The sequence below is a fragment of the Phacochoerus africanus genome, chromosome 1 (assembly GCF_016906955.1).
Source record: "Phacochoerus africanus isolate WHEZ1 chromosome 1, ROS_Pafr_v1, whole genome shotgun sequence".
Lineage (NCBI taxonomy): Eukaryota > Metazoa > Chordata > Mammalia > Artiodactyla > Suidae > Phacochoerus > Phacochoerus africanus.
Genome location: NC_062544.1, coordinates 195,577,696 through 196,731,128, shown reverse-complemented (window position 1 = coordinate 196,731,128; position 1,153,433 = coordinate 195,577,696). Strand labels below are relative to the sequence as shown.

The window sequence follows — 1,153,433 nt, the reverse complement described above, 5'->3', positions numbered from 1 at the left end:
TATATGATTTCATTTTTAAAAGTTCCATAATAGCAAAGATAGTGACATTATCAATATATGATCTCATTCAGCTTTGAAGAAGAAATCAAAAGCTTTACAGATAAGCAAAAGCTAAAAGAATTTGGTACCACTAAATGACATATGCCACAAACACTAAATTAACTTCTCTAGGTGGAAAAGAAAAGGCCACAACTAGAAATAAGAAAATTACAAATGTCAAGGCTCACCAGTAAAGGCAAACATATAGTAAAAATAGGAGATCATCCACACACAAATATGCTACCAAAACCAAAAATTGTGAGAAAAGGAGGGAACAAATGCAGGATACTGGAGATAAATTTGTAATTCAGAGACAATAAACTTAAAACAATCTTGTATATATGTACATATAGATTCCTATGTCAAAACCTCATGGTAACCACAAACCAAAAATCTGCAATAGATAAACATGTGAATGAGAAAATTCAATCCAAAGACAACACTAAGCATAGTCATCAAACCACAAGAGAAGGGAAGAAAAAAGACCAACAAAAACAAATCCAAAACAACTAACAAAATGGCAGTAAGAACATACATATCAATAACTACCTTAAATGTAAATGGACTCAATGCTCCAACCAAAAGACATAGACTGGCTTGATGGCTACAAAAACAAGACCCATATATATATGCTGTCAAAAAGAGACCCACTTCAGTTCTAGGGACACATACAAGTGAAAGTGAGAGGATGGAAGAAAATCTTCCATGCAAAAGGATATCAAAAGAATGCTGGAAATATAAAGGATCACAAGTAGCTATATGCCAAGAAAGCAGACAACTTACAAGAAATGGATAAATGGGTAAATTCTTAAAATGTTAAAATCTTCTAAGACTAAACCAAGAAGAAATAGAAAAGATGAATGGACCAATTACAAGTAGTGATATTGAAACTGTGTGTGATTAAAAAACTTCCAACAAACAAAAGTCTAGGCCCAAATAGCTTCATAGGTGAGTTCTATGAAAAATCTGGAGAAGAGTTAATATCCATCCTTCTTAAATTCTCCCAAAAAACTGCAGAGGAACACTCCCAAACTCATTCCATGTGGTCACCATCACCCTGATATGAAAACCAGACAAAGATACCACAAAAAAAGAAAATTATGGGCCAATATCAGTGATAAACATAGATGCAAAAGTCCTCGACAAAATACTAGCAAACCAAATTCAGTAATATATTAAAAGGATCATACACTATGATCAAGTGGGATTTTCCCAGGCATGCATGTATTCTTCAAGATCCACATTAATAAACTGAAGAATAAAAACTATATGATCCTCTCAATAGATGCAGAAAAAGCTTTTGACAAATTCCAACACTGATTTCTGATTAAAACCCTCCAGAAAGTGGGCATGGAGGGAACCTACCTCAACATGATAAAGGCCATATATGGCAAAACCACAGCTAACAAAATTCTCAATGGTGAAAAGTTGAAAGAATTTCTGCCAGGACCAGGAACAAGGCAAAGATATTTCTGCTCTCACCACTTCTATTCAACCTAGTTTGGGAATTCCTAGCCATGGCAATCAAAGAATAAAAAATAAATAATAAAAATCCAAATTGGAAAGGAAGCAAAATTATCACTATTTGCAAATGACATGATCCTATACCTAGAAAAATAGATACTACCAGAAAAATGTTAGGACTCATCAATGAATCTAGTAAAGTTGCAGAGTATAAAATTAATACACAGAAATTGATGGCATTTCTATATACTAACAATGAAAGATCAGAAAGAAAAATCAGAGAGAAAAATCCCATTTACCATCATATCAAAAAGAATAAAATACCTAGGAATAAACCTACCTAAAGGGGCAAAAGATCTGTACTCAGAAAACTACAACATGCTGATGAAAGAAATCAAAGATTGGAGTTCCCATCATGGCGCAGTGGTTAATGAATCCAACTAGGAACCATGAGGTTGCAGGTTCAGTCCCTGGCCTTGCTCAGTGGGTTAAAAGATCCAGCGTTGCCATGAGCTGTGGTATAGGTTGCAGATGCGGCTTGGATCCCGTGTTGCTGTGGCTCTGGTGTAGGCTGGCGGCTACAGCTCCGATTAGACCCTTGGCCTGGGAACCTCCATATGCCATGGGAGTGGCCCTAGAAAAGGCAAAAAGACAAAAAAAAAAAAGAAAGAAAGACAACACAAACAAATGGAAAGATATAGCATGCTCTTGGATTGGAAGAATCAATATTGTCAAAGTGACTATACTACCCAAGGCAATCTACAGATTCAATGTAATCCCTATCAAATTATGAATGGTATTTTTCATGAACTATAAAAGAATATATTTTAAAATGAACTGACAAGGGATTACTAATCTCCAAAATACACATACATGTCCTGCAGCTCAATATTAAAAAAAACAATCGACCCCATCAAAAAATAGGCAGAAGATCTAAACAGACCTTTTTCCAAAGAAGACATACAAATGGCCAAAAAACATATAAAGAGATGCTCAACATCATTAATTATTATAGAAATGCAAATAAAAACTACTATTAGATGCCACCTTACACCAGCCAGAATGGCCATCATCAAAAAGTCTACAAACAATAAATGCTGGAGAGGGTGTGGAGAACAGAGAACCCTATTACACTGTTGGTGGGAATGTATGTTGGTACAACCACTATGGAAAACAGTATGGAGTTTCCTCAAAAAACTAAAAATAGAATTAACATATGATCCAGCAATCCTATATGATCGAGCAATTCTACTTCTGGACATCTATCCAGAGAATACCATGACTCAGAAAGATACATGTGGGAGTTCCTTTTGTGGCTCAGTGGTTAATGAAACCAACTAGGATCCATGAGGATGTGGGTCCGAGCCCTGGCCTCACTCAGTGCGTTAAGGATCCAGCATTGCTGTGGGCTGTGGTGTAGGTCATAGACGTGGCTCAGATCCTGCATTGCTGTGGTGCAGCCCAGCAGCTCTAGCTCCAGTTCTACCCATAGCCTGGGAACTTCCATATGCCATGGGTGCAGACCTAAAAAAGCAGAAAAAAAAAAGGTACATGCACCACATTGTTGACTGCAGCACTATTTACAATAGTGAAGATAGAGAAGCAACCTAAATATTCATTGATAGAGGAGTGGATAAAGAAGATGTGGTAAATGGTAAATATACACAATGGGATACTACTCAGCCATAAAAAAGAATGAAATAATGGCATCTGCAGCAACATGGTTGGACCTAGAAATTATCATACTAAGTGAAGTTAGTCAGTGATAGACAAACATCATAGGCTATCACTTACATGTGGAGTGTAAAAAAAGATACAAATGGACTGATTTGCAGAATAGAAACGGACTCACAGACTTTGAAAACCTTATGGTTACCAAAGGGGACAGGTTGGGTGGGAGGGATGGACTGGGGGTTTGGGATTTATATGTTCTAAATTAGGTTGTGTTGATGGTTATACAACTATAAATATAATAAAATTCATTGAATTTTTAAAAATGGTCAATAAAAGAATGTTTAAGTTTAAAAATACATACTATTCCATATACTATTATTAATCAATTTGTGGTACCTCCAAATTTTATAAAACCCATATTTAAATAATAGTTTTTGGAATTTAGAATGAGACAGCACCCCTTGACTTCTCTGCTGACAAGGAATTTAATATGTATTTTTTACCTCTAAGTTTTTTAAGACAGGTATATTGTGTCTTTTCTGAGTTTTTATCTATTTGATTACTTTTTCCTGTTGCTTTGACCACTAAGATCAATTCATTTTAAAACAAAATGCTTGACTTGTGCCCTTTACCCTTTAAACTCTGATTATTTTTTGAATAATTTCTCAATAGTGGTATTTAGACATCTAGTAGCAAAGGAAAAACCTATCTAGGTAAAGTGTTTCTTATTATGGTTGTGGCAGCAGTGTAGATATGTATAGAATTTTATCTTTAACTTAATTATACAAAATGTGTTGTGATATGGTTCTCTTCTCACCAAGGTTTCTTGAAAGAATATGACTCATATGTATAACCCAATTATCTCTTTTCTTAAAACTATTAATTATAGCCACTAATTTTTTTAATTTATATTTTTATTTTTGGATTTTTGCCTTGTTTTATCTGGCTTATACCCAAGGGACACCTACAGTGTTTACACATTAAAACTTCTCTGTCTCTTTAATATTTTTTTTCCTTTTTCTACTTTTTTTCATTATTTTGGGAGAATATGCAAGTTAGATTTTGATATCATTCACTTTTTTTCTGTTATGCTCACTTTTTCTAGGCAGTTTTAGTGTGCATATCTCAGTTTACCCCTTTCTCTCTTTTTATTGTCTTTTTAATCTCAGCATATTTATTTTGTTCCTCCTCTTCATTTTTTCCCCAATATGATTTCTTCTTATACTTGTTTCACTCCATTCTATTTACCATCTTTGCTTATTCTATTGTAAATATCCAGAAAGGTTTCTTCTGGTTCTTTTGATCAATCAATTCCAGAGATCTGTTTTTGTTTTTCATTTTTCAGAATGCTCCTTCTTGCTTCATTTGCATTATTTTTTCATAAATCTCACTGCATTTTATATTTCTACTTGTCTTTGAAAAAGAAAAGATCTACACAAGATGATATGTGACAATAGACAGGTGATGTGGATCTTCCCGGGCTGCATTCACTGTCCCCTTAGCCTTAGAAAGTTTCTGTCCAGAAGCATAGTACAGGGGAGATGAAAGATGGCCAAACCCATAGAAGTGCGTCGTGTCTCTCCCTAAATCACACTGTACAGCTTCTGAGCTAAAGAAGTGTCTTCCCCAACTCACCAATGCTGGATTTGTTGATTCTCTGAAATTAGAACAAATTTTTAAAAACCCACCATTATACATATCTCAATATTTACCAATGACCACTCCATATATAATATTTTGCCAGCATCTCACAGACTTAAGCATACCATCAACAGTCTCTCTCTCCCCCCTACTCATGCACACACACATAAACACACACACTGCACTCATATACATGTTTCTTCATGTTTTCTAAGCATTGTGATATCCAAAAAGCAGCACTTACCCAATAAAAGGATGTTAAGTTTTATTGTGTGAGGAAGTTCGTTCAAATGCTACTTTATTTTTTAATAAATAATATTTAATGGAAGTATCATAATTCTCAACCTAAAAACTAAGCCTTCTCAAACACTTTGACATTTAGGTTTTTTCGCAGGTTTCCTTTAGCTGCTTTCCATTCCTGCTAATCCTGTAGCAAATATCTTCATACACAGAGCTGTGGGTCCTATTTGGATGATTTCCTTTAGAAGGCCTTTAGAGGGAAAGGTAGGGGACACTTTGGGATTTGGCTTATATAGCCATGTTGCTTTCAAAACCCTCCTGGGTTTTAAAAGCATCAGCAGAAAATAAGCTGTCTTGTTTTATTGCAAAGTTACTATGCTTAAAAAGGTAATTTCAAAATCTTTCTTTCTCTTTCCCCATGAGAAACTGAGGAACCACCATTTTGCTTTAGCCCTCTTTTAGAAGAAATACTGCTAGCGCAAACAAACGTTGAATGCATCTATCAATTCTGGTAAAATCCTTCCCCTGATTTCCTGTGGCTTAGACAAACTTCCCAGAAATTTTGATGAGCCACTGGGAACAACCACCTTGCTGAGACTATCATAAAGCTGAAAGGTTTTAAAATACAGTACAATATTCGGAGAAATGTCATTGTTACTTTGGATCTGAGAAAACTAAAGCAAACACACAGTGTTAAGAGTTTGGAGGTGAAAACAGGAGGCTTGTTTCCTTTTCACTCACAAACCTCATCTAAACCATTCTATGTTCTGGTTTCTCACCTTCACAAGTTTTGTTTATAATGTTTCTGGTTGTTGATAAATCTAGACTTAAGTGTTAATTGGTAATTAATTGATTCGAAATAATAAAATGTAACAAAAGGCATTAAAGTTTTTTCTGAACATGAATGAAGCTTGTTTGCTTTCATTGTCACTCTCCGGGTCACATAAAACATACTATGTTGCTTGGAATTTAACAGGCTTATAATTTATGGTTATGTATTTCATTTAACTACATACTCAGAGGAATCTACTTTTTAGATCACGTTACTCAGGAAATTGCTTTCTCTGCTCACATTTTGAGTGAGTAGCCTCAAAGGTTAAATTTAATCTTTCTTGAAAGAAAAGGATTCTTGAAGGGAGGCAAAAGAAATTTATTCCATGTCATAGGCGAAACTCAGAGTCCCAGAAAATTGTTAAGTTCCTGAGTTAACACAGTTTGTGCCATAAACCAGCAGATTAGAAATCTAGGTCTTTTGAATCCCAACATAATATTTTTCCAAGTAACTGTCACAGCCTCCCAGACAACTACACATCTTGAGAACTAGTATTAAACAAAATAAATAAAGTTTTGTGTACTCTGTTCTTAAATTAAAATTCAAGTGACAGGGATATATTCGACTTCTCTCTTGGAAAAGAAGGTTAAATTGATTAGAGCCTTCATTCGATGCTTTTTATGGTCTTGGCTTGGTGTAAAGATCTGGGCCTTCACTTCCTTTGGGGAAAAGGCGATGTGTCTTTGGTCAACACCTGCTATTTGCACTATTTCAAACATAGGAGGTAATTCTGTTCCCAGAAGAGTTTGCAGTTTTTCCAGTTGTCTGAACAGAAAATAACAAATTCCTTAATATGAAGACTGGGCCCCAGATCTGACATAGTTTTAGTGCTTATGTAAATTCAGTCTGCTGGTGGAACAAAGATCTTTCTGATACATGATTTTTTCTCCCAATTCTGGACCAAACTGAATTACTTTCCAGTGGATATTAATGAGTACTAAGCTGTGATTATTTCTAAAAACACAGAAGAAAAGTTCCCATGGCACAGCAGAAATGAAACTGACTAGGAATCATGACATTGCAGGTTCGATCCCTGGCCCCTCTGAGGGAGTTAAGGATCTGGCATTGCCATGAACTGTAACTTAGGTCACAGATGCGGCTCGGATCTGGTGTTGCTCTGGCTGTGGCTATGACTGGCAGCTGTAGCTCCAAATTGACTCCTAGCCTGGGAACCTCTCTATGCTGTGGGTGCAGCCATAAAAAAAAAAAAAAAAGTTGAATCGCAGAAGAAATAGAACACTTTAAATTCAGGTAAGGATATAAAGAAAAACTACTCTGACAAAATATAATATTTGATTCATAAACTGATTTTCTATGAAGTCAATGTGATAGCTTTCATTATAAGGGTTATTTATATTTTAAGTTTTCACTCTGAGTTCAAATGTTCAGAGTTAATACTTGGATAAAAAACATGCATGCTCTTTGCCATCACTTCATCCACCTCTTCAGAATCCTGATTCTTCATGTATTCTGCTGCTTAAAACCCCTCACAAGTTCTTTATTACTATAGAAAGAAAAATTCCAAACAAAGGGGGCCACAGACACAGTCCTTTGTAATTTTTCTCCCAGCACTATGGCTGCCTCTTTCATCACTTACCCACCAGTTTTGTGCATGTTACTCACACCACATGACAGGTTATTTTTGCCACAAACATTCATGTTTCTTAGCTACCCTCTGTCTTCTTCCTCTTTCAAGACTAATGTTCAGGGGATCGAGTTATAATGGTTTGTGGGCCTTGGATTAAACCATTGGTAAGGCTTACTTGGCTTTGGAAAGTTAAGTAGAAACTAGGTCAGATTAGCCCAGGCAATATCAAACCTCACTTCCCAGGACAGGATATAAACCTGTACACTACCCTTATTTCATAATCCACTTTTATCTTTTAATGGAAAAAAAAAAGACATAGATTCATAGATCTACCTGCTCAAGAGAAGGGTTAGGCAAATATCTCTAGTTGCCTTCTCAGTTTTATTCTCTTCTTCTTGCTAATTAACAGTGTCTCAATTAAATTCAGGGTAGTCACAGACTCAGTCCTTTAATCTTCCTCATTTTTTTCTGCTTAGCATGCAGACACAAAAGTTTCTGAAGGTACAGTAGCCATTTTGCAACCAAGGGGTGACCATCGCGAGTGAAAGGCCTATACTCTGAGGGTAGCTTAGGGGAAGGGCAGGAAGACCTTGGATGGCATCGTAGAACTTTTACCAGCCCAGGTTTGTGCACACTGGAATTTGTGTTTATGGGGATAAATCCACTCTTCTTTGAGAGTTTCAGTTGTTGCAAATGAATCCATTACTAGCAGATATAAAGGATAAACAGAAATCTGGATATTATATTTCAATTGTCAATATTGTCCCACTGAGTTTTTAATAGGCTACCACTCATTTGATTGCTCCATTACCTCTCACTCTCAGATTTCCTCATTGCCTGCCTCCCCTTCACCCCATTCCACTCAGTTGTCAATATTCAATCCTACCCAGGATCTAGTCCTTAGCCTATCCCAACTGAGACATGCTATCCTTCCTTTGATGTCTCCCAGCATCATGAAACAACTTCTGAACCTGACCTTGGTTCCTTGCTTCACACCTCCACCTCATGCAAGAAGAACCTGCCCCTGCTTTCCTCTAACACTTGAGTTTTTGCATCATTTCATCTCACCTGGTTTTCTTCTGGTCAGAGAAGGGGATCAGACAAATGTAGAGGTTAAAAAAAAAATTTCCAATCATGCCTGAAACTGGCTGCCATACCAAAGGGCATTTAATGGACAAAATAACTTACATTTAGAACAGACAAATTTATCTTCCTTTTCAAATTTGTGAAATTCTACATTGGAGGTCAGTTGTCCTCTAGCCTATGGAAGAATAATGATTCCTTATACCTTGCTGGATGACTCTATCTTCATTTTAAGATGAGGGGCTATTTCCAGCTATAACTCTGGCTGGAACTTACCAATAGTAATGACTCCAATTATTAGATTAACGCATTTGGAACAAAATGCAAAAGGAGAGTATTCCAGAAGAATATTTTTGAAGAACTAGCAGCAATGTAAGACTAGAGAATAGTGGCTTATAAATTATCATAATTTGTGGACTGCTTTAGAAATCTAGCCACTGATATGGCCACCGGTTGGGGTGCTTGTGCCATGCACACACTATTCTGAAGGGGTTACTCATTTCTAAAAATAAAATTATTACAGACATTCCTGGGTGCAACCAGGAGACTTGATGCAAACTATAATCTTGTGCATTTTGGGAAAAGGGCACTTCATCTAGAAATGTCTGATAATGTGACTTTGCTCTCTAACCAAAGATGACAGGATTAAAGATGGATACTTTATCCAAGGCAGGTACGCTAGAGTCCTTCCCTAGGAATGTGGAATTATAACAGAGATCTGAGTTGTAGCAGGATATTCTTTAATAAAAGAAGTGAAAATTTGAAAGTTTTTGCAGCTAAGATCTGAACTATGGGCTGGAAAGCAGAAAGTCAGTTTTCAGAGAAAGAGATCAAATAATACCAGACCTCAGAGAGAATCATAAATGAGAGATGGATAGAAGTGATTTCCCAGTCTCCCCAAGGGTATCAGCCTTTGGTTACAGTCCATCCCTGAGTCCTGCTACTTATAGCCCAAACAGTACTTGAAATGTCCTACACATTCATAATAAATTCACTCTTTCTGCCAAATTTAGCTCCACTGGGGTTCTTTTATAGATATCATAAATTTCTGTTTCCTGCAGCAAATACCCTTTCAGCAAAGTTTATGGGAAAATGTTTTGTTTTAATAAGACAGAATTATTTTATTTATTTATTGAAAAAGATATTTTCTATAAACCATTATGCTATGTTTTTTAGGCAGTCACAACTGAATTATATATGGGTTCTGCAATCAAGGAACACATAGGGAAATAATACATCTATCTCAATAATAGGTGCATGTGGAAAGTCATGGGGGCCATAAAGAGGGAGAACCAGCACACTGTGAGAAGAGATTATTTCCAGCAATGATGCAAGACAACATCAGGAAGGGGTATAACTTAAGTTTGTATCTGACAAATGAGAAACTTTTAGGCGTATGGGGCTAGGAGAAAAAGGATTCTTGTTAGAATAAAAATACTACTACAAAGACAGAAAGAAAGAAGGCATGCAAGCAACAGTTCAGTTTGACTAAAATAAAAAGTTTGCAAATAGATATATAGATTAAGTTTAAAAGGTAGATTTGGGCCAGATTAATGGAGGCCTTTAAAACCCATGTCTAATACAGTTAGAATTTCTCATTAGCCTTAAGAAGTCATTAAAGGTCTTTGAGCCAGGGAATGATATGAGGAGTGACTCAGGAATGAATCAAGAGACAATACGAATGATGGACCATAGGAAAATAGAGGATGTCAGTGAGAAAGCTAGCTCAGTGGTCCAATTAAGTAGTAATAAACACTGGAGAAGGGAGAATTTTGTTAAGCAGTATTTTGAGGATGTCACTGTCATCAAGGGATGGTGACATGTTGAGGGTAGGCAGTTAAAGTTATTCAGGAAGAACCTGTGGAAGTAGGATGGTTTGCTTCCAAAGGTGGGTGTCAAAAGACCCACTCTTTTGGAGCTGGGAGCCTAGATGACCAAGTAGGGATGCATGGAGTGGTCTGCATAGTGAATGAATGAGAACATGAAGAGAGGCAATACAGGAGGAGTGTTTCATCTAATAGAGCAGTCGTAAAATGAAGGGATTAAAAATATAGAAGGTTGGAGTTAGACTGAAGACAAAGAATGCAAATCCATATCCAAGTAATATTTACTGATTGCCTATAGAGTTCCAGGTATATTCACAAATGGAATCACACTGGAATGTTCTCTATATATTACAGATATAAGGAGGCTAAGAAACTTGCCTAAAATAAGCCTACTTTAAGTGGTACAACTGAGATTTCAATCCCAGTTTTCTGGTGGCTTGATTCTTTGATTTTAATCCTTTACCTCATATCATATTATCTCTCATCAAAATTGGGAGAGGTGAGGGGCATAAATATTTAATAGGAACATTAATTTCATTCAGTGTCCAGCCCTCTTAAACCCTCTTCTTCAAGTGTTGAACTCAGATCAAATAATTTCCAGTTAGGCCATTGGCTGTTAATAAATAATTCATGAGATGAAATTACTAAATAAATGCCAGAGGTAAGAGATTATATATTTTGATATTGTGACAAAATCAATAAAAAGAAACTACTGGATTGTTTTTTTCCTAGTTTCATAGCTTGTTAATTTTGTTACTATTCATTTGAGTAACTACATCTGAAATATGAGAGTAAAAGGCTAGTGGCCATTTATTCATGTATTATAATTGCTAAATTCCAAAAGTATGTGACATCTACATGAATATAAACCAAATTTATTGTAATTAAAGTTATTATCATGAATAAGAAATAAATTCATAACATCCAATATGTAAATACTAAGCAAAGCATGTAATTTGTCTCTTTTTGAAATTAATCTCACACTCACATTAATATGATTTATGTAATATACACTGTGCCTCTGGAATCAGATTGGGAATGATTAGTTCTTTATTTGACCTTAATAACAAATACTGTGCTAACAGGATCATAAATATCAACTAAAATTAATTTATTTTTCTGATATCCTTAAAATAGCTTCATGAATTTGAACTTTGAATAGTAATATAATGAATGAAAATAAGCACAAGTGCTGTGACATATTAAAATGTCAAAGCAGAGGACACCTATAGTCATAGTTTGAGGGATGGATCATAGATCATAGAATACTGGAGGAAAGGCCTTGGAGGTCATTGAGTTCAATCACTTCATTTTGTAAATGAGCAAAGGGAAGGTCAGTGACAAGAAGCTGGGGACTTCTCCAGGGTTCAATGAACAGCTACAAAGTGGCAGTGCCAAGAATACTGTTCAGACCTCCTGACTTCAGTCTGTTGTTCTTTTTTGCTGCATCATGCTGCCTGAAGACTCATTTTTCATCATCTTAAAATGCTACCTTAGTTATTGCACAAGTGAGAGAAGAATTGATGGGTATATATTTTTTATTTATTAAATGAGAAGAAAGCGTTTTCACCAATCACAGCAAAACAGTTACCATAGCTGAAGCTCAGATGATAGTTTTGTTTCCTACATAGCCTATAGAAAATAGGCTTTCTAGATTTAGGCACCTACTGCTACACTGATGATCTTTTAAAATGAACTGCATGTTGCAGTTCCCGTTGTGGCTCAGTGGTTAACAAATCCGACTAGGAACCATGAGGTTGTGGGTTCGATCCCTGGCCCTGTGTAGTGGGTTGAGGATCGGGCATTGCCATGAGCTGTGGTGTAGGTTGCAGACTCAGCTTGGATCCTGCGTTGCTGTGGCCCTGGCATAGGCCTGTGGCTACAGCTCTGAAGGCTACAGCTCCGATTAGACCCCTGGCCTGGTAACCACAGACTGCAGGTACAGCCCTAGAAAAGGCAAAAAGACATTAAAAAAATGAACTGCATGTTTATTAAGATATTTTGACTTATGGTTATTAATTTTCATGATGCAAAACAGGATATCATTACAGGATGGTATTGTAGCAAATTTGGAAGTCAAACTAACACTTTTTTTTTCTATTCAGGTGTAATGTATCTGGAAACAGAGGCATAGATCTTAAGTTTATGATTTGTTGAGTTCTCACAGTAGTATACACTGATATAACCCACACAGATCAAGATGTGGGCCATTTTAACACTCCATAAAAATCCTAGTACCCATTCCCGTTAATAATAAATTCACCATCTTCCCATGGGGGCAACCACAAATATTTTATTCATGTTTTTATTGGTCTAATTGTCTTTATTTAATCATTGGAGTTTTCGTTATATTTTGGATATGAATTCTTTGCCAGATTTATACATTGCACATATTTTCTGCCAGTCTGTAGATTATCTTTGCACTTACTGAGTAACGTATCTTGATAAACAGAAGTATTTTATTTTGATGATGTGCATTTCAACAATTTTTCTTTTATGATCATTGCTTTTTATATCCTGATGAAGAAATATTTGTGTATATCAAGGTATTGAAAATATTATTCAGTTTTCTTCCAGAAGCTTGTAGTTTTTCTGTTGAGTTCTGAGATCCACCTCAAGTCAGATTTTAAATACAAAGCAACTATTGAGACAAAAGTTCTTCCCTACATCACAGTCTCATTATTTCAACACTATTTGTTGAAAAAACGCTTTTTTCCCCATTGGACTGATTTGGAGTCTTAATTGAAAATTCAAAATGAAAGAATGAGTTTATTTCTGGACCCTGCAACCTGTGCCATTGATATGTTTATTCTTCTGTCTAAAGCATATTAGCTTTTTTTTATGTCTCAAAATTTTTTATGTCTCAAACTTTTTTATGTCTCAAATCATTTTTAAGTACTCAAACTTAGTTTTTGTTTTCTCTTTCAAGATTTAAAAAATTCTAAGTCTTGCGTTTCCATGTAAAATTTAAAATCAATTTGTTGATTTCCACTTTAAAAAATGAATGGGATTTTGATTAAGATCATGTTGAAACTATAGTTCCATTTAAGGAGAACTGACATCTTAACAGTTCTGAATTTTTCAAAATGTATAAGCATGATATGTATCTCTATTTGTCTTTAATGTCTCTCAGTAATGCTGTGCAATATTCAGTATAAAGCTACGTACTTACAGTAATGTTAAGTTTAACTTATATTTCCTAATGCTAGGATAAATGGTATATATTGCTAATCAGTTTCCATTTGGTGCTACCATATAGAAATAAACTGACCTTGTAGCTGATAATATTGCTAAATTCACTTGTTGGTTCAGTAGCTGCTTTGTGGATGGCTTAGAATTTCTACATACACCATCATATTGTCTATACAGACAGCTTTATTTCTTCCTCCCAATCTACATGACTTTTCCCCTCCCTGGGCTAATATTTCACTGGCTATAACTTAAATTACACAGTAGAATAGAAGCTGTGAAAGCAGATAGCCTGGGCTTATTCTTAATCTTAAGGGAAAAGTGTTCATCATTGGGTATGATACTAGCTATAGCTTTTTCTCTTCATCACAATGAAGTCTTTTTTCTTAGCCAGAGATTTCATTCAAATAAGTTTGAGTTCTGTCAAATGTTTCCTATGTATTTATTGTGATATTTATATATTTTGTAGATTGCTCTAAAGTGTGCTGTTAAAGTTGTGAGTTATGTTCACTTTTGATAAATCCCACTGGTGTGTGTGTGTGTGTGTGTGTGTGTGCACACACACGTGCTCCCACATGCATGTGTGCTATTGTTTTGTTAAAAAATGGCTTATGAGGGATTTCGGTCTATAGATTTATTTTGTAATGTCTGGTTTTTTTTTTTTGTTTGTTTTTAATGGCTGCACCTGCAGCATATGGAAGTTCCTGGCCAAGTTGCAGCTGTAACCTTCACTGCAGCTGCAGCAGTGCTGCATCCTTAACCCACTGGACCTGGGCCACTGCAGTCAGATTCTTAAGCCACTGTATCACAGTGAGAACTCCTCACTGCAATGTCTTTTTCTATGTTATATACTGGGTTAATGCTGACCTTGTGAAATGAATTGTTGAGTGTTCACTTCTACTTTGTGAATGTGTTTACATAGGCTATGTATTATTTCTTGCCTAAATTTTTGTGGAAATTTAAGTGAAACAGTGTGGACTGGGATTTTCTTTTGGGAGATGTTTTTAATTAATTTCGGTGAATATGGATAGGGAGTTTATCAATTTTAATAATATTTTCAAAGAATTCTTTGATTTCATTGATTTTCTCTATTATTTAATTGTTAATTATTTGATTAATTTCTGCTTCTCTCTTTTTATTTTCACTATTCTACTAATTTTGATTTGAATTTGCTTGTCTTTTTAAAGCTTCTTATGTTAGAATTTAGGTCATCTTAGAACATTTTGTATTTTCTTTCTGATTTCTTCTTTAACCCATATGTTTCTTGAGCCTGAGTGTCCTAATTTCCAAACATTCGAGGCTTTTGTGGATGACATTTTAATTGATTTCTACTTTAGTTCCATAGTGGTAAGAAAATATACTCGGTATAATTTCAGTGTATGGAATCAAGACTATTTAAATGGCCTAGGATATGTTCTATTTTGATTAATGTTCTTTGTGCGTTTGAAAGGAATTAGTATCCTGCAGTTTGTGAGGTGCCACACTCTCTAAATAAATGTCAATTCAGTTGAGTTGAACTTTTTATGTTCTGACTGACTTTTTGCCAATTAGTTATATTATTTACTAAGAGAGGAATTTTTGTGTCTTCTACTCTGACTGCAGATTAATCTGTTTTTCCTTTACCCTGCCAATATTTGCTTCAATTATTCTGAAACTGCAATTAAGTACATACATATTTATTACTGTTAGGACTTCTTGATGGTTTGTTCTTTTTATCATTATGAAATGTTCCTCTTTATCTCTAGTAATCCTCTTTTCCCTGAAATCTATCTATATATTAACATTGATACTCTACCTTTCTTATAATTAGTATTTGCATGATACTTTAAAAAATATATTTGTCTCTATATTTAATGTGTGACTTATAAGTGGAAAAAATTCAATGTTTACCTTCTTTATTTTATTTTATAATCTCTGTTCTATAATTGGAATGTTTAGCCTACTCACATTTTTGGAAAGTAATTTTAATTCATCTCTTGACTGTTCAGTTTTATTTCTTTGCATTAATTTTAGTGAGTGTTCCAGGAATTGCAATATATATCCTTGACTTTTTACAGTCTATTTAGAGTAGTTTAGTAGTTCTTGAAAGCTTGCAGTGTTATAGATCCATTTTCCTCTTACCATTCCCTCATATTATAGTTGTCATATGCATTACATCTAAATCCATTAAATATACCACAGTGTTATAATTTTGAATATAATCAGTCCTAAGTATTTTTAGAAAATAAGATGTAAAGAAATAGGTTTTTTAAGTTACTCAGGTATTTATCATTTGTGACAATCTCACAAATGATCCGAGTTTTTTTGGAAGATCTGAGTTTTCAATTGGTATTATTTTTTAAAGGTTATACTACATTTATAGGTATAATAAAATATTGGCTATATCCCCTGAGGTATACAATATATCCTTATGCCTTATTTAAGACATAACTTTGTAGCTCTTAAGCCACTACCCCTATATTGACCCTCCCCAATTCCCTGTACCCACTGGTAACCACTGGTTTGTTTTCTAATTTTGTGAGTCTTTTTTTTTTGTCATATTTGGTATTATTTTATTTCATGATGAATAACGTTCTTCACAATGTTTTTGTGGTGCAGGTCTACTGAGGTTAAATTCTGTAAGTTTTTTTTTTTTTTTTTCCCGTGAAAATGTCTTTTCTGTTTCTTTCTTGATAGGCATTTTGTTGGATATAGAATTTGGGGTGGACATTTTTGTTTTTTGATCTTTTAGCACTTTAAAGATGCTTCCCTACTGCCGTCTAGTCTCCATTTGTACAATTATTTTTCACTCTACAATATGTCATTTTTGGGGGACTGCTTTATGATTGTCTCTTTATCTTGGGTTTTTAGATGTCTGACTGAATCTTCTAGGCATGATTTTCTTTGTATTTGTCCTACTTGGGGTTGATATCTTTTTTCAATTCATAAATTACCCTTTTTATAAAATAGGATATTTTAAATCATTACTTCATTAAATATATACATTGTCTTCTTCTCACTCTCCCCTGTGGAAGAAGGAGATTCTACTTCCATATCTTATTCCTTCGATATTGTTCTAGAGTTCTGTGGAGAGCTGTTCTTTATATTTTTTCCCTCTAGATTTCAAAATATATAATTTATATTTCTCTATTTTCAAGTTTATATCTGATTGCTCTTCTCTTTACTGATCAAATTGCCTGTGATATTTTAACATATTGTATTTTTCAATTCTACAACTTTCATTTATTGTTTTACATGTTTTTTTTTCCTGTTGAGATTTCCTTTTTTTTCAAAAAAATTCACTTGAGCATGATCTTCTTCACATCTTTGAGGTTAATTATAATAGTCCTCTGACATCCATGTTTTTTAATTCTAAGAGCTGAATGATTTCAGAGTTGATCTTCATTGATTGTTATTTTATCTTGCTAATGATTATGTTTTCCTGCATTCTCTTAAACTGAGTAAGCCTGCATTGTGTCTTAGATATTTTGAATGGCATACTTTGGAAAATATGGATTCTAGAAATGCCAAGTTTATATTAAATTAAACACTCTCTCTCTCTTAGTAACATCTCAAATCTTAGAGTAGTTTTTTTTTTTTTTTTTGTCGTTAACTGGTATCTGTTTCACACACATGTTTCAGAGGTAAGTGGGAAATCAGGGCAGAGTTTACACCAGCAAATCAGGGCTCCACCTCTCTCTCTCTCTCTTTTTTTTTTTTTTTTCAGGGCCACAGGTGCAGCATATGGTAGTTCCCAGGCTAGGTAGAATCAGAGCTGCAGCTGTTGGCCTATACTACAGCCACAAAAATGTAAGGTCCAAGCTGCATCTGTGACCTATACCACAGCTCAGGGCAATGCCAGATTGTTAACCCACTGAGTGAAGACAGGGATCAAACCCACATCCTCATGGCTACCAGTCAGGTTCATTACCTCTCAGCCACAATAGGAACTCCTTTTTTTTTGGTCTCTCTTGATCAGAATGAACACTTTTTTCTAGGAAGGTGTGATTTCCCCAAACTCTGTCCTCATGTTCTTCAGGTTAGAAAGACTATATATTATATTAATTATTTAGTCACCCCATGCAGTGACAAATTTCACCTACACTGAATATAAAAGACACAAAGCCTACCCACTCTGTACTCTTCCCTTTTTCCAAGTGTCTACTTGCTGCCAGAATCTGGATTTTTGTATTGTTAGCTCTTCACTGCCTTGAAGCACTGTTTTTTTGTTTTGTGCTTTGTCTAGCGCTTATAGAGGTTATCTGTGAGACAGCACCATCCTTCAGGAACTACTCAGCCATGTCTATTTACTTTTAATGTAATTGTTGGTATGATTGTTTTAAGCCTGCTAGTTTGTTATTTGTTTTCTATTTGTGCATCTGTTCTTTGATATTTCTCTTCCTTTACAGTTTTATCATACTTTATCTTCAAATACTATTGTATCACTTTAATTATAAAATACAAACCTTACAACAATGTATCCTTTTTCTGCCTCACTTTTTGGTGCATTTTTTACACATATTTTACTTACATTTAAAGACACAATATATTTTTTGTCATTTTTGTCTTAAAAAGTTAATTATATTTTAAAGTGAAAAAAAAACCCTTTTAAACTATATTATGCTTACTCACATATGTATCATTTCCAGAACTCTACATTTCTTTGTGTAGATCTTAATTTCTAGTTATATAAATACTACATGATTTGAATCTAAAAAAACAAAATTAATGAACATCAAAACAAAACAGAAACAAAGTCATAGATACACAGAACAAATAGGTGCTTGCCAGAGAAGATATGAGTAGGAGGAAGAAAGAAATAGGTGAGGCAGCATCCATTTGGGGGAACTTGTGGACATTGGGTGCAACCGAGCACCAATTTGGAATCCTCCTTCTAGCTTATGAGCACTGGGACCCACCTTCACCCACCAACCTGTCAGTTTCCAGTACAGAGATGCCTCAGGTCAATCAACTAGGCAGGGTGGAGACACAACCCCAGCTACCAGCGGGCCTGCGGCCCTAAGTACCCTTAAGCCCACAGCTGCCCTGGACTAGGAGCTGGTCCTGTCTACCAGAAGACCTAGTAACTGGCCCCAATCTCAATGGTCATCATTAGCCTCAGGACCAGCTTCACCTACCAGTGGGTAAGCACCAGCCACAGGAGCCCCTGGGCCCTGGCCTGCCCACCAGTGGACCAAAATACCAATTCTGGGATCCCCAGGACCCTGAAGCCAAGGTCAGACAATTGGATAAAGGCAGTCAAAAGGTCTACAAACTTCCAGTTATAAGATACATTTATCCAAAGAAGACAAGACAGATGGCCAAAAAACACATGAAAAGATGCTCAACATCACTAATTATTAGGGAAATGCAAGTCAAAACTACTATGAGGTATCACCTCACACCAGTCAGAATGACCATCATCAAAAAGTCTACAAATAATAAATGCTGGAAAGGGTGTGGAGAAAAGGGAACCCTCCTAACACTGTAGGTAGAAATGTCAATTGGTAAAACTACTATGGAGGAGAGTATGAAGTCTCCTTAAAAAACTGAATATAGAATTACCATATGATTCAGAAATCCCACTTTTGGGCATATATCTAGAGAAAACCATAATCTGAAGAGATACATGCACCCCAATATTCATTGTACCACTATTTGCAATAGTCAAGATCTGGAAGAAACCTAAATGTCCACTAACAGAGGAATGGATAAAGAAGATGTGGTACATGTATACAGTGGAGTATTATTTAGCTATAAAGAGAATGAAATAATGCCATTTGCAGCAACATGAATGGATCTAGATATTACCATACTGAGTGAAGTCAGACACAGAAAGACAAATATACGATATCACTTATATGTGGAATCTAATAAAAATGATACAAAATAACCTTTTTATAATGTAGAAACAAACTCAGAGATTTCAAAACCAATCTTATGGTTACCACAAGTGAAACCACTGTGGGGAGGGAGGAACTGTGAGGGTAGAAATAACATATACACACTACTACATAAAATAGAAGATTAATAAGAACCTAATATATAGTACAGGAAAATCTACTCAATAGTTTATAATAACCTATATGGGAAAAAAGAATGGATATATTTATATATATATAACTTATTCACTTTGCTGTACACCTGAAACTAATACAACATTGTAGTTAAATATACCCTATTAAAATTTAAAAAATAGGAGTTCCCGTCGTGGCACAGTAGTTAACGAATCTGACTAGGAACCATGAGGTTGCAGATTCGATCCCTGCCCTTGCTCAGTGGGTTAACGATCCAGCGTTGCCGTGAGCTGTGGTGTAGGTTGCAGACGCGGCTCGGATCCCACGTTGCTGTGGCTCTGGCGTAGGCCGGCGGCTACAGCTCCATTTCGACCCCTAGCCTGGGAACCTCCATATGACACGGGAGTGCCCAAGAAATAGCAAAAAGACAAATATATATATGTATTAGTGATATAATGTACATGATAAATATAATCAACATTGATATGTTATATGAAAGTTGTTAAGAGAGTGAACTGAGAGTTCTCACCACAATTTTTTTTTCTATCTCTTCAACTTTGCACCTATATGAAATGATGGATGTTCACTAAACTTACCATGATAATCATCTCATGATGTATGTAAGACAAATCATTATGCTGCACACCTTAAACTTACACATTGCTGTATGTCAGTTATATCTGAATAAAAGTAGAAGGAAACATAAATTTAAAAACTATTTTTTTGTCTTTTTTGTCTTTTTAGGGCTGCACCCGTGGCATATGGAGTTTCCCAGGCTAGGGGTCACATTGGAGCTTCAGCTGCTGGCCTACGCCGCAGCCACAGCAACGAGGGATCCGAGTCATGACCTACACCACAGCTCACAACAGTGCTGGATCTTTAACTCACTAAGCTAAGGCCAGGGATCGAACCCTCAACCTCATGGTTACTAGTCGGGTTTGTTAGCCACTAAGCCATGACAGGAACTTCCTTAAAAAATATTTTTTAAAAATACAGAGTCCTTGTAAAAATGAGCTGTTACATATAGCTTAAAGCATGACTACTGATTTCCTAGTCTTTCTATCTGAGGTGGCTGGATCTCTAGAGCAGACCAAAGCTTAACTCACCATTCACTTGTTAGCATGAAAGAAATAAACAGAAAAAAGAGATACTTAGCAAGGCCTACCTTAAGAATTAATGTCCTGGGGAGTTCCCATTGTGGCGCAGTGGTTAGCGAATCCGACTAGGAACCATGAGGTTGCGGGTTCGATCCCTGCCCTTGCTCAGTGGGTTAATGATCCGGCGTTGCCGTGAGCTGTGGTGTAGGTTGCAGACGCGGCTCGGATCCCACGTTGCTGTGGCTCTGGTGTAGGCCAGTGGCTACAGCTCCGATTGGACCCCTAGCCTGGGAACCTCCATATGCTGTGGGAGCGGCCCAAAGAAATAGCAAAAAGACAAAAAAAAAAAAAAAGAATTAATGTCCTGCTTAACTGTCATATGAGGCAAGTAAATACAAAAGGGAATAATTCTGAAAATGCTAATATTTAGAGCACAATAATCATGCTTATAATGGTGATACCAATGCCCTAAGCTCTGACCAATCACATTTGCAATTTTTCCCTCTAGTGATCGGCAAAATAGCCAAAAGATACAGAAAGGTGAATGCTTGGTCAGAAAGAACAGAATATTCCATCCCAAATAACATCCACAGAGGGACTTTGTACCTTGAGTCATAAAGGAAATACTGCTACCAATTCATAGAATCATATTGTGAACTGGAGATTTGCACTTGCCATCTGACTCTACACAGATTGAAGCATGAGCCCCTGCAGCTGCTGACCCTCCACACCCCCTGAAAAGAGCTCAGGGTGCACACTAGAGTGAGGCACTCTTTGCTCTGGGAAAACCAGAAGAACAGGTCTTCAGATAATTATGTATTTTCAGGACAAGATTTTAGAAGCCCAATTCTTGCATCTCCTCTTATCTAGAAAAGCACTAAAATCCTTCATGGTGATGTCTGTTTCTCATGACTAGTGGTAACCTTCAGAAGGCTAGCAGCAACCTTCTGTAAAAATGTGTGCTTGGTTGCATGTACCTCCCTGTTTCACCAAAATCACATATATGCTGACATTCCCCTCTACCTCTCTGGAGCAATATCTCAGAGATATCTGAAATGCAGCTTCCCAGCCTATTGTCCTTATTTTGCCCCAAATAAAACTTAACTCTGAACTTTCAGGTTATACATATATTTTAAGTAGACGATATCAGATTAGAAAACAGTTTGAGAGCAAATGTATATGGATGTGTGTGAGGAACTGAGATTTAGATATACTCTTGAAAGGGGAAACAAATGAATCCCCAAATTATCTTGACAATCTGAGATGATAATGGTGCCACTTATATAAATAGAAAATTATTATGAAAGGGAGTCTATACTGGAAGGATGGTAGAAAGCAAAGAGGTTATCATCATTTGTTCAGGCACATATTCACTCACTTAGAAACTAGTTTGTGATGACCTGAACTGAGCTGGAAATCAAAGGAATACAGAAAAGAATTGATACTGGAGAAGAGGAACTGCAATTAGCTCCAGGAATGATTAAGACTCTGTGAAGCAACCTTGGAGAAATATCCAAAAATCTGTTGGCTATTTGGGTGTAGAGTGGTTTGAGACAATGGTTTGAGGTACAGGGTTGGGGTTCTGTGAGTAAATGAAATGAATGGTTCATTTGATTAATGGGCCTAAGTTTTTAGGTAAACTATAGTTTGTGCATATTCACCAAACATTTCTATAGGAGTCTTTTTGTAACTCAAATTGTAATGATGAAAAAAGAACTTATCCTTTACAAAATAACCCAATACCATTCATTCTTGGCTCTCTCCTTTGAAAACAGCATAACTCAGAGGTAATATTAGTACCAAAAAAAGAGTCAGTTTTGTCTCCTTTGGGAGAATAGGGTAAGAAATTTTAACAGCTGTTTCTCTGGTGATGAGCAAGATCACACTTAGGTTTTCACTGTTTTCTCATGAGTATTAACTGGTGTGTATTTGCATATTCCATGTCCCTGTGTATATATTTTAGGAACACGCAGAGTCTCAGAGAACAAGATTTTACAAATGTATGCACCCCTGGAAATACATCCATTCAACCTTGTGTAATAGTGGAAAGAGCTCTGGACAACATGGAAGAACAAACTGTATTCACTTTCTGGATCTTCCCCTTCCTAGATTTGTGAGTTGGAGCAAGGCACCTCTCTGTGACTTCATTATCCTCATATGTAAGCTGAGGGGTTTAGATTTGCAGAACATGTTCTTTTTCAGCTCAAGACTGTTTCTCTTCTATGCAAAATCAAGTATCTGAGTGCATGTTATACAGCAATGTACCCATGAGAATCAATTCACCATGTATTTGCTATCTACTGTATTTAGATATTAGAAATATAAAAACAAACAAGAAAACTATCTCTTTTTAAGAACCTCACAGTCCAATGAAGACATTTCAATAACTAGTTACAAATGAATATGATAATTGAAATAAATTAGTTCTATACCAGGCACTATGAAAACAGAAATAAGGGAGAAACTCAGTGAGTCTGTGGGATGTAGTTGTTTCTCAGAAGAAGGGATACATGAACTGAGTCCAAAAAAGGTGACAAGTTATTTAGACAAATGCACATTAGAGGCTTGAGAGTAGAAATACAGAGTGAAACTATATCAAATGCAAAAGTGTTCAAGAATCGTTTGTACTTAGATAACCACAAGCACCTTTGGATGATAATTGTTCAATGTGTGTGTGGTGACATGGTGGCCTGCCCAAGAGACTAGGGAGTCAGGAAGTGTCAATTCAAGAATGGACTTTATACTAAGGAGTTTAGACTTCATCATATAGTTGGAGTTTAACTCCAACTTTATTGGATATATTATCCATAAGTAAAATTCTTAAGCATACTATTATACATTTTTTTAAATTATTTTTTTAAGAATTTAGGAAAGCACTAGACACGAATGTGTAGAAATCAAAAATCTTCAAAAATGGCAATTAGACAATATGATGGAAGAAGAACCCTATTTAAATATCAAAATAGCAACAAAATATATAAGAATAGTTTGAACAAGAAGTGTGCAAGCTCTGATTGAAGAAATAATTCTAAAATACTATTGGGGACTCAAAACAAAAGATGTCGGCAAATGGTAAGATGTGCTTCCTTGTTGAATAAAAAGATTCAACATAGCAATTCCCTTAAGTTAACCATTTCCTCAATGAAAATGCCAATAAAATGTTTTTTATATAGTATTTTATTTTGGTAAAAACATTAATCATGAGAGCTACCCTCTTTAAAAATGTTTAAGTGTACAATACAATATTGCTGACTATAGGTGCAATACTGTACAGCAGATATCTGGAACTTATTCATCTTGTTTAAATGAAACTTTATTATCTGTTAATTAGTAACCTTCACATTCTCCTCCCCCAAGTCCTTGGAAACCATCATTCCACTCTTCAATTCTATGGATACAACTATTTTATATATTTCAGATTAGTGGAATCCTGTATCTGCCTTTCTGTGATTGACATTTCACTTAGCCTAATATCTTAGGAGTTCATCCATACTGTTACATATTGAGAATTTCCTTCCTTTTTAAGGATGAAAAAATACTCTATTATATATATGTTATTTTATATATATGCCACATTTTATCTATTCATTGTTGATGGGCATTTAGGTTGGTTCCACATCTTGGCTGTTAACACAAGGTGCTAGAATCTCTTTGAGATCCTGATTTCAATTCTTTTGGACAAATACCAGAAGTAGGATTGCTGGATCATAGGGTAAAATTTTTACTTTTAATTTTCTGAGGAAATTCCATACTGTTTTTCATGGGGGCTACACCATTTTGCATTCCTATCAAATTCGTGCAAGGTCCAATTTTTCCATATTCTTGCCAAACCTTGTACTATTTTTTTAACTAACAGCCATCCTTATAGATGTGAGGTCATATCTCATTGTGTTTTTGATTTGATTTTTCATGATGAATAGTGGCATTAAGTTTGTTTTCCTATACCTGTTAACTGTATGTATTTGGAGAAATGTCTAACTTCTTAGCCAATTTTGAATCAGATTATTAGGTCTTTTGCTATTGAGTTGTATGGTTCCTTATACATTTTAGAGATTAATTTCTTACCAGATATATGGATTACAAATGTTTTCTATTATTCCATAAGTTGCCTTTTTACTCTGTTGATTATTTTTTACTGTGCATAAATTTTTTAAGTTAGTATGGGTACACACTTCTTTATTTTTTCTTTTGTTGCTTGTGTTTATGGTGTAATATCCATGAAATTATTGCTAAGCCCAGTGTCATGTGATATAACACTTAACAATAACAGAATAATGGATAAAAGTCACATGATTATCCTAACAAATGCATAAAAAGCATTTGACAAAATTTAATACCCTTTCATGATAAAACTCTCAATAATCCAGAAATAGAAAAAAGTGCTTCAATATAATAAAAAACATATATGAAAAGCCCACAGCTAACATCACACTCAATGATGAAAAACTTAAAAGTTTTTCTCTAAGATTATGAACAAAGAATGGATGCCCACTTCTTTCAACACTGTCGCGAGACATTTCTACAATATTTTCTTAGCCTCTTTGCCAAAAACTCTATCTTGTCTTGCTTTACTTTACCCCATCTTGCTGCTTGAAAAACAGTCGCAGTGATGGTGAATGACTTAAGCTTAAGAACAAAGACCTAAAGGTATAAGGTATTCATAGGGTCAGCTGAAAGAGGACTTAAAGCGTTGGTCTAGGCACGCTGGACCTGTGCAGATTGGCACGCCATTTGCACAGCATGATATGTCCTCTTAAGAATAAAAGAGGAGCCCCATAACCCCAAGGGGTTTATGAGGGGTCGTTAGCTGGATATGCATTAGCAAAGAAGAACCAAGGTGCAAACCTAGGCATGCAGGGTTGCTGCAGATAGGCACCACGTCCGCAGAAGCACAATGGTGATTCTTTAGATACTATGCATAGATAGCTGACGCCAAGCTTCCTCAAATGCTAATGATTGTTAAATGCCTAAAGGTCAGAGTAAAAGCTTAATCAGCAACCAGCTATGTGACCTTTAAAATAACTTAAAAAAACTATATCCTGGACTTACAACCCCCTTCTCACTTGACATAATCCTAAAAAACACAATAAAAGCAGTGTGGTTTCTTAAGGCGGTGCTCTTGGTCCCTGAGACCTTGAGTCCCCCAGTTCCCACCTTTACTTAAGATAAATGTCTCTATGTCTTGTTTTATGTTAACTTTTTTCCTTAAGTTTCACAGCACTCATTCTTCAGCCCCATCCTGCTGAGCTGGTCTCGGCACAACACAATATTAGAAGTCCTAGCCAGAAAAATTATTTTTTATTTTAGTTTTTATTTTTATTTTTTGTCTTTTTGCCTTTTTTTTCTAGGGCCACTTCCTACGGCATATGGAGGTTCCCAGGCTATTATTTATTTATTTATTTATTTATTTATTTATTTATTTATTTTTTGTGCCTAGCCAGAAAAATTAGACAAGAAAAAGAAAAAAAGACATCCAAACTGGAAAGGAAGAAGTAAATTTTTCTTGATTATAGACGGTACAATCATATATGTATGTGTGTATATCTATCTATCTATACACATATAGCCTCCATAAGAATAGTGTTTAAAACTAATAAATACATTCAATCAAGTTGCAAGATAAAAAAAAATCAATATATGAAAATCAATTGCATCTCTATACACTAACAACAAAGCAGCTGGAAAGGAAATTAGGATGACAATTCCATTTAAAATAGCATCAAAAAGAATAAATTACTTAGGGATAAACAACTATGGAGGTAAAACGCTTCTATAATAAAAAGTACAAAACACTGATACGAGAAATTAAAGACCACAAACAAATGAAAACCTGTATTCATGGTTTGTAAGATTTAATATTGTTAAAATGTCCATGTTGCCCAAAGCAATCTACAAATTCAACACAACACACTCCATATCAAAATCCCAATGGCATTTCTAAATCTATATGAACCCACAAAATACATGAACAGCTCAAACAATCTTGAAAGAGAACAAGCCTGGAGGCATCATATTTCCTTATTTTGAAATACACTACAAAGCTACCATAATCAAATTAGTATATACTGGCATAAAGACCAACATACAAACCAGTGGAACCAAACAGAGAGCCCAGAAATAAATGTGTGCCCATGTGGTCAACTGGTTTTTGTCAAGAGTACAAAATGGGGAAAAGATAGTCTCTTCAACAAACGGTGTTGGAAATCTGGAAATTTACATGCAAAAAAGAGTGACACTAGACCTCATGTTACAACATATACAAAAATCAATTCAAAATGGATAACAGACTTAAATGGAAGACCTGAAATTCTAAAACTCCTAGTGAAAAACTATGGAAAAAAAAGCTTTGCAACATTGGTTCTGAAAAACTTTTGAACATATTATATACATTTTAAAATTACTGTAGTAGTCAAGCTTCTTCAGAGAGATAGAACCAAAAGGATACACACACACACACACACACACACACACACACACACGAGAGAGAGAGAGAGAGAGAGAGAGAGAGAGAGAGAGAGAGAGAGAGAGAGAGAGAGAGAGAGAGAGAGAGATTTATTTTAAGGAATTGACTCACATGATTGTGGAGGCTGCAGGGTAGACTGGAAGTTAGATACTAGCAACGATTTGATATTTTAGCAACCTTTAGCAACCTGCTGGCAAAATTCTCCCTCCTTTGGGAGAAGTCAGTCTTTATCTTGAAGCTTTCAACTGATTGATAGAGGCCCACCCACATTATGGAGGGTAATCTGCTTTACTACAAATCTATTGATTTAGATGTTTATTTTATTTTATTGTGTTTTTTAGGGCCACACCTGCGGCATATGGAAGTTCCCAGGCTAGGGGTTGAATTGGAGCTACAGCTGCTGGCCTATACCACAGCCACAGCAACTCAGGATCTGAGCCACATCTGTGACCTACACTACAGCTCCCCACTGAGCAAGGCCAGGGATCCAACCCGTACCCTCATGGTTACTAGTTGGAGTCGTTTCGACTGAGCCACAATGGGTACTCCCCTAGATGTTAATTTGATCTAAAAAAATATCTTCAGAGTAACATTCATACATTTTTGATCAAATATCTGGGCACTGTGGCCTAGCCAGAGACACACTTAAAATTAACCATCACTCATATGTATTACTTTACTTTACTACTATATCACATACATTATAAATAAATACTTTTAAATATATTCAAAATAATTGTTAAAATAAAATTTAAAAAAAAATTGTATTTTCTTCTTAGCTCCCAGTGAATACTTTTATGTTCCCTAAACTGTATGCACCCCACAGGAGAATGGAGAACCATTATATGGAAAGGTAATAAAATTAGATATGTGTAACTGTAATCTCTTTCATAGCAGAGTAGATAGAGGAATGAGGTCATATTAGATTTGAGGCAGAGATTGTAGTCAAAAGGTAACAATGGGGCAGAATAGAGAAGTTTGATGTCTGACCCCAGGTTGTGGCAGTAGTGATAAAATAAATGAATATTATAAGTTAGAACCAATAGGGCGACTGATCAGGGATGGGGGTTGAAGATAATGAGGAGTCTTAGGTGACTGCCAGGACTTTGTCCCTTAGGTGGATAGACTGGGGTTGTGACTGAATCCCCATTTACTGGGTTTAATTCTGGGCATGTTGAATTTGAGTACCTTTGTTCATCCATGTGGGGCTACTCTTTTGGCATTGAGAGCTAAAGTCTTTGAATGCAAGTTCCAGATTCGATATGGAAGACACAGAGCAAATGTAGTGACAATGGAAAAGGAGGGATGAGATTGGAGTCATAAGAAATACCAACGCTTAAAATTATGTTGTATTTTAAAACTGGCTACCATTTATTCAGGGTTTATCATGTGCAAGACACTGTGCTAAATGCATTGCATATATTATCTTACTAATCTTTAAAACAATACTGAGTGAGAAAAGAATTATCATCCTCCTTTTTATAGACCAAGAAACTGAAGCTTAGAAAAATTAACTCACCCAGGGTCAAAGTCAGCAAGAAGAAGAAGAGCTCGAATTCAGGCTCAGGTTCAGCCCAACTCCAAGCATCAGCCCAGCTCCAGGCAGGTCCTTAATCACTAGGTGATATTGTCACTCATTTAAAGAGCAAATTGAAAAAGAAAGCAAAAGTGCCTCTCACCAGGCACGCAGAGAGCTTGGCGGGAAGAGATGGAGGGGCTTTGTCCTTTAGCAGGATACTTTTTTTGTATTCAAACGTTGTGGAGAGGATTGTTAGAAGCCCAGTCTTTGGAGCCAGGTAGATTTCCATCAAATATTTATTTGACTTAGTTTCTTGAACTGTAAAACAGAGATAAAACTAGTGTCATATATTTATTAGAATTAAATTCCGTAACATATATACAGTGCCTGTTAAATAAATTATAATTTTTGTTATCATTTTTCATATTGATCTATGAAAAAGAAAGATAATGACCTTTAGGATAGAGCAGAAAATTATCAAGACTAGAATGAACACTATACTACCTCAAAGAGATTATTCCAAAAAGTTCATTATATACATTGAAAATGATCTGTTTATTTAAAGGTGCTTATTCCAATAAACCCTTTTCTTTGTGGTTTTAAAAAATTACATGTATTGGCAGTGAACAGCTGAGTAGTCTCTTCAAGCTTGCATAGATTCAAAAGCAGATTTTCACCCTCTAAACTAACTGAAAACAAAGTCTGAAAAGTCATAAAGGCAAATGGAAGTGAAAACTGTCTAAGTATTTAAACAACCTTTCCAGACCCCTAAATAGCATTCAAAAAGTACCCTTAGAATGAATCAAAACAATATGATTGCTTGAGATTTCTGTGTATGTAAATATGGACTCGGCCCTGAAGGACTGGATGGTTATCAAGTATTTCTCTTGTGTATGTTCCCTGGCTCCAACCCTGGGAACTGCTGTGATGTCTGGGTGGACCACAGCTGTGTAACATCCCCAGGCCTATACAGGAGAAAGAATGTTCTCCCTCTCACTCCATCTGATGTTTGCTAATGAGGTCCAGAGGTGTGATTCCACAGAGCCCATCCTTCTCATAGAGGAGGGACATTAGGTACAATGATAAATTGCCCAAACTCAAGCTAAATGATTAAAGTATATTAAGCCATAAGTGGTTAAGCAAACAAACAAAAAGCATACACATTATAGCTGACATCAGAGTACCTTTTTTTCCAGGATTTTTCTGATGGAATAGCAACCCACCTATCAGCTTTTTGCTAAGGAAACTTCCACTTGTGCTAATTAACAAAATATTTATCTACAAGAATTAGATGGATGTCCAGTGTATAATTTTTTGTTAAGTGGTGAATTTGTTAAGTCTTTTCTTACTATGGTGAAATTAATGTCCTTTTTAACACTTGCTAAATCTGTATGTTTTTTGTTTAAATACAATGGAGCAATTCAGCAAGGTATTATAAGATTTCATCTAGTGAGGATAAAAGCTAATGCCGTCTAGAAAGCATGGCTTAAAATTTCTTGAAGCCTTGTTTACCATTCTGCCTAAATTATGCAGGCAGAGCTTATAAACTATCAGGGTCTTTAGATCCTTAGATTGGAAACATTTTCAGATTTAGAAAAGCTTCCTTGTTTGATTTGAACTTTTCACTTTAAAATAATTAAGGGGAATAGGAACATAATCTTCTCACTAATGTGTTTTTTTCCTCAGTGAAGGCTGAGGAATTTAGCATAAAGATGCAATCTAGAAAAAAAATTAAAAAATGAAAAGGAAAACTTTCTCCCCTTTCACTTAATGCCTAATAACAAAATTGGAAAATACAGAACTTAATATTTAGTGACATCTTGTATTGGACTATGTCAACTCTCCCAGAGACAATGCATTGCTGCAAGTAACCTTGAAACAAATCTTCCCTGTAATATTGAAAGATATTCTTTTGCCATGCTTCATCGTTAGCAGTATCCCAGCAGTCATCTTCATCTCACCTCCATCCAGGTAAACAAAACAAACAAAAGAGCTATTCCTCTTTGAATGGTATTTTGCTTGTTCTCTGTTTTATATCATTGCAATTCTGAAAAAAAATGAGCTTTGAGAGAAAACATTCACCTTGGATTTTATATGGAATGTTCATCCCTGAGCTAATCTTCATTATCTGTTTCTTTGAAACCACAAGACAGTCTTTTTTTTTTTTCCCCCATATACCTGTGGCATATGGAGTTCCAGGCTAGCCATGGAATCAGAGCTGTAGCTGCTGGCCTCTGCCACAGCCACAACAATGCCAGATCCAAGCCACATCTGCAACTGACACCATAGCTCATGACAATGCCTGATCCTTAACCCACTGAGTGAGGACAGGGACTGAACCTGCATCCTCATGGATACTAGTTGTGTTCCATACTAATGAGCCACAGTGGGAACTCCTGAAACCACAAGGCGCTCTTAAAATCATTTAAGTTGTTATTAATGTCGCTATTGTAGGATGCTGAAATTTTTCAGCTTGCTCATACATAGATCTCTTAAAAACAAAAATGTGCAAATGTCATAGCTTTGCTGCCTCAGCTATCACTGCCTCAGCTATCACTGCCCTTTACTTCCAAGAAGCATAATATTATATAGCAAAATTATTGATATCCAAATAAACTGCCATTAGATACTCCATTACTTGGGCTAATGTAGATTTCCACTGGTCATATTGCTCTGTGATAAGCAGATGTAATTATTTCCAAATAAAATTCTTCTTAGAATATAGGTTTTGGTCTTTGTATTTTAACCACTATCAACCAAGCATAAAATCACTACAGATTTGTAAAGTCAAGTGTGGCTAATATTTCTGCTGTAAATGAAAATGAGTTTGAAAATGTAGGGAGAGCCATAATTATGCTTAATTCAGTTAATGTACTTCCCAAATAAAGCTATCTCAAATTGTTATATATACCTTTACCCTTTGTTTTAAGACAGGAGTTTAGAGTAAAAATGGAGCAAAAAGCCTAGTCCACTGCATCCTGAATGCATTTCAGGTCATTATTTTTATGAATAGAAAATGTGAAGGTCATTTCACCCTGTAAGGACAACAATTGCTCTAAGTTCAAAGCTATGGGGATATTGGTGAATCTGTTTCACCCAAGGAAGTTCCAGATAGGAAAGAGAGGTGATAAAACAAATGGTCCTTCCTCATTTAAATTCCTGACTGAGTAAATACTACCACATTACTATCTCTGAATAATTAACTTCCATACACTGTGCCAAAAATGATGCACTATGTTTGAAATGCAAATTTTCAATAAATACTCCTTGAAAGAAACCACCACAGAAATCATGACAGCTGTCATTGCACTAAACTTTTACTTACTCAAATCATTTTCTGAAAACCATCATTAGAATCAAATTAAAATAAAGCTGAGGTTTTCTGAATAAAACTGTCAAAGAAGATAAAAGTTTTTACATTGACAGTAAAGCAAATGATTTTTTCCACTCTGTTGAGGTTGCATAATAGTGCAGTATATCTGAATGACTTATGGTCCATTAATGACAGATTAACAGCTGGAGGAAGGGAGATCTTTCCAAGAATAGTTTTCAAACGAATGAAACTTCAGGCCCAGAGGCAATGGGAAAGTGTGGGGAGCTGGGGCAAGATGTGGGTGGAGGAGTCTTATAAGATCAGACTTTCATAATTCATTAAAATCACTGAAAATGACAGAGTGTGATCTGAAATAAATTTTCCATATTCACAGGGGGAAGAGGTCATAGTCAATTCTAAGTTCTTGAAGATGACTGCAGGGGGTAGAGAGCCAACCAAAGTTTATCTGCGGAGCATACCTGGAAGAAATAAACCTTGCTAAGATAAAACTTAGTGAAGGATTCTTCTACCTACACAGTTTTACTCACCAGCTCTCTTTTGATATAATGAAAATACCAAACACTCTGCAAAACCAAGAGGAGGAGGGGAGTGGGCGTGCATGGGGGTGTGTTAATACTAACAAAGTGTTTTATATGTAAAATTGATTTATTTAGGAAGTCTAGTCCCACAATCTGGAATGAGAATTATAATGTATATTTCAGAAAAAAATGTATAAAATAAATTCTACAAAAATACCATTGATAGCTTTTCTACGTTGTCCTTTTGTGTAGCCTAACTTTAATTTTTTGTCACAAAAGCAATTCATGCTTTCATAGCTATTACAGAAAACCAGTAAAACAAATGTAGAAGAAAGTAAAAGTCACTCCACAGTAATATTCACATTTAAATTTTAATACACTTCCTTCCATCATGCAATATATTTATTCATAATGTTTTTTCAATAAAAGAAAATTATGTTGAATGTACATCACATTATGTCATGAGCAGAGTAGCCATTTAGCCTTGATTGTGAAATCAGTGGTCTATTTTAAGATATATTCAACAGGTTTTGTAATCTATTATGGCTACTGGACCAAAGTATATTTATCTTTATAGCTGGCCAGCACTGGACTTGTGTACTCAGTACTCATTAAATATACTATCAGTAATTGTGATGGTGGTATATATTTTAAGTGCTGAAGTGTGTGACGCTACCTAAAAGCCTAAAGCAAATGGAGAAAGGTTACAGAATATGTCTCTTACAGGAAGAACAGTTGGAAATATTTCCTTATGAAATTTTAGGCTTTATGATACTACTTAAGTACTTAGGAATCATACCTGTCTCATTTAAATCAAGTCATCAAGAAATAAAGAGCCTCTTCTTTGTGCTCTTGAGAGTTGGTGCATTAACTTAAATGCTTACTATAGTTTATTGTTAAAATAATAAATATTATGATAATCTCTAGTTCCACAGCCCTAGCACAACACTTTTTAAAATTTCACTTTCCTATCCACTTAAAATGCGAAATTTATACAAACTTTGTAGAGAAACATAAATCTATGGATTCCGTTTTTAAAATTTTACATTATATGGTACAATTTTACCATTTTATTTAATCTTCAAAATACTAATCTTAATATATGCATAATACTACATAAGACAGAAGCATCATAATTTAATCATTCCCCTTTTTTGAAATACTTAGATTGTTTTAAATGTTTAAATTTTGTGTTTTATTAATAAATTTTGCCCAATCTCACATCTTTAGCTTATTTTTTGATCAATATGTGACTCTAGTAAGCCATATTGTTGCTTTTTATGTTTAATAATTTCTCTTGATATATGGAGAGCATTTTTCCCTAAAAGCATTCATTTCTTAAGCCTGAAGAGATTACTTTAGTTAAATCTATTATTTTTTCCACATTGTTGTCTCTACCAGTAGTTCTTATTTTTCACAAATTATGTTTCCAGGGCTCCACCTTCCATAGCTATCTTTTTGTTTTGCATTTTAGTGTGTTCTGTTGTGTTTATAGTTATGTTGTATATCATTGTTTTACTGTTTTATTATATATCATATTTCTAACAAATACTAAATTGAACAATGATCTCAGTTGTTCAGTTGCCATTTTCACCATTGATCTCATTTAATGTTTGTCTTATTAATTAGGATAGACTAGTTTATGCTGCGGTAGCGAACACCAAAATTCCAGTTGGTTAAAATAACAAAATGTATTTCTTGCCCACGGTGCACAACTGTCTTGGGTTATCAGTGGGGTCTTGCTCACTGTACCTACACAGGGACTCATTAACAGATCTGCAAGCATTGCCAGTTTTGTGCTAAAGGAAAACGTGAGTTTTGCAAGATGTGTCATTGTCACTTAAATGCTCGAGCCCAAGTAATACATCTTCTGAGCAGAATTCATGGGCCCATACTAGTTATATGCCATCACCCATGTATAAAAAGTAGAAACACAGTCCTACTGAGGGTACAGGACTGTGGAGAACTGAAAATACCTGACAAATAGTACTAGCCAATTGCCACAATTCTAGTGGCACTCTCTTTATTGCCACAAGATAAGATAACCTCTGTTTTCCAAAATTTTCCATTTACATAAAAAAAGGAATTTTAGGGTAGAGTTTTACCTACACTTATTTTGATTCTTTTGCCTTTTTATTCTGTGTTCGAAAGTGTCTTTTTCTATGTTTGTTTTTGTTGTGGAAAGCTTTATACTTTCTGTTCCTTCATACTTCCATGTGATTAAGTTGCTAATCTTTCCAAAGTAGACCAGATGGAGAATTGCTTTAAAGCATTGTCCTAGCAATATGACTGTTTTCTGGCTCAGTGAGCTTTTTTGATCTTGAGCTGGAAATTAGGCTTTCCCCACCACCACACTCCCCCACTCCGAGGCTCTTCATATCCCAGTAGTTTATTTAATAATTTGGTGTCAGAGTGAGTTCTGACGAAGAATAAGGTATAGAGGAGATATTTGTCCAACTCAATAAGCTCATTTTACAGACTCATGTCCTTCCTGGACTTAGAGTTAAGAAGTAGTTCACAGGGAGAGTTTATTTCTATCTCAGCCAACATGGGGGCCAAGATATTGACACACAGAAGTATTTAACTCAGAGACCAGAGGTCAATTCAACTGAATGTCTATATGGGAAGAGAGAATTATTTGAATTTTGAGTCATAGATGGTTGCAAAAAGTAATCACTTTCTATCGCTGAGGTAAGCTATAGGAATTCCTTTTAATACCTATAAAATGTCTTTGTGTTATGATTATTTCCAATAATGACTTTTATTTGGGCAATTCAAATAATTTCTTAATATTTTGAGAGAGTTTTCCTTTTATTCAAATCAAATATGTTGCTGAAATTTAATTATTTTACTTTAAACAGCTTGAATGTTAATCACAGCTTGTCATTGGAAAGGGACTAAATGTAGTGTTTAAAATTGAGTTTCCAAGTTATACAAAGGTAGGTTCAGATTTTTAACTCTGTTATTAACTAACTGTGTGATCTTGGGTAGTAACTTAAGTGATTCTCAAACCTTGTTTGGGTTTTTTTTGGTTGGTTAGTTCGTTTTCTTTTTTTCATTTGGAAGAAGCAGATGATGATAATACTACATAACTCATAGGATTGTTTGGAGGATTCACTTTAAAACATTTACCATAGTTCTATCCACTAGTAGGCCTTAAGAAAATGGACAGTTTTGAGCTTAGAGGATGGAGATGATATGAACAAATATAAGAATATGGGAAAACACAGCATGTATTTCAGGTTGATTGGCACTTTGTATACATGAGGGCAGGGCAGCTATCTACAGTTGTGCACAGCACAAAAAAAAATCTCAGACCAAAGGGACAAGAGAGACTGAAAGCAAGGCCATATTTTTCTGTACAGCCCTACTCCTTGCCCAGAAGAAGCACATTTTTCTTTACATACTAGGAGCACTTTAGGGGTGGCCTGAGTAAGTATGAATAAAATAACAAATTTGACTAAAAAGTATACATGTGACTTTAATCCTAAACAGGGAGTATAGCATTTCATAGGGCACTCACTATATATTTACAAGAGATGCCTGACTCTTCACTTTGCCGTCATTTGTGCTGTATTTGCTTTTCTTGCCAGGACCATCTCAAAGATTGATTTTACATAATTTGACCTTGATGGTTTAGCTGAGACTTGTTGGGTGGATGACCAGTTGCTTCAAGTCAGAGCCTCTCCTTTCTTACCAAATTGTGCCGAAAGAGGAGTGGAGAAAAGGGGAGGAAAAAGCCATCAGAGGGAGGAGTAGAACTATATAACATGATGCTGGAAGCTGCCTCTAAGAAGCTTATTAGACTCTCTGGTCTATACACATGTTTTCAGTACTTCTTCCACCTGCTACCCTAAGAGGCTACAGGTTTCTCAACAGCAAAGATCCTTAAATGTTTGCATTTCCTCTATGATATGCAGCACATAGAGCTGCCAGAAGGAATGGAACACCTCTTCTGCATTGCCTCTTCTAGTCCTATTCTTTCCAGTTCTCTTTTTTAACTGGTAGATGGGAAGGAGGAGAGCAGTTTGTATCATTCAATAAAGGATTCTAATAAGAATCCACATCATGGATCTGTAAAATAAAACCAAGATTATCTCATCTATCTTCATATAATTACAATTTATTAAATTTTGAATATATTCCAGGTGCTTTACATACATTATCTTAAATCCTTACAACAACACTCTAAAGTGGTTATTTTTATCTCTGTTCTATAGATAAGAAAACTGTAGTGAGACAAGTTAATTCACTTATTCAAATATACAGAGCTAATAAGAAATAGGGTCAGGATAAATCCCAGTGCTGTCTGACTCTGTAGCTCATGTATTTTTCCTTTCTTCCTCTGTGTGTCTTAAATTACTTTCTTAATGACACAATGAAATGCATGCATGTGTTCTCACCAATACAAAACATATATAATTAATGCAGAAATCTCTCTTACATCACTTCCCTCTTCCAAATACCCAATCCTAATAGCTTTTCTGGTGGAGACCAGTTTTGAGAATTGTGTCAATATATTTACATATATACAGAAATATATCTAACTATGCATTGTTCTATATGATGCTTTTTAATGTAATAATATATTTAAAAATCATCTTTCAATATCAGTACCTTCATACCTATACTTTTTATAGTAGTTAAATAATATTTAAATTTATACATGCTACCTTATCCTGTTTTCTTTTTATCCATTTCCTTGCAATGTGCTTATTCTAAGTAAACATAAACTGAGAATAATATTTGGAGTAATTTCAAAGATCTCTGATTTTTTCACTACTTAATCCTTATTTTATGGATAAACATGAAATTATTGGAAATTCTGCTTCTATTTGCTACAGTAATGTGATTATATGGGTATCAATCTTTGTGTTTGGTCAAATATGGTGCTTTTTTTCTCTCACAATATGGACTTTTCTCAAATGTCTGCTTTTTCTTGACTCTTTGACATTTTGGCCCATCCCTCATTTTACCCTTACAAGTACAATGCTGCAACTCCTTTTACAGCTGAGGAAACCAAGAACAAGAGAGAATAAATGACCATCAAGGGCATGGAGCTATTTAGTGCTGGAACTGGTAATAAATCCATTTTTTTGCTGACTCCAGGCCCAGCGCCCTTTCTAAAACATGACACAATAGTAACTGGAACTAGTATTTAGAAGCTTTAACTTATTTGTAAGTTATCTATTCTTTCTCTTCACATTTCATATCCAGTTTCCAGTCACACTGGTTTAGCTGAAAAAGTCTGACATGCTATGTGTCCTTGGTAGACAACTCTGAGGAAAGCTCACTTATCCCTGTATTTAATTTGGAATAACATCTTCTGGGAGAATCTAGTACTTGGACATGTTCAATAAATCCTCATTAATAAAAACTGCGAACATCATGGGTCCTTAGGAAAAAATCTAACCCAACTCTTTATTTTATAAATTCATTTAACACCACGTATTGTGAATGTAATTTCTAAACGCTCATAAATGCTAATATATGTTCAAGCACACTTTCAAATAGCATCTGGGAAACTAAAGCCAGGAATGATTAATTCACTTGAAAAATCTCACATTAATGGTGACGAGAGCACCAGAGCACAAGTCTCCAGTGCTAAACATCCAAATTATTTGCCATTGTGCTATTCTACACAACCAGTAAAATACAGGATAGTCCAACCTACCTATAATATGTGCTAAGCTGCACTGATTATCATTGTAGCTCATAGAAATAAAGACAGTACTAGTTGTGAAATGTAAAATGCATTTCTACCTCTTAAAGCTTAAGACTTTTATTTAGTTTGCTTTCAAATTTCTAATCACAGATACATACCAATGTTTTGCCACAGCTCCAGTGGCCTTGATTTATTTGCAAATCTCTCAATCTTTTTTCCCTCTCATATGAAAATAATTCTTAAAGTCACATTATGTGTTCCTGAAACTAGCATTTGTATTCAAGTTCAGTAAATCACACTTGTCAACATTTTGTGACTATTCCTTTTGAATCGTGTTGAATGCTTGATTTTACCTTGTAACCCTTAACAGATAAATGTGTTCTAACAGGGCTATTCAAGGATATTATTGTTCTGGATTAAAAGGGTAGAATATTTTTAGTGCATCACAGGGTACCTTGATCTCCTGATCAGGGACAGCATTTATTCATCATGCATCTTCATTAGCACAGAGGATAAACCTATGTAATGGAAAGGGTGCTGGATTTGCCACAGATGCCCTGGGTTTGGTTGCCCTGCTATTCTTGGCTTCCTCAAAGTCTTGGCTTATGAATCTTAAAAATGGGGCAATAATATCCATTTCCTCTGGGTTGTTTTAAGATTTAATTAAAATAATGCATGTGAGAGTACTCTGACACATATAAGGAGTTTAATAAAGCTAATTTCCTCTCCAGTTTACTTAATGTTTGCTATTCTCAAAACCATTCTTTCCCAATTATGTAATAACTGGCTTTGACAGCAGTAACAGAGCCATACACAGTGCTCACACTCTTTCCCTGAAGGCCAGCTTTCTCCATTAGTATCTGAGCCTGGCAAATCAAAATCCTTCCTAAAATCTCCTAAGTGACTTCAAAATCCCTGTGTGCATTAGTCTGGATCACTTGAGTGAATCTTGCACATTTAATTAAACCTGTTATTTCTGGAAACAAAAACAAAACATTTACAAAGGAATGGCTGAGAGAAACCATTGCTTTTCCAGTACTGTGACATGTGAATAATTTAAGAAATCTTTTAAAGCCATGCTTTATTTTAATTGGTTTCTGAATCCATTCATTTTCAGACTGTGCTTTTATTATCTTCATCTACCATTGCCTTTTGGCACTTCTCTTTAAGGATGTATGTTGTCCTTAAAAAAGGGACTAGACGGGAATTAACTTGCTTCTGACCATATCCATTTATCCACTTGAAGATCACTGTGGCAAACTATGAAAAATGTGCTAGTTTTGAAAAATGATAAAGCTCCTTGGATTGAAGAGGTGCTTATCCTCTCACAAGAATCTATTTGTTCTGTTTTTCTTGGCAGTTAGGGCTGGATTCTTCAAAGGAAGATGCAGATTCCATTTTCTTTATCCTTCCTACTCTGAAAATTACGTCTTGCTTCTGCAAAAAAATGGAAGGGTTTTGGATGAAAAGTCCTTTCCTATTTGCACTGCAAATAAAAAAATACAACCCCATTGTAAATTGCGTTAACCTCCTTTCGACAATCTAAACCTCAAGAGGGAAGATATGCTGACTATTATGTGTACATTATGCATGCTGTGCACAGGTGTGTTTATAAGGAGGCTGTGCATTTGATCTCCTCTTCCATTCCTTAGTCCTTCCCTAAGCATTACTGGCATGTAGAAAATGGAATCTGTCTAATCTGCTCCAACTGAGTTAAATCCATCAAATATATTTCACTTTGAATTTTAATTGGATCAGAACCCTTCTCTTAGTAAGAGAGAGTAATTTATCTTTTCCATCCTCTTGGGTTACATTACATCCTTTGCAGTCCAAGATTATGCCTTTGTTTTGATTTGGGTAAATATGCCAAATGCTACTGCTCTCCAAATACATGGCTTCTCAAACTCCAGGTGACACAGGTCAGTTTCCCCCAAGAATTCTTTCATCATGTTCCATTCCCATGGTGATATGGAACCCTTCTACATGATTTGAGACAGAGAAGAATGAGGAAATAAAGGAGCAGTGCTAGAACATTCACATTAGACGCTCAACTCTATTTTAGAAATGACCTCTTGTTATCTACAGCCCTCTTGTATCTGGGCTGGAGGTAGATGATGGTGTTAAGGTCACAATATATGGTTTTTGACTACCTCCTAGAAATTCTCTCTCTCTCTCTTTCTCTCTATCTTTCTTTCTCTCTCTCTTTCTCTCTCTCTCTCTCTATATATATATATGGCCTATCCTCTCATTAAGATGTGGGGTTTTATCATCTATTGCCATTAACTTTGGGATTTCAAATGAGACTAGGAGAAGCCCCATTAACATTTTGTAACTCATGTATAACTTTAATATTATGAAACTAAATTTTAAGAGAGAAAATTTCTATATGAGTAAAAAAAAAAAAATGAAGAATGGTAAAAGACTTTGGTAGAAATTTCCATTGTGGCACAACTATGAGATGAACTGTAGAGTATTTTTCCCTTTTGCTTTGATTAAAAGTGCAATTTCACATGAAATCGTGTGATATTTCATCTTCAGTTTCCAAGGAGGCTCTGTGGAGACCGTCGTTAACCAGTGTGGTCAGGCGAACCAGCAGCTTCCCTGATTAGTTTCTCCTGCTGGGCAGTGTAGACAAAACCTCAATCACAGGACATTCCAGAGAGCTCGAGTGTCCATGCTCCAACTGTGCTACCTAGAGAACTGTCAAAAGTTTGTAAATATTTTGCAGTTCCTTAGAAAAAAGTGTTGGCCTTCTGAGAAAGAGCAGAGAGAGCCTATCCCTGCAGCTAAAGCCCTGGTTCTCAGTGGATTGGGGTTGCTTATTTTCAGTTGTTTCATCTCTCTGATTAGTATATTACCTTCTTATCTCTGTGTGGTTTACGCTAAAGAATATTTTTCTTCTGATACATTATCTTCCTCCTAGAATGTGCAGAAAAATATCACTGATTACCCTTGATTGATTCATTCATGACCTTAGGACTAAAAAGCCAGGCCATGAATAGGAGTAATAAACCTGAATATACCTTGGGGGATGGGGAGGAATCAAGCTATTACTCCTCACTGTTTTAGGAGTTGCTCATCTTCATTTTCTATTCTCCTCCCATTCCCAGCTCCTACTGCTAAATCAAAAAAGAAACTTGGCCATTATTACATTAATCAAGTTCATTCCTACCATCTTGCCATTTTAACATGTTTTGTCCCATTTTTTTTTCTCCCAGATGGTAGGTTTGAGTCTTTCTGAGAAGAATGACTAGCAACTTCAGAGGCTTTAAATGTGCATCCACCAAACAAAGCTATCTGTAAATACATTGTTTGTTTTGAACAAACCTTCTGTTATGGTTCTATTTGATTAACAAGAATAATCAAACATCTAAATAAAAATCATTGTCTGTTACCGCTGGAGAGTGTCCAACTAGTCATAGACAGCTCGAAAGGCTGGCAAAAGGCAATATGCATTGTGCTGGGGGACATCCAGGGCAGCATGCAGGGACCTGTGTGCCATCTGCCCCCACCCTTCTGCTCGGATCCCAGTCCAATCATTTTAATCTCTTTTGAGCCAAGAGATGGGATTTTAACTGCAGCTCCTAATTTCATAAACTACAGACAATCTCTTCATGAGAAGGCCAGCATTCTGAGACACCTTGAGGAACTCCTGGCTCTTTGGCACAAAGAAGCCTCCCCAAACTGCATATTCCATAAAGGGTTGAGCACCTTTCTCTATGTTTTACTTTTCCACACCATGCGAGAAGTTGAAACCTTTCAAGTGATAATGTTTATGTTCCCCATGCACAGCGCAGGAAGATATCATGTGCTAATGGATTGTTGCCTTAGAGTAAAGCAGGCCCACTGAGAAGACAGCCCTTTTATGATATTTGTAGAGCTGCATTTACCAGGAAGCAAAGTTCAGCAGAAAAAGCCCCATCTGAAACCATCTCTTCACAAAATAAGAAACATTTCTGACACCCCATTTAATGACAACATTCAAATGTTTCTTTTCCATCTTTATTTCCCCTCCAAGGTTTAGCTTATTGGCTCATTATGCGCCTGGAACATGAAGGATGACAAGGAGAAGGAATTCTGTCTCAGCAGATTCAGAGCCCAGCCCCCACTTGCTGAGCCCTCTTCCCTTCCTCCTCCTCTCCTGCCTTCTCTCCTCTTCCCCCAGCTCTCCCGCCTCCCAATGCAGATCTCTTTCTGCTGCCTGGCAACCGCTCCACAGGCAATGTCACACAGGATTGCTTATTACAGCTTCGGAGAAATAAACAGGAGGGGAAAAATTCTTGCTGTTAACATTAGAACTGTTATGTACAAATGTACCAAAGCCAGGTCATTCCAGGAGTGATATTATAGTAGAATTTTGCACCATGGTGCCTAGTCTTCCCTTACATGGGTAGAGAGGTAGGTGAGGGAAAATAAAAGGGGAGTCTTTAGATGGGTTTTAGCCAATAATATATCAAATATATCCATTCTCTTGGCATAGACCTCATATATAACTATTTCTGAGCTTTAAGAACTTGAGCAAGAAATTTTACAGTTGTCATTTTGAAAAGTGCAGTGTGCATATGAAAAGCAAAGTTCTATTGCGTATCATTATAATCTCAGCTCATAATGATTGCGTAGGTAGTTTTTAACAAAACATAAGGGCATTGCATCTAATATTTGAGAACCGAGTCAGGACCTGTCTTTTCTTCAATACAGTTTATTTGCTAATTTGTGAGCCTTTTGTTCTTTTAAATATTCACTTATGCATTGCCTCCCGTAATTGGCAATGATAGAGGACATGCTTTTTATCCAGCACAGGATACAATGGTGAGCTGAAGAGACCTGGTGGCCTCCCAGGGATCACACTATCACATCGAATGCTGACAATTAGTTAAAGCATTATGAAGAAATGCTCAAGGATAAAGGGGAAAGGGGATGAAAGAACGGAAAGTCTTGTTTCGCTGCATTCAAGGTTCTACGCTTCTCTGCACCAAGCATAGTTCTATGTCAGGATTTCCTTTGGTGTCCTATCTATTTAGCCAGGCAGTGGAAGGAAGCAGGTTTCTTCCCTACTCAGTTTCCTGAGTATATCTGGAGAGCATAAACACTATTTGAAGTATATCCAATACAGAAACCTAAACTCTTTATATAAAGTCCCTTCATATTCCAGGTCTCCAGCCTTGTTGGTCTAAGTCATTGATAGTGAGACTGACATTTTCTTGGGCAAGTTAACTGTAAACAGTAACTAAGACCCCCAGCTTTGACCAGCTCTTGTCCACAAATCAGTCTTAAAGGCATGGGTGTCCCTAATGTAAATCACTGTATTCCAGAAAGTATAGGGAATCTTATGCATAGTGAGATCATATCATATCTTGATAGAGGACAAGGGTGGTGTCAGGATTTCTAGAGGGGCTAATTATTGGCAATAAGTACTTGTCCCAGGTATAGATAAGGAAAATCGTAATGGAATCATGGGTTTGATATTGGAACCAGTGACTATCGCTAAGGAAAATACTATCAAGAGCTGGGAAAAAGTGTCAGGTAGCCAAAGTTCAACAGCTGGAGTTCTAAGGTAGGCTCAGTTTTCAGAGGGAGAATAGTTGAGAAGAAAGAAGCAGTCAGATGTCCAGGCAGACAGACTGACCAATCACTGCCAGGGCAGATGCAAGTCCTCAGCCTGATACCCCTATCACCAGCTAGACCAGGATATTTCGCCTCTAGGACCAAGGGGTACAATCTCAGCACCTCTGATTATGTATAGCCCCTCCTCACTCCTAGAATTCAGCAATTTGGTGACTAGATGGGACTTTGCTTGGAGGGTGGGGCTTTTGGCAACCCCAGCTCATGGTGGTGGGCACACTGGTAATTAGCAGGCAGAGAAGGGAAGCAAAGCTGACTGCTAGTGCTGAGTCCTGGCAGCCTGTTCCAGCACAGGTTTTGATCAGACAGACCTAGCTTTAAATCCCAGGTCAGATATTTAGATTCTATGACCTTCGGAAAATAACTCAAGTTCCTCCAGCCTCAGTTTCCTTCTCTGCAAACTTTCAATGAATGCCAGCAATAACTCTGATTAAAATTACCATTACCCTTTGAAGGACCAAAAACAGATAATCAGGAAATTTTCTGCCATAATATGAAAATGACAGTAAGTGTTATTAATAACATGAAGATGGAATGCTCTCAAGAACTGAAATTGCAGAATATATGTTAAGCTGAAAAAAATCCCCTAATTCCCTGTTTGCCTATTACATCACAATATGTGTGCCTGATGCAAATATCCATGACCTCATCTTATTGGCTAAAACTCTTAGTCCAGTCCTTACTCTACATGGCCTGGGAACTAAGGGTAAAAGGAAGGCTTGCTGACCATAACAGGGGTCTCCACTCCATACTGTTACAGCATATTTCTTACCCATCATCTGGGAGGTGCATAATTCTGGTCTCATTGTTACCATCTGGGCAGGTTTAACCCACCTCTGTACTTTACTGATTGCCCTAGGTGAGGCTGACCCAGGTAGGTTTTTGTGTCATTTTTGGTTTTGGCCATGCCCACAGCATGCAGAAGTTCCAGAGCCAGGGATGGAACCCACATCACAGCAGTGACCTGAGCCACAACAGTGACAACACAGGATCCTTAACCCACTAAGTCACCAGGGAACTCCTGACCTAGGCAATTTTTGGACTCCAGTTCCATTTAGGAAAATCTCTGCTCCCATCCTAAGCTTTTCCTGTCCCCTTCTAATTGTCTTCCTGGTCTTCGGGTGTCTTTGCTATATCTCTGCTTCCCTCCTATGCGCTCGGCTTAGTCTTGACAACAGAATGTCAACAGTTTTTAATTTCAATTTACTAATCCCCTGGGCTTCCTCATGGTTGACAGATATCTCATATGACTTAGCTGTGGTCTTAGCTGAACTCAGCATCAGGCACTTAATCTGTTAAAGGTAAGTCAGACCAGTATGTATCTATTTTTCTCAAAGTTATGAAATAAATTACAAAACTTGAAGCTCAGTATTTCTTAAAGCAGTTCAAGGAGAAGCTGCATCAAGTCACCTGGGGCTTTTTTTTTTTTTTGAACAAATCAGGATTTAGAACAAAATGCCAGGTTTACCAGCTAGGCTCATTGTCACAATCTCTTGAAAGTTTGGACGAAAAACAAAAATTTAAAAAAATTCAGGCGAATAGAGGACACTATAAAATCAATTTTTCAGCCACAATTTTTTTTAATCACCTCTACCCAGACTTTTAACAGGGGTTTCTCTGTAAGAGTACAGATACATCCTTATTTTTTAGTTAATAAATCACTTATCTAAAAACAAACAAATAAAAAACCATGATTTGTCAAGGGCAACAAAACAAGTGATATCATTAAGTGACCTTGTGATTTTTTTTTTTTTTTTTTTGCTTTTTAGGGCCGCACCTGTGGCATATAGAAGTTGCCAGGCTAGGGGTCAAATTGGAGCTGCAGCTGTGGGCCTACACCATAGCCACAGCAATGACGGATCTGAGCTACATCTATGGCCTACACCACAGCTTATGGCAATGCCGGATCCTTAACCCACTGAGAAGGGCCAGGGATTGAACCCCCATCCTTATGGTTATTAGTTGGCTTCATTACTGCTGAGCCATGACGGGAACTCCCTCATTAAGTGACTATTATATGTCAGGCACCATTCCTGCTGTTGGAGACACAGGACCTTTATCTGAACAAAACAGGCAAAGCCACTATCCTCATTAAGCTCCCATCCTAATGGATGAGGCAGACAATGGACAACTTAAAGAAATAAATAATATTTCCAGGCAGAAGTAATGCCTTGAAAAAAAGTAAAGCAGCTTGTGGAGATTGAGATTAATTGGATAGGTGGTTTTAAAGGGGGGAGGGAGTGGGGAAGGCTCTCAAAGACTGTATTTCTCTAGGGTCTCAGATGACATGAAGAAGGAGCCACGTGAAGATCAGAGGAGAGAGTGTTGCAAAAAGAGGGTAGTGAGCTTAAGTCCAGGAGGCAAGAGCATCTGTGCTGAGTTTGAAGAAAGCAGGCAAGACAGTGTGACTGCAGCAGAGTGAGGGGAATGTGTTTAGGAGGTAAGGGGCAGGAGATGGTGTAGGGCTTTTAGGCTATAATCAGAAGGTTATACTTTTTCTTGACTGCTAATGGGAAGCTATTTTAGAGTTTTGAGCAGGAAAATTACATCATCGTCATACTACATTAATTTTTTAAATCATTCTGTTGTGTAAAGATAGACTGTAGAGGAGAAAGACTGGGAGCTAGAAAACAGTCTCGGGGTTATGTCAGTAGTCTATAGGAAGACATGATGAAACCTGGGTGAGGGTCAGTCATATTGGTGAAGATAGGAGGGGACAACTTCAGGATATAATGTGGAAATAGAGGTGGCAAGATTTGTACTGTACATGGGAAACAGAGAAATCAAGGATGCCTGGATAATTTGGCTTGACCAATTGGTTCAAAGGTGGTACATTTTATTAAAATGAGAAGTCGAGAGAAAGAGGACTTTTGGAGAAAATATTGAGTTCTCTTTTTGCTGTGACACATTTGTAAAACCTTAGAGATAGCTTAGCTAAGATGTTGAAGAAGCAGTTAGGTAGAATAATCTGGAGCTCAGAACTCCAAATGAGATAAAAACTTGAGAACCATCAGTGTTTAGAGATGAAATGCTGAAGGAATGAGGAGCTCTCCCAAGGAGTGGATGTCCCTAGAGAAGATAGAGAGTTGAGTGTTAAACCACTCTGACATTTAGGGACGGAGAGAAAAGGAGGTGTCAGTTAAGGAGGCTGAAAAGGAAATGCCAACAGGTAGGAGAAAAATGAGCACAGCTACTTGGAAGCCAAGTGAATGTTTCACCTAGGACTTATATCATGGTGTGTAGTGACAGAAATGGCTGTTCAGTAGGATGAGAGGAGCCTGGATGCTAAGAGTAATAAGTACTTGGATGCTGTATTTATTTCATATTTTTAAAAAATGAAAGAAATGTGAAAGGCACACGCAAACTTTCCCAAAGGATTTCCAAAATGGGAAGAGAACTATATTGACAAGCAGTGACATAAAATGCCATTTTCCCTAAGGGACTGAGACATGTTCAAAAACGGGTGGATTTTTTTTTTTTTAACTTCCTTTAGCAGCACATCAACAACATCAAAAAGCTTAGGGAAAAGGGCAAAATAAAATATGCTGATTAGATCTGCTAGAACTTCTTGGCATTTGGGAGAGGAAAGGTTAAGGTTTAATAAGTGGTAACCGAGAGTTAATATTCTTAGCTTTCCAGTAGGTTACACACAATTTAAGTCTTAAGATAAAGAGGAGGTGGGAGAGCCAAAGGACTATTTCAGGTTGTGGTGGATTGTGTTTTCCTATGAGCTCACTTGCTCAGAGACTTGACAGAAGCAATGACATTCTGACTAGACAGGAAAGGAAATTGCTGCCCCTGTTGAGTATTTATTGAGGGCCCAGAATGAGAGACATTTAGAGCGTTTACAAGCTGGGTGGCTAGAAAGTCATGAGACTGATTCCACATTTCATTTGTGGTGAAACATTGCATGATTTCTTCCCCCTAAGTTTAGTTTTTAAGGCATCTTGCATAACATGTCTCATAGTTTTTATATCTGTAAAACTTAAGTCTCACACATAGAAATGATCACTCTTATGATTAATTTTGACTTTTTGTTGATATGTAATTTAGTTCATTTATGTTTTTCAAAAAAAAATCTGCTAGCAGAGTTGAAGTTAATCCCACAAAGGAGATCAACTGCAGGCCGGATATTTTTCTGGGGACTATTTTTAAAAAAGTCACCCACTCATATTTTTAGAAAGGGCTATCTCCGTAAGATTATATCTATTTTAAATTAGCATACCAATAATTTATAGAATCAATAATCAAACATTTACTTCACGGGAAATTAAGCCACACACAAAAAATAAAGAGTCTATATCGGAAGGTTGAAAAAACAGACCAAACTAAACCTACAGCTACGGTGGAACCAGATGTTTAGAAAAGTTGATCTCTTACTCTTTTTTTTTTTCTTTTTAGGGCTGCGCCTATGGCTTACGGAAGTTTCGAGATAGGGGGCAAATCAGAGCTGGAACTGCCAGCCTGCATCACAGCCACAGCAATGCCAGATCCAAGCCACTTCTGCCACTTACACCACAGCTCATGGCAATGCCAGATACTTAACCCACTGAGCGAGGCCAGGGATTGAACCCACATTCTCATGGATACTAGTTGGATTTGTTTCTGCTATGCTACAACTACAACGGGAACTCCAATCTCTTACCCTTTCTGATTTATCCTCTTTACAATTCAGCATCCTTTACAGTGAAATGCTGTGCTGGATTAAACTGCACTCCCTGAAGTTACAGGAAATAGGCAATTATCTTTACTAATGGAAAGGAACAAAAGTAAAGGCATTCCAAAATGGTGGCAAACTCTCTCAAACATGCCCAGTTGGCTTTAGGATGTGTTTTGTACTTACATTTGAATATGGGTGTGCCTGATTTTCTGGGAATTTACATCAAAGACAATAATAAAATGACACACTGAAAAGTTGGCTCTCTTTGAGCTGGGAAACTCTCCAGTTTTCCTATCCTAATCCTGTCCATTCAGGAAACAGACATGACCTTGCTCAAAGCTCTCTCTGAGCAAAAAACTGTACGCTGATCCTTTGTATTTCAAAGAGCTTCCTAACAGAGATAGAAGTTCCCTTAAGGCCACAGCAATAATTAAGCAGAACGTTTGATAGTGTGTCTGCTGGGATGTTTGCTCAGATAGACAGATAGCAACCTGTCTGCTAGATGGGGCTGAGAAGGATTTGCAAGAGGACAGATGACATCCTCTCATGCAGAAAGCATAGTCTTGCACAGCACTGCAGTATAAGTGATAAGCCCTCAAGCTCAAGTCCATATAGAGATTACTTCTTTTACTAACTCTGAAATCTTCAGTAAAATACCTAACTTGCCCAGTCTCTTCATCTATAAAATGGCATCCCATGGGCTTGTAGTGAAGATTAAATGAGCTAATAATACTCAGTGCTTGTCTCCACATCAGGTGCAAAATTAATGGTTAAATCACATTAGCTATTATTAGAGTCTATAGACTAAATTTTAAAATGCCTCTCACATAGCAATGTTGTATTGTTTTACAAATATATTCAGTTGCAGTTGTGCTTAGTAAGATGCAATGTCAACTAAAAACATTACTGTATTCATGTATTCAGCAAGGAATTAAAAAACTACCATGTACTAGGTATTCCTATTCACTAATTCATTTATGTTTGCCCTTTGTATCTTCTTAATCAACTGGTCCTAAATGAAAAACTACTGTTATATTAAAGCTTATGCAATTTATGCCACCGCAAGTAGTCTTGAGTAATAATTATACATATTGTGAGGAACATAATTGGATCCTAAGTAGGGATGGGAAAAAGGGAACTATAAAATTCAATTTTGAGACAGAGATATTTGAATATGACTTGGAAAAGAGAAGCTATTAGATAATTACTGTTGCTTTTTAAAGTATGATAGTTATGTTGGTCAAAGCCCTTATTCTTAGAGGTTTCACGCTGAAATAGCTAGAGAAGTGTCACAATGACTGCATATTACTTTCAAATGGTTCATAAAAATAAAGAGAATATGGAAAAATATTAGTAGTTTTTTTAATGGAGTTGAGGAGTATAAAATAATAATTGTATTATTCTTTTATCATATTTATGCATGAAGATTTTCTTATTAAATTTTTGGGGGGGGTAAGAGACAAAAACATAGTCCATATACTTTTTAAAAAAATCTCTGTATGGATATATATAGAATAATCTATTCCAAGTTATTCAGTTCAGAGAAGAAAATCAAGGGCTGACTGGTTAAGCGATCTACACAAATAACCACATAATATCAGAGTCTGATCATTTCCCAGCAGAGAATATGGCAATGCTCAACTATCTGCACTGCCCCTTTACCCTGGTCAACATTTCAGAAATGGTGCCTTCAATCACAAGGGAGACAAAGCAGGAGAGTGCAAATGGATCAATGTGAATCCATTCACACTAATGGAAAAACAAGTAAGTATCCTCCTCTGATGGGAAGGCAATAGTGTCATTCTTGTCTAATATAAAGGCCAGCAGAATTGTCTTCACTAGAGAGAAAGACAGTAGCTGTTGAGTGCTGAACATAAGCGAATTTCAGCGGGAAATGTACAGATATCCCAACATTGTCAATGCTAAAATTAATGAAATATATTTATTTTACGTTATCATGCAGTAAAATACCCAGTTTAAATTTTAGCTAATATTACAGATCGAGAAAGGCCAATAAAATTGTCCTGAACAATCTGGTGACTTGCAAACTGAATTAAGCAATACATACTATCTCCTCCCTGAATTGAAGATTCCACTTAATTGAGACTCTAGGGTATCATTTTCAAGAGATATAGACATTGATATGATTTTGATGTCTATATCTCTTAAAAGTGATACTCACATACATATATATGTATTTATATACATATATACACACATTTATATTTTTTCCAGCATTTCAAAATACACCCATATATTTGCCTCTGTGTGGCAACAACAAAAAAAAATGCCTTATCTCTTTTCTGTAGAAAACTGTATCCACCTTGCCACAACATTCATGCAATGGTCTCATGTTGTAGGCAGACCTATCCTAGGTTTGTGGTCTTGTGTTGAATGTGGATATATTTGAAAATAATCACTTATCCAGAATCTTGCTTAAATGGCAAAATAGAAGATGCTTCTTGGACTTTCTTCTTTATTGATTAATCTGTTAATTTCTGATTAATCAGAAATCTAAATTGATTAAATTTCTTCAGTCAATAAAGAAGATCAATAATCTTTTATTAATTAAAACTAGTGATTAAATATTTTGGTGAGATAGATTTTTTTCTTGAAGGATTTTAGTTTTACTTGATGTAAGTTTGCATTCCAAATAATTCACATAAAAATATAAAAGATCTCTCATCTTTTTGTCTCAATTGGTTACTACTTCAAAATCTTTTACATTAAATAAAAAGCAAGCTTTCAAACATAATTCATGAAAAATGTGTCTATGTAGTGATGTGATTAAAATGAAACCCAACATGTACCATTTCCCATTCTATTGAACAAAATGAGAAAGCCTTCCATTTTTAATCACCCACTACAAAATACCTATTATACAGAAATGTGGGAGCAGTGGCATGCTTTCTGCAAAGAGCTCTGAGCTGAACGTGGGTATTTTGGCTAGAAGTACAATCCTGCACAACACAGCATTCTGCAATGTGTCAGCAGTTCAAAGCAATACTCTATTCTTTGGATCACTTATCCATTATTACTTCAGACAATGAGTATCTGATACAAAATAAAAGTGATGGATGCTGAGTGAATTGGTGAGTATGTTCTGAGTAAGAACAAATGGGAAAGACACCATGGTTCATTGCCTGATGAAATTACTTTGGGGTATTTAAATGCATCTTACATTATGTTATGCATGGACTGTTGATGTGAACTCTGGAAATCAGTCCTGGAAAATTAACTGTTTCTACCCCATGAAAATATTACTTAAATCTCCTAAATTGCATATCAGAAACAATTATATATAAAGTTCCTGATACCTGTACTTGAGGCACCAATATTTTAGAGTCATTATGTTTAAATCCATCTGGTACTCATGGATATCATTTTTTCTTCCTTTTTTTTTTTTAAATTAAAAGGCAAAGAGAACAAGGATGGGAAGAGCAGATATGTCTTCCAAGACACTGTATAATAAATACTCCTGTTTGAATTTGAAATAGAATTTAGGACAAGAAAGTGATGTATCGTTTATTGGAAAAACATTTTTTTTGTCTTTTTTGCCATTTTCTTGGGCCACTCCCGTGGCATATGGAGGTTCCCAGGCTAGGGGTCTAATCGGAGCTATAGCCACTGGCCTACACCAGAGCCACAGCAACACGGGATCCGAGCCACGTCTGCGACCTACACCACAGCTCACAGCAACATCAGATTCTTAACTTACTGAGCGAGGCCAGGGATCGAACCCGCAACCTCATTGTTCCTAGTCGGATTCGTTAACCACTGAGCCACAACGGGAACTCCCTGGAAAAACATTTTTTTTTTTTTATAGACCTATGCACTTCTTGGTACTTGGCTACATAGAAATGAATCTGTCTCCTGCAATTTAAAGAATGTAGCTGACTGACTTGGATGGCATTCATGTTCATAACCCCATGTGGTCAAATTTGTGATGTCCTCAATAATCTTCTCCTAATCTGTCCAAAATTAGGCTGGATAACTCTACTTTTCTATTAAAAAGTTCTCACATCCCCTACATAAGCCTTTCCTACAGACTGAAGATCTAACTCCATAGTTTTATAGCCACATTCCACCATTATGAAGCTCTGTATAAAGAATGACTCTTAAGGAAAAAGTAACTTGCATCTAGCTCCACTCTTGATCTAGAAATTAGTTTTTAATAGGGATAATATTCTAGCAGTTTAGACTTATTAGAAACAGTTGAAAAAAGGAAAAGAAAGAATCTTGGTGAATAATTGATGGCCTAGAAGGTGAATTTTGAGAGACTATTCTGTACTTTACCTAAAAAGCTACCAGGTCCTTTCCAGGAATCATCGTATTTTTAGAAGAATGTGGTGAGAAGAGCAAGTGTCCTCCAAAATGTGCCCCAAGCTCTAAAACATAAAGTAGAATTCCTCTGAACTCAACTGTTAGGACTTACTGTCTTACAAAGGTATGGATTACCTTAGAAGCTCATTTTAGCGTCAGAATTCAGGACATCAACTGTACAAACTTAACTGACAAAAACATATTTCAATAAGCCTCTCATACTTTGGATACTAGTCCCTTGAAATTTATTCTGAAGGAACAAATGGATTCTTAAAGCTATTTTTTTTTCAAAAATAAAAAGGACAAATTTGCATCTTCCATTCACTTAATGAATGTTCTAAAGGGAGAAATTTATTAAAAATTTCAACAAAAATACAAATAACAATGATCATAATGAATCACTTCTAGAATGACTAATTAGAGTATTCTAAGAGGTAACTTAAATTTGGGAATTAAACTGACAAACGAATCAATATGTGATGAATGTATTTCTACTTGCCAAGTCAAAATAAATTTCCTCAAACAGATTAAAATTCTCTAGTGTCAGAGTTGTTAAGTACATTCATCTCAAGAGATAAATTATAATTAAACTATTATTAAATGTCCAGCTTGTCTAATTTTCTATTTAAAATGAAATATTTTGCCTCTAACAAGGGAAGGCTGGAGAAGTTCTGATATTGTGTTTCAGGGATTTATATATGTCATAGCTGAATTTTATAGAATTTATCTATGAAGATCTGAGGTTCATCCTTCTTGGTTATGGTGTTAGACAGAAGAGCAGATACTTTTCTGAGCCTGAATCTGTTTTGGCTGAAGAGTCCTAGGAGAAAGGACAACAGTGAACTGAGGCCCTATAGAGAAAGAGGAAAGGGAGAAGAAATCCCCCAGTGGGTAACCTTAAAGAAGAGAGATTTAGGGGGAATGTGTTAGGAAATATTCCAAGTGATGTGTACAGTTATCCTTCCCTAATAACTCAGATAGTTAGTAAAATTCTTATGTTTGGTGGGACTGCTTTGTTGAAAGATGGTGAAGATGATAAAGAGGTAGACTTAGCTACTGGGAAGAAAGACTTGGCATAAAATGATTTATCACCCACTTCTACTTGATGAAAGGCCATTTGTGTTCAGGGACTATGTCTTTTATTTCTATAGCCATGGTCCTTTGTATAAGGCCTCGTCGGTGGAAGATGCTCAATAAATATTAGTTGGATTGAACTAAATATATAAATACAATGAGGGTGGCAGCCTTTAGGCTGTTCTCATTTTTTGTTTTTGCTGAATGGGAGGTTCCTACCAACAGACATCAAGGAACGCCTTTATGTCGTAAATTTGAATGGTGTCAGCTAAAATATGCAGTGCATATATCTTTCCCAGTTCCAATTTCCTGTTAGCTCTTCAAAACAGACAGATTGTCTTTCTCATTCAGGAGATGTAAGAGGAAGTGGAGGAACAGACTTTACCCTGTCTGAACTGTTCACCTTGTTGGATTTGAGAACTACTAGATGGCTCAAGAGATGCCACAAGAATCAGTGTTGATTCTGCCTAGTTGCTATAAAAGAAAAAAAAAATACATTTTTTTTTTTTTCCCTGAGCTCTCTTCCCAAGTGTGAGGTCTAACATCTGGCACCAGCTAACCTGCAAAAAGATAATAAAACGTGTTTGGGGACTTTCAGGTCCACAGATGAGGATAATTTGTAGACCCAATTTCTAATAGTACAGGGGAAATGCTTTCATCTGAATCACTGATGTGATCAAATAAAAATGAGTGAATACTCGGCAATTGCTAAAGCAATTTATCTCTCCAAATGTATTCAAAATGTTAATTTTATCAGGGTGCAAGCTGCTAAAATGCAGCTAGTAGATCATTAAATTTCAATAGGGAATAGACTTCATATTTAACATAAACAGTCAAGTCATTTTGGCTGCTTGCATCTTGTGCCACATTTAGAAAGCCTTCTGTGTAACCATAGGAACGGTTTTGCTTAAGCACTGTTGCTTGTGTAAATCCAATTCATTCTGAATTAGCTGGAAAAAAAAAGGTGGGGGGGAGGGTTGCATGATTTGTTTCTGTCCATTGCTTCCCAAGTTGCCTCTTAGAAAATGTAAGGAGAAAATTAAAAATAAGTGTTTTTTTTTTTTTTCTTTCTTCCTTTTGGAGAATGGGATAGGAATGAGATTGGGAGGCAGGATTCCTTTCTCCTGACAGCCTTGGTAAGACGGAGAATAAAAAAAAGCAATAAAGTGGTCTTCTACAGTTCAGAATCTTTGCTGCTTAATTGGGCATTTTTTCCCATTTGAGATACTTCCTATGCTTATCATTTTCTTAGTTTGGAGCAATCTTAATACAAGTGATTTAAGAACACACTCTTCCTGGATAATTTTACACATGGCATAAAATCTCAACAGAAATTTATTTATGTTAAGGAACTCTTCTCTTTGTTCTAGTAGACTTGATGCTCTCTGAGCCACACATACCATATAGTGAATTAGATTAATCACATTATTTTCCTTTCAACTCCTAGATTAAAGCAATTAATTGGGGGATATTGAGAGAAGGGGACACTTCCCCACATGGTGCACTGAAGAAAAAGCAGGTTTAGGTGGGCAGATCCAGGGGGGTTGTTTAGGGCAGCCAGAGCGAAGCGTAAAGATACTGATTTTTCCAGAGAAATCAGAGAACACATTTTTCTGTGCCTTCTCCTGTGTGGAAAATTCTTCAGTTCTTAATCTATGAATATCCTTATGATCTTCAAGGCCCAGTTCAAATTTCACTGGCTTTAAGATAGTTTCTCTGGCCCCCACCTTTCAATAACAACTGCCAATTCTTTTATTATCTTACAGTGCATTACAGATACTTCTGTGCAAATCACATCCTATTCTCCTTCCTTTACTACAAATGACTGTTTAACTACCCATTTCCCACACCAGAATAGAAGCTACTTGTGGACAGAAAGTGTTTGTTCCTAAAAAAAAAAAAAAAACAAAAAAAACCCAAAGTCTAGGGCATTGCGCTTAGTAACTACTAAGTAGTTTTTTGGTTTTTTTTTTTTTGTCTTTTTAGGGCCACATCCGTGGCATATGGAGGTTCCTAGGCTAGGGGTCAAATTGGAGCTGTAACTGCAGGCATACTCAGAGCCATTTAGAGTGTTTCCATGTCTTGGCTATTGTGAGTAGTGGTGCAATGAACATACGGGTGCATTTGTCTTTTTCAAGGAACGTTTTGTCCAGATGTAAGTGCAAGAATGGGATTGCTGGGTCATATGGTCATATATGGTTCTATATATAGTTTTCTAAGGTACCTCCATACTGTTCTCCATAGTGGTTATACCAGCTTACATTCCCACCAACAGTGCAGGAGGGTTCCATTTTCTCCACACCCCCTCCAGCATTTGTTATTGTGGGCTTATTAATGATGGCTGTTATGACTGGTGTGAGGTAGTATCTCATAGTGTTTTGATTTGCATTTCTCTAATAGTCAGTAATGTTGAGCATTTTTTCATGTGCTTGTTGGACCTCTGTATATCTTCTTTGGAGAAATGTCTATTCAGGTCTTTTGCCCATTTTTCAATTGGGTTGTTGGCTTTTTTGCCATTGAGTTGTATAAGTTGTTTGTATACTTTAGAGGTTAAGCCCTTGTCCATTGCATCATTTGAAACTATTTTCTCCCATTCTATAAGTTTCCTTTTTTTTTTTATGGTTTTCTTTGCTGTGCCAGTTAGTGATCTTGCCTGTTCTGTTTCCTGCTATCCATATTGTTCATAAATGCCAAGTAAGAAATAGTAAGTTTCTTTCAGCTTTTGTTCAAAGGAGACTTGTTCATCTACTAAGCATTCATTAACAAATACCTACTGAGACCATACTCTGTGCCAGAACCCTTCTATATGTTTAAATGTATTACTTTACTAATAAGCTAGAAATTCCTACCATTATTAGATTCATATTTTAGTGGGGGGTAGAAAACATAAAATAACACCAACAACCAAAAACAAGATAAATATATATAATATGTAATATATTTAATATTATATTCTAAAAAGTACTGAGAATAAAAATAAAACCAAGGGAAATAAGAAATGGTAGGAGTCAGGGCAGAGGGTGGTTGTGTAAAATAGCATGGGAAGATTTCCCTGAGAAGTGGACAGCAGACCAAGGGCTTGAAGGCGATGGGAGAACAAGCCATGGGGACATCCTGGAAAAAACAGCCCAGGCAGATGGATGAGCGAATTTGATGATGCTAAGGGAGAGAAAAGGACATCAGTGGGACATGAGTTATACACTTCAGAGGACCTTGTAAGGCCATTGAAAGGACTGTAGATTTTATTCTGAGTGAAACTGAAAGCCATTGGAGGGTTTTGAGTTGACATGATATGGTTTACATTTTAAAAAGGTCACTCAGGGGCCTCGTGAAGCCTAGACTTTATCAAAGCAAGTAGGCAGGCCATTTGGAAGGTCATAATTGGGTACGTGGTCATTAAAAAAACAAAACAAAACAAAAAACAGGCAAATTATCTGATTTTATCTTGAAATTGTCTCACTGCTGAGCCTCTCAGAGACACAGATGATTCCATGTACTACTACTACATTCTACTTTAATTTTGCCCTTTTAGATTTTCATAATGAAATTCAAACTACAAACGACTTACACAATTAAATATCTTGCTGCAATATCGAGCCTTTCTATGAGAGGGGAAAGAAAACAGAAAATTAACTTTTTAAAAAGCTAGTCTTTTCCTAATGCCCCACATTTCTATAGCCAAAGCCATTAAGAAGAGCTTTGACTTTGCTTTCTTTACAGTTCTGGGAATCCCTTAAAAGGTATAAAATATAGTGTTCACTCTGTCTTTCTGCTTCACCAAGGACCATTACACCAAATGGATTTGTGATGCAGAATTTCTCTTACATATAAATATAGATAAATCTAAAATTTAATTAATATTAGTGTTATTTTAATATGTGGCATGAATTCTTCACATATGGAAGGTGAGGCAGAGAACAAAGATAGTAGAAGAAAGACCAAGGGTGTTGGGGGGTGGATAGGGAATGGAGGGGCAGGAAGTAGATTTAAGATTCCAAAGTGTCTGTTTTATATCATTTAACTGTGACTTCAGAAGAGCCTAACTATATTCCATAAGTCCCATCATCACTACCTCAGAGCAGCTTCATCAATTGTAGACACAGTGCCCTGCAATTTCTAAACAATCTCTCAGATATATAATGTGCACAATCTATCCAATTTTGGTGACAGAAACATCTCAGGAGATTTGGAAATCTAGTGTGGAGAAGGCATATCTGAAAATCAAGATGACAACTTTAAAATATTCTGGGACTTGAAGATCATACCAAGTAGTTTTCCTACTGAGACTTCAAAAATAGTCCAACTAGATTTCATCCCATTTTCCTATTTTCAATAAGGAAAAATGCCACAAGCACCATTCTTCAGACAGTGCCTCTCAAGTAAGAGGAGAACACGAGCAGTTGGTTCATGAATAGATAAACAGAATAATAAGGAATTCTTCAAACTCAATTTAACAGCTTTCCTATAACCCACACCAGTTGGAATCTACATTTAAGAAGGAGTTGAGGGTTTTCATCTGTGTCAGATTATGGAAATGTTTTTTGAAATAAAGAATCTAAAATGCCCTTACAGTAAAACAAGGTGTTTTGTTTTTAACTAAGAATATAAACATTTTAATAATCTGTCATTGATTGTATTTTTTTTTGTTTGTTTTTGTCTTTTTAGGGCCTTACCTGCAGCATATGGGGGTTCCCAGGCTAGGGGTTGAATTGGAACTGTAGCTGCTAGCCTACACCACAGCCACAGCAACATGGGACCCGAGCCACATCTGCAACCTACACCACAGTTCATGGCAACGCTGGATCCTTAACCCACTGGGCAAGGCCAGGGATCGAAACAGCATCCTCATGTATGCTACTCAGATTCATTTCCACTGAGCCATGATGGGAATTCCTGATTGCATTTTAAAAGCCCATTTTCCTTCTTGCATTTGAAACAAAATATTTACCACACTGGGAGTTCTACATTGCCATTTTTCTTTCATTTTTTTCCCTGACAGCACTGCTAACATTGTTTCCTTTCACACTGCCTTTGTTTTTCATGAATACTTGCTATGTTTATCCTAAGAAACCAGGAAACAAACTTGAAAGGGCAAATGTTTTTTAAAAAAGAGCTGATTCTAGTAACCAGTCCCATGCTCTGCTACTGGCTAATGGTAATAACACTTGGTCCCCCGTGGATTTTTTAGCCTCTATGGGGAAGAGTTGGTTGGTAGGTAACAAGAAGGTCAAAGTGTCAACACTGAAAGCTTCAACTTATGAAACAGTCTCCAATAAAAAAAAAATCGCATGCTTTTTGATTTTTAAGTCGTATTTTCATGAATATGAGGGTTTTGATGTGAATAATACTTCAAACACATGAAACCTAAAAAGAGGAATGTGTAGAGAGAGTCTTTCATTCCTACACTCACTGAAATGCCTTGGGATAACAGTGAGGAAAATGGCAAGATGTTCAATATTTTGGTGAACATTGGCACAGTGTAAGTAACATAGTTCTCACAAAAGTTAATAGCATATTCATTAGGGGTACATTTTCTGGGTTCAAATCTTAGCTACCAACTTACTAGCTTTGTGATTTTGAGTAAATCACTTAAGCTAGCAATGTTCAGGTCCCTTATCTGTAAAATGGGAACAATAATATCTACCTTAAGGAGTTATTAAGACAATTAAGTAAGTTATAATATATTGAGGCAATTAAATGAGGAAAGATATGTAAAGAGCTGAGAACAATGCCTACACTTAGAATTAGCACTCTCTAAGAATGAACAATTGTTTTTTCTTTAACATATGAAAATTTAGCTAAATTTATGTCTTCTTTGGTGTTAAAAATTATGGCCTTACAAAGTTATAAAAGTAACTCGATAGAGGAAAGAGTTTTTTTCAATAAGTGGTTCCAGAATAACATGATATTCACAGGCAAAAAAATGAATCCCCACTGAAGTCACATACTTTTTGCAAAAGTTAACTCAAAATGAATCACAGACTTAAGAGTAAAATCTTACAGTGTAAAACTTTTAGGAGAAAAAGTAAAGAAAAATCTTCAGGATATAGGGTTGGACTAAGTGTTCACAGACATGAATCATAAAAGGAAAAACTGATCATTTGAATCACCACAAAATTTTAAAACATTTGAACTCCAAAGACTGGAGTTCAGACAGTTACGATGAAAAGACAGGCTATGTAGGGAAAAAAATATTTTCCAATATAACAGAGGATTAGTAACTAGAATACATAAAGAACTCTAAAAACTCTGCAGTAAAATACCAAACAGTCCAGTCAGAAGGAAGGCAAAAGACATGAACAGAGATTTCACCAGAGGATATACACATGATATTCACATAAGCTAAAAATATACTCAATCTCATTAGCCTTTAGGGATATGAAGACCAAAACCCCCATGAGATATCACCATACCCTATCAGAATGGCTGAAATAAAAAATAGTGACAGCAATAAATGTGGAAAAACAGGGTCACTCATACATTGCTGGTGACAATTTAAATGGAACAGTCACCTTGGAAAACATTTTGGCAGTTTTTTGTAAAATGAAGTGCCCAAATACTAATACAACTCAACAATTGTTCTCCTGAGCATTTATCCCTGAGAAATGAAAACTTATGTTCATGTAAAAACCTGTAAGTGAATAACAACTTTATTCATTATAGCCAAGAATTGTAAATAAGCCAGATGTCCTTCATTGGGTGATTAGCTATACAAACTGTGGCACATTCACACCACAGTATTACTCGGCAATGAAAAGAAACAAACAATTGATGCACACATTGACCTGGATGAATCTCCAGGAAATCAAGCTGAGTGAAAAAAATATCAAAAGGCCACATAATGTAAACAACGAGGTCCTGCTGTATAGCAGTATAGCACAGGGAACTATATTCAATATACTATGATAAACCATAATGGAAAAGAATACTAAAAGAATGTGTGTGTATATATATATATATATTCCATATAATTACATACATATATGTAAATCTGAATCACTCTGCTACACAGCAGAAATTAACACAAAATTGTAAATCAACTATACTTCAATTAAAAATGGCCACACAATGTATGATTCAATTTATGTAACACTTTTGAAATAAAAATTTTAGAAATGGAGAAGAAATTAGTAGTTGCCAAAAGGCAGGGACAGGGAAGGAGGAAAAGGCGAATGTGGCTATAAAAGTACAATAGAGGGAATCTATTTGGTGATGTGGCTGTTCTGCATGTTAACTGTATCAAAATAAGACCTTGGTTGTGATACCGGAGCACAATTTTGCACGGTGTTACTTAATATTGGGCGACACTGGCTAAAGGGTGGTACCTCTGCGTTCTTTCTTTCTTTTCTTTTCTTTTTTTTAACTTTCTCTCTTTTTTGGGGCTGCACCTGTGGCATATGGAGATTCCTAGGCTAGGGGTCCAATCAGAGCTGTAGCCGCCAGCCTATGTCAGAGCCACAGCAACGCAGGATCCAAGCTGTGTCTGTGACCTATACCACAGCTCACGGCAATACCAGATCCTTAACCCACTGAGCAAGGCCAGGGATTGAACCTGCGTCCTCATGGATGCTGGTCAGCTTCGTTAACCACTGAGCCACGATGGTAATTTCCTCTGCATTATTTCTTATAACTGCATATGAATCCATAATTATTTCAAAAGAGAAAGATTAATATTAAAAAGAATTATGGGGCTAAAAATATTCTTTAAAAAAATCTTCTTTATCCCTACCTAATTAGAACTGCAATTAAACCAAATCAAACAGAAAATATAGCCTATTTTTCAAGACTGTGATAAAAATTTTTTCCTAGTCATTTAGTGTTTTCTTCTCAATCAAGTCTTCCTTATTCTAATCTGAATAGCTCATGCTCTACCATCTAATTTTCTCTGAACCTAATGAGAGAGAAAAGGTCACCATTCTCAGAATGTTATTCCTCATATAGGAAATGACGTATTAAAACGGAAATAATTTAATTATTGCTTGTCAATGGATATTTCATAAATTGAATGTCTGTCCCGCCTACCTATCTGTTCAAATGATAACTTCATAGTCTTTTAGTTTCCTTGCACTGGGAAAGTGGAAACAAACCAATCAAAAGCATGGATACTGACTTTTAGCTGTCCCTCTTTTAATGAATGAACACCTTTCTTTTGTCAATATTTTCACTTCTTTACTAGGACTTGGATGGTGGGGCATATTTTGGTGCTAATTATACTGGTGGGTCATTTCTACTTTGGAGAAGAATAGTCATTGTTGAGCAAACATAAGCCTTAACCTTCTGGCTTTCTTCCAAAATCTTTTTTTCCAAGGCTAGTGAGTCAATTGCCATTTCAAAAGAGAAATGATTGGGCCTAGAGCCATCCTTAAATTTAAGACTGAATTATTATTAGGTAGAATATGGTTGCATTGACAGAACTGTCACTGGAGTGTGTGGCCCTCTTGGTCCAGCTAGTGGAGGAACTCATCTTTACTGTCTCTGCTCAAAGAATTATATCATGCATCCTTCTCAGGGAGAAGGCTGGCACAGCCAGTCCCAAGAAGGCGAACTTTAATCTCCTATCACCCCTTTTAGGCCTTAATAAAAGTGACTCAACTGATCCTTTAAGCCATGTGCCATTCTCTCTAATATAATTGACTTTTATCAACTAGAAAGAAACTGATTTGGGTGCTTTTATGGTAGGAACAAAAAAGGGATGTACATGCAATGTATCTATAAAAGCTTTTTTCTGGTTGTCAAAGTTCTTTGCTTTCTGCTTTTTTTTTTCCTTTAAAACTAAACAAAACAACAACCACAGTTTTTTTAAAAAAAATCTTCTGCCCTGTTTTCTTTACTTTATTGATGACAGTTGGTTACAATTGTGAGAGAATGGCCTGAGGTGCAGCATTTCAATGGGAAGACAGCATCACAATGAGAAGTTGTGACTGAGCATAAACGAGTTGGTGGGATTTCAGTACTAGTGTATTTTAAGGTAGGAAATAGTTTATTTTTTCCTTTAGACAAAGAGCTAAAAATGGAACCAGGGCCTGATTTATGACAATAAAGAAGTCTAGTCCAGGACACCTTCCTTTAATGTTTATAACAAAAGCTCAGCCTCTTCTCTGTATCATCAGCATGATCTTAAATTAGCACAACCATCCATTGGTTGCCTCTAATTCCCAGAAGCTGGATGTAAGACATAACAAAGTGTGTTTGGTCTTTAGCATCAGCAGGATGCTTGTTGGTAGCCTATTTTGAATGCAAAATGAAATAATAAATGAGTGTGATAATGCTTTATATACTGTCAAGTGAAATATAAATAAAAATTGCTTTTTTAAGTCAGAACACAATACTAAATATTGGTAGGAGTAAAATTCTGCATGTTTTCTCTAACAGAAAATGAGTGCTTTGAAAACAGGGACTGTGGCCTTTATGTTTATCTTTGTAATTTCCCTCTCTTGAGAACCACCTCAGTCTTCCGATCCCTATCCAAGTTAGAGTTTGCAGTATACAAATGATATTGTTTGAATGACCGCTTGAATTAACTCTGGTAACCATGAGAGCTGAGGTGCTGGTCCATCAACATCAGTGGTACTTCTCTACACCACTGTGAGTCTGAACAGAATCATCTCTCCTTGGTACCCATGTGACAAAGGATTCACCTGGGTAAAGATACCTGGTCAGGGCTCAAGTTATCTTATACAAATTAATCAATTGGTTTGGCCTTTTTTCTGTCTTCTCATTTCTTAGACACTTCTAAGCTGTAAATAAAAAACACCTAAATATGTGAAATAGAAGCAGAATGTTTTAAATGAGATTTCACTCAGTTTACAGTCTTTCCTCACCCTGGAGCTGTGTTTTGGAAATGAAGCTACAAATCAGATATAGACTTTGCCCTCTAGAAATCTTAAAGAAGTGCAGAGAAGACAGGAGATAATATGCATAAAGTGTGGTGGGGACTGTGTAGGAAACAGTGCTTAGTACTGACTTTGTGGGTGAGGTTGCTTCTGGAAAAGTTTACACAAGGAAGATGACATTTAACTTGAGCCGAAAATGTGAGTCAAATCCTAAGAGGCACAGAATACAATCATATCCTGTTGAAGAGCTTTCATCCTTGATCTCCTCCTTTCTTTTCTGTATGGGAATAGAAGGGATTCTATCAAATGGGTCTTAGCTCCACTGAATTCCAGAAGAAGCATGTTACAGTAAAGCAAAACATTAAGGAACTGCCCAGAGAGACCTTAGTAACAAATTTTAGATCTCTGCTGCTTCTTTACATTGTGAAGAAAAGTCAATATACTGTGGTTAAAAGCACAGGATTTGGCATCAGAGAAGATGTGGGTTCAAATCTCAGCTCTGCTACTTGAGCAAGTTATTTAACCTTTATAAACCTGTTTCTTTTTCATTAGTATAAGGATTATAATGGTATTTAACTCATTAGAATTTTGTTAGGATTAAGTGGCATAATGCATGAAAGGGGCTTAACCTAATATCTTGCTCACAGAAAGCACCTGATAAACACAAGCTATTGTCATTACCAGAAATTTCACCCTTAACTATTTTATTTCTCATCCACTCTCCATTGTGCAAGAAAACACAAATTATCTATACTAAGGAAAAATGCTTCATTTTTGGAACATAAATTTGCCTTACAAATGTTAATAAGAGGAAAAAGGTGATTTGAAGTTCACCATGAATGGAAATCATGCTGTAAGCTAAGTCGGGCACCCAGTGCCATCCTCACTGTCACGGAGGAAAACCTACACGCCGCTCCTCCTCATTCCCAGCAGCAGCAGTTCTAGCAAGAGTTGATTTACGAGGCCTCCCACAGCACAGGCCATCTGGGATTACTAAGGAAATCATCAGGCTTGGGAGGGTCACTCTTTAGACTTGAACAATATGTATAAGCTTGGACTCTCCACCAGAAATGTGGCTCATTATGTTGCTAGGCTATTAACTATCAACGTTCATTCTGAAATATAAATTCTGCTCTCTTGGCTGTCCCACCGATCTGGTTATAATGTGCTGTGTGTAATGGAAAAGTACAAAGGGAAAAGATGGAAATTTAAAGACTTACTAAAACTACAACAGCAGTTGATGACAACCCTGATTTCTTCATGCAAATGAATTTCTTTTGCCAACATCAATGTTCGAATTTAACCCATTTCCCTAATTTTAAATATCATGTTTAATTAGCTATGTAATGCTCCTGCTATTATTCATTCGGCTTTTTTTAATATTCAGAAACTTATTCCTATTTGGGGTTTGTCTTGCTTTTACATTTGTTACTCTAATTTATTTTTCTTTTTTAAAAATTTATATTTTCCCCATTTTAGTTTTTAGGAGGAGGGGTAGGGGCATGAAGAATACTTTAAAGGATATTACACTAAGACATCAATTTAGCATCAATAAGAAACTGCTATACTGATCTGCCCTGGGGTACACACACACTCACAAGATTCATTGCCAAACAAAACAAAGCATAACACAACAAGACAAAAACTATGTACCATGCATTGTACCAGGCACCAAGGATATTAAAGATGAATAGATATGTCTCCTATCTCAACAGAGTGGTCTTTATTTTGTGTTGTGTGTGTGTTTTTTTTTTTTTTTAAGGGCCACACCTGCAGCATATGGAAGTTCCCAGGCCAAGGATTGAATTGGAGCCATGGCTGCCAGCCTATATACCACAGCCACAGCCACAGCAACACCAGATCTGAGCCACATCTGCAACCTACACCACAACTCAGCAATGCCTTATCCTTAAACTACTAAATGAGGCCAGGGATCAAACCTGCAACCTCATGGATACTAGTCAGTTTTACTACTACTGAGCCACAACAGGAACTCCCAGAGTGGTATTTATTGATGAGGTTTAAGCTTCTCAGTCCCTTCCTGTGAAAGCATTCTGGAGCTTTGCCTAGTTGCTTAATTTTATTTAATGGAGGGTACCAACTATTGTTTTCAATGGCTCCAGGTTCCTAAGGAATGTGTTAACCATTTACTACTGATCTTCCCTGCAAAAAACTACCAAGTAAAGCAGGGAGTAATATCAGATTTAAATAAAGGCATGCAATACTTTTATATAAAAATACCCCATGCATTTAATGGCATTTTCATACCTTAACAGAACTGTAGAGTTTTTCAATGAAACTTATTTCAAATAACTTTTTCATTCTCAATTTTTTTATAAGCCATGAGCCCTTCTATAGACTATTTGTTTATATTGACCTTAGCTTGACTTCTCTTTAACTCTTTCAAAACTGTTTAAACATCCTCACTGTAGGTCCCATACCTTAGGGTGAACCATTGCATATTACAACACATCTCTGTCTTAAGAGTATTTCCTATTATACATTAATACTTAACTATAGATGGATATCCCAGAGCCATCTTGCTCTGTTAGAAAAGATGTGTTACTATTTTCCAGAGGCCCTACTGCAACCATAACCCTAAGCAATCCTCTCTTGAAATTCAGAGATATCTCTGATTTCAGAAAAAATGCCAATAATTGTAGGCAAAGTCTATTTACTTCCTTTTGTGCAAAACTTCTTTCTACATAAGTTAGCAAACTGTTCTAAACTGCTCTATAGATCTCAATCTCATTGCTCTATTTCTTTTTGAATGCTATCCAATCTTACCTCACTTTTATTTTTCAATTCACCCAGTAGGTCATTCTAATTCTACAAACTTTCTAAACAAACCCAATCTAACTAAAAACATAACTTCTTTCATCTAGGCTTCATTAAATCCACACCTTTCCAATGTTTCAAAAAAAAAAAAAAAAGTTTGTTTCATCTTCTGCATTGATCCAGCAGATGTTTATATCTGTAATTGGGATGACCATGGTGTGCTCAGGGAGATTTGCCATCCCTACAGTTTGACTGCAGCTGGGTCAGCACAATCTACTGGGGTCCACTAGGCATCTCTGATAGCTAGGATACAGGGACAGCTGAGAGGATCTGAGAGAACTCACTCTTACGTTCCCCACTGTTAGCCTAACTATAACCTTTATAAAGAGTTGCATGGAAGGTGTAAATCTTGAAAATCCAAAAGGCTAATGTGAGTAATCATTCTGTGTGGGACCAGATGTGGGCAAGGAAAAATGTGTATTCTGGAAAAGAAAAACAAAACATTGTCTCTTTGCTTAGCCCAAACAGAACATAATTCCTTTAAACTGGATGCAAAATTTTAAACAAAGTTGCACCAAAGGAAATATTAATCTAATCATTTTACTGGGATACCATGTGATTTTTACCAACCACATTCCCAGGATTACAGGAACCTTCTCTGGTCCCTTGGACATACTGCCAGTAGTCTTACTTTTAATAACCACTCTTTACAGAAAAGTAAGCATGCTTTCCTGATGAGGACATAGAAAGTGGAATGATGCAGAAGATACTTTTATTTGCTTTCTACTAATAACTGATGATGAAACAAATCCTTTCTTGGGGCTTATAGTCTCCTTCCTAGATCTGTCCTTAAATAGTCCATCTGTTTCCTCAGGACCCCAGCTTTTTAACTGTCTTACACTGCTTCCTGTGGTGTCATCCTACCTTCATTATTTGCTAGCATATCACTAGCTTCCAGAAGTGCCCTCATAGAATCTTATGAATCAAACTGGATTTAAATGGATAAGGGACCTTAAAGTTATGTGCATTTCTTCCAGATATATAGGTTATAAATGCTCAAAAATAATTCGTATTTCCATAATTTCTGATTAAGTCTAGTGTTGAAGAAGATCCTATTCTTCAAGGAATCTCCAAAAGAGTCTCTAGCATCTCAAGTCAGATTTGTACTATCTTCCCCCAAGAGGTAATTCCAACATGGTTCAATGTCAGATATTCCCAGCGGCCATGGTTTTCTTTCCTGATACAGCTTTCCTATTGAACATAAAAGCCTTTAATACAGTATTGAATACACAGAGGATTATTTAATCCTTCCATGTGATAGGTGTTACTAACTTTTACTACTGTATTTCTATTTCCATCTCCAGGTAACTGCCATTCCTAAATAAACTTAGTCTTTCTAAAGGAAACTTTTGTGTAAGGTGATGATTATTCAGCTTGTATTTCTCAAGGAAGATGGGAAAGTCTATCTGCTATCTTTAAAATTGTGCATTGTACTTCTATTAATGCTTTTCTTCTTTGTACATCAACTTTTGAAAGACTTTTAATGCATTTTACCAGTTACCTCAATTCTGGTGGAAAGAATAAGCAGTATCCTATGGCTATGAATTAACTATTTATTGCCCAATGTATACAAAATAGTACATACCGCTAGGTTAAGAACAACTTTAAAATATTCCTCAAAGCATCATGACATAATTAACTTTTAAAACTTTCCCTCTACCTTCCCCTTACAGTTATAAAAAGTTTAAAATATTATAATAAATCTTTGTGATCTTTGCAGTTCTCAAAAAGGGAATGTGATGAAAATTGCTCCCCTTCATTAATAAGTATTGGGAGTTCCCATCGTGGCTCAGTGGTTAGCGGATCCGATTAGGAACCATGAGGCTGCAGGTTTGATCTCTGGCCTCGCTCAGTGGGTTAAAGATCTGGCATTGCTGCGGCTGTGGTGTAGGCTGGGGGCAAAAGCTCCGGTTAGATCCCTAACCTGGGAACCTCCATATGCCCTGGGTGTGACCCTAGAAAAGACAAAAATAAATAAATAAATAAATAAGCATTGCAATACGTTTCCTGTAGCCTCAGCCATTCTCTCAAGTCCTTTTCAGAGTAGAGTCACAATGTTAAACAGAATGAGAAGAACCTCAGAATGAGACCTGCAAGGGTAATTTTGTGTATGTTGCTGGCCTTTCTACATACCTACTACATATACCTCTATGCTAGTGACCAGATGCTCACATCAATTACTGTGATTAGAAGGCTAAGAAAGAGAAACAGATTTTTTTTTGTTTTGCTTTTACAAATGTTAGGTTATAACACTATTTTTCATAAACTATGCATAAGGAAAATCTTAAGATCCTTAGACGTCATCTTGGACTTGCATAAGGAAAATCTTAAGATTTTTAGACGTCATCTCAGAGCTAATGAATCCTTGTCTCTGTGAGTAGTCTCCTGAGTTTTTGGCAGGCTTTCTAGATGAGCCATGAATATACTAAAGTTTAGAATTACTTTAAAGGTGTGGTCAAAGAATAATATGTTTCCTGAAGAGGCTCGGCTTAGCACTTAGTTAATAGTATTACTTAGTTAATAGTGTTAATGGGTATGAATATTTAATAATAATATTTGCAAATAGTATTTATTATAGGTTATTAAAAGATTAATAATCATTGGATGCAGTTAGAGGAAGAAGAGTGATTATGCAAAATGCTTCTGGAACTTTACTATGCATACAGATCAGCTGGGAATCTTATTGAAATGAAGATCCTGATTCAGTAGTTCTTGGGTGTGACTTGAGAGTCTACATTTCTAACAAGCTCCCAGGAGATACTAGTGCTGCAGGTCTGTGGATCATAGTTTGAGTAGCAAGGATTAATAAGGTTTAAATGTAGGTTTTAAAAAAAGTTCCCAAGAACCTCTGGTGAATAGTTTCTTCAAATATCTATTTGAAGTATAAAAAAGTACTATAAATAGCTATTTGAAATATAAAAAATGAATTTTACTGAGAGAAAACTCAAAAATTTCTAGTGGAAGCCCAAAAAGTTATTGTTCAATTAGAGACCCAGAAAATATGAATACCTTTGGAACTATTTTCTTAACCTGGTTGTATTTTGTTTGACTTGCTGACATAATCTAGGTTGGGAAAACTATAAATATAAGCTGTTTTCCTTTCCAGAAGGGAAACTGAACCTGTTTCAAGGTATATATAAGCTGCAGCATTTTATGATATTGGACTTAAGAGACAGTGTTTGAAATAACTGAGGAAGAATTATGACTCAAAGAAGATGGAGGGTAATTGGCATCAATAAATTGATGAGTTGACCATATAAACTAATTAATAGGAAATTAAACTTATATGAGAGACATTGTGCTAAGAATTGCACAGGGATTTTAAAATGTAATCCCCAAACAATCTTATGAACAAAGCATATTTCCCTACATTTTACTTTTTATAAAATAAAGCTCAGTGCTATTTTCCTAAGATCACACAACTGGTAATGGCAAAACCAGGATTCCCATCTCTCTGACTCTCAGGTCTCTAATGATTCTATTACATCCAACTATCTTCCTCCAAAAAAGGAAAGAAAAGGAACTCAGCATTATCAGAACTGTCAGGCACTCAGGCCACTCTTTTCATCAAGAATGAATTCCACATGGGGCTTGATATTACCTCAATGTTAAAAATCAGTTTGTTGGGGGAGGGGTGAAAAAAACCTTAGTTATTACAATAGTCCACGGTCCACAAACAGATAAGCAGTATATTTTTGGTATTAAAATATCATAGTGGACGGAGGAGAAAATTAGGGGAAAAATAAAAGGGCTCTTGGTGGGGTGGAGGGCTGGAGAGGGTACATAATAATGAAAAAAAGATTGAGAAACATCACAGAGGGTAAAGCTCACCCTCAGAAGAAACACTGACTTCCTTCAACATTGCCACAGACAACAGCGATGGTCTACAGATGCTAGCATATGGGAGTAATCCATCACCAGGCAAAGGAAATGGAACTCACAGGGTGGTAGATGATTCCATATTGAGACAACTGTGTTAACCATTCATATGGCTGACAAGGCTAATGTGGAACTCCATTGCCTTCAACAAATGATGTACTCAGGGAAGATAAAAGTAAGAAGGAAGGAAGGGAGAGAGGAAAGAAGGAAGAATGGAAGGAAAAAGCTGACACCATCATTCTTTAGTAGACGCTATTTACCTAGTGTAACTAGAATATTGTCTAACTTGTCATTTAGAGTTCATCTAGCCAAGTGTCTACACAAAACCACACAATAAATAATCTGTTAACTCTGTACTTTACAAAAAAATGAAAGGAATTAATTAACTCTAGCAACTGATGCTACATGATAGAATGAGAAACCCATGCATCTTTTTAAACAGTTTAGTTAAATCTGAGCTAGAATGGTGGAGCATGAACAGAAGGAGGGGCAGGGTGAACCCTTGATGCTGAGCTGCTTCTGATGAAGAACTCTTCTAAGGAAAGAGGGACTTGGACTTATGCATGTGCTCCATTCACATAATATTGTGAGTGTAGGACATCTTCTGTCCCTCTGTTTATTCTCCCAACCTGGACTCTCAGGGGGGAAAATGATCCAGAGATTCCAAATAAAGGAGTCCTGCCTGGGAAGACAAAGTTGTAAATCAGATGGAAAAAAATGATTTCTTAAAAAAAAAACAAAACACTGGGATGTAGTATAACTGTTTTTAGAACCCATATACAGGATTCAAACAGAGGTGAAGAAAAGGAATATGTTCTCATCTAGCAGAAAATGCAGGCTGATCTGCTGCATCAGGAGAACTGATGCATTAGTGGAACAGCAATATTTTTCTGGCAGAACAGCTTCAGAACATCACAGCATTGGCACCATTTTGTTTTGGCAAACTGTAGTGGAAAATGGTGTGAAGAGTAATGGTAGCACTTTCAAAGGGATTCAGAGGCAACAGACATCACCTAATGAAGGCAGAGCTGGCATAACAGAGGAGGAAAATAGTATATCCATTAGGACTGGCCTGTGAACCCAATAAGTGAGGTGACTTGGGGGGAGTTCTACAAGATAAATAGGGAGACATGGAGGGTAAGAGGAGATCCTGTCAAAAATAGAATAGAAATAAAACATTCATACTATAATTTTGAAGTTATTTTTCCCCCCCAATGGTCTGGTCAGTCTGCCCCAGCCATGGGAAAAATGAATTGTATATAAAAGCAAGATGCAAATGACACAAAAATGTGTTTCAGAAATTAACAACCCATCATCTCTCTTGGGGTCATTCATTGTAAATGGGGGTGTATGTCTCTCTGGCACTGGTCTATGTCCCCTTCTTTTGTCTCCCAGTTTTTCACCATGTTCTCACACACTTCTGTGCCCCCTGCTCTCTAAGCATTCCCCCCTTTTAAAGAAATGGACTTGTAATGTCTTGTGCAGAAGAGGTGAAACTTTTTTTTATAAAGTACAAATATACATATTCCTCTCCTTTTCCCATTTGACTCTCCCACATTAGAGAAGTGGTTCAAGGTAGAAACTGAGATCAAATAAAGTGCTCTACCTTTCACGTGAACATACAAGACAGAAAGGTGAGCAAAGAAACGAGGAAAGGAATCAAAAATAAGAGAAAGAAAATGAGATCATGAGAGAAATGTCTGTAAACATAAAAGCTACAATTATACAATTTTAGGAGGAAAACATTGGAGAAACACTTTTATATTATGAGTAAGCAAAAATTTTGTAAAGAGACCACAGAAAGCAATAACCATAAAAGGAAAAAGGAAAAATTGAATTTCATCAAAATGAAAACCTTCTGTTCTTCAAAAGACATTATTAAGAAAATTAAGAACCAAGCGATGGGGAGGGAGAAAATATTTGCAGCAAACATGTATGACAAGAATTCATATACAGACCATATAAGGAGGCGTTACAACTGAAAAATTAGAAGACAATTTTTTAAAAGGAAAAATTATGCAACAGACTCTATTCCCCCCCCAAAAAAAACCCCACAAATGTCCAATAAACACTTTAAAATGTGTTCAACATTATTAGTCATCAGTAAAATGCAAATAAAAGCCCTTATAGGATACAAATAGAATGGCTAAAACAAACAAGAACAAAATACCAAGTATTACTGAGGATGTAGAATAACTAGAACTTGTATACACAGCTGGAGGTAGTATAAAATGGATCAAACACTTTGAAAAGCAGCTAGGCAGTTTCTTATAAAGTTAAATATTAACTCACTGTATCACATAAAAGAAATAAATCACGTGTTTGAAAAGACATGTGCATGAAGGTCCACAGCAGTTTTTCTCAAAACGGCTAAAGGCTGGAAACAATGACACATCAATAGGAGCACAGAAAAATTATTGTATTTTCATAAAATAAAACACTATACACCAATGGGAAAAATGAACTTCTGCTACAACAAGGACAAAACTCAAAAACATTATGTTCAGCAAAAGGAAACAAGATACTACAGAGTTATGAAGCAATATGTCATTCTAGAACAAAGCTATATGAGCCACTAGAAAATTTTAAATTACTTAAGTGGTTCCCATTATATTTCTTTTTGACAGATGCTTTGGAAAAAGAATACTGATGAGATCAGTGGCTACAAAAAAATCATATCAGAGGCTATCTAGGTGGGCATGGGTGGCCCAGAAGCATTTGTGAGCTTTCTGAGGTAAAGAAATGCTCTACCTTTTAACTGAGGTTGTACCTATTCAAGTGTATGTATTTGTCCAATCTCATCAAACTGTGTATATAAAAGATGTGTATTTTATTTTATGTGATGTTCATTTCAGCGACATTGGTATAAATAAACATGATAGTGATTAGTGCTATCAAGGAATTAAAAGGAAGTCATAGGAGAGAATGAGAATGGAGGTGGAAAAATCGACTTTAGATGACATGGTCATGGTTGGGAAGGTCTTGAGCCAAGGTCTTATGACAACCATCAGCTATATATGTAAGAATCTGAGAAATGAGGGATGCAGACAAAATGTACAGGTTCTGAGGCAGAAAACAAGTTTTTCACACACTCCAGGAATAGACTGGAGGCTGGTGGTATGGCTGAAACCCAGCAAAAGTGGAAAAGAGTGGCAGGGGAAAGAGGTAGGTCCTGAGGAGTTCTATAGCAGACTTTTAAAAAATATAATGAGAAGCCACTGGAGCATGATAAACAGAGAAATAACATAATTGAACTTACTATTTTTTTCATTTTTAAAGTTTAACTGAAGTATAGTTGATTTATAATGTTGTGATAATTTTTGCCATACAAAAAAGTGATTCAGTTATACATATATACACATCCATTCTTTTTTAGATTCTTTTCTTATATAGATTAACACAGAATATTGGGTAGAGTTCCCTGTGCTACACAGCAGGTTCTAACTTATTATTTAAAACATTACTGAGACTCTTTTGTAGGGATTCTTTTTAAATGCAGGTGAATGTCAGGGGATGAAGAGGGACATAGCAATTGGAGTTAGGAAACTACTGATACCATCGGTTGGTCTAGGGTGGCTGCAGTGAAGACTTTGCATTAATGAAGTGAGGATATACATTAAGGTCTTTATATGATTAAAATTAAGGATAGAAAAAAAGTCGTCAGATAAGACCAACACAGTTAGTACTTGATCTGACGGGAATGTGAATGTTCCATTTGAGGAAATATTGAAAATTAGGGGAAAAAAGGTGGGAAGAATGTAGGTTAAGTAAGCCTTAGGACATATTAAATCTCAGAGAAGTCAGGGCTGAGGATACAAATATGGCGTCATCACACAGTTAGCACTTGAAACTGGGATTCAGAGGATCTCCTTCATGGAGAAAAGCGAAGAGGGATAATATTGTAAGCAGAATAATGGGCTCCCCAAAATTTCCACCTCTTAATCCACAGAACTTTGGAATATGTTACCTTATATGAGCGAAGGGACTTCGCAGACATGATTAAGTTAAAGACCGTGAGATAGGAAAAATTTCCTTGATTATCCATGTTGGCCCAAGGTAATCATGTGAGGCTTCAAGATGGAATATTTTTCTCAGCTGTACTCTGACTGAGATGTGACTATTAAAGGAGGATTTGAGAGAGACCTGACAGATCTTTCAAGATTGGGAAAAAGGTAAATGAGCTGGGATGAAGGCAAGATGCTGTAAACTACAAGAAAGTGGTTCATTCTGAGAGCTTCCAAAAAGAAACACTGGTGAATGTTGATTTTAGTCCGAGAAGACCCTGTGTCAGGCTTCTGAACAGTTAGATAATGAATTTATTCTGTCTTAAACCCCTAAGTTTGTGGTAAGTTTTTGTAACACCAATTAAAAAAAAAAAACTGATAGTGAAGAACTCAGTCCTGGAAACTTTCAATATTTAGATGCCAACCTAAGGAAAAGTCAGCTAAAAAGCCTGAGAACAAGGAACCAATATGTGAGTAAGAAACCAAGGAGAGCATGACATGAAGAGCATGACATCATAAAAACTAAGAGGAGAAAGGAGTAAGCAGCTGTCAAATGTCCCTAAGAGGTAATGTGAGGTGGGGGCAAAAAGTGACAAATAGACTTACCAGCATGGAAGTCGGTGACACTCACAGGGGCAGTTGTCAGTTTCAGTGGTGAGAACAGAACCTACTTGTTCAAGGAAAAGTATGTGAGAAAATATGTGTGATGATAATCAAAAACTATTTCAGTATGTTTTCTTGAGAAGATGACCAGAAAAATTTGGGCAGTATTTCTAGCTGGGACAACTGGGTAGTTGGTAAACTTGGGATAAAAGAGGGAGAAGTTAGGGGTGAGAGATTATGATGCATTTGAGGTGCCCAGGGGTAGAGATGTCCACAAATCACTTGCATAGACAAGTTTGCAGCTTGAGATTGCAAGCTGGGACCTAGAGATACAAAGATAAAGGGATCAGGTCCCTCACCAGGACCTAGAGATACAAAGATAAAGTTTTCTGAATCATGGAAATAGAAATGTTAGTTTAAATCTTGAGTGATCTTATGAGGTCAAAGAAATTTAGAAGTAAATGAAAAGAGAAGTAACATTGTGTTAAACACAGTATTAATCTAGATGGAAATTTACAATTTATAAAGTGGAAGTATATGATCTGGCTAAAAATGAAAAAAAAAGATATTGATGCTGTTTTAGAAGCATACTTCAGAGCTTTGAGATAAAAAGTAAATGATCAATAAATCACAAAACTGGTGCTGAGGCAAGATAAAGTAGCTTCAACTATCAATATAGCTGCTGGAAGCATTATTCTGCTAAAAGCAGAGCATCAAAAAGTTCTTGACATGCCCTGCTGATAGTTTCATTGCTCAAAAGGCAGAGGGTGATAAAGGCCGCGGTGAGAGGAAATGCTATTGGCACCTAAGTCTGATCAACAATGGGAACTGACGAAGGCAGAGAAGTGATGGGAACCTGGGGAGAAAATGATTATGCCATCTTTGAGTTTATAACAATGCAAGAAGAGAGAGATAATATTGTACAGTTATTAAGGGTATACCTCTGGAGCCCAACACGCAAGATTCAAATTCTACCTCTGACACTAGCAGGGTAGCTTTGCACAGCTTTTGGACAGATTATGCCTCAGTTTCTTCTGTAAATAGGAGTGATAAATAGCAATTAATTCATTGGGTTGCTGTGATAATTGCATGAGTTACTACTTGCAAAACATTTAGGACAATAGTAACTACAATAAAAATAGACAATAAACATAAGTCAACAATAACAACAATAATATCAACTGATATATCTCTTAGATTTTAGGAAAGTTTTTTAAAAAATTTTGTAAAAATGGTGAATTTTCTAATGTGGATAAATGAAATTTTCAGAAGTTGATTCTGCTTTAGTAGGTGTCAGAGAATATTCAGGTCATCTGGTACTGAACCAGGCTGCAGGAAGAAGACATGAGTGGTCTCTGGAACAGAAGTGACAAGGGTGGGAGGGAAGGTGGAGGGCCCAAGACTGAATATCTGTGACCTCATGTTTCCAGAGTCTGCTGATGTTCTTAAGTCATGTGGTATGACTGAGGACCATGTGGATTTTGACACCCAATAAAACTAAATTCCAATTATGCTATCACAAAATACCCAGGACAGAGCAGAGGACACTGCTGGGAAACAAGCAAAACATTTTATCTTTTGCTTTACACACATATATAAACACATGTACACAGTACAGACCCACATACATACACACACACATACATACACACATACACGCCCATATAAATGGGCGATGGCAAGAAATTAAAAACTTTAGGCTATGGAAGATAAATTTTAAGGAAGTTAAAATCCGAAGGCCAATCATGAGGGGATGGTGTACGAAAATAAACTTTTGGTATGTATGACGTTAACTTTATGTGTCAACTTGCCTGATCACAAGGTGCCCAGATTAAACACTGTTTCTGAATGTGTCTGTGAGGGGGTTTCTGGATGGGATTAGAATTTTATTGGTGAACTCGGTAAAGCAGATAAGGATCCCCAATGTGTGTGAGCATCATACAATCCACTGAGTGTCTGAACAAAAGAAAAGTGGGAGGAAGGGGGAATTCATCCCTTTTTTTCTTGCCTTACCACTTAGCTGGGATATCTGATCTCATCCTCTCCAGTCCTCAAATTGGCATGTACACCCCCGATTGCCTTGGTTCTCAAGTCACTGAACATGGACTAAATTACATCACTAGCTTTCTTGAGTCACCAGCTTGCAGATGTCAGATTATGATATTTCTCAGCCTCTATAATTGCACACACATATACATGCATGCATTGTCAGCATCTTTAAACAAATCAGGGGACTTTACCACAGAAGGCCATCAATCCTGCATGGCAGTCAGGTGGAGGTGGAAGAGTAATAGCTGCCCTCTCTGTAGGTACACTCTGGACTCTTCAGTTCCCCACCTTTTACCAGATGGGCCACTGAGGGATCTGAATTTGTGAACCAGGAACAAGCACCAAGATTTAGGAAAAAGAACACAATACCCAAAGAAGTTGGTTAAAAAACAGACAGACAGACAGACAGAAAACATTCAAAAAGAGAAAAGCCATTAACAATTGTGACTTACATACTTGGACCAACAGGTATGTAATGGGTGGATGGACAGATCTGATTTAAAGGGTGATACAAAGCCATTTGTATTTGCAAAGAACACTTTTTGATGCGCTCAGATTGTAAGGAACATGGGAAAATGGCTCAAGGAAGAAGGGATAGAAAATTAAAGATTAAATCAAAAGGTTGGGGGAGTTTCCACTGTGGCTCCATGGGTTAAGAACCCAACATGCAGATTAAATCCCCGGCCTCACTCAGTAGGTTAAGGATTGGCATTGATGCGAGCTGTGGTACAGGGGACAGACATGGCTTGGATACTGCATTGCTGTGGCTGTGGTATAGGCCAGAAGCTGAAGCTCCAATTTGACTCCTAGCCTAGGAACCTCCATATGCCGCAGATGTGGCCCAAATAAATAAATAAATAAATCAGAAGTTTGGTTTGGATATCTAAGAAGGAGGTTGAATACTCAAAATGAGCTCCAGTTTGCAAAGATTTTTGAAGGCAAAACTGTGGATCGTTTTCTTTTTTGCTAAGTCCAGGGCAAGAAGGAAATAAAGGAAGGCAGTCTGCTGGTAACAGATGGTACAATGCTAACAGATGACAAACAGCAAGCAAGATTCAACTAACTCCTATTTAGCTTTCATTTTCTCCAACCAGGAGAATGATCTACAAAGTGGCAAAAGGAGACCAAACATGGTTAGGAGGACACCAAAAACCAAGATAAGCAAAGAGATAGTGTGAAAATATAAAGCTTTTTTTTAAGCCTCCAGTCTTAGAAAAATGACATCTCAGAGGAATGAGTGCACATATCCACTGCATTGAAAATAGCCAAGATATGGAAACAACCTAAGTCCATCGACAGATGAATGGATTCAGATGTACACACACACACACACACACACACACACAATGGAATACTACTCAGCCATAAAAAGAACAAAATAATGCCATTTGCAGCAACATGGATGGAACTAGAGACTCTCATACTAAGAGAAATCAGAAAGAAAAAGAGAAACAGCATATGACATCACTTATACCTGGAATCTAATATATGGCACAAATGAACTTTTTCACAGAAAAGAAACTCATGGACTTGGAGAAGAGACTTGTGGTTGCCAAGGGGGAGGGGAAGGGAGTGAGATGGACTGGGAATCTGGGGTTAATAGATGCAAACTATTGCATTTGGAATGGATAAGCAACAAGATCCTGCTATACAGCACAGGGAATTATATCTAGTCACTTAAGATGGCGCATGATAATGTGAGAAAAAGAATGTATACATGTATGTGTGACTGAGTCACCTTGCTGTACAGTAGAAAACTGACAGAACACTGTAAACCAGCTATAATGGAAAAAATAAAAATAATTTTAAAAATCCAATCTGTTATCTTGATTTGGATATTTTGTTTGATATCAATATTTGAAATTCTAATTTTCTGGTATATCCTTGGTCTATCTTGTCATAGTTATAAGCTGTATGAAGGCCAGTTTTTAAAACTTTACATTTATAATCATTATAGAAAGGAGTAGTATTCTAACTTGTTTTACATCTTCTATTTTGATATACTTCCATACACTTGACTTTGTTTTTATTTTTGCTACAGTCTATTTTTTTGTTTGTTTTATTCTGTAGTAGTTTGGGGAGTTGTTTGTTTTTCTTAATTTTACTAGTGATAACATTTCTCACATATTTCTGAACCCGCATTTCTCTATTTTCCAAGGACAAAATGAAATTATAATCTTCGAGTCACTTCTCTGCTAAAGGAATTTATCATTCCTATATTCTTCTTTTCCTACCCATTTCTGAGTTTTGTTTATTTTTTTTAGATGAGAGTTATAGATCTGGCTTATTATTATATGTTGTTCTGCTATATAAACTACCATTTTTAATAACTGTCTTTGCATTCAATTGAACACACTCCCACAGTTATATTAATTCATCCAATTAGGTTGTTTTATATCCCACAATTGGAGTTCCTATTGTGGCTCTGTGGTAACGAACCCAACTTGTATCCATGAGGATGCAGGTTAGATCCCTGGCCTCGCTCAGTAAGTCAAGGATCTGGTGTTTCCATGAGCTGTGGTATAGGAAACAGACATGGCTTGGACCTGGCATTGCTGTGGCTGTGGTGTAGGCCAGCATCTATAGCTCCGATTTGACCCTTAGCCTGGGAAGTTCAATATGCTGTGTGTGTGGCCCTCAAAAGACCAAAAAAAAAAAAAAAATCCCATAATCATCCTTTTTATTACCAGAAAACTATTCTTAGCTTTTTAAGGTGACTGTAGAATCCCTTTTTGTGACAGAATACATAAGTCTTATATTCAATGGAACTTTTAGTACCTAAGAAACTTCTTCCGTTATCTTTACATTTGAATGACATCTTAGATGAATATATGAATATTGAGGCCCTACCACTTAACTCCAACAAAGTTAAATGCCAAACTTTTCTCTGTCTTGAGTTATCCACTTAAATATATCTTCAGCTGCAATAAAAGGAAAATAAGGAATATATTTTCAAAGCCCTGAAATGTAGCTATTATCTTGCTTTCAAACTAAATTGGCCATAGTACTACACATAGAATTCTTCGGTCACATTTTTTTTCTTTTAGAAGTTCTATAAGCACTGTTGTTTATAATTTAATATCATACAATAAAAGTATAGAACTAGTATAATTTTTGCCGCTTTTATGTAATTTTTTATTCCTCTATGTTCTAGAATTTAACTATGTAAAAGTGTGGATCTCTTACTATTCATTTTTACCTGGAACATGTGGGATCATTCTTAATGTATAGGCTCAAGTTGATTCTCCCCTCATGAAAATGTTCTTTCCTAGGTCTAATGAGTCTTTCATACATTTTTTTTTTGGTCTTATCATAATAAGCACAACCTTTAGTCTCTATTCTCTGTCTTTCATAATTTCACTTTCTAAAATTTCTCTGTCCTTTTATTCAGCACATTGGGAAAGCTTCTTTAGCTTATTTTCACCAATTCAGTATTCTCAGTTTCATTCCTACTCTTTACTATTTCCAATGTGAACTCTAATTTTTTATTTTAGGTAGTTTCTTTCTATAACCTAGTACTTTATGCCTTTTTTTCACTCCCTATAGCCCTGAAATGGATGTCATAATCTTCCCAGACAATTTATCTAAACCAGTCATCGTTGTTTTATTTCCCATTTCAGTAACTGTCTGAGGAACATTTATATAATTCAATTCAGGTAAATGTGAAGAGAAATTGACTGAGAGATTTTGCACAATGCTTTTCTTCCATGATAAAGAGCCTTAGGAAGTCATCCCTATTCATCGTGTTCACGTTAATGTGTGTGGATGTAATACGTGGAATTGCTGCAACCATCTTGAGACCATGAGGTAAGCCAGCTTGAGCACAAAGAATCAACATAATTAGGTTGGAAGAACACAGAAGCCCTGACAACAAATTGAGCTCTGTAATGAGCCTACAATAATATCCACTTTGCCTTCATACTTTTAGTATGTTAGAAAATAAAATATTTCTAGTCTATGCTATTCTACATCAAAATTGTTGCCTGCAGCCCAAGGCATACGAATTAATACTGGCTCCTGTTTCTTTTTTCTTTTTTCTTTCTTTCTTTCTTTTTTTTTTTTTTTTGGTCTTTTTGCCTTTTCTAGGGCTGCTTCCCATGGCATATGGAGGTTCCCAGGGAAGGGGTCTAATTGGAGCTGTAGCCACCAGCCTAAGCTGGAGCCACAGCAACGTGGGATCCAAGCTGCATCTGCAACCTACACCACAGCTCACGTCAATACCAGATCCTTAACCCACTGAGCAAGGCCAGGGATCGAACCTGCAACATCATGGTTCCTAGTCAGATTCGTTAACCACTGTGCCATGATGGGAACTCCTGGCTCCTGTTTCTACTTCATACTGGACATATTATTAAAGTTTCATTAAGAGAGTAAGGAAAATATTCTCATGCATTTTCCACTTCTTAAAATTATTTCTGAAGTATATTCTTTTTGTTCTTTGCCTTTACGTTGAAAAACTTTTCCATAAACCTATGTCATGTTGTTTAATAGTACCCTGTTTGCTCATCCTTGATACTTCTCTACTGATGCTTTATTTTATAGAGTACTTGCATTCCTCCTATGGAGATACTTAGTCTGTTGTGTACTAATGAATTCTTGGTTTTAGACCTAGACCTGACTGCGGTAATGTGTTCAGTATGGGATAGCATGCTCAGCCTTTATTGTGTTGAAAGGGAAGGGAGAGGAAAGTGTCATCTGTTCCACTAAGGAAATGGTCTCTCCTCTAATTAGCCTATTTAACTATGGTAAAAAGTCGGAGGTACTGTAATTCTTTTTATACAAAGGAAGTGCATAAAAAACTACATGTATCAGTGTGTATTACTTAAATGGTCCACATTATTATTCATCCAACACCACTTACAAAGCTTTTCCTGAGATACTGCATAATATAGGATATAAGGCAACACTTTCTCCTTTCTCTAAGTCTGAACCATGTTTTATTCTGGAAATTGTAACTTCTGAATGAAATCAGAAAAAAAGCATCTCTGGAAAAATTGAAGATGCGTGACATAATTATATAGTGGAATATCATTCTCCTGGAATGTCAAGGACTTGACCTATTCCATATTTTTAAAAAAATTTATTAAAGTATGGTTGATTTACAATGTTGTGTCAATATATGACCTATTCCAGATTAATGCCATTTCCAATTTTAACTTAATGCTAAATAAGTAAAGATCATGAAAAAATAGATTTAGCATATAAATATGGGAAATGAGGTAAAATATGATAAATAAAATTTAAAGTTGTATGTCTGAGAAAGCTTATTTCAATGAAAAAAAATGTGATCCCATAAATCAATTGTATGTTACGTATCCTTTGTCTGTTGTACATAAAAAAGAAAAAAGAAATGAAATATCAGGTATGCATATACTGAGCTTCTGTGTACGAGCTTCTCTATCATTGAAAATTGCTTATTTATAGTCTATATATGTCCTACCATCATATTATCTTTCCCAGCTTTTCTTCAATTATTACATTGGTGTGATTTGACAAGCAGAAATTCATCTAAACAAAAAGATGTTCAGTATACTGTCCTTTTTGTATGTTTTGGCATTAGGAGGCTGGATATATTATTTTCTACTAAAGTTCTTATGCATCAGGGTTTGGTTGGCTGTCAGAGTTTCTGTTCAATATAATCCTTAAGTCACAAAGTTAGGAGCAGACATTTGGGCTGCAGCTGTCCATGCAATTCTGGTACAGTGCGTAGATTGTGTCCACAATGGAATATATATTCTAAGTCATGGGAAATTCCCCTTACATAGTAGCAGATGGTCTTGCCTTATTTTTAGTTTCTTATGCCATTGCAATTTTTGTCCTTTAACAGATATTTTCAAGTATTTTATCTGAGAGTTGTAAGAGGATATAACAGACACCAGGATCTAGCCTCTGTTAATTATAACTTCTGTATTATAAAAGGAGGAAATGTTTAGACCACTAAGCTTAGAAGTTTCTCTTAGACATTCTAATATCTAATAAAAGTATTAAAAAGACTCTAAGGATTATTTCAAATAGAAGAGTGGAACGCAAACCATGAGTACGTGCTCCTTTTCCTTGCCATACCTAATTAGTCTCATTTCCTTTATTGTGAAGCTGACTCCACTGTTAGATATGATGGGATGTCTCCAAATGTTTTCCCTGTATCCCTGAGGTTTGTGGGCAGTCATTGTTTAGGAAGGCCTTGGGAGGTATGGAGGTGAACAAAATAATGCCATTTGCAGCAACATGGATGGAACTAGAGACTCTGATACTAAGTGAGGTAAGTCAGAAAGAGAAACATGAAGTAAGTCAAAAGAGAAAGAGAAACACCATATGATATCACATATATCTAGAATCTAATATATGGCACAAATGAACCTTTTCACAGAAAAGAAACTCATGGACTTGGAGAAGAGACTTGTGGTTGCCAAGGGAGAGGGGAAGGGAGTGTGATGGACTGGGAATTTGGGGTTAATAGACGCAAACTATTGACTTTGGAATGGAAAAGCAATGAGATCCTGCTGTATAGCACTGGGAACTATATCTAGTCACTTAAGATGGTGCATGATAATGTGAGAAAAAGAATGTATATATGTATGTGTGACTGGGTCACTTTGCTGTACAGTACAAAATTGACAGAACACTGTAAACTAGCTATAATGGAAAAAAAATGAAAATCATCTAAAAATAGAAATAGGAGGGAGATTAAAAGATATGAACTTCCAGTTGCAAAACAAATGAGTCAGGGGAATGAAATATACAATGTGGAGAATACAGTCAACAACTATGTTACAGTATTGTAACTAGACTTACCTTGATGATCATTTTGAAATGTATAGAAATACCAAATCACTATGTTGTGTAACAGAAGTAACATACACATTTTAGGTCATTTATACTTCAAAAACAGACAGACACAAACAAACAAACAAACTCATACAAAAAGAGATCATATTTATGGTTACCATAGGTGGGGAAGGGGGGAATTAGATGAAGGCAATCAAAAGATACAAACTAGGGGAAAAAATAGCTTTTGAATTGAAGTTCTTTTGTAAAAAAGAAGATTATTTTCTGTGGGGAAAAAAAGGAATAATAATATTTCCCTGTACATTCTTATATATTTTGTTAAATTTACATAGAATTTTAACTTTCCATTGATTTTAATTTTACTGTTTATTTTGCCTTACATCTTTCACAAGTTCCTTTGTAGCAATCATTTAAAATTCCATAGCCATATTATCAGCAACTTCCTAAATTTAATTAGAAGTTTTACTGAATTCTTCTGTCATTACTGCTTATACATTTTTATATGCTAGGTCTTTCCCCTACCACCCACTTTTTTTTTTTTTGGTCTTTTTGTCTTTTTGTCATTTCTTGGGCCGCTCCCACAGCATACATGTGGAGGTTTCCAGGCTAGCGGTGGAATTGGAGCCAGAGCCGCTGGCCTACTCCAGAGCCACAGCAACGTGGGATACCAGCCGCGTCTGCGACCTACACCACAGCTCATGGTGGATCCCCAACCCACTGAGCAAGGCCAGGGATCGAACCTGCAACCTCATGGTTCCTAGTCGGATTTGTCAACCACTGCGCCATGATGGGAACTCCATCCCGTTTTTTCTTTTGCTGAAATATTACCTCAAACAATTTTTTTCCAGGAAGTTCCTATGTAGCATATTGATTTTACTCTATAGTCCTTCTGGCATAAAATTCTATGATCAAATCCTTTTATTAAATTGTAGACATTACTTCATAATTCATTACTATTTAACAACTAAGAATTCATTTGTAAGAACTTCAGATTTTCTCTGCAGTTTGGAATTCAAAAATTTTACCAAAATTTATCAGATTTGTGTCCTTTTCTCTTTAATAATATTATCTTAAAATGTTTGAAGAGCTCTTTCAATTTGAAGAAGGAATTGAATTTCTTCAATGTAGGCACACTTTCTCCCTACATAACATTTTTTTCCTTCCTCACCTATTTTCTTTGTTTTTTTTTAATTATAGTTAATTTACAATTTTGTGCCATTCCTCACATATTTTCTTCTAGAACATTTATTAAACTGTTATCAGATTTTTAGATCTGGTCCTTGTCTCTTTTTTCATAATTTTATCATGTTCATTATTGCATTTGTACTCAATACATTAGCTTCCAGATTAATGGTTTAGCTGTCAGTCATGCCTATTGCAATTCAAACTTTCTGTTGAACTCTTTAAATAATAACATGTTTTAACCTTCCAAAAATTGTTTTCTGTTCTCCAATTCTCTCCCCATTTCCCCTCAGCAGCCTATTCTGTTTTCTGCCTTAACCATTGTTTCCTGCATTAACTATTTTTTCAGAGATTAGATCTTTTGTTTGTTTACATTACTTCCCCTTTTCCTTCAAGTGGACTTTGGCTATCTCTTCATTCTACTTATGAACATCTAGAATTAATCAGGTTAATAGCTTATGTTTCCTTAGCACTTATGAAAAATCATTTTTCTCCTGTCAATGAATATGCCTCAAAATTGCATGAGTACTATGGTGGGAGGAAGAGGGAACATATAGACAGATGAGCTTCCTTCCCTGTTCAAGACATTTTCTTGATGTGAATTCTAAAAGCCACGAGTTACCAGTCCTGAATATTTCTCCAGCTCTAATGCCCAGGTAGGAAGTCCACATTTTGCAAACTCTCTTTTTTATTTAGAGATCTATATTTGCTAGTTATAATCCAGAGGCAAAAATCTAATCTAGACACCATAGAAAGAATGGTGATCTAGAAATCTTTCAGTGATTTACCTGACAGTTTTCTGTACGTAACAGTGGACTATGCTTACTCTAATCTTATCTCTCACTGTTCTTTCAGGAAAAGCAACATTCACTTTTCTAGTAATATCTCTCAACTATTACAGTCCTTTGAAAGATCAATCCTAACATCTGCTTATCTTTTCTAATTTTTTCAGTTTGTGGTCTACTGATGGCTTCCTTCCCAGTTCTTTAGAATTACTATGGGTTTCTTATGTCACTTCAGTGAGATTTGAGAACAGATTAGAGTTAAAGGTACATGCTCAATCCCTCAAATTGAACCTGAATTCAATCTCCATTAAATTTAATCTTTATTCTGAAGATTTTTCCAATGGTCCCAGCAACAATTACTTTCTGTTTCCTTGGGAATACTACTAAAATTTTTCATATAACCCTGTTCACATTCTGTCACATTGTGTTGTAATTAGGTATACATTTTTCTCTTAAATTGACCATGAACTTTATGATGATAGCAACAACTTATATATGTTTGCATTTCCAGGGCCTAACACAGTGTCTGGTGTAAAGTAGGTACATAATAGTTACCTAACAAACCGATGAAGGGATGCATACTTCAAATAGGAAAAGGGCTAGCATGAAATGCTAAGACACTGTTTGGGGAAGGATTCTATGAGTGATTTTTTAATCTGTTTCAGAGAGTGGAATTCAAACTTCATAAACCTGTTTATGTCATGATTCCTTATGAAGCCTTGAGGGAAGACTAGTACCCCCAAAAAGATTTCTGAAAACTTCTAGGGAACTTGTTTTTCATGTGCATCTCTAACTTTAGCTCTTGCTTCTACAGAAGTACTTGAAGAATTGCTTGGGTGCCTTGTGCGTTATACCTTTTCTTAATTATATCAACACAAACAGGATTTGATCGAGGTCATTAGTGAAGAGGGATACTGAAAGACAAAAATTACTAATAGAAAATTTTTGTATGAAGATCGGTTATTATAAAACAATAAGGAAACAAAGAGGGATTTACCTACACAAGGCCAAGAACTGAAAACCGAATGTTAGATTTTCCTGCTCCAGAAGCCCTTTCATTTAGCCTATTGGTAGAAATGTTCCATCAGATCAATGTCCCCATGGAGCATACAAGATTTTGTGGCATTGCTGGCTCCCGTCTCTCTTAGCCCTCATTCTTCTCTCCTTTGGCTATTTCATCCCTCTGACACTGCTCGTAACTCCAAATTCTCACTATAATATTCATCTTTCTTTGGCCCCATTTTTTGAACTCAGCCCCAGGAACACCTTTGAACATCCAAAACTGATCCAAGTGTTCACATGAAGTTCTATTAGCAGCCAGCCAGCAATGACCTTTGGATTTTATTTGAGGACTCACCTTTCTTAAAAGGAAGTTATACTTTTAAATAATAAAGTTTTCTTTTTTTTTTTCCTTTTTAGAGCTGCACCCATGCCATATGGAGGTTCCCAGGCTAGGGATCGAATCAGAGTTGTAGCTGCTGGCCTATGCCACAGCCACAGCAACATGGGATCTGAGCCACATCTGCAACCTACACCACAGCTCAGGGCAATGACAGATCCTGAATCCACTGAGCAAGGCCAGGGATTGAACCTGAATCCTTACAGATGCTAGTCAGATTCGTTTCTGCTGAGCCATGATGGGAACTCCCAAATAATAATTTTTTAATATTTGTATTAAATATAAAAATAACTAGGGATATTTAATTATCTGCCTTATTTGCAAAGCCTCTAATCATTCATGCACCAAAATTTGTGGACCTTAATTCCCCTAGCAGGCTACGTAACATAAAAAGACCAAGAAATATTAAAATAATACACATAAGTAGTTATTTTAGAATATTTATATATAATCTTTCGACAAGCTAATCCATCTGTAAATGCCATACGGTCAAATAATTGCAGAGGAAAATATAAAAATATTATTGTTATGTCATTATCTAATGATGATAACTCTAAGATGCCAATTCACAGAAAAAGAATAGGAGAGTTATTTCATTATTAAGAACAAGAGTGTTTGTTCTCTGTCTATAGGCCATTTGATATCTCTGGAGGAAATAACAAATGGTATATTATTTCATTTCAGCTGAAAGAAGAGAGGAATGTTCATCTAGCCTGTGCTTAAAGGTCTTACATTTTTCCGTTAAGTAGCATTTACTTTTTTTACTTTTTAGAAATATTACTATCTTTATTTTACTGGTTATAAAGGTAGTAATTGTTTCCTGTTGAATTTTAAAACAGCACAGAAGTAGATAAAACAAAAATTGTATCTATTTCTAACTTTATTTTATGTCATCTGTGTGCCCTTATAATTCACAATTTTTGGTTAAATACATATTTAACATTTATATATAAATCTTGCTCTGACCACAATAGAAAAATGTCAGTTTACATCTTACAAAAAAGGATCTTTAATTAAGAGCAATATGCTCTTCTTTTGTTTTAAGAAAGGATTATACAATTATCTATTACTTGTGATAAGCAGCAATTACTCTTGTCTCCTTTCCTCTTGCATCCTAATAAGCACCACCCCCCCAAAAAATTCTAAGGTATGGTGAAAAAAAAAATCATAATAGGATGCCAAAACTATTATCTCTCTCTGCATACTCTCTTTGACCTTGAGATTTTCTTTGCATTTGATAAATCCAGTTTTAATTCATGCATCCAGGAATTATGGGTATAATTTTCAACATTACATACATTATAATAAAGTTTCATTCTAATGCATATTTTCATACTATCACATAGGAATTTGGTAATTTTTTTCCATTTATAAAATTACTGCTGTAGTTTGAAGAAAATTTTTAGTAAATAATTACTAATAAATAAACTGCTACTGATCAATTTTTAGGGTTTAAAGATTTAAATTATTATTCAACATTTCTTTTTAAATCCTGAGCTATTTTCCCTCATTACGTCTGTAAGTAAGTCTAGTCCAAAGCATTCCCACTTAAAACTTTCTTCTTCAGATGACAAATTAAATTTTAGAATGTAGAAAATAAAACATTTATCATAATCTCCACTGAACTATACTACTGCAAAATTATGTCAGGTGAATAGAAAATGAATCTTTTTATATTCATCTTAATGAAACATGCATGTGTACACTTTTATACAAACAGGAAAGTAGGTAAATTAGTGGGATGGATTTTGCGGGGGTTATTTAGTCAATCAGCTATTATAAATAGGCAATTAAAATGCAGAACTTTGGTCCACAGTATGCACAAAATTAAATATGAAACAGGAAGACAAATCCATTTTATGAGAACAAACAGAATTTGGGTACAACAAATATATATCAAGAGTAACTAGCTTTTCCAGTTTTCTAATGAAGATTATGCTATAAGACTTTAGGGAACTAGTAACTGATAATTAATTCAAATCTATCTTAACAGAGCTATCAAAATACATACTATAAAATACATTACTTAGTATCATCAAGGAAAAAATAAAAGTTACAAAAATTTGGGGCTGTATGAAAAGCACTCTGGGGAATTTCCATTGTGGCTCAGTCCACTGGTACTAGTTACGAATCCAACTAGTACCCATGAGGATGCGGGTTTGATCCCGGGCCTTGCTCAGCGGGTTGGGGATCCAGTGTTGCTGTGAGCTGCGGTGTAGGTCACAGACATGGCTCCAATCCAGTGATGCTGTGGCTGTGGCATAGGCCAGCAGCTACAGCTCTGATTCAGCCCCTAGCCTAGGAACTTCCATATGCTGCAGATGTGGCCCTAAAAAAAAAAAAAAAAAAAAAAGCACTCTGCTAAAAGCTGCACTTTCTTTTAATAAATTTTTATTTTAAACTTTTTCCCCCCCACTGGCTGTGCTCATTGCATGTGCAAGTTCCTGGGCCAGGGACTGAATCTGAGCCAGAGCAGTGACTTGAGCCACTGCAGTGACAATGCCAGATCATTAACCCACTGCACCATGAGTGAACTCCTTGAACTATCTTTGTGTGAAAAACAGCACCCCTCTTTCAGAGCACCTGCACATATTTAATATAGTTATATCCTGTGTGGCAATTGTTTTAGGATCTCGATGGCAGAAAATGATACTAGCAGGAATAAATGGTGACTTGATTGTGATGATAATAACCTCATTCTTTCATTTTGTTTTCTGGATATCTAGGCATACAGCCCCAAACAAGGAAATCAATGTCTCTTTAAATAGAAAGATGAACCACAAATAACACTAAGAATTTCTTGAAGAACATGCAATAGTGATGAAACAAACCAATTACGCTAACAGAATTCCATTTTCTTAAGCTGAATGTGACCAAGTTATACACCTTTGTAGTCTATTTATAGATACGCATCTATATTTGATTGATTAGACTTATGTTAAATTAAGAAAGAAGTGAGGGCCTGCCAGAGATCCACCAAGCTGTCAGCTGATAAAGCAGCTGGTGTAGAAAATAGCCCTGATCTATATAAGTAATGGAAGATCTTTTGCCCACAGTTGCAGAGTCAGTCATGCTTTAAACTTTTGCAGTATGAAAGCATAAATAGAATTTGGGGCAAAGATACCATATCATATTAAGATACCATACCATACCATATCATTTTTTTCCTTAGAGGATTTCAGCTGTTTTTTTAACCTCTCAATACATGCTTCAGTTCCAGGTCCATTGGGACTAACAACATACCCTTCAAAACCACCCAAGGGAATGATTCTACATCTCATTTTTCATGGAGAAACCCAAATTCTTCCACTTGCTTTCAATGACATGCCCTTCCAAATCTCTCCTTTGATCTTGGCCTGTATAGATCTTCTTAAAGTGACAGGATGAGTACATTCCAATAAATTGGTTGATTGCTACTATCATCATCTTCATTTTACAAAATTGGAAAGTGGTAAGATGGCATCATTTATCAAAAGAAGAGTTAATTTCTGGAAAAGGGGGTTTACCCAATATGGAATTTGTAAGAGTGAATTCTAGGTTACATGTTAGGTCAATAAGACCTGTTGGAGAGAGAGTTAGAATAAGGAAGTTTACACCATAGAATGTTTGCAATCGTAGAAGTAGGATAAGTTAAACACTTAGATCTTTATCTCTTAAATCAAAAACCCCAATTGAGGATGAACTGCTCATGTTATCCTCCCAAAATAATTACCATGGGGATCCTTATCCATTATGGCATCAGAATATTTCTCATTATATTGAGAAAAAATGTATGCAAATAAATAAACATGCAATAAGATGCAGTAAAATACATGATCTACTAAAGTTCTTGATAAAAGTTCTAGGGAGAAGTCCAGGAGAGGTTTGTGCCACAAAGAATGACATAATGAAGGATGAGGATTTGATGTCTGGACGTTCCCATTGTGGCTCAGAGGTAAAGAATCCGACTGTTATCCATGAAGACACAGGTTTGATCCCTGGCCTTGCTCAGTGGGTTAAGGATCCAGCGTTGCTGTGAGGTGCAGTATAGGTTGCAGGCTCAGCTTGGATCCAGCATTACTGTGGCTATGGTGCATGCTGGCCACTGCAGTTCTAATTCAACCCCTAGCCTGGGAACTTCCATATGCCATGGGTGCGGCCCTAAAAAGAAAAAAAAAATTGATGTCTGTATAAAAGGGTTAATATAAGCATTCGTCTCTGGGGACTGATGACTTCTTGTTTTATCCACTGATTGTGCTCAAGTCAGTATAGGAAAAGAGTTATACAGTTGTTGTTTTCCAAGTCAGGCTTCTTCAACTTATCTGCTTGGGTGTCCAGAAATCCAGGGCTGGGGTAAATGGGTGCTCACCAACTCCTCTGGTTTCCTGGGTAAGTTGGCCTAGAACTAGCCTCTAACATTGCCTTCAGTATTTCTCATAATGGCTGGCCTATATGAGAAATACTGAAGGTATTCAAGCATATAGTCAACAGAAAATGACTCTAAACTTTATTATCCCCAAGCGATAGTGAAACCCTTGCTTCTATTACAAAGTTTGATTTGTAAATCGCCCAGAGTCTCCTGAAGCACAGCTCAAATCATAGAACCTTACAGAATGCATGGTGCCTATGAGAGACTTGATCACAGCATCCTAAATAAAAAATACCACTGCATTACTCAGACTGCCTTCTGCTTGCTTTTGCTCACTGAATAAAATTTTTATGCCTTTCCCCAGTGGGCTAAATTAAGCACTAAATTACCTTTCCAACATTGTCTCTCTCACCTTTGTTCTTGAACTTTCTGTTCACACATCCTCTAAAAGAGTGTTATAAAACCATGTATCTTCTCATTCATTTTTAAGTTGGTATTGAAAAAAATTTATTGTAAGTTTATATTGTTATAAAAATACAATTATAAATATTTATGTCTTTAATAAACATAATGCTTATTATATAATTATTATATTACTTTATATGTATTCAGTGGAATCTAAATAATATAATTTGATAACCACCAAAACCCACTTGGGTTAGGGGTAGGGTTAAATGCACTTAAACATGATCTTATTTAACAGTCAGAATTTTTACCTCACTCACTTTTTTCCTTAAACTCACATCTCTATTCTTCTCCCTCAGAATTTTATTGTAATGTAGTTTTATGCTTGAAAGTCTTTCACTGATCATCTTATTATATGTTGCTGCAACAACTATTTTTCTACTTAGATATATAGTTTTTCTATGACCACAAAATATTAAACATTAAATATTAAAGTATGCAATATCTGACAATTTTTGGCCAAAATATATGGCAATTATCTTCTGAGTCTCAATAATTTTTCAATGAAATACAAAATACAAATTTGCCTCCCATATGTATTCCTTTTTCTCAAATATTTAATAATCTGTTGGAAGTAAAGCTTCAGTTTTTCCCTTTCTTTGAAATCATGCAGAATATGCCCCTGAGATGCAGACAGGAACACAGGTACACGAAGACACCAAAGCTTTTAAGACTGAGAATTGCAAAAGTGCAGAGAGGCACTCTGAAAAGACTGGTATTTACCAGCATGCTTCTTATAAATCTTAATTATTCTACTTCTAAAGTACAAAGAGAGATTGTGCACTGGCATGATTTTATTGGCTGGTGGAAAAATAGATGCCACAATGTTTAGTACTTCTTACTGCCAGGACCAACCCTGGGAGAAATGCAATATTAGACAATATTTGGGGGATGGAAAAAGCTAGCCCACTGAATAGAATGTACCACTATCATTTTTTGCTGGCCAATTTCTGAATTCCCTTCACCTTGACTCAGGCCATAACACCCTATTTCTAACGCCAAGCTTTGCCTTAACCCAAATATATACAAGATGGGGAAAGATGGGGAGCCCTACCATGATCATGAAGTGATTAACGGAGGCTTGGAAGACTCCAGTGCTTAAACAGTCTTGTTTTGTCTTCTGTTTGGCACCTCAAGTATTTTCACCCCAGTGCAGTCTACTCTAGTAAGACTCAGGATGGGTAAGAGCTGACCTTTCTTTGTCAGAACAGAAGAAAGTTGACTGTAAAAGAGAAGGTGAAAAAGGAAAACCAGCACATTAACTTCAAGTCAACTAATTTAGGGACCTCAGTTACCTCTGCAAAAATCCCTTCATCTCTTCCCATGTCATAACCTGCTCACAGAATGAAAACTGCTATATTCGAAGGCTCCATCCATACTCTAGGGAGGGGATCATAAGTGGCATGAACTGAGGGAGCAGGAATCTTCGTGGCCATCTTAGAATTCTGCCCATCACATAAAACTAAACAGATCTTCCTACATTTCTGGCATTTTCTAATGCTATTCAGTTATAAACAGGTTCTATACACATTCTCTTTAAATGCCCCCTTTTTATTTGATCTGGCTTTCAAGGCCTAGTTCAAATTCCTTCCACAGTCCTTGACCTGTATGTCCCCTATGATGGTCTTATTGTCTGTGTAAATATTTTATTTCCTTTATATACAAAGAACTCCTCAAATCATATATGATTTATCTCTACATCATTCACAGAATAAAGTAGTGCTTTGAAAAAATAAGGCATCAAAATATTTGATTCAAGATTCAATGGATAAATAAAAATTTGTAATACCTAAACTAGAGGATATTTCTAGCTCCAACTTCTCCATCTCTCTCTATGCTTATATTCAGCTGTATCTATGACTAGATGGTAAAAGTATAGAAAACAGGGCTAATGTTCTCTCTTCTTTCCTAATACATTTCATTACAAAACTTAGATATAATTTCTGTTTTCTTTTTCTTTTTTCATGGCTGCACCTATGGCATACGGAAGTTCCCAGGCCAGGGACTGAATCTGAGCGACAACTGCAACCAATGCCACAGCTGTGGCAATGCCAGATCCTTTAACCCAGCACGCCAGGCCGGGGACCAAACTTGCACCTCTGCAATGACCCGAGCAGCTGCAGTCAGATTCCTAACCTACTACACCGCAGCAGGAACTCCAATTAGCTCTAATTTCTACATATTATATACATTTATTACCAAGGGACTTTAGCTCACTGATGCTGACTAATCCGAGTAATCAAGCATGTGCCTAGTGTGGTTTATGGTAATATGTTTTTTCATTATTTCTCTCTGTTTTGAAATGGGGAAAATTAATACTGATCAAATTTCTGAAGAAAAAGTTAGAGGTGTTTGGGATTCCAGGACTCCAATATTTAGCAAGAATTTTCCTACCACCAGATTCCCAAGGAAAATTTGAATAAAAGATACTACTTCAAAATATCTTCATGCACCTATGGCCACAAAGCCTTCTGTAGAACCCCCAGCTCTGGTGAGATAGACCAAATCACTTGAAAGGTGTAGGGAAAATATTTGGCCTTTAGTCTAAAACCCAGACCAAATATAAATAAACAAATGAATGAGTGAATGAATAATAAAAAGGCTCCTTGGAAGATTTATGACACATTTCACATCTTAATCTTGAGTCTGATGATTTTGCCACACAGATGGCCATAGGGAATGCTCCCTCCCTCTCCCCTAAGAAACAAACAAAGAAGAAAACACTGAAAGAAGAGAAGCATTTTTCTCTTGGACTAAGACAGAGTTAAAGCAACTCACATACTGATGAGACTTGCTAGTATAGGAAGGTCCCCTCCTTTGAAAGCAGCCCAAGACCCATCTACCATACCCAAGAAGAACCAATAACCAAATCAAGTAATTCCAAAAGGGAGAACTCCAAGGGAGCAAGTCAGGTAGACATACACATGTTGAAACTCTTTGTTGGGGAGAAGGGATCCCTACGTGCCTTGATTTAGAGATTAATATACCCGATCTTGCCCATAACAGTTCTTACCTTGTCAGGCAAAGAGAAGGTGTTCAGGACATATCTGAGAAGGCCCTTGCCTGTTTAGTGACTTGACAAGAGAAATCAAGCTTCCTGTTCTGTGGATCATGTTTTATCAGATGATTTCTTGTTTTGGTAATTGCCCTCCTCCATTTTCTCTTTTCCTTAGTACCTGACAGACACAGAAGAAAAAATAAGTGAATAAGCTTGATGTTAAGAAAAAAAAAAGCTAAACTAAAATCCTTTAAGTTAAGTAGGCCACTCTCTGCAATAGAGGAAGTTGCATAACAAGTAAAACTCCTTGAGAAAAAAAGAGAAACATGCATGCAGGATTTAATTGCCAGAGTCTAATTAGTTTTTGACTAGTGCTATAAAACTTAGAGAGAAGTAAAGATAAATATTTCAGCTAATTTCTCCATGTACTGTGAATAAAAGAATGGAAATGATTCTCAAAATTGAATGTTATGAAGTCATTTGTAAAGTATATTAAGTCAGTTCTTCTATGTAATGAAGTGTCCTTTACAGTTTAAGAGACTTTGCAGAGCTGACATTTCTCTCATAAAGAACATGGATCTTGTGGCTTTGTTATGACTTCTTGAAACAATTTGAACTTTAGACCTTTTCATCTGCCAGCTGAGGACACATCTACACACTAACTGGTGTTTAATAGCAGTGCAGGGCACCAAGGCTTAAAGTTATTTCAACTCTCATGACCTAAATCTCTGGCTATGTTGAAAGCTTCTTTGCTAACCACTTAGTTTCTTTTTTCTCCCCACACTCACTGAGTTGCACATAGCACTGATTTAAAAAAATTCAGATCACACAGTAGAAGGTCACTGAGGAATGAATGTCATTATGAAAAATTCAATGCATCACTTCCTTTCCTTTGATCAGCCTGATTCCCCTCACTGGAGACCTGATAACTTCCCTCAAAGTGGTCTCCTGTGCATGATTACCTTGAGGCAATCTAGATGATGCTACATTAGGGAGGTAAGAAAGAGCAAATATGAAAACAGAAATTACTATGTATAAGTTTGCAAATGAGTCAATACTGCTCCCTTTGCCACCTTCACTGAGAAACAAATATTTGATTTCATTTTGAGTTACAGAGATTCTCTTGGTCCTACCTTTAGCTTGGTGGCTGGTAAATCTACCTAACATAAGATTTCACTTTACATAATAGTTTTTTAAATAGTTCTTTAAATATCTTATATCAGTTTGTACGTTTTATCCCTGAATATGTTTGTGCAACAAAAGAGCATAATTTTTCTTCATAATTTTTAATAGTTCTTTAAATATCATATCAGTTTGTACGTTTTATCCCTGAATATGTTTGTGCAACAAAAGAGCATAATTTTTCTTCTAATTGTAAAGGTGTATTTTATTCTGGAATGATGTTTACTTTATAATGAGAATGTTTTCTTTCATTGTATATTTATACATTTACAACTGGTTGACACCACCTTTTTTTTCTGGTGTATAATTGATAATTTTTATCTAGAGAAGAAAAACATAAGACAGAAGAAACTAAAACTAGGTTGTCAGCTCCTTGTGGGGAAAGAACGTAATGCCTAGCACAGGAAGCAGCAAAATCTGAGTAAATTATTTTTTACATTAATAAATGAATTAGGGAGTTCCCGTCATGGCACAGCGGAAACGAATCTGACTAGGAATCATGAGGTTGAGGGTTCAATCCCTGACCTCGCTCTGTGGGTTATGGATCTGGCATTGCCGTGAGCTGTGGTGTAGTCTGCAGATGAGGCTTAGATCCCGCATTGCTGTGGCTGTGGTGGAGGCCGGTGGCTACAGCTCCGATCAGACCCCTGGCCTGGGAACCTCGATATGCTGCAGGTGGCCCTAAATGGACAAAAGACCAAAAAAAAAAAAAAAGATTTAGTATAATAGCAATACCTACAATATATAAGAAAATATGCAAAATTTTAACAAGTGAATCCATTGCATTTAGGAATTAACTATGTAAATTAACTATTGATAACAACTGACTCAAGATTAATCCCCATATATTTGGAAATATGAGATTCAATTTAGAGGCAATCAAATGCTATTTTTCATTAATATTTTAAGGAAATAGAGAAAAAGCTGAAAAAGAAAAATGGCAGTTTTCAGTAACAGAAGTATATATATAATCCTGTCATTTACCACATAATATATTTATAATTTCATTTTTGTAATTTCATGTCTAAGCCTATTATAGATAGTTACAAAAATTGTTGTCAATTAAATGGAAATATTGCATGTTAACATTATTCATTCACTCATGGTACAATATTTGTTGTTTAAATTATATTACATTGATTAAATTACATTGAAACAAATTATATTAAACTGCCTTCAATCTTGTCTCTGATTCCTGGGTTTTATGATTTTTTTCCCCAAAAAACAGATTCTGTCATTAAATGGTGAACTCCTGAAAAGTCTAGAAACACATTTAATTTACCTTGGTATTCTATTACCTTGCATCTAACTTTCATGGAATGAGAAAGAGTGAAATATTCATTAAGTTCTGAGAATTGACAGAAATACTCTAGGCTTCTTAAATAAACAGGAAATCAAAAGATTTGTTCAACAGTTTACAAATATGAACTCCATGTATCATTACTTATTAGGTTACCCAGAGAAGCATGAGGATTATAACCACCATTATTTAACCACTTGTGGAAACTATTCACTAGAATTCAGTTTGTGGATCAGTGGGAAGTGTACTGGCATAGAGCTGAGAGACTCTGGCCTTCTCATGATCTTAGCCACTTCCCTTCTTTGAGCCCTATTTCCTCAAGTGGAGTATGATAGATTAAACTAGGGCCAGAGCTGTCAATAGTTTTAACTCACAGTTGCCTTTGTTCAAACAAAAATCTTTCTTGGAATTTACATGGGCAAAAGAGGTAATAGCTAAGGTGCTGCTACTGAAATGGGGTGAGGGTCCCTGAACCCACCTACTTTTCCCTCACCTATCTTTCTTCTCCTATCCTAACTTCCAGTGGTAGCTCCTTGGAGGTGGGGATGTCAAGGAACTCTCAAGGCCCAAATACTAGACCAGGTTACTGAATCATTAAAATCCCTTTTAGTTCTAAAATTGTGAGTTTAGCATTCAGCACTAATGTTAGCCTAGCATATGTCTCTATAATTGTGAGATAGGATATAGTCAAATACGCAACATGGCTATTATACATTCTGTTGGTTTTCTAAAACAAATATCTTACTCACTACATTTTGACCATTATGGGGGGAATAATGAGACAAACAAAAATAAAGTGATAAACTTCAGATTCCTTTTATTAATTCTACTAACTAGTCAGTAATGACTGAGTAGCTCCTTACTTTTACCTTTCAAACAGCAGCTACAACTGGTCAAGCCAAGACACCATGCTGGGATAACCTGTCACCATTAGAAGTGGAATCTAGGAGTTCCCATTCTGACTCAGTATAAATGAATCTGACTAGCATCCATGAGGGTACAGGTTTGATCCCTGACCTCGCTCAGTGGGTTAAGGATCCAGTGTTGCCATGAGCTGTGGTGTAGGTCACAGATGTGGCTCGGATTTGGCAATGATGTGGCTGTGGTGTAGGCCATCGGCTATAGCTCTGATTTGACTCCTAGCCTTGTAACCTCCATATGCCATGGGAGCGGCCCTAAAAAGACCAAAAAAAAAAAAAAAAAAAAAGTGGAAACTGAAGTCCTCACTGAGACAATAAGAGACAGACACTAACCGTTAGAAATGAATAAGAAAAAACCGCAATGGTGCCAAAGTCCAAGGTGAAAAGAGAAAGGGGAAGAAAGATCATTTAACTTTGTGAGATCAGAGTTTGAAACAAAACAGTAAATGAACTCAAACTTCAGGGTTATAGAGGTAAGAGTAAAGGGAAAAAAAAAAAAAAACAGAAGTGAAAAAATCAGAAGTGCTTGAGTTATTACAACCAAAGTCATGAGCTAGCATTTGTGAGTTGTTAGCGGTCTAGGCATGTGAATAGGCCAGGTCTAAAGAACTGCGAATGGAGGGACCTGTTTCATTTTCTTGTGTGTGGCTAAAATTATTATCAAGGGATTCTAAAGGTCTAAATTTCCCCCTTCCCCTAATACCACCAAGAATTAAGAATTAGCACTAATAAAATACGCCAATTTACATTTCAGCAAAACCATTCATGACTTTATTTATTTATTGTCTTTTTGCCATTTCTTGGGCCGCTCCCGCGGCATATGGAGGTTCCCAGGCTAGGGGTCGAATTGGAGCTGTAGCCGACGGCCTACGCCAGAGCCACAGCAACGCTGGTTCCGAGCAGCGTCTGCAACTTACACCACAGCTCAGGGCAACGCCGAATCGTTAACCCACTGAGCAAGTGCAGGGATCGAACCCGCAACCTCATGGTTCCTAGTCGGATTCGTTAACCACTGCGCCACGATGGGAACTCCCACTCATGACTTTAAATAGGGCTTACCAATGGAGAATGGGACCATGGAAAATGGCTTTATTTTTCTATTGAAGACCTTAAAAAGTAAAAATACACATAATTCTCTTTCAATATTGTTTGTCAGATCCAGAGACTTTGAGTAGCTCAGTCCTAACCCTGTTATGAAATTTCACATCTCAGACTTTTACACTGGATTCAAACTTAACTTTTCCCTCTTTTGCAAACAACTCCTCTGTAAAATGCACACAAGGCTTCGTTACCCCTCTTCTCACAGAAATTTAACAAGCTCTGTCAAAAATGCATATTTTGACAGGATCAAAATTAGATTAGAATGGATCACCTATTTCCCCCCCTCCAAGTTAAAATGATGTATTAGAGAGTCAAAAGAAATTAAAGTAGATTGCACAAAATACAGTTCATTTCCCCAGAAGGTAAATGTTCAAGGCTGATTTTTTAGCAGGCCAGATGACTCCTTTCATGATATATATGTACCCTGGAACAATCCTTTAATCTTTTTAGTTCTGATTTTCTTGGTTGAAAACTGGAAAATAAAAATTAAAGTAGTAAAATCTCAGCTTGGAGTGGAGATTTCTGGCTTAATTTGGTACCAGTCTAGCTGGATGACTGCCTCTCCCTATTTCCCACTAGGCTTACACCCAGACACAGATAGTAAGTGATGGTGTCCAAATGTCAACACCTACAAACAACCCCTGGAATTAGGCCAAAAAGCTAATGTCTATTGGTTGATATAAGTGTGCAAGTATGTGTGTGTGTGTGTATTTATACACATATATATTACTTTTTTAACTTCATAAAACAAAACACGCCAACATTCATGAAAGAAAGTGGGAAAATACCTACTGCTATCATTCTAGATCAGAAATCTAAGATCTGTATGAGTGATTCTCAACTCTGGTTACACAGTAGAAAGCCCTGAGATGGCTTGAGGTGGGGAGAATTCTAAAGATGCCCCAACCCTGCCTGCCCTCAACATTTCCATGCTCTGGTTATCTGTTCAAATACTAATGTAAGCACAGCAGTAAAATTTTTTTTTTTAGGTGAAATTAAGGTCAGTTACTAATCAACTAATTTTAAAATACAGAAATAATCCTGGATTATCCAGATGTGCCTATATCATTACAAGGGCCCTGAAAAGAAGATAAGGGAAGGCAGAAGAGTCAGAGCAATACTGCAGAAAAGAAGTCAGGTCAGATGAGGCTGAGATGGAGATCAGAAAAACCTGAAGCACCAAATGACTGAACCCACCATTATTGGCTGTGAGGACAGTGGCTGGGAACCAAGGAATGCAGGAGACCCCAGAAATCAAGCATGATTCTCCAGTCACAGCCAACAGAGAAAGAGGGTCCTCACTTCTGGAGCTGCATGGAAATGAGTTCTGTTAACAGTGTGAATCAGTCCAAAAAGGAACAGAGCCTCCAGAAAGGAACATAGCCCTGCCCACAACTTCACTTGGGCCTTGCAACCCTGGAACAGAGAAGCCAGCTGAGGCCTCTGGACTTCTGACTTGCAGAACAATGAAATAATAAATCAAATAATAAATAATAATAAATGATGTTTGTTGTATGCCATTAAGTTTGTGGATAGCAATAACACACTATTACCTGGTTTCACTCTTAAAAACAAACAAACAAACAAACAATTTGGTTAGGATAAGACCAAGCAGCAATGTTTTTCAAATGTTGCCTAGGTCAATGCAGGCCAAACTTTAATGTGTATAGGAAGTCTAGGCTTCTTGTGAAAATTAAGTGCCCAGAGTACTACTATTTCAGGGAACTCATCATTCTACATCAATTTCAAGACCACACATTGGTGGAGTTGAGGTAGAAGCTGGATGATATAGAAAATGAAGGCAGAGGGGGCAGAATACATCCTGATGAGTGTGGATCCAACAAGCAAACCACAGAGGTAGGGTTTTTTAAAATGGAAATTTGGTAGAGTACAAGTAGAAATTCTAATATTCGAATCCTTTATTAGTTCATAATACCACAGAAAGTTAGGGGGAATAATGAGAAAAACCTCACCCTGGTTCGGGGCAGGGGAGATGAAGAATGGCTAGGTTTTGTTGATGATCAGCTAAAGACCTGAGAAATGATTAAACTAGCAGGGGTTTTACTAATATGAAGAGCCACAGGAAATCCAGCTAACTGTGTGTTTGGATAGATGTTTCCTCATTTCCTAAAATAAAGGGATGTGTGAATGATAAAACACTAAGGAAAAGGAAAGGAAGTGTCACAAAAATTGAGTTAAGGAGCACATCTCTGAAAATAATCTACTGCAAAAAATTTTTGAATATGCACCCCACCCTGGGATGCAAGATGTAACATCTATATATTTTTTTAAAAAAGAGGAAATTACAGAGAAAAATGTCAAATTAAAAGGCTATAGGGTGACTTTTGAGGGGAACAGTGGCTGAAAAAGAGCATGAAGTGTCTTCCTGACTGCTGGTGATGTTCTGAATCTTGACCTTGGGGCTAGGTTACACAGCAGCTCGTTTGATATAAAATTCATGAGGATGAGAATTTCCTGGTGGAGCAGTGGGTTAGGATTAGGTGTTGTCACTACTGTGGCTCCAGCTGCTACTGTGGTGCAGATTTGTTCCCTAGCCTGGGAACTTCTGCATGCTGTGGGTATGGCAAAAAAAAAAAAAAAAGTCTATCAGGATGTATTTTATACACATACACACACGCACACTTTTTTTGTACATACATGTTAGTTCAATAACAAAATTTAAAGGTACTGAAATCACTAATGAATCAGAAGGGGAAAGGAAGATGTGGTACATATATATATTGGAATGCTACCCGGCCATTTAAAAAGGACAAATAATGCTATTAGCAGCACCATGGATGGAATTAGTTATTCTCATACTAAGTGAAGGAAGTCAGAAAGAGAAAGCCAATTACAATATCACTTATTGTGGATATCACTTATATGTGGAATCTAAAACATGGCACAAATGATCCTATCTACAAAACAGAAACAGATCATGGACATGGAGAGCAGACTTGTGGTTGCTGGGGGAGGAAGGAAGAGGGTAGGATGGATGAGGAGTTTGGGGCTAGTAGATGCAAACTGCTACATTTGGAGTGGATAAGCAATTGGGGTCTTACTGTACAGCACAGGGAGTTATATCCAATCTCTTGGGTTGGAACCTAATGAAAGATAGTATGAAAAAATAAATGTACACATATATCTATGACTGGGTGACTTTGCTGTACAACATGAACTGAAGAAATACTGTAAATTAACTATACTTTAATTTAAAAAAGAGAAAAAAGCAATAGGAAGAGATAAAAAGAAGGCTCAGTGTGAAAATAAAGAATTGCATTGAAACTAAAAATACAAGCAGAAATGAAACCTGAAAATGAAACACCGAATGGTAAAGTTGACACTCAGAAACCTAATAAGTTATGTAAAGTGGTCAAATTATAGAGTCCTTAAAGTGCAAAAAGCACATAAAGAGTTTATTGAAAAATTTTAGAGGAAAGATGACATTAATAATGGAAAATAAAGATGTAACCAAGAATCCTAGATTCTTCCAGGGAGGAGATTTGAGAAAATAAGGCATAAGTAGAAAGAACAGTCCAGAGACTGAAAATTACATTTGTGTTTTATCATTTTTAGAAAGTTACCTTAGCTTTATTTCAAGGGAAATTGAAAATATAGGTCAAAGAAGATACATTCAAGAATGGAGAAATACATACAATATTAAAATTTTAAATCATGCAAGCATTTAGGATAAAAAAGCTGTAATCCCGTAAGGACAGAACGTTTGCCAACTTTATTCTGCACCATGTTCCTAATGACAAGAAAAAAGCCTAGCATATATAAGCTGCTCACTAAATATTTGCTAGATAAATAAATAGGAAAAATATTTGAAAATGATTATTGTAAAAAAAAAAAAAAGAAAACTTCAAATTTTTCCTCAGCAAAATAAATGCATAAGTAAAACATAAAATTACAGGTACTCACATTTGAAGAAAAAAAGAATACTGTTTGCCAAAGAGTTTCACATGCAGTTAAGTTTCTCCTCATTGATGAAGACAGTGGAGACACACTTTCAGATATAGAAAGATTCAGGAAATAGGTGACTTATCAACCCTTCTTGGAAGAAAAATTTATTGAAGCTGGTATTCCAGCTCACTGAAAGATGATCAGCATGGATCAAGATTTCAGATCTTTTTAAAAAGACAGTGACAAGCACTCAAACATGTTAAACATGGAGCTAAAACAAATGAAAAATTTAATAAATGGTGATAAAGTAAATATCAAAGGGTGTCTTAAAGTAAAAGACAGGTAATGTAAGAATGATGTTTTGCCAATCATCTGAGTTCTATTTATATAAACATACTAAAAAGTAAGGCAAGAAAATCATGGTAGAGAATGACAGTAAGAAGGAACTAAAGTGAAATAAATTTCTCATTTTCATTATGGAATATTTTAAAATTTAATTTAATCCTTGAGTTTTATTATTATAGAAATATAAAAATCTGTAATACATACAGGTGTTCTTTCTGTTGGAATTATAAAACCAGAGCTTGCAGTTGAAGTTATAGAAGAAAGTAAAAGCAAATGAAACATAATTCATATATAAAAATAATAAAGAAGAATGTAAGGAATATAGCATTTGAAAGACGAGCAAATCAAGACCAAAATATCAGATATAATAATAATTGTAGGTAGGCTGAGCCACCCTCATAAGAGATAAAACTTTTCACAGTTGAGTAAAAGCAAAAACAAACCACATGCCTCTTATAAATCAATGCATAAGAATTAATGTGAGAGACAAGAAGAAAGGATATTTCACAAACAGAAAATGCAGAGGGGATATTAATTTATAAAATATACAAATCAAGGCAAAAATCATTAACTTCGAAAACAAGTTATTGATGAAGCGAGGCAATCATGAAAAATTTAAAGAAAAAATGCCAGCAAATTTTATAATTTAGAAACTGAAGAAGATGTTAAGTAACAACTGTACAAAACACTAAGTTAAAAATAAGTTTCAATTAACTGTACATATGGAAAATTAAACTCTGGCCCAGGAAAAATTTAAGGTTCCTTACGACCTGCTTTTTAATACAAAGCACCCACTGCTGGCTGATGGGACATCTGGAAATGTAATTACTGGCACACCAGGCTTTGATATTCTACTACCTGGAAACTTCTTCGATGCATATTAATTTGAAGTAAGCAAGGCAAATTTGCTACCCTTTTTTACTCACTGGATACTCATTTCAGGCCTGGCTCACCATCTATAGGTTTCCTCAGAAAATGTTCAGCCTGGCCTTTTCTTTCCTTATGACCTTTGCACTCAACTTCCAGTATGTCTCAAGCCTGAGTCCACCTGTATCCTGATAAAAATACTAGAGGCTGGAGTTCTACATTTCTTAAAAGCAGATTTTGAGATATGGTAAGTGCCAACACAAAGGTAAATCTAAGGAGGTGCAATGGTCTCAAAAAGCAAGTATGACTGACAACAAAACATGAGAACTGCCAAAGATAAAATAAAGTTACTTATAAAAATAAATCCACTTTACATTTAATAACTTATAATCCCTGCTTTTAAGGAACTTCAAGAGAGGAAGCAAAAACACTTAACCTTATCACTTAATATTTATAAAGTATTATTATGTGCATGCTCTCATCTTTCACAATAACCCTGCCAGGTAGGTCAACAGCTCTTGTTCCCATCTTACAGACAAGGAAACAGAGGTTCGTAATGGCTGAGTGACTCGCTGTGGTCCCAGAGCTAAGTGGCAGAGTCAGGATCTGGACCAGGTTTTCTATATTCAAATGCAGTACCCTATTGACTCTTTTGTGGGAGAGGAAAAAAATTCTTTTTCCTTTACTGCCTTAGGATCCCCCGCTAAGACTCTGTAAATTAGACTGTCAAAAGACAGATTAGTAAGAGAAAAACAATTTATTGCATACACGTGGGAGAATTTAGTGATGACGCAAAAGTTGTTTAGAACTTGGACTTATATAGTATCTTTACAAAAGAACAAATTTGTAGTAAAATGAGAAGACAAAGGATAAAAGCTTTGAGCATCTTGAAGGGACAAACTGTGCAAAGACAAACATATTGGGAAACCAGTGGTAGGTAAGGGCTAGTTTTAGCAAGGTCTGTTGTAGATTACTATATACATGTATGCCCTGCTTGCTTTTAGGTAGACAGAGGGAGGGCAGAGAGCTTTTCTGATATCTGCCTCTTTTCAGTTTCTTTTCAACTCAATATAATCCTTATGCCACGGTGGTATATTTTGAAGTTACATAATCTGCCATCCTTCACCTTTAGGCTCCCTCTTAAAATGTACCTCAGGTACACTGGTTGCCTCTTTAGTTCCTCCTTGGTCTGCATATTGACATCTGGAGGAAATTCAATGGTTTTACTGCAAACTATTGCTATAGCAGTAATAGGACACAGACTTTTAGCTTTGCAAAACTTAAGTCATTGACAGGCATAATACCATGAAATAATTCCTCCAATCTCTTGTAAAAGGCCTTGCCCTGGACTTCGGGGACCACAAGGGATCCCAGGAAGATTCATCTGAGCTTAGGATAAGTCTCCATGTTCTGGAGCCAAAGAATAAATCCTTGTGCCCTGCCTTTGCTTCTGCTGAGAGGACTGACTCGGCCTGATCTCTGTCTAGCAGCAAGGACAGAAATATTAACTTCAGGTTCCATTTCTGGCCCAGTTCCCCACCCTCAGTGTGTCAGCAGGAGCCTGGTAATGTGACAACCAATGTTCTGGACACATTTGGATTCCTAATAATTCTTAACTTTTTTCAAATTAGGAACATTATTAGAAATTTTAAATAATTATATGGTACTGGTGATTGAGCCCCCCAGTGAGTCGGTAGTTTTTAAGAATGTGGAAATGATACATCTCTTGGAGATCTGGTTCCCAATTAAGATCAGGCAATTCTCTTAAGCCCTGACTCATTTGTAAATATCCCCAAAAGTGGAAACTGTTTAATTAGGAGTTTGAAGTTCTAGAAAGCAGAAAAAGACCTGAAAGAAATGAGCTCCAGCCAGGTTTTTGAAACTAAACCAATGAATTCACTGTGTAAAGCACCTGGGAGAATAATTAACTGGCTTTAATCTTTCTTTTCAGGTTGTTGATACCTGAATACATCTTAAATAGAGAAGGGTTTTTTTTTTAATTTTTAACATTTTCTCCTTTTAGAGTTCTTTAAAGTAAAAAGTGGTTCAGCTTTTATTTAAAGGGCCAGGGAACCTTTTGAAAGAGAGAAAACATAATTATATTCTTTGTTTTTATCCCTAAGTAAAACAAATTGCCTAATTAATAAACTTCTTAGATCAAGGACATGAAGTAGCTCCATTGAGCTGATAAAATGTACTACCAAAAATTTGTTCCAAACTATAGTGTTAATTATCTGAAAAAAAGAAACATTGATTATTGAATATGATTTTTTTCCTCCCACCTAGTCAAAGTGAATGTACATGTATTTGCCAAAAGAATATAATCTAGTGAGAGAAGATGGACAGGTGGGAATAATCCTGCTGTTCCATTAAAGGTAGTTTCCACTGAAAAGGAAGGAGAAATTCTTCCAGACTTCCTATGACAAGTATATGAGGTCAAAATAATTTTGTGAATGTTTTCTTCCCTTTATGCTCTAGTACAAGGCTTAGATACAAATAAGAGGCTCTGTGTTGAGCCCCACACTATAGGGAGCCCTTTAACTGCAAATAACAACAGAAATGTACCAACATATAATGTCACACCTGTAACAAATGCTGCTTAGGCCCCAGGGAAGTGCTTCCCTACATCTCTTCCCCATGCCTCAAAACAGAAAGCTATTGGATCTGAATTCTTTGAATGAGTGCTGTGCTGTGCTGTGCTGCAGACACGGGGGATAGACAATGCTTCAGAGTACTGGGGAGAGGAGTGGTGGCAGCACCCAGGTAAAAGGAAAGACAAATTCATCCTTCTCTCAGAGAGCATGAATGCACTAGATTCTTGCATAATGAACAATAAATTTTCAAGTAACTGTCAAATATCCATTTTTCAGCCTCTCTCAGTGTTCCAAATCCTGTTTCTGAAATTACTGACAAATCACCTCATCATTTGCAACAAGTGCACATAGTGGTTGAAAAAATTTTGCCATATTAGATAATTTATGTTGTTCTAATTTTGCATATGCATAGTCAAGATACTGATTCTTTATCTTGGAAATTAGAACTGCAAATAGTTTCATGTTTTTTCTTTCTTTCTTTCTTTTTTTTTTGTCATTTTGTCTTTTCTAGGGCAACACCCATGGCATATGGAGGTTCTCAGGCTAGGGGTCTAATCAGAGCTGTAGCCCCCGGCCTATGCCAGAGCCACATTAATGCGGGATCCAAGCTGTGTCTGCAACTTACACCACAGCTCACAGCAACGCTGGATCCTTAACGCACTGAGCAAGACCAGATCAAACCCTCAACCTCATGGTTCCTAGTTGGATTCGTTAACCACTGAGCCACGATGGGAATTCCAGTTTCATTTTTTTAAAAAATATTTTCCAATACTGAATTTTGTAATTAAATTCTAAAATTCAGATGTTAAAATTGTTTTAACTTAAAATTCTAATATATATTAAATATGATTTATACTTTGACTTTAATAGAGATTTTAAATATTTTACTGAAGAGAACTATTCTTCCATTGATTTAATTTACATTTTGAGGAAAATATATTCGTATTCTGTACACTTCGAATGAAACTGTTATTTATTCTAATCTTTCAGATCAATGTGAATTAATACATCAAAGCATAGTTGAAACAGAAAATACACTAGGGCTGAGAAAAAAAATATTGTAACGAAAACATTTAAAACTCCAAAGAAATAATTTGTTCAATTTAAAAAAAAAAAAGAATGTAATAAAAATTAAGACTTCTTATAAGTTAACCAAAAAACATATTTGAGTAGGACATTACAAAATCTTTATTTCTCATTAAAAAATTATGGATCAAAACAATGACAATGAGCAAAAAAAATTCTCATCAAGTACAAAACTTGAATAGATCAAGTGATTTCTTAAATAAAGATTCCAGAGTGTTCTCGCTGTGGCTCAGCAGGCTCAGAACCCAAAAAGTATCCATGAGGATGTGGATTCAATCCCTGGCCTCACTCAGTGGGTTAAAGATCCAGCATTGCTGTAAGCTGTGGTATAGGCTGGCAGCTGCAGCTCCAATTCAACCCCGAGCCTGGGAACTTCCCTAAGACACAAGCGCAGCCCTGAAAAGGGGGAAAAAAAAAAAAATTCAATTGCTAATCAGAATAGTGGGAATAAAAAAAGAATTGCTCATATAGAATTGCTCAGAAGCAACAAATGAAACTCTGGCATGCCCAATAAAACAAATTACATTTATGAAATTAAAAAAATAGATAAAAATACAAAACAGGGGAACTTTACTATGTTTATGAGAAAACTATCCTAGAAAATTACCATCACATCCTTCTGACAGTGGAAACTTTCTAGAAAAACACAATTTGCTTTAAATTATTCATTATGATTCTCCATTTGATGAGCCTTGAAGAAAACTTTGACACTATAATTTTTTTTCACATGGACAAAGAGACTATAATAACTGCCCTTTATATTCTAAGTCAAAGTATTTTAATATAACTCTTGCATGTTTCACAACCAGTTTTCCAAGAACAGTAGTTTTGACCAATGTAATATTTGTGACTGAAAACATTTAGGTTCTTGATAACACATACATCACAAAACATAAAACACCATTTGCACCCACAACAGTAAACATGCAATTATTAGAACTGCAATTTTTTGAATAAATAGCAAACAATAAATAGTTTTAAATAAAGACAAGTAAATCCTAGACAAGTAACACATTTATTTTATAGCCCTATTAGCACACTATTACAAAAAAATGGCCGAGCATTTCTAGATTCTGCAGAAGTAATTTCAAACAATGATTCTAGAATGGCCAAATACATAAAACACTTTAAAAATATTGTAATCGGAGTTCCCATCATGGCTCAGAGGAAACGAATCTGACTAGCATCCTCATGAGGACGCATGTTTGATCCCTGGCCTCACTCAGTGGGTTAAGGATCTGATCTGGCATCACTGTGAGTTATGGTGTGGGTCATAAACACAGCTCAGATCTGGTGTTGCTGTGGCTGTGGTGCAGACCTGCAGCTGCAGTTCTGTTTTGACCCCTAGCCTGGGAACCTCCATATGCTACGGGTGCGGCCTTCAAAAGACAAAAAAAAAAAAAAAAAAAAAAAAAAATTGTAATAAATGTTACTACTCAGGAATGACTACTTAGCAAATACTCTTAAGAATCACCAATGCCTATTGATTAGAATTATTAGTTTTCTTCCCTAGAACTTGCTTTGTGGATTATAAGGTCAAGATGACCACTTTCTTATCACTCAATAAGAAAAAAAACAAGCCATCATCAATAGTTTAATTATATAATTACATTATTTATGGTAACTCTAAAATGTATCTTACGGAGTTAAAAATCAGTACATAATATTTGATAGTATATTTATCATACTTGGGCAAAAACAGAATATTTCAGTCCTTTATTAAAAAAAAAAGTCTTACTCATTCACAAGAAACCTATAAAAATAACCTTTAAACATATGAATAAATGTTCACTTCACTCATGAGATACGCAATTTAAAACTACACTAAGATGCCATCTCTCCCTGTCAGATTGGCAGAAATTAAAAAGAATAGCAATACTCTTTTGCAGGGCTATGGGGACATAGGTACTTTCACATACTGCTGATGAGAAGAAAAAAAAAAAAATTGGTCTAACCCTTTGGGAGGAAATTTAGCAATACCTAAAGTGATTACATATGTGTTTACAGTTTGACCCAGTGGCCCACTCCCAGGAATTTTTCCTGAAGATACAACTCCAATAATATGAAAATAGATATATACACAAGATTGTTTTCATTGTCACTGAAAAATAGTGGAATATCATAAATGCCCATCCATAAGACAGTTGTTGAATAAACTATGATACATCCACACAGGGGACATTCTTTTATTTAAGAAAGGATGAACTAATGAGTGATTTTCAGGATACTGTTAAGCAACAGCATTGTGTCAGGCTGATGTCTGGTTTAAAGCTTTTTAAAACGTGCTTGTTAGTATAACTTTTCCCATTCTTAGTAAGTGTTCTTTTTAGAAAAATAATTTTGTCTTTATGTTTTCTTTTTCTTAAATGAAAAAATGGTCTCCTATTTTTCTATAAACATCTGGTTATACAAAACCAAGATTTTCTTCAGACTTGTGGACTATGGTATGAAAATAAAACATGTATGGTCTTTTAAAAAATTTTTATTGGAGTATAGTTGATGAAACAATGTTGTATTAGATTCTCATGTACAGCAAAGTGATTCAGTTTATATACAAATATTTTCATTCTTTTTTCCCATATAGATTATTACAGAATATTGAGTAGATTTCCCTGTGCTAACATGTAACATGCATGGTCTTTTATTTGATTTTTCTGATAGGTTTTTCACTAAACTATTCCAAAGAATTTTTCTAAAGCAGTTCTCAAACCTACCTGAGCATCACAATCAGTATGGAGCTTTAAAAAAATAGAGATTTCTGAACAACACATAAGTCTAGGTGCTGTTCAGGAACCCTCTGAGCCTCACTGAGGTCTGGGAACCTCCACTGAGAACATGTTTGCAAAATAAAGATGTTATTTTTGCTTTGTAGTTTTGTGATAACTATCAACAATTTCTTAATGAGAGCTTAACTAATTGGCCATACATGTCTAATCCTGAAATTGGGAGATTTTAAGAACAAAACAAACAGTAGTGAAAAACTCTTGTTTCATGCAGCAGTTTAGTATAATGATGCCTGGACTAAAAGCCAGTCCCCAGGAATTGATTCCTGCCCCCGATACATCCACAGCCTGTGAGTCAGCAAAGCTGTTAATGTTAGTATCTGTTTTCTCTTTTGTAAAATGTGTACAGTTTGGTCTATTTCACATAGCACTGAGGATCACTGAAGATATAGGATTAAAAGTCTTCTTATAAACTAGTAAGTATTATGGATCTGAAAATAATTCTCATTATATATTGAAAGCCTCTGTCCCTATTATATTTTTAAAGTTTAATTTTATATTTAGACTACCATTTTTATATGTTACTATCTATTGATCTACCTACCTATCACCTATCTATCTTTCTCTACTCGTTCATCTATCCCACCATCTTCCCTGTAAATTCAAACAAAGCATGAACATTGGTTCCATGGGAATCTTATGCTTGCCTGTATTAATGCCAGCATCAGCTTGAGGCAACTCACAGAGGATTTGAGGTAGAGTCATATACTGAACATCTAAGGCAATATAGAAATAATTCTCCTGGTGATAAACAGGAGTTCCATGCTTCTTTAAAAAGCAGATGAACGATTATGTTCCATATGATCTAATATAAACACTTACATCTGTTAAATATATATCTTTCATAAATTCTGGCAGAACCAAATACAATTCACAAATAGTTATATTATTATATAATTGCCTTATTTTCTGATGCATATTGTATGCCATCATTTCAGAAAACATACCAAGTAAAATCATATTTATCTTAGATAAATACATCCTGTATATTTTCAATAAAGTGATAGAAATCAACACAATAATTTAAAAACCACATATGGTTAAGAAAAATGCCAAAGGGGGGGAGATTAATTTTGACTTTGTTGGTATGTTTCCTGAGCTGGAACAGAATCCTGAAATGCCGGTGGCATTCACACCTCTTCATTGCTGCCGTTAGCAATTCTTCATCTACTTCTGAAGTCTATAACAGCTTAGTGTATCAGAGAGATGCCAAGTTCAAATATAACTCCTGATACAGTGTTATGAAAATTATTCATTAATAAGTAACATTCAGACCTCCATGATTAAATATGGAGTCCAAATCAATTCACAGAGGCATTTTTCAATCTTTTTTCTTTTCACCTCCACTTATTTTGAATATATTCAAAGTAAAATCATGACTACTATAATTCTATAGCATGTTTCAAGCTGAGAACATGGTGTTAATTTACTTATCATCCAATCATATTTTATAGTTTGGTTCTTCAGATAGGTGAATTCACACTTTTTTTTCTTTTGCCTTTTGTCTTTTGTCCTTTTAGGGCCACACCAGCAGCATATGGAGGTTCCCAGGCTAGGGGTCTAATCAGAGCTGTTGCTGCCGGCCTTCGCCAGAGCCACAGCAACGCCAGATCTGAGGCACATCTGCGACCTACACCACAGCTCATGACAACACCAGATCCTTAACCCACTGAGGGAGGCCGGGGATTGAACCCACAACCTCATGGTTCCTAGTCGGATCTGTTTCCGCTGAGCCATGATGGGAACTCCAGCTTTCACAGTTTTTTGATTGAGAGTAACTATAACAAATATATGTTATGTCCTCTCATAGTATACATACCACCCCTTCCTGTAACAAACACAGATACAGAAAAACAAAATTGAAATAATGTATTTATTTATTACTATAATTTTTACTTCTATTTTCTTCTATTCTGTCTTTGTAAAATACTGGTCACTCAATTAAATTGATTTGATGTTGGTGTAGCTGGAAAAATTACCATCTCAGTACTTTTCAAAGCTACCTGGAGTGCTGACTTTAGCTACAATATACTAATACTGGAACAGAGATTAGCATGGTACCTGGGCAAGAATGACACACAAATTTGTAAATAATTCTGTATTTTACAAAAAATCACTTGGGGAAGTTGGATCCTGGATGAATGAATGGATAAGCAATACTACCCTGCTTCCTAGCACAGAAGAATGGAATTTTATTTCATTCTTTTGCAGCACAGTGGAGGAGACCTCATTATTGTCATTTTAAAAATGAGAGAAGAAACTTAGGGATATGACTTTATGAAGGTCACAAAGTAACCTTCTACATTTTGATTCGATTTTCTCCCATAAAAGGGAGCTATTTCACCTCTGAGAACTATATTGAAGAAACCAAATAAAATTGGATGTCATAAAAATAATGCAAGAAGGAGTAAAATCTTGATTAATAAGAAAGTGCCAGGCAGCTATGGTTAATTGAAGACTAACTAGAGGTTTCTTTTTGTTTTAACCTTTAATGCTGAAAATCCTTTCAAAATAGATTGAGCCATATCCTGGTTTATGTAACTTTAGTGTAATGAACACAGTTAAATCTCTCTTTGAGTGTTTTCTTTTTTTCTAACTTCTATATATCCTTGTAGATGTGGATCATACAGGAAATTGATTTGAAGCCAGGAAAAAATTAAAGTGGCTCTTTGAATCAAGTCTTTAATAGGAACTCATATCATCTCTTTCTTTAAAATAAAGCACTAAAACAGTTTCAGATCTAGGTGTGTGTGTGTGTGTGTGTGTGTTGTTTTTATATTCTGTTGTTGTTGTTTTTGAGACTGATTCAAGGAGGTTGGTCTGTAGAAGACAATTACAATCAAATAGTAATTTATGCTCTTCTCCCTCCAAATGGAATTTTAGGCTGCAGGAATATTATCATTTTTTCAGCTTATACTAGGGTATTCTCTTTTATTTTTTAAAAATTTCATTATAGTTGATTTACAATGTTCTGTCAATTTCTGCTCTACAGCAAAGTGACCCATTTATACATTTACATACATCCTTTTTTTTTTCACATTATCCTCCATGTTCCATCACAAGTGATTAAATATAGTTCCCTGTGCTATACAGCAGGATCTCATTGTTTATCCATTCCAAATGCAATAGTTTGCATCTACTATCCCTAAAATCCCAGTCCATCCTACTCCCTCCCCTTCTTCCTCCCCCTTGGCAACCACAAGTCTATTCTCCATATCCATGAGTTTGTTTCTTTTCTGTAGATAGGTTCATTTGTACCATCTATTAGATTCCAGATGTGATATCATATGGTATTTGTCTTTTCTTCCGACTTAAACATAAGACAAGACATTACAAAACTCCTAGAAGATAGCATAGGCAAAACATTCTCTGACATCAACAGTACAAATGCAAAAAAAAAAAAAAAAAAAGACATTTCTTAGGTCAGTCTCCCAAAGCAACAGAAATAAAAGCAAAAATAAACCAATGAGACCTAATCAAACTGACAAGCTTTTGCACAACAAGGGGAACCATAAAAAACCAAAAAGACAACCTATGGAATGGGATAAAATAGTTTCAAATGATGCAACTAACAAGGTCTTAATCTCCAAAATATACAAACAACTCATACAACTCAACAGCATAAAAACCAAACAACCACATTTTGAAAAACGGGCAGAAGACCTGAATAGACATTTCACCAAGAAGACATATGGGTGGCCAAGAGGCACATGAAAAAATGTTCAACCTCACTAATTATTAGAGAAATGCAAATAAAAACTACAATGAGGTACCACCTCACATCAGTCAGAATGGCCATCATTAGTAAGTGTATAAATAACAAATGCTGGAGAGGGTGTGGAGAAGGGGGAAACCTCACTATTGGTGGGAATGTAAGTTGGTAAAACCACTATGGAAAACAGTATGGAGGTACCTCAGAAAACTAAATATAGAACTACCATATGATCCAGCAATCCCACTCCTGGGCATATATCCAGACAAAACTTTCATTGAAAAAAATACATGTACCCCTAAGTTCACAGCAGCACTATTCACAATAGGCAATACATGGAAACAATATAAATATCCAAGGACAGATGAATGGATTAAGAAGATGTGGTTCATATATACAATAGAATAGTACTCAGCCATAAAAAAAAATAATGCCATTTGCAGCAACATGGATGGAACTAGAGACTCTCATGCTAAGTGAAGTAGGGTATTCTCTTATACTAAGGAAAAGATGCAGTTACAACTTTTATAGATTGTTCAGAGACAGCTGAAATTCATAAGCTTCCTCTTTTATTAGGAAAAATATGAAAGTGTAGTTTTCTCACAGAAACCAATGAAATCTCACTCTGAACAGTTGACCTCAATCTCCCTTGACCAAGACTGACACCTCTCAGCCTTTTCTTTATGCACCATCCATCACCTTTACTGTTTTCATTGACAGACATTTATTGAAACAGAGGCATAAGTAATTTGACATGGGAACAAGTGACAATGTAATCAAAGAGACACACACCAGAAGTGGCTACTATAGGTGCTCTGGGTGTCTTTATTGGCAGGACAACATCATAGTCTTTACAGTTTAGCAAAATAAATTTAGAAATAGATTTCACAGCTAAAATTAGCAACTTTCAAAATAGAGGCTAAAATACTTTAGAAACATTTACTCTGTCACAAGACTATAGTTTTAAAGTCTAACCAAGCCTTTTCCTTTAAGTGCCCCCTGACATTTAATTACTACAGAAGCCTCTGTATAAACCCTAGCTTGGAAGACTACTGGTCACCCACGTCTGGCTATGTAGTCACCTGAATCCTGCTGCTCTAATGTTGCATTTGTCCTAAGTGAATCTTTCACATGAGGTAGAGTCTTAGTACCCTATGGGGAAAATATAAACCCAAGATATAGCAGAGTTTATAGGATTGTTTTCTGTGTGCTGGCTAATAAATGGCTATGTTTGCAGAAGAATTTCATATTTAATTACTTAGAAAGTTTCTTTATTGTGAAAGATGGCACAGGAGCAGTATTTAAACTTTTCCTTCTTACAACCATTGGCTATTGATTTATATGCAAAGAAGCCTGAATATTTGTGTATGTCCAGATTGGTTTAGGTCAATTTATAATAAGATATATCAAAATAAAGCTTGAGTGAGCATTCCTAAGCATATTCACTCAGTAGGTAGACTAAATGATCAATAACATCCCTTCTATTTAAAGACACAGAACTCTTTGTATGAGCCTACATTCAGAATATTCCTAGAAAGGAATGACTCCTCTCTGGAATATTTTGATGATTAGAAATGACTTTGCCAAGAAGAATTTGCCCACACTTTCTTGGATTGGTGGTTCTTTATAGAAGTTGTTTGGCTCCAACATAAGTAGACCTTAATTGAGAGTATAAAAATTGTGAGGATAACATAGTCCCAGCATTTCATATGTAAGGAGTTGTTAAGTAGGGAGGGCACATGATGGGGCTGTGATAGAATCTGACTACCAGAAAAGAAGCTGGAGTCTGTCCCAGCTAACATGAAAAGTAACCTGAAGTTCTGATGCATATAATCTTCTTAGAGAAGAGGTAGGACCACACTCTTTTTTTCTTCTACATAGCCTTCTTAGCCTTCCTGCTGCAATTCAAGATCTCTGCTTTCAGGCTGAGCTTAATGTGTAGCCAAATCTCTCATGACAAGATTTCAAGATGCCAAATGATCAGGGAGGGAGATCCATAACCAGGTACCTAATTCTAACATGTTTGACAGAAATAGGATTCACATTTCTAACAAAGCCCCTGGAGAGTCAAGTGCCCTCCATGTCTAGTTGCAAAGAGTTAATAAGTCCATGTAAAATCCCAGACTTACATTTTACAGCACAAAATCTGGCTCCATGTTTGTAAGTGTTATTTATGTTATTAAGAGGGCTAAATGTCACTTATATTTATCACCACATTTCTGGAGCTGGACATAAGATATCTTAATCTTCAAAGCTGTTATATTTTGTGGTTGGAGACGTATTCTACCAAACTACCCCCTTCTCTAACACCTGCCAAGGTTGATGACAGAGAGAGAGTTGCCTAACCTGAGGAAATTTCATTTTCCAAATTCTACCTCAGCAAAGTGAGTCTGAGTCAGCATCTATCCTTCCTGCTTTCTTCCATCTGTTCTCCATTCACACTTGCCTAATTTATCATTTGATTGATACTCTGGCTATCTACCATAATGTTCAAATGAGAAAGACAACATTGTATCTTTTAATTTTTAATAAAGTAGTTTTTAGTAATTATAAACTTAGTATCTTTCCTAGCCCACAGCCTGTGAAAGGCTTCCTCTACATTTACCACCAGCCAGTGGCTCCATAGCTTCAGCTAAGTCAGTAAAATAAAAGAGGAGTACAAGCTTGAAGAGGGGGCTTGGGAAACAGTGAAAACATGCCTTTAAAAGTTTACTATGTACTTCCCACTACACTGGCATCAGCTGAAAGCCTATTTTTCCTTGAAGATGTTGAAAGATGCAAAATAGCACTCCTTCCCTAACTTTGAGAAAAGCCATATAATATACAAAATAAGGATTTATCTTGAGCCCACTGGAGAGCTGAGGTCACAAGACCATCAAGTAAACTGAATTCTAAACAAGGACAAGCCTCATCCAAAAAGAGCCAGGACTTAACAAACTTACATTTGGCAGCAAATGGGTCATACACCAAACAGGCAGGGGAAAGAAATCAGTGAAAGTTTTACAAATTCTTAATATCAAGTGTGACCCCATGTTTCAGTTAAGAATAACTGGTAGAACTAGACACAAGGGGGGTTTCACACTCACTCACACTCCCTTTTCCATGTGCCTCCATCAGGCGCTTACGAAAAACATGGAGTCAGGCAGGGCAAATGACAAAGGAGAGTCCAGCTCAGTGGCATAGGCATAAAGGAGGTGAATGACCCTGCTAATGACCATGGTAATGCTGTGCCTTCTTCTCATAGTGTTCTTTCCTAGAAAACAAAAGCCTTAATCTGCTAAGGTGGGGAAATAAAATCTCTGCCCCTCAGGGCATGGGTACAGATGCACTGCTTCTGATGTGGGAGGAGAAATAAAACCTGTCTGCTTCTGAGAAAGGGGTAGAGAAGCCTACCATCCTGAGAACACAGCCAGAGGTCCATTTTTGCTGAGTTAGAAGTAGAAGCAAGACTCTTTCTCCTTGAACCTAGCATCCTACACTCTTCACAAAAGACATCTATTTCTGCAGAAAAGGCAGAAAATTTCTGCCTAAGAACACCCCCCAAAAGGAGGAGGAATGGAGAAAAGATCAACCACAGAGGCCCAGGCACAGAAATCCTGCCTAAAACTTCTCAGGAAAGTAAAAATGCCCTACAGCCCATGAGAAATCTAGCACTGAGCAACAAGCACAAACAGAGCACCACTGGACAAGAGCTTGGTGGCACAGCTCTGCAGAGATTACCAAATCCTGAGAATAGAATGTGAACACTGACATTCTTCCAACTTCCTAGGCACCACACAAGTACAAGCTAATGGAAGCTAAACACTGGAAGATTTGAAGCTCATGTTATACTAAGAACATCTTTCCCAAGCCCAGCTTAACTATGGAAATCCACTCCCCACACCAAGAGTTTCGCTGATGAAGGGGTATGTAAAGAGGAGTGAGGTAGGATGGGGGGCTCTACCACTTGCTAGCATAAATGCTGTTTACCTCAGATTCTACAGTTCTTTTTTACAATGTTAATCTCTCTCTCAAAAACTGAAAGACACAATGAAGCAATAAAAATATTTTTTCAATAGTTAATGCAATGAATAAAATCAGAGAAATGACTCAGATCTTTGACTAGTCTGATAGGTCTTTAAAGTAGCCATGATTAACATGTTAAAGTATTCTAGAAGAAAACATCAGATCACATACAGGAACAGAAAAAAAAAAAATCACTGCAGAGAGAATGAAATTATTTTTAAAAAGTTAAATACATGTTAGTAAAAAAGAAAAACCATCAAAGATGAAGACTTCCTTCACTGGCCTTATCATAAAACCAGATACTACTGAAAAATAACCAGTGAATGAGGAGACAGGTAAACAAAAATGATCCCAAATGATCATTTTGGTAAACAGATCATCAGACAAATAGAAGCAAAAGAGAGAAGGAAAGAAAAAGAAAGAAAGAGAGAAAAAGAAAAAGGGAGGGAGGGAGGAAGAGGGAGGGAGGGAGGAATGAGAAAGAAAAAGAAAGAAAAAAGGGAGGGAGGGACTAAGGAAGGCAGGGAAGGAACAGGAGGAAGGGAAGGAAGAAAGGGGAAAAGAAAGAGTGAAAGAGAACAGAGCATCCAAGAGCTATGGGACATTATCAGTGGGTATAATACACATACATCATGCATCTTCTCCCAAAAGGAGAAGAGAGAGTGGGATAGAAGACATATTTAAAAAGGTAATAGTTGAGAATTTTTCAAAGTTAAAGGAAAAAGTAACAAAGATCTAAGAATCAGAGGACACACATACCCTATTTATCATAGTCCAACACCTTAAAACCAAATAAAGAGAAAATATCTTGAAGGCAAACAGAAGAAAGAGAAACATTACATGCAAAGAAACAAAGCTAATAATACAGCAAGCCAGAAGGCAATGGAGTGACATTTTTAAAGTGCTTAAAGACATAGAAATTGTCAACCCAGATTTATACACCTAATAAAACTATGTTCCAAAAGTAGAGATAAAACAAGTTGTTTTTTTTTTTAAATGAACAATTGTAGAGAGAATTCTTTGCTAGCAGACCTGTGCTAGAAAAAGCATTAAAATAAGTTCTTCAGGCAGAAGGCTTGGTATTTTTAAAAACTAGATTTATACAAATTAAAGGAGTATTAAAAATGGCAAAAACGACCATAAATATAAAACATTTTTATTTTATTCACTTTGGAAGATAGCCGAAGATTTTTTTTTTCTTCTTTTTAGGGCCACACCTGTGGCATATGGATGTTCCCAGGCTAGGGGTTGAATTGGAGCTGTAGCTGCTGGACTACACCACAGCCACAGCAACGTCACATCTGAGCTACATCTGCGACCTACACCACAGCTCATGGCAACTGCAGATCCTTAACCCACTGAATGAGGTCAGGGATAGAACCTGCGTCCTCATGGATGCTAGTCAGATTTGTTTCCTCTTAGCCACAAAGGGAACTCTGACAGCTAAAGATAATTTTTGACAAGAATATTCAATGGGAAAAGGATAATCTATTTAATAAATGGTTGTGAGAAAACTGAATGTTCATATGTGGAGTAATTAAATTTGATCCCTGTCTTTTTTTGGGACATGCTATCGTAAACTATTCATGAAAATTAACTTGAAATAGGTTAAAGACTTAATCATAAGACCTGAAACCATAAAACTCCTAGAAGGAAACAAAGGGAAACTGCTGCTCAACACGTGTCTTGGCAAATTTTTTTTCTGAAATGACAAAAATACATTAGCCATGAAAGCAAAAATGAACAAGTGGGACTACATCAGACTAAAAAGCTTATGCACAGCAAAGAAACTATCAACAAAATAAAAAGGCAACCTGTGAAATGGGAGAAAATATTTGCAAATCATATATCTGATAAAGGATTATTATCAAAAGTATATAGAAACTCATACAACTAAATAACAAACAAAATACAGAACAACAGCAATTTAATTACAAAACAGGCAGAGGAACTAGACAGTTGTTTTGCCAAAGAAAATATACAGATGGCCAACAGGTACATGGAGAGATGTTCAACGTCACTAATTATCAGGGAAGTGCAAATTAAAACCACAATGAGATATCACCTCATGCCTTTAGAATGGCTATTATCAAAAGGAAAAGTGACAACAAAGTTGCTGAGGATGTATAGAAAAGGGAAACCTTGTGCCTTGTTGGTAGGAATATAAATTGGTATAGCCACTATGGAAAACAGTAAGCTATTTCTCAAAAAATAAAAATAGAATTACCCTATGATCTAGCAATCCCATTTCCGGGTAATGCCTGGTAGAAATAAAACTAAGATCTCAAAGAGCTGTCTGCACTCCCACGTTCACTGAAGCATTATTATTAACAATAGCCAAGATACTAAGATATCAAAACAACTTAAGTGACCATCAATGGATGAATGGATAAAGATGTTTTATATATACATACATACATACATACATACATATATATAGACACATGTGTATATATAGACACACACATAGAGAGAGAGAGTGTGTGTGTGTATATATGTATAGAGAGAGAGTGCCAATCACAAATTCTGCCATTTGTGATATGGATGCATGGATGGACCTTGAGGGCATTATGCTAAGAGAATTAGGTCAGATCAATTAAGTCAGATCAAGAAGGACAAATACTGTGCACTATTACTTGCATGTGGAATCTAAAAAAGCTGCATTCTAGAAACAGAGAGTAGAATGGTAGCAGCCAGGGCCTGGCAGGGGTGAGTAGGAGAGACTAAGGAGATGTCAAAGGGTACAAACTTCCAGTTATAAGATGAGTAAGTTCTGAAGATCTTTTACAGCATGGTAATTACAGTTAGTATTATTTTACCATATACTTGAAAGAGTACATCTTAAATGTTCTCACTGTATCAAAGAAAACAGTAATTATGTGAGGTAATAGAAGTGTTGGCTAACCCTCCTCTGGTAATCATTTCTCAATATAAAAGTGTATCAGCTCATCACAATGTACCCCTTAAACTTACACAATGTTTTGTGTCAATTATATCTCAATAGAGCTGGAAAAAATAAAATAAAAATTGCCGTGTTTTAAGAAAGAGTAAATGATACATGAGGTACTAGAAAGAGTATATAATGTACTCTTTCAAGAATCTTGGCTGTAAAGGGGAAAGTTAGGTGGGCCAGAATGAGAAAATGAATAATTGCCTTTTTTGGCTTTACTTGAGAAATTGGAATATGTCGAAGATGGCTGGTGAAAATATTAGTAGGGAGAAATCATTAAAGATGGGAGAGAAAATGTGCTGGAGCTAGTATTAGTGGGAAGAAATGTGTTTCAGATCCATAGTGAAATTAATTTAACATTGATGGACAGACACCTCTTCTGTAGAAACAGAGCAAAATCAGTAAGCGTGGGTATGTGCACATATGACTGTAACTGTGTACTGTAAATTTTTATAGGACTGAATATTTAGATAGTATCCTGCTATCTCCTCAAAGTTTTTATTTTAAATGTCCCATGGCTTTTATAAAGCAAGTTCTAAAGATGTGAAAGCAAAATGGAGGAGTTGCTGAGTAGCAACTGCATAATAATATAAAATAAAAATAATAGCAGGCACTCCATTCTCAGAAGGCAAAGATACAAGGGGGATGAACACTCTTTATGTCATCTGATACCCAGCAGAACCAGAAATATAATATTTATCTCAAAAATATATTTTTATAACTAAAAAAAAGTTCTTGGAGAAAATGGTCTTATGTACTTTGAGGGTCAACACCTTTAGGTAAAAAAAAAAATCTACATTTTATCTTAAATTTTAAAGTCTATCTGCTCAATCAAATAAGGTGCTTATGGCTAAGGTACGTTAATAAAAATATCCCCAAACTCTACTATGTAATATGGATTTTAATCCCTTTCTCCAGATAACCTGATTTCTTTCTCAGATTTTTTTAAATGAAGAATGACATATCATTGTTATGACACAATGAGGTAAGACTTCAAAGTATGAGTGGGTGTTAGGCAGAAGAATACTGCTAACAAATAAAAAAAAATGTAGGTTGAAGTCCCACATACCATTTTAAAAAACAGTCATGTCTATTGCTCTCAATCACTTATTGCTAAAAATAAAATATCACAGGATATAAAGTGTCAGAGAGGCAGTCAAGAGACTTCCTTTGGATTTTTCATTGCATAAAATTAATTGGTTCAATTGAAGCTGGAGGATTGTCTAGGGGTTTCTGATAAATGCTCTTTAAAAACCTTGTAGCAGTAGGTTTTGAAGTGAGAGGGAAATCTATTTATTAGTACAAACTGTTCCATTGGAGGCATTTATAATTTGGTCAAGCTAATTCTAGAAATAAATGTTCCCATCAGAAGAAGTTGCATGCATTGCCAATAAAATAAATACAAGATAGATCTAGTGCACAGACAGAATGTTTTTCTTAATGGAAATATAAATCTTTTTTTTTTTTTTAGGTGGTATCAGAAAATAAGTAAATCTATTTTCCTTGTTATAGTGCAAAGTACATATAAGGCTTTCATCCTAGTTACAGAATCTCTGTTAAGGTGAACAGTCCTTAGTGTCCTATGGTTTTCTTTGTGAATAGAGTTTTAGAGAAACATGTTTGTTTTCAACTGTTATGCCAATGACAGTCTTTGAAAATTCCAAGAAAAATCATAGGGCAAACAAAAAGTTGGGAGAGTCATGATTCCATCCTCTCAGCTACTGTTTAGAGTATATTACACTACAGTATCTAAAATTGAAAAATTTAGGTGTTCCCTCAGTGGTGCCATGGGTTAAGGATCCAGCATTGTCACTGCTGTGGCTCAGGTGGCAGTTGCGGCACAGGTTTGACCCCCAGCCCCAGAACTTCTGCATGCTTATGGGCCTAGCCAAAATAAATAAATAAATAAAATAAAAATCAAGATAAATAGAATTGAAAAGTTTACAGTTTACTATCACTACCCCAACATAAGTTGGTTGGGTTCAGCAGTGATGTGATGGAAAGGGCCCCAGTGCAGGGCTCACTTGGCCCAAGTTTGCACCTTAGCTCTAAAATGTTTGAGTCAAGTTGGACAAGTTACCTTTCTGGGGGCTTTAGATATACCTTCACAAACTGAAATAATGAAAACTGCCTTCATCGCAGATTTGTTGAGTGAAGCACTCAAGAAAATGTATGTTAAAGCAATCTGTAAATTACAAAGATCTGTATAACTTTAAGGAATTTTTATTACTGAATAAGAGCAGGCAAAGGTCAAAGCTGCTCCAGACAGCAGAGAATATTCAAAACAGTGAGTATGTGACAATCCCTCTTGATCATGATTTTTGGGGTTAGTAGATGTAAACTACTGCATTGGCGTGGATAGGCGATGAGGTCCTGCTGTATAGCACAGGGAACTATATCTAATCACTTGCAATGGAACATGATGGAAAATAATGTAAGAAAGAGAATGTATATGTATCTATACCTGGGTCACTTTGCTGTACAGCAGAAATTGACATAACATTGTAAATCAACTATAGTAATTTTTTAAAAAAAAACAAATCTCGGAGTTCCTGTCATAGTGCAGTGGAAGCGAATCTGACTAGGAACCATGAGGTTGCAGGTTCAATCACTGGCCTCACTCAGTGAGTTAAAGATCTGGCATTGCTGTGAGCTGTGGTGTAGGCTGCAGACGTGGCTTGGATCCCGCATTGCTGCGGCTGCGGTGTAGGCCAGCAGCTGTAGCTCCAATTCGACCCCTAGCCTGGGAATCTCCATATGCCTTGGGTGTGGCCCTAAAAAGCAAAAAAAAAAAAAAAAATTCTTTCGGCAATTAAAACAGTTATTTATTGTTTATTTATTTAACAGCTTTAGTTCTGTGTGTTTCTTAAAAGTGCCTGACAAATAATCTTAATCCTTTTAAAGAGCATATTTCCTATTTCAATGACTTGCTAGGACTTAATGAACAACAACAATTAAAAATGACTGATAACTATCATGTTCATATGCTGTTGTGGGTGTCTAAAGAGTTTATTCATGAGGACAAAGAGAATTGCATTTCTTGCTTATCAAAACCTTACACCATAGTGGGAATGGAGCAGGAAGCACAATCAGCCAGGCTTGCTAACTCTGAGTGTCGGGAAATAATAAGGGTGCAGTTGTATTTTGCTCTTTTTTTTTTTTTTTTTTGCCTTTTTGCCTTTTTGCCATTTTCTTGTGGCGCATGGAAGTTCCCAGGCTAGGGGTCAAATTGGAGCTGCAGCCACCGGCCCACACCAGAGCCACAGCAATGCCAGATCCGAGCCGCAGCTACAACCTACACCACAGCTCAGGGCAACGCCGGATCCTCAACCCACTGAGCAAGGCCAGGGATCGAACCCGCAACCTCATGGTTCCCAGTCGGATCTGTTAACCACTGAGCCATGACGGGAACTCCCTGTATTTTGTTTCCTAATAGAAATTAGGCATCTATAGCTAAATATCAATAATCTTTGAAAACCAATTTAAAAGTCTTCCCCCACAATTTTTTTCTACTTTTCTAAAGTTACATTCTTTATATATGAATATTTTTCAAAATTCTTGTTTATGGATGCTACCGGCTATAACAGGAAAAATTAAAGTCCTGCAGTGTTTCAGTACCTCTATCTATAACAACACAGAGACATGTTCTCCCATTTTGCCCCCTCCACACACACCCACCATAGAAAGGTTATGTGTGGGCTTATGAATGCGTTCCCACCCAAAGATATCACTGCAGTGAAACAGTTAACTGACTTCAGAGGTATATTTCAAACTCCCTCCGAGAGAAAATAGCACTGGTACATCAAATAAGCACTTGGCATTACTGAAGAGCACTGGAAAAGACCCAATGTCATAGTCACAGTTTGGAGCATGCCCAGATAGTACAGACGAGAGTTTAGAAAAAAAAAAAAGAGTTCAATTTTAAGCATTCTGTATTAAAAGAACTGGTTCCATTTCAGAAGCTTTCATTGAACAGTGACCAAGTGTCCACACTACTCTAGGCACTGGGACCTCACTTGTGAATAGGCAAAAATCCCTGCCTCAAAGAAGTGATAGAGTCCCTGAGAAGGGATTGCTAATGTCCTGTGGTGTGATGGAGACACAGATAATGGATTCATCCTCAGCCTAACCCAAGCTGATGCACCTGAGTTGCCTATTAAATGAGGAGTAAAGATGGTCCCCAATTTATGAAGGTTTACGATTTTTGGACTTCATGATGGTGTGTGAAAGCTATAGGCATTCAGTAGAAACTGTAATCCAATTGTGAATTTTTCTCTTTTCCCTGGCAAGCAATATGCAGTAGATATTCTCTTTTGATGCTGGGCAGGACAGCAGGCAGCAGCTCCCAATCAGGAGTGGAAAGAACTGATATATTTACAACCATTCTGTACCCAGACAACCATCTGTTTTCCATTTTCAGTATAGTACTCAATTAATTGGATGAGGTAGTCAACATTTTATTATAAAATAGTTTTGTGTTAGATGATTTTACCCAAATATGGGCTAACATGTTTTTGAGCACGTTGAAAGTAGATGAAACTAAGCTATGACATTTGATAGGTTAGGTGTTTTAAATGCATTTTTTACTTAGGATAGTTTCAACTTTTAATGGGTTTTTGGGAACATAACCCCACCATAAGTGGAGGAAGATCTGTAGATATCAGCCATAGCTGGGAAGCACTGATAAAGGAAAATCATTTAGACTGAAAGTACAGCATAAACCAAGGCAGCTCGGCATTGCAAGAACACAAAACACAGAATGGAAGGGCAAGCAGGAGGCTTGGATAAATAAACAAAAGCCTTTCTGAAGGGATTATTCTCTGTTTAAGGAGCAAGGAGCTTGGGCTTCATTCTGCAGATATAGTTTCAGAACCTATCTTATCATCAACCTGATCTGGACAGCTTTTCTTTCTTAATACAGATTCCTGCTCCACCCCTTATCCTTTAAACAATTATCAATTCAGTAGGCATCTGATAGGCTCTGGAATATATTATTTACAAAGGAGAAAAATCCTATTAAAAGAAAATAGAAAAACACAGTATAGAAATAAATCTATCAAAAATCACAGAAATATAATTACATTTTGCTCTACTATGTTGATTTCATATTTGATATTTATTTGTTGTGATAAACCAATAAATTCTTCACAAGTAATAGATATTTCTTAACCTATTAAAGGGTATCAATCAAATATATGGTAAAGAGCATGTTTTATTTTGAAACTTTGGAAACTTTCCCCTTAATGTTGAGGATAAACCAGGGCACTCGCTATCACTATTACACAACACTTCAATAGAATATGTAAGAGGGAGAAACAGGAGAAAGACAAAAGAAGTAAATAAAAGGAGAGGAACAGAAAATGTGACTATTCATAAAAGTAAGATTTTCAACTTAGAAAATCAATAAGAATCTAGAATGAATTATTAAAACCAGTTAGAATATTTCCTGAATGGTTGAATACAAGATTAACATAAAAATTAGTGTTTCTATACACTGTCAATAATCATTTAGAAAATGAAACCTTAAAAAGGATTTTAATTATATAAATTTTTAAAAAACACTACTAGATATCTAGAAATAAATCTACCAAAATGTTTAAGACTTTTGGGAGAGTATTCTTAAACTCTTGAAGGTCATAAAACAGACCAGAATAAATGGAAAATATATAAAATTCATGGATGTAAAGATGCACTATTATAGTGATATTAATTTCCACATATTATTTACTAATTCAATTCTATTAATTGAATAGAAATTCAATTACTTTTCCAACTATTACTTTATTTATAATACTATGCCTAAGTTACATGGAAAAGACAACCATGGAGTTCTGCCCCAAATCAGGAAAAGTTTATAATCAACACCAATAATGTCATGACAAGTATCTAGGAATGGTGATATCTTCAGGTCAAAACTAGCAAAAATTCCTATAGGACATTTTTACGGTATGTGACAAAATGATATTAAAATTCAAAGAGTAAAACAAAGAATCTAGAAAAATAAAAAAACTTTTGAAGAAAAAATATGAGGTGGGAGCTTGCTTTAAAATATTAAAACATTATAAAGTTATGATAATTGAGACTGTTTTATTGGCATGATGAAATTGAGGAAAGTGTCTAGAAACAGACACATATGAGAACTTGGTATATGAATGAAAAATGTGGTTGGAGAAATGTTGGATAATTGCTTGAAAAATCGAACACCCATATGTTAAAAAGGAATAACAACAAAAAGAACCTGGGCCCGTATTTCACACATTATGTAAAAGTTAGGTAAAAATGAGTCATAGATCTAAAAGTAAAAGAAAAAAAAAACTTAATAATAAAGCATAGTAGAAAATCTTTTGTAGCATTTGGGTTAGGCAAAGAGTTTCTGGACATAAAACCAAAAGCATGCTCCATAGAATAAAAAGAAAGAGAAAGAGGAAGAGAGGGAGGGAGAGAAGACTATAAAAATTAAAAATTTGCTCTACAAAAGACCCTGTTAAGAGAATGAGAAGACAAGCCATAGATGGAGACAAAAAAATGACCATTTCTGGGAGTTTCCGTCATGGCTCATCAGAAACAAATCCTACTATTATCCATGAGGATGCAGGTTCGATCCCTGGTCTCACTCAGTGGGTTAAGGATCTGGTTAAGGATCTGGTGTTGCCTTGAGCTGTGGTGTAGGTCACAGACGTGGCTCAGATCCTCTGTTGCTGTGGCTGTGGTGTAGGCCAGCAGCTGTAGCTCCGATTAGACCCCTAGCCTGGGAATGTCCATATGCCATGGGTACAGCCCTAAAAAGCAAAATGAATAAATAAATGCATAAATAAATGACCATTTCTGCCCAACTTGGGACTCCTCTAACGGGACTTGTCTGCCCTGCTGTTCTATGCTGAGCTGGCCAAGACTTTTTCAGATTCATCACAGCATTAGGCTCTCTCTGCTCAATAATATTTCCTTCTTTCTTTTCTTTCACAAACTTCAGATCCATATTATGATTTGAATACTTTCCCTGCCCGATTTTGCTTCCTTCTCTTTACCTTCAGGGGTTTAGCTATCAATAAACCTCTTGCCCTCCTCACTGTCTTATCTGCTTTCCAGAGGACATACAAGAACATTGTATTAATGCTAAAAGACAAGGGACCAACACAATGAGGTTTGTATAAAAATGTTTGGGGCTCAAGACTTTCATAGGTCTTGAAAAAATCTATAATTTTCAAAAGAGAAAAAATTTCAAATACATGATATTGGAAAAATATATAAATATATACTATTCAGTGTGTTAATACTATAGAAATATAGGCACTGCTATTTTATACATAAATAGTGAAGGGAAAAACTTTAAAATATTTATTGAGGGCAATTTGGCAATATGAAATAAATTCCTTAATAATACACATATTATATGGTCTAGGAATTACAATTCTAATGATAATCCTAAAGTAATATTCCTAATATACATACCAAAATTATTTTTCAGACTATTTATTATAGCATTTTTGCAATTGCAAGAAAATATGGAAACTAGATGTCTCTAAAATTAGGGTACTGAATGAACAAATTTTGATTTGTATATAATGGGTTATCCCTTTGACATTTAAACACAATGTTATAGAAATTTATTGACAGAGAAACAATTTTTAAAATATTGTAAGTAAAAAAAGATTATAAACTATATATGAGGAATACTAAGAGGTTCTGAATATATATTTTATTTTATTTTATTTTTTGTCTTTTCTAGGGCTGCACCCACAGCACATGGAGGTTTCCAGGCTAGGGGTCTAATCAGAGCTATAGCCACCGGCCTATACCACAGCCACAGCAACGCAGGATCCTAACCCACTGAGGGAGGCCAGGGATAGAACCTGCAACCTCATGGTTCCTAGTTGGATTCGTTAACCACTGAGCCACAACGGGAACTCCTGAATATATATTTTAAATAATCTTTATAAAAAACAACATTTCTCTCAAATATTTAAATAACATAGTAAATTCATCAATTAATAAATGGTAGAGCAGGATTTGAATCCAAAGCTACCTGGTTCAAAGGCATTCACACTTTCAACTACACCATGATATACAGTTTTAAAATAATTAATAAAAACTTCTAACACGTTAAAAAAATGAACAAAGTAAAAAAGAACTTATAATGAAAGATACAGAAATACATCCTGCATCACCTCTACTCCAGACTTCCACTCCAAAGTCAACTTTAAATTCTTTCTGTTTTTACTTCTAAGCCAAATGATCTCTTTGTCTTAGTCTCAATGGTCTTAGTTCTCTTAGTGGTCTTAGTTCTCTTCGTTCTCATAATGGGCGAATGTTCTCTTAGTCTCAGTGGTCTTACATATTTAATCAATACAATATCTGTTGATGCTCTAATTTTAAATATCATTTACTTCAACATACACCCATATTTTCAATTTTATAGTTATGTAATTTTTTGACATCTGTATTGACAAATTGTGTTGAAACCTTTACTTTTTACTCCAATTTTTAGAAAGTATTTTTTAACTTTAGACATTTTAATCTCTTAAATTGATTAATTCTTTTTTATATAATTATTTTTATTTTTTCCTTTATAGCTGCTTTACAGTGTTCTGCCAATTTTCTACTGTACAGCAAGGTGACCCAGTCACACATACATAATACACATTCTTTTTTTCTCACATTATCATGCTCCATCATAAGTGACTAGATATATAGTTCCCAGTGCTGTACAACAGGATCTCATTGCTTATCCATTCCAAAAGCAATAGTTTGCATCTATTCCTGCACTATTAGTGCAAATGTAAATTGGTACAACCACTACGGAAAACAGTATGGAGGTAGCTTAGAAAACTATACATAGAACTACCATATGACCTAGCAATCCCGCTCCTGGGCATATATCCAGACAAAACTTTCCTTAAAAAAGGCACATGCACCTGCATGTTCATTGCAGCACTTTCACAATAGCCAAGACATGGAAACAACCTAAATGTCCATTGACAGATGACTGGATCAAGAAGATGTGATATACATACAAATGGAATACTACTGAGTCATAAAAAAGAACAAAATAATGCCATTTGCGGCAACATGGAGGGAACTAGAGACTCTCATACTAAGTGAAGTAAGTCAGATAGAAAGTATTTTTTTTTATTTTTATTTTTGTGTCTTTTTGTCATTTCTTGGGCCTCTCCCGTAGCATATGGAGGTTCCCAGGACAGGGGTCCAATCAGAGCTACAGCCACCGGCCAATGCCACAGCCATAGCAACACGGGAATCCGAGCCGTGACTGTGACCTACACCACAGCTCATGGCAATGCCAGATCCTTAACCCACTGAACAAGGCCAGGAATTGAACCTGCAACCTCATGGTTCCTAGTCGGATTCGTTAACCACTGAGCCATGATGGGAACTCCAGATAGAAAGTATTTTAAACCTCACTAAATCTTGCAGAGGATCTCCAGTGTGATGTTGCATAAAATAATGATAGAAGAGGTCCTTATCGTCTCCACAATATCTCAAAGAAAACTTTAATGTTTCATAATTAAGTATGAAGTTCATCATTTGTTTGCCTCTTTTTGGCAGCTTCTATGTATTACACTAAGGAAGAGAACTTCTATTCCTAGTTTTCTAACAGCTTATATCACAAAATGTTATTGAATTGCATCAAATTTTTTTAGTCTACTTAGCTAATTAAATTATTTTCTTTATTCTATTAATGTGTTTAATTAAGTCGGTTAATTGCAAATGTTAAAACAAACTTACAATCTTGAAATAAATCCAACTTGGTCATAATGTCTTGTACTTTTATATAAATTGCTAGCTTTGGTCTGCCTTTTTTTTTTTCTTTCTAGGGCCACACCCACAGCACATGCAGGTTCCCAGGCTAGGGGTCCAATCAGAGCCACGCTGCCGGCCTACACCACAGCCACAGCAATGCAGGATCTGAGCCACATCTGGGACCTACACCACAGCTCAGGGCAACGCCGGATCCTTAACCTAATGAGTGAGGCCATGGATCGAACCCACAACCTAACGGTTCCTAGTCAGATTTGCTTCCATTGTGCCATGATGGGAACTCCCTGGTCTGCTAATATTTTATTTGGATTTTTACATTTCTGTTCTTGAGAGATTAATTTTTAATTTTCCTTTATTGGGACTTCCTTGTTAGATTTGATCAAGATTATGGCTGCCTCAAAAAATAAACTGGAAAATGCTCCTCTTTTTTTAGTTTTTCAATGATTTGTCTAAGATCTGTGATATATTTGGTGAATTTAACCGGTGAGGCCATAAGGAGCTGGAACTTTCATTGTGGGATAATTTTTAATTACAAATTTAATTTCTTTAACAGATATGGAACTATATAGATTTTCTACTTCTTTTTGTGATTTGTGGTCAGCTGTGTTTTCCTAAAATTTATCTACTTTATCTAAAATTTCAAATATGTCTATTATTTTAAAAAATAATTTTAAAATGTTTATACAGTCTATAATGATATCTCATTTGCATTCCTGATATTGGTTATTTCACCTTCCTATTCAATATATTTCTTGGTCATTCCTTCTAGAAGTTTATCAGTTCTATTTTTGGTAACAAAGTATCATCTATAGGTTTATGGCTTTTCTGTTATACATTGTGCTTTCATTTGGTTTATCTTTTTCTCTGACATTTGTTCTTATCGTTCTGCATTCTTTGAGTACAATTCGGTGCATTTTTCAAAATCATCTTTATTGTGGAATAATTTAGGACAAAATAATACATCCATTAAATGTAATTTGATGAGTTTGATACTTGAATACACCTGTGAAATCACCAACACTATCAGGATATAATATTTTCACCATCTACAGAAGATTTCTTGTGACCCTTTTTATCTCTCACTTTGTCCTCAGTTTCAAACACTGATTAGTCTGAGTTTTCATTATAGATTGTTAAGCATATGAAATCACATGAGATATACTCTTTTCTACATGGCTTCATTTACTTAGTGTAATAATTTCTGCAGATTATGCACACCAATATTTTGGTCACTTTTTTCATTGAGTAGTATTCCATTGCATTGATATATCACATTCTATTTATTTAATTCACCTGCTGATGATATGAAGAATTGTTTTCAATTCTGGGCTATTGTGAATAAAGTTTCTACATGTATTCATATACAATTCTTTTTACGGATAAACTGTTTTATTTCTATCAGTAAATATCTAGGAGTAACATAGCTAGGTGATGTAGTGGATATGCACACTATTTTTGAAGAAGAGTTTTTGAAAGCGTACAGCAGTGAATGAAAGTTCCACTTGATCCATATCCTTGCCAACATGCAGTAATGACAGACATTTAAATTTTGGCCATTAGAGCGCCTGTCATGGCTCAGTGGCTAACGAACCTGACTAGTATCCATGAGAGGGCAGGTTGGATCCCCGGCCTTGCTCAGTGGGTTAAGGATCTGGCATTGCAGTGAGCTAAGGTGTCAGTCGCAGGTGCAGCTCAGATCTTGTGTTTCTGTGGCTGTGGCATAGGCCAGCAGCTACAGCTCCAATTTTACCACTATCTTTGGAATCTCCGTATGCTACAGGTGCGGCCCTAAAAAGACAAAAAAATAATAAAATAAAATAATTAATTAATTTTGGCTATTATAATAAAAAGAATGAAATTTGCCATTTGCAGCAATATGAATGGACCTAGGGAACACCATACTAAATGAAGAGAAATATTAAATGATATGATTTGTACACGGAATCTAAAAAGTAACACAAATAAATCTACAAGTAAATTTACAGAACAGAAACAGACTCACAGACATAGAAAACAAACTTAATGGCTGCTAAAGGGGAAAGGGAGTTGGGAAGGGATAAATTAGGAGTATGGGATTAACAGATATACACTACTATATATAAAACAGATAAGCAACAAGGGTTTACTACATAAGGCATAATATTCCATATTTTGTAATATTCTGTATTTCAGTATCTTAACCTATAATAGAAAATAATCTGATATCCAGATAGATAAACACTGAATCACTTTGCTGTACACCTGAAACTAACATAATATTGTAAATCAACATTATGATTTTAAAAAATAAAATTTTAAAAAATAAATTTTGGCCATTATAATAATTTGCTATGCTATCTCAATGTGAAGTTAATTTGCATTTCCTTCATCACTTATGATGTCGGACATTTTTTCATGTGTTTATTGCCTGTTAAACTTTTTAACTGAAATTGAACAAGTATTTACTTCTTCCCATAATTTGGTCTCTGCCTTATATATTTTGTTTCCACTGAAAATATATACAGATTCATAATGCTTATGTCTTCTTTCTGAACTGACTTTTATGTTATGAAATATACCAAATCTTTAGTAATATTGTTTGTGTTGATGCCTATTTTATATTACATTAATATAATCGCTCTAAAATTCTATGTTTACGCTTTGCATGATATATCTTTTCCATCCATTTCCATTTTTTTTTTAAATTTTATTGTAGTAGAGTTGTAGTAGAGCTTATTTACAATATTGTGATAATTTCTGCTGTACAATAAAGTGATTCAGTTATACACATACACATATCCATGCTTTTTCAGATTATTTTCCCATACAGGTTATCACAGAATATTAGGCAGAGTTCCCTGTGTTAGATAGCAGGTCCCCACTGACCATCCATTCCACATACAATAGTGTGCATAAGTGAAACGCAAATCCCCCCAGCCATTTCTTTTTAATCTCTTTGTGTCATTATATTCAAAGTGTATTTCATATAGCTTATAGTTGGTTCTTGCTATTTTGTCTCTGATAATCTTTGTCTTTTGTGTTCATTCTGTTAATATTTAGCGTGATCATTGATACAGTTAGAATTAAAGTACCAGTTTATTATTGGCTTTCTGACTGTAATCTCTCCTTTTATTCCTATTTTCCCTTTCCTGCTACTTTTGTATTGTTTATTTTTTAAATGCACATTGTAATGTATCTACTTTTTTTCTTATACGTCTGCACATATTAGCTTGATTATGTGTTTTTAGTATTTTGTTAGTTGTTTTCCTGGAAATGTCTACATATATTCTTGATTTATTAAAGTGTTTATAGAAATTAGTACTATTAAAACTTTCAAAGACCTTAGAATATTGTAACTGCTTTTACATCCTTCTGATTTTTCTGTTTTATTCTTAGATAAACATTATATAAGTGCATGTATGATATATAACATTATATATACCATATAGCCCCATAAAATTATTTTTATTTTTAAAATCAACATTTATATTTACCCACATATTTACTCTCCATTGCTCTTTTTCCAGAATCTCAATGATTTCTCTGTATAAAAAATTCCTCATTATTTTCTTTAATGTAATACTACTGCTGCTGAATTATATTAGTTTTTTTGTTATTATTTAAAATTTTATTTATTTTCTCTCATTTTTAAACAATATTTTCAATGATTACAGAATTCTAGGCCAGAGAGTTTTTATTCTCTGCCACCATTACTTGACGATATCATTTCATTGTCCTTGACTCTTATCATTTTGTGTTCAAAGTCAGCTTCCATTCTTACTGTTCTTTAAATGTAATGTATCATTTTCCTCAGGCTGATTTAAGGTTTGCTTTTATGTTTATTTATCAACACTGACTTTATAAGCTTAAGTGTTTTGTTTTGTCTTTTAGTCTTGTTTACAGTCACAGAAGTTTTTGAATCTGTTAATTTGATATCTTTGAGCAGTTTTTGGAAAATTCTCAGCCATTATCTTTCCAAATACTTTTTTTTTAAACTATTCTCTCTGTCTATTCGCTTTGGAATCCATTTACACATATGTTGTTAGACTTTGAAACAATCATATCCACTGGGCCTAATGTTCCATCCTTTGACTTCTCTCTGCTTTACCCTGGATATTTTCTTCTGTTATATCAGGATAACTAATTCTGTTGCTGATTTTATTTTTCGTTATTGCTATTCTGGTATTAAACAGATCCATTCAAATCTTAACTTTAGTCATTTTCCATTTCAATATCCTACTTAATTTTTATAATTTCTGCTTACCTGCCCCAAATTCTTTACCTCTTCATTGAATTTCATTTAATCACATTTATTTTTTGATTCTTGATTATTTTTCTCCAGATCTCTTTCTAAACTTTCATTTTAGTAACATGACTGTTTCATTCCAAGACTAGTTCCTTTATTTCAGAACCTATCTTTCTTGGTTTTATTCCACTATTCTAATGTAAATTCCCCAATAACTTTCTCAGAAAGGATGCATAAAAATTAAAATATATGAATTCTTACATGTCCCAAAATGTCTGTTTTGCTCTCACCCTTGATCAGTACTTCAGCTGAGTCTCAAAAATTATACTTAAAAATGTTTTCATGTGAATGGTTTCATTTACCAATATCCAATGTTGCTATTAAGTATGATACTATTTTGTTTGTTTTTTTCATAAGGTGAATTAAGGATATGTTGTAGGGGAGGGCACTTGGAACAGCTGCTCAAAAAGACATAGCTTTCTGGCTGTGAGTCTCTCTCGCCTTTACCAAGGAAGTTAGACTTCTGACTCCACTAAAGTTTCATTGTATGTATTATGAAATATGGCTCTTTTTGCTTTGTTTTACTTTTCCACATGTCTTCATGTCTTCAATTGCTTTCAATTTTCCAGAAATTTATTTATCTCTCCCCTGTCTCCTTAACACTGTCTCATAGTCCATTGCATTATTTAGGGTTTATCCTTTTATTTTATTTTTTTTAAATTTCTATACATTATCAGAGGAAAGAAAAGTGAATGAGTATTCTACATTCACTCTCTTGAATCATAACTCTAAATCATTTTTAAAATGAATACATGAACAAGTAAATGAAGGGACATTTCATTACAGTTGGTTACTTATTTCACAAATTAATTATAATATCATCATGACATATGCCAACTTTAGCCTTTTAGGATCTCTCATTCTTTTTATTATGCTGCTTTGTTTTTCATTTTTGGACATACAATGAATGCAGGGTAAATAAAATGATTGTGATGTGACATTTCCTATGCCTACTTTTTTTTCATAATTCAAACCAGGAGTTTGTTTTCTAAAGAAGTTGGGATAAAAGTCATTGACCAGAGATTCACCAGCATAATTATAATTTTTGAATCTCTATAAATTCTTTAATAGAAGTGAATTTCAATGCCTTTAATGATTGGCACCACAAAATTGAAAGAACTTCAAAAAACTACTGTCATCAATCATGCATGGCAGTTTTTACCCAGACACATGTTAAAGGATTTAACGGTTTCTTATGATGTGTGCACCTTGAAATTTCTGAGTTTGATTTAAAAGAGCTCACAAGGATATAATTAACTCAGAACTTAGAGCCTTGTGCATAATTTAGAGGCAATTACAGTTCAAGGAAATAATAAGCCAACTTTTCAAATTCAAACAAAAAACAATCTGGAAAAATAGAATTAATCACTGGCAATTACTGAGTTAAAGTTTCTAACTTATTACCTGAAATACTCCCACGTAATCATGCATTCAACTTTAACTGAGTCAGTAATTATAATCATAATTAGGGATGTTCACGCATTAAAAACTCAAAAGACCATAAAACACATGAAGCTCCCATTTTAAAAAATAACTGGTTAAACTTTCCACCTACAAAGTTTATAATGCAGTTTAAAGCCCTACTTGTACCTTATAAATCTAAAACTTGTGACAATTTTAAATGGTTCTTAGACAAAATATAATTTTGTACAATTTTGGAAAACAGTTTTGAAAAATCAACAGTAGGAATCTTGTTTGTTCTTTTAAGTAGTTTTAACATATCTTCTGAGATCTTGTTTGGATATTAATTGTCTTTTAAAGCGACCAATATGCTAACTACAAACCCTCTGCCATGTATCATTAATAGAGCCTGATGTTCGTCTATTTTAGTTACTGCTATACTTGAAAATAATAAAAATCATTTCAGACTTTTCATTAAATTTAAACTAGCTTAGCTTCTTCTCCCTGATTAGTCCAAATAAATGGAAATTTTACTATACCTATCAGTAGCTTTAAAGCCATCTCTTACATAAATACTCATTAAGACTATAAAATGGCATTTCTTCCTGTAATCCAATGATAAGAAAAATTAAAAGGTTTAAAGATAATTTGTGAAGATTTATTCATAGAGAACGTTTATTTCATTTTAAATAAAAGTCAATTCCATGACTGCTGTAAATTAAAGAAAGCAGCATCCTTGCTTATCTCTTAGTTTCTGTGCAAGTAAATCTCCAATTCAGGTGTATCCAAAATGCTACCACCAAGTCTGCACATTGTTCCTTCCTTTTCTCATTTATTCTACAAACCTCCCTAAGTTGAATTTCAGAAAGTTACTTTTTGATTATCATAACAAGCAAACATTAAAAACAACTATAACAATGAAATGATAATTCCTATGCAAAAAATTACCCCAAACTTAAAAAGAATAGACATTTTAAAAGTCAGCTATTTAATATTATGATGGTATTTGGCATATTGTAGACATTAGTAAATGTATCCAGAATGGGACTGGATGCAAAGAATGAGATTAAATCTTAGTTAAAAGGTCAAATGATCATTATGATGACAACAAAGACACTCTAAAATCAATATGCAGAAATATGACTGAGAAGATTCAGGAAATGTCTAGGTCTAATAATGAAAGATCAAGCTATTCTCTTGACCTAATAGTCATAACAATTTCAACCTAAACAATGGTCTGAAAAAGAATACAATAAACACAAACAAGTGTCCTGTACATTGCCCAGCAAAGGGTATGCTATTACCAAGAGGGTGACTGCACAGAACAATCCAGGGTGAGGTAATCTTTCAATTATCCTTGTATCTATAAAAGGAATATAGCTGAGTCACAATTTCCTCAATTAGCCTATTGTCATTAATTATAAACATCACCCAGCTTTGCTCTGATTCAATGCCTAACAAATGTGTTTCCTACAATAGTTTGACAATGTACAGATTTTCCTAGAAAAGATATGCCAGTAAAATGTCTTATACATTATATAATTACATCTCTCATTCTAAATCAATGAATTAGTATTCTTGTTTTTATTGCCATGTCTTGTGAGTCTAGTTATGGAAAACCAATGTTTCCAAATGAGTTCAATCAAAATACTACAAAATTTGTGTCTTTTGGCCTGCAAGTCTAAGGATTTACACTTAGATTATCATCTTTTAAGATCTAAACACAGAAATTGGCTGGATTTCTTGTCAACATTTTAGGTATTTACATTATCTTTTTATTTTCATAAGTATGAGATGGTATTCCATTGTGTAACTGAATGTTCACTTTTGTACTTATTATTTGCTTACTTAAAATATTTTATTTAAGGAACTATACAGTTGTGTCCAGCATCATGCCAATTACCAGAATGCCACTCTATATCTAGCAGTTCCCATCTAGTAAGCATGTATTCTGCATTAGGCACTGCTCCGAGAACTCTTATGACTATTATTACATTTAATCTATACAACCACTACATGAGACATTTTTATTCTTTTCTTTTAAAGATGAAGAAATTGAGATGGATAAAGTCTAAAGTTTAAAAGTTTAAATAATGTCTCAGAATCACACAATTGGGATACAAAGTCAGGGGCAAAGTCTATATAGTATATGGATTGCCCTGGTAAAGAAAGAACTTAATTACACAAAATATACAAATGTAAATGGTAATTAGTCTGATGAAGGATAATTTATAAAGACATAAGAGTGTGGTGTGAAATAAGACCAGATATGCAAGATGCAGGGAACATATCATGAAGGATTTTGTATCATATTAAGGAGAAAGTACTTAAGAGTTTTAGCAAAAAAGAGATTTGCCCCTTAAAAAGCTCACTTTGGGGAGTTCCTGTCATCATGGCTCAGTGGTTAACAAACTTGACTGGTATCCATGAGGATGTGGGCTCAATCCACGGCCTTGCTCAGTGGGTTAAGGATCTAGCATTGCCACGAGCTGTGGAGTAGGTCGCAGACTTGGCTCAGATCCCACATTGCTGTGGCTATGGTATAGGTCAGCAGCTACAGCTCTGATTTGACCACTAGCATGGGAACCTCCATATGCCGCAGGTACAACCCTAAAAAGACAAAAGACAAAAAAAAATTTAAAAAAGCTCACTTCAGTTGTAACATGGAGAACACAACTGAGGAGAGCCTGGGTGGATATAAGGAAATCATTTGGAAGGAATTTTAAGAATTCAGTGTGAAAAAGACTGGAGGTGGTGAGGATGTGGAGAAGTGGACTGTTTTCCAGCACTAGGACATAATGTCAACAGAACTCATGACATATAAAGGCCAATTTCTAGGAATCTGACTTACCCAGCAGAATGAATGATAAAGACATACCATGAGACAGAGAAAGAAAATAATCACATTTTCTAACTTATGTTCACAAATCCTTCTTAACATCACATGTATTAAAGGTGTCAACCCAGAGAAATTGTTTCTTCACTTTCAGACAGTCACAATGTGTATTTCAATTGTCTTCTTCACAATTTCACAATAGGTTTATGTCCTTCTTAAAAGGATGCAGGGAAATAATCTCCCTGTCTGGAATACTGTTCCCATGTGTCCTTTCCCGAACACCTCCCCTTTCTTTTCTTTGCCACTATATTTTTCTTATAAAAAGTAACTAAATTTGATTTTACTTTATGTTTTCTTTTAGGGCCCCACCTGAAGTGTATGGAAGATCCTGGGCTAGGAGTCTAATCGGAGCTTCAGCTGCTGGCCTACCCCTCAGCCATTGCAACACCAAATCTAAGCTGCATCTGCAACCTATGCCAAAGTTTGCAGCAGGCAACACCAGATCCTTAACCCACTGAGCCACAACAGGAATTCCAAAAACTTTATTTTTTAGAGAAGTTTTAGGTTCACAGTAAAGCTGAGAGGCAGGTACAGAGGTTTCCCATGTATTCCCCAAAAGCGCCTATGCACAGCCTCTCCATTATCAGCATTTCCCAGCAGAGTGCTACATTTGTTACAACTGATGAATTTACTTTGACAAATCACAACCACTAAAGTCAGTAGTTTGCATGCTGGTTTTCTCTTGGTGTTATACATATAGGGGTTTAGACAAATATATATTCTATTCAGTATAATAGCATCAAGACTATTTCCACTGCCCTCAAATCCTTCTGTGCTACTCTATCCATCCCTCCCCTCACTCCTGGCAACCACTGATCTTTTTACTATCTCCATATACTTGTTTTATAGTTTCATGAATGTCATATAGTTGGAATCATACAGAATTTACCTTTTCAGATTTGTTTCTTTCCCTTAGTGTTATACAGTTAAATTCCCCACATGTGTTTTCATGGCTTGATAATTCATTTCTTTTTAGTGTTAAATAAGATTCCGTTTTTGAATGTACCACAATTTATTTATCTATTCACCTACTATAGGACATCTTGGTTGCTTCCAAGTTTTGGCAATTAAGAATAAAGCTGCTATAAACATTTATGTGCAGATTTTTGTGTGGACATAAGTTATCAACTCTTTTGGGTAAATGCCAAGCAGTGCAATTGCTGGATTGTATGGCAAGAATATATTTAGTTATGTAAGAAACAGCCAAACTGTCTTCCAAAGTGGCTGTACCACCTACTAGATTTTTAATCTTGTTCATATAGCCATATTTCTCAAATACTGAATATTTGCATATACTGTAAACTTGAAAACCAGATCATCATTAAAGATTCTACTTAATGGCACCTCCTCCATAAAACTCCATCTCTCTTAACTACACCTTCTTGCAGCCTCTCAGATCTTTCCTTCAACCTATTTTATAAGAATTACTTCATTTGTTTTAAATTCCAACTACTGTTGGTATATCTGCTCCCTGACACCATAGCTAAAGATATGCTATATTTGTGTCCTATTTCCCTCATGTTAAGCATAGTTTATTTTGCATATAATACAGGCTATGTTAGTTTGTAGAATTATATTGATTAGAGATCCATAATGAACACAGTTATGCCTGGGTACATGTACAGATTCCTAATGAAAATTATTCAATGAACTATGAGTTCAAATATATTAGACGTCATTACAAAAAATTATAATTATAAAACTGCAATTATAGAAATTTAAAATGTACATTTTTTCTAAGAGCTTATGTCTCTTGTAACATATCTTATTTTTTAATGTGGCAAATATTTCCATAATACTTATTAATCAGCTCCATTTTGCAGTGACTCAAGGAAGCACTCAACCAATGCAGAAAATCATACTTCAATAAGGGATAAAAGAACTTAATTTTCATTTCAGACCCACACCCTACATTTTCCAGTAGCAGTAATGACTATGTTCATGGCAGCTGTTTTCTACAGTTTCATCAGTTGATCTTAAGGAGTACAGTTCCTTGGAAACATAAAAACTACAATACATTTCCTTAAAACTCTGAAAACATCCTATGAAACATAATCAAAACTAAATCTTCTATAAGAGTTGTATCCTGAACCTGGCACTAGAACTATTACTGGTCACTGAGAGGAATGATCAATTACATTAGTAATTCATCATTAGCCCAGGAATCATTACACCCTGGCATCCCACCAGAGTGTTCAGAGTGTTCTCAGAGCTGATAGAAGTGGAGTGGAGGCAAATCAGAGAAGGTTTTGAAGGATATAGTTCCTGTGATTTTACATTTTTGACTATATTCAGATTCTGTTGTGAATGAAGCTGTGGCACTTTGAACAATCAGCCCATTAATGGACATTAAATGAAAGGGGGAATTTGCTATGGATGTGGTACAAAGAGAATAGAAAACATGACATTTACATAAATACCATTTTCTAATTGAATGACCTTGGGCATGGTCCCCCAGTCTCACAGTGCCTCCACTAATCCTCCGTGAAATGGGAAAAGTAATAGTTCCTACCTTGGAGTGCAGGAATTAATGTGTTAATACAGGCAGATTGCTTTAGACACATGGAAGCTTATCAAGTGCTATTTGTGTTATAATGCCTATTATTTCCCTGAGATGATTCCAATTTAATTTAGTTGTCTTCTACAATCTCCAGTCCATGTAGTGTCTACAGTGGTGAGAAAGCCAGAATGGCTTCTCTAATCTTTCAACTCATCCTCTTCCACAGTCCTCAGAAAGATTGAGTCCTTATGTCTCTGTTTTTCATGTCTGCCCTGGGGAACATGTCTTTCCCATTCATTACAAACCCCCCCCCCATGTGCATTTTCTCTTCTGTTAATCTCTGCTCTTCCAACCCCCAGTCTCCCATCTTTTTCTCCTCATTTCCTTATATGAGGTGATGCTCATTTGGCTCCATTGGATTCTAATCTATAGAAGAGCCTGGGGGATGGGAATGGAGAAGGCAGGTGAAGACCAGGTAGAAGAGTCTCTCCATTGTCAAGTTGGAGTCTCTTTCTCTCTCTATTGTCCTGGTTTTAGAGTCTGCCAGCACTCAAAAAAAAAAAAAAAAAAAAAAAAAAAAAAAGCCCTAGAAAAAGAAGGTTTTTAAAGAGTGAAAAACCCTGCTTTCACAAATGACAAATGATCTTGTAAGATTCAGAATGAATCATGCCACCTCCTATTTAAAACATACTCAGGGTTTCTCTTTGTATCTGAAAACCATACTACAGTCAATCAGACTCTGAATGATCTAATGTTCCCACCTTGTCTCTCACCACTCTTTTCTCTGCACATCACCAGCCTTTCTCAGTGTCTGGACTGTTTACTCTCTTTGCTGCTTCCATACATCTGCCCCCAACCATTTCCTCCATCTCTTTCGCTGGGTAACTACTTTGTCTCCACTAGGTTTCAGTTTGATTGTAATTTTGTTGTAATTTTGCTCAGTTTTGTTGTAATTTTGTATCCTTTCCTGACCTTTCTACCTAAATTAAGTTTTATGCATTTTCATAACATCATGCATTTCCCTCTGGAGCATTGATTATCATTTATAACTATGTATTTATTAGTTTGAAAGAGTTCTAATGTTGACCTCCTCCAGTAGGCTCTTTATGGACCAAGTCTGTCTTGTTCACTGCTGCATCCACAAGGACTCAGGTGCATATTTATTAAATAAATGTTTATGTGAATTCATAGTGTGGAGAATACCTAAATGTTTAGATTTATACAGACATTAACAGCTATGGGACATGGGGCTTTACTTCTCTGAGCCTCAGGTTCCTCATCCGTAAAGTGGAATCTCATTAATCAAAGTAGAATTTTATACCAAGTTCACACATTAGGAGGTGCCTAGCAAACTCTCAGGGACTCTCATCTAGCCTCCCTGCCACCACCCTTGCCTCCCATAGGCTCTTTTTACAGCCACTGTGTTAAAAGAGAAGTTGGATCACACTGCTCCTCTGCTTGAAACTCCCACTATCTCCCCCATCTCATCCAAATTCCTTGGAAACACACAGCCCAATGAGCTGCCCCCTCTCTTCCTCCTCCCCTCTCCCCTTTCCCCAACCTCCTCTATTTTCCTCTTCCTCTCTCTTCCAAACATACTGATCTCCTTACTTATCTCTGAGCACACCAAGTAAATTTCTGCCTCATGTCCTTTGCATTTGCTGCTCTTTCTGTTAGGAGAAGTTGGTTTCAGGAATCTGGCTTCCTCACCCTCTCTAGGGACTATTCTTTTCCCTTAATTTTTTATTATAGTTGATTTACGATATTGTGCCAAATTCTGCTGTACAGCAAAGTGACCCAGTCATTCATATATATGATTTATATATGAATAAAATATTATATTATTATATTTCTTATGGTATAGTCTATCATGGTCTATCCCAGAGGAACTATTCTATTTTAATTGCAATCACTCTTTGGCCTCAACATTCCCCACCCTCCTTAGCCTACTTTATTTTTTTTTTTTGTCATCATGTTTATTCAACCTTCAAAACACTCTAAAATTACTTATTATATTTATTTTCTGTCTTACAATATTAGAATGTAAGCTTTATAGGGGAAGATATTTTTGTCTGTCACATTCATTGCTATAACACTAATACCTAGAACATGCCCTGGCATATAGTAGATATTTAATAAATATTTAAATTAATAAATGTAGCTATCTTATTAGGATTATTATTATCATTATATGGAATCAATTTTCCTAAGTCACCCTTCTATAGATTCTATCCACATTTACATAATCAAAAAAATCTATTTACTTCTCATCATGATACTTTCAAAACCTTTGTCTCCTCAGAGAATTAACTAAGGAAAAAACCAAAAATTGCCTTGCCATTGAATGGCACCTTGGGATTTTTGCCACTTGGTCATTCTTATATGGAATGTCCAGTTTTGCAAAACATTTTTTTCATATAATTTGGCACGGCATTCTAGTCTTTTCTCACCAATTTCTATATCTGAGCAAAGCTTACTATTTGCAATAAGTCACCAAAGGAGAAAGCATCAAGGCCTAGTCACTTTCTCCTGTCCCTCAGTCCCTGTTCTCAAGCTCCATTAGGTGATTAGGAGGAGTTCCCACTGTGGCTCAGCAGAAACAAATCCAACCAAAATCCATGAGAATGAGGGTGCAATCCCTGGCCTTGTTCAGTGGGTTAAGGATCCAGCATTGCCATGAGCTGTGTGTAGGTTGCAGAAGTGGCTTGGATCTGACGTTACTATGACTGTGGTAGAGGCTGACAGCTACAGCTCCAATTTGACCCCTAGCCTGGGAACTTCCAAATGCTGTGAGTGCGGCCCTAAAAAAATAAATAAATAAAAAATAAATGATGATTAGGAGGCCTGTCTCCTATATTTTTGTGTCTGGTCCACTGTGCCTCACTAGAGCCTGATTTCTTGATTTTGTCTTACGTAATCCTGCTGCTCCTTGGTCGCTCACACTGATTTAGCTACTTGGCCTGATTAAAGCTTTGACTGACATCAATATTTGTCTTCTAGAACTCTATTTGATCTAGCTTCTCCAGTTTAGTCCTATTAAATCTTGTTAAAATTTCTAATTTCCCTCTGGAGTGTCTTGGGGCTTGAGATTGGGGGAAGGAATCATAATTGCAGTGATGCAGGTGGTAGGAAAATGACACATATTTCAAAAGATTAATTTAGGAGTTAAAGTACCTCAAACCATCTCTTGATGGGATTATCACATGGGAGACACAAGAGAAAAAGAACCTTTTGGGATAGAAAATTATGGAAGAGAATAAAAGATGGTGAGATATGAAGATTATTTCAGTCCCTCCAGAGCAAAGAGACTATGTGTTATTTTACTTTTGTATCCTGAGCACTTAGCATGCTGTCTAGTTCACAGCAGGCATGTACAAATGTTTCTTGTGGAATACATTGGTAAAGATACACATAGGGAAGCAACACTATTATAAATTGGTAATGGATGATTGCCATTATGTTACTGTTTTCCTTCAGAATTATATCATGACTAAGCAGTTAGCATAATCTAAGTGAATGAGAAAAATACACAAATAACATTCAGAAGGGCATTTCACCAGGCTTTCTATAGCAGAAAAGAAGTTAATATAGGTGAGCAAACTAGCTTACCAGGAGCTAAATCCTTAGAATAATCTCCCAGGGCCCTAGGGAGGATTAATTAAACGAATCCATTTATAGCACTTAAGAAAGGACTGCCATAAGTGCTCAATAAAAGTTAGTTATTAGAAATGTGAGTTACTATTTTTATTACTTGTCAAGCTTTTTAAGACTTTATATTCCTGATTCTGATACTCATTAAGTACACAGAATCAAGGAGTCAGTTTTGGAAGCTCCTCTGCTGATTCTAAACCCAATCATTGACCTACCCCCTCTATGTCCCAGAGAGCCTGTGTGCTAACAGAGTGAGGAAGGCATGGCTGGGGAACTCTCAGCCAGGTTCCTACTCTGTTTTCTCTTACACCAGTCCTGGGGCCAGAAGGAGACAGAAGCCATATTCCTTTCCATGTTCTGCTCCATTAGCTGTAAAACCTTGGCCCTTAATGTATTTCAGAGGTGAACAATCATAATGCTTAAGGGCATTGTCATTCATTGTCATTCACTTCAGACAAAAAGTTCAGGCCTTGGAAACAAGTCAACATTATCATGATTCCAGTTAGTGCGAGCCTGAAAGACTTCCACATGCTAACTGTTTTTAGTGCTTCATAAAAATTTCCAACTCAGTGTGTCCAAAGTGAATTTTATTATCTCTTCTCATCTTGCTTATTTTACAGTATTTTCTTTCTTAAATGGCCTATAATTCAATCAATGTCCCAACTTAGAAACCAAGGGTTTATCCTGGTCTACTTTATTTTATTCACCACCAAACAGTAGATACTAATATGGATATGTAGATATAGATTAATATATATGAATATGATATATATATAGGAATATAGATATATAAACAGAGATATACACAGATATGTAAATATAGATAGTTCATGCAACAGTCCCTGTCCCTTTGACTGCCACAATGTCCTCTCTAACACATCATTTTCCTGCTTGAAGCCCTCTATTGATTTTTCCATGCCTATAGGATAATGTGCAAACAGCTTAGTACAAACTGGAAGGAACTCCATCCAGATTACAGTGGGAAGCAACATGCTAAGTAGTTAAGAAAATGTCTTTGGAATCTCACAGAGCTGAACCGAATTACTTACTAGCTGTGTGATCTTGGAGAAGTAATATTTCTATGGCTCCTCTTCCTAACTAATCAAAATGCTAATAATATCCTCATGAACTGCCTAAGAATATTAAATTATATATGTTGTTATCATACGTAGTAGAACAGTGCCAAGTAAATGGTGGTAGTTGTCACTGATGTTATCATGATTGGTTGCAGTTACATAAAATATCTCCAATTTATCTTTTTAGGGCTATCTTTCCATCTTCCACTTTCCCTAGTCTCTCCACTTCTGTCTGTCTCTGTCTCCAATCCCATCACACTTTCTACCACTCTCTGCACATGCCCTTCTTTATCATAGCCCTGTGACTCTGCACGTGTCATTATTTTTCCTGTACTTTGCTTTTTCAAATTCCCTGAGTATTATTCACCTTAAAGACTTGCTTCAAACTGCACCTCTTTTCTGAAGCTCTTTCACCTTTTCCTCTTTATAACAGCACTCAGGCTCCAGTGGCACAATCGGTTAGCACATGGTACTTATATAACAACACTCAGTTCACATTTCCATTACAGGTATCCTTATACCTCCAAAAAAATGTACGGTGTTATCAGGGATGCTCTACTTAAAGATTAAATAAACTGTAAGTGGTAAGATTAAATAAACCATAAGTGGTAATATAATCATTTCAAAAATAGAATTCTCTGTAGAATTGCAAGAATTTCTATTGCAATTCAGGATAGTAAAGACCTCTAAGAAAAATAATAAGCAGGCATTAAGTATTTTAATTATTTTTTCTGAGGCTCCAAAATAAATTCTCCTCACCAACAGTTTTTGGGGGGTCTATACAGTGTCCTAGAATCTGATTCATCAATAAAGTTACTTTACAAACATTATCTGCAGTAGACTTGTCCAAGTCCTAATCAGATCATTAAAATCCCAATAAAACCTCATCCTGTCATATCATACTGACATACGGTTTTCCTATATGAAATGAGGACTATCAATAACATTATTCATAGACATAGATTTTGGATAACGGTAATGTGTCAGCAGATCCACTAACGTTTTTTTCCATTTTGGTGGCATGCTATCATAATTCAGCATCAATGACACAGTTTGAACTCAATAAGCTATTCTATAAAATCTTTGCTTACAAGTAATTGACAACAATTGTGAACAAATACTGTTTGATTACTGGCCATTTGTAGTAGTAGATGGAACCAACTCAGAGCTATATGGCGCTGTTTCTCCCTCCACCTGTACCAGTGAACAGGGAGACTGCCTTCAGGCATTTGCCTTCAGGAAACGAGCAAAGGTGGGCACTAATCAGGCTTATTTCCCCATGACAGAAAGGACCTTCTCAATCATCCAGAAGGCAGGAGAATATTTTACAGCAGACACTTTTCTTCTTAAATATCATTCTAATATGAGTGTTTTTCCCTCCCTTTTTCCTTCCTGCCACCAGCAGCTGATCATGGCCTCCAAAATAAGCTTGGGTTTTCTGGATTGCTGGCTTTACACAATGTAATAAAGTGACTCTGAAAGCTACTGGTTCCAAAATCTATTGAAACAGAAGGTTTTATAGCCAGCAGTGCAGTTGCTTCAGAATGGCCCATAGTACATGATGGTATAAATATATATTCCTCCTGTTATATTTACTTAATAATAGCTCTGTTTTAAAATTAAACACTTGTTTTATGTTAAAGAAATATCAGACACTTCATATGTTTGATTTTATAAAATATTTAACACAGCTCCACTAACAGAAATGGAGGCTTACTGACCTGCAACCTGCCTAAGGTCACACGGCTAGTAAGTGATGGAACTGAGTTTAGAATACAGGGGTACTGGAATCTAAATTCTCTACTTCTCTGCTAGGCTTTCTGCCTCCTATAGTGAAGGGAATTTTACTCTATTCTAAAAGGAATTTTTTAAATTTCATTTTGAAGAGATCTATTATTTGGTGGTTTGTGGTAGCTGACATTCATTTCTTCCCCATGGACATTTTCCTGACATCAATTTCTAGGAAATAGAGATTAAGGACAGAATATAAATCAACTAGCCCTATTTCAATGAATAGATCTTTTTTTTTGTAAAAAGAGATCTATACTCTCTTTTTCGTGGCTTTTGTTTATAAAAAACCAATGGCTCTTTTACTCACAGTTTAGCTCTTGTGTTTTACATTGTGCTATGAGATGGAATTCTAGGAACTTATCCTAAATATAGTGCAAGCAAGAGCATTTTGTAGTCCAGAATTAATATATATTTATGGATGATAATAATAATAATGTTTTAGTGAGATGGTATCATAAAGGGCATTTATTGAATATAATATTTTTAAATATCTTGATATATACTATCTTTTTCAATATTGTAATAATTGTAAGCAAGATCTTACTATTTATTTTTAAATATAAGTAAACTAACTGATCAGTAATATAACTTGTCTAAGATCACACAGCTAACAAGAGACAGATTTGGAATTTGAATCCAGGTGTGTCCAACTCTAAAGGTTCTTTCTGTAGTATTAAATGGCCTGTCCAAAGAAAAGGGAAAAGCAGTCAGTCAGTTAGCAGTGCCTTCATACACAGGTAACAAACTCAACCATGATGAATCAACCAAGGAGTGTTTTGTGGTTTACAGAGATCAGGTAAGTCATCCAGAGCAGATCAGTCCAGCAACCCTGGCATGGCTGCTCAGGGAAGTCATGGAAGAATGAGGCTTTCAATAACTTTTGATCTATTCTCCTTAGAATGTGGCCTCGATTCCCTTGATTACAGATGTGACTCCCTTCTACTGGCCATCAATCCTTCATTCCAAATAAGAAGTGGTGAAACATGAAGGAGAAAGGCTCAGGTGAGCTGAATCTATCCTGTTTTATCAAGAAAATAACAGCTGTCCCAGTAGTGTTTCCTGGTGACTTCCTTTGACTCATTAGGACAGTGTAGTATGACTGCCCTTTTTATAAGGTAGCCTGGGGAATTGATGTGAATTTTAGCTGCAGACAATGACACCATGCACAAAAGTGGGGTTCTATGAAAAGCAAGGCTATATTTGTGCCAGGCATCAGTATCTGACACCAGAACAATATTTGGGAAAATGAGAGCTGTAGCTCAGTAAAAAATTAAGAGAGTCATCTATGAAGCTTAGAAAGAGATGGTTCTCATTGAAAAATACACTCGGCAACTAGCTAAAAAAGGATCATAAGGGAGTCATATACTCAAACACTTAAGTACATTCTCTGTTAACCTCCCTGTTGGTCTAATTACTTGGGTGCCAAAGAGTAGTATCCTACTAATAACTAAATGATACTTTTTTGGGGGGCTTTTTAGAGCCACACTTGCAGCATATGGAAGTTGCCAGGCTAGGGGTTGGATCAGAGTTACAGCCACTGGCCTACACCACAGCCACAGCAACGTGGGATCCGAGCTGTGTCTGCAACCTATACCACATCTCATGGCAACATCACAACCCCAATCCACTGAGTGAGGCCAGGGATTGAACCCACATCCTTATGGATACTAGTAGGATTCATTTCCACTGCACAACAGGAACTCCCAAAAATACGATTTATACTGCAATAAAAGGGCTACTTAGGACACTCAAATACAGCATAAAGATTCAACTGGAGAAGTGGTCTCTTGGCCTTCTTCAGAAAGAATCTGTGGCCTGTCTTCAATAAATAAACAAATCAAGACTGTAGACCCCAGCTGTTTTAAGACAGAAATCACTGTCACAGTGCTTTGGGAATCAAACATTTGCACCTCTGAGCATAACAAAAAAGAAAAGGAACTTATAGATGATAGAGTTTATATGATCAACCCTTGCTAAATTGGGCCCGGCTACATGGATAATCTGCTGACCCTTCAAACTTGAGACATGCTGAACATTGCCTGTTGATGAAAATAAGCCCCTTTCTTTTCCTCTCCAGCACAGACCTAGAAATTCATTATAATTATCCTTTGTCTGTAAGATTCATGGATAGATGTGCATCTGTATATGTAAGGAATGTTATAAAGAGGATTTGATGAGAGGAAATTAGCATCTCTTTCCACCTCAGCATCAAGCTTAACAACATAGAAAGAACAGGTGTTACAGCATGTGTGCTAAAATTGGAAGGTTTACACAGCCATGCATGAGGACTTGAAAATTCATAAAGCTTTTCACACTTTCCCAAGATTCCCTTGAGAAACTCTGTCTGATCCTGTGCTCCCACAGCAGTTGCTACATCCCTGTATTAACATGTGCTTCATTGTATTTAATTATGAATGTACATATTTGTCTTCTCCACAAGGCTGTGAGTTTCTTGAAGGCAGAAGCACTATATAGGAATTTGAACTTAAAAATAATACATGAGGGACATCCTGAATTCTCTATCTACAGACTCTTTAAAAATAATTGTTTGGGCATAGAAGTGTATAGAAACAAGAGACTAAATCAAATAACCCTTTCAAGACACCCAGATTTAAAAGTCTGCTTTAAAAGGAATTCCCTTAAAAATAAGATCAGAAAGTACCTATTTGGTTATCTGTAATAAAATGTAATTTCATTTTCTCTCTACTACTTAATTGACTCTTTTGCTAAAAGCACATTTAAATTCTGAGTGTCAGTAAAGCTACAGTAGCAATTATAACAGATTAAAAAATATTAATAGCTTACTTCATGACCATAAAACTACTTGCCTAAATCCTATTTATTTCTATAGACTGAAAACAGCTAACTTAGGAGCAATATGTATTCTACTAATCATCACTAGTAGATTTTAATGGGATGAGAGCATTGAAACACCATCACTGCCATGTAACTGGATATACAGAGTAATATTAGAAGTAATGTGTTAAATCATACATTTCAGGGACATTTTCTTAAAGAGATTAAGGCCAAAGGCTGTTCTTACAAAGAATAGAAAAAGAACTCAAACTCCTTCTGAGGGTTGTGCATATAGGGGGCTATAAAATGCCCCCAAGAACTTAGAAATGAGACAATAAGACTGGCTCTGAGAGTTAAACTGGGAGATCAAAGCAGAGCAGAGCAAAGCAGAGCAGAAATATGCAATGTTGCCTCAAAGGGACAGAATGACTCACATGCCTGAAGGGTTTTAAGGCCAGATTAACCATATGAACATTGTTGAAGACAGAATATTTTACTCACAGAGTTTTTTAGCTAAAGAGGCATGGAAAAAAATTAGGACCTAGTCTATTCTACAGTAACATGGGCATTATTTCTTAGCCAGATTGTCCTTAGCTTTCTATGAAAATTTAGTTAGGTGAGAAAATGTACACATTGTCCTCACATTGATAAATCACTAAGTGCTACTCAGGTGTACGTTTAAGACTTGTGCACTTTTAGTCAAAGTGGAATCACCTGATGCAGGGCTGTTTTGTTTCCTGGGATATCGCTACTGCCTAGTATGGTGCTAAATATAGTCGATGCTCAGTATTTTTTTCAATTGAGTTAATAGTCCTGAGACTTGACAATAGAGAACCAGTCTTCAAGACCAAGATTCTGGAAATGTGGAGCTAGAACTGACCCACTGATTATCAAGAATATCAACAGGGGAGGATCTTCAGCAACGCCATTTTATTGGATCAAACAATTAAATTTCTGTTTTCAGAAAAACTTTCTAACCAAAATTGGAAAGGTGCCCTATAAAACGGAATCTAATAGTTTTTTTGAAGGAGGGGAATAGCAGTATTAGGAGTTAAGAAATATGGATTTGATTCTCCCCAATAAATATTCTGAGTTTGATGTCTTTTTCAACATTTAAAAAATTTTTTTGTTTTTGTCTTTTAGGGGTACACCTTGGCATATAGAAATCCCCAGGCTAGGGATCAAATCGGAGCTGCAGTTGCCAGCCTACGCCACAGCCACAGCAACATGGGATCCAAGCGATGTCTATAACCTACACAGCAGCTCAGGGCAACGAGAGATCCCAACCCACTGAGCAAGGCCAGAAATGGAACCCGCATCCTCATGGATACTAGTTGGGTTCTTTACTGCCGAGCCACAACTAGAACTCCCTTTTTAACATTTTAAACTACAGTTTACTCATCATTAAAATCAAATATTGGTATTGAAAACAGATCATCTCTAATATCTCTTCCAGGACCAAAATATCCTTTCTTTAAAAGGAAAATAAGAAATAATATGTTAAAACTCAAACCAAGCCTTTCAGTAACAACTAGTACAAACTGATAAGTCTTCTAACAGCATCGTATGACAAGTTTGATAAAGAAAAATCATGACGATAGGTCTACCATTCAGAGTGAGTATATTCAAGAAGTATAGTTCAATATATTTAAAAATATTTCTATTCAAATGTTTAAGTATATAAAATGTTAATGATATTGTACCAAGATACTTCTTTTTTTTCTTTTTCTTTTTCTTTTTTTAAGGGCTCAACCTGCAGCAAATGGAAGTTCCCAAGATAGGAGTTGAATCAGAGCTACAGCTGCTGGCCTAAACCACAGCCACAGCAACATGGGATCTGACCCACATCTGCGGCCTACACCACAGCTCACAGCAATGCTGGATCCCCAACCCACTGAGTGAGGCCAGGGATTGAACCTACATCTTTATGGATACTAGTCGGATTCATTTCCCCTGTGCCAACAGGAACTCCCTGCACCAAGATATTTCTCCATGCATAGATAAAGTACATTGTGTGGCTTCTGCGGGCTATTCTATTCTTTTTAGCCTTTTCTGATAATGTCAATTGTTCATCTTCTGGACTATTTTTATTTTATATCTTGCTGAATTTTAACTTCCTTTTAAATTATGAAGTCTTGAATTAACCACAATCTTAACCTATTTATCTAAAGATGGAATGGAAGAATAATGTTTTCATTGGGTTAATGCTCTAGTTATATCTGAGTATTCAAATATCATACTAATTTATGTGTTCCTACTCATTAAAATGTTATATCTTTACTTCCAATCTTCATTATAGCACTAACAGAACATGTTTTAACCTGGATTTTACACTAAACATCATAGAAGAGGCCTCTTTTCATATTGTTACAAATCCTTCTAATTGTCTATGTGACCTGAAAGTATCCCTTCATGTCACTTGTACCATAATTTATTCAACCATTTCTTTTATTTTCTTTTTGATATTTTGGTTGTTTTCCTGTTTTGCTAATAAAAAAATAAACAAAATAAAAACATAAAATATTATCTTGTATATTCTCTTTTTGTATGTATCTTTGCTTATATTTTTATTGGAATTTTGAGAAATTCCTCAGACATTTTGGATTTTGACCAATTTTTTTTATTACTCAATGAATTTATTAAATTTATAGTTGTACAATGATCATCACTATCCAATTTTATAGGATTTCCAACCCACACCCCCAGCATATCCCCCAAACTGTCTCCTTTGGAAACCTTAAGTTTTTCAAAGTCTGTGAGTCAGTATCTGTTCTGCAAAGAAGTTCATTGTGTTCTTTTTTCAGATTACACATGTCAGTGAAAGCATTTGATGTTGATGTTGTTGACTTCACTTAGCATGATAATTTATAGGTCCATCATGTTGTTAAAAATGCCATTACTTCATTCATTTTAATGGCTGAGTAATATTCCACTGTGTATATGTACCACATCTTCTTTATCCACTCCTCTGTCAATGGACATTTAGGTTGTTTCCATGTCTTGGCTCTTGAAAAGAGTGCTGCAATGAACACTGGAGTACATGTGTCTTTTTGAGTCATGGTTTTCTCTGGATAGATGCCCAGGAGTGGGATTGCTGGATCAAATGGTAGTTCTATTTGCAGTTTTCTGAGGAATCTCCATACTGTTTTCCACAGTGCTTGCACAAATTTATATTCCTACCAACAGTGTAATAGGGTTCATTTTTCTCCACACCCTCTCCAGCACTTATTGTTTGTAGACTTTTTGAGGATGACCATTCTGGCTGGTGTAAGGTGGTACCTCATAGTGGTTTTGATTTGCATTTCTCTAATAATGAGTGATGTTGAACATCTTGTCCTGTGTTTTTTGGCCATCTGTATGTCTTCTGGAAATCAACAACAAGAAAAAAAAATGCAAAAAATACAAACACGTGAAGACTAAACAACATGCTACTAAACAACTAATGCATCCCTGAAGAAATAAAAGAGGAAATTAAAAAATACCTAAAAGCAAATGACAACAAAGATTGGACACTCCGAAACCTATGGGAAGCAGCAAAAGCCGTTCTAAGGGGAAAGTTTATAGCAATACAAGCCCACCTCAGGAAACAAGGAAAAGTGCAAATAAACAAGCTAACTTTACATCTAAAGCAGTTAGAGAGAGAACAGACAAGACCTAAAGTTAGCAGAAGGAAAGAAATCATAAAGATCAGAGCAGAAATCAATGAACTAGAAACCAAGAAAACCATAGAAAAGATCAATGAAACGAAAAGCTGGTTCTTTGAAAAGATCAACAAAATTGAGAAACCCCTAGCCAGACTTATCAAGCAAAAAAGAGAGAGGACTCAAATCAATAAAATTAGAAATGAAAAAGAAGTAGCAATGGACATCACAGAAATACAAAGGATCATAAGAGACTACTATACGCAACTACATGCCAATAAAACGGAAAACCTAGAAGAAATGGACAAATTCGTAGAAAAGTACAATCTTCCAATACTAAACCAAAATGAAATAGAAAAGATGAATGGACCAATCACAAGAACTGAAATTGAAACTGTGATTAAAAAAACTTCCAGCAAACAAAATTCCAGGACCAGACGGCTTCATAGGTGAATTCTATCAAACATTTAGACAAGTGCTAACACCTATCCTTCTGAAACTATTCCAAAAAATTGCAGAGGAAGTGTCTTCTCTCTTTTATTCCTCATCAGTCTGCCTAGTGGCTTAATGATTTTATTTACTCTCTCTAAAATCAGTTTTTGGGAGTTCCCGTTGTGGCGCAGTAGTTAACGAATCCGACTAGGAACCATGAGGTTGCGGGTTCGGTCCCTGCCCTTGCTCAGTGGGTTAACGATCCGGCGTTGCCGTGAGCTGTGGTGTAGGTTGCAGACGCTGCTTGGAACCAGCGTTGCTGTGGCTCTGGCGTAGGCCGGCGGCTACAGCTCCGATTCGACCCCTAGCCTGGGAACCTCCATATGCCGCAGGAGCGGCCCAAGAAATAGCAAAAAGACAAAAATAAAAATAAAAAAAAATAAAATAAAATCAGCTTTTGGATTCACTGATTTTTGTCTATGGGTTTTCTATTTTCTATTTCATCAATTTCCATTTTATTCTTAATGTGTATTTCTTCTGCTTATCATTTGCTCTACTTTTTCTGTATAAATAGGATGGAAGCTGAGATCATTTGTCAGACATCTTTCTTATTTAACATGGATGTTTAAATGCTAAAAAATTGCCCTCTAAATGCAATTTTAGCCACATGCCTCAAATGCTGTTATTTTGTGTTTTCATTTTCATTTAGATTAAAATACTTTCAAATTTTGTTTCATTTCTTTTATACCCAAGGGATATGTCGAGAGCATTACTTAGTTTCCAAGTATTTGTGGATTTTCCAGATACCTTTTTTTAAATTTACAGATTTTCCTCAACTTATGATGGGATACATCTCAATAAACCCACTATAGCTGATATCATAATTCAAAAATGCATTTAAAACACCTAACCTACCAGACACTGCAGCTTAGCCTCACCTACCTTAAACAGGCTTAGAACACTCCCAGTAACCTACAGTTGGGTAAAATCCTCTAACCCAAGCCTATTTTGCAATAAAGGACTGAATATCTAACATAATTTATTGAATACTGTACTAAAAGTGAAAACCAGATGGCTTAAACATAGTGGTTGTTTGTCCTTGTGACTGTGTGGCTGGCCAATAGCTGCAGCTCACTGTTGCATCAAGAGAGAACACCACACCAACAACACTAGCCTGGAAAACGACCAAATTTCGAAATTCAACGTACAGTTTTTATTAAAAGCACATGATCTTTAAACATCATAAAGTCCAACCATAAAGGCTGTCTCTATTTTAATTTCAATGTGGTCAGAAAATATTTGGTATGACATTATTTTTTTATTAAAACATTTTCTGACCCAAAATGTGATCTATTTTGGCAAATATTTCAAGTACTGTTGAAAATAACCTGTTTTCCACTGTTACTGAGTGGAATGCTCTATAATATGAATTAGGCCAAGTTGGTTGATAGTGTTGTGCAAGTCTTCATTTATACTACATTGATTGACAGTGTTATGGCTTTCTAGGAATTCTCTCAATTTTTGAGAAATGGTTATTAACATCCTTGGCTATAATTGTGGCTTTATGTATTTTCTTTGCAGTTAATTCAGTTTTTGCTTTACTGAATTTTGATACTCTATTTTGTATTTTTTTTTGTAATTTACTCTATTTTGATGCTCTGTTTTGTAATTATTAATTTCATGTTATTAATTTCATGAATGTTTAGTATTATTATGTGTTCTTGATAGATTGACCTTTTATCACTATGAAAAGACTCTCCTACTTTGGTAATAATTTTTAGAATATTTACTCTATCATATTATTACAGGTATTACAGATTGTTTTTATTTATTTATTTATTTTTATCTTTTTTTTTTTTTTTTTTGCTTTTTAAGGCCGCACCTGTGGCACATGGAGGTTCCCAGACTAGGGGTCAAATCAGAGCTATAGCTGCCACAGCAACTCAGAGCCACATCTGCAACCTACACCACAGCTCACAGCAATGCCAGATCCGCAACCCACTGAACGAGGCCACGGATCGAACCTGCAACCTCATGGTTACTAGTCGGATTCGCTTCCAATGCACCACAACGGGAGCTCCCTGTTTTTATTTATTTATTTTTATTAGTGTTACTGTGGTATATCTTTTTTCATTCTATTACTTTTAACCTATTTGGTGCTTTATATTTAAAGTGAGTGTTGGTAGACAGATTATACAATCATACCTTGCTTTATTGTGCTTCACAGATATCTTATTTTTCACAAATTGAAGGTTTGTGGCAACCCTGGATTATCAGATGATGGTTAGCATTTTTTTTAGCAATAAAGTATTTTTTAACTAAAGTATGTACATTTTTTTCTAGACATAATGATGTTGAACTTAATAGGTCACTGTATAGTATGAATATAGTTTTTATATGCACTGGGAAACAGAAGAAAATCATGCGAATAGCTTTATGCTATATCTGCTTTATTGCAATGGTCTGGAATAGAATCTGCAATTATCTCCAAGGTATGCCTGCAGTTGGCTTATATATTATTTATTTTTAATCCAATATAGTGATCTATGTCTTTTAGTTGTATATTTAGACCAGTTATATTTTATAAGATATATGCTAAGAGTTTAAGTATACTACCATGCTATTTGTTTTCCATTTATCTATTCTATTCTTTTTTTCACTCTTCTTCTTATACTTCCTTCTTCTGGATTAAGTAATTTTTATAATTTTATTTTATTCTTCTGCTTACTTATTACAATAACTATTGTTATTTTACTCATTTCCTTCAGGCTAAAAAAATGCATCTTTAACTTGTCACAATTTATCCTCAAATGACATTATACTGCCTCACACATATTGTAAGAACCTTATAACAATATCCTCGATTTCTCTCCTCCCAGCCTTTGCATTACTGTTGTCATACATATAACTACTACATATCTTATAAACTACACAGTACTTTTACTTAAAAGCCAATTATCTTGTATTATTTTTGATGCTATTCATTCTTTGTATATATCCAGATTCCCATCTGGTATGATTTTCTTCGGTTTGATGAACTTCCTATAACACTTCTTCCAGTGTGAGACTGTTACTGATGAATTCCTTCAGCTTTTATGTGTCTGAAAAAGTGTACTGTCTGCATTTTTGAAAAATATTTTGCTTGGTTAAGAGTTGTATGTTAGTTTTTATTTTCTGTACTTCAAAGATGTTGTTTGACTGTCTTCTAGCTTGTACTGCTGTTGATGAGAAATTTTCTATCTCCATTACGTTTGTTTTTCTAAATATAATGTGTCTTCTCTGGCTGCTTTCATTTATTTTTAATTTTTTAATTTTTTATTTATTTTTTATTTTTTCATTTTTAGGTCTGCATCTGAAACATATGGTTCTTGGGCTAGGGGTTGAATCAGAGGTGCAGCTGCTGGCCTACACCACAGCAATGCAGGATCCAAGCTTCATCTGCAATGTACACCCCAGCTCATGGCAACACTGGATCCCTGACCCACTGAGTGAGGCCAGGGATCGAACCGATATCCTCATGGATACTAGTCAGGTACATTACTGCTGAGCCACAATGGGAACGCCACCTTTCATTTTTTTTAATTACTATTTTTAATCAATTTGATTACTATGACTTTGGGGTAATTTTCTTCAAGTTTCTTGTTCTTGGTTTAGTTGAGCTTCTGGAGTCTATGAGTTTACAATTTTATAAACTGTGTAAGTATTTCAGTCATCATTTCTTCAAATATATTTTCTACTACATTCCCTTCCTTCAGGGATTCCAATTACTTGTATATTAGGCTGCTCTGGATTTTTCCTACACCTCACTGATTGTAGGATCCTCTGTTCACTTTTTTGCATTTTGTTTTCTCTACGTGTTTCATTTGTTTTCTAACCCTACGCACTCATGGTCACTAATCTTTTTCTCTGTAATGCATAATCTGCCACTATTTCCATTCAGTGTATTTTTCATCTCAAATATTGCCATTTTCATCTCCAGAATTTTGATGGAGATATATTTTATATATTACTTATTTCTCTACTTAACCTATTCAACCTTTTCTCTAGCTTCTTCAATGTCTAGTATTCAATTTTATAATGTCTTCATCTAGTATTTCCACCATCTATGTCATTTGGGGTCAATATCTCCTCTCTGATGCTCTGCCTGATGGATTCTAAACACCTTTACTTCCTCAAGCTCCAACTCAGCTTCCTCAAAAAGAAGAGACTTTCATTGTTCCCCCTGGATCCCCCACCCTGTACAGTGTCCTGGAAACTCTCTTAAAACAGAAAAAGAGAGAGAAATAGAAAAGAAAAGAAAAGAAAGAAAAGAAAAGGAAAGGAAAGCAAAGGAAAGAAAAGGAAAGAAAAAAGAAAAGAAAAGAAAAAGAAAAAGAAAAAGAAAGGCAGTCAGACGGCTCACCTAGTTTATTACAGATCCCTAGTTTATTAGGGATCAATGTACTTCATTATCTATTGGCCGATATTTCAAGAACCATTGCCATATATATTTTGCCCATTTTTATTTTGTTTCTGTTTTAGTAATTTCAAGTGGGAGGGTAAATCCTCTCCCTGTTATTCCCTGTTGGCACAAAGCAGAAATCTAGTAATTTCTATTGACACCTATTATCCACCAGGCACTGTTCTAGGTACTGAAGATATAGCAGTGAATAAAGCAGCCAAATAGCCCTGCTTTTAATAGAGAAATGGCTATGCATCTTAGAGAAAGTTATAATTACTGAAAACATTGTTAAAAATTCTGTGCCCTATTCCAACATGTGTGTATCAAGGGGTTCCATATACAACCACACAATTATGTCAAACCAGATGGGAACCCTGTACTTCAACACAATTCTGACACCATCTGCCTGAGGATAGCATCAGATTTCAAGGGTTAAGATCTCAGTCCTATGAGACGTGCCCCGTCCTCAACTTCAGACACAAATCACAAGTCCAGGTTGTAACCTGTGTTTCTGACCAATCTCCTATCAAGGTCTTGATGACTCCCCCCTTCCTGTGTTTGGGTAATTTGCTAGAGTGACTCAAAAAACTCAGAAAAACATTTTACTTACTAGATTACTGATTTTTTATAAAACGATATAACTCAGGAACAGCCAGATGGAAGAGATGCATAACACAAAATTTAGAGAAAGGATGCGGAACTTTCATGTGCTCTCCAGGTGATCCACTCTCCCAGCAGCTCCACATGTTCACAAACCCATAAGCTCTCTGAACTCCCTCTTTTTGGGGTTTTATGGAGGCTTCCTTATAGAGGCATGACTGATTAAGTCATTGACAATTGATAATTAAATCTATCTTCAGCCTCTTTCTCTTCCTGGAAGCCAGGGGGTGATACTGAAAGTTCAACCCTCTAATCCCATTGTTTTTTCTGGTGGTGACCAGCCCCCATCTTTAGGTGAGTTAGGTAGAGTTACCTACTCAATTTACTGGCAAGTACTGACCAGCACTGATCAGTTTAAGCCAAAGAACTTAGAAGATATATAGACAGAGCACCAAGAACTGGTTTGGGTGAGAGGGAGAAAAAAATGCTGTGGTCCTTTCTCAGAAGCAGCTGGAGATAGACAGTATAACTTCCCAGAGATAATTCAACCCATGCAGGTGCCAGGAACCAGCAGGCCAGAGGAAGAGGCCTTAAAGAAACTTAAAGGACACTTAGATCCCCAAACCCTGCTCCAGGAGCTGAGAAGCTTCCAGAGAATGGGTCAGTATAGCACTCAGGCTTTGGTCCTAAAACACTGTCCCAATTCTTACTTTCCTTTTTTTTCTCCTACCATGACTTCTTTCTTCTGATACTGGCAACAGGAAATATTCCCTGATTCTTTCTTGCTATCTCTAGCATAAATGTGACATTAAACAGAGAAAGAGAATAAAAGAGATAGTAAATGTATGAATTTACATGGATTCTGATTCAATCAAACACATGTAAAAAATAAAATATGAATAACTAGGAGAATGTGGAATATTACAATGAATTATTTTAAAAAGTTGGGGTATTCAAAGGACATTTTTATAGAACACATACTCAAATATTGTTAAAATGACATGATGTCAGAATTTGCTTCAAAATAATTCATAGTGTGAGATGGAGTGAGTTTGGGCCTAAGTGAAAGAACATTGGTCATGAATGATAATTGTTGAGGCTGGATGAGATAATATATGCATACTATGAATAACAGAAAAAAAAAATATATTTCTATGTATTGGTCTCTGCCCCTAGTTCCTGGCACAGAGAAACTAAAACTCTTATAATTTCTTAAGTGATAAGAGCATTTGGACCATCTTTTGTTCTATTTATTCTTTGACACTGCTTTTGGATGCAGAGCTCCTAGACAATTGGAATTTCCTGGGTGATTAGATGCTTGGAGCTTTAAGCTCTATGTCCTATCCTCTAGGAGGAAAGAAGAGCTAGAGATTGAGTTAATAACTGATCATGCCTATGTAATGAAGCCTTCATTAAAATCCCCAAAGTATTGGGTTTGGGGCACATGGGGCTGAATAAATACAGGTACTAGGAGGGTGGTGCACCTGGAGAGGGCACAGAAGCTTCACCCCTCTTCCCCTATACCCTGCCCTACACATCTCATCCATTTGGATGTTCATCTGTATCCTGTGTTATATCCTTTTATAATAAACTGGTAAACATAAGTAAGTGGTTTCATAAGTTCTGTGAGCCATTCTAACAATTTATCAAGTCCTAAAAAAGGAGTCATGAACATCCCAATTTAGCACAAATGAACATACTTACAGAACAGAAACAAACTCATGGACATAGAAAACAGACTTTTGGTTGCCAAGGGGGAAGGGGAGGGAGTGGGATGAACTGACAGTCTGGGGTTAATAGATGCAAACTATTGTGTTTGGAGTGGATAAGCAATGAGATCCTGCTGTATAGCACAGGAAACTATATCCAATCACTTGTGATAGAACATGATGGAAAACATGATGGAAGATGTTATGAGAAAAATATATATACATATGTATAACTGGGTAACTTTGCTATACAGCAAAAATAGACACAACATTGTAAATCAACTATACTAAATTTTCTTTAAAAATCCCAATTTATAGCCAGTTAGTGAGAAGTACCAGTGACAAGCTGGAACATGTGATGAACTTTTGATGTGGGGCAGTCTTGTGGGGCTAAGCTCTTAAGTTGTGGAATCTGATGCTGACTCCATGTATACAATGTCAGAAGTAGCTTAATCGTTGGACACCTGGATGGTGTTGCAGGATTTCTTGGTGTGGGGAAGAATCCCTGCACATTTGGTGACCACAACTAAAGTGTCCTGAATATTGAGAGTGAAGGAAAAAATGAGGAGTTAGTTTTTCCTATACACACATATACACTCTACATGTATGTTTAAAATAATCTACACTAAAGAATTGAAACATCCCTACCCCATACAGTCTAAATTACCTATATCTTCTATAAACGTAATCTAGTTGCGTGACCTTTTAAAATAATTTTTACTTAAAATTTCTATACCAGTTTAAAATATTGAGTAAAGTGCTCATTCCCTTTTTCTTAATCATACTGGCTTGGAAAACAAAGATGTGTTTTGCTATTTATTTACTGTCTTCTATTAAGTCCATTATACCTTTCTTGGGGAGGAAGAAATTTTTCTCTACCCTTCTAGGCTATTCTGACTGGTCTAAGGATTAAATTGACATGAGGTGATTAACAGGGGAAAATGAAACAAAATGTATACATGAGAGAGACATATAAGAACTAAATAACTTGCCAAAATGTTCTAAACTCTCACTTTAAATACTATCTTCAGCTAAAGACAAAAGAGGATGTTGATGGAAGTGGTTTTGGACCTCAGACAGGAGAAAGGAAAATCATGTGAAAAGGGAAAAGCAAAAGTTTGTTAAACAAATGTTTGCTGGGCAATGCAGAGACAACTAGACACAGAGAGGAATTTAAACAGATTTTGCTAAGTTTCTCTTTGTTTACCACACCTAGTTCGTATTATACTATAAATATCAATGATGGCTGCCTTCCTGGAATAGGTCTCCTATATTCTTTTAGACAGTTAAGGAGAAGGTCCAAGTATCCTTTTCTTCATTGAGTGTTAATTGTTTTCAGCTCAATTTAATTTGGATGCCAAAGAACAGTTTTGAGATGGCAAATTTTCTTCCCCTACACTTTCAACTTTTTCTTATCATGACTACAGACTTCATAATTTATTTGATTTCCTTTCCCAGATGCATTAGTATCTTGAATATAAAAGGCATTCAGTGATTCTTATTGCTTAATTTGTTGCACTGCTCTAGAGTTAAGAGAGAAGTCTTTGAGTGTGATAAGACATTTTATTGATAGTCAATGGTAATGAACTCAATGTTGTTAAATTAAAATTTTCAGGGAGCATCTACTACAAGCAAATCTTATGGTGACAAATTTAATACTAAGATAACTAAAATCTCTGCCCTGAAGGGTATCATCAGAGATTGGAGAATGTGGACAGATTGTGGTGAATGCCAAAAGAGAGAGATAAAAATGCTGTCTGAAAATAGAGGTTGGGGAGGGAGAGGAAAGATAGAGAGAGGATTTCCAAAGAATAAATCCAGGAAGGCATCAATTTCAGTAGGCAATGGGTCTAAAATCTCATTGCTCATGGCCTTGAAAGATGAGCAGGACTTCAATAATTGGGCAAGAGGCTGAAGGTCAGGAATGATTGAGGATGATTTCTGAGGAAGGATTCCTTTTCCTATGATTCCATAATAAAATGTGAAGCATTATTCCATCTCATGTATACTTTATTTAAAATACAAAACAGAAGGGATAATATATTTATTCCTTGGCAATTTTCTGCAGTAATATTTTTGCTTTCAGGATAATATAATATTTTTAGCTTAACGTCAGTTATTTATTTATTTTTGCAAATATCACAATAGAGTCAAGGGTGACATTTGCTCTTCTGACATTTTATATTCAGCCACCCAGAAAAAGACAGTTTGCATCATTAAATGTTGCCTTTTGAAGCACTAAGTAGGGAGTGGGGGCAGAAATCCTGTGTTAATATGAAGAATGAACGATAAGATACACTTTAATTTTTGAAATAGCATTTTTTATAATTTAAATATATATTATGTATTTTATTTCTATTTATCCTTGATATTATAAAACCCTTTAGAATGTACTGTAATTCACTCAATCACTAGTATATTCTAAGAGCCCCTTCTGGGAATTAACAGAAACAGCATGAAGTGGGTGCTAAGAACACTGCAGCTTGCTTTATAATTTACAGTGTAGGTGTAAATCCTTTCTCTTAAGAATAGCATAAAATTGCCATTTAATTCACTTCAGGAACATTTAAATTAGGTACATTTATATTTTAAAATAACATTTTGTATTTTCCTCAAGTTACACTCAAGTGAACTCTTCACCTGAAGAACAGCTCACAGATAATGCATAATCAGCCTAACACCACATAATGATGACTGCATAATAAATAAGAACAATGCTGTTAATTAAGATCTTGCTTGAGCCCAGAATTACAGCTATGGAGATATAGTGTCTCCAGGCCATCTGGTTCAAATTGTCAATATTAACCTCTTAAGTTTTCTTTCAAAAGATGTATCCATACCGGCAAATCCTGGGAAGTCAGGAGAGAAAGAAAAATGCTCCTGATGATGTGCCTCCACTTCTGGATCTCAGAGACATGCTAAAAGAATGCATATTTAAACTGAGTCATGAAGGATGATGAAGAGAAAGAGTAACATTTGGGGGAAGTAGGAAAGTGTGAGTAAAAGCCCAAGGCAGTGAAATGCGTAGGCAGTGTACTTCAAGTTGAGGTGTGGCCTCAGAGATGGAAGAAATTATTTTATGGATGTTTCCTCAGTTACATTTTTCTAATAGTATTGGAGCAAATCAAATGTTTAATATTCAGGATTTGAACTGTGACACTTTCAATTATGAAATGATCAAGAAGGTTTGCAAATAAAATTGAAAAATCTTACCCAGCATAAGAATAAAACACAGACACTCGAATATGACATTAACGAGAAGAAAGTCTAGGTTATTATTTATTTATCCATTCTGAATATTTACTGTGACCCTTCCAATTGTCAGGCTATGCTCTAAATATTAAAGATACAGCAAAGACTGAGATAAAGTCTCCACACTTTTGGAACTTATATTCTACTGAGGTAGGGAAGAGACTATATAGACACAAAAAGTTAAATAACAGTTGATGTGATGGAGAGTGTGGACGTGGGTCAGGACAGACATGCTATGAGCTGGAATGATGAGAGAAGGCTCTTTGGGAAGGAGAAGGCTAAGGCAGACGCTAAGGGGGAAACATTCCAGGCAAAAAGAGAGCTGGTAGACACATTGAGCCTGAAAGGTCCAGGCATTTCAAAGTGATGGAAGAAGGGGACTGGGTCTGAAGTCTTACTGCCAGGGTAAGAATGATAAGAGATGATATCAGAGGCATGAGCAGTAACAAGTTCTGGTGTGTCTTCCTAGGCTGTGGGGAAGAGCTCAGCCATGGGACACGATTGAGGTTTTTAACAGGAGAGATGAATACTCTGATTTGGACTTTAAAAGGATCAAGCTAATTTAGGAAGACTGTAGGGGATAAAGACTGGAAAAAGAATGGTTAGGAGACTGCTGCATTAGCTCAGAAACATCTTACATTAATGTAATAGAAACAGATATGGTGAAAGTGATGCATTCATTTTATAATTTGAAAACCTATCTAAGAATATTTGCTGATAAATTAAATGTCACTGTTGTTCATTCTAAGCAACTAGGTGAATGATAGAAGCTTGAACTCCTCAGAAAGTCCACCAAAATAAAACACAGTTCTCAACTTTTAGGTCCTGCATTTTTTTTTTCCCCAGTGGACAGGGTAGAATAGACAGTTAGATATATTAGTCCATGTTTAGAGGAGACAACAGAGTTGGACATAAACAATTAAGAGCTAATGATATGTAGATAGTGCTTAAAGGCATGGGACAGGATGAGCTCACATAAGGAAAGAGAATGAAAAACAGGGTTAAGGACTAAGCCACGGGCATAGGCCAGCATTTCAAGGTCAGGAAGAGAAAGAACCCAGCACAAAGAATAATGATAAGGCCAAAGGGTTGAATGTCATGAAGGCAAAAAGTAAATGACAGGGGTCTGGTAGGCTAGAGGTCATTGGTGATTGCTGCTGATCTTAATGAAAGCTATTTGGGGGAAGTTCTAGGGATGCAAGCCTGGGAAAAGTGGGCTGAAAGGACAAGGAAATGAAAGAAGTAGAAAGAAAAAGTGTAGATAATTGTTTCCAGGACAATAGCTATAAAGGGAGAGCAAAAACACAGATTAGTAGATGGAAGAAGGAAGACATAATGTCAAGGAGCTACTTTTATTTCTTTGCTTTATTGTTTCTTTAAAGGTAGATAATATTAAGGCATGTGCATGTGCCAAAGAGAGTAACCACTAGTGAGGAAGAAATTAATGCTGCAGGAGAGAGAGGGAATAATTACAGAAGTAAAGACCTTCAGGAACTGAAAAAGGATGACCCTAATTTTCTCAATGATGCACTAAGTATTTGTTTACTGTAAGTCTCAGCTAAGCCATTGAATAAAGTGATTCTAATTTAATTGTTCTGGGCTGGATACTGGGCATCAATATTTTTTAAAAAGCTCCCTCGTTACTTCAAATGTGCAGTCAGGGTGGAGAAGCAGTAATCTAAACAAAAGTGCTTTGTGTTTATCATTTTTTGGCTTTTCTTTATAGTTTGAAGACATATATATGTGTTTCCAGGAGTTTACTGTTTAGTTGTGCATGAACTTCATAAAAATGGAATCACATTGTATATATTGTGTATCTTACTTTTGTTTTCCTTTGTGTTTATGGGATTCACAAATGGTGATGTGTGCAGACCTAGCTTATTCATTGTCACTAGATTGTCCCAACAGATGAAAATGTATAATTTCTCCGTTTTCCTGTTTAATGGATCTGTGAAACACTTTTTCTTCACTTTTTGACTATTGCAAGTCACATTGCTATGGGCATTTTTAAATACGTAATTTATTCACTGTCACAATTTGTTTCCTGGGAAGGCAGATTAAAACTGATGTAACTAATTTGGAAAGTAATTTGATATATGTATTTGTTTTTCAAAAATGGTGATTATATTCTATGATCAGTTCCATAATAGCACATAACATACTATATTTTGAAATTGTTTTGAAAAGCAAGTGGTTTACACGTGGTTGCAGTTCAATTTGATCTTCCTCTTCATTATTTCTTTTATATGTTTATACTTAAGAAAATTATCAACTATTAAATAGCAGTTCAAAATTCACCTAGAGTTTTCTTGGTTCCATTTATTCTATATTTAGCTCTTTAATATACCTCAACACTTTTATTAATTAAAAGTAAAAGACAATTTATAAATTGGAAAAAAATTACATAAAGAAATTATACCAAAAGCCTCAATGGGAGGAAAATCTATTAAGAAAAACTGACTTGAAACATAAACATATAATTTACAAAAGAGACATGATTGCCAATTAAACACAAGGGTAGTGTTCAACCTTAGTAATTAAAGGAACAAAATACAAAATTATTATATAACTTTTTTCATACTTGTCAATATTTTAAAATAATACTAAGACAGTCATTCTTAAACATTGCTGGTAGTATATGCTAGTATCAAATTGTTGGAAAAGAATTTGATAATATATATTAAGAGCTACGAAAAAAAGACATAATTAAATGCCTAGGATTCTATTATAAGCAAATAGCTTAAAATTTGGATGAGGCTACATAGTCAAGGATGTCCACTGAAGTATCATTTATAATATAAAAAGGAGAAAAAGGCTTGAAATAATGTAAATGCCCCCCAAAGAGGGTAAACATTAAATTAGTTGTTTGCTCATACAATGGACTAGCATTAGGTCAATAAAAACATGTTTCCAAAGGGTTATGATGTGGGAAAATGCTAATAACTGAAAAAAAGATAAATACGTGTAAGGTTTAATTTCAATTTTATGAACTGTTTCCCTTTCCATCTGTCTTTCTACCTGGCTCTCTGGCTCTCCCACTTGCACTCTCTCTGTCAGGATATACACCAAAACATTGAGTGGTTCTCTCTAGATGGAAAGAGAGGGAGAAATTTTTTTCTCTATAGTTTGCTTTTACATCTCTTTAAAATGTTATTAAGATGCTTCTCTGTGTTTGATTTAGTTGTAAAGCATCTTAATAACATTGTAAAGAGTGTCTGAACTCCTAAAATACAGCAGGTTAAGTGTTGCGAATAAAACAATCCTGGCATATATTTGCTCAGATTTACTCTGTAGACATATATTCTTTTCTGGGTGCTCAGATCTGTCAATTAAACTTTTGTCTGCCATTGCCTGCTTTTGACTTTTCTTATTTTATTATTATTATTTTTTGTCTTTTTTTTGTCTTTTCTAGGGCCGCACCCATGGTACATGGAGGTTCCCAGGCTAGGGGTCTAAGCAGAGCTGTAGCTATCAGCTTAGGGCTGACACCACAGCCACAGCAACATGGGATCCAAGCCGTGTCTGCAACCTACACCACAGCTCACGGCAATGCCAGATCCTTAACCCACTGAGTGAGACCAGGGATAGAACCTGCAACCTCATGGCTCCTAGTCGGATTTGTTAACCACTAAGCCACAATGGGAACTCCTGACTTTTCTCATTTTAAACCCTCTATTCCCCTTTCTAACAACTACCACCAACAGCCATGATGAGAAGGTGTATGGGAGCTGACAGACCTGCTTCAGAAATTGCCAGCTAATGTCATATAGAAAGAAAGAGAAAAAAACAGGAGAAGAGCAATTCAGCTGCAGCCACACTGATCACATTCTTTGAGTTGCCTATAGCTGCATCACTGAGTGAACCACAGGGACTTGGGGCAGATATTTCTTTTTTTGTGAGGGGGAGTTGCTGGATAAATGCAGAAGCACCAGGGGGAATATCTTCTGCTTAGGGTTGACTTTGACTACTGGTTCTCTTTGAGAATTTGTCATCTGTAAAATGGGGGATGTTACGACTTCCCTTCCAGGGACATTATGGAGGTAAATGAGAATGATGTAAGCAGAATACCTATACACAGTAGATAATAAATGAACACTGTTATCATTATTTACACTACTTCAAATCCTCATGCAGAGAACTCAAGGAGTGTCTCCTGATTGAGACAGTTTAGACCTTTTAGCTAATACATTATGAATGATGAGATGAAGTCACGGAGTTGATTTCCCAAACAGGACATATCAATCCTCTCTTGTAACAACATCCTTTTTTGCAATAACTTTTTTATGCCATGTAATCGACACACAGATTTTGTGAGATGAATATTGATGCTGCAAATCATTCTCCATTCTTTAAAGTGTAACTAACCATTTTATTTTAATCTGATGCTTTCAAGGTGTCAGTAAATGTTAGTAAAATGCTAACATTTTTCTTTGGAGACTAGGAAAATTAACCTGTGCCAAGCAAATTACTTGGGGTTTATGGAGAAGTTTGTGGCTGGAGCTGCAAGCTCTTTTCTCCTTTTTGCACGTAAAAGAAAATGTCACATCTGTGATGAAACTGGTAAAAGACTGGAGCTGGTTCTGCCATAGAGCAGGAGATATTTCTTCAGGCAAGTGAAGCAGAATTAGGGAGGGTGGAGGCAGCCTAGGTTCAATTTCATACAAACCCCAGGAGGAAGACAGAGCAGGGTTGCAATGGATGCAGCAGGATTGATTACAAAGACACCTGCAGCATACCTTTGTCCTAACGGGAGCATGAACAAGAGTCATGAGTGAGGAGTACGCACCTCTACTCTGAGCTGGCGGTGGTGAATGAAAAGGCCAGGCATGGGGACACTAGCTCTCTGACCAGTGTCCACTAATGGCTCAGCCTCTGTTGATGGTGTGAGGCCAAACTTCTGCAGATATCCTTAAATGATCCTCAGGACAATGTCCTTTGTACAGCATCTGAGAGTCTTCCCCAAAGAAAACAACCTGATAGGCAAAATTTGTCTTCAGCACCTGATTCTTGTCTGTTCCCTTTTTCCCCCTTTGATGTGCCTCCATCATATCTTCCCTCGGACCACAGCATCAACCCCAGCTGTGTAAAACATGAGCTCAAAAAGACGATAGTCATGTATTACCCAGATGTCCGTTTTTACCTCTTTCAGCAAAGAGGGATGTCAAAGGTTTCATCACCCAATTAGAGAGATCAGTAAAAAATTTTGGAAAACAGATCGTCAACACCTGATAGGATATCTACTGCAGCCCAGTCCCTGATTTAAAGGCTTTCACAAAAACTCCCCTGTTCAAATTGATCTGTGCCCCAAACCTGTCAGTGGTCAGCAGGAGTATGGCTACCTGTCAATCGAAGACATCGAACCTCCTGTAAAAGAATCAAGCCATAGTCACTCAGCCCCCACATAGCATGATATATCATAGCTTTAGCAAACTCATAGCCAGCAGAGGGATCTGTGCCATAGAAGAGTAGAAAGGAAGGTACGGAAGCAGTTTTCACTGTGGTCATATAGTCAAATCACCTGAGGACGGGTGAAAATAATATAGTTTCCTGACTCTACTCTAGACCTACTGAATCACAGATTTTATTGTTGTTGTTGTTTAATGGTTGGTTCTTAGCATCTTCATTTGTAAAAAAAAAAAAAAAAAAAAAAAAGATCTTTGGATAATTTAATGCACAGTTCATTTTTGGGAAGTCAACATGGGGTAAAAGACCTTGAGTAAACCTTGTAGCAACTGAAAAATCACAAGCTTATTGTTCTCTAATTAAGTCTAAGCCTATTATTTTCAGCATTTGAGAGTTGGAGCAAGACAATCTGATGGATGACACTGATACAAAGTGGTGTTGAGCCTCTCAAGACATCTTATTTGGAGGCCCTACTCCTTTTTCAATGGACATGGGCAAGAGAGAGAAACCACAAACACAGAATCTTATATTTGATTCCAAATCTGTAAAGTGCTTGAATAAAAAGAACACTGCTAGAAATAGCAAAAAGAAACCAAACAAAATCAAATCACAACTACCTAAATATTCTACAGTTAGGAGGAGTTAAGTTGTGGTATTTCCATCCAAAGAAAATAATCTCAATAATTCTGGATTAATACATTTATAAGCCTAAAAAAGTTGACAAACTATATAATAGGTAGAAAAACAAACATCAGATGTAACACTACTAGTATCTGCTCAAAATTACACATAGGGACATACACATAGATAGCGATTATGAACACATCTTTACAAAACATTACAAAATGTTTATTATGGTTGTTTCTGAGTAGGAAGATGAGTTATTACTGTTGCTTTCTTTTCATTATTTTCTGACTCACTTGCAAGGAACATGCATTACTGGTTAACTTTTAAAAAATGAAAGAAAGGATTACAATGACACAAAGCTCTCAGTGTCTCTCCCCTCAACTATCACAACAGCCTCTCCTCAAAGCTCTCCAGTCTTCATCTCACAATGTTTCACTAAAACTTAGATAATATCTTAAAATGCAGATCAAACTGTAACCATCCTCTCCAATTCCAATGACTTCTCATTCACTGCCAAACAAGGTCCAGCTCCTACCTTAGAATCATTTGAGTTTGCTCATCTGTCTTCAGGCCTGTTTCTCACTCTAACTGCTCAGTCCACTCCTCCATGCTCCTAGTGCTCTAATCCCATCAGAGCACCCTGGAGCCGCCAGCTTATACCATATTTGTAATACTGGATGACTTTCCTATTTTTTTCCATCAACTTTTTCCATCAGAAAATAGAAGAAGTAGTCCTTCTTCAAGGACTACTCAGAATTACTTCCTACCTCAGGCGTCCCATCAACACCCCCAGAATCAATGGCCCCTTCCACTATACCCACACCTACACCGCATGTTGGGTGAACCTCCACGTGTCACCTGTTTATTTTTTCTTGTTCATCGTGTAAGGTTTGTTTCTACTGGGAACAAAGTCGTATTCCTGGAACAAAGTCGTATTCCTGTTCACCATTGGGTCTTTCATAGTTCCCAGCTCAGTGTACTGTAGGCTGCACTCACCAATAAAAAACACATTATAGTGACTTACATAAAAGCCTGAAATGTTAATAACCCAAACAACAATACACTTCTTGAAAACTACAGGTCTGAAGGAATTGAATCACCCCTACATAGCTGATGGTAATGTAAAATTGTTCAGCCTCTCTGGAAAATAGTCTGGCAGTTGCTCAAACACCTAAAAGTGCAACTACCCTATGATCCCACAACTGCAGTCATGGGTATTCAACCCAGGGAAATGAAAATTTAAGTTGGCACAAAAACTTTGTATTAACTATATTTCCTTCTTTCTGTGTCTGATGTTTTGACATCTGGGGCCTTACTGACTAGGGATGGACTGCCCCTCTGGGTAGGTTGGATAATGGTTGCAGATTCCTCCAGAGAGCAAATCACTCTCCCTGGAGCCTGCCTTTCATATGCAAAGGAACTAATCCAAAAGCCAAATCCCCAACTTGGCCGTCTGCTTTGTGGCAGCTCTTACATTTTTGAGACACTGTTCCCTGCTCTAATCACCCCAGGGCCAGGCGTCACGCAGCCTTTGTAACTTAGAACACACTGAAATTATTCAACTTAGCCAACCCTAACCTAGTTCACTTGCTTAAGCTACCTTACCCATCCCTTCCCTTGAAAACTCCCATAAAGGCCTTCCTGCAGTTTCCCTGCACTCTCTTTGCCCTACACTGACCTCAGTGTCTTCTTGTGTGACCCTGCACTGCATGGTATGCTCTCTTTTTCTCCTGGGAACTGTGAGTAATAAACTCTCTTTTCGATGGCAGTGTCTCCTGATCTGCTATCCTCATCACAAGTGAATAAAACAAAACCCGGGACATGTTGTAATGCAAATCTGTACATAAATGTTCATAGCAGATGCATTCATAGTACCTTGAAACTGGAAATAACACAGATATCCTTCAGAGTGAATGATAAAAAATCGGTGCTATACCCATACCACAGAATACTACTCAGCAATAAAAAGGAACAAACTATGAATACGTGCAAAAACGTGGCTGAATTTTCAGAGAGTTATGTTGAGGGGAAAAAAGCCAATCCAACACGGTTACTTTATGAATCATTTGTACAATAATCTTGAAATGACAAAATTATAAAAAGAAGGATAAATTGGTGGTTGCCAGGAGTCAATGCATGGAAGGTGGGCAGGAAGGAGGTAGATGTGGACATAAAAGACTCATCAGGATGATCTATCTTGACTATATCAATATCATGATCCTAGCTATGATATTGTACTATATCTTTGAGAAATGTTACCACTAGGAGAAACTGAGCAAAGGGTACACAATTATATGTGAATCTGTAATTATCTCAAAATTAAAATTGTAATTAATTTTAAACTATAGTGTTGCACTTAGAAGCTAAGAGAAGAGATGTACTCAAAGCTGTCAAGAAATAGCTGATAATTGTGACCTATTAGTATCTTTTAGCAAACTAGGTTATCTATAAAAAGTCATTCACCTGCCAGGTAAATTCTGCTTCTTACTATAACACAGATTTCTAGACCAAATGATAGCTATGCAATTAAGACACACACACACACAGAGTTCCTACTGTGGCACAGCAGAAATGATTGGGCTAATATCCATGAGGAAGTAGGTTTAATACCTGGCCTCTCTCAGTGGGTCTGGGATTCAGAGTTGCTGTGAGCTGTGGTGTAGGGTGCAAACATGGTTTGGATCTCACCTTGCTGTGTTTGTGGCATAGGCCGGCAGCTGTAGCTTCGATTCAACCCCTAACCTGGGAATTACCATATGCTGCAGATGCGGCCCTAAAAGGCAAAAAAAATATATATATATAAAAAATATATATATATATATAAAATATATATATATACACATCATAAAATATTGCTTGTCATTGGTTTTCAGAGTGCAGGAAGAAGAAATATGATGAAAATTATGCACAGATCATCTGATGTTGAGGAAAACTTAAGATCAATAACATACAGAAGTGACTAGCCATATCAAAGTGATTATTTATTATACATCTACTTTAGAAAGAATCATTGATAATGACATTAATATATCCAACCAAAGATTTTAATTACAAAGGGAAGTAATCACCATAACTGTAAATCAAGAGATCAAGTTAGGCCATGATACACACGGAGTTACAAATAATGATCAAGGGCAAAATTATGTCCAAGGAGACTATGCTTACATATCTAACACTCCATCAAAGTCATGTTCAAGGCGAAATGTGAGGTTGTTGATATCAATCAAAACACATCCAAATGAATACCAGATGATTAAAATATGAAAGAACAAAAGAAGGTAGCTGTAGGAATTGGAGATGAGGCCACCAAACAATTCCATCAAACAGGAGCCAGAAATGTGTTGAGGGCACAAGGATGGGATGCTGCTGACTTCTGAAGAAGGAAGGATGAAGGCCTTGTGGGTCAGGTAATGGTTCATGAAGAAAGTTCATGGAAATCATTAGAAAACATTTAACAAAACATTTGGAAAGGTAGGAAATAAATGGTCCTCCACTTTATTCCCTGTTAATGAGACAGAAATGGGAAAGCAGGTGCAGGAAGAGTAATGGAAAGTAATTTGGTAAGAGGTGTCTCGATTGTTTCTAACCCTCCTCTCGGAGGGGATTTCTCTGTTAACTCTGATGTTCACCATTGTAAGAAGTTTCCACCTCTACAGAGACCTTCACCTATACTGAGTATGAAAGGGGGGAAATCTGTGACCATTTGGGACAGAAACCAGGTGACCTGTTGGAAATTTGGCTGGTTCAAGTGGGTGATGAGAAGGTGAGGGTGGCCATGCTGATTAAAAATGAATATCCCTTAAGGTTCAATTCCCTCCTATAGTCTATCATGCCAATATTACATCAATCAGAGAGGAAAGAAGTTCTCAAGAGTTATTTTGCAGTGGATCTTGTCTCCTATAATGGAGGTTTGGTCCTCTTGGAGAGATTTTCCTGGAAAAAGTCAAATCCCCACAGTGTATTAGTGAGGGCTATGAAACATAGCCACACAACTCAGGTGGCTTAAACAATGGAAATGTATTATCTCATGGCTGTAGATGTCAAAGTAAGTCCAAAATCAAGGCACTGGAAGGAGTGTTCATTCTGAGGACAATGAGGGGTGGATGTGTTCCTGGTCTCTTTCCTTGGCTTGTAGATGTTGGTCTCCTCTCTGTGTCTCTTCGTATCATCTCCCCTCTATGTGTGTCTCTGTGTTCAAAGTTTCCCTTTTCTTATTTAAGGACACCTGTTGTATTGGATTTAACCCTATCCAAATAAATTTGCTTTAACTTGATTATACTTGTAAAGGCCCTACCTCCAAAAAGGTCGTATTCTGAGGTATTAGGGGTTATAACTCCAACATAGGAATTTTGTGCACATAACACCTGGGAAACCATAGACAAGGCATTGACAAAGGGCTTTATATCCTAGATTGGCAATTAAGTCACTCTCTGTTGATGAAGATGATCTACTAGATAATAAGAAAATGACTCAAAGACTGGAGAGAGAAGAGATTCAAATCATTTTAACTCTATTAAAGACAGAGAACCAAGTTACTATCCTATTAGACCCTTGGAAACTAAAGACACTCAGACTGGTCAGGGTTCACAGTGGGAAAGTGAAGCTAAAGGTAATCTTGTGAGTGTGGCCTTTTAAATATTTTAATACACAGATGTTTTTGCTTCTACACATGGATGTAGAGAAAACAGTATGTTATGTGCTTTCTTATCTCATAAGTGCCAGGTGGGATTGTCCATTTAAGGAAGAATAGCCTGTAGAGCAGTAGTAGTGTGGCATATACACTGCCTCCTAACCCAGGTTTAGTGGCAAGGTACTCCTTCAGAGGGACCTAAACTCCCTTGTCTTTTGCCACCAGTAAGTGGGCCAGGATTTAGCATAAGTGACCCTACCCAAAGGTTTTATTCAGATAACTCCCATTGGCTAGAGAATCAAAGCTTCAGTCACAAGAGCCTAACCTCCATCAGAAGATAGAGGGAAAGAGCTAATATTTACAAGATAATATTCTGGATCATGCCTAGAAAATAAAGTTTATTGAGACTATGTGGGTAGCTTTAACAAAGCTCAAAGCCCTCTGGGAGCCAAGGAAAAATTGTTCTTTCTTCAAAACTCTATCATCCAAAAAGAAGTTTAGCACTTAGTCACAATCTTTGGGTACTGAAACAGGACATGCCTCATCTGGGCATTTTACTTGGTCTTTTATGTCATCAAGCATTCGAATCAACATTTTTTTGAAAGTGAACCAGGCAAGAGGCTATGTGGGAAATTCTCCATCAAGCTGTGGCACACTCTCCACCTTTGGGGCCCCACAGTCCCCTTTGAGCAAAGTCTCTGTGATGATTTCACTGACTGGAACCATATGCAAAGGGAGGCAGCCTTCATCTGGAGGTTCTCCTGGGGGCCACCTCTGTGAAAAAGCCACCAGATACTTCTTTTGAAAAATAGTTAGCTGTTAGTTTGCTTCTGGACTTTTCTGAACAGTTAACATCTGAATATCTGAAAAAGGGGAAGTCACATGCCTCTAGCCTAATAGTCTTATTTCTGGTGGCTGAACTCAGATTCAATAGCAAACAAGGCAGGAAGGGTCCATCAAGCTTCCTGGCCAGAAGGAAATAGTACCAGTGGTATCTTGAATTTATATGAAAAGGCAGCAGCTATATCTCGTTGAGGGAATTTTTTTTTCCTAAAAGTTTGGGCTTAGTTCTCTCAGAGTTCAGCTAAGCTAAAACATGATGGTACTCCCTGGCCTAATCTCACTGTTCTGCTTCAGCGACATCTATGGAACTCCAAGCCATTGTCAGAGCTCCAGACAATCACCTCCTCGAGGAACCTTGTTATATTTTTACTGACTCTTGTTTTATTACCAGTAACCCAGATATTTCATCTGCCACTGGGAAAACTAAGACTGGCAGGTTAAAAATAATCCTCTTTGGGGTCAAGCACTAGGGAAATGAATTATAGCTCCAGATCAAGTGTGTGGCTCACTCAGGCAGATGCCCACCATAAACACCCTGATCTTTGATGAGACTTACCAGAGGGTCCACCACAATTGCTATAACCTGATCATCATCAGACTGGACCTGGAAAGACACCCACTCCCACTGATTGAGCACAAAGTAAAGGACTAGATTTTCTGGTACAGAAACTGTCACGGTATGCCTATTAGAGACAGACAACCAAGTTACTGTCCCTTTAGACCCGTGGAAACTAAATACACTCAGACTGGGCAGGATTCACAGTGGGAAAGGGAAGTTAAGGTAATCTTGTGAGTGTGGCCTTTTAAATATTCGGGCTCTTTTCAAAATTGACCTGTTTCCCTTGGAATAAAGAAGCCCATATTACAGAGGATATTGACTCTGCTTGCTCCTGGTAGGTTGACCATGTAGGACTTTAGACTTTTTTTCCAGGTTATCAGTGGTGCCTCACCACTGTTGATACTTTTTATACATCTATTTCACACTCATAATGGCATTTTTTGATGAGTAGAGTGTTTACATTTGATGATGTCCAATTTATGAAAGTTTCATGGTTAGCACTTTTGGTGTATTGCTTATTCAACAGTTTTTGACCACAAGAACATCAATTTCGTATGGTTCAGCTAAATTAATGAGTTTCAACCATATGACTCTATGCCCCATATATTCATTTAATTTTCACAATAAACTATCAGGATAGACATCCCTATTTTACAAAAGATAAAACTCAAGAAAGAGAGATTAAGTAACTTCCCTCCATGATCACATAGTTAACTAATGACAGTAAGATTCAAACACAGGCAGTCTGGCACTGAAGGCTGTGCTCAACCATGAAACTAACTATTGCACATTCCACCTGCACTTAAGTATCTATATTTATGTTTCTCCTCTAGTGTAGGTGTTCCTTCAAGGAACATGGAGATGTCAATAATATTTGAGGAATTAATAGATAAATGAATGGAAAGGTCTCCACCAATGTCACCACCAGGGACTGCTGGTTAGACACTGCAAGGGCAATGGTCATGTTCTCTTGGCCTTGATGTATTTGCATAGTGTACCTGCTGACTCTGAACACACATCAGGTTTTATAGAACTCCCCTTTTAGATCTTCCCTCTTTAATTAAAGCACTTAATATCCTAATATAGATATTCATAAGAAATAAGTTAACTTCAAGTGGGGGTTCCTGAACCATATGGCTGAAGAAAATCCTACTGCAAAAAATCCTAGATATTAAAAAAAATTATCTGAAGGACAGAAAAATGGTACATATAAGAGATTACAAAAATTAGAGGTTATTTTTCCAACTCCACTGGAGAATAATTTCTACTGCCTAAGAAAAAATCTGCATATTACTACTATATCCTCATATAACTATTATAACCACATAAGACTGTAAATATAGTTCTATATATCTACATAATACTGTTATGTCTATAAATAGGTAGAATGTAATCCAGCCACAAATGTGATGTGGCATATTTTAAATATTATTACTATGATTATTATTATCACATTCATCAAATATATTTGTAAGAACTTCATCAACTCCTTCTGTTTTTGTATTTTAACAACATCATTATTTGAAAAAATTAGCTGTATTTACTCTTGGCATTGTTACATGCTACACAAGCACACATTTGTGAAAAAATTTATGGGAATATCTCTAGGCATTTCTGTGACAATGCAGGTGAGTTATGTTATAGTTTTTGGTAATTAGCATTCATAAAAACAGAAACATCCTTTACCTATAGTCCAGGTATAAAACTCCTTCCCAGATTTAAAATCTTTAAATTAATCACTTTTAATTTGTGCTGAATGCCCATTGTGATTTACCAGTTCTAACTCATGTAAGCTCTGGTACAAAGGATATTCTGCGGAAATTTTAGCTTTGCTATATAACTTTAATATCACTATAAGTGGAAATTGCTGAAGTCAGATATGATTATTCTGCAATAACATAATTTTATTTGTTCTTAGTAGTGCCTGTGAAGGTATTCTGCAACAATTTCATCTGCTGTAAAATAAAACCCTTATCCTAACTTTCCAATTTGTATTCAGCTTTGAGAGAACAATTTCTTCACCACATGGGTATCAGTAGATAAATATATGTTTCTATAAATAAACAACTAGAAGGACACCTAGGAAATGTTTTCCAAAACCTAACTCATTATTTTTCATCTTATTTGAGGCTTTTAAAGAAAAGCTGCCTTGAAAATTCCAGATGTTGCTATTATTATTGTAGTCATTTAAATTATTAGTAGTAATATATCACATTAATTACTCTTAATGGGGATAATAAATAATTACAATAATAATAATAATTAATTTCCCCTCATAGAATGAGTTGTATTTTGTAATGTTTCTGGATGGGTGTGGTTAGTAACATGACTGATTTTTCCTAAAATGCAATACAAAACATAATTTTGTTTAGGGTTTAGAATATCCTGCAACTAAAGTTTTTATATGCACAATGTACCACCAGCCAAATTCAGGGGTGATATCTTCTGAATGTCTCTGCTATAATAGAAGTATATGAATATTGTGCTACACAACATTTTCACCCAAAAATAAGAATTATAATAACAATGAAAATAACCATAAATGTAAGGTATAGAAAGAGGTCTAGAATTCCAGGATTTCTATATTAAAGAGACTTTTGAGTGCCCTCTTATTTTATCTTTTTTTTTTGCCTTTTCTTGGGCCGCTCCCGCAGCATATGGAGGTTTCCAGGCTAGGGGTCCAATCGGAGCTGCAGCCACCAGCCTACGCCAGAGCCACAGCAACGCAGGATCCGAGCCGCGTCTGCGACCTACACCACAGCTCACGGCAACACTGGATCGTTAACCTACTGAGCAAGGGCAGGGATCAAACCCGCAACCTCATGGCTCCTAGTCGGATTCGTTAACCACTGCGCCAAGACGAGAACTCCGCCCTCTTATTTTAAAATACATTTATTATAATAGAATCTGTAATAAAAAAAAAAACTGCAAACAAAAGTCCAAAAGCAGATGGCTTCACCTGGAAATTCTACCAAACATACGAAGAAGAATTTATATCACTCCTTCTCCAACTCTTCCAAAAGACTGAAGAGAAAGGAATAGTCCCAAAGTCATTCTATTAAGGCACCATCATCCTGATACTAAAACCAAACAAACACACTACCAGAAAAGAAATTATAGACCAATATCTTTGATGAATATAGATCCAAAAATTCTCAACCAAATATTAGCAAACTGAATCCAACAACAAACTATTATCCAAGACATAATAAAGCTCTTGTCATGATAAGCTGGATTCTTCCCAGGGTCATAAGAACAGTTTAACATAAGTAAATCAATCAATGTGATATGGCACATCAACAAAAGACAAGACAAAAACCACATAATCTTCTCAAAAGATGCAGAAAAATATTTGATAAGATTCAATATCCATTCATGATAAAAATTCTTATAAAAAGGATATATAAGTAATATATTTCAACATAATAAAAGTTATTTACAACAAACTCATATACAACATAATATTCAATGGTGAAAAGCAGAAAGCCTTCCCACTGAAATCTGAAACAAAACAAGAATGCCCACTCTCGCCACTTCATTTCAACATAGTATTGTAAGTCCTAGCCACAGCGGTCAGACAAGATACAGAACTAAAAGGTATTCAAATTGGAGGAAAAGAAGTAAAACTGTCATTATATGGAGACAACACAATACTATACATAGAAAACCCTAAAGACTCCACACAAAAACTAGTAGAACTGAATAATGATTTCAGCAAGGCAGCAGGATACAAAATTAACATACAAATATTGGTTGCATTTTTTTACATTAACAATGAAAGATCAGAAAGTAAAAAAATATCCATTTGAAAACTGCATTGGAGTTCTTGCTCAGCAGGTTAAGAACTTGACGTTGACTCTCTGAGGATAAAGGTTCCATCCATGGCTTCACTCAGTGAGTTAAGGATCTGGCATTGACACAGGCTGTGGCACAGGTCACAGATGTGGTATTGTTGAGGCTGTGACATAGACCCCAGTTGCAGCTCCAATTCGACCCCTAACCTGGGAACTTCCATATGCCATAGGTACAGCTATAAAAAGAAAAATAAATAAATAAATAAATACTGCATCAAAAAATAAAATACTTAGGAACCTCACCAAGAAGGTGAAAGACTTATACACTAGGAACTATAAAACATTAAGAAGAATGTGAAGATGATTTAAAGAAATGGAAAGATACTCTATGCTATTAGATTGGAAGAATTAATACTGTTAAAGTGGCCATAATACTCAAAGCAATCTACAGATTTAGTATAATGCCCATCAAATTATCCATGGGATTTTTTTTTTAAAGAACTAGAACAAGTAATCCTAAAAGTTATATAGAATCACAAAAGACCCAGAATTGCCAGAGCAATTCTCAGGAAAAAGAACAAAGCTGCAGGCATAACACTCTCAGACTTCATACAATGCTGTAAAGCTACAGTAATCAAAACAGTGTGGTACTGGCACAAAAAGATACATATGGATAGAGAGCCCAGAAACCACTCCACATACCTATGGTAAATATCCTTCAACAAAGAAGGCAAGAGTATACAATGGAGAAGACAGTCTCTTCAGCAAGTGGTGTTGGGAAAGGTGGAGAGTCACATGTAAATAAATGAAATTAGAACACTCCCTCTGGACTATGAATTACAAAAAAAAAGAACACTCCCTCACCATATATGAAATAAACTCAAATGTCTTAAAGACTTAAATATAAGACATGACATCATAAAACTCCTAGAGGAGAACACAGGCAAAACATTTGCTGATATAAATTTTAGCCATGTTTTCTTAGGTCAGTCTCCTAAGGCAATAGAAATAAAGGCAAAAATAAACAAATGAATCTAATCAAACTTATAAGCATTTGCATAGCAAAAGAAACCATAAACAAAATGAAAAGACAACCTATGGACTGGGAGAAAATATTTGCAAACAATGAGACTGATAAGGGCTTAATTTTCCCAGTTATACAAACAGCAGCTCAAAGAACTCAATAACAACAAAAGAGCAAATAACCAATCAAAAATGGACAGAAGATCTAAATAGATCTAAATTGACATTCCTCCAAAAAAGACATACAAATGGCCAATAGAAAAGACGTTCAGTATCATTAATTACTAGAGAAATGCAAATCAAAACAACAATGAGGGAGGTCCCTGGTGGCCTAGTAGGTTAAGGATCTGGCATTGCTCTGGCCTGGGTCACTTCTGTGGCCTGGGTTTGATCCTTGGCCTGGGAACCTCAACACGCCATGGCTATAGCCAAAAAAAGAAAAAGAAAAACCTACAACAAGGTTTTCAGTGAGGTGATACAATGAGATTGTCCCACACACTGGTCAGAGTCCATCATTACAATGTCTACAAATAACAAATGCTAGAGAAGGTGTGGAGAAAGGGAAACATTCCTACACTGCAAGTAGGAATGTAAATTGGTGCAGCCACTATGTAAAACAGTATAAAGCTGGCTTAAAAAACTAAAAAATAAAGTTACCATATGATCTGGCACTCCTACTTTTGGGCATATATCCAGAGAAAACTCTAATTTGAAAAAAGGAATTCCCATTGTGGCTAAGAGAGAACTAGTATCCATGAGGATGCAGGCTCAACCCCTGGCTTCACTCAGTGGGTTAAGGATCTGGCATTGCTGCAAGCTGTGGCAGAGGTCTCAGATGTGGCTAGGATCTGGTATTGCTCTGGTTGTGGCATAGGCTGGCAGCTGCAGCCCCAATTTGACCCCTAGTCTGGGAATTTCCATATGCTGCAGGTGCAGCTCTAAAAAGAAAAAAGAGAGAGAAAAAAGAAAAGATACATGCATCATTATTTTCATAGCAACACTATTCATAATATCCTAAATATCTACCAATAGATGAATAAAGAAGATGTTTTACACACACACACAGGAATGCCATTCAGCCATAAAAAAGAAAAATAACACCATATGCAGCAACATGGATGGAACTAGAGATTATTATACTAAGTGAGGTAAACCAGAAAGAGGAAGACAAATATCATATATTACTGATATGTGGAATCTAAAATATGATACAAGTGAACTTATTTACAAAACAGAAATGGACTTAGGGACATAGAAAACAACCTTATAGTTATTAAAAGACAAATGGGGTGAGGAAGGGAAAAATTAAGAGTTTGGGATTTATATCACTATATATAAAATAGATAAACAACAAGGTCCTACTGTATAGCACAGGAAACCATTTTCAATATACTGTAATAAAACATAATGGAAAATATTATGAAAAAGAATATATATATGAATCATTTTGCTTTACAACAGAAACTAATACAACATTGCAAATCAACTATACCTCAATCTTCAAAAAATGTACTTATTGGACTGGGTCCTGAAGATTCTAATCCACTGGATGTAGACACAGGCTGATAATCTATATGGATTTTTTTATACGTACCTCAGAAAACCCTGATAAAGTATTTCCCACACCATACTTTTTGAAAAATGTGACTTTGAAACACTGAAGTATAAAGCAGTTGCCAAGATAGAGATTCTGCTGTGCAGAGTGAGGCTGAAACCTGGTTATCAGGATCAGACCATAATGTCAGGGCCAGGATGGGAGTGGTATCCTAGAGGCTGGGCTAAAGCTCCATCCTTGTTCATGTCTAAGATCAGATTGGTCTTAAAAAGTGAGGTGAGGAATTCCTGTCATGGCTCAGGGGTTAACAAACCCGACTAGCATCCATGAGAACACAGGATCAATCCCTGGCCTTGCTCAGTGGATCAAGAATCCAGCTTTGCTGTGAGCTGTGGTGTAGGTCACAGACATGGCTTGGATCGCGTGTTTCTGTGGCTGTAGTATAGGCCAACAGCTACAGCTCTGATTCAACCCCTAGCCTGGGAACCTCCAGAGGCCTGGGGTATGGCCCTAAAAAGAAAAACAACAACAACAACAACAAAAAAAGCGAGGTGAGGCTGAAGCCACAGGCAGGAATGCAACTGGTCCTGGCTGAGGACAGGAAAAAGACTAAGAGGCTAGGAGACAGCAGACCCCGTCACTCAGTGCTGCTCTCACCTTCACCTTCTGGATACGCTGCAGCCAGGTGGGTTATGGCCCTCCCCTCTCAAGTCAACCCAGATCTTGGGTGTGGAAAGGAGCCAGCCTTTCTCTCCTCAACCTTTTTGGAGTAAGTTCCAACAGAGGAAGTCTTTCTGATGAACTTTCAAGTGGAAAGAGAAGAATGAGGAAGGCAGAACAACTTGGGGCCAGGATTGTGGGGATACACAGATGAGCAACTCTCATTGGACTTACCAATGAAGGTGACTTCTGTTCTGTCAATGCCACACCTGGAATTCACTTAAAGGTAGGAGTGGAATGGCTATAGAAATCAATGATTTGCAGGATCTGGGGAGTACTAAAATCCCTCACCTAAAGATTCTCATTCAGCAGGTCTTGAGTAGAGTTTAAGAATCTGTGTTTTTAAACAGTGTTTCAGTTAATTCTTATATGCAGCCAGAATTCAGAACCACTGTACTAAAACATATCAGAAAGTTAACATATGCCTGAATACTGTCTTCATTTTAATGAGTTTATAGCTTGAAAATTCTAATAATTAATTCTGTGGTTATTAATTACTACAGCCACCTGTGCCATTTTCCATGAGTGTTTGAAATGTTACTGAGTATTTTCACGCCTCTAATTATAATTCGAGTTAAGATATTTTAACTAGAGTTCATCAACAATTATTAAATTAGTATTATGTGAGTGTGCTGCTAGTTCTTTCACCTAATGATCCATGGAATATAACAAGAGTGTGAGTAAAATTTTAGCATCAGACAATAGTTTTCAGAAAAGGGAAGGGTAAAGCCTACTGAAGAATACAAGACCAAAGGAGGTGGCTGGAGGGGCTGGGGGACAACTCTGGTATCCTCAAAGCCCAGTGAGAGTGCAATCTTTTTGAAAAATGCCAAATTATAAACTGTATATTCTATATATTTTCTTTGTGAGGAAGTAGTGGCTAAGTTGATGCCAATAATGACCATTGGGTTTATTTAGTGTTTTTCCTCAATTAGGAGGAGATGGTAAAGCAGGAGGGGAAAAGGGATAAGATAGAAAACTGAGTTTTGTCTTTTTGTCTAAAATATAAAGAAATGCTAGCTGTGGAAGCTATCATTCCTGAATTAATTATGAGAGTTGAAGACATGTACAAATAATATTTTACTTTCAAAAGGCCAAGATAGGTATTAAAAAGTTCATTCAGAATAGATTTAAAGCAAAGTAGCATCAAACTACTCAATTTTGGTCACTTTTAGCACAGATAAGAAAGCCCTGTAATTTTTAGAATAATTATGTAGCAATTGAGAGGAACATGTCATGGAGGCCTACTGTATAGGATGCAGGATCCTCCCTAGGAACTGTCTCACTTTTTTCTGGAAACTATCAGTTACCCCTCATCCTTCCAAATCCATCTATATCCATATGGTTACCATGGGGCTTTGTACACTCTGGTTACATGTGATTTGCCCTGGGATAGGCATCTGATCCAAGCTAAGCAAATTACTCTTCTCTGAGTATTTGGTTTGGGTCTAAGAGATTCCTCCTCATTTTAGCTGCTTGCTTGAAAATAAATGATGAGTTCTTTGGAAATTAATACAGAAACTTCTTCCTGTCATAACATCTAAAAAATAGAGAAATCAATTCTGCTAATAAGAGAAAAGAAAGAAGTAGATGTGAAAAGAAAAGACGCAAGACAAAAAAAATGTGATTTACGTTGCTGTGCTAATTATTCTTTAGGTTTAGATACACTCAGTTCTCATGCTAATCTAAATAAGGCTTTCAATATTGCAATAAAAAGATTTCTAAATAAATGTAGAGGAAGAATGCAATAAGATTGACAAAAAGGGACCAAAGTCAATTGCCCAGAAAAGGAAGAGGATTCTGAAATTACCAGAGATTGCACTCCAAGCTGAAGCAGACTGGCTGGGGCTGAAATCAAACTCTAAGTGATGTTGTTATTGGAAAGTTAAAAGAAATAAATAATCAGGCTCAAGCCAGGAACCCAGATATAGGTAGGTTATACCTAAGTGTGGTTACCAGGGGTTTGGTATCAGGTTGGAAATGCTTTAAATAGATAAGACTGGTTGAGGTAGGCAAGGTTAGTATCCACATCTGAAAATTAACCTCCAACTGAAGCAGAGGAAGAAATGCTATGTTTACTTTTAAGAAGATATGGATTCCAGTAAAATAGAAAGAAGAGACTCCTATACTGGGTTTAGGTGCTGGCTTTGCTATGACTGATATCTTTTGGTTTATCTATTTCTTTTAGATATTGTGAGACTTTTTTACATAAAAGTGAAGGATGTTTGGTTATATCATATGTATTAATCTCTTAATGATGTTCATTTTCTAAGATTTAGTTAAATCTATCATTAAACATGATAATACCTAAATTACAAGGATAATGAAAATACAGGCATTATTAACAGCCTTCTAAGGATGGGCTTTGAAAATTCAAGCTAGTCATTAATGATACGTGTCTCTGTCATAGAAGGCTATTCTCAGAGATTATCCAGTTTAACTCTTGTCATACAAGTTTATCTGGTACTAAGCATACCACAATGATTCTGAGAATTAGAGCAAAGTTAAATATGGACATATATTTAATCTGCACTTCTACAGATTGCTATTATTTTAATCACTATGTTGATGTGCTAAGCATACCTAAGGAGATCAGTTGTACTGACAAATCAGTTAAATTAAAAAAAAAAAACTATTTTGGGAGTTCCTGTTGTGGTTCAGTGGTAACGAACCCAACAAGTGTCCATGAGGATGCTAGTTCTATCCAGGCCTCGCTCAGTGGGCTAAGAATCCAGTGTTGCCCTGAACTGTGTTGTAGGTTACAGATATTGCTCACATTCTGTGTTGCTGTGGCTGTGGTGTAGGTCAGCAGCTGTAGCTCCAATTTGACCCCTAGCCTGAGAACTTCCATATGCTGCACGTGTGGCCCTAAAAAGCAAAACAAAACAAAACAAAAAAAAGACACCAACACTATTTAAACTTAGATGAATGGACCTTAATCTATTGACTGACATGAACATCTCTTAGATTTCAAATGCAATAGAATCAGCATAACAAAGAGTTACTGAACTAATTCATTCCATGGTGTCTAATACTGTGTACTTGACCTCAAATTTTACTGAGAAAATATTCTGAGATGATGACGTGCTGCATAAGGTTTTTATATTATGAAAAAGGACTGAATTGGGGGAATGAAGCGTAGGGATAAAAATGCTGCTTGCCCTTTTTTTTTTTTTTTTTTTTTGCCTATCCCAGGCATATGGACTTTCTGGGCCAGGGATCAGATTGGAGCCACACCTGCGACCCATGACACAACTGTGACAATGCTGGATCCTCAACCCACTGTGCCACACTGGGGATCAAACCTGCATTCCAGTGCTCCAGAGATGCCATGGATTCCACAGCATCACAACAGGAACTCCACTGCTGGTTTTTTTAGTCTTAATGAATTCAAGCAACTCAGCATCTCTGAACTTAAACCTTTTAAATGAAATAATGTTAATATTATGTTTCCTGAGACCTTAAGAGGGTGGCAGTTAGGAAGCCAAATAGCACTGGAGAAAGCTCTTTGCAAAAGAAGAGAAATACATACAAATAAAAGAAATAAAGGAAGGCCTATTCCACTTCTACTCCCAGAAGGTCTCCAAGTGTCTAGCGAATAACCAGGACTGAAGCTGCTGGAAAGTGAGAGTGGAAACAAAAAATCAGGTATCCATAGATGGCTTTAGAAGTAGAAGAGCAGATAGTTTTATGATGTGACTTTAGATGTGCCAAAATGGCTCCTCTAATTAAAATCAAAACAAGAAAAGAAGACATTGTCTCCTTATTTGCTAATGCCCCTAGTCTTTGAGGTGAATCTTTGACCCACTTGTCAAAATGTATTACCAATGAAAAAAATGATCTTTGTTAGTTGGCTCACAGTCAAATGGGATAATTAAATTCCTATGTGAATATTTGTGATATGGAATATGATTAACTCTCTAACAGAAGTGCAAACTTCAGTGAGAACAAGCAGAAGGGAGGTATAATTGGGAAAAGCTTTTCTTAGAGCAGGAGCTCTGGTGAAAGGTAAGAGAAAAGAAGGTGCATGAGAAAATTAGTTACCTCAGAAAGGAATCCATAAAATGTAAGACTATTATAGAAAGCATTAACAAAGGGTTTGAAAAAATACATTGCTTGCCAGTAGAAATATGATTGGTGATTTGAGGACAAATTCTGGACTATTGGGGTCATAATCTTTTCAAGAGTTCTTCTTTAAGGTTCTGCTGCTACCTAATCAGCTGCAGAAAAGAATAATGGTAAAAGAAGTTTCTGAAAGAAGAGTGGGGAAATTGTAGGTAAGTATATTTCTTAAAGCTGAACATCCTAGTTGGAATAAAGAAAGCCCACAGGAAATAAACACCCAGCTAGCAAGGAAGGTTAAGAAGCCTAATACCATTCCAATTCTCCACAACATATAGGGGCTTTATGTTTTTTGAGTGGTTTCACGTTCCCAGATCTTCTTTTGTTTGAAATTCTCCCAGGTACCTATTGTCAGAGCAAGAAAATAATATTCAAAAATCTAAAAATAATATGGTAATATGCACCTCTGCTTTATTTTTCTTGAACATAGAAGAATAACTATCCTTTTTTTCTAGAATTACTTGCAGTTAATTTTCACATCAGGTAAAAGCAACTGATATCATCTCCATTTCACAGTTGGTCGTATGTAATCCTGTTGCTATCATAAACTAACTGAGAATTCATGGAACTTTTCCTTAGTGGTCCAAATGAAAGTCTTTCTAGTCTTTTATAATAATTTCTTTCCTGACTTGCCAGATTTTTATACCTCCATGACTTTCAATTTCACATATAGGTTTTCTTGGATAAAGAGAAAAGCCCTAGAGGATTTTCCTTATTCTCCACTGCTTCAAGAAAATAGAATTTTAAAATAGCTATAGTTTGTCCAATGGAGAGAGAGATGAGTAACTTACAAACAGTTACAGCTCTTTTAAATATCCTAGCAGTGTACTCATTATTTGCATTAAAGTTTAAAAAAGCTGCAGAGCATACAGAACTTATATCTACCTGAGGTAAAACATTTCATCATATTTTATTATCCCCAAATCAATTCCTAAAGCAATGTGTGAATTAAAATGTTTTATCCAGCATTTCAAGAAACCAATTTTAAAATTACATAGCTTATAAAAATTGCCAGAAATATTGCAAGCAGCCATTAATTTACTCTAAACCAATTAAAATCTACATAATATATACAGTAATATACATGTACTTGTTCCTAATTTCCTTTTGTAATTAAGCATGGGTACAAGGCACGGCCTCACTTGAGAAAGAAATTAAGTCCCCTTGTTTGATCTTTTCCTTGTTCTCTCTGGCCCCTACTACCAAGAAGCAAAAGTCACTTTGTCCAGTATCACCTTCTTTTTTCATTTATAAGACAAATTTATTTTAAACAGTCATATATACTATATAGTGAGCTTTTAGGTATCATGAAATTGCCTTATATTTGGGAGACATTCCATCCTCAAATCTATGGGGAAGGACTCTCAGAAGGTTAATGGAAAGTACATAATAAATGTTTCAGAATTAAGGTCAACAGTGTGGGAAAAATGAATGCAAATTGCATGAGTTCATAGTCACAATCAGTTATATATTAAGCTTCTCCAGAGGAACAGATCCAATAGACTGAATCATGCTCACCCACATTTTATAGACACACCCATACATAATGTTTAATCTGGGAAATCGATGGCTAGTTGACAAATAAAATTAACAATCACAGTTTCATCCCTTATCAATTTGGCATCCATACACATCTTTTAAAACTATACTTTTAAAACCAATATCCAAATAAAGACAATAACAAGGTCATATTTATGCCTTACATGATACAACTATCCTTCATACAACTGAAAATTCACTAAACCCTTGCCCAGAAAAAGAGGTAAATTTCTTGAGTGATGTTTACTGTTCTCCTTGATTTCTCATAACTTAAATATTATGACATAAAAACAGAAATACTTAAAGCTATGATATAAAGCCAACACATCTTATGTTACATGATAAGGGAATAAAAGAGGAAAATATATATTTCTACACACACACACACACACACACACACACAAATGTATTCATGGCAAAATAAGAAGGAATTACTCATGACAATTCTATTCCTCATTTCTATAACTGGTCATGTGGTTACAGCTGGTATTTATAACAACCTTCTACTACTCCCCAACTATATTCCCTTTGCCTTCACCAAGCATCTCAGCTGGTCATGGTTCTTTATCTGGTGAGGTGACCCAAACCTTCAAGGGTCCGGACCATTGCAGTCCTGCTTGAACTGCATTTCTGTCTTTTCCATTGACCTTACTTACAAGATGCCCTAAGGCATTTCTTTTATTTCAAACATATTCTTCTTTACCTTCACTGTGTAGTCTAATAGTTCAATTTCCCCTTAGTAGCCAGAATCAATCACAGGAGCCAACATGTTTCCTCTCTTCTTTGCCTTTCAATTTCCTTGTCTTTGTCTATTTTCTTTGAATACCTTCCTCTACATTAAACCAAGACATATTATTTTGCCTGCTGATTCAGAGGCACAAGGAGCCCAAGGTAGCCAGGTGTAGTCTTAACTCCAGATCAAGGGAGTCATTGTTGTGTCTCCCAGTGGAAGAACTCCTCCCTCTGGAACTAAGCCCTCTAGGCTAGCAGAGCATAAAAGTGCTTGAATAGGACTTTGCTGGTGGGTCACTAGCAAACCAATACCACTCCCTCTTCTACCCCTTGATTCCTGGACCCCTGAACCCTGGCCATCAGAGAAATAGCCCCATATATTAGATTTATTTGGAGCAAATGCAGCCTTCTAGAAAACCTTGTCTCAGCCCTGCAAGTTACTGCCACCTGGCTGGTACTGTAACTTCATCTTCAAGAGGCCATTCCACTGCTCTAATAAGCCAACTGCTTCAAGATGGTGGGAAATATAGTAAGACTAATGAATCCCATGAACATGGGCCCATTACTGTACTTCATTTGCTATGAAGTGGGTTGCTTGATCACAAGCAATGCTGTGTGGATTTCCATTATGGTGGATAAGGCATTTTATAAGTTTTGGCAGAAGTAGTATATGCATGAAAGGCAAATCCACATCCATAATAAGCATTTATTCTAGAAAGAATAAAATGCTGTCTCTTCAATAATGAAACCTAGCCAGTATAATCAACCTGCCATCAGGCAGCCAGCTGATCACCCTGGGAATGGTGCCATCTTGGGGATCAGTGTTGGTGTTTCTGCTATTTGGGAACTGGGTACTCAGAGGTGGCAGTAGCCAGTTCAGCCTTAGTAAGTAGAAGTCCATGTTGTGGAGCCCATGTTCACCTTCCATCCCTGCCACCATGCCTATTTTGTTCACGAGCCCATTGGTTGACATGAAGAGTGGTTGGGGAAAGAGACTGACTGATATCCACAAAACAGGCCATCCTCTTCATTTAATTATTAAAGTTCTCTCCTGCTGATATTACCCTTCGATGAGCTTTCATTTGGGACACAAATATTTTTATGTTTCTTGACCATTAAGAGAGGTCTATCCACATATCTTTCCCAAATTTCTTTGTCACTAATATTCTAATCATGGTCCTTCCAAGTCCTTAATTATCCATCCAAATCACTGGCAACAGCCCATGGAGCAGTAAATAATCATATGTCAGGGCACTGCTATTTCCAAGCAAAGTGAACAACCCAGTGCACTGCTCTCTATTCTAGAAGGAACTTCCACTGGGAGGGTTCGCCTTTATCACTGTTCTTCATGGATATCCCAGAGAAGGAATGTAGTACTTGAGCGGTCCATGTTAAGGTGGTACCTGCATGTTGTGCAGAACTATCAGGCCTAAATAATAACCATCAGGCCTAAATAAACCAGGCCTAAATCTTCTATTCCTCTGTCAACTGATCTTAGAGAACATGCCATTAAGCCACAAGGGCAGACCAGGAAAGAAAAGGCAGTGTCACAGGAGAGGGGACTGTGGGCATTTTGGCCACTTTTTCATGCAAATACTTTCTTATGCCTTCGGGGCCTTCTTGCGCCCAATCATACATACGCTATTTCCATTTGATTATAGATGTTACCATACACGCACAACTTTATGGCTTGGAGGGTCAAATAATACCCAGTTCATGATGGGCAGCCTGGGTTGTGTAGTAATTTTGTGGTCCATGGTAAAGTATTGTCGCTTCTAAGGTTTGGTAGCAGGCCATTGTTTCTCAAGAGTCATTATCTGCAGATAATGGCAGGGCCTTGCTCCAAAACCCTAAAGGCCTATGTTACAATTTGCCTTTAGGTATAGGAGACCTCTGCGATCATGTCTTGACCTCTAAAAGGCCTTTGTATCTATTATCTAGAATAAATTATATATAATGCTATAGCTGATCTAATCAATGGCTGAAAATTGCATGAACAGAAGATTCCAAGTTTAGGTTACTTTATTTGAGTGTATTTTTAAATCTTACATTGGCTTCCGCAAAGCCACTTGGAGAAGAAGCAAGATACTTTAAGAAAATGCAAGATTTCTAAAGCATAAGAAATACCAAGGTTGTAATTAATTATTTTTAGTGTAACATTTTAGAGTCTGTCCATCTAAAGCGCAATTAATGATTAGGCTAAATGCTTTACAGTATTCCATTTTGGTATATTACTGAAATAGTGTTCTAGTTTTTTTAGTACTCTGTGACGTGTATTTTATTTGCTACTGGTAGGTAGTGCTATCCACAGGGATTCCAGAAAATTATTGATCTGTGCTTGCTGGTGATGCATATTACTCAAGGTAGCCATACTAGTATTCTAGTTTAGTATTAATTTTGGGTTAGCATGCCCTAGTTCTTCCTCACTTGTCAAACATCACAAAAATATATTTTCAGTTGTGAGATAAGTGTCCATAAATTATAATGAGGCAACTCTACTTCATACCTTGAATAGCAAACAGCATCTCAGTCTGTCACTGGTAATGTAAGCACCATTGGACCTTCTGGATCATATGGTGCAAGTGGTAGAACAGCTTAAATTGCAGCCTGACCTTTTGCAGAGTCTTTTCTTGCTCTGGACCTTACTCAAAACTAGTGTGTTTGGGGGTCACTTGGTAAATGGGCTTTAGTAATGCATCCTTATAAGGAATTTGTTGTCTCCAAAATGCAAAGAGGCCTAATAGGTACTGTGCCTCTTCCTGGGTTGTAAGAGGGACAGATGCAACAACTTATCCTTTACCTTAGAAAGGATATCTCTACATGCCCCACACCAATGGATCACCAGAAATTTCAGTAAGGAAGAAGGGCAATACATTTTAGTCAGATTTATTTCCCAACCTCTGACATAAAATATCTTACCAAGAGGCCTAGATTAGTTATAACTTCTTGCTCATTAGGTGCTACAGAATAATATCATCAAATGTCATTGATCAGTGGGGTAGCTTGGGGAAGGGAAATCAAAATAGCTGCAAACTAAATTATGACATTGGTCTGGAGAGTTAATATACCCCCGAGGTAGAAGAATGAGTGAAGGTGTATTGCTTGCCTTGACATGTGGAAGCAAACTAGGATGGGAAAAAAGGCATTTTCCAGATCAATAGCAGCATACCACATACCAGGGAAATGTTATGTGTTATTTTGCTCAAGCGATGAAACCATATCCAGTCGGATAGCTGCAACTGGAGTCACCATGTGTTTAAATTTTTGATAATCCACTGTCATTCTCCAAAATCCATCTGCTTTCTGCACAGGCCAAATGGGAGAGTTGAATAGAGATGTGGTAAGAACCACAATTCCTGCAGCCTTCAAGTCCTTGATGGTGACATTAATCTTTGCAGTTTCCCCAGGAATGTGGTATTGATTTTGGTTTGCTATTTTGCTATACAGAGTAAGTTCTAAGACTTTCACCATAATAGCCCTCATTTCATAGGTCAGGGGGCCAATGTGAAGATTCTACAACCTACTCAGAATGTTTATTTTAATTATGTATCCTGGAACTAGGGATATAACCACAGGATGGGTTCTTAGATCCAATGGAGCCAATGTAAGGTGGACCTGAGCTAAAACACTATTGATCATCTGATCTCCATAAACTCCTATGCCAACTAGTGGTACACAGTGATGTCTTGAATCTCCTGAAATTAGTTTTAGTTTAAAGCCTGGATCCAATAGTCCCTTAAGAGGTCTGATTATTTCCTTTTCACCAATATAAAATTTGCCCTGGTGAAAGGTGATAGGTCCCTTTGGGGAAAAGATTAGCAATATAATTTTTGGTAGTATACCAGGGCTCTTTTCTCAAGGGGGCTTATCTTCCCCTTCATTCAAGGATTCCTGAGTCTGTAAACTAGCTCAAGTCTGGGAACTGAATGAGGGTCCATAACTCTCTGACTTTGTAATTTAGGTTGACTTGTTCACTTGACCTAGAACTTTTCTGATTCTACAGATCAAGTAAGAATTAAGTTGGCTTCCTATCTATTAATTTCTAGGAACACCATGATCAATTAGTCAATGCTACATGACTAAGTGAGTCACACTATTCAGGCTGATGCTTTGACTCTGTTATGCATGATGGTAATGGTGCCCACTTACCTTTGGCAGTTGATGCCATCACTTGGCTCCCGCCTCCCTAAGATCAAAATACTCCCATTGCATTTAGGGTTCCCAATTCATCAATTCTGTAGGCCCAATTTCTGGTCTACAGAAAAATGTGATCACAGGGGGTTTTTAAGGATTTTGGAGCTCTCTTCACAAATCTGTTCTTCACAGTATTGGTGAAAGGTGGGTCTTTTGGACCCTTCCAGTATGGAAAAGTAGATATTTAACAACAAATTCACTCTAATATTCTAATCTCCTTAAGCCTCTGAATCCCCTCCTTTTAGTTTGTTAAACCAAGGATTTCCCAGCATTTTCAGTTCATTCACAGTGGGTCATCTTTTGGTCCATATTTCAGTCAAACAACCAGAGAAACTGTTAGAGCCCTTCTAACTCCCCAAGCTACAACATTAAATGCAGAATCTTTAGTGAGCCCATAACAATGATTCAGCATGATCCAACTTTATGTTCCTTCTACCTTTATCCTATACCCTTAGCATCCATTTCTACACATGTTCCTTAGATCTCTGTACAAATAGGAAAACTCAAGTAGTTCTTTTGGAGTGTAATGCACCTTCTTATTGGTCACACATTGTATGTAACCTTTAGGGATATACTGGGACTTGAGTCTAGTTTTAAGTCTAGAAGCAAAGAGGGGTATTAGGAGTGGGTCCTGAGGAGGAACTGGTGAGCACTCACCAGAAGTTAGTGGCCCGCTGTCCCCAGCTTCATTAGTATCTTGACACATATCCTTATCCCAATGCATAATCCTGATCTGTCCCAATAAATGCCCTCACTTCAAGAGTAGACGCCCCGTGAGTTCAACATGCACTATAATTCAGCAAGTTTCAGGATGAGGTTCTGCATTTGATTTTCAACCATTTCAGCTCTGTAGTACAGGAGTTAAGGGTCCTTTAGGGCACACATAGGAGTTCTTCTATGCAGTGCTTGAGCTGGGGATTTGAATCCCTGAGCTCATCCTTTTCTTTTGTCACTTTGTCAGCAACATTAACAGCTATCATCCAATGTCATTATATTCATTAATTTTCTAAAAATGTTCAAAAGTATCATATAAAGTGATTCCCAGCTCTTTGCTTCTTATAAGTGATTGATTAGAAACATCCACCACAGATATTTTGCATATCTCTAAAACAGTTCACACTGTGGACTATCAGTGCTCTCTTTACTACTGAAAATAAAGTCATTAGCATCTTTAAATCTAACTAGATTAAATACATAATTCCTAGCTCTCTGTACCAAACTTTGTATTAGGCAGTAGACTCCAGAGCAACAGGAGATAGATACAAATTGATTGAGTGCTTGATTATGTGAAGTTGGTTCATACACTTATGGAGGCTGGGAGGTCCTATAATATGTTATTTGCAAGCTGGAGACAGAATAACACTATGGTGTCATTCAGTGTAAGTCCAAATGTCTGACAACAAGAGGAGCCTGTGGTATAAATTACAGTCTGAGTGTCAGAGGAGATGAGATGAGATATGCCAGTTCAAGTAGTGAGGCAGCTAAAAGGAATTCAAAAAGATGGATTCTGCTTTCTTCCATCTTTTGCTCTATTCAGGACCTCAATGCATGGGATAATGGCCAACCACAATATGGACTTAACTGAGTCAACTGAATCAAATGCTAATCTCATCTAGATACACTCTCACAGAAACATTTAGAAATACTGTTTAATCTAGGCACTCTGTTGCCAAACTGACATATAAGATTAACCATCACAATGGGATATACCACATTAACAAAGGAAAAGTCAAAAACCACATGATCATCTCAATAGATACAGAGAAAGCATTAGACAAAGTCCAACATCCACTCAGGATAAAAACTCTTACTAAAGTGAGTACAGAGGGAACATACCTTAACATAATCAAAGCCTTTTATGACAAACCCACAGCAAATATAATACTCAATGGAGAAAAGCTGAAAGCCTTTCCACTAAAATCTGGAACAACACAAGAATGCCCACTCTCACCACTTTTATTCAACTGGAGGTCCTAGCCACAGCAATCAGACAAACAAAATAAATAAAAATCATCCACATAGGAAGAGAAGAGGTAAAACTGTCACTGTATGCAGATGACAAGATACTATATATAGAAAGCCCTATGGACTCAACCCAAAAACTACTTGAACCGATCAACAAATTCAGCAAAGTAGCAGGACATAAGGTTAACCGTCAGAAATCAGTCACATTTCTGTAAACAAACAATGAAATATTAGAAAAGGAATACAAAAATACAATACCTTTTCAAACTGCACCCCAAAAAATCAAATACCTGGGAATATACCTGGCCAAGGAGGTAAAGGACTTATACGCTGCTAACTATAAAACTTTAATCAAGGAAATGAAAGAAGATGTAAAGAAATGGAAAGATATTCCATGTTCCTGGGTTGGAAAAATTAGTAGAAATGGCCAAACTACCCAAAGCAATCTACAGATTCAAGGCAGTCCCTATCAAATTACCCATTACATTTTTTCACAGAACTTGAACAAATAATCCAAAAATTTATATGGAACCACAAAAGACCCAGAATTGCCAAAGCAATTCTGAGGAACAAAAACCAAGCAGGAGGCATAACTCTCCCAGACTTCAGGCAATATTACAAAGCTGCAGTCATCAAGACAGTGTGGTACTGGTACCAAAACAGACAGACAGACCAATGGAACAGAATAGAGAACCCAGAAATAAACCCAGACACCTATGGCCAATTAATCTTTGACAAGGGAAGCAAGAACATATAATGGGAAAAAGACAGTCTTTTCAGCAGGAATTGTTGGGAAACCTGGACAGATACATGCAAATCAATGAAACCAGAACATACCCTGAACACCATGCACCAAAATAAACTCAAAATGGCTGAAAGACTTAAATGTAAGACAAGACACCATCCAACTCCTGGAAGAGAACATAGGCAAAACAGTCTCTGACATCAACATTACAAATGTTTTCTCGGGTCAGTCTCCCAAAAAACAGAAATAGAAGCAAAAATAAACCAATGGGACCTAATCAAACTGACAAGCTTTTGCACAGCAAAGGAAACCATAAAAAAACAAAAAGACAACTTACAGAATGGGAGAAAATAGTTCCAAATGATGCTACTGACAAGGGCTTAATCTCTAAAATATACAAACAACTTATACAACTCAACAGAAAAAAAAAGCCAACACCCCAATTGAAAAATGCGCAAAAGACCTGAATAGACATTTCTCTAAGGAACATGTACAGATGGCCAACAAGCACATGAAAAAATGCTCGATCTTACTGATTATTAGAGAAATGGAAATCAAAACTACCATGAGATACCACCTCACACCAGTCAGAATGGCCATCATTAATAAGTCCACAAATAACAAATGCTGGAGGGGGTGTGGAGAAAGGGGAACCTTCCTGCACTGTTGGTGGGAATGTAAGCTGGTACAACCACTATGGAGATCAGTATGGAGGTACCTTAGAAAACTATACATAGAACTACCATATGACCCAATAATCCCACTCTTGGGCATATATCTAGACAAAACTTTCCTTGAAAAAGACACATGCACCCCAGACTTCCCATTGTAGGTCAGTGGTTAACAAATCCAACTAGGAACCAAGAGGTTGTGGGTTCAATCCCTGGCCTTGCTCAGTGGGTTAAGGATCCAGCTTTGCTATGAGCTATGCTGTAGGTCACAGACGCGGCTCAGATCTGACATGGATGTGGCTGTGGTATAGGCCGGTGGCTACAGCTCTGATTTGACCCCTAGCCTGGGAACCTCTATATGCTGCAGGTGTGGCCCTAAAAATACAAAGACAAAAAAAAAAAAAAAGACACATGCACCTGCATGTTCATTGCAGCTCTATTCACAATAGCCAAGACATGGAAACAATCCAAATGTCCATTGACAGATGACTGGATTAGGAAGATGTGGTATACATACACAATGGAATACTACTCAGTCATAAAAAAGAACAAAATAATGCCATTTGCAGCAACATAGGTGGAACTAGAGACTCTCTTCCTGAGTGAAGTAAGTCAGAAAGAGAAAGACAAATACCATATGATATCACTTATACCTGGAATCAAATACACGGCACAAATGAACCTTTCTACAGAAAAGAAAGTCATGGACACAGAGAACAGACTTGTGGTTGTCAAGGGGGAGGGGGATGGAGTGGGATAGATTGGGAGCTTGGGGTTAATAGATGCAAACTATTGCCTTTGGAATGGATTAGCAATGAGATCCTGCTGTGTAGCACTTATGGTGGAGCATGATAATGGGAGAAAAAAGAATATATACATGCATGTGTAACTGGGTCACCATGCTGTACAGTAGAAAAAAAATTGCATTGGGGTAATAACAATTAAAAAATTTAAAAGAATAAAAGAATAAAAAAATTTTTAAAAGATTAACCATCACAATTAATATACCATTCTTAAATTTACATTTTCAGTTGTATATAGAAACTGACCTCCAATCCAGGATATTAATATCCTTCTGAAATCCACTCAAAGATAAAGGATATTGACTGGTTTTGGAAGAGTTACCACATTAATCATTAATTTCTAATAGCCTGCTAAAAATTCTTATTTGGGTCCAAAACAAAGATATTGAAGTTTCTATAAAAATCAATCCATATGAGAAAAATTTCTCACCTGAGGGAAGTTTCAAGTGTTTAGTAAAGGGAAAGGGAAATCATGGAACTTATACATCCTAAACTCTTTAAGTGGATTTGCTTCTTGAATTTTTACCAAAAAACTTAACTAATAAGGAAATGAATGTTCAGAGTTTCCATAATTTGCCACATTTTGTGGCACAGTTGAAATCCAAACCTACCTCTAATGCCAAGCTTGTGTTCTTTAGATATACAGTGAAACAACTCTTTGTATTTGGGAAATGTTACTATCCAAACTTATATACACGTCTCATGTACTTGAGTACAAATATTGCATTCTGGTGTTTTTTTTGTTTGACTCTATGGCATAAACACTTTTCATGTTATGCAAAGGCTCTAAAATGACTTGTTTTATTGCTAGTACACTATAATTTATTAATCCTTTTTCTAATATAATGCATTTAAATTGTTTCCAAGTTCTTTTTTAATTTATTATAGGTAGGTACAAGTAAGGTATTCATTCCCTTAGATCTTTGTCTCTATTGAGCTATTTTTTAAGACACAGTTTTAGTTGTGAAATCCAGGAGAGTAAAACATAGAAATAGCTATATAGTTCTAACCATACACTGCTCCTGTTTTCTCAAACTGCTACACTAATTTAAAATGAAATATTGCTACTTTTAAAATGAGCCATTGTCAACACTCACATTCTACAACAGGGAAAAGAGCATCAAGCTTCGGGGACTTATCACTCAAAGTGTTATTGTGAATTGCCCTTGAAAAAGGCAGTGAGAGGCCTCCTCCCCTCCTCTGAATTATATTGCATCCCAGAGGACTGAAATGGTCATTAATTTTTAATATTATCTCTTCTCAGTGAAGAGTATAATGAATTTTCCTTATATTTTCTCTAGGATTGAAGTCCTAGAAATTCTGAAAAGATTTCAGGGCATATATAGTAAGGCCAGAAAGTGTTAGCTGGCAGCTGAGTTCCTGGAGGAGAATATGTACCAGAAATAAGAGTAATTATTAAATTATCTACAGCATCCATTCTTGCTGTAATAAGAACTACTGATTTTTATATAATGCTTTCCTGTTTAGATAATATTTTCTCATTTTTTTGACAGTGGGGATGAGAGTAGATTTACACTGGGCTGAGCTTTGTGAGTTATGGAGAACTGTGTGCCACGAGTAAAGGCAGTGCCTTGGTCCTCCTTGAAGTTAACAGTTTTGTTGGATTAAAAAAATAACTACCACATTAAATGTTAGTTATATGCCAAAAAGGCTAATATTAAATATCTTACAAGCAAAATATATGTGTCAGAATATAAAAGAAGAAAAGTTTACTTATTCTTGACAAGTAATCAAGGAAGTTATCATTGTTGAGATATGGAAAATGCTTTTCATAAAAGTCATATATAATTAGTATCCCAGGAAATGCAGTCCTAGTTACATTTTGGCTTTCACTTGCCCTCCCATCATCACCTCAGTGCACCTAGCCTAGGCTTTCAGGAGCATCCCATGGGGTTCCCTTTAGGAAGGTCAGCCAAGTCCTTGACTCTCACACTTCCTTGGCCATCTCCAAAAGTAGACCCTTTTAGCAAGTGGAGAGCAGAGGGCTGGGTCCAGTGGTCCTCTACTCTGTAGCAAAAGATCTCTCCTGCCTCAGAACCATCCATGTTCAAAACTTTGCTCAAGTCTGAGGGCGGAAAATATCAAACTCCAAGAATGGGCAGTGAAAGGAGCTGTTGACTTAGGGAGATAACTAAGTACCTCCATTCATTGAACAAATACTTACTGAACACCTACAAGACGCCCGGGACTAGATGCTTGTACACATCATTGAAATATGAAAGAAAAAGTATAATTTAGCTCTGATTATATGATTGAAGAGATTCACATAACTTATGTACAGTGAGAGGAAAGAAAATAATTCATTCCAACCTCTTTATTATGAACATCAAGCAAGTAAGACCAAAAGCGACCTACTCCAGGAGAATAGGTGGTTAGGGTCAAGGCCAGATCTTAGAACTCAAAATATCTTATTCTTTGCTAATCCATCTTACCCAAAGATTCCATGAAAACATTTTCATCACCTTTGCCTTGTTGGAACTTTCAATCTTCTTCCCTGAAATAAATTGTGAAAAATTATCTGTCAATACTAAAGTATTTTTTGTTATATTTCTTCTTATTATTATATTCTATGATTGTAAGCTCTTCAATATCTAAAATTTATTATTCAATGAAATGACCTTGAGTAACTAGGTAAACATCTACAATGCTTCATAAACTTTTACCATGGCTCAAATAATGGTAAAACTATTAAAGACATGTTGTTCAATAAGATAGCCACTGGCCACATCTGGCTAATTGATTTAAATTTTGATTTTAAATTATGTAAAATTAATTATTCAGTGCCTCAGTTGCATTAGCAGCATTTCACATGTTCAATAGGCACATGTAGCCAGTGGTTATCATATTGAACAGGGAAAATGTACAACATTTTATCATTGCAAAAGTTCTATGGCAAAATATTGTACTAAAGCACCGAACCCACTTTCCACCCTGCACTGTAAAGAATAAATTAACTTGCAAAAGTGCATTTTTTTCAACACATTCTGCCTTGAGTAATATGGTATTTTCATAAGGATATACAGGAAGAGGAATTTTACTGAGAAGCACTACAAGAGAAGTACCATCATCTCATGTTCTCCTGCTTCCCCTACTTGCAACACTGAATGTGTAAATGTCATTCTTTGAATGCAGCAGATGCTCAAAACCTCTCTCTTCATATAACCAGCATGTGAAAGCTTTTTCACAAGTCCTGTGAAATGGTTTATGTAGAAGTAGAGTTAATGTTCATTATAGTACTCATTCTCTCGCATATTTATTGACTATAAAACAACCAATATGTACTAAAAAACATATGATTATTTTGGAAGAAAAGTTTTTGGGTATTCAAACGAAGAACCATAAGAGAAAAAATAATATTTTGATACAAACACTAAATTGAGCACATCCTTTTTGCAAAGGTAGGGAATTTTGAAGAAAATCATGGAAGCATTAAAATTTTTTAATATAATAATGTTTAATGTAGTAAAAATTTTAGAAAACCAAAATGGCCATCAATACTATATTAACAAAACAAAATAATCACTTCCATACAAAGTGATATTATATAGACATAAAGAGGATGACCAGAACAGACAGAAATGTAATCTTCTCCCAAGAAAGAACTATGTGATTTCACATAAAGGAAATAAAAAATGTGCATAGACCAAAAAAAAAAAAAAAAAAGTAAAGATAAACTCTGGTCAACAGTCCTTAGTATTTTTGGTATTTGCTATTCTCTATTTCTCTCTGTTTGTCTTGCTCTCTTTCTTCACCTGTCTTTGCTAATTTTTTTTTAAATATTGAATATGTAACACTACTAAATGAAAATATATAATTTAATTTTTAAATGAAAAATTAAAAACCATTTCCTACCTGGATATCATTTTAGTACAGAGTTCAAATAACAAATACCTGAAAATATGAACAAACAAGTAAACACAAAATAAATACAGCAAACTTTCCAAACACACTTAAAATATAGTTTGGGGACACATCTAGTAAATGAAATAGAGTTTACTTTTGAATCTGTTATAACAAGAAAATTATAAGGAATCAAGGTTTTACTTAGTTACTAGCCTTGATTAATAGTAGAAAAGGGCCAATGAAGAGAGTAAAGAGAATTTTAGAAATAAAAAATGGGACTGAGGATATATAGATTTATCCTGTGGCATTGTATCCTGGCAGTTATAGAACTAGTCCCAAAGTTTGAGATATAATTGAATTTTTAAAACCTTGAAAAGTGAAACAAATAAATCAAGAACACTAAACAAAGCAGTCTATGTTTATGACTCTGGCTATCGGCTTTCTGTATCTTTGTTTTTTTGAATATTTACTATGCAACTGCAGACAATAAGTGAATTTTCTAAAGAACACCCTTTAAAAGAAACTGAAAAAATATAAATTTTTCTCTCCTTTTGCTTTGAAACTTAATGAGATCAAGTTAATATGGTTATTACAAACTGAGGAGGGAAGAAAGAAGAATAAATGAAGGGGGTGGTGATGGGAGAGAAAGTTCTAAACCATTTCAGTGGAGTAAAGATCAATTTCATTTTAATATAATTTTTAATGGTTGTTCAAACTCATATAATGCACCCACACAAAAGGCTTCAGTTAACGGGTGTGTATTTTGAGCAGTTTCCCTCTTCGACCCTCCAGTTTAATTTCCGTCCTTCAAATGAGATGAATGGAGCGTGAAACAGGTCATATCTCAATGCTGACACATGGGTTGCAGATAGAACTCACAGCCTGGAGAAGCAGCCAGTTTGGAGATTAAATCAAAGCAGCTCTGAATAGATGGGAGGTCAGCCAGGGCCAGCTTTGACATTTGATAGGACCTTGTGATCAATCAGACCTTTCTTCACTCTTCCAGGCTTCCTTATGACAGTGGCCCTAAAAAACAGATGGAATATGTTACAAAGTGCAGGAGAAGCACTAGATTGTGAAAGGAGATAGGTGTCAATATTATCAAAGGGACAACTGTTATTTGAAGCAGCCAGCAAATCAGAAGGCCCTACTTTGCTGCAATCGCTATGTTAAAAGTTTGCCTTTCATGATGTGAAATCTGAGGCTCGAAAATGGTGAGCTAATCTTTAAACTGCTTTTTAAAATTTCTTACCTCCTATGCATTAAACTGTAAAGTTTGGATTTTCCTGATATCCTAAGATGAAATAGCCAGTCTTCACTCTGTGAATAAGCTATTTGTTTCCAGCAAAGCCAATGTTACTTTTTACTCTGTTTCTTTGTCTTCTAGGGAACACACACACACACACACACACACACACACACACACACACACACGCAGAAATAAAACCACACGTGATAACCTTTAAGATATTGGAATCAAAGTGTATTAATGAGGAACACCTACTGGGCAGGGTCCTGAGCATGGTTTCAGGAAATCCCAGTCACGTAGCCAAGAGGGTCATGAAAAATGAATGGCCCTCAAGTGGCACTGTGACAGACTGTTTTAGTGAGTGGTAATGGGCCATCTCTAGGATGAAAGGCCATGTATTTATAACTGTTCAGGCTAGTGGTTATCACACCATTCATTATGCCTGCCTGATTTAAGGGAGCTTCCTTTTACAAGGTGACATGGGAGCAAATGACTTCCAGGGGCATCACAGCTCTCTTCCCCCCTGTACCTACTGCTCCATCATGCCCAACCTCATCTGGGTCACATAAATATGCTTTCATATTCACACAAGCACATTTTCTGGACTAATCCTGTCATAGGGTATTTGATACTGAACCTTAACCTCAGCACAATGTCTCACTTCAATGTAGATCGGGCTGGGAAGGCTGGACTGTGGGAGTCTGGCCTAAGGAAGGCTTGGATAAGGAGGAATGGCACAGATTCACCCTGATACCTTGCTCTTATAAAATATCTTGTTGGGAGGCTGCAAGCTAAAGTCCTTTGGCCTTAAAGACAACTACTGAGTCAATCTGCAAAATGAGTTTCCAAAGTCAGAGTTTTGCTTGACATGGACACCCTCTTCACAGAGAAGGTAGCACTTGGCTCTCATTTTGTTTCTTGGGTACACTGGTTTGCCATTAGCTAAATGTGCAAAATTACTCAACCTCTCTGGACAATTTCTGATAAGAGACTAACCAATTGTAAGAAAATTTCTCTAAGTTACTTTCCAACGCTAATACTTTATAGTTGAAATTATAGTAATACAGAAACATAATACAACCAAAAATTCCAATGAGTAAATTAGATATTCTGGTAAAAGTAATTAATTTCAGGGAACTAGTTTGATGTAACTAACCCAATAGCAGTATGCAAAATTCCATTTTGGAAAGAAAAGAATATTTAAATATAACAGAAGAGTTATCATTAATTTGTTTATAATATATGACTTAGGTCCCTTAAGTTGTTAAGTGAACAAAAAAACTTCATATTTCACACTAGACTATTGAGGAAGAAATATATATAATATACTTAGATTTTAACCAAGTTAATTCAGCTGTCATCCTAATATAGCTAAAGTACTTTAGTGGTTAAAATAAGGTATCTACAACAGTGTTTTCATGGCTATGTCACAGGCTTTTCTGAAGAGATGGTATAATAACTCTGATAAAACTTTCCAGAGAGAATCATAATACAATGGAGAGACTTTTTGAATTATGAAATGCATGTATGTTTATGTGTATATTTAATCTACACAAATCATGCCCTGATTCCGGCCCCCAAGAGTTCAGTTGTTTGTGAGAATTTAGAGAGTTTTGGAGAATAATTTTATCATTGAAAAAAAAATGTGACAAAAATCTTTGAAAATGGTAATTCTCTCTAGCACATTAATCCTTCAAGAGGTTTTTATGTCTCAAAGAAAGCTGTGTAAAATCAAAAGACTCCACAAAATACACGTTGGTTTGAGTCATTCTTTATAATTCCATTTAACTATTGCCAACTCCAGAAACAGTCACAATTGCCCTGAATCTTGTGCACATCTGATAAAGAAATCAGAAAGAATTGGCAGTTGGCAGTTGAGTAGCCAGAAGAGGAAGGAAAAACACTTTGCTGGTGTTTCCCAATTAATTTTCTTTTCAAGTGAAAGTTTAAAAAGAAAAAAATAAAACTGGAAATGACCTAAGGACTCTGGTGTGATAAGATAAACTTTGGCCTGACCATCACCCTGTTACTGAATGCATAGTCTGAGTACGAGGGAAAAAAAAAAAGCAGATAGTATTTTCCAACAATTATTTTTTAAAATTATGCTGAAACTTGAAAATGAGAGATGTAAGGGATTCAATTGTTAAGAAATTAAGTCTGCTAGAGAATTAGAGGAAAAAGCAAATAAAAAGAAATATTTATCTTTCTCAGTAGAAAATTGACAGATCACTGTAAACCAGCTATAATGGAAAAAAAATCATTATATATATATAAAAAAGAAATATTTAGTTAAGAACCTTAACCCAAATCCCATTTTTAAAAACTACTGAAGTTCCCGTCATCGTGCAGTGGTTAACGAATCCAACTGGGAACCATGAGGTTGCAGGTTCAATCCCTGGCCTCACTTAGTGGATTAAGGATCCAGTGTTGCCGTGAGCTATAGTATAGGTCGCAGATGTGGCTCAGATCCTGCATTTGCTGTGGCTGTGGTGTAGGTCAGCGGCTACATCTCCGATTCAACCCCTAGCCTGGGAACTTCCATATGCCGTGGGTGTGGCCCTAAAAAGACAAAACAAAACAAAACAAAACAAAAACTGTATGAATGCCAAATTCTTAAAAAATATCTTCTTTCTCAAATAGAACAGACAGTTGCTAACATTGAGTCCATTATATTTTATATTTTAATTGTCTTTTAAAAATAATAAAGTCAATGGTATCTGTCAGAATGACCTCAGATACATAAGGCAGGTCATAAATGCTCTAGCACATAACAGTTTACCACACATGTCAGCTCCTTTTTTCCTTGTGAGAAACAGGTGACAGTCTTGGTTACAGGCATAAACTTGGAGTTTTTGCTCTAGTCAACTAAATGTCTTGTAAAACTTGAGACTGATCCCTTAGGATCCTGTGCTCCTGATACTAAAAATAAATGTAACTGTCCAGTTCAACTGTTTCCCACATTCCAGACAATATTTAAGATCAGTCAAAGTTTTCTTAGAGGTAGAGGCTATAACCTGATGACAGTTTATTTCACCCCTTGGGTAATCACTTCTCTTTCAAAAATATCATGGGTTCAGATCTGGCAAAGGGGCCTGTTTGGATTCAAAACACCTCTCAGGCTATATCCATGAAAACACTGAAAGGGCTAACTGTGGCTGTGTTTCATTAGCATTGGGCCATGAAGAGGATCTACCTGTTAGAGTTTAACTTGCTTGTTTATGCAAAGAGGCACAGGAGAGCTTCTTTGTCTGGAGTGATTAAGAACTCAGGCCTTCCAGACAGGCACACCTGAGCTCAAATTTCAGATCCACCTCCTACTACTGTGTGACATTGGGCAAGTCTTCCAAAAGTAGGAATACTAATGATATGTACTCCAAAGGATAGTTAAGAGAATTATCTAAAATGATTATATAAAACAATTTTCATAGTTCCTGGTACAGATAATGCATGCTATAAAGGTTAGCTATGGTTAAATATTAATCCAAACCATTGTACTTTTGAGTATTCTAACCTGGGAGAATTCCAAGGACACAAGGGAGCATTATGGCCTAATGCCCTTTTTAGCTATCATTTTATAAGTAAAGGAATTAATTAATCAAAATATCAAGTAAGACAGTGGAGAGGGAGGAAACTAAACTTGAGGTTGGCACACTTCAAATGGTGACTAAAGGATTCATTGACAATGTCATCCTATTAAACAGATTGGAATTTCCTTCTCATAAAATGTTGCATAATAGCCATTAGAACATTTTAATATAGTCTGTCCTCTAGAATAAAAATGTATTTTTATCCATTTCTGTACAACAAATTATCCCAATATTTAGAGGCTAAAAACTGCAAAACACTTATTATCCAACAGGTTTTATAGATCAGGAATCCAGGAGCAGATTACCTGGCTAGACCTAGCTTAGATTCTCTTATGAATTACATTGTTTTGCCTGGGGCTGCAGTCAACTCAAGAATTGATGGGATTTCTTGGATTGAGGATCCAAGCTTATTCCCATGGCTGTTGGCAGGCCTCAGAGGTCTACTTTCAAGCTCCCTCCCAGGGAACTCACCATAGGCCTGCCTCATGACATGGCAGCTGGCTTCACCCAGGGTGAGCCACTCAAAAGAGTCAGAGAGCCTCCCAGATGGAAACGACAGCCTTCTATAACCTCATCTCAGGAGGGACATCTTACCACTTTTATATTCTCCTGGTTAGAACAGAGTCAATAAGCCCAGACCACAAGAAAGAGGAAGAGAATACATAAGAGTGCAAATACCAGGAGGCAGGGATTGTTGCGGGGCTGGTTGGGGGGACACTTTAGAAACTAACTACAGTCTTTCTTCTGGCCCCCAATGGTTTATATCCCTCTCAAATGCAAGATATATATTCACTGCTCCCAAATATCTCAAAATTTTCATTTCCACTTCAATAACAGCCTAAAGCCCTGAATCTCATCATCTGAATAAGGTCCAGGTATGGATGAGCTTCCTCAATTTTAATCCCTAAGCACAACTCCTAAGGATAGGAGTCTGTGAAATCTGCAGTCTGTGAAACAAAAGTTTCACACTTGCAGCCCCCGACCCAAAACACAACAGTGGGTTAGGCCACGTAATAACTACTATAGACAGTCCTATTCAAAGCGGTGTGTGGGAGACCCAGGGGAATTAACTAGTCCATGGCAGTTCTGAAATTCGGCAGACACATGCTGGCAAATCTTTCATTAGATCTCATATCTGAAATAACTCCTCATGTTTTTCCACTCTGTCCATTGGGCTCCCAGTTCCACCTTCTAAGTCATCTCTCCATTTTCACAAGAGGTGGAATATGTTAAAATTCTGGTGATTCAAAAGATAATTCTTCCCCATCACCTACTGTTCCCTGCCCCCTCAGTCTAAGATGGTGATGTTTCTGCATATATTTCTTTTGAGAGCTTTGTAAATCCCCTATGAAACTTCTTGATGTCAAATCCAATAGACAAAAGCCATACACAAAAACTTCTTCTGTATAAACCCTTCTCTTCCTCAGGCTTCTCAAGAGATGACTCAAGGACCATGTCCCAAAACTTCCTAGAAGTCCTTAGTGTTCTATTGAGAGGCTCCTTGGCACAGCCTTAATCTCTTTAGAGCATCTTTAATCTGATGGAAGGTTCTCCGAGGTACCACCTTAGATTTTTTTCAAAATCTTAATAAAAGATTCTATGGCCACATCCTGGATTTTATCCCCTATTTCATATAAGGTTTTCCAGTGTTGCCCTAGATTTAACTTTTGCCTAAAGTAATTTTTTTAAGCTTCCTGTACTATCTAAAGAGTCTGAGAGCTTTCAAACCATCATGTCCTGGCTTCTCTTTGTTTAATGGTCCTTCCCTGAGTTTCTCTCTCTTCTCATCTTACATTTTACTTCAAGCAGCAAGAAGAAACCAGGTGTTACCTAAACATGTTGCTTAGAAATCTCCGTAGCTAGATCTCCTAGTTCATCAGGCATATACTGTACTTTCCATATTACTGTAGGTAAAAGTATTGCTAATGTCTGCCCTTTTCTACAGCTGCCAGTAAGATTTTCCTCCCATTCCTTTTAAGCCTTAAGTCTTCATTGTCAGTCTCCACAAAATTCAATGTCCTATGAATAGTGCATTTGAAGTTTTCAGTAATACTCTCCTCAAAATTCTTACAATGTTTCCAACTTCTGCACACTACCTGGTCCCGAAGCCACTCTTACATTTTAACTTTTGTCATGGCGGGAACACTTGCAGATGCCAAAATCTCTATCAGTCAGAAGTTTGAGTTCATTCAGCATTTAGACAAGGAAAACCACTAGACTGATTGATAGATTAAATAGATGATAGATAGATAATAGATAGATATCTAAACTATCTATATATAGATATAGATAGTTTTTTTTTTTAATGGGATTTGACATTACCCAATTCTGGGAGATGGTAAATCAGCCTACATGAGGCTGTCATTTTTAGTTTGACACTGAAACTTGAAGTCCAACACAAGCAGTTGGAAAGGCAAGAATGCAGTAAAGTGGATCAGCTAAAAGACAAGCTGCAGTTCACGAACATGACTTGAACCCATGAAAACAAACTATAAGAAACTGTTTGTTCTAATTGCTTCTGACCTTGGTGGTGTGAGTGTCCTGAAGCAGCCTGGGGGCCCTTGGTCATAAATCTATAATATACATCTGGCCCAGGAGTGGGCAAAGCTAAAAGAAGATCTCTTAGAAGGTAGAGCAGTTGCCGGCCTGGCTACTGTGCTGCTTCACACCAATGAGGTGAGCCAACAGAGAAGCAACGCAGGTACAATCTGTAAAGGAGGTGCTGCTACACTTCCATCCTCCAAATCTCCCACAACATCTATCTCATGGCCTATCTTCATCGAAACATACAGGAAAGGAAATTTAAGGAATGTGGCTTGGTCTAGTTAAGTTGATACATTAAAAAGCCACAACAATAAGCTCATTTAGTAATGTATGAATGTACTTTTGAAGAAACTTTAATTCACTTTATCTATTCAACAAATGCCAAAAACTATTCTAGGTGCCAGGAATACAAAAATGAAAAAAAAGGAGACAAAAATTCCAGTTTTCTTGGAGTTGATTTTTTATTTCAGGAATGTTGACAATAACCAAAGTATACAGCAAGAAACTAAATTACATAGTACCTGCAAAGTTTAACAGTGCTATAAAAAAATCTGGAGACAGGGAATGGAACTGTAGACTAAAGAAGAATGCCATAGGTCTCATTGAGAAGGCAAATTTAAGCAAAGTCTTAAGAGAAATGAGGAAGTTGCATGAGTTAACCAAGCAGACATTTGAAGAGAATTTCCTTAGTGTCTACAAAATAGTACATAGCCCACGAATGAAGGGATTTAACAGTATATAACTGAATAAATGAATGAATAAAACTGAGTGAGAAAAATCAAAGTGAAATGTAATGGGAAGAAATAAACCAATGTAGGAGTGCTATTTCCCCATAGGTTTTCACCCAGGTATCTTTCTAACAGATTAACCACTCTGAGAAAATATTTCTGCCTCCTGCAGTTAGGATTTTTGCTTGCAAATATCCTGGCTAATTTAAAAATCAAATTCATTGCAATAGCTGATGGAATAAAAGAAAATGATTAGTTAGGCTTTGGGAGGAAGAAATCAGGGCAACTCACATGGTTTAGGTAAGAGGATTAATGATCAGTGAGGATCTCTTTAGAGTACCACTAAGAAAACGAGTCAGTGACCATGTTCTATTTTGCGTTATTCCACACAAGATTCAAATTTATGGGAGACCATCTCACTCTTCAAGCTGGGGTCACAAGTCTGTTGGCTAGTGGGAAGAAAGGCAGGACAGCTGGACTGACAGGAATACCAAGATCACATGGAAAAGGGTGGTTTGTTCTTCAAAGGAAAAGCATGTGTTATTACCAAATGAAGGAAGAAGGGATACTGCATGGGCAAAAGCAGTAAATAACCGTCACCATCATTAAAACTCTTTGCAATTAGCTAATGGTCTACCATATGTAAATAATAGGTAAAGAGACTCTAGAAAGTATAAATCTCAAAGGTGTCAGTGTGATTTAAAGACAAGGCCAAGTATGAAGTTTTCCTACTTCTGTTCCTAGAACTAGGGCCATCTTCTATACCTAGGGTGGCTCATGCTTTGCCTACTCGGTAATGTTGCATAGAAACAAGTAGTAGAAGGAATGGAAAGGAAGAAACGTCTTGAACTAAATAGGGTGATTAGAAACACCTATCACCTAGAGACATGGCATTGGCAATTAATTATCATTGAGATTACACAAAAAGCCAGGAGCATTGCAAACAGGATAAACATTCAGACTTTGGGGCTGTCTTAACTACAGATAAGATTATTTGTTTCTTCTCAGTCTATTTATGTCAATGTCTTCTCGCTCTATTGCTAACATTCCACTGACTGTGTATTTTAGAAATATTAATTCAGAACATGAGTCTTTCTTTTCTTCTCCAAAATATCTTTGGCTATGTGATATTTTCACACAAAGGAGCTATTTTTGGCATTCAAAAATTGCTTTTCTTCCTGCTTGCAGGAAGAATTCACTCACTACCTACTAGTGCAAAATACTTATTTTGCTTAAGAAAAGGAAAAAAAAGGAGCCTCCTCCAAATGAAACAGAAAAAAAATGTATTAAATTTTAAAAAGGAAAAGAAACGACTCCTCCTCTTTGAACCTTTTCCAGAACAACATATTGCTGCCTGTCTATTGTTCCAGAGGCTAATAGTTATGTAAGTGCCTCTTTAACAGTATCTATTTCATAGCCTCATTGTCATTCCTACAAAAGGAGCAGGCAATGGAATAATGACTCACTTTTCAACCACACCCTTATTTATATACAGAGCTCATCAAAGGAGAGATTACAGCATTCTTTTTTTTCAGTTGTCTTTGTTTCCTTCTTATTTTTCCTTTTTTCATCTTTGATGTTTGCATAGGACCTCTATGTCTATTGGCAATGTAGAGAAATTAGGCTAAGAAAAAAGAGATTAGAATCCCCTATTGTCTAGTAATTTACTGGGTGCTCTGAGGCCAATATTTTCTTTTAAGAGAGAAAAAAAGTGGAGATTTGTAAACAAGATTTTTGAAATTTGATGCTCAAATGGATATTACAGGGATTAGACTAAAAGGTCATTTTTTAACCTCTCCATTTAAATTCTTGGTTGCATGGTGATTTATATCACATCATTCTTTGTTAGGTAACTATAAAAAAACTTGATCATTGATTGATCAAGATGGTGAAGGAGGAGGGTGTGAAAATCAACTCTCACCATAAATGCATCAAAATACATCTACTATGGAAAAATTCTCACTAAAAAATAGCTAGAAACTGGAAGAAAGACTGCTGTACAACCAAGACTGTAAGAAAGGTCCACATGGAATCAGGTAGGAAAGGAAGAAAAACAATCATGTTGGGACTTGTGCCCCTGGGAGGTGACCCAGAGGGAAAGAGAGATGGGTAGAGCTCTACCTTGGAGAGTGAGCCATTCCAACCACATATTGGGTACCCTAGCCCTGGAGTCCAACACAGGGAAGTCAAGCTACTTGGCTATTTGGAGAGTTAGTGGGACTAAGAGGAGGGCTGTGTGAAGCCTGGACTATGCTCATAAGGAGCATGTGAATATTTGCATACTCTTGAAGCAAGTTGGAGAGGGTGGACTGAGAATGTATGAGTGGTTACTAATTTTCTGCCATGGCCCCAGTGCATCCCCTGCTCCTCAGCCTGAGCCAAGCAAAAGCTTCAGTCCCACTTACTTCAAATTATACCTGCTCACTGGAGCAAGGGTTGCCAGGCATGAGGAAAGAGCTTAGTAATGAGAAACACAAGGGACTTACACAAGCAGCAGCAGAATAGTGTGGGGACAATCATGACTGGTGCTTACAAAGGCAGTGCCTCAGAAGCAGCAAGCAGACTGCCACATCCTGTACCCTGGCACAGGCAAGGAGCCCACAGGGGACCCACATGCCCTGCAGCATGGCTCCCCAACAGTGGAAGAGGCTTATGGAAGTAACTGACAATGAAAGATGAAAGAGACTCAGACCCAAAGCTGCCTTTGAGCAGGGCAGGTGCAGGCATTACTGCTGCTTGCATGGGCAGTGCATCAGAAGCAACCCAAACCTCCATGTGCACCAGGCCACCATAGCCTGCGGTCCATCACAAGCTGAGAGCATGCACAGGCCCCTCTTGCTTCAGCACTGTTTCCTTCTTGGGAAAAGGTGCCAGTGCTAGGAGAGGGGAAAGCACACATTTACAGAAAAAAAGAATCAGCTTAGACCTGACCTGTTGGGCTTCAGCTCCAACAACTTGGGATCAGACCCCAACCTCAAGAAGGCAGTGATAGCCCCTGAGCATAGGGGAAGCTCCACGTCACACCTGAGTCTGTAGCTAGCCTCTCCACCTCCACTCCTACATCTTGCCAAGGTGATAACTGCCAGCATACCTTAAAGAAAGACATGAAGTGTGTTCATGTCAAATCCAGCTTTTCCACCAAAGGCACAAGGCACACATGCACCGAATAGGGACACTGCCACATAAGGATACCCCTTCAAAAATGCAATAGGTAACTATTTTAACTAAATCCATAGATATAAGATTAAGCAAAATGAGAAGACAGAGGAATTGGTCTCAACTGAAAAATCATGAGAAAACCCCTGAAAAAATAAATAAATAATGAAACAGAAATAAGCAATTTACCAGATAAAGAATTTAAAGCACCAGTAAAAAAGACTGCTAGTTAAACTTAGGAAAACAATAGATGAACACAGTGATATTTTTACAAGGAACCAGAACATATAAAAAAGAACCAGTAAGAAATGAAGAATACAGGAGTTCCCGTTGTGGCGCAGTGGTTAACAAATCCGACTAGGAACCATGAGGTTGCGGGTTCGGTCCCTGCCCTTGCTCAGTGGGTTAATGATCCGGCGTTGCCGTGAGCTGTGGTGTAGGTTGCAGACGCGGCTCGGATCCCGCGTTGCTGTGGCTCTGGCGTAGGCCAGTGGCTACAGCTCCGATTCAACCCCTAGCCTGGGAACCTCCATATGCCACAGGAGCGGCCCAAGAAATAGCAACAACAACAATAACAACAACAACAAAAGACAAAAAAAAAAGAAATGAAGAATACAGTAACTGAAAGGAAAAACACACAAGTAGGAGTTAAGCAGCAGACTAGGAAGTGAAGAAAAACACATAAATGATCTGGAAGACAAAATAATAGAATTAATCCAATCAAAACAGCAAAAAGAAAGACAAATTTAAAAAATGAGAACAGCTAAAGAGATTTCTGGGATAACATCAAGCATAATAACATTCACATAATAGGGGTCCAAGGAGGAGAAGACAGAGAGGAGGGTCAAGCATATATACGGTGAAACTATGTAAAAAGGATTATGTACCATGATCAGTGGGATTTATTCCAGGGATGCAAAGTTGCCTCAATAATCTTAAATCAATGTGATATACCAAATTAACAAACAAAAAAAAAATCCATTTGATTATCTCAATAGATGCAGAAAAATAATTTGACAAAATTCAACATTGATTCTTGGTAAGAACTCTCATTCAGGATCCACTATATAGCTCAGAAAAAACTATTCAATACTCTATGATAGCCTATATGGGAAAATATCTGAAAAAGAATGGATATATATGCATATGTATGGTTGATTCACTTTGCTATACACCTGAAACCATACAACATTTTAAGTCATCAATACTCCTAATAAAATTTATTAAAAAAATAACTTTCATCATAGTGGCCATAAGGGGACCATATCTCAACATAAGAAAGGCCTTTTATGACAATCCCACAGCTAACCTTATACTCAATGGTGAAAAGATGAAAGCTATTCTCCTAAACTCAGGAATGAGATAAGGATGCCTACTCATGCCACTTTTATTTAATATAGTCCTGGAAGTCCTAGCCACTGCAATAAGACAAGAAAAAGATTAGACGTCCAAATTGGAAAGGAAAAAGTTTTAAAACTGTCACTGTTTGTCCAATACTTGATACAACAGAGAGAAAATCCTAAAGTCTCTACCCCAAAACTATTAGAATTAATAAATAAATTAAGCAAGGTTACAGGATACAAGATTAATATACAGACATCTGTTGCCTTTCTATAAACCAAAATTGAACTATTAGGAAAAAAAAGCAGAAAACTAATCCTGTTCAAAATGCCGTCAAAAGGAACAAAATATCTTGTAGTCCCCATATGTCTCAGTGGGTTAAAGATCTGGTTTTGTCACTGCAGTGGCACAGGTATCTGTCATGGTGTGGGTTTGATCCCTGGACTGGATACTGCTGCATGCAGCAGGTTCAGCTAATTAACAAGTTAATTAATTAAAAAATGAGAGATTTGGACCAAATAAACTTAAGCAAGGAGGTAAAAGACCTATACTTTGAAAACTACACAACACTGATGAAGGATATTGAAGATGGCACAAAGGAAGGGAAAGATATTCTGTACTCTTGGATTGGAAGAATTAACACCATTAAAATGGCCATACTACCCAAAGCAACCTACAGATTTAATGAAACCTCTATCAAAATGCCTGTGACATTTTTCTCAGAACTAGAATGAATAATCCTAAAATTTATATGGAACCACAAGACTATGAATAACCAAAGAAATCTTGAGTAAAAAAGAACAAAGCTAGATTTATGCTCCCTGATTTTAGACTATACTACAAAGGTACAGTAATCAAAACAGTGTGATACTGGCACAAAAGGAAGACACATAGATCAATGGAATAGAATAGAGAGCCCACCCACATACCTATGGCCAATTAATCTACATACAATGGAGAAAGACAGTCTCTTCAATTAGTGGTGCTGGGAAAATTGGACACCTACATGTAAAAGAATGAGATTAAACTATTTCTTTATACTGCATACAAAAATAAACTAAAAATAAATAAACTCCTAGAAGAGAACATAGGTAGAACATTCTTTGACATTAACTGTAGCAATATTTTTTGGACTTGTCTCCAAAGCAACAGAAATAAAAGCAAAAATAAACAAATAGGACCTAATTTTAAAGTTTTGCAGAGCAAGGAAGCCACTGAAAAAACAAGTAATCACAGAATGGGAGAAAATATTTGTAAATGATATGACCAACAAGAGGTTAATATCCAAAAAATAAAATGGCCCATAAAACAATATCATAAAAACAAATACCCAGGAGTCCCCACTGTGGCACAGTGGGTTAAGGATCTGACATTGTCTCTTCAGTGGGTTGGGTCACTGCTGAGGAGCAGGTCTGATCCCTGGTCTGATGCAGTGGGTTAAGAATCTGGCATTGCAGCAGCTGTGGAATTTCCATATGTCACAGGTGCAGCCAAAAAACAACAACAAATAAACACGCAGATTAAAAAATGGGCAGAAGACCAGAATAGACATTTTTCCAAAGAAGACATATAGATGGCTATGACATGAAAAAATACAAAACATCATTAATTACAGAAATGCAAATAAATATTACAATGAGATATTATCTCACATCTGTCAGAATAGCTATCATTAAAAAGTATACAAATAAGAGCGACTGTTATGGTTCAGTTGGTTAAGAAACTGACATAGTGTCTGTAAGGATGCAGTTTCAATCCCTGGCCTCACTTGGTGGGTTAAGGATCCAACATTGCCAGAAGCTGCAGTGTGGGTCACAGATGCGGTTTGGATCTGGGTGTTGCTATGGTTATGGTGTAGGCTGGCAGCTACAGCTGATTCGATCCCTAGCCCAAGAAAATCCACATACTGCAGGTGTGACCTTAAAAAGAAAAAAAAAGTATACAAATAACAAATGTTGGTGAGGATGTGGAGCAAAGGGAACCCTTGTACACTGTTGATGGGAATGTAAATTGGTGCCCTCACTCAGAGAATATGGATGTTGCTCAAAAAACTAAAAATAGAACTACCATATGATCCAACAATTCCATTGTTGGGTATATATATAAGGAAAAAAAAATGACAGGACTAATTCAAAAAGCTACATTCACTCCAATGTTTGTAGTATCATTATTGACAATAGCCAAGACATAGAAGCAACCTAAGTGTCCATCAACAGATGAAAGAATAAAACGTGGCATATATATATATATATATATATAATTATTTTTATAGCATATTATTCAGCCATAAAAAATAATGAAATTCTGCCATTTGCAACAATGTGGATGGACCTAGAAAGCATTTAGTTAGCTTAGAGAAATAAGTCAAAGACAAATACTGTATGTTATCACATATGTGGAATCTAAAACATAAAATGAAAGAATATAGTAAAACAGAAACAGATACATGGATATAGAACACAAACTAATGAATACCAGTGGTAAGAGGGAAGGAAGGGTGGAAATATTGGGATATGATAGTAAAAGATATAAACTGCTGTATATAAAATAGATAAGCAGCAAGGATATATTATATAGCAGAGCAAAATATAGAAATTATTTTGTAATAACTTTAAGTGGAATAAAATCTTTAAAAATTCTGAATCATCATAATGTACGCTTGAAACTAATATTGTAAATAACTATATTTCAATACAAAAATATAACTAACTAAATAAAAATAAGCTTGATTAAATGACTCTCACTGGAATTAGGCATAGAATGACATATCACTTTTACCAGCATTTTTGCAATATTTTTGGAGGGCCCTACTTTAGAAAATTCTGCAAGTAATCTTAGTCTTTTAAAAAATTATTTATTTATTTTTTGCTTTTTGGGGCCACACCCATGGCATATGGAAGGTCACAGGCTGGGGTCTGAATCTGAGCTGCAGCTGCCAGCCTACGCCAGGCTATAGCAAGGCAGGATCTGGGCTGCATCATTGACCTCCACCGCAGCTCACAGTAACACAGGATCCTTAACCCACTGAGTGGGGCCAGGGATCAAATCTGCATCCTCATGGATACTAGTTGAGTGCGCTACTGCTTTGCCACATTGGGCACTCCCAAGTAGTCTTAGTTCTTAAAAATTATCAAAGTGCAATTTAGAGCACTTAAACCCTTGGGATACTGATCAGTGAACAACTGATCTAGAAAATTAACAATACCTTCCAGAAGTGTTATTAGCATAAGGATTAAAAAAAAAAAAAAGCCTTTATATGGAGAAAACCAGGCTAACCTAAAAAGCAGTTGAAGAATAAATTATTTTTCTATGAGATTATATGTGTATAATAGAAAATAAAAAACATGTTACTATAGACAGAATCACAATGCAAGAAAACAAAATCTTCTAGGAAATAGGTAGTCACAATTTGCCTGATGCCTTCCAGTAATAAGATGAGGTCATCCAGAATTGCACCAAAACATTGGGAAGTGATTGAGAGGAGACCTAGTCCTCAGGGGACCATGCCTTGTCCTCTCCCTCCCCAAAACCTTAATTTTCTCTTATAAAGAATTTAGGACAATATGGTTCTTCCAAAGCTACAGGTTTTTAACTCTGGTGGGTCACAACTCCACACCGACACTTTCTAATCACCTTAGGATTTTTACTTCAAATTCCACTTTCTTTCTTTTACCCACCAGTTACTTATTATTTGTTCCAAACTCTCTTCTCAGCACCATTCCTGATACCTTAACTTAGCCTCTTCAGACACTTGATGACCACTCTGTCTTAGGCCGAGACTATGTCTCATTCTACTCCATATCTCTAGCACTAGCACCCAGCCAAACACTTAGTAAGTAGATGTTTGATGAATGAATGATATATAAATAAATAAAGACAGGGATGTATGTTAAGGGAATAAATGATAAATGGGATAAAAGATTCATCTCGAATATCACTGAAAAAGTGGAAGACAGGTTTTTTGATGACAATTTCAATTTTCTGTGAAAATATAGTACTAGAGAGTGACCATGTTACGAAATAACTTAGTGCTAAGTTTTACTAACATTATAGATAAAATGGGCTATTTGTAGGCCTGTTTGCTCCTACAGTGAGAACTTGACTCCTTTATAAGTTGAGTTGTGTTCTCAGGTCCAATGTAATGCATGACTTGTATGCTCTTTACATTGGACAACATCAGAAAGATAACATAGAAATTAACTCTTAGTACTCCATAATTGTAATGTTTTATGGAGGCTTTAAATGCTAAGAGTCATGATCTGACACACAGAATATAGCTCTCTGCCCTTATCCAGGCATCAAGCACATTGCTTAGAGGAGTGTGACACTATGTCAAAGGGAGAAAAAGTGCTCTGTGACTCTCAAGGTAGCAGTCACAAGGATCAAGATTTCAAAAAAACCTGAAGAAGGCCAAGACTTCTAGTGGTGCAATGGGGCTCCCTCTGAAGTAGCCAGCTCACAGATCACTAGGCATATTTAAGAAAGAAAATACCTGGCATTTGTGCAAAAGTTTAAAACTGACAAAAAAATTACATTTTAAGCCTAAGGAATTCTGGGCCACCCTGATGCTTCCCTGTGCATTGAGCAGCCATTCCAAACTAGATCTTGACTGATGGCCTTTTTAAAAATGGGGTGCACGGGCTTACCTAGTCCATCCATCCATGCATCTATCCATTATTTTACTAATAAAAACTCCTCTCTTAAACCTCTCTTCCCTAGGAGTGCTTATGCTCACAGCACCTGGTACATTTCCTTTACCCTCTGTTGTCCCCTCCCAGGTATTCTTTGCTCTCCTTCCCTCCCGATGCTCAGACATGATTGTTCCAACCCAGGACTCTTGCCTGCACACCTTGCAGGATATGTATTCTCTGTTTTCTAACCACTCACTCTGACTTCTTTCCTCTTCACAAGACAAACTCTAGAGTTTGGGGGAATAAAATCTCCTCTCTTGTCACTCACATTGGTTATTTTATTTTTATTTTTATTTATTATTATTTTTTTTTGTCTTTTTGCCTTTTCTAGGGCCACTTCCCGTGGCATATATAGGTTCCCAGGCTAGGGATCAAATCAGAGCTGCAGCTGCTGGCCTACACCAGAGCCACAGCAACGCGGGATCCGAGCCACATCTGCGACCTACACCACAGCTCACGGCAACGCCGGATCCTTTACCCACTGAGCAAGGCCAGGAACCGAACCTGCAACCTCATGGTTCCTAGTCAGATTCGTTAACCACTGAGCCACAACGGGAATTCCTATTTTATTTTTATATCACCACGTGAAGAAGACAGCATTAGTGTTAATATTCCCATTTTTGAGATGAAGAAACTCATGGAGGTAAAATGACAGGAACAGCAGGACCCTGAATCTGAACCCTCTGGCTCCAAGCTTGGTGGTCTTTCCATCACTGTAAATGGGACAGTCGGGAACTTATGATTTAAATGGGTAATTCCTTCTTAACACTAGAAAGGCTCTTTCTTCTTTATGTATATACGATTCAATTTTTAAATGTTATTTGTCTGTCGATAAAACTAATATGGGGATCTATAAATGTTCCTAATACCAATCTCTTTTTATAGAGTACACTGTAGCAGTTATAAACCCAAGGTACTATTATTTAAGTTAGTTAAGATACTTTAAGATTATACAGAGGCCAATTTTATCTCACCACTATTGCTACTGTGTCATTTTAACTCAGGTTAATTTTTTAAAAAAGAAAGTAATTCTAAAGGTAGTAAGCTACAATGGTATAGAAAAATCTTTGCCAGCTAGCTATAAAATTCTGAAAATTAATAAAATCATCACCTCCTTAAAATTTTCTCTATAATTGCATTGTCAGGAACTCATTCTTTCTAAATATGGCTATTGGCAAATAGTCACTGTTAAATATAAAAAAAGTTTAGTTAAGACTTTGCATACATATTAGGGTGTATATTTTTTACTCAGTAATATTATAATCTAAACAACTGTTTCTTTGTGGCATAAATGAACCAAAATGATTTATGCTAGAAACTAGAACTAGAAAAGAAACTCCAAGAAACGAGCCTCCAAATGTTTGTGGTAGATAGTTCAGCCTGGTCTGGAGGAAAATCAGAGTCTTATTTCAGCCCTATATTCACATACTGTCAGTCTTTGAGTATCCAAGTAGGATGATGATAAATGTTACAAGAATCCAGGCAGACGGAGGCTACGTAGATCATCAGTCCTCAGTAGGATCTTGCTGAAGGCCAACTTTTGGTGAATAAAATAGTTATGATCGCCATAAGTTTGGGGGCATAAAATGTGCTAAATTTGCATAAAATTTACATAAACCTACCTAAATGATTCCAGCTGCCACAGAAAAATATATGGGCATCTTCTTCCATTATCTTAAACCTCATATACCTTAAAAATGAGAGAAGGGCTTAGGAGAACTTGCTTGCAAGATTCTCTGAAGAATGCTATTACAGAATTTGATAGCTTGATTAGATAAAATAACTGGGCTAAAACAATCTGGCTAATTTTAATTCAAGTAAACCCACTTTTAAAAATGTTCATTGTTGCCAGTGTGCCTAAAACATGTCCTTTTTTTCCTCTCCTTAATTAGTCCAGTATATGGTATGGAATATTATTAGAGGAGACAGGGTCATGTAAGTATGAAAGCTTGAATGAGTTCTAATCCTAGGCCCATCCTCTATGGCCTTGAGATACATGGCAAATACTTGAAATTCTTTCATTTTCTATTTTCTCAGTTATAGAACGGAAGATGGGGGTTCTCTACTAACCGTACAGAAGATCATCTGAGAGCTTTGATAAAAAGCCTTGACAATCTCAAGACCTATTCTAAGGGATCCTGATTTGAAGGTGAGGAAACAGAAATTGATATTAATAACAGCATAGTTTTGGTCAGAGCACCAGTTAAGACTTGCCTGACGAGAAGAAGTCTAGAGGTCCCTAACAAATCTAACAATTTATGTCTGCTTAACTCTTTGATGTTTAAGTATCTTGAAACTCTATAACCCCTGTGAAGGTCAAGTACTTGAAGAATTTGAGGTCTTAAAATAGCACAGGATTAGGAGTGAAGGGTTAGAATTCTGATGTCTTTCACTCACTCGATGCTTTACATTTGCCACTCACTGTAAGCTTTCCACATATCTATAAAGTGAAGACTGATTCATTTTAAAGGTCTCTCTTAGGTTTAAAACTCTACAAAGAACTGATATGAATCTAAGTTATGTGACAGAGACAATCTCTGTGTAATTGACATGAACCTCATGGATGGAAGCTTCAGCACATTGAAACCTGATTCAAATCAAGCTCTAGCCCTTCTCTACTAAGAATTTCCCAACTGTATCATATTTCTATTTCTATTTTAAAATAGAAATGTGGAGCAAAGAGGGAAGAAAGTGTGTTTAAAAACTTTTGCTTAAAATTTTGATTATTGTGTGTATCTCTATCAAGCCCTCAGTTTAATATCATGCAAAATATTTGCAATATAGACAAATCTGGACTTTCTCTGCTTTGCGGCTTGCAGAAAGAACTGTGCAGTATATATGAAACTTTTATAAATCTGTTTGCAGTGGTCAATATTCTAGAGGCAGTAGAAAAATAGATTTTCTGATAAGGCATCAGTTTTGCAGTGAACACAATGAAATATGTCACTTTCAAGTTTGAGTCCATTTTTGAAATTCTAGGCAAAGCCATCACAGCCCCTGTCATGGAGGCTGGATAATTGGGATTCATTGCAAAACCTACATTCTCTAAGAGATGATTGACATCCCTGCAGTTTGTGCCGTGTGAAAGTGGCCACATTGTCAAAACCTGGGCAAACACAATCATCTCAAAAGATTAATTGGAATTTAGTTGAATACAGAGATATGGAGAAGTTTTTTCATATCTTTTAGTTCATGATTTTTAAATACATGAATTAGAATAAAATAATTCATCTAGACTTATACTCTCCAATATGGTAGCCACTAGCCACATGTGGCTATTGACACTGAAAATGAGTCTGTTTCAAATTTAGGTATGCTGTATATACATGATATGCACCAGACTTCTTTCTAAGACTCAAGTTTTTTCTTTACAAATGCAAAATATCTCATTAAATTTTTTTATACTTATTGTATGTTGAAGAAATAGTGTTTTGGATATATCAGGTAAAATAAATAGCAAAATTAATCTCACTTTTTAATTTTTAATGTGATTATTAGAAAATATAAATTATTTACATGGCTCACATTAGATTTCTATTGGATGATATTGTTTTTAGCAAAAGATGAGAGAATGTACCTTCTCAAAACAGCTTCATTGGTGCTACTGGAAGCTCATTATAGCATATATATATATATATATATATATATATATATATGAATTAAAGATTGTAATATTGTTCCATACTAATTTATTTGTGCTACACTCATACTAGTGCCTCTCTAAACTATAAAACTGTAGTTCCAGAATAATTTTTATTTATGTTAAAAGGACTTTGATATATAACAGAGTGCCTTAAAGAATCTTAGAAGTGCTAGATATACTAAAAAGTCATTTATCTCATTCCCACCTTTTTAAGAGGCTAAGAAATAGTCTTATTTTTTACAAAAGAACTTATATTCAAAGGTACTGTTTTTTTTGGTTTGTACCTTTTGATTGCCTTCATCTAATTCTGCCCTTCCCTACCTCTGGTAACTACAAATATGATCTATTTTTGTATGAGTTTGTTTGTTTGCTTTTGAAGTATAATTGACCTACAATATTATGTATAATACATTATGTTGTTTCTGTTACGCAACATAGTGATTTGGTATTTCTATACATTTTAAAATGATCATCATGGTAAGTCTAGTTACAATATGGTAACATAGTTATTGACTATATTCTTTATTAATTTTCGAGGCCATTTAAAAGATAGTCTCAAGATTGAAGGACAGTAGTCCTTCTAAATACTGCTTTGACTGAATTAACCAGTTGTTTTGATCAAATTCGATGAAGTGTAGTGTATAAAATGCCTGTTGCAGTACCTGTGTATGCTAGGTGCTCAGTCAATGTTAGTTATATCTCAATCACTCAAGAGATGTCAGTGTAACTAAAAAGTTAGGATGCTTAAACATTAATATTCTTTCTTTTCATTTCAGCATTCTGATTTTGTTTAAATTTTGACATTCTGATTGCAATGTATATTCCTTATATGTAACTTGGAAAATATAAAAATATAACATTGAAAATATAAGGAATATAAAGAATAACAAAAATAATTTTCTCCTTTTATTTTATCCAATCATTTTTATCTCACAATTTCTTTTCCTTTAGCATTTGTTTATCTCAGAGTTTTATGCTACCTCAGTCTCTCTAACTCTGTTCTCTTTACCAGGAAACCACTTTAGTGAGCTTGACAATACTTGGTGCTCAGGGAAAGATGAAATAACATTAACATCAGTACAGCCTCCCGGCCACTTAGGGAAGACCAAGAGTGTTGGTATCTCTATGGGGTCACTGGCATTTTAACTTTAAAACTCAGTGGTGTCATTGCACCTAGAAGTTGTCAAACTTAGGGGAACCAATTTCCATGAAAAACAATTGTTTACAAAGATGAAAAATGACAAGTTCACATCAGTCATTGAGACATTCTATAAAGTAATCTGCATGGGAAACTAAATTATGATTATTAACTTGCTTGAGGTAGCTGGATTTAATTTGTATCACCAAACAGTAAAGGCCAGATGCATTTATCCACACTCTAGAATATGCCTGCCAAGGGGTCTAGGGAATTTGCAGGACTAGCGATAACATTCTCTTCCCCTAGGGAGTACTGGAGATAATTCTGGCAAATGTTACTATTTGACATTTCTTTTTAATTATTCTACGATAACCATCTCTCTTCTTTTAATACTTTCGTTCTACAAAAGGGTATCATAAAATTGGTTAAATTAAAGGTTACTACATCACAACCACATTCCAATTCTGCTTTAGTAAGAAGTCTCTTTGATTAGAGTTTTAGGTGTTATCAAGACTTTTCAGTTCTACATTTACAGGTGTCTCTTGGTTTACCCAGAGGGAGTGCTAATCAAATCTACTACAAGTATATTTTACCAGGCCAAGTCATTGAAGGTGATGCTGTTTCCAACCTCTTGGTGGACGCCTTACTACTTGTATCTTGTATTGATTGCACAAGGCCTCCTATAGACTCTCTTTAGTAACAGAAGTATTGAACTTCTTTCTAAACAATTTAGGATACGTCTAAATGCATTTTCCATGGGGAATTTAGACCTATGTGACTCAGTCACTTTAGAGAACACAGTATTGTCATCTAAAAATTCCAGATCTAGAAAAAAGAGATAATTTCTATTGGAAGGGTAAATGCTTCTCTATTTTAATTCCTCCCTAGCCTTCCAAGGCAAATGGGTCTCTTACACTACTTTCCAATGCCAAGTAAAAAATCATTAAGTGGGCCTTTGGCAACGCTTGTTTCCATTTAAAATTACAAATATAAAAATGATCCTATGTTCCACTTGCCTCCAACATAAGGATAGATCTATTTACTTCAGATTTAGTGTAGACTCAGGATTGTGTATAATGCTTTACTCTAAAGGAACAACCTGACTCAGATGTCTATGTAATTTCTATGAACTCAGAACAAATTTTCTAAAACAAAGGCACTATACAATATTTAAGAAAGTTTACTTCTTGTATTTTATAGCTTTTTGGAAGAGTATAGATTATAACGTTTATAACTATTTCATTTTTTATATCTCTGGGGATCTCTGTTACATCAAACCAGGTTCTGTCTTTTCCTCATCACAGTCCGTATTTTACAATCATTCCTAGTACCGCTGTGTTAATTTTTTTTTTTTGCTTTTTTTTAGGGCTGAACCTATGGACTATGGAAGTTCCCAGGCTAGCGGTCAAGTCAGAGCTACATCTGCTGGCCTATACCACAGCCACAGCAACTCGGAATCTGAGCCACATCTGTGACCTACACCACAGCTCACGGCATTACCGGATCGTTAACCCACTGAGCAAGGCCAGGGATCAAACCCACATCCTCATGGATACTAGTCGGGTTCGTTACCACTGAGCGACTACAGGAACTCCATAAAATTTTTATAAAAGGTAATAATATATAAAAATCCTAACTAAGCAGGAGGTAAAAGAAAATGAATAGTACCCAATCCTCATACTACCATGCTCACAATTTGAGGAATGTTTTTATTTTGCCCATGATGGCTAAATTTCTAAGGAAGCCTCCAGAACTTGGACATACCACCTCTATTGTATATCAAGCTATAAACCAAAAGTAGAGTGATGTACAAGGGGCAGGTGTGGTAGAAGAAGTGGGAGTCACTGATAGATCAGTACACGCACTCTCCCTTCCTTTGAACTTTATAAAAGTCCAAATAAGCTATAGTTGAAAACATGAGAAAAATTTCAAAAGCACATAAAATCAACTAAATAAAATATGAAATTTAAGTTGTCATATTAACCTTGAGTAATTATTTTTAAATGCTCAAGTTTTTTTGGTTTTTTTGGCCGCACCATGGCATGTGGAAGTGTTAGGGCCATGGATTGAACCCACGTCATAGCAGTGACCTGAGCCATAGCAGTGATAACACGGGACCTATGACCCACTGAGCCATTAGGGAACTCCTAAATGCACCAGCTTTTTAAAATGATATAAAAAAAGAAATCAACCGACCAAAAAAAAAAAAACTATGAACATATTAACACAAAGCATCTGGTGATGATGTGGTGATGCTTACTACCGTCATAACTGTGATTTTTTTATTCTCATATTTTCTTATCTTTAAATTACTTGGATAACAAATTTCATATTTTTTGCCATAGTTGTGAATATTTGAACATGAAATTTTTGTCCCTGTAATTGTGATTCTTTGAAAATGATGTCAAAAACCAAAATATTTTTTTCCCATTCCAACAGTCTCAAACCATTTTCCACTTCTCTCCCACATTTCCTCTTCCTTCTCTCATGCTTCTGCATTTTTCCTTTAGCAAGTTCAGAATTTCTGTCAGAGGTTAGTAACAATCATCTATGTCCAGCATAAGAAACAACCCTGCCATGATGAAGGGCAGATCCAGGCTATAGTGCCTGATAAATTTGCTTGCTGCGGCCCCACCCAATTTAACAGACTTTCCTCTAATCTCCTTGTAACTCTGTATGCCTTTCTACATTATTCGCATTAGCAATGCTCTCTGACTCAGTCTCCAACTTGGTTGTGTGCCTTAACTGGAGGCACTGCAGCTCAGTTAAAACACAGTTCTTTATCTGGTTCTGCATCATGGATTATAATAGTTATGGTTATCAAACTAACATGACTTTTAAGACCCCAAAAGGTATTCTGGCAATCCACAAATATCTCTCAGATACAGAAGGCAAAATTAGGAGAAAATATAGGATGTGGAAAAGACCATAAGAGAAAAGCATGAGCAAAATAATTAAAACAATAACAATTGGGGTAACAGCCAAAAACTTAAGTGGAAGAGGGGAGGTATTTTTTACCCCCTAACTAATATATTAAAATGTGTCATTTCACATACTCACACTGCATACATGATTTGGCTTTCTCTTTCTCAGCCCCAGCAACAGCCAGGAATATTTTGTTGACAGTTTTTACTGTCATAAATTTGGTTCGCTGATCCAATTTTTCTTTATAAGGAGAAAAAGAGAAAACTTAAAGATCTTTTCTCAAGTGAGATTCTCTTTCTCCTGGGGTTTTCACTGATTTATAATTGCATTGATACTTCATATTTCTTTTAAAACACTATGTTCTAATGCTCAGTCTGGCAGAGGCTTTCCTTTGTATTTGACATGATGTCTACCAAATCTTCCTTTACAAAGAGAGCTTAGGGTTCTGGAAAAATCAATAGGCATTTAGCTACTAGGGAGACAGAAAGATGGAGCAATGTACATGGTGGCCACTAGCAACTGTTGGGATAAGAATTTCTCAAAAGGCTGAAATGAAGCCAAAAGTCTTCAAGTTGTGGAATGTAAGCAGTTACATAACCACTTTTTGGGTTAATTATTCAGGATTTCTGCCCATCTTCCCTTTAGATGAGCTGCTCCTGGGTGGGAAGCACTGTAATTTCAATGTGACAATTGCCATCTCAATGACCATCATTTTCTGTCTGAAAGGGAATGGCCTTTCAAAGAAGACATATTTAAGTTGCTAAATAACAAACCTTTGGCCTCTATGATTCACACTGCTTTGCCATCAGTTTTAGACAGTGTTCAATTATACATCAAGGTAAAGACAGGTCTTCCATTTCAGGTCCGTCCTGTCAAAAGCCTGGTTCCCCATAATTTATAGTGGGTATTCCATTGCAATGATTCTGCTAGCTGCCTTCTCCCTTACTCTGCCTGAAAGTCAAATTATCTGCTCAAAAGTCAATGAAAGCTCCCAAGCTGCTAAGGCAGGTAAACAAATCTGCTAACAACAATAGTCATCAGAGGAGAAATACAGAAGAAATTAACTGTGTTCCTCAATAGGCATTCTAGGAAACAGCATTCAACATCAAAGCCCAGCTCTTAAATGCATCCTATCATGGGCTGGACAGATCCTGCTCTCTGACAGGGGTGGATGGCTCATCTGTGAACAGATGGCATTTTTCCCACCAATACTCTACCCCACAGCTCCTAAGAGTAAGGTTCCACAATGGTCAAGGCTATTGTCTAACAAGTTTCCGTTCATCATGAAGGCAAGGACCTGAATCTTACTTGGAAAATGTTTTGTGATTAAGGCTTTCAAGCAGCAAACTTAACATCAACAGTCTCCTGTGGGAAATAGCCTGACTTAAAATAAAATTGACCAAGCAGAAAGTTATAAATAATATTATTTTAACAGGGTTTTGAGGTACAGCCAAATATTTGGGAATGTTCTCAGTCTAAACAAAGCCAGCATATTTCTCATTTTTTTCCAACCTCATGACTGAGACAAGAGATAAATGGAAAGGAAAAAAGCCCACAGTTGCGAAATGTAAATTTAAAAGAAAAATCAATCTGGACAGTCATAAAAACCAGGTGGCAGGCAAAAATTGGACTCATTTATGAAGAAATGCACAACATTCTCTAAAACAGGCAATAACTAAGGTACAGTGAAAAGAGCAAAGAATTTGGAGGCAAAAAACAGTTCAGATCATTTAGTCCATCACTCATAAAATGTGTGCATCTGGGTACATTTCTTAGCTTCTTTGCTTCTCTGGGCCTCACATTCCTCATCTAGAAAATGGTAAAGATAGCACTTATCTCAGAGTTGTTACAGGGATTTAGAGTTCAGGAATGGAAGCGCCCCGCGCAGCATTCAGGATGCACAGGATTGTCAAATTTCCACTGTTTCCCACCACTTCCCAAGCCTCCCACCCCACCCCACCCCTAAACACACAGGAAATGTTGACGATGCCTTGGATTTAAATATATTAGAGGTGGTTGTGTCATACTAAAGAAAATGCAATTGGACTAGAAATATAATGAAATTAGTCTGTGACTGATTGCAACTAGTATTAGCTTCAAGAAATGGCCTCACTTCTCTGGGCTCTCTTGCCTTTAAAGTGAGGTCTTTGGAGTAGATAATCTATAAGAAATCTTCCAGTTTTTGCATTCAATGATTTACAGGAATTTATGCCTACGTGAACCAAGAGTTTTTGTTTTGTCTTCCTTGTTTTCACCCTTTCTTGATGTGTTGTTTCAAAATGAGCTTTAGTATAGCTAGTATTTGGATTTTTCTTTGGTATGTGGAGATCTTAGTAAAGGCAAAGGGAGCCTTGTTTTCAGAAGATGTTCAACACATGTTTGTGGGATGAGTATGTTTACTAATTAGGAAGAAATGGAATGCTGCTATTAATATAAAACCTTGGTTCAATCCCAGTGTATGTCTCCTCCTTAATTATAGCTCTCTTGCCCACTACTCCAATTTCTATGGAAACATCAGAAGCCTTGTCCCTTAATGTTGTCAAATGAAGTAAGGAGCAGGTAGTTAAAAATCTGGTTCTAAACCCTGTTTATCCAGAGTTCATAAATCCTGTATTGATTTTATCAAGCTCATGAAGTTCAGAAAAATAACATAATTATCTCTTCCAAAATAAATAAAATAACTCTAATCCATCCTTTCCCAAAAATTCCTAAGAAGAAGAAAAAAGCCCACTAAACTTACAGGTTCTTAAAAGTGCATTTGTATTCCCACCTCTACATCTTTATCCGTGTCTAGAAACCCTACCCCTTCTCTTTACTGGCTTGGAAATGATCTACCTTTTCAAAATGTAAGTGTAAGTCTTATACTTCTTTATATCCTCAAGACCTAACCTAGTCCTAGTCTAGGACATGGAGGATATTCACCAAATGTACATGAGTGGCAATTAGAGTACTTTTTTTTTTTTTTTTTTTGGCCGCTCCCCATGGCATGTGTAAGTTCCCAGGCCAGGGATCAAACCTGTACCATAGCCACAGCCTAAGCCACTGCAGCAATAATGCTGGATCCTTAACTCACAAGAGAACTCCAGAGTACTTTCTTTTTACTAGAGTAACTATGCAGCAGTCCCATCAGATTTTTTTATTTGTTTTTTAAAGTTTTGATAAATAAATTATATCTAGTCTGCCATATATGCTATCTTGGAATATATGCTGTAGTTTAAGATTAGGCTCTAAATGGCATATTAAAAGACTTAGAGAACACTCCAAACTGTCTGATTCCTACCCAGCAAGTAGAATTTGGCATATAATATTGAAGATATAAAAACCTTTAAATATTGATGGCACTTTGAAATTCATTGTGCTCTTTCATTACATCCTAACAAAGTATGTGAATTTGGACATACCACAGAGATTTCTGATACCAAATCCAGTAATTTTTTGACTGTGTCACAGATATTGAAGGCCCTATGAAAAGATGGACAGACTGAGTGGAAGGAGGAAAAAGAAAAAACCTAAAGGAATGTCAGAAACACCACTACCACATAAATGAAATGCAAGCACTGAATAGCAAATCACTCAACCATGAGAACTAGAAGAAAGAGAGACTACATTCAATTTTAGAGAACCACTGCACATACATAAGGCCATCTAAAACAATGCAACATATTAACATTTTCTATTTTAAAAAAGCAAAGGGAAAGGTTTTATATTCACACCTGGGATGATTTGGACTTCCCTTTATGACTCCTTCTATCATAGCTACCCTGGGGAACGTATGTGGCTACTGTTACTTTCCACATGGAACAGGCTTGTTCACCACCACTGCTGCCATCCCAACAGAAAGAATGGCATCTGTACTATGAATATTTTTATTGATTTTGTTGTTGTTGTTGTTGTTGTTGTTTTGTTACTGTTGTTGTTGCTATTTCTTGGGCCGCTCCTGCGGAATATGGAGGTTCCCAGGCTAGGGGTTGAATCGGAGCTGTAGCCACCGGCCTATGCCAGAGCCACAGCAACGCGGGATCCGAGCCGCGTCTGCAACCTACACCACAGCTCACGGCAACGCCGGATTGTTAACCCACTGAGCAAGGGCAGGGACCGAACCCGCAACCTCATGGTTCCTAGTCGGATTCCTTAACCACTGCGCCACAACGGGAACTCCCTGATTTTTTTTTTTTTTTTTTTTACTATTAAAGCCATGTAACATTTATTACCTCATTTAATCCTAAAGCACCTATAAGGGAGAGAGGAGTTAAGTATCAAGTTCCAAATCACAGGCAAGGTTGTAATTGATTGCCAAGCGTGGACATTCCCAGCTAAATGCCATGCTCCAACACCTTCTATGGTTAGGATCCTTTCTTCCTGATGGACTAATACGTCAGAAGAAGTGAAACCAGAAAACAATTTAAAATATTAGTCAACCATTTGATTAAAAGCAAAATGAAAGGAAAAAAATAAAACATTTCACTGCCAGGACCAGGGCTTGGTTGCTTTTTGGAGGAGTCCAGCCTTCATTTATATTTCATTTAGCAAGGAGATAGTCCGTGGATTTTGATAATCCCTATCAAGTCCCTCAAGAAAGTAATGAGGACAAAAGACTTAAGACAAAATACTTGGGGGAAGTCAGTTAAACATAGTTACATAGGTTTCTTTATTTCAAGGCTTCGAGATACTAATAAATTTATTATATATGTTAATAAATAATAAATTTATAAGAAAGAAGATAGTATGCAATTTTTTCCTCAAGTAATTTAAGCATTTGACTTCACTTTTTTTTTTTTCACAGCACATCCTAAGATGCTAAAGTTTAAATGGATACAGCTTTGGGGAGAAAGTGCTCTATTTACATCTCAGAATTTAGCAATCCACTGTATGACAGCTGAGGAATGGAAGAAAGTGGATGAGCGTTTTCAAATCCATATGCTTAGATTACAGTGTTAGCAACATCTAGATTTATTCCACTGCCTTTTCATGTATGCTGATTGCATAGCAAATCATGGGCATGTATTTGTTGAAACATTAAGGGCAAAATCAACCCTTGAGCTTACTAACTTGCGATTATTTCATAAAGTTTTTATTTATGTTATTTAATATAATCTGTTATGTTTGAAGTAGAAGAAATAATTTTCATTTGCCCTTGATGATGTGAGAAGTCAAGTTTTTTAATATGACAGGCCATGGAGACAATAAAGGAAGGCAGTATCATATATTGTAAAAGGGATTTCCACTATGGGAAGTGATAGTAACTTATTGAGCACTTATTGCACGAACCAGTTTTGTTTAAGACTTTTCCTAAATGAGTTAATTCAACTAATGTCAATGAAGATCCTAAAAAGTGGATTATTATTCTCTCTTTTACAAGTTGAGAAATACAGCAAAGTTACATACTTCATCCAAAGTTACCCAACTAATACAATATATTTATCCAACTAATGCAATGGTGTGGTAGAATTTGAGCTCATGCACTCATCTGCAGACTTTGTGCTTCTAACCATCACATTATACTACTTTGCAAGCATTAGGAATAGAAATGCAAACTTTTGGGAATTTCTATTCTTGCTCCTTAAAATAGATATGATAACTTAAGTAATATGTGTCTTTCATAACAGTAGATTGAAAGAAATACATTTGTTCTTACATTGGAAAGAGGGAAATAGTCAAACACTGAAGTTTAAATTATTTTTCTCCTTACATTGCAATTGACTCCATTGATATCTAGCCCTGATTGGACTAATGAAAAAAAATCACACAGGAGATACCAACAGGAAGCAGCAGTTTGATTTTATGATAGACTTAAAAAAAAAGGAAAACATAATTTTAAGGGAAAGATATGTGGCTTACTTTTCTCCCTTTGTTCAGCATTACTGATACATTTTCCTAAATGAAAAATTTCACTAAGTATCACAGATCTACAAAATGAAAAAGGTTAAAAATTCTTAAATAAAACAGTGACAGTTACCCTGAAAATTATTGGTCCATAAGATATACCTTTTAATCACCTTTAAGAAGGCAACTTAAAGTGAGGAACATTTATTAGTAAATTATTTCTAGCTTTTAACTGATCCCTAATGGCTTTCAGAGAAGTCCTCCTCTATATTTTTATTTTAAATTTTAATGACACTTTGTGAAGTGTTAGCAATATGAATAATACTAAGAGCACACAATCTAAGTCATAATACCCAATACTTAGAAGTTTTTTTCCCAAATAGATGCAAAGACATTATCTAATATCTTCTTCTTGACAATATCCTTGAAATCCAGGTAGGTGACATGTGTTATTCTATCTATTTTTAAAATAAAAAACATCTGAGTCAGAAGCAAACTGAAATAAACTTAGTTAAGGTCCGACTCACAGTTCATGTTGATATCCTATATAACAGGAATTTTTTTCCTTTAAATTCTATTTCTTTGAATGACAAATGAGAATAAATGTGATTGTTTGGTTCTTTTTCCATAATTTAATGATCTAATTATATGTCCACCTACTTGACTGCTTAAGCTCTTTAATCTTAAATAAAGAAATTGAGGATGTTATTAAAGCAATAATGTTTATTCCGTAGTTATATAATGAGGTTATGAAAATACTAAGTGCTGTGGTTTCTCTAGAGGAAATGATGTGCATTACATTGTGTACTTCAACCTAATGACAAACGCTAATGCTTATAGAGTAGGTCTAAAAAATAGGTAGGATTGATCTAAAGAAAATAGTTAAAGGTTCTCACTTCTTTGTTTGTTTTAGAGTGTATTTAACAATCTGGTAAAACTGTCAGTCGCCCCAGTAGAGGAAACCAAAATACTCCAGGTATTTTAAGTAAGAACTTATCCTTTACAGGGAATCAGATGTTTATAAAATTTTTGAAAAGCCTAGAAGAGTAGATTCCAGGCTAGGCTTCCAGAGAAATTGTCCTCAGAACACCTACCAGGGAACTCTGATCCCACCACTGGAACTATTGAGGCTGACTATAGAGTAATGGTCCAGAGACTAAGTTGGAATCAGGAACTCTCTGAAGCTACTGCTGCTGCTTCCACAGCTGTCTATGGGTCCCAGAAAGCTGAGAAAAGGCCACTGGAACACTCTTGCAAAGGAACATGTTGTCTTTAAGACCTTGTTTGCCAGAAACACACACCCAAAGGGAATAGGAAGACAACTTTTGTCTCATTTTCACCTTCCAAGTTTTGTGTGCGCATCTAATTAGCAAAACCTACTTCTCAGCCAGACGTTATACCATATCTACCAAAAATGAATTAAATTTTCATCTATGATTAGCTTTAAATTACTTTTCACCAATTCTAAAGTACCATTGGTTGCATGATATACTACTCCCTAAGGAAGAAGAAATACTATCTGTAACTAAGATGGCTTCAACTGTAAGATGAAGCCCATTTCAGAGATAGTAACATGTGAAAAGATGTGCATGTTAGAATCAATGAAATGGAAGTCATAATAGATTATAGTGGTATGACCTTTTTATAATGTTGTACGTGACCATATAGAGCAGTTTATAGTTTTTAGAGAAAAAAAGAAAGTTTAAAATAGATTAACATTTTCATTTTAACTGACGTGCTAATATGTAAAGAGAAAAGAAAGAATAATAGAATGGTAAATGATTGGAATAGATATTTTATAATTTACCAGTAAATGGTAACTCATCAAATTAAATAACTGAAAACTATTTATACCTCTCTAGGTCAAAAATAGATAACACTGCAAATTCCTCTATTAAGAAGTTCTGACCTTATTGAGAAGTGGAAAAAGATATTTTATGAGTGATGTTAAAATACATGAAATCTCCAAAATATATAAGCAATTCATACAACTCAACAGCAAGAAAAAACCAAACAGTGCAACTGAAAAAAAAAAAAAGGGTGGAGGACCTTCTCCAAGGAAGACATATGGATGGCTAACAGGCACATAAAATAAAATGCTCAATGTCACTAATTATCGGAGAAAGACAAGTCAAAACTACTATGAGGTACCACCTCGCACCTCATGGAGAAAAGATACCCTCCTACACTTTTGATGGGAATATAAATTGGTACAACCACTATGGAAAACAGTATGGAGGTACCTCAGAAAACTAAATAGAGAACTACCACATGATCCAGGAATCCCTCTCCTAGGCATATATCTGGACAAAACTTTCACTCAAAAAGATACATGCACCCCTATATTCATTACAGCACTATTCACAATAGCCAATACATGGAAACAACCTAAATATCCATCAACGAATGAATGGATTAAGAAGATGTGGTACATATACACAGCGGAACTACTCAGCCAAAAAAAGAACAAAATAACGCCATTTGCAGAAACATCGATGGAACTAGAGACTCTCATACTAAGTGAAGTAGTCAGAAAGAGAAAGACAAATACCATATAATATTACTTGTACGTGGGGTGTAAAATATTGCACAAATGAACCTATCTATGGAATGGAAACAAACTCATGGACATACATAACAGACTTGTAGTTGCCAAGGGGGAGGGAGTGGGATGGACTGGAAGTTTGGGGTTAGTAGTTGCAAACTATTGCATTTGGAGTGGATAAGCAGTGAGGTCCTGCTGTATAGAACAGGGAACTATATACAATCACTTGTGATGTAACATGATGGAAGATAGTATAAAAAAAGAATATATATATATATATATATGCACACACACATATATAAAACTGTTACTTTGTTGTACAGTAGAAATTGACAGAACATTGTAAATCAACTATAATAATTTTTTTTAAATACATGTAATCAACCCACTCAGAGTAACTGCATTCTATCAATCCCAACCAACAACAATTGCTATCCAAATTGTCACCTTGCATAAGGTGCTTCCAGAGGAGGTTAGAGAGAGCTAGAAGATCAGGAACATGTGCAAAACTGTAACTTATGAGCCAAATGGAATCCTAGGAGACAACCAGGACCCTCGGCTAAAGCTCAGTTTATATGCATACAGAAGGGTCTGCATATGGTTCAGTACCCTGACGTCAAGCACAGTTGCATGGGGAGAAACAGTCAACAGCACTGAGGAAACAAAAAGTAAATGACTTATGGAGCCTGAGGTAGACATTTGTTGCATACCTACTATGTGCCAGGCACTATACCAAGTGCTGTTAACATAAGAAGGAATCAGGTTCAAATAGGACCAGTAAAGTAGTATTCGGAGACCAAATTCTCAGAACAAAGTGCATTAGTAAGTCCTGAAAAAATTATTTCAGTGAAGTCTCAATTATCCCACTTCTGTTTTAACTTGTCAAATGGGACTGATGGCCTGAAGGCCTGAAGTCAGAGTTTAAAGAGCTGTCCCCTGAGTTGCCTAGAGGGCTGGGCATGTTCTGCCGTCACCAGCAAGCACAAGTGTTTTTCCATAGTAACAATCTGTTGCTGGGTACCAGCACCAAAATGTCTAGAAAACAAAAGTGGGCCTGTGATATTTATGGTACACAATATATTCTTCTGTCAGCTCAGAGACTGCAGATGTCATTTGCTAACAACTTGCTTCTTTGATATATGATATAATTAATTATATGTAAAATAAACCATGTACTGAAGAATGGAAGCTATAATTAATCAAAATTCACAGCCAAGAATCTTTATGCAATTGTGACTGCAAGTTCATAGACCACAAAACCAGTGTCTCTCAAATTGCTTTACTTTTTCTTAATATTCTTCAGGTGTGAGTCAAGGGCACTATGTCTAATAATGACCTTTTATATTCATTTGATGCTTTAGAATTTACAAGTGATTTCTAATGTGTGCTATTTGGTTGGGTCATCACCATACCACCACGGTGAATACAGAGGAGGCACTGTATACTACAGAGGGCTGAGGAAACAAACTCTGAGAAGTTAGGTGACTTGCTCAATGCTACCCAGTAAATGTCAGACAGCTGAAGTAAACCCCAGTATAGTGCCCCCCAAGTCCATTGTAGATAATGCTACTTGTTGTAGGATGTAAAGAAGAGCACTGCTTCTAAGTATCTGTCTTTGAGCCCTGCTTCAGCCAAGCATGACCTGTGCAAACAAATCTCTCAATCTCTAGGAGCCTATTTCTTCATGTGTAAAAGGAGACAATTCAATTTCCATTGCAAGCTTCTGATAAGGATTACACGAAATGAAAGAAAGCCCCTCTCTCCTGGTGCCTAGAACACGAGAGGGACTTAAAACAGCTTCTGGCTCCTTTCCATGCCCATCTCTGTGCCCAGCCCTGACCCTCCATTCTCTACTCCCACAGCTGCTGGGTGCTCAGTTCATCAAAGCCTCCCCATAATTCTGCCATGTCAAGGGAAGATCAGACAGCCTTAAAGTGAATCCTTTTCAATACTCCAGTAAAACCCTTTTGAAACAGATCCACTCCAAAAAAGATTTTGCCTCAAATAAAATAATATTTGAGTCAGGTTCACATTTTTTTAATGATAACAAATGTCCCAGTCTAGACAAAGACACTTAGGTGGGGAACAGAATTTTGACCAGTGTCAGCTCAATAATTATGCATAGATACTTTCATGTCTGTCTTCAAGGAACCTAGAGCCCAAAGGGAAAGACTTAACACAAAAGAGAGGACATATATAACAGCAAATATGAATCCTTAGTTATCCTTTTCTTAACTGAATGTTAGAGCTAGCTTCTTCACCTGTCAACCTTACCTCACTGCAAAGAATTACAGTTTTATTTCCTTACAAATGAGGCAACTATTAATTACACTAATGCCTTGTGTTAAAAATACCAACAGCACTTTTCTTATTAATTAATGGTAAACTCACCCATTCAAATAGCAACAATTGTTTTCCCTGGAGTCATTTCTGTGATTACAAGTTTCAGTGTTTTTATTAAAATAAAATCTCTGTTCTCCCCATAGCCATCTCTCCTGCCTGGATTATTTCCTACTGAAATCTTGCTTAAGTGTGTGTGCGTGTGTGTGTGTGTGTGTGTGTGTGTGTCTGTGTGTGTGTGTGTCTGTGTACCTGCACAAGTACATATCTGTATCCTGGAGAATGGGAAAAGATGAAAAACACGTGGAGGAGTATTTGCTGTAGAAACCTAGCACAGAGTACAGTTCATGAAGTGGGTCAAATAGCCCCTGATTTATTGCTCTCTCTGAGCACATTTTCATCACCATCAATAATACTTCTTGGAGCACAGTCCCCAAGTATATGATATCCTCTCTAGGCTGTGGACTGAGACTGCAGACTTGGTCACAGAATAATTTTCCAAAACATTCCTAAGGTAACTTGAAATCATATACTGAAGAGGTTAGTCTATTTTTTGCCAGAGACACACAAGCAACAATTTTTCTGATCACCTCTCCATGGAGTGTAGTCTGTGCTGCTCAATTTAATCAAAAGCAACAACTGAAACGAACTGACCAGAACAGTTCTGCTACTGAGCTCAGTGACACTGGCCGTGTTTGAGAAAATGAAAAAGTCACCTACATGAGGAGTTGTTTGTGGTCTCAGGGCCCATATAAACATGTTGAATATACTCCCCCTGGATGTTTTGTTAAAAATAAAAACAAAAACTTTTATTTGTTTTGAATTTGGTACAGAAGAGATGTAGTGTAAAAGAGGAATAATGGGATAAGGGAGGGTATTTTGTAAAATATACGAGTTTTATTTTGAGAAATTTAGAATGGAGCTCATTTCAACAAATGCATATCAACACCTCCCCAGTTAACAGTTCTGTCCCAGGAAATTCTGATAGACAAAAAGGGCATCGTAAATGGTCCTCATGGAGTCCACTGCCTATCTGGGGAGACATCAAGTGCATCATGATGACACAGTGGGGTAAAAGCTGTGAAGGGAGAATTACAAGAGGCTGTGGATACATGTTTGAGAGCAAGGAGGCAACTCTGAAGAGGTGATAAATGGTGTGAGACTGAATGGTTGAGTAAGAAATAGCCTGGAAGCAAGGAGAAAGGGGGAAAACATTCAGGAGAGAGTATGAAAGCCAAAGAGAGCATCGCAGGTTAGGGGGACAGACCAGTAGGTGCCAGACCAGTAGGAGGGAGAGCAGTGAGAGCTAAGGGAAGGTCAGACTCTCCCAGGCCCTGTATTGCCCGATGAGGAGAATGCTTCAGAAGGATTTCAACAGATGACATGGCCCAACCTACTTTTCATGGCAACTATGGCAGCAGAGTGGAGAGGGGATTTGAGGAGGGTGAGAGAGAGGAAGGGATGCATGAAAAGGCTGTGGTAATAATTCTCACCATCCAAGGACTTGAATCTATGCAGAGGAGTTGATGAGGAGGCCATACACTTTAAAAGTAGGTACAGATGGGAGTTCCTGTTGTGGTGCAGTGGAATCGAATCCAACTAGGAACCATGAAGTTGCGGGCTCGATCCCTGATCTCGCTCAGTGGGTTATGGACCCAGCATTGCCGTGAGCTGCGGTGTAGGTCGCAGACAAGGCTCAGATCTGGCATTGCTGTGGCTGTGCTGTAGACTGGCAGCTGTAGCTCTGACTCAACCCCTAGTCTTGGAACCTCCATACGCCATGGGGCAGCCCTAAAAAGCCAAAAAAAAAAAATTACGTACAGATAGATGGTCCCTGATTTATGATGGTTTGACCTACAGTTTTTCAATTTTATGAATACACATTCAGTAGACACTGTAATTTAACTTTTGAGCTTCGATCTTTTTCCCAGGCTAGCGATGTACAGTTCTGTCCTCTTCCATGATGTTGGGCAGGGCAATGAACTGTAGCTCCCAGTCAGTCAGCAATCATAGTGGAGACAACTGACTCCTTCATGACAACCATTCCATACTCATACAACTAGTCAGCTTATGACTTTCAGTACAGTAATCAATAAATTATATGACACTTTATTATAAAATAGGCTTTGTGATAGACCATTTTGCCCAATAGTAGGCTAATGTAAGTGTTCTTAGTATGTTTAAGGTGTTTAAACATAGGCTAGGCTAGGCTAAGCTATGATGTTCAGTAGGTTAGGTCTATTTATGCCTTTTTTTTTTGGTTTTTTGGGGTTTTTTTTTTTTGGCTTTTTAAGGCTGTACATGTGGCATATGGAAGCTCCCAGGCTAGGGGTCAAAACTGGAGCTATAGCTGTTGGCCAATGCCACAGCCACAGTAACACAGGACCTGAAATGAGACTGTGACCTACACCATAGTCAGGGCAACACCAGATCTTTAACCCACTGAGTGAGGCCAGGGATCAAACTTGCATCCTCATGGATATTAGTTGGGTTCGTAAACCACTGAGGCATAACAGGAACTCCTATTTATGCATTTTTTTGTCCTAAGTTATTTTCAACTTCCAATAGGTTTATCAGGACATAACCCCACTGTAAGTTGAGGAAGATCTGTATAGGCTAGTGTGCTGGTGATTAAAAAAGCAAAATTACCTTATAAATTCGACTTTGTTTTACTCTTCTTTCTCTTTTGGTCTCATTAGGCAGTTTAATACCTGGTCTCTGCATAAAGAACTGTTACTGTTTATAGTGAATATGGTATTTAGTTTGTTTTAATCAATAATAAAAAGCTGCAACGGAGAATCACTGACCTACCTGGGATAACTTAAAGGTTAACTTTAAGCTCTTTCCTTATTTACCACAAAAGTTATTAGAAATGGCATTTTCAGTTGTTAACAGTACACATCAAAGACATTCAACTTTTACTAGGACTATCATTAAAAGCAACACAACCAGCAGTAGCAATGTTAGTTGTCAGGGGAAAGCTTTCAGATGAGCCATGTCATTCAAGCAGTGGAATGTTTCTGAGAGTTAAGTACCAGCAATTACCAGAGATGTAGTTACTGAGTTGCAGAAGGAGGAATAAAATACTCTGTCCAACATAAAACACTCATTTGCTATTTTGTCCCTAAAAGTTGCTCCTTGGATCCATCTCAAAAATGTGTCACAAAAGACAGATTGTTTTTCCGGCTTACTCATTTTGTCCAGATGTCACTAAACGTTCAAATGTTCATAGTTTTGCTATGTGCAGAACAGAAGCTGCTCAGGCTTTTTTCTTTTTCTTTTTTGTATATCCAGATTACTTTTTATTTCACATTCTACCAGGTATAACTGGAACACATTTTTTTCTTCTTAAATACATAATCATATATTTAAATTTTTTCAGCACAAAGTGCTGTAGCACAGTAAAGGAATTATAACTGTTTGCTATACAGAAATATTGATGATTTTTTTGCTTCCTTACAGAATGCTATTTTCATGCAAATGATGTTGGATTTTCTTTTGCCCAACTCAGAATAATCAGAGTGAATTTAATCCTGCTTACCTTTCATGATGAACAAAAGTCCCCTCTATACCCATGTGTGTATGTTGTGGTGTGTATGAGGTGAGAAGGTGATGAATGGGGTAGGGGAAAAACAGAGAGTTTAGAGATCAAAATTATAAAGATAAAAGCCCTCTAAATATTATGTAGATAATTCTTGTGCTTTCCCATCAGGCCTCCTTTTTAAAGCTTCAGATATATGAGAATGCATCTCATTCCTCTCATCCTCAATCTTTTACTACACTATAATGAAACTGGTCTCAAATACTTGTGCACACCCATTGTGCTCAATTCACAGTGCTAGAGCATCAAGGTACTTACTGTTCAGGCAATAGTATAGGATAATTGTAGATATTTATAAAATAAGCTAGACTGAGGGACCTGAGAGAAATGCAAAGAAAGTTCAATGATAACATTAGGGAAAGGGAGGAATCATGCTCATTTGCAGGAACTGGAGAATGTTTCATAAAAGAAGTGATTCTGAACCCTGGTGAATGGGTGAATTCTCTTGATGGGAAAGCAGACAGTTCATAAGAATCAGCGAGGACAAAGCCAAGGTGACAGGGAGGAGTGTGCTGTATGACAAGTATACCAAGTAGGTACCTGTGGCTGAGCAATATGTAGTAGAGGTCAGTGAGATAAGAGTCTGGAAAGTTGGGCCAGAGTTTGAAGTTCCTATAAATACCCAAGTCAGATGGACACATTTGAGTTAGAAATAGAGAGCCACTGAAAATTTTTGAGTATGAAAATGACTATCACAACTATGTTTAAGAAAAATTTAACTGGTGGTTATATATTTTTAAGAGAGAGAAGACATGATAAATTGGAAATTAGGGACATTAGGAAGTTTTCTCTTTAGAAAAGAGGTATTGAGTAGGACCTGAAGAGTAATAGTGAAAATTGAAGAGAAGCTAGATGCAAGCCCATGCGTTCTGTGTCATGGTTAACGTATCATTTTATTGTCATTGGCAAAGCCACCTCTTTATGTGTGGAAATAATGTCGTCCACTTGGGTGATGATCCGTCTTGTAATGTTTCAGAGGTATATCAGTTAGTTGATGGTGACATATTTCCTGTAAGGGCCAGCTCACTCATTAGCACTCAGGCATTTACTCTAGAAAAAATTATATATATATAATTTCCTTTCCAGGATAAGTGGCTATACACACACACACACACACACACACACACACACACACACATACATCAAGATTTAATTTTCCTCTTATATCGGAAACCAGAATGAAGTAGGGGGATACTATGGAATTTGGAAAGACAGAAAACTAATGAAAATTAAGTGAAAAAAATGTTTGATTTTTACATCTAACAACCCCAAACTCCCCATCCATCCCATTTCTTCCCCCCTCCCCCTTGGCATCCACAAGTCTGTTCTCCATGTCCATGAGTCTGTTTCTGTTTTGTAGATAGGTTCATTTGTGCCATGGTTTTGATTCCACATATAAGCGATATCATGTGGTATTTGTCTTTCTATTTCTGACTTAATTCAGTTAGTATGAGAATCTCTGTTACATTTAGAATAGATAATCAGTGAGGTCCTATTGTACAGCACAGGGAACTATATCCAGTCTTTTGGTATAGGCCATAATTGTAGACAATACGAGAAAAAGAATATATATATATATGACTGGGTCACTATGCTGTACACAGGAAATTGACCCAATACTATAAATCAACTATACCCTAATAAAAATAAATTTAATTAAAATATTTTAAAAATGCTTGACTTTTAATCAAATCCCACATGTCTACAGAAACAAGATTCTAGGGCACAGATGTCAAAGTATTACTCAAAGGTCACATGAAGAAAATACAGACAGAAAGGGAAAACACAATAGGAATCTGTGCTGGGAAACATGTAGGGCAAATGTCAATAAATATTTAATAAATATATATCCAGTACTATGTTAGGTGCAATACAGACCTTACACAGTCCACAGTGGAATGTGATAAATTATGACTACAGTGAGGAATGGGGAGAACATGGCATAAAAAACAGATCTGAAGCATTGTTGGGTGCTAGAACAGTTTAAAATGTTAAGATATACCTGATCGGAAGTATTTATCTTTTTTTTTTTTTTGTCTTTTTTGTCCTTTTAGGGCCGCACCCGTGGCATATAGAGGTTCCCAGGCTAGGGGTCTAATAAGAGCTGTTGCTGCTGGCCTATACCACAGCCACAGCAACACCAGATCCAAGCCACATCTGCAACCTACACCACAGCTCATGGGAATGCCAGATCCTTAACCTACTGAGCAAGGCCAGGAATCGAACCTGCAACCTCACGGTTCCTAGTCGGATTTGTTTCCGCTGCACCATGACAGGAACTCCAGAAGTATTTATCTTTTAAGAGAAAAAAATTCTCCTATGGGCACTTTTATTTATCCAGTTTTTGAATGAGAAGGTTTCTTTTTGTTTCATCTGACAGAATGTGGAAGCTGTTGAGAGACACAATTGATAGAACTGGCATGGTGAGGAGTCAGGAACCATTCAAGTTGCCAGGAAGACTTGAGCCTGGGGGAGTGATGGGATGAGAAGGAATATTACAGTGGCTTGGCCCTTCCCCCACCAACCACTGTGAAAAAGGCCCACCCACCAAACCGACTCACTCCCTCTGTGTATACTTATCCCTTATACACATTTGGTAATTGATGGAAAGAAGGGGTAAAAGGAGTAATTTTAGGTCAAGTTTCCATTCACTCAGAATTCAAGCCAAAAACAACCATTAGAAAAACCAAAGAACTGACTCCTCTTTTCATTAACATTCCTTTGCTTCTTTAATCAAATTCCTCTCTCCTTAAGCTCAAACCCTATCCTTTCTCATGGTAAGTTCTAGGCTGGTCATATTACTGTAGTCACAAGCTTCCTGTGACTATCTCATTTTTTCATTTATAAATGTAAATTAGATCCTTGACCCTTAACTTCTTGCACACAGACTAATAGACATATTCTTTTAAATTTTCTGTGCTCCTTTGTAAGAATTACTGCAAAAGGGTATTTCAGCCCAAGAAAATACAATTTATTTTCATGTTTTTTTTTCTACCTCAGAGCACTGTCCTAAATGTATTACTTTACAGCTGAGGTTCTCAACCTTGGATGCACATTAGAATAATTTGAGGACCTTTTAAAAATCCCAGTTTATAAATCATACCAAAGACTAATTTAGTCAGGACCTCTGGGGGTGAGTTTCAGACACGAGTATTTTTAAAGCTCCCTGGGTGATCCCAGTGTGTGTACACCAGGATTATGAAGCACTGATCAATAGCAATACCTAATTACTTCCCAATTCCCCAAACTGGCTTTTATTTTCATGATTCTTGTACCCATGTTATTTTCCTAGCATCGAATGTCTTTCCCTATTTTATCTATAAAAACAAAACAAGACAAAACCAAACCTGTACAGCCATCAAAGCTCAACTCAAATGCCCCCTTCTTTACAAAGTCCTCTTTTCTTCCTCATCTTCAATCTAAACTTAATTGTTTCTCCCACCCAAGCTGTTGTATCTATTCTTCACACACAAAACACTGAGCTTTGAACTCTGATGGCTGTGAAACGTCTTTTTCCCAAATGGTTGTTAAACTATAAGAAAATAGGTATTTGTGTACAGAGTGAACAATAAATATTTTGAAATAAAATTAATATTGCCAAAATAAATCAGTCAATCTATACCCTTCTATAAATTGTGTGGGTGATGACTTGTGCCTTCTATTAAAACCGAGTTCTTTGAAAAGCCATAATGCCATTTCTTATAAAATCATGGGATGTGATTTACTATTCCTGGCAGCAGCTGCTGCTCGTCAATGATAACTTCAAAGTCAGTGATAACATAATTCAGCAGACATGGTGATTCTCAACCTACGCATGACGCCATATGGGCTTCAATACAGCAATACTTCCTGCTCATGCAAAGACACTCCAGGTTTTGTTTTGTAAAACTTAACTTAGATTAAGTAAGCATTGGCCAAAGCATCTAAAGTCTTTCCAGGATAAGTGGCTATAGACTAAATGGTGTCTATAGGGGGGAAAGAGAGAGAGAGACTTAGTTGGTTAGTTTGTTAGAGTATAATATATGCACAAAATCCACTTCTGGAAGGGACTTATACATGATCAAGGCATATTCCCTGCATTCCAGATGTCCCTGTCTTTCCTCCTTGCTCTCATTTAAACCCTGGATTTAATCCTATCTTTGGGTGACTGACTACCCCACTATCAAATAGGGAACGACTTAAAGGTAAGTATCATATTTAACTCATTTTTCCCCATACATAACACTTATCTATCACGGTTATTATCACACCTAACAGGAGTCAAGACATATTTCTTGAGTCAGTAATTGAACAAAAGGAAGCACCCTGGGTTGATAACAGTAAATATTAGCATGAATAGCTCTGTTTCAAAAATGTCCCCTTTTGGAGTTCCCATTGTGGTTCAGAGGGTTAAAAACTGGACTACTAACCATAAAGATGTAGGTTTGATCCCTGGCCTTGGTCAGTAAGTTAAGGATGTGGCATTGCTTCAAGCTGCTTTGTAGTTCACAGATGTGGCTCAGATATGGCCTTGCTGTAGCTGTGGCATAGGCTGGTGGCTGCTGGGGCTCTGATTCAACCCCTGGCTTGGGAACTTCCATATTCTGCAAGTGCAGCCCTAAAAGGACAGAGGAAAAAAAAAAAAAAAAAGGTCCCTTTTTGTTGCCTGTAGAAAACAAGCACCAGTTCTGCCAATCCCACAGGAACAATAATTTGAACAGGTACCTAATTAGATCAGAAAAAAAGAGAAGAAATATAATTAAATACGCAAGTGATAAATCAAGCACATTTTATTTAAGTGATATTACCTCAAAGTGTACAAATTTTAAGTTAGAAATTTCGCTTACCCATTCAAAAATTTTAAGAAGTTACTGTTAACCTGCAGGCAGAACTAAGGTAAGGCATGAGATTTGGGGTATAAAATTTAAATAAATATACCCACTGATTTTGGGTATAAAATTTAAACCTTGATAATAAAGATAATAATATTTAATGCAGTATTCTTAAAAAGTAAAAGATGCAAAGAGTTCATGATAATGATAAAGAACAATCCATATGGGATAGATTTGAAAAATACTATATGAGCTAATACTAATATTATATTATTATATCATAAGCAAAATTATATCAAACTGTTATATGAGCACTACTACCTAACATTGTTAATAAAGCCCTGAGCAGGATACAACAGCCCAGAGGTTTTGGTGTACACAGCTTTGCAACTCTAAACAGACAATGCACAGACACAGGCTGCTTTCTAAAACAAAATCATGTTAACACCTAAGGCTGTTGTGGGTGATTTTCCATAAGAGGCAGCAGATACTTTTTTTATTTTTAGGTTTCAATATATGGTCAAAGTATCTAATGGGTAAGGAAAGAAACTGATACTATCCCCACTATAGTACTCTAACAAGTATTTATATATTGAAAGACATAAGCTTGCATCTGACTGCTCACTCTTCTGTCATCTCCTGAGTGTCCAGCATGGTGCTGGGCACTGAGGCTAATACACTGGCCAGCTAGAGGCAGACATCCTCATCAGCAAACACAGGTAATAGAAAACTGAGAGAGATAGAAGAGAAAGTGATGGAGTTACCATGGAGACAGGACCGACTTTTTCACTAGGGAAAAGATAAGGGCACAAGCGGAAAAAAAATTCAGGTCAGGGTAATATAACTAATTAGTTAACTGCACTTTTCTTTTTTCTTTCTTTTTTTTTGTCTTTTTGTCTTTTTTTTTTTTTTTTTTCAGGGCTGCACCCACGTCATGTGGAGGTTCCCAGGCTAGGGCTTGAATCCGAGTTGTAGCTGCTGGCCTATGCCACAGCCACAGCAACACCAGATCCAAGCTGCATCCGTGACCTACACCACAGCTCAAGGCAATGCCGGATCCTTTACCCACTGAGAGAGGTCAGGGACCAAACTCACAACCTCATAGTTCCTAGTCAGATTCATTTCTACTGTGCCACGATGGGAAATCCAACATGTACATTTCAAAACTGTTTCACTCCCCCCCCAACAGGTAGTTGGCAATATGTATGAAATGCCTTAAAATTTAGAATAGTTTTGAAGAACTTCCACTTTAAGGAAGTTACCACAAAGAAATCTTAATGGAATTGTATTAAGATATCTCTTTAGGAATGTTGATCATAGTATCTTCTATAATATAACAAAAAATAAACGAACAAACCTAACTAGACAATAACAGGGCATTGTTGAGTTACATAAATGGTATAATGGAATACTTAATCAGCAATTAAAAATATGTTAGTAAGAAATCAGTAATAATGCAGACTTGTGTACACACTTGCTGCTTTTCAAAGGGCACTCCCTGGACTGGCAGCGTGGCCAATCTCTGGGAGCTTGTTAGATATGCAGTGTTCTAGCCTCCACCCTAAAGCTACTGAATCAGAATCTGCATTTTAACAAAGTCCCCAAATGATTCCCATGCACTTAAAGTTTGAGAAATACCAGTGTTATGCCCTATTTTTAAGCAAAAGAAAAGCATGTACATTATGATTCCATTTTTGACTCCTCTAAGTTTACTTCATGAATAGAGAGATACATACAGCAAAATGTAAACAGTGATTATCTCTGGGGACTATGCTTTTTATTTTCTGCTTTTCTTCATGCTTTCTAAATATCAAACTACAAATGTATATTACTTTTGTTATAATAAAAAAGTAAATTTTAAGTGTATTTTCTCTTTACTATTTTTCTTTTAAAATGATTGTTCACAATGAGTGAATTATTTTCTGTAAGATAAACATTTAGGTCAATTGCACATTGAAGTTTGCAAAATCAAAAGTATAATTTCACATCTCTCGGTTCTAGGAATGCATACCTAGTACAATTGTGATTTTAAATACTTTTTTCATCTTGTTCCCATAAGAATATTTGTCTCTTTCTATTCATGTGTCTTGCTCTTCTGCCTATAAAAATGACTGTTTGTTGTATGCCTCACTCATCAGCAGGTTATGTAATCTCAGTTCTCATTTTCCTTTGAATCTCATTCTCTCCGCTGTTGCCACCTTAAAATTACTAAGATACACACATTTTCTATTTTTGTCTTTCATTCTGTTTGAGAACTTGAAAAGCCTCATTTCAAAAAACAAGTGTAACTGGCATAGCCAACTAATATGTATCCCCTTGTGGGGCTATTTTAAATCCCATACTCTTCTTAGAGGAGGGATCTGAGGTCAGAGGATATAGGAAGTGTCAGGCAAGAGGGAGGAAAGATCTCCACCTGCAGAGGTGTACAGGTGGGCCCCAGTAGCACAGAGTAGACAAGACAGAGAGAAGGGAGGTGTCAGAGGAAAATGATGAGGACCTATCTCCAAAGCTTGCCTAGAGCAGTCCCAGCTCATTCCAAGACATTTAGGGAATACAAGCAAAATCCCATTCCAGTGCAAACCTTTTAATGTAACATTTTGTTAATGAGTCAGTGCACATGTCTTCTGAGAAGAGACACAGTAATTGTGCTTTGCTCATCTCATTCTAGGGATCTTACAGAACAAGAAGAGTAACAAGGCCCATTAATGCAGCAGCCTGATTAAGGCAAACCTCACTCTGTTGGGCATCTGTGCTCTTCTCTGTAGCTGGGACTTTAAGCAATAGCAATGGGAAGATAAAGGAGACTAAGCAGCTATGTTTCAGAAAAGTTGCAGGTAGAGGAGATGAGGAAACTTAATGAAAAAATGCTAGAAGAAATGCAAAGTGCCAGTTATGGAGGATCTGAAGGGCAAGCTTTTTCGTACATGATTTCATTTAATCCTTACAACAGATTGTGCTGAAATTCAGTGAGTCCATCACTTTTCCCTAATTGATTCAGCTAATGACGTGGACTAGGAATCAACTTAGGTTCAGCTACTCCCAAAGCCCATGTTCCTTCCATATTACACACAGCCTCAAGAAATAATTCTGAGTCATTCACTGCATCCCAAAAAAACTTGCAGATTCCTGATTTTCTTTCCTGAGTGGGGCACAGGAATTTGTATTTTAACCATTTCCCAGGCATTTCTAATGCACACGCCACACAGAGGCATGGCCAGGAAAGGCATAATCTACACAAGAAGGAGAAGCAAACACTCTTAGAGCAAACACTGACCATTTTTTCTACCAACATGCCTTTGATAACACTGCTCTCTCCTCTTGGTCTGCACTTCATATTTTCCTGCCTGGTTCAATGCTAAGATAGAGACAACTCTGATGTGGGAAAGATGGAGGGTGAATCTTAAACCTCACCATTACCTAGTGATTCTGACAACTTCTTAGTAACAACTTCTTAGAAACTTAGTTTACTTTTCTATGAAATGGAGAACACAATTTGTGTCTCAACCACCTTACATGAGGATTATGAGGAACTAATAGGATTTAACTAAAATTGACTCATAGACTGTTTCATATAGATGTTAATAATTGGGTGAGAAGAAGGGACTGTGGAAAATGGAAAGAGTCCTGGAGTTGACATTAGACATGAATAAGAATTCAGGCTCTGCCTCTCACTAGCTCTTACCCTGAATACTTAACCTCCTGAAACCTGCTTCCTTTTGCATAAAAAGAGAATAACAAATATATATGCCAATAGCTGGGATGGAAACAACCTAAACATCCATCAATAAGGGACCAGCTCAATTAAGGATGTATTGTTCATACTAGCAGAGAGGTGTGCCTCTCCCCCCTCCTGCTTTCCATGGAAAGGGATTTTTTTAAGCCTCCAGATAGCTTCTCTTCTGCCCCTTAGTCATTCCACCCCTGGGGAGGTGCTATAACATAGCTAAGTGGTAGGTCTTAGCCCAGCATTACTCTTCATTTTCAAACTTTGCCAAGCTACACAGACAGATTCTACCTATGCAGGTTCAGTATTAACAAGCCTGCTTGATCTGTCACATAAAACCTCAGCCTCTGGTCTGGCCTCTATGTGGAATAAAATTAAATCTATGGCCTCCTTATGCCATCCATTTATTTTGTTCTCAAATTGTTCAGAACTTGGGGGCAGAGGAAGAGGAGTGCTTCTTATCGGATCCTTTTGAAATTCCAACACTTCTATTGAAAGCTGAGTAATCATTAAAAAATAAAAAGGAAGTGAAGCCATATGTACTTACTATCATGGAAATTGCATTGGGATAAGTGAAAAATGTCATGTCCAGAACAGGGTATTTTAATGTGTTTTCATTTGCATAAAAATAAAGGATATATTCACTGAGAAATGCACATATAATTAATTAGAAAATTACCAGATAAATAATGAAGCAGCCATTTACTCTGGTTGCTCTCCAGGATGGAAAAAGAGTATGAGGTTAGATGTACATCCTCTGAAATGACTTTAACTTTTTGTTATACTTGTATTATTTTTTTTTAATTTTTATTTATTTATTTTGTCTTTTTAGGGCTGCACCCATGGCATATGGAGGTTCCCAGGATAGGGGTTGAATCAGAGCTGCGGCTGCCAGCCTATGCCACAGCCACAGCAAACGCAGAATCTGAGCTGAGTCTTTGACCTACACCACAGCTCATGGCAACACTGGATCCTTAACCCACTGAGCAAGGTCAGGGATTGAACCCATGTCCTCATTGGTACTAGTCAGGTTCACTAACCACTGAGCCATGACAGGAACTCCCATATTATTTTTAAATTAAAACAATTTTAGAAATACACATCTGTCACATTGTTGTGTTGAGGAGTAAATAGTAGTTGTGTTTTATTACCTGAACAGCAGAGTCAAACAGTTCAACTTCTTTTCTTGATGTTTTCTATGAGAAAGTCAGCTTCCCTTCATCAATAATATATTCATTTGGAGCTGTTGCAGGTCACTTTCTTATAGCACTGCCTTTTGACTTCTCTCAGCCTTAGCTATTCCCTTAGTCATCAGAAGGTCTCCCCGCCACCAGAAGGAAAGCTACAAGATAGCAAGGGACCAAGAACCCAGCCATAGCCTTCCCAGCACCAAGCCCAGTACCTTAACATAACAGAGAGCTAAAACATTTTTCTAACACTGAAATGCAAGCAAGGTTCCTAAAGCCCAAGCCAACCATCTACTCTAATTGTCATGGAGATGGAGTTGGGATAAAGAAAGCCTTTGCATGGCTCTACTAAGCAGGAAGCACAGCTTCAGAGAGCAGCTGAGGCTCCCCAGCAGAACATGGACTCAGCACATGATGCTCTGTGCAAAATCACCACACATCTGCTGCTCCCAACCACCATCATCTCCTTACACGGTAACGTTAAATGGAAACATACGTATAACACAAAACGAATCTGATTTTTTTCTCTCTGTGTGTTTGGTAATTGTTTATTTGAGTTTAAGAAAGTATAAAATAAAAACTACCAAAGCAAGAGAAAATGAGCTGCAGGCTCCTTTGAAGTTTTTATCTTGGGCATGGTTTTAAAAGTTATGCATTGGTGTTGTGGGCTGAGAAGCTTAGCTAGAGCCCATCTTGGATAGTAGTAGTCTCTCTTTGAAAAATCACAGACTAAGAAATCCCACAGAATGAGTTCAGATCCTGACACACACTTGCCAGTCTGTGACATATATTCTCTATGCCTTGGTTTTCACTGCTCTGAAATGAGAATGTTTACCTTGAGAGTATAAATGGTAAAATACTTATAGAATACCAGATAGATGCCCTATATATGGAGATAATTATTAATACGGTCATTAATTGGTAAAAATAATAGAATTAATTGTGACTAATGATCTGTTCAGTTATTCATCTTGATTTTTCCCACTGGTCTGTGATCTACTTGAGTGTGGAACCCTCCTTTGTTGCTTTTTTTTTTTGGTATTTTGTTGTTGTTATTGTTGTTGTTGTTGTTGTTGCTATTTCTTGGGCCGCTCCCGCGGCATATGGAGGTTCCCAGGCTAGGGGTTGAATCGGAGCTGTAGCCACCGGCCTACGCCAGAGCCACAGCAACGCGGGATCCGAGCCGCGTCTGCAACCTACACCACAGCTCAGGGCAACGCCGGATCATTAACCCACTGAGCAAGGGCAGGGACCGAACCCGCAACCTCATGGTTCCTAGTCGGATTCGTTAACCACTGCGCCACGACGGGAACTCCCTTTGTTGCTTTTTATGACCGTACCACTGAGCACATTCTCTCATTTGTAGCTCATTCTCTAACAACATGTATTAAATAAAGGGAGAGACAATTGGAAATAACATCAAACCAGGTTAACAATGTCATTTCTAGCTATACTGAACATGAACCTCTGTATCAGTGCACAGTCTCTTCCCATTTCCTTTTCACATACAATGCTGAGTACAAAGGGGAAAAAATCAGGCCAATTGTGTGGAAATTGATCCTACCTTATTTAGGATCTCCAAGAAAGAGTGTAAGCTAGAAGCATACCCCTTGGGTCAAGAAACTAAATTATCAGACAGAGTTTCTTAGCAACATGCGATTTAAATCACCCTGCCTCAAACATGGGTATGTTATTTGGGGGCTCAAGCTTGCAAAAATAATAACAGTAAAAAAAATTGGTCTTATAAAGCAGAGTTTACCATAGAAAGCTGGTTATTTCATATCCTCCCAAATATACACTAAACTTCTGTGATAAGCCAGTAATATTAGATATAGAAAAACCACAACATGATTAAAACATGACCCTATTCCAAAAATATTATGCTTGCCATATAATAAAAATGACCCTATATTTTCCTTCTCTCTTTTTATTTCTCTAAATTTGTAAAAGCTTTAATTGTTATCCTGATTAAAACTGCTATCTCAATCCCTCCTCTCTCACTAACCCACATATCTAGTAGAATTCTACATGACAAAAAACATGATGATCCTTTAAATTCCTTATCAATCAATGAATATTCATTTTACAACCTCAGTACTTATGAGCCTGGCTTTATTAAAACATAGATGCACAGTTCTTATGTGCCTGGAATGCCTACAAAACTTTTAAGAGTTAACCCATGTAATTTTAAAACATACATACTTAAAAACAGGGCAGTATTTATTTTAAAACATACTAAAATACAATGTTATATCTACTTAAATTAAAAATGAACTTATCATTGAGATGTAATTTATGAAGGGTGTACAGTTTAATGAATTTGACAAATGAATACACCTATAGAAATTCCACATTCCTAACAAATTAGAAATCTTTGAGTTCCCATTGTGACGAAGTAGTTAACGAATCTGGTTAGGAACCATGGGGTTGTGGGTTCCATCCCTAACCTTACTCCGTGGGTTGAGGATCTGGCATTGCTGTGACCTGTGGTGTAGGTTGCAGACACAGCTCGGATCCTGCATTGCTGTGGCTGCGGCATAGGCAGGCGGCTGTGGCTCCAATTGGACCCCTAGCCTGGGAACCTCCATATGCCACGGGAAGTGGCCCTAGAAAAGGCAAAAAGACCAAAAAAAAAAAAAAGAAGAAGAAGAAAAGATAAGAAGAAGAAAAAGAAATCTTTCCAGCACCCCAGAAAGTTCCCTTCCACCCCGTCCCCATGAATTCCTACTCTCATAGTCTCCAGGCAATCAGTGTTCTGATTTTTATCACTCCATATTAGATCTACCTATTCTAGAACTTCATATAAACAGAATCATGTGGTATGTACTCTTTTGATTCAGGCTTTTTAAAATTTATTAATCTTTTTGGCCCTGCCCAAAGTATGTAGAAGTTCCTGGGCCAGTGACCAAACCCATGCTACAGCAGTGACCAGTACCACAGTAGTAACAAGGCCAGAATCCCTAAAACTGCTGAGCCACCAGTTAACTCCCAGTAGCTCTTTTTATTGTTTAGTAATATTCCATTGTATGAATATACCACAATTTGTTTATCTGTTCTCCTATGGATGGATATATGGGTTATTTCTTGTTGTAAACTATTATGAATAAAGGGTTTGTAACTATTTTCATAAAAGTCTTTGTGTATATATGCTTCATTTCTCTTGGACACACCTAGGAGGAAAATTCTTAAGTTGCAGTGAAGGTGTATGTTTAACTTGATAGGCAATTGCCAAAGAGTTTTACATTTACATCAGCAGTATCTGAGAATTCTGTTTACTCCTTTACTTGTTAAAATTTGATTTGTCAATGTTTTCATTTTAGTCTTCCCTGAAAAATAATAATGTTGAGCATTTGTTCACATGCTTACACACCATTTGTACATATTTCCTTTTAAAGTATCTGTCCATGCCTTTTGCCCATTTTAATTGACTTTTTTGTCTGCTAATTGAATTGTTGGAATTCTACATATATTCCTCATGTATGCCTTATTAGATATAAGATTGAAAATGTTTTCTCTGGAGTTCCCGTCGTGGCGCAGTGGTTAACGAATCCGACTAGGAACCATGAGGTTGCGGGTTCGGTCCCTGCCCTTGCTCAGTGGGTTAATGATCCGGCGTTGCCGTGAGCTGTGGTGTAGGTTGCAGACGCGGCTCGGATCCCGCGTTGCTGTGGCTCTGGCGTAGGCCGGTGGCTACAGCTCCGATTCAACCCCTAGCCTGGGAACCTCCATATGCCGTGGGAGTGGCCCAAGAAATAGCAACAACAACAACAACAGCAATAACAACAACAAAAGACAAAAAAAAAAAGAAAATATTTTCTCTTATACTGTGGGTTGTATATTCATTTTCAGAACTGTATCTTTTGATGTGAGTTTTTTGTTTGTTTTGTAATGGCCACAGCATATGAACATTCCCAGGCCAAGGACTGAATCCAAGTCACAGCTGCAACCCAAACCGCGGCTATGGCAACACAGCACATTTTCACTCAATGCACAGGTCTGGGGATCAAACTTGCACCTCCACAGTGACCTAGCTACTGAAGTAAGATCCTTGACCCACTGCACCATGGTGAGAACTCTGAGAAGAGTTTTTTAAGAAAAGTGTGTCTACTTTAAGGTCAGAAATATGTTTTCCCTTTATGTTTTCTTCTAGAAGTGTTTAATATATTTGTAGCTTTTAGGTTTAAGTCTACCATCCATCCCAAACTAACTTTTGTGTGAGGTGGGAGCTGAAGTTTACTTTTCTTCCCTCATATGGGTTTTCATAGGGTGAGATGGTTAAAGTTATGTGTCAACTTGACCTGGCTACAGGGTGCCCAGATCGCTGATAAAATGTTATTTCTGAGTGTGTCTGAGAGGATGGGTGGTTCAGAATTTACTAGTATTTGAATTGGTAGACTGAGTAAAGAAGATCACACTTGCCAATGCAGATGGGCATCATCCAACTGGCTGAGGTCCTGAATAGAACAAAAAGGAGAAAGAAGACAGAATTTCTTCACTCTGCTGGAGCTGGGACATCCATCTTCTCCTGCTTGTGGATATCACGCTCTTGATTCTTAGAACTTTGGACTCAAACCAAAACATATAATAACTGCCCCTCAGGTTCTACAGATTCCATGCCATGGGAATATTATTTAATATAGAATCACTGTCCTCAATATGTAGCTCTATTCAGATTTTTGACTTTTTCTTGTAGCAGTATTGGTGATGTACCTCTTTTGAGGAATCTGCATATTTAAATTGTTGAATTTATTATAAAATTATTATAATATTAAATTGCTATTCTCTTAATGTCAGTAGGATAAGAGTTATGTTTCCTACTTAATTATAAATATTAGCAACTGGTATGTTTTCTCTTTTTTCTTAAGCCATCTTGCTAGTGGTTTATCAATTTTATTGATCTTTCTAGGAACCAATGTTTTGTTTCATTGATTTTTCCTATTGTTTGTCTGTTTACTATTACATTGATTTCTACCCTTATCTTTATTATTTCCTCCCTTGTATTCATTTTCTATTTAACTTGTTCTTCTTTTTCTAGCTTCTTAAGGTAGACACTGAGAGCATTAATTGTAAATTACTGCTACTTTCTAAACTAAGCATTTAAAGGAATATGTTTCTCACTGAACACTAATTTTGCGGCATCCCACAAATTGTAATATGTTGTAGTTTTTTTATTTCAATTTAGTTTAAAATATTTTAAATATTGTGACTTCTACTTTGATGAAATTAATTATGTAGATATATCTTAATTTATAAATATTTGTAAATAACTTTTTTATGGATTTCTAATTCAACTCTACTGTAGTTAGAAAAGATGCTTTTAAACTTACAGCTTTATGACATAGCATATATTTTATGTCAGTGAATCTTCTTTGTTTTCTGGAAAATAATATGTATTTTGCAGAAGTTGGATGTAATTTCTTATAAACATTAGTGGTGTTAATTCAACTAAAATATATTGTTTAACTTTTCTGTATCCTCACTGGTTATTTTTGTGTATTTATTCTAATAGTTACTGAGAAAAGACTACTAAAAAATAGAAGTCATATTATGGATTTGTTTATGTTTTCATTTAATTGTCTATTTTTTATTATTTATTTATTTATTTATTTTCTGTCTTTTTGCCATTTCTTAGGCCACTCCCATGGCATATGGAGATTCCCAGCCTAGGGGTCGAATCGGAGCTGTAGCCACCGGCCTACGCCAGAGCCACAGCAACGCGGGATCCGAGCCACGTCTGCAACCTATATCACAGCTCACGGCCATGCCGGATCCTTAACCCACTGAGCAAGGCCAGGGATCGAACCCGCAACCTCATGGTTCCTAGTCGGATTCGTTAACCACTGCGCCACGACAGGAACTCCTGTCCATTTTTTAAATGCAGTAAATTTTATTATATTTATAGCTGTACAACCATCACCACAACCTAATTTTAAAATATTTCCATCCCAAACCCCAACCCCATTCCTCCCCCTCCAAATTGTCTCCTTTGGTAACCATAAGTTTTTCAAAGTCTGCTAGTCTTTTTCTGTTCTGCAAATAAGTACATTGTATCTTTTTTTCAGATTCCACATATAAGTGATAGCAAATGACATTTGTGTCACACTAACTTCACTTAGTATGATAATTTCAAGGTGCATCCATGTTGCTACAAATGCCATTATTTCATTTCTTTTTATGACTGAGTAATACTCCACTGTGCATATGTACAACATCTTTATCCACTCCTCTGTCAATGGCCATTTAGGTTGCTTTCATATTTTGGCTATTGTATACAGTGCTACAATGAGAATTGTGGTACATATATCTATTTGAGTCATGTTTTTGTCTGGATAGATGCCCAGGAGTGGGATTGCTGGATCAAATGGTAATTCTATTTTAAGTTTTTTGAGGAATCTTCACACTGTTTTCCATAGTGGTTACACCAGTGTTCATTCCTACCAACAATGTAAGAGGGTACACTTTTCTTCACATCCTCACCAGCATTTATTGTTTGTATACTTTTGGATGATGGCCATTTTGGCTGGTGTAGGATGGTACCTCAGAGCAATTTTGATTTGCATTTCTCTAATAATTAGTGATGTTGAACATCTTTTCATGTGTTTTTTGACCATCTGTATGTCTTCCTGGGGAAATGTCTGTTTAGATCATCTGCCCATTTTTTGATGGGTTCTGTTTTTTTATAATGAGATGCAGGAGGTATTTACATATTTTAGAGGTTATTCCCATGGCAGTCACTTCATTTGCAAATATTTTCTCCCATTCTGTGGGTTGTCTTCATTTTGTCTAGCGTTTCCTTTGCTATACAAAAACTTTAAAGTTTAATTGGGTTCTATTTGTTTATTTTTGTTTTCATTGTCATTACTCTAGGAGGTAAATCTGAGAAGTTAACTGCTGCAGTTTATGACAGAGAGTGTTCTGCCTATATTTTCCTCTAAGAGTTTTAGAGTATTCAGTCTTATATTTAGCTTTTTAATCCATTTTGCATTTATTTTTGTGTGTGGTGTTAGAGAGTGCTCTAATTTCATTCTTGTACATGTAGCTGTCCTGTTTTAACAGCACCACTTACTGAAGGGACTGTCTTTTCTCCATAGTATATTCTTGCCTCCTTGGTCATTGATTAGTTGGCCAAAGTTGTGTGGGCTTAATCCTGGGCTTTCTATTCTGTTCCATTGATCTAGATTTCTGTTTTTTGTGCCCATACCATACTGTTTTGATGACTGTTGCTTTGTGGTAGAGTTGGAATTCCAGGATTCTGATTTCTCCAGTTCCATTTTTCTTTCTCAGGATGCTTTGGCTATTCTGATATTTTTGTGTTTCCAAACAAACTTTAAAATATTTTTTTCTAGTTCTATGAAAACCCCATTGGTATTTTGATAGGAATTTCATTGAATCTGTAGATTGCCTTGAGTAGTACAGTCATTTTGACAATAGTTATTCTTTCAACCCAAGAGCATTGTATAGCTTTCCATCTGTGTGTATGAACTTTGATTTCCTTCCTCAGCATCTTATAGTTTTCAGAGTACAGGTCTTTTGTCTCTTTAAGTAGGATTATTCCTAGGTATTTTATTCTTTTTGATGCAATGGTAAATGCGACTGTTTCCCTAATTTCTCTTTCTGATCTTTCATTATTAGTATATAGAAATACAGTCAATTTCTGTGTATTAATTTTGCATCCTGCAAATTTACCAAATTTATTGATGAGCTCTAACAGTTTTCTGGTAGTGTCTTTAGGATTTTCTAGGTGTAGTATCACACCTTCTGCAAACATTGATACTTTTACTTCTACCCTTCCAATTTGGATTCCTTTTATTTCTTTTTCTTCTCTGATTGCTGTGGTTAGGACTTCCAAAACTATGTTGAATAGCAGTGGAAAGAGTGGACATGTTTGTCTTGTTCCTGATGTTAGAGGAAATGCTTTCAGTTTTTCAACATTGAGAATGATGTTAGCTGTGGGTTTGTCATATATGGCCTTTATTATGCTTATGTAGGTTCTCTTTATGCCCACTTTCTGGTGAGTTTTATCATAAATTGGTTTTGAATTTTGTCAAAAGCTTTTTCTGCATCTATTGAGATGATTACATGCATTTTATTACTGTTAATGTGGTATATCACACTGATGATTTGAAGATATTGAAGAATATCACCTCCCTGGGATAAATCTTACTTGATCAAGATGTATGATCCTTTTAATGAATTGTTGAATTTGCTTTGCTAATATTTTGTTGAGGATTTTTCTGTCTATATTCATCAGTAATACTGGCCTATAATTTTCTTTTTTTGTGGCATATTTGTCTGGTTTTGGTATCAGGGTGATGGTGCCTTCATAGACTAAGCTTGAGAGTGTTCCTTCATCTGCAATTTTTTGGAAAAGTTTCAGAAGAATAGATGTTACCTCTTATCTAAATGTTTGATAGAATTCATCTGTGAAGCCATCTGGTCCTGGTCTTTTGTTTTTTAGAAATTTTTAAATCATAGTTTCAATTTCAGTACTTGCAATTAGTCTTTTAATATCTTCTATTTCTTCCTGGTTCAGTCTTGGAAGGTTGTACTTTTATAAGAATTTGTCCATTTCTTCTAGGTTTTCCATTTTATTGGCATATAGTTGCATGTAGTAATCTCTTATGACCCTTTGTATTTCCATGATGTCAGTTGTAACTGCTCCTTTTTCATTTCTAGTTTTATTGATTTGAAACCTCTCCCTTTTTTTCTTGATGAGTCTGGCCAAAGACTTACTGATTTTATTGCTGTTTTCAAATAATAATCTTTTAGTTTCATTGTTTCTTCATTTCTTTTATATTGTTTACTTCATTTCTATATCATTTATTTCTGCTCTGATCTTTTTGATTTCTTTCATTCTACTAATTTTGTGTTTTCCTTTTCTTCTCTCTCTAGGTGCTTTAGGTATAAGGTTTAGTTGTTTATTTGAGATTTTTTCTTGTTTCCTGAGGAAAGACCATATTGCTATAAACTTTCCTCTTAGAACTGCTTTTGCTGAAACTCATAGCTTTTGGATCATTTCAGATATTATGTCATTTTTTTCTGTTTATTCTTAAGACTTTCTCTTTATATTTGGTTTTAATGAATTTGACTATGAATTGCTTAGGTGTGGTCTTTTTAGTGATGATCCTTTTTAGAATTCATTGAAATTCCTGCATCTTTGTGTTGATATTTTTCATCAAATTTGGTAGATTTAAATCTTTTCTTATTTTATTCCAATTTGTTTCTTCTCTTTTTATAGCTCTAAGTACATATATGTACAGAACACTTGAAATTATGCAATGAGCCACTGAGGACCTGCTTATTTATGTTCATTCTTTTATTCTCTAAAATAGATTCTTTATAGCTCAAGTTCAGTAATTTATTTTTCAATGTCCAACACTTTATGCCCATTGTTATTTTTTCACATTTTCAATGTTTCCATCCTAGAATTTGCATTAGATTCCTTTTTATAGCTTTAATTTCTTTGTTTAGATGCTCTATCTATGTACTTATTGCATCTATCTTTTAAATTCTTGAACAAATTTTAAAAGGCTATTTCAAGTCTTTGTCAGTAAATGCCAGTATCTGGAACATCTCTACATTTATTTTCATTGACTGCTTTTCTCCTGATTATGGGTCACATTTTCCTCTTTCTTATCATGTCTTGATATTTTGTTCAGATTCTATATTTTTATTCTCTTATTTCAAGAGTTTTAAATTTTGTGTTGCTAGACAATTAATTTACTGGTGTATCATCTTGATCTTGTTGAGACATATTTTATTGAGTTCGGTCTAGACTAGTCTTTATATTCCTAAGGCAAGGCCTTTCTGCAGTTTCAAGTGAATTCCCAAGTTTCGGTCTTACAAGTTGGACTCTAAGGTCTCCTAGCACAATGAAATCTTTAGATTCACAATGTTGAGCTCACACATCCCAGTAGCCATTCTCTCCCAGACCTCAGAAAGTCATGCCTTATATATACATATCTTAATATTCAAACACACAAGAGAACCTCAAGTGCAGATTTCTGGAGCTCTTCTTCTGGCATGTTCCCTTTCATCACTAACCTGCTCCACAAATTCCAACTGCTTCAGCAGCCCCAAAGAATGGTCTCTGTTTTCTATGTCTCATAAGAGCACTATTCTCTCTTTGGCCTCTACTACCTAGGACTATAATTTTGAAAGTGTCCCAACAGAAAAAGCCTGGCTGAATATGGAGCTCACCTCATGTATATCCCTTCTGTCAGTGATCATGGTCCTGTGCTAAGGTGGTCCAATGATTGAAAAACCTTGCTATATATATATTTTTTCTAGTTTTATAATCTTTGGAGGGTAAGTCTGATATATATTAGTCTATCATGTGCAGAATTTGAAGCCCAGATTTATATAGTTCACTAACAGTGAAATAAGAGCAATAAGAAAATCTTAATAATAATGGTTACTATTATTATATTTAATCATGAAAAAATTTTTGTAGCACTATCATTCCACAGATGAGGAAATTGAGATTGAGAGAGGTTAATTGAGGTCAGTTAGTAAACTGAAAATCTAGAATTTGAACCAAGACACCTTTACTTCACAGTACATTTTTTCCTACTTACTAAAATATTTAAGTAACAAAAAGCCAGGTTTCTTAGTGCAATGGAGACTTGAGCCGGGCTTTGAAGCACTGATAGGCTTTATATTGGTAAAAAGGGATAGGGAGCAGAACCACACCCCTCAGAATCATACCATAGGGTAAGTGTGGCAAGATTCGTGTGGCACATATTACAAAGTTGAATAGCCTGTGTAAGCTCAGTTTATAGAGGATAATGTAATCCAAGCAAAAAGAAAAAGAGAAAAAAAGAGACCAAAAATAAAAGAAAATAAATAGTACTACTTTATCAATCTTTTTACTTTGTAGTTTATTATACTATTTTAGCCACACATTCTTTCTTTCATATTTACTGGTAACTGCATAATTATTCATACTTTTCTTTTTTTAACCTCTGAATTTTAGTTTGTAAATTTTGTCCACCTTCGTCCAATTCCCCCTTCTCCCACCCCACATCTAATAACCATAAATCTGATTTCTTTTTCTAGTTTTTTTTTTTTACTTTCTGAATTGTAATTGATCTATAACACTAAGTTAGTTTTTGGTGTACAGCATAGTGATTTGATATTTCTGTACATTATAAAATCTTTACCACTACATGTTTAGTTACCATCTGTCACCACACAAAGATTTTACATTATTATTGATTATATACCCCACAATGTACATTTCATTCCCATGATTCCTTTATTTTGTGAAAAGTTCGTACCTCTGTTTCTCTCATCTATTTTACTCATGCACACTCTTTTTTTCTTATACACACTCTTATATTGTAGAATCTTCCTTTTCTAAGTTTATGCTTCCTGAGCACTGAAGACTCTGCCAGTTTTATTTATACAAATGACACAAAATTAAAAAGAAAAAGCAAAAAGGAAAAAGGTCAATTTTACCTTTGTTTTTCTCTAATCATGTCTGATTGGTTTTCATAGAAATGTAACGAATTCCTCTAAGCCTCTTAAACATCAAAAAGCCTGAGAACTTTGTCCAGATACTCATGTTGCAACAGAAGAAAGGTTGGGGGAAAAATGTAATTGTAATGTATACATGTAAGGATAACCTGACCCCCTTGCTGTACAGTGGGAAAATAAAATAAAAAAAAAAAAAAGAAAAGTCTATCACAATCAAAAAAAAAAAAAAGCCTACAGTTGCTAAAATTCCCTTTCTGAGATCACAAGAGAGATCTTCCCTCTCCTCATTTAGCTAAAAGTTTATCTACAAAGTCTTCCTTTCAGCAATTGACCTCCTGATTCACAAGGATCACAATCTATTTAGAACAATTATCTGAGTAGTCTCTCTTCTGGAGGCAGGGTCCCAGACCTGCCTTCCCAATCCTACCTTGTGAAGAGAACCCCTATTCTTCATCTGTAAAGAATTGTTTTCATTGTACAGAAACTAACTTTAAAGGTAACTATTTGTTTAGTAGTAAAGACCTGAAATTTCTTTGAAGATTTACAGGGTAGCTCTGATTTTGTTAAGTGATATTTACAATTTGATGGCTTTAGTACCACTCTACTCAGTGTCTAATTTTGTTAATACTACCCATGTCAACCAACATAGAACACTTTCTATGTACCTAGGACTATGATGCCTACAAGAATTATCTCACTGGAATCTGACAACAGCCCTGTGAAGTAGGATCTATTATAATCACCCCCATTTCACAGATAAAGAAAACAAAGTTTAGAACACTTGAGTAACTTGTTCAAGAACACAAAGCAATAAACTCCTGTGTTAAGAGGTGAACTCAAAAGTTCAAACATTTAAAGAAGACAAAACCACGATCCCCAAGTATATATACATAAAGGAGGCCAAAGTTTCTGTGAGGACTTATCAAAGATCCTTAGAAGCAAAGATGCATAAATTCATATAACAGCTCTCCCCTTTTATAACTAGGGGGTATTATAGCTAGGTATACCCCCATTTTGCATATTCCTTGTTACTCTGTTTTTTTTTTTATCTTTATAACTCCTTGAGATTAATACCTCTTGGTGAACTCATAATGATTAAATAAGATAATATCTTTAAAGCATGTGGTACATAAAGGAGGGAATAATAATTGTAGCTACTATTTTGATTATAATGGGCTCCCAATCTTGAGTCAAATTTAAGATTCAGATCTCCTTGAAATGCAGTTTCATCATTTAATAGTTCCATGCCCTTGGATATTTTAAATTTCCTAGGTCTTGGTTTCCTCATCTGAAAAGGTGAGGATAATAATAGTTACCTATTCATAAAAAAAGAAAATTACATAGCAGCCCCTGACACACCATAAGTATTCAGTGCATTGTATTGATTACAACAATGGCTAAACATAATTGTATTGTAGACTTATTCAAAGTTCAATACATATGAGGATCAATGTGAATGAGAACTTGCTTTTTTTTTTTTTTTTTTTAACTGCTGCACTTGGGGCATATGGAAGTTTCCAGACTAAAGGATGAATCAGAGTTGCAACTGCCAGCCACAGCCACAGCAATGTGGGAGCCAAGCCTTACCTGTGACCTTCACCGCTGAGAAACGCTGCCAGATGCTTTAACTCACTGAGTGAGGTCAGGGATCAAAACTGCATCCTCACGGATACTAGTTAGATTCTTAAGCTGTTGAGCCACAACAGGAACTTCTGATTGATTTAGAAGGAAATCCATAATCTTTGAGGAAATCTACTACTTGGGTTTTTCTGCTGGCCCTGCGCCATCAGATTCCTACATGCAGCCCAGTGGAAGAGTAAAGTCCCATGGCAGAGCTCTGCCATATCAAGGCCACTGTGAACCCCCACTCAGAGAACAATCCAACAGGGAAAGTCATTCTTTTCCCTACACTTTGTCATTGAGTAGCAAGGGCCTTGGGCACAGTGTTGACTCAATTCCTCAGGACGGTGAAGGTACACAAGTACTCAAGAATATAGCAGCAGACAAGGACAGTGAAAGAGACTACATTCCTTAGAGAATCATCAATAGCAGAGGAACAGCAGGATATAGGATATAGCAAGGACAAGCTTGGAGATGAGCATATCTAGGGAAATAACTGAGACTTTTCAAAGAACTCTATTATACAGGTGGAGGCAATGAGCCAGAGTAATTTGAATAATGACTAATAAGGTGATATCATTTATATCCATAGGCTGGTGAGGTCTGGAGAAATTCAGGTTACATTATAATAAAAACATGCAATTATTATTATTGTGGTGTAATTGCTTTTGAAGCACAGATTTTGCTCAGAGCTGCTTGCTTAACACTTTGGATTGCCAATTTTCTAGTGGCACAGACCCAACTTTCTAGTGGTTTGAGTTTTGACTTTCTTTTGACATTGCTTAGTGGGTCAACATGAGTAAGCTTTTAGGAAATTGTGAATTTGTTCCTTAAGTACATTTCCCTTTTTAAAATGCTGACGTGTTTTTCCATATGCCTAATTAAAGTTTACATAAACCTTCATGTTTGTGCTTTCCCTTGAATCCTATGGGAATAGTTACTCTTTAAATTGGCATAACATAGGGACAATTAGAAATGGGAGGCCCTTCACTAATAAATTTTTCATTATTCATTAAAACCTAGAAAATATTCCATTCAAGAGGCTACTATCTCAAGTATATATAACTGGCCTATCCATTCAGATTCATACTACAAATGTATCAGAAAGATTAGAGAATAGAATAAACTGGGCTTTTTTTTAATATTTTTTGTTCAGTTTAGGTTTTTTATGTTTAAAGTGCCACCAAGCTGTAGTCATTTTGTTCAGGTCTCATAAATGTAACTAGGGACGAAAGGTTTGTTTTTCGTCGAAAGGCCAACTTACAAAGTAAGTACTGCAGAAGTATATTTTCACTTCAGTTAATTTTTCTGTAAAATAAGTGCTGCCCCCTCAACAAAAACTCATTAGAAAGGTAGATCATCTGTGAACTAATAGTGAGGTTGCTCAAGGAAGTAAAGCATAAGTTTTTAGCAGAAGACAGCAAAATATGAATATCTTCTTTAATTTGACCTCACAAAAGTGATGGCTATTTGGCAACCAATATTTCCATACTTAGATATGCAAAGTATGCCAACAACAGTATCATCTAATCAAAAGATAACTTCTGATGATTTCAAATGCACATATAACATAAAGAAGCACGAACCCTTTGAAAAAAGATAAATTTTTCAATATATCAGCAATTATTTCTAGGCAGAGTCAATGCCATTCTTACTTAATAATAATTTTAATAATAATTTTCTATCAAACACTTGAGTCACTACGCTAAACATTTTACACAGATCGCATTACTTTTCTCAACTTAATTATGGATTATTACATAATTATAGGAAGGTGCTTTTATTGTTCCTATTATACAGAGATGCAAACTGAGGCCTGGAGAAGTGAAATAGCTCAAGGTCAGACAATCAGATTATAGACGCACAAGTCTAACCCATAAAACTTACATTTTACAAGCTTGTTTTTATCCACCATGTTAGGAACAAGACATTGTGATGAGAAAAGAGGGAGAGAGAAGATCTGTCAGACTGAGTTTCTGCCTCAGGTTGGTTATAATTTCATATCAAATACCCGAGAAAACCCTACAGGGCAGTAACATCCCAGGTTCACTGAGTTCATCTCAAGGCTCCCTGCTCCCTATTGCTTCCTACATTGCTTCCTACATACTTGAGCAAGGGAAGTATGAAAGTTTTCAACTCCCTTGACCTCAAAATAGGGGGAAAATATTAAATTTTCGTGGCATCCTGATCATAATTTTATATACCTAGAAACTACCTGTACTAAATCTTGAGATTCAGGAGAATACAATGGGGTTCTGGAGGAAGGAAATAGAGACATCCGTCATAATGGGGGGTCATAAGTGGCAGCAAGGAATTAGCTTAATCTGAGAAAGATAATAAAATGTCTCCTCTTTATGACTCCAAATTCTTACATTTCTGGTAGTATCCAGGGGGTTACAGTACCTGGTGAGAGGAAAGCTAGCAAGTGAAATATCTATTTTCCATTTAATATTAGTGAGACTTGGCATTGACAAAACCATTTTCATAAAGTAGAAAACCGACTTATTTCAGAGGTCTTCCTATTCACATGCTATTTTTCAAGGTGAGTAATAGATTAATTCTCTAGTTTCTGAAGAAATTTTTTATCCGTTTATTTTGACTACCCTTGTATAAGTGACCTGAATTAGAATTACCCATTCTATTACTGATTTTTCCCTCTAAAAATACAGTTGTGCTATAATGTGCAAATTTTCATTGCTTTTTAAAGTGAAATTAAAATTACATAGTTATAAAAAGAACCCCAATTTACAATTTTTGAAAGGAAGTCTTGGACTTCAAAGTATAATTACCTAGAGCTCATTAAAATGCAGGATTATTAACCCAAGAGCTGAAGTTTCTAGCAATAGTGGATCTTTTATAAGAGTAATTATAAGAGTCATAAATATTAAGCATGAAAGTAACACTCTACACTTAAAGGGAAAGTGTACAAAACTTAATGTGAAAAAGAAGACAATAAAGGAACCACCAGATTCTTAAAGAATCAAACTCAAGCCCCACATTTGGTCTCCTTGTTAATGTAAAGTATTATAATAAAATATTCCCCAAAATACTATACATGAAAAAAATCAGTGAATAATATATATTAACTAGTAAGAAAGCTGCTTGGTAACACCTTAAATTATCTTTATCCTGAGCTGTTGTGGAAAAAAATAGCAGGTGGAAATAATATATTTAGTATGATGAAAATTTTGTATAAATATGAAAAGAAAATGATTAGAAAGACATATGCTCAAACATTAACAGCAGTAATCATCAACTGGTAAATTTATGGGTGATATTTCCAGCTTTTTAATAACCTTCAGTAATTTCTCAGCTTTCTAGAATGAATACATATTTCTTGTAGCTCACCTACAACAACTTTCAACAATTACATTTTTTACTTCCAAGATTTCTAGTTCTTTTTCAAAATAATTTATTCTTGTTATATATTTAAAATGATATCCTTGAGGAAGGTTCAAGATGGTGGAGGAATAAGATGTCACATTCACCTTCTTCCACAAACACATCAAAAAAACCACATCTACTTGTAGAGTGATTCACACAGAACATTTACTGAATTCTGACAGAAGACTTAACCCCCCCCCCCAAAAGGGCAAGAAATCCTCCACAAGATGGGAAAAAAAAAAAACAAAAGAAAAAAAAAGAGAGATAGAAGGAATCAGGATGGAACCAACACTCCTGAGAGGGAGCTGTTAGAGAGAAAAGGAACCCACACCCTGGGAAGCCACCTAAATCACAGGGATAGAGGGACCTCAAAGTCACCAAGAAAAGTACAGCAGCTGGACTGAGGAAGGCAAAGCAGAGTGAGAGTAGCACAGACCATCTGCACAACTGCCCCAGATACCACAAACTGACATGCTCAGGCAGGGGCTAGGGGCTGGGACTCAGGCTCCAGAGGTCAGATCCAGGAAGGGAACCAGGGTTGGTTGTGTGGAGACAGCCTGGGGGCTAGACAGCAGTGTGCCATGGGCTTGGAAACAGAATGTTACAACCAAGGGAACCCGGGAGGAGGTCTGGGCCCACAGGAGAAGCAAGCTGCCATTGTTGGGGAGGGTGAGAGAATGAGGGGTAGATCGTCATAGGAATCACTTTCCCTGCACACTGGAGGGATCTCAGAGGGTGGGGCACCTCTGGCTCAGGCTATAGTATCAAGAAGCCACATGGAGTTCCCGTCATGGCGCAATGGATGATGAATCTGACTAGGAACCATGGGGTTATGGGTTCCATCCCTGGCCTTGCTCAGTGGGTTAAGGATCCGACGTTACCGTGAGCTGTGGTGTAGGTTGCAGACGTGGGTCGGATCCCGTGTTGCTGTGGCTCTTGTATGGGCCGGTTGCTACAGCTCAGATTAGACCCCTAGCCTGGGAATCTCCATATGCCGCGGAAGCGGCCCTAGAAAAGGCAAAAAAAAAAAAAAAAAAGCAGCCACTTACTTGGGCTATGGGAGACTGGGGCATCTTGTGCAGGCTGCGGGTGGCCGGGCACCTATTGTGTGGGCTAGGGGAAGCGGGGGACTAAACACAACTCTAAAGCTCTTGTGTACAGATGGCAGGGACAAACCACAGCAGTCATCTCAGAAACCGGGGGAGGCATGGCCCACCACCAATAGGGGTCTGTGAACAGGCTCCACCTGTGGCCCCCGTCACCTGAGAGGTCAGCAAAAGAGAGGGCACTGCAACCAAGCACCACCCACTGTTGCTCTGACTCCCCAAGGAACATACCAGCCCTGCTGCTGCCACTGCCAAATGCTCAAGGCAGCGCACATACATGCCTGCTCACTGTCACTTCCCAGGACTCTGAACCTAGGAGCAGCCTGTGCAACACTTCCGGCATGTGCTAAGTGGGACGGGATGCTTCTTGATGGTCTACAGGTGATGGGGGCAACCACCACAGTTATCTCTAACTGGAAAGGTGGGCATGGCCTGCCACCACTAGGGGTCTGTGAACAGGTACCACTTGTGGCCCCAGTCACCTGAGAGGGCACCAAAGAGGAGAGTATTGCAACCAAACATGACCCACTGTTGCTCTCAATCCCATGGGAACTCACACACCCTGCCACTGTCACTGGCAAATGTTCCAGCCTCTGCCTAAATCTGCCTAAGGCTCATTACCACTTCCCAGGGCCCTGCAACTAGGAGTAGCCTGTACCACCTTCCTGCAGGACTTGCTACCATCAAGTTCCCAGGAACTAGGCACTGACTACTAGCCCTGCTCATTGCCTCTTCCTCCCTGGAAACACATTCAGCACCCTCTCAAAGGGATAACAGCCAGCCCACACTGAAGAAAGAGACAGCAAATATCCAAATATCCATGCCAAAAATAAACAGTAACCCCCCACAAAATACAAAGGGGTGCTCTTGCATAGAGATAGCCGTCTAAGACCACAGTAGTTCAGTTTCCAAAACACAGAGAATAAGAAAAATAAAAGCAAGATGAAGAAGCTCAGGAACCATACCAGTTAAAAGAAGAGAAGAATTCACCTGAAGCAAAAATCAATAAAACAGACCTCTGCAGTCTAATAGACACTGAATTCAAAAAGAAGCTAGTGAAAATACTGGAGGAATTAAGGGTGAATATGAAGGAATTCAGAGCAGATATAAACAGTATTGCAGATTACTTTAGAAAGGAACTAGAAAATACAAGGAGAAGCCAAGAAAAATTAGAACATAAAGTGGGTAAAAGACGGTCTTTTTTCAGCAAGTGGTGCTAGGAAAACTGGACAGCCACATGTAAATCAATGAAACTGAAACACACCTTCACACCAAGCCCAAAAATGGAACAAGACACCATCAAACTCCTAGAAGAGAACATAGGAAAAACATTTTCTGATATCAAACTTACAAATGTTTTCTCAGGTCAGTCTCCCAAGGCAACAGAAATAAAAGCAAAAACAAACCAATGGGACCTAAGCAAACTGACCATCTTTTGCACAACAAGGGAACCATACAAAACAAAAAGACAACCTATGGAATAGGAGAAAATAGTTTCAAATGATGCAAGTGACAATGGCTTAATCTCTAAAATATACAGCAACTTACATAACTGAACAGCAAAAACAAAACAAAACAAAACACAAAAACAAACCAACAATCCAAAGGAAAAATGGGCAAAAGACCTGAATAGATCATTCTCCAAGGAAGATATACAGATGGCCAACAAGCACATGAAAAAATACCCAATGTCAATGATTACTAGAGAAATGCAAATCAAAACTACTATGAGGTACCACCTCACACCACTCAGAATGGCCATCATTAATAAATCCACAAATAACAAATGCTGGAAAGGGTGTGGAGAAAAGGGTACCCTCCTACACTGTTGGCAGGAATGTAAATTGGTACAACCACTATGGAAAACAGTAGGGAGGCACCTCAGAAAACTAAATATAGAACTACCATATGACCTAGCAATCCCAGTCTTGGGCATATATCCAGACAAAACTTTCCTTAAAAAGACATATGCACCCATATGTTCATTGCAGCACTATTCACAGTAGCCAAAACATGGAAACAACCTAAATATCTATCAATGAATGAATGGATTAAGAAGATGTGGTATATACACAATGGAATATTACTCAGCCATCAAAAGAACAAAATAATGCCATTTGCAGCAACATGGATTAAACCGAGAGTCTCATACTGAGTGACGTTAAGTCAGAAAGAGAAAGACAAATACCACATGATATCACTGATATCTTTAATCTAATATATGGCACAAATGACCCTTTCCATAGAAAAGAAACTCATGGATTTGGAAATATATTTGTGGTTGCCAAGGGGGGGGGAGGGAGTGGGATGGACCAGGAGTTTGGATTTAACAGATGCAAACTATGGCAAATGAGATCCTGCTGTGTAGCACAGGGAACTGTACGTAGTCACTTGTGATAGAACATGATGGAAGATAATGTGAGAAAAAGAATATATATTTGCATGACCAGGTCATTTTGCTGTATAGTGGAAATCGACCACTATAAATCAACTATAATGGAAAAAATAAAAATCAAAAAAATGAAATGATAAAATAAAATGATATCCTTTACATATATCTTAATATTAATTAAATTTATTATATTTTGTTGCTGCCTATCTTTATCTCTTTTAAATTATATTCTGCATCTATTTGCCCAACTTGTTTGCAGTGAGGTGGGGGGGCAGTTGAAGCAAACTTGCATAGCAGTGTTTTCCCTGGTTAGTGGGAAAGATAGATGTGCCACTAGGCTAAGTACCTCCTTGGTTGGTCTTCTAGGAATGAAGTTTCCTTTCCTTTCCAGTTCATTGCCAGTCCCCAAGAGAACCCAAAGTCCCTACCTGGAGGTAATATTGTTAATGCTGCCCCTAGATTGCCTCCTGCTTGTTGCTTTGTTGCTTCCGCAAACTCTGCTGTGAAGCATCCTGTTCTGTATCCTCTTTGTTTATTATTCCCCTGGATAGATTATGATGTCTCCCTTCTCCTGGGATTGTTTTAAGTGTATGCTATATATTTAATCACTAGCACAAGCGTCTTTCCTATTTTTCCTAAAGATTTGGACTGAAGAGGCAGAAGACAAATTGTATGTAGTTTGCCATCTTGAAACAGAAAAAGTACACAAAAACCATTTGTAAATGTTATGTTAAAACTATAATTTTGGTAAAGTTAGATTTTTGCTAATTAAAGAAAGTAAGTGCTGCAATAAACACTGGGGTACTGCTATATCTTTGAGATCCTGATTTCTATTCTTTTGTATAAATACTCAGGAGTGGGTGGCTGGATCAAATAGTTCTATTATTAATTTTTTGAGGAACCGCCACACTGTTTTCCATAGCAGCACACCATTTTACATTCCCACCAATCATGTACAGGGGTTCCAATTTCTCCACTTCCTCACCAACATTTTTCTTTTGTTGTTTTTGTAATAGCCATCCTAAACAGGTGTGAGTAACAGCTCACTGTGGTTTTGATTTGCATTTTCCTGCCAATTAGTGACACTGAGCATCATACACCTGTTATTCACCTGTTCATATACTTACTGGCCACTTGTATGTCTTCTCTGGAGAAATGACTATACAAGTTTTTAGCCCTAAATGTTGACCATCAGACGAATGGATAAAGGCAATGTGGAATGGTGGTTATCAGGAGCTGGAGGGAAGGAGGAATAGGAAACTGTTAATCAATGGGTATGTTTCAACTATACAAGCTAAGTTGCAGGGATCTGTTGTACAAATTATGCCTATAGCTCTACTGTACTGCACACTTTAAAATTGTAAAGAGGGTAAATCTTATATTAAGTATTCTTACTATAATGAAATAAAATTTTAAAGTGAAAAATACAGAAAAGATGAAAATCTAAGTTAACTGATGACTAAGGCATCCATTTAGAAGATGTGGCAAAGTACCAGTACTAACTGGTCCTGAGTTTTGCTTTTTAATGATGTTCTAATAGTATGATTTTTTTGCTTTTGAGAATTTCCTTTAATGTATTTTGGTAAATAAAAGGATATTCCTAGATTCTTCACCTAAAGATTGACTTTTCAAGTATAAATTTCTTAAGGAACAAGAATGTCATAGTCAAATAATGAAGTAATTAAATAATTTTAAACTATTAAGAATTCTAAGTGTATATCAGGGTTGCCAATGACTTGAAGCAATAATATAACTTGTGAAAATCTGCTTATTAATCAGGTCTATTTGGGGACATGTCACAAAGGCTGTCATCAGTATGTAATAAACAAAAACATCAGGCAGTGTTTTGGAACAGACCCCTTGAAAATGTTATTAACAATATAGTTTCACTTCAGTTCTCTTAGAAGGCTCTTAAAAATCAGAATGTTCACTCTTTTAATTCTGAATTAATCTTTATGACTTGGAATACAGCTGATTAATATGTTTACTATAAACTTTTACTTTTTTTTTTTTTTTTTTGCTTTTTAGGGCCACACCCATGACATATGGAAGTTTCCAGGCTAGGGGTCAAATCGGACTACAGCTGCCAGCCTACGCCAGAACCATAGCAATGCCAGATCCAAGCTGTTTCTGCAACCTACACCATAGCTCACAGCAACACTGGATCCTTAACCCAATAAGCAGGGCCAGGGATGGAACCTGTATCCTCATGAGCACTAGTTGGATTCATTTCCGCTGTGGCACAATGGGAACTCCACTTTCTTCTTTTCTTAAATAAAAGATGAGAATCAGATGAAAATAATAACCATAAAAAGGAAAAAGCCGAAATGGTAATTCTCTTAGCTCATGAGTTTGAAATTTTCAGATTGAATTTTATCCTTTAGAGGCTCAAGGTCTATTTACAGCCAACAAAATGAGACTTCCTGGTTCTGTACAAAGAAGAAAGCCTCAAATTCTTTTGAACACCACGCATGTCTTTAGAAATTGCATTCGACAATTTAAGGGTAAAGGAACCATAATCAGGCAGCTTAGATTTCTTTTTAAATACAAAGGGGTTAGAATTTGAATGTACAGAGGCTTGACACAAAATACCTTTGGTTTTTCCTTAAACATTTAAGAAAAAAGAAAAGAGCTGAAATTATTTGCTAAGCTCCAAATATGGTTTGTTTCTTCAATATGTAAAAGTTACAGCATTAACTTTTCCTAAAACCACTTCCAGTAGTTAACTATAGGTCAATCACAACAAAGAATTTCTTAAATGGAATAAAAAAATAAAGAAGGAGAAATATAAGAATTGCAGCATATTGGGGCTGACTAACCTTTGGCTGGTTCTAATTTAAGACCAGAATGGCCATCATTAGTAAATCCACAAATAACAAGTGCTGGAGGGGTTGTGGAGAAAAGGGAACCCTCCTGCACTGCTGGTGGGAATGTAAGCTGGTATAATCACTATGGAGAACAGTATGGAGGTACCTTAGAAATCTATACATAGAACTACCATATGATCCAACAATCCCAGGCTTGGGCATATATCCAGACAAAACTTTCCTTAAAAAAGACACATGCACCTGCATGTTCATTGCAGCTCTATTCACAATAGCCAAGACATGGAAACAACCCAAATGTCCATCAGCAGATGATTGGATTAGGAAGATGTGGTATACATACACAATGGAATACTACTCAGCCATAAAAAAGAACAAAATAATGCCATTTGCAGCAACATGGATGGAACTAGAGACTCTCATACTGAGTGAAATAAGTCAGAAAGAGAAAGACAAATACCATATGCTATCCCTCATATCTGGTATCTAATATACAGCACAAATGAACCTTTCCACAGAAGAGAAAATCACAGACTTGGAGAATAGACTTGTGGTTGCCTGGGGGGAGAGGGAGGGAGTGGGAAGGATTGGAAGCTTGGGGTTGATGGATGTAAACTATTGCTCATGGAATGGATTTACAATGAGATCCTGCTGTGTAGCGCTGAAAATTAAATCTAGATACTTACAACACAGCATGACAGTGGGAGACAAAATTATGTATACGTGTATGCGTAACTGGGTCCCCATGCTGTACAGTGGGGGAAAAAAAAGTGTGTTGGGGGAAATAACAATAAAAAATAAACAATAAACAATTTTAAAAAAAAAGACCAGGTCTTCTTGAACTTCTGTACTTACATTTGGGGCAGAACATTAGCAGAGAATTTGTCTCACTCTTTATCATACTGTTTAAGTGGTGGGGTAGGTAAACAGCAAATTTATAGGGAGAGGGCTCCCCAAGGCCATTCATGTTCACTGAAGACAGAAAGGTGACGAAAGTGCATCTGATCCTGGTGCCAACACCTGCATTTGCACTGACAGAGGAGGGGGCAGAAAGTGCTCTATAGTCAGCTTCACATGAGGCAACAGGGCCACAGTCAATAAACAAAAGAAATTATCTCTGCAAATGGTCAATAAACATGAAAAGATAATCAACTGCACTACTAATCATAAAAAATACTGATGTAAAATAATAAAATAGTGTATTTTTCAATCATGTTTACCTCTCAGATTGCCAGAGATTACAAATGTTGATAGAAATCAGTTTGGGAAAGGTGTAGAGAAATAGCATTTTCTCATAATAATTTCTTGTTATAATTTTTCTGGGGAGAGAAAGTTGATAAAATTCAACAAAAGACCCAACAATTCCCCTTCTAGAAATGTATCCTAAAGGTATTCTAATATGTATATAGGAATATTCATTTAATATGCAATACACATGTGTAATTTAGGAAAATTATAGGTAACTTAAAAGCCTGACAAAAGGAGATGGGTTACACGTGTTATGATGTATTCATAAGATAGCCATTAAAAATGATATTGTATCAACTCTCTGTTAAGAAAATAAACTTCTAATTTGTATTTTTAGAAAAGTGATATTGTAGAATACATATTAAAATGGGATAATGTTCATGGTATAATTGCTAAGTGAAACAGAGCAAGCTAAAACACCGCATTAGATGATTACATTAAAATACGTATAAAGAAATTGCTCTCACATTTTTTTGTTCTCTTTCTCTTGGAGTGTTCAAGGACTCAGTACTCTTGACACACCTCTGTACTGGCTTATGGTGACCTAGGTCAGAATCATGGCTCTAACACTGTATTTATGGTAACAACTGCCAAATAAACACCTCTATTCCAGCTCTCTTCCTGTACTTCAAATCTGTCTATCCAAATCTCCAACTGCAGAAACAATGTCTCAAACTTAACTTGCCTAAAACCAAATTCCTGAGCTCTTAGTCCTCATAAAACCTGTTTCTTCCAGAGTCCACCTCATCTCAATTAATGCCAACTTTACACTTTAAGATACGCACCAAGCAAAGTGGAATCATCCTGACTCCTTACTGGCTTTTCCATAACACATGCAATCCACTAGCAAATCCTATCAGCTCTCTTTTAGCAATGTGCCCAAGACCTAACCACTTCTCTTTTCCTCCACCGCCATCACACAGGTCCAAGCAAACATTACAGCTCATCTGGGTTATTAAAATAGCTAAATGTCCTGGTTTAAACTCTCTCCCCTTATTGTCTGTAATTCATGTTTTAACCCTTGCCACTTACTGTCTATTCTCTCAATAGCAACAGGGTGGTCACATTAAAACATAAGTCAAAACGCATGACTTTTTTGCTCAAACTTCTCAGGTGACTTCCTCTCTCATGTCAAATGAAACCCAAGTCATTCCAATAGCCTCCTGGGCCCTACCTGATCTGCCCAACTCATCATTATGATTACCTTTCATCATGTCCTCCTCATTCGCTCTACTCCAGCTACCCTTGCCTTCTTGTCATTTCTTAAACCATAAATATCACTTGTTGTTTCATCTGCCCCAAATGCCCTACCCTGAAATATCCACATGGCTTATTTTCCTGCTTCCTTCGGGTTTTTCTTTAAGTGGCAAAAATTGGGCTTCCCTAGCTGCTGATCTTTTCATTGTCTCCATAGTTCACCTTTCCCAGAATGTCATAGAGTTGAAACCATATAACATGGAGTGTTTTCAGATTAGCTTCTTTCATTTAACAAAATGAATTTAAGTTTCCTCTCTATCTTTTCATGGTTTGATACTGCATATCTCTTAGTGCTAAATAATCTTCCACTGTCTGTACGTACCACAGTTTACTTCTCCATTCACCTGCTAAAGGACAACTTCCAAGTTTTGGCAATTAGTAATAAAGCCACCATTAACACTGATGTGTGGGATTTTACATGGACATCAGTTTTTACCTCATTTAGGCAAATGTCAAGGAGCACAGCTTCTGAATCTTATAAGAGTATGCATAGTTTTGCAGAGAATAGTACACTATTTTCCAAAGTGGCTGTACATGTAACAACTATTTTACGTTGCTTATACCATAGAGAGTACACAGGAATAAACACAGCCTCAATCTATACAACTAAATAGGCTTCTATGTATCTTTCCTTTTTTCAAACATACACTTTAAAATAAATGCAGTCATTGCTAGGATGTCTCATTCCATGTAGTCCATGCCACACCTCAGTTTTTACAGACAGAGTGAAAGCAAATGCTTTGTTCCTAAGTAGCATCCTCTCTTTCTTCACCTTTCAGAGGAAGTGTTGCAAGCAGATGTTCCAGCCTGCCTTGCCTTTGGACCTGTTCTGCTCTGCAGAACCAAGCAGAACTTCTTTGCCAGAAGTTCTCCTAACCTCAAAGAAATCCATCACCCAGGATCCACCCCAGCTGAAAAAGTGTTCAAGGAATTCACACTCTCAGAAACTACAAAGCTTTCAATCCAACAGTCTGTAATCAAAATACTAAGAAGCCAAAGATCCCCAACAGCCAAAAATTCTATCTTTCCCTCTCAGATTTTCCAGCCCCTTCAAAACTTCACTTTCATCACCTTTTCCTTGTCCCTACTAAGGTCTGCCACTGGGTGAGAGGATGGTAGATGGCATCCACCCCACTGCCTACCCACGAGACTCCCCCTACCAATCTGTGTCTGATTTTAATGGGAAAAAAAAAGACTCTTTCGATCATTACTAAGTGTCCTGAAGCACATTTCTTAATCTGCCTAAACCTCAGCTTCCATGTGTGTCAAATAGAGATAAAACTTTCTTCCTTTCAGGTCTATTAAAAAGATGAGAAATGGCCAGAGTTCCCTGGTGGCTCAGTGGGTTAAGGACTTGGCATTGTTGCTGCTGTGGCACAGTTTCAATCCCTGAGCCAGGAACTTCCACATGTTGTGGGTGTGGCCAAAAAAAAATGAGAAATGCTGTGTATTATACATATTAACTATTCAACGAAGCTGCCATAGTTCCCACTCATACCATGTCCACGTCTCAGTTAATTCCCTGTCTGTCTGTTCATACTTTTCCAGACTCTCCAGTCCATGTTAAATCCAAGGCTTTTTCTTGAGAGGGTACATGTGAGAAGACAGGACATTCATTTATGGTTTATGTAAGTAACATCTCTGATGGGATGAGCTCTTCCAATATCTAATTCCTGGCTAAGTAGATAGGGAAAATAAGACTTAGATCTGATGTCACATAGTGAGCATATTCAGCAGCATCAAAATCTGAGGACTTATTTATATTCTAACTTTATAATCAGTAGGAAATATTTCATTGTTATATCAAAGACTGTTAGAGGTGAAAGGGAACTAAAGTGCAGAGAGGGCTGCTACCTCCTGGCCATAGCAATTTCCTCCGTGCCGCTCAGTTATCCTCAGTGCCCTATATTCACTACATTGCTCTGATTCACTATAGTAGAATAATGAACAATTACACTTCTACTTTTCCAGCCACTTAACCCAGATGTGTAGTTAGGGTGTACCGATCTAACCCTGCAGTGACTGGGCAGATACAAGCTGCAGGGCAGGGCCTGAAGGGTCTGAAAATAAGACAGCAGTGCACTTTTACTACCTTCTCTTGATGTCATTGGTGTTACTGCCAGTTCATCTCTGAAATCTCCTCATCAAACTTTTGACAACTGTAATGTTAACCTATTTCTTCTTTGTAATTGATGAAAGGTACCATTTTTAGAGATCATTCTTTCCTTGATTCCCTCCTAGCTATGCGTCTGATGTGTCCCTACTTCTACTTTCTGATAGGTTCATTTATAATTAAGGGAGATAGTTAGAGACTGATCAGCTATTTCCCCCTCAACCCACGAAGCATGAATGACCCAAATCTCTCCAACAAAGAACAGTGTAGTGGGATGGGCAATGTCCAGGACCAAGACAAGGCTTAGAGACTCTGAAATTACTTATTCCTGTCTGTCTGTATTTATATAAGTTATAAACTGAAGCTTAGTTTTTTATTTGGGAACAATAATATAAAATTTATAGGATTACTTATATTATAAACTTTCATAAAAAATAACACCCATAAATCACAACTATTGTCTGTGATTTTTAGTTTATTTAATTCTGACTGAATAAATGAAGATGAGGCATATCATTTCGTAGACAAGGCTAGACACTACCAGGATGGGTTTAAGAACAGCTTTAGACAATTTCTAAAATGTACTGCACAACTGATGTTGCTCCATGAGGAAGTAGGAAGGATTGAATTCTTGGAAAATATGCAGAGATACTGTAAATACTGTGGTCATTACTAATGAAATGTTTGCAGAGGGTAAACATCTTCCTACTGTTAACAAATGAAATCAAACACCATAATGTCAGGAGGTCACCTGGTATTTGAAAGACAAACTAAGTGGTAATTATAAGGAAACCAATTAGAAGATTAACAAACACAAAATGATTTAATGTTGCATAAGTTACTATTTAAAAACTCATACAGTTTTAAATTCAGAAAATAGGAATCTTGGAAATTCTCTAGCCAAATATTCCCTGTGGCCCAGAGTTGGGAAGTGACTTGCCCAAGATCACACAAAAATTCTGAATGAGAATATCTAGATAGTTCCAAGTGATAGCTAGGCTTTTATATTTTAAAACAAATTTGAATCAAAACGGCTGTTATATATATGAAAAGTGATGAATTTTTTCTGTTGTAATCGATAAGCTACTAATTGTTCAGTGTTTATTAAGAGCCATGCATTATAGACAGCATTTTACATACATCATCTCATGTCTTCCTCTCAACACCAGTGAGGCAAGAACTGCTGTATTTCCCATTTAAGCAGTAAGTAAACTGAGGCTCTAAGACGTTAATAAACTGATTCAAAGCCATGGAAGTGGTAAGTAGCAGAGTCAGAATTCAAGAGTGTGCCTGACTCCAGAGTTGGTGCTTTTGCATTATCCTTCCTTTTTTCTCAACTTTTGCAAAGATTAGTTATTAAATATATAAGAGTAACTAACCATCTTGGTATTTCACAATAAAACTTAGGGCAGGCCAGGGTGGAGCCTTTCTGACACATTATCACTAAGACTAAAATGCATCTTCAACACAGTCAATAGGCTCTTTTCCCATTCTGACTGCTGTTTTGAGTTGTTGGCTTCTATAGAGCTTTGGTTTGGTTAGACTATTCTAAAACACATTAGGCTACAAAGTAAGACACAGTCTTCCACAGATCATGTGATTATCCACTATGTTTCTACAAATATCATTGGAAAGAAAACAGAATAAAGAGCCCCCTTTGGTGGAGCAAAAGATGTTCCAGGATTAAAGTCTAAGTATGTACAAGACACGGTGCTACCAGTTGGTACCTATATGACCTTAGAGCAAGACTCTTAACCTCATTCTGTAAAATGAGATCAGACCTTGAAAGAAATAATTTGAATATCCTTTGAAAAGTTGTGACAATAAATCATAACCCAATGCTTACAGACTATATCATTCTATTAAAAAATAATACAGTGTAGAGAAACTTACTATGTGCCAAGTTTAAAACACAGTCCCTGCCTTTAAGAAGCTGATAAGCTAAATAGTAATAAAAATGTAGGCATGCAAGAAAACAAAACAAAAATGAGACATCTGGTTTTCCCCATTATTTTCAGGTAACAAATATGTTGTCATATTTGGAAAAAAAAACATTTTTGGCCTTTTGAAATTTTTTCTTAGGATAACCTTCTCATTTAAAATTATGCCTACAACTAAAGAGCATAATGAATAATGCAGAGGAACAAATTAGTGACTTGGAAGATAGAATAATGGAAATCACCCAGTCAGAACAGCAGATAGAAAACCAAATGAAAAAACATGAAAGCGATATAAGAGATTATGGGATAATACAAAGTGGGCCAACCTACACATAATAGGAATTCCAGAAGGAAAAGAAAAAGAAAAGGGGATTGAAAATATATTTGAAGAAATTATCCGTGAAAACTCTCCAAATCTAAAGGAAATTAATATCAAGATACAGAGAGCCCAAACAAGGGGAACCCAAACATGCCCACACCAAGACATATTATAATAAAAATAGCAAAAGTTAAGATAAAGAGAGGATTCTAAAGGCAGCAAGAGAAAAACAAAGAGTTAATTATAAGGGAACCTCCATAAGGCTATCGCTGATTTCTCTATAGGAACACTACAGGCCAGAAGAGTGTGGCAAGATATATTCAAAATTCTGAAAGGAAAAAAAATATTGGAGCCTAGAATACTCTATCCAGCAAGATTATCATTTAAAATGGAAGGATAAATAAAGAATTTCTCCAACAAACAAAACTAAAAGAGTACAACAATATTAAACCCATTCTAAAAGAAATACTTAAAGGCCTTCTCTAAATAAAAAAAGAAGTAAGAAGAAATAGGATGGAGGAAACCACAAGTGGAAAGCAATCACTTAAATAAGCCAACTTACAGACCGAAGAGTTGAAAAAAACAACAAAAAAGCAAAAAACAAAACAAAACAAAAACACTACTGTAATAGCAAAAAAATAAAATAAAATAAACAAAGGAACAGCAAAAGGACAAACATGAAGATGTTTTAAAAAAGGACTTTGGGAGTTCCCATAATGGCTCAGCAGTTAACAAACCCAACAAGTATCCATGAGGATGTGGGTTTGATCCCTGGCCTTGCTCAGTGGGTTAAGGATCATTGTTGCCATTAGCTGTGGTTTAGGTTGCAGAATTGGCTCAGATCTGGCATTGCTGTGGCTGTGGCATAAGCCAGTGGCTACAGTTCCATTTGGACCCCTAGACTGGGAATCTCCATATGCCACTGGTGCAGACCTAAAAAAAAGATTAAAAAAAAAAAAAGACTTCAAAATCAGAGCATGTGGGGAAGGAAAGTAAGAAAAATCTAGACTCTTTTTTTAAATAATGTGTTTGAGCCTATATGAATATCAGGCTAAATCAAGCAGATATAGGAAGGTTTTAACATACTTAAAAAATAAGGCTAAAACAAAACAAAACCAAGACAGTCATAAAAACTGAAAAGTATACAAGCATGAAATAAAGGGAAATCATTTAACCAAAAAAAAAAAAGAAATAGAAACATAGAATCATCTGGAAAACAAAGTTTAAAGTGGTAAAAAAGACATATCTATCAATAATTACCTTAAATATCAATGGTCTGAATGCTCTAATTAAAGGACACAGAGTAGCAGATTGGATAAAAAGCAAAAACCTACAATATGCTGTCTACAAGAGACCCAGCTTAGGGGAAAGGATCCATATAGATTGAAAATGAGGGGGTGGGAAAATATATTTCATGCCAATGGACAAGACAGGAAAGCATGAGCTGCAATACTCTTATCAGACAAAATAGACTTTAAAATGAAGGCCATAAAGAAAGACAAAGAAGGACACTATTTAATGGTAAAAGGATCCATTCAAGAAGAGGATATTATAATTATCAATATATATGCCCCTAATAGAGGAGCACCCAGATACATACAACAAATACTAACAGACATAAAAGGAGAAACTGATGGGAATACAATCATAGTAGGAGACTTTAACACCCCACTCACATCAATGGACAGATCCTCTGGACAGAAAATCAATAAGGCAGCAGAGATCCTAAAGGACACAACAGAAAAGCTAGACTTCATTGACATTTTCAGGACATTATATCCAAAATAATCAGAAAATACATTCTTTGCAAGTGTACATGGAACATTCTCAAGAATTGATCACATACTGAGGCACAAAGGTAACCTCACCAAATTTAAGAATATAGAAATTATTTCAAGTATCTTCTCTGACCACAATGGCATGTAACAAGAAATCAACCACAGCAAAAGAAATGAGAAAAAACTGACTACATGGAGATGAAAAAACATGCTACTAAAAAGCCAATGGGTCAATGAGGAAATCAAGAAGGAAATTAAAAAAATACCTCAAGACAAATGATAATGAAGACACAACCATTCAAAATCTATGGAATGCCACAAAAGAAGTGCTTAGAAGGAAGTTCATAGTTATACAGACCTTCCTCAGAAAAGAAGAAAAATCTCAAATCAACAACTTAATCTACCACCTTAAAGAATTAGAAAAAGATGAACAAATAAAACCCCAAGTCAGCAGAAGGAAGGAAATTATAAGTATCAGAGATGAAATCAATAAAATAGAGATTCAAAAAACAATGCAAAAAATCAATAAAACAAAGAGCTGGTTCTTTGAAAGGGTAAACAAAATTGACAAACCACTGGCCAGACTCACCAAGAAGAAGAAGAGAGAAAGAATACCAATAAAAAAAAATGAGAAATGAGAAAGGAGAAATCACAACAGATACTGCAGAAATACAAAAAATAATAAATAAGAGAATACTATGCACAATTGTATGCCAACAAATTTGACAACCTACAAGAAATGGACAACTTTCTAGAGATGTACAGCCCACTAAACTGAATCAAGAAGAAATAGATCAACCAAATAGAATGATCACTAGAAATGAAATTGAATATGTAAATAAAAAAAACACTCCCTACAAATAAAAATCCAGGCCCAGAGGGCTTCACAGGCGAATTCTACAAACATACAAAGAAGAACTTATAGCCATCTTTCTTAAACTTTTCCAAAAGGTTGAAGAAGGAACATTCCCAAAGACATTCTATGATGCCACCATCACCCTAATTCCAAAACCAGTCAGATACCATCAAAAAAGAAAACTACATGCCAGTGTCTTTAATGAATATAGATGCAAAAATTCTCAACAAAATTTTAGCCATCCAAATTCAACAACATACAAAAAAGATTGTACACCATGACCAAGTGGGATTCATCCCAAGTTCACAAGGATGGTTCAATATACACAAATCAACCAACGTCATAAGCCACATTAACAAACAAAAAGTCTAAAACCACATGATAATCTCTATAGAGGCAGAAAAAGCATTTGACAAAGTCCAACCCCCATTCAGGATAAAAACTCTTAACCAAAGTGGGTATAGAGGAAACATATTTACATAATGAAATCTATTTATGACAAACCCACAGCAAATATAATACTCAATGGAGAAAAGCTGAAAGCCTTCCCATTAAAAAATGGAACAACACAAGGATGCCCACTCTCACCACTTTTATTCAACATAGTATTGGAAGTATTATCCATAGGAATCAAACAAAAGTGAGAAAAGGTATCCAAATTGGAAGAGAAGAGGTAAAATTGTTATTCTATGCAGATGACATGATACTATATACAGAAAACCTTAAGGACTCGACCCCAAAACTACTCAAACTGATCAACAAATTCAGCAAAGTAGCAGGATATAAGATTAACATTCAGAAATCAGTTACATTTCTATATACTAAGAATGAAATATTAGAAAAGGAATACAAAAATAAAATATCTTTTCAAATTACACCCCCAAAAAATCAAATACCTGGGAATAAACCTGACCAAGGAAGTGAAAGACTTTTATGCTAGAACTATAAAACATTCCTCAAGGAAATTAAAGAGAATTCAAAGAAATGTCAAGATATTCCATACTCCTGGGTTGGAAAAATTAGTATAGTAAAAATGGCTATACCACACAAAGCAATCTACAGATTCAATGCAATCTCTATCAAATTATCCATGACATTTTTCACAGAACTTGAACAAACAATCCAAAAATTTATATGGAACTACAACAGACCCAGAATTGCCAAAGCAATTCTGAGGAACAAAAACCAAGCAGGAGGCATGACTCTCCCAGACTTCAGGCAATATTACAAAGCCACAATCATCAAGATGTGGTACTGGTACCAAAACAGACATATAGATCAATGGAACAGAATAGAGAATCCAGAAATAAACCCAGACACTTATGGTCAATTAATCTTTGACAAAGGAGGCAAGAATATAAAATGTGTAAAAGACAGTCTTTTTTCAGCAAGTGGTGCTAGGAAAACTGGACAGCCACATGTAAATCAATAACACTGGAGCACACCCTCAACACCATGCACAAAAATAAACTCAAAATGGCTAAAGACTTAAATATAAAACAGGACACCATCAAACTCCTAGAAGACAACATTGGCAAAACATTCTCTAATATCAACCTTACAAATGTTTTCTCAGGTCAGTCTCCCATGTCAACAGAAATAAAAGCAAAAATAAACCCATGGGACCTAATCAAAACACAACTTATACAATTGAACAACAACAAAAACAGACAAAAAAACCCAACCCAATGGAAAAATTGGCAAAAGATCTGTATAGACATTTTTCCAAGGAAGATATAGAGATGGCCAACAAGCACATGAAAAAGTGCTCAATATCACTGATTATTAGAGAAATGCAAATCAAAACTACCATGAGATACCACCTCACACCAGTCAGAATGGCCATCATTACTAAGTCCACAAATTACAAATGCTAGAGGGGTGTGGAGAAAAGGAAAGCCTCCTGCACTGTTGGTGGGAATGTAAGCTGATACAACCACTATGGAAAACAGTACGGAGGTACCTTAGAAAACTATATGTAGAACAACCATATGACCCAGCAATCCCAGGCTTGGGCATATATCCAGACAAAACTTTCCTTAAAAAAGACACATGTGCCCACATGTTCATTGCAGCTCTATTCACAATAGCCAAGACATGGAAACAACCTAAATGTCCATCAACAGATGTTTAGATTAAGAAGAAGTGGTATGTATACTCAATGGAATACTACTCAGCCATCAAAAAGAACAAAATAATGCCATGTGCAGCAAAACATGGATGGAACTAGGGACTCTCATACTGAGTGAAACAAGTCATAAATAGAAGGACAAATACCATATGATATCACATATCTGAAATCTAATACATGGCACAAATGAACCTTTCTACAGAAAAGAAAATCATGGACATGGAGAACAGACTTGTGGTTGCCAGAGGGGAGGGGGAGGGAGTGTGATGGACTGGGAATTTGGGGTTGATAGATACAAACTATTGCCTTTAGAATGGATAAGCAATGAGATCCTGCTGTATAGCACTGGGAACTATATCTAGTCACTTATGGTAGAGCATGATAATGTGAGAAAAAGGAATGTACATGTGTATGTGTGACTGGGTCAATCTGCTGTATAGTAGAAAATTGACAGAACACTATAAGCCAGCTATAATGAAAAAAAATAAAAATAAAAAATAAAATAAAATAAAATAAAAACAGGAAAAAATATGTGTATATTTCACTGGTTTAAAGCATCTATTAATATATCTATTAATCACCCAAAAATTAAGTGTCTTAAAACAACAATCACTTTTTCATTATTCTTCACAGTTGACTGGGCTTAACCAAACATTTCTTTTTAAGAGACTGGGTCTCTTAGGTGGTTGCAAATGGCCAACAGCTGGTTCCAGAATTATTTCCAAGGCTTCCTCACTCACAAGTCTCGTGAGTCCACATTTGATGCTGGCTGTGGACTGAGGCTTCAGCTAGGGCTCTTGCCCAGAGTACCTACATATGGCCTTTCCACATGGCTTTTCCATGTGTTCTCTGATTCCTCATGGCGTGGTACTTATATTCTAAAAGCAAGCACCGTAAGAAATGCATGCAGAAGGCCTATTACTTTTTATGACCTAGTATCAGAAGTCATATAACATGAATTTAACTATAGTAACAGACCTACCCAGATTCAAGGGAAGTGAACATTATCATTTCTTCTCAACAGAAAGAGAGTAAATGTCATATTGGAAGAAATGCATGATGAATGGAAGATCATGTTGCAGACATCTTGGGAAATACAATCTACCATAAGGCGTAATACGCAGAATTCAAAGGTCTAATGAAAATTTGTTAGGTATATATGCAAAGGAGCAAAGGAATACACACATACACACACACACAAGTTACTATCAGACTAGGGTATTGGGGCAAAAGAATTTTGTCATTCTCCCAAATGTATGATTTTGCTACTCTGTTTTCCCTCCAAAACACTCCGATGATATCAGATCTTCTGTGTTCTCCAGTGTGGCCAGGCTGAAGAACTCAGGTGGGGAATAAAAAGATATAACCTCTCATGGTGGTTCAGGGCCTTAGAGGAGGATTAAGATGTTGATCCTTTGTTCTTCAGGTAACAGGAGGCCAAAGATATGCATTTAGAAGGTCAGTCTGCTGAATGAGGGATTTAGGACCATGGGCCTTAAAGTGGGTGAGGAATAGAGGTCCCTATGGGCAATGGCGGTAGTTCAGACTCTATTGTGATAGACCATTTATAGAGATGTGAGGGCCTCAAGAAGGATGGGAGCAGGAAGAAAAGAAAGGAAGTGGAAGACATTATCAAAGACATTCCACAGGAAGAGGTACTGGGATTTGAGGACTGGAGAGTTGAGCAATGAGCTGGCGAAGGGGGAGCCAGGACACCTCCCAGTTTGCTGGCCCTGATAATTTAAAAAATCTGTGAATCACCCACTGACCTAAATGGGAAGGCTGAGAAAGGGACAGGTATAAACTGGCAGGGGAAATAATGAGAAAAAATCGCCCCCCCTTTTTTTCCAGTTCTTTCCTAATGAGTTTTGAAGATACAGGCATAGAGAGGTTTTTGCTAATCTTTGTTAATCCTGCTCTTGACATCAACTCTTCATTTTCAAACTTATACACTTGTCACCTCTGTACCTTCATCTCTCATTCAACATTCTCTTGTATACTCCTCACTGAATAATTTCTACTTGTTTGTCATGTCTCAGCTTAAAAATCCTTTCCTTGGGAAAGCCTTCCCTGACTCTAAGATGAAATTAGATTCTTCTGTTAGAAACAGGAACAGCACACTGCAGGGTTCCTTCACAGCACTTAGCACAATTGTCATTATTTAAGCATTTGTAAAACAATGTTAGTATCAGTGTTCCTCCTAGAACATACACTCCACTGGGGAGGAGCCCCACCCTACATGTCACCTGCACTTTGCCCAGTGCCACCCACTATATGTTTGCTGCTCAGTAACTGTTGCCTGACTGACCAGCTCTGCCTTCTGAGTTCCTGAGGTTGGATACTACCAATTTAAAACCTCCAGGGGAGAGAGGTCAAGTAAAGGAGGCCAAGCAGTGAGGACTCTGGTAAATTACAGCATACACCCTTAAAGTATTCAATTCCCATCAAAAGCAAAATAACAACAAAACAAAAGAACAACATAAAAACACTGTGTACTACCTAAAACCTATCTTCAGCTGTCTCCAGCTCACAGGCAACCTTGTAACTCTGATTCAACTTGTATTCTTGGAGGTAGAATAGCCCCTATCCTAGGTAAGAGTCAATCAACTAACAATCACAGCCAGTGCTGATCTTCCAGAGGACACGCTGACCTAATACAATAACCTTCATTATCCCTGTTCTAATGTGATTTCCGAACATCTACAGAAGATGCTATTTAAATCCTGCTACCCCATGTCATCTACCACCCCTTTCCACAATTCTCTTCATTCACAGAACGCAGGACCTAGAAAGAAATGCAAGCATCACCCAGGCAAAACCACTTATTTTACAAATTGAGAAACTGGGACAAATGACAGTTGGTATATCACACAACTGGTTATTAGAGGCAAAGAGATATATGGTAAGAACCCAAACTCACCTCCAGTGCTTTTCCCATGTCACCATATCATCTGAAATGAAACTTAAGGTGACTTATAAAACTGCAACAGTATGAAAATATTAGATACAAAAACATTTTTCATCATGTATCTATTTTAATATAAGATATAAATATGCATATGGATAGACATTCTCACACATTGCTTTTCTTTAATTCTGGGCATGACCCAGACTGGGATCTGGAACTGATCCCTTGCTAATGAGGGACAACTAAAAGGCAAAGATTTAATGATAGAAATTGTTTATAGTTGTTTCATAAATAATTCAGTAATGGAATATTTATTGATCCCAGATTCAGTAGCTCAAATGAATGATGGACTAGGAAATGCCTGCCACTTTCTGAAGCCTTACACACAAGTGCAATCTACCCTATTAACGAAATGTGCTAAAGCAAAGAGCCAAAAATTGACTGAGCTATCTGGACACTCCAAGGCTGACTCATTTGCAAGATGGTTCTTTTCTTAGATTCCCAGGATAGAAAGACATAATATTAGTTTTTGTACATTGGGGAAGACATGTGACCTTGCTTCCTGTTACTGCTGTCAAATTGAAGAAAACAGAGAAGTGTCAAAATGGTTTGAAATTTAAGTTCATTCCATGGCCCATCTGTCTCACCAACTTCCAATACTCCACCTCTGAAGACCCTCAGACTCCCTGGCCACTGTGCTTTGTCTGCATTTTAATTTTCTCAGAGCTCTAGAAAAAATCCAAACCTACAGCCTTCATGCTGTTTTTCCTCCCCCATGTCTCCCTGGCACAAATACCAAACAGAAACCACCTTGCTGCCTATGTTTAATCACAGAATGATAATATTTCAACACAACAGAGGGGCTGTTTGTGCCTTATCTTTTACTGCATTTTTATAGGGAGCAATATATTTTCTTCCTTTCCTCCCCTGATACGGTAACAATCTTTCTTAAATTAAATATGTAACAAATTTCTCATATGACTTTATTCCCAGGCTCTTTTTAAACCATCATTAAATATCTTCATGCTGTTTGACAGTTATTCCTCATCAGTGTGTTACCTTAGAGATTGCAGGCTCTAAATGGAGGTTTACAGTGTTCAGATTAAGAGGAAGAACATTGAGAATCTGACGGGGTGAGTGGACCCCACCACACAGTAGTCAGGGATAGGCACCAGGGGACCAGAAAGGTACACATTTGAGAAGCAGAGTTCATCCTATTTATCTTTGTATGTCTGGGACCTTTGTATCTTCCAGGCACAGCAAGGTTCTGTGGATATATTTGGAGGAAGGAAAAGGGGGAGAGAGGAGGAGGAAGATATAGGAGAGAGGGTAGAAGGGGAATACGAGGGGGAATGCAGAAAGAGGCTAAAGGTTGAGGGGATGCTCAGTGGAGAAAAGAGATAGGTGGAAAGCACCACACCAGAGAGAAATCTGGAGTTGTCCAGTCATTCATTGATTTGATATAAGATAAAATATACACAGATGGCAAAGTGCTGCCTCAAGTGCTGTAGCTCCTGAAGAAAACGACAATCTGCAGAGTAGACAGAAGCCTCCCCTAAGGTCTGAATCCACATTCTGCAGTGTATATAGGCAGCTGTGACCCAAGGATCATTGGGATAGGCAGGAAGATAGTTTTAAGGGTGATGATGCAGAGTTGTATCACACTAGCCAAGGTGGCAGAAACTGGGTTAGGAGAAATGTGTACCATAATAAAACTGAACTAACGGCCATGATATATGGAAGGAAATTATATGGGCCAAAAAGAAACACACTTAACTTACCTAATAGTTGTAATTATCTGGATTTATAGATCACATCACTAAGCTTGTCTGAAAGACAAGGAAGCAAACTGGGATTAGATGTTGGCTATAGCCACAGCTGCTGTGTGTCAGCTTTAATTTGCAAACATTCACTTTGACACACAGTCTTTGTGATGCTGAGCAAGAACTGGTAAGGCTTCTAAGTGCCTAATTCATATGACTTCTGCTGATGTGTGGACCTCACCTAATGTGCCATTAAAAACAAAAAACAAACAAACAAAACCCTGGATGCTTGAGCTGTATTTAAGTCCCTTAGGTAATAAAATTGTGTAGGATAGTGCTGTTTGGCATTTTTTATTTCTGGAGTTGATCCTGGCATGAAGATGGATGCAAAATCAATCATAGAAGAGGGAAGGAATATTTTGATCAATTTTCAAGTGAATAATCTAATTTATCCAATATTTCTTGCAATCACACATACTGTTGTCCACAGGGTTATTTTTGTGTGTTAGACTTCCAAATCGGTTCTGATATTGTATATTGCAAATAGTGATGGTCTGTTTATGGTAGAATGAATGGTCACCTGTGGTTTTCTCATCTATTTTAAGGGTCTGGAAGAAATACAGAATAAAAAATATACCTTACTTGAAGTCAAAAGATATGCCTCTACCTCATGCTTTCTCACCAACTGGGAATATGGTTTTGGACAAATCTCTTCATCTGGCCTGGCCTCAATCTTCCTTACATGTGACATGAAAGATCTGGACTAAATAATCCTTAAGAACTCTTCCAGTGCCAGCAGCCTGAGATCCAGACACAAAATAAGGAGCAATGCTGAAACCCATAACTGAAATACCAGGAAGTATAGAAAAAGGATCATCTCAGTAAGGTCTCTACTCCTCTGCCTTGGATTTGTGGCAATGACCAAGACTATTGTAGTAATCACTGGTTCTGATAATTATGTAACAGGTGCTCAGGAAGATAGCCTTTGACATCTGAAGAGGTAGAGAGAGTAGAATGGTAATGCACACAAGCAAGAGTCCAACAACACTCTGACCTCATCCTGTTCTGCCTCAACCAGTAATATTCACAGGGACAAAGAAGCAGAAGGTTAAAGATGATTTAAAAAACAAAACAAGTCAGAAAGCAGAGCATGAACAAGGCCCAATGTTTCAGCTTTGTTTAGCTTCATTAAAAAAAATAATTTTAGACTTATAAAACAGTTGCAAAAGAATGTAGAGTTTCCTCAGGCCCTTCATCCAGTTTCCCCAATGTTAACATTGTGCATAAACATAGCCCAAATATCAAAACCTAGAAATTAACATTGGTACAATAACATATACTAAATTGCAACTTTTATTCAGTTTTTATCAAATTACAAATTCCATTTTTTCCACTAATGTCCTTTTCTGTTCTGAGACCCAAACACAAAGGCCTGATTTTAATTGGGACAATTTAAGATTGTCTTTGCAAGACCCAGATTTGCCAAAGCAATTATGAGGAAAAAGAATAAAGCTGGAGGCATAACCCTCCCAGACTTCTGTAGATACAAATGACAATGCCACTACTAACTACCTCCTGCTCCAGCTCACAAAGTTAGGCTAAATATCCTCATCTGTGTTCCTTTGAGCATATTTCATAACCATACTTACTACACTATCTTACAATTAACTGTGCAGTCTACAATGAACTTCTGAGTGAGAGATTTTTCATCTGATTATACAAAGTGCCTGACAGATGTAAACACTTAACTGAATAAATGGATGGTAACTTTTCTTCAATACAACAACATTATGCATACACCAACATTAAACACATAAAATACTTTCAGTTAGGGAGTTCCCGTCATGGCACAGTGGTTAACGAGTCCGACTAGGAACCATGAGGTTGCGGGTTCGGTCCCTGCCCTTGCTCAGTGGGTTAATGATCCAGCGTTGCCGTGAGCTGTGGTGTAGGTTGCAGATGTGGCTCGGATCCTACGTTGCTGTGGCTCTGGCGTAGGCTGGTGGCTACAGCTCCGATTACACCTGTAGCCTGGGAACCTCCATATGCCACAGGAGCGGCCCAAGAAATAGCAAAAAGACAAAAAAGAAAAAAAAAACTTTCAGTCAGCATTGTTGATATTAGTAATTAACAAACTACGCAAAACTTTTCAATGGCATGTATTGTCAAATTTCCTTTTTCGGCCTAATGAGAAGACTGAGTTTCAGGCCTATGTTTCCAGGAAACTCTTAAGAGAAAATGTATGCTATAGCCAACTAACAGATCTCTGACCTCACTTTTCCCTTCAAGGCATATTTCTGACTCACAAGTATGTTTCTGTTCTTTCCATGTTTGGGAGATTGGTCCACTAAACAGAGCAAGAGGTGCTTTATTTTAACTGTGCCCTTAAAGTACTTAAAACACTGACACACGCCTATGTGCTACTCAATAAAATACTATCCTTAGTGTAATCACAAAGGAGCAGAGATGATGAAAGCCATTCACTGCCATGCTTCCAATGGTTTATGACTACCTCTTCAAACCATCATTCATTCTTACACACAGTGACTCATGCAAACCCACATCCTTCTCTCTGACACATCCCAATACCCTTCTGGCTTGATCTAGTGTCAGGCAGGGCTCCATGGTAAGAATAAAGGTGTTTAAAAGGTTTTCAGTCAGCCAGTTGGTGCATAGGACAGAGCTCTGAATAATCAAGGATAATTTACTCATACATACAGGTGTATTCACACTATAAGCAAACCTGCCTACAAATACAAAACAAACTACATCATTGTAGAGCAAGAGAGCTCAGAAAGGCCTTGCAGAGGATAACTTGGTGTACTTGGAAGGTAAAGTGGCTTGCTAAGATCACACTAGTAAAATCTCAGTTTGTAGTGTAATATTTCAGAAAGTAAATGGTTGGATTGATTCTTCTATAATCACAGCTTCAAAACTGAGGCCAAAGGTAGCAGCAGCAGGCATCACAAATCAGACCACGTTGTTCCCTTGCTTGAAACCTTTTAATGGATTCCAGTTGTGCTCAGGGGCCCAGCTTGTGGGCATGATTTATAAGTGCTGTGGTGCTCTGGGCCCTGCATTCAATCCAACCTCATGTTTCATCATCCCCTCTTTCACTGTACGGGCTCTCCTCCCACTGTCCCACTTGTGGTTGTTCTGTGCTGTCTAGTCCACATTCCCACTGCTAGACTCCTGTCGGACCCCGTTTTCTATGTTCCCATCTCTTCCTATGACTGCCTACATTGGAATGTTTATTCCAGTGTTCAAATTAGCCCATTTTCTTTCCTATCTTCTCTACAAAATAATAAAATAAGTTGAAAGCAACAATCATGTCTATATAATTCATTGCTTTACTCCCAGGACCCTGTACAGTACTTGGTGCATTGTAAGTAGTAAATATTTTATTTCAATGAATGAATACATTTAGAGAAGGAAATAAACATTCCCATTAATTATTTTCAAATAACTAAATATCTCATTAAACCCTAGGAAAAGAACATTATATAAGTCTAAACCCAGATCTTATGATATTTTATAAGGCTTTGTTTGCTAAAAAGAGAAAATCAGTTATCATCATTTTAATTATTACCAAGTACCCTACTATACCTGTGCCCTTTAATTAATTAGGTTACAAAAACAAACAAACTAACAAAAAACCCAATATTTACTCACTCTATTCCCTGCAAAATGATGTTCAGATATTCAGTTTCAAAATGCTGGGTTCCTAGAGCTCTGATCCACTAATTTTAGATTTTCAGTCATCTCTATTACATTTAAAGGAGGGTGCTTCCAATGCCTAGTCCTGGGGTACTGGCACCCAGACATTGTGCCATTGGAGCCTAAACCTTCTTGTTAACCCTAAGAGTAAGCAGCCTGCACACACACACACACACACACACACACACACACACACACACCTGCCCCAATATATGCATTATTCTGGCTATAAAGATCTCCCACATAAAATGCTTTAGAGCACCCTGGCATTTTATACATAAAAAAGTTAAACTTTTATTCTTGTAATATCGCAGAGTTTTTCTGAGGGGGACCACATGACAATAAAGCTGTCTTTTCTACAAGTATTTACATCTCCTGTCTTCTTCTGCATGTGAATAAAGGATTGCATTTGGATTCCTGCCGAAATAAGCCTTAATTGATTTTTTTCAGGTGTTTCTTACTGCCATGGCAACCTTAATCAAATATCTTTTTATGAATAGCCTTGTCAATTACAATATAATATTCTCATTGAATACAGTCTCCAGTTCTCTTTCTGCTAAGCTCTCTGGAGCTTTCTCTTTCTTGACCTAACATTTCCTTCAGGTTCCTAGGCCCTGTGGAAATAATATACTTAAATAGCATACGTGATTTTTAAAAATCAGAACTTCCTATGAGTTCTATCAGACGCATACACACAAAGGATAAAAATAGATCATGTTTTCAAGGTAATAGATATTTTAATGTTGGCATGATTTGCAAAATATCTATAATCCCTTGCAAATCTTTTAAGGTATTGTTTTATTTTTTCTTTTCTCCCAAGAAAAAATAATTATTCATCTTAAGAGAGAACATCTTGTCAAGTGTAGCAGTTCAACAAAATAAGGAAAATGTCTCTGCCAAAATGCAGCAAATGTGATTACACAAGGCCAAGGAGAAGCCCATAATTAGATCATTACCATGGAAACAACCTAATTACATATGTAAAGCAGTGAGGGCTGAGTTGCAGATCTGAATATGTTAATACCATTGTCTATGTTATAATATTTCTGCTACTTAGCCTTTCCCAAACATAATCATATAAGCCATATAGATAAATCCCAACTCAGTTTAAATGAATGAAAAAATACTGTGCAGTTATGTGAATGGAATTCAGGGGTGTTCACTCTCTTTATTATAAACACACACCTACACCCTTAAATGAGAAAAAATGTGTGTATCAATAATATATGTACATTAGCACATAAACAGCTTTAAGTATGCATCCTGGAATTTCACCCTGTGCAAAAATTATAAGGACAACCAAAGTCAGGGTAAGGCAATTAAAATTCTTAAACCATATATTATTTACTTATACTAAGGATTAATTTTATATGATCTACTATTAGTTATTTAGAGGGCAGTTGTTTTTAAGGTATCATTTGTTCCCTAAATGTTAAAATGCGAGCATAAAATTATTTATTGTTCAAACCACAGTCAAAGGTATAAGCCACATCCCCAGGGGCAGTGGAGAGGCTATCCAGAACATTTTTATAAACATAAGGGCAAGTTGAGTTTTTAAAATTATCAAATCTAAATACCTGCTCCTAAACACCTTTTATCACTATTTACCAATGTTCTTGTGTTTGAATTTGTTAAACATCTTCCATTCTCTGTTCTTGGTTGTCCCAACTAGACCCTCCTCTGTCAGTCATCACAGACACTGGCTGTCCTCTGCACTATGGGCAGATTATTTCTTCCTCCCTGCTGGAGTTATAAGTTGGGTTTTGTTGGAGTTGCTCTCATCTTCTTGTGTGGTGCCGTCTGGAACAATATCTTCCTAACAGCCCCAGACATTAGTCAGACCCTGACCTCCCAACTTCTCTTGGAAATAGCATGACTTTCAAGAAGTGAAGAAGGCAGGAGAGGAGATATTGTAGATGGTCTTCACTCCCTGCAACACACGTGCACGTGCACACACACACACACACACACACAGGATCAGGCTCAAAGGAAGCAGGTAAGGGCATGAAGGGCCTTTTAATTTCTTCACTGGTCTGCATTTCTCATGCCATCTATGTCTCTGATTCTAGCAATGCTCCTTTCCTTCTGTCATTCCTTACCCTTCCCTACAGCCACAAGGTCCCCTGGTGGGAAGGAGGAAAGGAGACATGAACGGAGGGAATGGTGACTCTTTTGGGGTAGGGTGTAAAGCAATTCTGGAGCTATCATCTACATATCTTCTGTAGCTTTCTTCTCTCAGTTTACCAGAAACACACACATACACACAGGAAATGAATGGGAGAAATAGTCAGTTTACAGGCTCAAGCATCCTGGCCTATAATAACAATGTTTTTTGTATACTACAGATTCTACTGAAACATAATTTTCTCCCTAAAATTATCCTCATTGCTACCAAATATGGCCCAAATTAAGGCTAATTTGTTTTCAAAATAAGTCTAGAATCAATAAACTGGTCCTGGCTATTTATATAAGCACAGCAAGAATAGGGATTGGCCATATAGGTTTGCTGAAATTTGCTTTGCTGAAATTTTTTATAGGGAATCTCCATGTTAAACTTTTAATAGCCTTTCAGGGCTAAGAAGCCAAGCCAAACATTTGCCATCAGACTTCACCTGTAATACCTATAGGTTTGGGTGAATTCCTCTCTTCTTGAGACCGCTCAAATATCCTGAGGTTCCTGGGCCTGCCAGGAAGTATCTTCATTTTTCACCTGGTGAGGCTGCTGGGAATCCTGCAAGCAAAGCACCAGGCTATTTTTCCAAGGGAGTTTATTGACGCCATAAAGTCAACCTTGGTTCTTTAAAACTGTCTGAGCATATCTGAGTCTATTTATGTCTCTCTCAAATAAGACATTCCAGCCAAAGTTTTGGCAATATAATCAATGTCTCTAATTGTTTCCTGTTATAGGAGAACAGATTCTTATTAAACTTATACAAATAACATTATTGCCAATAAAATAAGAATATTCACTGAGAGTTTCTGATTCCTAGATGGATCCGGTAAGGAGAAGATAAATGTTTCAATATAGCTTACAGAGATATAATTTACCAAATTGCTCTAAGTCATAGTTAGCTTAAGAAAAAAAGATTCCTTGAACTTAGAAATGCAAAACATTTCTAAAAATCAGCAATGTCTCAATTTTAAAAATAATTTAAAAATTATAATCATTGTCCTTACCTCATATAGTCCTATGTAACTCATTCTTGTTTGGTATGACCTTTTGTCAGAAGTTTTAAAAAGCCATCAGTTTCTCCAGAAGGGTTCTATGTCCATTTTAGTTTGTACCTTATTCTCTTTCCTATTTAGAAATAACCAGCTTTGCTTTAAGTGGTATGCCTCCAGTTAAAGACCCTCTAATCTGTGACACTAGGCAGGTGCTACTGGAATGAGACTTTTTCAGAACTAACAAGCAACAAAGCTTGATATGACAAAGGTTCCTTATGGTCTAGGACCTATTATGACAAATTCCCCTGAGAGCTGGAAGGGCCAAAGACAATGCTGCTTATGGCACTGGGTGTTGAAACCCCAGTCTATTCAACTGGCTATTAGGTGTGCCCCAGTAACTAACCCTCTGGATGGCAAAGATCAGAGAGAATATTCTCACTCGTCACAAAACCAAGCTCTCAGGGAAGAGAACAAAAAGGAAGGAAAAACCTTATACAGTTTTTACAGAGGGTATCCACAGCAAAGTTTGTCTTAACAGACACAGGTCTGGTGGAAACCGTTAACTCACCAGTCTGAGAGGCCAGCTTGAACAGCAGGAGTACAAAGGCCTATGCTTGCTGTTCTGCCCTATGGGTTTTCCTTCTTATTACAAAGGATACAACAGACAGAGACAAAGAAGAACAGTGACCATCTCTGGGAGAAAAGGATCAATACAAATTGAGAATACTTATTTACCAAATATGAGAGTTAATAGGTCCCAAGGAAGCACTTCCACAAATATTTTCTACTGCTAATCTAAGTTTAGAAAGAGAGAAAAAGGACTCTCATGACTTTTCCCTTCCATCAGAAAGATGGGAGAGGTCGGGAGGCAGATGTGACAAGACCATGTACTTTCTACTGGCCTTTGTCAGAGGTCCCAGGATCTGTGGCAGACTGGCAGACTGGGGGCAGGGAGAGGCATGAGGAGTGGGAAGGGAGAGGTGTTGGGGGTAGGGCAAGCTCAGCCAATATTCTGCCAATTATGCCAACTATTGGGTAGGGGGAAATCCCCCCTTCCTCTATTCCTCTAGAGTTCCCTTAGCTGGTCTAATAATTACATTACACAAGATAGATTAACAGGCGGAAAAAAAATAATTTGTGTGCAAGGAGATCTCATTGAAATGGATCCCCAAAGTGACATAGGGTGTTTATAGCTCATTTTTAGACCAAAAAAACAAAATTATTTGTGAAAATTTGACAAGACAAAGGGGCTTGTGCTTAGGGTAGTAGACTAATGAAGAAGTAATAGCATTTATTTATATTGCTTTCTTAGCCTTGAATTCCCTAACTCTGGTGAATAAAGATGCTTTTGATCCTCCTTGTATAAGGAGGATATGTTCATATGGAAAATACAGTTCCCATACTCAGGGTGAAAGGCAGGGGTCAGAGCAGGTTTCTGTTTCTCAAGTAACTGTAATTCAAAATAACCAATACGCCATTGAGGCATATTTGGGGGGCAGCCTGCCCTGGGCCTCCACGGCTGTAACAGCAGGGCTGAGTCAAGCTCTGCTTCTAGCCTTCCCTTCCACATTCAGCCTGGGTGGTCCCAGGCCAGGATGCTGTGCTCATTCAGGCTCCTCCTCCCTTTACTGTCCAGCCGTCTATTGCACAGAACATACACACACTGCTAAGCTGGAGAGAAGGAGCCTGAAATGGGGACATGATTACTATCATGGGGCTTAATCACATCATATAACCTCTTTAGGCTTCACTTTTTTTTTTCCCTATTGAATGATAGCAGTGGGAAGGGAATCTGGAGGGGGTGGTGAGTGAAAGAATCTCTACAATCCCTTCCAGCTATTACATTCCATGAGGAAAATTAATTTTCTTTATATACTTGTTTCATCAGCTTCCTCCCAGACTCAAAAATCTTCAGTGACTCCCCATTTTCATAAATTCAAAATGTAAAAGCCGCTGCCTTCCCTACTACCCTTTACTCCAGACCCCACTGCTGCTTCCTTATTCATGAATCTGACATATAGCAGGCACTCAATAGATGTTTGTGGCTGGATTATAGAAACATGCTCTCCCTCACCACCCAAATCCCACCCCAGTTTTCAAGGAAGAGATCAGGCTCTACCCTATCTGGGAGGCTTGCCCTGGTCCCTCTGAAATGCATAATAATGTTATTCTACAATCCGCAGAATTTATGTTGTAACACACCATTTAGGATCTACAGTCATGACCTCTTAATCACTGTTAAAAGTGTGTGGAAAATTTAATCTACTCATTACAAGTAGACACTCTGAAGACTAATAGCAAGTCTTCTATTTCTTCATAATTACCACATCACATAACCTCACACTGAATCCTTGATAGGTACTTAGGAAATATTACGTTGATAGGCTAGGAAGTACTCTGAGAACATTTCCTATACTGGGGATGAACAGCATCCCTACCATACAATCTCCACTTGGCAAAATACACATTTTTCAAAAAGAAACTCAAATGATAGCTGAATGTGGCCTTTTCCCTTCTTATATTTGTCTATTGACATTTGTCATGTTGCCATAATTTACTTGTTTATACATCTGTCTTCCCACTTAAACAATGAATCCTTTCCCTTCTGGAAAAGAACAAAATTTCACTTTTGTGGTAATTCTATGCCCTGTACTACTCCCAGTATATAATAAATATCCAATAACACTGAATGAATGTATAGAATAAATGCACATGCACGTTAGGAAAAGAATGGATTTTTGCTTTGCTCTCACTGAAAACTGTAGAAACAATTTTTGACAATTTAAGATGAAGGATTAATGTGAGGCTTGAATGTGAGGATTAATGTGAGGTTTATAAGTTCATGATCTAAGAGTCAGGGGATAGAACTATCGACAGGTTTCTAGTGTCTATACCAAATCTTCCCCCAACTACCTTTAATATTCTGAGTTGGCTATGTATTAGAGCGCACTCTGTGGCTTTTGAAATCCACCTTTGAGAATCATTAAGGATTTAAAAACCACCATCAAGAAATTAGCATAGTTAATATATTAGAAAGTACAAAGAATCTTTTGTTACAATGTTTTCTGGGGTCATCCATAGATTGCTATGATATTTAAATTACTTTTTTTAACACCACATGTGTACTGCTCACCATTATTGTCTACCTTAAACTTAGTTTATTGATATATTACTTTTACTCTCTATTGGATGCATTTTCTTTGAGAGCTGGGACAGTTTTAGACCTCTCTCTGTCCTCTGTAGCACCTAACCCCATAATTTCTCTGTGCAGGGGCTACGTAAACAGTTACTATATGAATCTATTAATGACTATGTTCCAAGTTTCAGATTAATTTTAAAACTGAACAAAAGCAATTATTCTTATCACAGTACCAGTACTGATTGTCCTTTTCCTGAGTAAATTGTTTATTTTATATACTGATCTTAATGACCTGTATCATCACTGTCATTTCTTTCCTTAAAGTTGTCCACTAGACATCTTAGAACCAACATGAGAGACCACAAATAGCAAGGGCATGGGACTTCAAGGTACATTGTAACAGAAAGCTGTCTCCTTCTTTTCATGCCTTTATTTTCCCTTTATCCTATTTCCCCTAATAATTTCAACTGAATATTATCTTGTTATATTATATATATCTTTATAAGCTGTCTTAGATTATTTTCAGGGCAAAAAGGCATTCATGAACATAAACAGACATATAAGATAAATAAATATAAATGAATAAATAATGAATATCAGGAGTTCCCATTGTGGCTTAGTGGGTTATGAAGCTGACTAGTATCCATGAGGATGCGGGTTTGATCCCTGGCCTTGCTCAATGGGTTAAGGATCCAGCATTGCCATGAGCTGTGCTGTAGAGCACAGATGCAACTTGGACCCCACATTGCTGTGACTGTGGTACAGGCCAGCAGCTGTAGCTCCAATTTGACCTCTAGCCTGGGAACTTTCATATGCCATAGGAAAAGCAAAATAATGATAAGTATCAAATATAATTTTTTGATTAAAATTAATTATTGCCTAAACATCATTCCCACATGTGTTACACTGATAAATTTCCCCAAATTGTTATTGCTGAATCACAATTTTAATCACCCTATAGATTATTCATAATTTTGTTCATGCTTGAGAAATATATTTTATTTTCCATTTAATTATCTGGCATCATTATTACCCACTTCCAACTTAGCTAGTGGCTTTATGAGGAATAAAAGGAGAATGAGAAGGTGGATGACAATTCTCTTCAAGACTATCTTCATACTTTAAGAGTTGGGATACAATAAATAACATTTTTAGCACTTACCATGGATTAGCATTGTTCTGAGAATTTAATATCATCATTTAATCCTCACAAAAACCCTAAGACATAATACTATTATTATACCATATTCGTAATGAGGAAACTAGGCACTCAGAGGTTTGGTAACTTGCCCAACATCACACCTTGAATATATGACCCAAATGGGCTTGGAATGCAGGCCAAATGTCCCCAGAGTTAGGTTCCTAACAATTTTGCTACATGGCCTCAACCGCCCCAAATCTTCCAAGTCCTCAAAAGCTTTGACATGTTAGCTTCTGGTATTATTCAGAAACTATTACAAATAAAGGAGAAATAGAAAACTGGATGATCAGTTATGCCACTGCAACTAAAAGACAACTGTCCTCTCAAACCCACTCTCTTCCCCAAGAAAACATCTCTAAGATCTTGCCCTTCTAAGCCAAGCAAAGCATTAATGGACAGTGCTTTAATACAAACTTTGAGGATTTTTAAGAAATCCAAATGCTATTTAAGTGAAAGGGATTGAGACAAAGCGGAATTTTCTTTTCACTCTTGGTGCAAAATTATTCATTGCCTCCTATTATTAGAAGTCATTTTTTGCTTCAGTCAATACTGCCCAGGGCAGGCTTGGGTTTTATTTGCCATCTCCGTGTTTGAGCTCTGAAATGAGGTTATCGATTTATGATCAGTGTAACTCCTCGCTGACTCCTGAATGTTATGAGACACACACTAATATAGGGTCTTGAGGAAATCACGTGCTACCCCTCAAGGCAGGAGCTACATCTTATTCATTTTTTGTCACTCCAGTACCTAGTACGTAATAAACACTCAATAAATATATGCTGAGTGACTGGATTCACAAATTATTCTTTGGGTATAGATTTTAAATTTCTAATGGATAGACTCTTTAACACCTTATATACTGCTAACATTGACTAATATTGATATGATGAAGTGAATGAACTATTTACAGTTTCAAGTTAAATGGTAAAAATGGTTTATATGTTGCTGAAGTCATATGCTAGAAGACACATGAAAATAAAAGCTTTGCCAATAAGAAAAATTTAAACTCCATGAATCCTATTTCATAAGGAACCAACTTTTTCATAATTCATTAACTAGTGATATGATTTTTTTTACATCCTTGGCAATATATAAGAGTGTTAAGTTTTCACATACTCCCCATTTTAAAACTTTGTCACCATACACATAAATTCCTAGGAATATGGATCTTAGAAAAATAAAAGACATTTCTCTGGGACAGTAGTTAAAAGATTTCTGTTAACTTGTTTAACTGTAAAGACCTCATTATGATGCCATTTAGAGGGGGTTTCCCAATAATAAGTGTGAAGGGGGTGAGGAAGACAGTCCCAGCTGGTCTGAAACTAAGATACAGATATATGTGGCATTTAGCTTTAGAAGAAATTTGTCCATTATGCTGTTTGTATTCATCTGGTGACTTACATGGTGGATAATAAAACTCTTAAAAAATTCCAAGCCATAGTCCCAGTTGGGGATCAAATGCATAAAGAAATGCATAGAGGGAGTTCCCGTTGTAGCTCAGCGGTTAATGAATCTGACTAGCATCCATGAAGATGTGAGTTTGATCTCTGGCCTTGCTCAGTGGGTTAAGGATCTGGTGTTGTGGTGAGCTGTGTGTGGTACAGGCCAGCAGCTGTAGCTCCGATTAGACCCCTAGCCATGCCACAGGTGTGGCCCTAAAAAGCAAGAAAAAAAAGAAGAAAGAAATGCACAGAGGACTAAGGGCTGTAGGGAGACAAAGGGGGTTATAGTATCAGCAGGAATTTACAGAATTTCTAGGGGAAGGTGGCCTGCCTCAGCCATAGGACTGAGAGTGAGGGGAGATCCAGATACAACACCCAGTCCTAGTGCTATGGTAACAGCCCCACCCCCAGTGCTAGTTGTATAAAGGATACCATGCCGCCCCACACTACAGAGGGGCACATTTAACTGGGTATAACAGCAAAACCAGGAAGCTTTTCCCTACTCCCTTCCTGGAAGACTCCCAACTTGAGGGCCATAAGCACAGAGGACTCTGGGCCCAGACTGCTGGGTAAGACTCTACTCTTCAGATGTGTAGAGGCGGGGTGGGAGGGAGGGAAGTGGGGACAGTGACAGGGGCCCAGGACTGGATTTTAAGGTGCATATGGTACCAACTGCAGTCCACAGAAACTCCTGGGGTGAACTTTGCAGGTAATGACATATTTACATGAGTAAATAGAGCTTATGGCCAGAAAGCCTATTCACTACAAAAGTCAAGTTTAACTCTAAAAGTGAAATCACCTGTATGCTGGAGAAACACAATAACATTCAGTTTTTAAACTCTTTTGTAAGATAAAATAGAAATAAAATTATAAATTACTATATATCCTTGATTGACATCACGCTTTTGGGTTTCATAAACCATGCCTCACATATTTCTCAGAACAACTTTGGGAGGAAAACAGAGCAAGCATTATCCCTATAATAGATCAGGAAACCAAGGATCAGAGAGACCAAGAGATATAGCCTTGATCATACAGCTCATATAATTCCAATAGCCATACAGTCCCATAAGTCAAGCATCCCGTGTGTTATTCATTCACTGAACCACAATACATTAATCACTTGTTCTAGAAGCTCATGGGTATTGATAAAACATGATGTTGGTGGACAAATAGAGGAAAGGCAAGAGTGCCATTCCAATTGAAAGGTGCAGGGATTAACTTATAATTCAAAGCTGTCTGTGATGGTATCTTTCCTTGTCTTGTTCTCCCTTATCCTGTTCTCCTCTGAATCTACTTCCCCTCCTTCTGTCTCTAGACAGGCATCAAAGATGCCCTACAATGGTGGTGGTGCTGAGAACATAGCTTACTTGGAAAAGGAGAATAGGAAAAGGAGGGACACTGAGGATAAAGGATATGAGAAAAAAGAAGAGAACAAGACAGAAATGGCAGAAGTCCTACCTACTTTTACTCACTGCACATTCCTTAAAAACAGTCCCAGAGTCATTCCTCTTTTTAAAACCTCACTTAGCCAAAATGTGTAAATACAATTAACCAAATGTAGTAATGTACATACTGGACAAAGAAAACCATAGCAGCTTTTTTCCCCCTCCATTTTCAGAACCATTTGACCTCTGCCACATCTTCTCTATGTTCCTGTAGAAGCCAGTTCACCAAATCAATAGACACAGGCCAGACAGGGAGCCATGTAGGCAGTAAGGGTCATCCAGTCATCTCCCAGTGTTCTCTCCAGGACTGGAAGACACCACAGAGGGGAAATCACTTCCAACTGATTTTTCTGTCTTAGAAAGAAAAAGCAGGGAAAATGAAGGTTGCCTGGGGCATCTGGATTGGCAGAGACAGCTTGGCTTCTTAACTCTTCAGTCAGTTTACACTAGGGTCAAGCAGGGTGCTTCCTAGTTTATGAACAAAAAAAGAATTGTCTCCATCCTGGCACTGCACAGCTAGGTGGAAGCTGCCTATCTCTGCTTCTTTAGGGCAGATGACTGCACCCACTACATAATAAAAGTCAGAGGTGCTGGTTGTACACTCCTGATTAAAGACTCCAGCCAAGCACAATGAGCTTTGAGGAGTGAATCAGAGCCAATTCTCACTAAAACTATTCCACAAATTCTGTTCCTCAGAGATTTATGAAGTGCCTGCCATATGCAAGACACTGTACCGTGAATTCAAATTTTAAAGAAATTCTCACAACCCCTATTAACTTTGATCAATAACCCTTGGGCAAGTAGAGCTACTCTTGTTATCAAATGATGAGCTGAGCCCCAAAGAGATTCTGTGACAGTGATGAGGTAGAGGAGTCACTGTGCCTGGCTGCCAATCAGCCACTGAGCAGGGTGAGTCTTTCAACCACTCAGACTTCAATTATTCAGCTATAAAGATGAGGGTTGACCAGTTGGGCTCTATCAAAGACTCCTTATAGTTTGTTTTTTATCCCTTGTAGTTAACATTTGTTGAGTACCTGTTAACATGAAGAGGGTACCCATTTTACACAAAGAGGTATTTCTAACATTCTATGATTTGTTTTAGGTTTCATCCTCTCAAAGCAATACCACACACATTTTATATTTAATTATATTTATATTAAGGAATTCATGTAGAAGAAGTAAGGGGAAAGTAAGCCACACCTTGCTTTCCTTTCTTCGAATGATATTTCTCTAGACCAAAACTATCTCACCTCATGCCTTGCTTTTAATTTTACAAGAAAGGTTGAGTCTGAACAAGAGCATCAAGACTTGCAGAGTAATTTTTTATTGTTGTTGTTTTTGCTTTTAATGTAAAACAGTTGCAGAGAGAAGACACTTTTAGTCAATTCTAGGAGTGAGTCAGAAGGTTATACAAGCTTTCTAAAATTCCTCCTTTCAAGATACATACACTGTTCTCAGCTATTACTATACATTTCTGTTGGAGTTTTAAAGGATTTTATAATTATTTAGCTGACTCTGGTGATAACATTCTAAATTAAAACTCAGTCTCAGTAATGGATGTTTTGACTCCACTTGCCAAGTCCACTAGCAGGAAATGAGTGAAGACCTCTGGTCGGGAAAGAACCTTTCTGTGTGTTTCTAGCAAGTAAACTGTCATCACATTTAATTGAGATTTGAGAAATGGGTAGCAAAACAGCAGTGAATGATGGTATTTGCAAATTAGTTGAAGCCAAGCGAATTTTTGCCTGGAGTGTTCAGACTGAAAAAATAAATATAAGGAAAATCAATGTTAGTGGAGAGAATCTTTCTTGTTTCCCTGCTGATTTTCCATGAATTAAAATGCACATATTCGATGCAGCTTGAAGACCCTGTCTTTTTTGACCCTTTAAAGGAGTTCATCAAATTTAAAATAAGATGTAGATGTAAGATAAGATGCAGTAGAAACAATTTTTGAACTTACTATACAGATCAAAGTAATGGCTTAACTTGTATCTTCCCCTTCTCAGCCCCTAACATAGATTTCTTTTTTCCAAGAAATTATTTCAAATGCTTCCTAAGGGGGGAAAGTTTTTCAATCTTCCTCACTTTCAACTGTGTTATGGGCAAAATCATCAATACTCATTTCTGCTAGCAACTGACATGCATGGTTATCAATGGGCCTACCCAGAGCTCTGTTCTCAGTACATTCTTATTGGGCTTTTATACAAAAACAAACAAATAAACAAAAATGTGAGGTTAGTGCAAAAGTAAAAAGCTTGGAAAGAATGTTGGATGATGAAGACTTTACTTTAGACACAGTCATCTCTAACATTTATGTCTAATAATCTCAGTTACTGAACAGTTCTGTGTCCCAAGTGTAACATACATTTAATTTAGATTTTTAGAGAAATTTCCATATGTTTAGTATTAATCTCTTTTTGAGAAAATGTTTTACATTTTATAGATAACACAATATAGTCTGTTTCTGTTTAACAATTACTTAAAATCAGACAAGCTCTATTTCTATGTGGTAATATGATTAAAAACTAGTTTGGTTTTATACATTTTCATTGATATAGATGATATGTACACATAAAACACATATATATACAGATTAAACTTTTCTCTGATCATTCATCCCCAACTTCAGTAAGTTTTAGTAATATTAAGCCTCAACAAATGGTGGTTTTTTTCCCCCACACCTGATTAGTGTTTGAATGCAATGGTAAATAAAGAGGAAAAAAGAAGATACTCCTTGTCATAAATGACAATTGATTTAACATTTTGTTTTCTTTTTTTTCACAAGGTTTGTAGCTGGATTCTACAAAGGACTACATGGATAGTTTTATGATAAAAAATTTCACTATGATTCTGCTCAACCCTTTTACATGGAGTATAAATCTTTATAAAATCAAAATATGTTCTCATTCAAAATAAGGTTTATTTCCAATGTTGACATAAAAGGCCTCAAAAAATGTTTCAGCACAATTTTCAGCCATGGAGCTTCAAGAAATTCTCCTAAACATGTGTGTCGTATCAAGTCTATGGACTGGTCATCTTCCTCTACCCTCAACCCTCAATAGAAACAGAGAAGGAAAATAGGGTTTCAAGTGGAAAAAATAAAACAGAAGTCTCATTTTTACATGTCAAAAGTAATTTTTAGCTCCTGAAAATGCTTTGAAAATGGCCTAGTCTTTAAATTGTCATAATTCTAACCCACTCCCATGTAAGAAAAATCTTAATGCTGAATATTCTTACATCAAGTATTACCTCAGTTGTTTCCAATTCCTGAATGGCTTCCCAGCATCTTTGCATTACTCTTACCCTTATTCTTCTCTAATATGCTTCACATTGATTTTTTTTTTTCTATCCTCTGCTGACCGCACAATCTGAAAATGCTTTGACCTTAAAGTCAAGGTCAAGTTTGCATTCCTGGAGTAAACAAGAAAGATAGAGAAGAGGGGAACTTAAAACCATGTAACCAAGAAAAATTCTGGAGGAAAAATATGTCTTATTAAAAAAAAAAAGAAGAAGAAGAAGAAAACAACGTCTCTCTTTTGGGATTTCTTCTATATTTGGCATTCAAGGTGAGGAACATTAATATAAGCTGCCAGTAAAAGGAGTGAAAATTTTCCCAAGCATTATTTTTGAAGGAACTAGTCTGATATTAAATATTCATATCACTAAGTAGGATAATAGATCTGATAGAATGAAATTTCCAACCATACTATTAGGTTTAGGTACTATACCAGGAAAACAAGAATTACACATTATACCTCCAAGGAAAGTTTAAATAAATTAGTGCTGGAAAAAAATATGCTAAAAATCCATAAGTTTGAATCATCTTCTGGAGTTGTTGCAGGTTTTATAAAGATTTCATCTCTATCTCAGGGCATAACTAGAGTAATTTGACAGTTAACCACTTAAAAAGACAGCATTTCTTGAAATGTTCATAACATTCCATTTATAAGAGAAAAACAACCACACTTACAAAAACATATTTTTTTCTTTTCCTAGCCTAGTTGAACCCTAGTGAAGCAAGGGTTCCACACAACTAAAAGAAGACATTTTAAAACTTCAGTGTGACACAGTTAATGTGGACATGGTAATCCAATGCAAAGTTAACACAATGTGGAATCTGAGAGATTCACATTTTCATAAGGACCTTTCACTGAAATACTGTGTCTCCTTAGAGAGGTCTTTTAATTTAAAATATCAGTCTATGTGTGAGTCTTTTCATAATCTGTGCCTTACTTATGATGTGGTATGATGTGATGTCATCCAGAAAGCTGTTTCAGTAACTGGTACGTGTTCACACAGACTGCCCAGTTTTTCTTAGACATACATAACCAGTCATACACTATACTGTACCACGGATCTCTAGCCATTGAAAGCACATTTTCACCAAGATTGGAAACCCCGATATGGTCTTAGGTGAAGAATATTGGTGCCTACTCAGTGCCCATTCCCTCTTCTTCCTTTTTTTAGCACAACCTAATTTTATCTAAGGACCCACCTTTCCTCCTTATAAGTATAGACCTCAACCCTGGGATCAGACTCAGTAGAATGTGGCTAATTCTATCTTCTTTGCCAAAAACTGATTTGAGAATGGGAATGTGATCCAACTAAGGACAAGGAGATGTGAGAAAAGGTGGACAGGGGGATTTTAGAAAACAAAACTCTCTTCTACCTCTGGGTATCATTGTCCATAAACAATTCAACCTTCTTACAAGCAGTGTGAAGATGAAACAAACTCAAAGGACAGGAGAGTAAAGATTTTTTTTAAAGATACATGGTATCACTCTGATATTACTGAGGCATAGTATCAATCAGCCTGGAGGCCCACCTACTTTAGCTTAGTGGGGCATTATTTTTATTGTTATTTAAGACATTTGTCACCTGGGTTTCATTATTTACAGCCAGCAGCATGCTAACCAATATCTCTTGGCTTCCTTCAATTGTCTCTACCTCCTCTAGCTCAGGCTTTTCAGAAGAAGAGCAATTCCAAAGCCAATAGCTATTCAACTTGAAATTTTCTGCCATAAACAAAGGGAACAAGATAAACGTACAGAAAGGTTTTAAAAAAAAAGATGATTAACAATATGGAAACATTGATTTCTGAAAAGTACCTTGGAGGAGTTGCTTGGCCTTTTCTGGCAATGTTTCTAACTAGCGTCAGGCTGCTGAGTAAAGATGTGACAGACAGAGCATTCAAATGACCATCATTTATGGAACATGAGCTCACACAGATTATGAATGGTTTATTAAATCAGATCTGCATGATGGAGGACAAATAAAATTCCAATTTGTCTTCACAACTTTCTCAAACCTGCTGTCACATTTTTCTTCCCCACCACTCAGTGACTCTTGGGCAGATTCCACAACATTTTGCTTACTTTCAGGGACTATAGTACTTTTCAGGAACTAAAAAAGTCCCATCAAATTAAATGTCAAAACTTCAATCTCTCCTCCAACTCAAAGCTTTTCTCCTTTTCCCCCAATTCAATAAAGGTCTGTTTGTGGACCCTTCTTTGTTATCAAATGCCCATCAAAATATCAGGGGGTCACACAGACAGCATTTCCTGATGCTTGGAAAACATTATCTGGCTAATCTCTTGCAAGACCCTTAACTCCCACCAGCTGGAAAGTCCTTGGAATCTCTTTATTCCAGCAATCATCCCTCTTGTGCAAAGTCTCTTAGAGATAACTTACGCTATCTTATACAGCATCCACTCATTCCACAAGAAAAAGAACACATCCTTCTCTGCCATGTTTTCAAACAGCTGCCCAAACTCTAGAGCTGCTGGCTAAACACTGTAGCCTTAACCACATGTAGCTATTGAGATCTCAAAGACTTGGTACAAAAAATTTAATAATGTGGTCCACATTGCACTACTAGAGACCTTGCAGCTCGGTGTGTTCCAGACCACAGTGTTGGCATCATTCAACCAACTCTTGGAAATAAAGCTGCTTGGCATTACTGTGTGGCATTCAGAATGGGCATTTTAACTGGATCTCCAGATAAAGCTCTGGTCTGGAACAGAGTTACTTAATCTCAGGCCTGGGCACTCCATGCCGACCCCTGAACAGTCTGTCAACAATTTGTCAATTCGTGACTAAATAAGTAAAGAAATTAGGAGTGTTGTTTAGAAATATTTATAGCAATTTGACATGACTATAGGTGTGTGTTCAGTGGAGTTATTTAATTTCATTTTTTTAGAAATTCAGTTTTATTAAATTTTATCCAAGTATCAGTCCATTGTGAAACATTGCCCTAGAGGACACATTTCAAACTCTCCCAAGAAATTTCTCACATTCTTCATGACAGCATCTTCCCTGCTAGGAAGCATCTCTCTCCTCTATCTTTTCTTGAAAGGATGTTTCCTTCAGTCTCCTCCTTTAAGATGAGGTCACAAACCTGCTTACCATCCCACACATCAGTGCTCTCTCTACTTTGACAAATTTTCTTTAAGGAATTATCCTCTAAGGAATCTTCAGTCTGGTAAATGTGTTCTTTGAAGTGACAGTAGTTGATACACAACTGAGCCACATCTTTTCACATTCTGTGAAGAACATATCTAGTGTCTCTCTTCAAAATGTGAAACAACTGTCGCTAGCTGCCCTCAGTTTTGGATTTAACCCAAATTCCTAAGCAATGGGAAATTTTCCATTCTACATTCTATCAAGGCCAATACTTTCAAGTTCTCTGGGGAACTTATTTTGGGCTTTGGTAATTTTTGCTTTTTTCCTGTTGAAACACTCTTCCAATTTCCCCACACTGGTTGAAGTAGTCATGGTGATCAATCCCACTTTGAAAGTTTTAGTTGAAATAATAATCTTTCTAAAATATTATATCCAATGCTTCTAAAGTTTGAGGAAAATCTTGCAGGCATGCCTAACACATTCTATTAAGATACAGATATACTTAAATTTGTATATATCACATGTTCTTGGCAAATAGGCATTTTAAACCATTTTGGGTCAACTTAATGTCCACAAGCAGTTCACCATTTAAAGTAATCTTATACCTTATTTTGTAAAACAAAGACTCCTTTATTAAAGAAAGAATCACTTCCAAATTTTCCCTTTAAACCACCTAAATACAAGGTTTCCATGTACCAAGTTGTTTTAAAGAAAAATATACCTGCTTTCATTTTTATCTATTTTACTATTTTATTAATATTTTTAATATTTAGTGGAAACCACTTTTTTAAAAGAACTCTGAAAATTCCATAATTTCCCTATGACTTCTTTAAAACTTTGCTCCTTACCGCTGTACTTTCAGTAGATTCATAAATATAAGTAATTCAATTCAATTTTAAAAAATTCAATGGATACTTAATGTCTTTAATATGTACTAGGTGCTCTACCACACCCTAAAGGTAAAAAAATGAATAAAACATGGTCCTTCCCTGTGGAATGCAGAGTCTGCTAGATGAGACAGACTCCTACACAGACAATACAACACAATATCAGGGACTATAGGGCAGAATTCCAAGCAGGATTCTGTGGAAGTACAAGGGGTTGGGGGAGGGGTAGCTTCTAAGAAGATTCAGGAAAGTCTTCCTGAGGAAGATGATACCTGAACTAGAAATAGATGGAGTTATAATAGGTTTTCTACATAAAAAAATAAAAATAAAAATAAATTGAAAAACATTCAGGGCACAGGATATAGCATGATGACATACCCAAAAGGCATGAAACAGAGCCCAAAAGTTGTAGCTTTCAGTGGAGTAAACTGAAGCTGGAGAACAGAGACAATGATGAAGACCCTAACTTACACCCAGTATTGTGAATGGGACTTTACAGGTAGCACAAGCTGTGAAAGTGGCTCAAGCTCCTAACGTTATAGTGGCTAGTTACTTTCTTTTCTGATTTAACTTGGCAGTGATTTCCAGAGAAGATCTTCAATATCAAAATCTTTATTAAGTTCAAGATCACATTTTAAGGTCAGAGAGAATGGCAATATCTCTGAAAGGAGCAATAAATAAAAGATAGAGTCAGGAATATTTTCTAGCTCCCTTCATCGATAATCATAACTGTCTAAATTTTCTGACACATCATTTTAAGCTCAAGTAGAGTTTCATTTTCTAGAGCAACTTTTTGCTATACATAAACCAGATTTTTCTTACGGATGAGGAAACTGAAACTGAGAGAGAGCCATACCACTAGTTAAGTGGCAGAGGGAAAAGATGGAACGAGGTCTTTAACTATCAAATTCTTTGTTCTCTTCCTTCACCAGGAGATGGAATCTATGCTAATGAAATTCCTTGTCAAGTTTAAAAATGATCATTGATAATGAATACTCCGAGTAACACTAACCTACTGCACATGTACAAATATTTTTGTAAATTTCTCTAAGCTATGTCAAAACTCCTAAATAGACAATGCCATTAATAATGACTAAATGCTAAAAATTTATTGAGCACCAGAAAATGATTGATTTTTATTTTTTCTTTCTTGCCACTGTAAGCTTATTAATCTACAAATTTTCCTCTAAGAATTTCTCTAGCTTCATCTAACAAAGCTTGATATTTGGTGCTTTTTATTATCACTTGGTTCAAAATATTGTCTTATTTCTCTTGGTGAGTAAGTACTTCTTTGACTCATAGGTTATTAGGAAGTATTTTATTTAATTTCCAAATACATTAAAGTTTCCTTGATACCATGATCTTACTGATTTGATTTCTAATATAGTTACACCAGTCAGGGAAACATATTCTGTACCCTTTTAGTCATTTTAAATTGACTGAGAGTTATATTAAGGGCCAGCATATGATCTAGGTGACTATTCCATGAGTACCCTGCATTATTGAGTGTAGAGTTCTATAAAGAGTGGTTAGGTTCAGGTAGTTGGTGAGGTTGTTCAGATCTCCTTTATATTATTTTTTTTCCTAATTATTTTATAATTACTCAATGAATTTTATTACATTTATAGTTGTACAACAATCATCAGAACCCAATTTTAAAGCATTTCCTTATTGAATTTTTCCATCAGCTTGTTCTGTCAATCACTGAAAGAAGACTTCTAAAATACCTAACTGAAATCATAGATTTGTCTATTTTTCCCCATTATAATTCTGTTATATTTTTGCTTCATATATGTTTAAGTTCTCCGATTATGTGCCTTCACAGTTAAGATTTTCATGACTTACTGATGAGGTAGCCCAATTTGTCATTTGAAGGTACTCTCTTTACCTCTGGTCTTGCTCCTGATCTGAAAGTGCACTTTATCTGATGTTAATGTTGCCACACCAGCCTTCTCAAGCTTTTGGCATGGACTCTCTTTTACTATTCTTTCACTTCCAATCCATACCACCGCATTTAAAGGACATCTGTGGGCTTCTGGATTCCACTCAAGATTATAGAGTTGGAAGGAGTGTTGCTCCCATCCTTACTACCACAACAACAACAAGAGCAACGAAGGATATGTTTATCATTCAACCCCATAGATCTGGTTTCTTTTCCCTTCACCTAGAAGAACTTCCTTTAGTATTTCTTGTAGTTTATTTTTTCTGGTGACTAATTCTCTCACCTCTTGCTTTGTAAAAATGTATTGTAATGCAATTCTGGTAAATATGAGTTCTCATCAATATTTGAAAGATATTATATTAGTTTTCGGTTGCTACTGTAACATATGATCACAAACCTAGTGACTTAAGACAACAAAAAACAACAAAAACTATTTTATAGTTCAGAAGTCCACCATGAGTCTCACTAGGCTAAAATCAAGGTGCCAGTGCTGTGTTCCTTCTGAAGCTTTAGGAGAGAATTCACTTCCCTGCCTTTTCAAGCTTCTAGAGGCCAAAACTGCATTCCCTTGGCTCCAGCCTGTCTTCAGAGCTAGCAGCGTGAATTTCTCTCATCCTTCTTCCTTAGTCATATCTCCCTGCAGCTAGGATAGAGTCTCTGCTTTTAAGGATAATGATTATGTTTGATTATGATTATATTTAGCCACCCAGATAATTCAGAATAATCTCCCCCATGTCAAAGTCTGTAACCTTAATCACATCTGTAAAATTCCTCTTGTCATATAAAGTAAGATATTCACAGGTTCTGGGGATTAGGGTTTGGGCATTTGCAGGGTAACTGGGGGCATTATTCTGCTTCACACAATTTTAATCTGATTGTAGAATTTTAGGTTCACATACCTTTCCCTCTTTCAACACTTTTAAAATCTTATTTCATTATATTCTAGCATCTACTGCTCTGATGAAAAAGATTTTATCATTGTTCCCTAGCACTAACATTTTTTTTCTTTAATTTTGGTTTTCAGGAGTATGATAGGCCATGGTATGATTTTATTTGTAGCTGTCCTTTAGGATTTGTTCAGCTTCTTGGATTTATAAATTGATAGGATCTTTGAAATCTAGGGATTTTTTGGCCATTACTTCTTCCAGCATGTTTTCTACTCCATTCACTTTCTCTGGGATTTCTATTCTACATACTTTAGGACCAGGCACTGCCACTGCCACTCTCCTTGGCTCCTTGTCCCTGCATGGTTACAAAAAAAGGAACACAGAGAAAAGCAGGGCCCATGATGAGGACAGCTCTTCAGGACCTGCTGTTTTTCACTGACTATTTTTTAGTACCTGGAAAAAGCTGTCTCATATATTTTGTTCAACTTTATAGTTGTTCTTGGCAGGAGATCTAGATTAGTACAAGTTTTTCTGTCGTGGGCAGAAATAGAAGTTGCCCAGATTAGTTTTTAAAAAACAAATTAACACCCTGATTTTAAGGTCAGAAGGATATCTTTTCTCTTTCATTGTTAGCTTTGCAGTCAAATGCTCTGCCCCTGAGCTATACCCGCGTTGCTACCTTTGGTTCATTTTACCTAAGCCATCTCTCCATTTTGTAACACTGGCAGGAAATGTTGCAGAAAGTGTAGGTTGTATATTAGTCTAAATACAGTAATTTTATAGCAGTAATATACTAAATGTTTCCATATATTTTATCCATCATCAAAATTATTGCTATTCTCTTTGTATTCCAAGGCAAAAGATATTTTTACTAAAAATCTCTCATAAAAAAAATTTAGAGAGAGTCAAATTGTTGGCTCATCTCATTTATAATTTGTATTTTATGTTGCCAACCTAGCAAACTACCTTTTACTTCTTACTTCAACCCAAAAGACAAATAAACAAAATGCAATGCCCACCTCTCAGATAGCTTGTGGATGCAGTACAAAGATTTTATGAAAAGAAATCAACAATACAAAGTGGATCTATCTAATTTACCAATACTGCTATCCTCCCAGGTAAATGATATGACATTTGATTCAACATGCAATGGGTGAGAACCGATTTTTCCCAAAGCATAGTTTTAGGGACTACAATGCAAACATGACTGAGTTTCTGCCTCTGCCAAAGAAGAGTCTTTGGAAACAAATCTTAGTTTAGATACTGGTTCCATTATCCAATACTATGTAGGAATGGAATCTCCTTGAGCTTCCAATTTTACATCTTTTATATTGGCCTAAACACAATGATCTTGCTTGAATATTGTACAATTTAAACATAATGACTTCTGTATCATGTCTGGCACACAACAGATGCTCTTTAAGTATTAGCTCATTCTCCCATCCTCTACCCTGCCCTCCTCACACCATTAGCCCCTTCCTTGCCACAACCCCCTAGAAGACCTGGCCAAGATAGTGAATTTCAGTCATCTGTTCTCTGTTGAGTCCTCACTTTCCTCTGACATAGTTTATGGGGCACTGGCACTGAGAAATGGTAGAGGGTGACAGTGCTGTTTAAACCTCATTTCTTTCAAATATTGTGGGTTAGTGTAAAATTTTCTCTGAAAAATAGGGTCTAGTCTAGTTTTTTTGAAAGATAGACTTAGAGAATAGTAAGTCCTACATCCTTTTCTCACTATTATCTACTCTTTAGAAGTAAATACTTGCAGGAAATTTACAGATAAAGAAAGCTAGCCCTCTCTTTTTCTGTTGTAATCACTCTAATGTCTGCTTCCTACATGGATAAATGAGCTTCCAGAATCTTCTTGCCATCTTATATGATTTACAGAGACCTCACTTGGAGTAAATGAGGAAGTACAAATTACTACAAGAGCTCCCTGGTGGCTCTGTGGGTTAATGATCTGGCCTTGTCATTCCTGGGACTCAGGTTGCTGCTATGGCATGAATTCGATCTCTAGTCCAGGAATTAATATGTGCTGCAGATGCAGCCAAAAAAAAAAAAATTACTACAAGAAGGTAAGAGAAAGATAAGTGATAATATCATATTACTCAGCACTAAAAGTAAGTCCAAAATAATTGTATAGCATGTCATGACTTTTAAGGTATCCATACACATCATTTTGGGTGAGCCCTACAGCCAACATACAGTGAAAAAATATAGAAGGCTTTATTATCACCATTGAACAAATGGGGAAAATGAGGTTTAATGAGGTCAGCTGCATAAAGATGGAAAATAGAGGGAAAAAAATCAGCCTTGTTCTCTAACACCAGATATTTTATTTTGGGCCTAACCACCAAAACATATTCCAGTCCACTGAAGCATTATCAATACTAGGTAAATTCTAGAAATAATTATGTCTAAGAGATCTTTCTCTTCATACTTTAAGTATTTATCATTAAGCTGTATTAAGTACATATTTTTCACATAATTTCTCTAAAATGAGAATTATTCATAGCAAATTTTACCTCTAAATTCCTATTTAAAACAACTGAGCAACTTCCAACAGTATTCGTTGATACTTCTTTTGAGCTAATCTCTTTTGACTTCTCCATGTTAATCACAGTCTATTAGGATAAACAAATTTAAGCCAATATCCTTAATTTACCAAAGCAGGAAAAGAATAAAAAATATATTGTTCAAAATAACAAAAACCAGGGAGTTCCCATCGTGGCGCAGTGGTTAACGAATCCGACTAGGAACCATGAGGTTGCGGGTTCAGTCCCTGCCCTTGCTCAGTGGATTAACGATCCGGCATTGCCATGAGCTGTGGTGTAGGTTGCAGACACGGCTCGGATCCCACGTTGCTGTGGCTCTGGCATAGGCCAGAGGCTACAGCTCCGATTCGACCCCTAGCCTGGAAACCGCCATATGCCGTGGGAGCGGCCCAAGAAATGGCAAAAAGACAAAAAAAAAAAAAGAAAAAAAAGAAACTGCATTTAATGTCTAGAGAATGTTTATAGAATACAAGGAAATGCTGTCTTTGGCATGAGGAGGGGTTAATGAAATGACCTAATTTCAGACAAGGTAAATAACTGAAGTTTGTGGGCAAGTTTATTGTAGTTTGGTATCTTTTTAATTAAGCAATTTTAAGTTTATAGTTTTGAATCATTAAGAAAAAAAATTGCCACATAATCTGTTTGGAGCAAAGGCATGTTGCTGACACATTCAAAAAGTCCTTAACCTTTATTTTATTTTTGAAATAAACACTGGCAGTGTTTACTGAGAACAAGGGAAACATCTGAGAACAAGGGAAATACAGTGAAGCTGAATATTTCAATTTGGAACTGTTCCTGCTGATTCATCATTATCTGTGGATCCCTTCTGAGATACAATGGAGTGTGTTCAGTACCTGCCAAATACACCACATAGATATGAATAATTCTGGAAGAAGAATCACCTTATAAAACTTACTTTTTTCCTACCTAAAACACTGCCCAAAAGTCTGGAAAAATAATTTTCTCTATAACTGAGTATAGGGCTTTTACTTTCAGTGCTCACATAAACAACTTTTCAAAGAGAATGGTTTTTTAAGCTAAATCTGGAATCTTGCTTCATTTCTTTTATATTTAAAGAGAAAAGATATTTTAGAACTTTCCAAGACTTTATAAATTGGGTTTATAAGACTATTTCACTCTACCTTCATAAAAACTGATTCAGTGGTTTTCACCAAATAAATGACTGTGATGATTTTGACATCATAGGCCAATGGGTGAACATAACTTAGACTGGATAAGAGGGAAAAGAGCAAACATTTTTCTGTTAACTATATGCTGTTTCTCAGGAATAAATTATTAAAGTTGCAAAGTTTGTCAATCTATAATTATTAATTTAAAATATTTTGCATTTAAGCATTTGTATACAGTATTACAAGTATTTTTAGTGTTATTGCTCAGTGTTTATTCAAATATCATGTCTCTGTCCTGGATTAAGGAGAAAATAACTCCCCACATACCCTACTCCTAACTAAGTTTTGCAAAGGTACAGGCATTGCTCTTGGGGCTTCAGACTTAAAAGCAGTGTGTGTGATTCCCTCTCATTTTCTTCATCGAATCCAGTCTCCCCACAAACATTTATTATCAGTTAATATATGCTATATAGAATACTAGGTCCTGGGGATAGAGAATGGGATAAAATCACAACCATCAAGGTTGTCATTAACCAGCACACAGAGACAGACAGGTAAAGAAACAAGTCAAATATGCATGATAAATATACAAGACACAATGAGCACCCAAGGTCAGGGCATTTTTGGTTAGAACAACCACTGACTCTAACTATATAGTAGGCAGGGTTCCTCCCCACCGCCCCCGACACTTTTTTTTTTAATTACTTTTTTCATATTCTCAAAAAGACCATTTGAGTTAAAAATAATTTTAAAATATGAGAAATTATAACAAACTTAGATTAAAATTTTAGTGCTAACTCATAACCTAAAATCAGATGATGTATTATCTCTATGTAAAAATAACACACCTCTTGGAGGTTTATAAAACTTTCCTTTTTTTTTTTTTAAGTGCAGGATGGTATTGTTTGGGGCCAGTCTCACAAATTTGAAGTTGGGAAATTTACCCATAAGAAACAATCCATGATCTATGTCTAGGATTTTGGAGAAGAGAGAGCCTGGAACAGAATTCCAGTAGAGGGAATAGAGTTATACAAGTCAAAGAATCAAAATAGGAATATTCAGTTCAAGTAAGTGCAAATTAGAACATTTGCTAGCTAATGTTCTTCACATTAGATACTAACTTTTTGTGAAAAGTCCTAGATTATTCTTCCATTTTCTTACATTGTTTCAATTCATAGCTAAAGGGAAAAATATAAGGACAATTTAAGTTATGGTATGACTTTCAGATGTTAACTAAAAGTCTTCAGACATGAAAACTTTTTTTCTGTCCAAATAGTATTTTCTCCTTTAAGTCCTTCTTTAATGCTTAGCAGCTTCTTCTTTGATTTCAATAATAGGATGCAGTCTCAAGTACCTCAAAACATAAACATGCTTCCAACTAGAACAGCTGCAATTAAAACTGACAATAGCAAGTGCTAACAGGTGGGAAGAGCATCCAGAACATTCTTACATTATGATAGAAGTATAAAACAGTATCACCACTTTGGAAAATGATTTGACAGTTTCCTAAAAAGTTAAACATGCCCTATGACCCAACAATTCCATACTTACGTATATAACTAAGAAAAATTAACACATATATACATTTAAAAAAATATTTCACTAAGAATGTTCATAGCAGCTTATTTCATTACCCAAAATTGGAAAAATCCAAATCTGGTTCATGAATTAGAGAGTGTATAAGTATGTATATCCACACACTGGAACACTGTCAGAACAACTGCCAAACAGGAAAAGAACAAACTACTAATGAACCAATATAGATAAATCTTGAAAATGCTAAATTGAGTAAATCAGAAATATATATATATTTATACATATATATATGCACATACATATATAAATACACACACATATATACATACATACATATATAAAAATATATACTGTATTATTTTATTTAGTTCAAAAAGAGGTAAACCTAATCTGTGGGGATAAAAGTCAGAAGGGTAATTTCCTCTAAAATGAGGGATTGCCTGGAAGGAGAAAATGGCCCTTTCTGGGGCAATGGAAATGATTTATATCTTTCTCAGTGGTTGTAAGAGGATATAGATATGTTGAAAGCCATGATGAGAATTGAGCATTTTACTGGAGTAAATTATACTTTAATAAGGTACTACGAAATATAAAATGATATCCCCTGTTGACTTCTTGTTAAAGTGTCTGGTGACTACACAACTCCAAAACATTTTTAGAATATACCTTTTACATTTGAGATTATCTTAAGATTAACAATAAAATGCGACTAAAATTTTAATCAAAGAACATAAAGTTTCTTCATGTCAGGTCAATCCAGTGACCCAACTAAAAGAAGGCTCCTTCCTCTTTGAAAACAGATGTTTGAAAACTGAAGGAAAAAAAATCAGTGTAAACAAAGGTAAATCTTATGTTAACTGTTCAATTCAAACCTTGACTGAATTTACAGATAAACTGGTCTTATTTTCAATCAGAGAAATTAGCTTACTTCAAGTATGTTAAGAAAAGTGGCCCAAGATGTCCCAGAAGAAAAGTATCTGAGCCTTGCACAATAACCTGAAGAAGTCACTGCTGGCACTCAGATGTGGCCATTAAGGACTCAAGAGAAGAGAATGATGATCAGTGCATAGAATTTCAAGATAATCTGTGTCCACTTTGCCTTAACAAAGTGTTGGCTGAGGTAAGGAACCATACTTACTTACAAGTGAAACTAATAGTTTGGTAGGGTCACTGTCAGTGACCTTAAAGAAACAAGACTGAAGAGCAGGTGACAAGGAGGTTTTATCTCCCAGTGAGATAAAATTTACCACTGGACATGGTAGTATGTGTAGTGTCCCAGGACAATTCCTACATCTCATCTATGCTGCCCAAGAAAATTCAGGTCTATTGTCCCAAGCAAAAATGGGAACATTTTTCCCGTTCCTCTTTTTTGTTTTTTGGGTTTTTTTTCCCCCTTTATTTGGACTAGAGGCATGAGAACTGGAAGGCTAGGAGGGAAATCACATTTTTCATATGAGTGGAGACTTAATTCAAACTCCTGATAGCAGCACTCTTTCACTGGGTAGAAAGATCATTAAAATAGAGAACAATGGTGCCACTTGGAAGGAAAAATAATTGGAAGTGGGTTATTGGGTGTTATCAGTAAACACAGCGCCCACTCTTACATCTCTTTCCCAGATCTATCCTTTCTAGCTGTGAGAGAAAAGTACCCACATTACCACCACCTTGGGTCTAGGGAGAGAGCAAAGTTAGGCAGTTCAGTCAAAGGAATGACAGAAAATGACTAAGATTGGGCAATGGAAGATGCAGGTAAGACCCTCATTTCTGTATCTTTCCTGTGCCCTGAATTCTAGTGCCACCATGTTTTCCTATCACAATCTCACTGCAGTGCAGCACACTGCTCCTTCAGCAGTTACAGCAACAAGTCGATAGAAACAGGGAGGAAGCAGAGGAGGCTCAGTGTCTCTGCCAAGAAAAATCTGGGAGTAAAGACAGGGAAGAAAGGAAGAGTAGATGCAGAAGCCCACCTGGCATGTGGACAGCCACCACCTGACTCTTCAGAGGCAGAGAGGAACAGGGGATTCAGTATTAAGCCTTTAAATTGGGGAGAATAAAATGGAAAAAAAATGGGCAGTGGCTGGGGTGAGAGGCTGACAGAGAACCCTACAGAGAAACTTCCTGCCCCAGAAGCCCAAAGGAGGGCATATGGTTCAAAGTTTCCAGGGGCAAGAGCATCATTGTGAGTGCAATGAAAATAAATCATGGTCCAAAAGGAAAGCCTGTTCTCACTGTGTAATGACTGCCCAAGGAACTCCATCAGGACCATTTCACATGATCCATTCTCAGATCCCAGTTCACCCACACCAGCAACAAGCAGAGAAATTGACTCTAGCCTCTGCTGATTCTGCAGTGATCAGTCCTCTGTTTTGGTAAACATCACTCTCTGCTGTGCTCTAATGTTCATGTTCCTCTGCTGAAATGTTCATCACCCAAATATCTGTATGGTTTATCCCTTCACTTCTTGAGTCTCTGCTCAAATGCCACATTTCAGGAAAGTCTGCCCTGACTACCCTACTTAAAATTGCAAAGTCCCCATAAAAACATACCCTGAGCACTCTTAATCCTCCTCACTCTGCTCCACTATGTTCCCATCACAGCCCTTGTCACATTCTAACATACTATAGAATTTACTTAATTATCTTGTTTATTGTCTGTTTCTCTCTACTAGAGTATAGTCCCCAACTGCTTTTTTCACTGACATACTAATAGTCTCTATAATTTGGCCTAGCACACAGTTGAGGCTCAATCAATATTTACTGAAGCTATTTGATGAATAAATAAATGAATGTCATTGACTGTTGGCTCTGAAGGTAGAGGGACTAATACCCCTTCATCTTTGTATTCCTTGCAATCAGGACTATGCTTGGCATATGATAGACTCTCAATAAATGCTTGTTAAATGAATGAATATATGTAAAACTTAATCTCAAGTTAAAACAGCTGAATTTGTGTTCTAGCTCGAAGTGGAGATTCCTCAATGGGAGAGGTGGTGAATCAAAGAAAGAGGGCATAATATAATAAAAATAGCAGTAGTAATTGTTACAATAATAATAGCCAGTTAGTGGTACTATCACTATGTCAAGTGTGTGATCCTCACAATCATTCTGCTAGGGAAGTATTATCTTTATTTTATAGATGAAGGTGTTAGGGTGCAGAATATTTGAGTGACTGTCTCAGATCACAGAGATGGTAAAGACTGCTGTGATTTAAACCTGGAACTGACTAGACTGATGCTAAAACCAAGAAACCATTCTGATTCATGCATATTTTGCTCCTCAACTATGGAAACCAAAACAGTAGTCTCCTTTCCATCATTGGCTGTGCCGATAGGTAAGAAATAACAATATAGGGGTTGTTTATTTTTTGGTATTGAGCTTCAGAAGGCGTCTGACTTTGAAAAACTTATGGTTTCCAAAGAAGACAGGTTGGTAGATGGGGGGATGAGCTGGGAGTTTGGGATGGAAATGCTATAAAATTGGGTTTTGATGATCTCTGTATAACTACAAATGTAATAAAATTCATCGAGTAATTAGAAAATAAAAATAAAATAAAATAAAATAAAATTTAAAAAGTATCTTAAAAAAATTGACAGGCCTTAAGTCTCAGAGAGCAGAGGATGTTTAATTACCATTTGCTTTGGTAAGGATGTAACATTTCTGTTTACATGATTCCCATTAAATTTCCTAGATTGTATAGGTTTTTGTTTGTCTAATCCCAAGTCCAAGTGCTATACATGACATATCAATAAATATTTGTGAGTATCTAGACATAGTTCTCAGTGCTACACATAACAATAAAAAATTGAAATAAATAAATAAATATTTGTGGAAAAAACAAAGCACAATTTGGAGTTCCCGTCATGGCTCAGTGATTAATGAACCGGCTAGCATCCATGAGGATGTGGGTTCAATCCCTGGCCTCACTCAGTGGGTTAAGGATCTGGCATTGCCATGAGCTGTGGTGTGGGTCACAGATGCAGCTTGGATCCTGTGTTGCTGTGGCTGTAGTGTAGGTCAGCAGCTGCAGCTCCACTTGGGGCCCTAGCCTGAGAACCTCCATATGTCGCAGGTGCAGCCCTAAAAAGACAAAAGACAAAAAAAAAGTACAATTTTTATCTAAAAAAAAAAGAAATAACAATGAAGGCAACTCACACCGCCCAGTTTTAAGGCATATCAAAGTCCTTGGAATATCTGGTAGCCTCATATGAAAGCACTGTTATTCTCAAAGACTAAGTTATGTAAACAATACATTGAGAATTTGGTGGGGAGAGGTTTGAACTCCACATGTCAATTCAAGTAAAGCTTCCTAAAAGAAATAGGTCTAGGAAGTATTCAAAAGGATATAAGACATGTGGGAAGGAAAAAGCAGAGTATCACCAGAAACAGAAAAAATAGATTAGGCCCATGGAGAACAACAGTATTTAAGTACCTGAAATGCAATCTCTGTAGTATGCATTAATTTATTCAGTCACCTAATATAGTGCAATTATGTGCAAGTCATTTTTCTGGGCACTGAACATATAGCAAGACAGCAAATCCCTTATCTTGTGGTGCTTCCACTCAAGTTGGGGGCAAACAAAGTAAAATTTATGTGAAATATATGGCATGTTAGATTAGATTAACACTAAGTAGAAAAATAAAGGAGAGAAAAGAGGATGGGAGTACTGGGGTTGTAATTTAACAGTGTGCTATTTTAATACCATTTGAAACTATCAAAAAATTGATACATTTAGGGCAAAATTGCCAGATTTTTGTAAAACAATTTAACTTTAAGCTCTGTTTGCTGTATAAGATTTTCTTGTTCTTCAATCAAAGATAGCAGTTCAAGAGGGCGACTCGCTCTGTCTCTCTGTACTTGAGGCTCTCCACTGATTGCTCTGAACTGAGAATAATAGCAGAGCTCCAGCCAATTTCCAGACGGGCGAGAATCTTGGGAAAATGGATTTTTAAAAATATTATGCTCCACAGAGTCCCCACAGTTGGTGAAGAATAGCAGTGTTTCATTAGGTGGCTGAAATTCTAGCCTGACCACTAAGTGTCATTGTGGTTGCAGAACACAGATCTGGGTCAGCAAAAGAAGAAAAGAGGTGAAATAAAATGCAAATCATGAGCAAAAAGCTTCATCATACTTGATAGGTCATTTCTAGAGAATTACATGATTAAGAAACGTGAGAGAGCAGAGTAGCAGGTGTATAAGGACTTCAGAAAAACATCTTGTGTAGGGGTTTAAAATTACTTAGGAGCTTAATAAAAATTGACATCTATATGGACACTATCTCATGGTTGAAGAGCCAGGTGAAAGACTGAAAAGCCTGTAAACAAATGAAAATAAATGGCTTGCAATTCATACTGGGAGGTGTTCTCAGGGTTGGCATTTGAAGAGCTCTTATTTAGCTTGAGAGCTGAATGACTAAGCTATTACATTGGGATAAATAGATTGGGAATGAAATGTGCAAATGAACTAACCTGGCAGGAATCATTGGAAAGGTAGGGAACTTTATACCACCACAGAGTTGTTTATTTCCAGATTTAGAAAAGGGCTGTATCTGAACATCTGTTTTTCAGAATATAAAGTGGTATCATGTCATCTGGAAAGGCAGGAAGAGGCCACACTCATGCCCGGTTCAAGAAGAGTGGCTGGTACAGAAGGGAATTTGAAAGGCTGTGAGTTAGATCAGGCGATCTGATGATTAAAACTGAGGCAATCCACAAATGCTCAAAAGATATAATCACCAAGTAGATTTAAAATTACTTCTCCTGATACCCTAATGCAGACTAATAGGAAGGAATTAAGAAAGGTTAATCACAGCCAAACTCTTTCTTTCAAAAAATCGTGAACTGGGTTAGTCATTTAGACCAAGAAATGATTCTTTTCTATTTCATATTCCTATTTCAAGACCTTGCTCAAATGTCTCCATGTTTTTGGCTTTCTTTGACTCCTCTCCCATACCTCCAAGGCAGAATTAATCATTTCCTGAAGTATCTTTCCATGGCATTAAAGAAATGTTTCTTTTATAGTACTAACCACACTGTATTTTAGTTTTGTTTTGATCTCTATTAGTAAGATGCAAGTTTCTTACGGACTGGGTTTAATGACTTAATGTATTTTGCTCCTCCAGCACCTAGATTATTGACTGTTATATTAAACTTTTAGTGAATTGAATGGTACTTTAAACATTCACTTGGGATTTAATTACCAAAGGTATCACTTGCTACCTTGATGAGGTCACACTGTGTTAAAAAGAGAGAGCAAGAGAAACAGTGAGAGAGAGAGAAAGGGAAGTATTTTGCATATTTTTCATTATGAAAATACTATCAATATATCCACTTTAATAAAAACGGCGAGGTCCAAGCAATGCGTACGTCTTACTACCTTATGTGTAGAATGAGAGAAAAGTAAGAATATATTCATATGTGCTATCATTTTCATTAAAAAAATCTGGCTGGATACTTTAATTTTTTTTGTTTTTGGCCATGCTCATGGCATGCAGAAATTCTGAGGCCAGGGATCAAATCTGAGCCGTAGGTGGACAATGCTAGATCCTTAACCCACTGAGACACCAGGGAACTCCTTGGCACTTTGAAAGCTAATTACTGGTTACCTTTGGAGGAGATAATGTGATAGGAATGGTGGTAAAAGCAAAAATTTTTACTGTGTACATTTTATATGGTTTTGAATTTTTAAACGTTCACTTCATTATGTACCACCATTAAACACATTTAAAATATCTTCTAAAAACTAAACATGTAGAGAACAAAAGCAATAGCAACAATAATAATGAAAGGCTGTAGAGGACTCACTCCATGGTTAATTAATTTAAGGAAAAAAGTATTGCTAGCTATTGGTTTGTTTGTTTGAACAAAGGAACTCAATTCCACTTATGGACCAAGTTGTTGTTGAAAAAAATTTTTAAAAGTCATGGTAATCAAAAATTTTTGGAAAATCTCACTGGATAAAGGTGACTGCTTCACTCTGTTACTTCTAATTACACTACTAAGGGTAGCATGCCTTAAGAATCCTCCATCTGTCACAATGAACCCAAGACAATTCTTTAACATATTGTTAGAAAATCAATATTCTAAATAATGAGACGGTCTGTCCTTGAAGCAGTGAAAGGTACTAAAATAGATTTATATGAATTTTTCATTTGTCTAAATTAATTAGTGGTTTCTTCCCTTGACTGATTACTTTTAAGCAAAAACTATCACATTAAAAATTATATAAATATTGTATATGTAATATATATACTTATATACATGCATATACTTCTTGAATGGTACATGTCAAAGCATAATTTTCAAGAAGCTATAAAACATAACTCACATAAATATAAAATAAGCATGTGTTAAAGAGTCATTCAACTCATTAAGGAGAGAACCAGTCAGACAATAGAGATGGTTCAAAGGAGAAATGAAGAACAAGAGTTATATAGGCATGTGAGAAAAAAACAAAATGTCTGGATGAGTGGGGTTAGATACAGAACTGGTGACTTTTCTACAGAGAAATAAAGCCAGCACCTTTGGGACTACCTTTTCTACCAGGCAGAAATCACTTGCATCTCTACCAGATAAAAATTTCCCAATAAACATGCACCTTCATAGAAAATGGGTTTTTAATCAATAATTAGATAAAATCAAATAAAGGCAACTTTCTCTGAATAATCAAATAATGTTTGGGTTAGCCTAACAATACTCTGATATGATGTCAAAAGCTCATGCCATTCTCTCTTTGCTTTACTTCCAAGTTAGGTAAGGTGACTTAACATATGTTAGTGAAAGTAAAAATTAGTGAAAGAATGGTGTAAGTTCAAGTTCCTATCTTTGCCATCAGGCTGAAGTGAAGAAGCAATTCAGAGACAGGAAACAATTATATATCAAATATTTTAAGATGTAAGCCTCTCCTAGTAGGATTCTCTCAACATAATGAGCAAAAAAAGAAAGAAAAGAAAAAAGAAAAGTGAATTGTTAATTAATGTATTTTGCTACTAATATGATGCTGAGGATAAGGACAAGGTTAATACCATGAATAAAGATGACAGTAAATCTGATCTTATTCAACAGTAAAATGCATCAATAATTTTACATTTATTCCTTGCGAGGATGAAATAACCTAATACACAAAACCACGAAGAATGGTAGAAGAGCATTTAATACTTATTTATACTGAGAATGCAACTATAATACATGAAAATATTTCCACAAACCAACCACGTCTTTCCTTACTAAACAGAAAGTTGAACAGCAAAGCTTAGAGCTGGGTTGCTCTGCAGTAATTCACAGGATTGATCACCAAAAGACATATTTTTGATGCATTCAACCCATCCAGTTAGTTCTCTAAATTGTAAGCAAAGCAGTTACAGAGTAAATGGGAAAGGCTTAGGCAGAGGTCTTCAGAAAAAATAAAGGACCATAGCAAAACCAGGTATATGGAGCTCATGATGATAAAAAGATAATTTTCAAGGAACAATATAATCTATATTTTTCCAGAAACTAATACAAGTCATAATCTCAAGTATCACTAAGTCAGACTGTTTGGCTAATTTTTATAATAATAAATTAGCCTAGAAAAATTCTTAGAAATTTTTAGAACTTTTAGAATCTTAGAAGGCAAGTGAGCAATTCATAAGCAATCTTTTCACCCTACAACCCAGGGACTAAAGCCATAATAAGAACAACCCTATTTATCTTTGTCAAAAACACTAGCATGATGGAAGACAGTATGAGAAAAAGAATGTATGTGTATGTATGACTAGGTCACTTTGCTGTACAGCAAAAATTGACACAGCATTGTAAATCAACTATACTCAAAAAAAAGTAAAAAAATGAGTTTTCTATAGCCATTTATTTTTGCTTTGTATAATATTTTAGGGTATTTTAAGTTAGAAGGTTTACAGTTGGCATAAACATTTTTATACTTCCCCATGGGAATATCAGAGATGACGTGCTTATATAGGATATTTGCCCTTTAAAAAGGAAGGAGAGCTGGTTATCCAAATATTTCTCTTATAATGGTCAGATGATCTGGTAAGGGAAAAATGTTGTGAAGAGAAGAACACTCAATCTGAATTATTTAAAAGCCCTACAGCTACTATAGAAAAAAAAAATCTGGTCCAAATAGAAGTGTCTCCAATACTACCTACTATTTTCTTACTTATCCATTAAAAGCTAATGTATTCTTTGGGAAAAATAGGAACTAGAAAAAAGACCACTTAACATCTTCAAAGTAATGTCATCATCCTTTATATTTCTCTGTGCCTGAGGCAGACTTTTTCTTTGTTCTTTTCTCAACTGGTCCCTTAATAAAGCCTGAGGAGAACAGACTTAATTCCCATGAAGATAAGACTCTTAATTAACTAGATTTGCCAAATGAGACTGGAAAAGTAAGGTATTCAGTAGGGGTCAAACTCAAATGCCGCAAAGTCATAACTGTGACAGCAATGCAGGGAACTTTCAGTGTTTGGATTGTCTTTAGTGCTTTAATTTATATATGAGGAAAGCTCCAAGATTTTTATAACATCTGTTTGCTAGCAGTCACAATGTGAGCTTTGGGATCTCCTTATAACATATGGCATAAAACTACATTTTTATTTATTTTAAAAAAATTTTTTAAAGGTCTTAGTATCTGTCTTTGATTTAAAAACAAGAACAAAAGAGAAAAAGGAAAAAAAGAAAAAGAAACATTTTTGGAGAGACACTACAAAAGACCCAGGAAAATTACATAATAATTCTGGAAAAGAGCAATTTCCTTTCTTCCACTGATCTGACTGAATGGAGAATACCTTGGAAGAGCTAAACACTGGTTCAGGATAAAGCAGAAATAGAAAAGGAAAATTCTCCAAGAGAACTTTTATTCACAGAAGCAGATGGGACTGAGAGCTGCCTCTGGCAGATCCCCATTACCAAAGAGGCAGCCAGGAGCTCAAAAGCTATCAAGGAAGTCCACAAAAGAAGCACAAGAGGCAAGTCTTCATGGGAAACCAGGGAGAATAAAGTGTAGAAGCTCATCAGAAAGGAAACTATGAAAACATGGTAGGGAGTTCCTGTTGTGGCTCAGTGGAAATGAATCTAACTAGTATCCATGAGGACACAGGTTTGATCCCTGGCCCCACCTAGTGGATTAAGGATCCGGTGTTGCAGTGAGCCATGGTGTAGGTCACAAACACGGCTTGGATCTGGAGTTGCTGTAGCTGTGGCTGTGGCATAGACCAGCAACTATAGCTCTGATTCAACCCTTAGCCTGGGAACCTTCATATGCCATGGGGCCCTAAAAAGCCAAAAGAAGAAAAAAGAAAACATAGCAAAGTTTTCACCTATGTTGGAGAATTTCTTGCATGAAGATGAGTATATTCAAACTGAGAGGTGGTAGTCAGAGGATGTGCCACATGTACAGGAAAGTAGTTTTATTGGTCATGCAAATGAAGGTATAAAATTTGGTTTGTGACCTTGAAGATGAGAAATTGAAAGTGTCTTCAACCATTAGAACCTTAAGATAATGTATATGTCATGGGAGAATAATGGTCCCCAAATATATAAGGAATTTGAGGTATTCTTTGAACTCCCAGTCAGAGTAATTTCATCTTCTTATCTTAGTCTTCACCTATAAAATTTCATTCCTTTACCCTATTTGGTGGTCCAGAACACTATAGTGTTCAGTTAGAAGCAATGAGGTTTGGTTGCCAAGTCAAAGAAATACAGACAGGGGTCAGATTCTCGCCCTGCCTCTACCTTTCAAAGTAACCTCAGGAAACCAAATCTTAGGCACTTAATCTCTTTTCCAAATACTAATCCTCTCCTGTTTACATAAATGGTCCACAGTTTAAACAAGTATTTTGAATTCTCAAATTGAAAGATTTTCAGCAAAGAGAGAAGACAGAAACAGTTTTCAGAATCACTAAGGTTTACCAAAGGGAAAAACTATGACAAATACATGGCCAAAGATTCTAAAACAAAATCAGATTAAGGCCTTTCGCCTTATTGAATTATTAATATTGGAAAAACTGATTTCATAGTTGTTCTTTAAATGGAAAGAATGATCTTGGATCTTCTGGTACAAATTCTGTTCACTTTTTTAAACAGGAAAAAAAATTTATTCTAGCATTTAGGCTTTTCAATTTAAGTCTTCTTAAATCTGAAAGAACCCTTTGAGAGTAGTGCTATTGTGTACCAGGAGGCAGAATTTGCCTGCTGTGAGGAATTGCATGGGTGTGGGCATAGTTTGTCAATGAATAAAAATATATAACTAAATATATTTTTTAAGTCAATTTATTTTTTCAGCTTTCTTTGCTTTTTGAACAGAAGAGGTTTTTTTGTTATAGACTGTAATGATAAATAATTCTTCTAAAGTTTTATCTAAATATAAAAGTTGACTTTGAAAAAGTAAAAGAAGGAGGAATATGAGGAGATAAAAGGAAAAGAAGAAGGGGACAAGAAAGGAGGGAGAAGGGGAGGAAGAGGATAGGGAGGAAAAGGAAATAGAAGGGATCTGAAGCTTTTTCTTTTCTTTTCTTTTTGTGTCTTTTGTCTTTTTAGGGCCGTACCCACAGCATATGGAGATTCCCAGGCTAGGGGTCTAATCCAAGCTGTTACTGCCTGCCTATGCTACAGCCACAGCAATGCCAGACCTGAGCCAAGTCTATGACCTACACCACAACTCACAGCAACACTGGATCCCTAACCCACTGAGCGAGGCCAGGGATCGAACCCGCAACTTCATGGTTCCTAGTCGGATTCGTTTCCACTGTGCCACAACAGGAACTATAAGCTTTTTATTTTCAAACAGAATGTGTGATTGAATTCTAATTTTCTTTTTCTAAATTGCTTTTCATTGACATTAATATAACCAGAGGGTGAGAACATGTAATTTAAATGTTGTTAGTGAAGTATGTCAATATCATCCTCCCATAAAGCAGCCATGGTTAACCTAGAAAAGTGTGGCTTGAAGTTACATCTGAAATGTCCTCTTATTTAACGCATGAAAAGGTAGAAAGAAAACCATTTATAGAGCACTTACTGAGGGCAATGAGGTCCTTTACACATATGACTACATTTACCCCTACACTAACCTTATGAGTCTATGATTATTGCCTCTGTTCTGAAGAGTGTACAGAGGCTCAGAGATGGTGATTCTTCAGGGTTTCATGGCCAAGAAGAGGCAGAGCCACAATGCAAACCCAGTTCAGCTGGATGCCAGAGCTTTTGCTTATCAGGCCTTCCATGGGCCTGACTGGCTTCCAGTGGACATTTGACTTCATCCAAACTTTTATATGATCACCCTCTGCTACAGGTCACAAAACCAAAAAAAAAAAAAAGTATAAAAAACAATAATTCTAATAAAATTATTATAAAATATGAAGTCTTTCATGTGAAGGAGGCGCACAAGGCTTTGTGGTTCTCAAAGCCTGTACTGATAGAAATGCCTTCCCCAAACACAGATACTTCTCATTCTGACACATATAAACTCTTCATTACATTGTAAGTAAATTTTCAAGTCAAAGATAGGACCAGTCCTTGGAACTAGATAGCCATATACAACTTAGTGTTTTTCACACAAAGTATAACCTCCAAACACACTTAAGTAATACGTGGTTTATAATCCTTAGTGCTCCCCTGTCAAACTGCAAATCAAACAGCTAGGTAAAAGCCACCAGAATGGTCTTTCCTGTCCTGATCATTCCATCATTCATCCTTTTTTATTTCAAATTAATTTAATCTGCTTACACTTCTTAGAAGTTTGGAAGAGTGTAAGTCATTCTTTTATTATTACTCAGAATCAAATGAAAAAAATACATCTTATCAGGAATAGCTTGTGAAAAACCAAAGAGAATCTGGATTAAATGTGAATATTTCTGAAGCACAATTAAAAATTGATTCCACCTTGATATACAGGACTCATGGAGGAAAGCAAGCAAGCAAGCATTGACCTCCCTCAAGAGAGAAGATTAAAAAAAAAAAAAAAAAAACCTATGACTTTTCAAAACCAAAATGACAGCTGCTTCATTGTAGGACTGATTTGAGTCTCTTTCACTTAACATCCCCACCCATCTGAGTGCCTGGACAGGTAGTATCAGCATCATCACTGTGGAGTTGATGAGAAGTACACACTCTCATCCTGCCCCCACCCCAGACCTGGTGAATCAGAATCTGCATGTTAAGAAGTCCTCTCCTACCAGGTGATTCAGATACACATTTATGTACATTGATCCACTGAATCTCAGCACAGAGGAGAAAGAATCCTTTTCTTGGAGATTAAACTAGAGATAATAATTCCACTAAAAATAACAATAATGTAATAAAATAAATAATAATAAAATAACAACAATCTCTCTAGAATGATAATTCTACTCAGTTATATCTAAAAAATAAGACTAATCTTTTTTAAAAAATGAATGGAAACGATTTCAAAATTATTTTTTTCAAAATAAGCTGTATGATTGCATTCAACTTTTTTCCTAAGCTGTTTTGTTGACATTGATATAACCAAAGGTTGGGTGAACACATTTCTGCATGTGTAAATAGGGATACTATTGCCTACCCCACAGGATCGTGGTAAGAATTAAATAGATAATGTGTGAACAGTGTCTGGCATATGGCAGGCAGTCAAAAGTAGTAAGCACTATTAGTAGCCATCATTACTAGTTTTTGTACCAGAGCCCAAGTTTATTAACTGGCCAATTTAACTGGCCTCATCAATTTTATTTTCTCCCTTATCCTTCTATGATAGGATATGTGGATTTATCCATCATAACAAAGCTTGATTTTATCTTCCTTAAATTTCTAGATATGTAAGTGGTAGGTCTAAAGAAAGAGAATTCTCCAAATATGACATTAAAATACTAATTCTACATTCTCCTGTGACTCCAACAGTACAATATTCACCAGCACAATTATAATTAGGATAGGAAATGCTTCAGTTAGATGCCTTCTCATGACAAAGATTATCATCATGTTACCATTCCCTTAGCATTCTCTCTCATGTGACGAACCCACCACAATCTATATCCGTCAACACAGGTGCCATTTCTAATCCTAGCCTCAGAACTGTGAGCTGTATAATTATCACTATACCATATTAGCATTTGTGGGTTCCCCCGGTACTAATTGGATGCAAAAGGTGACATGTGTATGGATTGTGTCAAGTTGTCACACCACACAAAAACATGGTCCTAGTCCCACAGGCTGTAATATCCACCTAATGATACACTCATGTCACAGAAGTACATAGCATTCTGCTGCCTGTGAAGGCTTCCTTTGCAGTAGGATGAGCTCAGGGGGATGTATGTGAATGAGTGATCACATGTCATATGAGATGATTAAAAATGAGAGGGTCCCTTTTAGAGATTAGTGGTTGTTAAATTATTTCATTCACTTGCTATTCATGATGAATAATAAATCACTCTCAGCATCTGCTGTTCTATTCATTTATTACATGAGGATGTTTAGAAGCTAATTACTCTGAGATAGCCTCCCAGCAAGAGAGGAGTGAAGGGATGCGGAATTCCAGTTCTGATTGCATTTTTATGCTGGGCCTGACATTTAGCTAGATTTTTTTCAGGGTTACTCATAGTTATATCTGGTTCCTAGTTTTCTTTCAGACTTCTGCTTAGAATGCCCTAGTGTTTTAAAGGCTGTTGGGGAGTCTTTGAAGATCAAAAGGCCATTAATCTAAACTAGCACTTCCTAGAACTGTGTAATTTTAGCCTCTATTTGGTAGGTGTCTGGAGGACTCATTTCCTTACTAAGCATCTGTTAAATTCTTCACAGAATGCACAACACAATCAGCTCTTTCTTCCAAATGTGCAATTAATCAATTCCTTCAGCCAGTGTTTATTGAGTGCCTAGTACACACTCAATACTCTGAGATAGTGGAAAAGAAGAATATAAGCCATTTTGGGGGCTCTAAAATCAATTCAGGGAGATAATATACATAAAATGATATGATATTCAAGAAATATCTACTGTACATGAATCTTGGACCAAGTACTGTGTTAGGTACTTTTGAAAACATCATGTCATCTAAATGAATCATAACAATATTTGGTATGAATTATACCATTTTACAGATGAAGAAATTGAAGCTCAGAGATGAGACCTGTTTATGTTCAAATAGCTGCTTGGTTAAAAAACAAACAAACAAACAAACAAACAGAGACTCAAACCCCTCTGACCTCCAAGCCCAGTATGCTTTCCAAAATCCCGTATTTTCCAAAAACAGTATGTAAGATAATTCAGTGCTAATCTGTATGGCAAGAAAACTAAATTTTGTAGTTCATAAAAAAGGGCCTAAAGTTATCAAATAAGCCTCTATAGATATAGAACCTTTACTGAGTGAGGCTTTGAAAGGTGAAAAGGATGCAAAGGGCAGGGGAGAAAGGGAAAAACAGAAGTAAAAGCCTGGAGATGAAAATGAGAGTGGGACATAGGAAGGGCTACTCCAAACTGAACTTGAGTAGACTATACAAATTGCCAGGGAGATGAATTGATTAGGTCTCCAAGGCAGATGGGACTAGATTTTGAAGGATCTAGAAAATTAGATAAGGGGCTATTAGACATCATACAGTAGGAAGGAGAGCTACCGAAGGATATTCCTTCCTTGACCAAATTTTAGTCAGGTTCTTCTGAGATGCCTTCTCAACTGGTCCTTAACCTTAGCCCACCAGTACAAGCAACTTTGTCCACTCCACACACTAAGAGTCTTAAACAAACTCTAACATGGCATCTATCTACCAAAGGCCATGTCCCTAGGATGACCCTAATCTCCTTAAAATGTTTGGCTGAGAAAGCTCAACCCTGCCACAATAATTCACTGTTTCAGCCAAAACCTGACTATAGATCCCTCACCTCCCTTTTCTTACAGCATTTTCTTTAGAAAACTTGCAATTATAAATCCTTTCTCTGTCCCTTGAGATTATTTTCTACATCCCAGGGATAGCTTTCTCAAGGAGCCATCTCTTTAAGATGAAATCATCAGGGAAGGTAGGGCCCATGTTGCCTGGTCTCTGTGGGACAGTAGGAGCCTAACAGTGAAAGCACCAGTTAGCAAACACAGATTGCCTAATCTTGTCAACAAATACCACCCCCAGGCCCTCCCCCCCTCAACAAGGTTCTTCAATATTTTACCTTTAGCACTCTCCAGCATTTAAAAAAGCCTCTCATCCTTTGTTTCAGCAGAGTCGAGTTCAGTTTGTACTGTCTTTCTCCTCTACTGCAGTAGCCTGAAAAAAGTGTCTTGTAATCTTTAACAAACATGCAGTTCTAGTTCTCTTTGATAGTACTGGGCAGGAGAATGACAGTAAAAGCAATGTTCAGCTTAATAGCAAGAATCACTTTTCCCTTTAAAATCCTTTGGTCTCTATCACCTCCAAGTTAAAGCCCAAAGAATTGAGCACAAGGTCCTTGGGTCCTGCCTCCTGCTTGCCATCCCAGTTTCATCTTTCACCTCTCTGCAACCAAACCAAGTCTTATAACCAGCTATAGTGTAAGCTTGTCCTTCCTGAAAAAGACCAAACTTGTTTTCAAAGGCTATCCTCTTTGCCTGGAATAGGAATAAGAATAACTACCATTTATTGAGCATTTAAGTATGGTAGGTTCTACCCTAAGAAATGTATTTTCATTAGCACTGTCCTCAGAATTTTATAAGGTAGATGGTCCCCTTCTGCACATGAGTCAACTAAGGTGCAATGAGTTTAGGTAATTTGCCTAGGGTCACTCAGAGAGTGGTAAAGCAGAATTTAACTCAGTGGATCTGAATCTCTCTCCTGAGTCAGCTTTTATTCAAGACCAAATATGTCACAATATTCCCCTCCTCCTGGCTATTTTTTCCGACCTTGTTCCCACAGCAAAATTCAAGGGACACAATCAAACTCAACTCAAGAACCCCACCACCACTTGAAATAATCCCAATCCCTCCCCTATTTTTATAGTGTTCTATATTTGCCCTGAGTATGGCCCTTGTCATATTGCAGAGACAGTGTTTTTCATCTATTTGTGTCTCTTCTACCTTGAAGTTAGAATGTCTGGTTCATTTTCATCCAAGCCCAGTACTTGCCACAAAACACACACTAAGTTAAAGTCTGTTGCATAAATGCCTGAAAGTGGAGTGAGACAAGCATGAAATAAGTAGCCAGAAAAGTTGAGGTAGTGAGGGCTTAGGTTAGTATTGGCAGTGAAGGAGAAGTGAACATTTTGACAGAAAAATCTGCAGACTTGTTGACTTTTTGCATGGGAATATAAAGAAGAAGGATTTTTTTTAATTGACCTATTCAACATCTATTGAACCTCTTCCGTGGGCATAGGACTAGAGTGAACTCCTGGATGACACTGAAGCTTCCAGTGTGGTTACTGGGACAATGTTAAGACAATCGGCAGGAAGAGAAAGTCCTTCTGGAAAGGGGATTTGGTTGGGAATATGTACTGAAGATAAAGACCTGTACATCCAAAGTGATGATTTACAAAATCTTTGAAATGAACATATTTGCATTTTTCTGTTTTTATTTGACTTTTGGTTTACTTTTTTCCAACAAGAAGAAAGATATACATTTGTCAATCATAGAAGAAAAGCTCATTCCAACCCTGTATATTTTCTGTAGGTGGCAATGTAGGAAAGTAGTTTTGAACGAGCACTACTTTGGTGGCTGCATAATCAGGATTGTAGTGTTATTAGTGTTTCAAAGTTCTTACCATAAAACCCAAATGTTTGCTATTTTGCATAAATTTACATTCCAAATTGAGGGAATTTTAACCCATGTATGTGGGAGGAGGGGAAAGGAAATTAATACTGTCTGTATAATTATATTCAAACCCAAATGAAGAGGCTGTTATGCATATCATATGCAGAGTAGTAGTAAATCCATCAACTTAATCAAGCCCCAGGTGAAGGACAACAAGCTACAGTCAGTGGTATGCTGGTAAATGTTTAACAACTGGCTCTCTGGGAGAAAAACAGTTATGATTTGTAGAATTTGCCAGTTTCCTTGGAGAAAATATTCCCATTATGGACAATTTCAAGCTACGAATCTAATATCTCTGAACACTGAGTTGGGAGATATGTACATTTGGCCCTCAGGAGCCAAATGTTCCAATATATCACAGACTTCTTCTGAAGATTAAATCTTCCCACATAATGCTTATTGAGTTTCTAAACTTAAGAGCTTCTTCTAGAAATGAACCCTCTAGCTAGTGAAAGGAAACTGAGTACCTCTGAGAAAGGGCGTTACTAAACAGTGAGTCATTTCTCTTGTGTTTTTGGAACTTGTGGCCTCTTTGCAAAAGAACCAAAGAGCAAAAGTAGAGAAAAGCAATTACTTTCCCTCATGGAATGAATGGTGTGTGCATGAAAGGATACTTGCTGATGCAATAAGCACTCAAATAAATCTACTCTTGGAACAATGTCTCCTGTGTGGTTCTAGATAAGGGCCAAGTGTGGAGGAGACACCGCAGGTCACTATGATGAAAGAAAGCAAGTGCCTGACAGCACTGTAATGATCTGCTTAATTACAAAAGTATCAAAAGCATTAACCATGTCTCATTCAGCATCATATCCTCAATGAGATTACAACACACAGGGAGCTCTAGATTAATGTGTACACTGAATCAGGAAGTACGTGAATTTGCAGGGAAAACATTATTTTTAGAACTCTTACACTGCTTACTTAACAGGTACATTGTGAGTATAACACAATGACAGATGGAAAGCCTTTTGAAAAATGAAAGAATTAAACAAATGCTGGGTATCATTATTATTATATCTCAAAAGAATATGCTATAAACTAATTAGAGTAGTATGTGCTTTTCCAGTCAAGGATATTGACAATAATCTCTTCTAGATACAGAAGCCTCCTGGCCATGTGGTAAATGCCTTGAAGTACCGCCTTCTAAATTATTGTCAAAACGTGATAGATTACCAGTTTCAGAAGCTCATGTTGTGTAAAATACCTCAGCCCCTTGGAAAATAAAAAACTTGGTGATGGTGTTTCTAAGATCTGTATTATAATACCAAGTCTGCCAGAGTGGATTACTCATTATATTTTTCTGCTTAGATTATTTTTCAGCTGTTTCTTTTAAGCTTCTACTGAACATGTAGTTATTTTCTAATGCTTTCATTTTATCAAACAGCAGGATGTCCAGTTTACTGACCATAATTTGTTGATCTGTCATTAAGTATTACCTTCAAGGTTTTCCAAAGTGTTTAATCAAGCAGATCAGACTCATCTGGAAATCTTTTTGCACAACACATTCAGACAGAAATTTTGATAGACCCATAAAGTAAAGTGTCCCTTTTTGTCCCTACAAATTGTCTTAAAAGGATGTGTATCATATTCCAGATATGATGGAGAGAAAAGTCAAAAGACCGAGGACCAGTGATCTGAAGTAACTGGAGGTGTTTACAGAATAACAGTCTACATGAAGTTGAATATTAGAGCTGAAATGGATCTTCAAGAAGATGAAACTGCTTTTCACCTTACCAGTGAGCAACTGAGGCCAGAGGCCAGGTGATAGTTGGTGAGAAGGGAGGGCTGTTTTACATCAGTTTATTTATGCCTTCTCTCCTCACTGATACTTTTACCACAATAAGCATCTCAATGCTAACTATAAGAGTATAATTTTCAAAACACCATTTAATCTGCTGGCACCATTTTAGTTGGTGCTTGGTCAATTTATGAATTTGTTGCATTAATAATTATTTTATAATTTGGTATAAGTTTCAATACCTTTCTCTATGGTATTCCTTGACCCAATTTCCCACTTCCATATAAATACCTGTGCCATATATTTTATAGAGTCTCAACCTTCTACCATTGTTCAGTGAGCATTAGCATATTTTATGTACTAAGTTCAGTGTTAATTGCTTAAGATAAAATAGCACACAAAACAGACAGAATTTACAGTCTAGTGAAGTGGTCAAACAAATAACCAGATAATTACAGTACAGAGTGATAAGTGTTATGATGGAGGAACATTATCTCTATAGGAACTCAGAGGATATTTATTGCCTAGGCTGTATAACAAACTACCTCAACACTTATTAGCAGCTCAAACACCAAACATTTATTATCTCAAAACTATTTGGATCAGGAATACAGGTAAGGCTTAACTGGGTACCTCTGACTCAAGATCCCTCATAAGATTACAGACAAGCAAAAGCTATACAGTTTTATCTGAAGGCTCAAGTGGGGATAAGGTTTCATGTTTCCAAGCTTACTGACATGGTTTTTCACAAGCCCCAAAAGATTTGTTTCCAAGGTCACCAAAATGGTTGCTTGCTGACCTCAGTTCCTCACCACATAGATCTCTTTATAGATGTTTGAGGGACCTCTGACAATTGATGGTCCACAACTGAGTTAGAGAGTGCGAAAGGGAGCTCTTTTCGGCAACCTTATCTTGGAAGTGACATCATAAATAGGGAATGTACATCCTTTTGCTGAATCTCACTCATTACAAGTGAGTCACTGGTCCAGTTCACGTTAAAGGGAAAAGATTACACGTTAAAGGGGCATGAATAACAGGGAATGGGGATCACTGGGGCCAATTTAGAGACTTCCTATTTCAGGTACTCTAAATAAGCAGGGCTTGGTGGTGTATGTCAAAGGAGCTCCTCACTCCCCCATCTCAAGGAAGGGCATCTGAATGAACTTGGAAGAATGAAGGCTGAGCAGAAGTAGCCAGGCTGGAAGGTGTGTTGACATGCATACGCGTGCACGCGCGTGCACACACACACACACACATACACTTGAGGGGCTGGGAAAGCTGTTCCGAGGAAAGGATAGTCTGTGCAAAATGATGAGGGCAAGAAAAAGCAAGTTTAATATCCCCACAGCACAAAAGTATAGTAGGAGCTGGAGTGATAAAAGTGAGGCTAATTGGAGAGGCAAACCAAAGATGGATCATGATTTCACCCACTTGTTTTTCTGTGTTCCTCCACAATGTCTTCCTGTGTTTCATCACTGGGTAATGATGGATTACTGAAAGATATGTCAGTCAACGTGTTCATGACTGCAAGCAAAACAATGACTTAAACAGCAAGGAAATATATTAGCTTGCATAGGATTAGAAGATGCCGAGGTTGACTCATTTAGTAACTTAAGAAGAGTGTCCCCTCCCCATCTACTCTCTCATCTACTATTGACTTCACTCTTGTGTTATCCCATCACATACAAAAATATTCCATGAAAGGAGTGAGATGATGTCTTCCTGCATTTCCCACTTGAGATGGAGAAAGCCTTTCCCAAAATTCTCTAGATTTTTCTCCTCTTGGATCTCAGTGCCCAGGATTAGGCCACAGCCTCTTCCAATGTATGTGGAGGAGTCACTGGCAAGAGGAAAGGAAGTACTTTGACTGGCTTGCTAATCACTGAAATGGAATGATACTGGCACACCAGCCACAAACATCCACTACAGACAGCTACAAACTCCAACTAAATTACTTTAGTCCGCCCAAGAGTTCTTAGGTTTGTGCTTTAGCTTTCATGCCCTGGACTTTTAATTCAGGGCAGTCCTAGGAGCAGCCACATAAAATCGGCTTCTACCTTGACTGTAAAACTTTTTCTGAAGGCGTTTTTTTCCTTACATCACCTGAGGTCTTTTGTGGGAAGACTTGCCTAAGAAACTGTGTCCAAAATTAAAGTTGGAGAACAATGTCTTGAGTACAATTTGATCTTTATTTTCTCCTGAAAACAAGAGTCATAGACACAATCATCCTTCCCTTTCTGCAATGGTTGTCAGGAACTCCAAGCCAGGGTTGGAAGTAAATCACGGACATCTCTATAAATTGTAAATTATTTAGGAATTTACTTCCTGTCTTTTCTTGGGCTTCATTTGCTATTTCTGTAACTCTGTAACCCAGTAGTTATCAGCTGATGCCTCCAACATCTCTGGCTCAGTACTTTCCTTTTCACTCTCTGTCGCACAGACTCATTTCTATCATTGGTTGCCACCAGAAACCCACAATATTATGCATTTGGGAAAATTTATTACTGCAGATGGCTAGAAAATGAAGGAGTCAGAGGGAAAGCCCAGGTCAGACAACACGCATCACTTAAGACTTTCACTCACCTGTGTCATCAACTTTTGCCCTGTTTCCCCCTCACATTCCTACTGTCTCTTCAGGAGCAACACACATTTCTTTCCTTGGCCTGCACATGACAGTTTAGGGATTATCTTAGTTATTTATGTATGGTTTTGGGATTTCTCTTTTAATCTAGGCAGGTCATCAATGTCTTCCAAACATTTTTCCCCCAAGAGAAAGAGAAAGGGCTGGCAGATAAAATTTCTTCATTATCTTATACATGTATATTTTATTAAGCTATTATGTGTGTTTTTTAAAACCACCCCAAATCCTTTTTGGAAAAGGCAAACTATAAATAAGTTTAGTAAGTCTTTCTGAACAATGTTATAAAGGACATTATTGGCTACAAAAATAAAATGCTTCAAAACAGAAAAATGTGTAACTGACTAAAACATTTACAAATGATCTGGTGCATGGCTGTGTCACAAATGGATCTCATTTTCCTACCCTTCTCCTAACACTTATAACCAAGGTGGGAGATCCACTGAATAAAATACTGGACATTTCTGAATCCAAACACACCTCTCAAGTACTGAGAGATGATAATTGTAATAAATATTATATTGTAATCTATTTGAAACCTTCACTTACTTGACTCTGCTATCACTACAGTTAAGAAAGAATCCTTGATATTGAATAGCTATGCAATCCCACCATAGTGGAAAGAGAGGTTTTTAAGATGCTGAAAAGGATACCTAACCCAAAACAATATTCTTGAATTATTCATTTGGTCATAATGCAGTTGGAAACAGATCCCCACAGGTCTCCTTTCCACTGTGCTCCAACCCCCTTCATCATTCCTTTGGAGAGTTCAGCTCAAGTCCTCACTATTCACAAACACTTTCTGGACTCAGCATGAGTATGCAAAGCTATCCATAATTTATTTTTTTCCACTTTTGGTGGTGATGATGTTACTGTATCAGCACAAAAATGATCCAGGTGAATAATACTAACAATAAGAGTGCTACCTTAGATGTCCTGAGCACATTTCCTCCCTGGAGTGCAGAGTGTTCTCCTAACTGTTGGCTCATTTGTCCTCTAAGAAGAGGCAGATGCTGTTATGCTATTAAATTAGTAGAGAAGCATAAAGATTTAAGCCACAGACATTGGCTGAGAAGGTAGGACTAAATAATAAAATGAATTCAGTCTAACTTTAAAAGTGCCAAATACTGAAGATAGAAATCATATTTCTCCCTCGTTTGAAAATCCTCAGTTGCACGGTGGAAAAATCAATAAATACAACAAATTAAACTAACATTGGTGTGCACTTTACAGTTTACCAAAATTCCCTCTATACTACCACTCCTAATCCTCAACACTACCCTGGTCAGGGATATTTTTTTAATCTCCCTTTTCTAGATGAAACTGAGGCTCAGAGAAATGAATTTGCCTGAGATGGTGGAACAAGTAAGTGGTGAGCTAAGACTCAAATCAAGATCTTCTAACTCTAAAACAAGTTTTTCTGTTGCAATAATTCTGACTGGCAGTAGATAAGAGGGAATTTTATCCACATTTCTAATCAGACAGGAACTCACAGTGCTTCATATTGCTGTATAGGATAAGAAGAAGATGGGAAATAATTCATCCAAATCATTAAGGTTTTAGGCTCAAATGGAAACATGAAAACAGTTACCACGAGGCCTGCTTTTAATGAAAATAATGTATTCTTAAACATTATATATAATCTTAATACAGTTATGTAGTTATATATACATATATGTGTGTATGTATACATATATATACGAATTATATTATCAGACTTAATGAACCCTAAAAACATCTCTGAGTTTCTAATCTGCTAGGTAGTGGTCAGTCTGAAAAAAGAAAAAGAAGTGAGGCTATTCTGAAGGCTAGAAAGAAATGTAAATCAGATGTGAGCATGACTTAACTAGATAACACTTTAAGCAGAGACATACTGATGAAGTGCCAAATACGTCAGGAATGAGCAGGTTCTGTGTGGTTTGCTATTTCAGAGGTTTAGGACCATGAAAGCCATAAAGAAAAGGAGGAATGACAAGCCGTTCAGTTGACAGACCCCTGAAGATGGACTTACAATGGCAGATTATGTTAGGATCTGGGAGCTGACCACAGGTACTGAGTCAGAAAGGGCAGGTGGTGCCTCTTCTCAGGCACTAAAAGAATGATGCTGACAACCATCAGTGGGAACCTTCCAGAGCCAGGCTTGGTTCTAGACAACTAATGCTCATCACCTCCTCTCATCCTTACAATAACCCTAGAGGAATTACCCCATCTGGTGCTGAGAGGGTAATCAATTCTCCCTGAATCCCAAGCCAGTGAGCAGCTGAGCTGGGATATTTCAGTTTAAGGGTGGGCTTCTTGCTCACCAGGGAAGGTAGGGTTGTTCTACTGTGCCATGTTATCGATAAGCTGAAAAGCTCAGGTGTGAAGCGAGGTGGTGAGGAGAAATCAAAAGACCCAGTGAAGCCACTCCCTGATTCCCCACACCCACAGTCCCAAACCAGTGCCTTCCCTCAACTTCTGCCCTCTCCCACCACCCTGATGGAACGGAGAAGAGGACTAAACAAAGGTTGTCAAGCCCCTGTCCTCTATTTAGCATCATTATTCACGACTGGCCAGGGGAGCTATGACTTGATCCAAGATCACAGCAAGGTGGCTTTCCAGGGGGCCACCTTGGCAGTCATTACTAAAATCCCTGAAATTTAGCCTCTCAGGCTTCCAGGCACATGTGGAATGCATTATGTTTCTAATCATAACACTGCCAAAGCTGTCTTCAAATAAGGAGCTTGTGAGAGAAACTACCCAAATTAGGAAACCAACGTGGGCGCAACAGAATCGGCCTTCCACCTCTCAAGCACACTGCCAACATTTTTCTCCTCTTGCCTGATACTGTCATTTAAGCATCCCATTAACTGACAGAATTTTTTACAAAGCAACCTCTGTTTGGGGAGAACTTGTACCAGGTTTATTTATAATTGTCCTATTTCCAAGCACCAAATTTATTTCCACTGCTGCTTTTGTTACAGGGAAATATTCAGCCTCCAAAGACTCAGGACTTTATTCTCTAGAAAAACCATAAGGCTCCTAAATCTCAGAATCTCTGACTAACTGATTACCTGAATTACCATGACTTCTGCTGTGTTCAAAGTGAGTCTTTACATACACTTGCTCTTTATTTGCACCTCTGGCTTTGAATTTGGGATGTAGATGATCTGAATGATCCTTTTTCCAGGGGTATCTCAAGCATCTTCAGCTTAAGTCCTGGGCTAGAGACCTTCCTCAGTATCTTGGTTTGTGCCTCATACCCCACATAGTTCCTAATTTATCTCCCAAGACTAAGACAATTCTTTAACAAAAAGACTCCAAGTCAATAACAATAATGAACACTCATGCTTTTTATTTCTCTCAAAAAAAAAAAAAAAACAAAAAGGGAAGTATTATTACCTTAACTTTCCAGTTGAGGAAACTTTTTTTTTTTTTTTTTTTTTTTTTTAGGGCTGCGCTCGTGGCACATGAAGGTTCCCAGGCTAGGGGTTGGCCTACACCACAGCCACAGCAACAAGGGATCCAAGCCACATCTAAGACAACAGCTCATTGCAACACCTGATCCTTAACCCACTGAGCAAGGCAGGGATTGAACCCACTAGTCAGATTCGTTAACCATGGCTCCCATGAGCCAGATGGGAACTCCAGTTGAGGAAACTTAAGATCACATGGATAGTAAATAGCCAGATTTGGAACTGCAACAGTCAGTGCTAGGTATCTCTCTCTCCTCCTTTTTTCTCTCCCTCTTTCAATCTCTTGCCTAATTTTTTTAATAGTTATTTCCCAATACAACTGTTTTCCTATTGTATAGCATGGCGACCCAGTTACACATACACATTCTATTTTCACATATTATCATGCTCCATCATAAGTAACTAGATGTAATTCCCAGAGCTATACAGCAGGATCACATTGCTTATCCATTCCAAAGGCAATAGTTTGCATCTAGTAACCCCAAGCTCCCCAACCACCCCACTCCCTTCCCCCTCCCCACTCCCTTCCCCTCCCCCTTGGCAACCACAAGTCTATTCTCCAAGTCCATGATTTTCTTTTCTGTGGAAAGGTTCATTTGTGCCATATACTAGATTCCAGATATAAGTGATATCATATGGTATTTGTCTTTCTCTTTCTGACTTATTTCACTCAGTATGAGAGTCTCTAGTTCCATCCATGTTGCTGCAAATGGCATTATTTCATTCTTTTTTATGGCTGAGTAGTATTCCATTGTGTATATATACCACCTCCTCCTAATCCAATCATCTGTTGATGGACATATGGGGTGTTTCCATGTATTTGCTATTGTGAATAGAGCTGCAATGAACATGCAGGTGCATTTGTTTTAAGGAAAGTTTTGTCCAGATATATGCCCAAGAGTGGGGTTGCTGGGTCATATGGTAGTTCTATATTTAGTTTTCTAAGGTACCTCCATACTGTTTTCCATAGTGGTTGTACCCGCTTACATTCCCACCAACAGTGCAGGAGGGTTCCCTTTTCTCCACACCCCCTCCAGCAAAAAGTCTTGCCTAATTTTTGATTTGTAAATAATTTCAAACTTACACAAATTTATGAAGAATGTGAAAAATACAAAATTGCATATTCTTTACTCAGATTTACCTATTGTTAATATTTATCCTATTTTCTTTGTACATCCTTTCCTTTTCATATCTATCTACATACATTTTCATAAACTATATTATTATACACAAAGACATTATATATTTTTTTCCTGAACCATTTGGAAGAAAGTTGAGTGCATCATGCCCTTTTACCCTTAAATAATTCAATGCATATTTCCTTAGAGAGATACTCTCTTACATAACCACAGCACAGTTATATAATTCAGTACATTTAACATTAATATAAAATTTTAATCTATATTGATAATCCAGGTTTTTTTAAGTGACCCCAAATTATCTTTTATAGCGTATATTTTTTCTCTACTGCAGGAGTTAGTCTAGGACTGGGTGTTGCATTTAATTGTCATGTTTCATTTTCTTTAATCTGGAACATTTCCACAGCCTTTCTTTTTCTTTTATGACATTGACATTTTGAAGGATATAGTTCCTTCCTCCTTTTTTTCTCATAGAAAACTCCTGATTTGAAGTCTGTCAGATGTTTCCTCATAATTACATTTAGGTGATGAATTGCTGGCCAGAATATCCATAAGTGATATTGTGATTTTTTCTTGGTATCACATTCTAGAATTGAACAATGTTTATTTGCTCCTCATTGGGGATTTCACTTTGTTTATCTAATCAAGGCACTGTCTGATTTCTACAACATATAGTTACAATTATTCCCTTTGAAAGTAATAAACAATCTATGGAAAGTCAGTTTAAGAACATGAAAATATTCTTTTCCTCATCAGAACTCCCCCCAATTTAGTATCCATTGATGATTTTTGTCCAAACTGTTCTTAAAGATGTTTATAAAATAATGATTTTTTTAAAACCTATAATCCCTTCACATTGACTGCTCAGCTCTCAGTGTTCTGGATAAATAAGAGCCTTCCTCTTTCCTCCATTAATTACTTATTTATGTATTTATTATCAATATAGTTTCATGGTGTTTTTTTTATTTTCTTCAGTGGTTTATATTCATACCCTCCTTATTCATTTTCAAATTGTTCTAGCTTTGGCCAGTGGGAGTTACTAGAATATTTCTCTTATCCTTATGACATATCCTCATCATTTTTTTTAACATTTCCTTATTTTCTGACATAACGAGATGTTCCAGGATCCTCTAGAACATTGTGTGCCTTAGCCATAGATTCATCCATTTATCTGAGGAGTCCTTGGTCTTGCAGTGGAAAATGGTATTAGGAGCCAAGATCTGAGCATTGGGTGTGTGCATTGCTCCTGGGTTGGGTTTTTTTTTGTTTGTTTGTTTTGTTTTGTTTTTGCTTCTAGTTCTTTTCAGCAGAGCTAGGAAATATATGCATGTATATACACAAATACACATGTATGCTCACATATATACATACACACATGTGCATAGATATGTATGTACATTGGTGTGGGCACATATGCATGCATATATGCATATAAATGATTTGGAAATCATGAGTTCACACTGAGACCTCCAATTTGGAGCACATGCTCTTTACCACTGTACAGGCTTTGTCCAGTGCTTCTGAAATGCCTGAAGAAAAAAAAATAAGATGCAAGATAGAACTCAAAGTGATGTAGAGAATATTACCTCTGCTCTATTTTTATAGTTTTACATCTCTTGCTTAAAATTTTACCCACAATTCTGGGGTCAACATTATGTGTCCTTGACTCAATTTCGTCCTTGATTTATATCTAGCTCCTCTCCTTGCAGGACTGTAGTGGGAGCTTATGAGAGACAGAGCCTTGATTTTCTCCTAGAATTTAGAATTTGTGACTACCAACTGTTTTACATTCTTGGAAGTCATTCACATAAAAAACACCAAATCTTAAGAAAGCAGCTAATCTGTCCATCATAGGCAACTCCTGTTCTGAGAGGCTGACAAAGAAAAATGAAGGTATGTGGGCAAAGCCTCTTCTACATGAGGATAAAAGAACTGTGGTGGCAAAGGAGGATGGGGTCCCCTAAATCTTAGGATGTTGAAGTGTGGTGGAAGATACAGTACCCAGAGATCATCCCATCGGAGTCCCAGGGTGGCTTATACTCTGAGCCCCAGGGTGGCTCAGTGACCCTGTTCCCTGATACTCCAGATCTCCATAGGAAGAAAGTAACTATGTTCAAGAGCAGGGAGTCATTGGACATTATGGCAGCCTCCAGCCAATCTATGCAAGCCCACAACAACATGTAGAAATAAATGCAATAAACCAGCCTCAAGGGTGCTAACCTGAGCACCATGAACTCTATCAAGTTGCAACCTAGGCCTTCAGAGGAGTCCTTCTTGATACTATTTGTTGGCTTTGGCTTTCCTTTATGGTAACTGAACAGGCAGAATTATATGAAGGCTTTGGAGCCACTCAGGAATGAGTTCTAGTCCTAGTTCTACTGTTATAAGCATATGGTCTTGGATCATAATAACTTTTCTGGGCCTCAGGTTCTTCACTTAAATAAAAGAGTATAAGATTGTTAAGTGAATTTTAAGTAATAAAACTCTACATGGTCTTAGATAAATGCAGACCTTCTTAAGAATAATACAGAGGTTATAATACCTTATGTAGGTCCTTAGGTATGTCCCTGAGCAAAATAGTCTGAGGTGCCTTACAGAAGGGTCTGGAGCCTGATCTCACAAGGGAACTGAACAGGGCCAAATCCATGCATTTTTTTTAAGATTATCTCCCAGTGTGGATTGGCTAATAGCTAATAAGACTATTTCCTCTGTGTATCAGCCAGAATTTTATACCAATATAATGGTTTGGATTCATCTCCTTTTGTTATTGAATTTTTAGCTGCTTTCATAATTGAAAACATACTGGCTCTTGGGCCATTGTTATCTGAGAACACCTGCAATATTGCATTTTCTTTGGAAATTAAATGGTCATATATGGTATGGCCAAGGGTTTAAACTAAATACAAGCAGTACTTGCCAAGGTATTCTCTGCCTGGGCCTGCTGTTCTCACAGGCAGCATTGTCCCTCAAAGTCTGCATTCCTCCAGCTTCCCCTGCCCAGGACTATGTGTTCCTATACCACCCAGCAGGCCTGCCTTCCACTGAGGATGATTTGTTAGGTAAAATGTGACTTGTATTCTCTTCCTATCCAGTAATGTGAAGACCAGAGCAGCTGATGTATGTGGCTATGGCACAGGTGCATGGGAACACACATCTTCTAGCACTGTTACACAGGAAGGGAGTATCTTAAGTCTTCAGCCTCTATCAAGTGTCTTTCACATGTGAGCTATGTGATTTCAAGCATTCACATTCCCTTGGACAGAGACTAATCTAAAATACTCTTTATATTGACGTCACTCATTACCCAAGGCTGTGGGAGGGCCTCTGCTCTTCCCACTTCACAACAGGTACCGTGCAGTTCCATCCTCACACACATAGAAATTCTCAGGCATCCAAAGGGTCCTTGACACAGGGCAACTTTCCACAACACTGTGGCTTTGCAAACACTGATCTCTCACCTTGAATTGCCCTTTCTCCCCTCTCTCCTATTACCCTTCTTCAAGATGTGAGCAGATTCAGCCACCCCTCCTCTATGCTCTCACTGTCTTGGCTCACACTCCTAGAAGAGAATCCTTCCCATGGTGCTTTAGTTCTCTGCTCATTTGTCTGCCTTCCCCACTAGACTCAGATTCCCTTGAGGGAAGGCAGTGGATCTTTCCGTCTGCCTAGCATAAGGCCTCGCTCAAAAAAGATGCTCAATGAGTATGTCACAAATAGAAATTGCTGCACAACACAGATTCCAAGTGTCACAATTCTTTACCTTTCTAAAATAAACCTTGTTCTGCTCTGACTTCCCAAATGTCAATTGGTTATAAAAATGGCATAGTCATTTATTGGGGCATCTTCTTCCTCCTCTGGGCTTAAGTAGTCCTTGAAAATGGGGGGCTCACTCTCAGGCTGTTTGTCAGCATTGCTCACCCCAGACACTGTTCCTCCTTCTGCTCCTCTAGGAGGGTGAGAGAGCTGTCATCCTCTCCCCTCTGGCCCTCAGGGATCTCTTTCTCCCTGCTTTCAATGGTGGCAGCATTTAGGGTAAACACCTAAACCATTTAGGTGGCTGCCCTCCTTCTGAGGTGCTATTACCTCTGGAAGGTACAAATGTGACCTGCGTACAGGTCTGTGCCAAAATCAGAATATTTCATTTCCTTCAAGGGCCTAGAAATATTCCCCAAAGAGTTAAGTAAAGAGGTAAGCAAATTTGTGTATCCCCATCAGCTTCAGGGGAAACAGGAAATAAGAAAAGAAAGAAGGAGGCGGGGAAGGGAAGGGAGTGAAGGGGAAAAGAACAGGCTGTCTCAGGTAAAGAAGTAGAAACTTGAGAACTTGGAACCCAGTTGCCCTTCCTCTAGGAGTGAAGGATACAATTACTTCTTCATGCACTTTCTATTAAGTCTGCTCAAGTAAGAAAATAATAATAATAATAAAGTAAGGCACAGGTTAATATCTACATTAATTTATTAATATGTTAGCCTGCCACAAATATTTATTGAATAAATCAATCGATGAATGAGTTCTCATGGTTACTTCATTATCACAAATCTGTTTTTCAAACAACTACATAAATATCATCCAGGGAAATATAGATATTGTCCGTCTGTTTACACCTATGTAATTATATAGGGAAGAACAATGATTAGAAGCCATTCCCTTCCTACACTAGGAAAATAGTCAAGATTTTCATTTTAGGTACAATGATAGGAGTTTCCTCCTCTGCTTCAGAAAAGGGCTTTATATTCTGTATTTTATAGAAAGTGTTTATGGCACTTTCTGCTGGCAAATTTCACACTGCAGCTCTATCACATGGGAAAAAAACAAAATAAACCAAAAACTATTTTTTCCTTAATCAGACTTCTTTAAGAGGGGCTGAATTCCAGTGCATTCATGTCCTCTATCAAAAGGATATGACAGATTTCCAAAGCAAAGTACATCCCGATCTAATGTATTTCTTCCAAGTAAAGTTGATATTTGTAGTCTAAGAAGAAATAGAGGTTTCACTTTCTCACATCATCTGGTCATTAACTTATGTAGCAGAACAAAATGGCCCATTGTGCTCTTTTCTAGTTAGCAGGACTTATTTAAATTCCTGTCCTTCCCTTCTTCTATCCTCCTTTTTATAACCAGTGGCAAATTACCAGTATCGATAAACCATTAGAAAATAAAATGAGACAATCTTATTGACAGCTAAATGAAGTAATGCCTGGGTTGTGTTGGTTTTCAGCAATTGAGCTTTTTGTATTCATTAAAACTCTGCAAGCAGCATGTGTTAAATTTTTGATATACGCAGTGTGCACTGCAATCTTTATCTACATTAACCGAGACACCAATTTGCACCCCTGTTGCACCCTAATAGGCTGATTTATTGTGGTTTTCCAAGGCCTATTAATGAAAGAGCTTGGAGTTTTTAGTGGCCTGAATCAATTTCATTTTTGGATGTGGCAGAACTTGTCAAGGTCCATGCCTCTAGTTTCCTCTTTTGTCAGCGTGGATAGATAGCGTGAGCTCTCGTGCTGTATGCAGCAGCAGCTAGGCACTTGACAGACTGGCATGTAAACAAACTGGGGACTACTTGGACATCCGTACAAATTCAGCAAGTGAAAAGACAAAGAAATGCCACAGGATTCCCCAACTGTCTTCAAGGGGGAGAAATGCCTATAAAAAGTTTTTACCAAAATAAACAAATACCAATTTTAAAAAACCCACAAAGCTGACAATGAGAATTGATCTAGAGTGGCATTATTCACTCTCCATCATTTTAGCGAGTTTTTGGCCCACACATTTTAATGTTTTCTAGTTATCTTACTCCCTATTAGAACTTAAGCCTCTGGTGGGTCAGGGGTTAGAAGGACAGCAATCTAGTTTGTTCATTGTCATATCCTAAGCATCTAAAATAAAATACAAGCTCATTAATATTATCAATGGGTAGACGTTCACACAAAAGTAGGAAAAGAAAACAGCCATTAAATTAGTATTATTTTCAACCAATGTGTGTTATCATTAGCGCCACAGGTTCTTTGAGAATCTGATGAAAGCTATTATCTCTCTCTCTCCAGAAAGATGCTTAGCTGTTCATGAACTTTTAATTTCCATATACTTTCAGACTTCCCTAAAATCCCATGGGCAAACCTCAGGGTAAGATACCTTCTGGTCCACATGGTGCTGAGAAACAAGAGTTGGAACAGGTAGGGGCAAGGCAAAGGGTAAGTGAGAAGAAAGTGATCCAGTTGGATTAGATGAGCCATTGCTTACTGCTCCAAACTCAGTCAGTCAAACAAACCATCCAAGAATTAATTTGATAGACTAATCACTCTTAACAGCCCAGGAAATACTACTAAAGGGATAAGGAGCAAATTTATTAAAAGCCACGGAAAAGTCAAATCAATCCTTTCTCTTCAAAATATGTTAATTTGTTCCCTAGGATGACTTACAGAGTTCTTCAGTGTAGCTTCCTCTTTATGGAAAGAGTTCAGAATATTTGGGAGCAGATCTTCCTATTCTTAACCTGACTAATCCCAGAATTAAATTATTCCATACTTTTGCTATCTTGGAATGGAATTGCAAGGACCTCAGAATGCTCAGCTGAGTCCGAGGAATCATGGGATGAATTCCTCTGGGATATTGCTGCAGGATTTGACAAATCTGGCCTATTTACATTGCTCTTATTATTTTTATGGTCTTTCTTGGCAAATCCATCAGCTGATCAGATCTATTGATTCCTGTACAAACACTGATGCTAGCATTTCTTTATCATATACTCCATTAAGTTAGGTTTATTTTTTGGTATATGGTTTCAGTCTGAAGAAGCCTGAAATAATGCTTATTACCCTTCACAGCACTCTTAAATTATTACTCTCATATTTCATCTTGTACCAAGAAAATCTGATAGAGAGCCAAAACTTTCAATCAGGATTATAAAACAGAGCCTATCATGAAATTCTGACACTTTGGCAGAATTCTGACAAAAAATAAACTGATCACAAATTTCGGGGAAAAAAGTTAATTTAGAAATTAACACAAAAAACAAATGCTAATATCTCAGATGTGGTACAATTTGAAGTCAAACATGCCAAATATGTGGAGAATTAAACTCAGGATGGTCATTCTTGTATTTCTGTGTCACAAATATAAGGAAAGTGAAGTAGACTAGTAGTCCCTCCTCCCTCCAAAGTTAACACATTCTTTAGGAGGCTCTGAATATGACATTCATAACAAGAAAGAGTTTTTCACAGTCAGGCAAATGAGGTTATAAGCTTTAGCCTTGTCACTAATTGTATAGGTAACCTCAGGCTAGTTGCCTAATTACTTTGATATTTGGTTTCCTTACCTTTACAAGGATAATAATAGCTACCTTTAAAGTAATTGGAAGGATTAAGCAGGATTACGTCTATAAGGCATTTAGGGCAGGGCCCAGGAGCACCAACAATGCATTCAATAAACAGAAGTGGCCCTCGTTTAATCATCAAGGAATCAAAGAAAACCTGAAGAGGAGAAGCAAAAGACCATAGGACAGGACAGAGGGACTGACAGGTCATCAGTGGACTGTCCAGTCCTCAAACCCAAATCAACTGTCAGCAAAAAATACAGGTATTTGTCTTTCAAGGCTCTCTCTTTTAAGGCACTGAGGAGAGGGGCACACGTAGCTTCTAGAGAGAGATGAGGATGGCGGCAGGGAAGACAGCAGCCTGAATTTATGACAGAAGAGCCTACCCAAATGACAGAAACTTAAAAATTAAAATAAAAACAAGGTCCTATTTGTTTGGCAATAATAACACTGAGATAAGTCATTTCAGAATGAAAGACAAGTACTATTAAAGCCAACAAAGCCATCAATATGTGTTCTCAGAAGAACAAACACTGCAGGAAATGCTTACAGTGAATGAAAATATATCCAATTCACAACAAAAGAAATGATGTGGGCTCGAAGCCAGAAACTATTCTTGGACTGAATTTTTTTATGACACTAAATTTAACAAACTGGAGTTCTTTTATAAAATAGCATTTTATTCAACCTTTTCAAATGAAGAATTTGCATTTAATAGGAAAAGTGCACTTTATCACAGGGATGGAACTCCCGCTCCTCAGCTTAGTTACTCTTGAAGAAGCAAGACCTACGTTGCAGAGAATGTTTCTCAGGCATGAATGACTGGGGCATGCACAGGTTGAGAAGCAGGGAATAGTTCTTCTCCCAACAAGTAATGCCCCATGGTGAAGCTTCTCTGAAGGAAGGCCACTAATCTTGTCTATGAGGATGAAATACATCAAGAGAAAAGACATGGTTGTAGAATAAATGAGTGGTATAATTAACACAATTGTTAAGGAAGGACCTAGTTATCAAGGGATAATAGTCAGCAGCAAGTTTCAAGCAATGAAGTAATGTGCCATGGGCATTTTCTCAAATTCTTGCTTATTTTAGAAAATTATGACGGGCTAATCAAAGAGTGCCATGATCCTATAAGAGTCAGAGAGAATAAAGGCGGTACTATACAACAAAAGAATCCAAATAATTTATTTCTAACAGCTCTCTTGGTTTCTGAGAGTATCAGCAGGTTAATTAATAAATCTGTTAGCAATGAGGCTGGCACATTTTCATTTCCAGAAGACACTGTCTGTTAACACAAGAGCACAACTACTGGTCGCTGAACAGTGACAAGCCTTTGCAGAAGGGAGGGTTGTAGGGAGGTCCTCTTAGCTCACAGAGAGACAAGTCTTCCCTTGCTTGGCCTACCCATCATTTTCTTATACCCCACAAGAGAGTAGCCTTGTCACTACTTGTATTGTCTGTCTACAAAGAGATCAGATGGAGAACTCAGATTCTCACATTTCACAAATATTAACTTATTCTACTCCTTGTCATTTGGGGAGCTAAAAAGAAAGCTACTGCCCATAAAATGTTCATAACCTATAGGCTATATCATTGTGGAAGCTTTTGATTGCAAGAAAGAGAAAACTGCAACTTGAACAATAAAGAATTTACTGATTAAGTCAAATATAAGATGTGAATTTTAACACATACTATTATTTTATGAACCACCAAGAAAGAAGAAAAAAACTACTGCCAAATTAGCCTTGACACAATCCTCTCTAATCCTTAAAATCTTTATTTTATATCTATGAAAGATAATTGTAAAACTCATATTAGCATATATTTTATCATCTATCACATATATAATATATATTATAATCATAAATATGTATACACACAACCATAAATCAAATACATAATTCACAATTCTAAAACATTTTCACATTCAGAGTTTAAAACTTCTGAATCACTTTTAAAATTCAGAACCATCAATATCCATTTTTTCTCTACCCAATATCATCCTCTGTGATATCAAGTGCTGTCAAGGAAGCATTTTTTAAAAGATTGTTCCACTATTGCCTCTTGAGTTTTCTTCCAAGCCCTGACACTCATTACAGAAGTTTTGATGATGATGCTTACTTTGTCATTCCAGGAGGTGTTAATGGGAGGTGTTCGGACAGAAAACAAGATCCCTAACTTGAACATCCTTCAATGGTTTGTCAACTGAATTGTCAAGGAGCTGCAGTTGTCAGTCATGTCACTGAGAATAATGATCAAATGGACACATGCACAGACAATGACAACTATGTCAGGACCACCCCTGGCTAGCAGTGACTGTAAGATATCATCTTGGCAAAACACATTCTAATTTCAGAGATGTTGAACTGTGAAAAGAATGTGCAACTTAGAATCAACAAGATACGTTATCTACTTCACAAGAAATCTTAAGATATGATGGCTCTGGGGCAAGTTAATTTGATGGTTCAACAATGTTATAAGGGACCCGAGTTCTTTTCACCTTTCTACTTAACCATCCTTAGCATAGTTATCTTGCACTCAGTGCACTGCCTTTATGGACCCAGATGTTAGAGTTTCAGGAGCCATGCAAACTTCATGTCCAGAGGAGGAAGAAGGGGTGTTTGCTCCTAAGTGTGTCTCTTTATCAGCAAACAAAACTATCTCTTTGGAGAATAGTTCAGTCACACAGGAAGAAGGAAATGAATGAATGCTAATGTTCAGCTCTATCTCATTGATACTTTGAAGGAATCAGGGCCTAATGTTAACCAATCTTCCAGTCTGTGAAAGATATTAGAAAGCTAGATTTTTCTGGGGAATACTCCGATTTTTTAAAATCTTCATTACACCATATCATTCGGGCTGAATATAGCATAGAAACTAACAGAGTTTCTGGCCCATTGAGGGGAAAGTGGACAACTCACGCAGCAATTCTGGAAAGGTAGCCTGCGTCTAGTTAATGCATCTGAAGAACAATGGACTGTCAGCAAAGATGATACAAATGAGATGCAGGAAGCCTCCACCCAGGAGAACAGACTGGAGCTGCTGGATCTATATCTTCACCAACAGGCAGGCAGGCTCTGAGGTGGATCACCTAATAAAAGTCCCTTGAGATTTCCCTTAGGTTCTAACTTGGCAAGGAGTCTCTAATGGCACCTCAAGAAACACTATGGTGGTGTTACAGCAATTGATTCAGACCCCAAACCTTATTGTAGCTTGGTGACCATTCTCTCACCCTTTGCCTTCAATTCCATGACATCTTGGCCAGAATTTCCCTGAATAGTGCTCCTACCCAGCCCTCAGTACTAGCCCCCATCCTCATCTACTTGTCATCTTCTGGCTCCACCCCTTTCACCTGCACTTTCACTTCCTTCTAATTTATTTGGGCCAACAGTTGCAAGCCCAGTCCCCATTTGTTTTAACCATTCCTTTGCTCTGATTTTTTTCTATAGCTTCTCACATTAGATATCTGTCCATTTCCTCCGCATATTATTCATTCATGGCAGCATAATCTCTGCCACAACTGGGGGAAATCTGAGAGACTTCATTTGCAAAAGTAAGTAGCTATGGGTTTATGTCCTAAACAGCCAGAGTTCTCAGATGTGGGAGTGGCAAAAAGAAAAATATCCCTTCTCAAGCATAATTTATTTCCTTCCTTTCTTCCTCCTTCCTATCTTTCCCAACTTTATTTCTTCCTTCTTCTTCTTATAAGGAATTTTTATATTTTAAAGTATACAAGGAATTTTTATATTCTGAAGTATAAAGTATATGTTATATTTAATGTATAAGCTTAATAAATGTAGGTTTATTATAAAAAAATAAACAAGAGTAAAAACCAAAATCACTCATGTTTCTGCAACCATAAATACATCACAAAGGAAATCACAAAAAAAAGACAACCCACAGAATGGGAGAAAATCTTTGCAAATGAAGCAACCAACAAGTGATTAATCTCTAAAATATACAAACATCTCATGCAGCTCTATATTAAAAAAAACAAAACACCTAATCAAAAAATGGGCAGAAGATGCAGATAGGTCTCCAAAGAAGACAAATGACCAAAAAACACATGAAAAGATACTCAACATCGCTAATTATTCAAGAAATGCAAATCAAAACTAAAGTTAAGTATCATCTCACGCCTATCAGAATGGCCATCATCAAAAAATCTACAAACAATAAATGCTGGAAAGAGTGTGGAGAAAAGGGAACCCTCCTACACTGTCAGTGGGAATGTAAGCTGGCGCAACCACTATGGAGAATGGTATGGAAGTTCCTTGGAAAACTAAATGTAGAAATATCACGTGATTCAGCAATTCTACTCCTGGGCATATATCTGGAGAAAACCATAATTTTGAAAGATATATTCACCCCAGTGTTCACTTCAGCACTATTTACAATAGCCAAGACATGGAAGCAACCTAAGTGTCCATAGATGGAGGAATGAATAAAGATATAGTACATACATACAATGTAATATTACTCAGCCATAAAAAGCATGAAATAATGCCATTTGCAGCAACATGAATGGACTTAGAAATTATCATACTAAGTGAAGTCAGACAGACAAAGACAAATATCATGCAAGATCACTAATATGTAACATAATAAAAATGTGGAATCTAATAAAAAATGTTAACATACAACTTACAAAACAGGAACAGACTCAAAGATTTTGAAGCCAAATTTACAGTTATCAAAGGGGAAATGTGAAAGGGGAGAGATAAATTGGGGGATTGGGATTGACAAATATACTCTACTATATATAGGATGGAAGGACCTATTGTATAGCATAGAGTAATCTACTCAATACTATGCAATAACCTTGCAATAGCCTATATAGGAAAAGAATCTGAAAAAGAATGGATACATGTACAACTGACTTGCTTTGCTATACATCTAAAACTTACACAACTTCATAAGTAAACTGTATTCAAATAAAAAAAAAATTTTTTAGCCACACCCAAGACATGGAAGTTCCCAGGACAGGGATCAAATCAAAGCCACAGCTGCAACCTGCATGACAGCTGCAGCAAGGCCAAACCCTCAACCCACTGTGTTGGACCAGGGACTGAACTTGCACCACTACATAGACAATGCTGAATCCTTAACCTGCTGTGCCACAGCAGGAACTCCTATACTCCAATAAAATTTATTTTTAAAAGATGCACAACTGTAACATTTTAGTGTACCCTCTCCTGTTTGTTTTTTTGTTTGTTTGTTTTTGTTTTTTCTGTAAGGTTAAAAACATCAAATGGCTTTCTTACATACAAACCTAGGAGAACTTAGCTGTAAAAATTATACCATGTTTAATTATATATCATGTCATATATAATTAAAGCAAGAATATATATTCTGCCCTTTTAGACTATAATAAAAGGCAGAAACACTTGTAGTCAGTTTTTATGCCCTCCAAACTCCTTTAACATAGTAGGTACTCAATAGAAATTTACTGAAAGAATAAATATTCCAAAGTCTTAAAAACTTCAATACAATTAAGCAAATTCCCTTCTCACTAATTTTGGGTATTACATAGTGTTGCTTAACCTAAATTAGATCTTTTTATCTGCTCAGGTTTGAGTAGAAGACTCTATTTCACCCTAAAAGTATTTTATTTTTCTGTAAATTAGAACACCATCTGGGGGCATTGACAGAGCTCCAAGTTTCCAGCCCTTTCACAAGTGTCAAAGCAGAAACTGGCAGATAGGTGCTTAAAACACGTTTGTCTCTGCAGCTGTCTGTCCTTTGCTACAGACTATTACTTCCCTAGGCAAGAATATCTTGATTTTGAAGTATCTTTAGAACTCTGCATTCATGTTACTTAATTACTCACACTCCCTAATCCCTAGCGTAAAAATGAAAGGTGACTTCTGAATCCATGTTTCCAGGGAATTAAAAGATATTTACTTGCAGTATTTTCTAAAAACACAATAAACTACCAAATCAGAAAGGAAAAAGTTTATCTTCTAGAAAAAAAAAAAAAGACATCCTCCTAACACATACGTTCATACTCACCCCGTACAAGAGATACTGTCATACCCTGAGTGTTTACATTCCATTTCCCATGTTGAAATAGCCATTGAAAATAAACTGTTTCAAACCATGCTTAGTGTTGCAAATCCAAGTTTTCTAAAACCCATTTTTAAAAAATTCATCTAAATGGAAATTAATTCTATTTTTAAAAGAAATTAAAATCATTTTATGGCAGAATCCTTGTATGGATTTTCTTGAGAGTTCTTAGTTTCCAAACTAGATACCTTTATAGATTTTTCCCAAAGAGCTCTTATTTTACATATAGCTAAATTCCCTCACATAGATAATGGTAATAAGAAATCAAGAGATTATTAGACTGGGCTGGGAATGCCGTCCCCCACCCCTATCCCCACCTTCCCTTTTATCATCTTCATGGACTGTTTATTTGCTAGTCTGTTTAGCTGCTGGATTCTCTCTTCATTAAAATGTACTGGTAGACAAAAACAACTTTGCTACATCTGACAAATGGTAACATGCATTTATTTCATCTGCTAATCTCAAAGCTAATATTTGATGGTAGTGAGTTTTTTATTAAATTTTAGTATGCCAAGTAGCCAACTCAGTGCCTACAATCCTTTCTGAGTCATAAAGGACAGCCTTAGTTTGCAGCTACTATCTCAATTTCATGGAACCATAGAATTTTAGGGCTGGAAGAGACCTTAGATTATTTGTGACTTGACCTCCTAGCCACTTTAAAATCATTCCTTGAAAAACATTGTGCTCTGTAACTTTTCAGTTGCTAAACCCTTATGCTCTTTAAAAGAAATAATACATCTGTTCTAGAGGCTTTTATGGGGCTGCTTGTTAAAGGGTTGTTTGGTGGAGTCCTTTTATGCTCATGAAGTTTGGGTGAATTTTTGAGCTTTTTGAAAAACACTGGTAAAGAAATTATTTTCTACAAGTAAGGAAACGTGGAGGATAGAAAGAAAGGAAATTAACTTTTGTTTCAAGCCCAGTGGGTGCCAAGTGACCTACTTACATCATCTCTTTTGGTATTTGCCTTCAAAGATAGCTATTGTCTCCATTTTACAGATGAGGCAACAGAGATTCAAGCAGTTTAAAGGTCACATGCTCAATGTCTCAGAGTTACTGAGCAATAAAGCTGGGATTCAGACTGATGTCTATCAGATTCCACATAGGGCCAGTGTTCCATTTTTTATACCCAATTGTTTCCCTTGAGTTTTATTCAAAATATCTAAATAGAAAATCACTCATGAGCTTCCACATGGCTACATGGTCATGGTAGACACTTCCCCTCAGGTGAATCTTCAAAGTTGCTTGTTCAAAAGTCTCTAAGAAAGGGACTCATACTTTCTTCTGTTTGGCTGTGTGATAATCATAATTGCTTATGCTTTGTACAATGGTTCCCTTAAATCAGATAACATCATTTATCCCTTTAGAAGCTGTCTAATGATCTTGCTGTTGAAAACTGTACCTGAAAATTCTAAGAATACAAGGAACAAGGATGATGTGGGCGAATGTTGAGTTGACAAAGAGATTTTTGATAACAGTTAGGTAGGCTGATGGCTGGAGGACTTTCAGGCCACCCAAAATAGGTTTTTCCTTAAGATTCAAGATAACTCTGAAATCAGTCCTATCAGCATTTCTCAGATCCAATTTACACAGAAGACAGAAAGAAAGAGTAGCATTTTCACCCCCTCCACAGTTCCCCCTTTCTAGACCCAGAATACAGAAAACAACAACAACAACAACAAAAACTTTGCATTCTCTTATTGTACTCTTCAAGACTGATGATCATTTATGATTTTGTTTGGATTGGATTCTACCTAATTTCTTTTCTTACCCACTTTTCCTTCAAATTGACAGAACCAAGATCTCAAGGTTAGGGCAAAAGGCTGCTTGGAAATGTAACGAAAAATCAGCCAGATGTTGAAAATCACAGAGCTGGTTTCCAAGGTGATACTGAAAATCAAGAGTTAGTAGCAAAGTTGATGTCAATGAATATGGATTCTGTCCCAATACTCTCTGTCAGGCACTTCACCTCAGTATTTCTTTAAGCTTCCTTCTCTACTAAGACAAGGTCATACACACCTCATGGCTCCTAACAGCATGGTTCTTAACAGCAAGGGCTCTACAATACTCACAATTGATTGTTCTCTATCAATGAGAAATGACTGTAGCTACCAAGAAAGGGAACTTTCATTTCATTATCTTATTTATTCACAGTCACCTCCCTTCTTTGCCCTATTCAACTCAGCTCTCCTTAGACTGCCCCTTCCTGGGCTAAGTGCTGACTATATGACCATGCCAAATCTTCTATTTCTTTCTTGCTCTCTTGTCACTCCCCTTTTTTTGGTCCATATGTCAATTTAGTTCTGCTCATTTCCTGGGAAGATGAATATCTGTCCTCTGAACACTAAGAGGGTGCAGTAAATACACAGTTTCTACCTCTGGGATTCGGTGTTCACTATCTCTGCAAAGGATAACCTTTTGTACATAGATGGGTAAGTTAGTTTCCTTAGGATTACTTACTTTACTTTTCTTTCATCCTTTTAACTGATTTCTCAGTACATACAGCCTGAGTCAGATCATGTTATTAAAGAATATGGGATGTCGAGTAGATAAGCAGCAATTTATTTTTCGCATCCTTTTCTAAGTATGTCTTGTTGATGGTTTTCACTCAGTGACCCAAATAATAAGTGTTCCTATTATGTGGTGGTTGCGATAAGCAAAGAAGATTCTTGCCCAGGTAAACCATGGAGCTCACACAGAAGCAGTCATGGTCTTAAACAGGCAGAGTCAGCTTATGCATTTATTTGACTACAGATGATGAAGTACAGAAATTCAAGTGAAACTATAAAGGATGCCAGATAAGAAAAACCACTAATTAGGGGAAGGGAGAGAATTTCTTTCTAAACATACTCATTAAACCATTTTGACTCTGAAATGGGAACAGAACATTAAAATATGGAAATATTCACATTTGTGGTTTTATTAGGGCATATTTAGACTTTTTCAAACTCTAGGCTATTTTTTGAAAGTTCCTGACGCAGCAAAATAAGGGTGCATTTGACCAACGACTTTTTATTCTTCCAGTTTAAACCCTTATGTATTCCAAGAGAAATTTAATATGTACATTTATGATTCATTGTGCTTAACTTGTCAAAATGTTAAGAGCTGTTTGAAATAAAAGAAGCCTTTGGATTCTGATGCTTATATAATTTTTACCCTTAGAATCAGAAAACCGTGCCTTTTCAGAAAATCAACAATCTGATACCCTCTAGGCAAATGCATCAGACATGAGAAATAGCAAGTCTCAAGTAGATCACAGATGTATTGCTGTTACTTTGAATTTCACTATATAGGCATACATATATGAAAGCCTTAAGCTTAACTTTCTTTAAGAAAATCATATGATTTAAATGGTTATTTATTTTAAATGAAGTTTCAAATTATTCCTTTCCTTGCAGGGCCACTATGTGATGTTGTTCATGTTGTGTCCTGCACAATCATGGGAAGCACCATTCTCAAAAACAGTATAAAAATTTACAGTGAGTCTGTTTCCTTGTATACTTAAATCTTGTTTTTCTTTTCTCAACTCAAAATTCAGGCAAGAGTATCAGCTAGGAATATCACTAAGTTGCAATATCTTTATTGACTAGACCAAAAATTCTATCTTGACTTGCCAAACTTTAAAGGACTTACAAGAGGTTCAGTCATATTAATTCAAGATACTTAGTGCTATAAATTTATAATCAAGCTTTAGGTTTAACACTATATTCAGTTCATTATGTCTAGATACATATCTTTGGAAAAGTTCCTTTATTTCTTGGAACCGTTGTGTTTTCAGATGAGAAACTGAGATAACTCTATCTACCTCAGAGAATATCAATTGTGTGGAACTAACACATACACCATGGTAGGGCCACTTTCAAAGTTCAGTGTAAATGGCCCACAATGTAAGTCAACAGGGTTGGGAATGGGGCATTCTGTGCTTGGAAGTGTCAGACAGAAAGAGAGACTGGATTGGAAGCTCTTTGGAGATGGCCAATTGGTACAACAGAACGAGACTGATAAATGGTAAAAGAGACACTGCTGGGGTCAGAAGAAAGATTTCAAGAACAATGTCAGATACCAGTGTGTGAAATGTAGGCTGTGAATGCTTAGGAATAAAGGGCTCTCCTTTAACATGAAGCTGAGTTCACCCTGTTGGGTGATATATGACCCCTAAAAGGGATGAATCAGGTAAGAACTAAAGGATATGATACATTTAATGGACTCAGCACAGTGCCTGAACTTAATCAGAGATGTTAGTTCCCTTTAGCCCTTTCTAGGGCATGGATTCACTTTACCATGGCAAAGAAAGTACTACAAAGGACATAACTCATAAATTCCCACTTGCCACACACAGTGGGCACTGATTAGTTTTTTTGCTCTTCCTTCCATTGTTTCATTTTGGAATCTGCCTTTTCCTTACTTCATGTGACTCTAGAGAGGTTGAAAAACGAGCCCCAAGACTTGGAGGATATTACAGATCAATCAGAGTACTTTTTTGGAATTAATAGAATGCTGAGATAAAAAGGACCTCTCTGCCTCTGAGATTGTAAGATGAAAGGCCCTAATCAAACCACAAGTTGTTGGGGGGTAAAACAAAGGAAAAAAAGCATCAATAGATTAAAAATAGTTAGATACCACCTGGATACCACTGTGCCTGAAGCCCCAGACTTTTCAGTTACATAGAAAATTCGTTCTTTTTTTTTTTTGCTAAAATTAATTTGAATAGAATTTTTATCCGTTAGAACCAATAGAGGAGGCAGATCAAGATGGCAGAGGAGTAAGACATCACACTCACCTTCTCCCACAAACACATCAAAAAAACACATCTACATGTAAAACGACTTACACAGTACATCTACTGAATGCTGGCAGAAGAACTTAAGCCTCCAAAAATGGCAAGAAACTCTTGAAATAACTGGATACAACAAAAGAAAGAGAGAGAAAAGGAATTGGGACAGGACCAGCACAGCGGAGCTATGAAAGAGAAAAGGAACCCACACCCTGGGAAGCCACCTAACCGACAGGGAGATTAGCCAAGATGCAGGACCTCAAAATCACCAAGAAAAGCACAGCAGCTGGACTGAGGAGGACAAAGTAGACTGAGAACCATGCAGATCATCAGCACCACCCGCCTGGATACCACAGCCTGAGACACTCAGGCACTGAGACTTAGGCTCCTGAGGTCAGTGCCAGGGAGACGACTAGGGTTGGCTGTGTGGGGACAGCCTAAGGGCTAAGGACTGCTGTGCCATGCACAGGGAGTGGTGTGCTACGGGCTAGGGAATGGAACGCCACGGCAGAGGGAACCCAGGAGAAGGTCTGGGCCCACAGGAGAAGCAAGGTGTCACTGTTGGGGAGGGTGAGAGGAGGAAGGGTAGACCACCGCAGGAATCTCCCTATGCACACTTGGGCTCTCAGAGGGTGGGACACCTCCAGTGCAGGTTACCGTGGCTGGGAACCACTTGCGTGGGCCAACGGCAGAAGGGGGCTAAGTGTGACATGGTGCCTCTTGTGTGATCTGCAGGAGGCAGGGACGGACTGTGGTGGTTGTCTAGGAGGACAGAGGGAGGGTTCCACCTGCAGCCCCAGTCACCTCAGGGGTCGGCAAAAAAAAAAAAAATAGAGGGCACTACAACCAAGCACCACACATTGCTGCTCTCACTCTTCTGGGAACACATCTGCCTTACAGCTGCCACTGCCAAATGCTCTGGGCAGTGCCCAGATGCTTGATCACTGTCCCCTCCCAAGACCCTACAACTAGGAGCAGCTGGTGCAGCACCTCCTACGTGGGCTAAGCAGGACAGGGTGCTTCTTGAGTGGTCTGCAGGTGGTGGGGGCAAACCACTGCAGTTATCTCTGACTCCAGAGGTGGGAGTGGCCTGCCACTGGGGATCCCTGAACCAGAACCACTTGCAGCCCCAACCACCTCAAAGGGCACCACTAAGGAGGACATTGTGACGGAACACCACCTGTTGTTGCTCTCGCACCCCTGGGAGCACACCCGCCCTGAAGCTGCCAGTCCCAAATGCTCTGGGCAGTGCCCAGACACTTGATCACTGTCCCTTCCCAGGAACCTACAACTAGGAGCAGCTGGTGCAGCACCTCCTGGGGGGCTAAGCGGGATGAGGTGCTTCTTGCATGGTCTACAGATAGAAGGGGTAAACCACCAAAGTTATCTCTGACTCCAGGGGTGGGTGTGGCCTGCCACTACCAGAGGTCCATGAACAGGCACCACTTGTGGCCCCAGTCACCTCAAGGGTACCACAGAGGAGGACACTGTGACCAAACACCACCTGTTATTGCTCTCACACCCCTGGGATCACATGGGTCATGTTCCTGCCACTGCTGAACTCTTCAGGCAGTACTCACATGCTTAATCTCTGTCAATTCCCAGGATCCTGAAACTAGGAGCAGCCTGTGCAGCACCTCCCATGTGGGCTAAGTGAGACGGGGTGCTTCTTGCATGATCTGTAGGTGGGGGGGGGCTGGCAAACCACTGCAGTTATCACTGACTCCAGAGGTGGGCGTGGCCTGCTACCACTAGGGATCCCGGAACAGGCAACACTTGCAGCTCCAATCACCTCAGAGGAGAGCACTGCAATCGAACACTAGCTGTTGTTTTGCTCTTACTCCCCTGGAACTCACACACCCTGATGCTGCCACTGCCAAATGCTCTGGGCACCTTGTAAATATGCCTGAGACTCATTACTACTTCCCAGGGCCCAGCAACCAGGAGTAGCCTGCACCACCTTCCTGCAGGTCCTTGCTGCTGTTAAGAGCCCAACAACCAGGCAATGACTACTAGCCCTACCCACTGCCTCCTTCTTCCTGGAAACAAACTCAGCACTCTGGGATAAGAGCCGGCTCACACTGAAGAAAGAGACAGCAAATATTCAAACTCCCACACCAGAAATAAATAGTAACCCCCACGAAATACAGAGGGGTCCTCTTACATAGAAGTAGCCCTCCAAGAATATAGTTCGGCTTCCCTAAACTCACAGAAAAAGAAAAACATAAGCAAGATGAAGAAGCTCAGGAACCATTCCTGGCTAAAAGAACAGGAGAATTCACCTGAAGCAGCAATCAATAAAACAGACCTCTGCAATCTGACAGACACTGAGTTCAAAGGGAGATAGTAAAAATACTGAAGGAATTAAGGCTGAATATGAAGGAATTAAGAGTAGATATGAACAGCAATGCAGATTCCTTTAGAAAGGAACTAGAAAATATAAGGAAGAACATAGAAAAATTAGAAAATTCATTTGCAGAGACACAAACTGAGCTAAAGGCACTACACAGCAGAATGAATAATGCAGAGGAACCAATTAGTGACATGGAAGATAGAATAATGGGAATCACCCAATCAGGACAGCTATCTGAAAACCAAATGAAAAAACACAAAAGCAATATAACAGATCTAAGGGATAATATAAAGCAAGCCAATCCACATGTAATAGGAAATCCAGAAGGAAAAGAAAAAGAAAAGCGGATTGAAAATATATTTGAAGAAATTATTGCTGAAAACTTTCCAAATCTAATGCATACTGATAGCAAGATACAGGAAGCACAGAGGGCCCCAAACAAGTGGAACCCAAATAGGACCACACCAAGACATAATATAATAAAAATGGCAAAAGTTAAAGATAGGATTCTAGGGCAGCAAGAGAAAAGCAAAACATTAATTATAAGGGAACCACCAAAAGGCTATCAGCTGATTTCTCTACTGAAACACTATAGGCCAGAAAGGAGTGGCAAGATATATTTAAAGCACTGAAAGTTAAAAATCTGCAAACCTAGAACACACTATCCAGCAAGAATATCATTTAAAATAAAAAGGGAAATAGAGAATTCTTCCAACAAACGAAAGCTAAAAGAGTACAGCAATACTAAATCTATTCCAAGAGAAATACTGAAAGGGCTTCTCCAAATTAAGAAAGAGGTAAGAAGAAATAGGATGGAGGAAACCACAACTGGAAAGCAATCACTTAAATAAGCCGGCATATAGATCTAAAACAGGGAAAAAAATACTGTAAAAGTGATGATAAACACATGGAATAGCAAAAGGACAAACATGAAGATGTTAAAAAAAGACTTCAAAATCAAAGAATGTGGGGAAGGAAAGTAAGAAAGATCTAGACTTTTTTTAATTTTACTAATGTGTTTGAGCCTATATGAATATCAAACTAAAGCAAGCAGATATAGGAAGGGCTTAACAAGCTTAAGAAACAGGGCAACCACAATCAAAACCAAACATTGCATTCACAAAAACTAAAAAGAAAAGTACTCAAGCATAAAATAAATGGAAATCATCCAACCAAACAGAGAAAGGAAGAAAGGGGAAACACAGAATCAACTGGAAAACAAGGGTTAAAATGGCAATAGATATATATCTATCAATAATTACCTTAAATGTCAATGGATTGAATGCTCAAATAAAAAGACACAGAGTGACAGTTTGGATAAAAAAGCAAAAACCTACAATCTGCTGTCTACAAGAGACCCAGCTTAGGGGAAAGGACACATATAGATTGAAACTGAGGGAGTGGGGAAAGATGTTTCATGCCAATGGATGAGATAGGAAAGCAGGAGTTGCCATGCTCATATCAGACAAAATAGACTTTAAAATGAAGGCCATAAAGAAAGACAAAGAAGGACACTATTTAATGGTAAAAGGATCTATTCAAGAAGAGGATATTACAATCATCAATATATATGCCCCTAATTTAGGAGCACACAGATACCTACAACAAATACTAACAGATATAAAGGAGAAATTGATGGGAATACAATCATATTAGGAGACTTTAACACCCCACTCACATCAATGGACAGATCCTCTAGACAGAAAACCAATAAAACAACAGAGATCCTAAAGGAAACAATAGAAAAGCTAGACTTAATCGACATTGTCTGGACATTCCACCCAAAATAATCAGAAAATACATTCTTCTCAAGTGCACATGGAACATACTCAAGAATTGATCTTATACTGGGGCACAAAGCTAACCTCAACAAATTTAAGAGTATAGAAATTATCTCTGTCCACAATGGCATGTAACAAGAAATCAACCACAGCAAAAGAAATGAGAAAAAACTAACTACATGGAGACTAAAAAACATGCTAATAAAAAACCAATGGTTCAATGAGGAAATCAAGAAGGAAATTTAAAAAATACCTCAAGACATATGATAATGAAGACAAAACCACTCAAATCTATGGGATGCTGCAAAAGCAGTGCTCAGACGGAAATTCATAGCAATACAGGCCTTCCTCAAAAAAGAAGAAAAGTCTCAAATTGACAATTTAACTCACCACCTAAATGAATTAGAAAAAGAAGAACAAGCAAGACCTAAAGTCAGCAGAAGGAAGGAAATCATAAGGATCAGAGAGTAAATCAATAAAATAGAAATTCAAAAATGATAGAAAAAAAATCAATAAAACCAAGAGCTGGTTCTTTGAAAAGGTAACCAAAATTTTCAAACCTCTGGCCAGACTCCGCAAGAAGAAGAGAGAAAAAAAACCAAATAAAATAAAAAATGAAAAGGGAGAAGTCAAAACTGATACCACAGAAATACAAAAAACTGTGAGAGAATACTATGAACAACTGTATGCCAACAAATTTGACAACCGAGAAGAAATGGACAACTTTCTAGAGACTTACAGCCTGCCAAAACTGAATCAAGAAGAAAGAGATCAACTGAACAGACCAGTCACTAGACATGAAATGGAATATGTCATAAAAACACTCCCTACAAATAAAAGTCCAGGACCAGATGGCTTCACCGGTGAATTCTACTAAACATACAAAGAGGAACTTATACCCATCCTGCTTAAACTTTTTCAAAAGGGTGTAGAAGGACAAACACTCCCCAAAACATTCTATGATGCCACCATTACCCTAATTCCAAAACCAGACAGAGATACCACCAAAAAAGAAAACTGTTGGCCAATATCTTTGATGAATATAGACGCAAAAACTGTCAACAAAATTTTAGCCAACCAAATCCAACAACATATCAAAAAGATCATACACCACGACCAGGTGGGATTCATCCCAGGTGCACAAGGATGGTTCAACATACGCAAATCAATCAATGTCATATACCACATTAACAAAAGAAAAGTTCTGGTGTAGGCCAGAGGCTACAGCTCCGATTAGACCCCTAGCCTGGGAACCTCCATGTGTTGCAGGAGTGGCCCTAGAAAAGGCAAAAAGACAAAAAAAAGAAAAAAAAAGAGAGATCAGTTGCATTTCTGTATACTAACAATGAAATACTAGAAAAGGAATACAAAAATAAAATATCTTTTCAAATTATGACCTAAAAAAAAATCAAATACCTGGGAATAAACCTGACCAAGGAGGTGAAAGACTTTTATGCTCAGAACTATAAAACATTCCTCAAGGAAGTTAAAGAGGATTCAGAGAAATGTCAAGATATTCCATACTCCTGGGTTGGAAAAATTAATATCATAAAAATTTCCATACTACCCAAAGCAATCTACAGATTCAATGCAATCCCTATCACATTATCCATGACCTTTTTTACAGAATGTGAAAAACAATCCAAAAATTTATATGGAACCACAAAAGGCCCAGAATCACCAAAGCAATTCTGAGGAACAAAAAACAAACAGGAGGCATAACTCTCCCAGACTTTAGGCAATATTACAAAGACACAGTCATCAAGACAGTGGGGTACTGGTACCAAAACAGACATACAGACCAATGGAACAGAGTAGAGAACTCAGAAATAAACCCAGATACCTATGGTAAATTAATCTTCAACAAAGGAAGCAAGAATACAAATGGGAAAAAGACAGGTTTTTCAGCCAGTGGTGTTGGGAAAACTGAAAAGCTGCCTGTAAGTCAATGAAACTGGAACACACCCTCACACCAAGCATGAAAATAAACTCAAAATGGCTGAAAGACTTAAATGTTAGACAAGATACTATCCAACTTCTGGAAGAGAACAGAGGCAAAACATTCTCTGACATCAACCTTAGGAATGTTTTCTCAGGTCAGTCTCCCAAAGCGACAGAAATAAAAGCAAAAATAAACCAATGGGACCTAATCAAAAGACAAGCTTTTGCACAGCAAAGGAAACCATAAAAAAAAAAAAAAGACAACTTACAGAATGGGAGAAAATAGTTCCAAATGATACGACTGACAAGGGCTTAATCTATAGGATATACAAACAACTTATACAACTTAACAGCAAAAAAGCCAACGACCCAATTGAAAAATGCACAAAAGACCTGAATAGGCAGAAGATATACAGATGGCCAACAAGCACATGAAAAAATGCTCAACCTTACTGATTATTAGAGAAATGCAAATCAAAACTACTATGAGGTACCACCTCACACCAGGCAGAATGGCCATCATTAAGCTCACAAATAATAAATGCTGGAGGGGGTATGGAGAAAAGGGAACCCTCCTGCACTGTTGGTGGGAATGTAAGCTGGTACAACCACTATGGAAAACAGTATGGAGGTACCTTAGAAAACTATACACGGAACTACCATATGACCCAGCAATCCCACTCTTGGGCATATATCCAGACAAAACTCTCCTTAAAAAAGACACATGCACCTGCATATTCACTGCAGCACTATTCACAATAGCCAAGACATGGAAACAACCCAAATGTCCATCAACAGATAAATGTATTAAGAAGATGTGGTATATATACATGGTGGAATACTAGTCAGCCATCAAAAAGAACAAAATAATGCCATTTGCAGCAATATGGTTGGAACTAGAGATTCTCATACTGAGTGAAATAAGTCAGAAACAGAAAGATAAATACCATATGACACCACTTATATCTGGAATCTAGTATATGGCACAAATGAACCTTTCTATAGAAAAGAAAATCATGGACATGGAGAAAAGACTTGTGGCTGCCAAGGGTAAGTGGGATGGATTGGGAATTTGGGGTTACTAGATGCAAACTATTGCCTTTGGAATGGATAAGCAATGTGATCCTGCTGTATAGCTCTGGGAATTACATCTAGTCACTTATGATGGAGCATGATAATATGAGAAAAAAGAATGTAACATGTATGTATAATTGGGTCACCTTGCTGTATAGTAGAAAATGGACAGAACACTGTAAACCAGCTATAATGGAAAAAATAAAAATTATTATAAAATTTAAGAAAAAGAACCAATAGACCTGAAAACTCTGTGGGGAATAAACCCTGAACATTGGGTTTTGCCATGGACTCTACAGGAAATCATGTAATTTATGCCTTTTCAGTATAGATTTTAATCTAAGCTGTTTTCTTTTTCTTTTTTCTTCTTCTTTTTTTTTTTTTTTTTGTCTTTTTGCCATTTCTTGGGCCGCTCCCGTGACATATGGAGGTTCCCAGGCTAGGGGTCAAATCGAAGCCGTAGCTGCCGGCCTACACCAGAGCCACAGCAGCACAGGATTCGAGCCACATCTGCAACCTACACCACAGTTCACGGCAACGCCAGATCGTTAACCCACTGAAAAAGGCCAGGGATCGAACCCGCAACCTCATGGTTCCTAGTCAGATTTGTTAACCACTGAGCCACGATAGGAACTCCTAAAAGATTTTCTAATTAAAATATTTAAAATTAAATTGCATGTCTGTGCTTGCACGAATGGTCCACTTATCGGGATTTTTTTCAGATGTCCCCAGTATAATCTTTCCATCCTGGTGGGAAAAGGAGGGCACTGATGGGATGGTGCATGCTCTCCCATCTAGTGAGAATGCCAAGGGTTATGTGGGCACAGGCACTGAGTGTTCCCAGAGTCTCCCAAGACAATCAAGGGGGCATTTGAGTTGAGAGTCTATCTTGTGACCGGGAAGTAGGACCCACAAAGTTGATGAGCAAAGTTAGGGTCTAAATGATGTGTCTTAACAAAGAAGGAACAGAGGCCTGTGTCTAGAGTCTGGGCATGGGGTCAAGAAATTAGGAATCAACAGTCCAAGAAGTAGGGAGAACAACAGGTTCTGTAGGTTAGAGCAGGACTGGAAACCTGAAAGAAAGCCTACATTGTGCTAAATCTATATGCTCCCCAAGGTATTGTATGGATTGAGGACAATGGAGTTGGAAGTTCAAGGCAAGAATAGTTATCTACAGGCTATGCTGTAATGTTAACTCGGGTATAATCACAGTCTAACCATACAAATAGAACAAATGGTTATAAGAAGTAAACATTCATCTATTTACTGATTTAGTTGTTAATACATCAGGTCTATTCTAATCAATCATATTTTGAGCATTTGGCATGTACATATTGTCGTACTAGTGAAGGAGATGGAGAAAAACACAAGAAATGGTCTTTGCCTTCTAAGAGCCATAGCCTAAATAGGGCTATCTTAACATATGCACAGATAACAAGCATACAAAGCAGTATGTGATGGTAAAATGTCACTCCAAAGGTTTGGTCACAGCAAGGGCTGTGAAATTTCTAGGGAGGCAGATATTATTCTCAGGTGATCAGAAGAGGCTTCCTAGAAGTGAGGGCACGTAGTCCCTATGATGAAGGGAGATACATGGGTTGGAAAGCAGATTGGGCTGAACTAATTTGCGTGAGGTCTTAGCTACTTTGAATCTCATTTTCCCTTCTTTGTAAATAGAAAATTATATTTCAAATACCCAGAATTACTGTCAAGATGAAATAAGATAAGCAGTTCTGGGCTCCAATAGCCTCACAGGGTCCCCACACTCTGGAGTAGCTCAGAAGGAGCAAAATGACCAGGAGCAACAAGAGACCTTAAGAACAGGAATAAGGGACAATTTAGCAGCTGGTTAGGCAGATGGATCGACAATCTTTCCCACTTCTCTTTTCAGTCTGGTAGGACTTATAGGTACTGAGGACTGGACCCGAAACCCCTCTCCAATGCCCAACAGCTCCATGCTGGCAATATATCAGCAATTATCACTCAAGAATTTAGATATCACTCCAAGGAAAATGGGGTCAGAAACCCTGAGTTAACTGAGATTAATTTCTTGGCACTAGTCAGGGGCTCAAAAGAGGAATTGAGCTATTTTAGGATATGTGGAAGGTTACATTACTTAGACAATGAGGAATTTAGGAATTATAATTTATATCAACTAATTCTGTAAAGCAGTCACAATCAACATATATTTGTTCTCTTTTCCCTTTCTCCAACATTTTAAGGAATGATACAATTCTGAATAGAATCCATAAAAGCAGAGCTATCAGGTACAGATAGCCTTTTACAGATCTGCCTTTATGGCTATAAAAATAATTCAAAGCACATGTTTCTCCTGATGGCAGGAAAGTCATTTTACTGCCACAGAAAAAGGACATCACATTAAAGAAATCATTTCTCTATGCTTCTCATATCAGAGAAGTTGGCAAAATTGTGACTCATGGGTGACCAATTTTGGGAAAGTGTGAAAATGGGACCAAGTGTCCACTTACCCGAAACTAGAGCATGTGTACTCCAGGGAGGAGAAAATGTCTTTCTCCGGTGACATTTAAGGAAATGACAGGGACGGTTATGGTTCAGTGTGGGTTGGCTGCAGAGCCGCCCCAAGGCAGTGTCACTCCTGCTGAGAGCAGGGACAGGGACAGCTCCAGGGCTGAAGGAAACAGGTTACGGCTGACAGCAGCCACTGGTGAACTTCTCTTCCCCACACCCACACCCACTTCCCTCCCCCCCCCACCACCCTCGCCCCCATGCCCTTTTCCTTCCCTAATCTTCGCCTTCACTCCCTCTCCCTTGGATGGGGTAACCATCAGCTCCTCTTCCTTCCTTTGATTTCCTCAATCCTCAATCACTCTCTCAAGTTGACAGCAACACAAATCTAAAATGCCGCCCCTAAATAGAAAAACTAAGAAAAGCTTTCCAGGTTGATAGATGATGGGAACACTGAAAAACTTACTCCTGATTCCCCCAAAGGTTTTTAACCCTAGATGCTGATATTTTGTATTGGACTATAGGCAATGTGGGGTCCGCATTAGCTTCTTGAGCTTGATTTACTGTAGGCAGATAAGAAGTGCTATTGTAATTCTGAAAATGTCTTAACTCCTTACGTACCTAATATCTTCACAAATGAAATGTGTATCAGTTAATTGACTGTTTCCCTTTAAGCATAAATACTTCTTTTTCATCTCAAATGTATTCTATAATTCCTTCACTTAATAACTACACCTTATTAAGTATTATTACCACATTTCTTGGTCAGCCAGGGTCACTGAGATGGACCTCAGTAGCTAAAGTTTGCTGATCTGACTTTGTGCTGTTATGGAGGGCTGGACCATAGGTTCCCAAACAATATTTTCAGAGCCTATACAGGTCTATTTTTTTTGGAGGGGGCGACGGGGGAGGCATTGGCATGGCATGTGGAAGTTCCCAGGCCAGGGATCAAATCCACACCACAGCACAACCCAAGCTGCTGCAGTGACAACACTGGATCCTCAAACCACTGCATCACAAAGGAACTTCCTCATGAGGGATCTTCTGTCACATCCCACACAACAGAGTCTCACAGACAGAACCCCTGCTGAGCCAAGTCAATATCAGAGTTTCTCTCTGATAGAAACAAATTATGAACAATTCCAGAGGAGAGCAAAGTCTGGGGCAAAAGCAGTCTAACCAGGTAATGGACAGAGGAAACTCTTGGGAAGAGGTGAGAGCAATATGCCTGAAGAAGTGCAGAAATCTAGCATCTGAAGTATGCTAGATTAACCAGTTTTTGTTGACCTTTCCACCAGCAAGGTCATTTTGGCTCTAGAAGCTTCTTAAAGGGCATGATTTTTGACACTAGCCTTGACACCATCTTCATCATCATCACAAGCTGTTGATTTGAGACCTTTGATCTTCCAGTCTCCCTCAATCCTCGCTGCTTCCAAGCTGATGTTAACTGTGATGGAAAAAGAAAGAAGGGTGCCGGAAAAGCCCCACACCACACACTCACCACCACCAACACAAGGGATATCCCAGCTTGCTCCTTGCTGTCCTGATTCCTCTGCCCTTGTGATTCGGTGTGTCAGATGCTGGCTGGGGTCCTCTGTCTTCTCATATACTGAGGTGCACAGCCTTTAAGATAATTATCTCCCCTCCTTGCACTAAAGAATATTTCACTTGTTGAAAGTCACAGCTGTGTTCTAGGCGGTGTTTCTAGAGGTTAAAAACAAAACAAAACAGAGCAAAAGAATCTACTCCCCACCCTACAACGATAGTGTTTTCTCAACACGCAAATCAGATCATGTAACTACCCTGCAGCAGCTTTTCCCTAGAGGGTCCCAGGGAAACCACTCGCTCTTCTCTTCAGCCTCCTTGCCTATCAGTCTTCCTTCACTCTCCATGCCCACCAGCATGGGGTTCTCAATGCAGACCTCAAACCAGCCATGCCATCCTCCTGTCCCAGGGCCTTGTCACCTGTAGTCTCCTCCACCTGTAAATGTAGCTCCTTCCTTGACAAACAAAACCAAAACATTCATCCTTCAGCTCTCAGCTTAAATTACCACTCCACAAAAGACTAAATCCCCTTGCAGTAGCCACGTAGCACTCCTCCAACCCTGAGATCCATCACTCTTGCAATTATGCATCCATTCAACATCAGTCCTTCCTCACTAAGCTCCATGAGGATAGTGATGGGGCAGATGTAGCACCTGAGCTTCTACAGTTGGGGAAGGGGACTGGCTCTTTAAGAAAAAAAAAATACAAAAATACCTTCCTGTGCACATTTTATGAGAAACATATGATGGATCATGTGAACATTTTGCTAAGGCCTCTGCTTGGGCCTGGAAAGGGGCTGAGCTAGTGGGGACACAAAGCTTAATCTTCCTTCATTTCATGGTGACTTTGCCTCTGGGCAAGAATGACATTTGTTTTGTTCACTGCTGTGCTCCTGGCACCTGACACAATTTTATTTGGGTGACTATTGTTATTAATTTTCTAATTACTAAATTAGGAAAAGTAGGAATTAGAAAACCTATATTTCTTGAGTATAAATATTTTTAATACATAGTATAGTGTATATATTTACTGGTAGAACTATGTAATCCCAACAGGAATGAAAGAAACACATTGGCTCTCTAAGAGCTGAGCAGATTTTGTATGAAAAGAAGACACCTTTTTCTCCTCCATGAAGTCTCCTGGAGAGGCTGTCACAGAAAGAGGCTGTGGTCACCACCAGTTTCAAGCTGATTCCAATCTTCAGCCCTGACTCCATGAGAAGAAATCTGAATCCTAATCATGAGGTTCTTTTTTTTTTTTTTTTTGTCACTTGGCATGCAGCAGTTCTGGGGCCAGGGATCGATCAAACCTGAGCCACAGCAGTGACAACGCCAAGTTCTTAACTGCTAGGCCACCAGGGAACTCCAAAATCAGGAGGTTCTTAATCAGGGAACATTGAGGAACCCATCGTGCTTGTAAAATACAGAATATCCCTTTCTCTGGTCATGTTTCTGAGAGAGGAATCTGGCTTTCATTAAATTCTCAAAGTGATAAGAGACCTCCCAAAACATGAACAATGACTGCAGATTAGCTCAGGAAGACTGCATGGATTCAATGGAGATGTCATAACAACTCAGACAGGTGAGGGTTCATATCCTAGCCCTGATTCTTAGTAGAAGAGGAGCCTCACAATCTATTCGACCTCTGAGTCTACTCAAATGTATGGGATACTAATGCTTACTCACAAGGTGACTGTAATAGTCTATGTATCTACGTGTGTGTATGTGTATATACATGGATACATAATACATATTGTCTGGCCCAGGTCCTGTTTCATAGTGCATGGTCAATAAATGCATGTTCTCTTTCCTTCTAAATAAATAGTCTTTCAACCCTTAGTATAATCACTATACTGGAAGTTAAGTTATTCAGGAATAATATATTCATTTACCCATCTATTCATTTTGAATGTTTATTCAGCATCTACTATGTGCTAAGCACTGTGCTAGGCACTAGTCAGGGGGTAGGATGGGAACCAAAGATCAATAAAATGTTTTCAAGGAGTAAAGACAAACTAAATGAACTAAAAGAAAAATCAAAAAGCAGTCCTGAAAATTTTCTACCTCATGATGATTTTCTCTTTTGGAGATGAGCCTCTTGGCTGCCTACATTATTCCAAAATATCTGGATGAAAATGGAAAAACAGAGTCAGTCATGTGGCTTTTTATGCAGAAGACAGCAATCATCCAGATGTTTCCAAATAGTCATATGTTATCTAGACAACTGTTTTGGAAGATCAAAATTTTCATTCTCAATGAGATGGCATTGTTTTGGGTACACACAGATTTGCCTGTTTCATGTTACAAACCAACAAATATCCTGTATCTGACACAGGCCAAATGTGATTCATGCTAGCAAAGTAAAACAAACCCTCACTCCCCCCCAAAAAGTTACAAGAAATTATGTAAATAAGTGGGAATTATTCAAGATTAGTTTCTTAGTCCCACTTTCTCTCTGTCACACTCTCTCTCTCTCTCTCTCTCTCTCTCACACACACACACACACATACACACACAGCCCTGCTCCATCCCCCTGTGCCCGCCTCCAGCCTCCCCACAGACAGCCCCTCCACCATTCCCAGATAACTGAGGTTTCCTCAAGCACACAAGTACTGACCAGTGTCCCCTATATACAACTGTGACCGCCAAATAAAATACAAGACAACCAGATAAATTTGAATTTAAGATAAATTATAAATTTTTAGTAGGAGTATGCCCAGATAGTTGCATGGTACATACTGATTCTAAAATTATTCTTTCTTATCTGACATTTGAAATTAACTGAATGTCCTGTAATTTTATTTGTTAAATCTGAAAATCCCACCCCATTCCTTCCTGGTGTTGTGGCCTATGACCAAGTTACTACTACTCTCACTCCTTTGGACCACAGTGCCATTTCCACTGTGGCATGTCTCAGTTCCCAGGATGGTGCTTTTCCTCTGGACCCCACTTCAAATCCCTCCATTACCAAGCCCTGCCTTTGAAACACCACCACTGGAATTACCCACAACTGTGTTGGTAGGGCTGTGGCAACTTACATCTTTTCTTTCTCAGGCAGCCAGAGCTCTGGGTCACTGGCCCCTTCTCCACTGGTGACCTCTGCTATCATTGGATCCTTCCCTCACCTGCATCCCCTCCTACTTGGTGGAGCTGTGACAGAACTCTGACCCCTGAGCAGCCTACCCTGTGGCTGTCATGACTCATCACAAATAAATTTCCAGACCCCCTGCTACGTCCATCAAAACAGCACACCTAATTCACATTAGCCAGGGTAAGGATTAGTTGCATTCACAAGCTAAAATGAACAACAACAAAGGCCAAATGATGCAGTCAAGAAGAAACCACTTATTTTCTAAGAATAAATGTAAATGGGAAAATATTTAATAAACCAATAAATGAGTTAATAGTTGCACAAAACATAATTTATCTCAGAGTCTGCAATTCAAGCACATAAGCATTCATAATATCAAAGATTTTTTAATTTCCTTTAAATTTATCAAGGTCTCATTTAATTGCTATAAACACCTAAAGACATGAGCAAATTAACACATAAAATTGCAGGATTTTAGCTGATACATATTCATGAATGCATGTTGTTGTGATCAGGCAAATAATGACCTGAGACATTGATAAATTTGGTAGAAGCAAAAGAAAAACATAGCAGACTGTTAGAATTCTCTGCAGATCACAGAAGGAATCTTTGATAAGCTCTACTCTAAGAGAACATTCATAACAATTATTGTATTTCTGTAATTCTTCCAAGAGAGAGATCAGCAAATGTTTAATCAGTAAGCTTCATAAAAACACTGTCCCCAAAACACTTGAAAGCCAGATCAGTGCTAAAGAATGCTGGCTTCTTGGAAGGCTAACCCAGGCCCTGTTTCTCAGAATCCAATTGTATCTGAATACATTCTTACTGGCATTCTTGCTCTATATCCACTGCCACTCAGAAAGGACTGACAGTTTTCTAAGCATTTGTGGGAATCTCAAGTTACAGCTGTTCCAGGGTCTTCAAAATGAATGTCTTTTATTTGGATGGAAATATACAGCATGTGTTGCTCACCCAGAGTTGCTGCAGCATAGTTATTTTTGAATCCCCAGCCTGCTAACCCCTCTTGTTAGAACTCAACCATACATAGTTCCTATTCATTAAATTCTTTGCTCTCACCAAAGCAGGCAGTGCCCCTGTGAGCTGGAAACTGCACTTAGTCTGAAGATAACTGGACTTGGTCCTAATAAAAATAAATAAATACAAAATAAGATATAAAAAATCTGAGCAAATGCCTAAGGCAGACAATGAGGCTCAGAGGCAAAGGCACAGACTGTGATAAGCCCTGAAAATGATTCTCAAGAAAGGGCAAAATTACATAGCTCACACATAGGAACATTAATTAATTTTAGCTGATCTCATAGCAAACCTCAGAATCCTTCTCAACACAATATTCTGTTCAGCCATTTCCAATCTAACTGGAGCAAAAAAAGCATTTCAAAATTATTGGCTTCTCCTGTTCAAATTGAGGTCAACCAGAAAGCTAGGCCTTGGAATAAAACTACAAAAACACTGCCACCAAAATAATATGTTAAAAATATTTACTATGTTTCAGAAACTATGATATATATATATACATATATATAAATTTATATATTTAGATACATGTATATAAATTCATTTATTCCTTATAATAGCCCTATGATGGCTGACCCTTTCTGTACTGCCCCAATTTGTAGTAATTTGCTCAAGGTCATATACAAGAAGGTTAAAGATAAGTATTCAAATATAGGCCTATCATCTGCCTTTATATCCTGTACTCTTAGCCATTGTGCTGACAGCTGGACTACTATTAAGTGTGGAGAAATCAACAGCTGCTTATGTTGTGTAACTTCAAGGGATAATGGGAAAATCCTCTCTGCTCTCAACATCTTCAAGCTCCCCCTCCCAACACAGATCTGTTTACTTTATCCAGAGGGAACAACTGGTAGGAGCAAGAGCATAAAACATAGAGTTCCACTGACCTTGAAAAGTAGCTCAGGCTCCCTGAGAAAGATTATCATTACACCACACCACAAGATTGTATGAGCATTAAATGAAACACTCAGAGAAGTACATTTTAAAAGTGGAGTTGAGTGTGCAATGGTTAGTCACTATTATTAAGATCCAGAATTAGAGCATACGGTTTCTCCTGGAAGTATTTGCATTTAGACAATTCATTTACACTAAGAATCTAAGTGGAGTTGGGAGAGGGGTGGTAGTGGCACTTTGGGAGATGGGACATACAGGGGTCATGAGGTAGGGGCATAAGGATGCCCGGCATGGCTAGACGTGGAGGGAGGAAGCTGGGGCTCTTGCTTTCCCCTTGTAACCTTGGGTAGCGATGTGGCTAGATCTACCATTCCCAGATACAGGGGCTAGATTTGTTCACTGCCTTTGTCAGAAAATTCCCAGCTATCAGACATTTTTCCATAGCTCTTGTAAAACATAGATGGGATCATCAGAGATCGATTATTACCCATGGAGATGAGGGCATGAGCACAGGGCTACAAACAAGTATACATACTCTAATCACTGTAGACCAACAAGGGAAATTGGAACTTCTCCCACATTTGAATCAGCCCTTGCCCAATAACCTCAAAGACACCCTATGGAATCTTATCTCCATTTTTAGAAGAAGTCAATCCAGTCTTTGTAAGTGAGTCGAGCCCTCTGTGGGGAAGCACTAACTGCTGGAGTCTGGTGGCATTTCATCTCAGTCTCTGTAGGCACTCTGCACCTCACATGGGGAGCTTTGGTTATTTGGACAATCATCAAATATACAAGATTACTTTGAACCACCTGAGAACCATTCATACTTGTCTCAATCATTTATGGAGCCTTATTTGGTAGCTGCTCCATAAGGTGAATCTAACCGGACTGGAAAGTTTGGATATACACTGACTTGAACCACATTTGAATCAGGTGAACTGGTTGCCTTCTCCAACCCTGAATGAGGTAAGGTGAGATGGTCTCTGTTTCCTTTCAGCCAGTGTCTCAGACCAGCCCAGTCTGGATGCACCCCTTAAGTCAGCAGAACACTCATTTGATGAGTTTCTGGGAGCTTTCTTTGATGTCACTTCCTCTCCCTCACCTTTACCTCCTGTGCAATCCATCACCAAATCCTGTTCAATCTTATCTCATACTCACCTTAGGATACTTTTCACTTCTCTCCATCCTTGCCACCACAACCCTGGCCCAATCACTGCCATCTCTCGCCTTGAGCACTTATGCAGCCTACATCTATTCCTGCCCCATTACCCAATCTAAATAAAGTTAAAATGATTTCATACATACACTTTCAAAAAGGCAGCAAAATGCCAATATGGTCGTATTTATCCCTTAGTAAAACCAAAGGGCTCCCCCCATCCCCTGCCCCCTGTTCCCAATTAGGGTGAAGATAAAGGTCCTCCGAGCAGAGCCTGGACCCTCCCTCCTGGACTGTTCATGCACTCTGGCCAGCGGGCTCTGGGCCTCCTCAGCCATTCTGGCCATGCAGTTCCTCAAATGCTCCCTCATGTTCCTGACCCTTTGCTCACATCGTCCCCTCAGCCTGAAATACTCTTCCTCTGAACTCCCATCCTTGCCCCACACTTTCCTATACCTGATGATATCATAAAACATGTTCCTTCCTCACAGTGTAGCAGGTCTTACAATGATCCACACTCCTAGAATACTCTTCTCTTCCTTCATAATGCCTATCAGACTTTATAAGTACACTGACATGATTATTTTTATTAATGTCATTTTTCCACTAAGTGATAATCACTGTGAAAGCAGGGACTATGTCTTTTTGGCACACCACTGTCTCCCTAGGGTGTAGCGTTGGGCCTGACAGATGATAGGGAACAAGAAGCTCTGCAAACTGCCAATGAAGGACTCTGAGAGAAGGAGGACGGTGAGCTGATATACCACATGAACCTCTCACTCGGTCCTTCCTCCCACTTGGTGCTTACTCATTTCTGCTTCAAAATTTGGGGTTTAGAATTTGCAAGGACATTTAAAGGTGAGCAACAACAGTGTAGGTCATAGAAATACTCAGTTTGAAAGTAGACCAGCTTTTATTATTGTGTGGAGTACTTTAGAAGAGTTCATTACTTATAAGGTATTTGTTTAGAAAAGTTCCTCTCATACAGTCATTAAATGCTGACCTAAAAGCCATGTCAGGAACCAAGGCTACTATCCACTGCATCAGTTGGATCTCGAAGATGGACAGAAAGGACCTACCTAGCTCTGTTTGAACACCTCCTATGATGGAGCAGCAGCTCATGACCTCATTCCACTGTGAAGCAGCTGCGCTCCTTAGAAGGTTTTTTCTTATGTTGTGCTGATAATATGTGCCTCACTATATTCCCTTCCCCCATTCTTGAAACACATAACCCTAAATGCGTGTCACACGGCAACTCTTCAGTTACTTGAAGACCCCTGACAAGCTACATCTGAAGTCCTCTCTTCTATATTTTATGCTTTTGCCAGCCTTGATTTTTTATTTATGGACTGCATCTTGCTATTTTATTGCATGCATTCTTGTAGGCTGCCTTAAATCCTGTGTGGAATAAGGCCATATATAAATAAATCCTTGTGTCTTTCCTCTAGGCAACAACTCAAGTTCCCCACCTGACAGTCTCCTTACCAACCTTGCGTTATTGCTTCAGATTTATTCTCTGATCATTCTGACACTCGAATAGGGAAAAATATAGGGATATCCCAAACTTGGTCTTTGCCTTAGACAGACAGTACCAAGTCTGTGGCAGGTACACCAGGTGCAGTGGCTTGGGATATATAGGCAGATGAGAGCAAATCCATTCATCACTGCTGGTTCACAGAGGTTTCTTTTTCCAAAACAGTGCTCAGTGACATGCTCAGGCTTTGAAAACCCCTAAAACCACCCACTCCTGGTACCTGAGGTTATAACCTGTCTCCCACATGAACTATAAGGTTAAGATCACAGGATTAAAACTCCTCCACACTTCTCCACATTAATTCAGAGTCCACTCACTCTCTTTCTGCCTTCACTGTTCTCTGTCTGCACTTGCTTTTGAAAGCTGTTCTCTCCACTGTCTAACCTATCCCTTTCCATGAAATAAGGTCTGCTCCTACAAGTGTCCTTGTTATAGCAATGCTTCCATTTTTCCCTCATAGCCAGCTCATTCCCCTCTGCATACAAAATACTCAGGTCATCCTTACCCTAAAAATCACTTACAATGAAATATTTAATATCCTACCTTAGCCCAAAGCCAACATCCTAGCTTTTTCTGTTCAAGCATAAGCAAACCTCTAGAAGAAAGCACTGCTGTTATACAAGGGGGGATACAGGTTTTGTGGGGCCTACAGATTATGCAATATTGGGGCAGAAGAGTTCTTTAAAATACAGAATTCAAAATTATGAATAAAAAATTAAGTACAAAAGTGAATATTTATTTAGAATGAGAAAAAATGCAATAAATTAAAATTTTAAAAAACAAGCATGAGAACAGTATGGAGGTACCTTAGAAAACTATACACGGAACTACCATTTGACCCAGCAATCCCACTCTTGGGCATATGTCCGGACAAAACTTTCCTTAAAAAAGACACATGCACCCGCATGTTCATTGCAGCTCTATTCACAATAGCCAAGACATGGAAACCCAAATGTCCATTAACAAATAAATGTATTAAGAAGATGCGTTTTATATATATATATATATATATATATATATATATATATATATATATATAGTGGAATACTACTCAGCCATCAAAAAGAACAAAATAATGCCATTTGCAGCAACATGGTTGGAACTAGAGACTCTCACACTAAGTTAAGTAGGTCAGAAAGAGAAAGATACATACTATATGATACCACTTATATCTGGGATCTAGTATATGGCACAAATGAACCTTTCCACAGAAAAGAAACTCATGGACACGGAGAACAGACTTGTGGTTGCCAAGGGGCGGGTCAGCGGGATGGACTGGGAATTTGGGGTTAATAGATGCAAACTATTGCCTTTGGAATAGATAAGCAATGGGATCCTGCTGTATAGTACTAGGAACTATGTCTGGTCACTTGTGATGGAGCATGATAATGTGAAAGATCACATACATGTGTGTGTGACTGGGTCACCTTGCTGTACAGTAGAAAATGGACAGAACACTGTAAACCAGCTATAATGGAAAAATTAAAAATCATAAACATTAAAAATATATGAAAATAATGTAATATTTTTTAACTATCTGGCCTCTATAACATTTTCCCCCTTATTTTTACCACATTCTCTTTGATTCCTTCTTCATTTGGTAAGGGCTCAATCTGTCTTTCAGCATAGTTAATTTTTTTAAATGTGTTCATTATTTACAGGTTAGAAAGTTTTAGCTTCCTACTCCATTATTGGTAACATATAAGTCTGAAGAATTTTTTTCTCAAATTTGTAAAAATCTCTTATCAAGTTTCATATCTGAGCTGAACAATTTCAGAACAGTTCAAGGTTTTGTGTGTGTGTGTGTGTGTGTGTGTGTGTGTGTGTTGTGACTAATATTAAATCTTTTAGCTGGCGACACCCATTAACCAGTTTGCCACTGGTGTTTCATCACAGTGCAAGATCATGAATTTTAGGTTATTTTATCTGATAGGAAAGAATTTGCATTTTGACTAGGCCCTGACAAGAATCAGATCCTCTTCTTCCAATCTTACACATCTCAGAATTAAAAGGTCATTTTCACATACTAGGTTCTGGCTCTGTATATTTCAAAGCTTTTCTCCTCCACATTTTCCCCAGTGCCAGGTGTCAAAAGACAGATTTACACTTGGTGTCACTGCCTGATGAGCTGGCCCCAGTAGGTTGAGAATTCCTGGGACTATTAGTAGTAACTTAACTATATGTTAACTTGATGTGAACCACACAGTATATTCCCTTAAACCCTAACTTTAGTTCCCTAAGTGGATACTCAAATGCTATTCACAACAGCAGGGGAATTGAGAGTGAAGGAGGGTCTGAATAGAAAGATTGCAGTGGTCTTAAATGATTGCACTTAAATATTGCGTTTTATTTACTGAATGGTTGCTTTCTGCCAAAACCCACACATTGAAAGCCTAATCCCCAGTGTGATGGTATTTGGAGATGGGTCCTTTGGGAAGTAATTAGGGGCAGATCAGGTCATGGTGGGGGGTGGTGGTGAGGGGAACCCTCCTGATAAGACTAATGCTTTTATATGAAAGGATCTCTCTCTCTCCTTCTCTCCTCCAACCCCCAACCTTGTGAGGCAACAGGGAGAGAAAACGCTGTCCGTAAACCACGAAGAAGATGCAACCTGACCATGCTGTCATGCTGACATCAGACTTCCAGGTTTCAAAACTGTGAGAAATACATTTCTGTTGTTTAAGCCACCCAGTCTATAGAACTGTGTTAAAGCAGCCAGAATAGACTAAGTCAAATATCTTACATGTGAGAGTTTTACAGATTATATAACCAAGGGAAGGCACTGCTAGTAAATCCTAGGGCTTGGGAAAGGTCTAGAAGGTAAGGGACTTGGAACTGAAGGCTAATTGGCTTCCTGGTGTATCTGCCTTGGCATTAGAATTTCCTCAGGAAATTTCCTCTAGGTTCTACCCCTTTATACAGATTTGCCCTCCTTGCCACTTAACCCCTTCCTGCAACTCAGCAAGGACCAGCTAACTAATACAGCATCTTTTTCCCAGGCTTTATTCTTCTAAACCTTCTGCTTTCTTTCTCTGAACCTAGCTACTCCCTTACCTGGCACCTTCCTGACTCACTCACTGCTTCTCTCTCTCTTGCTCATCCTCCCATCTCCCCCTTGTCCTCCCAACAAGAAGATGCTTTCCCACGTTCTGCCCAACTCCTCCTTTCTTCTATGGAAATCTTCCTTGGAAATCTCATTCATTCACACATTTATGTCATCAGCTCAGTGTCTATGTTTGCTCCAGTCTCCTTTCTCTAGAGAAAATATTTCTCTCTAGAGCCAGTTTCATTGCCTGCTAATGTACCATCAACACCTCAGTTCAATGTCTTTTCCCCCACACTGGCTCTACTTTCTTGGCTACAAGTTGTCTATTAATGCTGAGAAATCACTGTTGACTCCTGTTTTCCCCTTGACCACCATATTTCTTTTACCCATTTCCTTGTCAACTATCCTATTTCCAACCTTAGCATCTTTTTTTTTTTTTTTTGTCTTTTGACTCTTCAGGGCCATACCCGCGGCACATGAAGATTCGCAGGCTAGGGGTCTAATTGGAGCTACAGCTGCCGGCCCAAGCCAGAGCCACAGCAAAGCCAGATCTAAGCCAAGTCTGCGACCTACACCACAGCTCACAGCAACGCCAAATCCTTAACCCACTGAGCAAGGCCAGGGATCGAACCTGCAACCTCATAGTTCCTAGTTGGATTCATTTCCTTTGTGCTACGAAAGGATCGCTAAAGGATAGTAAAAATCCCTCAACTTCTCCAGAGAATTCTACAACTTTTCCCTTCCTTTCTACAGGATGGTTCTTACTTCTCCTCAGAACTGCCATATGCTTTTCATTTTTCTGATAGAATTTTATTATATTTCATCCTGTATTTATGTGGCATTAACTAACACATAAAATACATATAATGTGCTAAGCATTTTGCACTATCTTATTTAATTCTCATACCTACTCTGTTATTGGCTATTATTAACATGATTTTTATTTCTATTTTAAATGGAGAACCTAAGCCTTAGAAAAATGAGTAACTTGTGGATAAGCAATGATATCCTGCTGTATAGCACAGGGAACTATATCTAATCACCTATGATGGAACATGATTGAAGATAATGTGAGAAAAAGAACGTACATGTATATGTATGACTGGGTCACTTAGCTGTACAGCAGAAATTGATAGAACATTGTAAATCAACTATGCTAGAAAAAAATTAAAATCTTACAAAAATAAAAAAAATAGTTAAGCTAACCCCCCTCAGAAAAAAAACAAAAACAAAAAAAAAAGAAAGAAGAAAAATGAGTAACTGGCTCAAGGTCACACAGAAAGTGGCACAGTCAGAATTTGGATGCAGCTTTCTGACTACAAATAACTGTGAGCTTAATCATCAAGACTAATAATACATAATTTCTACCACTTATTATGTACTTATCATGTGCTCTATAAACTTCACATTACCCTATGAGGATATACTATCATCATCCTCCTTTTATGAAGAAGAAAACTTAAGCCCCCAAACTTTATGTCATCCCCTAAGGTGTCCTAGCTGGTAATGGCAGAGCTACTACTAAAGATGGGCCATTTGGATTCAGAGCTCATACTGCCAATCATGTCACCAGACTGCTTCCCTCTCCACTCTGCTGACTTCATCTTTCTTGCCCAGGCCTTTCAACCATACAGTAGCCTCCCTGAAGGCAAGGGGTACTTCTTATTCATTTTTTCCATAACAAAGGTAATTTTTATTTTGAAATTATTTCAGATTACCAAAAAAGTTGCCAACAGTACAAAAACTGTTATTTCCAGAAACTTTTTAAACTGTTATTGCCAACATGCTGTCATGTGAGCCCTGAACAATTTAGTATGTAAACTGTTGTAATTTCCTCCAGACAAGGGTATTCTTCTACATGACAACAATAAAACCATCAAGATGAAGAACTTAACACTGATATATTGACACATCATTGATATATCATTATCATCTAGTATCAAAACCCATTCAATTTCTACCAGTTGTTCCAATAACATTCTTCATAACAAAAGGATCCAGTGCAGACTCACACACAATTTTCTGTGTCTCTAGTCTCCTTCGATATGGAATAGCTAGCTCCTCAGTCTTTCTGCAATATCCAAGTCCTTGACACTTTTGAAAACTGCATGCCAAATATTTTTGGCAGTAATGTCTCAGTCTCAGAAGTGATAGTCAGTTCTTCTACGCCTTCCTATTAAGTAGTCACAGTTTACTTTGTCCCTTTTCAGATAAGCTTAACTTTGATAATTGGATTAAGATGTTATCTCAGGTTTCTTCAGTTTCTTTACATTATTCTTTTATATCTTAGTACAGAAATATTTTGTAATAGGTACCTTTTGAGATTATATTTTCTCCTCATAAAGCTTTCACTCACTTAGTTTTAATATCCATAGGTTTAATTACCTGGCTTAATTACTATCATAATGGTTGCTACATGGTGATTATCTAATGTAAATGTTCTTTCTACATTCATAGTCGGCTTCCACTTTTCTCCATTTATTTATCCATTGATTAGTTTGGACTCACAGATCCTACTTTATGCAATGGGTTATAATCCTTTACTAATGTTATCTATTTTGAAGTTCAAGTTATCCCACATTCGTGTGAGTTCCTTCAAAGAAGTTTCTTTGTCATCATGTGCCCGTCATCCTTTGAGTACTTCCTACATCCTAGGATGATAACATTTCTAGGCTTCTCTTGTCCTTTCCACGGCCCAGTCCTGGAATCAGTCATTTCTCCAAGCAATCAGGGTTCCTTTTACTAGAAAATGGTATTTAGAAATTAAGAACTGGCCTCTAGTTCTGCTTGCTGGAACTGTAGTGTCTCTCAGTTGCCCAGAACTAGGAAACTAGAAGGGGCGTGTGTGTGTGTGTGTGTGTGTGTGTGGTGTGTATAAAACAACAAGTTCACATCAATACCCCAATTCCAATCTATTATCACATGGTTCATTCCACTTTTCTCCTTTTCTAAATTTATAGCTCTCTTCTTACATAGTATAAAACCATTATTTATTTATTTACCTATGGGTCAGTCTTCCCATATGTACTTAATTTCCTGATGCTGACACAGCTCCCTCACCCTCACATGGACACCCTCACTCTACTCAGACTCTAATTTCCCATGGCAGCCTGTCGTCCCCACCCCCCAGTGCCAACTCCACAGCTCACCTTCCCATACAGTAGCCAGTCATGCTCATCTCCACCCGATGGCCTCTGGACTGAACTATTCGGTCTATTCAGGAACTATTCAGGAATCTCACTAATTCTATAATGACTCTCTAGACTAACACAATGCTCTTTGTCAAGTGGTTACTCAATTCACATTTTTTAAAATAGAAAAAATACTTGCCCACTTGATGTTTTTATACATAAAAATTGGTCTTTATTAAGAAAACAATAAAGTTTATTTATACTTCCTTACTATAAAAAATAATACCTGAGTAAGAACAAAAATTAAACAAAATGTAAGTTATTATTAAGAAGGCTATGGAGTTCCTGTCGTGGCTCAGTGGTTAAGGAATCTGACTAGGAACCATGAGGTTGTGGGTTCGATCCCTGGGTTCGCTCAGTGGGTTAAGGATCCGGAGTTGCCATGAGCTGTGGTGTAGGTCGCAGATGCAGCTGGGATCCCGAGTTGCTGTGCCTCTGATGTAGGCCTGCAGCTACAGCTCCAATTAGACCCCTAGCCTGGGAACCTCCATGTGCCGTGGGTGAAGCCCTAGAAAAGACAAAAACAAAAAACAACAACAAAAGAAGGCTAAATTCAGCTTACAGAAAGCATAAACTATCAACCAAAAAGTCCTGGTTTTCTCTCTACATCAGGTCTGCCTCAGTGTCCATGAGCATTCTTGACCTTCAACTTTTTCTAGTCTCCTATTAAGGAAAAAAGTTTAATTTTTTTCCCCCAGTAATGTCTTTGTCACTGGTAACTCTCAGCTTTCCTCAGCTGGGGTTGTCTAATCTCTACTACCTGGAGGTTAAAATCCTATTGTGGGGTTGTTGTGACACACAGTTGCCAACTGCTTTCTCCAAAAGCAGACTCCACTTTCCTATAGGGTCTCTGCAAACCCATGCACTAAGAACTCCTCAAAATGAGAACATGGTTTCTCAACGATACATCTTGATCCAGAGTAGTTTCCATTTCTAACTTTCTAAAATTATAAACAGGCATATAAAGCTTGCTTCCAAAATATGACATTTCAGTTGGCAGGTTTTTTTTTTCTTTCCTTTCTTTTTTTTTTTTTTTTTTTTTCCAGGAACCTGTGGCATATGGAAGTTCCCAGGTTAGGAAGTGAATCAGAGCTACAGGTGCTGTCCTACACCACAGCCACAGCAACATGGGATCCAAGCTGCATCTGCAACCTGCACCACAGCTCACAGCAATGCCAGATACTTAACCCACTGAGCGAGGCCAGGGATAAAACCTGAATCCTCATGAATACTAGTCAGATTCATTTCTGCTGCGCCACAGTGGAAACTCCTGATTTATTTTTAAATCAAGGTGCACATACATGTAATGTGGCTATAAAATAAACATATATGTGACCTATTTCATTTCTTTTATAGTTTACTATAAATATATTAAAAAACAAATCTAAATATTTTTAATTTAAAACAATTTTATTGAAGTATAGTTGATTCACAATATTATGTTAGTTTCAAGTGTATAGCACAGTAATTCATATATATATATACTTTTTCAGAATCTTTTCCCTTACAGGTTATTACAAAATATTGAATAGAGTTCCCTATGCTATATAGTAGGTCCTATCTATTTTAGATATATAGTCATGTGTATCTGTCAATCACAAACTCCTAATTTGTCCCTTCCCCTAACCCCCCTTTCCCCTTTGGTAACCATAGGTTTGTAAAACAAATATATATTAAGGAATATTTCATCTTCGGGGTCTTCAGAGCAACTAAACAGTATGGCAACCCACAAAAAAAAGTATGGCAGCCATGTTCCTTAGCTGAAATTAAAACTTCTAGGGACATTTGTGAAGGCCTGGATTGAAAGTTTCAGTGACTATCCAATAACTTCTATCAAGAAACCTCAGGTGTAACACCAATATAATCACAAGAGCATAATCTCTAGTACCACCAACAACAGATTGTACAATAACAATAAAAACTCACACATATTATTATCTGTGTTCTCCCCAAGAACCCTTTGGGGTAGACAAGAGTTATCACACAATGGAACAAGCTCACATATCTTTCAGGTGGCAGAACTAAAATGCAACACCAGGCTTTCATTCATCCCACATATCACTGCCTCTCCAGACTAGATTATGTTTGTGATAGGTTTTCAATTCCCCAACCATGTCTTCTCATTCTGTGCATCCAAACTCCTTTCTACCTAATGAGGTAGATAAATCAAGACAACCAAGTCTAAACCCATGGGAAAGTGCCTTCTGAAAAGATGTTTTAAGATAACTGGCTCATTCAAAAATTTATTTTCCCTTTAAGCTAAGAGCAAGTTATCTACAGAAATTCCCAACTCAATCATGTTTAGAAACCAGAAACCTCTTCTGCTGTGAACTGTGGAAGTTTTTTTTGTTTTTGTTTTTAACTAAAAATTGGAGTGAATGTTTTTCTTCTGGATTATCATTTTTATATGAAGATAGAATACTAAATTTCATTCACAGACTATTTTTCAAAGATGGCTATGTTACTGCCATGAAAATATAGCATGGGAAAAAAAAAAAGATTCAGTTATTTAATGGTCATTGAAAAGGCCCAAAAACACCGCTTCAGTTTTTGATGAATATATTACTCCTACCGCTTTAAGCTATTGGAAATTAAAAGAATTCTATCACTATAAAAATATTTGCTGTGTTTTATGGTTATAAAATTAACAAACACTCAATATTTTTAAAATGTTGAAAATTATAAAGAATAAAAATAAAATTACATGCACTTTTATCACCCATTGATAAACAACTTGTTTCTCTTAAATCTGTCTTTTCATGCATTTGTGTGTCTGGCTTTGCTTTTGCAAAATTGAGATCACATAGTAGTTTCATTTTCTGTTTTTTCTCATTTACATAATAGTATTTTCTCATGACATTAAATGCTATAGTGTGACTTCAGTAAATGAATAATAGCCTATGCAATGTAACCTAATTTATTTATCCATAATTTAATTCTATTATTAGAAATGGCTTTATTTTCAATATTAAAATAAAAAATATTAAGCAATGCAATAAATGCTTTTGCATATAAATCTCTGCCCACAACTTTGGATAGATTCCTAGAGGTAAAAATATTGCATGAAAGGACATGAACTCTTTTAAGAATGTTATTCATATTGTTAAATCCATTTCTAGGAAAATTATACCAGTTTATAATTCAACCAGCAGATTATTTTAAAAACTTTTGGTATCATTTAATGTTTTAACATCATTTTGCTATTTTGCTAGTTTAAAAATTATATCTCATTGTTTTAACTTGCATACATTTGACTATTAATAAAACCAAATATTTTTGTATATGTTAATTTCCCAGTGTTTTGTGTGTGTGTGTGTGTGTGTGTGTGTTTATATGTGTTTCCTTCCATCTTGCATCCATTTTGCTAGCAGGATATTTACATTATTATTTTCAAATATACTTTTTCATTTGTTAAATATAATAGCCCTTGGCACATTTGTTTTCAATATTATTTACCAGTTAGCACTTGCTTTTAATTTTTATATAGTCAAATCCCAATGTTCCACTATGTATTCAAAGTTTATAATGTTTAAAACATGTCGTTATACATTTTGGTAAATAAAATAGTTTATCAATCTGTTCATTTGTATCTGGACAATAGACATTAAACTGAGCAGTTTGAGGAATCTAGTAATCACTTACCCAGCAATTTCTTCAGGCTGTTTTGGAGAGCAGTGAATTGTACAGAACTCTTCTAAATTCAACCTTCCATAACCTATTTTGAATGGAGCTTTGAACTGGAGCCCTTTGGGAACTTTGTTTCTCTCTAGTCATAATACTATTTCCTGATTATAAGAACTAAATCTTGTCAAAAGTACCTCAAGAATCATCTAGGAGGCATCAAATACTGATTGCCAAATAGCATTTTGGTGAATAAAGTATAAATGAATGTGAAACATATGGACTATATTTCTTCTAAATAAACAAGATATAAAATGGAAAGGTACCTCATCAATTAGATTTGGGGAAGTTTGGAAGGAAAAATGAGTTTAATTCAAGCATAAAATATAATTCATTTACCAACTATATATCTGATCTCAAAATAAGTTGAGTCTGAGCTGGCCATGAGTATCAATAATCTCTGAGAGAAGATAGGAATTTCAGGTATATTTCTCTTCAACCTACATTCCAGGTCCCTTTGTGGCAATATTTTTAGAAAGAGGAAATGGAATATAAAGTATGTTACTATTCCTTTCATTTCAGTTCTGACACTGTGAAATATTAAGATTCAACTAGCCAGATGAGTCCTCCTCATCCCATTCCATGCTGAGCCAGCAAAAGCAAGTGTAGAAGAGACCAACCTTGGAAGCTCAGAATCACCTTCGAGGAATCTAGCTGATCCCAGCCAAAACTACCATCTGTCTAGAAATGGAATCTGTCAATTGTGGCTATTTACGAAATCTCTAGTTGAACCTATAAATGGCTCAATCTTACCTTGCATACTCAGCATTACTCTCTTACCCAGAACTTTAGAGTCCCACACTCATTTTTCTAAAAGAAGGAGGTAGGTATAGAACAGTCACTAAAAAAGTTGATGGAATATAGAGTGTTGTGGTAAAAAGTGAAAAGAGGCTGGATCTTAGAGTCAAATCCTGATGACACTTGCTATTCTCATACATGGAATATTTCATAAACATCTCTGTGAACTTATGTGTAAAATGGGAGCAGTGATGTCTCTCCTGCCTCACTCACTGGTAATGGAAAAGAGTTATTGAGAAAATAAACTTAGTTGCCTGGCCATCCAAAGCAGTTATTTTGTACATGACACTTTCACAGGTCTTCCCAGTGATGCTCTAGTCATGCAACAAAGCACTGCAAATGTGATTTTGGAGAGGAATGGGAATTGAGGTGCATTTGAGATTAAAGATGTTGTAGAAATATTTAATCTTCATTTTATTTTTCAGGAGTTATCTACATCCTTTTAACATAATACCATCTATATTTGCATAAAACTTGTGTACTCAAAGGTTTGTTGCCTGATTATTTGACTTACCATTGTTATCTGGAATTACTTAGAAATAAACAGAAAACTGCAAGTGGAGAAAAAGCCAATCTAACCAAAAGGCCCTCTGTCAGTTGCAAAAATGTTAGCAAATATTTCCTAAGCAAGATTGGCCTCAGACTCCCTTTCAGCCAGCAGCCTATGCAAGGAATTACTAGGGATTCCGAAAGCCATCCAGTTTTGCTCTCCAATAGGCTACTATTCTGCCAAACCTCAGCTTCTAAGACTCAAATACTCCAAGTCAATTCTGTCATCATTTTTATCTTAAGTGTGTTCACAGCATCACTGATAACACAAATGTCTCTCAAAACCAAAGTTGAAAGGGGGAGGCGAAAGCTTAAGTTCGGAATCATATCTCAAAGTTTTCCATGGAATTCTTTGTATTTAAAGAAATGATCACTGAGATGTGAAGCCCTCCATAAAATCTGAAGCATTGAAAATATCATTGTGTCATAAATCCATGACTAATTTATCTCAGAATTTTAATGCATGTTAAATATTTTTATACTTCAATACTGAGAGATTTTTCTAAGAATTAGCTATATGTCATGAGCTTTACCAAGCCTCAGAACAAATGAAATCTAAACTATCTTCACCGTTCAGCCTATTCTTTATCCATAGCTTCATAACTGACTTTTATACTTGAAACCACAAGCGACGTATTTTGCAAGGCAATGTCAAATTCAAGGGTCATGTTTATTTTTCCTCCAAATTTATTTCTATATTCATAAGTACACAGAGTATACTGTGCATAACAGGTTAAGAGCACAAGCTTTAAAGTTAGAAATGATATGGATTTGCCATGAATTACTTGTGTGGCCTTGGGGAAATGATCTATCATCTCTAGCCTCAGTTTCCATATTTATAAATTGGGCTGAATAGTATGATGTTGGCTTAGGAAATAAAATTATAATGATTATAATCTACCCCAAAATATAAAAACTGTGTTCTACACCAGTGGTAAAAGCCTAAAACATATTTACACAGAAATTGTACTATTCTCCTTGAATTTTCCCTCTCTCTCTCTCCTCCCTCTCTGTCTCTCTCTATCTCTCTGTCTCTCTCTCTCACACACACACAATTCTCAAAGGCCCTGGGGTTAGTCTTCCTTCTGCTTCCAATACTCAAGCCATTTCACTGCCTTTTAGCACCACACCCAGAGGATCACTGAGTGAAGAAAACATAGCTACCTCAAATAAATGCTCCTTATAAAATATATGTTTCCTTTGTCATTCAGAGATTTGCATATCCATGATCTTAAAGAAGTCACATCCCTCTTTTTAGTTAGGTAAGTTTGATGGAATGATGGCTGATGTCGTCTCTGAGTCTATTTTTAAGGCTTTACTTTAATGACTGAAGTATTGTATATTATGTTCATTACGTTGAAGTGAATACCCACAATGAAAAAATGAGATCTTGAAACTATCTGCATAATTTCATTATTCTTGCCATCTTTGACCATTGCAACAAACAATATCTCTTGATTTTAATAATTAGGATTCACCATGTTTCTCTTAAAATAAAGTTTGGGATTAAACACTGTGCAAAGAATACAGGTTCCATGTCACTAATAAGCTTGGTCTTGGCTGTAAGCTTTTGGGAAATGATTAAATAGTACAAATGTAATACACATGTAAGAGTGCAAGAAATGGTTGAATTGCAAAGTTTCACTGAAATGAGAGAGAAAACTTTTTACCTCAAGATTAACAGCCTATGTGGGTTGGGGGGAGGGCATGGGGTGAAAGTATAGGGAATAATTGATACTGGTGGAGGGGAAAGAACCCAAGGAAAGGGTTTTTAAGCAATGGAGGAGATTCTTCTGGGATCCCTTAGACCTGGATTTTTTTTTCTTGCTGTCTTTTAAGCTAGGAAGGTCTCAAAACTATCCAAACTTGGTTGCATCAGGTATTTTCCTCAGAAGCTGTTTTTGCTGGGGGGGAAAAATCAGTAGACATCATCCTTAGTGGAAGAGAACTGCTGCTGCATCATTATATAGATTTGTGAGATGACAAATAAAGGAGAAGAGTTAAAGCGATAGAGAGACCACTGATGGCACTCCACAACTGAGGCAAGAATGCTTTGCATTTCCAAGACTAAAAGGTGACAAATGTAGATCAGAAGTGTGAGAACTCCATTTAATCAGGACTTCCATTCTGGATTAAGGATGTGTGCAAGGTGGGGCATGAAAAGAATGTCTGACCATAGAACCAATAGGAGGCAAGAGAAAGAAAACATAATGGCTCAGCTACCATTGGTGACTTCCTTTATAAGCCAAGCAGGATGTGAGAAATGTAAAGGTTTGGAGGACAGATTGCCTTTCTTCCAAGATCCTCTGTTTGCTATCCATGTAGTCTTAGTCAGGTTAAACTCTCACAGCCTGTTCATTCATCTGGGTGAACAAGATAAAATCTGACCTTTATCCTCATGGTATGTCTTGGTGAGGACACTGTGCATGCCAAAAAGTGTGAACCGATTATCAGACACATAAATTCTTTCCTCCAAGGATATAAACCCCATCTCTTAAGCCAGCGTTCTGCGGATGCAATGAGTAGGCAACCATCCTCCTCCCTACAAAAATGTTTCTGTACCTTTGAAGAAAGTTATTAAATCACCTCTCAGAACGCAGGTATCCTTAGGGAAAACAAAAATGTAAGCATTTTCACCAATGCAAACTACGTTATTCGTCTTCCTCTCCCGCAAAGATTCAATTAACACGTGGGAAAAGGCAGTGTGTTTTTAACAAGTTCTTCACGCTGAATTGCTTAGAGATGTACATTAGGCCTCTTTTTAGTAATAGGAAAAAATTATCTCGTCATGACTCGACTCTCTTTCCCCACCTCCAGTGGAGAATTGCAATCAATCAGCCGGACAGCAAGATTGATTTTCTAATTAAGCCAGCATTTGTATCTTTTCACAAAGCCACAGAAGGCTTCCCTACTGTATCTTCCCAGCACATTCCTATTTGTATTCATTTACCCTCACGTTTAAAGTACTTTCAAAGTTGGGGGGAAAGGTTAGATAGCCACTCTCTCCATTCAAATATCCAATACAATTGCTGGCTGCTTCAGGGAAGAAGTACATCAAGTTATTGAGCAAAAGAGAGAAAATGTTGAAAGGAGTGCATTTGGACTCGATTTGGCTCACACATGGATGAAATTTGCCACCACAGCCTTGTCCCCACCCCCACCATGGACGCAGCTGGACCAGCCAAACACAGATGGCTGGAGGAGGCAGGCTTTTAGCATTTCTAAAAGCTCCATTTCAAGTATTGCTTGCCAAAAAGGTATAGCAGGCTTTTGTGTGGGTCTCTGTGATGAGATGTGCTCCTGATTTAATTTACTTAGGGGGAGAATATGAAACCCTGAACAGCTCAGCCAGATTCAGTGTCCTCAGGGACTCCGCCAGAGGAGAAAACTTACTTTAGCAATTCTGGATCCAATGTGCTGGTGCCTTGTTGCTCATGACCTTCCTTCAGTGAGAGACACGAGGGAATAAAGCTGAAATCAGTAAGAAAAGCTTCCATCCTTTTCAGTTCATTCCTGGTTATATCCATTAGCTAATATTTTATTTTAAAACTCAGTTTTTCACTAATTCAAAATGCTAATTTTGATTTGGGGAGCATTCTGACCTGAACTGGGATGAAATCTACTTATATTCAATATTAAGAAAGTAAGAAAAAAAAGTATGAGAAGGAAGGAAGAAAGGAAGGAAGGGAGGGGAAGAAGAGAAAGAAGAGAAAGAGAAAGAAAGAAAGAAAGAAAGAAAGATAGAAAGAAAGAAAGATAGAAAGAAAGAAAGAAAGAAAGAAAGAAAGAAAGAAAGAAAGAAAGAAAGAAAGAAAGAAAGAAAGAAAGAAAGAAAGAAAGAAAGAAAGAAAGGGGAAAGAAGGAAGGAAGGAGATGAGGGTGGCTGAGTTAAAGTGACTAGGGGGTTGGCTATGTGTGATGAGCTTATTTAAGAAACAATTTGTTTTAAAGACCTTAAAAAAATAGCCTTTCAAGTAGCATCATTTGTATTTATTAAGTAGCTGCTGGTCTTTGGTGGCAGCACTCCAGTCACTCAATGTCCTGCTGGGCTGCACAAAAACAATAGGTTCCAAATTGAACTCATCATCTTACTCTATACCAAGTCCTCTTTCTGACCTCCCTATTTCGGTATATGGCTCCTCTTTGCTCTTAGCCATCAGGTTCAAAAGCTGGGGATCACTGATCCCAACATCCTACTGGTTGCCTTACCCAATGAAGGAGATCTTTATATAGCCAGGATACTTTGTTATAATCCCTTATTTTGATTATTCAACAGCCTCCTAACTCTCCCCTCCTTCTCCCCTCCAATCCAGACTCTCCTGGTTGGTATCTTCTACTTCACTGTCAGAGCAATATTCTAACTCTTTCCAAGGAGTATCTTAGAGTCCATCATCCACGCTCAAAGACTTTCAGTAGCTTCCCACTGGATCCTACTTAGGCATAAACTCCACAGATCAGCAGACTTTTCTGGATTTTCCCATAAGACATCCATGGTTTAGTAATTTTCATAGGAGGATGGTACCATCCCCAGGCCAATTGGAAATTGTATCAAAGTTGCGTTTGTTTGCCTCAGTGACTGGAGGTCACAATGTCATTTACTGAGTAGGACCTTTAGCATCCCAGGTTCCAGGCACCACACACAGAAGTGTTTTCCTGTTGAGAAATAACACCAGAAGTCTAGGCAAACTTAACCTCACTCTTTCTCTAAATGTGTATCTCCTTGGTATGACCTTATCCATCTTCAAATCAGTTCTACGTGTCACCTTATCCAAGCAAACTGTCCTGCTCACCACCACTCTGCCCCCAACACACACACACACACATGCACACACACACACACACACACATTGAACTTCATCTTTTTCTTTCCTGAAACTACTTATGGAATTTATCACAGTCTGCCTTTTACAATAAACTGGCCTTAATGAAATTTAAAAATAAAGCTATTTCCTGTTTGTACCTCACAGAGCCTAGCTACTATAATACATTGTTATAAGAACAATAATAAACAATAATAATAATAGCAGCAATAATAATAACAACCATTAGTTAAATGTTGGCCACAATGGGCCTGGACTCTGTGTTAGGTACTAAAGATACATTATTTCCTTTGATCCTTAACAAGAGATCTCAGGAGGTAGATACTGTCAAATTTAACCCCATGTAAAAGGTATTAAAAGTGAAGTGTCAAGAGGTTAGGTCATTTGCTGCAAAATGCAGTTAATAAAGAGGTGATTTTAGACTCCACAACCAGTTTAGGGCTAAAATACAATGGCAGTTATAGAAGATGAATTAATGAATAAAATAACCTGTTTTTACCATTCTAATCCAAGAACGGATAACATAATTGATAAAAAGCAATGACATAATTTTACTGTACAGTGATAATACTCCAGTTACAGTACAACCCACAAATACCATTTGTTGTTAAATATAAATGTCTACCTTAAATAACTTAAAAAATAAAAAAATAAGAAAAATAAACTGGCCTTACCTTAGATTATAAGCTTCTTTAGAGAAAGTACTTGTATTACTCATTTTTATATATCTGACACATTATACAATGCTCTGTATGCAATAAGCACTCAATATGGAGTTATTAAATTGGTCTGGGTTGAGGATCTGGACTGGCAATGGAAGCCAGAGGCCCAGAGAGTCTGGCGGAGCCTGAGGACTAAGTGGATAGTGAAGGCAAGAGCAAACCATATTCTTAGAAAGGAGAAGACCAGTCAGGGAGAGGAAATCTATAGCCCCAGACAAACAGTCTGAGAATGAGAGGCAGGGTCAAGAGGAGAGGGGAAGCAGGAAGAGTTCAAGGCCAAAGTGGTGAGGCAGAAAGAAGCGCAAACAAGACTTCAAAGAGCAACTCAAAGAGGCATCAGGAAACAAAAGAACAATTCAGAATCAAAAATGATCTAATTAAGTAAGTGGTTAAGAACATGGGTGGGCAGTGGTCTTGGCAGGTTGTATCAGAGACACACAGCAGTTGAAGGGGAGCAGCTGCATGGCAGTGGAACTCAGAATCAGCTGAACTCATGTTTTGCCCAAGGCTCTGAGCTCTTGTGTGGCGCCTCTGAGGGTGGGCTTCAATCCTAACTCCATTATTATGAGGCCTACAGAAGGGGAGAGGCCATTGGGAGCATGAGGCCTGTGGATTTGCAAGAGGCAACAGGAGGTTTTAGAAAGCAAAGCTGGGGCCAGGAACATTAACTGTGTAGCTGCTTGAAAGTGGGAGATGGAGAAAGGCACTGTCTCAGAAGCACATTCAACTAGGGTAAGTGGGACAGTTGGGGGAAAACTGACCTAGGGAAGAGGAACAATTCTTGAAGGTCCACTATGCAGAAGGAATGGGAGGGGGGAGATATTGAAGAGAAGACTCCATAGTAAAAATAACTGTGCTACGTGCTTGGATTGAACAAGGAAATAGAGACTAAGAGAAAAATGAGTGAAGGTCCTAAGAAAGAGGATATCAAAGACAGAGGCATTGAGATCTCCAGACGCAGTCTCAGATTCAATAGTCACGTTCAGATTAGGGAGAGTACAGAGAGAGATTCCTTGACTGGAAAGATCACACCCACATGGTATAACCTACAAACTGGAAGAAAGAGTTGGAATGAGAGTTAGAAGAGACTGAAATTAAATGGAAAGTCCAACTATATTGGAAAAGTGAAAACCACTAACTATGGTAAGAATAACCAAGAAAATTTATCACTAACTATTCACCGGAGGAGTTTTGTGTAAAGAACCTTGTGAGAAGAGGTGATATTTGAAATATGCCTCAAAGGATAGGAAGGATTTCAGTAGGTAAAGAGGAAAGAACTGAGCATTCCTAGATAATGCAGGCACAATGAACAGTGGCCTGGAAACTGGAAAATCTTTTCCAGGGATATGGGGAAGATAAGCCTATTTGGATGAAAAAGAACAGAGAAGAGAAGAAAGAAACAGGAAAAGCTGTCACACTGAAAATGTAATCATCATTTACCCAGTGGTGAACCATTCAATGTCATGGAAAGAAAGGCAGTGGCATCATGGAGATGCTGAGTAAGGGTATTAACTAATATAAGAGGAAGATATTTGGTTCTGTGGAGAAAGATAACATCCAATTTATGTTTATCTAATCACCACTCCTCCCCTTTCCTCTCATGCCATCCATATTCCTAGGATGATTGTCACCTGAAAATCTTGGGAAGGGGAAGAATTCTGTGAGCTTTCTGGACATGGGCTGCTGCCATCCTCAGCACCTCCCTTTATCTTTGAGAGTCTCAGTTGCATTGACAAAGGGACAGTGACAGTTAATTAGAGGAAAAGTTAATTAGAATCTAGATCTTCTAAAATTTCTCCCTACCTTCAGCATTCCTCAAGTTCCTAAAAGTGCTGCTTAGAGGAAAAGGCTTGCACTGAGGCAGAACTTTGTGGCTGTGAAAGTAATCCCAAGATGATACACAGAGAAGGAAGTGACTTGTAATTACAGGAACACTTGGTATTTTTGTTTACAATGTTTTGCCATTTAGAGGTGACTCTAGATGTTAGGTACAAAAGGTCCTCAGAGCTGCCTGATTATTCATCTGCCTTAGTGAAAAACACACAAAGCTGGGTAAGAGAACAAGGCTAAGTAAATCTCCCTTCTGCACCTAAGGACCAATTTCAGCAGCCAATGGTGCCTTTAATTTAAGCCACAGCTCTTTTTAACCCAAGGTTTTCTTAAAAAGCTCTCTCCTATGAGCAAATTGACATTTGATGCACAAAGGCAAGTGTGATGAATGACATGCAAGAAAGACCACTATAGATTTTTTTGGTTTGGGTTTTGATTTTTTAGTTTTCTTTCTAAATATGTGTAGGAAAATATGGCCACATATATAACCCCCTGAAGGGCTCTTTCTTTTGCACTTGAACAATTAATGCAACCACTTAAGAAAGAATAGACGATGCATCCCTAGGCATCCATTTTGTCACATCCTGGAGCCAAAATTCATATCAGAATAGATAGAAGGAAAAAGAATAGCTACAGCATAAGCACATACAATGGGTAGGGGAATCTAATTAATATGGATCTTTCATGAAATAAAATGAGCATAACTTCTGGAATCAGACAAACCTTGGGTCTAATCTGCACTTCAAACTTACAGCTGAAGGTCTCTGAAGTGTACTTTCCTCATCTCTAAAATGAGAGTAATAATACCTGCTGCTTATGGTCATTGTGGGGACAAAAGGAGTTTATGTGCAGAAAGCTTAGCCCAATGTTTTGCCCTCAGTATGCATTCTATGAAAAAGAATTGTGCTGGCAGAGACTTACAAGGCTTTTCCCTAAACAAGGTTAATATAGGGGTGTGAAGGGTAGAAATAATAGTGGTTGCCATGAAACCAGCTACCACATAGCCAGACTTATTTGCCTGTCTCTCCCTATAGTAAAATTTTGTTCTGGCACCAAACAAAATGAATTGTTGTATACTGAGATGAGTGCAAATCCAGCATCTATTATTGGTATCTTTCTTAATGTTTTCAACACCATTCAAAAAAAAAAAAAAAAAAAGCAGGCCAACCAGCCAGTTGGAGACCATTCAACACTAAATAAACATTTGGAATGGGGCCATGCCTTTTGCAAAATTACAATCTGCTTAAAATAGATGGCCTCAGAGGTCAGTTTCAAATATACGCCATTGGATGTCCATGTTTGTTTACTTCTGTCCAAAGGCAACTTGGGGGCAAGCAACTCAGACAGCTGCTTTGGGAATTAGACAAACACTGCTGTTCCTTGAACAAGATGTGCTGCACTACTAATTCTATTTTAAAAAGGCCTCCATTTACCATTGTCAGAGAAGGTAAGGACCTCCAAACAAGAGTGCAAGCCTTACAAATGCCATTTAGGGTGGGAAATGGAAATGGAGGTAAGAGGAGGGCTCTGCTTACATTTATGATCTGATCTTTTGGATTTCTAATTGCACCTATCCCTGGAAAGATTTCTTGATTTTCCAATAGATAGATAAGATAGAGATAGATAGATAGATAGATAGACAGACAGAGAGACCGATCAACCAACTGGCCTAAAACCTTTTTGAAATGCTAAATACCTTTCAAAAGTTGAATAGTTTTCATAAAGTACTATTTAGGTCAAATAAATCAGGAAAATGTGGACTAAATACTTCCATTTAATTAATGCACATGTTGAAAATAAATGTGTTTTGGCAAAACTTTCTTGGATTTCCAAAATATAAAAACACTTAAAAATTAGTTGTAGATGTTAGATATCCATCCCTTTTCATCTCAAATAAAACAACAACAATAATAATAATGGTATCAGATACACTTCTATGAGCGGAAAAAAAAAAAAATTTTTTAAATTGCCAACAGCAGAATTTCCAGACATTAAAGGACTAGTAAATTGACCACTGAAACATTTTTTAAAAATCATTAACATCAGCTATATTCTATAAACTATTCTCAAATTTTCCATTGATCCATCTTAAAATAAGGAAGAAAAGATCTGATTCTAGCAGGTAAGAATTTCCATTTTCCAGTATTTTCTGGAATATTTTATTTGAGGACAAATACCAATTCTTCTGAGAAGTCTGCTTTGACTACCTTAGCCTACACTGATTTTCTGCTTTACTGAATTTTTATAGACTATACAGTCAGTCCACTTCATTCGGGAGCTAATTATCCACAGCTTATGCTTTTGTTCGATTGTTTCACATGTATTTGTTTTGTTTCCCAGCTAGATGGTAAGCATTCTGAAAACAGTGAACATACCTTATATTTGTTCTGTACCTATTGGACCCCTGTTCAGTGCTGAGTACATAGAAAGTCTTTAGTAAATACTCACTGAATGAAAAAAAATTTTTGTGATTGCCACAGTTTGAAGTGGAGTGTTTCTTATGTGAACTATTACTTCATTTAATGCTATTCAGCATGTAGGTATATTAAAATCACCTGGTTGTACATTAGTGTTATCTGAGATGTTTTTAAAACATTCTTATGCCCCACGCTAGATGCTAGATTTAAAAAGAGAGGGGAAAGAATCATGCCCTTGTTGTCAAGGAGATTACAAATCTAGGGCCAAAGGCATAGATAGCAGATCATAGTAAATAAATATGATTAATAAATACTTCAGATATACAGGTTATACTTTAAGTCATCATTTTATAGCCTCTTCAGTTACCATTAATTTCTGAGGATATACTATAGCGATGTTGATTTGACCTGTGTACTCCCCAAGCCTTCTCTAATAACTTACTTCCCAACCATTCTCTAATGGGGTTATTTTTAAGGATGACTAAATTAATCTGTTGTGTGCTTGATGCTGATTATTTTTGCTTACAGAAGAGAGTTCTATTTTCAAGTTCTAGGGAAAAATAACACATGAGAAGTAGCTTTGTGTATAATGAACATGAACAGTATATAATTATTACTATGTATTATGAGGAAGATAAAATAACAAGGACCAAATGTATCCTTCCACTTAAAACTCTGGAAAGACTAGTTCCCGAGATGTTGGACATCAAGCAAAGAAGGATAATGATCCTGAAACCTGGGGAGCAAAGAAGGTAAGAACTATGAGTGCCCCAACTTAGCCCTAGAGAAAGATTACAGACCATGGGGCATGAAGGGAGAACTCAGGCAGATCAGGGCAGACTATCTGAGTTGAGGAAATAGAGGAGGGAGTTCAGAAAAGCTAGAGTGCCAGCAGTTCACAGAGCAGAATACTAGGGAGAGAAAGCACTGCACAGAGAAAGTCCAAGATTTGCAGAGGGCATCCCCCTCAAATATTCCAACTAGTATTGATGAACAAATGATAATGATTAAACTACCTAAAAAGATTAAATGGAGTAGTGCCTATAATTCATCAGGGCCAGGAATATTGCCTGTTCACCACAACCAGAGGAGAAAACGTCATAAATCATGGTTGATTGATCAGAGCAGGGTAGGCAAATTGTGGTCCCCAGGCCAAATCTAGTCTCCCACATATTTCCCTAAGTAAAGTTTTAATAGAATGCAGCCACACCCATTTCTTTACATATTTTCTATGTTTGCTTTCATGCTGCAATGACAGAGTTGAGTAGTTGGGACTGAAACAAGATGGCCCACATGGCCTAAACTTTTCACCATATGGACCTTTATAGAAACAAGGGCTGATGGACACCTAGGTTAAAGTACTAAGAAGGGCCTTATCTCAGCTGCAGGAAAAATTAACTCTAGGCCAAATGTACATCAGATTCCATCTTTTAAAAGTACGATTCAAAAAGATCAAATTGTTTCCAAGTAATTTAACTATATTCCAGAAGAAAGGAATGTCTATGGAAATACAAAATCCTTAAGCACTCAACCATATAAAGTCACAAAGCCTGGAGTACGATCAAAGTTACCCAGCACACAAAGAAGGAAGGAAAATATGGTCCATAGCTAAGGGGAAAATCAATCAATTAAAACTTCCAGAAATGACACATGATAAAATAGAAAAGGACACTAAAATGTTACTGTTCCACCTACAGATACTTAAGGAAAGATTGAACATGTAGAATAAAAGATGAAAGAACAACGATTTGAAAGTTTTAATATACTTAAAAGTAAATATGAATAATAGAGGTATAAATAGAATTATTTTGTAAGGGTTTTACATTGCTTGTAAAATAGTTTAATATGATCTAAATGTAGACTGTGATAATATAAATATATTGTAACTTCTAGGGAAACCAAAAAATAACACGAATCGCGCTGGTGTGTTAGGCTTATCATAAATTTTTTTTTTTTTTTTTTTTTAGGGCTGCAGGTGTGGCATATGGAAGTTTCTGGGCTAGGGACATAATCGGAGCTATATCTGCAGGTTTACACCACAGCCACAGCAATGCCAGATCCAAGTTGTGTCTGTGACTTATACCACAGTTCACAGCAACGCTGGATCTTTAACCCACTGAGCAAGGCCTAGATACTAGTCAGGTTCATTTCTACTGAGCCACAACAGGAATTCCAGGTAATATTTTAAAGATTGTTTTTTCAAGCAGTTTTAGGTTCACAAGAAAACTGAGGGGAAGATAATAAAGATATCCCTAACACAGTGCTCTGCCCCTAACCATGTATATTCTTCCCTGGTTACCAACACCCTCATCAGAGTGGTACATTTGTTACAACTGAGTCTACATTGGCACATCAGAATAACCCCAAGTCCACAGTTAACATTACAGTTCACTTTTGGTGTTATATATTCTATTGATATAGACTAATGTATCATAGCATGTATTCATCATGAAGTATCAGAGAGTCTTTTTGCTGCCCTACAAGTCCTCTGTGCTCTCCCTTACCTGTCCCATTCCCAACCCCTGGAAATCACTGATCTTCTCACTGTCTCCATAGTCTTGCCTTTTCCAGAATGTCATATAGGTAGAATCATCCAGTACGTAGCTTACCCCGTGTAGTCATTGAAAGAAAGCTCATGGGAGAGAGTTGATGGGATACAAAGACTTGCTCTATATCTGGAGTTCTCAGGATCCCAATCCATTATCCACTCCAAATGCAACTTTAAAAAGTTCATTAAAAGTTTGTCTGGACTTTCCTCACCCCTGTGTTAGATTCACTCTACCTCCCACTCCTCCACAAATATCAAGGCATTTGTTATACTCTCTACCCTTCTAAGAAGAACTTGTGTTTCCTGGAATTTGAGTCATTTAGGTTTCTTTGAATTCCTCAAGTCTCTGATGGGTCAAAAACAAATCTCTGTTTTTGTAAATGATCTAACTTATTCTCATTGTTAGGATGAGAGCAACAGTCTCTTGGGACTTCCTCCACTCTAAACTGAAAGAAGATTCTCTAAGGAGCTTATAGTTTTAAATGAATATAATTCAGCCATTTGTTACAAGAATAAAGTAAGTGGTAGGAACAAAATACAAAGGATACTTGTATTAATTTATTTTAAATTAGTAAAAAATACAGAACCTTAAACCACAGACTCATGAGACTTGAAGCCAACTGCTTTAACGAATTATTTGATAAATTATTTGTATAATTTGCAAAATAATAAATGAAGTTTAATAAATTATTTGCATAAGTGCAACATTTTGTCTTTGTAGGTGAATTTGAATCAGACTCAAGTAAAATTAGAGTTGGTGAGACCTTACAGATCATGTAATCACACAGAGAAAGGAGAACCCTCGGTGTCCATGAAAGTCTATTTGGAGCTGACACAGGGTATGCATAGAAGTTCAGTCTTCTCTGGATCCCTTTCCCCAAATATAATTTTTCTTTTAATAATTTTCTGTATAGAATTCTGAGTTATATAACAGAGGTCTGAGCTTTTAAAAACTATAAAACTATGAAAATTATAACCAAATTATAACCAGTCAGTCTCCCTTACACACACTTCAAAAAACACATAACACATATAAATATACACCCATTTTCTTGTGAAGGAAACTGATGTCCAGAGATGTACTGTGACTCCTCTAAGACCATACAGCTACAGCTAAGGGCAGAAATCACAGCAGAACCCTTCCAAACCCAGTCCATTTTCTTCTCCACATGTCCCTTCTCCTTGCTAATTAGCCTGCCTGTACTAGACTATTACAAGTCTCCTCCGTCCCGATCGATGCAGTGTAGAAGTGTGGATGAGCAGACTTAGCTAAATTGATGAATGATTCCTAAGGCTTTGGAGACAGTTGTGTGACATCGGTTGGACCCAGGTGAAATGGTAATCACCAGTGTATAAATGATTTGGACACTGTAATTTCCCCCTGTGATTTAGTTTGCTTTCTTCTGTTGATTTATTTAGAATGTGCTCTGCTACCTCTTCCAACCTTGCTACACATTGAGCACCAATAAACGTCAAACAGATTAGACAGGCCCATTACTCAATGGGCACATTTCTAAAAATGGTACAAAGGTGAAATCCCAGCAGTTTGAGATGATTGGAGTATTTATAGGATGTTAGGAAAACATCTGCTTCAAAGATTCAGAGGTTCGAGAGTTGATGTAATGTTTTATTAGGAGACTACACCACCACTAGTCACTGTACAGAAAATATTAAGCCATTATAGAGTGAATGAGTTTTGAGTACCTATTATATAGAATGGGCTGTACAGAGATTGGCCTTCTAATAGCCACTTAGAGTGAATACATTTTGCTTTTATCAAAAGGGAAGAGAATGGGCTCATTTTTATAGCTCTGCTCAAAGATAAATGTGGGTAAAAAGAGGTACTTTTTTTTTCTACACTGACCACTTAGGTCTGAGTATATAGCATCCTTGCTCTGGTATAATGCCATGAGTCTTAAGCAAACAAAAGGTGGCAACAATTCACTAGAACTAATCTTGAATTTTTATTTATCTTTATCATTACTATAGTGACCATTAATAGATCACCAATTATAGAGCCAAATATTGTGTATATCTCATTCACCTTTATAGGAATCCTAAAATAAAGGTATGATTATTCTGATTTTACGTGTGAGAAAACTGGGACTTAACAGAGGTTAAGTAATTTCCTTATGATCACATACTTAGTAAGTGGTAAAGCTGGATTCTAACTCAATCAGGTGAATTCCAAAGTCTTTGCTTTTGCTGTTACTGTCATCAGTTGTGCAGAAAACAATCAAAATAGCAGCCACCAGGATAGGTTGTTCTAGTTATTTTATAATCACAAGAAGTTTACAGTCTCCTTCAAGGAACTGCCCAGAATAATGTTGGTGGTGACACACAATTGCTAATAGACTAGTTCTAGAATCACACCTCTGCAATATCTCTTTCATCAAGATTTAATTACATCTCTGGTATTTCTTTGTGATGCTGTTCCCTTTCCCTAACTAATGGGGTAGCTGGTGGAGAGCCTGCAGACAATGTAGCAATTTGCCTAAAGAGGGGGAAAGATAGAATGTGAGCTAGGCTTGGCAGGGGACAACCAGAATTTCTAGTCTACAATGCTAAATTCACCATCTAGTTTTATATACATACACAGATGTACACATGTGCGTATATGCACATGCACATACCAAAAAAGAAATAAGGAAAGGAGGGAAGGATGGCTTTCTTCCTTTTGCTTTGCGTTTCTGAGGAAATAGCAGTTGGAGTAATCATTTATTAATCACAAATTTTGGTGCTATGTCTTTAGAACAGAAAAACATCACTTGATTTTCCGTGCATATTCTGCTAATTGGTAGGTTTTGCCTCTCAACTAAACTGTAAAGGGAAAGGGTGCATACTAAACCGATTGCCCTACTTAGGCAGCTCCTGGCAGGAATGTTGAGATGGATTAACATGCATAACAGAAGGCTTATGTGACCCTGGGAGACAGTAGAACCTGAAATAACCTTAATATCCTGTCAACTTTCATTACCAGACCCCACTGAACAAGTAAAGCCTATTTAACAATCTGTCTGGGAAGGAAAAATCCATATCTTGTTTTTTAACCAGGATTTTTCATCCTGTTCCTTTTTATCCTGGGGATATTTTCTTCCACCTCACTTCTCAGAGCAACATCACTGAACTAGACCAAGTTATATGGTGTCCTGATTTCATTAAATTTCTCGGCGTGGAGTGCCACAGCCCTTGCCGCCACAGCCCTCACTTTACAAACATACCCTCAAGAGTCAGAAATGCAGGATCTGTATTGAACAACTGGTAGTCCGGGGCCTAGCAGTGTGTTTGGGCAGAAATAACTCCATCTTGACAGTTGGCCAGGTTCAGTGCTAGGAAGCTGTTTGAGCTCAAGAAAGAGAGGAAGAATGAGTCAACCTAAAGAGTCAAAAAGCAAGAATATCTTGAATAAGCACCTGGGCTTTCTCAGAAACACACAAATCCAGATATCTTGTCAAGTTGTCAACTGTATTTGCTGAAGGCATCTTGAGGTACCTCAGCATGCCAAGTGTCGTATGTTCCTCAAGGGAGGTGTTTATGAGGAAATTCTAAAAATACCAGAGCACTAAAATAAATCCAAAATAACTGCATTCCTGTAGCTTTTTAACAGCACTTTCAAGAAATAAACAATTCTCTCAGGCTCAGTAAATGCTTTCCCAAATTTCCAATTCAGATGTCATATCCTGAGGTTCCAAATTTCCTCCATTCACAAGGCATAGCTTAGCTATGGATTCAATTCTGTCTCATTAGAGGAACTGATACCATGCTTTTTAAAAAAATCACTAGGCAGTATACAGAGACCTGGATTCTACAAATTAGCAGATGTGTGGCCTTGAGCAAGTCATTTTCTTATCTGAACCATGAAAAGGAAGGGGAAGTATTCAAACTTGAGTTATTGAGCATGCTGGGCACTTTGCTACCACTGTCTTATGTAAAGTTTACACTAAAAAGTTTCCAATACTTCTTCTAATTAATTATCTATTCTCAGTAAATACTAAGTGCTTAAAATGATTTAGCAAATGTCTGTTAGAGACTCTGTGGGCCAGGTATAGTACTGCAAGAGTCATTAATATCAATTTGAGAAATACTAAAGGATTTTTACAGACTTTTTTTTCTTCCCCATGGCAAACCAGGTCTCTAGGCTTTTATTTTTTTTTTTCCAAAAACTCAGAAAAAATTTTTTTTTCTTTTTACGGTTACATCTACAGCATATGGAAGTTCCTGGGCCAGGAGTCAAATCGAAGCTGCAGCTGCCTGCTTACAACACACCCCCAGCAACACCAGTTTCTTAACCCCCTCAGGTTAAGGGCCAGGGATTGAACCTGAATCCTCGCATAGACAACGTCTGGTCCTTAACCTGCTGAGCCACAGGAACTCCCAGAAAAATGGTTTCTTATGGTATTAATGGGGCCAGTTCATTACCTTGCCTATCACATGATCATGTCAGTAATGTGTCATTTTACTCCTTAAGGAATTCATCAATTTCTCCCAGTGAGATATACTGTGACTTCAATTATTTGAGCTCTAATACCTTTTTTTGTAAATTGTAATCCATAAATTAGATGTTGAATCAAAAAGAATAATGAATTGAATTAGGGAACTGAGTTTGAGTTCTGGCTGTGGCACTAACTTGCTGGACAATTTACTGTCTGTTTGGGTCTCATTTTCCTGATATGAAGAATTTGGGATTGATGATTTAGCTTATTCCTACGGCTTTAAAAGAGGTGGGGGTGGGGTGGAAAGGGAAGGAGGATTAGTCCTAAAGCTGCCCTATGCAATGCAGTAGCCACTAGACACATGTGACTATTGAGCACTTGAAATGTGGCTAATACAAATTGAAATGTGAAAAACAGATGCAAAATATGTCATTAATAAATTTATATTATTGATTACATAATGAGGTGATTAGTATTTTGGATATGTTGGTTTAAATGCCATATATTATTAAAATTAATCTCACCTCTTCTTACTTTTTATTTTCATGTGGTTAGTAGGAAATTTAAAATCACTCCTAAAAAAATAAAATAAAATAAAATAAAATCACTCCTGTGGTTCACATCTGTGTCTTGCATTCAGTTTCTTCTGGACAGTTCTGGCCTAAACCTTCTCAGTAACCCTCTTACTAAAAAGCCATAAGCTTGTGAAGAGTTAAGTAGGTCATCTTGTTCTGGTCTGAATTTTAAAAGAGAAAAAAAGAAAAAGAGGAAAATGAGGAAACAAGCTTTGTCCATGAAGGGGACTGCCCTGCCACCTGACCAGGAATCCACGGAGGAGTTCCACTTCTCCTCAAAGCCAGGGCCTTTGTTATGCAGATTTGAGTGAGAGCTAGCTCAAGAGAAGACCCCCTGACTTTACATTAGAAGAAGCAGATAGCTAGGGACAGAAGAAAAACATGAGCCACTGAAAGGGAAAGGGCCTGGGAGGAAGGGTTTTAGGGGAGCTTCGAGGGGGAAGAAGACGCTCTTTCCCTTCACTTTTCCATCCTTTATCTTTCATTTCCTATTTCATGCCCTCCTTTCTATCTTGCAATTCTATTCTTGTTAGGCACATTCACACAGATATCTCCTGAAATTTTAGTGAGTCTGTGGAGGCTGATATGATTACCCTCATCTTACAACTGAGAAAACTGAAACTCAAATAAGTTCTATAACTGGCACAAGTGTTGAACAGCTAGCATTACAGTGCAGCCAAGATCTTAATCCATATCCCTTGATTTCATTGGCTATGTTTTTTCCACAAAGCCACATCGCGTGGGTGTACTCAACTGTTCTTTCCTAATTAACTTCTGGTATTTTTTTTCTTTTTATGGCCGAACCTGTGACACATGGAAGTTACTGGGCTGGGGTCGAATTGAAGCTACAGCTGAGGCAAGGCCACAGCCACAGCAACAACAGAACTGAGCCACATCTGTGACCTACACCACAGCTTGTGGCAACATCAGATCCTTAACCAACTGAGGCCAAGGATCCAACCCACATCATCACGAACACTATGTCAGGTTCTTAACCCACTGAGCCACAATGGGAACTCCCCGGTATATCTTAAATTGAGCTAATTCTTGAGTTGTTCTATGAAGACAGTTTAGAGGTTATCCTACTTCACTTTTTTAAACTGCTTCATAAAATATGATAGGGCTAATTCTCAAAACTGCTTTTTGCACTGCTAACTAAACATTGTCCAAATATTAATCAGATTTGAATACTTAGGCTAATAATATAAGTAGGCCTACAGATCATTTAAATAGCTCAGCCAAACCTGAAAAAAAAAAACAAAAACAAACAAACAAACAAAAAAAAACGCAATTAGCTGATGCCCTGTCTGCCTTTCAGTGAGTGATAGATTTGAGCAAAAAACCACATTAAAACATTTTAGCCCCAAGAATTAAAATTAACTTAGTTGATTATGAGGAATCCATTATGTAAATGTGTGAACCTAAACCCTTAAAATCATGATCATATAATTTCTATAATTTAATTTCAATAGAAACAGCAAAATATTTTTCTTTTTCACCTCCATTAACCACTGAAAAGAAGACAAATGAAATACATGCATTGTGTTCATTTGAAATAAAGTTCCACGGTGTTCCATCTGTAATACTCCCAAATACCAGTATTAATCCATTTCTAAATCCATGAGGCTTTCAGTTCAGACCCCAAGGAAGGCATAAGTAATGCATACAGAATCTGTGCCAGTTCAACATCCACAACAGAAGCCAAAGCATCCTAAGGATGGTCTGGGAATTAGATTTCAAATAAATCCCAAAGTTGAGGATTTAACACACATACAGGTTTGGTTTTTTTGTTTTGTTTTGTTTTAGTTTTTTTTAAACAAAATCTGTGTAATGGAGAACACAACTCTCAAAATCATGTTATTCATTGTTTCATCTCAACCTACATTTTTCATCTGGGTTGTAAAAACCTACAAGGAAAGAGGAACTAGGTATGAGCTGCCTTCAGAAAACCCAAGAAAATGCAAGAAAATTTAAATATAACCAAACATCAATAGATGCAGGTGGTGAAAATTTTTCTCATTGCCTAATAACTTTTTATTTGCAAAATAATTCTGAGTTGTTTTAAATGGTATTTCTTCTAGTGCATTTAACTATACATATTGGAGTTCCCATTGTGGCTCAGTGGTTAACGAATTCAACTAGGAATCATGAGGTTGCTGGTTCGATCCCTGGCCTTGCTCAGTGGGTTAAGGATCCGGTGCTGCCATGAGCTGTGGTGTAGGTCACAGACGCGGCTTGGATCAGTGTTGCTGTGGCTATGGTGTAAGCCGGCAGCTACAGCTCCAATTGGACTCCTAGCCTGGGAACCTCCATATGCCGTAGGTGCGGCCCTAGAAAAGACGACAAAAAATATATATATATATATATAGTATTTATAGATTTCATTGGGATAGAGGGTAGTAATTAGAAATTACATCAAAGAGAAAAATAGTCAGAAACTATGCTATATAACATAACAAGGTATTTCTATGTATAAATAAGTTACAGAGAGCCTGGCAGATAGGCAAATGATAGATGGATGGATAGATAGATAGATAGATAGATAGATAGATAGATAGATAGAAAAAAAGAAATATATGTATTTTTTTTCCTGTCTAAATCAGGAAAAGTGTAATATGCATATACATATTTCAGACAAAGAAAAGTCAAAATTCAACCTAGGACAATATAATTGCAGATGCATATTATATTATATCACAGATAGACATCAAAATATTCATATGAATTATATTTATGTGTATAAACTATGTTAAATGACCCAAAGTATGGTTATTATTTTTTTCAAAAAACTTCTGGTGAGTTCTTTATTAAAAATAACTAACTGCTTCCTCACTTATCTGTGTTGTAAGCTTTCCATTCAACAGATAATTACTGGGCACTAACTATGTTCCAGGCACCAAGTCCATGGTACAGTAGCCCCTTCTAATCTTCAGGGGATACATTCCAAAACCTTCTGCAAGTCCTGAAACCACAGACAGTAACAAAGCCAGTATATACTGCATTTTCCTAGACATACATACCTACAATAAATCAGGCACATTTATAAATTAGCCAAGTAAAATATTAACAATTAATAATAAAATAGAAAAATTGTAACATGCTGTAAAAAAAGTTATGTGAATGTGATTGCCCTCTCAAAGTATCCTATTGTTTAAATTTAATGTTTTTCATCTTAACTAAGCACTTATACCCCATAGCCATAATTTTTGCAGTTTGAGGTGCAACAGCAAAACTAGCATGAATTTATTTTTCCTTCTTCACCATTTCACAGATAGAAGATTCATTTATACTCTAGATCTTAGCATCTCAGCATAGGATTGTTTTTCTTTCCTTAGTATGTGGAGAACTTTTGCATTTTCACTCAAAGGAAGTACTACAGCTTCTTCTCTGCATATCTGAATTGCCAGCATCACTAAGCTTGCACCTTAGAGCCATTCTTAAGTAAAGTAAGGATTATTTGAACATAAGCACCAAGGTACCATGACAATTGATCTGATCCCCAATGGCTTCTAAGTGACTAACAGGTGGGAATACATTGGACAAAGGAATAATTCACAAGTCACATCCCAGGCTAGACAGAGAAGGATGGCTCAGAGGCACTCAGAACAATATGCAGTTTAAAACTTATACATTGCTTAATTCTGAAATTTTCCACTTGGCATTTTCAAAACTCAGTTGACCATAGGTAACTGAAACCACAGAAAACGAAACCACAGATAAGACGATTGTACTAAACAAGGCAGCATGGTCTTGTATCAAGGAGCTAACAGTATACATGCACAGACAAACAAGAGAACAATTTCATTTACTAAGTACAAAGTATGCTGAGTGCTCCCATGGAAATACACATGGCATGTGATAGAGCATAGATAAGGACCTATTTTAGATTAAACAATCAGGGAAGACTTTGCTAAGAAAGTGACATCTAAGTGAAGATCTGAACGGTCAGAAGGAGCTCACCCATCACTCAAAAAGAAAGCAAGTATTTCACGGGGTGCACTGTGGTGGAGGAAATAGAATTTAAAGGGCTGAGGCAGGAAGGAGGCTGGAGGATAGTGAGGAAGGAGGGGAGGGGCCAGAGAAAGGATCCAGTAGGCTGAGTCTGTGAAAAGGAGATTGGAATTAAATCCAATCTGTTTTTGAACAATCTCTCAAGCTACTATGTAGAGAACTGATTGAGGAGGAGAGCAGAGAAACCAAGCCATGTGTTAAGAGACTACTGCATAACTGGAAAGAAAATGGTAATTGGACCAAGTGGTTGCAGTGGAAAGAGAGATGGGTCATTGGACTTAAGGACAGAAAGAAGCAACAGGGCTTGCTGATAGATTGGATATGTGGCTTGAGGAGGAGGTTTGCAACAAAGATCTCTCTCAGTTGTGTGTGTATGTATATATGTGTATACACACACACACACACACACACACACATTCTTCCCAATATTATGTATAAGGATTATGTTCTAAAAGTACACACTTGTCTATTCCATGTGAAAATGCATTCTGGTTTAATAAAACTTATTTTGGGTCTCAGATTCAGATCCTAAATACCATTTATTTTAAATTTCTATGGAAAAAAAATGTATTGCACCAAACAGGAAAATCTACTATTCTTTCTTCCTTTCATAATATATTTAAAGTGAGCTTTTCTTTTTTTATTCCTCATCAAAAATTTTAATGGTTTCCACCTGTATTGTTGTGTTTGCTTTATAAAGCTGACTTAAACCCTCACTGGTTAACTTAGAAAATAATTAAAGAAATTCACTTAACTAGGTCACTGCTTCGAGTGGGACAATCACAGAAAGATGTAGATGACCCACTACAATGATCCCCGACAATACCACAAGAAGACGTAAACTACAGTTGACCCTTGAAAACCACAAGTGTTAGGGAAGCCAACCCTCCTCATGGTTGAAGACTCATGTGTAACTTACAGTCAGCCCTTAGTTCACATGGTTCCTCTGTATCCATGGACTTCAACCAACTAAGAGCCATGGAGGACATAGGATTTACTCTTGAAAAATATCTGCCTATGCGTGGATCCAAGCATTCCAAACCCATGTTGTTCAAGGGCCAACTGTACTAGAAAAGGAGTGGCTGTGAGAGCTTTGCTTACAGCTCTCACTAGAGGCCTGGTTCAGACTTGGCATTGTGGTGACCCCTGTGCAAATTGGGCAGTACTTCCAACTCTGCTCCAGTTGCTCGCATGTGTTGAATTTTTACTGAACTTCTATGGCCCACACACAAAGTAAGACTGTTCTTTGGCTTGTAGGTTCATTGCGAGTTTTATCTGTATAAATCTAGGTTAGCCTCATAAAATTCTGAATCTTCCATGTGGGAAAAGATGCCTTGGTGAAAGAGATGCATGCCTGGTTCCAATGTGAAATTATTTCTTCTCATTCCCTTGTTATTTATAAATGTCTAAAATTTTAATTTTAAGTGCTGGAGTATTTATAATAACTAAAATGAAGGTAGGTGTGCCTGTCAAGATCTAGCCTCCTGAATCTCTTTCAGTATGGAAGAGCCTCACTCTCTCTATATATACCCTGTGTATTAGGATTCTCCAAAGAAAGAGAATCAATAGACTGTGCATATTATAAATAGATTTATTATAAAGCATTGATTCATATGATTATAGAGTCTGGCAAGTCCAAATCTGCAGTGTGGGCCAGCAGGCCAGAGACCCAACAGGCTGATGTTACAGATGAAATTTGAAGGCAGTCTGCTGGAGAATTCCCTCTTGCTCGGGAGGGCCACTCATTTTGTTCTATTCAGGCCTTCAACTGATTAGATGAAGCCTACCACAGTATGGAGAACAATCTGCTTTACTAATTAAAATGTTCACCTTATCCAAAAACACTGGCAGAAACATCCAGAATAGTGTTGGATCAAATATCTGGGCACCCCATGATCTAGTCAAAAAATAATCATCATATCTTGCCACCCACAATCCCTCCTTTCAGCAAGGACCAAATCCTACAGTTGGGGGAAGTAGTCCTTAAACTTCAAGGACTATTAGGTCCAACTGACAATGTAGTTTAGTAGCAGAAATGCAGGTGGGCTTTGACATCAAATACACCTGGGTTCACATCTATCCACCAGAATAGTTCAGGAACCTCAAGCAAATTATTAGACTTCTGATAACCTCAGTTTGGTTCTTTGTAGAATGAAGATTTCAATTCCTCTCTCATAGGTTCATTATGAGAAATCAACTAAATAATATCCCTGAAAGTTCTCAACACATGAATCTTATCATAGCAGCAGTCCCAGCTGCATTGTTTGCTGCTAATATTTAGCTGTGTCTGGCTGCATGGAAGGGTGGATCAGCCAGGAAGCTGTTTGCTTCAGGAACTGAAGAGTATCCTAGAAAGGAACTCATACAAAATGAGATGGTCAGACAAGCTTGGCCCAAGAAGAAAAGGCCTTAGTTATCTGGAGAAGGGCTGGATTTGGCTCTCTGGTGCTACACCCCTCCCCAAGCTCAGACCCTTTCAAATATACTCATCTCTGAGTCCTGGCAAGAAAGAAGACTCTGAACAAAAACAAAGCTATTTTTCTAAAAACATCTGGCTCACCCTCTTGTATTTCTTCCACTCTTCTCTCCACATACTCATCATCAATGGCGAGAATTCTCGCTGGTCCAACTGCCTTGGGATTCTTTCTTTCCTTGGATTTTGGGAGGTTTGGCTAAGCTCGACTCCGTCTTGGATTCTGGATTCTCTGAGCTGCTTGAATGAAGTAAGTACCTGGCTTCTTTTCTCTCCTTTCCAAGTCCACATTCTTTGGATAGCTTAGCTTACATGGACCTCCAGAAGGACTTAGCTTTTCTAACCAAAATATGAAAGTCCAGTTGGTTCCTGATTAGTAACTTAGCAGGGCAAGCCACCTGTTACATTAAGGAGCACATTCCCTGGTGGGCCACTATGTCCGTTTATCCACCTACATCACCCCTTTCAAACAAGGAAGCAGATACTCAACAGAATCAGAACAGCATCAGGAATTCACCTTGGAAACTAGCCGAGATAAAAACTGGAATGACATGACATAAGTGATTAAGTTTTCTAGGCTGAAAGTAGCTAAACCTGCTTTACCCAGAATTAGACTTTTATCCTTTCAGCAATGTGGTTACCTCTGTTTCCTTGATCTACATTTCCCACCCTGAAATAGCCAATATCTTTCAACAGATAAAAACATTCCTGGTTCCCATCCCCACCAAAGCAAGTTCTTTTAGATTAGTGCTGTCCACTAGAATTTTCTGCAATGATGGAAATGATCTATGCCCAATGTGATAGCCACACATGGCTACTGAGCATTGAAATGTGCCAGTGTGACCTAATGAACTGAATTTTTAATATTACTTAATCTTAATATTAGTTTGAATATTAACTAGTAGCTGCCATATTAGACCATGAATATCTAGATAATCACTCCTCAGCCACATAAGACTCCCTTCTGTCATCTACTGGATCCATAATGCTGTTTTCACAGCTACATGATTATATTCTCTTTCCAAGCCTCAAATTATAATGAATTTAAATTCCTCAATGAGGAATTCACAGAAAATTTCTGATGCAAGTAGCTCCATATAACCCTCAAATAATCCTGAGGTGGCTAGTTATAAATATAACACTAAGCAAGTTATTTTACATGTCATTGCTTCTAAGCCCTAACAAACAGAAACCCAAAAGATGAATATCAGTTTGGGTGTCCTTCAAGTTCCTAAAGACTTTCTGAGCATCTTTGGCTCCCTAGGATGCTCCCAGTAGATCTTCTCTTATCCACCTTGCATACCTGTCTGTTCAAACCCTCCCCACAGTAGACCCCACACTTATTCTGATCCCTGATGGACAAAACTCCATTCATAGACTAAAAGCATTTCCCCATACCCCAAAATGTTTTAAAACTTTGTCGTTGGCTTCTTTTAAACAGCCCATTCTACATGTTATATATACAATGTTCTCAGAAGCTTGCCCCAATGGAACAAAATTAAGCAGTCCTCAAAAGCTACTTTCAAATTTCAGAGTACCTAGAATCAGGACAGATTCACGGATGTCATTTTTTTTTTAAGGCCACACATGCAGCATATGGAAGTTCCCAGGTCTAATCAGAGCTACAGCTGCCATCCTACACCACAGCCAGATCAATACGGGATCCGAGCTGCATCTGTGACCTACACCACAGTTCATGGCAATGCCAGATCCTTAACCCACTGAGCGAGGCCAGGGATCAAACCCACATCCTCATGGATCCTAGTTGGGTTCGTTAACTGCTGTGCCACGAAGGGAACTCCCATAGATGCCACTCTTAATGTTCTCACTCAGTAGGTCTCAGGTGGGCACAGAAATTTGCATTTTTATAAGCACCCAGGGGATACTGATGCAGCTAATTTGTGGAACTCACTTTCAGAAAATCTACACTAGAAAAAATAACTTCATTTTCTTAATTCTACCTATTGACATGGTACAATAATTTGATGGCAAAGTTAAGTACAAAATAAAAAATACAACCTAAAGCACCCTCCAATAATCAAAGGCATAATCTCTGATCTTTAGTTTTCACCTAAAACTTCCAAATCATTTATATCCTACTTTCATTATTGCCAGCAATCTAAATCATGGAGGGGCCCATTACACATAGGCACAAGTCATGCTGTCTCAGACCACCTCTATACCTATTCAGATGGGGGCTTTTTAGACAGCCTATGACACTATGCTCTACCTCTTTATCAGATCCCAGGGGCCTATGCTTAATGTAACTGTTGAGCTATGACTCTACTCCTGCTGCTATACTTGAGTTCTTAAAGCTCTGACACATAATAACAAAAAGGCTTTTGATGGCAGCAAGCCTATGACAGGTAAGAAAAGCTTGTACAATAAGATTAGAAAGCTCATGGGCTACTGAAACCTTCATTCCTGCCTAAGGCTCTCAAAGGTTACTTTGCTTCTAGAACATATTATTTTCTGGGGACAAATCTATTTGACACATATTTGTCACCTACAAATCAATAGACAAACCAAGCACACTAATGTGGTTTTAGAATCTTTGGAATTCAGGCTAATGTGGGCAGGAGTCATGATGGATGTTTAGGAATAAGAAAGGAGGAAAGCTAGAAGGAGCTGACAGAGACATCTAATTACTCAGAGCAGGGACTGAGGTGACTGACCCAATTGTAGCAATAAGCTCTGGGGGTAGATTAGAAGACCCATAGGGGATAAAACCCAGTATTTGAGTATAGAGTTGTTTTAAGGGCATAATGGTGTGAGACTCAGGCGGCAGCCATCATACTGGGGGATGTATACATGTTAGGACCCCAATCCATATCTGGGGCTAATGGTATGCTGTAGAATACAATATTGTTGTGGCTTGGTTTGAACTGAGGCTAAAATTAGGATCCAGCAATGAAAACTTGGGCAGATAGAAAGCAAGGGTCAGCCAAACAAACACAATGTGGAGGAGGGCACAGTAGCAAGTACTGTGACTCATGGGCTGTACTTCCTGGGCTGTACTTCAGAGTTTGGTGCAGGTGGTGAGATTAGAGTTTGTGCAGAAAGCAACCAAAAATGATCAGGGTTGTAGTTAAGTCACAGATAGGGCAGCAGTCCTCAATTATGTAAATCACTTAATCTGAGCCCACGGTCTGGACTGGAGGTAGTCTCGGGGGGTTGGGGGTGGGGATGGGACTGTAACAAAACATTTTCTTTGCTCTGTCACAATTAGTTCAGGAACAAGTAGGAACAAAATAGGACAAGTAGTCTCCATTTGTGCTATTACTCATCAATACAACTGAATGACACTTCTTGGACTCTGTTATAATAATATAGGCTACATCATACAACACACCATCTGCCTCAAGTATAGGCTCCACACCCAGACTTGCCACCCTTTATCCTGTACATCACCATCTCAGTGCAAGAGATTCCTCCTCAGGAATCAAGAGGGCCCTGGCTGATGCGCATGATTGTAATGCTGCCCAATATTCAACTCAGCTGGCTGGGTCATATCCTCCAAGTTTACCCTCCTGGGGTACCTCCTTCCTCCTTCTTCCTTGTCACTTTCACCTCCATTAGTTTTAAGAGTACCATCAAAAGCAGAATAATCAAGCCTAGCATAGCAGGCCAACATTTTGGAAGTGAAAACAAAAGTGCTAATGAAAGGTCAATCAAATGGTAGATAAAATAAAACCAAAGGTTTAAGATCAGTAAGGAAAAAAATACTTCTCAGTTATAGTTTGCAGATGCAAATTTTTCATGCTCTTGATTTAAAAAAAAAAAACTGATCTTTTAAGTGAAACAAATGATATGGACAGTATATGAGCCAAAAAATCTGTTCAACCCAAAAGATTTTTCTCTTAGATATAAACAGGCATTCATTTGCATGTGTTCATTATTCCTAATTTTTAAGCCATATTGGAGGTCAATTAAGAAATAGATAAGCCTCTCTCTTGAAAAGATTAAAGGGAGAAAAAAATTATTAACACACCATTGATATACTCACCAGTAAAGAGGACTTGGTAATCATTGCTAATGGTAAATGTCCATGTTAACATGACCAGATGGAAGGCTAATGAAAAAGGTGTCCTTTTTTTCACACCTCAAATAATGGATGAAATGAAATCTTCATTTGCAATATAACAAGACATATATTAAAGTATTTCATACTTCAAAAGAAAAGTAACACCTGTCAAACTCAGGAGAAAAAAGGCTTTCTACTATTTATTTATTTAAGCTTCACAAATTATATGGATTTAATAAATTAATAGTATTAATATTCAGTAAATACCCTAAAAAGTCAAGTTAGTAGAGAGATAAATACACACACACACACACGTATTATGCAGGAAATAGTCAACCAATACCTACAAGGTATAAACTGATTAAAGAATACTAGAAAAGATTTATAGAAAAACATAACTCTAAATGAAACCTTCATTTTGATCAGATTATATGTAAAGAATTCTGGGGAGGAGTTTCTGTTGTGGCTCAGTGGTTAATGAACCTGACTAGCATCCATGAGGACGCGGATTCAATCCCTGGCTTCACTCAGTGGGTTAAGGATCTGGCCTTGCCATAAGCTGTGGTGTAGGTCGCAGATGTTCCTCAGATCTGGTGTTGCGTTGCTGTGGCTGTGGTGTAGGCTGGTGGCTACAGCTCCGATTCGACCCCTAGCCTGGGAACCTCCATATGCTGCAGGTGTAGCCCTAAAAAAGACAAAAAGACAAAAAAAAAAAATTCTGGGGAAAGTAAATCATGCCCTTTGCTGTCAGTAAACAGAGATACTGCAAATTTGGCTTTGAATGGAACTAAAGGAACCCATCTTTCAATCATTCATTGAAAATGAAAGTTTTGCTGAGTGTCTACCAAATATCTGGCACTGTGGTAGCTAATAGAGATTCAAGTGAATTCGATGAATGCATCTTCAAGTTGAAAGAGATGTTCCCTGCCCTGCTGAGAGTTGCTCTCCCATTATCAGCTGGCTCACTGAGAACTGTAAAACAGAAAACAACACATGGTCCTGGTGGAGGAGGAGAGCAAGACCAGGATGTGTAAGTGCTGAGACTAATCCACAAGCAGAGGATCTAAAGGAGTTTTTTCAGTGATGCGTTGATGACATGCACTCTAGGATTTATTGAAAGTTTTAAACTAAGTAGTAATGCGATGTTATCTCTGTTTTAGAATATTTGGAGACAGGATTGGGGCAGGGTCAAACCTGGTATCACATGAGTCAATAAAATGAGCTGTTGCTGTGATCAAGAGGAAAAGGTCAGCCAGTTTTAGCAGAAGTGGCAGGAATGTGCAAACATGAAAAGATTTATGTGATATCTAAGAACTACTCTCCACTGGATTAAGCGATTGGGTGGATATAACGGATGGAGAGAGGGAGAAGGCAAGGATGATGTTTTGCTTTATCTCCCTAAACCCCAATTTTCTCATCAATAACGGGAATTTATTATTGTAACAGTACAATTGCCCCCTCTGTATCCATAGGGAATTGGTTCCAAACCCAGTTAGATACCAAAATCAGTGGATACTCAAGTCCCTTAAAAAAATGGCAGAGTACAGTCATCCCTTGGTATATGTAGCTTCCGCATCCACAGATTCAACCAATCATGGAACTCACAGGCACAGTGGTGCAACTGTATGATGCAGGGTTATTGGAGATATCAAAGGAGAATGATAAAGATAGAATTAAGCTTGTAAACTGAAAAGCTCTATATAAATGTTTGTTAAAAACAACAACCAAAATAGTGTTAAGGGAAGAAATTTTCTTCTCTGAATCTCAATTTATCTATACAAATGGAATAGTGAGAGTATCTTCCAGCTCTAACCCTATAACCCTATGACACTTTTCTTGATAGGGTGGAATAATTCATCCTATTCCTTGAGATGAAATGGAAAGATGAGCCAGTAACCACCTTACTATTTTAAAAGATGAGCTTTTAATTCTACTCTTTAATTCTAATGAGTAGTAGGCATTTGTCCATGAAAAGAATCTTCATTGTGTTATTTATCTCTATGCCAGGTCTGGACAAGAGAATGTGATTAAGATATAATTACTAGGTATATTCTAAGATCTCTTTGTATTACTTAGATATACTGTTCTTTCCTCCCTCCACTTTGCAAAATGAAGACCAGCCAGCCTTCCTGACAATCCCTCAGATAAATACCTTAGAGAAAGAAATAATCTTCTCTAGACCTATTCATATCTGCCTTAGTTACCAGTGATGGCACCAGGATCTAATCCCAAATTTAAAAACTTCAACAAAATGTATGAAAAACCAAATTTATTGATTGTATGCTTCAACAGCCATAGTTGTAGTTCAATTTTGACCAATTAATCCCTCATTGACTTAGAAAGTGTAAACAGAAAAAAACAAGTTCACCACACTTAACTGTGACCTAAAGATATAAATCATTCTACAGTAATTTAGGAAGCAAGAATATTGTTTCCCCTGTTCCCTTTTCAATTTTAGGCTGATCTTGAACCCTGTTGGGTCTTTCATCTTCTTTGGCTTACCTTCTTCTCAAGTATTAAATAAAATAAAATACACAAAATATTACATTTGTTTAGCATTTCACCACCAGGCCAACCCTTGATGCACTGTGATTAGGGAGAAACACAAGTCTCTGGGTATTGTTTTCTGGCTGAAAGTCATAAATGTCTGCATTCAGATCACTCTACAAAGCATAAGTTTCTCACATTGATTTCGGATAAAGTTTAAAAGCCATCAACCATTCTATTCTTGGAGTTCCTGGTGTGGCCCAGTGGGGTAAGAATCTGACTGCAGTCGCTTGGGTTGCTATGGAAGCGCAGATTCAATCCCCAGCCCAGTGCAGTGGGTTAAAGGACCTGGCATTACTGCAGCTGTGGCATAGGTCGCACCTGCAGCTTGGATTCAGTCCCTGGCCTGGGAATGTCCATAAGTTATGGGTGCAGCCATAAAAACAAACAAAAAACTATTATTTTCTTTGAAACTATTTTTTTGGTTACCAGTGGTAGTTAAAAGGGTACAATCCATAGAAGAAAATACTTTTTACTTCTATTCAGAAAAACATGAGGGCAGAAAGTATTAAAGAAAACTAATTGGTAATCCAGTCACCCAGGATAATTCAGAGATAGATGTTTAAAGTTCGTGTGTGTGTGTGTGTGTCAGAATTGAGAGAAATGACTATTCTAATATTGTCCTAGTTAGTTTTTTTTTTAATTTTTTTTATTTTTTTAGGCATAACATCCGTTCCAATTTTTTTCCAAGTATAGAGTTCCTTATTGTTTCCAGCTCATTAACTTTCCTCTGTCTCTCCCAGAACAACACATCTCACTACTGTTTTGCATATGGGAGGCGTAAACAAAACCATGACATTTTAAGGCATGATCCCATGGGGCCTTCAAGAAGTTTATATTTCACTAGAAACTCTGAGAATCTTTTGCCCAGCTAAAAAGAACATCTGTTTCCTCTTAGCAACTTTAAATACACTTTGATCCTGATGTCTTTCAATATCACCCACACAATGTATTTGAGGTTTTCCTGAGTAAAATGGGAGAACAGAGTGACATTTGAGTTGGGGGCAAAGTGTCACTTTCCAGGAGACATTTAACTAAAGCTTTTGCTCAGGAATCAAAAAACAGTTTTAGTGTTGCTTATTCTTGGTTCTTCCTTAGAAACCGTGTTCTGCAATAATACTCAGCATCTATGTAGCATTTTTAAAACATTAAACAAATTACTCCTCAACCAACCCTTTGTCAGGAAGTCAGGTCAAATATAATTTGTAGATGGAAAAACTAAAAAGTGAGCAGGCTTAATTAGAATTCACATGTATACTCCACACTTTCCATTATCCCTCTTCTCAGACCACCAAGAGTTTCCATATGTCAGCATGATTTTAGTCCACATCATCTAGTAGCATTACTTCATGATAACCATCAAGTTCAAACTTAAAATGTTCCACCAACTACATATTTTGTATTCCTTTATTTATTAATTCATTCCAAAAGTATCTATTGAGTGCAGAGAAACCTTTTCAGCATTGTAGTTCATTTCCATCAGATTAAATAAAATCTAGATCAGGAATCAGAAAACTATAACTACTGGATAATATTTTTATGAATAAAGTTACGCTGGAGCACAGTCATACCCATTTGTTTAAATACTATCTATGGCTGCTTTTGTACTATAACAGCTATGTTATGGCTGAAGCTTGATTCAATAGTTGTAAGAGAGACTGTATGGCCCATCAGCCCAAAATATTTATCATGTGACCCTTTACGGAATAGATATCCCAACCCCTATTCTAGTTCAGTGATTTTTTTTTATTGTTATTTCCCCAATACAATTTTTTTTCTACTGTACAGCATGGTTGACCCAGTTACACATACATGTACACACTCTTTTTTCTTACATTATCATGCTTAGCTCAGTGATTTTTAAACACCTTGTCTAGCTGTACAAGGATCTCCTCAGAACCTGGCTTAAGACATATCCTTCATCTAAGAGATTCTGATTCAATAGGTCAGTGGGACAGGCACATAGGAATCTGTATTTTTTAAAACCTCTTTCAGATGATTGGGTTGTCTAACTCCATTTGTGGAATGCTGTAACAGGAAATACATTTTAGGGTATTCAAGAGACAGAATTTTTTTAAACGGGATGAGTGCCCATGGGATTAGATAAAAGGAAAACTTCATGAAGACAGTAATTATCTTCAAGTTTTGACCAATTTGAATTGATACAGGGAAAATCCAGAATTTATTCCAGGCAGTAGAGAAAACTGTATCAGCCAAGATATGGAAATGGGAAGGACCAAGGATGGGGGAAGTGTACAGCCAAGAAACAGTCTAACCAAAGACAGGGTGTCACTGAGGAACCAGGAGAGAAAGGACTCCATTTGTATAGAGCTGGGGATCGGAGAAATAGATGCCTTTGAAGGCAACTGAAGAACACTTTCAATCTTAATTAACGGTTCAAGATCTGCAAGTTGCAACAGAGTTGAACCAGTCAAATAGTGTATCCCAATCTCCTTGATAATGGGGGATATTTGTAATAATGTGGCTAAGGGTTAGGGTACAGAATTAACACTTCAGAGTTGAACTGCAACTTCATATCTTCAAATTGTAATATGCATCAGCAAAACTTGAAGGCTTGTTAAAACTCAGAAAGCTGGGTTTCACTTCCAGAATTCTGTTTTAGTAGGTCTGATGTAGGGCCTGAGAATCTGTATTTCTAGCAAATCTCCAGATGATGCTGATGGTTTTGGTCCAGGGGCCACTTTTTGAGAACAACCACTGTAAATAAATGGGATGAATGGCTGGAAAAGAAGAATCACATAGTGTGCTTTGTCCTTCCTGTTGAAGCCCACTCAGTTCGATGGCTGATGGACAAAGGCAAATCCACACCTCTCTTCAGGTTTGAACTTTTAGAGAATGGAAACCAACTGAAATCACAGGATTATAAATAACAATAGAACTAATAACAGAATAGGCCTTAGATATCATATAGTTCAACTTTTTATTTTATAGACTAGATGGAAAAACTAAAAATCAGAGAGGTTCTGTGGCTTAATTGCCCCCAGTTCCTAATGGCAGCTCATGGGTTTTGTTCTTCAGCAGAAACTGCATAATAAAATCATGTAATATTTAATATTAAGAAAATAAAATAAGATTTAGTCGTTGCCCTCAAGTTTGCTAAACGGCTTACAAATGGCAATAATACATGAATTCTGATCATAGTAACTGTACCAAAAACAAAATCTGTATTGAAGGAAAACCTGTATTTGCAGAAGCAGACAAACAATAATAATAATATTCAAGATTAGAAATCATTTGGGGTCTTGACTAAGTATTGCAAAACTTATTGTTATATTACATAGAGCCTTTAAATGGCAAACCATCACATTACTAATACTGGCTATATTTAGTTCTTGACTGTTTCGCTGAATTTTAAGTGCAAGAAAATTGAAGCTTGATTCAGGTTCAAGTCCTAGTCTCTGATTATGGGTAAATGACAATTCAGGTACCAGCTGCAATTGATTGAAAGTGTCATATGAGCAGAGATGCTTTTAGCTGCCTCTGGGCTCCCAGGACACTTAGAAATAATTCAGATATGGTTTCTTATCAGCTGGGTATTAGCAGCCTGTAAATATGTATCCCCATTCAGCATAATGGGTTCTGACAGAATAAAAGCCACCTGGAAAACATTTAAACATCCTTCTTCAAGAGGTTGTTTAGCTACTTTTTCTCCCAAGGGACAACCAATCAACAATACATTATTTCAGTTTGTTAACATGTAGAATGTGTCAGGCTTTTGTTTTGTTTCATTTTCTGTTTGCTTTCATTTGTTTGCTCTGTGCTCTTCATTTGGCTTTCAAATGTAGAGTAAAAAAGGATCAGTTTCCTTGTCTAGCCTCATGTCAGCTGTAGATAAAAATGAGTTAATCTTTAATGAAACAGAAACTAAGTTATATAAAGGCAATTTCCTTCCAGGTTTTACGTGATGGCTCTTGTTCATTTTATTGTGTTCATCAACCAAATGGTTATTTATTCATATATCCACCCAGCATATATGGAACACTGATATGTGGAAGGCATTTTGACAGACTTAGATCCTCCCCACCCTGCCACCTTGTAATTATTGGAAAAGGAGGAGGAGTAAGTAAATACCACTCCCATACCAAGCACAGTTTGGGTCCTAATTTCTTTTTTGTTCTGTCTTGGTATAGTTCCTGTACTCTGGGCTGGTTAATCATTTACAAATAATATTAGTCTTCCACCATTTTCAAAGTGTTAAAGGATATAATAATTTCTGATATAATAATTTCTTTGCTTGAAAATTTTAGGGGAGTTCCCATTGTGGCACAACAGAAATGAATGCAACCCCTATCCTTGCAGATGTGGGTTTGATCCCTGGGGGTTGGGGATCCAGCATTGCCATGAGCTGTGGTATAGGTTGCATATGCAGGTCAGATCTGGCATTGCTGTGGCTGTGGCATAGGCTGGCAGCAGTGGCTGATTCAACCCCTAGCCTGGGAACTTCCAGATGCCATGGGTGTAGGCCTAAAAAAAAGGAAAGAAAGAAAGAAAAAGAAAACTTCAGGTATTATGAAATATTCTATTCTTTATAAGTTAAATACAATTTTCTTCAGCCTGATATTTTTGAGGTGTTCTCTTTTTCTGCTGTTTCTTTCCAAATTTGTTTAACCTTGAAAAAACCAGCCTTCACATCAGGCCCATCAATGCTGTAACTCCTAAGCATGTGTCAGAGATACGTTTGTTATTGCCAGCTCTTTCTCTCTCTCTCTCTCTCTCTCTCTCTCTCTGTCTCTTTTTTTTTTTTTTTTTTTTTTGCCATGCAGAAGTCCTAGGCCAGGGACTGAACCTGAGCCATAGCTGTAACTAGAGCCAAAGCAGTGAAAACACCGTATCTTTAGCACAATGAGCCACCAGGGAATTCTGCCAGCTCTCTTTCAAGCTGGAATAAGCTCTACTTCCAGAAAGACTGAGTCCTTCAAAGATGAACTTCAACATCAACTTCCTAGGAGTTCTCTGGTGGTGCAGCAGGTTGAGGATCCAACAATTGTCACTGCTGTGGCATGGTTCGATCCCTTGCTCTGGAACTTCTCGATGCCATAGGTGTAGTCAAAAAAAGGGGGGAAAAGAGTTCAACTTCCTCTGTTGGACTCCTTTTGGAATCATGGCAACCCACAATGAGATCTTTCTCCATATTCCTAGGACCCCCATTTTTTTATACCACTCATTTGATACATTAAATCCTACCTTATGTTATGAATTATTGTTTTGAAATATTATAGGCTCTTTGAGAACAAATAAAATAGCACGCATTTCTTTGTATATCTCATAGGGCTTAACAAATTATTAAGTAGTCAGATTTGCTTGAATGGGAGGAGGGTGGTCTCAGGGATGCTTCTAGTAATGACCACTGTTGAAGAATATCTATTGAGAATTTGCTCCAGCAGAAAAGAGTCCATGGGATCAACTAAAAAGCAAAAAAATCAAAATCTTGAGCTACTAAAGTTAGGCACTAAAAAGGTTAACAAAATTTCTGCAATCATTGTAGTTAAATTTTAAAGGTTTTGATTTTTGTTGTTTCTAAGAAGCTTAGAGAATTAACTGATGTCCTAATGTTACATAATACAGGTTCAGAGTAAATAGTATGTTTATTCTTCAAAGAACTTTGGAAATCTTTACTAATTAATTAACTCATTAATCACTAGCTAAACTAGCAAGCCGAAAAGAAACTGCAAAAAGAAAGGCAATTGGTTGCAGCAGTAGCAATCTAAAAATCTAACCATATTCCAGAGAGTTGACAGACGGATGGCTGTGCATTTGGTGATGCATCAGGGTTGGGATTTCACTGTCTGCTCAGTGTTTGGTATGGAGTTTATCTGACTATGATATTAGACACTGTCTTGCTGAATATTGCCTGTTCTTACAAATAGCTCACAATGCCAGTTTTTCACACACTAGATACTGGGATTTTTCATTTCATATAGCAGAATGACATACAAAGGAAAACATTCTATAGTGCCCTTTATGCTGAAGCACCAAAATGTACTTCAAGAAGCATGTAGGAGGGAGATGGGAAGAGGGAGGGGCAGAAGAGATGATTCAAAAGAGCAATTCCCAGTTTTAGTAAATGAACCAAATCCTAGAATTAGAAAGAAAATACTCAAATTGGAAGCTAAATATGTCTGACAATTTTAAATCTAGGATAACAGCAACTTATAAAATTGAGGCTTAAGACAAAAGCCAATATTCCCAGATCCCTCGACCTACATTTTGAAAAGCATTTATCCAGTTGGTTTCTAAGAATTCTGGGGTTGAAACAAACAAACAAGGAGGTGTGGGTGGGTGTAGGGCACCCTCAGGGTAATGCTTGAGCCAACTAATTTACTCACCTTCAAAGCAATTTTTAAATCAATTCAGCATTTCCTGGATAGGTTGACGTCACCCTGCTCAAATCACAGTGAAGGACTGAAGAGCTGGCTTTGTGCTCATTAAAATTCTGTATGCTCCACCATGCCGGAGCCAGTGCCTATTTTCAGGACCACCATAAAACAAAGTAATAAGTGTTCTTGTCTCTGGTGTCAAGGGAGAGCAGAGAGGAGAAACGTGGGATGAGGGCCACAGAGGGGAAAGGGAGGAAGTAAGCATGTAATCTGCTAATGTTTACCTAGTTCTAGCAATAAAATTAAGTGTCAGCCATATACAGTTAATAAAGCATCCAAAACACAGAAGTGAATTCAAGAGTACTCCAAGAATCTAATCTGAGAGAAACTGTCCAGGAAAGTAGTGACAGACAATTTAATCTGGGGAAAATGACTTTACACCAAGGAAATTGAAAACACCATTCTCAGTTCTTCTTTCATGATTTTCATTAAGTAGCTTTTCTTCTCACAACCCATTTATAAAGGAAAATACCTGTCATCCATCCTGGTACTATTTGCATAGACATAGAACTTAGGTCTTCCAAATATATATTTACACACACATACACATACACACACACACACATATATATGTGTATTTACATATATATATATAAATATATATATATTCGTGTATATAAACATGTATGTATGCACACACACAGTATATATATATAAATACATACCTGTAAACAGGACCCTCAGGTCAAGACTGCCATATAGAGGGACCCTGGATCTGAGGGTTGCCTCTGCTCTGATGCAACAAGGCGGGGTGGGTATCTAAAGCATTAAGGTTTTTTTGGTTTGTTTGTTTGTTTTGTTTGTTTGTTTTTGTTTGTTTTGCTGCAGCATGTGGAAGTACTCATGGTAGGGATGGAACCCAGGCCACAGCAGTGGCCTGAGGCACAGCAGTGACAGAACTGGATCCTTAACCCACTGAGCCACAAGGGAACGCCAGCATTAGGGTTTTATAGAGCTATGGGAGCAAAGTTGCCATCTTTTTCCAATGTAAGAGGTATCTTTTATGCAACTGTGTCATTCAGCTAGACCTGCATAAACTCTGTGGCTTGTCCTCCAGTGGAGGGAGTAAACTTTGCAAAAGGAAAGCTCTCCCATGGACAGACAGACAGACATTGCTCTCAGAACATTCTCAGAGAAATGTACACCCTGTGCTTTCTTCAGTCCCACATGATGGGTAAGAGCAGGTGTCCACTAAGAAAAATAACCTCAAGTTCAGGACAGGACCCTCATTCTGTCTTTGAACATTCCATATCAGGTATTCTTTGAACAGACAAACACAACTCCAAATATTATTAAAAATTCTAAGTGAATTTTTAATTTTTCTTTCTTTCAGCTACTTCTTTCTTCTTTCAGCCACTCTTCACAGGCACATGCTCACACACTCATGCATGCACATGTACACTCACACACACACACACACACACGTGCATACGCACAGCCCATGGGACCAGCATGTGGTAAAAAGCAAGATTTTTATTCTAAGGAGGGAAGGCTGACCTTTCAGAGTTCATCCCAACATAAATGTGCAGCCTCTTATCTCTCTAGAATGGGATTCAGTGTTCAACGGCAATGAAAAACTGCCTAAAGACTCAGCTTCCCTCTCCTGCTGGGTCAAGGAGAAAGGAAGATGGGACAGTTCTTCCAGGAGAGGTTGGCACTGTGCCCACTTGGCACAGAAAGTAACCAGCCACCTCTCTGCCCACATCCTTTATTTTCAGAGACAGTCCGGTTTCAGTTCTCTGCTAGAGGCTGAGACCTGGCCCAGAGCAGCCAGGAGAAGGGGACCTCCCATGTAGTCAGAATGTTTGGGGATGGGAAGTACACCATGAGAATTCATGCCACGGAGTCACATGAAGAAGACACCCTCAGTCCTTTTTTTCCTGGCCTAGCTCATTTCTCCCTTTGAAATGGCATGCTGGGGCCACAGCCCAGTGGGTCAGGTATGGCAGAGGTCCCTGGCACCCAAGGAACAAAAGAGGTCTCTCTCTTACACAGCAACCATTGTCAAATCTTAGCACTGCCACTTCCCATCTCTGTGACCTGGGGCAAGTCACTGAACCTCTCAGTGTTTCATCTGCCTCCTCTACAAATGGGGACAGGAACAGTCCCTCCCTCATAGGATACCTAGAAAGACTGAATGAGGCAAATTTCTAAGGGCTGAGGAAAAGTGTCTAGGACACTGTAAACACGCATGAGTGTTAGCGATGATTATCCCTCCTGACTTCCCTTTGACCTGCTCTTGGACTGGAGGGAAGAACAAAGGAGAACCAGGCTACCGAAATCATTTTCCCACCCTTGGGCCCTGGTAGTGGCAGATCGGGGGCGGGGGTGGGGGGGGGGGGGGGCGGGGGCTGACACTGCCTGCAAATCTCACCCCCACTGCCTCTGTGTTTGCTTCTCTGGAGTGAATAGAAGCAGAGCTGTTGGCTGCTTCAGCTGAAAGGCACAGACATCCTCATTACTCTGAAATAATCTAATTAAGAGAGTCTATGAAAGGAGGCATGGGCGCTGAGGAAGAACCTGGTCTGCTTACTGAATACAGGAGTTCAGGCTCTGGAAACGTTTTGAATGGAATGCTGAGCTTTATTATTAACAACATGAGGGAGAAAATAGAACCACTGAGACATTTTTCTTCATCGTGAGTTCCTACTGCCTATAAAAAAAAAAAAAAAAAAAAGAGCCCACTCCTCAGGGAGATACAGTAATGCTGGGCTGCCCATTTGCCATGTGCCATGACTGCAGGAGAACTGACCAGGGCACCAGAGATGTGTGGATCTGAAAATGCTATGAAATAGGTGTTCCTATCACTCAAACTAAAGGTTCTAGTCTAGAGAAGAGTGTACTAAGACTGGTTCTCTACCCTAAGCATGTATTTCCCAAATCAAAATTCAAAGCCTCTTATGTCACAGAAGATTTTTGTACAGCAGCTTCTGGGACTGCCCTTAGGCAGTCTTTAAGATAGCAGTTTGAATGCCAAAATACTGGCCTTTGGGACTATCAGGGAAAATGGCAGAATATTTGACTAACCTGAAAAAGTCAGGCATTCTACCATACACGTTCATTTGTCAGGGAGGTAAAAGGCAGCATTAGGAAAATATTGTTAAAATGGAAACCTACAGTTATCATTTATAAGGGTGATTCTTTTGTCCTTATCTGGATCTTCGTAGCAAAGCGAAACTAGAACTGAACGCTGAGTTTGATGGTGGCTCCCAGAGCACCAGGGGTCGTAAGTAGAATTGCCAGAGTCACAACTCGAAAGGGACAACAATCTGCATACCTAATTCTATTCTCTTTTTCATCCCAGCTCACCCAGAAGGACAGAGATGCCTTAAGCATTTGTGCTCTATTCAATAGGCCCCCAGGTTAGAAATGAGGGTGATATCCCCCTTGCCCCAACAGAGCTTTGCTTAGAAAGCCTATTCTTATGGCATAAGAATAGGTGGCTTTGGAGTTAATCTGCATTCAAACCTCATAAAACTGAGTAACCTCTCTGAGCCTCAGTTTTTGCATCAGTAAAATGGAAATAATACCCAGCACCTCAGTCACTGGAATTACTGTGGGGAGATAAATAAAGAACCTGGCTCATGCTAAGAATTCAATGCCATTATGTGTTGTTCCTGGAAAAGAAAAACAAGAAGGGGTGGCACCTATCAGCATGTCAAAATCAACTGTGTGCAATTAATAGTGTTCTAGTCCTCTCCTGGGAACTTTGAGAAGCATAAAGATATTAAGCATAATTCCTAAAATTAAGTAGCAGTTATATCTTAAAATAGAAAATACAGAAATACAATGTTTTAAAATAAGTTAAAATAGGCTGGTTTTCAATGAGACAGCCACTCCTCTCTTGATCTGGGTATAGCCACTCCTCCCTTGATCTGGGTCTGCCAGTCTATTAACAAACTAAAAATCACACCCCACGTGGAGTCTGAACTCAAGGTCCCTAAATTGTGAAGATTTCAATTGCTTGTTTTTGACTAACAAACCAACCAAAACCTAAGACAATACCACACCTATATCTGGGGCACTACCTTACTTGTTAGATTTGTAATACTAATTTTTTCTTTCTGTCTTTCTTTTCTTCCTTCCTCCCTCTCTCCCTCCTTCCTTCCTCTCTCTCTCTCTTTCTGCCTTTTTTTAGGGTCACACCCACAGTATATGGAAGTTGCCAGGGTAGGGGTCAAATTAGAGCTACAGCTGCTGGCCTACACCACAGCCATAACAAGGTGGGATCTGAGCATCTGCAACCTACGCCACAGCTCACGGCAACACCAGATCCTTGAGCCACTGAGCAAGGCCTGGGACGGAACCTGCGTCCTCATGGATACTAATTGGGTTCATTTCTGCTAAGCCACAATGAGAACTCCAGCCACAAGGGGAACTCCCTGTAATACTAATTTTAAATTGAATTTCAAAATTTAAGATGTATGCCTTAGTTGTAAAATAGTGGTTATTAGTGTTGAACTTTGCTTTCTCATTTTTCCCCCCTTTTCTACATGAAATAGGAGCTTTTTAATTTTTAAAATAAGGGATCTGAATAAGATAGACTCTAATGTCATTTCTTTTTTTAACCTTTTATTATCCTATGAATTCCTCAAATATCAAACTCCGTGTTATATTTTTATCAATTAATGAAAAGAGTTTTTGAGAAGTTGAGAGGACATATGTCTCTAAAACCAAGAGTTATTTATTTCACCTGCAAGCAGGGCTCAGTCATAATTTTGTAGAAGAGCCACAAAATAAGAGACGGTCTCTGATCTCTGTGTCATTTGCAGACAGGGGCCAATCAAGATCAAAAAGAAGCCAATGAAGGCAGCAGGAGGATTCCAGAGAGCACACAAAGACATGGGGCAGAATCATAGAAGCAGATGGTGTATAGTGCAGCTGAGGGTAAGGAAACTGCAAGGTGAAACTGTTTTCAAATATTTAAACTTCTCCCTGCTTTCCCCCCACTTCAGAGTCAAAGTATTTTCTAATCTTCACACACTGCATCCTGTCAGAAACTGTGGTAGCTTTTAATCTTCTACAGCCCAGCTTTTTCTCACCTCCTTTCACACATCCTGTGAGTTTCATACATATCACATTCAGATTACCACATGTACCATCTACCATTGTACAGGGCAATGTAAGAAAAGCAATCTAATTAATGATTACCATTTACGACAGTATAGAAACTGCTTCTCTGCACAGTCAATAGTAGCCTGACTGGTTTCTCTCTATACAATAGCTTTCATTATCCCTAAGGTTGTATCTTAAAAAAGAGAGAGAGAGAGAGTTATGATATGTTCCACTCAACCATTTGGCAGATCCCTTAAATTTAAAAATGAAAGGAGGAGTTCCTGTTGTGGCTCAATGGTAATGAACCTGACTAGTATCCATAAAGATGTGCATTTGATCCCTGGTCTTGCTCAGTGGGTTAAGGATCTGGCATTGCCATGAGCTGTAGTGTAGTTCGCAGATGCAGCTGGGATCCTGTGTTGCTGTGGCTGTGGCATATGCTGGCAACCATATCTCTCTTTCAACCCTTAGCCTGGGAGCTTCCACATGCCATGGGAGCAGCCCTAAAAAGCAAAAAAAAAAAAAAAAAAAGGAAATATTCATTTAAGAAAGCACTGTATGAGTGTGACTATTTGGAGATTCTTAGCTATCCTATATGTGGGGTATTTTTTATTGTTAATAATGTTAATAGTGTAAAAGTAAACAAGGGCAATGTAATAAGACATGTGCACGTATCAAGAGATGGTACACAGTGATGAATTCAGAGGCAGCAAAACCACTGTGCCCTGTGGTGGGCTGCAAAGGCTTCCCAGCAGGGGTGGTATTTTCCCTGGGCCTTATCAGGCATGGTTGGTGGACTTTGGACTGGTTGAGAAAAAGAGGCCAGATTCCCAAGGGAAGCAAAAGTAGGGAGAACACCCCAGAAATATCAGAGGTAGCTGCTTCCAAGGCATGTTCAGAAACCATAACTGGCTGGAGTTGAAGTTTCATGTAGAGGGGCAGGATTTGGTGATGAGAAAAGAGTGTCTTCATTTAAGACAACCTAAAGAAATCTAGGAACACTATATTTCTCTGATAACTTTTTCTCAGCCAGCCAATAAAAAATAGTTGTTAAGCTCCTATTATATACAAGGCATTGCTGGGGATGGGAAAAGGCAGAAGAACAAAAAGGAAAGATCTAATTCAGGTTCAGGAGCTAGATATAAAAACAGGAAATGTTAACAAGGCAAAACATACTAAACAAAACCAAAAAAAAGAAAAAAAGGAAGGTGAATTTGCAAATAACTACTCCATCTGCAGAGGAAACAAATTATTTTGTCTGCTAAATACCTCTTCCTTTCTTCTGAGAATAAAAGTGTCTTTCTGTACTTCTGAGTATTGTTCTCCCAACCCCCAACTAGTCTTATGGTATCCACAGGAGGTACCATTTCTTTCACACCCCTGTTCCTCTAGCCATAACTGATCAGCAAAGAGTGTGTAAGGCTCTTATCCCACTTTCTTCCAGGAACCAATTGCATCCTTGCTTGGTTTTCGATCCATTTATTCATAAAATGAGCATTCTGCTAATAAATACCCCCTTGGATAAAGCTAATTCAAATTGGATGCCTGTCACTTGCAATTCAGAGTCTTATTCAACTTCTAGCTGATGAAACTCTGCTTCGTCTTATAGTTTTCTTTCCTTCCTTCAAATGTTTAGGTTTGTATTCTTTCCTTTAAAATTCTGAATGTTTCTTATTCATATCTGTGTCACCACCAGTACCTAGGTATGTGATTTGTATTAAGCACACAGAATTCTGTGAAAAATACTAGTTGCAGTAACAAATAAACTCCCAACTCTTTAATGTTTGACAACTTACAAGTTTATTTCTCACTCCCATAAATGGGTATTCTTCAAGGTGGAGTGGATTTTCCCTGAATGATATTTCTGCAACTGGCTCCTCTCATTCTGTGTCTTCATCCCCCATGACTGTTTTTTTTTTTTCCTGTGCTGGATTCTGTATAAACAGGAGTAGAAAGCATGAGGAAGCCTCCTCATGGTTACTTCTTAACCACTTGGTACTAGAGGTGAGTACATCTCTCCTGCTCTCATTCCACTGGGAGAAGAAATCACATCGACATGAAGGCTGGGAAATTTGATCTCTAGCTGGGTAACCAGCTTCTCATGGCAGCTCTACCCTATTGAAAGGAGTCAGTCATTTGTAGCAGGAAAACCTACCCAACTCTTTATGTAATGAAAACTATAAGACTTTGCTGAAACAAATAGAAGACATGAACAAATGGAAAGATATCCTCTGTTCATGGATCAAAAGAACAAATACTGTTAAAATGTCTGAACTACCCAAAGCCATCTACAGATTCAATACAATCCCCATTAAATTACCAAAGACATTCTTCACAAAAGAATAGAAGAAACAATCCTAACATCTATGTATAACCATTAGAGACCTTGAATAGCCAAAGCAATCCTGAATTAAAAAGAACAAAGTTAGAGATATTATGTTTCCAGATTTCAAACTATACTACAAAGCCATAATAATAAACCCAGTCTGGTAGTGGCACCAAAATAGATACATTGACCAAGGCAACAGAATATAGAGCCTAGAATTACATTCCAGCATAAGCAGTTGACTAATATCTGACAAAGGTACCAAGAACCCGATGGGAAAAGGACAGTATCTTCAACAAACGGTGCTGGGAAAACTGGATAAATATATGCAGAACAATGAAATTGGACCCCAATTTCACAACACCCACAAAAACTAACTTGAAATATATAAAAGACTTAAACATAAGATCTGAAACCATAAAACTCCTAGGAAAAAACAAGGAAGAAACCCCTTAACCTTATTCTTGGCAGTGACTTTTTTGATATGATGCCAAAAGCACAAAAAACAAAAGCAAAAAATCAACACATAGAACTACATCAAATTCAAAAACTTCTTCACAGAAAAGAAACAATTAAAATGAAAAGGCAACATACAGACTAAAGAAAAATTTTTGCAAACCATATATCAGACAAAAGGTTAGTATCCAAAATACATAAATAATGCATTCAACTCAAAAAAAATATCTGATTTTAAAATGGGTAGAAAAGCTAAATAGATATTTTTCCAAAGAGGACATCAAAATGTCCAACAGGTACATGAAAAGATGCTCAATATCATTAATCATCAGAGAAATGCAAATCAAAACCACAATGAGATATATATCAACTCACACATGCTGGAATGACTATTTAATAAGAAGACAAGAGACGACAGGTGCTCTTGAGGATGTGGTGAAAAGGGAACCCTTGGTACACTGTTGGTGGAAACATAAATAAATCCAACCACTATGGAAAGTAATATGGAAGTTCCTCAAAAAATAAAAGTAGATCTACCATATGATCCAGGAATTCCACTTCTGGGCATATATACTCAAGGGATATTAAAACAGGATTTCAAAGAGATATGCGTATTCTAGTTTATTGCAGCATTATACACACTAGCCAAGAAAAAAACCTAAGTACCTATCAATGGATAAATGGATAAACAAGATTCTACGATCTCACTTATTACATAGAATCTAATAAATCAAGTTCATAAAAACAGAGTAAAATGCTGGTTACCAGGGGATTGGAGGTAGAGGGATAAAGTTAACCTTCTTTAGTCAACAAATAATAAACACTGGAGAGGGTGTACAGAAAAGGGAACCCTCCTGCACTGTTTGTGGGAATGTAAGCTGGTACAACCACTATGGAAAACAGTATGGGGGTACCTCAGAAAACTAAATATAGAACTACCATGTGACCCAGCAATCCCACTCTTGGCATATATTCAGGCAAAACTTTCCTTGAAAAAGACACATGCACCCACATGTTCATCGCAGCTCTATTCACAATAGCCAAGACATGGAAACAACCCAAATGTCCATTGACAGATGAATGGATTAAGAAGATGTGGTATATATGCACAATGGAATACTACTCAGCCATAAAAAAGAACAAAATAATGCCATTTGCAGCAACATGGATGGAACTAGAGACTCTCATACCAAGTGAAGTAAGTCAGAAAGAGAAAGACCAATACCATATGATATCACCTATATCTAGAATCTAATATACGGCACAAATGAACCTTTCCACAGAAAAACGCATGGACATGGAGAGCAGACTTGTGGTTGCCAAGGGGGAAGAGGAGGGAGTGGGATGGACTGGGAGTCTGAGGTTAATAGATGCAAATTATTGCATTTGGAGTGGATAAGCAATGAGATCTTGCTGTATAGCACAGGGAACCATGTCTAGTCACTTGTGGTGGATAATGATGGAGGATAATGTGAGAAAAAGAATTTATGTATATATGTATGACTATGTCACTTTGCTGTACAGTAGAAATTGACAGAACACTGTAAATCACCTACAATGGAAAAAATAAAAATCATATATAAAAAATAAAAATTAAAAAAATTGTAAAGAGAATATCACAATAAAGACAGTCACATGAAATATAAATTTTATTTGAGAGTACAAACTTGCAACAAGTAGTAAGCCATAGAGATCTAACGCACAATATAATGGATATAGACAATATTATATGACAACCATCAAACTTTCTAAGAGACTAAAACTTATCTCAACCATTTAAAAAAGGACAATAATTTCATGTGATAGAGGTGCTAAATATTGACACAATGGCAATCATGTTACAATATATAAATGTATCAAATTAACACACTATACACCGTTAATTTACACAATGTTATATGACAAATACAGTCAATTAAAAAGGAAAGAAAAACTAGCCATCTCTTCCACAAAGATAATCAAGTAATGATTAAATTACCTTACTATAAAAAGGCAAGAAAGAAAGGAAAGGAAAGAAGGGAGGAAGCAAGAAAAAAGAAACCCTCTAGAGCAAAATGAAGAAAATTTTCACTAAAAATCAGTGAATACTAACACTTCTCAAAGACCCAGAATTGAGCATTTTTCTTGCATTTTCACAGAAACCACATAAAAGCACAGAGCAATCTGCCAAAGAACTTAAATGACTGGAATTTCAAGGATGCAGATGTTTTCTTTAAATGGGTGTGCCTTCTATTGCATTGAATCCTACCACCTTTCTCTGAAGACAATGAAGGAAAATGTACAACCCTTGGAACAAACAGGAGACATCTCAAAGGCTTTCTGGAGAATTTCTAAATATATTTAAAAATTTTTTTTCTCCTGAAAGCCTTCTAAGCACAAGCTCCTATGACATGAAAGTTGGGTTCAATCAAGAAGTGGGGTTCTGGAGCAGGTCTTCATACTCAGGGGAAGGGAAGAGAATGGAGGACAGGAGCTTCCTGACATAAGGTCAGACCTCAGTCATGGAGGGCCCTCAGGAGCCACCCCGTGTATGAAGGCAAGTTCTCTAGCACTAAAGGTACCTTCTGAAGGTCAGGGCCATGTTTCATTTGTTTTGTGTTTCTAGTTCTGAGCCCAGTACCTGACACCTAGCAAGTATCCAATAAATATCTGGTGAATGAATAAGTGAGTGGAACTGGGATTTAGTTATTATATCTTGGATGCAAAGTAATCGTTTGACCTCAATAACAAAGATGAAAAATCTAAAACTGGGGCACAACATTGGGGCAAGACAAAGAAAAGACATTCAATGCTTTCTTTAAATACTTTTAGTTGTAGGCCAGTGTGGTCTCAGAGTCTGAAGCAAAGATGAGTCACCACAAGAGGTCAAAAGGATTTAGTTAATTAGGTGGGATGTTGAGTCAGGAAGCTGAGGAAGTTATTGCTTTTAAACTATTATACAACCTAATTGGAAAAGGTCAAGACCACTCAAAGACACAATTTATTTACTCCTAGCTTATCAATGTTACTCCAAAAAGTGGAACCAGGCTGGAGCACAACTGCATAGAAGTTCTCCACCCCTCACCTCCCTCCCCTTTGTCACCCTCCTGTAGTCAGCAAGTGCAACCCCATGTATGCAATGGCTTTATATTTTCCCCACCCACCCACCCCTTACTTCCCAGGTCTTCCTAGGACAACACTTCTTGCTTCAGACATTCCCATCCTAAAGGTTCTCTTCTTGTATCTCAGTCACTCACGCTCTGCCCTTGGCTGGTGAAAGCTGCTTAAATTTGTTAATCTGCTCATGTGTTCAGAAAGGGCATTAATGATATATTCAGGTAAAATATAGTCTTGTTTATTGGGGCCTTCTGGAGACATGGTCTTTACCTGATGGAATATCTCTAACTGTGAAAATGTTCAAGTGAAATAAGGCCACTGGGGAGGAGATCATGGGGCAGACTGAACTTAGACTGCCCTTTAAATCACACTAGGAGAGGAGCTACTCTTCCTGCCAGGTCTGGAGACACGGCTATCAAACTGTTTTAAAACATCAACTATCCTGGTTGAATCAACACTGCAAGACTTCTCATGAGAAAACCTCAGCACCAGGCCTTAAAGTAAGAAAGGTAACAGTTGCACTAGTTGATATCTTGTCAAAAGAGTAGCCTGAATCATTTCCCTCTGGACTCCCTGACTATTTCTAGTTATCTCAACTGCTTGTTATAAATTAATAGCTTAAAACAAAACAAAAGAAAAGAAAAAAACTGGGAGTTCCTGTCATGGCTCAGCGGAAACAAATCTGCCCAGTTTCCATGAGGACAGAGGTTCAATCCCTGGCCTCATTCAGTGGGTTAATGATCCGACATTGCTATGAGCTGTGGTGTAGGTCGCAGATGGAGCTCAAATTTGGCGTTGTGGCTGTAGTGTAGGTTGACGACTACAGCTCCAATTTGACCCCTAGCCTGGGAAGCTCCATATGCCATGGGTGTAGCCATTAAAAAAAACAAAACAAAACAAAACAGTGGCCTGTGATGTTCCCTATATATTCATTTGAAAAAAAATTCATCTAGATAATTTAAAGAGCAAAACTGTACTTCTCTAAGATTGTAACTGTGATCAAGCCACAGCAGCCTCCAAAGTTACTTGTAATCAAAGGAGGACATCCTGCCACAATCCCACAAACAGTTTGAACATAGTTATGTCTCAAAAGAACTAAAAATTACCTGGCTGTAAATTTAATAAAAGGTAAGTGTTGGCAACTATTATGTAAGCCCATGAACTTTACCCATTTTTCATTTCCTATTTTCACTACTGTTACTTTAAATCTTTTCAGAAACAATATAAGTGAAAATAAGTGAATTCAAAGAAGTATAAATACACATATATCTATGTATATATACATATACACATATATTCATACATATGTCATGACTATTACTAGAAACATTCCCAAAGGAAACTGCCTTTTAAATGTCTCCTCTTCAAAATAACAAAGTAGGTTATAGTCTTTGTTGCAAATTATAATAGTTTCACATATTTAGCAGATGACTCTATGGAAACTCATCCAAATATACTTTCTCTCTTGAAAACTGAACAATGATAACAACATAAAAAAAGACCCTAGCACTGATAAGGAATATCCTTAAGCCAAGTTCATGCATTTTGCAAAGGAAAATAAATGGAGTCACTCTGAAGCCTATGTGAAAGAGCTAACTGAAATATTCAGGGTTCACCTTATGGTAGCTGATTAAACTTGCTTACTTATCTGGTACCCCATAAAACCCATAGATCAGCCTTAGCAAAAGATGGCATGAAATTAGACATATAATGGACTATATTTATGAAGCAGAGCCAGGGAAACCAGTGCAAATAATCAGAGATGACGAAGGGGAAATCAAAAGAGAAATCGAACAGACAGAAACCATTCTTTATAAGCTCTGACACCTGAGGATATCACTCTGCAACCCTACAGTTTCCAAATAATACAGTGATGGTGCTGAGTCATAAAGAAAAGGTTAGTTCACATCCAATAGTCTCCATTTATCAAAAGAGGGAATTAGGAGTTTCCGAGGAGGCATTGTGGATTAAGAAACCCACTGCAGCAGCTTATGGCTCAGGTTGCTGCAGAGGTGCAGGTTCAATCCCTGGCCCAGCATAGTGGGTTGACGGATCTGGTGTTGCCAGAGCTGCGGCAGCATGCGCAGCTGTGGCCTGGATTTAATCCCTGGCCCTGGAATTTCCATAAGCCACATTTTCAGAGAGTTTTGATATATCAAATGTATCTTTAAAAAAATCTAAACATTGAAAGAACTTGATTCCTCAATGTTAACCAACATATGAAGTGTCTGTGTCAGCCAAGCAAGTTCAAGAATTGAAAATAAGAGAGGAAGAAACTTGTCTTGAAAGGCTAGGTCTATTATTTGTAATCCACCTTTGTTACTTTAAAGTACTTAGACAATTTTTTAATTTTATAATTTGAATAAATATTATATAACATGTTTTTATAATAGAATACTAAAAATTGAAGAATAATGCTTCCAAAAAGCTTCAAGATACTTCTCTCAGTCATTTTTTCAAGTGTACCAGGAACACTTCTTGGTTTATGGGATAGAGCAGCAAAAAGTTTTAATTTATTCAAACAACATCCCCCTGCCCTCATATGATTTTGCTTTTGCTAAGGGTTTATGTAAAAAAATCTTTTGCTTGTCCTTCAAACTCATGTAGATTCTAAATCAACTCTGTTTATATACAGTAGCAATTGTGCCAAGCAGAGTCCTAGCCTCAGGAAATATCCAGATCAGCCTAAATCTGTCTATGATCACCAGGGCTCAGAGCCTAGCCCTGAGGAAACAGGTGAAAACAGTCACTGCAGTAGAAAAAGTGCTATGTTACAGCTAAAAACACAGTGCTTATTATGAGGGCAATAGCAAAAGGAGCAAGCAGGGTTTCATGTGTGTATATATGAATATATGTATGTATGAATGGAGATAGATAATGTGTTTTTGATTTCAGGGACATTTAAATAATACTGATGCTCTCCTTCATGAAAATAAACACATGTCATAGTAATTTGGGATTACAGTATTTACCAACAGGTAAACCAGGAGTGGAAACCAGGTTCTGCCACTTATTAATTCTATAGCCTTGAAGAGTTCACTTGACCTCTCTGAGCCTGTTTTCTCCTGTAAAATAAAGGTCCAGGGTTATCAAAGCCTTTCATATAGGAGAATAAAAAACAATTATGTTTCTTTATTATTGATATACGAATGTTCTTTAAGATAGTCTATGCTCACCACACATTCAGAATATTGTTTTTCATCTTAAAATTTGGTTTAAAATGTTGTGTTCAAGAAGGTAACAAGGAAAGGGTTGTGCCCTTCAAACACACAGGTATGCATGCCCAAAAAGAACAATCAATCAATCAGCCAGGGGTAAGAGATTTAGCTTTTTTGGAAGCTCTCCTGAGTACCTAGATATTTTTAGTTTATTTTTAAAATGGAAAACAGACACACACTCTAAAAGGCACAAAATAAACACCCAGAAATATTTTGCTTCAATTTTACATGGGTTATTTTTACAGATCTGTCTTGCTGTGTGGATTCCATTGAGAATGAAACTAATCTGTGCTACTGCTTCCATGGAAACCTGTTTCTTTGTGATTGGCTGAGCAGTATCCATGAGCTTCAACAATATCCCATGAAGTACAAGTACTGTTAATATTTAACAGACGCAGTAAAACCTACCAACCTCATGGCATTTATTATGCAACTCACTATTAATAAAGAGATTCAGATTCATCCTAACATTTTCTCACCCTCTAAATATCCTTGTGAGGTTTTATCCCTTGCTAAAACCTGACCTACAGAGAAAAAAGGGATGGAAAGGGGGAGGGGAAGATAGGAATTAGATAGAAGGGGCATAAAACCTTGAAGCATTATAAGATAAAACCTTATTGCACTTATAATTGCAATTGCCACTATTTCCTCTGTTTTATTTCAAGACAAAACTGGTTTAAAAAGAGAAAAATGATATGCCCAAAAGGAATGTTTTTCCAATTTACATTTATCATGATTGAGAAAGAAAGTATCATGTCACCTAAGATAATGCATGTAACTACGAGCATGCTGGTGTGATTAATCAAGCAAGATGAGACAAATGACACAAATTAAATGGTCCAAAGGAGACAAAGTATATTTACCAGTGTCCCTGGGAAACTGAGTTTTTTAAAACATATATTATGTGAAACTCCCAGTGTGCCTTCAACTAAGAAAAGCATTCAAAAAATTCAAAAAAAAAATCCCAATTTTCAAAAGAATTAAACTTCCAGGTAATCTCCACCGCCCCCCCCCAAAACCTCTACACTGCCAAGATATTTGAGAATTCCTCCAGTATTTTTAAAGTTTTATTTACACCATAGCATGAGGGGTCAAGAAAAGCAACCAGGAATTTTAGTGTTTCCATATATTATTGTTTCACTTAAGATATTCTTATTTGAGTGTCTTGAGATTGAGTTTCTCACCTCATGAAAGAGGACATGATTTGAAAGCCTGAACATATAATGTTTTGGTTAAAAATGTTTAACATGATAAAGGAAAAATTACTATATTTTGAGTTTATACATAAATGACTACAGAGATGTGTCAATTTTGTATATAAATCCAATGAAAATGTTAGGAAGTGCTACTGGGCAAAAATCACTGAAATAGATCTAAAACTGACATTTGCTGATAGCCCAGAAAGATGGCTGCCCATGTGCTTCCTGTAAATCTTTTTTTTTTTCTTTTTGGTCTTTTTAGGGCCACACCCATGGCAAATGGAAGTTCCCAGGCTAGGGGTTGAATCAGAGCTGCAGCTGCTTACCTGCACCACAGCCACAGCAATGCCAGATCCAAGCTGCATCTGTGACCTACACCAAAGCTCACGGCAATGCGGGATCCTTAAACCACTGAGTGAGGCCAGGAATTGAACCCATGTCCTCATGCATACTAGTTGGGTTCATCACCACTGAGCCATGATGGGAACTCCTTTTTTGTTTGTTTAATTTTTTTTTTTTTTTGCTTTCGATAAAGCTTTAAACTGATATAAAGTTGAATAATAGGTTTAAAATTGTATATAACAGTATATCAGCTTTGAAAAATTAATGTAAATTTATAGAAGATTTTAAAAATCATATATAAACATGAACCATACTTATCACTGGGGGGTTATAGTTTATTTAGTGGGTTTTTTTTATATTTTACTTTATACCTTAGTCTTGCCACATTTTTCACACGAAATATGTTATTTAAAAAAGAAAAATTATTTTTTGAGAGAAACTATCAGTACTCTTTTTAATCTTTCTTTGTAAAGAGCAAAAGATGATTAATGTTAAGGTTTACTTAAATATATAAAGAGCTTTATACGTTTTAAAGTATTGTGCATCCATTATCTCATTCCAGGCACATAATATCCTGGGAGGAAGATATTACAGAGCTGAGTTTCACTTACAGATAAAGGAAATGAAGACCAAAGATCAGCCAACTTTGCAGGATGGCATGGGACATAAGAGTCAGAGCTTGGAGAACATATCTGATACCATGGTGTCCCTGTCTCCGAACACTTAGGTTAAATATGAGATATGTTACATTGATGGTTTTCACATCTTTTTAAACTAAATTATAATTTCATTTTCACATCTTAATTTTTTCATATTCTGTTTCTGCATGTAATATACTGCTACATGCAGATCAAGCAGATGTTTAATGAACATTTTTAAATTAATTTACAATCCTTTCCTCTTTGTATTTTTTTAAAACTCATTTATCTATGTAGCTATACATATTTGCTAAAGAATCGACAGCATTTCAATCAATTTTTTCTTTAAACTATTTCCCAAAGTTTGAAACTCTGGGGTTTTAAATACATGTATACATTCCTGGCCATCTATGGAGTTTTAGGGGAAAGAATATAAGGATAATGTGAATATGCACTAAGCAGTTGATAAAGAGCAATGCCTAGAAAAGGTCAAGAGACATTGGATCATGCCCACTCCCCAGGCCCAGTGGTAAGTGGAGAGAGGAAGAGAAGGAGGTTACTCAGACCAGCCATTTTCCTGTCCAGTCCCAGAGTGAGACCAGCAGTCAGGACAAATGGAGTTCCAAGGGATAGTCCCAAGACATATGACAAAGAAGGGGAAAATGAAGAGACAAACATCCCAAGATACCAGGACCAAGAGGATACTAAAGTTTCAAAGTTCCTTTCCTGGGCTGTTCCTTTGTTGCAAGGGATCTGCATCAGCAGAGTCACAGCAAATATAAATAAGCAAACTAGAAAAAGGTGCTTCCTCCCAGCAGACACAATCTTGACCAAAGCATGCACCATGGCAAGTGGACTAGGGTTTGGATTATAACCCCACTTGTTGCCTGAACAAAGATTCGTACAGTAAACAACCTGCAGTTCTGTATTTGCAGACCTATGCATAAACTGGAAACATAATCAAGTCAGGTCAGCTTCTAAATGGAAGATATTTTTGACTCCTTGCCAACAAAGCATCCTTTGTTTAATAGATATTCAAATACACATATCTAATATGTAACCAGGACAAAGAGATGATTTGTAGAATCCAAAGTCAAATGAATTCCCAGTTAAAAGGAAAATGAATACCCATTTCACAGATTACTGTGATGATGAACAAGATAATACATGTCAAGCACAAAGCACAATGCCTAGCATGAATCATTCAGTAAAATATTGGTTCTTTGCCATTTTCCCTAAAACTATTTAGATAAAGCTGCTATTACAGTGGTATTTTTTTTTAATCTAGCTCTTACTTGCCATAAACCACAAAGCCTTCACATTTCCCCACATAAGAACAAACTTTTGTCCCTCCCTCACCATCATCCTCTATATCAACTACATGTGAGAGTAGCAGACAGCATGCCATAGACACTGAACCCATCTGGAAGAACAGCATATTACTTTTGTATGATATGTTAGTACAAAACTCAAAACCATTTACATTTTATAATAAAACTAAAATTTGGCCCATGTTTGCAAAAACATTTTCAGCATTTGCTATAGGCCAGTTATTTTCATTAATCCATGGATTTGAACCCATCTCGAGAGTCACACAAAAGTCAGGCAAATATCCCAAGTGTTGTTTTGAACACTGGCCTTAAAAAAAAAAAAAAAAAAAAAAAAAGAGCAGAAGTTGATGCACAAGACTGTGCAGGAAAAATGTGCACAGTCATATCTTTAAAGGCACTTGGATCACAGTCCTTTTCTGCAGTTCTTCTCTCTCTTTCAAATGAACTCCATAGACAGATTAGCTGTTTCTAAATGTTTACCATGGTTTCTGGGGTAGCCATGAGCTCTCTCCTTCCATACAGATTTTTAATTAAAAAATTATAAATGTGTAGCCATATCTTGATCAAATTAAAAGGCAGTGGTAAGAAGACAGCCTGCTCTCTTAGTACTCCCTATCCTGGTGTTGATTTCCAGGCTGTCATGATGTGATGCTGTTTCCAAAATAGTCTTTATCCCCCCCTCTAAGGCTGCAGCCCTCTAAGAAGTCTGAACCCCAGAATCTCAGAAGTAAACAGTGACCTCTAAAGTATTTGTTTACATTCTATTAAAATGTCATGTAGCCACATTTTTCTGACCTGATATAGCTTTAAGCCAAGGAAAATTTCCAGAGGATGAAATTCACAGCAATGATAAAACATGTGGCATCTTAATAAATGGGAAATTGTACAGACCAGAGAACGTCGACCATCAAGGCAAGTTTGAAAATAATAGAAATATTATACAGAGCACAGGTCAAATATCAGAATCAAGCAACTCAAATCAGAATGAAAATATCTACAAAGCAACAGAGAGTACAATTATTTTTAAACTAGGGAAACAGGAATAGATTCTTTTAAGAACAGGCAGGGGAGGGAAAGATGACAGAAACCAAGAGCTTAAGTTCTCTTTGGGTTCCTCTGAGTTGTAAAAGCTCCCTAGCCAATCATAACAGGTGAGACCAGATCTTCCAGGGTACCAAGCAGAGAGGAAAACAGGACCCCAGCTTTGCCTCTGTCCTTCAACTTTCACCCAACATTGTACCCTCCCTCCATCTGGTTGACTTGTAGTACCATGAAGAACACACGTGTCTCTTTCCAAATAACTCCAAATCTGAATCTCATTTTCACTGGCACCCACATGTAAATTAGAGGTTACTAGAACATCTTCTATCTTCTCTCACAGCACTGAAATTTATATCACCACCCCCCAAAAAGGACCTTGGTCCTACATAGTCCTTGATATTGACCTTTCTTCTTGGAATGAATAAGAGGAAAAATCAGAGCACTCTCTAGAGATGGGAGTTTGTGCAATCAAAGTATTGCTGGGAATACAGTAGAAAACAAAAGAATGCACTTACTTCATTCAGCCTTAGGGTTAAAGAAGGCTTCTTGGAAGTGGGGCCATTTGAGCTATTTACATTCCATGCGAACCACAAAGCCTGCCTTTTAGAAGTACTTTGCTCTTGGACTTAAAGAGGAGAGCAATGAGAAAGATGACTTCATACTTTCCCCTATGAAAAAAAAGGAAGAAAAAAAAAACAGTAACAACAAAATTATCACAGACATCAAAGAGTTTCCTGGTGACATAACCCTTAACTATGTATGCTAGTAGCTTACTCAACAGTTCAAGAATATGGAAAAAAAAATTAAGACATCAAATATGGCAGGAAACACAGATTAAGAATTTAGCTATGTTTGTAGATTTACTGTGAAAGAAAGGGAGATTCTTTTCCTACCTCCATCTCAAGGGGAGAGTGAGGATTTGTAATCTAGATGTTACCCCAAGGAAGAGAACTTAAGTTTAGGCTCCCAAAGTAAACAGCTGGATTGTTCAAGGCAGGAAAAGCACAGAAGTTTCTAAAAAATAATAATAATAATAATAAAGACTGTCTGGGTGGACCTAATGCCCATGCAATGTGGAACTGCTAATAACAGGAAGTCTAGGCTTGATTTAGGAGGGATCAAAGATACAGTAGCCAAGCTGGACGTGTACCCTGTGCCACCAAATCCATGTGCTTCAAAGAGCAATTTCAGCAGTCAGAGCAGAGGCTCTTCCTAGAATTTTCTGGAAGGTATAAGACCCCCAATTTCCTTGAATGACCAAAGGAAGTTGCAGAACAAAAATAGATGCGATTAAACTCTTAACAATCTTGCAAAAACAGGGGTTAGCAGGGAACAGAGCCAGATTTATCTGAACACAAAGAAATATAACACTTCCTGCTCCCAGAGTTGAGGAGCCAATTCATACTTTTTAGTTTGACCCAAGTTCTAAAACAAAATCAACCTTTTAAAAAACAAAACCAAGGTCTTTGTAAACTAACACAGTGAAACTCCATAGGCTGCAGAGTACCCACATTTATAACAGACACAGAAAGTTACTGGAAAACCAGCTGAGCTTGATAAGTACACCCAATTTCTAACCTTCCCAGAGCTAGAAGAATGTCTGTCTCAAGCACTTTCAATTACTGGCCTGAGGTGACCCAAGGACTTCTTCCCACTAATAACCATTTGAAAAAGAGGGGGAAAAAAATCCATATGCTGAAATTCCCTCCTTGGCCAATCAACCACTGAACCAGACAAATAAGAACCAAGCAGCTAATGTTTAAACAGAACTAATGTTACATGACAAGGTTAAAACTCATGTTTTCTTTTGTATTGTTTTTCACAGAATATACTAACAATGTCTAAAGGTAATAAGAATTCTATAGAGACGTTTCACTTTTCCAGATAGCAGGCATTCATTGGTTCTTGAATGTTTCATACAAGACAGAATTTCTGGCTTATTGTGGTTGAGAGAAAGAAAAATATTTTAAATCAAAACAGAGGGGGTATTGCAAAATGAATTTCAGTGAAATGAGAGCAAGCAAGCACATCTAAGTAGGTTTTGTTATGACATAGCATTCAAGGGATAGGAAAAATATATATAAAGCAAGTAAGCATCCAGTTGTTAAATCTAGAATTCTCAGCTGCCCTGTCCTGTAGTCAATTTGCCAAATGTCTTTTTTCTTCTCTAATCCTATTTTTAAATATCTTATAACTTGAACCTAATTGATCACTTAGTCACATCGGCCTGAACTCATTAGGCCAATTAAATTAGAAGGTATGTGGTACAGAATAAGGCTTTCACAGAGCCATTGGCTGCTGGGCTTCTAAACATTCCGCTACATAGTCTCATTTCATGGGCTGTGATCCTGCAGGAAAGGTTTGATTTTTCGAAGAGGACACACTGCTACTCAGAAGGACTTCTCAGGACACTGTGGGGGGGAAAAAAGTAGTAAAAACCAGAACAATCTGACAAAAATAGGATGCCTTGTCACCCAAATCCTGAGGCAACTCACACATATGGTGCCATATTTTAAACATGAAGAAATACATGCTGTCTTTATAGCCTGGTGCTGTTAGGATAGCAACTCCCAGAGAGCATGTTTTCCTGGTAAATGTCTGGACAGAAGCATTGTGCTAAGGAAGACTCCTGGATTCCCTGGCAAGGTAGCACACAGGCAGAGGTGTACAGTTCTTCAGGGCAGGACAGGCAACTGAGATCCTGCTATGTGCTCAAAGCACAGGGTACCCTGATGAGGGATTGAACCTGCCTGTAGGATGGGGGCCTTTCCTTAACTGGTCCACAGAGGAGCCACATTTCTGCAATTTGTCTGGAGGGGATATATTTCCTTATCTGCAAAAAGGTACCACATATGCTAATAGCTTGGGAACTAGGTAATAAGTAGGTTGTATAGTGATTTATAGTCCAAAAACATGACAATAATGAGACTAGAGGAACTGTCACTTCTAGGAAATCTCTTGAATTCATTTAGCTCCTAAAGAGTCTCAGCCCCACCCATCTGCAACTCTGGGATATTGAAGCTTTTGGAAAAAGCCAACCAGAGATTTGATGCCAGCCTGGGTTTCCTTCAGGAGAGGATAGGAGTGTAGAGAAGAGGAGGAAGGAACTGGCATGTTTTGTGTCTAAACTTCAGCATCTTTGAGGGCAGGGACTGTATCATATTCACTATTGTATTCTCAGCAGCATGCACTCAACATATCTGTGTGGAAGGGATGTATTCAAATCCATTTTTTTCTTTCATCTTGTTTGTGTTGCTTGAGATGATTATACCTATCCTTTTCTCTTATATATATATCCACAAAATTCAATCCTATGTTAACCTGGAAAATAGGCATCTTTGTGAACATTTTTCAAAATATATTAAAGGATCACAGGACCTTAAAGTTAAACATGTCTTAGTCTAATCCACTATGAGGCAGCAAGGGTCTAGAGAGTTTAAGTGACTTGTAGTTGGTTTCCTAACCAGTTAGAGGCAAAGCCAAACTAGAGCTCAGAAGAAGAAATTCCCAAACCCAAAGTCTTTCTCCAATGCTCTGTGACCAAGAGAGCAGAAACATGTACCTCAAACATTAGAGTTGTCTCTATGTTAGACACTGTTAGCTTCTCATGTGCCGAGAAGGTCTTACACCCTGACTATGGCCCCTTTGCAAGTCTCATTCCAATTTTCCTAGTGCTGCCTTTATATGTCCCTGTACTCTAACACACACTGCTAGACTCAAAAGTGAGCAATCAGATAAAAGTCTCATAATATTTACATAAATGGACCCCAAAGAAAAGATTAACTACAAACCTGTCACTTTCAAACTTTTGTGAAATACACCATGGAATTTTTTCTTTTAATGATAACGTCAACACTACAGAGTAGGTAAAAAGTGTCATACACTATCCTTAAACCCTGGAAGGGCTAGATCAGAGCAGAAATAAACTGAGAAACCTTCATGGAGTCATAGAAGAGTGGTCTGGCTTGCAAACATCATGCATCAGAGACATTGAGGAGACCCACTATAAGCCAGCCAGGATGAAACAAGAGTAATTCTTCTCTCATAAAAAGCATGCCAGTGACTGCCATTTGAACAAAGCATAAACTGTTCCTAAAGAACATTGGGTTCAAGTCAACCAGGGAACAACATTTAAAAGGTATTCTGTCTAGGGAGTAGGTACAGATTTTCTGACCTCCATTTCTAATAACCGGAATATAGCACATGTCTAGTAACTCAGTAGAGAAGAATGTGTTAAGGCCATTATAGTAGATGGAGGATTTTAGTCAAATAATAAGTTAACCCTTCCTTGGGCAAAGAAACCAACTGGTTGAAATGTGGTGGGAAAGTAAAAATTAAAAATCTCTATCATATAGGGTCATGCAGGAATTTCTGGCTCAAGATGAACTTGAAAAACATAATAAAGAAAAATCTATAATGAGCAACAGATTTATAAGCTCAAAATGTCCATTTGCCCTCCAAAAGACTTCTGGAAATAGATTTTCTTTATATTTTGGACAACATGATGTTCTATCATATGTTTCTAGAACATTCAAACTGGGCTAACCAGCTACAAAGGAAACAATAATTTTATCATACCTTTTGTTTCTATTCATTATGTTCTCAACTGAGAATATTTAATGCCTGGTATTGATCATCATTTCATACTTATTAAGTGTCAGTATTCAAGATGCTACACACAAGACATGATGAAAACTAAATTAGCAAAAGTGTAACCAAGGGTGGGCAGTTTCTCAGTGAATATGGGCAGATTTCTAAAACTAGAAGCATTTCCATCAGCAGGGTTTTATGCATAAATTATTTTTGTAAATGTCTTAAGATAATGGAAGAGAAAAGAAGGGAAGTATCTGGAAGAAAAACCCTTATAAATAGCTGTCTGGAACTGAGTTGATATGATTTAAACTCTAAGCCATACTACAATAAACAAGAATGTTAAGGGGTAAGTGAGGTAAGTCAGAAAGAGGACAAACACCATATGATATCACTTATATGTGGACTCTAAAATATGGCACAAATGAGCCTACCTACAAAACAGAAACAGACTCACAGACTTGGAGAACATACTTGTGGTTGTCAAGAGGGAGAGGGGAGGGAGTGGGATGGACTAGGAATTTAGGATTAGTAGATTCACACTATTATATTTAGAATGGGTAAGCAATGAAGTCCTATGGTATAGCACAGGGAACTATATCCAATCTCTTGAAATATATAATGATGGAAAATAATACACTTTTTAAAAGATAGATTCTTCCCATTTTACAGATGAGGAAGCTAGATCTTGAATAGAGTTAAAAGGACTATGAAAAATATATATTGTTTTCCCCAAGTAAAACATGTAAAGAAGTTTAAGAATCTGTGGAAAGACAGACAATAAACTTTAGTGGAAATTAAAAAATTAAAATTTTGCAAAAAAAAAAAATGTTAAGGGAAGGAGAGTGGCAAATGATTATTTAAAAGTAAAGTTGGTTCCCAATATTTAGGGAACAAAATTAAGTAGTACTGAATTACAACCAAAAATATAAAACATGTAACCATCTGTACATACTGATATTAAATTTTATAAGATTAAAGAATGAATGAATGAGTGAATGAATGAATGGAGGAGAATAGACACATCTTCCTTGCAGATGGATTTCAAATAATTTATGCAGGTACTTGGCCCTCAAGGAGATTGAGCATAATTCTCAATTACTCTTTAAGCATGAGATGTTAGAGTAACTTTCTTCCAAAGAGTACAGTGTGAAAGCAGGGGGAAAGAATAACTTTACAATATAAAAATCTGAGAAAACTACCTCAGTTGAGTTATTATGGCAAACATTAGTGAAAGTCATATTGATAGCATGGACCCATGATAAGATTTGATGAGGATGATGTTTTACTTCTGTAGTTTTCTTCACAAAGCTCAAAACCCCAGTCTACTCACAAGGAAAATGAGTATATTCCAACTGAGAAATATTCTACATTCCTGAGGAGGATTTTCCAAAGCCATCAAGATCTTCAAAAACCAGGTGAGTTTGAAAAACTGTCACAGTCAAGAGAAGTCTAAGGTGACATGACTTCTGAAAGTAATGTGATTCAGATGGGATTCTGGAGGGGGAAAATGATATTAAGAAAATACCAAGGAGGATTTCCCATTGTGGCTTGGCAGTCTGGGAACCCAACATAGCATCCATAAGAATGCAAGTTCAATCCCTGGCCTCACTCAGAGGATTAAGGATCTGGCATTGCCATGAGCTACGGTGCAGGTCGCAGATGTGGCTCAGTTCTGGCATTGCTGTGGCTGTGGTGTAGCCCTCAGCTGCAGCTCTGATTAGACCCCTAGCCCAGGAATTTCCATATGCCACAAGTACAGCTATTAAAACAAAACAAACAAAACAAGGACATCTGAATAAGGTATAGAATCCAAGTATGCCATAGTAATGTTGGGTTCTAACAATGGAGAAAACTGAGCCATGAATTTGGGGGAACTCCCTGGACTCTATTTTCATTTTTTCTGTATTTTTCTAAAACTACTCTAAAAATGTTATTTAAAAAAAAAAAAAAAGGATGGTGGCCATGGGGAGGGGAGAAAAAACAGTCAAAGAGGTAAAGGGATAGATGTTAACAGTCAAAAGTAGAGCTCTCAACTCAGTGGAGCCTCAAGTGTCAGCACTAGGGGGAAAAAAGTCAAAAGGCATCTCTAAATGCCAAGGAGAACTGAATGAAACAATGCGATAAGAATAGCTGGGAGGTATTCATAAGCACAATTAGCACCTTGACTGACTGGGAGCCAAAATAAGCGGCTGTGGGAGAGCAGCAGCCCAGGGTCATAAACAGGTCCTGTGGTGGCATCTAAAATGAGAGGAGGCACCCCACCAGAGGAGAGTGTTTAGCAAACAGGGTCCAGGTTTATAACAAGAAGTCCTATGTTACGAGTTCTCCCTGGTCTTTCTAAGCAGGAGGAAGAGTAAAACTTTTTTTCTACAAAATTGTCATGTTGACATTGTCATCACCTTTATAGAGGTTTTTAGGTCTCAATACAGGCAGCCCCTGCTTCTCACTACTTGAATTTTGCCTAGTAGGAAGGAACCTAAAAACAACACCTCTCAATGCTGGATCTGACCAGCCTTCCATTTTAGCAGCAGATTCTTAATTTGGAGGGACTGAATCATCCATTTCTCACCTTTCTCACCAGCCAAGTATTTTTAACTTACTGTCGGCTATGGAGTGAACACAGAGTCTATAAGGAAAAAGAGAGCCCATTTTTCATTTTTCTGCATTTGGCTGCTCAATCCAGGAATGCATTATAGCAAAAAGGAGGGTCTTTTACTTAAAAATATTGGTTTATTTAACATTTTTCTCCATTTTTTTTATAATGCCCCAAATGAGTCTCTGCTAATCAAACAAGGTCCACTTCTTACCTGGAGGCAGCTTTGCTGCATATCCCAAGTACAGAAACTCTGGGCAGCAGTCTTGAGTACCCTAGTGGTTCCAGAGATAGAAAGGTCATAGGGTGCATCCAGCTCCCTGTCCGAGAAGAGGCTGACCTGGAAGGTAAGCCTCTGTGGACCTGTTCTCCTACATCTCAAGATCTGGAATGGGAGAGAGACAAAGCTTGAGCTACTGCTTAAGAGCCGCTGGACACATGGAGTTCCCGTTGTGGTTCAGTGGTTAATGAATCCAACTAGGAACCCTGAGGTTGTGGGTTAGACCCCTGGCGTCGCTCAGTGGGTTAAGGATCCGATGTTGCCCTGAGCTGTGGTGTAGGTCCCAGACGCGGCTTGGATCCTGCGTTGCTGTGGCTCTGGCGTAGGCCAGCAGCTACAGCTCCGATTAGACCCCTAGCCTGGGAACCTCCATACGCTGCGGAAGCAGCCCTAGAAAAGGCAAAGAAAAAAAAAAAAAAAAAGAGCCACTGGACACAATGATACTCAAGAAACTCAACTGCATAAGGACAGTTTGTTTTAACATCTAAAATAAATAGTCAGGGTTCCATTAGGTTCTCAGACCTAAACTGAGAAAGTAGGGAAGACCAAAAAAAATCAACTGATAGAATAAGAAGAGAATGGCATTTTCTCATCATCAATGTAAGCAGGCCAATGTCAATTAAAAACATTTAAGCAAGACTCTCTTTCTTTGTTTGCATGATAAAGAATGGATTTCACAGTCAAATACAGAAAAGGTTTAACAATGATTGTGTATTACAGAATGATGAAATTCAGATAAGACAATTCCCCGTGGTGCAATGAGGAGCAGAAGGGATAGATTATGCCTTGGAATGGCAAGGCCAGGGAAAATACCAAAGCCAGTGAGGATAATGATGAACACAGAGGTGGGCTGAGCACACACTCCATGCCCAGAAGTGTGGGCACAAAGGAAGATGAGGGAAGTTGAGTTGAGAAAAGGTCACCTATAAAAGGTGAGGTGCTAAAGGTGAGGAGGCTGGGAGACAAGGTCTTGGGCAAGGCCTGCATAGTCCACGCAGAAGGAAAGAATGAAACTGTGTTTGAAAAAAAACCTAAAGAATCTGGTCTCTCCTCAGAGTACTTGACAAATACTGGATAGCAGAGCCAATCTCAATCTATAAAAGAAAATAATCACAGTAAACACTTACAGAGCAACTGCTATATGCCAGACTCATGTAAACATAATAACTCAATAATCTTATGAGATAGAGACTTTATCATCATATTTTACAGATACAGAAACTGAGATGCAAAGGGGTCAGGTGACTTGCCCAAGGTTACACAGGTGGTCACAACAGCCATCAGATGCTGACTCATATCACACAAAGTCACATCACACATCACACTGAGAAGGCATATTCAGCTTAGAACTGTGTTGACATCTAAAATAACTGCTTTAAAGTGAAATTTTGGAACAATTGAGTTTTTCTACATTCATTCCTTCACTCAACTGTGTTACAAATACCTCCTGAATGCACACTATCCATCAAGCACCGTTACAGGGTTTAGGGGTAAGAAACATTAAAAAAAAAATCCATGCCTTCCTAAGCATGCACTCTAGTGAGGGGCAACAGATAAATAAAATAGATGAGAATAATATAATATATGGTAATAAGTATGTGGAGACAAAGCAGGGAAGAGGGATCAGAGTGGTAGCTAAAATTTTAGTAGTGTGGTCACAGGTTTGAGCCTAAAGGACCTGAGGGAACCAGCCTTGCAGATATTTGAGAGCAAGCATTCCAGGCCAAGGGATCTGCAAGCATAAATGCCCTCAGGTCAGAATGGGACAAGATGTCCTAAGGGATTTTGCAGCTGGAAAGGATTTACCTTTGGTTAAGTCCCTAGGCCAAGCCTGACAATGCCTTTACCTCCACATATAAGTGAAACATAAATGGTCTCTAAATTACACAGACCTCACAGGCTGCTCTCCCCAGGAGGATTCCTTCATGTAGCATCCTTCCAGAAATACCTCAAAGTTACCAGCTCCTCCCAGGTTCTTCTTTTATCTTTTGCTAGAGATAGCCTTTTCCAAATTCCTTAAGGTGTTTGACATTTCCCACCTTGCTTTTGATTAGAGTTACTTTTTCTACCTTATATTCCCTCTAAACTGTACATCCACTGAGGGCAATAAATGAACCCTGTTGTTTTATTCTCTTATGGCTCAACAAACATTTGAGAAGGTTTGAGTATGTGCTTTCTATCAAATTAAGTTCCAAATTAGAATAGCAGTAATTTCTCATCTATATTTAATTATAATAAGGAAATATATCATTAACCATACTTCCTTTAATTTTTAATATTCACAAAGTTTTTGCCAAACTATTTCAACTCATTGACATGTAAAGTTACAAGCTAATATTTTAAGTTCCAGTGATCTTAAAGAGCAATGTTTTTCCCCACACAACCATAAAAGAAAAGGATAAGTTTTGACAACTTTGTTGTAAATAAGTAAAAATGGCAGATTGCAGAATATCTTTGCTTATGTAATTAAAAAAAAAACTAAAAATAACATATTTAAAATATCTCAAGTAGATAAAACACTTAAAACCAATACCCAATTTGGCTTTGACCAGTGGATACACCCTATTATTTCCTGACCAAAAAATTACATGTCTTTTTGTAAGGGAACACAAGATGTGACCTGGGGTTGTTAGGGTTCTACAGCTGCTAAATCATTTCCACACTGCTTTCAAAAACCAAGATGTAGCGAGATAATGCAAGAAGAGTACTAAACAATTTAAAATATCTTGCACTGGGGAGCTCCGTTGTGGCTCAGCAATAACGAACCAACTAGTATCCATGAGGACATGGGTTCAATCCCTGGCCTTACTCAGTGGGTTAAAGACCCGTCATCACCATGAGCTGTGGTGTACGTCACAGACTTGGCTTAGATCCTATGTTGCTGTTGCTGTGGCTGTGGTGTAGGCTGACAACTACAGCTCCCATTCGACCCCTAGCCTGGGAACTTCCATAGGTTTCAGGTGCAGCCCTAAAAAGACCAAAAAAGAAAAAAAAAATTGCACTGAATTTCTTCTTATTCCTTTGGTGTAGAAAGTCACCTAAAATGTCATGTAATTGATTTGAAATTGACCAAGCATACATTTCAGCTCCATGCTCATTATTATTAATTTTAAGAGTAGAAAATAATGAGAAAATCAATGAGATGAGAAAAAAAAAAACTGTGGAAAATTCTGTGGATTTGTTTCCTCCTCCTGTGTCTCTCTCTGTGGAGCGACTTTAGGTTGGGGTGTGTGTGCCTCTGTGAAGGAGATTCCTCTGGAAAGCTGGCCCTTGGGCTTCAGGAAGGCTATTCTACAGACCCTGATCTAATCTCCAGTTCAGCAGATGATCACTGCTGATGCTGGGACTGGGTAGCTTAGAAAGCTTCTGCTCAATGCCCATACATTCACGAGGACCTTGTACCTTATTGCAGAAGGGCTGAGAAGGGAAGGCAGTGACAAAGTTCCAGTCGTTAGCCCCTAGAAACTGCATAGCCTCAAGGAAACATAATTTAAAACTCTGGGCCATTTTGGGTTTCAAGATATGAGCCTCTCTAAGTAGAAACTATTTCTCCCTTTTCCCTTCCCTTTTCCTAACCCCAAACTATACTTCCTTCCAAATCATAATAGCATCACCTCCTTATCTTAGATATAGTTTTTTCCCTAATGCCAAAGCTAGCTATCATTCTCACCACCCACAATCATTCATACAATAAATAGTTCCAGAGTACCTACCCTGGGACTTGCTGTGCTAAGTTTGGAAGACATGCTTAATGGTCCTTATACCCATTAAGGATAGAAAGGAAAAATGAGTGCCCTAAAGTATAGGGAACAAGGACCTTTGATCAACTTCTTGATACAAGATGTCATGTTTAAGAATACATCACACAATGAAAGACATTAGTAAGCACTGAAGAAAGTAAGGTCCCCAGGGAGAGGCAAGGCTATGTCACAATCACAGCAGGAGGTGTGTCAAGTTCCACAGCCCAACAGTCACCCTCCACTCCTCCCCCTTTCCACCCCAATTCTAATGTTAATTTTACCAGGTCCTCTCCCACCCAAGATAATAGCAACATCTGTATATTCCTTCTTAGCAATCCCTCCCCATCCCCCCCACCCAACCCTGTAGTGGATAAGCTAAGCAGAGCTGTACTGGGAAAACAGAGTACTTTTTTCCAAGGTTCATTCATCATATTAGCATAGGCAGGCAACTAAGGCAAACACACAAACATTTTTGGAAATTCTGAAGATGTGGCTTTGAATATCAAAAGCTAAATCCTGAAGGACTCGAGATAAGCATTTACAGAATGGAAAAGCTTTAAGAGGGAACTGGACATCCAAGGAGCAGTTTTTCCCCCACCTGTATAAGTCTGACAGCCTTATCCTCAGTTGCTATGAGTATCTGAAGAGTGACCTGGCACACTGCCCCTCTCTGTATTGAAACTGGGGACCACAGTTGTGTCCACATCAGAAGTCATAGGTGAAAGTGGGGATCTCAGAGCAGAAGAGGCACTGAGATTCCCTGGCCTCCTGCAGTGTGCTTCATATACTGCATGGCTCACAGAAAAGCCCGTATCCAATACAGTGCCAGGTTCTAGGTTCCCAAGGGTGGGAGGGAAAATATAGGCAGCAGAGCCCCAGGACAGTCCCCAAAGTCATGGCTTCTACAGTGTGGTACATGAAAAAAAAAAAAAAAAAAAAAAGCCAAGAGATTTAGAGGAGGTAAATCCCCCAACATACCCCATGGGGGGAAAAAAAAAAGTTATAAAAGTGGCTGGGGTTCTGGGGCAGAGGATACAGGTTGCATAAACCCTGCACTTCTAACAAATAAATAATCTATAAGTATTTCCAACAGAGTTGCTAACAGGAGTGTTAGAAACTAAATAGTAGTTGTATTCACACCAGAAGAGAGGATATCACATGTCTACTTACTGGGTTGGCCACAAGAAGTTTGCAGAATGTAGTACCTCAGGAAACCAAAGAGCAAACAGAAGCAGAAGTCATTGAGATCAAAGGAGGACAGGAAACTTGATGACTTTTCCTTACACCACACTAATCTCTCAGGGACTGAGTGAAAGCAGAAGGAAAAGGAGAAAAATTCCTACTAGACTGAATTTTAAACCAAGAAACCAAGATTTAAACTAGAAGTGAATGTTGTTGAAGTGACAACACAAAGTTTTCCACTAAGAGCAGAAATACAGACTCGAGAGTAAAGTTCAGATATAAAGAAATGCTTCAGCTTTGCACATCCAAGTTTGTGGACTATGGTTACTTATGAAACTCATACCTTTTTTAACTGGCACCAAGGAATAGATACTCCCCCACACACACATTTTCTTTTTCTCTTTAGGGACACACCCACGGCACATGGAGGTTCCCAGGCTAGGTGTCTAATTGGAGCTACAGCTGCCAGCCTACACCACAGCCACACAACGCAGGATCCGAGCCATGTCTGCGACCTACACCACAGCTCACGGGCAGTGCCAGATCCTTAATCCACTGAACAAGGCCAGGGATCAAACCCACAACCTCATAGTTCCTATTCAGATTCGTTTCTGCTGCGCTACGACAGGAACTCCTCCACCAACAAATTTATTAAAAGCACATGGCAGGGTCAGAGACACACCATAAATCCAAACTATCTTCTTTCTTGACACGTCTTTGGAAAAATCATGGTAAACATATGCAAAGTTAGCAATGGGCAACTGACTCAAGTTCATAATAAGAAACTACAGCTACTAATTTGGTCAAAACACACTGCACAGTTTTTCTCACTGTTGCTTTTTGCTACAAATGATTAATCCATAGAAATTTCTAACAGAGTTACTAAAAGGAATATTAGAAACTAAGTAATAATTGTGTCCACATCAGAAGAAGCAATATCACATGTCTACTCACTGGACTTGCCCCCAGGGGAGTTTGTATGCACAGTGGTTAGGGTATCCCTGGAGTCAAGGATCTTGAGTTCCACTTCCAACTCTGCACTTATACACACAATAACATGTGTGAATCCCAGATGCTTCAATTATGATAAGTGAAAGAAGTCAAACTCAAAAGATTATAAATGGTATTATTCTATTTAAATGATATTTTGGAAAAGACAAGTTTACAGATCTGTGGTTGCTGGATCTAGGGCAAGAATAAGGGTTGACAAGAAAGGGCCTGAAGAATGTACAAATAATGGAACTGTTCTGTATCTACATGTTGCTTGTCATTTGTCAAAACTCATATAAATGGATGCCAAAAAAAGTGAATTTTACTAGATGAAAATTCAGAAATAAGTGGGTTTTTTAAGTCCCCATTTTACCTTTTTTTTTGGCCACATCTGCAGCATATGGAAGTTCCCAGGCCAGGTATTGAATGTGAGCCATAGCTGAGACCCACTGCAGCAACAATGAACCATTTTAACCTACTACATTGGGCTGGGGATCGAATCCACACCTCTGCAGCAACCTGAGCCACTGTAGTCAGATTCTTAACCCACTGTGCCACAGCAGGAACTCCCCCATTTTGGTATTTAATGGCTATCGATCTTGCCACGGTTACTAAATCTTTCTGTACTTTAGCTTCTTCACCTCAAATGGTAATTAGAAGCACCTTCCTCATAGGAGTATTATGAGGGTTAAATGAGTTAGTGTGAATAAGGTGCTTCAAGTCTGCCACATCAGAAGCCTTGGTAAGTAAGAGTCATCACTGCCACCACCACCATCACCATTGTCATCATCAGGTGTAGTGGATTCTGTGTTGCTCTACCCAGATCCCTCTTTACCCATGCATCAATCCCCTAGACGCTAGGCAGACTTGCTGATATACTCTCCCAACTTGACGATGCCCTCCAGGACAGGCCTCTCAGCCAGCCATTGGCTATTAGTGGTCTCTAGGTGTAACCTTGGGTTGATGTGAGAATACAAAGGCCAACCCCCTTCTCAAAATCAAAGATAGCTCTAGAACTTCCAGTAGGATTGATTTTGGCCTCAACTGTAACCACATTGTAGGTCAAACACTACTCATCTGTGACATCTTCTTCAGAGGCAGCAAAGAAAATATGTGTACAGACTCTGGAGCCAGACTGCCTGGGTTCATTTCCTGATTTGGCTATGGTCATGGGCCCTTGGAAAGCACTTACCCGCTCTGTGGCTAGGTTTCCTCATGGGGTTCTGGCAAGGACAAAATGAGCTAATGAATACAGCAGCACTTTCAACAGTACCTGGCACATAGCAAACACTGAATTAACTGTTGTTATTACCCAACTCACAATGATCCAGCCTTCATCTGAATCTCTGTGACCCTCGCTGTCTGATCATCCATTCTTCTCTTAGCTGATTTCAAAGCACTATTTAGATTTTTTAATCCATATTCATATTTTTCTGTTGCTTTATGTCAACTAGGAGTATTAGTCCTATTTCTTTCAGTTTACAAAATAGGAATTCAGAGAAATTATATGATTTGCCTAAGATCACACAGCCAGATATTATTATGCCAATTTGTCCTCAGAATGTGAGATCTTCCCACCACGTATCATACCAGTTACATAAGGAGCTATTGAAAAAGCTGCTCCTTATACAGATTTATTTATTTAAGTATATGTGCTATGTAAAACATAGATCTTAAGAAGAAGACAGTGGCTACATGCAAGTTGAAAGAATATTAAAGCATGATAGTTCAACAGTCTCCCCCTAATACTGGAAAGTCTACTACATTTCCAACAAATCATTGGTTATCTGACCTCTTAATATTTTCAGTATTAAGGAACTCATGGCTTCCCAAGACAGCTTGATTTTGTGATGCTCTCTCCATTGGAAGAGAGCTTAAACCACTTTTCCTAACTACTACTTGCCTCATTGGTCCTAGTTCTGCCTAAGGAGCCACATCAAATAAAGCAAATCCTTCATCCATGTTCTAGCCCTCCAAATATTTGAAAACAGTTATTATATTCCCATTCTTTTTTTCTAAGCTAAAGAATGAAGATATCTTCCTCCAACCCTTCCATCACAAAGCTTTTAGTCAGCTCTCCATCTTATATGCATTCCTCTGGACACACTCCAGTTTTCTTGCATCCTGAAATATAACACCTGAATCCAAACATAGATTCCCATCTCTTAATTGAGCAAGTCAGGGAAAAAAAATGACACAAAAATTCATATTGATATAAATGCCATGCTTTCATTACTTTGGCCAAAAAAAAAGTCTGCTATTTTTTGGAAGTCATGTCACCCTAGGGCTCATGTGGAACCTACCTTCAACTAGAGTCACCAAATGTTTATTCCAAATCTCCTTCCCCATTTCCACCCTATCTTAGGACTGTATGTTTCACTGTGATGATCCACTTAAACTTTATCTGGTTAGACATAACCCATTATTTCAATATGTCAGGAACATTTTGTCAACAAATCTTTATCTAAAATATTAACTTTTTCCAAATCAAGTCCATTTGAAAATTTCATCTGCCTGTCATTGAGATCCACTTCCAAAATATTTATGAAAATAATGGCCTGCATAGGTCAATGACAGAGACCACCTTCCTCAAGCATGCTATTGACACCTCATAGCCCCTCAAGGTTCTGCATTCTACCAGTTACAGATCTCATTTAGCTCTGTAATCCAACCTACATCCCAATATACATCTCAAAGGTGCTATGAGCGACTTCTCTCAGATGCTTGTCAAAATCTCAGTGTGCATTCCTATAATCTCCTGACCTACCTATCCTATCCTGCTGCCTCATTTTTAAACGGTTCCAGCTCAAGGAAAAAAATGTATTGACTATTATGCTAAGGAACAGACAAGGATTTTGGGGTGCAATTCTTGTTAACAAGGACAAGAAGATGAGTGCACACTGTTTCAAAGTCACACTGAAACAATGTTTAACAGGCCCATTTGGTCAAGAATTACTTAATTTTCTAAAATAAACTACCATTGCTAGACTTTGATATTTAAATAGAAATTAAAGGCTTGGGTTCTATGAAGTTACATGCTATCTTGTAAATCTATGTCTGGTACATAAGCAATATTTTCTAAGAGAAAAAAATAACTTCAAATATTATGGTTTCTTGTAGTGTTGATGATGAACAGTTTAGTTTAGTTCTAGTGCAACAATCTAAGTTAGCATTCATTTATTACCTCACCTATAAATAGCCAGCTCCTCAAATGCTCTTTGAACCAGCTTTATGATGTTAGTTTTTCTCATTAATTATTGAGTTGGATAATATCTTTGAAATGTGCTCATTCTGTATTTGCATGAAAGTCATGCTTTAACTTTTTGAAAATTATACTTTGACATTCTGAGCACTAAAAAATTTAGTGTAATTCTTCACTGTACCTAGTCTTAGTCTTGCCATTGGATTTTAAATCTGACTGTTGGGTGTGATGTTTTTTCATAGGGGTCTTCCCTCTCCTTTCTACATCTTGTGCTGGTAATATCAAGTAAACCAGCATTTTACAGGCTTACACATCCTCACTTCTGGCATCTACGAAAAAGACAACTTATAGGAGAGACTACTAATACATGGGGAAGAAGGAAAGCAAATCATTTGCTTTCCTTTGGGTCACTTCCTTTCTCCATTTTTACTGCTAAAAATTCTCACATGGCAAAAAAAAAAAAAATTAGAGAAAATTCTTGTCTATTTAAACAAATGAATATATGTTTAAAAACCACATCAGGAGTTCCTGTTGTGGCTCAGTGGAAATGAATCTGACTAGCATCCATGAGGACAAAGGTTCAATCCCTGGCCTTGCTCAGTGGGTTAAGGATTCGGCATTGTCATGAGCTGTGGTATAGGTCACAGATGTGGCTCGGATCTGGCATTGCTGTGGCTGTGATGTAGGCCAGCAGCTACAGCTCTGATTCAACACCTAGCCTGGGGAACCTCCATATGCCACAGGTACAGCCCTAAAAAATAAAAAAATTTTAAAAATGCCCTTTTATGTTTTTGTCACTGTGTTGGGGTCTGGAGTCATCTTTTAATTCAGTCCTGCAGAGTTCTTACACTTAGGGGTTCCTACCTTGCACAAATAGTATACATGAAAGCAGGTGCTGGTACAAGACTACATGTTTAGTGGTGGTTTATTATGGATACATGAAAACCAGCAAGAAAAAATAAAGGCTGAATTATGGAAAATTTTCTCAACGTCTACTAGCTCAAAGAATCTAAACTTTTTGCTTTATTCCCTATGGAGATTATGCTTTCCAATTAAAATAAAAGTAGTATGTATTTATGACCATCACCTGCATTTTTCATATACTCCGAGCCCATGTTTTTTCCCCATGTAAAAAAGGATTTATCCCCTAACCACCATATAGAAAGTACAGAGAGGAAATGAGCAACCCTGGTTCATTATCATCATGCTAATTTACAGTTAAATTGATCTTTTTATCTAATGTCCTTTAGAATCACTTGGTCTTCTTAAAGTCTGTTAGCTGGGTTCATGTGGCTTTTTAAAAATACAATATTGGTTTTAATAACCCAGCTTTGCAATAATTTTGATTGTTAGCATAAATTCCATCTCCTTTTATGCCAGAAGCATTTCTTGTTTCAAAACTATTCAGCCTATAAATATTATGCTGTTCTTTTTCTGGCATTTACTGGATCCAACAACTTGAGCTGCTGCCATCAATATACATTATGGTATCGAGTATGGTTCTTAAACATGGGATGTACAAAGGTTGCCTGTTAATAACACAGCGGGAATTTTATTATTAAGCTGGTTTCTGAAAATACCTCTGATAGATTCTGCTAAGCCAAAGAGCCTCCCACAACTGCAGCTCTAGACAAATCCACGGTGGGTGTTTGTCAGCACTGTCTGAGTCCCTGTCACAGTGCCCATGGTGGGTTGCCAGGTTGGAGTGGTACTCTCAGTGGTGGTAGATGGGAGGCAGTGGAGGGGGCTGGGCTCTGCAAACCCCTGAGCCAGAATCACCCCTGTGGAGAGCCTGGTACTGTACACACAGTGCTCCACACCCTGCAGCCCAGGGGCCAAGCTGGTAATGGAGGTAGGAGGCTAAAAAAAAACTGACTGCCTGGAATTAAGTAAATGAGCTGTCTCAAAATAATTTGTATTGTGAGGAGAAACCGTTTCCTCTCCTCTCAATTTCCTGTGATTTCATTTATTTACTTAATTACTTCAACCCCACCTCTGTTTCAGAAATGATTCGGGGAGGCTTAGAGTGATTTAAGCAATGCTCTACTGAACATGCACCCAGGAAACTATTTGCTTTTCACTGTTCCAGGTCTGTTTTTAGCTCCCAAACTATTACACAGGAGCACATAATCTCTCCCAGGCTGAGCCTGCACCCACAGCAACTATCACCTCACAGTGAGGGAGGAAGGAGGATGAGGAAAAAGCCAGTTAACCTTTTCTATGCCTCCAAACAATAGCTTAATTTCAGCTAAGATCCAGGAGGGGCTATAAGAAGTAAAGGCTCCATAGTCCTCCCAAATTCATCCTTCTGCCTTGTTACTCCTGCCTTCTCTGCCCATTTAGAAGGAAAGGCTATGGACCCTGCTTCTTTCCAGAGCAGCTCATCATCCTTACTAAATCATTTAGGACAAGGGCAGAAGTTGTGGTCAAAGCAAGCAGCATATCCAGCTGCACACGTTTAAGACACTGGTTGGAAGGGGTTAACTATTTCCTGTGGATGAGCCTAAAGGGAGCAAATTGCCTACTCAGAGAGCACAGGGTACAATGTACAAATAGAAGGTAATTTGGGTCAATAGCTATCATAAGTCTAAGAGGAGGGCCAGTGCAGGAAAGTTGTTCTGAAGCTGCAGAAGAGAAGATCTTGTTAATCCAGTCAGTGTTAATTAAGACTTCCATGTGCTAGGAGCACAGAACACAAAAATGCCCAGGAACAAGGCCTGGTCCCTGCCTTTGAAGCACTCTTCATCTAACAGATTTCAGCGGGACTGCATTTAACTAGGGGTTGTTTCCTATAGAGTCAGCTCTTAGGTCAAAAATGAGCACACACCCTACGCAAATTTCATTTTAAAATCCTTTAAGAAAGAGCTAGGTTTTCCTCCAGTGTCAGAAGTGATTATTCTTTGATGGGGTCCCTGGTGAAGCATTTCATTGTCTTGCATCAAGGATCATAATATGTGAAAAAGTAAACATTTAAACACTAGATTCTTCTCCAGCACGGAAAGACACACACCAATGAAAGTGCAAGAAACTGAAATCAGCCAACATAGTGTGAGATTCATATCTCCCAACTTAAACCTGCTGCTTGTTTCAACACACATAGTCACATAGGCTTTTCCAATAGAGTTGTCATTTTTTTTCTTGCTTCCTCTCTTTCTTGGTCTTTTGGGCTGCTCTCTCCCCTCACCTTCTTCCCAGCACTTCCTCCCTTCATCACTGGTTTATAGGTAGAAATACATAAGTTAAATATATATAAGACACAACTATTCTGGACCTCACTTTAAACAATATGAGAAGTGCTCTGACAGAATAGAAGTTGAACCAAAATATCATAGAAGATGGTTTTAATGGCATATCTAGGAACTAACCTGCTATGGCTTAATGAGGTTGGATATCTTAATTCCAAAGGAGCATTGTGATGAGAATGACCAAAAAATCTTTCTAACTCATGCATCACCTGAAAGACTGCCAAGATCTTGCTGAGGGTTCCACCCCACCGTCTCCATCAACTGGGGATTGTGGTAGTCCACAGGATCACCACTATTGTGTCCTGGGAATTCTAGCCTAATGAGAACTCAGTTATTATACTGGCCTATTTGGGAAAAAAAAAATCATACATTAATTTTTAAAATCCTTTTGGCATAATTCCAAGATTTGGATGCTTTTGATCTTCTTTATTTAAAATCCACAGTGCTGCTAAAACCTCCAAGGAGAGAGTAGAAAATCTGCCTGGAGCATAAGAGAAGCCTTCACAAAGCAGGCAATCTTTGAACTTAGCCTTGAAGGAATAGGTTGGAAAGGATTCCAGGTGGGCAATGAAGCAAATCATTACTGGTGGTAGAAAAAATGGAACAAAAGCATAGAGATATTCCTCTTCATTAAAGAAGTAAAATCACAAAGTAAAAGAAACATGCCTTGACTATTATTTTATCTCCTCTTTGTCCCCACTTTGCTTGTCCCTAATCCCTCTTATCACCTGCCAGAGACACATGTCTTCATTCTAAACCTCTTCTGGACAGGAGAAGCCCAAACTTCACAGTCCATACTATTTAATCTTCCTGGTTCATCCGGCAAAGAATAAAACCAAGCATTTATCTATTTAGCTAAGTTGTTCAAATTAATGCCTTTAACTCCCATAAAATTTTCTCCAATATGCTACCAAGTTCATCTTTTCCTTGTCCATATTGGTAGCACTCTGATACAGCTACTCTGAGATAACTCTAATACAATGCTTAAGCACATAATATACTTAGTCATAATGTGTTGACTTTTGTTTCTCTCCTACAAGGTACAACTTTCCTTTGGCAATAAGAGTGCATTTAACTAAGCTGAATCAAACTGTTCACAGACTCTTTCTGTGGGAAAGTAGAGAAGAAGAGATGAATAGTTGTTATTAATAAGTGGTGACATGATGAAAACATTGGCTTCAGAATTAAAGTCTTTCACTAACTTGGTATTGTCCATGTTTTGAATGTACTGTTTGCATTTTTAGAGATGTGGTCCTGGTAAAAATGGAAGCATTTACTATTTCAAATGTAAAACCTGTTCAAACAACTTGGCTCCAAGAAAGGAGATAAAGTCTTCTGCTTCTTTAATTCATTTCATTCTTGGAAAAGAACTGACAAAAATGATTGTTTAAAAAAATCCAGAAGTTTCTTTAGACATCAAGCACTCTTTAAAATGCTACAGTGTAATGACTTAAGTGCAAATCAGTTTAGGACATATGGATTTCTTACACATTTTCTTTAAAAAAACATAAAGGTTTAGAATGATATGGTCCTATATTATTGTACCGTGACTTTCCCACTAAAATTAAAATAGTCAGACATGTTAAATCATTCTATACAAAATAAGATTTACTTGGTCTTACCTATTTTCACCTAAAATGAATAAACACTTTTGAAAGGATGATGTTAATTATAACATCATCCTATAAATTGATTGACTGGAAAATTCATTAATTCATCCATCAAACCAGTACGTAGTGCCTTACATAAAACCTTACCGTATGTAATCCCTTAGCCTTCTTCCCTCCTAAATGAAAGGATTAGCTTTTCTTAGCTTTCTTCTTAGCATGCATTTTCAACTCTTTAAATGTTCTTATTTCTTAATCAGGATCTCTACATTTAAATTGTATAGCTAAAGACTGATTCCAGAAGAGTGATCTGATTCCTCTTTTCCAGCAGTCATTTCTGAAACCATAAACTTTTTTAGAACCTACGAAGTCTCCCAGAAACTCATGGTCCCTAATTTGAGAAACCACTCTTAGAAATGACTGGGATGCATAGGTTACTGCAACAAAGAGTAACGTTATAAATCTCAGTTCTGGCAAAGATGTAATGATTCTGGCCACCCCATTCATTGTTGGTGGCAATTATAATTCGTTAAGTTCTTTAGAATGAGACACTGGATATTAAGAACTATAAAAATGTTTCAACATAGCTATATGTTCAATTTCTCAGGTGTAAATATAACTTGCAAAAATTTTATAAGGATCACTGAAGTCAGATTTTGGTGGGCCCTAGCTCTGCAGAGACAACAAATCTTCATTGAATTGTTCCAGTATAATTATTTGGAGGGAAGTAAAGACAATAGAGTACTTCATTCAACAGATAAGAATAAAGATGTTCACATTTATTTATTAATGGCATTGATTATTTACATTCGGCCTCATTCTCAAAGGGATTGATGTTACTTTCAGAGATGTGTAAAGTATAAAAGCATTTTTTAATTAAGAAATAAGGATTAATGAAAAATAAAGAAAGAAAAGTAAGATGAAGCCAGAACCAAGCTGAGGATAACATGATAGAGACACAGACTTGGAACTAGGCTTCCTCAGCAGTCAAGCAAAAGGAGAAAATACTTGCAACATCTTCAGAGCAGCAATCTACTTACTGGAAGAACTGTAGCCTTGCTTGATACTGAGTCCAGAAAGAAATTTGCCCACACTCTTGCTAGGAACAGAGACTAGACTACCCAGGCACCTCTTCCAGCAATTATCAGCCCCCATTTCTAAGGGAGCAACAACCATGCTGGAGCCCAGGAACCTAGAGAATGTCTAGGTTCACACAAAGATTGAGAGTTTGTGAATTAAGTCACAACTTCATGTTCCTCGGGAATAAATGGCCATGTCTTCTCTCTGTCCCCTTGGTATTCTAAAATTTTCTGTCTTGTTGAGATGAAAAGAACCAACATACTCTGCAGCCCAGACAACCTAGGGAGCCCCAGATCAAGCACCTGCATATTAAAGTTAATTTTATAATCAGTGAGGAATATTATTCAAGAATTTGTTTATTTTCTGACTTTAAACAGCAACTGGAAACATAAGCCTGGTTTTAGAAGAAGTCATTAAGCGATGGTGGAAGTTTCAAAAAGATAGAGGCACTTTCAAAATAGTAAGGGCTCCTGCCATGGCACAATGGGATTGGCAGCATCTTGGGAGCACTGGGATGAGGGTTCGATCTCTGGCCCAGAAGAATGGGTTAAGGTTCTGGAGTTGCTTTGACTTAGGGCAAGACTGTGGCTCAGATCTGATCCCTGGCCCTGGAGCTCCATAAGCCACGGGTTAGCTACAAAAAAAAAAAAAAGATAGATACTTCACTGTCACAAACAGCCTTTGTTATATGACTTCATCAGAAATCATTGCCACTGTCTAATCTTTAACATTAGATCTGTCTCCATTCTTATCAACCCTTCTACATTAGCCAAACCATGATTAAGAAACTTTCATCCAATTTATGGTTCTGCTAAGTAAACCATGGCAAGAGGTAGGAGAGAGTTTGCTAGTACACAACAGATGTTACAAGAATGGACTATGAAGAAAGAGATGGTGGTCTAAAAGGACCTGGGTGATTCTCACTTAGGTGATTCTCATCAGTGGAGGGCTGTAAGGTGAGATGAAATCCCCACATGGATTTAGACAAATCCAAGTGAAAGTTCCAGTTTGGCCACTCTGTCTTATGGAGAAGCTCATTTAGCTTATCTCAACTCAGGTTCCTCATATGCAAATCGTGGATAATCACACCTACTCTGTAAGAACAGGGCAATGAAAGATGGAGAACACCTAGGAATAAGTGCTTCTCTGACTATAAGTGCTAGAAGAAGACACACATAGGCTTCAGTTGCATTAGAAAACAACTTTGGTATGACCAAATGATGACTTCATAACTAAGTGAAGAGAGGAGGGAATAATCGATTCTGCCCACTTAATCACCACTATGTACCAAGGGCCTTACACAGTTCCCAGCACCATAGTGGGAATTTAATACACTTTTTTAACTTTTCACTCCCTTCACCTATCTTTCTCTAATGGTAACAATTTACATCATCATAATATAATGTTCAAATCCAGAAATCAAACATTTTTGAATGAATATAGAATATATATATTTGTAGGCTAGGGGTAACATGCCTGTGGTGTGTGGAAGTTCCCCGACTAGGGACTGAACCTTCACCAAAGCAGCAATCCACGTTGAGCCAAAGCAGTGACAATGCTGGATCCTTAACCTGCTGCACCACAAGGGGAATATCTATATATTTTCAAATGATCAAAATAAGGATATTATCCATGTATACGCAATATCTTTCAGGAAACACAGGAATAAAAAGTTTCTTTGAGTCCTACATTACCAAGTATCAGAATTCCAAAATTATTTTTGAGAGATAAAAACAATTCATTTAATTAAAGTGGTTATTTTAAAACAGACCCAAAAAAGTGACCTGTATAACTGTTATATGTAAAGTACAGGGGCTTTGCTCCTACTGATCCTTTTGATTATCAGTATTGGGCTGAATATTCATAGCTAAGAAATGAACTTTAGCTTATTGAGCAAACCAGGATTTACAACAACAAATTATATAGGTACAAATTATGTAGAACATGAGTTATTCTATTGTGAGAAAAGGACATTTTTCATATCATAACTCTTTGTTATGAATATCTTTATAAACAGCATAGACATTTATCACACCCAACCAATTTTGTGAAGAGACAGTATGTCAGGGAGCTACCTAATTTGTGTCAAGAACAAGGAAAAGATGTGTCAACAACAGCACTTTTTCCATCTGAATGACAGGTTAGCAATCCAACTGTTGCTTATCCATTGGAATTTCCTGCTTCCCCTTTCACTTAAATGTTTTTTCTTTTCAGTTGAAGAAAGAAATTGAAATCAGTGGGGCAGGGTAGGGCATGACAGTTCATGACAACGGATGGCATCTGAAATAACTGTCCTTGGTACACTGTGGATATAGTAAAATCAATCTACCTAGACTCAGTAGGGCCAGTTTTTCTTAAAGATTCACCATAATAATTAGAATTTTAAATAAGACTTTGACCATTATAAAAAATTAATTATGCTTAGTTTAATTTTAGTGTTACATGATATTTTTTAAGACTTTTTTGACCATGAATGAGATACAGGGATAAATATTTCCAACCATTCTAAATAAACAGATGTTTCATCTGTATATCATTTTTCTTCTCCCTCTTTGTTCTTCCTACTCTTCCATTGGCTTTTTTCCCCTTCTATGAGGTGACTTTCATTAGTCCCTCTGCAGAGACACTTCGATTATTGCTAAAAACCCTGATAAACCCTGGTCCACAGGTAATGTGCTCAGGAGAACTGAGGCAGTGAATTTATTCTCCACTGAGTCCAGAATAGGAGAATAAATACCGCCCTGGGAAAAAGTGGAGATGTGGCTAGCCTCCATTCTTACTCATGTGATATGAATTATGGGCAAGTGTTCAAAAGTCTTGAAGTATTAGCTGCTTTTTCAGAAAAACAGGGATAACAATATCTCCTCTGCCAAAGCTCATCTCTTGACATCTTTACAGTTATAAATAGAAAGCACCCCTCCACCCTGTTTTTTTTGTACTGATCTTGTCCTCCTATACCTGCCCTGTGAAGCCAACAAACACTGAGCCTGTGATCAATCACTTTAGTTATCATCCAGCTAACCGTTTTCAGAAACATACTTTTCATTAAAATACTTATTTAAAGGGTATCTGGAGTTCCCATTGTGGCTTGGTGGTTAACAAACCCAACTAGCATCCATGAGGATGTGGGTTCAATTCCTAGCCTTGTTCAGTGGGTTAAGAATCCGGCATTGCTGTTAGCTGTGGTATAGGTTGCAGATGCGGCTCAGATCCTGTTTTGCTGTGGCTCTGGCATAGGCTGGTGGCTACAGCTCCAAATGGACCCCTAGCCTGGGAACCCCCATATGCTGCAGGTGCAGCCCTAAAAAAAAAAAAATCTAATGGTGAACCAGGCATATGGAATCATTTTCTTTGACTGACTCTTCAGTACTTCTCCCCTTTCCAAAAAAAAAAAAAAAAAATATATATATATATATATATATATATATATATATATATATATATATGAAACTTTTTTTCTCTCATAGATATTTTCTTCTTTTCATAAATTTTGTCCCTCAATCAAATTTGAGTGCTTTAACATTCTGAAAGAAAATTAATCTGACAGAAAATCATTCAGGACAAACAGCAACTGAGCCTCTAATACTCACCAAATATTTCAAGAGTACCTAATGAGGCTCTGTGAAAATACTCAAAAAATACAAAACATAGTTCCTATTTTCAAAAAATCTATAACTACTGCAAAAATAATATTCATTGTATTTTAGAATGAAAAATTTCATCATTTTATGAATGGAAACAGGAGATAATTCATGGTCAAGAGAGTAAAGCAAAGAGAAAAGGATAGTTTGACCACCAGCAAAATAAAGTAAGTCCATTCCCTACCTTCTAGAATTGGCAAAGACAGATTGCCTTACATGTGGAAAATCCAGATAAATATTCAACAATGACATTATACAGAAAAGATTATCAGTAGATGACAATTGTAGAGCATCTTAGCTCAAGCCCTAGGCAGCTGACTAGAAGCATCTTAGAAAAATAAAACCAAAACCATAGTTCCTCAGAGAAGTCCTGTTGCATGTTTTTCAATATTTGGATGGAGAAAGGGGTGGAACACACACTCTGATACAGAAATGCCAAAGGGATCTTAAATCAACACATTCACACAGGTCCTGTGATATCTGTGAAACTGTGACTCTGAACTCCAAAATGATGCAAGTAGATAGGACAATGAAAGATTCTGTTGTTTTGTTTCGTCTTTGTTTTTCTCAGATATGGCTGGCTATCAATATGTGATACAGCCAATTCATGGTGAATTTGTTATATGGTATTTTATGTTAATTAAACTTTCTATTATAACTTTGCTAAAATAAGGTTGCAGTGTATGTTTTTATATTCCCAGTAGAGCAAAAGGAAAACTATGCCAATTTGTGACAATTTCCCATGGAAGAAATACTTGTTGGTTGTACAAGGACAGAAGTACCACAGGCATATGACTGCAAGAGGAATGAAAAATAGCAGAAAAGACTCACAGATGAAAGAATACTGGGATGGAACATGACTTTATAGTAATTATTTGGATTATTAAAAAGTAGAGAAATATATTCCAACTGAACTATAAGAAGATGAGAGGTCAAAGACCATGGGAAAAAAAGTAAACATTAAACCCACGGTGGCAGCTTTGAGTTAAGTAGATGTTGTGTTTGGGAGCAGGGAGCGGGGCAAAGCAGCTACTAATTAAGAGACATTCAGAGCAGATGGAATAGGCAAGGCTCTACAGCCCAAGATATTTATTTCTCTCCTGTTGGATGATGCTTGACATCTCTTTGACTTTAATGGTTAGAGTTTCTTCTGCAATGCTTAATCAAGCACATATTTGTGGGTTTCAAAGATGCAGTCATTCTTGTTCTTTCTACCAAACAGAAATGGGGTCATCCTATTCAGAAAGAGTACCACCAATCCAGTAACAACAATGTGTTCATTAGGATCAACCTAGATTTGGATATTTTGTTTGTAATCAAGACCCTGTGGTGGTTATTCTTCTGTGTCACTTTACCTATGCCACAGTACCCAGATATTTGGTCAAACATCAGTCTAGATGTTGCTATGAAGGTTTTTTAAAGATGAGATTAACCTTTAAATCAGTAAACTTTGAATAAAGCAGATTACTCTCCATAGAAGCCTCACCCTTTCAGTTGAAGGTCTTAAGAGAAAAAGACCCAGGTCCTACAGGGTAAAGGGAATTCTGTCTCCAGACTGCCTTTACACTCAAGCAGCAACATTGACTCTTATCTGGATCTCCAGCCTAACACACTACCCTGCAGATTTCAGGCTTGCCAGCCTCACAGTCACATGAGCCAATTCCGTAAAATAAATAGCTCTTGTTAGACAAACAACTCCTATTGGTTCTATTTCTCTGGAAAACCCTGAGCAACATGCACACCTTTAGAGTTTAGATCCAGTAACTTGAAATAAAAAAGAATTTGAGTACAATAACTTCAGACAATCCAGATAAAGAATAACTTCATATTAAACAATTTAAGCAAAACCTAATAACTGATTATAGAAACATTAAAAGCTTCTGGACTAGATATTAAAACTTGGAACTTAAGAACTCAGTCCTGTGGTCTGGATTCATGATTATTCTCTTCCTTTTTTTTTCAATCTTTTTGTTTTATGATTTGTCATAGAGTTTCTAAAGTTTGACCTGGTACCTAGTTATTATATTTTTTTCAAAGTTTTTCTACCTTTCCAGAAAGTCTTACGTATTCCCTCTATAGGCACACACTCCCTTTTTTGACTGCTCTTTTCTTAAAAGAAACACAACAGTGAAAATAACAAAGACTTTGTGGTAAAAAAGAAAAATGTGAGTTTTAATCTTGGCTCCAGAGTAAACTCTAGCTGTGTGATCTTGTCCACATTACTGAACCTCTTTGAACCTCAGTTTCCTTCTCTCTCTGGATCTTCACAGAGTCAACATACAAAATAATTGAGGTAATGAATGCCCTGATCATACTGTTTATATAAGAAGGGACTGACTACCAAGAACACTTGTATCTTTACACAGCTTCTCAGTTTTCTTACTTTTAAAAGTTGTTGAGCTGTATATTAGATTCCAGATATAAGTGATATCATATGGTGTTTGTCTCTTTCTGACTTCACTTAGTATGAGAGTCTCTAGTTCCAACCATGTTGCTGCAAATGGCATTATTTTGTTCTTTTTTATGGCTGAGTAGTATACCATTGTGTATATATGCACCATGTCTTCCCAATCCAATCATCTGTTGATGGACATTTGGGTTGTTTCCATGTCTTGGCTATTGTGAATGGTGCTGCAATGAACATGCAGGTGCATGTGTCTCTTTTAAGTAGAGTTTTGTCCGAATATATGCCCAAGAGTGGGCTTGCTGGATCATAGGGTAGTTCTATATTTAATTTTCTAAGGTACCTCCATACTGTTCTCCATAGTGGTTGTACCAGCTTACATTCCCACCAACAGTGCAGGAGGGTTCCCTTTTTTTCATACCCCCTCCAGCATTTGTTATTTGTGGACTTATTAATGATGGCCATTCTGACTGTTGTGAGGTGGTATCTCATAGTAGTTTTGATTTGCATTTCTCCAATAATCAGGGATGTTGAGCATTTTTTCTTGTGCTTATTGGCCATCTGTTTATCTTCCTTGGAGAATGGTCTATTCAGGTCTTTTGCCCATTTTTCAATTGGGTTGTTTTTGTTGGGTTTTTTTTTTTTTTTGGCTGTTGAGTTGTATAAATTGCTTGTATAATTTAGAGATTAAGCCCTTGTCAGTTGCATCATTAGAAACTATTTTCTCTGATTCTGTAAGTTGTCTTTTATGTACCTTTCCACAGAAAAGAAAATCATGGACTTGGAGAATAGACTTGTGGTTGCCAGGGGGAAGGTGGAGGGAGTGGGATGGATTGGGAGCTTGGGGTTAATAGATGCAAACTATTGCTTTTGGAATGGATTAGCAATGAGATCCTTCTGTGTAGCACTGAGAACTATGTTTAGTCACTTATGATGGAGCATGATAATGGGAGAAAAAAGAATGTATACATGTATGTGTAACCGGGTCACCATGCCTTACAGTAGAAAAAAAAATTGTATTGGGGAAATAACAATAAAAAAATTTTAATAAATAAATTAATTAAAAAATAAAAGTTGAGGAGTTCCCATCATGGCGCAGTTGTTAATGAATCCGACTGGGAACCATGAGGTTGCGGGTTCGATCCCTGACCTTGCTCAGTGGGTTAACGATCCGGCGTTGCCGTCAGCTGTGGTGTAGGTCACAGACGCGGCTCGGATCCTGTGTTGCTGTGGCTCTGGCGTAGGCCAGTGGCTACAGCTCCAATTCAACCCCTAGCCTGGGAACCTCCATATGCCGCAGGAGCGGCCCAAGAAATGGCAAAATAAAGACAAAAAAAAAAGTTGATAATAATTGAAAAAAGCATCAACAAATACATGATTTAGGAAGTATATAATGTTTCTGCCATAGTTAGCAACTGAAGAGTGTCAAAAAGGACTATATTATTTAAGGTAGCCTAACATCTATAATAACTCTTAATTACAGCAGTTTTACATAATAAAACAATTTCTTGCTCGTATTACAGCCAGGTTTGGAATAATGACAGGGAGAGGAAGGAGTTCTGCTCATTCATGAACCCATGCACCTTCAACTTGTGGTTCCACCCTCATATTGACCCTTAAAGTTCTCCCTTAGAGCCAGCTGGTAAGAAAGAAAGGCAGAGAGAGATGATCACCCATGGCAGCTTTTATGGACCATTCCTAGAGTAGCACATATGAATCTAGTTCTCATTTCATTAGTCATAAATCCACTTCTTGGCCTTACCTAGAAGATGTAGTGCTGCCATGTGCCCAAGGAGATGAAAACAATGATATCAATGAACTTTGGCACATATTTCTGACTCAGGAGCCTTAGAAACTTAATAGATTAATTTTTTAAAGTTTGGTTGCCCTTAACTGTTTAATTCCCATTGCTTGAGCATACACTTTGAATTGTTTCAGTCTTCTCATCTTACATAAATTCCTAGGCACATATGTTTACCTATCAGCAGAATGCCATACTGGGGAAAGAGGTAGGTCACAAGTTCCCCGGTATATAAAGTAGGAAAAAAAAAAAAAGCTGCTTAGAGAAAAGAGGAAAAAAATAGGGAAGCTCAGAAAGTTATAAATTTATTATGCTAATGAGATCATCAAAAATCTATACAACGGTAAGAATTAAGTATTAGAAATGCAAACTTCTGTTGTGACACAACCCTTGTAAGGCCCAGCAGTCCCCTAATCCTCTGAGTTTTTTAAGTCTCACACTTAAACAATAGTGAGAAGCACTGAAACAACAGTGAAACAACAGTGCTGGCCAGAGCCTCACAGAACATCTAGAGAAATTAATCTGCCAGCTGCCAAAGCCTATAGCAAATGATGGCCACGGTAAAAAGTGCTTTCACATTCATGGATGATTTCAAACTCCTAAGAGAGCATGAGATAGAGCCAGACTCCCCAGTTCACTGATTTCTTTTACTCTGTCCCATGGAGAAACCCAAGTCTTCTGCACCCACCCTATGTGCTCAGACCCTGTCCTCACCAAGATCTTTAGCAGACATAAGATCCCCTCACATACATAGTGAGCAGCACCCATGAGACACAACGTTCATCTTAAGGTGAGTGGAGACTAAAAGGCCTTTCCCACACTTCCCTGTCAAGATGTCAACTTTCCATCTGTAGAGCTACAGTGCCAGAATATTCCAGTATGAGCCATGCATTGGGATAAGGCAGTGGAGGCCTCTGAAAAAGTCCAGCACTAATATAATAATCTGACAGAGCACTAATAGTCAAACCAGTAGCTATTAAGTGGTTACTTTGTGCTAGCAACTTTACATGTATTATGTGAGTAATCCTACCACAACCCTAGCAGTATTAGGACCTCCATTTTAAAAATGAAAACTGAGTTTCAGTGAGGTTAAGCAAACAGCCCAGGGCAGCAGAGCTAATAAAAGACAGAGCTAGGATTCAAACCTAATTCTGTCTGACTCCTCCTACATGAAGCAATTACAGCTAACGTTTGTTGAGAGCTTACTACATGCCAGTCATTGTTCTACGCACTTCACTTGAGTTAACTCATTTTATCCCCACAACAATCTACTGAAGCTGATACTATTATTATAATTATGATGAAGACACTGAAGCACAGAGAATATATAGTAGCTTAACCCAGCCCCCAAAAAGTGAACAGGAGAGTGGGGACTGGAACTTAGGGCTCTCTGCCTCAAGACTGATTCACTTTTAAAAATAATTTTTATGCGTTTTAATTATACAGATTTCAAAAACGCTAAAAGCAGAAAGACTATGTATATGGCATACACATACACGTGCACACACACACACACACACACCATAACCCAGATTTATAAATTATTAGCATTTTGCCATATTTGCTTTAATTTTTTGGTTAAATTATTTTAACATAAAGTTACACACATAATATTTCACTCCCTAATACTTCAGCAAGCATCTCAAAGGACTTATCCCCCCGAAGGATATTTTCTTATATAAGCACAATACCACTATCACACCTGACAAAACTTATTAGTAATTCTCTAACACCATACTCAAAATTCCCAATTGTTTAAAGAATATATTTTCTTAGAGCTGGGGTTTGTTCAAATCAGCAATCAGCATTGCTCATTATGCAACACAAAACATCTCCTCTCCTCTCTTTGTACCATGGCATTAATTGTTAAAAAGTCCAGACCAATTGCCTATAGAATGATCTGCCTTCTTGATGTGTTCATTTCCTTGTGGTACTCATTAAGCTGTTCCTCTAGCTTCTGTATTCCCTATGAAGTAAAAGCTATATCTAAACCCTTGATAAATTCACTGTTGGCAAGAATACTTCATGGGTAATACTACTACTTCATATTGCATCATAGCTGGATCTTCACAAGGTTCAATCATTCCATCAAAAGTGGGATCAGGTATACCCATGAAGTCAAGGTAATGACAGCCAGATACTCTACTGCAGAGCCACGTTCCTCCCCTCTCAATGAGCAAGAGATCTGGGAAAGGTGTGATGATGGTCCCCAAGAAAGCTTCATTAATTCAGCTGTTTCTGCAGCCACTGAAGATTCTTGCTTGCATTATCATTCCATCAAGGGCTGCAAAAGGGTGACTTTCCACCCATAGTATTCCAGCTACATTCAGACCTGGCATTCCTCTGTAAGAAAAAGTGTTCCTCTGACAAGCAGGACTATTGCATTTCACTAAAATCACTTGTTCTGGAAAAGCGTGTTAAATATTTATTTTTATTTACCAATTATCAGAGTATAGAACCAGTGAAATAATCACCTCCATTGATGAAAAATAAGTTTTGTTTGGAGAGATTTCCCTTTTATTTATGGAGTGTGTAATTATGGATTTTTGTATTTTTGGAGTTTTATATATATATGCTATCTTTTTTTATGCTCAAATTGGCTCAAACTTGGCCACTATATACCCTCAACTGTAACACTAGTAAACCTGGATTCGGGCTGAAGCTCAAATCCAGATATCTCATATTATACCTGGATGGCTCTTGCTCTCGGTGTCCCTGTCTTTTCACAAATGAAATTGGAATTTAAAAAAAAACCTGTATATAGCTTAAAAGGGAGTAATTAAATGAGACAGGTAAGCCACCATGCTTAGTAAAAGGTGTGACACACAGAAAGAGTGTGTGTTAGCTATTCCTATTTTCATACCAACAATGTCACTCACCATCTACCACTAAGTCCGCTCTAAGGAATGGACTGGTGTCTGAGGATGGGGTAGTGAGGGAAGAGCAAGAGTCACAAGTGTCCTAGGAAAGGTTTTCAGAACAGCAGCACAGGTGAGGGCTTTGGAGAAACAAGGAACAGGTAATGGAACAAGGCCCTGGGTGGAGCGAAAAGAAAGGAGAACAGCAATTCCCTGAAAAAAAATTTTTTTTTTGTTTCAGTTTTCTCAGAGCCTACTGTATCCTGAGAGGTCAAAAAGAAAGCCATGAAACCAGAGATGAGTGGCTACTTCAGAATTTGTCAGAATAGACAGGTCAGGGCCACTTCTAGGCACTGGGTTGCTTGTCTACCTGTCCTACTAGCCCATGTCAAGCTTGGGTTTGTGGCCGATGGACTAAGCTGTCTGGTTCCCATGAGCCTGTAAGTAGAGCTTACAGATGAGGAAATGGGCTCAATGCCTCCTTAGAAGAAAAAAAGATCATCTGAACACTAAAAGCATGCATTTTCCTATCAAAACTTCCTACATGGATGGAAAATTCTTTAAGTAAAAAAATACATAATTCAAAAGTTTATTAGAGTGAGAAAAACTCTTTTAATCTAGTTTCTTTGAATTGTACTCTGGGAAATACTGATCTTCCCTCAAATTAAAATTAAGGGAAAAAAAATCATTGAATTTGAAACTTCAGAGGGAAATTCTGAAGTTTATACTCTTTTCCTTCAATGACACAATGTACATTTTCTTGTAGTGTTCTATTTTTATTGTAAATGCATAATAATGAAGACAAAAGTCAATAGAAGGCTTGATAAGGGGGATTTCTTAAAATTAAGAGCCACTGTGCTCCTCCACCTTGGCCCTACCCCTCAGAATGCTTGCTAGGTTACCTGGCCATCCCAGACATGGACAATGTGTCATAGCCAAGGACTCACACAAAGACCAAGTGCACTGGTGAGCATGCACACACATGTGGAATGTCTATCTGTGTTGTACATGTGGAATATGCGGGAACAGGTACTTTCTTTATTTTTTCTTTAATTAAAAAAAAAATTCCATCAGAACTCACCAGGAACTGGCACTGAGGTTTCCGGAGGTGACCAGAGTTACATCATTCACCCAAGTTATCCTGCCTCTTCATGAGCGGTGGGGCACCTGGCACCCAAAATTCCCAGCCATGCCTCTTTTTAATGTGTGTTAAATTTTGCTTTATAATCATATTCAGTGACTAGCATGCTTCAGTAGAATGTTGAGTGACTTGAAAAATACTTGGCTCCCAAACAAGAAAAGTGAAACAAAGCTAAGTGTGTAACATCTAACAAAGGAACATTCAGAATCTTCCTCTGGCAGAATCAAAGCAGCAAAGAACACCCTTGTCCTCCTCTCCCAAATACAAATCAGGGAAAACATCCTGGAAAATAAATGCCAAATGCCACAGTCAGTTACTATTAACAAATATGAAGTTTTAAACCATTTATTTTCATGGTGTTCTTCTAACCAAGGCCATTAATAACCTCTGAAAATGTTGACTGATTATCTTCTTTCTGCTTGGTTGGTATTTCTGTACCAAAATGCTCACATGGGAAGGAAATAAAGGCCTGGCAGCTTAGATTCAAAAAAAGTTTGAACTGGAACTCATTTATTTGTATTTCAAAAATCCTGAGGCAGATTAACTGGAAGGCTTCCAAAACCTCAGAAGCCAAAAGTTCTGCCAAACATTTTCGGCTTGGCAATCGGTAATACAATACAGCCAGATCATTAAAGCAATCCTGTTCTGAATTCCCTTGAAGTTTCTAAGGCAGAGTTTAAACAAAAATTATTTCCTTCAGAGACTTGTATGCATGATAAGGTTCCATCTGTGCATAAGGAATCAGCGTGTAGATTAGACGCCTTGGCTAAGAAAAAACAAACACAACAAAAATAAACCTGCATTCATTTCTATCTCTATCCCCGCTTGACTACATGTTCATGAAGCAAAAATCTGTCTCTCATAACTTAGGAAGGAGTTTTTTATTACCTCATTGCTTTGTCATGGCTGTATCATTCATTCGTTTTCAACAATCATATATTGAAAACCCAGTATCAAGAAGGTCTGGTGTTAGACACTATAGGAAGAAACAAAGATAAAGATACTAGATTCTGTTCTCATGATGATAGGTAGGCAGAAGAGACACACAAAAGATCAGTGTTAACAAGGTATGATGTTACATACTTTAGGAAAGGTATGATAAGGTGCTCTGGGCATTCAGAGAAGAGACATGTTAATTACAATCAAGAGGTGAGGACAGATTTCAGGAAAGAAGCAGATGAGAGCTGAGTGTTGAAGAGTATGTAGGATTTAGATAAAGTAGAGAAGGTCATTGGGTATCATGGTTTTTTATTTAGTGCTTTTATTGTTTAAAATGTTCTATCACCTCATTCTACTCCAGGTTATATTTAGGTCCATTAAACCTTTAAACCAAAACTGATTACATGAGAACACATTTTTCTTGCCCATGTGTTAAAATCCTCTCACATTTCTGTATAATCACAGTTTACTTTATAGGCTACAGTTTATTTTGTTCATCTTAATTATCTCAACGCAATATCTCCTTAAACTAATTTTACCAGGGATAGGTTAAATGCATGAAACCTAGTGGTCTAGTGAGGCCATCCACTAATCAAAACCAATCTGGTAATGGGAATTTGAATTATTTAGCCTCATATGCATTTTGTCACTTTGCCCATGAAGGGTGCTTGTAAGGAGAAATTATCTCTTTGCCACCACTGAATCAATCCTTTTTTTTTGGGGGGGGCACCCCCTGGCACATGGAAGTTCACGGGACAAGGATCAACTTGCACCACAGTTGCAACCAGCACTGCAGGTGTGGAAAATACTGGATGCCTAACCTACTGTGCCACAAGGGAACTTCCTCTATCAATCCTATTTTATTAATCTATAGAAAGATCAAAATCCACTTAATTAATTCAACTCATTTAAATAAGTATCTACCAAGAGGTTACTGCAAAGACAGTGTACAAGTTTCTGAGGATACAAGATGATTACCTATAGGAATCTCACATACTCGGTGAGAATACACAGCGCCTCTAATGCAAAGCAAAACAATAGAATCTGTACACACATGGACTCTTTGAAGCACGAGGGACAAATATGTCTGATACTCATGTTCCATTTCAGAAATTAAACTGTACCTTTTGACCACCTTCATCTAATTACCTCTCCCTTGATCCCTCCTACCTGTCTCTGGTAACCACGAATCTGATCTCTTTTTCTATGAGTTATTTGGTTTTTGCAGAATAATTAACCTACAATACTGTTAGTTCCTGGGGCAAAACAGTGACCTGATGTTTCTATATACTACAAAATGATCCCCATGATAAGTCTAGTTACCACCTGCTACTATATAAATATATTACATTATTATTGACTATATTCCCCATGCTGTACATTTCATCCCTGTGATTCATTTACTTTGTAACTAGAAGTCTGTACCTCTTAATCCCTCTCACCAATTTTACTCAGAAGCTATAAACATTCAGTTATAAGATTAATAAGTATTAGAGATGTAAGGTACACCATGATTAATATTGTTAACACACTGAATATTATATATGAAAGTTGTAAAGATAGTAAATCCTAAGAGTTCTCATCACAAAGGAAATTTTTTCCTTTTTTTAAATTTTGTATCTATATGAGATGATAGATGACTGTTAATCTTATTATGGTAAACATTTTATGTAGTATATAAGTCAAATCATTATGTTGTATATATTAAACTTACACAGTACTGTATATCAATTACATCTCAATAGAACTGGAAGAAAAAATTAAAATTTAATTTAAAAATTTAATGAAAAAAGAAAGCTGGTTTCCATTTGCATATGTAGATTCATATTCTTACCATTTAGGATACAAATTTTAAGGTAGATTGAAAAAATTCTTTCTTTCTTTCTTTTTTTTTTTTTTTTTTGTCTTTTTGCTATTTCTTTGGGCCGCTCCTGCGGCACATGGAGGTTCCCAGGCTAGGGGTCGAATCGGAGCTGTAGCCAACCAGCCTACGCCAGAGCCACAGCAACACAGGATCCGGGCCGCATCTGCAACCTACACCACAGCTCACGGCAACGCCAGATCGTTAACCCACTGAGCAAGGGCAGGGACTGAACCCGCAACCTCATGGTTCCTAGTCGGATTCGTTAACCACTGTGCCACGACGGGAACTCCTGAAAAGATTCTTTAAACTTTTTTTGAATTAGTCTTTTTTTGATTTAGATACAAATCATACACATAAGAACTAGTAGTATTTTTTATATTATTTGCCAATACTGATAAAATGACTGGCTTCATCTACCAAACTTAAATCTGAATGATTTTCCACTTTTCCAATGTTCAGATATACTTTCAAATTCAAAGATTTGACACAATTGAGACTATTAAAAGATATGCTAAATTCTTTGAAGGCAATTTTAAAATATATATATTGGAAAATTTTCCAGAAAAGCTTCTAGTGATGGCACCATCATTTAAGTGTACTTTCCTACCTCCTTTGTTTAGAAAACTCGTATGCACCTTTTACAACCCAATTCAGATATTGCTTCTTCAGCAAAGCTCTCCTAGATTTCCTTCTATACTTTAACACAACTTTGTTAAAACTTGTTACTTTATTACTACAACCAAGTCTGATACAACCAAATCTGATACCACTATCCTGTGCCTTAGTTTCCTCATCTGTAAAACGGGATTTATGACAGATAGTACTTACAAAGGTAGAATGAATTAGTACCATTTAAGAACAGAATGTATTAAAAAAAGAACAGCATGTAAACCACTGCATCATAAAAGTATATTATCAGTTATCTATAATTACTGTACCAAGTAACTGTCTTCAATTCAAGACCATTGAATAAAACACAGACCTTGTTTGATAGATATACCAGAATTTATATATCCCAAGGTGTGTTAACCTCTTTCATAAAATGATTTACAATCACAATTTATAAGTTAAAAATAAACATTTACCAAGTGTGAGACAAAGCTTTACATATTGAAAATAATGTAAATAACCTATTTACATAGTACAGAGTTTTACAAAGCACATTTACAATGAAGAAATTAATATTGTTTTCTGTCACACTATGTAATTCAATTCTATTGCCAATCATAGATGACAAGCACATAATGTATTTATCCATTTGTTTCCCCCCTCAAATATCTAAGGATCTAAGTTGTCAGTGAAATCTGTGGTGACTTTTTCATCAATAAGCTTCTGATGGTCTTTTGATGATTATCAAATGCCTATGCATTCATTTCTTCCTCTGAACCACACTCCTCCTAGGCTTTCAGTCTCCCAAACGGGACAGCTGCACCTTACTATTCTCTTTCTATACCAGTGCCAATAGCTCAGTGGAAAGAAGGGGAAAATAAAGGCACACATTTCTAACTTTCTATCCTAGGGACTGGTTTACTATTCCCCTAGCCAACATCCTCAAAAATCTATAATGGAGTGGTTTGGTGTGACTGAAAGAGTGGGTCCATTTTCCTGGGCCACAGCCAAAGGAGAAAAAGGAGGTGTCCAAACCCAACTGTAGTTCTCTGTCCCCTCTGAGCTATTTCATGAAACTGAACTATTTCCCCATACTTACCTGGAAGGAGGTCAAAGGAAAGAAAAAACAAATGACTTTCCAAGTTGGTTGGTTCTATATAGATCATACAGGAGGGCTTCAAGCCTATACTCTCTCTCTTTGGCAATAAAATGAAGAGAAATACGGATGACCAAAGGCAAATCCCATTATCATAAACTCTGAGGAATATGTTGAATTCCTTTAACATTTTCAATGTAGCATATTAGAGTGAATAGTAATTAATGAATGGTAATAATGGGGTCCGCATTGTCATTTGTGTTATTTAGAGATTTTGTTACAAAGAAAGAGGTCAGAATTGGATTTTCCCCTGATTACAGATTAGGAAAAAATACGAAAGGATATTTTCTCTCCTATCTATTTTTTACCGACTATATACATAGTAGATGCAGAGTGTTGTCACTTTAAATTTAGAATCACACAATAATAGAGATCAAGGCCCCATAAGCAGGAGGCCGAGGCTTGTCGTTCTAATCCACCTCCTTGCTCTGAAGAGGAGCGAACTGAAGGACAGAGCACCTTGCCCAGATAGACCTACACTCAGGGCTGCCATCTTCAGTGGGAAAGGAGGTCCCTCTCAATTTCTAGCCTAAAATCTTCTAGGACTAGTCCAACTTCCATTGAGCACTCTCTCTACTTACCTATACCATTTTTATAAGATGTATCATAAACCTCAGCACTTATTTACTGTGTATTATTTACTGTGGCTTTATGCAGTTTAGTCTGCTCTTCATATTTTCAAGAGCTCCTTCAAGCTAAACAATTTGAAACCTCTTACCTCACCTCCTGGCAACAATGCTGAAAATTCAGCATTTACTGAGAACTTTTCTCTTACCAACAGGCCCAATGGAACCAAAATGAGTAGAACAATTTCAACAGAGCTCTTGTCCTCCTGAAGTTTAAAACAAAATAGGCAGAGTGAAAAGGCTCTAACACAGTCTGCTGGGATGGAGGTGTAGACACAGTTCTTTTTGAACATAGATAACAAGGAGATTAGTTTACCTGAGAGCATCTGAGAAAAGCTATTCAAAGTGTGGGCTAAGGGAAGGTTCTGGTTACCAATGAAATGAAATCAGAAATTGAGACTAAACATTTAGAGTTTCCGCTGTGGCATAGTGGGTTAAGAATCTGACTGTAGTGGCTTGGGGCACTGTGGAGGTACAGGTTCAATCCCTGGCCCAGTGCAGTGGGTTAAAGAATCTGGCATTGCCATAGCTGTGGCATAGGTCAAAGCTGCAGCTCATATGCAAACCCTGGCCTGAGAATTTCTTTTTTCTTTATTTTTTCTTAAATTTTTTTGTACTATAGTTGATTTACAATGTTCTCTCAGGCCCAGGAATTTCCATATGCCTTGGGTGCAGCTATACATTTAAAAATATATTTATATTTAGAATCATTTATAGCCATTGACAAAGTAAAATTATATCTGCTAAGCCTAATAATAAAAAATTGATGTATGCTTTGCATGTCTGTAAACACACTGGAAATTTAAAAAAAAAAAAAAAGAAAAGAAAGAAGGAATAGAAATAGAAGGAAACTGGCTTTTTTCTCTTTTTGAGCAGCACTATCTGAGATGACCAAGGCTTGACCTGGGCCCTGCAGAAAAGGAGGGCTTCCATAGCCAAATATGTGGAATAAGATGGGAAGAACATGGTGAGCTAGCACCAACTCAGAGGAGAGGGTACAGGGAACAAAAGAGGAATAACAAATCAGTGAAGTGAAAAGAAAGGAGATTCTCCTGTGTATGAGGCAAGAACCCAGAATTAGTGAATGATGCCTAAAGTTAGGAGATTTCATTCCAAGGTGAAGAGTTTGGACCTTATTGTATCGGCAACAGAGAACTATGGAAGGTTTTTTCCAGTTGAAGGTGGCATAAAAGAATCTGCACATGGGTGACGGACACTCAGTAGCTCCTTGCTAACTGAAATAATTCTTTAAAGTGGCTGTAAACGCAAATGCCTACTGAGGCAGGAAAGCCCCATAAGCAGAAAGGGCCCATAGGCAGGAAGGCAAGGACTGTCATCAAACTAGCATTTACCTTGTGTGACAGACCTACTATCTAGATCTAGCAACCATTTTCATCTGGAAGTGCACAACCCATTCACCAGAGTCTGTCCAATCTTTCAAGAGAAGCTGAAAAGCTAGATCTATACAGGAACTCCTAAATTCAAATGTTAGCACTAATCCAAAACTTAAGAGACACTATGAAGGCCAAACCAAACAGGTCTGAAGGTTGGATATGATGCTCAGGCCCCAGTATGCACTTCTGCTTTTACATATAAAAAAAAGAGGTTTATTATGTCCGCTAAAATGATAAACTACTCTTTTTGTACTGTTTTATCCCCAAAGCCTACAAATACTATTTTTAACACTCATATGGTATCTCTGCTTTGCTGTGGACCTCTGTATTCAGAGATGACTGCTGGCATTAGTAATTACTGCCAATGTGTGCTGACACACCCCAATCTGGTGCATCTCTTAAGTTCCCTCTCTCTTCATTCAGCAGTAAAAATTATATGTAGTTATAGTCCTTGCAAGCAGTGCCATCCCTTAGGGGTAGAGCTGGGTGTGAGTCTTCATATTTTTTTTTCTTTCCTTTTTTTTTTTTTTTTTTGCTTTTTAGGGCTACACCTGTGGCTTATGGAAGTTCACAGGCTAGGGGTGCAACAGGAGCTGCAGCTGCCAGCCTAGGCCACAGCCATAGCGATACAAGAGCTGAGCCAAGTCTACAACCTACACCACAGCTCACGGCAACGCCAGAACCTTAACCCACTGAGCGAGGTCAGGGATCAAACATTCATCCTCATGGATACTAGTTGGGCTCGTTTCCTCTGAGCCACAATGGGAACTCAAGTCTTCATATCTTTCTCTTAAAAGAAGAGCACTCATAATCCTGGACTGAAACTGGGCTGCCCCATCCAGCCCCCATGAAATAGCCCCACATTCTGGCCAGACATATCACTTTCCCTTTTCTTTGAGGCATTTTTGCTTGGCTAAGGTAAAAGCAGTATCAGGATGAGGCCAATAGCTCCGTTAGTATGCTTGGGGAGGCCCTTGAAAAGGGAAAAGTTTTTATTCCAAAAGGTTTCAGAAAATTAAAAAAAAAAAAAAACAAAAACAAAAAACCCTGTCTGCCAGTAAATGTTAAATGTGTTTGTTAGAAAGGGTGGGGAGAGGGGTGAAGAAGAGAGGGAAATTAAAAAAAAAATAATCGATAAAAAGTCTCTTCCCAGCTGTTCTTTTCACAGCCTGCATAAAGAATGTACATCCTTTTGATTAAAGTGCAGCTTTCATGTGCTCTGGAAGGCTGCCAAAAGATGCCTTAAGGTGAGTTCTGCTATTTTAAGGTGGGATTATTTGCATTTGACTTGAAAAGGTTCTTTATTCCACGATTCACTTTTCACACTGCCTCAGAAGAGAGGTAGCAATCTGAACCTTAATGAAACAATATGGAGGAAATGACCTCTGGCCCCTCAAGGAAAAAAAGAAAATAATAATCCAAATGACCATAATTTCACCATTCCCTGTGATACTTTTTACTCTTCCAAGAAACTTGAATTACATTTGATAGTGTTACGTCATAAACTTCCACAGTAAAAGATTAATACTCAATTGTAAAAATCACTCAAGTCTCAGGTTGACTTAGTTTAGGTGGACATGTTTTTCACTCATTTATCTTATAAATCCATTATTTATCTTATAAAATGTTTTTCACTCATTTATCTTATAAATCCATTCAAAAATCCATATAACTGCTCAGAATTTGAATTGCTTCCAAAGAAGGATAAACATTCTGAATTGCTGGCTGAGATATAGTTCTTGTCAGCCTGGTCATTTTTACATTTTCCAGTAAAATACGTAGGTCTTTTAGCCTGGAAAGCCGTTGGGTTTGTGTTTGAAAAACAAATCACTGTGCATATACATACACGTGGCCAAGCTCCTCCAGTTCAGCCTGAATATGGCTTCCTTTCTCTCCTCTGCCATTTATAACACTTGCTACAGTCTCTGCTACATTGTGTCAGCTGAGTTCACCTCCTTGGTCAGCATGTGCTCAGGGCACCAGAGTTGCCTGAACTAATTACCACTGTTTCTTAACCAACACATTTTATAATTTTTCTGTTTGTCAGTCTCAAGTTTTAAAAAAAGTATTATTATTATTTGTCCTTGTGGGCAGAGTTGATGAGGCATTTAATATGATTCTTGACTACTTTCTAACAGACTGCTTTTCATAAGTATAAAACAAGAATTTTAAGTTTCTTTTTTCCTTCTCTGAATTTACTTTCTTTAAAAGACTGAATCAAGCCCTTTAGACTCCCAGAAAGCTACAATCTACCTCATCTAAAAGATATCATGACAGGAGTTTCCATTGTGGTGCTGCAGAAACAAATCCAACTAGTATCCATGAGGATGAAGGTTCAATCCCTGGCTTCACTCAGTGGGTTAGGGATCCTGTATTGCCATGAGCTATGGTATAGGTCACAAACATGGCTCAGATCCCACGCTGCTGTGGCTATGGTATAGGCTGGCAGCTGCAGCTCTGATTAGACCCCTAGCCTGGGAATTTCCATATGCTGTGGGTGTGGCCATAAAAAAAAAGCAAAATAAATAAATAAATAAACATTTAAAAAGAAATAAAAGATATGATGAAAGAGTCACTGATTGCTTTTGGTAGAGACTTTCCTAAGTCAATTTCTGGAAAGGGGTCACACCAGGACCCGGTGTGGGCTTAGCTTCAACATAATGTCAGTGGATTTTCAATTTTCTGTGTCAGATACTCTTTACGAATCCCCCCCAAAAAAGGCCATGAGTTTTCTTCCTATGTAAATATACATATTTCATACACATACAGACACACATAGACACACACACACAGAGTCCTTCAAAGTCCTTTCCTGGATCCTCCTGACTAATTTCTAAGCTTGTCCAGAGAGGATACTTCTCTGGTGTCAGGTTCATGCCAAGGAAACCCAGAATCTGATTTACTAAACAGGATGCCAATTTATTAATTTAGATCTGGAGACATGGCTTGGTCCAGGAGGTAAGCCAACTGTCTACACACTCCCTTCTGGTAGGTAGAGCTACGCAGGAAATCAAATTATGGATCAGAAGTTTTCCTGGTAATTTTAGAAATAGAACAAAGGAGGTAGAAGTTATTAAACCATAGCAACCTAATCAATTTCCCTTTTCCATCCCAAGCATATTTGTGTTCACCCACCAATCTTAGAGTCCTTTCTCCTCTAGTTACTATCTCATTAAATTTCAAGGTACAAAGGGGAGAGGGCTCAGAAAATTAGAGTCTGTCCATCACCCATACACATATTACTTATGCTAAACAAGTCAAATAAAACTGAAGGTGTGACAGATTCCCATTACGCTCCAATCATTTATTTTCAAGATGTAGTCTTTTTAGTATCCTTGTACGTTTTATTTTTATTTTTTTTCTTTTTAGGGCCAAACCTGTGGCATATAGAAGTTCCCAGGCTAGGAGTCAGAGCTTCAGCGGAGGCCTACACCACAGCAACAATGCCAGATCCAAGCCATATCTGTGACCTACACCGCAGCTTGCAGCAATGCAGGATCCTTAATCCACTGAAGGTGGCCTGGGATTGTACCTACATCAGGTTATTAACTCACTGAGCCACAATAGGAACTCCAGATCCTTATACGTTTTAAAGATTTGAGAATTAACTTCACTAGTAGTGATTGTACAAACCACTTCTTCAGGTAGCTATAAATTGAATCTTTCTTTTAATGTCAAAAAGCCTTTAACCTTAACTTTGTTTCTAAGTCCTGTGAGCACATCATGGGGGGAATTATCAGCTACCACACATTAACTACAGAGTTAACTCTATAGTTTACTTGCAGCAACCTTGACAGAGATTATTTAAAGCAGTTGTGTGAATGCATGTATATTTTCCAAGAATATTTACCTCCTTGAGTTGTGCTTAGATTATTACTTCATTTTGTCTGCCAGGAAAGGGAGCCCAGAAACACCCTGAGCTAGAAGGAGTACAATATTCTCTCCTCAGTGCTTCACCAACAGGTAGCATTCCTCTTCCTCTCTCTCTCTCTCATACCTCTCATTCCTCCTCCCTCCTTCCTTTTCTCCCTCTCTCAGTAAATCCTACTCAAAGCTAAGAATCCAAAAATTCTTCTTCAGCATATCAGCTCCCACAGCAGATTTCTCAATCGCCATTTGTAACATTCAAAATTTTCTCCTAAAATGGGAACCACATAGATTAAAGCACAGACATAAGAATATCCAAGGAGCAGGAAAGACACTAGTGTGACTAGAGTACATAAGGCATGTTTGAGATGAAATGTGGTTTGAGAGACTTAAAACCAGGCAGAGAACTTCATATAGAAAGCCATAGGAAATAGTTCAGCGATGTGATAATGTGAGGAAGGTGGTCTTCGGGGAAGGTGAGTGGGACAGGAGTGTGCATAATGTTTCAGAGAGACAATCTGCCAACAGGCAGCCCACCAACTGGACAGCAGCATTGAAAAAAGAAAGCAAAAGACAGACATGCAATATTTTCAAAGACAGAACCCACTGTATTTAGTGAGTAGGAACAGGAGATAAAGAAGCATTTGAGTTTCTGGGAGAATGTGAGAGAGGAAATTAAGAAAGCAGCAGAAAAGAGAGAAAATAAAAAGAGCAAGTTCTGGAAGAGATGATAATGGAATGAAATCCTTGAAAACATTAAATACGAGGTGATGGCAACTCTCTTGAGTGGTGAAGTATACACCAGAGATTAGAGGGCCAGAACAGAACACACATTTCTGAGTTGTCTAAATAGATGTACTAGTTAAAGTTGCACACACACGCACGTACACGCACACACAGACACACAAAATTGATGTCTTAGGAAGAAGTGACAGTGAGAGAGGTAAGCTAAGGATCATGAAGTTTCCCAAGTATCCAATTAGGAAGGAAAGGAACAGACAAGCTTCCTCTCCTCCAGCAGCAGACAATCGGCTAGAGAGAACATAGAGATTACAAAACAAAAACAAAACAAAAAAAAAACATAAAACTTTTCAAAAAGCTGAAGCTGGGGAGTTCCCATTTGTGACTCAGCAGATTAAGAACCCGATACTAGGGAATTCCTGCTATGGCTCTGCAGAAACAAACACAACTAGTTTCCATGAGGATGAAGGTTCCATCCCTGGCCTTGAATCAGTGGGTTAAGGATCCGGTGTTGCCCTGAGCTGTGGCAAAGCTCACAGAGGCAGCTCAGATCCTGCATTGCTGTGGCTGTGGTGTAGGCCGGCAGCTACAGCTTAAAAAAAAAAAAAAAAGCTGCAGCTGGTCAGTGGTGTGCTAATGCTACAAAGCACAAAGAGAGGAGAATGAAAGCAGCTGAGCTTGAGAATTAAACATTTTAGTCAGTGGTGATCAGGGCCTGCAGGGAATCGGGCATTACTGTTCAATGAGGATAGAGTTTCAGGTCAGCAAGATGAAGAATCCTGGAGATGGGTGGTGGTGATGATTGTGCAATAATACAAATCTACTTAATGTCACTGAACTATACATTTAAACAGGTTTAAGATGTTGTGTGTGTTATTTTTTTTATCACAGTAAAAAAATTAAAGGAAAAAAATTCTCCTAAATTAAGCTAGTGAAATAGTTTTCAAAGCGATTTTATTTAAAGGCTTGTCTAATGCTCTTTTCCTAGTAAGGGACCAGGTGAAGCGAGTTGTGGAAAGAACAGAATGTCAAACACGAGGACTACATCCAAAGTAAAGGCCATAGCTAAACCAGAGAGGTAGGCACCAAGCAGCCTGTCAGAACACCAAGCAGATGGTGAGATGAAGGCAAACAAGTCAGAGGATAGGCTAAGGTCAGAGCAGATAAAGAGATGACAGGATGACAGCTGAAGGCAGGGAGAGCATTCTCCCAGCTGATGAGGTCATTTCTGTAAGAGGGCTAAGATGATATGAACCAAGTTAAACTGCAGTTCATAACTACATAAAGGAACACTGCATGAAAGCTGCATGAGGACAGTGACAGGAGAAGCAAAGCATTCCAACATGATCCAGGTGTTCACAGGAACAAGCAGAAGTTTCCTCTTCAATGGATTAAGTGTAAAGTTCCTGCCTGGTTCCTTTCTCAACCAAAGGCTTCAGCTGAGACCATCATGAAAACTGGCACAAGATACTCCCAGGGATAGCCATTATCTTCAAGCCTCCTGACAAGTTAGATTGGAACAAGTGGAAATAAGATGTAAGGAGTTCCCGTCATGGCTCAGTAGTTAACATATCCGACTAGGAACCATGAGTTTGCAGGTTCGATCCCTGGCCTTGCTCAGTGGGTTAAGGATCTGGCATTGCTGACGCTGCTCAGATCTGGCGTTGCTGTGGCTCTGGCATAGGCCAGTGGCTACAGCTTTGATTAGACCCCTGGCCTGAGAACCTCCATATGCCACAGGAGCAGCCCTATAAAAGGCAAAAAAGACAAAAAAAGAAGAAAAAAAAAGTAAGAGAGCCCAGATGTAAGAAAACCCAAGCTTTACCTTGGCTTGGCAGGACTCCTGGGTGGTAAACTCTTCTAGGATTCTGATTTACTCTGCTTTCCTTTGAAACTAAATGGAAACCTCCAACAGACCCTTCTCTCTGCTTCCAAAACAACACCAAAGTTTGCCAAGAGTTTACTTTATATTTTGGACAAACTAGTATCACTTAACATTCTTTAGTAAATACTGATTAAGTATATGCTTGGTAGAATATTTGCATTTATAATACCAGTGAAAAACTTCTGATAATGAACAGAAATGCTATAAGAAATATTTTTCATTAAATGCTGCTATAGTCCTTATTTTGGGGATACATCTTGGGGTTTTCCCACCAAAACCCCACAGTAAGTTAAGGTCCATGCTCGGCCTAGCACTACCAGGTAAACAACACTAAGAGATCTAAGTCATGATATTTTCCCACCCAATGTTATATAGAAAGTGTTTTCAGTTTTTTGTTTAATTGCATTCAAAAGAGAGCTAATATAACAATTGAATTAACAAGGATTTAATGATTTCTGAAGAACTTGGTGACCCTAAAATTTGTGGTACGAAGGCTACACTGAAACTGTAAGTTGTTAGTTATCTCTACAACACTGAATTAGCAACACAATTTTGGAGAATAGCCATCATTTCACCTTTTTCCTTTTGCAAGTCTGATGACTCCAAACAGAGCTTAAAATTCACAGCTGGCAGCTCCCATTCGTTTTAAGGAATTGGGCAGTGGCTATTGCTGACCCACAATTTTTTAAAAAAGCAATTACCTGTCTATAAATCGTTCAAGCAACAGACAACAAATTGATCATTCCTTCTGAGCAAGACAATATGCCAAGTGCTAGAGGGGACACAAAAGCATCAGGTTTTTTTGTTTGTTTTTTTGTTTTTCAGTCTTTTTAGGGCTGCACCCATGGCATATGGAGATTCCCAGGCTGGGGGTCCAATTGGAGCTGCAACTGCCAGCCTACACCAAAGCCACAGCAACACCAGATCCAAGCTGCGTCTGCGACGTACACCACAGCTCATGGCAACACCAGATTCTAAACCCACTGAGAGAGGCCAGAGATCGAACCTGCAACCTCATGGTTCCTAGTCGGATTTGTTTCCTCTACACCACAATGGGAACTCCAAGGTTTTATCTGGTTATTGTCCCTTACACCCCAAATCCTTTTCCTACTTTTCTTTGCCATGCTTTGTTCTCAGGGAGATTGACTTCCATAGACTGCATCCCTGGATCCCCTCACCCTCTGATTTAATTTGGCCAGTGGAAGGTACCAGCAAGAGGTCCAAGGGCTGCCTGAGTAGAAGTCAGGGTCTCTGTCTCCAAGCTCCTCCCTGTTTGGCTCAGGTTCAGGCAGTGGTTGTGATCTTTAGGCTACATTTGCTCTCAGAGGTTCATGTCCCTTCTGGGATGCTCAAGTTCTTGCCAGCCTTCACAATAAGTAAAAGTCTCCTTCTCTTGCAGACCTAAGACTAGTAATCATTTCCAACCATCACTAGTCTCTGGGTGCCTCATGATTCCTGTTGACTCTCGAACTTCTGTTGACAGGAGAAGTTAATTCAGTCAAACTTCTCTGAGTATGCCATCTGTCTTCTGCTCTAACCCTGAGATATGTGATCTCTACCCTTGCAGCTCTTACAATTTACACTGAAGAATAAAAAAATATTCATGAAAAAATGCTCAACATCACTGGTTATTAGAGAAATGCAAATCAAAACTACTATGAGGTACCACCTCACACCAGGCAGAATGGCCATCATTAATAAGTCCACAAATAACAAATGCTAGAGAGGGTGTGGAGAAAAGGGAACCCTCCTGCACTGTTCGTGGGAATGTCAATTGGTACAACCACTATGGAAAACAGTATGGAGGTACCTTAGAAAACTATACATAGAACTACCATATGACCCAGCAATCCCACTTTAGGGCATATATCCGGACAAAACTTTCCTTGAAGAAGACATGTGCACCTGCATGTTCAATGTAGCACCATTCACAATAGCCAAGACATGGAAACAACATAAATGTCCATCCTCAAATGATTGGATTAAGAAGATGTGGTATATGTACACAATGCAATACTAGTCAGCCATAAAAAAAGAACAAAATAATGCCATTTGCTGAAACATGGATGGAACTAGAGACTCTCATACTAAGTGAAGTAAGTCAGAAAGAGAAAGACGAATACCATATGATATCACTTATATCTGGAACCTAATACATGGCACAAAGGAAACTTTCCACAGAAAAGAAACACATGGATATGGAGAACAGACTTGTAGTTGCCAAGGGGGAGGGGGAGGGAGTGGGAAAGACTGGGAATTTGGGGTTACTAGATGCAAGCTATTGCCTTTGGAATGGACACACAATGAGATCCTGCTGTATAGCACTGGGAACTACATCTACTCACTTATAATGGAGCATGATAATGTGAGAAAAAAGAATGTATACATCTATGTGTGACTTGGTCACCTTGCTGTACAGTAGAAAATTAACATAACACTGTAAACCAGCTATAATGGAAAAAATAAAAATCATTATTAAAAAAGAATAAAAAATATGAAAATAGAGCCAATACTTTTAATAAGGGATGGAAATATTTCATATCTTGATCCAGGTGATGGCCACTGACACTTAAGATTTGTGCACTATACACACAGGTGATGCATTAAATAACATATCATAAAGGTCAGTGTAAGATGAATTCTAAGGATAATAGGGCATAAGTATGTAGAGGAGGAAAAACAATCACATTGAGGGACACAGTAGAAGAAGGTTTCAGAGAGGGAGAGATTTGAGCTGGCATTAAGAGACAGAAGGTACCTGCACTAGCATAAAGAGAGAAGACCCTTTCTGAGCATTGAGAGGTGTAGAAGTGGAAATAACACAAGAGCCAATAAATAGATGGACTAGATGCTGTTGGACAGTTGTTTGGCTTCTATCAAAATACCACTTTATGTATTCTTTACTTTGATTAGGTCCCCATTCTCAAGCAGCCAGAGCTGAACTGGGTCAGTATGTGACCATTTCACATCAATTATTCTGAAGAAATATATTTAATCCTATGACCCATCCTTTTCCATAAGATATCAAACAAAACAAACAAAATATCTCTAATATGCAGAGTATCCCCTCAGGATTTCCATGGTATGACATTATCTCAGGTAATCCAAAGTAGAGAATTTGTAGCATTCCTTTTCCAATGAGCCTTAAATAATCATTTATTTTCCACTTAATTAGTTTAGTCCTTGGAGCCTGCACTTTACTAGGAAACCATGTAGGAGAAGGAGAGGTATTCATTCAAAATATCTTGGCTCATTGAGCCAATGAAGAGTCATAAAAGACAGGAGCCCTCACTCTCACCGATGCTTTACAATATTTGTTTTGGGCAAGTCAAATTTAAAGAGGGTCTCTGGCACATAAGTGTGACACCATTGTCTCTGTTCACTTCAAATGTTGTTTAGAATATCCTGCACACCAAAATAATATTACCTAGCTCTATACAGTGCAAAGAGAGTTCTTCATATCCTTCACCGAGAACCTTCTTTTTAAGCATGAAATGGTAAGATAATGACAGGAAGACTGAGCCCCTGAGCTGTAGTAGTGATGAATGGAGCTGCAAGGCAGTTTAGGTTGGTTGGTTGAACTAAGTTATGATTACAGAAAAGTTGCTTAAAGTCAGGGGAAAAAAAACTATGTAAAATCAGGCACATCCTGCATGCATTGTGAAATGTAAATACGTTTTGCACCCAGAGAGGTACAGGGAAATCAAGCTATTTTGGGTTATTCTGAACAAAGACAGCTGTATGTTCTGAAACATATGGCTCAACATTTATAAAGCCAAGTTGGGGTGGGGAGGGCAGAGCAGTGGAGACAAGATACCACCAAATGGTATATTTAAGTCGGCCATTCTAAGATTCTTTAGTAGTTTTGACATGCAAACATAACTTCCTAATAACTAACATAATAAGTATCAGCCATTGGGAAACATTCTGTTAGCTGATGTTTAGATTGGAGTATGTGGAGATGGAGTTCTTTCCACCAACAGGCTGATTCAGTTCACTCTGTCTCATTTCATCTATCCCCATGTATATGTTTGAAGGAAGGGGTTGTGGCAAGGCATGGCTCACTCTCCATGTATGATGAGAATTCTCTCAAGCTAGCTAAGAGCCTATGGACTTATTTCTCTGATTTCCTCATTGTTTCCAGTGGCAAAAAGCCTCTCTGCAACCTCTAAGCAATAACCTATGCTCATTTCAAAGGGAAAACTTGATGTTTCCCTTTCCCACTAATAAGTATTAATTGCTAAATCTGTTAACAAGTAATTAATGAACTCCTATCATGATCTCAGCACTGTGCTAGGGCCTTTGGAAGAAAATAAAACATGAACCCTGACCTCAAAAAGCTTACAGAATAGTTTGCTGGAACAAGACCAAAACACAAGAAATAAATTCTACAGAAAGGCATCTGTAGAATCTGTAGAAATATAGTTCAGCTCTCTAAACAGGGCCAGCTCTCCAGACTCTCCAACATCTTGCCTATATTTCTTAAGGGTTTCCCCCACTTAACCTGGGAATGGCTAGGTTTTTGAACTTTGTAGAAGTATTTCCTCTTACATTCCCATCATCCTGACATACCATTGTTGGATGCCAGGCTACATCATAGCCTCCTTCCTCCTTCTCTTGTCTCTCTCCAGTGCATGATTTACCCATCCCTGGAGCTCCCACCATCTGGATCAGACTTGCTGCCTCCATGGACCTAATTATTCCCCTGATTCTCTAGAGTGATCTCTTCCCTTCTGCCAAGGACTCAATATTTTATTAGAAAACGATTAATTCATTGCTCTTCCAATATTCTCTGCTCTATTTTCCTCTCCTACATTCTTCTAAATGCACACTGATAGGTAACTACAAAAGTATGTTATATTGCTACTCAGCCTTGAAACACACACACACACACACACACACACACACAGTAAACCTATTCTAATTTCACTGGAGTCACTATGCAAGTAACTCCAGAGACTGAAGCTTGAATAAGCTTAGAGACTGAAGCTTGAAATGCCCAGTCCAATGAAGGTAAAATATGGTTAAATTTCATAAGGCAAATGAGAAGGAAATAAATGAATAATGAGAAAATATGACAATGAAGGAAACCAAAATAGAACAAAGATATAAATATAAAATGTCAGATATTAAAGAACAAGAGAAAACAAGGATGAGATAACAAAGAAGAGAAATGTAGCATCTTCAAGGAGGTTAAGATGCATTTTCATGATTTCTCAATAGTAGACCTGGGACCCAACAGAGGAGAAGGTATCAAGAATTCTTCATTTTGAGTCAGCTATCGCCTGCTGTATCCCATGGCAAGTCACTCATTCTCTCTTGTGTCTCAGTTTCAGTGTCTAAAAAACTATATATAATTAAGTCTAAACTGTGGCCCATATACAGTGTGAGGAATATCTAATTTAAGATTTTACACAGTGACAACTACTGCTCTAGGTTATTTCTGTAATGACTGATATTGTCAGAAAAGCCCAGGGGAAAAAAAAAAGTGGAAGGATTCAGTTACTACAGGGAGTAGGGGAGGTATGTGGAACAGTAGGGGAGTCTTTGCTCTTTTTGACTCAGAGACTTCAAAGAAATACTCCCAAAGTGATGTCATCAGGGGATGATAGCTGACATGATACACTCTGGGAGACCATGATGGATTTCCCCACTACCTGGGAACGGTTAGGGTTTTGGTGCTGTTTGGAAGTGTTTCCTCTTACATTCCTATCAACACGGCAGATTTATTCTGAAAAACAGCTTGCTGGCAGGGGTGTGTGCTGGCTGTGCTAGAGGAACAATGCCTGTTAATTAAGAAGGGGACCAAGTAACAAGAAATCACAAGTCTCTGGGTACCCCAAACATACTCAACTGTTTGCCTTGGCAGTGTCTTCAGACCCTTGAGCCAATTCCACCTATTGGACCTCAGAGAGTTATTCTAATTGATACAGAAAAACTAAGAAATTCTCTTGGAACAAAATGGATACTATTTCCTAGAGAGAGTTGCAACATGGGGGATCATTATCTGAAAACTGATCAGACATTTCTGACCAATTCATCTAAAACACACCCAATGAAAAATGTGTCCATATTTTCATAGGTAGATACAAGAATATTTTCCATTGATGCAATGTGACTTGCATATGCCCTTTAACTGGCTCCCCCTCTAAGCCTCTTTCCACCCCAGCAAATCTTTAAAGTGAGCATTATCCTTTCCAGTTACCAGAAGAGAAATCCATGTCCCAATAAATTTGCTCATTTGGCTACATGTCATAAAGTTCTTAAGAAACCTTACCAGGACTTAATCTCAGACTGACTGACTCCATATTCACTGTAACCTACCTTACTACTGCTTCAAGAGACAAAAAAAGTATTAATTCAGAGAAAAACACAAAAATTAAGGAAAAAAATTAAGTTAGGCAATGAGTATTTGGTGCTTGCATAGAGTCCCTGATTCGTAAGATTAAGGTTCAGCTGAATGGGGAGTTCCCATTGTGGCCCAGAGGGTTAAGAACCCAACTAATATCCATGAGGCCTCACTCAGTGGGTTAAGGATCCCACATTGCCATGGCTGTGGCGTAGGCTGGCAGCTGCAGCTCTGATTCAGCTCCTAGCCTGGGAACTTCCACATGCCACAGAAGCGACACTAAAAAGCAAAATTAAAAAAAAAAAGATTAAGCTGAGTAGAATATCACCAAAATGGCGGAGTAAGAGACTCCGGCTTCCATCCCGCACAAAGATCAACAAGTAGACAGCTGTCGGAGTTGCCATCGTGGCTCAGTGGTTAACAAATCCAACTTGGAACCATGAGGTTGCAGGTTCGATCCGGGGCCTCACTCAGTGGATTAAGGATCTGGCATTGCCATGAGCTGTGGTGTAGGTCGCAGATGCAGCTCGAATCTGGCATTGCTGTGGCTCTGGCCTAAGCCGGTGGCTACAGCTCCAATTAGACCCCTAGCCTGGGAACCTACATATGATATGGGTGCAGCTCTAAAAAGAAAAAAACAAAAAACAAAAAACAATTAGACAGCTATCCATGAATAAAAATAGCTCTGGGAGAGCTCAGGAGTCAACTCGAGGAAACTCAGAAAAATAATTTAATAAAAGAAAAAAAACCCTGAGAATAACTGCACAAAAGAGAAAAGACAGCTTCATTTTGCCTTATATATCATATCCCCCAGGTTGGCATTGCTCTGTAATAAGAAGGAACTCTCTGGCTGGAAAGAGGTCCCTCACTGGAAAAAGCACAGTTTTGTTAGTAACCAACCTTTCTTTTCAGTACATGGCACAAGGGACTCACATAAGTTTTACCACACCTTGAGACCAGCAAAGCTAAGATGTATAGAGATAAAAAGCTTGGAACAAGGAAGAACAGCAGGGACTACCAATATCAGCCATAGGATGAGATAGCAAAGAAGAAAATAATTAAATTATCCAACCAAAAGGTGTAGAATGGCCGAATGGATTAAACACACACACATAAACACACAATGTGCTCCCTACTAGAGACTTACTTCAGCTTTAAGAGTACACATAGGCTCTAAGTAAGGAATGGAGAAAGATGGTCCATGCAAGTGGAAAGCAAAAGAGGAGGGGTATCTCTATTTATATCAGACAAAACACACTTTAGGTCAAAAACTGTAACAAGGGACAAAGAAGATTATTATATAATGATAAAAGGACTAATTTATCAAGAGGATATACAATTATAAATGCTTATACACCCAGTATCAAAGCACCTAAATACATTAAGCAAATACTAACAGATCTGAAAGAACAAAGACACAACATAGTAATAGTAGGGGACTTCAACACTCCACTTTCATCAATGGGAAGATTATCTAGATAGAAAATCAATAAAGAAACACTGGACTTGAACTATACTTTAGATGAAAAAGACCTAACAGACATTTCAGATCATTCCCTGCAACCACAGCAGAATACACATTTTCTCAAGAACACACAGAAAGTGCTTCAGGACAGATCATGTGACAGGCCACAAAACAAGACTTTGTAAATGTAAGAAAACTAAAATCATACTAAGCAACTTCTCTGACCACAGTGATCTGAAACTAGAAATCAATACTAGAGGGAAAAGAAAGTTCAGAAGTATGTGGAAATTAAATAACACACTCTGAACAACAAATGGATCAAAGAAGAAATAAATGGGAAATTTAAAAATATCCTACATGAAAATTGAAACAGAAAAATCTTGAGACATGGCAGAAGCAGTTCTAAGAGGTAAGTTTTAGCGATAAATGCCTATACTACAAAAAAACAAAATCTCAAATAAACAACCTAACCTTATACCATAAAGCACTAGAAAAAGAATAAACTAAACCCAAACTTAGAAAAAGGAAGGAGTAAGAAAGATCAAAGCAAAAATAAATGAAATAGACAGGGAGTTCCCATTGAAGTTCAGTGGTAATGAACCTGACTAGTATCCATGAGGAAGCGGATTTGATCCCTAGCCTTGCTCAGTGGGTTAAGGATCTGGCTTTGCCATGAGTTGTGGTGTAGGTCACAGACATGACTCAGATCTGGCACTGCTGTGGCTGTGGTACAGGCCAGTAGCTATAGCTCGAATTTAACCCCTAGCCTGGGAACTTCCATATGTTGGGTACAGCCCTAAAAAGACCAGATAAGAAAAAGAAAAAAAAGAAAAAAAAAAGAAATAGACAATACAAAAAACAATAAAAAAAGATCAACTAAACTAAGAGCTGTTTTTTTTGTTTGTTTGTTTGTTTTTTTGTTTGTTTGTTTGTTTTTCCCACTGTACAGCAAGGGAGTCAGGTTATCCTTACATGTATACATTACAATTACATTTTTCCCCCAGCCTTTCTTCTGTTGCAACATGAGTATCTAGACAAAGTTCTCAATGCTATTCAGTAGGATCTCCTTGTAAATCTATTCTAAGTTGTGTCTGATAAGCCCAAGCTCCCCATCCCTCCCACTCCCTCCCCCTCCCATCAGGCAGCCACAAGTCTCTTCTCCAAGTCCATGATTTTCTTTTCTGAGGAGATGTTCATTTGTGCTGGATATTAGATTCCAGTTACAAGTGATATCATATGGTATTTGTCTTTGTCTTTCTGGCTCATTTCACTCAGTATGAGAGTCTCTAGTTCCATCCATGTTGCTGCAAATGGCATTATGTCATTCTTTTTTATGGCTGAGTAGTATTCCTTTGTGTATATATACCACTTCTTCCTAATCCAATCATCTGTCGATGGACATTTGGGTTGTTTCCATGTCTTGGCTATGGTGAATAGTGCTGCAATGAACATGTGGGTGCACATGTCTCTTTTAAGTAGAGTTTTGTCCGGATGGATGCCCAAGAGTGGGATTGCGGGGTCATATGGAAGTTCTATGGATAGATTTCTAAGGTATCTCCAAACTGTTCTCCATAGTGGCTGTACCAGTTGACATTCCCACCAACAGTGCAGGAGGGTTCCCTTTTCTCCACAGCCCCTCCAGCACTTGTTATTTGTGGATTTATTAATGATGGCCATTCTGACTGGTGTGAGGTGGTATCTCATGGTAGTTTTGATTTGCATTTCTCTTATAACCAGAGATGTTGAGCATTTTTTCATGTGTTTGTTGGCCATCTGTATATCTTCTTTGAAGAAATGTCTATTCAGGTCTTTTGCCCATTTTTCCATTGCTTGATTGGCTTTTTTGCTGCTAGGTTGTATAAGTTGTTTATATATTCTAGAGATTAAGCCCTTGTCGGTTGCATCATTTGAAACTATTTTCTCCCATTCTGTAAGTTGTCTTTTTGTTTTCTTTTGGGTTTCCTTTGCTGTGCAAAAGCTTTTCAGTTTGATGAGGTCCCACGAGCTTATTTTTGCTCTAATGTCTATTGCTTTGGGAGACTGACCTGAGAAAATATTCATGATGTTGATGTCAGAGAGTGTTTTGCCTATGTTTTCTTCTAGGAGTTTGATGGTGTCCTGTCGTATATTTAAGTCTTTCAGCCATTTTGGGTTTATTTTTGTGCATGGTGTGAAGGTGTGTTCTAGTTTCATTGCTTTGCATGCAGCTGTCCAGGTTTCCCAGCAATGCTTGCTGAATAGACTTTCTTTTTCCCATTATATGTTCTTGCCTCCCTTGTCAAAGATTAATTGACCCTAGGTGTCAGGGTTTATTTCCGGGTTCTCTATTCTGTTCCATTGGTCTGTCTGTCTGTTTTGATACCAGTACCACACTGTTTTGATGACTGTGGCTTTGTAGTATTTCCTGAAGTCTGGGAGAGTTATGCCTCCTGCTTGGTTTTTGTTTCTCAGGATTGCTTTGGCGATTCTGGGTCTTTTGTGGTTCCATATAAATGTTTGGATTGTTTGTTCTAGTTCTGTGAAAAATGTCCTGGGTAATTTGATAGGGATTGCATTGAATCTGTAGATTGCTTTGGGTAGTATGGCCATTTTTACAATATTGATTTTCCCAATCCAGGAACATGGAATATCTTTCCATTTCTTTACATCTTCTTTGATTTCTTTGATTAAAGTTTTATAGTTCTCGGCATATAGGTCCTTGACCTCCTTGGTCAGGTGTATTCCGAGGTATTTGATTTTGTGAGGTGCAATTTTAAAAGGTATTATATCTTTGTATTCCTTTTCTAATATTTCATTGCTGGTATACAGAAATGCAACTGACTTCTGAATGTTAATCTTATATCCCGCTACTTTGCTGAATTTATTAATCAGTTCAAGTAGTTTTGGGGTTGAGTCCTTAGGGTTTTCTATGTATAGTATCATGTCATCTGCATACAGTGACAGTTTGATCTCTTCTCTTCCTATATGGATGCCTTTTATTTCTTTGGTTTGTCTAATTGCTGTGGCTAGGACTTCCAAAACTATGTTGAAGAGCAGTGGTGAGAGTGGGCATCCCTGTCTTGTTCCAGATTGGAGTGAGAAGGCTTTCAGTTTTTCCCCATTGAGGATTATATTTGCTGTGGATTTATCATACATGGCTTTGATTATATTCAGGAATGTTCCCTCTATACCCACTTTGGCGAGGGTCTTGATCATGAATGGATGTTGGACTTTGTCAAATGCTTTTTCTGCATCTATTGAGATGATCATATTATTTTTGACTTTTGTTTTGTTAATGTGGTGTATGATGCTGATTGATTTGCGTATGTTGAACCATCCTTGTGAACCTGGGATGAACCCAACCTGGTCATGGTGTATAATTTTTTTGGTATGTTGTTGGATTCGGTTGGCTAAGATTTTGTTGAGAATTTTTGCATCTATATTCATCAATGATATTGGGCGATAGTTTTCTTTTTTGGTGGTATCTCTGTCTGGTTTTGGAATGAGGGTGATGGTGGCATCATAGAATGTCTTTGGGAGTATTCCTTCTTCTTCAACCTTTTGAAAGAGTTTAAGGAGGATGGGCACCAGTTTCTCTTTATATGTTTGATAAAATTCACCTGTGAAGCCATCTGGTCCTGGACTTTTATTTGTAGGGAATGATTTTATGACCTCTTCAATTTCATTTCTAGTGATGGGTCTGTTCAGTTGGTATGCTTCTTCTTGATTCAGTTTTGGCAGGCTGTAAGAGTCTAGAAAATTGTCCATTTCTTCCAGATTGTCAAACTTGTTGCCATATAGTTGTTCATAGTATTCTCTTATGGTTTTTTGTATTTCTGCAGTCTCCGTTGTGATTTCTCCTTTTTCATTTATAATTTTGGTTATTTGGGTTCTTTCTCTCCTCTTTTGAGTGAGTCTGGCCAGGGGTTTGTCAATTTTGTTCACCTTTTCAAAGAACCAGCTCTTGGTTTTATTAATTTTCTCTATTGTTTTTTGAGTCTCTATTTTATGGGTTTCTTCTTTGATCTTTATAATTTCCTTCCTTCTGCTGACTTTAGGACTTTTTTGTTCTTCTTTTTCTAATTCATTTAGGTGGAGGGTTAAGTTGTCAATTTGGGATCTTTCTTCTTTTTTGAGAGAGGCCTGTATTGCAATAAATTTCCCTCTGAGCACTGCTTTCGCAGCATCCCATAGATTTTGAGCAGTTGTGTCTTCATTATCATTTGTTTCAAGGTAGTTTTTAATTTCCTTCTTGATTTCCTCATTGACCCATTGGTTTTTTAGTAGCATGTTGTTTAGTCTCCATGGAGTAGGTTTTTTCTCTTTCCTTTTGCCATGGTTGATTTCTAATTTCATGGCATTGTGGTCAGAGAAGATACTTGAGATAATTTCTATGCTCCTAAATTTATTGAGATTAGCTTTGTGTCCCAATATGTGGTCGATTCTTGAGAATGTTCCATGAGCATCTGAGAAGAATGTGTATTCTGCTTTTTTTGGATGTAGGGTCCTGAAGATATCAATGAAGTCTAACTTTTCTATTGTTTCCTTTAGGATCTCTGTTGCTTTATTGGTTTTCCGTCTAGAGGATCTGTCCATTGATGTGAGGGGGGTATTAAGGTCTCCTACTATGATTGTATTCTCATCAATATCTCCCTTTATGTCTGTTAATATTTGTTGTATGTATCTGGGTGCTCCTGTATTTGGGGCATATATGTTGACGATAGTAACATCCTCTCCTTGGATGGATCCCTTAATCATTAAGTAGTGTCCTTCTTTGTCTTTCTTTATGTCTTTTGTTTTAAAGTCTATTTTGTCTGATATGAGCGTTGCGACTCCTGCTTTTCTGTCATGTCTATTGGCGTGAAATATTTTTCCCCACCCTTTCACTTTCAATCTATATGTATCTTTTGTCCTAAGGTGAGTTTCTTGTAGGCAGCATATTGAAGGTTTTTGCCTTTTTATCCACTCAGCCAGTCTGTGTCTTTTGATTGGGGCGTTCAGTCCATTGACATTTAAGGTGATAATTGATAGATGAATATTTATTGCCATTTGAACCTCGTGTTCCAGTTGATTCTATGGTTCTCCATTCTTCCTTCCTTTCTTTATTTTTTTTTTTTTGGTTGGATGTTCTCCTGTTATTATCTGCTTGAATGTATTTTTTTTCATTTTTTGCAAATGCAATATTCGGTTTTGGCTTGTGGTTGCCCTGTTTTTTAAGTATGCTAACCCCTTCCTATAACTGTGTGTTTTAGCCTGATGGTCCTGTAAGTTCAAACACTTCATTACTATATTAAAATTAAGAAGAGAAACATACAAACAAACAAAAAGTGTTATTTACTTCCTAACATCCCTTGCTCACATTTTATGGTTTTGACAACTCTTTTTAATTTTTTTCTTTTTAATTTTATTTTGTTTGAGGACTGTTCATGATTAAATCTGTATGCTGGCTTATTTGAGTGACTGCTCTCTGATTGCGGTTTCCTCAGTCCTAGTTCTTCCTCTTCTTTTTTTTTTTTTTTTCCTTTTCTTTTTTCTTCCCTTTCCTTCCTTTCTTTTTGGTTTAGAGAAGCCCTTTCAATATTTCCTTTAACCTGGGTTTTGTGTTGCAGTATTCTTTAAGTTTTTGTTTGTTGGAAAAACTTTTTATTTCCCCTTCTATTTGAAATGATATTCTTGCTGGATAGAGTATTCTAGGTTGCATATTTTTTTCTTTTAGCACTTTAAATATCTCTTGCCATTCCCTCCTGGCCTGTAGTGTTTCTGTAGAGAAGTCAGCTGATATTCTTATGGGGGTTCCCTTGTAGGTAACATTCTGTTTTTCTCTTGCTGCCTTTAGGATCCTCTCTTTATCACTAACTTTTGCCATTTTTATTATGATGTGTCTTGCTGTGGGTCTGTTTGGGTTCAGTTTGTTTGGGGCCTTTTTTTTCTTTTTAAATAGAAACAAAATAGACAAAACTTGAGCTAGGCTAACCAAGAACAAAAGAAATAAAACTCAAATAAAAAATTTAAATAAAGGTGAGATGATACAACTGATACCACAGAAAAACATAGGATCATAAGAGACTGCTATGAACAATTACATACCAACAAATTGGATAAAAAGGAATGGATGAATTTATAGAAATAGGCAACTTGTCAAGACTTAACCATAAAGAAATAGAAACTCTGAATAGACCAGTTATGAGTAGGAAGATTGAATCAGTAATCAAAAACCTCCCAACAAAGGAAGCCCAGACAAGTGGTTTCACAAGTTAATGAATTTAAAAAAGTGTTCCCTGGCAGCCTAGCAGGTTAAGGATCTGGTATTGTCACAGCTATGGCTCAGGTGACAGCTGTGGCTTAGGTATGATCCCTGACCTGGGAACTTCCACATGCCATGGTGTGGCCAAAATAAATAAATAAATAAAAATAAAGAAGAACTAATGCCAATCCTTTCAAATTCTTCCCAAAAGTTGAAGAAGAGGAATCACAGGGATCACTCCAAAATTCATTTTACAAGGCCAGTATTACCCTGATAACAAAGCCAGGTAAGGAAACTACAGGCAAATATCCTCAATGACTATAATTAAAAATCCTCAACAAAATACTGGCAAACTGAACTTAACAGCATTTTTAAAGGTTCATACATCATAATCAAGTAGTATTTATCCCTGATATGTAAGAATTTTTCAACATATCAAATCAATAAACATGATATACTACATTAATAAAAGATAAAAATCATATAATTATTTCAATAGATGCAGAAAAAGCATTTGATGAAATTCAACACTTTTATCTTAACGAATCTCAACAGACTGGGTATAGAAGGAATATTCATTCACATAATAAAGATCACATATAACAAGCCTACAGCTAACATCACACTCAACAGTGAAAGGTTGAATGCTTCCCCTCTAAGATCAGAAATAAAACAAAAGTACCCATTTCACCACTGCTATTGAGCATAGTACTAGAAGTCCTAGCCAGAGAAATTAGGCAAGAAAAAGAAATAAAAGACATCTAAATCAAAAAAAGAAAAAGTAAAATTGTATCTGTTGGTGGATGACATGATCTTGTATACAGAAAATTCTATAGATTCCACCCCAAAACTATTAATATAAACAAATTCAGTAGCTTCAGGATACAAAATCAGTATACAAAAATAAGTTGCATTTCTATATGCTAACAATGAACTATCTGAAAAGAAAATTTTAAAAGATCACATTTCTAATAGCATCAAAAAGAATAAAATACTTAGGAATACATTTAACCAAGGATGCTAAAGATCCATAAACTAAAAAGTGTAAGAACAGTGGGAAAATTAAAAAAAAAAAAGTGTAAGACATGATGAAAGAAATTGAAAAAGATACAAATAAATGAAAAGACAGCCTATGTTCATGGATCAAAAGAATTAACATTGCTAAACTGCCCCAAAGCCATCTACAGATTTAATGCAATCTCTCTAAAAATTTCAATGGCATTTTTCACAGAAATATAAAAAAAAAATTCTTAAATTTGTGTGGAACCTCAAAAGACCCCAAATAGGCAAAGCAATCTGGAGAATGAGCTAAGCTGGAAGCATAACACTTCCTGATTTCAAACCAGAGGTAAACCAATAAAAATGCCATTATTAATAAGTCTACAAATAACAAATGCTGGAAAGGGTTAGAGAAAAGGAAACTCTCCTGCACTGTTGGTGGGAATGTAAATTGGTACAATCACTATGGAAAACAGTATGGAGGTTCCTTAGAAAACTAAATATAGAACTACCATATGATCTAGCAATTCCTAGGCATATATCTGGACAAAACTATAATTCAAAATGATACATGCACCCCTATGTTCATTGCAGCACTATTCACAATATCCAAGACATGGAAACAACTTAAATGTCTACCAACAGGTGAATGGATTAAGATGTGGTACATATACACAATAGAATACTACTCAGCCTTAAAAAAGAACAAAAGAATGTCAATTATAGCAACAGGGATGCAACTAGAGATTATCATACTAAATAAGTCAAAAAAGAAAGACAAATATCATATAAATTATATGTTATAAAATATGGCAGAAATGAACCTATCTAAAACATGACACAAATGAACCTATCTGTAAAACAGAAACAGACACACAGACATGGAGAACAGGCTTGTGGCTGCCAAAGGAGAGGGAGGAGGGTGTGGGATGGGCTGGGACTTCCTGGAGTTAATAAATGAAAACTATTACATTTAGAATGTAAAATTACTGGGGTCCAACTGTACAGCACAAGGAATTACATCCAGTCTCTTGTGAAAGACCGTAATGGAAGATAACATAAGAAAGGCAATGTGTGTGTATGTGTGTGTGTGTTGTTTGTATGTATGTATGTATGAATAAATGGGTCACTTTTCTGTACAGCAGAAATTAGCACAACATTGCAAATCAACTACACTTTAATTTTTAAAATATTTTTAAAAATATAAACATCCCATTATTATGTTTCTCAGATAGTATATTTTTTATTTCACATTGAATGCTTGTGGCACCCTACATGGAACCAAGTCTATTGGCACTGTTTTTCCAATAGCACTTGTTCACTTTGTGTCTCAGTGTTACATTTTCATAATTTTTGCAGTATTTAAAACTTTTTCATTACATTTGTTATGGTGACCCATGATCAGTGATCTCTGATGTAACTATTGCAAAAAGATCACAACTCAATGAAGGCTCATTATGATTAGCATTTTTAGCAACAAAGTATTTTTAAATTAAGGAATGTACACTTTTTAGAAATAATGCTATTATACTTAACAGATTACAGAATAGTGTAAACATAATTTCATCTGCACTGAAAAACCAAAAAAGTTATGTATCTCGCTTTATTGTGATACTTGCTTTATTTTAGTGATCTGGAACCAAACCTAAAATATCTCAAAGGTATGCCTGTACATAGCTATAGTAATCAAACAGTTTGGTACTGGCACAAAAATAGACACATAGACCAATGGAACAGAAACCAGAGCCCAGAAATAAATTCACACATATGATGTCAACAAATATTTGACAAGGAAGCCAAGAATACTAAATGAGAAAAGGATAGTCTCTTTAGCAAAGAGTATTGGGAAAACTGGACAGCTACATAAAAAAAAAAAAAAAAGAAAAGAAAGAAATTGAATCCCTATCTTACACTACTTACAAGATTTAACTCAAAATCGATTAGGATTTAATATAAGACCTAAAACTCTAAAATTCCTAGGAGGAAATATAGGTGGAAATCTCCTTGACATAGTTCTTGACAATGATTTTTTGGATATGACACCAAAAGCAGAAGCAATAAAAGATTATTAAAAGATTTACTTTTGGGGTTCCTGTTGTGGCTGAGCAGTTAATGAATCTGACTAGGGTCCATGAGGACACAGGTTCGAACCCTGGCCTCACTCAGTGGGTTAAGAATCCAGCGCTGTCATGAGCTGTGATATAGGTCACAGACACAGAAGAGGCAGCTCAGATCCCTTATTGCTGTGGCTATGGCATAGGCCGGCGGCTACAGTTCCAATTTGACCCCTAGCCTGGGAACGTCCATGTGCCATGGGTACAGCCTAAAAAAAAAAAAAGATTTACTTTTTATTTAAAAATAAAATTACCAGAGATACACAAGCTAAAAGTTTTTGCACAACAAAAGAAAAAATAAAATGAAAAGCCAATCTATGGAATGGGAGAAAATATTTGTAAATCCTATATGCAATAAAGGATAAATATTCAAAATAAATAGGGAACTCAAATAATTCAATAGCAAACAAATAAACAAGAAAAAATAATCTGATTTTTTAAATGGGCAAAGGATCTGAGTAGACATTTTTCCAAAGACATACAAATGGCCAATAGGTACATGAAAAGATGCTCAACCTCATTAATCATCAAGGAAATGCAAATCAAAACCACAAAGATATATCACCTCACACCTGTTAGAATAGCTATTATCCAAGAAAAAAAGTGAAAGAGAGAAAGACAGAGAGATATAACAAGTATTGGCAAGCACATGGAGAAAAGGGAATCCTTGCACACTGTTGGTTGGAATGTAAACTGCTACAGTCACTATGAAAAAGAGTATGGAGACTCCTCAAAAAGTTAAAACTGGAACTACCATAAGACCCAGAAATTCAACTTCTGGTATATATTTAAATGATGTAAAATCACTATATCAAAGAGATATCTATATACCCATGTTCATTGTAGCACTATTCACAATAGCCAGGACATGGAAACAACTTAAGTGTCCATGGACAGATAAATGGATAAAGAAAATGCAGTGTATACATACAATGGAATGTTATTCAGAAGAAAGAAAGAAGGAAAGAAAGAAAGGAAGGAAGAAAGAAAGGACGGAAGGAAGAAAGAAATCCTGCCATTTTCAACAAATGGATGGAACTTGAGGACATTATGCTAGGTGAAATGCCAGATGGGAAAAAACAAATACCATATGATCTCACTTATAGAAAAGCCTAACTCATAGAAGCAAAGAGTAGAAAGATGGTTGGCAGGGGCCAGGGCTGGGGAGAGTGAGAAAATGTTGTTCAATACGTATAAACTTCTAGGTATGAGAGAATAAGTTTTAGTAATCTAATTTATAGGATGGTGACTATCATTAACAATACTGGCAACAGAACAAAGGGTGGGGGAAAAAATGTAATTGTAATGTATACATGTAAGGATAACCTGACCCCCTTGCTGTACAGTGGGAAAGTAAAAAAAGTATTAAAAAAATAAATAAATAAAAATTAAAAAAAATAATACTGTATTGCATACCTAAAACTTGCTAGACAGTAGATTTTAATTATTCTCATATAACAACGGCAACTAAATGCAAATTATGTGAGATGAAGAATGTCAGAATAACTAGCCTTATTGTGGTAAACATTTCACAACATATACGTGTATCAAAGCATCACCTTGTACACCTTAAATACGCAATGTTATAGGTCAATAAAATTGAAGAGAGGAATAATCTGACTTATTTCCCCAAAGAATGAGGATTGCAGGTTTCTAGAAATATGCTTAGGTTCCTAAAAGGATTGGCTAATTCCACTGAAAAATCTCCTGAGCAAGAAATTTATAACTTATTTAGTCACATGGAGCTCATCAATTAAATCAAACTCTAGTCACATTAGTAGATAAAAATATCATCAAAATGAATTGGCTGAGGGAAAGAAAGTATAAGCATAGACTGGTAAGAGAAACACAATGTCCTAACAGTAGATATATCTGGAAGGTAGAACTGTGGGTGAATTTTCTGAATTTTTCAAATGTCCTACAACAAGTAAACATTACTTCTCTAATTAGGAAGAAAGTTATATGTTTTAATATATTTCAAGAATAATGTCACCCCTGGCTTGGATTCAATCTCTGGCCTTTCCTATACCACTACTCTGGCCAGAAAAGAAGAAGAACGTCATGTTATGTGATGAATGATATATGAAAATGTCATTAAGATCATGAAGCCATCACATAAATTAGTAACAAAAGAAACCAGCCTAAGATACCTCTCCCCAGGTTTCTCACAAATCACTGTGAGCCCACATCCTCCAGATCACTCCTAAAGACAACTATTCTAGAGGATTCTGAGGGAATAACAGCCTCTTCTTACTCCCTTTTCCACCCAGTGCAAACTACAGTCAAACTTTAATAGATTTTTAATCTTCTTTTGTTGTGTTATTTATTTTGGAAATATATTCACTTGAGACATTATAACAATATGTGTCAGGTGGTATGGAAATACTGAAGGTAGAGAAGACACAGAGAGGTATGGTGGGTTTGTGCAGAAAGTAAGCAATGCTTGTTATGGGTCCTACCCCAACTTTGTGTGATGTTTCTCAAGCCATCCTAATGTCCTAATGTTGTAGGACAAAACTACACATAGCTTTCCCCATCTTCTATCTGCCACCTACCTTCTCCTTTCTCCATTCTTTCCCTCTTCTGCCCTTTGCTTCTAATTATAGGTTCACTTGTCACAAATGAGGATTTACTGTGTCACTTTAGAGACCTGTAAGGGCTTAGAGTATTAAAACATGAAATGAACAAGAGCTGACTTGTGTGCCTAAAGTATGTCTCTTCCCTCAGAAGAGGGAGTGGTTTAAAAACTTAATCAGCAGAATAGTTTCCAACATAACTGCATTCTGGACGTTGGGCTAGAGGAAACAAGTTGGAAGCTTACTTAACAGCCCTCGCCAACAATGGTTTCTGAGACAAAAAAAGAATAGAGCTTTCTGTTTTGTTTCCAGTCTACTCTGTAATAACTACTTGAAGTAGATTTTTCAATATACTCTCTGCTCTACACTCAGTCCTTACCTCATTTCTTCCCTCATCTTTGCTTCCAACAGTTAGAGAAGAGTCTCTCACATTTGATTACTAGCCAATGTTCCTATAATTTATCAGTTGAATCCTATTTTCTATAATACCCATAACATGAATGATTTTACATTTCTGACTACAGGACAGACAGTCTTGAGTCTGTTTTAAAAACATTGATGTGGAGTTCCCGTCGTGGCGCAGTGGTTAACGAATCCGACTAGGAACCATGAGGTTGCGGGTTCGGTCCCTGCCCTTGCTCAGTGGGTTAACGATCCGGCGCTGCCGTGAGCTGTGGTGTAGGTTGCAGACGTGGCTCGGATCCCGCGTTGCTGTGGCTCTGGCGTAGGCCGGTGGCTACAGCTCCGATTCGACCCCTAGCCTGGGAACTTCCATATGCCGTGGGAGCGGCCCAAGAAATAGCAACAACAACAAAAAAGACAAAAGACAAAAAAAAACATTGATGTAATACAACTGAACTCTTCTAGATGGAAGGAAATGCATTTTTGACACTACATGATGGTATCTTATTTCGTCAGGGCCAAGTTTACAAAATGAAAAAACTAAGCTCAGCTCTAAGCTCCACAAGAGTAGGGACCATACATTTTTCTTCCCATCGCCAGTGTCTAACACAAGCCTGGCACCTGGATGGCAGTAATATTTAAGTTGCAATGTAAGTGAATTGAAAGAGAAGTTCAGTGATCTCTCCAGGCTTCATTAGGCAGTAGCATCATTAAAAGTGGGTCGCAAATAGGCTAGCCAGTTCAGAAAACCATGTCTGGTGGGTGCCCAGTTGCATAGAGTCAACAGACAACTCCACTGACCGAGAGAGAGCAGTGAGGGATGGAGCTGCCTATGCAAAGCTGACAGAACTGGCACTCTCCACAGCTGGCTGTGAAACCTGGTGAGATTTGGCAGTCAGGCCTAGCCAAGGGCGAAATAAGCTATTCTATCTTTGAGGAGAGACTTTCTGGAGAGGGCTGCTCTCAAAAATCTCAAAGCCGTGACAAGTCACCACAAATCTGCCCTTCGCTAAACGGACTCAAAAGTGAAGCCAGGCATAAAATGAAAGACACCTCAACTTACGCATGGAAATATTGCCACAGGATATTATCACAGGAGCCAGAGTTTGCACCTCACGACTAAAGAGGTCCAGCTTCATCCTCAGTTCGCCAAAACCCTCTACAGGGCAGAACAAGGCTGTCTGCTGAGCAGAGCAGTCTGGGATGGTGGCAGACTATGAACCTACTTAAAAATACGTGTAAGGTTGGAGTTACTCCATGATCTCAATTTTCAACTGGGAATATTTCAAATGATCCCTGCCCCCTTAGACAGATACAAGGACTATGCACCAGAAGAGTCCTGGGAAGAAAAGTGACACCTTTTAAAGGTGGGGACAGAGTGGCCCAAAAAAGAGGCTCTAGGCTCAGTTACCCCAGCACAGCCCCACCCTACCCTGTTCTAAAAAGATCTGCATATTCAAGAGTCTTTTTCACACAGGACCTTCAGAAAGATCTTTTTTCTTTTCTTTTCTTTCCATTTTAGAGATCATTTGGCTAGACTGGCAAATAAAGTCATCCTTCATCATTTTAATGTGTGAAACGTTTCCAGCCAAAATGTGATTGAACTGAGCCAGAGCAAAGATTCTAACACAATTTTTCCAAGTTGGTCGGAAAGCAGAATATTAAATATAGGAAACCTATTCTGAAAAAGCAGAAGCAAAAGGTAGGTCCTCCTCTACTGGGTTACAGGGAAAAGAAGACCAGGAATCCCAGGAAAAATAATTCAGGGAAAACAAAACATCCAGAAGCTCTGGAAAGAACTGTGATGGGCTGGAGAGGGGCTAGAGAAATCGGGGAGAGCTTCATATTAATGAGGAGTGGGACTGAAGAGAAAGCCTTTAATGAAGCAGAAAATACTAAAAGTCAACCAGAAATGAACTGTGGTTTTTGAAGATCATCTGAGAGTTAAATGTGCCCTCAATGGGACCCCTGGTAAAGGAGGCAGGTCTCTATGGGGGACACCAGGAGAATGTCTGGCTGAATGCATTAGAATGGGTCCCAGAGTTTGTCAATATTTGATCCTAGAATCACCTTGGAGGGCCTCTCCTCCATGAAGCCAGCCTCACATACCAAAGCTGCACACTGAGCTGCCTGTGTCTGAGAGACCTGTAGGTACACGCGTCCTATCCCATGCCTAACAGTGTGTGTGTTTAATGGACTCCTCAAAGGCCCAAGATGGCAAGGCTCCAGCCATGAGGCATAAGGCTGGAGACCAGCTTTTTGGCTTTAGCAACCAAACACCTATTTCCTGTGAAGCCAGATAGATAATTAAGGGATAACAAAACCGCTTTTTAGGGTCATCAGTCCAGCCTTGCAATTCTCAGCAGAAATGAATGCAGTGAGTCAAAAAGGCTTGTCCTGATGAGCCTCAGTCTCGGTGGCGAGATTGTACCTGGAGCTTTCAGCAACGTCTGGAGCATTTCTAGAAGCCATCCACAGGAAAGGTGAAGCCACTGCCCAAATTCAGGCATGGATTTTCACAGGGGTCTGTTCTCCCCAGGCTGTCGAGTTTAAAAGGGGGAGGTGAGCCAGAGCACACATTCAAATTGGCTCGGGCAAAACCGAATCCTGTTAGACTGCAAGCCACTACTGCCAAACTTCAGAAAACCATTTAAATTATAGCCCTACAGTGTCTTGTCAGAGCACAAATAGACAAAGTCTTCTTCCACTTCCTGGAAGAAACCAGTAGCTGGGATAGCTAGCAGCACATTGGAACATGCAAGCCACAAATGTCTAAATGACCCAGCCAAGTGAGTCCATCCAGTTCTCATCGGAAAGATACCCTGGAGCAACACAGACATGCAGAGCAGATTCTCACTAACAGACTAGCAGGGCAGAAAGCCCAGGAAGCCCATGTGATTAAAACTAATGAAGTGCATGAGAGCTGTGTATGTGGGCAGAGGTATGCCTTTTGATACAATCTTGCTCCACTGGTATGTTTACACCTCTGGTTCTCATTTACAAAAGGAAAAAAAAAAAAAGCAAAAGAATAAACAGAAAACATGTCTTTCCTTGCTTCTGCCAACATCTGAGCAAATCTTTAAGGAGCTTCCAGGCAATAGAACTTGGCACTGTGCTTCACAAGTTGGTACAAAATTCTTGGTGCCAAATGTTCGGGGAAAACATGCCTATGACTCTGCAGGAAATCTCTGGCAAAGTCCACTCCCTTGTAAAGGGTCTTCCATACTACCTTTGCAATTCCACGGCACTGGGGACTGCACCTTATCCTGACATGGAACCTTGCCTAGTTCCCTATCTGTATAGTTAGGTATTTATGTTAATGACTGTGCATTCAAATTCTATCTGACTCTTCTGGTTAATAAGGTTTGAACAGCTGGAAATGTATTGGACAATCACAGCATGGTTTGGAGACACAGAAAGTGTTCTCTTCCCAGAAAGTCCCCAGCAGATCACCCAATAGGGCCAAGGCCTGAGCTAGAGCCTGTGGCCTGTTCAAGTGATCAGTCCCCCAGCATGTCAGGGGGCCTTCACTGCAGTCTCCCTCAGCAAGTGGATTGCTCCCACTTCCTCCTCAAGCAAAGCATTGACCCTGGACAGCAGGTGTGCCCTATATCCAGTAGACAATAAACACTGGTTTAAAAGCCAAGAGGCAGGACAAGAGAGTGGAAAACTCCCAGACAATGCTGATATCAGAAGTTTACATAAGGACATGTGTGCAACTAAGGAAAAACTCTAAATTAGGGATTTGGGTCATAATTGGTCTTCATCTTTAGAGATATGGATAAAGTCATCACTCATTCAACTCTTAACTGACATAACACAGCGGTTAGTGGCTAAGTTTTCCATAGAAAAAACTACACTCTCTCGTTCCACTGACCTCAAAGCTTACAACAATCACTACAATAAATAATATTTGCAGAGGCATTTTACCTTTTACAAAATATTGTTGCATATATCAATAAGGAGATAAATAAGAGAAGCATAAATTAAGTCAGAATAAAAGAGAGATCACAGATTGACATATAATAATACATTGAATAAATAGGACCAGCAGTAAACACTGAGATATTAGAGGAGAGAAGAGCTGCTTAAGGCCAGGATGAGTGTGGGGAAGGAAAGGTTAATGAGGAGGCAGAGGAGATCTGAAAGATGGAGAAGTGGGATAACCAGATTATATTCTCTGGTAAGCATCTTTTTTCCAATCAGATAAAATGCTGTATCTTGAACAATCTATGTTCCAGGAAATGTGCCAGGTGCTAGATTTGTAGTAATAAAAAAAGACAATCTCTGCATTTCCAGTGGACAAGATAGACAATGTGTAAGGAAACAAATAAACAAACAAGATAATAATGCAATAAATGCTGTGAAGGAAATAACTGATAATGTGACAGGATTTTTTTTTAATTTTAGCTTTCCACTGTGCAACTCTCTGCATGTAGCAAGTGCTCAGTTAGTCAATTTAATTAAGCACATGGTAAAACAACACTACAAAATTCTTCAGAATGAAAGATCCAATGACAAGTTTACCAACTCTTTCTGCAGTTGGGATCTACCAAAGGTAAATCAACTTCAGCTGGCTGGTTACCCCCAAAATAGCACCTCCTCACTCAGTGTTCCCTGTCAGCCTAAGCCAAACATTACAATCAAATTACAACAAAACGATGAGGACAGAAGAGTCAAATGATGTATAAATGATGAACAAAACATTATTATATCACTGTTGAGGCAAAATTATGACTTAAATGGAAAATTCCTGATATATTCTCTAGCCATGACTTTGAAAAGACAGGAAATAATGTTGGAAAGACAATCAGATTGTTGCCCTGAGGTCAGGATGCAACTCCCCTAAAAATGAGATAATGCAGGAGTTCCCATCTTGGCGCAGTGGAAATGAATCTGACTAGGAACCCTGAGGTTGCAGGTTCAATCCCTGGCCTCACTCAGTGGGTTAATGATCTGGCATTGTCGTGAGCTGTGGTGTAGGTCACAGATGCGGCTCGGATCTGGCGTTGCTGTGGCTGTGGTGTAGGCCAGCAACTACAGCTCTGATTAGAGCCCTAGCCTGGGAACCTCCATATGCCATGGGTGTGGCCCTAAAAAGACAAAAGCCAAAAAAAAAAAAAAAATAGAGAGAGAATCCAGATGAAATAATATTCCTATAACTGGATATATAGTGCCCAAAACCCAACTTTACGGATCCCTTGTCACTTACTGATTCAACAGATACTTTTATTTTCATTGTATGGTCACAGTCTTAGTCTTGGGCACATTGTGACACAGTTAGATATTTAAATCCTATTCCCAAAGAAGTAACCTTTAAGAAGAAATAGCTAGAGAGAGGTAACTCCTGTGATCAGTGAAAAGGGGCAAGATGTGTTAACAGGGTAACGGTAAGAAAAACACTGATGTGCTTTTCTCTTTTGCAGTAAACGATCCTTTCCTAGGGCTGTGAAGCTGCCTTCTGTGCCAGTGGCAGGGAGATCATTATATATGGAAAGGAAAGAAAAAAATCAAGATAATTTTTAACTTCTGGCATTCAAAATAGGATTTTTCATCAAGGCAATAGGCTTGAAAAGAGGGTAGATCAAGAAAGAGAGAGAACACACTCTTTCATTTTGTAGAATACCAAAATGCAAGCCTAAAGAACTCAGATTATACATTATCTTCTATATTCAGAAAATAGAATCCTTTGATAAGAGGCCCTGAGCTTAGTATAACATAGATGAGGAAATTTTCTGAAACCTTCTCCTGTTCTGCAAGATCCTAAGAAGGCTTTCTTCTCTCTTGCTGCTAATTGGAAGTGATACAGTGGAGAACTCCAAGGAAGCCCTATGGAAGCACTGTACAATATGGTAACCACTGACACACTTGGCTTAGATGACATAACACTAGGGGATGACCAAGTCCCATAATGTAAGATGTCTGGATCCAGTCACTTCTTGAAGGGAGCAACTTAGGAGAACCTCATGATTCCCATAAGGCTGTGATGTGAGCAAGAAATAAATATTTACTATTCTAAGATTTGGAAGGCTAGTGCAACAGGTAATGTTAATTACCCTAAATAATACTGACAGATACTCTTATTCAACCATTTTATAGATGAGAAAATTGGAGCACAGAGGAATTAATTTGTCAAAGGTCACAGGACTACTAAGTGGTGGACCTAGGAGAGAGCGGTAGTTTGACTAGAGAGCAGTCACCCATATTCTTAGAATCTTCACTGTACTGAAGTCTCTTGGCATATAAGTGAATAAAAGAAAGGGGGGAGTTCCCGTTGTGGCTCAGTGGTTAACGAATCTGACTAGGAACCATGAGATTGCAGGTTTGATCCCTGGCCTCGCTCAGTGGGTTAAGGATCTGGCGTTGCCGTGAGCTGTGGTGTAGGTTACTGATGCAGCTCAGATCCCGAGTTGCTGTGGCTGTGGTGTAGGCCAGCAGCTACAGCTCCAATTAGACCCCTGGGAACCTCCATATGCCATGCGAGCGGCCCTAGAAATGGCAAAAAAAAAAGGGGGGGGGATATTCATGGTCCAGACATCACTGCTTTACACTAAAGAAAAAAATTATAAATTTGAATTATATCATCTCTTTGCCATATGAATCGCAAGTAATCAAATCCTTAGCCTTACCACTTAGAAAGGGTAGGCATGCACATTTTTCACACAAACAAAACCTCCTGTCTCGTTTCTTTGGAAATGACAGGACACTCTGCCATAGGAACACAATGAAAAGTGAGTCAGTTGTGCCCAGACCAAAGGAACGAGGAGTTCTGTAAATATAAAACAGATGGAATTTCCGGAGCTCTTCTCATGCATTTTAGCAGTTCTCAAATGAGCTAGGTTTTAAAAATCCTTTTGAGTTTTTATCAGGCTCTAAGTTGATGTGAACTAATAACAGCTGTCCAAGCCTCTGAAATTGTCCTCAGCATGCTCATCTGCACTGCATTGCTCATCAGACAATGCAGGTACTCAGCTCCCTTAGAGGTGCTGCAGTACCTGATACTCTCAGCTGTGACATGACTAATAAATTGGGCTTGAAGAAGACTCCTCTTAATATCTTCCTTTCCTGATGTTTCTTACATACTTCTGTACTCAGGCTGCAGTACAGTAATGAGGTCTCATATAGACCATGTGCATAAATATTCTCATGTAGCCTGCTCATAGTAACAATAAATAGGAATTGTTTATTGAGCATCAACTTCATAACAAGTGGTTTATCTACACCATCTTGTACTTACAAATTTTAACAAAATATGGAAATACAATATCACTATCCATTTAATATTAATAGCAAGTGCCTATGTAGTCTTCACAATGAACCAGATACCTTTCCAAGTAAATTAATGTAATTACTCAGCCTTCATAAAAAATGAGAAAAGTACCCTAATCACCATCCCTGTTTTACAGGGTGGAAATTGAGGTGAAAGGAAGTTAAATAGCTGGCTTCATGTCACAGGCTTAATAAGAACAGAGCCATAATTTCAAACCCAGGCACTCAGTCCTCTTCACTCTACACCCTCTCAGTTGCAGTTCAGAAAACACTTAAGATTATAAAGCAAATTAAAGGATAGCCCAAGTTTATCTGATTCCAAAGCCCAGGCTCCTCTTCCTTATCAGTGTTCCCCTAAATATGCCTTGTTCTCAAAATCATTTTGATACTTGTTCAAGGAGATCCCAAGACCCATCAGGCTCCCCTGAGACATAGGAAACAGCAGAAACTGCATGCTGAACAAGAGGTGATTCCCATGTTGGGAGACTTGGGAATCAAGGCCACACAATGCTCCCTCGTCTTGTCTCTGAGCTCTTCTGCAGCAGGATCATGGACCTCCATGGCAGTGGTGTGCATGGCAGGTTAGCCAGCTTCATGGAGGAGCCAGGGAAAGGAATATGAGTTTGGGAGTAGAAGGGCTTTGTGGGCTCTCCCTGCCTCCTACTGCTCCCCCACTCACACTGCTACAGGTGTCAGTGTACCTGTGAAAGAGCAGGATGTTGCAGGACATGCATCAGCTGAGTGTATGTCTCTGCATCTTCCTACTGGAGCCACTGTTCATGCCCTGTTTCACTTTCCAGCCATAGGACTCGTGTGTTCCCTACTTGGCCTCCTACCCTCTCTCTGTTCCTTCCCATTACTAGTTGTCAGGAACTTGAAACTGACTATCTGGCTCCAGCAACTACAAGTCAGTTCCTGGCAGAATCTGAAAGGCCTGAGGGGAGGTGCTGGTGGGGTCTTACAACTGACAAGCCCTCCCCCTCCGGGTGCCAGTATGGGAGGAGGAAAGGAGAGGAGGCAGGTAGCCTGCTGCCCCGGGCAGCCCAAGGGAAGACTTAAAAAACATCACTGTCGTAACTTAGCCACTGAATCTACATTCTTGTCAATGTGAATTCTGTCACCTCCAGCAACCTGCCCTCTCGTCCTTCTGATTCCTCTGTTTTTCTCCTCCTCCCCAAGGTTTGTTTTTTGTGTTTTGTTTGTTTTGCCACACTCTGACTACTTTCAGGTCCATGTATGTGGATCAGGTCCCAGGATTGTGTTTGTTGGGAACAACAGCACTCATTTAGAACAGACAGATGGATGAAGCCAACTGAGAACATCAAAGGTGTCCAGGGACAAACCATACCAACAGGAGGCAACATGGAAAAGTGATTTTGAAACAAGCAGTTTTCTTGGAATCAGGACCTGGGCCCTTTAGACCTGACTCCTCCACTTAGCAGTTCTGCGGCCCTGAGCAAGTCAAGAAAGTTTTCTCCATGTGTCTTCCCTCTAAAGAGTAGACTGGATTATTTCATGTCTTGGTTCTCTTCCCATACTAATAATCTATTTTTTAAAGGCAAATTCCATTAAATATGAAGTACTAAGAATTGAAGAAAAATCAAATGCAACATAAATTCTAAATCATGAACAAGAAAACATGAACTAGAGCTCAGCAGGTCCTTCCTCCAAGGAGGATAACTACTGTGGATGACTGCAGTCAGCCAGGCATGATCTCGTCATTTGCCCTCACGCATAGCAACCTCAATTTTGGCCCTCTCTGCCTTCCCACCCACTCCCAGGACAACATCTGACCTGAATTACAGGGGAGACTTGGAATTTGCAACCTTATTACCTAGTAATGTGGCTAACCATTTCCAGAAATATAAATATCAGGCACAGCATGACAGGTCAGGATTGAGTCAGCTGGGAAAGCAGCACATAATAGCTGGTCGGGCCACAGGAAACTTTGATTGAGAAACCTGAAACCTTTTGTCTGCATCTCTCATTTTCTGGGCCACTCATGCATTTGGACCAGAATTGTTTGAGCCTGGCCTTGAAGCAGCTGTACTTACTTAAAATGACTCTGGCCAGCCTGGCAAAGAAGACATACCCCCAAGGAAATTGCCTAATAAAAAGCCCTGGCTCCTGAAAGCATAGATTTGAAGGGTTGGAAGGAACCTTGGCAGTAACTGAGGACAAACCCTTATTTCATAGATGAGAAAGAGCCTTGAACATCCAGAAATACACATCTCACTAAGACCTGAAATATGAAATATCAGTTGATATTGAATCTGGAATCTTTCCTCTTCTGTAGTTTAGGTGCATTGTTGGTGCTCTTTGTCACATACAGAGAACTGGAACTCCTGAATCACAACTAATTTTTCTCCTTATGAAACATTTCCATAGAAAAATTTCTTTTGAGTCTTACCAAAAACAAACAAACGCTGAGTAGTCATTATGATTCTCTTTTGGAAATGAGAAAACTGAGGCCAAAATAACACAGTTAGGAAATGACAGAGCCAGGATTTGAATAAAAGTCTTATGTTTTCAAATCCCAGATTCTTTCTGCTACCCCACAGCTGTTACTACAAAGGTGCACAGCTCAGGGAACAAAGCAAAGAACTCAAGGGTCTGTAAAATAATTTACCAAGGTCAGCCTACATCCAACACAGATTGTCTGGCCAAACCAGTTGTTTTCTGTCAACATCCAGGCTGATGAACCAGTTGAAGAACAGTTGATTAAATATTTTGAATACCAACCTTGTTATTACTGGCCATCATGGTAGACTCATGCATGGTAAGCAAGGTAAATGAGTCCCCACTGACTGGGTTTTATCTCACCCTGCCCAAGGGCAAACATCTGAAATTCCAGTTAGAACACTACCCATTACCTGTTAAAATGTTCTTTAAGCAGCTAATAATTATTGACGTATGTGGTACTGAAGGAAGGATCTGAAAGCTAGAGAATAAAAATACAAGGTCTCTGGGGACCAGAGGTAGAAAGGGATAAAACAACAGACAAAGCAAGAAGAGAAAAGAAAACCTCAGAGCAGGAAGTAGGGTTCCCAGGTAAGAGAGTAATATTTGTTGTCCTCTTTTTAGATGTCAGCCCCAGTGATTGATGCTTCCTCATACCTTATCTAATATTTGTCCTCATTATGATCCTATGATATTGATAATAACGCCATATTACAAATGAGTAAGCAGAGTCTAAAAGTCAGTCTCTCCTATTCTGCAGTTTTATCTCAGGACAGTCCTCCAATTTTCACCTCCAAAGTTATTATCTCAAGTATTTATTCATTCGCATGCTACCCCTGTGTAGTATTCTGGGTAAATTCAGAGTGTCTTGCTTTTTAGATGGAAATGGAGATAGTAAGACTACATGATAAAGTCAAGTCTGAAATAGGAGGACTAGCCAGCACTCTGAAAACCACACCTCATCTCACTAATATTTTAAGTGTTTCTGAAGCTACTCCAAAGTATAACTGCACAATAAAATGCTATGAAGTCTTTAGAAATGACACTGTGTGAGTTTTTACTGACAGTGAGACTTTTTAGGACACAGGATAAAGAGTACAATTTTACTGCAGTTTAAAACAAGGGGCACATATTATACGTGAGCACAAATGCATGTATGTGTGAGACAGAGACAAAGACATAGAGAGAGGGAGAGAAGGGAAAGAAAAACAGAAAGAGTTGGTGAAGAAAAGGAAATATGACGTTATTAACCTACCAATAATTTAACAACAGACATTTGGACAGAGAAATGATGAATGACTTCTTTTTTTCCTTCATTTCTTCACATTTACACAAGGACAAATCTATTGCTTGTATAGTTTTTCAAATTATGAATTAAGGGGGAAAAGGGATATTAGTCACAGCTAGATTCTCAATGAAGAGAGAGAGATGGAAAAAAGAAAGATATTTTAAGGATACCAAAGAGTCTTAGGAGGTAAGGGTCACAGTTTGACAATATGAGTAATGTTATAAACATAGTAATTTGGTATAGCAATCCCAGGTTCTTCTCTTAGACCCGTGAGCTAGGGGAAGTTCTGGTTAGGAACTGTTATTCAAGCAAAGACAGAGAAAAAAAAAATTGTGTTTACTGAAGAAAAGGAAAAAACAACAAACAAAAAATAAACTTGAAACTTTTCCAAAAGCATACACTCTTTTATTTTTAATTTTTAAAGAAGAGGTTAATGTAAGTTTAGAGATAGAAGTTGCTTTATATGTAAATATTAGTTACAGGTTTTCTGAACACATATTTATTAAGTATCTAGTATTTCCTTAGCACTCTACTATGCCTTGATCTAATCCTTCCTAAGACATTTTCCTCAGGGCTAGCCAACCTATATGAGGGGTAAGAGGGCACGTGGTACTCAACCACTAAGAAGCACCACCATACTCTAGAAAAAAGAGCCCTCCAGTGACAGGGAAGACCTGTTTTTACTCAAACTCCTGAGAAAAATAACCCATCAGCTGCAATGTGCAACACAGAAGGCCAAGTAAAAACAAAACAGATAAATAAAAAACAAAACACTGTAAGGAAGAGCTAAAACATGTACTCAGTTCTTTTACTTCCTACTGGTTTGCACCAACAGAGGGAGAACTGGATGACTGAATTCAGAGCATTGTATTAAATTAAAATTCCTCAGAACAAAAAAGCATTCTCTTGATTATGGTGTATATTACCATAAAAGATAAAGTCTAGAGCCAGGTTCTAGTCAATAGTTTATTTAGAATCCAGAGGATTCTAAGAAAATAAATGTTATCATTGAATGTTTTTCATTTCCCTGTGGTCACATAATTCTAATGAGTTCAATTTGGGACTCCATCTATTTTTTTTCCAGCAATGTACACCTGGGAGTTTTGCCACAAAATTATTTACAGTAGGGAGCCTCCAAATTACTTAGCTGCTCAAAACCTGAGCGGCTGTTTAAATGCACTCTTGATAAGAATGTCTTTCCACATGAAATACAATGCCTTGGGCATAGTAGTATTCCATAAACATGTTAAAGGAAAGTGTTGATTTGGTAAGACCTACACCAATTATTGACTCAGAACTATGCCAATATCTCAGGCACTGAAAGAAAGAGAAATTAAGAATATATTTCTTAAAAACCTAGTAAACTGTCAAGAGTATTTAGTATGACAGGAACCTAATTTAAAGTAACTTTATAAATGGGGAAATTATTGGCACATAAAGTACAAGGAAAAGTGGAAAAAAGAAAAACATGGAAACATCAAGGCTATCCCTGGTTCTCAGGAACAACTGAAATGGAACTAGAACCTCGAACAATGCCAACTCTCTTGCTAGCTCTCATTTCTGCTTCTCTGGGTAATGACGTCACTATCCCCCACTGCACACTGGCTTCTACCATATGGAGGGAAACATGGATACCACCAGTTGAGAAATCATCCTCCTAGAGCTTTTTTTCTCTAAAAAGAGTTAACTTATCCCAGTTATAGTAAGAAAAACCCCAGCGAGTGACCTATTTTCAAGTGCCCACTCATCAACATGTCTACTTCCTGCATGTCCACCACCGGGGTGAGGAAGGGAGCAGTAACCAAAAGAAAGGAGGTGCTTCCTCCTGGAGGAAGGAGACTGGATGCAGCACAAAGTAGCAGGTGCTCATGACAGATTAAAAACTAAAATAGGGATGGTTCGTGCAAACAATTCATTTTTTATTAGTAGCTGTCTCTTTCATTATTATTAGAACAGTAAAATGGCAGTGTGAAGCCTGCCTTAGGATATGGAGCTATGACATGTTTATAGCTAAGGTAGAGTCAAAATGCAATGAACTGTACATGTTTAAAATATACCATGTGAAACATTTCGACACACGTGTATAACCATGAAATCATCACAATCAGGAAAATGAACCCGTCTATCACCTCCAAAAATTTCCTCCTGACTTTCAGTCCTTCTTTCTTACTTTTCTCCAAATCCCTCTCTCATCTCAATGCAACAATAGTCTCCTTTCTGTCACTATAGTTTACAGTTTCTAGAATTCCATGTAAATGCAGTCACACAGTATGTATTCTCTTTCATCTGAACTTATTTCACTCAGCATTATTTTGAGATTAAGCCATGTTGTGCCATGTATCAACAGTCTGCTTCTTTTCATTGCTGAGTAGGATTCTACTGTATATGGACTGACAGTGCTCCCTCACCACCCACTTTGTATGGTGAAGCCCTAACCCCAGTACTTCAGAATGTGACTACATTGGGCAATTGGAGGAAAGTTAAAATGGGGCCACTGGGTTGGTTCCTAATCCAATACCATCAGTGCCCTTATAGGAAGAGGAGATTAGGGTATACAGAGTGATATGCACACATAAAGACCACTTTAGGACAAGATGAGAAGGCAACAACCTGCAAGCCAAGGAGAGAAACCAAACCTGCCAATACCTTGTTCTTGGACTTGTAGTTTCCAGAACTGTAAAAAATACATTCTGTTGTTTAAATCATCCAGCCTGTGGTATTGTTATAGCAGCCCTAGTAAACTAATACATATAGATTTATTGTAGTTTGTTTGTTACCCCATTGATGGGCATTTGGGTTGTTCCTAGTTTGGAGTTATTATGAATAAAGCTACTATGAAAATTCATGTACAAGTCTTGTCAGATATAACCTATTATTTCTCATGGATAAATACCCATGTATTTAGGCCTGGGGCATATGGTAAGTATTATAATAAACTGCCAGCTTTCAAAAGTGGTGGTATAATTGTACACTCAGTATTTTATATGTGAAAGATCCAGTTGCTTCATACCCTTGACAAAACTTAGTATAGACAGTCATTTTAAATTTAGACATCCTAACAGATATACAGGGGCACATTGTTATGGTTATAATATGCTTGTCCCTAATGACCAATGCATTAGAATATCTTTCATAAGGTTTCTTACCATCCCTATATCTTCTTTGATTAAGTGTCCATTAAAGTTCTCAACTCATTTTTTAATTGGCATGGTAATTTTTTATTGATGCCTGACACTGTAAATTTTACCCTTTTTAGAATTATTTTGTATTTCTACAAGTATTTTTGAGTTTTGTTCTGGGATACAAGTAAATTACGTGTTAAAAGTTTAATCCTTTTAGATCTTGCTTTAAACTCTATGAGGTAGGACCAGAGCAGTATTCTAGGGCTATTTCGCTCTACCCTTAAGGCAAATGCCTTCTGAATCCTCTAAGGCCCCAGGTATTATGAGGTTTTCTACTCTGGTTGGTTGGAATAGAAATTCTCCCCAGCCCTATGGGCACTGGCTACAGAATTGTCCCCTCTAATTCTTTTGAGTAGTTCTTTCCTAACTCACTAATTTCCTCACATGCATGTGTAGATCAGTGTTCAATCACATACTTGAGGGGGACTCTGCTCTTCTCCAAAGTTCTACCCAACCTAGTTCTCTCTTATGAAGTGAAACCTCCTTGGCCTCTCAGATGTCCAGCTCTGTCTTCTTAACTCAGACTGTCAGGCACCTCCCGGATTAACCCCCTCTGTAACAAGGCCTGAAAATTCTCCACAGGCAGTAAACTGAGTGCCATCACAGAGCTCACCTCATTTGTTTCCCATCATTAAAGGATCTTCTTCTTGGATTGATCCTTTGATCATTATGTAATGTCTTCTTTGTCTCTTAAAATATTCTTCATTTTAAAGTGTATTTTGTCTGATATGAGTATTGCTACTCTAGCTTTCTTTTGATCCCCATTTGCATGAAATATCTTCTTCCATCCTCTCACTTTTAATTTGTATGTGTCCCTAGAAGTGAGGTGGGTCTCTTGAAGACAGCATATATATGGGATATATGGCTCTTGTTTTTGTATCCATTCAGCCAGTCTATGTCTTTTAGTTGGGGCGTTTAGTCCATTAACATTTAAGGTAATTATAAGAGTTCCTGTCATGGTGCGGTGGCTAACGAATCTGACTAGGAATGATGAGGTTGCGGGTTCGATCCCTGGCCTTGCTCAGTGGGTTAACGATCTGGCGTTGCCCTGAGCTGTGGCGTAGGTGGCAGACACAGCTTAGATCTGGCATTGCTGTGGTTCTGGCATAGGCCGGTGGCTACAGCTCTAATTCGACCCCTAGCCTGGGAACCTCCATATACTGCGAGAGCAGCCCAAGAAAATAGCAAAAAGACAAAAAACATTCAAGGTAATTATTGATATGTATGTTCTTATTGCCATTTTATTAATTACTTTGGATTTGCTTTTGCTGCTCTTTTTTCTTTCCTTCTCTTGTTCTTTTTTGCCTATAGAAGTTCCTTTAGTATTTTTTGTAAGGCTGGTTTAGTGTTGCTGAATTCTCTTAGCTTTTGCTTATCTGTAAAGGTTTTGATTTCTCCTTCAAATCTGAATGAGAGCCTTGCTGGGTAATCTTGGCTGGAGGTTTTTTCCTTTCATCATGTTAAGTATATCATGCCACTTCCTTCTGGCCTGCAGAGTTTCTGCTGAAAAATCTGCTGATAACCTTATTGGGGTTCCCTTGTATGTTGTCTCTTTTCCCTAGCTGCTTTCAAGATTTTCTCTTTGTCTTTAATCTTGGTCAGTTTGATTAATATCTCCTCCTTTGTTTCCACAGCGACTTTGCCAAGGCCCTGTGAGCCAATGCCTGACGATGGTGAGTCCGTTAGCATGTGGCAGCCTCTTGAGCAGCACAATCTGTTTAGATTTCCTTGGTCCATTAACAGAACTTGCCTGGTCGTTGCGTGATTTCCTGCATTGTCGAGAACCCTCCATGGGTTTGGAGTTCACAGATGTGTACTTCTCAATTCAGAGACACTGCAACAGGGCCGTGGGATACGTCTCCCCTCCTCGAGAGTCCACAATCCAGTAGACCCTGTGTCCCGGACAAACCCCAAGTCTGTTGGAAATTACAGTAACTCTGGCTCGGGTCGTCAGTGTCAGAAAGTGAGCCACATGGACAAGGAGAAATCTCGACAAGGCTCTTTACTTCTGCACAAGGACCCAGGCACTCCAAAAAGTGTGCACCTCTTTTTTTTTTTTTTAATACAACCCTTTAAAAATGTAAAGACTCACAGACATAGAAAACAAACTTATGGTTACCAAAGGTGGAATGAGGAAGGGAGAGACAAATAAGGAGTATGGGATTAGGAAGTTCCCACTGTGGCACAGTGTGTTAAAAATCTGACTGCATTTTTTTCCTGTGCCTACTTGGCATCTACATGTCTTCTTTGGAGAAATGTCTATTTAGGTCTTCTGCTCATTTTTTGATTGGGCTGTTTGTTTTTCTCTTGTTGAATTGTGTGAGTTGTTTGTATATTTTGGAAATTAATCCCTTGTCAGTTGCATCATTTGCAACTATTTTCTCCCATTCCACAGGCTGCTGTATTTTCTTTTCTTTCTTTCTTTTTTATTTTTTTTTTTTGATAGTTTCCTTTGCTGTACAAAAGTTTGTAAGTTTGATTAGGTCCCATTTGTTTATTTTTGTTTTTATTTCTATTTCCTTGGAAGACTGATGTAAGAAAACATTTGTATGGTTGATGTCAGAGAATGTGTTGCATATGTTCTCTTCTGGGAGTTTTATGGTGTCTTGTCTTATGTTTAAGTCTTTAAGCCATTTTGAGTTTATTTTTGCGCATGGTGTGAGGGTGTGTTCTAGCTTTATTTATTTATATGCAGCTGTCTAATACATATACATAAGGAAATATTACTCAGCCATAAAAAAGAATGAAATAATGCCAGTTGCAGCAACATGGATGCAATTAGAGATTCTCATACTAAGTAAGTCAGAAAGAGAAAGAAAAATACCATATGATATTATTTATATGTGGAATCTAAAATATGGTACAAATGCACACTCACAGACATGGAGAACATACTTGTGGTTGCCAAGGGTAGTAGCAGAGTAGGAGGGATGAGAGTTTGGGGTTAGTAGGTACAAACTATTACATTTAGAATGGATAAGCAATGAGGTCCTATGTACAGCACAGGGAACTATATCCAATCTCCTGGAATAGAACATTATGGAAGATAATATAAGAAAAAGAATGTGTGTGTATGTATGTGAGTGTGAGTATATATATATATACATGTATATAAAAATATATATGACTGGGTCACTTTGCTGTACAGCAGAAATTGTTGTAACATTGTAAGTCAACTATAATTGAAATTTTTTTTAAATTAAATAAAATACAGCAACAACAGCAAAAAAGAATATGACCACAGCAGCTCAGTGCAGTGCAGTGGATTAAAGGATCCAGCATTACCATAGCTGTGACATAAGTCAGCAGTTGTGGCTCAGATTCAGTCCCTGGCTAGGAACTTCCATATGCTGTGGGTGTGGCTATAAAATTTAAACTAAAAAAAAAAAAAAGGTATAGGATTAACAGGTAAAAAGTACTATACATAAAACAGATAAGCAACAAGGATTTACTGCATAGCTGCATAGCACAGATAATTATAACTAATGTCTTATAATAACCTGTAATAAGATATAATCTAAAAAAAAAAAAACAGAATCACTTTGCTATATACCTGAAACACTGTATTATAAATAAACTACAATTTTTTTTTGTCTTTTTGCTATATCTTGGGTAAACTACAATTTTTAATGCAAAAAAAAAACAAAATTAAAACCATTCTCATAGGGTATACAAAAATAAGCCATGAGCTAGAATTGACCTGTCTGTTGACCTCTGAATTAGAATAATTCAGTAAAAACAAACTTCTCTGAAAAAACAAATTTAAAATCTTAGTTAACAGACATTTCTTTCTCGTACATGTCCAAAATGGGTATTCTTGATTAGTTGGCATCTATTCTTACTTTCCAAGTTGTGATTCAGAGACACAGACATCTTCTATGTCCTGGATCCTTCATTTCCTCACAAAACTTTTAAGATTGCCATTGCAGAAGTTCCCATCATGGCACAGCGGAAATGAACCAACTAGGAACCATGAGGTTGTGGGTTTGATCCCCTGGCCTCGCTCAGTAAATTAAGGATCTGGCATTGCCATGAGCTGTGGTGTAGGTCAAAGCTGCAGCTTGGATCTGAGGTTGCTGTGGCTATGGTCAGCAGTTGTAGCTCTGATTGCACCCCTAGCCTGGGAACCTCCATATGCCACAAGTGTAGCCCTAAAAAACAAAACAAAACAAACAAAAAAAAAGTTTGCCACTGCAGCAGAAAGAATATGGAGAATTGCATGGGGAGATTCTTGTGAATAAGGCCTTCTGGGTACAACTTCCATCATTAAGAACTCCTTCATGTCAGCATATCTAACTGTAGAACAGGCTAGGAAAACTTGTTTTGCTGTGTGCTCAAGAAGAAAAGGAAACAGACTTGGGTAATAGTGAGCAAATCTCCATTACAATGTCCAATGAATTTAAGTAGCCAGGCCCCAATTATTCAAAGTGTGTATATACATATATATATATATCCTTTGCCAGCATATTATTTAACCTGTTGGTACCATGTATAATATGCCAGATGATGAGTTTCAATAGCTCCTATGATAATTACAAGCTATTATTCTTTCCTCTTCCTCTGTGTTCCCAACTACTACACACAAAATTCACATTCCTGCAGGAATGATCATGACACATCCAGTCTTGGAGGCCCCACCCTCCCTTTCTCAATTACCTGTCATTCCATGAAAGAAGAATTGCAAATACAACTTTGCCAACCTCATACATCTAGTTAATGGCAAGATTTCCAAGAGAATTTCAGATCTCCTTATCACAGTGATATTTTCATCCTATCCTACTGCCTTGCCTCCCCAAACTGAGATAGCCACTAACCATCTGTCTTCTCTTTGAGGGGAAAAGCTTTGTCTTATTAATATTCTTTTTATTGCTAGTGCCTAGAACATAGCTATGTGCTCAAAAAAGATTTTCTGTATAAATTTTGCACCTAGGAGTTCCCGTCGTGGCGCAGTGATTAACGAATCCGACTAGGAACCATGAGGTTGTGGGTTCAGTCCCTGCCCTTGCTCAGTGGGTTAACGATCCAGCGCTGCCGTGAGCTGTGGTGTAGGTTGCAGACGCAGCTCGAATCCCACGTTGCTGTGGCTCTGATGTAGGCCGGTGGCTACAGCTCCGATTCGACCCCTAGCCTGGGAACCTCCATGTGCCGCGGGAGCGGCCCAAAGAAATAGCAAAAAGACAAAAAAAAAAAAAAATTTGCACCTAACAATGATTGGTAGAATTAAATTCTACCCATACGAGTCATTACGAGTCTTCATTTTGAAAATCAGTCACCATTTCCATTAGTTCAAATTCCCTAATAATTTTCTCACCTCCACTGGGGACTTTCCTATAATGCACTTTGTTATCAGTCTGAATTGTTCAGGTGTATAATTATATTAATGCACATTATTAAAACAATGAGTTTTCCAATTTGATTGGAGTATTGAAGGCATGTGAATAAGTAACATTTCATTTGTTAATTTAAAAAAGAAGTGATGATAGCAAGGGGTCTCTTGAGAGCTATAGATAAGATTGACTCAACCCCACCCCTGACACACACACATCCCCATTCAACTTTGTAAGGAGGTCCAAAGCCCTCTCCAGGTTTCAGCTGATTCATGAGAGCTCATGTTCTCATGCCAACACCTTTCCCTACCTCCTGGTTCTGATAGCCAATCTCTGCTTTGCCCTACCTCAACCCATATATATCCTCCTCAGTAGTTCTCTATTGTGTACACACTCTTAAATCCACCAGATTCTCTCAGAGTTCAATTTACTTTAAAGTTGATGAACTAATGTACTTAAGCTTCAGAAACTCTCATTTATACAGGACCCTTTTAAGAATCTGTTCTATATGCTTAATTTGCAACTTTATGCTCTTTTTCAGAAATGAGGCCTCCTGAATTATATAACCTTCAAGCCTGTCAGAGCCTGGCTCTGCTCACACCAAGGAAGCTCTGCTCACTTCACTGGAAGCTTTGGGAGTTAGAAATCACAGAACTGACCTAGAGTCTGCCTTCCTAGAGCTTCCTTGTTGATACCCTTTCCTCTCCCCTCTATTTTTTTTCCCTTTTATGCCCGTAAGTCAGTAAAACAGTCCCCTGTAAACTGAAACACATGCTAAGGAAGAATGTCCAGGAGCTCCCCTGTGGTTCAGTGGGTTAAGGGCCTGGCATTGTCAATGCCATGGCATGGGTTCGATCCCTGGCTCGAGAACTTCCATGTGCTGCAGCACGGCCAAAAAAAAAAAAAGAATGTCCATCTTTGGAAGAAAATGTGGACTTCTGCATCAATATCCTATAGTATTTGGGAGTTAATATTGTGGCACAGCAGAAATGAACCCAACCAATATCCATGAGGTGGTAGGTTCAATCCCTCACCTTGCTCAGTGGGTTGAGGATCCTATGTTGCCATGAGCTATGATATGGATCTCAGATGAGGCTCAGATCCCGGGTTGCTGTGGCTGTGGCTGGCAATTGTGGCTCTGAATTGACCCCTAGTCTGGGAACTTCCATGTGCCACAGGTGCAGCCCTAAAAAGCAGGAAAAAAAAAAAAAATCCTATAGTATGCACAAATGATAAAATAGACTTTTTAAAGCATACAATTTGTTGTTTGCCATACAATTGGTTATTTTTATATTTGTAGAGACATATAAACTCTGGATCAACTGCTCATCAGTAAATTCCTATATTTTAATAGGATTAACCAAATAAAACAGAATCTTAGTTGGCAAAACCCTTAAAGGATATCTAATTCAAGCATTCAACTTCTGTTAGAGTGCTATTTTCATGAAGTAGCCACAGAGCCTATAATCATTCACTTCTAATAATGGGTGGTCTAGTCCATTTTTGGCAGTTCTGTTATGAAGTTTTCCTAAGTAGAATCAAAATCTATTCCCCTGTGTCATCTAAGCATTGGTTCTATTTCTACCCCTTACGGACCTTTGAAATAATCTAGTTTCTCTTTCACGTGACAGTATTTCTAATATTTCAAAATACTATCATATTTTTCCTGCTTCTTAATTTTCTTTTCTATATTTCAATAGTTCCTCTTAAAGTCATTAACTGAACCTCAAAAACTGTGTTAAAGCTTTTGTAATCTTAGGTACATCCACAGCCCCTGCTATGGAATAGGTAAAGTAATTCCAAACTGATTCCCTAGGTGTTATAGATATACCCTTTTTTAAAAGGTCTCCTTCTTTGATCAAAGAAGTTCTATATGAAAGCTCTAAGGTTAAAAAGTCAAATAGAGGAGTTCCCGTCATGGCGCAGTGGTTAACGAATCCGACTAGGAACCATGAGGTTGCGGGTTCGATCCCTGCCCTTGCTCAGTGGGTTAACGATCCGGCGTTACCGTGAGCTGTGGTGTAGGTTGCAGACGCGGCTCGGATCCCGCGTTGCTGTGGCTCTGGCGTAGGCTGGTGGCTACAGCTCCGATTCGACCCCTAGCCTGGGAACCTCCATATGCCGTGGGAGCGGCCCAAAAAATAGCAACAACAGCAACAACAACAACAACAACAACAACAACAACAACAAAAGACAAAAAAAAAAGTCAAATAGATGTCTTTGTTTGCGGGAACTTTCAGAGTCTTTAATATGCTGGTAAGGATTGAGAAACTCCAAGAGGAAATAAACACACAACTACGCAACTTTTTTATAACAATAGTATTTGGAAAGCACTTTGAATTTCAAGTTGGACTGTCCTAAGTTCCATACTCAAATTTTCCACTTCCTATGTGATCTTGGGGAAATTCCTCAGCCTCTCATAGACTCATTTTTCTCTTTTGTGAAAATGGGATTACAATGTCTATCTCCATGGTTGTTGGAAAACTACAGGTACAGTAGGTACACACCTTACATGGTGTCTAGCCTATAGAGAGTACCCAATAAATAGTAGTAATTATTATATTCCCATGTGATCCAATGAAGTGCAAGTTCTTTCCAAATTAATCACATCAAATACAACTATTGGCAAATATGTAAGGTAAATGTCTCTGAGTGTTTGCATTATATTCTTCTTTCATTCTTCCTTAAAAACAATATACATTCGAATATCTCCACCTTCTCAAAGCAATAACATAGATACATGTTGCGAAGCATGCTGGGATAAAGAGAAAATGAAAGGAAGAAAATTTAGGAAGCCTCTAAGGACTATGTACATTGTTGGATCAGTATCAGAGTTGGTTGGATAGGTTACCTTCCCAATTGCAGTGCCAACCCACTCTTTGGAAACAAGAAGCAAATAGAGTTGTCAGGCTTAAAAAGCACAAATATATACTTCCCAAACTCTGCAAATTATTGTAACTTATTTTAAGATGGGCTCTGTTGTTCTGAGGTATTCTTGAGGAAAGCAAAAATTAGAGTTGGCAGCATGAAAAGCTAGTACATCAACCTTAGCAACAATTAATAGCTACCTTACAGGTTATTTTAATGATTAAATAAAACAATACATATAAAATGCTTAGAACTAAAGAAATCAGCTATTGTCATGATCATTATCATCACCATCAGAGAAGGGGAGACAGCTGTAGAAGTAAGAAAGAGGGAGAATTTCAATTCCACAGCGTGATAAAGCAGAGACACTCAAAGCAGAAAAAATCCTGGCTGAAAGACAGTTCCAGTGCCAGCCCTGCCCCTTTCTAGCTGTGCGACTTTGAAAAAAAAAAAAATTTTTTTTTTTTGGTCTATAAGGTCCTCGGTTTCCTCATCTGTGAAACAATCTCCAGGAGTCTTTCTAGCCCTAAATTCCAACTCCAGACTCATGTGTGCCTAGGTACTGAATGTGAAGGCAATGACTGGCAAATTTGGCATCAGGGGGAAAAACAGATGAGAGAAAAGGAGCAGGAGAATCAAGCATGGATCCCAAGGTGTGACTCTTCAGTCAGGAGCTCCAGGTAGGAGAAAGGAGGTGCTGGAAAAGACCAGTCCAAGGCCAAATTCCCACATGGACTATCCTCCCAAGCACTGCTCTGGATCATGATGTACATGCTAGGAGCAGCATGTGTGAGTCTGTGTGATTTTTTTTCTGGTCTTAGCCACTGTAGTAGGGCTTAGTATTAGGCAGAACAGTGACAAATAATCACGTACTTAGCAGTGACAGAACCTAGACCTATAAGGTTGCCTGATAAGATTCTGAACATCTAGTAAAATTTGAATTTCAGATAATTAATAAATTTTTTTAGTATAAGTATATCCCAAATAGTGCAAAGAATGTATTTATACTAAGCATTTTTTGTTGTTTATCTGAAATTTAAAGTAAATGGTCACCTAGTCATTTTATTTGTTAAAATCAGTAGCCCTGAGTCCCAGGGTTAGCTGCACATAAATAATTTGTACAAATGTTTTATATAATAATCTCACCACTTAAAATTTTAGGACCAGACTCTTCAATACACACTTGACTTGTACCTCTAGAAATATCCTCTTTATCTGATAACTTGTCAAGGTCAGAGTTTCTCTAGACAGGGCATTAAACAGTATGTCCTTAAGTAGGAATATCATTTCTCTTCTCTGCTCATGTGGATAGCGTGGATAGTAACTGAAAAAACTATCTTTGGCATTCAACTGATCTGGATCCAAATCCCAGATCTTTGCTGACTTGGTATGTGCCTTTAACACAGGTACATAATTTGAATGCCTTAATCCCCTCATTTGCATAATGGGGCTATAGCATTAACTTCCTAAAGTATTCCTAATGAGATCATTGAAGTACTCAGTACACAGGTATTAAGTACCTAACAAGGGTCAATGAGATGATTTTGCAGGTTTATGTATCAATTCACACATTTCGTCTAAAGGCTTAATTTGACAGAATAGAATAAATGCATTTATTCTTATTCCCACTCACTTCTAGAAAGGATGATGTAGATAAGAAGTATATGCCATGTTCAGAATGTAGAAATTGTCTAAGGCTGGTGATAATGAAGTTAAGGAAGCAAATTCAATCATGGCTGTAGCACTGAAAATGTCCAACTGAGCAATGTTTCTGCATTTGGAGAAGGTGAGGAAAATATGTGGATTTCCAAACCAACCTTCCAGAATATGTTAGAATCCAACTCATTTCTACTTTGATTCTTTTAGGGAAAATCCACCTTTTACTACTTGACTTTCATAGTAAAAAAAAGTTTTTAAATTTGCTAGGATTTGCTTCATTTCCCCTCCATTATTTTTCATTTTTTAATTATTTTAAGGCCGCACCCACAGCATATGGAAGTTCCCAGGCTAGGGGTTGGAATCAGAGCTATAGCTGCCAGCCACAGCCACAGCCACAGCCAGGTGGGATCCGAGTTGTGTCTGCAAGCTACACCACAGTTCATGACAATGCTGGATCCCCTACCCACTGAGTGAGGCCAGGGCTCAAACCCGAATCCTCATGGATACTAGCTGGATTTGTTCCTGCTGCACCACAGTGGGAGCTCCCGCCCCTCCATTATTTTTGACAACTATAATATGAATCTCTTCTATAAACTCAAAATGCAAAACACATAACTTTGTCTTTCTTTACATCAACCTATTTCTGCTCCTGAACGCCATTCTACTGAGTGCTAAAAACAATCTTGGTCACTTCTGAGTTCTGTTCCTGCCCCTTCTATTCCCAACGGCTGCATCTAAATTGCATCCAAAGATCTTAAAATGTGCTAAGGGAAGGTGGGGAATGAAGGTGTTGCCTTCAGGTTCTGAGTCCTCACCTGAACATTTTGGCCCCTCTGAGACATTCCTCATCCAGCCCCTTGCAATCCTTGGTCCACTTCAGCTATTTGCTCATAGAGTTATAAAACTACAGAGCATAGCAAAGAAGCGATTTAACGTTAATTGAATATTGATAAAGGAGGAGGGGGAAATTTAATTGAGTTAATTAGTTGCTTAGTTGCTAAGGTAACTTTTCTCCCAGTTAGAAAGAAATTGTCTCAGGATTAGAGCCAGCCTTGAGAGAAAGAGATATATTATCAGCCTTTCTCTTTCAGTCTTAGAAAAAGTCTGAATAATCAAAGCAAGGTGGGATGGAAAAAGAAGCTCTAGGAATAAAAGACGGTGCAGAGCTTCCCAACACAGACAGACATCAGCCAAGAAAAAGCAAGGAGCTCTCTCTTTTTTTTATTTTTATTTTTTGCTTTTTTGAGGGCCACATCTTTGGCATATGGAACTTCTCAGCTCAAATTGAAGCTGTAGTTGCTGACCTATACCACAGCCACAGCAATGCCAGATCCAAACCATGCAGCTCATGGAAACACCAATGCCAGATCCTTAACCCACTGATCAAGGCCAGGGATCAAACCTGCATCCTCATAGATACTAGTCAGGATCATTACCGCTGAGCCACAATGGGAACTCCAGGAGCTCTCTTCCAGGAGAGAGCTAGCTAATTAGTGAGATATATGAGCACAACAGCTGAGTAAGGAATACATTGACCCATGAGCCGGGATGAATTTGAGCAACAAGAAAAAAGGTAACATTTTAATATTCAAATTACAAGGGCCTCCCAGGTTGAAGAAAAATGCTGAGAAATTTTATAGGTGAGACAAAGTAGATGTTTTCATAAGGCAGAAGAGGAAGTAAATTACATTCGGTTAAGAGAATGCTGGTAAAGTTTTTAAAAAGTAGCATTTCACTTGCCTTTTCCAAAAGTATTTAATCTTGATCTCTGATTCAAAAAATCAACAAACAAAAAACAGTAGAGATCACTACTCACCGTGTTATCTCAGTGGTATATTTCATAGAAAAAATAAAATTTGCTGAATTGTGTGCCATTCCTGTCCCCTCAGTTAAGCATGTCAAAAACAATACACTCACTGGGCCTTTTTACCAATGAGCAGGCTCCCCCAAACACTGTCCAATATAGCTACCAAAATTATAGTTATTATGGCTATAACTATGGGAATGATCTGTGTTGTGTTTATAAAACCTGTCCTGGAAGCCTCACCATGGGAGGCCCCAGAACCCTCACCATGGGAATGGGAAACCAGACACCCATCTAATATATAATTGTTTGGGGATGTACAAGATGTCAGTTACTGAACAAATGGGGCCCTGTATATCCAACCACCTGTCTGATGTCTCCTGCTGGATGTTTTAATGTCACTTCAAAGGAAGGTCATCTCCCAGGGCTCCCTCTCTCAATGGAACCATCCCCAGTCTTACCCAGACCAGAAGCCTCCAAGCCATCCTTAACCGAATTCTTGTCCTGTTTAGTCAACCCCTATTTTATTTCATCCTCCAAATATTTTTTCCAAATTTGCCCTTTTCTACACATCTCTAGCTCTATCTCCCCAGGGTAAGTTACACAATCTCTCACCTGCCAGAGCTTCCTATTTGACTGAATGTGTTCTCATCCAGTCTGCATTGCCCCCAGCTGTTCTCCACACTCCAGTGGGAGTGATGGTTTATGACATGCAAACCAGACCTTATCTGAATAAGGTCCCCATAAGGCATCATTGGCTTTCCAACACCCATCACAGCTTAAATCCTTCAATAGCTTCCTGCTTCTCCTAGGATGAGGACACAAATGTCCAGCACTGATCCCAGGCCTTGCATGGTCAGCAATGCTTAATTTCTTGAGCACTGATCATCTGCATCTCAGCCTCTCCACTCCAGCCCCACTAGTCTCTAGTACTTAACTTACATCCATTCTTCTCTTGGGGTGTTTTGCATGTGCTGACTGCTCTTCCCTCCCCTCTGAACTTAATTAACACTTACTCAGCCCAAGCATACTTCCCCCAGAATCTAGACCAGGTGAAATTCTCCTTGTGTGAGATGTTGGAATGTGTTTTTTTCTCTCTCCTGTAGTCCTTCTCTCTTGGTTATTTCGTATCTGTTCCTCTGATGATTTCAGTAAATATCTGTCAGCTCCAATGGAGTAAAACCTTAGATGTTGTTACGGGTTGCACTGTGTCCCCTCAAAAAAGATAGGTTGGAGTTCTACCCCCCAGTAGCTGTGAATGTGATCTTATTTAGAAACAGGGACTCTGTAGATTTAAGCAAATTAAGATGAGGTCATTAGAGCTGGCCTTAATCCAATGTAACCAGTGTCCTTATAAGAGGGTACTTTGCTCAAAGAACACAGGGAGACCACCTGTGAAGACAGAGGGAAGATGTTCATGTGAAGGTGGAGACAGATTGGAACTATGCCATCACAGGCCAAGGAACACGGGGCCTTTCAGACACTAGGAGTGACAAGAGACTTTGGAGAGAGCATGGCCTCAATAACACCTTGATTGTAGACTTTTTCACCTCCAGAAGTGTGCGAGGATAAATTTCCATTGTTGAAACAAATACAACAAAACAGAAGTAGACTAATAGATACAGAGAACAAAACTAGTGGTCACCAAAGGAGTGTGAGGTGGGGAGAGGGCCAAATAGGTGAAGGAGAGTAAGAAGTACAAACCACTAGGTATAAAATAAATGTTACAGTGATGTAATGTGCAGCACAGGAAATAGAGTCAATATTTTATAGTAACTTTGTATGGAGTATAATCTATTAAAATACTACTATGTTGTACACATGAAATTAATACAATATTGTAACTCTACCACACAACACCTTAATGTAAATAAATAAATACGTAAATTACTGTTGTTTTAAGCCACCCAGTTTGTGGTACTTTGTTATAGCAACTACAGAAAACTAATACAGACTGCAAGCCATATGAAGGCAGAGACTTTATGAATTTTTACTCATCATTGCCTTCCCAACTCCAGCACAGTTCCAGGTTATATAATCACATTCTGTAACAATAATCTTTGAATAGAAAAGGTGACTTTCACAATTACTTGGGAAGTCTTTACAAAGAATTCTTGCCTACCCACAAAATTGACTCCACCCCCAGGAGGGTTCATCCTCATAGCTTGAAGTATCTTAATAAAGGAAAGAATTTCCTCCCCTCTGTACAAGGTACAGTAGCCAGGATCACCTGAGTCTTTCAGGCAGACTCCCTCTTGCCCTGAATTATCTGAGTAATTCCATAATTATCTGCTTCATTTTGGTTGCACAGATATTTAGCTCTGCACGTAGGTGTGGTAATTGGTTACTGGCCAGAGAACACAAAACGCATGTGCCTCTAAAACATGTGCCTACAGAAAGGAGTCTGTTTAAATTAAACGGAAATGCAGCCCTAAGAATTGGTTACAAACAGCTCTAAACGATCAGTTACTGAGTAGTGAACACTGGGAGAAAAATGATGCCATCTTTGTCTTTAAATCTAATATGAAAGAAGACGGGAGTATAGAAAACTGGAATAGTGAACACAGGAACATACCAAGGTCCACAAGTGCCAGATTCACGGCATGGAGCAGATGTTCTGTAACAGAGTTCAGATCAGAGGATGACTAGGGAAATCCATGACATATAACGTTAATAAATAAATAGATAAATAAAGCAAATTATGCCACAGTATGTTTAGTATGAGCTTCTTATATAAATATTTTTAAATAGAAAACAAAGCCCCCATACATGTGCCTGTATGTTTATATAATCACAACAAAATAATTAGGAGAGTATACAGTAGCATATGGGTAGGAGAAGAGGCAACACGAAAAGACTTTTAATTATTACCTTAGATATATCTGCATTATTTGAATTGTTAAAATGAGATTAGTTTTCTAACTGAAATTTTAAAATCACCACCAACAAAAAAAGTAAAATAAAATACATTTATAAAACTATTTATCTTCACATACACTCAAAAATGATACCAGTCTGAGAGTGGCAGTGTTGGTTCTGTCAATCCTTCTATTGTTCTCTCATGTATGAATAGTTGAGGTGAAAACCCCCACTTCCCCTTATGAGAGGCCCACCAGCCCTTCTGCGGCTGGGAGTACCTCTCTGCAAAAGGGCACGCTTCAGCACATGGGCTGCAGAGAAACTAGGGATCTGGGTTCCACCTCCTCCACCCCAGAAAATAAGCACATAAATAATACATTTGGTGCCAAAAGAAAATCCTATCTCCCTGATTCAGAGGCTTACATTTAGCAGAAGGCTGCCAGGGTGTGCAATATTTAGGTGGTTGGTAAGGGTGACTAAAGGCTTAATGTATCTGATAATGCCAAGTGTGAGGAATTAGTCGGAACTAGGCTTGAGAGCAGCAGCATTTTAATGATTTATTGAATTTCTCTTAAGGTCAGTAGTTTATGATTTGCCATTTTAAAAATGTACTATAAAAAAATAGATGTGTATTTTGCTTTACAGGAACCGAATCGTTTTCTAAATGCATTTTTTAAGAAGAGAAATTAGTACAAATGACCACTGCCAGCATACCCCATGTCTAAACTAATCACATGAACTCCAGCCCCGATAAGCAGCTTTCTGAATGTTATTGGTGGAAATATAGTTTCCAGAAGGAAAAGAGACCATCGTTAGGTCAGAAAGTTGGAGTTATCAGCTTGCAACATTATTCCTGTTGTATAACTTTACCTCTAGGACTATTATTTCAATTCAAGTGTACCGGAAATTCAGAGTTAGCCTAATCTGTCATCTCATTCAGGGGCTTTGAAATAACATTTTTTCATATTCTGAGGTGCCTGCATGGCATTCACATTTTCTCCTAGTAGTTCGAATCACTGGTAGAAAACATGAGAGTTAATCAAAAAAGAGATGCTGAGTGCTGCCTCCAGAAGCCCAGCTCTCTGCCAGGAGCCCCTGACCAAGCACCAGATTCTATCCCAACAGGGTGTGATCCCTCCTCAAAGTGGAAAATTATGTAGCATCTTACATAAAAATCATACAGAGGAGTGAAAATGTGGCAAAATTTACACCTCCTGACTCTCAGTGAAAATTCTCTCCCCTGGATCATACTGCCTACAAAAATGTATTAATGTACTTACCACAATAAATACGTAGCAAGTGCCCATCACACACTAGGTGTTGTTCCTACTCCTAGGAGCATGCCAATGCATGAGCAGACATGGCTGGTGGCTTCACAAAGCTTGGTGTCTTACTGACATGAAAGGCAATGTAAAGATCAATGATGCATAGGTTGAAGTGATAGAGAATATACAGGATTCATGGTCAGGGCATCTCAACTAGGAGGGGGGATGTTGGCAATCTGAACTCAGGTAGAAATACATATAACATAGAGGAAGGGGAACTAGAGAATAAAGTTTCCTGAGAGTGGGAACTGTACAAGCAGTGGGTGGGAAAGTCAGAGAGCCTAGAGCCTGAAGTAAGTGTGAGGACTTGGTATTGTCAGAACAAAGATTGTGAAAAAGGAAATAGTGAGACAGGCTGGGGTGATGAAAAAGATGCTGAACTGCTTCTGGAATCCTGTCTAAAGACAGTGGGAAGCCACCTATAAGTTGTACATAAGGGAATTCAATGATCACATTTGCATCTCACTGAAAGCCCACCTGCAATGTGGACGGTAGGTCAGAAGGACTTGTAGAAATTCAGCAGAGAGATTAAGAAAGTTTGTATAAGTGGGTATGGAAGGAAAGAGAACCAATCAATATTTAGGAAGTAGAAATGAGAACACTTGCTAATTGTTTGAATGGAGTAGGGAAATTAAAAGAAAAAAAAAGGCAAATCTGACTTCCAGCCTTCTGCCTCAGTCATCTGGGTAGAAAGAGATGCCATTCATTCATAAACATGGGGAACGCATCCAGAGGGGCAAGCTCACGGCAGAAATCCAGGTTTACATGTGTGCTGAGAGGATGCCCAGGGAGGGAGATTTTTTAAATAATTATGCCAGCCTTTCACCATCTGGAAAGAGAAAGTCTCCTCAGGGAAGATTCTGTTGTTGTTCTTTAAAGAGTAGCCTGGCTGTTTTGTAAAAATTAAAGTTAAAAAGTACCCCTTTGTTCTGTGGGGGGGAAGTTCTCCTTCCCAGAGGCTTGGGAAAGAAAATCAGTTCCTCTCTTTAGTATATAAGAAGATAAACTAATTTGCTTAAGGAACCTAGATGCCTTCTGAGAGAAAATTACTCAGATTCCTACCAAGATTCAAAAGCATGGACATCACTGGACAAGGACTGTAGGGCATGGTCAAGGTCTAGTGTCAAGATAGGACCCCAAGATTTCCAAGAAGAACTAACCAGAAACAGGAGCTTGTGGTCTTGCAATCTATCTTACTGGCTAAAAAACCCATGGGAAATGACCAGCTCCCACATAGCATTAAACTGTAGTTTGAAACCACTCCTTCTGGCTTGTGTGTAAATGGTCTTTGTGCATGTGAGCCAGAGCCCTGGAGCATAAGACACAGCCCAGTGAAGCCCTGGCAAGGGTGAAGCAGCAGATCCAACACAAGGAAGAGACAAACATCCTTGGGATGTGCAGGACAGTTTTCCACAGTAACTTTATAAAGGAGTAAGAGCAAAAGCAAGAAAGAATACCTAAGGCCAACGGGAATTGAATCTCTTTGGATAGAGTCCATTTTTGGAACATTCTGGACAAATGAGGATAGATAGGACATCCAAGAGAGATGTACTGAAATTTCTGTTCATAAAAGCAGGTGAGCTTTTGTGCTACTAAAGAGAAAAATAAGAGATTTGACTCTACACATTAAAAACTGGTGAATTAGGGGTGGAGCAAGATGGTGGAAGAGCAAGAGGTCACACACACCTTCTCCCACAAACACAGCAAAAAAACACATCTACATGTAAAATTACTTGCACAGAACATCAACTGAATGCTGGCAGAAGAACTTAACTTCAAACTTCCAAAAAGGGCAAGTAACTCCTGACATAACTGGGTAGAACAAAAGAAAAAAAGAGAGAAAAGGAATCAGGTTGGGACTAGCATTCCCGAGAGGGAGCTGTGAAGGAGAAAAGGAACCCACATCCTGGGAAGCCACCTAATGGACAGAAAGATTGGCTAAGTCGGCAGGACCTCAAAGTCGCTGAGAAAAATGCAGCAACTGCAAAGCAGAGTAAGAGCCCCACAGATCATCTGAACCACCTGGACACCACAGCCTGAGATGTTCGGGCGGGGGGCTGGGTGCTGAGACTCAGGCTCTGGAGGTCAGTGCCAGGGAGAGAACTGGGGATGGCATGAGTGGCTAAGGAGCAAGGCGCCATTGTTGGGGATGGGGGAGGAGGAGGGGCGGGTTGCCATAGGAAACTCCCTGCACTGGAGCATGCGCATGTGGCTCTGCAGAGGCTATGGGTCGAAAGAAGCCTCTTGCTTGTTTAATAGAGATTAGATGCTTCTTGTGCAGGCTACCGGTGGCCAGGCACCTATTGGGTGGGCTAAGGGCATAAGGGGGCTAAGTGCGACATGATGCCTCTTGCACGATCCACAGGTGGCAGGGACAGGCTGCGGCTGTTGTCTCAGAGGCCAGAGGGAGGCGTGGCTTGCCACCACTGGGGGCCTGGGAGTGGGCTCCACCAGCGACCCCAGTTACCTCAGAGGTTGCCAGGCACAGGCTACTCCTCATTCCCACAGGTTCTTGCTCCTATTGAGAGCCCAATAACCAGGCACTGACTACTGGCCCTACCCATTGCCTCCTTCTCCCTGAAAAAACACTGAGCATCCTGGGAACAACAGCCTGCTCACACTAAAGAAAGATATAGCAATTATTCAAACTCCCACACAAAAAATAAACAGTAAACCCCCCAAAAATACAAAGGGGTATTCTTGCATAGAAGTAACCCTACAAGACTACAGTTTGGCTTCCCAAACTCACAGAAAAACACAAGCAAGATGAAGAAGCACAGAAACAATTCCCAGTTAAAGTAACAGGAGAATTCATCTAAAGCAGACAATGAAACAGACCTCTACAGTCTGACAGACATTGAGTTCAAAAGGGAGGTATTGAAAATACTGAAGGAATTAAGAGAAGATATTAACAGTAATGCAGATTCCTTTAGAAAGGAACTAGAAAATATAAGGAGGAGCCAAGAAGAACTAGAAAATTCATTTTCAGAGATACAAACTGAGCTAAAGACAATGAAGAACAGAATGAATAATGCAGAGCAATGAATTAGTGATGTGGAAGACAGAATAATGTAAATCATCCAATCAGGACAGCAGATAGAAAACCAAATGAAAAAACACAAAAGCAATATAAGAGACCAATGGGATAATATAAAATGGGCCAATCTACACATAATAGGAATTCCAGAAGGAAAAGAAGAAAAGGGGATTGAAAATATATTTGAAGAAATTATGGCTGAAAACTTTCCAAATCTAAAGCATACTGATAGCAAGTTACAGGAAGCACAGAGGGCCCCAAACAAGCTGAACCCAAACAGGACCACACCAAGACATATTATAATAAAAATGGCAAAAGGTAAAGATAAAGAGAGGATTCTAAAGGCAGCAAGAGAAAAGCAAAGCATTAATTATAAGGGAACCCTCATAAGGCAATCAGCTGATTTCTCTACAGAAACACTACAGGCCAGAAGGGAGTGACAAGATATATTTAAAGTGCTGAAAGTTAAAAATCTGCAAACCTAGAACACACTACCCAGCAAGAATATCATTTAAAATAGAAGGGGAAATAAAGAATTCCTACAACAAACAAAAGCTAAAAGAGTACAGCAATACTTAATCCATTCTAAGAGAAATACTGAAAGGGCTTCTCTAAATTAAAAAAAAAAAAAAGAGAGAGAGAGAGAGAGAAAAAAAGAGAAAAGGAAAATTGGGATGGAGGAAACCACAATTGGAAGGCAATCAATTTAAATAAGTCAGCTGTATGATCTAAACATGAAGATGTTAAAAAAAAAAGACATCAAAATCAAACAATGTGGGGAAGGAAAGTAAGAAAATATACATTCTTTTTTTTATTTTAATGATGTGTCTGAGCCTATATGAGTATCGGGCAAAAGTAAGCAGACATAGGAAGGGCTTAACATGCTTAAAAAACAGAGCAACCACAAATCAAAACCAAACACTACATTCACAAAAACTGAAAAGAAAAGTACTCAAGCATAAAATAAATGGAAACCATTCAACACAAAAAAGAAAAGAAGAAAAGAGAAACATAGAATCAACTGGACAACAAGGTTTAAAATGGCAATAAACGCGTATCCATCAATAATCAACTCAAATGTCAATGGACTAAATGCTCCAATCAAAAGACACAGAGTGACAGATTGAATTTAAAAAGCAAAAATTTTCAATCTGCTGTCTACACGAAACTCACCTTAGGGCAAAGGACACATATGAATTGAAAGTGAGGGGGTAGAAAAAAATATTTCATGCCAATAGACATGACAGGAAAGCAGGAGTTGCAATACTCTTATCAGACAAAATAGACTTTAAAACAAAGGTCATAAAGACAAAGAAGGACGCTATTTAATGGTTAAAGGATCCATTCAAGAAGAGGATATTACAATCGTCAATATATATGCCCCAATAGAGGTGCACCCAGATACATACAACAAATACTAACAGACATAAAAGGAGAAATTGATGGGAATACAATCATAGTGGGAGACTTTAACACCCCACTCACAACAATGGACAGATCCTCTAGACAGAAAATCAATAAGGCAACAGAGATCCTAAAGGACACAATAGAAAAGTTAGACTTAATTGACATCTTCAGGACACTACATCCAAAAAAAATCAGAACATACATTCTTCTCAAGTGCACATGGAACATTCTCAAGAACTGATCTTATACTGGGGCACAAAGCTAACCTCAACAAATTTAAGAATATAGAAATTATTTCAAGTATGTTCTCTGACCACAATGGCATGAAACTAGAAATCAACCACAGGAAAAGAAATGAGAAAAAACCTACTACATGGAGACTAAAAAACATGCTACTAAAAAACCAATGAGTCAATGAGGAAATCAAGAAGGAAGTTAAAAAATACCTCGAGACAAATAATAATGAAAACACGTCCACTCAGGAATCTATGGTATGCCGCAAAAGCAGCGCTCAGAGGAAAATTCACAGCAATACAGGCCGTCCTCAAAAAAGAAGAAAGATCTCAAATTGACAACTTAACCCACCACCTAAATGAATTAGAAAAAGCAGAACAGGAGTTCCCGTTGTGGCTCAGTGGTTAACAAATCCAACTAGGAACCACGAGGTTGCAGGTTCAATCCCTGGCCTTGCTCAGTGGATTAAGGATGCAGCGTTGCCATGAGCTGTGGTGTAGGTTGTAGACACGGCTCAGATCCCGTGTTGCTGTGGCTCTGGCATAGGTCAGTGGCTACAGCTCCAATTAGATCCCTAGCCTGGGAACCTCCATATGCCATGGGAGTGGCCCAAGAAATGGCAAAAAGACAAATAAAATAAAATAAAATAAAAGAACAACAACAAAACCTAAAGTCAGCAGAAGGAAGGAAATCATAAAACTCACAGGGGAAATCAATAAAATAGAGATTAAAAAAACAATTAAAGAAATAAATAAAACCAAGAGCTGGTTCTTTGAAAAGGTAAATAAAATTGACAAATCTCTGACTAGGCACACCAAGGAGAGAAGAGAAAAAACCCAAATAAACAAAATCAGAAATGAAAAATGAGAAGTCACAACAATTACTACAGAAATACAAAAAAACCATGAGAGAATACTATGAACAATTGTATGCCAACAAATTTGAAAACCTGGAAGAAATGGACAACCTTCTAGAGACTTACAGCCTGCCAAAACTGAATCAAGAAGAACTAGATCAACCGAACAGAATAATCACTAGAAATGAAATAGAATATGTCATAAAAACACTGCCTACAAATAAAAGTCCAGGACCAGATGGCTTCATAGGTGATGTCTACCAAACATATAAAGAGGAATTTATACCCATCCTGCTTAAACTTTTTCAAAAGGTTGAAGAAGAAGGAACACTCCCAAAGACACTCTATGGCACCCTAATTCCAAACCAGACAAAGATACCACCAAAAAAGAAAACTATTGGCCAATATCTTTGATGAATATAGACGCAAAAACCGTCAACAAATTTTTAGCCAACCGAACCCAACAACATATCAAAAAGATCGTACAACATGACCAGGTGGGATTCATCCCAGGTGCACAAGGATGGTTCAACATATGCAAATCAATCAACGTCATATACCACATTAACAAAAGAAAAGTCAAAAACCACATGATCATCCCAATAGATGCAGAAAAAGCATTTGACAAAGTCCAACACCCATTCAGGATCAAAACTCTTACCAAAGTGGGTATAGAGGGAACATAACACAATCAGAGCCATTTATGACAAACCCACAGCAAATATAGTACTCAATGCAAAAAAGCTGAAAGCCTTTCCACTAAAATCTGGAACAACACAAGGATGCCCACTCTCACCAATGTTATTCAACATAGTATTGGAAGTCCTAGCCACAGCAATCAGACAAACAAAATAAATAAAAAGCATCCAAATAGGAAGAGAAGAGGTAAAACTGTCACTACATGCAGATGACATGATACTATATATAGAAAATCCTAAGGACTCAGCCCAAAAACTACTTGAACTGATCAACAAATTCAGCAAAGTAGCAGGATATAAGGTTAACATTAAGAAATCAGTCATATTTCTGTATACTAACAATGAAATATTAGAAAAGGAATATAAAAATACAATACCTTTGCCAATTGCACCCCCAAAAAATCAAACACCTGGGCATATACCTGACCAAGGAGGTAAAGGACTTACATGCCGAGAACTATAAAACTTTAATCAAGGAAATTAAAGAAGATGTAAAGAAATGGAAAGATATTCCATGCTCCTGGGTTGGAAAAATTAATATTGTAAAAATGGCCATACTACCCAAAGCAATCTACAGACTCAATGCAATCCCTATAAAATTACCCAGGACATTTTTCACAGAACTAGAACAAACAATCCAAAAATTTATATGGATCCACAAAAATTTATATGGATCCACAAAAACCAAGCAGAAGGCATAACTCTCCCAGACTTCAGGCAATATTACAAAGCCACAGTCATCAAGACAGTGTGGTACTGATACCAAAACAGACAGGCAGACCAATGGAACAGAATAGAGAACCCAGAAATAAACCCAGACACCTATGGTCAATTAATCTTTGACAAAGAAGGCAAGAACATAAAATGGGAAAAAGACAGTCTTTTTAGCAAGAATTGCTGGGAAACCTGGACAGATATATGCAAATCAATGAAGCTAGAACACACCCTCACACCATGCATGAAAATAAACTCAAAATGGCTGAAAGACTTAAATATAAGGTAAGACCCCATCAAAACTCCTGGAAGAGAACAGAGGCAAAACATTCTCTGACATCAACCTTACAAATGTTTTCTCAGGTCAGTCTCCCAAAGCAACAGAAATAAGAGCAAAAATAAACCAATGGGACCTAATCAAACTGACAACTTACAGAATGGGAGAAAATAGTTTCAAAGGATGCAACTGACCAGGGCATAATCTCTAGAATATACAAGCAACTTATACAACTCAACAGCAAAAAAGCCAACAACCCAATGGAAAAATGAGCAAAAGACCTGAATAGACATTTCTCTAAGGAAGATGTACAGATGGCCAACAAGCACATGAAAAAGTGCTCAACATCCCTGATAATTAGAGGAAATGCAAATCAAAACTACCATGAGACATCACCTGACACCAGTCAGAATGGCCATCATTAATAAGTCCACAAATAACAAATGCTAGAGAGGGTGTGGAGAAAAGGGAACCCTCCTACACTGTTGGTGGAAATGTCAATTGGTAAAACCTCTATGGAGATCAGTATGGAGGTATCTTAGAAATCTATACACAGAACTACCATATGACCCAGCAATCCCACTCTTGGGCATATATCCGGACAAAACTTTCCTTGAAAAAGACACGTGCACCTGCATGTTCACTGCAGCTCTATTCACAATAGCCAAGACATGGAAACAACCCAAATGTCCATCAACAGATGATTAGATTAGGAAGTGGCGGTATATATACATGATGGAATACTACTCAGCCATCAAAAAGCTATCATTCATATCCCATTTGCAGCAACATGTATGGAACTAGAGACTCTCATACTAAGTGAAGTAATTCAGAAAGAGAAAGATAAACACCATATGATATCACATTTATCTGGAATCTAATATAAGGCACAAATGAACCTTTCCACAGAAAAGAAAATCATGGACTTGCAGAATAGACTTGTGGTTGCCAAGAGGGAGGAGAAGGGAGTAGGTTGGTTGGGGAGTTTGGGGTTAATAGATACAAACTATTGCCTTTGGAATGGATTAGCAATGAGATCCTGCTGTGCAGCACTGGGAACTATGTCTAGTCATTTATGATGGAGCATGATAATATGTGAAAATAGAATGTGTACATGTGTGTGTAACTGGGTCACCATGCTGTACAGTAGAAAAAAATTGTATTGGGGAAATAAGTATTAAAAATAATAATAATTTTTTAAAAACTGGTGAATTAGAACACAATGCTAACATGCACACTGCATTTGTTAACAAATTACTTGATTATTTAAGCATTATTTTAAATCTACAGCAAAACAAAAGGATGAAATTGATGATATATATTTGTATATTGCTACATGATTTTTCAAAGTATTTTTATAAATATGGGGAGACATTTATTTTTTCTGCCAGCTCACCATCCTATTATTCTGGTTATAAAACTGTTCTTTTCTGTCAAGGGCCCATTCCATGTGGTTTAGATGGGGCTGATCTTGCCCAGAGGGCTAAACCTGAGGTTTAAGGAATTAATGGATTCCCAAATTAATAAGGATCTTTCCCATAACTTTCCTGGGTATGGGGAGGAGGAGGGTCTTTCTCTAGGATCATGACTTTAAAGGATGATAAAAACCTGAAACGTGGTATCACATAAGAGTTCATGAATGTTCTTAGGATGAAATGAAAAGTGCTATCATTCATATCCCAAAAGACTGGAAACTACTGGATTAAGATAAGAGGATCAAATTTTGAAGGGAGGAGCCCTGGGCTGCAAGACTTGCCGAATTCCCTCTAAGGGGATGTGGACATTCAATATAGAAGGAAAGGATAAGAAACAGCAACCTCCCCTTTTTCTTGACCCTCTTCCCAGGGTACCCCCTTTCCTCTTGAGATTCTGGCCAACTAGGAAGCTAGAACTCCTACTGGAAGTAGAGTTTCTCTTCAAGTTTGAAAAAGAAAAGTAGAACCCGCTATAAATGATGTCAGTAAAAAATGACATATTTCTTGGAAGAAGATGCACAACCACTGATGTGTGTCAGAGAATGACAATGTAGCAAATGAGTTCAGCCAGTTTCTGATATGAATTTATTATGAAGATTTTTTTTTTTGGTTGAGGTTCTCCCTGTATATTAATGCATTAATACTCATTAAATAAGTGAAAATCTTCCCACAAATATGTTTTATTGTGCAAGCCACACATTGCACAGAAGGATCATAGGCTCATAGAGTTGACCCTGCGTTCAAGTGTAGAGCCTCAAATGACAGTCCTTTCCTGTGAAAATGCAGACTGAAACCTGACTATTGGATTTGCTTTTTCTCTTGCTTTTGCTGGAACAGAATGTAGACATTACCCGCACAAAGGACCCTGAGCATGTGCAGGATGTGTAATGTATATTCTAATATCCATATATTTGTATATATGAAAGATTTTGTACATAGGTAGTATGTATAGCAAATGAATATATACATTATCTGTCAATAAGCATCAAACAACAAAAACTGCTTAGTGCTTTCCAACCAGGGCCAGGGAAAATGGCTCCCGCAAAGAAGGGTGGCGAGAAGAAGGGCCGGTCCGCCATCAAGGAGGTGGTAACCAGGGAGTACACGATCAACATTCACAAGCGCATCCATGGCGTGGGTTTTAAGAAGCGTGCCCCTCGGGCACTCAAAGAAATCCGTAAATTTGCCATGAAGGAGATGGGAACTCCGGATGTGCGCATCGACACCAGGCTCAACAAAGCCGTCTGGGCCAAAGGAATAAGGAATGTCCCATACCGAATCCGTGTGCGGTTGTCCAGAAAACGTAATGAAGATGAAGACTCGCCAAACAAGCTCTATACATTGGTCACCTATGTACCTGTCACCACTTTCAAAAATCTACAGACAGTTAACGTGGATGAGAACTAACTCCTGATTGTCAAATAAAAGTTGGTTATAGAGGCCAAAAAAAAAAAAAAAAAACTGCTTAGTGTCTAATTCTTAGTGTCTAGAATATTTTCTTACTCCAAACTACCCAATTTTCCAGATTTGCTAACAAGCAGCAAAGGAGCTTTTGTGTTTTGTTTCCATTTACTTTTTCATCCTTCTCCCTGAGGAGGTAGATGTGAGCTATAAAGCAGTCAGAGGGAAAGGAGCAATAAAGAGCCTGGGTAATCCACATACTAGATAATCCCTTTCTTTGTAATTACTTTAATTCATAATATTTATATAGCAACCAACTATACAACTGACATTCAGTAAATTATATATTCCCCAAGTGCACACCCTACTTTTAACTCAACCATAGTTCCTTACAGATGCCCTGCACATGGTAGGCATTTAATAATAAGTATTTAATTAAATCCCATAAATGTTATAACCAGTCTTATTACTTCATAAGTAACTTGAGTATCTCGGTTACTACTACAGCTAACTAGGTCTTCCCTTCCCCCCTCCCTCATCTTCCAACAACCCCACTGTCAGCAAGAATTACATCTGAGGTGGTTCTACTCACTGGTAACCTGAGACTACTGTCTCAGTGATGCTTAAAACAGCATGGGTAATGGAGCAAGTGTGCCTCTGATTGGTCACTGACAGAGACATTTTTACCTGCTCAATAAGCAGCAAATAGAGGCCACCCTTTGGAATTTACCTTCATTGTTATAGTAGCTGAATTTTGTTAAAAACCAGCAAAATTGGAGTTAATTTTATTTGGTAGAAATAGGCTTAAAAATAGCCTCTCAAGTTAGCATAGTTCTGCAATTTTACCATCCCCTAGTGATAATGAAAAAATTCTGTTCGTTAGTTTTTCATTTGGTTAAAACCCCCTCCTCCATATAAAATTAGATTCTATACTGATAGTATAATTACTGTATAATAGAGTTTGCTCAACTACTCAACACAAAATGCTTTGCTTTCATAGCATTTTAATATGAGCAGCATAATGGGCACCAGCTTGAAAATCAGCATGCCGGGAAGGAATCTAGGACCCCAAAAGAGATCGAGTTTGTAAAATTTGGTTCAGCTGCTCAGCAAACTAGATAATTCTAACTGACTTGACAGGTGGACACCAAAAATTTTCTGTTCCCAGTCGTGTGTTTTAGTTAAAGAGAAAATAGTCTGGCTGCAGACACACCATAACACGTACACTGCCCTGCAGTTTTCGAGGGCTCACCATATGAGTGGGCCACACTGCTTCCCATGCAGCAGGGGAACTTTATCTGCTCTACTTCATGGCTCTGAAGCCTGATATTGAAAAGCTAGATGCTCCCCATGATGCATCAGTTTTAAATTAAATTAGACTCTTCTATTTCTCCCACTAAATACTGCTTTTATATACTTAATGGTTCTGTGCTATGTGTACACCATACACTAAAACCATTTACTCCTTTGGGGATAAGAGATTAACAGAAGTAATATAGTGAAACCCCCTATTTACATAATTGCAATTTTCCTTTCGCCATAACAGAGGCTTTTGTGACCTTTTAAATGTCCAACACTGCCAGAGTTAGCATAGCTTGCACTGCATGTCCAATTTATTCACTCATTTCTCTGAAATAACTAGTAAATCTCCCTATTGTTTGCTAGGAAACTTCTAAAAGGCAACCAGTTTCTTTTATATACTTCCAATGTGTGCTAGTGAAAGGGCTCTATGGAGAAGGTTTCCTCACTCATTTCCACAGGGGGTAACAAGTCCAGGAGTCCCATCAGATAACATAAAATTAGGAAATGAACTAGGGTAAACAACACAGGAGTCACAGGGCCTATGCTATCTTGCAGGAAGCACAATCTACCTACACACATTTAATTTTATATGTACACACACATACACATATATATAACATATACATACATATAATTGACCCTTGCACAACACAGGTTTGAACTGCATAGGTCCACTTATATATGAATTTTTTTCAATAGTAAATGCCCCAGTACTACAGGATCTAGAATTGTTTGAATCTGCAGGTGTAGAGGAACTGGGTGTGAAAGGCTGCCTGTAAATTTTATGGGGGATTTTTACCACAAGGAGGGTTGGTGCCCCAATCTCTGCATTGTTCAAGGGTCAGCTGTATACACATACATAAAAACATATACATACATACATGTATACATATTCATCTGGCCAAAAGCACTACTGCTGGGCTAATGGAGCCCCCAGGATCAGCTCATAATCCCTCCATATAGTACATCTCCAAAAAAGGGATACTCTGAAAAGAATATTCTTAAGTTTTCCTCTTTCAAATGTTTTCTGAACTAAGGTCCAAAGGACACTAACTCGTAGAAATAGGAAATCTCAACATTCAATATCTGAGAACTGTTGTGCCTAGGGTAAGGAAATTCCATATAACAATTTTGCTGGATACTTTAAATTTTTTTTTTTTTTTCAGGGCCACACTGTGGCATATGGAAGTTCCCAGGCTAGGGGTCGAACCAGAGCTATAGCTTCAAGCCTGAGATCACAGCCATAGCCATGCCAGAGCTGAGTCGTGTCTGTGACCTACACCATGGCTCATGGCAACACCAGATCCTTAACCCACTGAGCAAGGCCAGGGATTGAACCCATGTCTTCACAGTTTCCAGTCGGGTTTGTTAAGGCTGAGACATGACAGGAAAACCCGAAATATGTTTTAACAGTTATGATCAATTTGAACTACAACAAAAAACACCCCAGGCAGTTTAAGAATTTCCCTGTATTTTTACTTCATATCTGTAATATTTCTCTTGCCCTTGATCCTAAAATAAACAGAAGACATGTACTGCATATACATATAAGTGTAAATGTAGAACACACAGCAATCCTCATGAAGTAATCACCTACACCCATACTCTTCCCAGTCCCCATGTCTAAAATTAGGTGAGACAATGTAATTGGCTCTGGACAACGGGCAGTGAAAGGAAGTGGCAGTGTCTCTTCTGGGTGAGACAATGAAAAGCATTTGCATAGCTCTCTAGCCTCTTCCCCTACCCTGATAACCAAAGGGGGCAGACTGTTCCAGAAAATGCAGTTATAAGATGTTGAAGATTCTATCAGCTAGGTTCTGTGAGTGAGTATGTAAACAAACTTTCCCCTTTCCTGCCCACATTCAAAGGTCAGCAAGAAAGAAACTGGGTTTTTTGTTGTTGTTTTTTTTTTTTTTTTACCACAATATACCTAGCCTAGCCCAATTAAAGCCATAATCAGACATCTCTGTGGTGACAAAACTCCTTAAATAAACTTTAATCAGGCTCTTCTGAACCCTCTGGGCCTTGGTCTTGGCATCCATCCTCCTTGGGCCTCTATCACTCAATGTTAGCAAGAATCCTGCTGAATGAATTTAGAGAGAACCCTTCATCCTCATATCCGATCAAATTCCTCATCCCCTGCCGTTCCCCAGGTGATATCTGGTCACCACGGCCTGCCTTCAAGAATCTTGTTAGGTCTGTTTAACCAATATCCTCCTCTATCCAATGCTTTCTCTTAGTAATTTTCTATCCACTGACCCCACCTGCTCCTTGGCTATAAATCCCCACTTGTCCAGGCTGTATTTGGACTTGAGCTCAGTTCTATACTGAGGTTTCTTTTCCCCTATTGCCAAAGTTCCTGAATAAAATCTGTTTTGGCCATTTTGCCATCAAGCCGGGTTTTTTCTTTAATAGCAGTAATTTTTTACACTGTATCTCTTTGTCCATCCACTCATGCCGCCTGGTTTCACGTACAACTTCCAAGCGAGATCAATACTTAACCACAATTATCCTGGCAATTCTGTAAAGTACAATATTTATGAACCTCTCTGTTCTCCCAAAATTGTTTATCAACATGAAATCAAATATAAAATCCCAAAATTAAATTTAAAGAAAAAGATTGCTTGAATTGTCTTAAGGGAAGGAGAGTTAACAGCTTTTATCCTGAATATTTTGTGGATAGGTCTGAGTTACCAATCTTAATATGCAATACTGTATCTGAACGGTAACGATTAATTATTATTTTATTAGAAGCATACTTGGGTTCATCATTGACACACTAAGTGCAGGGGTTTGATTGATTTAGGAGATTAAGAGATAATTTTGTTTTCAAAAGGCAATCCTCCAAAGGTAGTATCTGTGTGGGGTGTGCAACCACTATCAGCGCTTCCCGTCACTGTATTGTGATGGATGAACACTCTATTCAGGACTCAAACTGTCTCCCATTTGTTCATAAAAGCTGGCAACACAGAGAGAATTTGCTGAAAGAGCCACAGAAGAGTGAATTCCAGAGAAATGTAAAACAACATGACAGAGAAGTATTGGGGCCAAAAATAAAGCAACCAATTTTCATGAATCTAAAAAGAGTGATTTTGTATTTTATTTTATTTCTTTGGCCATATAGTACATTCAGATGTAGATTCAAACAGCAAGCCTGCTGGCTCTCTGTCAGCAAAAAATGCTAAATAGGGGCAAACTTGTCTTCCTGGAGAGAGAGGAACATAGTCAAACTGAAAAACCACCTGAAGTTTGAACCAAAAGCCAATTTAGATCAAGCTGAGCAAACAGACAGGTCTGCTGGCCAATTCAAAACCAAGTTATTAAAAAGAAAGAAAGAAAGAAAAAAAGTTTACAAGTTCAAAAAAGGCTGTACAGGCCAAGGAAAACCCAGAGAGCCATTTCAGAGAGTAATAACCCACTTCCCATTCAGATCTGGGCCTAGAGTGCAGCCTGGGGTGGTTCCCATCCTGCCTCCCAGTGCCCTGACCTTGTTTTCTGCTGGTAAAATCAGAATAAACAAAAGTCAAGGGCAGCCAGAGGACTGTGGGGGCTTTGGGGGAGGGGCAGTTCCACCCACTTGGCCCAGGTTAAAATGGTGGAGGCTGTTACTTGCTGAGAGCAGATCTGCACTCTTTTTTTTTTTTTTTAAGACACCAGCTGAGCTTCTCTCAATTGCCCTCCAACATGAGTCACTAACCAGCCACTGGGCGTGGGGTTCTAGCAGCAGTAGTTCTTATCTCTGACACTGCCCACCCCCGCCTGCTCCTCCTCTTCTCACATGGCTTTCTCTGTTAAAGGAGAAAAAAAAAAAAAAAACCTTTGAAATCCTTTTAGCAGTTCTGAAAATTGTTTACAAGCGACTCTTTCTGAAGGGGCCCCCAGTGTTTGCAAAGCACATTTACGTCAGATTTTAAAAGGTCATTGAACGTATTTGCTTGTGTGCAGGGTGTATGTATAGTTTCACTGAAGAATTGGGGGAAGGAGGGCATTTTCTGTACTTTCACCACATATTTATTAACAGTGATAAGATATTGCATGCATGACCACAACTATTCTTCAAAACTTACCTTTTTCAGATTACATATTTTTATATACTCTCAACTTCTAATTTTCTACTGGAAATGCATTATACTATAGCTTTATAAACAAAATAATGCATTTTCTTTTTAAATGACATAACTGCTCTAAAGCAAATTCAGTATTTACATCTTCCTTCTGGCAGTAACCATGACTCATAACAAGTTTTTGATACATTTAGGTAAAGATGTATCTTATACACCTGCAAATGCAGGAATGTATCTGGACTTAAATGACCTTATCTGCAAAAAGAACCAAACTTCAAGTCCCCTTGACTCTGAAAACCTACAAATAACAATGGCTGTGCCACAAAGACAAAACAAGGTGATTCAGTAGAGTTTAAAAAAAGAAAAAAAAAAGTCATTGAAATTGGATTAACTTGGCAGGAAGAAAACCACCTTTCCACTGACCATTAATATTTTGCAAATATTAATTTCTTAAGTAACTGAAGAATAATGACGTATGACTTTTTCCCTTAAGTTAGATTTGAAGTTCCTTGAGGCTAGCACAAATGTTTTTGGTTAAGAATGAAATTCCCCAAAATAAAATCAGGAAAACATCTCTCACCCTACCAGACAAATAGCTTAACAATGAAAAAAGATACTAAATCCATCAAAAAGAACCTAAGTGTCAGAACTCCCAGTCCAAAGATTGTTTCTTTCCATTACAATGTTCTGCCATCAAGAGGTTCAATGTAAGAGGCTTCTAGGGAGAGACAGTAACAAGAGGAAGAGATCCAAGACCATTATAATAGACATGAGCTATATAAGGATCCTAAAATCTTGGCACTGTGTCTTTTGTGCCAGCAATATTTCTACAAGCAAATATTCCACCCCAGGAATCTTTATAGCATACTTGAGCTGGGTACTTGGGGATGGAGCCTGGGTTGGTGGACTGGGTTTCCTGACATTTGTATTAAGAACCTTCCCTGGCCTCTGGCAGAGCTTTGTGGCACCCAGATGAGCACTGATCTTGAGCAGACAGAGCTGGCTCAGTGTTGTAAGGCAGCTCTGGCAGACTTGGGGACCCAAGCAATAATGTTCTCAGAGGTGGCATGCACATTCTCAGTTTGTGAGTCTATTTTGTCAAAACTAAAGGGAAACAGTGGGAAATGGATTGGCTGCTCTTCCAGATGCTTTTGACCAAGCAGGATATTTGGGGGGGAAAAAAAAAAATCTGACCTGACAAATGCCACCAAGAGAGAAAAAGGTTTTATTTGCCCATTAATTTTAGCTGAGATGTGGTCTACTGATTATACAATTTTTTTAATTAAAAAATTAAACTATTAACAGAGCTTTTCTGTTTCCCTGTTGTATGCTAGCTACTTTATCTAGTCCAACAGTCTAAGATAGGTCACTAGAAGTCTGGGGTTTTTGTCCCCAGTCAACCACCATCCCCTGATGCTGGTCCTCGATTTCTTATTGCTTCACTGTGTAAAGGCTCTCTACAATGCCATTTTTAATTCCTGTCCTTTCCTACCTCAAACGAATGCTGTGAGGACAAATGAGATGGCTCAATGTTACCTCCTTCCCTCTCCATATGGCACTCTGATTTGCAAGGACCACATTGGGTTCTGGACTGGAAAACAACAGGGTTACGCCAGAAATGAAAGGAGGCAGAATGGATCCAGGTGGAAACCTACCAGGACACAGAGGCAGAGGTCCAGGCCAGGGCTGGAATGTTGGACTGACCAAAATCTCACAAATCAAGGTTAGGCCAAATCCCCCAAAGTACACATTTGTGTGGGTACATGAACACCTTTGAGTCTTTCAGGTCTCAAGCACATCATTGTTTGAAACTCTAGATGCAAAATCATAGGGATTATACTATAAGACTTTCTTCCTTTTACTAGAGAGTATTTTCCCTTGTAGGGGCCAGACCTTGAGTCCCTTTATTGTTGCCCAAAGTTCTGGTAATGACAGAACTAATCATTTTAAGTTGCTAGGGTCCAACTAAGTATCTTTGCAGCACCCTGACTCCAGCACATTCAGGGGAACTTGGGGAGCCAGGCAACAAGAATGAAGTCCTCAAAGGGGGCTGAACAATGTGGTCCTCCTCTCTTCACATACAGTCCATTCCTCCTCTCCTTTCCAACGGTCCAAAGTCTTTTCCACCATGGACACCCATGGGGAACCCACATAAGGGGCAACACAGAAGGGGAACAATGCTGCTCTTTGTCACTGTTAATTGTGAGCCAGTTATCTGATCTGCTTTGACTTACTCTTTATGGAAAAGTCTGCATAATTTGGCCATAAAATTCCAAGATTCTCGTTTATTGTAAACCGTGCGTTTGCCAATTGCTTTTGTCAGGACTCTCCATTTTACCTCATGTCTCTGCTCTCCACTTTTGCAAATGCACTCATCTGTGAAAATGAATTAAACAGATTAAAAAGCAGCTTTTCTTATTCGTTGGAATAAAAATGGACAAATGCAGACATGGCATAAGCTCGTATGCAACTCCCTGAAAAAATATTACTTCAGACAAGAGGGTAGCCTGACTCTCCAAGGAAAACAAGCCCAGAAAATGCTCTGTGACTCAAGCTGCTCCTGTAATCCAGAATGATGTTCTACTTAATGACAGCCCACAATGATAATCCAATGATTGGACTTTCAACAAACCCATACCATAATGACACCATACATTCTTCTAATTAAAGTTGATTTTTACATAAAATGGTTCCTCTGTTTAGACAAACATTTATAAATTTCACAAATTCATAGAACAAAAACACTCAAAGGAGTGTTTACAGATCATGTTACCCCTAATATATGAAGATGCCAGGTGCTATTTTGACCCCACCTGCCAAACCAGGACCAACCTAAAAGCAACCTTTACAGCATGGCTAGGAGCGTCCCATCATCATGGTACATCAAAGGGGGCTAGAGGATGGAGATCTCATACATTTCAGACAAGTCATACCATCCAGAAATCCCAGGAAAGCCACACTGCATGGCTCCAGGGAACATCAGTCATACCCATGCCTTGTGTGGTGGGTGATCTCCAGAGATGGGAAGAATACTAAGTGTGCAAACTAAACTGGCAAACTTGAATGCCTTTATCAAAGAGTGCACACTTTAGTGTTCTTGTTTGTTTGCTTAATGTTGTTTGTTTTTAGTAGAAGAAGGGCTAGGGGGAGCAAAGAAAGGAGAGGAATCACGCTTTATTACCCAAGCAATGAGCCACCATCACCATGCCTTGAAGTTCTGGTTCTTAATTCAAAATGAAGTTTGCGAGCTTTGGTAGCCAAAATTTCCTCATCTCTGTGCTAGATAATCCTATCATCTTCTTCAGGGTTTGCTGTGAAGAATAAATAGGTTAAAGCATGAAAATTTCATGGTTCTGTTCCCACAGAAGAGTAAAGGCTCATTTAAGAATAGTTATTTTTATCCATGGTGATTAATTTACAAGTAGTAGTATTTTCTTAAGCAGGCTTAGATGAATTGAAGATGAATCCTCCAGTCTCACAATAAATAGCAAGAAAGAGTTTCCTTCTTGCAGATGGTAAGAGCATAGCTGAAGCCAATCTCATCACAAAGCAGCAGCTCTTCAAAGCAGCAGCACAGTACTCTCAGGAATAATGGGACAGTGATATGAGCAATGGACTCCCTTTGCATTCACATGCCATTTTAGACTTTTCACAGAATGTTCATATTTGTTTGCAATGCTTCTCACTTTGGGTACAACCAGTTATTATGTGGGACTGTTCTGTGCATTGCAGGCAATTTCACAACCTTAACCCCACCCCACTCCTAATACCAATAGCTACCCAGCCCTTGTAACAACCCATACAACATCCCACACTTTTCCAATTGCTGTGCAGGAGACAGAACTACCATCCATTTACGTAGAGCAAGTATCACTATATCCACTTTACAGTGGAAGAAACTGAGGCATAAAGAGTGACTAACCAAGTTAATCAGAGAACAGAGACAGTAGAAAAAAATAGTAAATAATTTATCACAAACAGTGATCACATGAGGTGGGGGAAGGGAAGTTCATCTTTCCTAACTATACAGGAACCCCTGTAGACATTCAGCCCAGTGAAAAATCAGACACAGTGAGTTACTGGTAATGACAGGAATGCATTATATTCCTCGAGGTCTAAGGATAGGAAAAAGGTCAGAAGCTCTAAAAAGAGCTCTTGGAAATTTTCTCTCAATGTACGTCTAGAACAAGGAGAGGTAAAGAGGAGGGGAAGGCAGCATGAGGAAGGAGAAATACAACTCTATAACACCTCAATGGAAGGAAGGCAAATCCCTGAGTCGACCCCACCCCAATTTCATTCTGGGACTTTAATACCTGTCAGCAATATGTCACAAATCAACTTCCATGGATCAACATCCAGTTAAAGCCTTTATAATTTGTAATTTCTTTAAGTGTTACTAACATCCTATTTCCTCCCAGTCTCTCAGTCTGTCATGTATTATAGCATGTAGAGGCCACACTTTTTTTCTTTTTGGAAAGTCTTTTCCACTGTTTTATTGAAGTCAGTGAAAAAGTACAATTCTACATGATGAAATTTATGACATAGCTAACTCTTCAGAAACATGTTTCTTTTAAATAGGAATAGACCCCTGTGTTCAGCTGTGTTCCTTCAACTTTGTGTAAAAAGGAGTAAATGGCGGTGTCCTGTGCCTATACAGGGAGCACAGCTGGTTCAGTCCTGTGGCTTCGTTTTGAGCTTCTGAATAAATTTTCTGGCTTGAAAGGAAACTGTGGCTTCTGCTATGCAACGATCTCAGACTTCTTTGTTGGAAGTCTTCAGAGCTGAAAGCCAGGTTTGACCCAAGGTGCTCTGTGACTCTTTCCTGGGTACTTTGGATCCTAAATATAAAAGAACACCTGAGTGCTTGCTAAGGAAAAGAGAGGTTTCTGAACTCCTTTGTGTGCCAGAGAAGGCTCGGTTTTCATGCAGGATCATCTAATATTAAGCTAACTTTTCCTGTATTTTTTCCTTCATCTAGCTGTTTTTTATACTGCTTATCAAAAAAAAAAAAAATCCAAAAGTATCCAAAACTGGAAATTCAGTGCTAGGATCACAGAAACATTTAAAATGATTTCAGCAAATCCACTCCACACACACACTCACACACTGACTATGGGGACAGAGAGGTGGAGGAAGGGAGGGTGCCGGTAATATCTGCATTTAATTCTGAAACATACAAGTTTTAAAATCACAGGCCTCATTTTCAAGTCAAGAAATATTTTTGGCACAGCCAGGAATATGCCGACCAGTGAAGGGTGAGGTGCCAAGGAAGAGAGTTGGAGAGGACAGAAGAAATCAAGGGCAATTAACACCCATCCGTGGAATATGCAGGGCATTATGTCTTCCTCTTATGGGAAGGAGACCAACCCCTCATACCTGGAGGATAAGAAACACTGAGGGGGAAAAAAATTCTCACTGACCAGGCATCACAGTACGTCAGAGGAAAAAAGATTTCCTAACAGCCATTTAGCCATCTGATCTATAAGAGCCCTCAGAAGGCTCCTAATATCTAATGACAAAGGGGCCAAATGACTGTTTTAAAAAGTGGGAACATGTATCACTTTTTTATAGAAAATCTTGTTTTAGAGTTATTCATTCGTCAAACAGATATGGGGCACCTAGTATGCCAACACTGGGGAAATGCAGATACATTTCTTGGAGTCTGAACACTTAAATTACTTCCTGACTTCATAGACTGAATACTGTTCCTACTCCTCACTCCATCCTTATAGAAGGAATACCCATCCACACACTTTGCCACATGACCAAGCAAGAATATGGCACCAGAGAACATGGAATATATTTCTCCACCCAATTAGTGTTGGGTCTGGCCACACAACTTGCTTAAGCCAATGGAACTTTAGTGCATTTGACACAAGCTAAGGCTTTAAGTGCATTTGCACAGTTCGTCTTGGCCTTGTGTCCTCTCTATTTCTGCAAAAAGAAATTGCTCTAAAGACCTCAAGTTCAAAGAGAGTAACAAGCACACAGAGGAGACTGCAGTCAGCTCTCAAACTAGAGCCCACCTGAGCCCAACCTTAATCAGCTAAACTACAACAAGTCTACAAAGCCAAAAAAGAGAAATATTTGTAGTTGTAAGCCACAAAGAATTAGGGGTTGTTTGTTTTGTAGCATTATAGCAATAGCTCATTAATACACTGACCAATGGCGTGTTCCCCTTTAACTATGACATATCCAACATTTTTGTCAGTGCCTTTCTAGGGTGGCTAATCCTCCCAGTTCATCCAGGATTGTCTGTTTTAAAACTGAAAGTCCTTCATCCCAAATAAACTGGGACAGTTGGTCATCCTAGTGCCTTCCAACTTCTGCTTTCTCAATCCTTTCTGCCTCTTGGTGTTAGCCATAGCTCTGCTATAGATGTCCAAGGCACTCATTCTGCACTGATCATTCTGCTGGCCCAGACTCCCACCTACCACCTCTGCAGCTCCCCAGCTGAGCCTGCCCTCTATAAGCAACCCCAAGTGCCAGTTCCATAGGTTTTTCTTCAAATCTCACCTATCTCCAGTAGTTACTAATCGCTAATAAGATTTATTTACCACAAGTAGTTAATGGTGATGTATAATTTATTCTTTGATTCTTAAAAAAAAAAAAAAGAAAAAGAAAATGTCTGAGGTGGCAATGACTTAACTGAGAGTGCTGCCATTATCCTCAACCTAAACCCTCTACAGACATCAGTAATCAATTATGACACTCTGTCCCATTAAACCCTAATGTGCATTCAAAAGCCTGGTCAACATAGTGCTTTTTGGTAACCATTTCAAAGGGATTCAAGTTGGAACATAAAATGAATCCCATATGTCACCCCTGGCTTATGCCAGGAAAAAAAAAAATGTAACTGTAACAATGAGAATATCACCTGACTCTACTTCTGAGAGGTAGGGTAGAGGCAAAGAGCAAGAGGTAAATCTGCGATCAGGCAGCCAGAATTCCTTTCTATGACTCTGATCAAGTTATGGTAATTTTCCTGGCTTCAGCTTCTTCATTTGTTTAAATTAAAAAAAAATTTATTAATTCCATGGCCTTTAGGCTAATATATTTCTCTCTGAAATGTTAGACATTAAAGAAAAAATTTCTCTCGTATCTTTCAGTTCTGTAGGACTGTGGTTTTATGGACCCATATCAGAGTGTTTCCTTTAGAAAGACCAAATATAAGCTGTGCTGAGAGGATAAAATGAGACTATGAATTTTAAAACACCTTGTTTGTTGTAATCTGCTCTAGAAAAGAAACAGGAAATTATTTTATGTTTATTACTTATCATCATTAGCATCTCGCCCTTCATGCTCTTTCTCCACATAGGCTCAGGGCAGCACTACTGAAGATGATTTTCCTGATAGCTCTTCAAATAAACATTGAGAACATTTAGGAGGTTCAATTACCACATTAGGTTGTTAGTATCAGAAAGTAAGTTTGAATGTAAGAAAGATGTAGGAATTGGGCAAATACCTTAAGCACTCTAAACTTCAATTTATGTATTTGCAAAACTGGAAAAACACATACATACAAAATCAGAGAAAAACATCTTAACAAGGCCTAGCTGGATGAGAAAGAATTTTACCATCATAGGGATTCACTATAACTTACCTAAAGCATCTAAACTGATAGCTGTCACATTATAAGTGGTCTGCAAATGGCAGTGGACATTAATACTATTAAAGTTATAATTTCATCAATTGTCTTGTAAACTATATGAAGAAAAGACCTTGTTTAAGGAGGATGACATCTCTGGCCTCTAGGAAAGGGGCTGCCAAGGAGGATTATCCAGCCCTCCAGATCCTGGAAATGCGCACTCTTGTGAGAAAGGTTGGCCATGAGGCTCTTATTGCCTGGACCAGAATCAGCTAATCCATCTCATCCAGCAACCTGATTATCATCCCTTCCTTCTTCCAAGTGCCCTGACAATAGGAGGGATGCTCTGTATTGGGTACCCCTGGAGGTGGGTACATGGTTGACACAGTTGCTTGCTTGTGGTGAGTGTGTGTGTGTGTGTGTGTGTGTGTGTGTGTGTGTGTGTCCAGCTCAGCAATCCAACCAAGTCAGAGGGCGTTGAGAATTCTCAGATCTACACCCACCATCTCCATGTGAATGGTCCTGCTCTAGGGATATTCCTGCACCAGAATGATGGCATCACTTCCATGTGGTGAGCAAGCATCCTTCAGAGCAGCTCTGTAGTTTTCACTTACATGACATCCTGGAAAGGCAAACTGTAGCAACGGTTAATATCAATGTTACCTAGGGCTGGGGTCAGAAGGGGACTGACTAGAAGGGGTACAAGAACTCTCCCAGGTGATGGAAACTGCTATGAGCTGAATTGTCCCTCCATACAAATGTTCAGCCCTAATCCTTCAGTACCTCAGAATGTGACTATATCTGGAGACAGGGCCTTTAAAGAGATAATTAAAATAAAAGGAGGCCATTAGGGCAAGCCTCAATCCAATACAACTGTTGTCCTCACAAGAGGAGGAAATTTGGGCACTAGAGGCACCAAGGATGTGCCTACATAGAGGAAAGACCACCTAAGGACACAGCAGAAGGTGCCATTTGCAAGCCAAGGAGAGAGGTCTCAAAAGAAACCCAACCTGCTGAAATTTTGGTCTTGGACTTCCAAACTCCAGAACTGAGAAAACAAATTTCTGTTTTTTAAATCACCTATTCCATCATATTCTGTAGTGGCAGCCTTAGAAAACTAATACAGATATAGTCTACATTTTTATTGTGATGGTGATTACACGACTATTTTACATTTGTCAAAACTCATCTAATTGTTCCCCTACAAAGAGTGATTTTCAATGTACGAAGATCATAGAATTTAACAAGCCTAACTTTTACAATGCTACTAGTCAGATTTTTAAAATTTGACAGGAATAAGGATAGCTCTCTGAAGAATTTCCTAAACAGGACTATTTTTTAAAAACGCATATTTAAATAGAATTAAATAACTAAAAATCAAATCCCATTCTTAAAGTTTTATTTTGTTTAGTTTTTCTAATGCAAACAAAGAGCACTACAAAGATGGCAACTAAAATATAATACAGTCTCTATTCTTATGTGTTTTGGTATTACTTATTTGTCTATAAACATTTGCTGGTGCAAACAGGATATAAATCTTTAAAGCCAGGGAGCTAATCTACTATCTATTAATATTAATCATAAATTTATAGCCCTATCTATTTGAAGGTTCTTAACTGTTTTGTTTATGAAATTATCAATATTTATGATCAATAATTGAAATGTTTTACTCTTTCAATAATAGATATACATTTGTATTTTAAATGGAGACTTCAATACATAAAGCACATTACATGCAGATTGTTTAACTGTATTTTATTTTTTGTTTGGTTTTTTTGTTTTGTTTTGTTTTTGTTTTGCTTTTTAGAGCTGCACCTGTGGCATATGGAAGTTCCCAGACTATGGGTCAAATTGGAGCTACAGCAACTGGCCCACACCACAGCCACAGCCATGTAGGATCCTTAACCCACTCAGCTGGGCCAGGGATCAAATCTGTATTCTCATGGATCCTAGTCAGATTCATTTCCTCTTTCCTCTGTGCCACAACAGGAACTCCATATTGTTTACCTGTATTTTATTTGTTGTTGTTGTTGTTATTGTTGTTGTTGTTGTTATTGGTGTTGTTGTTGCTATTTCTTGGGCCGCTCCCGCGGCATATGGAGGTTCCCAGGCTAGGGGTCGAATCGGAGCTGTAGCCACCCGCCTACGCCAGAGCCACAGCAACGTGGGATCCGAGCCGCGTCTGCAACCTACACCACAGCTCACGGCAACGCCGGATCGTTAACCCACTGAGCAATGGCAGGGACCGAACCCGCAACCTCATGGTTCCTAGTCGGATTCGTTAACCACTGCGCCACGACGGGAACTCCTGTTTACCTGTATTTTAATGTGATTATTCAGATGGACAGAATTTGTTCCTATTATTGATTTTAATATGCTGATTATACGTGATGATAACTAACACAATCACTCAATCACTGGTCATCCCAAATTTAGAGATGTCATTGACAACACTGAAGTAGAACATTTGGTTACTCAGCCTTAAGGGTCATGGGGCCAAGGCCAAAGCTAAAGCCAAATAGTATTTGGCCAAAACTGAGGGTGAAGCAAAAATTTAGTACATTCCTATAGGAACTGAATTGAATTACAGTATAGTTAATCAGACCGTAAATAAAAAGTGAATCTATTAATATAAAAAGACATATTCTATCATTTCATCAGATGAGAAAAAGCACTTGACATTGTAAACATGTAGTTCTCATTCATATGAACAAACCAGTCTATAAGTAGCCTTGCTCAGGATACCGTCACTACAATAATCCTGAATATTCAGTTGTCCAGTCTCTAAAACTCAGCCTCCTATATGTAACTGACCCTTTCCTTGATAGGTTTCTGAAGCTACAGTTCAGAAACTACTGAAGTAGAGTTGCAAAGTCACTTTGTCTTTTCCTTTTTCCTGCCTAGAGGTTTCTTTGGGGGGGAACTCTTGATAATTCACAAAAAATTTTAAGTTAGGCATCCCTGCCAGAAGGACTGGCACCCTTCCTGGGCCCACTTGTAACTTCATGATGGATGCTTTAATAATCTGCCTGTTTGCTGCTTCACCAGTGCTTTACTCTAAAGACATTTGTTTTATAAATCCAGTTAGGAAAAAGCCCTGAACAAAGCTGCTTTTTCTGTGATTCTTTCCATGGCCTGCCCATGGGTCAGCATTTAGCTATGCCAATGCCTCAAAGCATAATTATTAGATGAGATATTTCCTCCTGAGGCAGCACAAGCTGTTTCCTTCTTTCATAAGGTAAAATGTGTGCACTATTCCATAATCAAACAAGTAAGGAAAATCTCTACTTAGCACATGCACAGCCAAGAATACAAATTCTAACACCAATTAGTAACAATATGAATTTAAGTCAGAATAGCCAATTTGCTAGTATGAAAATCCTAGCCAGGAAAATGTTTCTTCCTTTTCTACCATAACAGCCCTCATGTACAAATAGCTGAGAGTCGATAGAGACTTCTATTAATATTTTTAATTGCTTCCATGTATAGCCATTGTCTTTACAACGGCTTTACCTAGGGTAGGGAAATGTACAAAATCATTCCAGTAGGTGATCTAACATGGATCGTCATGACATGGAGGCTGGTTAGAGCAACTCTAAAGATAAAAGAGTGCTCAGAAGAACTGGAATTGATCCAGTTCTAGTCTAGCTCTTCCTTGACTTGGCTGGAGGCATTGAGTAAGTATCTCACCCTTTCTGAGTCTCAGTTTTCTCATTATAAAATAAAGAAAGCAACATGTGGAAGTCTTTTGGGAACTAACATGCAGTTCAAATGTAGGAGAGTATTAGTAACAGAATCACGGCATATTTTCCCATCAAGTCTAAATAAAAGTGAGAAACACCGTCCCTAGCCTGGTGCTATGGTATGGGTGTGGCTAAGAGTCCAAGAGAAATAGACCCCTTACTGTGTTTTACCCCTGTGTCCTGAGAACAGTTTTTCTTTCCCTGCACCTTATACCTTTGAATACAAACTTTTCCAAAAATTATCTGAAGTCATAGAAAGAAGTCCTAGCCAGAGTATGCACATCTGCCTCTTTAAGTACTTCTTCTCTTACAGGCATTGAATTCAAGATCTGAAGGTTTGAAGACAGATGGACATCCTCCTCATATTCTGTGGGGAATATGTAGTGGTATCCTTCTTGGAAGAGGCATTCTTTTAACTGGCTCCAGTTGCATAATGTTCAGATTTACAAATTTATATTTTCTCCCCTCTGATATAATCAATTAAAGATCCATTCAGAGCTTGAGAGACTGAGTTGTAAGGAGTAAGAGTTGAATATAGAAATTTAGATAATATATATGTAAAGAGAATGTGGAAGCATTTTTCAACAAAGAAAAAATATTAAATGCAAGAAAGAATGAGCTGAATGAAACTTTTAAAAATTTTAAAATGTGGAATGTGGAAGCATTTTTCAACAAAGAAAAAATATTAAATGCAAGAAAGAATGAGCTGAACGAAACTTTTAAAAATTCAGACATTTTATGAAAGACAAAGGACAAAAATTTGCAAGGAATAAGAGTCAAATATAGAAATTTAGATGATATATGTGTAGAGCAGAAAGAATGTGGAAACATTGTTCAACAAAAAAATGTGAAATATAGGTAGAGAAAAAACGAGCTGAATGAAGTAAAAAAAATAGACATTTTATAAGAAAGACAAATGACAAAAATTTTTTGAGTAAGTAATAATCTTAGAGATATTTCCAAGGGTATACTAGAATTTATGGAATTGTTCACTTGTTGAAACCTGTTATGGGTAGAACACTGTCTTCACTGTCGAAGTAATGCTGGAGGCAGATAATCTGGGTTCAAGTTCTAGTGCTGCCACTTAGCCCAACTGTACTTTCAGCAGGGCACTGACTTCTCTGGACCTGGTTTCCACATCTATAAGATGTGTGGATAGACTAGATGAAAAGTAGCAAGCTGGAGATCACTAGGCTGACTGCTGAATGAATCAAAACTTAAATATTTTAGAAACAGTACATAAAAAGCTAGAATTCCAGGTTTTCCTAAAAAGTTGGAGCAGCCCTTCATGCTGAGTCAGCTTCCTGCCTGGCAGCAATAGGCTAGAGCTGATTATCTGCACTAGGATACTCTCCTCTTTGCCTGGAGCTGCCCAATTGTGCCTACGTGCCTATTTTCTGTCCTGCTTCACTCCCATGAATTACTTGCATGGGCTCAGGCATTTACACTTGTGACCCTGGATAGCTGTTCTTTACCATCCCAGTTCTCAGATTCTCTTACTCTTTAAAGCTCTGCACTTGGAATGAAAAATCCAATGCAATAAATTCTCTTCTTGCTCTATAACTTTAATCATCCCTTATTTGCAGAAGAGCACTTAAAGATTGGGCTCTACAAATTGAAACTAACATACTGACTGTCTAAAAACTCTATAAACCTTCCACCTCTCACATGTTGTGGTGTTTATTTTAGCTTCCCACTCATCTACTTTGTGTCCTGTCCAGCTTGATTTCTGTTTTACAGTCATATTTACATAGACTTTCTATAGTAATTAATTTCAAAGCATAACATTAAACTGGCCCCTTCAAACAGAATACATCAGAAACAAATATTTATTTAATGAGAATAGCTGGATGCCAAAGACGGAATTCTTGAAGCTTAGGCAAACCTGAAGGATTTCTTGCAAACACTAAATCTTTGTCTTTTAGCCCCTTTTAAAACTACTTCCATAAAAGAAAATCTATTCTCTTTTGACCAAACTGCACACAAACATGAGGTTAAAAATGTTTGCCTGACATTTTTCAATATCCCTGCTTTGAATGCAGCAGTTTGTTTTGCTGCCATATTTCTTTCAAACGATGTGCTTTGTAAGAATCTTAGATTCATCAACATACCTATGAGCAAACTTTTTTAGTAGAAAGTGTTAGCTAGCTGTTTGCATGCCTTTGAATGTGAGAGATTTTACCATATGTTGCCATATCATTTAGATTATGTCTAAGTGATGCCAAAAATCTGGAGGGAAAAAAAGAGAGATTCTATTATCTACATGCTTTATTTGCAAGTCACCAAACAGCTAGCTGTTTCAGATCATCCAGCTGTGTGGCACCATATAGCTACCACATCTGGGTGATTAGCTGAATTATTCATTTTCATCAAGATATTTTGTTCTCCTATGGACAATATCTGAGCTGGTCACGTGAATGTGTGTAGTATATGCATGTATTTACATAAGCACATGTGTTTCTAAAATGACAAATTTAAGCAACTTTTTCAATTATAAAATGCAGAGTCAGACTCTTCCCTCACCTGCTGGACATTTCTAACAGTCAACAGCTCTTTTCTGTCTGTGCCCATGAAACTCTCAGAGTTAGGTGAGGGAGAAAGTTGAGAGGTCAGCCAAATAAAGCCAAGGAAGGAAACAGGCAGTCTCATTCCCTACAGTCCAGAAGTCAAGAGTTCTGACCCTAAAGCAGGTGCACAAATGCTGGTAGATGGACACACCTAAAAGAAGCCAGCCTGGGCTGGAGGAGTCACAAAATACAAGTTACTATTTAAGGAGCACTTATTATGCAGGCTAGTGCCTTTACATGTATCATTTCATTTGAGTCTCACAATAATTCCATGAGGCAAAAACTGTTATTTCCTACTCCCTTCTTGTTTTGGTTTTTTACACAAATAATGATGAGTGGTAATGTTGGTATTTGAAAACAAGTCTGACTTCTAAACACCTTCTTCCAAATGGCACTGGAGCCCTAGCAATGCACATCATTCAGGCCGGTGTGACAATGGCAACCATCCCTGTACTTATCTAAGCCTTCACTGCTAGAACCTTCGTTAATTTCCTAACATCTCTGTGCAGGGGGAGAAAAGGAGAAGTAGTCGATGTGACCGTACTTTCACAACCATAGCACATGCCACCTGAATGGCAAAGGTGGGTTGGGTACAACCTGTACTGCTATGTTTCAAGCTGCCATGTTTCCTGAGTTTTCTAATAAGTCTAATCTCAAATCCTATCTCTTGCTGTCAGTCTATCTATTTTGATTTAAGGTTTATGAAATTAGACTGTTAAACTCCAATGGAAACTGTGACCTCATCTACCATCTTGGTATATTTAAACTATTTGAGACATGGGTGGCTACAATTATTTTTAATGTTCGCTATAGTAGTTTTAATATATTTCCATTAAACTCTGTTTAAGGAGGCATGTCTCCTGGGGGGAAAAAAAAGCATCTTTTTTGTTCTTGGAATCTAGGCAGGCATGATATATCACACCATGGTACCATGAGGCAGACAATAGATGGAATTGAACACAGAAAACTTTTAAAACCAAACAAGCAAATAATTGTCATCCCAATTATTTCATTATAGCTGACAATAGAATAACACAAAAGACTGAGTGGCTCCCAGAATGGCACGACAATCATAAAAGACTGAAGACACAAAGAGCATTTCTAGGAGACAGCAGAATTCCTACAATATGTGATGTACAGTAAAACCTTGTTATTCTGATCACAGCTCTTTTTTCTCCAAATAGTATGTAATTCAAAACAATTCCCACTCCCCAGCTGCTTAGACTGTCTTATTGTTATTTTATTAAAATACAAGCTCATTTTAACCTGCCTAATTCAAAGTCAAATTTTCCCAGCCCCTTACACGGTAACTAAGGAGCTCTTACTTCACACTGTTTCACTTCCTGGGCTCTTATGACCCCAAAATTGTTTTCACAAATGCAAGAGTGCAGAGTAAAAGAAAATTACTACACAGAATGGCAATAAAATATGCAGAAAAAAATGTATGTTAAGTATCTGTTCTTTTCTTCTCTGACATTCCAAATTCTCTTTTTTACAATTTCCCTTATGTTTAGATATTAAACTATAATCTGAAGGAGAGAGAGAGAAGGGGAGAGAGAGATTCGATGTTTTACTTGTAGCAAAATCCTTTAACATCTAATAATATCTCATACAGTGATGTGATGTATTGGCACTGACTACATGCAGTGAACTTTAAATACATGAGCTTAGAGAATCTTCACAGTAACCACAGATTAAGCATTTTTTTCCCTCATTTTGGTGGTGGAAAAAGAGGCACAGAAAGGTGAAACAACTTGCCCCAGGCTGTGCCTTACGAAGCCAGGACTTGGACTCAGCCAGGACGGGAAGTTAGGCCTCTCTTTAGGAGAAGAGTGGTGAAGCTTCTTAAGGCCAGACACTGGGCTCCATCTTTTTTCCCCCCTTGTCCATTCTATCCTCACAGCATCAGCACCATCACTACCCCGAGCCCACAGCCCCATGGAAAAAATGAGCCCCACTCCATCCTAAGTTTCCCTTCCCACTAAACATCAGAGAATTCCCAAATCCTAAAACAATAATGATCCTTTTAGCAAACTCCAAGAGGGTTTTGTAGACAGCACTTGGACAGGAGAGAAGAACTGGTCAAGCAAGCCCTGAGTCTGGAGTCCTACATGGACCTCAGGCGACCCATTGCCAATGCCGAGGTAACTTGGATCCCATCACACACTAGTAGATTCCAGTTGCTGCATTCTCTCTGAAACTTGCCTGTTCACTTAAGATTTCAGTGGGGCCCTCACAATACTTTTCCCAAGCAAAATTCCCAATCTGGGTATGCTTTGCTCTTCTCAAAGTTCTTGCAGCACGTTGATGTACCCAACCCTAGCTGTAGTGGCTGTTGGTTGCAAAAGACACACAGCTGTGCCCATCTCAGAGACCTGCCCCATGCCAAATGGAACTGCCTCATCTCGGACATTATGCCGGTGGCCAATGATTAACTACCTGGGGAACAAAAGACTGGCCCGTTGCTTTGAGTGGCAATTATCTTTGGGGTACAATTTGCTACCCACAGCTCCTCTTGATCATAGTGAAATTTGGTTCTAGCTAAGAACTTTCTTAGCTTTCTTCCCCTTATTCTGAGAGCACCACTTCAATAAATCATGTATGCAAGAACCTCAGTCTCAGGCTCTGCTTCTAAGACAATGATCTTAGCTTCCCTCCCAGACCCAGGACTCTCCATTCACTCCATTCCTTCCTCCGCCTCTAGATTCCCTCCTGCCTAAGACTCCTCAGCCTGACCCACTCCAAATTTCTATACAAGGTGTCACATGCTATTTTCAATCACCATATAATGTTTTCCTACCTATAAAAATAGAAAATATTGGAGTTCTCTTGTGGTACAGAGAGTTAAGTATCCAGTGCTGTCATTAAAGCAGCTCAGGTCACTGCTCTGGTATGGGTTTAATCCCCGGCCTGAGAACTTCCGTATGCCATGGGCTCAATGAAAAAAAGAAAAGAAAAAGAAAACATTCCTAACTTACACTTTCCTGAGCAAATTATATCAACATTTACTGGAATTCGTTCTGCCAATATAGCTGCAGATTGTCCACTAGGAAGAATGAATATGCCTTAGTTTAGGAAGCCTCCTGCATCCCCGTAGGGGACTGATGAGCAGATTTGCCCATACTTTAACAAATACTAAGACTACCTGGGCCAGGACAACTGCCTAGTGAGGATTAATAAGATTCATCTCTAGCGTAGACTGTGCCCAAAGTTTGCCATCAGGTCACAACTTTTGCTTTCTTGGCTCTGAGACTAGGTCACTCATCTAGTTGTGGGAACATGGAGACTGGACACTTCTTTCAGAGGTTAACTGTAGGTGCACATGCATGCCTGTATGCATACACATGCACATACAAACACACATATAGACACTCTCAGGCCCAACATAAAGAAGTAACTCCAGTTTGGGAAGGAATGAAGGCTGACAGAGAACTTCTCCCCCTTCAAGCAGAAGGACTGAAAAGTAAGGCACTTTGTTTCTATGCAAGGTTTGAGTATTTCCACTGAGAAGGCTTTAAAACTTTCAATGAAGCCCTTTGATCAGCTTCCAACTCTTGCTGCAATTATAACTCCATCTCTTTGGAGCTACTAAAAGACTCACTGTCTAGCCCAGAGAAGGGAAGTTAACACTCAGGTAAGACAGACCCCAAAACACCAGATATGTCTTTCTTGTTTTTCAGATTCCCTTCCAGTGTGCATGCTTTTCCCACTTAGAGGTGAATGTAGGCACTGTCTTGCTACCTCTTTTTCAAACAAGAAGAAGGCTGAACTGGAATCAGGAAACACAAAAGCTTATATGCGTCCTTGGGCAAGTCTGTCTCTCTAACTGTTCTCTCTTTCCCTCCTCATCTGTAAACACAATACCCTGAACCAAGTTGATCTAGTTCTCATGAGACTTTCATCATTTGTAAAATGGGGATAAAATGAGTACCTTTCTCATTGGGTTGGGGTGGATATTTACTAACAACATATAAAAAGTACTTAAAATTATGGCTGGCACATAGCAAATATTCAATAAATATTTAACTGTTGTGATTCATCCTCATTTACCAAAAAGGACCTATCAGGTTGATTTCCCCACTAGAAGACATAAAACATTCATGGGCCCAAATATAATCACACTAGCATCTGTTGAGAACTATGTGTTAGATATTAAGAAATTCTATACATTATCTCATTTAAACCACATCAAAATCATGTGAGGTTGAAACATCATTTTCCTCCATTTTAGAGATGAAGAAACAAAGGAACAAGAAGTTTTGCAAGTTGCTCATGGTAACACAGAATACATGTTAATACTTCACAGTCACCTCTTCAGGAAAAAAAAAAAAAAACCAAGCCCTAATTTGTAGCATGTGCCATTTTCCTAGGAATAAATCCTTCCACCAGAGCCACTCACAAGGTACCACTATGGCATGACTGAATGCAGAGCCAGGCAGAAATGAGCACAGCTGGCTCTCTGTTGCTGCTCCACATACCTGAATACAGTTGGAATGCTGTGGCGTGAGCAGCCCCTCCAGGGCCACTAGGCTAACCTCTTCATAGCATGTCCATGTCTTTTCATGCCTTCAGCTCAACACCACTTTAGAATGCAAACCAAATGATATACATGCTCCTTATAAAACATCAATTTGTAAAACTCAGATTTTACTTGTGTTTCAGTGTGTAAGTCTGAATAGGGGTCAGAGCTATGTTATTAACTGTGCATTCATGTTCTTTTTATTAGTGGAAAGGAACAATTGTTTCACTTCAAGAGAACTTAGAACTGATTTATTTCTGTTATCTGCTTCTGTACCGCAGCTAATATTATAATTTATTCGCAAGATACAATAAAATATAATGTTTTAAGAATACAGATTTTTCTCTTCATTTATAAATTCAATCTAGTTTTCAACAATGTATAAATTTCCTGGTTGGTTGGTACATTTTTAAATGTTTGGATTGCACAATTATTGTATATAATGAAAAATGTATATTATGCATTCTTTCTTATTGAATGTTTTATGCAAATTAATGTTTCTCAGTTGAAATTGTTGATTCATTTCTGCTAGCTTATTAATAACACATTACCAGATGTTTCTAAATCTCTCTATACAATTTCAATTCTTGATCAAGCCTAGAATTTCACCCAAAGAGCTTTCCTTTCTGGTCTTAATTTAGAATATGTATTGACTTAGCAATTTTAAAATGTACTGTAAGAATAAATAATGAGATTCTCAGTTTCTAATCCTCTGTGGCGGCTACAGTATCATTTTTTGCACCATAGAGCAGCTAGATGAATTTATTCAGAGATAACTGGGAGCAAGCAAGCTGTAAGAGTAAAACCATACATTTCCCACAACTAGTAGGAGGTTTTCTCCTACCTCCAAGAATCTCTGGTGCTTCAGACTTCAGGAGTCATTGCCAAAGTCTCAGCTGAATGGTGATGGCAGGGCTCGAGTATGGGCAGCCCACTCCAGGCTGTCTGTCAGCATTAAGAAAGGCTGAGGCCAGGGCCCTGGAGACCCTACCCTCACCCTTCTCAGCTCTGCAAGCCCAGGAACACAAATTGAGGTGGAGGTAGATGTTGACTTTGGCACCTCCTTTTTTGTATTCTTCTAGTGCCGAATGCCTCCTTTAGGACCTTGAATAAATTAATTCAGGCTTTGTGCTAATAACTTGAGGTCCTTCTTAGCCCCATCACTGAATGTCTTCATTTTAAATGAAAACTGCACAGAAGAGGGCATGATTGGCTCAAAGAAGTTGTTCAAAGGTGGGATTTCAGGGACTGTTACACCAGAAAGTTTTTAATGGGAGAACATTTCCCCTAGTCTTCAAAAGAACACCGTTTGCACAGCTCTCTACCCATTCTTTTTTTTTTTTTTTTTGTCCTTTTAGGGCCATACCCACAGCATATGAAGGTTCCCAGGGTAGGGGTCTAATCGGAGCTGTAGCTGCCGGCCTACACCAGAGCCACAGTAACACCAGATCTGAGCCATATCTGTGACCTACACCACAGCTCATGGCAACGCTGGATCCTTAACCCACTGAGTTAGGCCAGGGATCAAACCCATAACCTCATGGTTCCTAGATGGATTTGTTTCTGCTGCATCATGATGGGAACTCAAGCTCTCTACCCATTTAAAGGACCAACTCCAACCCATCCCTCCCAACCTCCCAGGCTACCTGGGTCCATCGCCTCCACATAGTCCACAAATAGCAATTCTCTCTGCACCAATGATGACTTTTCTTCTCCTTCAGAGGGGAACAGTGCCAGGCTCATTCCCCTCTTCTACCACTAAAAACAGCTAATATATACTGAATAATCACCATGGGCCAGCCTAAGTTCTAAATGCTTTACACACATTAAGTGACTTCATCCTCATTCCACCCTTGTGAAATAAGTACTATTACCCCCCTTTTTTTACACAGAAGGAACCCAAGATCCAGAGAGGGTAAGTCACTACCCAGGGATACATAGCTGACAGAGGGCAGGGCTCGCTTGATGCAACGGTCTGGCTGCCAGCCATGTGCCCTCGACAACCACACTGTACTGCCCTTTGCTGGCAGCACGTGACTTTGGTCCCTTTACCTCTTCTCATTTTAAACTAAGGACCTGGATTACATCCGCACCCAACCTGTTCCCACAATGACATCTCATCCAGGTTTTGGTCACACTGTCATTTCTATTAACTTGATGCAGAAACTACCACTGTCATCATTTTAACACCATAACCCTATCCTGTGTTCACAGGACACAGAATCAGACTTTTTCCCCCACTGGTAAAAGTTGTTGAATATTTTTAACACAGCCCTCTTGCCTTTCAAAAGAGAACAAATTGGAAGAAGGTGTTTTTGCTCAGCTTCATAGTGAAACTAGGTTGCACCAGGAAACCTGTGTCTATTTCTGCCTGAAGCCCCATCTCTGGGGCTTCAGAAGAGCCGTGTCCTTCCTCAGGCTGAGTTCTCTTCCCAAGGGAAATGCAGGCAAAATCACTGGTATCAGATGATCTTTTTAAAAATCCTATGAAGATGTTGGCTGCTCATATTCATTTCACAGTCACCACTTAGCATTGGTTTTACTATTAATATCCAAACACAAGGGGAACATGTGAGAAAGGATATAGCTGGATAGTCTATTTAAAGAAGGTAAAAATGAAGAAAGAAGATTTCAGATAATTCAACTTTCCAAACAATACTTTATGACAAAGATGAATACAGAAAGATTCATTTCAGTATACAAGGAGTACTGATTCTGAGCTACTTAAGAGATCAATTGCTAATTCAGTCACTTGGCAAACATATACTGAGAGCCTATGTTGCAAATTTTGTGAAAAACATTTGTGTCAGGAATAGTGTTCATCACTGCACATAGATTATCTCATCTAATTCTTACAAAGCAAATCTCTGAGCAACTATTATTCCCATTTTACAGATGAAGAAATTGAGTAGCTGATAAACTGGTAGAGTCAAGATTTAGGTCCAGATTTATCTGACCATATTGCCCCAAACTCTTTAACACTGTGTTTTACCACCCTCTAGGAAGAGAAAAAATAAAGATAAATGGGAGGTATTTTTGCTCTTAAAGAGCTTACTGGTTGACAGGAGAGATGATACATACTCAGAAAAGACTATCATAAGGTAAAATGTAGTCCATCGCCAAAGAGAGGAAGACACTGACATGTAAGGGAGCTCAGAAGAAGGAAAGAAGACTTCTGGCCAGAAGGATCACAGCCAGCTTCCTGGGGAACGTGGAGTTTAAACTGAGTTCTCTGGGATTTTAACCAAAAGATTTGAAAACAGAGCATAGCAGCCAGAGAGAATGGCAGGTGCCAGGGTCCAGAGAACAAAAGCCTTAGAGTTTGTGAGGACCTAAGAGAAACAGTAAGAAACAAAACTAAGTCATGCTCACTGTTTGTCTCCAGTACTTAGAACAGGTGCTCTGGAACACATAGGGTAAATAAATGAATTTGGAAAAGACCAATAAAGACAGACTTTGGAAACCTTTGAATGTCACAGTACAAGATGGGATATTCTATGAGCAGCATAAAACTCTTCAATGGAAAACTATCAAGAGAGGGACACAATCTGAGCTTCACACTAAGAAATTAGTCAAAGGACAGACTGGCCTGTAGATAAACTCAAGGACAGAAGGCTGACAAATGGTCCATATGAGAAGGATCAATGGCAGTGACCAGTGATGTGGAGAAAGCGTGGATTGCAAATGGCTAAACATAGAGGAAGAACCTCCCTTTCCTCTACAGCCCCTTCTTCCTAACCTCATCTAGAGGCAGTGGAAAATTCTTATATTGATTCAAATAGCACTGGATGTAAACAGTGCCTCAACTGAAGAGGAAAAGCAAATATTTAATTAATCATTCTAACATTTTGTCTGTGTGATCAACTACTGAATATTCCCAAACATGTCAATGGAAGTTTTCCAAATAGCCACCTATTGGGCAATAAAGATCAAACATCCCAATTTTGAACTGAATTTTTTTTTTCTTTTTGCTCAGGGTTTTTGGGTTAGATAGATAAAGTCAAGATCTCCACTTTCAAATTATCACTAAAGTAACATTTCGTAGATCAATGATCATCCATTTCAACTTTCTGCCCTGGCCAACGGTCCCCCTACCCTTAAGTCAAAGAGTACTGATAAAGTTCTCTGAATTCTTCAGCAATTAAAAAAAAAAAAACCTATAAAGCACTCAAATCTAACTTAGATGAGCATTGATCCTTAGGAATTATGTCCACCATGTATAAGCAATATTGCAGCAGGAAAGCATATATCCACCCCAAAGCACTAACAGTGCTTAACTTGTCTAAGTGGGATTATAAGTGGGGTTTTTTTTCCCCTGTACTTTATTCTTTTTTCTGTACTTTCACATTTATAATTCAAAGAATAAAATAATTTAATTTTAAAAATTATAAAACTAACTATAAAAAAATATATTGACATAGCTGAGTATTCTCAAGGTTTTGTGGCATAACGTTTTTGTGGCAATGCCAGGGTTTGCCAAAAGGAAATGCTGAGACACTGCTAGTACTGTCTGGAGCACTTTCTCGGCCCAAGGTTCCCCACTCCTAATGCCATCCATTCTTTTCTATCACCATCACTGCCCCCAAATAAGACACGTGGGCTCCCCAGCAGATACCCAATTTCCTTTCAAACTGAAAGCAGGAAAAACAGAAAAGACTGTCTCCACCCTCTTTTCTCCCAATATATTGCCCTTTCCTTTCCAGACTTTCTGGAAGCCAAACAACATCACTACCCCTACCCATCAAAATTGTGCCCATGCTGGTGACCACAGAAGCCACTTCCTCATCCCCCAAATGCCTAAAATCCAGTAACCTTTTCTTTGGCCAAGTTACAAAGTTGCCAGAAGCAAACTTTCCTATGGACATGCTGATCTGTCTTCCAATGATCTGTCCAAATATTGCCTTCTTCATATAATTTATAAATGTCATGTGCAAGAACAAGGCACTGAAAAGTAAATGATCTAACCACACACAACTGTCATTTTACTCCCTGTGCTCACCCTTCTGGTTTAACTACAAAGAAACAAACCAAAAAAACTGAATCTCCTTCAAGGACACAAGGCTCTTGTGTCCTTCATAAGCAAATCAGTCATAAATAGAACACATCTCAAACTTAATTTACTGATGGTATGTACTAGAATGAGGTCAGAATGTGATTTTTTTCAAAGTATTAAATCATTTTGTCCATTTTCATTGCAAAAGCATCTCTTTAACCCATATGCCCATTTAAAACTGTTTTAATTATTCTCCTTAAATGCCAAGAGCAATTTATTTTTTTGCTTTTTTTTTTTTTAGGGCTACACCCATGGCATATAGAAGTTCCCAGGCTAGGGGACCACAGCCATAGCAACACCAGACCAGGGCCACATCTGTAACCTACAACATAGCTTACAGCGAGGCTAGGGATGGAATCCACATCTTCATGGATACTAGTTGGTTCATTAGCACTGAGTGAGACCAGAGATGGAACCCACATCCTCATGGATACTAGTTGGTCCATTAGCACTGAGCCACAACGGGAACTTTCAAGAGTAATTATTTAACTTAAATAAACAGTAGAATATTGACCCATAATTTTTTTTCTCACAGTAGGCCATTCTTAAAAGGAGAGTAAAGTGATTTGTGTTTCACACCTTTTAGGATTCTTTAGAGACCTTGAAAAGAAAAAGGAAACCAGCATATATGCTCCCCCACCAATCCTCTTCTTTAGCTTCTTTGTTGGAAAAGGGGGTGAAAAGGAGCTGCCAGGCATCAATTCAAGATGCTCTCTGGCTCAAGAACAGGGCTGGGGGAATTACAGCCACCAAAAGAAGGTCCAGGGTGCCACCATGATTTCCCCAGACTTCCTCCCCAAGAACCCTATAAAGTTCCATCTTCTCACAACCTGTTTTGTTTATTTCTATTTGCGGTTTTGGCTTCACCTCACAGAGTACGGAAACCACATAATATTTACGTACAGTTGCCAACTGTAGCCTCATCTTTATCTTAACTGTTTCTTCAACAAAAGAAAAACAATAAAAAAAATTATACTCTTCCTGTTAAGCTCAATTATGAGCATAACAGCTGATTATCTCACTTTCAGTACGACCAGTTAGGGTCTAAATATTATTTTATGAATGGCAGCAACCATCATCTGGAAAGCATGGCTGTCCTAAAGAACAGATTTAGAAGTCAGGGATACAATGCAGAGAGTGCTAACCCAAATGCCTGTAGGAGGCCAGCAAGTAACTAACTGAAAGAGTGAGATAAACTGAGGGAAGACAACAGGAAGACAAAGCACTGAGAGGAACTAGAGTGTACCGCTCCCACCCTAAGGTAAACAAGAGGCTTTTTGCCTAGAAGTCGAAAGTCAGGTGAACAGAGAAGCTCCAAGTTCATCTGGGTGCTTCCAGAACAATGATTCGTTCTTCTGCTGGAAGGGGCCACACCCAGAAACCACAGTGAAGCAAGCAAGCACTAAGGGAACGTACTCCAAAGACCAGTACAAATATTCAAAACCTTTCCATGTCTAGCCTCAAAGAGGAGTGTGTCACCAGGAAGGGATGGATCCCAGGAAATATTCTGGGACAAGAGTATTTTGATACTGCTCAGATTGTATACCACAATAGTGACTGCCTACACAGCTTGTCCTAAGGCCCAACTTGAAATAGACAGTTCAACTTGCCCTTTCTCAGGGAAGACACCAACTACAAAAAAAAAGGAAAAAAAAAGTAACTTAATTCCGGAAACAGAAGGATTTCCAGAAAAAAAAAAAATTAATTTTACACAAATTTCTCTGATTCTGGAAAGGCTCACCTGGAAAAGGTTTCACATATCCACATTATGTAAATGCCTTGGTCTTCATTATTTATAACACATTGATGAATAACAAATCTCAACTCCATTTCTGCTACGTTTACCCAGCCATCCTACCCCTGAATCACTTAGGCAGTTATTGAAAGGGAATGATCCAATCAGACCTTTCCTTTCTCATATTATTAAGAATTGTGTCATCATTGCATAAGGCCTGAAGTTGCAAAAACTGTTATTTCAAAAGTGATGACTGAGCTCCTTCTATGCACCAGGGCTTACACACTGGACAAACAAGGAATGGCAAAGCAAAGTTCTTGTTCTTTATGAATCCCAGTCTAAGTAGGTGTCAATCATATACAGAATTAGCCAAATGACCATGTAAGAAAAAACATTATGAATAAAATGCTGTAATATTGGCATGGACATCCCTAATTCTGCCTGGGAGGTAGAGAATGGGGACATTTGAGCTAGCCTTTAAAAGACTGTGAAATATAGGAAGGGTGGTTCCAGAACATGACACCATGTATAAAATTTCATATTCATAAAATCCAATATCTGGTACTAAGTGATTACTAAGTAAATTTTTTTCATTTATTTTGTTTTCATCTTAGGTTTTCTTTTTGCTGTATTTCAGCTTTATTTTTATGAAGAATATCTGAAAAATTTATGAATTCTCTCTACTAAGTCCGGTATTGTCCTTGAGTTTAGTTGGGGTAGAATTATAAATGTTTCTCATCTCTTTCCCTAGCTACCGACTTTCTTTAAATAGGATCCCATAAAGTGACACATGACATTTAATAACAAACTCAATGCATAAAACTGCTGAAGTGTTTGAAAAATATAAAAGCTTTATGACAATACATATCAAATGATACAGAATATGAAAAGTCCTGGAACATTATCGGGATTAGCTAGAAATAAACCCAACATAAATTAACCTCAGTTTTATACAAGTGGAAATGGCAATTATATTGGAACAAGGGAAGATGTTCAAAACCAATAGTTTTTATGTTATTAGATTGATGTCCCAACATCATGAATGGCTTATTATCATTTGATAATTGGGCCAGCCTATTTAATACTTGAGGTCTTAATTGTGGTACCTCCCAGAAGATGAAATATGAGTGAAAAACCACAGCTTTTTGTAACATAACGAACCAGTCCCCCCCCCCAAAAAAAAGCCTCTGTTAAAAAAATGATAAAACACATCATATACTTTTGGACTTATCAAGCCACATGCCTTCAAAATAATTAGCGTTTGTCATTTTGGTTTATACATGAAAAAAATCTGATAAAAGGTAGGCAAAATTAAATCAAATGCTTTTAGCAGGCACTCAATGAATTCCCCCTACTAATGTTTACAGTGCTAGGCTATCTATTTGTACATCATCTGTCATTTGTTTCCAAAGGGTTCTATTTTCTGATATGATAGTTGCAGTGCATTATGAATCAGCTAATTATACAATAACCTTTACCAGAAGCAAAGCCAGAATTACATGGATTTCAGGGCAGTTATTTCTAATCCCCATTTTAAATTACATCTGTCTCTTAAGTCAGGAGAAGAAAGAAGCAGTTGGTAAACAAGCCACCTTTAGCTGAAGCCAATTGATGGATTTGTTTTGTTGGACAATAATAGCTAATAAGAGCTATAAAAAAGATTTATGTTTTCATAAACTAAATGTCTCATATAAACATTATTTTCATTCCTGGTTAATGATACAAGTTGGCCCAGACTTATTGTCTTTACTTGGTGAATTGTATATGATATAGATAAATAATCTCTAATGGGTTTCAAAAATGCTCTTTATGGAAAGAGGTGGATACAAATAAATAATTCACCATTTCAACATTATCCTTGTATAAATGTGTTAAAAACCTTATTTTTTTCTATTGAATGTAAGGTGTCCAATAATTGCCTCCATGACAGAAAACGTTCTGCTTTGAACTATTCTGCGACCTTTGGGCAAAACATACTGAATAATGAAATGTCTTCCTATTCCTTTCCTCTCACTAGCCCCTCTGCCCCTATTCTCTACCTTCCTACTGTTTCAGTACATATTTCAGTATACTTACGATGACTAGAACACCAATGAATGCAGGGCAACTGATGTTTAAAGGGAGGAGGAGGGTTAGGTGGAACAACTTAGCATATGGGAAAAAAAGATATTCTCTGTAATTTTTTGTGGATGGGCCATGTGGTTTAGCCCACATATTGGTTTGTGAACGGACTATCCCCATCAGATGAGTCAGAAAGGGGAATATTATTTATTTGAGAGGATATTTGTCAATGTAGTTCTGAAAAAAAAAGGTGCAGGGTTCTAATCACCAAGCTCCATGACAAAGAGAACTCTTGAGTGCGATCTTCCTCAGGTGATTTTCTAGGGCCGGTCAGCCTCTACTATCCTGCCATATCATACAACACCATCTGTATGTGAGTACTAATAATTCAAAGTGTGCTGAGCCAAAAAAAAAAAAACCAAACAAACAAACAAAAAAAAAGCACATGTTCTGATACAGTTTCAAGACCTTTCCAGATATGAAGGTACTGAGATTAACATTCAGGCACTTGCTGATTTTTCTTTACCTATGTTTCCTTCACATATCCTTCACTGATGCATCCCTTTCAGCAAAGAACATGCAGTAACAATAAACACTCACAGACTTCAGAAACCCCAGAGTCATGAAAAACAAACCCCTTTTTCTAAGTCCCTCCTCGATCCTTCATTTCAGTTTTTTTTTTTTTCTGATTCAAGGAAGAAAAATACATTTATTTTCTACATACTTAGCAACCAGATTGTCACCTATCATATCTAATAAATGCTGATGTGCTCTTTGGTGAGGAATAAAAGTGTTAAACAGAAGGAAGCTAAGACTAAATCTCTGGGCTTTCAAGGACTTGAAACTAGCCTGAGAAAACAGAGTCCCTTTCCCCCATCACTGGTAAAACACCTGGTTGCACTCCCCAATGAGTGGTTGCAAACCCACCCCCAACCCAGAAGGAGAAATAAGCTTTTCAGAGTGATATAGAGTATCCATTATGCCAAAAGCCTCAGGGAAAATATTGGTCTTCAAAATACCTTCCTATTTTACTTTTTTTTCCCTTCAGAACCAAGTTTTTGAAAGAACTTTTTAATGCTTTTTCTCCTCACCTTTACACCTCCCTGCTCATCCTTCTCATTGAAATTCTTATATTCTTATCTTCCCTTCTCTGTCCACAACACTCTCCCCAACTCCAAACAAGTCCTTTGGGTCCCTATTTAAAATCTGTCCTTTTTTGAGAGGACTTCACCAATCCCCCAATCAAGTTAAGCCCTCAAACTCGCCCTTCTTATAGCATAATCTTATCTACTCCAAAGTTTGTTCTATTTTCTGTACATTGACCAACAACCATTCAAATTAACATTTTTTAAAGAAATATTAATGTGGAGAACCATGCTGCAAAGTCAAGTCTTGCTGACCTTGGACCTGTTCTCTTCTAGTCCCTTCTGTATTGAACTGTCAAGTTGTCTTAATTCACTCATTTCAAAATTCTGTGTATTACCCCCTCTGCCTCCTATGGTGACCATGCTTGGAATCCCCTGCTTACTTAAACCATATATCAGAATGTATTAAGGTTCTGGAGGAAATTTTAAAATCCTTGGCTAATGGATTCTAGACTCCACATCAAGTCAGTCTGAGTGTTGATGTAGCCAAGATGCTATGCCCCCTTTACCACTCCTAACTAAGCCCTGATGACAGCAGCCCCTTGGGGATTCAGGACTTGCCTCATTTCCTATGCCAGAGTCCCTGTCTTGGGCATAGTTCCTTTTGAACTGGAGTCTTGCTGGTTCTCTTCATGACAGACCCCTGCTCCCTGCTGCCTCAGACAGATCTCTCAGACACCAGCACCAGCCCTTTTTCCCCTCCACTTAACAGCTATCTGCCTCTCTCTACTCATAAGCCCATCCCAGCCCCTAACTTGTTCTGACTGGTCATCTAATCCACAGATTGAGGCCCTTCTCCTTTTCCGTTCCTGGCTCAGTCCATCTCATCTCTGTTCTCTCGTACCTGACAGATATAAAAACACAAAGAAATGAATCAACTTTTCATTTGCCCACTGTACATGTTGACACTACATAGCCATATAAATAAAAATAAACGATATCACTTGGAGATTCATCCCTTTTTATTAGTAATATATTGAAATAATATGAACTTAGTCCACATTAATAAGCATTCCCAAATTCTATCACAGGAAAGAATACTGGCTTAGGAATCAGAAGATATGACCTATTCACTAAATATCCACTATCAATAGAAGGCATACCTTTGCTCCTCCATCCCAAAGTTAAAATGACAGGACTTAACCTGGCAATTTCTATAGTTTTTCCCAACTCTATATTTCTCTGTATTTTCTCTGACAAGAAAAAGGTGCTCTATACCTTCTATTAATGACGTGGCTTGTTAACTTGAACCAGAGATGGTTCACCAGAAGCTTTTAGTTTGAGAAATTCCTCTAACTGTGGCCAAACCCAGCGCTATAAAAGGAAAAAAATGAGATAGTTCCTCCCCCTGCAGCCCACTGACCTGTGGCCTGGCTCAGGCCTGGACCCCAAGAAAGGGGAACAGCTGGTGCCTGCTGAAACAGCCAAGCTGTATCACACCAGCTCATGATGCAGCTGATCCAAGGCTATCCAGCCGCAGTTTGGCTGCCCCCCAACCAGATTATAAATTCCTCAAGGGCAGAGAACACATCCTTTATATTTTTCCTGTATCCATATGGAGCAGGAAGGGGGGGGGGAGATTGTTGGGCTGGCAGCCCAGCCAGAAGCTGAAGAATGTTATCCGCCCCCATCCCCAGCCAGCCTCCTCCCTTCTAATCACAAGAGGAAGACATTCAGGAATAGCTTTTAAGATGTGCCTCCCTCCTTCCTGCCTAAGAAGCTATGTAAGTAGTTCATGTTCTCCTGAAGTTGAAGGGGAGACTCAAGTCCACTGTTGTATTCATTGAGATATTCCTGCAACAAAAGGATAAGAGGCCAGCCAAAGTGCACCATTGTGTTCATATCCCATTTCAGGGATCTGCTGAGCTGGCAGAAACTCTCTTCCCTATATAATACTGACTTAACTGAAGAGCCAGACCCTGTTCAGGCACCAGCTGTGTGGCTGGAATCTATGTGACTAGAAACACCACAGCCAGAATCAAGGGGGCCCCCTCTAGAAAAGTGCATTGATACCCCAAGGTTGGCCAGAGTATACTATGCCCAAGTATTTCCGGTTGTGGTATCTAAGGACCACTCAGGACTTTGGGGAAAAAAAAAATTATGGAGAGATGAAAACTCTGAATATCATTCCCAACTATGCTCAAAATACAATTTAGTCTACTCTCTGAATTTTCTAATGAGTAGCACCCAGCTGGATAAATTACTTGTCACTAAGCGATCGTTAAATTCTTCCAGCTTCCTTTGACTAAACTAGAGGCAAAGTTTCAAGGTAGGTTCTAGTTCTTTCTTTGTAATTTGTTGCCATTGTCATCATCATTATTATGATCATTACTAAAGTAATACATGTTCATGGTAAAAAAAAAATGCAAACAATGTAAGTAAAGTTAAAAGCTACATTTTCTTGTTCTTCCCTATCCTTTCCTTCAACCCCAGCTCGATCTTCTCTGACCTATTTCCTAGAGGAAATCACTCTTAGTAAGTCTGTGGAAACTTTTAAAAATGTTCTCTATATCACTTACAAGTATATATGCATAGAAAAATATTATACACATAAATGCATACAATCACACATGTATTCACACACATGTACACACTTATATACCTTTTTTCACAAATTGATCATAGCATACTGTCTGCAACATGTTTTCACTTGAGGTATGTCTGACATTAATATGAAAACAAACATCTTTTTTTTTTTTTTCTCTTGAGGGCTACATCTGCAGCATAGGGAAGTTCCTGGGCTAGGGGTCGAATTGGAGCTGCAGCTGCTGGCCTATACCATAGCCACAACACCAGATCCAAGCCACATCTGTGCCCTACACCACAGCTCAGGGCAGTGTTGCTGGATCCTTAACTCATGGAGCCAGGCCAGGGACTGAACCCACATCCTCATGGATACCAGTCAGGTTCTCAACCCACTGAGCAACAAAGGAAACTCCCAAACATCTTTTTTTTTTCCACTACACTGTTTTTTTCTAATTTGAGTATAGTTGACTTATAATATTGTTAGTTTCAGGTGTATAGCAAAGTAATTCAGATATACATATGTATACATATACATTTTTTTTATCACATTCTTTTCCATTTCCATTATGGGCTATTATAAGATATTGATATCCATGTGCTATACAGTAGGTTCTTATTATTTATTTTATATATAGTAGAGTGTATCTGTTAATCCCAAGGTCTTAATGTACCCCCCATTTTCCCTTTTGGCAGCCATAAATTTGTTTTCTGTGTCTGTTTCTACTTTGTAAATAAATGTATTTCTATCCTTTTTTAAGATTCTACACATAAGTGATATAATATGATAATTGCCTTTCTCTTTCTTACTTCACTTAGTATGATAATCTCTAGGTCCATCCATACTGCTATAAATGGCATTATTTCATTTTTTATGGCTGAGTAATATTTCAGTGTGTGTGAGCATGTGTGTATGTATACATCATATCCTCTTTGTCCATTCAACTGTCAATGTACATCACATCTTCTTTGTCCATTCAACTGTCCATGTCTTGGCTATTATAAATAGTGCTGCTATGAACATTGGGGTGTATGTATCTCTTAGAATTAGAGTTTTTGCTTTCTGGATCATACGGTAATTCTATTTTTAGTTTTTTGAGGACTCATCATACTGTTTTCCAAAGTAACCGCACCAATTTACATTTCCACCAACAGTGTAGGAGGGTTCCCTTTTCTCCACACCCCCTTCAGCACTTATTTATAGACTTTTTGATGATGCCCATTTTGACCAATGTGAGGTGATATTTCACTGTGGTTTTTGATTTGCATTTCTCTAATAATTAGTGATGTAAGCATCTTTTCATGTGCCTATTGGCCATCTGTAGGACTTCTTTGGAGAAATTCTGTTTAGGTCTTTGGCCCATTTTTTGATTGGGTTGTTGATTTTGAGAATATGAATATCAACTGTTTGTGTATTCTGGAAATTAAGCCCATGTAGATCACATCATTTGCAAATATTTTCTCTCAGTTTACAGGTTGTCTTTTCATTTTATTATTTATAACTTCTTTCAAATGACTGCATAGTATTCTCTATATAACTACATCATAATCTGTTCTAGGTTTCTTTATTTGAATCATCTTTTCTTTGGAGTCCAATTTTATCATGGTTTAATCCTTGTGAATTTATTTAAGCTCAGTTTCCACTGCACAGAGCTGATTGCTCTAGTTGTTCCCATCACTACTATTGCTATTTACTTTTGTATATTCAACCTATCTTTGTTTTTCTGCCTTTGCACTTCATGCATTGCTTTACCTACCTGACAGGGCCCTCCTTGCTATCCTCCCAGGGAAACCCAAGCCTCCTCTGATTATCTCCTATATTTCATGCATGCATCCCCCTGTGCTAGGCTCCATTTCCAGAGACATGCACCATCACTTGGCTATGCTAACCATGTTCCCTTCTCATGATGCTCTTGGTTTGTAGGCTCCAGGCTACATTTAATCTTTGACCATCTATCTCTAAAGGATGGAACACAGGCCCTGGCCATTCTCTAAGCCTAACTACACCCTAGCTGCATTGCTACAAGGTCAATGACCTCCTGATTATAATATTCTAGTTCAACCGACCACAACTGCTGGACCCAGAATGGCCTCATGCTATTTCTCTCAAAGTCTCTTCCTCCCAGGTGCCATCATGTTCCAGAGAAAATTTATTCATTTTGTCCTAAGTTTCCAGGAAGGAAGGCTTTCTGAGATAAGTCTCTAAGGGGGTTCTCCCTCTACCCCCACCTCTCCTTGTACAGAAATCTAGGTCTGTTGAAATTATGCTTAACCCACATTGTAGGGACAAGGAACGAAATTAACTACATTAACGCAAAAAGTATAATTCCCCTCTGAACTGGTGCTATCCCACCAGAAAAGTCTCCTTAGCATCTTAAATTTTATTAACACCTTTTATTAGCACCATATTTGGATGACCAGCCCCAAACACATTAACATTATTTAAAAAGCAGATAGGAAAATGAATAGGCTTGTTTCTTAGGGAGTTGGTGGTAGAAGAATTGAGTGCAAAATGCCTCTTCTAAACATATGCTGTAGCTGTGCAGCATACCATAATGACTTCACCAAAAAAGCATGCAAAGTTTCCAAAAAGATGTCAATCACATGGGGGAATAAAAAACAATTATTAAATCTCCTAACTACAAGAAATCCTTTCCCTCTTTATTAAAGGCCTAAGACTTTTTCCCCTGAGTGGGGGGTGTCCCTCATATAGACACAGCTTGATGGCTGCAAGGTTCCAGCTGTTTAAGTGGAGCCAGCCAATATCTATCAGGATGTTAGACGATTGCCAGGAAAACTCTATGACAAGCAGCTCATTTTTCATCTAAGAATTCGATTGAAAGTCTATCTCCCTCACCCATGCAGTTTAATTTAATCGATAGAACATTACACTATGTCACATTTAGTATTAAAAATAAATGATACAGACCAGATATCTGAAAACTGGGCATTTGTTTTTGCAGGCATTTTGACTTTACAGTGGCAAACATCCCAACTTGCAGTGCTGGGAAAGCCAAACACGGAAAAGTGCCACTTCAAATTAAGCAGTTGTCACTTTACATTTGCTGGGGTTTTGGTCCCATACTTTCCTCAGATTTCCAGTCCCTTTCAACTCAAAGTTCTCATTAATGACAAGACCTACAGAGAAATGAAAATGCTTGATGGCACAGCCCTCTACACTTATGGATTACTGTTAGGAGTCGAACATGACATATGTCTTGGGTAGAAAAGAAATATTTGCAGCTGATTATGTCACCACTGTTCATTTAAGTAAACTGAAGCAGCATCGCAGTTTAGAATTTCAAAACAGAGTAGTTGTATCAATATATTAGTGGACTTCTGGGCAATGATTTGTTGTCAGAAGTAATAACCCCAAAGTATAAATCTAAATATCAGCTAAATCCATGGTTGCACAATGTTCCCGCCACACCACACCTACCCCCCAATGTTTTCATTTGAGAAAGAAACAGAGTTTCTGGGCTAGAAAGAACCTTAGAGATAATTTTAACCAAACTGTTAAGTCCTCCTTTTTTTTTTTAATATAAGTTGAACCTGGGATCCCTCAGCTTCTGTGCCATGCTCAAAGTAACACAGTGGGTGGCAAAGCCAAAACTCTAAGCCAGCCCTGACTGATTATGATGGAAAAGTCAAACAATATCAACAACATCAACATTCCACCTGCTCATGAACCCTAATCCAACTTATACTATCAGGTCAAGTGTGAACTTCTAAAGCCTTCTCTCCCAGACTTAAAATTCTTTCATATAGTTCCAGTCTTGCTCCTGACTTCTCAATATTTGGCATAACATGTCTTTTCTTTGGTTCCTCAGGCCTGGTCTAGACTGTTCTCTGAACTGACTCACCACCTCTCCACTGGGCTCTGAGATGGCCACCACCATGGTCACCACCTAGCCACTTATGTCCTAGACTTCCCAGAGGGGTCCCCTGTCTTCTCCTTCTCCCCTTAAACCTTTCCACCCCTGCTACATCAGCCCTTGACTGGGAAATCCTTCTTCCTTGTTGCCAGTAGCCACACCATCAGCAGATTTTAAGCTGACCTCCATTGCCTTCTGAAGCACTCACAGGTTCCAGCAATGCTAGCCCTTCTGGAGTGATTTCAGTAATGCAAAATTTTGTCATCTTGATTTTTATGTGGTTTTTAGGCTTTTTAATTGACAATTTTTAACATGTATATATAATAATACCTACTGATAAGAGAATATTCAAGGAAATGGAAATCATCATATGCTACTGATAAAAATGTAAGTTATTACAACTTTGTAATGTAATCCAAATAACTTTAAAATACATGTACTCCCAGCATTACCCTCATACTAAAACCAGACAAAGATGCTACAAGAAAATTACAAGCCAACATCCCTACTGAACAAAGAAGCAAAAACTTACAATCAAGTATTAACAAACTCAATTCAATAATACATTAAAAGGGTCATACATCATGATCAAGTGGGACATTCTAGCGGTGCAAAGATGGTTCAACACTCACATGTCAGTCAAAATGATATACTACACACTGACAAATGTAGGATAAAAATCATATGATCATCTCAATAGATGCAGAAAAAGCACATGGCAAAATTCAACATCCATTTATGATTAAAAACTCTCAACAAAATGAGATAGAGGAAATGTATTTCAACATAATAAAGGCCACATATGACAAACCCAGTGCTAACATCATACTCAACAATGAAAAGCTGATGCATCTCCTCTAAGATCAGGAATATGACAAGGATGCCCACTCTAGCAATTTCCATTCAACATACTATTATAAATCCTAGCCATAAAATACAGGCAAAGAAAGAGGGAAGCAGAAGGGAAGGAAGGAAGGAAAGGAGGAAGGAAGGAAAACAGGGCATTCAAATCGGAAAAGGAGAAAAACTATCGCTTTTTGCAGATAACATGATATTAGATACAGAAAATCCTAAAGATTCCACCAAAAAACTGTTAGAATAAATGAATTCAGTAAAGTTGCAGGCTAAAAATCAATACACAAAAATATGTTGCATTTTTATAAACTAATAACAAACTATCAGAAAGAGAAAGAAAACAAGCCCATGTACAATTACATCAAAAAGAGTAAAATACCCAGGAGCAAATTTAACCAAGGAGGCAAAAGATTTGTGTACTGAAAACTATAAAACATTAATGAAAGAACCTGAAGAGGACACTTAAAAAATAAATGGAAAGATACTCTATGCTCATAGATTGGAAGAATCAATATTGTTAAAATGGTCCATACTACCTGCATCAATTTACAGATTCAATTTGATCCCTATCAATATTCCAAAGGCATTTTTCAAAGGAATAGGACAAATAATTCTAAAGTTTGTATGAAACCACAGACACATAAAAAGACCCAATCTGAATAGCCAAAGCAATCTTAATAAGAGCAAAGTGGAGCTATCACACACCTGATTCAAACTATATTACAAAGCTATAGTATAATACTGCTATAAAACATTTCAGTACTAGCATAAAAACAGATATATAGATCAATGAAACAGAATATAAAATAAATCTAGGGAGTTTCCATCGTGGCGCAGTGGTTAATGAATCCGACTAGGAACCATGAGGTTGCGGGTTCGGTCCCTGCCCTTGCTCAGTGGGTTAAGGATCCGGCATTGCCGTGAGCTGTGGTGTAGGTTGCAGACGCGGCTCGGATCCCGCATTGCTGTGGCTCTGGCGTAGGCCGGTGGCTACAGCTCCAATTCGACCCCTAACCTGGGAACCTCCATACTCCGAGGGAGCGGCCCAAGAAACAGCTAAAAAAAGACCAAAAATAGGAGTTCCCGTCATGGCGCAGTGGTTAACGAATCCGACTAGGAACCATGAGGTTGCGGGTTCGATCCCTGCCCTTGCTCAGTGGGTTAATGATCCGGCGTTGCCATGAGCTGTGGTGTAGGTTGCAGACACGGCTCAGATCCTGCGTTGCTGTGGCTCTGGCGTAGGCCGGTGGCTACAGCTCCGATTAGACCCCTAGCCTGGGAACCTCCATATGCCGCAGGAGCAGCCCAAGAAATAGCAAAAAAAGACAAAAAAAAAGACCAAAAATAAATAAATAAAATAAAATAAAATAAATAAATCTATATGGTTAACGAATTCACAACAAAGGAGGGAAGAACATACAATGGTGAAGAGATAGTCTCCAGTAAATGATGTTAGACAAACTGAACAACCACATGCAAAGGAATGAAACACAACCACTATTTTACACCATACACAAAAAAAACCCCTCAAAAGACTTGAATGTAAGACTTGAAATAAAAAAAAAAAATCTGACACCAAAAGCAGAAGTAACAAAAGCAAAAAAATGAATATGATTGCATGAAACTAAAAGGCTTTTGCACAGCAAAAGAAACCATCAACAAAATGAAAAGGCAACAAACTAGATAGGATAAAATATTTGCAAATCATATATCTGATAGGGGACTATATCCAAAATATGTAAAGAATTCATACAATTCATACAACCCAGCAAAAAACAAACAATCCAATTTAATAATGGGCAGAATATCTGAATAGACACTTTTCCAAAGACATACAGATGGCCAATGGGTTCATGAACAGATTATTAACTCATCAGGGATGGAAACCAAAACCACAGTGGGACAGCACTTCACATGTGTCAGAATAGCTATTACCAAAAAGTTAAGAAATAACAAGTGTTGGAGTTCCCTGGTGTCCTAGTGGGTTAGGGAATTCGGCATTGTCACTACTGTGGCTCAGGTTGTGGCTGTGGTGTAGGTTCAATCCCTGGCTTTCACTATTGCTGCAAGTGCAGCCAAAAAAAAAAGAAGAAATAACAAACATTAGCAAGGGTGTGGAAGAATGGGAATGCTTGTGCATTGTTGATAGGAATGCTAATGGGAATGCAGTCATTATAGAAAACAGTATGGAACTTCATCCAAGAATTAATAACAGAACTATCATATTATCCAGCAATCCCACTTTGAGCTATTTATCTGTGATTTGGTATTTTTGTCTGCAATCCTACTTCCAGGAATTTATCCTAAGGAAGTCACTAGGGATGCACATAGGGTGCTCATCATGACAGTCTTCGTCTATGGGAAATACTGAAAACCACATACATTTCCAAAAATAGAAGAATGGTCATACAAGTTATGGCACATTCATACAAAGGAACTCAATAATCATTAAAAGCACTGTAGTAGAGGAATATGTGATATAGAAAAATACTCACAGTGGTATTTTAAGCAGCTTATAAGAGAGTGTATGTTATATAATGCTGTTTTTCTTTTTTTTTAAATTTACAGTCACAAACTAGGAATAAAGCTTAGTAAGTTATATATCAATGTTTGCAGGGTTCACTCTGGGCAGTAGGATAATAAGCTTTACTCTTTTTACCTACATTTTCCAAAATTTCTATGGCAGGCCCTTTGCTTTATAAATAAAATTACAAACTGTATCAACAATTTACTCTGGAACATTCACTTATTTACACCAGCTATGTGTTAAGCTTTGCTAGGCATTCCTACATATTTGTAATTTATACGAAAATAAATAAAACAAAACTCTCAAACAGCCCATAATCCAATAGGAGAGAGATAAAAAAAACAGAGTTGGGTGTTCAATGTGGTGAGTGTCTCAGGAGCACAGGGGAGGGCATAACTAACTCCAGAGGATAAGGTGGGTGTTAGGAAAAGTTGAACAGAGATGAATCAGTGAGCAAGGCTTACAGGGTTAATCAGGTAAAAGCACCCAGGCAGAACATGCCCCTCTGACTTCAGAATTTCTTGAGATAGTTTTCTCAGCATGTTTAAGATGATCATGTTATGAAAATAAGGGAGAAAAATACTGTTTTTTTTGTGATGACTAGAGATTTTCCTGCATCACATTCATAGATCACAATCCTCAGCCTCTTGAGTGACTAAAAGAACCATCAGAGAAACCCCAACTCCAGTTCACAAGGCTCAATGGAGATAATCAGCCTCCCAACTAATTCCATCTCTCTGGGACCATGTGGAGCAGACCTTAAAGCAATCCATCACCTGATTCCCTGTCCCTCTCACCTCTGCCTGGTTAGGACCACAGCACACTGTTGCAATCGCCTTGAATCTTCCAACAGCCTACAAAACCTGGCTGTTTGCTTTACTTTTTGTGAGGGTAGGCAGTAGAGACAAAGGGCAAAAAGTTCCCCTATTAGAACTCTTTATGTTTATTTTGCATCCTTTTGAACAAACACCTGTGCCTCAAGTCACACGAAAAGAAAAGGTAGAGAAGTGAAAACGATGCCTCCCTTCAACCTCATAAAAAGAAACACTCAAATTGGGACTTTCTTTCCTTCTAAGTAAGCTAGCACTCTTTCAAAGCACCATCCTCCCACTCTACATGGTCCCAGATGCCATCATGTTGTTTTGGAATGAGCACTGAGACTATTCCTGACCATGCCAGTAGAGCCTCCATGGCGTCATCAGGGCCAAGGGTCAAGGTACTTCAGCCACATTTTTGGCATGGCCAAGTAAACTGATGCATCTCCAGAAGGCCTTCACTGAGTGCCAAGAATATCACCAGTCCAGTGGCTGCACATACACTACTCCAAGAAAATCAGGTGCTCTGTAAATGCTCAAAAACTTGAAGATTCCCACATAACACAAATAAGCCATGAATGTCTGGATAAAACCACTGTCTGGGTCCAACAGCTTCAGCCAGAAAGTGAGCAATTCCATTAACTCTATTATAAAGTTCAGCGTTTTTCTCCTCTAGTAATTAGCTTCATCAAACCATTTTATGTATAAGTTGTAGTCTCCTAGGATCATTTAAACATTTTGTTCTAAAACTTAAAAATAACCTATTTCTGATTATCACCACTCATTGCTATCATTGGAAAACGTTATAAGTAAAGGACTAGGAGTAACTTCCTTGGCTGGTATCAACAAAATAGTATGCTCTCAGAGTTGTTTATAACAGAAGTAAAACTTAAAATTAGGTAATGTTGATGATTTAGTAGCCCTCTGTGTTGCAAATATTAATAGACATTGAAGCTCACAATGTAACCTTTGAGGATACATAAAAAATACATGATAAAAGTGCAAGTCCTGGCATTGTATTTCCCCACAGGCCACCATCAGCATTTGGGGGGCATCAAATCTTTATGGCTTTTGGTCACAGGAAAATAGGAAGAGTGATTTTACTTAATCTTAAAAAGGCATCTAGGAGTTCCCACTGTGGTGCAGTGGAAAGGAACCTGACTAGTATCCATGAGGACGTGGGTTCAATCCCTGGCCTCGCTCAGTGGGTTAAGGATCCGGCACTGCCATGAGCTGTGGTGTAGGTCACACACACAGCTTAGATCCTGCATTGCTGTGGCTGTGGTGTAGGCCAGCAGCTGCAGCTCCAATTGGACCACTAGCCTGGGAACTTTCATAGGCTGCAGGTATGGCCCTAAAAAGCAAAACAAAACAAAAACATCTAATAAGAGAGGTTGCTAATAATTACATATCCACTAGACTATTCTAGAGGTGCTTTTAGCCACTAGACTATACTAGAAGAGCTTTTAACTCTTTCAAAACTACCACACAGGGAGTTCCTGTCGTGGCTCAGCAGTGAATGAACCCAAGTAGCATCCATGTGGAATAGGTTCAATACCTGGCCTTGCTCTGGGTTAAGGATTTGTTGCAGCAAAGCAATTAGAGACCGATGGAACCCATTATCATCATAAAAACAAGGATCTAAAGAAAGTTATTTATTTATTTATTTATTTATTTTGCATTTTAGGGCCACACCCATGGCATATAGAGGTTCCCAGGCTAGGGGTCCAATCAGAGCTACAGCTTCCGTCCTACATCACAGCCACAGCAACGCAAGATTTGAGCTGAGTCTGCAACCTACACCACAGCTCACAGCAATGCCAGATCCTTAACCCACTGAGCGAGGCCAGGGATCAAGCCCGCAACCTCATGGTTCCTAGTTGGATTTGTTTCCACTGTGCCACAACGGGAACTCCTAAAGAAACATATTAAAAAGACTGTAAATATGCAGAACTAGGAATTGGTTATGGTATACATAAAATTCTTAAGTTTATCAAAATAAGCTATGATACCCTGCTATTCCAAATACAATAGTATTGAGAAGTATAGTTCTTAAATTTTACACATATATGTATACTTACATACATAGTTAAAATGATTTAACTGCATAAAAATTTGTAACGACAGGTATTAAAGACAAAAATATTATTTCATACAGAGATGCATACATTCTCGTTTTGCTGCCCACACTCAAATGGATGTTGGAAATGTTTGAGCCTTTGAATAGTTTTTTTTTTATGTCAACCTAAGTGTCTTACAATAAAATTGAACTTTTTGAAATACAAAATGCTTTAAATTTTGTTTGTATTTTGTTAAAAATAAATTGGAAATAATTAAAGTACTCAACAAATAAAATATCCAAAAACTGCATTTTTTAAAGTTTTTGGTAAATTTTCATTACTAAAAATATAGCGTACAACAAGGAAGTCATTGAAACTTACTCTCCAAAAGCAAAGGAAAAACTGAATTAATTAAATGACAAGGGCTTAAAGGGCATATAAGTTTCAGTTTTGAAATTCTATAATTGTCCTTTAAAATATATCACTTTGGAGTTCCCATCGTGGCCCAGTGGTTAACAAATCCGACTAGGAACCATGAGGCTGCAGGTTCGATCCCTGCCCTTGCCCAGTGGGTTAAGGATCCGCCTGTTGCCGTAAGCTGTGGTGTAGGTTGCAGACATGGCTGGGATCCCACATTGCTATGGCTCTGGTGTAGGCCAGTGGCTACAGCTCCGATTAGACCCCTAGCCTGAGAACCTCCATATGTTGCAGGAGCAGCCCTAGAAAAGCCAAAAAAAAGGCAGAAAAAAAATAAAATAAAATATATCACTTGTGGGTAGAGTTATTTGATAGAGCTACTATTTTTAATTGGATAAATTTTATTCTCTTCTGAAGTGGAATGAATTGAGAAAGCCTATAATTTGCAATGTTTATATTTGGCAAAATTTCAAAAACATCATAAACAGAGACAACTTATTTGATGAGTTTTGTCTTATAAAAAAATGTTGAAGAAAGGTACATTGGATAGAAGAAGAAAACAGCTGGAGATGTTTACACATTTTAATATGAAAAAAATTGAATTGGGAATATCATCCATTTAGCATAATTTGTTTTGAACATTTCTCGGTGCCTGCAGGGATAGTATTTTCTCAATTAAAAAAAGAGAGAAGAGTTCATTGGAGTTATCAAGCATTCTAATCTACATACCATAAAACAGAACTTTAAACATTGCTATTTTATTAAAACATTAAAAGCAAGATTATATTGAAAACTATATTCTCAGAAAAATGCTAATGGCTTGGTATTCGAGACAACCATAAACAAGCAGATTAAAATATGTGGCTATAGCAGGAATAATTTTTGCTCACATTATTTTTACTGTTCACAGACTTTTAATTTTTGCTTTTGTACAACAAAAATGTTTTTAATATTTTTAGGAAGAATTGTCTTTTTAAAAAGTTTAATAGAATCAAGTTGATAATCAATGGATATTTTAAAAATTAAATTCCCATGATTTTAGCAACTCCATTTTACTCTTAAAAGTGTCTCAGTTGAGGAGTTCCCATCATGGCTCAGTGGTTAAAGAATCTGACTAGGAACAATGAGGTTGTGGGTTCGATCCCTGGCCTTGCTCAGTGGGTTAAGGATCCCACATTGCCGTGAGCTGTGGTGTAGGTTGCAGACTCGGCTTGTATTCCAAGTTGCTGTGGCTGTGGTGTAGGCCTGCGGCTATAGTTCCAATTAGACCCCTAGCCTGGGAACCTCCATATGCTGCAGGTGTGGCCCTAAAAAAAAAAAAAAAAGGTGTCTCAGTTTGAACAAATTTTATGGTCACTCTAACTATAGCCAAAAGGATAAAGCCACGTTCCTTATGATGCGGCCTCTGACCCTTTCCAACCTCATCTTCCACTTTGCTACCCCATCTTCTCTAAATTCTCCCAAGCTCAGCCATACACTCCTTTTCACTATCCAGGAGCAGACTTCACTGGCACTGCTCTGCCCCTATACTTCCCTCTGAATGCAATGCCCTGTGATCTGTAACCCTGGTGAATTCTAACTCAACCATTAAATCCAACTATAATATCTTCCTACAGCTTTCCCTAGCTTTCTCCTGCCATTTTTCCACCCCCCATTATTAATTATGTGCTTACCTGGATTTCTGTACAGCCTACAACCGTGATGGTTACAGCTCCACTATTTTGTTTATGGTCCTTCTTTGTGACTGGATGGGGAGGACTGAGAAGCCATGGGCTTTGACTTCTTCACCTCTGTGCATTCAGACCTTTATGCATTACCTGACACATAGGGCTCATTAGGTAAGTATGTGTCCAATAGAATGTGTGGTATTATAAAGATGGCCTTTCAGAATCTCCTGAAACACACCACTGAGGCATCTCCTTGTTGCTGAGCTCTGTGGGGCCTGGTATTCTCTGGGGGACATAGGTTTATGATCACCTATTGGCATGTCCTCACACTAGGGCTCTAGGGTAAATAGATAATTAACCTCAGCTATCTGGTGATTTGTTTAATCTGAGACAGTGATTGTGTATGTGCATGTGTAAAATGAAATCTAAAGATAAGCTAACAATCAGCCCCCACACAAAGCCAACTAACAGGGCATAATGACTGTAACCCTACCCTATTCCCTAAAGCTAGTCACAGAACCCCTTCACTAGGTAAGAGGACCTTAAATAAGAAGATGCTCAGAGTTCCCACTGCGGTGCAATGGGATCAATCGGCAGTGTCTTGGGAGCACTGGGACACAGGTTCGATCCCACTCTGGCCCGGCACAGTGGGTTAAGGATCTGGTGTTGCTGCAGCTGCAGCTTAGGTCGTGACTACAGTTTGGATCTGACCTCTGGCCAGGGAATTCAATTTGCCACGGGACAGCTGAAAAAGAAAAAGAAAAATAAGATGCTTCATCAAAGTGAATCTATGACATATGTAATGGTGAGACTCCACACTGCATTTTGTCTCATTTAAACAAGAATTTTTCATTATGGATATAATCCAAAGATTCCTGTGGCTGTGCATATATGTGTATATTATAAACATCTGAATAAAATAACAAGTGTTATCTACTCAGATGCCCAATTACATCAATAATGCACAGAATTTTATAGGCTATAATAGAAAGGCCTTGGAACTACAGAGATTTGTCACAGAATACTGACTTCATCTTTCCTTGAAGCTCAATTTCCTCATCAGTAAATTGTGGATGATATTGCCTGCCATTCAGGGTTGTTGAAGGGATCAAAGAGAAAGACAGTGCTTGGATAGATAAATAGTAAATTTGTTATATTTCTTAGTTCGAGATTTGTTCTGCTTTTAACTACCCTGCCATCTGCTAACAGTGGGCAACCTTAACTCTTACTCTCTAAAAGTCACCCAATACCCATGGCCACGTCCCTCCCCAGATCCACAGGGAGCTATCTTTCCCAGGAGCACCTCCACTCTTCCAGTAGGCAGCTCCCTCAAAGCAAGAGGTAAGCATGTTTATACAATCCCACCAAGATTTGGCTGGGCTCCATATTCAGCTTGGTGACTCATTTCTTTTTGAGCTGCTGAATGAATCTAAAGTATTGCCAAGGAATTTTGTAATTCACAACAGGTAGATGCAGAAATTACAGAATCACTTTCCTCAAATTATTGACAATGGATATTTGTACCAGTAAGAATCAGGACACCATGGAAAACACCATAGCCAGGTTTTCTTTATACTTCAAAGCAGACCCCAAAAACACAAATGTCATTTTACCACCTAGTTTCTACAAATGTTCAAGTGTATAAAAGAAATACCCTATCCCAGACTAGAGCTCAACTTGTCACCTAAAAACAACAAAATTCACAACTAAAGGCTGAGCAATCTTCAACCAAATGGACCAGAAACCTTAAAAAAGATATCCTATTCCAAAAGAAAAAGAGAAGGCCACATCAAGAAGTAGGAGGGGCGATTACACGATATAAACAATCCCATACCTGCTGGTGGGAAGCCCCAGATGGAAACTAACTGGTTCACAGAGACTCACCCACAGGAATGAGAGTTCTGAGCCCCACATCAAACTCCCATGTGTGGGGATCTGGCACTGGGAGAAAGAGCCCCTGGAGCATCTGGCATTGAAGGCCAGTGGGGCTTGTGTGCAGGAGCTCCATGGGACTGGGGGAAATGGAGGCCCCATTCTTAAAAGGCGCACACAGACTTTCACGTGCACTGGGTCCCAGGGCAAAGCAAAGTGTCCATAGGAATCTGGAGGACTACAGTTCTTGGAGGACATCCTGGGAAAACAGGAGTGAATGTGGCTGGTTGTGAGGGAAGAACATTGGAAGCAAAGCTCTCAGGAATATTCAGCAGCGTGCCTTTCTCTGGAGGTGGACATTTTGGGAAAATGTGACCCCACCCATCAGTCAGTGCTGAGAAGCCCCAGGGCAAACAACAATCCAGGTGGGATCACAGCCCCGCCTTCAGTAAACAGGCTACCTAAAGACCCCTCAGGCACACAGCAGCCTCTAATCCCATCCAGAGACTAAGCCCCACCCACCAGAGGGGTTAGAATCGGCTCCACCTACCAGTGGGCAGGCATCAGCCCCTCCCATCAGGAAGCCTACAGCAAGCCCCCATACTGACTTCAGCCACAAGCAGGGCAGACACCAGAAGTAAGAGAGGCTACAGCTCTATCATCTGTAAAAAGTCACCACACCAAAAACCTAAAAAAATGAAAAGACAGAGAACTATAACTCAGATGAGGGAGAAAAGAAAAACCCCCAGAAAATCAGCTAAGCAAGGAGGAGATTCAGCCTCCAGGAAAAAGACTTCAGACTATTGATGCTGAAGATGATGTAAGACATTGGAAATAAACTGGAGGAAAAGATGGATAACTTACAGGAAACACTGACCAAAGAGATACAAGATATAAAACTTCAACAAGAAGAGATTCAAAATACAATAACTGAAACAAAAAATTCACTAGAAGCAGCTAACAGCAGAATACAGGAGGCAGAAGAACGAATAAGTGAGGTAGAGGATAGATTAGTAGAAATTACAGATGCAGAACAGAAAAGAGAAAAAAGACTGAAAACAAATGAAGAGAGTCTCAGAGAACTCTAGGACAATGTGAAACGCATCAACATCCGTATTATAGGGATGCCAGAAGGAGAAGAGAGAGAAGGGGACAGAAAAAATATTCCAAGAGATAATAGCCGAAAACTTCCCTAACATGGGGAAGGAATCACTCACTCAAATCCAGGAAGCACAACGAGTACCATATAAAATAAACCCAAGGAGGAATACACCAAGACACATATTAATCAAACTGACCAAAATTAAAGACAAAGAGAAAATCTTGAAAGCAGCTAGGGAAAAGAAACAACATAAAGGGAACCCCAGTAAGGTTACTGGCAGAGTTTTCAACAGAAACTCTGCAGGCCAGAAGGGAGTGGCATGATATACTTAATGTAATGAAAGGAAGAAACCTCCAGCCAAGATTGCTCTACCCAGCAAGGCTCTCATTCAGATTTGAAGAAGAAAGCAAAACCTTCACAGATAAACAAAATCTGAGAGAACTGAGCAACACTAAACCAGCCTTACAACAAATACTAAAGGAACTTCTCTAGGCAGAAAAGAAAAGACAGCAACAGGAAACAAACATTCCACAAATGACAAGGCTCACCAGTAAAGGTATAGATACAGTAAATATACGAAATCATCCATGCACAATTATGCCACCAAAATCAGAAACCATGAGAAGAGGAGGGTACAAATGCAGGACACTGGAGATGAACTTGCAATTAAGAGATTGACAACTTAAAATAATCTCATATACATATAGACTCATATCAAAACTTCAGGATAACTGTAAACCAAAAATCTACAATTGATACACAAACAAAGAAAAACCAACTCAAATACAATACTAAAGACAGTCATCAAACCACAAGAGGAGAGAACAGGAAAAGAAGGGGAGAAAAAAGAACGACAAAAACAAATCCAAAGCAATTAATAAAATGACAATAAGAACATACATATCAATAATTACCTTAAATGTTAATGGACTAAACGCCCCAACCAAAAGACATAGACTGGCTGAATGGATACAAAAACAAGACCCATATATATGCTGTCTTCAAGAAACCAACCTCACTTCTAGGGACACATACAAATTGAAAGTGAGAGGATGGAAGAAGATATTTCATGCAAACGGGGATCAAAAGAAAGCTGGAGTAGCAATACTCATATCAGACAAAATAGACTTTAAAATGAAGAATATTTTAAGGGAAAAAGAAGGTCATTACACAATGATCAAAGGATCAATTCAAGAAGAAGATGTAACAATTTTAAATATCTACGCACCCAACATAGCTTTACCACAATATATAAGGCAATGGCTACCAACCTTAAAAAGACAAATCGACAATAACACAGTCATAGTGGGGGACTTTAACACCTCACTTACAGCAATGGACACATCAACCAGACAGAAAGTCAATAAGGAAACACAGGCCCTGAATGATGCATTAAACCAGATGGACTTAATAGATATTCATAGGACAGTCCATCCAAAAGCAACAGAATACACATTCTTCTCAAGTGCACATGGAACATTCTCTAAGACTGATCGTATCCTGGGCTACAAATCCAACCTCAGTAACTTTAAGAAAATTGAAATCATATCGAGCATCTTTTCCAACCACAATGCTATATGACTGGAAATCAACAAGAAAAAAACTGCAAAAAAACCCACAAACACGTGGAGACTAAACAACATGCTACTAAACAACCAATGGATCACTGAAGAAATCAAAGAGGAAATTAAAAAATACCTGGCAGCAAATGACAAGGAAGATACAACATTCCAAAACCTATGGGATGCAGCAAAAGCTGCTCTAAGAGGAAAGTTTAGAGCAATACAAGCCCACCTCAGGAAACAAGAAAAAGCTCACATCAACAAGCTAACGTTACATCTAAAGCATCACATCAACAAGCTAACGTTACATCTAAAGCAGCTCAAGAGAGAAGAACAGACAAGACCTAGAGTTAGTAGAAGGAAAGAAATCATAAAGATCAGAGCAGAAATCAATGAACTAGAAACAAAGAAAACTATAGAAAAGATCAATGAAACTAAAAGCTGGTTCTTTGAAAGGATCAACAAAATTGAGAAACCCCTAGCCAGACTTATCAAGCAAAAAAGAGAGAGGACTCAAATCAATAAAATTAGAAATGAAAAAGGAGAAGTAGCAACGAACATCACAGAAATACAAAGGATCATCAGAGACTTCCATATGCAACTATATGCCAATAAAACGGAAAACCTAGAAGAAATGGACAAATTTGTAGAAAAGTACAATCTTCCAAGACTAAACCAAGATGAAATAGAAAAGATGAATGGACCCATCACAAGAACTGAAATGGAAACTGATTAAAAAACTTCCAACAAACAAAAGTCTAGGACCAGATGGCTTCACAGGCGAATTCTCTCAAACATTTAGAGAAGAGCTAACACCTGTCCTTCTGAAACTATTTCAAAAAATTGCAGAGGAAGGGATACTCCCAAACTCATCTAGGAGGCCACCATCCCCCTGATACCAAAACCGGACAAAGCTACCACAAAAAAAGAAAACTAGGCCAATTTCACTGATGAACATCGATGCAAAAATCCTCAACAAAATACTAGCAAACCACATCCAAGAATACATTAAAAGGATTGTACATCATTATCAAGTGGGGTTTATACCAGTGATGCAAGGGTTCCTCAACATCCACAAATCCATCAGTGTGATACACCACATTAACAAACTGAAGAATCAAAACCATATGATCCTCTCAAGAGATGCAGAAAAAGCCTTTGACAAAATCCAACACCCATTTCTGATAAAAACCCTTCAGAAAGTGGGCACAGTGGGAACCTACCTCAACATGATAAAGGCCATAGATGACAAACCCACAGCAAACATCACTCTCAATGGTGAAAAGCTGAATGAATTCCCGCTGAGATCAGGAACAAGACAAGGATGTCCACTCTTGCCACGACTCTTCAACATAGTTCTGGAAATCCCAGCCATGGCAATCAGAGAAGTAAAAGAAATAAAAGCAATCCAAATTGGAAAGGAAGACGTAAAACTATCACTATTTGCAGAAGACATGATACTATACCTAGAGAATTCTAAAGACTCTACCAGAAAAGTGGTAGAGCTCATTCATGAATTTGGCAAAGTCACGGGATACAAAATTAATACACAGAAATCGACAGCATCTGTATACACTAACAATGAAAGAGCAGAGAAGGAAATTAGGGAAGCAATCCCATTTACCATCGCATCCAAAGAATAAAATAGCTAGGAGTAAACCTACCTAAAGAGACAATATACCTGTACTCTGAAAACTATAAGCCACTGATGAAAGAAATCAAAGATGACACAAATAGATGGAGAGATATACCATGCTCGTGGATTGGAAGAGTTAATATTATCAAAATGATTACACTACCTAAGGCAATCTATGGATTCAATGTAATCCCTATCAAATTACCAAGGTCATTTTTCACAGAACTCGAACAAAATAGTTTAAAGTTTGTTTGGAAGCCCAGCAGACCCAGAATTGCCAAAGACATCCTGAAAAAGAAAAATGGAGCTGGAGGAATCAGGCTGCCGAACTTCAGTCTATACTACAAAGCAACAATCATCAAAACTGTACGGTACTGGCACAAAGTCAGAGATATAGATCAGTGGAACAGGATAGAAAGCCCAGAATTAAACCCACGCACCTATAGCCGACTAAGCTATGACAAAGGAGGCAAGGATATATAATGGAGAAAGGACAGCTTGTTCAATAAGTGGTGCTGGGAAAACTGGACAGCCATGTGTAAAAGAATGAAATTAGCACACTCCCTAATAACACCATACACAACAATAAACTCCAAATGGATTAAGGACCTAGATATAAGACCAGACACTATCAAACTCTTAGAGGAAAACATAGACCAAACACTCTCTGACATAAATGACAGCAACATCTTCTCAGATCCACCTCTTAAAGAGGATTGACAATAAAAACAAAAATAAACAAATGGGACCTAAACAAACCTCAACATTTCTTCACAGCAAAGAAACCCCAAACAAAATGAAAAGACAACCTACAGAATGGGAGAAAATCTTTGCAAGTGAATCAACTGACAAGGGATTATCTCCAAAATTTACAAACACCTTCTGCAGCTCCATACCAAAAAAACGAACAACCCCATCAAAAAATGGGCAGAAGATCTAAACAGACAGTTCTCCAAAGAAGACATACAGATGGCAAAAAAACACATGAAAAGATGTTCAGCATCACTCATTATTAGAGAAATGCAAATAAACCACTATGAGGTACCACCTTACACCAGCCATAATGGCTATCATCAAAATGTCTACAAACAGTAAGTGCTGGAGAGGGTGTGGAGAAAAAGGAACCCTAGTACATTGTTGGTGGGATTGTAAATTGGTGCAACCACTGTGGAAAGCAGTTTGGGGATTCCTCAGAAAACTACAAATAGAACTACCATTTGATCCAGCAATCCTACTCCTGGGCATCTATCCAGAGAAAACCATGACTCAAAAAGACACATGTACTCCAATGTTCATTGCAGCACTATTTACAATAGCCAAGACATGGAAACAACCTAAATGTCCATCGATAGAGGAGTGGATCAAGAAGATGTGGTATATATAGATGATGGAATATTACTCAGCCACTAAAATGAACAAAATACAAGCATTCTCAGGAACATGGATGGACCTAGAAATAATCACGCTAAGTGAAGTCAGCCATACAATGAGACACCAACACCAAATGCTTTCACTGATATGTGGAATCTGAGAAAAGGACAGACTGAACTTCTTTGCAGAACAAATGCTGACTCATAGACATTGAAAAAGTGATGGGCTCCAGAGGAGACAGTTTGGGGGGTGGGAGGATGTGCTTGGGTTGTGGGATGGAAATACTGTGAAATTGGCTTGTTATGATCATTATAAAACTACAGATGTGATAAACTCATTTGAGTAATTAAAAAAAAATAAAAAAAAATACCCTATCCCAAGTAGAGGGCCAAATTCATAGGCATTAACAAATATTTTACAACTTTTTTAAATGTAAACAGTGAATTGACATACATGAAACTAAATAGAACTGATAAATGATTACATTACTCAGCTACTTCACTTTAGATATAATTTTAAATCTTCCAAAAGACATTTGCCTCTCATTATCAATAAAAACTATTTGTTTTATCTCTCTGTGCTGTATCTAGGGCAATTTTCGTATACCTAGCTTTTAATTTTTTTTTTCCTTTGGCTGTCTTTAATCAAATGATTAAACCATGTACTGAGTTTTTATTTCAATGATTATATTACAATTCTACAAAACTTATTTTGTTATTTTTTAATGTTTTTTAGTATTCCATTTAAACTGGTGTTTGTGTCTGGGCTATATAGTCCTTTGCATAGTTTTTCATGGCTGTCTTACAAACAATAGAATGGTATATCTAATTTTTGTTCTATTTTGATTCAATATTTTATCACTACAAATAAACTATAGAAAACTTACAAACATGTAGGTCTCTTTGCCTTCTTTCTTTTATGTTATAGCTATCATAATACTTTGCCTCTATACACACCGAAAACCTGCTGAATTACAGTTTTTGCTGTAAACGGTCATGAACTTGAAGATAGATTATTAAATTTACCCAGGTGTTTACATTTTTATTGTTCTTTCATTCCTGAAGTTCTAAGTTTCCCTTCAGTATTATCTTCCCAAAGCCTAGTTAACTTCCTTTGAGATATTTTTTAGGGCATATTTACTGGTAACAAACTTCTAGTTCTGCTTCCTTCCTAATACATCTTTATTGACTACAGAATTCTGGAATTGACAGTATTTTTCCCAGCACTTTAAATACAGAGTACCACTGTCTTCTGACCTCCGTTATTCAACCCATTGTTCCCTTGTATGTAACATGTTATTTCCAGACCTTTTTTCTCTATTTTTGGTTTTCAGAGATTTGATTATGATGTATCTGAGCTTATTTTTCTTTGAATTTATCCTGCTTGAGTTTTGCTGAGCTTCTTAAGTCTATATAAATTTGTGTCTCTCAAATTTGGGGAGATTTCATTAATTATATATTCAATATTTTTTCTGCACCAATCTCTTTCCTTCTGGAACTCAAATGACAAAAATGTTAGACATACTGTTATTGTTTCCAAGGTTCCTAAGCCTCTATTCATTTTTTATATATATATATTTTTTGCTCTATTAAGATTACATAGTTACTAATGACCTATTTTTAAGTTCACTGACTCTTTGTTCATCTGCATTCTGCTACTGAGCCCATCCATGGAATTTTTCTAAAATTTCTGATATTATATTTCAGCTCTAAAATTTCTACTTGGTTCTCTTTTTTTATATTTTCCTATTTCTTTGCACAGAACTTCCATCTTTACATTCACTGAGTGTTTCTACCTTGATATAGAGCATATTAATAGCTGGTTTAGAATCTTTGATCTCTAAACTCTGGGTCGTCTTGGGGTTTTGAGTTATTGTATTTTTCTTTTGAGAATTGGTCACATTTTCCTGGGTCCTCTTTATTTCTTCTTGGTATATTGTACAATTTTTAATTGTGTGTTGCAAATCTTAAGTTACATTATAAGATGTTAGGTCCTGCTAAAGCCCTAAAATTTATTTCCACAGACAATCAACCCAGTTAGGTCTAGAAGGCAAGTCTGCCTCACTCGTGGGCAATGGCTCCACTGTCAGTTCAGTTTGCAAAGCCTTTGTCATGCTGCTTTGGGTCTTCCCCAAGTTTGCACAGGTCCAGGACAAGCCTGGAATTTGTTCTGGTTCAAAAACATAATTAAGGGTCTCTTTCTCCAGCTCTCTCCTATGACATCCCCATACACCCTGTGGTGCCCCTCTTTCTGAACTGCTGGCCAGAAAGATGTAGTTTACCTTAGCATTTAAGAAGCAGCTATGGCTCCGTAACTGGGGCCCCATCTCAATGCAAGATCAAGACCTTAAGAGGAAGAAGTCAGATATTTACTTCTTCAAACTTTGACCCCTCCCCCAATCTGTCTACTTTTACTAAGTTCTCAGGATTCTTAGCTACTTGTTTTTTTGAGCTTTGTCCAGAGTATTGCAATGATCACTAAGAAAAAGGCTATTCTATCTTGTCCATCAGCAGAAGTCAACTATTTGGTTGTTTATTCAAGTTTCCCTATACATTTTTCATTTTATCTTATTCTTTCTTTATAGGTTCTATTTATTCTATCTAACTATGTGAAGCAAAATTGTATTATTGGCTCTATCACAATACTCTATGATCTCAAGTTACTGCTTATGGTGAATTCTTAACTTGCCTATTTTATAATTTTGTACCATGAGCTCATCTTGAATTAAAATCTTTAGGAATTCTTTGCAACCTGGGCTGTGAAAGCGATCCTTCAGAGTGGCTTTACCTTTGCTTCTCCAGAAGTCCCTGGTAACTCACTATCTAGAGATCAATTTATATGAAATTTTTACATGTGATTTTGGACCACAGAGATGGTATAATTTGGATATTAATTTATCAAAAGGCTTTATTTTGTTTCCCAGTGAGAGCTCAGACCAAAATACAAAAAACAAAACAGACAAATATTTCTTGGCATCTCCCTAAACCAATAAGCAGTATGTCAAGCTTGTTTGTTTGTTTGCTTGTTTTTCCACAAAGGGTGCTGCCAATTAGTACAGCAGATCAATGAAAGGGTGGAGATGGATTTGAAAGCAGTGTGTGATTAACACCCTCTCTAACCCACAGCAGCTGGACCCCAGCAGGGCCCCTTTATCCTTGTAGGCTAATCTCAGAAACTCATCTTTTCTTACTATCTTTCTGCATTTGCCACTACCAACCTGCCACTCGGTGTTCTCTACCAGCCATGGAGTAATTTCCTCTTCCATCAGCTGGAGGGAATAAATACCTACTCTGTTTATTTCACAGTGTCATTGTGAATTATGAGGCTCAGAGTCTCCATACCCATCTGGTCCCTAAACCAATATAAAAAGATAGACTTGAACTGGAGAGAAACTGAATTTTTTTAAGGTTGTCTTTGCTATCCCAGTGATGGGGACCACCCTAGAGTATAGTCCCAAGGGGAAAATATGCAAATCCAAATTATGATATACATTTATTTCTATCTGGCCTAATGCATACAGATGTCATTGACCTTTGATCCCTGGTCAAATCATAAGTTGTTTTGTAATTTCTTCGGATCTTTGAAGATTGGGGGTTATTATTGGGGTATAATTTTCCTTGAATCTTAATATTTCCGCACATCAGTTTGCAGAGATACTGACTGCCCTTTGTTCTGAACTACCTTTTCAAGGATATTCATATACAACCTTAAAATACAAAGATCAAGTTTGCTTACTGCCTTGGAAGACAGAGGTAGCATTTCCTTGTGAAGCAAAGGGTAGACATTCTTACTGTCCAGTATAATAAAGAAAATGTCTCTCTCTCAAAAGCAAACATTAAGCATGCTGACTGCATATTATACAAGATTCGGGTTCCCTAACAAATACTGTTCTTCTCCTGTAGCAAACTGACTACATTTGCATCTATTGTCTGCCCTCTTCAAGACACCCCATGAGAACTGGGAACTGGCCAGGAGGCTTGGGAACTGGCCCAAAAAATGCTGATTCTTTGGCTACTGCTGTTGCTGTAACTAACACATTCTCCTTTGCCTATGAATCAGTTTCAACTCTACTGGCATCCTTGAAACCATGCAGGCTAAATGGTTAGCCTGCAAGTAGAGTAAAATCTTAGACCTTTAACATTCTTGGCAGTTATATAATGTCTTTCCATGCCTGCCCAACCCTTTTATGGTATTTATTTCTCCAAGAGTGAGATGGTTGCCATGTATCCATATAACATCTGGGCAAATCCTCTTGGGGTTCTATCCCAGAACTGTATGTCTTAATATAAGGAATGGAAGCCAAAAGTGGTCACTGGTTTCTTTGTTTCATCCTGTTACACATATTTATCTCTGGTATGCATACACTCATATATCTGGACAGCTGCAAGCAGAAGCAAACACACACATTATATTCTATGACTACTATATGCCTCTATGCTAAGCCTATACAAATGCATTTATAAACCCCACGAGATTAAGGATATAAAAATCTAACATTAGACCATCTATAAAGTTTTATTATTATTACAAGAGCTAAGGTTAGCCACCCCTGAGCTACCTGTTAGAACTTCCTCATTCCTGAAGAGAACTTTAGTTAAACATAAATCAGTGAGCACTCAGCTAAAACATTTGTTAGAGGTCAGTGAACAGAAGTTTGTTTCCTCTGTCAAAAGCTAAAAGGGACTAGGAACCATGTTTAATCTGTTGATATAAAGTATCATTGTGCCTCTATGGTTTGGTTGTATTTTCCTAACAATCCGGTTACTAAATTGTTAGATTCCAGAACTGACTCTTGACTGAGTCCACTTGGTCTAGCAATGCATATTAATTAATGAACAGGAAATGAGTTATATAAATTCCCTGGCTATCTTATTTTTCTTTTGTATTATTTATATGCTATCAAAATTTGTTCCAGTTGCTATGGATGCATAACAAATTACCCCCAAATTCAGTGGCAGAGAATGGTAATGAGTCATGCTCACTGATATTGTTGGTCAGGAATTTGGATGAGGCACAGTAGGGACAGCTGGTCTCTGCTCCGACATCTAGAGCCTCCCATGGAAGACTAGGAGCTGGAACTGTCTCAAAGCTTCTTCACTCATATCCAGTGTTTGGTGGTGGCTGTCTACTGGGAGCTGTGTCTGTTCTCTACATTACCCTCTCCACGTAAGTTAACCTGTGCTTCCTCACAGCGTGGAAGCTGAGTTCTAAGGGCAAGTGTCTTAGGAGAAGGAACAAATAGAAGCTGTATCTTTTTATGACCTAGTCTTAGAAGTCACATAGCATCGCTTCTGCCACATCCATTGATTAGAGAAGTCGAGTCTTCCCAGATTCAAACAGAGAATGTAGACCTCAAATTTCAGTGGGAGGATATCAGTCACAATTTAAGAAATGCATGTGGGATTGGGATATGTATATTGCTGTGGCCATCTTTGGAAAATACAATCTGCCACAGTATGTATTTGTGGTGGATTCTCACAATAATCCTACAAAACAGATGCTTTCATATTCTTCATCTTATAGAGAGAAAATGGATTTTAGGCAAGTTAAACAACCTGGCAAGATAACAACCACTGGTGAACGAGTGCCCACCCTAACACACGTAATGCCTACACACTTGATCATAAGAACAACCATCAGTAAACTTATTCATATTTAAGTTTTGCTTAAACAAAGAATTCCTCCTCCCATAACCAGAGATGATGTTGATCTCTACCTAGAACTGCTGTTTTCAGGATCTATTAACTCTTCTAGTTGATTTGGCCATTATTTCCCAAGTTCAAATGTGTAACATCTGGCACATGACCTGGCTTTTTAAGGTTTTTATTTCAGCTGCCTCTGGGATTGTACTGTCAGAGGAGCGTAGATGAGCTTGTACAGCATAGTGGAAACACAAATATGCTTTGGAGGCATATAAACATGGGTTTAAATCCTGGCATTAACACTTCTTGTTTTAATACAGTAAACACATTACTTAACTGCTAAGCCTCAGTTTCTTAACTACTGAAATGGAGATAACAGTATGCTTCTAGAACCTGGTACAGAAAGGGCATATTAATAGAAATACACACAGTATCACTTACACCTGACTCCATATTTTTATGCAGCATCCTAGGAACTTTGATCTAATTAGATGTTTTTAAGTGGTGTTGCATGAGCTCTTACAAATATGTCATCATAGATGCCCACAGCTTCCTCTTCCAATACAGACACCACCATCACCATCACCACCACCCCTACAGATGAGCTCTGGAAATCACCTGAGGGCAGTGCTTCATCACTACTTTGGTTATAGGTGCTTCTAATGAGACAGTAGCAGCAATCCTTCGAGATGTCTTAGAGGAAGAATATTCAAGTCTGTCACTGGGTGGAATGCCCCCTCTACCGTTCCACTTGGGTTACATAGGAAAACAGTGTATTCTGCATTTGCTAGTAATTTCTTTCCCCAGGGGGACTGTACCATCAGTCTTTGGAGCTAGGGTAGAACAGACACGCTTCTGTCCATGACCATAACCATCCTTCCTCCCTCACCCAAACATTTCTTCCTCTTTCTTCACAAAAATCAAAAACACACACAACTTACACAAGTCCCTTCTGCTCAGATCTGCCCATGTTACAGACTCCCCTGACCCGTGACATTCATGCTACCCTTTACACGCTCATCTCTTCTGCACTTCCTCCTCTGATTTTATATCCCAGCCTCTCATCTCTTGCCTTTCTGCTTGTCCTTTGCATTTGTAAATCACAAATCACAGTACATCCAGGTGGGGGTTAGCTTCAGTTAGCTGCTTTCTATGAGAGGAGCTGTTGGCCTGGTTAGCCCATACTGTGTACCCAAATTTTATTATTTAGATCCTCCCAGTGAAGTAAACAGATGTAACATTACCAGGAGGTGCCTTTGCAGACTTTAAAAAATTAAATAAAAAAGAATTCATTGAGAATGACTCAAAACCCATTGTGGAAAAAGAACCATAAACAATTCACATGCGAATAACTCAAGCTGAATGTTATTTGCAGTTTACTCTAAATTCAATTCAATGTAGGGTTGATGATCTCTTACAATTGCTCATCATTAAGACATCTTAATAATCCTTGGCCAGATGTGGCTGAGGGGAGTATCTCTGCCATGGTCCTATTTACATGATCTTCTTCTTTCAGATCCAGCTCTTCCATTGCTGAATGCTGAGCCCCTCTGTGTCTGTGTCTCACACCATCTGGGTTGAAGTGGCCACTCTCCTGAGTCAAGACTTAATGTCAATTATTTAATGCCATCTCTCTATCTGTAATTACTCAAAGCTCACTTTTAATTCAAATTCCTCATCAGTTCCATTTTTCGGAGGCTGCTTTCCACACGGATGTTCTACAAACTGCCATCTCTGGCTGCTTGCTGCCATAAATAGCACTCAGTCTCTACATCCTGTGCCACTGCAAAGAGAAGTGTTGTATAGCCCCAGGCATTTTGGTGGGAAGAGAGCTACTTCCAGTTTGGATAGTACAAGAAAAGCTTCCCTTGTTGCCCAGATCTCTGCTACTTCCTGTGTTTCCATGGCAAACTTCCCTCCTGGATGCAGCTGCTTCAGAGGGTTGGGAAGAGAACTATTAACCATTGTGTTCCCACTATGTACATTTTATGCTTTCTATTTTCCCTGCACACTACATTTCACTTTCTGTCCTTGTTCCTTTTTAAGCATCCCTCATTTTCATAAACACATTTTTTAAGCTCTCTCAATATGTGGGGTGCCTCACTTAATCCCAGAAAAATCTACCTTTTGGGCAGTAAAATACTGGATTCATAGCAGTGCTACTAGAAAAGCATTTTAAAAAATAATAATTCCTCCATTTTTAGAATGAGTAAACTCTTGAACCTCTAAGCAGGGCTGTTGGTCACTCCAGGAAGTCACCAGCAGCTGTAAAAACCAATGAACATAATGAGGATAGTATTTTCCTCATTTTGAATATATTTTCCCCCTGAAATTATGCTCCTTTGCAGCTTTGACATGCCAGCTTAGCCAAAAGGCTTATTGCTGCAAGGACTAAGAGACCATTGATCATCTTTGAGTCATAAATCTGACATTTACAAGTCCACATCAAGACAACAGTCATGAAAGCCAAGCTTTGGGTAGAGAGAAAAACAAAAAAAGAAAACCACTCTAAGTTGCCCTGGCCTCATTTAACATAGTAAGGGCTGGACCTGGCCAACTGGGGGGCAGGGGGTCTCATCACCACGTGCCTGGGGTAGGAGAACTCAGGACAGTACCTAAGAAGCTGCAGATGTGACTGAGCATCATGGCCTCCTCCTTGCCCCATGCCCATCCCTCCTCCCAAAACTGGGATGTTAGCCTAGGATGAGTTTTATACAGATTGAGAGGAAAACTAGAGAGGTGCTTTTGTCTCCTTTCCTATTTGGGACTCAGAGCAAGTTGCCACAGAATAGCTGTGTCAGAGGAACAGCGGTCATCCAACATGATTATGTGGGGAAGGCAGGGGATAGGGGGAAGAGGGCTCAATTTAACCCTTCAGAGACTCCCTGAGCCCTCAGTATGGCATCAGAGGTGTCTATAAGTTTGCACATGCCCTGAGAAAGGAAGTAGGCTATATCTGATGGTATGGGGTAGAGAGTTTACCAAAGAGTCACTGAAAGGGGACCACAGAGGAGCCTGCTGGGATAGAGGGACAGCCTGTCCTCAGGAATGGAAGTGACAACAACACTGCAGAGAGGACAGTCAAGTCCCAACTGAACCAAGAGATTACAGAACACATGTCTACCATTGCCAACGTCAGCTGTTGAGCAGCAGGAAAAGCAGTCACCAGGCATAAAAAGGACATCAGTCAGTGCAGAGAACAGAGGAGCCAGGGGAGTACAGACAGGTCTGAGGTGCCCCTTTCCCATTGCTGGGAGGTCAACAGGCCTTCTTGCATATACTGAGAAACTATCTCAGGAAAGGAAAAGAAGAAAATTTTTAATTATGAATGATCATGCAAAAGTTACTATTACCCACATTTGCCAAACTGGGCTGGATTTTACTGTTGTCTTCTCATGGTAGGCAGATGCTAAGATGGCTCCCAGTGGTCCTTACCTCCTGGCACTTACGCCTTGGTATAATCCACTGTCTTTAAGTACAGTTCAGACCTGAAGACTTGCTTCTCACAAACAAAAGAACGGAAGTGTTGGGTTGTGACTTTGAAGATCTGGTGTGAAAAAGACTCTGGTTTCCAATTTGTTCATCTCTTTTCCTCTCTACTTTGCTTGCTCTGATGAAACAAGCGACCATGCTGTAAGCTGCCGAGTAAAGAGATCCATGTGGCAAGGGACTAAGGGAGATTTCTGGCCAATAGCTAGAAAAGAACTGAGGCCCTCAGTCCTGTATGTCACAAGGAAATAAATCCTGCCACCTGACATGGATGAGCTTGAAAGACTGTTCCTCAGTCTAGACTTTAGATGAAACCCAGCTCAAGTAACCAATTCATCTCAGTTTTCTCAAGACTTTCCTAGTGTGAGCAATGAAAGTCCCACATCTCAGGAAACCACAGTCTTGAGCGATCCCACACAGTTGGTCACCCTAGATGGCACCTTGAATGTAGCTTTCTGAAAGACCCTGAACCAGGAGTTCCTGTTGTGGCTCAGTGCATTAAGAACCCAACTAGCATCCACGAGGGTGTGGGTTCAATCCCTGGCATCGCTCAGTGGGTTAAAGAATCTGGCATTGCCATAAGCTGTGATGTAGGTCACAGACATGGCTCAGATCTGGCATTACTGTGGCTTTGGTGCAGGTTGGCAGCTGCAGCTCTAATTCAACCCCTAGCCTGGGAACTTCCATATGCCATGGGTGTGGTCCTAAAAAAATATGAAAAAGAAAGACCCTGACTCAGAGGACCAAGCAAAGCCACACCCAGATTCATGACCTAGAAGTAATGAGATAATAAATGTTTCTTGTTTTAAACTGCTGCGCTATACAGTAACTTGTTATGCAGCAACTGATAACTAATACATTCTTCATTGCCCAACAGATTAAAAGTCAAGAGAAAGATCAGGCCAGCTATAGAAAAACAATGAAGCCGCATTTTCCCTGTGCATCTGTATGTAGTATGAGTTAAATTCGTAACACATTAACAGTGTACTGCACTCCTAAACAATTGATTCAGTATTCCATAAGGAGAATTAGGTATTCAATTTTATTTATTTTTCTTTTTTTTTTTAGGGCCACACCCATGGCATATGGAGATTCCCAGGCTGGGGGTCTAATCAGAACTACAGTTGCTGCCCTACGCCACAGCCATAGCAACGCCAGATCTGAGCCAAGTCTGCAGCCTATACCACAGCTCATGGCAAAGCCAGATCCTTAAACCACTGAGCAAGGCCAGGGATCGAACCCGCAACCTCATGGTTCCTAGTCGGATTCGTTTCCACTGCACCACGACAGGAACTCCAGTTACTCAATTTTAAAAGCAAATTTAAGACATACAGTTAAAAATCACCTGAAAGAGATCAAAAATTTCTATCACAAACTTAATTTCCTTTCTAGATCATCTAAACATAGACTAAATAAATTATCCGGGTCATGCAATGAATCTGTCTAATACGTAGGACCAGAATTAAGAGCTCTCCATATCTCAGGAAGCAAGTAAATCATCAAGTCAATATTGAGTATGAGTGGGAACTCTTCAAATTTTCTCCTGGCACAAGAAAGTTGGCATTGTTTAGCCAACCTACTACACAGAGATCAGTGCTATACCATGCAGTCTGGCATTCAACAAACACTAATTCATGATTATGAGGCATACAACACAGTCTACTAAGATCCTGTATATTTTCAGTGATAAGTCACTATCATAGGCAGTGGCTGAATGATTAAGTTGGGGCATGGAGAAATATACCACGGAGGCCTACACAAATGCATTGATTTCATCTGAAATTAAAAACAATGATAGCCATAGCCATAAATATTTGTACAGGGTTTCATAGCTCAGGAAGATTTGCACACACTTTAAGCCAAAGATTCTTACACTTCTACTCTGAAAGACACAAAGGACTGAAAGAATTCCTCTTATTCCCATTCGATAAAGAAACATTGAAGTTATAAAGATTTAAATGATTTTTCCAAAGTCACAGATCTGAGATTCAAATCCAGACATCTCCCAGTGGCAAGTGCTACTCTGTTTCCTCCCCAGCAGCAGAAAGTCAAAATATTTATTAAATATCCAATTTCCCACTTTCACTGGGAAATGATCTAGGAAGAACTGTGGAAGGCAGAGAGGATCTAGAAAGCATATTTATGGAAACAGCAGAAGCGTTATGCATCATTGTGGGATTTTTCTTTCCCTAATCCCTGGGAGTCCCTGAAACACTGCTCCAGTAACAGTGACTGTCTAGCTCCAGATGTAGAATAAATTCTTATTGAAGTGTCATACAAATAGACAATCTAGAATTACTGAGAATAAGTTACATTAGAAATCTGAAAAGCACATAGCAAAAGTGTATTTTGGCAAGTGCCTTGAAGAATGGTAAATTCAATTCAACATATAGTGATTGAGTTTGCCTCCCATAAGCCAGGAAATAGTATTCCAAACTTGTGTTGTCCAGTGTGATAGCCAATATTCACACACGGCTATTAAAGCAAAATTAAAGACACCAAAAATCCAGTTCCCAGTCACACTAGCCACATTTCAAGGCACTCAATAGCCATAGTAGGTTAGTAGCTAATTATAGAACAATTCCATGATCACAAAAAATTCTACTGAACAATGTTAGTAGACTCTGAAGAAGAAATAACCAAGTCTCCCAAAGTAGCTCACATTCTCATAGAGATAACACTCCACATGTACTCTAAAAATGCAGGAGTGTAACACTGGTCAGGCTCTCTAACAATGTCTTACAGGAGGTAACACACAACTTCTGAAAGCATTCCAAATAGGTACAAGCTAATTAGAGGCTTTTCTCATCCCTTAAAGATGTCATGACATGTATCAAAATGTGATGCCTTCCATCTTCCTCATCGTACCAAGATTCTGCAGGGACCACACACCAGAATTAACATAAAATACTAGATAGTCTCTACAGCAGAAGTGTATTTCCTGTGCGTGGCCATCCTAAAGAACATGCCAGTCACCACAGTACCCACAGCATAGGCTGCCCCTTTATCCGTGAGAAAAGTCTGCCAGATTCACAGACTTCAATTGTTGACCCAGTCACTGGCTGGGTGTGCCTGAGAGCAGGAGGGTTGGAAGTAGAGGAGCAAGTGGTAACATGACTCAAGAAACCAGTGATCTGGGTGGTTACGTGTCATAGCAGTGAGCTCTCAGGACCCACCCTTCCTAGGTCAGCACCCTGGTCTTGAGCAGGGTTGTCTGGCTTCAGCTAGATGTCAGAAGAGCAGTCTGGCACATGACTCAGAGAGTTCTCCAGCCAATCTCACTGCTCCACACAGCCCCATCCTGTTTGTCCATTAGAGGTAAGCTTCTCTCTACCTCCGAAGCATCTCTGGTGTACTGGTCAGAAACGATCCCAATATTCAGCAGGGATCAATGTGAGAAGGATGGAAACTTGAAAATCATCTTTCCCACACTCTGAATCTCAGAGAGGCACAAATAGAAGTGAAAGTCTTAAGGTCACTAGAACCAGGGTATCAGTGTCTGCATTTGTGAAATAAATGTTTCCACACAGAGATGTCATGGGGGCTCAGATGTCATGGTATTTCACCAGCACGACAGTCACCAACACTGCACTGTGCTCCTGTGCTGTCCCAGCAGCCAGTTCCCCACACCACCCTGCGGTGAGCAGTACCAGTGTTTAACTGTTCTCCGATGGGCAGGCTTATTTCTTTCTGCACTGCTCCTGTTTTAATCAAGGAACAACTCCCAATCAAAGACATAGTCATTCTTCATGGGAAACACAACAGAAGCCCTTAGTAGGTATAGATCCCAACAAGAAAAATTCAGTTTGGGAAAAAAGATCAAGGCCTGTTGCCCCAAAACACTATAACTGGTAAAATCTCTACTATCATAAAACCTGATTCATCCAGGTCACACTGTCATTATAATTTCATTCTCGGAGGGTTTTAAATACTTCCAAATTTCAGTCACACAAGCTTCAGATGTGAATGGTCAACCCATAATCAGCTACTAATGCCTTAATAAGGATTAGGGTACAGCTCCCCAGATTAAGAATGGGACACCAGATGAACCCTATAAATTTAGCTCCCTAGAGTGGAAAGAGCCTCAAAGAGGGAAATGTAGGATCAAATACAAAAACTTAACATACACTGAGATTGTGTATAGGGCAGGCTTCATATCTAATTGATAAAAACAAATGAAGTTTTTTAATAGGTCACTGGCTCTTTAAATCCCAGTCTTGAAAAATCAGCCAGTGAACTAGTTTATGAGTCTGTGGGTACAGCACAGTGAAACATTTAATCAGGGAACAGAAAATCTCTGGAACAAATAAGCCACATGAATGCCTAGAAGTGGAAATGTTAACTAGTGATGTAAGTTCAGAGTACAGCTGTGTCCAAATGAGTCGGGCTTCTGGCCCAACAAGCAAAGTCTATGAAAAGATATAGAAGAATTATATTGTTTTTCCTGAACTCAAAACAGTGGACTTTTGCCATGTTAATTCAGAGTTTCTGGGATGAGATAACAAGAAATTAAGAAAGCAGAATGGAATGGTTTTAAAACAAATACTTCCTCAGTTATTGTGTTGAGGAGACAGGGTTGTTTTTTTTTTTTTTTTCTTTTGGCAGAGGAATGAGTAGACATCTTTCAGGAGATATGCCTCAGATTTATTTCAATGACCTTATAGTCTGGGTATGATAGCACCAAAAATACACTCCGTTTATTAGTTAAGGTCTAACAAATCACATTTTGTGTTTTAGGACAATTCATAAGCCCTCATGGTTCATTCGGGCCACAAGACATTGCTGAATAGACCACAATGTCAGTGCCTGCCTTGGCTTCTCTGTACTCATGGTGGAAGAATGGTTCCAAGAACCTTGCAGAGTGTGACTTTGTGCTAAACCAATCATAATTATCCAATGACATGAGATAGACCTCAAAGTATCAGTCATTATGTAGGCTTTGGGTGGAAAATAAATTAGTTTCAACAGGTTCTGATCAAAACTGTTCTTGAAAATAATAACTATCGCATACTTAGGCTTATGTTTGTCAGGCACAAAGAGTTTCAAATACATTTTCTCTATTTTCTAGAGATAGGCACTATTATTTTTCCCACTTTATATTTAAGGTTTAGCATTTTATTAAACTTGCCCACAGTTAGTTTGGTATGGCAGAGCCAGGGCCTCCAGGAGAGACACTGGAATGCCTCTGCTGGCAACAACATCAAGCTACACTAAAGCAGTTCTCAGCTGAATTGAGCAGAAAAAAAAATTTACCAAGACAAATAACCAGCAAACAGTATAAAACTGTATGTAATAAAAAGGTGAATAGTGAAAAAGATATTCTCAAGTCTTAGAGAATTTCAGCAAAAGAGAATCCAGATGGGAAAGTGAAGACAATGCTGGCCTTTGGAGTGGCTGTGACAGCACAGATACACAAGCAAAGGTGAGAGCAACAGGAGGAAGAGATTAGAAGGCATGGGAGTTAATCAAGAGGCCAGACTGAGCAAATACCACAGGAGAGAAATAGTTGTCCACTTTTAAGCTATTCTCAATGTTTAAGCTCACAAGGAACCTGAGGGGCATACAGATCAACCCATGAAACACACAATGGCAGACCTGATAGGTAACTGGGTACAAATCTCCGTTACCCAATCAACAGCGCTTCCCATGAGCTCCCATGCAGAAAGGCTGCTCCATAATCCTAATTCAACCTAACATTGATGGAGCACCTACCATGGGCAGATGACAGTGCTAAATACTGGGAAAATAAGGGTGAACAGAGGTCCAGTTCACAGGGAACTCATGTTATTACCACATAAGTGCACAACTATTTGTGGAATGCATGGGCCTGCAAAGGAGTGTAAACAACAGATACACTAAGTGTTAAAGGAACAAAAGAAGGAGTATGCCCTCTCTCGAGGCAGAAAAGATTTCTGTAACAGGGACTCTTGCTTGGGTCTCGCAATAGGAGTGAACTATGATAGCTCAAGAAAAAGAGGAAGGGAATTGTATGCAGAGCAAACAGCGGGAGCAACATGGATGGAGCTTACATATGTTATTAGAAGGAAAGGCAGTCCCCTGGTGGCTCAGTAGGTTAAGGATCCAGTGTTGTCACTGCAGTGGTGTGGATTCAATCCCTGGCCTGGAAAGTTCCGCATGCTGCAGGCACAGCCAAAAAAAGTGGGGGAAAAGTGACCTAGCAGAGCTGGTGTTGAGAGGAGCAGGTGCCTGAGTTGGGAAGTGCATGAGTCAGGAGGTGGAGCTGCCAGAGAACTCTTAGGAAATAACTGGGGTGAGGAATAACACAGGGAATCACCACATAATTGAGGAGCCACAGAAAAACTTGACATTGCAATGAGACATGATCTCTGGCTTAAGATGAAAATATGGCAGAAAGTGATGAATGGGTATGTGGGGGATGAGGTAAAAGGCTCCTTAGCTATTCAAAGAGAATCCTAAAGTCAGGTGATGGCAACAGATAAGACGAAGGATTCACGAGGCACAGAAGTAGATCAGCGAGGCTTACCAACTAAAAGATAATGACAATTTCTGATTTTAGTGACTTGGTAGACGGTAGTGTCACTAAATGGGATGGGGACATCAAGACCAAAAGCAATCAGAAGTAACTGTAACTTGAACCAGAAAAACACTGATAATTTTGAACACAGACTGGTGGAGTACCCAAACTAGGTGATGCCATTTTCTAAAATAACTCTGCAGCTTGCCATAGCAAGTGGCTCAAGGGAGTGGTAATAGAGACAATGGACCTCCATGTCACTGGTTCAAAGTCATGGTACTCAAGTGTCCAAAATTTGTTCACATATCTGACAGCTGTTCAATGCCTTATGTAAAAGAAATTAGAGGTCTTAGTTTAGGTTCTAGCAAGACAGGTGTTCCTATTTATAATTGATACTCTTGTTGATTTTTTAAGAAATTTAACCAGTTCTAGTCCTTGGGTTGCCTGCTGGCGTGGTTTTGGACAAATCAGAGTCATTTTCTTCCAAGAGCATTCAACCATGGCATAGCTGATTTGTTTGAAATGTTTAGAAATTTTAAAAGTCAAGGATAGGAGTTGGCAAAAAGTGATAAAGCAAACATTTAATATAGCTCTTTCTGTTTCCATGCATCCTTCCTTATTCTTATAATGCCACTTCCAAAAAGGTATCTGCCACATTTCATGTCTCTGTTCCTTTCATTTCTTTATCAACATTTAGATCCAAATAAAGCATTCAGCCTGCAAGAGCAGATCTCTCTGCCTTGGAAGATAGCAGAGTGGCATGATGAGTTTTTAAAATATATATATAAGGTTTTTTTTAATATGTTTTCTCCCTTTCAAACTCAAAGTTCCAAGTGGAAGGATGTGTGTCCTGGGCCTTGGGTGAGACACATAGGTTGTTCCCAGAGGCCTACACAGCAAGAGACTCCTTGAGGTTCAAGGGAACCTTAGACCTCCATGGTTCCATCTTTGCTTACCCTGTCTCCACATGTGGATGGGCCCGTGGCAAACCACTGTAAAAGAATGAAATCTTGTAAGAATTGTGCTTGAGTTTGTACATTCTTCGGTGTCAGCTAAAGCCACAGGAACTTTGGCTGTATTTTAAAGTTACACCCATTCCCCATTGCAATGCAGATCTGTGAAATAATGCCTCAATGCTGCCAAAAACCACAATGATTATCAAGAGTGTAAGCAATCAAGTAAAAGCACTCTTCCACAGCCCACTGACCAGACTGACAAGAAAGCAAGAAGTAGTAGCAAAAATTGATTGCCATTTGCAAAGATAATTTCTATCTGAATTATATTATTGTATAGAACAGTGATGCATAATATGTGCCTGGCATCTTTGCAGTAAACATTTTAGGTTTTATTTAGAAAGATGAGTCATTACAAAACTTCTCTCTCATTATGATGAAGGGGCCACCACGGACTCAGCACTACTACAATCTGAAGAGGGAAGAAAGGGAATAAACAGGCAAGCTACACACACTAGAAGCAGAAAGAATTACCAGTGGGCTGAAATAATGGGAAGAAATTCAATTTATGGATATCTGCTTACTATTGAAAAGTTAATACAAGCATGCTATTTTACATTATTAAGCAGCTTGAGTATGTTTAATGTACCAATATGGTCAATGATTTGTTGTTGTTGTTGTTGTTTTAAACCCTTCATTTCTATGAGGGAAATAAGGCTCCAAATTGTAGGAAACAGGCCAGAGATCAACTAAACTAGACCTCCCTGCCCCTCACAGATATCCTTATGCTGCTGCTTCATTAAATGCTAGCATCAGTATTCAGTAACTCAGGCTGGCAAGATGTTCACCCTGTGCTGCTGGAAAATCTTATTTAAATTGGATTTTTCCCTATTCAACTCTTAATGTCAGAACCTGGAAGATGTCTGGTGAAAAACATCAGGACTTACTGGAAATTAATGTTGTGGAAACATAATAAACTTGGGCCTTAGGCCTCCTCCGAAGATTAGTAGGTGTGAATCAGTGGTTCAAAACCCAATTGCATATTAGCATGACCTGGGAGGGCTTTTTAAAAATACTGATGTTTGAGAAGCCCTCTTCAGAGGCTATTTAATAAAAGATCTGGTGAGAATGGGACCCAGGCACCATCTGGTTTTTAAGCCCCGCCTCCACAGGTGATTCTAGTGTACAACCTAGTTTGAGAATCACTGTTTCATGTTCTGGCATGTCTGTGGAGAGAGAATTTTATGCGTATTTGCCTAGAAATTCTCACAACTGATTACACTAAGAGCCTTTGGCACTCAAACTTACATGTCCATTAGAAACACATGAGGAATTTTAAGAATGCAGATACCTGGGTCTCACCCTCCCAGGCTCTGATGTTCTGGGAGTGGACAGTCACTTCCAAAGGATTCCAATGTGCAGCCACATTTGAGAGCCACTGCTCTGAAACTATGAAATTGATGAGGGCTGAGCCAGAGGTGGTCCAGTTTGAGTATTAACAAGACAGGACTCAGGGTAACCAACAGACATCACACTGAAAGAACAGGAATCTTCCTCCTGTTGCCAGAACTGTGATGCTGCTGTCTAGACTGTACAGAAATAAGCACATAAATGAATGTCTATTTTGAGTAATAAGATAGAGTTGTCTCCATAGAAACAACTGACTAATAATCATAATGGCTAATTAGATAAGTGATTTCCAAAACCTATTTGGATGATAACTAATGTAATAAACTTCAAACTTCTTATTCAGTGACATGTTTTTTTCTTACTTTTCTTAATGGTCTGTCAAGGCTTGGCACTCAGGTCAATAAAAGCCTGGTTTTTTAAACCTTAACACCTCCAGAAGAATTACTGAGAGAAAAGAAAAGTAGCATACAACAACTTGAGTGTGGGAGTCAAACAAACAAAATCTGCATCCCAGGATCAGCCACTTATTAAGCAGCCAACCTCAGTAATGTGGCTGAACCTTTCCACCCTTGTTTTCTTGTCATGAAAATGGCAGTGATGCTGTCCAGCCCACAGCATGGTAATGAGGATTTGTGATAACTGCTTTCTCTATTACAGTGCCTACATAGAGCAATTACTAGAAAAAGCACAGTAACTATTATTATTTTTTTTTTAAGGCTCTGCCCGTGGCATATGGAGGTTCTAGTCTAGGGGTCAAATCAGAGCTATAGCCACTGGCCTATACCACAGCCACAGCAATGCCAAATCCCAGCCATGTCTGAGACCTACACTGCAGCTCATGGCAACACCGGATCCTCAATCCCCTGAACAAGGCCAGGGACCGAACCTGTGTCCTCATGGATGCTAGTCAGATTTGTTTCTGCTAAGCCATGATGCTAAGATTCTTCAGACAGGATGACCATATATATATAAAGGTCAAATGATTCCTTATTGCCATCTCATCAGAATACAGAGTCTTACAGTAATTGGGTCTAACTGCCCTATTTTTCAACACATTTGGAGTTTTTCGGACCCATGACCAAGATTTGGGATGTTGTCCCTGGTGATTTTATACCCTTCCTGGCCACACATTTTCCTCAGGGTGAAGATGACTAGCCTATTGTTGATGTTGCTTCATTCCTCTATTTCAGCATTGGTGCAGCTCCCAAACCTATATCTCACAAACAAGCCTTTGAAGCTTAACAGAAGCAGAGGATGCTGCCATCAATCTTATTTACTCAGCTATCAAATAGGCCCAAATGATGTGCTCAGAACCCTCTGTTCCCACTCCTGCCTTCCCAGAGTTCGAGCATCCTAGGGCTGGGAAAAACAAAGTCCATGGTTCTGACATCCTAATTTTATACATAGATGAGTACAGTAACTACCTTGGCAGAAAGATTCTAAATGACTGTTTGCTTTCACACCCTCAGAATACACCTCAGCAGCCCTATGAGGGAGTTGCTATTACAGAGGAGTAAACAGAGGCCTGGAAAGATGGAACCGTGCTGAAGTCACACAGCAGGCAGAGCTGGGATGAGAACTAAGGCCAGGTGATTCCTAGTTAATTGCCTTGTCTATGAGGCAGGTTTGCTGCTTTCCAGGTTTTTCTCAGGCTGTTTGAATATAGCACCACCCTAGTGAAAATATGACCCCTTTATAGCATAGAGGTGAAGTGATATTCATTTTCCCTGAGAGACTTTCTAGCAGCTAAATTTTTATGGCTGAGTGCATGACTGACAGCATTCTGCAATCTAGCAGGTCCCACGCTGTAAAGTAAAATAAAGTGGTCCTAGGAGGTTCCCAGTCTCCTCCCCAACACTGACACTGCAAATTACAGTATTAAAAGGAATTCTGTGAGCCACTCACAAAAAAGCCAAACCCACTGTTACTGTCTCTAAAAGCCGGACACACTTGATCCACAGACTGGGCAGCCCGTGCTGTGCTGCATGTGCCTGGGTGCAGCACACAATGGACACCCCGTCTCTGAAAGGAAGACCAGAGGAGATGGCACATTGCTTTGAGCAACCATTTGCCTTGGGATAAACAGGTCAAGAAGCAATTAGTGCCAGTCAGATTCTACCAAAGGTAGGAAGATAAGACCACTAGTGAATAGCAACTGATTTGTGGCCTAATAGCACTTTGAGTCCAGTCTAAAGAAAGCTGCACGAATTTGTTTTCCCAAAATAGTACACATTTTCTAGTGCTGCAAGCACTTTTAAAGGTACAGGGATAGGGGAGTCCCTGTCCTGGTACAGCAGAAACGAATCCAACTGGGAACCATGAAGTTGCAAATTCGATCCCTGGCCTCCCTCAGCGGGTTAAGGGTACAGCACCACCATGAGCTGTGGTATAGGTCACAGATGTGGCTCAGATCTGGTGTTGCTGTGGCTCTGGTGTAGACCAGCAGCAACAGCTCTGATTAGACCCCTAGCCTGGGAACCTCCATATGCCATAGGTGCAGCCCTATAAAGACAAAAAAAGACCAAAAAAAATTAAAAAATAAAAAAATAAAAGGTACAGGGATAAACCTTTGTTTAAATTATGTGTGCTTTTTTTTAAGTGTATGCATCTGAAACACCTACACAGAGTACCTTAAACTCTCGATTCCATGCCCACATTGCTTAGGATGAGGTTAAATTTAACTGAAAAAAAAAAATTAAGTGACTTAAAGAAAAATACTGAACAAATAGAGTTTGGATGGTACATGGCTTTGGTGAAAAATAGTGACACTGATTTAAAATGACTCAGGTTTGGGAAGCATTAGTGTTCTGGTTACGAGCATGATGGAGCTTTGGAGCTGGAAGGACCTGAGCGTGAATCCTGGGTCTGTTGCCTTGTAACTGAGTGAGACTCAGGTCTGCTTCCTCACCTAGGTGATGAGGCTAAAGATACCAACCCACAGGACAGAAGCAAGGATTCAATTAAATGAAATACTACAGGCAAAGGGCCCGGCCAATCTGCTGATATCATTATTATAACCACGACAGATTCGGCACACTGAGTAAAACCAGTCCTATCAAGCAAACGTGTCTGATACCACTTAGGAATCACAAGTCCAGACTCTGGACTGGCTGTCACAGCAATGCCCATTAACATTTCCCAGGGAATAAAAATAGAATCTGGGTAATAAAATCAAGTCTAACCTTTTTTTCTTTTCCTTTGTGCTTCGTCTAGTTCCACTTGCTCACAGGGTACCTTGGGCAGAGGTCTTGCCCCTTCACCTCAGACCAGAGTTCCTCCTGTGAGGCAGCACCAGGGACCCCTCAGCCGGGCGTGAGCCGGGGCCCAGGCGCCACACCATGATTCAAGATGGCGGCGGCGGGCCGTGCGCAGAGACGCTGTGCTGTTGGCTGCAACCTGTAGCCAGGGCAGCGGCAGCTGCGCCTCGCCATGGACCAGATCCCAGTAAAGGAGCCCCGCCCAAGGCCTGCGGGGAGAGCCGGCTTTAGAACTGAGCTTGCTCCTCTCCTTTCTCCAATCAATAGAGGAACTTACTTCCCTTTGCCTCAAAACCTAACTTGGTCTCATTCTAGTGGCTCCAATGACATGGGCCAGGAGGAACCTTGCTGGGGATGGACTCTGGAGGGTTTGGTAACATAGGGAGGTCAAGGCTGCCTCTGCTAGGCCTGTCACCCTGTCACAGTCCCAGGGCTCTCATGACCTCCCTGTAGTCCCGGCTGCTCAGAGGCAGCCTGGAGTTTTCGGGCTGGTGGAAGGCAGAGGTCTCCAGGCCGCTAAGGCCCTCTGCCAGCTGTGGGCGCTGCAGAGATATCTTCTGCAACAGCACATCTGTATCCCAAGCACATTGCCCAAAACTCTGCTCCACTGCTAGGCCAGAGCAGGGAGAGCAGGCCTCCCTACAGCAGTGTGAAACAGGAAAGCTCTCAATAACAGCTGCATAGGTTGTCCTGCCTTGCCTTTCATATAGGCCATCCTGCTAGGATGTCTTGGAAAACCCTGTGCTGGCAGATGGCTAAGACGAAAGGAAGCAGCCATTCCCTCCCCAAAAGAAATTTCTGAACCAGCACCTTCAAGCCCAGATTGTCACCTGCCTAGGAAACTTGGCAGCAAGGTTGATGTCTCAGAGAAAACTAAGAGCACCCAGTCTCACCTGGCCAGCTCAGGGCCCATGCTTATCATTCTTTTCTATTGTAAGCATCACATGTATGCAGCACAGAAAATTTAGAAGACACAGAATATATATAAAATAAAATCTCCCAATGCCACAACTCAATAAGAACTATTAACATTTTGATGTTTCCTTCGACTTAGGATTTTTTTTTTTTAACAATTGTAATGGCACTATTTATATATTTACATTATATCAGAATTTCCCCATATCGTGAAGTTTTCAAAATGTTTTTCATAATGGCTAGATTATTGTGTCATATATTATAATGTACCAATCCCCTATTGGTGGATATTGGCGTTTTCATTTTTACTATAATCCTGTAATAAATATCTTTGTACATGCATCTTTATCCACATTTCAAATAATTACCTTAGGAAAATTTCTATTTCTAGATATAGAATTACTGGGTTAAATAGTGAGTGGAGTTTGTTGGTTTGTTTATGGCCACACCCACAATATATGGAAGTTCTAGGGTCAGGGATTGCATTCAAGCCACAGCTGCAACCTATGCCACAGCTGCAGCAATGCCAGATCCTTTAATTCACTGAACCAGGCCAGAGATCAAACCAGCACCTTTGCATTGGCCAGAGCCACTGCAATTGGGTTCTTAACCCACTGTGCCACAATGGGAACTCCCAAATAGTGTTTTTTGAGGTTCTTTATATATACCTTTCTATTGCTTCTGGAAAGACAATAGCACTTTGTCCTACAAGAGGCATATGAGATCCCAGTCTTAGCAAATTCTTGCCAGAGGACTTCTCCTTTTTAATTCTTTGCTAATTTAACCAACAAAAAGAAATATGGCTTCTTGCTTTACTGTGCATTTCTCTACTGCTCAGTTTTTTACATGCCTTTAGCCATTTGTTTTTCCTCTTTTATGAACATTCTGACCATGTCCTTTGCTCTTTTATCTTTTTATTTTTTTTGCTAAGATCTATAATTAAAAGTATTCTCACTTCACTTCCATTCAAGTTCATTATAAATAATTCTTCTCCCACTGAAAGAATAGTACATTACATTACCTTAGGTGTTGGGGTAAAAAATGGTTCATCTGTCATTTTATTCCTGTGTAATTAGAATATAAAAAAAAAAAACTTTTCTTTATGGAACACAACCTGACACTTTAACTTGTTTAAGAAAATATATAATGGGTTATGCTTATTTTAAATTGCCTTGTGTTTATTACTGTTTTGGAATGTTTTACTTCATGAATTTTAATTGGGTAGACTAGACATTGTTTTGGTTTAAAGTACAAGATTATGGGGGATTTTTTGAGATATCAAAATAAAAACAGAAAATATGATCAGTTGATTTACTTTCAAAGAGTATGTCCCTGCATTAATTTCCAGACATAAACTATACCTGAAATAACCCAGAATATGATATTAAAGTTAAGCGAAGTTAAAAAAAACCCCAAACCCCAGTTTTTATAGGAGAAACATCTACAGACAGACAGCCCAAATCAAAATCAAGCCTCTCCTCCTCCAGGGAGCTTTCTCAGAATGTCCCCACCCCAGACAGAATTTTTCTTCTTTCCCCCTTCACTCCACGCCAACCCCACCCTACATCCCCACCCCGGCATATCCATAATTTACTGTGTGTGCCCTAGTGACATTAGTCAGTAAGCTCTACCTTGGTATGTGTACATTTCTCTCTACCAAGGTGATTAATTTCTGGAAAGCAGGAACAATGTTTTGTTTATTCATGTGTCCATTTGTGATATGTCAACATAGTTTTTTGAGTATAACAGATATTCAGTAAACAGACTGAATTGAATTAATTTAAAATTTTGAGAAGGTGACTATATGGAATAGTGGAATCCATGTAGGGGTACGAGTCAGATTAAATCAGCTAGGAATCTGGCTGTGACACCAGCTATGGGCCCCCTAGGCAAGTTAACTCAGCCTCCTGAGCTACTATGTCATCTAATATGTGGATAACAATGCCTACTGTGACAGGCCCTCGAGGTTGGCCAACCCAACACCCGTTTCCAACAAGTTTCACCCTTGCTTTCCTCGACTATAAAGACTAGAAAGCTAAATCCTCAATGTCCCAGCCTCCTTCCAGCTGGAAAGGTGATAGGCCACACTTCTTGTCAATGAGACTAAAACAGAAATAGCTGAAAAGGTTCTAGGAATTTCTTGTGCTCTAGATAAAGCAGCTTGTACACCCTAGATAAAGCAAGGTGTCAACATGATGCCTACAAATACAGGGCCCACTTGCAACAATGAGGCCAAAATATGAAGACAATTGCCAAAGGCTAGAAAGATGGAATGCAAAGCTAGAAAGAGCCTAAAGAAAGAGGCATCACTGAGACCCAATTCAACAACTGTCTTTCTCTGGACTTTTTATATGGAAGACATTATCTGTATTTGTTTAAGCCACTGTTACTGGGTGTTCTATTATTCACCACCAAACACATTTCAAAGTGACTCTACATTACAGGATTACCATAAACAATAAAGATAAATCACTTATGTCACAGGACCTAGTACATTGTAAGGATTCAATAAGTGGTTGCTTTCAATGGCATTACAGAGTGTGTGACATGCTGATAGGTGGCAAGGAGTTCCAAAGGATAGGGTGAGAATATGGAACAAGGTACTGAGTGAGAAAGCAGGGAACAGAGTAGGAGCGACCCTGCAGGGTTACTTTTTGTTACCTGCAAGCTGGCCTCTCCAAAGAGGAGCAAGCCACCCACATATACCCATGGAAACTAGCCACCACTAAGCACTTAAATCAATTCCAGTTACCAACAAGGCTTGGACCCCACCCTCATCAACTATACTAGGGGAGGGGAAAAAGCTTCCTCAACCATGAACACTAGTGAGTTACAGTTTAAATTCACACATCATAGCAGCTGGAAGCTCCAGGCTTGGACCTTAGCCCAAGTTCTGGTAAGGAGGTAGCTAAGGGTTCTCCAGTCATTACCCCTGGGCTGGCAGGATAAGGATGGAGTCAAGGTCCTTCCAGGCCATTTTGCTAATGAATCCCAATGCTTGAGCATGCCAGGGGAGGGGCTGGTGCTTCCCATCCACGTAGCTGAAAAGCCCTACAGTCCCAGAACCCGGTTCCCCTCTGAGAGACAAGAAATGGATTCCTAGCCCTGATGGATGGAAGTATGCTGCCCTGGAATGCCACAGCCAATGGGGGACAAAGCACTGGCTACAGTACCTGGCAGTATGCTTCTGGCCACTTGGCTGTGTTTGCCCAACAAAATGTTTTATCAATTTATTACTTATTTAGGAGGAGGGATATTGAGTTTGGTTGGCTGGGTGTTCTCTTTTCTTTGGTGAGAGAAGTTCCAGGAACACTGAGGAATTGGTAGCCCCCCTCCCCATGGAAATACTGAAGTTGCTACAAGGGCAATGGCCCCCAAACAGCCACTGCTAGCTGATCAGCTGAGAACCTCCCCACCTCCCCCACTTCACATTCAATATAACCATTCTAGCTTTAACCCACATGTACAACCACCAGACGAGCATATCTCAACACGGCAAAGCTGGACTAGATGATCCCTGAGATACTGACAAACCCAAAAAATGTCTGGATAGATAACCAGGAAGGAGCTGGATAATCAAAGAGGGCAGACTGGACTTCTAGACTTTCTGCTCTTAGTGACCAACAGAGCGATTGAGCTTTTCACCCTGGTGACTACTTTGTACTTCACACTATGTAGCTGGACACTCTGGGGGTCATGTATTTTATCCCTAAGCAATTCGATACTGTGGAGGGATGAGGGTGGTAAATAATGACTTCATTCAGCACCTACTACATTCGGGGTACCGTACCTAACATTACTAAATATGATTTCATTTAATCCCAAAATAGATAGGTATTTCACTTCCACTCAATAAATAGGAAAACTGAAGTTCAGAGAAGTTTTAAGTTCAAAGTTAAAACAGCAGTGAGTTAGAACTAATTAAAATTCACATCCATCTGAATCTAAAAATCCATGAGCCTCCCTAAAATTAGCTGCTAGAATGAAAATAGCCATGGTCAACTTATTATGGAATATGAGCTTTGGGAAGTGGGAAAGCCACAAAATACAAATAACAAAATGCCAGGGACAAAACCTAAATGTAAGCATTTTCCAGTTGACTTTTCAATTTGGAGGTTGTGGTATATCATTTCCATGCATTAGGTTTACACGAGTTTGAAACAAACTGCCTCCTTCAGTCTTTTTCAGCATGAAATTTTAATCAATATTGTCTTTATTTTTCTTCCTGGTCATAATACTATCTTCCCTATTGATGAAAACTGATGATGCATGTCTAATATGAATAGAAGAAATGAAAGGGCAACAGCAGAGGCAACCAGAAGATCAAAGAAATGGGAAAAGATGGTTTTCATGAACATATAAAATACATGATTAGAAGTGAATGAAAACTTCTCCAAAATAGATAAAATACCTCTGCTGTTAATTTGGTTGATGATTCACGTGAAAATAGCTTCTGTTTACATCTATCTCCCTATTCTTGCTGTGCAATATCCTTTCTGCCTTCCTTTACCCAAATAACTCTTATAAATGCTTCAAGACAGTTATCGCCCAGGTCCAAGGTGGGCAATTTCCACCTCCTCCGCACTTCTCTAGCTCCCTGTGCATAACCATGTAACTGCTATGATCACTGAAATTTCTGATCCACCTCTGAACCATGAGCTGCTTGAGGACAGGACCTGGGTCTTTGATGTATCTTTATCCCCTAGCACACATGTAACACATAAGGACACACAGTAAAAGCTGAATTACCCAAATTGAATGTTTTCATCTTTATAAATAAATGCTCTGATAAATGATATTTAAATTGGGACAAAATAATATCATATTATGTCATGCTAAATTAATGTTTTAATCTGAAGGAAACTACACATTTGCAAATAACAACGCCTAGCTAAAAACCACCAGAAGAGCCCAACCCAAAATTGTATAAATTAAGGCTATTAATATTGAACAAACTAATATTCGTGCCACCCAAAAAAGTTTATTCTGTTGCCTTTCTGCATGTCAAAGAAAAACTCAAGTTCTAGAAGTTTCTCAAATGATTTTAGTGGTTGGGGTCATTCAGCACATACTGGGAAGTAGACATGCAGACTCTTTCCTGATAATTCCAACCTCACCATTTTTTAACTGGTCTCCCTTTTTCCAGTTTATCTTGAAGTATGTTTTTATTATCTAGGGCTTATCCTGTATGACTTTAATCAATCATTTAGCATTACTCACCCTATTTTCTCTGTTTCATCATCTATAAACTCTGCCTTCACGGTTGTGATGTGGCACAGAACTATGGAGCATGCCAAGACAGGCTGGCAAGACTGATGTGCCATGATCCAGGCAACAGCAATCCAAGTCTGGAGACTCTAAAAAGTCCTTCTTAGGTGGCTGCAACTACTGTGACATATGCAAGCCAACTGTAAAAGCACCAATTTACTTTTAAGAAAAATTAGTAGTGTTGTAATTACAATGTAGATCAGACCCCACTGTCAACAGTACCTTCAGTGGTGGAGTGTATGCAAATAAACACATAAGTGGAAGGGAGACAAAGCACAAGGAAACAAAAGGAGAGGATGTGTTAGTTCAGAATTCCTGGCACTTAACTCAGGGAAAAAAAAAAAGTCTTTTTTTTTTTTTTCACATTCTTGGAGCCTTGGGGAACAAGGTAACATGCTGGGATCCTTTCTGAAGGCTTGTTTTGCTGAATCAGTACCACTTACTTCTGAGAAGTTCCCAGAAGAGTTTCTTTCCCATTAGTTCCATTTGTATCCCCAAAGCTACAGAAGAACATCAAAACATTGGCAATTATTCCAAGGCCTGAAAGTTTCAAATAATGGATCTTGCTGCCACATCTATTCTTCTAAAACATGAATTTTATCATGTCATCCCCTGCTCAAGGACATACAGCATCTTTCTCTTCCTCTCGGATCAATCGATGTTAGTGTTACTGAACATCCCATCTGGTGCACAGCCCTCCACTTCTACAGGAATAACTGAGTATTTTTTAATTTATTTAAAAAATGTCTGAGTACCTGTAAAGTGGCAGAAGCCATGCTGGACACTGGAGGGGATGCACAGGTGAACAAGGTATGATCCACACCTTGAAGAAGCGCAGTCTCCTGGTGTTGCCAAATGAGTAAACAATATTTCTAACACACTGTGCTAAGACAACACTGATGATATAGGCACAAAATTTTGTGAATCCTAAGAGAAGGCATCACAGAGAAGATAAAGCACCAGCCAGGTTATTGGGGATGAGCAGGCATTTACCAGAAGACAAGCAGGAAAAGGGTACCAGGCTGAGGGAACAGTGTAGGCTGTGTTGACCTAAGTCAAAGAGAAAACAATGAGAAATGCAGATTGCTATATATTATTTGGTATTTTATTAAGTGCTGGAAATTATAAACTTTAATACAGCAGAGATCAAGAAAATAGCACCTGGGATAATCAATCTTTGACCATGTTATTCCATTCCTTTCCCCAGATAGAACGGAGGAGGAGAAAAGAAAACACACACACACACAGATAGATCTTGGAGAGAGATCTGAGTCAAAATCACAGTTCCACTAAAAAGTGTGTTGTAGCTAAATTAGAAATGCAGAAATTTTCACAGCCTTTCCCCAGCTCACCCGTTAAAACAGATTCTAGCTTATCTTTCCTTAAGTCCAAGGAGTCTTACTCTTCAATACGAGTTATTTTAAGCTTTGGAATGCAGAGTCAGGACGGGGGCAGGGAAGAAAAAGACTAGAGGACTGCAAACTAGGTCAGGAGCTCAGAAATGAACAAGGCTCAACACCAGTGCAGGATGAGATCACAGAAAGGTATAAGTATTCTTCTTCATGGCATTCTAGAAACCCAAGAAAGAACTGTTACTATGAAACTATTTTTTGCTTGTACATTAACTTGTTGCTGTTTGCTTGTTTTGTTTTCCTTTGATTTTTAACCAACCTCTGTCTAAGACAGGGTACATGGATCATGGCTTTAGAAGAATCACATTAACTATGTTGGAATATTAGCTATTAATGAAGGGCTCTGATTTAACCGCACTTTCCTTATCTGTAAAATATGAACAAACATCTGAAAGATTTTATGAAGATTAAATGAATAATTAATATAAAATTCTGGTAATCAAAGAGAAACTTTCTCTTCTACTCCCATGTGTGCTCTTTCATTCAATTGTTTATTCGTTTAATTCATATAGTTTGATCACCTGCTACTGACATACTCTACTAAATATTTTGTCTAATAAATCCAACCCATCTTAAATGCTCATCCTGTTTTAGTTTACCCACTATTGTTTTTTCCATTCCTCTTAGCTTTACCAAAATATAATTGATGGAGTTCCCGTCGTGGCGCAGTGGTTAACAAATCCGACTAGGAACTATGAGGTTGAGGGTTCGTCCCTGCCCTTGATCAGTGGGTTAACGATCCGGCGTTGCCGTGAGCTGTGGTGTAGGTTGCAGACGCGGCTCGGATCCCGCGTTGCTGTGGCTCTGGAGTAGGCCGGTGGCTACAGCTCCGATTCAACCCCTAGCCTGGGAACCTCCATATGCCGCGGGAGCGGCCCAAGAAATAGCAACAACAACAACAACAGCAATAACAACAACAAAAGACAAAAAAAAAAAATATATATATATATATATAATTGACACAATATTGTATAAGTTTAAGGTCTACAATATGATTTGCTATGCGTATGTACTGTGAAACATTTACACAAAAAGGTTAACATATGCTTCACTCTCATAACTACCACTTTGATTATTGTTATGATAACATTTAAAATCTACTCTTCTAGCAACTATCAAGTACACAGTATAATAGTGTTAACTATTGTCACCATGCTACACATTGGATCCCTAGAATATATTCTTCTTATAACCAGAATTTGTAGTCCATTTCTTCCCATCTCCCTAACCCCAGCCTCTGGTAACCTCCATTCTACTCTGCTTCTATGAATTCAGCTTTTTTAGATTCCACAAACACATGACTTTTTTCCTCTTAAAGTAACAGCTCCACCCCCCTGACCTCAGGTGTGGACAGACATTTGACACAAGCTAGCCAATCATGATTTCTCCCCTTGGGCCAATACTGCTCCATGTGCAGGCCCATCCAGCCAGGCCAGTCAGACTGCTGCTTAAGATTTTTCAAACTAGAGCTGAGAAACAGGTTTTTTTCCCTCTACATTTAAGACTTTAAAGATGTAAGCATAAACAGCTAGCATCCTAAATCCAGTCACTCACTTAGAGAATTTTGAGAATGAAGGCAACCCACAGAGGGAAGAAAACAAAAGAAAAAAAAAAGAGAGAGAGAGAAAGAATTCCTGTTCTTCCTAGGAGCTGATTATAGGAGTCAGTAAATGCAACTATTTGCTAACCTCACTTGAGGTGGTTCTTCTCTCTCAGGTGCTGGCAGAGTTCTGGCTAACCCAGCATCTTCCAAGATCTCCCTCCATTCCCTGTCTCCCTACTCCAGGGAACATCCTGACTTCTCTTAGTGCCTACAGCTCTTCTGTCTAGGCTACACAACTCACCACTGACACTGTATGTCTGCCATTGTTGTGCAGTTCTCTTTTACCCAAACACAGTGCTTCTTCATGCCAAAGGCCTCATCACTGAGCACAGAGTATTTGCACAATAAATGTGTAAAAATAAACTCAAGCTATTAGGGCTAGAAGGATCTTAGAGAATCAGTTGGAAATTCTCTGAAAATTTGAAAATGTATAGTGACTTTTTTTCTATAGTAATCTCTGGGAAAAAGAAGATATTCATATAAATGTACATAGCATTTCTGCCCAAGTAATCACAGAATGGCATAATATCAAGACTGCTCACATATAAGTATGCATGTGTACAGGTACGCCCAGACATGCCTTATTATAAGGCAGTATTCATGCTCAGAGGATGCCTGAGTCCAACTGTAATTCATTGTCTCCAAAAATAAAGGACACAAGACAATTAAAACTGCATGAATTCAGCAATATATTCAGTAATACAATCAACACCTAAGAAATATATGTACCTTTTGAGCCATCACTCCTGTTTTGGGCAATTTACCCTCAGACAAGAATTGCGAAGTGCTGACAGAGATTTAGCCATGAAGACTTTGATTATAACATTGTGCAAAATTGCTAGAGATTAAAAAATACTAAATTATCTATTCATAGGGGATTGGTAAAGAAATAGCCTATTCATAAACTGGGATTCCATTTTTAAAAATCATGACAGAAAGATGTTCACATTTTTAAATGAAAAATGGGTGAGTATCAAAATGGTGTGTATATAGGATGATTCCATTTTTGTATATGTGAACACATAAAGATTGCATGAATATACACTGAAATGTTAACCATGTGTATCTATGGACTGTAGCATTACGTGTGTGTTTGACTTTCTCTTTTTTTGCTTTATTTTGGGAGTTCTCCACCATGAAAAGAATGCATATATATATTATATATGAAGAAAACAAGAACAATTTTTTAAATATACAGGAAAATGTTTTTAGAGAACATGCAAACCAAAATCCTTATGTTAATACCATATCTTTTACATGTGGAATCTAACTTTAAAAAGATACAAAAGAACTTATTTATGAAAAACAGAAACAAACTTAAAGATTTTGAAATCAAATTTATGGTTGCCAAAGGGGAAACTGTGGGAGGAGGAGGTATAAATTAGGAAGAACCCAACTAGTACCCATGAAGATACAGGTTAGATCCCTGGCCTTGCTCAATGGGTTAAGGATCCGGCATTACTGTGTGCTGTGGTGTAAGTCGCAGACAGGGCTCAGATCTGGTGTTGCTATCGCCTAGGCTGGCAGCTGTACCTCCAAATCAACCTTTATCCCAAGAACTTCCATATGCTGCTGGTATGGCCCCTAAAAAAAAAAAAAAAAAATTAGGAGGATGGGATTAACACATGCACACTGCTATATATATATATAAAGTAGATAACTAACAAGAACCTACTTTATGGCACAGGGAGGTCTACTCAATATTCTGTAATAACCTATATGTGAAAAAAGAATGGATATATGTATATACATAACTGTTTTGCCTTGCTGTAACACCTGATACTAATACAACATTGTAAGTCAACTATACTCCAATGTAATTTTTTTGTAAAAAAAATCCTCATGTGTGGGAGAGGGAACAGAGAAGGCCCAGAGAAGTTAAGCAGCTTGCCCAACGTCCTACATTTAGAAAAATTAGCACCCCACACCCAGATAGAATTCTTTCCACCAGACCAGGCAACCACACTATGGGGATTGTGTTTGAAAATTCCAGCTGACTTCATTTAACTCTGCATTTGGAAACAATCATCCTAACACAAATGCACTTAAGTGTGGGAGTGGCAACAAACAAACCTACCTTCAACTTCATCTCATGCATTGGTTTTAGTGCTTTAAAAAAATAGTGCTGACATTCCCTCCTGGCATTGTATTTTAGGATGGGATTTATTATGGAACTGGGACTAAATTCTTCAATTAATAGGCAGGACATAGGTTTAATATTATTGAAGTCATATTTTTGCAGCTGCCCTAGTTCTCAATTCTTCCCCAGTTTAATTTGCTACCTTTGTGATTTTAACAAATGGAGAGATTATGTGTGTTCATTTATAATAATTGGCTATATGCTTCCACTAACTTACAAAGATTCAGTGATTTTCAGGAATCATAACAGACCATGACCTATAAATTCAATTTCCAATGGCAAAAATCCCCTGACCAAAGTGGATGTTGATGATGAACTAATGTGCTCTGTAACAATCTGCTTTGAGCATTGAATTGACCTGTAAGTGTTCCAGATACTGCCTGACGAAAATGGGTTTTATTATTTTCCATTAGAAGCTGCTACAGCAAAATGAAGGGCCAGTTCACAAGGGAAATAAAAGTGCTTCCCTCTTCACAGTTGCCTCTGCTGCAAATGTAAACAAAGCCAGCTCCTCCTCCTCTGTCCCCTCCTCCCACCCTATGCCATGCTGAAATTTCCACACTTAAGGCCAAGGCTGGCAAAACCTGCCTGAGTCCACGGCATCTAATTAAAGATTAATGAAATTTAGTTATTTACAGAGCACCTACTATGTACTCAGCAGCAATGTGCTGATGGGTGGTACATGAGGAAAATGGGAAGACTGCGCAGGAGGAGTAAAACCTTGGAAAAAGTACTCCCTGCCCTGAAAACTTTCACTGAGCCTTCCAATTGATTCTTTTTCATTAAAGCAAATGCCTATGCTGTTAATTCTATATATACACTACTTGTAATTCTCACAACAGCCTTACAAAATAGGTATCATTGTTTCTGTTTGATACATGTGGGAAAATGAAACCTGGAGAGGTCAAGTGATGCACACAGCTGATAGGTGAAAGAGGCTTCCAACCAGCTTTCACTGGCACTAGAGTCTGCACCCTTAGTTATGCCCTGAATGGATTCTCAAGGCCAAGGGCCATGGCTAACGAAGCTCCATGAAGTGTGGTGGGAAGAACCTAAGATTTCTAGTTAGGAGAACTGTGTCCTAATCCAAGCCCAGCTGCCTTGGGAGTGTGCTTTTAGGCAGGTATCCAAACCTCAGTTTCTTTACCTGTAAAAAGGAGTGGGGACACATAATCTCATATGGATGATGTGACATTTAACCAAATTAAGTCCCAATAAACAGTACCAAAAAATGTAACATTTGAACAATTTAAACTGTTTAAACTTAAGCTCCCTCCAAAAAAAGGAGTGGAATGGCAAAAAAATGTGTCCTCCAACTGTTTTTAAGAGCCTAATGTTGTTTCATGTCTAGCTCTGCCTGCCAATTGGACACAGATCTTGTAGAAAGTCTCTTTGCCATTACAGTGGTCTGCGTTACTCTTGGTTGTGTCTTGCATTTCTGAAACATTCAGCATTCTTTGTTTTTCTACATGATATCCACGAGTGCTCTCTCAATCTTTCCACTTTTGATATCTGCATCCTGCAAAATAACCTTTTGGCAAACGCAAACATACACACATATACACGAGGTATGCAACCATTTAAAAAATAATTTCTCCAAGAATTATTAAGTTTGCTTCCAGAGAGACAGTGAAACATCTCTCCAAGGTGTTATACAAAAACCACTTCCTCTGCTGGCTTCTATTTTTCTTCTTGCCAGCTCAATGAAAGCTTCACTTAGGAGTTCCTGTTGCAGCACAGCAGAAATTAATCTGACTAGTATCCATGAGGATGCGGGTTTGAGCTCTGGTCTCACTCAGTGGGTCGGGGATCCGGCATTGCCATGAGCTGCGGTATAGGCCGCAGATAAAGCTCAGATCCTGCATTGCTATGGCTGTAGCCAGCAGATGTAGCTCTGATTCAGTCCCTAGCCTGGGAACTTCCATATGCCACAGGTGCAGCCCTCAAAAAAGAAGAATGATGGAAGGAAGGAAGGCAGGCAGGCAGGCAGGCAGGCAGGCAAGCAGCGGGAGGGAGGAAAGAAGGAAAGAAGGATGGAGGGCAGAAGGGAGGAAGGTAGGTTGGTTCACCCAAAGTTCCTTCCTCTGACCTCTCTTCTCTCACTGCCATCTTCCACAGCTTCAACACTCACCTAATATATGTGATTCCTTAATTTCTCTCTCTAACCATGACCTTGTCCATAGCTCTGAATCTGTATCCTTAGCTAACTGCCAACCAGCAACACTCATACACCTCCCTGATACCCCAAGCTGAGAACTGCAATTCCAGAACCTGTGTGTCTGCTTGTGTTCCTTATTTCTGCTCAAGGTACCATCTTCCCCAAACAGATCTGAACTAGCAAACGTCTTTCCCTCTTTCTTCCTTCATGCCCTTTCCTCAAACCTATCAATTCTCTCTCTACCTCACTGATGTCTCTGCCTTCATTTCTCTTTTTTTTTTTTTCCCTTTTTAGGGCTGCACCAGCAAGGGGTACCTGAGCTGCAGCTGCTGGCCTTCACCATAGGCACAGCAATGCCATATCCAAGCTGCATCTATGACCTACACCACGGCTTGGGGCAATGTCAGATCCTTACTTAACCCACAGAGGGAGGCCAGGGATCAAACCCACATCTTCATGGATACTAGTTGGGTTCTTAACCTGCTGAGCCACAACAGGAACTCCTCTATGCCTTCCTTTCCATATTTCTACCACTCTCTCAGTTCCATTAGCTCATCTGGACTCTTACCATAGCCTCCCAACTGACCTCCCCGCTTTTCGTCTCTCTCTCCTCTAACCTCATTTTATACATTGCCGACCAATTGATATAACTCCTAAAATATAGCTCTGATCAGGTCTTCCCACTACTCAGGGTGTCAAAAGCCACTGCTTGCTGATGGATGAGAAAACAAACTTAGGGAAGGCTCTCCTTGGTTCAGCTGCTACTAACCTTGCTAGCCTCGTGGTCCATGCTCCCCTGAACACATTGCAAATGAACGAGACTATTTGTAATTAATACCCCAAGCCCTTTATCCTCCTTCTTCCATTAATTTTCCCATGCTTTCCATCACCCTGAGGACCCTTCTTTCTTAGTAAGAACCTTTTAAAATCCTCCTTCCATGTTGGGGCCCAGCTCAAAGGTCTCCCAAATTTGTACACCTATTGAACTGTTAAACTGTACCACAGACCAAGCCTGCCTTGGGTGATACTGCACTACTTCATTTCTAACAGAAGGACGTGACAACAGCATGCTTCCATTTCTTCCTTCTTAGTCTTTGTTATTTCGTCAGATATTGTGCTTCAACAGACATTATAAGCCCAACAATACATGATTTCTTAAGGTACCTTTTAAAGACACATAAGTAATAAGAAAAACCACAAGTCTTTGTGTTTACCTGCATATTGCAACTTCTGGAGCATCTATTCTTTAGCCAATTTTCTCCCATTACTGAAGCAAATCCCTCTGAGTACTCCACCTGGTCCCCCACAAACTGTGAGGTTTTCCAGTCTATCTGGTAGGAACAGAAACAATTCCCAGCCTCCTGTCTGAGCTTTGAGGACTGTTTTTCTTCCTCCATTCAAGTCGTTCTTTCCCAGATTGAGGATGGTTTTCTCACTCACATGCACCCACAGCACTCAGCTGACTGCTCAAAGGCGACCTTTCACAGTGCTCCAGGGTTTCTCTCTATTCAACTCTCTCCCCTCCAGTATCTCATCCTGTAAATGCCACTGGCCTTGGCCTCCCCAGCCTCACAGTTCCATCCCTCAATCAAGGAGGCCTCTGGACTCTGTCTAATTTCCCTCTCCTTTGTCAGGACCTGGATACTCTCCAGGTAGTAAGGGGAGGGGGTCACAGTGCTCACCCACCTTGTCTGCTTCCTGTCTCTTGGGGATCACTGCCCTTCATCACCCCATGCTTGCAGCATTGAGAATGTTTTCATACATGCAATCTGTCTTTTCATTTCTTTCAGGCAGTGGAGTAAATCCAGTTTCTGCCATTCCCACTCAACCAGCAGCAGCAGTTCTATAAAGCCCCAAGTTTAAAGATCCCTTTCAGCTATGACTTGGAGGCAGTTTTTGAACCAGTTGGATCCAGTTGACAACTGCACAGAAATTTGGGTGCCAAGCAGAAGCAGCCCACCTTGTAGCTAGCAGCAGTACAAAGGCTAATCTTATTTGTGGAGTCCACAGTTAAATCATCAATTACTAAATAATTCATGGCTAAAAATAAAGATCTTTTAGAGATATGTCTAGAATAGAGTCTTGAGCACCCAAATCTGTGATATAGTTCCCTTGTATGATCTGAGAACTTGAAGATCCATCTCATTAAATACAATTAACATTTACATGTCAACTAGTTATTTCAAGTCACTCTTTGAAACATGTATACAAGAGACAGTCATGTTTGTGATGTATGTATTTTCCAATAAACCAGAATCCAGAATATGTGCTACTTATGGGGTTTATCCAACGAAAGGAAACTTTCCCTCATTCCTTTCCTAATTCCCTTACTTCCTTCTTCTTATCCTTAGCCTCATATTTTACCCCCAAATTCTAATTCTGTAAACTTTTCTCCAGGCATACCCAGATTGTCATCATGGGAGTAGCACAAATGCACTCTCACAGATTCTATCCCCATCTTTTAATAAGTTTGACAAGTTTCAAACCCAATTTAAAACGACTTGAAAACCATTCTCTCCTAGCTATCATCTGATGCTGTCATTCTGTGAATATAAATAAAAAGGACTATGGTGAGCTCTTTAAGGAACACAAAGACACAGGCTCTCAACTCTTAGTAGGAAGACAAGGTAACTATGCAAAAAATGGGGTAACCAGCAGGAAAAGAGAGCCATTGGGGATAGTACAAATCACAGCTCCTCTCAGGCTTCAGAACAGGGATGAGAGATTTTACAGAGAGGAATGTGAGACTGAAAAAACGTTGAGTAACTTGCTTAAAACTGACATGCAGTCAGTGTCAAAATTAAGATTCTAGCCCATATTCTGTTGGTTCCAGAGGCCTATATCATACTCCCCCAAATTCATACATTTCTACTGTACTTGAGACAATTTCAATTGGTGTCAACTTCTAGAACCTTCACATGCTTATGAATAACAACTGTGAAACCAGCACGGTTTAGGTGACCTATATGGATGCTCTGAGAAGTTTTAAGAGTTTTGGTTTTGAGGTTTGGGTTACGACAGTGGTGTAGCGGTGGTATTTTCTCGATGTTCTTTATGTCTGAGTTTAGCTATGAACCTCTGGTTGTGCAATAATATATTTCTGGCTAGAGCATATGCATTTGGAGGGACTCCTTTCTTTTTCCAATTATTTAATAATATTTCTTTTAAAATGACATCACCCCAGGACTAAAATGACATCACCCCAAGCTGCAAGGCTCTTCTGAGTCAGGAATGGAGGTCTGAGAACTACAAGTGAGAAGAACATGCTTCACTGGAAAGCCAATGTAGTGGCTCTTCATTTAGACTAATTGGATGAGATCTGCACTCCAGTTCTGCTATATAGTTTGCTGAGGATTTCAACACAAAAGTCATAGGGTGTTGAAAGAGGAAGGAAAGAAGGAAGGAAGGAAGGAAGGAAGGAAGGACGAAGAGAGCCAAGGAAAGGAAGGAAGAAGGAGAAGAAAGAAAGGGGAAAGAAAGAAAGAAAGAAAGTCAGACAATGAAAGAAAGAAAAGAAAAGAAAGAAAGAAAGAAAGAAAGAAAAAGAAAGACAGGAAAAGAACAAGAAAGGAAAAAACGTAAAAGAAGAAAGGAAAGAGGAAAGGAAGTAAAGACACAGAACAAAGAAAGAAGAGAAGATAAGAAAGAGAAAAAGAAGTGATAGGAAGAAGGGAAGGAAAGCGAAGAAGGAAGGAGGAAGAAGGAAGGAAGGAAGACATAAGGAAGAGGAAGGAGGAAGAGAAGGAAAGGAAAAAAAAGAAAAGAAAGAAGAGAAGAGAAGAAGAAAGAAGGAAGAAAAAAGAAAGAAAGAAAGAAGGAGAAAAAGAAAAGAAAGAAAGAGAAACAAAAGAAGAAGAAAGAAGGGAAGGAAGGAAGGAAGGAAGGAAGGAAGGAAGGAAGGAAGGAGAAAGAAAGAAAGAAAGAAAGAAAGAAAGAAAAAGAAAGAAAAAGAAAGAAGAAGAAGGAAAAGAAAAGAAAGAAAGAAAAAGAAAAAGAAAGAAAGAAAGAAAGAAAGAAAGAAAGAAAAAGAGGGAGGGAGGGATGGAGGACACAAAGAAAAAAGGGGAAAGAAAGAAAAGGAAGGGAAAGAGGGAGAAGGGAAAGGAAGGAGGGAAGGAAATAAGGAAAGGAAAAAGGAAGAAAGAGAAAAAGAAAAAGAAATATTGCTCTTCAAGGTTTCAGAGTAAAAGGGAAAATCCCTAGAATCACAGCCAATTGTCATGGGAGAAATTTTTCTTCCTGATCTATTTTTGGCAGTCAGTTCAACTTCATGCATCATTGTTTTACTTATGGCATGTACAGTAGCCAGAAAGAAACCCATAATATCTTTTCTGTCTGGTGGGAATCTTATATTCCTAAGCATAGTGACAAATGGCCTGATCACATTTTTTTTTCCTCCAAGCATCATTGTGTTTTAAATATTTCTGAATCTGTGGAACACATTTAAAGAGAGTAGGACTCTTACAATGTAATAAACAGAGACCAGGGTACAAATTAGCAGAGAGCAGGGAGCCATTGGAGGAATACCATTTTCCAGAGGCTGTCAATGAACACAGAGCCAGGGAGTGTAAGGAATGTGAAAGAATAAAGGATATCCAAGCTATAGAAGCATCCGTTTTGAGGAACACTTTTTTCCTTTTAAAGTAACAACAGTAGTCAAATATTTAAGTAAGGGCAGAAAAATAGATTTAGTCATGGGAAAAAGAATTACGAATGGCTTAAGTCAGCTTATGACTTTCACCACTTTATCCTTTATCTTCATTTTAACCCACTGGAAAAGACCACATTTTTTCGTATAGCTTTTGAATCATGCTAATTCACTGCTTCAGTTGTTTTTATCCTTTAGTGGAGAATTCTCAAAAATGTAAACTCTTCGCAGGAAAATATTTGCAACATTAGAAACTGACTCACGTTTCCTAGTTTTTCATGAAACAATGACATTTTTTCCCTTTGATGCTCTCATCTAACTCCACAGGAAATTTTACTACCAAGCTGCTTTCATCTCTTTCCTGGTTTGAAGATAAATGATCCTTGGTCTCCTTTAGACCCGCATAAATCACAAAGCAATCTACTAAGAGATGCCTGTGGCAAGTAGCTTCAACTAGAATCAAAAGGACAGTCAGAAATATCCATACTGCTTACATAAGGAGTAACCGAGGCAAAGTAATCCAAATACTGCATTCCCTTTCTTTATACATACAAAGCATAGCACACAGGGGTTGTTGAAAAACATGAATTAGCTCTTCTCGGACATGAAGTAACATGGAGTGTGTTCAGGTAGCTCTAGCTTCTCTGCTATTCCTCAGCAAGAGGAAACCCACTTCCTTGGGTCCATTTCTTTGAGTTTTTAAAAAATTATTATTTATTTTTGTCTTATTATATGGATAATATTAATGGGACACCAAGTGAGGAGAAAGAGGTCATTGACCATAATCCGGCCATCCAATGAATTAAAATATTTCCATTTGCCTGTGCCCATTCATTGTTTTTCCATAGAACCTGTTGGGGCCATGACATAATTTTCCATTGCTTCCCCCGCTCCCCCACCTGACAAAGGCATTTTATTTATTTCACACATAATCTTCCTATTTGCCAAGAGATGGAATTGCATCAGGCAATTTGTACCTACATTTATATAACTTGCGTGCTATTGCACCATGAGACTTTAAAAGACAGCATTAAAAAAAATAGTGGTTACTAACCAAGGCTCAGCAAATAAACTGGGTTTGAACTGGAGTTCTGCCATTACTGGCCCAGGGAACTTTGGTTGATTACCCTGTCTCTAAGGCTCCAATTTCATCTGTCTATAAAAATGAGGACAAGCTAGCATCTACTTTAAAGGATTATTGTGAGAACCAAAAGATACAGAGCACAAAAAATCCATAGCATCTCTCTTAGCTCACAGTAACCATTCAAGATATGTTGACTGTTTTTATAATTAATAATAAAGAAATTTATTTTTTAGCTAATACAAGAATGCAAGAAGATAAAAGAAAAATCCTCAAATTTACTAAAAATGGGTGAGATCTGATCTGCAGTTTTCCCCATTGCTATACAATTTTCCCACCATATCATCTCTTCTCACACACAAGATTAAGCAGGCCATGGTGAAGCAGGACCTGAGCTTTGATCTTGTATAATGAAGACTGGGTTGCTAGTGGCCTCGTCATGCAGAGCATAGCATTGAGGAGGAAAACTTAGACATCCAGTAAATCCAACTGCCACATTGTGTTAAAAGGAAATTGAGGCCTTGAGAAGCAAAGTGATTTGTCCAAAGTTGCAATGAACAGGATTCAACCAGTCTCTCATTTGCCTTTGTTCATTGTTTCCGCTCTGCTGCAAGTCTGGCCCTGTTTACAAAATACTGAGATCTATAGGAATCCACGCCATGAACTTGGCTTCCCAGCCCTGAAGTCTTTCTCAGCCTCTTTGCTTCTGTGGTGAGGTCACCTTTCCTGGAAATCCCTATGATTTCTTTCTACAACCACTTAGACATGCATGGGGCAATGAGATCAGCAGAACCAAAACTAACAACTACACATTAGGTAGGATAAGTGAACGCTTCAGCTGACCTAAGTCAAAACTACACGCAAATCTAAATCATTTTCTTACAATTCAAAAAATGGGACCAGAGTTCCCGTCGTGGCGCAGTGGTTAACGAATCCGACTAGGAACCATGAGGTTGCGGGTTCAATCCCTGCCCTTGCTCAGTGGGTTAAGGATCCGGCCTTGCCGGCTTGGATCCCGCATTGCTGTGACTCTGGCCTAGGCTGGCAGCTACAGCTCCAATTAGACCCTTGGCCTGGGAACATCCATATGCCACAGGAGCAGCCCAAGAAATGGCAAAAAGACAAAAAAAAAAAAAATGGGACCATCGGGTTCTTCTTTATTTGTTCTCTTTGTTTTCCCACTTGCTTTCAAAGTCTGTGTGCATTTTTAATTTATTCACTTCTTTCCTCTGGCACTAGAGGAACTCAAGTTTTTCTAAGAGATCATTTCAGGGTAGTTACAATTTGACCTAAAACAGAAAGTGTTCACTATGTCATTGTGAGAAAATCTATTCTCAAAACAATCATAACACACCAAGAGGTTGTATTAAAATATGAATAAGCATCTGAATTACAGCTTATCTACAAACCTATCACTACTGTTAATCAGGAAAAAAAAAAAGTTTCCAATAAAGTATATCACCTGAAGTAATCTTTACAAAAACTTGAGAAATCCACTGGCCTCCACCCAATCAGTTGGCTTTTCTCTGTAGGTTTTCTTAGCCTTGTGATTTAAAAAAAAAAAAAGAAATATTTTTGGCTTTGTTCTTTTTTTCTTCTTTTTACAGTAGCACCTGGGGCATATGTTGCAGCTGAGGCCTACACCACAACCACAGCAACACCGGATCTGAGTCCCATCTGTGACCTATGCCACAGCTTGTGGCAAAACCTGATCCTTAACCCACTAAGTGAGGCCAGGGGTCAAACCTGCATCCTCATGGAGACTATGCTGGGTCTTTAACCCACTGAGCCACAAGGGGAATTTCGGCTTTCTTCATTTTTGACAGAAAAACTATAAGCTATGTGAACGTAAAATTGTTAGGATTTCAAATAAATCTAGCTTTAGAAGTTTCTTTCTTTTTTTTCTTTTTTTTTTTTTTTTTTTTTTTAGGGCCACACTTGTGGCATACAGAAGTTTCCGGGCTAGGAGTTGAATTGGAGATACAGCTGCTGGCTTATACCACAGCCACAGCCATGCCAGATCCAAGACAGGTCTACAATCTACACCACAGCTCATAGCAATGCTGGATCCTTAACCCACTGAGCAAGGCCAGGGATCAAACTCACATCCTTATGGTCACTAATTGGGTTTGTTATTGCTGAGCCACAAGAGGAACTCCTACAAGTTTCTAACATCCTGCATCCACTAACTCAAATTAGTTTAGTTGAGTGTTGCCAAGTAAAAATAAATAAAACTGATGTGCAATTAGCCCAGTTTTAATATAAAAATAATCACTTCAAAAATGCTTGGCTCTGTTGAAGAGGCCAAAAGTTACCAAATTACAATAAAGCTCTACTTTATCAAATTTCCACAAGTTTCAAATTCATGTTAGTTGAGTTAATAAGATGTTTACTGGGTTTACTTTTTTATTTTTATAACAGCATTAGGTTGATAGGAAAATCTTATTTGGCAAGCTTGCTCTTGGGAAGACTTCTTCCTTTTTCCCTTTTCACACACCCCATATTCTTCACCAGGCAACCTCGCCTATCTATTACCATCTCCAGCTCACAGCCAGAAAAGAGAAGCTCTGCCTTGCATTATAACTAAATAAAATCAACACATATCAATACCATGCAATCTGTGTGTGCTCAATATAAGTCTATATGAAAATGGAAAGATTTGTGCCCACATCATGGGACTCATCATCTATATTGTATTTCCTTGTGCCCATGCTCTGTGCAGCCCAAGCAGTGAGCTCCATGGACAGTAGAGCAGGGGAATAGCCTAAGAACAACCATGGGCCCTGGGCCAGGCTCCCCTGCCTTTCAGGTGCTAGAGCAGGCCAGGGTAGACCCTCACTTTTGAGAAGCAGCTCCCAATAGTAGCTACTATTTACTGAGTGCTTGCTTTAATCCAAGCTGAGCACTGTCAGTCTTCGCAACAACTTGACAAAGTAGGAATTGTGATTGCCATTTTACAGATGTGGAAACTTGAGTAGAGACAGTTCAAATCATTCAAGGTTATATAGCTCTAAAAAGTGGCAAAGCAAGAATGTGAATTTAGGACTAACAGCAGTGTCAAACTTCTCAATCAGGTTCTAATCACCTACTTTACCAGTATCTCTACCTCTCACTTGCACCTTTGTCCATGCCTCAAAAATCCCTCCATCCAGGAAGATCAGGCTCATTATAAAGAAACAGGAAGAGCAAGCTTTGAGCTAGAATGTAAACCTTAGTTATAGCCATCAACAAACTCTTTTTTACTATTATTATTGTGCTAAACTATATAACATGAAATGTTGCTGCCCAGCGTTGTACTAAAGATATATTGACTAAATATAAAACTAGTCCATTAACTTTTAAGAATTTTCTTCTCCAAATTTCACATGGAATGTGCAAATTAATTAAGCTCTAGAGCTATAAACCAGAGATAATCAGTCTTAACCAGCTAAAGAGCTACTATGTCATCCAGTAGTCAGAAAACCACCAAATAATTAAGCACACTTCTGACATAAAAAAGCACATAAATGTTTTATTGTAAAGTAACAGTACATTCATCCAAATGACTAAATAGAGGTTGCTGCCTGAGTCTCAATATTTTTCAATTCAGAAAGAGGTCTGAAATTAATATCAGGTTTCCAGGGCCCATCAATTCCTCTGCTTCTAACAAGGCTGGTGATTTAATGTCAGGGAAAATACTAACTCAGTTTTAAAAGTGACTATTTCTAAAAGGTAATGATAACAATAAGCAAAAATGTTCCTTTTCATTTGTTTTGTAGTTAGGAGGATGATTCTGATTTTCAACACACCTGGCTTTGTAAGTCAGCTCTACAATATTATAGCAAATTATTTAACCTCCCAAGCCTCTTTTGTAAAACAGGGGTAATAAAGACTCTCTCAAAGAGTCACTTAATAAACTGCACTTAGCACAATGCCTGGTACACAGTGAAGACTATTCAGTAAAGAGTATCTTTATTTTGAGGTGTTTATGAAAGAGGAAAAAGTCAATGAAGGTTTAAGGCTTGAGTTTCTTGGGAGGACAGGATTGGTTTGCATTTTCATCAAATTCTTTCAAAGGTACTTGTATTCAATATCTCATCCATCATAACCCCATGTGCACATTGTAGGCCATTAGCACATATGGTTCCGGCTCTGGTACACGAATAGGGATGGATTGCTCAATAGGAATTGCTGTGTTTTTATGTTTTAAGTGCTATTTTTCCCTGAGGCTTTCAGCACGCCACTCTATTTCAAAAACAAGTGGCTCACATGACTAGAAAACCATGTGCTGAGGCTCACTGTCAGAGATTCTGTTTATCCACGAAAAAGTCATCAATTCGGAGAGAACCTTATTTTTACTCCAGACTGGTGTACATACCACAAAGAGTTGGGGGGCTTAACGGTGCTTATTGCCAAGCCATTCTGAGGTCAGTGATCCTTTCCCCATTAACTCATGGGATTAGCAGGTATTCTTGTGCTGTGTTGCCCAGGAAACTCCCTTCATTCCCTAAATATACTGAATTTATGTAGCGCCACAGGACATGTAAACTGAAACGCTGAAGAAAATATTTTTGTGTGATTCCATCAGGAAGGACTTGTAACTTTGTTTTTGGTCTCTTGATTGCTATTATCAAAGCCTCTTTTTGCTTCATGGTCTAGAATCTGTCCAAGCTAATTGTTTGGTTGAATGACAGCTCCCCGAGGCACTCACCAGCCTGGACATAAGGACACGCTGGCTCTCTCAGCTGGGGCTTTCCGCTGCCTTGCTGGGTGAGCTGTGTGAATTACCTGAGCTCTCTTAGCCTCAATTTTCCTGGTCATAAAACAGCAACAACAAAAACTAGGTTACTTTTAAGATACACTACCCCATCTCTAAAGGCGTATAATTCTACTACTATCTGTCTTTTTCAAAGGTACTACTTTGTCAAGCATTCCATTTTTCTAATGATGAGTATGGAACAAAATAAACAACTGCTACCTAGAAGATGTAATTAAGTTTGCATATTATTTTCTATAACTAATATCAATGGACTTTAATTTTATTCATAATTACTAACTTCTGGCTTAAAATATCTGTGTATTAAGTAGGAATATTGTACCATTTTTATAGCCTCTTCTCATATTAATAAAGTGACATAATAAAACACTGCCCACACAAATGATAAGCCTCATTCTATCAAGGGGAAGCATACTTAGCAAATTAAAGAGTTGGACCTACATTTCTATGCCGAAGGTTTTTCATTTAGAGTCCATGATCTAAATCACAGTGATTATAATATGGTACTAAGTAAATAAGAGTATGTCTGCCTTTCACAATTTATGTTTTTATTTCCCATTTTGCATTTTCAAATAAAAACTTGGTTTTGTTTACATTTTGATTTACTAAAGATTTCTCTTAAATAATCTTTTCTAAAAAGCATACATGCAAATGCATGGACTTTGGCCTCCCATAAACATTAGCTTGTATCCAGTCTTTGCTGGTGGAATGCAAATAGAAACATTGGTGCTTTCAATTTAGAAAATTGTGTACTTTTCCTATTATCTTTAAAAAAAAAACCTTCTTTAAAAGAAAGGTTACTATCTTTAGTCTGGTTTCTCTGCATGTCTCTGGAATAACAGGATATATAAAACAGTTTCAGAAGTGACACTCCAGAAAACACAGGAAATTCTGAAATGAGAGGGAGACACAATTTCCTAGGGAAAACACTCCCTCCAATCTAAAGGTCATCTGGCCAGCTCCTTAAAACACATGTACTGAGATTTTAAGTAGACACACTGGATCAGACAGACGGAAGTTCAAATCCTAGCTCTTCCACTTACTAGGTTAATCTTTACACACTTCCAGTTCTTCATTTGTAAAAAAGGAGGGAATACTGCCTAATTCATAGAGTTGGTGCAAAAATTAGGATAGTGTACATAACATATTGTACATCATAATTTTCCAAGAAATCATGGAAGTTATTGTTATTTTATAATCAGTGTTATTTCTATTAACGATGACGACATCAGAAAGAACGTGACCCTGGGGTTTCGGCCATGGCATTCGGTGTTAGTTTCCCTTAAAGAGTTTTGCTGTGCCGAGGGTGAGGGAATTGGAGCTCAAAGACACACATAAAACTAACAACATCGAAAACCCCTAAAGATGCTCAAAACATTCTTCCTGGCCTTGCCTGAGGCTGCTTTACTGCCTACCGGCCCTCTTGCTACCCTCAAGCACTTACTCCATTTCTTTGCTTTCACAGTAGCCTTCCTAGCTTACTCTGTGTTCCTCCTGCATGAGTCATCATAACACCCCAGTTCAGTGACAGAAAAGGTGGATAACTCCCATCAGGTCACTGCTCCTACAATTGGGAGAAGGCGAGGACTGGGGATGGGACTCAAGCAGAGAATAAGGGTTGAACTTAGTAAGACACACACACATACCATTATTGATTATAAAATCAATCTAGTGTGTTTAGTGACCAGTAATATTTTTCATGAAATAGAATAGAAAATATAAGTACACATTTCATGCAGTATGCAAAGTATTATTTTGTTAAACTTCTACGTCAGTTGTGTATATGTGTGCTGTCTGTGTCTGCGTGTACATATGTGTAAACTAGGTTGCAATGTAAAATGTATTTCTTTTTATTGTCATTTGGAATAGAAGATCTTTAGGGTCCCTTTCAACTAGAAAGCCTGTGTTCAAGAAGTCTCCAAAATCTGAGGTACTGGGATTTAAAATGGCAGTAGTTATTAGTTTGGATTAAGCTACAAAATTTATTTACTTTTTTGAATAGGTAAAGTAAGCATAGAAAAATGTTTTTTAGATGGTGATTCTAAAATTACTAGAGAAGAAATATCATCGTCTAAATATTTGGATTAAACCTCTTTGAAGTCCTTTAAAAAATAAATTAAAATAAAATAGAAAAATAAAATGGCAGTAGTTTGAAGGCCTTGGTTTTACTGGGTTAGTCTATTTATTTTCCAATAAGGAAATAAATTGTCTGATCACCAGTAAATAAATGTGTTAAAAGAATATAAATAGGATCTGCAATCAATCCCCCAGGAAGATGGACATCTTCTGGGAGTTAGATTACAGTGTAAAGCAAGCAGAGTGATTGGCATTTGACACATGCTTTGGACGCGCTGACCCATCCCCTTGACTCAGTAGCTCGCTTTTGTGCACAGTATTCCATCCATGGGAACTGGGCCTGCCTGTGAAGACCTGAAGGGAGGAGGGAAAATGGCTGGGTTGGTGAGGAAAGGGGACCCTCTCACACACACATGCACACACACACAAGGCTCACACACTCACATAAGTGCACACCAAGAAGCCAGAAGATGTGGACGTATCTGTGCATCTGTCAAGTTTCTAGAAGCCAGTGGAGGTACGTTATGGGTCAATGGAAGAGCAGGCCTGCGATTCCAAATCTCTCAGAAGCCTATTTTTCACTTTGTTTCTCCTTGGCACAAATAAGTTGCTTCATTCTCCACCTCACCCGGGCAGGTAATTAACACTGAGAAGGCTAACTGCCCACATGATCAGACACTCCAAACACGGGTCAATGCAGATTCCCCAGTTTAAAAACCTAAATTGGAAACTTTTCATAATCAGAAACGTTCAACAAACATGAACTCAGAGCAAGGGGAACCAGTGGGAAGATACCACCTATTGGTTCTCCAAGCAATCACAGTCTGGTGGCACAAAACAGCCCAAATGTTCAGGTTGCAGCCCAGGCCCCCTCCTTTCCTCTTATTTCCTTGGCTCACCACACTCCTATTAACACATTACTTCTTCAGATGCTGAAATGTGGTCAGCTTGGTTTAAGCTACCAGATTCCATTGTCCTACACTGAGACCACACTCAAACCACTTTGGCTGCCCTACAGGTTTCCCAATCATAACTACGTATGCAAAGACCAGCCAGTCCCTTCCATTGCTACTAAAGATGGTTCATCTCAATCATTATTAAATGAAATTTCTATCTCAACCCCCATAGATATGCCACAGTACAAAGCTCCAAGGATACATTACTTTTATCACTATGTGTGAAGACAAAGCCAAGGAGATCCTCAAGTTCAACATCTTCTTTTTATTCTAGCTGGGCTTGTACAGTAGGTTGGTACTGAGGTAAATATTTGTTCTTGGTATTATTTAGTTGATATTCTAGGTTACTTTCCATATAAATGATGTATTAATAATTTGAACATGTACCCTGGGGGAGTTTTGCAATTAGTGCAATTTTTCAATCAAAAGAAATAAACACTATAAACAAAGCACAGCTTTTTAAGTAGCTTTCTACAGCCTATTGCATTAGTCTCTGGCTTAAGAAGGAAACTCCATTACCATTCTATTGAACATGAGTCACATAGGCTTTTGGCCATCAAGGCAGGAATAAATGCATTGCACCTTTGTGTCTTCAGTACTGATGGAGTCTTCTGCTTCAGGAATTTTGATTATCAATATGTTAACCATAATTTTCAAATCAAAACTCTAGACACAGTTTCTGAGATTAAATTTGGCCTGATTTTATGACTTCTTACAAAATGTTTTACCCAATCAAATTGCTTCACATCTGATGTTAAAATAAGGTAGAAATGTACAAGAAAATAATGCCGACCCTCTGAAACAATTTTGAGCTTGTTTTAAATTTCCTAACTACATTCAACAGTACCTGGAAAGAGTCACCCTCTCCCCACCTCCACAGCAGTCTATCACCTTTCACTGCCCCCAACCTAACATCAAATTCATAACTACAATATTCTCCAACTTTACAACTACAAAACCAGCACATCTATCTACCTATCTATATCTATCTTCAACTGAAGTGAATGTAGGCTAGCATGCACATGTGTCCTCATTAATCCCCAAGTATCTTCAGCCTATGACTCAATTTTTGTAACACATATGCTGTTACGATATTACTTGCCTTGAGTCATTCAGTTACTATTTATCAAATACTGGGATTTCTCAGTTATTTTATTGATTTGTGGAGTCAACGGGTCAGAATACTTGAAACTGAGGCTGACTCAGAAAAAAGAGACATATGGTGCAGGAATGAAGAAGGCATCCCTCCACAGGAGTGAGGGCATGACAGAAGGCTTGCCCAGGGCATTAGGGCAAGCCCAGCACAACTGTCAGTTAAAGGAGGGGATTCCAGTTATCATCACCATTGGAGCTAAGTTTCTTGAGTACTTACTTTCAGGTACCATGCCAAGTGCTTTCTGTGCACAACCTCATCTAACACTCAGTAAAGCCCTAACAGAAGCCTTTGTTAACCCTGCTCTACAGGTGAGGAAATAGGCTTGGAGGGGTCACTTAGAACTGTTAGAACCTAGATCCAAATCCAAATCTTCCCAATTCCAGAGACAGTGCTCTGGGATTTGAATCTGCTCCTGGACCAAACATAATGCCCATTACAGCTTTAGGAAGTTCACGCCCCCTGACTGTAATTCCAGCCTAAGCCCTCTAATGGGTCTTTATAGTTCCCACATGTCTCAGAGTGAAGTGAGCTCTAAAACTAAGAAAATGTCTGCAGTAGGATGGGCAGTCAGGAGGCATTTTTTCATTTTTCTTCTTTAAATAATTTGCATAACCAATGCAATTTACCATTCCCAACTCCTCACACTTTCCCCCTCAACATGTTCTTTTTTGATTATTTATTATTATCATAATTAACATTTATTGGACACATTACTGTGCAAAATATGGAGGAAGACAGACTCCCCCACCCTTTTGGCTTATGATCCAAATATTTAGATTGTAAACACAATGTTTTTGGCAGGTTAATTCTGTATGAAGAAATAGAGCATTTGCAGGAAATGTCAGATGCTTATTTTATGATCAGCGTAAGGAGTAATTTACCCCACACAAAGACTTGGACTTGGCAAGCAAGCCCTGTCTACCTACCCACATGTGAGGAAAGCAGGGACAATACTTTTTCCTTGCCACAGTTTTTAGGAAATGGGCATTTTTAACTCTCAGTAAGATGCAGTGGCAGGAAGGGGCAGGGCAGGTGGCTGTTGGTGGCCAGCACAGCAGCTAGGCCAGAGGCATTAAGAGCAGAATTATCCCTCCTTAGAGTAATGGATAAACATGGGTGCAACATGTTTTTAAGAGACACAAGAAACATTACTAAATTAGTCTACTTATTCAACTTTCACCATCTACAGAATAAGACCAGCAGCACATAGGGAGATCACTAACTGCAGTATGCTAGCTTCAAAACCTTCTGTCCACATGGCATTTCTCCTTTAGAGATATCGTCTGAACCCCAGACATGCAATGTTTTGCATTTAAGAAATTGTGTCAGGAGTTCCCGTCATGGCACAGTGGAAACGAATCCAACTAGGAACCATGAGATTGTGGGCTTGATCCCTGGCCTTGCTCAGTGGGTTAAGGATCTGGCATCACCGTGAGCTGTGGTGTAGGTTGCAGACGCAGCTCAGATCCCACATTGCTGTGGCTGTGGCATAGGCCAGCAGCTGTAGCTCCAACTGTACCCCTAGCCTGGAAACCTCCATGTGCCATGGGTGTGGCCCTAAAAAGCAAAAAAAAAAAAAAGCAAAAGAAAGAAATTGCATCAATTTCATGATATTGAGGACTAGAAGATGTAAGAGAACACTAAATACCTGATCTGACAAAAATTTTTTACTTAACAGTACTCAACAACCAAAACTATGGATCTCATGAAGGTCAAGGGAAGTTATATCTCCTGGGTGACTTACAATCTCGAACTTCCAATGAAAGAAGACTGCACTTTAACAATTCAGAAAGCCAGAGGGTTTTATTAATGATCTGTGAATAGGTATGAGTATTAAGCTAAAATGAACCATGGAACAGAAAGGAATTTTAATCCAGTGCCTTCCTTTTATAGTTAAGTAGGAGATCCACGGTCAGGTAGCTGGTAAGCAGCAGAGTTGGGACATGAATGTAGAATCTTCTGGTCATTTAATCCAGAGCGCGTGCAAACATGTCAGGCTGTCCCTGCTTTTTTAACTTATAACCCAAAACTATACAGGAGTAAATATGCAGCTCTGGAGTAATCCCCAGATTTGAATCATCTGAGCATTTTCACAAAGTTGGTGGACCCAGAGAAGACAGTCCCCTCACGAATTCCAAGATATCTCAGCAGAAAACACTTCTAACACTTCTTTTCAGCCTACAGGTAAAGGATCACAACCAGGGTCCAACTTGACTTTTCAGAACCTGTATCCTACTAGTTGTCAGATATTTTAACTATCATCTCTGGTTTCTGGGAGCTCCTGCAGGTACCAGAGCATCACTGCATTTATACACAACATCACTTCAGTTATACTTGCAGGAAGCAATATTTGCAACTGTTAAGTGCAAATTTTTCAAGTAATATGGATAAAATATAAAATTTACTGTGGAAAAAAACAATGAGCCCACCTCCTTTTAGCTGTCTGAATCTTCTTTTCCCACAGCTATAAATTTTTGTCACATAAGAACAAGAAATCTGATGAAGGTAGCCTTCTTAATGTTTGCTTTATAGTCTCAAGTAACTAGCTAAACCATAACTGGAAGACATTAAAAGGGCAAGGTCTTTCCATCTCATTCATCACATGATCTTGATACATTGTCTAATGCACTAATTGGAACTATAAAACGAGAAGAGTCCACTGGTTTGTTCAATACATGATATAGAATTCCATTATTGTAAACAGTTGTTCGATTTTTTAAAAATCTTCTAGGAGTTCCCTGGTGGCTTGGTGGGTTAAAGATCTGACATTGTCACTGTTGTGGCTCAGGTTACTGATATGGCACAAGGTTTGATTCCTGGCTTGGGAAACCTACATATACCACAGGTGTAGCCAAAAAAGAAAATATTCCAATCTTTCAGCTTATTGATGAAATAAACAAACTCTACTGCTCCGTAATAAATATTATGTGTCAACTGGATTTACAAGAGAGTTTAGAATTTCATCCTTGGCATCTAGCATGGTACATCAGACTTAACTTGCCCCAGCTCACTTTGCTGCAGCAAAACCGTGCTATAATCTAAGGGCCAAAGATGTTTAAGAACCCTTTAAGAACACACCCATGATACTGGCGAGTGCCTCTAGTAGAGGAGCCTTCAGAAATGGGCCTTAGATGATGCCACACTTTGCATGGAGAAAGATTAGTTCAGATGTGACACAGTGTTTCTGCTGTGACATTTAGATGAGTTTTAAAAATGGCTACTGCATAAATTTAGCAATCTATGATTTATACCATATTTTATGCTTTGAACACAAAGTTCCCTTTTTCTTTATATCCTTTGTATTTCATTCATTATGGTTTTTTTTGTTTTTTTGTTTTGTTGTTGTTGTTGTTGTTGTTATTGTTGTTGTTGCTATTTCTTGGGCCGCTCCCGCGGCACATGGAGGTTCCCAGGCTAGGGGTTGAATCGGAGCTGTAGCCACCGGCCTACGCCAAAGCCACAGCAACGCAGGATCCGAGCCGCGTCTGCAACCTACACCACAGCTCATGGCAACACCGGATCGTTAACCCACTGAGCAAGGGCAGGGACTGAACCCGAAACCTCATGGTTCCTAGTCGGATTCATTAACCACTGCGCCACGACGGGAGCTCCTTTTATTTTTTTTTTTTCTGTCATTATGTTTTTTTAATGACATGCTATTAGTGATTATTTGCCATTGATTAATAAATGCAATGTCTTCCTGATACACTGTATAAGTTGAAGATGACCTGTTCCTTCTGAATCAGCCACTATGTGGCCTTGGGTTAGGAAAAATGACCCTACTCATCCATGTATTTATATAACTTCTCTAAAAGATAACCAGCGTAGGCTTTTACACCAAAGCATGTTCAATACAAACATCACACATGTTTCTTAGCCATTTCAGTTAGTTAAATTCTATTTGCAAATTTACTCCACTTGTGAATTGGCCTACTAAAATACACAGTAATGCTTCAGATTTTCAATCCCTCTTCTCTTTAAAATCAGTAACATTGTTATCTTTTCTTTTTTCATATAACTATCAAAGCAATCCTTGAGAAAGTGACCCAGGGAAAGACTATCTAAAATTCATTTCAGAAAGGCCAGATGTTAGAGCTCAGGTTTCTGTCTAGCCTGGGAATTTGGGGCATCACTGCTAAGTATATGAGCAGAGCACTGCACAGTATGCTTTGGCTACTTTCTAGCCCAGTATTAGTCTGACTTCACCAAACAATACAGGTCTACAGAGCCAGTTCAGACCCAAAGAGCAACCTTAATACATTCTTTATGTAAGGGCAAAGAAGGGAAAAGAAAACAGAAAAACCTGGCTAGTCTTAGATTTCTTAAAGGAAATGTGAATGTTCTCTAGCAAAAGAGGGTTTCTAATGTGTTAAGGAAAATGACAGAGTTGAGTACTGTCAATGCAAAGCAGTGGGGGTGTGGCCTATTACAGGAGTGCTAGATTAAGAGTTCAGAGGTCTAGTCCCAGCCCCAGTACTAACTAGCTCTGTCATTTTGGGCAAATTACTTCCCTTTCTGAGGCTCAGTCTTCTAATCTGTAAAACGATGGAGCTAGCCTTGGTTCCCCAAGGTCTCAATCAATTCTAACATGTTGAGGCTGTGAGTCTATAAAAGATTTGAGAATGCTAAAATAGGAGGACAAGGCAGATAGTATACTGAGCTCAAGAGCTCTGAGTAGAAAGAGTAATGGAGTCAAGAAGTGGAAAAAGTAGACACAACTCTATTTTTAAAAAGTATAAAAAAAAAAGAAATTAAGAAGGTAATAGCTAGGAACAAAGTCCATTTCCAAAAGTGCAGGAAGTAAACTTGGCAAACAAGTATGAAGAAAACAGCATGCCAAAAATTAAAATGTTGCTCATTAGTGTGAGAAGAAAAAAAAATTTTTTTTTGGTCTTTTTGTATTTTTCTAGGGCCACACCCGCAGCATATGGAGGTTCCCAGGCTAGGGGTCCAATAGCAGCTGTAGCTGCCAGCCTATGCCAGAGCCACAGCAATGTGGGATCTGAGCCATGTCTGTGAACTACACCACAGCTCATGGCAATGCTGGATCCTTAACCCACTGAATAAGGCCAGGGATCAAACCCGTAACCTCATCGTTCCTAGTTGGATTCTTTGACCACTGAGCCACAACGGGAACTCCGAGAAGAAAATTTTAAATGTCCAGTGAGTGTTTGGGTCATCATATATTCATACTGGCAAATTCTTAAAACAATAAACATGAATTTTTTTAATGTAAACTCATATCATCCTTTATTTGTCTAATAGTTTAAAGCAGGCTGGGAAGCATGGTCTTACATGACATGTAGTAGGGAATCACCATTACACAGTGAAGGGCAAAGATAATACATTACCTATAGCTATAGATGTAGTGTTTGTGTCTTCCTCCTCCCCCCCCCACCCCCCACAAACATATATGTTGAAGTCCTAACCTCAGTGGGGCAGTAGAAGGTGAGGGAGGTCACAGGGTAGAGCCCTCAGGAGAAGGATTAGTGTCCTTATAAAAGAGCCCCAGAGACCTCCCTTGCTATTTCCACCACGAGAGACCATAAAGGAGGACCCAGAAGAGCATCTCCAGGAGAAAATCCCTTGCTGGCACCCTGTACTTGCACTTCCAGCCTCTAGAACTGTGAGAATTAAAAATGCCTACTGTTTATAAGCCACCCAGCCTGTGGGATTTGCTCTAGCAGCCCGAATAGACTAAAACAGAGACACAGAAAATTTAAATAAATTGCCCAATGTCACAAAGCAAGTAAGAGACAGAACCAAGATTCAAACATGAGCCACATGATCCTGTAGCCTCTTTGCTGCTTCTTTGACACAGTAAGCCTTTAAATATTAATTAAGCGCAGCAAAGTGAAGCAACCCAGACCAGGGGGTGGGGGAAGGCCTCCCTAAGAAGAGGGACCTTAGAGCTGAGACCTGAAGATGAGCAGAGTTAGGCAGGCACAGAGGGGAAAGCTGCTCCAAGTGATTATCAAATGATTACACTTCACTTTTACTCACAAAGGCCAAATAGCATTAGCACACAGAGATGCCTAAAATAGCTTTTACTATGCTTTTTAAAAATTATTATAGTAATCCCAGTGGGGAACAGAATTGTCTTTTTATGTAAATTCAGGGTTAGAATGGCCATTTCTATCTAGGCTGTACTATAGAAATAGTCTCTAAGAATCATCCCTGGATGGCAGTACCAGGAACCCAGAGCTTCTGGTGATGAAACCCTCACTTCCAAATGAGGAGTGCGGGGAAGCTGGGGAGAGAGGGTTTTCAAAGTGCTTGGCTATTCTGTATAGAGAGGATGCAAGTTCTATAAATGAAGGATAACAGGAACCACCCACATCTGACCTTCTTCCCAACCACTAGCTGGGTGCTCACTGAAAGAGGGAAGACAGGATTCTCAGTCCTGGGGTTAAAAAGAGGTTCTGTGAATCAGGATGGAGCCCTTCTTAGTCACAGAAGGAGCAGATGAGGTGACAGTTGTGGCCACTGATCCTGCAGGAAGGAACCTGCAAGGGGCTACACAATGGGCAGGAATCATGGGTGTCTGTGGCTGCGCTGTATCTGGGTGGTATGAAGTAAACAGACAAGGTGACACTCTTTGTGTGTCCAGGGGCATATATCAAATCTAAACTGGGCTAAGTCTAGACCAGTTCTAGAATACATTTTACAATTCTGGGTCCAGGAGAATTTTTATGCTTTGTGCTGCTTCTTCCTGAAACTATACTCCTATTCCTCAAAGAGAGGAAAAAGGTCATGTCCATAATTCTAGCTTTAGGGTTCTTTTTAAAAAAGATAAAATGGCTACCATAGCCCAAACATTCCTAAAATACTGTTCCTTCTGTAAGTTATTTGTAATCACGACTTCCATTTCTAGTGACAAGTCTAGCAGGGACCTCATGGACAAGAGTCCTACATACAGACTCCACACATACCCTCCACCGGCCTACCCTAGAGAAATTTGTGGTTGGAATATCTACCTGGGGGAGGAAGGACAGGGAACTCTTATTTATTGACAACCGCTTTGTAACTGGCACTTTCTCAAATACCCTGCACCTTCACATCTACCCCATCAATAGGAGCTCCATTTATGGAAGAGAACAACCAAAGCTCGGGGCCTCCACCTTCACAGGACCTCTGGCTAAGTGACCTTACTATGTGTGCATTGAGAAAGGCAGGCAGAGAGCATTAGCAATGCGATCAGGTCTTTCATACAGTCAGCATAGGTTTTGGGGTTTTTTGGGGTGGGGGGGCACAGCCCACATTCACGGCAAGTGCAAGTTTCCAGGCCAGGGATAGAACCAGGGACCATGCCAACTCCTTAATCACCAGGCCACCAGGGAAATTCTCGGCATAGGTTTTAGATGCATCTAATGAAGTTATCAGAAGCAGTGCAGATGTGAGCTGAACACGCTGCCTGCCCCCCGCCCGCCCCCAGTAGCCTAGGCTGCAGACTGTATTGTGAAATGTCTGAGTCCTCAGAGAGGCCACAGGCTGATTTTCAAAGGAGCAACGCCCAAGTCTCAGGGTACCACCCACCATTGAGCAACCAGCTTTGGAAATCCCTTGAAGGAGGAGTGAAAGGTGAGTGACCTTGACTGAGACGGTTCACTGGAGGAAGTTGGTGAAGGGGCATCAAGGCCACAGGGCAAAGGGCAAAGAACGGGGCTCCAAATGGGTCTGAGGTCACGTACCTCCCTTCTGCCAATGAGGCAAATTTCCTGAGAAGGTTGATGGAGCAAAGTTTCCAAAGGAAAACTGTCCAGTGGATTTTCATTCTCCCATTATTTAATGATGAATAGCCATTTATTTGTTTCACTTCCCAGAGATAAATAAATAACTGACCCATCGAAGCCCATGGACCTGAACTTGGGCTCATATGCCCCCTTTGCCTCTAGATCCAGTCTTTTGTTCCTTTCTTACTAACTTTAATATGTTGTTTATTAAAATATAACCCAAAGAAGACCCAGCTTATGAAAACTAAAAGTACTAGCAGGCAGTAAGAGTTAGGATTATTTATTTTAAGTGTATATTCATATGCAACATTTTGTCTTGCTTCAGAATTTTATTTCCAGTTACGAACACTGTACTTTCTCTTTTCTTTTAAGAAAAAAATACACAAAAATTCGGAAAGGTTGTACTATTTCTTCTCTCCTGCATGGGCGGCAGTGCCAACAATGGAAGTCAGCATTAGGAACACGTGACTCCCCTATTCAACGGGGTCATAAACATGTTACAAGTAAAGGCTGAAATAATGACTTTCCTTGGACATCTTTTTTAATTAGAGCTGAAAGAGTTTAGAAAAAATAATAAGCACCTGGCAAGCCAGCTCCTCATTGAAAGCTGAATTAAAATCAAATGAGAGAAATAATTAGGACAGCTGGAAATAATAAAAACAATAGATACCAGACACATCTTTGACAAAACACAACAAACCAAAGAGACACTACAATGTGAAATCTTAATTGTGTCACAGTTCACTAAATCTGTCTTTCCTTCTCCTCCCTCCCCATTCAGTTCTTGATCACAATGAAAAACATTGTATATCAATATGCAAAGCAATAACATTGTTATAACACGAATGGGCATGATAATAAACAGAGGTAGCTGTTGCAAAATAGTGTATCTAAACGGACACAATACTGCAATCTGAATGGATTGCTGTTTCTCCCTTTTTGTCCCTTGTATGTAGTGCTCATTTTTACTACTTGCTAGTTTTGTAGATTCATACCAACTTTTTGATGTATGCATTGTCTTTTTTTTTAATTTTTAAGAAATTTCCGAATTTGTTTTTTATTGAAGTGTAGTTGATTTAAATGTGTTAATTTCTGTTGTACAGCTAAATTATTCAGTTATACATATACATACAGTCTTTTTAAAAATAATTTTCCATTACAGTTTATCACAAGATATTGAATATAGTTCCTTGTGCTATACAGTAGGACCTTCTTGTTTTCCATGCTATATATAATAGTTTGCATCTGCTAATCCCAAACTCCCAGTCCATCCCACTCCTTCTCCCTTCCCCCCTTGGCAACCACAAGTCTGTTCTCTATGTGAGTCTGTTTCTGTTTTATAGATAAATTCATTTGTGTTGTATTTTAGATTCCACATATAAGTGATATAATATGGTATTTGTTTTTCTATTTCTTTCTTTCTTTTTTTGTCTTTTTAGGACTGCACCCGAGGCATATGGAGGTTCCCAGGCTAGGGGTTGAATTGGAGCTGTAGCTGCCGGCCTACACCACAGGCCAGAGCAATGTGGAATCCAAGCCAAATCTGCAACCTACACACCTCATGGTAATGCTGGATCCTCAACCCACTGAGCAAGGCCAGGGACCGAACCCGCATCCTTATAGATACTATTAGGGTTTGTTAACCACTGAGCCATGACAGGAACTCCTGTCTTTCTCTTTCTGACTTAACATCACTTGGTATAATAATCTCTAGGTCCATCCGTGTTGCTGCAAATGGTTGTATTAAGTCTCTTATTTGTTTTGTCAAATGTAGGGCTGATTTGGATTCTAATGTCCAGAATCAGAATTATTCCTGAACTACTGCTGTCCTAAATTAAAAAACAAAACAAAAAACTATCTCCTGAAGTGAATTATGCCACTCCTATAAAATGGAGAAGCTTCTGCAGTCACTGCTCTTCTACACAGTATATTTTTTTTTATTTATTTCTATTTTGCAGGAGGCTAGGGAGAAGGCCATGTGCCAAAATGCTAACAGTGGTTTTCTTTGGGAAATGGAATTACTGGTAATTTGTATTTATGTTCTTTTCTGCATTTACTAAATTTTTCATAATTTAAAGCCAAACATAATTTCATGTAAATCCTCCAATCCTATACATGCATCTAAGAACAGGGAAAGACCCAGAAACACATTAACAATATTAAACATAAGCATTAGGCAATGTGAATGGAACAGAGAGGAATGAAGTTCAAAGACTTTGCAACTCCATTAAAGTGCAAATCACTTGCACTGTAAGTGACCTGTAATGTAGGGAAGGGTCCCAGAGTAAATCGGTGCTGGTACTGACTGCACAGAGTGTAGCATAGAGCTCTGTGTGGATCTGGAAATCAGGTTATCTAGATATGCAGTGAATGGCATCCTACATGGTGGTGTGAAAGCCACTTAATCTTCCCAGCCTCTTTCCCAACAGAATATCTTCTTTTCCACAGGCAAAGCTCCTGCTTCAAGTTAATGGAAACTGAGAGAATTGGGACATCTCTCCCTTTACTTTTGCTCCCTGTCAAACCAAGATAACGGTTTTATTCAAACTTTTTTATTTGAAGACGAGCAGCACCTGAATGAAATTTGGTCATGATCAAAAATCTTAAGAATCAGAAAATTTCCAGACACCACATAAATGATACAATGCCTTGAGGAATGACAGGGAAATTGTTATGAACAAAAACATAGCTATCGAAGCAGTCTTTCTTGAAATAAAAAGGTTTTCTATATATATGTGCTTATAAGTAATGTCTATCAAGAAGAAAAAGTTGAAAGAAATTTTAAAGATTTAATATAACGAAAATGGTTCTGGTTTTTATATTTTAATATACTGGCAAAACAATTTTTTAAAAAATTTCAATAGCAATAGCTAATTTAACTTTTTTTTTTCCCTAGAGGTTTAATTTGGCCATGACTCCTTTGAGAAATTCAATTTAAAGTCTTGCTTCTACATGTTTAATAATTGTATTTCATCTCCCACAATCTGTCTAATTTGAAAGTCAAAAGGGTATATGTAGAAAGATTATTGATTTTTTGTTCACCCAACTCTGCAATTAACAAAAATTAATAAGTAATCTTGAATGAGTTATTTGATATCTATGAACGACAGAGTCCTGCTCAAATATTTGTTCAATGAATGAATGAATGCTCAAATCATGTTGTTTTCTTATGCTGTCACTTGATGACTTGCTCTAACCTTTTATGACCTATATGTTTCTGCTAAACTATGGCAACCATTTCCAAACACAAGTCAGCTGATGAGTACCAACCTATTCTCTGTTGTACAGCAGAAATTATCACAACATTGTAAATCAACTATACTTCAATAAATCTTAAAAAAAAAAAAAGAACACTAACCTATTAACTAGTGTCAGCCTGTTATGAAATTTTCAAGAGCTTGCATACACTGAGGAAATAAGGAAGGACAATATAGTTGGTTTCTCATAAGGTTAAATGTACCAACTTAAAGGATTCTCCTATAGTCTGATAATATGCCCTTTGTATATCTTTGGGGTGGAAATATTTTTCTTTCATGAAATGATTTTAAAAAGTAGAAATTGTTGGGGCTTTAAGAAACCTAAAGGGTTTTTACTTGGGTTTTTAAAAAACCTATAGGGTTTTTACTTGGCAAAATATAAGGTCCACAATCTCTGTCAGTCCCCACTGTTTTCTGATTTTATTGCTCTGTAAGCACTCAAAATCTAAAAACTACTGACTTACTAAGTGTGCATTACTTCAGATACCAGAAAAAAGGAGCGTTATCTTTTTCCATCCCTGGATTAGTAGTTCATGGGAAAACATTTCAATTAGCTGCTCCTCTACATCAAACTTTTCAAACTCCTCTGATCCCCACAACCTCCAGTATGGAAAGGTAACCAGTTAACCACTTTCTGTACTAAAGTAGGATAGTAGACCATCTATTATAAGGAGATATGAAGTACTAGATGCAATTTCATTGACTGTCTCTCTCATAGTCCCTTCTAGAAAACTGTCATGCAACCAGTTCTAGGATTGACATCTACCCCGAAGCCAGTCAACTCATTTACTAACCAATTATCAACAAGATCCCCTCTCTCTGAATCTGTGCTAACAGAACATAAAGATGGTCTGTGGTGGGTACTGGGCCTGAGACACACCCTTTTGTCAGCCATAAAAGAAAATGAAATATGCCATCTTCAGCATCCATGGAATCCAGGATACAAAGTAGGGGCTAGTGAAGTCACATAGAAACACTTACAAGGTGAGTGAGCAGAGCAAGTTGGTCAAGAAAAACATCAGAGAGGACATACAGAGAGAAACAAATTCCTCAGAAACCATGAAAACAGCATCATTTTTTATCTCTAATTCCAAACTGGCCCCTTATTTAACCTCTTCTTCCACCATCTCCCTTTTTGTATTTGAACTGGTGGATATGTGCTCTTTGTCTGAAAGAACTCTGCTGAGAACTGAAAACATGGACTAACACTCGTGCATTCCCAGAAGAATGATTTACCACTCTTTTTTTTGCCCAAGTTTGTCTGGATTTTTGTTTTCATTTGCTAGGCATTTTCTCTTTCTTATTTCTGCAATACCAATAATATACAAACCATCAGTCATACTTCCTCCTCTACATCCCCTTTGAATACTGTGCAAAAATATTTTCCACACATAAGAAAAAGCACAGCTCTCAGGCCTTTCCCTCACCTGCATCTACCCATCCTCATCGCCACCATCATGGAGATTAGATCATGTGGTCAACCCCTGCCTGGTCTCCTGCTTAGACTCACAATCAAGTGAGGCATAGCTTGGAACCACAGGAAGCATATTAGTGACTCCACTGGGGAGAATCCCTCATCTCTACCATTTTGCCTAAGACATAATCCAGAGAGTGAAGTGAGAACTTAATGTCACACAAGGAAGGAGCAAGGACAATAACATTTTATTTACTCTTTTAAACTACCCTGAAAGGTAAAATGTCATCCTTATTTCCCACAATAGAAAACTAAGCCTCATAAGGCTTGCCTATGCTTTACCAAAAATCACATAATCAACTAGTAAGAGCTGAGTTCTGGCTTTGAGTGAAAGTTATTAAACTCCAAAGTCTATACTTGCTTAAAAATATACCCTTTTGGAATTCCTACTGTGGCGCAGTGGGTTAAGGACCCAACACTGTCTCCATGCAGATGCGAGTTCAATCGCTGGCCTGGCTCAGTGGCAGTGGGTTAAGGACCCAACACTGCCACAAGCTATGGTGTAAGCTGGCAGCTGCAGCTCCAATTTTACCCCTAGCCTAGGAACTTCCATTAAAAAAAAAAAAAAAAAGATATACCCTTTTGTTAGCCATAAAAGAGAAGGAAATAATGCCATAGCAACATGGATGGACATAGACATTATCATACTAAGTTAAGTCAGACAGAGAAAGACAAATATTATATGATACCAATTATATGTAGAATCTAAAAAATAGTACAAATAAACTTATACAAAACAGAAACAGAATCACAGACATAGAAAACAAACTGATGGTTACCAATAGTGGAAGGATAAATTGGGAGTATGGGATTAACAGATGTACACTATCACACATAAAATAAACAAGGACTAATACAGGGAACTATATTCAATAACTTGTAGTAAACTATAATGGGAAAGAATAGGAAAAAAGAATATAAATATATACATATATATGTATGTATGTATAACTGAATCATTTTCTGTACACCTGAAACTAACACAATATTTTAAAGCAACTATATTTAAAAAAATAAAAACAGGAGTTCCTCTCATGATGCAGTGATTAATGAATTTGACTAGGAACCATGAGGTTGTGGGTTCGATCCCTGGCCTCACTCAGTGGGTTGAGGATCCGGAACTGCTGTGAGCTGTGGTGTAGGTGGCAGACACAGCTTGGATCCTACATTGCTGTGGCCTTGGCATAGGCTGGCAGCTACAGCTCCTATTAGACCCCTAGCCTGGGAACCCCCATGTGCCACAGGTGCGGCCCTAGAAAAGACAAAAAAAAAGACCCAAAAAATTTTTTTAATTAAATATATATATATATATATATATATATACACACACACACACACACACACACACACACACACATCCTTCTGCCTTCAAATTTTTAGTGGTCAAGCCACATTTAAACCCAAATCACATGATACCTAACTCCTAAACAAGTGCTCTCTCCACTAATTATTCAGGAACAGCTCAGAGAAAAAGCCATAGAGATGTGGCATCAGATGGAAAGTGAAAAGGGAGGGAAGCTGAGAGGACTCATTACCTCAACTCTCACCCATCTTCTTCTCTGGCCTTCAACAAACAAGCACATGATTCAGAGCCATCTTCAGGTTATAGTCCTGAGTCACTGCCCTACCACTAAGGTGGCTGCCTATGATTCCCACCTGCTAATATTCACACTCTTGTGTTGTACTCTCTTTTATTGTACCTGCATTGGTCTGGATAACTAATAGCATATGACAGAAATAGTGACACATCCCTTCTGAGAGTAGGTTATTTTACAAATGCAACCTCTGTCTTGAGTGTTCCCTCTTCCTCCCCGCCCCCCATCTCTCTCTCTCTTTCTCCCTCCCTCTCTCTCTCTCTGTCTCTCAGTTGGATCACTCACTCCAGGGGAAGCCAGATACCATGTCATGAAGACATTTGAGTAGACTCATGTGGTGAGGAATTAAAGTCTTCAGCCAACAATCAACAGGGAAAGAGTCTGTCAACAACCATGCAAGAGAGTTTAGAAAAGATTCTGTCTCCAGGCAAGTGTTCAGATGAAATGGCAGCCCTGGCAATCAGCTTGCAGGCAATCTCATGAGAGACCCAGGACCAGGACCACCCAGCTAAACTGCTCCCAAATTCCTCATCCACAGGGGGGGAAAAAAAAAAGTTGTTTTAAGCTGCTGCATTTGAGTCTAATTAATTATGAAGTAACTAAACATTTCTTTTACCTTGGCCCACTCAGATGATCCCAATTCTCCTTTGCCTCCCGTAAACATCTGTGACAATACACTAACTCCTCCTCTCTCTGGCTAGGGAGTTAGCGCCACAGCTAATTCACAAGTGCTTTCACTTAAATGTATATCAGTGGAATCTTCAGAAAGCCATTTCTATCTCTCTTTCCTCTACTCCATCATTTTTATACTCACTTTGGCTTGTGGAATCTTTTTCTCGCAAGTCAATATAAGCCAGAGAATTTTAAGGAAGAGTTTGACTTCTCTCCTGGACAGAATATTTAAGTCACACATCATTGTTTGTTTCAGGCAAAGCAGTACAATTATGCAACATGATTTTTTTTAAGCATCTGGGACTTTAGTTCAATTTAAAATCCGTGGGGTTTATTACCAGAATGAATGATTATAAAATATATGCATGAAAATAAAGAGATAAAAAAATTAGAGAGCATGTGAAATTTAATGTACACTTTTTGTAATTCCATGCCAATTGTTGCAAAAGATAGTGGCTATGCGATACCATGCTAAAAATGTGATTTATAATATTTATGACTTAGAATGTGGATTTAATATTCTCTTGTCATGAATATATATTATATAACAGGGTAAAGAATTAGTTTCTTGGTGCTAAGAGGAAGGGGAGAGGAAGAGAGTTTTACCTAAAGCTGTCATCAGTTTTGCTGCCAAAACGAAGAAACTACTTTCACTCCAATAGTATACCAAAGCGAAAATCTTATGGGTTCCCACTGTGGCTCAGCAGGTTAAGAACTCAACTAGTATTCATGAGGATGTAGGTTCAATCTCCGACCTTGCTCAGTGGATTAAGGATCCAGCATTACTGTGATCTGTGGTGTAGGTGGCAGACAAAGCTCGGGACTGGTGTGGCTGTGGCTGTGGCCAGCAGCTACAGCTCCGATTCGACCCCTGGCCTGGGAACTATATACCACAGGTTTGGCCCTAAAAAGCAAAAAAAAAAAGAAAAGAAAATGAAGATTCTCTATTTTTCAGTGTCTTTATACTAAGAGCTCATTTGGAACCAATCTAATTCCATCAATATGTATTGTGTCAAAAATGTGAAGAGTAATATATTTGAGACTCTGGGGACTATGGGAGGAGGGAATAAAAATTGAAGCTTACATACAATCCCTGTTTTTGAGGTAATCACAATCTAGAGAGATAAGCAGGTATGTGCCTATCTGAACCAAGATTGTGTAAATTGTTGCAGGTGCCAATAACAGGCTCCCACCTCCAGACTTTTCTAATACTTCCTTCTCATTGCTGCCTGAGTTAGTTAACCAATATACAAGTACACTTGTTTTGCTTTCCAGCACAAAGCTTTCCATTGCTTAGAAACATACTCCAGGAATTCCCCTTGTGGTGCAGTGGAAATGAATCCAACTAGTATCCCTGAGGAGGTGGGTTCAATTCCTGGCCTTGCTCAGTAGGTCAAGGATCCGGCATTGCCATGAGCTGTAGTGTGGGTCCCAGAAACAGTTTGGATCCCATGTTGCTGTGGATGTTGTGTAGACAGGCAGCTGTAGCTCCAATTCGACCCCTAGCCTGGGAACCTCCACAAGCCACTAGTGCAGCCCTAAAAAGTAAAAAAAAAAGCATACTCTTTAGTACAAAGCCCTTCAGCCCTTCAACATGTGGTCTGAAACTACCTTCTCATACCCAAATAACAGTCTAGAGAATAATGGGTAAGAAAAAAATAAACTCCACTTGAAAAGATTAAGGATTCCAGTACAGTTCTTCAAATAGTGTATAGATATCCACTGTTTCTGAGGACTCATCCCTGCCTAATTTCTGTCTTCAGCAAGAGAACTAGCTTCTAAAAAAGAGTCGATTCAGGTCAACCAGGAAGCAGTGGGGGAATTTCCTTGTAGGGACTGGTACAGAAGGGAACAAGTGGGTGTGTTATTATGAAAGAAACTAACTGATCTTAGCATCTCCTTTTCCTAACCGCTCCCACCTCAGCCCCAGTCCCTCAAAGAGGCATATCTTACTTCTAAATGTCTCAGGCCTCATATACTTCATTTAGGAAGAGAAGCTGCTCTGGGATCTCCCCTGAAGGAAAGGAGTTGGTGAGATTTGGAGATAAGAGAAAATTGCTTAGAATTTATCAGGCTAAGGCAGCAAGATCCAGCATTGTGGAGGTGAGAGTTGAGGACTCTTAGGATGGGGAGGCGTTTTTCCTTGCATATGAGTTTCTAGTGGGTGTGTGATTCATATATGGTATAGAGACAGGCCCTTCTTTCATGCATCACCCCTACATCACAGTATGCCTGTAGAAAGGGAACACTCTGGGAGTACAGTAGGTGGTGGGGCCCCTGGGGAGTCAGCGGGGAGCAAAACGTCTGCCTGAACTCGCAATATAACCAGGAGATCAGCCCCAACGCCAGCACCAAGGAGAAAGAGCAAAAGTAACGAGAGCAGCACCACAGACCAATGATGGCCATCTCCTTCATCATGCCCCAGAAGTCCCTAATAAACTCAGTTTCTACGCAGGCCCAAAGGAAAGGCAATCAGAGGCAGTGTCTTCTACCAGTCAAAAGAGAGGGGGTTCAGAGAAATTTGTATTTGATTTAGAGATGTACAGAATGCATCTTATATCATGTTCTAAAATCTTTATATACAAGATGTAGTTCAGGGGCTATTTTCAGATAGGAACATTCAAGCCACTGTTTCCAGTCTATAGACCCTTCGGCATGCTGAACCCCAGGTACACTGGTTTATTGAGGATACCACAGTACACTTTATGGAAAAACCCACACAGGCAGAGCACCGGGTCCTGCCTTGGAGATTCCTTTCAGGCTGAGGAGAGGTTGGTGTGCCTTTTAGAAAGCATCCCAGGTTATTCTGATGAGGGGCACTCTTCAAATCAGACTTTGAAAAGGGCTAAGACAACTGGCTTGGAAACCCCTTTCACTGGGGTGCATGGCTAGCTGCAGGGAAAGTTCATTTTGTTTGCATTATCCAGTCTCAGCTTCTCACTTTGCACAAACACAAGTATCTCAGCAGATTTACATTTAAGATGCACACATACCCATATGGTTTCTACCCAGTATTAAATTATTTGCTATTTTTAATCATATTTTATATCTCTTCTACTGAACCGCAAATCTCTCTGGGGCTAAGACTTTATTTTATTCATTTGCTTTTCTCCTGCTTATACTTGGCACAGTGCCTTGCAACTAATAAGTGCTTAATAAATGTTTGTTGAATGAAAGCACTGCAAAAATAATTAGGTGTTGTTCTGAATCAGCAGCTTGCCTAATTCAATTTAAAACAAAAGACGGTCAAGAAAGAAGTATGGGAAAATGACATTAGTGAGAATTCATATCCATTTCTAATATTTTCAGTTAAAAGAAGAAATTTTTAAAAATGGTTTGAAAACAATTCCTTGAGGCATATATTTTAATTGCCAAAACACTTTTGTTCTCCCCCCTCCCCCTATATTAAATATATTAAAAATAGCTGCTCTCTCAGTAGAATATAATTACTGAGGAACATCAACAAACTGAGGCCACAGAGTCTGCTCTGCTCTGCAGGCCTGCTCCATTAGAACTCTTCTCAGCTGTCTTAGTTCAGGTCAGGAAAGCACTCTGAGGACCCCTGGTAGAGGGCTGCCCCCCCTGCTGTTACCCTCCCCCATTTTTTTAGTCAAAATGTCATTTTGGCTTTACACTCTCCAGAGATTCTGATATAATGAGACTTCTGTTTTAAACAAGCTCCTCCTGTGATTCTAGGAGCCAAGGTTGAGAGTCTTGTGAAGGATGAAGGGTGAAGTCTTGGTAAACAGAAAGCTGGTCTTGGCCGTTGGCCACCTGGAATTTCCTGGCTGGCTAGAGCAGGCTGGGGCTGTAGTCTGCAGGCTGTCCCCCCCAGTATCTCCCACCCGTTCACCTTCTCAGTCCAGGTTCTTTATTGGCTTCCGAGGAGAGAGGCCAAGGCTGCAAGGTTCCCAGGCCGGCCACTCACCTTGCACAGATAGGGTTGAGTGATCGCTGGCCACTCCCAGGTGCTCAAACAGCCACTCCTGCATCCTGCATTCCTGTGTTCCTGGGAGCATTCCTACAAGCACACCTATTACCCGGAGGTAGGGGGCCTATGTGGCAGTGAGGGAAAACCCTTTGGTGTAGGAGCCCCTGTAGATGTATCACCAAGGAATACATGTGAGTATTTGTCAAATGCCTAGTGTCATGAATTCTACCATAGCACGTAACAGGATTTCTCCCACTAAACTTAGTGAAGGGAACTAGAACAGTGTAATCAGATGCTTAACAAAAATAAAGGATTATGTAAGGAGAAATGGAAAGAGTACACCTACAAGAGAGAGCTGCTGGGCAGCCAGCTAAGTTCACACACCAGCTGAGTGACTCCTGGACCACTGCAGCCAGACAGCATGTGATTCAACTCTATGCTTGAGCTGAAGAACAAATTGCTATACGTCATAAATCTTCTAGGTCATCTGCAAATAGTTGAAACTGGGAATGTTAAATCCGTGCATGCCAAGGGTACGTTCATATATCAAAATGAACATTTGTACTGACAACACGAATCCAAGTGAGAGAAATGTGCAGTTGCATTTATGTGTAAATAGGATAGATAAAAATCTATCCATTGACTCTTTAAAACAATATGTCTACAACCCCCTATATTTCAAAGTCAGTGCTAGGTATATAATATATCTTTCTGAATCAAAATCAGAGCATGTGATTTGAGAAAAATTTTTTCCTGTATTATAAATATATTTATAAAGAAAGTTGCCTTGGACTCCTAGGAGGACAATGCTACAAAAGCACAGATGCTGACAGAAGTGCTAAAGAATCTGGAAGGAGGGACATTTTCCTGAAGAAGGCAGGGTGTGTGGATCACACAGCATTTGGGTGCAAGTGAGACTGCATCTGAGCAAAGCCCGGTCACCCACGGGACCTTACAGACAGCCCAGAGGCATCCAGGGGTGTGTCTGGAGAAGAAGGGCGGGCAGCAAAAACTCAAGACAAGTCGAAATGAAGAGGCAGAACTGTCCTCTGAGATCACCAAGGCAGTTGCGTAAACATCTCAGAGATTAGAATCCACCCCCCAGTGAAGAGGGGGAGGAAGAAGAAAAAAATCTGAGGGGAAATTTTAACTTGAAAGTGACTGAATTATAAACCTGAACCTGCTGAGAAGTGTCTATATTAGATTGAGTTTACTTGGAAATGACTAAATTCAGAACTTTCTGCTGCATCAGAAATTACTTTTATTGTAAGATAAAGAAGACAATTTTGCACATCCAAGTGTGTGACCAGGGGAGGGGAAAAAAAGCCATCTCTCGGGCTTTGTTTATTCTCTCCTCTTCAAGTGGGCAAGACACTCTTTCACTTAGGTCAAGGCAAGAGCAGTGGCCACTCCCAGATCTCTCCTTCCAAAACCACTGTAATGGCAAGTAGTCAAGCTGAGGCCACCGGCAGAGGCAGGTGTATCCATGCGTATTTTGTCACTCACTCACTCAACAATTGTCTTCTTTGTGCTCCACACCCCCAAGCCCTGGAATTCTGGATCCAAGAGCCAAGAGGAAGTTTGGGAAGAACGACCACACCATACTTTCCTCTAGATAGACACTCCCCTTTAAAAACCTTCCTTAACAAAGAGGACTTTTTTTTTTTTAACTATAAAAGCCAGTATTGATTGGGGCAGGGAAATGAGCTCCACGCCCCTGCACTGGGAGCAGAATGTAAATACTTTTCTGGAAGGCAATTAGCTACTATGTATCAAAACTCTTTAAAATGTGCATCTCTGCTTAACCAGAAAGTCCAGGTCTAGAAATTTGCTGAAGGCAGTAATTTAAAAGATCAATACAGTGTGGTAGTTAAGAGCCAATCAGGACGTCAATAGAATCTGGTTTCAGGTCCTGATTCCACTGATGAGCTAAATAAAAATTACAAATTACTGAATGAGAACTTCAACACCTGTATGTGAAATGGAGATAATAGTAATAGCCATCACACTGGCTGTCCTGAGGATAAAATGAGCCAAGTAAGAAAATGCTCAGCACCAGCACACCAGCAAGGTACATAAAAATGATGGTATAAAGATGGTCATCACATCATTGTATGTAAAAGGGGAAAGCTAAAATGCAATGAAATTGTCTAATAATAAATGATGCATTAAACAAATTATGACATATCCATATAATGAATATTAAGCTATCCTTTAAAATGTTGTGGAAACATATATATTGCTGCAGAAAGATATTCACAATGTATCATTTGGGATTATAGGCATTATTGGAAAGTCCCCAAGACAGTTCAAGCAGGAAGGGCCTCGGTCCTGTATTTCTTTCTTATGTTTGAATAGAAAATACTACTTTTATAACTTTGTGAGGTGAAAATTAGATTAAAACAAATACAGGGGAACATAGCATACCAGTTTTCAGCACACAACCACAGAGTGTCTACAGATATTATCAACATTCAACATTTCTCTTTTGAATTGTCACTCTTCAAAAGCTATAATTTCCCCATTCCAGTTCATTGGTTCAATTCTTTTTTTTATCTCAATAATCTTTTTTGTTCAAATCACATCTGTAAGTCAACAAAAATTAAAGATCAAAGCCCTTTGTATTTTAAATATCCCAAAAAGTGTCTTTATTATTGCCCATTTCTTTTGTTTGCCCTTTCAGAATCATATATGAACTATTTTCTTAGTGCCTACTAAACTGGTATCTAAAAATCACCAATCTAGACAAGCTAGTAGGCCTAAAGCTTCCTAAGGGAACAGAGGTTTTACTCTCCCATTCCAAGCCTCTTGGTAATTAAAACAAGTGGCAAACATAAACACAACTAAATCATTGGCATTTACTATATGTTTGCTTATGTCATTAATCCTCAACAACCCTCCAAGTGGATATTATACCATCTCCATTTTACAGTTGGCAAACTGAACCTTAAGGAATCAAGTAATCTTTTTCAAGCAGAATTTGGTCCCAGGTGCCAGATACTCCTTGACTTACTGTTTGTTGTTTTCAAAACTTTTCTGAATGTTCATTGATGAATACCACTGGCATTGAAGGGCAATCTAGAAACCTCTGGAAATCCAAAACTGCCGGATGAGGAAAGAATGCCTAGAGGAGCCCACAGCATAAACCACCCTCTCTTTCTTGTATAGGGCAACTAAGAATAAACAGATCTGAATAGAAAAAGGCAAAACACAACTACACTGTGCAAATCAATGCAAGGGCCAAATGGGAGTTCGCTAATCTAGGGTTTTTCCTTAGCTGTACAGAGATTCATTTTACATTTTAATATGCAAAATTTCACTTGAATTAAGATCAACGCTAGTTCCCTAAACACTGTAATTCCGCATATGGAGACTTTTACTGTAGGGAGTGTACCACCTCTTTCTGGATATTCTCTTCCCTCCTCTAAACCATTCTACATACATCTGCCAGATTAATCTTCTTAAAGTTTTAATTACCTCATTCCTCAGCTGAAAAAGCTTAAAGAGTTCCACATTGCTTTGAAATATTGTCTAAATTCCTCAACGGTCTGGCTCCAAACTCTTTTCAATAAAATTTTATCATCAGGATAATTTCTGTAGCAACTAACAGAAATCCCAGTTCAAACTGGCCTAAACAGAAGGAAGCATTTTCTCATACAACTGGGAGAACAGAAGTCAGATGGGCTTTGAGATGACTTAATCCCGTGGTTCTGGTTTCGTGCACCTAGGACTGATTCATATTCTCTGTCTGTCTCTATCTCTCTCTCTCTTCCCTCTGGTCAATCATATTGTACTCAAGACACAGGAAAAGACACATCAGTGTTTTCACACTTTGTCATGCAACATCCTGCCCACCATTTTCATCCATCCTTCAAGGCCCACATCTTTCATGGCCCATCCCTGTTGGTCCCAGCAGAGAGCCCTTCCCACTTTACTATGACCTGTCTTATCAAATGACCACTTACATCTATGCCTTAACTGCTGTCTAAACAATAAGGTCCTTGAGGGCTGAGTCTACATCCAAGCCCTTCTCTGCATTCCCATTTCCTGACTAGTGACTTGTACACAGACTCTCAATAAATTAGCCAATCAACCAACAAAGTCAACCTTATAAGAAAATCTGCACAGTTATTTGTCCTAAGGCAAATTTCATAAAAACTCCTAAAACTTGGGTTAAAAACAACTAGAGGACACTCAGGTTTGAGGAGGAATTTTCTGCAGAAAATAGAACTCTCAGCAGAAAAGCTATTTGAAAGTCTAAAACAATTAGGGGATCCAGGCTAAGCCTACCTCATGTTGGTGCTATTCTCACTGTATCCCTACTGACCTGCACAGTATCCTTATCTAAGTGAGACACCAGACATCACTCACTTTCTCAGCCCATCCAGAGGCCTTAAAGTAACCCGCTCTCTACAATTTGCCTACCCAGAAGTAGACTCCAGGAGACACCCCAGGGGAAATTATATGGTAAAGTCAGAAAAGAAGTCAGCAAAAGGCAACACGATGTGAGTGCTCCATGGTAAAGAATGAATTTGCTTTGGTGTAGGATGAGGTCAGTGATCTGGCATTGGGATTCATTCAATCACTCATTCTAAAATATTTAATAATTGTTTGTTAGTTGTTAAGTACAATGTCAGTTATGAGCCTCAAACTTCTTTTGAACAGCTGGAAAAGATGTTTTTTCTCCCAAAGCCACTTCCTTCCTCCATGGACCAATAGCTCAAGTTCTCCTTGGGATATGGAGTTTAGGGTCAGCAGCTTCAAAGTCACAATGCAGATGTGGCCAAGACTTGCTGAAGATTGCAGTTGTGACAAGCCAGCTGGCCATGCTGCATGGACTGCTAAGTGAAAGGGGAAATTCATCCTCCCATTCCTTGTGAAAAAGCTGTAAGAACATACTTAGGACTTGCAACTAAAGCCTCACTGTAGATCACAGGACAGAGCAGTCCTTTGACTGTGCTAAACTGAGGTGATTACCCTACCTCCAAATTTTAGGAGTCTCCATGGTGACTGAAAATGGCTCAGAAAGGGAGCTGTTGATAAGATAGCTCACTCTTCATCATTCACTCATTCATGTATTGATTCATTTGTTCAACGTTGAGAACTTCCATTTGTCACATCCTCTGCCTCTGAAGAGCTAATAGGCAGGGAAATAGATATGTTAAACAAATAATTATGACATGTTATGATCCGTGTCATGATAGAAATAAGCACAGAGTGAGGGAGCAGTGAGAGGAAATGACAGACTCTGCCTGGAGAGTCAAAGGAGGCTCAGAGAGGGGGTAATGCAGGACCAATGAAGGATGTAAACATCGGAGATGTTCCAACCCACAAGCTATTCTCCAGCCTTCAAAGTAAGTGCAAGTATAAGTGGAGATATGAGTAGATTTACTTTAAATATAGAAGAGTTGGAAAAGGACAGGTTAGGATTTTCAGCTAACTATGGGGATAAAAATCATTGCATGAAGACAACCTAAGTCATTAATCATTCTCTTATTGACAATAACAACTTCTTTCCTGAGGCCCTTCTCTGTCTCTTTGGTTTCTGTTGTTTGTGGGTAAATATCCACCTGCTATTTTATAGTATTCCTGCTTAATTGGCAACCAGCTGCCTCTAGGAAATAAGATATTATGTTCAAGTGTAACTATTTTTTCTACCTCCATCTTATCACCAAGAAAAAGACTTAAGTTGAGAAAATATATTCTTAAAATAGATACTTCCTTAAAAAACAAAACAAAACAAACAAACAGAAAAAACAGCAATGAGATATAAAGTAAGTGCTGAGAATTCTATCCTTTCTAAGGTATCAACTCAAGGTAGGCAAAAACTATACAATCATGATTTGGTGAGCTTTATTGCATTCACATAGCAACAGGAACAGACCTAGTCAAATGTTAGTGATAGCTTCTGCATCAAATCAAAGAAATAGCTACTCCCTGAACTGCCTCTTTTGAGAGTGTTTTTATTCAAAACTTTTATGGCCCTTGGAACTTTTGACACTTTTCAGTAGAAAATTTCCATGATCTGGGAGCTGGGTTTCTGGGTCAGCTGGACACAGCCTCCCTGCTCAGGACAGTGTTGGTAGGACATGCTGGAGAATAGGAGCACTTTGGAAGTAAGCCCTGCACATGTGATGGATACAGGCATGACAACGACCACCCTGACCAGCAAAGGGAGAAAAACAAAAGCATCAAGCCATAACTTGTTAAAGGGCAGCCCAGAGAGATAGGAAATTCCTAAAGCAAAGACTAAGTAGTGTAATTTCAGATGCTTTGGTCCATGGAATAAAAGAGATTTTTTTTTTACCCACCTACCCATGGTGGGTAGTAGAGAGTAGTACTGTTTTGTATAGCCTGCTACAGGACTCTTACCTCACAGCATCCCTATATCTATTTATTTGTTAAAAAAATAAAACAAGTGGTTATTGCTTTTCATCCTGAGAACATCAAGATTATGATACAGGAATAAAAACATAATGTCTTATAGATGTAGAAGATTAAGACCCAAAGAAATTCAATGGCCCTCTTATAGGCCCAAATTACTTAGTAATATAAGAAATTGCACAGCAAACATTTCCCGACTGAAGATGGAAATTTCTCTAATGCAGCTCTGATCCAGGGCATTTTTCTGAACTTGAAAGGAGGCAAAAAGAAGTGCTTCATAGGAACATGTATATGTTCCCTCCAGGTCATCATAAAAATCATAATAAATCATAACACTTTTGAATTCAAGAAAATCTAATAAAATTTAACTCCTTTTTTATATAGATGAGGAAAACAAGGCCTCAGGGAATACAGTGACCTCCTTAAAGTTATACAGCTACCGAAATATATGAAAAAGCCAAAACTTATGCTCGAGTCATCTGATCCCAAACTATCTCCAACTCAAGAAAAAAAAAAAGAGAGAGAGAGAGCAACAATGAGAAAAATAAAATCTCTACTTTTCCAAAGGTAGAGAACATTCTGACAAACATCTGCAATTTCATGGAAATACCAGGTTTCGTACTGATCTGCATTCCCAGACTATCCCTCCTTGGTGAGGACTATTTGTTACGTTAGGCTACTTTCAATGACTAGACTGAGAGACTGTGGCTCTAGTTTTCCAAGAATTGCTCCATATTCATCCTGATCCTTCTTGGTTTTATAAATTCACCAGATTAACTAGAAAATATCTTTCTTCTTCTATGAAAATCTCACTGAGGTTGCAGCTTGGTGCATTTAAAGCTCTCTGAGGAGAGAGCAGGAATAAAAGCCAGATGGAAAACAACTGGGCCTCTGCCTGAATTCTCTAAAGACTTCATGTGCACACAGGCTCCCTTCTACTGATGTTCAACATTTGCTCTTGGTTTTGACCTATTTCCATGTCTTGACACCTGCTTCTGGGCCTCTGCATCCATGAGAGCCTGTATGGCTGAACACACAGGAAGGTATCACCTGTCTGTATCCTTTATCCCTGGTACTTGCCTAGTTTCCTCTTGGCCAACCTCCTCACTTTCCACTAACTGCCACAGACTTCCAGTTGCCATTCTTTTGACCATATTCCTTCCAATATGTCCTAGGGTGGGAGGGAATAACCAAGCTTCTAGAGCAGATGTACACACAGGTGTAGGATTTCCTGGAGGAGTTAATTTTTTTTTTTAACTTATGGCCTGACCAGCGCCATATGGAAGTTCCCAAGCCAGGAAGTGAATCCAAGCCACAGCTGTGGCAATGGCCAGATCCTTAACCCACTGCACAGGGGTGGGGATCAAACCCATGTCTGTGCAGCGACCCAAGCCACTGCAGCTAGATTCTTAACCCACTACGCCGCAGTAAGAACTCCCTATTTTTTAATTTTTTAACCACCACATTTTTATTTTGCCCAGTAATTACATGTTTAAAAAACTCCTACCCTCTATTAGCAGTATTATTTAATAAATAATATTTCTGCAGGTCTGATCTTATATAATAAACCATATTTTAACTCAAAAAGGGTAAGAGAGGCATTTTCTTATTTAAAATTAGCTTGTCCAGGGAATTCCTGTCATGCCTCAGCAGTCACAAACCCAACTAGTATCCATGAGGTGGCAGGTTCAATCCCTGCCTCACTCAGTGGGTTAAGGATCCAGCGTTGCCATGATCTATGGTATAGGTCAAGGACGTGGCTCAGATCCTGGCATTGCTGTAGTTGTGGCACAGGCCAGCAACTGTAGCTCTGATTTGACCCCTAGCCTGGGAACTTTCATACACCTCAGGTACAGCCCTAAAAAGCAATAAACAAACAAACAAATAAAATTAGCTTGTCAAAAAACTTAATATATCATCCTTCATTTTTTTATTTCTCTTTATTTGGGTGAAAATTCATCACAGGCCTACATTTGAGAACAAATTCCCAGGGTGTACTGTTCAAATATCTGTAAGAGCCAGGACAGTAACGAATTACCAAATCTATACATAGGGCCAGGACTTGGGGGTGAGGAGAGTAAGGCATTGGCCTTGGATGCAAAATTTTGAGGGCTGTCAAAAAACTCAGTAATCAAGATAAATAATATTTTTTTTTCTTCTCAGGGCCATACCTGAGGCATATAGAAATTCCCAAACTAGGGGTTGAATCAGAGCTGCAGCTGCTGGCCTGCACCATAGCCACAGCAACACCAGATCTGAGCTACATTATGCCACAGCAACACTGGATCCTTAACCAATTGAGCAAGTCCAGGAATCAAGCCCTCATCTTCACAGACACTAGTTGGGTTCATAACCCACTGAGCCACAACAGGAACTACAAGATAAATAATATTTTAATAAAGCAAAATTAATGCAAAAATTCATCCATTTTGAACAAAATATTAAAAATACTCACTAAGGATGGGATCAGTATTATATTGATTTTTCCCTTTTGCCACAACTACAATATGGCTCTGCCAGAACTGAGTACATGAGCATGATCCATGGTGGGAACAATGGAAATTAGAGAGTGTTCCTTATATAACACTGGACTGCCTGAACATGGGGCCACAGTGTAACTTCTGGGCCTAGTATGGGTTATGCTCTACCAGTTCATGACCATTGAGTGTCTCAGAAAAAGGCTTACTCTCATAGGTAGGTCAATGTCAAACCAGAGTTTTCTTTACAAAAGGAATTGATAAACTTCATGCAGAATGAAGGACATGTTGGAACAAAATAACTCAGAAAAAGGCTTACTCTCTTAGGTAGGTCAATGTCAAACCAGAGTTTTCTTTACAAAAGGAATTGATAAACTTCATGCAGAATGAAGGACATGTTGGAACAAAATAACTAAAGTCTGAAGATTCTTCAACAAGAAGGGAAAAAAGGCTGTCCCTTAAATGCCTGCCTTGGTTGCCAAATGGAAAAGTTGTCCATTCTGAGGAGATAAAGGATCCAGGCCATGAGCTCAGTCTGGGAACCCTGTCTGGATGTCAGCAAGGGTCTATGATGGCATCCAAATTCCCCTCTTAACACCTGAGGGGACAGAAGAGGGGAAAATAAAAAAGGTGAACTATGTCCCCCTGAAAGGCACTAAGATTGTAAAGCCTCTTGGTTTGTGGTCTAATTGTATAGGCTCACTTACTGAGTACTCTCAAGGCTTAGCACTTTACATACACTATTTCATTTCATACTGATAACATCTCCAGGAGAAATGCATTAGTCTTTTTTCATGATAAAGAAACTGAGGGTCATAGTAGTAGAGCTGAGATTTGAACCCAGGGAGTCTGATTTCAGAGCCTACATGCTTAACTCTCACTATACTGCTTTTTAGGAGTTAAGAAAGGAAGGAAGCACATGCTCAAAATAGTATTGATGGAAGTGTGTCTGGAGAATATACAGTCTGTCAATTCCCCCACACATTTCAAATTTCAGCCTTGGATCAAAGAGCACTAGTGAGCTGTACAGTCATCAGCTTGACATTGAAGGACATTGTAATCTAACGTTGAAGGACAAAACAAATCTAACACAAAGAGGCTGTTGAAGGCATCATCACTACCTTGACACAGTGTCCTCCTCACCAAGACCCATGGGAAACATTTCCTGTTACTCTCAGCATGAGGAAAAGCTGCATTCTTCTAAATAGTCATTTTGTTTGTAAATGTGAACAGAGTAAATTCTGTTCCAGTTCGGCTTCCATCTTTGTTATGCTGTTAGGAATTGTTAAGCCAAATTTATATCCCACATCCAGAAACTCTCCAGGAACATATATCCATAATACATCTTTTTGGTAACTCCTTTTATTAGTTTCCAACTTATATTCTCCTTTGGCCCTGATTTCCAAAGCTATTTATTTTATTCTTTCCTTCATTTATTATCTCTAACCTCTTATGGAATGAGGTGCTGAGAGAATGAATGAAGGAATGAATTCATGCATAAATGAATATTGGCCAAATGATCAGCTGCCTTTTTTTTTTTTTTTTAATAAACTGGGAGAAATGCATGACACCTATAAAAGTCCCTGAATCCCAAATCAGAAGCCCAGAGTTGGTCAACAAAGCAGTGCCTGGGGCAATCCTATGACCAGTAGGGTTCAATAGAGGCAGTAACAACATAGTAACTAGAAAAACCATGGTGTAAGTGGACAGGGTAGATGATGACTTCATGTCAACAGAGAGAGAGACATTAATGCTACCTTGAAAAGCTTTTGAACCATCCTGGGGACCCTGCAGTGAGAAAGGGAGAACTTTAGAGGACTGAGTTTCCACTCACGATGTAGGTGAAGACTTGAACCTGAGACTTATATTAGATATGCTTGAGTCCATCATTCTGGGCCATAGTGGCCTATAAGATATGATTATGTATATGCAAGATTGAGCTTTGTGTTCGCATTGGTTTGCCTCTCTGGTTTGCAGTTTGTAACTACAAATCATAATTATGCTTTTTGGTACCACGTTCATCCCAGGTCTACAAACCACTAAGTGATTTCACTTTTGAGAGATCCCTTAATGCTCCTCAAAACTACCCCTATTCAAGTCATTTAAACATTTAGTTGTTGATTTAATAAAATAGTCCCAGCAAAGGCAGGTTGATTGGTCTGTTCCAAATGGTCAGTGGAAGAAAAGGATGTCCAAGAGGAAGGTAAACATCACTGAAGAGGAATCACATGAGAGGAGCTCTGGTTAGGGCCTTGCTCAGACTGTGGAAGTAAATACACTCTAAATTCCATATTGAAGATTCCCCTGGTTGTATCCCGATTGACAAAGTAATTCTGGGAAGTAATCTGGAACTTAATAACATATGATCATTCCAACACTTTGCCTAAATGATTATAAGAAAATGCAAAAGAAAATGTCTTGGGCTAGATTGGAAACATCTGGAGAAGGTCTTTATGTTTCTAAATCAATCAATCACTTAACAAGTATTTATTAGTCATCACCCATGAGTTCATCACAGTGCCAAGTTTATTGGTGAAACCACAAAAGAAACCAAGACCTGTTTGCTGCTCTCAAAGAACTTACTCTTTAGTTGGAAAGATAAGCCATTCATTAAAAATTAAAGAATCCTTACAATAAAATCATTTGGCAATACCTATCAAAGTTCAAAAAAGGAAGAGGACACTGAGAATGGGGTTTGTTAAGGCAGAGGTAGAATCTGAGCTGACCTTGAAGAGGAGGTAAAATTTAATTAAGAGCAAAAACTAAGAGAGCTTATTCCAAGTGGAGGTGAAGAGAAGGAAGATGGTAGACAAAACTAGCCATAGTCATTTTGAGCTGATATTGGAGTTCTCCCATCACTCCGGTTGGCTTAAGAGACTCTGACAGATACTCCAGGAAAAGAAGAGCAAGTCTTCCAAGACCACAGAACTTAAATAGTTTTGCAGAAGCAGCCCCAGGTTTCACTTTCCTTATTAACATAGTGGACTGCATTTGATTCTTTCCCCTTCCACATGGGTCTTATTTTTCCAGTTATATTTTGAGCTATATCTTGAAAGCACATTTAATTGGGGTTTGTAAAGAATGTTCAAAACACAGTTACTACATATTTTTCAATGAGAAGTCTTGTCCTTCCAGATGGCTCTGCTGCAAGGACTACTGTTTCTCACTCTGCACTGGGATGAGGTCACATCTTCCAATTATAAAACTAATGGAACACAGCTCCATCTTCCCCCGTTTGCATCTAGCCATGTGGGAGATCTTCATTTTTCTTGGAGATGATGATGGGAGTATCTAAGGAATAGGGGAATACACTCATCCTTGGGGATACAGGCAAGGAGATAATTGATTCATAGCCAGTAGACATTTAGTCTCAAAGCAGCCAGTGCCATTCCCGAAGCAACTAGAGCTAACTGGAGCCTACATCCTCCTGTCAGACTAAATGCTTTGGAAACACCAGGGAAAGGGAAATAGCACATTTTGTTTCTTCATAATAAATCTCCCATCTTATTGTCTGAGACATTTTGCTCTCCTGAGGACACAGGGCCCGCTTCTCAGACTTTTCCAATTGGCTCCTCCTTGCCTCCCACCCCTTTATATTTAAATAGTTTACTGGCAGCCAAAAGAGGCAACCTGCCACAGCAAGCTTTTATTTTCCTTTCTCCCCTTCCTCTGTTCCGCCGCAATCTCATTTAGATTTTTTCTCTTTCTCCCCCTTTCCCACCTGCCCTCCTGGTCTTCCTCAGCAATCCCACTATTGCCCAGGGGACCTCTTTCTATGGGTCTTCAGAGAGAAACAATTCCTAGATAGGATTGTGATCAAAGCATTATGAGACTCTAACTCAATCTCAATTACTATTTGGCACTACGTTTTATGAGTGAGAACTGCAATAAAATAGAAATTTCTAAATTTAACTAGCATTATGCAATGCAATTATTTATTAGAGAAGGCTGTTGTTTATAATATTGCCTGAACTATTGATTAGTATGAAAAAGACGGTGTACAGGAAGCCATATAAATCGATCATTATTTAAAGTGGTTAATCAAATATCTAATTTGTTTCCATGAATTTTCCTGCAGTAAACATGCTGCATATCACACAATGTTCCAATGGACTGTAATCCACAGCCACATACCTACCCTAGAGAAGACTTTCTCATTCTACTGTTCAAAATGCTGGAAAAGGCAATTAAAGCAGAGTAAACCATATTTTTCTTCCACACACCCATCCTTGCTTTGCTTCTTCCCCTAATAACCATAAGCTGAAACCACTTAAGAATTACAATTATCCATCATCATTACCGCCCATATTATGACGAGGCTGCTACCCATTGCAAACGATGCTTCTGAAAATGAAAGATGCTCTTCTGAGAGATTTTTGTTTGTTTTTTGCTTTATAGGCTCCTTCTGGCAGAATGGGGGCAGGAGGGGAGAAAAAGAGATGGAAATTCAGTCAGGAAAACAATTAACCAGCACAGCTTCACTGCACAGTAACATCAAATCATACAGCAATTAGAGCTCTGCAAAACCCCCGGTTTGGTTTTATGTGCATTTAAGGATGAAAACTGATATGTACACTGAGCTGATGCTGGACTGCAAATAAAAAAAAATCAAAGAGGTAAACACTGTAAGATCTCCTTCTCTGCCTAATCACATCTCTACAATGGTGATTTGGGCTCAGAGTATTTTTAGTCTGTACAGAAGAAAATTCACCTTCTCTCTCCTCAAGCCTCAGCAGATTGCCAGAAAATAGTCAGTCATTCTTTTTGTTTTGTTTTGTTTTTTGTTTTTTGTCTTTTTCTAGAGCCATACCAGCGGCATATGGAGGTTCCCAGGCTAGGGGTCCAATCAGAGCTGTAGCCCCCGGCCTACACCAGAGCCACAGCAATGCCAGATCCGAGCCGTGTCTTCGACCTACACCACAGCTCACGGCAACGCCAGATCCTTAACCCACTGAGCAAGCCCAGGGATCAAACCTTCAACCTCATGGTTCCTAGTCGGATTCCTTAACCACTGAGCCACAATGGAAACTCCCATACTATTCTCTTTTTTTAATTATTGTTTCCATATTGAATATAAGAAAAGTTCATGTTTGCCAAAAATATTTCGCACTTGTTGACTAATAAAGGGATTATTTAACCCACTGTCCTCGCAGATCACCAAAACCTTAATTGCTACATCCAGAAGAGTAATAACTAAAGCCTCCCAAAAGCAAAGGGCAGCATTCTTAAAAGAGGGAAAGATCTACCAATCTGTGTGTGATTGAGTTTTACCATGGAAAAGAAATCACCTTTACCTTGTAAAAATGTTGGTAGAGATTACAAAACCTGCAAAATAAGTGTATTTTCTTTCCATATCTTTCTTAATTTAGTGCTTTTCCCTTAGAAAGTTTTGGCACAAGAGGAGTTAATTTGTAGAACAGTAGAAATTCCCCCATATGAAGTTACCAGGCAACTCCGAAATGATGAAGTGATCCACAGAGGTTCATTTCCTATGTCTACCTCTGAAGGTGTTTCTCTCATTTGACTGTGGGCTCTAATAAGAAAGCGACTAAGGCATCCACTTCCCTTATTTTTTTAAATAAACTATTTTGGAATAATTTCAGATTCACAGAAAAGGTGCAGATTTCCCATATACCCTCTTATCCCATTTCCCCATTTTTTATGTCTTACATTAGTATGGTACATTCATCAAAACTAAGAAATTGAAAATTGATAGATTGCTATTAATTAAACTCTAGACTTTATTTGGATGTCACCAGTGTTTGCATTTCTGTCCTCTCTCTGTTCTAGGACTTACTGCATTGTGTTCCTTTTCTCCCCCCTCTCCCCTGATCTGTGACAGAATCTCGGTCTTTCCTTGTTTTTCATGACCTTAACTATCTTAAGTACCAGTCAAGTACCTTGCAACATGTTCTGAGTTTCTCTTATTTTTTGTTGAGATGAGGCTGAGATTATGGGGTTTTAGAAGAACTAACACAGAGATGATACGCCCTTCATGTCACTTCATATTAGGGTACCTGAAATCAATATGACATCACCAGTGACATTAGCCTTCATCTCTGGTTAAGGTAGTGTTTGACAAGTCTCCCCATTCTAGGTTTACTATCTTTCCCTTTCCTTTATTTATTCTTTGGAAGAGAGTCACTAAGTTCCATCCATATTCAAGAGGAGTGGTGGGTAAGAACTTCCTGGAGAGGGAAGTGTCCACATGCATTATTTGGAGAGGGGAGTATCTAGGAATGATACTATAAGAAAGACTTGTATCTTCCTCCCAGTTCATTTATTTATTCAATCAGTTGCTTCCCTTAATTTTAAATATGACTGATCCTTGAAATAATGAACATCTTTTTTTTTTTTTTTGGCCATGCCTGTGCCATGTGGAAATTCCCAGGCCAAGGATTGAACCCACACCACAGCAGTGACCAGAGCCACAGTAGTGACAATGCCAGATCCTTAACTACTAGGCCACCAGCCAACTTTGAAATGGTAAACATTTTATGTGTAGAAGACACTAAGACATCAGAGGTTTTAATTTTCAAAGAAAAACTGTTGTTTCTCAATAAACCAAATTTAATATTCATTTACTATGCCCAGGGGAAAATATACACATAGGTTATATGCCCACTATCTGAGAGCTCACTGTAAAGTATACAAATTAGGTTTACTTATCCCAAGCAGTTTATGAAGACAAGCAGCCAGGTGAAACTTTTTTTTTTTTTTTTTAATGGCCATACCTGCAGCACGTGGAAATTCCCAGGCCAGGGATCAAATCCTAGCCTTCGCAGAGAACCCAAACTGCTGCAGTTGAGTTCTCAACCCACTGTGCCACAGCAGGAACTCCCACTTGAAACTCTGACTGAAGCATTTTGGTTCTGCAATATTCTAGTCACCTCTCAACCTTACTCAGCCACATGATTTGTTTGGCAGCTATCTGGCTGCACTGGAAGCAGATACAACAATAACAATATAGTCACATGCAAGAGAAAACACAGATTAAGACAACCCCCAAAATCAGTAACAAGAGCCCGCATGATCAGAACCACTGATTTACTAAGTCTCCTACATGGGGGAGTTGGGTCACTCATGTCTACATGTGATATGATAAAGATGACATCTTAGCTGACTCACCAGGCATGAACACACAACATTCTGCTTGGGTAGTGGCACAGGGGCCTCCTTGCAAGGCAGTGATGATATCCAAGGCCATTCTATGTTGAAGAACGGCTTTTCTCATTCTCTCATACACTTGAGTTTTCAATAAGGACAGCTGTGCCAGCTATCATTTAAATCTTGCTGGGTGAATTTAGTAAGAGCTATGTCTGCTACAATGTCCTCTGGGCCAATGGAGCGGGCAAAACAGTGGCCAAATGATTCTAATGGTGGAAAATAGGACATGCCCATCTGGCCATGAGGAGAGGGAGGCTGGCAACTGTTACCTCCATGAGGCAGATTCTCCCATGCCTGGGAAAACCTAGGATACAGTGGTTCAACCATCCAGATGGAAGCCATGACAAAAGATTTGTGCCACACACCCGCGGGGTCCCATTCAGGGCTGCCTATAAATACCTGGGCAGCATGACCTGTCAGTGACAAACCAGTCACTATCCTTTAATGTGACAGAATGACTGCAAAGTTCCATTGATATCCACCCCATATCCCTCGTGTAATTGGTTTGGTTCTGTGTAGAGTGGCTTTTCTGTCCCCATCACAGGGGTGCATGGGTGATTTAAAATCTAAAACCCATATAAACAACTTATACAACCCAACAGCAAAAAAGCCAATCAATCAATGAAAAAATGGGCAAAAGACCTGAAGAGACATTTCTCCAAAGAAGATATACAGATGGCCAGCAAACACATGAAAAAATGCTCAACATCGCTGATTATAAGAGAAATGCAAATCAAAACTACCATGAGATACCACCTCACACCAGTCAGAATGGCCATCATTAATAAATCCACAAATAACAAGTGCTGGAGGGGCTGTGGAGAAAAGGGAACCCTCCTGCACTGTTGGTGGGAATGTAAACTGGTACAGCCACTATGGAGAACAGTTTGGAGATACCTTAGAAATCTATACATAGAACTTCCATATGACCCCGCAATCCCCCTCTTGGGCATCTATCTGGACAAAACTCTACTTAAAAGAGACACATGCACCCGCATGTTCATTGCAGCACTATTCACAATAGCCAGGACATGGAAACAACCCAAATGTCCATCGACAGATGATTGGATTAGGAAGAAGTGGTATATATACACAAAGGAATACTACTCAGCCATAAAAAAGAATGACATAATGCCATTTGCAGCAACATGGATGGAACTAGAGAATCTCATACTGAGTGAAATGAGCCAGAAAGACACAGACAAATACCATATGATATCACTTATAACTGGAATCTAATATCCAGCACAAATGAACATCTCCACAGAAAAGAAAATCATGGACTTGGAGAAGAGACTTGTGGCTGCCTGATGGGAGGGGGAGGGAGTGGGAGGGATGGGGAGCTTGGACTTATCAGACACAACTTAGAATAGATATACAAGGAGATCTTGCTGAATAGCATTGAGAACTTTGTCTAGATACTCATGTTGCAACAGAAGAAAGGGTGGGGGAAAAAAATGTAATTGTAATGTATACATGTAAGGATAACCTGACTCCCTTGCTGTACAGTGGGAAAATAAAAAAATTAAAAAAAAAAAAGAAAAAGAAAAAAAATAAATAAAATCTAAAACCCAAGGAAGCTACATGAATCCATCCCAAATCTGAGTGTAGCCACCCATAGCACTGATGGTGGCATTCTTAGGACCTTTCCAGTCAGCAGTTTGACAGGTTGCTTGTATAGTTTGATTGACAGAAAAAGAATATTCTTGCCAAGTATCATTGACAGTGCGTGCCACTGTCAGACAAAGGCCAGGTTTCCGATCAGTATTGGTGATGTCAGATGAACTGAGTCCTAGTCCTAGCTTGCTCTTCCATAATGTACTGGCTTAGTGCCTTTCCTCTCCTCCCTGAAGTGGTGATATCCACCATGATAATCCTGACATGCTAGAGAGAGGTAGCTGCCCACATACCCAACAGCTAGATCTCATGCTGAAAGACCAGTAACATCTACAGAGCCATTGCAGTACCTGAGCAAAACTGGCCATATTTGTCAAGTTTCTATCCTACAGGCAGGAGTACACCAGTACACCAGCTGCCACCCAACATACACAAAGCATTGAGTGTTGGCATTTACAGAAAAAAAAAAATCAATGTGAATTTAACAGGACAATAGGAAACAGATCTGGAACTTCAAGACTATGTTTAAACAGAGCCACTACACTTTGGCTCAAATCCGAGTCAAACACCTAAGATCTAAGGGATACTGGTGCAGGAAAGGAGCAGCAGGAACATGAATTTCAAAGAACAGAGTCAAGGGAAGAAGAGACAGTGGCCATGTCAAAACAGGCTGAGTGTCAAACACTCTTCAAGAATCAAGATTAAAAATTCTGTCTGATATCATGCCAAAGTAAACAGGAGCTAGCCTCAGACCACAGAAAATGAGGCTGGTAGGAATAAGAGAAGAACAGTCCCCACTCCAGACATAGGGGTGGCTCTTTCTCAGGGAAAAGGATATGCTCCCTTTTCCCTGGGGAAGAAACAGAGAAATTCAATAGTAATATCAATGACTCTGAAACGAAAAGTTCAGAGAAAAAAAAAAAGAACTAGAAGAAATTATATGTAAATATCCATATCATCTTAAAGAGAACTTTTTAAGTAAAGGGGCTACTACAAAAACACCTCATCTTTCTTTGTCCTAGTTTGTAAACAATTGAGAGAGTGAGAGAAATAATGAACATTTTCAGTGATAAAGCAGATAGCAGAGAACACAGCTGAAATCAGTAATGACAATGGAGCTGCAAATAATGTACACCAGAAGTTGACTTTCTCAGTTACAGCAGGTGCTGACCACCTGCAAACCTGCACCTTGGGGGCTACCTTATAAAACAAGAATCAGAGGATGTGTGCTATTTGCAGAAAGGGGACAGATTCGAGGCAAAGGGTAAATGGTGCTGTCTCTTCCCCAAATTCACCAGTCAGGTAAGTATTATCCCAAAGATAAGCCAATAGCAGTGTTTCTCCAATAGCGGTCCCCCTATATGGAAAATACAGAGTAGAGAATAAATGTTCTCCCAATAACAAGCACAACACTTAGGCATAATCCACAAAGAAAATAGTGAAATATCTGAGTAGATAAAAACTGTAAATGTCTATATGTGAAAAATATATACTCAAATACCCATAAACTCAATTCTTTCTATATCCCATAGTTATGTTCTATAATGTCACTGTCAATATGGAATCAGCAAATACTGAAGCAATTGCTCCTAGGGGAAACACAGCCCTAGATTTCTGCAAGTCTCTGACTCCAACATTTTTGTCAACCAATTAAAATATAACCTTAGAGTGTTTTTGTTTAAAGATACCTTATTTTAATGCACACTGTTGCTTCATTAACACTGAAACTCATGGCCAACAGCTACTATAAGTTATGCCTGAACAATGCTTATTTAACACGTATTTTCTCTGTGAGGCATATCACAGCCTTCTTGCAATGATGAATACTAGACAGCACTTCAGCATTACCCTTGGGGTTCACTTTAAACAGTGAAATCACCAACAGAAAGGCATCAAAATGTGAGAAACATGGCACTAAACAGACTGTGAAAAGGACACTTGTTTACAGTATGAGAGATGAAACAAGAAGGTAGAGGGTTGCCTTGTTGGACTTCCATTGGGAACTATCATGTCACACAATTCAAATTTTTCACTGCTCTGCACATGTCCACAAATGACCACAAAAAAATGCACAAATATTGCTTTAGAGTTACAAGGATATTTTAGTACAAAGGCAAATTTGCACCTGCAGAAACCATCAATAATGAGGACAGACTACATACACACAGACACATTTAAAAGCAAATGACAAAGTGAGAATTCTTTCATATATGTCAGATAAAAGAGGTATTAATTACTACACAGAGATTTTGTAACTTAAAAATAAAAGGCAAATATCCCAATAGAAAAAACAAAATCAAAGGATATGAATCACACAATTCACACTTGAAGAGATACACATAATTTCTAGAGGAAAAAAACTCAACTTTTAAATGAAACACCACCCCCTCCTTCACACACACTCATACACTGGGGGCAGCTGCAGAGCTGGGTATAACCATTCTGGAAGCAATGAGGAAAGACTTCAGAAAGCTCATCTGACATAACCCAGTAATTCCAATTTTAATAAGTAATCTTAAGGAAATAAATTAGAGGTAGGTAAATTAGTATAAAGATACAAGCCCAGTGATAATTCTTTTGCACATTGTTTATAACAGTGGGGAGAAATTTAGGGTAACCCTGTATTTCTAAAAACAAAACCAATTAAATAAAGTATGATATACCCATAGAATGGAATACTACACAGACATTAAAAGTGATGTTAAAATATATGCCTTGGAGTTCCCGCCATGGCTCAGTGGTTAACAAATACAACTAGGAACCATGAGGTTGCGGATTCAATCCCTGGCCTTGCTTAGTGGGCTAAGGATCTGGCATTGCCGTGAGATGTGGTGTAGGTCGCAGACGCAGCTCAGATCTGGCGTTGCTGTGGCTCTTGTGTAAGCCAGAAGCTACAGCTCTGATTAGACCCCTAGCCTGGGAACCTCCATATGCCGCAGGAGCGGCCCTAGAAAAGACAAAAATAAAAATAAAAAAATTAAATAAAATATATGCCTTGATATGATACAATAGCTGTACTTTTCTCATATCATTTTACTTTAATGAATCAAAAAAAATATATTGTCACAGAAATTTGTTCTCAATATATTTATAAGTGGAAAAGTGTTATAAAACAATATTCACAGTATAAGCTGATTTTCATGGGTCCACAAGTGACCAAATTTTTAAGAGTAATTATCTATTAGGGGTGGGAAGATCAGTATTTCTGAAAACGTCCTACTTATTCAAATTATTTCTATAATCACTATGCACAGCTTTTGAAGTAAAAATAATACTTAATGTTAATGTCATATACCTGCAATGATCTTAGCATACTTGATTTAAAAAGGAAAGCTGATCCCTTCCTCAGTTCTTCCAAGATTCTTAAGCATTTTTACTGTTTCAAAGAATCAAACAGATTAGTAGGTCTGATAAGAAAAATGACCTTATGGCTGATTTATGAGAAATTGCGGTTATCCTTGTATTTCCTTTCCTGCCTTCACATGTAGGCCCAGTTCCCTTTGATTTCAGCTCTAGGATCTCAGGTGGTAGGCTAAACTTCATACACACAGGACAACATGTGGATGTAACTGCATTATAATTGGGATTTCCCTGCTCTCTGCAGAGCATGAATACAAGCTTGCAGTTTAGTGTGCTGTGGGGCTTTTGTCATTTTGCAGAGTGCCTTTGGCAGCTCTTCATTACCGGGCTATCAGTTTAGCTGGTGGAGAAGGTGTGGTAATAAAAGATGTCGTCTTCTCCTCTCACCATATGGAGCTATTCTACAGAGTGTGTGCCCTGCCATTTCACTAACTATTAATAGAGCCATGCTGCTTTCTCCTCCAAGCTGCTGCAATCTCTTTAAAAGTTGATGTCTAGATTTGTATGCAGATATTCGGATTCCCATCTCCTTTCCCTTAACCTTCCTGAGTGTAATCTATGCCTTATTTTCAAATGTGGAACAGTCAATTTTTTATGACAATACCCTTTTGGGATAGGGCACCTGCTGATGTAGATGACCACAGATAGTGCTTCATCAGCAAAAACTCACCGAGCAGTTCTGGTGAGCACTACACAGTGCGAGCCAGGAATTACAGGGAGACATGTCATCCCTGCCCTGGGGGAACTTTTTATCCAAATGAGAGCTCATGATTTCCCTGACTTAATATCCTCCATTGCAAGGAATTCTCCCACAAGGGCATTCCATCTTCCATGTGTATCTTCCAGGCTGCATATCTCTTCCTATTTAGGGACTGAGTTTTTCTGGGATAAGGTTTAACAGAATAAACACATTCAGATCTGCCTGTCATGTCCATGAGGCACTTGGGCATTTTCCTGGAATCTCATGAACCTGAAATCTGAAGCTCTAAGAACATTTCAGATCCTGTGTGTGCCCTTTTCTTTAACATGCCTGAAAGCTTAGTGGATGCTGAGCATTACTGACTGTGAAACGCAAGAACACAGAGATATTTACTCTCCAACTAAATACTAACAGGTGGCATGTACCCAGAGTTTGGAAAGACAGCATTTGTATAATACACTATTTATGTTGTTGAAAAAAATGAAAAGAAGTAAATAAACCAAAACATTGTAAGATATCCATCATCCTTTTTTATGGGACTTGGTGTAACTGTGGGACAAGAACAGCTTCAAGAGTCAGACTAGTTTCTTTCCTGTTCCACTACTTACTAGCTTAGTGATGTTGGGCTTGCTACTTAATATCTATGAGCCCAGTTTTACAGAAGGGGCCAGTGAAATAATACCAACCTAGTAGAATTGCAATAAGATAAAATTAGACAATGTAGGTAAGGTATGAGGCAGCAAGTGCTCAGTTAATCATACCTCTTAAAATTGTGAGTGACTCTGAAGAAGAGTAAATTTCTGCTTCACTGCAGTGATTCATGCACCAAGCGAGTTTTATTGAACTGCTATACTACCACTAGGAGCAAAGCTAATGTAACTACTGGGGAATTAGTGTGTGTGCTGGGGAGAAGGGGGGGGGGAGAACCAGTCCTTATGGCATGGAATTCACAATCCAGCAGGAAGGGACAGGAATTAACAAATAAACATGTCAGTGGAATAATTCACATAACAGGTGTACTATAGACAAAAATTTACAGCAGGGGTTGATTAATGTCTAATTGATGTATTCAGACAGGACTTCAAGGAGGAAATAAAGTATGAGCTGCTTCTTAAAGCATGAATAGGAGTTCCCAGACACACAGGTGGGAAGAGAAAGGTCATCCAAATTACTTGATCATGAATAACTAATGGAAGCCCCTACTTTAGCAAAATGCCACACACATGGTAGATCCTCAGTAAGTATTTAATGAGCTTACCATCTAGTCCAGGTAAAGATCCACATAAAGGAAGTTCCCATGTGGTGCAGCGGGTTAAAGATCCCAGCGTTGCAGTGCAGGTTCAATCCTTGGCCTGGGAATTTCCATGTGCCTTGGGTACAGTCAAAAAAAAAAAAAATCCATATAAAGGTATATATATAGCAGACACTAATCTCACAAATCTCAGCTCAACCACTGGTATGCAAAATAAAATCTTTTTCCCCTAAGGCCCATCTTTGTTTCTCCATCAAGTGCCATACCTTTTTTTTTATTTTATTTTATACTGATTCTTATTTTTTCCATTATAGCTGGTTTACAGTGTTCTGTCAATTTTCTACTATACAGCAAGGTGACCCAGTAACACATATGTGTATACATTCTTTTTTCTCACATTATCGTGCTCCATCATAAGTGACTAGATAGAGTTCGCATGGCTATACAGCAGGATCTCGTTGCTTATCAATTCCATTCCAAAGGCAATAGTTTGCATCTATTAACCCCAAATTCCCAATCTATCCCACTCCCTCCCCCTCTTTTTGATGCAGGAAATTTGATCTAGTCATTTCTGGCTCATCACTTCCAGTTAATTCAGTCTTTTTTTTTTTTTCCATAGACATTTCAGGAGAGGATTTTGCATATTCAGGATTCTTTCCCACTCTTTTCCAGGAATCATGTTCCTACTCTATAAATTGGGGCTGGTTATACCTACATTGGTGAAGATTTAGAGGCAATGTGTGGACCTTTTTTGTTTTATTTTGTTTTTTGTTTTGGGGCTTTTTTTTTTTTTTTTTTTTTTTTTAGGGCTGCAGATGGGGCATATGGAAGTTCCCAAGGTTGGGGGTCAATTCAGAGATGCAGCTTCCAGCCATCACCACAGCCACAGCAATGCAGGATCTGAACTATGCCTGCAATCTACACAACAGGCCACCGCCAGTTAAGCTGGATCCCTAGCCCAGGGAGCGAGGCCAGGGGTCAAACCCGCATCCTCATGGATACAGGTCAGGTTCGTTACACTGAGCCATTATTTCCCCAAAGATAATGTCTGTAAATCTCAAATTACTAGGCGCAAACTATGTGCCCCATAGGTGAGGGCAACAGCTTGTTACCCACCCTCAACCTGATCTAGATCAAGGACATTCTTGTCACCCTCTAGTCCAATTAAAAAGAACATTACCTTTTTATTCAAAGAAAGTAAGAGGTAAGGGGTTACAGAATAGCATAGAGAATGTACAGGCTTCCTCCCACTCCTAATCATTGGCTGCCCAAACCGTGTAATGCCTCACATTTCCTTAGCCAAGCAGAGCCCCATTTCCTGTGCTGTTTGGAAGACCGTTCAAGCCACAGCTGACTTAGGTAAGTCTCTTTGTTAAAGGACCACACAGTGGAACACAAACGAGTTTAGTACTCCTCTGGATGATTATGAACTGTGTGTTAAAAAAATTTCAAGCACAAGAATTTTATCTAATCAAGTTGAACCATTTAAGTTTTTAAGAAACACCTTACAGTCAAGAAGGCTTTTGAGATTTCATAATGAGTTACTTTCTGGACTCAAGAAGTCCAATGTCAGCAGAAATAACTCAGTTCAAGATCACTGGCTAGTATTTTGGCCAAACCTCCAAGATGATAATATCAGATTAACCTTAAAATACGGCAGAGCAGTATCACTCATAGATAACCCCAGACTGTATTCACAGTTAAGCAAACTATTTGCTTATATAATAAGGTGAGGTTAAATAGAGTAAGATTCATATAACTACTTTCAAGCTTCACAGTCTTCAAGCAACCTAATGGCAAGATACTTTTTGTGTGACTCAGTAGTGCAAGGCTTAAACAGAGTTAATTAGGTAATAATGATGATGATTACTGAGAAGACTGGAAAAAAGAAAAGGAACACAGCCGACAAGTCCAGAAAACCCTTCAATATTCATGTATTATTCAGTCACATTATGGTAAAGAGATGACTGTGGGGACTTACCAAAATAATGTTAGAATTTTAGGATTTTTTCCAAGTTGCATAGAACTAGGAACCAACAGACCCCAAGCATGAGAAATCTCAGGTTACATAAATCTTTTGTGGTTTCACTGAGGTTATGTTGAAATCAAATTAAGTTGTAGGATGAGATCTTCCTTTATTTGCATGATATATCCTGCCTGGCTCTTCTTTGCCAGGATTATTTTTTTCCTAAGACTCGAAATGAAAAACAAAGGAAAATATGAAACCTGCACCTAACTCAGTAGATATGCCCACTGAATACCTGGTCCTTCTAGCCACTTAAACCCAACACCATCACAGTAAGATCATTTAATATCTGACACGGTGGTTTTAACCCTTCTCTCCTTCCCATCTGTTTAATGGAGAACAAACACTAAGTGCTCCCAAACCCAAACTTTCTCAAGATGTCTAGTAATTCGAGGGCTTAGAAAAACACACAATAGCTTTCACAACTTCCCATGTTTTTTTAAAGAATGAACAATAAGAAAAAACTAGTTCTCTTTTTTTTCTCTTTCTCCCAGACTTATGAAGAGGAAGAATTTTAAAAGAGAAAGGTTAAAAAGCAAGGTTCGATCTATGACCTATTTACATACGACACTCCTCATCATGAGGGTAAAAGTACCCACCCTCAGTTGTTCCTGCCTGTTACACCTGTTACCGGATTACCTGGTAAAAGTATTTCTGGATTAAAATAACCATTTTGGATGTGGAATCTGGATTAGAATTATGTCACTTGCAAACACATACGCACACTCCAACATAACCACTTCTGAGGTAACAACATGAGAAAAAAGCAAAAGAGCTAAAATCTCCCCTCAAGAAAAATTCTTTGAACAATGCAATTACTTGCAAGCTTCTCTGAATGAGTAGTAACCAGATATCCCTGTAATTAAAATATGATTCTGGGAAAGTCACTGCTACCACACATACCTGTGATTCAGTATTCCAAGTTTTGAATTCTTTATCATATTGAAATATTAATACTATCACATTATAGATCTCCATACCTGCCCCCTACTGATTTAAGAGTCATTTACTATGATAATGCAGACCCAAGGCAACCTGGAAACAAAAAGAAATGCCAATTGATGTCAAACTGAAGCCAATTCTTGGGTGTCAAACTTTGAAACAGACTCAGAATCTGATCTCCAAACATTTTACTGTTTTGAAGAAACTGCAAGGAAAAAAATGAATGTTTTTCAGGAAAACATCATTTAGCATTCTCATAAATATGCGTATCTTTTAAATATCAAGAGTAGAATTTTGGCTATACACTGTAATATGTTCAAACTCAAACTATCATTTATGGGACATAAAGATAAATTACTTCAGATATTTCTACATTATGCTCCAAAAATTAACCTAGATGCATGGAAGTTGGAAAAAAAATTTATTTCCTTATTGAAATAAGATTTTAAAATTAGCAGTTAGTCCCCCAAGACTAGCCTTCAGAAGTCAATTTATCTTATAATGTTGCTAAACTATTAGATATTTGAAAAGTGTTAGTTAATGCTGCAATATTTGTCACTGCAATAGTATGGCAGCTATTGCAATATTATCCAATTTTATGACATAACCGGGCTAGAAAGTTTCATTGTAAATAGGACAAGACTGACTAAAATAATAATCATTTTTATTTCTAGAAAGCATATGTGGGTGATATTCTTTTTTAAAGCTCTTGCATTTCTATTTCTCTCATTTACAAATGACTATTTAGCCGGGTATTAACATTTTGACTAACTACTGTATCCCCCTCAAATCCCACAGACAATATTCTATGTTTGTTTACCACTGGCAGATGGGAAATTCGAAGCACCCTGCTTTTTAATTCACTGTAAGTAAAATGTTATTGTTGTGGTTGTTTGATGGAAGTAAAGGTGAGGGCAGAATGAAGATTAGGACATCTGTAGGAAATTTCATAAAAATATATCTATACATTAGTGTTGTGATTCTTTTTTCGGCTTCAACTGCGGCATGTGGAAGATCCTGGGCTTGAGATCAAATCTGTGCTGCAACACTGGATCCCTAACCTGCTGGGCTACACAGTAACTTATATTAGTATTATGATTTTTAAAACTGAAAACTTAGGTCCTTTTTCAGTAGAGAAATGAGATAATGGCATCATATATTTAATTGTTTTCTGTTTACTTCCTCAAGATGATTTAAGCAGAAAGTAGCACGGCTAGAATTTATTTTGTGAGAATTTTTGTGTCATTGCAAAGAATGGCTTTTGAGCAGGACGAAAATGGATGCTGGAAAATATAGTAGGAGTCTTCTGCAAAACATGAAGAGATACAGAGGAATTACAAAGGGATAGAGAAAAGGAAGCAGATTAAAGAAATATCTAAGAGGTAAAATCTGAAACTACATGACTTAGTGATCCACTGAATATGAGGGAAAAGGAAACAGGAAAAATCTAGAGTGAATGCTCATAATGTTTGGGTGACAGTGTTACTGTTACTATCACTAACTATGATGACTAGGCATATAGGGGAAGGAATATGTAGATGTAGCTGTGTGTTCCAGCTATCTGTTGCTGTGTAATGAACCATCCCCAAATTTAAAGTTTTAAAATCACAATCATTTTTTTATCTCATCCATTTGTAATTTGGGCAGAGCTCAGGGGGGAAAGCTCATCTGTGTTTATGTGGTGTCAACTAGGGCAGCTTGAACAGGAGCTGGAGGATCCACTTCCAAGATGATTCACTCACATGCCTGACAAGTCAGGCCTGGCTGCCTACCAGAACCTGGGTAGGCTTTCATGTGGCTACCTGACTTTTTCACAAAAGGGTGTCTGGGTTCCAAAAGCAAAACATTCTGAAACATGAGAAGTGGAAGCTGTCAGTTTCTCAAGGCCTGAGCCCAGGACTTGGCACCACGCCACCTCCCTTTTATTCTATTGGTCAGGCAGTCATATGGCCCAGACTCAAAGAGTAGGACACGAGAGCCAGCCTGGCAGCCCCTTCTCCACATAAACCCCAAGCTCATGTGTTTGGCTGTGCCCTGTGTGGGCAGTGGGCACTGGGCACCCCTGACAGCGGGGAGGGCAGCAGAGGTACCTCTGTCTGAAGATTCCCAGACAAGACAGGCCAACCTGATTGGCAGGGCAGTAAGTCATCCTATACCACTGTTCTCTTTAAAGCCACCTTTCCACAGAAAAGAAAATCAGGGACATGGAGAACAGACTTGTGGTTGCCAAGGGGGAAAGAGTAGGATGGACTGGGAATTTAGGGTTAATAGATGCAAGCTATTGCCTTCGGAATGGATAAGCAATGAGATACTGCTGTATAGCACTGGGAACTCTATCTAGTCACTTATGATGGAGCATGATAATGTGAGAAAAAAGAATGTATACATGTATGTGTAACTGGCTCACCTTGCTGTATAGTAGAAAATTGACAGAACACTAAACCAGCTATAATGGAAAAAATAAAAATCATTATAAAATTTAAAAAACAAAGCTAGTAAATATTATTCTTACTAAAAAAATTAAATTAAATTAAATTAAAAAAATAAAACCAGTTCAAGTCAAGGAGCAAAACTATAGTTACTGAGGACAAAGGTTGGTGGCCTTGTCAATGGATGGGACAGACCATTTGAGTTCTGCCTGCATTCTCAATGGGAGATGTGTCAAATAATTTAGGAGCCATGTTTTAAAACCTCCACACTGTAAGACACCTTCAGTTCCACTATGGGACAGTTAAGCCCAATAAGTATTTTAGCCTATAAACATTAGTTTTAGGAATAAAGACAAAGATACATCAACCTGGGAGTCATCCATCTGCATATGTAGACAGGGATACATTTACTGTAATTTTAATAAAGCTGAAGTTTCAGGCTCCTTACTTTCTGGATGAGGCCCTGCACTGAATTTGGTATTCTTTTCCTTTAAAAAGAGGCCCCAAAATTGTAAAGCTTCAGAACCCATTAACCTGGACCTACCCTTGGGTCATGTTTAAATCATTATACAGGTAAGATGATCTGAGGAGATTGTATAGAATGAAAAGAGCTGTAGACTAAGAAGGAAAATCTGAAAATGTCAATATTCATAAGGTAGGAGAGAAAGAGGAAGGAGTTTATGAATGAGATTTTTAGAATACATTCAGAGAAATAGGAAGAAATCAGAAAATAATTTTGTCACGGAAGCCAAGGAGTAGAAATTTTCCAGAAGGAATGGCTATTAAACAGTCTCAAAATAAAGCTTAAAGGTCAAAAGAAAAAAAGAATCCTTTTGAGTTGGCATCCTGGAGTTCCATTAGCAACCTTGTCAAAGCAGTTTCAGAGGAAGCAGAGGCACCTTTCACTGCGTTTAGAGTTGATGTCAATTGGAAAAAAAAAGAAAATAGGAAATTTGGTTGAAAGGTATTCGAAATAGATGCAGGAATACGTGAGGTTGAAAGCTCAAAGAATGCAACGTTCTGAGATTGTTTTAAGCAAAAATGCAAAGTCTGAATAATGTTACAACTCTTAAAGAAGTTGATGCAATATTTTAAAATATTCCCGCAATGAAAATACTAGGCTCAGATAGCTTTACAGAAAAATTCTCCCAAACTTTCAAGGAAGAAATCATGTCTTTTATAATTTCTCCCAAGAAATAGAAAAAAGAGAAAACATGTCCCCAAGTCATTTTACATAATGTGAGAATAGTTCTGACTCCAAAACCATATGGTCATTAGAAGGGTAACTTTCAGGTTTCTAATTAATGAATAAAAATGCAAAAATGTTAAATAAAATGCTAGCAAAGCCAAATAGAACAGTGGAGATAAAAGATAATACAACATGATCAAGGAATATAGTTCAATATTAGAAAATATATATCATTCAGCATATTAACAGATTTTTAAAAGCTCTGAAGTAGCAGGAGGAGAGGCCAGAAGGGAAGGGAGAGAGGAGTAGAGCCGTGACTCTCAAATTTGGCTGCACATTAAAACTACCTAAAGAGCTTTAGGAGTTCCCGTCATGGCTCAGTGGAAACGAACCTGACTAGGAACCATGAGGTTGCGGGTTCGATCTCTGGCTTTGCTCAGTGGGTTAAGGATCCAGTGTTGCCCTGAGCTGTGGTATAGGTTGCAGATGTGGCTCAGACCCAGCATTGCTGTGGCTGTGGTGTAGGCCAGTGGCTACAGCTCTGATTTAACCCCTAGCCTGGGAAACCTTCGTGCCCAGATTATATCCTACGCCTATTATTAAATCAGAATCTATGGAGGTAGAATTCCCAAAGTTTTCTTATATGTTGCCAAGGTTGAAAACCACAACTCTATCCTTTCTTTCTAGGCAATGCCACCAGTTCCCCTGGATTCAGTTACTGAACACATGCCAGTTCTTTGAAATCTGTATATCTTGCCTGTAGTTACCTTCTAAACACGAACACTTTAAATCCAACAGCCAACTCTACATCTCCTCTTAGAAGTCCCGGGGCTGCCAAAGGCCCAGAGCTTCTCCTGCATTACAGCTATGTCCACATAGTCAGCTCTTCCCAAAAGGCAGCAAGCTCCAACAAGGACGAGAGTGTTACTGTCTCATGTGCTGTGGGTGAAGATTGAGGCTATGGTCCTTAAATCTCCCTTAGCTAAAAATAGGATTGTTTCCACACTGTTGGCATATCCTGCAAGTAGAAATTAAGACCCATAACTAATGAGAAGAAGAGAGGTACAAGAGCAAGAACCCAGTACAGTGTTGATACTACTGATTTTTAAAGATTTCTGGAGGGGGAAAAAAAAAAAAAAAAAAAAAAAGGAGTTCCTGTCATGGCTCAGCAGAAACTAATATGACTAGCATCCATAAGGATGCAGGTTCAATCCTTGGTCTCGTTCAGTGGGTTAAGGATCTGGAGTTGCCATGAGCTGTGGTGTAGGTTGAAGACATGGCTTGGATCTGGTGCTGCTGTGGCTGTGGTGTAGGCCAGCAGCTACAGCTCCGATTCGACCCCTAGCCTGGGAATTTCCATATGCTGTGGGTGCAGCCCTCAAAAGACAAAAAAAAAAAAAAAAAATTTCTGGAGAGATAGTTCAGAAGGAATGGGGATCAGCCTTTAGGAAGCCGTGCACTAGAAACAGACCATCACTCACACCTGCAAAGCACGAAACTGACAGCAAGACTTTGTTTCCAGACCCCATGAACCTCTGAACCATATTGCCCAGAAGTACCCTTCCCCATTTTTTCTTTCCCCAGTTGCTATTAATATTAAAGGGGTGAAAAGGGACTCCACTAACCCTCATTGTCATATCAGTGAGAAGAGAAATCTTCCCACACCCCTGCAACCCACATAATAAGAAGGGACTTTCCTGCCTAAGCATCAAGATGGGAATCCCCTGCCACAGAGGCATCTAGAAAGTGAGGGATATCCACGGTAAGTGGAGTAAACACCTCTCAGTCAAGGAAGCTGATCTTTCCTTCATCCTTTCCAGCTTGATCTGCAATTTTCGTAAGCCATCTCATTGAATCTGCATTATTATCTCTAGTGCACAAATGAGGAAACAAGGCTTGCCCATGGACCCAAACCAGTGACAGGTGGTAGGACCCAGTGGTCAGCCCACTAGTGCAGAAGAAAGGCACCCCCCACTTCTCAAAAGTTTGCTCTATGCCACTTCACTTTTATAAAGGCCCACATTAGTACCTGGTTTTACTAACAAAAAGAAATCTGAAGAAAAATTTTATGAAAAAAAAGGTAAGAAGCAAAATTAGCAGCCAGCATGTATTTCACAGTGAGCTGTCACAGAGGCAGCACGTAACCCCAAGCAGACAGAGGGTTCCACCAGCTCCTTTCTTGGGAACTACACTAAGCATCTCAGCATCCAGCCACCACAGCTCTGAACTGTGTCTGTGAGCATCTGTGCTTTATTTCCATTTATTTCGTGTATTCGTTCACAAGATGTATCCTAAGGTAATCACCACTTCACACCATTTCGGCTTATGAAAGATTTCATAGGAAGGCTCTACTTTCAGATAGCAAAGGGGGACACTTGTTATTCCAAAATCATTGTTTTTCCACATTAAAATGCACTAGTCTATCCTCATTGTCAGTTTATTTTAGGTTGTTTTTTTTCTCTCTCTCTCTCTTATTCCTAGAACAAGAGCAAAGAAGGTAGTTTTAAAGGGAAAACTCAAATGAAATGGTAAAGGCTGAAAAATTATTCCCCAAGCGTTTCCAAAACAATCCTCACTATCTCGAGATGGAATGCAGCTTATCTTTTATCTCATGTCAAAACAGCACAGAATAACACCATGAACTGTTTTCATCTATCACTATCAAGATCAAGGAACCTGCCACTCATCTTCATAAACAGTCTGTTGCCCCAAACTCTAGGCCAACTGGGGAAACCCATGGCCCTGGGGACCACACTCAACATTCTCTGGTTGCCAAAACCCAGGGTTTTCCCTGGCTTCTTCAGGGAAAAGGTGAAGCTGTATATGTGGTCTAGTCCCCTGTGGGAGACTGCCAGGTAAGGCTGCCTTTTCAGGCTTACTCAACCAGGGCCAGAGTGCAAACAGGGCGTCACCTGAAAGGAAGTGGTCCCAGCAAGGCAGTACCAGCTCTACAGTCACTTCAGTGGAATCACTCCCTGAGTCACTGCTGTACCAATTTATGTTGTGGCTTATATTATTAGATTAAAATGACTTAATTAGTGAGGGCAGTGTGGGCTTGTACGGTGTGCAGCATCACTCCTGCCTTTTTTGGTTGTGTCCGTATATTTAAACCTCAGGAGAAAAGAAAGATAGTTTTATTCCCACGGCACCCTTCTAGAACCAGTTAAATATTGTTTGTTCTTACTGCCTATCTCATGATCTCACCACTTTTTGGCTGCATGATGGGTCAGAAACCATTTCAGTAACTGCCATATTGTGAAGAGCGGTAGGGACACAGTTATGGCTACTGTGTCACAGTATTTGGGTTTTAGTTTATAAGAATAAAAGCAGTAGTGGAGGAGAGGCCCACAAATGCATTGTTTTCTCAAGGCTGGCTCAATCTTGGGCTATATGTGCTCCCTGGCCAAAAGTGGCCAAAGACACACAGTCGTAGTCTAACTTTTCTCATCTATATTCTTTACAGGAGAAGCAACCGGGGACCTAAGGGGAAAATACAGAATGGTCCAAAGCCTTCCATACAACTGGTGCTCAAAAAAAAGACTTGCTGTTTCTATCTTTAATATGATTATGATCCAATCCTTTTCTGATCCCCTCAACATTAAAGACTAATGCTTCTTAACAAAAATAAGTTCCTTCATTGCCCAATAGTCACTTCTATATCTTTCAAGCCTCCATTCATTCAAACTTTCCACAACCCCTGCTAGTCCAACCCTATAACTAAAGTATACTCTTCTTTTGATTTAGCAGCTCCTAAAATCCTATGTCCTCCTAAGAAATGGCTTTTAATCTGTCTCCCCTACATACACAGCTTGTCGTGTAATTCCTATGGTTCTTCTTCTCACAACATCCCATTAAGTTAATGTATTTCTTTGCCTATGGATAACAAAGATTTTATTTCATACATTTGTTCCTTTTTGTTCAATTGTTTTCCCTATGACTATACAGTAAATACAGTATACAAGAAATACAGTAAAAAACAGGAACCTATCTGCTGTGTTAGAGAGAATCTCCATAGTTGGTTTAGCTCCATGCCTTCAGTGTTATTTGGTATGGCATTTAGGAGAGTCTAGAGAGAAAAACCAGACTGAAAACTTGCTATTTCAGTGATTACAAGCAAGAACAAGGTGTCCCGCCTGCCTGCCTGCCCGTCCTCACTGGTGTCACAGGCATAGTTATACTCACCTATATTCACGAGAAAATATCAGAGAATGACTGGAGAAAATCAGAAGCACTTTTTTCAAATGTAATTCACACATCATACTCATTATGTTAAGAGCACAATTAAGGAACTTCTTGACCATAATAGCCAGGTCTTAGGGCTCTTACTTTGTTGTCATTGTTATTGTTCTGTTGCATTCCCTTGGGTTTTTATAAAACCATCTCAATTCTTTCCCACGTGAGTCAGCGTCTTCTGTGCTACTTATGAATTTTGCAGTTTCCTGGGATCTAGCACCAAGCCAAATGGCAACCAGATGAACAATCTCCTACATATGTTCTTTACATGCACAGGAGAGGTGCAACCTGCCTGATGCAAACCACCTGGCAACCATCCACCCATCTATTCATCAATTCATTGTTTTTATTAATACAATGCATTGTCCTGAGCACTGGGGGTACCACCCTAGGCAAGGAAGATATATAATCCATCTTAGGAAAATTACCCTGCAGGACATAATCCCCTTCCCTGATCTCTAGACAGATTTTTAGAAGGAGTACAGCTGTGTCCTTTGGTAGACTTTATAATTGTAAACGACTTAGTTGGGGCCACATTCTGCTCTATCATTAGCTCTCTGTTCCCCCACTGCAGCACGGAAGAACTGGGCAGAGTATATAAATCTATATCCAACTCTCATTTGGTAACAGAATGTTCCTAGACATTATGACCACAAAATTGGTCAAAGCCAAGAGACATGTCCCTAACTTAATATTTTAATATGTGTATAAATTGTGGATTTTCTACATAAGTAGTGTATTATAAGAATGCATGATTCTCTCCTGTTCAAAGGTCTTAGGGTTAGATGCAAGACATTTACATATCTTAAGAGTCAAATAAATGTAAAGTCCAATCAAGCGAGGTTGCTACCTGACCCCTTGCTTGGTAAAGTTAGATATTGCAGATCACATCTACAAAAGTCAGTTAAATAGCAGACCTCCCACACAAAGCTATAAAAATTTTTAGTTGAATCCAAAGGACACCGGCAATGAGAGCACTCCAAACGGAGGCCATTAGTTCAGCAACTATGAAAAGGGCTACATCAGACCATTTTAACCACAGATGAGGATTTGCTTATGTCCAAGTGAACATCTCCAGGTATTAAATACTTTCAACATACTGAGAAGGCAAGTCCCCCCAATTTTTTTCTTTTTTGGGGCTGCAGCCATGGTGTATAGAAGTTGCCAGACTAGGGGTCAAATCAGAGCTGCAGCTGCCGGCCCTCACCATTGACACAGCGATGTAGGATCTGAACTTCATCTGAGACCTACACCACAGCTCACGACAACACTGGGTCCTTAACTGGACCTGAGAAAGGCCAGAGGGGTTGAACCCATATCCTCATGGATACTAGTCCTGGTTGAGTTCATTACCACTGAGCCACAATAGGAACCAAGTCTCTAAATTAAGTAGGAAGTCAAGCCCCAAAACTCATCTAAGTGACACATTTTTTTCCCATAATGGATAAGCGTCTTTTAATCTCCAAGAATTTTCTATTTGATCCAATAAATGTTTGATAAAATCAAACCTGTAACATTTATAATTTTGTATTGAGGGATATACGCATATTTGAAATTTTACATATTGAGATGAGAATTTGACCTCTTCAAAAACACAGTTCAGCCTTTTACTTCTAATTTAAAATATGTAATTGGGTTATTAGAATTGTGAATGACAAAGTACCATAATATTGGAAGATTTAAGAGATCTTAGTGTTCTAATATCTGTGATTTTTATTTGTTAGATTAATAATAGTTATTTAAATACTTAGGAAGAGTTTTGTTAGTTTAAAAAATCATAGCCTATACAAAGAAAATCAAGCATATTTAAATTATAAATGAAATTTAAAATGTTTCAGGCAGTTTAAATTTGTAAATGAGATTAAGCATTAGTCAAAGACCCCTTTAAAAGTTATTAAAATTTACTGGATATATAAATTAAAAAAATAAGATTTTTAAACTGAACTTAGAAGCTAATAAAAAGAGCTACATTTATGGATGTGTAACAATTAATGGGTTATTAATTTTTAAAATAAAAAAGACTTTATACTACTCAGCCATAAAAAAAGAACAAAATAATGCCATTTGCAGCAACATGGATGGAACTAGACTCTCATACTGAGTGAAGTAAGTCAGAAAGAGAAAGACAAATGCCATATAATATCACTTATATCTGGAATCTAATATACGGCACAAATGAAACTTTCCACAGAAAAGAAACTCATGGACTTGGAGAACAGACTTGTGGTTGCCAAGGGGGAGGGGGAGGGAGTGGGATGGATTGGGAGCTTGAGGTTAATAGGTGCAAACCACTGCTTTTGGAATGGATTAGCAAGTGAGATCCTGCTGTGTAGCACTGAGAACTTTGTCTAGTCACTTATGATGGAGAATGAAATGGGAGAAAAAGGAATGTATACATGTATGTGTAACTGGGTCACCATGCTGTACAGTAGGAAAAAAACTGTATTGGGGAAAAAAAAACTCTGAATAATCCTTTCCATTTACAAAAATTGCCTTAAAGAATATGTTTAGGAGTTCCCAAAGTGGCTCAGCAGTTAACGAACCTGACTAGCATCCATGAGGACTCAGGTTTGATCCCTGGCCTTTGCTCAGATGGTGCTTTGCTGTGGCTGTGGTGCAGGTCAGCAACTAGAGCTCCAATTCAAATTCTAGCCTGGGAACCTCCATATGCCGCAGGTGTGGCCCTAAAGAGACAAAAAGACAAAAAAAGGGAAAAAAAAAGACTAGTTTTTTAATAAAAGCCACATTTAACAACATCCTTGGGAATTTAGGAAGTGAATGGGGAGAAAGACATGTTCAGAAAGAAAAGACAGGAAAAATATACACTTTATATGGCCCAGAGTTAACACTAAATAGTATCTTTTCTCTTACCCTCTACTATCATCCAGTAAATGCAGGAGAAATGCTACAAGATAATGTGGATGAAGCAAAAGAGCAGAATTATCACTATTTACTATTGAGTGCCTATTCTGTGTTTAACACTTTGGGAAAATACAAAAGCATATGAAGTTTTCAATCTAGTAAGGCAGGTAAGACGCACAAACCTGAAACAATTAGAGAACAGAATGATTCAGTTCAATAAACAGTTATTGAGAGCCAACCTTGCAGGAAATACAGTGATTGGCTCCAGGGAGCAGGAGAGGGCTGGGCTCAAAAACAAACAATAAGCTTTATAATTAAGCGCTAAATTGTGTGTTGCAGAAGTCAAGTGAGAAGCATTCAGAGAGAGATACCAAAGTATATTGGAACAGCTGAGATTTATGGATGAGGTAAGAATTGATCTGGGCTTTGAAGGATGGCAAGGACTGAAATATACAAAGTGGGGGCAGGGCTACAAGGGAGAAGTACTATGACCCTTTTGTGCAAAGCAAACAACAAAGAAGCCAGCAGGAAAGAAATGCTTGAAGCTGGGTGGCAGTGGACTGAGATTACTTAGCAATTTCTAAATTACATGAGATTAAAAAGTTAGTCACTAGTCCAAGTTACTAAAGACTAGAACTAAAAAATAATAATAATTACTACCAACCATTGGGAGGAAGTGGCATAAAATAAGATAAATCCTCATCTGTCATTAGCAAGGAGCCAACAGATACCATTTAAATTTGATAAATCAAAAAAAAGTACAAGCATCTATTATTAGACCTTTTGGTGTAAACAGTAGGGAAAAGATAAACAAAATTAAAATAGCTTGTCTCTGAGAATGGAGCTAAAAATAAAGAAGGCTGGGAATCAGAGATTGCTGTTTCTCTTTCTAAGCTCTTCTGTACTACTTGAGTTGATAACTTATGAATGCATGACTTTGGTCCAAATATGAAAATTCAAGACAAATAAATTTAGTTATTAGGCCACATTTGTTTGACCCAGAAACACATTTAATATGAAGCTAATAAAGCTTTAGCTTTGAGGCCCCTCACTTCACTGACCCTTTCCAAGGTCTATATGTAATTTTATAATTATATATTTTCTATTCTGTTTTCTTAAAGAGAATCCCCCAAGTCAGATAAGCTTCAGGACCTATATGACCCTAATCTGAACCAAGATCTTTTTCATTTCTTACAGTTCCTATTTTACCTTTCCTAAAAGGAACTCAGTTTAGTCACTTTTGATGTCACTTTTAATCAAGGCACATGATCTTGGTTATACTAATAATTTTTATTCAAAATAAAAACTCCTACTACTTGACTCAGGAAGAAATATCAAAGCACCCCTAAACAGGGAAATGTCACAAAGGGAACAGTGATTTATAAAATCTTCCCTTGACCTAGTTGGACTGAAGTTGGGAGAGAATAGAAGTAAAGGGACCGGTTGAGAGCCATGGCAGTAACTCGCAAGTGAGATATGAAGGCAAAGACCAGGTGGCATGGAGAAAATGAGTAGATGAGAGAGGTATTTTAAACTAGAACTTAACAGGCCTGGTCATAAACAATAATAATCAGTTAGGATACTTCTAAATTACACATTGGGAGGGCGCCTAGTTTTTCATACTTCATTTGGCAGCTTTCTTACAGGCTTCAACTGAAAATTTCACCAGTAAAACCATTTTGAATGAATACATCCTGCCAGTGATTACATAACTCTAGCCAAATATTTGTGGATGGAATTCTATCATCAAAGTTTAAAACAGTGAACTTTCTTTTAATAAACACAATCATGAACTTTCTAGCCCTGACTATGTATTCATATTCTTATATATGGTTTTCAGGAGCATGTGCTCAGAAGAGAGGCTAATAAATGGATTCAATTAAGGCCCCTGACAGTCCTATGGATCAGGGTGTTCTCACTCATGCAGTTTATAGCTTCCCATATTCCTACTGTGGCAGGTTGATGACTAGGCCATGTTCTGTGGGAGAAGGCACATAACTGAGTGGTTCTAAGTGTGTAAGGCCATTGGGCAAAAAACAAACAAGCTAAAAATTTTGTGAAGAACATCTAAATATTTCTTATTGTTCTTGAGAGCCAGTACATTTTAATATCTCTACAGTGTATTTTGGGTTGTGTGTATGTAATGTGGGGATTCTGAATGCATCAACTGTCAATCTTTGAATTTCTCTGTGGAAATAAGAAATTTAAAATCATGTCTGTGTGCCTCAAAACAAGCACAGCTGACCTGGAAAGTGAAACCAGGTAATGATGCACCTGGGTAGTTTCCTGATCGACTAATTCGACTGCCACACATCTGGATATTAGACAACATACAACCAGGCCTGGAACATGGTAGCAACTGTTCTCCTTCATCCTCCATTCCCTGACTCGGGAATTTTTTTACTCTTACAAATGCAGCCTGATGCTCTACCCTTTTGTTCAAAAAAAAAAAAAGGTTCTTTTAGGGCCACACCCATGGCATATTGAAGTTCCCAGGCTAGAGGTCAGATCAGAACTACAGCTTCCAGCCTACGCCACAGCAACACTAGATCCAAGCCACATCTGTGACCTATACCACAGCTCACTGCAACACAGATCCTTAACCTACTGAGTGGGGCCCAGAGATCGAACCCACTTCCTCATGGATACCAATCAAGTTCATTACTGCTGAGCCACGATGGGAACTCCTGAACTATCTTGATGGGATAAATAAGGGCTAAAACTTCACTTGGTAATTAAAATGCCTACCAAATACAGAAAGTGAGTTAAGAAGTGGAAATATAGGAGTTCCCATTGTGGCTCAGTGAGTTAAGAATCCAACATAGTCTCCATGAGGACGTGGGTTCAGTTCTTGGCCTTGTTCAGTGGGTTAAGGATCTGGCATTGCTGCAAGAGGTGGCATAGGTCACAAATGCAGCTAGCATCTGGTGTTGCCATGGCTGGGGCACTGTCCCCAGCTGCAGCTCCACTTTGAGTCCTAGTGCAGGAACTTCCATATGCCACAAGTGTGACTGTAAAAATTTAAAAAAAGAAAAAGAAGTGGAAATACAGAGTTAAATGTGTACAGTCCCTTCTGCAACAGCTCCAAAACTGGTAAGTAAACCAGTCAGACCACCAACCTGTGAGGGCAATGGAAGAGAGGTACTAGTTGCCACATTCAGCTCTTCCACAGTATGTAAAAAGAAGGGAGTCCTCCACTGCATCCTTTCTCACATTTTCTTCCATCTCCATCTAGTCCATGGCCCGACACTCTTCACATCTTCCATCTCATCCTTTCTCCTGGCTCCATCCCATCATCAGCATTGTAGGCTGCATTGTATATTATTTTAAAAAAATAAAATAAATTCCTCTTATAACCCTTCACAACTCAAATTTCATTAAAAAGCTATGTTCTACCCAAATAACAAATGTTGGTGAGGATATAGAAAAAGAGAACCCTCCTACACTGTTGATGGGAATGTAAATTGGTACAGCCACTGTGGAAAACAGTATGGAGGTTTCTCAAAAACCTAAAAGTAGAACTATCATATGACCCAGCAATTCCACTCCTGGGTATACATATATATAAAAAAAAAAAGAAAAAAAAAACCCACTAATTGAAAAGATAGATGCACCCCAATGTTCACAGCATTACACCAATTGCCCAGATATGGAAGCAACCTAAGTGTTCATCAGCAAATAAATGTATAAATAAGATGTGGTATGCACGTACATATAACGCATGTATATATAATATATATATTATACACAGACAGTGGAATAATAGACATAAAAAGAACAAAAGTTTGCCCCTAGGATGGACTTGGAGGGCATTAAGCTACATGAAATACATCAGACAAAAGAAGACAGATACTGTATGATATGGGTATAAAGCTCAAGGGTGTCACATGGGGAGTATAGCCAATATTTTGTAATAACTGTAAATGGAAAATAACCTTTAAAATTTGTATAAAAATATTTTTTTTTTCATCTATGTCCAATCACTGCCTCCTCAGCTGCACTATCCTACTCCCTTCTCAGCCAAGGCCGTTCACACCTGTCCCTACTTCTCCCCAGAAACCACTCCTGCCAAGATGGCTAGTGATATCCTTATGCCAAACCCAATTGTTTTTGTTTCTGTGCTCTCTTAGCTGATTTCAATACTGTTTAACACTCCCCCTACGCTTAATTTTTTCGCAAAAAAAGAAAAAGAAAAAAAACCACCAAAAGGAAAAAAACCTTTTGGTTTTCACTCTAATCTGGCTGAATCTCTTTTGCTGGCTCTTTTTAAAATATCAGTTTAATGTGACCCCTGGGTTTGTTTTATGGCTCTCTTATTTCCTTATACACACTCTCCCAGTGATGTCATCCTCTCAATAGATTCAGTCACCATTTATGTGTGAATGACTATCACAGTCTATCTCTCCGGCTAAGTTTCAGAAACTTGGATCCAATTGGCATCGCCATTTGGCTATTCCAGAAGCTACTTAAGCTCAACATGTCTAAAATTAGACTCATCTCTGCTCAAAGTTGTTCTTTCTTATGGGCTTACCATCTTTTTGGATAACGCCACAGTCTTAGTTTTGCTACACCATCACCAGTGTAGGCAGAGTTTTCGATATCTTAAGGGTAGTGTACTCTTATTTATCCCTCTTCTGATCCAATTAGTGCAGATTCATTCTTTTCACTCTATTGTTCGTGTGACTTTAAATATCAATCATGTTAGAAAAATCACTACTTTGAATATATAACAAACCTAAATAGTACAGAAAACACTAAATGAAATTCTTTGAGCCATTACTAATATTCAATCCCTTTCTGAAGTGCCACTAAAAATCCAAATCCCTAAGGACTAGAAGGATTAGATGGACTCTAATTTAAGAAATCTTGACATTACCCTAGAAAAATTTACTCACATATCATTATATATACACTATCTTATAAAGTATATCTAGGCCTAACTTCTGTTCTTCCTTACATATTGGATAATTAAGGTTGAATAAAAACTATTATAATGGGCAACCAGGCAAAGACAAAGCAAAGGATGGCACAAGTGTTGATCTCCCATGCTTTCTGAGATCTCCTTCACCTGCAAAATGGGGTGATAATACCTACCTCAGATGAATGTTGGGAGGATTTAATAAGACAATGAGCACAAAATACCTGGCATAAGCTGCATGCTCAATAATTTCAACAACAACAAAAAATTATTTAAAAACTTTCCCACCATTCTCTCCTTTCCCCCAATTTTGAGGCAATTTAAGCTTTCTGGTGAAGAATGACATATACCTAGAAAAAGCCAACATGATCCCAGATCAGAAATGTTCCAATGGACCTGTAGGAGATTAAGTTTGACATAAAATTATTTCAAGTATCTAAGACAATTTCTCAGGTATACCCTCTAATGGACCCAGGCCCCTAGGGTACCTTAAGAGTGGATGCGACTGCTTGAGGCCCTCAAAATTCTCACTGATAAGATTTTTAAGTGGCCAGAGGCAGTTAAGACTGGTTTCCCCTCCAGAGGCAACTGCAGTACATACACAGAATTCTCACAAAGCCCAGTACTAAGAATGAGAAAAGGGAAGTGAAGAACAAAGAAGATTCCTTGGATATTATCAGCTATCTCCTCTAAAAATTCTGGGCTTTCTTTCAAAATAACAACAAACCGGGAAGAAAGTCTGTACAATGAGGGATGGGGAAGAGCAGCTGACTATGCCTAGGAAGAAAGAGGAATTGTTCTTTAAATCTGCCTGGGGGGTTGAGTGGTGAGGGTGAGGTGGAGGGGAGCAATCCTCAATAGACTCTCCACAAAAAAGGAAGAACCAAGCTGATGACATTCTGAGTACAACTGTGCAAAGCCCCACCTTGCTGGTGCTAGTCCAGCTACCGGCCACCAACAGCCTTCACAAGGGACTGAGCAAAGATCCCTTTCACAATTTCTTTAGTAGAGCCCTGACAGGGAGCTCCCATAGAATAGGCCACAAGATAGAACCAGGTCTAAAATCCCAACATAATGAATATGTTATTAGTGTAAGCACTGGCAGCGTGGATCTCATAGAATCTTCTTTGACTGTAAGAACCCAGGCCTGACTTTTTTCTAGGGCAGCCACCTTCAAAGTGGGGCGCACACATACCCCTGTAGGCACATGAAGACTTTCTAAGAGATACACAGAAAAAGATAGTTTTATGATAATCAATTTCCTCAACTTTCATGTACTATATAGCTGAGAAAGAGCTTAATGTCAAGGTGACCTCTTCATCTCCCTGTCTCCTACTTTACTAAAGAAATGCACACCAAATATTCAGCCATAAAAAAGAAGGAATTCTTTTCATATGCAACAACATGGACAGACCTTGAGGACATGAAGGCATTACTCTAAGCCAATAAGTTAGACAAAGAAGGGCAAATACCATATGATCTCACTTACAAAAACATGCAAACAAAAAAACAAACCCATAGATACAGGGAGCAGATTGGTGATTGCCACAGTTGGGGTGGGCGGGATGTGGGGGCAAATGAGAGAAGGTAGTTAAAGACTACAAACTTCCAATTATAACATAAAGCCCTAGGGATGTAACGTACAGCATGGTGACTATAGTAAACAACACAATATTATGTATTTGAAAGTTGCTTAGAGAGCAGATCTTTTTTCATAGTTTTTTTTTTTTTTTTTTTGGTCTTTTTGCCTTTCTAGGGCCACTCCCATGGCACATGGAGATTCCCAGGCTAGGGGTCTAATCGGAGCTGCAGACACCAGCCTACGCCAGAGCCACAGCAACACGGGATTCGAGCCGCATCTGCGGCCTACACCACAGCTCACGGCAACGCCAGATCCCTAACCCACTGAGTAAGGCCAGGGATCAAACCCACAACCTCATGGTTCCTAGTCGGATTCATTAACCACTGAGCCATGACAGGAACTCCCCATAGAGAGCAGATCTTGAAAGTTCTCATCACAACAAAAAAATATTGTAACTCTATGAGATCACGGATGTTAACCATACTTTTTGTCTTATTGTGGTGGTCATGTCACAATACATATAAATATCAAACTTTTATGTTTACATCTGAAACTAATATATAAAGCTATATGTAAATTATATCTCAACTTTAAAAAGTATACACTATAAGCAAGCAGAAATATAATAAATAAATAAATAAGTAAAATTTCCACTACATACCCTATAATTTTTCCCAATGTTACTATGGTGTACTGCCCTGGGGCATGAACAAGTGTAGAACAAAGGAAGAATTGAGTCTTAGAATAGGTATAGAGAAAGTAAATAATTTTAAGGACTTGAAATAAATACCTTTGCTGGTCAGGTGGTGTCTGAGTTCAGGCTGCTATAATATCATATCATATACCGGGTGTCTTACAAACAACAGAGTGTATTCCTTACAGTTCTGGAGACTGGTAGGTCAAGATCAAGCCACCAGCAGATTCAGTGTCTGGTGTGAGCCTGCTTTGGTTCATAGATGGCCATTTTTTCACAATGACCTCACATGGCAGAAGAGGTGAGGGCTCTCTCTGGGGTTTCTTTTATAAGGGCTCTAATATAATTCAAGAAGCTTCCAGCCTCATGACCTAATCACCTCTCAGAGGCAACACTTCAAAATACAATCACATTGGGGATTAGATTTCAACATATGAATCTGAAGAGGACACAGGTATTCAGGCTACAGAAGGTGTCTTATTTCTTGCTCCTCACAAAATTAAAGTAGGATGTAATCACATGAGATTTTTGGCAAGCCAAAAAATGAAACCTTTGGCAAATGATTCCGAAGGAGATAGAGAATGAAAGAAAGGCAAACAACAAATATGAAGATGATATTGCTATTTAAAAACCACTTTCACTTCCATCTTTCTGGTCATATGATAACATTTCCTATGTGCACACAAGTGTATGAACAAAAACTAGAATAGAATTAATGCTCATTCTAGTAATAGGAAGTAGTAGTCATCCATGGATAAGCTAATTGGAAGAAAAGCCATATTCACCTTATTACAATATATAGTCAATAAAAATTAACACTTAAAGCCATATAATCACATAGAATTTTTAAAAATTAAAACAGATTTATTTTGTTAGCCCTATAAGGATACCCATATAAGATCAAGGAGAAAAAAAAAATGTAAAACTTGCCAGTATTTAAGGTGAGCTTGTTCACGTATTTTCACTTTTTTTTTTTTTTTTTGTCTTTCTTTGCTATTTCTTGGGCCGCTCCCGTGCATATGGAGGTTCCCAGGCTAGGGGCTGAATTGGAGCTGCAGCCACCGGCCTACGCCAGAGCCACAGCAACGCTGGATCCAAGCCGTGTCTGCAACCTACACCACAGCTCACCGCAACGCCGGATCATTAACCCACTGAGCAAGGGCAGGGACCGAACCCGCAACCTCATGGTTCCTAGTCAGATTCGTTAACCACTCCGCCACGATGGGAACTCCACATATTTTTTAAGTATATGATCATGGGTATCTGATTGCTGTGGTATTTGGATTCCCCTGGATCTATTTTTAAAAGTGATGTAACAGTTTTATTCCCAAATGTCCACTTTTGCAGTATACTAGATATTATATCTTTTGCAACAACTTCAACTTATGTTGCAAAACTGGAGCTGTCATTTTTTAAAAGAACTGAGGACATATTACATTTTGAAAAACTTTAGGGGGTACATGACCAAGAGTCTAAAGATGACAACTATTAGGAGTTCCCGTCATGGCACAGCAAAAACGAATCTGACTAGGAACCATGAGGTTGCGGGTTCAATCCCTGGCCTCGCTCAATGGGTTAACAATCCGGCATTACCATTAGCTGTGGTGTAGGTTACAGACGCAGCTCGGATCTGGCGTTGCTGTAGCTCTGGCACAGGAAGGCAGCAATAGCTCCAGTTGGCCCCCTGGCTTGGGAATCTCCATATGCCGCAGGTGTGGCCCTAAAAAAGGACAAAAGACAAAATTTTTTTAAAAAATAATTAAAAAATAAAGATGACAACTATTACAGAACAGAAGTCCCCTAACCTTTTCAGTGGGAGCATTCCTTAAACATTTTTAAGTTTGTAAGGCAGGAGTAGTTTTACTTTCTTTATCTATTAACCAAGAAAAATTAAGTAACAAAAAAATAGTGTCACTTGTCAATAACACTCATAAATTATAAATTATTAAATGAATTTTATTATTCATTAAAATAGCAATGCATGCATCTAAATATTCTAACCCATATAGATTTGAAGTGTAATATCCACTAACCTAGAGAGAAGGTTTAGGGCACCCAAGGATTCACAGAAGTTCTATACTAACACCAGAGCCCCTAGTCTCAGAACCACACTCCCCTGGTTGGGGTCCTCTGGCTTTGTAGAGTGGTCTCTCCTTGTGAGAGGGTAGGAAAATACCCATGAAGCCCATTTCAAGGGGAAATCTTTAGAAGGAGTATATAGGTTCAAATGCTTTTTGCAGCCAAGCAGGTAGCTCAAATGAGTGACCCTGCCTAGGAGTAGATTGGAACTGTAGCCAATAGCAAGCTGTGTCTGGGTTAAAGGGACAATTTCAGCTCTACCTGTTGACATGGCTTGCATTGCTGGAAGCTTTTCACTTTTCCAGAAGAGGTGGGTTTTTATGCGAAAATATCTTTAAAAACTGTTTGGGCCAACCTACCCGCAAATATGAGCGGAATTTAGCCCTTAGACCTCCAGTGTGCCATCTCTGTTCAGTGCTACTCAAAGTGCACCCAGATCTAAGAACTGTTTGCTACATTCCAAATGAGATGCATATAGCAACTGATAATGACATTTAGAAACATGTATAGTAGTTTGACAGTAATTTTGCGAATATAATTTTCTGACTCTAGTAATAAGAAAATTGTGATTGTATTATTGGATTTTTGCAATTTATTTCTCTAATTTTTTTTAAACATTAGTGAGCAATGGGTTAGAAATCTTGCCCACAGATATTTTAACCATTGCTGTGGTCTTTTCATCAAGGTAAAGGGTCTATGTGAAGATGCTGTCTTTTCTAAATCAAATTAGGGCTTGATAAATGATGTTAATCTCGGGAATTTTCACATTACTATCTGAAAAGACACAGCCTGTAGTTAAAATGCACCCAATTCTAAACAGCTGACAGATATTTAGCAGTAAAGGCCTGGAAGCTGACCTCTTTTCCCTAGAGGAACTGGGAACTATCATGTCATTCCTGCAGGACTGCTCCCAGGCCCATTACGCCACCAAACTTCCTGAAGGGGCATCTGTGAGATGAGCAACCAGATGCCATAGGTCACACAGAGTTCCTCCCCCCCCCCCCCCGCCCCAGCACAAAAGGACCAACCCAGCAAAGGCCCTCAGCTCTGAGCAGAGAGCATGCTCTCCAGCTGTTGTTTCTGTATCTGCCTCTGGGAACATACCAAGCTTCTCTAGGACCAAGAATCCTGCTTCTTGGTCTCCCCAGCTTAGTTCCATTGCACTGAATTTTCTCCTCTCCCTGGCCAGCATAGGCTCCTTGCTTGTCAAAGGTGTCAGCCACCTAGTTCTGGAGCTTTAACAGCTGACAACCAGCTTCCTGTCCTGGAGCTTCTGCCCAAGTGGTCCCGTGACCTTTGTTCTCCCTGCTTAGGTAGAAGCTCCAGGTTAGGAAGTTAGTGGCCAGCTATCAAAGCTCAACATCTAGAATCAGATGGCTGATATCCTTATATAGTAAAGACCGCTACATGGGTCACATACAAAGAAGAGGCTTGGGCACAGGCCAGAGGGACAACAGGCAAGAAAAGAGAAGTGCTTAGATATTTGAGAGCCTCCTCATCTTAACTACCAAAGGGACAAACTCTCTGGTCTGCACAGTCCTCTCTAAGGAACTAAGGGAAAGCCCCTAAGTCAACAGTGCACTGGTTGGTGATGCACCCCACCTTCCCAACCCCCTTTAGCAGCTTCTAGCTTCACAGAACAAAACCTACTGAACCACCTTGGAAGGATGGCACACTGGACCTTGTCAGCTGCCTGCACCTCAGAAATTTCCAGGGTAAAACTGGAGGTGGGGTAGGAGGGTTGTTGGGCAGGCTTGCAAAGGTGATTTTAGAAGTGCAAACCTGGTGGGGAATTTTTCCTCAGACCACCTGGAGGGAAGTGGTTATAATTGACTACAAATTCTCCTGAAATGATCAAGTACATAGAGGGAAGGTGTTACATTGTTGAGAAACATGGCTGCTTTGCTTTCTTCTGGGGAGCCCTAGAGACTTTTATATCAATCCCTGATCTCTCCCAGCCTTGGGTACAGAGGATGAGATCAGGCCAGTGAAGAAATGCACTCCCCTTGTGATCTTCCAGGTAGCCACCAGTTTCCCACTGAGTGTATTTTTTGCAATTTAAGATAATGGAAGATTTTCAATGAGATCAGCCTTGTGTGTGTAAAAAAAAAAAAAAAACATATAGCCTGTTTGGCCAAACTTAAAAGGTACCATGTTGTGGAAGTTACTGAGTTTTACATATTTTAACTGAAGGGGGGGTGTTTGTATTAACAGAACAAAAGTGCAGTAATCTATACAATTAGTTATTTAAGCCATTACAAGTACCATTACAGCAGGAGGGAAGGAAGAAAATACCTAAAATATATAAAATTACTTTAAAAACTCATTCTAGAAAAGGAAATGCCAGAGGAGGAAGATAAGGAGTCTTAATTAACAACAAATTCATCTATTTCTCTCCTTCAAAACGAGACACTCTTCAAGGCAATTTGCTTGGAGAGCAGTTTAGCACCATAAATCTGGGATTTTTTTTATGTGTGTTTGCTCCGAAAGAGGCTTAAGAAAAACACAGCAACCAAACCACCCAAGCCAGCCCTGGAGGGAAAAAGAAGACCTAATCACCCGTGATGGCGATTACATAATAGAGACTCACACACAAACCCCAAGAGTCTCAAAAGAGTCAGCCTTTGGCTTCCTGTCATAAAACATGCCTTTTTTTCCTTTGGGAGGATCACTAAAAATGCTTCTTAAAGACCAAGTGGATGTCTTTGGTAGAAATAGAGGTCACTTAGTAATGATTTATAGGTGCACCCCCAGCCAAAATAAAGCATGTATTGATATCTAAAGTGCATCTGCATTTAGTGCAGCAAAAGCACATACTCTGTTTCTAATCGGTGCCCTGAAGATGCTCCCCCAGGAGGAAAAGGCCTGGCTTGGGCAGCCGCCCCTCCCGAGGCCCACGTCCCGGGCCCTTCCTTAGGCAGCCAGAGTGCTCCTCTCTTAGATAATGCCAGGTACTCTGGAAAGTAGCCTTGTAATAATACACAAACCCCTGATGATGTCAGCGTGTTATTGACTTTCCAAGTCTGAATGACTGAGCAGAGAAGCGGGGGTGGGGCGCGATCCATCCGGCAGCGCGGGGACCGGCCAAGCGAAAATGAGTTCGCGGGCTGGACTGGGGGAGGGGCGGCAGCGGCTCAGCGCTCAGGCTCTCTGGCTCCGCAGCGGCGTCGGGGTCTCTGCAGCCCAGCCCCATCGTGGCTCCCAACTCTAGTTCCTTCACTATTTATGTTTGGTCAAACACCCCTCTGGCAAAAATTACTCATGCCGCAATCCCCTGCCCTACCCCAAGCTTTAGTCACGTGGCCGAGCCTGATTACCAAGCGAGGAGCAGAGGGCGAGAAAGAAGATTCCTGCCCCCTCCCCCACTCTGTACTGGAGCCTTCCTCCCCCGCTGCGGTGAATTCGCAGATTCGAGGGTCGCCAGCTGCGGAGTATTTCCCTCTACGTGATACCCCCTTGGAAACTGCACCTCAGCGATGGTGACATTTTATAGGACATGTCTGGCTTCCTTTATGGCGCTGGAATTGCAGGTGTAGGGTGGTAGGTTCCCGCTTTCACCCTGCAAATTGACCAAAGGGCGGTCTGTAATCTTCAAGGCTAGGTGTGAATCGGGCAAGGTTGCCCTTAAATGGAATTGCGTTCAGAGGCTGAGATCTGGAGAGGAGCACTCCCAGCTGGGGCGTGGCCTTCCCCACTGGGCCTAGGCCTTCTTTTCTGGCCTCGCAGCTTCTGCCTGCTCCCCTTCCCCCGCATCCCCTCGCCCACCTGCCTTAGCAGGCGCAACTCTGGGACTAGGCACCCAGACCTCTACCCGCTGGCGCAGCTCCCTTCCTCCCTCTCCTAGACCTGTTGAAACCTTCCTAGACAGCCCAGGGACGGCGCAGAATTTCAGCCTTAAATCCCAGGGACGGACTGATCCTCCTCGGAACTCCTGCCACCCTCTCCCCCGCCCCCTACACACAAACCCAAGGAGTTGTTTGTGGGAGCCCCCTCCGGGGCACACCGCACACTGGCTGTGCGCTGCCTGATTCCCAGTCCTGTTCTGACCCTTATTAGGTGTTTAAGTATGGACAGAGTGCTTAACCTCTCTGTATCCCTCATCTGTAAAAACGGGGTAGCTGTAATCCCTGCAGTCACTGTTTTGAGGATTAAATGAAAGCTGGATTTCGTAAGGGACACCAGCCTTCAAATATTCCAGTTTTTGCCCTCAGTAGTATTACTTGTCAGGCCAGATTCGCTGTGATGGTTCTGAAAAAGTGGTCGGCTTAAGTGCTGGCCCTGTACCCCCTACTCACTCTCCCGGCTTTGTGGAGCCCGGTGCCTCCCTGATCTCTCTCTCCCCGTCTCCCTCTCTCCCCCTCTCCCCCCTCCCCCCTCCCTCTTCCCCCTCCCCCCTCCCTCTCCCCCCTCCCTCTCCCCCTCTCCCTCTCTCCCCCTCCCTTTCTCCCCCCTCTCCTCTCCCTGGTCTCACATATCCCAGAGAAGAGCTCTCTTGGTGCCTTTACTACTGGTGCAAGTGGGGGCAGGGCAAGGAATGTGCCTCTGACCTAAACTGGATTATTCCCAGCCCTTTCCCAAATCCTCTCCTCCCCCACTTCGCCACGTGGGATTGGTCCAGAAGTGAAGAGCTGACACTTTTAGTCCAATAAGAAGTCTTAGAGAATTTTGAAACTGGAAGTGAAAAAAATTTCTCCTCAGGCCTAAAGCTGCAAGATGTTATTAAGTTAGGAACCTTCTCTATGACCGTGTTTCCCGTCAGGTGGAGGAAAGGCCAATCTGAAGACAGAGATAGGGGTAGAGGTAGAGATAGAGAGATAGAGCCAGGCTGGGAGAACGCAGCTGAGAGGCCAAGAAAGGTCTGATGTTGGCATTGCTACCTTCCTGTGCCCCTGATACAGTCCCACTTACCCAAGGTTCCTTGGGACAGCCCAGTATTTTTTACAACAAATTCCTATTGTTCGACTTAGTTTACATTTTTATTACTTGCAACCAAAAATATCCTAATAATACACCAGCACGGCCCTTACTGGTCTAATTTGTATAGTATCTTAGTTGAGCTCGAGACTAGCTCCCCACCTCTACCATAAACCACACTCGGGGAAAGAAATGTTTTGTCCCCACCCCCACCCCAGCCCAGTGCCTCACAACAAGCTGCTCCATAAATGCTCTTCACATTGAATTGAGCAAGGTATCAGTGGACAGTAAGTGCCTTCGCGGCTGTTAGGGGCGGGGGGGGGGGGGGGGGGGTCCACGGGGGGTTCCACTGGTTCCTTTACCTATTGCTACAATCTTCTGGAAGCCTATTTATTCTGCCCTTGTGGTAATTAGGGTTTATTCTAGTGAATAGAAAGAGAAAAGAGAAGAAACTTTATCCCCTCTAAATTGCATTTTAATAAAAATCCTGGAGAAAATGAGTGAATTGTCAGGCTTAATAATTCCCCTTGGGTTTTTATTGGAAGAGAGGCTGAAAAAATGTACAGTATTCAACATTTATGGGACAGCAGATCCATATTTTATCTGAAAATAAAATGCTGCAGTGACTTAACCTCTTTCTCCTCCCCGCCCCATTTGTTTCCAAAAGGTTTTTTTCCAGCCCATGAGTCACTTCCAGGCAGATCCAAAGACAAAAGCTGGCTAATTGTGTGTCAGTGAGTCAGGTCCCCACCCTGCCTTATCAGGAATACTCTTTCCAACTCTGAGAAGACAGGACACTTTTCAGCCTATGAGGTGCTGAGTGGAACCTGTTGCATACCAGGGAGTAGTGCTGGGGCCCTCCCAAATCCTTCTGGCATCTGGCAGCTGATCTCTCAGCAGATAGCACCTTGGGGTGTTTCCTTCCCAGGGTTATTTTAAATCTGGAACTCACCATGCAATTTACTGTTTTCAAGGCATCCTGCTGAGCCCAGGGATACAAAAGTGAAATGATATCTACAAAAGGAAGCCAGAGATCTCTAACAATCTGTCAAATAATGAAGGGGAAAGGGGGGAAAGAATCACTGTCAGACAAGCTTTGAGGGTTGCAGAGGGATTCATGCTAAGACTAATGATTTAAGTCTCCAAGCCTCACCATTTCAGCAACAGTACCTGGTTGACGGTTTCCAACTTCTTCCCTCATTCTCAAGAGGCTTCCTGGATGCCAGTCTCGTTTTCCAACCACTTCTCTCTGCTCCCCTCCCTCACATCATCTCCCAGCCTCCCTTTTCTGTATATCTCTCTCTTCTAGATAATGGTACATCTACCTGGTACTCATACCAAAAAAGCAATTCCTACTTTGTTCTTTTCTCCACTTATCACATCCAGTCCATCAGCTTATTTACCTCCCAAAGCTATCTCCACCCATGTGCATCTCCTCATCTATGCTACCAGAGCTGTAAAAGTTCCCTCATCTCTCTCATCCCTCTGCTCAGGCCTCCTAGGCTTTCTGTAATATGGTCCCTTTACCCATTCACACCACCTTCCCCAGCTCACACAACTCCAGACCTCTTTTTCTTCTTCTTCCACCCCACCCCTTCCTACCCTAAGGTTTCTGTTCATGGAGTTGATTCCCTCTGCCTGGAAGACTCTTCTGGCTCCGCCTGGGACTGACTCCTCCATATCTGTCTTAGTCCATTCCGGCTGCCATCAAAAACATATCATAGGCTGGGTGGCTTACACACTAGAAATTTATTTCTTATAATTTTGGAGGCTGGAAAGTCCAAGATCAAGGTGCCAGCAGATTCGATGTCTGGTGAGGGCCTACTTCCTGGTTTTCAGACAGAAGTCTTGCTGGGTTCTCACATGGCGGAGAGAGAGATCATCCTTCTCATGTCTCTTCTTATAAGGGCACTAACACTATTCCTGAGGGCTCCTAAACCTAAATACTTCCCAAAGGCCTCATCTTATATTTAGGATTCAGATTTTAGCATATGCATTTTCAGGGACACAAATATTCAGACCACAGCAGTATTCTTCAGGTTTCAGTGTAGTGGTCACTTCCCTAGAGAGGTCTCCATGACCACCACATCTGTGGCCTGCACAACACTTACCATAATCAGTAGTGATCAATTACATCTTTATTTTCTTTTATTTTCTCATGGCCACATTCGTGAAGGAAGGTCCCGGGCCAGGGACTGAATTCAAGCCGTAGCTGCAACCTGTGGCAATGCTGGATCGTTTTAATCCACTGCACCAGGCCAGGGATCAAACCCACACCTCTGCAGGACCTAAGCCACTGCAGTCAGATTCTTAACCCACTGTGCCACAGCAGGAACTCACTATATTACATCTTATTTTGCTTGTCTCTTTATTCTCTGTTTGGAATATAACCTCTGGGAAGGGAAAGTTCTTATCAGGCTTATTCATTGTTCACTGATGAGTTCATTGACCAGTATCGATTTCATAGCAGACACAGAGTAAGTCCTTTTTGATGAATGAGTGAAGACAGTAGAAAAAGCTCAGTGTAGACATAGCCAAATTACCTCCTCAAGGAAAAGAGGAGGTCCTCCAGTAGATTCCAGAAGAAGGGCATCTCAGAAAGGCAGAAAGGCATTCACCCACCAAGTGTGTCCCTGGAACGCTCTCTAGACCCAACTTAATTCTCCAGCTATTCCTTCTTCCTTTTATTGCTAAACAATGCTCAAGGATCACTGTGATTGTCTTCAATCCCTCTCTTTCCATTTTCTCCTACTTATCACCATCATGCTTCTTCCCCTAAACCACTACTACTGCTACTAAGCAGATCTCCATTTTGTTAAAGTCAACTGTCAGTTTTCAGGCTCATCTTAATGAACTCAGCAACAGCTGATGTAAGTGATCATTGATTGGTTCCTTCCAGAAATACTTTCTTCACTTGGCATCTGGGACACAACCCTCTGCTGTTTTTTTTTTCTCCCCTTACTGATGGCGCCATCCCAAACTCCTTGCTGTCTCCTCTCCTCTACTCATCTCTGTCCCTTGTCCACATCCTCATTCTGAAGGCTCCACTTTAAAAATAGATCCGTAATCTGACTACCTCTTACCACTGCCACTGCATTAACTTGGTCTAAGCCATAATTCTCTCTCACCTGATTATTGTAGCAGTGTCCCAGCTGGACTCCCTACTCCAGCACTTCAGTCTGTTCACAGAACAGTGGCCAGAGGGTCCTTAGAAAATATGTCAGGTCATGTCAGTCTCCTACACAAAACCCTCCCATGGCTTTCCATGTCATTTAGAGTCAAAGCAAAGTCCTTACAGTGGCATTCAAGACCCTGTTCCATCTGATCCCACCACCACCACCTCCCAACTTCCTTCTACTCTCTTGCTTTTTTCATTGGCATTCACAGAACACTAGCCTTGTGCTGTTTCTCCCACACGATAGCCATTCCCTGTGTCAAGGCCTTTGAGACAGCCCCTGACTCTGCCTGGAAGGCTGTTTTGGAGAAGTTTGCATGGCTTGCTCCTATATCAGCTAGCTATTGTTACAACTGTACTCATAACAGAAATGTCCCCTTAACCTTCTCAGAGAGACCTACTCCATCGCTCTAAATAAAATGCAGCTCCCATTCCCATTCCTGTCTTGGTTGAGTTTTCCCATAGTTCTCATCACTTTCTAACTTGCTATATAATGTTTATCATCTGTCTCCCCCTACAACATAGGCTCTGTTTTATTTACTAATATATCCTTGGCACTGAGAACAGTGCCTGACAATCATTACTAGAAAGGCATTAAGTATCTGTTCAATAAATATGGAATTTGAGAAAGACAGTTTATAGCCCAGAGCCTAGAACAGTGCTGTAGCAGAGTGGGCATCATCATAGCACTGACAGAATTGGAGAATAAGCAGAAGCCATATTTTGTAAAGGCTTCATATGCTATGCTGAGTTGTTTGGATTTTATCTTTTGCAATGGAGTAGCACTGAACCTTTTTAAGCAATGAACTCTCATGACAGTAGATGTGCCTAATGTGGCCCTGAACACATCATGAAACACAGTAGGGTAGAGCCTGGTGGCCCAGAACCCAGGTGGTAGGCTCTGGGCAGCTGGACGAATGAGCATGAAGCCTTGTCTGAGCCTCTCAATTCACGCTGTGTGAGCAGTTGCTAACTTTGCTTACTGGCCTACATGATGAGGGCTCCCCACATGCGCCAGAAAGAATACATGGAACTTGAATATTGGGAAGGAGGCTCTCTTAGCCAGACTTCTTTCACCTAAGCCTCAAACTATGGGTTTCACTTGGAGTATGTATTGTGAGAATAATAGTCACTTACCCTTACATAGCACCATAGAGCTTACAAAGGATTTTTTCCAACTATTTCATCTAAAGACTCAAAGACCCAAAGTACTCTAGCCAGGATGTTTAAGTATCTAGCCACTTCACTGGTTAAGAAAGAAAATAACACTTATGTCCTGAAATTCACTAGGGAACTTTTCTGGTGAATTGCTAAGAACATAGTTAACACACAATCTGGGGTACTTCTTTTCTCCTTCTAACGAATACTATATTAGACCTGAAGTTTTCAGAGATTGGAGGTTAGTGTTGTTGTTCAGCTTGATCCCATAGATTCTTTAGAATCTATCAAATGACTCTTCTCTCTTCAGTCTAGTCCCTTGAGTATATTCAGAGACTCACATAAAGGCACTAACAGGTAAAGTAGGTACTTTCCCCAGTTACTTCTGCATAGCGTAAAAGATCGCACTTCGCTTCCCCCAACCACTGAAAAAGCATTCAGGCTTGTAAGAATATTTATAGGGCTACCAGGAGTTCCCCGTTAGTCCCCCAAACTCTTTGCACACCCCTAAAAGGGTCTGTTTTTACATAAATGGTCTTTGTACACCCACATGCCTTTCTAACTTGGCAGAAACCCAATTTGGCCATGACTGTATTTGAATGTTATGGACCAAGCAAGGAGATTCATATAGATAGACAGACTTTCATAGCTGGAAGAAGCTTTAGAAAGTGTCTAGTAGTCTAGCTTCTTCATCTTCCAGATAAGAAAACCGGGGCCCAAAGCAAAGGGAAAGGAAAAGAAAGGGATGCTTTCTAAGCCAATGCCATGATCCAGACCTGTGGCAGACAGTGTTCCATACATGACTTCCTTTATTCCTCCCTATGGCCAAAAAAAAAAAAAAATCTTTGTGGTCAATGAATTGAGTTCTCTAAGGAACAGAACCAACAGGCTATGTATATATAGTGAGAGAGATTTAGTTTAAGGAATTGGCTCATGAGATTGTGGAGGCTGGCAAGTCCAAAATCTCCAGGGTGGCATGTAAGACTGAAGACTCAGAGAAGAGCTGATGTTGCTGTTAAAGTCTAAAGGTCATCTGCTAGCAGAATTCCTTCTCACTGAGGGGAAGTCTGCCTTTTCTTCTAGTCAAGGCTTCAACTGATAGAATGAGGCCCAACTAACTACATTTATGGGAGGCAATCTGCTTTACTCAAAGTCCATCCAATTTAATTGTTAATCCAAAACACCCTCACAGAAACATCCAGAATAATATTTGACCAAATATCTGCACACTGTGACCCAGACAAGCTGACACAAAAAATTAACTGCCACAGGAGATAATATCATAATTTTACAAAGGTAATTTGAAAGCTGCTCTCCAGAAATTTTAAATGACTTTGTCGAGGTCACCTAGCTGATAAGCTGGGACTAGCACTTGAGACTTTTAAGTCCTAGAGGCTCTTCTTCCTGCTAAATTATGTTTTGTTCTCCAGTGAGCAGAAGGAAAATAACAATTTTTGAGTGCCAGATATTCAAATTTTTGCCAGGCTCTGGACTAAGTGATTTACACTAGGGCCCATTTAGTAGACCACCATCATATAGACCAGGAGATGGAATCTCAGGAAAGGGAAATAACAAGCTCAAAGTAGCAAGTAAGTTCCAATAAAGCAAAATTTGAATCTAGATCTATATGGTATTAATATTTCCCACCATCTGGCACTTTTTACTGATGTTTTCTTTGCAATTCATCTTTCTTTCAATTCGGCAGCATGTAATTTCTCCCCAAAATTTTAAGAAATGGCCCACAGTCTTCAGCCACTAAGACCACAGTGTCAGTTCAAAGTGAGTTCTCAAATATCAGATGTGACTATAAGACGAGGAGACTGATTTTAAAGAAATATATGAACTCCACCATGTGAAAATGAGTGTTGTCCCAATTAAAAAAGCTACTCCAGGCAACAATACACTCCTTTCAAAACCCTTCCATGGCTCTTCTTTTGAAATTCCCTTCAGGGCCCATATCACTTGCTTTTCCCAAATAGTTTTAATGTTAGAAAATGTTCATTGCTTGCTTTGATTTTTGGGAAACAGCCCAAAATCATCTGCTGCCAAATCTGTTGAATGAGGGACATGATCTAGCAAATATAATTTAGATAAGAGTAAAAAACTGAGGTGTGACTATAAAAAGATAGGTGATTTTCTTTAAATAGCAGAAACGTGGCCTCAAAGACAACCCAGTCTCATTTTTTTGAGCAATGACAGCAAAGTTTGAGTTGGAGAAAACAGTCTCCCAAGTGACTAAGAGGACAGACAGTAGTCTGTCTGGTTTATCCTGTTACATCATGGTCACTCCACAAGTTAAGCTTTTTTTTTTTTTTTTTTTTAAGAATCAATATTTTAAGAAGTATTTTGGAATTAGATACTCTTACACATCCCATGACTGTTTTTTGCTAGATGAAGACCTAGATAATGCTGTCAGGAGCTATAATAACTTAGCAGTCATAGGTCAGAGAAAATGATTGAGAATTTTCCATTATTTTTTGAATCTCAATAATGCAAATAGCAAATCAAAGTTTTTTTCTTATAATGAATGAAACTTATGTGATAAAAGATATAGCTCCCCCAAAAGCAAGTTAGAGAACTGTAGCTCTTTGAAAATTGAGGAAAAAATGTCTTTCTGCCACATAGTTGTCTTTGTAAATGTACCCCCATAATATCCCACATAATCCATACATGGAAGTCCCCTTAGATTCCACACATAATTAACACTTGGCAGAAATAAGGAGAGTGAGCCTGAGGCTCTCTTAAATTTCATTTAAGAAATTCAGATTTCTACGTGGGTGGCTGGGAGAGGGAGAACTTAGGTCCCACTTCTCCCTTAGTATTTCCAGTCTCTACATGAATTTATAAAGATGTCCTCAGCCAGTCAAAGGTATTTACTGAGTGTCTGCCATGTGTAGGGCAGTGTGTAATTACTGAGGGAGCCACAATGTGGTATGAAAGAAAAGATTCCAACTCTCATTTAATTGAGGTCGCAACAGACCTTAAATAATATCTAGGGTGTCTGTCCATAGAGATGGACAACCTGTGCTCAGGAAAGCATGTGGAGGCTGTTTGGGAAAGACTCACAAGACAGGCTATAGCCTGGAAGGCCACAGAAAGCTTGCTGTCGTTCATCCTACATATAAGGAGGTGGCTACGTTTCAGACACCGTTTTAGGTATAGTTGACTATGGGAATCTGAGGAGAGTCTTTTGATTGTTCAGTTTTCTCACTTAAGTAAAAGACAAATTCATTAGTGAGAATATGGATTGTGGAATCAGTGTTGGGGCTATTTAATTTTGTTTTAAACAGGTAATACTTGTATATGATATTAAATGCAAACATGTGAAAGGACAGAGAGAAAAATCTCTCTTCTCAACCAGGCCCCCAGTTAGGATGGCCTTTGAGCAGAAGACTGGCACAAAGGGAGCATTTAGTTAATTAACAAGAATCAAAAGAATTCTTGGGGTACCTAATTTTTTGATCCTGGGCCATTAGCTGACTTTCTGCCCAGAGCAGCAATTAAGAAAGGGTTTAAACCTGTTCCTGTCTTGATCGTCACAGGATTTTACTTTCCCACACATGGCTGCATATCTTTATTCTACTTCTTTATCATATTAAAAATATTTTGCCAGACAACTTCACCCAACACCTATTACTACCTTGATGCTTACTCTGGGTCAGTCTCTCCTAGGATGCCCAGAGCCAGGCCATCTCTGGGTATATTCTCTTCTGAGCTGTGTCCAGGGAAACCCAGAGTCCTGGAAGCATGTGGGTATGGACCCATCTCCTCAGGCTTAGCTCTAGCCCCCTCTCCCCAAGGAGGGCTCAGAGAGGAACTTCTAAAGGAGTTTGTTAGGACGGTTCAAGCATAAATTTCCCCAGGGTCCCCAGAACATTCTGTGAAACCAGGAAAAGTCAGGAACCCCCAATCATGTACTCATATCTTACACATTTATCTTGTTCTTATTAAAAAAGTTATTGGGGAGTCCCTTAAAAACATAGGAGGAAGCTGTCAGTTGAAATAAAATGCCATGTACCTCTTTCTGCAACTAACAACTTAAAAAAAGAGAGAAAATCTATATACCTTTATGCTGCTTGATAGGCAGCAGAACAGATATTCTACTGATAAAAAAAGACCCCCTGGATAGTTTTAAAAGGAAGGAATTAAGGGAGTTCCCATCGTGGTGTAGTGGTTAACGAATCCGACTAGGAACCATGAGGTTGCGGATTCATTCCCTGCCTTGCTCAGTAGATTAAGGATCCGGCGTTGCCTTGAGCTGTGGTGTAGGTCGCAGACACGGCTTGGATCCTGCGTTGCTGTGGCTCTGGCATAGGCCGGTGGCTACAGCTTCTATTAGCCCCCTAGCCTGGGAACCTCCATATGCCGCTGGAGCGGCTCAAGAAAAGGCAAAAAAGACAATAATAAAAAAAAAGAAAGAAAGAAAGAAAGAAAGAAAAAACTAGCTGCAAACAGATCAAATACTAAATATAAGAGCTTGAACTATAAAATTATTAGAATAAAACAAGGTAAAAATCTTCATGACTTTGGATTAGATGATAGCTTTCTGGATATAACACTAAAATCATAAGCAAAAAGAAAAATTAGATAAAGTAGACCTCATCAAAATGTAAAGGACACCATCAAGAAAATGAAAAGATAACCTACAAAAAAAAGAAAGAAATTGCTGGAGGTAAGACTACAGGCCAGATGTTCTTGAACTTCTGTGACTAAAACTCATAGCTAGAAATATATTATAAATTGAGACACAGAATACACATATATAACTATATGTACACACACCTATGAAACTGAAATACCAGTTGCATAAAACAAATTAACTTTTACTAAGGATAATGTACTTGAGTATTTTTTCTATTTTTTCTATTCTATTTTTCTATTCCATTTTATTTTATTCTAATCTATATTCTTTCTTTTTTCTTTTTTTCTTTTTTAATGCTTGTCTCAGAGCACTAAATAGATTTTATTACCTATAGTTTAGAAAACATTGCTCCAGGCTGATCTCTTAGGCACAACTCCCAAATCCTAGAACCAACTGCCTCTGTCTCATGGGAGAAAGTTGTTTCCATAGGTGCAGAAGCTGCTGAATCAGGAGGCCTCCTGCTGGATGAGGAGGCCACAGCTTAGCTACTGGCTCTATAACCAAGCCATCTCCAACAAACCTGCACCTTGTACCTCTAAATTAAATTCTGACAAATGCAATTCTTCCCTTTCTAGCCTCAACAAGTAGAAAAGGATGAAAATGAAATGAGAATGGATGAGTGGTACTAAGCCCATCCTTCTACAAGGGTGAAGGCAGCCATTCCAAACTTCAGACATTGCTGGACCTCCAGGCCACCTTGTTTCCTGGTCTTGACAATGAAAAATCTCAAGCCTAGGGTATTCCTGTACCCTTGAGAATCCAAGAACTCTATGAGTATACTTTTACCTGGGATGTACTGAGTATCACTAAAATTTCTTAGATTCAATCAGTTTGACAGTGTAGATATGGTCACTGATGAAACTGCATGCTCATCTGTAATTATTTGTGTATGGGTGACAAAAATATTTAGGACTGAATTTTAGGTTTTATTTGAAAATGGTACATATAAACTTGGCCTTTCAAAGAACTGCATTATACCTTCACAAATTTGGGGAGCATTTATCAACCACCATTCTGTGTCAGGTATTGTTATACCTGCTGTAATTCACAGTTAATTAACTTGTAATCTCTGCCCTCAAGGAACTTATAGTCTGATGGAATGATAATCCCATGAATCACATTAATAATGTTGGGTGACAAAGGTTAGGATGGGCTCAGTCACAGGCTGCCAAGGGAATACAGAGGAGGAAGACTTGAAAGAGACTGGAATTATGGAAAGATTTTGGAGGTGGTGACCTTTTCACCGAGTTTTGAAGGATAAGCAGTGGTTACTAGGTAGAGAAGCAGAAGGATGGGCCAGGGAGAAGAAAGAGCCAGCACAGCAGCCCCGGTGTATAAAACAGGTGATAAGCATGAGAGATTCTGGACTGTTCCACATGACTGAATAAAAGTAAGAGGGAACAGGTGGCATTTGATGCTAAATAGGCAGGCAGATCCCCAACATACCTACTCTGCTAGATAAATAACCAAGAAACATTAATGATTTATTTGAACACTGTAGGTTTAACTGCTTCTCTTTGCCATTGTTTCATGAAATTTCTAGGGTAGAACACATGGATTTAAGGTTTCTTCCTCATTTATCAGACATCCAGTACTCAGTATTGTTAATTATATGTGAGAGGTGGGATAAAGCCTGGTTATATTTTATGATATAAATACCACACTGAATGAACATCTGGAAATGGGGTCATTTATAACAGCACTATTAGAGGTAAGCAAATTTTGTTTAGGATATTCCAGGAAATACATATCTACATGTGTTTATAAAAGTACTCTTAAAAGAAAAAAATAAATGACCCATTTGTAATTGTGTTCATGTTATCAGTAAGAAGATGTAAATTCACAGCTGTCATAGAGAAATGCTCTGAGGCTGAACTCTTTTATATCAGCATTACAATTCTAGACTGTCTCTTGTGCTCCAAACCACTTGGAAACTTTTTGCCAGCTCTGGAATAGATAGCAGGCAGGGTAATACTCATTTAATTCTTTTGCACAGTAATCTGATGGCTGAATATGCTTCAGAGATTCTTTTAGGACTAGCTGGAGAATGAAATCAATCAGAGTGCATAAATTACAAGAAAAGTGCTGTTGGTGTCAATTACCTAAGCTCTGTGAATGTAAGTCTTCTAATTTCCTGTTAAATCAGTAATGTTACCAATCTCACTCTATTATTTTAAATAGGACTGTAACTGCAGTTGCTAGGAGTTGAATGAGAGTAGACAATTGTGAATATTTAATGAGTCTCACCAACTAATACCAAGTAGAAGGTGTCAATAACAGTGATATTCTAACAGGCTCTCAAAGCTCCACCCTGATGTCTGCAAAAGCAGCTTTAATTTGGTTTCCTTTTTTATGTGTGCCCCCATACTGTCTCTAAATCCATTCGTACACAGCAAATGCCAGGGGAGCATGGGGTGTTACTGTCGCCAGAGTGAGTCCCTATCTTTCCCCAAAGATAATGACCCTGAGTTGGTACAGGAAGTTTTGGCTGCACTTTCCCTGGTAGTCTACCCACCCCCACTGCCCACGGCTACATTTCACTGACTCATAATTTCCAAGTATGATCAGCATGCTAACAGGAAAGATACAGTCACTGGGCAAAGCAGCAGCCCTAGAGAGCTGGCCAAGGCCTATCCAATAACCTCTGCCACCATTGATGGCTAAACAGAAAGGACAACAACAACAGCACCAAAACCTAGAGTACCAGGACATTCAGCCCCCTGCAACCCCAAGCACCTCCTACAATACATGGCACTGAGTGAGGGAGTACAGCTATACTTAGCACTTGGCTATCAGTTTACCACCTATTCTCCAAATAATAAAACTAGCAAGTAGCACATGACACCGAACCTGTTACAGAAATCACATGGGCTTGGAGACAAATTACAGTTAAGATTTACATGCACCTGAGTTTGGGGCGGGGGCGGGGGCGGGGGCGGGGGGGTTGTCACGTACTGTTTGGTCAGGCTGGGTCTTGCCTGCTTCACAGGACTCCTGCTGCAATGAAACAGTCTTTCAGATGGCACGTAGGTGACACGACTCAGCCAGTTCTTGAACAGGAAACACAGCTCCACCCTTGCACTTTGCTTGGTAAAGCCTCATCTTCTTTGAGTCAAAGAACTGGAACTTTCTAAATCACCTCATTTGTCTTCAATTTGCATTTTTCTGTTTGTCAGCATCTTGCAAATGTAAAGATGCCTCTAGTTCTCTAAATTCATCCTCAGGTGCCCCTTTGTTTCCAATTACACTCACCAAACAGAAGTGGTGAATGAAGGGGAATCCTATGACAAAGACTAACTATTAATGAGTCAATTGTCCACCAGTCAGATGAACTTAATACCTAGATTCTAAATTCATTTAAGGAACTGGTGAGGAGCTCAAAGTCAGGTCTTAAAACTATATTTAGTCACTTGATCAGTTCAATACTTGCCTAACATTCTCAGAAGAGAAGTTTCATTTAGTGCTATGGGAATTAAATGTAAAAATGAATGAATGAAAAGAGAGAGCAAAGGGGAGGAAAGAAGAAGAGGGAAGGGAGGAAGAAACAGGAGTAAAGTAGCCCAGGTCAACTCCTGTATAACTCGTTGCTCTAGAAGCATTTGGTAGAACTGAAGGGGATTAAGAACAAGGGAACTGGCAGCCCTCCCAGTATATGTATCCTAGGTTTAGAAAAAGCCACAGCCATTTTTCATGTAACCCTGGTCTGTCTTGCTTCATGAATGAAGACAATATTGTAAATTCAGCTGAAATATTTATAACCATGGTGCTCATCCTACTGCATGAGGAATGGAGAGATACTGAGAGAAACAAACCCAATTTCTTTGAATGACAGAGGAATCCAGGAGCCGTGGAAAGTCATAGGACTCATTGACAGCTGACTAGCCCCCATTCCAGAGCCCCTGCAACGCTCCACATTGCTGCCAGTCCAGCCATATCTGGTCTACTTTACAGATTGTGAGGTACTTGAATGCTGATTAATTATCTATTTTCAACCTCTGTGACTGCAAATGAGATTAGAACGTTTGTGTGATGGGAAATTCAATGGTGCATCATGTGACAGCAAGAGAAGAAATGTACTTATGATAAAAATCCTTTCCGACACAAATAACTCAGCAGGCTGTTGAGGAAGGCCAGGTCTGTACACATCTTGATGTTATTATTAGCCAAGACTCTAGGTATGTTTATGTTTCCAGTCAGGGGCAAGGAAGAAAAAGATACTAAAAACCTCAAGAAAGATTTACCTAGTGCAGAAATTGAGTTATTTCCTGTTTCAATACAAAAATGCCTATTTTTGTAAAATGATCTTTCTAGAAGATCCAGAAATTATCTTTCCATGCCTTATCAAGGAATACTGTAAGACATTTTCAACATCAAAACATTCTCTGACAGAATCACAGACTTTTCGAATTATATATATATATATATATATGCTCAAAAGTCTGTACTCATTATCAGGGATTATTATTACTGTTATTTCATATTCTTTTTCCTGAAGGATCACATGAAAGTTGCTGGGAGATTTCAGATGTATTGAACAGGTCTCAGATTGTGACAGCCTGCTTCAATGTCTGAAGGTTGCATGGGCTTAACAAAGCAGGGGACAGGGAAGAAGGTGGGGTGGGGAGGAGGAGAGCCTGTATACTTTTCTGCTAGAAACCAAGCCAGCTGTGCACAGACTGGGCTTGTCCTGCCCTGGGCCTTCCTCATGTAAACCAACAAATGAGTACACATTTCCAAAGAACAGCAACATTACTAGCTAAGAGTAATCAGGTGTGTGCTAGATGCCAAATCCCAGCTGAGCATTTTCTTGCTCCAACCACTGAGAGCAGGTCTGATTACTATCCCCATGTTATAGGTGGGGCCTCTGAGGCTTAGGGAAGTCAGGTAACTTGCCCAAGGCACATAGATGGAAAAGTTAAGGTTCAAGCTCAGGCAGTCTGATTCCCATAGCTAGTCAGTTTCCTAAAGCCTAATGGAAATGAAATGACACGGCCTTGAAAAAAGTCTTTTGGGCAGTTGTTTTTTTTAATGTAAAGAGGAGCGACTGGATCATGGAGCTACTGAAGGCATCTTCCTCAATACCTTTGAAAGGTTTGAAGATTATATTATTTAATATAATACTAGCTGCTGAGATAAAGAAACCCCCAAACTTAATAAATACATTAAAAGTTTATTGCCCATATCAGAGTCCACTATAGATCAGTGTTAGACCCTGCTCTTCGCAGTCAATCAGGGGCCCAGGCTCCTTCCATCCTGTAGCTCTGCCTCAAGATCCTTGGAGTCCTCTGGGTTCAAAGGGTATATGGGAAAACAGAGGGAGAATGGAGCAAGAGTGGACCAGGCAAGTTCAGTCACATGTTCATACCTATGATAAATGTGACTGGGAAATGTACTCTAGCTGAGGTACAAAGAGAAGCAGGGAACATGGACACTGGGGACTACTGGGCTGCATGGCACAGGCCTGCAAGCCTTGTAGTTGCCCAGCTTTGAGACCAAAGAAACAACCCTGATACAGTGACAGAGACTTCAATGGTTTATTGGACAAGGGATCTTATATGTCTGAAGCAAAGAGTCCTGGGACATCAATTCATGGTGCACAGCCTACAGCAGGCAGGACATGGCAGCAGTCTTCACTACTATGGAGAGAAGGAGGCTACCAATTAGAGGGGCAATGGACGTCAGGTTGGCTTATTGGTTACCAGGGAAAGCAGAGGCTGGGGCAGGTGGTAGGGGGCAAGTATGCAAGCAGTTACTGATTAAGCCCTACAATTAAGAGGATTCATGTGAGTGAAGCAGGGCCTGCTCAAGCAGGGATGTACAGAGAGTAAGACATCTTGAATGGCCTGACCATACAGGGACCTTGAGTGGTCTTTGCCTCAAGAACCAATATCTTCACTGGACTCACTAATTTCTTCTCTCTTTGCTGCCCAATAATTATTCAAAAAACAATTTTAAGGAATAGTACTACAGAAGATTTCCTTAAGGACATATCATCTACTGATTTCTAAACAGCTCAGCGTGTACTTAGATCCATTGTTTTGCTCCCACGTTCAATATCCTGGAAACATGTTTTCTAATTTGTGAGTTGTTGTGCCTTTGGCTTGCACTGAGGAATATAATGAGACACAGCTGTATGAAATTCAGTGTTATATCTGAGAGGATGGTATTAAGAACTTCTCTTTATGAGTAAAAGCTATGCTTCCCTTGAATTGATTTTTTGTCTTATGAATATTCTGAACCTTATAACAGATCATCTGTCCCACTTTGCTAAGGCCACTTAGCAACTCAGCGCCAAAGTTAACACCATTCTCCAGACACTAAACGGAGATTTTTAATATTTGCTTCTGTGTACAAATTTGACCTGTCTTTATTATGTTACTATCAAAATAATTTTCCCTTTACTGTAATTGTTGCTAGTGCTTATTTTATATTTTTCTATCTTATATAGAGAGCCTTGTGGTGCGAGATGAGTAAAGAAAGTGAATTTGGTCCTATTTGCGATTTGGAGCCTATGCTAAATTCCAGCTTAGTTGGGGGGGGGGTGGTTCTGGAAGACAAATATGATAGATACTCTCCAGCTGTCATGTCACTCAGTACACAGGAAGCTCTGTGGGCAGCTGACCTTCCCAGCTGATCTCAGGCCTGTGGCATTCTTAGAGGTATCGTACAATGTCTTAGAGGCAAAAAGTGCTGGGTGTGTATAGCATGTGTGACAAAACTGCTCTCTCATTCAGGGCTTTGCTTAATGAGGAGCTGTGGAAACATGGAACCCATGGGAACAGTTTAGGAATTCACCTTGTGCTCACACTGGAAATTTACTAGGGCTAACTAGCTGAGTGGCCTTGAGCATGGCACTTAACCTCTCTGGGCTTCCCATGTCTTCATCTGTGAAAATAAAAGGCCATTGGACCATTGGATTAGATAATCTCTGAAGCCTCTTCTACCAAAATAAATCTGTGATGAATTCTTTATACAAATTAAAATAATTTCAAAAATTACACCAAGCATTTTTGAAATAAATGACTATGTCTAGAGGGAAAAAAAAAGCCAGTGGGCAACCCACAAATAGTGAAGCAGGCTGCAGGCTAGGTGTAAAGGTATTCTGAAACCACTATGGTAAAATACAGCTTCTTTTCTTTCCTCTCTGAGCAACAGGAGGTCACAGTTCCACTCTACAGAGGTGAAAGGTTGTATGGACAGGATGTATTAATTTGAATCGGAGTTTGGCTGGAGCACCTGGACAGTTAATCCATCTCTGGGCTTCAGGAATCTGATATTACTCTAAGAACACTGTTGCAGAATTCCCAGGGCATGCTTGACATGGGAATCAGCTAGCTTGATTGGTGGGCTATGGAGAGACTCTGGTCCACCAGACACATCCCCTGGGCAGGTTCCTAACCGCCCGGGTCTGCATGAACAGGGTAAAGCATCTTTCAACTGTCATCCAGGAGGACTGTGAGCCTGCCACGATGAGTCTTTGCTGGCAGTTCAGGAACCTTGTGCTGAAAATGCATTTTATGGTGAAATAAGGGATTAGCTAATCTTTTGGGCTAACGGAGGGCCAGCTACAAATGTTTCCTGTGTTTATTGTGAAACCCTGAGATGACAGAGAAGTTCCTCATTGCTCTCTGTGAATTTCCCTTCCCCCAAGACATCCATTGGTCACACAAGCCATTATCTGAAGCAAGCTGGTCGGAGCATGATGTTGTAATTTTTCTTGGTTCATACTCCTAAATTAAATCTTCTTAGAGAAGACAAGACAAAAAAAAATTCAAATCTTGTCCAAATCATGGAGGAATTTTCTAATTTTTCATTTATTGGCTAGTCTTATTTTTTGTTAAGAAATCATTCTTTGGATTCTCAAGGGCCAAAACAAGAAGAAGAAAAAAGAAAAACAGAAACAAAACACCCTAGAAACTAGGCACTTGAGCAATAAGGATTCAGACGCTTGCGGTTTGATATGACTATGCCCTGACAGAGAGTTCAGGCTGTCACCCATAAATTTCACATAAGCAGACGAGACCAACGATCCACTTTGATGAATAAATGTTAATATGATTTTCTTTGACTCATACTGTATGCATTTAATATTCTCTTTAGCCTTACTTATAAGAGAGGTTTTTTTCTTTTTTTTTTCCCCAAGGATAAAGGTGTGGGAATTTCCCAACCACACTGTTCCACTTCACATTTTCTTCTTTCTCTTATTCTATTTTCACTGCAGGTCAAGCAAATGTGTATTATTCAGCAGCCTCTGGGAACCAAGGAAAAACTAACTAGCGACTACTATAGCAAGGCTTCTATCTGTAACCACGAGGACTCTCAAACATTACAACCAGTAAAAGTCTAGACCTAAAATATCTACCCTCTTAATAGTTGTGTTTTTTTATTATTATTTAAACATGGGCCATAAGCTTTCTGACATAAAAGACTGGATGATCTACCTTTTGAGAAGTCCAGGAGAAAAATATGAAGATTTATTTGTATTTTCTTATAATGTGTATAAAAATATTAGAAAGATACACAAGAAACTACTTATTATCTGTAAAAAAAAAAGTAAATGACTGTCTTCCAATGATCAACTGCTGATTCTGCCCAGTCTCTTTATTTCTTCAATAATAAATCTGTTGTCATGCATTTAAAGACTGAACCATGCCAAAACTCAGCTGAAAACACTCACTCTCCCTTCCCAATAGCATAAGTTGTTTCTCATTAGTTTCAATAATGCCATGAAAATTCTAAAATGATACTAAATGAGAATAATATTTTAAATTTTATCACACTGCCAGCTGAGAAATCTCAAAGTACAATGTTAATTTACTGACATTCACCACACAGCGAAACAAACACGGTATTTCAAAACTGAGAAAGTTAAAGCCTCCTAAGAGAAGACTGTGGCCACAGCTTCCTGAGTCCTGTTTACATATCTCCTTTGTTGAATTAGATTCCTCTCAGAACTCATCTCTCACCAGAGTTCATGTTTGAGTCCACTCTGGTCTGTGTCTTTGTGAGAGCAGTTCAGTGGCCAAGCCACAAAACGGCTGAGCTGGTTAAAACACAAATCAAACCAGGAATTTCTGCCCTGCAGCTGGCTTGGGATGTAATAGTTAACTGAGAGCCAAAGGTCTCTGTAGACCCTCAAGACTAAAGGTTAAGAGGCGAGGTCTGAGTAGAACTGTTTAGAAGCTGCATACCACACAGCTAGAAATAAAGACTGAGCTATTTCCTGGAGAATTTGAATTATGTGTACAGCCAATCAGAAACAATAAGTGGATTTGTGTGCAGTGATAATAATTCCTCATACTTATAGATAGATTAAGAGTTTACACAGCATTTCCTATATATTTTCTCTCATGGAGCCTCAAAACAGCTCTGTGCCGCAAAAAAGGCTATTACTCGAAATGCTGTTTTAGAGATAAGAGCTCTAAGCCTTAGGGCATGAAATAGTTTGTCCCTTTGAACCAGATATGAGTGGCAATGGTGAGCTGGGACTCACACTTAGGTTTTCTGAGGATACTTTCCACTCAGGCTGCCTCAGGTCCTCAAATCCAGTCACTTAGTTAACTTAGCCAACTTCCCATTTGACAAACGTGAGAGTCCTATTAATCTAACCCTGAACTTCTACTAGGCTCTTTGCCTTGTACTGAAACACAAAAGACAAATTCCCACCATTAAGTAAGTTGTAACAATGATGAAATTCTGTGTCTCTCCCCCTCCTGCCTGTGTCCTCATTTCATCTTTTCTTCATTTGCTTTGGTAACTCAGGTTGTATAAGAAATTAGAGGAAGGTTGAAACTAGGTATATGGTGACCAAGGAGGGGAGAGTGGAATCCAGCCCCTTATTTCTAGGCTTTTGAGTGGAAGATCTGACAACAGGAGCAATTGTGTCCCTGTGTTCCATGCAGTGTCGTTTTATTTTCCTGAAAATATTTGTCCTTGCTACAAGTGGATTAGAGGTTAGAATGCAGGATTGGCAGGCAGGATTTGTGGTTTCTATTTTTAGGCTTGCCAGTTTTATCTCATGAGGGTAAGCCCTAAGCAGAGTGGTTTATTGGAGAAAGAACTTGATTGGAAGACAGCACCGGCCTTCCTGTGAATGAGAGAAGCTGAGCGACATGGCTGAACATTAGCCAAAAGTAAGGGTACAGAGGACAACGTGAGATCCCTCAGTCACCGAATGTGAGGGTGATCTAAATGATGCATGATTCACCTCTGGATAGGGGGTTGTAGAAGAACTCTATCAGGCCTCATCCACAACTTTCTACTGTAGAAACAGAAACCACTCTTTTATGAGTCCTGCCCAAAGAAGAGGATAGGACCTTAATTATTGCTTTCTCAGTGTGCTTTTTTGTGCACAAACCTATAGGTTTCCACCCAGTGAGTGAGTGTGTGTGTGTGTGTGTGTGTGTGTGTGTGTAAATATATAGCAGGCCAAAAGAACATGAACGTTGTTTTGAGAAGTAGGGATGGGTGTGGTGGTGATATGTTTTCAGATGATTGCTGGCGTTTCCTTGACTTCAGATATCATAATCCAGGCTGGACCAAATAATTTAGGTAGGGAAGGGGAGGAAAAAATCTTGCGTACACTTTTTACTCTGAGAAATCTATAATTGCCTTCTAGGTTTCAAGCAACAAATTGAGCCAAGTACATTAAAAACACACTATGTCAGCCCTCTGTTGCTTCCTGACAACACACCCCCAAGACCTCTCCATGCTGCTGAGAGCACCTATGGACACCTCTGCTCAGCCCAAATTCAAAAGCCCCAGGACCTAATATTACTTTTGGCAGGAGAGACAAGTAACTTTGACCCGGGATTCTGAGTCTCAGCATCTGTGGCTTACTTTTATAGCACCAACCCACCTTCATTTGATAACTACACTTTTGCCTTCTTCTCCATTATTAATCTGAGTGATTACTTGACCTGTTAACTCTGTCCCACTGGAATGCATGAAATGGGCTCAAATGTATTTATGTATCCAGTCAAAAAATATATACACACACAGATTATGTGCCAAACATTGTGCTAAGTCTGAAGATAGAGTAGCAACGACAAAACAAGATAAAAATACATGGTGTTTGCCTACATGGGAACAGGAGCAAAAAATAAAATGCAATCACACAAACAGTGGTAAATGCTGGGAAGGAAAAAGTCAGGATGCTATAAGGTCCCTTGAAGCCCTAGTCAAGTGGTAGAGGACTTGTTATCAGGAGGTGAACACTCCAGATGCCAAATTCAAATGTGTCCCTCTCAAATTCCTATGGTGAAGTCCTAGCCTCCATTGTGATTGTGATGGTATTTGGAGATACAATCAATTAGGTTCACATGAGGCCATGAGGGTATAGTCGGCATGATGGAGATCTCTGTCTCTCCCTCTCCTGTCTCTTTCTCTCTGATATGGTGAAGAGATGTCTGTCTGCAATTCAGGAAGCAGGTCCCCACCCAACAATGAATCTGCGTTTTGAAGATGGTTTTACATCTTCTTGGACTTCTCAGCTTCCAGAGCTGTCAAAACTGTGACTAATAAATGCCTGCTGTTCAAGTCACCCAGTCTATGGTAATGTGTTGTGGCAGCCTGAGCTGGTTAAGACAACGGGGCCCCCAGAAGGCACTGCTGTAAGGATCAGGAAAAACTTGCACCCTGGCGTAACCACTAACCTTGTCACCTGTGTCACTCTCTAGAGGTCATTGAAGAGGTTTGATTTGCTTAGGTTTGAGGTGAGGCTCAGCCGTGGGGTGAGAATGTCTTTTAAGCACATTCAATCACTGATTCTTTTTTGAAAGCTGAATGTTCGGTGTTTTATTTTTTGTATCAGAAAGTTGCTTCTCCATCAAAACTACTACATCTAAATGCCATGCGTGCTTTGTATGTTATCTGGGACAGCCCCGCATCTTGCCCCCCTAAGTCATTCAGTCTGGTGGCTTGGACAACAAGCAACTAATGCAGCTAGGAAAGAGTCAGGGCTAAATGTGGAAGGGGGTGGGTATAGAAAGGGAGAACACCTAAGAACAGCTGACTGTGCTCATAGCTGTGAATATTTTTACTGATTTTCCTTTTTTGTACTAATAATATTCTATTTGACTGAAATTAGTATTTAGTGAGTGGTAATCATGGGCCTGATTGGCTAAGATCTGGAAATTAAATAATAAATAATAATGCCATTGTCCCAGCTGTCAAAGAGCATAGGATTTCTCAGAGGAAATACAATGAAGCATATAAATATGCTCACGAGTAGAATGCAGAAGCAGCAGCCAACCAGGTATGGCAAATGGAGAGTCCTGGCCTAGAAGAAGCCGCGTCTCAGTTGAGACTATTGCCATGTAGTTATAATTTTTCAGTCAGTGGAATGACATGAGGTTGATAAGCCAGAATTTACTCAAACATTCTTTAATTGTGAAAATTTTACTTCCTTCTCTCCTTCCTCTCTATTATAAATAATAATATTATTAACCATAGCTAACAAGTCATTTGTCACTATAGTAGGCCTCATTTTTTTAGCTATCAAATAAGTTGGTCCAGGAGGAGAACTCTCCTGTCTCAAAATGCAAACTTACATAGATGATTTCATTCTGCAGATTACAGACAGGCAAAAACTCACATCTCTGGACCATTTCTGACAAGTAACCTGACACAAAGGTATTTCTCTCTTCCCGTAATCAGCATATATACAAAGAGACCAAATTCACTGTAGGCTTCATTTAATTAAAGCATCATTATGATTGTATGTTTTCATATGGTTTCACACACACACACAAATCATAACGCATGCTAAGATCAAATATAAAGGATTTTGGACTAACTATATTTTTAAAAATATGTATGTCATTGTTCATTGAATAGAAATGTTTTGGGTATTATCTGTAGTTTGGATTAGCTGTGCTTTTTCTCCACTGAGACATACAGTAATTGAAAGTTGAGTACAGACTTTATGACTATTTTTGAATTGATCAAATCATCTTACAGTTGGTTTGTAAAGCTTAATTAATGCTTCTTAAATGCTTTAAGATCTTATTAAAAGCACAGAAAGTTTTATTCTAAATTCTGAAATATCAGACTTCCACATTATATCTAAAAAGAATGTAAAATTTCTTTTATGTCAAAATCTGCTAAAGTAGGAAAAGAAAGAATTGTGGAGATGATCTTCTCCGAAATAAAACATAAATGATGACATTTCCACTCTGCTCCACTATGCAATGCATTGCCTAGGAGAATCACTCCTGTCTTCAAAGCTCCTGTAATTTACATCTTAGAATTCATAATGCCTAGAATCATTTTGTGCCATGCGTACCAAAAGATGACCTCCAACATTCAATCAGAGGAGTTTCCTATGCAATTTACTCAAAGCCTGTAAGTGTAAAGGGAAAAAAAAGTAATGCTAAAACACTCTTCCTGAATCCTTATGCACAGTTTCCACTTGCATAGTCAATGAAATAAAAAGATTCTAATTTCTTTGTTAATATTCTCTTTAAACCAATGGAATGCATCCTCTTCAACAATAAATTAGGTTAGCTGGATTTGATTATCAATTATGAAGAAGAAACCCTTTAATTTTTTTAATTATTTGAAAAACAGATCATTCTTCTACCTGGAATGCCTAAAAATCATAATAATAATTCCCTTTATTCATTCTATTCAGGATAAGAACTTCTGTTGAAATGTTAGGCAACTATTTTGTTTTTGTCATATTCTTCTTTTTGTATTCAAGGCATTCAGCAGAATAACTGTTTAAAGAAATGACAAGAACATAATCTTATGTAAGAAAAAAATCTTGGCTCAGGACCATTTTGCTATGTATGTAGTAAATGCTTTTAAAAAGTTAATTAAAAACTGAATTGCTAAAAGGGATTCAAAATCATGATGGTGATTCAGGAAATTAAATAGGAACATTCTTTAAGAGAGAAAACAATTAGGACCCAAAGGAGCACAGTTTCTTGTTTTCTGGAATACCATCCCCCACCACCCTCTATCACCAGGGTCTCCTCTCCAAGGCCCATCCCAAATGGCCCCTCTCCTGATTAATTTTTTTGGCAAACCTAGATAGAATTAGTCAATCCCTTCTGAGTGCCAGGCCATGGATTGATTGCTAGAGATACAAAGACTAATAGGAAACAGTCTCTGTTCTACTCTGAAATGGGGGAGAAAGCCATAAATAGACAAATTACAGTCCAACAAAGAAAGTGTTGGCTCAGGTAAAAACAAGAACACGTATTTATAATCTTGATACTTCCACAATACCTTCTCCATACTTCCGACACACCAGTTTATTTGTATTCAGGACAATCTCCACACTAAAGTGAAAGCTCCTTCCTTCATTCAAAAATACCCACTTAGTTTCCATCAGGTGCTAGGCATAGAGCTAGGCACAGCAAACATTATTGTTTGGGTTCTTATCCAAACATAACCCTTGCCATCATGAATGTAGAGCCTAGCACAAGCCCAACAAATATATTGAAAAAGCCTGACAAATTTTTGTTGAATAAACAAACAAACTGAATGAATTCATATTGGCAAACAGGAGAGGCTTTGGAAAGCAGAATGGAAAAACATATGGGTCTGACTTAACTAGGTACCTCCAGAGAAGCTGAAGTTGATACAAACCTGGGTGCAGGAAACCCACTCTCTTTGTTTTGTCCTTCTCAGTACTGTGCCTATAACTTAACAGTCACCTGAGAAAACAGCTTTTTAAAACTCTCGGATCTTGATAACAATTCAAGAAAATCAAAGCAAAGTGAAGGAACCAATGGAAATCCTGTGAAATCAGATTGTTATGATCATTATACAACTACAGATGTGATAAATTCATTTGAGTAATTAAAAAAAAAGTTTGTAGGATTTACTATAAAGAACTTCTTCTGCTCTCAGAGATTGCATATGAAAAATGGATACTTAAACATGAATTTTAAGAATCTTGGGAAGATGTTTCTACCAGTCTTAGTCCTAATAGATGAAAACAAGAAACAACTTAAATATTCATCAACAGGACTATGGACAAATTGTAGTAACTTTATACCAAAATAAAAAGGAATAAACTTTGGATACAATGTAACAACATGCATAAACCTCAAAAAAACTTAAGTTGAGTGAAAAATGCCAGACACATAAAAATACATATTGACTGATTACATCTACGTGAAGTTCGAGAAAAGGCAAAAATAATTTATATTGACAGAACAGCAGTCACTGGGAGAGCAGATGAGAAACTGACTGGTAAAGAACAGAAAGGAACTTTCCGGGATGATGGAAATATTCTGTATCTTATTTTGAGTGGTGATTACATGGATATATACAATTCATTGCACTACACCCTTAAGACTGGTGTGTTATATATAAATTACACAATAAAAAGACCTATATAAATATTTTCTAATTATGATTTCTTTTTCAGAATTTTTATTTAAAATGTAATCCTAAAATCCTCATCTTCATTTTGCAGAATTTTTAACATTCTTCTTAAAATCTATTATTTTTGTAAATTACACCATAATATCTGTTTATTAAGAGTGAAACGTTAAGCATAGCTCAGATATGGCACTAACTCAACTAATGACAGAGCCTTTTGCCCTCTCAGATTCTGTTCAGGCACTAGAGGGACTTGGTTTGATCTACTCATTTTCTGTGAATTAGCTCAGGGGCAGCAGTATGTTTTCTCCTTCATAAGCATGCACACAAAATCTCAGGGATATCTACAGGACCTTTGTTGTGAGCTCACACCCTCAGAGGTGGTGAGGTTTTCTGCTGACTCATCCACACTCTCTTATCTGACCTCTCATAACCCCACACCGTATCTAAGGCAGCTGGTGCAGGTTAGGAATTTAATCTGTGGTGACCGAAGCTAAAGCTCTCTTTCACCAAGTATATTTGCCTGTATGGAAATGAGAACCCTGACGTTGGTCTCATTACCACTCTCTTCCAAAGAGCCAAGTAAATCAGCCACTGGCACATACCAATAATAAACTGAAAACACATTGGGTTGATAGTGATATTAAGGTGCACATAAGGCCATTCCTTTTCCTTGGTGATATGAAGCAAATTTTCAAGCTCTCTAATACCCAGAGTCACAGCTCCATCATTACTACTACCCTGTTTTTGCCTTCTTTACCCCCAAAACAAATATATAAGTAGGAGGTATGACTTTTAGTCCATAAAAAAAGGTTTATGCGAAATATCATAATATTTAATTTGATTCCAAAATTAAAAAAGATTTGAGGATAAGTTCCCACTGGGCCTCTCAGCATTGTAAGGAAGCCCCTGGGAACTTACCCAGGTTGTGTCATTTGGCTGAAGCCCTCCTGTCTTCAATCCACACTGATCCCCATCCATGTGCTCACTGTCCGAAGCTCTCACACTCCCTTAAGTATAGACAGCTCTGCTGATTCCTGCTGAGCTCAGCATGGAATCCTTTTCCAGGGCTGAAAGCCCCTGAGTCTAATGTCCATTCTCTCTAGATGAACCACAGACTCATTTTTCTCCAAGTTATTCCCCAGGATGCTTCAAGGGAGCTAGGCACGCATCTCTGCTATATGAAAAACAAACTGAAGACCACCATTCTACTTCAGTCTTAAAGAGTTTCTCCTTCTCTCTGCTTCTAACCCCTCTGGGATAGGGTTTGGGGAGGATGAAAAGAGAAGATAAAGAATATGTAAATTAATATTTAAATTATGCAAACATACACACATATCCTAACAATAGCACCTATATCAACATATCCATCTATATAGCTGGTTTTGATCTGAAACTCTACTACTGATCAGCTGTGCGAATTCAGACAAACTACCTAAAACCAGAAAGTCACTTTCCTTATCTACACAATAGGAATAAGTTTTAGTCTGACTTTTTTTTTTTTTTTTGGCCACACCCATGGCATGTGGAAGTTCTCAGGCCAGGGTTAGAACCCATGCCACAGTAGAGACCAGAGTCATAGCAGTGACAATGCCATATCCTTAACCACTGAGGCCACCAGGGAACTCCTAGCCTGACTATTTTATGTACAAGTCCATTATGAGAACTAAAGTAAATATCAACGACTTTGTATTATTTATAGAGTCTGTTTTTTCATTATTATTTCACATATCCTCTAAATAATCCTCAAGAGACATAACAGTGTTTTATAATGAGCAAAGAATGGCACAAAAGTTATATAATGTACCTTTCTAAATTAAAAACCAGTAAAAATATCTTGATAAATTTTTTAAAGTTTTTCCATGCTTGCCCCCAATTACTACACTGCCTACCACATATTCCCACATTTTATTAATAGTGAAGAACTTTATCCCAATTATTTTTGCATTACCTCCCATGCCCAAGTCCAATCTTCTACAGGATGGCCCTATATTTCCATTTTACTTTATATCATTTTAAAAATTAAAGGACTACCAGAGACACCTTCACCGTCCCAGGGCAATATCATGTCTCTGGACATAATCTAGTCTACAGGGACCTTGATCCCACAAGAGATAAAACTGGCTCAATGCAAAGAGGATGTCATGATCTTTGAAACTGATGAATAATAGAAGCATGTATTACATTAGATGTCTAAGACACACATTTATCACATGGTAGAAGAAACAACCCATAAAATCTAGGAGCCAGCTACATGGATGAGGTTTCTAGGGATTCAAAATTCTGGGTGATACTGGGAATTCCCTCTAAAGTGAAAGAAAAATTGTTGCACCAACTATAACCAACAATTTTCACCATTTGATGGGCCTCTGCATTTTTGAGGAAACATACGGCACATTTGAGTGTGTTGCTCTGACCAATTCAGTATATAACTCATAATGCAGCCAGATTTGAGTGGTGATCAAGTAAAAGAAGGCTCTACAACTAGTCAGGATGTAGACTATAAACTACTCCAACACAAGTTATACTGCTACATGGGCCCTATGACCCAGCAGATGCAATAGCAACTAATGTTTCTGTGGTAAGTAGGGATCCTATATGGAGCCCATTGCAAACCCAAAACAGATGACCATGGTGCACGCCCTGAGGATGTGAAGTAAAGAGCTGTCATCTTCCTTTGAGAAACTGTTCCTGCCTTGCTATTGGACCTTATAGAGAATGAACCCCTGGCCCCATGACTTGGGCTGCCCATAACTGACAGGGTGTTATCTGATTCATTAGGTCACAAAATTAAGCAGAAACAGCAACACTTCATCGCTCAGTGGAAGTGGTATGTGTAAAATCAGGTTCACACAGATCCCAAAGGAATAATAAAGTTACATGCGCTGATGGCTCAGGACTTTATGGCATTCTCCTGCTAGACTGCCATCCTTCCTTCATCCAATGTGAGGTTTTTAATGGAGATCTGCCTATGAACAAATGACTGAGGGAGGGTCTGGTTTACAGATGGTTTTGCTCACTATACTGGCAAACTAGGAATATAGCACTATAGCCACATTTGGGGATGTGCTTTAAAAACAAAACAAACAAAAACACTGGGGAAGAGAAATCCTCTCAGTGAGAAAAACTTTAAGCAGTATATCACAATGTCCATTTTGACTGGACTGAGAGATGGCCCAAGATACGGACAGACCTACCTTGCTTCTAATCATCGGTAATGACAAATGGTTTGGCTGGATCATCAGGGACATGGAAATAAAGGATTGAAAGACTGTCTGCAAAGTAGTATGTAGATAGACCTCTTAAACTGGCACAGAGCATGAAGATATTTATAGGAATTTGAGTGTTACATAAATGCTCACGAAGTCATATGCTGTAGACAGAGCTCTCAATAATCAGGTAGAAAAGAAAGCCTATGCATTGGCTATCTGTCAGTTTCTTTCTCCAAATACTCAGGTACTTCATCAATAGGTTCATGTACACAAGACAGAACATGAGGAATAGAGGTGGCTTATAGGCCCAACAATATGGATTTCCGTTACCAACCATTATCTGGCTACCAGTGATCTGGTAAGCACTACCAGGTGCTCAAGCTGACATTAGTGGAATGGCACCAGTTGGTGGGGAAGGGGGCCAATTCAGCCATCAGTCACACTGGACCCTTTTCATAATGAAGGGGCTGAAATCATCTTTGTCGGAATAAGCACTAATTTTGGATACTGATCTGTCCTCTCTGCTTGCAATACCTCTTGAACACATCATCTGTGGACTGGTGGATTGCCTTATTCAACTTTATAGCATTCCATACAAATAGCTTCAAACTAATCAATTCATTTCACAGTCAAAAAGTATAGCAACGGATTCATGTCCATGGTACTCAGTGGTCTTGTCACCCATCCTTAGAAGCAACTGGCCTGTGAGAAAGGTGGCCTGGCCTCCTAAAGATTCAGTTATGGTTCTAGTAGAAATAACAACTTGTGGAGGATGAAATATATGGTTTGAACCAAGGACCAATATATGGTGCTTTTTTCTTCTATAGCCACAATCCATGGATCTGGAAATAAAGAGATGAAAATGACAATATTTCCTCTGTTACCTTTAATAATCCACCTACACAATTTTTGCTTCCTATTCTCACAACTCAGTGTAATGGGCACTTGTTAGAGAGCTTAGTTCCCACAGGAAGAATGGCAGTTTTTCTATTAAGTTGGAAGTTGATATTGCCACCAAGAAATCTGGGTTCCTCACATCACTGAACCAACAGACAAAGGAAGGAGTTACTGTATTTGGCTGGGGTAATCAATTCTATTGACCTGCACTAGTTGCTACACAATCCTGGCAGGGACCCAAGCCTGGAACCAAGAGGACTCTCTAAGGCATCTCTTAGTCATTCATTATGTCCCCAAAACAGACAGAACTGAAAAAGAATTCAGACTCTTCAAGAATGAAGGTTTGGGTTACCTCACCAGGTAAAAAACACTGACCAGCTGACTGAAGGCAAAGGGAACATAGAATGAGTGGTAGAAAAAAGGAATTTTTAATATCATCTGTGGCTTTGTGAGCAGTTCCAGAAATAAAGTAGCAGATATAAATAGTTTCTTCTTCATTTGTTTCCATTCCTTTTCTTTCTCTTAATTCCCTATTATTTTATATGCAACAGTGTTGGTGACAATTAAATTTACAATATAATAGTCTTTAATGAAAAATAAAGAAAATTAACATCACTTGAAGATGGACATGAAGAACGTTAGAGATTTGAGTCTCCATATTGGGGGAAGAAGGTGACAGTATATTTTCACGAAAGGAAGTTATAACTTGCTAGACAGAAGCATGACATTGTTACTGCTGTTGTATAGAAGTTTTAAAACGGGTATGGAGTTCCTGTCATGGCTCAGGGGTTAACGAATCCGACTAGGAACCATGAGGTTGTGGGTTCAATCCCTGGCCTTGCTCAGTGGGTTAAGGATCTGGTGTTGCGTGAGCTGTGGTGTAGGTCGCAGACGCAGCTTGGATCCCTCATTGCTGTGGCTGTGGTGTAGGCCTGCAGCTACAGCTCCGATTAGACACCTGGCCTGGGAACCTCAATATGCCTCAAGAGCGGCCCTAGAACAGGCCAAAAAAAAAAAAAAAGGTTTTAAAATGGGTAGAAGAGAATGTGTGGAGAATTGGCAGCCAAAAGGATACTCACATATCCTCTCTCAAATGTTACCCTGTGCTCTGTGACTCTGAAGCTGGGGATATGAGGACCACATTTCTAGGACTCTTTTGTCAGCTTGTTCCAGTTAAATTCTGCCAGCGAGAGGCATTATGGAGGGAGACTGAAAGGGAGGAGCACAGAAGAGATTTTACCTGCCTCCAGCAGCTGTCAGCATCTCTCTAGCACAAATAGGCAGCAAAGACTCTAGTAACTTTTGACACCCCAGAACAGTCACACAGAACTGTCTCAAGGTCTGGACACAGCCATACTGCCCTTTCAGAAGTCCTAGCAGTACCAGCACTAGCCATGAGGCACCCCCTCAGAGGTTTGAGCACTGCTGGGACCCACTCAGCCAATTCAGCACAGCAAAGCCATGGTCTCTCCCACACACTCTGATCTGAGGCAACAGCTCCTCACCTCTGCTCCCCATTTCTGCTACCTCCACCTCTGTCTTTTTTGTTCCTCCAGCCCTAGGAATGGTAACTCCTAATTTACTGATCTCTGAGTTAGCACATCATCCTTTTTCTTTCTTTCAAGCTATTAATCCTTTGCATTGAATCCTCTCTGCTTAAAATACCTACTGTGGTTTCTCTTCTCCTAACTGGACCCTGACAGGCACTAGCCTATAAAATAAAAGTTGGCAATAAAAATTTTTAAATAGAAGCCAAAATGAGAATATTTAATATTTGTAAACACCTTTTATCATTCCAAGTTTTAGAGAATTAAACCCCCTCCAGAATTCAACCTCTGTCTGTCCCTGGATAGTGTGAAACCTCAATTTCCCCTCAGGTCACATAACCACATTTCAGACTACCAAGTGGCATTTTGCCCAGTGTTTGGTCTTCTTCTCCCAAACACAAAGATAGGATACAAACCCCCTCCTAGAATGCTGAAAGCAGAGACTAAAAACATTGTTTAGATGTATCAGGAAGTCAAAACAATGACTTTTTTCAAAAATTGCAGTCTCAGCATGTGCCCATTACACAGAACTCTTTCCACTTCTCAGATCATGTACTATAAAAGCACACTGAGCCACTTCCTGTCAGTTAGTGGAGGGGTCATGCAGGTCAATCTTTAGATTGAAATGTGAACTTCCTAGTTCTGTCAAATGTCATGATGAGAATGGGAGTTTAGGCAGACATGTGTGCCAATGCTACTTGGAAGAAATTTTTAAAGGACTGGCTACTGAGAAAAAACACTCTTCCTTGGGAAGGTGACGACATTTACAGCCTCCTAAAAGTTCTGTACTATGGAAGTCTTTTCAAAACAGAGCAGTGAGAAGAAAAATACCTTGTTCCCCCTTTGCTTTCCATTTTACTTCTGTGACCCACCCCCCATCAGCACCTGGACATAAGGGCCTGACTGAGTTTTCATTTGGAGGTTCCATTGTAAGGCATGGGGAGAGGGAGCCTCTAGAATAACATGAGGGCACCCACAATCATGGATATTGGAATTTCCTATTGCAGATAACTAAGCAATGGAAAACTTTTTCGAAATATGCTTTTTTTTTTTCATTTATTGAGTTGGAGGTGACAACTTTTCATTGCACTCGGAGACCAGGACTTGGGTTTAATATCATCCTTGTTTTGGCAAACGGGCAACAAGCAAGATAAGATGGGCAAAATCAGGAAAATATGACTGTTTACACTGCCATCATGGGCTTCCTCTTAGTATATTTCCAATGGGCTCTTCTTTTAAAGGAATCTCTGACCCTCCTCTATTTTCAGTCATGTTTCTTGTCAAAATTCTTTAGTCTGTCAGGCTATAGGAAAACAAGTAGAGAGGGGGGAAAATCCAGCCCTTTAAAAATATTTTGAGGAGTTCCCGTCGTGGCGCAGTGGTTAACGAATCTGACTAGGAACCATGAGGTTGCAGGTTCGATCCCTGCCCTTGCTCAGTGGGTTAGCGATCTGGCGTTGCCATAAGCTGTGGTGTAGGTCGCAGACGCGGCTCGGATCCCGCGTTGCTGTGGCTCTGGCGTAGGCCGGTGGCTACAGCTCCGATTCAACCCCTAGCCTGGGAACCTCCATATGCCGCGGGAGCAGCCCAAGAAATGGCAAAAAGACAAAAAATAAATAAATAAATAAATAAAAATATTTTGAAGTGCAAAAAAGGGACAAACAGTATCATTTTGAATGTGAACTACTGCTTATTATTAAAAATAGTCATTTTGGCCACTGCCCTACAGATGAGATAGAAGAGGAAAGGTTTTTGTTGTTGTTTTTGTTGTTTTAAGGAAAGAGCACAGGAATTTTGAGAAAGGATACTGTTTTTCCTTGCTGGCTAGTCTTTCTAGAGGTACTTTTCCTAGATCTTCATCTTGCTCCAAGCCAGAGAACATAGTAAGTTGCCCTACTAAGATTAGAGATTTGAGGTTCAAAAAGACCAGAAAAATCACTGGAAACCAAAAGAAATATCATCTCCTTCATGGAGAATTAGTTTCTCTTTCTTCACACTCCCACATTCACATCTGTTGTACTTATTTGCTTAGATCTGTGTCTTTGTTGGAAGCCAGGAAATACATCTACTCATCTTGGTATATGCTCAGCACTAGTCAGTGCCTGGCTCAAGAGGGTTCAAAGAATGTCAATCGAGTAATGATTGAAAAAGGACTCATGCTTGGAAACTGAGTCTTAAATTAACCTCAGTAATGAACCTGCCTGGATATTCAGAATGAAATTGTTGGCAGAGGTTGGTTCCAAATGTGTTAATGCACATTACCTAAAGTTTCAGGATTTTAGCAATAAGATAAGGAATGATAAAGAATCCAGAGGCCTCAGGTCAACCATATGGTGAAGGAAGGGAATTTAGAGGAAAGATCTTTCTGCTGATTCAATGTGTCCAATAGCCCCAAAACTCTTTCTTCTGAAAGCCATCTCTCACTTCCTTCCCTTTGAGCCTTAGGATGTCAACTGCTAAGATCACTCCAAAGCATGATTATATATGCACACACACACACGTGTGTATGCAAAATATGTTGTCTTTCCTATCAAAAAGTCAGCTTTCTGGCAATGAGAAATACTTCCTAAAGTGTTACTAGCAAAGCGGGGGGAAAAAAATGTAGGCAGCAAACATTGAGAAAAAAATAGTGAATAGTTCAAGTTCTGAAACACCCTTCACAATGATTGACTGTTATCTAGAAAGAATGAAATGCCCTTGTATTGTTCCAGATATGAGAAGGGCTACCCAAGCCAGGCTGGAGTCTCTCAATACTAACTAGGTCTGGAACTCAAGGCCCCAGTGACTAGCAGGAAACTAAAGTGCTGCCTGAACCCTGGAGATCACTCTAAATTGTTCCCTCTTCTTAGGACAGGCATCGGATTTGGTTCTGATCATATTCTCGCCAGTTTCTCCCTCAGGCATTCGAGTTCCATGCCTATTTCAGACAGGTGATTAGAGCCTTCTGAGATGGAAACCAGGTTGCCTGATATCAAAGTACCATCCTCTTTGGATTCCCTCTTCTTTAATCCTGTTGCCTGTACCTGTCAGGATAATGCACAGAAAGATATCAAAAGAACTAGCTCACTTATGAACGATAGATAAAAATGTCTAAATAAAATAGTGGCCAATTGAATCCAGTACTGGACTGAAAGAATCCACAAATGATGGGTACCTTTATAACAGAGGGATCAAACTGCAACACCCAGAACTACTGCTCAATGCACACAGCACTAAAGTAGAACAACTAGATTGTACATGCCTCCTAATGTAGCACAAAATCAGGGATACAGCACCACCTTTGACATAGTCTTGCTTAAAATCTGAACTTCAGTGTAATTGAGCCTTCAGGTCTAACTACCAGTTGTAGGAAATGCAAGAAAAATACAACTGTTTACATTCACAAGGACGCAATCAATCGAATTTTGAATGCAAGGAACTAATTCCCCATTTCTTCAACAAAGCATGAATAAAATTAAAAAGGGAGAGCTCTTGTTGATTAAGAGACTTCTTAAACCAACAATTCAAAAAAAAAAAAATCCAGTATTTGTGGCAACTGGAGAAAACTGAACTTGAATAGATTATTTGATGACTCTATAAAATTAGCATTAATTGGTACTTTTGTTAGATGTCATGACGGTATTGCACTTTTTTTTTTTTTTTTTAAGAGCTGCACCTGTGGCACATGAAAGTGCTAGGGGTCAAATCAAAGCTGCAGCTACTGGCCCACACCACAGCCATGGCAATGCAGGATCTGAGCCACATCTGCAACCTAGGCCTCAGCTGCTGGCAACACCAGCTCCTTAACCAACTGAGCAAGGCCAGGGATTGAACCCGTATCCTCACAGACGCTATATTGGGTTCTTAACCCGCTGAGCCACAATGGTCTTATGCTTTTATTTTTAAGGTTTTTTTGTTTGTTTGTTTGTTTTTAGGCTGCACTATAGTGACAATGCTGGATCCTTAACCTGCTGCACCACAAGACAACTCCTTTAAGTTCTTATCTGTTAGAGAGCCACATTAAAGTATTTACAGGATAAATGATAGACTGTCCTAGATTTTGCTTTAAAACAATCCACCAAAAAGAGGAGAAAGAAGAAATGAAACAAGAATATTGATAATTATGGAATTTCAGTGTAGGTTATAAGAGGACTGATTGCATTATTCTCTACACTTTGAGGTTGGTTAGAATTTTTTTTTAAACTAAAATGAAATAAAAATAAACAACATGTTCAAATATGGGGGTTTCCAGAAATGCAAAAAATGATTTGAAATTAAAAATACTGGAGTTCCCATCCTGGCACAGTGGAAACAAATCCAACTAGGAACCATAAGGTTGCGGGTTCCCTGGCCTCTCTCGTGAGCTGTGGTGTAGGTCACAGACGCAGCTCAGATCTGGCATTGCTGTGGCTGTGGCATAGGCCGGTGGCTACAGCTCCAATTTGACCCCTAGCCTGGGAACCTCCATATGACGTAGGTGTGGCCCTAAAAAGACAATCAATCAATCAATCAATCGATCAAAATACTTCACCATGACAAAAGGTTAAAGGAGAAAAATCATTTTATCAACATAATAGATGCTAAAAAGGCTTTTGGTAAGTTCAATGTTTTCCCAATTTTAGTAACAAAATATTGGAAACAAAAGAGGATTTTGTAAATGTAGTAAGGTATCTCCACCTGATGAGATACCAGGCATTTGTTTAAAATGGTGTTGTGGGAGAAAGGTGACATAGAAATATGCTCATGATGTACTAAGTTAAAAAAAAAAAAAGAAATGCTTTCCCAGAAGATTAAGGTATGATTTCATTTTATATCATCATATATACCAAAATGTAGAGAGTGGCTAAATGTGGGTTTGGATTTAGGTTTGTTTGTGGTTTTCATATTCTTCCTTGTACTTAGCTGTATTTTCCCAATATTTATAGATAATACATATTACTTTTTTAATAAAAGAAAAGCATACAATGCTATTTTAATTTTTTTTTAAGTCCTGTATGGCCATTTCTTCATTTACAAATACACCTAAATGAACTCTGGTCTTACTAACATTTATCCATTTTGTCCAAAAGACTATCTTAAGAGACTTGCCAAATGCCCTATTGAAAAAATGGCACTCATATTAAACACCTTGAACTACCATGAGATTACTAGGTTATACTAAATATATATATTTGTTTATTTATTTTACACATATTTATACACACACACACACACATATATATATATATATATTTTTTTTTTTTTGCATCTTAGGGCTACACCTGAAGCAAAGCATATGAAAAGTTCCCAGGCTAGGAGTCGAATTATAGCTACAGCTGCTGGCCTACGCCACAGACACAGCAACCCGGGATCCAAGCCATGTCTGTGACCTACACCACAGCACAGGGTAATGCTGGATCCTCGACCCACTTCGGGAGGGATGGAGGCCAGGGACTGAACCTGTGTCTTCATGGATACTAGTCTGATTCACTTCCACTGTGCCACAAAGGGAACTCCTCAACTATATTTTTAAATAACTCTATTTTACAACTCTGCTTGGCACAAAGTTTGAGAAAATCAAAAAATAGAATCAGTTTTTACATGGCAGGATATTCAGAAATTTATTCTTTTTCATTTTCATCATGATGTTATAACAGACGATAAGCTATGTTTTAGAATGATTTGTATCCAAAGTGAATTAAATTGTTAAAATGTCAATAAGAGGCTTCAGCTATCTCTCTTTCTCTCTCCTCCCTCCCTGTCTTCCTCCCTCTTGCTCTCTATACACATACATGCACACACGCATGGATGCACTCACAGACACAAAAATGTAATACTTCATGAGACAATACTTTGTTGCAGGAGTTACGAGAGACAAACCCATTATTTTCTTAACCAAATAATAAATTATCAGGAAATAGAATTTATTATGAACTGCCTCCTAAAAATCTAATTGTTGTATGTAACATACACTGAGAGTTCTGAAGTACTGAGAAGACAAAAACTAAACTGAAAGGAAATAAACAGTGCCCTAAATTGCATGCTCTCCAAATTCTATTAAGCCTGACACTTCAGTTCCATTCGTAAGTCAGGCTGAGCTTCTTTCCATGAGTGGATGTGGTTTATTTTCAACCTAATTATTAAATTTGCATGGTGGATGTAAACTTGCTAACAGAAGAGCATTCCCTAAGAAAAGTTAGGTTTTGTAATTAATCTTTAAAAATAAGCTCCAGAGATATTATTTAGCTGAAAGAACAATATACAGACCATTCTCCTCATTCAGATAACTAAACTTCCCCAATTAGCATTAAGACTATTGTGACTTCAGAGAAAGAATGGCATAATGAAGGTTAGTTGGACTGCATGCTAAATAAAATGTAAGAATATTATGCAGCATTGACTCCTGACCTTCCTCCTATATTTAGTTTTTTGCATCCCTGAAAATACAAAACTATCTCTTAAAAGCTCATTTTCCAAATGACCAGGGTAGACTTGACATGAAATGATCCTTGACTGGTGTGGTCTGACAGCTGTATGAGACTATGTTCTGAAACTTTCTTCTAATAATAGAAATACACTGGTCCAAGATCTCATATAATCTAAATTAAAAACATTAATTTCTGCGTAAATTGTTGAACTGCTACTTTAGATGAATAGGTTTTACCCTATGTTTTCTCATCCTTTTGACACAGGTTCCAAACCACCAACTGGAGAAATATATAATACTGAAAGTAAAATTTATAATACTGAAAGTTTCAACTTGAGCCAAGTTTTGAAATACCATAAGACTTATATTAATAATAGTATCATTTATTCATTTAATTCCAGTGAATTAAAGAGCTATGTGATACGTAAAAGTACCTAACAAACTGTCATTTTTTTCAGTATTCTTATAAAAATTTTGATATACATTATACTGGCCTGCAAACATGCAATTTTAGAAACACAGAGAAAAGGAGATCATTTAGCCTACTCTATTTATTTATTCTTATAAATTCTAAGGTAGAGTTGGAGATGCTAGTCTATATGACAGGATGTTACAAAACATTATTCTTTAAGTTTGAAGTTTTCGTTTCCTGCTAATCTAATAGAGAAAAAGAAAATGAATACAAACACACACGTGCATACCCTACAATGAATAGAAACCAATGCTAACTTCAGTAACTCCTTTTACAGTATAATTATTTTATCTATTACCTAGTTATTCACATTTAATTTCTATTCACAAAATATAAGATAAGTATTTCTTTTCCATTGGGCACTAAACTTTCTGAGGATCTCTCCCAAATCTATAGCTCTAGCCATGATCTCTCGGTCTCTTTTTGGACACACCTGTTGCATGTGGAAGTTCCCAGGCCAGGGAACAAACCCATGCCACAGGAGTAACCAGAGGACAGACAACACCAGATCCTTAACCTGCTGAGCCACCAGCAAACTCCCACCAAGCTCGCTCTTTCCCGAGCTCCAGATCCATATTTCTACCAGCCTCCTGGTCATCTCAATCTGTTCCAGGTCGTGTACAAACCTGGAACTTATTTTCTCCACCGTATATCTAACCCATTTCTTCCTTCAGGACTCCTAAACTCAGAAAATGCAACTGCCATCCACAAAGTCATATCTGATTTTGAGGGTTAGAAATTTTATCTCATTGTCCATGCTTAATCAAGCACCAAGTCCCAGAGAGCCTATGAAACATTCCTCAAATTTATATATTCTATTATATTATCAGTAGCTTGTTCTATTTGGGGCATCCTTTCCTTTTAAGAATAGTATTTTAAAGGACTCTGAATAGACTTTTGTTTCTGGCCGGTACAAATAACAGCATAGTTGGTGCTCCATCTGTGAGATCCACATCTGAGGATTTAACCAACTGAAAATTCCAGAAAGTTCCAAAAAGTACAACTTGAATGTGTCCCACACAGGTACTTATTTACAAGGCATCAACATTGTATTTACAACCATTTACATAGCATGTACAGTGTATCAGATATTATAAGTAATCTAGAGATTTGCTAGTGTACAGAACGATGTGCAATTTTTATACAGAAAACTAGAGCATCCACAGATTTTGGTATCAGCAAGAAGAGCAGGGAGCTTAGAACCAATCCCCTCTTCACCCCTGAATGCTCAGAGGTAACTGCAACTGAATTTACGTTCATTTATTTCCTGAAACAAATAAACATTTCTTCACATGAAACAATGGTTCACAAGATCTTGGTCATCAGGCAACAAGCGACAGTGATCCATGAATGATGGGAAACTAATAAGACTGGCACAGTAATGGCCTTAGCTTTGTGCCTGGAAACAACTTTCAGGCTTGGCACAGGGAGGGGAAACCAAGTGGAGCCTGACTGTCTCCTGAGCTGCAGTGACAGAACTGTGAGTGTGAGGAAGCCAAAGCATCTAGAATTACCAGAGGGACAAGAGCTGGACATCTGCAGAGTATAACCCTGGTGTTCAGTCGAGCAGTAGCGCTGCATGCAGGTGAGGCCAAGGTAAAAACAAAAGCAAAACTGAAAATTTTTAAAGTGAATAATACCCTATTCTCAAGAGGACTAGAAAACCTGCCTGTTCCCACTGGCCAAATTAGAAAGCCTCTTTATACATGGGGGCATCAGTGATAGTACTCAAAAGGGAGATTTGCCCAAGTAACAGGCAAAAACTAGTCCTAGATTAAACACTGCTTTGGTCCTGCTTAACAAAGTTTTAAAGCCAGTCACAAAAAGGCAGCTACTATTTTGAAGGAATTTAGACACAATCCAGAACAAAGCTTAAGAATATTTACATGATTTTTTTTGGTCTTTTTAGGTTCGCACCCACAGCACATAGAAATTCCCAGGCTAGGGGTTGAATCAGAGCTGTAGCTGCTGGCCACTGTCACAGGCACAGCCACAGTCATGCCAGATCCGAGCCACCTCTTCAACCTACACCACAGCACACAGCAACACTGGATCCTTAACCCCCTGAGCTAGGCCAGGGATTTAACCTGCATCCTCATGGTTACTAGTTGGGTTTGTTACCACTTAGCCACAACAGGAACTCCTCATTTCTAAAGTATAATTAAAAGACAATTGATTGTTTAAAGCAAAAATAAAAACTATGTATTGTGGGTGTACAACATATGGAGACCTTAAACCATGACATCAAAGTACAATGCCTGGGAAGGAAGAAAAGAAAGCATAGTGCAGCAAGGTTGGTATATCACACATGAAGTGGAGTCATATCACTTGAAGGCAGATGGTGATAAGCTAAAGATGTATACTATAAAGCATAGAGAAACTACTTAAAAAACCTGACACAGAGATATAGCTAATAAAGTAATAAAGGAGGTAAAACTGTCACAAAAATAACTAATTCAACAAAGGTAGTAAAAAAGTGAAACCAAAACAGTAATAGTGAGTTTCAGATTTTATTAACTTTTTTCCTCAGCAAAATCTCTTTTATATACAGAACTTTATGGTTAAGCTGAATACACTAAACAGATAGAAGTAACAGTGCTCTGGTTAAGTAGGAGTGGGAGAGCCTAGATCCCCCACCTGCCTATCCCCAAGTGGGTCCCCAGCAAGGGCAGTTTTCCAGCACCTTTGTGTGACCCACTCCCACCCTGGAATTCATCCTTTCTCAGGTGGAACACTGAGGACAAAAAGACTAAGTGACTCACACACTGACCTGTGCCTGAGACCTAAGGTGTTAACTCACAATTAACTCCACCATGCTGCTGAGAATAGAAAAACATGGAAAGCATATGAAAACTATCAATTGTTAATCAGAAGAAAAGAGTGAAGTCAGAAAAGCCTAATGAGCATATCTGGACAAAACTAAATACAAATCCATTTTTTTAACCCAAGATGAAACAAATATTAGGTATTTGAGCTGACATCCCAGCTAATGTTCACTAGTATTTGTTTTCCTCAATCTGTATTGGCCATTTGGGGTACATAAAGACAGTCCAGGGAATGGGCTTCAGATATGCTGAATCTGAGATAAAAACTAGTTTCAGCAAATAAAAACACCACATGCTACATGTCCTGACAAATCAGCTGAAGGCTTATTCTTTTGAAAAGGCCTCTTGCTCCTCTTTTTCTTTTCATTGTAATGGAGCAAAGATGGTATAATAAATTATGTGATAATGGCCTTGTTATTGTAAATTGAAATCAAATGCTCCATTTTCAATCTCTGTTTCAGATTTGAAATGATTAGACTGATAAGTAGTAAGCAGGCCTATAAGAAATACTTCCAAATAAAATGACAAATTTATTTCAAACAACATGAGTCCTAAAATCAAACATCCAAAATACACTGCAGAATTGGCTATAAATTTCAGTGTATGATTCTCTGAGCTATAGCAGTAGAAATACTATTGAGTTGAGAAGACCATTTCATTAACACAGGTGTGACTTAGGATGGCAGCAGAGCCAAACCTGTGTACAGTGACACTGCCATTCTACAAGTACAGGAACAGTCTTAGGTTCTTACCAGTTTCAACATTTCATCTCAAATCAGTACTTAACAAATGTTCAATCTGTGGCTGTCACTGCGTTCCAAAGTCATGTAGCAAAAACTGTTTTATAGATTTTTTTTCATTAGAGTGGGCTAAATGAATGTAAAAGCAGTATAATCAACTTTTTAAACTAAAATTTAAAATTATTATAATTATATAAGTGGTTTCCTTTAAAACTCTTCAATCCAATATTGCTTCTGCCCAAACCCAGATTATTTTGAAAGCATGAATAAAGTGGAATGCAAAATCAACATCAATACACTTATTTTACCTTCCAGCATTGTGTGATGACATGAAACCTGGTCTTATGTACCAACTGCTTTTTTAAATATGCATTTTTAAAAGAATATTTTTTTTAAATTCAGTAATGTTGAAGTTTAATAAATAAAACGTAATCTTCCAAATTAAACTCATATGCAAATAAACCATTTGGTTTGCATGATTCAGGTTTAGCATTATTATAAACAAGGTTTATTACTCAGTCTTTGACTTGTGACCAAAGCTTTCACAATTCTTCACCTTCAAGTTAGTAGAGAGCATATATTTCATGCCCATGTTTTGAAAAGAATCTTAAAATGTAAAACAACAGTGCAAATCTTTTAAAATCCAAAAGGACCCATAAAATTTATTAAAGTAGTATTAATACTATGAATTCTTTAATGCAAAGGTTGCTTGGATATTTTATCAATACTTACAAAAACATGAAAATATAAGAGAAACTTAGTTACCTGTCTTCAGGTGGGTGAATGTCTAAATCTATTCTTTCTCAATGGAGATGAAAGAGAGAATAGAGATCAAGCTGAAAACACCATTCAAATTATGCACATTCCCTTTCCCTATCGTAGGAAATGTGAATGCTTGGGAAAACTCCCAAACTTAATCATACTGTCAGCCCTAAACACACCCCCTTCCTAAGAAGTCTCATCTAACCATCTTCATGATAATCTCTACAAATAAAGATTCAATAATAATAATGATGATAACAAAATAATGACAAATCCTTATACTGTGCCACTTTGCTGTTCACAAAGTCCTTTTATTTGTCTCTTTTGAGCCTCACAACAATTCTAGGAAATAGGTGTGGTGATACTATCATTCCATTTTATAGCTGAGGATAAAATAAATCAAAGGCTTTCCCCAATTTCAGCAGTATACGCTACAGCTGAGAGCTAGAATTTAAGGTTATCTGATACTCAGTTTGGCTCTTTGCCCCCTGAACAATACAGTCTCCTGTGTCATAATTCAGTGGTGTTCCCTGAATATAATTAAAACAACAACAAAAAAGTCACTCTGACTTAAGTACAAGTCAATTTCTTCATTTAGTTTCCTCTCATGTTATTCCAACTTCTGAATTAAGACTTCTAAAAAGATATGACAGGAAACAAGAGGGGAAAAAAAATCCCTCACCAACACATTAAATTCTAGCAAAATACAGATTTAAGAACATTCTTAGGCAAATTCACCAAAGGAAACCAAGCAAAAAAGGGGTGTAACTTGATATCATATATCAAAAATTAATGGCTAGGGGGAAAAAAAGAGACGATTCTAAGAGAAACAAGAAAGCTGGACTAACTCAGCTCCTGACCCTAAGATCAGACCCCTGAAGTTATATTAGCTTCATAAAATAAATAGAAGAAAAAATTACTCAGCTTGGAACCCTTGTTCAGAGGTAAATTCACATAGGATTCAGTGGGAATTGGGTCAAGAAGTCTTCCATGCCATAAGAGAAACAAACAAAGAAGTGACCAGGCAAGAAGAGACTGAAAATAAATATAATGGAGGAGTTCCCATCACGGTGCAGTAAAAACGAATCTGACTAGTATCCATGAGGACGCAGGTTCCCTGTCCTAACTCAGTGGGTTAAGGATCGGGCATTGCCGTGAGCAATGGTATAGGTCACAGATGCTGCTCAGATATGACATTGCTGTGGTGTAGGCCGGCAGCTACAGCTCTGAGTTGACCCCTAGCCTGGGAACTTGCATATGCCACAGGTGAGGACCTAAAAAGACAAAAAAATAAAAATAAAAAAATAAATAGAGTGGAAATTCTGAAAATGTATCACAGGGAGAGAAGGAAGGAGGAAGAAAGAACAGAAAAGATCTAGAAAGAAATCACTAACTTTTGCTTCCTACCATAGCATAACTTAATGAGTGATTCAACAAAGTATGAGCCCAAAGATAAGATGATAACAGCACAAGAGTAAAAGGAAGATTTAACTGAAAGGATATTATCACAGAACTAATTGATAAACTAGAGATGAAAAGGAAGAGTAGACACCATTGAATATGAAATTTTAAAAGACAAAAATACAAAGTCCACTAGAATAACACTAATAAATATAGAGAAAATAAAAGATTACAACCCCAGGAGCTCCCTTTCTGGTTCAACAGAAACCATGAGGATGCAGGTTCAATCCGGGGCCTCGCTCAGTGGGTTAAGGATCAAGCATTGCTGGTGTAGTGCTGGTGTACTGCTATGGTGTAGGCTGCAGACACAGCTCAGATCTGGTGTTGCTGTGGCTGTCATGTAGGCTGGCAGCTGCAGCTCCAATTCGACCCCTAGCCTAGAAACTTCCATATGCCACAGGTGTGGCCCTAAAAAGAAAAAAAAAAATTTAAGATATTACAATCTCAAATAATGGAAATTGGTGTCTCTGTGCTATAGAAACTGCAAATTAAGCAGAAGCTGTGGTGAAAGACACAGTAGCAAAAAAAAAAAAAAAAAAATCCCCTATACTCTTGCCCCATGTAAAGGAAAAAACTGGATATGCAAATCAGTTCCAAGAAAATTTGATATAGAAGGCTCAATATGGACACTACCTTGGTTAGTTACTGAACATCAAGAAGAAAAAATTCTTTAGATGGCCCAGAAAGCATATTACTATTGCAATCATTAATTCTTTTTTTTTTTTTTTGTCTTTTTTGCCTTTTCTTGAGCCGCTCCTGCAGCATATGGAGATTCCCAGGCTAGGGGTCTAATCGGAGCTATAGTGGCTGGCCTACGCCAGAGCCACAGCAATGTGGGATCCAAGCCGAGTCTGCAACCTACACCACAGCTCACAGCAAAGCCAGATCCTTTAACCCACTGAGCAAGGCTAGGGACCGAACCTGCAACCTCATGGTTCCTAGTCGGATTTGTTAACCACTGAGCCATAACAGGAACTCCATGCAATCATTAATTCTATGTGTCAACTTGACTGCATCATCAACTGCACCGGTGCCCAGACATTTGGCTAAACATTATTCTGGATATGTCTGTGAGGGTGTTTCCATATGAGATTAACATTTGAATCTGTAGACTGATTAAAGCAGACCACCTTCTCCAAGGTGAGTGCCTCTCACCTAATCAATCAACCTAAGACCTAAATAGAACAAAAAGGCTGAATATGAGGAAACTCCAACAGCATTTAGACTGGGACTGAACCACTGGCTCTTTCTGGGTCTTGAGCCTGCCAGCTTTCAGACTTGACCATACTCCATCAGCTTTCCTATTTCTCAGGCCTTTGGATTCAGACTGGAACTACACATTGGCTTTCCTGCATCTCCTGCTTGGGACTTCTCAGACTCCATAATCACCTGAGTCAACTCCTTATAATAAATCTCTATAAATAGCTTCTATCCAGGGTGTGTGTGTGTGTGTGTGTGTGTGTGTGTGTGTGTGTGTGTGTGTCCTATTGGTTCTATTTCTCTGGAGAACTCTAATACACCTACATAAAGATAAAAAAAAAATCAGTCTGGCCTCATCTCATATATCTTCCAATATCACAAAAATATTAGAAGGCCAGAGAATACAGCCACAAAATTCTAGTGAAAAGAAACTGACCAGGAGCACTCATTCAGTCATATCTTTCTAGTATAAAAACAACAAATATTTTCAAACATAAATGAACCAGGGAATATGGTGCCAAGTGCCCCTTTTGAAAAAATTATCTGACAAATCCAAAGAAAGGAGAGATGAATTAAAGATCAAAGAAACTACAGTACAAAGTCTGGTGAAGAACAATACTTCCATTTAAATAAAGAAGTTACACTAGAACAATGAAAGTATAATTACAGAATGTAAACATTATCAATCTGGATAATCTGAAAATAACATTATAACAGCATTTGAGAGATGGGAAAAGGAGCAATGGAAGAGTGATGTTTTCATTTTATAACATCTAAAATCAGGGGTAAAAAAATCTTCAAATGTTCTTCACAGCCTCTTTTATAACCTTAGAGGGATATTTCAAAAATTTCCCTAATGGAGAAGAAACATTTACTTGAAGTTTAACAATTCCTCCAGTTGCATTTCATTTGAATTTTCTTCTATTAAATTCAAAGTTTCTAAATTGAGAAATAGCACTTATACAATAATGCCATTTTTATAAAGTGTATCTATTTCGCTGTATGCATAGAAATATCTAAGTCTATCCAGCATTAACTGTGGCAATTTCTAGGTGGTAGCATGCTGGGTGATTCACTGTTACTTTTCTTTTTTACTTTCCTAAATAGTCTGAATTATTTTTAAAACAGTAAAGCAGTTTTTCTTTAAACAAAAAAAATACTGGAAGCTAATGTGCAAAGATCTTAACAGTAATGGGAATATTTCCAATTATTCTTCACTTATTTTTCATATAAATTTTCAATTTCTAAAAATAGTAAGATGTTCCATAACTACTGTCTTGCTATTAAAAATTCAGCATAGTATTTTTAAAGGACGACTCAAAATTCTCTCATGTACTTTTCCCCTCTCTTTCAATGGAGAGCACTAGACAATCTTTATAAGAAGAAAACTGGACCTCTTACCTCCTTCCCCTGAACATAAATAAATGACTGCAGTACCTGCATTTTATCTCTACAGTAAAGAAATTAAAATGACCCAAATATTACCTTAAATAAGGTAGAGTTCATAAAAGTATGGGCTGTGGAAGTAGGTAGACCTTGGTTTGTATACAGACTCCCTTACTTTCTAGCTGTAAGGCCCTGAAAAGTTCTTCCTTCTGATTCTTAAGGGATAATACTACTGAACATGCTCTGTGATGGCAGCTAAACAGACAACATATGTAAGTAAATTGGCACTTACTGGGTCCTCAGTAAATGATAGATATTGATACATTTAAAACAATAATTTTAATTGAAAGAAGGGATTGGAGGAAGAACCAGACAGAAGGACCTCTAAAAACTTCTCAGAAGGCACTTTTTGGCCACTTCGGTGATATCTATTCAGTTATTTGTGTCTAAGGCAGCAGAATGGCCCCTTCTCAGGGGAGCTGAGCACACCAGTAGTAACAAGGGAAAGCGGCAGAAGCAGCCTCTCTCTCCTCTGTACTTCGTGGCCCCTCATGCAGCGTGGCCTATCCTGGACTCAGACACTACTCATTCTTTCATTTCATGATGTCAGCTTTGCTGCATGTGTCTAGATTAATTTTTATGAGCCCTTAGAATGTATCATTGACCAAGTTGAAAAGTGCAGTCAGGTTGCCTGATTTCTCAGAAATCAGGTTCGTAAGATAGTACTGAGTCTTTCCGGGTGAATGAATGACCAAAATGAAAACCCCTCCCAGCCCTTCACTGAACCCTGGCACCACAGGGTGTGACTCTGCTTTTATCACTGGGCCGCAGAAATGCTCTGCTGCGCCTGCTCCTTCAGCAAAGGGCATCTACAGGACAAATGGCTGTGCAAAAGGAGTCATTCCTTAATAAAATAGGCAGTGCACCTTGGGTTGGGCTTTTGTGAGAGAAAAATAAACACATGCTCTATGGAGATGAAAGATAAGAAAATACTGTGTTTGGTTGCAGGCTCAAGTCCAATCTCTAAGTTCACAAAGCCCATCACCTGAGTCAGGAGCACCAGGTTTAATATTATATATATATATATATATATCAGGCCCATTATTATTGGCATTATTCTCCCCTCTTTCAGTTTGGACTTCTGTCTTCTATTATGGGACATGCATAAACTAGGCGCGACAGTACTTGGTACTATGCTATGAATAGCTTTAAAAACGCTCTGACCTCTCAGTTCTGTGTCAAAATCTGATATGGGTCAGGCCTCAGGCCTAAGTACTAGCGGCTGGGAAATATTTCCACAAGCATTGCTTATATTTCTTCCACCACACATATCTCCCTCCAGAATGGCAGACTCTTCAGGGGCACAGTAGCCATTTTATTTCTCTGTAAGCCGTACACTGTCTGGCACTAACAGGGGATCCAAAAGTATCAGATAAATAGAAGAATAAAGGAATTAATACAGAAATTACAATAACTTTGTGTGTCTTTTCTTTTTTTTGGGGGGGGGGGTCGCACCTACAACATATGGAAGTTCCCAGGCTAGGGGTCGAATTGGAGCTACAGCTGCCAGCCTATGCCACTGCCACCCCAAGCTCAGGGCAATGCCGGCTCCTTAACCCACTCACTGAGCAAGGCCAGGGATCGAACCCATGTCCTCATGGATACTAGTTAGGTTTGTTAACAGCTGAGCTATGACAGGAACTCCTACAATAGTTTTCTGCATGGATTTCTTGCTCTCAATCTTCTCCTTCCAAATCATACCGCCAGTTTCCTCCCCCCAAATATTGCACTCCCTCATTCAAAAACCTTCACTGGCTTTTATTCGTCTGTATATAAAAGCCTTATTCAGCCTGGCAATCAAATCTTTTCCAGTATATTTCTGTAATTCCCTTCACATTTCCTGTGTCTCTACCAAACTCATATACTCCTCCTCCCATTCCTACATGCTTCCAGCACAAGCTGTTCTATTAATCTGGAACCTCCTTTCACTCCCATCCCTACATAGCTAAATTCTACCTTGCTGGATTTTAAGAGACCTAGCAGAGAAAGGCCCTAAGTAAGTAATAACAGTCACTAATAATTGGGTAATGAATTTCTTCTCTTCTTTAACACTTTTCAAAAATAGGGCTATGTACAACATAGCTTCCATGGTTTTTTTTTTTTTTTTTTTTTGAAGTTGATTTACAACATTATATCAGTTTCAGGTGTACAACACAGTGAGTCAATATTTTCCTAAATTATACTCCATTTAAAGCTATTACAAAATAATGGCTATATTTCCCTGTGCTGTACAATATATCCTTGTTGCTTATTTATTTTATACACAGTAGTTTGTGCCTGAATCCCATACCCCTATCCCATCCCGCTTCCCTTCCTTCCCCCCACTGGTAACCACTAGTTTTCTAAATCTGTGAATTTTTCTACTTTGTTGTATACATTCACTCATTTTATTTTTTTTAGATTTTACATAAAAGTAATAACAGAGGATTTGCCTTTCTCTGTCTGACTTATTTCCCTGAGCATAATACTTTCTAGGTCCCTTCACACTGTTGACAATTAGCTTCTATGATTTAAGAAGAGCTCTGACTGGGCAATCCCTGTGTAAAGTTTGGTTGTAGGAATAACTTCTATATTAGGATTATCCACAGAAACAGATCCAACAGGACATATGTGTATTCATGCAATTGTAGAGGCTTAGTAAATCCAAAATCCATAGGGAAGGCCAAAGAGTCAAGAGAGTAAAAGGCAGTCTTTTGGTAGAATTTCTTCTTGCTTAAGGTCACTCTTTGTTCTACTCAGGCCTTTAACTCATTGCATGAGCCCCACCCACATTATGGAGGGCAAGCTCCTTTACTCAAAGTCCACCAATTTAAATGTTAATCTCATTAAAAAAAAAAAAAAACTTTCACAAAAAAACATATAGAATAATGTTTGACTAACTATCTGAGCACCACAGCCTAGCCAATTCATCATTACACTTTCCTATATAGCCTCCTCCTACAACCATCACTACCAATAACAAAAGGCCGAGTTTCTCTTGGCCCTTGGCCTATTTATTCTAGAACCATCATCAAAACCAGCTCTAAGAATATTAGACTCCTTCCAGAAAATATGGGCAGAAAAAGGCAAAGGGTTGGGGGGAGGGGGTGGGGAGGGTGGAAATTCCCCTTAGCACAGCTGAAATTTGCACTCACTTCCAGGAACAATACTAAGAGAAGAAAAAGGAAATGATTACAGGTAATTCAAACAAGTCGCTAAGTTCCTAAAGAAAAAATTTCTGCTTCAACAACTGCATACTCGTTTATAGTTGTACATATCTGACACCTGCCTGAGAACCCAAAATTCCTACCTGAACAATTTCTCTAATTCCCAGAATTGTTGCTTTTCTTTCCACACCCTTTTTTGTTCCTCCTTCCTTCTAGAAGAGGGGTTGAGGTGTCTGGAGACAGACCTTCCTGAGAAGGTAACAGGTTAGGTAGTTGGAATTGATAGTCCAGCTAAAACCCTCATCCTTATCCCACTGTCAGTTGTCATATAGTTCAGGCACAGAGATGCCCTCTCTTCCTCAAGTCATGAGTTATCTTCTCATAGTTCTTTCCCAACCAGTTTTACATTTAAAATTGGATCTCAAGAACAAACCTCTGCCATGTTTACCCAAGGCCTGGATAGAACACGGCTTAATTTCTTTTGGTGTGAGATGGGGAAGATTTGGCCTCCTTGAAGGTAATGAGCCGTGCAGTTTCTACTATGATCTTTCCCCAGATGAAGTTGAGCATAAATTCAGCTAATGTGGACTTAGGGGATTTGCTGACAGGCCACCAGTACGTGACAAGGAGTACAAACCTGCAGAATCACCTGCCCAGCATATCTTTTCTAAGAATCAATTCCCTCCCCACTTCCACTCTCACAACTCCACCTCACCTACACTTTTGCCTCAGGAGCCACTGTATGTGGACATTAGGCCCCAGCTCCCTGCCTACTGTTTATTCCTCCACAGGTTAGCACTGGACTTAATGTATGTTATAGAAGTGCAACAATAACATTTGTAAAATGGCCTATTGAACATCTAAATCTGTAATACCTAGATGCTTACAGATCTGTGAAATTTGCAAGATATCCTGTGGCTATTTTAAATATTTTGAAATTTCTAAAGGCAATTGTGTACATATCATATATTTCTTTACACAAGTTAATTCTAACATCTTATTTCCTTGTTTTGGGCTAGAATTATATCAGTTCAGTCTGGTAACTGCCAGGCTCATATTGCTTAAAAGGTCTGACTGGCTGTTGATAATATTATAGGCATTCCTGTGATGAAACCAAGGACTCAGACTGTTACCAGCTTGCAACATTCAAACTGAATAACCCATAGCAGAATGGACCTGGGGATGCATGTAGGTTGATAACCAAAGCTAAGGAATCTGCAGCAGAGAACATTGCTTATACTTTTCTATGCTTGAAAAACTTCATTTGAGTGAGGTAGTAGGGTTTTATTTACCAGGAAGAGAATGTTTAAAACATGATGTAACAGAGCAAAAAAGGAGTGCTGGGTAAGGAAAACCTTGGTAACTTCTGGCCTATAATGTAATCTAGTATGCTGTTTCCCTAGGCATGTTCTCCCAAAAAAACTAATTATGAGGTATTATAATGCAGTTATAAAAAAAAAAAGCTACATAGAAAAAAGGTTCCATTATATTTGAGCAACACTGGGTCAGACAAACTTGTTTGTTTTGCTACATGTTTGTTTTCTCATAGCCTTTACCATCTTTGTACTTGGTAAATTTCCAAGAGGTTGTCTCCCAAACTTATCTGAATATCCATGGAACTCTTTTTCTTTGAGGCATTTTACCAGACTAGAACTCCATGAAACGTACCTTGGGGAAAGTCAGTCTAATAAACTCTCATTAAATTCTTCCTACTTTTATTACCTGGCCTTACAGAGATTTAAAAACAGAGCTGGCCCCATTAGTTGGCAGAATACATGAAATTAGAGTTGCTTCACATACCCACCAAAAGATCTTTTACAAGTTCCCATCATGGCACAGTGGAAACGAATCCAACTAGGAACCATGAGGTTTCGGGTTCAATCCCTGGCCTCGTTTAGTGGGTTAAGGATCTGGCATTGCTGTGAGCTGTGGTGTAGGTAGCAGATGTGGCTAGGATCCTGCATTATGGTGGCTGTGGCGTGGGCGGGCAGCTGTAGTTCTGATTGGACCCCTAGGCCTCCACATGAGGCCAGAGCAGCCCTAAAAAGCAAAAAAAAAAATCGTTTCCACCTCCCATCAAACCACCCTCATTTCTATCAGTAAAGTGCCATTTATTCTCTTCTTGAATACTTCTTGCTATTCCCAATACATATGCTCCTGAGAAGAGAAGGATACGAGGCCAATTTCCTCCAGCACTTCCAGGAAAACACCTGTAGTAGCAAAGCACGATGAACTAAGAATCCTAAGGATCTGAGTGACCCAAACTTGAAGCAGCTGAAAGCTTGATATTGAGAAATCAAGTCTCCTGTTCAATTTAACATTCATACACGTTTTACATTCTCTACAATAATACACCCAAATTTGCTTTAATGTAAAACTGTTTTAGGTTGAGTGGTCCTGCGGATCTGTCTCTTGCTTCAACATTGTTTGAACCAAACAAACACGACCCAGGGAAGCCCCTTCTTCCCCACTCTGATCTCCTTCCAACCTTTTTTTCAGGCACAACCTTTGGAACCAACCATTCAGCCATCCTCAGCTTCTGGGATGAGCCAACACCATTTCTGTTTTTGTTTTTTTAGCTTAGCTCCTTATTGGTGATCAACCTCCAGCTGCCAGGTTCATATTCCACCGAGGGGGGGGGCCACAACAATCGCCTGGACAATTTGTACCTGCAGACCTTCTACACCTACCTCTTCCTGGGCTTCTATTGCCACTGCAACTCCATGGCTGTGGAGGGTATGGACACCTCTTTTCAGAATGGGCCTAGGAGAAGCGTTGGGGCGCCAAGCGTCTCTCGAAAATGCAAAACCCTCTTCCAGAATATGCAGATGCTGGCACAGGATAAGCAGGGCAAACCCCCAGATGCTGTGGAAGCTGCCATGGTCCTGGAGAAGGGCCAGAAGCAGGCCGTTTGAGATCTGCGTGTGTGCGGGCGCTAGGGCTAGGGGATCTGCCCGCAGAACCTGTGCTGACACCCCACAGCGCTGACTCCCCAGCGCTTACTTCCAGGAGAGCTACTTCCGGTTGAGCAGGTGAAACTCAGTAAGAAGATGGTGACCACCTAGCTGACCACGCAGGCTGCTGGCCCCAGGCGAGGCTGGGTGAGCACCTGTTCCCAAATGCTCACCCTCGAGCACCACTAGAGCCTCTGGAGCCCACCGGCCTTTGAGGGGCTCCTCTGCATTCCCCTGCTGTTAGGGCTTCTGCCTGAGGCTCTCCTTGCAGGCACAGGCAGCTTAACTCCCCCGGGGCCCTTTCCCAAGACGTGGAACAAACGGAAGCAAGAAACAAGAAGGATTTTTTACAGAAAATAAAAAACTTTTATTGCTTCTCAGCAAATATAATCACTACATTATAGTGGCTATAGGGGACTTTGTGGCTGTAGGTGATCCTGTGGCACGTTGTCCAGCTGCATAAGGAACAAGTCTTGGGGAACCAACTTGGATAAGACCCCAAGGAGGAAGTCAGAGAGAGGAAAGACACTGAAGAGGAAGGTAGGTGAGAACCAAAGTAATTGTACAGAGGCCAAAAATATGTTTATAATTGTGGGCAGGCTCCTTCAAGTGGTGTGTTCTTCTCCCCACCCCCAGCAAGTGGGAGAAGGGGGCAGAGCTGAGGAAGTGATGCTGTGGAAGCTGGTCAGTGAGGAGACAGTCCCCATTCTTCCTCTGGAGGCTTTTAATTCCCTTTCCCTTCTGATCAGGAAGGCTGGTCTGTGTCCACAGTAACCTTTCCTCCACTTCTTCTTTCTTTTTCTGTTCCTTAACCTCGTTTTTTTAATTTTATTTTATTATTATTATTTTTTTTTTGCTTTTTAGGGCCAAACCTACAGCATATGGAAGTTCCCAGGCTAGAAGTTGAATTGGAGCTGCAGCTACAGGCCTACCCACAGCCAAAGCAACATAGGATACAAGCTGTATCTGCGGCCTACACCTCAGTTCATGGTAACATGGGATCATTAATCCACTGAGTGAGGCCAGGGATGGAACCCGCATCATCACAGGATACTGGTCGAGTTTATAACCCGCTGAGCCACAATGGGAACTCCCCATTAACCTCATTTTTGTTGCCCCCTCCTCTCATTTTTTTATTACCTCTTCCATTCCCCCCCTAATTTAGATGTAAGGTTTATTGTTGTCTCTGTGTATTTGGGGGGGGGAGGAGAAGGCAGGGACCAGGGTCAAAGCAGTGCCCTCTCTTCGTAGAGAAGGAAACAATTTCAGTTCCTTTAATTTCATGCCATAAGATCTAAATGGATGTTAACACAAGGAAGCAAAAATAAGGAACATTCCACCATTTTTTCCCCACTTTGTACTGACATTGATGCCAGTGTTGGAAGTAGCTTTCGATATTGATTTTTTGCGATTTTCCAGCTTTTAAAATTGAAGAGCTCTTTTTAAAATCAATTTATCAGGAACAAAGAACAATAGCATGTTTTTTAGTGTGTAGTTGTTAGCATAGTGTTCAATATTGAGGACCCATGAAGGGTAACAGAAAATAATTTGATCCCCTTGTCCTCACTGCTCCTGCATGCCCATTCTTTGGGGCTGGTGTTCCCTTTCATTTGTTTGAATGCAATTCAGTGCCAGCTTATTCTGGTCATTCTCAGACTTAACCAAGAAAACGAAGTCCTCTGCTCACTGTACTCCTCCAAACAGTTCGGTCATTAATCTGTTGAGTCCAGTGTAACCAAAACTGAGCTTCTTTCAAATTTATGCTTCTCTACTACCCAGTAAAGACACCTTTAGGCTGGGCCTGGTGGTGGGGAAGGGGTTTTGAGTTGATTGATTCTTTAGCTTCCCACCTTCTTCTTCTACCTGCTTTGCCCCAGCTAAATAATGGGGTTTCTGACACCTCCAGAATTAAAAGTTCAGGAGAAAGAGGGGAGGCAAAGAAGCAAGAAGAACCTTATTCATGTCATGAGTAGACACACCTGCTCACTGGGCTTAGTAAGTTGACTCTTTCCCTCATGGGGTGTTTTTATAGGTTATTGGAAGATTCTCTCACTTCTGTATACTTTCACTTACTGTTCCTGTGACAAAAGTAAATAAATGTCTTCAGATTGGTTTCCAGTGAGGCTTTCATCTGTCCCTGCCTCCAGCCTTTTTTATCAAGGTCTCCTTGCTACCTTAGGTAACTCTCTAAGGCAGCCACAAGCTAGTTCTTTCTGTGCCTGCATCTGGTCCACAAGAAGCATGTACCTCTGTCCTTTCACTCAGAAGGAATACAGTTACTTCCTAAACCACAGTCTTCCATTCCTCGTGGAAGCTAGCCGCTTGCTCTAGATCTCTCAAGGTGGAGTCAGATGCAGGTCCATGGGGTCTCTTCTAGCTGCAAGGGGCACAAATCAAGTTCTTCAAGTGGTCTCCCTTAAGCCCTGTTCATAGATCATGGGGTGAGGGAAAAGCACCTCCTTTCCCTTCTCCATGGGAAAAGGGTACTAATAGTGTACTGACAACTCTCTCTAAAGAAGCCTTCCAATTTCCATCCATTCTTGATCTCTTCAGGCTTAATCCTTTTCCATTCCAGTGGGTGAGGGGTTAAGTAGGCTTAATCCTTTTCCATTCCAGTGGGTGAGGGGTTAAGTTTACAAAACTAGTTTCAACATCTCTTTGTTGGTTCCATATAATGATCTGGTTTTTCCTACAATATATTTTAAGTTCACATTTATAACATTCAAACTAGGATGCCATTTAAATGAACTCAGAAATTTGAAAACAAGGGTTAAGAATGGTCGAAGGTCAGCCTCAGCCTCCAAGTCTGTTAGGCATTTGCAGAACCTTAGAAATGCCCTTATGAAGCCATCCCCGCTGACAAACACTGGTCCGTTCAAACTCTTCGTATTAGAAAGGAGGAACCTGAGGCCTTCATGAGTTAAGAGATTTGCTCACACAACTTCAGGCAGTAAAATGACAACCAAACCACAGTCCCTCCATGCTTACTCCAGTAAGTTTATCATCATGTGGTCTTGGTTAACTCCTTTGACTCTTGAGAAACATAGGAAACTTGAATGGGTTGGGCAGTCTCTGCAGCCCTGGCCTCAAATTCTCTTGCACATCCCGAGTGATGCAGGGCAAGTCTCTTGTCCTCTCTAAGCCTCAGGTTTCTATATGTAAAATGACATTGATAATGGTCTGAGGAACATAATGGGTTAATTTATAGGAAAGTACTTTCCAAATGCTACACTTAGGGAAAATGTTAGTTGCCATATTATTTTGATATTGCAGGGAGGGGTGATGACAGTTTGTTTGGGATAACCTTAGTCTTAGAAGTATTAGGAGACTTATTATAAGATCACTAATGTATGGTGGTGTTTAGTCGTAAGACATGCATGACTTAAACAAGTTCCAAAAATTTTTCTTTTCTTTTTATTTTTTTTATTTTTATTTTTTTGCTTTTTAGCACATTCCCAGGCTAGGGGTTGAATCGGAGCTACAGCTGCCAGCCTGTGCCACAGCCACAGCAACACCAGACCCAATTCACATCCGTAACCTATACCACAGTTCATGGCAACACTGGATCCTTAACCCACTGAATGAGGCCAGGGATCAAACCCAAAACCTCATCGTTCCTAGTCAGATTCATTTCCATTGCACCACGATGGGAACTCCCCAAATTTTTCATATAACTTTTCTGCAACCCTAAGGCTATCTATTACCTAGCCTACTAAAAATGAAGACATTTAAAGAGTGCAGTACACATGTTATATGTTATACTAATGATACAGTGTTAACAGAAAAGAACATATACGTTTTGTCCGTATGCAAGAGCTATAGAAACAGCTAGACAAGAAATTACAAAGCACCTTGGAACCAAGGCGCAAGCATCACCTCAGGTCTGGAAAAACTGGGTCCAGAGCAAGAAGACTTTCACCTCCCAAGACTGTGGAAGAAAAATGGCATTTCTCCAAGGAATCATCCGATAACAGACCACTAGGCACCCGCTTCAACACCAGGTGGTATCTGGGAGTCTTTCTAACATGCAGAGGACAAATATGTGACAGGTGGCTTCCCTAGTAGGATTTACTGAACCTAACCAAAGTCAAAGGCACAGAGAATGTCACAGAACTTCAAGGAGCATATCACAGAGGCTCAGAGAAAAGGCTGCTGGCATTGGAGGGTTCCCTCAGCAGGATGCTCCGCCCATTATCCTTACTTGACCTCCTTGGATTGCAAAATATATGCAAGGTTCTTCTCTGACCTAAGAGCCCTTAAGAAAGGAAGGAAAGGGGGTGGGGGGAGGAGCACTCAATAGGGAGAAAACTTTAATGTCCATAATCATCATTTTCTGAGCAAGATCAAAGAAAAGGGTTTCACTTAGAATGGAAAACCCCAGTAGTTACCATCCAATTTCAGCCTTCCTATAAGAGATTATATGTTTCCTTTTATTTCACATCTATTAAAAGCAAGAAAAGCAAGTTTGGAACTGACCATAGGTAAATAAAAGTGCTGATCTCAATGATCAGTATGTGGGAGACTAATGCCTGGGTAAGCATGGTGTAATGTGACACAGGTAAGCCAAAGGGCACACTGGCCCAGTTAACTCCCCAATAGGCCACCTCGATCCATTTATTTCTGCCACTTAATGCTATTTCATTTTGCATATTTTTCTCAATATAATCATGTACATGAAAAATCACTTGTATTTTCTACTACAGTTTAAAAAAAATATGTTCAATAGTGGCACACTGACTTTTATTTTTTATTAAAAAGGTCATTTTCCCTTTAGTACTAGGTTAAAGAGGCTCTGAGGACCATCACTCACTAGTCTATGAATCTAGTAGTCTATGCATTTATTCATTCTACTCTCAGTGGCCAAACTGGGATCAGCAGCCCTGAAGAGATACAGGGATTTATTCGAGGCATTTGGGAGACTCTTGGACATCCTGGCAAGAGAGGACTCAGTATGGTTAAATAGGGAATGTGGAGAACAGTGAACATTCTGGAATGTGACCCTAAGATTAAAATCTCTTCAGATAAAATCTGTGTCCAGTCAGCATTCATTTGCTGTGGGCCAGCTCTAGATGCCCTCTGGATTTTTCAAACTTTCTGAGCCACTCTCTCCCTTCTGTGACTATGAGCCTCTACACTAGGGAAATTGGGTCTTAAGGATGTAGGTTCCCACAGGGAGAAACATTATTATGTTCTAGTTCCTAGAACATAATAATGGCTCAACAGACACTGAACTATATGATCATCAAACCTGAAATGTATTTTTCATCTAATCATTCCTCCTTCATTTACTTCTTATCTCCCACAGGGACTGGTGCTGTACAGGCAGGAACTAGTGAGTGAATGAATGAATAAATGATATGTTAATAGATGCATATTTTCTGATTATATATAAAAGCATTTATAGAGCTTATGAATGCAATGGTGCTTTTTTCTTAATGTTGTTTGCTCGAATATGGTGCCATTATTCATTATGATAAATGCACCTTTATATTTGTAAGACTTTGTGCTATTTACAAAATGCTTTCGCATGCATTATCTTATTTAACCCTCACAACAGTGCTGCAAAGTAGATATTATTTTCCCCCGCTTTAGATAAGAGTTGATTTGTCCAAAGTACACAGTAAGCACAGAGCTGGACTTGAACCCACGTTCTGCCACATATACTTAGCAGACTTTTCTGGATTGAAGGGTGAGTAGGAAGGCAAAGGTTATAGGCATTTTAAACAAATGCTTGTTTCTGAAGATGTACTATCGTGTAGTGTCCAAATAGGGGAAGTGGCATCTCTAAACTGCTGACAAGCTCTCCCACCAGTCACTTGGCTTGCCGCTGGCTACATCTGCTTTTGAATGTACTTCTGCCTTATGCCAGTCACTCAGTGGGACTTACATTTGATTATAGCTACTTGGTACTAAAATAGCTAGTGAAAAGAGGGAAAATTCACAGAACTAACTGGTTATTATTTTGTCTATACAATGACAAACAACCTTTGGGGTAGATTTTTGTCTTTGAGCTGAGTTGCTTAATTCATGGAGATACCACAATTATTTCCTCTCAAGTTAAATGTCAGCCCACAACAAGGAAGCCAGCAGGCCTGAACAGCAGGAGTCAATATTAAAAAAAACACCAAAAAACCCCAAAACTAAGCCTCAAAATGTGGCCTGCTTCCTAAGGCCCCTGATGATCTCTTTAGTACTAATGATTTGCGTTGCTGGCATTGCAGCTACAGACATACTTTATATCTTAGAGCTGAAAGGACCTTAGAAATCATTTAGTGTGGCAGTTTTCAAACTTTAGAAAAAATGGTACTGAATGCTTTATTTAAATGAACTCTTATATAGAAGCCCAATGAGCAAAGAAAATCCAAGCAGATTTGCTTTGGTTAAAGAGGAGATTGTGAAAAGCCTGTGGGGGCCTTCCCAACAGGGCTCTAAAAGTAGGGTAATCTATCATTTTTGCGTGTGAAGAAATGAGGCCCAGAAAGCAAAATGCCTAAGGTAAAGAAGCAGGAAATCTACTTACATGGTTCCGCTACTCTTAGAATGTTTACATCCCTCATCTCAGTTTCATTTCTGCCAAACTCTAGCCTCCTCACATATTCCATCCTAAGTCCATCACCTTACACCTGCTTCTTGCATCCAGAACCACTGTAGCCTTCTAACTTTGTCGCCACTGCTTAGAGAATGTCATTTTCCCCAAATGTGTCTTACCAAGAATTCACAGAAGCCCTTGTTAAAAATATAGATTCTTAAGATTCCCTTCTTTGCAGACTCTGATTCAGTTGGTATGGGATGAAACTCAGATGATTCTCTTTATCATAGAAGTTTGGTAAAGACAGGCTAGATAGAATGAGCCAAGGATGTCCTCTCACAGGGACAATGAAGCGGATGCCTAAGTGGGCCACTCAACACCTGTAAAGCCAAAGAAGATCTCAGTATTGTCCAAAAAGTTTTCTCTATTCATCATAATCAAGGAATATCAGTTCTCTGGAATAAAGGGAACTTCAACCAAAAAATAAGTTTCCATTTGCTTTTTTTTTTTAGGGCCACACCTGTAGCATAGGGAATTTTCCAGGCTAGGGGTCGAATCAGAGCTGCAGCTGCAGGCCTACACCATAGCCACAGCAACACAGGATCCAAGCCACCATCTGAGACCTATGGTGCCACATCCTTAACCCACTGGGCAAGGCCAAGGCTCGAACCCACATTTTCATGGATATTAATTGGGTTCTTAACCTGCTGAGCCACTAGAGGAACTCTTTATTCACGTTAGAGAACTAAGGTTTTGAAGGTGCATTGTTCTATTACAGATATTACATCATGTTTGATTTGCATCTGTAGGAAGGCAGACTTCACAGTGTGATCTCTCTTCCCACTGACATCTGTTTGCTCAGGCACTCGCATACTACTTTCTCCTTGACTACAGGGCCTCCTTCAGATTCTTGTTTCCTCTCTTAGCCATGGGTGTGCTTCATCCAACACACTACTCCTCCCAGTGCAGCCTGGACTCCAAGATCAGCTAGACCCACAACACATACCCTTATCCACTCTAGACTTGCCCACTCTGTCTTGGGTAACTGTGGAATGTAGGTGTCTGCTCCCTGGAAGTATCCCAGCCCTCTACTCTGCTGGTTCCACCCTGTCTTTTAACATTTACACTTATCCCCACTTATAGATGAGATCTGCTTCCCCCTTTCATTTTGTCTTATTTACCTTTCAAAATCTGGAGCTTGTCTCATTTCCTTTCCAGAAACCATGTGGCTGTATCCTGTCTATCTACTGTACTTGACTCCAAACCCCTCTGCCTTGGTCTCTGGTTGCTTTTCCACTAAACTTAGACCTAGAGGACTACTCTTTTCCTTGGGAATAATGCTGCCATTGATGATGCTGGCCTCAAAGGATGGGGTCACCAAGAACACTGGGTTTCTCAGTGCCGTTTCATCCCTTAATTCAATACATCACTATTAACACAGGCTACTGTAGTGACCATACTGAAGATCAGGTAATAAATAGAAACAGATTTACAACTGGGTGCCAAATACAAGATTTGAAGGAAAGGGGATTTTAAACATATGGTAGGGCTTTTCTCATGGACAAACTCTAGTTCCTAGCCTTGCTTTCTAGTCTTGAGGTCTTCAGCAATACCCCCTCTATGAATCTTTTATGAATAAGAACCCTCCACTCCTTAGATTAACTATATTTACCCTTGAATGTAACCCAACCACTCCCATGTTTCTCTCTCTCTCTCTCACACACACACACACACACACACATGCATACAGCCTACATACATGTGCCTCAGAATAATCCATAAGATAAGTGGTCTGTAGCAGCACTTTGAGGATATCACCCACACTGGGAAGCAGGGGACATAAGGACAGTTTGGGACAGGTTTCATGCTCCATATTCTGTCTGTTTCAGCATCACTCTGCAAGGATAAGGTGAAGCTATACCTCTTTATGCTCAATCTCTACTCATATTTGTCTCTGGGTCACATTTTTATTTTAATTGAGGCATATAATTTATTGCAGTTTTATGTTTCAAATGTGCAATATAGTGATTCATAACTTTTTAAATCTCTGGGTTACTTTTTTTTTTTTTTGTCTTTTTGCCATTTCTTGGGCTGCTCCTGCGGCATATGGAGGTTCCCAGGCTAGGGGGTCTAATTGGAGCTGTAGCTGCCAGCCTACGCCAGAGCCACAGCAATGCAGGATCCAAGCCGTGTCTGCAACTTACACCACAGCTCATGGCAACGCTGGATCATTAACCCACTGAGCAAGGGCAGGGACCGAACCCACAACCTCATGGTTCCTAGTCGGATTCGTTAACCACTGCGCCATGACGGGAACTCCAAAATCTCTGGGTCACTTTTAAAACATACACACACATTCACACAAACACACGCACTCAAGGAGAAACAAACAGTCACTTTCCTAAAGCCAACGTAATCTGTGAAATTTTCCCAACCCAAGAGAAAAATACCCTCTTGCACAGTTATGCAGAGCCCAAACTTCTTATTACAGCCTGAGTCTTCCTGCCCACAACAATCAGGCTGAATGGATTGCTCACATAGCATATTGGTGGCTCCACAAAAATGCGATAAAACCATTCCTGTGCTTTTTCTATTTGGTTGTGATTTTATCCTTTCCCAGACACTGTGAGAAGGGTGGAGCAGATAAAGAATATTGCTAGTTCCTTTCAATATCCATTTTCTCCTTCCTTGCAAGAGAATTTTAGCTGGACACATGGCTACTAAGCTAAAGACCACTAGCTTACCAAGCCATTCCTGAAACTAGAAGCAGCCATGTGACCAATGATTTTGGCCAATGGAATGTGAGAAAGCACTTTGTGCCATTTTTCTTGGTTTGCCTTTAAAGTGATTGAATACATGCTTCTGACCCTTGACTTCCTTTCTGTTAGCTTTCACATGCCTAGAACTAAAGTAGGCACCTTAAACCCAAAGATGGACTTCCTATCTTTTGGCCTCTGTAGATAAAGAAATAAGTGTGTACTTTGTTTAAGCAAATGTATTTTGGATACTATTTGTTACAGAAACATAGGTGGACTTCTGTTGAGTACACTGACCATCCTCATAGATGCCAAGTTCCTTGAAGGAGATGTAACCAGTGAGAAGCAAAGCTAAGGGAGTTCCCATTATGGTGCAATGGGTTAAGAACCCTACTGTAGTGGCTTGGGTTGTAGGGGAGACACAGGTTCCATCCCTGCCCAGGCGCAGTGGGTTAAAGGATCCAGCATTGTTGCAGCTGCAACTTGGATTCAGTCACTGGCCCAGGAACGTCCTTATGCCCCAGGTGCAACCATTAACAAAAAAATAAAATAAAAACAGAGCTGAACCTTGGACCTAGTGCCCTAACCATGGAGCTCTCCTCATCCATCCTAAATATGTCTTTATCAGAACTTTATAAAACTTTATAACAGAGTAGAGATATCATAGTATGAACTGTAACTTTTTTCCCCCTGTACTTTGTAGTTTCCTTGTTTGAGAGAGTTACTAGTTTCACTTCTGTTAATTTTGCTGTCTGGGTAACCATCAGCACCTACCATAAAAGCAGCCTTCACCTAGCGTGGGAGCTTAAGAACAGTACACACTTTCTGGAAGCAATGCTTTCTTTCTTTTTAGTATGTTCAGCATGGAATTTGTAGTCTTGAAACTTAAAAGCAGAAATCTTAGAACCAACAAGGATAAAAGAAGCTTTAGGTAAAGGAAATGGAGGATCCAGATAATGAGAACTAATTCCTATTGTCTCAGTGAATGTAACTCCCTCTCTCAATCCTTATCCAACAATCCTGCTAAGCCCCCAAAATGAATAAAAGTGAAATGACCTTATCATTGCCAACAACAACAAAAAAACACTGGGTGGCAGGAATTTAATTTTAAATCTCCATTCCTCATTCTCGCTAGGAAAAATAAATCACCATTTGGCAACCTACACTACCTCCATCCGAAGAATGGCTGTTATTAACCCTATTTTTGAATTTGCTTTAATAACTAATCATAGCAAACTCGTATAACATTTACTATGTTCCAAGACCACTCCATGAGGTTTTTACATATTAACTTTTCTAATTCTTACAACTATACGAAGTAGGTACAATTGGTTTTTTTGTGTTTTTTTTTTTCCATTTTACAGGTAAGGAAACCAAAAGCACAGATATGTTTTACATGCTTATTAATAGACTGATTATATTTTAGTAGGTGTGAAAAATGCCATCTTCTAGAGATCTTTTGCCTGGTGGTATGTTGAATGATAGTTGTTGATGAATTTTGAGCATTCATATTTCACTCACCATTTCCCTCCCACCTGAAATTGTACTCCACTGAAACTAACCTGCTACTTCAGCAGGCAAAAACAAATTATCCTACTGTACTGAGCTTGTACCTAAAAGTCAGATTATTCAGATTATTCTCTGTTGGCTCAAATGTTCTCCTGTTCAAGAAAATAGTATCTTCATGGTTTATCTTTCATTATGTGTTCATCTGTTTATTGTCACTTTATAGGTTTTTTCCTTAGAACATCTGATTTATTGCTATATGAATGTCATAACTGGAATACTGAGAGTTCCATAGTGGCTCAGTAGTTAACGAATCCAACTAGCATATGTGAGGATACGGATTTGATCCCTGACCTTGCTCAGTGGGTTAAGGATCCGGTGTTGCCCTGAGCCATGGTGTAGGTTGCAGACGCATCTCAGATCTAGTGTTGCTGTGGCGTAGGCCAGCGGTTGCAGCTCTGATTCAACCCCTAGCCTGGGAACTCCATATGCTAGGGGTGCATCCCTAAAAAGAAAAAAAAAAATGCTAGAAACAAGATCTGTATTTAATGAGAATCAATATTTAACCATGAACCCACAAAATGTACATTGGATTTTGACCATTTTAGTAATGAGCCAGCTCTTCTGATGGATTTTATTTATAATTCCCTATTTGAATAATTCCAAAAGATTTTTTATAACTTTTAGTGTAAAGACCATATTATCATGTTGTATTGTTACATTGTTTTATGGTATCTAATTCTGCCATGCAAATGTTGAGATAGTTTTGTTGCTTGCCAGTTCAAAGTTGGACAGTCCAAATTGCTTTTCCTCTTTAACTGATACTAATTTTTCTCATGTTTTTAAAAAATTTTTGTTTGAGTATAGCTGATTTACAATGCTGTATTAGTTTTAAGTGTACAGCAAAATGAATCAGTTACACATATACATATATCCATTTTTCCCCGTAGGTTATTATCCTCTATGTTATATGTGGTAAAAATTCATAATTTTCTCCATCTTACCTTTTTCTATTTGGAACAGCAAAGTGATTAACTAGTAAAAACAAAAACTAACCAAATTTCTTAACAGTAGAAGTGGCCATGTGTTCTAACTAGTGGGATATAAGTGAATAGTATAGGGTGGAACTTTTAAGAACCCTCTTTACAAGCAGTACAAACTGGAATGCACAGTGGAAACAAAGCTGACTAGAAACTATGCGATTGTGGGTTCGATCCCTGGCCTCGCTCAGTGGGTTAAGGATCGGGCATTGCTGTTAGCTGTGGTGTCAGTCACAGATGTGACTCGGATCCTGCATTGCTGTGGCTGTGGTATAGGCCAGCAGCTGTAGCTCTGATTTGACCCCAAGCCTGGGAACTTCCACATGCCGTGAGTACGACCCTAAAAAGCAAAAAAATAAAAAAAAAAAAAAGGCAGTACAAACTCAGTTAAAAAAATATTTTCCCTTGCCCTTTCTCTTCTTCCTTCAGAGAGAGTAGATGTGACTCCTGAAGTAACACAGTAAGCCTGGGCCCATGAAGCATCCACCAAGGATGGCTGAATGGAAGCACAGAACCTATACTGGTAGCAGGGAGCCATCATACCAGCTCTGTAATATCTAGCTCCAGACATCATGTAATGCGAAGAAAATGAAAGCCCTCATTTGTTTAAGCTTCCGTTTTTCTAGTTTCCCTTACAGCCAAGAACAATTTTTAACTTCTAAGTGATTAGAAAACAGTAGCAGAGGATATAAAAGTTTACAACATCTTGAAGCTGAAAAATTGGGATAGATCTATAAAGCATGGTTAAACATTCTGTTATACAGTTATTAGGTATTTTCAAACAGTATTTGAAATCAAATCATCTGTCAGTGAATCAGATCAATCATTTGAAAATATGATCCATTTATTAAGATAAAAATACTAACACTATTTCCAACCTCCATTTATTTCAGTAAAATAAAAAGAAGACATGAACTATGTCGGGGGTTTTTTTCTCCTTTGGAAATTGATAAGAACTACATAAAGTGTTAGGGAGTTTAGCATGAAAAATTCTTGCACTCAGGAATATACATATAAGAAGTGTAGCCATGCAAGTGTATAGACTTCCAGCTTTAACAATGGAAGCATTTTTATCATTTTTTAAGATTTGACATGTAAATGATATCATTTGATATTTCTCTGTTTGACTTACTTCACTTAGTATGATAATCTCTAGGTCCATCCATGTTGCTGCAAATGGCATTATTTCCTTCTTTTTATGGCTAAGCAATATTCCCTTGGGTATATGTACTACATTTTCTTTATCCTTTCTTCTGTTGATGGACATTTAGTTTGTTTCCATGTCTTGGCTATTATGAATACTGCTGCAATGAACATTGGCATGCATGTATCTTTTTGAATTATAATGTTCTCTGGAGTGGGATTGCTGGATCATATGGTAGGTGTATTTTCAGTTTTTCAAGGAAACTCCATTCTGTTCTCCATAGTGGCTGTACCAGTTTACATTCTCACCAACAATGTAAGAGAGTCCCTTTTTTTCACACCCTCTCCAGCATGTATTGTTTGTAAACTTTTTTCTTTTTTTTGGTCTACATATGTGATGAGTGGAAGTTCTGCAGCCACGGGGATCAAAGCCAGCAATGCCAGATCCTTAACACACTGTACCATAGGGAAAGTTCTCTAGACTTTTTGATGATGGCCATTCTAACTGGTGTGAGGTGATAACTGATTGTAGTTTTGATTTGCATTTCTCTAATAATTAACAATGTTGAACATCTTTTCATGTGTTTTTATGACATCTATATGCCTTCTTTGGAGAAATATCTATTTAGATCTTCTGACCATTTTTTAATTGGGTTGGAGTTTTTCTGCTATGAAGCTGTATGAGATATTTTTTATGTTTTGGAGATGAATCCTTTGTTGGTTGCTTCATTTGTAAAGATTTCCTCCCATTCTGTTGGGTTTTTTTGTTGTTGTTGTTTGTTTGTTTTTCTTTTTACGGCCACACCTGTGGCATATAAACTTTCCCAGACTAAAGACTGAATCTGAGCTGTAACTTCAGCCTATACTACAATCACAGCACCACAGCAACATCAGATCCAAGCCACATCTGTGGCCTGTGCCACAGCTTACTGCAATGCTGGATCCTTAGTGCACTGAGCCAGGCCTGGGATCAAACCCACATCCTTACAGAGACAACATTGGGTCCTTAACCTCCTAAGCCACAATGGAAGCTCCATCTTTTTGTTTTTTTAATTGTTTTAAATTGAATTAGGTCCCATTTGTTTTTTTTGTTTTATTTTTGTTATTCTAGGAGATGGATACAAAAAGATATTGCTGCAGTTTATCTCAGAGGTGCTCTGCTTATGTTTTCCTCTAAGATTGTATAGTATCTGATCTTACATTTAGGTCTTTAACCCATTTTGAGCTTATTTTTGTGTTTGGTGTTAGAGAGTGTTCTAATATCATTTTTTACAGGTAGCTATCCAGTTTTCCCAGCACCACTTATTGAAGAGATTGGCTTTTTCTCCATTGGATATCCTTTTCTTTTTTGTTATGATTATTGAACATAAGTGCATGGTTATCTCTGCATTCTATCCTGTTCTATAAATTAGTCTTTGTGCAAGTCCCATACTCTTTCAATTACTTTAGCTTTATACTTTAGCTTTAGAGGAATCAGGGAACCTGATTCCCTTAGCTCCATTTTTCTTTCTCAAGATTGCTTTGATTATTTGGGATATTTTGTGATTACATGTAAATTTTAAGGTTTTTATATTCCTTTTCTAATATTTCATTGTTAGTATACAGAAATGCAACTGATTTCTTAATATTAATCTTATATCCTGCTACTTTGCTGAATTTGTTAATCAGTTCAAATAGTTTCTGTGTTGAGTCCTTAGGGTTTTCTGTATGTAGTATCATGTCATCTGCAAATACAATACTTTTAAAAATTGCACCCCAAAAAATCAAATACCTGGGAATACACCTGACCAAGGAGATAAAAGACATATGCTGAGAACTATAAAACATGAATCAGGGAAATTAAAGATGTAAAGAGGAGTTCTCATAGTGGCTCAGTGGTTAACAAATCCAACTAGGAACCATGAGGTTGCGGGTTCGATCCCTGGCCTTGCTCAGCAGTTAAGGATCCGGTGTGGCCATGAGCTGTGGTGTAGGTCGCAGATGCAGCTTGGATCCCGCATTGCTGTGGCTCTGGTGTAGGTCGATGGCTACAACTCCAATTCAACCCCTAGCCTGGGAACCTTCATATGGCAGATGCAGCCCTAGAAAAGACAAAAAAGACCAAAAAAAAAAAAAGGTATAAAGAAATGGAAATATATTCCATGTTCCTGGGTTGGAAAAATTAATATTGTAAAAATGGCCATACTACCCAAAGCAATCTACAGATTCAATGCAATCCCTATAAAATTACCCAGGACATTTTTTGCTAAACTAGAACAAACAATCCAAAAATTTATATGGATCCACAAAAGACCCAGAATTGTCAAAGCAATCCTGAGAAACAAAAACCAAGCAGAAGGCATAACTTTTCCAGACTTCAAGCAATCTTACAAAGCCATAGTCATCAAGACAATGTAGTACTGGTACCAAAACAGACAGACAGACCAATGGAACAGAATAGAGAACCCAGAAATAAACCCAGACACCTATGGTCAATTAATCTTTGACAAAGGAGGCAAGAACATAAAATGAGAAAAAGTCTTTTCAGCAAGTATTGCTAGGAAACCTGGAATAGCTGCATGCAAATAAATGAAACTAGAACACATACTCACACCATGCATGAAAATAAACTCAAAATGGCTGAAAGACTTAAATATAAGACAAGACACCATCAAAACTCCTGGAAGAGAACAGAGGCAAAACACTCTCTGACATCAACCTCTTGAATATTTTCTCAGGTCAGTCTCCCAAAGCAACAGAAATAAAAGCAAAAATAAACCAATGGGTCCTAATCAAACTGACAAGCTTTCGCACAGGAAAGGAAACCAAAAAGAAAACAAAAAGACAATTTACCAAATGGGAGAAAATAGTTTCAAAGGATGCAACTGACAAGGGCATAATCTCTAGAATATACAAGCAACTTATACAACTCAATAGCAAAAAAGCCAACAACCCAGTGGAAAAATGGTCAAAAGACCTGAATAGACATTTTTCCAAGGAAGATGTACAGATGGCCAACAAGCACATGAAAAAGTGCTCAACATCCCTGATTATTAGAGGAAATGCAAATCAAAACTACCACGAGATACCACCTCACACCAGTCAGAATAGCCATCATTAATAAGTCCACAAATAACAAATGCTGGAGGGGGTGTGGAGGAAAGAGAACCCTCCCGCACTGTTGGTGGGAATGTAAGCTGGTACAACCACTATGGAAAGCAGTATGGAGTTACCTTAGAAATCTATACATAGAACTACCATATAACCCAGCAATCCCACTCTTGGGCATATATCCGGACAAAACTTTCCTTACAAAAGACACATGCACCCACATGTTCATTGCAGCACTATTCACAATAACCAAGACATGGAAACAACCCAAATGTCCGTCGACAGATGAATGGATTAGGAAAAGGTGGTATATATACACAATGGAATATTACTTGGCCATCAAAAAGAACAAAATAATGCCATTTGCAGCAACATGGATGGAACTAGAGACTCTCTTCCTGAGTGATGTAAGTCAGAAAGAGAAAGACAAACACCATATGATATCACTTATATCTGGAATCTAATATATGGCACAAATGAACCTTTCCACAGAACAGAAACTCATGGACTTAGAGAATAGACTTGTGGTTGCCAAGGGGGAGGGGGAGGAGTGGGGTGGTTGGGGAGCTTGGGGTTAATAGGTGGATACTATTGCCTTTGGAATGGATTAGCAATGAGATCCTGCTGTGTAGTACTGAGAACTATGTCAAGTCACTTATGATGGAGCACAACAATGTGAGAAAATAGAATGTGTACAAGTATGCGTAATTGGGTCACCATGCTGTACAGTAGAAAAAAATCGTATTGGGGAAATAACAATTTTAAAAAAAGATTTTTGTTTCAGATCTGCAAAAAAAAAATATGATAGGATTGTGCTGAATCTGTAGATTGCCTTGGGTACTATAGTCATTTTGACAATATTGCTTCTTCCAGTCCAAGAACATGGTATTTCTTTCCCATCTGATTGTGTCTTCTTCAATTTCTTTCAGTAGTATCTTATAGTTTTCCAAGTACAGGTCTTTTGCCTCCTTTGGTAGGTTTATTCCTAGGTATTTTATTCTTTTTGATGTAATGATACATAAGATTGTTTCTTTAATTTCTATTTCTGATATTTCATTGTTAGTGAATAGAAATGCAACAGATTTTTGTGTATTAATTTTGTATCCTGCAACTTTACCAGATTCATTGATGAGCTCTAGTAGTGTTCTGGTAGTATTTTAGGGTTTTTTATGTATGGCATCATGTCATCTGCAAACAGTGACATATTTACTTCTTCCTTTCCAATTTGGATTCCTTTTATTTCTTCTTCTTCTCTGATTGCTGTGGCTAGGACTTCCAAAACTATATTGAATAAAAGTGGCAAGGAGTTCCTTTTATGTTATGTTGCAATGGGATTGGTGGTGTCTCTGGAGCACTGGGACACAGGTTAGAGCTCCAGTCTGCCACAGTGAGTTAAGGGTCTGGTGTTGCCTCAGTAGATTGCACCTGCAACTTGAATCTGATCCCTGGCCTGGGAACTCCATATGCCCTAGGACAGCCAGAAAAGAAAAAAAAAAAAAAAAGGTGGTGAAAGTGGACATCTTTGTCTCATTCCTGATCTTAGAGGACATACTTTCAGATTTCACCATTGAGTATGATGTTAGCTGTGGGTTTGTCATATATGGCCTTTATTATATTGAGGTAGGTTTCCTTTGTGCCCACTTTCTGGAGAGTTTTTATCAGAAATTGGTGTTGTATTTTGTCAAAAGCTTTTTCTGCGTCTGTTTAGATGATCATGTTTTTTATTCTTCAGTTTGGTAATGTAGTATATGACATTGACTGATTTTTGTGAATATTAAAAAGTCCTTTCATCCCTGTGATAAATCCTACTTGAACTTATTTACAAAACAAAAACAGATCCACAGACTTAGAAAACAAACTTATGGTTACCAAAGGGAAAGTGTGGTGGGGAGGGGTAAATTAGAAGTTTGGGATTAACACATAACACACTACTATATATAAAATAGATAATCAATAAGGACCTACTATATAGCACAGGGAACTCTACTCAATATTCTCTAATAACCTATATGGGGAAAGAATCTGAAAAAGAAAGATATATGTATTTTATAATTGAATCACTTTTCTGTACACCTGAAACTAACACAGCATTGTAAATCAACTGTCCTCCAATATAGAATAATTTTTTAAAGAAAAATGTAAAAAAAACAATGGAAACAATAGGAACCTCTAAATTTAAAATTGAAAAATATAAAAAGTACCACTAACAATGAGTTTTTCTTATGTTTATGTGACAGTAGTGATAATAGCTACTATTTTAAATAAGCCAAGATGGAAATTCCCTTGCAGTGAAGCAGGTTAAGGATCTGGCATTGCCACAGCTATGGTGCAGGCAACACTGTGGCATGGGTTTAATCCCTGGCCTGGGAACTTCACACGCTGCGGGTGCAGCAAAAAAATAAAATAATAATTCAAGTAAATAAAATGGACCAATAATAAGCCAAGTTCTGCAGTAAATCTTGGGACTTGGAAGCAAGCCTTTTGACTAACCCAAAATCTAGGTTTTATTTCTCTAAATCATTAGAGCATAAGAATCCTATGCTTGAAAAAGAAAGGTGTTTAATAGATTTATTGCTGTATTGACAAGTTTATTCTTCTCTTGTCCCATATCTCTGAGAAAACCTCCATTCCCAATGCAAATACAAAAGAGACATTCGGAGAGGCATTTTATATGGTTAAAAATTCTCTCAGTGATTGCTCGTAACCACAACTGTATTCATCTTTATTGCTGTACAATAAATTATCACACACAAGTGACTTACACAATACCTCACACTTTCAGTAGGTTAGAAGTCCAGGAAGGCATGTTGGGTTACCTCCTGAGGCTCACACAAGGTTAAAACCAAAGTGTCAGTCAAACTGCATTCTCATCTGGAGCGTAGGACCCTCTTCCAAGATCACTCAAATTGTTGGTAAAAGTCAGTTCTATAGTTCCTACTGTGGCTCAGTGGGTTAAGCACCTGACTACAGCAGCTCAGGTCACTGAGGAAGTGGGGGTTCAATCCCCACCCCGGCTCAGTGGGTTAAAGTTTCCAGCATCGCCACAGCTACAGCAATCCCTAGCCCAATAACTCCCATATGCCGCAGATGCAGCCATTAAAATTTTTTTAAAAATAAAAGCAATTTAAAAAGCAAGTTCTGGAGTTCCCGTCGTGGCGCAGTGGTTAACGAATCCGACTAGGAACCATGAGGTTGCAGGTTCGGTCCCTGCCCTTGCTCAGTGGGTTAACGATCTGGCGTTGCCGTGAGCTGTGCTGTAGGTTGCAGACGCGGCTCGGATCCCGCGTTGCTGTGGCTCTGGCGTAGGCCGGTGGCTACAGCTCCGATTCAACCCCTAGCCTGGGAACCTCCATATGCCGCGGGAGCGGCCCAAGAAATAGCAACAACAACAACAATAACAACAACAAAAAGACAAAAAAAAAAAAAGCAAGTTCTTCACAGTGTAGGTCCCTATGATTTGCTCGCTATTGTCCAGGGGTCTTTAGCTCCCAGCTATGTGCCTCCTTCTCTTACATCTTGGCAGTTTGCTTGTCTTCGGACCAGTGGGAAAACATTTTCCTAATGCTTTACCTTTTTTAAGAAGCTGTTTGGTGAAGTCAGACCCACCTAGGATAATCTCCCATGATTAACTCAAGGTCAATTGGTATCCTAATCTAGGAGTGACATCCCATCATATGCACTATTCCATCCATACTCCAAAGGAGAGGATTTTAGAAGGTATGTATACCAGGGGACAGAATCTTGGGGCCATCTCAGAATCCTTTCTATCACAACCATCTAGAGCATTTTGTTGCTTAAAAGAGTGGTTATAATGGTTATTTTAAAATTCACAGCTCTAAAGAGGAAGGTAATGCCTATATTCTTACCTAATTATCTCAAAATGTCACTGTCAGCAGTAGACAGTTTTAAAATTAGGTATTCAACACTTTGGGATGGCTTTTCCCTCAAATTAGACTACAAAGAGAGTAAGTGTTCCTTGTCCATTCTTTTGTATGTATGCCATAAGCAGTGTACTTTCTGACCTCCACCCATGGAGTTGGCACCCTGGAGTTTTCTCCTCAGGCCAGTTTCACTGTGTGGTTCTGGGGCTGGCAGCAGTAATGGCAAGTCCCTCATTAGGCTAGTTCTTTAGGCTGGCTCTGGACTTTACTTTTGGAAACTTAACCATTTTCTGCTCTCTTCCCAATTATCCCCTAAGCTATATCCTTTATTAAGTCTATGTCAGCCAAAACTAGGTTGAGTGAATTCTATTATTTGCAAACAAGAACCTTGACCAATGTAGGTCAAGAACCTTGACCAGAGGTGGTGGTGGACAACAAACCTTTCAGGAAATGAGAATATATGGCTGTTTATCCTATGTGGTCAGGCTAAAAAAGGCAGGGAGAACTCAGACCATCGCAGCTGTGGCAGCAGTGGAGAGAGTTGCTTCAATTATTACTTGGTCATATGGAGTGAGGAGCCTGTCAGTGTAGGGTCTGAGTGATTGCAATTATGTAAGAATAGGAAGGCATGTGGAAGAAAAGACGAAAGATCAGTCTGGACACTTCTAATTATTATGGGAACAAAAACAAAATGAGATGGTTTATTTCATATGTCAGCTAGGCAGGCCATGGTACTTAGGTATTCAGCCAATATGTACATATATACATTATATATATACACATACATAAGCGCACACACACACACCCCTATTGCTTCTGTTTCTCTAGAGAACTCTCTCTCTCTTTTTTTTTTTTTTTGCCATGCCCACAGCATGTGGAAGTTTCCTGGACAGGGATGGAACCTGTGCCACAGCAGTAACCAGAGCCATAGCAGTGATGCCATATCCTTAACATGCTAAGTCACAAGGGAACTCCAGGAGAATTCTGATTTATACAAGTAGGCTTAAAATTTACCATGACCTGGATCAAGTTATGGTAATAAAAATGCATATGACCTAAAAAAATGCTTCATGTGGCCACAGTGCTATTAAAGCTGAAAATAATACACAGTGTTATCCTATGAATTGTTGGATTACATCAGCTGATTTCAGTCTCATCCCTTCTCATATGAAAATGAAGCTATTGTTTAGAGAAGAGTAGTACCGCCCCACTGACCCCCTAATAATTAGAATGAGACATATGGGAGGACTCTAGTGATTCACCACACTCCAAACTGCCTAGTGTCACTGAGCCTTCCCTTGCCAGCCAAAGCAGCCTTTCCTGAACCATCTGTGAGGTTTCCCCTGACTTTCTTGAATTCCATATAAATAATGGCCTAGATAGAAGCAGTTACTTTGTAAGGGAAATATATTTCTATTCATTCACCTCCCCTGAGAATCCTTATTGCCTACAGATTTGTAATTAGAAATTTCCAGGGGCCGATTACAAAGTCAAACAAGGAAGGAAAAAGGTTATACACATGAATGTGCACATGCATGCACACATACAGGTAAAGATTTTGCAAGTTATAACAGCAAAAACCTGGGGGATATATGTGAGACTAGGTTTTGAACATGCTTGCCGTAGACAGATTTTCCATTAATGGCAGAACAATATCTCTTATATCATAGGCTCCTCTTTGACTCTCCTCCCATCAAGAGTTAAAGTCTCTTTTTCTTCCTCTTGAATTTGGGCTTGTGGCAGAAATATGATTTTTGTCAAGTTGTGTGAATTCAAGACTTTATCATAAAAGGCAATGGTTTCTTTGGAATGCTCCCCCTTAGAGTCTAGCCACCATACTGTGTGGTAGTCCAAGCACCACATGGAGAAACCACATGCAGGGCTCCAGACCCATGGCCTCAGCTGAAATCCCAGGCAAAGGCTAGCATCAGTCACCAGACAGATGAGTTAGTAGGCTTTCACTCAGCTCCTCATCATGCCCTTGCTTTCAAATATCTCTAGCTGAGGCCTCTGACATCATGGAACAAAGACGAGCTATCTTTGCTGTGCTCTTTCTGAATTCCTGACTCTCAGAGTCCATGAGCTCAAGCAAAAGAAAATTGATGGCGCTGACTTTGGGGGAGCTTGTAACACAGTATTAGTAACTTAGACAGTAATTAGGCTAGTGAACATAAATTTAGATTTGTCTGAGTTATTGAAATGAGTGTACTTATTACAGATTCTAGAACCAATATGCTAAATCAAGTATTTAGAGATTAAAGTTTTGCTCAATTAGCTCACTGAACCCTGGATTCAGTGATGGTCTTCCATAAATGAATGTGTAAGAACATATGTCTGATGTTATGATGAGGAATATAAAGATTTGGGAAAACTAAGAATGTTGGTGAATATTTATAACATGAAGACGAATTGCACACATATAAATACACATGCACATACACATACCATGCCCCTCAAAAGAGCCCAGAAGAAACTTCTTTCATCACACCACTGAACAAATACATTGGTGAGTAGAGAGCAAGCACCTTTGAAAAGTGCTATTCTCTGTGGGCAAGTTACACTGCCACAGAAAGTGTTCTCTGATGAGCAGATCTTTGATTGACAGAAGTCTAGCAACAGTTCTTCACTTCAAGAGAAAAGTCAGACATGGTTCTGGTAATAGGCAATCAGGACATCACAAGAGTCATATGGTTCATAAGTGCTAACTAATTATGAGACCCCAGTACAAAAATATGGGGCAATTCATTAAGATCCTTTTTGATATAAAACAAAATAAAAGTAAACAACAGCAAAACAATAAAAGTTTCTAACTCTAGAGAACAAAGGCATAAAATGAACTTCCATGGTAGAGTCAAAACCCAACAATCAATGCTCAGACCTGAGTCCACAGACCTAAAATCCATTAACAAAAGAAGGAGCCCAGAAAACCCCTAAGAGAAGAACCTAAAATACTGTCTCTTTTCCATTGTATATTCTTTCCTCATTTATGTAGATTAATCGACAGTAAATACATGGGTATATTTCTGACTCTCTATCCCATTCCATTGATCTATGTGTCTATTTTTGTGCCAGTACAATACTGTTTAGATAACTGTAGCTTTGTAATATAGTCTCATGTCAAAGAACCTGATTCCTCCAGCTATATATTTCTTTCACTAGATTTCTTTGGCTGTTTGGGATCTTTTGTGTTTACATACAAATTTTAAAATTCTTTGTTCTAGTTCTATATAAAATGTCATTGGTAATTTGATAGAAATTGGATTGAATCTGTAGATTGCCTCAGATAGTATCATTTTGACAATATTGATTCTTCCAATCCAAGAACACTGTGTATCTTTCCATCTGTTTGTATTATCTTCAATTTATTTCAGTAACAGTTTTCAGAATACAGGTCTTTTGCCTCCTCAGGTAGGTTTATTCCTAGGTATTTCTCTGTCAGTTCTTTTATTATTAGTGTATACAAATGCAACAGATTTTTGTGTATTAATTTTATATCCTCCAACTTTGCCAGGTTCGTTGATGAGCCCAAGTGGTTTTCTGATAGCATCTTTAGGATTTTCTTTGTATAGTTTCATGTCATCTACAAACAGTGACATATTTACTTCTTTTCCAATTTGGATTCCTTTTATTTTTTTTTTCTTCTCTGATTTTTGTGGCTAGGAGTTCCAAAACTATGTTGAATAAAAGTGACAAGAGTGGACATCCTTGTCTTGTTCCTGATCTTAGAGGAAGTGCTTCCAGCTTTTTACTATTAAGAATAGTAGGGAGTTCCTGTTGTGGCTCAGTGGTTAGCAAACCCAACTAGCATCCATGAAGATGCAGGTTCAATCCCTGGCCTCACTCAGTGGGTTAAGGATCCGGCATTGCTATGAGCTGTGATGTAGGTCACAGACAAGGCTCAGATCCTGAGCTGCTGTGGCCGGGCCTAGGCCGGTGGCTACAGTTCTGATTGGACCCCCAGCCTGGAACTTCCATATGCCATGGGTGCGGCCCTAAAAAAAAAGAATGATATCAGCTGTAGGTTTGTCATATATGGCCTTTATTGTGTTGAGTTAGGTTCCCTCTATGCCCACTTACCAGAGACTTTTTTTCATCATAAATGGATGTTGAATTTGCCTTCAGCAAAGGAGGCAAGACTATACAGTGGAGAAAAGGCAATCTCTTCAATAAGTGATGCTGGGAAAACTGGAGGGCTACATGTGAAAAAATGAAATTATAACATTTTTAACACCATATGCAAAAATAAACTAAAAATAGGTTAAAGACCTAAATGTAAGACCATGTACCATAAAATTCATAGAGGAAAATGTTGGCAGAACACTGCCAGTGCACTGCTATTGCAGTGATATTTTTTCAGTTTGTCTTCTAAAGTAAAGGAAATAAAAGCAAAAATAAACAAATGGGACCTAATTAAACTTAAAAGCTTTTGCACAGCAAAGGCAACCATTGATAAAATGAAAAGACAACCTACTGAATGAGAGAAAATATTTGCAAATGATATAACTAATAAAGGATTAATATCCAAAGTATGTAAACAGCTCATACAACCCAATATCAAAAAAAAAAATTTTTAATGGATAAAAGAACTAAATAGACTTTTCCAAAGAGGAAATGCAGATGGTCACCAAGGACATGAAAAGATTCTTAACATAGGTAATCATCTGAGAAATGAAGATCAAAACCAAAATGAGATTATTACTTCCCATCTGTCAGAATGGCTATCATCAAAAAGAACACAAGGGAGTTCCCACTGTGCCACAGCAGAAAAGAACCCAACTAGTATCCATCAGGACGCAGGTTCAGTCCTTTGCTCGCTCAGTGGGTGAAGGATCCGGCATTGCCCTGAGCTCCATGAGCTGTGGTGTAGGTCTCAGACATGACTCTGATCCTGCCTTGCTGTGGCTGTGGTGTAGGCCAGCAGCTATAGCTCCTATTGAACCCCCTGCCTGGGAACTTCCATATGCCACGGATTCGGCCCCATAAAGCAAAACAACGACAACAACAACAAAAACCCCACACAAATATTGGCAAAGATACAGAGAAAAGGGAACTTTTGTACATTGTTGGTAGGAATATGAATTGATGCAACCACTCTGGAAAACAGTATGGAGGTTTCTCAAAAAACTAACAGTAGAACTATCATATGACCCAGCCATTTTGTTTTCTTTGTTTGTTTGTTTTTGCTTTTTAGGGCCGAACCTGCGGCATACAGAGGCTCCCAGGCTAGGGGTCCAATCAGAGCTACAACTGCCAGCCTACACCATGGGCACAGCAACACCAGATCCGAGCCATTTCTGTGACCTACATCACAGCTCATGGCTAATGCCAGATCCTTAACCCACTGAGTGAGGCCAGGGATCAAACCCAAAACGTCATGGTTCCTAGTCAGATTTGTTTCCACTCCCCCACAACGGGAACTCCCTGACCCAGCCATTTTGCAAGGATGACTGTGCACTGCAAGAGAAAGGAAAACATTTGGGGGGATTATTGTTTTGACTCTGAGCTACAGTTAATTCATGGGAACCCAAAGTTTTACTATGGCCCACTGGTCAGAATGTGAGCTAATGGGACCAGGTAATAAGTGAGTTTTGTGGATCTACTCTGTCTTATAGTGGTGCCAGGGCTTCCACAAAACTATCTTGTTGATTTTTTACAGTTCTCAAAATAGAATTTGAATAGAAATACTCAATAACTGGTAAAATCCTCCTATTGGCCATTGACCCCTAAAATAAAAGCTTAAATTATAATATAAATGACCAAAAATAAGTCCCTAAAACTACCTGATATCCCAAAATGTTAAATCAAAAGCAGCACAACATACCTGGGATAATCATGGAGACTTAAGAGATGCACAGCTGGTGATTATTATCATATTTTCATCTAATTTATCTATCTGACCATTGCAGAAAAGAGGCAGGTCTTACAGAATGGCAAAGGATTATTTTACATTTAATTGGACTGTCACATCATAAAGATGCTATCATTTAGTAGAGAAAAATAAACCCAGCCCCTGCATTGTGTCTGGAATGTACCTTTTGATCCAACCAAAACCTTTACTCTGTCCCAGTAAACAGAGGACATTAGATGCAATTTTTTTCCTCCTGGCAGGAACAGACACACACCTTTACTGTCTTCACTGCTGAAGAACAATAGGAACTCACTGACTGTACTGTAACTTAGTACACAGAACTTCACAGTGTTCTATAAACTGATAGCTTTATGCTAATGCAGTCCACTGCACAGGAGGAATATGTATCTATATATGTTCCAAAACATATACATACCAGAAGTTAAAAGAAACGAAAAATAGGAGACCTGTCCATTGAGAAAACTTTTTAAGGAACAACAGTCTTAGACTTCTCAATATGTTTCCTCCAATATGAAAGCATCACACTACACATCCCCTGTCATAAGGAGAGAAAGAAACGCTTGTTTAATTTTTGTATTCTGTAGAAAATATATGTGACATTTGGTTATGCTTCTTCAAATAAGTAACAGGTAATCTGAAAGTCTTCCAGCTTTCAGTGCAGCACAGAGCAATGGAAGACTCTCTAAATAATCTAGGCTATGGTACATACCCTCAAATCTCAAAATACAGTATGTTTTTCAGTAACTATAGCATTCTCCTTTCAAGAAAACCTCAGCTTACTGTTGGATCCTGGTAGAGACTAAATTTTTGAGAACAGTACACTATGAGACAATGAAAATTAAGCATCCCATCACAAAGTATGTTTTGTCTCATCTACTGAGCTATAAAGTTGGATATTTCTTGCACCATTCCATCATCCTCAAGAAATCATTTCTATTTGAACATGTTCAAATAGGTCCTAAGAACACAAGTTGCAAAAACAGATGACTCATACTCTGAATGCATCTACTCCTGCCATGCAGCCATTATTCTCTAAACCACATCTCTAGCCTCAGCAAGAGAGTTCTATGACCAGGTGACTGAGAAAATACATTCCACTTTACTGGCAGCTCCATTGGAAATGACAATGCTAAAAAACACCCTATAGGTACCTCTGTATTAGCAGTATTTCTTTGCCCCTTTTAATATAGTACAATCATCCTATCTACAGAAGTGGACTGCTACCATCCCACTCAGAGGTGACCTGATGCTCAGTGTAGAAAAATAAATATTCCTAATGGTCAGAACTTCAAACAGACATCTCGTGATCCATTTATATGGAAAATAAGATAAGCTATAGGTCTGCATTCTTTAGAGGCAATAGCTTATATTTTATTGGATTATCAGGGACTTGGGAGGAATAATACTAGAGGATTGGTGATAAGATTACAACAAATACCAGTCTAGACTTCTAAACTATTTTAGAGTTTGAGAACATTTGTGTGCCATGTGAATGTGGAAAACTGACACTATATAGAGGTTTTCAGTAGATTACTAGACAAGGTGACCTGCCATTTGGGTTTGTAAACCTCTTCCAGTCACAGTCATCCAGTAATTATTAAATGATCTCGTGATAAAAGTAGTCATAGTTTCAGGCAGAGTTTATGCCTGGGCTAAGCAACTTAGACTTCCTCTGCCCCAGATGTTTGGATATTACTTCTGCTGAGTGCACAGTTTGAAGGCAACAGTGAACAAACATGAGTCCTGCCATATGGTACCATACCCTAAAAGGAATAACTAGCCACCTGATGGCATGTTAATTACATAGGGCTTCTTCCAACGTGATGAGTATTGGAATCTGTCCTCTCTGAAACTGATGCAGTCTAGACCTGGATTTGTCCATCTTATCTACCAGGCTTCTGCCAGCAACACCATCTGTGGACTTAGCAAGTGCCTCACTTGCTGTCATTATAATTCACTTAATATTGGTTCTGATCAGAGATCTTATTTTATAGCAAAATGATTAAGACATTAGATTGATGCCAACCAGAAGCAGTTGGCTTTATAAAGCAGTGAAATGACTTCATGAAGATTTAGTTTTGGTGCCTATTGGGAGATATCTTATAAAATTGGGATGACATCTTGTAGGATACAGCATATGCTATAAAATAACAACCAATATATAGTGTTTTTTCAGCCACGGCCAGATTATATGAGTTTAGGAACCAAGAAATGAGAGTGGCACTTCTCAATATAACGGCTTACTATTATTATAAATGGCTCACTAATATAAATTTTACTTCACATCCTTGCCACTTTCAGCTACTTTGGTCTAAGGATCTTGTACTCAAGGTAGGAATATTTCCACCAAGAGCACAAGCATCTTGGGAATTCCCACTGTGGCACAGTGGGTTAATCTGACTGCAGATTATGGAGGCATGGGTTCAATCCTTGGCCCAGTGCAGTGGGTTAAAGGATCCGCCATTGCCACAACTATGGCATAAATCACAGCTGCAGCTTGGACTCAGTCCCTGGCCCAGGAACTTCCATATGCTGCAGGTGCAGCCATAAATAAATAATTTTTTTTAAATAACACAAGGAGTTTCCATTGTGGTGCAGTGGAAACAAACCCACCTAGTATCCATGAGGATGAGGGTTCGATCCCTGGCCTCCCTCAGTGGGTCAGGGATCTGGTATTGCTGTGGTGTAGGCCAACACACCACATTCTACCCCTAGCATGGGAACTTCCATATGCCACAAGTGCAGCAGCCCTAAAAAGCAAAAAAAAAAAAGAAAGAAAAAGAAAAAAGCATAAGAGCCTCAAACCGCTTGACAAAGTGGACAAGGGCATTACCATGTTGGCTGTGGGATTGAGCATGATTAAAAAGGAATAATTACTGTTATGCAATATAAATATAGAACATTTCCTTAACACAGCAATTCCAATAGGATATTCCTTAGTATATCTATGTCTATTAGAAAATATTAATGGAAAACTAGAGCACCCTGATACAAGTAGAACCACCAGGGGCTCAATTCCCCCCAAAAATGGAAGTTTGGGCCATTCCGCAATAGGTAAAGAAATCCAGATAACTCAGTCACTGCTGACCTGAAAATAAAAGTAATATGGAATGGTTAGTTGTTGATGAAGAAGGTTACACACATCAGCTAAAGATCATTTGCAGAAAATGTAACTGATTTTCTGTTTTATTCTTGCTATATTTAGTATATTTTGATAGTATTTACTTTGTAATTTAGTCCATATTAAAAATTCCAAGGTAAAATTGAGGAAACAATAACCACTACATATTTAGACCTAGAAAAAATTGTATTAAATTTAAAGATTACTCCAAACAAAAAAGATTATACTAAATAGTCTCATCTAGGGAGAGAATGAATTGTTTATTTGAATGAGAGATTGTCACCTTATTAGGTGGGAACATTGTTTTTGTCACTATTAAGTTAGGAAAACAGATGCATGTCCAAATAAAGGGTAACATCTGTCTTTCATGACTGCTCAAAATATTTTAAGTACTCTTCTTTCTTTTGTTTCCTATTTTGTAAATCTTCTTTTCCATGGGCAGAATCCCCCAAACTACATCATGTAATATAATGGATGACTCTTTTACAAATAGTGCAGTTTTCTGATTTCTACCATGTGGGAAAATGGTATCTGTATGAGGAATTCTTTTTTTTTTTTTTTTGGCCATGGTATGCAGCAGCCTAAGGTGGGATCTCAGTAGTTCCAAACCAGGGAATGAACCTGGGCCGGAGTTGTGAAAGTGCCAAGTCCCAACTACTAGACCACCAGGGAACTCCCAAGGAAGTGGGGTTGTTCTAGAGTCTGTGGTGGTGACAAATGACAGCTCCCTCATTAGTCTAATTCTGTGGTATGCTTCAAGGTATTGTTCCTGAGATCTTAGTCTGTCTCTCTGCCCTCTCAATGACCCTGTATAGGGAATCCTGTTTGCCATTTGTACTAAAACACATTTGGGAATGAAAGGAGATGCTATTAATAATGTCAAGGATATCCATTCCAAATGCAGTAGTTATCCTTCTAGTCACTTGTGATGGAGCATGATGGAGGATAATGTGAGAAAAAGAATGTAAATATATGTAAGTGTGACTGGGTCACTTTGCTGTACAGTAGAAAATTGACAGAACACTAAAAACCAACTATAATGGAAAAAATAAAAATCATTAAAAAAATAATGTCCAGGATAAACTAGAACAATAATGAACATGGGATACATAGTAACTTTAATACTGTGATTTACTTGATACATTTTGCTGCTTAAATTAGACTAGGGGTTATTTGTTTTTTCCTAAGAACCCTGACCAAAATACCATTAGATTTTTAGGATTGTAAAATCAGCTAATGATCTAAGCAGACCCTGTGTACTATATTGTGTCTATAACACAGGGGAGAATATTCTACTCTGCAATTCTATTACAAAGCAAATTCAGTTTAATTCATAGAATCTATTATATCAATATTAGTTGACTTAATGTATCCGTATGCTTGTTGCCTAAAGAACCATGACTTACATGGTTATACATCTTTAATGAAGCCTAGGGAAAGGAAACATAGTACAGTCATCCCTTGGTGTCTGTGAGGGACCACAGATACCAAATCCACAGATGCTCACGACCCTTCTATAAAATGGTGTAATGTTTGCATATAACCTACTGCATATCCTCCCATATATTTTATAATTTTTTCCTCCTATATATTTTAAATCATGGTTAGATTACTTATTATAATACTTAATACAATGTAAGTACTATGTGAATAGTTGCCAGCATGTGGCTAATTCAACTTTTGCATTTTGGAACTTTCTGGAATTTGTTTCCAAATACTTTTAATCTGCTGTCGGTTGAATCCCCAGATGCAGAATCCAGAGGTACAAAGAAGTACAAAGGGCCAACTAAACCTTGTTTGATGTTTTTATAAACAGTGTTTCACTGACATATAGGTGAGTCAAGGTTGTTAAATGCAGGATTACTAAGGACAAAACACGTATTTTAAGAAATCTTTTAGTGTCCATGTTCAAACAGTTATCATGTAATTTCCATGTAAGTTGTTATTTTATGCTGTAGATGTATAGATATATGCATATTGTTCTATGCTATAAATGTCTGTACTGTAATACTGCTAATGCCAGAAACCCAAACAGAAACAAATATCAGTCTCATTCATCATTCCAGTGTCTTCATTCAGACAGTTGAATCATTAAGTGAATAGTTACTGGCAATCCAGCAATCCAGCAATTTTTATATAGGCTGGAAGCTGAGAATCAAGTGATAAGCAAAAAAGATGTGATCTTGAGGACAGTTTAGTAAGCTCAAAAAGGAAATGCAGACATCGAACTGTAATACAAATAACTATATAGCTACTAACCATAGTGAGTGCTATGCAGGAAATGCATGTGATGTTCTGGGACATAGATTATATGGAAAGCCAAGGGAGATCTTTTTGAGGAGGTGGCATTTGAATGGACACCTGAAAATAACAAAGCAATAACTAAGGGTGGGAGTTAGTTGGGAGAAGAGGCTGCTCTAGACGAAGAGAAAAGCATGTAATAGTCTATGAAGCAAAGCTGAGCATGAATGTCAGTTCAAGCACTGGAAGGAGCCCTTGGCAGCTGGAGCTGAGAGCAAGGAGAGTGAGGCCACAGTGGACTCTGGAGGCAGCTGCCACCACCCCAAGCCCTGCAGACATGCACAGGAAGGAGGCCTTGCCCAAGTCCTCTCCCCAACTCTTGGGTGAAACTGAATACCAAGAACAGAAATTAGGTCCTGAGAGGATAGCTAGAGCAGGAATCTATCTGAAACTGTAAAAAGCAGGGAGATGTGGAGAGGGAAACCTAGCCGTGTGGGAAAGTCCTTGTGGGAAAGCCAAAAATGAGGAGTCCGGACCCCAAATTAACATCAAAGACAAAGAGGACAGTTAAAGAAAGATGTCAGACTGAACACATACATATACCTATCCTTTCCCAAATTCCTTAGCCTATGAAAAAATGTTTTTGAAATTCACTTATGAAAGATAATTGTGCTGAAAAGAAAAATGCACCTGACCTGTACCTGAACAGAAATTTGAGGAAAAACAAGGTGAGTGGAAAATTGAAGGGAAATAAGAGCCAGTAAACAAGAACAAATTGGAGTTCCCATCTCCAATGGCTCAGTGAGTTGTGGCTTAGCAGGTTACAAACCCAACTAGTATCCATGAGGATGCGGTTCGATTCCTGGCCTCACTCAGTGGGCTAAGGATCTGGTGTTGCTGCAAGCTGGGGTGTGGGTCGCAGATACAGCTTGGATTCTGCACTGCTATGGCTTTAGGATAGGCCAGCAGCTGTAGCTTCAATTCAACCCCTAACCTGGGAACTTCCATAAGCCACAAGTGTGGCCCTAAAAAAAATAAAAACAAAAAACAAGAACGAATAAAGAAAAAATCCACCCAGCCTAAAACAGAACTAGGAGAAAAGTGATTGAGCGAATTTGTATTTTATAAGCAAAACGTGTTTATAATTAATATGACCATTGGAAGGGGCTTTATTTTCACTGCATTCTTTTGTATATTTATATTTGGTACATCATATGTGTACTAGAATAGTTTCAAGAGGCCAGGATCTGCTAGGGGGAGTAGGACACCTGGAAAAACAGCCCTAGGCGATTGCTCTCCAATATATCCATCCTTACAATAAGCATTTAAGAATGTGTCAGGATGGTCATGAGTCAGCTTGCATCTGGTGAACATTAGAAACATAACCAAGGTCTCCAGAACACTTAATAGTGATCAAGAGGGAGTAAAAACCTCTGAGCAATGGCAAAAAGACTTCTTAAAAATCCTTAAGAGTTCTCTCTCTGTCAGCAAGACACACTTGTGGGAGATGACAGACAGATAAGTTTCTCTTCGAACAGGGAGAGTGGTTGTGCTCTCTCCCTCGCAGAGCAACTTTTATCCCTCCTATTTCCATTTAAGAAAGTTGTGTTATATACCTGAAACTTTGCTCTCTTTAAATCAACAAAATCATTTTTATGAAAACAGTACAACTATTATTTCTTTAAAAATGAATAAATAAAAATTATCCTTGAAAAGCCCTTGAGAAAAGCCACATTGCAGATAATCAAATATCTCTTAAGGGTATAGAGAAAAGGGAACCCTCCTACACTGTTGGTGGAAATATAAACTGGAAGAACAACTATGGAGAACAGTATGGATGTTCCTCAAAAAACTATATATAGAACTACCATATGACCAAGCAATCCCACACCTGAGCATATATCCAGTGAAAACCATAATTCGAAAATATACATGCACCCCAGTGTTCCTTGCAGCACTATTTACAATAGCCAAGACGTGGAAGCAATGTAAGTGTCCATTGATGGAGGAATGGATACAGAAGATGTGGTACAAGGGAATATTAGCCATAAAATGATATAATGCCATTTGCAACAACATGGATGGACTGAGAAATTATCATACTAAGTGAAGTAAGTTAGAGAAAGACAAACATCATATGATATCACTTATATGTGGAATCTAAAAAAAAGGATACAAATGAACTTTACAAAAGAGAAACAGACTCGCAGACTTAGAAAACAAACTTATGGTTACCAAAGGGGAAACATGGTAGGGAGAGATAGTTTGTGATCAACATATGCATACTACTATATATAAAATAGATAATCAACAAGGACCTACTGTATAACATAGGGAACTCTACTCAATATTCTGTAATAACCTATGTGGGAAAAGAATCTGAAAAAAAAAGGATATATGTATATGTATAACTGAATCACTTTATACCTGGAACTAACACAAATTCTAGGTCAACTATACTCCAATATTAAATTAAACTTTAAAAAATCTTTTAAGCATCCAGTACAAATGATATTCCTCAACATTGGAACAGACTAATATTACTTTGGCTAAACACCTGAAAAAATGCTTGGCTTACATTTGGAAGTCATGCTATAAGTTAAAAAGCTATATCTTTCATCATTATTGTCATATTAAATGTGGTGAATACTTTTACTACAAGAGTACATGAATGCTAATATTTGTTCTTCTTTCTGTTGTTGCTTTAAGCGTAATATTAAGCTGTTTGAGATTTTTTCTTGTTCCTGAGGTAAGCTTGTATCACTATTAACTTCCCTCTTAGAACAACTTTAGTTGCATCCCATAGGTTTTGGATTGATGTGTTTTCATTTTCATTTGTCTGTAGATCATTTTTTTCAATTTCCTCTGTGATTTAATCAGTGAGCATGGATGCTAAATATGATGGAAAAAGAGTGCATTTACAGCTCCCATCTGAGGTTTGCTCCTTTGGGACAAAATTGATTGAATAGAAATGACAGGCAAAATCATCTGCCATATTTAAATTTGTTTTTCCTTATGTTTCTCCTATAATGCACTTGAATTCTGAAAAATTAAGTATGATTATAATATAACTCTACTGTAAAAATAGGAGACATTTCAAATATACAGATATACTCTAAATTTAGAGACAACAAAAATGAAAAGTAGAGTAGCCTTGGCACAATTGTCAGAGCAATTCATTAAATTGTGGTCTTTGGTGTGCTTTTTTTTTGCTTTTTTTTTTTTTTCTAATAGCCACACCTGGGGCATGTGGAAGTTCCCAGACTAGGGGTCAAATCAGACCTGCAGCTGCCAGCCTACATCACAGGCACAGCCACGTGAAATCTGAGCCACAACTGTAACCTATACCACAGCTCAGAGCAATGCTGGATTCTTAACACCTGAGTGAGGCCAGGAATCAAACCTACATCCTCATGATACTAGCGGGGTTCATAACCTACTGAGCCAAAATGGAAACTCCAAATTGTGGTCTTTGGATAATCTACATAAGTCACAGCTTTTCCTTTTCCCCTGAAAGTTGGTAAATGGTAGCTACTGCTGTTCTCCCCACCCCCCAAAGCAAACAATCTGCCTGGATTATGAATGTGATGAATGCTGGAACTAGGAAAGAAGAAGAGCAATGAAGTAACTACAAACATCCATATTGATAAGAAAGAAAATAAATAAATCAGGCATTTGTCTCTGGGGCAAAATTTTAAAGTATCATTCTCTAAGGTGGTTTTTTGACATAAGAAAATCTAACTGGGGTCAAAAATACAGTGAAGAAGGCCAGATAATTGAAGATCTTAAAGAATAATAGGGAACCCTGCCCTGACATCCAAAACCAAGCTATTCACAGATTCTACCTAGTTACATATCCTACCTAATTCCCAAAGAGCATTGAGAATCACTGAACATTTGTAAAAAAATCATATTACTAAAAAATAACCTAAAGAAAATTATTATTCAAACAAATAAGCAATCTTGTAAGTTAAAATATGTCTCTAGCAATGTTCCAGATATCTATTGCTGCATAACAAACTACTTAACCATATTTCATCATTTCGTGGGTCAGAGAATTGAGTAAGTCTCAGTTGGGTGATTTTTCTATTCCTTATGCCATTGACTGAAGTCACTTGATTATACACATCTGACAGATATACTCAACTAGAGTTTGCAAGATGGACTTATTTACATGCTCACTGCCTTGGAGGGGAAGGCTGGAAGAATGGACTTAGTTGGAACTGTCAACTAGATCACCTATAAATTGCCTCTAAGCATGGCAGTCTCTTGGTGTTCAAACCTCTGACATGGTGGATGGCATCCCCAGAGCAAATATTCTAAGAAACCCAAATGGAAGCTGCATGGAGTCTTAGAACCTAGTCTTGGAAATTCAGGAATATCACTTCTGACCACATTCAAGCAAAACTATGGCAAAGCCAGACTCAAAGGTAGAGAACTAGGTTCTATCTCCTAGGAATAATAGCAAAAAAAATTGTGATTGTATTGAATCTACCACAGATGGATAACTTCCACTAATGACCATGACAGAATAACTAGTACTGGGAAAACCCTCCTGCAGTAAACAACTGGAAAACTGGGAAAATGTATGAAACAGATATTTTCAGACATTGGACAAAAAGCATAACAGTATGCTCTCTGAGAAAAGAGAAATAAAGGAGATGTCCCCGACAGTCATTTGACTTGATGCCTAAAGGCATTTCCTAGGAATCAGTCTGAGGAGAGAAAACCTAAGCCAAGCACAGTGATGTTGATGAGCTGATAGACAGAGATTGTATTTGGAGAAGGCCAAGGTGACTGAAAATAGCAGAACAGAGTACAAAAGAAAGGAGGAAACAATGGAAAGAAAGAGTCCTAGAAATATGCATAAGGGCCCTTTGAAACATTGGCTGAGTCCTAACTCAAGAGAATAGGAATCCAATATAGTAGACAAGCTAAAATTACGAGAATAATATACTACTGTGGGATAAATAACTACTAAGCAAGTACAATGCAGAAAGGTCTTTGGCTGGTTGCAAAAGAAAAAAAAAAAGTCACGTATTCAATCATGTAATAGAGGTGCCTAAAAGGCCATACCTTATGGCCTAAATTAGTCTTAGAACAGTGGTTCTCAACTGGGGGTGATTTTGCCTGCCAGGGGACGTTTGAGTAATATATAGAGATAATTTCAACTGTCATAACTGTTGGGGGAGTTTGCATCCAGTGGATAGAGGCCAGGGATGCAACTAAAAATACTACATACACAAGGACAATCCTATTAAAAAAAAAAAAAGAAAGGGGGGGGGGGGAGAAAAAAAAAGAACCCTCCATTTCTAAATACCAATAGTCTTGAGAGTAAGAAACCCTGATTAGAGTAAGACTACTTTAGACCTGACTTAACAAAGTTTAAAAACAAGCTTCAATTGATGAAGTTGATATGCCATTAAAGATCAATTGCAACACCAATTCTGCCAATCAGAAAAAAAGATCTCGGCAGTCTTTAAATGAAACAACAAAATCGAAGGAAAGAAAGAAAATTCAGACCATATAATCGCAATGTCCAAATTCAACTAAAAATTTTCTAAACACGCAAGAAGCAAGAAAATGTAACTCATAAAAGTAAGGAAGGAGTATAGTCAGTAGAAATAAACCCAGAAATGATAGAGATGATGGACAGAGAATTTGAGACAGCTATGATAAATAGTTTCAAGGACTTTAAGGAAAATATTAACGTAATGGAGATAGAAATGTAAAGTATGAAAGAGAACTGAACTGAACTTCTAGAGCAAAAATATACACTATCTAAAGTAAAATTGCCACTGCGTGAGATTTTAAGATTAGAAACTGCGGAAGAAATTATACCTTAAAACTACAAATCATTTTGAGATAAATTACGGAAGACTTAAGTAAATGGAGAGATACAATGTGTTCATGGATTGATTCAAATTATATAAAAGTCCATACAATCTAAACGTATTTGTAGTTGAATAAAGTAAAATAGTGATTACATGTGAACTGGAGGTAGTGAGAAGAAGGGATTTCATAGGTGCACAAGGACTCTTTTGTGAGTGATGGATATATTGTCTTTCTTGATTGTGATAATGGTTTCAGGAAGATATACATGTTGCAAAACTTATCAAACTGTACTCTTACATATATGCAGATTATTGAATGCTAATTATACCCAAATTTTTTAAAAGCCCATTAAAAAGAAATACTGGCTAAACTTTTTTCCACATTTGATTAAAACTATAAACACTATATCCAAAATAATAAACACCAAACAGAATGACATATAGAAAATCAGGGGGAGTTCCCATAGTGGCTCAGTGGAAACGAATTGACTAGCATCCATGAGGATGCAGGTTTGATCCCTGGCCCTCCTCAGTGGGTTAAGGATCCAGCATTGCCATGAGCTGTTGTGTAGGTCACAGATGAGGCTCGGTTCTGGTGTTGCTGTGGCTGTGGTGTAGGCTTGTAGTTACAGTTGCGATTCGCCAACCCTAGGCTGGGAACTTCCATATGCAGAGGATGCAGCCCTAAAAAAAGACCAAAAAAAAAAAAAAAAGAAAATCAGATCAAGTGTTTTACAGATGGAAATACACTACTCAGATCCATCTTCAAGGAAAGATTTGTTGTCCCAACTGTGGGACTCCTGTCAGCAAACAGCCTTTAGCTTTCAGCCCTTTCTGGGATTGCTTCAGCTGCAGAGAGCTACCTCAACCAAGATTATGCCCTCCAGCAGGCGGCCCATGTTTAATGACTGATCTGGGCAGAGGTATACAGAGCGCCTTGTGAGGCTCTGCCTAATTCTTAAGCTGCCACAGGTGTAGAGCCTTTGGGCACTCCCTCGAAAACAATCTGAGCCCTAAACTCTGCTTCAGAATCTCCTTCCCAGGAAATCTAACCTGAAATATCAACTCACATCATAATCAAATGACCTGTAATTCAAATGTAAAGAAAAATTCATACAAACAGACAGAGGTAAAAGACACATTACACACATAACTTTTATGTATGTATTTTTTTAATGCAAAAATAAAAGACATTACATACATAACTTTTATCTATGTATTTTTTTAATGCAAACTTAAAAAAAATGAAGTTCCTGTGTAAAGACACATTACATACATAACTTTTATGTATGTATTTTTTAATGCAAACTTAAAAAAATGAAGTTCCTATGTAATATAAAGACGCATTACATACATAACTTTTATGTATGTATTTTTTTAATGCAAACTTAAAAAAAATGAAGTTCCTGTGTAATGTAAAGACACATTACATACATGGCTTTTATGTATGTATTTTTTTTAATGCGAACCTAAAAAAAAATGAAGTTCACGTCGTGGCTCAGCAGTTAAAGAACCCGACTAGTATCCATGAGAATGCATGTTCGATCCCTGGCCTCTCTCAGTGGGTTAAGAATCCGGCATTGCCGTAAGCTGTGGTGTAGATCAAAGATGTGGCTTGGATCTAGCATTGCTGTGGCTCTGATGTAGGCCGGCGGCTACAGCTCCAATTGGACCCCAAGCCTGGGAACCTCCACATGCAGTGGGATCGGACCTAATAAATAAGTAAATAAATAAATGAATAAATAAATAAATAAAAAGTTACGTACTTCTAAAATACCGCCAGCCACATAAATATCAAATCATTATATTGTATACCTGAAACTAATGTAACGTCAATTGTACATCCAAAATATGCCAGCCAAAGGACAAGGGAGCAACACCCTTAAAGCATTTAAAGAAAAGAAATGGCCAAACTAGAATTCCATAAGCAGTGAAAATACTTTTCCAAAATTAAGGCAAAGTAAAGCCTTATTCAGAAAAACAGAAGATGGTGTCATTTTTCAGCAGGAGACCTGATAAAAGAAGGTCTGTTAAGTGGAAACAAAATGATGTTTGATGGAAAGGCTTGAAGAGTGGGAGAAATGATAAATATGAAGATAGATACTATATAAAACTCATTTTTAATTTATTTAAGTGATAACTGATTATTTAAAGAAAAAATTAAAATAATAACATTGTTCTCTAGGATTTAAAACATGTAAAATGTATGATAACGCTAACACAAACGACAGGAGAGAAACAATGGAAGTGCATTGGTAAAATCTTTTTATAATATGTGGTAGCCAGCTTCCAAAATGACCTTCAGGCATCTTCACCTTCTGATATTCATGTAATTGTGTTACACAGTCCCACTCTGAACCAAGTGACCTGAGTAACAGATAGAACACTACAAAAATAACTTTGTGTCACTTTTGAAGTTAAATGATGGAAGGCATTGTGGTTTCCAGCTTGTTCTAGGGGAAGTCTTCCCCTATCATGGGACATTTAGTCAGCCCTATAGAACAACCCCTCTGGAAAAGAACTAAGTCAGCTCACAACAATCAGCCCCTTCTAGGCAGCCACGTAACTGAGCCACTCTGGAAGCATGTTCTCCAGCCCCAGTACAGCCTTCAGATGACTGAGCCCCAGATGGTATTTTGATTGCAGCCTCATGAGAGACCCCAAGGCAGAAATGCTCAGTTAGGTCACTTGCAATTTCCTGAACAACAGAAGCTGAGAAATTTTTTAAAATATGTTGTTTTTTGAAGCCACAAAAATGCCTGCTAATACTTTATAAGTATTACAGTGATATATCAATTAAAAAGAAAACAGGACACCAGTATCCCTCCTGAACATAGACAAAAAAACTTATAAAGAAGTACATTTCATAATTTCAGGGACATACAAGCAGGGTTTGTGGCATGAATAGAGTATTTAATAATTGAAAATATGATTACCAGGAGTTTTCATTGTGGCTCAGCAGTAACGAACCAGACTAGTATCCATGAGGACACAGGTTCAATCCCTGGTCTTGCTCAGTGGGTTAAGGAGCCCTCATTGCTGTGGCTGTGGTGTAGGCCAGCAGCTGTAGCTCCAATTCAACCGCTAGAGTGGGACTTCCATATGCTGTGGGCGCAGCCCTAAAAAGGAAAAGAAAGGAAAGTAAAGAAAGAAAAGATGATTACCAAATATAGGAGAACAACTTTGTGATCATATTAGTAAATGCAAAAAAATACACAAAAACTGCAGAGTTGAGAGAGGATTAAGATGGCAGAATAAAAGGACTAAAGCTCAACTTCTCTCCTAAAAACAACAAAATTCACAACTAAAGACTGAGCAATCTCCACCCAAATGGACCAGAAACCTTAAAAAAGATGCCCTACTCCAGAAGAAAAAGAGGAGGCCACATCCACAGGTAGGAGGGGTGATTTCACCATATAAACAACCCCATACCTCCTGGGTGGGAACCTCCACAGACTGAAAACTAACTGGTTCTCAGAGACTCACCCACAGGAGTGAGAGTTCTGAGCCCCACATCAAACACTCATGTGCGGGGATCTGGCACTGGGAGAAAGAGCCCCTGGAGCATCTGGCATTGAAGGCCAGTGGGGCTTGTGCACAAGAGCTCCACGGGACTGGGGGGAACGGAGACCCCATTCTTCAAAGGCCCACACAGACTTTCACGTGCACTAGGTCCCAGGGCAGAGCAAGGTCTCCACAGGAATCTGGGTCAAACCTGACTGCAGCTCTTGGACGACATCCTGGGAAAACAGGGGTGAATGTGGCTGGTTGTGAGGGAAGGACATTGAAAGCAAAGCTCTCGGGAATACTCAGCAGCGTGCCTTTCTCTGGAGGTGGCCATTGTGGGAAAATCAGTCAGCACTGAGAAGCCCCAGGGCAAACAACAACCCGGGTGGGATCACAGCCCTGCCCCTCAGTTAAAGGGTACCTAAAGACCCCTCAGGCACACAGCAGCCTCTAATCCCGTCCAGAGACTAAGCCCCACCCACCAGAGGGGTTAGAATCGGCTCCATCCACCAGGGGGCAGGCATCAGCCCCTCCCATCAGGAAGCCTACAGCAAGCCCCCCATACTGACTTCAGCCACAAGCAGGGCAGACACCAGAAGTAAGAGAGGCTACAACTCTATCATCTGTAAAAAGGTCACCACACCAAAAACCTATAAAAATGAAAAGACTGAGAACTATAACTCAGATGAGGGAGAAAGGAAAAACCCCCAGAAAATCAGCTAAGCGAGGAGGAGATTCTCAGCCTCCAGGAAAAAGACTTCAGGTTGTTGACGCCGAAGATGATGCAAGACATTGGAAATAAACTGGAGGCAAAGATGGATAATGCACAGGAAACCCTGAGCAAAGAAATACAAGATATAAAACTTAAGCAAGAAAAGATGCAAAATACAATAACTGAAACAAAAAATTCACTAGAAGCAGCTAACAGCAGAATACAGGAGGCAGCAGAACGAATAAGCGAGGTGGAGGACAGATTAGTGGAAATTACAGATGCAGAACAGAAAAGAGAAAAAAGATTGGAAAGAAAGGAAGAGAGTCTCAGAGGACTCTGGGACAACGGGAAACACACCAACATCCCTATTACAGGGGTGCCAGAAGGAGAAGAGAGAGAGAAGGGGACGGAAAAAATACTCCAAGAGATAACAGCCGAAAACTTCCCTCACATGGGAAAGGAACCGCTCACTCAAATCCAGGAAGCACAACGAGTACCATATAAAATAAACCCAAGGAAGAACACCCCCGAGACACATATTAATCAAACTGACCAAAATTAAAGACAAAGAGAAAATCTTGAAAGCAGCCAGGGAAAAGAAACTAGTAACAGACAAGGGAACCCCAATAAGGTTATCAGCAGATTTTTCCGCAGAAACTCTGCGGGCCAGAAGGGAGTGGCATGATATACTTCACGTGACAAAAGGAAAAAACCTCCAACCAAGATTACTCTACCCAGCAAGGCTCTCATTCAGATTTGAAGGAGAAAGCAAAACCTTTACAGATAAGCAAAAGTCGAGAGAACACAGCAACACTAAACCAGCCTTACAACAGATACTAAAGGATCTTCTCCAGGCAGAAAAGAAAAGACGTCAACAGGAAACAAAAATGCCACAAATGACAAGGCTCACCAGTAAAGGTATATATACAGTAAAGATCGGAAATCATCCATGCACAATTATACCACCAAATCAGAAATCATGAGAAGAGGTGGGTACAAATGCAGGACACTGGAGATGAACTTGCAATTAAGAGGCCAACAACTTAAAACAATCTCATATACATATAGACTCACATCAAAACTTCAGGATAACTGCAAACCAAAAATACAATTGTATCACAAACAAGGAATCTCTGAAGAAGAAATATATCTCATAGTAAATAAGTGCATAATCCACCATGAAGGGGGTCATTTGACATCATTCTTGGAATGCTCAAGTCTTCTTACATCTGATTCTGATTTCCTCTCCATCAAAGAATTTATGATAATTATAGTTAAAGAATGCAACTCTACAACTAAATAATATAGTTCTACAATTGTATTATTAATAACCATTTCTCTCCATGGTACAATGTAAGGTCTATAATGTCTTGTTTATCACATCACCTAGAATGGTGTAATGCCTATATTGAAGAATCAATAAGATGTAACAAATTGTGAGGACATATTTATATAGTTACACTGTTTTTTAACCAATTTATGCATTTTATATTTTGCTTATTTTCAGAGAGTGTATTACTTTTGTTATTCTTACCAGTTGTTATTCTTTTTATTATGTTATGTAAAATATTTAATGGTATATAAGGCTTTCTTCTTTATAAGTTTTATTTGTATAATATGCATGATTTTAATATAATGCTAATTTTTAAAGAAAAATTGAAATGTAATAGATAATACTAAATAGTAAAGATGAAAGCCATACAAAATGGGATAAAGTGTAGAATAAATTTCCTATTTGTCTCAGCATATTTTTCCATTCCATTTCTCCAGAGGGAGTCATTTAATCTGCTTCTTAAGATCCATGATATAATAATCTGTGTGAATGTAATTGTGTTTAAATATATGTATTTTATTCTGTAAAAAAAAATAATAAAATAAAATTTCAAAAAAAAAAAAAAAACTGTGAAGTTTCCTCTGTGATGCAATGGGATCTCTTGCATCTTGGGAGCACTGGGATGCAAGTTGGATCCCCCACCCAGCACAGTGCATTAAGGATCCAGCGTAGCAGCAGCTACAGCTTAAGTCGTGACTGCAGCTCAGATCTGATCCCTGGCCCAGGAAATCCATATGCCATGGGGCAGCCAAAAAAGAAAGAAAAAAAAAAGCCAGGATGACTCTTCTTATAGCTTCTGTTCAACAGTCTCCTTGGCATTCTATCCTGGTAAAATAAGGCTAGAGAATAAATAGCATATAGATTAGAGAGGAATAAGTAAAATCTCCTCTATGTGCAGATGATAATCAGGTGTATAAAAAATCTGAAAGAATTTCAAAAAATTAATAAAACTAATAAGTTAATTTAGTATAGTCATAAAATGTAAGGTCAATATACAAAATTCACTTGTATTTATAATGTACTAGCAATGTAAATTATACCATTTATACCAAATTATACAATGTAAATTATACCATTTAAGGTAGCATCAAAACACATAAAATATTTAAAGTATATATAAGACCTACATACCAAAAACTAGAAACCTTTGCTAAGAGAGATTAGAAAAATCCAATAAATGAAGAGATAAATCACATTCATGCTTATGAGACTAAATATTGTTATGATGTAAATTCTCCCCAAAGTTATTTATAGATTTAATGCACTCTCAATCAAAATATTAGCAGGTTTATTTTTATTTTATTTTATTTTATTTTTTTTTGTCGTTGTTGTTGTTGCTATTTCTTGGGCCGCACCCGTGGCACATGGAGGTTCCCAGGCCAGGGGTCGAAGCGGAGCTGTAGCCACCGGCCTACGCCAGAGCCACAGCAACGCAGGATCCGAGCCGCGTCTGCAACCTACACCACAGCTCACGGCAACGCCGGATCGTTAACCCACTGAGCAAGGGCAGGGACCAAACCCGCAACCTCATGGTTCCTAGTCGGATTCGTTAACCACTGCGCCACAACGGGAACTCCCAGGTGTTTTTTTTTTAAACATACATTGACATATCAATTCTATACTTACATGGAAATGCAAAAGAATAAGAATAATCAAAAGAATTTTGAAAGATAAAATCAGGACATATACTACCTGATTTTAAGACTTACTATAAAGCAAATCATGATGCTGGTATGAAGATAGACTTATGGATTAATGAAACAAGCAATCAAAAGCCCAAAAATAGACCTAACATATGTGGGCAGTTCATTTTTAACAAAGGTTTCAAAATAATTTAACAGGGAAAGAATAATCTTTTCAAGAATTTGCTGAAACAACTGGACATCCATGTTTCCAACTGAGGAAAAATAAAAGAAGTTTGAATAATTCATTGCATCATATACTAAAAGGACTAACTATGGAAGAAAAATTATAAATTATACTTAAACAAAATTAAAATATTCTGTTCTTCAAAAAGCACTGCTTTTCAAAAAACATTAAGAAAATAAAAAGTTAAACCACAGACAGGAAAGAGCTACCTGCAACATATATTAAAGACTCGTAACCAGAATCTCTACAAATCAAAAAGACAAATGATTCAATTTAAAAATGGGCAAAAGATGTGAACAGTCATTCCAAGGAAGATATATGAATGGCCCCAAAGTACATGAAAAGAGACATGACATCATTACACATTAAGAAAATGCATATTAAATCCATAATTAATTACCACTACATGCCCATTAGAATGGCTAAAATGTAAGCCTGACAATAACAAATGCTGAGGAGGATGTAGAGCAAATAGAACACTCATACGTCACTGGTAAGACTGCAAAATAAGGCAACTACTTCACAGTATCATTTCGCAGATTGTGATGAAGTTAAACATATATTTACCACACAACCCAGCAATTCCACTCCTTGGTATCTACCTAAGAGATATAAAAGCATATGTCCACACAGACTTGCAGGTGAATGTTCGTAGTAGCTTCATTCCCAACAGCCTCAAACTGGAAAGAACCCAAATGGCTATCAACTGGTAGGGCAATAAGTAAATTTAACATATCCATATAATGGGATGGTATTGATGGCACAAAGGCACGAGGAAATCTGGAGGTGATGAAAATGTTTTTTATCTTGATTGGAATAATATATGTTATATATACATGCATATATGCACTTGTCAAGATTCATTTAATTACTTAAAATACGGCTGTTTTGTTGTATGCACATTATGCACATTATACCCTTGTAAAGTTCTTTTTTTTTTTTTTGTCGTTTTGCCGTTTCTAGGGCCATTCCCATGGCACATGGAGATTCCCAGGCTAGGGGTCTAATCAGAGCTGTAGCTACCTGGCTACGCCAGAGCCACAGCAATGCAGGATCTGAGCCACGTCTGTGACCCACTCCACAGCTCACAGCAAAGCCAGATCGTTAACCCACTGAGCAAGGCCAGGAATCGAACCTGCAACCTCATGGTTCTTAGTTGGATTCATTAACCCCTGAGCCACAACAGGAACTCCCGTAAAGTTCATTTTTAAAAAATGAAATCAGGGAGTTCCCATTGTGGTATAATAGGTCAAGGATCTAGCATTATCGCAGCTGTGGCATAGGTCACAGCTGCAGCTTGGATTGGATTCCCTGGCCAGGGAACTTCTGTAGCCAAAATAAGTAAGTATAACTTGCAAGTGTTATAAAAATTCAAAATAAAATCTTCATCTTATAAATGAAAAAAAGGTATCTCTGAAATTAAGTTCAGTAGGTGAGATAAATACGTAATAGACTCAGTTGAAGACCAGATCAAAGAACTAAGAGACCAAAGGATACAGAGGAAGAATGGAAAATTTTCTAGAAGAAAAATAATTTCTAAAAGCCAAAGAAAGTCAAAGGGCTTCACACCATGAGTCAAAGGGCAGAAAAATCTGGAGAAATGAAAAAAAAAAATTTTGTTTTGTTTTGGTTTTTTGTCTTTTTAGGCCCCCCCCCCCCCGCACCCGCAGCATGTGGAGGTTCCCAGGCTAGAGATGTAATCAGAGCTACAGCTGCTGGCCTGCACCGCAGCCACAGCAACGTGGGATCCAAGCAGCATCTGCAACCTACACCACAGCTCACAGCAACACCAAATCCTTAACCCACTGAGCAAGGCCAGGGATCGAATGCACAACTTCATGGTTCCTAGTCAGATTCGTTTCCGCTGCACCACAATGGGAACTCCTACAATTTTTAGACATAGAACATTCTACAAAGGAACAAGGATTGATTGGAACCAGATTTTACATTGGCAGCACTGATTGTTAAAAGATAATAAAGCACTAGCTTTAGTATTCAAAGGAAAAATGATTTATATCCAAAATGTTGAACCAAGTCAAACTAGCATTTCCTTCTGAGGTTAGACAAAGACATTTTCAGACATACAAGAACTCGGAGAATTTCTCCTGATATTTTTTCTAAAATACTCAGATCTTTCCACCTATTTCCACAGCCACTTGTTTTACTGCTCCCTTGTCTCTCTGCCTCTGGTCTTGTCCCATTCCATAGCTTTTTTTCCCTTTGCAGCTGGGGTGATGTTTTTAAGGACACATCTCATCACTGACTCCTCTAGTAAAACCTTTCACTGAATTTCTTCTCCACGCTCATGTCCAGCCACTTTCCTTTCCTTCCTGGTCTCCTGAGAGTCCTTCCTTCTCTCCCATTTCTCCTAGGTTAGAGTCTCTGAGTCTCTAGAATTATCATGTTCCTTCTGATTGCCTCTACTGAGAATGCTCTTCCCCTTGGCTCATTCCTCCTCTTCCTTCAGGGCTTTCTTAGTCTTAATATTACTTCCTTAGAAAAGTGTTCCATGTACCCCTATTCCCATCCCTGCTCTTCCATCAGTTTAGTTTTGACTCCTTTGTTATTAACCCTAACAGCACCTGTACTTTTTATTAATGCTTTTAATAACTGTATTATCTACAGCTATAACTATGTATTTGTATAATTATTTATTTAATGTCTTTTTTCCTCAATCAACAGCAAGTCTCACTCCACCCACAACCCTATGGATGAGAATGCTGTCTGTCCCTAATATTTGTTCTCCACTTCTCTAGTAATAGACTAGATTTTCCAGTCTCCCCTGGCTGTGTGACTAAGTTCTGGCTAATAGTGTGTGAGCAGAACTTGTGGGTTGTGCTTTTAAAGGAAACAGGTTTGATCTTCACTTCCCCATTTCATATTTGTTTGCTCTTAAGCCATCATAAACCTTACTACAGTCAAAATTTGGGGGACAGAGGATCAATAATGAAGAAATAATTATCCCCGATCCCAAAGTCGACCTCTGGAATAATGTTCTTAAACTGTTACATGAATGAAAAAAGAAAAATACTCCAAATTAGATTGTTAGACCCCAGCCTCCTTTCTGAGAAATACTGCTCCAAAGAAACAACTCTAAGATTGCCTCTCGTTTCACTTATGATTTCTTATATGCTTTTTCCTTTCACTCACGGGTACCATAAATATTTATTACATTCAGTGATCTACTTATATAATCTTTCAATTTTTTATTATCCAGTTATCTAGATGCCCTCTATAAGACCCACTGCTTCCACGGTATCAATCTTAAATTAAAATGGAGAAAGAGGATGTAACTGCAAAACACCTTCTTATGAGTTATATTTGGAGTCCTAAATGTGTCCTCACCTCAAGGAGAGATAGGATATCTATGCTGAAACAAGCAAAATTCAAGACAGTATGGAAAGGTCTTATTGTATCTTTAAAAAAAAATTTTTTTTTTGCTTTTTTTTTGATTAAAGTGTAGTTGATTTACAGTGTTGTGCCAATTTCTGCTGTACAGCAAAGGGACCCAGTCATACTTATATATAAGTTCCTTTTCTTATATTATCTTTCATGGTGGTCTATCCCAAAAGACTAGATAGAGTTCCCTGCACTATAAAATAGGACCTCATTGCTTATCCACTCTAAATGTAATAGTTTGCATCTACTAACCCCAAACTCTCCGTCCATCCCACTTCCTCTCCCCTTCCCCCTCCTTCTTGGCAACCACAAGTCTGTTCTCTATGTCTGTGAGTCTGCTTCTGTTTTGTAGATCAGTTCTTTTTGTGCCATATTTTAGATCTCACATATAAGTGATATCATATGGTGTCTCTTTCTGACTTACTTCACTTAGTATGATAATCTCTAGTTGCATCTATGTTGCTGCAAATGACATTATTTTGTTCTTTTTATGGATGAGTAGTATTCCATTGTATATATGTACCACATCTTCTTAATTCATTCATCTTACAGTGGACATTCAGGTTGCTTCCATGTCTTGGGTTTTGTGAATGGTGCTATTATGAACACATACGTGCCTGTATCCTTCTGAGTTCAATTTTGTCTGGATATTTGTTCAGGAGTGGGATTTCTGGATCATTTGGTAGTTCTATATTTAGTTTTCTGAGGAACCTCCATACTGTTTTCCATAGTGGTTGTATCAATTTACATTCCTTCCAACAGCATTCTTGAGTTTCAAGCCATTGGCAAGGACTACCTCATACAAAGATGTAGTCAGTTGTATAGGTGCAAATCTCTATAGACAATTGCAGTAGCCTCCAAAATGATCTACCTACTTCCACTACAAACCTCTCAAATCTGTCTGCCAAAACAGTCTGTCTAAATGAAAATCTGGAGTTCCCATTGTGGCTCAGTGGCAGCAAACCCAACTAGTATCCATGAGGATGCAGGTTTGGTCCCTGGCCTTGTTCAGTAGGTTAAGGATACAGCATTGCAGTGAGCTGTAAGCTGTGGTGTAGGTCACAGATGTGGCTTGGATCTGGCATTGCCGTGGCTGTGGTGTAAGCTAGCAGCTGCAGCTGTGATTGAAACACTAGCCTGAGAACTTCCATATGCTGTGGACACGGCCCTAATTAATTAATTAATTAAAATGAAAATCTGGTCATGTGACTTTCCCTGCCTAAAATCCTTCACTGGATTTTCATTACTCTTGGGATAACACCAAAATTCTCTAGTGAGCCTCTTCAGGATCCTCTGCCTGCTTTTCTGTCTTTCTCATGCCTTCCTCTCCCACATTCGACTTTCTTCATTTCCCTCCAAAGCCCCATCTCCTTCCCCCTGAAGAGCCTTTACTCAGGATTTTGCTTTTGCTTGAAATATTCTTCCCCTCCTTATGCCTCCTTTGACTTATTTACCTATGACTCAAATGTTACATTTTGGGGGAAGCAAGCCTTGCCTGAATCTTCAGACTTGCTAACATTTCCCACTCATGTATACTCATACTTTTTCATAGAGCTTATACAGTTGTAATTAATTATCTGTTTGTAAACATATTTGATTCAAGTATATCTCCTTTATTGGCCAAAAGTTTCATAAGCGCAAGAACCATGTCTATTTTGCACACCATTGTACCTCATGACTTTCGAGGGAACTTAATAAAGGTTGGTCGAATGAATGAATAGTATATGATTTGTAGGTAAGGGTAAAAGACACCTCCCTCTTTCTTTTCTAACAGTCTGCTATTAGAGCTTGGAATTCTCTTTATTGCTTTAATCTAATCTAGGATGGATTAAGGGTTTCTGGAATTTGATTGTTGATCCCAAAATATATGCTTATCAGGCTTTATTTCCATCTGTGACTATCAACCAGAAGCAATGTGAAAGAACAATGCCCCTGTGGAAATTTTATACAAACCCCTATTGTGTACATAATGTTCTGGGTGCAAACTCAAGTGTGGAAAGGGGAGGAAGAGGTTGACAAGAGGGGAGGTAGCATGGGGTGGGAGTTTGAGTTCAGTCTTTTCATTCTAACTGCCTGGTTTTGAATCTCTGAACTATCACATATGAGCTATTACTCACAGACAGTTTTCTGTCCTCTCTGTGCCTTAGTTTTCTCAATTGTAAAATGGAGCTAAATATTGTGTGCCTCATAGGATTGTAAGGATTCAATGAGTTGGCATTAGTAAAGCACTTAGAGGAATCTTACAGAGAAGAAGTGTTTGTAGATAAAACATGTTACATGGCAGATGTTGCTCCCAGAGAGGTAAAAACACATCACTAGTCACAACAGTCAAGTATTTATAAATGCAACTTTAGAGAATATAGGTCAGGACTACCCCCTTCTCACCATCCTCAACACATTGCTTTGGGTTAAGGAATTGTGCCCCTTAGGTGTTTCTTGTTATAAACGGTTGTTGTCTAGGAATCGTAAACAGGGAGCTGTTCCGCCATAGCCAGTCTTAGCAAGGTCCTAGTATAAGGCCTAGAATGGTTCATAAACAGGGGATGGAAAGAAGTAGTTAATTTATTTATTTATTTTTTGTCTTTTTTTGTTGTTGTGGTTGTTGTTGCTATTTCTTGGGCCGCTCCCGCGGCATATGGAGGGAGCCACATCTGCAACCTCCACCACAGCTCACGGCAACGCCGGATCGTTAACCCACTGAGCAAGGGCAGGGACCGAACCCGCAACCTCATGGTTCCTAGTCAGATTCGTTAACCACTGCGCCACGACGACGGGAACTCCTGAAATAGTTAATTTAAACTAGCAAATATTTACTGAGAACTGTGGAGACTAGCCAGCTATTCCCTGTTACCCATGCTTCCAGCCTCATTAATGCGCATGGCTGGTCTGCAGGGCCCGGGCCCATTACATCTGCAAAGAGACTCTGAAAAGCTCTATTCAGTGGATTGTAAGCAGAGTGATGGGTGGCCCTTTCAGGCCCTGGCAGTTAAAAGCAGGCGTTTCACTCTCATTTATTGTTATCTGAGGATCTGCTAGAGGAGTCTGACACCCTGCATGGGGCAGAGCACCTCCCCTAATTCTAATTCAAGGTTTCACTTTGTGATATAAGTTGAAGTTGGAGCCTAAGAGTTATTTCAGTGGGACTTCATTATCAAGAAACTTGATGAGAAGTTCCCCTTGTGGCTTAGTGGTTAATGAATCCGACTAGGAACCACGAGGTTTCAGGTTCGATCCCTGGCCTTGCTCAGTGGGTTAAGGATCCAGCGTTGCCATGAGTTGTGGTGCAGGTCGCAGACTCAGCTTGGATCTGGTGTTACTGTGGTTGTGGTATAAGTCAGTGGCTACAGCTCCGATTCGACCCCTAGCCTGGGAACCTCCATATGCCGCAGGTGCAGCCCTAGAAAACACAAAAAGGCCAAAAAAAAAAAAGAAACTTGATGAATGGCTTTATATTTAAAACTAGCTTTGCTATTAAAGCTATAGATTCATATTGGACTATTATATAAGCAAAAATAAACTTTTATTGGTCATTTTATTTATAAATCACTGAGATTTGGGGGCCCTTTGTTACACCAGCTAGCCTACTCTGACTAACATCCCAGGTCTGGGCCATGCACTCTGATCAATCTTTGTAACTCAGTTTCAACTGAGGTTTCCATGTCCATTGTAATCCAGATACTCTGCTCAAGTCTCAAGGCCTTCCCCAAGGTCACTGTGATGTCTGTGAAGTTTTATTTGTCTGCTCCTCTCTGGCACTGATCTCTTGGTTCTGCATACTTAGAAGATCTTACTCATGCCATTTCTCAAGCACTTTATCCCTAGCAGCATCAACTAAACATAAAATGCAACCTCTGCTCAATTTCAACCTCCTTCCCCCTGCAAATTCCACTCTCACAGTACTTTTGTTATTCAGTTGCTTTGCAGAATGTGGGGAGTAACAGTGAGACAGGGCAGGCATTCATCTTGTACCTTCCACAGAACCTCACAGGGAACAGCACACCTTTTTTTTAATTTTAACTCTATTCCACCCAATAAAACCACAAGAGATAATCCTCACTAAAATCTTTTTTTCTTCTCAGACCTCTGTCTTACACTGCCCCTGATTCGAGAATATCACACTTTCCTCCACATTATATATACTGCGGCAGTTTTGATTTAATGAAATTCACTTCTAAACCCTAACTTATTCTTGGCCCATCTTTAGGATGCCAAACCCATTAAGGTCATCCTCAGTGCAAAAGAGTGCTCTTTGTTTCAGGATTTTTCGCAAAGACACAAAAATTATACAGTCACTCCTGCAGGAGAGTCATTGTCTCTTATACACAAAAAATTATAAATCAGAGTTTAATATTACACCTCAAAACCAGGCTACTCTGTTCATACCCCACAGGATTCTGAGAGAATGGAGCAAATCTGGCATGGTTCCTCTCCAGTCGGTCACTAGCAAACATCTCTGAGCTTTGGGGGCATTAAAAATTGTTTCTTCTCAAAAAGGAGAAGGACCTTTGGTCTACAGCTTTTTGAGTTTGTGATAGTCTTCTTTTTCCCTGCGGAGAGAGAATTAAATCTTAATCCTCCATGTTAACTCTTTAGGTAGTAAATTGAGGCTACAAAGACAATTCTAGGAAGTTCCCATGTGCTACAGTGCACTAAGGATCTGGCACTGCTGCAGCTATGGTGATGGTAGTAGGTTCAGTCCCTAGCGAGGGAACTTCCACATGCCACAGGTGCAGGGGAAAAAAAAAAGGCAATTGCAATTCAAGGTTTCTTTTTGTTGTGTGAGCTTAAATGGGAGCCCAAGGGTTATTTTAGTGTTATCTTCTTTGCTGAAGAGTATTATGAATTGTTTTATATTTTATACTAGCTTTGTTATTGAAACTATAGATAAATGACTCTTAGTAATATAATCTTTGGTGCTTCAGTTCTGGGATATTGCATTTTAAGTACAGAGCAGAAAACAACTCAACATCTTACAAGCCTTCTAGAATAGTTTGATTTCATCTCATTACTGATTCTGAGCCAAATGGTTTATTGCCTCAGATGATATAAGTTTGAGTGCAGAAGAAAATACTGAATGATTATAATCATCCACTACAGAACTGATATTTGACAAAAAGCATTAATTCATTTTTGTTGTTAAGTATACACTGAAAATGCTGTCATGTCATAGTAGTATGATATAGATACTATCATAGTAGTATGATCTCTGAATAAAAGGCTTGTATTTTTATTAGAATCTCATGGCTAAACATGTCTTAATTGATGAATTGAAATAATAAAGCTTTGTTCACATTGTTAATATATTTAATAATATAGGAGTTCCCACTGTGGCATAATGGGATCTGTGGCATCTCTGAAGCACTGCAATGTAGGTTTGATCCCTGGCATGCACATTGCCACAGCTGTGGCTTGGATCTGATCCCTGGCCTGGGAACTCCATATGCTCTAGTGCAGCCAAAAAAAAGAAAAAAAGAAAATAATAATAATAATGAAAATAAATTTTTATGGAGTTCCCATCGTGGCTCAGTGGTTAATGAATCCGACTAGGAACCATGAGGTTTTGGGTTCCATCCCTGGCCTTACTCAGTGGTGTAGGTCTCAGACGTGGCTCGGATCCTGCGTTGCTGTGGCTGTGGCATAGGCTGGCGGCTGCAGCTCTGATTCAACCCCTAGCCTGGGAACCTCCATATGCTGCGGAAATGGCCCAAGAAATGGCAAAAACACACACACAAAAAAATAATAAAAAATTTAAAAAAAATTTTTAGGTCTCAAAAGCATTGTTTTCTCTTTTATCCTTTAAATAATAGACATAATCTTCATTTTACTATAATCATAAAGAGAAGTTAAATTTCATTACTATCTACCTTTAAATATAACATAGACTCTAAGTTACTTCTCTGTCTGACTCATTGACTTTATTCCTTGATATAGGAGACATAAAGATTAATGAGAAACTGAGGTGAGTTAGAAATATTTTATCTACATTTATTTAAGAATAAAAAATGAAAATACTACATTTGATTTCTAAGCCTTCCATATTAGCTCCATTGGGTTGATATTCAAAACCAGCTAAAAACAGATCTTAGATGAACCTTGTATTCTAAATTATCATTGGTTGACTGACTATACATTTGAATCAGTATATTCTGTTCTACTCTCCCAGAAAGAGCTGACGCTTAATAAAACTTTTATGTTAACATGTTCCCCATAGAGGTAGAGAGTTGGACCTGCCAACTGCATGTATATTGTTTTAGCATCTACAACACTACTTGAAATAAAATCATAGATTTTCAGAACTGTAGATGACTTTGGACTCTTCAATTGTAATCTAAATAGCCCACTTGCTGTTTGTCAGATGGCATTTGCTTCAACACCAAGAAAAGTCTCAAGCAGGCTCAGAAAAATAATAAAATCTTATTTTTAGAAACCAGTATTTAGATAAATTGAACAAGAAGTGAGCTAATAAGAAATAGCAGAAGTGACGTTATTACCTCGGTTTTAATTTGCTTTTTAAAAATGACTCAAGAGCTTTTTTTTTTTTTTTAACTAATTAAGCTTAACCTTGTGCCATGACACACAAATGCCCTGGGCTTCAGGGAAAACTCCCTGAGGACTTGGGTGATGAAGAGGGGAGCAAAAAGTTTGCTAGTCATATGTCATATTCTGACAACAATCACATATTAATTATAATCAACATATATACACAAAACACTCAAACCCAGAGGTTTGGCTTTGGAGGCAACATGTTACAGTTCAGTGATTCTGTTGAACCAAAGTTCAGACCAGCACCAATAAAAATGATGAAAAGGTGGCATGTTTTTTCCTTGAGACACTTTTCTGTGGGCTTTTTTTGTGTGTCTTATGAAACTGAAATAAATGTATGCATAATGTATATATTTAAATTAATTTGTATTTGTTGAATGTCTGTGTTTATGTTAAGACTCTTCCATAGTTCCTAGCATATAAATGTTTTTAGCATCACAATAAATATTAGTTCCCTTTCCCTTATGGATTTGATTAGTGGTTTAAAAGGGGCTATAATAATGCAAAAGTATAGCAGTTTTTTATAGCAGGAAAGGAGTGATATTCTGTTGTTGACCTAATATTAGATCTACAGGTCTACCAAAGACTTTTCCTTCTACTATGTTTATTAATAATTTAGCTATGTGGTGCACAAAGGAAGTGGTGTGTATTTACAGAGAAAATATTGAAACCTCAGTTGAAGATAAGATTATACGGTCTAGCAATAAAAATATGTGCATGTGTAATATATTACTATCTTTTCCGAGTTGACTGCAGCTCTAGTGAGTCAAAGGTGGTTATTTCCTCTAGAAGACTGAGTTGTTATGGAAAGATCATTTGCTGATTTCATGATTCTAATCTTGACTCTGCTACTGACTAGTTCTGTGATCTTGGGTAACAGATAAATGTTAAGTTCAGGGTTCAAAACAAATCTGACACCCTCTATAGAAAGTGTGTGACTGCCTACACAATTTTAAGTAAATGTTTATTTATGTGATATGTATCCATATAAGCTAAATATACAAGGTTCTTATAATATAGTCCTAAGAATTTCAGAGTCCATAAACTAGACTTATCACTCTTTTATAGGCCATCTAAAAATAGATTGTATCTTTTGTTATGTCAGATGACCTGGAACATTAAAAATTAAACATTAAAAATAGAGGGATGACAGACAAGGTACTTTACATAATCCCTGCTTCTTACTGCCTTAGGACTTTTCTGCTAGTTTTCTAATGATGAGTACACTACACTGAGGCATAAGGCAAATTGCTAGACCGGAGATATGGTTATGTTGGCTCCATATTTTGAGACTATAGCTCTGTATACCCTTAAGGCAGCTGGTGTATTTCAGGCTGAAGTTCTTAATAGTGCTAATAACTCTTATTTGTTGAGTGCTATTGTTTGTCAAAAATATTTTACATGCATTAACTCATTTATTCTTAATTTTATTGATGAAGAAATGAGGCACTGAAAGGTTAATTAACTTGCTTAAGTTTACTGAGCTAGTGAGTGGCAAGAGCCAGGACTCGAACTTAGGGAATTAATTCTGGAAACTTAATTCCCTGCACGGCCTCTTCTATGGGATGACTTCCAACTTCCAGGATGCAAGAGGCTCTTGTATTTTCATCTTATTCACAGAATCTCGTTCTGGGTATATATTCAATAAATATACCTAAGTAATGAATGAATGGTATCAGTGTTCTTCAAATCAGTTGCAAGTTATTTTGCGAGTGATTTGTTTTGAAAGATAAAGTACCAGAACTTCCATGTGTCAACTTAAAAAAAAAAAAAAAAAAAGATAGGAGTTCCCACTGTGGTGCAGTAGATTAAGAATCCAATTGCAGTGGCTCGGTTTGCTGCAGAGGCATGGGTTCAATCCCCAGCCAGGTGCAGCAGGTTAAAGGATCTGGTGTTGCCACAGTTTGGCGTAGGTCGCAGCTGCAGCTTAGATTCAATCCCTGGCCTGTAAACTTCCATATGCCATGGGTGCAGCCATAAAAATTTTTTTTTAAATTTGAAAAAGAGCAGAATCAGGGTTGACTGCAAAATGGTATCATTGTTTGTCTGCTTTTTGATATTGCAATTAACAAGCCCAAATATCTCAGTGACTTAACACTGTATTTCTCTCTTACAACATGTCCACTGTAGGTTGAGCAAATTACCAGGGCAGCTGTTCTCAGTACACAGGCTGCTTCTTTGTGCCCACTCCTCCTCTCCTATCTCCCTGCACCATCCCAGGATGCAGGGCTCAGAAAAGAAGCTGCAAGTTTCAAGCAGTTTACACCTCAGCCTGAAGTGATGTGTAAATGACATGCCACTTCCACTTAGAAGTTACTAGCCAAAACTTGTTACACAGCCCCAACCATCACATGAGATCTGATCAGTGTGTCTTCTGTGTTCCAAGCAGAGAACAGGATATAGGCAAGCCCTAGTGATGTCTTCCAAAGAGAGAAAGGAGGTATTTAGTAGGTGGTGGAATTGCTCATAACATTAGAAAGGTCTGCTGAAATGAATCACACTGACTAATGTTGCCTTAGGTGTAGGAGAAAAATAAGAAGTGGGAAGGCATGATTTAAAAGGCACAAGGAAAGGATGTTATCATATCTCTTATCTGCTCATTAGTTGGAAAATGTTTATAGTTTATCATATGCACATACAGAATGAAGAAAATGACCCCACCATTTACAAACAAAACGTTTTTAATGGGTTAAAGAGCTAAATGTAAAAAGAAAATCTATAAATGTATTTGCAAACATACAGGACAGTATGATTATTTCCTAAGGCTATGGAAGCACATCTTAAGCAAATCACAGTACAAAACCTATAAAGGAAAAAAACTGATTTTTAAATATAGCAAAGCTAAAACTTCTCTTTGAGGGAAGACACTGCAAAGTTCAAAGAAAATCAACATGCTGGGAGAATATATTTTAAACCTGTCCAATAGAAGAAAAGAATTAACAATCAAAATATATAAGGAATCTAAATGTTTTTTTAAAAAGCAAAAAACAAAAGCAAAACAATCCATTAAAGAGGAAATACCAGGAGTTCCCACTGTGGCTCAGTGGTTAACGGATCTGACTAGGAACCATGAGGTTGTGGGTTCGGTCCCTGGCCTTGCTCAGTGGGTTAACGATTCGGCATTGCCGTGACCTTCGGTGTAGGTTGCAGACACAGCTCGGATCCCGCATTACTGTGGCTCTGGCGTAGGCTGGTGGCTACAGCTCTGATTAGACCCCTAGCCTGGGTACCTCCACATGCCCTGGAAGCGGCCCTAGAAAAGACCAAAAGGAAAAAAAAAAAAGAGGAAATACCAAGTGCCAATAAGCTTAGGAAAAAATGCTTACCCTTACTAATAATCAAGAAAAAGCAAATTAGGAATGTCTGTCATGGCGCAGTGGAAACCAATCCAACTAGGAAGCAGGAGGTTGTGGGTTTCATCCCTGGCCTCACTCAGCAGGTTAGGCATCAGGCCTTGCCATGAGTTGTGGTGTAGGTCGAAGACATGGCTCAGATCTGGCGTTGCTGTGGCTGTGGCCATGGCTGGCAGCTATAGTTCCAATTTGACCTCTAGCCTGGGAATCTCCACATGCTGCTAATGCAGCCCTAAAAAGCAAAAAAAGAAAAAGAAAAGAAAAGAAAAAGCAAATTAAGACAACAATGAGATGCTTTTTAAATCATGAGATTGGCAAAAATCAATACAAGTAATAAGAGTCTTAGAAACATTTATAGGGTTATACCTTCCTGTATAATGTTGGTGGGGATGTAGATGGTGATACCTTTCTGAAGTTTATTGGCAGTAGTTATTACGATACACTTTCCATTCAACCCAGCAATTCCGCCTCTAGAATTTTATCCTGCAGAAATTTGTATGTACACAGAAATGCTTGGGCAAAATGTTTGTTAAGGCATTAGGCAGAGTTCCCATTGTGGCTCAGAGGAAACGAATCTGACTAGCATCCATGAGGACACAGGTTTGATCCCTGGCCTCGCTCAGTGGGTTAAGGATACGGTGTTGCCCTGAGCTGTGGTGTAGGTTGCAGATGTGGCTCGAATCCCATGTTGCTGTGGCTATGGCATAAGCCAGTGGCTATAGCTCCGATTGGACCCATAGCCTGGGAACCTCCATATGCCACAGGTGCAGCCCTAAAAAGCAAAAATAAATAAATAGATAAAAGCATTATGCATAGTAGGAAAAAAAAAAGTTAAATATTCAACAATATTGGAACATGAGGAGTTCCCGTTGTGGCTAAGCAGTGAGGAACCCAGCTAGTATCCATGAGGAGGAAAGTTCAGTAAATGGCCTTGCTCAGTGGGTTGGGGATCCAGCATATCAGAGAGCTGTGGTGTAGGTTACAGATGTGGCTTAGATCCTGTGTTGCTGTGGCTGTGGCATAGGCTGGCAGCTGCAGCTCTGATTCCACTCCTAGCCTGGGAACTTGCATATGCTGTGGGTGTGTCCCTAAAAAGTGTGTATGTGTGTGTATATATACATATATATGTGTATATGTGTATATAGGTATATATACATATAAACATGAAGTAAATTATAGCACATCTATGCCATGGACTGTTACACATAGCTGCAAAAAAAAAAATAGTGAGATGAAGGTAATTAAAAACAACAGGAAAAATAAAAGCAAAACTCTATAATAAAAGGTGTGATGTTAATTTTAACACAGCATGATTTTGAGCAGTTGGAGACTAGAATAGGAAGAATTCATTGTAATATTGATTATCAACAGTATTGTGACAGAGAAGGAAATACATCACATTGTTTATCTCTGCAGTGAACAATATTTATAGTCATGATAAAGTGTTGTTTATTACTTTTCATCTTTTAGAACCCGCCTACAAAGCAAAAGACATAATTAAGGTTATAAAATATTGAAAAAGTTACCAAAAATTGTTAGCAACCATAACATCGTTAAAATAAAGGTAATGCTGACGTAGTGTGGCTGTTGGAAAGGGCTGAGAAGCATGATGGTGGCATGGGTCAGTGTGCTGACATCCTCTCTCAGAGGAGAGAGAAACTCTGTTGGGGGAGTTTTGCTTGGTCTGCATTGTTTCAAATTTTTGTAATGTGAATGTGCTCATATGTTCTTTGTGCACTTAATAAATTAAAGTTTTTAATTCAATTTTTTTAAGAAAAAGAAAACTGGAGATCCCTGGTAGCTCATCGAGTTAAGGATTTAGCATTGTCACTGCTATGGCTCAGGTTGCTGCTGTGGCATGGGTTTGATCCCTGGCCCCAGAACTTCTGTATGCTGTGGAGGCAGCCAAAAAACCCAAAAAACAAACAACAAAGAAAAAAGAAAGGGAAAAAGTGAGAATAATTTTTGAAAGTCCTCAAAGATTTGATTTAAATATCTAGATACATCCGTGAGCATATTTTTTATCCAATTATCTGGATAAATCTATTTTCCATTTTAGTGTGCAGATTAGAATCATTCTTAAAATTCAATAAATTTTTAAAACGTTTCCTAATATATTTATATAAGGAATTCAAAGTGTTCCTCTTTAATTTTCCCTTTTGAATCAATGTGTATTAAGTAACACATTTGAAATTTCTATTAATATTACATTAATATAATACCAAATGAGAAAAAAAGAACAGAAATATCACCCTAAGATGATTTCAAAAGCATTTAATTATCCAATATAATTATCTCTTTAAGCCCCAATTATAATATATTATTATGTTACTGAAATGCCAACTGTCTTGAGTCACAGATAAAAGTGGTGCCATTAAAAAAATGAACTCCTGGTCTAATAGTCAACATCTATTTCCTGTTTAAAAACACCTTATTTTCCTCCAAGTTCCTGAGCTATGTAACTTCATAAAATGAAGGGCGAAGTTGAGGCATAAAAATGTGTTCATTTTTACTCTAACATTATTTGACCCCTCCATATCTTCGCCAGTGAGCAAGATGGTGCCTGCCAGAACCTTACACAAATCACCAAAGAGCTTCTGCTTCCCCAGATCTGGAGGACGCAGGAACTCTGCTGACTTCATAGTCTTGAGCTCCATGGGATGAAATGACAAAGGGTGCCCCTCACCCATTAACAAAGTAGAAAGCCTATGATAACTGCCTTGTCCTTTCTGCCTTCCAAATCTCTCACCAATGCATCTGACTGGCAGAGCCTGAATGGTATCTAAAATCTTGCTGGCAATGAAATATGAGAAATATTCTCAGGTTTATAGACCCTTCAAAACAGGGGAGATATGAGTGTTAATGAGCCAGGTATTCACGGACAATATCTGGCCCATTTGTGTATTACCAAATTAATATGAGTAGCCCACGTTTGCCTAGAAAAGAAGAAGCATTGAGTATACGTATAGAGAAGACTGATTACCGGTTGGAGAGAGTTGGAGAGGAGAAAGGAAGGGAGAGAAAGCTAGCCCTAAAGATGGAAGGAGTTAAAATAGAGTTCTGCCCTAGTCGCTAATCAGGAAAGTTACATCATGGGAGCAGTCCTTCAAGGCAGTGGTATTGCTGATGTGCTGGAGAGGACTTTGTGTATTGTGATATGCAAGTGGAAAGAAAGGAGGGAGGGAGAGTCTTGAAGTCTGGAAGTTTTACTGTTCTAAGGGACACTTTTAGGAACTACAAGTGAGATTACAGAGGCTGTGGATTGGGATAAAAGTGGCAAGAATGGAGACAAAATGCACATGTAAGAGGTATGGTCCCTGTGTCCAGAAAGAGAGCCTTGTCCCCACAAACATTCTAGTGTCCAGCAGCAGCCTACCACTTAACTGATCTGTGCCTCACAGCCAGAACTGCCAGCCCACAGCAGCCTCACAGCCTCATCAGCCAGTCCATCAGCAATCTATATTTTCTCTCCTTTTCCAGTGTCTTTGAAGTAGTTACGCTAAATGTAGAACCAATGCAAGAAGAACTGAGGAGTTCTACCATGTCCCCCCTCCTCTTTGCCTAAAAGCCAAACTTGAAACTCTCTTGCCTCAAATCCAGCATTCTTACAACTCATGAACTGCACATTCTACTCCAGCTCTACTGAAATACTGCTTCTGTCAGGCCGATCTGACCATTCCTTCATTCAGTCACTCACAAGCACTTCAGTCAGCAAATAATTGAGTAGCTACTCTGTATCAGGCCCTGGTGAGGATTTAAAAGTTAAAATAAAAACAAGAAAAATTCCTAGATTATGGAGCATACATCCTAGTAGGGAGAAGCAAACAAGAAGTCAAATAAAGAGTTAGAAAGTTAATGCAAGGAAGAAAAATGCTCACCTTTATAGAATTCTGTGTGTGTGTGTGTGTGTGTGTGTGTGTGTGTGTGTGTGTGTTTCTCCTGCCTTTCCAAACTCAGCCTACTTTTCAGGATTCAGAACAAATTTTCTTTCCACTCTGAGCTTTGCCTAACCACCTCAGCCCACCACAGCCTCATCCTGGTCAATGCCTGTTACATCTGCTCATGTCTTTGTGTACTGTTCATGCATACAGTGCTCCTCACTTCTGAAAAACATTGTCTACAAGAGATGTGATTGTATATAAACAAAGGAGCATAAGAGTTTTTCTTTTATTTTTGATTTTTATTCTTATTTTATTGTGCGTTTTAGGGCTGTACGTGCAGCATACGGAAGTTCCCAGGCTAGATGTCAAAGCAGAGGTACAGCTTTGAGCCCACCCCACAATCACAGCAACACCAGATGTTTAACCCACTGAGCAAGGCCAGGGATGGAACCCACATCCTCATGGTTACTAGTTGGGTTCGTTACTGCTGAGCCACAATGGCAATTCCCAAAATTTTCTTTTAAATGTTCATTGAGATCACATGACCTCTGTAGTAAAATGGTGTTTTATAAGAGACTAATTGCTGAAACAATGAAGTAAAACTTGTAAGAAAAAGACATACTGACCTGTGTTGGAAATTGGAGCTTAGGCAATAAAAGAGAGGGGTAGGGTCAAGGCTGGGTTGGGATGGATTTACAAGAAATGAAGAGGCCTTTGTAGTGACGCCATGGGACAGGAAAAGAAAGGGAGTAGAAGGAATTTATCTGGAGTAGAACATTTGAAGAGGAACACTATGAGAGAAATGCATAAGAGAAAGAGTATAAGGACATAGAAAAAGAATAAATGGAGTAGCATCTAAAGGGGAAAAAATGTGTTAATATAACTCTGTTCCTGATAATGTCTTAAGAAGCTAAATATTTATAACCAGAGCAGGGCCAATGAGAGATATCCTTTAGACCAATAATCTTCAAAATTGTTTGATAAGAAAAACCCACTGGCATGTTTTTCCAAAATCTAAATTGTTAATTCTATCCTTAGACCAACTGAATTTGACTCTTTCTGGGGAAATTCCAATAAATGTGTACTTCTGTTTAATATGTATTTTAAGTGATTGATTTGATCTGTAAGTTTGGAAAACACAATGTGGCAAAGTCTGTGGCAATTAGTATCCAATTTTGCTATCTACAACTTTTTGGTTGTCATTAGCTTTGAGAAGAACCATAAATAACAATGGCCCAGGTCTAGGATAATGCTGGCAAAGCTGGTATGTCAGCTCTCTGCTAGTTTATACCGGAAAGCTGTGGTAGATGCTGTTGGTTAGCTGACCAAGAGTCATTCCCAACTGCCTTGCCATTTTCACTGTCAAGCATGGACTAGCAATTCACTTTCCCATGTTCCCTTGCTACTAGGTATGTCCAAGTGACACACATGGGCCAATAAGATAGAAGTTGAGGTTTCCTGGGGCCTTCTGGGACTGCTTTTGTTTTCTTGGTATGAAAGGCAGACGTGACTGGGATCACCCTACACTTTCTTCCTGGTTGAATCCAGGTCTGATGCCTCTCTAGTCACTTTGAGAATGAAGAACAAATCAAGAGAAACAATGACTCTAACATTGTGAATCTGGGTTGCTTGTTGCAGTGAAGAAGAAGGGGTGGGAGGTGGGGCAGCTGGCTCCTGGAAGAGGAGGGGAGGAGATAGAGAAGGAGAAAATTTCTATTTTTAAAAGCCATTTTAAGAGCTGATTTTCTGTTCCTTGCAACTGCAAACATTTCTAACTAAATAAAAGGGGAAATAGGGTAAGCCCAGTCCTGAGACAAGAAAAGACTTCCTTGTCTTTAGAAATACACATGCATGAAAGAGTAGTCACAATTTCCTATTAGGAGATAGATGAGGGCAAGAAGGTAAGGATATTGAACTCTAGAATCTGAGTCTGAGGAAGAGTTCTAGAAGAGAATAGGATATTTGCCCAGGATAAGGCAAAACTAATTTGCCTGTACAGGATATATATTTTAACCTCACATCCCCTCAACAAAATACAAAATTGGCACAAACAAGGTGCAGTGAGTAGTAAAGGGGGATCTGGCTAACAGGACATCTGTTAGAGGTCTCATTGTGCTGAAAGCAAAATCATCTGATAAATTTGTAACTTGTTTTTCTATTTTCTGATAGTTTCATCTCTTATAGGGTAAAGGAAACAACCATGTGAACTGCTACTTGTATTTAATTCTGAGAGTGAGAGAGAGAGAGAGAATTGCTTGTGAAATGGATTTAGAGTCTGAGGAGAAAGTGCCCAGGTTACCTTAGATGGTGTGATACCCAGTAATGTCAGATGTGCTCCTAAACATCAGGAAATTAGATTTTAGGAAGTTGAAGGAAAAGATGAGTCAGATTCAGTAGCCTAAAACTCTAAAAGAAAGATTATTTTGAAAGCCTTTCAAAACTGAAATTTTCAACTCAACAAATATTTATTTATCACCAGCAACCTGGGACAATCTATAGCAGAAACTTCTCCCTCTCAAGGAATTTATAGTCCATAGAGGGAAGAAAAGGAGACAAGCACTCAAATGCCCAGCCATCGTTTATTGAACATCTACTGTGAAAAACACTGATTAATAATTGATATGTAATACTTAAAATATTTACAAATGCTCTGCAAGGTAGATATTATCCTCAGTTAACAAAGAAACTAAATGTTCAGATTTGGTTGAGTAAACTTCTCAAAGCCTCACAGCTCCTGAGGAAATAAGTCTCAGCCCCCTTCCTCTGGCATTTGTCAGATGAGCTTGATCCCAGGGGCTTCCTAAAGCAAAAGGATGCTCTACTCTCTTCTACTTTCTCCCATGTATATTCAAGAACACTGGGAGTTCACTTGCATGGATTTGGCCCCTAAAACTAGCAGCTTTTAACAATTGACTACAAAGGAATAAAATTAGATCCATCTTTAGGGAGTTCCCTTCATGGCTCAGCAGTTAATGAACACGACTAGGATCCATGAGGTTGTGGGTTTGATCCCTGGCCTCACTCAGTGGGTTAAGGATCCAGCGTTGCCATGAACTGTGGTGTAGGTTTTGGATGCGGCTCAGATCTGGCATTGCTGTGGCATAGGCTGGTAGTTGTAGCTCCGATTGGATCCCTAGCCTGGAAACCTCCATATGCTGTGGGTGTGGCCCTAAAAAGCAAAAAATAAATAAATAAATAAGTAAATAAAATAAAACAAGATCCATCTTTGAAATTGGAATATCTACTAAACTTCCAGTAGGGAGAATTCATTCCTTGAGTGAAGATTTACCATTATCAGTCCTTCTATATTGAAAATCTTTCTCCTAAACTGTCAGGAACATAGATAAATCAACACTTTAAAAACAACAGTTTGATGACAGAATATGTTAAAAAAAAAAAAAAAAAGATTTATCTTAGCATGCTAAGAGAAGTTATATGTTTAAAAAACTGGATCAACTCTTTAATGTTGAAAATAACATAGTTATGCAACATGTTTGTGTGTGTGTGTTTTGGCTGCACCTGAGGCATGTGGAAATTCCTGGGCCAGGGATTGAACCCATGCCACAGCAGTAACCCAAACTACTGCAGAGACAACACTGAATCTTTAACCCATTGCACCACAAGAGAACTCCTTTTGCAGTATGTTTAAAAAGCTAAAATGTTAAAATGTGGATAAAACTATAAGAATTTTATTCTAGGATTTCACATTGTGGCTCAGCAGGTTAAGAACCCAACATAGTGTTCGTGAGGATGCAGGTTCCATCCCTGGCCTCACTCAGTGGGTTAAAGATCTGGCTTCTCTGCAAGCTGTGGCATAGGTCCCAGATGTAGCTTAGAGCCAGTGTTGCCATGGCTGTGGTGTAGGCCAGCAGCTGCAGCTCCAATTTGACCCCTAGCCTGGGAACTTCTACATGCCGGAGGTATGGTTTTAAAAAGAAAAATAAATGAATAAGAGTTTTACTCTAAACATTTAATGAATTATATAATAGACTAAATGTTTGACTAAATAAAACTGAAGATTGACCAACTATATGTTGATCAAACTTGGCACATACATGTATTTTTTTAATGTGAGTGAAACAAGCTAAACATTTTCTTCTCTTTAGCAGTTAATCCTTGACTGAATTATTGGAAAATTAAATTTACAGTCTTATTGTTTACCTTTGGAAATTCAACTTGAAAGGAAGAAAGAAAGAAAGAGAAAAGAAAAGAAAAAAAAGGGGCCACCAGATGTGAGAAGTCTAGAAATTATGTTTTCAGAGGTTCACTGACTCTGCTTAAGAGGATAGTAACAAGAAGTAGGTCCAGCCAAAGAACTGCACTGAAGTGAAAGAGCCACATAACTAACCACACCCTATTTCCTGTATATTCCTGGAAGGGAAATATACAATAAACTCAAAGCGGAGATTACATTATAACACTTTCAGTGTACACAACATCAGCTTTCCTGAAAGTTGAGGGAAAGTTGTTCATGCTTTTCTTTCAGTGGCCAGGAAGGACTACGTTTAGAAGTAAGTGATAAAATTTGGTCCACTCACATCTCTCTATACGCAGAGAAATTAAAGAAAATCATAAAACACATTTAATCAGTTATTTGCTTCGTATGGAGACATACATGTATAGAATTTTCAAAATCCCTGCATTGTTAGGTAGTGCCTGGCGTAAGTGGCAAAACTGAGGAATTAGCATCCAGTGTGCTCCTCTAAGCCATACCCTGGGCCCTTGGCCCGTGGTAGGTCCCAGTGGAGGAGGGTGTATTTAACATTAGTTGGTCCTCTTAGAGGAGATACAAAGATCTGGTTTGCTGGCTGAAGCCCTCATGGCCCTGGTCTCATGAGTAATGATGAATGAAGTAACTCAGAAAGAGTCTTTCTTATGGAGACATAAGCATGATTATATAAATTGGCCCTCCTGAGCTCTGTGCATTCACACAGCACAAATCTAAGGCTGTAGAGGAATGGGCCACATGGTTGGTGCTTTGCTAGAGGGAATGGGGTGGACATATTCCCGTGCAGATCATTCATTTCTCAGCCAGAAAGTGTTTATATGAGTGGACTGGCCTTCAAAGAATATCACCCTATTTGTCTGCTGAAAATCATAGCCCCAGGGGCCAACACTATTTTATGGCTCTAAGGGGACAAATACTCAGTAATTTGCTCTCTTCCCACCTTCTTATAGTCCCCTCCCAACCCTAACTACTTCTTGACCTAGAATCCCAGGGCGTTACAAATTGAAGAATCCTTTGAGACCAAACCCAGCAGCCTCCTGCTTTCTACATGATAGAACTGAGGCCAGTTTGTGCTTTCTGCCCCACTTAATTCTTCTGATAATTCTTCGTATTTTACATCATTCACTGCTCTTGGAAAATATGAGCCAGAAAAAATTGTTCACTGAAAATCTTGCTCTGCCTAGTCTCAAACCAAAACCAAGGAGTGTGAGAAGAGAAAGAAATCTATATGGTTTGAAAACTTAAAGTACTGCTAATTCATTATATTATTTGTATGCCATACAAACCTTTTCTTTCATTAGTTAAAAATTTCTTTAAGAGTGGGGGCTGTGTCTTTGAAATTCTCTTTTAGTATAAATAGACCCTCGCACAGTATTATGAATGCTCAGAAGTTTAATAAATATTATTTGTTGATGATGAGCTGCTCTATCCCTTGGCCTCCTAGCAGTATTCCACATAATCATCCTAGGCAGATAAGAATCCATCTTACCTTGAAAGACCTCCAGGGAGTGAGACTCTAAACCTTCTTGCACAACTCATTTCAGTGTCTTATAAGGCTTAGTGTCTGCTGGCAGGTACTTCCTAAATTGGTGGCATTTAGGAATGTTGCACAGTAAACACTGAACTCCCTCTAAGACACTGGAGCAGTCACTTGAATGATTTGGAAATATCCTAGGGAGTGTGTGCTGTGATGGGAGGTAGTCCTATGAGGAAGACAAAGGGTAGCGATTAGGTTTCTTTCCAGATAAGAGGAAGTGGCCTTGTTCACACTTCCTAGAACTGGCCAACCTTAAAGGGATTTGGGATGGGTAGACGTCAGGAAGTTATGGAGCTGGGGAGAGCTCTATGATGGTGGAAGGTAAGTCTGCCACTGGTTACCAGCTGTTAGTTCCTACTGATAGAAAAGGAATATGCATACCCAGCCATGATACAAATTAGATGAATTTTTCCTTTGCAGTGTGTGTGTTTGTGGGTATATGTGTACATGTGTGTGTGAGCACACATGCACATGTGCAAATGAAAGGGTTTGTGGAGGTGCAGACCTGGAGTGACAGGAGGTAGGTAAAGGAAGGGTTAGTAGGAACCTAGAGAGCTCTCAGGCTAAAGCAGACTCAGGCAGGGGATCCAGATCAGGGCTGGAAGTTGAAGGTTAATGCCCAGAGGAACTGTAGATTTGGTGAAAGCCTAGGAGGAGAAGTGGGAGGGCAGAGTTAGAGGCCAAGTAAGGACTGAAGTGAGGAAGTGCAGATTAAAGAAAGTAGGCTTGCTGAGATATCTTGCACTGGCAGGGATGAAACAGATCTGAGCCTCTAGAAAAATGGGTTGGCAAGATGCAACTGAGAAGTAAGTTTCAACCTAATGCTTGGGATATAGATCAGGGCTTCCATCCACCCTGTGCCCATGTTCTGGGCTGCTGGAAGGGCTCAAGAGTGCTGTGATCCAAGGATCTAGCCTGAAGGAAGGCAGGTCAGTGGACTGGCCTCCCTACCAGGGAAATGGGATTAAATACAACCAGATGAATTAGGTGCTACTGGTTAGATCTGAGAAAGTATTTAGACTGGGAGCAACCAAAACAAGTTTTAGATGCTGTTGTGCCCTGATTTTGTGGAAGACAGAACAAGGCCTACACCTAGCTTGAAGCTTTATTTGAGATAGCTGAGGCCAGGTGAGGTTGAGGGCACCAAGTCATTAGTCACTTGGGAGAATCTAGATTGGTTTTTGTGAAAAATGCCCTGATCTACCATGCCTTAGCCATTCCTTCTCAGGATCCCCACTAAGAAAGCAGTTGATTGGAGAACAGTAGGAAATGGTGGGATTAAAATGCTGGGATAACACAAAAAGCTCTATATGGTATTAAGAGCTTGGAGAAGAAGTGTGGGTGGAGGGGAGTGAGTCATAAATAATGGTCTGTAAGCCTTCTAAGGATTGTCAACCCCTTGGAACAGAACAAAGGCTCTACACACTTTATACACTTGTCCAGCCACTATTTCTTTCCTTCCTTTCTTTCTTTCTTTCTTTCTTTCTTTCTTTCTTTCTTTCTTTCTTTCTTTCTTTCTTTCTTTCTTTCTTTCTTTCTTTCTTTCTTTCTTTCTTTCTTTTCTGTCTTTTTGCCTTTTCTAGGGCTGCTTCCGCGGCATATGGAGGTTCCCAGGCTAGGGGTCTAATCAGAGCTGTAGCCAACAGCCTACACCACAGCCTCAGCAATGTGGGATCCGAGCCGCGTCTGTGACCTACACAACAGCTCATGGCAATGCTGGATCCTTAACCCACTGAGCAAGGCCAAGGATCGAACCTGCAACCTCATGGTTCCTAGTTGGATTCGTTAACCACTGCACCATGACGGGAACTCCAGCCCCTATTTCTTATTAGCCCCCACAAGCCATTTTCTGCAGCCCTAAAAGAAGCTGATGTTAGTTTGCTCAAATTGTAAATTATTTATTTTATGAAAGCTAGATCATAGGACCACGGTTAAAGGAAATAATCTTCACATATAGGAATCCCTAATCCTTAAATTCATGGGAGTTCCCATTATGGCTCAGCAGAAACAAACCTGACTAGTAACCATAAGTACGCAGGTTTGATCCCTGGCCTTACTCAGTGGATTAAGGATCCAGAATTGCCCTGAGTTGTGGTGTAGTTTGCAGATGTCTCTCTGATCTGGTGTTGGCTGTGGCTGTGGTGTAGGCCAGTAGCTATAGCTCCAATTTGTCCCCTAGCCTAGGAACTTCCATAAGCTACAGGTGTGACCCTAAAAAGACAAAAAAAAAAAAAAGAATTATTTTGGTGGGTGTGTGTGTGTGTTTTTTTGTGTTCATTGCAACATCTGTTCTAGATCATCATCTTCAAAGCACAAATCTTGAGGAAACTTTCAGGTCAAAAATTTGAATTCAGGGCCAAAGCTGGCCAAAGCCCTAAATACCATTTCTGCTTTTCTTGGCACTCTCCAGTTTCTTTGGCATATATCTGTGAAAAATAATGAAATATTATTTATTAAACATTTTGGTTATAAAGGGCCTTTTGTACACTTTTGCTTGTGTGTTATTATGTACCTGTTTTACATTAAATCAATCTGGGGCATTTAACATGTTTATCAAACACAAGCCTGATCTAAGACAATACTAGGATTTCTGTAACACTCTATTAGCTCAAATATTTCCTCTATAAATCAGGAATATATCTATATACAGATATAGAGATATGAGATTATATACTTTATAAAACAGTGGTTTACCATATACTGATCTAAGCTTAAGAAATTGCAAGGTTGTAGGCATAGATCTTACATATTCCTATTATTCTGATCTCATTTTTAAAAGATTAGAGAAAAAGGTATCCTTTTTTCATATTTAGCACGTGTTTTGTAATCTTTTTTTAAGCACTTCTCAAAATTCTCACCATGCTACTCTTAATGGTAGAACTTGTGCCCCTGCAGGCTCACTAAGGTAAGAAATGGAGGTCAGGAAGTCTCAGGAGGGGCCCTATATGCTCTGCCTACAGCTCAAAAGGTCTTTAAAATTTCTTTCTGAAAACTCCATAAATCTCTTTGTTATAACTATCTCACTACCCCATGAACAAATTGACCCTTCAGAACAATATGCTGTTTATCTAATAGCATTGTTTCTCATGTCCTACTGATTTATCAGATGGAGTAGTTGGCATCATGCTTATACATTGGTTACTTTGGAGGGGGAATTTTTGGTCAGTTTTGTGAGTGGTAAACTTGTATACAGTGCTGTAAAAGCCTTCAAATGAAAAGTTGATCTACTCTTCCAGATGTATATAATAATGATTTCTCACCTTGAGTGTTTACCCTGTGCCTCGTACATTAGTAAATAAAACAAGCATAATCTTTCCCATCAAGAAGTTCATGGTCTAGTGGATAAGAGAGACTATAAAGCAAATAATTAGACAAATGCATATAAAATGGCCACTGCAATAAGCACTGTGGAGGAGCAGAGTCCTGTTAGAAAGGGACAATATGAATAATAGGGACATTTGTTCTTTTCCAGGGGTCAGGAAAGTCTTCCCAAGGAAGTGATACTTGAATTGAGACCAAAAGGAATAGTGAAAGTATGGGGTTAACTTGGAAGTGTATGGGTGTGGAGATTAGCCTGGGGAGAGGAGGTGTCCCAGGCAGCTGTCACTCCAGCAGCAAAGGCTTTGTGGTGGGAGGGAGCATGGCACATGCAATGAACTGGAAAAACTCAGTGTGACTGCAGCATAGAGCCCAGGGCAGAGGGGCACATGCAGGTGGGACTTTGGAGAAATTTGGGCATTAGAAGTTTTTAAGCTGCTTCAAGCAAACATTTTGGGGGAAAGCCAGAAATAATACAAAAACAGTAGCTAGGAGATAATTGCAAATGAAAGGCACTGCTGCTTGGTCTAAGTTCCATACAAACACACACACACACACACACACACACACACACACACACACACCCCACCCAATTCATAGGATTTAAAGGGATCTCTAAGATAAAATTGATTTCAAAGCTTCCAACTATTAATTTATCTAGACCACTCCAAGTAGATAAATATTCATAATTTTTAACATCCACAGAACATTTTCCTAAAATTTATTTTGGGGCAGTTCTCTTATTACAGTTTCTTGGTCAACAGGCAGGGTAGTCGGCCTGCCTTGGTCAACACAGTAACCTTTATCAGGAAGATCTCAGTAGACTGCCCAGGCAAGGGGAAATGTAATGAATTTGATTCGTGCTTCCTTGCTTCCTAGAGTTCCCTTCAAGCAGGGCTTAGGCAGGATTTGTGAAATAGGGAAAATTGTTTCCAAAACCTTTCTGCCCCAGACAGTGGCCCCTTTCAAGCCTCGAAGCCACGGTGCACCAAAGCCTCTCACTTGGATGTTTCTCCTGGCCCCTTCCCTCTCTCATTTTTTTCTTCTCAAACTTCATGTTCTGACTGAAAATTCTTTTGTCCTTTGCCCCATATCAATAACCTTGCCTTGTGTTCCATTGTAAGTAACTTCTCTAACACATTCATCTATGTGAAATGCATTGGGAAGCTCTAAATTCTAATGATTATTTGGATGCCTTCTGTCAATTCTTAGTTTTTAAAAAAAGTGTTATAAGTATGCTAAGTTCCTTCCCCTTTTCCCACTTACTTGCCTTAAGACAATGCCTTTGCGTTAGTTAAGAATAACTTTAGTAGGAGCTCCCTTGCGGTGCAGCAGGTTAAGGATATGGCACTGTCACTGCAGTGGCTCCAGTTGCTGCTGTGGCATGGGTTCAATCCCTGGCCCAGGAATTGGCATAGCCAAATAAAAAAAAAAAGAGTAATTTTAATAAATAGCAGTTCAAGTTCAAAGTGGGAAGAGAAGATTTTTATGTCTAGCTATAAGACAGATAATTTGGGTCAGATGGTAGGACAATGAGCTACCCTTCTAATAACAAAATATAAAAAGCTGCTTGTCTTTATAGCTGAGCCTCCTTATTGCATAGCTGGGCTCTTTAAAAAAGACATTATGGCTAAGAGTCAAGTTTACTTAAAGGTACAATTTCTTCCTGCTGAAGGCAGGCTCTTCTCAAAGACACTGAGACATTCCATTTTTGGGTACCGAAGAGGAAAATGTTGCTACGCTATTTTTCCCTGAAATAGGATAATAGTGGGTATCATTGCTTTGCAATATTGACTTGGGCATCAGTTCCTAAATGAAATGTGGCATGAAACATAATTCTTGTGGAGATGCCCATGTGCACAGCTGTGCATGGCATACAAATCCCCAGAGCAAAACTTTGGGTTGCCATAAAGAGTCCTGAAGCACCTCAGTGGAATATACATCAGATTTCACAAACTTCACCAGAGTAAGAAGAGAACTTTGTGTCCCTTTCCTCACCATAGTGCCTCTCCAGGGTGAGACCCAGGTAAAATGGAGAGATTTACTGATGGTTTCTTTAGTTGGCAAACTATAACCTGCAGACCAGATCCAGCTGCAGCCTGGAGCTAGGATTGGTTTTACCTTTTTAAAGTGCTGGAAAGGGAGATAAAAAACGCAAGAATGTGGCCCCCCAAAGACTAAAATAGTTACTATCTAGCCCTTTACAATACAAATTTGCCCCCAGCTTCAAGCCCTGCAGGTCCTTCTCTCTGCCTTCACTCCTCTCTGACTCTTCAGTAGAAGGAAGTCCAACCTAGCCCTCCAGGTATATTTACTCAATAAAGCTTATCTTCCTACCCAAAGGCAAACCCACTGACCTGGCTGCCTTTTCCCTGCTGAAGGGAGGACTGCAGTCTTCTTCCTCCTTTCCTTTCCTCCTGCTCCCTTCCCCTGCCTTCCACCTGTGCTAAGTCATGGAGCTACCCTTCCTCAGGATGGGGGTGCCCCAGTTATCGATGCCTGGGGACAAGGATTTCTGCCAGCCAGGAGCTTCTGGACACAGAGGGTGTCATGCTTCCCCTACACAAGCAGCGGAGAGGTCTGTTCCTGGAAACCTCCTTGGGTTATAGACACCTATGGTCCTAAAAGAGGCTTCCCAGGACCTCCAGGTGAGGCTTGGGACCCGTAATGCTCTCTGGCTGCAGCCCCCCTTCCCCATCCCTGCCAGGCTTTAATCTGTTTGCTTGGAGTGGTGGTTAAGGGCATGAACTCATTTGCCCGGATGAAAGTCCAGCTCTGACATTTACTAGCTAGGGAACCTCAAGCAAGTCACTTAGCCTGCGATTCGGTTTCCTCATCTGTGGACAGGGGATAATAATAGTTCCTCATTCATCTGGATGTGGTGAGGATTAAATGAGTTAATCTGCGTAAAATGGTTTTGAACAAGGCCTAACACATGGTAAGTACTCAATAAAATGCTCGCTCTTACTGCTATTTGATGTTCTGAGGTTAAGCTGTGTCATGGGCTGGTCTTGGCCCGGGTCTCCACTTCCTCCTGCTATTGCTCAAAGTGACTTCTGCCCTCAAAGTTAGTCAGGCTGCCCCTGGCGGGGAGGCTAGAGTGTGAAACAGGCGAAATGTGTTTAAGAGGCTTCCCATCTCCCTTATTCTTTATGTCATTTATTTTACAGAATAATAATGACTAAAAATAGGTTGCTTTTGCATGGAGGCTTGGTCTGCTTTCACAAACATTATTTAATTAGATGCATGTGACAGCCCTGTGAAATAGGCCAGGCACTGATGGATGTTGACCAAGTGAAGGAGATGGGCTGTGAGGCTGCCAGTTAGCAGGATGATCTGGTGTGGCCATGCAGAAGTGGTTGATAAATATTTTGAATACTCACCCTGGAGCAATGTGGTTAATGTGCTCCCTATTTTAGCAATAAGGAAGCTGAGTTTCTGAGCAAGTTGAGCCTTTTCTAAGATTACATATAACATGAGTAGAGCTGTATCTGGAACCCAGTTCATCTGGCCTCTTAACTAGCCATGTGGCTGTGCTGCCTATCACTAAATGTGTATGATACCAGGTTTGTTGTATTTGATTCTTTTATAACCTGGGTACTGGCATGCATAGCCTTCCCTTTGTGTTGCTCAAGGAAGATCTCAACATCAGAAGCCGTAGAAGCGGTGGAGCTCCTGTGCCCCAGGATGAGGTCTCTGAGTCTCTACAAAGTACAGTGACTCTCAAGATTGTGGAAAGGAAGTGAGTGAGCACAAGGTGCTCAGTGACTTCCCTTCTCTTTTTGGAGGGGCCTTGCCTCAGGACACACAGTTTCTCTTACCCTTTGCCCCTGGATGAGCAGTTTCCCCTGTGGGAAAGGGCTGCGACTGTTCAGTTCTGTTTGTGGCTGGGTGGGCTCAGTTTAGGGGAAAGGAACTATTAGGATGCCCATTTAGTTGTATATCTAACCTTTGATCTCCAAAAAAAAAGTAAAAAATAAAAGAGCAAGGACTAAAAACATTTTATCAAATTTGAATACAGTTTACCAAATACACCCCACAGAATGCTAACTTTGCAAGATTTTGAAAAGTATGCTTTTATAAAAGGGGTTCAACAGGTTGATAAGATTTGCATGCTACAAGGTTTCTCAGTCTTTAATATGATAACAAATATTGCAAATCTCTAGAAAGTGTGAAGTTTCCCAAACGTCTTTGATATTGAACATTTTACTCCCCAAAGCACAGACTCTGTGCTCATAATGAGTGGAACACAGTTTGAGAAACCTTGACAATAAGGGTATTTGGTGTATTCTTCTCATAAAGTGAAGCCTGCTCATTTTCTAGTGGCTATAATAAGTGTGTGTGTGTATATTTGTGTATATGTGTTTGGTCTGAACTGCAGAGCCAACCACGGACATGAGAATGTGCACAGTTAATTTCTATAAGAATTGCGGTCCCATCAGAGAAGAAAAAAATAAAAGCAATTCAGAATAAAATGAAGTAGTTTATAAATGGATTAAATCTAGCTATGTGTGTCAGCAAATCTAGCAGTAGGGGTACAAATACATATCACTTGAAAGAAGTAGGTGCAGCCAGAATGTGTGAATAGGAACTGTGGCAGCAAGAATACCATCCATTTGAAGGTAAGAATTTGGGGTTCCCATTGGTTGGCATTAACGGGGGGGTGGTGTTAGTATTTCTTCTCAGCTGTGAGAAGTACTGCCCTGATGTCTCCATCTCCAGCCAGAACCTCTCAGGACGATTAGCCACTGATCCCAATTCATCTAGTCCAGTAGATTGTTTATTTAAAGCATGTTTCTTTTAGCCTCAGTAAAGCATAAAGAGATAAATAAGTATTTCAATACTTACTAGAAGCTCTTCCAAAGTAAACTTTTTAAGTTTGCTAAAGTAAACTCAAAATACTATTTATCATTTTAATTCTATGCTTAGAAGTAATTCATGCATATTTGCGTTTGGTATTTTAAGCATTTGTAATGTTTAAGATAATTTGACATTTTAGAATGCCTAACAGGTTATCCTTGTGATGCCAATTTTTTTTTTTTGTCTTTTTAGGGTGTATGGAAGTTCCTAGGCTAGGGGGTAAACTGGAGCTGCAGCTGCCAGTTATACCTCAGCCACAGCAACGTGGGATCCAAGCTGCACATGTGACCTACACCACAGCCCACAGAAATGCTGGATCCTTAACCCGAGGGAGGCCAGAGATTGACCCAAGTCCTCACGGATACTAGTCGGGTTTGTTACAGCTGAGCCATGATGGGAACTTCCCTTGTGATGCCAATTTAAACCATCTACATGAGCTGTGTAATTGACTTAGATTTCTGATTTCAAGTGAAAAAGATATGAGAATTTTATTAAATTTGTATTTTTGTAATAATCGAAAGAACTTAAGATTCATCATTATGAGCATTACTTGTGATTCTTTTGTTTGTTGAGCAGTGAAGTATTTTAAAAAGAAGATTGAATACATTAAATGTAGAAATGCAGTTTAATAATTTATAGGAATTTAATTAACAAAATTGTAAACATTCACTTAAAGAGAGACATATATAGAACTCGAAATTGAAAGCTTAAAGGAAAACTAGGTTTTCAAATTTGTAATAACTGAAACTGAATGAATTACTGTATATTGCTTTCTTTGCCCACAAAACCTGCTGTCTTCAAGAATACCCCACACCCTGATTGCCATGTAGGGGGAAGGGGAGGTGACAGTGAGTGGTAGGGAGAGTGGGACAAAGGTCTTCCTTGTGTAATCCTCTCTTCCTTGTATGGATGCACTGCTAGCATCAAAGAAGTGCAGCCCAGTGAATCCAGTTGCTTGATTATAACCACTGCATTCAATAACATTTTTCAAGATTCTGATCTAGAAAATGTGGGTCGTATAAATGTTATTAAGATGTGGTTCCTTCCCTCAAGCAGTTGCCCCTTTTTTCCACTTTCCATTTCTCTCTTCTCCATTCATGAAAGGACTCTGCAGCAAACACTTGCACTTTCTCACCTTGACCTGCTCAGTTTCACTCAGTGGAAAAGCAGACACAGCAATCAGACACCTTGAGTGCAAATTCTCATTTTGCCATTTTCCAAATGAACTTGAACAGCTATTTAGGCTTGATACTTTAGTTAACTCATAAGTCAAACTGAGATAGCAATATTATTTACCTCTCCAAGTTTTGAGAAAATTAGGGATAGCAAAGACAAGAGTGCTTGGTAACAAGCAATGACCTTCAGTAAATTGTAGCCATTAATATGATCTGTGGTTACCTCCATCATGTCCTTGTACAGATAGAATGTTACCTGATATCTACCTATCACAAAATTTATTTGGACTTCTGAGCCCATCAAGAGCAGGGAGGACATCTGAGACAGGAGACAGTAGAAGGTAATAGAGAACTCTTCTTTATCTACGCTCACTCTCCAGCCAATTGTATCCAGACCTATGATTTCAAATATCCTTACCTAACTAATGAGACCCAACATTATATTTTCAGGTCTGATACCTTCTCTGAACACAAGATTTGTATATTGGGTTTCCTATTTGACATCTTCATGGGAATGTCGGATAGTCACATCAAACCCTAAAACAAAACTCTTAATTTTTCTCTCATAAACGTTCTCCTCTCTCAAACTTTCCCATTTCAATAAATGGCCATTCCATTCTTCCACTTGTTTGGTTTAAAATCTTAGAATCATCTTTGACTCTTCTGTTTCTCTCACATGCCAGAAATATATTTCCCAATCCTTACATAAAATGTACACAGAGTGGAGTTCTCATTGTGGCTCAGTGGGTTAAGAATCCAGCAGAGTGTCCATAAGGATACAGGTTTGATCCCTGGCCTCCATCAGTGGGTTAAGGATCTGTCATTGCTCCAAGCAGCAGCGCAGGTCACAGGTGTGGCTCAGGTCTGGTGTTGCTGTGGCTATGACATAGGCCGGCAGCTATAGCTCTGACTTGACCCCTAGCCCCGGGAACTTCCATATATGCAGGTACAGCCTTAACAAAGAAAAAAAATGTACACAGAGTATAGCTTCTGTTAACCAGCTCCTGCCACCATCCCTCATGCTGCCATCCTCTCTTTGGGATTTCTGCACTAGCCCCTGACAGGTTGTCTCCTTACCACTGTTGCACTATTGCACTTGATACTTTGCATAGTAAAACAGAAGTCGGGTCAAATCACTTCTCCACTCAAAGCCTTCTAATGGCTTTCCATCTCATTAGAAGAAAAAGGCCTTCACAGCCCCTGGATCCCTCTTCTGCCATTCCTTGGCCTACTTTGTGACTGTCAACTTTTATTCCTAGAATATAGCACATTTGTATTGGTCTCTGTTCTTTTATACTTGATATTCCCTCTGCTTGAAATATTCCTTCTTCCAAAATTTGCCCATTCATCCCGCCACTTCATTTTCCTGCTCGTGGGTCACTTTAGCTGAGCAGCCTCTTCTAAAAGCCCTATTTAAAATAACATACATGCCCAAACTCTCCCCACCTTATTTCACTTAAGCTTGGCACCTGTCATTTACCTGACTTGCTAGCAGCTTGGTATGGTCATATGCCCAAATTCTGGCCAATTGAGTATGAGTGGAAGTGTTAAGTAAACTAACAGTTCAAGTCCTGAAAGAGAAGACCTAAGTCCTCTATTTCACCTCCTTTCTGGCCCAGTGGCTGGAACTTGAATGTGATGGCAGGAGCTAGAAAAGCATCTTAGACCACCATGTATAAGTTACGCATTGAGCTGCTAGAACAATCTGTGTCCTTGATCCCTTATCAGGTCTGGAATGCTTACAAATTTGAATGGCCATGTAAGAGAATAACTTTTACACTGTTTAAGCCTTTTTTTTTTTTAATATTGTCTTTTTTTCAGAAGTCAAACTTTAGCCTAATACATACATATTTTTTGAAAGTCCATCTGCCCTCCCAACCCCCAGGGACAATACATTTAAGGATTGGCCTGGAATGTAAATTCTGTGAGAGTAGGGGCTTGATTTGGTTTACTGTAAACAGCTTCTTTTTTTTTTCTTTTTATCTTTTTATGGCCACATCCATGGCATATGGAAGTTCCCAATCTAGGGGTCCAATCAGAGGGGCAGCTGCCTGCCTACATCACAGCCACAGCAGCAGGGGATCCAAGCTGTGTCTGTGGTCTATATCACAGCTTACCATTGCTCATGGCAACGGTGGGATCCTTAATCCACTGAGTGCCAGGGATTGAACTCACATCCTCAGGGGTACTAATTGGGTTCATTACTGCTGAGCCATGATGGGAACTCCTTTAAACAGCTTCTTGAATGGTGCCTGGCACACTAAGCATTCAATAAATGTTTGTTGAATGAATGAATAGCAAAACCACCAACATAGTGCGAAGCCTTGAACACTGCTCTGAGGAAGCACATGGCTGATCAGTATAAGTAAGTGATTGGTACAGCAATGTGCTCTGTGTGTGGTTGGTTTTCTATTCTGACTAATCACAAAGGCAGGATACAACCTGCTATTTCCATTATCTGAGAGGCATAATACTTGTAAGATGGTTGTGTGTTGCTTTTGTAATTTAAATGAAGACTCACAAGTAAAGTTCATTGTTGTAATGAAATCAGGTCACAGAGTCATGGAAAACTGTGGCAAGGTCCACACTTATGAGGAAAGGTCACACATCTCATGCTAAGCACAGATGGAGAAAAGGAGCTTGTGTGCTGAGCTCTGGAGATGTGTGGCTGAGATGTGCATCTGTGTGGATGGCAAAAACTGATAGCTGGAAGAACTACAGACAAAGAATTGCACAAATTGAGTCAAAATGAAACAGAAACATATCACAGGGTACTAGCAAGATGCTTGGGGGTAAATGCTGCAGACATAAAGCCACTGAGTTCCTGGGTGAGTAAGAATACAAAAAAGAGTTACGGTGCCAGGATAATATTTTTGGTATCAAAATATATTTTTCATGCTATTACATTTGTTTTGAATATTTTAATTACATAGATCAGCTAATGTAAACATCTTAAAACATGGTAGCTTTAAAAATACAGTAATAAGATCCAGTTGGTCTGGAATTAAACCACCTTAATTTAAAAATGTCCTATTTCCTGAATGATGAAAGTTGTAAAGGTGTAGGCTATCTTGCCATACCACACCCCCGGGTGTAATATTGCTGAAATATTTAAAACAAGTTAAGATTTGTTTAGTCATTTTATAATACACATATAAATTCTGCTAACAGTTACCGATATGAAGTTTCTCTTTGTTGAGTAATTAGCTAGAAAGTTGAAGAGAAATTTCTTAATGATGTGCCTCTTTGCTTTAAAATTTTTCAGTAAGAGAGTAATTTCTCCTTTCTAGAAACATTTATATTCAAATGTTTTATATTCAAAGAATAAGGACAGCTTTTAGATTAGGACAAAGTACTATAAACTAGTAACAATAGTTACTTCTTTGTCCTTACCTAATTCTTGTGTCTAACTATTGCTCGCATTTTGGTGAGACCTCTGATCTGGTATACTGTATGACTAGAGGGTAGGGTAACGATACATGTGACCTTTGTATGGCAGCTCATTTATCTGAGTATTTCATGTTGAAGCCACAAGGTCGGATAGGTTCTGGAATATAGAAATGGAAGTGATCAAAATATGGCCTCCTTTAAAATTCCTTTGCTGTACTTTACTGGAAGAAGTTTATGGCACAGGTGCCCACTTTCGATGACTTTTTTTTCTTTTTTTGGTCTTTTTGTCTTTTCTAGGGCCTCACCCGTGGCAAATGGAGGTTCCCAGGCTAGGGGTCCAATCGGAGCTGTAGCAGCCAGCCTACGCCAGAACCACATCTGCGATGTATACCACAGCTCACCACAACGCTGGATCCTTAACCCACTGAGCAAGGCCAGGGATTGAACCTGCAAGCTCATGGTTCCTAGTTGGATTTGTTAACCACTGAGCCACCACGGGAACTCCTGATGACTCATCATGATATGCAAATAAAGTCATTTATGCACAGAAATACCTTATAAATTACAAGGAGGTAAACAAATTCATGTATTATTATTGTAATTGCGATAATAACAATTTAGGAATTTCTGTTAGGAAAGAAGGCAGCATGGAGTAGGGTATAAGAATTTCAGACTAGAAGCCCTGGGCCCTATGAACTGGAGAGAGGATGGGCTCTCCTTTGGGAAGGGAAGGAATAAGGTCATTTTGAGGGAAACGAAGTCTGGGGCCCCAGATTTGGAGATTACCATATTAAGAATCAGTGTAGTTGGTAAATCCTCACACCCTGGATGAGTGGTTTGATTTTATAGTGGATGCTGCCTGGACAGGACCCACCATGGTGACACAGTGTTAATCTTTAAAAATGAGCTAAGCCAATACATTTGTTTCATTGTGTGGCTCAGATAATGAACCTTAGTTTTACTGAGATAGCTTACTAATTGAAGAGGATTATGCTTAGTGACTTACATATGTAATTAATCAGTGCTTAAATATATTGAAGAAAAAGGAAGATACAATGTTTTATGCTAGTTCTGCAGTAAATAAGCCTGAGTTTTAGAATCTTACTGAAAGGTAAGACTCACCCTCTTTGTGCTGTTTCCCTGAACACTCAACAGTGTTTTGGAAACCTGCAGTTATCTAAATTCCCATCAGGTGACATTGTTTAATCTGACATTCCCTCTTTCAAATATGAAAACAGCTCTAGGGACAAACCACCAAGATGCTTTGAACTCTCTTTCTGGTGCTTGGGAGGAGGTTTCCAATCTCACTCCCTTTCCTCTGATGGTTTTCCTTGCCACCCCACCATCCAAATACATGGCCTGAAAGGGCCTCTGGCTTCTCCCCATCCTCTTTCAAGGGCTCATCAAAAAAAAAAAAAAAAAAAAAAAAAAAAAAGAGAAAAAAAAGGGCTCATCAGGGGCAGGAGCCTTTGACTTTGCTCAAAAAAAGCACCTGTCTCATCACTGAGCTTATTAGGCCACCCAGAGTCCAGATGTGTAAAAGTTACTTGGAATGAACTTTTTTTTTAGTATGAAAATTTAGGTCTCTGATACTGAGAGAAAAAGACTATTGCTTTAAAATAATGACTACACCAATTTCCAAATATTGTGATTAAAGTACGAAAACAGAACACCTCACCTAAAAAGGCTGTGAAAATGTTATTTTACTTTAAAGACAGGAATAACTGAAAGTAACAATAAAAAGGTTTCTTTTAGGCCTAATCTTAAGAGTAAGCTGCTTGTTATACACTAGGCTCATACAAAGGTCTGAGAAGACCCCAAGCCCTGCTTTTTGAGGACTTTAGAAAGATAAACGCATTTGTTTAAAAAAAAAATGTGGCTTGCTTCCCTTTTTTTAAATAACCCCTTGCATTCCCTTTCTCATATTGTCACATTATCACTCATCTAAGTTACACTCTATAAACCGCCTTGATATGCTACACACATGCAAAAGTACACAAAGTGGATAAACTTGTACTGCCGACGCTGCCTTAGAAGTATGTATTTAGTAAACATTTAGTTACATTATTTTATTTTTGTGAAATGCGAATTGATCGACCAAACCTTTCAAACAGACCCACCAGACGATAAATACCACCATATGTTTAATTCACTGTACATTTGGGCATAAACACTTCAATTACAGCTTTGTGTTTAGTATCAAAACCCTTTTCTTGTGTGCGTGTTTTCTGTACAGATCCTGTGCTCTGGATTACATTTTGAGAATCGCTTATTACAGATAAAGCACCTTTCCAGGTACGCTTCCGAGAAACATATGTATTTATGCACACAAAGGTGCGTGCAGATCTTCTCACAAACACATGTCCATATGATGCCTGCGCCGTACTCTCCGCACACGCTCCCCGCGTGCGTTATGGCCCACCTGCCGCACCGCGCCGTCCGGGTGCCCGGGGGCCACGCCGGCCTACCCAGGAAAGTTTACCAGCGATGCCCCCCTCGCGACGGCGCGAGCATCCCCGCCCCCACAGGGCCTAGAACCGCGCGGCCAACACCCAGGCCTCTCCGCACCCGGCCGCGCGCCGCGGTGGGGGCGGGGCGGTCCGGGGCCCGGTGGCGCCTCGGGGCGCCTGCGGGTCTTTCTTTCTTTTTAAAAGGCTGCGCCGAACCCGCCCAGCCCCCCAGCGCCACCGCCCCGGGCGGACGGGCGGGGAGAGGAGCGGGGCCGGCAGAGGCCCCCCTAGCCGCGCCGCCACCGCCTCCCCGCGTCCGCGGCGCCCCTCCCCCGCCGGCCCCTCCCCCGCGCGCCCGCCCGGCGCAGGCCGCTCGGGTTTGTTTTGCTGCGCGGCCGCCGCCGCCGCCGCCGCCGCGGGCCTCGCGAGCTCATTTGTGCCTGGCTGGTCCCCATTCCTCTCTCCCCAGTGTTGAGTGTCTGAGCCGTTGGCTGCTCCGAACCGTTTGGCTCTTTCCCTTAGTAACAGCTTTTACCTTCTGCCTCAATTCCTCTCCCCGCTCGCGCCCTTCCCCCGCGCGCCGCCTCCCCCCGCCGCCGGCCGCGTGCGCCCCCGCCCCTCCCCCCGCGGCGGGAGCACCTCCGCTCGCCACCTGGGGACCCGCGCCGCGCTCCCCGCCCCCGCCCGCCCGGCGCCCATCCCCCGCGCCCTCCGCTTGCCGGGGTTATAATTGCCTCTCACCCCCCGGAGGGGTTATTTTGGGGGTGGTTGGAGGCGGCGGCGGCGGCGACGAGGGGAATTTCCTTGTGCCTCCATTCCCGGGAGGGGGGAGCGCGTCGGAGGCCACCGTTTCCAGGTAAGCGCCGGGGGCCGGACCCCGGGGTGGGGGCTGCGGGCCGGGGCGGGGGGCGCGGGCGGAGGCAGCTGGGGGGGCGCCGGCCGGCGGGGGGATGGGCTCAAGTGGAACGTGCATTTTCAACTTGGTCCTTCGGGGAGCTGGGGGTTTGGTGGGGGAGGGAGAGAAAGGAAAGGCATTTAGGGTGCCCCATCCCCCCTTTTAGCTCTCTCAGGCTTCTTTGAAATGCTCACGTGCCTGCCCACCCCCTACCCTTTCCTGGTCCCGGGGGATCCTCACCCTTATTATGCTGTTGTCCCCGAAAATGTGCACCTCGGCCTTCTCCCCATCTTCCACCCTTCATCCGTTTACACCCCCTTTGTGTGTGAGTGTGTGTGTATTATGTGTGTGTGTGTGTTGTATAGGGGGAGGCTTTCAGGAAGGAATGTGCAGCAAATTGAATCAAGGAGCCATCATGAGGCCGACTCCTTTATAGCCTATTTTTAGCAGGGGAGAGGGATCTCTACTGTGCGCGTTATTTTGTTAAACCTCAGGCAGCAATGGAAATCCGCTCCCCTCCCCCGGCGCGGCCCGGGCCCAGGCGCGGCGACCCCGGCCGGCGTGCAGGGGGCTGCGGGTGGCTGTTAGGGCCGTGCGTCCCGGGCGGGGGCGCGGGCGGGGGAGGGGCGCGCGGCGGCGGGGCCGCACTCCTGGACGTGTTTGTTTGTAACTTAGTGCTTTTTATCGTCTCGAGAAGATATTTGATAGAGCCACTTTGAAGTTGGGTTCAGAAGTGTAGAATTGGCAAAGTTATTGCCAGCTTCCTGGTAAGTTTTGGGTGGCTCAGAGTCACATTATTTTCTGACAGTGTAAAGGCCACGTTGTGAGGGTGGTTTCTTGGTAACTTCCTCTTTGCAACCGATGTCATTTTTTGAACAGAAACAGACTTTTATTTAAGTGAAATATTAATCTGAAATGGCAGTTCAAGGGAAGCCATGCATGTGTTAACGTGTTCAGTATTTTTGGAAGTTCCTAATTTGCTCAAACAGGCATCACTTTGCAGTGGCAACCGAGAATAAATTTAGGTTTGTGAAAATGGTGTTTCGCGTGAAATTTTGGTTGTAATGGCTCTTAAAAAACCCTCCCGTTTTTAGGTTATCTAATAACATTGTCGAAAATAATTTGGTGATTAAAATTTACAAAAGTGTTGGAACCTAGTTTAAAACTTGCTCTTTCTCAGTGTCTGGAGTTTACTTAAAACAGTGTACTGTGCAGGCACCAAGGTGAAGAGTTTTAGTACATATGTGATTTTACAGTTGACTGAGGGAAGTTGACTATTGGCTTTCTTGTTTTCCAAACAAGACCCTTATGCTAATCTAAACAAGCTTGTTAATAAAATATGGTGGGTGAAATGATGGGTTATTTTTAGTCGGAATGGTTTGATTTCCCCTCCCCCATATAATCATCCCCCTTTCCCCCGTTTTTCTTAAAGACTCCTTTATCAGATATAAGGCCCTGGTGGTGTTTTCATTTACTTACCTAAAGAAATTGTAATATATATCTTGGTTACACATTGGAAGTATAATGGGTGACTTTTTGGTTTTCCCAATGTGGTTTATTTTCATTTTTGTTAAATAAGATCCAAGTTGCTTGGTGTATTTTTGTAATCTTGACTTACTGGGACTGTATGTTCTCACCATTTATAACAAGTTTATAGTCTAGGGAAATAGGGCAGCTTTGTCTCCATGAAAACAGTGTGTAGGGTTGTATCGTGGTAGTTCATGGTGAGCAAGTTTCGGAAATTATCACTGAGCACGTTCTAGAAATAGTTAGCATTTACCTGTGGAGGAGGGGCAGCAGAAGGAGAATAGGCCTGAGAGTGGTTAGGCTTGTGATTCCTGTTTATACTTTTTGCTCTTAAATCAGGTTTTTCTGCTTCTTTGGAATATGATGTTTTGTCCATTTCTGCTGTCATGTACTGTGTGATATATGTAATCATAACCATTAAATCCATACATAGATAACTACTATTTTTTGCCATTTGAGTAGTTAAAATCAGACCTAGAGGACAAAATACTAAGCTGTGTGGGGGATGAAAATAGTATGCACATTGAAAAAAGTTTTTTTTTTTTTTTATTGTTAAGGAACTTAATTAAGGGACTTATTAATGGCATAAAAATTGTTTCATAGCTCATCACCAGTTTATGGTTTTTCTTCCAGCATATATCAACTTTGGTTATTAGTATGGGAGACACCCTTGGTAAATGGAATGGCCCCTTTTGAAGGTCGTATTTTTTAATTGGTTGCTTCAAAGAAGTGTTAAATATTTAATAACTTTTACATATTCTCAACATCTCAATATCAAATTAAGATTTGTCATGATTACTGTGATACATTCCTACCAAGAGATCACTGCTTCCTCTGTACTGGGGGCCTATCAAGGAGATGGGGTAGAAGCTTAACACACAGGGGTTACTGGTAAATAGAAATATGACTGATGGACCTTTTGAATGGCAACCTGTTAAATGAATAATCGGTTTTTATATGGCAGTGAAATATAAGTACCACTTTATCAAATAAGTAGCTGACAGGACTCCTCCTCCAATTTACTCCAGCAATTATTACTACAAAGAATTTTTGACTTGATGCATTTTGATGGAGTTAGTATAAATAATTTGTTGGGTTTGTTCAGTTTCTGTGTTATTTATATAAAAAGAATTGAGAAGAATGTGACTAGTAAGGAAGTCAGAGGAGAGGATGACAAAAATATTGGCACTGTCTGGGACTTTGTATTTTTCTAGTACATAGAATTTGACTCATTTCATAAATGACATTTAAAGTATAAGTCAATGAAATGCAAAAGAAGAAAGCAGCTAACATTGAGACAGTTGTAAATATACATAGTATAGAAGGGCTAAGACCCCCCCCCGGGGGGGTGGGGGGCTGTGTAGTAGAGAAATGGTAGTTCACTGATTTGGAGACCACCATGGCCCTATCTCCTGCTCTATCATCAACAGATACTTGAAGTTAAAAAAGAACAGAACAGAACAACCTGTGAGGGAGGTCATGCTGGAGAGGTTTGCTATTCACTGCCTCTGGAAATGGACTCCCTAAGAGTACAATTAATTGCCATGTTAACAGAGTCCAAGGAAAGGATTCTGCTTCAGCTCAGCTGTAAGAAAGGTGTGAGGTGCTTTCTATGTCATTTTTACCTCAGGTTAATCCTATGAAGTGGCTAGTATTGGGCTCTTTTTGTGGATTATTGAAACAGCAAGGTGCAGATAAGTTAATTCATTTGTCCAAGGCCACAAAATGATCAAAGGAGCACTAGGATTCAAACCTAGGTCTGTCTGAGCCGTAGTCCATGTTTTTAGATGACTGAACTGGGCCAAAATTTCTCAGCTGTTTTGTCAGTCTTGTCTACAGTTATCCTTGCAAAAACTAGTGTTTTTTATTCAAATTTATAATTTTGTAGTTAGGGTCTCTACCAACTGGGTCAAATGATTGCATAGATAAATGAAATTTATACATGGGGCTTAAATGGCATTGGCTTAACTCTAGAACTGCTTAATAAGATGCAATCTTCTGGTCAACTGCTGTATTTCCTACATTAAGATTGACAGCAGTGCTGTAGCCTTTCCACATACTGTCAGCAGAAATAAGATGTGGTTCCATACGTACAATTAAGGAAAAGCAAATAAAAGTTCCTGAAAACTTGTAGGAGAAAACTCATAAAAGTCTTCTTGTGCAGCATAGCGATTCTGTCAGGGGTTCTTGAAGAGAACTGCCTGGTTTCAAACGTGGGCTCTGTCCCTTACTAGTTTTGTCACTCAAGGGGAGTAACACCCGCTGTGTCTCAGTTTCCTCCTCTGTGTAAAGGGACAGTCAACTTCTAGAGTTGAGAGGAATAAGAGAACTGTGTATGTAAATTGCTGAGAACAGAAGCTGACAAACAAGCATCATGGAAATGTAAGTTTGGAATGTTGATAAATTGGGTTGAAATTTGCTTTTTTGTATTACATTTTGTTTGTTATTTAAGTAGGGGCATAGTGTCAAAGAAGGTATTTGGCAGTTTTATTTCTTGGGCAAAATAGTTGATACATGATCAGCATAATTTATTTACTTTTGAAGTGGTGATTTAAGGCTTACTTGAAACATTAGATTGGATTTTAATACTAAGTGGGAACATTACCAAGTTGGTGTAAGTACAGTAGTGGGTCTTTTCTGTGCCTTTGCTGCTATTCTGTCACTTGAGCTTGGACTTTTAAAATCTGAACCATTTGAAACATTTTCGAACTCTTTAAATAAAGAGATTTTATTTTTCTAGGCTGGGTCTGGCAGTACTTAGGATTTGCTTTTTAAATTGGAGTGATTAAGTAGGTTATTGTTTTCTCCATCCTCATCCTTTCATCTGTGTTCTTGTTCTATATTTTCAGCTGCTGTCAAGACAGTTTTGCTTGGAGGTTCTTTCTGTTCCTCTGAGATATCTGTGAGCCTTGTCTTATTTTTCCTTCCCATTTTTTTTTTTAACCATTCTTAATTCAGCAGTAATGTTAACTACTACTAGAGTTCACTGTGTCAGGCCCATGATGAGTACTTGTGACAGTCCGATCATCTGGTATTCTGATCAACGATGAGAAAACCAAAGCTCAGATAGTAAGGGGTGTAGGGAGGGATTTAGGCCTAGTGTGTCTGCCTTCTAGGCCAGTGTTCTTAACTAGCAGTCTGTTTTCCCAGTGAGTGAAGGAAGGCATTAAGGACTCGTTTGAGTTTTCTGGGTTATTGCATTACTTTCTAGTAGATTGCCCTGAGCATCCTTTCTTCTCTATCCTATCTTCTCTAACTAGTAACAGTATAATTTATTTAAAATATTGGTTTCATCATGTTAGTTCCCCTGTCTGAGAACCCATAATGGCTTCCCTTTCCCAACTGGATGTAGCTATTAGGCTTCAAATCTGGCTTTTAAGGCTCCATAATACCTATTCAACTTTATTTCCCACTCTTCTCCAACTGGGATTCTTGCCTGCCTATCAAATACTGTAGTTTTGCCACACTCATTACTCCTCTGCTTTTGCACATGCTGTTCCTTCCCTTTGTCCATTTTATAGCCTAGTTTCTATCCTACTTCTTTCATGAAGTTTTTCTGAACATCCTGACTCAGGATATTTCTTCTCTGAGATTCCATTGCGTTTAATGAATGCACAGATTCTGTAATTATTTATTAAGTATACGTCACATTGTCTAAAGTACATGTTAAGTTTCTTGAAGGAAAAGCCCATTTTCCTTAATTAAAGTATTTCGCAGAATTCTTAACTTTTATATTATACTATCTTTATGATAAAATGGATTGTTTCTTTGAGGGCTCATGCTAAAATGAGAGTAGTGACAGTCCTCTTTCACTCTTGATGTGGAAGAAGCTTCTTTTTGAATTAGGCCTTCAGGGTTTAGTTGTACTATAGCCACATTTAACTGTTTGAATTTCGATGCTGCCACTGTTGACAAGGACGGAAAAAAAATCTAGTCAACATTTAGAGTGAAGTGAAAATGCTTAGTTTTATCTTCTTAATATTTCACCACAGTCCTGGTGAACAACCTAGTCCAGTTAGAAGTCATGTCTTGTGTTTATTTATGTGTTGTTATGAAACTTAAGATTCTGGATTTTATTTTTTTAATCCTCACGCTTTTTTGCTCATTATTTTCTCAGTAGTATGTCTAAATAAGATTGTTTTTAGCTCTCAGCTCTGACCGCATTGGAGTCCATTTGAGCCATTGCTATGAATATATTAAACATACATCTATCACACAGAATAATAAGTGGGTTTAGTCTACCAGAAGAGTGTCCTGTAGCCATCGCTCTTCAGTATGTTTTTATGGTAAAGATGTGGCAGATTAGTTTCCAACAACTTGGGCAATTTATTCTAAAGGTAACTAATTTGGTATTATGTCCTTGAAATTTTTAATATTCAGAGTTTTAAAAGGTTTTTAGTATCAAACAAAGTGCGTTGGATGTTTCCCTGCTTGTAAGCTCTTAGAGTCTTAACTCAGAAATAATACAGTTGAACTATGAGGACCATGCTGAACGACCAAAAATTTTAGTTAAACATAAAAAGAGTGTCCAGATTAATAAACGTATTTATGTAAAATGAACGGGGAAGGATAGGTATTGAATGTTTAAACCAAGGAGTTTGCCACCTGTTATCCTCTTTATCTATAGAAAATTTCAGGAGATAGAATTTAAAAAAACAGAACATGGGTCAGAGTTAGTCATCCCAGTATTTTAATAGAATAATTTGTCTTTATTTTCCTCTTTATAGGTATTGAATGTTTAAACCAAGGAGTCTGCCGCCTGTTTTCCTCTTTATCTATTGAAAATTTCAGGAGATAGAATTAAAAAAAACAGAACAAGGGTCAGAGATGGTCATCCCAGTAGCTTAATAGAATAATTCTTCTTTATATGAAATTGTATTTTGGATGTGCAAACTTTTTTTTTACAACAAAGGAGATATTTTAAATTTTTAATTACTTTATAACAAAAAGTAAAGAGTTTTTACTTTTTAAGAACTAGATATGAATCTACATCTTTATTTTCATTTTGTCTGAGATCAAAGTTGGTACCAGTGCGTGTGTGTGTTCTTTCTTTCTCTATTTCTCATGGTGTCCTTTTTAGCACACTGAATGATAGGCATTGTAACTTGGTTATTAAGTGGATGTTTGTGTTTTTGTTCTTACTGCTTATCTACTTGAATGGTGTGTTGCATTTTAACATCAATTCAGTATTAAGCAAATCAATTTTTGCCATTTTTCGCAAAGCCATAGTTAACATCGGTCATTCATTTGGCGTGTAGAAATGTGTGGGAGTTTCAGATAAAATGCTACCTAAAGTTTGTTCTTTCATTCTACCAATACTTATACAGTCAATTCCTGTGTAAAAATTCTGAGGTTTGTTGTCTAATTTTTTTTTTGAGAAATCTATGGAATATTTGCTTAGAGTTTTTAAAGAATGAAAATCTATAGCTTTACACAGACTAATAGGGAATTTTGACATTAGTGTAAGAAATTACTTTGCCAGAGAAGTTGTTAATAGTATATTTTGGTGGTTACTTCAGCTGCTAGTAGAATACAATTTATGGGTTAGGGAGAGGTATTTTATGCTTTCTCCTTAATTTGAACAGACTAATTGGATAGAGCATATACTAATTTTGTTCCATGTCTGTTTTGGCGCTATCAGATGTCATTAACTGACAGTGTAAAGCATTTGGGTCATCTACTTTGGGTTTCTGAAATAAGGTAATGGGAATAGATAATGAATTTCCTTAATACCTTTTTTTCTTTTTCTGTATAATTATTCTTTTATGGGATAGGATTTATCATTCCTCTGTGAATTTTTAGATGCTGTTTGTAGCCGTAGCTATGCCTTTGGACACCTTTTTATTTTAAAATTTAGTATGCTATATACTTAAAGAATTTTCACCCACTAAAGTGATGGATTTTCTCTAAATCACCTTTATCTGTCTTCCTTAGTAAACGGTATACATTTGTGAGATCCTATCCTGGGATTAGGAGTGCAGTTTTACTGTATCAGGGAAATAGTTTTCCTATTCTTCTGCAAGAACTTATAGACCCTCAGGGGGATTGCTTATTTGACCTTGGATTTCCTTATGTCCTGCTAGCAGAAGTCACCAGTTTTAACTACTGAGGGAGATATTTTGTGTGAATTGTTTCTTTACAGATTTGTTTAGCTTTGATGTTTATGATTTTCTTGTTAATGTTTATGGGATGTCAGAAATACATTTAAATGAAAAATGTTGAGGCAGAAGATATTGTATAGTCTTCTGCCATTTTAGTTTAAAAAGAGGGAGAGGAAAGGAAAGGAAAGGACACACAGGATGGCGCGCGCGCGCGCGCGCGCGCGCGCGTGTGTGTGTGTGTGTGTGTGTGTGTATGCTTAGATGACTCCAGGAAGATAACACAGCAGACTAGTAACAGTGGTTTTGGGGAGTTGAGGTGGGGAGATCATGTGGTCTGGTATGGGATAAATTTATTTCGTGGATGATCTTTTGAACTGTGTGAATCTTACTATGTTAGTATTACTATTTCAAAAAAAGTAACAATTGTGAAAAAAGCAAGACATTCAGTTAAGAATTCTTAATCTTTCTTTTTTTTTTTTTTTTAGGACCACACCCGTGGCATGTGGAGGTTCTCAGGCTTGGGGTCCAACTGGAGCTATAGCTGCCGGCGTATACCACAGCCATAGCAACGTAGGATCTGAGCCATGTCTGCGACCTACACATCTACACCACAGCTCATGGCAATTCTAGATTCTTAACCCACTGAGCGAGGCCAGGGATTGAACCTGTATCTTTATGGATGTTAGTTGGGTGCTTAAGCTGCTAAGCCACAATGGGAGCTCCCAGTCAGTTCTTGTTTTTTTGTTTTTTTTGGCCCCGCCTGTGGCATGCAGAAGATGTGGAAGTTCCTGGGCCAGAGATCAAATCCATGTCACAGCAGTGACAACTCCACATCCTTAACCCACTGAGCCACCGGGGAACTTCCTTTAGTCAGTTCCTAAAGAGCTGGAACCGTGTATATTTTTGCAAACAATTATTTTTATTTCTCAGATTAGTCGGCAGAATTAGAGCCACTGATTAAAACATGTTGGTTCTGTGTCATAATGGGGGTCATCAGACCAGTAGTATTTAATGATAGTGAACTGGTTATTTTTGAGATCTAGCCAAGGTTGATAATTAGAAATTAACTCAATGCAAACTTTAAAAGAAAAGTATTGGTTATAGAGAAGTATATAGGTGTTTCCTGATTTCAAAAGTGCTGTTTTGGAGTTCCCGTCGTGGTGCAGTGGTTAACGAATCCGACTAGGAACCATGAGGTTGCGGGTTAGGTCCCTGCTCTTGCTCAGTGGGTTAAAGGATCCGGCGTTGCCGTGAGCTGTGGTGTAGGTTGCAGACGCGGCTCGGATCCTGCGTTGCTGTGGCTCTGGCGTTAGGCTGGTGGCTATGGCTCTGATTCGACCCCTAGCCTGGGAAACCTCCACATGCCGCAGGGGCGGCCCAAGAAATAGCAAAAAAAAGAAAAAAAAAGTGCTGTTTTGCCAAGAGTTTGGAAATTGGGTGAAAATTGGGGTTCTCGTTTATTGACTGTAATAGTCAATTTCAATAATGATGATAGTCTCTGGTATAGTGAGATTTGTGGAACTATAGATTCTGATATTGTATAATTTCTAACATAACTTGTGAATTTGGATGTATGTATTATTGACTCCAAGGAGACAGGTGTATTAGATTCTAATTCCATTTGGGTTTGCATTTGGTGTCGCTTGTAATTGTTCATTGGCTGTTTAGTTTACCAATAAAGGATCTTGTCTTCTGTTTCAACTTAGGCTGGAACAACCTCTGGGAAAGGTGCATCTAATTCTGCTCCACTGTGACCTGATGCTAGCTTTTCCTAAGGGCAGTGCCTCTCTCTTTAGAGATAAGAGGGTTAGGTAGGGTCTGTGTCTGATGTTTGGCAAGAAACTCTTACATAGGTTGTTACTGTGGCAAGAGCTCAGCCTCTGGAGCCAGGCATACCTGGTTTGAATCCTGTGACCCTAATTTATCAGTTGTATGGCTTTGGAAAATTATGTAACCACTCCATTTGGTTTTCACTCTGACAAATGGGAATTTTTCTATGTAGAGTAGTAGTGAGGATTGAAATAATTAACACATGTAAGGTAGTTGTCATAGGGCCAGCACATAGGAAGTATTCAGTAAATGCGAACTACCTACTTGCTGCTGCAGCTAACAGAAGCACCAGCAGCTGAGGAGAGAAGCAGAAAAGTGGCACTGCTCCTATAAACTATATTGCTTTCTGTGGCAACCTCAACAGGATGGTTAGCATTCCCAATTCAGAGGGCTACACTGCATTTGGTGACTGAGGTTTTCTTGCTCACTCTAGCACCGCACTGTAACCAACTGAGCTAACTGACCACTAAACTACTCATCTAAATGAGAATGTGTACTGTGGAGTTTTATTGTGTCTCTAATACTTTTATTGTTTTACAATGATATTTTACATTGGATTTAGTCACATCTTCATGTTTCAAGAAAAATTACTACCTTTGCTAATACAATAAAGTCTTTTTGCTTTTTAGAGTGAACTTGCTCCCCCTTTTCTCCAGGAGACCCAGCACTGCTCTGGCTCTCAGTGGACACTGCTTGGATGTCTCAGGCATTTCAAATACTCATGTTACACATTCTGCAAACTCTGAGTTGGACTTTCACTAAGAAATCCATATGAGGAGTTCCCATCATGGCGCAGTGGAAACAATCCGACTAGAAACCATGAGGTTGCGGGTTCAATCCCTGGCCTTGCTCAATGGGTTAAGGATCTAGTGTTGCCGTGAGCTGTGGTGTAGGTTGCAGACTCGGCTCGAATCTGGCGTGGCTGTGGTGTAAGCCAGCAGCTGTAGCTCTGATTAGACCCCCAGCATGGGAACCTCCATATGCTGCAGGTGTGGCCCTCAAAAGACAAAAAAAAAAGAAAGAAAGAAATCCATATGATAAAGCATAGGATATGTATATGTGTGAAAATGCTGAAGTAAGTTTTCAGGAATTTATGCTTGCTTTAATATGTGGTACACACTCACTTACTATACTCATTCATAAATATGCTTTTATAAAACTGATTTTATTATTTATGAGTAGTAACAGTTTTATTAACTGGATTTAGAAAAGATTGGTTTTCAAAGACGTGTGGTGTTTATGGATTTAGAATCAGTATTCAAAATTAGAAATGAATTATTATCTGAATGATAGGGAATAGATAAGTTACATTTATTGGTCTAATGTCTTTAGGTGGTATTCTGAAGCTCTATTTGGATTCTGAAGTTCTAACATCCCAATTTTTGTAAAGTATGCATACAAAGGATAATAAATTTTGGTTGCTAATAAATGCGAATGTAAAAGAGATAGTGTGCAAACAGCTCTGGATTAAGAACCCTGAATGCCTTTCATAAAGAGCAGTGATTATTAACAAAGGAATAACATGCTAAGTTTCTTATATCTCATTAGGAAAGAAATTTGATAGACTGTATAAAACTAACTTACCTTAGCATATTGGCTCCCTGAATGATTGAAGAATAAGCTTTTTTCTATGACAGCCTTAAATTAACATCCTGACCTGTGACCTCTGGTCATTTGTTTCTGGCACAGTCCTCTTTTTGATTGAGAGTTATTTGTTGACTCTTTCTCACTAGGCCCCACCTTCTTTGAGGACAGTTGCATTTCATCCACCTTTATCCTCAGTATCTGATCCAGTGCCTGTCACATGTAGACTTTGCATTCATGTTGAGTTGAATCTATGAGGCTTTCTGAATGAGGTATAGGTTGCTTAGTATAGACCCTTGCCTCCTTGAGGATGATTGAAATATGCAAAAGTAGAAAAGGGATCCATCCATTTTCACAAATTCATTGACCCTTGGACTCCTGTTCTTACTGTAAGACTTGTGAGGGTCTGCTTGATAGTCTTGCATCCTGTTTTTGGTGTCTCTAGAGACAATGAATATTCTCAAAACCTGAGTTGAAAGAAAGACCTTGACCTGGCATTAGCAGTTAAACTTGAATTTGGGGTGTTTTGTGGACTTGTCCATGTGTTCCTAATACTCATGTACTTTTTCTAGTTTATTCCCCTGATATTTTTTCATTTTTATTTATTTTTTTTCTCCTAATTAGGACTCTTACCTGATGCTGATAATGCTATTCTTCCCTTGCTCCTGGTTCTTGATTTTAGCATGTGTGCTCAGTCTGTATATCTGTGGTGCTCTTACCTTTCACCATAGCCTTCCCTTAGGGCTTAGAGGATGTGCACACTCTATATTCTTTGTCTCTTTAAATTAGCCATTGCGGTACAGGTGGTTCCGTGGCCCAGATTGGGTCTTAATTCTGATCTCCTGTTTTCCGGACCTAGAACTACCCACTTTCTACCCTGGGAATATCCTCTATTTTCTCCCTGAGTTTCTACTGTTGAGGGTAGGCTGTCAGTGGCATTACATTCTCATTTAATGATGGTAAGTGGTGATGAGACAGAGTTGTAAGATAGAGGAGGATTATAGATGGGAGGAATAGAAGTGGGTGATGGTAACACCCAGTTGTCAGAGTGAGCTGGGGCAACATCCTTTACTTCTAGCTATTCTTGAAGATATCCAGGATAATTTGAGATATTGGGTGTTTGGAGTGGAGGTTGGAGATACGATGTCTTGGTAGATGCATTTCTATTGTCATTTGGAGCCTTCCAAAGTAGAAGGCTCTTTTTTCCTCCAGGTTTATTCAGACATAAAAGATCATTTTGTCAGAGGGAGATAGTTGAGTTGCTTTCTGCAAACTGGGAAGATTTTCAGTTTTAAACTTTGAACTAAAAGCCTTGCCATGGTATTTCAGTGGTGTTTTCAGAAATATTTGTACTTAATAAATAACAATTTAAAATTCAGCAGATTTTAAAAATTACTAAGGATAGTACATGTAAAAGATTAATATTTTCATTTTCCTCTGAATGTTCTTAGGACAGGCAAGGTACTATTGAGTAGAATGAAAAGGGAATTATCTTGAAGCTTTTGAGTTTTTTAACCTTTGTCTGTCAGAGAGTGCTTTTAAGTTAGATAACTTAATCTTTTGTATCTGTAGGCTCTTAGCTTCTTGTATTGGGCTTGTTTTCTAATTTCTTTCTTTCTTTCTTTCTTTTTTTTTTTTTTTGTCTTTTCTAGGGCCACACTCACGGCATATGGAGGTTCCCAGGCTAGGGGTCCAGTTGGAGCTGTAGCCACCGGCCTACGCCAGAGCCACAGCAACTCAGGATCTGAGCCGCGTCTGTGGCCTCCACCACAGCACATGGCAACACTGGATCCTTAACCCACTGATCGAGGCCAGGGATTGAACCTGTAACCTCATGGTTCCTAGTCAGATTCTTTAACCACTGAGCATGACGGGAACTCCCTAATTTCTTGCTTCTCTATTTAGTTTGTTCCCTTTTTGGGGGTCATATACTCTTGTGAATAGCTGGCTACCTTATTTTATCTAGTCTCATTTGCCTTTCTTGCATTCTTCCAGATGATTCATTTATGTTTTGCTTGTAGATAACATTGGTTGGTTAGTTGGTTTGGTCTGACAAATCAACATAAAAGTGACTTCCTATAAGTGAGAACTGGTAGTAACAGGAAAAGTAGCTTTTTTTTTTTTTTTTTTTGAGATTGTACAGCATACTGATCTTTTGATAAATATTATAAATACATTATAATTTACATGAATGTATACATGGTTTTATAGAATGCGAGGCAGAAACATTTGTACATGCTGTTTTGTCTGGCACCATGTAAAATACTCAATAAGTGTCCGTTTCCTTCCCATTTCTCTGGGTTTTCCATCGTACTTGGTATAAAGTCCATTTTTCCTTAGCCTGGGAGGGTCCCACCACTGCATGATCTGCCCTTTGGCCACCTCACAAATTGTATCCTGTTTCACTCTTCCCCTTTTTCAGTGTGCCCAGCCATACTAGTCCATGCCCACTGGACAAGCTTTTTCCTGTCTCACCGCCTTAATTGCTTTACTCCCTGCATCAAGCTTTGCTCTGAGATTGTCATATGGCTAATTCTTTTATATCATTCAGGTTTTTGTTTCATTGCCACCACCTCAGAGAAGTTGCATGGAGAGGTCACAGTGACGTTGTTGCTCACTCCCTAGCCATTTTCAGTCACATAGCACTTATCTCTCTATTAGATAGCCTTAATTGTTGATTTTTTAAAAACTAGATTCTCTTAAACTCTCTGAGAACAGGGTTGGACTCTTTCTTGTGACTCTAGGACCTAAAACAGGACCTGTAGGTGTTCAGTAAATATTTGAGTGGATTGTTCTCTCAGTAATGTTTTTGTGACCAGCTGATAAGCTTACATGGTTTTGTTCAGTAGAAAACTGGAAATAATTCATTAAAACGTTAGCATTTAGGAGAGGATTGGAAGAGACTTTACTACCCTGGTATCTATGTTTGGAGGCCCAGGAACATATGCGAGTGTTGTTCACTTTTCTTGGAGGAATGTACTTACAGATGGTGTTTGAAACCACGTAAATGGTTTCAAAAAAATCCATATAAAAGGATAATTGATGAACCAATTTGGATATGTGCTTGTGGTAATCATAAATGTTAGATTTTAGTAGGTTAAAACTTTATTTTTCTTAAGATACGTATTTCATTCAAGGCAAGTAATGAGGGCTGGCTGGATAGCCCCATTTAAGTTTTTGTACAGATTCAGGAGATTTTGTAGTTTACCTTTAGTTTCATTTACCTGTGATATTCTGTCTGGATTAATCATGGCCAACCTTCCATAGTTGATTTATGATTCAGCTCTTTTTAATTGTACAGTAGAAACTCAATTCAGACTAGCTCGAGCCAAAAAGAGGTATTTATTGGTTTATAGAATCCAAAATGTATTGAATAACTCAACTGAGGAAGAGCAATAAGTGAGCCACCCATACCTATTTGAAAGCTACCAGAAATATTAATTAACAACTTTGCCTTTTGTGTTTTTTTGTAGGTTAGTTTCATTTTCTCATAGTAGATTCACTTTCTTCAGATGGAGGAAGACTTAATTTGCCAGTGCTAGTTTTTTTTTTGCTTTTTAGGACCGCACCCTTGGCCTGTGGAGGTTACCAGGCTAGGGGTTGAATTGAAGCTGCAGCTACTGGCCTATGCCACAGCCACAACAATGCCACATCTGAGCCATGTCTGCCACCTACACCATAGCTCATGGCAATGCCCCATCCTTAACCCACTGAGCGAGGTCAGGGATCAAACTTCATCCTCATGGATCCTAGTTGGGTTCGTTAACTGCTAATCCACAAAGGGAAGTCCCCCGTGCCAGTTTTTAATCCTCTTTTCTCCTGCTGTAGAGTAGGGACTACATCTTTCTCTGTTTCATTTGGAAAAATCTTGAAGTTCTGGCAAGTTTGGTTTGGGAAGGTGCCCACCATGGCCAGAGGCCATATAAAAACTGGCTGCTCGCAGGTCCCTGGTGGCAGTAGGGGAGAGCTGTGGGAATGAGAGTTGAGTAAAGATGGGGCTGCTAGGCTGCCAGCCTCTTCACCTCCTGCCTCCTCCTCCCTGTGCCACCCTCTCACAAAAAGTGTGTTCATTTATATTTGGGGAGGTTGTGCCTTTAATCCACCTAGATACAGTCACATAAAATTCTCTTTTAACCAGAACTGGCACTTTTTTGTGTGTGGGGTCGGTCTCCCCCCCCTGTGGTTCCCAATATTTTCAAATACAGATTCATTTTTAAAATGAAAAATTGAGGTCCCTCATGTGGTAATAATTGTGATTTTTGTGAACTCTGTCTATGCTTAATATAGGTATTCAAATGAGTTTGTCTTCTCAAAATGAGTTACATAGTGAAGAATTTGATACAATTTATGTTGGTTTTGTTTTTAATATTCTGCTAATTTAATAGTTAATGGAAGCCAGTATTTGAGAGCAGCTATTAGAAAATTATCAATAGCTTAATTATACATATTGGGGAGTATCTTAATCTCTGAGGAAGGAACTACCTTCCTCCTAAACAGTTATTTTAGCATGTAATAACATTAACATGTTAAATATTCTGAACAACTACAATTTTGAGCTGTATTTCAGCGGTTTACTAAAATAAAACATCACATAGAAAAAGCTTTTTGTGACCCAAGAGATGGTAATCTTTCTGGACTTCAGTTGCTTCATCTTTAAAACATTGAACTAGGTCTCTGAGGTCTCTTCTGGATTTAATGTTCTTTGACCCTTTGATTGCGCATAGAACTGAAAAATTAAGTCTGTGTTCAGCCAAATTAAATGGATAATGTACAGTTCTGATCTTTGCAGGTTAATCATTACCCGAACTGTTTTTTCCTAAAGAAAATATTTGCATTTCTCTGACACTTTCTCAATTTTGAACAGGTTAGCTATAAAGAAAATATTTTTCAGACATCTGAAGAAGCAGCTTGTATTCTTTAGTCCATTGATCTTTGAGTTCAGGTGCATTTGTTACATCCCACTTTAGGATAGAGATAATTAAATAGTACCAAACACATTTTTGAGAATTATTTTTCTTTAATGCCCTTAATTGTATGATTGTTGGCTGTCTAAAGCCAGGAATTTTTCAGCAGTTTAGATTTTATTTTGCCTTGTGTAGCTCATACACATTTTAGAAGGTGTACTAAAATATATATCTTAAGTACTATGAGAAAATGCTGTTCATATTTATATATTTTTTTGTCTTTTTAGGGCCACACCCATGGCATAGGGAGGTTCCCAGGCTAGGAGTCAAATCAGAGCTATAGTCCCTGGCCTACACCACAGCCATGCCAGATCTGATCCGAGTCTGCAACCTACACCACAGCTCACAGCAACGCCAGATCCTTGACCCACTGAGAGAGGCCAGGGATTGAACCTTTGTCCTCATGCATACTAGTCATATTTGTTTCTGCTCAGCCATGACAGGAACTCCACACATTCATAATTTTTTAAATACTAACATAAGTTTCAAGTGTTGCCCATATTAACTCCTAACTGAGAATCTGTATATTCAAATAATTTATAATAAAAATAGATGTGTCAGGGTATTACAGAAGGAAAGGATGTATGTTAGGGCATAAAGATGCCAAACAGTTTGGTCTTTTCTGGCAAACAGTTTGGTTTATGTAAGTTGGAGAACGATGAGAACAGAGTAGGTAAGCAGGGATAAATCAAATGAAATGACTTCTTTGCTGTGATATAAGGACACTTTTCTGTGATGGGGGACTGGTGAAGGACTTTAAGCAGAACAGCAGGATTGAATTTTAACCCTGAATGTAGTGCATGAAGGATGACATGATGGTTTCAGAGGGAAAGGGGCCCAGCTCTGCACCAAAGGGAGAAGGTTGAGCTGGTAGATTGATTGGTGAGAGTGACACCAGCTATTTCTCAGAGTCTTGCAAACTCCACCACATTTCTGATTTTTTTTTTCTTTTTTCTGGCAGCAAGCAGTTGGAAATTTAGAAGAGAATGGAGTATCCAGGTTTTCTTCTCTCAAGCTTAGTACTGCTCCTTTTTTTGTGGGGAACAGGGGTATGAAGGCTAGGGGGTGGGGATGGGGAATTAATTTGATATCCAAATAGCTAATGGACAAAATCAGAGGGCACTGCAAGGAGGGGGGAAATTGCCCATGTCATCATAATGTCTTAGCCAAGGGATATCTAAATTAGCTACTTATTTGAGAATACTCACAAGAAAAATAAATTGGTATAGTATTACTAGTTCATGAAGGTTCTAGTGGGTGTAATTTTTATTGAATTCTAGGTTGGACACATTTTCATATATTTTCAAAGCTTTTTAAAATATTTTATATTATTGTGAAAGTCATTAGAATATCACTGATAACTAGAAAAGTTAATCTGAATTTAGTACTGTTTAACATTATGTAATTGAAATTACATAAATGTAGCTTCTTTTTTTTTTTTTTTGGCTGTGCCTGCCAGCATATGGAAGTTCTCAAGCCAGGGATTGAACCCTAGCTACACCAGTGACAACACTGAATCCTTACCTGCTAGGCAACCAGGGGACTCCCTATAAATGTTTCTTTTAAAAAAACTTATTGTTTGGGGAGTTCCCGTCGTGGCTAGTTAACGAATCCGACTAGGAACCATGAGGTTGCGGGTTCGGTCCCTGGCCTTGCTCAGTGGGTTAAAGGATCCGGCGTTGCCGTGAGCTGTGGTGTAGGTTGCAGACGTGGCTCAGATCCCGCGTTGCTGTGGCTGTGGTGTAGGCCAGCGTGGTGTATAGCTCTGATTCGACCCCTAGCCTGGGAATCTCCATATGCCACGGGAGTGGCCCTAGAAAAGGCAAAAAGACCAAAAAAAAAAAAAAAACGAAAAAACTTACTGTTTGGAAATAATTTTATACAAGAATATCAAAGATAGTACAGAATTCCTAGGTACCCCTTCATCTAGCTTCCCTAGTGTTAAAATCTTAACCATGGTACATATATCAGGCCTAAGAAACTAACATTGATACAATACTAAACTAGACTACAAGACTTTATTTGGATATTTTAATTTTTTCCCATTAATGTCTTTTTTTCTGTTCCAAGGTGCAATCCAGGATCCCATGTTGCATTAGTCTCCCCTGATCTGTGATAGTTTTTCAGTCTTGTTTTTCATCACCTTAAAGAATACTGGTTTTTATGATATTTTTAATGATTGGGCTAAGATAATGGATACTTGGGCAAGAGTGTCACAGCAGTGATGTGCCTGCCTTATTATTTACGTGCACTAGTACTGTCAGTTGTAACTGGTGATGTTAAACTTGATCACTTGGTTAAGACAGTTAACCTTTTATCTAGAATTGTTTAGGCTGGCACTATCCAATCACATATAATATGCACCACACATATAATTTAAAGTTTTCTGGTAGCTACCTTGAAAAAAGTGATAAAATAAGTGAAATTAATATTTAACGCTATGTTTTATTAAACCTAATATAACCACAGTGTTACGTTTCAGTAGGTTTCTTCATTATGAAATTACTGTTTTTCTGCTTTCCATACACTGTTTATTAGAAGTGGGTCACTAAGTTTAGCCTTCATTTGAAGTGTGAAGGACATTAAAGGGAAAAGTATCAAGGAATTTGTGGACATGAGTTGAAGTTACTACAGTAATCAGGAAATATTTGGAGAGGTATTCTGATGATGTGCAGATAGCCTTTTTTCCCCCCCCTTTTCTAGGGCTGCACCCATGGCATGTGGAGGTTCCCAAGCTAGGGGTCTAAGCGGAGCAGTAGCCACCGGCCTACACCACAGCCACAGCAACGCTGGATCCTTAACCCCCACTGAGCAAGGCCAGGGACCGAACCCGCAACCTCATGGTTCCTAGTCGGATTTGTTAACCACTGCGCCATGACGGGAACTCCTTTTTTTTTTTTTTTTTTTTAAATCTTTAAAGTTTTGCCCAGTAAGTTTAGCATTCATTGCTGGGATATTGCTTGCAACAGTGATTACCGTGGTGTTCTAATGTTGACTTTCTAGTTCCTGCATACCTTCTGTTACATGTATTAATTGGATTTTTTTTGGTACTGCTTTGTTTCTTTTCCGTCATTCATTTTATCAATCATTTATGTGAATGTGAATCCATAGATTTGTATTTTGTTCTTTGGGTCATAAATTAATATTATCAATCCTCCTTTTGTTGCTCTGTTGTCCCAGCTTTGGCCACTGAGAACTCATTCGGATTGACTCCTCTGCCCTTTTAACATGTCCCACCCTTTGTTTTTTAATCACTTACTTTCTTTCTGACACACAAGATGCTCCAGACTTATCTTGTATTTTCTCTTTTCTAGCATTTCTCCAAGAAACCCTGGCTTTCTTTTACTGGAATCACAAAAATATTTTATTCTAATTCAGGAAATAATATCTTTATATGGATTTTACAAAATGTCAATATTGGCTAGTGGTTCTATAACAGATTTTCCCTATAGCTTCTGAACCACATTTATTCACTTAGCAAACTTTTAAAAAGTGTTTTTGTGCTAGCATTCTTAGATGATGGGGATTCAGGGTCAAATAAGAAAGACATGGCCATTGATCCCAGGGAGTTTAGATATAAGAAAACAGATCTTTTTTTTCTCCAGTGTATTTTATTGGGGGCCTGCTATGTGCCATGTATTGTGTTACAAGGTTGGTTGCTTTTAGAAGCAAATGGGAGGGGTCCTTCACTTAGTGTTTGGGCCAAGTAGGGTGTGGAACAAATTTTGAAACATGCATAGGTCTTAGCTAAATGTGGGATTGGGTAGGGAGGTGGGGGAAGGGTAGGGGAAGGGAAGCTATTCCCAGAAGAGGAATAGCGGTGTCAAGACCACTAGGGACAATGATGTGTAAGGTAGGTTCAGAGATAAGCATTCCTGTGTGGCATGGTGGTGTTGGGGGAGATGGGAGGAAGTGGTCGCAGGATCTAGTTATGAGGGTCTTACAGGTAAGCTAAGGCTTTGGCAAGTTGAGGGACTTTTTCTTTCTTTTTTTTTTGTCTTTTGTTGTTGTTGTTGTTGTTGTTGCTATTTCTTGGGCCGCCCCGTGGCATATGGAGGTTCCCAGGCTAGGGGTTGAATCGGAGCTGTAGCCACCGGCCTACGCCAGAGCCACAGCAGAGCCACAGCAACGCGGGATCCGAGCCGCGTCTGCAACCTACATCACAGCTCACGCAACGCCGGATCCTTTAACCCACTGAGCAAGGGCAGGGACCGAATCCGCAACCTCATGGTTCCTAGTTGGATTCGTTAACCACTGTGCCACGACGGGAACTCCGAGGGACTTTTTCAAGGGTTGAGTTGGAGGGTAATGTGCATTGGATAATCCTGTTGGCACCTTGGAGGGTATGTTGGCTTTCTTGAGGCTCTTGCCATGATAGGGGTGTGAAATGAAAGTCTTAACTAAGAACTGTGTTAGTAGTTTATCAGACTTAGTGTGGAGAACTTACTAAAACATGTTTTAACATTGCTAAGCTCCACCCCCCAGAGTTTCTAATTCAGTAGGTCTGGGTGGGGCTGAGAATCTGATAGCATTTCCCTAGATAAAGTAGTACTGAATATTTTCTGTTCAGTTGTAATAACTTCAGGTCAGACTATTGATACTTTTTAGGATTAAAAAAACCACAACTTTAATCCAGACTTAGATACTTTTTTGGGGGAAATATATCTCTATTTACATGTTTATACAAGTATAACTTGATGTGTTTGTTTCAAGAATGATTTGACTACGCCATTTACTCAAATTGTTCAGAAATCAAGACTGTTCTTCCTCCTCATGTTCCCTTAATCCTTCAAGCCACCAGTAACTTTGCTGGAGCCACACAGTGTTACTAGTTTCCTCTTATCTTTCCAGAGATTATACTATAAATATAAAAGCCGATTTACTTTATATTCTCTTCCCAGTATTGTTTTAAACACAAATAGTGGAATACTAGTCACTTTGCTGTATCTTGCATCTTTCATTAATGTATTTTATTTTATTTATTTATTTTGGCCATGCCCATGGCATGCAGGGATCTAACCTGTGCCATAGTAGTGAAAATGCCGGGGCCCTTAATCACTAGGCCGCCAGGGACTTCCATTCACTAACATATTTTAGGTTACATATTAACACCTAAAGAACTCCTCCCATCCTCTTTTAATGGTGGTAAGGTATTTTATTGTATGTATATGCCATAACTTTTTTGTTCCCCCATTTGAGGGATATTTAGGTTGCTTCAGTCTGCTGGTATTGCAAATGGTGTTGCAGGGGATAATCTCATTGTATATATCCTGTGCATTAAAGGATTATCTGTATGATAAATTACTTGCATTGGAACTGCTGGGTCAAAGGATGTGTGTGTTTGCAAGTGGGATACCTACTGCCAGACTGACTCCAGAGGCTGCTCCAGTTCAAACTCCTGCTCCCAGTGTAGTCTCTTTGCCCGTATGCTTGCCAGCATAGTGTTAACCAAATAAATCAGTTTTGCTTTTTGCTAATCTAATAATGAAGATGGTATTTAATCCTTCTAATTTGTTTCTTATGTTGAGTGAGGTTGAGTATCTTTTTATATGAGAGTTATTTCATTTAGTAAACTATTATATTTTTAACTTCCACCATTATTTATTGTGGTATATCTTGTGTAAGGTGAAGTACACAAATTTAAAATGTATAATTCAGTAAAACTTTCTTTTAGTTGAGATATAATTTTCTGTAAAATGAGCAGATCTTAAGTGTACAGTTTTGATGGGTTCTGACAGCTTTATATAACCATGTAACCAGCCCATCCTAGTCAAGCTAATAGAGAATATCCATCATCTAGAAGTTCCCTCATGCTCCCTTTCAGTTCACTTTTCCTTTTTCCCTACTTCAGGTAATCATTTTCTAATTTCTCTTACCATCAATTAGTTATATCCTTTAATTTTTAACATACTATATAACCCATCTAACTACCAGGGTCAAGATAGAGAACATTTCCTGCCATCCTGCGATTCCCTGCTACTCCCCTTTACAGTCATCTCCCCCAACAAAGGTAACCATAACACTGACCTGTATCCACTCTGCATTCATTTAGTAATTCTGTGAGTCACCATTATGTTATGTCAGTGTTTTTGTTTTCCACTATTACTTATTTTTTTATGGATGGACAGACATTTGAGTGTTTCAGCTTTGGGTTATTTTGAATAAAACTGCAGTGAATATTTTTGTATGTATTTTGGCAGATGTAAGTACTTACATATTTTTGGTATATTAGAAATGGAATGGATGGGCAGTAAGTTAATAGGTACATGTCTATTTAACTTTGGTAGATACTACTAAACAGCTTCTCAAACTGATGGCACATTTACACTTCTGCTAGCAATGTTTGAGAGTTCTGGTTGTCCATCTTTGCTAAAACTTAATTTTTGACAGTTCTTACAGTTTCAGCCATTTTCAGTGGTATCTCCTTGTGATTATAGTTTGAATTTGGGTGCTTACAAATGATGTTGAATGACTTTTTATGTTCTTATTGTTGACACATGTTTTTTAACTGGTGATGGGTCTGTAAGTGATTTGTTTTTTTTTATATTGTGGTAAGGAGTTTTTTATATATTGTGGTAAGTCCATTGTGATATGAATTTGTAAATATATTTTTTACTGGTTTGTAATATCTTTCACTTTTTAAAAATTACAGTTGATTTACAATGTTGTGTTAGTTTCTGCTGTACAGCAAAGTGATTCAGTTATATGTAGATGTACATTTTTTTTATATTGTTTTCCATCATGGTCTATCCCAAAAGATTGGCTATAATTCCCTGTGCTATATGGTAGGACCTTGTTTATCCATTCTAAATGTGATAGTTTGCCTCAACTAACCCCAAATTCCCAGTCCATCCCTCTCCCTCCCCTCAATATGTCTTTTACTTTTGATTGCTTGGCAGAAATCACAGTAAGCAGACTTTAAAGAACATCTTTTGATTCAAATTTTCATTGTTTCCTAATCGCCTCTGGGTTTTTTGGTATACTTTTGAAAGACTGTCTTCATTCTGAAGTTGTCACCTTTTAATGAATGTATTGTGTCATCGAATATGCAATAATTTATGCACCTCCATAAAATAGGAAAAATGCTATAAAACTGACATAGTTTTTTTTTTTACCACTTAGAATCTTTATCTTACACTTTTAGATTTAGTTTTTTTTCTGTCATGTAGTACTCTTTCAGATAAATGAGAAGAAAATATAAATGAAATAAATTGATTAAAGTGTTACCACTAATTCTTCACTTTTAGATTAGGACTTCCAAATCACTTTTTGACTTATTAGCATGTTTCTTCATTGTCTTCTGTGCCATGAAGAGTGTTGGTAGCAGAACATTTCTTAAAAGAACACCGAAAAGAACTAGAAGCCGCCGGTCCCGTGCTCTTCAGCTGCCTTTACAACTGGGTAGACCTAGTTTTTATTATTATTTCTTTAATTTATTCTATTTTTAGTTTTTATATTTATTTAGTTTTTTATTCTAGCTTTAGGAATCTTGGTAAACATTTCTTATTCTTACTCTCTAGCTCCTGCACCTCCTCCCCTTAACTCTCTGATATGTAGGGTTTAAGAGTGGACAACTATTGTTTCAGCTTCCCAAATTGCTGACCTTTATTCTGCAAATGTTGATGCTGGTTGTGCAATTACAAGCAAGGACAGATAAGACATGATACCAGCTGGCCAACACTAATTGTGAGAAAATCCTGATTTTAACCTGTGTGTCTTACATTTAATGAATACAGTACGAAATCAAAGATAGTGTTTTTTTTCTGGACTAATCTGTTTGAGTTATTATTTCTCCAAGTTAAATCAGAGAATGCTGTCCTGTTCAGTAACTGTAATTTTTTGTGTGTATATGAGAGAGAGAGAGAGAGAGAGAGAGAGAGAGGGAATTTAATTCCCCTCCCCCCAAAAAAAACCACACAAAAAACCCTACTGTGTATGTTGCTGCACTGTTTACTGCTTGCTGAATATTCATAGCCTTGGCCATTGCTGCTTGGGGGAATCAGCCTGGTGCCAATGGTCATTTTACAATGGTTACCTTTTGAGTACATGTATAGTTTAAATTTGTTGACTTGCATTTTATTAATTAAAAATGGAAGTAACCTAACAGGGTCATAAGGTGCATAAAAATGTGGATTAGATGCAGGAAATAATCTCTTTGCCAACTGCTTATAGAAATCTTTTTTAGACATATAATGTGATATCACTTATGTGGAATCTCAGATATGACACAAATGAACTTATTTATCAAACAAACAGACTCAGACACAGAAAGCAAACTGATTACCAAAGGGGAAAGGAGGTAGGAAGGGATAAATTAGAGTTTGGGATTAACAGATAGAAACTACTATAAATGAAACAGATCAACTAGGTCCTACTGCATAGCACAGGGAACTATATTCAGTATCCTGTAGTAAACCATAATGGAAATGAATATGAAAAATATGTATTTATATGTATAACTGAATCTCTTTGCTGTACAGCAGAAACTAAAACAACGTAAATCAACTATATCTCTTCTTTTAAAACAAAGCTGCTTTCTTTACTAAGGGTTTTTGGGAAAAAGAAAACTTAGAGCCCATAGATTAGCTGAAATATTCACATGAAAAGTGAGAAAGGTGCAAGAAATGAGTTATCTGAAGTAATAGGTAGGCAGAACTATCAAAAAACCAGCAAAGCATAACTTAGAGTATAACATAAATGGAAAATTAGGTATTGGGAGTTCCCATTGTGGCTCAGCAGTGACGACTAGTAACCATGAGGATGTGGGTTCGATCCTTGGCCTTGCTCAGTGGGTTAAGGATCTGGTGTCGTGAGCTGTGGGGTGGGTCGCAGATGTGGCTCTAATCTGGCATTGCTGTGGCTATGGTGTAGGTAGGATGGCAGCTATAGCTTCGATTTGACCCCTAGCCTGGGAACTTCCATATGTCACTGGTATGGCCCTAAAAAGACCAAAAAAAAAAAAAAAATTATGGTATTAAATACTGAATTTTACTGAATTTTAAAAAGCAGTGTGTTTGTGTACATTTGTGTATATAAGGTTGTTTAACTGGCTTTGATTGTTTAATACCTAATTATACATTTATGACTTTTTTTACCTTCTAGACTCCTTAGATAGTAACAGACTTTACTGGTTTTATGATTTAGGACTCGAGTTTAAGAATAATTGAGAGATTGATGAAAAGGGTGAATTTATTGTTAAGTATCTCGTGGAATTTGGTATGTGGATATGTTGTTTCCACATACCAAATTGGGAATTGGGAACAGAGTGGGAACTGAAGACTCCAGAGTGGAGATGGCTGGACATGATGTGATTCTTCTTCTTTCTGCAAACCAGATACTTCTTATCGGGTCCACAAATTATCAAAACAAACTTCCAGCAGCTTTTTAATTTATGCTGTTTGCCTAACTTCCTAGAGTAAAAGCACTCCTATTTTGTTCCTTCCCTTTCCTCTTTTTTCCATCTTTCTTTCTCAGGTTAAGTAATGTTCTCAGGATCACATGCAAATCTGATTCCCTAGCCATACTCTTAACCATTACTTAATGTTCTTAAATTAGATCTGAACTATGAGGTTAGATACATGAATATGGTGATATCAATGACTTTGACCCATTGATGAGACTTTTGAAAAATTTACAGAGATAAACATGTTTAACAAATAAAATGATGAGTCCTTATGGAGATGTATAACTAGTGCCTTGAAACTCAGTAGCATAGCCACCTGGGTTTGGGGCCAGCATAGCTTGTCGTAAAAACATGAGTGGTCATCATCAGTCTTTGCAAAGTCCCATGCACCAGGTGGCTGCTGTAATGTTATTTGCTGAGAGAGGCCTTTCTTGGTGTCATAGGAGCTAGTACTTTTCTTAGCATTTATTACTGATTGTAATTACACATTTACATGTGTGACTTTTTTTCCTCCGCCTTTTCCCACTGGAATTTTAAGGGCTGACACACCTTTAGTGCTTGGAGGAGGTCTTATAAATGCTTATTTTAAGAAGAGAAACTGGATATAAACTCATGCTACTAAAAATGTGATAAAATTTTATGTCTTCATGGTTTCAAGTAGTTATTTTGATCAGACTTGTCATTTGTATGTGTGTAAATTATATATATTGACTTTTACATAGTTTTCTTTTTAATAAAGTATACAGTCCTCATAACAGTACTGAATATGTTCTTTTTTAAAATAGAGGGTCCTTATTTTCATAAAGTGATGCTTTAAATTGTGCTGTAAGTGGTAATTTACTTTCCATTTTTGAGGGAATCTTTTTAGCATTAGAAAATTGATATAATTTCAAGAAGCTTGTTCATTCAGTTTTGGAAGTGAGCTCTTTACTTTCCTCAGCAGCAAGAATCAGGCCCAACATTTTAAACCCATGGTGAAAACTAACTTCTTTTTTTCCCATTGAGAAAATTCATCTGGTGCCACATAAGTAGAAAATACCCTTGTCACTACAGGAGTTGAAAAAGATTTTACATTTTAGAAGAGGAGGTCTGAAAGTCTAACAAGATATCTGATATCTGAACATTGAGGCTTTTTGAATGCTAGAAACTCGAGAGAATGTTATTTTCTTTTTTTTTTTTTATTCTGAAATTTTATTTTTATTTTTTACAGAATAAAATACATACATTTAAACACAATTACATTCACACAGATTATTATATCATGGATCTTAAGAAGCAGATTAAGTGACTCCCTCTGGAAAAGTGGAATGGAAAATATGCTGAGACAAATAGGAAATCTATACTTTATCCCATTTTGTATGGCTTTCATCCTTACTATTTAGTTTTATCTATTACATTTCAGTTTTTCTTTAAAAATTAGCATTATATTAAAATTGTTATATTTTGCAATTAAAATTTATAAAGAAGAAAGCCTTATATACTATTAAATGTTTTATATAGCATAATAAAAAGAATAACTGGTAAGAATAACAAAAATAATACACCCTCTGAAAATAAGTAAAATATGAAATGCATAAATTGGTTAAAAAACTGTAACTGTATAACTGTCCTCACAATTTGTTACATCTTATTGATTCTTCAATATAGGCATTACACCATTCTAGGTGATGTGATAAACAAGACATTATAGACCTTACATTGTACCATGGAGAGAATTGTAGAACTGTATTATTTAATTGTACAATTGCATTCTTTAACTATAATTATCATAAATTCTTTGATGGAGAGGAAATCAGAATCAGATGTAGGAAGACTTGAGCATTCCAAGAATGATGTCAAATGACCCCCTTCATGGTGGATTATGCACTTATTTACTATGAGATATATTTCTTCTTCAGAGATTCCTTGTTTGTGATACAATTGTATTTTTGGTTTGCAGTTATCCTGAAGTTTTGATGTGAGTCTATATGTATATGAGATTGTTTTAAGTTGTTGGCCTCTTAATTGCAAATTCATCTCCAGTGTCCTGCATTTGTACCCACCTCTTCTCATGATTTCTGATTTGGTGGTATAATTGTGCATGGATGATTTCCGATCTTTACTGTGTCTATACCTTTACTGGTGAGCCTTGTCATTTGTGGCATTTTTGTTTCCTGTTGACGTCTTTTCTTTTCTGCCTGGAGAAGATCCTTTAGTATCTGTTGTAAGGCTGGTTTAGTGTTGCTGTGTTCTCTCGACTTTTGCTTATCTGTAAAGGTTTTGCTTTCTCCTTCAAATCTGAATGAGAGCCTTGCTGGGTAGAGTAATCTTGGTTGGAGGTTTTTTCCTTTTGTCACGTGAAGTATATCATGCCACTCCCTTCTGGCCCGCAGAGTTTCTGCGGAAAAATCTGCTGATAACCTTATTGGGGTTCCCTTGTCTGTTACTAGTTTCTTTTCCCTGGCTGCTTTCAAGATTTTCTCTTTGTCTTTAATTTTGGTCAGTTTGATTAATATGTGTCTCGGGGGTGTTCTTCCTTGGGTTTATTTTATATGGTACTCGTTGTGCTTCCTGGATTTGAGTGAGCGGTTCCTTTCCCATGTGAGGGAAGTTTTCGGCTGTTATCTCTTGGAATATTTTTTCCGTCCCCTTCTCTCTCTCTTCTCCTTCTGGCACCCCTGTAATAGGGATGTTGGTGTGTTTCCCGTTGTCCCAGAGTCCTCTGAGACTCTCTTCCTTTCTTTCCAATCTTTTTTCTCTTTTCTGTTCTGCATCTGTAATTTCCACTAATCTGTCCTCCACCTCGCTTATTCGTTCTGCTGCCTCCTGTATTCTGCTGTTAGCTGCTTCTAGTGAATTTTTTGTTTCAGTTATTGTATTTTGCATCTTTTCTTGCTTAAGTTTTATATCTTGTATTTCTTTGCTCAGGGTTTCCTGTGCATTATCCATCTTTGCCTCCAGTTTATTTCCAATGTCTTGCATCATCTTCGGCGTCAACAACCTGAAGTCTTTTTCCTGGAGGCTGAGAATCTCCTCCTCGCTTAGCTGATTTTCTGGGGGTTTTTCCTTTCTCCCTCATCTGAGTTATAGTTCTCTGTCTTTTCATTTTTATGGGTTTTTGGTGTGGTGACCTTTTTACAGATGATAGAGTTGTAGCCTCTCTTACTTCTGGTGTCTGCCCTGCTTGTGGCTGAAGTCAGTATGGGGGGCTTGCTGTAGGCTTCCTGATGGGAGGGGCTGATGCCTGCCCCCTGGTGGATGGAGCCGATTCTAACCCCTCTGGTGGGTGGGGCTTAGTCTCTGGACGGGATTAGAGGCTGCTGTGTGCCTGAGGGGTCTTTAGGTACCCTTTAACTGAGGGGCAGGGCTGTGATCCCACCCGGGTTGTTGTTTGCCCTGGGGCTTCTCAGTGCTGACTGATTTTCCCACAATGGCCACCTCCAGAGAAAGGCACGCTGCTGAGTATTCCCGAGAGCTTTGCTTTCAATGTCCTTCCCTCACAACCAGCCACATTCACCCCTGTTTTCCCAGGATGTCGTCCAAGAACTGCAGTCAGGTTTGACCCAGATTCCTGTGGAGACCTTGCTCTGCCCTGGGACCTAGTGCACGTGAAAGTCTGTGTGGGCCTTTGAAGAATGGGGTCTCCGTTCCCCCCAGTCCCGTGGAGCTCTTGTGCACAAGCCCCACTGGCCTTCAATGCCAGATGCTCCAGGGGCTCTTTCTCCCAGTGCCAGATCCCCGCACATGAGTGTTTGATGTGGGGCTCAGAACTCTCACTCCTGTGGGTGAGTCTCTGAGAACCAGTTAGTTTTCAGTCTGTGGAGGTTCCCACCCAGGAGGTATGGGGTTGTTTATATGGTGAAATCACCCCTCCTACCTGTGGATGTGGCCTCCTCTTTTTCTTCTGGAGTAGGGCATCTTTTTTAAGGTTTCTGGTCCATTTGGGTGGAGATTGCTCAGTCTTTAGTTGTGAATTTTGTTGTTTTTAGGAGAGAAGTTGAGCTCCAGTCCTTCTATTCTGCCATCTTAATCCTGTCTCTATCTTATTTTTCTATAGCTTAGTTTTGGATGTGAGGAGAGAGATCCTCTTAGTGGTCTCAGTAGTTTAAATGTGGCACACAGGATAGCTGTTCCTGTTTCTTGACTTATATTGAGTGTGTGTAGAAGAATGATACTTTTTTAGTATTATTGCGGAGAAGTTAGGTTAGTTTTCTGGGTTTATCTAACCTTAAGGTTGTTAATGGTTGTCCAGTGTTGCTGCAGATGATTTCCTAATCACAGCCACGCTCAGGTGATTTGGTTTCTTAGTACCTCTTAGTTATTGCTTTTGAACTGTTTCCTAGTAGCAACACCATAGCAACACAGGATTTTCATTTAATATACGATATGGAATTTAGGAATGTACTATTGCCAGAGTTGTGACCTTGTTCTGAAGTCTTATATTTGAACTGGAATTTGCAACAGGTTTTTCTTTAGAAATAATGTTATAAAAGTGTTTGGTTCTCCAAGGGTAAATGTTTCTAGCTTCTTAGTAAGATAGGTATTTTACTGAAAACTACCATGGTGGGAATTTAAAGTATACAGGAAAGATAGGTTGGGGTATTGAGACTGTGAGCCAGCTAAAACAAAATACCTGCTAAAGATAATTATGACTTTTAAAATAAACTCCTGAGGTGTATTTTATCTAGAATAAAAGGTACCCATTTGAAATGTATAATTCACTGACAAATAAGTATACTTGTATAACCATCATAATTCAGGCTATGGCTCATGTTCATTACAGAAAAATTTCTCTTGTTCCTACTCTTCAACCCCAGTCTACTTTCTAATACCACAGATTATTTTGCTTCTTTTAAAATTTTATATAAATGGAATTCCATTCTGTTTTATGGTTGGCAGAGTAAAGATGCCTCAAAGATGTCCATATTTTAATCTGCATATAAAATCTGTGTATTTTACATAACAAAAGGGATTTTGCAGATATGATTACATTAAGGGCCTTGAGAAGAGGAAGTTTAACCTGTATTTTACAGGTGAGTAAAATCTAATTACTTGAGTCTTTAAAGACTGTAATCTGAGAGATGATTACTGAAGAATCGTCACAGAGATACAATTTAAACAAAGCAGGCTTTGGAGATTGAAGAAGGGGGTCTTGAGCGAAGGAATGTGGGCTGCCTCCATAAGCTGGAAAGGTCAAAGAAATGATCTCCTCCTCTAAACTTCCATGGAAGAATCTGGCCCTTCTCTTACATCTTAATTTTAACCCATGACACCTGTGTCAGTCTTGTTACTTAAAGAACTATAAGGTAATATGTTTGTGTTGTTTTAAGCTACCAAATTTGTAGTAATTTTTTATAGTAGCCAGTAGAAAGTAACACATATACTGTTTTCTTTTTTCTTTTTGTCTTTTTAGGGCTGCACCCACGGCATTTGGCGGTTCCCAGGCTAGGAGTTGAATTGGAGCTGCAGCTGCCTGCCTGTGCCACAGCAATGCCAGATCCAAGTCATGTCTTCAACCTACACCACAGCTCATGGCAGTGCCGGATACTTAACCCACTGGCAAGGCCAACCTCATGGTTCCTAGTCGGATTTGTTTCCACTTTGCCACAGTGGGAACTTCCCATATGCTGTGTTGTTTTGTAACTTTATCCCCTTGTTTTGAGATTCATCATGCTGTTGTCTGTATCTGTCGGTAATTGGTTCCCTTCTTAGTACCATTCCATTGTATGGATGTACCATAATTTTTTTATCCATTTACCTATTGGTGAATGTTTATATTGTTTCCAGTTTTGAATATTAGAAATCAAGCTACTGGGAATGAATATTTGTGTACAGGTCTTTGTGTGGACGTAATGTTTTGACTCCTTTCCACTTAGGAGTGGTAGATTATATAGTAAGTGTGTGTTTAATTTTATAAGAAACTTCCAAACTTTTCTCTGAAGTAGTAATACCAGTTCACATTAGTGCCAACAGTTTCTCTACCTTGGAAGTTTTAGGCTTTTTGTTTATTTATTTAAAAAATTTTTATTTTATTTATTTATTTTTTAGGATTGCAGTTGAGGCATATGGAATTCCCAGGCTAGGGGTCAGATTGGAGCTACAGCTGCTGGCCTATGCCACAGCCACAGCAACACTGGATCTAAGCTACATTTGCAACCTACACTGCAGCTCACGACAACACTGGATCCTTAACCCACTGACCAGGGGTTGAACCCACATCTTCAAGGACATTAGTTAGATTTGTTTCCACTGAGCCACAATAGGGACTCCTTTTTAGCCTTTCTAATCTTCGATATTCTACTGGACGTTTTGTAGTACCTCCTTATGTTTTAATCTTCATTTCAGTGATGACATTCATACATCTTTTGTGAACTGTTTAAGATTTTTGCTTATTTGGGTCCTATGTCTTTATATAATTGTAGTTGCTTTCTTTATGTATTCAGAATACAATTCTTTTATCAGAATTACATAGAACACTTTTCTAGTATAAGGCTTTCTTTTTCATTCCTTTCATGTTCCTTTTTAAGAGTCAGGTTTTAAATTTTTATCATCTATACTATAAATTTTTTGTTTTATATTTATGTTTCTTGTGTCCTAAGAAAATTTATCCTATGATATCTTTTAGAAGATTTAGAATTTTAGCTTTTACATTTAAGTCTGTGACTTTTGTGTGTCGTATGAGGTAAGTTCATTTTTTTCTTCCACCATATAAATGTGTAGTTGTTTCAGTATTATCTGTCAAAAAAGACTATCCTAGGAGTTCCTGTCATGGTGCGGCGGAAATGAATCTGACTAGGAGCCGTGAGGTTGTGAGTTCAATCCCTGGCCTCACTCAGTGGGGTTAAGAATCTGTAGTTCTGATTTGACCCATAGTCTGGGAATATCCATATGCTATGGGTTAATGAAAAAAATAAGAAAGAAAAAGATTATCCTTTGTCAAAAATTGGATTTTTGGGGGAGAGTTGATTTCTTATGATTTTTCTATGTACCTGATTATACTGTCTGTGAATAGAGACAGTTTATTTTTCTTTCTGATTTATATGCCTTTCATTTTTTTATTTCAACTGGTTAAGGCCTCCAGTGCAGTGTTATTGTAGGTGTTGATGACACAGGACATTCTTGCCTTGTTCCCAGTTTTAAGGACAAAGCATGTCTTTCACCATTAAATATAATATTAGCTGTAGGTTTTTCATAGTTACTCTTTTTCAGATTGAGGATGTTTTCCTCATAGTTTGCTGAGAATATTTATTTTGAATAGATATTGAATCTTGTCAGAGTTTTTTGCTGTATCTACTGAGATGATCATGGAAGGTGTTTTTCTACTTGGTTATTTAACACTTTCAAATGTTAAGTCATCCTCACTTGCATCCAGAGTCATGAAGTACTGTAATTTTTTTTTTCTTTTGTCTTTTTGCTATTTCTTTGGGCCACTCCATATGGAGGTTCCCAGGCTAGGGGTTGAATTGGAGCTGTAGCCACTGGCCTACGCCAGAGCCACAATAACGCGGGATCCGAGCCACGTCTGCAACCTACATACAGCACAGCTCACAGCAACGCTGGATCTTCAACCCACTGAGCAAGGGCAGGGACCAAACCCGAAACCTCATGGTTCCTAGTCGGATTCGTTAACCACTGTGCCACAACGGGAACTCCTTGAAGTACTGTATTTTTATATATATTGATTTGATTTCCTGGTATTTTATTAAGAATTTTTTCATCTGTGTTCACAAGAGACATTGACTTACAGTTTTTCTTTGCAGTTGTCTTTATTGAGTTTTGGTGTTGTTGTGAAGCTAATTTCAGAAAAAAAGTTGAGAAATGTTTGCCTTCTGTATTTTTTCAGAGTTTGTGTAGGTTTGGTATTTTCTCTTAAATGTTGATACAGTTAGTTGACCAAAAAAGTTATCTGGACCTCGAGTTTTCTTTGTGGGAAGGGTTTAAGATAAAATACCAAATTTCTTTTATAGACATAAGGGCAGTGTAGATTTTCTACTCCTCTCTGCGCATTTTGGTAATTAGTGTTTTTCAGAATATTTTCCTTATAATTATAGAACTTAACTAGCTTAATATTTTTATTTTAATAAATGTGGACTCTGTGGTTATATTACCTTTTTCATTTCCCATAATTAGCGATATATCTTTCTTGATGAGGTCAGAAATATAAAAAATTCATTGATTCATTCGAAGACATAGACTTTTGTTTCACTGCTTTTTCTCTGTTGTGTGTCCATTTTCTATTATAGCGGTTCTCACTTTTTTTCCCATTTACTAAATTTAACTTTTCATAGTTTCTTAAGCTTGTTTCAGTGACATATGATGTTAGTTCTTTTATGTAATAGCAATTTAGAGCTACAAATTTCCCTTAAGTCCTGTTTTAGCTACATCCCACAGATTGTAAGCTCTTTTCATTTTTATTTAATTCAAAGTAATTTCTAATTTTTATTGTGCTTTCTTTTTTGACCCCTTGCTTATTTTATAAAGTGTACATTGTTTTCCAGATATCTTGAGAACTTCTTACATATCTCTACTTTTTGGTTAGTGAAAAGACTGATTTAAATATTTATAGATTTATATCTCTTTGGTAGCCCTGCATGTGGACTACCTTAGAGTGATATTCTGTTTACACTCACTACATTTTTGTTGGACGGTGTTTTTTATAAATGTTAATTTGAGTCAGGTTGGTAAAGTGTTTTGATATTCTGTAATCTTATGGTTTTATATTTTATCATTTGCAGAGATGAGCATTAATTTCCAACTCTAAATGTGGTCTGTTTCTCCTTTAAGTACTGTTAGTTTTCATATATTTACAAGTTACATTGTTAAATGCACACATTTAATATTTTAATGCTTTTTTAATGGGTTAAGCATTTTCTCATTATGTAATGTTTTTCTTAGTCCTTGTCATAAAAGTACCATGTTTGGTTTTTAATGTAACCACCACAGTTTCCTTAAGCTTAATTTTTACATGGTATATCTTTCCCATTCTTTTACTTTTGATCTGTTTGTATTTTTATAAAGAGGGTTATAGTTGGGTCTTTAAAAATCTTGGCTGACAGTTTGTTTTGGATTTAGATCATTTACCTTTAATGTAATTATCAATGTGCTTGAATTTAAGTATATATATACCTCGGTATTTGTTGTATCTTTTTAAGAATTTGCCTTCATGATGGCTTAGTAATTTTTAGTATTCCATTTTATTTCCATATTGACTTTTAGCTATATCATTCTTTACTTTTTTTTTTGGTTGTTCCCCTACAGTTTACTTTGTGTATACTATCGCAGTCTGTTTTCAAGTAAAATTATAGCACTTTACATATAATGTTACTTATGATAGTCTGTTTCTTACTGTTTTTTACTGTTTTGTACTATTTTTGCTCAATGTTTTATTTTTATAGATGTTATAAACTCAGGGATAAATTACTATTTTTGCTTTAAACAATTAACTACCTTGTAGAGGAATTTTAAAATGAAAATCATGCATGTTTACTAATTCTTGGGCTCTGTATTCTTTTGAATAGGTAGGAGTTCTTACCTGTGTTCTTTTTTTCTTTTTCTTTTTTGTCTTTAGGGCTGCACCTGCAGCATATGGAGGTTCCCAGGCTAGATGCTGAATGAAGATGTAGCAGCTGGCCTGTGCCACAGCCACAGCAATGCCACATCCGAGCTGCATCTGTGACCTACACCACAGCTCACAGCAATGCTCTCTAACCCACTGAGCAAGGGCAGGGATTGAACCTGCGTCCTTATGGATACTAGTCAGATTCACTTCCGCTGAGCCATGAAGGGAACTCCCTGTGTTGTTTTCTTTCTGCTGAAGTTGAATGTTTCTACTAGATCTGTTGGTGAGGAATTCTATTAGCTTTCATTTGTCTGATAAAGTCTTTATTTCTCCTTCATTTTTGAAGGATTTTTTCACTGGATATGGAATTATATGTTCTCACCTTTTTCCTTGAATAATTGAAAAAAATAAAAGTCTATTATCTTCTACCTTGTGTTATTTCTGATTTCTGATAGAAAGTCTATAGTTCTTTGTTCCTCTGTATTAAATTTTTTTTTTCTGGCTGCTTTTATGATTTTTCTCTTTAACGCTGTTTTTTAGGGCCACACATGAGGCATATGGAAGTTCCAGGCTAGGGGTCAAGTCAGAGCTACAGCTGCTGGCCTCTGCCACAGCCAAAGAAACGCAGGATCCGAGCTGCTTCTACAACCTATACCACAGATCACAACCTACACCGCATGGATACTACTTGGGTTTGTTAGTGCTGAGCCACAATGGGAACTCCTGTTTTTTTGTTGCTGTTGTTTTCAGCAAGCAGCTTGATTGTTATGTATATAATTTTCTTTTTTCTTTTTATTTCCCTTTTCTTTTTTTAATGGCTGTTCCTGTGGCATCTGGAAGTTCCTGGGTCAGGGGGTTGAAACCAAGCTGCAGCTATGACCTATACCACAGCTGTGACAACACTGAATCCTTTAACCCACTGTGTAGGGCAAAGATTGAATCTATACCTCTGCAACAACCTGAGCCACTGCAGCCAGATTCATAACCCATTGTGCCACAAAGGGAACTCCAATGTATATAATTTTGTTTATAATTGTGTAGTTTTTAAATTTTTGCTTGGATCTTATTAGGCTTTTTAGATTTCTAGATTTATACTTCGATAGAATTTTATAAATTTAAGATTTTTTTCTTTCCTGCTGTGCTTCTGCAACTTTAGTTATGCATATGTTTGCATGCTTACTACTGTTAAACAGATTACTATAGCTTTTCTTTTAAAATTAGTTTGTGATGATGGTTGTACAACTATAAATATAATAAAATTCATTGAATTAAAAAACCCTAGATACTTTTAAAAATCAATGAATTCTATAAAGTTGCAGCATACAAAATTAATACACAAATCACGTTTCTGTATACTAACAGTGAAAGATCAGAAAGAGAAATTAGGGAAACAATCCCATTTACTATCACATCAAAAAGAATAAAACACCTAGGAATAAACCTACCTAGAGAAACAATAGACCTGTCCTATGAAAAATATAAAATGCTGAGGAAAGAAAGATGACACAAACAGATGGAAAGATATACCATGCTCTCAGATTGGAAGAATCAATATTGTCAAAATGAGTATACTACTCAAAGCAGTCTACAGATTGAATGCAAACTCCTATCATATTACCAAAGACATTTTTACAGAACTAGAACAAAACATTTTAAAATTTGTATGGACTCAAAAAAGACCCCAAATAGCCAAAGCAATCCTGAGAAGGAAAAATGGAGCTGGAAGAATCAGGATCCCTGACTTCATGCTATAATGCAAAACTTCAGTCGTCAAAATAGTATGGTACCGGCACAGAAAACAGAAATATAGATCGGTGGAACAGGATAGTAAGCCCCAAAATAAACCCACACACCTGTGGTCAACTAGTCCATGGTAAAGCGGGCAAGAATATAAAATGGAAAAAAGACAGTCTCTTCAATAAGTGGTACTGGGAAAGCTGGACAGCTACATATAAAAGAATGAAATTAGAACACCACATTATTTTTTGTGGTTAAATAAAATAATCTCAGAATGGATTAAAGACCTAAATGTAAAACCAGAAACTATAAAACTCTTAGAGGAAGATGGAGGCAGAACACATATAAATGGCAGCAGTGTCTTTTCAGATCCATCTCCTAGAGTAATGAAAATAAAAGCAAAAGATACACAAATGGATCTAATTAAACTTAAAAGTTTTTGTACAGCAAAAGAAGCAATAAAACAAAAAGACAACCCACAGAATGCACGAAAATACTTGCAAGTGAACTGACAGGCAGTGATTAATCTCCAAAATATACAAATAATTTGTACAACTCAATATTAAAAAAAAAACCCAATCAGAAAATGAGCAGAAGATCTAAAAAGACATTTCTCCAAAGAAGACATACAGATGGCCAAATGGTATATGAAAATATGCTCAACATTGCTAATTATTAGAGAAATGCAAATCAGAACTACTATGAGGTATCACCTTATGCCAGGCAGCACGGCCATCATCAAAAAGTCTACAAACAGTAGATGCTGGAGAGGGTGTGGAGAAAAGGTAACCCTTTTATACTGTTGCTAGGAATGTAAATTGGTACAATCACTATGGGAAGCAGAATGTTCATCAGAGAACTAAAGAACTACAATATGATCAGCAATCCCACTCCTGGGCATCTGTCTGGGGAGAACTATAATTCAAAAAGATACATGCACCCCAGTGTTCCTTGCAGCACCATTTACAATAACCAAGACATGGAAGCAATCTTAATGTCCATTCGTCAGAGAAATGGATAAAGAATATGTGGCATATATATATATATATATATATAATGGAATATTAGCCATAAAAAATAATGAAATAATGACATTTTCAGAAACATGGATGGACCTAGAGATTATCATACTAAGTGTGTTAAACAGATGTCATATGATAGCACTTAGAGGTGAAATCTTAAAAAAGAATGAGCTTATTTGCAGGAAAAAAAACAGACTCACAGACTTTAAAAACAAACTTGTGGTTACCAAAGGGGATAGGTAGGAGAGGGGAGGGACGGACTGGAGGTTTGGGATATGCACACTGAGGTATATGGAATGGTTGGCCAACAGGGGACCAGTCATTGGTCTGTACCCAGTATTCTGTGATGATCTATATGGGAAAAGAATCTGAGAAAGTATGGATGTGTGTACATATATAACAATCACTTTGTTGTACAGCAGAAATTATCACAACATTGTAAATCAACTGTACTTCACTAAAACTTTAAAAAATGAAAAAGGACCTAGACCAGAAGATCTTAGTGGCAAAATTCAAGAATAATGGTACCACTATTAAATAAATAAATTTAAATCTTAGCAAGTAGTTGTGGCTTCTCATAGATGCTGTGTATCACTTTTTCTCCCCAAACTTAAAATGCTTTTTGTTACCCTTGTGAATTCATTCTGGCATTGTAGGATGCCTCAGTCCCCTGCTTGGGAACTATAGGCCTATAGCTATATTCACAATAGGTCTTGAGATATTCTATTTGTGTATATTAAGGACCTGTTGTACTATAATGTTGTATAGGAAGAAAGAATCAGGGACTGGTTGATTTTCAGTTTTACTGATTTGATGACTTTTGGGCTCTGGATTTTAGAATGCAGAGAAGGCACCTTAGCGGCTGCATGTTGGTCATCTACTTGTGAGTTTCCTTTTTGGGCTCATTTTGTTTAGTTTTAAGGAATTGATGACTCTTTTTCCCTTGCAAAATGTCATCCCTTTTGGCACTACACTATTTGCTCCTCTTTTATAATCTTTTGAATTCTGTTCTCTCTGCCCTCCCCCCCCCCCCGTACCTTAGTGTCAGTTATTTTTTAAAAAAATCTCCCTCACTGCTGGCCTTTTCAATTTTTGCAGAAAGTGAATATTCAGATACATTTGGCTCTGGGTGACTAGGTTATTGTCCTGAAAATAACACTTTTGGACACTAACTTTTAATTTATTGTTTGCCATTGCTGTGGAAACAGGTAAGAGAAAAAAATTAAACTCTCTGGTTGAACTTTATCTGTGGGTTAAATTGTGCAGGGTTCCATGTCTTATATTTTCAAAGTAGGTAATCAGGGATGTTAGAAACATGCATATACCTACTTTAACATTAATTTTCATTGGCATTTCCTCAATTATTTTAGAATGATTTTACATCAGAGGTTAACATACTGTTTCTGTGAAGAGCCAAGTAGTGAATATTTTGGGCAGCCACTCAAGTCTGCTTGCTGTAGTGGGAAAGCGGCCATAGATAATATGTAAATGAGGACATGGCTGTTTTTCAGTAAAGTTTTATTTATGATAATCACTGAAATTTGTACTTTTTAATATCCCCCCTTCCATTTAAAATGTAAAACTAAGCTTGTGGATTATACAAAAACAGGTTGCTTTTGGCCCATAAGACATAGTTTGTCAACTCTTGTAGAAGAATGATGGTAAATTTGTTTCATTTGCTGTCTTGTTCTATTTTAATTCATTGTAGAATTTGTGTAATATAAAATGAACGAAGTCTAAGCTTTCAAATCTAAGAAACCAGTTAATAGATTACCTAACCATCTGAACCTTCACTTTTCTTATGTGTAAAACAGGAAAATACAAATATTATAAATTATAGTGTTTTTTTTTTTTTAATCGTAAACAACTCACCCTGGATATTGTAAGCAGAGTAGGGGTTATTAAAGAATATTAGGTACCTCACAGTCTTTGGGGGAGTGCTAGAGATACTGACTTGAGTCCAAGCCTGTGGCACATTTCCCAAAACCATACTGCAGAACTAGGTTTGAGAAAGCTACTGTTGCTGAGCACTAAGTGCCAGGTACTTAACCTGATTGCAGATGCTACTACAGTTGGCTCTGATGTCTTTTTCAGTGACAAAAACTCTATTATAACCACTGGAAAATGGCTAACGTTGCTGCCACCACCATGAAAAGCCAAATATTTTTGTTGCCTTGGGCTTGAGCAAAAGTGCAAGTTCTGCTTGTTGCTTGTTTCCAAATCAGTTTCTTGGAGGTTTATATAACAGATATAGAATAATATATTATACCCCTATCTGTAACAGAGGCTGGAAATCTGAAGTTCTGATTTCTACTTTAGAGATTACATGAGCAAATTAGAAAATTAATACATTAGGCATGGATCATCAAATGTAGAAATATCCACAAATAAAAGTCCTTTAAAATTTTTGGTAGTAGTAAATATGATGAATGTCCACACAGTAGGTACTTAACTGTCTCCATTAGCATACATACCTCCTTTTTGTATTAGACTCAAAGAGCTATAATAAGCTTTCACGTAAAACCTACAGCTTTTGAAAGGTTTGTTTTCTAAGTTGGCATGTGAGTTGGTTTTGTAGAACCTAAAACTTATTCTTCCATCAGAATAAGAAGGTTATAAATAATAGACTTGTTTCCAAAGTGCTCAGCCTAAGATTGTTTACAAAAGCCAAGTGTCTGTTTCATGGAGATAAGTTAAGTTCCTTCATGATGGAAAGATCCTGAGTGTTACCAGCTTGTTACCAGGTGGCCGTTTGTCCACAGTAATACAGTACTGTTTGGTGTGGAGGTGAGAGGGACTCGGAGTTGCTGCTTAAGGTAGATAGTATTATTCTAAACCATTTGCTTTCCTTCTTTACTGGATTTTTCTCTACAGAGTCTCTACCTTTGGGAGAAGTGCTTCCTTCTTTCTGTTGATAGCACCCTTGGACGTGAGACTTGACCAAAGTCAGTGAAAGATGAGAAGTGATAAAAGTCATCTCTAAGCAGAAGCTTTAGAAACCATTGCATGGATTAACTTTTGGTCATTTTCCTTTGCCACAAGAAGAACAGATGCCAGCTAAAGGCTTTTGCTTTTGCCAGAATTCTAGAACAAAGATAACTATAACCAACCCAAGGTCAACATAACAAAAACGAGAGAAATGTTTTATCCTAGTAAAACAGTAGGTCTCAAAGTGCTGTCCGCTGAGCCCAAGACCCTTTTAGAGTTATAACTATTTTAGTAATAGTACTAAGTTCCTTTTACACTGTGTTGACATTGCACTATAGTTCATAAGTGATGGTGGGGAAAACTGCTGGTGCCTTAGGATAAATCAGTGCACTTGTTTCAATCTGCTCTTTGTCACTATATATTTATAGTAAGCAAAAAAAAAAAAAAAAGTTTATACTGGAGAATATCTTTGATGAAGCAAGGAAACAAAACAAATCATGATCTTGAGTATGCATCTTTTTACAAGTCTTTTTGCATGAAACAGGAATTGTTGGTAAAGCACTTCTATATGTTGAAGTATGGTGGTTGTCACGGGGAAAAGCACTTGTGTGATATTTGAGTTATGAGCTGAACTAGCCTCTTTACGGGATGTAATTTTCACTTGAAACAGTGATTCGCTTGGGTTATTCTGATAGGAGCATTTGACATTTTCTCAGTTGAAGTGAGCCTTTACTTCAAGGAAAGCAACCAGCATTATTTGTTGCCAGTGATAAAAATCTGAGATTTCAGGTGTAAATACATTTTAGAAAATTATCTGGCAGTGTGAGCCTGATAGCTTCCCTGTATGAAGGCTTTTTTGATGAGTTAGGTAGTGATGGTAGTAAAAAAATTCTTAAAAAAATTGATGTTGTATAATGAAGTGCCAACATTTGGGAGATCGACCTAACTCAGTGGACTGGTGTTTATAATTGATAAATGATGTTATGAAATTACACACTGGCAAAGATTGATTCATATTACCAGAGCAATAGATTTTAATGTAACAATATGAAGGTTGGATTTAAGATTTAAGGTTGTATACTTGAGTGAATCTTTAAGACACTAGTATTTGTTGAGTTCAGTTACAGAATCAAAGAATAATATTCATAGCTATTCAAAAAGCCATGTAATATTCCTCCCTTTCCCAACTACATATCTGTATGAGTTTGGTTTTTTTTTTCATATATTTCAACCAAAACATATTGCAATTGATTGGATGCAGAAGCAGATCTGGTAATCTAATGTCTTACTATTATAGCAGACCTTTGTCACTGGAGATTTTAAAACTATAACATTTCTTAAAATTTTATTGTTTCATTTCTTGGAAAATGTAGTTCATTTTAAAACACAGTTTGTATTTGTGTTAACATGTAGTTTATTATTTTCAAATGGATTAATAAAATACACATTTCAAAGATTAATTTCTAATATAATAATTATTGCTATAGCTCATGTAAACAGAAGTTCTTTGAGATCTTCAATTTTAAGCGTATAAAGGAGTTATAAACTCCAACTATCTAAGAACCCCTGTTGTAAACTATTAAGATTTTTAGTATTGTTTGTTACTACATCATAACCTAAAGAGAGATGATACATTGGCAGGGTAGTTAAGTCAACCCTGTTGTGAAGTGCAAGTTGGTATGATTTCTTTGGCTTCTGTTTTATGACTATGGCTTTTTTTTTCTGAGGTCATTGATTAGATATTGAAGTTGCTGGTGAAAGATGTTGACTGACTTCCAAGGAATGAACCATCTTGCTTCATATAATTCCACATGATTATGAAGTTTTCTCCACAGCTGGGACTTTTTAGTGAGCCTTCACTTGGGACAAATGTTTTAATACTTAGTCGATTCTAACAGATCCATCCGCATATCTCTTCCTTAAATCATCCTCTGTACCTGTTTTCTTTTGAGGACCTGACCTGGAAATCTTGCCACATGTTTGCTCTGCTTTCAAGAATTTATATGAACCTCACCATTTCCTTTTATTGACAGTGTGGATTATGAAATATACTGCCCAGTGGGAGGGTTTCTGTTTCTAACTTTCCTTAAAAGCCACTCCAGATGGGGCATTTTCTGGGTGATACCAGCATGTGGGGCAGAGTCATATGTAATCCAGGGTCATATGTTTTTCTTCTCAGCTGTCTAGTCATAGAGAATCCCCTGTGTAGGGCCTCGTGTGAGGAAGAAGTCATAGTGCATCAGGAGTGTGCATACTAAAAATGTGAGCCATCTGCTCATGCTTCACAACCAGCCTGAATCCTACTCATAACCACTTGATGATGGACTGTTTGTCGCATCAGTTTTGGCGGATCAGATGATGATAATTCCTGATGGGCGGCTTAGGTTTTATACTTACCTACTGCTAGGTTTCATTCTCTACCAGTACAAAAGTGCAAAAGTTATTTCTAAAAGAAACTCTTGGTTTGATAAAGAAGCTGTGACTTTGCCATAAAAATTCTTAGGGGTCTTTGCTGTGATTCTCCTAGAGGGGTTTGCCAGTAGCTCCTTATGGCATTGATCTGTTGACCCTTGGAGCACTGTTGCAATCAGAGAACAGTTGAGTGGTAGAGCTACTTGTACTGTAATCTGGATCAGCTAGGGAATTTTCTCTTTCTCTGGGCTAAACTTAAAATTGTTGGATTTCAGGTCTTTCACTAAGTAGAGCAGTATACACAAATTGGTATACATTGTTTTCAGTATCCAGAGAGGCCCAACATGCTTTCTGCTTCTTTTCTTTGTTGCAAGTAATGGCTTGCATTTCATTCTGATAGGAATATCCTGAATTGCTACTCTCCATTGTCTCCCAGAACTTTATAGTGGTGGCAGGACCCTGCATTTTGTTGGGACTTATTTTCTGTCTTCTGACATACCTGTCTTTTTAAGGCATCTAGAGTACTGCCATTTCTAACTCACATGGTTCTTTTGGCTTGAATTTATCAGTGTACTGGACCAGTGTGATGTTCAGTGGTGTGATTAGATAACTAAGGTCATATGAAAGTAGAAACCTGACTTAGCCTAAGGCAGTCTAGTGAATATGTACTGCTGCCCAAGCCAGATGAAAGCAAATTGTAGTGACAGACATCATTTGTCAGAACTCTAGCCTTGTATTAGAAACTGTGCTAAAGAGATAAAATTGAGGGTACAAACTATGCTTATAGTCTTTAAGTTTAAATACTGTTCTTCTCTAAGAACATTTGTGTGTTCTGCATTAGCTAGACAGTTGTACTAAGTGAATGTACACTAGGGATTCCAACCCTTACTGCTTTTGATTCTTGGATAATTTCCCCCAGAAATGCTGTTTTTGATTGGCAAGAGAGCTCCAGGGGTCTCTCTCTCATCTTTTCTGATAAGATGGTACCTTACTACTCCACCTGTCCTGGCGTTAGTGTGGGCTTTTGTCAGTTGGTAGTCAGCTGAGACTACCTTTCCAGTACCTGGAAAAATAGCCATAAGATAGGAGGATTGATCCACTGTCTGATAAATGGACTTGGACCAAAACTTCATACACTATTTGGCTGCTGTAATCCCTCATTCTGACATGTATGTCACAGTGGTGCTTTCTGGGGCCTCAGGAATAATTTAAGAATTAGATTTTATAGTCCCGAAAAGTCAGGTTATTTCTCTTTCCCAAGTGCTTGGCTGTTCTGATAAGTGGCTGTTGATCTTTGGTGGAAAGCTGAGAGGAAAATCACAGTGTTTGTGATGTGCTCATAGAGCCTTATATGAGGGATATTTTGCCTTACCCTCATTCTAGAGGCTCTAGGTCTGGGAACTTTGATAGGTTGTGAATTTCTGTTTTGATGGCTTATGTTCCCTCTGTCAGGCCTGTCAATATGCCATACTTAAAACTGTTTGCGTAAATTAGGAATCAGCAGAGTTATTGTGTAGGGGACCCACATATTAAATATTTTAGGCTTTGTGTAGAGCCTCTGAAAAAAATACTTAACACAGCTATTGTAGTGCTAAGGCAGCCATAGACAACACATAAGTAAATGGGCATGTTTGTGTTCCCAGAAAACTTTATTTACAAAAGTATTGTAGGTTGAATTTGAACTGCAGGTTGTAATTAATGTACCTCTGATACAAATGATATATGATTATGGTGGGATTTCCCAATATTATGATTTTAGGGATTTTCCAAGAGGTTCTTGCAGATAAATGAGGTTGTTTATCTCTATGTTCTTATTTCTTTATCCATGCTTGATACCCCTTGATGTTGTAATTAGGCAGTTAATGAAATCAGATTGTGCATTTTGATCTTAAGATCTAGGGCAAGGGTTGGCAAACTACTGTCCATTTGCACTTGATTTTGTATGACCCACAGCTATAAATGCTTTTCACATTCAAAAATAATTGGGTAAAATATCAAAAGAATGATAATATTTCATGACAAGTGAAAATTATGTGAAGTTCAGATTTTCATATGTAAGGATTTACTGGAACACAGCCACCTTAATTTGTTTACACATAGTTTCTGGGTGCTCTCATTTCAAAACAAAGACCTTCCATGGCCTTAAAAAAAATTACTTATCTGGCCTTATGTTGAAAAAAGTTTCATCATTGCTCTAGAGATTGGAGAAAATTGTTTAATGTCATATTTAGTAACTGCCTTGTTCTTGTCAGTGCTTTGAGTCAAGAATTTACACTGCAAATATGTCACTTTCTTTTTCTGAACTCTCCACTATTAGAAGCAGTAGTCCTACTTTGCTGTCTTTGTTTGTCTGCCTCATTCCTTTCATAGCGTTCTACTACTGCTTTCACTTGGTCCCCTAAAGCCTTGTTCATTATAGAGGACCACAGTTGATTGATTATTTATTTATTTATTTATTTTTAGGCCTACACCCATGGCATATGGGAGTTCCCAGGCTAGGGGTCAAATTGGAGCTGCAGCTGCCAGCATACCCTCTGCCACAGGCATGGCAACACTAGATCCTTAACTGGTGAGGGGGGCCAGGGATCAAACCCTCATCCTCATGGATTCTATTTGGGTTCGTTACTGCTGAGCCACAATGGGAACTCCCAGTCGATAATTTAATTGTGTCATATCAGAGGCCATCTTATGTAATTGTGTCTATACTGCAATCAAACCCAGTCAGATTAGATAACATTCTCAGATTCCCATTACCTTGAAGGTTTGCTCATACATGGTACTTCACAGTGACTGTAGGAATTTAATGTTAAAAATAATATTAACCCATATTTTATTGAATTTTTACTGTGTGCAAGTACTGAGCTAAGTACTTTTTAATCTGTGATTAGTAGTTAAAATGCTTAGTTAAGTGCCTGGTACAATTCAGTAAAGATTAGCTGACTTTTTAAATTTAGAAATAATCCTCCTCCCCCCCGTCCTGTATTCGTGTATTAAAAAAATTCATTAGCCATTAAAATATTTGATTCACATTAAGTTTAAGTTGGAATGATGATATAACTTAATTTTTTGCCTATAATATTCCTCTTTTTTAAAAAACCTTGTAGATAAATACACTCAGTTCTCATTATTCATAGTAGTTAAGTTTAAAAAGTTGTTCTGAACACTGAATTAGCGAATATTGAAATGTTTCTCCTAGGGGAAATACTGAGTAGGGGTCCTGTGAGCCTCTGGTTACAACATATTATCAGTGGATCAATAATCTTGTTTTGTTTGTTTCTATTTAAAGATAACTTATTGAATATATATTGTTGGTTCATTAACATTGCACTCATGGCCAACAGCATTATAACTCCTTCATGAATGAAGCCCATCTACCACATGTTTTCTCCATAGGGCACACATCACAGCCTTCTTGTGCTGAAGACTAAACACCTTTTCAGCACTTTTTTGGGGTTATTTTATAAATCACTGAAAGGAAAAAAACAAAAAACAGAAAAATACAAATATGTGGCACTAAATGGACCATAGAGAGAGGACTTTTGTTTATAGAATGAGAGCTGAAACAGTAAGACAGAATGCTGGGCACATGCACTATAGGCAAGTCAGATTTTTTGCTCTTCTCTACATGTCTGAAAATTGTGAAAGTGCCCACAAGTATTAATTTGGGCTTACATATAACTTTTAACAAGCAGATTACACAAATATGAAATCTATGAATGAGGAGGATTGACTCTTATCTCCCCAGATGCCATACTTTATAATTTATCTTTTATTAATATTTAAATTTGGTGTTTTTTCCTTTTTCTTTTTTGGCTGCCTCATGGCATATGGAGTTCTTGGGCTAGGGATCAGATCGAAGCCCAGTTGCGACCTCTGTTGCACCTTTGTCAATGCCAGATCCTTTAACCCACTGTACTGCTGGGCAAAGGAATCAAACCTATGTCCTGGCACTGTAGAGATTCCACTTTCCCATGTGCCACAGTGGGAACTCTCTTATTTACTTATTTTTAATTGTGGTAAAATACATATAACATAATAGTTTAGTTGTGTTAAGTAGATTCACATGCAGCCAGTCTCCAGCACTCTTTTCATCCTTATACCCATTTAACCACAACTCCCTATTTTCCCTTTTTCACAGCACCTGGCACCTTCTACTTTCTGTTTCTATGAATTTGAATACATTAGATACCTCTCCTAAGTGGCACTGTGTGGCATTTGTCTTTGTGACTGGCTCCCTTCAATTAGCATAATGTCCTCAAGTTTGTCCATGTGGTAGCATGTGACAGAATTTCCTTCCTTTTTAAAAGGTTGAACAATATTCCATTTTATTTATATAGACCATATTTTGATTATCCATTCATTCATCAATAGATACTTGGTTTGCTTTCATCTTTTGCTGTTGTGAATAGTGCTGCTCTGAACATGGGTGTACATATATCTCCTCAAACCCTGCTTTTTAAAGACAAGTTTATCTTTTATATGTCATGCATGCATGTGAAAATGAGTGAACCAACTAAACACAGCAGATGTATATTATACAGTGACAGGTAAAAGTTCTCAGTTTGACCTCATCCCATTCATTAGATACTACTGAAGAGTTTGGTGTGTATTCTTGTGTTTTTCTGCACAATTAAGGAATATATGTGTATTTTTCAATGTGAAAAGTATTTAATGACTTATTTACATATAGTTCAGTAGCAGTTGAGATCATATGCATACTGTTGAGTTGACCTGATAACCTAATATTTTTACAGAGTAAAGATTAGAGTTTGCAATTACTTAGTTCTCTGCCCCTGTTTTTTCTATAGGATGATTTTAGGAATTGAAAAAGAATTGCTAATTATTTAACTATTATTTATCATGCAGTATTTATGAGGAGCAAAATGTAACACCGTCTTATTAATAAGCCTTTGCTGTTGAAGGAGAATCACTGTTAGTGATAAGTGTATTGTTTTTTTCTTATTCTTTTTTTATTTCTGGATCATACTCAGCTGTCACTGTTTCTTCTATCTCTTGTGTTTCATTGGATTCCTTTTTTGTTGTGCTGCTGTCTTTTCCCTTTTTTCATAAGTAAAATTTAAGTTCTTGAGTATCTGAAAACACCTTTATTCTGACTTTTGATGGCACAAAAGTCACACACACCAGTGAGGCGCCCCTTAGATCTTAATTCACATTTTATTTTATTTTTTTACAGTTTTCATCTCTGTGTATGTGTGTTTCCTGTACCTTGAAAATAAGGTAAATTTCCCTTCCCTTTTAGGGAAAATCACTTCAACTTTATAGCATAGGTAAGTAATTTGGTATTTATTCATGCCCGTTTCCCCTCCTGATTTCTGTTCTCTCTGATGATAAGAGTTCTGTCTGTTCATCTTGCTCTTCTTTTATGCTGTTAGGTTTCCCCAAATGTTATTGGATCATGGTTAGTATTGGCAGTTGAAATGTGTCTGCTGCAGGTTGTAGTTCTTTGTCCACCAGGCCTCTGTCTTGAATGGTAGTTTTGGTATGATGGATTCTTAGATATGGACCAGCGGACCAGACTCTTTCCAGGGATAGTGGGTGAGGAGTGGGTAAAGTGGTACCCTTCTCAACTGGGTAACTGTGGTGTCTTTAAATACTGCAGGGGAGCAGTGCTTTGGTAGATTTTACTCAAATGGTATTAAAAGATTGCTCCCATTCCCTCAAATCTTTTCCTTGCTTTTTTCCTCCCTCCTTTTTATTTCTTTGTGTTAGAAGTCTGGTGTTCCCTCCGTTTTAATGCTCTGCTTTCCTCTTAGTTGTGGCTTCTCTCACAGGAAGCCTCTTCTAGGCGGAATACTAGCTTTATAGAGATCAGCTGCTTGGCTTTATCCTAAAGGCAAAAGCTGCCACCACTTGTGTTACAGATGGAGTGAGGGGTTGGGGGGAAAGGGGGCACCTGTTCAGATTAAGGTAATGCAGCACCCTGATGAAGTATGCCCTTTCCTCCCTCTTGTAGTTGTGATTAATTTGATTATAACTTGGAACTTTAGCATGTTCTTGAAAAGACTTTGGTCCTTACATATGGTTTCATCCCTTTTTCCACTGTTAATCCAGTCTTTCTTCTTTCAGTCACCCTGGAATTCTTTAAAATTTATGATCATCCATTGATGTCTTTTTTTTTTTTTTTTTGCCATTTCTTGGGCCGCTCCCGCGGCATATGGAGGTTCCCAGGCTAGGGGTCTAATCGGAGCTGTAGCTGTCGGCCTAGGCCAGAGCCACAGCAACGCGGGATCCGAGCCACGTCTGCAACCTACACCACAGCTCATGGCAACGCTGGATCGTTAACCCACTGAGCAAGGGCAGGGACCGAACCTGCAACCTCATGGTTCCTAGTTGGATTCGTCAACCACTGCACCACAACGGGAACTCCTGGTGATGTCTTTTTTTGTTCTGCAACAGTGCTATCGTTTCATTTTAATTTAAATCTTTTTTCTGCCATTTCATTGGGACCTTGGGAAGGGGGAAAGAGAGATAGATATATTTATTCAGTCCATCATCTTATACCATAATTGACTAATTCGTGACTGATTTTTAAAAGATAGGTAAGTTCTTAAACACATCTCTTATTCTTAAACACATCTCTTAATGTGCATGACTACTTTTGTGCCTTAGAAGAATTACTAAATCATCCTTTTCCCCTCAGTAACAAAGCACATTTTAATTTTTAGTCTATGTCATAATATTCATTGCTGTTCTCTGGACTTATGGCCTCTGGTGGAGGAAAACATATATAACTATAGTGACATTTCTGGCCTTCACCATGTGAATGCTTTTTTATTTTTGTATATAAGGTTATGCATGTGAGTGAAGTTATCTTTTTAAAAGGGACGATATATATTGGAGAATATTTTTCCAATCACTCATGAAAATGGTCAGAAAACTGATAAAATTGGGTTGTTACCTCTAGTGATGCCTAGCAAAACAGGGAAGCATTTTTGAAAATGACTTAGAAAAAGCCTGGGGGAAGAGAGCGAAAGGAGAGCTAGATAATTTTTGGTTTTTGCCATCTTATATGGATGTGCAGTGTAGTTTTAGCCTACACTTTGCTGGAGGGGAAAAATATGGTACTTATGTCCTAAATACTACCTTTTCACTTAACAGCTTGTAAACCTACCCCTCCCCGCCCCCGTACTGTCAAGTGTATTAAGTGAAGGGTTTTTACTGCCCAAATGTTTTTAAACATCAGGCTTTTGATAAAGAATTGAAGATGTGTCGGTGCATACAACTGTGATAAAGACAATGCTTATATTCCTGACTTGCAGAAATTTTTGTTCTGTGGTCCATAGTAAGACATACATTTATATTGCTGCCTTTTTTATGTGTGTAACTCTGGAATTAGAGTTTCATAAAACACTATTTGCTTTTCATGTGATATACTCATACTGTTTATTTCCTTAACAAAAAGGGTATGACCCATTAACTGTTTTATGGTCTACCTTCAGCTTGAAAACCCCTGATTTAAATTCTGGTCTTTGAGAATAGTGGAGAGATGGGGGGATTTGGATTGAAGTAGACCCAGGTGGTTCTAGCATAATGGTTTTCAGTAATTTCCATTGAATCTGCTTTTGCAACTGTAAATGAGAATATCTAGTTACTTTGAGTGTGAGGATTAGAAATAAATGCAAAGTGCCTAGCAGTGCTAGGAATGATACAGATATTTAATAATGGGAAGGTTTTTTTTATTATCTTTATTTTTATTGTATGCCATCTGTCTTATTAGTAGGCACTGAGATTCAAACATTCTTGCCTTTTAGGGAGCTATGTAGTATTTTATTAGTGTAGAGACCTAACTGACCTATCCAGTGAGAAAAATGTTACTAAAGCACGTAAGAGGTATCATAACTTTTTTTTTGGTCTTTTTGCCTTTTCTTGGGCCACTCCTGTGGCATATGGAGATTCCTAGGCTAGGGGTCTAATTGGAGCTGTAGCTGCTGGCCACAGCCACAGTCACAGCAATGCCAGATCCAAGCCATGTCTGCGACCTACACCACAGCTCACGGCAATGCCAGATCCTTAACCCAATGAACAAGGCCAGGGATTGAACCTGCAACCTCATGGTTCCTAGTTGGATTCGCTAACCACTGAGCCACGACTGGAACTCCTGTATCATAACTTTTTTTTTTTTTTTTGTCCTTTTGCCATTTCCTGGGGCCGCTCCTGCGGCATATGGAGGTTCCCAGACTCTAGGGGTCGAATCAGAGCTGTACCCACCAGCCTACGCCAGAGCCACAGCAACTTGGGATCCAAGCCGCCTCTGCGACCTACACCACAGCTCATGGCAACGCCGGATCCTTAACCCACTGAGCAAGGCCAGGGATCGAACCCGCAACCTCATGGTTCCTAGTTGGATTCGTTAACCACTGCGCCACAACGAGAACTCCTGTATCATAACTTTTACAGGAGCAAGTTGGTGTGGGAAATTACAGGTACCCCCCCCCCCCCCCACGCCAGCCTGCCTTTTTTCCCTTTATTTTCAGCAAAGTAGTATTTTTTTTACTTCAGGGATACATGTGGAGGTGAGGAAAAACAGGAATCATTTTAAAGCTGCAAAGCCAGGCATTTCAGAGAGTTGCAGTACTCTTTGACAGTAGTAGATTGTTTTCATTTTCTTACTTCATGGACAATTGGCACATCCTCTAGAATATAATAGTCTTAGGGACTAAATTCTCATGTTTCCCTTTAGCAGCAGCAGCACTGGGCTCCCAAGTCCAGTATTCTGCCATTATACCTCAGTTCTGTCTCCCACTGGATCAGCTTCTCTGCTGTGCTTGATGATTTCTGCTCCAGTGTGACCTCTGCTGATCTCTGTCACACTCTTGGTTTCCTGACTCTTAAGTTTCTGGTTATAAGCAACAGAAATAGATGCTAAGTAACTGAAGCAAAGAAGAGGAAAGATAGGTGGTAGTTGATTGAAGCAAAGAAAAACTGAAGAACAAGAGGTCTATCTAGGTCATATAGGAATCAATGAGCTGTCTTGGCAGTGATTAATCAGTTGCAGTTATTTTCCTGTATAGTTTTTTTTTTTCGCATATCTAGGAGAGAATCTGATTTGCCTAGCTTGAGTTGTTTCTAGCCTTTGATCAGAGGGGGAAGGGAGGAGACACTCTGAATGAAAATCCACCCAAGACTCCATGTAATAGGAACTCCACAGTTACTTAAAAACAAAATTAGAGTGTTGTTACAAAAGAAGACTGGATGCTGGTAGCCAAAAACAGCACATGTCCGATAATATTTTTCTGTTTGTGGAGGGGTATATATATATATTTTAGTCAAACTCCAGAGAGAGGTGTGTCTGGTTCTTAATCATCACCCTGTATAGAATATGTTTACATGTGGAAGTATATGACTTGGGCATGTATCTTGACGCTATGTGATAAGAGAGGAGAGCAATAATAAGCAAAGATAATGTCATGAAAGATTTTGGATTCATTTATTTTAAGCTGTCATATTATATGATCACATTCACCTTTTAGAAAGTGTACTTTGGAGGCATTGTAAGGATTGGAGTGAGGGCAAATGAAGGGCCATTTGAACAGATAGAGGCAGCAAGACCAGTAAGAAAGCTATCGGGTTGGAGAAGTGCTCATCTATAAAACCCTCTCTGATCTGATTTAATTTTCTACCGTTTGTCCCTTGCTTACCACTGCCTAGGCACATTTAACTTTCGCTCAGATCAAACTTGTTCTCACCTTGACAGCACCTGGTACGCGTTATTGGAATTCTCCTACTTTTGGTCAACACTTAAGCAAGATTCAGCTTATATGTCCCTTCCCCCTCTCCTGGCTGTATTCTCTAATACTGTTCCCTCTATGGCATTTTGCTATCAGATCATTCTGTTTTTTCACCACAGTTATTACAGTCTGTTACTTTTTTTTTTTTTTTAATCTATTCCACTAATACTGGTAGTTAGGCAGGGCTTGATTGCTAAAGAAGACTCCTGGCACCCAAAATGATAGTGCTGATTGGTCAATGGCTCATTGCTGAAAAAGGATGCAGTACAGCACCTGGAGTGGAGTAAGGTATGCATCCCACCCACAGGTTGCCTCACAGTAATGTACCTGAAGAGGCTGAGCGGGTATTGGGCATGCTTTCTTTCTCAGATCAGGAACAGTCAGGTGTGCATGAAACACCTTGGAACCAGGGAGCCCACAGTGGATCTCAGCTGGGACTGCTTACTTCGTGCTGGCAACAAAAGGATATTTGTGCTACAAAACCAGCTCAAATGGCAGAGCTCTCTGGAGGGCTCACCAAAGCCAGGTGCCAATCATCAGTCTCACTGTTAAAAATAAACATTGCTGACCAGCTGGTACAAAGCTCATTGGACTCATGGTTTCAAATCACCATTGTTAATCAGTATGTTTTGTGCTTTGACCAGGCATTGGTGCTATGCAAGATAATTTTCTTATTTTGAGAATATACTCAGACCAATTTTAGGCCTGCTGGAATTAACACTCAGAATACTTTTCATTTATATATTTTTCTTCTACTAGAATATAAAGGCCAGTAGAGTAGGAATCTGTGTTGTAAGGTATCAGCGATTTCCTTAATGTGTTTAAGATTTGACAACAGATAGAATTTCCAAAAGTGTCTTTTCCATTTAGTTTCCCCCCCCCCAAGTTTGGGACCTTAGTGTCTTGGGAAGGAACAGGCACTTTATGCAGTGTTGAGGTTGGAAGGCAGTGAGTGATAAGAAGGAATGTGTATAAAAGTGAGTGTGATTCTCTTCCCCTTCACGTTATTTCTTCATCTTTCGCTAAACCCCTCTTAAAGAGTCTTCATGACCAGGCAAATAAAGTAGTCTACCCCCCCCCCCCCCTTTTTGCTACACCCACAGTGTGTGGATGTTTCCCGGCCAGGTATTGAACCCACACCACAGCAGTGATCCAAGCCGCTGCAGTGACAATGCTACATCCTTAACCCACTGTGCCACAAGGGAATTCCGAGTTTCCCTTTTTTTATTTGTTGCCATGTGTCTTAGAGAAAATTTGAACTGTCTTCTATAAAACAAATTACAATATTTTTACAAGCAGGAAGGCAATAATAAATAGCTGCCTTCTCCCCCCCCACCCCAAGTGTCTTTTATTCACCAAACCTATGCTAAAGTTTGTTGTTAGATTTTTTTAAAAAAGCATACATTCAGGAGTTCCTGTCGTGACTCAGTGGTTAACGAATCTGACTAGGAACCATGAGGTTGCAGGTTCAGTCCCTGGCCTTGCTCAGTGGGGTAAGGATCCGGCATTGCCGTGAGCTGTGGGGTAGGTCGCAGACGTGGCTCTGATCCCGCATTGCTGTGGCTCAGGCGTAGGCCGGTGGGTACAGCTCTGACTCAACCCCTAGCCTGGGAACCTCCATAATGCCATGGGAACGGCCCTAGAAAAGGCAAAAAGACAAACCCTTCCCCCCAAAAATTCATACATTCATTGTCTCTGTGAGAATTCTACAAGATGGGTAGTAATAACCCTCTTTTAAGGGTATAATCTGAGGCTTGAAAGTTAAATACTCTACTCAAGGCCATTCTTAGTAGTTACTTGGCAGTAGATTTAGACCTAGATCACTTGGGCTCCAAAACCAGAGTTGCTCTCATTTTATGGTGTAGTAGAAGTAGAAGGCAAGATCCTTATAGTAAGTGCTCACGAGCATAACCTTTCAATGTATGGTAGGAATATAGATTAAAAAAAAAACAACACATTCAAATTTCTTTACGGTTTCAAATACAGCTTGCTGATTCCATACTAACTATAACTCTGGGTGCTCTCTTGTCCGTTTCTGTTTGTTTTGTACCTAAGTACAGAAGTCTCATTCCTTTTATTTGGACTCATGTCAGCTAGGTATCTTGAGATTGGATGCCAGTGATTTGCTAACTATGTTCTCTTTATTATATTTTCTGAAACATAGTACATCGTTTTCTGATGCTGTTGTATCACTGACCGGGCAATAAGTTGCAGTAACTTAATTAATTTCACAGTACATCTAAATCCCAAATATTGGTGGCCTTCTAAAAACACTTCTAGGTAATCTTTCTCTGAGGAATGATGAGCCATTTTTTTAATCTAGGCTTTCATCATCTCTATTTTTAGAGTCCCTGTTTTTGCTTCTTTCAGGTAATTATTTTTTAACTTCACCATTTTGGACATTTGAACATTTTACATGGCTCAAGGTTTAAAATTTTCAAAAGCACATATATAGAAAAATCTTCCCTCAACTGCCCCTTGACCATTTGATTCTCCTCCCTGGAGCAACCAGTGTTATTTTCTTTTTTGTCCTTCCAGAGATGATGTTATATACCAACAAATAAATAAGATGCTTTCGCGCATCTATTTTTTTTTCCAAAAATATTGTATGTCATACACATGGTTTTGCCTTTTTTTTCCCTTCTTTTTTTTGCCTAAGAGTATATCATGGTGATCATGCTCTTATGAGTACCTGAAGAGTTTCTTCATTTTGTTTTTTTTTTTTTGGCCGAAATACTGCTTTAATATTACCAGGCCCCAATTGATGACAGTAGGTTGTTTCATTTCTTTTTTCTTTTTCTTTTTTTTTTGCTTTCTTTTTTTGCCTTTTCTAGGGCTGCTCCTGCAGCATATGGAGGTTCCCAGGCTAGGGGTCGAATCGGAGCTGTAGCCACCCGGCCTACGCCAGAGCCACAGCAATGCAGGATCCAAGCCACGTTTGTGACCTACACCACAGCTCACGGCCACGCCGAATCCTTAACCCACTGAGCAAGGCCAGGGACTGAACCTGCAACCTCATGGTTCCTAGTCAGATTCGTTAACCACTGTGCCACAATGGGAACTCCAGGTTGTTTCATTTCTTTTCCCAATTTTGCAGTAAATAAATTTGTACATAGGTTATTTTGCATATACCCAAGCATATTTTTTCTTTTTTTTTTTTTTTTTTTTTTGGCTACTCCCATGGCATATAGAAGTTCCTGGGCAAGGGATCAAATCTGAGCTGCAGCTGTGATCTATGCTGCAGCTGTAGCAATGCCAGATTCTTAACCTACTGCCAGGCTGGGGATTGAACTTGTGCCTCAGCAGTGAGCCAAGCCACCATAGAGAGGACACCAGATCCTTAACCCACTGTGCCACAATGGGAACTCCTGTATAAACATATTTTGAATGGTAAATTCTCCACAGTGGGATTTAAGCATCAAAGGATACATGCAGATTATTTTCATGGAAGTTTTAATGGACACTCCTGACAGCAGTGTTTATAAAACACTATAAAGTGTTACCAGCACCTTTTTTTCTTTCTTTTTTTGGCAGGCCTGTGGCATATGGAATTCCTACACTGCAGCTGTGGCAACACCAGATCCTTTAACCCATTCTGCCAGGCTGGGGGTTAAACCTCCGTCCTGGCACTGCAGAGACGCTGCCGATCCCATTGTGCCACAGTGGGAACTCACATTATAGCACTTTTTATCTTTACCAGGCTGGTAAATGAAAAAGACTAGTCTGTATTTTTTAATGCCTTTTTTTTTAAATTAATAAATATATAATAATGATGTAAAATACAGCTTGATGAATTTCACAAATTGGGCATACCTATGTAGTTGCTACTCTGGTCATTGTTCCATCTCCAGTATCTGGAAGGATAACCATTGTCCTGACTTATATTATCAATTATTTTCATACTTCATGTAAATCATACAGTGTGTGTCCTTATTTATGGCTTCTTTCCCTCAGCATTCATCTAGGTTCATCATTCATCTAGATTATATCAGAAGTTCTTAATGAACTCTTAACATTTTCCTTATGAGGGGAAAGTCTTTTATGTTGCAAGCTTTACATTTTTATGAGCATCTTTACATGTTTCAGGGATTAAAATTTTTATTTTCTGTAAGCTATTTATTTCCTGTGTCCCGAATGAGTGACTGTTTTCTTAAAAATTTCTAGATATATATAAAGGAAGTTAAATCTGTATCTGGGATATGAGTAACTTCAGTTAGTCATGCTTTTTGATTTTGCATATGATGGTGTCTGCATGAAGATTTTTTTAAAATTATATAACCTAATTAATTTTTATGCCATTAAATTTTTCTCCCTGTAATGTTTCTTGTTTCCCTCAGTAAGGCTACTTACTGTCTTGTGAACATCACAGAACTTTTATTAAGCCACACCTTAATGTCAATAAAAAGTATAGTAAAGAAATGAAAAGTTATAACTCTAAAAGTGATATTCACATCATTTGTAAATGGAATTGTGGAAGAATAGAATGTTGTCACTGTTCAGGAGACTCTAGATTTGCAGTCAGAGGAACTTAGTGAAGGCAATTTATGGACAAAGGAGGAAAGTTGTGATGAAAAGGGTTATGTCTAGAGGAAGTGATGGCGGCAAGAACTTCAGACTGATGGAACTTTTTTGATGTTGAAAGTGCAAGGGATAAAATATTAGAAGCTCATATGACAATTACCAGCTTCTAACATTTTAGAAAGAAGTATGGTAATTTCCCAAGATGTATAAAATATGAAAGATGCTATCTGTGTGTCATAAGTTATACCCTAAGAGGAGATAAGTACTGTTTAAACTACTGGATAGGAGTTCCCATCGTGGCTCAGTGGTTAATGAATCCGACTAAGAACCGCGAGGTTGCGGGTTCAGTCCCTGGCCTTGCTCAGTGGGTTAAGGATCCGGTGTTGCTGTAAGCTGTGGTGTAGGTTGTGGACATGGCTTGGATCCCGAGTTGCTGTGGCTGTGGTGTAGGCCAGCAGCTGCAGCTCCGATTCTACCCCTAGCCTGGGAACCTCCATATGCTGTGGGAAGCAGCCCTAGAAAAGGCAAAAAAAAAAAAAAGACAAACCCACAAAAAACTACTGGATAAGTTATTTACAAAGAAATAAAGCATTTGATTCACAGTGCTTCTCATTTCTTAAATTATAGCATATTAAATGAATATTATTTTTACTATATTTTTATCTTATATATAACTGACAGGTTTTTTTTTTTTTTTTTTAATTGTGTTGGCAGTTTTGAAGTCATAGAACAGTTCCCCCGACTAAGATTACTTTGCCTGGTTTCATCTCACATGGACATTTTTATGGACCCATACTACTATACAAAATGAGGACTACTTGTGTATGCTTAAACAACCCTCCCTTTCCCCTGGAAACTCCTTGATATGTTTCAGAAAGTGGTCCCTTCTGATTTTGGAGTCCCTCATAAGTTAAGTAGAATTCCAAATATGGAATGCTTTTCATGTTTTTAGCACTTAAATTGTTGGAGCTGCTCTGGATCTCATTTCTTCCCTAAACTGCCAAGTGTAGATACTAATAATCTCATGAACTGTAGGTATGTGAGATCATGAAAGAAAGTGGTTTAGTGTGTTTCTTGAGCACCTTCTGTATACTAGGGTCTGTGTTAGGCATTGAGGTATAAATAATATTTGGTCCTCTTCTTTCACTAAGATGTATTTATTTTATTTGACAAAGTCGTAATATAGTTAAAAGTGTCTAATGTGTTCATCTGACAAACAAATAACATGGTGAAAGGAGGTCCTCTTTTTTTCTTGAAAGAGAGCTCATAGTATATTAAGGTTGGGCAGCCAGATGAAAAATAATATAATGGAATTATGCAGAAATGTGAGAGAATTATAGTTCATGATACTGAAAATTCAGGCAACTGAAAACATTTTAAAAATGTTGCTGAATTCTTTTCTGTGATGTCCTCAGATATTTTATGATGTTGGAGATACCATAAGAATGATTCTTGTTTTCAAGTAAATTGATGGGAACTGTGAATACAAGTTGAGCCTCTATAAATATAGGTCAAGTGGCAGCGTATCTGGTATATGCCATGACAAATATGTTTTTAAAGAACTTTTATTAAAGTGTAGTCAATTTAGGAGTTCCTGTTGTGGCACAGTGGAAGTGAATCTGACTAGTATTCATGAGGATGCAGGTTCCATCCCTGGCCTCGCTGAGTGGGTTAGGAGATCTGGCGTTTCTATGAGCTGTGGTGTAGGTCGCAGATGCAGCTTGGATCTCAAGTTGCTAAGGCTGTGGCATAGGCTGGCAGATTAGCTCAATTCAGGTCTTAGCCTGGGAACCTCCATATGCCATGGGTGTGGCCTTAGAAATAAAAAAGGTATAGTCAATTTACAGTGTTTTGCCAATTTCTGTTGTACAGTAAAGTGACTCAGTCATATATGTATATACACAAACACACTATTATTATTACTATTTCCCATCATGGTTTATTCCAGAAGATTGGGTCATGTTCTCTATACTATACAGTAGGACCTTGGTGTCTTTCCATTCTAAATGTAATAATGTGCATCTATTAACTCCAAACTCCTAGTCCATTCCACTCTCTCCCCTGTCCCCCTTGGCAGCCACAGTATGTTCTCCATGTTTATGAGTCTGTTTCTGTTTTGTGGATAGGTTCATTTGTGCTGTATTTTAGATTCCACATATAAGTGATGTCATATGGTATTTGTCTTTCTCTTTCTGACGTACTTCACTTAGTATGATCATCTCTAGTTATGTTCGTGCTGCTGCAAGTGGCATTATTTCCTTTTTTTACGGCCGAGTAGTATTCTGTTGTATATATGTATCACATCTTTATTTTTCCTATTTTAAATGATGATCTTGCTGGGCAGAGTCTACGAGGTTGTAGATTTTTCCATTTTAGAATTTTGAATATATTTTGCCATCCCCTTCTTTTAGTGTTTGTGTAGGGAAACCAGCTGTTACAGATGTATTTTTAATATTAATAATACATTATAGAAATAATTGGACTTCATCAGTTGGTCCATACTGATTGTAATCTGTCTTTGCCAGATTAATCTTTAAAACAGCCTGATTTTGGATTCTGAGTACATTTTGTGTGCAGAGTAGGTTGGTTGACCAGCTCAAGGTTATGTTGTCAGTTACTGTAGAAGCTAGGTATTGAACCTCTGGGTCCAGTGTTTTTATTCCTAATCCTATTAAGTGTTATAATTTAGCATTATGTATAATCATTTAAAAAGAGTTTTGCTTTTAATTCATTTCTCTGTAAAAGCTTGACCTACAATACCTTTTTTTTTTCCAGAGATGAAATCAAAGATACTGATTCTAATCATTTATTGGACACATTTTTATTCAGTATTTTTGGAGAGCCTATGCTAAGAACTCTGAGGTGTATGAAAATGTCTAGCTGTTGGCTACCATGAAACTTAGTTTAATAGATGATGTAAATCTTACATACGAGTAGCTAAACAAATAATACAAGCTGGCAATGATTATCCTATGTGTGGTACAAGTGAGAACTTGAGTTTAGAAGAGTAAGCAGTTAGTTATTTCCAGCTAGGGGAATCAAAGAAGGCTTCTTGGATGCAGTACAGCTGTTCAGGGTCTTGAAAGGTACTTCATTGTCATGTTAATAGAAGCCTGTACCAATTGGAGCAAAAAATATTGGAAAAGTTCTGAAGATTTAAAAAAAAAAAGCTTCTCTGATATGTCTTCTTATATAACCTATGTTTGGTAAATAATTTTTGACAAACGATCATTGGATCATAAATACTGCCAATTTTTGTTTTAAGTAGAATATTGTTAATATGATTCAGTATCATATAGTATAGTAGGTCTCAAATGTAGTTCCTGACAACACAAACACCTTTTGGTTCTATTCTAGACCTAGCAGTTGAATCAGAAAGTTGGAGGATCTAGCAATCTGTGCTTTAACAATATTTTCTTGTTTTGAGAGAATTAGACATTTACAGTCTTATTATTATCTTTGGAAAAAATGCAATGTCTGCATCATCTTTATTTGATAGAGCTTATTTTTTTTTGTACATAGTCTTCCTCTAGAAGCTATTAATGATGATTAATCATCTGTTCTATAACTTTGATTAAAAGTCGTTGCTCTTCAGCTTATTGTTTGATTATAAAATCTTTGTCAGTTTGAAAGGTAACTTTTTTACTTGAACATTTGAAAATCAAGAAATTGAAGAATTTAGTGAGCTAAAGTATACTGGCTGTTTAATTCTCATCTAGAATTTTAAAATGAGTTATTGTAGTCATTGCTTTTTATATATATGTATGTATATATATATGTATATGCACATATATAAAAATATTTTAAGTTTTTCATTTTTATGAACTCTTAATGACACTTGTTAGTTTTACAGTAAATCATTTTTTGAAATTTTTTCTAATAATTTATTATTTCTGATGAAGTTCTTAAAATTGAGGAACTGCTGGCACTTTCCAGAGTGGCTGCATTTTACATTCCTACCAGCAGTGTGTGAGGGTTATGTTTCTCCACATTTCTCGATAACTTTATTGTCATTTTGTTGATAACAATTCTGATGGGTGTAAAGTGGTATCTCATTTTGATTTTGCTTTTGATTTGCGTTTTCCTGATGGCTAATGATGTTGAACATATTATTATGTGCTTATTAGCCATTATGTGTGTTTTTTGGTGGAAAATCTATTCAGATATTTTGCCTATTTTAAAGTTGGGTTGCTAGCCTTTTTTTTTTTTAATATGATTTTATTTTATTTTATTTTTTGTCTTTTTGCTATTTCTTTGGGCCGCTTCCACGGCATATGGAGGTTCCCAGGCTAGAGGTCGAATCGGAGCTGTAGCCACTGGCCTACGCCAGAGCCACAGCAACGCGGGATCTGAGCCACATCTGCAACCTACACCACAGCTCACGGCAACGCCAGATCGCTAACCCACTGAGCAAGGGCAGGGACCAAACCCGCAACCTCGTGGTTCCTAGTCGGATTCGTTAACCACTGTGCCACGACGGGAACTCCTAGCCTTTTTTATTATTGAGTTGTAACATCATATTCTAAACAGAAAGTCCTAATTTGTTTTGCAAAAATTTTCTTCCATTCTGTGGGCTGTCTTTTCACTTTTCTTAATGGTGTCATTTGAAGCAACATGTTACATATTTTCTTTATTTTTTTTCTTTTGTTGCCTGTGCTTTAGATATCATATCTAAGAAACTATTGCTTAAATCCAAAGTTTTAGGTCTTTGACCATTTGGAACTAATTTTTTATATGGCATGAAGTTGGGTTCCAATTTCATTCTTTTGCATGTGGATATCCAGTTGTCCCAGCACACTTTTGTTACAATGACAAATTTTTGTGACTTTTTATCTATACTTTCTAGATCTTATTTGTGGTTGAAGAGGTTGAATTTTATTGACTACTCCCATACCATTGTCTAAAATTAGAATAAATTTACTGAGAATCGAAGAAAAATGTTGTGAATAAAAGCACTTAGGAGTCATATTTTTAGAAGGACAAAAGCTGGAGCAGCTTTTGTCATTCTTATGTCACAAAGTTTTAAAATGTGAAATAGAACACTTGGGCCTGAGACTGGGAGAAAGTCCTTCAGTACCTAAAGATTTTCATTTGGAACAGGTTTAAGATGGTTTTATGTAGTTCCAGAGGCTCTGAGGAGAAGTCATAGATACATTTGAATCCTGGAGAAGAAAGAACTTTGAAACAATTAGAGCTGTCTGATAATTTAGGAAAATTTAGCATCCTCACAGGAAAGCACTCATCATTGAAGGAGCTCAAGTAGAGGTTGAATCATTTTGTCATTAAACTTACATTGGATTTTGGCATGGAGCAAAGGTTGTTGAAGGGTTTCCATTTTCCCATTCTAGTTTGCTTTTGTAGTTGTGAAGGTTTTCTCTTTTAGAGTTCATCCTTTCCCAGATTTCTATCAACTAGCATAATGGGAGTGAGTGAAGGGAAGTTATTGTCTTGAAAGATAAAGTGGTATAAGCACTGTATTCCAGGTTTCTTTCTTTTTTCTTTCTTTTTTTTTTTTTTTTTTTTTTTTTTTGCTTTTTAGTGCTGCACTAGCAGCATATGGACGGTCCCAGGCCAGGGGTCAAAATCAGAGCTACAGCTACTGCCTACACCTCTATCGCAACCATATGGAATCTTTGCCGCATCTGCAACCTACACCACAGTTCAGGGTAACGCCAGATCTCCTAACCCACTGAGTAAAGCCAAGGATCAACCCGCATCCTCATGGATACTAGTCGGGTTCGTTACCACTGAGCCACAATGGAAACTCCTGTATTCCAGTTTTTGATTAGCTGACATTATTATGCATTTTCCTGAAATCTAGTCTCCAGAGATAATTCTTTTTTTTTTTTTTTTGACTTCTCTAATCTTGTTGTAAAACAGATAAACACTGGGGACGAGGCATCATAGCAAGACGGAAGGGTGCAGAGAACTAATAATTGAAGTGTTAGTCTAACATCACATTTGTATATGGTTGTGATTTATTAATTATGAATTGAAGAAAGTTTGCACAGATTTCAAGAAAATATAAATTATAGTGCAAATGAAATTTCATTGTTATTGTTTCAGGAGAATCTAAATATTACCTTTCGGAGTTCCCTTCATGTCTCAGTGGTTAACGAACCCAACTAGGATCCATGAGGACGTGGGTTTGATCCCTGGCCACACTCAGTGGGTTAAGGATCCGGTGTTTCTGTGGCTGTGGTGTAGGCTGGCTGCTACAGCTCTGATTGAACCCTTAGCCTGGGAACCTCCATATGCTGGGGCTGTGGGCCTGAAAAGACAAAAGACCAAAAAAAAAAAAAAATTAACTTTCCTGATTCAGGAAATTATGCAGTTACTTTGTAAATGATTAGGAGAGAATGTAGTTCAAAGCAGGAAATGTCCTAGTGCATTTTTGTACTTTTGTGTTAGATGCATTTGAATCATATGTTTTAAAGTTTAGAAGAAACCTGATCATCATATAAGCTGATTGAGGCAAATGAATTTAAATTTGGTATTGAGACAAAATGATTTAAGGACCATTAGTGGTAAGACTCTCAAATCGTATTGCTCAAAATAGAATTGGAAATAAAAAATTAGTTGTCTTTTATTTCTTTGAGATTTTGGAATGATCTTTAAAACAGAGAAAATCTTTTGAGCTTAGCATATTCTGTGTTTTAAACTTTTATCTTGTTTGCTCATTTTACAGGCTTTTCCTTATTTTTTAATTAAAATTTTTTTTATTAAAGTATAGTTGATTTACAATGTTCTGTCCATTTCTGCTGTACAGCAAAGTGATCCAGTCATACATACCTATACATTCTTTTTCTCATATTATCTTCCATCATGTTCTGTCACAAGTGATTGGATATAGTTCCCTGTGCTATAAGACGTCATTGCTTATCCATTCTAAATGTAGTAGTTTGCAGCTGTTAACTCCACACTCCCAGTCTATCCCACTCCCTCCTCCTCCTCCCCGTTGGCAACCACAAGTTCTGTTCTACATGCCTTTGAGTCTATTTCTGTTTAAATAGGTTCATCTTCTGCATACAAGTGATGTCATACAATATTTGTTTTTCTTTTTCCTGGCTTAAACTTCACTTAGTATGATTATCTCTAGTTGCAACCATGTTGCTGCAAATGTCATTATTTTGTTCTTTTTATGGCTGAGTAGTATTCCGTTGGGTATATATACCCCATCTTCTTAATTTCATTCATCTGTCGTGGACATTTAGGTTGTTCCATGTCTTGGCTGTTGTGAATAGGGCTGCTATGAATGTATGGGTGCATGTATCTTTTTTGATAGTAGTAGTTTTGTCTAGATATATTCCCAGGAGTGGAATTGTTGGATCACATGGTAATTCTGTATTTTGTTTTCTAAGGAACCTCCATACTGTTTTCCATAGTGATTGTACCAATTTGCATTACCCCCAGCAGTGTAAGAGAGTTTCCCCATAACCTTTCCAGCACTCGTTACTTGTAGACTTATTATTAATGATAGCCATTCTGACTGGTGTAAGGTGGCACCTCACTGTAGTTTTGATTTGCACTTCTCGCTCTCCCTTATTTTAAAGACTATTCCAAAATGTCACTTTGAGCATCCATGGCCTTGATCTTAGTTGGGAACATTTGGCTTAAAAGCTTTCTTTTTGTGATGCTGGTATAGATATGCATCAATGAGCAGTTGGTGCAAATTGATTAAAGTTTACAATGTCTTTATATAACTAACTTTTTAAGTCTTAAAGTTTTTGTTATTGTGTGTATTCTTTTATGCTTAAGAAAGTAAAAACATTGTTTTTAAACTGTATGGGTTTTCCCTTGAAGTTACTATACATTAAAAAAAAACTATTGAAGTATATAGTCAAGATTTTTTTCTTTGCCTGTTTTTGAATGGACCTGCTAAAGGATTGCTACTGTTCTCCCACCATAAGTTAGTAAAAGCCTTCACTTTTCCTCAGTTAATAAATGTAAGACATGTATATGCAATATAGGACAGAATGTGGAGGAAACATTGCAGAACATATTTTCCTATGGTTGACTTTTGCCTGTAATATAACAGTCCTATTAGTTAAATTTATTAGAGAGGGATTCATTGTATTAAAGAGTATGCTACATTCAAGTAGAATTCGCTATATCACAATTTAAGAAAGCCCGTTGGAGTTGAAATTTGAAAACATTGTGGACCTTATTTAGTATGTGCAGATGAGCTTGAAAAGATTGATACCTGACCACCAGTTCTTTTGCATGTATATAATCATCTGTACTTTGATTCACAGCTACACCACCTATTTAAAGAATCTGTTGCTCTTTGCTGCATCTTTTTTTTTCAGCTCTGTTAGTCAGGAGCCATTGATCCCAGAGCTTTGCTTTTCCTCAACCTTGACTGTAATAGCTATATGAAAGCTAGCCCAGCAAAATTGAATTTCCAACAGTGTGACTTCATTATTAGTGGACTTGGAGTATTTTAGGTTGTACATTTCAAGTCCGAGATCTTGTCTTTTTTTAAGTATACAGGAGTTGACATTAGAGTGTATAGAGCCAAGTGAGACTGTGTTAGGGGCTGATTTCATAAAAATATGGGTTAGAACTTAGCAATTTTCAGGGGACATGCTGAACTTTTAGGTGTTCCCTCTGTTCTGTCACCTCACCTCTTTACCCCAACATGAAATGATGTTCTTATCTGTATTTGTAGATGCTTAGACACAAGTTTACAGTGTTCACCACATCTGTCTTGTATAGCAGTTACTCCTTTATGTATCTTATTTTGTTTTATATTTTATTTTACTTTATTTTAGGCCGTGCCCACAGTTTGTGAAAGTTCCCAGGTCAGGGATAAAACCCAAGCCACAGCAGTGACCTAAACTGCTGCAGTGACAACGCTGGATCCTTAGTCTACTGCGCCACAAGTGAATCCCTTTATGTGTCTTATTTTAGAGGAGGGAATATTTGAATTGTTTACACCCTATGTTACCTAATAGAATATACTTTACTTAGTAGAAAAAGTATTATGGAATAAGTAAATTTGATAGTAGTGCTCAGAAGTAGAATTTTGGTGAATCTGTCAACATTGAACAGATATTTTGTAACTTAAGTATATCTTCTATTAATAGAATAAAACTTTACCTGATAATACTACTTTAGTTGTTGAATATATTTCATGGTTTTGACTTCACATTGATTAACTAGAATGCTGGAATTAGCCTCATTTCTTCATCTGTGGGATAGGGGATAACAATTATTCTTGTACCGTAGTCAGTTCAAGCCCTGTCTTATTCTAGGCTTCTAGTAATCTGTGGCTGGTTTCACCTTCCATTGATTTTACTTCTTTAGCTAAGAAAAATCTTATAAAAATCAAAAAGTGTGTGGCATGTGAAGGCCCCTGTACTGAAACCAAGCTTGCCTTCCTTATACCCCACAAGAAACAGACTCAGTGAGGTTATTGAAGGTTTCCTCGACCATATGCCAGAGAGAGACTTGAGTTTAGAGCCAGGGATGGAAAGTGCTACATCATCCTGTTAGGCCACCAAATTTGTATTAATCACCAAATAATACCCTTTTCCTTAGCGATTTTAGAATTTAAAGAGAACTTAATGCATGTAGCATCAAATCTCTATGAATTTAGTGTGGCTGAGAAGATTGCACATTATTTGGAAGGGAGGATAATGATTGAAAAGAAAGATGTGTAAGGTCGTATTATAGGTTTTTTTCTGGAGAAGGTAGGCTGTGAAGGGGAAGGAAGAAATTGACATATAGGAAGATTTCTCTGTGAGGGTTTTATTTTTTCTTTTTTGGTCAGCACCTGTGGAATATGGAAGTTCCTAGGCTAGGGGTTGAATCGGAGCTGCAGCTGCTAGCGTACACCGTGGCCACAGCAACTTGGGATCCCAGCCACATCTGCAGCCTACACCACAGCTCACAAAAAACAGACATGACTAGTCTTTTTCATCTGTGTCAAGGGTCAGCAAACTAAGGCCTGCTTTTTGTAAATAAATTTTCATTGGAACATACCAAGCCCATTTGTTTATGTTATTGTCATTATGTTAAAATGATAGCATTGAGTAGTTGCCACAGAGACTCTGTGGCTCCAAAAGCCTAAAATAGGTGCTATCCAGCCCTTCACAGAAAATGTTTGATTTATATGCCTACCCATTCCTCTCAATAATACCTTTTTTCAACTTTTCTATAAATTTGAACTCTTGCATACCTTTCACATAGATTCAATCAATTTTTGACCTTTTTTGCACATTTGCTTTATATTATTATTAATCATCTCTCATCATTTTTATTTGTCATTATTTTAGTTGAGCCATTTGAGACTAAATTGTACACTTCATGTTTTTTTTTTTTGCTTTTCAATACTTGTGGTATCTCTTGAGAACAAGGACATCTCTTGTATAACCTCAATGCAGTGATCTAATTTAGGGGTTTTTAACATGGATGCAGTATTGACAATACTATCATTTAACGTATTTCATATTCAAATTTTGTCTGTTGTTCACACGATCTTGCCGACATTTGTTTTTGCTTTGATGTAGGATCCAATCCAAGATCACACACTGAATAATCTGGCCTCAGATTTTCTTTGTGTCTTATTACATTGCTGGTTTTGAAGGACATGCCTCCATTTGGGTTTGTTTGCTTCCTTAGGAACAGGTTCTGATTATGTTAACTGTGGTTTTAAAGAAATGAAAAGGATGGAATCCCCTAACAAGAAAAAGCTTTAAAAGGATTCGGGATCAAAAATCAAGAGTGAGTGTAAAATCTCTTTGTAAAGAAAGAATTTCTTATTCATTGTTTCTACATAGTTTCCACTCTTTGTGTGTGCGTGCGTGTGTGTGTGTGTGTGTGTGTGGTGACAAGTTTAAAAAAAAAAAGAACTGAACATGCTATATTTAAAGAGCATAGACTTTGGAGATGGTGACATAGTTTAAATAGCAGCTTTTTTTGTGAATAACTACTGTGAATAATTATTCGAATATAAGCAAATTAACAATTTAGGGCCATTTGTAAAATATGGCTAATACATTCCTGCCTTTTCGGGTTGTTTTGGGGAGTAAATGAGGTAACACATGCAGAGTAAAGAGATGTTATTTTGTGTGGTACTGATTTAAATATAGTAAGTTTGGGAAAAAGGGAAATTATTATGAGGTAGAGCTGTCAAAAAGAAACTTCAGTGGAGAAGATTGCGCTTGAACTGTGACTTAAAGGATAGGTTGACTTTGGATAAAGTATCTGGGTGTGAAGAATGCATTGGAAGTTTTTCACTGTTACAGGGATATGGTCAGATGAGTGTGGGAAATAATATAAGTTTGAGGAGATTGGAAGAACCGTCAAACCTTGGTTTTTCAGTTTGAAAATCCGGATTATATTCTAGCCTTTGTCATTGGTTAGTTTGAATTGGGGTAAATTACTTAACCTGTCTGGACTGTATTTTCTGGTTCTGTAAAATGACATGTATGTTACCAGTGTTCCTCAGAGAGGAGAAACATCACTAATAGGTTGGGGTGGTAAGGAAAGGCTTTCAGCAGTAAGGAATTGAGCAGGATCTTGAAAAATAGGTAAGCTCTGGATAGGTCAAGAAGGAAAGGGAGAGAGAGCTGTTAGATCACACCTACCAGGAGTTCCTGTTGTGGCTAATCAGATTAAGAACCCGATTTAGCATCCAGGAGGATAAGGGTTCCATCCCTTGTCTTGCTCAGTGGGATAAGGATCTGGCATTGCAGCAGGCTGTGGTGTAGGTTGCAGATGCAGCTCAGATCCCACATGGCTGTGGTGTAGGCCTAAAGCTGCAGCTTAAAAAAAAAAGAACAAGCATGCTAAATTAAAGAAGGCACCATTGAAAAGAAACCTGTTGTATCCCACTTAAAGGGATGCATATTGTGATGTAATGAGAGATTAAGATTGTAAATTCTAGGCTCTTAGTAGTAGGATCTTTGTAATTATGTGTGGCATTTAGAGTTGGGGAGTAGGAAATGGCTCTCTCAGTTATTTGAATAAAGTTTAGTGAGATGTATTGCAGTATAACTAGATACACTTTATGAAGCATTTTGGGGTGATGGTTTGTGGATGGTTTGCTTGGGGAACCTAAGGCCTTTTTGTTAGAGAGGAGGATACCTCAACTTTGTTCTTTCAAAATTTGGTGTAAGAAACACCAAGACTTAGTGGAAGGAAAGGGCAAATAAAATGTCCTTGAAGAATATGGGTTAGGTTGAAATATAGGGAAGTGATTCAATATATAAGCCTAAGGAGTCTTTGGAATGTTTCTGCATGTCAGTTGATTTTGGAACTTATTTCCTTATCTGTAGATTAAGTCAATGAGAGCCCTAATTATATGTGAATTCAGTCATTTATTGGAAAAATAAGAGAGATGGGAGCACATTTGACCACAAGTTGTTGCAGTAGGTTCTGGGAATAAACTTAATTGGGTGGAGTTGGGGATATTCTTGGTTCATAGAATGGCTGTGGTTTTTTTAATTTCAAAACCTGACTGACTATCCAGGATTTTCTAAGCTAATGCTTTCAGTAAATCCTGTTTCATAGAGTTGCTTTCTTGTGTTTGCAGAAGTGAACCTGAATGGTTACAGTGCTGAAACTTAAGTATCTCTTGGTTTTATAAAAGTTGAGAAATTGGAACAAGACAGTCCCCATATATTGTAATATACTCACTTTGTCTGTCTTCCCCCACTAGAATAAACTTTTCTTTCTGCTCTGCCTTTAGCATCTGAAATGATGCCTGGCATATAGTGGGCATTCAATACATAGTAATCAAATGAATGAAGAAATTATGGTATTTCATAGCATAATGCATAATTCTAATAATAATTAATTATAAATGAGGCCAGTATTTAAGAGAATTCACAGATTCTTACAAAGTTTTCCTAAAGTCTTTCCCCTTACTGCCTTTCTCCTTCCTCTTTGTTTATGGGCTTTGCTTTGATCAAATAAAAATATGTTGAGTCACATTTTAACTTTGTCTAGGAATCTAGTTATGCCTTTGGATAAAAATACCATGGCCAGATTTTTAGCCATAATTGGAAAGGACACTTAATATCCTGCAACAAAATAAAGACAGCAGTTTAAAAGTTTATTTTATTTTACACTAGCGATTATCAAAAATTTAAAACTCATTTAGTAAAAATCCCATACTTAAAATTTTTCTACCTAAAAATATTGAGTCTTGTTAAATTACCAGTGATAGGCGTGTGCAAAGAGCACATGTAGTTCATGTTTGTTATTTTCATAAAGCAAGTTTTATTTCCTACCTTGGATGACTTCTATAGAAAATCAGAAATTTCAGTACTTTAAAAATACCATGAAAGTAATGAATGCATTTAATACAAAAAAAAAAAAAAAGACGCTTTTCTACTAGCCCTATCCTCAGAAGACAACGGTGTTAAGAACTTGTGTTTGGTTTTTTCCGTGGTCACCATTATTTTTGTCTTTCTTGATCTTGTGAACTTTAGACAAAATTTATTGTCTTCAATTTTTCAGTGAAATGCCCTTGATAATGTCTCAGTGAAATATGTGTTATTTGAGTAATGCCTAGGGAGCGAACATTGTTGTAGATCAACATAAGGAAAACATGAGAATATAATAAGAGGTTTATTTGGCAGGAGAAATATTGGAGAATATTTCTATGTTTTTCTTTCCTCACACACATAATACTTCTGATGCTGGTGATCACCAAGTGTGTGGTGGTTTTTTCCATACCAGTTCTCTGTAACACCTACTGAGTGTCCTATAGTTCAGTTCAGTTCTGACGTTATTGAGCTGGAGTTAACCTGATCCCACAAGAGGTCAAGATTGCCCCCATTTCAGATGCAGTCCTAGGTTGTCACTTTGGACCAACTGATTGTAAATTGGAGGTCACATAACCCCCTCCTGGGATTGACAGTTTGTTAGAATGGCTCACAGAACTCATGAAGCTGCTTACTTATGCTGTTTACCAGTTTATTTTAAAGGATACAACAAAGAATACAGATGAACATTCAAATGGAGGAGATGCATGGGGCAGGGTTGAGGGGAAGAGGTGCAGAGCTTCTGTGCCCTCTCCAGGTGTACCACTCTCCTATTACCTCTATGTGTTCAGTGATCTGGAATCGCTCTGAACCCTGTTTTTTTAAGGATTTTATGGAAGTTTCGTTGTGCAGGCATGGTTAGTTCTTAACTCAGTTACCAGTCTACCTCCCTTTCCTGGAGGATGACAGGGTACAGTGGGACTTTTCAAGCTTCTAATCATGGCCTAGTCTTGTTGGTGACCAGCCCCATCCTGAACCTATCCAGGGTCTCACCAGGAGTCTCCTCATTAAAATAAAGGGCACTCCTCTCATCCAGCAGATTCTGAGGAATTTAGGGCCTCTTTCAGAAAGCAGGGTCAAACACCAAATAGTAAAACAAAAGATGTTCCCAGTGCTCTTATTTTCAGAAAATTTTAGCAGTCTGTCAGTAACTGTCAGTAACTGGGGGCAGCTCTGTGTGTGTTTGTATGTATATATATTTTTCCTGTTGTTTCACAGTAGCAAATGGATCAAATTATCAGTAAGGTCATTCTGGATGTACTTTGAACAAAATTCTGGTATTTTTCTGTATCCTCCTTGTAGTATTAACCTCAGTCTAGGAATTTGTACCTGGGTAGAGCTGGACCAGATGGAGATTTGGTGTTTGTGAAGTGTTTCTCCATTTAGAGAATTCTTTGGAAACTTGGGAGTTTGAAGCAGTTCCAGAAGTTTATTTTTACATGTGTAGTATGGTTATAACTAGACTGTTCTTTCACCCTTTATCACTGTAAAGTCCATGATCTTTAAATAGGCTGTGATTAAATGAATACATGTTCAAGAACATTTGAGAGTTTGAAGAGATCAAGTGATTTTTAAAGAACAGGTATTTTATATTGGCTTGGAATGGAAAAAGTTTTTTAGGATGTCGCTTAATGGTAGTCACAGCTTTAGCATTCTGCAGCTGTGTGCTGAATTTTTGATCAAGAGCAATGGATAAAATAAGTGAGGAAAGGAGAACAACGTCAAAATTTATATATTGTTAAAGATATGTATTAAAGACCATTGTTCCTAGACTGCTTTTTTCTGTTACTACCTTGGCATGGTATAAAAAAGCAAGTTGATGAGGTCAGAATGTTCAGTGGTTCTTGGTTGACATTCACTTTATACTGAACCCATTCTGCTCTTCAATACTGCTTGTCTGTCTTTTGAATGAAACAGCCAGTGTTACTTTATATTTCTCCTAATCATCGACATGGAAATCAAGCAGAATTTATTAAAGTTCCAAGTGGGATTTGCTGACTTCTTTCAAATTAGAAAATCAGTCACTTACTAATGACATTCAAAGTTAGACAGAATCAAACTGTTAACATCTTTATTATTATACTATAGAAGATGCATGCTAATAGAATTTATGGAGCACATTAAATTGTCCATGTTAGTAGACATCAGGGAGAACTCACTCAGCTTGTACTGCCTATAAGAAACTTTCTGGAGTGGGCAACTGCCAAGTTACTTCCTATTCATGTTTGTGAATTATTTTGATGTTATATATAGAAAGAGAATAATTTCAGACTACACAGATATTCAGTAATCTACATGGCATTCAAAACCAAAATAAAGGTATATTTTTAAATATACTGTTTAATTTATGGAAAAGGCTTAATGGAAGCCTTATTAAACTTACCCATTATTTGCTGTCACTGAAAGTTATAGTCTCAGGAGTTAAGTGTTGCTATTTTAGGTAGCAGTTTCATTGCTTCTTAGCTATTATTTGGAATCCAGAAAACAGGCATAATAATGTTAGACTAATATTTCTTTAAAACATGGACATTTGATTAATCCAGTACCCATTATAGATGATTATTGTGATGTTAACTAAAAATAGGTATTATTACCTAGGGACCCAAATCTTGAAATATCCCTGCTTTCCCAGTTGGTAATCCTTTTCCTTCTCTCTCTCTCTTTTTTAATATCCAATATTTAATTAAGATATGATACTCCATTTTCAAAATGCCAATAGCAGTCTTTAAAAAAAACCAAACTTGCATTTTTGTTTTTATAAAATAAACTGTGCATGACATTTGTGAAAACATAAAGCTTTCTGGATTTTGAGATTGAATTTATTGATTGATTATTTCAGCAAATCTCTGGTTCTACTAAAGAACAGTTCATTGTGGTTCATCACACAAAATCTAGTAAAATAACAATGCTTCTATTAATTAATTGCTTTTTCTATCTTAGTTACTTTTTTGTTTGTTTCTTAGGGCTACACTTGCGGCATATGGAAGTTCCCTGGCTAGGGGTCGAATTGGAGCTACAGTTGCCTGCCTGTGCCACAGCCACAGTAACACAGAATTCGAGCCACATCTGCAGCCTACACCACAGCTTACCACAATGTCAGATCCTTAACCCACTGAGTGAGGCCAGGGATCGAACCTGCAACCTCATGATTTCTAAGTCAGATTCGTTTCTGCTGCACCATGATGGGAACTCTTATCTTAGTTACTTTTATTTGCTTGATATGCATTATCTTTTTTAGTTTTCATGACAACACCCCTCTGTGGGTACCATCGAAACCCTCATTTTACAGATGAGAATGAGAGATTTACTGGAGAGGTTGAGTAACTAGCCTAATGTGTCATGCTCAACAAGTGGTAGAGTCACAGTATTGTCACAGTTCTAAGTGTAGTTTCTTCTACCTTAAGTCTGAGAATTTGGTTAAGAATGGCTGAAGCTGTGAAATAGAGGGCAGTGTGAATATTTATTAAATAAGTGAATGCACTAATATAATTGATATATATAATATATAATAAAGAGCTAGACATTTATTTTTACAATTGTATATTGTAAAGAAATAGCTTGGCATAGGATATTTAGATGCATGTGGGAAGGAGTAGGGAATCCGGTGTGGTTAGAACAAGGACATAAAATATTCAAATTATTAGGAGAGGGGAAAGCAAGAAATAAAAATGGTAGATGTGAGATAGGGGTAAAATTTCATAGTAGCCACAAATAAACCTAGAAAATTTGAAAATGCATGGACAGCTTCATTATAGTAAACATCCATGTTCTTTTAGATTTTATTCCCTCCAGTGCTAGAATGCTAGTAGAGCAAGTTTCCGTATCTTTTCATGTCTTTCTTTCTATGATCTTGGGGCTAGAAAATGGTAATGAAAGGCGTTCTTGCTTGTTTCAGTCCGTCTGATTTCTTGGAGTAGTCTGTCCATTTTTGTAGAAAAATGAAGAGAAACCTTGACCTTCTGTTAGTGATTTACTTCAGGCTGTTGGTAACTCTTTTCATTCAGTTCTCCTTTGCTTTCCCAGTTCCTCTTAGCTGGCCTAAAATAATCAACAGGATCAAAGTTAAACCACAGACCCTAAAAAGAGCAAAGCCAGGAGATGCCTTTTAAGAGCAGCCATTATATTTTTAAATTTGCATCTGTGTTTGTAGAGTGACATTGCATTGAAGTGGTTTTTAAAATTTGTTTCCTAAGAGGTGATAGTTAAGATTATGTGTTTGAGTTAACACAGCATTTCAAAGCTAAGCATGGTTGTTAAATAAGTGGTCATAGTTCTTATTCTTTACCCTTGAAACAAAAATTACACTTCTAGGGTTCTGAATTTCAGATGTGATTTGCATTAGACTAACATTTGTCTTCGTTCTTCCTGAAATTGATTTTGTGAGGGATTGAGGAACAATCCAAATATGTTATTGTCATTGATTTTTATGATACCTGTGCAGATAAGTCTTCATTTTAACCATGAACCCTTTTGTGAGAGGGGTGAATTTTACCATATTTGTCTTGCTTTGTTCTAGGCATCTGTCAAGATGTATCTTCTATTGAAAAGAGACCAAGTATATTTAAAAAAGTATCTACAGAGTTCCCTGGTGGCCTAGGTGTTAAGGGTTCAACATCCCTGCTGGGGCTTGTGTCACTGTTGTGGCTTGGGTTCGATCTCTGGGAATTTTTGCAGGATGCAGGCATGGCCAAAAAACTTAAAAATTTAAAATGAAAAAAAATTAGCAGGAGTTCCTGCTGTGGCTCAGTGGGTTAAGGATTTGACGTCTCGGTGAGGATGCCGGTTTGATCCCTGGCCTTGATCACTGGGTTAAGGACCTGGCATTACCACAAGAGTAGGCTGAAGCTGCAGCTCCAGTTCAACTCTTAGCTGGGCAACTTGCATATGCTGCAGGTGGGGCCATTAAAAAAAAAGAGAAAAGGAAAAAGAAGTATTCACAATTATGTTAGTGCTTATGTGGAATGTCAGTGATCTAAAATTTACCTAGAGGATACAGCATATATCCAAAATCATGAAGATATGGAGATATGGAGATATGAGGTAACACCCTGGGGATAGAAAGTAATGGTGTTTGCTGACTGATTAGCTACAGGAGATGAGGGAGCCATACACAGAGGTAGAGCATACAGGAAAAGGAGCAAGTTGGGGTGGGCAATGAATTAATTGTATGTTATACATACTGAGTTTGAAATCCTAAGGGGGTATCTAGGGGAAAAATGATGTTCATTTGGCTTCAAGTAACTGAAAACACCATTTTAAACATATCAAAAAAAAAAATAGGCAAGAAGTTGCTATTTTTTTTTTTTATTTCATCGTCCTTAGTGGAAGGAATTCCATCGGGCCCCTTACCCCAGTTGAAAAATGGCTACTGTTGCAGGGCCTGTTAAAATAGAAGTGCTGCATCTGTTGACTGTTTTAGGGAAAGCAATTGCTTCCTTAGACTCTTCCTTTGCCTTGACGGCTGCCCTTTCGCACCCCTGGTTTCTGCTTACATCTTAGCAGACTGTTTTATGTGGCTGTCTGTAGCTGCAAGAAAGGCTGTGCATGTGAATGTTTATCTGGACAAGTTACTGCTTTGAACAGGATTGGGATCCTGTTAGCAAGGAGGCTGAAGGCAACTAATAGTTGTTACATAATTAAGTCGCTAATTAAGCAGCAACCCAACAAAGAAATCCCCTATTTCATCTTGAACTTTAAATTTTTAAAAAGCTGAATTTTCAGATAACCAAGTACTGTTCAATAATAAATTTTGGGATGCATGCCCATTAAAAATATTTTGGGCTTCAGACCTAATCCAAGTTGTAGGGAAAGGAAATTGAGGAATGTGGGTTGTGGGACTGGAGAGGCCAGTAGGCAGTGTAGAGACATTTAGGAAGAGGAATTGACAAAATTTAGTGATAGATATAGCTGACAGAGAGGGAAGAGGTAGGGATGATTTTTGTTTTTTTTGACTTGGGAAATGAATATTAAGCCATAAGCAGCAAAATAATTTGCTATAGAAATGGCTGTATTTTGTGCCTTCTAAGACTTTTTTGGTAAAGTTCCAAAAGTAGGGGGATTATGCACTTTAAAATCCCAGGCTCTCTCATGAATACTGATTACGTGAATTAAATAAACTTAACCTAATTCTCATCAGACGAAGCACCTGATTTCTGTATGTATAATATTTTAAAACTATTAATTCCAGCAGTTCCTATTGTGGTGCAGCGGAAACAAATCCGACTAGTATCCATGAGGACACGGGTTCTATTCCTGGCCTTACTCAGTGGGTCGGGGATCTGCCATTGCCATGAGTTGCACTGTAAGTCACAGATGTGGCTTGGATCCCGCATTGTTGTGGCTGTGGTTGCCAGCCATCTCTTTGGTAAAGCCACCTATCCAGGGAACTTCCATATGCCATGGATGCAGACCTAAAAAAATGAAGGAAAAAAAAAAACCTATTAATTCCACATAATATTTCAGTAACTAATTAGTTGGATGAAATACTCTAGGTCAAAAGTATTTGGAAGCTGGGTTGGGGTGGGTGACCAAAGGTTTATTATTGAGGGTTGGACTTATCCTGTCTCCTGATGCGTGACCTAGATTCTTACTGTACTGACTCCATCCTACCTGTAGCAATATGAATATAGATATAAATCACTCTTCCTCCTAAGTGAAATGATACTTTCATTAGAAATTCTTTGTCGTGTTGGAGTAAAAAGAAAAAACTCTTTTTGGAAACAAAGCCTTTGAATAGGAACTCAGGATTCCTAGAGGACGAGAGTTAAGAGTTTAACTGGCATCTAATGTCTACTTCCTTTGACTCTTATTAGTGTCCATCTTGGTCTGATGACTTCTTTGGACCCAATAGCTTGTTTCTGAAACAGAGTAATACTGTACCAGCTCGTTATGAGATTTAAATGATAGTGAATGCACAAGCAATGCAGAGTCTGATACTCAGTTTGTTGCTTCTAGGCATCAATTTCTTTATGAACTAGACTGTTTTTATTTAACATTGTTTAACCTTCATATCATAAAAACAGGTGTTCTATGCTGTTTATATTTTTTAGTATGTTCGGTTTTATATCTATGTTGCCTTTATTTCTCAGGAGTCAGGAGATATTTTCTTCTTTCCTTTGAGGGCCTGTTTTTTTTGTGTGTGAGCCTAGTTCTTATTTTTTATAAGACGTCAAAGGATTTTATAGTTCAAGCCAGTCATTGCTTATATAGGAGGTGAGTTAATCCCATAGAAGCTTAAGGTACAGGCCCAAGACCTAATGTCCTAGAGGTAGAGTGGGGATGAGGACACAGCTGTATTGTGAGCAAGGGGTTCATCTAACCTTTCTCCTTCTGTGAGTAAATGACCTTGGTTTAGCTTTTAGCTGTGTTTCATTAGACACAAAAGTGGAATGTCAACAATATTAGCAACCAACATGGGGAATGGTAGTATGGTCCCTGATTTGTCAATTGTATCTGGGTTGGACCTGCTAGGAGGATATGATACGTTCTTCTGACTAAGCATGTCCCTTGATGGTTTGGGGCCTCTGAAAGTTATACCCATGAGACTCTCAAGATGTTGTTGGAGCAGTTCTTTTGTGGTGCACTTCTCTTAAGGATCTGGTGTTGCACAGGCTGCAACTGCAGTGTGGGCTCAATTCCTGGCCTGGGGGAATTTTCACATGTCATGGACGTGACCACTCCCCTTCCCCGAAAAAGATGACGGTTTCTCTGTGGAGTTTAAAGCTTCTAAGCCAAGAGAGCTGCCACGCCCTTTTGTAAATGCCTATACTCTTGTACCTAAGCAGTCACGTGGTAGTAGGAGGGAGAAGTCAGACTTCTCCTGAATTGTACATTCTGCTGGCACATCTGGCCTGATAGTCCCCTGATAGGCTTTCTTGTCCATAGTCTTCTGAGTGAATAGGTTACAGGTGCAGCCAGCTTAGGTCTTGAGAGTTCATCTAATCTGAATCATGAGGGTAATTGTTTTCATCTGATTGGTTAGCTTTGCCTTCAGATCAGGAGGCCAGTGAACAGTCACAAACAATGGGTTTTCATCCTTTTTGTGGGAAAGGTATTTTCCACAAAATATTTAAACAATTTTTGCTTATTTCCCTTCTTATGAGGAAGAGGTCAGATTTTGTTGCCACTTCTCTTCCTCCACAAATCCTACCACCGCCCCCCCCCATCCATTGGAATCTAGAATTATGTTTTAGGTATGATAGTAAGTACAAGCTATAGAAATACTTATACCTCTTCTAGGAGTTTACAATTGAAGGTATTGAGAAAAATTCAACTAGTCTGTAATTCTAGCTTTGTGCATTTTCACAAACTTGTCTCACTTGTCTCCTCTTTGTAGTTCTACTAAAGAATATTGAACACAATGGGAGGAGGGGGGAACAGGACCAGAGACTCTTAAGCTTTTGAGGACATCTTGATCTATATCCATAATTTTGTTGAGTTAATTTTTTCCTAGTTAAGTGTTTTAAAGTGATGATAGATAGGTAAATATATGTACAGAGTAAGTGTAGGGACAGAGTAAGCACTTGGTGAATATTAAAATGAATTATTATCTAAACTGTAGTAGGACATAAGTGACTAGGCATTCCATTTCAGTGGCATTTTTCTGTTTTTCACTATCCTGTCTCTTGAAAAATTCAAAGCTCTTTGATGTTAACATCATAAGAATGCTTGTATGAAAAATAATTTCAACAGATTCTTGGCAAAGTTACAAAGTTTCTCTTATTCAGCATATCTTCTCTTGCATTTGATAGCTCTTATGATGGTTTCCATAGTATTATAATGCTAAATATTTAAATTAACTTGTCATTCATAATGCCTAATATCCATCCTAGAAATTACAGCTGTTTAATACATAGGAGATGTAGGTAAGAACAGATGATTCAGAGAAAAAAATTAGAGTAACTGAAACGTAAGTGACCTATTTTGAGAGTATGGTTGTTCTAGGTTACAGTTTCCCACACTATGCTGACAGCGTCACATCTTCATACATGACCATCGGAATATAAAACTGACAGCAGCTTCCTGAGTTTCATCAGCAGTACAAACCAGTTTGAAGTACAAACCAGTTCTGACTGTCCTGCTTGTTACTATATCCTGGGGGCACTCTCTGAAAAGTTCTAATTCTCCTCACCCTACTACTTGCTTTTTCATAGCATTTATTACCTTTTACCTAACCATTTTAAATTCTGCTGGAATTTGAACTTTGTGAGGGTAAGGATCTTTATTTATTGATTATATTTTAGTCAGTTTTGTTCTCTTGTTGGTTCAGGGGCTACCTTTTAATGTTAATATATCATAGATATACTAATAAAACTATTCTTTCCCTTTTTTCTCCCCCTTCCCCTCCCTCTTTTTTCCTTTCTTTCCACAGTTCTGTTGTCTTTTTCATGGTAAATCGTACAGTCAGTTAAGAACAAAAAACCAACCATTTAAAAACTACAATTTTACTTAGTTGAGAGATAAACATGGGTTTTAAATTACATTACTTCCTGATCTCCTGAAGGAGAATGTGGCTTTCTTCTCGTTTTGCATTTTCTTGAGTAACTAGTGCATTACTAATGGAGTGAGTTCCTTTACAGCATGCAGATCCTTTGCTGTTGATGGAATATTTGGTTGCATTGATATTAGAGAAGTGAGAAAAGATAAAAAAATTAGCATTTTGTTTTAAATATAATTCTGTCTGTAGTTCTGTGAACTTGTTTTTTAAAAGAACTGTATGCACAGTTTGCTTGTTTCTTTCCCAGATTTATCTCCGAATTATATTAAGGATTATGAGAAAAATGTGAAAACGTCTTTTGCAGCTAAAAGTTTAGTTCATATTATAAAAATGATTTTTGGTGTCTACTTGTCACTAACCATGTCAGAAAATTAAAATACACAAACTAATTTTTCTCCTAACTTAAAATATGCATAATAACTCTCATTTCTTCTCACCTAGTACTTGGTAAACATTAGCTAGTATTGGCAAAACTTATGGTGGGTTTTCTTGCTTCCATTTGCTCTGGCCAGTAGAGTTCATTTCTAGGACCACCGGGTATCGAACCTGTACATCAGCAATGACCTAAGTTGCTGCAGTTAGATCCTTAACCCACTTGTACCACATGCGGAATTCCTCTATTGCTATTTTTATATTCTCATAGTAAGTCATAAATGTTTTTTTTTTACTCAGAACCTAAATTTTAATCTTTCAATACTATACTATTCTTCCTCCTTTTGTACCCTTTGAAACTGTAAGCAGTTCTAATTAGCTGATAGTATTATTTCTGTGGGAAAACATCTTTAGGGATGTAATAGGACTGGTACTGTCCTATTTATAAATCACAGGTTTTTTTTTCTTATAGTAATCCAAACTATGTTCATACTTGCTATGAAGATGTCTAATGCTCACACTGTCTCTGCTGAGTATAATAGAATAGCCTCATTCTACAGATGGATATGATGTGAAAGACTTGTATTTTTAAGCAGTAAGAGTAGATAGCATTTGTTCTTTCCATTCTGCCTTCAGATCCTTTTTAGACTGAAGATGGTGGAGAAATACTGACGTTTTAATCTCTTTCTGAGTAAACTTCATTATTATATATAGTAACATATAAGATATATATAAGTTTGAATGCCTTGGAAAATTCCCATCCCATAAAATGGTTACATAGTTTTAGTGGAGAATGCCTGAATAATTTTTTTTTTTTTGCCTTGGTCTTGTTACTTTATTTAATTAATTAAAAATCTTTTTTCTTAAAGTTTTATTTAACCAAAAAATGTTATTCTCTCTCCTCAATCAGTAGAATTTCAGATGGTCCTGGGAATTACTTCAGGGCCAAAAAGTGTTTTTTATGTGTGCTTTTAATAAATTTTTACCGAAAACAGAAATTCATTTATACATTGTCTGTGATTGCCTTTCATTTATACATTGCCATTCATTTATACATTGTCTGTGATTGCCTTTCACCATAATAAGAGTTGAGTAGTTGTGACAGAGACCATGTGACCTGCAAAACCAAAAAATACTCTCTGGCCATGTGTCAGCTTCTACACCATTGTCTAACAATGTTTGCGAAGTAAGATGGTGCAGTTGTAGTACGCATATGGTCTCAGTGAGTTCTTTATTATAAATTAGGTGATGGGCAGAAGTGTTTTGTATTGAGGTAAATAGTTGAATTACTTAAGAAAGGTGGTCTTCTTTTCCTGACCCCTTGAAAGAGTGAGCATGAGAGTGTGTCTGTATCTATTCATGTGCTTATGTGTCCTGAGTGGATCAGGCAGACAACGCAGTTTATTTGCTTAGTTTCATTTTAAATTTGGCGAAAAGGTTAAATTGAAAGCAATTTGGCAAGCCAGCATTAGATGAGAATTAGGTATTTTTTAGAATTATGATATGTCATTAATTTTATCATAATACTCAGAATGAATTATGTTCAAAGGCAGGGATGGCCCTGATTTCTTAAAGGGTGTTTTTCTGATAGCCATTCTGATAGAAACATGGTAGATACGTGAACAATTTGTTTTAACTTATTAAATGTAAAACATGTGTTGGTGCTGTTTAGATTATTATCATTTTCAAAAATATGAAGTCAAAGCAACCAGTTTTTAAGCTTTTTCGTTTGAAAATCTGTAAGGAAATACTCTTAAGACACACAAGAGTGACTCTTGAATCTTTCAGTTGTAGATGGAAATGTAATGTTTTCAAATTCTGAACCCAACAGCTAATTTAATGTAAATAGATTTTTTTTTCATTTTCTGTCTAAAATACTTCAGACTGACAGTTTTCATTTTAGAAATTATCTGCTGGAGGAAGTATTCCTTTCTCTTACAAAATTGAAAACTTAGTTTTGAGGTGTGATTGAGAGACTCTGCTTCCTTGTGAGGGTCTGATGTGTTCATTGCCTCACTCTGTGTGGTCACACTGGTCAAGATAACTTAGGTTCGTGTGCACTCCAAATCTGTTGTGATTTAAAATTATATCAGTGATTACTCTTTCAGTGCATATAGTAATGCTATCTTATCAGCTCACAGAGGACATAGTTGAAATCTACAGCCATATAGCACACAGCACAGCAGAGTAGGAATGGGCAATTGGTGTCCTACACAGAAGCTCACAGTCAAGGAGACAAGTGGGTGCTGACATTCAGGCCATACTCTTTCAGCCAAGATATTTCCCTGTTATTCAGACTGTGTTTCTTTCAGAGGAAAAACCTCCTTTTTATATTAATATGTATTATTTTAAAATGTTTTGAATTCTGCGCCAGACACTGTTTACCATTTTATAAATATAAAGTTTATAACAATTAAGTTTGTAAGTTTATTTTACAGATTAGTAAACTGAGGCATTGAAAGGTTAAGTAACTTGTCTTAAATCATCTAGCTGTAATTTTAGAGCTGTGTGGTTCCGCGGTTCAGGCTCTTAACCCTTTGTACCATAACAGCTTCTCTTTTTTTTCTAATTTGTCCTTCTGAAGTCCAATTTGCACAAAGGTACCAAAGAGGTTATTGGTGGCCTTAACAGCACACTTGAGTGCTGAATTAGAAGCAAGTGGAAGGACACACATACGACAGATATTGTATGTTATATTATTATGGTGGGATATGACAATCCTGTGCCATATCCCACCATAATAATATCCTTGTTGAGTGATAATCCAGGTCTGTTGAAACATTTCCATGGATTTTTGAAACAATTTTTTATGAGAATTAGCAGAAAAAATATCTTTCTATGACTCTTTTATCTACTGTTTATGATTTTGTCACACAGAGCTGAGTCTTGGTGTTTCTGTCTTTTTATCTAAATGTAGGTATCAGCAGTGTTCCTTTGTGTCTTTCTTAATGGTATCTCCTGTTTTATAGTCTGAGTTTCTTTTTGTCTAAGATGTCCTTATTAGTTTTGTCCGTCCTTTTCTAATTCATTTTTGGGGAGAGGAATTGAATTTATTGCTTATCTTTTATTTCTTATTGTTAATCTTAAAATCAAAATAATAAAACATTTGCTAAATATGGTATGTTTCCCACTCTAGTACTGAGACCTAGAGAAGGAATTATTTCGTAATGCTAATAAAGAAGTTATCTCTGTGCCTTCCTACCACCCCATTTCAGCCCCATAGATTAATAATTAGATTCTGACTAGTAAAATTCTCCATCCTGCCATTTCCTATTACATAGTCCTGTGTTTCTCAACCTTTGGAATCATCTGGGTGAGCTTTTAAATTCAACCGATGTGCAGATTCTACCCTAGACCACTTAAATCTGTGTGAAGGACCTACTATGTCACAGGTTAGAATCTGGAAAGGTATTTCTGTAGGACAGAGTCGGTCAAAGACCCAACATCTCGTACACAGTTATTCTCATTTCTGCTGGGAATGGGTTGTTCAGTAGAATAACTTTTGTCTTAGTCTGATTAGCTAATCAGATTCTTAGGTATTTTGAATCAAATATTCAACCCTTGGGAAGAGTAAGAAACCTAGTAAGATCTAGGAATTATGTCATTATTTTTCTTCTAACTTGTTACATACCAAGATACCTACCTGTGTGTTCTCAGGCAGATTTGGATTTGGGAAAAGTATATTTTTTTTAATCCCATTATTTCTTAGATCCTTGATACTATTTCTGCTGCCTCCTTTCACTTTCCAATTGTTTCTTCCTCCCAAATTGCTTTAAAAAAAAAAAATTTGGCTGCTGTCAACTTTGTCTTAAGAAGAAAACAATGCCAGATCTGTCATTTCTAAGACATCCTAAGTGTAAATTGCACCATTAATTTAGTAAGTTTTTTTTTTGTTTGTTTGTTTTTGGAGGGGGAAAAAAGAAATTAGTTACAGTTACACATTGTTGATGTACTCACCTTTTAAAAAGTAACTGATAGTAGCATATATTTATTCATACATTCTTTTTGTTTTGCTTTGTTTTTGCTTTTTAGGGCCGTACCTGCCTGCGGCATATGGAGTTTCCCAGGCTAGGAGTCGAATTGGACTACAGCTGCTGGCCTACACCACAGCCACAGATCCAAGCTGCATCTGCTTCCTACACCACAGCTCACGGCAACACCGGATCCTTAGCCCACTGAGCAAGGCCGGGGATGGAACCCTCAATCTCATGGTTCCTAGTCAGATTCGTTTCCGATGTGCCATGATGGGTATTCCTATTTATTCATACATTCTTATATCACCTTTCTACTATGATAACTTATATTTGAGTCCAGACCTTTTCTCATATTCAAATTCTCTACCATTGAAAGTTAGTGAACTGGAAACTTGTGATGGGTAGATCCTAGAGGCTAAAAGTAAAAGTTACTTTTAATAACACTTGAAACTGCCCAAACCAAACTTTAATTTAAAAATCTCTGTGGCTTAATAGGATAGGGCTTATTGTTTTTAATTGTTTTTAATCTCTTTGACAGGCAGATTTTGGAGTACGTGTTAGCTTTTTGTCTTTTTCTGCACAATAAGGGGTTTTTGGTATAAATTTAATATAAAATTCAACCACAGCTGAAGGAAAAATTGGATGGCTAGACACCAGTGTATGTTTAAATTGTTATTTATGTGGGTTTGTGGTCTTGCATATATCTTACTTTTAGAAATTTTGATCATAATATACCATCTTTAGGTTAATTTTTCCTCTGTCACTTAAAATAACAAAGGGAAGTGAAAATTAGAACCAGTAATGGCAAAGTTGTGCTTGCCTGACTACTCTGCCTTTGATCCTGATCTCAGGGTCAGTTTTCTTAAGGTAACCCTTCTGTCACAGCTCCTTACCCCTTTTTACTCACCTCATGTTCTGGCCTCCCAGAATATTATCTGTGTGTGATTCCATGGGATGTGAGGATGAGGGGAGGGAGTGCAAGATATGGTACCTCAGTGCTTTGATGAATGCATAGTCAGTTGTTAGACGTTGCCATGTTGAGGAACGTTGCTTACAAAGTCTTTTGCTTGTGGAATTGAGAAGATTCAGTTGAAACTCTTTGATTTGTTTATTGTGCTTTCAATTTTGTGGTAAGCAATGTAATGTGGACTTTATCTGTCATTTTTCTTTGCCCAGAAGTTCATTTAACAAAAATCTTTCTAAGCAGATTAATTATGGTAGGATTATTAGTTTTTCTCTTAATTCTTGAGATAATTTCCCCCAGATTCTCCAAATTAAAAAAATTCATTTGTAACTTCTGTTTCTTAGGGATATTATCTACATGTTCTTGACTTTGTTACTGGCCACTAGGATCTATATTAGGTTGTATAGCTACTTTATAAGCAAGAAGAAGATCAGTCGAAATATATTGTTATGCTGTTTTTAGGATATTTACATCTTTAAAAAAATCCTAATTATGTGTAGGTGGTAGATTTAAGTCAATGTCCGCTGAATTAGCAGTGTCTTTCTGTACTGAAAGCCTGTTCTAAAATTAATACTTGGTTTTAGGTAAAGTTTTTTGAAATATAGTTTCTAAGAGGAAAGCTTTTTGTTTGGGGGGGGGGGTACTTACAAATACTTCATCACAAGAAATAAAGCACATTGGTTTAGTTTATGAAGTACACAAAGTAATTGGTAGTTTTTTACATTGATTTTATAATATGACTTATCATTGAGTTTTGTTTTTTGTTTTTATTTTTTTAGTAGCAAAAGATCAGACTTTATTGGCCACTTCCTAAAAGTAATTAGTGCTAAAATTATTGGTTATAGCCAGGCTCTTCCAAGCATTTTTAAAAGGAAAACCCACAGTTGAGTTCTTCCTTATTTACCATTGTGATTTGTTTGTGCTGTAATTCAGTATTGACTATGTTTTGTTTTCAAATACAATATTACCTACTCTTCCACATATACGTAATATAACATTTTATCAACATATGTCTCTCAGGAACTGTGTTTGTTCAAGGCACTATTCTTAATTCTGTGGTGGGACCACAAGATGGGTCTCTAGTCTCCAGAAGTCTTGATAGGGGAGGCATGGTAAGAGAATAAGGCATTGCCGTGTTGTGGGTAGGGAAATTTTTATTTCTCTCTTTAGATAATGGGGGAATAAGAGAGGAAGCTGATTTGGGCTGAGCCTTGAAAGAAGAGATGGACTAGTTCTGTGTTCAAAACCACAGTAGAAGGACATTTCTGGCAAAGGGATGAGCATTGTCATGGCTGCCAAAGAGTATGGAAAACCGAGAGGGTGATCTGCTTTGGTGAGAGTAGAGGATGCTGAGCAAGCAGATCATAAAGGCAGATGTTAAGGACACACAGGGTTTTGTTTTGTTTTGTTTTGGGGGGAACAATTTGAATTATTTTATTACAAATAGTTTTAACATGTATTTTATTGTGTTATCTTAAGTTACCTTAGATTTTTGTAATTCTTTTATAGAATATATAATTTTACCTTTTATAATTAAGATATTCATTTTATAAAGCCAAAGAATTATATGGTATATTTTGTACATACATTGCATAATGACCAGAGCATGAGTAAATGAGTTGACTAGGAAAACACTAATACAGAAATCAAAATATAGCCCTACACGTGTTTTAAAAAAATTCCTCAGTTTTTCAGACTTTATTGTGTATACAAATGGTTGTACCTGTTGACACATCATTTTCCACAGATTTATTCACCCTTCAAATTCTAGAATGAAATATTTAACCACTTTAGTATTTATTAAATCAGCTTTGTGGCCTTTTCCCTTAAGGAGCTATGTAATCTAATAGGAAAAGTTAAATGAATGAATGAACACAAGAAGGAAGAGAAGAGACAATTAGAGAAAACTGAGGTTAGAGAGTTCTGTGGCCCTGATGAGAGAAAGACTTAGCACAGAAAAGTAAGAGGGGAGCACTAGGCGGAGGAGTAAAAAGAAGGACTGGCAATTTTAGTGATCTAATTTAGTGTTTCCCAACGGTAGATGTGTGTGTTTGTGTTGCCTGTGTACATACCCCAGTAGTGAAAACAAGTAACCATTGGGCATAGTGCTCTATTAGTCTGTATATGTTCATTTTATATTTTAAAAATTAAACAGTATTAATATTTAACATTGGGGTTCAGATTTGCACCCTTATTTGGCTGTGATGTCATGTATAACATTTGGTACTTAACAGTGTTCTGAAGAACTGGGGGTTCCACGAAGCAGCAGTGGCACTCTCTCATTCGTTCATGCCATTTCTGAGACTTGCCATGTATTTGAGCTTGTTGCTCTAAGTTTACTTGTGTTTGAGTATGTAGATTTGTGGATTTTATTATCTAGTTTTAACCACATCCCACAAAACAGACTAGTAATTTAAAGATTCCTGCAAAGAAACTGAGTGTAAGAAGCAGAAATAAGAATAGGAAACAAGAAAATGGTAGTGCTGATACTTAACCTTATTAGAATGTTTCATCTGCCATGATCCAATCATTTTGAAAGGACAGGTGAAAAATTAGAGATTCTCAAGAAAGATATTTGATATCTAGGCATACATTGACTAGTATGGTACTTTTATGAACCTTACTCTGAGAATAAATTGTGCCTTGAGATACTAGTTAATAGTGATATCATCATGATTAAGACATTTAAAAGTTGTGTATGGCATGTTTAATAAATATTATTTTAATTCCTAAAGCTCAACTACCACAAAGTTATATGGTAGTATTGAAGTTATATAGTATGGCCTTGGAGTTGGCAGTCAGCACAAATGAGTGTTCAGTAAATGAAAGATAAAATCAGAGAGGAGCAAACTTCAAGGGGTTAAGTTCTTTCTGCAGTTATTCACTATATTTGCTTAGTTACCTTATTAGGGTTACTGACTTAATTCATGTTTTTGGTATATGAAGAAAGGCTTCTGCATTCCTTTCTGTGGTATCAGCTTGTGCTACTACAGAAAAATGCCCTGTACACTTGTACATGGTATGAGCTGCACTGGTCTGTATCCCCCCTGAGAGCCACCATTCTGACAGGGTGTGTGGAAAACCACTTGTATATTCACAAAAAAGGTTCTTGGAAAATAATGTGTTGTGAGTCAGCAATTGTGAGAAGGCTGTATAAACAGTGTAAAATATACATTCTGAAGAAATTGAAGTTAATAAGTTTTGATTGAAATTGTTTCAAAATCAATCACATATTTTTCTTTACTGTTAAAGAGAATATATAGCATATAAGTTCTTTATAGCTTATGATGGTAGATTGTGAACCTGTTATATTGGGCCCTGCTGCAGTAATATTTACATGAGTTGAATGGGCGTGAGTGCCTCCTTTATGCAAATTCATCTGTTTTGATCTCATTTTGTTCTTTGTTGTCAACCTGTTAGGATTATTGTAAAGATTCAGTGCCTGCCACATAATTCACACCCAAAAGTTGCTGCTGTTGTTTATGACAACAGTTTTTTGAGGGGGAGAATGATACTCACTGGTGAAGACCTTAAAGACTATGTAAACAGTATTTCATACATGTAAAATTTGATACGGTAAATATTTTAAACTGAATTTGTTTTAGGGCACACTGAATATTTTACTTTGCTTTTTCTCAGCATCAGCAACAGCAACTTGTGATTGGCGGTACTGGATATTGAATTGTACATCCCCACATCAATGCACTGCCAATGGTAAGAATTCCTCTTTTGTCATAGTGTTTTAATTGCTCTTTTTATTATTCTCTTATTTTTAAGAATCTACTAAGAATTTTGAAAGTTTTTCACAGTTTGACAAAACACATGTATTCTCAAACTAAAGAAGTGTTTTTATTATTTATTTATTTATTGTCTTTTTGTCTTTTTAGGGCCACACCCGAGGCATACAGAGGTTCCCAGGCTAGGGGTCCAATCGGAGCTGTAGCCGCCAGCATACACCACAGCCACAGCAACGCCAGATCCGAGCCGCATCTACAGCCTACACCACAGATCCTTGACCCACTGAGTGAGGCCAGGGATCGAACCCTTATGGTTCCTAGTCGGGTTTGTTTCCACTGCGCCACGACGGGAACTCCAAGTAGTGTTTTTAAAGGCATGTTTTAGTATTCAGTTTTTTTTTTGTTTTGTTTTTTGTTTTAAAGGTAAACCCCCTAGTTACATTGGCTTTGGTTATCAGAATGGAAAGTATTATTATATGGTGGCGATCTTGTATTTTTAACAAGTTGGCTTGTTATATGTTTTGTGAATAAAGTTTTCTTGTTAAGCTTAAGTTACAATGGCAGAAATAGCTCTTCTGTTTAGGCCCATCATCTTACTAAAATAGTCATATGGCATTTATCCTAATGTTTATAGTTAACGGGCAGTTAAATGGTTAACATTCTGCCTGTTTTTACTTAGTGAATAATTTTTGGGAGAACCATAGTTATTTATTTAAAAAGATCGTTTAGAATCATTTAGAATTTAGAATTCTCTGGAATGAAAATCTGTCAACTGTTATATAGCAGAAAGACCACTGAACTCTGTAGGGAGAGGGGAGGGCTTGGGATTTGCTCTCATTGTTGCCTTGGTCTCTTGTAAAATTAGATGATAAAATTGGACTAAATTTCTGATGTTTAATTCTTGCTCTAGGCTAATTGAGCTCATCACTGTTAATTGGAATTTAGAATGATTCTCCCTTACAAAAAGTAATTCCTTACATAAATGGCATGGGTCTGTATTATGGGGATCAGTACATAGCAGGATAATGAATTTTTACTTTTTGGGTTTTTTTTTTTTTTTTTTTAAAGAATTAGTTGCTTAGACAGTATTTTCTATAGTGCATTATCAAAACTTTTATTTTTACTTAATCAAATTTTAATTTTTAAACATTAAATCAGGAAGCTATAGAAACTTACTAATTTAAGGTTTATAGAATTTGGTGGGAGATTGTATAGATGTATCAGTCTGAAATAAAAAGAACTAAAAATTAACTCGAACCAGAATAAGTTACTGAGTTGTGAAAGGTAGTTGTGAAAATATTCCTAGGAAAGGATTCATTTTAGAGATGAACTTGATGATAGGAGTATTTCCTCTGCCTAAACTCTCTTCTAGATTCCTTCTGCATAAAAGAAAATGACCTCTCCTTCCTTCTCTGCTCCCTCTCTAACCTCCCTTTCCTCTCCACACCCTTCCACCTAGCAGTGGGAATGTTTCTTGCTCCATGGTAAATCTTCTTAGGCATTACTGGGTACCTGGCTTTTTGTTTCAAGTTGACATTTGAAACCTGTGCATTTTTCCTGGTTGTTGGGGGTCTTAGCTATTTGTGGCATATCTCCCATGAGAAATGACTTGCACGGGCCTGAGATGGATGTCTGAGATGCAAGTGCAATACTACTGGCTCTCTGTTCTAAGTGCTTATTCTCAAGTGATTTTTTAATGTGCCATTCACATAGCCTGCTTATTGTGTCATTTTGTTTGGGGAACAGCTCGTAGACTATATTTTAAATCAGATTATTACAAACACATGTGCCAATTTTTTTTGAAAATCCCTGAAGTAATTTTAAAGTCATGATCCCAAGTATATATTTCTGCTAGTGTTAATTCTGTATATTTGTTAAGTTTGAAATATAAAGGAGGCCAGGATTACAGAAATTTGCTTACAGTCTAGCGCTGCACACCAAAACCATTTCTACACATTTGCAGGATATCCTAGATGAATTTATAGATATTGGTTCAAAATGGTGGCTTGCCCATGAACCTGAGAAATGCCATAGTGTTCAGGGTTAAACCTGTGTTATATAGCGTCTCATATTTTTTTTCTCTGAAAATGCCATAAAGGAATGCATTGTGGGAACAGTTACCTCTGCCACACCTACATCCATCCTCAGCTTTGTTTTTCATGTAATAACCATGAGGATTCTTAATAATCTTTTTTGCCTCACTCTTCACTTGGCAAGGTACAAGTTATTTTTAACTCTAATTGTACCTGAAATCATTATTTATAGCTACTTTCCTATATAAATTTATACTAGGACTTTTTGTAATGTCTCATTGCATTAATAGTGGCCAATGATGTATGTTATTAACAGTTTATTGTGAAGTTTTAAACATAACACTAAAGCAGAGAATGGAATAATGAACTTTCATCCAGTGGCAATATCACCAATTTTGTTTTGTGTAACCACTTTGTTCCCATGTTGTTGTGTGTAATCCGTGCCCCCCAGTTATTTTGGAGCCAATACATATACCACATGATTACATTCATAAATATTTTTGTGTGTATCTATGGAAGATATGGACTATTTAAAAAGCGTACCACAGTACCACTATTACCTTTTAAAAATTAACAGTAGTTTTTTAATTTGAAAAGAAATTTAAATAACTTCTAAAAATTGCAGTTAAAAACACAATGTAAAATTTACAATCTTAACCATTTTTTAAAAAGTTTTATTTAAGTTGTAGTGATTTACAATGTGATAATTTCTGCTGTACCATCTTAACCATTTATTTATTTATTTATTTATTTATTTATTTATTTCTGTTTTAGGGCCACATTGCGGCATATGGAGGTTCCTTTCTAGGCTAGGGGTCAAATATGAAGCTCTAGCTGCTGGCCTTCACCACAGCCACAGCAACGCCAGATCTGAGCTGCATCTGTGACCTACACCACAGCTCATGTCAGTGCCGCATCCTTTAACCCACTGAGTGAGGCCAAAGATCGAACCTGCATCCTCATGGATTCTAGTCGGATTCGTTACCACTTAGCCACAGCAGGAACACCTCAGCTTATGCTTTTCTTCATAATATCTTTTCCCTTTTGTTTTGTTGGATTTTCTCATTCTGTATTTTAATTGCATCTCCGTGGTAAAATACGACTCTTTCCCTTGAATATTTTTGTTAAATCAATAGATTTAAAAAGATTAATTCAGGTTTTTTGCATTATTATTCAGGTAGGGGTAAGAGTGGCAGAATATTTTGTAGGGGATGCTAAGTAATTCCACGAAGAGGTATATAACACTTGCTTGTCTCTATTTGTCATATTAGTTGACTGTCGATGATCATTCCTTAGATCATCTCTCATTATTTATTATCTATATTTCTATAAAGAGAAACTTCCCTCATTAGATACTTGTTTACTCTCTGGCACAATTTGCACAGGAAAAGCATATCAAAGTCTTGATTATTTCCCTTGTTTACCAATTTTCAAAGTTGTTTTTTATGCTGGGAGTGAAAACCAATGAGAACTTTTTTTAAAGTGTCACTGGGAGCTTATGGATTTAAATATTTGATACATTATTGCATTGCAGTTTTTATTCTTAGGACTCTCAGATTGTCTAAGCCTTCTCGACATGATTCTGTTAGTCTGATAGCTTCCTTGCTTTCTGACATAACAAGATGTTCCTAAGATTATCTTGTACATGTTCTTCCTTAGTCCTCGAATCAGCTGTGTCTCCAGAAAGTCCAGTTCCTTTAATGAAAAGCAGTATGTAGAGACTCAAGGTTATTTGTTGTTTCTGGATGGCTGGTAGGTCTGTGATATATCTGATAAAAATTTTAGATTTTATTTTTTCACACTTAAATTCTTTGATTTCAATAGTTCTGTCTTTTCCCATGCTGAAAAACCTCTAATATTATTTATATAAACTTACTTATTCTGTATATTTATAAGATATATAAAATTGTATAAGATATATAAATATATATATATATATATATATATATATACACACACACACACACACACACACACACATTTTTTTGGTCTTTTCTAGGGTTGCAGCTGCGGCATTTGGAAGTTCCCAGGCTAGGGGTCTAGTCGGAGCTTAGCCACCGGCCTACACCAGAGTCACAGCAATGCGGGATCCGAGCCGGGTCTGCAACCTATGCCACAGCTCATAGCAACGCCAGATCCTTAACCCACTGACCGAGGCCAGGGATTGAACCTGCAGTCTCTTGCTTCCTAGTCGGATTGGTTAACCACTGAGCCATGACGGGAACACCTAAAATTACATGCTTAATACATAAAATATATAAATATATGAAACTATACACAAGCTAAAGATACAAAATACAGAATATATGATACATAAAACAAATATAGGAGTTCCCATCGTGGAGCAGTGGTTAATGAATCCGACTAGGAACCATGAGGTTGCGGATTCGATCCCTGGCCTCGCTCAGTGGGTTAAGGATCTGGCATTGCCATGAGCTGTGGTTTAGGTCACAGATGCGGCTCAGATGCCACATTGCTGTGGTTCTGGCGGAGGCCGGTGGCTACAGCTCTGATTCTACCCCTAGCCTGGGAACCTCCACATGCCTCGGGTGCAGCTCTCAAAAACACAAAAGACAAAAACAAATATAAAATCATTGTATGTAATGCTTTTATCTTTATATATATATATATATTTAAATTAATACCACCAATATGATTACTAAAAACTGCCCTTTTTGCAGGGGGCACATGTCCCTTGGGAGTTTATAGTCAAAGTGTTTTTTTTTTTGTCTTTTTGTTGTTGTTATTGTTGTTGTTGTTGCTATTTCTTGGGCCGCTCCCGCGGCATATGGAGGTTCCCAGGCTAGGGGTTGAATCGGAGCTGTAGCCACCGGCCTACGCCAGGGCCACAGCAACTCGGGATCCGAGCCGCTTCTGCAACCTACACCACAGCTCAAGGCAACGCCGGATCGTTAACCCACTTAGCAAGGCCAGGGATCGAACCCTCAACCTCATGGTTCCTAGTCGGATTCGTTAACCATTGCGCCACGACGGGAACTCCTCAAAGTGTTTTAAATCCACTGGTATGATTTTTTTCTACAAACTTCATAGAGAATCAGGTCTATTTATTTCATTTTATTTTTAATCATTAGGATTTTAAAATCTTGATTTAATCTTATTTTATAATTATATATAAAACATTGATATTACTTCTAAATGAAGTACATTCTTAGTTTCTTCTTTTCCTTATAGGTTACCAAGTTTAACTAAATTGCTATTTTTAAAAATAAAAGCAAACCTGGGTACCACATACTGAACATATTGGAGATCACCTTATAGTAGTGTATAGAGTTAGTCCTCATGCTTTTTTTTAAAAACTTTTTTTTTATTACTCAAATGAATTTATCACATCTGTAGTTGTATAGTGATCATCACAATTCAATTTTATAGGATTTCCATCCCACAGCCCAAGCACATCTCCCCACCCCCCAAACTGTCTCCTCTGGAGACCATCAGTTTTTCAATGTCTATGAGTCAGCATCTGTTCTGCAAAGAAGTTCAGTCTGTCCTTTTCTCAGATTCCACATGTCAGTGAAAGCATTTGGTGTTGGTGTCTCATTATATGGCTGACTTCACTTAGCATGATTATTTCTAGGTCCATCCATGTTGCTAAAAATGCTGGTATTTCATTCCTTTTAATGGCTGAGTAAGATTCTATTGTGTATATTGTACCACATCTTCTTGATCCACTCCTCTGTCGATGGACATTTAGGTTGTTTCCATGTTTTGACTATTATAAATAGGGCTGCAATGAACATCGGAGTACATGTGTCTTTTTTTTTCTGTCTTTTTTGCTATTTCTTGGGCTGCTCCTGTGGCGTATGGAGGTTCCCAGGCTAGGGGTCTAATCGGAGCTGTGGCCACCAGCCTACGCCAGAGCCACAGCAACTCAGGATCCGAGCCGCATCTGCAACCTACACCACAGCTCACGGCAATGCCGGATCATTAACCCACTGAGCAAGGGCAGGGACCGAACCTGCAACCTCATGGTTCCTAGTCGGATTCGTTAACCACTGCGCCACGACGGGAACTCCACATGTGTCTTTTTGAGTCATGGTTTTCTCTGGATAGATGCCCAGGAGTGGGGTTGCTGGATCAAATGGTAGTCTATTTGTAGTTTTCTGAGGCATCTCCATACTGTTTTCCACAGTGTTTGCACCAATTTACAATCCCACCAACAATGTACTAGGGTTCCTTTTTCTCCACACTCTCTCCAGCACTTACTGTTTGTAGACTTTTGGATGATGGCCATTCTGGCTGGTGTAAGGTGGTACCTCATCGTGGTTTTGATTTGGATTTCTCTAATGATGAGTGATGTTGAACATCTTTTCATGTGTTTTTTGGCCATCTGTGTGTCTTCTTTGGAGAACTGTGTGTTTAGATCTTCTGCCCATTTTTTGATGGGGTTGTTTGTTTTTTTGGTATTGAGCTGCAGAAGATGTTTGTAAATTTTGGAGATCAATCCCTTGTCAGTTGATTCACTTGCAAAGATTTTCTCCCATTCTGTGGGTTGTTTTTTCATTTTGTTTAGGGTTTCCTTTGCTGTGCAGCAACTTTTGAGTTTGACTAGGTCCCTTTGGTTATTTTTGTTTTTACTGTCAATGCTCTTAAGAGGTGGATCTAAGATGATGTTGCTGTCGTTTATGTCAGAGAGTGTTTCGCCTATGTTTTCCTCTAGGAGTTTGATAGTGTCTGGTCTTATATCTAGGTCTTTAATCCATTTTTTGTTTTGTTTTGTTTTGTTTTGTTTTTGTCTTTTTGCCATTTCTTAGGCCGCTCTCGCGGCATATGGAGGTTCCCAGGCTAGGGGTCTAATCGGAGCTGTAGCCCCCGGCCTACACCAGGATCCGAGCAACACGGGATCCGAGCCGCGTCTGCAACCTACACCACAGCTCACGGCAACGCCGGATCGTTAACCCACTGAGCAAGGCCAGGGATCGAACCCGCAACCTCATGGTTCCTAGTCGGATTCGCCAACCACTGCGCCACCACAGGAACTCCTTTAATCCATTTTGAGTTGATTTTTGTGTATGTTGTTAGGAAGTGTTCTAATTTCATTCTTTTCCATGTGGCTGTCCAGTTTTCCCAGCACCTCCTCATGCTTTCTAATAGCTATGTAGTAGTCCATTACATAGATGTGGAATAGCTGTTTCATGAATGGGAGTTTTAGGTGTTAGCATAAATGTTCATGTAATTTTGAGGCAGTTTGCCAAATTTTTTGCTGTTAGCATTGTGCTGTCTTATATTTCTCCCAACAATGTATGAGCATACCTGTTTTCCCACTTGCAAACAGTATGTAGTAAGAACTTTTTGGATGTGTGTGTGTGTGTGTGTGTGTGTGTGTATAAAATCTGGTATCTGAAAAATGATGTCTCACTATAGTTTTAATTTGCTTTATTTTATGTGTTTTCAAATAATTTGTATGTTTTTTTCTTTGAACTATTCCAGAGATAGATTCTTACTTTTAAGAAAAGTCTATAAAATTTGACAAATCCATTTAGACCTCTTGTTTTCTCATGTTCCAATTCACTGTCTTTCCACAGCTTCTAAAACTTAATTTTGTTTAGCAACAAAATTTTCTTGCTAAGAATGGAACCATGCTGACCAGTTGTCTTAGGTTCAGTTTCCATGGAATTAGGCCCTTGATTATAACCATTTTATTTGAAACCTTGAATCCAGGAGGTTCCTGAGGGGAAGTAAGAAGAGGAAGATGAGGAGGCCAGTACAAGATGCCTTAAAAAGTAGGTTGCAGTTTAGGCACTTAGGGCTTATATCATGTGGAGACCTTGGAGCCAGTGTAGAACATAGCTCTTTGTGGTTTCACTCAAAGGTCAAGAAATCTGGGGTAATTTGTACACCAACTTGCTTCCTTACTGGTGGATTATGCTGTGGGAAGGGCTGGGCATCACCTCCTTAGTACTTCTTCCCTAACCTAACTGTGACCAGAGATGACCCTCATGTGTTTGCAGTAAGAAGCTGCATAGTTCTTAAGGAAAATTGAATTATCAGGGATTGTGGGCTGGACACTGCCAGCTTCTGTTGTATCAATGAATACTCTAGTCTACTGGCAACTGTATTTCTCAGTATCAATTAGCAAGTCATTCTTCTCATTCATAAATTAACTCTAGTGTATTTTGGTAATATGATTATCCCAAGAGAACTGATAAAAGTAAATTATGGCTTTCTAGACTGAGGGTGGTAAGACCTCAGAGTTGCAAACCTACCAAGGAGGTGGCTCCCGAAAAGCAGTGTGATGCATATTGAGGAGCTAATGATCTGTTCCCATTTACTCTCCACTTCTCTCAAGCATATCACCTATAAATTAATTTACTCTATTCACTGTAGAAAAGTTCATTGTCACTGTTTATCATCTGTCTTTCACTATTACCTGATTTTGAAGTGATATTACTAAATATGAAGAATGAATGGTAATTGCCGTATAGGTAAGATTGTGTCAAGTATTCATTTTATTTTAGTTGAAAGTTTTTGCCTCTGGAGAACCAGCTTTCAAATCAATAGTAAGAGGGTTACATTGAAAAATTCTCACAGTTTTCAGGTTTTTTTCCCCTTAATGAATGGAGCTGAAAATTCAGCTATAGGCTGAATTTCTTTCAAAGGGTATGCTTTAGCTTATATCTGAACAAGTGTCCCTTTGAAAATATATGGTTTATTTTCTATTAAAAACAAAAACAAATGATAAACTCAGAAGAGTGGAGCACTTACACATTGGAATTGTATTTAACTGAATGCCTGTTATCTTTACCAGTGGATGTTTGTTATGTGATGATAAAGTCTGATATAACTGTCTAAAATGAAACCTGAGGGATTGTGGTATCATTTGGAAGGCAAAGAAAGTTTGGATTCTTACATGGAATTTAATTCTTATATTAAATGTAAAAGTATAACTTGTTATGGTGAGTTGCTGTTGATATTTAAAACCTGATCTCCATATTTCAGATAATTCTGGTGTCTGTCTTACAAGTTCTTAATATAGGCACCATGCAACCAGAAATAAAATACAGCTCTCGTTTTGTCTCAAGGAACCCAGAATGAAGTGAGCAAGAACTTATACCCACATAGAGGGATGAATGTTTAATGGAATAATGTTAAAACAAAAGGCATTCTGTCATTGATTACTTTCTAGCTTTATTTTTTAAGTTTTGTTCCAACTTCTGACGCTGTCCTTACTATGATAAATTGAGTCTTAATCAGTCTTGGCACATTTAGGATTGTGCTACCTGGTCTAATATTAGCAGTATAACCATATGTATTTCATGGGTGTATTGAAGCTATTTAGACTCTTCCATTCTTCCTTCCTTTCTTTCATTAACCATTCATCTTTCCAGGGGATAATTTTGCTTTCTTTCTATTTCTTCATGTTCTTTTTAAAAAATTATTATTAAATAGTTGGCACAGTGTCATGCCATTTTCTTCTGTACAGCAAAGTGGCTCAGTCATGTACATATATGCCATCTTTTTTTATACATTTGTTTTCTATCAGGGTCTATCCCAGGAGATTAGATATAGTTTCCTGTGCTATACAATAGGACCTTGTTGTTTATTTATTCTATTTGTAATGGTTTGCATCTGCTAATCCCAAATTTCCAGTCAATCCCCTTCCCTCCCTCTTCTCCTTTGGCAACCACAAGTCTGTTCTCGATGTCTGTTTCTGTTTCATAGAGAGGTTTTGTTTGTGCCATATTTTAGATTCCACATTTAAGTGACATCTTATGGTATTTGTCTTTCTCTGTCTAACTTACTTTGTATGATAATCTCTGGTTGCATCCATGTTGCTGGCAGATGGCATCATTTTGTTCTTTTTTTATGGTGAACTAGTATTCAGTCGTATACATGTACCACATATTCTTTATCCATTTATCTGTCTGTGGACATTTAGGTTGTTGCCGTGTTGTGGCTGTTGTGACTATTGCTACAGTAAACATGGGGTGAATGACATGTATCTTTTTGAATTATATGTTTGTCTGGATATATGTCCAGGAGTGGGATTTCTGGATCATATGGTAACTGTAGACTTACTCTCCTGAGGAACTTCCATACTTTTTTCCATAGTCTTATCCCAACTTAGATCCCCACCAGTTGTGTAGGAGGGGTCTCTTTTTCCCACACCCTCTCCAACAGTTATTATTTGTAGACTTGTTGATGATAGCCATACTGACTAGTGTGAGGTACAAAGTACATTGTAGTTTTGATTCGCATTTCTCTAATTATTATTGAGTTTGAGCATCTTTTCATGTGCCTGTTTGTCATTTTATTTCTTCTGTGGAGAAATGTTATTTAAGTGAAAGCAGTTTTTTCTTAAAAAGTGAAATCTCAATTTTATATGATTTTAAGAAATGATAATGTTTGGATACATTTGGTTAAATAAAAATATATTATCAGAATCAATTGCCGTCTGTTTCTTTTTAAATTTTTCATGTGACTACTAGAAACCTAAATATGTGGTTTGCATTGTATGTGTGTTGACAGTGTTATTCTGTACCTTACTAGTCATAGCAACCTGATCTAAAGATTCTCCTTCTTTGCTAGAAAGAAGTAATTAAAGCAATGAAGGACATATATATCTGGTGAAACTGAAATGACTCTCAGAGTGTTCCTAAAATTAGATCATGGGACTGCATTACAAAGCTAAGTAAGTTGTCATTATTCAGTTGTAAAATGAGGATCTAAGGCTTAGAGAAGTGGTGCTAAATCACTTATTTTGTTACAGTATAGCACCAGAACTTGACCAGACCCCCCTCTTTTGTAGTCCAGCATTCTTTTGTGTTCTATGTCATACAAATTGTGTAGAATTTGAATATTCTTTAAAGATGAATCATGAGTGGTTTCACAGGACCTCAGGAGGAGATAGAATAATAAGGATGAAAGCATCTTGGCTGGAGAGTTCTAGGGTTGCCCCCCCCCCCCCCCCCGTACAATTAAGAGCTAAAGATACAACTTGTCAGGAAAATTTTCTTTTATTAAAATTAGATGTCCTTGGAGTTCCTGTTGTGTCACAGCAGAAATGAATCCGACTAGGAACCATGAGGTTGTGGCTCAGAAAGTTAAGGAAACAGTGCTGTCCCTGCAGGGATGAAGGTTTGATCCCTGACCTCGCTCAGTGGGTTAAGGATCTGGTGTTGCTGTGAGCTGTGGTGTAGGTTGCAGACTTGGCTTGGATCCCGAGTTGCTGTCGCTGTGGCGTAGGCCGGCAGCTGTAGCTCTGATCAGACCCCTAGCCTGGGGACCTCTGTATGCCACAGGCAAGGACCTAAAAAGCAAAAAATAAAAATAAATAAAAAATAAACAAAAAATAAAATGAGATATTCTCATCAATCTGTGTTAATCTCTTATTCCGGAATATCAGTTATTCAGTGTTTACTCTCCTTTATGTGCACTTAACTTTCTTGTCAAAGCACTTTTTCCCTAGATTTTTCAATTATAAAGTTTTCATTTGGTTCTTTTTATACTTTCCACTTCTGAAAACTTCTGCCTTCTTCGTCAGTCTCAAGTGCATACCATTACCTCATGGAGGATGGATAAAATAGCTGTCTTAACATCTTCGAAAATTCTCACATCTGGATCATTTTGACATTGGCATCTGTTGTTGTCTTTTTCTTTGAGACTTAAATTTTCTTGATTCTTTGTATTTGAGTAATTTTTGATTGTGTCCTCTCAGGAGAATTGTTTTATTTTTTTATTTTTTATTTTATTTTATTTTTTTTTAAGTTAAAGCTGGCAATCAGCACAGATGGTTAGGTTCAGACTGAAAGTTTTTTCTTACTACCTGTGGCATGGGCAGTGGTTCCACTGTGAATTTCGTGTTCAAAGCCTTTGCTCTTCTGCTTTGGGTCTGCTCCTCAGATGCACTCCTCAGGGTTGGGTGTGGGACCCTGACAGTGGGTCATGTCTCAAGATTTTTGTCTTTTTGAGTATTTTCTGCATATACATCTTGGGATGAACTTGGGAATTGTGTTGGTTCAAATACAGAATTACAGGACCCAGATCCCAGAGGCCTCTTTTCCTGGTTTAGTTTGGCTTTTTTGATTCAAAGGAACTAGCTCAGCCAAGCTCTTAAGGGGAAATGGCATGAAAAAGATGTATCAGTTATAGTTTTGAATAAGTGTGTTCTTAAGAGTAGGGGATTATAATTTAAAAAATTAATTTTTTGTGGGACAAAAATCTTCCCACAGGTAGTGACTATAGTCTCTGGAAAACATATGAGAACTTTGTAGAGCAAGCAAAACAAATAGACTGAAGTGGCTTCTTAAAAGAAGGGAATGGCCTTAGGTGAGTTTCCCATTTTTTGATGGCCTTTGGCCCGAGGGCAGTCTCCTGTTGCATTGTTTGTAGTCGGACTGGTTTGAGGAATCAGACAGTTCCCAACAAACACAGCAGTTGTGGAGTAATAGAATTCAGTAGGAGAAAGAGAGGAAATCAGTGAAAGCAAAGAATCACAGAGGTTCTTTATATAAAAATTTATATAAAATTCAGTGTATAAACTCTGCCAAATATGAGCACTGACCCTTAAACTGTAAACTGTTCGGGTATCTATCAGCAAGAGAATGGATAGATATCAGCAAGAGAATGGATAGATAAGCAAACTGCTGTATTTGTATAATAGAATACTACAGAGCAATAGAAAGAAGCAAACTATTGTTACCTGAAGCATTTTGGACTAACCTCTGAGACATTATGCTGAATGAATATAGCCTTACATAAAACAGGACATAATGTATGATTTCGTTTATACGCTGTACTAAAAACTGGCAAACCTCAGAGTTCCCGTTGTGGCTCAGTGGTTAACGAATCCGACCAGGAACCATGAGGTTGCGGGTTCGCTCCCTGGCCTTGCTCAGTGGGTTAAGGATCCAGCACTGCCGTGATGAGCTGTGGTGTAGGTCGCAAACGAGGCTCGGATCCGGCATTGCTGTGGCTCTGGTGTAGGCTGGCGGCTACAGCTCCTATTCGACCACTAGCCTAGGAACCTCCTTATGCCACGAGTGCGGCCCTAGAAAAGACAACAACAAAATAAAACAAAACAAAAAACAGGCAAACCATATGTATTGGGGTTGGGGGAGGCAAAAGTAATTACTGTTGGGGGACAAACATTACAAATTAATGCAGTGGTGTTGGGAACAGGGATTATGTGGGAAAAGGCATGTGGGAACTTTTCTGGGGGTGATGGTAATATCCTGTGTCCTATTAGAAATTGAAGTTAAAGTCTTGGTGGTGGCTATATGAATATTCTTTGTAGAGTTCTTTCAGTTTTTCTGAATGTTCTGAAATTTTCATAATAAGAATTATAAAAACACTAGTAAATAGTATTTTTCTAGTTTCCTGCTGTTAATATGTTTAGTGGCTTTCATAAAATTGATACTTCTTTAAGTTTAAAAATAGTTTAAAAAGTTTATCAGTGACATTTTTCTGCCTATGCACTGAGCTGTGAACTGTTTAGGTTGTATGAAGATGGGAGCAGAAACCACCAATAAATATGGAAAGACAAAACTTACCACCCAATAATTTGATTACTTCACAATTATGTAGCAAAACCTCACTAAAATAATTTATAATAGATTAATTCTGAGGGAATGGATACATAATTAGCATATGCTGAGTCAAGTATGATTATTGGGAGATACAATCCTTGGGGTTGCTTATTTTGATCAAGTTTTGAATATTCTATTAGAAGAAATTATTAGATTCTATTCTTTTAATTCCCTAGTTGTCATTTATGAAGTATGGCTTAGGACACATTTTCTTAGTGTGTTGTATTCATCTTTCAGAAGAGGAATACTCCATGATTTTTATGCTAGAATTGTTAGCCAGATTGAATGATGAGAATTTTTTTTTAAATATGTGTTTTAAGAAATGGCAATTGTATGTTAATGAGTTGTTTGATTAAAAAGCAAATGATTGTTTTTCCAGAATTTTGTTTTTTATAAAGTTTTGAGAGACAAGTATATATGCTATTAAAATATATTGACATACTGTTCAATATTAAGTATGCTAATTCTTTTTTTTTTGCTTCTTTTTAGGGCCACACCCACAGCATATGGAGGTTCTCAGGCTAGGGGTCTTGTCAGAGCTACAGGTGCCGGCCTACACCGCAGCCACAGCAACGTCAGATCCCAGCCGCCTTTACCACAGCTCACAGCAATGCCGGATCCTTAACCCACTGAGTGAGGCCAGGGATCGAACCTGCAACCTGTGGTTCCTAGTCGGATTTGCTTCTGCTTCGCCATGACGGGAACTCCGATAATTCATTTTTATCCTCAATATACTGTTAGAAAATTTGAACATCTTATTTTCTTTTTATTGGAAATTTTTTCTTCCCCAATCCTGAAATGAGAACTTTCAGTGAAACTAAGTAGATACTAAATGTATTTCAGAAATTAAGTTATAAGTAATTAGTTGATATTTATAATGGCTTGGTATTTCCAGTGACCAAAAATAGTGAGGTTTGGTCTTTTTTTTTTTTTTTTTAACCTTTACAGTTGTATTGCAGTTATAAAAAGAATGACTATTTCTAGAGTTCCTCTTGTGGCTCAGCGATAATGAACCTGACTAGTATCCATGAGGATGCTGGTTAGATCCCAGGGGGTTAAGGAGCCAGCACTGCTGTGAGCTGTGGTGTAGGTCACAGATTTGGCTTGTATCCTGCATTGCTGTGGCTCTGGTGTAGGCCAGGAGCCGTAGCTCTCCAATTCGAGCCCCTAGCCTGGGATCTTCTGTATGCCATAGGTGTGGGCTTAAAAAGACCAAAAAAAAAAAAAAAATTTCTGTCATAACTTTCTCAAAGCAAATATAAATGTGCTATTTTGTGCACAGCTTCAGCCAATTGTAATTGTTCCTACAGTATTAAATGAGGCATTTTGGTCTTTGAGTTACATGTACTACATCCTGACATGTAAGTGGTAGATAGAATTAAAAAATGTGTTTATGTTCTACAGATAAAAATTTAGTGATTGGAGTTCCCGTCGTGGCGCAGTGGTTAACGAATCCGACTAAGAACCATGAGGTTGCGGGTTCAGTCCCTGCCCTTGTGGGTTAACGATCCGGCGTTGCCGTGAGCTGTGGTGTAGGTTGCAGACGCAGCTCGGATCCCCCATTGCTGTGGCTCTGGTGTAGGCTGGTGGCTACAGCTCTGATTGGACCCCTAGCCTGGGAACCTCCATACGCTGCAGGAGCGGCCCAAGAAATGGCAAAAAGACAAAAAAAAAAAAATTTTTTTAGTGATGAACAATTTAGTGGGCTTCTTGGCACATACTAACTAGTTATTTAAACATCAAATTCTCCTTTAACTTCCAGTCTTTGTACTTACGCCTTACTAACAGAATATTTTACTCAGTATAGTCAGTCAGTTTTGAATTTTTGAGGAGCTGATTTACATTTGAATGATATTGGCTAAAAAGTACTGCTTATCATATCTTATCATTAGTAGTGTTTTTATTAGTAAATAAGCTTAATGTCTAAGTGTCTCTGAAGAAGTCATGTGGGAGGGGTAGGTAAGGTAGTTGGAGTAAATTGCAGAAAACAACTCATGCTCAGAATAGTGCCTTGCATATCCATCCTAATTTCTATTGTATGCCGTTAATTGTAAGTTTATTTTAATCAACTCATTAGGGTTGTGAATCTAAATACCCAGATCAAAACGGGAAATACATTTAATGTGAAGGAAAATTTTGTTTCACATATTTTCTGTCTCTTAGACACATAGATATCACAACTATTTTAAGGCTAGCCCAAAACAATCTTTACCATCAAGACTGCTGTATTTTTGCCTTTGTTTCTATCAGCCAGAGAGAAATTTTATTAATGATTCTGAATAACATATTAGGTACTATATTGCCAGGGTGAAATATTCAAGTAAATAATTAATGGGATTGTGTGTATGCCAAGTTATTTTAGAATCACTCAGTAATTTGCATTAAGTAAGCTTTAAAATACAAATTTTTTTCACTGAATCTTTCATTGTATCTTTAAAACCTTTAAAAAATGTAGATTACATCCTTTAAAAGAATAGAATTTTGATAGATTGTTGTTTGTAGAGATGTTTGTTGGTTCTCACTTCCCTAGAGTTTTAAGTCTACCAGCTGAGAACCAATAGCATCAACATAAATGAAAAAAAATAAATAAAACGTATAACATCAGCTGATCTATGAGCTTAAAATTTGGTTTATTAGATCCTAGAGGATTAGCTGGGATCAATCAGTTAATTACCTATGTTTAGGAAATTGCAGTTAGAAAACCACTAGTATTTGAGGCCCCAGAGCCTTTATGTTGTTTGTAACTGATAGAGGTTTGATTTCTTTCAGTATAAAAAACTTAAACAAAAGGTACTCTTTATATATATAAGGTACTCTCATTATAATATATATTATACATATAATATATATAAAATGAGAAAAATATGCTCATTAACATAAAAGGGTATAAATATACATTAACATAAAATGCATTAACATTACATATACATTAACATAAAAGGATATACATGTAATTGTTTAATTTAATCATTTTTCTTGTCATTTTACTGTTTGTTCAGTTACTGAATTGGGGACAGTTATGAGGTACTTTATCATCTGAAGTAATTACTAGCCCAAATACGTTTTGTACTATTTTCAGCATTTACTTGGGCAGTTTGGCTGGTCAGAAGTGAATAGATTTTTTTCAGGTCTTAATTTGCTCAGTTATTGCTAATCTAGTTTAGATGGTAATGTTGCTTACTAAAGCTAGTGTAGGAGTTCCCATTGTGGCTCAGTGGTAACAAACCTGACCAATATCCATGAAGATGCAGGTTCTATCCCTGGCCTCGCTTAGTGGGTTGAGGATCTGGCATTGCTGTGAGCTATGGTGTAGGTCGCAGACTTGGCTCAGATCTGGACAGTTGCTGTGGCTGTCAAGTAGGCCAGGCGGCTAGAGCTCTGATTTGACCCCCAGTTTGGGAACTTCCATGTGCTGTGGGTGTGGCCCTTAAAAAAAAAAGTAAAGTTAGTATATGATTAAAGAAAACTTTCTGGTTGTTAAAAGTTATGAAATAATTGCTTTGTGCAGTTCAAAATTTGTGAAAATTGTTTTCATCCCTTTTCCACCTGCTGTTTGCAGTGTTAACAGTTAAACCTCACTGTTAACAAAAATCTACATTTTATTGCTTCTGCCTTAAGTCAGCTATAGAATCCCTCAATCTTAAAGCTAGAGGAGCCCTTTCAGACTATCTAATTCAGCACCCTCATTTTACAGATGAGGAAACTGAGGCCTTGGACTAGAACAGAGGTCTCCTGACTCAGTCCAGGACTCTTTCTATTACATCATGCTGCCTGATGTTTGCTTATGGAACTCAGCAACATCACATACAGGGTGAGCTTTTTTTTTTTTTTTAATGAACACACAAAGTGATTTGGTACTCTCATGAGCTGCTGTTGATCATTCTTTTCGTTTTTCTTTTTTACCCATACCTATTGTAATCCATAGTATAACCCAATTACTCGTTCTACTTCTTCTTGGCATTTGACATTATTTTTAAGAGCTAAAATTCCTAATTACAAGGTTTCTCACAGTAACCACAATAACCTTACCAGGCACTATAGCAACAGTGGAGTAAAATTCAGTAATAGGGATGATTTATGGAGTCTTAAATTTAGATTTAAAAAATGAATTATAAGTAGGTAAGTACAAGGAAGAGTGTATATGTGAGACCTAAGAGCAGATGTGAACCAGGTATGAGAGCAGTTTTTTTTTTTTGCGAAATAACAAAATGCCAAGAAATATTAGCCAATGACATGATTGCATTAAAATGCCTTGTGCTGTAAACTCATAGATTGTTTAAACACATTTATGTTTTAGATTATTGAATTATTTTCTGTACTAATGCTCACATTGTCCCACTTTTGGTTGGTGAGAGCCTCTTCAAGTTGGTGCCTATGTCCTTTGGTTAAATAAAGACCTTAGTAGTTTTAAGGTAGCTTAAAGACCTTAAGCAGCTATGTTGCTTTCTGGTTTAACAAGGTCTTACAGATTTGTGTGGTTTTCAAGGGTAATTCAAGGACTTGTAAGTTCTTTTAATAAGTTCATGATTTATAGGTTTTTCTAGAATCAAAGTGTCATTTATACTCACCTTTCGTTTTAAAAATACTTCTTATAAACACTATCATAAATTTTGCTTTCTGTAGAAGTAGAAAAAAATGAAAGTTTTCAGCTTAAAGAAAATGAATATACTTTTTTGTGTATATTTTTTTAAAAAAAATCTCCTGTTCCATATCACTGAAATAACCATGAACCTTTAGCATTTTAAGATAAACTAAAGCATTTTGAATACTGGATAAATTTGTTGGATTGGACAGAATACTACCAGTGTCAAGCCTTATGCGCGCGCGCGCACGCACGCGCGCACGCACACGCACACACACACACACACACACACACACACACACACACACACACACACACACACACATCCTCTGCCAGTTAACCAGTTGTGTTTCAGGTGAACTAAATCAGAGGTCCAGAAATATTACATGACAATAGTTTTCCTGAAAAGGAAGCTGTGGGGAGAAGGTTTGTGGATGTTTTTGACCAAGGGCATAGTACATAAATTGTGCTTTGATTATGTTTCTTATGCATAAGAGTTATATTTTATGAGTTATGCAAGTTTTAAAATGTATATATTTGAGTAGCTACTGTGTGTTGGGTGCTAGAATATAAAGTACAGACTGCCTTTTAAATGCTTATATTTTGGTAGTGACTGAAAAAATAAATGTGCACAATAAAAGATGATATAGTAACAGTGTTAACACTTAAATTATAAATTGATTTTCCATGCGTTCCTACATACATTTGATGTTTGCAAATTAGAGTCTCTCTTTTTTGGAATGGTAAACTGGGTTTAGGGAAGTTAAATGACTTGATTTAATGTCTCAATGTCAAACAGCATTTGAAAGAAAAATGTCAACACTGTAATTTCTAATCTAAAGATTTCTTTTTTAATACTGCCCTGTTTCGAAAAGAGTGAAAAAAATTATTTGGTGTATAGAAGGAAACATCTTCAATATTGGTATTTGAATAGGTTCAATAAGGAGATGACATTGAAAGAAGAATAGAAGAATTTCAACACTTACAGTTGGAACAAAGAGCTTTAAAACGGGAATGTGAGATTTGGGATGTTGGCATGATATATTATGATTATGATACAAATATATTCACCTGAAGGTAGAGTACATTTAAAGAAGGCGCTCTACATTTAGATGGATACTTTGAGATTGTAGAATGGAGGAGAACCTAAATGCCTGGCTAAACAATTTAAAGTGAATGTAGAAGCTAATAAGTAACGATGAATACCTATGACATTATCAAGTTTTATGCCTAGGTGTCAGGTGACAATATGAAGAAACTTTGGAGACATTGAGGCTATTGTAGTAATAGACATAATAATATTGCAGACAGGAACGTATGGCTGAGAGTAGAATTGTATAGGTAGTGTAAGACAGTGTCTAAAAGATTGCAGGTAAAAGCTGAGATAAGAAATCCAACATGATACTGAAATTTAAAGTGTGAATAGAATTGGTAATAGTTCTGGGCAAGAGGAGAAATACATTTGGGGGAATAGGGCACACATTGCCTTGGATAATACTGAGTGATAATATCTGAAAGAACAAAAATTTACCTATTAGCAGAAATTGGAATGTTTGGAATGGGAATTATGAGGGTTTGTGTTGTGGAGTGGCACATGATGAGAGAGATGGTGGTGTTGTGGTACTTCAGAGTGAATGAGATCCTTAGTTGGGAGAGTAGAGTGAAGATGGGAGGGCTAAAAAGTCAGCTGGGGAGTTCCCACTGTGGCTCAGTGGGTATGAACTCAGCTAGTATCCCTGAGGATGTGGGTTTGGTCTCTAACCTTGCTCAGTGAGTTAAGGATCCAGCTTTGCAGTGAGCCATGGTGTAGGTCACAGATGCAGCTCAGATCCTGCGTTGCTGTGGCTGTGGATGGCAGCTGCAGCTCCAAATCAGCCCCTAGCCTGGCAACTTCCATATGCTGCAGTTTCCAGTTTTGGTTAAAATGACTTTTTTTCCTGCTCTCTAGATTGGACACGTAGCCTCAGTGTTGCATTAAGATGTGTATGTGTGAAGTATGTGTGCATATATGTACACACATACACACAGACATACGTATTTATGTGCTTTATATATTTAAGTATTTGAAATATATTTTTGACTGAAGTAAAATATGTGGGCCCACTTTTATTTCTATTCAGATAGTAACTACATGACAGCTCAAATGTGCACAATAATTTAGCCTTTTCTTTGCTCAGATCTTTGTATTTTTCAGATTTTATGTTTAATCAGAGAAATCTGTGCTTTTTTGTTAATTTCTTTTGTGAATATTTAACAGTTTTTTTGCTTTTGTAAATGGAGTATTTATTTTCTCACCTCTGTATGTGCATTTTAATACTGGAGCGGAGAAAAGCTATTGTGTTTGTTGGCCACTGTATTAAATTCCTTTGTAAAGGGCTAGTGATTTTGCTAATAATATGATAGAATATCTAAAAGACTCAGTAGATTCCATGGTAGAGGCTATTTTTTCTCTTTGGTATCTTTTTCCACCGCTGCTTCAGAGAGCACAAAATCATAGGATAAATAAAAATATAGTTTTTTTGAAGTGAGCAAAAAAATCAAGGAAGTTCTAACTTTTACCAAAGAAGTGAAGTTGCCTGAGATTGAGGGGCTTTTAGCAAGATAGGGTCCTTAAGGAAAGTTAAAAATTTTAAAAAGCCATAATGGCAAATTTGATAAAGAAGTTTTTTTGGCTCCAACCCACGGTATTCAAAAGTTTCTAGATCAAACCCACGCCACAGCTGTAACTAGAGTCACAGCAGTGACAATGGCAGATTGTTAACCTGCTGAGCCATGAGGGAACTCCAAAAGTTTAAAACGTAAGAAAATGATTGCCAAATGGTTCAGAGGGACAAAATGATTTTAGACACCAACAAGGTTTGGGATTTGCATCAATTACAACACTTGAGTGGGAATTGATAAGACTACTTGAGTTAAATGTCAGGAAAATAGCATTTGTTGAAATGTCTGATAAGTAGATTTGAATGAAAATGAAGGGAGAGCAGTTATAGTTCAGGAGGATGATGTTGGATTTGAGGATGCTGAGAAGCACGAATAACTTGAGGTGATCTCGAAAGCTTGTTCAATTGGGAACTATGTAAAGATATAAGCTTACAGTACAAAAGAGGATTTGTGTGTTTTGTTTACAGTTACAGGATTTAAAGATAGAGAAGTTTTTGAAGTATTTAACATGATGCAAGCTATAGTTTAATGACCCAAGGAACTTTTTAAAATAGACATGCCTGGCCTGTACGTCTGACTTGCTGAAACTTAAGACTCTTCAGGGTTGTCATGAAATTTATGACATTATTTTGAAGAAGCTGCCACAGGTATTTTGATATACCACAGTAAGCAAGAGTCACTAGTGGGCTAGAAACTGGAATCTGGGCCTTCTTCTTTCTTCATATACGGTGTGGTCCCTGTCCCTCCAAAAGAAATATAAATTATTGAAATTAAGAGTAATAGAGATAAATAAGATAAATATAGGAGTGGATGAGAAGGAACATTGAGTTTTAGTCTTTTTTTTTTTTTTTTTTTTGCTTTTTAGGACTCCATTTGCAGCATATGGAGGTTCCCAGGCTAGGGGTGGAATCAAAGCTACAGCTGCCGGCCTACGCCCCAGCCACGGCAGCTCCAGATCCGAGCTGTGTCTGTGACCTACACCACAGCTCACGGCAGTGCCGGATCCCACTGAGCCGAGGCCAGGGATTGAACCCACAACCTCATGGTTCCTAGTCAGATTCGTTTCCACTGTGCCACACCGGGAACTCCCGAGTTGTAGTCATTATTGAAGATAATTTTTTGGTCTTTGTTTTAGACACTCCTGGCTAGTGGGATAAGAGTTTTATTCATTTTTTTTCCCCACAAATAATAATTGAGTGCCATTTAGGAATTGGGCTATATTTTAGACGCAATAGTAGTGAATAATGATTAAGTGTCTGCTCTCACATAGTTCGCATTTTTAATTTATTATTTATATATTTTTAATTAAAGTAGTACAGCTTGCATTTTTTAATGAACATGAATAAGCTGTCACTCCTAGAGATTTGTTAACTGAGTCACTACAGTGTTTGAAAAATATCTCCTATCCCACACATTGTTTGATCCGATATTATTTATTTTGAGAAGTGATCTATGAAAATAATTAATTTTGAAACAAATGCTTTTGTTTGCTGTTTGCTGTTACCTCTGCTTTTTTTTTTTTTTTTTTATTGTGAGTGTGGTCCTGAAAGCTTCCTTTACTGCGAATATAAGGAGAAACAGAAAAAAAGAGTTGAACCCATTTACATTACATAATGGAAAACAAGGCACATTCTTTTAGCTCTGACAGTTTTGAGTTTCAGCTCAATATACTTCTTAACTACAGAACAATTGAAAGGGAAATAATTCCAGACTCCTACCTACTGGCTGTGAATAGCCTGAAAACCTTTCCTATGTTAGATAACCCTGTGATAACTGATCAAGTAACCAGAAACAGTAAAGCGATGGAGGTTCTTCTTTGTTTCATATGGCTCTTCCTTTCCCAAACCAAATCTCTGTATAAGTTTTGAAAATAGCAGATGATTTGTACTTATCTCTGTTTGGCAGTCACTATTTTCATGAGTTCAGTTTTGTATAATGTTCATACCTAGTATGATAGCCATCTCTTTTAGTTTTTTTAACCAGTTTTTTAAGAAGATGATTGGATATTTGTATGTAAATGATTTGAGGTTTTAATTAACATGAGTAACCTAAAACCAGAAGGGAAAAAATCCCTTGTTCCCTTCAGCTCCAAAGCCTATAATTCTTAATATTCTAAATAGGTTGTATCATTAACAGGCCCCCAAAATAGATTACTTTTTTCCTGATTTGTGTTATACTTCTTATAATTTATATTTTGGACTTTTTGGTTAGTAGAGTACCTATAAAATGCTGAGAAACCTTGCAGTAGAGTGAAAATAGGTATGATTTGTGGGTACAATTTTAGTTTTAAAAATTTATTGCCTCACATGTTTATTATTTTTAAGTTAATATGTATTTTCATTATAACCTATTTTATGGTAACACTTTTACTATAACAATAACTCATTAGAGCTATCAGTATCTTAATTGAGGTTGAGTGCCTTTTGTTGTTTTCTTTTTGTCTTTTTTGGCTGCATCTACGGCATATGGAGGTTAGAGGTTGAATCGGAGCCACAGCTGCCAGCCTATGCCATAGCAACGCCAGATCCAAGCCGCATCCGTGACCTACCCCATAAGCTTGTGGCAGTGCCAGCTCTTTAACCCATTGAGTGAAGCCGGGGATCGAACCCACATCCTGATGGATACTGGTTGGGTTCTTAACCCACTGAGAAACAACAGGAACTCCAAGGTTTGAGTGTTTTTGACATCAGTTGGCCTAAACAGATCTTCATTTTTTTTTGAAAGAATTTTTTTTTCCTTTTATTGGTTCAGAGAATTGTATTAAGAAAATTTTGCACCCCAGAGTACTTTTTAGTTACATAATTAACATAAAAAAGTTTAAATATCTAATTACCATAAAGTAATCAAGGAGATATACTATTCTAAGAAGAAAACTTGCTACTAATTCCTTAATACTTTTGGAGAAAATCAAATTGTTTCTGAAGTTGATGTCTGTGGGTGTGGCAGTTGTCAGTCTCTTTTCCCTATATGTCTTTCCTTCTTCTCTTCTTAGAGATGAAGTTGAGAGCAATGAGAAGAAAAGCACTCTCTCTCAGTTCTGCTTTAGGGTTTGTTTTTTTTTTAACTATTTATTGAGCACTTAGCATGCTTTTGCATTATCATTTTGAAGGAAGGAGACTATTTTTTACTTTTCAGGGCCACACCTTTGGCACATGAAAATTCCCAGGCTAGGGTTCAAATTGGAGTGAACCCACTGAGTGAGGTCAGGGATCAAACCCACATCCTCATGTATACTAGTCAGGTTCGTTACCACTGAGCCACAACAGGACCTCCCAAGAAGGAGGCTATTCTAATACTTGAGAAGCAGAAAATTGATCAGTGATTTGATAGTCAGTCTGATGAACATCTGTAGAATATGTCTGGATGAATTTTATACCAAGTCACCTTCTCTGGAATTGTTACTTTGCAGAGAAAACAGAGTCAAGCCCAGGATTTCGTATTCAAATCAGGATCAGAAGACTAGGATACATGTTAAGTGTGAAATAATAATTATTGTGTTGTCTCTATACTCACTACTCTCATCCTTATAGAGTCTCCTATCCTTCTCATTCATTAATATGGAGAAAAGGTTAGGCTTTTCATGTGTTGTAGTGATCTAGAAAAGATAAAAGCTTTATGAGAAACCGGAAGAGGGTAAAGGGAAGTAAAATTTTTTCTTTTGTCTTCCAAATGACATTTTCACATAGTTTTAAACACAGTCCAAGTAAGGTCTGCAAACTACTTTTGGTTGCTAAATTTAAGTCTCTTGCATTTACTCATAGAAAAAAAAAAAAATTTGGTTGTTTCCTTGCTTTCTTGCATGGCAAGATGTTCCAGGTTTCCTGCTTCAACCTTTATGTTGGACTTGTCTCCAAAGCGTCATTTAAATTGATTGTTGCCTCCCTGCATGTTGATGCCATCATAGTTAACATAATTAGTGTTTTGGTTTTTTTTTTTAAAGGAAATTTATCCAGTAGCCAAGCTAGAGAGTTAACTGAAGATCGGGGAAAAGGCTTTTGTTAGCCTTTGTCTACAGCTGCCATCGATACTTTTGGCTTAATTGTGAGGGTGTGGGAAGGAATATAGGCTGTAACTTTAGGTTTCTATATTGGAATGGGCTTAATCGTCAGGCTAAAGAATTTTGGACTTTGCTAAAGGCATGCCTCAAAATAGAAGTTTAGTTGCCTAGGCTAGAAGAAACTAGCTTGAGGGTGGATTTTTGTTTGTTTTTTATTTTTTAACTTTATTGTTTAATAATGGAGTAGTCTAGCTGCTGAGGAGATGCAAGAGGATGGATACTCTTTTTAAAGTACCTTCAAATCTCTTGTCCTTGTAAGCTCTGAAAAGGTGCAGCATGCTTGTTCTCTCTAAGGTGGAGTTCTGCATTAAGCCACATACCACTAAGTTTTATAGTTGATTGTATGGGATTTATGAAAGCTAAGTGTTATGGGTTGAATTATGTCCCCCCCAAAGATAGGTTGAAGCTGTTATATATCTGGTACTTGTGGATGTGACCTTATTTGGAAAAAAGGCTTTTGCAAATGTAGTTAAGATGAGATCATTAGGGTGTGGCCCTTCTTCCACTATGACTGACCTCCTTATAAAAAGAGGGAAATTTGAACGTGGGTGTACACAAAGAGGAGAATGGTATGTGAAGACAGAGACGCAGGGGGAAGTTGGAGGCAGAGATTGGATTGCTGCCAGTAAGGATTGTCTGGGGCTACTGCCCCAAAGAGGAAGGAAGGGACAAGCAAGGAAGGATCTTCTTCTAGAGGCACTGGAGAGTGCATGGCCTTGCCTGTGGCTAGATTTCAGACTTCTAGGCTCTACAACTAAGACAATAAGTTTCTGTTGTTTTAAGCTACCTCATTTGTGGCACTTTGTCATGGCTGCCTTAGCAAACTGATAGAGAAGGACACATAGTTTTTGAAATATTTTGTGTGTGATCTGAAGAGCTATTTCTCCTAAGTCATCACATTTTGCACATATTATCAGAATACTTTGAGTTGGGTAAGTAAGGGCTTCCCAGAGTTTTCCATGCATTGTATTCATCTTGAACTCTTTGAAAAATATTGCTGTCTGGCTTCCACCTCCAGAGATTTTAGTTTAATTAGTAGAGGATGCAACATGGACATCAGACTTTTTAAGTTTCCCAAATGATTTAATGTACAGCAGATTTTGAAGAATCAAGGGGCTAAATCTTCTAAGCTTAGTCAGATATTCGCCCAGCTCCCTCTAAACATGACATTTTGTGTTCATTTGGGTTTTTTTAGCCTCTAGGTAATACACTTTCATTTCCCCCTACCAATTTTTTTTTGTGCCTTGGCCTATAGTGATTTTTATTTTTATTTTGTACTTGATTCATTTCTGTATTTTACTCAACTGGCTAGGCATCTCATTGTATTCATCTTCATATATAATGAATTATTTAAAAAATTTTTCTTGGATATCTGTCTGTATTAAAATACCAAATATATTTGGGAGTTCCCTTCATGGCTTAGTGGTTAACAGACTCGACTAGGATCCATGAGGATGCAGGTTCGATCCCTGGCCTTGCTCGGTGTGTTAAAGATCCAGCATTGCCATGAGCTGCGTTGTAAATCACAGACTCTGCTCGGATCTGGTGTGTCTGTGGCTGTGGAATAGGCCAGCAGCTGCAACTCCAATTTGACCCTTCTCCTGTGAACCTCTGTATATCACAGGTGCAGCCCTAAAAGAAGACCCCCCCAAAAAAACAAAAAACAAAAAAAAACCCACAAATCAATGCTTGGGACCAGTGGGTTACTTTGTTCTCTTGTAGATGGTACTTGATGTTACTCAAATTTGAGAAACACTGATAGACTATAATACTTTATATATTTATATAATACTTTATATGTTATAGTTAATATATATGCATTTTTAAGTTCCTTGAAGTTCCATTAAGTTCCATTATTATTCATTAACATTTTGTTCTATCATATTGTTAAGCCTGTCATCCCTGGCTTTAAGGGATGAAACGTATTTGTTGACAGTGAAAGTTTGGGACATAGTGTAGAAAACCTAGAGTACAAGTACTCATGAGAAGAACAGCCAGCTCACCTGGTTTTAGATTGTAAAGGGGTCATGGGGTGGGGCTCGGGGGAAGGTGGAGGAAGTTGTCAAGGCTCATTGGTAGAGTAGAGCTAAGTATTGGAGAGCTTTGCAGGAGACTAATCTGGGGAGAGGGATGATAGAAGATCATGGGGGTGGCTGAGTTTACCCAGGAATTCTACCTGGGCCTGGGTTTCTCTAATTGGCAGTTGGTAGTAGTGGCTCATATACAATTCAAAAAGAAGGGGAACCTGATCATCTTGTGATTGAATTTCTTCTAAAATATCTTCAGCAATAATTGATATGGTTAGGAGCAGAAAAATGTGTGGATTAAGCCATTATTAAAACAGATGTGCCTCTCTTCCCTAACTCTCCATCTCCTCTGTTCTTCCTTTTGTGTCTTCAAAGTATAGAAGGGCATATAGGGAGCTTGTGCCAGGTATAGCCTGGAAATCTGACATTAAAGAATTTCAAATTTGTTGTTCAGCTAGCTGCTTCATTTTATTTCTCATGTAGCCAAAAGATTGAGTGTATGATTGAATCCATAGTGCCAAAGCCCTGCATTATTTCCATGTGTATGGTAAAGAAAGCTGTCATTGCCTGTAGTCTTGAATATATTCTCTTTAGGAAATGAAGGCTGTAAGACAGAGACCAGCTTCATGTTTCAGTTGATGGAGAAGGATTGCAGCCCTTTGGAATCTACCACTTAATGTAAATGATGAGGCTAGGCAGACCAGAAGGGTAGTGGGAATCCACACCATTAGAGGAGGAAATGTGTCGTTTTGGCAGTGCTCCTTTACTGCAGCCTCCACAACTTTTCTACAGCTTTTTGTGCTGGAATTTGGTAAGAAATGGGATGCAGTCTGGAATTTGTCTATAAAGATTATACTGTACAGTATCATTCCTTGTATTAATAAAACTTTGTATTACAATATTCAGGGACTAGATTTAGGTTTACATTAGCAGTCAGCAAATGTTTGTTGAATGAAGGCTAGAAACTACATTTTAGTAAAATTATGAAATCAAGTGGGTGTATCGATAAAAGTCCATTTATAGAGGTGTCGTCTCAGAAAATACATAATTTTATTCCTCCATATTTTAGTTAGTAGATTCCATATGTTTTATCAAAACTAGAACTTTTGGGGAGTTCCTGTTGTGGAAAACGGAAAAGAACCTGGCTAGTATCCATGAGGACACAGGTTCGATCCCTAGCCTTGCTTAGTGGGTTAAGGATCCAGTGTTGCCGTGAGCTGTGGTATAGGTCTCAGAAGCAGCTTGGATTCTGTGTTACGGCTGTGGCATAGGCTGGCAGCCTCAGCTCCAGTTCAGCCCTTAGCCTGGGAACTTGGATATGCTGTGGATGCGACACTAAAAAGACAACAAAAAAAAACAAACAAAAAAAAACAACCTAGAACTTTTGTATGAAGATGTTTATTGCTTTTATGTACCTTTTGTGTTTATTAGGTTTAAATTAACTGGATAGCTAATATGTATTCCAGTATTAACAGAAATCAAACTGATCATGATTTAGGGTGTGTTATAGTATGAACAGTATTGTGTCTTAAGAGATCTGTTTCCCCAGGGAAACCTTGTATTTTACCAAAAAGATTAGCACCAATATTGCTAAGAAGGAATCTGGAAGATCTCAAACATTTAGTACTAAACCCAATTACATTGTTAGTTTATTCATGACCTCTCCAAATTTTTGTTTAAATGGGTTATAGCTATCAATATTTGCTGCATCAGAAATTTAAATTGTGGACTATTATACTACTAATGCATTTAATGTAACAATAATATGCTTATATATAACATGTTAATGCATAATATATTTTATGAAAAATAATTTCTAAGACAAAGTTTCCATGAGAAGAGTGGCATTGTTTTAAATTTTTGAAAGTGTCTGTTAATCTCTGGCCGAATAGAAGACAGCTGGGTTCTCCTAGCTCTTCTGTATTCATTCACATGTTGAGACACCTTGTTGCAGTTGAAATGTATGAAAAAATTCTGGCCTTTTAAAGATACTTAGTTGTAAATTTTTAAAATAAAAATAAAAATTTATTTTTCAAATAAATTTGGGGTATTCTTTGATACTACATCGAATATCAGCCACTGGATAGTTTCTTAAGGGTTAGTTGCAGTGCAAAATCTGAAATTGTATCAGTAAACCTTTTGTATTTTGTATTAAAATCCATTAGTCTTTCTTGAACTTTGGATGGACTGTCTCCTCATGGATAATTTTGTGCTAGTCAGAAAATATTTGTTCACTGAGTTATGCAGATCTTCCATATGTTCATTATACATTGTAAAAAAAACAGAGTCATTAATATCCCTACTGATCTCATTACACAAGGTTTGGAGTAGTTTTCAGAAGCTCTTAAGCTCATGGTGGCTGATAAATTTTCCAAATCCTAATTATCTCTTAAGAGTTTCATTCTTGCCAACAAATATTGTTCGTTGTTTTCTTGAAAGTGACAGTTTCACTTTGTTTATTTGCAGGAAAATGTCTGCCAAATTCTCAATCTGAAAAACATACTTTTGTCAGTTGTTTAAAGTAAAAACGGTGTTCAGTGAAAAAAATAGCTAGTTCAGCTTGCAGTTCAAACATTTACACAGTGCTTTTTTTTGAGACAGCCATCATTTTAGTATGCAACAAAAGTACTTTATGTATACTTTTCCACTTAGGATATTGAAAAGATGTATTTCATGATTAATATTTTAATAAAAACAAGCATTTTTCTTTATCAAAGAACCTCTTCAGTGAAAAATTTTTGTAGGGTTTTTTTGTTTGTTTTTTAGTGCATAGTAGTAAAGAATATAAAGACTACTAATACAGTAAGATATTGGTGCCTTGATTCATATTGTGTGATCAGCTTTACCAACTATTGCTTCGTAATATGACTATAAATATCAATTCAGTCAAAAACACATTTTTTGAAAGGGGTTTTTTTTTTTTGGTTTTTTAAGGGCCGCACCTGTGGCATATGGAAGTTCCCAGGCCTAGGGCTCGAATCAGAGCTGTAGCTGCCAGCCTACACCACAGGCACAGCCACTCAGGATCCAAGCCATGTCTGTGATCTACACCACAGCTCGTGACAACGCTGGATCCTTAACACCCTGAGCGAGGCCACGTATTGAATCTGAGTCCTTATGGGTGCTAGTTGGGTTTGTTACTGCTGAGCCATAGCAGGAACTCCAAAAAGGCATATTTATAACAGTATTTTATGGTACTATAAAAATAATTTTGACTTTTAGGACTCTTCAAAATTCTTGGAAACATTAAGGGTCAACAGATCTCACTTTGAAACCCCATTTCTGTACTAAATAAACATTTTTCCATGGGCATGACAAAGGTAAAGGATGTGGTTTTTAGTTTTGAGCACTTTGAATAGCATTAGAAATGAAGTATATCTACTATAAAATAGAAAGAAGCAGATTTTAATAAGATAGGATTAAAGTCTGTCTTCATAGTTAGAGAATTCATATAACCTGACTAGGCAGAGCACTTAAAAGGGGTGGACACAGAATGCCTTCAGTGTGATTATGGATTGATATGCTTTATTTGTTCCTACCTGATGCTTTTTTTTGTCTGTGTTTTTTTTTTTTTTTCTTCTTCCTTTTCTTTTTAGCGCTGCAGGTGTGGCATATGGAAGTTCCCATGCTGGGGGTTGAAACATAGCTCCAGCTGCTGACCTACGCCACAGCCATAGCAACACCAGATTCAGGCCATGTCTAAACTATACCACAGCTCATGGCAATGCCAGATCTTTTAACCCACTGAGCGAGGCCAGGGATCAAACCCATGTCCTCAAGGATACTGGTCAAGTTCATTACTGCTGAGCCAGGACAGGAACTCTTGTCTGTGATTTTTTTAAATTTACTTTTTTTTTTTTTCATTTTTTTTATGTTTTGACTTAAGTTGTTATGTTACTTTCATGTATACAGCAAAGTGAATCAGTTGTACATATATCCATTCTTTTTCAGATTCTTTTTCCACATAGGTTATTACAGAATATTTAGTTGATTTCTTTGTGCTCTTCAGTAGGTCTTGTTGGTTATCTGTTTTATCTGTAGTAGTATGTATATGTTAATCCCAAACTCCTAATTTAATCCCCCTCCAATCATTTCCCCTTTGGTAACCATAAATTTTTTACAGTCTGTTTCTATTCTACAAATAAGTTTATTTGTATCCTTTTTAAAGAGTCTACATATAAGTCATATCATCTGATATTTGTTTTTCTCTGACTTAACATTTATTATGATAATCTCTAGGTCCATCCATGTTACAGGTGGCATTATTTTGTGCTTTTTATGGCTGAGTTATATTCCATTGTACATAGTACTATATCTTCTTTATTCCTCTGTCATTGGACATTTAGGTTGCTTCCATGTCTTGGCTATTGCTTTATTTTTTTTTGCTTTTTAGGGCCATACCCACAGCATATGGAAGTTCCCAGGCTAGGGGTCGAATTGGAGCTACAGCTGCCGGCCTATGCCACAGCAACACCGGATTTGAGTCACTTCTGAGTCACGTCTGCTACCTACACCACAGGTCAAGGCATTGCCAGATCCCTGACCCACTGAGCGAGGCCAGGGATTGAACCCACATCCTCATGGGTACCAGTCGTATTATTTTCCGCTGTGCCACAATGGGAACTCCTGTATCTTTTCAAATTATGGTTTTCTCCAGATATATCCCCAGGAGTGGGATTGCTGGATCAGATGGTAGTTATATATTTAGTATTTTAAGTAACCTCCATACTGTTCTCCATAGTGGTTGTACCATTTTACATTCCCGTGTAGGAAGGTTCCCTTTTTTCCACATCCTCTTCAGCACTTAATGTTTGTAGATTTTTTGATGATTCTCATTCTGACTTGTGTAAGGTGATAGCTCATTGTAATTTTGATTTGTATGCCTCTAATAATTAGTGATGTTGAACATTTTTCATGTGTTTTTTGGCCATCTGTGTGTTTTCTTTGGAGAACTGTCTGTTTCGATCTTCTGCCCATTTTTTGATTGAGTTTGTTTTTTTGATGTAGACTGCATAAACTGTATATTTGGAGATAAATCCCTTGTCAGTTACTTCGTTTGTAAATATTGTCTCTCATTCTGTAGGTTGTCTTTTCGTTTTATGGTTTCTTTTGCTGTGAAGAAGCTTTTACATTTAATTAGGTCCCATTTAGAGGTCTCTTGTGATGCAGTGGGTTAAGGATATGGTGTTGTCATTCCGGCAGTTTGATTTGCTGCTGTGGCGTGGGTTTGATCCTTGGCCCAGAAATGTCCATGTGTAGCAGATGTACTCCCTGCCAAAAAAAAAAAGATTTTCATTTGTTTATTTTTCTTTTTATTTTTTTTACTCTAAGAGGCTGATGAAAAAGATATTGCTGTGATTTGTGTTGAAGTGTTCTGCCTGTTTTTCTCTAAGGGTTTTATAGTGTCCAGCCTCATGTTTAGGTTTTCAATCTATTTAGAGTTTATTTTTGTATATAGTGTTAGAAAATGTTCTAATATCTTTCTTTTACATGTAGCTGTCCAGTTTTCCCAGCACCACTTATCGAAGAGACTGTTCTTTCTCCATTGTATATTCTTGCCTCCTTTGTCCTAGCTTAGTTGACCATAGGTGAATGGGCTTATCTCTGGGCTTCCTATCCTGTACCATTGATCTATATTTCTGTTTGGGGGCTCATTCTATATACTGTTTTGATGACTGTGGCTTTATAGTATAGCCTGAAGTTAGGGAGCCTGATTTCCTCCAGCTCCATTTTTTCTTTCTCAAAATTGCTTTGACTCTTCACAGTCTTTCATGTCCCTGCAAATTTAAAAATTTTTTGTTCTAGTTCTGTGAAAAAATGCCATTGGCAATTTGATAGGGATTGTATTGAGTCTGTAGATTGCCTTGGGTAGTATAGTCACTTTGATAATATTGATTCTTTCAATCTAAGAGTGTGGTGTATCTTTCCATATGTTTGTGTCATCTTCATTTTCTTTCATCAGCACCTTATAGTTTTCAGAGTACAGGTCTTTTGCCTCCTTAGGTAGGTTTATTCCTAGATTTCTTAATCTTTTTGATGCAATGGTAAATGGTATTGTTTCCTTAATTTCTCTTTCTGATCTTTCATTGTTAGTATATAGGAATGCAAGAGATTTCTTTGTATTAATTTGGTATCCTGCAATTTTACTGAATTCATTGATGAGCTCTAGTAGTTTTCTGGTAGCATCTTTAGGTTTTTCTGTGTATAGTATCATATCATCTGCATATAGTGACAATTTTATCTTTTTTCCAATTTGGGTTCCTTTTATTTCTTCTTCTTCTATGATTGCCCTGGCTAGGACTTCCCAAACTGTTGAGTAAAAGTGGTTAGAGTGGATATCCTTGAATTGTTCCTATTCTTAGCAGAAATGCTTTTAGCTTTTCACTGTTGAAAATGATGTTAGCTGTGGGTTTGTCATATATGGCCTTTATTATGTTGAGGTAGGTTCCCTTTATGCCCACTTTCTGGAGAATTTTTTTTTTTTTAATCGTAAATGGGTATTGAGTTTTGTTGAAAGATTTTTCTGTGACATGATTTTTCATTCTTCTGTTTATTCATGTGATTAATATGCAGATGTTGAAGAATCCTTGCATCCCTGAGACAAATCCCACTTGATTGTGGTGTATGATCCTTTTAATATACTGTTGGATACAATTTGCTAGTATTTTGTTTAGGATCTTTGCATCTATGTTCATCAGTGATAATGGCCTGTAATTTTCTTTTTTGTGTGTGGTATCCTTCTCTGGTTTTGGTATCAGGGTGATGGTGGCCTTGTAGAATGAGCTTGACATGTTTTTCATCCTCTGCAGTTTTTTGGAAGAATTTTGTTAGGATTGGTGTTAAGTCTTCTCTGAATGTTTGATAGAATTCACCTGTGGAGCCATCCAGTCTTGGATTTTTGTGTTTTAGAAGTTTTTAAATCACAGTTTCAATTTTAGTACTTGTGATTATTGATCTGTTCATATTTTCTATATCTTCCTGGTTCATTCTTGGAAGGTTGTATCTTTATACATTTCTTCCAGATTGTCCATTTTATTAGCATATAGTTGCTTAAAGTAGTCTTAAGATCCTTTGTATTTCTATGTTGTCAGTTCTAACTTTTCCCTTTTCATTTCTAATTTTATTGATTTGAAGCCTCTCCCTTTTTTTCTAATGAGTCTTGTTAAAGGTTTGTTAATTTTGTTGATCTTTTCAAAGAACCAGCTTTTTTTTTTTCTTTTTAGGGCCATACACCCACAGCACCTGGAAGTTCCCGGGCTGGGGGTCAAATCAGAGCTACCTACCAGCCGACACCACAGCCATAGCATTGTGGGACCCAAGCCGTGTCTGCTCTCTATACCACAGCTCACAGCAATGCCAGCTCCTTAATCTACTGAGCATGGCCAGGGATCAAACCTGCATCCTCATGGATACTAGAAGAAAGAAGTGAGGGTTCATTACTGCTGAGCCACAATGGGAACTGTATCATTTTTGGGGTTTTTGTTGATTGGCCATAACTGCAGCATGCAGAAGTTCCAGTGTCAGGGATTGAACCCAAGCCCAGCAGTGACAGCACTGGACCCTTAATGCCTAGGCCACCAGGGAACTCCAAAGAACCCGCTTTTAGTTTCATTTCTCTTTTCTATTGTTTTTTTCTTCTCTATCTCATTTCTTTCTGCTCTGATGTTTGTAATTTCTTCTCTTAACTTTGGATTTTGCTTGTGTTTCTCTAGTTTCTCTGGGTATAGGGTTAGGTTGTATATTTGAGATTTTTCTTGTTTTCTGAGGTAAGATTTTATTGTTATAAACTTCCCTCTTAGAACTGCTTTTGCTGTGTCCCATAAGTTTTGGATCGTCATGTTTTTATTGACATTTGTCTCTAGGTGTTTTTTGATTTCCTTTTCGATCCTTTGGTTAAAATCAAGACTGTTACAGAAGACAAAGGACACTACATAATTATCAAAGGATCAGTCCAAGAAGATAAACGATTGTAAATATATATATATACCCAACATAGGAGCAACACAATATATAAGGCAAATGCTAACAGCCATAAAAGGAGAAATTGACAGTAACACAATAATAGTAGGGGGCTTTAACACCTGCTTACGTCATTGGACAAATCATCCAGACAGAAAATCAGTAAGAAAACATAGGCCTTAAATGACACATTAGAAACCAGATGGTCTTAATTGGATATTCATAGAATATTCCATTGGAAAGCAGCCAGCATATCCTTTCTTCTCAAGTGCACATGGAACATTCTCCAGGATAGGTCACATCTTGGGGCATAAAGCAAGCCTTGGTAAATTTAAGAAAATTGAAATCATGCTAACCATCTTTCTCAACCACAACATTATAAGATTAGAAATCAATTACAAGAAAAAAACTGTGAAAAACACAAACACATGGAGGCTAAACAATATGTCAGAAAATCTTATAGGATAATATTACTGACTATTTTCTTTAACTCTCTGAAATTGATCCATGAGATTCTCATGGTGGGATTGCTTCTCACCCACCCCCCCCATTGAAACTTAAAAGCCTACCTCAATCCATATATATCACCAATTTCTACTCTCTTTATCTTTTGTTTTCCAGATTTAGTAATTGCGTTGTGTGCATGTTGTGGCTGAGTTTTAAATTTGGCTTTAAGTCATCTTCTTAATTTGAATAAGCATTTATTGCTCATTGGGATGAGTGTTGATCTCTTCTTCCCATTTTCTTCCCATACATGGACATTTGGCCTATAGTAACCATATATCTCTGCTATCAGAACACTCTCCTGCACATTTTTACTACTGCCCTTCCAAAGAATTTACTAAATAGAACCAAGAATACTTAGGGCTTAGTAGTCTTGGGTTTTTTGCCTTTTTTTTCTTTTGAGAAACCAAAGAATGTCTATTTCTTATACAGTAAATTGTTTTTAAAAACTGCTGAAGTAGTATTTATTTTAATTCCATGAGTTTGTTACACTCTGTACCTTATTTGCTTCTGATATCCTAGTTGTAAGCAAAATTTCCATTCATTCAGGTGATTGTCATTTCAAAATTTTAGCTGCATTTTGGTTTTTCCAGTTCTCATAACATTTCTGTTCCAAAGCCAGTATAGTAAGTTTTAAAATTGAGAAAATTCTGTTGCTTTTCTTGTCTTCTACTTGACTTTCATTTCCAGTCTTTTCCTTCCCAGACTGACTAGGTATGACTAGGTACCAGTCAGTAGTTGAAAGAGACATACCGAAACTATGGCCTCTCTTTATCTGTTTTAATTTCTTGTCCTTTTTCATCTCCCTCTCAGTGTACCTTGTCATTTAACCCATGTCTATTGGGTCCATCCTTGAATCATACAATTTTATATTTTAAAGGAATTTTTGAAGATACCTTTTTGAACAGCCACTCTTATATGTTTGGGAGGTCGACATAGTCCACATTTGTAGACTATGAGGCAGCTCATCAGAGTCATTTTGGTTTTAAAAAGAAAGAGGGCTGTAGTTGAATTTAAATCAAAATTTACTCATCACATAATGCATGCTAGTTTGCTCTTCTCAGTCGAGAGAGCTTTACTGAGACTTAAAATTGCTTAATATTCAAAGTTAGTGTTCCCTATCATAAAATCAACGATGAATGTTCTGTAAAAATAGTTCACTGTTTTGTGAAAACCACAAGGTATTGTGGGCTAAACAAAAATAGGTGATAGGTTGAAATTTACACACAGGCTGAAGTTTGTAAGCCCCTGGTATACATCACAATTGAAACAAATAATGGACATTAGAAGTCTCAGTTTATGAAAAAGTTGGCTTGATACATGATTTGCCTGTGTCTTAATTTTTTAAATCTTTTTATTATGGTAGATTTACAATCTTCTGTTAATTTCTGCTGTACAGCAAAGTTGCCTATGCGTTTTTAAAAGTCAATATTTGTATAGAATAGCTGGTCCTAATAAGCATAAGTACTTGAATATTTCTTAATGAAGTAGACTCATTTGTTTTTCTTTTTCTTAATTCCTAGAGATGTCCATCTGAGATCTGACAGTTTTAAAAATTTCCTAATGCACTTCTGTAAGTTTCTTTAAAAATGCCTTGTTAAAAATCATCACATGATCTGGTACTATCTGTTAGCCTGCAAGATTTATATGTGATACTCAGTATACTTGTAGTGACTCAAATCATTGAAGTTTAGAAGTGAAAGAATCTGTCTACTTGGCTTTCCTCACTTTCTAGATGAGGAAACAGAGACCCACAGGATTCACAGTATTTGTCTAAAGTCATACAAGCTACCTGAAATATTATTTCTCTGTCACGCTGTCTTTAATTTACATGAGAGCTCTGGATTCCAATGGAAAAGGAAGGGAAAATAAAAAATTTAGAGGTTTATTCCTTCTAAATTATGTTTTATATTCTTAAGATTCACCAACTTTGATAACCATTCATCTGATAACAAAGCAACAGTAGCCAAAATAAAAAATTCTAACAGCATGAAAATTGCCTACTGCAGAGATAGTGCAGATTTGGTTCAGAGCACCACAATAAAACAAGTCACCTGAGTTTTTGGTTTTCCAGTGCATATATAAAAGTTACGTTTACACAAATTTTGTAGTCTATTAAGTGTGTGATAATATTATGTCTAAAAATATATATATATACCTCAATTTAAGAAGTACCTTATTGCTTATAAGTGCTGTCATTTGACAATGCAGCATTGCCACGACCTTCAATTTGTAAAAACAAAACAAAAAAAAACAAACCAATAAAGCAAAACATACTTTAACACAAGTATGCCTGTGTTAAAAAGAAGAAATAATTAGCCTTTGTGTAAAATGTATTTACCCATATTTCCAGGCACACTTGTAGGAAAATTATCTGAAAGATGCTCGTCAAAATTGGAAGGTGAAAGTCAGTGCCAGTGCCTACTAATTTCCCTTAACAATCTATCTTGTCCACATAATTTTTTTAAATGTGTTCTTTTCTTAAGGAAGGTGGGTGCAAATACTACAGACTTTTCACTGGGACAGTGTATTCAAATTCTTAAAGATACCTTAAACTTACATTTAAAATGAGATACAGAGCTAATTATCTTGAAACGATTGTCTTCTTTTTGATAGTGTGAATAAAAGTTAATTTCCTGAGATTGGATCTTTAAAAATATAGTTTAAATTTAGCATTTATCCTAATATCAAGAGTAGTAGAATTTTTTGTTTTTGTTTTCGTTTTTGTTTTTTAGGGAAATACACTACTTTACTTCTCTTTGGATTTAATATTACAGGTATCTGTGAAAAGATGTACTTAAAATGTTTGAGAAAGAAACCATGTTTGTAGGAACTAATGCACTTTAAAGAGTACCTATGCTGTTTGACACTAATGCTTAAGAAATCAGCCAGATTATTTGGTTTTATTGTACTGGGTTTTTATATTTTGTTTTAAATTTGTTAGTATTTGTATTAAAATAGCCGAAATACATATTTCGTTTAGAGCTTAATGCTTCTTGAGATTGTTTCTAAATCCTAATTTGTTGCGTTTTACAGTTTACAAAAGTAATTTTTGTAATCATGACTTCATTTAGTCTGGTAAAATTTTGTGGAATAGTTTAATATTTAGCATTGTAAAAGGTGGGAATGTATTTTATGCACATTTTAAGTCTTAAAATATATCTTCCTTCGTTGTACTGTATTTTCTATATACAAGAGTGTTATAACCCAACAGTAATAGGATTTTAATTATTATTTTTAATGAGGGGAAAATAAGGATGATGCATTTTTGTGCTGGGTAGGGGGGCATTGTAGGGCAGAAGATTATGAAATGTTAATGTATCCTGTTAATCTCATTGTCTTTGACCATTATAGTACATGTAATTGTCTTTGGCAATTACAGTACAGAATAGGTTCCTAAAGAGAGAGGCACATTTTCAGGAAGGCATTTCCTAGCAATTGTGAACTTAACATCAATAATTTTGAAGGTTTCCAGCGAGCAGTTTTATAGAATTTATAATCATTAGTATGTATCAGTTTGCTAGGGCTGCCATAAATGACACAATACCACAGGCTGGGTGGCTTATAAAACAACAGAAGTCTATTTCCTCACAGTCCTGAAAGTTAGAAGTGCTAGATAAGGTGTGAGCAGGTTTGGCTCCTCTCCTTGACTTGCATATGGTGCCTTCTCCTGGCTCCTCATGTGGTCTTTCCTTTGTGCACATGCATTTTGGTGTCTCTTCCTCCTCTTAAAAGGACATTAGTCATGTTGGGTTATAGTCATTAACAAGGTTCATGCTAATATTCTGCATTTTAGCTTAATCACCTCTCTAAAGCCTCCATCAGCCGAGTAAAGATACAAGATAATGGAGGTTAGGGCCTTGTCATATGATTTCTAAAGGGACATAGTTCAGCCCATGAGATGGTAATAACCACCATGACTTCACTAATGGATAAATTGACTTAATTTCTCTCCTCTCTCTTATTTCATTTCCCATCCACACACACTTTGTTTTGTTGTTTTTGGTATTGTTAGTTGTCATAGTTTATTATTTTTGCAGTGTGTCCTGGTTTTAACAAGACAATTCAACATTTTCCTTTGATAACCCATGGCAGTGGATGAACTTTTACTTTACTTCATGGGCAGATTGAGAATTTACACCCAACAAATTTTTATAACATAATTCTGTGTGAGTTTAGAAGCTGTGTTTAGCAGGGTATTATGGTGATCTGTTTGTAACTGCAGAGACCAGCTGACTGTTCATATCATTGTTCATATAAGCTGTGCAGTGCTGGCCTGTGTTGCCAACTTCCTCGGACCACCTCTTGCTAAGAATTTTGACTTTACTATGTTCTTTTATATTATACATTTCATATTTTTTTTCTTCTGCTCTGAGGAAAGTCAGTTTAGTGTTTAAATAACATTTCTGAATACAGATCTGTATATAGAAGTAAAGTTTTCTTGTCTCAATGCTCTTGCATTAAAATTAGTAAGATATATCAGACACAACTTAGAATAGATTTACAAGGAGATCCTGCTGAATAGCATTGAGAACTTTGTCTAGATACTCATGTTGCAACAGAAGAAAGGCTGGGGGAAAAATGTAATTGTAATGTATACATGTAAGGATAACCTGACCCCCTTGCTGTACAGTGGGAAAAAAAAAAAAGATAAAAGAAAAAAACAAAACAAAACAAAAAAAAATAAAACTATAGGATTCCCAGTTAAATTTTGATTGCAAATAAATAATAGGGGGGTTTTTGTTTTATTTTGGTATAAATGTCTTCATGACCTCAATTTTGCAAGTAGTATACTTATACCAAAAATATTAAAATTGTTTATCTAAAATTTAAAAAAAAATTAGTAAGATAATACTGAAGAGGAAATTAAATAATGTGTATATGGCCTTGCCCCATACATTGCATGTAGCAATTATTCAGTAAATATGAATAGTTTTCCATTTTATTTTCTGTAATATTTGAGTTAAGGAGAAGCCATGTGCACACAGATGGGAGAAAAGGCAACTTGGTATACTTCACACATTTTGAATTAAAAGGAAAATTAGTTCCTCCAACACTGTGCCTATGGTAGTAACCAGTAAGCCACCCACATTTTACATCCTTCACCTATCTACAACCCTAGCCTCAGGGTGTATGCTCTCCTAATTTTCTGTGTTTTTGCTTATCCAAGTTGGGATTAATTGTTCTCTTTCTTCCCAGCAATTTGTGAAGTTCTCAAGGTCTAGCCCTGGTCTACATTGTTTAGACATGTCTCCAGCACCTGTCACAGTGCCTTAAACACCTGAAGTGCTCATCCACTTTTGACTGAATAAATAAAACAAATTTGTCAGAAAATAGTGAATTTTGCCCCACCGTAGGCTTTGTTAATTGCACAACCATTGTAGTATTAAAATTTTCACTTGTCAGTACCCCATCCCCATAAATGCATCTAAGCAACAAATGTTTGGATTAGTTTATTACCTCAAAATAATTTAAGTATGTGGAAATTTGACCTTTCTATATGAGGGGAGCAAAACCAGAGGTACCACTTTCCATGAGCAGCAGATTGTTATATTACACTCTGGAGTATTTCTGCTGGGATGTCATCTGTTTTACCTCTAGTTTGACGCATATAAAGTATGAGTCCCCAGAGGGCTTTGCTCTCTAGGCAGCCCATTTCTGTAGGTAAATCTTTCTACTTTCTAGTCTGGAATCAATTGAGAATTTTTGGGTATTTCTCCCCCCCCCCCCCCCCCCCCCCGTTTCTCCAAATAAGGTCTATTACTAACTTTAGTCACTTAATTGTTTTAAAACATTTCTTAGGTTGCTTCCCCTCTTTTGGTTGCAGCTAACAAATCTTGTCTGGGTTAGATAATACAATTAATTTTTGACTTCTGTAACCAAAATACCATGGTAAATTAGCTTGCGATAGTACCTGATTCAGTTTGCTCAATAGATACTTGTCATCAAGACAGTTTGTCTTGTTTCTCTGCCTTCCTTTTCTGCCTCTCTTCATCACAGGCTTCACATAGTGCCTTGTTGCCTGACCACTCCTCTGAAAGGTTATTTTCATAGAAACCAGCACATGTCTTCTAGCATTTCACTTACTGGGAGCGGTTGAGTTGGACACATGGGGTATGGTGTATGTCAGTGAAGGCGTTATGTTGGCCCCAGACCGAAGGAATGATTTGCTCGTTGGCCTAAGCAAATAAGTGCTTTCCTCTGGACCAGGAGTTCGTTCCCTTAAACCACAGGGCTAAGAATGGACTAGTTCTCCAGATGGAAGGCAGTCATAGTATTCTCTTTCATCAGACAGTGGCAGTGGATGGTACAAGAGGCAAGTCGCAGTTTTCTTCATCTGACTGTTTATTCCCCCTCTTTGCTGCTGAGTTCCAAAGAAGCCCTAGTTATTCTTTTTTCTAGATGGACTCCCAACATGTCAGTTACCTTGGGTACCTGTGGGTCTTTAATGTTTATTTTTGGAAAGCTATCACCAAATGTCCAAGGTTACATTGTTTGGCAAGTATTTGTCAATATTACAACAATTGTTATTTTAACATCAGAGTTCTTTTAGAGGCTTTTAATAGTGTTGCTCTTTTTTCAACTATTAAACATCTGTGGCCAGTTATAGATAGAATGTTTAAAGAAGTGTTATGTTTTGTCACTTATGGCCAACATGTTTTTGTTGTTGCTGTTGTTTATTATTAGTTAAGTTTACATCTTCCTCTTGTTTAGCATGGTGGGGTCCTGTATTGGTTCATTTTTTTGAGTGGATCTAATTTGTTAGTGTTCATTATAGCTATTCTTCTGTTCCTTGTGGTCTGATAATTTATGTGTAGGGACTTTTCCTGATGTTGAGGACTATTCATAAATGCACACCTACCAGAAATGAATTTAAGGAAAAAAACCTTTAAGCATAAAAATTTTTATAGGAATCTTAGAATAATGAAAATTTGGGTCATCTAAATGTTGAGGATTAATGACAGTGAAACTAATGTGTTTATTAAGGGATAATATGCTGCCGTTATACATTTTGGACTATATTACTTTTGTAAGATAAAGAAATTTTGATTATATATTTGATTTTTGGATCATCCGGAGGATTTTAATACCTTGAAATAATGTATTATGAGCAGGAGCATAAAATCTTTATTTCCTTTTCTTTCTATCCAAACTTTACTGGTTTTTCAGTCTTATAAATTTAAAATAATGTGATTTAGGATCATAGTTGGGCAAACCTGGTATACTCCAGAAATGGTATCACAAAAGGCTCTGACATCTGTCCTATTTGAGGCCAATGGCAGAAACATAGTACTAGATATGTAGAGGAACAAACTAGGAGATCGTTAAATGCTTGGAGCAGTTACTATCCAGTGTGTGAATGCTGAATTCAGTTTTGTGATGCTGAAAACGCTGTTATGTATTCAGTGAAAGGAGTCATAGCTGAATTGCCTCAGCAGTCCTGTTTTTGTAATATTTGATAATTATCTGTAAAGTCTTGAAAGTAAATTTCATACTGAGCATTTAAAATATTTGTACTTTTATATTTAAATGCTTGGATAAGTATTCATTAAGACTAATTTTTGTATTTATTTCTGGCTACTTTAATATAGCGGCGCGTCTGACTTAAATATTTGATCGCTTGTAACTGATGGTAGTTTTTTGTTTGTTTGTTTTTAATATTATGGCCATACCCATGACACATGGAAGTTCCTGGGCCAGAGATTGAGTCAGAGCCATGGCTGTGACCTACACCGCAGCTCTGGCAATGCCGGATCCTTTAAAACCACTGTGCTGGGCCAGAGATTGAACCTGCACCCAGCCACCCCAGCCACTGCAGTTGGGTTTTTAACCCAACACCACAACAGGAACTCCACGATGGGAGTTTTGAATAAAAAGCTTTTGTGTTTTTGGAGAGTTATGGTAGGAAAATATAAAGGTATGTAATTTTTTTAAGAATTCAGTTATTTACTATTTAAGAATGGTAAGTATGGTTGGGCAGACTGTACAGAGAAATGCTTTGTGATTTTAGAAGTGTTAGTTCATTTTGGATGTCTTCTGTGGTCTATCAGTTCCTTGAGGGCAGGACTTATTTTTTATGTAGTAACCTCTATAAGCCCTGACGTCCAGGCCTTTACCTGTTTGGTATGGGGTAGAGACTGGACAAGTGTCTCAATGTTGTCTAATCTCCTGTTCTTTTTAGGTGTCCTTTTGATGTTAGAATTTAAGTAGACTAATTTCATATCAAATGATATTCTAGAATTAAGTGTCTTTGAAAGAGGATAAACTCAAATCTTCATAGAGCCTATGTAATTTTATTGCAACTGTGACTGAAACTTTGAATGCAGAATTGCATTAACTGTGTGTGTGCACGCGCATGCGTGCGCACACACAAAGGGCACGTTTGTTTGTTTCTCTTCACTGAAAAACAGTTAATTCTGAAAGACATGGAACAACTTTATTTCACCCATCGTAGCTCTTAGCACCGTGCATTGCCCTTCCTACGGATATACTTGGTGTAAGGGAAAGCAATAATGTTCTTTCTCTCCAGGGGCGTAAGAGCTAGCTGAAGTAGGACTACAGCTAGAACGATACTTTTAAAATTTGAACTATTTACCTTTTTTCCCTTGAAAATTTACTCTTGGTTGTAGAAACTAGTACAGTACCATGATTAATGTAATAAACCTATTTTTAGCGTTTTGAACAGATAACTTTCCTGCTCTGCATTTTTGATATTTTTTGCTGACTTTAAAAGATATACTGCTAATATTGTGAATTCTCGTCGTGGCTCAGGGGTTAATGAACCTGACTAGCATCCATGAGGGCACAGGTTCGATCCCTGGCCTTGCTCAGTGGGTTGCCGTGAGCTGTGGTGTAGGTTGCAGACACAGCTCGGATCCCGCATTGCTGTGGTTGTGGTGTAGGCCAGCGGCTATGGCTCCGATTGGACCTGTAGTATGGGAACCTCCATGTGCCACGGATGTGGCCCTAAAAAGACAAAAAAAAATAAATAAATAAAAATAAAAATATACTGCTAATATGTATTTATTATAGGAATTTTTATAGATATTAATTTATATCATTTTTACTCATATTTATTTTTCTTTGCCCTGGAATGTATTAGTGATGCAGAAGCACCACTGATCACTGCTTTAAGTTGGAACACTGGTGGCCTTTGCTTATCTGAATCAAGCATTGTTGAAAATTTTTATATGTTAGGTGCTTCGGTTCCATTACTCATTATTATATGAATGCTGGACTTAATGAATGACATATTAGAGGAAAAGAACATTTATTGTTTTATCAGTCTCTTTTACTTGGATTCCACCTCCTTTATCTCATTTGGGAAATCCTCCTAATTAAGTAGTGACTCATTGTTCCCCTGACAGACATATCCATGATTGGTCAAATTATGATTTAAATTCTTACAAGTGTATAATGGGTAGGATTGTTTTGTTTCTTAAATCATTCAGTCAGCAGACTTTCAGCATTGACTAATGAGTACCTACTATGTGTGAAAGCACAGTATTACACATTACTGTGGGTCAGGATAAAATTGAGCAGGGTTATCTTTCAGAGCACCAATCATCTGTTGTGCCACAGTGACATCTAGACAAGATGTCTTGAACGAAAATCATCATAGGAGTATCTACCTTTATCATTCTGTTAAGTGATGTATTATATATATGTATCTATTCTCATAGGTAATTAATTGTACTATGTGAGTTAATTTGGAGGAAGTACCTTTTGCTTTACATGAAGTAGTCGTTATTCATTATTTTTCCTCTATGGTTTCTCTTTTCGGTAGATGAAGTACTACCTATCCAGATGTCCTAAAAGAAACCTTTGATTCCTGCCTTTTTCTCAACTCTTGTGTTGGTCACTCACCCTGTAGCCTACTTCCTAAATACCTTTGGAATCCCTGTGTCTCTCTTTAGCTGCAGTGAAGGTTGTAGGTGTAGAGATTGGATGAAGGTGTAGGTTGTAGTATACTGTAGCACCCTCCTAACATGGCTCCCTTTTCCTGTCCACTTTCCTTGCAGTCTGTACTTCATAGCAATCAGGATGAGCTCTTAAAAACATAAATGTGTTCCTTCTCTTGTGATGCTTTCAAGGCCTCTCTTAGGCCATATTTCATGTGTTTCTTTATCTGCACCTAGCCCATCTGTGGACTTTTACTGCTCACTGCATTGCTTCTGTTTCTTGCCTTTCTCCCCATATACTCATGTTCTCACTCTCCTCCTGTCTATCCTTCAGGACTGCTTTGTATATACCTAGAGTTTTTTGAAACTTGTACATTGCAGCTTAGATGTTGAAAAACTAGAGATTTCAAATCCTACCAAATTATGTAGACAAAACCAGCATGATGGCTTATGTTCTGCCCAGTAGTCTAAAATCAATCTTTTCCTAAATAAATAATAATTTGATTCTTAGACTATACTGGTTCTTACAGTTAAGGAGAAAAAGGAAACAACTTTTCTGTGCTATTTGATATAATCATTAAAACATGATGTTAAAGCCCTTATGTAAATTTCAAATCATTTTTGCTAGTATGTTGTAGAAAAAGAGACCCAGCCATGTTTTGGTTATATCATCTATTACTAACTTCTTGGAAGTGACTGTATTTATTAGGGTTTATTATTAGGCAATATTGAAACTTCATTTTACATTATCTGATAAAATCAAATGGTTTTTACAACATTGTTTACATTTTGTTTAAAATATTTTATTAAGAAAATACTTAATTAACTTTGTTTTATTTTTAGGGTTATATCCTGTGTTGTGACCTCATGGTTTAAGTGGGAATAAAGATGAGTATAAGCAGTGATGAGGTCAACTTCTTGGTATATAGATACTTGCAAGAGTCAGGTGAGTACTTTCATAAAGTAAATAGGCCTCAAATTATTTTAATATTCTCAAAATAACCTTTTATGCATTTTAAATTTGTATCAGTCCAAACTGTTGAACTTTGTATGTTTCCTTAATGTCTGGACTGCCATTTTAAAGCTATGTGTTACTGCATGGTTTAACTCTCTGACTCTTTCAAATATGTTGGAATCATCTCAGGCAAATATTTGTAAAATGGTTTGGCTTTCACTGTTCAAAGACCATTTTTATAATTTGTTATGAGGTGAGATTATTGCTCATGATTGATAGGAACATATAAATTCTCAGATACCATCAATTTGATAATGTATCTTTAGAATCCTCAGCTTAATATTACTACTTCTAATTGCAGTTAGCATTTCAAAATCTAAATTAGCCTTATTCTTTGATACTGCTTTTGTAAGTATTATCCCCATTAGGTATGTCTTTGCCTTGAATTTTACTAGCCTGCTTATTGGAAGCCAACTAGTGCATATATATTATTGCAAGTCATTTGTAATAAATATTAAGTAAATCAGTGTTCTCCATGTTTTCTAGACAGACTTAGAGGTGTTGTCATAGAATAGAAAGAAAACTACAAGAGAAAATGTGGGATGGATTAAGGGAAAAAATGTAAAAGTAGAAGAGGGAAAAACTCGGGTTGGATGCAACATAGGATGGTGGAAAAGATTAACTTCAGTGGTAAATTAGATTGTGAGCATGAGATGGAATCAGTTGGTGGTTGAAAGTATGCTGGGGAGGTTGAATTTTTGAAATTGTAGCTTAAAGTTATTTGGATATTTAGTAAGGTAAGATTTGGTATTGAAAAATAATTTTGGTAGTCACTTGTGAGGGGGGAAATGGAAGGAATAGAATAGGAGGTTGAGGCCTCAATTTTGGTTTTGAAACCTGAGTTCTTCTTATAGGGGCTTAGTTAATTGTCCTTTCTTATACATGGAATGTAAACATGATCTTCCATCTTAGATCCTCTGCTTGCTGAGATGTTCTCAAGGGCACTCCATTTATGAGCTTTTCTCTTGGGAGGGACTTTTGTATTCCCAAGCACCAACACTGTTTCTCTCTGACTTGAGACAGCTGAGAAAATTATGTTCAACAAGGGCAGAAAAGGAAAAAGAGAAGAAACTAAAATAACCAACAATGCAGAATAACCTGTTGTGAAGCTTTGGAATGAATAGATCTTGTTTTTTTTTGTTTTCAACTGGTAACCTGGTATTAAAGGCAGATCCGAAGAGGACATCCATAGAATATTTTGAATAAGATAAAATGTCAGTAAAGTGGAAAAGGCAGTGAACTGTTACATATATAACATGTAAGCTCATGTTTGGATATTGTGATATAGTGCTTTGGGCCATAATGGAAAGAATTTGTTGGGTCAAAACAAACTCTGCTTTTTCTGCCTTTAAATCTGACCACCATTTAAGCCAGAGCTTTGAGGCTTTAGAGCCTAAAGTGGAAAACATTGTGAAGTATCAGGGGATGGGAAATGGCTTGTAGGTTTATTGTAAAGGCAACTATTTGGTTTCAGCCATATCAAACTACTGTTTCTGGAGATGAGTAACAGCTGAATAGCTCAGAAGCATCCTGTGGTTGAGCCAGTGCTGAGGTGAAATAGGACAGGGTAAAGGTAGAGATGTTTGATAAACACTTAAAAATCTTCTTTTTTCCAAACAGAAGCCCACAAATTGATGTTTTATGTCTCTACAAGAAAATACAAAGTAAAGGAGACAGTAAAATAATACTCTGGATTAATTTCTAAGTGTGCAGTGATTAAATATTATCAAAAGTTTTAAGGTTGCTTACATTCTCAGAGAAAATCATTCTCAATTTCATATTTTAAAGTATTTCATGTTGCAGTAAACATAAAGCAAGAATAATATTTCTTGAAAAAACTTTGTATGGTAGATTAATATTTATCATATTAAGTCCTGTAGAATTGTTTACTGTGTTTTTAGTTGTGCTTTGTGTATTCTTTAGAAAGCTTTATACTTTACAGTGTATTGGTGATGGAATACAGTGTTAAGCTACATCTCTAAAAATATGAACACTTGCCCCTTTATAAGATCAGTAACTTACATTATGATTTATAAGGGAGAATCAGATTCAACTGATAATATTTTTACTTTCAACAGTTTTTCTAGGAATGCAACTTGCCATAAATATAAGAATCACCTATACCAGAGTTCTAAAGTTTGATTCTCTGACCGTCTGCATGAGAATCATCTGGAGAGGAGGAGTGGGGCCCCAGAATCTGCATTTTACAGATGCCTCAGATGGTTCATAGGCATATTAAAGTTTGAAAGCCACTAATCCATATTAGGACAACTAGAACATGACCAAAAAAAAAATTGACAGTGAGTATGTAGCATATTCATGGTATCCTGAAAGAAGAGTTATATTTAGTAACTATTTGAGATAGAGTTAAAAGCCTGAAGTATACACATTGAGGTTTGAGGTGTGAGAATATCTCCTAAAGAGAGAGCTTCCCCTAAATTGTTGTATTTTTTATTTGTAGGCAATATTTAACAGGAATGATGAGGTGTGTTTATACCGTAAAAGATACGATGAGACACTCGTTTGGAATTACTTCTAGAAATAGGAGATGGGAAAGAGTTTAAGAAATGAATGCTTCTGTCGCCTCAGGAGAGGTTTCAGATAGAGCCCGGAATCTAACCCATCTTAACAATTGACCCTTACTCCAAGAGCTCGTCCTCAATTTTGATCTCTAATTATACATAAAAGTGGCCAGTGGATAGTATTTTGGCATTATCTAGAACAGTAATTCCTTCTCTGGGTTGTTTGGGGGATTTGGCATTTATTTATCACCATAACTTACAGAGAATTAGTTGTTAAATATCTAAGAAATGATGTAAGTTACTTTTTAGACCGTAATTATTTCTTTTAAACATTTAAAGCAATGCAGAAGAAACTAGAATCTTAATATCGCTACCTCACCTCTAAAAGAGTACTGAATCTGGAAGTTCCCATCATGGCTCAGTGGAAACGAATCTGACTAGTATCCATGAGGATGCAGGTTCGATCCCTGGCTTCACTCAGTGGGTTAAGGATCCAGTGTTGCTGTGAGCTGTTGTCTAGGTTGCAGACTCGGCTCAGATCCTGCTTTGCTGTGGCTGTGGTGTAGGCCGGAGGCTACAGCTCCGATTGGACCCCTAGCCTGGAAACCTCCATGTGTTGTGGTCACAGCCCTAAAAGAAAAAAGAAAAGAAAAAAACAAAAAACAAAAAGAGTACTGAATCAGATTAGGAGATTCCAAAGTGTCTTTGGAATGACATTCAGCAGGCTGGTTTGTAAAGACCTGCCACAAAGGAAAATAAAGTTTCCTTCTTGCTTGTCTTATTACCTCAAAGTTCTCGGTTAGAAAGTCCAAAAAACACCTTCTGAAAGTTTTGTTCTGTTTTGATAAATGTGTGATTTAGAAATAATGATTTTCAGTAAGAAATTCTAATATTTGTTCTCTGCAGTGTTAAATGTTGACTGTGTAGTATCTATCTCTAAAGGGAAGAAAATGACTTAAATTGTTTTAGTCTTAAATACTTCATACTATGTGCTAAATATCCTATTATGACTATTACCAGCATTAGAAGATATTACCTGAGAGAAGTATCTGCCCCACCCCTCCATTATGTAATTTCTCAGGACTCTCATTTTCTCATTCATAAAATTTGTTACTTGTTAAAAAGGGACTATAGTGTGATAATCAGCCTCAAATATTTTATAAACACCTGTTTGAAATAAGCCACCATTCCCTATTGGTTAAAACTAATTAAAAGTTTATTTGTTATAGGATAGTTTTATTAAGTATTGAAACTTTAAATTTTTTTCTTATTTTTATCTCTAGAAAGTTCATCCTAAGCATGTTGCTTTGATCATTATCATTTTGCACTGTTACAAACTAATGTCATATTTTAAAAATACTCCCTGGGGAATAAAATGTTATTTTTTAAAATTTTGAGATGACTTGGAAATTGAATGTATTTGACATGTAGTACCGTGAGTAATGGTTGCCTTGATTCAGTATGCTCCTTTAATTAGCATTCACCCAAGGACATTAGTAATTTGATTGCCCTAATAATTCATATTTAGCAACCATATGCAGAGTAAATACTAAGTGGTACATACTGTAATTGTGTATAATAGAATCTGATATAGTGTTAATTTTAGAAGACCTAAGCTGGTTTGTACTTTAAAAATTTTCTTCCTCAGCCCAAGCACCTTTTTTCGTTTGACTCTTCTATAGCGATTTACAATTTTAGTTTATTTTTTTCAGAAAAAATTATTCCTGGCAATTATTTGTGAACTTTGTGGTACCCATTTTTCTTGTCGCATTGTATAAATTGAAATTTTGTGTATTTGGTTTGGGGGAGAATTCTTGATTCTAGATTTTAACTGTCATCTGATAACATATTGAAGAACTCAGTAACATATATATTTATGATGAACTTCACTGTTGAATGCTATGTTGTATCTTATGATTGAAGGCTAACTGAAAGATGCCAAAACAACATGTCCTTAATACCAAATAGTTTTCTAGATGGTGATTGTGAATACTGTAATTTTTAAAAAATGCTCATTTTTTAGAACTGTGGTTCACCTTGCCATGCAGTCTCCATTTACAGGAAGGTAATGATATATGTGGACTTAAAGTGTTTGGTTCAGGAAAGATCATCTTGTCTCTCCTGCACCCTACCTCTCATTCCATAGTTTTCTAACCTTTTCAAAAGGATATTGTATGTCCCAGGGTACAGGCCTCACACCACACCACTTTTTCTGACATGTTGCTTAAAATGTTATATTTGTTTGTAAGATCAAACATCAAACATGTTTTATTTAGAAATCTAAACATGGTTGTGGTGGGCACAAACTAACCTGAATGTTTATGTATAATGTTAATGTTCTGACCTGTAACACTGAATAGGTCACTCATTTGTCTTTTTCATTTAGTGATTTTGTATTAACCTCTATAATTGTAAAATACCGTCAGTTACCTGACAGTGCAGTTTCTCTTGACTCAGATAAAGGTAACTGGGCTACATAAACAGTCCTTCTTACATATCCCCCACTGATCCCATTTTTAAGCAGGCTCTTTAACAATGGGCTTGATGGAGTTAGGTTAAACTGGCTGTCAGTAATGTGCCTCTAGCTATGAGGAACCGGAGTGGGGAGAGCTCAGCATCTGGTGTGTCTATCCTGAGTCTTCCTTTGGGTTTTTATGAGATGAAGATCAGTTACAGAAATGCACGTATGTATATAGTTTTGGTTTATGATAAAATAAAATACGCACTAACACTGATTGACATAGAGTTGTTGTGTACCTGTTGTGTACCTGCTTGTGTAAACATCAAGCAGTTGTCATAAATGCTGGTAATTACTATACTTTTATACTTCCAAATCAGTTTTTCTTCTTTTTTTTTTTTTGGAAGCTGAATGATTTATTTTTCGCTAATTAAAAAAGAAATTCCTGTTACACATTCCTACTGACATGCTTGTTAGAAGACAAAAGTCCTTTAATAGTTGCCAGAGAACTTGTTCAATCTTAATAGTAATCTTTTTGTTTTTTTAGGAATAGCCAGCATTAGCAAGGGTATGAGGAAAACATATAAATTGCTAATGGCATTATAAATATGTATCTTTTTTTTGAAAAGCAATTCGATAATCATGAGCTTCCTTTAAAAGGTTGATGTCGCCTTCAACTTTTGAGGGAATCCATCCTAAGGAGAAAAAAAAGTATATATGTATACATACCCATCTACACACATACAAACATACATGGCAAAAGCCTATACACGTAGATAACTGAGATAAGATTCTTTTTAAAATCATGAACATTGGGAAAGTCCAGGTGTCCAGTCATAGGATGAATAATTTACTAGCTGAGTGCATTTATTGGCTGAATATTATGGTATTATTAAAATCATTTCAGAAAATATAATTCGTATCAAATGTTCATAGTTATATATATTTTTAAGGACAAAATTTTGGGGCACAAAACTATACAGCCAGTGTATTATATTGTGCTGAAAAAAAGGAAACAAAAGATATTAACAGTTACATTTGGGTTTTGGTTTTGTAATTTTTTTTCTTTCTTCACATTTTCTTTTAATAAGTGCTACATCTAACTCTTCAGCATCCAAGATCCCCTATAGCATTTTCCCCCTTTTTATGTTTTCTGAAACCTTTAAGCATTTAAATTGGCTCTATAGAATAGAATGGGATTTGGGGGGAAGGGAGTATGTGGTGATGGAAGCAGGGGTATAATTTTTTGGGTTTTTCTGACCTGAATTTTATTTATTTATTTATTTATTATTTTTGTTGTTGTTGTTGTTGTTGTTGTTGTTGCTATTTCTTGGGCCGCTCCTGCGGCATATGGAGGTTCCCAGGCTAGGGGTTGAATCGGAGCTGTAGCCACCGGCCTACGCCAGGGCCACAGCAACGTGGGATCCGAGCCGTGTCTGCAACCTGCACCACAGCTCACGGCAACGCCGGATCGTTAACCCACTGAGCAATGGCAGGGACGGAACCCGCAACCTCATGGTTCCTAGTCGGATTCGTTAACCACTGCGCCACGACGGGAACTCCCTGACCTGAATTTTAAAAAGATCTTGGGTAAATCAGATTTTCCTTCCAGATTAGGGCACTGTGTTGTGATGGTAGTTAAACTTTGCCTTTTTGTTTTCCTTGTTCAGATGCTATACCATAACCATGTTCAGGGCCCATTTTCACGTTCCTGCATTCTTTATTTGCAAAGTAGAATTGGCAGACTCTGGAGGACTTAACTTCCCTATGAGAACACAATCTCTGTTACGTCGTGAAAAGGCACTCCTGAAACAAACAACATGTAGAAAGTGGTTGTCTCGTCATCTCGTTTCTTTTTTTGCTTTTTAGGGTTGTGGTTGAGGCATATGGAAGTTCTCAGGCTAGGGGTCTAATTGGAGCTACAGCCACTGGCCTATGCCGTAGCCACAGCAACGTGGGATTCGAACCACATCTGCAACCTACATCACAGCTCACGGCAATACTTGATCCTTTACTCACTGAGCAAAGCCAGGGGTCGAACCCTCAACCTCATGGTTAGTAGTTGGATTCATTTCCACTGTGCCCCAATGGGAACTCCTGATCTCATTTCTTAAATGGTAACGGGGGAATGGTGCTTTATCTCAAGAGTAACTCCATAGAGCCCTACCACTGCTGGTCTTTATTGCTGAATTAATGTATACTAAACATGGTGGTTTTCAGCCTTATTCCTCTCTGGAATTAATTTCTTTCATTTTGTTTCTTCCTTCCTTTTTTGTTTTCTTTTCTTTCCTTTTCCTTTCTTTTTAAGGCCACACCCATGGCCTATTGAAATTCCTGCTCTAGGGCTCCAATCAGAGCTGCAGCCGCCAACCTATGCCACAGCCACAGCAACACCAGATCCAAGCCGTATCTATGACCTTTGCACAGCTTGTGGCAACACCAAATCCTTAACCCACTAAGCAAGGCCAAGGATCCAACCCATATCCTTATGGATACTAGTTGGGTTCTTAACCCATCTGGTCACAATGGGAACCATGGAATTTCTTTTCTACCTCCCAAATTTTAATTGCCCTAGTGAATGTGTAGAGTACTTGATTACAGAGATAATATTTATTATCAGATTTGCTTTTACCCTTGGAAGGAAGGGATGCTCTAATATGGCAGTCAGGCGGGACTTTAGCATTTTGCAGATTTAAGCTGATCCCTTTTGCCTTCTACTCTGTAGATGAAAAGCTGTCCCTGAAAAAGAATTCCCTACATAAATATTTACAAATAAATGCAAATATATTTTGACATGAGGCTGGTTCAACTTCAGTATATCAAGGGAAATTTAAGTCATATGTTTTTTTTCTTGATTATAAATTTTTTTGATGTGCCAAGATAAATTGTAGTAGAATTGCATTCTGATTTAACAGATGTTTATTGAGCATTAGCTAACAATCTAATTTCCCGTAATTGAAGGACTGCTAGACATAAACTCATCTTCAGCCCATACACATACACAACCATAGACATATAGGTGATAACCTTTCAATGTGGTAAATGCTATACAGATATTATGGGATTAGCATAACAGGATGCTCAGCTTTAGAGCAATGAAAGGAAGGACTTCACCTCCATCCTTCCACATAGGTGAAAAGAGCACAAGAATCCGTAAGGTCCAGAGGCGTGACATCACACAACATACCCAGGGTGTTACTTGTTATCAGCGATCACTTGAATTTAATGTGCAATGGAAAGAATGGAAAGGTGGAATTAGGGAGATGAGCCTGGAGAGATGGGTAGAGTCAAGATTACAAAAGTAACTATGTACCATACTTAGGAGTTTAGCCTTGGTTATGAAGGCCAAAAGGATCATTCACAGTGCTCAAGTAAGGAGAAATATGATCAGTTTTTGTTTTACAGGTCGTATTCTAGCTGTAGTGTAGCAAATATACTGGACTGGGGAAGAGAGAAAATGAATTTATGACGGTACTAGTCCAGGCAAAGGAGGATGGAACATTAAACCTAAGGTTCTAGAAGAAAAGGAAAGCTGAGAACAGAGATCGGAGATGCAGGATTGATAGGATTTGGCAAATGGTGCAATGCCACAGGCTGAGGTGGAAGTTAGGATGACTTGCAGGTATAGCAAAGTAAGGTAGGATATTTCTGAGGAAAAACAAGTTTTAGGGAGGGGAAGAAAAGTAGTTTTAAACATAATGATTTTAAGATGCCATGTAATGCAATGGCTAGAAATAAAGGAAAAGCTATAGTTGAATTCAACATGTATTGAAGCAGAGCATTTAAGTAAGATTCACTTCTTCAGGGTAAACATTAATGATAAGTGCCAAAACAGTGCTAATGACCCATTTAGAGGCATTTCCTTGCTGTTTGAGAACATTCAAAGCACATGCAAAACAACTGGAGGTGGTTGTGAGCACCTGGTCTCAGAACAACCTCAGGATATGTGCAACATTCCAGCCAAACTTTGACATCGTTCTGCCTGGATCTAAACGTAACTAATTATTATTATTTAAGTTGTACTCAGGAATTGGCATACAGAAATCATGTAAGTTGCTATTAAATTTAGAAGGCTTATGAAAAATCAAAACACTTCAGAAACCTTGCTAATAAGATGTCTTAATGTTTCATGCACTACTGATACCACTTTCTAATATCCTGAGTTGAAACAAGAACAGTGATGCAGTCTTTTTTTTCTGTTTAGTAAACAGCTTGTACTACCATATCTTGATCCTTGACCCTATTCTAAGTGTTCCTGGGAGAGTTGAGTGGTTATGGCCGTGGTCTCTGAATGAATTTAAATCCTTATTTTCTTTGTGACTATTTTCCCATCTGCTAATTGAGATGATAAAGTAATAAATTATAAATGTGTGCATGGTGTAGGCCCTCTGATATCATCTATCTTGAAGTCTTACTTCTTAAGTCTCTAAGCCACTTAGGTGGGTTTTTGTTTTTGTTTTTCCTATTTTTGATTTACTGCAGTATTTGTTTTAGGAGGGATATGCAAAAGAGAACAGGAGTTTCCAACCTCACTGTTTATGGATTTCACTGCCATATCTCTCACCTTTTCTCCCCATCCTTCCCAGTCTTGATTCTGAGCTTCCTATCCTGGCATCTGGAATCTTCTCATGTTTAAGTAGTTACAAGTTTCCTGACAGAGACAATGCAATGTGCTTTTTTCATTTGTGTGTTTTTTAGCCTTTTTTGTGAGCTAAGATTAGGCTGCAAACTATCAGTGTATTTTAAAATGATCTCGTCTATGTGTAAAATCAAGACATTAAAATTCAAGTCTTAAAGGTAACATCTTTTTAGTTTCTCACAGTGTATAGTTAGAGAAGTAGGTTAGGTGTTCCAAAGAGGAAAAGAAGGAGCAGCCTTAAGAAAGATGAACTTAGGTGTACTTTGACTCTCTGTTAACCAATTAAAATATCTCCTAGCCATGTGCTGTTTGTGAGCCCAGAGTATTTTATGGGTTGTTCATAAGTGCTACACGGAGCCTGAGAGTAGAAGCACAAAAGAAAAAGATACGAACTAAACAACTAGGGTAGACAGGCTAGACAACACATTATATAGATTAAATTAGTTTAACCAAAACTCCAATAAGCCCATATTCATTTACTTTGTTTAGTACGAAAGTTTCTTAACATTCTATGTAGATGTGTAATTTAATTATTTTAAAATACATCAGTGACAGATACTATTTAATGATAAGCTCTGATGAATATGTTGATAAAGAGAATAACCCTCCTTGGGCCTCTGTTTATTAGAATTTTACTTTTGAATTTGGACCTGCCTTTATAAAAAAAACAAAGCAACCATAAAGAGATTTTGGGGAGTTTCCTTCTTGCCTCAGCAGTTAGTGAGACTGACTAGAGTCCATGAGGATGAGGATTCGATCCCCGGCCTTGCTTAGTGGATTAAGGAATACAATGAAATTTAAGCATAGAGATTATTTTTCATTATTAAATTTCAGTTTTCATTCCTTATATTAGTATTAGTTTACATTTTATCTTCCTAAGTAGTTTTTAAAAACAACCTGCAAAATACTGAATTTATAAATTCAATGATGAATTTGTATGTAGAAATTTAGACTACAGAAATATTAAATTTCACTTATCTCAGCCTAAGTTTTTTGAGAGAAGCAATTCAGTTACATGATGTACAGAGGCTTTTTTCCAGCTTTAAAGTTTGATGCTATTTGTTGAGGAAAATTGTGTTCCACTTTTATGTAATTAAAGTGAAAAGGAAAATATATAAAGGTTAACATGTTTGGGTTTTCATATATCTTTTGTTTAAAAACATATGTGACCTTAGCTAACAGTCTGGGATTTCAGATGGGTGAAATGTGATTTTGAAAGATTGTTAAAAGTCTTTCATTTGTGTCATATAGCATGTTGCCACTTGGAGAATAAATTCTTATACCTCTTCTTTTGCTTTCAGGATTTTCTCATTCAGCGTTCACCTTTGGTATAGAAAGCCATATCAGTCAGTCTAACATAAATGGTGCCCTCGTCCCACCTGCTGCATTGATCTCCATCATCCAGAAAGGTCTACAGTATGTAGAGGCCGAAGTTAGTATTAATGAGGTAAGGAAGACTATTTCAAATACTAATTCTTACTCACATCTGCTCTTAAGTATCTGATATCTTGTTTACTCATTCATTTTCTTACTTCAGCTTCACTAGGTAAATAGTTGAAAGGCATTATTCCTAGTGTGGCAGTCACGTCACTCAGGCAAGGCATGTTGGCTCCTAAATCTAAGGACTATTTTCTTATTTATCTTTATGTGGTTTTATAAGTAAATAGTAAGAAATCATTTTCTTTAAAATAATAGTATGTGCCATCATATGTTGAGACCATAATTAATAGTCTGAAAAATTGGGGGTCTTAGATTATTTGGTTATTACCTGATTTTGGAAGGCAGTTTATAATGAAGGCGATCTGAGGTCTGTATCATCTGGGTAGTTTATAGTCTCAGGTGTCTGCAAAGTGTGATCCATTTCATTAGCCAAATCCTGCCTGTTGCTTGGTTTTGTAAAGTTTGCTTGGTACACAGCCACGCTCCTTCATTTATGTATTATCTTGCTGCTTTTGTGCTACAGTGCCAGAATTGAGTGGTTGTAACAGAGACTTTATATACAGTCTGAAAAGCCTGAAATATTTATTATCTGGTCTTATGCAAAAAAATTTTGTAAACTCTAGTATAGCTGATAGTTTTTATATATGGTCAGAATTTATGATACATGAGAGATTTTTACCTTATTTTTGTTTCAGAGATTAACATATTCCTCTTTCCTTTGCATGTATAGTTTCTACATCAATATTTATTACTATAATTATATAATGTACTAAAATTGATTATTTTTTAATTACCTCATCTCTGTAACTGAAAAAGACATCAATACTAAATTAAATATGTCCTCATTGTATCTTTTATTGAAGAGGATGATAAATAATTTCCACCAGTGGCCAGCTCTCATTTTATCTAAAAATGTTTCTGTAGATTTAATATAGAACTCCACAATTTACCTGTGTTGGTTTTAGTATTTTTAAGTTACTTACAGGTTAAAATAGTTTCTCCTACTCCTCAAATGCTCTATTGCAATTGACAGTTCAGAAAGATATGCTATGTTTTGTGGCTTGGAGCACCCCACCACAGTGCTTTAGGTGCATGTTTAAGTGAGTCAGGCTTCACATGTGTATATGCTGTAATATGCACTGTTTCAATTTCTGACTTGCTCTGTGTCTGTATCTCTTCTTGTGTTTGCTGGAGAACTTACTAATTGTAAACTTCCTGATGTCAATGAGAGGAGCTTTGAGACATTATAGCAACTTGATAAAATTAAAGAGCACTAGTTTATGAATCATGGTCCTACTTCTCAAATGTTAGTTCTCCCATAGAGCTTATTAAAACAAGGATTCTTGAGCCCTTGCGAGATTTTGATTCAGTAGGTTTGAATCTACATTTCTAACAAGTCACCAGGTGATGATGGCGCATTTGGTCCTTGGATTGCACTTTAAACAGCACTGGTTAACAGATCTCAACTGCCATTGACTAACTGTGGAGCTGCCAAGTCTTTAATCCTTTTTGTGCCTTTATTTCAGTGTTAGTAAAATAAGATAATTGTATGGCATAATATCTTACATCTATTTCTGTTTTAAAATTTTAATCAAATCTCAAGAAAATTTTGAATTCAACAAAAGCTTTTTTTTGTTGTTGTTTCTTTTTTTTTGGCCTTCACCTGCAACATGTGGAAGTTCCCAGGCCAAGGATCGAATCTGCATCACAGCAGCACCCTGAGCCACAGCAGTGACAACACTGGATCCTTAACCCACTGCACCACAAGAGAACTCCAACAAAAACTATTTTTAAAATTTTTTGTTTTACAGAAGCATTCACTAAAATGTGGCATCAAATATCATTGTATAAACTACTCCATATTGCTTTTAAAAAACAATATTTCGGAGTGTAATTAATAAGCCTTTTTATCATCCATGCCTATTTTTTATTATTCCCTGTCAGTATTTCAGCTTTAATAACTGCACCATTTAAGAGTATGAACAAAGTGAGGAAGAAAATTTAAACAGCTGTTTGCAGTACTTCTTATAGTTACCTTCTTCCCTCCTGATTCGTTTCTTTCTTACATGCATTCAGAAAAGTATCTCAAAATGTTTTGTCTTGGAATGAAGATTTTCATATCTGGTGTTGACCTGTATGAATACAAATTACTCTAAATGTGTTATCTTTGATTTTTTTTTTCTCATAATTTTTCAAATCCAGGATGGTACCTTGTTTGATGGCCGACCAATAGAGTCTCTGTCACTGATAGATGCCGTGATGCCTGATGTAGTACAAACAAGACAACAAGCTTATAGAGATAAACTTGCACAGCAACAAGCAGCAGCTGCTGCAGCTGCCGCAGCTGCAACAAACCAACAAGGATCTGCAAAAAATGGAGAAAATACAGCAAATGGGGAGGAGAATGGAGCACATACTATAGCAAGTGAGTTGAGAGCGGAATTTTAAAACTCCTTTTCAGAAAAGAAAAAAAAAAAACTTTCCCCTGTGGGGATACCTCATTTTCTAAGTTGAAGTAACATCATGTATTTCATTTATACTAACTTATTTCCCTAACTTATATCACACAATTCAAATTTGTATACCTAAAACTCCATGTAGTTAGATTTACTTTCATAGATTTTTTTTCTTTTTAAATTATTTAGAAACCATTTTTCTAATGTTAAATGAATTTTGTACCTGGATTTGGTTTCTAAATATAATCTGTAACACCAGTCATTAATAAATACAGTAAAGCTTTGACATGGAGATATAAAGGCAACTCTAATGTTATATGAATGATATCAGCAACCCCTACTGGCAGAAACTCAGAATGGTATTGGCAAGAATTATATTTAATTCAAAACATTTTATCATTTTAGCTTTTTCTAACCTTTGTCTCCCAGTCTTCCTCTGTTCCTATTCCCCACGACCCTCATCTCTGAACATATACTCAGATACACATCTATTTTAAAAATATATACTCATACTTAACTAAAGATAAGAATTTATTATTCATGTGATAAATACTGTATAGTCATTTTCACCATTGTCTGATACAATGAAAAAAAGGTTACACTATATTTTAAAGGAGATATTAGCTGGTTAAGAATTTTCTCCCCCCCCCCCCCCAGATATTATAATAGGACTACCTAACTAGAATTTTCCCCTTATATCTCATGTTGCAGATAATCATACTGATATGATGGAAGTGGATGGGGATGTTGAAATCCCTCCTAATAAAGCAGTTGTGTTAAGGGGACATGAATCAGAAGTTTTCATCTGTGCCTGGAACCCTGTTAGTGATCTCTTGGCATCAGGGTATGTTTCTCAGAGTGAAACTAAAATGGATTTCTAAAAGTATCTTGCTGAATTATTGTATATGTTATAAATACATTCCTTATATTTTCAGGGTTTTGTTGTTGCTTATTTATGGTCATTTTGCCTCTGTACCTCTTTATTTATTATAATGTAATCTTAGATGCTTTAATTAAGCTAGTGCTTGGTGGCCCCCAAAGTGGAGACTGAGAAAAATGTTGGAAATGGAAATCTCTGATAGTCTAGTTTTTTTTTTTTTTTTGCCTTATTAATAATAGGATGTAAATATGCTGCCTTGATTCTGGAATACTTGAGAATATCATGAGGATTTAAAATATATTGCATACTTTATAGGTCTGGAGACTCAACAGCAAGAATATGGAATCTTAGTGAAAATAGCACTAGTGGCTCCACACAGTTAGTACTTAGACATTGTATACGAGAAGGAGGGCAAGATGTCCCAAGCAACAAGGATGTGACATCTCTAGATTGGAATGTGAGTATTACTGTATTGTCCATGATGGATCTAGTTATTAATGTACTGAACTTCTCTGAGCCTCAGACTTAAGACAGGATATGTCTATTTGTTCAGGTATTTTTTGGATTTCACTGACTAGTAAGAACAACAAACTAGGAGTCCCCACCTCTCTAAAGTGTCAAAAACAAAGACTGCTCAAGCAAGCAGGTCAAAGTTCATCTTCCAGCTCCTCAGTTTATCTAGCTGCAGAACCTTTGCATATAACTGGTCTATCACTCTGTGCTTCACTTGCCTTACATGTAAAGTATTAATGTATGTATTAATGGTCCCACATAAATGAAGTAAAAATGAAAATCAGTAACAAGCACATAGTAAATTCTTAACTACTAAGCCTTTTGCTGGAGGTATAAGGGAAATCTGTACAATAAAAACATATTCTTCTTTCTCTTATTTAGCTGAGAACTGATAAAAATTTCATTGCCAGCTGTCTTTTACTTTTACTGAATCATTATAAAGTTATAATTTTGATGTCCTACCCAGACTATCACCCCACTCCATCTTTAGTCATGTACGTCTATTGGAATATAGGAGACCTTAGCATGCAGTTGGCAATGAAGTTTTCATCAGGAACTGTTAGTCTAGATGTCTTCCAAGCTGCATTCTAGCTGTATGAATCTTAACATTCTCTAATTCTATATATTATTCAGAATCTTTCTGGGATAACTTGACTGCTCTGATTTACTAGAAAGTTTTATTTCATTATTGATAAAGCTTTATCCTTTCAGTTTCAGATATATGATTTTTTTTCTTTTAAGAGCTGCAGCTGTGGCATATGGAAGTTCCCAGTCTAGGGGTCAAATTGGAGCTGCAGATCCAGGCTGCTTCTGCAACCTACACCACAGCCCACGGCAATGCCAGATCCTTTAACCTACTGAGAGAGGCCTGGGGTCGAATGTGCATCCTGAGGGATTCTAGTTGGGTTCATTACCATTGAGCCACAGCAGGAACTCCTTAAATACATGATTAACAGCTTTGTTTGCAGTCCCATTATTAATTTGCAGGAAATCACCATTTTTAAAGTTTCTGTATCTTTCTCTTTATCCCATGTTGCCTTTTTCTTCCTTGTAACTTTGCATCAGTTTCTTAAACCCCACCCCCCACCCCAGTTCTGAGAAGCCTTTCAGACACCAGTGTTACTAAGAATTTTTAGGGTCAGCTGTCCTTTCCTTAGCAAGTGGACATCTCCTTCTCTGGCCTCTGTTTAACAACTTTGTGGGGCTTTCCAAAGGATTTTCCAAATCTTATTCTAAGAAATGAGCTCTATCTTTAAACATGATTACTCTATGAAATTCTTCCAGAACTCATAGGTAAGATTTTTTAATACTCTTTTCTAAATTTCCAGCAATGTGTTTATTCTTCCCCTGTATAAATTTGAGAATTCTAGAAATGAAAAGAAGTTTAGCACATTTCAGTTACTACTTGGTCGAAGGGTCAGAACTAAGAATTGTCTTCTTAATATGGTACCTAACTATATCATAGATTAAAGGCCTTCTATCTTTCTTAATCTGTTTGTCTTGGAGGCTATGTTAATTAAATGAAGTTTACTGATAACACTGAAAAGGATGGTTAATAAATGGTATGTTGAACTTGGTGGTTCTGAACTGCAAGTTAAAAGTTTTTTAAAGTGTGGACTTTTGAAGATTTATTTTCACTATAAGCTTAAATCTTCCACTAAAAGGGGAATATATTACTGTTGATTAATGGCTCTTTTCCATGACTAAAGCAAGAGCCTGTGAAATATCTGATCTTTAAAGTGTTCTTTTCCTACTTTAGTGGTCCATGATCTTAAAACATTTGGGGACCATTTTAGAAGGAAACTTTCCATTGTTCCGAGTCTGAAATTAAGATTTTGCTCTTGGCTTCAGCATTGCTGCTTCTTCCTTAGGGTCTTTTCGTATCCTAGCAAATCTCAGTTCACAAGCCATAGAACCAACATTCGTTTGCCACTTACCTGTACAGGTAAATGACTTGAGGTCTGAAAAAGGTGACTGTGTTTTCAATACACTTACCGGAAAGTATCAAAAAGTACAGAGTAAGGCAGGCTTGCATTCTCTCTTTCTCTCTCTCTCTAATAATGTTTACTCATCCTGGCAATAGTCTGTTTTGTGTATTCTGTAACTTGTACTTCCGTAGAATAAGTTAAATGTGTCCTTGTGTTGTACCGTTAATTAGGTAAGGCACATGTAAGGGAATATAGGATTAGAGAAATTGGTATAGATTTGTCCTCATAGTAGAGTAGTTCCAGGCAACTGTACTCACTTCATTAACTATAAAGTCAGTCTACACTCTTTTCTGGCTCTTTTTCTTGTGTTGCTGTTTTTATTGGTAAGGATTTCATATTGGGAAATAATTAAGAAAGGAAAGAAACATTCAGTGATATTTAAGTGTCTGATCATCTGAAACAACAATATTATTTGGAACACACACAGACATACAGACACATAGTTTAGACAATAAAAGATTTAGAGGGAGGTCTTTATAAAAACTTCTAATTGTAATGAAATATTTTGAAAGAGTTCTCTCTACTTTTCCTGAATCATTATAAAGTTATGATTTTGATGTCCTTCCTAATCCATCACCCCACCCCCATCTTTAGTCACGTGCACCTATGGGAATGTAGTAAACCTTAGCATGCACAAGAGTGATGTTGATCCTGCACCAAAGCAGTTGCTGCCATTCTTGAGATTTTGACATGAGGCTCACATCATGACTAAATGCTGACAAAATTCTACAGCAATGAAGGGTTTTCTGTAGGCCTTTCATGGCTCTTCCAAGTAGGCAAAGCTGAAGGTTTTGAAGCAGAGAATGTCACAGATCAGCTGTACCTGGGATGTAAGCATGAAATATTCTGGTAACAATTAAATGTCCTTTCTGGATTTTTTAATTGAAGAAGTATGTTTCTCTTACAGAGTGAAGGTACACTTCTAGCAACTGGTTCCTATGATGGATTTGCCAGAATATGGACTAAAGATGGTAAATGAAGCACTTTTTCTTTTCATTTGCTGTTAGTGTTGATCTAAGTTATACAGTTTAAAGTAATTTTAATGTTTTTCCTTTTGAATATTAGGTAACCTTGCTAGCACCTTGGGGCAGCATAAAGGTCCTATATTTGCATTAAAGTGGAATAAGAAAGGAAATTTCATCCTAAGTGCTGGAGTAGACAAGGTAAAAAGAATATTAAACTCACTTCTATAAAGGTTAATTTGTTATGGAGTTCCCATTGTGGCTCAGTGGTTAACGAATCAGACTAGGAACCATGAGGTTGCAGGTTTGATCCCTGGCCTCGCTCAGTGGGTTAAGGATCTGGCGTGGCTGTGAGCTGTGGTGTAGGTCCCAGACACGGCTCGGATCCTTCATTGCTGTGGCTCTGGCATAGGCTGGGCGGCTGCAGCTCGGATTGGAGCCCTAGCCTCCATATGCCACAGTTACAGCCCTAGAAAAGACACACACACACACACACACACACACACACACACACACAAAGGGGTAATTTGTTAAAGAGTATAATAGAAAGTAATATTTTTCTCTGCTAATCACATAAATAATGAAACATTCATATTTGGGAAATTTAGGATGAATTTATGGTAGTAATAGAAATGCTTAGATTTTCTGTGAGCTCATTCCTGAATCTACTTATCAGAATATCCTTTATTCCTTATCTGTGTGACCACTCTTCATTTTTATTGGAATTTGAGCCATAATGAATGTCATACTTCCCATACTCTTTGCTTCCCTTGTGCAGTTTTTAGTTTATCTCATCAGTGACTATGGTTCTATGGTGATCCATAGGAAACCTTAGAGCCAGTCTGTTAGCTGAACTCCTGATACTCAATTGAAAATGTAAGAAATTGGGAGTCTTTTTAGCTCTTTTCACCTAATGAGTCTGGTAAATATAGATAGGTTGAAATCATTGGGTCTTCTTCATTTTCTTATTTCCTTTACCACACCTCCCAAAATGAATATGGTTTATTTTAATCTATGAAGGTACATGTGCATAGTTGAGATGTCAAAAAGGGAAGTAGAAAAAGGGAAGAAATGTAAAGGGGGCAGGAATATGAAAGAAAAGTCCTATTAATATTTACTGCCACTATATACCCCAAAGTTATAAAATTAATAATGGGAAGGAAATTTAATTTTAATTATTGTCATAATTCAAGCTGCTGTTGTGTATAAATGCGAACTTCAAAAATCTTAATATTGGGGGAGTGTCTGCTGTGACCCAACAGGATTGGTGGTATCTCGTGAGCCCTGGGATGCAAGTTTGATCCCTGGCCTGGCACAGTGGGTTAACCTCTGGCATTGCCACAGCTGCAGCGTGGGTCAAAACTGCAGCTCAGATCTGATCTCTGGCCCAGGAACTCCATGTGCCTAGGGACAGGCAAAAAAAAAAAATCTTAGGAGTTAGCTGATTTTTATTAACCAAAAATTTACCTTCTTATGGCTATAGCTATAAAAATCTTACATTAAGTATGGAGTTCACGTTGTGGTGCAGCGGAAACGAATCAGACTAGGAGCCATGAGGTTGCGGTTCGATCCCTGGCCTCACTCAGTGGGTTAAGGATCTGGCATTCCTGTGAGTTGTGTAGGTTGCAGACATGACTGGGATCCCACGCTGCTATGGCTGTGGTGTAGGCCAGCAGCTGTGGCTCCAATTGGGCCGCTAGCCTGGGAATCCACATATGCTGTGGGTGCGGCCCTAAAAAGCAAAATAAATAAACAAACAAAACAAAATAATCTTACATTAAGTAAACTATTGCAATGGAGTTTCTTAAGCAGTCTGATAGAATGTCTGGTAAGTATAGACACCTTGTAATAGTTATTGAAGTAAGTTGACTGATGAGAAGTCACCAAGGAAGAATTAAACTGCTTAATAGTCTTCCACCCCAAAGTGGAACATAGCTTTGCTGTACTAAAGGTAACTGTTAAATGAAATGCACTCTGACATTTCATATTCCTTTAATATATTTAGGCATCTAGTGTCTGTATCTGATAAACTCCTTTTAACTTCTTAGCAATATATTTTTGTTTTCTATCTCAGACTACAATTATTTGGGATGCACACACTGGTGAAGCCAAGCAACAATTTCCTTTTCATTCAGGTAAGTCTTCACAATTTACATGAGAACTAGAGCTTCTGTTTTTTCTAATTAAACTTTTAATACCATATAATTCATTTAAAAATCTTGAAATACCACGTATCAGTCTTGTTACTAGTCCTTTGAGGAGCTGATGTTCCATGACTTTCAGATTGTTAATTGTCAGAGGATCATCAAACGTTTCCTGTGAAATGTACCATTAAAAAGCATTTGCAGCTTCGTTCATTTAGGCTTGATATTATTTAATGGTTAAGAACATAGATTTTTGAGTCAGGAGGTCTAGGTTTGAATGTCAGTTCCCCCCACTTAACAAGCTTTAAGATTGAGCAAATCATTTAACCTTTCTGAGCCTCATTTTTTCTGTCTGTAAATGAGGATGAAAATAATACCATTTGTTAAGAGGATGAGACCAGTATATGTGAAAATACTGCATAAACTCCTATAAATTTAGGTAGTGCCATTTTTTATTTTGGATTTATGTATCTAAATCATGAAATAAAATGACATAACGTTAACTAAAAATCATTTGGATTTTCCGGTGTTGCTGGAACATTGGTATTTTTGAAGTTTTTCTCTTTTAAGAAATAGTGTGATACTGAAATCTGACTCCCAGAATAGTGTACCCCTTCCTGCATGATAAAGGCCATGCGCCAGAGCATATATCCTGATGTGTAGTCAGCTAGATTTTAGTACCTTCATTCCCATGCAGCCTAGAACTTCTTGTGCTTGCTTTCAGGAAGTTTTCAGGTTACAGGAACTGATGTTAAACTGGAACATGATGCCTAATAATTATTAGAACAGTGGTTTTAGCACTACTTGATTTAATTGCGTCTTACAGAATTTTGTTATGGTTGGGAAGAGTTCTGAATTGGAGATTAACTTAATTAACTCTTGTTATTTTCAAATCTTTAGTAACATCCTTTTCACAAACAGCCAATGTGACTTTTTTTTTTTTTTTTTTAAACATGGAACACTTCACAAATTTGCGTGTCATCCTTGCACAGGGGCCATGCTAATCTTTCTGTATCGGTCCAGTTTTAGTATATATGTGCTGCCAAAGCGAGCACCAGTGTCACCTTTAAAATCAAAATGTACAGCTTCTGGCATTTTCCTTTCTTGTATTTCTCTATTTAGTGTGATTAGACAAGCTAGATAAGGTACAAAAATGATTTTTCAGTAGTATTTGAGTAACATAATTTTGCAAGTATTATGTTAAACAGTTCAGCTTGATTAAAGCTTACCATATTAATAAGCATTTACACATCAATTTCTTTTTATCTGTTTTACCCCCTTTTCACCTTTGCTTCTAGTCCTCACCCAGATAGAATTTTTTTAGACCTCTGGTTGTTCTGCTTAAAAGTTTCTCCTACATCCTAGAATTGATGGAACATTGAAATAAGTGCGCGTGTGACACCATTACTACCTGCTGTGGAACATGTACCAAACCATCTTTGCACTGGAGATGATGCCCTTGTATATGTAATTCCCATTTAATGTTGGCTACAACCCAGTGAGGTGTAAACAGTGTCGTTTTACAAATAAATAAGCTTTTTACACATGGTATTCTTTCCTGCCATGCTTTTTGGTTTTTTAAATGGCTTTATTGAGGTATAATTGACATAAAATCATCTATATGCATTTAAATTGCACAATTTGATATATTCGTGTGTGTATATATACACACAGCATTGAAACCATCACCACACTCAAAACAATACATCTCTTAGCTTCAGAAGTTTCCTCCTGCCCCTTTGAAATCATTCCCTCCTACTTTCCCAGGTAGTCACTGATGTCTTTCCCTCACCAGAAATTAGTTTACATTATATAAATAGAATCACATAGTATGTATTTTTGTTTTTGGTCTGATACATCTCTTAGCTTCAGAAGTTTCCTCCTGCCCCTTTGAAATCATTCCCTCCTACTTTCCCAGGTAGTCACTGATGTCTTTCTCTCACCAGAAATTAGTTTACATTATATAAATAGAATCACATAGTATGTATTTTTGTTTTTGGTCTGTTTTCTTTCTCTGCATAATTATCTTGCATTGCTTTTGATTTATGAGTAGTATTCTGTTATGTGGATATACCAAATTGTTATCCATTTACCTGTTGAAGCAAATTCGAGTTGTTTCCAGGTTTTAGCTATTAAAAATAAAAATGCTATCAACATTCATGTACAAGTTTTTATTTTTTGAACTTGTGTTTTCCTGTTTCTTATGTAAAAATAGAGAAAAGTTATGGCTAGGTAATGGTAGGTATATGTTTAACTTGTTAACAACTGCCAAACAGTTTTCCAAAGTTTACATTTTCCAAACTGGTTTGCATTCGCAATAGCAGTGGGTATTCCAGTCTCTCCATATCCTTGCCAGCATTTGGTATGTGGTCAGTCTTTTAAGTTGTAGCCACTCTAATAAATGTGTAGTGGTATCTCAGTGTGGTTTTCATTTGTATTTCCTAATGGCTAATGATGATGAGCATCTTATGTGTTAATTTACTTTCTTTATGTCCTCTTTGGTGAAGTATCTGTTCAATTCTTTGGATTTTTATTTTAACTTTGCTGTTTTCTTATTACTGAGTTTTGTGAACTCTATATTCTGGAAAGAAGTCCTTTATCAAGTATTTTCAAGTATTATCTTTCAGTTTGTGGCTTGTCTTTGCATTGTTTTGACAGTATCCTTCAAAGATCAGACATTGTTTATGTTGAATTCCTTAAATTATTCATTTGTTCTTTTATCTATCATGCTTTCAGTGTCAATATAATTTGCTCTTTTTCTGTTTGCTTAATAAAGATGTTGGAGTCCCTGATTTGAGACCTTTCTGCTTTTCTAATACAGATATTTAGTGCTATGAATTTACCCCTATTTACTGACATCTCACAACTTTTTATGTGTTCTGTTTTCGTTCAGTTCAAAATACTTTGTAGTTTTGATTATTTCTTCTTTGACCCTGGTTTATTTAGAAGTGTGTTAATTTCTGAGTATTTTGAAACTTTTCAGATTCTTTTTAATACTGCTTTCTGATTTAATTCCATTTTTCCCATAAATATCATTTAGGTCAGATTGTTTGATAATGTTCACATCTTTTATAGCCTTTACTACTTTTTCTGTCTACTCATGCCACCTGTTACTGAGAGGGGGGTTTTGAAATCATCAACAATAATTGGAAAACACAGTAATTTCTATTTTCTTTGAAGCTCTGTCATATTTTGCTTCACATGTTTTGAAACAGTATTATTAGGACATGAATTTTGAAGAATGTTGAATTGACTCCTTTATCATTTTGCTAGTGACCCTCTTTTTTCTGTTTTATTTTCTGAGCTCTAAAATCTACTTTGATACTAATATAGCCCTTCTGATTTTCTTTTGGTTAATTTTGACATGGTGTATATTCCTCTGAGCTTTTATTTTCAATCTTGTTGTCTTTATATTTGCAGTGTATTTTATGTAGGCATCATATATCGACTTGTTCATTAAATATCAACTTCTGCCTTCTAATGGCAATATTTAAGCTGTTTACATTTAGTGTGATTATTGATATGATTGCATTTAATTTAGTCATATTTTGGAGTTCCTGTTGTGGCTCAGCAGGTTAAGAACCCGACTTAGTGTCCATGAGGATGTGTGTTTGATCCCTGCCTTGCTTTGTGGGTTAAGGATCTGGCATTGCTGCAAGTTGTGGTTTAGGTTGCAGATGTGGTTTGGATCCAGCTTTGCTGTAGCATAGGCCAGCAGCTGAAGCTCTTATTTGACTCATAGCCGACAAACTTCCATAGGCCACAGGTGTGGCCGTAAAAATAATATTAATTAATCATATTTTTATGTATCTCTTTTCCTATTTTTCTGCTTCCATTTGACTTATCTGAATATTTTTATGATAACATTTTCCCTTCGTTGGTGGGTTATTAACTGTAAATCTTTTTTGGCATTGGAATTTATAGTACACATCTTTAATTTGGCACCATCTACCTTCAAGTGATGTTTTAAAGGGATTAAGTAATAATTTTCACTCATGTAGTTGTCTTTTCCAACCCTTCATTCCTTTGCAAAATTATCATATTTTTATCTAGTATTACTTTCTACCTGAGCTGCTCTGGAACTCCTTATGATGCAAATCTGATGTTGATGAATTCTTTTTGTATACATGAACAAGTCTTTATTTCATCTTTATTTTTGAAAGGTATTTTTGTTGGATATAGAATTCTGTAGTTGATAGTGGTTTTTTTTTCTTTCAGTATTTTTTTTTAATGTTGTTCTGTTATCCTCTTATTTACATTATTTTCAACTTGAAATTGCTACCATTTTCATCTTTTATCACCCTGTACATAATTTGTCTTGTTTTCTTTGGCTGTTTTTAAGATTTTCTTCTTATCACTGATTTTGTTCAGTGATGCAGGGCTGTACGCAGCTTTGACTATGTTGTGCCTTGCTTTAATTTTCTTAGTTTCTTGTCCTTAGAGCTTATTGGATTTACTCATTCATAGTTTTCTTCAAATTTGGAAATTTTTTGATCGTTATTTTTAGAGAATATTCTACCTCCTCCCCACTTTTTTTTTTTTTTTTTTGCTTTTTAGAGCTGCACCTCTGGCATATTAAGTTCCTAGGTTAGTTAGCAACTGTCAGAGCTACAGTTGCCAGGCAACACCACAGTCACAGCAATGCAGGATCTGAGCCACATCTGTGACTACAGCTCATAACAATGCCAGATCCCCTACCCACTGAGCAAGGCCAGGAATTGAACCTACCACATCCTCATGGATACTAGTCGGATTCATTTCTGTGGTGCCACAATGGGAAGTTGTCTTGTTCATTTTTTTATTCAGTTTTCCTGGGTTTTTTTTTGTTTGTTTATTTGTTTTAATAATTTTGGATTGTCTCTGTTCTGAGCTCAGGTTCATCATTTTTTCTGCAGCATCTAATCTGTAGTTTATTTCATCTAGTACATTTTTTATCTCACATGTTTCAGTTTTAATTGCTAGAAATTTAAATTTTTTATCTTTCTCTACTCAACTATTTGAACATATATAGTTGCAAGTGCTTTAAAGTCTTTGTGAATTCTAACATCTGTGTCTGGTTCTTGGTCAATTTTGACTTGATTTTTCTCTTTGCTTTGGTCATACATTCTTACATCTTTGCATGCCTTGTTACTTTTGATAGGTAATGAGATTTTGTGAATTTCACTTTGTTGGTTGCTGGATACTTCTGTATTTTTTAAAGTATTTGTGAAATTTATTTTAGGTCACAGTTAAATTGTTTGAAAATAAATGGTTTGATCCTTTGGGGTCATGCTTATAATATTTTGTTAAATGGTAGTGAAACAATGCTCAGTGTAGGGCTAATAATTTCCTGACACTGAGGCAAAAACCTAAATGTACTCTAACTAGTGTTCCATGAATCAAAAGGTTTTCTGGTCTTGTGGATATAGACACTTTTCCCAACCTTGGGTATCAGAAATTGTTTCTTGTAATCCTTTGGAGTGGTTCTTTCCCAGGTCTCAGCTCGTATCTTCACATACTTCTGCTGATTAGCATGTGCTAAATGTGAGTAGGGCCCATTGTAGACCTTTAGACCTCTCCATTTGCATAGCTGTTTCCTTTCTAGTACTCTGCCCTGTGACTTCTAGCTGCCTTCATCTCCCCCAGATTCTGAGCTTTATCTCTTCAGCCCAGGAATTTCATTGATCTCTTGCTAGGGAGATTTCTTTTCCCTGTGCCAAGATTTGGACATTTCCCAGATCATAAAATTTGAGCAGTTATAAAGGCACATTGTTAGTTGATTTCCCTTCTCTATAAGTAACCACTGTCCTTTGCTTCCTGGTGCGCAGAGTCTTGAACTACTGTTATTTAATCTATTTTGTAAATTTCTTGGTTGTTTGGGTAATAGATAAATTTTGTTCCCGTTACTCCATCTTGACCAGGAATGAAAGTATACCATGCTTTTTAAATTGCCGTATTTTATTTCCTGTACTGTATTTTCTTCCATATACCCTCTTACATAAACCATAAATCATGATCATAAAATGAATACCACTTTATATTCATCAGGATGGTTATTAAAAAATAACTGGTTAGGATGATGTGGAGAAATTAGAATCCTTGTACTTTGCTAGTAGGTATGTAAAGTGGTATAGTCATTGTGGAAAATAGTATGACAGTTCCTCAGAAGGCTAAACATAGAATGATCATATGACCCAGCAGTTCTACTCCTAGGTATGTATCCAAAAGATTTGACTTGAAGGCAGGGACTTGAACACATTCTTGTACATCATTGTTTGTAGCAGCATTATTATAGACAAAGGGTGGGAGCAACGCACTGTCCATTAGCAGCTGAATGGACAAACAGAATGTAGTCTATGTATACAATGGATTACTATTTAGCCATAAAAAGTAATGAAGTCCTGATGTATGCTACAGTACTGGAGAACTTGTGCACGTTATGCTAAGTGAAATACACCAGATACAAAAGGGCTGAGAGCATGATTCTTCTACTTGTATGAATTGTCTGGAATAGGTAAATTAATAGAGTCACAAAGTGAAGATTCAAGGTTATCACAGGCTGGGCAGAGGGGAAAATGGAGAGTTATTGCTTAGTAATTACAAAGTTTCCATTTGGGGTAATGAAAAAGTTTCAAAGATAGTGGTGATAATGGCACAACATTGTGAATGTAATTGATACAACTGAATTGTACACTCAATTAAATAATAAAGTTCTTTATGACCACAGTAGTTTAAAATTATTAATGTAATATACTAAAAACCATTTGATTTGCACATTTTAAATGGGGAAGACTTATGGTATGTGAATTATATCTCTGTGAACTTTAAAAAAAAAAGCAAATGAATAATAAATGTTCTTTTCCCCTCCCCTCATTGGTTTGTTACCTTTCTTTTTTTTTTTTTTGTCTTTTTGCTATTTATTGGGCCGCTCCCACGGCATATGGAGGTTCCCAGGCTAGGTGTCGATCGGAGCTGTAGCTGCCGGCCTACACCAGAGCCACAGCAACGCTGGATCCAAGCCGCATCTGCAACCTACACCACAGCTCACAGCAACGCCGGATGTCAACCCACTGAGCAAGGGCAGGGATCGAACCCGCAACCTCATGGTTCCTAGTTGGATTTGTTAACCACTGTGCCACTATGGGAACTCCTGTTACCTTTCTAAATTAGGAGGGATGCATGGATTAACACAAAATAAATCAGAATTGGAGAACACAGAAATTGAATCTTAGGTCCAGGAATGCAAAAGTAATTTTTCTTAGCCTCTTTTGTCATGTATGAAATGAAACCAGTAAGAGCAAACTCCCCTCTCACATATTACCTAAATAAAAATATTTTATTTTAGAGATGTGTTTCTATCCCAAAGAACTTGTAGTACCTAGACTCATTTTAGGAATAAATATAAAGTAAGGAGGTATGGGTTCTCAGATTACCCCAATCTGTGATCATTGTATCTTATGAGCCAGACATACCACAGAAGCATTCTTCATAAAAGTCATGTGTCACCCCAGCTTCCTCCAGTTATCTTTACCTGGTAATGCAGTTTGTTTGCATTTTGTTCTGAAAGTAATTCTGTATTTGTTTGAATGCTATTTCTAATTTTCTTAGCCTCCTCTTGAATATTTTGCAAAAACTCTCTACCAAATTAACACCGTTTTCAAACATAATGAATGGATATTTGACCTTCATAGCATTTTAGTTTACCTTTAATTGTCTTTTAAATTAGTTATATTTTTTAACACCCCCCCAATTCCTAACACCATAAAAATTTATTTACTGAAGAACCATTTTGTTAAAACTTTTTTAAATTATATCCTAACTAATAATACTTAATGCAAGATGAAAGTGTACTAAGTTAATGAATCAAATTCCAGGCACAAAAACAGAATTTAAACCAGGTAATCCAAGAAAAGGAATATAACAAGGATATAGTTGTAGAAGTATTGGAAGAGTGAAAATAGAGGAGAATAAGGTAACCCAGAGTTTAACAACTGCTGTAAACCTGCCACCAACTACCCATGGGAATGGGAACCTTAGAGGAGATGCTGCCTAGCGAGAATAGGTGCCATGGAGCAATCATAGTCATTGTCAAAGACCCAGCCTGGTAGATGACAGCAGAATTGCCTGTCTACTTTCTTTCTCCTGACCCTGGGTTCTTGACAGTGTCTTCTATTGTTTGAACCCATCTGGAACCTGCAGGCAGAAGGGCCTTGAACATGTAATTTGCAGTCATCAGCCCCTGAATGCAGAACGTAGCAGAGCAAAGTGTGGTAAGGAATGGACCTGAGGACAGGCTGATGGAGAGGTGAATAGGATGGTCATCTGCGTTGCTTTAAGAATGTTGCACACAAATAACAGAGTCCACACACAGTGCTAATCACAGTTGGCCTGTATTTTTGTTTACTGACTTGATAAATGTAGTTGGAATCTACCAGGAGCAGACCTTGATTGATTTACTTTAAAAAGCCTTCCCAGAGAAGTAAGTCGAGGAACTGTATGTGGAAAGCAGAATGGCAAAGAGGCAAGGAGCCAAGGAAGGGAGCAGCTTCTGGTGAAGAAGCTCCAGACTCAGCCTGATCCAGGCAGGGCTCAGGAGTGTTTGTTATACCTCAGGGTTTTCCTCATCTTGAGCCAAGGGTGCTTGGTTTTTGAATCTCCCATTTCCTCCTTTTTCCTCCAAACCAACTATCTCCTGCTGTGAATTTCTGGTATACTTCTGTTATGTAACTCGATTACTTGGTATTATTACTTTAATCTGCATTGCTAATTATAGAGAGCTTTGCACTTTGCAACAGGAGAAAATGAAAGAATCTTTAATTGTATCAGAGCTAAAATAAGTATTAAATGCCAGCCAGCTTTTGGTCCTCTGAGGTTTTAAATTCAATGATGTAAATTTTAAGAGTTATTTGATAAGAATCACTTAGAAGAAAATATATTTGTGAATCATGCAATATTCCATTTTATCAATTGAATAGATAATAGAAATGAAATGTAATACTTGTTTAACTTGTAATTTACAAAGTACTTTCAATACACATTATCTAACTTTATTTTCATAGAATTCTTTTGCACTAGCTTAGAGGCTTTATCTCCATTTTTTTTAGGTAAGAAAAATAACAAGAGGTTGGATGACTTGCTTAGGGCACACTACTTAGTGACAAAATAAGGCTTCTTGTCCATTGAACACTCACAGCATTATAAAAGTATTAGGAAATGTAGTGTCGCATTTAATTTTATCATTTTACAAATGAAGAACCAAGAATCCAGTGCTAGTAATTTACCTAGCATGCTCTCAGGAACCCTAATCTTCTGGTGACCAGGCCAGTGTACTCTATTAGGCTGTGTCTCACATAGAGACAACCAAACTGAAATTTATTAATATTTGTGGTATATAAATACTATCATTTAAAAAGTTCTATTAATATCATAAAAAGTATAAAGTAAAATGTTTAAGTTTTTGTTAGCAAAGTTAATGTTCAACCATGGTTTAAACTAAAGTTCCTAGATTTCAGTACATGTGAAATGAATGTGTACCTTGCCTTTTTTCCTTTTCAGCACCAGCATTGGATGTTGATTGGCAGAGCAACAACACCTTTGCTTCTTGTAGTACAGATATGTGCATTCATGTCTGTAAATTAGGACAAGACAGACCTATTAAAACATTCCAGGGACACACGGTGAGAAACTTTTTTCCCTTTCAAGTTATTATGATGAATAAGTAATTTCAGAGTGGTTTTAAGTATCTATTTTTAATACCCAAAGAACAACCAAATCTATAAAATGTGAATATTTACTATTGTTTTTAGAATGAAGTAAATGCTATCAAATGGGACCCAACTGGCAATCTTCTGGCCTCCTGTTCTGATGACATGACTTTGAAGGTAATTCACATGGTGGGCAGAAGTGTGGTGAAGTCACACAGTGCGGCTGCTTTGGCCATTTTGAGATTGTTTAGATTGTCTCTCTTATAGATGGGAATTATGATACTAATAAGATCTGTGCTGTTATAACTGTCTTCACTATTAGAGAGTCATATATTGGTGCAATTAAAGGTTATTTGAACATGTAAGGGTTTGACATATGTAGTGAAGCTCTTTGTAGGATTCATGGATTTGACTGAAATTCTGTGAATTGTAGTAATTTAATTTTGCTTTGTGTGAATGTTTACCACCTTTCCTGGGAAACTGATAGATAGCAGAGAATCACTTAATCAGTGAGCCTAGTTGATGCATCTCAATGTGAATTCATGTTCTTCTTGTTGCATAACTAAAAACTAATACTTACTACCTAAGCATATCACATACCAAAGTTAGAGAAAAAAAAAATCTTTAGATAAAGTATTATCTTGAGATAATACTAATCTTCAAAACTAATGGAGCAGAGTTTCCCGTAGTGGTGGCAAAGTAGTGACAAACCCGACTAGTATCCATAAGGATGCGGGTTCAATCCCTGGCCTTGTTCAGTGGGCTAAGGATCCAGTGTTGCTGCTGTAAGCCATCGTGTAGGTCTTGGACGCAGCTCCTGTCTGGCATTGCTTTTGGTGTGGCAAAGCAACAGCTCCAATTTGACCCCTATATGCCTCACGTGTGGCCCTAAAAAGAGAAAAACAAAGCAAACAAAAATTAATGAAGCTTGAGCCCTTTCCTTCATCATGCTAACTCTGCTGAACATAATTTATCTTTGACTTTGCAATGCCAGTGACTGCAGATGTGATGACCTTTACAGATAGGATAATTGTGAGGGAAACTGCTTTTCCTTCTCCAGGTTGTCAAGGTTACGTGGTTTTTTTCCTTAAACACTTGCTGTGTTTTTAGTTACTTTTTCTCAAGCCTGGGTTCCCTTGCAAATCTCGCTGGTAAATATGCTTTTCTTCATGGTTTTGTTTGCGAGGCTACTTTGCATGCACATTCATAATGCTTATAAAATGGGAAAGAAAAAAAAAAACACTCTTCTGGAACAGAGTATGGTACATATGAGGAAATGAAAGAAGCCATGTAACTAGAGAGCTGACTGTCATGGATTGAGTTGAAGCTAGAGAGATAAGTTTATATTAGAAAGTGTTAGAGAGCTTTTCTTTGTCCCAAGAATAATAAAAGGTTATAAAATTTTAAATCTAAGTAAAAGGTTATGAAATTATAAAATTTTAAATAGAAGCTAGAAGGATGGATAATGTCTAGTGAAGCCATATTTTGAAAACAAGAAATAGCAGATGAGTGAGAAAATTAGGTCCAGCTTGAACAGTGCTTTTGAGTCATGCAAATGGAGGTGCTGGGGGTGGGTGGGTCTCATGCCCAGAGAACAACTCTAAGCTTGACATAAAAATTTGGTAATTCTCAATAGATGGGTGGTCATTCAGAACCATGATCATAAACACAATTGTGTGGATAGAAAGTATACATAAAAGAATAGTAAAAAGTTTTAAAACCCCAACATTTACCAGCTCAAGAGCAAATGAGCTTCCAAAAGGAAACCTGGGAGGAAAGACCTCAGTGGAAACAGTATGTATAGAGAAGAATATTTTAAGGGAGGTGATGGATGAAAGTGGTCAATAGTATCAGTTCTATTGGAAGGTCAAATTAAATACGTTTTGGAAACATCTTTTAGCTTTATTTATATGGAGTTATATATACCTAAAATACAAAACACTATGATATTGCATCATTATCTTTTACTAGTTACATTGCAGAAGTTTGAAGCTCAGTAACTTTGTTTTTGTTAGCACTTGGGTTTGGTGTGTGTGTGTATTTGGCAAGATTTCCCCCATCTTTATTGAAATGACTTTATCAGAAATACTCTTGGTCTAGGTTTCTCTTAATTTTTCCCCAAAAATAATGTTATTAATCTTACATACATAGACATGTTTTCAGCTCAAAAAAGGATTATTCTCTACTCACCATTTTAACTTCATTTATTGATTTGTTTACTTTTCATGGTTTCTTCTGTATGAATCACCTAAAATTTTTAAGTTTTGTTATGATAACATTTAATGTGAGATCTGTTAACAGATTTTTAAGTATACAGTACAGAACTGTTATCTATAGATAAAATGTTGTACAGTAAATCTCTAGAACTGAAAATTTATACTTGTTGGTTAGGAACTCCCCCTCTTCCCAGCCCCTGGAAATCAACGTTCTTTTCTTTTATGACTCTGACTCTTAGACACCTCATGTAAATGGAATCATGTAGTATTTGTCATTAAGATTTATCTATGTTGTCACATGTAACAGGATTTCCATATATGTTAAGGCTGAATAATGCTCCATTGTAGGCCCACATTGGCCTGCAGTGGGTGCAGCCAAAAATGAAGGAAAATAAAAAAACACACACTAAAACGCCATTGTATGTTTGTATTATATTTTCTTTATCCATTCATCTGTTGATGGACACTTAGGTTGTTTCCCTGTCTTGGCTTTTGTGAATACTGCTGCAGTGAACGTGGGAGTACAGATACCTCATCAAGATCCTGGTTTTAATTTTTTTGGATAAATACCCAGAAGTGGAACTGCTGGATCATATAGTGGTAGTTCTTAAAATTTGGGGGAGAACCTCTGTCTATACTGTTTTTCATAGTGGCTACACTATTTTGTATTCACATCAACAGTGTACAGGGTCCAGTTTTTCCAGATTCTTGACAACACTTTAAAAATTTAAAACAAAAATAATTAAAAATTTAAAACAGCTATCCTAACAGTTGTGAGGTGATATCACATCATAGTTTTGATTTGCATTTCCATGATAATTAGTGATATTGATCATTTTTTAATATACACATTGACCATCTGTATATATTCTTTGGAGAAATATCTATTCAAATCCTTTGTCCATTTTTTAAATTGGGTTATTAGTTTTTTTGCTCTTGAGATATGGAATTTCCTTATACATTTTGGATATTAACTCCTGATCGGATATATGGCTTGCAATATTTTCTGTAATTCTTTAGGTTGACTGTTACTTCCCTTGCTGTGCAGAAGCTTTAAATGTATAGCTTGTAGTCCCACTTGCCTTTTTTTTTTTTTTTGCTTTTGTTGCCTGTGCTTTGGTGTCAGTATGAATCATATTATCTGTATATTGTTTATCTGTTTGCTCCATTGGAAAATAATTCCTGATTTTAAATTTTAAGAGGAATTTATAATGTAGATCTTTTATTTAAAGGACAGCATAAAAACTAATACCTTAAACATTGCACCGTCATTACCCAAGGAAGTTATGTTGAAGTTTGTACCATCTGAAACTATCAAAAGTGATCTTAGAACAACAGTTAACTCAATCCTGAAGCTTCACAATAGAGAATATTTAAAAAGGACCTGAAGCTAATTTGTCATTTTTAAAAGATAAATATTAAATATATTCTACTGTATTTTGATTTCTTTGTGTATATTCCCTTGATCTCTATAATTACTGTTCTGGTTATACTGCTTATATTTTGGACTGGAAAGATAGTATTATAAATGTAAGCTTTGTATGGAAAAATAACTACCTACACTTCTCTTTTTTTGCTTAGATCTGGAGTATGAAACAAGATAATTGTGTCCATGATTTGCAAGCACATAATAAAGAAATTTATACTATCAAATGGAGTCCAACAGGGCCAGGGACAAATAATCCAAATGCCAACCTTATGTTAGCAAGGTAACAAACACTATGTTTTACTTTTCCTATAGGAATCTTTTACAAAGAAAAAATAAATGACAGATAATTAGGAAAATTCCATGAAATGGGAATGTGTCCTGCAAGCAATATTTTTTAATTGGGAGCCATTAAGCACAGAGTTTTATTATTTCAGGTCACAGTGGGTTTTTGTATCTGGAGAAATCAAGTATATATTGATGATAGCAAATATTGATAAAAACCCAGGTAATTGCAGCATATCGCAATAAAGTTTGTTCAGCATTTTAAAGAAAGAATAAGTTAAATGTATATTTAGTTCAGCGCTTCAAAACTTTATCAGGGAGTTCCTATCGTGGCTCAGTCATAACTAACCTGACTAGGATCCATGAGGACGCAGGGTCGATCCCTGCCCTTGCTCAGTGGGTTAAAAGATCTGATGTTGCTGTGAGCTTGTGGTGTAGGTCGAAGATACAGCTTAGATCTGGTCTTGCTGTGGTTGTGGTATAGGCCAGCAACTATAGCTCCTATTCGACCCCTAGCCTGGGAACTTCCACATGCAGCAGGTGCAGCCCTAAAAAGCAAAAAAAAAAAAAAAAAAAATTCATATGTCAACATAAAGGAATTATTTAAAAAGCAAAGGAAGGAGTTCCCGTCGTGGCGCAGTGGTTAACGAATCCGACTAGGAACCATGAGGTTGCGGGTTCGGTCCCTGCCCCTGCTCAGTGGGTTAATGATCCGGCGTTGCCATGAGCTGTGGTGTGTGTGGGTTGCAGACGCGGCTCGGATCCCGTGTTGCTGTGGCTCTGGCGTAGGCCAGTGGCTACAGCTCTGATTTGACCCATAGCCTGGGAACCTCCATATGCCGCAGGGAGCGGCCCAAAGAAATAGCAAAAAGACAAAAAAAAATAAAAATAAAAAGCAAAGGAATACAGTGAATTAGTTCATTTATGTTTTCCAATAAAAGGGACTTGGAGATGCTCTTGATAAAGCTGCCTTTTCTCCTCTGTCAGCTGTATTTCCGGAACACTTTCTTCCTAACAGCACAATCTGCTTTTCAAGGAGTTTGTAGCTAGCGATTAGAAATGGCTGAATATTATAGATTGGGGATGGGCTGAGAATATTTCATTACTTATAAAATCATTTTTTTCCCTCCCTTGTCAGTGCATCCTTTGATTCTACTGTTAGATTATGGGATGTAGACCGAGGAATTTGCATCCACACTTTGACAAAACACCAAGAGCCTGTGTACAGTGTAGCTTTCAGTCCTGATGGCCGGTATCTGGCAAGTGGTTCTTTTGACAAATGTGTGCACATCTGGAACACACAGGTATGTCTGATTTATTTAAATAGTCGAGTACACTTAAATTAATAAGCATTTGCCTATACAATTTTTTTTATTTTCGGTTGTCATCCCTGTTGTGGCATTAATTCAAAAGGCTCTTAATTTTTAAATGAGTACTTTTTGGGATTTTACAGCTCAGTAAAGATTGAAGCAAACTGAAGTTATATTTTCATAATATAGACCAGAATTTAGAAATAAATTTAGATTCTCTGTTTTACTTTCTTCAACAATTTTGCAGATAAAATATGAGCATTTAAGATGCATTTATGTAGATAAATGATATAATTTCCTCATTCTCCAAAAGAATTGTCTCTGAAGGAAATATATATGAGTAGTAAAAAAGAACATGTACTAAAGCATAAGATTTTGTAACTGAACACATGATTTATCAGAAACAAACTTAAAACTCTACTACCTATTTAGTGACTGTGCTACAGAGATGCCTTCTTAAAAGTGGAGGAAATTGCTTGTTGCTTTCATATTTTTAATCTTCTCAGTGTTTCAGTTTTTATGTGCCACGTACTGTTTCTTTAATAGCAATCATGTGACTCTCCCTGGCGCCACTGTTCACTCCCCCACCCCACCAAGATCAGATCTTTACTGGTTGAAGTGTACACATAATAATTTATTGTGGGTTATTTCTCTTTGTGCAGTTGACCATCAGAACTCATCAGCCTATTTTGTGTAAATCATCATTTTAAAAACTATTTTTGATTAAGTTATACATTCAGATGGTCTTCAACTGCTCCATGTCTCTCCCCCCACCCCCGAGCCCCACATGCGCCAAGACACACTGAGAAGTTTTGCTCCTGTTTTTTTCTTGGTCCTCTACAGGTAACTTTTACTAGTTTTGCTTTTGTTCTTGGTGAGTTTTTTTGGTAAATAAAAGCATTATGATTCGTTCATTTTATACTCCCATGGTTTAATTTTTTTCTTTTATGTTTTTAACTCCCTTAGAATTGGCTTTTGTATATGGTGTGAAGTTTAGTTCTATTTCATAATGTCACTTCTTTCACACACTAAGTCTTAGGTAGTTCATAAATTCTCGTGTATTCCATTGATTGATACATTTGTATGTACCTGCATTATTAGCTTAGTTTTAACAGCAGTAACTTTGTAAGTCTGTAAGCCCCCCTCATGAAGTCTTTTTTTTCCCCCTTTAGTAAAGTTTTATAATTTCTTCATAAATATCTTTTTTCTTAATTTATTCTGAGTTGCCTTATGGACTTTATTGTTACCACGAATATAGCATCTTTTAAAAAATATATTCCTTTACTTGCTGGTGGTTACTTAGTGGTGTTTACTCATTTGGAACATCATGAATTTTGACATGTTAATGTTGACTCTATCAACCCTGCTGAGCTCTCTAATTACTTCTAATAGTTTATATATTTCCTTAGCTTTCCTTTCAAGGTAATCTTCCTGTTGTGACTGAATAGCAGAAGCTTCTTAGATATGATCTACAGATAATCTGTCTGTTGTATACATTTTCCATCACTCATTTACTCCATTGAGTAAATTAAGTTAAAAGAAAATCTGGGTGTTGAACTACAGAGTTCTGAGAGAAGATACTGCTAGACTTTTAAGGGCATTTGAGCAACTATCTATACTGTTTGGTTGTATCCCTATTGTAAATCAATGTCGTTTTACTTTTAAGTTTGAAAATGGTAACATGCATCTTGTGAGTGTTTAGTGCAGAAAAAGTCATCATGTTTTTATCATATATACATCTAGTTTTTTTCTTTCATTACTTGGATGATATGTTACCTAAGCATTTGATAGATCACAGATTTAAGTAGATGCTGAGGATCCTTTAGTATTTGTTAATGTGACAGCTCTGGCTTGTTGACCATGCTGTTTTGGTTCAATTACAGCCTAATTCAAGCTTAGAAATTGGTAAAAAGAAAGTATTAGTTTGTTTAAAAACCCTGTTAACTGTTCTTTAGATTTTACTTTCTGTTAGATTTTGTTGGCACCACTCCTTTCTCTCCTAACTCTATATACTTAAGACATACTTTACTCATACTTTTTCATTCATCTCTTAGAATGTGAGAAATTCTAGGTAGGGGGGAAGTAAAGCAGTTGAGCCTTCCTGGCTGTGGTCAGCTATAGCAGTGCATTTGTGATTTCTGCAGTATTACCAGACTGACTCTGAAGAAGAAAGCAGGGGGAAATGGTCTTCCAGTTTAATGATTAACTTAGGGCTGGCTGTCACAGAAGTTATTTACAAGATACATGTTTTGCTGCCTTGTTTTTAGGTAGTTTTGCTACTTTTAGTTTGAATTTTTTCAGTCACCATGAAGCTGGGGGATATATTTCTGGTTTGTCAGGACAGAACACCGAAAGCATATTTTTCATTCTTTTTCAGTTTCTCACATCAGAACCTTTCACCTTTGCCCTATGTGATGACTAGATTCCTAGGAGAATGCATTTGTGTATTGGTTTTGGTTTCTGTTGCTGAAGAAATAAAATAATTGAGTTATGATTCAGCTAAGATGATGATGAAATTGATAGTGTTTCTGGGTGTACTTTTTTTTTTTTTTAATTTATAACATCTTTGTGTAACAGTGTACATATGTTATTTTAGCTTCTTTAATAATTCTCCTAGCCTAGAGACTGGCTACTCAGTAAATGTGCAATAGCTAACATTTTTAAACTGGAATTGCCTTTACTAGTTCATTGTACTTCTTCCTCTTTAGGATGTTTTGTCAAAGAAATTCTGACAATTTTATTTCTCTGTGTTCGCTATATTCATGCATATTTAAACAGCAATAACAAAAATTTATCTCACGTCCTGCATAGAATGTTTACTTCTAGCCATTGTTAACGATGTCAAAGAGGCCAAAGACATCTTAGCTAAGAATGGTTATCAATACTGGAGAAACTGGATGTATGGGGGCAGGGCTGGGTATAGATAGAATGATCTGTTGAGAGCAGGCTAGTGTTATTTTTCTGTAAAAGCATCATCATATTATGTTTCTAGTATTTCAAAACTTGTGCTTATTTCACAACTGAAGCTAAATCCTATCTTGGATTGTTGGAAATAAAGACATGTAATATTCCTATCTTAGTATTTAAACATATGTAATAATGTATTTTGTCATTTTTAAGATTCTGCTTTTCATTATTTTAGACAGGTGCTCTTGTTCACAGCTATAGGGGAACAGGTGGAATTTTTGAAGTTTGTTGGAATGCAGCAGGAGACAAGGTTGGAGCCAGTGCATCAGATGGTTCAGTAAGTACAATGAAGTGTTTCTAAAGGGGTGTGTGTGTGTGTGTGTGTGTGTGTGTGTGTGTGTGTGTGTGTGTGAAGCATAGTGAATAAATGTGGCTTATTGTGGTAGTGACTACAAAAGTTCTTTTTAAGATGCATTTTATGATATGGTATTGATCTTTTTTACTGAAGGCTCTATACTTCTCGTGTTCATTTAATTCAGATAACATAAACAGAATTTAAGCTCTTTGCCAAAAAAGTGCCTTCATAATCAATAAATGGACATTTATTTTTAGTGTAGACTTTCATCAATGTAATTACATATAGCAGAATACCACTCTGAGAGATTTGAAGTATTTTTTAATACTAGATTGGTTTGTTTCTTTGTTTGGGCCACCCCGAGGCATATGGAGTTTCTGGGCCAGGGCTCAGATCCAGGCCGCAGTTGTAACCTTAACACACTATGCCAGGCTGAGTCCTGGTGCTCCAGAGATGCTACCGATTGCTTTGAGCCACAGTGGGAACTCCGAGATTTGAATTTTTAGTGACTGTTTCTATTGTGTCTTCCTTGCAGAAGAGTGTTGGTTGCCCAGAAAAGGGGGAATAGAGGCAGTGGAGTCTGCATTGAGGAGTGAGTGATACTGAGAGACTGTCAGGATGAGGTTGGCCAATTCATTACAGAAAACTAGTTAATGGCTTCCAACATTCTGAAAGTAAAGGGAAAACAAAGAGTGTAACCATTAGTTGTTTACTGAGGCAGTAGCTTACTATAATCTGTAGTATCTTTCATTAAGGTCCAAGAGATAGAAATTGGTCTATTTTGAACATATTTTTTCTACTTTTTCATTAACAGACACTAAGTCTTCAAAATTTTAGACTTGGTTTTTTCCTCTCTAGTGTTAACCCATGGTTGTTTCCTCCATCTACTTTCAAACAATTTATCTGATTTCTCTTGGTGCCCATTGCTATGATTACTTTTGTTTTACCAGTTTGGTGAACTTGGAACTAAGAAGTAGGTTCCAAACTGTACTATAGAAAAATTAAACTGAAAATGTACGATGGAATTCTTTACACACTGGTTGATTATTTTAATTTCTTACAGGTTTGTGTATTAGACCTTCGGAAATAGCGCTACTAGTTGGAAGCCATGGACCGACTATGAATGTGTACATAGCCAAAATGACTGTCCCCGACCCAAGTACTGCTATAGTCCCACTTGAACCATGGCCAGTCCACTACAGCCAAATCTAAGAGAAATATATACATACAGTGTATATAAACAAAATTGCACCCTGAAGATGACAGAATTTTGTCACAGCTTGTGAATTCTGTTCACCAAGTGCTGGAATCTAATCTGCTGTGCCCCTAAAATAGCATTTAGAAGTTTTGGATATGAAAAACAGAAGAGAGAAAAAGTATGCGTTATAAAAGCAGCCCATACATGTACCAGTTTTTGGATACTAATGACAGCCTTGTTTTTCCCCTTTGAATCAGCAGACACCATGGATTATATTCTTTTTTTCCCTTCAGTAGTTTAGCAGTTTGTATGTACAGAGAATACGGACTTACAAAAACTTGCAGCAGTAGTTTGTTCTTGCTTTTAAACTTTGTTTTTGGTTTAGTTTATGGATGCATGAAGTAAGGGAGTGAATCAGTTTCTTGTTTATATTTTTTTCACCTTTTAAACAAAAAATTCTTAAAAATATTTTAATGCATTGTTTTGAAGAGATAGATGTTTGGTACATTTATGGCTCCCAGAGCATATATTCAATTGGTGCATGTTGTAGGAGGGGGAATTGGAAGTTGAAAGAACTATATGACTTTGGTCATGTCAATCTGTTAGACACATCAGTAAAAGGGTATTATGCGCTGTTTTTTGTGCTTTTGTTTTTGTTTTTGCTTTGTTTTTTTGTTCTGGGGGGTTTTCTGTTGCTTTTTGTTGTTTTTTTTTTTTAGGGGGGTTGGGTTTTTTTGTTGTTTGTTTCTGTTTTGTTTTGGTAATGTGGCTTAAATGCAATAGTTTCTTTTTTGGGACATATTTCTGCCAATTAAAGACTAGAAGGGCACAATTTTTTTTTAATACCATAGAGAAGATGCATAAAAAAAAAAATCTTCTGATGTTTTGTAGCCATAACTAAATTATGGTTAAAATGTGCACTATTGTGAAAAGGAGCAAAGTAGGTTTGGGTTTTTTCTGTTGTTTGTTTCTTTTGCTTTGTTTTTTACGAGATTAAAATGTTTCTGGATAAGGATTAGCTTCTCAAAGTGTCCATCATTGTGTAGAAGCTTAAATATGTAATGTAACCAAACTCCAGTATTAAAAAATCTCTCATGTTATTTTTCTTTATTCAAAGCAAGATAACGGCATATAACACTGCCATTACATGGCAAAATGTTTGCTACCTTAGTTTAAAAACAATCTTTAAAACAAAAGACTTGCTTCAAGGTGTTTTTAAATAGCAGTGATTCGAAATTTTTTTCAAAAAAGTTATAATTGCACTAACCTCCCTGCTGCTCTGATTTTGCATTTGTGGTACTTGTGACTACATTTTTTCAAATATAGATAGATTTAAGCTGCTATTTTTTTGTTTTTTCAGTAATCACTACCAATCATGTCTTTTACTCTGTTTATAATATCACGTATTTTCTTAAGATGTAGGTATCAGATCAAACCTCTTCTTGTGTTCATGCAACTAAAAGCGGAAATATACAGAATTTACAAATGATAGCATGAGGCTATGTTTATATGTGTGATTAACAGGGTTTGTCATGGTTAATGTAATAATCCAGAAGTATCAATTTTGAAGAGAAGAGTTGTCAAATTTACATTTCAAAGATTTTAATTAAGGAATATTGTTTATTATCAAGCTTGGCAAATTTATAACACTATTTCTGTCACTAATTATTTTGATGCTTTTAGTGCAAAATTTTAATCTATGTTTTAAGTTTAAGTAGAAACTGATTTAACCCAAGTAATGCAGCTTTCATTTTCAGCATTTGTTGTTTTGCTATTTTTACAAAACAGCATTGATTGAAGCAAGTCTTGGTTTTACTAAGGTAGGATAGCATTTGCTATTGGTAAAGAGGATAAATACACTTAATTTCACAATACATTGTTATATGTACCCCAGTTGTTGTTAGTGGGGACTATGATACTGTAATAATATTTTTTAAACTTTACATCTAGAAAGGCAGTCATTCATGATGGTTTTGTGCCAGCTGTTTTTAGGGTTTTGGATCACATTATAGATATTTAGAACTATTACCCTGTGACTTATGTAGGAAACCTAATATGCTGAGTATCTGGCACTTGAAATCCTGCTTTTATTGCTGGAGGTCCACATCTGTGGTTGACCTCTGTTGTTGTTTTAAAAAAAATTAAATAAAAATAAAAAAATCTGTGCAATAATTTTTAAATGTGCTCCCAGGAATAGACACAAATGTTTTGAGTATGTTTAAGCTGCATTTTCCTTTAGCGATGCATTTGTCAATTGCACTGAATTTAAATCTGAAAGTCAGAGGTGATTATTGATAGTACTTTTGTATTTTGATATGGACAACTTATTCATTTGCATACAGTTATTGACCTTTTTTCCCCCAGCTGATTAAAAGATAGTCACGCAGTATATCTGCAGTATAGCTGCCAAAATAGACAGCTACATGTTTATGATGTTGTCATCTTCTCTGTTTTTTTTTTTTTTTAAATCTTCAGCTATTTTACTTAAGCATAATAACCACAATAGAACATATAAAAGATTATAAATACAGAGCTTTATTATCCTGAAGTCTTGGGTCTTTTAAGTATAAACTGTCAGAAAGATATCCATTGTGTAGGCTTGGGTTCTTCATGAGCATACAGTTATTTCTTTTTGCTGCTGTTCTCACGTCATCATTGCCTGCTGATGTGCCACGATGCTGCTCCCATAGACAAAAATAAGATTGCCTCTAATTTGAGCAGTAACATGATAAAGACACCAAGTTTCACAGCCTGTAAAGTTCTATGTTTGAGGTTCTTGCTTATTTTTCCTTTTTTTTTCCTCTAAGAATTTATCTGAAAATCACTGATTCCAGTAGATTTTCTTTTCCCTTCATTATAGTATCATTGTTGTATAGGCTACTGTAAAAAACTTATAAGGAGAAAGAGAAAGGAAAACTTGAATGAATAGAATGCTCATTGATTAAAGTAGTATAAAGAACAGCTGTCACTCTTAAACATTGTAAAGGAATATGGTTTTTTTTTTTTCTGTAGAAAATTCCATAAATCCTTATATTTGTTCCAATCCCAATTTCCTGTCATTGATCAGGCACCATCATTGACTTTCAAATGACTTTTAGAAGTGGTAACTCTTAATTTCCTAATAGGTTTTAGACTATCCAATTTTGTTTTAATTAATTATTCTCTAGGTAAATATGTTTTAGGATTAAACACCTTTTGCAGATACTGAAAGTGCCTCCTTTTGTGGTGTAAAAAACAAATTATGGTGCAAAAAGTAATCATTAGATTGAATTACATGAAGGTTTTTTGCTTTTTGACATAAAAATGTCAAGAGAAAGGCCAAAGATTTGTACTTTTTCACTTACAAAGCACTCCTTTTTTCCTTAAACTTATTTCTGTCAAATTAGATTTAACGAGAGAGTACTATTTTTAAGGAGCTATCTGTTTATGTAGAATGATTTTGTTAAGAGTAATGTAAACTATTATTGAGTAGAGGCCTGGAGAGAAGTGGGCATTTTTGCTGTTTAAAGGAATCACAAATGACCATTCTTACGTCAGCAAAAATGTTAAGTTTTACTAGGTAAGCAGAAAAAAATAAATCTCAAATGCAGTGCTATTTACTCTTTTCAAAACAGTTTTCATTTTAAAGCACATTATATGTTTCTATAGAACCTGCATTTATTCTTGCATGCTAAGGATGGTACTTGAATTTGGTGAATTACTATTGACAGTTTCCACAGAAATCTTGTTTTAGTGGACCAACATTGTGGCATGGCAGCAAATGCCAGCATTTTGGGGAATAGCAGCAAATCTACAAGAGACCCTGGTTGTTTTTGTTTTTGTTTTTAATTTGTTTTTTGTTTGTTTCTTAATCAGCAGGGATGGAAGGGGAATAGGGAAGTTATGAATTACTCCTTCCTGTAGTAGCTCTGAAGTGTCACATTCAATATCAATTAAAAAAAAAAAAAAACCATGATTCTAGTTAAGTGTAGAAGAGAGAAAGAAAAAAGTGTTCACTTTTTTAATACACTGATTTAGAAATTTGATGTCTTATATCAATAGTTCTGAAGTATTAAATAGCATTCTTTATTTCTGCCTTTACGTTGACAGTGTTGAAGCAGGGTGAATAACTAGGGCATATATATTTTTTTTTTTTCTAGTAAGCTGTTTCATGATGTTTTCTTTGGAGTTTCTGAATAAGTTCAGGAAAACATTCTGCATGTTGTATCTAGTCTGGTGTACTTAGCCATCTCATAAAAAAAACAAAAACACACAGACTGCATTTTGTAGCTCTGTAATTCCTAAATACAGAAGTAATTTTCTTCTTTCCTGACTTTGACATCGTAGTTATAATGTTCTAATTTTGATTTTTACAAATCCTTTGGGTCTAATTCTGTGAGCCTACCTATAGCACTGGATTAAAATGTCTACATCATTTCTTTAGTTATCCAGTTAACTTTAAAACTGTTGTAAAAGTGTAAACCAGCCCATGACAGTTTTTTGTACATGTTAAAGAACTTTATCATTCAGTTTTCATGATTATTGTGTAAGGAAGACTGATATTAGATGTTCTATGCTGTCCTGGACCATGTTAATTACACTTATGATGTATTTTGGTTCCACATCACAATGATTTGTCCCCAATGACCCTTTTATCCTTTCTAGGCACATTTTTTGTTGTTGTTGTTGTTGCAGTTTCCCTTTGCATTGTATTGCTTTGACAACTGTAATTTGAATCAGATCTGAAAGAGGTCCAGAATAAAATATATTTTGATATTATGTTGGCTGTGTACATATGTAAAACCTTTGATATCTATAAAGTTTGTATAGACTATTTACTAGTCAAGTAAAGGGAGAAGGATGCTATTTCTTGTTTACAATTTCTTGTTTACATTTTAATTGCAAGTACTCCTCCAGTGTTCTTTTGTAGAATAAACTGTTTTGCTCTGAGTTAGCCTTCATAACATATAACATGTCTGTTTTCCCATACTGGTGTTACCAATTATACAACTGCCATCAGAACCCAAACCCACTGTATTTGATAATAATAGCAGATCATTAAAGATTAGATACTTTAAAAGTAAGCCCATAGATAAAATTACAAATTTTACTATTTTATTACTTCTCGTAGGAGATAAGATTTTTTAAATGAAGGGATTATTTACTATTTTTATTAAAGGATAGCATTTAATCAGCTAAGGAATAATAATTACTTTTGAATTATTTTGAAAAATCAGTGTTGTACTTAAAAGACATTATTCCACGTAATCAAACTGCCAGAGACAGATTCATTTGCTTAGTGTGCATTTGAGCACAAAATAATGTGTACATGTTGTTGAAGATTTTTAGGACAGGGTGCTCTACTTCTTTGACATTTTTTCTTCATAGAAACCAATAAAAATTTGATAATTTTCTTCTTCACCTATTGGCTTATGTTGCTAACTAACCTTATAAGCTGTGAGGAAAGATTCTAGGCATCTTCCAGTTTTAATTAATCCAACTCCTTTAGCATTACTTAAAAACTTTTTGAAAGAATTATTGAGCATATTTGTTTTGTTTTGTAAAAACACGTATTCTCCACATCTTCTACCTTTCGCTTCCATTTCCTTAAGCAGAAACTACTTATGGGCATAGCCTCATCATGTTTTATTAAATGATAAGCTACTGCAGTTGCTAGAACTTTCTGACAGCCTTTCATTTTCAGAGGGTTAACTTTTATTGCATGGCATAGATTGTTAATACCATTCTGCATTTTACACTTTTTCCAAAAGTGTTGGACAACTAAGGATTATAATCTGTATAAGCTTGAGGTAAAACAAATCAGGTAGTTTCAGAGGGAGTTATTTGAAATTTCCTAGTTCTTATCCTTTACAATAGATCAGATTTTTTACGTATTATAATAATAGCAGATCAAATTAAAGTTTACTGTCTCCCTAGTGTATATACATTTGCAAATGCAGTGGAGGAAAAGACACTATGGACAGTAGTTTTATGGTGCCTTTCTCTGCTGTGCCAAAGCTGTCTGTCAACAATGAAATGTTAACCCTATGCTACTTTTTTCTGCATGTTTCTTCTCTCAAATGTCATATCTCAATGCTTACTTGTCCTAACTTGTAATATTTTTGTATTAAATTTTTTAGGAGTTCCTTGTAATTTCTTTATAAATTGAAATATATTAAACACAAAGTGTTTAGTAAAGTACAGAAGACAATTAATGTTTCTTGGTTGTTGGGTTTGTATGATCAATTGTGCAAACAATTCACACTCTAAGAACTAGGACCAGTGGGGTGTAATCTACACAGAAAAAGACACCGCAATTCTATTTAAAAAAAAAAAAAAATCTTACTATGTTATACAGTCCAATGTCAGACAGGCTGCTTTAAGAGATTGCATTACCAGAAATAAAATCATAGGTCAGAGGGCTACTGGACAGGAGCTGTGAACGAATTTAAGCACTGAATGGATAAACAGAGTCAGCTCTTACATTAAGCATCCAGCTACACTGAACTCAGTCTGAGGTCAGACATTTGAAAACATCAGCTTCCAGAATCTCACACGTTCAAATTATGGTATTTTGAAAAGTCTCCATGTTGTTAGGTCCTTTGCCACACAAGCTTTTGTTGACTTAATTTACATAACAGTACTTGACCAAGTTAATTACCTGATTTTCTACCTTGTTTACTCAAGGAACAGACTACTTCAGGACAAGGAATAGCTAGAACTAGTAGAAGTGGGGATCTGCGCATTTGGCATGGATGTCATCATCAGATAACTCAGGTTGTTTTTAATATGGCATAAAAATGTAGCTATTTGATATGGTTTTAAATATTTCCCATGAAGTGCTTGAAATATTTTAGAGTATTAAATATACTCAAGTTTGAAGCTAGACAGATTTGTTGAAATGAATGAAGTCTCATGAGAAATCAAGACCAAATCAGAGGTAAGTAAATTTTGCTTTTTAAACAATGTTGATTAACCTAGAGTCTAATAAAACCCTTTTTAAAGTAAAATGCCTGGCCCTACCTTAACCTGTGGGCTAATATGGTCACTCTAGGTCACATGTGTGCCCTTTATGTTTGTGTGCTATAAATGACAGCTAAGGAGGGTTAGGAAGGAGGAGGTTGTGTCATTGGCATATTTTCTATCTATTTATAAATACACGCTTGTAAAGAAACTGGAAAATTCCTGTTTCCAAATACCCAACTAATTCCTTCGTGGTTACACAGTTAGCACTTTGGTATGTGCCCTTCCAAACATTTTTAATACATACTTAATAGAGGAGTGTAATATTCATTGAATTGAGAAAGTAGCTTTTTCACTGATACTGTCAGGGACTTGTGTCCCATCAGTACAGTACTTCCCTGTAGATATAGAGCCCACCATAGAGATTAGGAGCATGAATTCTACCTGACTGGGCTGAAACCCATCTCTACTGTTAAAGCCGTTTGACCCAAGGAGTTACTGTCCTGGCTTTCCCATGTATAAAGTGCGTCTGCACGTAGTATCTACTCATAGATGAGTTATGAGGATTAAAATTGTTAACATATATAAAGCCCCAGAGAATCATGCCTGCTTGTATAAAGCATACTGTGTGCTACCATTATCCTGATGTTTAGTGGTTGCAGTATATTATACACCATAATTTAATAATGTACATCTACTTTTTCACTGTTTCCTGTTACAAACAATGATGCAGTAAGGAAATATTTTCTGTATCAGTAGGACAAACTCAACAGTCGATTATGATGTATACCCTGGTTGACAGGTATTTTCAAAGAATCAAATTTGCTATGTTCCCATTTTTCTGGCATTAACTGAATCTTATTTCAAAAGGAATCACTTGGGAATTTGTGAAAGGAAGATTTCTTAGAGAAATGCTTTGTATATTTACTCAGCATACAGAGAGGAACGAGAGAAAATAGTTTAGACCAACAAATGACAATCGTGTGGCAGAAGTTAGTAGAAAACAACTCATGTTTTAAGCCTGTTTTACTAGTCATTAAATGCTCATGATATGAGGACAATTTTGTTAAAGGTGGAAGAATATTTCTGCCGTGAAACAATATGTAGGTTAAATCCAATTATAAACTTAAGGAACTACCAGAATATCTAGTGATGTAATAATAATGCTGGGAGTCAAAATCATAGTCCACATGCTAAAATAACAGACTTCCTTTTTTTTCTAGGGCTTATTAAAAAAAATTGTTTTTATACATTTTACCCACTCAAGTCTTGGGTCCTCTTGTTACTTTTTTAGCACATACTTATTTGTTGAAAATCTGGTATGTCCCAGGAAGTGTCATTACCACTAACTACAATAGTAATACAAGATTGAGCAGGAAAAAAACAAGCTCTGCTCTTCTTGTCAAGTATTATAGTGGAAGTAGTTGTAATAGAGAATTGGACTAAAATTTTTTTTCTAAGTCAAAAACTACTAAATAGTGACAGTTTCAAAAGGCTCAGCTTAATTTGAGGTACTGTGATGGTGAATAGCAAGGGGTATCTAACAATTGGGATGTTGCCTCCTTAGACTAGGTGAGCTCACCTGGCAGTATGTGTCCCAGGACACCCAATATGGCCCTCTCTGTGATCCATATTGCACCTGTAGTTGTTTTATGTCAGTCTTCTTGTGTTGCTATTAACATTTTAAATAGCACATATTTACACCTCCATTTATAGCTTTAATACCCATTGATTACTTACCATGAAAGGCAGAGAAATTAGGCACTTTATCCCTCCTTCCCTCGAGAAGTTATGATTTTTGACTCATTTAAGGTGACATGCATGTTTTTGCTGTCACTGCTTTTACAATCAGGAACTCGTACATGTTGGAAATGTGTGCCAATCTGTGTGTCTCTCTCCTCAAACCTCACCCCTACTGGGTTTCCAAAGGCAGTTACATATACATAATAAACAGTATATGAATCAAAGTATCTCTTTTTTAATAGCTATAGGAGCTGCTTGGATCACCCAGTTCAGTTTAGAGTTGGTGATTTAGGGCTTTGATATGCAAAGTGTAGGTCATCAGCCTCACCTGGAAACTTGTTAGAAATCATGCCAACCCTCATCATTCAGAAGTTTCCATTTAACAGGACACCCCACCCCCACCCCAGTTAAATTGCAAGCACATGAAGGTTTGAGGAGAATTACTTGAGGGTCCAAAGTTAAGCTAGAGAATCTTGTGCCATTTCTCCCCTCTCCAAAGTCCATGAGACTAACAGCATATCTTGGAATGATGCAGTGGCTGGTCATAGTAGGGGTAGAGGTCCCCAAAAGGGACTCTAACACAGTTTACTGATAAGATAGACATACAGTAGTAAAATATGAGGGCATTAAAGGGTTCTCACTAAAAGTAATTCTGCTCACCTTAATAATATAATATCTCAGGCTCTGACCAATCAATCGAGTTAACTAGCTGACCCTGGACAAGGTACCCACTCTCAGACTGTGTCCTTATATGTAATCAAGAATGACAATAACCTGTGTTGGATTGTAAAGATTAAACAAGGTGGTACATACAGTTTTTAGTACCACACCCAGCATGCAGTAAGGCATGAGAAAAAGCATAACCATTTCTGTTCTCTGGTGGTGCTGCTGCTGCTGCAAAATGCTAAGATGATGAGAGGAGAGTTTTCCATCCCTTTATGTTGAGATTTATGTAATTTTATATTGTCTTCTGTATATACATCTGTTTATACCTAGTTTCATATTGCATTTAAGTACAGTCTGAGACCATGGCTTCTTTATTCCTGAGTTTCTTATTTGGATCCAGTTTTTAGTTGGATGGATTTCATTTTAATATGGTCCTAGTAAGTTCTGTCTTCCTTGAATACTTGTACCTTTGAGGCTCTTGCTGTCTTATGGAAAAATGGATACTTGATAGAGAGTGTTATTTTTGTATCACATTAAATCTCAGTTGATTAGCATTAAAATGTAAGTCAAGAACTCTCAACATTAGAAGAAGTGGTATTCCACCCAGGACATGCTAAATCAGAGCATATGCAGAGTGAGGGTCCTCAATCTGTGTTTTATGCAAGGTTTCCAGAGTTTCTAACACACACGATAATTGGAGAACCATGGCTATGCTACTCTACTGCCTTCAGGCAATCACTACTGCTGTGTAAGGTCAGCATGGCTTTTGCTTCCTTTTAGGTAAAAAAAAAAAAAAAGAAAAGAAATTTAAAATCCTGGATTCCTAAGGATTCCTTGTCTTTGAAATATTGTAACTTCTCAGGATATGCCTAGGTATTTGTCCTCTCTGAATCTGTCCTGGAACACAGCAAACCCTCATAAACACAGTAGCCCCCCAGTCACATTTTTTTTTTCACTTCAAAACAATCTTATTAAAATTTTATTTTCTTTTCATGGGATTTTGTTGAGCCTTGCTACAGCTGAAGTTAGCAGTCATGACTGACTGATGAATGGCACCAATCTACAGCAATGTGTGATTTCTCCACTAGTGCTCAAGAAGCCTGGTGGAGATGGATGTGTTAGCTGGTAATGGAGACTAGGAAGGTAAAGGAGCCTTTAAGAGACCACACCTTGCTGGAGGATTAGCCTCCAAGTATTTCCAGGGCAGGGGGGTCCTCTAGTCAGGATATACCTGGACAGTATGGGTAACACTTGTGAGAAAGTCCAGGTTTCTGGAGTCTGGAAAGTTCTCCATGTGTCTGCAAGGAAACAGGCAAGGGTAACTGGCTTAAGTGTACCTGGCATTTATGCTTCCTGGGAGATAATAGGGGGCCCTGGTAAATGGGTTAGAAGGATGTGGTTGCTCATAGTTGCAAATGGGACTATGTGGCAGTGCCTAGGAGGGGGGCTGTGGGTTAGAGGCTGAGTGTGGCGGGTGGGAGAGCTGGGTAGGATTAGTAATGTGAATGTCCGCTACTGGGAAGCTTTGGCCCTTGCATTCAGTCATGTTCTTATCTAGCCGTACTGAAATATACACACCTCCTATAAGATTTCTTCTCCCCTAAATTCACATAATTGCCTGTACCCAGAATGCTTCTCCCTTCATTTGCCTCATTCTTGTCAAACACTGGCTGCCCACCTACTTGCCTACTTCCTTCCCTGCCACTCTTTCCTACCCTACCAGCCATACCTCCATTGAGAGAATAGCTTCCTGTGCTGCTCTGACTAAACTGAACTCCTGAAGAGCAAAGCTTATCTGTTGTATTTCTCTCTGGATTCCCAGAACCTAGGACAGAGCCTGAGAGAAATAGTAGCTGTTTGATTAATTTGAGGTTTTGCCAAGAGTGGGAAGGCACTCATGTAGAGTAAATTGTGAAAATGTGAAGGCTGTGTACTGTAGGGAAAAAAGCACCACATTTTCCCCTATGGATATGAACTGGAACAAGTTTCACATATATAAGACATATCTATGTAAGATACTTGCTTTCAAGGTTGTCTTAAGGATTAGCAGTCCGTAGCTTGTTCAGCACCGTGGCTGGCATAAATTAGGCTTTCATACATGGCATGATTATTATTGTTACTATGTTTACTGTTACAAACATGCCAGAGAAAACATTTGACAGACTAATTTGTTGAAAATAATTGGTTGTAATTAGATTTATAAGCCACTACTATTATGGACATGAATGTGGAAGTAGTTATTGAACAAATTACTGTTTACAGTTGCATTTTGTTATGATGGGACATCTTAAATATGTAATTGTTTTTGCATGCAGCCTCAGATAATGATGATGGGTAACTGGGTAATTAGCTCTGTTGTATGACTTTATCTGTATTTTTTGTCTCAGCCTTAGTCTCCACTAAATTTTTATTTGTATAGTCAAGAATTGGGAAATGCACTTTTAAAAGCAACACTGTGCCAGATAGCCATTTTGTAATCTATTATTTATAGAAAAACATCAGAAACTGCATCAATATTAAGAACTAAAGTTCTAAAGGAGTGGCATTTCACATTTCACTTTCTTTTGTCTTCTATTTCAGTTATCTCAGACTTTAAATTTGAAACATTAATCAAGGTCAAAATAGCACTATTTTTATGTATTTGGTCACCCTCGTTTTCAGGCATAGACCTTTTGTTTTACGTAACTGTTTTTTCCTTATAGTAGTAATACATACTCATTTTTTAAAAATTTAAAGTAGAAGTTCCCATCATGGCTAAGCTGTAACAAACCTGACCAGGCTCCATGAGGATGCAGTTTTGATCCCGGCCTGGCCTCAGTCCATGGGTTAAGGATCCAGCATTGCTGTGAGCTGTGATGTAGGCTGGCAGCTACAGCTCTGCTTCAACCCTTTTTCTGGAAACTTCTGTATGCTGTGGATGTGGCACTAAAAAAGAAAAAAAAATTTTTTTTAACTAGGAAGAAAATGTTGAAGTAAAGAGAAAATCACAGATGTAAATTTTACCTAGCTTTGAACAGGAAGCTTAGGTGTTGCTAAATATAGGCCTTTAAGTCATTTCGGTGAAGAACAGGGTGTCCTGCTGACCTACATAGAACTTGTAACATAAGTAAGAAAGATTAATTGTTATTTTAGGTTACTGAGATTTTGGAGTTGTTATTATAGCGTATTCACTCTTCATCCCTACCTTGACCCACCTAGGCATTCTCTCCTGTAGTAGCCTCTGTTAGCTATATAATATTCTAGACACTTTCCTGTGTGTTTATAAATGTAAACCAGTGTTTTGTTTTAACAGAAAGGGGAGTGTACTGTACTTGTTTTTGTGTGGCTTGATTTTATTGCACTTAGTATATTAAAACCTTTTCCATGTCGGTCTTTTCTAAAACAGCTTTATTCAACTCTAATTGACATAAAGTACGTATTTAAATTGTTCGGGTTTAGTAGTTCCCTTGTGGTGCAGTAGATTAAAGATCCAGTGTTGTCACTGCAGCAGCTCAGATCGCTGGCCTGGAAATTTCCACTTGCCATGGGTGTGGCAAAAAAAAAAAATTGTACAGGTCTCTGTGTCTCTACCTATGTATATACTGTGAAATAATCACACAAAATGAACCTATTTATCCTCAAAGTTTTCTCATGTCCCTTGAGATCCCCTCTCTCTTAGCTATCCCTGTCCTGCCCCCACCATTTCAGGCAGCCTCTGATTTGCTTTCTGTTACTATAAATTGGTTTATATTTTCTAGAGTTTCATAAAAATGGAATTATTATTCCATTTTTTGGAATATACTCTTTTTGGCTGGGGAGGGGGGCAGGTACCGATCTCTTTCTGCACAATGATTTGGAAATTCATGTTTCATGAAGCAATAGTTTATTCTTTTTTATTACTGACTAGTATTCCTTGTATGGCTATTTCATAAATTAAGTAATAACCTCGTGATGAACATTTGTGTTATTCCTATTTTGGCTATACCTAATAATGTTGCTTTGAAGATTTATGTATAAGACTTATTTGTGTGTAAGACATATGCTTTCATTTCTTTTGAGTAAATACCTAGGAATTAAATAGCTGGGAAATATTATTATGCGTATGTTTATTTTCCTAAGAAACTGTCAAACTGTTCTCTAAAGTGATTACATCATTTACTGTTTTACATTTCAACCAGCAATGTTATGTATGAGACCAACTTAGTAAGGCCAGTCTTTTTTAAAAAAAAAAAAAAAAAGTCTTTTGAATAATTTTATTTATTTATTTATTTATTTTTGTCTTTTTGCCATTTCTTGGGCTGTTCCCACGGCATATGGAGGTTCCCAGGCTAGGGGTCCAATTGCAGCTGTAGCCACTGGCCTACACCAGAGCCACAGCAATGAGAGATCTGAGCCGCATCTGCAACCTACACCACAGCTCATGGCAACGCCAGATTCCTAACTCACTGAGCAAGGCCAGGGATCGAACCAGCAACCTCATGGTTCCTAGTCGGATTTGTTAACCACTGAGCCACAACGGGAACTCCCTGAATAATTTTAGATTTACAGAAGAGTTTGCAGTGAGTTCCCTTGTGGCACAGCATGTTGGGGATCCCGCATTGTCACTGCAGCAGCTTGGGTCGCTGTGGTGGTGCAAGTTAGATCTTGGCCTGGGAACTTCCACATACAACAGGCGCAACCAAAAAAAAAAAAGTTTGCAAAGATAGCACATGGGTTCCATACATCCTTTACCCAGCTTCCCCTGGAGTAGCACATTTGGTAGACTCTGTTGATAAAAAATTAATGTCTTTCTATGAAAGAATTGGAAAATTTTATTTGAGTCAAATTTAAGAATTATAACCTGCATCTCAGAAAGCACTTATATAACTGTCGGCACAGTTATATAAGTTTTTTGAAAGAAAGGGCTATTCATCCAATGACATATTTTTGACAGTTCACGTAATCCAGATCTAAACTTCATCCTGGGGCGCCATGTGACCCTTTACAAGATAAAGAAGGAATGTTATCTTTAAGGAGTTGTCTTCTTGATACTAGGTAATATTGCTCTTTGTAATTGAGCTGTTATTCCTGATGATGGCAGGGTTGGGGGTTGGGGGACAGGTTTGGTAGATGCCTAATGCAGACACCCAATGCACAGTTGCAAGGAGAGGGGAGGCCAAAGGACAGAGAGTAATTTTTCTGTTTATTAAATCTTGTCTGATCATGAAATATAAATTTTATTTCACAACTATTCAAAACTAAGAAATTAACATTGGCCCAATACTTTGAACAAAACCAGTATTTATTCAGATATCCCCAGTTTTCCTGTTCCAGGATCCAGACTAGGACACCACATTTCATTCAGTCATCCTGTCTCCTTGGTCTCCTCCAAGCTGTAACAAATCTCCGTTTCCCTGTCCTTGCCATTTTTGAGTTAATCTGGTTAAACCCTTCTCACGCTGGATTTGTCAAATGTTTTCTCATGATCTGACTAGAATTATGGATTTTAGGGGAAACTATAACAAAGTTTATATCTCCTTCCAATCATATCAAGGGGAGCATCATATCAACATGATTTAAGATTTATTGTTGGTGCTGTTAACTATGATCATTTGGCAAAGATAGTGTCCGTAAGATTTCTCCACTGCAAAGTTCCTAGTTTTCTTTTCACATACTCTATTCATCAGAAGGGGGTTGCCAATTCCAGCCCACACTTGAGGGGAGAGAAATTCAGCTCCATCTCCTGGAGGGAAGACTATCAAATAATCTGTGGGCACATGCTGAAACAGCTACACTATTTAATATACATTTAGGAGAATGCTTCGAGACTGTGCAAAGACGTGGTTTCTCCAAGTTTTGCCCTCTAGTTTTCTCATTCTTCAGTGTATCTTGCCTGCATCCGTTATTACTGCAGAGTTTTCATGGTAATTTTCTATCTTCCTCATCCCTTCTACATTTTTCATATGGAATTCTGTAAGGAAGATTTATCCCTTCTCTCACATTTATTTAACCATTTAGTTATATCAAGTTTTGGGGGGGGGGCAATGCTACTTAAGTTTTAATAATTCAGTAGGACTTACAGAACTCAGCAAAGTCATCATACAGTTAGGGTTTGTGACAGCAAATTAAAATCAGCTAAGGGAAGAGGTGCAAAGGACAGTGTCTAGAAGACATGAAGTGCAGAATTTCCAGTTATCGTCTCCCAGAAAAGCTGTGTGGCAACACATTGTCAACCAGGAAAGCTTATCCGATCCAGATTTTATTGCAGCTGGATCATAAATATGAAGTTGACCACCCAGGTGGTTGACTTTAGCTTCCAGCCCCTTCAGGCAGAGCTGATAACTGTCTGGCCCAAGGCCCCACTACCATAAATCGCATCGTTAGCACAGATTATCTGGCATGACCCAAGCCCTCCAGGTTCACAAAGACAGGACTGGGGTACCCGATGTGAAACAGCGGAAATGAATCTGACTAGCATCCCTGAGGATGCAGGTTCCATCCCAGGCCTTGCTCAGTGGGTCAGGGATCCTGTGTTGCCATGAGCTGTGGTGTAGGTCACAGATGTGGCTCAGATCCTGCATTGCTGTGGCTGTGGTGTAGGCCAGCAGCTGTAACTCCAATTTGACCCCTAGCCTAGGAACTTACATATGCCATAGGTGTGGCCCTAAAAAAAAAAAAAAAGACAGGACACCCAAGGGCCTACATGTTACCTCCAAGGAGCTGGAGGCAAAGGCCAAATCTCTGGCTAAAGTGAATCCTTTACTACTCACATGGTGTTGACTTGTAGGCTTTTATTTAATTCTTCAGATTAGAATTCTATGCTCTCATTACCTATTTTGATGATCCTTTAGTCCTTATTTGGCCTTTGAGACTAGGCCAGATAAGATTGGCTTCTGTGCTTTTTCAACATCCCCCAATTTTTTTTAACACTTTATTTTGACACTTCAAGTTGCTCCAGGATTATCTAATATTTTTCTTGCCCCAGCCATAGAAAAAAGCATTTCTTCAGAGAGCTCTGTTACTGAAGAATGGTATTTAGGAGCAAAGATCTAGGCTGTACCTGTGTTTATTGTCACTGTCAGTGCTTCTGAAACTGACAGCACTAACGGCCTGAAGCTAGCCAGAATACAGACAGGGACTTGGACGCACGTGCCAGGAACCCAGCCTAAACCCAGATTAGGACTTAAGCCCACGGTTTTAAATTAGAATCACTCACCTAGTGTCCAGACTCACTGAGGTTCAGGTTCTTTATGTCTCCATGCAGAAGGAATTCAGTGAGAGACAAAGTAATAGGCAAGAAATAGATTTATTAAGATAGGATGCTTTTGAGAGATGCAAGCAGGCAGGCACAGAAACTCTGCCCTAAGGAGGTTCTGGTGGGCCACAGATTTATCATCCAAGAGGTGTGGGCGTTGGAAAAGACCACCTCTTCCTTTCTGGGAGTACCAGCTCCTCCTTAGTATCTGTTAAGTTGTGTTTTCAAATCAGCAAAGGGCAGTCAGCAAACTCTTATCCTTGGTCTGAATCTGAATGTAGGCTTCATCCCATCCCTCACCCAACCACCCGAGGCAATTCTCACACCTCCACTAGTCAAGCAAACCTGTCTTGCTCTGATGGCTTTTTTGAGCAATTTATTAACTTTCAGTGATCTCCCAAAGTCCCCTAATTTTCCCTCTTTATCTGTGGTCCCTTATTGGGACTTCTGCAACTACCTGTGCCTACTCCATCCCTATCACTTCTAGGCCCCTTCAGCTATTATATAAATACATGTATGGATATTACTTACATGTATACTTGCAGATCTTGATTTATTTCTCTATGTTTATACTTATTGAAATAAACATGAGTTTATACTGACATATCTGACTAGTCTATTTTCACTTGGGTTCAGAGCCTTTCCTCCTTGCCTGCATGTCACTTCTCTCTTCTGCCCTGGCTCTCACTTCCTATAATTTTTTACATATTGATTTGACCCTAGTGTGTGTGTGCGCGTGTGTATAGTAGTTTCCTAATTACTAAACTGTGTCCCTGTGTAAAATAAAATTTATGAACCCTACTACAATGGTTATTTGTACAAGTTTTTACCTTTCGTACAGTTTTTTTTTTCTTTTTCTTTTTTTTTTTTTTATCTCTGTCTAGTCAAAGCACTGTTATCCAAAGTTATTTAGGTAAATTCCTTTTTTCCCTATCCCTTCAGTGAAGTTATGCATTTGTAATATAACTGAATTAATTTTTCAGCCTGAAATGGTAATTGACTAGCAAGCACATCTGAAAAATCTGACTTCTTAATAGGAAATACTAAAGCCAAATTTCAACCTGGTTTAGGCTAAGAATCACCTAAAGACTGAAAAAATCAGGTTCTAGTGAAAGAGGATATAATTGGAGAGGCTAAATAAAGTGTATTAGTTAAAATTTAAAAAACAAAACAGCACATCTGTGAGAATATTATTTTTTCTTCACTGTCATTGTAAAGCTTGCAAATAAGCTATTATTCAGGGGATTACTCTGAAACATTAATAACACTGCTAAAAATGATGTGCACTGATTTGTGGAAATTTATCTAAGATCCTTGATTATTGTGTTGATAATGGATAAAGCATCCAGTACCACTTTTCTTAATTTACTCCAGTATGCCCTCACCCACTGCTAGCCCTATTCAGTGTTCCTTGTGTGTGCAAGCGATGGGTTTGGCAAAGAAAATTTTTTTCCCATAAAATAACTTTTAAAGATCTCAGTGTTGACAATCCTTTTGTATCCATTGTCAGTAATATTAAAAATAACATTTCCTCCCAAGATTTTTCATTTCTTGTGAATATTATAAGAATGAACAGGAAAACATATTTATGATCCTTTTATCCTCCTATGGTGATCATTCTCTTGATTTTTGACATCCTTATCATCTCAGTGACTCTTTTCAAAACCATATTATAACAATGGAATCGAAGAAATTAACTCTTTTGAAGTTCTTCCCATTGTAACACTAATAAATTATAGTACAGAGAATAAGGTTAATTTTTTCTTCTGTGCTGTTGGCCTTCTACAAAAAAAAAAAAAAATTCAGCCTGGAAGTGTACCCTTTGACCAGAATCCCCCCTTTTTCTCTATTCCCCCATCCCTGGTAAATGCCATTCTACTCTCTGTTACTATGAGTTTGACTTTATTTTTTTTTAAGATTCCATGTATAAGTGAGATCACATAAATATAATATATATTACATGCTCTTTATTCATTCATCTATAGACACCTATTTCCATATCAATGAAAATAATGTGAATAATGCAGCAATGAACATAGGAGTGCAAATATCTCTTTGAGATAGTGATTTTATTTCCCTTGGATATATATCCAGAAGTGGAATTGCTGGATTATATAGTACTCTTACATTTAATTTTTTGAGATACCTCCACAGTGTTTTCCATAATCGCCATACCAATTTACATTCCCACCTACAGTGTAAAGAGTTCTCTTTTCTTCACATCCTGTTAACCCTTATGTTTTGACTTTTTGATAACAGCCAAACTAACAGATGTGAAATGATACCTCACTGTGATTTAGATATGCATTTCCTTGAAGATTAGTGATGTTGATCACATTTTCAAATACTCATTGGCCATTGGTAGGTCTTATTTGGAGAAATGCCTATTCAAATTTTTTGCCCATTTTTAAATACTTTTGTTTTGTTTTACTGTTGATTATGAATTCATTATATATTTTGAATATTAATCTCATATTGGATATATGATTTGCAAATATTTTCTCCCATTCCATAGGTTTTCTTTTCATTTTGCAATAGTTTCAGTTGCTGTGGAGAACATTTTAGTTTGATATAGTACCACTTGTTTATTTTTGCTTTTTGATCCTTGTGTAAAATCTGTATCTTTTAATTGGTGCCTTAGGCCATTAACATTCAAAGTGATTATTGATATAGTTGGATTATTATCTTCCATATTCATTATTATTTCTGTTTGTTGCTCTTGTTATTTGTTCCTACTTTTGTTTTCCACTCCTACTCTGCCGTTTGTGGTTTTATTTAGCATATCACTTATACAGTCAACCTTTCTTATCCAAGGGTTTCACATTCATGGATTCAACCAAATGTAGGTCAGAACTATTCAAAAAGCAATTCCACAAATTTCCAAAAAACAAAACCTGAATTTACTGTATGCCAACTATTTATATAGCAGTTACATTGCATTAGGTATTATAAGTAATCTAGAGTTGATTTAAAGTATACAGGATGGGAATACCATGGTGTATTGTGGCCTGGGTTCAATCCCTGGTCAGGGAATTGTCCCACTTCAAGCTGTTGCACACTTTGGCCAAAAATAAATTACTAAAGTATACAGGAGAATGTGCATTAGGTTATATGCATATACTATGCCATTTTTAAAGAGAGACTTAAGCATCCTTGGAATTTTGGTATCTGCAGGGGGTCCTGGAACCAATTCTGCACATGTGCCAGGGGATGACTGTACTTTTTTTTTTTTTATTTTTTTTTCAGTGGTTGCCCTGGAATTTGCAACACACCTTTACAACAACTTCAAGTACACCCTCAAATAACACTGTACCACTTCACAAGCAGCATGAGTACCTTACAATAAAATAACCCTAAATCCTCACTCCAATTCCTGGTATCATTCTGTGGTTCATCTTACTTATATATAAGCATGTATACAGTAAGCATAAATACACACATTGTTGACCCTTGAACAATTCAGGGGATAGGGGTGCTAACCCCCCGTGCAGTCCACATATAACTTTACATTCAGCTCTCTGTAACTGTGGTTCTTCTGTGGAATCAACCAACTGTGGATCATGTAGTCCTACGGTATGCGTTTAGTGAAAAAGATCCACATATGAGTGGACCTGTGCAATTCAAACCCATGTTGTTTAAGGATTGTGTGTGTGTGTGTGTGTGTGTGCGTGCACACATATATGATATTATGTGAGTGTATCTAATTGAATATATTGTTGCTATTTTTATTGAACAAACATCTGTTAGACCAAATAAAAATAAGAAAAATTAAAGTTTTTATTTTACCTTCACTTATTATGTTTCTTTTTTTTGTCTTTGTTTTTTTTTTTTTTTTGTGTGTGTGTGTGTGTGTGTCTTTTCAGGGCTGCAACCAAGGCATATGGAAGTTCCCAGGCTAGGGGTCAAATCAGAGCTGCAGCTGCCAGCCTACACCACAGCCACAGCATCACAGGATCCAAGCCATGTCTGTGACATACATCACAGCTCACGGCAACCCTGAATCCTTAACCCACTGAGAGAGGCCAGGGATTGAACCCACGTCCTCTTGGATGCTGGTCGGGTTGGTTACCTCTGAGCCATGACGGGAGCTCACATTTATTGCATTTCTGATACTCTTCCTTTCCATGCAGATCTGAGCTTCTGGCCTATATCAATTTTCTTCTCTCCAAATATTTTTTTTCAACATTTCTTGCAGTCAAGTATATTGGCAACAAAACCCCTCAGTTTTGTTTGTGTGGCAAAGTATTTATTTCCACTTCATTTTGGAAGGATTATTTTGCAGGGCACAGAATTATAGTTTTTTTTTTCCCCCCTTTCAACACTAAATATTTCATTCCTTTTTATTCTTCCTTGCATCATTTCTGAGAAGTTGCATTTAATTATTGTCTTTGTTCCTCTGTAGGTAGGGCATGCCCTCTGGCTTCTTCCAGGATTTTTTTCTTGATCTTTGATTTTCTGTTGTTTGCAAATCATCTACCTAGATGTAGGGTTTTTTGTTAATTTGTTTTTTGTTTTTGTTTTTGGCATTTATCTGCATTCATGTTCCCTGAGTTTCCTGAATCTGTGGCTTGGTATCTAATATTAATTTGGGGGAATCTCAGTCATTTCCTCGGAATATTTCTTCTATTTCTTTCTAATTTTCTTCTCTTCCTGATACTCTTATTACATGTATGTTATAAGTTTTGTAGTTGTCCTATAGCCCTTGTATATTCTCTTCTGTTTCTTTTCAGTCTTCTCTTTGCTCTTCAGTTTTGTATATTTTTACTTTTACTGAGATACATTCAAGCTCAGAGACTCTTTTTCCCCAGGTGTGTCCACTCTACTAAGCCTATCAAAGATTTTTTTTTTCTTTTCTTTTTAGGGCCACACTTGCAGCATATGGAAGTTCCCAGGCTAGGGGTTGAATCAGAGCTACAGCTGCTGACCACAGCCACAGTTCACTGGCACACTGGATCCCTGACCCACTGAGTGAGGCCAGGGATCAAACCTGCATCCTCATGGATTCGTTTCCACTGTGCCACAATGGCAACTCCTCAAAGACATTCTTTATTTCTGAGCTCCAGCATTTCTTTTCATTCCTTTTTGAGAATCCCCTTCATCTCCACTTACATTATCCTTCTGTTCTTGCACTTTGTCTATTTTATTAGAGTTCTTAGCATATTAATCAAGGTTATTTTAAATTCTCAAGTCTGACAGTTCCAAAATCCTTGCCATGTCTGATTGTAATACCTCTTCAAATTGAGTTTTCTGCTTTTAGGTAGGCCTTGTGGTTTTTTCTTCATAGCCAGACATGATGCACTGGGTAGGGACCTGCTCTAAAAGGGCCTTTAGTAATGTGGGTAAGGTGTGGGAGGAGGGGCACGTGTTCTACAAACCTTTGATTGTATCTCAGATCTTTAATGAGCCTGTTTTGTCTTAGCCACTCAGTGGGGACAGGATGGCTGGAGAGGACTTGAGTTGGGTATTTTCCTTCCTTGAGAAGCTTAGTCTCTGATTAACTAGTTTCTCTTGAGGGCAGGCCTTGTTAGGAAGAACAGAGTGCTCTGCCATATTTCAGAATGGTTCCTATTCCCCTCTCCCTGCCAGAAGCACAAGGGAAATTTTCTCAGACTTTTTCTGTGGGAACCTAGTTGAGCTCCTTTAGATAAAACACCCAAAGTGTGGGGATCCCCTATGACTGGGTCCCCCCTGGAATTTTTAACTCTCAATCCTCTTCTCAATTACAGTTCAGGCTTTCCTACCCAGGCACTGGGTCCCATGATTGTTTTTGCTCCTTTTTGTCTATTTTTTAAGCTGTAACTATCATATTCACCCTGTCACTCTATCTTAGAGGCAGAGATTTTATCCTTTTTATTATTTTTCTTTCAGTCCATTCAGCTTTTTACTTGTTAGGATAGAGCCATAACTTCCAAGCCCCTTACATGTTGGACTAGAAACCAGAAGTTTTATCTTACACTTTAAAAAGACTACTTACATTGGGCCTACTTAAATTAGTCAATGTAATTGCTCTATTTTAAGGTCATCTGATAAGCAACTTTAATTCTGTCTGCAACCTTCATGCCTCTTTGCAGGTAGCATACTGAAATCACTGCTTCTGGGGATTTGAATGTGGATATATTTTGGGTATCATTAATTCTGCTTACCATACCCTATCCTATCTCTTTTTAAAAATATCTATTTTTATGGAAACAAAATGTTGAGGAATACAGGGTTAGAAATCAATCCTCCTACTAATGCTGTTGTTACTGTTGGATAATATTTAGTGATGCTAAGCTTTGTCCACCTCTTCTTTCATTGTAGCAGATAGCTAGCTCTATTTTCTTCGTCTCAGGAAAGGCATACATCAGGGCAGAAAAAAGAAATATTTTCTAGGTCTTTCTGAGTTTTGTTACTCATAAGCTCAAATTTTTAAGAGAACTTACTGGATTTGGGGTCATAGAGTATCACAAGGAAACATGAAGAAAGATTTTCTGTAGACTTCGTGGCTCGTGGCAGGGACTGGGGAACAGGTGGAGAGAAAGGGACTAAAAGAATGAAAAGTCTATGGGTCTGAGAGCAGAGAAGACCACTTCCTGCTTCCAGACAATATGACCATGTTGCCCAGCTGTGTCCAGGCAGATGGGAACTGTGCAGCTAAGCAGATTCACATCTTCTTTCCAAGAAGAGCCTAAGGAGCAGAGAATGAAACTGACAGCACTTAGGACTTGCACCTAGCCGGAACCCAGGTTGGGACTTGAACCCCCAGTTTTTAAATTCTAATAACTCACTCAGTGTCTGACTTACTGAGGTTCTGGTTCTTTGTGTCTCAGCCCAGAAGGAATTCAGCGAGATAGGCAAGAAATAGATTTATTTATTAAGATAGGACGCATATGAGCGATCCAAGCAGGCAGGCAAAGAGGCTCTGCCCTGAGGATTAGGTGGGCCACAGTCTTATAATCCAAGGGCAGTGGGGTTGGGAAAGCACCACTTCTTCCTCTCTCTTTGAGTAGTGACTCCTCTTTGGTACCTGGTAAGAGAGTATTTGACCCTATAATTTCGAACTAGGACTGTCATGGTGCTGATTCAAATCAGCAGAAGGGTGATTCTTAACTCCTGCCCTTGGTCTGAACCTGAATGCAGGCCTCACCCAATCCCCTGCCCAATGACCTGAGGCATATCTTGCACCTCCACTAGTTAAGCAGGACTGCCTCATTCTGATGGTCCTCCTGAGCAATTATTAACCTTACAGTGATCTAAAATTCTCTAGGTTTCCCTCTCTACTTATGGTCCCTTATTGGGATGTCTACAACTCCCTGTGTAACTATCCTACTTCATCCCTATCAAGAATCCCTAGTTCTAAAGAGACCATAAACTTAGGGGAAAAGTTCTCTTTTTTGTAGAACAAAGAATTATCTGAAAAACTCATCTCTCCCCATGCTTCGGCATATTTGAGGGGACGGGAACTGCAGTACCACCCAGGAGAGAAGGGTACTTTTGTCTTTGTCCCTGTGGAATTGGGGTAGGCTGGAGGGTGACTCAGAGTCAGAAATTTTTATTTTTAACTTAAAATTCTAGCTTTCTGTCACTTTATCAAATGACATTCATACCTGGTACTTTGCAATGAATTTACCTGCAAATCATTTATTTTGCCTAAGTAAACTGTTTCCACATTTAACTGTGGAAGAATAAGAATAAGAGTTGTTTTTTTGGAGTTCTCCTATGGTGTAGCAGGTTAAGGATCCAACATTGTCACTGCAGCAGCTCCAGTGTCTGCTGTGGCAAGGGTTTGATCCCTGGCCTGGGAACTCTGCATGCCATGAGCATGGCCAAAAAAAGAAAAGAATAAAAGTTGTTTTTTATGTATGTCTCTCTTAGCAATCCTGTGACAAATTAAACTTCCTTAAAAATCTTCAACTGCAAACTGTAATAAAAGCCCAAATGTAAATGATACTGTGGCAATCAGTTGATTTTGACACATTTTAGGTAAACAGTTGTAGTTAGAAAGATCCAGGGAGGTTTTAATCTCAACTAGCTGAAAAATTTCCCCTTAAAGTCTATTGAAACTTGATGACATTTTCACAAATTCCTTACATTCTCTTAAAAGAAATTCTCTAAAATTGCTTCTTGACAGGTAATGACAGCATTTTAGACAAGTAGTCTGAAATGGTGTTGCATCGCTATCCATACTGTGTTCCAAAATGAAATTAGAGTTCTTTAACATGAAGATTACTTCTTGAATACTCAGATTTAACTGAAGGAAAATAGGAAACATCTCAGGAAGCCGGAACGGACTGCTTTGAGGTTCCTTGAATCATCATGGCTTTGTACTAAGGAAGCAAGTTAGTGAAGATGCTCCTTAGAGCCACACACTTCTCAGTGAAGCATTCCAATGCTGTGTCCATTACACACCTTAACGTGACAGCTGTGGAAGCAGCCATTATAAAACCCCAAGTTCCTCCCAAGCAAAGTTCATTCTTTTTCATTTTGTATTTGCAGAACTCACCACCTATTTTGAATGAACGAATTAATCAGTTGGACTAAAACTTTGTATCACTTACATGTAGGAGAGGACCCTGCAAGGTAGGTCTTTAAAACTCTTTTTAGTTAAATGATGAAAGAACAAATAAATAAGTGAAGTAAACATGGCAACTCATGATTATTCTGTAAGGTCTAAGGTTTGCTGTTTTCATATGGGTAGAGATTTCCTGTCTGCTCAGTCAGATGTTCATGCCTGCACCAACTCAGGGCCAGGCTGGGTCAGCTCTCAGTCAGTCTGCTGGGCTGTGGGCTTTGAGTGGTGTGGAGAGGAAGGAGTGTCTGGGTTGGAGTGGAGCTTTGTGCATTTTACCGAACCTCTCAGAAATCACTCCCTCATTTGCAACAGGAGAACCACAGTCTCGTTTTAACAGGATTGCTCTGGGGATTAACCCAAATCATGCAAAGTTGTGACACATTCTGCAGATGTTAAATACTGTTATTTGTCAGGGAATGATAAAGGTTCTGGGATTATGGTACTGCTTAACTTTTTAGGAAAAAAAATGTATGTAAGTACATAATGATTTTGCTTCTCAAACTGTTGAGTCAATTTGGATCCAGATTTACTAGGTTATACTTTCTAGAGGTTACTGTCACACAAATTCAGTAGAATTTTGTGTTCCTGTAGATCCAAACCTTTTCGTCATCAGTCTCTATTATCCTTAGTTATCGGTTATTCAAAGTCATTAGCCAACTTCTTAAAAACTTTGATAATGGGAAAAAAACGGATCATGCTTATCATCAAGTTAGGTTAACCTAATTACCTCTGGGACTTCAAAGCAGCCTCCATGAGATGCTTCTCTGTGCATTTACTAAAACAATGAGAACAGTAAATTACAAAATAATGACAATACATTAAGGATGAAATTAAAAATACATTTTGCATAAATATTTGAGATTATAAAACTACATGGTATGCCAAGATTGAGTTTAAAGACCTAAGAAGAGTTAATGTTAAAAATTTTGAAGTGTTTTGATGAGAGGGTTAAGATGAGAGGTTATACTCTGATGATCTTGACACAAGAATTTTAGAATTTGGAAGGAATATAGAGACAACTTTTGAACTTAACTGCCTTTTTTTTTTTTTTAAAATAGATGGAAAGACTGAGACCAGGAGAAGGTAAGTGACCTAACCAAAGTTTAACAGATGAAAATAGATAAATATTTAATATTTTGTTAATAAATATCAAGACAGGGATACAAGACAGAACATGAGTTCTGGAGAACAGAGACTAGAGCTGTAAACTGACATCTGGAACTTGCCATCAGCCTTTACATGGAGTAAAACATGAGCCACTGCAGCTGTCGACCTGCAGTACCCCCTGAGCAGAGCTCAGGATGGAGACCACGAGTGAGGCACTCTGTGCTTTGGGGAAACTGGAAGAGCAGGTCTTCGGATAATTAGATATTTTCATGAGAAAATTTTATGAGCCCACTTTTTGCATCTCCTCATACCTAGAAAAACACTAAAACCCTTTATGGTGGTGTCTGCTCCTCGTGACTAGTAATAACCTTCATGAGACTAGCAACAAACTTTGTAAAATGTGTGCATGGCTGCAGGTACCTCCCCCTTCAGCTTTATTGTTTATATCTTGATATTTCCCGTTCCTCTTTGGGGCAATATTTCAGAGCTGTCTGAAATACTGCCTCCTGGGCTGTAGTTAAGCGGACAAAACAAAAGATGTCATGGTCATCTGTAAGAACAGGCACTCCCAAGTGTGGGTCAGTGAGCCCTGAGAGAACTCAGGAAAGAAACAAAGACTGGCCCACAGCTGTGATTCATATCAAAGGAGTGATTCCAATAAGCCCAGACCTTTACATCTTCCTACAGAAACTGGTTTTCTATAAATCTTCTATAAATCTTGTTGTCTGTAAATCTTTGGTTCCTACTAACTTCCCTTTGTTGCAAAAACTCACATATCCTAGCTTCCACCCTCTCCTCCTCAGAATGGTTTCTTAGGGCTACCTGAGATGCTGTCTCCAGGCTTAAATCCTAATTTTGTCCCAAACAAAACTACTTTTTTTTTGTCTTTTTAGGGCTCCATGGCATATGGAGGTTCTTAGGCTAGGGGTCAAATCAGAGCTGTAGGTGCCGGCCTACACCACAGCCACAGCAACTTGGGATCCGAGTCAAGTCTGCAGCCTACAGCTCATGGCAATGCTGGATCCTTAACACAGTGAGCAAGGCCAGGGATTGAACCTGCATCCTCATGGATGCTAGTCAGATTTGTTTCTGATGATCCACAGTGGGTACTCCTCGCCTCAAATAAAACTTAACTCTCAACTTTCAGGTTGTGCATTTTTTTAAGTTGACAGGTCCTACATAATATTTTCTCCAATTAATTATTTCTGAAAGTAATGATTTAAATAAACTTGGGTAAATCTTTCAGTCTTTAAAGTTCTGTGCGTGTATTTTTTTTTGTGTGCTTGTTTTTTCTTTTAATCTGTATCGTAGAAATAATCTGCATCACCTATCTGGCTATCACAAAATATGTACAGAATCACTCAGAAAAGAAGAAATGACTTCTGTCCAAAATGTACTTTTCCCGTTCACAGCACCCTGCTTATAAGGGTGTCAGCGGTTGGGCTGTATGACCGTGACCTTAACTGACAAACTCTGGGAGGCATCAGCATTTGGCCTTGTAATGAGTTAATGTGGTCGTGGTGGTTGTGACAAGGTGACAGCTGTCTGAGATCCTTCTCCCCATTCCCTGCAGCTTCCAATTGTTGGGACACTATTAGCAGTTCTGCTCCCTGGGCTCACCTCAGAAAACCTGTCCAGTGATGGTTCATTTACAGTGACAGTTCAGTGTCGACAGAGATGGAGAAGGTCAGTGTCAGTTGAATCATTATAAGAAAGATCTGCTTAAAAACATACGGATTTTGATACTTGAGCAACAATGAACCCAATCTTTCTCTCTCTCCTTTTCACTTTGACTGGAGTGGTTCTCAAAAAGAGGAGCTCTTGTCTCCTGGAAGTGTTAGGGGAAATGCAGAGTGTCATCACGGTGACTGGGGGCAGATTCTGTGGTGTGCCAGAAAGGCTTACACAGGGAGGAGGGGCCGCTCCTGCAGTAGGGAGAGGCTGCATCTCTCTCTGAAGAAGAGTCTTGAATCTAAACCCTGGGCTCTTCTGGGTTCTGCTCTATGGAGACAGTGCACATCCGTGCGAGAGCATGTCAGCATCTTGCTTTTATAATTTCATCTGGTTTTGCAAGTGGATAACCTCTTTCCAGCTGGGCAACTGCATAAAAAAAATTAATTTGCTGAATGCCCACTTTTCTCCCATCTATGATGTGGATATAATAGTACTACCTTTTAGGGCTGTTGTAAGGATTCAGTGGCATGATGTATATGCTTAACGCCCACAGGAACAGCTTGATAAATGTTTGTTTCCTTCTTTCCATGAAAGAGATGCCTGCTTTAGAAAGAGAGAGAGAAGTGAATCAGCTGTTACTTCAGAACTGCAGAGACACAATTAGAATTCCTGCTGGGCCTCCTTGGTCCTTCCATGGCAAACTGGCTGAAATCTCACTGGCTGTTTTTAGAAAAGTCGGGCAGGATCAAGGCTTCCTAAAATGAGTTTGTTCCCCTGAGTGTGCACGAAGGTGGTTTGAAAGGGTCCCTCTTACCAGTCTGTGGGCAGTGAGTGTTATAGTATGTGTGGAGTTCTTGGGCTTGCCCCTTTTATGGAGTGCCAGTGTCTCTACTCAAGAGTAGTGAGGTTAGAGACCAGAGCAAGTAAAGGAAGGTGCCCTTGGCTGGGGCAGGGCTGGGGGGCAGGGGCAGGGGTCTAGTCTGTGAGCACAGGCCACGTTGGGAGCCACGAGGTCCAGAGTCAGGCTGCAGGTTACCCACATGTCCTGACCAAGATGAGGGTGGGACCTATACTCCGAACAGCCCCTAAAATCTGGGCTAGCAGACATTTAGTGATGAAGCAGAGCTCATCACTGGCCTTAGCCTAATATCCATATTCTTTCAAATGGCTTTTAATTGCCTTCTAGGGTTCTGGCCAGAGTTCACATCTCCAGTGTTCCCCCTTTGCACATAGACTATGCTTCCACCACAATGAAAGAATTTCTGTCCTTTTATCCCAAGGCTTGTATTTTGGTCCTTTGCCCTGTTTCCTCTCCTTCAGATGCCATCTTCACCCCCACTTCTGCCTTTAACAGTCTTTCAGGCCACCTCTTGACATGATTTTCTCAGGAAAGCCACATTCCTCTCTGGGTATTTTTTTCCATGTGCTTTCATTGTATTCATCCAGGAACTAATGAGTAATTGTTTAGGTCTCTTTATGTAGTGAGTGTACCTATGACACAAATAAGACTTTATTTTCTTTTTTTTCTTTCTCTCTCTCTCTCTTTTTTTTTTTTTTGTCTTTTTGCCTTTTCTAGGGCCGCTCCCGTAGCATGTGGAGGTTCCCAGGTTAGGGGTCTAATTGGAACTGCAGCTGCCGGCCTACACCACAACCACAGCAACTCGGGATCCGAGCCGTGTCCGCAACCTACACCACAGCTCATGGCAACACCAGATCCTTAACCCACGGAGCAAGGCCAGGGATCGAACCCACATCCTCATGGTTCCTAGTCGGATTCATTAACCACTGTGCCAGGACGGGAACTCCAGACTTTATTTTCTAATACTCAACTTCACATCTGGCTCGGGCTCTATATCTACCAAAGCAGGAGAAAGATTTAACCTCAGAACTCTCCAGGACTTTTCTCCAGAACCCATCCCCAGCCCAGCACTGAGCTACAGTTCCAGGATCCAAAGCAAGAGGAGGACTGCTTGGCCCTTGGAGCTTGGTGCTCACAGGTTGTTTTTTTTTTTTTTTTTTTTGTCTTTTTGTTCTTGAGCAGCTTACGGTGCCTGCCTCTTTGGTCCCCTCCAGTCAGGCTTCTCCTGCTCCTCACTTGCTTCTCAGGGACAAAGGGACTGTGCAGGCCTGACTGGATCTTCTTGCCTCTGACTCTGCCTGCCTCACTGAGGAACAGGGCAAGGGTCTCTGCTCCTGTCATGGAAGAGCTTGCTGCCTCTTTCTTTTTACCTCAAGCCCCGGGTTGTCTCCTGCAGGTCTGGAGGGTGGTGTCCTAATCCTCCTCTCCCTGTATTTCTCCAACACAAACTATTAAGCTTGGACATTCTTTTCTACTTTTTAATCCTCAGCAAATGCTGGAAATTCTCTACTGGGTTCATATTTTGGAATAGAGCGAATCTTCTTCTAAGGCAATGAGTACACACCTGACTACATATTTAAAGGTCGAATCCAGAGAAAAAAATAGATGGGGTGGGGGAAGCCCCTTAATATCCCTGGAGGTTCCCTGGCCACAGCTGTGTGCCATTCACTCCTGAGTCAGTGTGCAGTTATTCTTACTCAAATCCTAGAGTTTATCACACACTGTGAGAATTATTCCACTACTTTTACTCCAGCGCTTATTTGGGGACTGTTCATATCCGTTATTACTTTCTTCAGGATCCTCTAAATGTCCCCACACCAGACTAACTAAATAGACTAACCAAATGGACAAAGTATATATCCAAATAGGGGTATTAAAAATAATGGAGTGAAGGAAACTAAACCAAAACTCTGTTCCTTTTTCCACTTACCTCTTAAAGACTCTGCATATGTTGGTTTACCGCTTCTGTGAAAAAGAAAAAAAAAAGTCCTCCTCACAAATCAAACTACGGAATAATTTCAATTTGTATTAGGGGAAAAGGGAAATTATTTCAAGCATTTTTTTTTTCAGTATCATCATTTACCGCTTTCCAGAAAGAAGGAAAGAAACAGCGGTACATACTCGCATGCATTTAAAAGTTTTTATTTCTTCTTGAATTACATTTTGTTGTTTTTAATTATCAAGTTCAATATTATAGCATATAAAGTTCTTTTTTTTTTTTAGAAAATGTGGTAATCACTTAATGTGCCTCATTCGTCTGTTTGTACATGCAGTCTGGCTCTGGCAGCTGGCTGAGGCAGGGCACTTCCTGGGGAGGCACTTGTATCGTGTTTATGTGCATATTAATGAAACTCTACAACTTTCCTATTTTAACTTAAACACTTCGCTGCCACTTCAGCTGATTATGGCCGTGGATAATTGCCACAGTGAATCTTGTATTTAGTGGAAACAAAATATATTGATGACAAACATGTTTCCTATCAAAAGCCAGAAAGATGGATCTGAATTCAGATTTCGTGGTAAAAACAAGTATGCAAATTCATTAGACAGGCAAGATGCAAATTCACAGAGCCTGGGAAAATTGATGAGGACAGCTTCAAATCTGAGGGAAGAGGCAGTGTCAGGCCTCATTATTGTAAAAGCTTGGCTAAAAAATAGATTTTTCAGGGCGTGCCTGTGTGGAGGTGAATATTAAATTATCCAGTCCCCTGGGAGGTGACAGAGTGAGTGCCCAGTGACTGCGGAGCAGCTAATGGGCTGGAATCACTGTGATCATGATTGTCATTCCTTGTTGTGTTTGCTTTGCACTCCTGCCTAAGCAGAGGGCTGAACTGATAATTTAAGGCCATCGGTTTCCTTTTTACACGGGCTAGATGGCTGTCTCAGTCTGTTCCAGCTCCTACAACAAACATACTGTGAACAGGGCGGCTTAAACAACAAACATTTATTTCTCACAGTGCTGGAGGCTGTGATATTCAGTCAAGATGCCAGCAGGCCCAGTGTCTTGTGTGGTGCTATTTCCTGGTCATGGATGGCTGTCATCTTGCTGTTTCCCCCCCAATGGTGGGAGCTCTCTGGGGTCTCTTTTATAAGGGCACTAATCCCTTTCATGAGGAGTCTACCTTCATGCCTTAATTGTTTCCCGAAGTCTCCTCTGAAATATCACATTGGGAATTATGTTTCAACTCGTGGATTTAGAGGAGACACAAACATTCAGTTTAAAACAGTGGATTTACAATTTAAAAAGTAATTCAGTTTTCACATAGTATGCACCTAACCTCAGTTAAATATTCCACAAATATAGGTGACTTAACTCAAACCAAGAGAGGGGGAGAGAGCAAGAGAGAGCTAGAGAAAACAAGAGAGAAAGAGAGGAACGTAGGCTAACTATTAATTATCTTTGAAGCCCTACTGGTAAAGTGACTTATGTGGTAGGCCAGATAATGACTCCCCAAAGACAGCCATATCCTAACCCTTGGTACTGGTTGATATTACCTGATATGAAAACCCCACAGAACTTGCAGACACAATTAAGGATATTGAGATGGGGAGATTATGTTGGATCATCCAAGTGGGTGCAAAATGTCACCCTATGTATCCTTATAAGAGGGAGGCAGAAGGAGATTGGACACAGAGGAGGGTGTGGCCATGGAAGGAGGCGATGGAGTGATGGGACCACGGGCCGATGGTGGCAGCAGCCTCTAGAAGCAGGAAGAAGCAAGGAAGGGAGTTTCCATCTAATGCTCCAGAGGGGAGGGCAGCTCACACTGATTTCAGCTCAGTGAAACTGATTTCGGGCCTCTGGCCTCTGGCCTCTGAAACTGCAGAAGAATACATTGCGGTGTTTTTAGCCACCTAGTTTTGTTTGTTGTAATGTAACCAGCTTCTTTCAGACAGCCTCTCTGACCACTTAGTTAGGATTGGATGCCTTTCTACATGTTTGGTGGCACCAGCATTTGGTGTGTCACGGTACTCTTGGCCCTGCTTAGTGATTCCTTCCATCAAGGTCTTTTCTATCCCCATTAGATGGAAGCTCTCTCCATGCAGGAGCCCCCTAGTCTTATTTTAGTAGCCCCAGAACCCACCATTGGGCTTGGCACCTGATAGATACTTATTTTTTGACTGAGAAGTTTAAATGTGCTGACATGTGATTACTTAAACAATATTTAAAAATGGCATCTTCGTTTTCCAGAAGGTATATATGTGTCTCATAGTAACAGTAAAGGGCCAAATCCCAGAGTCCCTCCAAACAACAAAACAAGAATGCTCCTGTTGGAAATTAGCCTATGTTTACAGAAGAACTTCCATTTGGGAGATTTAATATTATAAAACTCGGAAGGTATTGACAGGGTTCACGACATGCTGCACCAAGATAGGGGACCCTGGCATTGGAAGTTTTAAGCTGAAGGAATGTGAGAAATGAAAGGTGCTAGAAGGACTCTCTGACTTCCCTATCTCCCCCGAAGCAGATTATAAGACCCTTGTGGGAGAGGTGCCCTCCCCATACCTGCAGGAAAAAGAGCATCCTATCTCTAAGACAAGCAATGCCCAGGGGCATCTGAATGCACACACCTTGCTATTTCCCCCAGTTTGTCACCCTCATCTTATAGCTTTCATCCTATCACATTTCCTGCAAATTTCTACCCTTCATCCATCCTAGCACAACACCACAGCTGTAACGGCTTCTTCAGGTCTTCATTTCCTTATGAAGGATTTCATACTTCTTTTAAACACATTTGTATGCTTTTCTCCTCTGAATCTGTCTTTGATTAGACAGCCCAGCCCAGAACCTCCTCAGAAAGGTAAAAGGAAAAATAATACTTTTGCTCCCCTTTGTTGTAAAGAAGTAAACCCCCAAGTTTGAGTGGTACAATTATATGTACTTGTATTATTTCAAGTTTCTTATGTTTGGTCTGTCTGTCTCACTCTGCCTTCATGTCCCATCACCACAGGGGTAGAGTTCGAACTTGACAAAGGTGCAATCACTCCAGAGCTTAGCCCCGTGTGCTTTTCCAGCCTCTTCTCCCACTGCTCACAGGTGCATAACTTTTCCACTGCAAAGGAAAGAGTGTCCCTCCTGGGATGTGGCATGGCTTGATTTGCTGCTCCCGATCTTCCTTACAAGTTGCTTTCTCTGCATTTGAGGCTGTTTTCACTCATCTCTGTTTACCTGTACCCCTTTTCCTTCTAGAACCTGATCAAATGCCACTTCTCAGAGGCTTCTGCTTCCAGTGTTGAGTGATTCATCAGAAATCTGAGGGCACTTAGCTCTATTTTGTATTTTTATTTCACTAAACAGTGGGACTCTTTTCCTGTGTGGATTCTGTGTCTTCACATCTGTCATAGCAATGGAGGTAGTAAATGCTCCATTTGGGTGCTTAAGAGAGATGTTCAACAAAGATTGTGTTATAAATTAATAACACCCACCAACAACTTAATCTAAGATTATTTACTGAGGGCTTGATCACTAAAGAAGCATGTCGTACAGTAGTATTGTTTGACTGAAAGTGTGAGTAGTTGATCTTATAGGATGTAGGGTCCACATCAGGAGTCAATGAAATTTCCTTTACTTAAAGCTTCACCCCCCTGCCCCCAAGTCTGACACTGAGCTTACTTAAAACTTTGCCTTTGTAACAAAATTATCACATACATGATACAACAGCCCAGACTTTGGGAAATGGGCCAATGTCAGGCTATGTTTTTGTCTTTGCCATACTGGGGCCCTGGGGTCCAGAGTGCACCCTGTGGTAATGGTTGAAGGGGGCAGGTGTTGTCATTCTCAGTTATCATGGGAAGAGCTAACTCCTGGGCACGGTGTGGGAAGGGCTTCCTTACTCCCTGGGGCTGGACCCAGACTCCCAGGCCTGAAGAAGACTCCAGGAGTTTTGGAGTGGGGCTGAGTGGCCACCAGTCATCTGGGAGCGGGTGGAGGACAGCAGGCAGAGCAAGCCCTGCTTTTTGGCAGCACAGACAATGTGGAAGGGAAGGGCAGAGGGTGGTCAGCTTCTGAAAGCATCTAAAGAGTCATAGTTAATTCCATTACACCTGTAACCTGCCTTCACTGATCAAGCTCGCTTTCAGTATTTTTATAAAAACCTATAGGTCCTCTGAGCCTCAAGTAGCCTAGATAAGCTATTTGCCCAGGTTCTTTTCTAGGAACTTGGAGTCAGCCGTGTCCAGTTCAAGCTTCAGCTGGTGAAGGCCAATTAAAACCACTGACCCTCCAACCGGGGCATGCACCAATGGCCACTCAGTGACCTTTTGACGTCAGAGAGCCCAAACTGCCTTCCATCCATCATGCTAACTGCTATTTCCTGAGCATGTACCTGTGTCCCATGGAGAGGTTTGTAACTTAGTTGCATCTGTGCAGGATGGTGATCATCTCAACTTTCTCTTGTTTCCAATTACCCTTCTCCATGCTGACCACATCTCAGCTTCATCCCATAAGTCCCTGGGCTGGTGCTTCAGGCCAGTGGAGCTCCTTGCTTGGCTCTTCTTGGGTGCAAACCTCAGTCTCTCTGCATTTGGCCAGCCTGTGAAGTGGGGGAAACGTTGGTGAAGTCTTCTGGTCACAAGAAGATGCCTTCAACTTCCAGCTTCATCAGTAATGGTAAGAGTAACTTGGGATGTGAAGGAACAGTCATGGGGATTTGGGACATGGGCGCAGGGACCTTGGTAATGACCAAGCTTTCTGCTACTCTAGGTATATGAAGTCGTAAAGTTGGCACACTTTGAGAACTGCTTTCTTTACTCTCAGCTAGCCAAGATGGATATTTAGACCAATACAGCTGGTAGGGTTGTTGTTCAACTTTCCTATGGGGGCTAGTCAACTTTCCAAACTTCTCGTGGTACCAAAATTCCCCAGTGTTTCCTCTTCTTTCCTAACCCTCATACAGCTGTCATTCTGTGGCCATTGGGTGAAATTTGAGCCAGTGGGACATAAGTAGTATTGATAGGTATAACCTCTAAGTACTCTTTTTAAACAAGGAGCTCCTGTCCCTGGACTTCATTTTTCCTGTTTCCGTAGGCTGGTATATTGCAGTGTTGACTCAGCCTCAAACATGAAGGGTCATGCAAGAGGGAAAGAACCTGAGCTCCTGGAGAGGAGCCACCCCACTAACATAGACCCAGGCCATTCCGTGAGAGAGAATTAGAAGTCAGTCTTGTTGCCATCACTTATTTTTAGTGCCTTATTTTTGCAGTGTCATTCTTACTCTAATTAATGGAGGCATTAATACTTAGCATTACAAAAACCTTAAATAGGTGGCATTGCCCTAGAGGTCGACAGTGGGTAGTGAATAAAATGGAAATTTCAGATGTTGTGAAGTTGATGAACTTTGTGATGTCAAGGCAATGTCTGGTAAGATTGTCTTCCTCAATTTTTGGAAGACAGACCACATGTTTATCTAATCCATAGCCCTAGAGAAAGCAGTTAGAAGGAGCCAGATTGTTTGTATGTTGGCTGTTCTTTGCTGCTTACCACAGGTGATTATTGGAAAGAAATGAGCCCAGGCAAAAATTGGCCAGTTTGTAAGAAGAGCTGGAAGACAACAGAACCCCATGTGGTTGGAAAGATCAACTGTTATTAATTCCATAGAGGCAGAAATAGTTACTAGGGGTGTTCTTCAAAGTCCTCCCAGTAGAAGATTCTCAACTAAACAAAGGGACTTAGTCCTAGCAACAAAGATCAGATTAAGTCTACTGTGTCGGGTGGCCTCAAGGGTGTTGCCTTTTAAGTGGGGAGAGAGTGATGGCCAAGCTCCAGAGCCAGGAAATTAAGCTAACTTAAGAAACAACACCCAGTAAAGAATTCTGGGTTGTTACTGACACATTAAATCAGACCAGAATCAAGTAGACCAGAAACCTACCATTTATTGGAGGAAATTTTATTGCCAAACAAACCACAGGCCTGGGATCGTTCACTCCTAATGCTATCATCAGGATCCTAAAACTGTGCCAGTAGGAAGCTGTCTAAAAAGTACCGAGCATCCTTAAAGGATGGCTCATGAAAGCAATGTCTCCAAACCCAGGTGTGGCCCTGGGGGACAACGGACAAGGAAGAACCACTGAGGTAAGGCCACAGTGTTCCATAGAAATGTTCTTGTCTCGTCACAGAAGGAATTCAGGAACAAGATGGAAACTGAAAGAGTAGGTGAGGATTTAAGTGAGAAATATGCCTTTTAAAGGGAGGCGGGCAGAGAGGTGAGCAGCTGCCCTGTGTTTCTTTGGCAAGCCAGTCAGAGCAGCGTACAAGTGGGGTGGAATATTCCTTAGGAAGGAGGAATTGGGGGTCACATTCCCTGATTTTCATTCCAGCTCCACCTTCCCAAAGGGAGGAGGGATTTTGTCCTTATTTAGCTTTGATTGGAAGTGTCGTGGCATCCATATATAATGGGTACTTACCTGTGTGGCTAATTTTATTCTAATGAGGGCATCATGAGCAGCAGGTTACATTCAGATGTTGGAGACTGCTGCCTTTTTCCACCTTTCTTTGCCTCCAGGACACTTAGCGCCCCCAAAATGTTTCATTTCCTATCACTCTGGAGGTTCCTGCTTTTCTCTGTCTGTCCGTAGACCCTGCTGTTTACATGCTGTGTGGTTTTCTGCCACTTGGCCCTATGCCTCTGACTTCTCTGCTCATACCTAGCAATCTGCCTGTTGTAACAGCAGGCTCAGGGGATAATGGACAAGGGAGTGCCTCCCAGAAAGCAAAACCGATGTCTAACCATGAAAATACTCCCTTGCTAGGGCAAACCCCTTTGTGATTACTGCCCAGAAAGACTACAGTGTTGCTAAGGACCAGTGGCTACTGTGTCTTTTGTGCCTCTTTTCTGAAAAGAAACGTCTCCTATGTATGTCTTGTCTTACCATTACTCACTGAGTTTGTTGAGGGTATGGGGTAGAGTTAGGTGGCATGTGAGGGAGGGAATGAGCTGGTAACTTGTTGGCCAGGAGACACATCCAGATCTGGTAGAAGAAGACATCCAGATATCTTGGACTCTGCGCTGAGAGCCATAGCAGTGTGGGACCTTAACCTGTCTCTTTTAGGACAGAGGTAAGCCTGTTCTGTGTGAAGGAAGAAAAGGGTATGCATAGGAACTGGGGTGACTGAGAGGTAGACTCTAGAAAATTGCTATGTATCTCCTGTTCCCTGTCCAGATGGGTGTGGATATGTGACTAACTTTTGGCAAATAGAAAGGAAGCCGAAGGGGGTTCCATTGTGGCACATTGGAAACAAATCCAACTAGTATCCACAAGGATGTGGGTTTGATCCCTGGCCTCACTCAGTGGGTTAAGAATCCGGTGTTGCCATGAGCTGTGGTGTAGCTTGGATCCTGCATTGCTGTGGCATAGGCCAGCAGCTATAGCTTGAATTTGACCCCTAGCCTGGGAACTTGCATCAGGTGTGGCCCTCAAAAGCAAAAAAGAAAAAAAAGAAAAAAAGGGTGAGTTGAAGTGGACAAGCATGTTTCTCTGATTTTAGGGTCCCTCTCTTCTTAGAGGCCATAACATGGATGCTGGGGGTGACCAAGCTGTGAGCATGTGGACGGGGAAGTTGTGGAGGAAGACATTTTCCTCTCCCTTTCTGAGTTCTTCTGGCTAGTCTAAAAATTTAATGGACATGAAACCGATTAACAAGAGAAAAACAAAACGTTCAATAACACACATAAGAGAGACCCCGGGAAACCGAGTAACTTGCCAAAATGACTGAAACACTCACCTTAAATAATACCTTCATTAAGTTAACAAAAGAGGATGACAAGCGTGGTGGTTTGGGACTTCAAAGGCGGGGGAAACAATTGACTTGAAGCTGTAAAAGCAAATGTTTGGTAAACAAAGCTTTGCCAGGTTCTGCAGAGACATGGGCACAGGGACTGAACTCCAGGCCCTGCTGAGTCACCCTTCCACGCCCAGTCCACTCCCTGTGCACATACCCCTGGTGATGGCTCTATTCTGGAAACAAGCCTTTTGTATGAATTCTTTCAAGAAGTTAAGGGGGAGGTAACAGGAAAAACTTCCAGAGTCTTTGATTTCTTAAAAATAGCCTAGGAGTTCCTGTTGTGGCTTAGCAGAAACGAATCCGACTAGCATCCATGAGGACTCAGGTTCAATCCTTGGCCTCGCTTAGTGGATTAAGGATCTGGCATTGCCATGAGCTGTGGTGTAGGTTGCAGACAAGGCTCGGATCTGGCATTGCTGTGGTGTAGGCCAGCAGCTACAGCTCGGATTGATCCCTAGCCTGGTCCATATGCTGTAGGTGTGGCCCTAACAAAACAAAACTAAATAGCCTAAATGAATGTTGATGCCAAAGGGACACATTTTGGGGTGGCAAATGTTGTTCCCCTATAGTTGTGTGGGTAAATCTTCATTGCCTGAACAAGTGAAGGCTCTTCTGGATTACACACAGGTAGGATGTACTCTTCTGAAGAGTTATTGTCTGGATTGCTCAAGACCTAGGACTTGAGTCACAGTATTACCTGAGCAGCCATTGCCACAGATTAGAGGAAATAGGTGTCAGTCTGTTCAGGTTGCTCTAACAAAAATACCACAGAATGGGTAGCTTATAACAAAATTGCTCCTTATAGCTCTGGAGGATGGAAGTGCAAGATCAGGGTGGCACTTTTTCCAGGTGCAGACGTCTCCTTGTGCCCTCACATGGGAGATGGGGCCAGGGAGCTGAGGCCCTCTTTTATAAGGGCACTCATCCTATTCATGAGGGCAGAGGCCTCACCTCCTAATGCCATCACTTGGAAAGTTAGGTTTCCAACAAGAATTTCGCAGGGGACATATTAAGATCAGAGAAGGAGGTGATCATTCTTGGATGTGACTCTGAAAGCCCATTTTGGGGAATGTTAGGACAAAATAATGTTGAAGCAGTAAAGCCTTCTGTTGTTGTGCTTCCCGTGGTTCTTGGGCACGGCCATTCCTGCAGCTTTCACAATCTTGACTTTTCCCTTACCAGATCTTCATTTGGTCCCTAGTAATTCCTCCAGCACATCAAAGTGATTTGCAAGCATAATGGAACAGATCAATGTGAGAGTCCCTGTAAGCCCCAAACCCTCCAAAATGTAGCAAACGTTACTGAGAAGCCGTCACTTACAATTCTGCTCACACTGGCTCTGTCTGGTTGAAATCCTCTCACAAACGACTTCCCTCGGGAGCTGCACACATCCCTGTGTGGTGATAGCCACAAACCCCTTCTCAAATCGAGGAATTAGTAGGTTACAGTCTAAAGATACTTGTTACAATTCTGTACTCACTATGCTACTCTTCTGTGCAAGGTTTCCTGATGACGAAAATCATAGGGAAGTAGGTGGGCTTCCTGGGTGGGATCTATGAAAACACTTCCCAGTTCTTCACTTCTCTTTTCTCCAGGGTGCCTCAAGCACTGTATGCTTGTCCTTGCTCTGAGGTGTGAGATGATGACCTTAATTAGTCTCAATTGGATGAGACTCTCCTTGAGTGTGTAATGGTGACCTGGAAGGAACACCAGACCCACCTCAAATCACACCCTTTGCACTGTGTGTGAAAGAAAATGATTAAGTATCTAAAAGTTTCTCATTGTGTTTCTAGTCATTTTAATTTTATAACAACCCCATGTGATCTTAAACCCTCCAAAAGAAGATTCCAGTGATCAGATTCCAGGAGAATTAGAATCTAGAGTATTCCTGTCACCTTGGATTTTCCCGAGCAAATTTTTCAGATGGGGCTGTCAAATTTCAAGTTGGATCAGACCCTCCCGTTTTTCCTGTGCACTGGTTTTCCGCATGTTCTTCCAACATAAGACTCCTTGTCCTTCCCTCATTTTGTTTTTATCCCTGCTATTTTGGAGACAAGAGTTTGCAGAGGTCCCCACTGCTCGTGTGACTTTTTTCTTTTCCAAATAAATACATGACCTACATGATCATTTAGTATTGTGTTCCATATCTTTGGGTGACATAATTTAATTTTTTATGCTCACATGCAAATAAGCATCATCCAATAATAAAAAGTAGATATACTTGAATCAAGCTTTGATAATTACACAATCTTTAAATTAATTAATGAGCCAAAGGCAGCTAAACATTAGCATTTAGTAAGATCTTTACAGCATTAGCTACTAATGAGTTCATTTAGATCCATCATGCAACCCGTTTTAGAAAGCACAGACCATATTTAATCATATTCAATCAGATCTAATATTGAAATTACAAACACAAGGCATTGTTGAGTGTGAAATTACCATAGAATTTTAATTGTTAAGCACATTTCTTGTTGGTGCTCCTAGATAAATGATAATATGATGATGAAGTAGGTAATCTGTAGACAGTGGGCCATTTATGAAATAATGAGGAATTTTAAAGTGTCCTGATTTGCGTTGATCATTCACATACAAATTTATAAATTGATTTGCCTCTGTTGTTTCGGAGGTTCTGCATCCCTCAGGGGCAAGAAGCATACACTTTTGGACTTCTTTTCCCTTTGAGTCTATAATTTTTTTTTTTTTTTAGAGGACATAGAAAATTTTAGAAATGTATTTCAGCAATTGATTTTATGAAATGTAATAATAGGAGTTTCCATTGTGGATTAAGGACCCAAGTTGTCTCTGAGGATGTGGGTTCCATCCCTGGCCTCACTCAGTGGGTTAAGGATCTGGCATTGCCATGAGCTGCTGCATAAGTTGCGGATGTGGCTCAGATCTCGTGTTGCTGTGGTGTGGGCCTCAGCTGAAGCTCTGATTTGAGGCCTAGCCTGGGAACTTCCATATGCTGCAGATGGGACCACAAAAAGAAAAAAAAAAATGCAACAATAATACGAAACACACCCCTTCCCAACTTGGCTTCTTTTCAGTCATTACCCACATTCCTATCCTGACTTCAAACATTATTGAAGAGTTTAACCTATTTTTGTACTTTGTATAAATCGAATCATATTGCAAGTATTTTTTTTTTTTTGGAGGAGGTCTGGTGGCTCCTGCTTAATATTGTATTTATAAGATTTATTCATATTATTTCATGTCACAGTTCATGCATTTCTTTTTTTTGCCTATACATAGTTATTTTTTATAAATGATTTTTATTTTTTCCATTATAGCTGGTTTACAGTGTTCTGTCAATTTTCTACTGTATAGCAAGTTGACCCAATGACACATACATATATACACATTCTTTTTCTCATGTTATCATGCTCCAGCATAAGTGACTAGACTTCTTATTGCTATGTAATAATCCTATGGGTAAACAGCCCACAATTTATTCGTTTTACTGTTGGAGGACATTTGGTTGGTTTCTAGCTGTCTTGAATTGTGAAACTCTGAATATTCTAATACATGTTTTGATTTTTTTTATTACTTAGTTGTGGTAAAATACCTCTAACATAAAAATTACTGTCTCATCCATTTTTAAGTGATAACTTAAATCATGTTAAGTACATTGACATGGTTGTGCTACCAATTTCTAGAACACTACACCTTACAAAACTAGAACTCTCTATCCTCTCCTTCCCTCCATTCCTCTCTTCCTTCTGCCCCTGGTAACCACTACCATTCTACTTTCTGGTTTTGAGTTAGGCTACTCTGGATACCCAATCTAGAGTGGACTTAAACAGTACTTGGCTTTTTGTGATTGCCTTATTTCATTTAGCGTAATCCCTCAAGGTTCATCATGTTGTAACATGTGTCAAATTTCCTTATTTTTTTTTTTCTTTTTGGGGCCACACCTGTGGCATATGGAAGTTCCCAGGCTAGGGGTAGAATCGGAGCTGTAGCTTCAGGCCTACGCCATAGCCATAGCAACACCAGACCCAAGCTGCTTCTATGACCTATACCACAGCTCACCGCAATACTGGATCCTTAACCCACTGAGTAAGGCCAGGGATTGAACCCGAGTTCTCATGGAAGTAGTTGGATTCATTTCTGCTGCTCCACTATGGGAACTCCTCCTCCTTTCTTAAGGCTAGTATTTCATTGTATGTATAGACCACATTCTAGCACATGTTTCTGATGAACACATGGACATATTTCTTTCTGTTGGGATTATAGGTAGTTGGTGTCCTAGACAATAGATTCAGCCTTAAATGATTTTGCCAAACAGTTTTTCACAGTTGTAACAATTTTCACTCTCAGCAGACATGTGCGAACTGAGTCCTTTTAATGCAATTAAATTGTTTTAGCTATGTACACTACAATGGCTAGGTGCTTGTTATAGGACTGTATTAATTTCCTTTTTAAAACTTATGCTATTCATTATGATAACATCAGTTTCTGTAGTAGATTCAGTTTATTTCTCATTCACTACACAGATTAGTGCAGGTGTTTCCAGCAAGACAGTCTCCTTTCTGAGAAGTGATTTGAGGAATCAGGATTATTCCTTTTGGTGGCTCCATCATATTTGCCACAAGCCTTCTGATGTCACCCTGGGCTTTGACTTCCTGAGGAGTGTGGCAAGGCATGCCATTTTTAAAAAACTATTTCAGCCAGGAAAGGACATTCCTTTCTGTTCACATTTCCTTAGTAGGAACAAGTCACAGGCCAATTCAGGGGAGAAGGGGGCGCTGTGGGGAGAAGGGGAAAAATGTTCCCCAGCTAGGCAGCTGCTTCCATTAACAACTCTATGCTTAGGGAAAGGAGCGCAAATACCTTTTGGGCAGCTAACGGTTTGCCGCACATGCCTTGATGTTTCTGTGTTCTACCTCCTCAGCACTTTTCTTAGAACCCCTAGCTGAAAGCGGTGATGACAGGGCAATTGATGAATCTTAGAAAACTTGCTGGAAGAGTTTATTATGGACAGACAAACGTAGGCTGATTGAGAAGTAGTTCATAGGATAAATAAGTTATACATGCTTATAGATTGAGCCTCTCTCTGCATGGTAACAGCTTAAATACTCCCCTCATTTAAGTTATGACGTCTTTCTCATAACTTGGAACTGGAAGTAAGGAGGGTGTTTGCAGGGAAATTGAGAAGCAAAGCTGCACAAGTGTGCATTTGAGAACAGCTGTCCTCTGTGAGATGGGAGATAAACATCAGGCATTCAGGATCTGAAAGTCCTGATCCGAATCAAGGCGTTGGATTTGGACCACCTGGAAAAAGCTTCAGGTCAGGCAGACCTCAGTCAAGTCCAGTGTCTTTGTCTCGGCCATAAGACAAACATGCAGATGACATACAGCCAAGGTAATAAACAGGAGAGAAGTGGAGGGCCTCACATCGTTCATCCCCTTTAGAGGTCATGATGATTGTGTTGTACACGAATGCAGTTTATTACTGAAAGCATTAGCATAAGAAAGGAAAGTAGCAAAAATCTCCATTCAAGGAAGCAGAGAGTTCTCTGGCTCAGACTTATTTGGAATGCCTATGAACCTCCCATCTCTCTGTTGTATATCCCATGTGACCTCTCTATATTGTGAGAGTAGCTTCCTTTGCATCTGCTTCCTAAGATGTGTCTCTCAGTTATGTTATGAGGCTGTTTTTGGTTGAATGAGTTTTGAGGTCTTAAAAATGAGTAAGTTGCATGTATGTGTAAAAGCTGTACACATAAGGGGTAGTGTGGGGGAGGATGAGGATGGAGAAATCTCCAGAAATAGGTAACAGCTCCATGTATGGACTACTAAACACGGTGCAGTTAACTATGTGCTACACTTTAGCTGCCCTAGTCCCTTTAATCCTCATGTGGAAAAAGAAAATGGGGTTCAGAGAGGCGACTGTTCACGGTCACTCAGCTCGTAAGAGGCGGGGCTGCAATGGGAACTGGCTCTGACTCCTTGGTCACAGGCTCCACAGCCGCAAGCAAAGAGGTCCTCCTGAGGGAGGTGCTAAAGAAGCCTCAGAGTGGATAAAGGAGCATTGATTATCCAGAGTCATGGATTGCATTTGATAAAATCAGCATCTCACCTCCCCATCCCCCCCCTCCAATAATGAGGACTCACTGCCAATTACATTCATCCCCATGACATTTCCAGTGGTGTGTAAAAAACAAAAACAAAAACAAAAACAAAAACAAAAAAACAGACACTAAAAAGCAATCACACTTTTCTGGTGCTAATGTCTAAATAGTCTTTGCATTTCTAACTGATGTCTACATGTGCTAGTATACAAGAGAGCAGTGGGTCAAAATCCTCCCCAGCCTTCATGATTAAAATGCTAATAGCCAATTGAGAGTGTACACTCCCAAGTTTTTTGTTTTTTTTGTTTGTTTTTTTTTTTTTTTACTACACTGCTGGAAAGATAAAAGCTTGTTTTCTAGAACTGTAGCATAAACCCATCCATAAAGCAGGGCACTGGTCACAGTGACTGTCCTGCAAGTGATGGATGGCGGTGGTGTTTGGGAGCTACTCTGCTGTTACTTGTTTGGAAAGCGCACAGACCAGACAAGTTTCATAACCATTGCAAGTACTGGGTTGTTACAATAAATATCAATAAAAGATACAACTGCTCCAGGGAACCAGTGGATTTTAAAAAAAGGTGGCTTTATGCCCGTGTATTGTCTGTCAGTTTGCCTCAAAATGATAAATTATTTACCAGGGAGAGAGGCAAATTAATTCTGTAGTGAAAGGGAGTTTAATTTGTTACCCAGTCAAAAGGAAACTAGAAACAGCAAACTGCAACTATCAAGAGTTTGTTCTTTTTTAGACGCCTTTTTTTGCTTGCCAAATTATGGGACACTATTTGACCTCTGATGCACAGTTTGTCCAATTTAGGAAATATTTGTATTGTCCAATCCCTTCTGTTTTCCATCTCACCCCCCACATACTCTGTTTGATGAATTCCATAACAGACTTAATTAGAATTACTTTGCTAGGGGCATTAGAGCAGATCAGGTCCTCAGCTGTACTCACCATATATCAAGTGCCCACCTGAAGCTAGTGGAAGCCACATGAGACGGCACGGATGAGGAGTACATCCATTACTTCATTGGACAGGCTTGTCTTCTTCATCCACCTGACCAAAGGGGAAAGCAAATGCGGAGAAGGCAGACTTTGTTTTAAGTCTGCATATGGCACACATCACTTCTATCATTGGTGGGAATAAGTCTTTTGGCCTCTTGTGCAGTGGGGTCTGGTGTCTTAGTCCATTGGGGCTGCTATTAAAATAATACCATAGACTAGGTGGCTTATGCAATAGACATTTGTTTCTCACAGTTCTGGGGTCTGAGAAGTTGAAGATTAAGGGACTAGCAGATGCCATGTCTGATGAAGACCCACTTCTGGATTCAGAGACTGTCTTCTCACTGTGCCCTCCCGTGGTAGAAGGGATCAAAGTGCTCTCTGGGGTCCCTTTTATGAGGGCACTAATGCCATTCATGAGAGGTCTGCCCTCATGACCTAATCATCCCCCAAAGGCCCCACCTCCACTGTATTTGGTATTAGATTTCAATGTATGAATTGTACAGGGGGACATCAATATTCAGTCTATAGCACCTTAACAGTTCCAATTCTATATTATGGACAGGGATCAAATTTTACCAGGCTACAGCCATTGCCACCTCACTAGACAAATTTAATAACACAAATACAGGAGGTCTCTGGTGACCTAGCAGTTAAAGACTTGGCATTGTTACATCTGTGGCTTGGGTTTGATCCCTGGCCTAGAAACTTCTGTATGCTGCAGGCATGGACCACTCCCCCCAAAAAGGCAAAGGCAACTACAGCCAAGAGGAAATAGCTTGACTTAAAGTCCTGCTTCTGCCACTTCTAAACTGTTTGACCTTGGGCAAGTAGGATACCCTGACTCAGCTTCCTCATCTTTAATACGTAACAGTGACAACACCTAATTCCTAGGATCTTTGTCTGGAGTAATGATTGTGTATAAATGTAGAAATGGAAAATATGCTTTAAGTTCAAATACACACACATTAGTGTCCATGATAGATTGCATCACTGGCCACAGTTCTTCATTCCTCCCTGCACCCTTGCCTTTTGCTATGTGACTTTATAGTATAGTTTCCTGCCTTGAATCTGGGTTGACCTTGTGACTTATTTTGGCCAATGGGATGAGGTCAGAGTATCACTGTACCAGCTCTGAAACCTGTATGTTTCTGCCACCATAATGAGAAAAACCTAGGGTATCCTGCTGCTCCCAGGAGGAGTTGATGAACACATGAAAGAGTGACACTTGTTCACTCCAAGACCCTCAGCAAGAGCATCCTCTAAGTCAATGCTTATTATTTTATGGCAACGAGGTATTGTTGGTAGTATACCCTCATTATGGTGATAGTAAACACTACAATTAGTTTGTTCATATATATCTATCCACTTGAGCAACTTTTAACATTTAATCAACATAATCAATTTAAAATAGTAAATGTCAGTAAAGAAAAAATTTGGCTTAAATTTAAAAATGTTTTTAAACTATTTCTTTAAATTGCCTGGTGGTTTTGACAGGGTGACTCAAAAGAGAAGTTGTAAATAGCAGTAATAAATGAAATGAAATAAAACAATAAAAAATAAATAATTACATAAGCAATGCTTTTTTTCCCCCCTTAAATTTTGGTGTTTTTTTTTTTTTTTTTTAAATTGTAGTTGGAGTTCCCATTGTGGTACAGCAGAAATGAATCCAACTAGGAACCATGAGGCTGCAGGTTTGATCGCTGGCCTCGCTCAGTGGGTTGAGGATCAAGCATTGCTGTGAGCTGTGGTGTAGGTCACAGATGTGGCTTGGATCTGGCATTGCTACGGCTCTGGCGTAGACTGGTAGCAACAGCTCCTATTAGACCCCTAGCCTGGGGACCTCCATATGCCACAGGTGTGGCCCTAAAAGGTCAAAAGACAAATAAATAAATTGAAGTGTAGTTGATTCACAATGTTGTGTTTCATGTGTACAGTATAGTGATTCTTTTTTTTTCCAGATTATATTACATTATACATTATTATAAGATGCTGGGTGTAACTCTCTGTGCTACATAGTAATTCTTTGTTGCTTATCTGTTGTATATATATATATATATATATATATAGTAGTTTTGATCTGTTAATCCCATACACTCCTAATTTGTCCCATTGCTGTCTTTCTCCACTTTGGTAACCATGTTTGTTTTCTATGTAATTGTTTCTGTTTTGCATGTAGATTTCATCTGTATTATTTTTTAGAGACCACATATAGGTAATGTCATATAAGATTTGTCTTTGATTATTTCACTAAGCATATTTTCTAGGTCCCTCCTTGTCCGGCAAATGGCAATATTTCATTCTTTTTATGGCTGAATATATCCACATTCCCTTAAGCCAATCATTTACTGATGGGAACTTTAGTTCCTTCTATGTCTTGGCTATTATAAATAGTGCTGCTTTGAACATTGGAGTGAAAGAATCTTTTTGAATTAGGGTTTTCATTTTTTTCCCCAGATATATACCCAGGAATGGAATTGCTAGATTATATGATAGTTCCATTTTTAGTTTTTAAGGGACCTCCATACTCTTTTCCATAGGGGCTGCACCAATTTACATTCCTTCCAACAGTTTTTCTCCACACCCTCTCTAGCATTTATTATTTATAGTCTTTCCTTCCTTCCTTCCTCCCTTTCTTTCCACTGCATCTGTAGCATATGGAATTGCCTAGGCTAGAAGTCAAATCAGAGCTACAGCTGCCAGCTTATGCCACAGCCAAGAGGGATCCGAGCTGTCTGCAACCTACACCACAGCTCATGGATCCCCGACTCACTGAGCTTGGACAGGGATCAAATCTGCCTCCTCATGGATATTAGTTGGATTCGTTTCCGCTGTACCATAAAGGGAACTCTGACTTTTTTTTTCTTTTTTAAAGTTTTATTAAAGTATAGTTGATTTACAATGATGAGATAATTTTTGTGTACAACAAAGTGGTTCAGTTATAAACATACACATATCCATTCTTTTTCAGATTATTTTCTCATATATGTTACAGAATATTAGGTAGTGTTCTCTGTGCTATTCAGCAGGTCCATATTCAATATTTGTAGGTTTTTTCTTCTTCTTTTTTTTTTTTTTTTTTTTTTTTTTTTTAGGGCTGAACCCACGGCATGTGCAAGCTCCTAGGCTAGGGGTCGAATTGGAGCTACAGCTGCTGGCCTATACCACGGCCACAGCAACACGGGATTCGAGCCGCATCTGCAGCCGCATCTACAGCTCACGGCAATGCTGGCTCCTTAACCCACTGAGCGAGAACCTGCAACCTCATGGTTCCTAGTTGGATTGTTTCTGCTGCGCCATGATGGAAACTCCCTGTAGGCTTTTTGATGATGGCTATTCTGACCAGTGTGAGGTGATAGCTCCTTGTAGTTTTGATTTGCACTTTAATAATTAACAATGTTGAGCATCATTTCATGTTCCTGTTGGTCATCTGTATGTGTTATCTAGAGAAATGTCTATTTAAGTTTTCTGCCCTTATTTTGATTGGGTTGTTCGTTTTTTTGATATTGAGTTGTATGAGCTGTTTGTATAGTTTGGATATTAACCCTTCATCAGCCAAATCATCTCAAGCATTTTCACCCAGTCCACAGGTTGTCTTTTTGTTTGTGTGTGTTTGTACATGGTTTCCTTTGCTGTGCAAAAGCTTTTAAGTTTGATTATGTCCCATTTGTTTTTGCTTTTATTTCTTTTGCCTTGGAACACTATGTGATCAATGTTTTTAGGTAAAGGGCCACATAGTGAATATTTCCTACTTTGTAATTTCTCAGTTCTGTCTTTGTGGTATGAAAGCAGCCATAGACAATGTGTAAACAAATGAATATTATCCTGTTTCAATAAAACTTTATTTACAAAAATATGCAGCAGGTCAGAGTCAGCCTATAAGCCTGCTTTTAGTGATACTAATTATTAATATGGTGATAAATACATTCAGACCCATGCCTCATTTCACATATCATAAACAAAAAAGTGTGACATTACAAAAAGAATACAAAATTATAACACAGGCCAAAGAGCTATCCTGGTTGTAAAGGGCAACAGGATTAGAGCTATTGCTGGGTTGAATGAGATCATCCAGTTTAAGTCTTTAGCCTAATGCTCAGCACAAAGGGCATGCTCTAGGTCTGTGACTCATACTAATGTGAGGACAATATAAAAATATTATAAATAAGCTGATGCTTTCAATTAGATAAATATAAAATCCCTCAAGTATCTGTTCAATAAAAATTAATTAAGATAAAATGGAAAATCATATAAAAGTATATAAGCTCTGTAAATATAACATACTACTTCTGCTTTATCAGCCTGATACTAATAAAGCCATATCTCACTATCAAAGTCTTTCTTTCATCCTTTGGAGTTCGTTCATCCATGGGTTTACTCCATCCAAGATATTAGTCTTCAATATGTTGACTTGGAAAGAAAACAGAAAAATCCAAGCAGTCTCCACTGAGTCTGATGTTGCTACTACAGAGAATCATGTGAGGCATTGGGGATTCTGCTGTTTGTTTTGTAACACATGTGTCTAATATGTCAAGCTACTACAATGTTGATGGCTCCAGAGCTTGGCCAGCTCCCTCTGAGCTGGCTATCACCCATACTGCCACAGAGCTTCAGCCAACCTTGCAGTGGGAGAGGAAACATGGGGGTAGTGGTTGTTCCTCTGGGAGTACCGCCCTGTTCAGTCTGCCTCCTGAGGCCATTTTCTTTCCATTTTCTTTGTATCATTCCCAAAGTCTACTTGAGGTATACCTCACACTCCTGCTCCTATTCGCACCATCTTTCTGGTCCTATGGTTTGCTAGTCAAGGCTCCTTACAAGACATGTGTGGTTTCCCTGAGCTCTGGGCTGTTTGGCATTACCTGAGGTCACGTAATGATTAATTTGACATGTCCCCTTGACTGGGCTAAAGGATACCTGGCTTGAATAAGCCTTATTTCTGTGTGTGTCCCATGAGGATGCTTCTGGAAGACATTAGGATTTGACTCAGCAGATGGAGTAAAGAAGATTGCCCTTGTCGTGTCGGTGCGTGTTGTCCAAGGTGGGGGAAAGGTGAATTTCACTTTGAATTGGGTCATCCATTTTCTCCTGCCCTTGGACACTGGAGCCGATGGTTCTCCAGCCTTCAGACTCTGGGGTTTACCCTCCACTCTTGCTATCGACTGTGAGTTACACCACTGGGTGCCCTTGCTTCTCATGCCTTCTGGCTTGGACTGAATGACACCTTCATCCCTCCCAGTTCTGCAGCTTGCAGACCACAGATGGTGGGATTCTTGGCTTCGGTAACTATGAGCCAATTCCTATAATAAACCTCCTCTTATGTATAGCTCTATATATCCTATTATTCCTGTTTCTCTGGAGAACTTTAATACAGTCACATTACTATGTAAATATTATGAATAATGTATTAATATTAATAACATAAAATGGATGGAAATCTATACAGATAATACTTAAAATCCACTGAAAATATGATTAAATATAAATTTGAATCTTTCCCATCCCTTGCAGGATCGAGTGCAGCCCCTGGCCCTTCCTCTTTAGTTCAGCTCTTTTTTTGTGGCCCCTCAGTGTTGGAGCACTTAGGGAGAAAGACAAGTCAGTAACAAGAGAGGAAATTTGACAACAACCAATGCCACAGGCTTCCAGCCAGAGATTGGCTAGTGGTTAAGAAACTTGGACTGAAATATTAAAAAAAAAAAATTATGTGCCAGTTCTAATAAAACCCCAGAGAAATAAGCTTTGATAGGTGATATTTATCAAATGGACCTTAGACAGATTGGGGACTATGACTTTGAAAAGCTGCACAAGGTGATAGTTGTACCAGCGGTTTTAAAAAATAACCCCCCCCCCTTATGTCACTAGTCGTAAATTTTCTTTGTGTGAAAGAAGAAAATACAAATAGGTGGCAGGTTAAGAGAGAGGGCTCTGAAGTCAGATAGCTGACTTAAATCCCAGCCTGCCACTTTCCCAGTGTGACCTTGGGTAAGTGTTTTGACCTTTTTAAACCTCAGGTTCTTCATTTGAAAAGAGGGAAATAATAGTCTCTCTCTCGGGGGTTTCTGTGAATACTAGATGAGGTCATGCTTTTGCAGTGCTCAGCATGCATGGTGAACACTCAATTAATGTCAGTTACCATTTTTATACCTATAATCCCACCACCTAGGGATGGCTGCTGCTAAATTTTGACATATAGGGGGTCCTAATTACCTGAATATTTATTTTCTGAATTACAGCCTTTATAAAGTCATTTGAATATAGCAGCATAAATACATCCATGAATTAATTGACCAGTTATAAAATGTCTGCTCACTGTGTCCATCTACTCAGGGGAATAGTCCAATGTGCTATTGCAAAAACAAGGCAAACTGAGGCTGGAGACTGTGAATCTTACAAAAGATGTGGGTTTTCACGTGAGCCATGTTGGGGAACTTACATTTAGAAATGCAGGTCTGGCAGAGTTAGATCAGTTAGCAATTGAAGAATGGAAAATCAGCAGAGACAGCGGCCTGAGAGGGCCTTTGAAAGAGAATGATTTGAATATCAAAGGATTTTGAGAGGCCCTTAGGAGAATTGAGCCCTCAAATATTTCTGCAAAAGAGACTCTTTAATCTTGTTTTTAGACAGGAGCTAATTTTCCTATAGATGCTTTTTCTAGATGGACTTTTTCTTCACTGTAGTTGCATCTTGCTATGCCTATGGCCATCAAAGTGTGACCATTAGAGTGAGTTCTCCAACATAAGCAAACCCTGCCAATAGTGATTCAGAAGAAATTGAAGACTACAGTGACATCTTTTTGTCCTTCCCTTATCCCAGACAGGGGCCTTACATAACCAAAAGGGTTGCTGACTTTGCAGAAACATAACCTATTTTTTTAAAAAAAACAAAATCATCTCTTTGCTCTTTTTTTGGGGGAGGGGGCAGTCTTTAGAGAGTTTTTGGTAGCAGAGCTGGGTTTTTTTTTTTTTTTTTTGGTCTTTTTAGGATTGCACCTGCAGCATATGGAGGTTCCCAGACCAGGGGTCAAATTGGAGCTACAGCTGTGGGCCTACACCACAGCCACAGCAATGCCAGATCTGAGCCACATCTGTGACCTACACCACAGTTCATGGCAACACTGGATCCTTAACCCACTGAGCGAGGTCAGGGATCGCATTCACATCCTCATGGATGTCAGTCAGGGTTGTTACTGCTGAGCCATGATGGGAACTCCAGAGCTCTACACTTTGAATAGTAGATCCTATTGACAAGCTAGTGACAATTATGCTTGTTCCAGAAAAATGAACATTTGTATCCATCATGAAAATTTTCATGTAATTTGAAGGAGGAGGCCCAGTGAAATCCATTTACAGATCACAGGTGAAGAAACCACGCGTTATTTCAATACCTGAAAGTATTTATGCTTTTCTAAATTTTGACTCACATGAACTTTCATTCAATACATATGCTATTGAAACACTGATCTTTGCCTACGCCTGTAGGAGATGAAGGAGAAATATTGGACATGGCCCTGGAGGTTCAGCTAGACCAAGGAACACCCAGAGGGGGCAGACAGGATATGGTGAAGTAAAAGACACTGTCAGTCTATGCAGGCAAAGAGTTACCCCCAAATATCATCTATAGATGGTATTAGGAACCAGCCTCTAGTGTGGGGAGGTGAAGGTAGGGGCCCAGCTAAAGGCTCTATCCATATTAAGATATGGGAAAGTGTGTAGCTAAGAAATAGATTAGAGAAAAAGGAAAGCACCTGGAGTCAAGAAGTTCTTTCATGTTCTATTTCAAAGTCAGACTGATCTCACGTTTATAAAGAATGACCTTATGGGGCGGCCAACTTCTCCATCTGCTCAGTCTAGGCACGTGTATGGTGACCACAAGCATCAAGGGCATCTTGTTAAATGGACCTAAAAAAGTTCCTGACTTCGTAGTGAAAATAAAAACCAAAAATGAGTGCATGTACATGATAAAAAAAAAAAAAGAGTTCTTAGACATCACACCCATACCTGTGCACGTTAAATACAGGATTTAAAAATAATTTACACCTGTAACTCCTGGCTGGTACCAGTGTTCCTTCTGAACTAGTCTTCACATGGATTTTTCAGAAGCCACCAGCCAGGCGGCATGACTTATTTCTGCACAAGCTCTGGGAGGTGCACCTCTCCTTACTATAAATTCATCCTGCAAAATGCAGTAAAATTAATTCTCCCTCCTTGGGCAGCTAGTGGTGTCTCACAAGCCATCACAGCTTCTGGCAGGAAAAGGATTGGCTGTTACTTAGAAGAATCCTTCTTTGTGGTTTGGTCTCCTTCGCTTTCGCTTTCCACTATCTACTTTTTCTACTTGTAGTAGCAAGACTTAATCAAAGGATTCAGCTTGCTGCTTTGCCAAAATTGTGCTTTGAGCTATTTAATCTTCTGTACAAATGGATCCCACCCAATTAACAGGCACCCCTGGCTTGGCTGAAATGAGAAAGAGGGAGAGGAACTGATGACCAACATACAGTTAGGAGCCAGTATAAGACAGTGCATGACCAAGTGCCTCATTATGCGATAATGGAAAATGAGCAGAATCACAGGAGCAGCCTTTGTAACAAGGTGAGATGTGGTGTTGTTTTGAAGTCTAGGTGATAATCATCTAAATTTGAATGATAGGCTGGATGTTGGAAGGAGGATGGAGGAATTCTATTTCCTAGGAAGGCAAAGAGCATGGGGCTAACAATCCTTTCATTGTGCAAATACTTATACTATGTGCAGGCACTTCTGGGTCTAGGAGCAGAGTAGTGAACCCAAGTCCCCAACCCTCAGAGTGCCCACATGCTAGGATGAGACTTCTGTTTGAACCTGGCCCTCCAAATTATTCTCTTGCTCACATGGAGAAAACTTCTTGACCTCTTTGAGTCTCCAGTCTCCTTGGCTCTATGACTGAATTATACCAATTCCTTTCTTGTTTGGTTAGGAGTAGAATGGGCCAGGTAATGGAGCTGAATCACTTAAGAAGCTATAAAATTCAATACCCATTTTGGTTACTATTCCAACTAGCAAGTGACAGGATGTATGATTTTTTAAAAAGTCCTTTTTTTTTTTTTTGAATCCTGGATTTTTATTTACTTTTTATTTTTTATTTTTTTGTCTTTCATCTTTTTAGGGCCGTACCCGCGGCATATGGAGGTCGCAGGCTAGGGGTCTAATCGGAGTTACAGCTGCCTGCCTACACCACAGCCACAGCAATTGTGGGATCCGAGCCGCGTCTGCGATCTACACCACAGCTTATGGCAATGCTGGATCCTTAACCCACTGAGGTCCTTAACCCAGCAAGGCCAGGGATCGAACCCTCAACCTCATGGTTTTACCTAGTCAGATTTGTTTCCTTGGTGCCACGACGGGAATTCTATGAATCCTGGGTTTTAGAATATGAATTCTTGAGAAGAAGAGAAAGTTGGCATCCGGCTGGTGAAGGATCCCGGAAGATGCTGGCACTGAGCGCACTGCCTCTCCTCTACTCGAAAGCTGGGTCTGGAGTGACAGCCTTGGCTCTAGGAGGAATGAAAGGACAGTAGCTCAGCATAGAATGAGTGACTGAAGACGCTGAAACACTACAGAGGAGACAGCTGTTCTCGCCAGGTTAGGTGCGGGAAACAAAGATCCAGAGAAAGCTGTCACTTGGAGGACTGGAGGATCTGCTGGGCTATGAGCGCTTGGATGAGGTTGAAACAGTGTATTTTTAGAGAGTTCATCATCAATAGTGCTACGTTTCCCAAAGCCCACAGTGTTGAGGATCAACTGCAAACACTGTATTTCTTCCTAAGAGCTTAGGCTTGAAAGCTATGGCTTCTTTTCCTTTATGTCTTTAGAATTTTCTGCATAGTTTATTGGTTGTAGTGACCTAAGTATCTTCATCAAACTGCAATTAAGTCCTTGGGACTGAGCCATGTGCCTCTGTGGGAGGTAATTATAAAAGCTGGATTAATTTGCCATTGAATTATTTATGTAAACATAAATATTGCAGAGGCAATTAAGCCTCAGGTATTTCTTAAGGTGTAGAATGTGTTCCTCCAGTTCATTTCAGAGGAACTGTTTGACAGGAAATAGAAATCTTTGTCAAAAGGCAAAATACCCTAAGAATCCATCCTTCCATTAATTTTCTTTGTACTCTAAACATACCCTGTAAAGTAATTTTTTGTTTTACTGTAATTCTTTCCAACTGCCAGAGATAGTAAGTCAAAAGACATGGAGAGTTTTCTCTTGTCAATACCAGGGAGTCAATCTTCTATTTCGGTATAATTTAGTGCAGTGAGAGTCAACTGATTTCACAGATATTAACTTTATTGAATCTACAAACGGAAGTGTTATAGGGAAAATAATTTCTCAGTGAACAGCAGAGATAACTGAGCAATCAGGAAATGCAATCTCCTTTTGGTCTTGAAACTTCCTCAAAGGCTGGAGCGCGCCTGGAATCCACCCCCTTCTCCCCCACAAAGCAGTGATTTACAGAAATGAAACCTGCAGGATACATATTATGCAAACGCTCTGGGGAAGTGAATCATAGCACAACCAAACTAAAATTGATGGAGCTGCAGTGAAAATAAAGTTATTAAATTTGTGGTGAAGGGGAATATGCAAAAGGTAACACAGTAACGGTATCTCGTGTATAAAACCAGCTATTTCTAAAGAAGTTGTTACTTGTAGTCATCACATCCTTTGTCCGTCTTGGCCCATCATGTACTTCCAGCCTCTGCCTTAATTTTTGGCTTTCTTTCATTAAGCCAGTTACGGCTTCAGATCATTCATTTTTACTCCAGTATCTTATGTATTTTTTTCTTATACACAAGGCCACCAAAGCCAGCTCACAGCCCGCATTCAAAGCTACCCTGCTTCAACATAATTCAGGTGTTATTTTCCAAAGCAGCTGAATTTTTTCACAAATCTGAGCCATCTTTCTCTAGATATTTCCTATGGTAGACACACTAAAGTATCCTAAGCAGAGAAGTTGAAGGCTTAAAAGACCGTCATTGAAATTAACAAATTTCAATGTTATAGCACATTAAAATAGAAGCTACAGGAAGGTAGGGGCTTCTCTCATTATTCTCTTAATAGTGAAAATCACTTTTGCTTCAAATTGTTGCTTTGGACATTATCAGTAAAAAATGGCGCATGACAAATTTCAAGGCGCTGGGCTGCTCTGTGTGGGGGATACAAGAGGAGGAGCTAAATGTGGTGGAGACAAGCTCAAAGAACTGACCATGATCCCGGATTCTGTGGAAGCTGGAACACAAGGTCTTACCCCTGTTCTAGTCCATGTTCTATCACATAGAGAGTGCCTTTGTTGGGATGCATATCTCTTCACAGCATTTCTTGGCTTAAAACATTATCTTTGACTTACTACTGCTCTTGGTCTAAAGGACAAAATCTTTAATATGGACTGACAAGGCCCTGCATGGTCTGGTCCCTGTTTACCTGTTCAGTTTCATCTACTTCTGTTTGCTACAGCCAGAGGCACTTCTGTGGAAGCCCTGTACTTTCTCCTGTGCTGGGCCCTGCACATGCAACTTCATCTGCCTAGACACTGACTCTCCCATCCCCTCTCACTGATTCTTACCCAGTTTTTCTGATCTCAGCACAAACTTTGTATCTTCAGGGGAAATGTGGATCTTGGCAATGTGGGCAGACAGTTCTCTGTGAATTGCTTTCATTGCTCATTTGTCCAAACCTTTTGAGCTCAGAATATGTTGGAAGAGCACACAGCCCTGGAAGTTAGAGATAGAGTTTTCCCAGAGAGAGGTGTGGAGACAAACCTGCCTGGAGACTCCCTGGGAGCAAACTCTTTGCTTCCTGTCCCTGGAGATATATGGTTACATTCCAGAGAGGTGGCGATTTCCCTCCTCCTCAGTGGGAGATTCATTTACATTACCCTCTTAAGTCAATCTCATTTTCTTCCTAGAGACATGGGTGGGGGATGGACAGCCTTCTAAAGGCCAGACTCTTAGAGTTTGAGGCTCCCATCCTAGGTGTGCCTCACTGTACCGGCAGGTGACATCTGGCCCAATTCTGCTGCTGTGGAGTGGGGAGTGGGGAAGTGATACAAAATCCTGCCTTGGATGCTGTTTTTGTTATGAGAAACAAACTATAAATGTTTCTTACCCAGAAGTCTTGGGTCTCCTGTCATAATATGTAAAACTGGCAAGCTAGCTTGAGGATTGGGTAAAATTTCAGACTCTTTACAGTTTTTGACTTACCACATGGCTGATCAAATCCCCTCTCTCCTAGCATCATGTGACACTCATTTATGGCATCTGTCACTGTCAGTTTTACATTTATCCACTGATGATTTGAGAAATGTTTTTCTAAGTGGAAGGGCAAAATTTTCTTCCCTGTTGTACATCTTGCTAAGACAGTGAACACTTTATTTGTTAAATGTGGAGAGAGAGAGAGCTTAATTCTAATTTAGAGGACTAGGAAAGACTTCATAGAGAGGAGCTATTTGAAGTGGGCAGAAAACAGACAGTTGGAAACTGAGGATGTGTGTTTCTGAAATTCTGTGTTGGGTGGAGCAATGTGGGCTATGGGACTAGTTCCTTGTGGCTTGGGTGTGGATCTGTGTGTGGGGAGTAATAATGAAAAGGGAGCCATTTTCTTGGCGAATATCACTCTATTTCTGCCCATAATAAAGCACAGAAAATTCTGAAGGCTAGTGGAAATCAGACACTATGTTTATAGGGATTTAATTTCAGTGGGTCAACTAGAATCAATAAGGGAAGAACTTGGGCATATTTAAGGATTTGGCTCTCTCTTTTTTTTTTTTTTTCTTTTTAACATTGCCAGTGAGGAAGATGATTTCTATCTAAATTTTTTTTCTTTTCCTTTGATGTTGATGGGAGAAGGAGGAAGATGTTAGCTGAAGTAAGCTGTGTTCTTTTCAGTTTCTAAGTTGCATTTAGCATTGGTTTAATTCCAAGGCATTTTAAGACCAGGAGAAGTAAGAAAAATATTGGGACACAAAACCAAACAACTGGCTCTGGAAGACAACATTAACTCTAGTTTGTAAATGAGAAGGTGGTGATGATGCAGACTGTTGGGGTCGCTAATGATGGCCCCGGTTCCATGATTTCTCTGAGTTTCAGGGTTCTGTTCTTCACAGAGAAGGGTTGCTGGTGTGCTCCTTGGGGCTTGGTGAGATGCATTAACTCCTCCAGGAAAAAATTTAATGCATGGATTGAGGTTAAATGGCACATTTCTGACAGAATTAAAAATGCTTTTGTGTTTTCTTTATTTGTTCCTTTAATTCAAAACAAGAATTGGGACTTAGTGATTTCTTAGGGATTCTCTTAAGAAAAAGTATAAGAGTATGAAATTACGAAACTCTCCAAGAAAACCTTTTCTCAAGACACTGTCTTCAGCAATAATATGTACAAACATGGTCTTTAATGGAACTGTCATGAATAAGCCTCTATCCTTTTTAATATTTTAGGGCCCTCATTAATTCTTGAGTTCTTCTGAATTATATGAATAAAAAATCCGTAGGGTTTTTGGACTCATATAATGCTGCTTATCCTTTTACTAAATGGCCACAGATAGTTGTGCCTCTTGAAGGTAATCGGGTTGACTTTTTAGTTTTTTTTTTTTTTTTGTCTTTTTGCTATTTCTTTGGGCCGCTCCCACGGCACATGGAGGTTCCCAGGCCAGTGGTCGAATTGGAGCTGTAGCCACTGGCCTACACCAGAGCCACAGCAACATGGGATCCGAGCCGCGTCTGCAACCTACACCACAGCTCACGGCAACGCCGGATCCTTAACCCACTGAGCAAGGGCAGGGACCGAACCCGCAACCTCATGGTTCCTCGTTGGATTCGTTAACCACTGAACTCCGACTTTTTAGTTTCTTACTCCACTAATCTGTTGCTATGGGTATGCTTGGTTTGATTCTAGCAGCATCTTTTCCCTGTCTATGCTCATGGTCATTAATCTTCTTGGGAGGGAGAGTCTGGAAGAAACAAGCTGTTAGAGTTGTGTGTGATGTTGATGGAGACTACCTGTGAGTGATGTGGCCTAGGGAGCATGATCAGTTAGGATCAGGATGGGCTACACATGAGAGAAAAACCCATCATAACATGGGGCTGAAACAAGATGTGTTTGTTTCTCACACACCATAAATCAGGGAGGAGGTAATTCAGAGCTAGTATGGTGCCAGGGCAGATGTCATGTTTCCAAGATGGCCATAATAATATTTTCTGCTTTTGGTACATTACGATGTAGCCATTGGCTGTCCTCTTTCCCTGAAGGCAATCTGAGCTGTCTCTCCTTGAACTTGGGCAGAGCCAGTGAAAGTGCCACCATGTGTCTTCTGAGGCTGGGTCACGGGGCCATAGGATGGCTGCTTGTTCCTGCTGCCACTCCGGGAGGAAGCCCAGGTCACACTGGGAAGCCATGAGTGGGAGACCCGACCACAAGAAACATGGCTGAGTGAGGAGGTCTGCATGACAACTCCAGGCCCATGTGTGAAACCCTGAGCAAGAACTGCCTTGCTGAGCCTGGTCAGCACTTAGAACCATGAGGGAAAATGTTAGTAAATCATTGCTGCTGCTTTTTGTCCCTAAGCTTTTGGTGGTTTGTTCCTCAGAAGTATAAGATTGGGAGAGGAACTCAAAATTATCAATGACTGAGGCTTCCTTTAGCTCTCTGCTCTGTTATTTCTAGCATAGGACTACTATCCTCATGGTTTAAGATGCTGCTAGAATTCCAGTCGTCACATCTGTATCCCCAGCAGCAGGGTGGAGGTATGAAAGAAGAGGAGGGTACTTCATCCCTTGCAGGGAAACTTCCTGGAATCCCATATAATATTTCTAGGTTTTAGTTATGTGGCTAGGCTTTAGCCACTTGGTCACTCTTAGCAAGGAAGGCTGAATAATCGATCTTTTATTTGGTGTTGTAATGTACCCAACTAAAAACTGGGTTGTTTGGGGGTTTTTTGGGGAGGAAGAGCAGAGTGGCTGTTGGACTAGACAGAAGGTAGTTTTCAGGCCATTTCATGAGCCAAGTGCATGAGTTTTAGTGCCCAGAAACTGGCAGTATTTTAATTTATTCTCAATATCTTTGGTAGATGGTTACACAACTTCTTTGTACAACTTTCACTGTAACTGGAAGGTCAGTGTACTTATTCTGTTATTTCTCTACTGCTGTGGTGGATGATAAGCAATGCCCAAAAAGGCTCCCTTAAATTCCCTATTAAAATACCTACAAATAACAACAGCAAAGTTGCCACCAAAGCCATAAACTAAGAAAAACTTCAAAGTAATTGAGTCCAAATCAACTATATTTTCACTGTAATGTGGTTGGGTTTAGATTTTGAGAAAACTTTCTAGAGCCTCACGTGCTCCCCCTACTGACCCCCGGTAGTGTGGGGAGAGGAGGAGACTTGGATGAAGGCGATGATCATCCCCCTTAATTCTGGGACTCTGGGTCCTTGGCAATCAGGGAATCGGGAAACAAGCTTTCATTTGCCTAGGAGTCATCTTCTAAACTAGCAGTATCTATTCCATGTTCCTCAGATCTCTGCTCCCCCACCCCACCCTGCCATGACTCCCCACCTCTGACTTTCATTAGGAGGTCAATACAACTTCCTGGAGTCAGCATAGCTGGTAGGATTGGAGGATGGGCCATGAGGGCCTGCATCATTCGAACTCCCATTGCTTTAGTTTTTCTTTTTTTTTTGTCTTTTTTCCCCCCATTAGGGCTGCACCCACAGCAAACGGAAGTTCCCAGACCAGGGGTTGAATCAGAGCTGCAGCTGCCGGCCTATGCCACAGCCACAGCAATGCAGGATCTGAGCCACATCTGCAACCTACACCACAGCTCACGGCAATGCCGGATTCTTAACCCACTGAGCGAGGCCGAGGGTGGAACCCGCATCCTCATGGATACTTGTTGGGTATATTACCACTTAGCCATGATGGGAACTCCCTCCCATTGCTTTAGAAAGGCCCTTATAAAGACAACTAGGAAAAAGAGGAGAGGCCAGAGAAGACCACATTGGGCTGGCTTCTTATGAAAAACTCTTTGCTAATGGACTCAGTACTTGGGTAGAAGAGTCCCTTGATGAATGCCTGTAGGCTCCATAGCAGGGCAAGGAACCAGGCACACTAACCTTCTGTCTGGGTCTAGATCACTTACAGGCAAGTATCTAGTTCCCACATGGTCTGGGAGGGGCTGAGGCAGCCTCTCCGCATCTTCCACTCTTTGTGGAGAGAGCACAGGTGTGCATCTCATTCAGAGAGCAGTAAGCCAATTTTCCCAGACTCAATCAGATGGAGAAAATTCACACACACACAAAAAAACCTTACCAAATTGATACCAAATATTTATTTTTTTTAAAGGGCATAGACCAAAAGCCTTCTGGGAGTATCTCAAGTCCATTAAAGATTCTGTCTAATCTGTTTGCTATCCCGCAAGCACACCCACAGGCCTATGTGATGAGAACTGATGTTCAGCCTGAGAACCCACAGATGCTGCAAGATTTTCAATCATCAAATATTCAATTATGTTCTCTGTGTTCTATTTACTAAAGCAGAGAGGCAGACATTAAAAAAAAAAAAAAGGATTTCCATAATAAGAATTGGTTTTAGTTTCACAGACACTGTACTTTCCTGTTTACGTTTGTTTGCTAGTATAATTTAGAGATCTACTGGCAAGGAACCCAGACAGTGCCACGAACAAGCAGAAAATGTTGAACATTTGCTTTTGGGTGGCTTAGAATAAGACGAAATTAAAAAAAAGCAACTTTTTAACTACTCCACGCTCTCTAGTCATAGCATTACAACCCTCTGTCTATCTACCCATGTATTGCCATGTGCCTACCTTTTAACATGGATCACTGGAGATGAATGGTTATGGAACTTACTGTGTTACTGCTCACTTTATTTATGACATTCACACATATTGTGATGAACTGAATGTGTGGGTCTTATAAAATTTGTATGTTGAGATCCTAATTATCAATGTAGTGATATTTGGAGGTGGGGCCTTTAGGAGGTAATTAGGGTTAGAATAGATCATGATGGTGGGGCCTGAGGATAACGTTTGTGGCCTTGTAAGAAGAGGAGGAGAACTCTCCTTCTCTCTCTTTCCCTACCATGTGAAGACACAACGAGAAGGCAGCCATCTGCAAGACAGGAAGATAGTTCTTGCTGGAAATGAAATTGGCTGGCACCTTGATCTTGGATTTTCCAGACTCTAGAACTGTGAGCATATAGATTCTGTTAATCCTACCAATTTATGACATTTAGTTATTGTAGCCCAAACTGATACATATTTCTATCTAATAGTGATGGTAATGTTCAGGGTAGCTAACATTTGGATTCTCTCCATTTGACCAGACTTTAAATATTCCTTAAACTTTGTCTTAGATGGCTTACATGCCTAAGTGCTTTTAGTCCCCACATCAGCACTATAGGTTAGGTATTATTCATTAGTCCTGTTTGATACAGATGCAGAGCTTAAGTTCCTGAACCAATACTATGGCCAGTAAGAGGTAGAGGTGGGACTTGAACCCAAGACTGTGACCGCAAAGACAATGTCCTTTCCAACACTGGGCACAGCATTTCAGTTCTGAAAGCCAACAGTTAATCACTGTAGTTGGCATGTATATTAGGCTCTGTCGTGTAAAGTGTGTATCTATTTGCTTCAGCTTCTTACAGCCTCCCCAGGAATAGCTGTTACTGATCTTGCTTCAAATGTGGGCATCTTGAGTCCCATCTCATTCTCTTTCTGCTTTACCTCACCTGCCCCTTCCCTGCTGTGCAGATTCTGCGAGTCTCCCCCCGCCCCCCCCACCTCCCATCCTTTCAGGCCTTAGCAAGTCCTTGCCGGTCAGCTGCATTCCACGCCAGGACATGTGTTGCTCTTTGAGGGCTTTTCTGGCAGCTGGAGGTCTGAACTTCCAGTGTTGATGTCCTCCTGCTTCCTTCCCCCAGTGATGGAGGTGAGTTGGTGTTTAGGTTCTTCTCTCCCTCATCTCGGGTGGCATGCTTCTGAGGGCTGTGTTCCTCATAGGCTCCCAGACTGTCCTACCATGTGGTGTGATGCTATGACTGCTCATGCGGGTAATGACTTGAGGACACATCCTTTGGTGTTTGCCTTGTCTTCCTCATCTCATGTCCCCGGGTAAAGTACCTGCACTTGAATTCCTTGTCTCATGTTCTGCTTATGGATGCACACAGACTAAGCCAGCTCTGTGTTGTGTGACAGTGACTATGTGCTTGTTACTTTAGATTGCCATCATTTTATCTACTTTCCCCAGTCATATTGTGAATACGTAGCTCTCTCTTCATGATACTTAGACTTTCATCACAACAAGAGGGATGTTAAGAAGAGGGACCAGCACTTGCTTTGGAGCCCCTGGGGATGGGGCTGGGCTCGTGCCAACTCACTATGGGCTCTTATGGTGACTCATGTAGCCTTTACTCTGTCTCAGTTCTTCTCACTTTCAGTCACATGCTCGCTTGACATGGTTGATGAACTCTTGAGGGCTTGGTCACCCATTCAAAAGCAGCGGTTATCTTGAAAGCAGCAGCTGTTTCACCCTGATTTTGAATTTCCCCTGGTACTGAGCACTTGGTAGGTACTTCCCATATGCTTGTGTTTGGAAGTGTATGTACTGTTTTTGACTTGTAAGTTATTCCACATGTGCTATGTGCTTTCTCTTGAATATCTGTGTCACAGCTGCAATGTTGTTTATTAAAAGTTTATTTGAATGTCCTTAATTCCAAGTTGGTATTAGGACTAAATGCAGACTGGAGTCCATTTTTGCACTACGTATTAGGAAAAGAGGGCCTGCTACATTTGGTGTAAACAGGCTTGTCTGGGAAATGCTTATCTAAGTAAGAGAAGCTTTTCTCTTATTATTTAAGCTACTATTTCACATACGCTTATAAGGAAAGCAGAAGTAAGAGACCTGGTTTTTTAACAGTTTTTACAAACCACTCTTATTTACCAATGCAGAACATTTACTGGGGGACATTGTTGTTTGAATAAATACCCGAGGAGGGTTCATTCACTGGCCAAGGTGCATGACACATCACTGCACTCATGTTGGAGTCATCCTGGGCTGACTTACTGGAATCTGGATTCTGTGGTGCCATTTTATCTGTGTGTGCGCTCAGTGAAAGAGGGAGAATTGCTTGAGCGTGAACCTTCCTATCACACTCATGGGTGGTGTAATGGATACTTTTTGGGTGGTTGCCTGGTTCTTAGTGCTCCAACCTGCTCTGGTGCATAGGCAGGGGCTCCCAGCTGCCATCTGCCATGTCTGGTCCAATATGACCTTGCTTTCTTGGCAATGGCTAATTTTTTCAGTGATAATTCTCTGAATATAAACTGAGCCAATTAAGTTCTCTCTCCTGGGAATTTTAGAACTTGACATAAAAACAGTGGACCTGGGACTCGTTAATGTAATATGGATTCCAACATGTCAACAGAGTAGTTCTCAACGCTGGTTATATATTAAGATCAACTGGGGAGCTTTTGAAATGTACTTAGTTCATGGGCCCTACCCCCATAGATTCTAATGTAATTTGTCCTAGTAAAACCAGTACATTGCTTGTTTTTCACATTTACCCATGTGATACTATTATGCAATCAAGGTTAAAAGTCAATACTCTATGAAAAAATTGCCATTGAGGAAGTTCACATCGTGGCTCAGTGGTTAACGAATCCGACTAGGAACCATGAGGTTGTGGGTTCGATCCCTGGCCTTGCTCAGTGGCTTAAGGATCTGGCATTGCCATGAGCTGTGGTGTAGATCACAGACATGGCTGGGATCCTGAGTTGCTGTGGCTGTGGTGTAGGCTGGTGGCTACAGTTCCGACTCAACCCCTAGCCTGGGAACCTCCATATGCCATGGGAGCAGCCCTAGAAAATGCAAAAAGACAAAAAAAAAAAAAAAAGAAAGAAAAGAAAATTGCCACTGAAGCCTCTGGAGTGTCACGGAATCCTTCTAGTGTCCTTCTAATAAATTCTCTCTTTCTCTCTTCCTCCATGTCTCTCTGAATCTAGCCAGAGTTGTATTTATTTCTCATTATCAGAAGAAACTTAACTAATATAGGCAATAGCGTGTGAGGATCACCATCTTCAGAATCTTTTTGTTTATGGAAATATATATTTAGACACATGACTTCAGGTTTTGCTAGTATGCCTCTGCGTTTTAAAAATTTGCTATTTGCATTTTCCAATATTTTCTTAAAGAGTCATGCATATTTCCCCTAGGCTATAAATATTTTGTTTCTTTAAGGTTTTCAGGCACTAATTCTATTTCATTATTTTTAGTTTCCTATTTTTATGTCTGCATATAATTCTTGTCACTCTGGCCAGACTCTAACTTTTGGAAGTGAATAATAAGGATAGACAACTAGTACATATGTGTGTCCGTGTGTGTATGTCCGTGTGCGTACTTTAATAAAATTTCAGAGCCAGAAACCGTGCCCTAATATACAATGAAATACCATTTAACTTTCTTCTTTTTCAAGTGGTTCTTTTTCTTATTTGCTCCACCTAATTGTAAAGGGTTGAGAAACAATTTATTTGAACATTTTCTAGCTTTACTGTCAGTCTGAAATATGATTGTTAATAGACTATATTGGTTTGTATTATCAAACAATATATAGATTCACACATATACACAATCAAATTTTAGGGTAACCAAATGGCCAAGTACGTCCTTGGCATAGCTGCCTTGACAGTAACTGACTGAGACTTGTGATATCATACTCAGTGTGTGTGTGTGCTCCCCAGCTGTACTGACCAGCTGGCATATGACGCCATGCTGGCTCAAGGGCCCTGGCAGCCCCACAAGCATGCCATTCCACCCAGAGAAGAACCAGAGAGCCCATTTCTCCCTCTGCACTGTCAGCAGAAATGTCCTTTCAAAATGGCTTAGGATGATTTTGTAAGTGTAAAGGAAGATCCACTTAGCAGAACAACTTCTTCGTAGACTTACTTAATATTCAGAGAACCCAAATATTTTTTTAAATGAAATACAGTTGGTGTACAATATATGTTTTAGGTGTACTACATCACGATTTGACATTTGCATACATTGCGAAGTGATCATCATGATAGGTCTAATAGCCATCTGTCCCCATACAAAGCTGTTAAAATAGTACTGACCATATTCCTTGTCCTGCTGTCACAGCCCTGGGGCATATTTTCTTTTGTACCTCTTAATCCCCTTCACCTATTCTTCTCAACCCTTTCTCTCTTCCCTTCTGGCAAGCACACATTTGCTTTCTGTATCTACGAGTCTGTTTTTGTTGTACTTCTGGTTCCACATATAAGTGAGATCATATGGTATTTGCCTTTCTCTGATTTATTTTACTTAGCATAATAGCTGCTATGTCCATGGCCAAATGGTTTTTATGGTTGAATAATATTCCATTGTATATCTATACCACATCTTCTTAATCCATTCATCTATTGATGGAAACTGAAGTTGTTTCCACACCTTGACTATTGTAAATAGACCTCGTAAATAATGCTGCAGTGAACATTGATTGTGCATATGTATATTTTTTATTTGATTTATTATTATTAATAGTATTTCCCCAATATATATTTTTTCTACTGTACAGCATAGTGACCTAGTTACACATACATGTACACATTCTATTTTCACATGTTATCATGCTCCATCATAAGTGACTAGACATCGTTCCCAGTGGTACACAGCAGGATCTCATTGCTAATCCATTCTGAAGGCAATATGTATATTTTTGAATTAATGTTTTTGTTTTCTTTGAGTAAATACTCAAAAATGATATTGCTGGATCACATGGCTGTCCTAAATATTTTTGAGCAATTTCTATACTGTTCTCCATAGTAGCTATATCAATCCATAGTAGCTATATCAATTTATATTCCCACCAACAGTACATGAGGATTGAGAGAACCAGTAATTTTTCATTAAAAATATTGGTCAAGAATGAGATTTAATGTTATTCCTGTCTTGAAATTGCATTACCCAGGTTTCAGCTAAAGAGCTTTTGTGAGTCAGTTAGATTCACCTGGGCAAATGCACATTTGACTTTGAATTACTGTGCTGTCTTGGATCCAAGAAGATGCCTACTTTCCTTCTCCTCTTTAGCATATGACATCACTTCTAATTTTAAAGTGAAAGATGGTAAACTGGGTTGGGAATCAAGACATAACCAAGAGAAATATAATCAGGAGATAAATATTTGGATTACATTTCTACCACAAGGATTTGAGTCATCTCTGATTTAAGTAACCTGGGATTTGATGGCAATTCACTGAAAAATTGCCATACCATTTGTCACTGTGTCACTCAAAGATATCCGGCCCCCAGGAGGAGCTCTCATTCCTTTGACACTCACAAGCAAACAAAACAAAATGCACTCAAGGCCCATCTCACATAGAGTTGGGAATCCTAGTGTCTCCATGAGGTGGGCTCCGTGGGGACTACACTGATTGTAGCATGTCTTCCTTTGAGTTCTTGCTTCCTGCTTATGCTAAATTGTTGTTGGCTGCCCCTTCTCTGACCTCTCTGGCCTGTTTCATCCCTTCTATTTTTTCATCTGTTTCATATATAGAAGAAAATTTTGCCTTTAATTTTTCATCACATTTCTCTAAGACAGTATGTCTAATAGAATTTTACTGAAAATCTAGCGGTCAAGAGCGTGAGCAGGGTATGTGTGTGTGTGTATTATGGGCTGAATTGTGCCCCCCCCAGTTCATATGCTGAAGTCCGTTATAACCTCTGTTACCTCTGAAGGGGACTGTATTTGAAGATAGGAGTTTTTATTATTTTATTTTATTATATTTTTTATTAAAATACAGTTGTTTTACAATATTTCTTCAGTTTCTGTTGTACAGAAAAGTGACCTGATCACATACAATTCCCTGTGCTGTACAGTAGGGCCCCATTGCCCATCCACTCCATAAATAACAGTTTGCTTTCAAAAACCCAAACTGCCTATCCCTCCCCCTCCCTCCCACTCCCCCCCAGGAACCATAGTCTGCTTTCCTTGGCTGTGATCTCTTTCTGTTTTGCAGATCTGTGCCATATTTTAGATACCACAAATAAGTGATATTTGGTATTTGTCTTTTTCTTTCTGTCTGACTGCACTTAGTATGAGAATCTCTATGTCTATCCATGTGCTGCAAATGGCATTAATTTATCTTTTTTAAGGCTGAGTAGTATTCCATTGTATATATGTACCACTTAATCCATTCATCTGCCAATGGACATTTAGGTTGTTTCCATGTCTTGGTTGTTATGAATAGTGCTGCGATGATGGTAAGATTTTTAAAGCTTAAAGCTTAAATGCTTAAGTTTAAAGCTTAAGTTTAAATGAGGTCAAAGGGATGGGTCTTAAATCAATGACTGACATCTTTGTAAGAAGAGTAGATTAGATGTAGGCACATACAGAAGAAAAGACCACATAAAGACACAGGGAGAAGATGACCACCTACCAGCGGAGGACAGAGTCCTCAGAAGAAACCAACCCTGTCAACACACTGATCTCAGATGTCTAGCCTCCAGAATTGTGAGGCAATGCACTTCTGTTTAAGCCACCTAGTCTATGGTGACTTGCTGTCGGAGCCCTTGAAAATGAATATGTTGGGCGGGGGGATGCTATTTCAGAGCAGAGCACTCCACAGGCAACCATGGATGATTGAATAGTAATCATCTTTATTTGAAAGATGACTTGGCTTGGAGTTCCCTGTTGTGGCTCAGCGGTTAGCAAACCTGACTAGCATCCATGAGGATGCAGGTTCCATCCCTGGCCTCGCTCAGTAGATTAAGGATCTAGTGCTGCTATGGCTGTGGTGTAGGCTGGCAGCTACAGCTCTGATTGGACCCCTAGCCCAGGAACCTCCATATGCTATGGGTGTGGCCCTAAAAAGATAAAAAAAAAAAAAATTCTTGGCTTCCCTCACACTCACAATTTCTCCCAGCCATCTTTTCTTCTTAAGAGCTGGTCTTTTTTTCATGTTGTCAGTTCCTTTCTTTCTCCTTAGATCTCCTTATCTTTCTCTGATTCTACCTGTAAGGAGGAGGAACTCTGACCTTTGTCAAGGAGAAATGGACTTCTTAAGCACATGGCTAGGGGTTTCTCAGGGGGCAGAGAGGCCTGGCAGTTCCTGTTTGGGCTCCGCTACTTCCCAATTGTAGGGTTTGGTGTAGGTTGCTGAACCTTTTCATTTATCAGAGTCCTTACCTGTAAATTGGAGGTAGTGTTGGCACTTACCTTTCTGAAGCTGTTTTGATGATTAAATAAAACATGGTGTGTAAAGCACTTAGCAGAGTGCTGAGCTCAACAAATACAAGCTGTTATGTCACTGTCCCACCAAGTGATGCATTAGTAGATGTAGCAAAAGGATGATAAATTGATGCAGGTGCCCAACCAGCCTATGTATAAATACTAAACATTTACTTTGATGTACAAACAGACCAGGAGGCCCTTCTCTTTGAATTAGTGCATCTCTTCTTTAATGAGCTACTCAGGGCTCTGGTTCCAATACCATCAGGTTCTATGAAGGCTGAGAGCCCTGGAGTAGACTGAGACAAAGGAGCTACTGAACAGAATCTTGTTTGCCTGTGGTACAGTCCAAGGTATTGTTTTGGGAGTGCCCATTGTGGCTCAGCAGTAATGAGCCCGACTATTATCCATGAGGATGAAGGTTCAATCCTTGGCCTCATTCAGTGTGTTGGGGATCAGGCATTGTTGTGAGCTGTGGTTTAGGTCACAGATGTGGCTTGTATCCTGTGTTGCTGTAGCTGTAGTGTACACTGGCAGCTGCAGCTCCAATTCTACCCCTGGTCTGGGAACTTCCACATGTCGTGGGTGTGGCCCTAAAAAAAAAGAAGAAATCTTTTTGGCTTTCTCCTGTGGTGCAGTGGGTTAAGGATCTGGCATTATCACTGCATCAGCTAATAATAAAATAAAAATTAAAAAAAGGTCTTTCTGGAGTTCCATGGTGCAGCAGAAACAAATCCAACTAGGAAACATGAGGTTACAGGTTCAATCCCTGGCCTAGCTCAGTGGGTTAAGGATCCTGCATTGCTGTGGCCAGTGGCTACAGCTCTGATTCAACCCCTAGCCTGGGAACCTCCATATGCCATGGGTGTGGCCCTAAAAAGCAAAAAAAAAAAAAAAAATCTTTCTGGCTCAGCTTACAGGGTGGGAGAACAGAGTTTGGGGCAGAAATCTTAGTTAATAATAAGTAATGTGTGTATGTGTGCATATTTCTTGGGGACCTGGTATGGCTATAAATGGTGAGATTCAAGAATACAGAGAACTGATCCTTATAGCACAACCAATATAATTTTGTTGTTGTTGAGGAATAAGTAGAAATAGCTTATGCTAATTATACTGTTGGCATCAGCTTATTGTAAGACAGACCAACCTGCACCATTGCCATCCCCATGGCTGGTGATAAGCCCCACTTATGACCCCAAAATAATGAGTGAAACTATAAGAAGCTGGCAGCCAGAGTGCCCCCCAAGATGTGTAATCCCAGAGAGATGGCAAGGAAATTATCAAGTAACACCAGTCTATGGCCATTAGGGATGTAAGTGCAACAGTGTCAGGACATTCTGGCATCGAATCTTGATTTCATCTCCTTGGAAAGCTTTCCCTTTTATGTGTAGTTAATAAAAGGCATTGAGAAGAAGAAAGCACCATTTAGGTCTCGAATTTTTGTCTAATGTGAATCCTTACAATTTCTCACACAGAGCTTTTAGGGGTAGTTATTAATTACACACATTATGGATTATACAATCAATATGCCTGAATTCCTCTGAATTATCCCATAACCCACTTAACAAGGCTGAAATAACTTTTAAATGATGTCTAATTACTACCCTACCCGCCAGATGTCAGTTTTTAAATGCAGGTCACAGATCAAAAGGCATTTTTCACAATAGTGGGGCTGGTGGAGGAAGATCAGTTGTGGTCTACGGCTTCCTGGGGAGTGAGTTTGGGGATCAGAGCAGAATGGAAGGAACTTCATTTCCATTTGAACAATGCTGCCTAGTAAGGGAGTTTGTGTGTGTGTATGTCCTGCATGTTACAGTCAGACTATAGTGTGACCCTGACCAGCATGTGCCTGGGCCCTGGAAACTATCCTAAGAGCTCCAAACATATACTGAGCTGAGCATCCCAGGGTAGCACTGTTTTGTAGGTGACAGAGGTGGACGTATGGTGCCTGTGAAGGGAAATCAGTGAGGCAGCTTCCTTGTTCTCTAAAAGGAACCATCACACACAGAGGAGCAAGCAAGCCAGGCCCTGCCTGACTTAGCCATAGAGCCCCTTAACTCAATTTCAAGATCAAAGCTGTCTAGGTGTTATTTCTTTTCAACTATGTTCAGATACTAACATTTCAGTGGCTAACCAGCAATGCTACATTTTTCATTGTCTTAATTCTTTTTCTTTTTCTTTTTTCTTTTGGTCTTTCTAGGGCCACACTCGTGGCACATGGAAGTTCCCATGCTAGGGGTCTAATCAGAGCTGTTGCCACCAGCCTACACCACAGCCACAGCAATGTTGAATCCGAGCCTCGTCTGTGACCTATACCACAGCTCACAGCAACTCTGGATCCTTAACCCACTGAGCAAGGCCAGGGATTGAACCTGCAACCTCATGGTTCCTGGTCAGATTCATTTTCGCTGTGCCAGGATGGGAACTCCTCATTGTCTTAATTCTATTGAATAAGTAGATAATGCAAAATGTGAAGCTCTGCATCTTCTTCCAACCAAAGATGGTCCCTCTGTGGGGTCAGTAAAACTGTTTTCATTTGTACAAAAGAAGACGGAGCCTTGTCATAGACATCTTTGCTTTCCTGAACTGGCTCTTACATATAAATTGGCATGCAGCCTGGCTGGCAGGCTCTGTGGGTGTTGTGGGGACACTGCATTTCAGTGGCAGAGAAGTGTGGTAAAGGCATGTGGTCTGTGAATTATAGGGATTTGTGCTTTTTTTTTTTTCTTATGGCCCACCTGTGGCATGTGCAAGTTCACAGGCCAGTTAAATCTAAGCTGCAGCTGCCACCTAAGCTGCACACACTGGATTCTTTAACCCATTCTGCTGGGTGGGGGATTGAACCTGCGAATCCGTAGTGACCCCAGCTGCTGCAGTCAGATTCTTAACCCAATGCACCACAATGGAAACTCTGGGACTTGTGTTCATCACAGACTTACAACTTTAATTTTTTATATTTCGGGCAGGATAACTGGAAGGTAAATGTGGATTATGACACCTCTTTCCTAGAGTTACTTATTGACTTATTTTAAACTGGGGTATAGTTGGTTTACAATGCTCTGTTATTTTCAGGTGTATAGCAAAGTAATTCAGATACACATATGCATATGTGAGGAGTTTGGAAAGATAGATACAACTCACATATATGTATTTTTTTTCAAACTCTCTTCCCATCTAGGTTATTTCAGAATACAGCAGGTCCTTGATTTCCTAGCATTATTGTGAAGATGATATGAACTATTCTAACTAAAGTGCTGGCACTTGATAAGTCACAGCAGCACCATCAATGTCATTTGTCATCAGAATCATCTTGTCTGCCCATAGTTTCATAAACAGACAAAATCAATTCTAGGCCTGCTATGCTTGCTTCTCCCCTGTCCCCCACTCTTTTCCATCTTTTAAATCATGCATGGCTTGACTCTAACCTTCACCTCACTCTTCCTGCCCAGGACATGCCTCCTCTGTTCCACTCTGGTTAACTTTGCTATGGTTTGCCCTGTTTTCCAACTGCTTGATCTATCTGCTTTTTCTCCCCTTGAAGTTTCTGGAAGGCAGGAACTTATCTCTCCCTTGTGTCTGTCTTAGTCCCATGTCAAGCAGAGCCCATACAACGAGGGGCCAATACTTACCTGAATAAAAACGTGTGCACATTGCTAAGTATATTCACTTGGTGATGTGGAAGGATAAGGAAGGATTCAAACCAGAGGAGGGAGAAGTTTGGAAAGACCTCTGAACTCATCCAGTCCACCTCTTGTTTAATAGGTGGAGAAGTGGAGACCCAGAGGAGCAGCAGACACTTGGGTTCAGAGTTGTAACTTAAGCGTGTTCCTTTGCCTGAACTGTATCATATTTAGTAAAATTCACAGAATTTTATGTCCTAATAGACCTAAACAGGAAACATTTCTGTGGAAGCATATTAGCATATTTTTGTATATGTCCCAGAAAGTGTCCCCTTAAAATTATTTCAAGGATTTAAAGAAAATATAAACAGTCCAGCATATTGATGCTTGTTTTTCCAGCTCAGATCCCTGTCTTTGTGTTCCGATGAGGTGGGGACTTTCAGCTGCCTGCCCTGAATTCTGGGACTCCAACCCAATCGAATTACTCTTAGGCAGCCAGTCAAGAATGGATACATTACAGCATTTTGATCAATGGGCCAAGAGAAATGGTTTGTCAGGATTGGAAAATCCTCCTTCTGCACTAGGAGCCTTCTGGGAAACTTTCTTTTCCCACTGAATGTGAATCTCATGCCCTGTGGCCCAGATTTCTACTGGAAACATCCTAAGGCCATGAGAGTAACCACCAGCCTTGGGATAAAATAGTCTTATGGACATCAGAGCATGACATGAAAAGAACACTGGTTCTTCATGATATTGTCCAGTTGCAAATTAGCAACAACACTACCTCTGGACTTCATGCTACATAAGCAACAAATTCCTTGTGTTTTAGGTCCCTTTCAATAGGTGCTCTGTTGCTTGCCTATCATTCTAACAGAAGCATTCACAGAGTAGCTATGTTTCTGCAAGTATAAAATGGTTTCCTGGAAGGTAACAGTATAATATCAGCTGTAAGATAAAATGTTTGTAAAAACCCTCCAGAGAGAGAGGAACCATTTGAAGCCCCCAGAATACTGTTAGAGATTCCAGGAACAGTGACTTCTTAAATATCACATGGCAACCCCTCCCTAAAACGCTAAAGGTCTATGACTATATCTGAATGCTAAAGCTTCCTGGGCACCAGTTTGGAACCAGCACTTGGTGGAAGTGGGGGACTTTTGTAGGCTGTGAGTTGATGGAAGGATGATGGAGAAGAGCTCTTAGCATGCTTAAGGCCTTTATTAAATTGCTGACAACCTTTTACTTGAGTAATAGAGCTTACTAATAATGATCATAATATTATTATGCACTTAATCTGTGCCAAGTACTTTGTAAACATTTATTTGCCCATATAATTTTTCCAGCTACCTTGGCGTTTTCCTTATTTAAGAGATTAGCAAAACTAAGGTGAAGAAGAATTAATAGGACAAAACCTTCCAATGGAAGATAGAAAAGAGAACCACAGTTTCAACTTATGTTTGTTTTTAGAATTGAGGCTGTTAGCCAATCCATTACATTGCTTTAAACATCACCATTTTGCTCATTTACTCAGAGTAAAAAAAAAGGAATATTCACTAAGTGCCAGACACTGTTCTAGGCCCAGCTGAATACATTAGTGAATAAAAGAATGTTGCTGCTCTTGGTGAGATTACATTCTAGTTGGGGAGGATGGGCTAAAAAAAACCAAGAGCATGAACACATACTTATGTATATCTAATGCAGACACAACGTATGAAATGTAATGACAAAAGCCAAAATCTTTTGTGTGATTTCCTTACAGAAATATTAACATCTAGTGAGGCAAGCTGTACACCTAGCAAAATGGGTGCATTTTGGCTCCAGGGAAAAATTCTGTCATTGTTAGATTGCAAAAATGAAATGGCACTTGGTTGGCTGGTGCAATCTTTAAGGCTTGCCAGTAGGTGGCATTCCTGCCCTATAAACATTAGAGACAGGACCCTGATTGGCACTTAGCGCTTACAATGAGACTGAAGTTCTTTGATTTTATAATGCTAGAGCTTCCTATACTATCTAATTATCTCTGTTGAATGGGTTGGGTATATGAAAGACTTAATCAGTACAATTTGAAATACAGGTAATGTGGCTATGTAATTTTCAGCGACAATTTATACAACTTTTATTTTAAGGTAGTCCCAAAAGTGTACCATGTTTTGTTGAAGCCCATGGAGTACATGGATTATATTTATATTCCTGATGAACAATCGACCGCATGATGAAAACAGGATTATGGAAGTGCAGAATTTTGCTAAATTATATGGTCAGAACACAGAGTTGAAAGTCTTAATAAAGGTTTTCACAGAGGAAAAGGTGATTGAAAAATAAAACCCATTCCTAGAAATTGATATGCCTTTTTAATCAAGCTTGCAGAGTTGTTATGATAATCTGCACAGAATCTTTGCTAATTTAAAGGAAGGGGGAGACGTGACGATCTGCTGGATTTAGAAAGAAAAGACTTGCGCATTTTGAGCTTTGATTAAAGATCTTTTGGTATTATCCTTACTGTCATCCTTGTCATTTTTCTTTGGGAATTAGATTGAGGGGTTAAAACATGTAGATTTGTAGCACAGGAGCATCCCTCAGTGTTTTCAAGCCACACTGCTTTTTGCAGAAAGTGATTGAGCCCCAGTGTTGGATGAAACCTGAGATGGAGAAGTGAAGGGAATTTTAAAGGAGGTGTCTCTCCGGCTGCTTTCCTTGTGTTGTGCAGACACTGGGCCCTAGATTTCTTTCTTCTCACTTGCTGTTATACTTGCTAGTCTGTATGTAGCCTTCTGTATTTGCTGAGAATATTATTTGCTTTCTGTCAGATTTACTGTTTGAATTGCAAGGCAACATCTGATTTTAAAAAGCCTCAAATCCCTTTTGCTGCATTGGTAAGAAGCAATCCATCAACTAGTATTCATAAAAGATATCTGGCTGGTATCTGCAGTGGCTAGTGAATGTGTAACTCAGTTGCTTTTTTGCTGAGGACCTCAGGATTCTAGTACTTTCTCTTCTACATTTAATCTGGAAATCATTGTGTTTCAGGAAGTTGCTAGATTTTTACAAAGGCTATACCAACCTCACAGGTATTTCAGTTGCTAGCCCAGCATTATGCTGTTATATTACTCTGAAATTAATGTGGATACATTTATTGTTGTTTACTTTCCCTCTCTGAGGTAGGTGTGTGCCTATTCATTTTAGTAATAACAAAATGGCATCTTGAATTCAATTTCATTATGATGTTAAAGCCTGTCCTTTACCTTTTTTTCTTGAAGGCTGCAGGACAGTATAAGGGAGTTTTCAATCCCCAGATGGACTCCCAGTCTCTCTCCTCAGATCCTTTCTGAGAAGTTCAGCCCTTCATCTGTCTGTAGTGCTTGGATCTTTCTTAGGTTGGGTTTAGTCCAACTGCTCACTACGCTGAATTCATCTAAACAAAATCAGGTCTGGTGCCTTCCATTTCTATTCTAACTAAACTCTAGAATGAAAAGTCCAGAATTTGTAGCGGATATATTTTTTATAGCCCCACAACAAATTTTTTTTTTTGTCTTTTTGCCATTTCTTGGGCCACTCCCTCGGCATATGGAGGTTCCCAGGCAAGGGGTCTAATCGGAGCTGTAGCCGCTGGCCTACACCAGAGCCATAGCAACGCGGGATCGGAGCCACAGCTCACGGCAATGCTGGATCCTTAACCCACTGAGCAAGGCCAGGGATCGAACCCGCAACCTCATGGTTCCTAGTCAGATTAGTTAACCACTGCGCCACGATGGGAACTCCTCAAATTTTTTTTGTTACAAAACCAAAGTGGGGGCGGGGAATGAACTAGTAATAATAACCTGTCAGCCTGTCATGAGCTGGGATGATATGAGAGATGAACTCAAATTGGTCAAATGTTTACAGAAAAAAAACCAAAAAAATCTTTTTTTGAATTTTTTTTTCTCATTTTTAGGACCCCACCCACAGCATGTGTAAGTTCCCAGGCTAGGGATTGAATCAGAGCCATAACTGCCAGCTTACATCACACCCACATGATAGCCAAGTCTTTGACCCACACCACAGCTCACGGCAATGCCAGATCCTTAACCCACCAAGTGGGGCCAGGGATTGAACCTGCATCCTCATGGGTACTAGTCAGATTTGTTACTGTGGAGCAACTATCAGAACTCCCGCTTTGATTTTGGTTTAGTGATAGTCCTGAGATGTTAACGTAATGATACTTGGATAAAAAACATCTCAGAGCATATGAGGACTGTCAATTTAAAATTCTTTGCATAAGCCAGTTCACTGCTGATCCCGGAACTATGTCTTGCAAGTTCCAGGGAGAAAATTTCTCCAAAATGTCTGGGTAAAAAATGCTTCAGGATGGGAGAGACTTTGATAGAGCAGAAACCAAGAGATTAAAGGTGAGTCACTTGTGCAATGTGGCATTGCAACTGAGTGACAGCCAAAGAGCATAGTTTCTACTCCCTGCCCTTACTAAATGTATCTTTCTCGGAATGCTAAGGTGGAGAGAAAAAAACAAAAAAACAAAAAAAGAACTACGATGTTGTTTATAGCTCTAAAGAAAACCTTTTACTAAACCAAAGAAAAGTGGGGACCCAGTGCAGCTGTCTGAAGTGTCTGAGAAAAGACAGCATGGCTCACTGCTTCTAAATTAGATCACAAATTTTCTGGCTGATGGCAGCATCTTAGTGCTCACCCTTAAGGCAAAGATCTGAACAAATTACATTTTAATATCTTAGGTTCATTTATCCCTGCTGAGATCACACAGAAGCAAAGAAATACACATACGTGGAAATCCAATAGGTTCTAGGGACTTGGCAGCAGTGCCCACCACGGAAAGGGTGACAGTGAAAGTGAAATGAAACCTTTCTGCTTCTGCAGCAGGCGATGTTCTCTGCTTTACACGCCATCACTCTGATGGCACATGCCTCTCCTGGGTAAAAAGAGACAAGATGGGTTTAAGAACTAAAACTTGCTTATTGAAATGTTCATGTAGGTAAGTGTTTAAGCTCTCATGTCACCCCCACCCCCCACCACACAGAAAAGATGCTGTGTTGACCCAAAAACTCAAAATATTTTTATGAGTATAATGATTTTGGAGGATAAAAGCAGAAAAAGTAACATAAGATATGACCAGATTGAGGAAGACTTTAGGCTGGGCTAAGATGTTCCGTCAGATCTGGGGAACCCTAGGACATTTTTGAGAGTGGGAATGATTCCTATGGAAGAAGCATGTATTATATGTGAGGATGGTGAAAAGGAGGCAGATCATCTAGGATACCATTCATTGTAAGGCTGGAGGTAAAGAGAAGTAAAAGCTTGGGAGTTCCCCCTGTGGTGCAGCAGAAATGAATCGACTAGTACCTATGAGGATGCAGGTTCGATCCCTGGCCTTGCTGAGTGGGTTAAGTATCTGGAGTTGCTGTGAGCTGTAGTATAGGTTGAAGATGCAGTTCAGATCTGGCATTGCTGTGGCTGTAGCGATATCAGAAAAAGAAAAAATAAAAGAAAAAGTAGGAGCTTAAAAAAGGGTGATAAAGGTAGGAATGGAGATGAGAAAAATCACAGAAAGGGCAGTCACTGATTGGCAGGCTTGGCAACTGCTTGGTCACAGCAACCACAGCGAGAGCAGAACTCCAATACTATGAGCTTTTGAGACTGGGTCACCATTCGACCATTGGTGCTGCTATAGAACCAGGTTCCACTCCTAGGATACTTCCCTAGGAGTGGAACCTGGTTGGGAGGGGATGAGAATCCATTTTCAGTATGGAGTATGAGGGACTCCTGGGGGAACCACATGGAATTGTCCACGAAGATAGTGAAAATGTACAATAGGAGTGTGTGAAGGCCTGGCTTGGAGTTGCTTGGGGAGAGGAGAGTTAGGGCATAAGAAACAAATTTTTGGGGAAAGTTTCTGCTTCATCTAAAAATTCATTTTAATTTTGGGAGTTCCCGTCGTGGCGCAGTGGTTAACGAATCCGACTAGGAACCATGAGGTTGCGGGTTCGGTCCCTGCCCTTGCTCAGTGGGTTAAGGATCCGGCGTTGCCGTGAGCTGTGGTGTAGGTTGCAGACACGGCTCGGATCCCGCGTTGCTGTGGCTGTGGTGTAGGCCGGTGGCTACAGCTCCGATTCAACCCCTAGCCTGGGAACCTCCATATGCCGCGGGAGCAGCCCAAGAAATAGCAGCAACAACAACAACAAAAAGACAAAAACAAAAACAAAAACAAAAAACAACAAAAACAAAAAAACAACAAAAACAAACAAAAAAAAGTCATTTTAATTTTGCATCTTATTCTTCAACATATGTGTTTTTTCCTTAATGTTGCTTTATAACTGATCTTAATAGTTAAATGAAAAAAATCTTAAGTGTATGGATTGATATTTATATTTGTTTTAATATGAGCATATATTTGAATATTAGTTACAATCAAGAAGCATCAATGCTTCCTGGGTACTATGGCCTGTATTCTACCATGGACCCCAGGGAGTCTGTAGATGAGCATATGACTTCAGTGGTCATTTTTAGTAAAAGAAGAACTTGAAAAAGAGAAAAGGGAAGGGAGGCTAAAGGGCTATAGTGACACATTGGGGATAAACCTATATTTAAGAGGAAGATAAGCCCAAGAGGTTGATTAGAAAATTCAGAGAATTTGGAGTTCCCGTGGTGGCGCAGTGGTTAACGAATCTGACTGGGAACCATGAGGTTGCAGGTTCGATCCCTTGCTCAGTGGGTTAACGATCCGGCGTTGCCGTGAACTGTGGTGTAGGTCGCAGACGCGGCTCGGATCCTGCGCTGCTGTGGCTCTGGTGTAGGCCAGTGGCTATAGCTGCGATTCGACCCCTAGCCTGGGAACCTCCATATGCCACAGGAGCGGCCCAAGAAAAGACAAAAAGACAAAGAAAAAAAAAAAAGAAAATTCAGAGAATTTGCGTTGCAAGTACTGGGCAAGGCGAAGGCGGGGATTAAAACGTGGATGGTCAGATCAGAAAAATGTTGCAGAGAAAGCTTCAAGAATGAAGGGAAATAGCCAAGACATGAAAACAACCTAAATGTCCATCCTCAGAGGAGTGAATCAAGAAGATGTGGTACATATACCCAATAGAATCTTACTCAGCCATTAAAAGGAATGAAATAATGGCATTTTTAGCAACATGGATGGACCTAGAAATTATCATTCTAAGTGAAGTCAGTCAGACAATGAGACACCAACATCAAATGCTATCACTTACATGTGGAATCTGAAAAAAGGACACAATGAACTTCTTTGCAGAACAGATACTGACTCAGAGACTTTGAAAAACGTATGGTTTCCAAAAGAGTGGGGGAATGCGCTGGGGGTTTGGGATGGAAATCTTACAAAATTTGACTGTGATGACCATTGTACAACTATAGATGTAATAAATTCACTGAGTAATATTAAAAAAAAAGAAAAGAGTCTTTAGAACAGAAAGGGAGGTTGAGGGAAGGAAAATTCCAGCAGAGCAAAGAGGGTGGAAATCAGATGCCCAGGTTAAGGAGTAAGTGAGTTAGTAAAGAAGCAGAGGAAAATGCGTTTAGAATAAATAGACTTGGCATGTTTGCAGACTGATGAGAACAAAGTAATTTCAAAGGAACAATAGAAAATATAAGTAAGACTGAGGAGAACTTTGATCTGGGGAAGGCAGGAGAAGAGGGTGGGTAGAAGGAAAGTCTTAAGCCTGGACGAATGCACAGATACTAGATCCTGCTTCTCTCCTTTATGTCTAGCAGAACTGTAGTTAATTTTTTTTTTCTGTTTTGTAAAGTCATGACAGATCTGAGTTATACAGAAGGCCGCATTTAATTCTTGTTGGGAAAGGAGTTGTGGGGAATCCAGTCTGCTCAGATGGTCTTATTGCATGCTGATGAGGAACAAAGTGTTCCAGGAGCTCTAGCCCTGCCAGTCTGGGGTTACTGGAATGCGTCTGGTGTAATACAATGACCAGCTCTGCCTCATTTCTATCATCTAGTGGATTAGTCTGGGCCATAGAAACATGCTAATTTAATTATGGCTGCCCTTGCTGGAAGATACTCTCTAATGCTTGTGGGCTTAAGAACCATCATGGAAAGCATGGGTTAGGTTGGCATTTGACTTTGTTGAGGTGCCAGGATTGCGGGATTCACATCCTGTTCCTGGAGAAAACTAAAACCTACTTGCCAAGTTTGCTAAATGTGCAAAGAAATTCTTAAATCCATTAGAGGTTTGGCATATGTTTCTTTTGCCAGTTTGGCCAAAGCAGCATATATACTCTTCTTCCAAGTTGAAGAGAATGAGCAGCCTTTCCCCAATTCCCTAGAGGGGCAGCTCAGCATGTCAGCCTGCTACTTACTTGTACCTCTCATCAAACACCAGTGTTAATTATGACTGATTAGGATGAGTTGGATTTGTTGACAGAATATCTAATGTAACTAATCAACTCCAGTTTTTTTTCAAAGTTAATTTTGTAAATGTATTCCAACTGAAGCACCATGGGGTAAGAACTTTTCTTCTTACAGCTCTTGATCTCTCAAAAATAAAAAGAGGAGATAAACGATTGTATTGCCCCTCCCTTAAACTGGTTAGGCTTGTGCCTGAGAAAAGGAAAGAAAGGAATTCCTGGAAGCACAGACCAGTCTTCAGAAGTTGTATGTGAGGTTTTGCAGTGTATGTATCAATGAACACAGCTGTTCTTAGATGCCATCTATCTTGGGATTGATTACTCAGGAATTCCTCATTTGTAGCAATGGGTTTTAGCTAAGGTCACTTAGATAGTGTCATGTCTGAAAATGTAGACTCAAATCCATTTCACTCTGGGGAATTAGCAACATCTTCTTGTGTTGAATGGAGCTATGTCAGGATGTTGCAATATTGATGCTGAGACTTTTGAACTAACAGCAACATTTCACTATCCACAAAAATCACTACCCTAAGCTGTAACATTAAACTGCTTCCTTTAACAAATGTAAATGTTCTGAAGATATTCTGACCTGACAAAGTAATAGAAAATTAGTTTAAATCTGACTTCTTAAAAAGTTCTCCCCAAAATCACTTTAATATTTTTCTCAGAGATGTGTTGTTTTTCATTTTCACAATTTTCATAATTCCATCTCCACACCTAAGGGTACTATATATACACACACACACACACATATATATGTGTGTGTGTGTATATATATATATTTTTTTGGTCAGCTGAAATGCCATATCAGAGTTTTCAATGGCAGGAGATTTAATTTATTTTAAAAATAAGTTATATTACAAAACTTAACTTTCAAAGCATTATTTCATGGAAGTTCATTTTTCCATACTGAACTCAATCATTTAAAATGATTGCTATTATATGTATACATTTTGGGATAAGTGACCTCATATACAGAAACCCAACAATCATGATTTCAAAGGTTATCATTAAAATACTTCTCTCCTATGTATTCACATGGGATGTAGAAAGACTTGAGGATTTCCATAGTTAAACTTCAGAGGTTTGACTTTAGTTGGTAAGAAGCCTATGAAATATGTGAATTTAACCTTTGTCCATTACCATGTAAATCATTTACTTTCAGAATGTTTGCCCTGGAATGAGTGAAGGTTTGTATTTTCTTCTTGTCAAAATGCCTGTGAACTGAGAGTGAAACAATGATGTTTGCAAATGTCAACTTTAATGCCTGTCTGCTGGATCCCAGGCAGTAGCTTTTATATATTTAAACAGTTTGAAACCTCTGGATGTAGTTTAAATAGGAGCAATATGTAAAGGTGTGGTTTTTTTTTTTTTCAATTTTGAATGTATGGTGACCAGAGAAAGAAAAATATGAAAATCAATGTCCTTCCCACTTACCACCAGAAAGGAGGTAAAATGAGAAAATTATGCCCTTTATTTTGCCATAAAACCATTCAAAATAATAAGTGTTTTTGAGGTATTTTTTCCCCCAGCATTATCTTATGTCTTTTTTCCCCATTCCTATGTTTACAGCACAACCTTTGAGATGTAATTTTTTCCAGGAAACTTAGAAGCTTTGGGTTATGGTAGTGATCTCATTAGGAACACATTCTACCCAATAATTGCTATTGGTTTCACATGGTAAAAATAAGTTATTGCTCTCAGAACAGCAGACGACAGAGGAATGCTTAAAATTCTTGCCACAATGCAGCTGACTCCTCCAAGAAAGAATTCTAATATGCCTTACATATAGTTGAGTTCACTAAAACTCTGATTAGGGAGATGCATTTTATAAATGTGGGAGAAATGAAATGACTAGATTCAATTAGACTATAGTGAAAATAAGTTTTTGAGTGTTTACTCTCTGCTAGAAACTGTTCTAGGTACTTTCCATGCGCTATCTCATTTGGTTCTCCTAAAAGCTCCAGACTCTAGCTATCCTTGTTATTCCCTTTTTACAGACGATCCCACTGAGGTGCTCCCTCTGCAAGTTTGAGTATATAATGAGTGAATATAAATGAATTCAAAGGTAACTGTGCAACTTAGCTCAATTAAAGACTATGCTTAAGCTTAATTCTTTCCCTCAGTTATAGTAAGGATTCTTTCAGCCTGCACTCCAGGTTCCCTGAAGATAATAAATAGCCTGTCCCATCACTAGCAGAGGGAGGATAAGAATGATGTGGCTGATGGTACCTGCCTTTCAAGAGGAAGGTGGCCAGTGTGTCCTCTGTTGGTGGGCTAGCTTTGCTGGTGTTTCAGCAGAGAGGCTATGGGATTATAGGGTAACCCCAACATTATCTGTTTGCTCCCATCCTTCGGTAGCTGATATCTGGGGCAATTGCAACTTTAAGTCCATAGCACACTATCATCTTTAAGCCTCTCTCATATAAAATTTTGTAGCCCTTGGAGTTCCCGTTGTGGCTCAGTGGTAACAAACCTGACTAGTATCCATGAGGACATGGGTTTGATCTTGGGCCTTGTGCAGTGGGTTAAGGATCCTGCTTTGCCATGAGCTATGGTGTAGGTCACAGATGTGGCTCAGATCTGGCATGGCCGTGGCTGTGGTGTAGTCTGGCAACTGCAGCTCCAATTAACCCCCTAGCCTGGGAACTCCTATATGCAGTGGGTGTGGCACTAAAAAGCAAAAAATAAAATAAAATAAAATTTTGTAGCCCACATCTCCTAGGGTGTCTTGAGAGAAGTGGTGTTCAGCTTTTGGGTGGACATGTACTGCCCTTGGAGTAAGTGTGAGCTGATGGGAACCAGCAGAGCAGAATGGCAGCAGGGGTCAAGGATGATGCATGAAAGGCTACAACTGAAACAAGGTAGGCAGGATGGAGAGGAGGAAGGTTAAGAGCTGGTAAGGATTTGCCCCCAGGGCAACAAAGCCCAGACCATGAGTAAATTCAGGAAGGGGCCTCCAATTTTCCAATGACCTATAAAAAGCACTTAAAAACAAAATAGAGACACTGGCCAAGCCACCCCTGTTTAGAAAGGATTTATCTTCCTGGCTGAGAAGAGGATTAGTGGTCAAACTAAAATGCTACCTGTTTTATTTAACTAAAGGATTCTATGCATTAGAATAATTAGCTTAGTTAGTAATTTAGAAATCACACAAAATAAATTTTCTTAAATATTTTGGGATTCTAAACTATGATTAAAAACCACAGCTAGGAGTTCCCATCATGGCTCAGTGGTTAACGAATCCAACTAATATCCATGAGGACACAGGTTTGATCCCTGGCTTTGCTCAGTGGGTTAAGGATCTGGCACTGTGGTGAGCTGTGGTGTAGGTTACAGATGTGGCTTGGATCTGGTGTTACTGTGGCTGTGGCGTAAGCCAGCAGCAACAGCTCTTATTCGACCGTTAGCCTGGGAATCTCCATATACCGTGGGTGTGGCCCTAGAAAGACAAAAGACAAAAAAACCCAAAAAACAAAAAATAAAAAAAACAACAACCCCCCCCCCAAACCCAAAAAACACAGCTAACTACTTTTAATCACATCCAATTTACCTGAATCTGACTGGTGACTTTTTGATTCTTGGACCAGTGCCTGACCTGGGAGGAGCTTTCCTCAATCATGTGTCTGTGATCCTCAACCTTCTTGGAAGAGAGGAAAGAAGGCCCTGGAAAACACAGCCAGAGACTTGGGTTATTGTGTAATATTGAGTGTGAAGAGCTGCAAGTTACTGATGAGACGAGATTATATTCCATTTGCATGAGTAGGGGCAGAGAAATTTGCTAGAGGTGTGTTTGTTTGGTGTAGCTGTTGGAGTCTTTGGCTTACACTACTTAATTTCATAGCTGTCACTTTGTCTCATGGGACTGTGGTATTTCTAGTAATTTGCAAGGATATGTGAGCTAAGCTTTGCCAGGTCTCCTGGAAGGGATGAAATTAACACATATGATCACAGTCTTCCTCTTGAGGCCCTTAAACCATTAGGATGAGAATACTAAATAACCTGTTTAAACATGCTCTGTTGGCTATCAGTTTATTTTACAAACCACTTTAAAACTAGAGGCAGATATATCTATACATCGACATACACACATGCACACATACATATATATACTCTACATCTAAAATTCATACTATAAAGACAGAACATGCGAAGAATTAAAAAGCAGAAAAACATAAATGTAACTCTGTCTTCTGTTTAAAGCTAAGCTTTACCAAAAGTATTTATTTTTCCCCCTCCTTCTATTTACATTCTGTGTTCTACTTGATTACCCCAAATATTCATGAGTTTAAAACACTAGGTGCCTGTTATACAGATTCTTGTAAAGTACATTTGATATGCAAATTGTTATCATGAACCATCGTTCATAAGCTATTTATGTTCATTTTAATAGAGGAAAAGTACCTTGTCTCATTCCATATGAATTCATCGTTACAGTCTATCAAATACAAAAGATGCTTGAGATTAAGTAAATATGATACTAATGTTAGTGAATGTCTGATGCTTGATATATTTCAGAGGTTTTTGGACATTTATTTATTTATTTATTTTTGCTTTTTATGGCTGCACCCACGGCATTTAGAGGTTCCCAGGCTAGGGGTCCAATCGGAGCTATAGCTGCCGGTCTGTGCCACAGCCACAGCAACGCCAGATCCAAGCCGCGCCTGCAATCTACACCACAGCTCGCAGCAATGCCGGATCCTTAACCTATTCAGAGAGTCCAGGGATGGAACCTGCAACGCTTATGGTTCCTAGTCAGGTTTGTTTCCCGCTGCATCACGACGGGAACTTCCAGTTTTTGGACATTTATAATTTCATTCCCCTAATTGCTCTGGGAATTGGCAACAAAAACGAATGATAGGTAGTGGTCTCCACAGTTCTTTGTTCCATTCATAAAAATGACTGACTTCATAAGGAGACATAGGTCAGTGAGTGGACAAGAGGAACATTAAAAAGTGTATATCCATACATTTAGAATGGATAAGCAATGAGGTCCTACTCTACAGTGCAGGTAATTATAATCCAATCTCTTGGGATAGACCATGATGGAAGATAACATGGGAAAAATAATGTGCATATATATGACTGGGTCACTAGCAAAAATGACACAACATTGTAAATCAACTATACTTTAATTAAAAAACTTGTATATCAAAGCGAATGAAACAAACATTCATTCTTTTTTTTTTTTTAAATTAGAGTGGAGTTGATTTACAGTGTTGTATCAATTTCTGCTGTACGGCATAGTGATCCAGTCCCCCCTCACATATATACATTCCTTTTCTCATACCATCTTCCATTTTACTAGAGTCTAGTGGAGAAGTCAGACATGTGACACAGTGAGTGCTTCCTTCTAAGGCTCCTTAACCTTCCCTCTTGCTACAGAGAATGTGTTTTTTGCTCTCCTAATCTTCCCTTTTATAAGAATGCATCTAGGCATGCTTACCTGTGTTCTAGCGTGCACAGCTTTCCTGTATCTCTTCTTTTAGGACCTGCTTTCCTCCAGACATGAAGAAGGACCTCCAGGACCAGTGCTTGGCTTCTAGAGATGTTGCTCATTACACACTATTTTTGTCCATTTGGGTCACTGGAAGGGCAGCAGCACCTGTTCCTATGACAGCGGAGGTAATTTTTTTTGAATGCTGAAAACCCTCCTAAATCTGATTCTATCAGTTGAAGGTGGTGGCGATAGCATTCTAAGTGTGACAAGTCTCCTGGGGCAGCCCTCACTGGCCTTATAAATGGATTTTTACATCCTCTTGCACTTAGCTTACAAACAAGAAGCATTTTTTTTTTTTTTTTTTACTTTAATACATCCGGCTGATGGGTTGATTGCTATCTAACCTTAAGGTTATAGTTGACACAACCAGTTTGGGCTATACACCTCCAGGCAATAGGCATCATGGTCCCAGACAAGGAACTGGTTTCATCCTATTTTTTTGCATTTTATGTTTTAAAGTATTTCTTTTTTCATTATAAGAGAATTTTCTAGAGCTATAGTTAAGTATTAGAGATTTAGTTGGATAACTAGTTAACTAATAACTTGTAATTCATAACATAATTTTTTTTGACTGCTCCCATGGCATATGGAAGTTCCTGAGCCCAGGATTGAACCTGAGCCACAGCAGTGACACTGCTGTATTCTTAACCACTAGGCCACCAGGGAACTCCAAGTAACATATTTTTTTAGATCAAGGATTCTTAATTTTTGGGAGCTTGTCAGAGTTGTAATGCAGTTAATGACACAGCATCAAGTTTGTGAAGTTATTTGTAGATAATGTAATTTTGTTTCAGAGGTAAATTAAATATCTGGCAACACATCCTATATTTCTGATAAAATAAGTTACAGTAATGTGAACACTGAACAGCTGGTGGGCTACTTAATATATCTAGGTCAATGATGATATCAGATTTGTTTGGGGGATAGTAGCCTTCCAAACATAATGAAGATGTTAGTGAGAGAGGAAATTCATAATGATGGGAAGGCCATGTTCATAGGTTTGTTTCTGAATTTATTTTCCCTAATGATAACAAACATAGAAATATTCTTCTTTGAGTAGATATAAAAAAAAAGAAAAGAAAAATAGGTTTTCAAGTCAAATACACCTGGGATTAAATCCAAGCTCTGTCATTTACTGGCTGTGTGACCTGTGTTAGATAAACTTATCTACAGTGTCAGTTTACTGACCTGTAAAATATGAGTGAAAATATACTTCTTAGAGGATGGCTGTGAGCCTTACATTAAATCATGTAAGTTTGATATTCATCCCAGTCTTGCCACAGGCAGGTCATCAGTAAGTGTTGGTGGATAAGGGGGTACAATCTTAACTGAGCTTAGAGGCTGCACAAGTGATGGATGGCCTCTGTGGACAATCCGTTACCGTTTGCTGAGCACTTTTTAGGTCTGTTGGACTCTGAGCTAAGGAAATGTTGAGCCGCAGGTGCTCCCCTCCAGGAGGTCACAATCTTCCGGGGGAGCATAAGCCCCCGCATCTGTGTCATAGCGTCCTGCAGTAGGAATGGTGCAGAGGGGGCACAGCAGGCACCCTGGCAGCCTGTGCGAGGAAAGTTATCTGATTCAGTGAGATGACGCCCATCTGGGAGAGTTTCCTGGAGGGAGTGACCTTTGAGCCGACTATGGAAAGACAAGGATGAATCAATTTATTGAATAAAAAAGGAAGAAAGAGCCAGGAAAAGGCTGAAGTCCCATCCAACTTCTCAGTTTGGAATAGAAGTTATATGGATTAAAACATCATCTTCCTTTTTTCTTTTTTGTGGAATTTCTGTCTCCCCTCCCCCAGTTAGCACAGGATGATCTCAGGAGGAGAGAGAAGACTGTGGGCATACCACTGTAGACCCCCAAGTTCTCTACTCCAAGGGGCATCACTGGGGAGGCCAGGGTCTACTGGTTGTTTTCCCTGCCTGGGGAAGCCTTGCTTTCTGTTTCACAGGAAGTGGCAAGTGGGAGGGCAGGACAGATTAGCGATGGTGACCCCACTGCTTTATATGTGTGGGTGGCGGATGCACCGCCGAGTAAAGACACTGCGTTGATAATCAGTGTGCGCATGCTCCTCAGGTCAGTGGGCGGTGTTTGAGAGAGCAGAATGGCTTCTATATTGAAATATGAGAGCCCCTCCAGGCCATACTCTGTATCTCATGCCTCACCTACTTCCAAACCATCCATTCCCAACACTCCAAGGCCATTGGATGTTTTTTTGGAAAACTCACTTGCATCTAAAATACTGTTACTTCCATCACTAGAATGTAAATCACTCCTTTGCATTCCTGGGTAGGTGGAATCTCCGAGGCTTGCAATTACCAAACTTATGCAAACAGCCTCTTTTTAAGATTTCCTTAGAGTATGTGCTGCACAGGGAGAAGAAGATGCTTTGTGGAAATTGGGCATTAAAATTGCCTTGAAAATACATTTATAATTGCATATAAAACAAAACGCGCATGTGAGCTGTGCGGTTTTATTTTTAATTATCTGTTTTTTAGTAAACATTCCACTAAGATTTCAAGAAATAAAATCCCAGGGCCTCATAAATGAATAAATAAAATATGAGGCATAATAAAATCAGATGATATAATGCACATGAAAAATGGGACAAGAGAAATATAAATAGAAAATATATATTGTCTTGTAAGACTAACACTGTGCTCCTTTATGAAATATCTCTAGAACATTATAAGCAAACAAGTTTTAAATTTAGAAATGTACTCTTATTTTATCTTAGGTTCTATATCTAAACATTAATATATTTATATTTCTTTTTGTTTTTATTAATCCACTGAAGCAGCCTTCAGCTATTTTCCGCATCCTAAATGCAGTTTACAGATGCTATCTTTTCATAAAGAAAGTAAATTTGTATTTTGTGATGTGGCTGTATTATGTTCAATGAGAGGAATTTTATTGTATTAGATTTTTCCATTCCTATGTAACATAACAGTTGCAAAATCAATCAAACAGCAGCACAAATAATAAATACTATGTAGAAAAGTAGGTCACTTTGCATTAATTCATGGAGAAAATAGTTTGTGCAAAGGCTGGCCTGAGAGGCATAATTAGTGTTAGTCACTGCTTTACTGCTGGAAGAAGTTGTGACCAATTCCTGTCTTCCTTTCCTCCCCACTTCCCAGACTCTTGTGTCAGCAAACACTGAAAAAGCAAATAAGAGTTGTTTCAGCGGTTCTGAGAGAGATGGTCAAATGAAGGTCTGGGGTTAATGTGACCTTGTTTCTGAGGCCCATCAGGCAATGACTGCCCGGCCACAGAGGCTGAGTGAGATCCAGTTCCCTCACCTGGAGCCGCAGAGGTGCTGCTGCCCTTTCTTCCCTAGAGGAGACTTAACTTCAAATATAAAAATAGGAGCATCTTCTGACAATCACGTCTCTGATGTTTGTAGCTGATGTTTCTATCTTGGGGCCAGGATGACTGCTGCTTGTGGGTTTCATGAGACTATTTCTCCAAGAAGCTCACCTCTGGCCCTCAGAGAATAATCCTGACCATTTTTGTGGATGGTGGTGAAGAATGTTTATATATGGAAAATGTATAAATCAGCATATCTGAGGCACAGGTAGAATATTCACTGTTCCAAGATGTGTTTTGTTTAGGGCGCATACTATTCTGAATTCTATTTCAACATTTAAAATTCAGGGGATTTGGTGTTAACAATCTCGAGACATCTAGATATCCTTAACCAATCAGAAAATCTGACAGCAGCGGGCCCCTGTTCCTTCAAGGCAACAGCTGGCTGGAGCTAGGTATCAACAATGCTCATTAAATACACACCCAGTGTGTGGTTTCTGGCTCCCCAGGGTGTTCAGGACTCCTGACATAACACACCCTGCCTGTTTCTCTCATTGTTGCCCACCTTTTTTGTTTTTGGCCCAATGACTCCCCAAATTGGCTGCATATTAGAGTCACCGGGAGAATTTGTAGGTCTTCTGGCTTTGCCCCTGAGATGTGTCTGTACTGGTCTGGTGTTGGGGTAGTTTCAGCGGTGCTTCAGTTTGATGCAAATATATAGCCAAGATTGGGAAACCACAGCCTCAGCCAGGGAATAGAAAGTGGGCACTGGCCATCATTTCATGAGGTTCCCAGTGGAACCATTGCTTGACTTTGTATTGTGCATTGAGGAAATCTCAAATTCTTGGTTTTTCCAAGGAGAATTGATGTATTCTCTTCCTTTTACATTTCACCATGTGGTAGGGATTCATTAGGGCTCGTGAAACTCACCATTTGGTGTCTCTAGCAGGGGATGGATCATGCTCTTGTCTGTTACGTAGTCACAAATGCTGAGCATCACAGTCTGGGTGTCTCCTCTTACAGAGCATGTGGAGAGCTGTTGCTTGCTCCCCTAGGTCCTTTCTTCCCCCCCTCTCCTGCCATTGTTCTACTTCTCTGCAAGGTGGGGGCTTTCTGTAGGAGTGAAGGGGGATGTATCTGTGGAGTATGTCATGAGATCGACCTTTTTAATGCCCATAAAAAGCCAGGGTGTCAATTTAAAGCCTCATCTATCACAAGCGTTTTCAATCTTGCAGTGATTTACGAAATACTGTAAATTGCAATCACGCTGGCCCATAACAACCTGGCAGCTACTTCAATAGCAAAACTTTCATCCAAAAATATGATCTATAGGTTGAAATAAAAGTTGCTGAAAGGGAGTGTCATTTAATAGGCAGGTGCTATTATCCTGCACTTACTGACAAGGGAAAGTTTTCTCAGTGAGAAATGTTCTTTCCCACCCACATAACACCCTGCACAAAGCACGGTGAAGGGGAACCCTGTGGTGCAGTTTTGTGTGCTGTGTCTTGTGAGTGAGGAAGAATTTGAGTAGGATATGTCGGGAGAGGCAGGAGGAGAATGGAAGATTGATTTGAAATGAACTATCCAAGTTTCTCTTTGCTGTTCACCATATTTTCCCCTGCAGACAAACATTCCCTGCAATGCTGTGGGAGAAGGCAGGAAGCTATGGAGAACAGCCAGCATGGGACAGTTTGATGTGTAAAGTACTGGCAGATTTAAGATGATTAAAGAAAATGTATATGTGTGTGTGTGGTGGGGGATAGAATATCGGTGGGGGGGAGGCTGTGTTCCAACTGCTTCTTGTACAAAAACTTTCAGATTGAAAGAGAGTGACTTCTTCAAAGTTTGTTGACAGAGAACCCTACTCTTGGATTCTCTGAAGCAACTTACTATTTAGGATTCCTAAATTGCTTTCTGGACATTGATTGCCATCACCTTAGATTTGGATGTTGCTGGGTTCTAGGGAATTTCATCTCAGCAGGGAACTGGTGGTAGTGGTGGTCGGGAGACCACAGATTCAGAATTTTAAAACCAGCTGTTGATGCTTAGAGGACCTGAGCTGCAGAAAGGAAAGGGGGTTCACCAGCTTCAGGCTGGAGACTGCCTCATCCAGTTTTTTTTTTTTTTTTAAACATCAAAGGAGCAGGCATTCTTTTATATTCAATCTACCCTTCAAGCTTTGCCTTGTGGTCAGCTGGGGAGAAGAGGCTTCATAACACTCAGGTAAGAAAACGGAGACAAAAGGGACACTTAACAGGGAAAGGAAGATGAACTTATAAGTTGTCAGGCTTCCAAAAATCTATTTGAAAGGGGTATATATAAAAGGGGTACTGATAATGTACTTGAAAGGATGTCAAATATGCATTTGAAAAGAGGTCAAGTATGCTTTTGAAAACAAAGGGAGGCACAATATTCGTTCTGGAGAACAAAGAAGATTATGATATTGAAATTCAATAAAGGGGTTGTGATTGTACAAGGGAGTAAAATCTTAAGGATATTTTTGGATTAGTTGATTTTTTAATGAGAAAAGGCATTCTCCAGATTGGGGAGGGCTGATTTCCTTTCATATCTTTTTTTGTTATTAAGTTTAAAAAAATTATTATTATTGATTTTTATACATCCTTATCTTACAAAAAAGGATTTGAAGCAGCTGTCAATTCCAAGATTTATCATTTTTTGGAACTCTACCAGAGTGGGACAGGAGACCCAAGCTAGGGCAAGAGGATAGTAAGAATCTTTTATCTATTTTGCTTTAAAATTGTTTACATTATATTTTTATGTCATTTCCTATCTTGATCATCCTGGTATTCTTTTCAGATAGTCTGACCCAGAGTAGTTGCTCAAAGAACACATTTTGATAAATGATTTTTCCCTCCTGGGCAGAAAGAAGTTAGATTTAATCAGCATTTTGAAAGTACTTAATTATTTGTTGTAGGCCACTGTAGGAGATCAATTTTGTTATATCCTCTGACAGTGTTAAACTTTATAGCCGCCCAGTTCTCCCAAGAAGTAGTTGACAGTTAAGAAATCCCAACTGAAATGGCTAATGGTTGTCAAAGAAAAACTGGACTGGATGAGTTGAACAGGCAAGGAAGACTTTATTAAAGACTATTGCAATCGGGGAGAGACTGAACTCCTCTCCAATATAAGAGGGGCGGGGTAAGAAAGTCAGGGGATGGAAAAACTAAGAGGAATTTTATTGGCTAACAGAGGAGGGGAGATTGTTGCTGAACTGGCTTGGCAGGATTGTTGTTAAATTGGGTCAGGAAGCTGAGCATGGGGCTATGAAGAGGGCTCAGAGGGACCTGACTAAAGTGTAGTCAAGAGGAACTACTTGTCCTCACAAAGGACCATTCTGCCCTTTTTTGTTCTGAGGTAAAAACTGTTGGAAATTAAGATCGCTCTGGCTCGGGTCGCCAGTGTCAGAAAGTGAGACACGTGGACAAGGAGAAATCTCAACAGGGCTCTTTACTTCTGCAGAAGGGTGTGGGTATTCCAAAAAGCGTGCATGCAGAACAAAGGACCCTCCCCTATTTATCCCTAAATGCAGGTGATTTACCTGTCCCCTTCCCATTGGTCAGGTCAGGGCGCACATTCTTCCTGGTTCACTAATTGAAACAAATTGTTGCTGGGAAAAGAGGTTAAATGGGAAGGGGGGGTCACAGGGGCATTTCCGCCAAAACCAGAGCAAAATGGAGTAACTAACATTTCCTTTGATAGAAAAGACATTATGTTACTTTCCACAAAACCCACCCCATCCCTCCTCATTCTCTCCTCTGAGACTGGAAGAGGACTCTCTTGCTTACCTGCCTATGTGAAACCAGACTCTTTTCTTTCTTTTTTCCTTTCCTTTCTTCTTCTCCTCCTCCTTCTTCTTCTTCTTTTTTTTTTTAAGACATTTCTCATTAATGCATCTTCTGGCAATAGCCTGAATAAAATTGTGTCCTTTTTTGGCTGGTGCATATTGTCTTTTGCAGCTTTGGTGATGTGTCTTGGGGAGGAGTGGCATCCTTGTCCTTGGAAGTCTGTTCACTCCACTTTGGTTATGTGGCCTCTCTGAGCCCTCTGTGGTCAGTTTCTGCCTGGTGATGGAGGAGCAGGGGACTCAGTTGCATCAGACTCTTGCCTTTCCCATATTGAATCCTAAATGATATCTTTTGCATGTAAAGTGTCTTTGAGGTTTCCAGAGGGCTGTGGAAAAATTACAATGAATTTATTATTTGCCATTATATAAAAAAAGAGATGCCTGAAAGAATCAAGCTTATCTGATATGTTATCATTGATGAATTGCATGGAAAGAGAGGTCAAATCAGAAGAGATACTCAGCCTTCTCTAGGTTATATTTGTCTGGCTGAAGTGTTAATAATATAAATAGTTCAGAAATGGTATGCTGTTAGAGATGTTCCCAGAGAATTGGCAGTGCCCTTGCTGTCATGATGGTTCTATTTACCAGAGACCTGGGATGCTTTACTTGATAATAGACAACAATGGTATTAGTGGCCATAATTTCAGTTATGTTTTTAGTGCTAACTTGGTTGCAACTTACATTGTGGGCAATTAGGCTATCTATTCCGCTAGTGAGATATAATTTTTTTTCTCCCTGAAACCCCTAGATCATTTAAACTACAAGCATTCATACATTTATACTGACTCTCAATGAATGTCAAATGACAACTACTCATCAAGCACTATGCTAGGCAATCAGATGGACAAGTTTATATTCTCTATATGAAGACAGACAATAGGCAAGTGAGCAGAAAATAAGGGAATTACAGATGATTTTTAAAATTTATAATGATTTTTATTTTTTCCATTATATCTAGTTTTAGTGTTCTGTCAATTTTCTACTATATAGCAAGATGACCCAGTCACACATACATGTTTTTTTCTCACATTATCGTGCTCCATCATAAGTGACTAGATATAGTTCCCATTGCTATACAGCAGAATCTCATTGTTATCCATTCCAAAGGCAATAGTTTGCATCTATTAACGCCAAATTCCCAGTCCATCCCACTCCCTCCCCCTTCCCCTTGGAAACCATAAGTCTGTTCTCCATGTCCATAATTTTTTTTTCCATGGAAAGGTTCATTTGTGCCATGTATTAGATTCCAAATATAAGTGATATCATATGATATTTGTCTTTTGCTTTCTGACTTATTCATTCAGGATGAGAGTCTTTGGTTCCATCCATGTTGCTGCAAATGGCATTATTTTGTTCTTTTTATGGCTGAGTAGTATTCCATTGTGTATATATACCACATCTTCTTAATCCAATCATATAGGTGACTTTTATAAAGAAAAAAGAGGGTGATGTGATGAAGTTGAGAGAAGATAAGGGTGATCACAAAAGGCTTCCTGGGGAGGTGCCACGCCTGAAATTAGAAGGTTGCTGCTGAGTCAGCCATGCAGACCCCTGGGGGGAAGAGTGTTTATACCTTTCTCTGATCTCTACTCAGGCTGTATGCTGGGTTAAAGATCTTTCCACTTTTGTCTGATATGGCTAGTGGGCTACTTTCAAGAATGTATTTACCTTCCCACCAGTTTTGTCTAAAGATCAAGTTAGTTGTATTTTTCTCCCCCAGATTTGTTTATACTGGTGTGTTATTAGGTAAACTGATGAAATTTTGATTTTGAAAAGAGAACTAACTTTCTATGAAAATTAGCTTCAGTAGTATGGAAAAAATTTTCAAAAGGCAGCTTGTTAAATTTTTGCTGTCAAATTATCAAGACAACTGTTAGAGTTGGAAAAAAATTATAAAAATATGGAAGCATTTTGGACTTAGATGGCTTCACAAGAGTCTTTGTTTTCTCACCAATTAAACTGAAACTGGAAATATGTGACAGTGTAGTACATAAAGACAGATGATGCAGAACTATAAAAAGTGGACTCACAACCAAAAAAAAAAAAATTAATCTTGGCCCTTTACCAAATGACTGGTGGAGGAATGTACATTTATGTTTTAGGTTAAAACAAAAATATTTAAGCATATATATTGATACATTTAACATTAAACTTTTTTTTTTTGCTGTGCCTGCAGCATGCAGAAGTTCTCAGACCAGGGATTGAACCTGAGCTACAGCAGTAACAATGCTGAATCCTTAACTGCTAGGCCACCAGGGAACACCCTAAACTTTTTAACACAAGCTACCTACCATATTTCTTTCATTCTATCTATTTTTTATATTTTACCACTTTAACATTTTTCTTTTAAATGATCAATCCACTGACCTGAGAAAGTAAAATAAAAAACCAAAGCTATAGTATTCTTTTTCTCACAAAAGTGAGATCATTGTATTCATATTATTTTGTAAGCTTTTTTCTTCTTTACTATACTGTGAACATGTCTCGGTGTCAAAATGTTTATATAATACCATTTTAGATGCTATAGTATTGCATAATGTGAATGGATTGTATTTTTTTTTTTTTTAGCTATTTATAATGGTCAAGTATTTAATGGGTTCAAACGTGTCACTACAGTGATCAGCCTTATATACATATATTTGCACATATCCTTCTTAATTTTCTTACGATGAATTCCCTGGAGGTGAATTTGTGACTCAAAGGCATGTATATTTTTAAGACCTTTAATGTACATGATTAGATTTCCTCCAGTAATGTGAACTGTCACTTGTCTTTTTGAAGTGAAATATTTCTGATATTCTCTGACTATTTCTGAGGCAATTTGATAATCAGACAATAAGGTCTGCCATTAAAGGTTCTGTAGGAATTCCTATGCACATGCAGGAATACTGAATTAAGGTCACTTGAAGGACAGAATGAACAAAACATAGCGCTGAAACATAAAACATAGCACAATAGCCAATCCATATCCAGCAATATTCACCATCATCATGTGAAAGGCTTGCTTTTGCCAGATAAAGCCTTTATTTTGAGTGGCAAATACAGTATAATAGAATGTGAAGCATTTTTTTTTCATAGTGGTCCTCCCAGTCTCTTCTCTAGAAGTACTTACCAGTTACCTGCACCTTTCAATTTAAAAGTTGCCCATCAGAGAATGTGTACAACCTTGCTCGAAGGAGAAATTTCCTTTGTCAGCACACCTTGCTTTCTTTTTGATGATGTCTGTATAAAACTTGCTACTTCCTTCTCTTTAATCTAGTATGTGGTCACTTTAAATGTCATTCTTTAAAATGTCTCTTAGAGACAGCCCTAGAGGAAAATAATTGCATTAGTTACAAACAACGAAAGGCAGCACAGACCCAGAATGATACCCCAGTCAGATTTCACACCTTTTCCTGACATAGCTGTCCCTGGATGTCTTCTGAGCTGATAATTAGGTTTCCAGGGTTTTCTTTCTCATTAATGGCCTGGTACTGTCAGAAGCCCCATTGAGAGTGAGATTTATTTAAGGTAGAAATTAAATTCCAATGCAGAGTGGAGAGCCAGGAATTCCCACTCCATCGCCCAGTGATAATGCTGTCTGTTGCCACTCTGTGCTTTAAAGCGATTTAGTAGGGGCCCCTTTCTTATTCCAAACTCACATAATGACTTACATATAATGACTTACATATGTAAAGTTCTCTGTCAGTTATAATTGATTTCATCTTGCCTTACTCTGTAGCTTAGGATATAAGTGCTGGGTCCTCTTCTGGAGCAGATTCTTTCAGGCATCTTGGTGAAGGCAGATGTTGACTTTGTGAGGCCACTCTCCTTCTAGAGTCAGGGGAGCACCCTAGAAATGCATGCTTTGGTGGAATGTGATATAGGTCAGTGGAAGGTGGGAATGATGTTCTGTGGAAATACAGAGAGAGCAGTGACCTAAGTCCTCTGGGTATCAGAGCAGGCTGCACGGAGGAGGTGACCCTCAATGGGTACCTTGAGGAATGGGGAAGGTTTTGTTGGGCAGAGAAGAGAGGCAGAACCAGGAATACGGGTGGATGGAGGACGGAGCATTGGAGGAAGTGCACTAAGGACAATTGGAGAGAGGGGTTGTTAAGGATATAAAGTAGGTGGATGTTTGTGAAATGACCTGAGGGACCAGGCAGGGTCCTCTCTCCAAAACTTTTGCCCTTATGTCTCTGCTATGGTCTGCTGATACCTTCATTAACTAATCATTTTGAAAGTGATAAAGGGGAATTCCTGTTGTGGTTCAGTGATGACAAACCTAACTAGTATCCATGAGGATGCAGGCTCAATGATCCCTCACTCAGTGGGCCAAGGATCTGGTGTTGCTGTGAACTGTGCTCTAGGTCGCAAACGTGGCTCAGATCCCCACGTTGCTGTGGCTATGACTGGCAGCTGACTCCTAGCCTGGGAACTTCCATATGCTGTGGGTGCGGCCCTAAGAAAAAAAGAAGATGTTACAATGGTCATGGGAAAAGTGATGAAAGTGATTGGTGAAGGTATAGCAATGGAAAAAAGAGAAGGGCATGGAATTCCTTTATATGTCCATATGTGTTAAAAATTATGAAAGCAATTCATGCTCACTGAAGAAAATGCAAATGAATGCATGTGTATACAACAATAAGTGGAAGCCCACAACTATTCCCCATGAAAGTTACCCCAGTGAAGTAGTATGAATCCTTTCCAGAAGCATTGTGCCACACACACACACACACACACACACACACACACACACACACACAGGAAAACATTCATGCATACACACATCAGCATATGCATGTACACAACCCATTTTTTTGTGTGAGTCCAACATGAATCCTGTCCTTTCAGAGTGCACTGGTGTCCCCTAGGTTCTCAGGCATATGAGTTTGAAGCTCAGGGCAGGGACTTGGGCATCATTAGCACTTAAAGGGAGAGAGTGAATGCGATAAACAGAGGGCAGTCATATTGTGGGAAGGGAAGATGGACAATGTCAGAACCTTGAGAAATATTAAATTGAAGGACTGGGCAAGGAAAGACAAGATGAGAGAGAAAGAGAGAAGGGAGAGAGAGAGAAAGGGAAGAGGGGAGAGAGTAGGGAGAAAATCACAAAATGTGATCTTAAGGATATTCAAAGAAAAAGTTTATGCTCATCAGTGTTAAATACTGCTGAGTGGTCAAGCCAACAAAGGACTAGGAAGTGTCCATTGAATTTAACAATAGAATTTCTCAAATCTGTCCTCTCTTATCCTGAAGGCCTTGATTCCAGCCTTCATCATCCATAGCCCTGGGTGATTGCTGTCACTTCTTAGCTGGGCAGCTGGCCTCTAATTGATTCTCCATATTGCTTCCAGAATCTTATTTTCTAAAATGGAATTGTGTCAACTCTCTTCTAAAAACTCCACAACAGTCCTCAGGTGGAGATGCATTCCAAACCTCTTAGGATGGCGTGGCCAGCCTTAGCTCTCATCATCTCCATCACTTCAACAAGGTCTAAGCTTCTGCAGTGTCGACTGGTTTATACTGCTCTAAAAAACATCATGAGCTTTCACTCTGCTGCCTTTGCAATGTTATGTCTCCCGGGAATGCCCTTCCTCCTTTATCTGCCCAGCAAATTCCTCTTCTTTCAAAATAACTCCATCGTCCCCTTCTCTGGGAAACCATCTCACACCTGCCCTTCTCCTCCAGTTTATGACTTCCTTATGTTTTGCATATTTCACACAACATGATGAGGTTTGTTATATTTTTATCTTATTACATTGTAAATTTCTTAAAGGCAAGAAATGTTTCATATTCATGTCTATCTGATCAGCCTGGGGCATAATACCCACCACATAGTGGGATGTTCAAGAATTGTATTGAGACTGAGTAACTATCCTCAGATGATCATTAAAATTGTTAGTAACTGGTATCTTTAAATCAGCTTTCTCAGGGGAGTGGTTACTATTTAATTGTATGATTTTTTGATTTTTCAGATTCTATGATTTTTCAGATGAAGAGTGAAACAGAAAGGTATTTAAAGCTTATACAAAATAAAAATGAGGGGGAAATTAAAGATCATCTAGCTGAGGCCTCTCATTTTGCAAATGAGTAAGCTCAAGTTCACAGAGGCTGGGAGACTTGTCCCCAGTGAGTCAGGGAACCAGAGACCCAGCTATAGATCAGAGTCCAGGTTCCCCAGTTCTGACCTGGGTGCTCTGCAGTCAGCCACTTGCTGCACTTTGTGTTGGATCTGGTCTGGTAGCCTGGCTGATAGGTATATCCCTTTTCTTCTGGAAAACCAAGCTGGCAGAGATGATAGATTATTAGTTGACTCTAATACAGATGAAAAAAAAGGTTCTTTAAGCTCATTTTTACAAGATATCTAGGAACTGAAATTAGTTGGGAGATGAATCTCTTTTACCTGTCAAGGTCTAGTCAGAAAAAGAAAGCCTTTCTAGGTACTTCAAACAGAGGGGATTAAATACAGGAAGTCAATTATATAGATATTGGAAATTTGAAGCACAAAAGGGAATGATGGCATAACCTCAATATTAGGGACTTCAGGAAGAAGCTACTATCGTCGAGAGCAGGGAAACAAAGGAAACTAGTGTTATTTCCAGAGCCTAGAGCTTAGAGGAGAGGCACATAGACTAGTCTCTGAACTCTCAGGAGACTGGTGATTAGGTCTCTTATGAGGGGTGCTGTGTAGCTGGTGCCGAAAGCTTTGGAAACCTCTAGCTTGTACTTGGATTTCTGAGGAGGGACACGGCCAGACAGTGTCTGAACTGCTGAGGAGGGGAGTGAGGGAGCCTAGTGTGGCTGGTGCTGATGGTGTTGAAAGACCCTGGAGTCTGGGGCTGTATCTGCCTATAACAATGGAAGAGACATGGGCCATGCCAGAAGGAGGAAGAGTGTGCTTCTCCCTTTGTCCCACCTTCTAAAGTTTTTGTCAGTGTAGAATCCAGCTGCAACCTGAAGCTGGTGGTTGGCAGAGTTCCAGCCTCAGTGTCACGGAGCAGAGTATAGCAAGGTAGGGTTCAGGATGAGATGATATGTGAATGACTAGAAATATACCCAACCCTACTCTCCACAGGATATGCAAGAAAATTTGAATTCTTGTCTTTTCACTGCTACTCACCCTCTGAAGGAAATAACTGTTCCTACCTAAGCCTCCTGAGCTATCAAACAGGAGAACCAAAGGTAATACTTTTAATGAGTTTCTGTTCCAAGTGAAGAATTGGCTTTCTAAAATTGCAGAATCAAAGACACCTTCTGTTGCCCACTTGGCAGTTTTTACTTATGAGCTAGGACAGCAGATTATCTAACACCATCATTATCTCTGTGCTCATAGGTTTTACAAGAACCACTACTCGATCTCTCAGGAGGGCTATTTTAAAAAGCAACTTTACAATGAAGAGGGACTAACTGTCCTTTTAAGAGTACTAGGACGTGGTTTCCTGAAAAGTATGTGTGTGTGTCGTCTTATTCATTAGTTTTTCACTTTACATTTTTTACAGCTTTATTCAGATATGATTAACATACAGTATATCTTAGTCTTTTCAGGCTGCTCTAACAAATATACCCTACACTAGGTGGCTTATAAACAACAAAGATTTATTTCTTACAGTTCTTGAGGCTGCAAGTCCAGGGTCAAGGATTCAGCTGATTGAGTCTGGTGGCATGGCCGTCTTCTCTCTTGGTCCTCACATGGCAGAGGGGCTCAGGAAACTCTCTGAGAGTTTCTTTTATGAAGGTACTAATCTCATTCCTGAGGGCTCCACTCGCATGACGTAATTACCTCCCAAGGGCCTCACCTCCAAATACCATCACCATGGGGATTAGGTTTGAACATATGAATTCGGGGAGACACAGACATTTTGTCTGCAACATAGTACATTGTCCATATTTGTGCATGCAACTTGACATGTGTAGAGGTGTGAAACAGTGTTACCTTCAAGATAGTGAACATGTCCATCACTCCTAAAAGGTGCCTGATGTCCCTTTGGAGTTCCCCCCTCCTCTCCTGTGCTTTTTCCAGGCAACAACCTGTCTGCTTTCTATCACTGCACAGTCCCATGATAAGTTTTATAAACAAGGAAAAAATCCTGTGAGTCAGGGAAAGATAGTTGCTTACCCAAAATAACCATTCATACTCCTCTCCTTTTAATGAATCCTGATTTATCTCAGGGCGGGCAGTAATATCTCTAGAAGTTTTTTTTCTCCCCCAGACTTCCTTGTCGCTAGGTATTGCCATGTAATTAACATCTTGCCAATGAGATGTTAGCAGAAGTGTTCTATGAGATTTCTGAGAAAGACGTTTAAAGGAGGATGACTTGGCTGGGAAAAAGTTGTTTTCTCCTTTTCCCATTTTTCCTCCTATTGTGTGGAGTGTGTTTGACATGGCTGGAGCTCCACCAGCCATCTTGGACAATTAAGTGACCTTGAAAATGAAAGCCATTTACTGAGGTGGTGGGGAAGAAGGATGAACTTGCATTTCTGAGGTCACTGTGATGATTTCACACCAAACCTGCACTGTCTATATCTGTATTTCTTTTATGGGAAGGTGTCACAAACTTGTAATTTTCTTAAGCAACTCTCATTTTACCTTTATTTTCATATGCAATTGACCTTATCCTAACAGAAACATTCATGCTTCTCTGAATGTTTCTCATTAGCTTTCTCAGAGCAGTTCCCACAATGCCATTTGATTTGATTCCCACTTGAATTATATACATGATGTAGATCCCCTTTTAAACTTTTATATTTCACTTAGCTTTGACAGGGAATGGGTCACTTTGCTGGGGTCAAGCCCATCTCCTCAAATCATTAGCAGGCAAGTTGTTATAGCAATTTGAGACCCTAGGCTCTGACACATCAACTCTTCTGCCAGGATAAACTGCTGTACATTCAAGCACCTTTTTACCTTAAGGGAATTTCATGATGGCATGGCACCTTCAACACTTTCAAAGGGGAAGGGTCAAGAGAATCCTTCTGATATTCTTTCTCAATGTTAAGGAAAGAAGAAAAAACAAAAAACCCTGCAAACTGAGGTGGTAAAGAAAGAAGTATCATTAGGGCTAAATGTGAATATCCCAGAGACAGTATTCCTTTCTTGACATGAGTGTAGGATATTTCCATCACTGCCCTGGCCTAGTGTACAATGTCCATTGTCTTAATATGTGTGAAAAATAGAGCCCTCATTTTTGCATTAGCCACCAGGCGTAAGGCTCCATGGATGATTGTGGGGGCTTGGCATGCCTTTTATGGACTGGGTTCTAGGACACATCCTCCTCACCCACCTCTAACAAGCTTTATTTTGTAAGGCAATGTGGTTTGTGCTGTAAAATATAAACTTAATTAAGCTCTGTTAGGAGCTGCCTTCTTTGTGAAAAGGAGGAAATGGATGAACTATAATAAAGAAGAATTGGCCTAGGCAAACATTTGTGCTATTCTTCACTGGCATTTCCGGAAATTAAGCTATTAAATCAGGAGAAAGGGTCAAAGCAGTTTGATATTTATTTTTCATTCCTTGACTGCAAAGTAAAAGGCTTAACTTATAATGACATAAAATCAACACCTACTGTGTTCCATTCATTAATTCTGGCATTTTATCAAAAACATCTCCCAGGTTTGTCAAATATGATTTTTTTTTTCCTCGTATAAGCCTGAAGCATATTAGTCATGATGCCATTACATTCTAGATGCTTTAAAAAGATTTCTGTAATTTCTCTCATCCCCTGCCTAGTACATTTTAGTGAGAAAACAGAGCTGGGTAAATTAGAAAGTTTGTGGCTTGTAAAGATGTCTTGGCATTTTATCATAGACTTTGGTGCTCTCTTTCCAGTTTTCAGTATTCTAAGAATGTTATAAACAGTGTATTAAAGGCATGAACAATTTGGATACTCTGTGGCATATTTAACTCAGCTTTTTATTTCAGCTTAAATTTTACTGGGGCTTATTTCAAAATATTTTTTGAAGTCTTCATTTTTTCTAACTGGGCACAATTTTTTAGTGCCATTTAAAAAAAACGTATATATATAACATATATATATACATATATATATATATGACAACCCACAGAATGGGAGAAAATAGTTGCAAACGATGCAACTGACAAGGGCTTGATCTCCAAGATATACAAACAACTCATACAACTCAACAACAAAAAATAAACCGATCAAACAATTGGCAGGGAGTTCCATTGTGGCGCAGTGGAAATGGATCTGACTAGTATCTATGCGGATGCAGGCTTGATCCCTGGCCTCACTCAGTGGGTTAAGGATCCGGCAGTTCTGTGAGCTGTGGTGTAGGTTGCAGATGCAGCTCAGATCCTTGTTGCTGTGGCTGTAGCATAGGCTGGCAGCTGTAGGGAACCTCCATATGCTATGGGTGCGGCCCTTAAAAAAAGGACCCCCCCCCACAAAACCCCCTCCCCCCAAAAGGGGCAAAAGACCTAAATAGACATTTATCCAAAGAAGATATATGGGTGACCAACAGGCACATGAAAAAATGTTCAGCATCACTATTCAGAAATACAGATCAAAACTACAATGAGGTACCACCCGACAATGGTCAGAATGGTCATCCTTAATAAGTCTACAAAAAACAAATACTGGAAAGGGTGTGAAGAAAAGGGGAACTACACTTTTTTTTTTTTTTTTGCCTTTTTGCCATTTCTTTGGGCCGCTCCCACGGCATATGGAGGTTCCCAGGCTAGGGGTCGAATCAGAGCTGTAGCCGCCAGCCTACACCAGAGCCACAGCAACGCGGGATCCGAGCCGCATCTGCAACCTACACCACAGCTCATGGCAACGCCGGATCCTTAACCCACTGAGCGAGGCCAGGGACCGAACCTGCAACTTCATAGTTCCTAGTCTGATTCGTTAACCACTGTGCCATGACGGGAACTCCGGAACTACACTTTTGAGGGAAAAACAGGACAGATACCATTGATATCGCTTATATGTGTAAACTAAAATATGGCACAAATGAACCTATCTACAGAATGGAAACAGACTCATAGACATAGAGAACAGACTTGTGGTTGCCAAGGGGGAGGGAATAGGATGGACTGGGAGCTTGGGTTTGGTAGATGCAAACTATTACATTTAAAATGGATAAGCAGGAGTTCCCGTCGTGGTGCAGTGGTTAATGAATCCGACTAGGAACCATGAGGTGGCGGGTTCGATCCCTGCCCTTGCTCAGTGGGTTAATGATCCGGCGTTGCCGTGAGCTGTGGTGTAGGTCGCAGACGCGGCTCGGATCCTGTGCTGCTGTGGCTCTGGCATAGGCTGGCAGCTATAGCTCCGATTCGACCCCTAGCCTGGGAACCTCCATATGCTGCGAGAGCGGCCCACGAAATAGCAAAAAGACCAAATTAAAAAAAAAAAAAAGAAAAGTAAAATGGATAAGCAGTGAGGTCATGCTATATAGCACAGGGAACTATATCCAATCTCCTGGGATAGAACATGATGGAAGATAATATAAGAAAAAGAACGTATATATATGTATGACTGGGTCACTTTGTTGTGCAGCAGAAATTGATACAACATTGTAAATCAACGATAATTAAAAACTTAAGTGTATGGATTGGTCTTGTTATAAAAGTCTACTCTAGAAGATAAAAATATTTCAACTTACTTTCCTTTCCTTAATTTTAATGAAAAACTCTTCTCATTTCCTTTACTCAGATCACATAACCATCTTAAGGAGACAAGTACAGACTATTGGGTCCCTGGTTTGGATGCTATAATGAAAGGTGGGCACAGTGGTGCAGCCCTGCTAGATTGAAAGCTGCCTAAGGTGGGGGGTGTGTTTACCTTCTTTGGCCCAAATCCCACATCTGGCAAATGCTCCATATACGTTCATTAAATTGATAGTGGAACCAAAACAGAACTTTTTTTTTTGTTGTTGTTGTTGTTTTTTTTGCCTTTTCTAGGGCTGCACGCGTGGCATATGGAGGCTCCCAGGCTAGGGGTCTAATCGGAGCCTAGCCACTGGCCTACACCAGAGACCCAGCAATGCAGGATCCGAGCCATGTCTGCAGCCTACACCACAGCTCACGGCAACGCTGGATCCTTAACCCACTGAGCAAGGCCAGGGATTGAACACGCAACCTCATGGTTCTTACATTTGTTAACCACTGAGCCACGACAGGAACTCCAAAACAGAACTTCTTGACTTGTGTTCATCAAGGCTGTGTTTACACAAAATGTTTGACTTAATAATGTAAAAAAATTGACTAGATATTCCTTTTAAGTCAAGCATAATTACGGTTACCTGGATACAATTTAATGAGTTGATTTGATTCTCTTGAATGTTTCATGTGAAGGTATTGAGACCCAGTGGAAGAAGCCCCTTTCCAATTATTTAGTTATCCATCGCTCTATAAACACCTCCACCTCTTGATTATAAAGCCCCTGAGATCAGAGAAGGTCACATTTTCCATTTAGTCCCAGTGTCTCAGAGTGAAACTGAGCAATCGACATTTATTGCAGAATAAGTGATTGACATATATGAATTAAACTAACAAAAGGAGAATATAATCTTGAACAAGTATGAAACTATCAATTTTTTTGACTTTTTAAAGACATTTTTTGGAGTTCCCTTCATGGCGCAGTGGTTAACGAATCCGACTAGGAACCATGAGGTTGCAGGTTCGATCCCTGGCCTTACTCAGTGGGTTGAGGATCTGGTGTTGCCAGGAGCTGTGGTGTAGGTCGGAGACACGGCTCAGATCTGGCATTGCTGTGGCTCTGGTGTAGGCCGGCAGCTACAGCTCTGATTCGACCCCTGGCCTGGGAACCTCTGTATGCCGTGGGAAGCGGCCCTAGAAAAAGGCAAAAAGACAAAGAAAAAACAAAACAAAACAAAAAAAGAAACAAAAAATTTTTTTAAATTTATAATCTCTCAGTTTCATACATCACCTCTCCTCAGTTCTTTGAGTACTTTTTCAATATAAGGAAGGATTGAATCCTACAGACCAAAGGCTGAGGAGAGGGGAGGTGGCAGGAAAAGAAGCAACTTTCTAATAACTGATGATAGGCAAAACTAGAGTCTACTCCATGTTTCTTCTATGATGAGTGTTTCAAGCTGACTCAGACTATTGATATCCCAGAAAAGACTTAACTCCCAAAGCCTTGGAAACGGGATGCTGGAGAGCCAGAAGCTGTGTGGAGGGTAGCTGCTACCTGAGGTGGGGTGTCAGGAGGGAGCTGTTTCCAGGTCTAAATATACTCAGAGTGAGATACCTATCAGTTAGGGAAAGATGATCCTTTTTCTCTAATCCTGTCAGAATGACGTGCGTGACTACATATTTCAGTTAAAAGGTACCTATCTTATAGTTTATAGGTAGCATTTTTTTTCATTTTTTTTATTACTCAAATGAATTTATCACATCTGTAGTTGTATAATGATCATAACAATCTGATTTCACAGGATTTCCATCCCACAGCCCAAGCACATCCCCCCACCCCCCAAATTGTCTCTTCTGGAGACCATAAGTTTTTCAATGTCTGTGAGTCAGCATCTGTTCTGCAAAGAAGTTCCATCTGTCCTTTTTTCAGATTCCACATGTCAGTGATGGCACTTGATGTTGGTGTCTCATTGTATGGCTGACTTCACTTAGCATGATAATTTCTAGGTCCATCCATGTTGCTAAAAATGCCATTATTTCATTCCTTTTAATGGCTGAGTAATATACCACTGTGTATATGTACCACATCTTCTGGATCCACTCCTCTGTCGATGGACATTTAGGTTGTTTCCATGTCTTGGCTATTGTAAAGAGTGCTGCAATGAACATTGGAGTACATGTGTCTTTGCGAGTCGTGGTTTTCTCTGGATAGATGCCCAGGAGTGGGGTTGCTGGATCAAATGGTAGTTCTATGTTTAGTTTTCTGAGGCATCTCCATACTGCTTTCCACAGTGGTTGCACCAATTGACAATCCCACCAACAGTGTACTAGGGCCTTTTTCTCCACACCCTCTTAAGCACTTATTGTTTGTAGACTTTTGGATGATGGCCATTCTGGCTGGTGTAAGGTGGTACTTCGTCGTGGTTTTGATTTGCATTTCTCTAATAATGAGTGACGTTGAACATCTTTTCATGTGTTTCTCGGCCATCTGTATGTCTTCTTTGGAGAATTGTCTGTTTAGATCTTCTGCCCATTTTTTGATGGGGTTGTTTGTTTTTTTGGTATGGAGCTGCAGAAGTTGTTTATAAATTTTGGAGATTAATCCCTTGTCAGTCGATTCACTTGCAAAGATTTTCTCCCATTCTGTGGGTTGTCTTTTTGTGTTGTTTAGGGTTTCCTTTGCTGTGCAGAAACTTTGAAGTTTGATTAGGTCCCATTTGTTTATTTTTCTTTTTATTGTCAATACTCTGATAGGTGGATCTGAGAAGATGTTGCTGTCGTTTATGTCAGAGAGTGTTTGGCCTATGTTTTCCTCTAGGAGTTTGATATTGTCTGGTCTTATATATAGGTCTTTAATCCATATAGGTAGCATTTTTGAGGTAAATATATTACATAAATTAGTGAATTGAAGCTACTTTAAAATAAGTACTGCTATGAAATATACAAAAACAGAATTTCACTGACTGTAATGTTACTTCCCAAAGTTTCTATTTACAAATCAATCTCTATTAAAAGTTCCCCGGGTGAAATTACTTTCCAAATAACTGGTGGCACTCAGTAAGACGTGACATTTATAGATTTGGACTACGT

General features: G+C 38.1%; 2 protein-coding genes, 1 long non-coding RNA gene, 1 other non-coding gene and 1 pseudogene across 13 annotated transcripts; 3 read left to right on the top strand and 2 right to left on the bottom strand.

Moving 5' to 3' along the window:
* The first annotated feature begins 113,109 nt into the window (after positions 1-113,109).
* On the top strand, positions 113,110-113,206 carry LOC125114284 (uncharacterized; annotated as a pseudogene).
* Positions 113,207-202,322: 89,116 nt separating this feature from the next.
* On the bottom strand, positions 202,323-746,646 carry LOC125130885 (uncharacterized). Of its 2 annotated transcripts, XR_007135820.1 has the most exons (5): positions 746,507-746,646; positions 452,424-452,576; positions 204,681-204,827; positions 203,811-203,849; positions 202,323-202,452 (listed from the first exon to the last, which is right to left on the bottom strand). It is a non-coding gene; the product is annotated as an uncharacterized LOC125130885 (long non-coding RNA). The 2 variants fall into 2 exon arrangements; XR_007135821.1 differs by lacking the exon at positions 452,424-452,576.
* On the top strand, positions 559,223-559,653 carry LOC125130884 (60S ribosomal protein L31-like). Its single transcript, XM_047786775.1, has one exon. It carries the CDS (start codon positions 559,246-559,248, stop codon positions 559,618-559,620), a length of 375 nt encoding a protein of 124 aa, XP_047642731.1. The 5' UTR covers positions 559,223-559,245; the 3' UTR covers positions 559,621-559,653.
* Positions 746,647-869,029: 122,383 nt separating the features above from the next.
* Positions 869,030-1,048,956, top strand: TBL1XR1 (TBL1X/Y related 1). Of its 9 annotated transcripts, XM_047786719.1 has the most exons (17): positions 869,444-870,161; positions 958,433-958,507; positions 995,423-995,472; positions 1,004,645-1,004,747; positions 1,015,737-1,015,882; positions 1,018,078-1,018,300; positions 1,019,043-1,019,175; positions 1,019,527-1,019,668; positions 1,022,620-1,022,683; positions 1,022,778-1,022,875; positions 1,024,749-1,024,809; positions 1,034,353-1,034,474; positions 1,034,604-1,034,678; positions 1,038,299-1,038,426; positions 1,039,567-1,039,732; positions 1,042,881-1,042,982; positions 1,044,064-1,048,956. In XM_047786719.1, exons 4-17 carry the CDS (start codon positions 1,004,690-1,004,692, stop codon positions 1,044,088-1,044,090), a joined length of 1,545 nt encoding a protein of 514 aa, XP_047642675.1. In that variant the 5' UTR covers positions 869,444-870,161; positions 958,433-958,507; positions 995,423-995,472; positions 1,004,645-1,004,689; the 3' UTR covers positions 1,044,091-1,048,956. The 9 variants fall into 9 exon arrangements, 8 of the variants coding, with proteins under 8 accessions (XP_047642716.1, XP_047642675.1, XP_047642652.1 ...); XR_007135819.1 differs by lacking the exons at positions 995,423-995,472; positions 1,044,064-1,048,956 and adding an exon at positions 1,040,401-1,040,581 and having other exon boundaries at positions 869,441-870,161; positions 1,042,881-1,042,974; XM_047786696.1 differs by lacking the exon at positions 995,423-995,472 and having other exon boundaries at positions 869,445-870,161.
* LOC125114014 (U6 spliceosomal RNA) lies at positions 1,025,766-1,025,873 on the bottom strand. Its single transcript, XR_007131668.1, has one exon. It is a non-coding gene; the product is annotated as a U6 spliceosomal RNA (small nuclear RNA).
* Positions 1,048,957-1,153,433: the final 104,477 nt, after the last annotated feature.

Coding starts and splice junctions, on each gene's coding strand:
- LOC125130884 (XM_047786775.1), top strand. CDS start 559,246: ATGGCTCCCGCAAAGAAGGGTGGCGAGAAGAAGGGCCGGTCCGCCATC.
- TBL1XR1 (XM_047786719.1), top strand. CDS start 1,004,690: ATGAGTATAAGCAGTGATGAGGTCAACTTCTTGGTATATAGATACTTG. Junction 1,019,176..1,019,526: donor AGTGATCTCTTGGCATCAGG/GTATGTTTCTCA, acceptor CATACTTTATAG/GTCTGGAGACTCAACAGCAA. Junction 1,042,983..1,044,063: donor CCAGTGCATCAGATGGTTCA/GTAAGTACAATG, acceptor AATTTCTTACAG/GTTTGTGTATTAGACCTTCG.